This window comes from Rhinoderma darwinii, chromosome 1 (assembly GCF_050947455.1).
Source record: "Rhinoderma darwinii isolate aRhiDar2 chromosome 1, aRhiDar2.hap1, whole genome shotgun sequence".
In the NCBI taxonomy this organism is placed as follows: Eukaryota; Metazoa; Chordata; class Amphibia; order Anura; family Rhinodermatidae; genus Rhinoderma; species Rhinoderma darwinii.
In genome coordinates, this window is record NC_134687.1 from 255,487,949 (window position 1) to 256,614,700 (window position 1,126,752).

The window sequence follows — 1,126,752 nt, forward strand, 5'->3', positions numbered from 1 at the left end:
AAATTACATCTTATTGGAAAAAATTTCATTTTTTAATTTCACAGCCCAATTAAAATAGGTGCTGTGAAAAAACTGTGTGGTCAAAATGATAGCAACAACCATAAATTAATTCCTTGAGGGGTGTAGTTTCCAAAATGGAGTCACTATTGGGGCATTCCTACTGTTTTGGCACCTCAACACCTCTTCAAACCTGTCATGCTGCCTAAAATATATTCTAATAAAAAAAGAGGCCTCAAAATGCACTAGGTGCTTCTTTGCTTCTGGGGCTTGTATTTTAGTCGACGAGCGCACTAGAGCCACATGTGGGACATTTCTAAAAACTGCAGAATCTGGACAATACATATTTAGTAGTGTTTCTCTGGTAAAACCTTCTGTGTTACACGAAAAAAATTGAATAAAATTGAAATTCAGCAAGAAAAATGAAATTTGCAAATTTCACCTTCACTTTGCTTTAATTCCTGTGAAATGCCTGAAGGGTTAAAAAACTTTCTAAATGCTGTTTTGAATACTTTGAGGGGTTTAGTTTTTAAAATGGAGTGTTTTATCTGGGTTTCTAATACATAGGCCCCTCAAAGCCACTTCAGAACTGAACAGGTACCTTAAAAAAAAGAGAAAATTGCTGTTTATGTTCTAAGCCAGGGGTCTCAAACTCGGCCGGGTAAGTGGGCCGCATATAGAAAAAATGGGAAGTTGACGGGCCGCATTACTTTCAAATTTGATACAATACAAAATTATTGTTAATCAATTAGTTATTTGAACTACTAGAACACTATATTACTAGAATAATAATACTACATTACTATAATAATAGCGCTAGTTTTAAAATTTGAGATATTTCTCTACGTGCTTATTTCAACAATCCAGCTTTCCAGTTTAAGTGTCGCTAAATGCAGTCCGGCGGCTCAGTTAGCACACATGTCAAGATTGGGCAGCCCCTTTTTAGATAGTGCCGCAGTGCCCTCTGTGGATGCTGCAGCAGTGCCCTCTGTGGATGCTGCCGCAGTGCCCTCTGTGGATGCTGCCGCAGTGCCCTCTGTGGATAATGCAACACACCCCTAGATAAGGCCACAGTGCCCTCTGTAGATAAGGCCACAGTGCCCTCTGTAGATAAGGCCACAGTGCCCTCTGTAGATAAGGCCACAGTGCCCTCTGTAGATAAGGCCACAGTGCCCTCTGTAGATAAGGCCACAGTGCCCTCTGTAGATAAGGCAACACACCCCTAGATAATGCCAGTGTCCTCTTCAGATACTGTCACACACCCACTTGTAGATAACGACACAGTGCCCTCTGTAGAGGCTGCCACAGTGCCCTCTGTAGAGGCTGCCACAGTGCCCTCTGTAGAGGCTGCCACAGTGCCCTCTGTAGAGACTGCCCCAGTGCCCTCTGTAGAGGCTGCCCCAGTGCCCTCTGTAGAGGCTGCCCCAGTGCCCTCTGTAGAGGCTGCCCCAGTGATGTCAGGGGCTTGCCGAGAGCTGGAGTCCCAGGCAGAGCTCTAGTAGGCTCTTCCTGGGACTCCAGATATGATCCTGACATCACTGGGACTCCTGCTCTGGGGAAGCCCCTGACATCATTGTCGATGTATGGACAGCGATGTCAGAGGCTTCCCCAGAGTCCCGGAGCAGAGCCGATAATAGCGCTCTGCCCGGGACTCCGCTCTGGGGAAGACCCTGACACACTGTCCATATATGGGCAGCGATGTCAGGGAATTCCACAGAGTCCCGGAGCAGAGCCGACACCAGCGCTCTGCTCGGGACTCCGGCTCTGGGGAAGCCCCAGACATCGCTGTTCATATGTGGACAGCGATGTCAGGGAATTCCACAGAGTCCAGGAGCAGAGCCGACACCAGCGCTCTGCTCCGCTCTGGCAAGACCCTGACACACTGTCCATATATGGGCAGCGATGTCAGGGAATTCCACAGAGTCCCGGAGCAGAGCCGACACCAGCGCTCTGCTCGGGACTCCGGCTCTGGGGAAGCCCCAGACATAGCTGTTCATATGTGGACAGCGATGTCAGGGAATTCCACAGAGTCCCGGAGCAGAGCCGACACCAGCGCTCTGCTCGGGACTCCGGCTCTGGGGAAGCCCCAGACATCGCTGTTCATATGTGGACAGCGATGTCGGGGAATTCCAGAGTCTCGGAGCAGAGCCGATACTAGCGACTCTGTGTCCCGCGGGCCGCAGATGACAGCCCCAGGGGTCGCATGCGGGCCGCGTGCTTGAGACCCCTGTTCTAAGCCTTGTAACGTCCAAGAAAAATAAAATAATGTTCAAAAAATGATGCCAATCTAAAGTAGACATATTGTAAATGTGAACTAGTAACTATTTTGGGTGGTATAACCATCTGTTTTACAAACAGATGTATTTAAATTCTGAAAAATGCTATTTTTTCTAAATGTGCTCTAAATTTTGCAATTTTTCACCAATAAACACTGAATATATCGACCAAATTTTACCACGATCATGAAGCCCAAAGTGTCACGAGAAAACAATCTCAGAATCGCTTGGATAGGTTTAAGCATTCCAACGTTATTACCACATAAAGTGAAATATGTCAGATTTCAAAAATGGGCTCTGAGCCTTAAAGAGGTTCTGTCACCAGATTTTGCAACCCCTATCTCCTATTGCAGCAGATCGGCGCTGCAATGTAGATAAGAGTAACGTTTTTGTTTTTTTTTAAAACGAGCATTTTTGGCCAAGTTATGACCATTTTTATATTTATGCAAATGAGGCTTTCTAAAGTACAACTGGGCGTGTTTAAAGTTAAAGTACAACTGGGCGTGTATTGTGTATGTACATCTGGGCGTTTTTACTTCTTTTACTAGCTGGGCGTTGTGAATAGAAGTATCATCCACTTCTCTTCACAACCCCCAGCTTCTGGCAGTGCAGACACACAGTGTGTTCTCGAGAGATCACGCTGTGACGTCACTCACTTCCTGCCCCAGGTCCTGCATCGTATCGGACGAGCTAGGACACATCGGCACCAGAGGCTACAGTTGATTCTGCAGCAGCATCGGCGTTTGCAGGTAAGTCGATGTAGCTACTTACCTGCAAACGCTGATGCTGCTGCAGAATCAACTGTAGCCTCTGGTGCCGATGTGTCCTCGCTCGTCCGACACGATGCAGGACCTGGGGCAGGAAGTGAGTGACGTCACAGCGTGATCTCTCGAGAACACGCTGTGTGTCTGTGCACTGCCAGAAGCTGGGCGTTGTGAAGAGAAGTGGATGATACTTCTATTCACAACGCCCAGCTAGTAAAAGAAGTAAAAACGCCCAGATGTACATACACAATACACGCCCAGTTGTACTTTAACTTTAAACACGCCCAGTTGTACTTTAGAAAGCCTCATTTACATAAATATAAAAATGGTCATAACTTGGTCAAAAATGCTCGTTTAAAAAAAAAACAAAAAACAAAACGATACTCTTATCTACATTGCAGTGCCAATCTGGTACAATAGGAGATAGGGGTTGCAAAATCTGGTGACAGAGCCTCTTTAAGGCCCAAACTAGGCTGCGTCCTTTAGGGGTTAAAGAGCTTAGTTCAGTTATTTCTGTCCCCCTCTTCATAATATTTACAGATTCTCTAGTGACTAGTATAGTGCCAAGGGACTGGCGCAGGGCAAATGTGGTGTCTATTTTCAAAAAGGGCTCTAGGTCTTCCCCAGGTAATTATAGACAAGTTAGCTTAACATCAATCGTGGGAAAAATGTTTGAGGGGCTATTGAGGGACTATATACAGGATAATGTGACAAAAAATTGTATTACAAGCAACAGCCAGCACGGTTTTACTAAGGACAGTGTCACGGTGTATGCGTATGTGGTCCCACTAGGCCGCACCGCCGTAGCAGGGAGGCAGCTGGCCAAACAACAGGGAACCCCAGCAATACAAAGTCCCGCACAAGGGTACCTGGATAGTCCAGACAGTGGCCGCAGCTCTGGCACGGATGGAGATGGGTGCAGCAGGTAACGCCAGACGTGGCGGATGACAGCAGGTGCTGCCGCAGGTTGCGCCAGACATGGTGAATCCCTCCGTACGTGCAGATGACACAGGACGTGGCGGATGACACAGGTGCAGTAGACACGACTCCAACTAGTAGGCACAGGAACAAGAACACAACACGGGATACAGGAACAGGTAACAGGGCACGGGTAACAACTGGAACGGGAAAGACTAAGGGACCATTTGCAAGACAGACTTGAGAATTACTAACAACGCTCAGGCAAAGATCAGAAGGGCTGGGGCCTTCTCATAGTCCAGGAATTCATGTATGTTGATGATGATGATGATGACGCAACCGACGGGACACAGCGGACCATAGCGGAAGTGAGCGATAGCGTCTCCTGGGATGGAGATGGGGACCAGCGCTCACAGATCCATGGCTGCGGGCGTCAGGAGGTGAGTAGACCTGACGGCACACGGCCATGGACGCTACAGTCAGAAGTTGTCAAACCCACCTGATTTGTTTTTAGGAAGAGGTGAGCAGAAGCCTATACAGAGGGGCCGCTGAGGAGATAGTGTTTTTGGCACAAGAGTGTGCTCGTGGATGCTCCCTGCCATCGTACTATGATGAAGCTGACGACCCGGCCACTGCCCCTTTAATACGGTTCTGCCCGGGACACTTGTCTAGTCAGGTAAACCTCTCCCCGGCTTCACTTCCAACTTCATCCCGATGTCTGTGCTGGGTCCTCCCCTTCCTACGCGGCCATTTTAACCAGCTCCAGCCTCTAGTCTGTTAAAGCAGGATCTCCCCACCTCCTTGTCCTAAATTTCCCTCCTGTTATGCAGCTCGACATAGAAGGGATGGTGGGTGTCATCCCAATAACGCTGAAGAGACAGAATTTCCTTTACCAGTAAATTTTGTCCTATGTATAAAGTATGTAACACCCCGAAAACAAGCTCACATTGCCGGGCACACTCCATAACAACATAACATTGTCGCTTCCTCTGTAGGTGCCCAGCACCCCACCCACAGTGCGCTGGAACTGTCACCTACCATGATCCAGCTCCCTCACTCGCTGTGCCCGCTATAATTAGGCAACCACAATTAGGCTGGAGGTGCCACTGGCTCTTCCCAGGTCCATGCTCGTCGGGTACAATATAAGGGAGGTGATGAGAATCCCATCAGGGTCCGTTTGTGTCCTGTCTCAGTGGCCACTGCGGGTCCCAGTGCCCCCGTCTCCTTTAACCCCTTAAGGACGCAGCCTAGTTTTGGCCTTAAGGCCCAGAGCCCATTTTTCAAATCTGACATATTTCACTTTATGTGGTAATAACGTCGGAATGCTTAAACCTACCCAAGCGATTCTGAGATTGTTTTCTCGAGACACATTGGGCTTCATGTTCGTGGTAAAATTTGGTCGATATATTCAGTGTTTATTGGTGAAAAATTGCAAAATGTAGTGTAATGGCAGGAAGGAGGTGAAGGGAAAGTGAGCCCTAATCTACCCACCGCCCTGTCCCTGCCTACTTGCAACGACCCGCCCTAGGCGACGGGGTACAACTGGGCGGCGGTCCTTACGCTGTCTAAGTGCACGGAAGAACAAACAGGGAACACGCAAGGGAAGGGGCAGTAGCCATGGAACGCCGCGAGGAAACGGAGCGGTGAACGAGTAGTCAGGACCAGGATGAAGTGGAGTATACCAAAGTGAGCACGGAGAAGGAAGCAAGCCAGGGGCAAAGCAAAGCAGGTTAAGCGGAACTGCAGCAAGGCAGAAGCACGGCAGAAGCAGGCTGGAGCAAGCAGCAGTGAGGCCAGGAATCCAGAAGAATTACAAGCACTGAGGAAGAGAGCACGGCAGGTAATAAAGGACAGGGGGCGGAGCTAACTCCGACTGACCAGGCCGCGATAGGCTCTCCCACTCCTGAGCCTGCCACCCTGGTTGGTGGGAGATGGTGTCAGTCGAACAGGTCTGGCCTCAGGTGTGGATTGATTAATCCCAGGAGTATACCTAGACGTAGTACCTGGCAGATCCCTAACAGTACTCCCCCTTTTATGAGGGGCCACCGGACCCTTACTAAGAGGACCCGGTTTAGTAGGGAAGAGAAGGTGGAACCTCCTGATCAATACCCCAGCGTGAACATCACGGGCAGGTACCCAAGTCCTCTCCTCCGGCCCATATCCTCTCCAATGGACCAGGTACTGGAGGGAGCCCTGGACCATCCTACTGTCCATAATCTTGGCCACCTCGAATTCCACCCCCTCAGGGGTGAGAACGGGAACAGGAGGTTTCCTCGAGGGGGACCAGGACGGGGAGCAGCGTTTAAGGAGGGAGGCATGGAAGACATCATGTATGCGAAAGGATGGGGGCAGCTCCAGACGGAAGGATACAGGGTTGAGGACTTCAATGATCTTATAAGGTCCAATAAATCGGGGAGCAAACTTCCTGGACGGGACCTTAAGGCGCAAGTTCCTGGACGACAACCAGACCAAATCCCCGACGACAAACCGGGGGTTAGCAGAACGTCTACTATCCGCCTGAATCTTTTGTGCGCTCTGGGACGCCTCTAGGTTCTTCTGAACCTGGGCCCAGACAGTGCACAGTTCCCGATGAACATCCTCTACCTCAGGATTATTGGAACAACCAGGGGAAACGGAGGAGAACCTTGGGTTAAACCCGAAATTACAGAAAAACGGGGAGACCCCTGACGAGTTACTGACCCGGTTATTCAGGGAAAATTCAGCAAGGGGGAGGAATGAGACCCAATCGAATTGACAGTCAGAGATGAAACACCTTAAATATTGTTCCAGGGATTGGTTAGTCCTTTCCGTTTGGCCATTAGTTTCGGGATGGAAGGCGGAGGAGAAGGACAGATCAATCTCCAACTTTTTACAAAAAGCTCTCCAAAATAAGGAAACAAATTGTACCCCTCTGTCAGAAACGATATTGACTGGGGCCCCATGGAGACGCAGGATGTGTTTCACAAACAAAGAAGCTAACGTCTTGGCGTTAGGTAGCTTCTTAAGGGGCACAAAGTGGCACATCTTGCTGAAGCGGTCTACTACCACCCACACCACCGACTTGCCCTGAGATGGAGGCAAATCGGTGATAAAATCCATGGAGATATGGGTCCAAGGTCTCTGGGGAATGGGCAAGGAACGTAGTAGGCCCGCAGGTCGGGACCTAGGGGTTTTGGACCTAGCGCAAACCTCACAAGCGGCGACGTAAGCCCTAACGTCTTTAGGCAACCCAGGCCACCAATAGTTTCTGGTAATGAGGTGTTTGGTGCCCAAGATGCCAGGATGACCAGATAGAGCAGAGTCATGGTTTTCCCTGAGTACCCTTAGCCGGTATTGCAGGGGAACAAACAGTTTGTCCCCAGGGACGTTCCCGGGAGCTGCACCCTGATCAGCCGCGATATCAGAAGCTAAATCAGAATCCGTGGCAGAAACGATTATACCAGGGGGTAAAATACAAGCAGGATCCTTCTCGGAAGGAGGATTGGCCATGAAACTACGTGACAGAGCATCAGCCTTAATATTCTTGGACCCAGCCCTATAGGTAACCAAGAAATTAAATCTGGTAAAGAATAGTGCCCACCGAGCTTGTCTAGGATTAAGCCTCCGGGCCGATTCTAGGAAAACCAGATTCTTGTGATCCGTAAGGACCGTTACCTGGTGTCTGGCTCCCTCCAGGAAGTGCCGCCACTCTTCAAAAGCCCATTTAATGGCTAGAAGTTCGCGGTTGCCAATATCATAGTTACTCTCCGTGGGCGAAAACTTCCTAGAGAAGTAAGCACAGGGGCGGAGATGGGTGAGGGAGCTGGTACCCTGGGACAAGACGGCCCCCACTCCCACCTCGGATGCGTCAACCTCCACGATAAATGGCTCCTCTTGGTTGGGCTGAATCAGCACGGGGGCCGAGATAAAGCACTTCTTGAGGGTCTCAAAGGCCTGGACGGCCTCAAGGGGCCAATGGAGGACATCAGCACCCTTGCGAGTAAGGTCCGTAAGAGGCTTAGCGACGACCGAGAAGTTGGCAATAAATCTCCTGTAATAGTTGGCGAACCCTAAAAAACACTGTCACGCCTTAAGGGAGGCAGGTTGGACCCATTCCGCCACAGCCTGAACCTTGGCAGGGTCCATGCGGAATTCATGAGGAGTGAGGATTTGCCCTAAAAATGGTATCTCATGTACCCCAAAGACACATTTTTCAGTCTTAGCAAACAGATTATTCTCCCGAAGGACCTGGAGCACCTTCCTGACATGCTCCACGTGGGAGGACCAGTCCTTGGAAAACACCAGTATGTCATCAAGGTACACAACAAGAAAATTACCCAGGTAATCTCTCAGGATTTCATTAATAAAATTCTGGAAGACAGCAGGGGCATTACACAACCCAAAGGGCATGACCAGGTATTCGAAATGACCCTCGGTATGTTGAACGCAGTTTTCCACTCATCCCCCTCTTTGATGCGGATAAGGTTATATGCCCCCCGTAGATCGAACTTAGAAAACCATTGGGCTCCCTGAACCTGATTAAAAAGATCCGGAATCAAAGGAAGTGGGTACTGGTTCCTTACGGTGACCTTATTCAGGTTACGATAATCAATGCACGGCCTAAGACCACCATCCTTCTTCCCCACGAAGAAGAAGCCAGCACCTACAGGAGAAGTCGAGGGGCGAATGAAACCCTTGGCCAGGCATTCTTGGATATGCACCCTCATAGCTTCACGTTCAGGACATGAAAGATTAAATATCCTACCCTTAGGAAGCTTGGCACCAGGCACCAAATCGATGGTGCAATCGTAATCTCTATGGGGGGGCAACACCTCGGAGGCCTCCTTAGAAAACACATCGGCGAAGTCCTGAACAAACTCAGGAAGCGTGTTTACCTCCTCCCGGGGAGAAATAGAGTTAACAGAAAGACATGACATAAGACATTCACTACCCCATTTGGTGAGATCCCCAGTATTCCAATCAAACGTGGGATTATGCAACTGCAACCAGGGAAGACCTAATACCAGATCAGACGATAATCCCTGCATCACCAGTACAGAGCACTGCTCCAAATGCATGGAGCCAACCAGGAGTTCAAAAACAGGAGTATGCTGAGTAAAATAACCATTAGCAAGGGGAGTAGAGTCGATACCTACTACAGGGATATGATAAGGTAAATCAATAAAAGGCATCTTTAGAGACATAGCAAATTCCACAGACATGATATTAGCAGATGAGCAAGAATCCACGAAAGCACTGCCCGTGGCAGACTGGCCAGCAAACGAGACCTGAAAGGGAAGCAAAATTTTATTGCGTTTCACATTAACGGGAAATACCTGTGTGCCCAAGTGACCTCCCCGATGATCACTTAGGCGCGGAAGTTTTCCGGCTTCTTATTCTTGCGCCTGGGACAGATGTTCAGTAGATGCTTGTCGTCCCCACAGTAGAAGCAGAGACCATTCATTCTGCGAAACTCCCTACGTTGTCGAGGGGACATGGAGGCCCCGAGTTGCATAGGTACCTCCGAGTCCTCCGTGGAGGGGCGAGGAGACGGGACCTCGGGGGGGATCGCAGAAAAGTCAGAGGGGAGCACATTGAAGCGTTCAAGCTGACGTTCCCTGAGACGTCGGTCAAGTCGTACTGCTAGGGCCATAACCTGGTCAAGGGAGTCAGAAGAGGGGTAGCTAACAAGCAGATCCTTCAGGGCGTCAGATAATCCTAACCTAAACTGGCACCTTAGGGCCGGGTCGTTCCACCGAGAAGCTACGCACCACTTTCTAAAATCAGAACAGTATTCCTCAACCGGTCTCCTACCCTGACGTAAGGTCACCAGCTGACTCTCGGCTAAAGCAGTCCTGTCAGTCTCGTCGTAAATGAGTCCGAGGGCAGAGAAAAAACGATCAACAGAGGAAAGTTCAGGGGCGTCAGGAGCCAAGGAGAAGGCCCACTCTTGGGGCCCTTCCTGCAGTCGGGATATGATGATACCCACCCGCTGGTTCTCGGAACCTGAGGAGTGGGGTTTTAGGCGGAAATACAGTCTGCAACTCTCCCGGAAGGAGAGAAACGTCTTACGGTCCCCTGAGAACCGGTCAGGTAACTTGAGGTTGGGTTCTAGAGGTGAGGTGAGGGGTACTACTAAGGCAGCGTCACCCTGGTTGACCCTCTGGGCCAGGGCCTGGACCTGTAGGGAGAGGCCCTGCATCTGCTGGGTCAGGGTCTCAAGGGGGTCCATGATAGCGTCAGCGTAGGAGAAATGGTAGACTAGGTAAGGGCTTGTAATTATGTAATGGCAGGAAGGAGGTGAAGGGAAAGTGAGCCCTAATCTACCCACCGCCCTGTCCCTGCCTACTTGCAACGACCCGCCCTAGGCGACGGGGTACAACTGGGCGGCGGTCCCTACGCTGTCTAAGTGCACGGAAGAACAAACAGGGAACACGCAAGGGAAGGGGCAGTAGCCATGGAACGCCGCGAGGAAACGGAGCGGTGAACGAGTAGTCAGGACCAGGATGAAGTGGAGTATACCAAAGTGAGCACGGAGAAGGAAGCAAGCCAGGGGCAAAGCAAAGCAGGTTAAGCGGAACTGCAGCAAGGCAGAAGCACGGCAGAAGCAGGCTGGAGCAAGCAGCAGTGAGGCCAGGAATCCAGAAGAATTACAAGCACTGAGGAAGAGAGCACGGCAGGTAATAAAGGACAGGGGGCGGAGCTAACTCCGACTGACCAGGCCGCGATAGGCTCTCCCACTCCTGAGCCTGCCACCCTGGTTGGTGGGAGATGGTGTCAGTCGAACAGGTCTGGCCTCAGGTGTGGATTGATTAATCCCAGGAGTATACCTAGACGTAGTACCTGGCAGATCCCTAACATGTAGAGAAAATTTTGAAAAAATTGCATTTTTCAGAATTGAAATGCATCTGCTTGTAAAACAGACGGTTATACCACCCAAAATAGTTACTAGTTCACATTTCCCATATGTCTACTTTAGATTGGCATCATTTTTTGAACATTATTTTATTTTTCTTGGACAAGGCTTAGAACATAAACAGCAATTTCTCATATTTTTAAGAAAATTTCAAAAGCCTTTTTTTTAAGGTACCTCTTGAGTTCTGAAGTGGCTTTGTGGGGCCTATGTATTAGAAACCCTGATAAAACACCCCATTTTAAAAACTAGACCCCTCAAAGTATTCAAAACAGCATTTAGAAAGTTTTTTAACCCTTCATTTCACAGGAATTAAAGCAAAGTGGAGGTGAAATTTGCAAATGTCATTTTTCTTGCTGAATTTCAATTTTATTAATTTTTTTTCTGTAACACAGAAGGTTTTACCAGATAAACACTACTAAATGTGTATTTTCCAGATTCTGTAGTTTTTAGAAATTTCCCACATGTGGCTCTAGTGCGCTCGTGCACTAAAATACAAGCCCCAGAAGCAAAGAAGCACCTAGTAAATTTTGAGGCCTCTTTTTTTATTAGAATATATTTTAGGCAGCATGACAGGTTTGAAGAGGTGTTGAGGTGCCAAAACAGTAGGAATGCCCCAATAGTGACTCCATTTTGGAAACTACACCCCTTAAGGAATTCATTTATGGTTGTTGTTACCATTTTGACTGCACAGTTTTTTCACAGCACGTATTTGAATTGGGCTGTGAAATGAAAAAAATTTCATTTTTTCCAATAAAATGTCGTTTGTGATCAAAATGTCTTATTTTCACAGGGAACAAAATACCCCATTTTGTTGCCCAATTTGTCCTTAGTGTGGCAATACCCCATTTGTGGTGATAAACTGCCATTTGGGCCCATGGGAGGGCTCAGAAGGAAAGGAGCGCTATATGTTTGTTGGAGTCCAGATTTTGCTGGATTGGTTTTCGGGTGCCATGTCGCATTTGCAGAGCCTCAGAGGTATCAAAGCAATGGAAACCCACCAAAAGTGACCCCATTTTGAAAACTACACCCCTCAAGGAATTCATTTATGGTTGTTGTTAGCATTTTGACCGCACAGTTTTTTCACAGCACCTATTTCAATTGGGCTGTGACGTTAAAAAAATGAAATTTTTTCCAATAAGATGTAATTTTTTATCAAAATTTCTTATTTTCACAGGGAACAAAATACTCAATTTTGTTGCCCAATTTCTCCTGAGTGCAGCAATACCCCATTTGTGGCAATAGACTGCCGTTTGGGCCCATGGGAGGCCTCAGAACGGAAGGAGCGCTGTGTGTTCTTTGGAGTACAGATTTTGCTGGTTTGGTTTTCGGGTGCCATGTCGCATTTGCAGAGCCCCTGAGGTATCAAAGCAACGGAAACCCATCAGAAGTGACCCCATTTTGGAAACTATACCCCTCAAGGAATTCATTTATGGGTAATGTGACCTTTTAGACCCCATAGTTTCTTCACAGAACTTATTTGAATTGGGCTGAGAATTTAAAAAAAATATATTTTTTCCTATAATATGTCATTTTAGCTCAAAAATTCTTATTTTCACAAGAAATAAAATACTCCATTTTGTTGCCCAATTTGTCCTGAGTGCGGCAATACCCCATTTGTGGTGATAAACTGCCGTTTGGGCCCATGGGAGGGCTCAGAAGGAAAGGAGCGCTGTGTGTTCTTTGGAGTCCAGATTTTGCAAGATTGGTTTTCGGGTGGCATGTCGCATTTGCAGAGCCCCAGAGGTATCAAAGCAATAGAAACCAACCACAAATGACCCCATTTTGGAAACTACACCCCTCAAGGAATTCATTTATGGGTGTTGTGACCATTTTGACCCCATAGTTTTTTCACAGAACTTATTTGAATTGGGCTGGGAATGAAAACAAAATTATTTTTTTCAAATAATATGTAGTTTTGGCTGAAAATTTCTTATTTTCACAAGAAACAAAATACCCCATTCTGTTGCGCAATTTGTTCTGAGTGCCGCAATACCCCATTTGTTGTGATAAACTGCCGTTTGGGCCCATGGGAAGGCTCAGAAGGAAAGGACCACCATTTGGCCTACTGGGGATTTTCTAGTGCGAAGTCATGTATGCAGAAGCACCTGAGGTACCAGTACAGTTGAAACCTGCAAGAAGTGACCCCGTTTTAATAACTACACCCTTAAGGCATTCATCTAGAGGTGTAGTGAGCATTTTGACCAGAGACCTACACCCCATAAACTGTAATGTGGGTTCTCCCGGGTATGGCAATACCCTACATGTGGCTGTTATCAGCTGCCTGGATACACAGCAGGGCTCAGAGGGGAAAGACGAGGGGGGATAAGCTGTGCGGAGTGCATCAGGGTAAGTAAAATTGGGGTAAATTATAAACCAAGGGATGTATGATAAATTTTAAAACTGACTTTCATACAGAGCTCTGGTTATTCGGGACACGAAGTTACAAGCATTCCCTAGAAAGTTTTTGAATCACTTTGGTGATCCGATTTATGTGGGCGGTTTAACACTAAATAGTATTTGATGACATTAACTCCTAGGGATTGATATCATGTAGTAATATGAACCTGATCCCTTCTCCCTCCGTCTGCCCTGTTCACATGTGACTTAAACAGAGTGAAGGCGTTTTTAATTATTTAATTAATTTTGCCTCAAAATATACAGATATGGAGCTGCAGTATGATGGATTCTTGTTATGACTGAGGATGTCTTATATTTAACGTCTAGTGATTGATATCATGAAGTAATATGAACCTGATCCCTTCTCCCTCCGTCTGCCCTGTTCACATGTGACTTATACAGAGTGAAGACGTTTTTAATTATTGAATTAATTTTGCCTCAAAATATACAGATATGGAGCTGCAGTATGATGGATTCCTGTTATGACTGAGGATGTCTTACATTTATACATACTTTGATCACTATTTTGGATCGAACGCTGGTCTTTATTTTTTGCACAGCAGAGATGATTGATTGCTGAGCATGCACAGTAGAACTCTGTGATCGTAGCTGGAACCTGGAGTGTGGTGAACTTTCCTCCTTCACTTTTCTATTGTAATAACAATGATTGATATATTATTGATGATGATGTATTAAAGATGTATTACACATTGTAGTTTTGCACGTTTTTGAAGATTATATAATTATTTGATGTATGTCATTAAGACTAATGTATGCTTCACCTGGGAGACCAGATTCACGATGTTCACTGGTTGGAATGGGCCATGTGATCATTTGTATTCACCCATTTATAACGATGTTTTTAGACATAATGTTAGGCTTGACAAAGACCCTTCACTCACTATGGGTCGAAACGTTGCTTGTCGTTTGTGGATGTCTTGACAATAAAACCACTTTGATGATTTGAAGACGTGTGCTGTTGTCCTACTACTTCTTTGGATATACATCGTGCTGGAGTGGGTTTGCCTGGCTTGACAGCGTGCACCGCACCATACTCGGGACTAGTGCTGCTTCAAAAATCTTCTTTTTTTTATTGATATATTGTGTCATCCCTTATAGCAGACTTTGCACCTCTTTTGACTTTTTCCCTTCTTGCCAGTTTGGGGAACTTCTCCTGGAAAGTTTTGGCGCCTTGGTACGATGCGTGTGGCCCCGCTTCCAGAAGTACTGGGTGCACCCCCTTCTTGATCCCTAAAGATTAGGTTCTTGATAATCACCTCTTGAAATTCCAGGAAAGTTCCCGTCTGGCCTGCACATCGACGTAGCACGTACGCATTGTACAATGCCATCTGTATGATGTGCACGGCCAGCTTCTTATACCACACCGCATGGTGCTGTAGGGCTTCAGGACTTGATCTGACAAGTCCATCCCTCCCATGTACCTATTGTAGTCCAGGATGCAGTCTGTTTTGGGGGTGGCCTTTCCTTCATATAGCCTAAACCTGTAGGTATACCCTGATGCACTCACACAGCTTATACATCTTCACGCCATACCTTGCCCTCTTACCCGGCAGGTACTCGCGGAATTGAACCCTCCCTTTAAAATGTACCAGGGACTCATCAATAGAAATACACTTCTCAGGGGTGAATGCTTGGGAAAACCGGGCACTGGAACGGTCTAATAGGGGTCTCCGTTTATACAAACGGTCAAAACTGGGGTCATCTCGGGGTGGGCACGGCTCATTATCAGTATAATGTAAGAAGCGAAGTATTGCCTCATTTATTTATTTTTTTAGGTTCCAGTTCAGTTCTGAAGTTGCTTTGAGGGTCCCATATATTAGAAACCCCTATCAAATACGCCATTTTAGAAACTAGACCCCTCAAAGTATTCACAACAGCATTTAGAAAGTTTATGAACCCTTTAGGTGTTTCACAGAAATTTAGAGCAAAGTAGAGGTGAAATTGACATATTTTTTTTGGTCAGAAAATCCTCTTTATACCATTTTTTTTATAACACAAAAGGATTTATCACAGAAACGCAACTTAATACGTATTGCCCAGATTCTGCAGTTTTGAGAAATATCCCACATGTGGCCCTAGTGCGGTAATGGACTGAAGCACCGGCCTCCGAAGCAAAGGAGCACCTAGTGGATTTTGAGGCCTCTTTTTTATTAGGCACCATGTCCGGTTTGAAGAGGTCTTGTGGTGCCAAAACATTGGGAACACCCCAAAAGTGACCCCAATTTGGAAACTAGACCCCTTGAGGAATGCATTGTAGTTTTCTTGGGGTGCATGCGGCTTTTTGATCAGTTTTTATTCTATTTTTAGGTGCCGTGGTGACTAATAAACAGCAATTCTACTATTGTTTTTTTATTCTTTTTTTTTTACTGCGTGCACCGTGCGCTATAAATGACATATTCACTTTATTGTGCGGGGCGGTACGATTACGGCGATACCAGATGTTTATAGTTTTTTTTAATGTCTTATGGCGTTTGCACAATAAAATACGTTTTGTAAACAATCATTTACTTTTTGTGTTGCCTTATTCTAAGAGCCATAACGTTTTTATTTTTCAATCAATAAAGCCGTGCGAGGACTTATTTTTTGCGTAACGAACTGTAGTTTCGATCAGTACCATTTTTCGGTACATGCGACTTTTTGATCTCTTTTTATTCCATTTTTTGGGAGGTGAAGTGACCAAACAATTGTGATTGTGGTTCGGTTTATTATTATTTTCCTTTACGGCGTTCACCGTGCAGGATAAATAACGAAATAATTTTGTAGTTAAGGCCGTTACGGATGCGGCGATACCAATTATGTACAGTTTATTTGTTTGTTTATATATTTTTATTAATAATAAATGACTGATAAGGGAAAAAGGGGGATTTTTACTTTTAATACTTTTAAAACTTTTATTTTCTTATTTTTACACAACTTCTTTTAACTTTTTTTTTACTGTATTACTTTGTCCCACTAGGGGACTTGAGGGCAGGAGGCCCTGATCGCAATTCTAATACACTGCACTACATGCGTAGTGCAGTGTATTAGAACTGTCAGCTACTCACTGACAGCAAGCATAGTGGGTCCTGACGTTGTCAGGACCCACTAGGCTTCCGTCTATGGCATAGCCGGACGCCATTGTTTGGTGTCCGGTTGCCATAGTCACCATCGCCGGCCGCTATCGTGTAGCTGGCCGGCGATGGCAGCTTAACTCCTAAAAAGCCGCGATCTCTATAGAAGGCGGCTTTTAAGGGGTTAATCAGCGGGGACACAGCGATCGGTCCCCGCTGTAGGAGCTGTGACAGCTGCTGAACAAGACAGCAGCTGTCACAGCTCCTGTATGTGTCGGGAGGACGGCCGAAACGGCCGTTACTCCCGAGACGTACTATTCCGTCATGGAGTGCGAACGATACAGCTGCCATGACGTAATAGTACGTCCAGGAGCGGGAAGGGGTTAACTGGTCCAGGTGTTACACCCTAGAGTTCTTAAAGAGCTTAGTTCAGTTATTTCTGTCCCCCTCTTCATAATATTTACAGATTCTCTAGTGACTGGTATAGTGCCAAGGGACTGGTGCTGGGCAAATGTGGTACCTATTTTCAAAAAGGGCTCTAGGTCCTCCCCGGGTAATTATAGACCAGTTAGCTTAACATCAAACGTGGGAAAAATGTTTGAGGGGATATTAACCCCTTAATGACCGGGCCATTTTGCACGTTAATGACCAAGGATTATTTTTTGTTTTTTCATTGTCGCATTCCAAGAGTCGTAACTTTTTTTTTATTCCGTCGACATAGCCGTATAAGGGCTTGTTTTTTGCGGGACGAGTTGTATTTCGTAATTGTACCATTTTTAGATGCTTATGTAATGGCAGGAAGGAGGTGAAGGGAAAGTGAGCCCTAATCTACCCACCGCCCTGTCCCTGCCTACTTGCAACGACCCGCCCTAGGCGACGGGGTACAACTGGGCGGCGGTCCCTACGCTGTCTAAGTGCACGGGAGAACAAACAGGGAACATGCAAGGGAAGGGGCAGTAGCCCACGGAACGCCACGAGGAAACGGAGCGGTGAATGAGTTGTCAGGACCAGGATGAAGTGGAGTATACCCAAGTGAGCACGGAGGAGGAAGCAAGCCGGAGGCAAAACAAAGCGGGTTAAGCAGAACAGCAGCAAGGCAGAAGCACGGCAGAAGCAGGCTGGAGCAAGCAGCAGTGGGGCCAGGAATCCAAAAGAATTACAAGCACTGAGGAGGAGAACACAGCAGGTAATAAAGGACAGGGGGCGGAGCTAACTCCGACTGACCAGGCCGCGATAGGCTCTCCCACTCCTGAGCCTGCCACCCTGGTTGGTGGGAGATGGTGTCAGTCGAACAGGTCTGGCCTCAGGTGTGGATTGATTAATCCCAGGAGTATACCTAGATGTAGTACCTGGCAGATCCCTAACAGTACTCCCCCTTTTATGAGGGGCCACCGGACCCTTACTAAGAGGACCCGGTTTAGTAGGGAAGAGAAGGTGGAACCTCCTGATCAATACCCCAGCGTGAACATCACGGGCAGGTACCCAAGTCCTCTCCTCCGGCCCGTACCCTCTCCAATGGACCAGGTACTGGAGGGAGCCCTGGACCATCCTACTGTCAATAATCTTGGCCACCTCGAATTCCACCCCCTCAGGGGTGAGAATGGGAACAGGAGGTTTCCTCGAGGGGGACCAGGACGGGGAGCAGCGTTTAAGGAGGGAGGCATGGAAGACGTCATGTATGCGAAAGGATGGGGGCAGCTCCAGACGGAAGGATACAGGGTTGAGGACTTCAATGATCTTATAAGGCCCAATAAATCGGGGAGCAAACTTCCTGGACGGGACCTTAAGGCGCAAGTTCCTGGACGACAACCAGACCAAATCCCCGACGACAAACCGGGGGTTAGCAGAACGTCTACTATCCGCCTGAATCTTTTGTGCGCTTTGGGACGCCTCTAGGTTCTTCTGAACCTGGGCCCAGACAGTGCACAGTTCCCGATGAACATCCTCTACCTCAGGATTATTGGAACAACCAGGGGAAACGGAGGAGAACCTTGGGTTAAACCCGAAATTACAGAAAAACGGGGAGACCCCTGACGAGTTACTGACCCGGTTATTCAGGCAAAATTCAGCAAGGGGAAGGAATGAGACCCAATCGAATTGACAGTCAGAGATGAAACACCTTAAATATTGTTCCAGGGACTGGTTAGTCCTCTCCGTTTGGCCATTAGTTTCGGGATGGAAGGCGGAGGAGAAGGACAGATCAATCTCCAACTTTTTACAAAAGGCTCTCCAAAATAAGGAAACAAATTGTACCCCTCTGTCAGAAACGATATTGACTGGGGCCCCATGGAGACTCAGGATGTGTTTCACAAACAAAGAAGCTAACGTCTTGGCGTTAGGTAGCTTCTTAAGGGGCACAAAGTGGCACATCTTGCTGAAGCGGTCTACTACCACCCACACCACCGACTTGCCCTGAGATGGAGGCAAATCGGTGATAAAATCCATGGAGATATGGGTCCAAGGTCTCTGGGGAATGGGCAAGGAACGTAGTAGGCCCGCAGGTCGGGACCTAGGGGTTTTGGACCTAGTGCAAACCTCACAAGCGGCGACGTAAGCCCTAACGTCTTTAGGCAACCCAGGCCACCAATAGTTTCTGGTAATGAGGTGTTTGGTGCCCAAGATGCCAGGATGACCAGATAGAGCAGAGTCATGGTTTTCCCTGAGTACCCTTAGCCGGTATTGCAGGGGAACAAACAGTTTGTCCCCAGGGACGTTCCCGGGAGCTGCACCCTGATATCAGAAGCTAAATCAGAATCCGTGGCAGAAACGATTATACCAGGGGGTAAAATACAAGCAGGATCCTTCTCGGAAGGAGGATTGGCCATGAAACTACGTGACAGGGCATCAGCCTTAATATTCTTGGACCCAGCCCTATAGGTAACCAAGAAATTAAATCTGGTAAAGAATAGTGCCCACCGAGCTTGTCTAGGATTAAGCCTCCGGGCCGATTCTAGGAAAACCAGATTCTTGTGATCTGTAAGGACCGTTACCTGGTGTCTGGCCCCCTCCAGGAAGTGTCGCCACTCTTCAAAAGCCCATTTAATGGCTAGAAGTTCGCGGTTGCCAATATCATAGTTACTCTCCGTTGGCGAAAACTTCCTAGAGAAGTAAGCACAGGGGCGGAGATGGGTGAGGGAGCTGGTACCCTGGGACAAGACGGCCCCCACTCCCACCTCGGATGCGTCAACCTCCACAATAAATGGCTCCTCTTGGTTGGGCTGAATCAGCACGGGGGCCGAGATAAAGCACTTCTTGAGGGTCTCAAAGGCCTGGACGGCCTCAAGGGGCCAATGGAGGACATCAGCACCCTTGCGAGTAAGGTCCGTAAGAGGCTTAGCGACGACCGAGAAGTTGGCAATAAATCTCCTGTAATAGTTGGCGAACCCTAAAAAACACTGTAACGCCTTAAGGGAGGCAGGTTGGACCCATTCCGCCACAGCCTGAACCTTGGCAGGGTCCATGCGGAATTCATGAGGAGTGAGGATTTGCCCTAAAAATGGTATCTCCTGTACCCCAAAGACACATTTTTCAGTCTTAGCAAACAGATTATTCTCCCGAAGGACCTGGAGCACCTTCCTGACATGCTCCACGTGGGAGGACCAGTCCTTGGAAAACACCAGTATGTCATCAAGGTACACAACAAGAAAATTACCCAGGTAATCTCTCAGGATTTAATTAATAAAATTCTGGAAGACAGCAGGAGCATTACACAACCCAAAGGGCATGACCAGGTATTCGAAATGACCCTCGGGTGTGTTGAACGCAGTTTTCCACTCATCCCCCTCTTTGATGCGGATAAGGTTATATGCCCCCCGTAGATCGAACTTAGAAAACCATTAGGGTCCCTGAACCTGATTAAAAAGATCCGGAATCAAAGGAAGTGGGTACTGGTTCCTTACGGTGACCTTATTCAGGTTACGATAATCAATGCACGGCCTAAGACCACCATCCTTCTTCCCCACGAAGAAGAAGCCAGCACCTACAGGAGAAGTCGAGGGGCGAATGAAACCCTTGGCCAGGCATTCTTGGATATACACCCTCATAGCTTCACGTTCAGGACATGAAAGATTAAATATCCTACCCTTAGGAAGCTTGGCACCAGGCACCAAATCGATGGCGCAATCGTAATCTCTATGGGGGGGCAACACCTCGGAGGCCTCCTTAGAAAACACATCGGCGAAGTCCTGAACAAACTCAGGAAGCGTGTTTACCTCCTCCCGGGGAGAAATAGAGTTAACAGAAAGACATGACATAAGACATTCATTACCCCATTTGGTAAGCTCCCCAGTATTCCAATCAAACGTGGGATTATGCAACTGCAACCAGGGAAGACCTAATACCAGATCAGACGATAATCCCTGCATCACCAGTACAGAGCACTGCTCCAAATGCATGGAGCCAACCAGGAGTTCAAAAACAGGAGTATGCTGAGTAAAATAACCATTAGCAAGGGGAGTTGAGTCGATACCTACTACAGGGATAGGATAAGGTAAATCAATAAAAGGCATTTTTAGAGACATAGCAAATTCCACAGACATGATATTAGCAGATGAGCCAGAATCCACGAAAGCACTGCCCGTGGCAGACCGGCCAGCAAACGAGACCTGAAAGGGAAGCAAAATTTTATTGCGTTTCACATTAACGGGAAATACCTGTGCGCCCAAGTGACCTCCCCGATGATCACTTAGGCGCGGAAGTTTTCCGGCTTTTTATTCTTGCGCCTGGGACAGGTGTTCAGAAGATGCTTGTCGTCCCCACAGTAGAAGCAGAGACCATTCATTCTGCGAAACTCCCTACGTTGTCGAGGGGTCATGGAGGCCCCGAGTTGCATAGGTACCTCCGAGTCCTCCGTGGAGGGGCGAGGAGACGGGACCTCGGGGGGGATCGCAGAAAAGTCAGAGGGGAGCACATTGAAGCGTTCAAGCTGACGTTCCCTGAGACGTCGGTCAAGTCGTACTGCTAGGGCCATAACCTGGTCAAGGGAGTCAGAAGAGGGGTAACTAACCAGCAGATCCTTCAGGGCGTCAGATAATCCTAACCTAAACTGGCACCTTAGGGCCGTATCGTTCCACCGAGAAGCTACGCACCACTTTCTAAAATCAGAACAGTACTCCTCAACCGGTCTGCTACCCTGACGTAAGGTCACCAGCTGACTCTCGGCTAAAGCAGTCCTGTCAGTCTCGTCATAAATGAGTCCGAGGGCAGAGAAAAAGCGATCAACAGAGGAAAGTTCAGGGGCGTCAGGAGCCAAGGAGAAGGCCCACTCTTGGGGCCCTTCCTGGAGTCGGGATATGATGATACCCACCCGCTGGTTCTCGGAACCTGAGGAGTGGGGTTTAAGGCGGAAATACAGTCTGCAACTCTCCCGGAAGGAGAGAAACGTCTTACGGTCCCCTGAGAACCGGTCAGGTAACTTGAGGTCGGGTTCTAGAGGTGAGGTGAGGGGAACTACTACGGCAGCGTCACCCTGGTTGACCCTCTGGGCCAGGGCCTGGACCTGTAGGGAGAGGCCCTGCATCTGCTGGGTCAGGGTCTCAAGGGGGTCCATGATAGCGTCAACGTAGGGGAAATGGTAGACTAGGTAAGGGGCTTGTAATTATGTAATGGCAGGAAGGAGGTGAAGGGAAAGTGAGCCCTAATCTACCCACCGCCCTGTCCCTGCCTACTTGCAACGACCCGCCCTAGGCGACGGGGTACAACTGGGCGGCGATCCCTACGCTGTCTAAGTGCACGGGAGAACAAACAGGGAACACGCAAGGGAAGGGGCAGTAGCCCACGGAACGCCACGAGGAAACGGAGCGGTGAATGAGTTGTCAGGACCAGGATGAAGTGGAGTATACCCAAGTGAGCACGGAGGAGGAAGCAAGCCGGAGGCAAAGCAAAGCGGGTTAAGCAGAACAGCAGCAAGGCAGAAGCACGGCAGAAGCAGGCTGGAGCAAGCAGCAGTGGGGCCAGGAATCCAAAAGAATTACAAGCACTGAGGAGGAGAACACAGCAGGTAATAAAGGACAGGGGGCGGAGCTAACTCCGACTGACCAGGCCGCGATAGGCTCTCCCACTCCTGAGCCTGCCACCCTGGTTGGTGGGAGATGGTGTCAATCGAACAGGTCTGGCCTCAGGTGTGGATTGATTAATCCCAGGAGTATACCTAGATGTAGTACCTGGCAGATCCCTAACAGCTTATAACATATTTATTAACTTTTATTAACTTTATTTTAGGAGAGAATTGAAAATAAGCAGCTATTCCAGCATTAATTTTCACGTTATAAATTTACGCCGTTTACTATGCAGCGTAAATAACATGTTAACTTTATTCTATGGGTCGGCACGATTACGGGGATACCAAATATGTAGAGGTTTTATATGTTTTTCCTACGTTTGCACAATAAAAACCCTTTTAGAAAAAAATTACTTGTTTTTGCATCTCCGCATTCCAAGAGCCGTAACGTTTTTATTTTTCCGTCAATGTGGCCGTATGGGGGCTTGATTTTTGCGGGCCAATGTGTAGTTTTCATTAGTACTATTTGGGGTACATAGGACTTATAGATTAACTTTAATTTTATTTTTTATGGGGGGAATGGGAGAAAAGAGAGATTTTTGCCGTTGTTTTTTGCGTTTTCTTTGGACGCCGTTCTTCCGGCGGTTTAATTAATGTGTTCATTTTATTGGTCAAGTTGTTACGATCGCGGGGATACCATATATGTGTATGTGTGATTTGTTTTGACAGTTTTACTAAATAAAACCACTTTTTGGGCCAAAAAAGTAGTTTTATTTGACTTTGACTGTAATTATTTTTTTATTTTTTTCACAAACTTTATTTAACTGATTGTCATTTTTTTTTTTAAGTCCCATCAGGACACTTCACTATGCGATCTGTTGATCGCATATATAATGCTTTGGTATACTTAGTATACCAAAGCATTATTGCCTGTCAGTGTAAAACTGACAGGCAACCTGTTAGGTCATGCCTCTGGCATCGCCTAACAGGCAGATGCTGAAGGCAGACCTGGGGGTCTTTGTTAGACCCCCGGCTGTCATGGAAACCCGACGGCGACCCGCGATTTGTTTGCGGGGGCGCCGATGGGGTGACAGAGTGAGCTCCCTCCCTCTGTCAAACACATTAAATGCCGCTGTCACTATTGACAGCGGCATTTAATGGGTTAAACTGCCAGAATCGGCGTGCGCTTCGATTCCGGCAGTTGCAGCAGGAGACAGGCTGTGTATAACAGCCGGGCTCCTGCCGCTGATCGTGTGGGTACACTGCCAGTACCCGCGCGATCACAGGACGGATATATCCGTCCTCCTGCGCGAACTAGCAGCTGCTGAGGACGGATATATCCGTCCTTCGGCGTTAAGGAGTTAAGGGACTATATGCAGGATTATGTGACAAAAAATAGTATTACAAGCAACAGCCAGTACGGTTTTACTAAGGACAGAAGCTGTCAAACCAACCTGATATGTTTTTATGAAGAGGTGAGCAGAAGCCTAGACAGGGGGGCCGCTGTGGATATAGTGTATTTCGACTTTGCAAAGGCATTTGACACTGTCCCTCATAGACGTCTAATGGGTAAATTAAGGACTATAGGTTTAGAAAGTATAGTTTGTAACTGGATGGAAAATTGGCTCAAGGACAGTATCCAGAGTGTTGTGGTCAATGATTCCTAATCTGAATGGTCCCTGGTTATAAGTGGTGTACCCCAGGGTTCCGTCCTGGGACCACTATTATTCAACTTATTTATTAATATTATAGAGGTTGGGATTAATAGCACTATTTATATTCTTGCAGATGACACCGAGCTATGTAAAATTGTTCAGTCTATAGAAGATGTTAGTAAATTGCAAGCTGATTTGGACGCACTGAGTGTTTGGGCGTCCACTTGGCAAATGAGGTTTAATGTAGATAAATGTAAAGTTATGCATCTGGGTACCAACAACCTGCATGCATCATATGTTCTAGGGGAGCTACACTGGGGGAGTCACTTGTTGAGAAGGATCTGGGTGTACTTGTAGATCATAAACGAAATAACAGCATACAATGTCAATTAGCTGCTCGTAAGGCCAGCAAGATATTGTCGTGTATTAAAAGAGGCATGGACTCGCGGGACAGGGATGTAATATTACCACTTTACAAAGCATTAGTGAGGCCTCATCTAGAATATGCAGTTCAGTTCTGGGCTCCAGTTCATAGAAAGGATGCCCTGGAGTTGGAAAAAATACAAAGAAGAGCAGCGAAGCTAATAAGGGGCATGGAGAATCTAAGTTATGAGGAAAGATTAATAGAATTAAACCTATTTAGTCTTGAAAAGAGACGACTAAGGGGGGACATGATTAACTTATATAAATATATGAATAGCACATACAAAAAATATGGTGAACTCCTGTTTCATGTAAAACCCCCTCAAAAGACAAGGGGGCACTCCCTCCGTCTGGAGAAAAAAAGGTTCAATCTGCAGAGGTGACAAGCCTTCTTTACTGTGAGAACTGAGAATCTATGAAATAGTCTACCGCAGGAGCTTGTCACAGCAGGGACAGTAGATGGCTTTAAAAAAGGGTTAGATAATTTCCTAGAACGAAGAAATATCAGCTCCTATGTCAATGTGTAGAAATTTTGTTTCATCCATTCCTTTTTCCCGTCCCTTGGTTGAACTTGATGGACATGTGTCTTACTTCAACCGTACTATGTAACTATGTAATTATAGCCCACAGGGAACTTTTTTTGTTTGCCAGAGTATTTTTTTACACAGGGCGGTCAGTTAGCGGTTTATTACCGTAACAAGTGGTTGCCAGGTGCCTTTGGGGCAACTGTTCTTGATGAAAATGAAATCCAATCCATCTATTGACTTAGGGTGTGTTCACATCAGTGTTCGCTTTCCGTTGATGGGTTTCGTCTGACATTTCTGTCGGATTGATTCTGTCTATGGGTTCCATCAACGGAAAGGCAAACGGAAACCATAGCTTTTGTTTTCATTACCATTGAGTTCAATCAATGGTAAAAAATACTTTTTGTCTTTATTATTTTCATGACTGAACTACTGATACTTTTATCAGAATGAGCCCACATGCAGGAGTTTGTTAGGCTGCTGCAGTAAGTTACTGATGTTACAATTTTGTAACTGACATTACAACGTCCAGATGTTGCAATTTTGTAACTGACATTACAATGTCCATTTACCCAATAAGCCACCGATCCAGATGATTTCTAGGGCATATTTCACATTTTTAAACCGCAGCATGCCCTTTACGTTACTTTTTCTGTAGTCTTCCTTAACCCCTTAATGACGCAGCCTAGTTTGGGCTTTAAAATGTAGCTAAACGTTTGACAAACTTCTGACATGTCATTGTGACATGTCAGAAGTTTGGATTGGTGGGGTTCCCTGCACTGAGACCCCCCACTAATCGCTAGAACGAAGCAGCTGAAGCGCTCATGTCTGTTCGCCTTTTTCTGGAAATAAATGTATCAGTGTACGGACTCAATAGAAAGTCTATGAGCCCGTACTCCGATACATCGGCTTTTCGGAAAAAGCCGAACAGACACGAATCAGCTTCAGCTGCTTCGTTCTAGCGATTGGTGGGGGACTGAGTGCTCGGACCCCCACCAATCCAAACTTCTTACATATCACTGACATGTCAGAAGTTTGTCAAACTTTTAGCTACACTTTAAAGAGGCTCTGTCACCACATTATAAGTGCTCTATCTTGGTTTACAAACATCCAAACGGAGTGTCATAATGATGGCGGCTGCGCGAAAAGCACGCAGCCGCGCATCATACATATGCTGAGGCCACACGGAGCTGTTAAGTGCATTTTGCGCACGCAAAACGCCGTGTTTTTTGCGTGTGCAAAACGCACACGCTCGTGTGAATCCAGCCTAAGACAGATGGTAGTACCACACAAAATAGTTACTAGTTCACATTTCCCATATGTCTATGTTATGTTGGCATCATTTTTTGAACGTCCTTTTATTTTCCTAGGATATTACAAAGCCTATAACTTTATCAGTAATTTCTCAAATTTTCAAGAATTTTTTTTAAAATCTATTTATTTAGGGACCAGTTCAGTTCTGCAGTGACTTTGAGGAGCCTATACATTAGAAACCCCCCCCATGATTCACCCCTATTTTAAAAACGGCACCCCTCAAAGTATTTAAAACAGCATTTAAAAAATGTCTTAACCCTTAGGCTGGGTTCACACGACCTATTTACAGACGTAAACGAGGCGTATTATGCCTCGTTTTACGTCTGAAAATAGGGCTACAATACGTCGGCAAACATCTGCCCATTCATCTGAATGGGTTTGCCGACGTACTGTGCAGACGACCTGTCATTTACGCGTTGTCGTTTGACAGCTGTCAAACGACGACGCGTAAAAATACAGCCTCGGCAAAAGAAGTGCAGGACACTTCTTTCAGACGTAATTTGAGCCGTTCTTCATTGAACTCAATGAAGCACAGCTCAAAATTTACGGCTGTCAGAGAAGCCTCGCAAAATGCGAGGAGGAGCATTTACGTCTGAAACGAGGCAGCTGTTTTCTCCTGAAAACAGTCTGTCATTTCAGACGTAAAAGCCTGCTACCGTGTGCACGTACCCATAAGGCGTTACACAGGATTTAAAGCAAAGTGGGGAATACATAAATAATACGGTTGAAAAAAGACATATGTACATCAAGTTCAACCAAGGGATGGGAGAAAGAGATAGAATGGGAGAAATTATAGAACTTTGTTTCACCCCTATATATCCAGAGGAAGGTTTAACCCCTTAATGACCAGCCTATTTTAGACCTTAATGACCAGGCTATTTTTTACGTTTTCCATCGTCGCACTCCAAGAGCTATAACATTTTTATTTTTGCGTCGACATAGCTGAATAAGGTCTTGTTTTTTGCGGGACAAGTTGTATTTTTTAATAGCACCATTTTTAGGTACATATTATTTATTGTTTAACTTTCATTAACTTTTTTTGGGGGGGGGGGGGAATAGAAAAAAATCGGAAATTTTGCCACTCTTTTTTGCATCTTAAATCTACGCCGTTTACCGTGTGGTATAAATAACACAATAAGTTTATTCAGCGGGTTGTTACGATTGCTACGATACCAAATTTGTATAGTTTTTGTATGTTTTACTACTTTTACACAGTAAAAACACTTTTTTTTCAAAATTATTTGTTTTTGTGTCTCCATATTTGAAGAGCCGTAACGTTTTTATTTTTACCGATGCAGTTGTATGAGGGCTATTTTTTTGCGGAAAGACTTGTAGTTTTTATTGGTACCATTTTGGATTAGATGCCACATTTTGATCACTTTTTAATCACATTTTTTTAAAGTCAGGATTCACAGAAAACAATTTTTCCGTGGTTTTTTAATATAAGTTTTTTACGGCGTTCACCGTTCATCGTTACAGACGCGGCGATACCAAATATGTTTTTGGTTTTTTAATACTAAAGCATTTTGTAAGGGGAAAAAGTGTGTTTTTCATTTTTTTTAACATTTTTTTTTAATTAACTTTATTAAACTTTTTTTTAAACTTTTTTACTAGTCCCACTAGGGGACTTCACTATGCGATCCTCCGATCGCTATTATAATACACTGCAATACTTTTGTATTGCAGTGTATTACTGCCTGTCCGTTTAAAACGGACAGGCATCTGCTAGGTCATGCCTGCGGCATGATCTAGCAGGCATTCATTACAGGCAGACCTGGGGGCCTTTATTAGGCCCCCGGCTGCCATGGGAGACACAGACACTCGGCGATCTTATCGCCGGGTGTCGGTGGGATGAGAGGGAGCTCCCTCCCTCTCTCCAAAACCACTCAGATGCGGTGCTCGCTATCGAGCACCGCATCTGAGGGGTTAAACGGGTGAGATCGATACTAATATCGATCTCACCCAGCAGAGCAGGGACGCTCCCAGCCCTCAGCTGCCTCTGCCAGCTGAGAGCAGGGAGATTTGACAGCTCCCTGCTCTGTTTACTTATTCAGATTCTGCGACGTAAAAAGTAAATGGCATCGGAATAAGGCCCGTTAGTGACCGACGTAAAAAGACTATGGGCCGGTCACTAACTGGTTAAAAAAAAATAATAATAATAATAATTAAATATAAAAATTACACATAAGGCATTAACCAATCTTCCCTAAAAAAGAAAATTTCCCCCCTGATTCCAAGTGGCATTTTGACTGAATCAACATTCAAACAATAATTCTATACATTGACACAGGAGCTTATGTTTTGTCGTTCCAGGAAATTATCTGAGTCTTTTTTAAATCCATCTACTGTTGCTGCTGTGACCAGTTCCTGCTGTGACCAGTTCCTGCGGTAGGCTATTTAAGAGATTCACGATTCTTACTGTAAAGAAGGCTTGTCGTCTCTGGAGATTTAACCTTTTTGTCTCCAGACAGAGGGAGTGCCCCCTTGTCTTTTGAGGGGATTTTACATTGAACAGGTTTTCACTATATTTCTTGTAATGGCCTTTCATATCTTTATATAAGTTAATCATGTCCCCACTCAGTAGTCTCCCTTTAAAGGCTAAATATATTTCATTCTTTTAATCTTTCCTCATAACTAAGATCCTCTATGCCCCTTTTTAGTTTAGTTGCTTTTTGTATTTGTTCCAACTCCAGGGTATCCACTCTATGAAGTGGAGCCAAGAATTTTTAGCGAAAGTTCCATAGCCTGTTCCTTGTATCCAGGGCCGGCCTTAGGGGTGTGCAACCTGTGCGAGTGCACAGGGCGCTGCACCCTTCCAGCATGTAGTGGGCGCCACTGGGCTCTGCCCCTACTCTCTCCTCTGCTTTTAGTTACACACATGGAGTACATAAGAACTGAGGAGGAAGCTCCGCCCACTACCCGTCCTGCAAGAAGCCTGTGATCCGGTCAGCAAGGAGAGATGGTAAGTGTCTATGTGTGTCTCTGTGTATATGTGTGTGTGTACAGTATGTGTGTGTGTGTATATGTGTCTATAAGTATGTGTGTATACAGTATGTGTCTTTGTGTTTGTCTGTGTATATGTTAGTGTGTGTGTGTGTGTGTGTGTGTGCGTGTGTCTGCATGTATTTGTCTCTTTGTAAAAGTGTGTGTTCAATATTAAAGTAGAACAGATAAAATGACTATATCTGTGCTGCCCCCTATATAGCCTGCTGCCCCCTATATACCCTGCTGCCCCTTATATACTAAAGAAAGATTCAATCAATCTAATAGAAATCCCCAAAAAATGCAGTAAAGATACTGCATGGTGCCGTTTCAGGAAAAGTACAAAGAAAAAGCGACTCCAGAAACATCTTCAGGCACTCTTTGGGATAATATAAACCAAAATCGAACAAAAGGAGCATATAGACTAGAATATATGTATTGTATCAAAAAGATGTTTATTAATTTAAGCAACAACAAAGATAAAAACACCAAATATACAACGCCACATTGGTTTCCATGGAGTGAGATATGGTATTATTTTGCTATATTAGGTAAAAGCAGCATGGCAAGGAATATACGTTGCGGATATACGTCTATAAATAAAGGTCAGTACATATCACAATAGAGGTGTAGTGAATCATCACCTTGAAAAACCTCTGACATCAAATATGCATGCATATAGTACTGAAACCTTGCCAGGAAAAGAAAAGATTAAACTCTTACTCACATGAAATAAAGTGCAGTGCATTAACTGGCGTGTATGCCACCTCGACGCGCGTTTCTAGTTAGTTCTCAGGAATATAGGAATAACTCTTTGGGATAAGACATTTTTACATTAATTTAACACTAAATTTATTACAAATTATTTTTATGAAAAACTAGTTGGATAAGGAGAAAGTACTTTTCCAAACAAGGTAAAAACCTAATAAATTACAATACACACCACCTGACCAGGTTTGATAGGATTTACATTAATTCAATTCCCCTTAGAGTATGTAGTTAGATCCCCTTCTTCCCTCACCTATACATGAAACATACATAAAATATAACATATCAATATGCAAAAATTCCCTTAATAATTGGTCCCTCTAATAGGTTTTAAGGAGTTACATAGAGGGAAAAGGGGAAGTGAAGTTGACCAAAAACCTATATTTATTTTTTTTTTAAAATCCGCTTGGCTTAATGCACACTTGCTGCGATACATATAGAAAAGTCCTTTATCAGCCTAGTCTTTCCATTGAAACATGTAATATTATATGGAAATCGAACTAACTGTAAATTATTATTTTATACTCCTCTGTTCGTAGATTCTGGTTATATACTCCGCTGCCCTTAAGGAAAACACCACATTTTCATATATAGTAATCTATAAAACTAACTAATTCATGGCAATTAATTAATAAAAATAATATTTTTAAAGTGTATCTCCACTTTGGAAGTGCACTTCATGATATACATACATACATACTGTAAACAATCAGTGGGTAAAGTAGTTGATGGCAGATATGTGTCATTGAGGCTTCTTGTCTCAGTAATGTAAGTAACTGGAGTTTGGGTCCTGGTTTTATGGGTGACTGAATATGTGAGAAGGTCGCTCCATACTCCATGCCTGGTGTTCTCTACCTGAACCTGCCTGGAGTCCAGGTGTGTCCAGAGAGGCTAATAAAGAAGACTGCCAGAGAGCAGTGTGGAGTGTGTGGTGTTGCAGAAAGACCAGACTGGGAGTGCAAAACCTGAATTTACCACTGTGCAAAGAGCAGGCACATTTGGACTGAACTTATAAAGCTTGGTGAGAAGCCCTGAACTTGAGTTGTATGTTATCCTGAAAATCAGGACATTTCATTTTCTAGATCTCCTGCTAAAGCAAGCCTGTTTAAATTGCTGTTTGTGACTGTGCACAATAAACTCTGGACAACTGTACATGTAAATCTGCCAGTTTCTGCCTGGTTGTTTGGCTACAAGACTGACTGGAAGGTCCCGTGTTACATATGGTGGAGAACGCGGGCAATCGTTGCCAGGGCAACAGTGTACAGATTTGTTGGTTTTGAAGTCTCTAACCTTCCAAGTGGTGAATGTCCTGGGTGAAAGCAGCAGGACTAAAAAAAGACACTGTTGTAATGGAGGATCTTGTTCAAGAGATGGTGCATGCCAATATGCAACAGCAGGAGACTAACCGCTTACTAATGGATCAAATGGCTGCACTCCGAGAAGTAGTGAGTGCGCAACAAGTTGGGTCTATACCTGGTCAAAGCTCTAATGTTGATGGGCGGAAAAAGGTGCAAACTGCATTACAGAAAATAACTAATGAGGATGATGTGGAAGCCTATTTAACTGTCTGAGGGGATTGCAGACAGAGAAAAATTGCCTTTAGATTAGTGGGCTGAAGTGCTAGCTCCATACTTGACGGGTGAGCCACAAAAGGCATATTTTGACCTCCCCTTACAGGATTCTAAGGACTACAGCATATTAAAGGCTGAAATACTTGCTCGCTTGGGGGTCAGTCTAGCAGTCCAGGCCCAGTGGGTACAACAATGGACTTTCTCTAAAGATAAACCACAAAGGTCACAAATGTTTGATCTGTTCCACTTGGTGAGGAAGTGGTTGCATCCAGAGACATTTACCCAAGAGCAGATGGTAGAAAGATTTGTGATGGAACGCTATATCCATGCTTTTCCGGTGTCGGTACAGCGCTGGGTTGCCCAAGGAGACCCACAGAATGTAGACAGCCTGATGAACCTTGTGGACAGATATACCACAGCGGAGAATTTCTTCTCTGGGGGTGAAAGTGCAAAGTCCTCCCCGAAGAACTACAAGATACACGCTGAACTCCATCAGAGATTATTTAAACCTGGGGAGAATGGAGACAAATAGCAGTGGACAAAAAAAAGGGTTTGGAAAACCGTTCAAAAGCTCAGCCCCAACCAAATAATCTTTTGGAGGTGTCATAACCCTGGGCACATAGCAGCACATTGTCCTTTGGGGTCAGAGCCCATGGAAGGTGATGTGACTCGATGATGCTCATTGTTTGCATACTCTGTCTGCAGTGCGGTGCCATACCGTACAGGGGGTCCCGAGATGTGCCTGGTGACTGTCAATGGCAACGTTGTGACTGCACTCCTGGACTCAGGAAGCCTGGTAACTCTTCTTGGGATAATCCTTCCCATGTGTTGTGTATGCCTGGAAAAGGCATGGCGGTGATGTGTGTACATGGGGATGTTAAGGACTATCCCATTGCTCAAGTGACTATAGAGACTGAATGTGGTAATGTCTCCCACAAAGTGGGCATGGTAAAAGACTTAATGCATGCAGTCATAATAGGGCGTTATTTTCCTTTTTTCTGGGAGCTGTGGGGTAAATCTCCCAATATTGATAATGTAATGCACACTGAAATGCTAGAGGAAATCACGGATGTACCTGATTTTCCCCTATCCATTCTAGTAGGAGATGAATCTGAGACCACAGAGTCTGAATCAGCCTTGCCAGACCTTGAGGTGTCTTGGATTAATTTTGGGACTGCTCAGTTGCAAGATCTCACACTAAAAAATGTCTTAGAAAATGTGACTGTTCTAAATGGTGTTCCCCAAGAGCCGGGAGATGAATATCGGTATCAGTTTTTTTTAAATTAACAACAATCTATTATATCGGATGACCAAAGCTAACAATGAAGTTGTGGATCAATTAGCGGTCCCAGGGACCTATAGAAAAATGGTGTTAGATATGGCACATTCTCATGTGTTGGGGGGTCATCTAGCTACAGATCAGACTAGGGAGTGTATCTTTCAGAGGTTCTATTGGCCAGGTTGCTATAAAAACATTGAAAACAACTGTAGATCTTGCCCTACCTGCCAGTTAAATGTCTCTCATTTCAGAAGCCCTTTGGTGCCTCTTCCTGTAATTGAGGTGCCATTTGAGTGGATTGCCATGGATATAGTGGGACTATTAGTCACGTCTGCTAGGGGACATACAGTGAAGGAAATAAGTATTTGATCCCTTGCTGATTTTGTAAGTTTGCCCACTGTCAAAGACATGAACAGTCTAGAATTTTTAGGCTAGGTCAATTTTACCAGTGAGAGATAGATTATATAAAAAAAAAAAAAACAGAAAATCACATTGTCAAAATGATATATATTTATTTGCATTGTGCACAGAGAAATAAGTATTTGATCCCTTTGGCAAACAAGACTTAATACTTGGTGGCAAAACCCTTGTTGGCAAGCACAGCAGTCAGACGTTTTTTGTAGTTGATGATGAGGTTTGCACACATGTTAGATGGAATTTTGGCCCACTCCTCTTTGCAGATCATCTGTAAATCATTAAGATTTCGAGGCTGTCGCTTGGCAACTCGGATCTTCAGCTCCCTCCATAAGTTTTCGATGGGATTAAGGTCTGGAGACTGGCTAGGCCACTCCATGACCTTAATGTGCTTCTTTTTGAGCCACTCCTTTGTTACCTTGGCTGTATGTTTTGGGTCATTGTCGTGCTGGAAGACCCAGCCATGAGCCATTTTTAATGTCCTGGTGGAGGAAAGGAGGTTGTCACTCAGGATTTGACGGTTCATGGCTCCATCCATTCTCCCATTGATGCAGTGAAGTAGTCCTGTACCCTTAGCAGAGAAACACCCCCAAAACATAATGTTTCCACCTCCATGCTTGACAGTGGGGATGGTGTTCTTTGGGTCATAGGCAGCATTTCTCTTCCTCCAAACACGGCGAGTTGAGTTAATGCCAAAGAGCTCAATTTTAGTCTCATCTGACCACAGCACCTTCTCCCAATCACTCTCAGAATCATCCAGATGTTCATTTGCAAACTTCAGACGGGCCTGTACATGTGCCTTCTTGAGCAGGGGGACCTTGCGGGCACTGCAGGATTTTAATCCATTACGGCGTAATGTGTTACCAATGGTTTTCTTGGAGACTGTGGTCCCAGCTGCCTTGAGATCATTAACAAGTTCCCCCCATGTAGTTTTCGGCTGAGCTCTCACCTTCCTCAGGATCAAGGATACCCCACGAAGTGAGATTTTGCATGGAGCCCCAGATCGATGTCGATTGACAGTCATTTTGTATGTCTTCCATTTTCTTACTATTGCACCAACAGTTGTCTCCTTCTCACCCAGCGTCTTACTTATGGTTTTGTAGCCCATTCCAGCCTTGTGCAGGTCTATGATCTTGTCCCTGACATCCTTCGAAAGCTCTTTGGTCTTGCCCATGTTGTAGAGGTTAGAGTCAGACTGATTAATTGAGTCTGTGGACAGGAGTGTAAAGGATCTGCCAGGCACTACGTCTGTGGATACTCCCAGGATTAATCAATCGACACCTGAGGCCGGACCTCTTAGACTGACTCCGGCTCCCACCAATCAGGGTGGCAGGCTCAGGAGTGGGAGAGCCTATCGCGGCCTGGTCAGTCGGAGTTAGCTCCGCCCCCTGTCCATTTATACCTGCCGTTCTCTCTTCCTCATTGCTTGTGATTCTTCCTGGTTTCCTGGCCCTGCTACAGCCCTGCTACAGCCTTGCTCCAGCCTGCTACTGCCTTGCTTCAGCCTTGCTACAGCTTCCGCTTATCCTGCTTCGCTCTGACCCCGGCTTGCTTCCTGCTCCTTGCTCTGCGTTCGTATACTTCGTGACATCCTGATTCTCACTGGCTCTTTGACCACTCTGGTTTCCTCACGGTGTTCTGTGGGCTACTGCCCCTTCCCTTGCTTGTTCCCTGTTTGTATTCCCTTGCACTTAGTCAGCGTAGGGACCGCCGCCCAGTTGTACCCCGTCGCCTAGGGTGGGTCGTTGCAAGTAGGCAGGGACAGGGCGGTGGGTATATTAGGGCTCACTTATCCCCTTCCCCTTCTTCCTGCCATAACAAGGAGTCTTTTATACAGGTGACCATTTAAGACAGCTGTCTTTAATGCAGGCACCAAGTTGATTTGGAGCGTGTAACTGGTCTGGAGGAGGCTGAACTCTTAATGGTTGGTACGGGATCAAATACTTATTTCTCTGTGCACAATGCAAATAAATATATATAATTTTGACTATGTGATTTTCTTTTTTTTTTTTATATATAATCTATCTCTCACTGGTAAAATTAACCTAGCCTAAAAATTCTAGACTGTTCATGACTTTGACAGTGGGCAAACTTACAAAATCAGCAAGGGATCAAATACTTATTTCCTTCACTGTAAGTACATTTTGGTAGTTCTAGATTATGCTACCTGATACCTAGAGGCGATTCCTTTGAGAAACACCTTGACTAAGTGTATTGCTCGTGAGTTGTTTCATATATCCACTAGGGTGGGTCTTCCCAAAGAAATCTTGACAGACCAAGGTACACCATTTATGTCCAAAGTGATGAAAGAATTATGTAAAATCCTTAAGATCAAACAGTTAAGAACTTCTGTGTACCATCCGCAAATGGACGGGCTTGTAGAAAGGTTTAATAAGACCTTAAAAGCAATGTTAAAAAAATGCTGTTGAAAAAGATTGTAAAGATTGGGATTGTCTTTTGCCATATTTGTTATTCTCAATCAGGGAAGTTCCGCCGGCCTCTACAGGGTTTTCCCCATTTGAGTTGCTATATTGTAGGCACCCTCGTGGTCTGCTTGATATAGCTAAAGAGACATGGGAGTCTGAAGCCACCCCTTATAAAAGTGTAATTGATCATATTGCACAAATGCAGGAAAGAATTTCTAAGGTGATGCCAATAGTGAAGGAACACCTACAGAGCGAGCAAGAAGCTCAACTAAGTATATACAATCGCTCTGCTAGAATTAGGGGGTTCAAGCCAGGGGGCCGGGTCTTAATACTTGTGCCTACCGTTGAGAGCAGGTTCTTGGCTCAGTGGCAGGGACCTTTTGAGATCCTGCAAAAAGTTGGAGATGTCAATTGTAGAGTGCATCAGCCAGGCAAAGGAAACAAGTGCAAATATATCATGTAAACTTGATTAAACCTTGGAGAGAAAGGGAGTCACTGCCAGCACTAGCTTGCTCTGCCCCTGGTCCTGACCCAGGATTCCATAAGGTTAAAATTCCTGATACTTTGTCTCATTCTCAAAAACAGGAGAGTGAGGCATTTTTGCAACACAATAAGGACATGCAGAACCGATAAAAACAAGGGGACATATACAAAAACACCGAAAAAGGCCATACTTACAAATGGACACAGCCAGGTCAGAAACGCAAATGAAAGGGTGACTATACACGTTGTGCCTCATGACGTACACACTATCCCTCCATGTTTCACTCACTTGCACCCCATTATCCATTTATTCCCATTGAGGCACTTCACTCATTACTGCCCCCTATATTTCACTTATAGTATTACACTTGCACACACACTATTCATTTATTATTTCTTACTACACATCCCATGCACCACACACCACTCCCCTCAAGACTAGTGGGAGTGGCTATTATTATTTAAAGCACCTGCTCACCCTTTCTTTTGCGTTTCTGACCTGGCTGTGTCCATTTGTAAGTATGGCCTTTTTCTGTGTTTTTTTTTTTTTTTTTTTTTTACAATAAGGACATGTTTTCTAGCTTTCCAGGTTGCACTAATGTTATTGAACATGATATCATTACTGAGCCTCAGGTAAAAGTGAAGGTAAAACCTTACAAAATTCCAGAAGCCCGTAGAGGGGCTATCTCACAAGAAATCCAGAGAGTGTTAACGTTACGGGTAATTGAAAAATCCAAAAGTGAATGGTCTAGCCCAATTGCATTAGTCCCTAAATCAAATGGAAGCTGGCGCTTCTGTAATGATTTTCGGAAACTTAATGTGATGTCAAAAATGGATGCCTACCCTATGCCCCGGGTGAACGAACTAATTGAAAGGTTAGGACTGGCTAGGTACATAACAACTATAGACCTCACAAAAGGGTATTGGCAAATACCTTTGGCAAAAGTGGCTCGAGAAAAAAACTGCTCTTTCTACTCCTGATGGGTGTTTTCAGTATATCAGGATGCCTTTTGGGTTGAAAGGAGCCCCTTCCATGTTTCAAAGGGCAATAGATTAAATATTAATTCCATACAAGGAATTTTCTTTGGCCTACTTAGATGACATTGTAAACTTTAGCCTAGATTGGAAAAGCTTTTCAGGTTCAGACTGTATTAGATTCACTTAGAAATGCGGGGTTTGCTACCAACCCAGAAAAGTGTGCCATTGGCATGGAACAGGCGAAGTACTTGGGCTACATTGTAGGAATAGGTATGATTAAACCTCAAGTCACTAAGGTAAAGGCAATACAAGATTGGCCACGCCCTCTTACAAAAAAGCAGATGAGGGCTTTCTTGGGCATTGTTGGCTATTACCGACCGTTTGTGCCTAACTGCCAGTATAGCAGCTCCTTTGTCTGATCTTACAAAAGATAAAAAGTTGGTAATGATACAATGGTCTGTTGAGGCAGAAGAAGCATTTAGAGAGTTGAAAATGGCATTATGTAGACAGCCAGTGTTGACAGCACCAGATTTTTCAAAAGAGTTTATAATACAAACCGATGCATCAGAGGTTGGGTTAGGGGCTGTCATGTCTCAGGAAATTAATGGAGAAGAACATCCTGTCATGTACATGAGCAGAAAACGCAACTCATGTGAGAAATACTCTATTGTAGAAAGAGAGTGTCTGGCAATCAAGTGGGCACTAGACTCTTTAAAGGGATAGTGTCATGATTTTTTTTTTATTATTATATTGCTTTTAATATAATGTAAACAAAAATTTTATTTATTTGTGTTGTCACTTTCTACTTTTTAATGTATTCATACTTTTACTTCTCTATGGGGGCTGCCATTTTTTTTCATCTCTGTATGTGTCGATTAACGACACATACAGAGATGGAATATGGCAGCTACAATGCATAGGGCACAATGAACGGCAGCCGTCCATGGCTCTGTACTGCGCAGACGCAGGTCAGAGTAACACAGCAGAGAAGCCGGTTTTTTAGGGAGATAGCAGGCGCCATTATGAAGACCAGCTGCACTGCAGGTAAGGTGTGTTTCTCTGTCTGTCCCTCTCTCTCTCTCACAGACCCCCGCTCTCGTGACCCCAACAGGCCACCCATGCATTGCATTGCAGACTACAAGCTGACATAAATGCCCCTTGTATTCTGCTCACGATACCTGCAGTGCAGCCGTGGAGTCTGTCATCCCCTGCCAGTTTATTATCAGTGCAGCTCCTGCTGATAACATATCGTGCTTGTTCTGATCTTCTAATGGCCGTTGCTTCTTTGTGTTCCTTGTAAAATCCCAGCCAGTGTCTGTATGTAGCAGTGCTGACTCTGTGTGTCTGTGTAGTAGAGCTGAGTGTGTCTATATTTCACTTATATCATTACACTTGCACATATACTATTCATTTATTATTCTTTACTGCACATCCCATGCACCACACACCACTCCCCTCAAGACTAGTGGGAGTGGCTATTATTATTTAAAGCATCTGCTCACTCTCCTTCATCAGCGTTTCTGACCTGGCTGTGTCCATTTGTAAGTATGGCCTTTTTTGGTGTTTTTGTATATATGTCCCCTTGTTTTTATCTGTTTTGTCTGTGCATCAGGAGCGTTTCGTTCCATTTAGGGCGTTAGGGACTCGCAAGTCTGGGGATCCTTGTTGTGGATTGCGAGCTTGCGTCCTTTTGTCCAAAATGATCACTAATACCCCAGGTATTTTTCATTATTACTTATATTTGCTTCTTTTGGACACAGCCGGGTCTTTGATGCTGGGAGAGCATGGTGTGTTGTTGTTTGGCTTAGCAAGCAGGGTAGCCCGCTCTATGAATTATCAAGGCGTCACAAATAGGCTTCTACCTGGCTATACACGTTGCACCTCATGACTTACACACTATCCCTCCATGTTTCACACACTTGCACCCCATTATTCATTTATTTTATTGAGGCACTTTACTCATTACTGCCCCCTATATTTCACTTCTATCATTACACTTGCACATACACTATTCATTTATTATTCTTTACTGCACATCCCATGCACCACACACCACTCCTCTCAAGACTAGTGGGAGTGGCTATTATTATTTAAAGCATCTGCTCACTCTCCTTCATCAGCGTTTCTGACCTGGCTGTGTCCATTTGTAAGTATGGCCTTTTTCGGTGTTTTTGTATATATGTCCCCTGTTTTGTTATCTGTTTTGTCTGAGTGTGTATGTATGTAGCAGTGCTGAGTGTGAGATGTATTGTCAGTGTGGACGGTGTGCGGACTGTGATCGGGTGAGGAGGTGAGGTATCTGTCAGCAGGAGGTCGGGGAGGAGACTGTCAGCAGCAGATGGTTATTCCTATCACAGAGTGGTGTGACAGTCTTCTCTACTGCGGAGGAGACTGTCAGCAAGATTGTATGGGGTCGATGGAGGAGACTGTCCGCAGTATTAAGTGGTGATGCTGGAGGAGACTGTCAGCAACTGAACTTCCTGGAGAGGTCTTGCTTCCCGCACCAGGACTTACAGTTGCAGACCGGTCCACACCCTTAGGGCTTATTTAGACAAACGTGTAACATGTCCGTGCAACGCGCGTGATTTTCACGCGCCTCGCACGGACCTATGTTAGTCCATGGGGCTGTGCAGACTGTCGTGAGTTTCACGCAGCGTGTGTCCGCTGCGTAAAACTCACGACATGTCCGATATTTGTGCGTTGTTCGCGCATCACGCACCCATTGAAGTCAATGGGTGCGTGAAAATCACGCGCAGCACATGGAAGCACTTCCGTGTGACGCACGGGATTCACGCAACAGCAGTAAAAACTATGAATGAAAACAGAAAAGCACTGCGTGCTTTTCTGTTTACAAACATACAAACAGAGTGTCATAATGATGGCGGCTGCGAGAAAATCACGCAGCCACGCATCATACGCTGCTGACACACGGAGCTGTTAAGTACCTTTTGCGCGCGCAAAGCGCCGCGTTTTTTGCATGCGCAAAACGCACACGCTCGTGTAAACCCGGCCTTACAAGGTTCACACCCTTAGGCCGGATTCACACAAGCGTGTGCGTTTTGCGCACGCAAAAAACGCAGCGTTTTGCGCACGCAAAAGGTCCATAAAAGGTCCGTGTGTCATCAGCATATGATGCGTGGCTGCGTGATTTTCACGCAGCCGCCATCATTATGACACTCTGTATGTTTGTAAACAGAAAAGCACGTGGTGCTTTTCTGTTTTCATTCATAGTTTTGACTACTGTAGCGCGCATCACGCGCGGCACACGGAAGTACGTCCGTGTGCCGTGCGCAGTTTTCACGCACCCATTGACTTCAATGGGTGTGTGATGCGCGAAAAATGGGCAAATATAGGACATGTCGTGAGTTTTACGCAGCGGACACACGCTGCGTGAAAATCACTGACAGTCTGAATGGTCCCGTCCACTAACATAGGTCCGTGCGACACGCGTGAAAATCACGCGCGTAGCACGGACGTATTATATGTTAGTCTGAATAAGAGCTTACACAGCTTTTTTGACTGAAAAAATAATGGCTCCCAGAACATGATACAGAAAATAAATGATTTTATAAAAAAAGTGATGTTATTGTGCAAATGCTGCAAAACATAAAAAAAACAATATACATATGGTATCCCATAATCGTACCAACACGCTGAATAAAGTAAAATTGTGATTTATAGCACACGGTGAACGCTGTAAAAATGAATAAACTAAAAACTATTGTCAGAATTGCTGGTTTTTGATCAACTGGCTTGCAAAAAAATGTAATAGAAAGTGATAAAAAAAATCGCATGTACCCCAAAATGGTACTAATTAAAACTACAGATTATCCCGCAACAAATAAGCCCTCGCACAGCTCTGGTGGAGAAAAAAATAAATAATTCAGGCTCTCAGAATATGGCGATGCAAAATGTGCAGAGTGTTCCAAAAGCGGATAAGATCGGGCGCCATTTATCAATGCGACACTGGCCACATATCTGTGAAATATTATTTATTTACCCCATTATTATACCCTCTTATTATGCCCTGATGTACCCCGCACAGTTTACATATGCCCCCACATTATAAACTGAAATACCAGCAAAACCCCAAACAGAACAACTACCAAGCAAAATCTGCACTCCGAAAGAAAAATAGCGCTCCCGCCCTTCTGAGCCCTGCAGCGTGCCCAAACAGCAATTTGCGCCCACATATATGGCATCACTTTGAACCATCCGCTGTGCATTAACCCCTTTGCGCACTATGAATTATTAGCACATCATGGTGCGGGGGTTGATGTATGGAGCCGGCTCACGTGCTGAGCCTGTTCCATACGCTGCGGGTGTCAGCTGTGTATTACAGCTGACACCCGGGTCTAACGGACAGGAACAGCAATCGTGCTGTTACAGAAGCCTGTAATATTAACAATTTCCTAAGGGGAATAATAAAATGTGTAGAAGAATTTTTTTTCAGTTTCCCAGTACATTTTATGGTACTTTATATGGTGTCAATAGAAACAACTCCTCCCGCAAGAAATAAGCCCTCACACCACTCTACTGATGGAAAAATTAAACTGTTATGGCTCTTGGAATGCGGGGAGTGAAAAACGAAAATAAGTAAAAAATTAATCAGTCCTGAAAGGGTTAATTCATTTCTAATGAAAAAAATGTATGACCACATGTGGAGTATTTCCGTACTTGGGAGAAATTGCTTTACAAATGTTGGGGTGTTTTTTCTCCTTTTATCCCTTGTGAAAATGAGAAAATTCAACATTGTAGTGGAAAAAAATGTGATATTCATTTTCCCAGACTAAAATAAATTTTGCAAAAGACCTGTGGGGTCTAAATACTCACTATACCCCTAGAAAAATTCCTTGGGTGTTGTTTCCAAAATGGGGTCACTTTTGGGGGTTTCCACTGTTTTTGTCCCTCCAGAGTGTTGCAAAGCGCGACATGGCACCGAAAACCATTCCAGCAAAATCCATTCTCCAAAATCTAAATGGCGCTCCTTACCTTCTGAGTGCTGCCATGGGTCAAATTTAGCAGTTTATTACCACATATGGGATATTGCCGTAATCAGGAGAAATTTCTTTACAAATGTTGTGGTTCTTTTTTTCCTTTATTCATTGTAAAAATTAAACATTTCTACGTTTTCTCTGATTTTAATTTTCACGGCCTAATTCCACTAAATTCTGCAAAAAAAACCTGTGGGGTCAAAATGCTAACTTTACCCCTAGAAAAGTTCCTTGAGGGGTTTAGTTTCCAAAATGGTGTAACTTTTGGGGTGTTTTCACTGTTTTGGTCCTTCCAGGGCGTTGCAAATGCGACTTGGCACCGAAAACCATTCCAGCAAAATCTGTGCTCCAAAATCCAAATGGCGCTCCTTCCCTTCTAAGCCCTACTGTGGGTCCAATCAGCAGTTTATTACCACATTTGGGGTATTACTGTAATCGGGAGACATTGCTTTACATATTTTGGGGTGCATTTTCTTCTTTATTGCTTGTAAGTATTAAAAATTTCAGTTTTTCATTTTTACAGACTAATTCCAATATATTTAGCGAAAAACCTGTATGGTCAAACTGCTAACTATACCCGTGAGATAAATTCCTTGAGAGGTGTAGTTTCCATAATAGGGTAACTTTTGGGGTGTTTCCACTGTTTTGGCACCTCAAGACCTCTTCAAACCTGACAAGGTGCCTAGAATATATTCTAAAAAAAAGGAGGCCCAAAATCCACTAGGTGCTCCTATGCTTCTGAGGCCAGTTCTTCAGTTCATTACCAGACTAGAGCCACATGTGGGATATTTCTAAAAACTGCAAAATCTGGGCAATAAAATATTGAGTTGCATTTCTTGGGTAAAACCTTCTGTGGTACAAATTTTTTTTTATTACAAATTAATATTGGCAAAAAAAATAAAATTTGACAATTTCTCATCTAATTACTTTAATTCCTGTGAAACGCCTAAAGGGTTAAAACGCTTTATGAATGCTGTTTTGAATACTTTGAGGGGTGCAGTTTTCAAAATGGGGCGATTGATGGGGACTTTCTAATATATAAGGCCCTCAAAGCCACTTCAGAACTGAACTGGTCCCTGAAAAAATAGCCTTTTCAAATTTTCTTGAAAATATGAGAAATTGCTGCTAAAGTTCTAACATAAAGTAGACATGTGGGAAATGTAAACTAGTAACTATTTTGTGTGGTATTACTATCTGTTTTAAAGCAGATACATTTAAATTTAGAAAAATGCTAATTTTTACAAATTTTCTCTAAATTTTGGTGTTTTTCAGAAATAAATACAGAATTTATCGACCACATTTTTTCACTAACATAAAGTACAATATGTCACGAGAAAACATTCTCAGAATCGCTTGGATAGGTAAAAGCATTCCAAAGTTATTACCACATAAAGTAACACGTCAGATTTGAAAAAATCGGCTGTGTCCTGAAGGTCAAAACAGGCTGGGTCCTGAAGTGGTTAACTGTTTAACATATTTGCATATACGTATAAAAAATATAACCTACCAGTTTAACCCTTGACCTCAAAGATGTTTTTCTTTTTGGCGGTCTATTTAAGTTAATTAACCTCTGCTAGCATTTTAGCAACATATATGTTTTTCAGCCTGACGAAGAGATCGGTCCATTCTTGAAACGCGTTGCTGGTATCATATAAAATAAACGTATGTACTTCATTTTATATTTGAAACATTGAACTGGCAATTGGTTACAAAGAAATCTACCACCACTCTTGTGACCATCAAGTGAGCGCGTTGGGGAAATCAATAAGTTGTTTTTTTTCTCTCTCCATTACATCTACCTCAGAGGTATTCACCCTGGAACTCCTGCTCCAGTCGTGCATACATATGGCTAACTGTGCACTGAAGAAAACCTCCAATCTTGCTAACCATTATCATAGCAGGAGAAAGGAGAAACTGATCCAGCGCTGATGGAATTTTAAAAGGGAACATCAGGTCCCATGTTTATTTGGAAAAAATCTTAAAATCGCGGTCTGCGTTCTTCTTTCCTGCCATGACTAAGAACGCAGACCGCGTTCGAAACGCGTAGGCTTAGGGCATCTACCCCATCTATTCCTACTTTTTGCCTTGGGACTGCGTCTCCCTTCCGATTTTTAAGATTTTTTCCAAATAAACATGGGACCTGATGTTCCCTTTTAAAATTCCATCAGCGCTGGATCAGTTTCTCCTTTCTCCTGCTATACATGCCGCGGGCCGTCGCGGGGATCCGTGTGACGCTGCTTGAAGACGCAGACCGGTGAGCTGGAGGTTTCTCCCTGTAACCATTATCATAGTTACAAAGAACAGTAAACAATTTAAAGAGGCTCTGTCACCAGATTTGCAACCCCTATCTGCTATTGCAGCAGATAGGCGCTGCAATGTAGATTACAGTAACGTATTTATTTTTAAAAAACGAGCATTTTTGACCAAGTTATGACAATTTTTGTATTTATGCAAATGAGGCTTGCAAAAGTCCAAGCGTTTAAAGTAAAAGTCCAACTGGGCGTGTATTATGTGCGTACATCGGGGCGTTTTTACTACTTTTACTAGCTGGGCGTTCTGACGAGAAGTATCATCCACTTCTCTTCAGAACGCCCAGCTTCTGGCAGTGGAGACACAGCGTATTCTCGAGAGATCACGCTGTGACGTCACTCACAGGTCCTGCATCGTGTCGGACGAGCGAGGACACATTGGCACCAGAGGCTACAGTTGATTCTGCAGCAGCATCAGCGTTTGCAGGTAAGTCGATATAGCTACTTACCTGCAAACGCTGATGCTGCTGCAGAATCAACTGTAGCCTCTGGTGCCAATGTGTCCTCGCTCGTCCGACACGATGCAGGACCTGTGAGTGACGTCACAGCGTGATCTCTCGAGAATACGCTGTGTCTCCACTGCCAGAAGCTGGGCGTTCTGAAGAGAAGTGGATGATACTTCTCGTCAGAACGCCCAGCTAGTAAAAGTAGTAAAAACGCCCCGATGTACGCACATAATACACGCCCAGTTGGACTTTTACTTTAAACACGCCCACTTGGACTTTTGCAAGCCTCATTTGCATAAATACAAAAATGGTCATAACTTGGCCAAAAATGCTCGTTTTTCCAAAATAAAAACGTTACTATAATCTACATTGCAGAGCCGATCTGCTGCAATAGCAGATAGGGGTTGTAAAATCTGGTGACAGAGCCTCTTTAAAAAAGAAAAGGAGAGTACTTACAGGGACTTTTATTCCTCCTTTTAACTATGGTTTATTAACTTCACGTATACACAAGCCACTTGTCCAGCAAGCCCAGTGAGTGGTGAAATTTAAAAATGTAATTTGCAAGGTTTTGGCCAGATTTTGCAGTTTTTAGAAATATCACACATGTGGCCTTAGTGTGCTACTTGACAAACACCGGCCTCAGAAATGAAGGAGCACCTCATGGATTTTGGGGCCTATTTTTTTCTTTGAATATATTTTAGGCACCATGTCAGGTTTAAAGAGGTCTTGTAGCGCCAAAATATATTAACCCCTTCACGACCAGCCCACGTAGATTAACAGGCTGCAGTGCTGGGCTTTTGTCCTGCAGCGCGTTAATCTACGTGCTGTCAGAACAGAGTGCAAAGCGCTCTCCCTGTGCTCTGAATCTCTCAGCACACGCTGCTACTAGCAGCCTAAGTGCTGAGATAAGACATCAGGACCGGATTGGTGTCGGTTCCGATGACGTGATCACCATGTTAAACCTATCATGGTGTTCACAGCAAAGTTTGTTGCAGCAACAAACTTTCGTGCTGTTTGTTACAATGTTTCTCCTCCCTCCGGGAGAAGCACTGTACCGAGCAGCTGCTGTGTGTCTCATATAAAGGCACAGCAACTGTGAAATACACACAAAAACACCTCCACATAGATAGTTTAGTGTAGGCAGCTAGTTATAGCTTCGGTAGTCTGTTAGGCAGATAGTACTCGGACTAGGACAATGAATTAGTTAATTAATAATCAATTAGGGCTTATAATGTGTGTGTGTGTGTGTGTGTGTATATATATATATATAATCTCCATAAAATCATATAGTATATATATATTTATATACTGTGTGTGTGTGTGTGTATATATATATATATATATATATATATACATACACACACACACGTAATATATATTATATATAGACATATATTTGAAATTTGTTAATACTAAAAATTAATAATTAGGGATGTTATATCTATAACATCATATAGATATATACGTACATGTAATATATACGTATACACACATATATTTATATAAATCTCTTCATATATTTTACACGTCTATAAATTCTAAATACATTGATTCATTGTTAGGCTGTGTTCACACTGCGTTTTTTGCAGAAGGAAAATTCCGCCTGCAAAATCTGCTCCAATCGTTTTTTGCAAAGTGGTTTGACAAAAACTCGTCAAAACACTCGTCGAGGTGTTTTTTTTACCCTTCTGACTGATTGAAATGGGGTTTTGGAGGTGGAAACCGCCTCAAGATAGGTCATGTCGCTTCTTTTTACCGCGATGCATTTTTTTTTGCTCACGGTAAAAAAGCTCGTCCAACTCCCATTGAAATCAACGGGAGACATTTTCGGGTGGTTTCTGACGAGTTTTGTGGAGCGGTTTCCGCGCTGAAAAACGCGTAAAAAAACTCCGTGTGAACAGGGCCTTAGGGTTGTTCATAAATTTATTGATCGATGGATTAGTGGACTTTTTCTTTGTTACTTTTATTAAAACTGTTACAAAAAATAAGTTAAAAAAAAAAATACGTAAAAAAATGGCATGCAAGTTATATACCACTGAAGAGGCATTTGCTCTCTTGGATTTTGATAGTGAATGGGGTCACTTTTGGGGGGTTTCCGCTGTTTTGGTCCCCCTCCAGGGCGTTGTAAATGCGACATGGCACCGAAAACCATTATAGCAAAATTTGAGCTCCAAAACCCAAATGGCGCTCCTTCCCTTCTGAGGGCTGTAATGTGTTCAAACATAAGTTTATGACCACATATCGGGTATTGCCGTAATCAGGATAAATTTCTTTACAAATGTTGGGCTGCTTTTTCTCCTTTATTCCTTGCAAAAATTAAAAATGTCTATGTTTCTTCAGAAGAAATGTAGATTTTCTTTTTCACAGACTAACGCCAATAAATTCCGCAAAAGACCTGTGGGGTTAAAATGCTCACTATACAACTAGATAAATTCCTTGAGGGGGTAGTTTCCAAAATGGGGTCACTTTTTGGGGACTTCCCCTGTTTAGGTACCACAAGACCTCTTCAAACCAGACATGGAGCCTAAAATATATTGTAATAAAAAGGAGGCTTCAAAATCCACCAGGTGCACCTTTGCTTCTGAGGCCGGTGCTTCAGTCCATTGGGACACTAGGGCCACATGTGGGATATTTCTAAATACTGCAGAATCTGGGCAATAAATATTGAGTTGCGTTTCTCTGGTAAAACCTTCTGTGTTACAGAAATTTTTCTATTACAAATGAATTTCTGCAAAAAAAAAATTACATTTGTAAATTTCACCTCTACTTTGCTTTAATTCCTGTGAAATGCCTAAAGGGTTAAGAAACTTTCTGAATGCTGTTTTGAATACTTTGAGGGGTGGAGTTTTTAAAATGGGGTGATTTTATGGGGAGTTTCTAATATATTAGACCCTCAAAGCCATTTCATAACTGAACTGGTCCATGAAAAAATAGGTTTTGGAAATTTCTTGAAAATGTGAGAAATTGCTGCTAAAGTTCTAAGCCGTGTAACGTCCTAGAAAAATAAAAGGACGTTCAAAAAACTATGCAAACATAAAGTAGACATATTGGAAATGTTAACTAGTGACTATTGTGTGTGGTATTAATATCTGTTTTGCAAGCAGATACATTCAAATTTAGAAAAAATGCAATTTTTTGCAAATTTTCTCTAAATTTTCGTGTTTTTCACAAATAAATACTGAATTTATCGACCAAATTTTTTCACAGACGTAAAGTACAATATACACCGAAAAAGGCCATACTTACAAATGGACACAGCCAGGCCAGAAATGCTGATGAAAGGGCGAGCAGGTGCTTTAAATAATAATAGCCACTCCCACTAGTCTTGAGGGGAGTGGTGTGTGGTGCATGGGATGTGTAGTAAGAAATAATAAATGAATAGTGTGTGTGCAAGTGTAATACTATAAGTGAAATGTAGGGGGCAGTAATAAATGAAGTGCCTCAATAGAAATAAATGGATAATGGGGTGCAAGTGAGTGAAACATGGAGGGATAGTGTGTACGTCATGAGGCACAACGTGTATAGCCAGGTAGAAGCCTATTTGTGACGCCTTGATAATTCATAGAGCGGGCTACCCTGCTTGCTATGCCAAACAACAACACACCATGCTCTCCCAGCATCAAAGACCCGGCTGTGTCCAAGGATTGCGAGCTTGCGTCCTTTTGGCCAAAATGATTACCAATACCCCAGGTATTTTTCATTATTATGTATATTCGCTTCTCTTGGACACAGCCGGGTCTTTGATGCTGGGAGAGCATGGTGTGTTGTTGTTTGGCATAGCAAGCAGGGTAGCCCGCTCTATGAATTATCAAGGCGTCACAAATAGGCTTCTACCTGGCTATACACGTTGTGCCTCATGACGTACACACTATCCCTCCATGTTTCACTCACTTGCACCCCATTATCCATTTATTTCTATTGAGGCACTTCATTTATTACTGCCCCCTACATTTCACTTATAGTATTACACTTGCACACACACTATTCATTTATTATTTCTTACTACACATCCCATGCACCACACACCACTCCCCTCAAGACTAGTGGGAGTGGCTATTATTATTTAAAGCACCTGCTCGCCCTTTCATCAGCATTTCTGGCCTGGCTGTGTCCATTTGTAAGTATGGCCTTTTTCGGTGTTTTTGTATATGTCCCTGTGTTTTTATCGGTTCTGTAAAGTACAATATGTCACGAGAAAACAATCTCAGAATCGCTTGGATAGGTAAAAGCATTCCCAAGCTATTACCACATAAACTGGTGAAAAAATCGCCTGCGTCCACAAGGCCAAAACAGGCTGTGTCCTGAAGGGGTTAAACACTCCCCAAAAAAGACACCATTTTGGATGCTATACTTCCCAAGGAATTTATCTAAGGGTATAGTGAGTATTTTGACCCATAGGTTTTTTGCTGAATTTCTTGGAATGATATTCATTTTGACCAAGTGGGCGTTGTACAGAGGAGTGTATGACTTCTCCCCATTAATTTCCACTGCAGATAGCGATATCTCTATATCGCTATGTGCAGCCACATAAACACACTATAACATTACTGCAGTGTCCTGACAATGAATATACATTACCTCCAGCCGGGATGTGATCTGTATTCAGAATCCTGACCACTTCTCTGCACTTCTCTGTGAGTTACAGCATAGCAGGCGTAGTCTCGCGGGATTACGCTGTAAACTGTCATTTACAGCGAGATCTCACGTACATACACATCACGTCCTGGCTGGAGGTAATGTATATTCATTGTCAGGACACTGCAGTAATGTTATAGTGTGTTTATGTGGCTGCACATAGTGATATAGCTATATCGCTCTCTGCAGTGTAAATGAATGGAGAGAAGTGTATGACGCTGATTGGTCAGCATCATACACTTCTCTCCACAACTCCCACTTGGTCAAAAAGTAAAACACGCCCAGTTGTCCATTGAAAAACTCATTAGCATAAAGCTAATATAGGTCATAACTCCGTAAAAAATGATAGTTTTTCTAAATAAAAAATACTGCTGTAATCTACATTACAACACCGATCACATCATGTACAAGATGGGGCACTTATAATGTGGTGACAGAGCCTCTTTTTTTTATTTTTACAAGGGTAAATAGGAAGCAGGAGTGTAACTAGGAAAGACTGGGCCCCATAGCAAACTTTTGATTGGACCCCCCTGGGTGCCCCACACAGCCCCCCTTGTAGATAGTAACCCTGTAGATTGTACCATACAGCCCCCCTGTAGACAGTGCTATACAGCCCCTCCTGTAGATCGTGTCACACCCCCCTTGTAAATAGTGCCACCCTTCCCCCCCGTAGATAGTGCCCCCCTCCCTCTTGTAGATAGTGCCCCCCACCTCCCCCTTGTAGATAGTGCCATACAGCCCCCCTGTAGATAGTGCCCTCACCTCCCCCTTGCCTGTAGCCTAGTAAATGGCAGAGCAGGTACCTCCCTGCTCTGCCATAGTGTTCAATTGTATATGCGTCCTAATTATGCAGATACTAATGAATGTGGCGTCGCTACCGCTGTAGCAGCCATAGAGGCTGCTGGTGGTGCCACCGGGCATGGGGGGGCTCTGTGCCGGTGGATGGCACAGGCCACCTCAGGCCGCGGGCCCCGTAACAGCCGCTACGGAACAGAAAATTCCAAATGGAATTTTGAGGCTGAATTTTCTGCCTGCAAAAAACTCAGTGTGAACTCAGCCTTAGAGTTATGTTTCATCTTTATCCCTTGGAAAAATGGAAAAATGGAACATTTTAGTGGGAAAAATTTGGATTTTCATTTTCACTTAGAAATTTTTATAAATTCTGCAAAAGACCTGTGGGGTCTAAATGCTCACTATACCCCTGGATAGATTTCCTAAGGGGTGTAGTTTCCCAAGGGGAGTATCTTTTGGTGGGTTTCCACAGTTTTGGGCCCTAATGGGCTTTGCAAAAGACGACACATCACCCAAAAACCATTCCAGCAAAATTTAAGCTCCAAAAGCAGTTTATGACCACATATGGGGTATTACCGTACTCGGGATAATTTGCTGTACAAATTTTGGGGTGCTTTTTCTCCTTTAATCTTTTGTGGAAATGAAAAAAGTCTAAGTTTTATTGAAAAAAAGGTAATTTTATTTTCCGGCCCCAATTCAAATGCATTCAGCAAGAACCCTCTGGGGCCAAAATGTTCACTGGATGAATTCCTTGAATGGTGTAGTTTCCTAAATGGAGCCACTTTTGGTGGGTTTTCACTGTTTTGGTCCATCAGGGGCTTTACAAATGTGACATGGCACTCAAAAACCATTCCGGTTCCATTCCTTCCTTTCTGTGCCCTGCCGTGTGTCCGAATAGCAGTTTATGACCACATATGGGGTATTACTGTAATCGGGACAAATTACTTTATAAATGTTAGGGTGCTTTTTCTTCTTTATTCCTTGTAAAAATTACAAATTTCTATCTTTTTCAGAATAAATATAGATTTTCATTTTCACGTCCCAATTCCAATAAATTTAGCAAAAAAAAAACTGTGGGTTCAAAATGCTCACTATACCTTTTGATAAATTCCTTGAGACGTGTAGTTTCCCAAATGGAGTCACTTTTGGGGGGTTTCCACTGTTGTGGCACCACAAGACCTCTTCAAACCTGACATGGTTCCTAAAATATATTCTAATAACTGTAGAACTGTAGAATCTGGGCAATTTGAGTTGTGTTTCTCTGGTAAAAAAAAAAAAAAAGGATTAAAATTGAACTTCTGCAAATCAAAATTACATTTGTGAACGGATACAGGACTGGTCAAGGATACAGGACTAGTCAAGGATACAGGACTGGTCAGGGATACAGGACTGGTCAGGGATACAGGACTGGTCAGGGATACAGGACTGGTCAGGGATACAGGACTGGTCAGGGATACAGGACTGGTCAGGGATACAGGACTGGTCAAGGATACAGGATAGTCATAGACACAGGATACAGGGAACAGGCTATGGAACTTTGGCAGAGTAAGGCCTCATGCACACGACCGTATTTTTTCACACCCGTAAATACTGGCGTAAATACGGGTCCGGTGTCACACGTATTCCACCCGTTTTGCACCAGTATTTACGAACCCGTGCTCGTAAATATGGGTCCGGTGTCACACGTATTCCACCCGTATTTACGAGCACGTTTTTGGCAGCAAAATAGCACTGCACTAATCGGCAGCCCCTTCTCTCTATCAGTGCAGGATAGAGAGAAGGGACAGCCTTTTCTGTAATAAAAGTTAAAGAAATTCATACTTACCCGGCCGTTGTCTTGGTGACGCGTCCCTCTCTTCACATCCAGCCCGACATCCCTGGATGACGCGGCAGTCCATGTGACCGCTGCAGCCTGTGATTGACCTGTGATTGGCTGCAGCGGTCACATGGCCTGAAACGTCATCCAGGACGTCGGCCCGGATGTCGAGAGGGACGCGTCACCAAGGCAACGGGCGGGAGACCGGACTGGAGGAAGCAGGAAGTTGTCGGTAAGTATGAACGTCTTTTATTTTTATTTTTTACAGGATAGGGGATACATGTCTTTTGTTTATGGCAGAGCGGGGAGATACCTCCCCGCTCTGCCATAGTTTTCATTGTAGTCCCGGCGGTAGTTACGCCACTGGGCTGTGGCCTGCAGACCGGGTAGTCCCCTGACCTCGCCTCACCTCGCAACGCTCCCGTAATCACGGGTGAACACACGCAGCCACCCATGATTACGGGAGCCCCATAGACTTCTATGGGATGCCCGTGCCGTTATTACGGCATGAAATAGGGCATGTTCTATCTTTTTTAACGGCACGGGTACCTTCCCGTGAGCAAACGGGAAGGTACCCGTGGCTAACAGAAGCCTATGAGCCCGTTATTGCGGGTCGTAATAACGACCCGCAATAACGGGTGTTTTTACGGTCGTGTGCATGAGGCCTAAGACTGGGTTTGAAACACTATCTACAGGGGGAGGAGAGAGCAGAGCATCTGGCAGGGAGACGCCGGTGGTGAAAAGAAAGCCAGCGGCCGCTGGGGTTAGTAAGACCTGCTGCCGTCGACACTACAAGTTCTTGGTTCCACTTCATAGAAAGGATGCCCTGGAGTTAGAACAAATTCAAAGAAGAGCAACTAAATTAAAAAGGGAAATAGAGGATTTTAGTTATGAGGAAAGATTAAAATAATTAAACATATTTAGCCTTTAAAGGGACGACTGAGGGGGGACATGGTTAACTTGTATAAATGGCCAGTACAAGAAATATAGTGAAAACCTGTTCCATGTAAACCTCAAAAGACAAGGGGGCACTCCCTCCGTCTGGAGAAAAAAAGGTTCAATCTCCAGAGGCGACAAGCCTTCTTTACTGTAAAAACCATGAATCTGGAAAATAACCTACCGCAGGAGCTGGTCACAGTAGCTACTGTAGATGGCTTTAAAAAATGCTTAAATAATTTCCTAGAATGAAAAAATATCAGCTCCTCATGGACGCGGACCATCAGGCTTGCTTACCAACTGACGCCCGCAGCCATGGATCACCTCAGCCGGGTCCCGTAGGACTTTTATGTTTAATTAGCCCATAGCACTGTTATGGCAGGAAGGAGGTGAAGGGAACAAGTGAGCCCTAATCTACCCACCGCCCTGTCCCTGCCTACTTGCAACGACCCGCCCTAGGCGACGGGGTACAACTTGGCGGCGGTCCCTACGCTGACTAAGTGCAAGGGGATACAAACAGGGAACAAGCAAGGGAAGGGGCAGTAGCCCACGGAACGCCGTGAGGAAACGGAGTGGTGAACGAGCCAGTCAGGATCAGGATGTAGTGGAGTATACAAACGCAGAGCAAGGAGCAGGAAGCAAGCCAGGGGCAGAGCGAAGCAGGATAAGCGGGAACTGAAGCAAGGCAGAAGCACGGCAGAAGCAGGCTGGAGCAAGGCAGCAGTGGGGCCAGGAATCCAAGAAGAATAACAAGCAATGAGGAAGAGAAAACGGCAGGTATAAATGGACAGGGGGCGGAGCTAACTCCGACTGACCAGGCCGCGATAGGCTCTCCCACTCCTGAGCCTGCCACCCTGATTGGTGGGAGCCGGTGTCAGTCTAAGAGGTCTGGCCTCAGGTGTCGACTGATTAATCCTGGGAGTATCCACAGACGTAGTGCCTGGCAGATCCTTTACAAGCACCCTGGACTATAAGAAGGGCCCAACCCCTTCCTCCCACGCTTGAGCGTTGTTGTCGTACCCTAAGTTTGTCTATGCAAATGGTCTCCTAGTTGTAATGTCCGTGGCTGCGGGCTGTTAGCTCCAATCCCCTCCTGACAGCCGCAGCTACGAGTCGGCAAGCGCTGGCCCCAGCCTCCTCCTCAGGAGACGCCACCACTCACCTCAGCCGGATCCTGTAGAGTGCGCGCGCAAGCTCATGCCCGCGCTTAAAGGGGCAGCACGCGTACCGAACTTCTTGATGAACTTTGACCCGTGAGTACCCTGGACTATAAGAGGGGTCAAGCCCACTGCTTCTATGCCTGAGCGCTGTTGATGTTTCCTGGTTTGTCTATGTGATGGCCTCCTAGTGTGTTTTATGTTTCCTGTTCCAGTTCCCGTTCCTGTTCCTTGCATTCAATACCATCCTGGTCGAGCACTGTGCTGTGCCAAAGTCGTGTTGTGCTGTATTCCACGTCTGACCTGCTTCTCTTCGCCTGACGTCTACCTGCTGTCTAGTCCTAACCGAGCCTGCCCTGCTGCTGTCTGAGCTGCCACAGGTACCTATACAAACTATAGACTTTCACCTGCGCCCTGTTGGCCAGCTTCCTTTCCCGCCAAGGAGGCGCGGCCCAGTGGGTCCACAGACCCTTCGTGACAGTACACTCAGGCCATGGACCCCGCTGGCCGATTCAAGACCATGACGATGTCACAGGAGATGCGAGCGGATATGCTGGACCTCCAGTCTTGACAGGACCAACTCCTCCAGGCGTTGAACATTCTTGCACGTCGGCAGGAGGCACAAGCTGCTATTCCTCCCACTACACCTCCTGACAATGTCGATCCTCAGACTAAACCTCTTGGCAGTGTTGACCTGCGTGTTTCTTTGCCACTTCCTGACTGCTATGATGGAGAAGCAAGTACCTGTCGTAGATTTTTGAATCAGTGCCAGATCCACTTCAGCCTGTATAATAGGACATTTTCGTCTCATGGCGCAAGGGTCGCTTTCATCATCTCTCTCCTCACTGGCAAGGCTCCTGCATGGGCGAACCCTATCTGGGAGAGACAAGGACCAGAGACCCGGGACTTCCAAGCTTTCCTCTGGACTTTTCGCATGGTGTTTGAGGAGCCTGGACGGGTCTCATCTGCAGCGGCATCTTTGATTAACCTACGCCAAGGAGACACCTCCGTGAGTGAGTACGCCATCCACTTCCGCACCCTGGCGGGAGAGCTGTTATGGAACAATGAGGCTCTGGTGGCTGCATTCTGGCATGGACTGGCTTCTAGAATTAAGGACGAACTTGCCGCTCGGGATCTGCCGTCTACCCTGGATGACCTCATCCTTCTGTCTGCCCGGATTGATATACGAATCCGAGAATGCCTCCAAGAAGAGGGAGTCCTTCCCTGCCTGGCCCTTACCTTGCAGCAACCTCTGCTGCCCTCAGATGTCGATCCCCCTAAGGAGTCGGTAATAATGGACCAGTGTAAGTTATCCACCCAGGAGAGACAATGCAGACGCACGTCTGGACTCTGTCTTTATTGCGGCCTCGGTGGCCATCTCGTGTGCCTGTGTCCCCAAAGATCCCAAAACCTAGGGTTGCTAGGAGTGACAACCTTGGGTAAAAATAGACTTCCGTCTAGATTGTCCATACCTGTGACCATAGTGTCCGGCGAGAAAACGCATCAGGTCTCTGCGTATCTGGACTCTGCATCCGCTGATAATTTCATACGCAGAGACCTGGTGGACCTTCTGTAATTACTCACCACCCCTCTGGAGAACCCGTTGACAGTTGCTTCAGTGAATGGACTACCTTTGCCAGACCCAGTTATAGCTGTGACCAAGCCGCTGAGCCTCCAAGTGAGAGACCTTCACTCCGAACTTCTGCCTTTCTATGTTCTATCCAAAGCTGTTAACCCTGTGTTGCTGGGCCTATCTTGGCTCTGACTGCATGCTCCAGTCCTGGACTGGAATTCTGGAGAGGTTCTCCAGTGGGGCCCTGAGTGTCAAGGTTGTTGCCTGGTGCAGATTCGTTTGGCTCAGCATTCGCTGCCTCGGTCATTGTCAGGATTGCCGAGTCATTATGCTGCATTTTCTGACTTCTTCAGCAAGAGGGAGGCGGAGACATTGCCTCCACATCAGGCATATAATTGCCCTATCGAGCTGATTCCTGGTGCATCCCTTTCCCGTGGTAGGGTATATCCTCTCTCCTTGCCAGAGACTATGTCCATGTCCGCCTATGTGAAAGAGAACTTGGAGAGTGTCTTCATACGAAAGTCTTCTTCCCCGGCAGGAGCCAGGTTCTTCTTTGTCAAAAAGAAAGATGTCTCTCTTCGCCCTTGTATCAACTACCGAAGTCTCAACCAAATCACGGTGAAGAATAAATATCCGTTGCCACTAATCTCTGAACTGTTTGATTGTATACGGGGTGCCAAGATTTTTTCTAAACTAGACCTACGTGGGGCTTATAACCTAGTCCGGATTCGCCCGGGTGATGAATGGAAGACTGCATTTAACACCCGTGATGGACACTATGAGTATCTAGTAATGCCCTTCGGCCTGTGTAATGCTCCCGTGGTCTTCCAGGAGTTTGTGAATGACATTTTCCGTGACCTCTTCTTTATTTTTGTGTAGTAGTCTACCTTGATGACATCTTGATTTTTTTTCTCCAGATGCTATGACGCACCAGAGACATGTCCGTCAAGTTCTGCTACGGTTAAGGGAGAATCGTCCTTACGACAAGTTGGAGAAGTTCGTGTTTGACAAAGATGCTCTACCCTTCCTGGGCTACATCGTCTTGAATCGAGGTCTCGAGATGGATCCTGAGAAGGTAAAATCTGTTCTGGAGTGGCCACGTCCTCAAGGCTTGAGGGCCATACAGTGCTTTTTGGAATTCGCTAACTTTTACAGGCAGTTTATTCCAAACTTCTCCTCACTGACTTCTCCCATCTCTAACCTTACTAAGAAGGGTATGAACGGCAAGGTGTGGACTCCCGAGGCAGAATCCGCATTCAATAGCCTGAAGAGTGCCTTCACGTCAGCCTCTATCCTCCATCATCCGGATGTGTCTCTGCAGTTCTTGTTGGAGGTGGACGCATCCTCTGTCGGTGCTGGTGCACTCCTGTTCCAGAGAGGTCCCAAGGGCAAGTCAAGGGTATGTGGATATTTTTCTAATCTCTTCTCTTCCGCAGAACGCAACTACTCGATTGGGGATTGGGAGTTACTGGCCATCAAATTGGCCCTAGACAAATGGAGACATCTATAAGAGGGCGCAGCTCATCTGATCCTGATTTTTACAGACCACAAGAATCTGACCTACCTCCAGACGGCCCAACGGCTGAACCCTTGTCAGGCCAGGTGGTCACTGTTCTTTACAAGGTTCCAGTTTGAGCTCTATTATCGCCCGGCCGACAAGAATGTGAGGGCTGATACCTTGTCCAGGTCTTTCGAGACAGAAGACACCTTGGAGAGTCCACAGAATATTATTGATCCGTCTTGCATTATCTCTGTCAATCCCCTGCAAGTTGGGGACATTCCTCCAGGGAGGACTTTTGTGTGCCTGGCTCGATCGTGGAAGAATCCTCCGCTGGGGACACTCCTCTAGACTGGCAGGTCACCAGGGGGTCCTTAAGACCCAAGATCTGATTGCTCGTCATTTCTGGTGGCCCACGCTGCCCAACGACATTATGGACTTTGTTTCTTCCTGTTCTGTATGTGCAGCCAACAAGGCCGCTCACTCCAGACCTGCTGGTCTGCTCCAGCCATTGCCTGTGCCCAATGCTCCCTGGCAGCATATAGCTATGGACTTTATTACGGACCTGCCTCTCTCTGCCGGATGCAGTGCTGTCTGGGTGGTGGTGGACCGATTTTCGAATATGGCCCACTTAGTTCCTCTGACCGGTTTTCCTTCTGCTCCTCAGCTGGCCAAGCTGTTTATCCAACACATCATTCGCCTGCACGGCTTGCCGCAGCATATTGTGTCTGATCGGGGGGGGTTCAGTTTACCTCGAAGTTCTGGAGAGCCTTCTGCGGTCTCCTCGGTGTGAAATTGGACTTTTTATCTGTCTACCATCCTCAGTCCAATGGTTAGGTCGAGAGGATAAATCAGATCTTGGAGAACTACGTACGCCACTCCATTTCCAAGCAGCATGATGACTTGGTGCAGTTGCTTCCATGGGCAGAATTCTCCTACAATAATCACCAGCGAGTCCACAAAGAATACGCCATTCTTCATTGTTCTTCATTCCTCTCCCGGTGCCCGATACTTCCGAGGTTCCAGCGGCTGACTCCACCTTTAGAGACTTCCTACAGATCTGGCAGCAGACTCCAGCCTAATGGCAGTCGACTGCATGAAACGGAAGGCTGACACAAGGAGAAGAGAACCTCCTCAGTTTCTTTCTGGCACGAGGGTCTGGCTGTCTTCCAGGAATATCCGACTAAGGGTGCCATCATGCAAATTTGCTCCCAGGTTCCTCGGACCCTTCGACATCCTACAGCGGATTAACCCTGTCGCCTATAAGCTTCAGCGGCCTCCTACCCTCAAGATCCCCAACTCCTTCCATGTCTCCCTCCTGAAGCCGGTGGTTCTGAACCGCTACACCAAGACTCCTAGCCCTGTGGTTGCCTCTAGCGGCCCTTCAGACACCTTTTGAGGTTCAGGGGATCCTGGACACCAAAAAAGTGAGAGAAAAGACCTTTTATTTGGTGGATTGGAGGGGGTTTAGACCTGAAGAAAGGTCTTGGGAGCCAGAGGAGAACCTCAATGCTGCTGCTCTTCTGAAGAAGTTTTTCTCTCGCTCTGGTCCCAAGAAGAGGGGGTGTAAGAGGGGGGATACTGTCATGTCCGTTGCTGCGGGCTGTCAGCTCCAATCCCCTCCTGACAACCGCAGCCACGAGTCGGCAAGTGCTGTCCCCAGCCTCCTCCTCAGGAGACGCCAGCGCTCGCTTCCACTCACTTCAGCCAGATCCCGTAGGGGGCGCGCGCACGCTCATACCCGCTCTTAAAGGGGCAGCGCGCGTACCGGACTTCTTGATGAACTTTGACCTGTGAGTACCCTGGACTATAAGAGGGGTCCAGCCCCCTGCTTCTATGCCTGAGCGTTGTTGATGTTTCCTAGTTTGTCTATGTGATGGCCTCCTAGTGTGTTTCCTGTACCTGTTTCAGTTCCTGTTCCTTGCATTCCATACCATCCTCGTCGAGCACTCTGCTGTGCCAAAGTCTTGTCGTGCTGTATTCCACGTCTGACCTGCTTCTCTTCGCCTGAAGTCTACCTGCTGCCTAGTCCTAGCCTGCCCTGCTGCTGTCTCAGCTGCCACAGGTACCTATACGAACTATAGACTTTCACCTGTGCCCTGTTGGCCAGCTGCCTTACTGCCAAGGCGGTGCGGCCCAGTGGGTCCACAGACCCTTCGTGACACTAGTGTTTTCCAGTTCCCAGTGTTTCCCGTACCTGTAATCTGTATCCCGTGCTATCCTGGTCAAGTGCCGTACTGAGCTGAAGTCGTTTTGTGCTGTATACCACGCCTGTCCTGCTACACCACGCCTGACGTCTACCTGCTGCCTAGTCCCAGCCGAGTCTGCCTTGCTACTGTCCGAGCTGCCACATGTACCCTATACAAACTATAGACTGTAACCTGCACCCTGTTGGCCAGCTGCCATCCCGCCAAGGGGGTACGACCCAGTGGGTCCACGAACCCAACGTGACAGTATAGAATTATTGTTTGAATGTTGATCCAGTCGAAATGCCACTTGGGACCAGGAGAGAATTTTTCCTTTTTAGGGAAGATTCATTAATGCCGTATGGGTAATATTTTATATATTTTTTTTTTTATTTTTTTTAAACCTTCCCTTGGATCAATAGGGGTGAAACAAAGTTCTTTAATTTCTCTCATTCCTTTCCTTTCTCCCATGCCTTGGTTGAACTTCATGGACATATGTTTTTTTTCAACCGTACTATGTACACCGCGTTCCAAATTATTATGCAAATGTTATTTTTCGCAGATTTTCCTAAATAGTTGATGCAAATGACAGTCAGTATAATCTTCAAGCCATCAACCGTTGGAGTATAATGCAAATTTTATTGAACAAATCTCCTAATGATAACAGAGTTTTTTTTAGAAGTAAAAAACTCAAAATGCACTGTTTCAAATTATTATGCACAACAGAGATCAAAACATTTTAAAGGTTGTAAAGAGAACTAAAATGATAATTTGTTGAATTTGCAGCATCAGGAGGTCATATTTACAGAAATCAAAAGCTCTTTCAATCAAAAAAAAACAGGCCAAGAAACATGTTAACATAGGACCCCTTCTTTGATATCACCTTCACAATTCTTGCATCCATTGAATTTGTGAGTATTTGGACAGCTTCTGCTTGAATATCTTTGCAGGATGTCAGACTAGCTGTAATGATAGGGGTAGGGAAACGGAAGTGAGCCCTAATCTACCCGCCACTCTGTCCCTGCCTACTTGCAACGACCCGCCCTAGGCGACGGGGTACAACTGGGCGGCGGTCCCTACGCTCAGTAAGTGCACGAGACAAACATACAAGGGAATACAAAGCAAAGGGAAAGGGGCAGTTGCCCACAGCAACACCGTGAGCAACAGAGTGGTGAACGAGCCAAGTCAAACCAGGAGAGCACGAGGTACCAAACGCAGACCAGAAGAGTAGTCAGTAAGCCAGGGTCAGTATGGAGCAGGATCAAATAGTTAGGAGCTGTAGCTGGGCCAGGAAACCACACGGAAAGAATCACAAGCAAGGGAGAAACAGGAAAGGCAGGTATAAGTAGACAGAGGGCGGGAGCTAGCTCCGTCTGGCCAGGCTGCGATAGGCTCTCCCACTCCTAAGCCTGCCATCCTGAGTGGTGGAAGAAGGAGTCAGTCTCAGAGATGTAGATTCAGGTGTAGACTGATTACCTATGGGAGTTAACCCCGAAGCTGTGCCTGGCAGATCCTTTACAGTACCCCCCCCCTTTTATGAGGGGCCACCGGACCCTTTCTAAGTGGACCTGGTTTACTGGGGAAACTAAGGTGGAACTTCCTGACCAATACCCCAGCGTGAACATCCCGGGCGGGTACCCAAGTCCTCTCCTCAGGCCCGTATCCTCTACAATGGACCAGGTACTGGAGGGAGCCTTGGACCATCTTGCTGTCCACAATCTTGGCCACCTCGAATTCCACCCCCTCAGGGGTGAGAACGGGAACAGGAGGTTTCCTCGAGGGAGCCAAGGACGGGGAGCAGTGTTTAAGGAGGGAGGCATGAAACACGTCGTGTATACGAAAAGATGGGGGTAACTCCAGCCGGAAGGAGACAGGATTGAGGACTTCAATGACCTTATACGGCCCAATAAACCGGGGAGCAAACTTCTTGGACGGGACCTTAAGACGCAAGTTCCTAGACGATAACCACACCAGATCCCCGACCATAAACAAGGGGTTAGCAGAACCTTTTTCTATCAGCCTGAGTTTTTTGTACGCTCTGAGACGCCTCTAGGTTCTTCTGAACCTGGGCCCAGACTGTGCACAGTTCCCGATGAACGACCTCTACCTCGGGATTGTTGGAACTACCAGGTGAAACGGAGGAGAACCGTGGATTAAACCCAAAATTACAGAAAAAGGGGGAGACCCCTGACGAGTTACTGACCCGGTTATTAAGGGAAAATTCAGCGAGGGGAATGAATGAGACCCAATCATATTGACAGTCAGAGATAAAACACCTTAAATATTGTTCTAGAGATTGATTAGTCCTCTCAGTTTGGCCATTGGTTTCAGGATGGAAGGCAGAGGAGAAGGACAGATCAATCTCCAACTTCTTACAGAAGGCTCTCCAAAACAAAGAAACAAATTGTACCCCTCTGTCCGAAACAATATTGACAGGGACCCCATGGAGATGCAGGATGTGTTTGACAAACAAGGTAGCTAACGTCTTGGCGTTGGGTAGTTTCTTGAGAGGCACAAAGTGGCGCATCTTACTGAAGCGGTCTACTACCACCCACACCACCGACTTGCCTTGGGATGGAGGCAAATCGGTGATAAAATCCATAGAGATATGTGTCCAAGGTCTCTGGGGAATGGGCAACGAACGTAGTAAGCCCGCTGGTCGGGACCTGGGAGTCTTGGACCTAGCACAAACCTCACAAGCGGCGACGTAGGCCTTAACGTCTTTAGGCAACCCAGGCCACCAATAGTTTCTGGCAATGAGGTGTTTGGTACCCAGGATGCCTGGATGACCAGATAGTGAGGAGTCATGATTTTCCCTAAGTACCCTTAGCCGGTATTGCAGGGGAACAAACAGCTTGTCCTCAGGAAGGTTCCCGGGAGCTGAACCTTGATCAGCCACAATTTCAGAGACTAAATCAGAATCAATAGAAGAAATGATTATACCGGGAGGCAAAATACAAGCAGGATCTTCCTCCGAAGGAGGGCTGGCCATGAAGCTACGAGACAGTGCATCAGCCTTAATATTTTTAGACCCAGCCCTATAGGTAACCAAAAAGTTGAATCTGGTAAAAAATAGCGCCCATCGAGCTTGTCTCGGGTTTAGCCTCCGGGCAGATTCTAGGAAAACCAGATTCTTGTGGTCGGTAAGGACCGTTACCTGGTGCCTAGCCCCCTCCATGAAGTGGCGCCACTCTTCAAATGCCCATTTAATGGCTAAGAGTTCGCGGTTGCCAATATCATAGTTACTCTCAGTTGGCGAAAACTTCCTGGAGAAGTAGGCACAGGGGCGGAGATGGGTGAGGGACCTGGTACCCTGGGACAAGACAGCCCCCACTCCCACCTCGGATGCGTCAACTTCCACGATAAATGGCTCCATTTGGTTGGGCTGAACCAGCACCGGGGCCGAGATAAAGCACTTCTTAAGGACCTCAAAAGCCTGGACAGCCTCAGGAGACCAGTGGAGGAGATCGGCACCTTTGCGAGTGAGGTCCGTAAGAGGCTTAGCGATGACCGAGAAGTTAGCAATAAATCTCCTGTAATAATTAGCGAACCCCAAAAAACACTGTAACGCCTTCAGGGAGGCAGGTTGGACCCATTCCGCCACAGCCTGAACCTTGGCGGGGTCCATGCGGAATTCATGAGGAGTGAGGATTTGACCCAAAAATGGTATCTCCTGTACCCCAAACACACATTTTTCGGTTTTTGCAAACAGTTTGTTTTCCCGAAGGACCAGGAGCACCTTCCTGACATGCTCAATGTGGGAGGGCCAGTCCTTGGAAAACACCAGTATGTCATCAAGGTACACTACCAGAAATATCCCCAGGTAATCTCTCAAAATCTCATTTATGAAATCCTGGAAGACCGCCGGAGCATTACACAACCCAAAGGGCATGACGAGGTATTCGAAATGACCTTTGGGTGTGTTAAACGCAGTCTTCCACTCATCCCCCTCTTTGATGCGGATAAGGTTATACGCCCCCCGTAGATCAAACTTAGAGAACCATTGGGCCCCCTGAACCTGATTAAAGAGATCAGGAATAAAAGGAAGGGGATACTGGTTCCTTACAGTGACCTTATTCAGGTTACGGTAGTCAATGCATGGCCTAAGACCACCATCCTTCCCTACGAAGAAGAAGCCAGCACCTACCGGAGAAGTAGAGGGGCGAATGTAACCCTTGGCCAGGCATTCCTGGATATACTCTCTCATGACTTCACATTCGGGACAAGAAAGATTAAATATCCTACCCTTAGGAAGCTTAGCTCCTGGTACCAATTCGATAGCGCAATCGTATTCTCTATGAGGAGGTAACACTTCGGAGGCCTCCTTAGAGAAAACATCAGCGAAGTCCGGAACAAACTCAGGTAGCGTGTTCACCTCCTCAGGGGGAGAAATAGAATTAACAGAAAAACATGACGTCAAACATTCATTACCCCATTTGGTAAGCTTCCCAGTATTCCAGTCAAACGTGGGATTATGCAACTGCAACCAGGGAAGGCCTAAAACCAAATCGGACGATAATCGCTGCATCAACAGTACAGAGCACTGCTCCAAATGCATGGAGCCAACAAGGAGTTCAAAAACAGGGGTATGCTGTGTAAAATAACCATTAGCAAGAGGAGTGGAGTCGATACCCACTACCGGGACAGGTTTAGGCAAATCAATCAAAGGCATAGCAAGAGACATAGCAAATTCCACAGACATGATATTAGCAGAGGACCCTGAATCCACGAAGGCACTGCCGGTAGCAGACCTACCACCAAAAGAGACCTGAAAGGGAAGCAATAACTTATTACGTTTCATATTTACGGGAAATACCTGTGCGCCCAAGTGACCTCCCCGATGTTCACTTAGGCGCGGAAGTTCTCCGGCTGCATTCTTACGCTTAGGACAGTTGTTCAAGCAGAGACCATTCTTCCTGCGGAAATCTCTACGTTGTTGGGGGGACACGAAGGCCCCGAGTTGCATAGGTACCTCTGAGTCTTCCGGGGAAGAACGAAGCAACGGAACCTCGGGAGGCATCATGGGGGAGTCGGAGGAGATAACACATAAACGTTCGCGTTGTCGTTCCCTGAGACGTCGGTCAAGTCATACTGCTAAAGCCATAACCTGGTCTAGGGAGTCAGAAGAGGGATAGATAACTAGCAGGTCTTTCATGGGCATTCGACAGACCCAACCTAAACTGGCACCTTAAGGCAGGGTCATTCCACCGAGAAGCTACGCACCACTTCCTAAAGTCAGAACAATACTCCTCAACAGGTCTCTTACCCTGACGTAAGGTCACCAGCTGACTCTCGGCAAAGGCAGTCTTGTCGGTCTCGTCATAAATGAGTCCGAGAGCAGAAAAGAAAAGATCAACGGAGGAAAGTTCAGGGGCGTCAGGAGCCAAGGAGAAGGCCCATTCTTGGGGCCCGTCCTGGAGCCGGGACATAATTATACCCACTTGCTGGCTCTCAGAACCTGAGGAGTGGGGCTTTAAGCGAAAGTAAAGCCTACAACTCTCCCGAAAGGAGAGAAAAGCCCTCCGGTCCCCTGAGAACCGGTCGGGCAACTTGAGGTGGGGTTCAGGAGGTGAGGTGAGGGGCACTACCATGGTAGAATCAGGCTGGTTGACCCTCTGAGCCAGGGCCTGGACCTGTAGGGACAGACCCTGCATTTGCTGAGCCAGGGTCTCAAGGGGGTCCATAGTGGTGTCAGGGACCAGGGTAGACTAGGTATGGGCTTGTGATTATGTAATGATAGGGGTAGGGAAACGGAAGTGAGCCCTAATCTACCCGCCACTCTGTCCCTGCCTACTTGCAACGACCCGCCCTAGGCGACGGGGTACAACTGGGCGGCGGTCCCTACGCTCAGTAAGTGCACGAGACAAACATACAAGGGAATACAAAGCAAAGGGAAAGGGGCAGTTGCCCACGGCAACACCGTGAGCAACAGAGTGGTGAACGAGCCAAGTCAAACCAGGAGAGCACGAGGTACCAAACGCAGAGCAGAAGAGTAGTCAGTAAGCCAGGGTCAGTATGGAGCAGGATCAAATAGTTAGGAGCTGTAGCTGGGCCAGGAAACCACACGGAAAGAATCACAAGCAAGGGAGAAACAGGAAAGGCAGGTATAAATAGACAGAGGGTGGGAGCCTGCTCCGTCTGGCCAGGCTGCAATAGGCTCTCCCACTCCTAAGCCTGCCATCCTGAGTGGTGGAAGAAGGAGTCAGTCTCAGAGATGTAGATTCAGGTGTAGACTGATTACCTATGGGAGTTAACCCCGAAGCTGTGCCTGGCAGATCCTTTACACTAGCCTCCCAGAGCTTCTGTTTTGATGTGAACTGCCTCCCACCCTCATAGATAATTTTCTTGAGGATGCTCCAAAGGTTGTCAATAGGGTTGAGGTCAGGGGAACATGGTGGCCACACCATGAGTTTCTCTCCTTTTATGCCCATAGCAGCCAATGACACAGAGGTATTCTTTGCAGCATGAGATGGTGCATTGCCATGCATGAAGATAATTTTGCTACGGAAGGCACAGTTCTTCTTTTTGTACCACGGAAGAAAGTGGTCAGTCATAAACTCTACGTACTTTGCAGAGGTCATTTTCACACCGTCAGGGACCCTAAAGGGGCCTACCAGCTCTATCCCCATGATTCCAGCCCAAAACATGACTCCGCCACCTCCTTGCTGACGTCGCAGCCTTGTTGGGACATGGTGGCCATTCACCAACCATCCACTACTCCATCCATCTGGACCATCCAGGGTTGCACGGCACTCATCAGTAAACAATACGGTTTGAAAATTAGTCTTCATGTATTTCTGAGCCCACTGCAACCGTTTCTGCTTGTGAGCATTGTTTAGGGGTGGCCGAATAATAGGTTTATGCACACTTGCAAACCTCTGGAGGATCCTACACCTTGAGGTTCGCTGGACTCCAGAGGCACCAGCGGCTTCAAAAACCTGTTAATATCCAATGTTTTCATACCTTGTCCAAGGTATTGCACTATTTCACGCTTTTCGGCAGCAGAGAGATCCTTTTTCTTTCCCATATTGCTTGAAACCTGTGGCCTTCCTAATAATGTGGAACGTCCTTCATAAGTCGTTTTCCTTTGATTGGGCACACCTGGCAAACTAATTATCACAGGTGTCTGAGATTGATTACAATGATCCAAAGAGCCCTAAGACACAATACCATCCATGAGTTTAATTGAAAAACTAATAATTAAATGTTTATGACACTTAAATCCAATGTGCAAAATCATTTGGAACACGGTGTATGTAGGGCCGTATTTGCCACTAGGCACTGGGGGTGCAGTGCCTAGGGCGTCCAGCAGGGGGGTGCGGCTGCAGAATCGTTGTCAGGTCATTCACAGGACAGGGGGAGGGGGTGCGCTTCACCAACGCTCCTCAGACTGTAAGACACGCCCTCTGTTATTGGATTGGACAGAGCTACTCACGTGTACATAGCGCCCCCCCCCCTTCCTCTACATAGCGCCACTGTAGGCCGGGGATTCCCCGCTCCTGGACGGAGTGCTTGATGTTTCTGTCCATATATGGACAGTGACATCAGGGGCAACTTCTGAAGCGGAATCCCCGTTCACAGCGTTGCCGGCGTGGTGGTCGGTGATTTGGCTCCAGAAGAAGTCCCTGACACGTCACTGTCCATAATTGGACCGAGACGTCAAGGACTTCTCCTGGAGTGGCATCCCCGGTAACAGTGTCTTCAACGCTGTGGACGGGGATTCCGCTTCAGTAGTTGCCCCTGATGTCACTGTCCATATATGGACAGAGACTTCAAGCTCTCCGTTCAGGAGCGGAATCCCCGGCCTACAGTGGCGCTATGTAGAAGAAGGGGGTGCTATGTACAGGAAGGGGGAGGTGCTATCTACAAGGGGGCTGTGTGGCACTACCTATAAGGGGGCTGTGTGGCACTACCTACAAGGGGCTGTGTGGCACTATCTACAGGGGGCATCTGTGAGTGGCGAGTTGATGGTCATTTTACTGTGAGTGGCGAGCTGATGGTCATTTTACTGTGAGTGGCAGGCTGATGGTCATTTTACTGTGAGTGTGGGGCTGATGGTCATTTTACTGTGAGTGGGGGGCTGATGGTCATTTTATTGTCAGTGGGGGGGTTGATGGTCATTTTACTGTGAGTGGGGGGCTGATGGTCTTCAAGTAGTTTGCACCTCTGACCTCCAATTTAAGTTAATAGGAGGTAGAAAATACATGCGGCGCTCGTTTTGAGTGATTTTTTGCCTGCCTTTTGCTTTAGTTTCAACAGCTTAAAAAACGCAAAAAGTCAAATAACGCTGTCAATTCAAAATGTGTCTCAAAATTCCTGAAATTTAAGGGGGCGGAGGCTTTTTTTTCCCACGGGCAGAAAAAATGCTAGCATGAAAAAGAAGCAACATGCCCTTTCTTCATGCGTTTCCGTCTTTGACCACTTTTGGCAGAGAAAGTAGTTTTTCGCTGCGTTTTTTCCCCATGGCGCACAATGGCTACGGCCAAAATAAATGCTGCAGAGAGAGTGCAGGCAGGTCAAAATCTGCCTCAAAATTCCTTCAGGAATTTTGAGGCAGATTTTTCTGCCTGCATAAAACTCAGTGTGAACATACCCTTATAATGGTTTGGATTTTTTAGTTATTAGTGTTACAAATTTTTTTGTGTGTGTGTGTTTTTTTACAGGTTCAGTCATTGGACTACGTCAGATTCGAGGACTACTTCTGATGGACAGCGTCCATTACTAAGGCGGGGCTTAGTTTTAGCCGGTGAAGAGGCAAGCACTAACCTTATTATCGTGGTACCCACCGCCACCAGGGGTACCGGGAAGAGCCGGGTACAGTCCAGTACCCGACCATCTGAAATGATGGTCGGGCACTGGGGAGGCCGCAGGCTGGCCTTATTAGGCTGGGAACGCCCAAAAACAAAGGGCCTTCCCAACCTGGTAATGCTAGGCTGCGACTGCTTTATTATATCTGACAGCAGCCATTACTAAGGCAGTAGGAATAAAGTTAGAAAAGACACCACCACAGAAAAAATATTTTATTGAAAGAAAACTCCCCCACACAACACTCGTTAACCATTTTATTGAACATAAAAATGCTGTCATCGAAGTAGTCCTCGAATCCAAAGTAGTCCAATGACCGAACCTGTAAAAAAACACACAAAAGAAACATTAGTAACACTAATAACTTAAAAAGAAAACCATTATTATACTTACCTTACTGGATGTGTGACAGTAAACTAAGCAGTGACCGCTCTATGCTGTCCATTGGTTAGTTTACATCACGTGATCCAAGGTTACCTCAGGGCATTGGCCTGCATTTAAAAGTAGGACAATGTACTGATGTAACCTGTGGGGCGTAATTTGCTCCAGTCGGGAAGGGGGGCCGCTGCAGCAGTGTTTTTAAAATAAAAATAATAAACTTTGACCTTATCGATAATAGGGGAAATGGGCCCCAGTCTTCATGTGGGGGCAGGGGAGGGAATGTTAACAGGGTAGCACTGAGCATTTATTTTAGGGTCAATTCACACGTTCGCAACGGATTTCATTGCGAAGAATCTACAGTATAATACAGTAGCAGCATATGAAACCCACCGAAAAAAAATTCTTAAATTGACCTGCGGTGCGTTTTTTAATCCGCAAGCATGTCAATTTATGCTGTGGGATCACTGGTTTTCTGTTGCAGGTTTCCCCTATTAAATTCATTGGGAGCTAAAACCTGCAACAATTTTCACATGTCGTGATTTTTGCAGCGGAAAAGCCGTGTTTTCGGTGGCGTCAGCACTAAAAGTGCCTAGGGTAGCACCAACTCCAAATACGGCCCTGTATGTATCCCCCACTTTGCTTTAAATCCGGTGAAACGCCTAAAGGGTTAAGAAACTTTCTAAATGCTGTTTTGAAAACTTTGAGGGGTGCAGTTTTTAAAATGGGTGATTTATGGGGACTTTCTAATATATAAGGCCCTCAAAGCTAATTCAGAACTGGACTGGTCCATAAAAAATAGGTTTCAGATTTTTTTTCCGAAAATCTGAGAAACTGTTGCTAAAGTTATAAGCCTTGCTAATGGACGGATGTTCAAAAATTGATGCAAACATAAAGTAGACATACGGATGTAGCCATCTTTAACTTGATTCTGATAACTTGCCACAGCGTGATATCACACATCAAAAGCCATTGAAAAAGTCAAGATAAGGGATCTAGCCACAGTTTATTAAGTCAAAGGTAAAGACGGCTACATCTGTATGGAAATGTAAACTAGTGACTATTTTGTGTGGTATTACTATCTGTCTTACAAGCAGATACATTTCAATTGAGAAAAAAGGAAATTTTCTCAAAATGTTGGGTTTTTCCACAAATAAACACTGAATGTATCAACCAAATTTTACCACTAACATAAAGTACAATGTGTCACAAGAAAACCTTAAGAATCGCTTGAATAGCATTCCAAAGTAAGGCTGGGTTCACACGAGCATGTTACGTCCGTAATGGACGGAATGTATTTCGGCCGCAAGTCCCGGACCGAACACAGTGCAGGGAGCCGGGCTCCTAGCATCATAGTTATGTACGATGCTAGGAGTCCCTGCCTCGCTGCAGGACAACTGTCCCATACTGTAATCATGTTTTCAGTACAGGACAGTAGTTCCACGGAGGGGCAGGGACTCCTAGCGTCGTACCCCGCAGTGTGTTCGGTCCGGGACCTGCGACCGAAATACGTTCCGTCCATTACGGACGTAACATGCTCGTGTGAACCCAGCCTTACTGCCACATAAAGTAACACATGTCAGATTTGAAAAAGTCATCTGTGTCCACAAGGCCAAAACAGGCTGTGTCTTAAAGCAAATTAGATGAAGTCACTGTAGTCTTTGTGGCTACAATAGGATTATGTCCACATGTAGCGTAAATACTATTTACGTATTGTATTTTTATTTCTGAAAATCCGCAGCATAATACTGTAGCAGTAGAGTGGATGAGATGAGATTCGAACAAATCTCATTCACAAGCTGCGTAAAAAATCAGCTGAAAAAACGTTCATAAATAGACCTGCGGTGTGTTTTTTTTATTCACAGCAGGTCAATTTATTCTGCGGAATCGCTGGTGTTCTGTTGCAGGTTTTCCCCATTGAATTAAATTGGGGAAGTAGAAACTGCAACAAATTGCAGATGTTGCGATTTTTGCGGCGGAAAAGCTGCAATTTCAATGCAAAAATCGGAACTCAGAAAAAAAACAACATTATATTTACCCAGATCTCTATGCTTCTGCATCCAGCCCGGCCTCCAGGGATGAAGTTTCATCCCGGGTTACTGCTGCAGCCAATCACAGTGAGAGGAACGTGCTGCCATGACTAGTTTCTTTTTTACGACTGTTTTCCGCAGAGGACCTTCTGGCCAAAAACTGCACCACAATTTGGTGTCGTTTTTCGGCCGGAATTCCGTGCGCCCTTTATTCAGCGCATCTGCCCTGTGTGAACATTTCCAAAAAAAAGTATAGGAACATATAGTTGAAGTAGGTCCCCTTCCCACCACATTTTTGCTTTATGGTTATAGGCATTTTTTCCCCCAAAATGCGCGTGTTGTGGTTATTTAGCCAGTTCCTCCATAGCAACACACTAGTACATTGCCGCAGGAATAGATCTTATATTAAGAAGAAATTAATCAACATATAATTTTGGACCTCTTTAGATTCAAAAATCATTTCACTTTAAACCCATAGGGACAAAGCCAATTCTGGTCTAAAGCATCGAGGGAATTTTGTGCCTCCTTCACATTCTGTAAACTATATTTGCCTGTCAGTTTTAAATTTTATGTCTACATAGCTTTTCAAGAATTTGTTTTATTTTTATATTTTTAGGCTCCATTTTAGGGTACATATAAGTTAGCTTTTTATTTATATAAATGTTTTTTAATGTCAGAATATATAAAAAACCTGTTTCACCTTTTTTACCTTATTTTTTTTTTTTTACATAGTTAACTACTGTATACACCTTAATAGATGTGATAATTGTGTTGTATGGGTTATTTCAAGTATAGGGATACCTAATATGAATATATATATTTTTTTACAGTTTTTTAAAATTTTATTTACTACAAATTATTGATTGGAAAAAAAAAATCTATATTATGATAACATTTATTTAACCCCTTCAGGACTGAGCCTGTTTTGGCCTTGAGGACGAAGCCGATTTGTTCAAATCTGAAGTGTGTCAATTTATGTGGTAATAACTTGGGAATGCTTTTACCTATCCAGGTCATTCTGAGAATGTTTTCTCGTGACATATTGTACTTTATGTTAGTGAAAAAAATTTGGTCGATAAATTCAATATACAGGGTGTGCCATTTATATGGATACACCTAAATAAAATGGGAATGGTTGGTGATATTAACTTCCTGCTATCAGTGTGTGAAGAGTGGGAGAAGAAGGTTGCATTGACAATCCAACACAATGGGCAGCACTTTGAACACATTTTATAAGTGGTCAGAAACTTGTAAATAACTCATGAAAGAATAAAGTAACGTTAAAACCAAGCACACCATTGTTTTTCTTGTGAAATTCTCGATAAGTTTGATGTGTCACATGACCCTCTTCCCATTGAAAAAACTAAAGTTGGATACAAAATGGCCAACTTCAAAATGGCCGCCATGGTCAACACCCAGCCTGAAAAGTTTCCCCCCTCCCATATACTAATGTGCCACAAACAGGAAGTTAATATCACCAACCATTCCCATTTTATTTAGGTATTTCCATATAAATGGCCCACCCTGTATATTTGTGAAAAATACCAAAATTTAGAGAAGATTTGCATTTTTCTAAATTTAAATGTATCTGCTTGTAAAACAGATAGTAATACCACACAAAATAGTTACTAGTTTCCATTTCTGATATGTCTACTTTGTTTGCATCATTTCAATGTCCTTTTATTTTTCTACGACGTTACAAGGCTTAGAACTTTCGCAGCAATTTCTCAAGAACATTTTCAAGAACATTTCAAAAGGCTATTTTTTCAGGGACCAGCTCAGTTCTGAAGTGGCTTTGAGGGTCTTATATATCAGAAAGTCCCCATAAAACACCCCATTTTGAAAACTGCACCCCTCAAAGTATTCAAAACAGCATTCAGAAAGTGTTTTAACCCTTTAACTTACAAATTTCTTTTTTTTTTTTTATACAAAATTAATTTGTAATAAAAAAAATTCTGTAACACAGAAGGTTTTGCCCAAGAAATGCAACTCAATATTTATTGCCCAGATTTTTGCCCAGATTCTGTAGTTTTTAGAAATATCCCAGATGTGGCCCTAGTGTGCTACTGGACTGAAACCCTGGCCTCAGAAGCAAAGGAGCACTTAGTGGATTTTGGGGCCTCCTTTTTTTAGAATATATTTTAGACACCATGTCAGGTTGAAAGAGGTCTTGTGGTGCCAAAACAGTAAAAACTCCCCAAAAGTGACCCCATTTTGGAAACTACACCCCTCAAGGAATTTATCTAGGGGTATAGTTAGCATTTTTACCCCACAGTATATTTGCTAAATTTATTTGAATTGGTCTGTGAAGATGAAAATCTATTTTTTTTTCTGAAAAAAACATAGACATTTTTAATTTTTACAAGGAATAAAAGAGAAAAAAACACCCCAGCATTTGTAAAGCAATTTTTCCCGATTATGGCAATACCCGATATGTGGTAATAAACTGCTGTTTGTAGCCACAGCAGGGCTCAGAAGAGAAGGAGCGTCATTTGGATTTTGGAGCGCTGATTTTGCTGGAATAGTTTTCAGTGCCATGTCGCGTCGAGGATTTTTTTTAGGGGTATAGTGAGCATTTAGAACCCACAGGTCTTTCCCCAACATTTGTAAAGCAATTTCTCCTGAGTATGGTAATACGCCATATGTGGTAATAAACTGCTGTTTGGACCCACAGCAGGGCTTAGAAGGGAAGGAGCGCTATTTGGCTTTTGGAGCTCAAATATAGCTGAAATGGTTTGCGGAGGCCATGTCGCATTTGCAAAGCCCCTGAGAGACCAAAACAGTGGAAACCCCCTAAAGTGACCCCATTTGGGAAACTACACCACTTAAGGAATCTATATAGGGGTATAGTGAGTATTTAGACCCCACAGGTCTTTTGCATAATTTATTAGAACTAGGAGGTGAAAAAGAATATCAACATTATTTCCACTAAAATTTTGAATGTTTTAATTTTCACAAGGGATAAAGGAGAAAAAGCAACCTAATATTTTTAAAGCAATTTCTCCAGAGTATAACAATACCCCATATGTAGTCATAATTTTGTTTTTAGAAATGAATTAACCCTTTCAGGACTAATCCATTTTTAATTTTTCCCTTCTCGTGTTCCAAGAGCCATAACTTCTTTTTTATTTTTCTGTCAATAGAGAGGTGTGAGGGCTTATTTCTTGCAAGAGCAGTTGTAGTTTCTATCGACACCATTTAAAATACCATTTAATGTACAGGGAAACGGAAAATAAAATTCTTTACAGGCTGAAATTGGAAAAAACTGTGATTCCTCCATAGTGTTTTGGGTTTAATTTTTACGGCTTTCACCGTATAGTAAAAATGACAATTTATATTTTAACTACGACTTAATACGATTATGGTGATACCAAATTGATACAGGTTTATTTGTCATATTTTACTACTTTTACAAAGTATATTATTTGTTAAAAAAAAAAAAAATGTTTTGTTTCACCATATAGAGGCATAACTTTTTTTCTTTTTTCGTCGATTGAGAGGTATAAGGGCTTATTTTTTGCGGAACGAGCTGTAGTTTTTATTGGTACTATTTTTTTGATACACACAACTTTTGGAGCACTTTTTATTAAAAAAATTTTAAGAGCTAAATTGACCAAAAAAATAGCAATTTTGCCATTTTTTATTATTTATCTTTTACGGCATTCACCGTGCGAGTTAAATAATGGTATATTGTAATAGTTTGGACTTTTTAAGGATGCAGTGATACCAATTTTGTGTGTTTTTTTTTTTTTTACATTACTTTAGAGAAAAAATGGGAAAGGATTTTATTTTGGACTTTAAATATTTATTTAATTTTTTTTCACTAATAATAACTTTATTTACAGTACAGCGGTGTAGCGCCGCGCAGCGGTCAACTGTTGAATCTTGCACTCTCAGGTGCACAAAGATACTGCTCATCTGGACGTGTGTATATGCCAAAGTGCGCGAAGGGGTTAATTATTTTGAAAATTTATTTTAGTCCTATTAGGGACTTTTTTTTTTTTTTTTGGGTGCTAGTGTAGTGTGCAGTCTACCAGGACAATAACTGCTACACTCCCTCAGCCGAAGTGTGTCGTTACTCTCAAGCCTCCCTCAATGTACACGTAAACCTCACACACACATAATTAAATGATAATGAATTTATTATAACACATATTAGATGATAATGAATTTATTATAAATTAGGAAAAAAAAATAATAAATAAGTGAAATATATTAACCCATTCAGTACCGAGCTTATTTAGGCCTTCAGGACTAGCCCAATTTTTCAAATCTAACGTGTCACTTTGCAGTGGTAATAACTCTGGAATGGTTTTACATACCCAAGTGATTCTGGGAATGTTTTTTCGCAACACATTGTTCTTTATGTTAGTGGTCGATATGTTTACTCTTTATTAATAAAAATAAATAAATGTGAAAAGTAGCATTTTCCTACAGTTGAAATCCTCTGCTTCTAAAATGGATAATGGTACCACACATATTAGTAAATAAATAAGGTTTACTATATCTCTACTTTATGAAGGCAAATTTTTTTTATTTTATTTTTTTCAGGACTTTATAAGGCTTTTAAGTTTACTAGCAGTTTTTCAAGTATTTAAAAAAATTTGCAAAACATATTTTTTTAGGCACCACTTCGGTTTTGAAGTGGCTTTAAGGGGTCTATATATTAGAAATACCTCGTAATGTGGGGGCATGGCCTGGATCGACATGTGAGCAGACGCCGGTGAGCCTAGTTCCTGCTGACACGATCTGCACAGCACGACTTTGGGCGCTCTTAACTCCCCCACACTCCTCTGATTTGTGTCCCATGGTAGTGTGCACTGTTCGGGACTGTTGTGATGTGACCTCATGGATGGAGGGGCTGCTAAAAAGAATTGGGAAACTGCTGCATCCAGCGGCAATAAAATCCAAAATGGCACCGGTGCACTTGTAGCAGGGTCTCACTCTGCAAAGCTGGCTGTGGGGACGGCTTCCAGGCTGGTAGGCTTTGCCAGACCAGTAGCCAAGTGAGGGGATCTACAGGACCCCCCTTCCCCAGCAAACACTAGGATGGCAAAAGGAGAGGACAGTTTGCCTGATGATATAATGACTGACAGGGACTCTGATTAACTGTTTGGACATGCTGGAATACAGGTACCATCCCCTTTACAGCAGGATTCCTCAATACAGGCTACTAAAAAGCCCACTATAGGGGATGTGTTTAAACTTGTAACTCACTGCAGCTCAGCTTTATCCTCCCTCAGTATGCAAGTGGGATCCCTTAAAGAGGAATTGTCCTTCATGAGACAGGGATTACAGAAAGTCAATGGCAGGGCTGCAGCAGTGGAGGGGGGAGTCAGTAACTTAGAAGACAAGACGGCCACTAGATCCAGAGGCTCTCGCAGACACAGTCAATTAATCACCACATTAGTGGCAAAGGCCGACGACCTGGAAAAAAGGTTGAGGAGGAATAATGTGTGGCTGGTAAGGGTTCCGGAGAAAACTGAGTGGGCTAACCCTACAAAATGTTTTTAAAAATGGATACGGGACACATTTGAAGAAGGGGTTCTTTTACCACCACGCTGTGGAAAGAGCGCATTGTGTGCCCAGCCGTCCACTCTGGCGGGGAGCACCACCACGTTCTGTGCTAATTAAGCTCCTCCATTACAGGGGCAGAGACAATTTTTAAGAGCTGCCAGAAATAAGCCTGATATAGCCATACATGGCCAAAGGATAGTCTTCTTTCCTAATTTCTCTGCAGAGGTACAGAGAAAGAGGGCACAGTTCCTGGACATGAAACTTCGTCTTTGCACTGTACAAGTAACTTATTCTATGCTGTACTCAGCAAGGCCAAGAGAAGAGTGGTGGCTCTAGGAGAAACACGTTTCTTTGAGAAACCCAAAGATTCATCCAGATGTTTGTATCACAATGAACAGCGACTAAAAGCAGAAGAATGACGCTGATCATTCTGGAAACTCATAAGTCATATACCTCCAGCGGGAGGCTGGTAGATTGTTCAAATCTGCCTCCATGTGACTGGGAATTCCTTGTTTTGCCTGAAGTCATTCTTGTTTCTTTTAATGCAGGGCGCCACTAGCTCGGCATTGTCTCTATTCGTGATCACATGTCTGGTTTCATGGAAGGCTGGTGTCTTAACCTGCTCAACAGTTGTGAGCTGGAACCTACTGTCGTTCTGTGTTTCTCATGTTTTGTTCCTTTACAGGTTTCTTGGGGGCTTATTTTAAGTGCACTGTCTTATATTGGTCTTGCATCAGAGGGCTCCCTGTCTTGTGTTATTCTCTTGTGGCGCGATGGCATTATGTATTTTTGTTTACCATTGCTAATGTTCAATGATGGCTAATACTCTAACCTTTGTAAGTTGAAATGTAAGGGGTTTGGGGACCATACAAAGAGGCTTGCTGTGTTTGTGGGGCTGCGTACATATCTGCCGGTTGTGGTGTGTCTCCAGGAGACACATTTAGAAAAAGACAGGATATCCCAATTGATTCGCTGATTGTTACACCAAAGTTTTCATTCTATTCATACCGGTTACTTAAGGGGCGTTAGTGTTTTAATACATACGGCCACCCCCTTTGAAAGTCTGCTATCTAAGGTTTAAGACGCTGGCAGATATGTGTGCCTCTACTGCAAATTGTTTTCCATGGAGTATTTGCTGGTGGCTGTCTATATACCCCACCATATAATATTGTTGTTATGAGGGAAGTAAATGGCCTTTGTCAATAGGGTTCCAAATGTCCCTATTCTACTTTTAAGGGATTTTAATAATGTTATTCGTCCTTATTAGGATAGCCTGTGGTCAGATGTGGACATAGAGGATAGTTCGCCGACCCCATTCGGAGAAGTTATAAGGGAGTTGTCACTTCCGGATTTGTGGTGCATCTGAAATCTTCGAGTACGACAATTCTCGTGCCACTCTATGTCACACAAGACACTGTCTCGTATTGATTTTTGCTATGGAAACATAACCAGTAGTGCAGTGCCTTGAATCTGTGAATTATCTTCCTTATCTTTGTCAAACCATAGTCGATTGCTACTACGAATAAATATCTTTCCAAATGTTATGCCTTCTCAATGCTTATGGGTGCTTCACCCTTTCTGTTTACAGGTTATTGATTGCCAACTCGTTGCTGATGCCTTGCGAGAGTACTTGCAGTTTAATGTAGGTTCTGCCTCCTCTGCCACTGTCTGGGATGCTCTTAAAGGGTTATTCCCAAGTTGAGTAATTTTTTTTTTTTTTTAGGCATTCTATGCTGAAATGAAATAAAAAATAATTTGCTGTTAAAAATTTGTAAAAATGTATTCCCTAATTACCTTTTTTTAAAACTTGATAACTCAGCTAGTGCTGGTTATCTTTTATAAAAAGAGGCGTGAGCGGCTTGATGTCAATCAAGCTGCTCTACAGTGTCCGCGCTCCTGACGTTTCTATCTAATGTAGTTCTAGCAGCATCGGGAGACTGTTAATCTCAACCAGGCATGGTAAGCCTGGTTGAGACGAACACACCGTGAGTTGCAACACCACGCACCCTTCACACATATGCACATATACATATACACACACACACACACACACACACACACACACACACAAACACAAAGACACAAACACACACACACGTTACATGTAGTACCTTGAGCGGACCGCTGACTTCTCCTCACGACTGGTGGCCAGCCCGGCATCTAATGCACATGCGCCGCTAAAGGTAAATAGTGGAGGCCGGATTCCTAGACAACGAGCTACAAACAAAGAGGGACTCACAGCGACTTCAAGCAAGAATATCCCGAAAACGACATCGCTGGGCTAAAGACAGGTAATTACAAAATTATTAACTTTAGAAGGGGGAGCTTAATAGCTCGATTTTTGTAGATGGGAATGACCCTTTAAGCATTATTCCTGTGTTTCATAAGAATTTGTAGCTGCATGCTGGGCTGGGCTGCACTGTGTAGCGCTGATGGGCGTGGACCGCCGACAACACCCCTCCCTCCGGCGGCCGCATCCATCAATTGGTGTGTACTTAATGCCCGCGTCTCTCTCCTCCTTCCCTGGGATGCCAGCGCGCTCTACTCCCTGCTCCTGCCCATAGGGTGTGCTCGCGCACTCTGGTGGTTTCTTAAAGGGCCAGCACGCACACCAGTAAAGTGTACCCCAGCCTATCCCTGTACACCCAGGGCTAAATAGTTGGACCTGCCCACTACCCCAGTGCCTGAGCAAAGTTGTACTAACTTTGTGTTGTCCTGTGAAGGTTCCGTATCCTGTTTCCATTACCAGTTGGTATCCTGTGTCTGTTACCAGTTGGTTTCCTGCTTCCAGTAATCCGGCACCAGCCTGCCTCCAGTAATCTGGTTCCTGCCTGTATCTAGTAATCAGGTCCTGCTTGTATCCAGTGATCCAGCTCCTGCCTGTAACCAGTAATCTGGCACTAGCCTGAGTCCAGTAATCCGGTATCAGCCTGTATCCGGTATCAGCCTGTATCCGGTATCCCAGCTACCTGTTGACTGCCTGTATCTGCTGTGAGTTAATACTCTCTGTGGAGTAGTCCAGAGGGTTCCAAACCCAGTGGACGTTACACACTGTTAGTCAGATTTCTCAGTATTTACAGGGGGTTGACCTGCCCTCCTTATCTGATAGAGAGTACCTTAATGGGCCCCTACAGTTGGAGGAACCTCAGGTAGCAGTTGCATACATGGCCAATAATAAATCTCCAGTCTCTGATGGACTACCTGTTGAGCTTTATAAGTTCTATGGGGATCTTCTGCTTCCACAGCTTTTACAAGTTTTCCAGGATGACCTGTCTAGTCACTCTTTGCCCAGTTCCATGTGTGAGGATACCCTCTTGGCTGATTCATAAAGACCTATTTCCCTTTTACCAATTGACATAAAAATTCTGGCTAAGGTACTGTCCATGAGGTTGTCGAACGTTATCTTATCTATTGTACATATGGATCAATCCAGCTTTATGCCAGAGAGGTTCACAGCTTTTATTTTTTTCCGCCGTTTGTACCTGAATCTTCAAATGGCCATGGATAGCTTAGGTGACAGTGTCATCAGCTCGTTGGACGCCACTAAGGCGTTCGACAGCAAAGAATCAGACTACTTATGGGTGGTATTAGAAAAATGTAACTTGGGATCACAGTTTGTTGCTTGGGTGAAACTTTATATAATGAGCCGACTGCAAGGTTGAGAGACGAGCCAATGGCTGACTTATAGAATCTTTTGCATTGGGTAGGGGCACACGACAGGGTTGTCCCCTGTCTCTCCTCCTCTTTAGATTGGCCATTATGACATCCTGAAATTGTAGGGTTTCGACAAGCAGACTTGGAGAAGGTGGTGCTATATGCAGATAACACTCTTTTGTTCCTGCCGGAGGCCTCCCGCTCCCTACCTTTTAGCTATGCAAACTAAAGAGACCTTTGGCTTACACTCAGGTCTGGTGATTATTTGGACTTAATCTGTCTTGTTACTGGTGAATAATATGGAGGTGATGGAGTATTCTGGCTCGGGCCTCCAGATTGTCAGCAAATTCAAATAACTAGGAATCGTCGTATGGACTCCTTCAAGGGACTTTGAAAAATGTAGTTTGACCCCTGTCCTTAGTAGATTTCATGCCAAATTGGAGATACGGTCCGCGTTATCTTTGTCAGGGGTGGGCAGAGGGAATTTGATAAAGATGATCTGGATGCCTCAGCTGATATACCTGATACATAATTCCCCTGTCTGGATCCCAATGAGATTGTTCTTTAAAATAAATATGCTTCATAGGAAGCTGGTGTGGAAAGGTGGCTTTGCTAATATTCAGTTAGAGACCCTTCAAAGGGGCAAGGATGACAGTGGTCTTGCACTGTCTTTCCCATGGATATATTTTCTAGCAGCACAGCTTCAGCATATTCGGCATTGGAATAGAGAGGGAGGGGATTCTGAGGGAAGATTAATACAATATCACCTTCACACCGGCTCATTCTCCTACTCACCTTTTGATACATAAGGTGTGATGAGTAGTGAGGGAAATACAGGGCATCACTGGGGTGACTCAATATACATCTCTTTGGGATTCCCCGTGGTTACCACACTTCTATTTTTTAGAGGGATTTCAGCGGTGGAAGCAGAAGTGTATTCGGAGGATCCCACAAGTTCTGAGGGAGGATGTTTTTATGTCTTATTACCGGCTAAGGGAGGAATTTGTTCTCCCTCCTGCAGTATTTCATAAATACATTCAGCTCTGACACGCCTGGTAGTCGGAATTAGGGAACTCAGGAGCTTAGTTTGCCTCCAACAAAATCATTGTTGATTAAGGGGGTGGATGCCTCCGCTGGAATTATATCCCATCTATATATCTCCCTTCTGGATAGTGTTATGGCCAAATCACCTGTGAGAAGTAAGGAAAAATGGGAGGGGGATATTGGACGCTTAGAGGATGATTATTGGCAGGAGAAGGGTGATTATTGGCAGGAGAAGGGTGCCCAACTGTCACTTAGTGACGCTCACAGGTTGTTGCATATTTATTTGATCCATAGAGTGTATAAAACGCTTAAATTCCTTTTTGACATTGGGATATGCCCAGATTCTTTTTGCCAGAGATGCCAGACACAACCAGCGGATCTGCTGCATATGGTGTGGACATGCCCAAGACTAGAACAGCTCTGGAGATATGTGATAGAGACAGTGAATATTGACCCCAATATTGTTTGGGGTCAGTATTGTTCTGTTACCCATTTGTATGCCTATTAGGCTATGTTGAGGACCTGCCCACTAGTGAGGCAGGTAAATTATCAGTTGCAAGAATGCTATACATGGCTCGTAAACTCATTGCTCAACATTGGCTGGATAGCTGGAGTTCCACCGCTAGAGAATAAGTGGCTAAAATTAATTGGTTGTTAGGTCTAGAGAAAGGGGTGTACAGAAAGAGAAGGGCTATCCAAAAATTTGAAAAAAATCTGGGCGTCATGGATAGAGTCCTCTGGACTGGCATCTTGGAGTTGACCAGATACATATTAGGCCTTATGATGATATGATATATTATTACTGTTATTCCTGTGTGGGAGCGGATAAGTAGGATGCCTGCTATTTATCCATATTTTGTAGACAGAGTTTTGGAAGTATTTCTTTGTATGCATATACCTCTTTGATGCTTATTGCTGTGCAATGTTTGGCCATGGTTGGAATTTTAGGTGACATTGCCTACTGCTAATGTTTTGTTTCTCTTTGATGCCTATTATGTACAACCTTTGTATTATAGTACACACTGTTTTGTTTGTGGGATGGGGTGGGGAGACAAAGGGGAAAATATCTGCTACTTTTTGTTTTTGAAAAATGCAATAAAAATATTTTAAATTTTTTTTTTTTTAATTCGTTTAATTTAAAATGTTGCAAACAAAAGGAATTATATACATTGATACAACATCACCAATGCACATATCATATCATACAATCATGTACATACAGTAGAAATAATTACATAGTTTTCAGACTTTAAGAAGCAGTTTTTAGCAAGAATAAATCTTGCTAAAAAGTCCCTGCGTCTTATAGTCGTCAGACAAAGGGATATGGCAGTGCCCGGCCCCCTGACCACTTCTTACTTAACCCCTTCCCGACCCATGATGTACCGGCACATCATGGAGCGGGGAGGGGATGATGTTTGGAGCGGAGCGAGCTCACACGCTGAGCCCGCTCCAAACACTGCGGGTTTCAGCTGTGTTTTACAGCTGACACGCTGCTCTAACGGCCAGGAACAGCTATTGTGCTGTTCCTGGCCGTTTAACTAGTTAAATGCCGTGGTCAATAGCAAGCACGCCATTTATAGGGGTCTTCCCATGAAGGGTATTTATTGCATATCCACAGGATATTGAGTCAAAAATAGGACATTTTTGAAGCAGTCAAGCCAGGCAAACCTTCTCTGGCATAATGTAAATTCCAACAAAGCAGTAGGACAACATCACACTTCTCCAAATCTTCAAAAAGGTTTTATTGTGAAAACATCTTGCGACAAACAGGCAACGTTTCGACCCGCAGTGAGTGAATGGTCTTTCTCAAGCCTTGAGAAAGACCATTCACTCACTGCGGGTCGAAACGTTGCCTGTTTGTCGCAAGATGTTTTGACAATAAAACCTTTTTGAAGATTTGGAGACATGTGATGTTGTCCTACTGCTTTGTTGGAATATCCACAGGATATGTCATAAATGTCAGATAGATTCAGGACCCGCACCTATCTCTAGAACGGGGCCCCCTAAACCCCGTTGTACCTTACCTGGCTTTGCTCTCTCCTGGCCACTTCCTGGTTAGATGGTCGGGAGTTACGAAAACAGCCGAGTGTTCGCTGAACTATGCTGTTTCTGAAATTCTCATAGAAGTGAATGGGAGTTACGGAAACAGCGTAGCCTCGCGAGCTATGCTGTTTCCGGAACTAGCTAGCTACGAAAACAGCGTACGTGGTCGAGTTACGGAAACAGCATAACTCGCTGAGCTACGCTGTTTCCGTAACTCCCATAGAACTGAATAGTAGTTACGGAAACAGCGTAGCATACTATGTTGCTTCTGTAACTGCCATTCACTACTATGGGAGTTACGGAAACAGCGTAGCTCAGCGAGTTACTCTGTTTCCGTAACTCATCCATGTAATGCAGTGTATTGTACCAGCAATGATGATCACTGGTTCAAGTCCCCTAGAGGAACTAATAAAATGTGTAAAAAAAAAAAGTTTGATACATTTTCAGGAGTCTAAAAAAATATTAAAAGTAAAAAAAAAAACCTTTAACCATTTTTCTCAAAGCACAATGTAAAACTAAAGATAAGTGAAAAAATTGGTATCACTGCGTCCGTAAAAGTCTGAAACTATTACAATATAGGATTATTTGACTCGCACGGTGAACGGCGTAAAAAAAAATAATTTAAAGCCCCAGAATCTTTGTTTTTTGGTCACCATAGCGCTGAAAAGAATGAAATAAAAAGTGATAAAAAAATTGTTTGTACCAAAAAATGGTGCAAATGAAAATTACATCTCATCCCACAAAAAATAAGCCCTCAAACAATGAAAAAATATAAAAGTTATGGCTCTCAGAATGTGGTGAAACCAAACAAATTATTATTTTTAACCAATAGATTTTCTTTGTAAAAGTAGTAAAATATGAAATTTTTACCTATTTTCTGCTGTCTAAAACCTATTGTCTAAGCCACTATAAGAATATATACGTGAATAAGAAGCATTAGTTAGTGCTAATCTATCAAGGTGGTATTAATAATCTAAATGGATGAGTTAAGATTCCTCCTCAATAGATTCAGCAGTAACCAACCCTAGATTTTTTTAAATTTATCTGGACAGCCCCAATGTTGATACACCAAACGTTCTTAGGGTATTACTGTGTTGATTAGCGTTTTCCATGGCGAAAGCTATGGAGGTCTGTCTCCCATTCAATGATCGCTATCACTTTTCTAGCAAAAAATAAAGTTTCTCTTAAGAATATACGTGTATAATGTGTCCAGTCTCCCTCATCCAAAATTCCCAATATTGCAATTTTAGGAGAATTAGGTAATTCAGCAGGTAAAAGGGACGTAAGAAAATTGACATATTGTACTTTATGTTAGTGAAAAAGTTTGATAGATAAATTCAATATTTATTTGTGAAAAACACCAACATTTTGGAAAAATTATAATTTTTCAAAATTTTAATGTATCTGCTTGTAAGACAGATAGTAATACCACACAAAATAGTTACTAGTTTGCATTTCTGATATATCTACTTTATGTTTGCATAGTTTTTTGAACGTCCTTTAATTTTTCTATGACGTTACAAGGCTTAGAACTTTCGCAGCAATTTCTCACATTTTCAAGAAAATTTCAAAAGGAAATTTTTTCAGGGACCAGTTCAGTTCTGAAGTGGCTTTAAGGGCCTTATATATTATAAAGTCCCCATAAATCACTCCATTTTAAAAACTGCACCCCTCAAAGTATTCAAAACAGCATACAGAAAGTGTCTTAACCCTTTAGACGTTTCACAGAAATTAAAGCAATGTGGAAGGGAAATGTACAAATGTCATTTTTTTTTGCCGAAATTCATTTGTAATACATTTTATACTGTAACACAGAAGGTTTTACCTGAGAAACGCAACTCAATATTTATTGCCCAGATTCTGCAGTTTTTAGAAATCTCCCACATGTGGCCCTAGTGTCCTAATGGACTGAAACACAAGCCTCAAAAGCAAAAGAGCACCTAGTGGATTTTCAGGCCTTTCTATTAGAAAATATTTTCGGCACCATGTTAGGTTTGAAAAGGTCTTGTGGTGCCAAAACATAGGAAAAAGACACAATTTTGGAAACTACACCCCCAATAAATGAATCTAGGGGTATAGTGAGCATTTTGACCCCACAGTTTTTTTACTTCATTTTTTTTAATTAAGCCGTGAAAATTCTAAATTTTTTTCCAATAAAACATACAATGTTTTCATTTTTACAAGGAAAAAAGGAGAAAAAACACCCTAACATTTGTAAAGAAATTTCTCCCGATTACGGAAATACCCCATATGTGGTCAGAAACATATGTTTGAACACACGGCAGCCCTCAGAAGCGAAGGATTTTGACCCCACTGTTTTTTGCAGAATTTAGTAGAACTATGCCGTGAAATTGAAAATTAAATTTTTTCTTATATAACGTGAAAATTTTTAATTTTTACAAGGAATAAAGGACAAAATGCAACATAACATTTGAAAAGCAATTTCTCCCGATTACGGCAATACCCCATATGTGGTAATAAACTGCTGTTTGGACACACGGCAGGGCTCAAGAGGGAAGGAACGCCAATTGTCTTTTGAAGCTCAAGTTTTGCTGGAATAATTTTCGGGTGTCATGTCACATTTGCAAAGCCTCTGAGGGACCAAAGCAGTGGAAACCCCCCAAAAGTGATCCCACTTGGGAAACTAAAGCCCTCAAGGAATTTATCGAGGGGTATAGTGAGCATTTAGACTGCACAGGTTCTTTGCTGGATTTAGTCGATGTAACGTCTATGGCCGAAGGCCGTCGTTCAGACTTACCCTATGATGGCCCCGGCCATGGACATCTGTGTTCTCGGCGACATCTCCCGCCAGGGAGACGCCGACACTCACTTCCGGGTTCTGGGACTGTTTCCCGCAGGGCGCGCGCGCCCGCCCGTGCACGGCCTTAAAGGGCTAGTACGCGTCCAGCTGTCATTATTCAATAATTAGCTCAGAATGCTGCTGGACTATAAAAAGGGCTCTGCCCACTTGATTCTTGCCTGAGCGTTGTAGTATACCTAAAGTTTGTCTTGCAAATGGTCTCCCAGTGTTTTCCAGTACCCAGTGTTACCCGTTCCTGCTGTGTGTACCCTGTATCCCGTGCTATCTTATCCACAGTGAGAGTCAAGTCGTGTCTACCACTGCATCTACTGAGCCATCTACAGTGAAAGTCAAGTTGTGTCTCCGCTACTGTCTACATTGCCTCAGGTGCTAGTTCTGGACTATAGACATTGTTTTGTACCTAGTTGCACAACTGCTATCCCGCTACGTGGTACGGCCCAGTGGGTCCACACGCCGCGCCGTGACAGTGGAATTAGGTTGTGAAAATGAATATCAACATTTTTTACACTAAAATGTTGCATTTTTTCATTTCTTCAAGGGATAAAGGAGAAAAAGTACCCCAGCATTTGTACATCAATTTCTCCCGAGTACGGTAATACCCGACATGTGGTCATAAACTGCTGTTTGGACACACGGCAAGGCTCAGAAAGGCAGGAGCGCTATTTTTAATGCAGATTTTGCTGATTAGATTTTTGGGCGCCATGTTGCATTTGCCAAACCCTGAAGTTTGCCTGGACAAATGACAGGGCTCAGAATTGAAGAGCACCATGCACATTTTAAGCTTATTTTGGTGATTTTCACAGCATTGGCGCACAATTGCAGGGCTCTGAGGTCAAATAGTAAAACAAATCAAAGCAGTGACCTCTATTTTGGAAACTAAACCCCTAAAGGCATTTTAAGCAGTGTATTGAGCTTTTTGACCCCACGTGTTTTTTCATTAGAAATGATGGTGCAAAGTAAAAATTGCAATTTTCCACTGATATGCCATTTTAGTGCACAATATGTTGTGCCCAGTTTGTGCCACTGAAGACAAATACCTCATAAATTCTTAAGCCGTTTCTCCCGAGTATGGCGATGCCATATATATGTGGACATAAACTGCTGTTTGAGGGCTCAGAAGGGAGGGCGTGCCATTTGGCTTTTGGAGTTCGGATTTTGCTTGGTAGTTCTGTTTGGGGATTTGCTGGTATTTCAGATTATAATGTAGGGGCATATGTAAGCTGTGCGAAGTACATCAGGGTATAATAAAAGGTATAATAATGCTGTAAATAAATAATAATTCATAGATGTGTGGCCAGTGTCGCACTGATAAATGGTGCCCAATCTTATCCGCTTTTGGAACACTCTGCACATTTTGTATCGGCATACTCAGAGCCAGAACTTAATTTTTTCTCCACCAGAGCTGTGTGAGAGCTTATTTGTTGCGGGACAATCTGTAGTTTTCATTGGTACCATTTTAGGGTACATGTGATTTTTTTGATCACTTTTTATTCCATTTAATGGAAAGCAAGGTGACCAAAAACAAGCAATTCTGACAATGTTTTTTATTTTGTATTTTTTTTACAGTGTACGTGCACACAAACGTATGTTTTTCCTCCCGTAAATACTGGTGTAAATACGGGTCCTTGGTCACACGTATTCGACCCATATTGCACCAGTATTTACGGACCCGTGCCCGTAAATACGGGTCCGGTGTCACCAGTATTCCATCCGTATTTACGGGCATGTTTTTGCTGCAAAATTGCACTGCACTAATCGGCAGCCCATCTCTCTATCAGTGCAGGATAGAGAGAAGGGACAGCCCTATTCACAGTAAAACTAAAATTAATTCATACTTACCCGGCCGTTGTCTTGGTGACGCGTCCCTCTTTCGACATCCAGCCCGACCTCCATGGATGACGCGGCAGTCCATAAGACCGCTGCAGCCTGTGATTGGCTGCAGTGGTCACATGGGCTGAAACGTCATCCCAGGAGGCCGGACTGGAGGAAGAAGCAGGGAGTTCTGGGTAAGTAAGAACGTCTTTTTTTTCTTCTTTTTTTTTACAGGTTGATCTATATTGTGATCGGTAGTTTCTGTCCAGGGTGCTGAAAGAGTTACTGCCGATCTTTTAACTCTTTCAGCACCCTAGACAGTGACTATCCCCTGACGTCGCCTAGCAACACTCCCGTAATTACGGGTGCACACACGTAGTCACCCGTAATTACGGAGCCCCATAGACTTCGGCTTCAAACCACAAAGATGTCGCGATTGCCTTTGACCGTGGCATCTAAGGGGTCAATGGCAGGAATTGGAGCTAGCTGCGTTCCCTGCCATTACAGCAGGGTGTCAGCTGTAATATACAGCTGACACCCGCGGCTGATGTCGCAGGTTCAGCTTCTGAGCCTGCGCCATCTTGTTTCTGCGGCCGGAAGCCTTTTAGCTCCCGCCTCTAAGCGTGACCTAACAGGCTTCTGTACTTGGCAGACAGGAGGCCATTGTTAGGCCTCTGGTCTGCCAAAACAGCTATCAGATCCCGCGATTGCATCGCTGCGTTCAGATCTGCTAGTAAACCCCGTAGATGCAGCGCTAGTTTTTGAGCGCTAAATTTAAGGGGTTAATCGGCCGGATCAGAGGCTAGCTCCGATCCTAGCCATGCAGCAGGGTGTCCGCTGTAATATATGTCGCCAAAGGGTTGAGCCTGTAGGTGTTTCACAGGAATTAAAGCAAAGTGGAGTTAAAATGTACAGATTAAATTTTTTCTGGCAGATCTATAATTTAACCCCTTAAGGACACAGCCTGTTTTCGCCTAATGGACCAGGCCATTTTTTTTCAAATCTGACGTGTTACTTTATGTGGTAATAACTTCGAATGCTTTTATTTTTTCAAGCGATTTTGAGACTGTTTTCTCGGGACACATTGTACTTTAAGTTAGTGGTAAAATTTGGTCAATACAGTCAGTGTTTATTTGTGAAAAACACCAAAGTTTGGAGAAAAATTGCAAAAATGTGTATTTTTATCATGTTAAATGTATCTGCTTGTAAGACATATAGTAATATCACACAAAATAGTTACTATTTAACATTTCCCATATGTCTACTTTAGATTGGCACCGGTTTTTGAACATTCTTTTATTTTCTAGGACATTACAAGGCTTAGAACTTTAGCAACAATTTCTCTCAAGAAAATGTCAAAAGCCTTTTTTTTTATGGATGAGTTCAATTCTGAAGTGGCTTTGAGGGCCTTATATAAAGAGGGCTCCTGTCACAGCTTTTTTCGGCATAAACCTATCACTGTGCCACAGGGCACAGTGATAAGTGATGATTGGTGCTGTCTAGGACAGCACCAATACCTGCCTTGCACTCAGTGGCCGGTGTCGGTGGTGCCCCCTCCCTGATCGCTACAACAACCTGCACCAGCTCTGCACGCCTCATTCCAGTTAGGAACGGTGAGCAGAGCTGGTGCATCAACTGTGAACCGTACTGACCGTAATTGAGGCCTGTTGCTGGCAGTTGTCATCCTGCTGTGATCATCATCATCATCAACTGTGCTGTTGCTGTTTTTTGTTTTTTTTAGTAGCAGCACTGTGATCTATACCTAAATTTCCCTGTCCTAGTCCCTGACCCTGACCCTGCCCCCCCCTCCCCTTCATCCTCAACATGTAGGCTGGCCTCCGGGGACGACGTTTCATCCCATGTGATGACCGCTGCAGCGTGGGATTCGCTACAGCGCACAGAGGCATGTGGCCCCTGGGCTGGTGCTCCAGTAGATCTTTGGGCCACGGACAGTTCCCTTTGGAGACATGTCACGTACTATTACGTCACTGTCACCATGGTCTTAACGCAATCCAATGTACAGATACATTGGATAGTTATGCGGTAGTGTGTAAGGACACTGTGACCGAGGAAAGAGGCCATCTTTACTCATCTCCCAGGGGGAACATGTGGCCCCCCCTCATCGGCGATCGCTGCGATCGCAGCACCAATACCTGCCTTGCACTCACTGGGCGGTGGTGCCCCCTCCCTGATTGCTACGATTGGTCGGTCTGTACAGACCGAAAAATCGTAACCATGGCAGCTGTTTCAAACACCCTGCACCTGTTCTGCCCACCTTGTTCTGTTAGGAACAGAGAGCAGAGCTGGTGCATACCTACTGTGAACCATACTGACCGTAATTGAGGCCTGTTGCCAGCGGCATCGCTAGCACCGGGCAACTGGGGCCCAAGCCCTGGATTTTTGGCCCAGTGCCCCAGATCCCCAGGGACTGCTACATGTAATTGTATTTGCGTCCTCAGGACGCAGATACAATTAATTTCTATGGCGGAGCAGGGAGCTATCAGCTGAGCTCTTTGCTCTACGATTAACTAGGGGCAGGGAGGCATGTGCCCCCGGGCCGGATCTCTAGTAGTTTAGGGCCACGGGGATATAAGAGTAGCGCAGTGGAGCGTTGGAGAGAACCTGTGATTCTCCTGCATAGAACATAGAACTTCTGATGTATAATGCAGCTGCTCCGGGTTACACTCTGTGCAGGAGAATCACAGGTCCTCTCTTCCACCAGGCTGCAATAAAATATGGGGCCCTGCAGTTTGCTGCACTGCACAGCCCCATCTAGTGCCCAAGAAGGAAGGACGGAGGAAGAAGAAAGGGTTGGAGAGGAGCAGTGACACACAGCTCTCCTCCCCTCCTGCCTACAACTTCTACCAGGCAGCTGATGAAGATTCCTCCACCTAGCTCAGGACAGGTAAGGGTATGTTCACACGCAGTAGCAAAATATGTCTGAAATTACGGAGCTGTTTTCAGACGTTTTTGTAACTACTCGCGTCATTCGCGGCGTATTTTACGGACGTTATTGGAGCTGCTTTTCAATGGAGTCAATGAAAAACGGCTCCAAAAACGTCCCAAGAAGTGACATGCACTTTTTTGGCGCAGGCATATTTTTACGCGCCGTCTTTTGACAGCTACACTTAAAATAACATCTCGTGGGAACAGAACATCGTAAAACCCATTGAAAGCAATGGGCAGATGTTTGTAGGCGTAATGGAGCTGTTTTTTCAGGCGTAATTCGAGGCGTAAAATGCCCGAATTACGTCTGAAAACAGTGCGTGTGAATATACCCTAAGGGTATGTGCACACACACTAATTACGTCCGTAATTAACGGACGTATTTCGGCCGCAAGTACCGGACCGAACTCAGTGCAGGGAGCCGGGCTCCTATCATCATACTTATGTACGATGCTAGGAGTCCCTGCCTCGCTGCAGGACAACTGTCCCGTACTGAAAACATGATTACAGTACAGGACAGTTGTCCTGCAGCGAGGCAGGGACTCCTAGCATCGTACATAAGTATGATGCTAGGAGCCCGGCTCCCTGCAGTGTGTTCGGTCCGGGACTTGCGGCCGAAATACGTCCGTTAAATACGGACGTAATTAGTGTGTGTGCACATACCCTAAGAGGGAACTGTAATGTTATGCATACCTCCCAACTTTAAAGTATCACGAAGAGGGACAATTTATTTTTTATTTTAAGCCATGCCTCTAATTCCACCCAATCCCCTCCCATACACACCCGATTCAGCCCACACAGTATCATGCTCCCTTAGTGCCTCCCACAAAGTATAATGCCCTCTAGCTGCCACCATACAGTATAATGCCCCCATAGCTGCAACCATACAGTATACTGCCCCATAGATGCACCCATACAGTATAAAGCCAACACTGATGCCCCCATACATTATAATGCCCATAAGGATTCTCCCATACAGTATAATGCCCATACAGATGCCCCCATGCAGTATAATGCCCAAACGAATTCCCCCATACAGCATAATGCCCCCATAGCTGCCCCCATACATTATAATGCCCCCTTAGCTGACCCTTGTGCCAGTGCCCTTGTAGGGACACAGTGCCCATGTAGATAGTGCCCATGTACATAGTGCCACAGTGTCCATGCAGATAGTGCCACACCCCCCTTGAAGATAGCGCCACCCCTGTAGATAGCGCCATTGGGACTCTATCTAGGAGCGGAATCCCCAGCCGAGCATAGGCTGGGGATTCCGCTCCTAGAGGGAAGCCCTGATCTCACTGTCCATATATGGACAGTGTCGTCAGTGGCTACTCCTTGAGTGGAATCCCTGTTGCCGACTCTGGCCGGGGATTCCGCTCCAGGAGGAGCCACTGATGTCAATGTCCATATATGGACAGTGACCTCAGGAGTTTCATCTAGGAGCGGACTCCCCGGCCAGATCATCGGCAACGGGGATTCCGCTCAAGGAGTAGCCACTGATTCTGAAGAAGGCAACCATCAGCTCCCTGGTTCAGAATTAGTTCAGAGCGGAGGAGCAGAGGGAGCTCCTCTGCTGGCCGAGGACTCCCCCGGCACAGTGCTACTTTAACCCCTTAAGGACGCAGCCTAGTTTGGGCCTTAAGGCTCAGAGCCCATTTTTCAAATCTGACATATTTCACTTAATGTGGTAATAACGTCGGAATGCTTAAACCTATCCAAGCGATTCTGAGACTGTTTTCTTGTGACACATTGGGCTTCATGTTCGTGGTAAAATTTGGTCAATATATTCAGTCTTTATTTGTGAAAAATTGCAAAATTTAGAGAAAATTTACAAAAAATAGCATTTTTCAGAATTTAAATGCATCTGCTTGAAAAACATACGGTTATACCACCCAAAATAGTAACTAGTTCACATTTCCCATATGTCTACTTTAGATTGGCATCGTTTTTTGAACATTATTTTATTTTTCTTGGACGTTACAAGGCTTAGAACATAAACAGCAATTTCTCATATTCTTAAGAAAATTTCAAAAGCCTTTTTTTGAAGGTACCAGTTCAGTTCTGAAGTGGATTTGAGGGGCCTATGTATTAGAAACCCCCATAAAACACCCCATTTTAAAAAGTAGACCCCTCAAAGTATTCAAAACAGCATATAGAAAGTTTTTTAACCCTTCAGGCATTTCACAGGAATTAAAGCAAAGTGGAAATTAAATTTGCAAATTTCATTTTTTCTGCTGAATTTCAATTTTATTAAATTTTTTTCTGTAACACAGAAGGTTTTACCAGAGAAATACTACAAAATATGTATTGTCCAGATTCTGCAGTTTTTAGAAATGTCCCACATGTGCCTCTAGTGCGCTCGTGGACTAAAACACAAGCCCCAGAAGCAAAGAAGCACCTAGTGCATTCTGAGGCCTCTTTTTTATTAGAATATATTTTAGGCAGAATGCCAGGTTTGAAGAGGTGTTGAGGTATCAAAACAATGGAAACCCACCAGAAGTGACCCCATTTTGGAAATTACACCCCTCAAGGAATTCATTTATGTTTTTTGTTATTATTTTGACCGCACAGTTTTTTCACAGCACCTATTTGAATTGGGCTGTGAAAAGAAAAAAATGATATTTTTTCCAATAAGATGTCATTTTTGATCAAAATTTCTTATTTTCACAGGGAACAACATACCCCATTTTGTTGCCCAATTTGTCCTTAGTGCGGCAATACCCCATTTGTGGTGATAAACTGCCGTTTGGGCCCATGGGAGGGCTCAGACGGAAAGGAGCGCTATGTGTTTGTTGGAGTCCAGATTTTGCTGGATTGGTTTTCGGGTGCCATGTCGCATTTGCAGAGCCCCAGAGGTATCAAAGCAATGAAAACCCACCAGAAGTGACCCCATTTTGGAAACTACACCCCTCAAGGAATTCATTTATGGTTTTTGTTATCATTTTGACCGCACAGTTTTTTCACAGCACCTATTTGAATTGGGCTGTGAAATGAAAAAAATGATATTTTTTCCAATAAGATGTCATTTTTGATCAAAATTTCTTATTTTCACAAGGAACAACATACCCCATTTTGTTGCCCAATTTGTCCTTAGTGCGGCAATACCCCATTTGTCGTGATAAACTGCCGTTTGGGCCCATGGGAGGGCTCAGAAGGAAAGGACCACCATTTGGCCTACTGGAGCTTTTCTGGTGCTAAGTCATGTATGCAGAAGCCCCTGAGGTACCAGTACAGTTGAAACCCCCGAGAAGTGACCACATTTTAAAAACTACACCCCTTAAGACATTCATCTAGAGGTGTAGGGAGCATTTTGACCCCACAGGTACTGTGTAAAAGATAATGCGCAGCAGATGGTGCAGTGTGAGATTTGCAATTTTATATATATATATGCCATGTCCAATATATTGTGCCCAGCATGCGCCACCGGAGCTATACACCCCTTAAATTGTAATGTGGGTTCTCCTGGGTATGGCAATACCCTACATGTGGCTGTTAGCTGCCTGGGCATACGGCAGGGCTCAGAAGGGAAAGATGAGGGGGGTAAGCTGTGCGGAGTGCATCAGGGTAAATTAAAAATCAAGGGATGTATGATACATTTTAAAACAATCTTTTATACAGAGCCCTGGTTTTTCGGGACACGTTTCACATTGGTATATAGTGTTCTTCCTTATCCCCCTCTTATAGCAGACTCTGCACCTCTTTTGACTCTTTCCCTTTCCACCGGTTTGGGGAACTTCTCCTGGAAAGTGTTGCCCTGGTAAGATGCATGTGGCCTCGCTTCCAGAAGTACTGGGTGCCCCCCCTTCCTGGTCCCTAAAGATTAGATCTTGAAATTCCAGGAAAGTTCCCCTCTGGCCTGCACATCGACGTAGCACGTACGCATTGTACAAAGCCTTCTGTATGATGTGCCCGGCCAGCTTCTTATACCACACTGCATGGCGCTGTAGGGCTTCAGGACTTGATTTGACAAGTCCATCCCTCCCATGTACCTATTGTAGTCCAGGATGCAGTCTGGTTTTGGGGTGTCCTTCCCTTCATATATCCTAAATCTAAAGGTATACCCTGATGCACTCTCGCAGCTTATACATCTTCACGCCATACCTTGCCCTCTTACCCGGCAGGTACTGGCGGAATTGAACCCTCCCTTTAAAATGTAACAGGGACTCATCAATAGAAAAACACTTCTCGGGGGTGAATGCTGGGGAAAACCGGGCACTGAAACGGTCTAATAGGGGTCTCCGTTTATACAAACGGTCAAAACTGGGGTCATCTCGGGGTGGGCACGGCTCATTATCAGTATAATGTGAGAAGCGAAGTATTGCCTCATTTATTTATTTTTTTAGGTTCCAGTTCAGTTCTGAAGTTGCTTTGAGGGGCCCATATATTAGAAACCCCTATGAAACACCCCATTTTAGAAACTAGACCCCTCAAAGTATTCACAACAGCATATAGAAAGTTTATGAACCCTTTAGGTGTTTCACAGAAATTTAGAGCAAAGTAGAGGTGAAATTTACTTTTTTTTTTTTTGTCAGAAAATCCTCTTTATACCATTTTTTTTATAACACAAAAGGATTTATCAGAGAAACGCAACTCAATACTTATTGCCCAGATTCTGCAGTTTTGAGAAATCTCCCACATGTGGCCCTCGGGCGGTAATGGACTGAAGCGCCGGCCTCCGAAGCAAAGGAGCACCTAGTGGATTTTGAGGCCTCTTTTTTATTAGGCACCATGTCCGGTTTGAAGAGGTCTTGTGGTGCCAAAACATTGGAAACCCCCCAAAAGTGACCCCAATTTGGAAACTAGACCCCTTGAGGAATTCATTGTAGTTTTCTTGGGGTGCATGCAGCTTTTTGATCAGTTTTTATTCTATTTTTAGGTGGCGTGGTGACTAATAAACAGCAATTCTACTATTGTTTTTTTATTCTTTTTTTTTTACTGCGTGCACCGTGCGCTATAAATGACATACTCACTTTATTCTGCGGGGCGATACGATTACGGCGATACCAGATGTTTATAGTTTTATTTTATGTCTTATGGCGCTTGCACAATAAAATACGTTTTGTAAACAATCATTCACTTTTTGTGTTGCCTTATTCTAAGAGCCAGAACGGTTTTATTTTTCAATCAATAAAGCCGTGCAAGGACTTATTTTTTGCGTAACGAACTGTAGTTTCGATCAGTACCATTTTTCGGTACATGCGACTTTTTGATCTCTTTTTATTCAATTTTTTGGGAGGTGAAGTGACCAAACAATTGTGATTGTGGTACGGTTTATTAATATTTTTTTTTACGGCGTTCACCGTGCGGGATAAATAACAAAATAATTTTGTAGTTCAGGCCGTTACGGACGCGGCGATACCAATTATGTATAGTTTATTTGTTTGTTTATATATTTTTATTAATAATAAATGACTGATAAGGGAAAAAGGGGGACTTTTACTTTTATTACTTTTAAAACTTTTATTTTCTTATTTTTACACAACTTTTTTTAACTTTTTTTTTACTTTATTACTTTGTCCCACTAGGGGACTTGAGGGCAGGAGGCCCTGATCGCTATTCTAATACACTGCACTACATGCGTAGTGCAGTGTATTAGAACTGTCAGCTACTCACTGACAGCAAGCATAGTGGGTCCTGACGTTGTCAGGACCCACTAGGCTTCCGTCTATGGCATAGCCGGACGCCATTGTTTGGTGTCCGGTTGCCATAGTCACCATTGCCGGCCGCTATCGTGTAGCAGGCCGGCGATGGCGGATTAACCCCTAAAAAGCCGCGATCGCTATTGAACGCGGCTTCTGAGGGGTTAATCGGCGGGGGAGCTCCGCGATCGGTCCCGGCACATTGAGCAGTGATAGTCTGCTGTCGGAAACAGCAGCTATCACAGCTCATGAACGCGCCCCGCGCGAACGGCGCCGTGTTTACTCCATGACCTACTATTAGGTCACTGAGCGCGAACGCTACAGTTAGCATGACCTAATAGTAGGTCATGGAGCGTTAAGGGGTTAAGTGCTGTGCTTTGGGAAGCCTTTGATGGTACTGTCCATATATGGACAGTGACGTCAGTGGCTACTCCTTGAGTGGAATCCCCATTGCCGACTCTGGCCGGGGATTCCGCTCCAGGAGGAGTCACTGACGTCAATGTCCATATATGGACAGTGACCTCAGGAGTTTCATCTAGGAGCGGACTCCCCGGCCAGAGCATCGGCAACGGGGATTCCGCTCAAGGAGTAGCCACTAAATCCCTGCGTCAGAATTAGTTCCGAGCGGAGGAGCAGAGGCAGCTCCTCCGCTCGCTGAGGACTCCACGGGCACAGCGCTTTTAAGCGCTGTGCTCGAGGAAGCACTTCACGGTACTGTCCATATATGGACAGTGACGTCAGGGGCTACTCCTTGAGCGGAATCCCCATTGCCAACTCTGTAGATCTGTACCCGGGGAGTCCTCGGCGAGCGGAGGAGCTCCCTCTGCTACTGACTATAGTGTAGCCACTCCGCTATGAACTAATTCTGAAGCAGGGAGCTGATGGTTCCCTGCTTCAGAATTAGTTTGACAGCGGGACATTCCCCGGCCGGTCCGGGACAGCGGGACACCGCCCGGAATGCGGGACTGTCCCGCTGAATCCGGGACAGTTGGGAGGGTTGTGTCTTATGTTTTCATGTTCTGTTAATATGAGCTTTAAAAAATAAAATGTGTGATTTAAGCATGAAAACATCACCACCCGCCGCCGTCGTCTTTTGATGATGGCTGTATTCAAAGCCCAGTTACCCCTGCCGCCTTTATACGGCAGGTGGAGGTAAACAGATTAAGGATAGGCAAAACAGATAAAAACAAGGGGACATATACAAAAACACCGAAAAAGGCCATACAAATGGACACAGCCAGGTCAGAAACACTGATGAAGGAGAGTGAGCAGGTGCTTTAAATAATAATAGCCACTCCCACTAGTCTTGAGGGGAGTGGTGTGTGGTGCATGGGATGTGTAGTATAAAATAATAAATGAATAGTGTATGTGCAAGTGTAATACTATAAGTGAAATATAGGGGGCAGTAATGAGTGAAGTGCCTCAATAGAAATAAATGAATAATGGGGTGCAAGTGTGTGAAACATGGAGGGATAGTGTGTACGCCATGAGGCACAACGTGTATAGCCAGGTAGAAGCCTATTTGTGACGCCTTGATAGTTCATAGAGCGGTCTACCCTGCTTGCTATGCCAAACAACAACACACCATGCTCTCCCAGCATCAAAGACCCGGCTGTGTCCAAGAGAAGCGAATATACGTAATAATGAAAAATACCTGGGGTATTAGTGATAATTTTGGCCAAAAGGACGCAAGCTCGCAATCCACGACAAGGATCCCCAGACTTGCGAGTCCCTAACTCCTTAACTGGAACTGAATGTTCCTGATGCACAGACAAAACTGATAAAAACAAGGGGACATATACAAAAACACCGAAAAAGGCCATACTTACAAATGGACACAGCCAGGTCAGAAACGCTGATGAAGGAGAGTGAGCAGGTGCTTTAAATAATAATAGCCACTCCCACTAGTCTTGAGGAGAGTGGTGTGTGGTGCATGGGATGTGTAGTTCAAAATAATAAATGAATAGTGTATGTGCAAGTGTAATACTGTAAGTGAAATATAGGGGGCAGTAATGAATGAAGTGCCTCAATAGAAATAAATGAATAATGGGGTGCAAGTGTGTGAAACATGGAGGGATAGTGTGTACGTCATGAGGCACAACGTGTATAGCCAGGTAGAAGCCTATTTGTGACGCCTTGATAGTTCATAGAGCGGGCTACCCTGCTTGCTATGCCAAACAACAACACACCATGCTCTCCCAGCATCAAAGACACGGCTGTGTCCAAGAGAAGCGAATATACGTAATAATGAAAAATACCTGGCTGTGTCCATTTGTAAGATTAAGGATAGGCCATTACTTATGGGCCAGTGCAGTATGCTTGCCCCCAGGCTAAAATTTGACAGTCAGTCCCTGCCTGCAGCCCATAAAACGCTGGGACAGGATCCCTGCGCAGGCCAGCACGATGACATCGCTGGATCACGCCGGCCTACGCAAGGGTCCCCTCACGGCGTGTGGCACCATCTACAAAGGGGGAACTGTGTGGCACCATCTACAGGGGCAGTGTGTAGCACTATCTACAGGGTGTATGTGTGTGCATAGCACTATCTACCGGGGGGGGGGGGGGGGGGGGGGTAACTTTAGGGACCATAATCTTATAGATATCTTCGAGATATATATCTTTTTTTGGGGAAGTAAACATATGTCTTGGGGCTTGTGCCCCTGATCTTTTTAGACCCTGACAACGCCGCTGCCTGTTGCTGCCGATCATCGTCCTGCAGTCATCATCATCATCAACTGTGCAGCTGCTGTTTTTTTTTTATAGCATTAGCTCTGTGATCTGTCCTTAAATTTCACTGTCCCATTCCCTGACCCCCTACTCCCCTGTCCTGCGGTAAATGAGCGCTGATCAGTGACTGCTGTGCGGCCACTGTGCTCAATCTTTGCCACAGGACTTTTTTTTTTTTTGTAAATTTTTTTCGATGCACCATCTCCATCTGTGTGTCCTGTGGCTACTGAGTGCTGATCAGTGACCACCATCACTGATCAGCATCTGTGGTAATTTTTTTTGCTTTTCTTTTTCATTTTTCTAACAGCATCATCTCCGTGTGTATGCCCTGCAGCTGCTGAGCACTGATCAGTGACCGCCATCACTAATCGGTATTTGTGCTAATTTTTTGGTGCAAGTTTTTCTATTTTTGGGCCTATTTTTACAGCACCATCTACCTGTGTGCGCCCTGCGGCCACTGAGTGCTGAGTCTGTTGACGCAGGGTTTTTATTTTGCCTTTTTTTTTCTACCAATTTCCTGTGTGCGTCCTACGACTGCTGAGCACTGATCAGTGACTGCCATCACTGATCAGTATTTGTGCTAATTTTTTGGCGCCGATTTTTTTATTTTGGGCCTATTTTTACAACACCATCTTCTTGTGTGCTCCCTGCAGCCACTGAGTGCTGAGTCTATAATCAGCCTCAGTGATAATATGTTAAAGCAGGTTTTTTTTTGGCCTTTTATAAAACTGTAAAAAAAAAAGTGGGAAGTAAAAAAAATATATATAGCTAGGTGTAGCTAGTACCTGCTTAGGTAGGGAGTTAGTGTCAATTTACTGTAGTATATATTTTATACTACAGTTTTTTTGTTAGCATCAGTTAGTGATAATGTAGCGTTACAGGATTAGAATCAGTTAGTGACGGACGTTTAGTTTGTTTTCTACTGAAGTTCGTTCACTAAATTTTCAATAGCGTAGCTTTTTAGTTTTAATGTAAATTTACTGTAGTAATTTTTTGTACTACAGTTTTTTAGGACTAATAAAGAGCGTTAGAGGATTAGCGTAGGTTAGTGACGGACGTTCATTTTGCTTTTTACTGAAGTTCGTTCACTAAATTTTAGGACCACATATGGGATATTTCCATGCTCATGAGAAATTGCTTCAGAAATGTCAGGGTGCTTTTTCTCCTTTAGACCTTGTGAAAATGAAAAAACTAAGCTAAATGTACATTTTATGGGAAAAAATTTAGATTTAAATTTTCACGGCCCACTTCCAACTAATTCTGCAAAAAAACCTGTGCAATCAAAATGCTCACTTTACCGCTCGATAAATTCCATAAGGGGAGTAGTTTCCAAAATGGGTTCACTTTTGGGGGGCTTCCACTGTTTTTATCCTTCAGGGGCTTTACAAATGGGACATGGCGCCTGAAAACCATTCCAGCATAATTTGAGCTCCAAAAGGCAAATGGCGCTCCTTCCTTTCTGAGGGCTGCCGTGTGTTCAAACATCAGTTTATAACCATATATGGGGTATTGCCCTAATTGGGAGAAATTGCTTTTCAAAAGGTGGGGTGCTTTTTCTCTTTTATTCCTTGTAAAAATGAAAACGTATGTTTTATTGGAAAAAAAAATAGATTTACATTTTTAAAGCTAATTTCAAAGAAATATAGCAAAAAAACTGTGGGGTCAAAATGCTCACTATACCCCTATATTAATTTCTTGGGGTGTAGTTTCCAAAATGGTGTCTTTTGTGGGGTGTTTCCTTTGTTTCGGCACCACAAGACTTTTCCAAACCTGACATGGTGCCTAAAATATTTTCTAATAGAAAGGAGGCCTGTAAAATACACTAGGTGCTCCTTTGCTTCTGAGGCCTGTGGGCAAAAAACATGAAATTTGTAAATTTCACCTCTACTCTGCTTTATTTCCTGTGAAGCGCCTAAAGGGTTAAGACACTTTCTGAATGCTGTTTTGAATACTTTGAGGGGTGCAGTTTTTAAAATGGGGTGATTTATGGGTTCTATCTAATATATAAACCCCTCAAAGCCACTTCAGATCTGAACTGTTGTCTGACAAAAATAGCCTTTTGAAATTTTCTTGAAAATGTGAGAAGTTGCTGCTAAAGTTCTAAGTCTTGTAAGATCCTAGAAAAATAAAAGAACGTTAAAAAATGACGCAAACATAAAGTAGACATATGTGAAATGTAAACTAGTAACTATTTTGTGTGGTATTACTATCTGTTTTACAAGCAGATACAGTTAAATTTAGAAAAATGCACATTTTTGCAAATTTTCAAATATTGAATTTATCGACCACATTATTTCAATGACAAAAAGTACAATATGTCACGAGAAAACATTCTCAGAGTAAAAGCATTCCAAAGTTATTACCACATAAAGTGACACATGTCAGATTTGAAAAAATAGGCTGTGTCCACAAGGCCAAAACTGGTTGTGTCTCCAAGGGGTTAAGGAGGATCTGTCACTAGTTTATTAATGCCGTATCTCTTAACTAATCCAATAGGCGCTGTCATTCTGATAACTACAGTGTAAATTACATTCCAAAATTATTCTTATTTCAAAAGTTATGACCTTTTTTCTAAATATGATAATGAACCTATGCCTGTAGGCGATGCAGGGACCGTCATCCTTGAGGAGCCCTGAGTCGCTGTTTTGAAGGACCTGCGGCTGATATAGACAACACAGCGTGATTTCGCTATTGAAGCTAAGATCACGCTCGGCAGGGAAGGGGCAGAAGCTGCATGATGCTGATTGAACGGCATCATACACAAAATATAACACCGCCCGCAGAGAAAATAAAGCATTATCGCCCATTTGGATAGTATAGGCTCATTAGCATATTTAGAAAAAAAGGTCATAGCGTTTTAAATAATAGACATTTGGGAATGCAATTTTCACTGTAGTTATCAGCATGATAGCGCCTATTAGATTAGTTAGGTGGCACCGCATGCAGACCTGTTACATTGCCTCTGGTCATGCCCAACTATTGTTGAGTTTTGGCGTAAGATTCAATGTTTTATGTCAAACACCCTGTTCATACAATGCCCCTCAACCCAAAAGTGGGGTCTCTTTGGGATCCTGCCACCTTCCATGCTCTATATTACGAATCATCACAAAAAAATTCTGTACTATGTCTCTGCGGCTGCTAGGAAGGCGATTCTACAGGTCTGGATAACTAACACCCCCCCCCTACACATCGTATCTTCCTGGAAAAACTATCTTACCTTTTCCGCATGGACTGGGTGGAAACCTCCCTCCGGAAAGAGCACAAAACTGAGGGATTTTTTAAGTTGTGGGAGAATTTTATACCTCTCTTACCAATTCACATTAAACAAAAGCTGATTGCATGTTTTGGCTCCTCAACCTGTTACCTGGAGCATCAGTTGTCTGGTGCGACACCAATCAGGCTATGAATCCTTGCACATCAGTGTGGAATTGTGGTACTGTGGGGGATACACGTGTCCATCCTCTCCCCCCCCTCCCTCTTCTATCCTTTCCTTCCCCTTTCTTTATGGTTTTCTTTATGTGTTACATGTCCTATGAACATTGATACTTCTTTTCTCTCCTTGTTTTTGGGGTAAAATCTCTCGTACCGTTTTAACAAGGATCATGTGTAATAATTTATATTACCTGTAGGATATATTTTCTGCAATATATTGATATCAGTGTTCAGAGATGTTATTGCCATGGGACATGCTGTTTGAATTTTTGAATATTTGTTTATTTGTCTGTAATTGTTCGAAAATAAAAAATACATACTTTAAAAAAAAGATTAGTTAGGAGATAGGGCACTAATAAACATGTGGCAGATCCTCTCTAAGTGTGATTGGTGTGATGCCTGAAAAGGCTGCCAACTTTTTTTTTGGACAATTGATTTTTTTTAATGACAAATTGGAAAACTAGAAAAAGAATGCTAAGAATTATAAATAATTAGCAGAGTTACCCGGCTTTGCATGGGTTTATTTGTTTGATGTTTGTGTGTGCGGTTAAAAACGTCAAAACTTCGTTGGCGGTGGCGCATCTTGTCAGCCTGGAGATGGGCTTGGGTGCTGCTCGTCTGTCTCGCATAGACTGCAGTCATGCCTCAGTCTGCTGGGGAGTTTTCAGCAGCTTGCTCTTGACTGTGACATATCTTGTCAGCCTGGAGACGGGCTTGGGTCTGTTGAGAGGTTACAGCAGCTCGAGCAGCAGCCATGCGCTTTGCTGCAGGAGTCTTTCATCCAAGTGCAGGGTTCCTTTTTGGAGGCATGACTGGTCTGAAAGGGGTTCAATTTATAAGAATGCTGAAATTCAGTAGTATCCAGTGTATTATAGGTACAGTCTGTTTTTTTTTTCTATTTCTCTGCATTTTTTTGTAGCTGCTGCATGAAACACAGACAGCATGACAGGATGTCGTCCGTGTGCTGTCTGTGTTTTTCATGCACCCATAGACTTCAATGGATGACAAGGTGCGAAAGAACACACCAATATAGGACATGCAGTGAGTTTCACGCAACGGACACTGGCTGTGTGAAAACTCACGCATGTCTGAATAGCCCCATTGAAATGCATGGGTCTATGTGTTGTCAGTTATTTCAACGGATAGCACACGGACGGGGATTGAGCTCATCTTAATGAGCCCTAAGAATGAAGAACCTGTGAGCTTCTATTGGCTAATACAGGACATCTGATGTGATATGGAGGAGGACCCTTGATGTGAAAGCCAGTGGTGCCATATTTTCTTTTGCATCTGTTCACATGTTGTGGTACTGTGTGGTGGTGTCTATTGCTGTGGTGCTTCACTTGTGGGGGGACGTCGCTCAGAGCCAAGGAGGCTTGGTGTGGCCTGGCAGCATGGGTGCTTTTGGGCCTCTGGGTTGCTACCTCTGTGGGAGCAGTGTTGCAGTGGCAGTGGCCGCCATGTGGTGCTGCAACCAATAGAGTAGGGACCCACTTTAAAAGAGGTTACCGTGAAGTGGCAAGTGGGCTTATACAATTTCAAAATGTTAACAAAGAACCTCATGTTCGTGTTTTATAAATGTTTGCCTAGCAGCTATAGATCAAAGTATAACAAGTGGATGTGCGGTCCATATCTAGTTCTACAATTACTCATATTTGCTTTTATATTGAATTTTTTTGTGAATATGTAGAGTGCTGCACTTAAGTGCTGAAACCTGGTGTAAAACCTTTAAAAGCACCTGATTTACTTACGTGCCAAATTTGGTGCAGATTGGTCTTGTCGTTTGGCCGTGCATAAAGGCCAGACAACAGAAATTAATATAAATATACACTACTGTTCAAAAGTTTAGGGTCACTCAGAAATGTCCTTATTTTTGCAAGAAAAGCACAGTTTTTTTCAATGAAGATAACATTAAATTAATCAGAAATACACTCTATACATTGTTAATGTGCTAAATTACTATTCTAGCTGCAAACGTCTGGTTTTTAATGCAATATCTACATAGGTTTATAGAGGCCCATTTCCAGCAACCATCACTCCAGTGTTCTAATGGTACATTGTGTTTGCTAACTGTGTTAGAAGGCTAATGGATGATTAGAAAGCACTTGAAAACCCTTGTGCAATTATGTTAGCACTGCTGTAAACAGTTTTGCTGTTTAGAGGAGCTATAAAACTAACCTTCGTTTGAGCTAGTTGAGAATTGGGAGCATTACATTTGTGGGTTCTATTAAACTTTTAAAATGGCTAGAAAAAGAGAGCTTTCATGTGAAACTCGACAGTCTATTCTTGTTCTTAGAAATGAAGGCAATTCCATGCGAGAAATTGCCAAGAAACTGAAGATTTCCTACAACGGTGTGTACTACTCCCTTCAGAGGACAGCACAAACAGGCTCTAACCAAGTAGAAACAGAAGTGGGAGGCCCCGCTGCACAACTGAGCAACAAGACAAGTACATTAGAGTCTCTAGTTTGAGAAATAGACGCCTCACAGGTCCTCAACTGACAGCTTCATTAAATAGTACCCACAAAACGCCAGTGTCAACGTCTACAGTGAAGAAGCGACTCCGGGATGCTGGCCTTCAGGGCAGAGTGGCAAAGAAAAAGCCATATCTGAGACTGGCTAATAAAAGGAAAAGATTAATATGGGCAAAAGCACACAGACATTGGACAGAGGAAGATTGGAAAAAAGTGTTATGGACAGACGAATCGAAGTTTGAGGTGTTTGGATCACAGAGAAGAACATTTGTGAGATGAAGAACAACTGAAAAGATGCTGGAAGAGTGCCTGACGCCATCTGTCAAGCATGGTGGAGGTAATGTAATGGTCTGGGGTTGCTTTGGTGCTGGTAAAGTGGGAGATTTGTACAAGGTAAAAAGGGATTTTGAATAAGGAAGTTTATCACTCCATTTTGCAACGCCATGCCATACCCTGTGGACAGCGCTTGATTGGAGCCAATTTCATCCTACAACAGGACAATGACCCAAAGCACACCTCCAAATTATGCAAGAACTATTTAGGGAAGAAGCAGGCAGCTGGTATTCTATCTGTAATGGAATGGCCAGCGCAGTCACCAGATCTCAACCCCATAGAGCTGTTGTGGGAGCAGCTTAACCGTATGGTACGCAAGAAGTGCCCATCAAGCCAATCCAACTTGTGGGAGGGGCTTCTGGAAGCATGGGGTGAAATTTCTCCCGATTACCTCAGCAAATTAACAGCTAGAATGCCAAAGGTCTGCAATGCTGTAATTTCTGCAAATGGAGCATTCTTTGACGAAAGCAAAGTTTGAAGGAGAAAATTATTATTTGAAATAAAAATCATTATTTCTAACCTTGTCAATGTCTTGATCAGCATTTACTGTAAACGTTAAAATATAGCTAATCAGAATCACAGTAACCTGCACCACAGTTTTTTTTTTATTCCAACCCCATAAAAACACCACAGTGCCCATGTAGATGTAATGTGACATAATTCCCACACATAAAGTGCCAGTGCCTACATAGTGCCACAGTGCTCATGTAGATAGCGCCAGTGTCCCCTGTAGAGTGCCACAGTGCCCATGTAGATAGCGCCATAGCGTCCGCTTTAGATAGTACAACACCCCCTATATAGCACCCCTCTGTAGATGGCACGCACAATGTAGATAGCACCTCCTTGTAGATAGCACCTCACTTTGTAGACACCACCCCCTCCCCTGTAGATCGCACCACTGTAGCTCACTGTAGGAGCGGAATACCTCTGGCCGGGGATTCCGCTCATAGACGGAGCCCCTGACGTCTCTGTCCATATATGGACAGTGATGTCAGGAGAGCGGAATCCCCTGCCAGAGCGGGCGGGGATTCCGCTCCTGGAGTAACCCTTTGACGTCAGAGTGGGATATAACCGCCAGGGATTCCCTTCCTACAGGGAGCTACAGTGGTGCTATCTACAGGGAATGGGGGGCGAGTTGTTATCTTCAGGCAGGGGGGTGCTATCTACAAGACTGGAGTCCCCGGCCAGAGATCTTGCGATGCTCTGGCCGGGGATTCCATTGTTGAAAGCCCTGACTTCACTGTCCTTATATGGACAGTAATGTCAAGGGCTTCCCCAGACTCAGCGCTCAAAGTAACACAGTGTGCGGGGAGTCCTCGGCCAGGATCTGTTTTTACCTTGATTGTTTTCTGAAAAACGCCCGGTAAAAACTGATCCATTGATTTCTATAGGAGCCGTTTGGCCGTGAAAACGACCAAAAATAGGACATGTCTTATTTTTTGAGGGCCAATATTCAAGGGCTGTTAGAAAACGACCGTGTGAATACATCCATAGAGCTTCATTGTTCAGAAAACGGCCATGTGACGTTTTTCACATCCAAGTTGCACCCCTGCGGGTCACGTTTTCACGGATCCCCATAGACTTGAGTCTATCAAGGGAACCGTGAAAACTGAAGAAAATAAGACATGTTCTATTTTTCAACGGACCCTTCACATAGTCCATTGAAACTGTTTTAACAGTATACTACGTTCGTCTGAATTCAGCCTTACTTGTCTCAATGCTCCTTCTTTTTTTAAATTCAAGCTCCAGTAGGAATTTAACTGTGATTAATCATTAGTCAACTCATTCATCTTCTTAGACAGTTATCTTTTTTTGGCCAAAATTAATGTTGTGGTTGTGCTTAGTCTCCCATATGTAAAAATGTGTATTTTAACTTATACAACTGTGCATGGTAAAATTGCTGAAATTATTCATTTTACACACTTTTACAGCATTTTCCTTTTGACTAACACACAGTTTTCAACACACATCTAGTCACCTGATTTATAAAGATTTCACCGCCCACTAGTTATCAACTTATCTTTTAAATCAGCTTAGAGACTGGAAATCTCCGATCTATAGCTATAAAAAGACAACGAAGATTGTGTTGCCTTGTTTGGCTCACTGATTGTTCAACACGATAGAAAACATTGTACTTCAAAACGTGTTAAAATAATTTTTATGGAACCTTGTCTCTCATTCATAACATGCAATGCAAATAGTTGAAGCTTATTACGAAATGTATATATATTTGCTGGCTTTTTCAATCCCTGTTAACTTTTATATAGTTTACACAATTATCACTATTACGGTGTTTATTATCTGACTAGGACTATCACTATTTAAATTTTATTAGCGTCCTCATCACCTAATTATTGCATAAAGCAGTAAAGGCATTATTTATATGATTAATGAATATAATAATAAAATAAGAAAACTTGTGCTCACAATGCCCTTGCATTTTTATAGAATGATTCATGTTCATATTATTGCTTTATAGATGCTCATTGTAATAAGTATTACTGTATTTTCCATCTTCATTCTTGCGTTGTGTTAGCACCCCCCCCCCCCCCCCCCCGCCTTCTGCCCTGGTTGAGCCACGTCAGCACCGGTCCAGGATAAGGGGGATGGGGAGTTTTACCTAGTTGGCATTAACAAACATTAACCTCTACACTGCCCATGTGCCAAATACAAAATAGACTCCAAAGAAAATGTGCAGAGGAAGATATGGAATGTATATGTCAAAAGTTAGCTAGAACCAACACCTCGCTTCCAGAAAGCTCTATTTTCTTTACCCATCCTCCTCTTTTGGCTGTTCTTCTGCTGTAGCTTCAATAAGTTTAAGTCACTGGGCAGGAATGTTGGCAGTTGGCATGAGGCCGCACAAGGGGTGAAAACACTCTTAACATCTTCATTGCAGCAACACTACTCATACAAAGAAATGAAGTGATGCCCTTATAGCCACATACTGCATACCCACAAAAACGAATGATGCATATTCAGAAGTTTCGTGTTATACAGTTAAATGATGCATAATTTAAGAGACAGAAAGAAAACAAAGCAATAATTAAAACCAACGAAAACATAATTCTGTGATGCAGAAAGAATACTACACTTGTTGTTAAACTGTTTATACGGAACCTGTCACTAGGTTTGGTGTCACTAATTTATTGTGCAATTATGTTTAGTGTTCCAAACCTGCCAGTGTAAAAAAAACTGCAGTTTTGGAAATATTTAGTAAAGTAACTTATATAATTTACCGTACTCCTATCAGGAAGTTGTAATTTTCTTTACTAACTAATCACGAAATGTCAGTTCTTTATGTCGGCAGGTTTGGAACACTAAATCCCAGCTGCATAATGGCATACTAGTGACTTAGTGGCTACAAACCTAGTGACAGGTTCTCTTCAAAGTAGTCTGGATAGAAATTCTCTATAGCCACTTATATTTCTCTACTGACACCTAATGGTTATAAGTGTTATATGCACTTGTATAATACAACCATATTAGAATGACTGTTACATCCTGAATTGCAGAGTTGGAGGTTTTTTTTAGCCACAAGGATTAGGTTAAAATTTTTGAAAAATATTTTTCATATCTATATGATCTACTCCTGCTTTTGGCAAACCCCCCCCCCCCCCCCCCACACAAAAACGGCACCACACTGCCTTGTGTGAACCTGGCCTTAAAGGGGTTGCCCCAGAATTAAAAATGTATCACCTATCCACGGAAGAGGTGATAATTTTATGATCGCTGGGAACCCCCCCACTGTAACCCCCACCAATCCTGGGAACGGGGGTCACCCCATTTCTCCTCACTGCACCCCTTTTCAGTGAAGAGTAGCTTGAATGCAGTAAGTGGTCGTGCATGTGCCCAGTGCTCCACTCAATGTCTATCAGAATTACAGGAACAACCGAGCGATGTACTTGACTGGTTTCGTCAGTCCCATAGACTTTGAATGGAGAGGCAGCATGCATGCTCAACCCACACTCAATTCAATGTTCTCCTCACTGCAGTTGAGCAGTGAGGAGGAACAAGGGGTTCAGGACCCCCGCTCTCATGATCGGTTGGGGTCCCATTGGTGGGGCACCCAGCGATAAGGTAAATGTCCCCTTTCCTGTGGATAAATAATAATTGTATTAATCTGGAAATAACCCTTTAACTCCTTCCCACCGCAGCCATTTTTCAGATTTTTACTTTTGTTTTTTCCTCCCCACCTTCCAAAAGCCATAACTTTTTTATTTTTTTGTCTATATTGCCGTATGAGGGCTTGTTTTTTTTTGTGGACAAGTTGTAGATTTTCATGACACTGTTTATTGTACTATTTAATGTACTGGGAACATGGAAAAAAAAATCTTTGTGGGGTGGAATGGTAGAAAAACAGCGATTCCTCCATTTTTTGGGGGGCTTTGTTTTTACGGCGTTCACCTGTCATAAAAATTACATGGTAACTTTATTCTGCGGTTCAATACGATTACAGCAATACCAAATGTATATAGTTTTTTTTATGCTTTACTACTTGTACAAGTAAAAACTGATTGTTAAAAATAAAATTTGTTTTGTGTCGCCATATTTTCTGAGAGCCATAACTTTTTTATTTTTCAGTCGATTGAGCGGTATGAGGGCTTATTTTTTTGCGTGGCAAGCTGTATTTTCTATTGGTACCATTTTGTGGTACATGAGACTTTTTGATCACTTTCTAGTGGGAGTTGATGTGACCAAAAATAGCGATTCTGGCATTTTATTTTAATTTTTTTACGGCGTTCACCGTGCAGGTTAAATAATGTTATATTATAATAGTTCTGACTTTTATGAATGTGATGATATCAGATATGTTCATGTTTTATTTATTTTTTTAAATTGTGTTTGGTGGAAAATAAGGAAAGGGTTTTTTTTTATTATGTATTTAAAAAAACTTTATTTACCTGTATTTAACTTTTTTTTTTATTAGTCCCCTCTAGGCGACTTGAACCAGTGATCGTTGGATTGCTGGCACTATATATGTTATGGCCGGAAGAAGGGGAAGGAGATAAGTGAGCCCTAATCTACCCACCGCCCTGTCCCTGCCTACTTGCAACGACCCGCCCTAGGCGACGGGGTACAACAGGGCGGCGGTCCCTACGCTAAGTGCAAGGGAATACAAACAGGGAACAACCAAGGGAAGGGGCAGTAGCCCACGGAACACCGTGAGGAAACCAGAGTGGTCAACGAGCCACTCAGAATCAGGATGTCACGAAGAATACGAACGCAGAGCAAGGAGCAGGAAGCAAGCCGGGGTCAGAGCGAAGCAGGATAAGCGGAAGCTGTAGCAAGGCTGAAGCAAGGCAGTAGCAGGCTGGAGCAAGGCTGTAGCAGGGCCAGGAAACCAGGAAGAATCACAAGCAATGAGGAAGAGAGAACGGCAGGTATAAATGGACAGGGGGCGGAGCTAACTCCGACTGACCAGGCCGCGATAGGCTCTCCCACTCCTGAGCCTGCCACCCTGATTGGTGGGAGCCGGAGTCAGTCTAAGAGGTCCGGCCTCAGGTGTCGATTGATTAATCCTGGGAGTATCCACAGAAGTAGTGCCTGGCAGATCCTTTACAGTACCCCCCCTTTTATGAGGGGCCACCGGACCCTTACTAAGAGGACCTGGTTTAGTGGGGAAGAGAAGGTGGAACCTCCTGACCAATACCCCAGCGTGAACATCTCGAGCAGGTACCCAAGTCCTCTCCTCCGGCCCGTATCCTCTCCAATGGACCAGGTACTGGAGGGAGCCCTGGATCATCCTACTGTCCACAATCTTGGCCACCTCGAATTCCACAGGGTTGAGGACTTCAATGACCTTATAAGGCCCAATAAATCGGGGAGCAAATTTCTTGGACGGGACCTTAAGGCGCAAGTTCCTAGATGATAACCATACCAGATCCCCGACGATAAACCGGGGGTTAGCAGAACGTCTTCTATCAGCCTGAATTTTTTTACGCTCTGGGACGCCTCTAGGTTCTTCTGAACCCGGGCCCAGACTGTGCACAGTTCCCGATGAACGACCTCTACCTCGGGATTATTGGAACTACCAGGAGAAACGGAGGAGAACCGTGGATTAAACCCGAAATTACAGAAAAACGGGGAGACCCCTGACGAGTTACTGACCCGGTTATTCAGGGAAAATTCGGCGAGGGGAATGAATGAGACCCAGTCAAATTGACAGTCAGAGATGAAACACCTTAAATATTGTTCCAGGGATTGATTAGTCCTCTCCGTTTGGCCATTAGTTTCGGGATGGAAGGCGGAGGAGAAGGACAGATCAATCTCCAACTTTTTACAAAAGGCTCTCCAAAATAATGAAACAAATTGTACCCCTCTGTCAGAAACAATATTGACTGGGACCCCATGGAGACGCAGAATGTGTTTAACAAACAAAGAAGCTAACGTCTTGGCGTTAGGTAGTTTCTTAAGGGGCACAAAGTGGCACATCTTGCTGAAGCGGTCTACTACCACCCACACCACCGACTTGCCTTGAGATGGAGGCAAATCGGTGATAAAATCCATGGAGATATGGGTCCAAGGTCTCTGGGGAGTGGGCAAAGAACGTAGTAAGCCCGCAGGTCGGGACCTGGGGGTCTTAGACCTAGCACAAACCTCACAAGCGGCGACGTAGGCCCTAACGTCTTTAGGCAACCCAGGCCACCAATAGTTTCTGGTAATGAGGTGTTTGGTACCCAGGATGCCAGGATGACCAGATAGTGCGGAGTCATGGTTTTCCCTAAGTACCCTTAGCCGGTATTGCAGGGGGACAAACAGCTTGTCCACAGGGAGGTTCCCGGGAGCTGAACCTTGATCAGCCGCAATATCAGAGACTAAATCAGAATCAGTGGCAGAAACGATTATACCAGGGGGTAAAATACAAGCAGGATCCTTCTCAGAAGGAGGATTGGCCATGAAACTACGTGACAGTGCATCAGCCTTAATATTTTTGGACCCAGCCCTATAGGTAACCAAAAAGTTAAATCTGGTAAAAAATAGCGCCCATCGAGCTTGTCTCGGATTAAGCCTCCGGGCAGATTCTAGGAAAACCAGATTCTTGTGGTCAGTAAGGACCGTTACCTGGTGTCTGGCCCCCTCCAGGAAGTGACGCCACTCTTCAAAAGCCCATTTAATGGCTAAAAGTTAGCGGTTGCCAATATCATAGTTACTCTCCGTGGGCGAAAACTTCCTGGAGAAGTAAGCACAGGGGCGGAGATGGGTGAGGGACCTGGTACCCTGGGACAAGACAGCCCCCACTCCCACCTCGGACGCGTCAACCTCCACGATAAATGGCTCCCTTTGGTTGGGCTGAACCAGCACTGGGGCCGAGATAAAGCACTTCTTGAGGGTCTCAAAAGCAGGGACGGCCTCAGGAGGCCAGTGGAGGACATCAGCACCCTTGCGAGTGAGGTCCGTAAGAGGCTTAGCGACGACCGAGAAGTTGGCAATAAATCTCCTGTAATAGTTAGCGAACCCCAAAAAACACTGTAGCGCCTTCAGGGTGGCAGGTTGGACCCATTCCGCCACAGCCTGAACCTTGGCAGGGTCCATGCGGAATTCATGAGGAGTGAGGATTTGACCCAAAAATGGTATCTCCTGTACCCCAAACACACATTTTTCGGTTTTCGCAAACAGATTATTTTCCCGGAGGACCTGGAGCACCTTCCTGACATGCTCCACGTGGGAGGACCAGTCCTTGGAAAACACCAGTATGTCATCAAGGTACACTACAAGAAAAATTCCCAGGTAATCTCTCAGAATTTCATTAATAAAATTCTGGAAGACAGCAGGGGCATTACACAACCCAAAGGGCATGACTAGGTATTCGAAATGACCTTCGGGCGTGTTGAACGCAGTCTTCCACTCATCCCCCTCTTTGATGCGGATAAGGTTATACGCCCCCCGTAGATCAAACTTAGAGTACCATTGGGCCCCCTGAACCTGATTAAAAAGATCCGGAATCAAAGGAAGGGGATACTGGTTCCTTACAGTGACCTTATTCAAGTTACGATAGTCAATGCACGGCCTAAGACCACCATCCTTCTTCCCCACGAAGAAGAAGCCAGCACCTACAGGAGAAGTAGAGGGGCGAATGTAACCCTTGGCCAGGCATTCTTGGATATATTCCCTCATGGCTTCACGTTCAGGACATGAAAGATTAAATATCCTACCCTTAGGAAGCTTAGCACCTGGTACCAAATCGATAGTGCAATCGTAATCTCTATGAGGGGGCAACACCTCGGAGGCCTCCTTAGAGAAAACATCAGCGAAGTCCTGAACAAACTCAGGTAGCGTGTTTACCTCCTCACGGGGAGAAATAGAGTTAACCGAAAGACATGACGTCAGGCATTCACTACCCCATTTGGTGAGATCCCCAGTATTCCAATCAAACGTGGGATTATGCAACTGCAACCAGGGAAGACCTAATACCAGATCGGACGATAATCGCTGCATCAACAGTACAGAGCACTGCTCCAAATGCATGGAGCCAACAAGGAGTTCAAAAACAGGAGTATGCTGAGTAAAATAACCATTAGCAAGAGGAGTGGAGTCGATACCCACTACCGGGACAGGATTAGGCAAATCAATAAAAGGCATTTTTAGAGACATAGCAAATTCCACAGACATGATATTAGCAGATGACCCTGAATCCACGAAGGCACTGCCGGTGGCAGACCGACCACCAAACGAGACCTGAAAGGGAAGCAAAATTTTATTGCATTTCATATTAACGGGAAATATCTGTGACCTCCCCGATGATCACTTAGGCGCGGAAGTTTTCCGGCTGCTTATTCTTGCGCCTGGGACAGGTGTTCAGTTGATGCTTGTCATCCCCACAATAGAAGCAGAGACCATTCTTCCTGCGGAACTCTCTACGTTGTCGGGGGGACACGGAGGCCCCGAGTTGCATAGGTACCTCCGAGTCTTCCGTGGAAGAGCGAGGAGACGGGACCTCGGGGGGGAATCGCAGGGAAGTCAGAGGGGAAAACACTGAAACGTTCAAGCTGTCGTTCCCTGAGACGTCGGTCAAGTCGTACTGCTAAGGCCATAACCTGGTCTAGGGAGTCAGAAGAGGGGTAGCTAACAAGCAGATCCTTCAGGGCGTTAGATAAGCCTAAGCTAAACTGGCACCTTAGGGCAGGGTCATTCCACCGAGAAGCTACGCACCACTTTCTAAAGTCAGAACAGTATTCCTCAACAGGTCTCCTACCCTGACGTAAGATCACCAGCTGACTCTCGGCCAAGGCAGTCCTGTCAGTCTCGTCGTAAATGAGTCCGAGGGCAGAGAAAAAACGATCAACGGAGGAAACTTCAGGGGCGTCAGGAGCCAAGGAGAAGGCCCACTCTTGGGGCCCTTCCTGGAGTCGGGATATAATGATTCCCACCCGCTGGTTCTCGGAACCTGAGGAGTGAGGTTTTAGACGGAAGTAAAGTCTGCAACTCTCCCGAAAGGAGAGAAAAGTCTTACGGTCCCCTGAGAACCGGTCAGGTAACTTGAGGTCAGGTTCTAGAGGTGAGGCGAGGGGTACTACTATGGCAGCGTCAGGCTGGTTGACCCTCTGAGCCAGGGCCTGGACCTGTAGGGAGAGGCCCTGCATCTGCTGGGTCAGGGTCTCAAGGGGGTCCATGATAGAGTAGGAGAAAGGGTAGACTAGGTATTGGCTTGTGATTATGTTATGGCCGGAAGAAGGGGATAAGTGAGCCCTAATCTACCCACCGCCCTGTCCCTGCCTACTTGCAACGACCCGCCCTAGGCGACGGGGTACAACTGGGCGGCGGTCCCTACGCTGACTAAGTGCAAGGGAATACAAACAGGGAACAACCAAGGGAAGGGGCAGTAGCCCACGGAACACCGTGAGGAAACCAGAGTGGTCAACGAGCCAGTCAGAATCAGGATGTCACGAAGAATACGAACGCAGAGCAAGGAGCAGGAAGCAAGCCGGGGTCAGAGCGAAGCAGGATAAGCGGAAGCTGTAGCAAGGCTGAAGCAAGGCTGTAGCAGGGCCAGGAAACCAGGAAGAATCACAAGCAATGAGGAAGAGAGAACGGCAGGTATAAATGGACAGGGGGCGGAGCTAACTCCGACTGACCAGGCCGCGATAGGCTCTCCCACTCCTGAGCCTGCCAGCCTGATTGGTGGGAGCTGGAGTCAGTCTAAGAGGTCCGGCCTCAGGTGTCGATTGATTAATCCTGGGAGTATCCACAGAAGTAGTGCCTGGCAGATCCTTTACAATATACTGCAATGCTAATATATTGCAGTATATCGTTATTTTGACAGTTTCCATTAGAAGCCCTGCCAGAGGCAGTGGTTCAAAGATGGCAGACCTTCATTAGGCCCTCAGGCTGCCATGACGACAATCGGCATGCTCGTGGGGGGCTGATGAGCCGTCGTAGGGGGTTGCCATCCTCTTTCTAACTCCTTAGATGCCGCAATCACAAGTGAACGCAGCATTTTAGGGGTGAAACGGGCAGAATAAAGTGATCTTTGATTCCGCCCGTTGCAGTGAGATGATGGCCTGTGAGCCCGCTCCATACTTCCCTTTACAACTGTAAAGGTAACTGCGTGATAATGTGTACAGTTACGTGATAATGTGTTAAGGGGTTAAAGGAGTTATCCCACAAAAGGACATTTATCACCTATCCTTGTAATGTCTGATCCCCGAGGAACCCACCGCTGGGACCGATCACTAGAACAATAGTCCCTAGCAAACCCCATTTCCCTTTAATGCATGACTACAGTGAGCAGAAGTTTGAATGGAACAGTGGTCACACATGCGCCTTACCACTCCCTTCAATGTCTATGGTGCTGGACCAGGCTGTTTCTGTCAGCTTTATAGATATTGAAATCTGCTGAAATCTTGGCACAATGATCAGTAAAGAACGGTAATCTTTTGCTCTGTCACAGGGCTGTTCTGTGATAGTGCCTGTTGAGGCGCCTACTGTATGCATATTTAGAATGGATGAGCTTAATGAACTGAGCTATTGACTTATATGCAAGTACATTTTAGTTTAATCAAGATAAAAAATTTAAAACCCTTATACCTCATGCACATGGACGTATTATGTTTCCCTGTCATATGTTTCAGTAAGTGGGCACCAGTAATGGGGCACCCAAAAGGTCCATGGGACCTTATTGTACCTCCGTATGCCTCCCATTTCATACAGGGTCATGCTGAGGCTTTTTTGACGCATTCCTGACGAGTCCAGCAGAAAAAAGCGGTGGCATACTCCATCGCATACGGTAGTATTGCTTTTAATGTAGACTATCTTTGACATATAGCACCCAATGGAACAACACATGGTGCCTCTGTTTTACGGAACTGTGGAATTTGCTGAGAGTACAACAAGTGTTACATAACAGATAAGTAAGGGACCATGTCAGATCTCATCCAATCAACAAATAGTACACTGTACACTACCGTGTGTGGGTAAGAGCAAAATTTGAATTATGTAGATGCATATAATAAACTGCCACTAAGTGTACTTACAGAATGAAAAGAAATAATAGTGCTCATATAGAAAGACAAACGCCATTTATAATTTTGAACCTTCTTATTTGCCACCCCTTGACACCAAGAAACAATATCTTTCCCTACCACCCTGATGGAACATAACCACATGACATACCCTCCCAACTTACTGGACACCAGATAAAACGTACATTGCCGGACGACCAGGCATTGTAGCCTCTCTCTCTTCACTTATAAACAGCAGGTATTACAAGGTCCTGATTAGTACCACCATTGATTCATTACAGACTACACCACTTTTCACACAGCATTAGACTGAATGTATTACTGGAAACAGGCTCTGATGCACCACTGATCACCAGGGATAAGAACCTAACTATAACAATGACTACAAAGGACAGCATACTGTGTATACCCGATGATCACTGTTTCTCTCAAGGTAAACACTCTAAGCAGTGCCGCACCTGCCATGAGGCGAGGTGAGCCGACAGTCTCAGGCGGCGCCACCTAGCCGAAAATGGGGGGCGGCAGCAGTGGCGTAACTACCGCAGTAGCGGCCGCTACGGGGCCGTGGCTTGAGGGGGCCCGTGCCGCTAGCCGACACGTCCCCCCATATGCCTGGTGGCTCCGCTAGCAGCCGTTATGGATGCTACTGCTGTAGCAACGCTACTACGGGGGCCGCACCGCAGAGCCTCTAACATTTATCGGCCGGGCGACATGGGCCCCCTCATGCCCAGGGGCATCGCTCGCACCGGAGGGGGCCCCGCTCCTAGCGACAGCCACCCCGTCTTGCAGTAATTTTACTTGCGTCTATAGCATGCAGGTACAAATACATGCATTAGAGCTGAATGGCCGGAACATGTCCGACCATTCAATGCCTTACAATGACGCTGATTGGCGGGGCAAAATGACTTCCACCGCCAATCAGCGCCTTTCAACAATGCTAGCGTCGCGATGATGTCATCGCGTCGCTTCCGTGCTTGAAAGGCTCTGATTGACGGGGCAAGTCATTCTGCACCGCCAATCAGCGCCTTTTGAACGACGCGTCGTTCAACTCCAGCAGACCTGCTCAGAAGAGAGCAGATCTGCATTGCCACCGGATGGGATCATGTGAGTATGTAAAGTTTTATTTTTTTTCTCTACTAAAACTGTGAGTGGCATTATCTACAGTGGGGGCTCTATCTACAGGGGGGGAGGATAGTCTATATGTGGGGAGGTGGGCCACTGTATACAGGAGGGTCTATATGGGGATCTGGGCCACTATATACAGGGGGGGTCTATATGGGGATGTGGTGCACTATGCATAGGGGGGTATATATGTGAGGATGTGGGCCACTATATAAGGGGGTCTATATGTGGGTATGTGGGGCACTATCGACAGGGGGAGCTATATGTGAGGTACTCTCTACAGACACAGTGTATGGTACTATTATAATCAGGGGCACAGTGTATGGCGCTATTATATTTAGAGGTTTTGAGAATTTTAACTTCGTTTATAGGTGAAGAAATGTTTTAAAAGTGAGAAGCTGAAGACATCTGAGCAGAAAACTGCAGAAATGGGTCTTGGCCGGGAGAAGTCATCATAGAAGTCTGGACCGGAGGGAGAAGAAAAGAACTAGATTGTGAGACGTCACTGGTGAGTCACTTAAAGTAAATGTTTATTCTGCCTCTAATCAGCACTGTAGTCACTGTATGATCTGCAGCGAGATGGGTGGTATGATTTTTTTTTTTGTGAAACAGCAACTCCCAGCATATCCTTACCATTGTTTGGTCCATGCTGGGAGCTGTAGTTTTACGCCGTACAAACCTATACGGCAGGGGTTGCACTAAATTGAGCTGTATTTGTTCTGGTGCTGCATATATGTACTGAGCTTTGTTCTGGTAATGTATATATGTATGAGCTTGGTTCTGGTGTTTTATATATGTACTGAGGTTTGTTCTGGTGTTTTATATATGTACTGAGCTTGGTTCTGGTGTTTTATATATGTACTGAGCTTTGTTCTGGTGTTGTATTATATGTATGAGCTTTGTTCTGGTGTTTTATATATGTACTGAGCTTGGTTCTGGTGTTTTATATATGTATAGAGGTTTGTTCTAGTGCTGTGTATAATATATATATATATATATATATATATATATATATATATATACGGAGCTTGGTTCTGGTGTTGTATTTATATATGAGCTTGGATCTAGTGCTGTATATATATGTATGAGCTTTGTTCTGGTGCTATATATATGTCAGAGCTTGGTTCTAGTACTGTATTTATGTACTGAGCTTGGCTGTGGTACTGTATATATGTCAGAGATTGGTTCTGGAGCTGTAATTATATAGGATATATCTATAACAACAACATTTCAGGGCAGATGGAATTTTTCTCGAATAACTGTACATTTAATGGGAACCTGTCTGGTAGTTTTAACCCCTTGAACCGCCACCATGTGGTAATACATGACCTGACAATATTTCCCTGTATGTTTTTTCTCAGATGCAGCAAAATCTTTAAAATCCACTTTTAAAACGGCGCACACTATATGCTAATTACTCTTTAAATGGTCATGGGGCGGTGCCGCTATCCTAACGAGTCACATAGTCCTGCCTCCAAACCAAACTTTCCATGTTTGATTGACATCCCCTGGCTGATACAACTTTCTCGGATGCGCCATTGCCTTGTGGCACTATATACAAAGGGGGCTGTGTGGCACTATATAAAAGGGGAGCTGTGCGGCACTGTACACATGGGGGAGCTGTGTGGCACTATATACAAGGGGCCGTGTGGCACTATCTACTAAGGGGGGGGGGTTGTGCAGCACTATATACAAGGAAGGGGGGCTTTGTGGCACTATATACAGTGGGAGCTGTATATCGCTATATACCAGAGGGGGCTGTATGGCACTATCTACAAGGGGGAGGTGGGGGTCGCTATCTACAAGTGGGAGGTGGGGGTCGCTATCTACAAGTGGGGTGTGACACTGTTTATAGGTGGGGCTGTATAGCACTGTCTACAGGGGGGCTGTATGGCACATTCTACAAGGGACACTATCTATAAGGGGGGCTGCTTGTGGCACCTGGGGGGGCCCAGTCAAGAGTTTTGTCTGCCTGCTATGGGGCCCAGTCTTTCCTAGTTACGCCCCTGGGCGGCATTTTGAACCAGGGAAGGACTAGACCGGGGGGAGTCGGCATGCCTTATTTTACTTACCTGACGTGCCGCATGATGTTGCCCATCTGTAAGAATATTCCTTCTCCTCCTCTCTGACGCTGTATGCAGCACGCGCCGCCAGAGAGGAGCAGGTCTGCAGAATGAGTGGTCGAGTGCTCTCTCCTCAAGAAGAGGAGTGACGAGATGCACGAGGTGAGCGGTGGCCTGTATTAAAAACTGAGCTTCACTAATTTAAAAGGTGTTGGCCGTAGCTGGGGGACTGGGACACGGGAGTATACTGCAAGGGAGGTCTGGGAATTTTACTGACAGCCAAGGGCTCTATGAGGGGTTAATAATCCACTCCATAGAGCCCTCACGTTACTATAACGGAAGGATAGGGGGATGCAGGGGAGGGGCGGTCTGAGCTTCTGACTTACTGCAGAGGGCTCTATAGGGGGTGTATTCTGCCCCCCCTTTAGAGCAGTCAGTCGGATGCTTAGACCCCCCTAACCTGTCAGTATAGTAACTAGTGAGGGCTCTATGGGGGGGATTATTCCCCCCCTATAGAGCCCTCTTCTGTCAGTAAAATGCCCAAACCCCCCCTTGCAGTATACTCCCGGCCCCCCAGCATCGACCGACCCCTTTTAGTTTAGTAGGGGCAGGATCGAGCGGTTACCGATCACATCTAAGTTCGTGACCTAATGGATTCAGGTCTCAGCACTAGATACAGCTGCTCTGTATACAGGATACAAAGCAGCTGTATCTCAAAAAGTACAAATCATTTTCAATAAAAAGTATTTAAAACTATATATATATATATATATATATATATACAGAGAGAGAGAGAGAGAGAAACGGAAGATCCAGCAGCACCGGTTTAGAGATGTGGGCACAAGCCTGTGGGAGCAGACCAAGATCCCAGTAATACAGAAATCCAAAAACAGGCAGCACACCGTAGCATAAGTGAAAAAAGAGGGTACTTTATTGCCCCATGTGCGAGGTTTCAGCTCCAAACACTAGAGCCTTTCTCAAGCAAAAGACATGTGCATACACAGCAATATAAAACAAGATGTCAATCAAAAATTGGCAATTGGTAATTAGTTACATACATTGAAAAATGCAGAATAAACGTGAAATTAATACACAGTACGTACTCCCATAGGAGTAATTATTATATACTTGTGACCAGATAGTGCAAAATATGGGTGTATCAACCAAAAACGGGTAAAGAGTGTTAAGTATCAATAATCATTGATACCCACACATGTGCATTAATAATACGAAACATACTTAAAACAGCGATATCACCTGAGAGGACTGCATCTACATCGCAATGGCGGCGTCCACGAGGCGCTTCTGCGCATGCGTGGAAAAATGACTGTGCACTACGGTGTCCCTGATGTGCAGCGCGATTATGCGCATGTGCACTGAATAGATGAGTACTACGGGCTCCATCTTGGAAATTGGGCAGAGAAGAGGAATATGCTGCCCTATATAACACTCGTGTAAGTGCTGATAAATTAATATTATATGCATGACAATCGCTGTATGCATGTCAATTGAGGATAGTATAAGGAGGCTGGCAATAAAGTGATAATACATCACCCTGGACCCGTACACATAAACGGCTGCAATCCAGAGGGGGAGAGATCAAGCTCCTACAGCAAAGGGACAAACGGAGGTCAAAAACCGCAAAACGCAGCCTTCAGCCACCAATAAAAGGGATAGCACCAACACTAGCATGAGAAATATTTCACACATGTGCAGTGGTGCACTCCCAAAAGTCCCTGCCATACTCATGAGCGTACAAACGACCGTATTGGAGAGCACTTGTGTTACCATAGGTCCAGGCAAAAAAACCTTGTATGCCTATGCAGTGAAGGAAATAAGTATTTGATCCCTTGCTGATTTTGTAAGTTTGCCCACTGTCAAAGTCATGAACAGTCTAGAATTTTTAGGCTAGGTTAATTTTACCAGTGAGAGATAGATTATATTTAAAAAAAACCTGAAATTCACATAGTCAAAATTATATATATTTATTTGCATTGTGCACAGAGAAATAAGTATTTGATCCCTTTGGCAAACAAGACTTAATACTTGGTGGCAAAACCCTTGTTGGCAAGCACAGAAGTCAGACTTTTTTTTGTAGTTGATGATGAGGTTTGCACACATGTTAGATGGAATTTTGGCCCACTCCTCTTTGCAGATCATCTGTAAATCATTACGATTTCGGGGCTGTCGCTTGGCAACTCGGATCTTCAGCTCCCTCCATAAGTTTTCGATGGGATTAAGGTCTGGAGACTGGCTAGGCCACTCCATGACCTTAATGTGCTTCTTTTTGAGCCACTCCTTTGTTGCCTTGGCTGTATGTTTCGGGTCATTGTTGTACTGGAAGACCCAGCCACGAGCAATTTTTTATGTCCTGGTGCAAGGAAGGCGGTTGTCACTCAGGATTTGACGGTACATTGCTCCATCCATTCTCCCATTGATGCGGTGAAGTAGTCCTTTGCCCTTAGCAGAGAAACACCCCCAAAACATAATGTTTACACCTCCATGCTTGACAGTGGGGACGGTGTTCTTTGGGTCATAGGCAGCATTTCTCTTCCTCCAAACACGGCGAGTTGAGTTAATGCCAAAGAGCTCAATTTTAGTCTCATCTGACCACAGCACCTTCTCCCAATCACTCTCAGAATCATCCAGATGTTCATTTGCAAACTTCAGACGGGCCTGTACATGTGCCTTCTTGAGCAGGGGAATCTTGCCGGCACCGCAGGATTTTAATCCATTACGGCGTAATGTGTTACCAATGGTTTTCTTTGTGACTGTGGTCCCAGCTGCCTTGAGATCATTAACAAGTTCCCCCTGTGTAGTTTTCGGCTGAGCTCTCACCTTCCTCAGGATCAAGGATACCCCACGAGGTGAGATTTTGGATGGAGCCCCAGATCGATGTCGATTGACAGTCATTTTGTATGTCTTCCATTTTCTTACTATTGCACCAACAGTTGTCTCCTTCTCACCCAGCGTCTTACTTATGGTTTTGTAGCCCATTCCAGCCTTGTGCAGGTCTATGATCTTGTCCCTGACATCCTTAGAAAGCTCTTTGGTCTTGCCCATGTTGTAGAGATTAGAGTCAGACTGATTAATTGAGTCTGTGGACAGGAGTCTTTTATACAGGTGACCATTTAGGACAGCTGTCTTTAATGCAGGCACCAAGTTGATTTGGAGCGTGTAACTGGTCTGGAGGAGGCTGAACTCTTAATGGTTGGTAGGGGATCAAATACTTATTTCTCTGTGCACAATGCAAATAAATATATATAAATTTTGACTATGTGATTTTCTGTTTTTTTATTTTTATATAATCTATCTCTCACTGGTAAAATTAACCTAGCCTAAAAATTCTAGACTGTTCATGACTTTGACAGTAGGCAAACTTACAAAATCAGCAAGGGATCAAATACTTATTTCCTTCACTGTAGCCAAATAAATACTCACTCAAGACTAAATAGCATACAACAATTTATAATTTAACACAATAAAACACAATCTCAAGATAGCCGGCCATATAGTAGATTAGAAGCAGTAATTCAATACGTCCACAAGGGTGATATCCAGACAGATGTATCATCATCTAAAATAAAAGACAATTAGTATAGATCCAGTAAAATGTAATCATCATGTCAAATCTATACACGGGAAATGATCCTAACACATATCACCACTGAGCGTCACTGTCAGATGGACCTATACCAAACATCCCAATGCGAAATCTATATTCAAACCCTTAGGTTTCAGAGTATCAAGCCTACCTATCTATTGCAACTCCCTTATTTTCAGGAGCTTAGTCCTGTCACCTCCCCTCCTGAGTGGCGGAATATGGTCAACGATCCAAAACCTCAACTGCGACTCAGTGTGACCCAATTCCGCAAAATGTTTGGATACTGGAAGATCCAATTTTTTCTTCCTGATGGTATACCTATGTTGATTAAGTCTAGTTTTGAGATCCAGGGTGGTTTCACCCACATACAGCAATTTACAGGGACATTGAAGGACATAGATAACAAAATCACTGTTACATGTGAGATAGTACATCGGCGTGCAGGGAGAGGAATGTCTGCCTCGGACTTCCAAACTGAGTTTTGAGGCAGATATTCCTCCTGCAAAATACCCTGTGTGAACATAGCCTAATGGTGCCTGCAGCATGGTAGGTGTAATTTGATCTGTGATTGCAGCTCTCCATATGCTGTGAACACTTTGCCTATTCGTGTAGTCCCCTCCCTCTGCATTTTATATTTAAAACAACCACTATCCCGTCAGTCAGTACCCCTTGAGAAAGCTGACGGCGAAACGTGCGTCGGGGGCGGTCAGTGTGGAGTGTTCCTGCGTGCTTCCTATCATGCAGTCCATGGGTTTGTGCAATATCCTTTATTTATAAAGCATGGTCTTTGTTTTGGGTGCAACTTGGAGCTTTAGCTGTATACTCTTATATGCATGCACAATTGTGTGCTCTTCTGTTAGGTGCTAAATATATTTATGTGCTTCTGTTGTCCAAATACTTGATCTATATGATTATCTTTTCTATAGATATCTGCATTTTTACCACATCACAGGATGTTTATAGTATGGTAGCATATATATTGGATTATTCACGCAGCTCCTCCATACTCTCCTTTTTAACTGTGTGCTATATTGTTTTTATATTTTGATGGCCAATGTGTTATGTATATTTCAATAAAGTTTATTTTATATTGTCATGGTACATGACTTGTGCTATGTGTGTTTCATTTTCTGGATATACTAGTAGTCTTCACAGTCTGGTATAGGTATTGATACATGTGAGATAGTGTCTGATCTGGAATGACCTGCCTGTAGTGGGGTGCTCCAAATGGGGGCCCTTGTGTATTAATTTACAGTTGACACAGCACAGACATGGAAAACAACCTACTTGTAATGATGGGGGTAGGGAAACAGACAAGTGAGCCCTAATCTACCCGCCACTCTGTCCCTGCCTACTTGCAACGACCCGCCCTAGGCGACGGGGTACAACTGGGCGACGGTCCCTACGCTCAGTAAGTGCACGAGACAAACAGACAAGGGTACACAAAGCTAAGGGAAATGGGGCAGTTGCCCACGGCAACACCGTGAGCAACAAGAGTGGTGAACGAGCCGAGTCAAACCAGGAGTGTACGAGGTACCAAACGCAGAGCAGGAGAGTAGTCAGTAAGCCAGGGTCAGTATGGAGCAGGGTCAAATAGTTAGAGCTGTAGCAAGGCCAGGAAACCACACGAGAAGAATCACAAGCAAAGGAGGAACAGGAAAGGCAGGTATAAATAGACAGAGGGCGGGAACTAGCTCCGTCTGGCCAGGCTGCGATAGGCTCTCCCACTCCTAAGCCTGCCATCCTGAGTGGTGAAAGATGGAGTCAGTCTCAGAGACATAGACTCAGGTGCAGACTGATTACCTATGGGCGTATACACAGAAGTTGTGCCTGGCAGATCCTTTACACTACTTTTGGTATAGTTAAGTATGTCTGTTTTTTGTTTTAATTGGACCTACATCTGCTCTCACCAATTTATCTTTGAGACTCGGAGGTCTACGATATGAGAACAGAGGTAGATTGATGAATTCACTGACCTGAGGGAGACAATTTCCCAACATAGGCCAATGATGTCTAATGACGTTGGCAATATCACCACTGCGTTCAGTATAGGTGGAAACAAAAGGTATGCGTTGTAGATCTGACCGTGGGCGTCCCGACCTAAGGAGTGTCTCTCTATCCAGGTCCGTCACCCTCAATGTATGTTTGTTAAGGAGTCTCGACGGATAACCCCTTCTCCTGAAGCGATTGGTCATTATATCAAGAGATTTTTCAGTAGTGGTGACATCACTCACCACCCTCTTGACCCGCATAAACTGGCTGATAGGTAAACTTTCCACCATTCTACGTGGATGGCTACTGGTGAAAGGGAGCAAATTGTTGCAATCAGTGGGTTTAACAAAGAGCTCAGTGGTAAAACCACCATCCTTGAGCCTAACCAAGACATCAAGAAATTGTATTTGGGTCTCAGAATGAACCACGGTAAATTTCACACCGTCATCCACTGAATTGAGGTAGTCATGGAATTCCTGTAATTGTGTCAGGTCACCACCGGTCCATATTAGAAAAACATCGTCGATATATAATTATGTTTCAGAATTATCTCCAGGAGCTGTAAAAGAAAAATACAACTATCAGACGTAAAATTTGACATATCCAAAAAGTTTTCAACAGCCTTCAAGCCCCTTAGTATGATCAATGACTGTATACAGGCTGGTGACATCGAAGGAGACAAGTAAGATACTTTCTGTTATCGGCACCGAGACCTCCCCTAATTTCTTCAAGAAATCCGAAGTGTCCCTGATATATGAACTAGCCCCTAGGGCATAGGGTCTGAGTATTTTATCCAAAAACATGGCTATGTGGCAAAAAATGGAATCTGTGCCAGACACAATTGGACGACCTGGGGGATTGGTCAGGGTCTTATGTATTTTAGGAAGTACATAAAGTACAGGGGTCCTAGGCTGATCAATTGTGAGATAGTCCGCAACATTCTCATCAATAATGCCACCACTTATTGCCTTATCAAGTATCAATTTAATCTCCCTACCGATCTCAAATTTGGGGTCCTGTGAGATACGTTTATATATCACAGGATCACTCAATTGTCTCCATATCTCATTCATATACACCACGGTGTCCAAAAACCATGGCCCTTCCCACCCTGGTGATGCTAGGCTGCTGCTTTATTGTATCTGGCTGGTTATGAAAAATGGAGGGGATCTCACATAATTTTTTTTACAATTTATTTTAAAAAAATTACGTGGGTTCCCCCTATTTTTCATAACTAGCCTGATACATTAAAGTAGCTGCAGCCTAGCATCACCAGGGTAGGAAGTGCCACATTTTTTGGCCCTTCCCAGCCTGATAATACCAGCCTGTGGCCTAACCGTCGTTTCAGATGGCCAGGTACTGAATCGTACTCGACTATTTCTGGTATCCCTGGCGGCAGTGGGAATCGGGGTAATAATAGGGGTTAGTGATAGCCTTGTTACTGGCTAATGCTAAGCCCCAGCCTTAGTAATTGAACGCTGTCAATCAGACAGCAGCCCTAAAGCCATAATAAAGTATTAAAAAAAACAGACATAAGAATTTTTTTTATTGAAATCAAAACTCCCCCATGCAACCCTCTTTCATATAAATATATTTTTTTTTAAAGTAGATCATTTAAGTAGTCCAATGAATCTACAACGTAGTCCAAACGGTCCAGCGGAACCTACCAAAAAAAAGTTACCAGTATAAAATTTAAAAAAAAACAACTTACATTTGCCACAATAGAAACCACTGCTCCGTCGTTTGCTCTTGTAGGCCACAGCCTGGTTTATACCTGAGGCCTACAAGAGATCGGGAGCACGCTGATGACGTCAACTGCCCAGCCCGATGACATCACTGCATCAGGCCATCCACGCCGGGCCACTGAACTCACTTAAAAATCATAAGTCAATTAGGTAGAAGATTCCGACCGCAGCATTTAAATCGTCAGAAGGAGGGGGCGACCCCCTCTAACAGCTCATCGCGCCCCCCGCAACGCAATCGTGGGGGGGACGATGGTTGCTATGGCTGCCTGGGGGCTTAATTAACGCCCCCAGTTCCGCCATCTTTGTACACCTATTAAGCCTTGCCTCCGGCAGGGCTTAATAGGTGCCTGTCAGAATCACAATATACTGCAATACATTAGCATTGCAGTATATCGTGCAAGCGATCTAACAATCGCTGGTTGAAGTCCCCTAGGAAGACTAATAAAAAAAGTAAAAATTTGTTAAATAAAGATTTTTTTTGTGTAAAAAAATAAAATTAAAAATTAAAAGTTCAAAAAACCCCCCTTTTAACATTTTCCCCCTAGAGCATAGTAAAAAAATAAATGAATAAACATAATTGGTATCGCCGCATCCGTAAAATACTGAACTATTACAATATATCATTATTTAACCCGCATGGTGCATGCCGTAAAAAAAAAAGAAGTAAAACGCCAGAATGTCTATTTTTTGGTCACCTATTCTCCCGCAAAAATGAAATAAAAAGTGATCAAACCGTCGCATGTACACCAAAATGGTATTATTAAAAACTACAGCTTATCCTGCAAAAAATAAGCCCTCATACCACTTAATCGACGGAAAAATAAAAACTTATGGCTCTCGGAATTTGGCGACGCAAAATTAATTTTCTTTTTTACACTTAGGTTTTTACATGTAAAAGTAGTAAAATATAGAAAAAACTATATATATTTGATATCGCCATAATCGTATTGATCCACAGAATAAAGTTAACATGTTGTTAACAGTGAATTCCGTAAAAACGGCGCGCAAAAAACCATGGAGGAATCGCTGTTTTTTTAATTTTCTAACCCACAAATAATTTTTTTCCTCTTTCCTAGTACATTATATGGCAAAATAAATGGTGCTACGAAAAACTACAACTCGTCCCGCAAAAATCAAGCCCTCATAGTACTATATCGATGGAAAAATAAAGACGTTATGGCTTCTGGAATGTGGGGAGAAAAAACGAAAATGAAAATCTGAAAAAGGGCTGCGGTGGGAAGGGGTTAACAAATAAACAACAAATGTTTGCCTATTTAAAGAGGCTCTGTCACCAGATTTTGCAACCCCTATCTCCTATTGCAGCAGATCGGTGCTGCAATGGAGATAAGAGTAACGTTTTTTTTTTTTTCAAAACGAGCATTTTTGGCCAAGTTATGGCCATTTTTATATTTATGTAAATGAGGCTCTCTAAAGTACAACTGGGCGTGTTTACAGTAAAAGTACAACTGGGCGTGTATTATGTGTGTTACATCTGGGCGTGTTTACTTCTTTTACTAGCTGGGCGTTCTGACGAGAAGTATCATCCACTTCTCTTCAGAACGCCCAGCTTCTGGCAGTGCACAGACACAGCGTGTTCTCGAGAGATCACGCTGTGTCGTCACTCACTTCCTGCCCCAGGTCCTGCATCGTGTCGGCCACATCGGCACCAGAGGCTACAGTTGATTCTGCAGCAGCATCAGCGTTTGAATGTAAGTAGCTACATCGACTTACCTGCAAACGCCGATTCTGCTGCAGAATCAACTATAGCCTCTGGTGCCGATGTGTCCTCGCTCGTCCGACACGAGGCAGGACCTGGGGCAGGAAGTGAGTGACGACACAGCGTGATCTCTCGAGAACACGCTGTGTCTCTGCACTGCCAGAAGCTGGGCGTTAACGAACAGAAGTGGATGATGCTGATTCGTCAGCATCATACACTCCCATTCCCAACGCCCAGCTAGTAAAATAATTAAAAACGCCCCGATGTACGCACATAATACACACCCAGTTGGACTTTTACTTTAAACACGCCCAGCTGGACTTTAGCAAGCCTCATTTGCATAAATACAAAAATGGTCATAACTTGGCCAAAAAATGCTCGTTTTTTAAAAATAAAAACGTTACTCTTATCTCCATTGCAGCGCCGATCTGCTGCAATAGGAGATAGGGGTTGCAAAATCTGGTGACAGAGCCTCTTTAATTTTTTTTATATATTGCGTGTTTGTTGTGTAAAGCTAGTAATGAGAAAACTGATTAGATTGGGGGGGAGGAGGCGTCTTTTTATAGTTCGCCCCTGCCTCTAAGTATACAAACACACACAGTGTAAACACTGCAGATTTTCTGAAATAGATTCATTGCGGAAAATCTGCAGCGTATTAAAATAGCAGCAGTCGACTGCGCTATTGATTCCGTCAAAAAAATTTAACCCTTTCACAATGGTGACAAACGAAAACCATTAGCAAAGTATGTGTCACCATTGAGATCAATGGTGATGCATACGGAAGCTATGGTTTCCATTTGCCTTTCCGTCGAGGGGTTCCCTCAACGGATGTGAACAGGCCCTTATTCCTCTGTAATAGTACAATGTTTTCTTAGTGTTGATTATAATGTGTATACGTTTTAAAAAAGGGTAATAAATCTGATACCCTCAATGTCTATGGCCCAGTTCACACAGAGTTTTTTTGGCGCGGTTTTTAACGCGGAACCGCATCAGGATCAGCGTAAAAAAATTTCCGAAACCGCCTTCCATTGATTTTTTGCAAATCGGCTTTTAGCTGCACTTGGGAAAAAATAGCGGCATGCCGCGGTTCCACCTCTGAACCCCCATAGAAATCAATAGGAGGCAGAAAATGCATTTTTCGTGGCTTTTTTGGCCGCTGGCAAAAAACGCAGTGAAAAACGCTGCAACAAAGTGCAGGAGGGGTCACAATCTGCCTCAAAATTCCTAAAGAAATTTGAGGCAGATTTCGTCTGCCTGGAAACCACTCCGTGTGAACTAGGCATAAGGGTAAGTTCACACAGAGGTTTTCCTGAAGGAATATTGAGGCAGATTTTGTCTGCCTGGAAAAAAACGCTGTGTGAACTACCCCTAAGGGTATGTTCACTCGCAAAATCAAAAAGTCTGAAAATGAATGGAAAACCGTCTCTGATTTTCAGCCGTTTTCGTAGCCGAAGACATTTTTTGAGGTGTTTTTTGGAGCCGTTTTTGGAGCTGTTTTTCAATGGGCCCTATGAAAAACAGCTCCAAAAACGTCTCAAGAAGTCACATGCTCCTTATTTTTACACAGCATCTTTTTCTAAACAGCGGTATAAAAAAAGCCTCATCTGAATGAAAACGCAGTTTTTTGCCATTGAATTCAATGGACATTTGTAGGCGTTTAGCTAGCATTTTTCAAGGCGTATTTTGGGGCGTTTACGTCCCAAAATCCGCCTGAAACACTGCATGTGAACATACCCTAAGGCCCTGTTCACACTGAGTTTTTTTACGCGGAAGCCGCGCCGCAAAACTCGTCAAAAACCGCCTGAAAATGCCTTCCATTGATTTCACTGAGAGTTGGATGAGTTTTTTTACCACGAGTAAAAAAAACGTGTCGCGGTAAAAAGAAGCGTCATGACCCATTTTGAGGTGGTTTCCGGCTCCAAAACCTCATTTCAATCAGTCATAAAGAGGAAAAAAACGCCTCGACGACTGTTTTGACGAGTTTTTGTTAAACCACTGTGCAAAAATCGTCTGGAGCAGTTTTTCCTCCTGCAAAAAACTCAGAGTGAACATCTTCACTGCTGTTGCGCGAATCACGCGCGTCCTACGGAAGTGCTTCCATGTGCCATGCGTGGTTTTCACGCACCCATTCACTTCAATGGGTGCGTGATGCGCGAAATACGCACAAAGAACGGATATGTCATGAGTTTTACGCAGCGGACTCACGCTGCGCAAAAATCACTGACTGTCTGCACGGCCCCATAGACTAACATAGGTCCGTGCGAGGCGCGTGAAAATCACGCGCGTTGCACGGACGTATTTTACGTTCGTCTGAATAAGCCCTAACTCAACTCACCCCTTCCAGTAAACACTCAGAGACCTTGGGTTGGATAAAATTGGCCACAGCAGCCAGTTTATTAACAAACATACACTACCGTTAAAAAGTTTAGGGTCACTTAGAAATTTCCTTATTTTTGAAAGAAAAGCAGTTTTTTTTAATGAAGATAAAATTAAATTAATCAGAAATACACTCTATACATTGTTAATGTGCTAAATGACTATACTAGCTGCAAATGTCTGTTTTTTAATGCAATATCTACATAGGTGTATAGAGGCCCATTTTCAGCAACCATCACTCCAGTGTTCTAATGGTACATTGTGTTTGCTAACTGTGTTAATAGGCTAATGGATGATTAGAAAATACTTGAAAACCCTTGTGCAATTATGTTAGCACCGCTGTAAACGGTTTTGCTGTTTAGAGGAGCTATAAAACGGACCTTCCTTTGAGCTAGTTGAGAATCTGGAGCATTACATTTGTGGGTTCGATTAAACTCTCAAAATGGCTAGAAAAAGAGAGCTTTCATGTGAAACTCGACAGTCTATTCTTGTTCTTAGAAATGAAGTCTATTCCATGCGAGAAATTGACAAGAAACTGAAGATTTCCTACAACGGTGTGTACTACTCCCTTCAGAGGACAGCACAAACAGGCTCTAACCGGAGTAGAAAGAGAAGTGGGAGGCCCCGCTGCACAACTGAGCAACAAGACAAGTACATTAGAGTCTCTAGTTTGAGAAATAGGCGCCTCACATGTCCGCAACTGGCAGCTTCATTAAATAGTACCCGCAAAACGCCAGTGTCAACGTCTACAGTGAAGAGGCGACTCCGGGATGCTGGCCTTCAGGGCAGAGTGGCAAAGAAAAAGCCATATCTTAGACTGGCTAATAAAAGGAAAAGATTAATATGGGCAAAAGCACACAGACATTGGACAGAGGAAGATTGGAAAAAAGTGTTATGGACAGACGAATCGAAGTTTGAGGTGTTTGGATCACACAGAAGAACATTTGTGAGACGCAGAACAACTGAAAAGATGCTGGAAGAGTGCCTTACGCAATCTGTCAAGCATGGTGGAGGTAATGTGATGGTCTGGGGTTGGTTTGATGCTGGTAAAGTGGGAGATTTGTACAAGGTAAAAGGGATTTTGAAGAAGGAAGGATATCACTCTATTTTGCAACGCCATGCCATTCCCTGTGGACAGCGCTTGATTGGAGCTAATTTCATCCTACAACAGGACAATGACCCAAAGCACACCTCCAAATTATGCAAGAACTATTTAGGGAAGAAGCAGGCAGCTAGTATTCTATCTGTATTGGATTGGCCAGCGCAGTCAGCAGCTCTCAACCCCATAGAGCTGTTGTGGGAGCAGCTTGACCGTATGGTACGCAAGAAGTGCCCATCAAGCCAATCCAACTTGTGGGAGGGGCTTCTGGAAGCATGGGGTGAAATTTCTCCCGATTACCTCAGCAAATTAACAGCTAGAATGCCAAAGGTCTGCAATGCTGTAATTGCTGTAAATGGAGCATTCTTTGACGAAAGCAAAGTTTGAAGGAGAAAATTATTATTTGAAATAAAAATCATTATTTCTAACCTTGTCAATGTCTTGACTATATTTTCTAGTCATTTTGCAACTCATTTGATAAATATAAGGGTGAGTTTTCATGGAAAACACAAAATTGTCCGGGTGACCCCAAACTTTTGAACGGTAGTGTACATCAAACAACCATTATTTTCATCAATAAAATACACAATGAGAAAGGGGAGTCCTTGGAGCTACAAAACTCTGGTGTCAAACTGCCCACCATATATATGTTTACCCCCAGCTGTTTCCCCACAGGCTCAGGAGCACCGTTATAACCGCAGTTGGCTTGCCATGAGTGTAAACCACTCCCAGGGACACCACCTAGCAGGAGCCCAAAATAAGCCAGACTACTGACCAATTGTATAATTTGGGAGGGACTATACCCACGATGAATCCCCCTACACCAATTTACCACCAACTCCAAGGACCCCCCGATCCGCCACACGGGCATACTTGAAACAACTTCAAGTATGTGAGCCCCATCACCCAACAAGGCCTGCTCTATCCCCTCCTGTATCCGCAAGGCCCAAAGGTCAATACCGACAGCGTTCAGATGAACCCCATCCCCCCAACCAGAAATTTCCCAAGCCATCATCGTAATGTCAGACAAAAACGCCACCCTTTCTAAACACAAAACTGAAAACTGCCCGATTAACCTTACCCCGTGCTTTGTTAAAGCGCACCACCGACCGAGCATGTTTCCAAACCCTACGAGGGACTATTTCGGACTAAACCACTACCACCCCAGGAAAGCATGACCAGAGACGGAGTAGGTCGTATTTGATATCCCTAATCAATTCCCGAAAGGGGCGTGCACCCAAGTTATTACGCCCTACATGTAGCACCAACTCGTCCGGTGCTCTGTCTAACTGGGAATACATCCGGGAGGACCCTATTTCACACCATACCTCTAGAGCGGAGCCAATGAATTATGGCATCGGACCTTGAAAAACCCAATTGTCGCCCATTAGGGAAAACATCTGCTAGCACAGCCCTCATTGCATGTATGAGTGTCCTAATATCCACACCAACCAAGGACCCCGATCCACAATGAAAGGAAGCAAAATTAATTAGAAGGATCGAGAGAAGCAAACAAAGAAAGGGGGGGGGGGACGGTGGAGAGAGGAAGGCAACTAAAATCACTGTATCACAACATAAATTCCACAAGTACAAATGTAGTTATGCCAACTGAGGACGAACATAAGACCGAAAACGATTAGACTCGCAACGACCTATCCGTTTTACTATCTCTGGTCCTAAGCCCCAAGCAGCCGTAGCGGCCCCAATACCAAACAAATGGGGAGAGAAAACCGATCCATCCAACCTCATAGCCACTAAACATCAACGGAAAACCCACGTGAACTGATGCCAAGACGAAAAGGTCCCATCAGCGTGACACAAAAACTGCCCCCCTGCCCCCCTCCTAACTGCCCTATAGCGAGAACAACAGGTCCCCGGGCACGTACGCGCCACATGCACCGCCCCCCAGCACCACGCGCTTACCCCTACCCTCTTGATCTGTCTTTGATCGCCTAATCCAAAACTCCACTCTGTCTTCAAATACCATCACATCCCCCGTCTGCAACCCTCCTGTAATCTTGGTACCACCAGTTCCCTCACCCGCAGAGCCCCAAAAAACTCCCACGAAAATGCCAATCTATTCAAACTGACTTCGAACTCCGAAAAACAAACCTCCGTCAGTACCTCTCCTATCTGTTCCAACATTAAGAAAGAAACTGGGCGACGCCCATCTGGCCAAACCCTGCCCCTATGGTACCCCCTCAGGGCCTGGACCACCAAGAAGTATTTTGTTAAATCCAGCAAACCTTGAATCTTAAACCCAAAAGCCAGAGCTGACGCGAACCAATTTACTTTGGACACTGACCAGCCCGTTACTGAAACCCGGCCTACAAACCCCAGCAACGCTACCACACGATCTCTGTCCCCCTACACCCTGTCAGTCCCACTAACCATGCCTCCCAATCCCTCCACGCCGCGTCGTACGCTGCCCACGTACCAGGCGCTAGTGAAGACCGTATTAATCCTCCCGCTGCTTGTAAACCAGCCCCCAAAGATGTTCTGGGCAGGCAATCCCTTCCACATCCGCTTCTGGCACCACCCGACGGAGCCGCTCCCACTGTAGGCGAGAAAGAGCATCTGCTATGTCATTCTGCACCCCGGGCACATGCACTGCAATGATCCACGCTTTCAAAGATAAGCAGCGCAACACTAACTGACGCAACACGTGCACCACCGGAGGAGAAGATGCCGAGACATTATTAATGGCCATCACCACCCCCATATTATCACAATGGAAACAAACCTTGCTATCCCGGAACCGCTCGCCCCAAATCTCAACGGCCACCAAGATCGGGAAAAGTTCCAGGAGAGCAAGGTTCTTCACGAATCATAGTTCGAACCAGTCTGCAGGCCTGCGTGACACACACCATTGTCCTCTACAATAGGCTCCAAAACTAACCCCCCCAGAAGCATCAGTAAACATCTCCCAATCAAAATTATCCACCACTGGAGACATAAGAAGCGACCTACCATTATAAGACTGCAAGAACTCCAACCAAACTGCCAAATCCTCCCTGTGTTCCCTGGTCAACCTAACATAACGATGTGGGGCCCTAACGCCTGCCGTCTCCCCCGCCAACCTCCTACAGAATACCCTACCCATAGGCATAATCTGACACGCAAAATTAAGTTTGCCTAGCAGGGATTGCAAATCCTTGACTAATATTTTACGTAAATGTCCCGCAGGGACTCCAACTTATCAACAGGAAGACGACACTTCATCTTAACAGAATCCATTGTAATTCCAAGAAAAACGAAACAATTCTGAGGGTCCTCGGTTTTCTCAGGGGCCAGTGGAACCCCAAAACGAGCTGTTACCCACTTTACCATGTCTAGTAGCGATGAACACACCGATAAACCCGCGGGGACGACACATAGGAAGTCGCCTATGTAATGTATAACCGACCGTACCCCCGCCACATCACAAACCACCCATTCCAGGAAGGAGCTGAAGGCCTCAAAAGTAAGTACAGGAAATTGAACAGCCCATCGGCAGACACCGATCCACAAAATAAGCCCTGTTCCAATAACACACCAACAGCCGTAAGCCATCCGGGTGCACCGGGAGGTGGCGAAAGGCTGAATCAATATTCGTTTTTGCCATAAACGCCCCCCTGCCGCACCAACTCAACTGCCGCATGGAGGTATATACCACGGAGCAAAGTTCCGGGGCAATGCCGTAGTTTACTGACAACCCCTTGAGATGAGAGGTGTGGTGAATGAGCCTAAATTTAGTCAGCTCCTTTTTTGGCACCACCCCCAAAGGTGACACAATCAGATCGGGTAAGGGAATGGTCAAAAACGGGCCCGCCATCCTCCCCAACAACAGTTCCGTATTCAATTTTTCACCACCCCGGGATACTGCATAGCTGAACATAAATTACGCCGGGAAAAAGGGACCACATGCGGTGGGGAAGGGATCTTAAAACCAAAACTCACCAATAACAACTCCGCCCCCTTTTTGTCTGGATGTCTACTTAGATAAGGTTCCATCCTTTCCAAGCTCACAGGCGTCCGACCCTTGGCTAGCACCACCTGCTCCCCGCCCTTTTCCTCTTCTAAAACATTTTGAGGAGCCGTGCGATGTTACTCCACATAACTAACAGGAATATTTGAATTTGCATCCTGCCCCGAACTTGCACTAACCATCGTTGAACTGCCAGCACAAGCCCAACTTCCCTCCCGACGCTCCATTACTCTGACTGGATTGCCCAGAGGGGCCGGAGCCCCTGGCAAGGACTGACCGAACCGGGGCCATAACCCGCAACCATAGCCCAATGTCTTTATTGTCCCACTTGATATTGGGACGAACCGCCTTCCTTTGCCTGAACTGCTTGTCGTATCTGAGCCAATTCTGTCCCCCATAAACCCTATGCACTTCCCCTATAGTGTCCATATAACAGAAGAGGGCGGAACAATTTTCCGGCGCCTTTTCCCCTATGACCAATTGGCAAAAGTTTGTGGAATCAATGGATATCCATGCTTTTCCTCCTCCTCTTTTTTGCTCTCTAAGTGTTTACTCTTATCTAAATTGAATTTTTCAAGGGGGAAAAGGAAAAATATCTCCACATATTCATCCCTCCAAATCTTGTCTCTAACATCCTACTTCAAATGAGCGCCCAAAGGACCCTCAAAACAAACATATACCTCGCCCATAGCTTTGTCATCCAACCGCACCCTCTCTGCCTTTTTATCCTTATCCGTCTGAATCACGACGGTTACCCCGCATCCCTGGCCAGTGACTCCTCCCCTGAGAGTTCACCACCCCCCTACAACAGGCCCAACCGCCGGCGGTACCCACGCTAGAACCGGTGAAGAAGCTTGCAACAAACTGCCCTCACAGTGCGCAATAAGTTCCCTCACACAGCCCAACAATTCCTGGACCTCACCCGCAACACTACACCCTTGCGACAACGCACTAAGGGTATGTGCACACGATAACTGCAATTACGTCTGAAAATACGGGGCTGTTTTCAAGGGAAAACAGCCCCTGATTTTCAGAAGTTTTTTGAGCAACTCGCGTTTTTGGCAGCGTTTTTTACGTCCGTTTTTGGAGCTGTTTTCATTGGAGTCTATGAGAAAACGGCTCCAAAGAAGTGTCCTGCACTTCTTTGACGAGGCAGTCATTTTACGCGTCATCGTTTTACAGATGGCAAACGACTACGCATAAATTACAGGTCGTCGGCACAGTACGTCGGCAAACCCATTTAAATGAATGGGAAGATGTTTGCCGACGTATTGGAGCCGTATTTTCAGGCGTAAATCGAGGCATAATATGCCTCGTTTACGCCTGAAAATAGGTCGTGTGAACCCAGCCTAACACTTAAAACCTCTGCATTCCCAACCCGTAAACCACCCCCTACCCCTGGGGACCTAAATATAGCAGGAAAAGTATATGAAGGTGATATAGACTCACCGGGCTGCACAGGTTCTGTGTGCCTACCAGCTGGGGCGAAGGATCCCTCCTGACGACCATCATCATCGACCAATCCGTCTGCTTCCTACCGGCCTAGCTTAGCGTCCTCGGCACGACCACCGCGATCAAACGCAGCGACATCACGGACCTCCACCGACAACCGGGGCCTTCCAGACCATCCTGCAGGAACCGCCAGATCCACAGCAATGCGCCTTCCCTCTCTCCCATGCTGCGTCACCGCCGACTGCGGGCTGCGTAACTCCAGGGTCGTCGTCCACGTGGCGGGCGGGCCATCCAACTGGAGCATCACCAGATCGGCCCAGCGCAGCTCCACGACTTGTGTGGCGGGAGACAAGGGGCGGTCCCAGAGGCAAGGGAGCCTGCCCCCCCCATCTCTGCAGGGCCATGCCGGTTCCTTGGATTCCTTTCAGACCAGACCCTGCGACTCCAGGCGTTGGTGCCGGGGGCCCGGCCCTGCGCCTGCCCGTTGGCTGTGCATTGGGACTCAGACGCTCCGGTGGCCGAACCCGACGTGAGCGCCGCCAGATGGGTAATGACGTCACTGGCAGTTCCGTGGAGGACCGCAGCTCAGAGCATATGGGCGTCGCAGGAGCAGAAGGCCCCATCAGTTGACACCAGACAGATGACACCAGGACAGGTCGTTAGGGCAGACACAAGGAAAGCTTACCTCGCTCGCAGATTGTGGGATCTTGGCGTAAAGGTATTGCGACTGACCGCATATAGGACGCTGAGAACTGTCCCGTTTCGCGCCAATATGTATCCCTGCTGACGAGGGAGGCATGCATGCGTCATGTGAGGACGTCGGTGCGCGTTGGTCGTAGGGAGGAATGTAGTGTAGGTGTCAGCGCATCTGCAATAAGAATGTAGTGGTTCACTATCTAGTGGGCAACATTGATATGACATGAAATGCATTAACTATATCATTAACTGGGCAAGTAGCTAAGTTTAGAGGGAATGCCCTATGTCAAGGTAAAAGACTACCATATTGTGCCTGGAGATCAGATATAGATTGAACACCTGGTCAGAGTGGATCAGCGTGCCTGCAAATATGAAAAATAATTAATTAGGATAAAATTATAAGATACAATACCTTAATATGCAATGGCTAAATAGAATGGCTAGTAGATGTCATATTGTAAAAATAAAATGAAAGGTATTTGTATAATTAGAGAAAGCTACCAATCTCGTACTCCTTATTAAAGGACGGGTGTCGTGACATTTTTTTTTTTATATAATATTGCTTTTAGTATGTTATTAAAATACATTTTATTTATTTGTGTGTTTGTTTTACTTTTTTCTAACTTTTACTTCACTATGGGGGCTGCCATTTTGTTTTTCATCTCTGTATGTGTCGATTAACGACACATACTGAGATGGAATACGGCAGCTACAGTGCATAGGGCACAATGAACGGGAGCCGTTCCATTGATTCTGCGCTCTGGCTCTGTACTGTGCAGACGCAGGTCAGAGTCACACAGCAGAGCAGCTGTTTGCAGGGAGATAGCAGGCGCCATCATGAAGACCAGCTGCACTGCAGGTAAGATGGTGTTTCTCTGTCTGTTTCTCTCTCTCTCTCACAGCCCCCGCTCTCGTGACCCCCGACGGGCCCCCCCCCCTTGACGGCTTCCCCCCGACGCCCCCCCCCCGACGGGACCCGCCCAATGGCCCCCCCCTGACGGCCCCCCCGACGGGAGCCCCCCTAACGCCCCGACGGGACCCCCCCTAACGGCCCCTCCCCCTGTATGAAGGGCACATGATGCAACTGTACAGGGAAAGCCCTGAACGGTAAATCTCTCTAGTTGTGCTGAGACTGAGAGGTTCATTAGTCACATCCCCAAACAGTCTCAGCACAACTAGAGAGATTTACCGTTCAGGGGTCTGGGAAAGCTGGCTGACCAACATTACCCTTCCTACTGGAGTGTGAGAGGTTCATTAGTCACATCCCCAAACGCTCCAGAAGGAGGGGTAATGGTGGTCACCCAGCTTTTCCAGAAGCAGATATAACCAGGAAAGGGCTGGATGGACGGGCTGAGGGTGCACAGCGTTTTTGGTGATGCCCCTCTGTCATGTGATTGGACCTAGGTTACCGGTTCATCAGACGGGGTTCATGTGACTATAAATCTGTCCATAGCAAGAGACAGTGCACTCAGGACAAGCCCTGCCCTCATGCCGTAGTTGTGTGGCTCTGTCAGCAGTGATGGTGGGTGGCTCTGACACCCGCCTCCCCCGTCGGGTCATCTCAGGACAGAAGGGGTGGCCGGATTGGAGACACAGGTTGTGTCTGGTATTGCAGTTCATCTCCATTGAAGTGAATAGGACAGAGCTGTAATACCACACACGACCTGAGGACAGGTGTGGCGCCATGTTTTCCTGGACGACCCCTTTAGGACTTTACCCGTGTGTGTGTGTGGCAGAGCGGAGTGTGCACGGGCGCCGCTGATACTTCATAGCCGCTTATCAGCTGTTTTGAAGAATCAGCGGCGAGCACCCACCCCCCACACACACAAGATCCCCCCAAACACGCAAAATCAAGTGTAATCAAGCGTTTTTCACGTAAAATGTGCAACAAAAAAACCGTATCAAATACACGGCGTGTGAACCGGTCAACTGAAAAGTCATTCACTTCACTTTCATCATTCTAAGGGCTCATTTACACGAGCGTGTTATACGTCCGTGCGACGCACATCATTTTCACGCGCGTCGCAGGAACCTATATTAGTCTATGGGGCCGTGCAGACAGGTGCGTGATTTTCATGCATCGTGAGTCTGCTGCGTAAAAGTCACGACATGTCCGTTCTTTGAGCGTTTTTCGCGCATCACGCACCCATTGAAGTCAATGGGTGCGTGAAAACCACGCATGTCGCACGGAAGCACTTCCGTGGGACGCGTGTGATTCGCGCAACAGCAGTGAAAGGATGAATGAAAACAGAAAAGCACCACGTGCTTTTCTGTTTACCAACATCCAAACGGAGTGTCATAATGATGGCGGCTGCGCGAAAATCACGCAGCCGCGCATCATATGCTGCTGACACACGGAGCTGTTAAGTGCCTTTTGCGCACGCAAAACACCGCATTTTTTGCGTGCGCAAAATGCACACGCTCGTGTAAACCCGGCCTAAAGCTGGATTCACACGAGCGTGTGCTTTTTGCGCACGCAAAAAATGCGGCATTTTGCCTGCGCAAAAGGCACTTAACAGCTCTGTGTGTCAGCCCTGTATGATGCGCGGCTGCGTGCTTTTCGCGCAGCCGCCATCATTATGACACTCCGTTTGGATGTCTGTAAATAGAAAAGCACGTGGTGCTTTTCTGTTTTCATTCATCCTTTTCACTGCTGTTGCGCGAATCACGCGCGTCTCACGGAAATGCTTCCGTGCGACATGCGTGGTTTTCACGCACCCATTGACTTCAATGGGTGCGTGATGCGTGAAAAACGCTCAAAGAACAGACATGTCGTGATTTTTACGCAGCGGTCTAACGCTGCGTAAAAATCACGCAACTGTCTGCACAGCCCAATAGAATAATATAGGTCCGTGCAACGCACATGAAAATCACGCGTGTTGCACGGACGTATATCTCGTTCGTCTGAATAAGCCCTAAGGGTAAGGCCACACACAATATTTAGAGCTGAAAAATCGGAAGCAGAACGCCTACAGGGCGTTTTTTACGTGGTCGTTTTCCGAAACCGGCACGTAAAAAGACGCCCACCAAAATGAAGTGCACATCACTTCTTGGGCCGTTTTTGGAGCCGTTTTTCATTGACTTTATAGAAAAACAGCTCCAAAAACGGCCGTTAAAAAACGCGAGTTTGATTAAAAAATGGCTGAAAATCATGAGCGGTTTTCCCTTTATTTAGTAAGCGTGTGAACATACCCTTAGTCTTTTGGTGTGTCCTATAACACAACCAAAATGGCTGCCGGACACTGCTTAGCAATTTGAAGACACCTTTTCCTGGCTTGTGGGAGGGGGGTGAGATTCCCTCCCACATTTACAGCAGCTGTGAGTCAGGTTGCTTTGCCTTATTCACCTTGCTGTAATTCTGGGAAGTGTTCCCCCTGGTGGCCAATATAGGAAAACATGTCAAATTATTATTTGATTTTTGATACTTTCCACCATATGGAAGAAAAAAAAAAATACAGCAAAAAACTTAAAAATATAATAGAAATAAGTAACGACACTTAAAAAAAAAAAGTTTAATTCGCAACACATTCCCTTTAAGTCCTTTGGGAGCTAGGGTCTGTAGTTTGTGTATCCAAAAAGCTTCACGTCTCTTGAGTATCTTAATCCTATCTCCTCCTCTCCTCGGTACTGGTATGTGTTCAATTACTTGGAATTTAAGTTGGGATATGTTGTGATGAGCCTCAAGGAAGTGTGCAGGGATGGGTAGCAAGGTGTTGCCACATCTGATGTTGGACTTATGCTGTGATATGTGATTTCAGCATTATCACTGAAAATGGTTTAACACATCTTCTATGCCCCCTTTTTATTACCTAATTGACTTATGATTTTTAACGGAGTTCAGTGGCCCGGCGTGGACGGCATGATGCGGTGACGTCATAGTGCCTGGCAGTTGATGTCATCAGCGTGCTCCCGATCTCATGCAGGCCTCAGGCCTAAACCAGGCTGTGGCCTACAAGAGCAAACGGCGGAGCAGGGAGCCAATGACCAGGGGTTGGCTGATAAATTTTAGTCTGGGGGGCAAGCCTACAGCACTGGCCCAAGAGTAGCGGCCCATTCTGGGGGCACTGGGCAGTTGGCAAGTTTGCCCCCCTAACACCGCTACGGAAGAACTCTGCTACCTGTCAATGGAAAAATCATCCGCCAGGAAGAAAAAAAGTTTCCTGATGGCGGAGTACAAGAAAGCCTCACCTGGGAATTAGACTTTCTTGTACTCCGCCATGGGGAAACATTTTTCCCTCTGGTTGATGACTTTTCAGTTGATAGGTAGCAGAGCTACATGAAGGGGAATTATTTTTCCTAGACCTTTAGTTTCTATTGTGGCAAATTAAATTTTTTACAATTTTTATAATGCTAACTTTTTTTTGGTAGGTTCCGCTGGACCGTTTGGACTACATAGTAGATTCATTGGACTACTTCGATGATCTACTTTTATAAAATGGTGAAAGATGGTTGCATGGGGGAGTTTTGATTTCAATAATTTTTTTTTTCTTGTCTGTTTTTTTTAATGCTTTATTATGGCCTTAGTAATGGCTGCTGTCTGATTGACAGCGTTTAATTACTAAGGCTGGGGCTAAGTAACAAGGCTATCACTAACCCCTATTAAGGCCCTGGTTCCCACTGCCGCCAGGGAAACCGGGAAGAGCAGAGTACGATCCAGTACATGACCATCTGAAACGACAGTCAGGCAGCGGAGCGACCGCAGGCTGATATTATCAGGCTGGGAAGGGCCAAAACCAGTGGCCCTTGCCATCCTGGTAATGCTAGGCTGCTGCTGCTTTATTGTATCTGGCTAGTTATGAATAATAGGGGGAACCCCACGTCAGTTTTTAAAAATAAATAATTGAAAAAAAATTTGTGAGATCCCCTCCATTTTTAAATCATGTATGGGGATCGATTGTCCTGTGTGTGTGTGGTAAATTACCTCTCCTTTTATTATGTTTAAACTTTGGAGACATGAAAGGCAGGGGAAGGTAACTTTTTTGTTTTCAAGAAGGTCTGTGTAGGAAGCTTTATTGTAGAACCCAGATCTGCCCTTACCAATTTATCCCTTAAGTTTTTAAGCCGTTTTGTACAGGGAAGAAAAGGGGATTTAAATTCATGGATCTGAGGGTAAGCTTTTTGAAGAATGAACCAGTGTTTCCGAATTACATGATGGATTTTAAACGAACACGGGTGGTAGGTATGCACAAATGGTATACGGTTTTTGTTCTTGTTCATATTGGGTTATCATATTGGGTATCATACCACTACATTCTTATTGCACATGCGCTGACACCTACACTACATTCCTCCCTACGGCCAACGTCATTACATTACAAACGCACGCCTCCCTCATCAGCAGGGATACATATTGGCGCGAAACGGGCCAGTTCTCCAGCGTCCTATATGCGGTCAGCCGCCATACCTTTACATCAAGATCCCACTCTATCCACAATCTGCAAGCGAGGTAAGCTAACCTTTCCTTGTGTATGCCTAACGACCTGTCCTGATATGGAGCATCATTTTTATCACCTAGATAGATTACTCAGGACATAGAGTTCTCTGTATACCTGGGATCTATTGCACACTATGAAACATCTTTCCTAGCACTTTACCATTGAATACTCAGATTTATTAACTATGTGACTATTTTTTCATGTAACTTGATTATTGTATTAGTTCACTGTACTAGATTACTGTTTTAGATATTATATGCTGTCTATCTAATATAAAATTAAACATTTTCCCATTTTACTAAATATATATACTCTATAGACCCGTTGGTCTGCTGACAGAATCGTATACCGATACCTGCTCCGACGCGATGTTGCTCTTGTGTCTGCATGTTATTTGCTCTTCTTGTTTTAAATTTTATGCTTTTCATTTCTCTTATGATTTTTCTTTTTTTCACAAAATATTTCTTTTTTCTGTATATATATATCTCACGTGTCCGTAATACGTATGGAAGTATAATATGTATTATTTCTCTTATTTAGTTTTCTTTAGTGCTCATAACTTGACCGAAACGTCGCACATGCACATTGGCATATAAATAATAAATAAGACTAAGAATTTCACTTCTACCTGGTGTGCCGAGTACTTCTTTTGCTATACACGTTGGATTGGGTCCCTCCTCGTGCACCCATTATCACCTAGTGCTGTCCGAACCTCTGACAACTCATTCATAAAGACGAGGGCGTAATCAATGGAGAAAGAACCATTACGGGTAGAGCAGGACAGGTAGAAACCATCTAGACAATATAGAAACTACATCTCAAAGTGTCACGATGCGGGGTGTGGACCCACTGGGCCGTACCGCGTAGCGGGATGGCAGCTGGCCAAACAGGTAAGTATAGAGTTCAATTAGTTCAGCAAGGGTACCTGATGCAATCGTAGGCAGTAGCGAGGCAGGCACGTCCAGGACCAGGCGGCGGGAAGTCGTCAGGTGAGGCGTAGCAGATCAAGAGTAGGCTGTAGCACAGCACGGCAAATAGCACAACACGGCAATAGCACTAGGTAGCACGGAAACAGGATACAGGAGCAAGGTACACTGGGAAACTGGAAGACACTGGGAGACCATAAGCACGACAAACAATGGGTAACAAACAACGCTCTGGCAAAGAGCAAGGAGACAGAGCCCCTTTTTATAGCCCAAAGCATCCTGGGCTAAATTGCAGTGTTCCTGCAAAAATGCGCGCACTGGCCCTTTAAGGCCGGGCGCGCGCGCCCGCCGGAGACACTCTGAGTCCGGAAGTGAGTGCCGGCACCTGACAGCAGGACGACGCTGCACCGAGGTAAGCTGTCCATGGCCACGGCCGTCGAGGTTAACGACCGAACAACAGACCGTGGCCATAGACGTTACACAAAGTAAGCATTTACAATAATCTCAAATTTAATTTGGCCATGTGTCTGTTGTAGTGCAAAACTAGTTATAAAGGAAACAGCTTATAGGAAAAAAACAGAGCGTTGACTGTCATATGTAGCCATACTGACATAATTCCCGTATAAGTAGGAGTAAATATTATGTTATGCCAATTATATTAAGAATTTATGTACACATTACATGTTGTCTCATAAGACAACAGTATGTTACGGACAGGAAATCATCATCTCAGGCACCGCAACACGGTCACCTAAAGTGAGCAAAAACTGACATATACGATTCACCAAATACCAGGTAAGTATTTTACATATAGTAATAAACATTATAATCAAAGCTATGTGTTATAAGAAACATTTAAGTTCAAAGTCTGAATTGAGCCCTACTGTTTGGAGCGTTTTTGAAAACAATATATCCAAAAGCTCTCTCCTCTACTCATCTTTCTGACAAAGTCTTCCCCCCTCCAATGATTTTCCATACTTTTAATAGCCCAAAATGCTATTCTAGTTTTTAATTTGCAGGCAGTTACGCCACATACATATAACCACATGGGCATTCTAATTTATATATATATATATATATATATATATATATATATATATATATATATATATATATTTTATATGTATGTGGGTCATACTGCCCGCAAATGAAAAACTAGAATAGCAGAGCATTGCAACAATATCCGTAAAGACTCAGGACTTTATTGCTCGTTATTATTGGTGGCCCTCGCTACCTAGAGATGGCTTGGACTTTGTTTCCTCCTGTGCCAATTGTGCCCTAAATAAATCTTCTCATTCTAAACCTGCTGGTCTGCTCCAACCTCTACCGGTACCTGCTGCTCACTGGACTTTATCACTAACCTTCCCCTTTCTGCTGGATGTACTACAATCTGGGTAGTAGTAGACTGTTTCTCCAAGATGACACATTTTGTTCCTTTAACGGGCCTTTCCTCAGCCCCTCGTCTGGCAGATCTGTTCATCCAACGTCTTCCCCCCGCCTACATGGACTACCTCTTCATATTATTTCTGATCAGGGTGTACAGTTCACGTCAATATTCTGGAGAGCCCTGTGTAATCTTTTAGATGGGAAGCTGGACTTTTCTTTTGACTATCACCCACAGCCTAATGGTCAAGTGGAAAGGATCAATCACATATTAGAGAATTATCTCCGTCATTATGTCTCTGTACGACAGGACAATTGGGTATAGCTTTTGCCTTGAGCGGGATTCTCATACAATAACCATAAAAGTGAGTCTACTGCTTCCTCTCTGTTCTATATTGTATACAGTTAGCACCCACGAGTTCCTCTTCCTGTGGCAATTATGTCTCAAGTGCCTGCAGCCAATTCTTTATTCTGGACTTTTCTTCACATCTGGCAGCAGATCAAATCCGCCATCCTTCAGGCAGTGGATCGCATGAAGGCATATGCCGATAAGAAGAGAAGGGTTCCTCCTCAGTTTCTCCCCGGTGTCAAGGTCTAGCTCTCTCTCAAAGAACATTTGTCTGAAGATCCCTTCTGACAGATTCAGCTGCAACCTCCACACTGCAGCCTGTAGGGTGCGCGCCCGCGCTCGTTCATGGCCTTAAAGGGCCAGTGCAGGCACCAGTTCTAAGTTCCCTGGCCAATCCCTATTACATCCTAGACTATAAAAAGCACTCTGCCCTTCCTCTCTTTGCCTGAGCATTGTTGTGTCTACCCATGTTCGTTAGCAAATGGTCCCCTAGTTATATCCCAGTGTTCTCGTATCCGGTTTCCTGTATCCCGTATCCAGTAATTGTGTTTGTTCCTGAGCGAAGTCTAGTGTTGGAGATGACTTCACCCTCTGTGCCACGCGTCATCTGCCACGCTAAGCATCATCTGCCATGCCAACTGTCATCTGCCACGCCGAGTGTCATCTGTGCCGAGGGGTCTGCCACGCCATAGTGTCTGCAACACAACATGTGTGTCAAAACTTCTTTACCGGTACTCCAGTTCTAAAGACTGTTCTTGACTTTTGTTTGGCCAGCTGCTACTCCACTACGGTGGAGCGGCCTAGTGGGTTCACATACCCCACAGCCGTGACAGAGTTTGAGACTAGAATTTTCAGAAATAAGTGCAGCGACAATGGTAATAACAACACAAATATCTAGTATTTATCTAATTACATGTTATAGTAGCGTGTTCACTGGGAGTTTCCTTTTACTTTAGCCTACTGTATATACAATATATATATATATATATATATATATATATATATATATAAACAAAAGAAATCCCAAAGCACTCCGATGGTTCCAAAAAGTATGTGATTTATTCAGTCAACAGCTGCAACGTTTCCGTCCTGCTATAGGACCTTTTTCAAGAGTGCTGTGGGATTTCTTTCGTTTATGTCTTATAATCCATGGATCTGGATTACCTGCTTGCACCCATTACTGTGTTGGAATCTGTCGCAGAGTGCTGCTTATCTCTAGAATGAATGAGCAGGGAGCCATCAAATGATCAATACACTCAGTATTTAATTGTGAAAAACACCAAAATTTTGCAAAAAATTGCAAAAATTACTATTTTTCTAATTTTAAATGTATCTGCTTGTAAGACAGGCAGTTTTACCACACAAAATAGTCGCTAATTAACATCCCCCATAGGTTTACATTAGATTGACATAGTTTTTTGAACATCCTTTTATTTTTCTAGCACGTTACAAGGCTTAGAACTTTAGCATCAATTTCTCACATTTTCAAGAAAATTTCAAAAGGCTATTTTTGCATGGGCCAGTTCAGGTGTGAAGTGACTTTTCGGGCCTTATATATTAGAAACCCCCAAAAATTCACCCCATGTTAAAACTTCACCCCTCAAAGTATTCAAAACAGCATTTAGAAAGTTTCTTAACCCTTTAGACATTTCAGCCTCAGTGGTAATTTGTTGACGCAGGCTTTTTGGGCCTTTTTATTTTCTATAAAACTCTAAAAAAAGAATAACATTTTTTATTAGATAGGTGTAGTCAGTACCCAGTGGCGTAACTACCGCCGTAGCAGCAGTAGCGGCTGCTACGGGGCCCGCGGCATGAGGGGGCCCGTGTCGCTCGCCGGCACGGGCCCCCACCATGGCCGGTGGCTCCGCTAGCAGCCGCTATGGCTGCTACAGCGGGACGCCACTGAACAGTACGGCAGAGCAGGGAGGTATCTCCCCGCTCTGCCATCAAACAAAAGACATGTATCCCCTATCCACAGGACAGGGGATACATGTGTGATCGCTGGCAGCGATAAGGAGAACGGGGGAACGAAAGTCCCCTGAAGTTCTCCATCACAAACCTCGGACTTCCGGGGTCTGTGTCGGCAGCTCCGGAGAAATGAATGGAGCGCCAGTCCCGCTTGTGCGCATGCGTGACCAGCGCTCCTTTCATTTTTAGTGAGCTGCGCAGACGCCGGAAGTCAGAGGTTAGTCATGGAGAACTTCAGGGGACTTTTAGTCCCCCATTCTCCCTATCAATGCCAGCGATCACACATGTATCCTGTGGATAGGGGATACATGTATTTTATTAGGACACACTGTAGGTCGCATTTTTTTTGGGAGGGGGATGCTGTATGGCGCTCCCTACAGGGGGGCTGTATGGCGTTCCCTACAGCGGGGGGACCGCTGTATGGCGTTCCCTACAGCGGGGGGACCGCTGTATGGTGTTCCCTACAGCGGGGGGACCGCTGTATGGCGTTCCCTACAGGGGGGGGGACGCTGTATGGTGTTCCCTACAGGGGGGACGCTGTATGGCGTTCCCTACAGGGGGGGAGGGACGCTGTATGCCGTTCCCTACAGGAATGGGGGACGCTGTATGGCGTTCCCTACAGGGGGGGCTGTATGGAGTTCCCTACAGGGGGGGCTGTATGGCGTTCCCTACAGCGGGGGGACCGCTGTATGCCGTTCCCTACAGCGGGGGGACCGCTGTATGCCGTTCCCTACAGCGGGGGGACCGCTGTATGGCGTTCCCTACAGGAATGGGGGACGCTGTATGGCGTTCCCTACAGGAATGGGGGACGCTGTATGGCGTTCCCTACAGGGGGGGGGCTGTATGGCGTTCCCTACAGGGGGGGGGGCTGTATGGCGTTCCCTACAGGGGGGGGCTGTATGGCGTTCCCTACAGGGGGGGGCTGTATGGCGTTCCCTACAGGGGGGGGCTGTATGGCGTTCCCTACAGGGGGGGGCTGTATGGCGTTCCCTACAGGGGGGGGCTGTATGGCGTTCCCTACAGGGGGGGGCTGTATGGTGTTCCCTACAGGGGGGGGGGCTGTATGGCTATCCCTACGACCCCCCCTGTAGGGAACGCCATACAGACTCCCTGTAGGTAACGGCATACAGTCCCCCCTGTAGATAACGCCACACAGCCCCCCCTGTAGGGAACGCCATACAGCCCCCCGTAGATAACGCCATACAGCCCCCTCTGTAGATAGCGCCATACAGTCCCCCCTGTAGATAGCGCCATACAGTCCCCCCTGTAGATAACGCCATACAGCCCCCCTGTAGATAACGCCATACAGCCCCCCTGTAGATAGCGCCATACAGCCCCCCTGTAGATAGCGCCATACAGCCCCCCTGTAGATAGCGCCATACAGCCCCCCTGTAGATAGCGCCATACAGCCCCCCTGTAGATAGCGCCATACAGCCCCCCTGTAGATAGCGCCATACAGCCCCCCTGTAGATAGCGCCATACAGCCCCCCTGTAGATAGCGCCATACAGCCCCCCTGTAGATAGCGCCATACAGCCCCCCTGTAGATAGCGCCATACAGCCCCCCTGTAGATAGCGCCATACAGCCCCCCTGTAGATAGCGCCATACAGCCCCCCTGTAGATAGCGCCATACAGCCCCCCTGTAGATAGCGCCATACAGCCCCCCTGTAGATAGCGCCATACAGCCCCCCTGTAGATAGCGCCATACAGCCCCCCTGTAGATAGCGCCATACAGCCCCCCTGTAGATAGCGCCATACAGCCCCCCTGTAGATAGCGCCATACAGCCCCCCTGTAGATAGCGCCATACAGCCCCCCTGTAGATAGCGCCATACAGCCCCCCCCCTGTAGATAGCGCCATACAGCCCCCCCCCTGTAGATAGCGCCATACAGCCCCCCCTGTAGGGAACGCCATACAGCCCCCCCTGTAGGGAACGCCATACAGCCCCCCTGTAGGGAACGCCATACAGTCCCCCCTGTAGGGAACGCCATACAGTCCCCCCTGTAGGGAACGCCATACAGTCCCCCCTGTAGGGAACGCCATACAGTCCCCCCTGTAGGGAACGCCATACAGTCCCCCCTGTAGGGAACGCCATACAGTCCCCCCTGTAGGGAACGCCATACAGTCCCCCCTGTAGGGAACGCCATACAGTCCCCCCTGTAGGGAACGCCATACAGTCCCCCCCTGTAGGGAACGCCATACAGTCCCCCCCTGTAGGGAACGGCATACAGTCCCCCCCTGTAGGGAACGGCATACAGTCCCCCCCTGTAGGGAACGCCATACAGTCCCCCCCTGTAGGGAACGCCATACACCCCCCCCCTGTAGGGAACGCCATACACCCCCCCTGTAGGGAACGCCATACAGTCCCCCGTAGATAACGTCATACAGCCCCCCCGTAGATAACGCCATACAGCCCCCTCTGTAGATATCTACAAAGGGGGCTGTATGGCGTTATCTACAGGGGGACTGTATGGCATTATCAAAAGGGGGGGGGTTTGTAAAAAAGGCACTATCTACAAGGGGGGGGGGGTTGTGTGACACCCGGGGGAGGGGGGCCCCAGTCAAAAGTTTGCTATGGGGCCCAGTCTTTCCTAGTTACGCCCCTGTTAGTACCTCTACAGGTAGCGCGTTAGAATAGCGGATGTTTACTGACGTCCATTTTGTTAAAAAAAATATAGCAGAAGTTTTAGCTATATATTTTTTCTACAGTTTTATTATAAATTTACAGCATTATAGTTGCCGTCAGTTAGTGACTGACATTCAGTTTTTTTAAAACTGAAGTTCGGTCACTAAATTTTTGATAACAATTTTAGTGTAAATTTACAGTTAGGCTTCGTTCACATCTGCGTTGGGGTCCAGTTCTTACGTTCCGTCGGAGTTTCCGTGAGAACGGGACCCTGAGCAGAAACAAACAGACACCGATGGGTCTGCCATGGCATGGAAGCCTATGATGACCAGCCCGAGGCTGACAGTTTATAATAAAAAAGTAAAAAAAAAAGCTAATAAAAATGTTTTATAAAAGTGTAAAAATACGTTATAAGTTACAAAAACAAAAAATGCTTTTTTCCTATAAGCTACACCACAGAAAAAAGGGGGACCTAGAATAAGATTAAAAATACAAAAAAAAGCCATACTCACAAATTGGGCAGGTATAATCCCAGCAGGACGCAGACACGTCAAAAATGCTGCTGAAGGAAAGTGCTCAGGTGTGTTAAATAATAATAGCCACTCCCACTAGCCTTGAGGGGAGTGGCGTGTGGTGCATGGGATGTGTAGTAAAAAATAAATGAATTGTGTATTATGTGCAAGTAGTAATAATATATGTGATATATGGGGGGAAGTACTGAGTATAGTGCATACATGAAAATAAATGAATTGTGAATAATATACAAGTGGTGAATAACGTGTAAAATATGTAAAATATAGGGGGCAGTACTGAGCATAGTGTATAAAGGTCAGGAATGTGAGTGATGCATGATGTGTGGGTGCAGTGTGTGAAACATGGAGGGATAATGCGTAAATCATGAGGTGTAGCGTATATAGCCAGGTAGCAGCCTATTTGTAACGCCATGATAATACATAGAGCAGGCTGCCCTGCATGCTATGCCAAACAGCAACACACCATGCTCTCCCAGCATTGAAGACCTGGCTGCGTCCAAAAAGTAGTAAATATAATGCAAGTAACCATGGAAAATACATGGGGTACTGGTAGTAATTTTGGCCAAAAGAACGTAAGCTCACAATCCTCATCACAGATACCCAGACTTGCGAGTCCCTAACTGGAACTGTTCGTTCCAAACTTGAAGCTACACCATAGAAAAAAGTGGGTTCTTTTGGCCAAAATTACTACCAATACCCCATGTATTTTCCATGGTTACTTGTATTATATTTACTACTTTTTGGACGCAGCCAGGTCTTCAATGCTGGGAGAGCATGGTGTATTGCTGTTTGCAGTGGCGGATTATCATATGGGCTATTCATTTAAAAAAATATATCACTGTGACATGTTTAAAGTTTAGTAACATTTGTAAACTGCCTGAAGAAGGGACCTCTGTGCTCTGAAAGCCGCATATAGAACTTTTATGGTTAGCCAATAAAGGTATCATACCTATTATACTTTTGTCTTTTTTGACACAAAAGTATTTAACATTTCAAGATAGGTGTTATAATTTTTTTTATTTATTATTATTATTCTTTTTTTTTTTCTTTAATAAAACAGTCTATCAGTGTGTTTGGTGCAACTTTCTAAATACTTTTTATTAAAAATGATTTTTACTTTTTGAGATACAGACGCTTTATATCCTGAATACAGAGCAGCTGTATGTAGTGCTAAAATCTGTATCCGTCAGGTCAGTGGCACTGACGGGTACAGTGTCGGCGAGTTTGGGGGGGTTGAATTGCATGTGAGGGGGAAGGAGGGGGCCCAAGTTGTGTCAACAGCCCAGGGCCCATGGTACACTTAATCTGCCACTGGCTGTTTGGCATAGAAAGCAGGGCAGCCCGCCCTATGTATTATCATGGCGTTGCAAATAGGCTGCTACCTGGCTATATACTCTACGCATTATCCCTCCATGTTTCAAACACTGCACCCACACTTCATGCATCACTCACATTCCTGACCCTTATGCACTATGCTCAGTACTGCCCCCTATATTTTACGTATTTTACACATGTTATTCACCACTTGTATATTATTCACAATTCATTTTTTTTCATTTATGCGCTATATGCACTATTATGCAGTACTGCCCCCCCATATGTCACACATATTATTACTACTTGCACATTATACACAATTCATTTATTTTTTACTACACATCCCATACACCACACGCCACTCTCCTCAAGGCTAGTGGGAGAGGCTATTATTATTTAACACACCTGAGCACTTTCCTTCAGCAGCATTTTTGACGTGTCTGCGTCCTGCTGGTATTATACCTGCCCAATTTGTGAATATGGCTTTTTTTTTTTTTTTAAATCTTATTCTATGTCCCACTTTTTTCTGTGGTGTAGCTTATAGGAAAAAAGCATTTTTTGTTTTTGTAACTTATAACTTATTTTTACACTTTTATATAACATTTTTATTAAGTATGGCGTTTTTTTATGTTTTCTTTCCTATAATAAGTCTTTTATTATAGGAAAAAAATGAAAACGCACATATTTGGTATCACTGCGTTTATAACAACCCAAACTATAAAAATCTAATATTATTTTTCCCGCACAGTGAACACCGCAAAAAAATTATTAAAAAACAATGCCAGAATCACTATTTGTTTGGTCACCACTCCTCCCAAAATATAGAATAAAAAGTGATCAAAAAGTTGCATGTACCCCAAAATAGTACCAATAAAAACTACAACCCGCAAAACGCCAGTGTCAACGTCTACAGTGAAGAGGCGACTCCGGGATGCTGGCCTTCAGGGCAGAGTGGCAAAGAAAAAGTCATATCTGAGACTGGCTAATAAAAGGAAAAGATTAATATGGGCAAAAGCACACAGACATTGGACAGAGGAAGATTGGAAAAAAGTGTTATGGACAGACGAATCGAAGTTTGAGGTGTTTGGATCACACAGAAGAACATTTGTGAGACGCAGAACAGCTGAAAAGATGCTGGAAGAGTGCCTGACGCCATCTGTCAAGCATGGTGGAGGTAATGTGATGGTCTGGGGTTGGTTTGGTGCTGGTAAAGTGGGAGATTTGTACAAGGTAAAAGGGATTTTGAATAAGGAAGGCTATCACTCCATTTTGCAACGCCATGCCATACCCTCTGGACAGCGCTTGATTGGAGCCAATTTCATCCTACAACAGGACAATGACCCAAAGCACACCTCCAAATTATGCAAGAACTATTTAGGGAAGAAGCAGGCAGCTGGTATTCTATCTGTAATGGAGTGGCCAGCTCAGTCACCAGATCTCAACCCCATAGAGCTGTTGTGGGAGCAGCTTGACCGTATGGTACGCGAGAAGTGCCCATCAAGCCAATCCAACTTGTGGGAGGGGCTTCTGGAAGCATGGGGTGAAATTTCTCCTGATTACCTCAGCAAATTAACAGCTAGAATGCCAAAGGTCTGCAATGCTGTAATTGCTGCAAATGGAGCATTCTTTGACGAAAGCAAAGTTTGAAGGAGAAAATTATTATTTCAAATAAAAATCATTATTTCTAACCTTGTCAATGTCTTGACTATATTTTCTAGTCATTTTGCAACTCATTTGATAAATATAAATGTGAGTTTTCATGGAAAACACAAAATTGTCTGGGTGACCCCAAACTTTTGAACGGTAGTGTACATATGATATCGGTGTAATTGTATCGACCCGCAAAATAAAGTAAAATGTAATTTATAGCGCACGGTGAAAATTGTAAAAAAAAAAAGGACAAAAAACATTGTCAGAATTTATGTTTTTCTGTCACCTTGCTTGCCAAAACATCGAATAAAAGCTGACCAAAAATCGCATGTACCCCAAAATGGTACCAATGAAAATTACAGATTGTCCCGCAACAAATAATCCCTCACACAGCTCCGGTGGAGAAAAAATAAAAAAGTTCTGGAGAATATAGTGACAGAAATTGTGCAGAACGTTCCAAAAGCGGATAAGATTTATCAGTGTGACACTGGCCACATATATATGAATTATTATTTATTTACCACATTATTATACCCTCTTATTATGCCCTGATATACTCCTCACATCTTACATACGCCCCCACATTATAAGCTGAAATACCAGCAAAACTCCAAACAGAACTATGGTCCTGACGTAATTATCAGACTAGTATTTCCGCTTGCATGTCTTATGATGCTGTCACGGTCTTGGGTTGACCAGTGGGGTCCGGGGCCTGGGCGTACTGTCATGATCTGTGGGTATGTGGACCCACTGGGCCGTACCGCCGTAGCGGGATAGCAGCTGGCCAAACAGTGTACCAAGTAAAGTCTATAGTCCGAGCAAGGGTACCTGTGGCAGTACAGACAGTAAGTTTACTGCCTGATTAGAACGAATTAAAAATTGATTTTAATAGTATAGTATAAAATTGGCTCATATGGCCCAAAAGTACATATGTTCAGGCTCAGACAAGTGGTCAGGGATAGGAGACGGTCTATTGAAAAGTCTGTCTGTAGACCAAAATCTCCTCTTATAGTATATAGCCCCAACAGCCACTCGCTGAAAAAATGATTGTTCCAGCCCAACAGGCTCACAGCATATGGTCAAAGAGAGAGGGTATATCAACAGTCCTGGTAGCAGACCGATATTGCCCTTTAATGGTTTCAAACTCTGAGACCAAATGCTGAATAAATGATTACAACCCTACGCGTTTCAATGGCACTGTTGAATGTGACAAATCATCAGGGATTGTTTCAGGTTAAGTGCCGGTTAGCACGATTTTAGTGCTAACGTTATTCCTCCCGGCTCGTGCACGACTCTAATACAAATGGCCGCACACGAGCCGGCGAAGCTGGGGACATATGAAGGGCTAGAGCCCGCCCCCCGCACTGACGAGGCTGCCGACCCACCGCCAATCCCGCAAAGACACGTCACAAGAATGACGTATCTGGATTGCGGCGAGCCTCCTTACAGCCTGGCCAATCAGGGTAGAGTATGACGCGTAGCGTCCCTAGTAACCCTGGAGACCTCAAGCGGATATACCTACATACTCGGGACAAACGATGGAAACGGGTAAATATACTTAGGACAATGTAAATCTAAACCAAAGACAAATGACTTATGAATCCATTGCCTGTCGGGTAGGACCTTAGTGAAGTGCGCAAACGACCCTTTATGCATATTAGAGGTACTTGACATCATAGCATAGGATCGTCTTATGAATGAGCACTCATAAGGGCTGATAGTATTAGAGAAATAGAGCTCTGATTTGGAACATAGAGAGCACTAAAAAAACGCATATAAAACGCATCAAAACCGCAACTATCCTAATGATGATACAAATGATAAAGCGCAACGGGATATGCAAGTTCCTTATTCAGAGGAAGCACGCATAAGAGATCTGTTCATTCAAACCTGAGGGGCTGATGGTCTGCATGCGATAGATCCACTGTGCTTCTTTTTGTAGGATCTTTTTGTCATGATCACCACCCCTCGCCATTGGTTTAACATGCTCAATCCCTTGAAATTTGAGAATCCGAGAATCACCATGATGACATTCCCATACGTGCCGCGACACCGGGGTATCCTCCTTTCTCCTGATGTCCCCTATGTGATCCCTAATCCTTCTTCTAAATTCCCTCTTCGTTTTACCGATATACTGTAGTTTACAACCACACGTAATCAAATATACAATGCCTTTGGTCTTGCAGTTAATATACGATCTATTGTCAAAAACCCTTCCCGTCTTGGTACTTTTGAAGCTCTTACTACACAAAATCGAGTCACAAGACTTACAAGAGCCACATCTGTAGCTTCCACTGACCCCCCTGTCTAACCAGGTGTTTGGTTTGTTCTGCGTATTCATGTGGCTACGTACCAAGTGGTCCTTTACATTGCGCCCTCTTCTATATGTGATAAGAGGAGAATCTCCTACCAGATTTCCAATATCGGGGTCAGCTTTTAAAATTCCCCAATATCTCTGCAGGATTTCTTTAATCTCTTTGTTCGCAGAATCAAAAGTACCTATTACCCGTAAAGTGTCATCATCTTTAGTCTGCGGTTTCGGATTGAGCAGGTCATTGCGATTACATCCTAGTGCATTCTGATAGGCTTGTTTGAGAACATAATTGGGGTACCCTATACGTTGGAATCTACCTTCCAATTCCCTAGCTGAGATTTTATAGTCCGAAATTGTAGAACAATTACGTCTCGCCCTAAGGAATTGGCCCTTTGGTATTCCACGTTTGAGGTTAACCGGATGGCAACTTTCCCATCTGAGGAGACTATTGGTGGCACTTTTCTTCCGGAACATATTCGTTTGAATGTTCCCAGATGCTGTTTTAGATATCATAATATCAAGGAACGTTACCTTGTTGTCATTAATCTCAGAGGTAAAAAATAAACCAAGGTTGTTCATATTGAGAGTCGCCACAAATTCCTCAAATTCTGTCTTAGTTCCTTTCCAGAGAATCAAGATATCATCTATGAATCTCAACCATAACAGAATGCACGATGTCCATTGTTCCATTGTTTCGTTAAAAATGAATTATTGTTCTCACCAACCCAGGTATAGATTAGCGTAGGTGGGAGCACATGGGCTTCCCATCGCTACTCCCCTAAGCTGGTGGTAGATCTTCTGATCAAACATGAAAAAGTTGTGCTCCAGAAAATATCTTAGCAATGTAACGACAAAGTCATTGTGAGTCTGAAATTGTGTGCCTTTCCCCTTCAAAAAGTATTCAACAGCTAGACATCCTTGATCATGAGGAATGGAGCTGTACAGGGCCTCAACGTCAAGCGATGCCAGCAATACGTCATGATCACAGCGTATGCCTTCTTGTTTTCGCAAGACATCCATAGTGTCCCTAACATATGAAGGCAGTGACACTACGAATGGTCTAAGGATCTGGTCAATGTATACACTTGCATTCTGAGATAAACTGTCAATTCCTGACATGATCGGCCTACCCTTCAATGGCTTAGTCCCTTTGTGTAATTTAGGGAGGCTATAGAAGGTTGCGGTCTGTGGGAAATCAAGCAGCATAAATGCCATCTCCTTTTCACTGATGAGATTAAGACACTTTGCTGGACTCAAGATACATTTTGATTGATTTTTAAATATAACGGATGGATTAGATTCTAATACTCTGTAGCATAGACGGTCACCCAATATCTGATAACACATCTTGCTATACTTAGTACGGTCCATTACCACAATATTTCCGCCCTTATCAGAGGGCTTTATTATGATAGTATCGTCACTCTCAAGTGATCGTAGACAGACCATTTCACCTTGCATTGTATTAAAACCACAAATCCTGGATTGATCCAATGATCTAAGTTGGTACTCGACCACTTTAATGAAAACATCAATCGGGGTGTTTGTCATTGAGGGGAGCAAATTTCGTTGAGGGAACCCTAAGTTTGGTAAAGGGACCCTTCCCCACCTCCCTATGACTTTCTTCCCATAGGCCCTCCAGTAACTTAAGATTTGGTAAATCCTCTTCCATTATCCCCAGTTCAGCACATTGTCGTCGATCATGCGTCTTAAAGAACTTCTTCCATTTCAGTTTTCGTGCAAACAGATTTAGATCTTTTACCCATGTAAATAAATCAAACCTATTGGTAGGGACATATGACAGTCCCTTACTCAAAATACCCAGTTCCTCAATAGATAATGTTCGTGAGGATAAATTAATCACCTGGGAATCATCATTACAGATAGGTGACCCAGATCTTACAATTCCCTTCTGTCCCTCAGAAGGTAGTCTGAAATGGGGTGGTTCTTGGATAAAAAACCCCCCCGATTAATTGCTTTTCCTCTGCCTCTACCTCTTTGGTTTCCACGATTAGGGTATCTGCCCGGATCAGCCCCCCCCCCCCGTTGTCGCCTGGGGTGGCTTCTAAGATGTTCTGAGTCAGATAATTCTTGCTCAGAGGAGGACGCATCCGTGTCCAATTCATGGGACACCCCTGTTCTTACACTGTAGTCAAAAATTCTCCCCTCTTTAAAATCAAGATTGTCACGCACGAACTGAAAATGTTTTCTCTCCTTTATGTGACTAATACATTTTTCCTCTGTTTGCTGTAATACAGTCTCTTTCCTCTCATAGTCTTGATTACTGGAGAATTTATGTACTGAATTAATTCCATCTTTCAATTCCTGTGTGCTCCTGACTAGACAGTTTTTCTCCTCCTCAAGCAATATTCCCATAAATCTTAGTGAGGATTCGATCGACTCCTTTTCCCATTTTTTCAAAAATTCGGGGGATCTAATCCTCGTCGCAGGAGTCAGGGAAATCCTGAGGCCTCTGGGGACGATTTTATTTTTAATGTATGTTTCCAATGTCTGGACTTCCCACCATGATTTGAGATGATCTTTATAGGATTTTGTAAGTAGACGAAAAGAGGCAGTGATGCTAAGACTCTGGGTAGATGGCACAATTTCATTCTCAGAAAATACCTCCTTAGCATCATGAACCCATTTATCCATATCAATGTCCCCTGTAAGAAATCCTGCCATCTCCACTTCAAATTAATCTTAAATTGTAAAATAAATTGCTGCTTGTATAATATTGTATTTCGTTCAGTGAATTGGTAAGTTTACTGCCTGATTAGAACGAATTAAAAATTGATTTTAATAGTATAGTATAAAATTGGCTCATATGGCCCAAAAGTACATATGTTCAGGCTCAGACAAGTGGTCAGGGATAGGAGACGGTCTATTGAAAAGTCTGTCTGTAGACCAAAATCTCCTCTTATAGTATATAGCCCTAACAGCCACTCGCTGAAAAAATTATTGTTCCAGCCCAACAGGCTCACAGCATATGGTCAAAGAGAGAGGGTATATCAACAGTCCTGGTAACTGAACGATATTGCCCTTTAATGGTTTCAAACTCTGAGACCAAATGCTGAATAAATGATTACAACCCTACGCGTTTCAATGGCACTGTTGAATGTGACAAATCATCAGGGATTGTTTCAGGTTAAGTGCCGGTTAGCACGATTTTAGTGCTAACGTTATTCCTCCCGGCTCGTGCACGACTCTAATACAAATGGCCGCACACGAACCGGCGAAGCTGGGGACATATGAAGGGCTAGAGCCCGCCCTCGCACTGACGAGGCTGCCGACCCACCGCCAATCCCGCAAAGACACGTCACAAGAATGACGTATCTGGATTGCGGCGAGCCTCCTTACAGCCTGGCCAATAAGGGTAGAGTATGACGCGTAGCGTCCCTAGTAACCCTGGAGACCTCAAGCGGATATACCTACATACTCGGGACAAACGATGGAAACGGGTAAATATACTTAGGACAATGTAAATCTAAACCAAAGACAAATGACTTATGAATCCATTGCCTGTCGGGTAGGACCTTAGTGATGTGCGCAAACGACCCTTTATGCATATTAGAGGTACTTGACATCATAGCATAAGATCGTCTTATGAATGAGCACTCATAAGGGCTGATAGTATTAGACAAATAGAGCTCTGATTTGGAACATAGAGAGCACTAAAAAAACGCATATAAAACCCATCAAAATCGCAACTATCCTAATGATGATACAAATGATAAAGCGCAACGGGATATGCAAGTTCCCTATTCAGAGGAAGCACGCATAAGAGATCTGTTCATTCAAACCCGAGGGGCTGATGGTCTGCATGCGATAGATCCACTGTGCTTCTTTTTGTAGGATCTTTTTGTCATGATCACCACCCCTCGCCATTGGTTTAACATGCTCAATCCCTTGAAATTTGAGAATCCGAGAATCACCATGATGACATTAAATTCCCTCTTCGTTTTACCGATATACTGTAGTTTACAACCACACGTAATCAAATATACAATGCCTTTAGTCTTGCAGTTAATATACAATCTATTGTCAAAAACCCTTCATGAATACGCAGAACAAACCAAACACCTGGTTAGGCAGGGGGGTCAGTGGAAGCTACAGATGTGGCTCTTGTAAGGCTTGCGACTCGATTTTGTGTAGTAAGAGCTTCAAAAGTACCAAGACGGGAAGGGTTTTTGACAATAGATTGTATATTAACTGCAAGACTAAAGGCATTGTATATTTGATTACGTGTGGTTGTAAACTACAGTATATCGGTAAAACGAAGAGGGAATTTAGAAGAAGGATCAGGGATCACATAGGGGACATCAGGAGAAAGGAGGATACCCCGGTGTCGCGGCACGTATGGGAATGTCATCATGGTGATTTTCGGATTCTCAAATTTCAAGGGATTGAGCACGTTAAACCAATGGCGAGGGGTGGTGATCATGACAAAAAGATCCTACAAAAAGAAGCACAGTGGATCTATCGCATGCAGACCATCAGCCCCTCAGGTTTGAATGAACAGATCTCTTATGCGTGCTTCCTCTGAATAGGGAACTTGCATATCCCGTTGCGCTTTATCATTTGTATCATCATTAGGATAGTTGCGGTTTTGATGCGTTTTATATGCGTTTTTTTATTGCTCTCTATGTTCCAAATCAGAGCTCTATTTGTCTAATACTATCAGCCCTTATGAGTGCTCATTCATAAGACGATCCTATGCTATGATGTCAAGTACAATATGCATAAAGGGTCGTTTGCGCACATCACTAAGGTCCTACCCAACAGGCAATGGATTCATAAGTCATTTGTCTTTGGTTTAGATTTACATTGTCCTAAGTATATTTACCCGTTTCCATCGTTTGTCCCGAGTATGTAGGTATATCCGCTTGAGGTCTCCAGGGTTACTAGGGACGCTACGCGTCATACTCTACGCTGATTGGCCAGGCTGTAAGGAGGCTCGCCGCAATCCAGATACGTCATTCTTGTGACGTGTCTTTGCGGGATTGGCGGTGGGTCGGCAGCCTCGTCAGTGCGGGGGGCGGGCTCTAGCCCTTCATATGTCCCCAGCTTCGCCGGCTCATGTGCGGCCATTTGTATTAGAGTCGTGCACGAGCCGGGAGGAATAAAGTTAACACTAAAATCGTGCTAACCGGCACTTAACCTGAAACAATCCCTGATGATTTGTCACATTCAACAGTGCCATTGAAACGCGTAGGGTTGTAATCATTTATTCAGCATTTGGTCTCAGAGTTTGAAACCATTAAAGGGCAATATCGGTCTGCTACCAGGACTGTTGATATACCCTCTCTCTTTGACCATATGCTGTGAGCCTGTTGGGCTGGAACAATCATTTTTTCAGCGAGTGGCTGTTAGGGCTATATGCTATAAGAGGAGATTTTGGTCTACAGACAGACTTTTCAATAGACCGTCTCCTATCCTTGACCACTTGTCTGAGCCTGAACATTTGTACTTTTGGGCCATATGAGCCAATTTTATACTATACTATTAAAATCAATTTTTAATTCGTTCTAATCAGGCAGTAGCAGTAAACTTACCAATTCAGTGAACGAAATACAATATTATACAAGCAGCAATTTATAGTACAGACAGTAGCGGTGGCTAGGCTCAGATGGGACCTTGGCAGCAGACACCAGGCATGGTGTAACACATCACGACTCCAACTCTTTTAAGGCACAGGAAATAGGTAGCACAGGATACAGGTAGCAGGAACGGGAACACTGGGAACAGGAAAACACTAAGGCACCATTTGCTAGACTGACACGGGAAAACACAACAACGCTCAGGCAATGAGTGAATGGGCAGGGCCCTTCTTATAGTCCAGGGGGATTAGACAATTCTAAACATGTGTGCGCGCTGGCCCTTTAAGGCCGGGACTGAGCTCGCGCGCGCACCCTAGTGGTCACTGCAGGTCAGGATGGCCACATGTGCTGGTATCTCAAGGAAGGAAGGCGTCGGCAGGATGAGAGGCATCTGCGGTCTGCTTCCATGGACGTTACACTGGCCAAGTCACAGTCTATGCAAAGTCCTCCTCACATACACTGCTCTCTTTCATTTTCAGACCACCCATTACCTTCCACCTCTCACTGCAGCATCCTTGTATATTTTCTCCCTGCATAGAGATGCATTAGAAGAAAGACCCTCCCGCTTCTAACGTCACCTGACTTACACCGTAGCTTCTTTCACTATACTATCCTCCTCAGTGGTTTAGGACCTTTGTCATGTGACTATAGTATCACTAATGGTGCTGCTCCTCTCCTAGTTGCTATGTTGGAGCTATTTGCGCAAAATTGCAGCAAAAACTCAGCAAAGATAAAGATGCAAAAATAGAAAAAATATGCTGGGGATGCCGCCTGAGCCAATCAGAGAGTAGGGCCTGGAGCAGGTGCTGCAGACGCACCAATGATAATCCGGCCCTGACCTGGGCCCCCCTGGTGCTAGTCACACCACCGGGCATGAGGGGGCCAGTGCCATCCGGCCCGTAAATGTAATGGGCCGGGCAGCAGGGGGCCCTGGGAGGATGGGACCGACGCAGATCAGCAGTATCAAAACAGCTGATCAGAGCTCATGGGCGGAACTCCTAGCTACGCCCCTAGATAGATAGATAGATAGTTATGAGATAGATAGATGATACATAGATAGATAGCTAGATAGAAACATAGAAAGAAATATGTTTATTGGAGAAAAAAAAAGTGTGTTTGTGTGTTTTATTACTTACTGTTCTCCTCCCTGACATCCTGCCAGGAGAGGGAGAAGTTACAGGGGGGGGGGGGGTCGGTTCCGCGAGGGGGGGCACAAGTGGGGGGGCAGTGGTGCCGCAAGGTGGGATGAAGGAGGCGTGCCGAGAGGAGGAGAAGGGGGTGCCGTGAGAATCAAAAAGCCTGAGAGGATGAGTCCGCCGCAGATCAGCCGTATCAAAACAGCTGATTGCAACTCATGGGTGCTCAGTATGCCGGGCGGCTGCAGCAGCGATCATTTGTTTTGATACGGCTGCTCTGCGGCGCCCCCTTCCCTACATCGTAGTTGCACCCAGGGTACATGCCCCGCCTGCCCCCCTAGCTACGCCCCTGGTACATAACACTATCTCCTGAGGCTGAAGCCTTCACTGGCATTATCTGCAAATTAGGAGTAGTCATCCTCATCAAAGGAGTTTATTGCTTTCCTATTGGGCGATTATTTAGAATATTGAGTACCTTATCCAAATTAGTCTTCCATTTTTTGTAAGATCCATCTCCTAATTTTCTTAATTGCTCTGATCAATCCATTCATCCTCTCTACTAACCCAGCTGCTAAAAGATAATAGGGAATGTGAAAGATTCATTCGATATTATTTTGAGCACAAAAGTCTGCAATCTTATTATTTTTAAAATGTGACCCATTGTCACTTTGAATTTGTAAAGGAACACCATAATATTAAACAATGGTCTGTAGGGTAAGTAAGGTACTATTAGCATTAGCAAACTTACTAAGACAAGCAATGAGGTACCCACTGTATGTATCCATCGCAGTACAGATATAGGCACATCCGGCATCCATGGGTAAAGGTCCCACAAAATCGATTTGCCATATCTGTCCTGGTAATTTTCCTTGAGCAATGTGTCCTCTTACAGTATGTGGTAAATGTCGCTGTTGGGTATGTTGGCATATCGGGCAATTTAAAATGACCTCTTTTACCAGTTCTAACCTGATTGGCACTCCTCTGGATTGTGCCCACTCAGGGCCGCCATCAGGGGGTATTAGGGGTACAACTGTAGGGGGCCCGGCCAAACTTAATTGAAAGGGGGGCCCGGCAACTGCCGCAACTTGCCTTTGGTAGAAAAAAACAGGCCTGTTCTTTTCACCAAAACAATGTCGTGAGCTGCAGGCCCCCCTCTCAACAAACACCGCCGCGAAACATCGCCCGCTGGTGCGCACTCGAGCGCGCGAACGACCGCAAGCGCGCACCCGCGCACGCATGACCGCAAGCGCGCACCCGCGCACGCATGACCGCAAGCGCCGGAACGCAACCCGCTCGTGCCCGCCGCCAACTGGGAAGGACAGCCACACACGGACAGCGGCGCGCAGTCTAGTTACCTGCTGGCCCGCCTCCGACTCCGCCTCCTCGTCCTCCTCCTCCGCCTGCTCGTCCTCCTCCTCCGCCTCCTCGTCCTCGGCCTCCTCGTCCGACTCGGCCTCCTCGTCCGACTCCGCCTCCTCCTCCGCCTCCTCCTCCTCCTTCTCCAGAGCGTAGCTGTGTAAGGAGAGGGGGAGGAGTCCAGTTCTTGCGCGGCGGCAGGAGTTCTACAACCCCCGCCATTTTCTGGAGAGACATCGCCTGAAGAGGACTGGAGTGGGAGCAGCTCTTCTGACACGGTGAGTAAAATGTCAAAAAGTGCTGTTTATGTATGGCCCTGTTCACACAGAGTATTTTGCAGGCCGAAAAAAATCTGCCTCAAAATTCCTTAAAGAATTTTGAGGCAGATTTTGACCTGCCCACACTATCTTGCCGCGTTTTTTGCTGCGTTTTTTGCCCGCGGCGATTGAGGACAGCAGACAAAAAACGCAGCGAAAAATGCATTTTCTGCCTCCCATTGATTTCGATAGGAGGTCAGAGGCGGAACCGCGGCAAGAAAGGACGTGCTGTTTTTTGGTGCTGATTCTGACACAGCGTCCGAGTCAATATCAAGGCCCAAAAACTCTGTGAACTGGGCCTTATTGTTATGGCTTATTCAGACGAACGTGTAATACGTCCGTGCAACGTGCGTGATTTTCACGCGCCTCGCACGGACCTATGTTAGTCTATGGGGCCGTGCGGACTGTCAGTGATTTTCACGCAGCGTGTGTCCGTGTGTCCGCTCCGTAAAACTCACGACATGTCCTATATTTGTGCATTGTTCGCGCATCACGCACCCATTGAAGTCAATGGGTGCGTGAAAATCACGCCCAGCACTTCCGCAGCAGTATAAACTATGAATGAAAACAGAAAAGCACCACGTGCTACAAACATACAAACAGAGTGTCATAATGATGGCGGCTGCGCGAAAATCACGCAGCCACGCATCATACGCTGCTGACACACGGAGCTGTTATGGACCTTTTGCATGCGCAAAATTCTACGTTTTTTGCGCGCGCAAAAAGCACACGCTTGTGTGAATCCGGCCTTAGGGTAGGAACACACTAGGCATGAACACTGCGTTCGCTTCCGTTCCGGGGTTCCGTCTGAGGTTTCCGTCGGGTGAACCCCGCAACGGAAAGTGAAAGTGACAGCACAGCTTCCGTTTCAGTCACCATTGATCTCAATGGTGACGGAAACATCGCTAATGGTTTCCGTTCGTCACCATTCCGGCTGGTTTTCGGACGGAATCAATAGCGTAGTCGACTGTGCTAATAGTGACGGAAACGGAAGCTGTGCTGTCACTTTCACTTTCCGTTGCGGGGTTCACCCGACGGAAACTTCAGACGGAACCCCGGAACGGAAGCGAACGGTGATGTGAACAGGCCCTAACACAAAAGTTTTGTATTTTTTTAAGCTGGTTCACAAAATAAAATAATTCCAAATTCTACTGGACCAATTGCCTATTTAGAGACCGGCAGCAGCTCCAGGAGCGACATCATAAGGGACACACTAGGCGGATATGCTGAGTAAAACTACACAGCTTATCCGTCCTGGTAGCTGCAGGGAATTCTGCCAGCAAAACCGCACCAAATAGTGGCGCAGGTTTCGTGTGGGAATCCTGCAGGGAAAAAAAAGTTTAGACTTGCCCCAGCCGTAGTCCTGGTGACGCATCTCTCTCTTCTGAACGTAGCCCCGCCTCCTGGGATGACGCTGTAGACCATGTGACCGCTGCAGCAGTCACATGGGATGAAGCGTCATGACAGGAGGCCGGGCTGCGCTAAGAATAGAATCGCGTCACCAGGACTACGGCCGGGGTAAGTCTAAACTTTTTTATAAATTTAAAAAAGTTCCTTTTTTTTTCTTCTCATTTGTGATTTTTGCGGCAGAACCGCAGCATTTCCGCAACAGAGGAGCAGCGATTCCACAGAATACATTGACATGCTGCGACTTAAAAAGCCACACGGCAGGTCAATTTTTCTTGCAGCGTGTGAATGAGATTTGTTCAAACCTCACCCGCTCTGCTGCGACTGTAATACGCTGCGGATTGTCCACAATAAAATGTGTTGCATAAAATCCGCAGTGTTCATGCCTAGTGTGTTCCTACCCTAAGGCCGGATTCACACGAGCGTGTGCTTTTTGCGCGCGCAAAAAATGTGGCGGTTTGCGCATGCAAAAGGTCCATAACAGCTCCGTGTGTCAGCAGCGTATGATGCGTGGCTGCGTGATTTTCGCGCAGCCGCCATCATTATGACACTCTGTTTGTATGCTTGTAGCACGTGGTGCTTTTCTGTTTTCATTCATAGTTTATACGGCTGCGGAAGTGCTGGGCGTGATTTTCATGCACCCATTGACTTCAATGGGTGCGTGATGCGCGAACAATGCACAAATATAGGACATCTCGTGAGTTTTACGCAGCGGACACACGCTGCGTGAAAATCACTGACAGTCCGCACGGCCCCGTAGACTAACATAGGTCCGTGTGAGGCGCGTGAAAATCACTGACAGTCTGCACAGCCCCAAAGAGTAACATAGGTCCGTGCGAGGCGCGTGAAAATCACGCACGTTGCACGGATGTATTACACGTTCGTCTGAATAAGCCCTAACAATAAGGCCCAGTTCACAGCGTTTTTGGGCCTTGATATTGACTCGGACACTGCGTCAGAATCAGCACCAAAGAACTTCCAAAACCGCCTCCCATTGATTTAATCTGAAATCAACGGGAGCCAGTCGCGGAAAAAAGAAAAAGCAGCACGTCCTTTCTTGCCGCGGTTCTGCCTCTGACCTCCCATCGAAATCAATGGGAGGCAGAAAATGCATTTTTCCCTGCGTTTTTTGTCTGCTGTCCTCAATCGCCGCGGGCAAAAAACGCGGCAAGATAGTGTGGGCAGGTCAAAATCTGCCTCAAAATTCGGTGCGCGGTTCCAGGCGGTCGCGGGTGCGCATGCGCGGGAGTTTGAGGGTGCGCGCGATCGGTCGCACGGGCGGCGGTGTTTGACGGCCCCCATGACGACCCCCATGCTACCCAGGGCCGCCATCAGGGGGGGTATTAGGGGTACTGATGTGAGAGGCCCGACCAAACCTAATTGAAAGGGGGGCCCGCAGCTCACGACATTCTTTTGGTGAAAAAAACGGGCCCCATTGCAGGGGCCTTTTTTTTTCTACCAAAGGCAAGTTGCGGCAGTTTGCCGGGCCCCCCTTTCAATTAGGTTTGGCCGGGCCTCTCACATCAGTACCCCTAATACCCCCCTGATGGCGGCCCTGGGTAGCATGATATAGTGCTGGACGGAGTACCGTTAACAGGCGGTGCCACGGTAGGGGGGCCCAGAAAATTTAGCTGTAGGGGGCCCTGAAATTCCTGATGGCTGCCCTGTGCCCACTGATAAGTGTCTTGTTCTCCGAGATGGCCACATGGTGTGCCCACTTAGCCAAACTCAAATGATTTTCACTTCCAGGATCAACGGCATCCGCAGCCGAAATCTGCGCCTGTTGATTGGCAATTGAATTATACAGTCGATCCAGGGTATCAGAAGCACAATGCGCACCAACATGAAAAACAGTTTTAGTACTGTGTTGTACAATAGCCCATAATTCCACTCTGTGGTGGTCGGTACTAACACTCCTGCTTCCAGTAACTCTTGGATAGTCTCACCTATCTCTTTATCACACCCAGGATTTCGATATTGCTTCATGATAATAGTTTTCGTGGATGGAGGAATGTCTACCGGTGGCATTTTTAACTTTCCTACTACTACTGGTCTAGCTGTAATGTATGGTTTTACTACAAATTGATATTTGCCATCTGGTAATTGTAAAGCCATGGGATCATAGACGCCATTGTGATATGAATAATAAATAATGACACAAAACAATATAATTTGGATAAATAAGGCCACGGTATAAATAAATAAATACATAAATAATTAATTAATAAAAACCAATGACCGTAACAAGGCTTAGTCCTAAAGACTCAAGCCTATGAGTCCAAATTCAAATTGAACCAACAAAGAACTTGTCCACCCGCATTTTATTGAGCGACAACCCCACAAGCCAAGGCAATCATAATTGCCATGGCCCCCCAAAACCGCAGCCTTCTCAATTATTGATTTAAAATCCACATTAAATATATCTAAAGCAAAAACAGATAAATGCAGCATATCTGATCTATAGAAACCTGACAAAAAACCTTCTAGCTCGCAATGCCTAAGACATACCACCGACAGACTGCATAAATTTCATCAGGTTTCTATTGATCCTTTTTCTGATCTTCTCAGTGAAAGCAAAATCAGAAAAAAGACCATAACAACCTAGGCACTATTTATGAAAAACAAAGGATTGTATTAGGAAACAAACATTTTAACTGTGCAAAATCACTTTTTATTTACCATAACAAATTTTAAATTTTAAGTTTTCCAATGTCATTACCTCCTGCATGAATAATTAAAATATCAGGCTCCGGCCAGAACTCTCTTCTACTTACAATATTCTGTAACACATTTCTCCACCTTAAACTTCTAACCCCCCCCCCCCCAAAAAAAACCTTAAAGGAACAGTGTCATCACAAATTATTTATTTATATGTTAAAGATGTTAGTGCTTTATTAAAAACGTTTATATTCATTTGTGTGTTTGTGTTTTACTTTTTCTTATTTTTACACTTTTTCTTCCCTATGGGGGCTGCCATTTTTTGTTCCATTTCTGTCTGTGTCGATTAACGACACATACAGACATGGAATACGGCAGCCACAGTCCCATAGGGACTGCGAACGGCTCCCGTCCCATTGACTTCAGTGTACGGCGTCTGTGTGGGAACTGCGCATGCGCCGCTCCCACACAGTCCAATTCGAAATTGGCGCCGTCCGGCGCCATTTTTCTGTGGACCGGAAGTCGCGGCCGGACAGTAATATTACTACTTCCGGTCGCGGCTTCCGGATTTGTGCACTTGGACCAGCGGCAGCAAACGGAGCGGACGGGCCGGAGGGAGCCGCGGCGGCAGGAGCAGGTAAGAGATTTCAATGTATGTTCGTGTTTGTGTGTGTTTACTACTGTATGTAAACCTACTACACTGTGTGTTAGCTCAAAAAATGGCGACACACAGCGTAGGAGGTTACACCGTTCAAACCCCTCGTTTATCCCGGCACTAGCCAGGATAAAGGAGGGGGGGATGCTGAGAGCTCACTAGAGCGAGGGCTTTTAACCCATTGTTGCAATGCTGCAATTTTGGGAATAGCTCCATCTAGTGACCAAAAATGGGTAGTATTATAAATTAGAATTAATTTATAATATTTCCTGACTATTCCCTGACTCGTGAAAAAAATAAAAAAAATTTGAACAATGTTTAATCACCCACACACTAAATGTTTAATTTTTTAAAAAAAAAACATGTTTTTCTGGCAACACATTCCCTTTAAGCTTGTTCATATCAAAGGACAGATTTTCAGCATAGCAACAATGCTGGCCCTACGCTCAGACAACACTCAACTAGTTCTAAACATATAGCAACATTATATTGAAGAATGACATTAAACATTTACAGAAATTTAGTCACAGCAGCATTATATAACAGACAACATGGAGTCTAAGTAATCAATTAACCAATCGCATTTCCAATATATGGTCCGAGCACAGAGATCCCCACAGATTGCTTAAACAAAGCGGCAGAAGCACTCAGGTGCTGTGCCGCTTAATTTCTGCTGATCTCCGCTCGGAAAGCCGAGTGAGCAGTGTACGGACTAATACACTTTCTATTGAGCCCGTACACTGGTCGCAAGTGGTTTTATTGTGCAAACGCTGAAAAACATAAAAAAACTATAAACATATGGTATCGCCGTAATTGTCTCAACCCGCAGAATAAATAAAAAAATTTGATTATAGCGCACAGTGAACACTGTAAAAAAAAAGAATAAAAAACATTGTCAGAATTGCTTGATTTTTTAACAAATAGTTTTTCTTTGTAAAAGTAGTAAAATATAAAAAAAACGATATCAATTTGGTATCACTGTAATCGTACTGAGCCGCAAAATAAAGATAAATTGTAATTTTAACCACACAGTGAAAGCCGTAAACATTAAACCCAAAAAGCAATGGAGGAATCGCGTTTTTTTCCAATTTCTGCCCGTAAATATTTTTTTTGTTCCCTAGTACATTATATGGTACTTTTAAAAAGGCTCTGTCACCACATTATAAGTGCCCTATCTCCTATACAAGAGGATCGGCGCTATAATGTAGGTGACAGTAATGCTTTTTATTTAGAAAAACAATCTATTTTAAACCACTTTATGAGCGATTTTTAGCTTTATGCTAATGAGTTTCTTAATGCCCAAGTGGGTATGTTTTACTTTAGACCAAGTGGGCATTGTACAGAGGAGTGTATGTTGCTGACCAATCAGCATCATACACTTCTCTCCATTAATTTACACTGCACTAGCGATATAGTTATATCGTTATGTGCAGCTACATACACAAACACTAACATTACTGTAGTGTCCTGATAATAAATATACATCACTGTTAGCTACCTTGTTTGTCAAACACATCCTGCGTCTCCATGGGGTCCCTGTCAATATTGTTTCGGACAGAGGGGTACAATTTGTTTCTTTGTTTTGGAGAGCCTTCTGTAAGAAGTTGGAGATTGATCTGTCCTTCTCCTCTGCCTTTCATCCTGAAACCAATGGCCAAACTGAGAGGACTAATCAATCTCTAGAACAATATTTAAGGTGTTTTATCTCTGACTGTCAATATGATTGGGTCTCATTCATTCCCCTCGCTGAATTTTCCCTTAATAACCGGGTCAGTAACTCCTCAGGGGTCTCCCCCTTTTTCTGTAATTTTGGGTTTAATCCACGGTTCTCCTCCGTTTCACCTGGTAGTTCCAACTATCCCGAGGTAGAGGTCGTTCATCGGGAACTGTGCACAGTCTGGGCCCAGGTTCAGAAGAACCTAGAGGCGTCCCAGAGCGTACAAAAAACTCAGGCTGATAGAAAACGTTCTTCTAACCCCTTGTTTATGGTCGGGGATCTGGTGTGGTTATCGTCTAGGAACTTGCGTCTTAAGGTCCCGTCCAAGAAGTTTGCTCCCCGGTTTATTGGGCCGTATAAGGTCATTGAAGTCCTCAATCCTGTCTCCTTCCGGCTGGAGTTACCCCCATCTTTTCGTATACACGACGTGTTTCATGCCTCCCTCCTTAAACGCTGCTCCCCGTCCTTGGCTCCCTCGAGGAAACCTCCTGTTCCCGTTCTCACCCCTGAGGGGGTGGAATTCGAGGTGGCCAAGATTGTGGACAGCAAGATGGTCCAAGGCTCCCTCCAGTACCTGGTCCATTGGAGAGGATACGGGCCTGAGGAGAGGACTTGGGTACCCGCCCGGGATGTTCACGCTGGGGTATTGGTCAGGAAGTTTCACCTTTGTTTCCCCAGTAAACCAGGTCCACTTAGAAAGGGTCCGGTGGCCCCTCATAAAAGGGGGGGTACTTGAAAGGATCTGCCAGGCACAGCTTCGGGGTTAACTCCCATAGGTAATCAGTCTACACCTGAATCTACGTCTCTGAGACTGACTCCTTCTTCCACCACTCAGGATGGCAGGCTTAGGAGTGGGAGAGCCTATCGCAGCCTGGCCAGGCGGAGCTAGCTCCCGCCCTCTGTCTATTTATACCTGCCTTTCCTGTTTGTCCCTTGCTTGTGATTCTTTCCGTGTGGTTTCCTGGCCCAGCTACAGCTCCTAACTATTTGATACTGCTCCATACTGACCCTGGCTTACTGACTACTCTTCTGCTCTGCGTTTGGTACCTCGTGCTCTCCTGGTTTGACTTGGCTCGTTCACCACTCTGTTGCTCACGGTGTTGCCGTGGGCAACTGCCCCTTTCCCTTTGCTTTGTATTCCCTTGTATGTTTGTCTTGTGCACTTACTGAGAGTAGGGACCGCCGCCCAGTTGTAGCCCGTCGCCTAGGGCGGGTCGTTGCAAGTAGGCAGTCGTTACAATTTCCTTATATTTTTTCAGAAAAAAATTAGATTTTCATTTTCACAGCCTAATTCCACTAAGTTCTGCAGAAAACCTGTGTGGTCAAAATGCGAACTATACCCCTAGATAAATTCCTTGCGGGGTGTAGTTGGGTTTCCACTATTTTGGCACCACAAGACCTCTTCAAACCTTACATGGTGCCTAAAATATATTCTAAAAAAAAAAGAGGCCCCAAAATGTACTAGATGCTCTTTTCATTCTGAGGCCTGTGTTTTAGTCCATCAGCACACTAGGGCCACATGTGGGATATTTATAAAAACTGCAGAATCTGGGCAATAAATATTGAGATGCATTTCTCAGGTAAAACCTTTTGAGGTACAAAAATTGCATTAGAAATAAATTTCGGAAAAAAAAATTACATTTGTACATTTCACCTCTACTTTGCTTTAATTCCTGTGAAACGCTTGAAGGGTTAGGAAACTTTCTGAATGCTGTTTTGAATACTTTGAGGGGCGAAGTTTTAAAACGGGGTGATTTATGGGGACTTTGTAATATATAAGGCCCGCAAAACCACTTCAGAACTGATCTGGTCCATAAAAAAATAGGTTTTGTAAATTTTCTTGAAAATGTGAGAAATTGCTGCTAAAGTTATAAGCCTTGCAACATCCTGGAAAATTAAAAGCATATTCAAAAAGCTTTGCTAACATAAAGTAGACATATAGGAAATGTTAACTAGTAACTATTTTGTGTGGTATTACTATGTGTTTTACAAGAAAATACATTTACATTTTGAAAAATGCAAATTTTTGCACATTTTCTCTTAATTTTGGTGTTTTTCACAAATACTCAATTTATCGACCAAATTTTTCCACTAACAAAGTACAATATGTCACAAGAAAAGAATCTCAGAATTGCTTGGATAGGTAAAAGCATTACAAAGTTATTACCACATAAAGTAACACATGTCAAATTTGAAAAAAATAGGCTGTGTCCACAAAGCCAAAACAGTGTCCTGAAGGGGATAAAGCAGCGTCACTGTATGGGTGTCTAGTTGTGGTACACTGTCCCACTGTGCTTTCTAAAAAGGCAGCATGACTCAGCATTGTCCCTACGATTGTGAGATTCCATTTCTTCCAGGCACCACACCTCCCAGTAGTAGAGTATACACTATGCAACACCAGGAGATTAGCCAAGATTCCACCCTCTTTTTTTGTGGATCCATAAATTCGGATGCATTACGGACCGTATTTATGGACACCGTTCCGTATATGCGGATGATTTATGAATGACTACGTATCCCTATTTACGGACAGTATTTATGGATGGATGAAAGATACGGTCTTGTGCATGGGGCCTAAGGCGATGTCAGACTATATTAAATAGAACTTGGAGAAAGGATTTATTCAGGAAGAAGTATGGAACTTTGCGGCACTGTATTGTTTATCATAATTGTTTCATTGCATCAAGGGAGCTTGTTGTTTTACCAATTTAGATCTGTGTGGGCCTACAATTTGATCTGGACAAGAGAAAAACAGCATTTAACAACCGGGAGGGGCACTATGCCTCATGATGCCATTTGGCCTCTGCAATGTCCGTGCTGTTTTGCAACAATTTGTGAATGACAATTTTACGAAGGTTCTCAATCAATATGTCCTGGACTAACTTTGCGACATTTTAATCCTGCTCCCATGATCTGAAAACTCATTGTTCTCACATCCGTTCTGTAACACCATGGCTATGACAGAATTCACTATGAACCCAATTAGAGAAATACCTGTTTAAAAATGCTAAACTTTTAATTCTGGGCTCTATCATCTCCTCTGAGGGACTTTGCAAGGATCCAGGCAGGGTTTTTGCTATTCAAAATTGGCCTCAACCCGTGGATTTCAAGGCTCTCCAAAGATACCTGGGCTTTGCGAATTATCCCCCATGTATTCACAATTCCCTCAAGGGGGCTAATACCCAGGTTGTGCCAGTTTCTACAGTTTAAGCTTTCTGTCCTATCAAGTCATGCTCATCTTCGGCTCCAATTATTTATCATCCAGATCCAAATAAGCTGTTCGATTTAGGAAGCATCGACCTATAAGTAGAAGTTGGAGCAGTTGTTTTCCAGGAGTCCAAGGGTAATAAACCTGTTTATGTCGCTTCTTCTCTAAGAAGTACTCCTCTGCTGACAAAAATTATTATAACGGAGACAGAATTGCTGGCACATTTATTGGAGGGCACAAAATTTCCCATCAGTATCTTCACTGATCACCAAAATTTGGAGTAACTCCAGTCTGTTCATAGACTCAATGCACATTATCCATTCTTAGCACCCTTCGTTTTAGGTTTTGATTTCATCTTGACTTAGCGTACAGCCGATAAGAATCATTGAGCAAATGCTCCTTCCTGGTCCTTTGATCCATATCATTACCTCCCTGAGGATCCGGCACATATCAATCATAAATGAATTTTCTCAGCTACTGATATTTCTCCTGAATTTTTTTCCCAGAGGATGTTCCTTTGTACCGCCTGATCTCTGCCAGAAGATGTTATATTGGTTGCCAGAATGGAAACAAGAAGTTAAAAAATGTATTGCCTACTGTACCACCTGTGTTCATTTTAAACCATCGGGTCTTTTCCAGCCCTTGCCCATTCCAACCAAACCTTGGACCTCAGATCTCAATGAACTATGTCTCTGATTTGCCTCCTGCTCAGGCATTTACTATCATTTGGGAAGTGGTGGAACACTTCTCTAAAACTGCCCATTTTGTAACACTGTCGGGTATGCCCTCAGCTCCCTGTTTGGCTCAGATATTTTTTATGAAAATATTTTGCCTCCATAGTCTTCCGGTTTACATTGTCTCAGATAAGGGAGTACAGTTTGTTTCTAATTTATGGAGGACACTGTGTAAAGCTTCAAAGATTTTGTTACATCGGCGCTGCAATGGAGATAAGAGTAACGTGTTTTTTTTTAAAAAGTGAGCATTTTTGCCCAAGTTATGGCCATTTTTATATTTATGTAAATGAGGCTTTCTAAAGTACAACTGGGCGTGTTTACAGTTAAAGTACAACTGGGCGTGTATTGTGTGGCATTTTTACTTCTTTTACTAGCTGGGCGTTGAGAAGAGAAGTATCATCCACTTGTCTTCACAACGCCCAGCTTCTGGCAGTGCAGACACACAGCGTGTTCTCGAGAGATCACGCTGTGACGTCACTCACTTCCTGCCCCAGGTCCTGCATCGTGTCGGACGAGCGAGGACACATCGGCACCAGAGGCTACAGTTGATTCTGCAGCAGCATCGGCGTTTGCAGGTAAGTCGATGTAGCTACTTACCTGCAAACGCTGATGCTGCTGCAGAATCAACTGTAGCCTCTGGTGCCGATGTGGCCGACACGATGCAGGACCTGGGGCAGGAAGTGAGTGACGTCACAGCGTGATCTCTCGAGAACACGCTGTGTGTCTGCACTGCCAGAACCTGGGCGTTGTGAAGACAAGTGGATGATACTTCTCTTCTCAACGCCCAGCTAGTAAAAGAAGTAAACACGCCCCGATGTAACGAACACAATACACGCCCAGTTGTACTTTAACTGTAAACACGCCCAGTTGTACTTTAGAAAGCCTCATTTACATAAATATAAAAATGACACATCGGCACCAGAGGCTACAGTTGATTCTGCAGCAGCATCGGCGTTTGCAGGTAAGTCGATGTAGCTACTTACCTGCAAACGCTGATGCTGCTGCAGAATCAACTGTAGCCTCTGGTGCCGATGTGGCCGACACGATGCAGGACCTGGGGCAGGAAGTGAGTGACGTCACAGCGTGATCTCTCGAGAACACGCTGTGTGTCTGCACTGCCAGAACCTGGGCGTTGTGAAGACAAGTGGATGATACTTCTCTTCTCAACGCCCAGCTAGTAAAAGAAGTAAACACGCCCCGATGTAACGAACACAATACACGCCCAGTTGTACTTTAACTGTAAACACGCCCAGTTGTACTTTAGAAAGCCTCATTTACATAAATATAAAAATGGTCATAACTTGGCCAAAAATGCTCGTTTTTAAAAAAAAACAACGTTACTCTTATCTCCATTACAGCGCCGATCTGCTGCAATAGGAGTTAGGGGTTGCAAAATCTGGTGACAGAGCCTCTTTAAGAAGGTCTATGGGCAAATCCGAATATTCCTCTTATGATCACAGCACAGCTTTAGGTCCCTGCTCTTGTGGAGGTTTGCAATAATCTACAGGATATTTTCGATGGAGGTTCACAAGAAATTGGTGGCTGCTACTGGTAAGATCACAAAGGGTTCTGATAAGCACCTCTTGAATCCTCATTAGATTTCAAGGGTTAAGAAAATCTGTAAGGGATATGGACCTGAGGAGAGAACCTGGATTCCTAACCCTAAGGAGAACCTTCATGCTCCACAGGTCATCAAAAAGTTTCATTTGAAGTATCCCCTCAAGCCCCATGGAAAACATTTCAGGGAGGGGCCCTAAGATGGGAGTACTGTAAGGCCCTGTTCACACAGAGTTTTTTGACGAGATTTTTGGGGCAGAAACCGTGCCAAAAAACTCCTCAAAAACCGCCCGAAAATGCCTCCCATTGATTTCAATGGGAGGCAGACGAGTTTTTGTTACCACGAGTAAAAAAACTCGTCGTGGTAAAAAGAAGCAACATGACCCATCTTGAGGCGGTTTCCGCCTCCAAAACCCCATTTCAATGAATCAGAAAGAGGAAAAAAAAACCTTGACGAGTGTTTTGACGAGTTTTTGTCAAACCACTGTACAAAAACCTACTGGAGCAGTTTTTGCAGGAGGAATTTTCCTCCTGCAAAAAACTCAGTGTGAACACAGCCTAACCCACCTCATCCAATAAAAGCAGGGTATGTCTCTTGTTAGATCAAACTGCGGCCCTCCTCCCCTGCACGGCTGTCAGCGTCAGGATAATAGGGCAATCGGCAATCCTGACAGGCTCTTTAAAAGGAACTCCAGCTTTCGCTCCTCGTCTGCATATCAAGGTATAGGTATGTTTTTTGATTGGCTATTGTTCCTATTGCTATTTAATTCTGTTCTTTACTCTGTACCCGACTCTGACCTTGACCTCTGGCTTTGTACTTCTTGACCCCTGACTCTGCTACAGCACACTCTCTGCCAATTGGTGACTATTCTGGGGACCGCAACCAGACTGGGAAATTACATACCTCCACAAAGGTGAGGAGCAAGGAGATTTCTTGAACCCCAGCCAATAAGTGCAATAAATGAAATAAAAGAGTGAGTGTATAAAAATATATTGTTTAAAGAGGCTCTGTCACCAGATTATCAAATCCCTAACTCCTATTGCATGTGATCGGCGCTGCAATGTAGATAACAGTAACGTTTTGTTTGTTTTTTAAAAATGATCATTTTTGGCCAAGTTATGAGCAATTTTATATTTATGCAAATGAGCTTTGAAATGGACAACTGGGCGTGTTTTTTCGTATTTCCAACTGGGCGTGCATTGTGTTTTTAACAACTGGGCGTGTTTACTTGTTTTACTAACTGGGCGTTGTGAATAGAATTGTATGATGCTGACAAATCAGCATCATACACTTCTCATCGTTCCCACCCATCTTCTTTCACAGCAGACACAGAGTGACGTCACCCACAGTTCCTTCAACCTTGGCATCGGACACAGAAGATACATCGGCTGAACGGCGTCCAAAAGGTTAATATGCTCGTCTCTAGGGAGTTTGCTATGCTTACCTGCACTTGGTGATGCTGCTGCAAATTCAACTGTACGCTTGAGGCTGTGGTGTCTTCTCTCTTCCGACGCCAAGGTTGAAGGACCTGTGGGTGACGTCATCACTCCCAGCCAGCTTCTTTCACTGCAGACACAAAGTGTTACTGTTATCTACATTGCAGCGCCGATCACATGCAATAGGAGATAGGGATTTGATAATCTGGTGACAGAGCCTCTTTAAAGGGAATGTGTTGCCAGAAAAACATGGTTTTTTTTTAAAAATTAAACATTTAGTGTGTGGGTGATTAAACATTGTTCAAATTTTTTTTATTTTTTTGCACGAGTCCATGTAATATTATAAATTATTTCTCATTTATAATACTACCCATTTTTGGTCACTAGATGGAGCTGTTCCCAAAATTGCAGCATTGCAACATTGGGTTAAAAGCCCTCGCTCTAGTGAGCTCTCAGCATCCCCCCCTCCTTTATCCTGGCTAGTGCCGGGATAAACGAGGGGTTTGAACGATGTAACCTCCTACACTGTGTGTCGCCATTTTTTGAGCTAACCCACAGTGTAGTAGGTTTACATACAGTAGTAAACACACACAAACACGAACATACATTGAAATCTCTTACCTGCTCCTGCCGCCGCGGCTCCCTCCGGCCCGTCCGCTCCGTTTGCTGCCGCTGGTGCAAGTGCACAAATCCGGAAGCCGCGACCGGAAGTAGTAATATTACTGTCCGGCCGCGACTTCCGGTCCACAGGAAAATGGCGCCGGACGGCGCCAATTTCGAATAGGACTGTGTGGGAGCGGCGCATGCGCAGTTCCCACACAGACGCCGTACACTGCAGTCAATGGGACGGGAGCCGTTCGCAGTCCCTATGGGACTGTGGCTGCCGTATTCCATGTCTGTATGTGTCGTTAATCGACACACACAGAAATGGAACAAAAAATGGCAGCCCCCATAGGGAAGAAAAAGTGTAAAAATAAGAAAAAGTAAAACACAAACACACAAATGAATATAAACGTTTTTAATAAAGCACTAACATCTTTAACATATAAAAAAATAATTTGTGATGACACTGTTCCTTTAAAGAGTAAAATTACTGTTGCAGTTGTTCTGGGATTTATATTGAGATATGTACACAGGGACAGTCATGAGCAATAAACTTTACAGAGACACTTTTTGCTTATCATCAACAATAGTTCCATTGTCCACACTACTGGTTATCATATGTAAGAGATACCTGTGAATGTCTGGGTCCTTTGTTGGGAGAATCAGATTAAACAATAGGTGTCCTGCATACTGTTGAGATGCATTTCATTTAAACATGCGACCCTCCATCTTTGATTCATTCAAATAAAATACACTATATGATATAATATATAACATTATATAGGCCTTCAAATTCAAAATCTTCATTTGTACAGGCGTGGGGGGGGGGGGGGTCAGAACAGTGGTCTAGTAGAAAAAGGGCTAGCGGTTGGGGAAGCAGGATACCTATGCCTGTTTAATGTTGCCCACATATGCAGATTTGCCACAAAAGTTTTTTTTTTTGGTAGGGTTAGAGAAGAAACGTATGTGGTTGTCTTTGTTTTGTCTAAGGTAGTGGAGGTAGCTAAGGAGAAGGGGCTTAGCAAGGCAGATAGATAACAGGAGAAAACTATTGTGGAAGGAATTAAGTTTTTTTTTCCTGGTGTATGCCAGAGTTTGGGTGGATGGTATGCCAAGCAATATGTGGATTTGTAAAATACATGGATCTGGTGGTGGACGCACATGCTACTTATAGTGGAATAGGGTGGTATGATAGGGCCTTCAGGAAAAAGATGGGGGGGGGGGGGGGCAAATGTTTAGCTTTGGTGAGAAGGATTTGGATCTGTAGTCAAGATTTAAAATGATGCAATAGAGAAGGAAGTGAGCGAGGTACATTATCAGTCATTTGAGTCAGCGGTAGAAAGTGTAAGAGGATGTGGAAAGGGGGCAGTGATGTCCAAGGTAGATATTGAATCTGCGTTTAGAATGTTACCATTGCATCCGGAGAGTTTTAAATAAACAGGGTGTCGTTTCAAGGGAAAGTTTTTTGTTTTTTTTGTAGATAAATGTTTACCTATGGGTTGCGCCATTTCATGCGCGTATTTTGAAGCATTCAGTTCATTTTTGCATTGGGCTTTGCAAAGGGTTTGCGGGAGGGAGACAATTGCCCACTACCTGGGTGATTTTTTGTTAGTAGGGCCAGCAGGGTCAGAAATTTGCCAAGTAAAGTTGCAAAAGTTTATAGCGCTACTTCAAGATTTGGGGATCCCCATAGCACAAGAAAAGGCAGTGGAGCCAGTAACAAAGTTGTCATATTTAGGCATCGAAATAGACTCATTAGAAGGCCAATGTAGGTTACCTGTCGAGAAGGGAAGGCATTGTTGGAGGAGGTAAGGGAGGTGAAAGCCAGCGGGAATGTGACATAAAGAAAGATGCAGTCGCTCTTGGGTTCCCTTAATTTTGCGTGTAGGGTGATTCCAATGGGCAAAGTATTTTCCAGGCGTTTACAGTTGAGTATGGCAGGAGTCAAGGCAGGACAACATAAAATTAGAATGATGAGGGCATTAAGAGAGGATCTGCAGTTTTGGGAAAGTTGCCTGGTGAACTTAATGGAGTGTGGATTTGGCTACGGGAACCATGCTCCAATCAGAAGTTGAGATTGTTCTCAGACGCTTCAGGGTCAGTTGGCTTTGGATCCTTTTTTGGCGGAAAGTGGTGAGCAGGGGTATGGCGAGACGTTGGGCAGAAAAGGGGTGGTTGAGGAACATGACATTGCTTGAACTATTCCTAATAGTGGTAGCAGTGGAACTATGGAAGGAACAGCTGAGGAACAGGTGGGTAATTGTTTGCCCAGAAAATATGAGTGTGGTGTCAGCGGTGGACAATCTATCCAGTTGCTCCCCCCCCCAGTGTTGGTACTATTAAAATATTTGGTAGGGAAGTGCATGGAGTGGAATATCAACTTCAGAGCTGAACATATCCCAGGAGTCAATAACTCAATTGCAGATGCTTTGTTAAGGGGGAAGTGGGAGATATTTTTTCAATTGGTACCAAATGCGGAGCGAACAGGATATGTGTGCCCTAACAATATTTGGCAGGTACTGACCCGATTCTAGAAAAATTGGTGGAAAAATCGTTGGCGCCAGACACATGGAAGACCTACATGAAAGAATGGAAGAAGTGGGAGATTTTCAGGAGGAACGAAGGCGGGAGTACGGTGCAGTGTTTATGGAAGCTGCTGGGTAACATGTGGAGGGATGGCGCAGCAAAAGGTAGGGCCGCCACCTTGGTGGCGGCAGTATCATTTATTACCAAGGTAAGAGGGGAGGAGAACCCTACAAAGGTTTTTTGCAATTAGACGGGTGGTGAAGGGTTGGTCAAGGTCACAGCCATGAGGAGTAGACAAGAGGGAGCCATTAGACTCAGGCAGAGTAAAGAGGCTGGTGGCAGCATTGGGAGCCATATGTAGGGACAGGCACGAAGTGCTGCTATTTAAGGCAGCATTCACATTGGCTTTTGCGGGTGCTTTCAGGTTAGGGGATTGGTGTCCACTTCAAAGAAGGGTAAAGATGGGTTACAGCTCGAAGACATAAAATGGGATGCCACAACTGTTAAGTGCTTTATCAGAAAGTCCAAGACTGATCAAAATGGGAAAGGGGCATGGGTGACTATGCTAAAGAAAGGGGGGGGGCAATTTGTCCAGTGGGGGCAGTGAGGGATTATTAGGGCTCACGAGGAGCAGAGTTAGGAGCTTTCCTTAGGCACAAGGATGGTAGTGCCCTGTCCAGGTTCCAGTTTTGTCAGCTACTTAAGAGGACAGCGGTGGCAGTGGGGCTAGAAAAGACAGAATTTGTTCACATTCTTTCAGAATTGGGGCGGCATCTGAAGCAGCAGCGGCAGGATCAGATGAGGGGAGCATTAAGCGTTTGGGGGGATGGAAATCCAATCCTTCCGCACTTATATTCGTCCATTGCTATGTTAGTGATTGTATGTTGTCTCTCCCACAGAGGAAAAAAGTGTATGGGTGATGGGACACTCCTTCGTGTACTGGGCCGCAGAGAGAGCAAGGATGAGACCGTATGGATTACAACTGGGCCTGCCAGGCAACGGGGTCAAGTTGAAGTGGTTCGGGAGACGTGGTCTTCGATGGTTCCAGATGAGAAAGCTGGTGGAGGAAGCGTCAAAAGGGGGGCGCCCGCAGGTGATCGTGATACATACCGGAGGGAATGACTTGACTAGTACCAAAGCTTGGGTACTAGTCAACAAGAGGAAGGTGGATGTTGCCGTATGGAAAGAGAGGTGGCCGGGGGTAAAGTTTTTGTGGTCAGAAATTATTCAAAGGCAGAGTTGGATGGGGGCAACATCAACAGCGGCCATTGAAAAGGTGAGGAAGAAGGTCAACAAGGCCATGAAGGACTTTATGGGGTAGATGGAAGGAGTTTTTATTCAGCACAAGGAGATTGATTTTGGGTGCCAAGGAATGTACAGGAAGGATGGCGTACACTTATCAGATGTGGGACTGGACATATTCAACAACAATCTGCAGGAAGGACTGGAGGACTGGTGGAAAGGAGGTTTTATGGGGTAAAAAAGGTAAGATCACCATAGGAGCCTACCTTTTTTGGTGGCGGATCGTGGACCACGGCGAAGTTACCACTAGCTGTACGGCGGTGTGAACTCGCACGTGGGGGGTCACTAGTTATATGGCAGGTCCCCAGGATGTTTTGGGCCTGGGCAGTTACGAAAGCCGGATGGCGGTCCGGCGGCTGCCTGGGGGACAGCCGTGGCAGGGGGCATGGCTGTCCTGGTTTACAAGATGCGAGCTGTGGGCAGGCGGGCCCCAGCTCAGGGAGTGCCGTGTCGCGATTGAAGTCAGGCTCCTCTTGCGCTGTATTGCCTATGGTTACTGTTTTTTAATAAATCGTGGCGCATGCCACAATTTACTTGCCAATTTAAGACTAATGTGTTTTTAATGTTTAAAGTTGTTACTAAGGGTTTAGCACGTGCACACCTTATGGTGTTACTGAGCTTACCATAGCATTCTTTCTTGTTAGGAATGTACAAAATAGTTGATTTGGTCACGCCTAAAGTTCCTGCTGTCTCTCTTTTTTCAGTGTAAAGATAACCTACTTCACTTGCATTGATGACTCTTTGGAATACATATTGAGAGTTCCCATGAACAGCTACCAAATGTAAATTCAACAATCGGCTCCAGACCTTTTATCTCCTTACTTTGTCATGAAATATGGAGGGAACAGGCCACACACAGCCATGGAACTGCTTATCAGTCAATTGTCCAATTGCCTTTGAGCCTGTAAAAATGGAGGGAATATATAAACAATGGCTCTAATTCCTAAACTGTGAATGCAATATTTTTGTTAAACCCCTTGTTATAAAGCTGAAAGTCTACACTTCTATCAAATTTGAATTGCTCTGTGTCAAATCCACTGTGGTGGTATACAGAGGCGAATACAGAGGACCAGACTATACTAGTCATTCTCAAGGAATTAGAATATCATCAAAAAGTTTATTTATTTCAGTAATTCAATTCAAAAAGTGAAACTCATATATTCTATAGATTCATTACACACAGACTGATCTATTTCCAGCATTTTTTTCTTTTAATGTTGATGACTATGGCTAACAGTTAATGAAAACCTAAAATGTAGTCTCTCAGAAAATTAGAATATTATATAAGCCCAATTTCAAAAATGATTTTTGAATCCGAAATGTTAACCTACTGAAAAGTATGTACAGTATATGCACTCAGTACTTGGTCGGGGTTCCTTTTGCATCAATTACTGCATCAATGCGGTGTTGCATGAAGGCGTTAAGCCTGTGGCATTGCTGAGGTGTTATGGAAGCTGCTGATGAAGAGGGGGGGCATGTGCAGGGGGAGCGAATTGCGGCCAGTGCACAGGATGCAAGCGGCACAGCACATTAGCTGTACAGAGCAGACTGTCAGACATAGTGATGGGCAGGTGCTGGAGTCTCTCTCCCTGACAGTCAGCTCCTCTGTGCTGCTGTGCACTGTCCGGACTGGCTATACCTCCAGCAGCTGCTTGATAACGGCAGGACTGCAACTAGAAGGTGAAGGACCTGTGGTGACATCACAGTCACATGATTAAAGTCCTGGAGGCTGTACCCAAGCACAAGCACCGCAGACGAAGAGGCTCTGGTAAGTGTGGTGTGTATATAATGTAAGTCTATATAGTGTATGTATAGTGTATATAGTGTAAGTCTATATAGTGTGTGCTGTGTGTGTATAATGTAAGCCTATATAGTGTGTGTGTGTGTGTGTATAGTGTTCATAGTGTGTATAATGTAAGTCTATATAGTGTGTATAGTGAACATAGTTTAAGTCTATATTGTGTGTGTATATAGTGTAAGTGTCACATAGGGTTCGTGGACCCACTGGGCTGTACCGCCTTGGCAGTATGGCAGCTGGCCAATAGGGCGCAGGTCAAAGTCTATAGTTCGTATAGGGTACCTGTGGCAGCTCGGTCAGTAGTAAGACAGGCTCGGCTGGGACTAGGCAGCAGGTAGACGTCAGGCGTGGAGTAGTAGGACAGGCGTGGAATACAGCACAGCATGACTACAGCACAGCACGGCACTTGACCAGGATAGCACGGATACAGGAACAGGGAACACTGGGAACTGGAAAACACTAGGAGACCATTTGCTTAGACAAACTAGGATATGACAAACAACTCTCAGGCATGGAAGCAAGGGGATGGGCCCTTCTTATAGTCCAGGGCACTCATGGGCTGATTTCACATTAAAGTCCGGTGTGCTAGCTGCCCCTTTAAAAGCGGGCACGAGCATGCGCGCGCACCCTATGGGACCCGGCCGAGGTCAGAAAAAGTGAGCACTGGTGTCTCCTCAGGAGGAGACTGGTGCCAGCGCTCGCAGACCCAAGGCTGCGGCCATCAGGAGGTAATTGAACCTGACGGCCCGCAGCCATGGACGTGAGAGTATCCCCCCTTACGCCCCCTCTTCTTGGGGCCAGAGCAAGAGAGAAACTTCTTCAGGAGGGTAGGAGCATTGAGGTTCTCCTCTGGCTCCCAGGACCTGTCTTCAGGACCAAAACCCTCCAATCAACCAAATAAAAAGTCTTTCCTCTCACTCTCTTGGTGTCCAAGATCTCCTTAACCTCGAAGGTGTCTGAAGGGCCGCTGGAGGCAACCGAAGGGCTAGGAGTCTTGGTAAAGCGGTTCAGAACAACTGGTTTCAGGAGAGAGACATGGAAGGAGTAGGGGATCCTGAGGGTAGGAGGCAGCCGAAGCTTGTAGGTGACAGGGTTTATCTGCTGCAGGATCTCGAAGGGTCCGAGGAACCTGGGAGCAAATTTGTACGACGGCACCCTCAGTTGAATATTCCTGGAGGACAGCCAGACCTTCGTGCCAGGAATAAACTGAGGAGGTTCTCTTCTCCTTGTGTCCACCTTCCATTTCATGCGGTCGACCGCCAGCAGGATGGAGGATCGAGTCTGCTGCCAGATCTGCAGAAAGACCCTAAAAGCCGTGTTGGCAGCTGGTACCTCGGACGTATCAGGCACCGGGAGATGAATTTGTGGGTGTTGGCCATAGACAATAAAGAACGGTGTCTTCTGTGTGGACTCGCTGGTGTGATTATTGCAAGAGAATTCAGCCCACGGGAGCAACTGCACCCAGTTATCATGCTGCTTGAAGATGTATTAAGTAGTTCTCCAAGATCTGATTGATCCTCTCGACCTGACCATTGGACTGAGGATGGTAGGCCGAGGAAAAGTCCAACTTTACACTTAGGAGTCCACAGAGGGCTCTCCAGAACTTCGAGGTGAACTGAACCCCCCGATCAGACACAATATGCTACGGCAAGCCGTGCAGGCGGAAGATGTGTCGGATGAAAAGCTTGGCCAGTTGTGGAGCAGAAGGAAGACCGGTCAGTGGAACAAAGTGGGCCATCTTGGAAAATCGATCCACCACCACCCAGACAGTACTGCATCCAGCAGAGAGAGGCAGGTCAGTGATAAAGTCCATAGCTATATGCTGCCAGGAAGCATCAGGCACAGGCAATGGCTGGAGCAGGCCAGCAGTTCTGGAGTGAGCGACCTTGTTAGCTGCACACACTGAGCAGGAAGAAACAAAGTCCATAATGTCCTTGGGCAGCGTGGGCTACCAGAAATGACGTGCAATCAGATAAAGGGTCTTACTAGTCCCTGCGTGACCTGCCAGGAGTGTCCCGAGTGGAGGATTCTCCCTCGGTTAGCCAGGCGCACAACTTGCAGGGGATTGACAGAAACAATGCAAGACGGATCAATAATGTTCTGTGGAATTTCCATGGTGTCTTCTGTCTCGAAAGACCTGGACATAGCATCGGCCCTAACATTCTTGTCGGCCGGGCGATAATGGAGCTCAAACTGGAACCTGGTAAAGAACAGCGAACACCTGGCCTGATGACGGTTCAGCCGTTGGGCCGTCTGAAGATAGGTGAGGTTCTTGTGGTCCGTAAAAATCAGGATGGGGTGAGCTCCGCCCTCTTGTAGATGTCTCCACTCCTTCAGGGCCAATTTGGTGGCCAGTAACTCCCGATCCCCAATCGAGTAGGAAGAGAAGAGCTTAGAGAAATATCCACATACCATTGACTTGCCCTTGGAACCTCTCTGGAACAGGAGTGCACCAGCACCGACGTGTCCACCTCCAAAGAGAACTGTAGAGAAACATCTGGATGATGGAGGATAGAGGCTGACGTGAAGGCACTCTTCAGGCTTTTGTATGCGGACTCTGCCTCAGGAGTCCACACCTTGGTGTTCATGCCCTTCTTAGTGAGGTTAGAGATAGGATAGGAGATGTCAGTGAGGAGAAGTTGGGAATAAACTGTCTGTAAAAATTGGCGAATCCCAGAAAGCGCTGTATGGCCCTCAAGCCTTGAGGGCGTGGCCATTCCAGGACAGAGTTTACCTTTTCAGGATCCATCTTGAGACCTCTATTCGAGACAATGTAGCCCAGGAAGGGTAGAGCATCTTTTTCAAACACGCACTTCTCCTACTTGGCGTACAGACGATTCTCCCTTAACCACAGCAAAACTTGACGGACATGTCTCTGATGCGTCATAGGATCTGGAGAAAAAATAAAGATGTCATCAAGATAGACCACAATAAAAACATAGAGGAGGTCACGGAAATTGTCATTAACTAACTCCTGGAAGACCGCGGGAGCATTACACAGGCCGAAGGGCATTACTAGATATTAATAGTGTCCATCACGAGTGCTAAATGCAGTCTTCCATTCATCACCCCAGCGAATCTGGCACCACGTATACGATCGAACAGTTCTGAGATCAGTGGCAACGGATACTTATTTTTCACCGTGATCTGGTTGAGACCTTGGTAGTCAATACAAGGACGAAGAGACCCATCCTTCTTTTTGACGAATAAGAACTCGGCTCCTGCCGGGGAGGAAGACTTCTTTATGAAGCCCCTCTCCAAGTTATCTTTAACATAGGCGGACAAGGATAGAGTCTCTGGCAAGGAGAGAGGATATATCTTACCATGGGCAAGGGATGCACCAGGAATCAGCTTGATAGGAAAGTCATACGCCCGGTGTGGGGGCAGTGTCTCCGTCTCCCTTTTGCTGAAGATATCCGAAAATTCAGCATAATGACCAGGCAATCATGCCAATGACCGAGGCAGAGAAGGCTGAGCTGAATGAATCTGCATCAGGCAACGGCTGTGACACTCAGGGCCCCATTGGAGAACCTCTGCAGAGTTCCAGTCCAGGACAGGGGCATGTAGTCGGAGCCAAGGCAGGCCCAGCAGCATGGGGTAACGGCCTTGGATAGGACATATAACGATAGAAGTTCGGAGTGGAGAGCTCCTACTTGGAGCCTCAGCGGCTTGGTCACAGCTATAACTGGGTCTGGCAGAGGTAGTCCATTTACCAATGCAACCATCAATGGTCTCTCCAGAGGGGTAGTAGGTAATTGAAGAAGGTCCACCAGGTCTCTACAAATGAAATTAGCAGCGGATCCAGAGTCCAGATACGCAGAGACCTGATGCGTTTTCTCACCTGACACTATGATCATGGGTATGGACAATTTAGACGGGAGTCCTTCTTTGCCCAAGGTTGTCTCTCCTACCAACCCTAGGCTTTGGGGCTTTTGGGGACACAGACGCACAAGATGGCCTCCGACGCCGCAATAAAAACAGAGTCCCGAAGTGCGTCTGCGTTGTCTCTCCTGGGTAGATAGCTTACATTAGTCCATCCTCACAGACTCCTTAGGTGGATCGGCATCTGAGGACAGCAGGGGTTGCTGCAAGGTAGGGACCGGACTAGGAAGACCTCCCTCCCGACGAACCTCTTGGAGCCGTTCTCGAAGCCTTCTATCAATCCGGGCGGCCAGAAGGATGAGGTCATCCAGGGTAGACGGCAGGTCTTGAGCGGCAAATTTGGCCTTAATTTTAGGAGACAGTCCATGCCAGAATTTAGCTACCAGGGCCTCATTCTTTCACAACAGTTCTCCTCAAACACCGTGCGAAATGTCCGGAGGAACCCCTGGAAGACACGGGTCTCTGGTCCTTGTCTCTCCCAGATAATGCAAGGGCATTGCCAGTAAGAAGAGAGATGATGAAAGAGACCCTTGCGCCATCAGACGAAAATGCCCTTGAATACAGGCTGAAGTGGATCTGGCACTGGTTCAAAATTTCACGACAGGTACCTGCGACTCCATCATAGCCGTCAGGAAGTGGCAAAGAAAAACTAGCCTCAACACTGCCAAGAGGTGTAGTCTGAGGATCAACACTGCCAGGAGGTGTAATAGGAGGGACGGCAGCTTGTGCCTTCTGCCGACGTGCGAGAATGTTCAAGGCCTGGAGGTGTTGGTCCTGTCGAGATCGGAGGTCTAGCATATCCGTCCGCATCTCTTGTGATGTCATCTTGGTCTTGGATCGACCAGCGGGGTCCATGGCCTGAGCATACTGTGACATTGGCTCACAGTCTATAGTTCGTATAGGGTACCTGTGGCAGCTCGGACAGTAGTAAGACAGGCTCGGCTGGGACTAGGCAGCAGGTAGACGTCAGGCGTGGAGTAGTAGGACAGGCATGGAATACAGCACAGCACGACTACAGCACGGCACTTCACCAGGAGAGCACGGATACAGGATACAGTAAAAGGGAACACTGGGAAGTGGAAAACACTAGGAGACCATTTGCTTAGACAAACTAGGATACAACAAACAACGCTCAGGCATGGAAGCAAGGGGCTGGGCCCTTCTTATAGTCCAGGGCACTCAAGGGCTGATTTCACATTAAAGTCCGGTGTGCGCACTGCTCTTTAAGAGCGGGCACGAGCGTGCACGCGCACCCTACAGGACCCGGCCGAGGTGAGAGGAAGTGAGGGCTGGCGTCTCCTGAGGAGGAGACTGGGGCCAGCGCTCGCAGACCCATGGCTGCGGCCGTCAGGAGGTGAATGAACCTGATGGCCCGCAGCCATGGACATGACAGTAAGTCTATATAGTATGTGTGTATAGTGTGTATAATGTAAGTCTATATAGTGTGTGTATAGTGTTTATAGTGTGTGTATAATGGAAGTCTATATAGTGTTTATATTGTGCATAATGTGAGTCTATATAGTGTGTATAGTGTTTATAGTGTGTATAATGTAAAACTATATAGTGTGTGTATAGTGTTTATAGTGTGTATAATGTAAGTCTACATAGTGTGTGTGTGTGTGTGTGTGTGTGTGTATAGTGTATATAATGTAAGTCTATATAGTGTGTGTGTGTGTGTATAGTGTTTATAGTGTGTATAATGTAAGTCTATATAGTGTGTTGTGTGTTTATAGTGTGTATAATGTAATTCTATATAGTGTGTGTGTGTGTGTTTATAGTGTAAGTCTATATAGTGTGTGTATAGTCTGTATAATGTAAGTGTATATGTCACAGACACAGGGTATGTGGACCCACTAGGCCGCTCCGCCGTAGCGGGAGGCAGCTGACGAGGTCACAGTCTATACAAAAGTCAATAGCAGATAGCAATGCTTGGGTACCTGAACTAGTCCAGAAAGGAGCGTAAGTGAGCGCTGGCGTCTCTTAAGAAGGAGATGGGGACCAGCGCTCACGGATCCATGGCTGCGGGCGTTGGGAGGTGAGTAAACCCGACGGCCCGCGGCCATGGACGCTACAGTATCCCCCCTCTTACGCCCCCTCTTCTTGGGGCCAGAGTGAGAGAGGAATTTTATAAAAAGAGCAGGAGCGCTAAGGTTCTCTTCTGGCTCCCAGGACCTCTCCTCAGGACCAAACCCTCTCCAGTCCACCAAATAGAATGTCGTTCCTCCTACCCTTTTGCAGTCCAGGATCTCTTTTACCTCGAATACATCAGAAGGGCCGCAGGGAGCAACTGTGGAACTAGAAGTCTTGCTGTAGCGGTTCAGGACCACTGGTTTCAGGAGGGACACATGAAAGGAGTTGGGGATTCTGAGGGTAGGAGGCAGCTGCGGCTTATAGGAGACAGGGTTGATTTGTTGCAGGATCTCGAAAGGACCAAGGAACCTGGGAGCAAACTTATATGAAGGCACCCTCAAGCGAATGTTCCGAGAGGACAGCCAGACTTTAGTCCCCGGAAGATACTGAGGCGGCTCTCTTCTCCTAGTATCTGCCTTTCGCTTTATGCAATTTACCGCCAGCAAAGTAGAGGACCGGGTCTGTTGCCAGATTTGCAGGAAGTCCCCATATGCAGAGTCAGCAGCGGGTACCTGAGATGAAGTCGACACAGGAAGAGGGACTCTGGGATGTTGACTGTATACAATGTGAAACGGAGTGGAAGTGGTGGACTCACTTGTGTGGTTGTTGTATGAAAACTCGGCCCATGGAAGAAGCTGTACCCAGTTATCGTGCTGTGAAGAGATGAAGTGGCGGAGATAATTCTCCATGATCTGGTTGATCCTTTCAACTTGCCCATTGGACTGGGGGTAATAGGCTGAGGAAAAGTCCAAACTCACATCCAGGAGTTTACAGAGGGCTCTCCAGAACTTAAAGGTAAAGTGAACCCCCCGGTCGGACACAATGTGAAGAGGCAAGCCATGCAAGCGAAAGATGTGTTGAATGAAGAGACTCGCCAGTCGGGGAGCAGAAGGTAGGCCGGTCAGCGGGATAAAATGTGCCATCTTAGAGAACCGGTCCACCACCACCCAGATGGTGTTGCATCCTGCTGAGAGAGGAAAGTCTGTGACGAAGTTCATTGCAATGTGCTGCCAAGGGGCATAGGGTACAGGCAGAGGTTGAAGCAGGCCGGCAGGCTTGGAGTGAGAAACTTTGTTAGAGGTACACACCGTGCAAGAAGAGACAAAGTCCAGAACATCTTTAGGTAGCGTGGGCCACAAGAAGTGACGAGCAATCAGGTCTTGGGTTTTACGGACACCAGCGTGCCCAGCCAGTTTAGAACTGTGTCCCCAGCGGAGAATTCTTCTCCTGTCTGCCAACCGAACAAAAGTTCTCCCCAGAGGGATGTCTCTAATCTGCAGCGGATTAGCGGTGACAACGCAGGACAGGTCTATGATAGTCTGAAGGGACTCCACCGTGTCCCCCGTCTCAAACGATCTGGACAGGGCATCGGCCCTCACATTCTTGTCAGTGGGACGGTAGTGGAGCAGAAACTGGAAACGGGTGAAGAACAGCGACCACCTGGCTTGACGAGGATTTAGTCTTTGAGCGGACTGAAGGTAGGTAAGGTTCTTATGGTCGGTGTAGATCAAGATGGGGTGAGCTGCGTCTTCTAGAAGATGTCTCCACTCCTCCAGAGCCAATTTGATGGCCAGTAGCTCCCGTTCTCCAACAGAGTAATTGCGTTGAGTAGAAGAAAACAGTCTTGAGTAGTTGCCACATACTACTGCCTTTCCTTTGGAGCTCCTCTGGAACAGAAGTGCACCTGCACCAACAGAGGAAGCGTCCACTTCCAGTGAGAACTGCCGAGATACGTCAGGGTGATGGAGGATCGAAGCTGAAGTGAAGGCTTTCTTGAGGCTAATGAATGCGGACTCTGCCTCTGGAGTCCACACCTTGGCGTTCACACATTTCTTGGTAAGAGTAGAGATGAAAAGTTCAGAATAAACTGCCGGTAGAAATTGGTGAATCCCAGGAACCGTTGTATGGCCCTTAGGCCTTGAGGACATGGCCATTCCAGGACAGACTTTAGTTTCTCAGGGTCCATCTTAAGACCTTGATCCGAGATGACGTAGCCCAGGAAGGGCAAAGACTTCTTTTCAAAGATGCACTTCTCCAACTTGGCATATAAGCGATTCTCTCTTAGTCGCAGAAGAACTTGACGGACATGTCTCCGATGGGTCATCGGATCTGGGTAGAAAATCAAAATATCATCGAGATAAACAACAACACAGACATAGAGGAGATCTCGGAAAATATCATTGACGAATTCCTGAAATACTGCGGGAGCATTACACAGTCCGAAGGGCATCACTAAGTATTCGTAGTGCCCATCGTGGGTGTTAAATGCCGTCTTCCATTCGTCACCCCGGCGAATCCGGATTAGATTATAAGCCCCCCGCAGATCTAGCTTGGAAAAAATGTTGGCTCCTCGTATGCGATCAAACAGCTCGGATATAAGTGGCAACAGGTATTTGTTCTTGACCGTGATCTGGTTGAGACCACGGTAGTCAATGCAGGGTCGAAGAGATCCATCTCTCTTTTTAACGAAGAAGAAGCCTGCCCCAGCCGGGGAGGAAGATTTTCGAATAAAACCCCTCTCCAAGTTCTCCTTGATATAGGCTCACATAGATAAAGTCTCTGGCAAGGAGAGAGGATATACTCGTCCACGGGGAAGAGAAGCATTAGGAACCAGTTCAATTGGACAGTCATAACTCTGATGTGGAGGCAACGTCTCAGCCTCTCGTTTGCAGAAGACATCCGCAAAACTGGCATACTGAGATGGTAGAGTGGAGAGTGATTGAGGCAGAGGGGGCATAACAGGACGGACTTGTGACAGGCAATGGCTATGGCATCTGGAACCCCATTTAAGAATCTCTCCGTAGTACCAGGAAGGTGATCTGTTCAGAGTGAAGAGCTCCGACCTGTAGTGTCAATGGCTCCGTGATGAGCATTATTGGATCCGGCAATGGTAGACCATTCACAGAGGCAACAGCCAGGGGTCTCTCCAGACGGACTGTGGGTAGGCGTAAACGATCCACTAGATCCTGCTGGATAAAATTAGCAGCCGCTCCAGAGTCAAGGTAGGTGGAGGAAGGATGAGACTTTTCTCCAGAAACGATGGCCACAGGAGTCGATAATCTGGAAGAGGTTTTAACGTTTGGAGACGTTCCACCTAGAGTTGCCTCTCCAACCAACCCTAGGTACTGGAGTTTCCTGGTTTCTGTGTGCATTGGTGCACAAAATGACCCTTAAGGCCACAATACATACATAGTCCAGAGGAGCGTCTGCGCTGTTTCTCCTGTTCAGATAACCGGACTCTGTCCACCTGCATGGGTTCTTCAGGTAGCGCACTAGGGGAAGACAATAGTGGTCTCTGCACCGAGGGTGCTGGTCTGTGGACCCGGCTCTCCTGTCGAACATTTTGAGTGGGCTCCCGGGTTCTCATGTCAACCCAAGTGGCTAACAGGATGAGGGCATCCAAGGTAGAAGGAAGGTCGCGGGCCGCCAGTTCGTCCTTGATGTGAGAGGACAGTCCCTGCCAGAAGGTTGCCACCAGTGCCTCATTGTTCCATGCCAGCTCGGCTGCTAGGGTACGGAAGGAGATTGCATACTCCCCTACTATGGAACCTTCTTGCTTGAGGCTCAACAGAGTGGCTGCGGCAGAGGATGTTCGACCCGGCTCCTCGAACACGGCACGAAAGGACTGCAGGAACAAGGCTAGGTCCGAGGATACAGGTCCTTGTTGCTCCAAGAGTGGGTTCGCCCATGCGAGGGCCTTGCCAGCGAGGAGGGAGATAATAAACGCCACTTTGGCCTCCTCGGAGGGGAAAAGATGAGGCCGCAGCCTAAAATGAACCGTGCATTGATTAAGAAATCCTCTACATGCTCTGGGATCACCATCGTAGTGAGGAGGAAGAGGCAGAGGAACTGTGGATCCGGAACAAACAGGAGGAGCAACGGGCAGTGGCACAGCAACAGCCTCAGGAAGAAGAACCGGGGGTGGAACAGTGAGTAGATCCAGGCGGACTAGGATAGAATTCACATCCTCAAGGAGTTGATCCTGACGTGTGCGTAGGTCATGCATCTCTGTCTGTGTCTTCTGGATTGCGGTCTTGGGCTGGCCAGCGGGTTCCATGGCCTGAGCGTACTGTCACGGACACAGGGTATGTGGACCCACTAGGCCGTTCCGCCGTAGCGGGGAGGCAGCTGACCAGCTTACAGTCTATACGAAAGTCAATAGCAGATAGCAATGCTTGGGTACCTGAACTAGTCCAGACGGTGGCTGTGGCTTCAGCACGAATGGAGGCCGGTGTGGCAGGTAGCGCTAGACGTGGCGGGCAGTATCCGATGTAGCAGAAGACACTGGACATGGCAGAATTCACTGGACGTGGCAGAAGACACTGGACGTGGCAGAAGACAGCAGGTGCAGTAGACACGACTCCAACCCTGGTAGGCACAGGAACAAGAACAATACGGAATACAGGAACGGGTAACAGGGCACGGGTAACAACTGGAACGTGGAAACACTAAGGGACCATTTGCGAGACAGACTGGGAAAGACTAACAACGCTCAGGCAAGGATTAGAGGGCCTGGAGCCTTCTAATAGACCAGGAAATCGTGGCAGTTGATGATGATGATGACGACTTCCTATTTGCGCGCGCTGGCCCTTTAAGGCCGGGCACGAGCGTGCGTGCGCACCCTACGGGACACAGCAGAACGGAGTGGAAGTGAGCGCTGGCGTCTCCTAGGAAGGAGATGGGGATCAGCACTCACGAATCCATTGCTGTGGGTGTCGGGAGGTGAGTAAACCCGACGGCCCACGGCCATGGACGCTACAGTATATAGTATGTGTATAGTGTATTTAATGTAAGTCTGTATAGTGTGTATAATATAAGTCTATATAGTGTGTGTGTATAGTGTATATAATGTAAGTCTATATAGTGTGTGTATAATTTAAGTCTATATAGTGTGTGTATAGTGTATATAATGTAAGTCTATATAGTGTGTGTGTATAGTGTTTGTAGTGTGTATAATGTAAGTCTATATAGTGTGTTATGTGTTTATAGTGTGTATAATATATGTCTATATGGTGTGTGTGTGTGTGTGTGTGTGTATAGTGTTTATAGTGTGTATAATGTAAGTCTATATGGGGTGTGTATAGTGGGTATAATGTAAGTCTATATAGTGTGTGTGTATAGTGTGTATAATGTAAGTCTATATAGTGTGTGTATGAATAGTGTTTATAGTGTGTATAATGTAAGTCTATACAGTGTGCATAATGTAAGTCTATATAGTGTGTTGTGTGCTTATAGTGTGTATAATGTAAGTCTATATAGTGTTGTGTGTTTATAGTGTGTATAATGTAAGTCTGTATTGTGTGGTGTGTGTGTGTGTGTGTGTGTGTGTTTATAGTATAAGTCTATATAGTGTGTGTGTGTGTGTGTGTGTGTGTGTGTGTGTGTGTGTGTGTGTGTATAGTGTGTATAATGTAAGTCTATATAATATGTGTATAGTGTATATAATGTAAATCTGTATAGTGTGTGTATAGTGTGTATAATGTAAGTCTATATAGTGTGTGTATAGTGTATATAATGTAAGTCTATATAGTGTGTGTGTATGTGTGTGTGTGTGTGTATATAACGTTTTTAATGTGTATAATGTGTCTATATAGTGTGTTGTGTTTATAGTGTGTATAATGTAAGTCTATATAGTGTGTTGTGTGTTTATAATGTGTATAATGTAAGTCTATATGGTGTGTGGTGTGTCTGTGTATGTATAGTGTTTATAGTATAAGTCTATATAGTGTGTGTATAGTGTGTATAATGTAAGTCTATATAGTTTGTGTATAGTGTATATAATGTAAGTCTATATAGTGTGTGTATAATGTTTATAGTGTGTATAATGTAAGTCTATAGTGTGTTGTGTGTTTATAGTGTGTAGAATGTAAGTCTATATAGTGTGTTGTGTGTTTATAGTGTGCATAATGTAAGTCTATATAGTGTGTTGTGTGTCTATAGTGTGTATAATGTAAGTCTATATGGTGTGTGTGTGTGTGTGTCTGTGTGTGTGAGCGTGTGTGTGTGTATAGTGTTTATAGTGTGTATAATGTAAGTCTATATAGGGTGTGTATAGTGGGTATAATGTAAGTCTATACAGCGTGTGTATAGTGTGTATAATGTAAGTCTATATAGTGTGTTGTGTGTTTATAGTGTGTATAATGTAAGTCTGTATAGTGTGTTGTGTGTTTATAGTGTGTATAATGTAAGTCTGTATGGTGTGTGTGTTTATAGTGTAAGTCTATATGGTGTGTGTGTATAGTGTGTATAATATAAGTCTATATAGTATGTGTATAGTGTATATAATGTAAGTCTGTATAGTGTGTGTGTATAGTGTATATAATGTAAGTGTAACGAATCGGGGTAGGGAGACGGACAGGTGAGACCTAATCCACCCGCAACTCAGTCCCTACCTACTTGCAGGGCCAGTCCTAAGTGACGGCGTACAACTGGGCTTCGGTCCCTACGCTCAGTAAGTGCAAGACAGACAACACAAGACAAGGGCACATAGAAGCAAAAGGGGGAAGTAGGGGCAGTTGCCCACGGCAACACCGTGAGCAACAGGCAGAGGTGAACGAGCCGAATCAAACCAGGAGAGTACGTAGTAACAAAATCAGAGCAGGAGAATAGTCAGGCAAGCCAGGGTCAATAAGTTACAGCGGTCAATCAGGTAAATAGCAGGAATAGCAGAGCCAGGAAACCAGACAATCACAGGCAAGGAACATGCTGCAAGTGAGGGTATAAATAGACCAAGGGCGGGTGCTAGAACCGTCAGGCCAGGCTGTGATAGGTTCTCCCTCTCCTCAGCCTGAAAGCCTGAGTGGTAACAGATCGCGTCACTCCGGCAGACCTTGGAGCTGATGAAGGCTGATTAACCCCGGGCGTCGACACAGAACCTGTGTCTGGCAAACCCTTTACAGTACCCCCCCTTTTATGAGGAGCCACTAGACCCTTTCTAGGTGGGCCTGGCTTGTTGGGGAACCGAAGATGGAACTTTCTGAGCAATATACCGGCGTGAACATCCCGGGCGGGTACACAAGTCCTCTCCTCAGGGCCGTATCCTCTCCAATGGACCAGGTACTAGAGGGAGCCCTGGACCATCCTGCTGTCCACAATCTTGGCTACCTCGAATTCTACCCCATCCGGAGTAAGAACACGGACCGGAGGTTTCCTCGATGTAGCCAAGGACGGGGAGCAGCTTTACAAGAGGGAGGCATGGAACACGTTGTGTATCTGAAAAGACGGGGGTAACTCCAGCCGGAAGGAGACAGGATTGATGACCTCAATGATTTTGTACGGCCCTATATACCGGGGGGCAAATTTCTTGGACGGAAATTTAAGGCGCAAATTCTTAGGAGACAGCCATACCAGATCCCCGACAACAAATAGGGGGTTAGTTGAACGTCTTTTATCTGCCTGAGTCTTTTGGATGCTCTGGGACGCCTCAAGGTTCTTCTGAACCTGGGCCCAGACTGTGCACAGTTCCCGATGAACGACATCTACCTCGGGATTGTTGGAGCCACCAGGTGAAACGAAGGAGAACCTTGGATTAAACCCAAAATTGCAGAAGAAGGGGGAGACCCCCGACGAGTTACTGACCCGGTTATTAAGGGAAAATTCGGCCAGGGGAATGAAGGAGACCCAATCATTTTGACAGTCTGAGATAAAACACCTTAAGTATTGTTCTAGAGACTGATTAGTCCTCTCCGTTTGGCCATTAGTTTCAGGATGGAAGGCCGAGGAAAAGGCCATATCAATCTCCAGCTTCTTACAGAAAGCTCTCCAAAACAATGAAACAAATTGTACCCCTCTGTCAGAAACAATATTGACCGGATCCCCATGGAGACGCAGGATGTGTTTGACAAACAAGGTATTGGGTAGTTTCTTTTTTTGAAAAATCTCTTTTTATTAAGCAGTAAAACATTACACAAACATAAACAGTTATCATTGTGCATGACATAATGCAAAGAAACAAAGATTACACACTTTGCAACAAATAGCATGGGGGTATAGACATGTATACATAAGAAGTCCCCTGCCGGTGATGCATAGGCAATAGTATCCTGTCAAACAAGAGTACCCTCATGAAATCTGTCAAATCTTGCACGATACGTATTTTAATTATCTAATAACTGCGAAAAGACAACACAAACAGTTCAATAACAATTGTAGAACAGTACCGGTACTACAACACCCTGAATCGATTCTTCATAAAGGAAATCTTACTTTACGTTACCCTATGGCTCAGAATAGAGACCCAGTAAAGAAACACTGAAGGGAGGGACAGGAAATGTAGAGAAATGCGGAGATTAACCAATACATTACGCAGGACCCGTCGTGCCTCTGCACTGGGTCAACCATGGACTCCACACTTTTAGAAAACGGTCCCTGGAATGATTCACCCAAGCTGCCAGCTCCTCCATCCGGCAGATATGCTGCATTTTGTCCGACCACAGTTCCACTGTAGGTGGATTAGTTTGTCTCCATAATGTGGGAATGAGCAATTTAGCTGCCGAGATCATCTGAGTCGGCAAATTGTGTATGGAGGGTGTGAAGCCAGGTTGAGGCAGCCACAATAACACTAACTCGGCCGATAACTTAATATGCGTAGAGCAAATTGTGTTAATAGCCCTCTCAATCCCCCTCCAGATACTAATTATTCTAGGGCAGGTTCACCAGATATGTAGATAGGAACTTGGCCCCTCATGACATCTCCAGCAGGAACTATCAGTCACTAGACCTATAGAGGTGAGGAATTCAGGTGTCCGATACCATCTTGTGGCAAGTTTATAAGAATTCTCCTGTATATGCACACATTTGGAGAAACCATGAGCAGATTTCAATACATATTCCAAATCAAATTTGGAAAAAGACCTCCCCAATTCCCTCTCCCAGGCCCCTAGATAATGAGGTTTTTTTTCAGCCCTTCCCATTAGAAGACCTCTATATAATTTGGACAGAATCTTAGCAGGAGTAGTTGGTAATAGGGTGTAGTTTTCTAACCATGTCGGGTCAACCTGAGGCGTCTTGGAAACAGCCTTAAACATATCTGTGGTAGCTACATAATCCGTCACTTGCAATGCATTCGGACGCCTCAACCCCTGCTCCTCAAATAACAGTGCGAGGTTTGGTGGTCCCATCGGGTCCAACAGAACCGATATCTTGACGGAACTCAACCTCCTCCAAAAATCTGCCGTTCTATCAGACTTTCTACCTAGGAAGGACGGTAAAACACTTAGTGGCGCCAATGGAGAGAGGAGTTTCCCCGTCATGTTCAGAGCTCCTGCAGTGTGGCACACCTGGATCGTCCCCATAGTGATAGGACTCAAGTCCCCCCTTTTAGATATCAGGTCATTTTGCACCCAGAGCGACTGAAACGCGTCCGACCCCAGAAGTGTTCTTTCCATTACTACAGATAATGTGTTATTACCCACATCCGCTAACTGCGTCCATCGAGATAGATGATTAGCTAAGAAATATATTTCCAAGTCAATACCCCCCTGTTCTCTTTTCTGTATGAGAAAACTGTAGGCTAGTCTGGGGCGTTTAGAATGCCATAGGAAGGATATAAAAAGGGATTTAAAGTTACGAAAGTAACTTCTCGGGACCGCAATGGGCAAAGCAAGCAGCAGGTACATGATCTGCGGGAGTATATACGTAGATAATACGTTTTTCCTACCAAACCACGAGAGGAATGGCAAATTAAGAGACCCTAGTTGTGAACGAATTTTGATAAAGGGGTTTGTAATTAATAGAGAACAATTCCCCAAGGTCAGCTGGAATCATAATCCCCAAAAATGTTATGGCTTTGGGAGGCCACTTGAAAGGGGTGCAACTTTGCAGTTGTGAGATAATCTGCGACGGGACATTAATGTTAAGCGCTTCCGATTTACTGATGTTAATTTTAAAATTTGAAATAAAACCAAATTTGTCAAATAGAGCAATTATATGGGGTATAGCTGACTGTGGGTTGGAAATTAGCAAAAGGAGGTCGTCAGCGAAAGCCGTGATTTTATGTTCTACATCTACTTTTAAACCCCTGACGTCATCATTTTGTCTAATATTCAACAGTAGTGGTTCCAACGTCAGTATGAAAAGAGCTGGGGAGAGCGGGCAGCCCTGGCGAGTGCCATTTTTTATAGAGAAGGGGTCAGACAACAGTCCATTTACTCTAATTCTGGCTGACGGTTGGGAATATAACGTAAAAATGGCCTGTATAAATGGTTGCGGAAAGTTCAATTTTCCTAGGACCCCCCTGATGTAATCCCAGCTGAGCCTTTCAAAGGCCTTTTCGGCATCAGTTCCCAAAAGGACAAGAGGTATGCCTCTTCTTCTTGCATATTGTATCGCGTTTATCACTCTAGCAATGTTGTATTTGCCCTCTCACTTGTTCCTCCGCTATCAAGGTTGGCAATAACTTAGCTATTCTGCTGGCCAGGAGCTTCGCCCACCACTTCACATCGGTATTCAGCAGTGAAATTGGTCTATAACTTGCACATTCTTCAGGGCTCTTCCCCTCTTTGGGTATCAAAGTAATGTAAGCCTCTAATGCCTGCTTTGGAAGGGAAGAGCCTGTTAGAAGTGAATTACAGACTTCCAGGAATTGAGGAAGTAGGATGTTACTAAACTTTTTATAATATGTTATGGGTAGGCCGTCTGGGCCAGGACACTTCCTGGATGGAATGGAAGTAAGACTAGTTTTTAATTCGTCCAAGGTAAAGGGAGCCAAAAGGGATGCATTCTCACCCTCTGACAGTTGGGGGAAAGCAAGATTATTCAGGAAATTTTGTACTGCCAAGATCTTATTACCTGGCACTGTCGGGGAAGGATCCTGTAACCCAGAGGAGTCTAGGTTATAAAGACTAGCGTAAAATTGTCTAAAAGCCTCTGCCACCTGAGGAGTGGTAGTAACCTTTTGACCTGAAGCCGTCCTAACCGAGGACACAAAGGACTTCTCCGTTTGCGATTTAAGCATTCTGGACATTAGCTTCAAACCCCTATCCCCATGCATATAAATTTTACATTTAAGGCGTTGGAAAGATTTAGCCGCCTGAATATTTAGCAGATCTTTTAGTTGGTGCCTAAGTGAATCTAGATCTGTGCGGACTGAGGCCGTGACAACCTGTTTATGGAGTCGTTCCAATGTCGAGATTTGGGCCAGTAAAGAATGCATTCTCTTAGTCCTTTTTTCTTCAAATGTGAGCATAATGCAATAAATTCCCCCCGAATATATGCCATGTGTGCTTCCCATACCGTGGGCATCGATACATCAGGGGTTATATTTAAACAGAAGTACTCCTCCAATTTCTTATATAGAGAAAACATATTAGCCTCATCTGAAAGTACAGTGTCATTGAGCCGCCACAACCATGATCTACAGGGGAGTTCCTGTACATGAACCACTGCAGTAACTGGGGCGTGATCTGAAACAGTTATATGCCCAATTGAGGTCGACTGCAAATTCGGTAGGTACGAAGAGGACAAGAAAATGTAGTCCAATCTACGATACACTTTATGCCGGTGTGAATAAAAAGTATAGTCCCTATCCTGAGGGTGCGCTACCCGCCAAGCATCAATCAACTGACAACTGTGTAGCATGAATCTGAGTTTATGCATAGCTTGAGGAGAGTATCTTCGTGTGGCCGAGGTAGAGTCAAGATCAGATTCCAACACTAAATTCAAATCCCCCCCAACCACCAACATCCCCTCTCCAAACCTCTTAAATATACGTAAGACCTTTAGCAACCAGGATATTTGTTTGTCGTTTGGAGCATACAAACTGGCGATGGTCATTTTTGTATTGCAAAGGGAACCTTTCAGGAAAATATATCTACCTTGTGGATCAATTTTCGAGGACTCTACCTGAAAAGGAAGATCTTTATGAATACCTATGGAAACCCCCCTCGAGGTAGATGTATGAGTGCTGTGAAACCATTGACTATATGTGGACCTAGGTAAAGTGGGTACATGGTTGTGCCTAAAATGTGTCTCCTGGAGCATCAATACCCCTGGCGTATCCTGTCTCAGCACAGAGAAGACCTGGGACCGTTTTTGAGATGTGCTAAACCCATTCACATTAAGCGTCAAGTAAGTAAGTGGAGACATATTACCCGTTTGAACTTGTCAGCTACTGATCGAGGTGAAGGAAATAGTACCGAACACAAATAAAACATACAATCAACTATGTACATAGAGTACTTGAGAAAAGAAAGTAAGGCTGCATCGTAACCTGTGAGATGTGATAGAAATAATACGCCTCTTATCCCATAGAGGTCGCCTTTCAAGCCATTACGTGACAACCCACGAGTGACATTATGGGGGGGAAGGAAGAAGGAAACCAGCCTTATGAGACAGGTATCGAGAACACTGACTTCCGAGTATACACAATTACTGAGGCCAAATTAAAACATAGTAATATATGGAGGGATGAGGGAAAGAAAGGCCCAAAAGGGACTTTCCACTAGACCGAATTGCAACAAATAACGTCCCCGGTGATGGGTACATAACAACAAACCCTTCCGTGTCTTGAAGCTTCTCACACCACCTTGCGGAAGGAATCTAGAATCCCACTACAGGGATATCAGCGACAGTTTCAGTGCAACAAGCAGTCATCATCACCAGTGAAAGAAATAGCAATAAGGTAGCCCCAATTCAAGGAGCCCAGATAATGCAGTTCAATCCTCAGACTGAGGATCCGTTCTTTTCCTGCTGCGTGGGGCTTTGAATTTCAGGGGTTTTTGCCACCCGTGTGGGTCAGGTACCCGTAGCGAGAGAGTGGCCTTTTGTATCGGCATCCAGTCCGACACATCGATTTTCTCCATACCCAGTTTAGGCCAGGCCTTAGCAAGATCCTCCGGAGTGCGGATAGTTATCTGCCTGCCCTCTTTCTAAATAGCCAGTCCAAACGGGAATAACGAATGAATGGGTATCTTCTGCGTTCGCAGGGCTTCGGTCAGGGGTTTCAACATTCGTCGCTTGGCCAAGGTGCTAGCCACCAAATCCTGGAAGACCATGATCTTGTTTTCTGCAAATTTCAGGTCCGGAGCCCCTCTCACGGCCGTTAAGATGGCCGCCGTATCCAGAAAATTAAGCAATCCACATATGACATATCTAGGGGGTTCCTCCCTTGCCAGTTTAGGCCTCAATGCTCTGTGAGCTTGTTCAATTATAAATTGCGCTGCCTTGTCCAGTCCCAATAATGATGCAAATATATTTCTCACTGTGGTTAAAATGTCGTCCGCAGTGATAGACTCCGGAATGCCGTGCAGCCTAATATTTTTCCGCCTGCTACGGTTCTCCTGATCCTCTAGCTGCAGGTATGTTGATTCATGTGTGTGAACTGCGAGGCCACTATGCTCTGCAAGACATCCGCCTGCTGTATAATGGCCGACTGAGTGTCCTCCAGTACCGCCACCCTCTGCCCCACGTGTTGAATGTCCACTTTAATAGAGGATAGTTTTTTCAGGACCGGAGACATTGCACTGGCCAGGGCTCTTTTCAAAAAGGCTCTAGTAATAGGGAGAGGGTCTGACCCGCCTGCGGCATCAGATTGCGTACCTGAACTGTCTTCATCAGAGTCCTCTCCCCAGCTCTCTTCTGGCGGGTTCGGCGGTGTCGGCACCATCTTACTTTTACCCACCGGGGAAGCGTGCTTCTTTTGTAGAAATCTCTCCATCTCCGCTTAAGATTTCCCGACTTTCGGTATCCCCGGGGTTCACACGACTTGTCTTTGTTTGTTCGGACCATTTTGTGAAGATTATCAGCCCTCCAGCTGTAGAAGTCAGTGTCTCTGTGAGGAGCTCCGGGATCAAGCGACCATCACACAGCACGGCTAGCTCCGCCCCCCTTGAGTAGTTTCTTGAGGGGTACAAAGTGGCACATTTTACTGAAGCGGTCTACTACAACCCACACCACCGACTTGCCTTGGGATGGAGGCAGATCGGTGATAAAATCCATGGAGATATGGGTCCAAGGTCTCTGGGGAATGGGAATAGAACATAGTAAGCCTGCAGGTCGGGACCTGGGAGTCTTGGACCTAGCACAAATTTCACAATTGGCGACATAGGCCTTAACGTCTTTAAGCAACCCAGGCCACCAATAGGTTCTGGAAATGAGGTGCTTGGTACCCAGGATGCCTGGATGGCCAGATAGTGCGGAGTCATGATTCTCCCTGAGCAACCTTAGCCGGAATTGCAGGGGAACAAACAGCTTCTTCTCAGGAAGGTTCTCGGGAGCAGAACCTTGATCAGCCGCAATTTTGGAGACTAAGTCAGAATCCACAGAGCATATGATTACATCTGGGGGCAAAATACAAGCGGGATCCTCCTCAGGAGGAGGGCTGGCCATGAAGCTATGTGACAGAGCATCAGCTTTAATATTTTTAGACCCAGCCCTATAGGTAACCACAAAGTTGAATCTAGTAAAAAACAACGCCCAGCGAGCTTGTCTCGGGTTTAGCCTCCGGGCAGATTCTAGGAAAACCAGATTCTTGTGGTCAGTAAGGACCGTTACCTGGTGCCTAGCCCCCTCCAGGAAGTGGCGCCACTCTTCAAATGCCCATTTAATGGCTAAGAGTTCGGGGTTGCCAATATCATAGTTACTCTCAGTGGGCGAAAACTTCCTGGAGAAGTAGGCACAGGGACGGAGATGGGTGAGGGACCTGGTACCCTGGGACAAGACAGCACCCACTTCCACCTCGGAGGCGTCAAACTCCACGATAAATGGCTCCATTTGGTTGGGCTGAATCAGCACTGGGGCCGAGATAAAGCACTTCTTAAGGACCTCAAAAACCTGGACAGCCTCAGGAGGCCAGTGGAGGAGATCAGCACCTTTGCGAGTAAGATCCGTAAGAGGCTTAGCGATGACCGAGAAGTTAGCAAATAAATCTCCTGTAATAATTTGCAAACCCCAGGAAACACTGTAAGGCCTTCAGGGAGGCAGGGCGGACCTATTCTGCCACAGCCTAAACCTTGGCAGGGTCCATGAGGAATTCGTTAGGAGTGAGGATTTGACCCAAAAATGGTATCTCCTGCATCCCAAACACACATTTTTCTGTTTTTGCAAAGAGTTTGTTTTTCTGAAGGGTCTGGAGCACCTTCCTATCATGGTCAATGTGGGAGGACCAGTCCTTGGAAAACACAAGTATATCATCAAGGTACACTACAAGAAATACCCCCAGATAGTCTCTTAAAATCTAATTTATGAAATTCTGGAAGAACGCGGGAGCATTACACAACCCAAAGGGCATGACGAGATATTCAAAATGACCTTCGGGTGTATTAAACGCTGTCTTCCACTCATCCCCCTCTCTGATCCGGATAAGGTTATAAGCCCCCGAAGATCGAACTTAGAGAACCATTGGGCCCCCTGAACCTGATTGAAGAGATCAGGAATCAAAGGAAGGGGATATTGGTTCCTTACAGTGATCTTATTTAAACTTCGGTAATCGGCCTAAGACCACCATCCTTCTTCCCTACGAAGAAGAAGCCAGCACCTACCGGAGAAGTAGAGGGGCGAATGTAACCCTTGGCCAGGCTCTCCTGGATATATTCTCTCATGGCTTCACGTTCAGGACAAGAGAGATTAAATATCCTTCCTTTAGTGAATTTAGCTCCTGGTACCAAATCGATTGCGCAATCGTACTCTCTATGAGGAGGTAACTCTTCGCAGGCCCTTTTTAGAAAAGACATCAGCGAAGTCCTAAATAAACTCAGGTAGAGTGATCACCTCCTCAGTGAGAGAAACCAAATTTATAGAAAAACATGACGTCATGCATTCATTACCCCATTTAGTAAGATCACCAGTATTCCAGTTAAAAGTGGGATTATGCGTCTGCAACCAAGGGAGGCCTAAAATCAAATCAGACGACAACCCCTGCATCACTAACACAGAACACTGCTCCAAATTAATGGAGCCAACAATGAGTTCAAAAACTGGGGTATGCTGCATAAAATAACCATTAATAAGCGGAGTGGAGTCAATACCCACTACCGGGACAGGTTTAGGCAAATCAATTAGTGGCATAGCAAAAGACATGGCAAATTCCACAGACATAATATTAGCAGCAGACCCTGAATCCACGAAGGCACTGCCGGTGGCAGACCTTCCATCAAAAGAGACCTGAAAGGGAAGCAAGATTTTAGTAGGCTTCATGTTAACAGAAAAAACCTGTGCGCCCGAGCGACCTCCCCGATGGTCACTTAGGCGCGGAAGTTTTCCGGCTGCTTATTCTTGCGCCTGGGACAGGAGTTCAATTGATGCTTGTCATCCCCACAGTAGAAGCAGGGACCATTCTTCCTGCGGAAATCTCTACGTTGTTGGGGAGACACGGAGGCCCCGAGTTGCATCTGTTCATCCGAGTTCTCCGTGGAAGAACGAAGCAACGGAAACTCTGGAGCCATCATAGGGGAACCAGAGGTGAAGGCACCAGAACGTTCAAGTCATCGTTCCCTGAGACGTCGGTCAAGATGTACCGCTAAAGCCATAGCCTGATCTAGAGAGTCAGAGGTGGGATAGCAAACTAACAGGTCTTTAAGGGCGTTCGACAGACCCAATCTAAACTGGCACCTCAAGGCAGGGTCATTCCACCGAGAAGCTACACACCACTTCCTAAAGTCAGAACAGTACTCCTCAATGGGTCTCTCACCCTGACGTAAGGTCACCAGCTGACTCTCGTCAAAGTCTTGTCAGTCTCGTCATAGATGAGCCCGAGAGCATAAAAAAAATGGTCAACAGAAGAAAGTTCAGGGGCGTCAGGAGCCAAGTAGAAAGCCCATTCCTGGGGGCCGTCCTGGAGCCGGGACCTAATTATACCCACTCGCTGGCTCTCAGAACTTGAGGAGTGGGGTCTTAATAGGAAATAGAGTCTACAACTCTCCCTAAAAGAGAAAAAAGTCCTCCGGTCCCCTGAGATCCGGTCAGGCAACTTGAGGTGGGGTTCAAGAGGTGAGGTGAAGGGCACTACCTGGGTAGCATCACGCTGGTTGAACCTCTGAGCCAGGTCTTGGACCTGTAGGGAGAGACCCTGCATTTGCTGAGCCAGGGCCTCAAGGGGGTCCATAGTAGAGTCAGGGACCAGGGTAAGAAAAGGTATAGGGCCTGTGATTATGTAACAAATCGGGGTAGGGAGACGGACAGGTGAGCCCTAATCTACTCGCAACTTAGTCCCTACCTACTTGCACGGCCCGTCCTAAGTGACGGCGTACAACTGGGCGATGGTCCCTACGCTCAGTAAGGGCAAGACAGACAACACAAGACAAGGGCACACAGAAGCAAAAGGGGGAAGTTGGGGCAGTTGCCCACGGCAACACCGTGAGCAACAGGCAGAGGTGAACGAGCCGAATCAAACCAGGAGAGTACGTAGTAACAAAATCAGAGCAGGAGAATAGTCAGGCAAGCCAGGGTCAATAAGTTACAGCGGTCAATCAGGTAAATAGCAGGAATAGCAGAGCCAGGAAACCAGACAATCACAGGGAAGGAACATGCTGCAAGTGAGGGTATAAATAGACCAAGGGCGGGAGCTAGAACCGTCAGGCCAGGCTGTGATAGGTTCTCCCTCTCCTCAGCCTGCAAGCCTGAGTGGTAACAGATCGCGTCACTCTGGCAGACCTTGGAGCTGATGAAGGCTGATTAACCCCGGGCATCGACACAGAACCTGTGTCTGGCAAACCCTTTACATTAAGTCTGTATAGTGTGTGTATAGTTTGTATAATGTAAGTCTATATAGTGTGTATAGTGTATATAATGTAAGTCTATATAGTGTGTTTGTATAATGTAAGTCTATATAGTGTGTGTATAGTGGGTATAATGTAAGCCTATATAGTGTGTGTATAGTGTATATAATGTAAGTCTATATAGTGTGTGTATAATGTTTATAGTGTGTATAATGTAAGTCTATATAGTGTGTTGTGTGTTTATAGTGTGTATAATGTAAGTCTATATAGTGTGTTGTGTGTATATAGTGTGTATAATATAAGTCTATATGGAGTATGTATAGTGTTTATAGTGTATATGATATAAGTCTATATAGTGTGTGTGTGTGTGTGTGTATAGTGTGTATAATGTAAGTCTATATAGGGTGTGTATAGTGGGTATAATGTAAGTCTATATAGTGTGTGCATAATCTAAGTCTATGTAGTGTGTGTGTGTGTGTGTGTGTATAGTGTTTATAGTATGTATATAGTAAGTCTATAGTGTGTTGTGTGTCTATAGTGTATAATATAAGTCTATATAGTGTGTTGTTTGTTTATAGTGTGTATAATTGAAATCTATATGGTGTGTGGTGTGTTTGTATAGTGTTTATAGTGTAAGTCTATATAGTGTGTGTATAGTGTGTATAATGTAAGTATATATAGTGTGTGTATAGTGTATATAAAGTAAGTCTTTATAGTGTGTTTGTATAGTGTTTATAGTGTGTATAATGTAAGTCTATATAGTGTGTTGTGTATTTATAGTGTGTATAATGTAAGTCTATATAGTGTGTTGTGTGTTTATAGTGTATATAATATAAGCCTATATGGTGTGTGGTGTGTGTGTGTGTGTGTGTGTGTGTGTGTGTATAGTGTTTATAGTGTAAGTCTATATAGTGTGTGTTTAGTGTGTATAATGTAAGTCTATATAGTGTGTGTATAATGTATATAATGTAAGTCTATATAATGTGTTTGTGTGTATAGTGTTTATAGTAGGGATGCACGATGCATCGAAACTTCGATACTGTTTCGGTCAGGAGCGGGGAAATGGTTGTATTACACAGCCTCAGCCCCGCTGTATAACGGCGGAGATCAGAGAAATCTCTGATCTCAGCCGTTATTCCCGTGAATGCTGCTATCAAAGTGGACGGCAGCATTCAGGGGAAAATGCGAAGGGGGGATGCCCCTTTGATCGCGTCACAGGGAATTCCTGTGACGCGATTGAGGGACATACCATATGTGGGCAGACAGCCCAGGGTCCATTGGAGGACTCCAGGGCTGTCTGACCATATTTCCTGTTGTTAGGGCATACTTAGGTACTGTAATGTACTGTAATATAGATATATGCCAGTACTTTATGTTTTTACTTTATTTTTTAAACTTTAAAGTAATGTTAAATAAAAAAATAAAATACACATACACCTTTTTTTACAATAAACATTAAAATAAGTCCCAATACATAAAATATACACACATTCAGTATTGGCGTGGCCGTAATATCCTGAACAACATTTTTTTTGCGTCATTTATGATGTGTACGCTGTAAAAAAATAAAATAATAACTGCTTTCTATCACTTATCAATCTAAGGCACGTGGTGTGATGATGAATTTAACCTCCATGTGCCTCACATTAATAGTAATTAACCCCATCATGTACCTCACACATAAACCCATTATGACTGAGAAACATGATGGGGTTAATTACTATTAATGTGAGGAGGTTAAATTTCATCATCACACAACGCGCCTCACATCAGAAAATTACTGTTGGCAAAGTATCGAATTGGTATAGAAATCGCAATACTAAACAAAGTATCGGTATCGTAGTCCAAATTCTGGTATCGTGACATCCCTAGTTTATAGTGTGTATAATGTAAGTCTATATGGTGTGTATAATAGTGTGTATAATGTAAGTCTATATAGTGTGTTGTGTGTTTATAGTGTGTATAATGTAAGTCTATATGGTGTGTGGTGTGTATAGTGTTTATAGTGTAAGTCTATATAGTGTGTGTGTATAATGTAAGTCTATTTAGTGTGTGTATATAATGTAAGTCTATATAGTGTGTGTATAGTGTATATAATATAAGTCTATATAGTGTGTTTGTTTGTGTATAGTGTGTATAATGTAAGTGTATATAGTGTGTGTATATAGTGTATATAATGTAAGTCTATATAGTGTGTATAGTGTATATAGTGTAAGTCTATATAGTGTTTTGTGTGTTTATAGTGTCTATAATGCAAGTCTATATTGTGTGTGTATAGTGTTTATAGTGTGTATAATGCAAGTAAAAGAGCGTCTGAATGACTGCTGAGGTCTCTATGGGGGGATAACTGAGACCCCCACAAATCGCTAAAACAAAGTAGCAGAAGCGCTCAGGTGAGTGCTGTGCCACTTTGTTTCTGATCGTCTTTCCTCTGATAGCCGAGCAAGCGGTGTACAGGCTCAATAGAAAGTCTATGAGTCCGTACACTGCTCCAACGAAAGACGATCAGAAATTAAGTGGAACAGCGCTCAACCGAGCACTTCGGCCGTTTTGTTTTAGTGATCGGTGGGGGTCTCAATGCTCGGACCCCCATCAATAAAAACTTCTGACATATCACTGTGACACGCCAAAAGTTTTTTTAAAGTTTAGTTAGCCCTTGGAGACTAAATTTATTGTTCTGAGTTAATGTATGGACCTGGGGTCTTAACAGGTTCCCGACCACTGGCTGTATATATATGGCCAGCGGTCAGGGTCTCTGAAGTCCGCCGTACAGACTAATTACGGCGGCACTTCAGAGACTGTGCACGTGCGATCGCGTGCACACAGCTCTATGCCCTGGCACTGGGCAGAATGTCAGGGGCCAATCTTTTGGCCCCTGAACATGTGATCGCTGTGACAACCAATCACAGCGATCACATGCATTTCTACGTATAAAACAGTGTGCACGCGATCGCATGCACACAGCCCTGTGCCCACGCTGTTACCAACAACTCTGGGCACTGGGCAGAGTATCAGGGACCAATCTGATGGTCACTGAACATGTGGTCGCTGTGAAAACCTATCACAGCGACCACATTTGTTTTATTTTGACTTTTCTGGCAGCAAATCTCCTGCCTCTTTTCTTCTCCTCAAACATTGTTTCAGTTTGAGGAGAAGAAGAGACTCGAGAGAATTGCTGCCAGAAGAATACAGTGAAAAAAAATACAGCTACACTATAAAACATTCTCTGTATAGATAGATTTCTATCTATCTATACAATCTATCTATCCATCTATCTTTTTTTCTATCTATCTACCTTTCTTTCTTTTATTCTATTAGAATAGGCAGGTAGGGAGTATATAATTATATATATATATCCACATATATATAATATATATAGCAATAGCGGTTTATTTTTTTGTTAGCGGTAGTGTAGATATATATACCAGTTAGTTTGTGTGTTTTATAAAAAAATAATAAAAAAAAAAATTTGTTTAGTTAGTGTTAGTGACGTTATGGCGAGGAAGTTGTTTAGCGCCGAGGAGGCATACGCCATGCTGTGGTCTGAGTCGGAGACCGCATCAGAGATGGCGTCAGAGATGGAACCTGTTTTTGGCAGTGACGATGATAGCGTCACTTCAGGTTCATCTTCAGGGGACGTTGTCCCTGATGCAGTTGAAACTGCAGAACATGAAAGCGCAGGGCCAAGTAGCACTGTAGCACGGGACAGCCTGGTCCCTCCAGTCCAGGCTCTTGTATGGGCACCTGCCCCATCTTTTGGGCCTAGAATCCACGGATTTACTGCCACTCCTGGCATAACCGTGGACAATACAAATTTTGTCCAAATGGATTACTTCCATTTATTTATAACGGAAGACATCCTAAATCAGATTGTCCACGAAACAAATTTATATGCCACTCAATATATAAGGCAGAAACCTTCATCCACCCATGCCAGAGATTGGACGCCCAGCAATTTGCAGGAATTAAAAAATTTTTGGGGGCTCACCCTAAATATGGGTATTGTCAAAAAGCCTTCCATTAGGTCTTACTGGTCAACAAGACCCGCACAAGCCACCCCAGTATATTCTGCAGTAATGCCCAGGTCTCGTTATGAGACAATAATGAGGTTCCTCCACTTCAACGACAACGCACAGGCCCCCCCAAGTACCGATGCAAACTGGGATCGGTTGTTCAAAATAAGACCACTGATAAATTCCCTGAATAATTTATTTCTGCAACTCTACACCCCTGAGCAGAATGTAAGTGTGGACAAATCCCTACTCAACTTTCATGGAAGACTTAGCTTTCGCCAATATTTACCTTCCAAAAGGGCAAGATATGGTGTTAAGCTTTACAAATTGTGTGAAAGCGGGTCAGGATATACCACCGCCTTCAGGATTTATGAAGGGCGGGACCGCACAATAAATGTTCTTGGATGCCCCCCTGATCTTTCCACCAGCAGTAAGATCGTGTGGGAGATAATGCAGCTTCTGCTTCACAAGGGGTACCACCTGTACTGCGACAATTTTTATTCCAGTGTGCCCCTCTTTAGGCATTTGCATGCTGCAAGGACAGGGGCATGTGGTACCATGCGCAAAAACAGAATTGGTTTTCCGCAGCAATTAGTGGGGAAGCGCATGGTAAAGGGGGACTCCTGTGCTTATGCATCTGAGGAATTGCTGGCGGTTAAGTTCAGGGATCGCAAAGACGTGTATGTGCTAAGCACGATTCATACCGCAGGAACAGTGGCAGTGAGGGAAAGAGGGGCAACATCGGACAAGCACAAACCAGTGAGCGTGTCCGAATATAACAAGTACATGGGGGGGGTGGATTTAAGCGACCAGGTTTTACAGCCCTATTTAGTAAAGCGAAAAACAAAAACCTGGTATAAAAAAGTGTCCATTTATTTGTTACAGGTGGCCATCCACAATTCATTTGTGCTCTACCAAAAAAACACAGAGGCAGAGACACATACCTGGATTTCCAGGAGAAAATTATGGAAGGCCTCATATTTGATGTTCAGGACACCCGAGAATGCCCCCAGTCTGAGGATGTCACGTGACTGACTGAAAGACACTTCATCAGTCGGATTCCCCCAACACCAACCAGAAGCAACCCTCAGAAAAAGTGCCGCGTCTGCAGAAAAGACGGGCACCGCAAAGATTCCCGATATTTCTGTCCCTCATGTCCCTCGCAACCAGGCCTGTGCCTTGAGCCATGTTTTAAAAAATACCACACTGTTCTGAATTATTAGATTTTAGTTAATTTGTTGAAAATATATTTGCCCTACATTACTTTTTTATTTTTCCCCTGATTTTACTCCAAGGGTGAGGGAGGGAATGGGTGGGGGGGGGGGGGTGGGGGTGGGGGTGGATGTCATGTTTGCATATTTTCTAAAGATCATCTGCTGGAGAGCTCCATTTGCATAAACCTGCAATTTCTTATTTTAGAAAACCCAAAAAAATAAATTCCCATTATACCCCTAGATGAATATTTTGGGATTTCTGCTTCAAGAGCAGATATTTTGGAAGTGTTATAGAAACGCTGTTGAGTTTTGTAAAACCAGCTTTGAAAAAAAGCGATTTGTGAAATAAGCTTCTTCTATCGTCCGCCCTCCTACATCTCTATGTGATAAATAAGGCCCACATATTTGCTATCCCCATGCACAGGAGAAGTGGCAGAATGTGAAAGGAGATTAATTTTGTCGGTGGTCTATACTGTGTGTGAAAAATGCTGGTATAAACTGACGCATTTGCTAAAAAATTGGTAATTTTATTTTGATCCATCTTATTCAAGAAACTTTCAGAAGAAAACTGGACTGTCTAAAAATATGATAAACCCCTTGAAGAAAACCTTGTGGGGTCTACTTGCGTGAATGAAGTAATTTATGGGGTGATTCTAATCTTTCAGCAGCATTACCATCCCCAGAATACAGTATGCTGCTAGAAAATCAAGTGCAGAATTCCTGGACCGAAAAGGCCAAAAAGCCTCCTTTTATGCCAAGCCCTGGCACATGCCTGTACAGTGAATAAAGCACGCATATTTGGTATCCCCATGCACAGGAGAAGTGGAAGAATGTGAAAGGAGATGAATTTTGTCCGTGGTCCCTTCTATGTGTGAAAAATGCTAGCATAAACTGATGCATTTGCTAAAAAAGCGCTGATTTTATTTTGTTCCATCTTATTCAAGAAACTTTCAGAAGAAAACTGGACTGTCTAAAAATATGATAAACACCTTGAAGGAAACCTTGTGGGGTCTACTTGTGTGAATGAAGTCATTTATGGGGTGATTCTAATCTTTCAGCAGCATTATGCCCCCCAGAAAACAGTATGCTGCTATAAAATCAAATGCAAAATTCAAAGATGAACTTTATTCACCTGCAGAGTTATAGTCATCTAAAGAAGCGCATAGCAAAATTGTGAAATTTGCTCTGGTCATTTAGCTGTAAAACAGCCTAGTCCTTAACCGGTTAATTTGCTTAGGAGTGTCATCTGGGGTATAAAACAATTTAGGGTGACAGCCAATAATGCTTTGGTATACGCAGTACACAAAAGCATTATATTTGCCATCTAAAGATCGCATAGTAAAGTCCGCTAGTGGGATTGAAAAAATAATTAATGTGAAATAAAAATGTATAAAAAGGTACACATAAAAAAAAAACTGCAAGGTGAACGCCATAATAAAAAAATGCAAAAAACAATGCCAAAATTGCTATTTTTTTACACCCCCCCACTAAAATAATAAAAGGTTAATCAATAAATGAAGTCCCGCAAAAAACAAGCCCTAATATGGCGACATTGACGGAAAAATAAAAAAGTTATGGCTCTTGAAAAGTGGCGATGCAAAATAAAATAATTTTAGTTCAAAGGTGTTTTTATTCTGCAAAAGTAATAAAATATAAAAAAAACTATACATATATGGTATCGCCGTAATCATACCAACCCAAAGAATAAAGTTAACATGTTATTTACACCGCATGGTAAGCGGCGTAAATGTAAAATACATTGAAAGATGGCAAAATTGCTGGGGTTTTTTATATCCCCCCCCCCCCCAAAATAAGTTAATGAAACTTAATAAAAAAATTCTATATACCCCAAAATGGTGCCATTGAAAAATACAACTCATCCTGCAAAAAAACAAGTCCTCATACAGCCATGTCCACGTGAAAATAAAAAAGTTATAGCTCTTTTAATGTGACGACGTAAGAATTAAAAAAATTGCTTGGTCATTAGGGCCCAGAATGCATGCAGGGGGGAGGGGTTAAATTAAGTGTAAATAATACAGACAAATAATGGAACACACAAGCATAAATATACAATAAAATTCAGCAATGTTGGACTACAACAGTCTAATAACTATTTCAGGATATCAATATGTTTACCTACATATTCAATCATTATTCTATTTACATGAAAGGAATCAAATTCCTAGTAGTGTTGGCCCTCATAGCAGCAGTGATGGGATGACTACTGTCAGTATTGGATCACATGGATGTCACATTGTGTGTATCTTAACCTCTTCTCTCTTTGGCCACTTTTCCTGACAGAGCCTCATTTTTCAAATCTGACATGTTTCACTTTATGTGGTAAAAACTTCGGAATGTTTTTATCTATCCAAGCGATTCTGAGATTGTTTTCTCGTGACATATTGAACTTTATGTTACTGGCAAAATTTGTTCAGTATTTAATTGTGATAAATATCAAAACATAGCGAAAAATGGCAAAATTTTTTATTTTTCTCAATTTAAATGTATCTGCTTGTAAGACAGGCAGTTATACCACACAAAATTGCTGCTAATTAACATTCCCCATATGTCTACTTTAGCTTGGCATAGTTTTTTGAACATCCTTTTTTTTTTCTAGGACGTTACAAGTCTTTGAACTTTAGCAGCAATTTCTCACATTTTCAAGAAAATGTCAAAAGGCTATTTTTACAGGGGCCAGTTCAGTTGTGAAGTGGTTTTGAGGGCCTTATATATTAGAAACCCCCAATAAGTCAACTATTTTAAAAACTTCACCCCTCAAAGTATTTAAAACAGCATTTAGAAAGTTTTTTTAACCCTTTAGACGTTTCACAGGAATTAAAGCAAAGTAGAGGTGAAATTTACAAATTTTATATTTTTTTGCAGAAATTAATTTTGAATCCATTTTTTTGTAACACAGAAAGTTTTACCAGAGAAATGCAACTCAATTATTGCCCAGGTTCTGCAGTTTTAAGAACTATCCCACATGTGGCCCTAGCGTGCTACTGGACTGAAGCACCGTCCTCAGAAACAAAGGAGCACCTAGATGATTTTGGGCCCTTATTTTTATTAGAATATATTTTAGGCACCATGTCAGGTTTGAAGAGCTCTTGCAGTGTCAAAACACCAAAACAGTGGAAATCCCCCAAAAGTGACCCCATTTGGGAAACTACACACCTCAAAGAAATTATCTAGGGGTATAGTGAGCATTTTGACCGCACAGGTTTTTTGCAGAAATTATTGGAAGTAGGCCGTGAAATTTAAAATCTACATTTTTTCAAAGAAAATGTAGGTTTAGCGATTTTTTTCTCATTTCCACAAGGACTAAAGGAGAAAAATCACTGCAAAATTTGTAAAGCAATTTCTCCCGAGTAAAACAAAACCCCACGTGTGGTTATAAACGGCTGTTTGGACCCACGGCAGGGCTTAGAAGGGAAAGAGCGCCATTTGGCTTTTGGAGCTCAAATTTAGCAGGAATGGTTTGCGGAGGCCATGTCACTAGAGATGAGCGAACCGGGACAACCGAACCCGGTTTCGGTCTGCAGCGAATCCGAACTTCACCGGGTTCGGCCGAACACGTTTTGACTGAACCCGGTGGAGATAGTCACTGTCCAGGGTGCTGAAAGAGTTAAACGATCGGCAGTAACTGTTTCAGCACCCTGGACAGTGACTTCCGATCACAATATACATCAACGTGTAAAAAAAATAGAAGTTCCTACTTACCGTTAACTCCCTGCTTCTTCCTCCAGTCCGACCTCCCAGGATGACGATTCAGTCCAAGTGACCGCTGCAGTCAATCACAGGCCAATCACAGGCTGCAGCCAATCACAGGCCAATCCCAGGCTGCAGCGGTCACATGGACTGCCACGTCATCCAGGGAGGTCGGGCTGGATGTCAAGAGAGGGACGCGTCACCCTGTCCTTGGTGACACGTCCCTCTCGACATCCTGTCCGAGCTCCCGGGATGACGCGGCAGTCCATGTGACCGCTGCAGCCTGTGATTGGCATGTGATTGGCTGCAGCCTGTGATTGGCCTGTGATTGGCTGCAGCAGTCACTTGGACTGAAGCGTCATCCAGAAATGTCGGGCCGGATGTCGAGGGGGACGCGTCACCAAGGCAACGGCCGGGAGACCGGACTGGAGGAAGCAGGAAGTTCTCGGTAAGTATGAACGTCCTTTTTTTTTACAGGTTGATCTATATTCTGATCGGAATTCACTGTCCAGGGTGCTGAAACAGTTACTGCCGATCAGTTAACTCTTTCAGCACCCTGGACAGTGACTATTTACTGACGGATTGGTTGCGCTGTGAATATTCGGAGAACGTGATTGGTTTATGTGCAGGGTAATGAACATACAGACAAGCAGTAGAAGACTGAATTCAATGAAATGCTCAGCCCTTAGTCAGTCTTCTACTGCTTGTCTGTATGTTCATTACCCTGCACATAAACCAATCACGTTCTCCGAATATTCACAGCGCAACCAATCTCAAAGTTTACAGTGCTTGGGAATAAGTGACTGGGGCAGAAGAGGATGGAGGCGCAGCCTTATATAGTGGATCGAGCGGGTTCCCCAGCAGCATTTAAAAGAAACAGGATCCTGACCTGTCCACAGAGTTTAAGGCAGCACAGAGTATTTCAGGAGATGAGCATGAGGATCTTGTGCGGGGTGGTGACTTGCCAATCATGTGAAGGTGTTATTGAGGACAGGAGTGGAGGAGAGGTAACAGACTGAGAGCTACGTAATGTAAGAGCAGAGTTCACAGCAGCACAGAGTATTTCAGCAGATGAGAGTGCAGATCTTGTGCGGGGTGGTGACTTGCCAATCATGTGAAGGTGTTATTGAGGACAGGAGTGGAGGAGAGGTAACAGACTGAGAGCTACGTAATGGTAAGAGCAGAGTTCACAGCAGCACAGAGTATTTCAGGAGATGAGCATGCGGATCTTGTGCGGGGTGGTGACTTGCCAATCATGTGAATGTGTTATTGAGGACAGGAGTGGAGGAGAGGTAACAGACTGAGAGCTACGTAATGGTAAGAGCAGAGTTCACAGCAGCACAGAGTATTTCAGCAGATGAGCGTGCGGATCTTGTGCGGGGTGGTGACTTGCCAATCATGTGAAGGTGTTATTGAGGACAGGAGTGGAGGAGAGGTAACAGACTGAGAGCTCCGTAATGGTAAGAGCAGAGTTCACAGCAACACAGAGTATTTCAGGAGATGAGCGTGCGGATCTTGTGCGGGGTGGTGACTTGCCAATCATGTGAAGGTGTTATTGAGGACAGTCGGAATGTCGGGCCGGATGTCGAGAGGGACGCATCACCAAGGCAACGGCCGGGAGACCGGACTGGAGGAAGCAGGAAGTTCTCGGTAAGTATGAACGTCCTTTTTTTTTACAGGTTGATGTATATTCTGATCGGAATTCACTGTCCAGGGTGCTGAAACAGTTACTGCCGATCAGTTAACTCTTTCAGCACCCTGGACAGTGACTATTTACTGACGGATTGGTTGCGCTGTGAATATTCGGAGAACGTGATTGGTTTATGTGCAGGGTAATGAACATACAGACAAGCAATAGAAGACTGAATTCAATGAAATGCTCAGCCCTTAGTCAGTCTTCTACTGCTTGTCTGTATGTTCATTACCCTGCACATAAACCAATCACGTTCTCCGAATATTCACAGCGCAACCAATCTCAAAGTTTACAGTGCTTGGGAATAAGTGACTGGGGCAGAAGAGGATGGAGGCACAGCCTTATATAGTGGATTGAGCGGGTTCCCCAGCAGCATTTAAAAGAAACAGGATCCTGACCTGTCCACAGAGTTTAAGGCAGCACAGAGTATTTCAGGAGATGAGCGTGCGGATCTTGTGCGGGGTGGTGACTTGCCAATCATGTGAAGGTGTTATTGAGGACAGGAGTGGAGGAGAGGTAACAGACTGAGAGCTCCGTAATGGTAAGAGCAGAGTTCACAGCAGCACAGAGTATTTCAGGAGATGAGCGTGCGGATCTTGTGCGGGGTGGTGACTTGCCAATCATGTGAAGGTGTTATTGAGGACAGGAGTGGAGGAGAGGTAACAGACTGAGAGCTACGTAATGTAAGAGCAGAGTTCACAGCAGCACAGAGTATTTCAGGAGATGAGCGTGCGGATCTTGTGGGGGGTGGTGACTTGCCAATCATGTGAAGGTGTTATTGAGGACAGGAGTGGAGGAGAGGTAACAGACTGAGAGCTAAGTAATGGTAAGAGCAGAGTTCACAGCAGCACAGAGTATTTCAGGAGATGAGCGTGCGGATCTTGTGCGGGGTGGTGACTTGCCAATCTTGTGAAGGTGTTATTGAGGACAGGAGTGGTGGAGAGGTAACAGACTGAGAGCTACGTAATGGTAAGAGCAGAGTTCACAGCAGCACAGAATATTTCAGGAGAGGAGCGAGCAGATGTTGAGGAGTGTATGACGCTGACTGGTCACTGATTGGTCAGCGTCATACACATAAACACGCCCAGTTAAAAACACAATGTGTGTCTCTACGGTAACCGATTACAAACAAACCCTGTGATTAGCTGCAGAGGCCGCTGCAGCCTGTGATTGGCTGCAGAGGCCGCGGCAGCCTGTGATTGGCTGCAGAGGTTGCGGCAGCCTGTGATTGGCTGCAGAGGCCGCGGCAGCCTGTGATTGGCTGCAGAGGCGGTCACGTGACGTGCATGACCGCCACTACAGCCTGTGATTGGCTGCAGCGGCGACATAGATGAAACGTCATCGCTGGAGGCCGGACAGGAGGAATGTAAGTATGAACGTATTTATTTTTTTATTATATTAAAATTGCGCCGAGCATGGTACTGTCAAGGTTGCTGAAAGAGTTAGTGCAGCCCATTAACTCTTTCAGCACCCTGGACAGTACCATGCTCGGCGCACAGAAATTACAGGTTCGGTCAGAACTAGTTCGGTCCGAATCAAACTTTTTCGTGAAATTCGGCGAATCAGCCGAACCAAACTTTTCATAAGTTCGCTCATCTCTACATGTCACATTTGCAAAGCACCTGAGGGGACAAAACGGTGGAAACCCCCCACAAGTGACCTCATTTAGGAAACTACATCCATTTTTGGAAATTATCTAGGGGTATAGTGAGCATTTTGACCAAACAAGTTTTTTGCAGAAATTATTGGAATTGGGCCGTGAAAATGAAATTCTACATTTTTCTAAGAAAATGTAGGTTTAGCTAATTTTTTCTCATTTCCATAGAGACTAAAGGAGAAAAAGCACTGCAAAATTTATAAAGCAATTTCTCCCGAGTAAAACAATATCCCATATGTGGTCATAAACTACTGTTTGGACACACGGCAGGGCTTAGACGGGATAGAGTGCTATTTGGCTTTTGGAGCTCAAATTTAGCAGGAATGGTTTGCAGAGGCCATGTCACATTTGCAAATCACCCAAAACAATGGGACAAAACAATGAAAACGCCCAAAAAGTGACTCCATTTAGAAAACTACAACCCTTGAGGAATTCATCTAGGGGTGTAGTGAGCATTTTGACCGCATAAGAGTTTCATAGAATTTATTTGAATTGGGCAGTGAAAATAAAAACAATCCATTTTCTTCAATAAGATGTAGCTTTAGCTAAAAAAAAATAATTTTCTCAACAAATAAAGGAAAAAAATAACCGAACATTTGTAAAGTAATTTCTCCAGAGTACGGCAATACCCCGTATATGGTCATAAATTGCTGTTTGGGCACACAGTAGGGCTCAGAAGGGAAGGAGCGGCATTTGGCTTTTGGAGAGCAGATTTTGCTGGATTGGTTTCTGGGAGCCTGTGGGACCAAAACAGTGGAAACTCCACAGAAATTACCACATTTTGGAAACTACCCCCCTCAATGCATTCACCTAGGGGTGTAGTGAGCATGTTAACCCTGCAGGTGTTTTGTAGAAATAAGGGTATGTTCACACGCACTATTTGCGGACGTAATTCAGGTGTTTTAGGCCTCGAATTACACCCTAAAAAACGGCTCCAAACCGTCTGCAAACATCTGCCCATTGAATTCAATGGGCCTTACGGTGTTCTGTGCAGACGGCCTTTTTTTTTATGCGCCGCTGTCAAAAGACGGCACGTAAAATTACGCCCGCTTAAAGAAGTGCATGTCACTTCTTGGGACGTAATTGGAGCAGGTTTTCATTGACCCCAATGAAAACCAGCTCCAATTACGTCCGTTAAAGACACCGCGAAAAACGTGTGCACTTGTCAAAACGTCTGAAATTCAGGAGCTGTTTTAGTCTGAAGACAGCTCCGTAATTTCAGACGTAATTGGCGTTGCGGTGTGCACTCGATATTGCAGAGTGAAAATGGGATTTTTTTCATAGATATGCCAATATGTGGTGCCCAGCTTATGCCACCATAACAAGACAGCTCTCTAATTATTATGCTGTGTTTCCCGATTTTAGAAACACCCGACATGTGACCCTTATATTTTGCCTGGACATTTGACAGAGCTCCGGAGTGAAAGAGTACCATGCAAAGTTGAGGCCTAATTTGGCGATTTACAAAATATTGGTACACAATTGCAGGGCTCAGATGTGAAATAATAATTAAAAAAAACTGAGAAGTGACCCCATTTTGCAGACTACACCCCTCAAGGCATTTATTAAGGGGTGTAGAGAGCATTTTCACGCCACAGGTCTTTTCCATAAATGAATGCGCTGCGGATGGTGCAAATGAAAAATTCATATTTTTCCCTAGATATGCCATTTTAGTGGCAAATATATCATGCCCAGCTAGTGCCATTGGAGACACACACCCCAAATTTTTTTAAAAGGTTTCTCCTGGGTATGGCGATGCCATATATGTGGAAGTAAACTGCTGTTTGGGCACGCTGTAGGGTACAGAGAGGAGGGAGCGCCATTAGGCTTTTGGAGGGCAGATTTTGCTTGGTAGTAGTTTTGTTTGAGTATTGCTGGTGTTTCCGTTTATAATGTGGTGGAATATGTAAACTGGGCAGAGTATATAAGGGGCATAGTCAGGTGCTATAATAATGGAGTAAAAAAACAATAAAATGATCCATAGATGTGTGTTACGTTGTGAAGCAATCCTTTCTGCACAGGCCAGTGTCGCACTGATAAATGGTGTCCTTTCTTATACCCCTTTTGGTCCACACTCCGCACCTTTTCAGTTTGGGGAATTTTGCTGAGAAGTGTTGTCCTGGTATAATACGGGCACCCTCGCTTCCAGCATATATGTTTGGGCCCTACCCTTCCTGGTTCTCTAATTTTAGGGCCTTGATAATTCGCCTCTTGAAACAGAAGAAATGTTCCCCTCAGACCTGCAAAATTGCATATTTTTCTTCCCTGACTTACTGGAGCCTTAACTAATTTTATTTTTTCATAGATGTAGTGGCATGAGGGCTGTTTTTTTGCGGGACGAGCTGTAGTTATTATTGGTACCATTTTGGGGCACATGCAACTTTTTGATCACTTTTATCCTATTTTTTGGGAGGCCAGGTAACCAAAAAACCGCAATTCTGACATAGTTTTTTTTGTGTTTTTTATACAGCGTTCACCACACGTTATAAACTACAAGTTAACTTTATTCTGCGGGTCAGTACAATTCCGGCGATGCCTAATTTATAGAACTTTTTATGTTTTACAACGTTTTGCAGAATAAAATTACTTTTGTAAAAAGACGGTATTTTTCTGTCGCCAAGTTTCGAGAACTATAACATTTTTTAGTTGACGGAGCTGTATGAGGGCTTAAGTTTTGCCAGACGAGCTATAGTTTTTATAGGTACCATTTTTGGATACGTGCGACTTTTTGATATGTTATTCCAATATGCGACTTGTTATTCCAATATTTGTAGGGCATAGTGACCAAAAAATAGAAATTCTGGTATCGTTTTTTAAGTTGTTTTTTTACGCCGTTCACCGCATGGAATATATACCATAATATTTTTATAGTTCAGGCAGTTATGGACGTGGCGATACCAAATATGTATGGTTGATTATTTTTTTTCAATAATAAAGGACTTGATAAGCGCACAGGGCGATTGTATTTTATTTTATTACTTGAAACTTTTATTATATGTTTTAAAACTTTTTTTTTACACAGTCTTACTAGGGGACTTAAAGGTCCAACTGTCAGATTTTTTTTTCTAATACATTGCACTACCTATGTAGTGCAATGTATTATATCTGTCAGTCATTCACTGACAGCAAGCCGATTAGGCTTCGCCTCCGGCGGGCCTAATCGGCTTCCGTAATGGCAGAGCAGGAGGCCATTGTTAGGTCTCCTGTTGCCATAGCAGTATCAGCTGCCCTGATTGCATGGCAGGGCTGGCGATCTGCTAGCAACCTCTAAGATGCAGCGATCGCTTGCAATCACTGCATCGAAGAGGTTAATGGCAGGGATCGGAGCTAGCTCCGGTCCCTGCTGTTACAGGTGGATGTCAGCTGTAACATACAGCTGACATCCACCGCTGATGACGCCGGCTCAGCTCCTGAGCCGGTGCCATCTTGCCGCCAGTTACGGAAGCCTTTCAGGCCCCGCAGCCGGACGGGGGCTGAAAGTTTTCCATGCTAGGCAGACCATTTTTGGATACGTGCGACTTTTTGATCACTTGTTATTCCAATATTTGTAGGGCAAAGTGACCAAAAAACAGAAATTCTGGTATAGTTTTCTACTGGGATTTTTTACGCTGTTCACCGCGTGCAATAAATAATAGAATATTTTTATAGCTCAGGCCGTTACAGTCACGGCGATACCAAATACGTATGGTTTATTATGTGTTTTTCAATATAAAAAAAAAGGGCTATTGTGTTATATTTTATTATTTGAAACTTTTATTAATTTATTTTTTTTCACTTTTTTTTTTACACTTTTTTTACACTTTTTTTCAATTCCCACTAGGGGACTTGAAGCTCCAACTGTCTGATTTTTTTTTCTAATGCATTGCACTACCTACGTAGCCTAATCGGCTTCCGTAATGGCAGAGCAGGAGGCTATTGGGTCTCCTGTTGCCATAGCAGCAGTTGCCAGTCCTGATTGCTTGTCAGGGCTGGCGTTCTGTTAGCAACCGCTAAGATGCAGCGATCACTTTCGATCGCTGCATTGAAGGGGTTAATGGCAGGGATCGGAGTCAGGTTCCTGCCGTTACAGGTGGATGTCAGCTGTAACATACAGCTGACATGCAGGGCTGATGACGCCGGCACATCTCCTGTGCCGGCAAGCCGTTCAGGCTCCGCCGCCGGGTGGGTCCCGAACGGCTTCAGTGCTAGGCAGACCTGGAGGCCAGTATTAAGCTGGGTTCACACGACCTATTTTCAGACGTAATGGAGGCGTTTTACGCCTCGAATTCCGTCTGAAAAAACGGCTCCAATACGTCGGCAAACATCTGCCCATTGCTTTCAATGGGTCTTACGATGTACTGTGCCGACGACCTGTCATTTTACGTGTCGCTGTCAAAAGACGGCTCGTAAAATTACAGCCTCGTCAGGAGAAGTGCAGGACACGCCTTATGAGGTTTTTGGGGCCGTTTTATCATAGACTCCAATGAAAACAGCTCCAAAAACGGCAGTAAAAACGCAGCGTAAACGCCGCGAAAAACGCGAGTTGCTCAAAAAACGTCTGAAAATCAGGGGCTGCTTTCCCTTGAAAAACAGCTCCGTGATTTCAGACGTAAATGCAGTTATCGTGTGCACATACCATTAGGCATCCGGTTGCCATTGCAGCCACCGAAACCCCGGCAATTTCATTGCTGGGATTCCGATGAGCTGCAAACTCCTTAACCCCTTAAGGACGCAGCCTGTTTTGGCCTTCAGGACGCAGCCAATTTTTTTCAAATCTGACATGTTTCACTTTATGTGTTAATAACTTGCTTTTACCTATCCAAGCGATTCTGAGATTGTTTTCTCGTGACACATTGGACTTTATGTTACTGGCAAAATTTGCTCGATACATTAAGTATTAAATTGTGAAAAACACCAAAATTTAGCGAAAAATTTGAAAAATTTGAAAAATTTGCATTTTTCTAAATTTATATTTATCTGCTTGTAAGACAGATAGTGATACCACACAAAATTGTTGCTAATTAACATCACCCATATGTCTACTTTAGATTGGCATTGTTTTTTGAACATCCTTTTATTTTTCTATGACGTTACAAGGCTTAGAACTTTAGCAGCAATTTCTCAAATTTTCAAGAAAATTTCAAAAGGCTATTTTTACCGGGACCAGTTCAGTTGTGAAGCGGATTTTAGGGCCTTATATATTAGAAACCCTCGATAGGTCACCCCATTTAAAAAACTTCACCCCTCACAGTATTCAAAACAGCATTTAGAAAGTTTCTTAACCCTTTAGACGTTTCACAGGAATTAAGGCAAATTAGATGTGAAACTTTCAAATTTCTTTTTTTTTTATGCAGAAATTCATATTTCATTAATTTTTTTTGTAACACAGAAAGTTTTACCAGAGAAACGCAACTCAATATCTATTGCACAGATACTGCAGTTTTTAGAAATACCCCACATGTGGCCCTAGTGCACTTATTGACTGAAGCACAGGCCTCAGAAGCAAAGGAGCACCTAGAGGATTTTGGGGCCTCCTTTTTATTAGAAAATATTTTAGGCACCATGTCAGGTCTGAAAGGCTCTTGCGGTGCCAAAACAGTGGAAATCCCCCAAAAGTGACCCCATTTTGGAAACTATACCCCTTGAGGAAATTATCTAGGGGTATAGGGAGCATTTTGACCCCGCAGGTTTTTTGCAGAAATTATTGGAAGTAGGCCGTGAAAATGAAAATCGACATTCTTTCAAAGAAAATGTAGATTTAGCTAATTTTTTCTAATTTCCACAAGGACTAAAAGGAGAAAATGCACCACTACATTTGTAAAGCAATTTCTCCCGAGTAAAACAATACCCCGCATGTGGTCATAAACGGCTATTTGGACACACGGCACGACATAGAAGGGAAAGAGCGCCATTTGGCTTTTGGAGCTCAAATTTAGTAGGAATGGTTTGCGGAGACCACGTTGCATTTGCAAAGCCCCTAAGGGACCAAAACAGTGAAAACACCAAAAAAGTGACTCCATTTAGGAAACTACACCCCTTGAAGAATCCATTTAGGGGTGTAGTGAGCATTTTGAACCCACAGGGGTTTCATAGATTTTATTAGAATTGGGCAGTGAAGATAAAAAAAATCCTTTTTCTTCAATAAGACGTAGTTTTAGCTGAAAATGTTTGATTTTCTCAAAAAATGAATGAAAAAGCACACACCAACACTTGTAAAGCAACTTCTCCTGTGTATGGCAATACCACATATGTGGTCATAAACTGCTGTTTGGGCACAGAGTAGGGCTCTGAAGGGAAGGAGTGCCATTTGGCTTTTGGAGTACAGATTTTGCTGGATTGGTTTCTGGGCGCTATGTCGCATTTGCAAAGTCCCTGTGGGACCAAAACAGTGGATCCCCCCAGAAGTGACACCATTTTGGAAACTACACCCCTCAAGGTATTCACCTAGGGGTGTAGTGAGCACATTAACACCACAGGTGATTGGCAGAAATTGGTGTGCACTCGATGTTGCAGAGTGAAAATGGGAGTTTTTCCATAGATATGCCAATATGTGGTGCCCGGCTTGTGCCACCATAACAAGACAGCTCTCTAATTATTATGCTGTTTCCCGGTTTTAGAAACACCCTACGTGTGGCCCTATTCTGTTGCCTGGACATTCGACCAGGCTCAGGAGTGAAAGTGTACCATGTAAAATTAAGGCCTAATTTGGCAATTTACAAAGTATTGGATCACAATTGCAGGGCTCTGATGTGAAATAATAAAAGAAACTGCTGAGAAGTGACCCCATTTTGGAAACTGCACCCCACAAGGCATTTATTAAGGGGTGTAGTGAGCATTTTCACCCCACAGGCCTTTTCCATGAATGATTGCACTGCAGAAGGTGCAAAGTAAAAATTTTAATTTTTCCCTAGATATGCCATTTTACTGGGAAATATGTCGTGCCCAGCTTGTGCCACTGGAGACACACACCCCAAAAATTGTTAAAAGGGTTCTCCCGGGTATGGCGATGCCATTTATGTGGAAGTAAACTGCTGTTTGGGCACACTGTAGGGTTTAGAAGGGAGGTAGCACCATTTGGCTTTTGGTGCGTGGACTTGGCTTGGTAGTAGTTTTGTTTGGAGTCTTACTGGTGTTTCCGTTTATAATGTGGGGGTACATGTAAGCCGGGCAGTGTATATAAGGGGCATAGTCAGGTGGTATAATAATGGGGTAAAAAAACCAATAAAATAATCCATAGATATTTGTTACGCTGTGACACAAGCCTTTCTGCACAGGCCGGTGTCTCACTAATAAATGGTCCTTACTTATTCCCCTTTAGGTCCACACTCTGCATCTTTGCAGTTTGAGGAATTTTGCTGGGAAGTGTTGTCCTGGTATAATACGGGCACCCTCACTTCCAGCAGATATGTTTGCGCCCTACCCTTCCTGGTTCCCTTATTTTAGGGGCCTTGATAATTCGCCACTTGAAACAGAAAAAATGTTCCCCTCGGGTCGGCACAACTGCATATTTTTTCATTCCTGACTTATGGAAGCCTTAACTAATTTTATTTTTTCATAGACGTAGTAGTATGAAGGCTGTTTTTTTTTGCGGGACGAGCTGTAGTTTTTATTGGTACCATTTTGGGGTACATGCGACTTTATGATCACTTGTTATCCTTTTTATTTTGGGAGGCAAGGTGACCAAAAAACAGCAACTCTGGCATATTTTTTTAGTTCTTTTTATACAGCGTTCACCACGCGTTATAAATTACATGTTACCTTTATTCTGCGGGTCAGTCCGATTCCAGTAATACCTAATTTATAGCACTTTTTTATGTTCTACAACTTTTTGCACAATAAAATAACTTTTGTAAAGAGAATGGATTTTTTCTGTCGCCAAGTTGTGAGAGCCATAACGGTTTTAATTTTTTCGTCGACGGTGCTGTATGAGGGCTTGTTTTTAGCGAGACGATGTATAGTTTTTATAGGTACCATTTTTGGGTACTTTTTGATCACTTTTTATTTAAATTTTTGGAAGACAAAGTGACCAAAAAATAGTAATTACGTCAGTATTTTTTAGTTTTTTTTTTACGGCGTTCACTGTGCGGAATAAATAACATAATATTTTTATAGTTCCTGTTACGGTCGCAGCGATACCAAATATGTAGGGCTTTATGATTTTTTTCAACAATAAATGACTTGATAAGTGAAAAAGGGCGATTTGTGTTTTATTTTATTACTTGAAACTTTTATTGTATTTTTTACAACTTTTATTTTTACTTTTTTTACACTTTTTTTTTTACACTATTCTTTAGTCCCACTAGAGGACTTGAAGCTCCAACTGTTTGTTTGATGTTCTAATACATTGCACTACCTATGTAGTGCAATGTATTAGAACTGTCAGTTGTTCACTGACAGCAAGCCGGTCAGGCTCCACCTCCGGACGGGGTCTAATCGGCTTCCGTAATGGCAGATAGGAAGCCATTGTTAGGCCTCCTGTTGCCATGGTAGCAGTCGCCAGCCTTGCCATCGCATGATAGGCTGCCGATTTCATACAAACCACTTTGATGCAGCGATTGCACTGGATTGCTGCATTGAAGGGGTTAATGGCAGGAATCGGAGCTAGCTCCGGTTCCTGCCTTTACAGTGGGATGTCTGCTTAACATACAGCGGACACCCACTGCTGATGACGCCGGCTCAGCTTCTGAGCCGGAAGCTAAGCCGGCGCCATCTTGCCGATGGTACCGGAAGCCTTTTGGGCCCCGCCGACGACGGGACATAGGAGGATTCCGTTACTGGCAGATCGGGAGGTAAGTATTAGGCCTCCGATCGCCTTTGCAGCCACCAGCAACCCAGCGATCACGTTGCTGGGGTGCCGGTGGCTATAAACTCCTCACCTGCTGTGATCTCTATTGAATGCAGCATCTGAGGGGTTAATCGGCTGGATCGGATGCTAGCTCCGGTCCTGGCCAATACCTCAGGGTGCCAGCTGTAACATACAGCTGTCACCAGGCGGTGTTGTCGCTGGCTCAGCTCCTGAGCCAGCTCCATCTCTTTCACGTACAGTTACGTTGAATTCCGCGAAAACACCAGCTCCCATCACGTAACTGTATGTGAAATTGCGGGAAGGGGTTAAGTGCAGCGATCGCGTTTGAGCACTGCATTTAAGGGGTTAATGGCGGGGATCGAAGCTAATTTCGGTCCCTGCCATTACAGCCGGATGTCAGTTGTAAGATACCGCTGACATCCGGCGATGATGGCACCGGCTCAGCTTCTGAGCCGGTGCCCAGCATTTGTCGTATGGATACGGAAAAATGCAGGAAGCACTAGCTTTCCATGACGTATACATACGGCAAATGTCCGGAAGGGGTTAACATCACAGGCATTTACTACCTGTACTGTGCTGTCAGCAGCCATGTTAATATGGACTTGTATTTTCTCTAGATATTTATAAAGGTTTCCCAATATAATTCAAATTTTTATGGAGATGAAGATTGCTATACGCATTAGATAATGCCTCCATTATCTTGGCATGGTTGAGTGTGCACTATATGGAGACTAGACGGGATAGTGGCTTTCAGACACCTCATGTGCAGGATTGCCAACCTCCACTTCAGAAATTTCTGGACAACTGAGCTAAAAATCACGGACAGACCAAACTTTTTACGGGCACATTACAAAATCATGAGTAAGGCCCCATGCACACGACCGTAGATTTCGTCCGTAATTACGGACCTATTCATTTCTATGGCCGTAGAAACCTTCCGTAAAAAATAGGACTATTTTTTTATTTTATGGGCCATGCTCCCATACTTAATAATGGGAGCACGGTCCACAAATGCGGATGACTGTCCGCAGCCGGCCGTGCCCATAATCACAGATTGTGATTACGAGCATGGTCGTGTCCATGGGGCCTCAGTGATAATAAAGAGAATAACTAACACCTTTTATAAGTGATCAGACGAGTGGGATAGTAAAAAGAAGAGTACGGGCACAACTGAAGTTGAATTTAAAAACGATTAAAGTAAGGCTTCGTTCACACTAGCGTTTCTATACGTTTACCTCTCTTCCGTCAGAGGAAGAGAGGATCGATACATTAAACGGAAAGCAACGGTTTCGTTAGAATTACCATTGATTTCAATGGTAATTCTTTTGTATCAGTAGCTTTCCGTTTGTCTCCGTTCGCTAGGTTTCCGTTTTTTTTGAACGGAAACAAAAGTGCAGTCTGCAGAACTTTTATTTCTGTTCAAAAGAATGGAAACCTAGCGAACGGAGACAAACGGAAAGCAACTGATTAAATTCAATGGTGATTGTAATGGAACCGTTGCTTTCCGTTTAATGTATCGATCCTCTCTTCCTCTGACGGAAGAGAGGTAAACGTATATTAACGCTAGTGTGAACTTAGCCTAATACAATTAAGATATTAATAATATTTAAGAAAAAAACCACACTGCTGGATTTTGAACCAGTGTTCTTTCATGCAAGGCAAACAAGCTAACCACTGCAATATAGAAGCTATCACACTCCATAGCTGAAAAACAGTAGTAGTTGAGGGTCAATTCAATAACGGCGGGCACGGTCTCAGTCTATCCTGCCGGCAACGTCTGTCTGCTGCGTGGGGGTGGTAACTGGTCAGAGACTCAGACTGGCTGCTACTGCATGCAGCATGCATTGGGAATGACTGTGAGCTTTCCTACACTAATTAAGCACGGGAAAGCTACAAGCGGGGCTGTGACTATGTGAGTCGGACACTCAATCCATCCCCACCCACACCCCCCTGCCTGGTCTCTGGACATGAGGTCAGGACCAGGTGACTCACACGTTACTGGTCCCGGCACTGACCCAATGACAGTCTGTGTGTCTCTGACTGAGGTCACCCCAGTCAGACAGTCATAGGCTCCTCCTCCTCCGCCACTCTCGTCCTAATTGCCGGCTGCGCTTCCCTTCTTATTTGCACTGCGTCTGCGCATGTAAATTTTGGCGCATGCGCAGTGCAAATCATCGGAGGGAACAGAGGAAATCCCAGACAGTGTTTATTTCTGCCAGACGCTACGGACGGCAGAAAAAAACGCGGGGGTTTTGCGGACTGTCCGTAAATTTACGGACGGATGGCAAGCTTGCTCATGTGCTTCTTATCTCTGGGGTAAAACAAAAGATTCAGCAATTTCCAGCATGGTTGAACAAAAGATTGAAAAACTGACAACAGACCCCCCTGCCTCCTTCCCAACCCCATGGTTTATATATGGAGGTGGCATTATATTTGCAATAACCACTGGGATCTATGTAAATAAGAAAATAAACTCAAGGCTGCCATATAAATAGTGGATAACAAAAAGTAAACACTAAAAGTACCCACCACACCCACATTACTTTGCATTATAAATCAGTGACTTCTCCATTGCAAAGCCTGAATTATTTTTATTCCCTGTGAAACTCGAACCTGGCAATCCCTTCTTTACTCTCCATAGATGGGTGAATCTCTAAAAAAAGAAATAAAAAAAATCTGTTCTCCAACATACAAATCATTAAGATTAACTGGCAGCTGGCATCTCTTCTTGGCATGTTTGGCATTGTTGTGCATTATCATATGGAGAAACATGGCATATACTACATTGACATGCCATAAATGGGTGATTGAAGAACAGGCTGATAGTACACTTTCTAGTCCATTGCCACTAGGATGTAAGCGCTTGTACTATTCCTCCTCTACGTAATAACTCCTTCCATATTACACTACATAGCCACGTATGCGTCTTACATTATATGGAGGCTGGAGGGGAGCACTTACTCCTGTTAGTGACGTGTGAAACACTTGGTAGGTTTTTGCAAATCAGGTGTGTTCACTCCTCCCCTCTCCCTCCCCTCGGAGCTGCACTCCATTCTACTCCCTCTCCTTCCCCTGACGTCAAACGGAGCTCTCCACAGCCTTGGTGCTGAAGCATAAATATGGCAGACAGTGCAGTGTGAGCGAGAGTCATTATGACTAGCTGTAGCCAGAGGAGGGCACTGACCAGCTAACGTTGCCGGAGGAAGTGGTGGGCATCACTGCCTGCTCTACACTAGGCGCCGAAGACCATGTCGCTGCTGTGCGTGGGAGGTAAGGCTCAAGAGAGGGAACCCATGTCTGGTTGGGTGTTGGCTGCTAGATGATTTTTGCTGTTGACTTCTCCCTTTTATGGGAAAATGATCTGTTACACGATTGGGATTTTTCATTCAAGTATGTGAAGACACACACACACATATGTGTATATAATACATATATGTATATATAATACATATATCTATATATATATATATATATATATATATATATATATATGTATATATATATATATACTCGAAAATGCTAAGTATAGTGTCTGCACATACAACTGGATTAGAGGCAGAAGGTGGGGGTAATAGTCCTCTATCTGTGTGATAGGTGTGTGTGACTTTAACCTGATGAAATAGGTGTATATTTTAGTTTCATATCTATCTATCTATCTATCTATCTATCTATCTATCTATCTATCTATCTATCTATCTATCTATCTATCTATCTATCTATCTATCTATCTATCTATCTATCTATCCATAGATATAAATCTGTGAATTTATGGCTGTCTTCCTATAACAACTCTGTGGCAGTTATTGAATGCCCACTCTGTCTCCTACACACTGTCACTCTTTTCTTCATGTTGTCAGAGTCACCTACCCACTCTCAGTCTGTGCCTTATTCTTTCCCCAATGTCCCTGGTTTCCTGTACACAGTGCACTGTGCCTTCCTGTATACTTCTCCATGTACACACGTTCACTATCCCCTGTGGAGCTGATTCTGCTTTTTTCACTGTGAAAGAGTGAAGAATTTATGAATAGAAAACAGTGAGGTGACGTGAGCAGACGGAAAAGGGTGGGGGAGATGGGTTTATGTTGTGCACAGACTGGATCTATCTTGCTATCTATCTGCCTGTCTACCCTTTTATTTGAATCAATAATAGAAAGGCATTTTTATATTCATAAATTTTATTGTATTGTCTTGGGATTCTAGAAACCACATTTGTGTTCAGAAATATTATACATAGCATATGCATTACGTATATTACATGATAAATGTGTTTTCATTGACACTGTGTACGGTACTCTCCATGCTGCTTATAATAATATTAATATGCAATAATATAAATATTGGAATTATCCAAGTAAACCTTTTATGTATTTGATACATGTAATATTTATTTATCTAGATGTCTAGATGTCTAGATGTCTTACTTACTGCCTTTATAAATCCAGCAACATCTAGAATGTGGTTGCTTAGCTGATGTTAAGCCTTTTAATCAAAACTATGACATATGTCATGTAGTCAACATTGTGCATGTTCTCGTATACACCATGTAATGTTTAAGAATATAAAGACGTTTGACATGACAGCTCTATACATTTCACATTGGATCATATGCTGCTGTTTATTATCTTTATTATCTGATTGCCACTTTCCCTCCTTCTCTGTGATTTCCCATTCATTCTTTCCCTAAGGGTATGTTCACACGGCTTATTTACGGACGTAATTCGGGCGTTTTACGCCTCAAATTACGTCCGAAAATGCGCCTCGATAGCGTTGGCAAACATTTGCCCATTGAAAGCAATGGGCTGACGTTTGTCTGTTCACACGAGGCGTATATTTACGCATCGCTGTCAAAAGACGGCGCGTAAATAGACGCCCGCGCCAAAGAAGTGTCATGTCACTTCTTCAGACGTAAATGGAGCGGTTTTCCATGGACTCCATGGAAAACCAGCTCCAGTTACGTCCGTAGTGGACGCAGCGTTCAAGCGCCTGCACATGCCGTTACGGCTGAAATGACGGGGCTGTTTTCTCCTGGAAACAGCCCCGTCATTTCAGCCGTTACGGACGCTGCCGTGTGTACATACCCTAACTCTTTTTTCTGCTATGGAAGCATTGATTTCCTGTAGAAATCTTGGTATGTTTTAAATAATAGGAGGCACGCCTACAGTACTCCCCACCTCCACACAGGAATACTTACCTCCCCCTCCCTCACTCTTGCTTTCTCCCTAGGGTTCCAGAGCATCAGCTGAGCCGTGAAATAAAACAACTGTTCACACAATTTCTTAAAAGAGATGAAATGCTAGAACAGCCACATAAATAGAAAAAGAACTGAGCCTCTACCTAATGCAGCCTAAAAACTCTCACAGAAGATGAATTGGACTAGGATAGCCGCAAAAATTGCATGGCTTCTCTGCCTCATCTCATAGATAAAGAGGACTAGAGAGTACATATATGTATAATAATTTAGAGTAAATATATATATATATAGAGAGAGAGAGAGAGAGAGAGAGAGCAGGATTGGCCAAACACTTTTAGTATGGAATCTACATTTGATAGAGATCGAGTAACGTGAACAGGGGATCTGCGCATGGACCACTTTTTCCCCATAATAGTGATAGCAATTACAGTTAGTTACTTATTGCACGTTCTCCACAGCCATGCCTTCTTCATACATGACCGTGTTGCTCCTCCCTTCAGCCCTGCTCTTTTTGTAGAGTATATCAGCCATCGGGTAGTTTGTGAGACCCACACCAGCACCAGGTTCTTCAAGTCATGTTTTAAAATGGTCTTCAGCTGAAATTCAATTTATGTCTTTTATATGTGTGTCATGGCCGCCACTGCCACCCGCTCCCTTCGCCGTTAACGCACCAGTTTACTGCATTTCCTGGCTCCTGTCCACCACTGCGTCTCATATTCACTCCACACTGCTGGCGCTCTCTTATAGCTCTCCTGTCAGCCACCCCGCTTTCCCAGATACCTAAGGTACCCTCCCCCTTTAGTTTTTGTTTTAACAGTTAGGCTGGGTTCACACGCACTATTTACGGACGCAATTCGGGCGTTTTAGCCTCGAATTACGTCCGAAAATGCGGCTCAAAAGCGTCGGCAAACATCTGCCCATTCATTTGAATGGATCTTACGATGTTCTGTGCCGACGGTCATTTTTTTTACGCGCCGCTGTCAAAAGGCGGCTTGTAAAAAAGGCGCCCGCGTCAAAGAAGTGCCTGTCACTTCTTCAGACGTAAATGGAGCCGTTTTCCATGGACTCCATGGAAAAACAGCTCCAATTACGTCCGTAATGGACGCAGCGAAAAACGCCTGCACATGCCATTACGGCTGAAATTACGGTGCTGTCTTCTCCTGAAAACAGCACCGTAATTTCAGCCGTAACGGACGCTGCCGTGTGAACATACCCTTAGGTTCTATAGTCTAGCTTCCTAGTACTGCTCTCCTGTGTTTACTATTGGATTTACTGTTACTGAACCTGCTTAAACTGGACCATCCTTGTCTGCCACCTGCCCTGAACTTTTACCTGTTCAACGTTGTGATCGTCTGCCGCCTGCCCTGACCTTCTTCATAATTTGGACGTTGCATTTCTCTACTGTCATTGTACCACGTGCATTATCGTTAAGGCCTCATGCACACGACCGTAGCCATGTGCACGGCCGTGATTTTCGGGTTGGCCGGCCAGGGAGTGTCAGCCGCGAGCCGCCCGCAAATCGTGGGCTATGCACATGGCCGCGGCCATTATTATCAATGAGCCCGGACCGCAGAAAACGGCTGTAATAAGGCTTGCCCGTTCTTTCTGTGGTCTGGGCTCCGGGGCCATGCACGGACCGTGAAAACCAAGGTCGTGTGCATGGCCCCATAGGAATGAATGTGGCCGCAATTCTCCCGTGGATTTTCGGGGGAATTGCGGCCGCAAAAGCACGTTTGTGTGCATGAGGCCTAACTGTTAAAATTCCCCAAACTGCAAAGGTGCGGAGTGTGGACCAAAAGGGGGATAAGTAAGAACATAATTTATCAGTTCATAAATGCAACACCGGCCTGTGCAGAAAGGATTGCTTAACAGCATAACACACATCTATGGATTATTTTATTGGTTTTTTAACCCCATTATTATACCACCTGACTATGCCCCTGATGTACTCTGCCCAGCGTACATGTACCTCCACATTATAAACTGAAATACCAGTAGAACTCCAAACAAAACTACTACCAAGAAAAATCCACGCTCCAAAAGCCAAATGGCGCTCCCTCCCTTTTGAGCCCTACAGTATGCCCAAACAGCAATTTGCTTCCACATATATGGCATCGTCATACCCGGGAGAACCCTTTTAACAATTCTTGGGGTGTGTGTCTCCAGTGGCACAAGCTGGGCATGACATATTCGCCACTGAAATGGCATATCTAGTGAAAATTGAAATTTTTACTTTGCACCATTCGCAGCGCAATCGTTTATGGAAAAGACCTGTGGGGTGAAAATGCTCACTACACCCCTTAATATATGCCTTGAGGGGTGTCACTTCTCAGGCATTTCTTTTATTTTATTATTTACTATCAGAGCCTCTGCAATTGTGATCCAATACTTTGTAAATTGCGAAATTAGGCCTCAACTTTGCATGGTATTTGGTCGATTGTCCAGGCAAAAGATTAGGGCCACATATAGGGTTATTCTAAAACCAGGAAACACAGCATAATAATTAGAGAGCTGTCTTGTTATGGTGGCACATGCTGGGCACCACATATTGGCATATTTATGGGAAAAATCCCATTTTCACTCTGCAACATCGAGTGCACACTTATTGCTGCAAAACACCTGCGGGGTTAACATGCTCACTACAACCCTAGGTCAATACCTTGAGAGGTGTAGTTTCCAAAATGGGGTCACTTCTGTGTGGTTTCCACTGTTTTGGTCCGACAGAGGCTTTGAAAATGCGACATAGCTACCAGAAACCAATCAAGCTAAATCTTCACTCCAAAAGCTAAATGGCACTCCTTCCCTTCTGAACCCTACTGTGTGCCCAAACAGCAGTTTGTTAACACAAATGGGGTATTGCCGTACTTGGGAGAAATTGCTTTACAAATGTTAGGGATTTTTTTATTTTCACTGCCCAAGTCTAATAAAATCTATGAAACACCTGTGGGGGTCAAAATGCTCACTACACCCCTAGATTAATTTTTCACGGGTTGTAGTATTGTGAATGGAGTCACTTTTGGGTAGTTTCCACTGTACTGGTACCTTAGGGGCTTTGCAAAAGCGAAATGGTGTCAAGAAACCAATCCAGAAAATCTGTGCTCCAAAAGCCAAATGGTGCTACTTCTCTTCTGATCTTTGCCGTGTGCCCAAACAGCAGTTCATGACCACATATGGGGTATTTCCATACTCCAGAGAAGTTGCTTTTCAAATGTTGGGGTTCTTTTTTTCCTTTATTTGTTGAGAAAATGAAAAATTTTGAGCTAAAGGTACATCTTATTGAAGAAAAAGGATTGATTTTATTTTCACTGCCCAATTCTAACAAAATCTATGAAACCCCTGTGGGGTCAAAATGCTCACTACACCCCTAGATGAATTCCTCAAGGGGTATAGTTTCCTAAGTGGGGTCACTTGTGGGAGGATTCCACAAAGAATTTAAAATCTTTCTTAATGCTGTTTTGAATACTTTAAGGGGTGACGTTTTTAAAATGGGGTGACTTATTGTGGGTTTCTAATATATAAGGCCCTCAAGGCCACTTCACAACTCAACTGCCCCTGTAAAAATAGCCTTTTGACATTTTCTTGGAAATGTGAGAAATGCTGCTAAAGTTCAAAGCCTTGTAACATCCTAGAAAAATAAAAGCATGTTAAAAAAAACAATGCCAATCTAAAGTAGATTGGCGTTATCTAAAGAGGTTTTGTGACTGGCGCTATCTACAGGGGGCATTGTTAGTGTGTGTGTGGTGTTTTACTTTACAGTGTTTGACACACTCTACTTCATGAGGACAGTGTATGGTGTTATTATATTCAGGGGTGCAGTTTGGAACCATGAGAACTTTTTCTTCGTTTATAGGTGCAGAAATGTTGGAAAAGTGAGAAGCCGAAGACATCTGAACGGCAAACTGCATAAATTGGTAGTGGCGGGGAGAAGTCATAGGGTTTGGACCGGGTGGAGAAGAAAAGAGAAAAAGGACAAAAAAGAATCTAACGCTTCTCCTGTGAGTCACTCAATGTAAATGTTTATTCTCCCTGTGACTGATAAGTACTGTAGTAACTATATGATCTGCAGCGAGATGATGGATGGTATCAAACCTTTATGGAAACAACAACCCCTAGCATATCCTAACCACTGTTCAGGCTATACTGGGAGCTGTCATTTTATGTCGTACAAACTTCTATGGCAGGGCTTTAACTGAATTTACAAATGATCTCTGTGCTGAGCTGTATTTGTGCTTGTGCTGTATATATCTATATATACTGAGCTTAGTACGGGTGCTGTATATATGTACTGAGATTTGTTCTGGTGCTGTATATATGTAATGAGCTTTGTTCTGGTGTTGTATTCATGTACTGAGCTTGGTTCTGTTGCTGTATATTTATGTACTGAGCTTGGTTCTGGGGCTGTATATATGTACTAAGATTTGTTCTTGTGCTGTATTTATGTACTGAGCTTGGTTCTGTTGCTGTATATATGTGTATATATATGTGTATATATATATATATATATATATATATATATATACAGTGAAGGAAATAAGTATTTGATCCCTTGCTGAATTTGTAAGTTTGCCCACTGTCAAAGACATGAACAGTCTAGAATTTTTAGGCTAGGTTAATTTTACCAGTGAGAGATAGATTATATATATAAAAAAAAAAAAAAGAAAATCACATTGTCAAAATTATATATATTTATTTGCATTGTGCACAGAGAAATAAGTATTTGATCCCCTACCAACCATTAAGAGTTCAGCCTCCTCCAGACCAGTTACACGCTCCAAATCAACTTGGTGCCTGCATTAAAGACAGCTGTCTTAAATGGTCACCTGTATAAAAGACTCCTGTCCACAGACTCAATTAATCAGTCCGACTCTAACCTCTACAACATGGGCAAGACCAAAGAGCTTTCTAAGGATGTCAGGGACAAGATCATAGACCTGCACAAGGCTGGAATGGGCTACAAAACCATAAGTAAGATGCTGGGTGAGAAGGAGACAACTGTTGGTGCAATAGTAAGAAAATGGAAGACATACAAAATGACTGTCAATCGACATCGATCTGGGGCTCCATGCAAAATCTCACCTCATGGGGTATCCTTGATCCTGATTCCTGAGGAAGGTGAGAGCTCAGCCGAAAACTACACGGGGGGAACTTGTTAATGATTTCAAGGCAGCTGGAACCACAGTCACCAAGAAAACCATTGGTAACACATTACGCCATAATGGATTAAAATCCTGCAGTGTCCGCAAGGTCCCCCTGCTCAAGAAGGCACATGTACAGGCCCGTCTGAAGTTTGCAAATGAACATCTGGATGATTCTGAGAGTGATTGGGAGAAGGTGCTGTGGTCAGATGAGACTAAAATTTGGCATTAACTCTACTCGCCGTGTTTGGAGGAAGAGAAATGCTGCCTATGACCCAAAGAACATCATCACCAAAGAACACCATCCCCACTGTCAAGCATGGAGGTGGAAACATTATGTTTTGGGGGTGTTTCTCTGCTAAGGGAACAGGACTACTTCACCGCATCAATGGGAGAATGGATGGAGCCATGTACCATCAAATCCTGAGTGACAACCTCCTTCCCTCCACCAGGACATTAAAAAGGGCTCGTGGCTGGGTCTTCCAGCACGACAATGACCCGAAACATACAGCCAAGGCAACAAAGGAGTGGCTCAAAAAGAAGCACATTAAGGTCATGGAGTGGCCTAGCCAGTCTTCAGACCTTAATCCCATCGAAAACTTATGGAGGGAGCTGCAGATCCGAGTTGCCAAGCGACAGCCTCGAAATCTTAATGATTTACAGATGATCTGCAAAGAGGAGTGGGCCAAAATTCCATCTAACATATGTGCAAACCTCATCATCAACTACAAAAAACGTCTGACTGCTGTGCTTGCCAACAGGGGTTTTGCCACAAGTATTAAGTCTTGTTTGCCAAAGGGATCAAATACTTATTTCTCTGTGCACAATGCAAATAAATATATATAATTTTGACAATGTGATTTTCATTTTTTTTTTTTTATATAATCTATCTCTCACTGGTAAAATTAACCTAGCCTAAAAATTCTAGACTTTTCATGTCTTTGACAGTGGGCAAACTTACAAAATCAGCAAGGGATCAAATACTTATTTCCTTCACTGTATATATATATATATATATATATATATATATATATATATATATATAGAGAAACAAACATATAATAGGAGCAGCACTGTGCAAAAAAATAAAAACAGCTGGTGCTAAGCTTCAAATAACAGGGAGTGACGTTCTCCCAGTAAGGTATATGGAAAAAATCGAGCAAAGAAGCAGCACTCAATAGCAAAAAATGAAATTTATTCACTCAACACAGCAACATTTCACTTCCTCCACAAGTTGGATTGGCTTGATGGACACTTCTTGCGCACCATACGGTCAAGCTGCTCCCACAACAGCTCTATGGAGTTGCGATCTGGTGACTGCGCTGGCCACTCCATTACAGAGAGAATACCAGCTGCCTGCTTCTTCCCTAAATAGTTCTTGCATAATTTGGAGGTGTGCTTTGGGTCATTGTCCTGTTGTAGGATGAAATTGGCTCCAATCAAGCGCTGTCCACAGGGTATGGCATGGCGTTGCAAAATGGAGTGATAGCCTTCCTTATTCAAAATCCCTTTTACCTTGTACAAATCTCCCACTTTACCAGCACCAAAGCAAACCCAGACCATCACATTACCTCCACCATGCTTGACAGATGGCGTCAGGCACTCTTCCAGCATCTTTTCAGTTGTTCTGCGCCTCACAAATGTTCTTCTGTGTGATCCAAACACCTCAAACTTCGATTCGTCTGTCCATAACACTTTTTTCCAATCTTCCTCTGTCCAATGTCTGTGTGCTTTTGCCCATATTAATCTTTTTCCTTTTATTAGCCAGTCTCAGATATGGCTTTTTCTTTGACACTCTGCCCTGAAGGCCAGCATCCCGGAGTCGCCTCTTCATTGTAGACGTTGACACTGGCGTTTTGCGGGTACTATTTAATGAAGCTGCCAGTTGAGGACTTGTGAGGCGTCTATTTCTCAAACTAGAGACTCTAATGTACTTGTCTTGTTGCTCAGTTGTGCAACGGGGCCTCCCACTTCTCTTTCTACTCTGGTTAGAGCCTGTGTGTGCTGTCCTCTGAAGGGAGTAGTACACACCGTTGTAGGAAATCTTCAGTTTCTTGGCAATTTCTCGCATGGACTAGCCTTCATTTCTAAGATCAAGAATAATACAAGAAAAAACACACGGCGCCACATAGCGTAAGTAAGCCCAAAAATAGCAGTCAAAATGTGACAGGTGTAGGCTTACCACAAGAAGTAAGATCAGTCACGTAGGATGGTAAGTGCTGCAGCCGAAATCCCAGACGGTCACACCAATGGGTCTCCGTGTAGAAATGATTGCAGAGGAAAAAATGGGATATGAACGGCGCTGCAACTCAAGAATGATGCTTGGAATGGTTATAATGATAAGATCTTTTATTCAATAGGCTACGCGTTTCAATGCCGCACCGGCATCTTCCTCAGGCCATATAAATTTCAGTTGAAACAACACACCTTAAATACAACATGCTGCCAAAAAAAACCGCCAATGTGATCAAGGTCAGAGTGCATCAGTGACGTCATCGATAAAAAAGATTTAAAAAACACAAATAAAGAAAGACAAGTGTAAAACCAATAGTAACACAATAAGTGACATCATGGGTTAAAAAATATAAAGAACAATACAAATAAGAACATTGTACCATGAAAATGCTATCAAGGTATTTCAGAGAAATAGAAGTCGGGACCTGCAAAAAAATACATACTATTTGCTATTCGCGTAAGTGTGGTATTTACAAACACAACGATTTTTATCAAAATAAACATCTAATACTTTAATAAATAGGATAGAAAAGAAGAAAAGGATCAGTTTAAACGAATAAACCTCTGAATACATGTATATTTTGTATTTCTCAGCGTGTATGAACTTGAGGAACTAGATATCAAAAAACTCAAAAGAAGGTTTGAGATGCCGTAAAGAAGACAACTATTTTAATATCTGAAATCGGAATAATCATATATATATATACACACACCCCTCTCTTAATGGAAGAAGAAATAATCCACATATATATATAAAAATATACATAAACCCTCAAACCATCCAAATGGATGCTCAATAATGTAAATGCGGCAATTGCAAAATATGATGAAAAATATTAAATATACAAAAGGATACACATATCATGATAAAAAATGCACTAAGTAAAAAATTAATTAAGAACCAATACTGTAATGTAAACATTACAAATTAATATAAGATGCCTCATTGGGGGACTAACTATAATTTACTGAAATATTTATTCCGTGGAAAATTCATACACAGATAAAAGTTACAATTGATGATAAAAACTGGAGAATTAGGAGATATGAGATGAGAAAATTTGCCAAACAAACATGTATCTAAAAAACACACATAAAAATATATATAAAAAATACATACATATATATATATATATATATACATATATGTAAAAAAAAGGGGGTGAAAAAACACAAAACCACAGTCATAGACCCCCAGAGAATAAAATTAGTCGAGGGATGTTTCAGAAATATCATTTAAACCATTTGGTTGCAGTGTTAGTAATTTAAAAATCCAGAAATTTTCTCTTTGTTTTAATTTCTGGAACCGATTGGGAATGTCACAAGATATTTGCTCTATCGGAGTAATAGTAATCTTATTAAATTGACAATTATGAACCGAGGCACAGTGTCTTGAAACACTATGTTTTAAAAATCCTTTTGAGACATTGTACCTATGTTTATTAATCCTACTCCGCAGGCATTGAATAGTTCTCCCAATGTATTGTAACCGACACGAACATTCCAAGAGATAAATGACATAATCACTGCCACAATTGAGGAATGACCTAATAGGAAAAATTTCCTTAGTAATATTAGAACTAAAAGTATGTTTTCTATGTGAAATATTGATACAACAAAGACACCGTTTTTGTCCACATTTGAAGGAACCATTTAAAATGGAGAGGGTTTTTGGAATAGATGACTTAATATTATGGACCCGGCTAGGGGCTAATATATTTTTTAAATTTGCTGAGCGTCTAAATGTAATGCCTGGTTTGTCTGGCAAAAAATCTTTGAGGAATGGGTCATTTTTCAAGATATGCCAATATCTCGACAAAATTGATCTTACGGAATTATGTCCACTGTTATAAGATGTGATGAAATTATTTGAGTGTTTCTTCAAACTATTCTTTTTATCAACTTTGTCAGTCTCATTTGTACCATTAATGATAGCCTCCACCCTTTTTACTGGAGCAACACAGGATTTTTGGGTTAATTCCGCCGCCCTAGAGCGGGCCCCCTTAATCAATTGTATTGGGAAATTTTTTTCCCTAAACCTACCTTCTAAAATCTTACATTCCTCCTGAAAATTGTGGTCAGAGGAGCAATTTTTCCTCACTCTCCTAAATTGCCCAAAAGGCACATTTCTAATCCACGGCGGGTAGTGTGCACTTTTAAAATCAATATAACTGTTTACATCGACGGTTTTAAAATGGGTTTTAGTGTTGAAATTATTAGCAGCTTTGTCATAGCAAATAGTAAGATCCAAGAAATCAATAGAGGTAGTTGAAAAAGTATAGGTAAAGGATATTCCATAGTCATTTTTGTTGAGTATTTCCATAAAACTGCCCACTTCATCTTCCCTTCCATTCCATACAATAAATAAATCATCGATAAAACGTTTATATAAAAGAATCTTATCCCTAAAAACATGATCGTTGAGAATATGTTTATCCTCAAAATCACCCATAAACAGATTGGCATATGCCGGGGCGAACCTAGAGCCCATCGCACATCCCTTTATTTGGTTGTAGTAATTTTTTCCAAAACTAAAAACATTGTGCTTTAAAATGTATTCAACACAATTGGTTAAAAACTGAATTTGTGTTATTGGGAACTTGGGGTTTGAAGCTAAAAATGATTCCACAACTTCAAGCCCTCGATCATGAGGAATGTTACTGTATAAAGCGGTGACATCGGCTGTCAAAAAGCACACATTGGACACAAGTGGATCGACTACTAACTCCTGTAAGTTTCGGATAAGCTGGGTAGAATCTCTCAAGTAAGACGGTAATTGTAATACAAACGGTTGTAAATGTAAGTCAATATAGTGAGATAAATTACTGGTGAGGGACCCAATGCCCGAAATAATAGGGCGTCCAGGAGGATTGGTCATACATTTGTGTATCTTGGGGAGATGATACATAAAGGGTAGACTGGGGCATGGTACATTAAGAAATTTTTTTTCCTTTTTGGTTAATAACCCGTCAGAAAAAGCCATGTCAATCAAGTTCTTATATTCACCAAGATAAGCAGAAAGTGGGTTATCCACTAATTTTAAATAAAACGAACCATCAGATAGAATCCTTGATGTTTCATTCAGATAATCACTTTTATTTTGAATCACAATACCCCCACCTTTATCCGCAGAGCGGATAACAATATTCTCATTACTGCGTAATGATTTGATAGCTTGTCTCTCCTTGGGTGTTAAATTATCCGGCATGAATTGGGGTTTGTCCAATGCCCGAAATTCATTGCCAACCAACGTGGAAAACGTTTCCAAAAAGGCCCCTTGATGGTGTGCAGGGTAAAAGTTGGATTTGGGATGTACTTCCACACTTAAAGCCATTTGAGTAGGCCCCCTCTCACAAAAATCACTTGCCACAAGAGATGTGGGGGAGTGTTTAAACATAGAAAAATGTCTGGATAAGGTTAATTTCCGAACAAATCTATTTAGATCCATAAAAAGTTCAAACGTGTCTGGGGGGGCTACAGGACAAAAGGAGAGCCCCTTACTTAATAAGCTTATTTCGAACTCATTTAATTCATACGAAGACAAATTAAAAAGTTTTACTGGATGCACCTTGGTTTCTTCAACTGTACGTGAGGTAGTAGCGAATTTACGGTTCCTACCGCCCCTCTTTCCTCTATATCTTTGTCGTGTTCTAATTTTCTTTTTGTTGAAATTTTTTGTATTGTTGGAAAAAAACTTGTTATGGTTTGAATTTTGGGACTTATAATATACGGTATTAAACACTCTTTGCTTTTTAATACTGGAGTGATCGGGGGCATGGTCAATTGAGATGGAAGGCCTAAAAAAGAATTGGTAGAGATGGTGTTATCCAGAGATGTAGAGGGGTGATCAGAAGGGAATTCAATCTGTGTTGGAATACGTGTATTCTGCTGTATATCACATACGGAGTCGTCAGAGTTCATTGATGACTCTATATCATGTACTGAAAAAACAAGCTGTTCGTTGGAATTAGGGGTACTATGTACGGATAATTGCATCAGTGATGATATACTCCCTTGATTTTGGGAATTGATGGAATCATTAAAATGAGAGGACTGTGAACATTCAGAAGGAAAGCCACCCGATTGTAGATTTAGACGCATTAATTCAAAATCAAGATCCGTAGATTTGAAAGCGTTAACGGGTATAATCGACAATTGGTGGCTGGAGGAAGTTGTTCTTACATGGGCATTATTCGAAACCGAACAGTTAACTGGAATAATAGTATTCATTGTAGGATTGTCTTTATTGATATTGGTACCTTTGATAGGGACAACTGTATTCGGTTTATATTGGGGATTTAATGACCCTGTGCGCAAAGTTTCATGGCCCCTATATTTGGACTTATTACTAGGAGACCTCACGGTAGTAGGAGACGAATCCTGGTAATTATCCGAAGAAAGTATGTTCTTTTTAGGAATTGCTTTAAAAGTCCTTTTTGTTACAGTATTAGGTCTAGGGGTGTGTGGATTGGACCCCACTCTCCAGTCACCTAATTGATTCAAAGAGTAATCACTACGGTCTCTTTTTAATTTATTGGCCTTTTTTAGAACGAGCTCATTTTCATATTGAACTAATCTTTTATTAGTAGAGATCTCTAACTTGCAAAAATCCTGATGTTCAGAAAACTCCAGGAGTTTTTTAGTTAAAGAACTGATCTCTAAAGTGAGTAACTCACTAATTGAATGCCTCTTGCTTCTAAGTTTCTCTAGGAAACCTTTGCTACACTGTCCAATATGATGATACCAATCAACATTGAACACGATATCAGTAGGATAGGGATTATTGAAAAGAATTCTAAGACCCCTAGGTGAAATATTCTCATCAATATAGAATGTCAAAAACCGATAGTCAATGCTCTGCAAAGCCTCCTTTTTCAATGTATCCTCCAGCAGCAGAAAGAGATCAGTCATGGATTTAGTTTGTTCAGGAGTAAATCCCGTACTCACTGTTAGTGGTGTTGCAGGGGGGACCTCAACCCCGATGGATTGCAAAATGAGGCGTTCACGCAGGTGTTCTCTGTTATCAGCAAAGTCCAACATCATGGAGATAATATCAGCAACAGAGGGAAAACTCTCAACGATTGAAGAACTGGGTCAGGATAATGCGGCAGCCGATGCAGGAAGATCTTTGATTCCAAAAACGCCCCCGTAGGGTGGAGTAGTGGATCAGATACCTCCAAAATTCGGGTTGCTAACTCCCAAAGGAGATAATGCAACCTGATCTAAGTGAATGATACAAGAAAAAACACACGGCGCCACATAGCGTAAGTAAGCCCAAAAATAGCAGTCAAAATGTGACAGGTGTAGGCTTACCACAAGAAGTAAGATCAGTCACGTAGGATGGTAAGTGCTGCAGCCGAAATCCCAGACGGTCACACCAATGGGTCTCCGTGTAGAAATGATTGCAGAGGAAAAAATGGGATATGAACGGCGCTGCAACTCAAGAATGATGCTTGGAATGGTTATAATGATAAGATCTTTTATTCAATAGGCTACGCGTTTCAATGCCGCACCGGCATCTTCCTCAGGCCATATAAATTTCAGTTGAAACAACACACCTTAAATACAACATGCTGCCAAAAAAAACCGCCAATGTGATCAAGGTCAGAGTGCATCAGTGACGTCATCGATAAAAAAGATTTAAAAAACACAAATAAAGAAAGACAAGTGTAAAACCAATAGTAACACAATAAGTGACATCATGGGTTAAAAAATATAAAGAACAATACAAATAAGAACATTGTACCATGAAAATGCTATCAAGGTATTTCAGAGAAATAGAAGTCGGGACCTGCAAAAAAATACATACTATTTGCTATTCGCGTAAGTGTGGTATTTACAAACACAACGATTTTTATCAAAATAAACATCTAATACTTTAATAAATAGGATAGAAAAGAAGAAAAGGATCAGTTTAAACGAATAAACCTCTGAATACATGTATATTTTGTATTTCTCAGCGTGTATGAACTTGAGGAACTAGATATCAAAAAACTCAAAAGAAGGTTTGAGATGCCGTAAAGAAGACAACTATTTTAATATCTGAAATCGGAATAATCATATATATATATACACACACCCCTCTCTTAATGGAAGAAGAAATAATCCACATATATATATAAAAATATACATAAACCCTCAAACCATCCAAATGGATGCTCAATAATGTAAATGCGGCAATTGCAAAATATGATGAAAAATATTAAATATACAAAAGGATACACATATCATGATAAAAAATGCACTAAGTAAAAAATTAATTAAGAACCAATACTGTAATGTAAACATTACAAATTAATATAAGATGCCTCATTGGGGGACTAACTATAATTTACTGAAATATTTATTCCGTGGAAAATTCATACACAGATAAAAGTTACAATTGATGATAAAAACTGGAGAATTAGGAGATATGAGATGAGAAAATTTGCCAAACAAACATGTATCTAAAAAACACACATAAAAATATATATAAAAAATACATACATATATATATATATATATACATATATGTAAAAAAAAGGGGGTGAAAAAACACAAAACCACAGTCATAGACCCCCAGAGAATAAAATTAGTCGAGGGATGTTTCAGAAATATCATTTAAACCATTTGGTTGCAGTGTTAGTAATTTAAAAATCCAGAAATTTTCTCTTTGTTTTAATTTCTGGAACCGATTGGGAATGTCACAAGATATTTGCTCTATCGGAGTAATAGTAATCTTATTAAATTGACAATTATGAACCGAGGCACAGTGTCTTGAAACACTATGTTTTAAAAATCCTTTTGAGACATTGTACCTATGTTTATTAATCCTACTCCGCAGGCATTGAATAGTTCTCCCAATGTATTGTAACCGACACGAACATTCCAAGAGATAAATGACATAATCACTGCCACAATTGAGGAATGACCTAATAGGAAAAATTTCCTTAGTAATATTAGAACTAAAAGTATGTTTTCTATGTGAAATATTGATACAACAAAGACACCGTTTTTGTCCACATTTGAAGGAACCATTTAAAATGGAGAGGGTTTTTGGAATAGATGACTTAATATTATGGACCCGGCTAGGGGCTAATATATTTTTTAAATTTGCTGAGCGTCTAAATGTAATGCCTGGTTTGTCTGGCAAAAAATCTTTGAGGAATGGGTCATTTTTCAAGATATGCCAATATCTCGACAAAATTGATCTTACGGAATTATGTCCACTGTTATAAGATGTGATGAAATTATTTGAGTGTTTCTTCAAACTATTCTTTTTATCAACTTTGTCAGTCTCATTTGTACCATTAATGATAGCCTCCACCCTTTTTACTGGAGCAACACAGGATTTTTGGGTTAATTCCGCCGCCCTAGAGCGGGCCCCCTTAATCAATTGTATTGGGAAATTTTTTTCCCTAAACCTACCTTCTAAAATCTTACATTCCTCCTGAAAATTGTGGTCAGAGGAGCAATTTTTCCTCACTCTCCTAAATTGCCCAAAAGGCACATTTCTAATCCACGGCGGGTAGTGTGCACTTTTAAAATCAATATAACTGTTTACATCGACGGTTTTAAAATGGGTTTTAGTGTTGAAATTATTAGCAGCTTTGTCATAGCAAATAGTAAGATCCAAGAAATCAATAGAGGTAGTTGAAAAAGTATAGGTAAAGGATATTCCATAGTCATTTTTGTTGAGTATTTCCATAAAACTGCCCACTTCATCTTCCCTTCCATTCCATACAATAAATAAATCATCGATAAAACGTTTATATAAAAGAATCTTATCCCTAAAAACATGATCGTTGAGAATATGTTTATCCTCAAAATCACCCATAAACAGATTGGCATATGCCGGGGCGAACCTAGAGCCCATCGCACATCCCTTTATTTGGTTGTAGTAATTTTTTCCAAAACTAAAAACATTGTGCTTTAAAATGTATTCAACACAATTGGTTAAAAACTGAATTTGTGTTATTGGGAACTTGGGGTTTGAAGCTAAAAATGATTCCACAACTTCAAGCCCTCGATCATGAGGAATGTTACTGTATAAAGCGGTGACATCGGCTGTCAAAAAGCACACATTGGACACAAGTGGATCGACTACTAACTCCTGTAAGTTTCGGATAAGCTGGGTAGAATCTCTCAAGTAAGACGGTAATTGTAATACAAACGGTTGTAAATGTAAGTCAATATAGTGAGATAAATTACTGGTGAGGGACCCAATGCCCGAAATAATAGGGCGTCCAGGAGGATTGGTCATACATTTGTGTATCTTGGGGAGATGATACATAAAGGGTAGACTGGGGCATGGTACATTAAGAAATTTTTTTTTTTTTTTTTTTTTTTCCCCCACATCTCTTGTGGCAAGTGATTTTTGTGAGAGGGGGCCTACTCAAATGGCTTTAAGTGTGGAAGTACATCCCAAATCCAACTTTTACCCTGCACACCATCAAGGGGCCTTTTTGGAAACGTTTTCCACGTTGGTTGGCAATGAATTTCGGGCATTGGACAAACCCCAATTCATGCCGGATAATTTAACACCCAAGGAGAGACAAGCTATCAAATCATTACGCAGTAATGAGAATATTGTTATCCGCTCTGCGGATAAAGGTGGGGGTATTGTGATTCAAAATAAAAGTGATTATCTGAATGAAACATCAAGGATTCTATCTGATGGTTCGTTTTATTTAAAATTAGTGGATAACCCACTTTCTGCTTATCTTGGTGAATATAAGAACTTGATTGACATGGCTTTTTCTGACGGGTTATTAACCAAAAAGGAAAAAAAATTTCTTAATGTACCATGCCCCAGTCTACCCTTTATGTATCATCTCCCCAAGATACACAAATGTATGACCAATCCTCCTGGACGCCCTATTATTTCGGGCATTGGGTCCCTCACCAGTAATTTATCTCACTATATTGACTTACATTTACAACCGTTTGTATTACAATTACCGTCTTACTTGAGAGATTCTACCCAGCTTATCCGAAACTTACAGGAGTTAGTAGTCGATCCACTTGTGTCCAATGTGTGCTTTTTGACAGCCGATGTCACCGCTTTATACAGTAACATTCCTCATGATCGAGGGCTTGAAGTTGTGGAATCATTTTTAGCTTCAAACCCCAAGTTCCCAATAACACAAATTCAGTTTTTAACCAATTGTGTTGAATACATTTTAAAGCACAATGTTTTTAGTTTTGGAAAAAATTACTACAACCAAATAAAGGGATGTGCGATGGGCTCTAGGTTCGCCCCGGCATATGCCAATCTGTTTATGGGTGATTTTGAGGATAAACATATTCTCAACGATCATGTTTTTAGGGATAAGATTCTTTTATATAAACGTTTTATCGATGATTTATTTATTGTATGGAATGGAAGGGAAGATGAAGTGGGCAGTTTTATGGAAATACTCAACAAAAATGACTATGGAATATCCTTTACCTATACTTTTTCAACTACCTCTATTGATTTCTTGGATCTTACTATTTGCTATGACAAAGCTGCTAATAATTTCAACACTAAAACCCATTTTAAAACCGTCGATGTAAACAGTTATATTGATTTTAAAAGTGCACACTACCCGCCGTGGATTAGAAATGTGCCTTTTGGGCAATTTAGGAGAGTGAGGAAAAATTGCTCCTCTGACCACAATTTTCAGGAGGAATGTAAGATTTTAGAAGGTAGGTTTAGGGAAAAAAATTTCCCAATACAATTGATTAAGGGGGCCCGCTCTAGGGCGGCGGAATTAACCCAAAAATCCTGTGTTGCTCCAGTAAAAAGGGTGGAGGCTATCATTAATGGTACAAATGAGACTGACAAAGTTGATAAAAAGAATAGTTTGAAGAAACACTCAAATAATTTCATCACATCTTATAACAGTGGACATAATTCCGTAAGATCAATTTTGTCGAGATATTGGCATATCTTGAAAAATGACCCATTCCTCAAAGATTTTTTGCCAGACAAACCAGGCATTACATTTAGACGCTCAGCAAATTTAAAAAATATATTAGCCCCTAGCCGGGTCCATAATATTAAGTCATCTATTCCAAAAACCCTCTCCATTTTAAATGGTTCCTTCAAATGTGGACAAAAACGGTGTCTTTGTTGTATCAATATTTCACATAGAAAACATACTTTTAGTTCTAATATTACTAAGGAAATTTTTCCTATTAGGTCATTCCTCAATTGTGGCAGTGATTATGTCATTTATCTCTTGGAATGTTCGTGTCGGTTACAATACATTGGGAGAACTATTCAATGCCTGCGGAGTAGGATTAATAAACATAGGTACAATGTCTCAAAAGGATTTTTAAAACATAGTGTTTCAAGACACTGTGCCTCGGTTCATAATTGTCAATTTAATAAGATTACTATTACTCCGATAGAGCAAATATCTTGTGACATTCCCAATCGGTTCCAGAAATTAAAACAAAGAGAAAATTTCTGGATTTTTAAATTACTAACACTGCAACCAAATGGTTTAAATGATATTTCTGAAACATCCCTCGACTAATTTTATTCTCTGGGGGTCTATGACTGTGGTTTTGTGTTTTTTCACCCCCTTTTTTTTACATATATGTATATATATATATATATATGTATGTATTTTTTATATATATTTTTATGTGTTTTTTAGATACATGTTTGTTTGGCAAATTTTCTCATCTCATATCTCCTAATTCTCCAGTTTTTATCATCAATTGTAACTTTTATCTGTGTATGAATTTTCCACGGAATAAATATTTCAGTAAATTATAGTTAGTCCCCCAATGAGGCATCTTATATTAATTTGTAATGTTTACATTACAGTATTGGTTCTTAATTAATTTTTTACTTAGTGCATTTTTTATCATGATATGTGTATCCTTTTGTATATTTAATATTTTTCATCATATTTTGCAATTGCCGCATTTACATTATTGAGCATCCATTTGGATGGTTTGAGGGTTTATGTATATTTTTATATATATATGTGGATTATTTCTTCTTCCATTAAGAGAGGGGTGTGTGTATATATATATATGATTATTCCGATTTCAGATATTAAAATAGTTGTCTTCTTTACGGCATCTCAAACCTTCTTTTGAGTTTTTTGATATCTAGTTCCTCAAGTTCATACACGCTGAGAAATACAAAATATACATGTATTCAGAGGTTTATTCGTTTAAACTGATCCTTTTCTTCTTTTCTATCCTATTTATTAAAGTATTAGATGTTTATTTTGATAAAAATCGTTGTGTTTGTAAATACCACACTTACGCGAATAGCAAATAGTATGTATTTTTTTGCAGGTCCCGACTTCTATTTCTCTGAAATACCTTGATAGCATTTTCATGGTACAATGTTCTTATTTGTATTGTTCTTTATATTTTTTAACCCATGATGTCACTTATTGTGTTACTATTGGTTTTACACTTGTCTTTCTTTATTTGTGTTTTTTAAATCTTTTTTATCGATGACGTCACTGATGCACTCTGACCTTGATCACATTGGCGGTTTTTTTTGGCAGCATGTTGTATTTAAGGTGTGTTGTTTCAACTGAAATTTATATGGCCTGAGGAAGATGCCGGTGCGGCATTGAAACGCGTAGCCTATTGAATAAAAGATCTTATCATTATAACCATTCCAAGCATCATTCTTGAGTTGCAGCGCCGTTCATATCCCATTTTTTCCTCTGCAATCATTTCTACACGGAGACCCATTGGTGTGACCGTCTGGGATTTCGGCTGCAGCACTTACCATCCTACGTGACTGATCTTACTTCTTGTGGTAAGCCTACACCTGTCACATTTTGACTGCTATTTTTGGGCTTACTTACGCTATGTGGCGCCGTGTGTTTTTTCTTGTATCATTCACTTAGATCAGGTTGCATTATCTCCTTTGGGAGTTAGCAACCCGAATTTTGGAGGTATCTGATCCACTACTCCACCCTACGGGGGCGTTTTTGGAATCAAAGATCTTCCTGCATCGGCTGCCGCATTATCCTGACCCAGTTCTTCAATCGTTGAGAGTTTTCCCTCTGTTGCTGATATTATCTCCATGATGTTGGACTTTGCTGATAACAGAGAACACCTGCGTGAACGCCTCATTTTGCAATCCATCGGGGTTGAGGTCCCCCCTGCAACACCACTAACAGTGAGTACGGGATTTACTCCTGAACAAACTAAATCCATGACTGATCTCTTTCTGCTGCTGGAGGATACATTGAAAAAGGAGGCTTTGCAGAGCATTGACTATCGGTTTTTGACATTCTATATTGATGAGAATATTTCACCTAGGGGTCTTAGAATTCTTTTCAATAATCCCTATCCTACTGATATCGTGTTCAATGTTGATTGGTATCATCATATTGGACAGTGTAGCAAAGGTTTCCTAGAGAAACTTAGAAGCAAGAGGCATTCAATTAGTGAGTTACTCACTTTAGAGATCAGTTCTTTAACTAAAAAACTCCTGGAGTTTTCTGAACATCAGGATTTTTGCAAGTTAGAGATCTCTACTAATAAAAGATTAGTTCAATATGAAAATGAGCTCGTTCTAAAAAAGGCCAATAAATTAAAAAGAGACCGTAGTGATTACTCTTTGAATCAATTAGGTGACTGGAGAGTGGGGTCCAATCCACACACCCCTAGACCTAATACTGTAACAAAAAGGACTTTTAAAGCAATTCCTAAAAAGAACATACTTTCTTCGGATAATTACCAGGATTCGTCTCCTACTACCGTGAGGTCTCCTAGTAATAAGTCCAAATATAGGGGCCATGAAACTTTGCGCACAGGGTCATTAAATCCCCAATATAAACCGAATACAGTTGTCCCTATCAAAGGTACCAATATCAATAAAGACAATCCTACAATGAATACTATTATTCCAGTTAACTGTTCGGTTTCGAATAATGCCCATGTAAGAACAACTTCCTCCAGCCACCAATTGTCGATTATACCCGTTAACGCTTTCAAATCTACGGATCTTGATTTTGAATTAATGCGTCTAAATCTACAATCGGGTGGCTTTCCTTCTGAATGTTCACAGTCCTCTCATTTTAATGATTCCATCAATTCCCAAAATCAAGGGAGTATATCATCACTGATGCAATTATCCGTACATAGTACCCCTAATTCCAACGAACAGCTTGTTTTTTCAGTACATGATATAGAGTCATCAATGAACTCTGACGACTCCGTATGTGATATACAGCAGAATACACGTATTCCAACACAGATTGAATTCCCTTCTGATCACCCCTCTACATCTCTGGATAACACCATCTCTACCAATTCTTTTTTAGGCCTTCCATCTCAATTGACCATGCCCCCGATCACTCCAGTATTAAAAAGCAAAGAGTGTTTAATACCGTATATTATAAGTCCCAAAATTCAAACCATAACAAGTTTTTTTCCAACAATACAAAAAATTTCAACAAAAAGAAAATTAGAACACGACAAAGATATAGAGGAAAGAGGGGCGGTAGGAACCGTAAATTCGCTACTACCTCACGTACAGTTGAAGAAACCAAGGTGCATCCAGTAAAACTTTTTAATTTGTCTTCGTATGAATTAAATGAGTTCGAAATAAGCTTATTAAGTAAGGGGCTCTCCTTTTGTCCTGTAGCCCCCCCAGACACGTTTGAACTTTTTATGGATCTAAATAGATTTGTTCGGAAATTAACCTTATCCAGACATTTTTCTATGTTTAAACACTCCCCCACATCTCTTGTGGCAAGTGATTTTTGTGAGAGGGGGCCTACTCAAATGGCTTTAAGTGTGGAAGTACATCCCAAATCCAACTTTTACCCTGCACACCATCAAGGGGCCTTTTTGGAAACGTTTTCCACGTTGGTTGGCAATGAATTTCGGGCATTGGACAAACCCCAATTCATGCCGGATAATTTAACACCCAAGGAGAGACAAGCTATCAAATCATTACGCAGTAATGAGAATATTGTTATCCGCTCTGCGGATAAAGGTGGGGGTATTGTGATTCAAAATAAAAGTGATTATCTGAATGAAACATCAAGGATTCTATCTGATGGTTCGTTTTATTTAAAATTAGTGGATAACCCACTTTCTGCTTATCTTGGTGAATATAAGAACTTGATTGACATGGCTTTTTCTGACGGGTTATTAACCAAAAAGGAAAAAAAATTTCTTAATGTACCATGCCCCAGTCTACCCTTTATGTATCATCTCCCCAAGATACACAAATGTATGACCAATCCTCCTGGACGCCCTATTATTTCGGGCATTGGGTCCCTCACCAGTAATTTATCTCACTATATTGACTTACATTTACAACCGTTTGTATTACAATTACCGTCTTACTTGAGAGATTCTACCCAGCTTATCCGAAACTTACAGGAGTTAGTAGTCGATCCACTTGTGTCCAATGTGTGCTTTTTGACAGCCGATGTCACCGCTTTATACAGTAACATTCCTCATGATCGAGGGCTTGAAGTTGTGGAATCATTTTTAGCTTCAAACCCCAAGTTCCCAATAACACAAATTCAGTTTTTAACCAATTGTGTTGAATACATTTTAAAGCACAATGTTTTTAGTTTTGGAAAAAATTACTACAACCAAATAAAGGGATGTGCGATGGGCTCTAGGTTCGCCCCGGCATATGCCAATCTGTTTATGGGTGATTTTGAGGATAAACATATTCTCAACGATCATGTTTTTAGGGATAAGATTCTTTTATATAAACGTTTTATCGATGATTTATTTATTGTATGGAATGGAAGGGAAGATGAAGTGGGCAGTTTTATGGAAATACTCAACAAAAATGACTATGGAATATCCTTTACCTATACTTTTTCAACTACCTCTATTGATTTCTTGGATCTTACTATTTGCTATGACAAAGCTGCTAATAATTTCAACACTAAAACCCATTTTAAAACCGTCGATGTAAACAGTTATATTGATTTTAAAAGTGCACACTACCCGCCGTGGATTAGAAATGTGCCTTTTGGGCAATTTAGGAGAGTGAGGAAAAATTGCTCCTCTGACCACAATTTTCAGGAGGAATGTAAGATTTTAGAAGGTAGGTTTAGGGAAAAAAATTTCCCAATACAATTGATTAAGGGGGCCCGCTCTAGGGCGGCGGAATTAACCCAAAAATCCTGTGTTGCTCCAGTAAAAAGGGTGGAGGCTATCATTAATGGTACAAATGAGACTGACAAAGTTGATAAAAAGAATAGTTTGAAGAAACACTCAAATAATTTCATCACATCTTATAACAGTGGACATAATTCCGTAAGATCAATTTTGTCGAGATATTGGCATATCTTGAAAAATGACCCATTCCTCAAAGATTTTTTGCCAGACAAACCAGGCATTACATTTAGACGCTCAGCAAATTTAAAAAATATATTAGCCCCTAGCCGGGTCCATAATATTAAGTCATCTATTCCAAAAACCCTCTCCATTTTAAATGGTTCCTTCAAATGTGGACAAAAACGGTGTCTTTGTTGTATCAATATTTCACATAGAAAACATACTTTTAGTTCTAATATTACTAAGGAAATTTTTCCTATTAGGTCATTCCTCAATTGTGGCAGTGATTATGTCATTTATCTCTTGGAATGTTCGTGTCGGTTACAATACATTGGGAGAACTATTCAATGCCTGCGGAGTAGGATTAATAAACATAGGTACAATGTCTCAAAAGGATTTTTAAAACATAGTGTTTCAAGACACTGTGCCTCGGTTCATAATTGTCAATTTAATAAGATTACTATTACTCCGATAGAGCAAATATCTTGTGACATTCCCAATCGGTTCCAGAAATTAAAACAAAGAGAAAATTTCTGGATTTTTAAATTACTAACACTGCAACCAAATGGTTTAAATGATATTTCTGAAACATCCCTCGACTAATTTTATTCTCTGGGGGTCTATGACTGTGGTTTTGTGTTTTTTCACCCCCTTTTTTTTACATATATGTATATATATATATATATATGTATGTATTTTTTATATATATTTTTATGTGTGTTTTTTAGATACATGTTTGTTTGGCAAATTTTCTCATCTCATATCTCCTAATTCTCCAGTTTTTATCATCAATTGTAACTTTTATCTGTGTATGAATTTTCCACGGAATAAATATTTCAGTAAATTATAGTTAGTCCCCCAATGAGGCATCTTATATTAATTTGTAATGTTTACATTACAGTATTGGTTCTTAATTAATTTTTTACTTAGTGCATTTTTTATCATGATATGTGTATCCTTTTGTATATTTAATATTTTTCATCATATTTTGCAATTGCCGCATTTACATTATTGAGCATCCATTTGGATGGTTTGAGGGTTTATGTATATTTTTATATATATATGTGGATTATTTCTTCTTCCATTAAGAGAGGGGTGTGTGTATATATATATATGATTATTCCGATTTCAGATATTAAAATAGTTGTCTTCTTTACGGCATCTCAAACCTTCTTTTGAGTTTTTTGATATCTAGTTCCTCAAGTTCATACACGCTGAGAAATACAAAATATACATGTATTCAGAGGTTTATTCGTTTAAACTGATCCTTTTCTTCTTTTCTATCCTATTTATTAAAGTATTAGATGTTTATTTTGATAAAAATCGTTGTGTTTGTAAATACCACACTTACGCGAATAGCAAATAGTATGTATTTTTTTGCAGGTCCCGACTTCTATTTCTCTGAAATACCTTGATAGCATTTTCATGGTACAATGTTCTTATTTGTATTGTTCTTTATATTTTTTAACCCATGATGTCACTTATTGTGTTACTATTGGTTTTACACTTGTCTTTCTTTATTTGTGTTTTTTAAATCTTTTTTATCGATGACGTCACTGATGCACTCTGACCTTGATCACATTGGCGGTTTTTTTTTGGCAGCATGTTGTATTTAAGGTGTGTTGTTTCAACTGAAATTTATATGGCCTGAGGAAGATGCCGGTGCGGCATTGAAACGCGTAGCCTATTGAATAAAAGATCTTATCATTATAACCATTCCAAGCATCATTCTTGAGTTGCAGCGCCGTTCATATCCCATTTTTTCCTCTGCAATCAAGATCAAGAATAGACTGTCGAGTTTTACATGAAAGCTCTCTTTTTCTAGCCATTTTGAGAGTTTAATCGAACCCACAAATGTAATGCTCCAGATTCTCAACTAGCTCAAAGGAAGGTCAGTTTTATAGCTCCTCTAAACAGCAAAACTGTTTACAGCTGTGCTAACATAATTGCACAAGGGTTTTCAAGTGTTTTCTAATCATCCATTAGCCTTCTAACACAGTTAGCAAACACAATGTACCATTAGAACACTGGAGTGATGGTTGCTAGAAATGGGCCTCTATACACCTATGTAGATATTGCATTAAAAACCAGACGTTTGCAGCTAGAATAGTCATTTAGCACATTAACAATGTATAGAGTGTATTTCTGATTAATTTAATGTTATCTTCATTGAAAAAAACTGTGCTTTTCTTGCAAAAATAAGGACATTTCTAAGTGACCCTAAACTTTTGAACGGTAGTGTACATACAGTAAAAACTAAACCCAAAAAACCATGGAGGAATATCAGTTTTTTCCAATTCATCCATTACATAGTACTTTATATGGTGCCAGTAAAAACTAAAACTCCCCCCGCAAAAAATAATCCTTCACACACTAGGAAAGCGGCGAGTGAAAATTGAAAAAAATGGCTTGGACTTTAAGGGGTTAAACAACAGAGACTGGTTCTTTATATTTACGCACAGCCGATTTTTTTCCCAGAAACCACTAACAATTTAAAGCTCCTGACCTCTTTAGGGTCTCAACGTATTCTGCTTTTTCTCTTCTGTATGGCTCATTCACTTTTATAGCGAATTCAAAACCATGCCAGATCTGTGGCCGCCTAAACTGCAATTTGCGAATATACGGTACAGTGTCTTGAGAGTTTGGCATTAGCAAGTGGCATTATCACTGTTTACTAACCAGTGCTTGATTTTTTATTAAACTAGAAGTATAAAAGATCTGGTACCCACTCTGTTTGAATGATCCATTTAAAGATATTCTTATATCTAAAGATTTATACAGTGAACATAAGATGTTGAGTATGACAGTTCATTGTGCCATATTCATATTTTGTTTTCTTATTTTTTATAAAGAGTCTTTTGTACACATAATTCATCTTATCCACCATATCTATGTCCAATGGAGCCCTCTGTAGAATCTTATGGGCGGTATGCATCTCTACAGAAAAGGGTACCACCTAAATCTACTAGTCAGTGAACATAACCTATGGTGATTTTTTGTGTAGCGAAGACAAGTTAACGTTAAAGCCAAAAAGACAAGCATGTAAGTGTGGATTCTTAACTTAAAGATTGGTGGCTCTAGTGCAAAATCTATACAAGGCCCCCCCACCTACCATGTGCCTCAAGGCGGGTACAAGTGGTTGTACAGGATTAGAAAAACATGGCTTCTTTCACTAAAAAACAGTGTTTCACCTATCCATAGGGTGTGTCTAGCATTGCAGCTTATTCCCATTCACTTAAAGAGGCTCTGTCACCACATTATAAGTGGCCTATCTTGTACATGATATGATCGGCGCTGTAATGTAGATTACAGCAGTGTTTTTTATTTAGAAAAGCTATCATTTTTGACTGAGTTATGACCTATGTTAGCTTTATGCTAATGAGTTTCTCAATGGACAACTGGACGGGTTTTACTATATGACCAAGTGGGCGTTGTACAGAGGAGTGTATGACGCTGACCAATCAGTGACCAATCAGCGTCATACACTTCTCCACATTCATTTACACAGCCCATAGCGATATAGCTATCTGCAGCCTCATACACACGCACTAACATTATTGCAGTGTCCTGACAATGAATATACATTACCTCCAGCCAGGACGTGATGTGTATTCAGAATCCTGACCACTTCTGTAGTGTCTCTGTGATTTACAGCACAGCACAGCGAGATCTCGCTGTGAATGACAGTTTACAGCGTAATCTCGCGAGACTACGCCTGCTCTGCTGTAAATTACAGAGACTATACAGAAGTGGTCAGGATTCTGAATACACATCCCATCCTGGCTGGAGGTAATGTATATTCATTATCAGGACACTGCAGTAATGTTAGTGTGTGTGTATGAGGCTGCAGATAGCGATATAGCTATATCGCTATTTGCAGAGTAAATGAATGGAGAGAAGTGTATGACGCTGATTGGTCGCTGATTGGTCAGCGTCATACACTTCTCTCCACAACGTCCACGTGGTCATATAGTAAAACAAGCCCAGTTGTCCATTGAGAGACTCATTAGCATAAAGCTAATATAGGTCATAACTCCGTCAAAAATGATCGTTTTTCTAAATAAAAAAAACACTGCTGTAATCTACATTACAGCGCCGATCACATAATGTACAAGATAGGCCACTTATAATGTGGTGACAGAGCCTCTTTAAATGGAATTGAGCTGCAAATCAGAGACATTCCGCAGACAGGTGAGTTGATGTTTCTGGAAGTAAGCAGGCAAGTTTTTATAATCCTGTACAAACTCTTTAAGACCTATATATAAATATAGGCAAGTCTTTGTCCAAGTAAATTCTACATTAAATAAAATTGCATGTGGCTGCTGTGTGAAATATATTAACCCCTTAACGACATCCAACATACTAGTACGTTGTTGTTGTTAAAGGTTTAACGCAACACAACGTACCGGTACATTGTGTTTCTGATGCGGGCTCAGAAGCTGAGCCTGCACCATTGCCAGCGGGTGTCAGCTGTATATTACAGCTGACACCCTGCTGCATGGCCAGGACCGGAGCTAGCCTCCGATCCGGCCGATTAACCGCTTAGATGCAGCACTCAAAAGCGAGCGCTGCATCTATGGTGTTTCCTAACAGATCGGAACCCCGCAATGCGATCGCGGGGTTTCCGATAACTGCTCTGGCAGACCAGAGGCCTAACAATGGCCTCCTGTCTGCAAAGTACGAAAGCCTGTTAGGTCCCACCCAGAGGTCCCACCCAAAGGCTTCCGGCCGCAAAAGGAAGATGGCACAGGCTCAGGAGCTGAGCCTGCGACGTAAGCCGTGGGTGTCATTTGTATGTTACAGCTGACACCTTGCTGAAACGGCAGGGAACGGAGCTAGCTATGATCCCTGCCATTATTCCCTTAGATGCCGCTATCAAATGTGCTTGTGAGGATGCCGATCGTTACTATGGCAACCGGAGGCCTAACAATGGCCTCTTGATCTGCCACGTACAATAGCCTATTAGGCCCTGCCCAGAGACGGGACCTAATAGGCTTGCTGTCAGTGAAAGACTGACCTCTCAAATGCATTGCACTACGTGGGTAGTGCAATGCATTAGAGTAAAGATCAGAGGTGCAGGCCTTCCATTCCCCTAGTGGGACAAAAAAAAATTGTTTAAAAAGTTCATAAAAAGTTGAATAAAAGTGTAAACATAAAAGTTTCAAGTTAATAAAAACAATAATCACTTTTTTTCCTATAATAAGTATTTTATTATAGGAAAAAATAATTAAAACGTTTAAAAAAAGCTTTAATGTTATTTTTGCCGCACGGTGAAAACCGCAAACATTTTTAAAAAAGAGCAATGCCAGAATCACTATTTTTTTATCACCACCCCTCCCAAAACATGGAATAAAATGTTGCATGTACCCCAAAACAGTATCAATAAAAACTATAGCCGGTTCCGCAAAAAACAAGCCCTTACACAGCTTTTTGACTGAAATATAACGTTTTGGCTCTCAGAATATGGTGACACAAAAAATAATTTTTTTGTTAAAAAAAAAGTTATTTTATTGTGCAAATGCTGCAAAACTTAAAAAAAGATATACATTTGGTATCGCCGCAATCGTATCGACCCGCAGAATAAAGTAAAATTATCATTTATAGCGCATGGAATAAAAAGTGATCAAAAAATCACATGTACCCCAAAATGGTACCAATGAAAACTACAGATTGTTCCGCAACAAATAAGCCCTCACACACCTCCGTTGGAGAAAAAATAAAAAAAGTTCTGGCTCTTAGAATATGGCAACACAAAATGTGCAGATCATTCCAAAAGCAGATAAGATTGGGCATCATTTATCAGTGCGACAATGGCCACACATCTATTAATTATTATTTATTTACCCCATTATTATACCCTCTTATTATGCCCTGATGTACTCTGCCCAGCTTACATATGACCCCACATTATAAACTGAAATACCAGCAAAACACTAAACAAAACTACTACCAAGCAAAATCTGCACTACAAAAGCCAAATGGCGCTCCCTCCCTTCTGAGCCCTACAGCGTGTCCAAACACCAGCTTACGTCCACATATATGGCATCGCCATACCCGGGAGAACCTGCTTAACATTTTATGAGGTCTATTTATACCTTCATTTCCTGCTCTTCCTTTGCCTGTGATTCTGTCTTGTTTCCTGGCTCTGCTGTTCCTGCTAGTACTATTGACCTCTGCTTCAAATTGACCGTGGCTTTACTGACTACGCTCCTGCTCTGCGTTTGGTACCTCGTACACACCTGGTTTGACTCGGCTCGTTTACTACTCTTGTTGCTCACGGTGTTGCCGTGGGTAACTGCCCCATTTCCCTTAGCTTCTGTGTACACTTGTCTGTTTGTCTGTTGTGCACTTATTGAGCATAGGGACCGTTGCCCAGTTGTACGCCGTCGCCTAAGATGGGCCGTGCAAGTAGGCAGGGACTGAGTGGCGGGTAGATTAGGACTCACCTGTCTGTCTCCCCACCCCGTCAAAAAACGTAGATTTTGATTTTCACGATCTAAATTCAGCAAAAAACCTGTGGGGTCAAAATGCTCACTATCCCCCTCAATATTCCTTCAGAGGTGTAGTTTCCTAAATGGGGTCACTTTTGGGTGGTTTCCACTGATTTGGTCCCACAGGGGCTTTGCAAATGTGACATGGCACCCGAAAACCATTCCAGCAAAACTTGAGCTCCAGAAGCCAAATGGTGCTTCTTCCCTTCTGATCCCTGCCGTGGGTCCAAACAGCAGTTTATTGCCACATATGGGGTCTTGCCATAATCGGGAGAAATAGTTTTTCAAATTTTGGGATGCTTTTTCTCCTTTATGCCTTGTAAATATTGAAGATTTCTACATTTTATTGGAAAAAATGTTGAGTTTCATTTTTACATCCTAATTCCACTTAATTCAGCAAAAAATGTTCACTATACCCCTTGATAAATTCCTTGGGGGTGTAGTTTGCCAATTGGTGTTTTTTTTTTTTTTGCACCACAAAACCTCTTCAAACCTGATATAGTGCCTAAAATATATTCTAATAAAATGGAGGCCCCAAAATCCTTTAGGTGCTCATTTTGCTTCTGAGGCCTGTGTTTCAGTACATTAGCAAACTAGGGCCACATGTGGGATATTTCTAAAAACGGCAGAGTCTGGGCAATAAATATTGAGTTGTGTTTCTCTGGTAAAACCTTCTGTGTTACAGAAAAAACTGAATGAAAACAGATTTTCTTGAATTACATTTGTAAATTCCTCCACTTTGCTTTAATTCCTGTGAAACACCATGGTGAGCCTCATACACTCCTCTGTACAATACCCAGTTGGTAAAAGGTAAAAACACGCCCAGTTGTCCATTGAGAAACTCATTAGCATAAATCTAAACTAGCTCAAACAATCTACATTACAGTGCCAATCAGATTATGTAGGAGATAGGGCACTTATAATGTGGTGACAGAGCCTCTTTAAGAAACACTTTAAGGGCATGTTCACACGTGGCAGAATTTTTCCGCTGCAAATGTTGGTGCAGATTTGGTGCAGATTTGGTGCAGATTTGGTGCAGATTTGGGGCAATTACGCAACGAATCTGCACCAACATTTGCATATTTGACAGGTAATTCAGACGTTGCAGAAAAGACAGCGGACTTGCCACAGATTTCAGTTTTTGCATTGCAAAGGCTGAAATCCGCAGTGAAATTCTGCTTCTTCTCCGTAACAGACAGTGCATGCTGCAGAGGGAAAATTCCGCACCGCAGCCTATGGTCCGCAGCAGAGTTTTCTGCAATGTCTGAACTAACTTGCCTCAAAATGTATTGAAACAAATGTAGAAAACGGCCACTGGAGAATTCCACTGCGGACTGTCTGCTGCAGAATTCCACAGCAATTCCGCCACGTCTGGCCATGCCCTAAATGCTGTTCCGAATACTTTGAGGGGTGCAGTTTTTAAAATGGGGTGTTTTATAGGGGTTTTCTAATATATAAGGCTCTCAAAGCCACTTCAGATCTGAACTGGTCCCTGAAAAAATTGCCTTGAAATTTTCTTGAAAATGTGAGAAATTGCTGCTAAAGTTCTAAGCCTTGTAACGTCCTGGAATAATAAAAGAATGTTCAAAAAACACTTCCAACATAAAGTAGACATATGGGAAATGTTAACTAGTAACTAATTTGTGTGGTATTACTATCTGTTTTACAAGTATCCAAAGAAAGTATGGGCAGCACAGCAGAACAAAAAACCTCTACGGTATCAAGGTGCAGGCCTCCAGGGATCTGACTTGTAAATCCCCAAATGTAGACAAAATAGGAAAAAGAGGGAGCACTCCAAAAATCGTATCAAAAAGGAATAATTTATTCACCAATCAATGAAAAAAAAGGATGGGTGAATAAATTATTCCATTTTGATACGATTTTTGGAGTGCTGCCTCTTTTTTCCTATTTTGTTTTACATGTAGATACATTTAAATTTAGAAAAATGCTAATGTTTGCAAATTTTCTCTAAATTTTGGTATTTTTCACAAAACATATAAACACTGAATGTATGGACTAAATTTTACCACTAACTTAAAGTACAATGTGTCACGAGAAAACAGTGTCAGAATCGCTTGAAAAAAAATAAAAGCATTCCAAAGTTATTATCGCATGAAGTGACACGTCAGATTGGAAAAAAATTGCCTGGTCCATTAAGCGAAAACAGGCTGTGTCCTTAAGGGGTTGAATAGTTGATAAGGTTTTAAAACGACTCAGGTCCATCTGGTCCAACCTATAATCCTACCATGTTAATCCAGAGGAAGGGTATGTTCACATGTAGTGTTTTCAGGTGTATTTCGGGGGGGTTTACGCCTCGAAAAACGCCTGACAAAACGGAAGCAGAACGCCTACAAACATCTGCCCATTGATTTCAATGGGAAACATGGCGTTCTGTTCCGATGGGGCGATTTCTTACGCCTCATTTTTGAAAAATGGCGCGTAAAAAGACGCCAGCAAAAAGGAAGTGCATGTCACTTCTTGAGCCGTTTTTGGAGCCGTTTTTCATTGACTCTATAGAAAAACAGCTCCAAAAACGGCCGTAAAAAACGCTGCAAAAAACGCGAGTTGATTAAAAAACGTCTGAAAATTAGGAGCTGTTTTCCCTTGAAAACAGCTCCGTATTTTCAGACGTTTTTGAGTTTGCGTCTGCACATATCCGAAGGCTAAAACCCCCATGAGGCAGATGCCAATTGCTCCATATTAGGGAAAGAATTTCTCCCCGACTTCAAATATGGCAACCAAAGTAAATCCCTGGATCAACGTCCCATCTCCAGAACCTAGTACTAATAGCTTGTAATATTATATTTAAAAAAAAAAAAAAGGCATCAAGACCCTCCATTGCTCAATAAATAACCCATCTTAACATCCTGTGGCAGAGAGTTCCAAAGTTTCACTGCTGCTACAGTAAAGAATCCCCAACTATGATTATGGTGAAACCTTCTTTCCTCTAGACATAGAGGAGGCCCCCTTGTCCTTGTTACTGACCTAGGTGTAAAAGGATCGTTAGAAAGATCTCTATACTGTCCAATTATATATTTATACATTGTAATTAGATCGCCCTTAAGCCGTCTTTTTTCTAAACTGAATATCCCCAAGTTTGATAACCCTTCTTGGTACTGCAATCCGCCCATTCCTTTAATTACCCTCCTTTGCACCTGTTCTAGTTCAGCTATGTCCTTCTTATACACAGGTGCCCAAAATTGTACACAATATTCCATGTGTGGTCTGACTAGTGATTTGTAAAGAAGTAAAATTATATTCTTGTTATGAGCATCTATGGCTCTTTAGATGGATCCCATTATTTTATTTGCCTTGGCAGCAGCTGCCTGCCATTGGTTGCTTAACCTCTTCCCGCGCTGCTCCGCAATAGTACGTCCTGCAGAGGGGTTAGTTCCCGCATCAAGACGTACTATTGTGGAGTAGTTCCCGGCGCACACTGTCCTAACGGACAGTGTCCGGGAACCGGGAGGTCAGCTGTCCCCGACAGCTGACACTCCAGCCTTGCCGGTCAGCGGACCATCACCGCTGATTTCGGCAATTAACCCCATAAATGCGGCGACGGATTGCCGTCGCCGCATTTAAGTGGTTTGAAGCACATCGGCAGCCCCCACAAAGTGATCGTGGGGGCTACCGATGCTTGTTGTGGCAATCGGAGGTCAGATAATGACCTCCGGGTTGCCATGTACGGAAGCCTCGGAGGAGCAACCTCTGGCCTGTCCTCCGATGCTTCCTGTCAGTGTGACAGTTACGTCACAATGACAGTTGGAGTACATTACACTACGTGTGTAGTGTAATGTACTCTAGCAGCGATCAAAGCTGTAAGTCTAAGTGTCCCCTAGTGGGACAAGTGAAAAAAGTAAAAAAAAGATAATAAAAATGTTTTAAAAAAGTGTAAAAATAAAAGTTAGAAGTTATATAAACAAACACTTCATTTTTTTCCTATAATAAGTCTTTCATTATAGGAAAAAAATTAACACGTTAAAAAAAGTACACATATCTGGTATTACCGCGTTCGTAACGACCCCAACTATAAAACTATAATGTTATTTTTCCCTCACGGTGAACACCCCAAAAAAATCAATAAAAAACTATACCAGAATCGCTATTTTTTGGTCATCACCCCTCCCAAAATAGAGAATAAAAAGTGATCAAAAAGTCGCATGTACCCGAAAATAATACCGATAAAAACTACAACCCGTCCCGCAAAAAACAAGCCCTTACACCGCTTTTTTGACTGAAAAATAAAAAAATTACGGCTCTCAGAATATGGTGACAGAAAATAAATTATTTAATAAAAAAGAGATTTTATTGCGCAAACGCTGCAAAACATAAAAAAACCCTATATACATATGGTATCGCCGTAATCGTACCGACCCGCAGAATAAAGTATAATGGTCATTTATAGTGCACGGTGAATGCCGCAAAAAATAAACTAAAAAACATTGTCAGAATTGCTTGTTTTTGGTCATCCGGCTTGCAAAAAACTTTAATAAAAAGTGATCAAAAAAATCGCATGTATCCCAAAATGGTACCAATGAAAAGTGCAGATTGTCCCGCAACAAATAAGCCCTTACGCAGCTCCGAGAGTGAAAAAATAAAGACGTTCTGGCTCCCAGGAATATGGCGATGCAAAATGTGCAGTGTTTTCTAAAAGCGGGTAACATCCGACACCATTTATCAGTGCGACGCTGGCCACACGTCTATGAATTATTATTTATTTACCACATTTTTATACCCTCTTATTATGCCCTGATGTTCTCCGCACAGATTACATATGCCCCCCCGCATTATAAACTGAAATACCAGCGAAACCCAAAACAGAAAAACTACCAAGCAAAATCTGCGCTCCAAAAACAAAATGGCGCTCCCTCCCTTCTGAGCCTTGCAGCGTCCCCAAACAGCAGTTTGCTCCTACATATATGGCATCACCATACCCGGGAGAACCCGCTTAACGTTTTATGAGGTATTTGTCTTCAGTGGCACAAACTGGGCACAACATATTATGCACTAAAATGGCATCAAAATGGCATCAGTGCAAAATTGCAATATTCACACCATCCGCTGTGCATTAACCCCTTTGAGCACAATGACTTAATAGCACGTCATGGTGCGGGGGTGATGTATGGAGCGGGCTCACGTGCTGAGCCCGCTCCATACGCTGCAGGTGTCGGCTGTGTATTACAGCTGACACCCAGGACTAACGGACAGGAACAGCGATCGTGCGGTTACAGAAGCCTGTAAGAATAACAATATACTGCAATACATTAGTATCGCAGCATATTGTACCCGCGATCCAATGATCGCTGGTACAAGTCCCCTAAGGGGACTAATAAAATGTGTAGAAGAATTAAAGTTATTAGTAGTGAGAAAGAAAAAAAAGTAAAAAAAAAACCTTTTCCCATTTTTCTTCAAAAGTAATGTAAAAAAATAAACCGAATTGATATCGCTACGTCCGTAAAAGGCCGAACTATTACAATATACCAATATTTAACTCGCACGGTGAACACCGTAAAAAACGTAAATAATTTAAACCGCCAAAATCGCTGTAGTTTTCGTTTTTACCGCACGGCGAAAGCTGTAAAAACGAAAACCCCAAAAAATGGAATCAGATTTTTTTCCTATATTACTATATTTTCCCTTTTTTTTTCAGTTTCCCAGTACTTTTTACGGCGCTTTAAATGGTATCAATAGAAACTACAATTCCTCCCGCAAGAAATAAGCACTCACATCACTCTACTGACGGAAAAAGAAAAAAGTTATGGCTCTTGGAAGACGGGGAGTGAAAAATGAAAATAAGAAAGCAAAAAATGGATCAGTCCTGAAAGGGTTAATTCATTTCTAATGAAAAAAAATTATGACCCCATGTGGGGTATTTCCGTACTGAGAAATTGCTTTATAAAAATTGGTTGTTTATTTCTCCTTTATCCCTTGTGAAAATGAGAAAATGCAACATTTTAGTGGAAAAAAATAGTGATATTAATTTTCTTCGCCTAATTCGAATAAATTCTGCAAAAGACCCGTGGAGTCTAAATGCTCTTGAGGGGGGTTTCCAAAATGGGGTAACTTGGGGGGCTTCCACTGTTTTGGTCTCTCCAGGGCGTTGCAAAGGCAGCATGGCACCGAAAAACAATCCATCAAAATCCATGCTCCAAAATCCAAATGGCGCTACTTCCCTTCTGAGCGCTGCCATGGGTCCAATCAGCAGTTTATTACCACATATGGGGTATTGCCGTAATCAGGAGAAACTGCTTTAGAAATGTTGTGGTTCTTTTTTTCCTTTATTCCTTGTAAAAATTTAAAATTTCTATGCTTTTTCAGAAAAAAAGTTGATTTTCATTTTCACTGCCTAATTCTGCAAAAAACCTGTGTGGTCAAAATGCTAACTATACCCCTAGATAAATTCCTTGAGATGTGTCGTTTCCAAAATGGGGTCACTTTTGGGGGGGTTTCCCCTGTTTTGGTCTCTCCATGGCGTTGCAAACGCGACATGGCACCGAAAACCAATCCAGCAAAATCCGTGCTCCAAAATCCAAATGGCACTCCTTCCCTTCTGAGCCCTGCTGTGGGTCCAATCAGCAGTTTATTACCACATATGGGATATTACCGTAATCGGGAGACATTGCTTTACATATGTTGGGGTGCATTTTCTTTATTATTTCTTGTAAATATTAAAAATTTCTATGTTTTTTCAGAAAAAAATAGATTTTCATTTTTACAGACTAATTCTAATAAATTTAGCGAAAAACCTGTGTGGTCAAAATGCTAACTATACACCTAGATAAATTCCTTGAGGGGTGTAGTTTCCAAAATGGGGTAACTTTTGGGGTGTTTCCACTGTTTTGGCACCACAAGACCTCCTCAAACCTGACATGGTGCCTAAAATATATTCTAAAAAAAAGGAGGCCCAAAATCCACTAGGTGCTCCTTTGCTTCTGAGGCCGATGCTTCAGTCCATTATCATACTAGGGCCACATGTGGGATATTTCTAAAAACTGCAGAATCTGGGCAATAAATATTGAGTTGCATTTCTCTGGTAAAACCTTCTGTGTTACAAAAAAAAATGTATTAGAAATTAATTTCTGCAAAAAAAATAAAATGTGAAAATTTCACCTCTACTTTGCTTTAATTCCTGTGAAACACCTAAAGGGTTAAAAAACTTTGTGAATGCTGATTCGAATACCTTGAGGGGTGCAGTTTTCAAAATGGGGTGACTTCTGGGGATTTTCTAATATATAAGGCCCTCAAAGCCACCTCAGACTGAACTGGTCCCTGAAAAAATAGCCTTTTGAAATTTTCTTTAAAATAAGAGAAATTGCTGCTAAAGTTCTAAGCCTTGTAACGTCCTAGAAAAATAAAAGGACGTTCAAAAAACGATGCAAACATAAAGTAGACATATGGGAAATGTTAACTAGTAACTATTTTGTGTGGTATTACTATCTGTTTTACAAGCAGATACGTTTAAATTTAGAAAAATGCTAATTTTTGCTAATTTTTTCTAAATTGTGGTGTTTCTCAGAAATAAATACCAAAATTATCTACAAAATGTTTTCACTAACATAAAGTACAACATGTCACAAGAAAAAATCTCAGAATCGCTTGGATAGGTAAAAGCATTCCAACATTATTACCACATAAAGTAACACATGTCAGATTTTAAAAAATCAGCTGGGTCCTGAAGGCCAAAACAGGCTGGGTCCTGAAGGGGTTAAATGAAGTTTGATTACTTTACACAGTTTATTCTCATCATCCTCAAATACTAAAATTATATTCTGCAAGCCCGATACAAGTTCTTTACTAAACATATTAAAAAGAAGAGGGCCCAACACTCACTCCTGTGGAACCCCACTGGTAACTGTGACCCACTCTGAGGATGTACCATTAATAACCACCCTCTGTTTTCTATCACTGAGCTAGTTGTTTAACCCAATTACACATTTTATATACCAACCTTTTATGTGGCACAGTATCAAACAGCTTTGAAAAGTTCAGATACACAACATCTACAGCATTACCTAGGTCCAGTTTAGAACTTACCTCCTCGTAGAAGCTAATTCCTCATAAATCCATGCTGATGCTGCGTTATAAGTTTATTTTTATTGAGATACTCCAGGATAGCATCTCTTAGAAAACCTTCCAACATTTTACCCAGAATGTAGATTAAACTTACAGGCCAATAGTTTACTCTTTTTTACCTCTTTGAATATTGGCACCACATTTGCAATGTGCCGGTCCTGTGGAGCAGACCCTGTCATGTTGGAATCTTTAAATATTAGAAAAAAGGGTCTGTGTATCACGGTACTTAAAGTGTTCCTGTAAAGTTATAAAAGTTTGCATATATGTGATAGTAATGAGAATATAAGTATACTAGTATAGAAAACCCGTTACACGGGTTTGCTAGCAAAAGGAATGATGATAAGTATTTGTAAAAAAATATAAACAAATATAAGTGTATTTTAAAACCTAATTACCAAAATTTGAAACCTAAGAAAAATGCGGAAGCGTTTGCTGAATAATAGATTATTTACCCAGGGCAAAGGACGTGGACCTCCTTCCGTTTGTTACCCTATAATGTAGTAGATGTTACCTGCAGTCCTATGTAACACCACAGATAACACAGTGATAACTCTTTGAGTACAGATAATGTAGATCTTACCTGCAGTCCTATGTAACAGCACAGATAACACACAGTGATAACTCTCTGAGTACAGATAATGTAGTAGTGTTACCTGCAGTCCTATGTAACACCAGATAACACAGTGATAACTCTCTGAGTACAGATAATGTAGATCTTACCTGCAGTCCTATGTAACACCACAGATAACACACAGTGATAACTTTGAGTACAGATAATGTAGTAGATTCACACACAGAAATATATACACATACAGATACATATATAGGCACTTAGACACACAAATACACACACACACACAAAGACACACATACACACATACTGGAACTTATACACACACAAACACAGAGACACACAGACAAATAGAGGCACAAACAACACACAGACTGAGCACTCACATCTCCTTCCTCACAGGCTTCTTGCAGGTCGGGCTGTGGGCGGAGTTAACTGTGCCTCGGACACCACGTCCTTGCCAAATATATATAGGATTCTGAATATATATTTATTACCTTATTCCTATAGTTTTTCTGCTGGTGTTCCTTATTTCCCCATATCTTCTTATGTATCAGTTGCTGCTACTTGCGCTGGGCACGTTCATTGTTAAGTAGAATCTGTAGCCAGCTCTAACAGATGCTGGCTATGGATTCTAGGTAGTAGAGATGTATCTTAGGAGGCACGATGTAATCTTGCGAGATCCAGATGCAACCTTGTAGTATATGATCTCAGCTGGCCACTGTGAGTAATATACTAGCAACTTGGAGGTTAGAAACATGAGAGACAGGAGCAAGAACTCCTGGACGCTCATTGGTTGATCTGACATACACTTTCACGGGCAGGCACCCATGGCAGCATGGGAACTAAGGTAACTGTAGTGGGCACAGTTCCCTTAGTTCACATCATCATTAGGACGTGACCGCCCATTTGCTTTGCCAGCCATAGAAGAATAAACATCTATGGCGGCAACATGATCATGGGAGATAACTAAGTAAGTTACAAAGACCATTTGTACATTTTTTTATTGTCTTTCAATTATGTATTTAGCTGCATGTTTATTTATTTTTTTAAGTATCATTGGAGGTACACTTTAATTCATGCAGAACTCGAGGGAGTATGCCATCTGGAACCAGTGATTTGTATTTTTTAAGTGTTTTTAAAGCAGCGCTGCAGTTCTTGCTGACTTAAGCAGGTGCCATTTAACCAGTTCAGATCCAGGCTATTTTGAGTCTTCAGGACTAGAAACCAGGTTACCATTTTTAGCCTGCGTTAGTTAAGCAATTCTTAGGTTTTTATTTGTTGGGCTATCGACGTGATTTTTGCAGGTTTTGTGAACAATGCAGGTTTTTTTCATAATTTTTCTTATGCCATCTGTCATAGGATTTTATTTTACTATTATAAACAGTAGCTTGAATTAATAAAAAATCCTGCTAAATCTTCATGCTGGCAGTGAGTATATGTTGCTTAGTTTTCATTTACTGACAGATAAAAGAAATATCTACATCTGTAGCTTTCTCTCTTAGGTCATGATTGATAAATTATGGTATGTTTTTAAAGGGGTTATGTGGGTACCGAAAGTATTAGCAGTGTACTCACTGCAGTATGTGAGTACACTCGCTAATACGCTAATATACATTCCGGTCACCCGTCGAGCTGATTCTGAGATTTTCATAGATTTTTTTGGACGCTGCCGGGGGACAGGAAGTCTAGTTGCACATCCTTTTTTCATGACGATACGACTCTTCATCATTTGATCGGCTCCACTGTACTGCATGTACAAGCAGTAGCAGTGGTACATCGATTACATGAAGTCACATGATGAAGAGTTGTGTTGTCATGAAGGAAGACTGTGCAACTAGACTTCCAGTCCCCCACCAGTTCTATAAAAATCGATTAAAATCTCATAATCATTGTGACAGGGGACCAGAATGTATATTAGCGAGTGTACTTACATACTGCAGTGAGTACACTGCTAATACTTTTCGGGACCCACATAACCACTTTAAGGATGGGAAATTTAAGGCCTTATGGACTAAGCAAGCACAATTATTTTCTTTTTCTCCATTTCAAGTCTCAATTTCTTAATTGGTAGTGTTGCAAAATGTTTGATTAAAACTGACATCAGAGATAACCTCTTTCAGTTTGATCACCGAGGGACTAGTTCTCAGAATGCCCGGCAAACAGCTTATTTTGCCGGGCAGGAAAAAGCAGTACTACATGTTGGCCATTCAGATGAATGAATCTCCATGTAATACATGGACATTGCAGGTTCGCCAGAATGGAAGACACTCTTGACAGAGCCGCTCTGTAAATAGAGTTGGTGCTTAGCAGGTAACCAACCTTTATGACATCCATATGCCCTAATAGGGCATATGGACGGGGTTTGCTTACATGAGACAACCTCTTTAATAAGTTAAATCAAGATTTATTTGATCAATTAGTCAATAAAAATAGTTAAGATGTAACATTTAATATTTTCCATAAGTTAGGCCATGTTCACATCTACATTGGTCATTTCCGCTGTTCTGCTCCATCATAACTGCTGCCGACGAAACCCATTGACTTGGGTTCTGACGGTTTTCCGTCATGGTTTTCATAATTTTACCAAAATAGCGATGCATGCTGCGCTAATTTGTCCAGGATTTTAGACGGAATCTGCAACACAGCTGTGCACACAGCCGTAATAATTTTGTATTAAAGGGGTTGTTCAGGTTGGACACTGTTTTTCATACTGATGACCTATCCACAGAATAAGTCATCAGTATATGATCGGTGGGGGTCTGACACCCGGACTTCGCACCGATCAGCTGTTCTATCTGTCATTAATCTTATGTGCATTTATGTATTCATCACTATATATTGCATCTATCTGCCTATCTGTGTGTCTGTCTAAATTAATTTAATTGTAATGGCCCCTGCTCCCTGTATTATAAGTATATTTTCCAGGCGTCCTGATCTACGCTGCTCCTCTTCTCCCTGCTCGGCGTCTGGCGCCCACTCTCGCTGACAAATATTGCAGTGTATTATACCAGCCATCAGACAGTTGGAAGTTCAAGTAAAAAAAAAGTTTAAAAAAAGTGGAATTATATGTAGAAAAAAATAATAATTAAAATTTCAAGTTCAACAAACAAAAATCGGCTTTTTTCCCATAAAACTTTTATGATAGGAAAAAATGAAAACATAAAAAAAACTATACATATTTGGTATCGCCACGTTCGTAGTAAAGCTATTATGTTATTAATCTTGCACGATGAACGCCATAAAAAAAATTATAAAAAACAATGACAGAATTCCAGTGTTTTTGTCACCTTGCCTCCAAAAGAAATGGAATAAAAAGTGATCAAAAACTCACATGTACCCCAAAAAGGTAAATGAAAAGTACAGCAAGTCCTGCAGAAAACAAGCCCTAACACACCTGTCTTGGCAACAAAATAGATAAGTTATGGCTATTAGAATATGGCATCACAAAAAATAAACGATTTAAAAAAATAAAAAAGAATTGTATTGCACAAATGCTGTAAAACAACAAAATAACATTACACATCGCTGTAATCATATAGCAGAATTAGGTTAACCCCTTAATGACCAGGCCTGAAAATGCTAAATGTTTCTGTCTTTGCCTCTCTACCTTTCAGCAGCCATAACTTTTTATTTTTTTTTCATTGACGTGGCTGTATGAAGCCCTGTTTTATGCAGGAGATATATATACATATATATATATATATATATATATATATATATATATATATATACACAGTGAGGGAAATTAGTATTTGATCCCTTGCTGATTTTGTAAGTTTGCCCACTGTCAATGACATGAACAGTCTAGCATTTTTAGGCTAGGTTAATTTTACCAGTGAGAGATAGATTATATTTTAAAAAAAACAGACAATCACATTGTCACAATTATATATATTTATTTGCATTGTGCACAGAGAAATAAGTATTTGATCCCTTTGGCAAACAAGACTTAATACTTGGTGGCAAAACCCTTGTTGGCAAGCACAGCAGTCAGACATTTTTTGTAGTTGATGATGAGGTTTGCACACATGTTAGATGGAATTTTGGCCCACTCCTCTTTGCAGATCATCTGTAAATCATTAAGATTTCGAGGCTGTCGCTTGGCAACTCGGATCTTCAGCTCCCTCCATAAGTTTTCGATGGTATTAAGGTCTGGAGACTGGCTAGGCCACTCCATGACCTTAATGTGCTTCTTTTTGAGCCACTCCTTTGTTGCCTTGGCTGTATGTTTCGGGTCATTGTCGTGCTGGAAGACCCAGCCACGAGCGATTTTTACTGTCCTGGTGGAGGGAAGGAGGTTGTCACTCAGGATTTGACGGTACATGGCTCCATCCATTCTCCCATTGATGCGGTGAAGTAGTCCTGTGCCCTTAGCAGAGAAACACACCCAAAACATAATGTTTCCACCTCCATGCTTGACAGTGGGGATGGTGTTCTTTGGGTCATAGGCAGCATTTCTCTTCCTCCAAACACGGCGAGTTGAGTTAATGCCAAAGAGCTCAATTTTAGTCTCATCTGACCACAGCACCTTCTCCCAATCACTCTCAGAATCATCCAGATGTTCATTTGCAAACTTCAGACGGGCCTGTACATGTGCCTTCTTGAGCAGGGGGACCTTGCGGGCACTGCAGGATTTTAATCCTTTACGGCGTAATGTGTTACCAATGGTTTTCTTGGTGACTCTGGTCCCAGCTGCATTGAGATCATTAACAAGTTACCCCTGTGTAGTTTTCGGCTGAGCTCTCACCTTCCTCAGGATCAAGGATACCCCACGAGGTGAGATTTTGCATGGAGCCCCAGATCGATGTCGATTGACAGTCATTTTGTATGTCTTCCATTTTCTTACTATTGCACCAACAGTTGTCTCCTTCTCACCCAGCGTCTTACTTATGGTTTTGTAGGCCATTCCAGCCTTGTGCAGGTCTATGATCTTGTCCCTGACATCCTTAGAAAGCTCTTTGGTCTTGCCCATGTTGTAGAGGTTAGAGTCAGACTGATTAATTGAGTCTGTGGACAGGAGTCTTTTATACAGGTGACCATTTAAGACAGCTGTCTTTAATGCAGGCACCAAGTTGATTTGGAGCGTGTAACTGGTCTGGAGGAGGCTGAACTCTTAATGGTTGGTAGGGGATCAAATACTTATTTCTCTGTGCACAATGCAAATAAATATATATAATTTTGACTATGTGATTTTCAGTTTTTTTTTAAATATAATCTATCTCTCACTGGTAAAATTAACCTAGCCTAAAAATTCTAGACTGTTCATGTCTTTGACAGTGGGCAAACTTACAAAATCAGCAAGGGATCAAATACTTATTTCCTTCACTGTATATATATATATATTTTCGCAGTTTGGGGGTAGAAAAAATATATTTTTACAGCATGAGTATAGGAAAAAGCAATTCTCGGCATCAAATTTTTCTTGTTTATTTTTTATCCTGTTCACGTTTCATGTTAAATAACCTGTTAAATAAATTTTTCAGGTTATTACCGTTGTGTAGATACCTAATATGTGTAGGTTTTTTTTTATATAATATTGGGGCAATAAAATATATTTTATGCAAAATAATGACTTTTTTGGGGGGATAATTTTTTATTTATTTTTTGTAAGGAGAACTTTACTTACAACTTTATCTTTTACTTGTAATATATTAGCATACTCTTGTATGCTAATACACCGTGTTCCAAATTATTATGCACATTGGATGTAAGTGTCATAAACATTTAATTATTAGTTTTTCAATTAAACTCATGGATGGTATTGTGTCTTAGGGCTCTTTGGATCATTGTAATCAATCTCAGACACCTGTGATAATTAGTTTGCCAGGTGTGCCCAATCAAAGGAAAACGACTTAAGAAGGACGTTCCACATTATTAAGCAGGCCACAGGTTTCAAGAAATATGGGAAAGAAAAAGGATCTCTCTGCTGCCGAAAAGCGTGAAATAGTGCAATACCTTGGACAAGGTATGAAAACACTGGATATTTCAAGAAAACTTAGGCGTGATCATCGTACTGTGAAAAGATTTGTGGCTGATTCAGAGCACAGACGGGTTAATTCAGATAAAGGCATAATGAGGAAGGTTTCTGCCAGACAAATTAAAAGGATTAGGAGAGCAGCTGCTAAAATGCCATTGCAAAGCAGCAAACAGGTATTTGAAGCCGCTGGTGCCTCTGGAGTCCCGCGAACCTCAAGGTGTAGGATCCTCCAGAGCTTTGCAAGTGTGCATAAAGCTATTATTCGGCCACCCCTAAACAATGCTCACAAGCAGAAACGGTTGCAGTGGGCTCAGAAATACATGAAGACTAATTTTCAAACTGTGTTGTTTACTGATGAGTGCCGTGCAACCCTGGATGGTCCAGATGGATGGGGTAGTGGATGGTTGGTGAATGGCAACCATGTCCCAACAAGGCTGCGACGTCAGCAAGAAGGTGGCGGAGTCATGTTTTGGGCTGGAATCATGGGGAGAGAGCTGGTAGGCCCCTTTAGAGACCCTGACGGTGTGAAAATGACCTCTGCAAAGTACGTAGAGTTTATGACTGACCACTTTCTTCTGTGGTACAAAAAGAAGAACCGTGTCTTGCGTAGCAAAATTATCTTTATGCATGACAATGCTGCAAAGAATACCTCTGTGTCATTGGCTGCTATGGGCATAAAAGGAGAGAGACTCATGGTGTGGCCCCCATGTTCCCCTGACCTCAACCCTATTGAGAACCTTTGGAGCATCCTCAAGCAAAATATCTATGAGGGTGGGAGGCAGTTCACATGAAAACAGAAGCTCTGGGAGGCCATTCTGACATTCTGGAAAGATATTCAAGCAGAAACTGTCCAAATATTCACAAATTCAATGGATGCAAGAATTGTGAAGGTGATATCAAAGAAGGGGTCCTATGTTAACATGTAACTTGGCCTGTTAAGTTTTTTTTGATTGAAAGAGCTTTTGATTTCTGTAAATATGACCTGATGCTGCAAATTCAACAAATTACCATTTTAGTTCTCTTTACAACCTTTAAAATGTTTTGATCTCTGTTGTGCATAATAATATGAGAAAAAAATCTGTTATCATTAGGAGATATGTTCAATAAAATTCGCATTATGAGACTTCCGGTTCCGGCGCTGGCGATGCAGGACGCGAGTGACTGAGCTCCCGCTCCCAACCAGCCTGCTTGACTGAAACAGTCGCTTCGGCGGCGCAAACCGGCCGACAGACCCCGGCCCCGCACACAGGAACGTCTCCGGGGATGCCTGCATGGACCGCTACCTTCTCCGCAGCGCACACAAGCAAGCCATGGAGGATTCAGCCGCGGCCGTTGAAAAGGGAGGTAAGATGGTGGCGCTTCCCGCCACTGCTCCTCCGCTGTACTCACAGGAAGACGAGTTGCTGCAGCATCAGTCCCCGTCCTCATATCATGCAGAGCCCATAGCTTCTCCTGCACCTGTTGAAGTGGCTAAGAGGATAGCTCCTGACCTGCAAAAAGCACTGGAAAAAACGGTGTTAAGGATCTGCCAGGCACAGCTTCTGTATCCACGCCCATAGGTAATCAGTCTGCACCTGCTTCTATGTCTGTGAGACTGACTCCATCTTCCACCACTCAGGCTGGCAGGCTTAGGAGTGGGAGAGCCTATCTCAGCCTGGCCAGACGGAGCTAGCTCCCGCCCTCTGTCTATTTATACCTGCCTTTCCTGTTCCTCCTTGCTTGTGATTCTTCTCTGTGGGTTTCCTGGCCCTGCTGCAGCTTCTTGAACTACTTGTCCCTGCTTCGTATTGACCCTGGTTTACTGACTACTCTTCTGCTCTACGTTTGGTACCTCGTACACTCCTGGTTTGACTCGGCTTGTTCACTACTCTCCTGCTCTACGTTTGGCACCTCGTACTCTCCTGGTTTGAATCGGCTCATTTACCACTCTTGTTGCTCACGGTGTTGCCGTGGGCAACTGCCCCGTTTCCCTTTGTTCTGTGTTTCCTTGTCTGTTGTCTGTCGTGCACTTATTGAGTGTAGGGACCGTCGCCCAGTTGTACCCCGTCGCCTAGGGCAGGGACTGAGTGGCGGGTAGATTAGGGCTCACTTGTCTGTTTCCCTATCCCTGTCATTACAAATGGTGCAAGCTTCTCTTAACCGCATGCACGCGGACCTGGCACAACTAACTTCCAGGACTGGGGAATTAGAACAGCGTATAACGCTGCTGGAGGATGAGAATGAGAGCCTGCAAACAAAGCTTAAAGTGGTGTCTACTACTACGCAGTTGGGGGACAAGATGGAGGACCTTGAAAACCGCTCCAGGAGGAGTAACCTGCGACTTGTGGGTCTGAAAGAGGCGGTGGTTCATAATGATTTGCAATGTCTGTTTGAGAGGGTACTGCCAGCTGCACTGGGTCTTAAGCGTCCCTCCGGGTGGAACGGGCGCACAGGGTGGGACCAGTCCCAAGAAATCTTCCGTCAGCAGACAGCAGCAGTTCGCTTCGCCCCAGACAAGTCATCTTTAAGCTGTTGGATTACAATGACAAGGTGGCACTTATGAAGGCATACCGCAGCAGATCTCGACCCTTGGAGATAATGGGCATGAAGGTGCTACTTTTTGAGGTCTATTCTATGGAGGTCGCGAAGCGCCGTCGCTCTTTCAGCAAGATTTGCACTGCACTGTTCCAAGCGAAAGTGCGCTTCAACCTACAATACCCAGCCATCTTACGGGTGTTTCAAGCGAATGGTCGAACCAAGTCTTTTAATACAGCAAAGGAAGCTGAGGATGCACTTGCAGAGTTAGGTAAAAGCCGCCCCCCGCTTGAGGAGCAGCGCAGTCCAGCGCACAGTCCGAGTCGCAAGTCACGAGATGTCGGACGGAGTCGCTCGGATATGGAGCGGACTTGGGCAGAAGCTCTCCTACCCACACCCGGAAGAGATCGGGGAAGAAGATCCAGGAACAGAGGGGACTCTCCGAAGCCGCAGAGACGGCCGCGGGATCGCACCCGGTCTACGTCTCCTGATTGAGTGACGATCGACGTTTTCAGGACCCTTCTATCTTTTGGGGTGGTTCTGTGGACGCTGTAGACCAATCGCAGGGTTCAGTCATAAGCAGATGATTCTGTATGGATGCACATGAGTACCTTACGGCGCAGCACTTTTTCTTTTTTTTTTTTTTCAACTGCTCTAATGTTACAATGTCTGCTTTCTGATATAATGTCGTATATTGTATATCTACTGCAGGGGGTATGTGCTAGGACCTGCGCTATGCTTTATGCTCCATATTAATTTGCACCTCCGACTGAGAATTTTGCAGGGCCTTTCCATGCAACGGGTTTTGTTTGAGGCCACGGCAGGTCAGCTACTCGGTGAATTTTATGCAGGGGCCTCTGTGTCGGTCTCGGTGCCGGCCTGGTAGCGGAGCATTGTCGGTATCACTTTTTGATCGGCTTCTGGGCTGTTTGCTCTTCGATATAATACTGTATACTTACTACAAGGGGTTTCTGGTTTGTCATGGTCTGATGTACCTCTGGGTGTACATGTAGTGTATATTTTGCTATGCAGGTCTGAGAGGGAGGGATGTGTTTTGCACAACAGAAAAAAGTGAAGTCTCTTACGCCAATAGGTACTAGGGGGATGATTGCCCTTACCGCAGGCGTTCTTTTTCTTTCTTTTTATCAAAGTCTGTTGACCTTGAGTTGGCGTTTATTTTTGTTCTCTAAACCAGGTTTTGGTTATGCTCTTAATGTTCATACATGGCTTTTATGTAAAGATGGATCCGACTCCCCGAACCGATCACGACTTTTTGACGTCTTGGCTCATTTAATGCATAGCCCAATAACATGAAAATAGTTACATGGAACGTCAAGGGGCTTAGATCCCCGCAAAAATGGACCAACCTATTACGACACATGAAAAGGTTACAGCCAGATGTAGCCCTGTTACAGGAAACTCACCTTACTGAACCAGAATTCAAATATTTACAAAAATTCTGGGTGGGTCAAGTTTTTGGCTCGGCTGCTAAAGACGGTAAGGTGGGAGTAATTATACTGAAGCATTAAAATGTTGCTTTTACACTGATTTCCCAGGAGCGTGATGATGATGGCCGTTGGATCCATCTAGTGGTGGAACATGCAGGGGAAACTTTTAGTATCTATAATGTTTATGGTCCGAACGCGACCAATACACGATTTTTCTGTCAGTTGGAAACCCAACTTCAACAAGATCGCACCAAGTTATTGGTGCTACCCCCTTAATACTTTACGGTCGACTAGGGAGGATAGGAGCACAGTGTCCATTTCGCATAGGCATAGGGACTTAGTCTTGGCAGACTTTCTGAGACACACTGCCCTTACAGATGCTTGGAGATGTTTACATCCTGATGCTCGGGAGTTCACACATTACTCCCATGTCCATCAATTGTGGTCACGTATTGATTATTTACTGGTGAGTGAAACCTTTTCCCACCGGTTACGTGACGCGACAATAGAGGATCTAGTCATCTCTGATCATTCCCCGGTTACCATTACAATGGCCGACACAGTAGCTAAGGGGCTGGATTTTGTATGGAGGTGCCCCTCCTTTCTGGCGACGGATGAGGGTTTTTTACAGAAGCTAAAGGGATGATGGACGGAATTTGATGGGGATAATGCGGCGCATCGCTCTGACCCATCGTTGTATTGGCGTACAGCTAAAGCAGTGATTTGTGGGAAAATCATGCAATTCATGTCTATCCTTAAGCGCAAGACTACCGAAGGGTATTTGGCGGCGAGCGAGCGATTGCGTTGTGCATACACGGCATTCCTACAGTCTCCTTCAATGACTCTGGGGGATGACTGGAAGGAAGCCAAGCGGCAATTTGATCACTGGCTAGATAAAAGAGAAAATATATATCGGTCACAATTTGAGGCTGATCTTATGCGGTTCGGCAATAAAGCGGGCAAATTATTGGCACGCCTAGCAAGGGGGAGATATACCCCGTCACACATTTTAACCCTTAAAGATACCACTGGAATTCCTACATCAGACCCCAAAAAAATTAACACTATTTTACGTATATACTACCAAGCCCTTTACGCAGACTCGCCCATTGACTCCCAAAAAGGTAGGGATTTCTTGGGGAAGGTCAGTCTGCCTGGACTCACTCAGGAGCAGAATGAGTTCTTGAGCGCAGAAGTCACATTGGAGGAAATCACGAGTACCATTCGGACTCTATCTAACGGAAAGGCCCCGGGGCCAGATGGGTTTACGGGAGAATTTTTTTAAGTCACTAAGAGAGGAAGTTACCCCCATCTTGGTGGAGTATTATAACATTTTACTGAGGACGGCTTCTTTTCCAGCTGAGGCCAAAACAGCACATATAAAGGTGTTGCCCAAGAAAGGGAAGGATCCTCTTGACCCGGGGTCCTATCGCCCTATATCATTGATATACCAGGACCAGAACATACTCTCTAAAATTTTAGCAAATCGTTTGGCTCTGTATTTACCTACATTGGTGGGAATATCCCAAGTGGGCTTTGTTAAGGGTCGGGCAGCAGTGACTAATTTGCGTAAGGTGTTGACAGTGCTAGAAACAGTCAGGCATGATCCCCAGCCAGGTACCTGACCGGCACTCTTGGTGCTGGACGCAGAGAAAGCTTTTGATAACATCCAGTGGGAATGGCTGGGGATGGTGCTGGATAAGTTGAATGTCCAGGGAGCCTTTAGGATCTTTTTGATCTAATCCCCAGGCTCGCATTTATTCCTCAGGATTTCTGTCGGCTCCCTTTCAATTGTATAAAGGGACCCGTCAGGGCTGTCCCCTGTCGCCACTATTGTTTCATTTAGCTCTGGAGCCTATGGCTAGATTTCTGGAGGAGTCCGCAGTGTTTAAAGGTATTCAGGTGGGGTCTTTGGCAGTTAGCCTTGTTTGCTGACGATGTTATACTTTTCATGTCTAATCCCCAAGAGCACTTACTTAATTTTTTGCATGACTTTGGCCAATGCTCGGGATACAAAGTAAATGTAGCTAAAAGCGAACTGATGGAGTTAGGTAAACCGTTACCTAGGACCTTTTGGCACTCCTTGGGATGTGGGATTTCTCCGGTTAAACACTGTATTATTTATCTAGGTATTAAGATAGGGAAGGTGCCAGAAACCCTGTATGGCCTGAACTATCCACCGCTATTTAAAAAAATACAGGCTGAACTCACAAGATGGCGTCAGTTGCCGTTATCCCTTATGGGGAGGTGCCACTTGATTAAGATGGTTAGTTTCTCTAGACTTTTGTATCCCTTTCAAACTCCAAATTGAATACTTCATTCACAAAATTCATATGGGCAGGGAAGAGGCCTAGCATTGCTCTCGCTAAGCTTATGCTAGGTAAACATGAGGGGGCGCTGAAGTTCCCAAATGTAAGGGGTTATAATGTAATATGTCTCTTCCGCCATGTAGTGGATTGGCTCCATGAAACGAGTCATCATTCCAACTTAGATCTGGAAGGGACGTATGCTTCGCCCTGGAACTTGAAAGCCTTGTTACACTGTAGAGTTGCTTCTCTTCCGTGCCGTCTCAAAACCTCCATTGTTCTGAGGGATACAGTTCTAGCTTGGAGAGCGGTTCGTAAAATCTTTGACCTGCCTCACTTACTCTCTAAATACATGCCGTTGTGTGGACATCCGGAATTCTTGCCGGTAATAGACAGTGGGGATAGATTTACCTCTTGGGGGGAGGCAGGCCTTAGTTGCGCAGGGGACCTAATGCATGCAGAGGAAAGGAGATGGTTAACCGGGTCGGAAATGAAAGCTAGGCTTCGGCCCTCAGACGGTAATTCTAGCTCTAACTTTAATTTAAATTTTCTACAAGTTCTCCAGGTACGCTCATTTTGTACATCTCGACTAAGGGATTTGACCACGGAAGCCTCCACACACACACTAGATGAGGTCATAGGTCCATCTTCTCTGCAGGCGACTATTTCAAGGTTGTATAGCGCACTTGGGGAGTGCTTTGTTCGCCCGCGTCCACGATCTATGTTCAAAGTTTGGGAAAGATGGACTCAAGATCTGGCTATAGGGGAGATCATACTGGACGGTTGGGAGACGGTACGGAAGGTTATCGTGATCGAGAGCTGGAGGGAAACCTATTTTAAGTTAATGCATTCGGCTATATATGGCTTCAATATATTACCTTCACAGTCCTTCCCCGATCGTATCACTGGTTGCCCCAAATGTAGCACCCCCCTGATGAATTTGTGGCACGGATTATGGGGTTGTGCTCATGCTAAACGATATTGGGGGATGGACCAAAACTGTATTTCAGATCATTGGAAGGCGAAATCTCCAATAACGCCTCAGGCACTGCTGTTCCGTTAGGCGCGGCCGCCAGAGGAAGATGGTGCTCGGGGGACGAGATCTCTTCCCCCCTTGATACACACAATTTTACTGGTGGCCTTGAGATGTCTTCTGTGTAAATGGCTGGAAACCGACACACCAGGTCTTGACATGTTAGTGTTACATTTGAAACAGTTATTAACTCTCGAGCGGGTGGAGGTGGAAAGACGTAGTGTAATGATGGGGGTAGGGAAACGGACAAGTGAGCCCTAATCTACCCACCACTCTGTCCCTGCCTACTTGCAACGACCCACCCTAGGCGACGGGGTACAACTGGGCGTCGGTCCCTACGCTCAGTAAGTGCACGAGACAAACAGACAAGGGTACACAAAGCTAAGGGAAATGGGGCAGTTGCCCACGGCAACACCGTGAGCAACAAGAGAGGTGAACGAGCCGAGTCAAACCAGGAGTGTACGAGGTACCAAACGCAGAGCAGGAGAGTAGTCAGTAAGCTGGGGTCAATAGGGAGGAGGATCAAATAGTCAGAAGCTGTAGCTGGGCCAGGAAACCACACGAGAAGAATCACAAGCAAAGGAGGAACAGGAAAGGCAGGTATAAATAGACAGAGGGCGGGAGCTAGCTCCGTCTGGCCAGGCTGCGATAGGCTCTCCCACTCCTAAGCCTGCCATCCAGAGTGGTGGAAGATGGAGTTAGTCTCAGAGACATAGACTCAGGTGCAGACTGATTACCTATGGGCGTATCCACAGAAGTTGTGCCTGGCAGATCCTTTACACATAGTTAATTTTTGCTGAACTAAGTCGTGCTCGGAGGTGGGGGAGGTCTTGTTCTTTCATTTGTTATGTAGATCGAACCATATGCCATGTTTACATGTTTATATGTTTTTGTATTGTTTGCGGTTGCACGTTGTTCACTTAAGACGCAACCTTTGTGTACTACACTACCGTTCAAAAGTTTGGGGTCACCCAGACAATTTTGTGTTTTCCATGAAAACTCACAATTCTATTTATCAAATGAGTTGCAAAATGACTAGAAAATATAGTTAAGTCATTGACAAGGTTAGAAATAATGATTTTTATTTGAAATAATAATTTTCTCCTTCAAACTTTGCTTTCGTCAAAGAATGCTCCATTTGCAGCAATTACAGCATTGCAGACCTTTGGCATTCTAGCTGCTAATTTGCTGAGGTAATCAGGAGAAATTTCACCCCATGCTTCCAGAAGCCCCTCCCACAAGTTGGATTGGCTTGATGGGCACTTCTTGCGTACCATACGGTCAAGCTGCTCCCACAACAGCTTTATGGGGTTGAGACCTGGTGACTGCGCTTGCCACTCCATTACAGATAGAATACCAGCTGCCTGCTTCTTCCCTAAATAGTTCTTGCATAATTTGGAGGTGTGCTTTGGGTCATTGTCCTGTTGTAGGATGAAATTGGCTCCAATCAAACGCTGTCCACATGGTATGGCGTTGCAAAATGGAGTGATAGCCTTCCTTATTCAAAATCCCTTTTACCTTATACAAATCTCCGACTTTACCAGCACCAAAGCAACCCCAGACCATTACATTACCTCCACCATGCTTGACAGATGGCGTCAGGCACTCTTCCAGCATCTTTTCAGTTGTTCTGCGTCTCACAAATGTTCTTCTGTGTGATCCAAACACCTCAAACTTCGATTCGTCTGTCCATAACACTTTTTTCCAATCTTCCTCTGTCCAATGTCTGTGTGCTTTTGCCCATATTAATCTTTTCCTTTTATTAGCCAGTCTCAGATATGGCTTTTTCTTTGCCACTCTGCCCTGAAGGCCAGCATCCCGGAGTCGCCTCTTCACTGTAGACGTTGACACTGGCGTTTTGGGGGTACTATTTATTGAAGCTGCCAGTTGAGGACCTGTGAGGCGTCTATTTCTCAAACTAGAGACTCTAATGTACTTGTCTTGTTGCTCAGTTGTGCAGCGGGGCCTCCCACTTCTCTTTCTACTCTGGTTAGAGCCTGTGTGTGCTGTCCTCTGAAGGGAGTAGTACACACCGTTGTAGGAAATCTTCAGTTTCTTGGCAATTTCTCGCATGGAATAGCCTTCATTTTTAAGAACAAGAATAGACTGTCGAGTTTCACATGAAAGCTCTCTTTTTCTAGCCATTTTGAGAGTTTAATCGAACCCACAAATCTAATGCTCCAGATTCTCAACAAGCTCAAAGGAAGGTCAGTCTTATAGCTCCTCTAAACAGCAAAACTGTTTACAGCGGTGCTAACATAATTGCACAAGGGTTTTCAAGTGTTTTCTAATCATCGATTAGCCTTCTAACACAGTTAGCAAATACAATGTACCATTAGAACACTGGAGTGATGGTTGCGGGAAATGGGCCTCTATACACCTATATAGATATTGCATTAAAAAACAGACATTTGCAGCTAGAATAGTCATTTAGCACATTAACAATGTATAGAGTGTATTTCTGATTAATTTAATGTTATCTTCATTGAAAAAAACTGTGCTTTTCTTGCAAAAATAAGGAAATTTCTAAGTGACCCTAAACTTTTGAACGGTAGTGTATGTTTATAAGAAAATGTGAAAACTGTCAATAAAAAATTATGTTTTAATTTTTTTTAAACAATTTGCATTACACTCCAACGGTTGAATGCTTGAAGATTATACTGACTGTCATTTGCATCGACTATTTAGGAAAATCAGCGAAAAATAACATTTGCATAATAATTTGGAACGCGGTGTACATTACACTGTGTCACTATGATACAGGCTGCTGTTAGGGCAGCACATAATGTTTTCCGATGCCAGCTGTATTTAGTAGGCTGCTCTAAGATCAGTAGCTGTAAGTTACAACTCCTGCTTAGAAGATGAGGACTCACAGTAGCACTCATCAGCCTCTTCTACAGCAATGCCAAAAGATGTCGCTATAGACAAATCACTTGCACCGCCTGTCGTCAAAAGATGGTGGGTGGTCATTAAGGAGTTAATATGTAGTTTATAGTATTTTTGGACGTAGCAGAAAGCATCTTGTGTACGTTCGTGCATGTAACATGGACCACCGGTAAAACTGGATGGCAGTATAACAAATCGCCCTAAGTTTTCCACGTTATTATCTTATTGCATGGCATCTCGCAGATGCACGTAATCTTCAGCGCGTAAACGTGTCTGGTTAGTGTGCATGTACACTAAATGCTCCGTCTCTATTTTCACATACATGTCCACAATAAATTGGCTGAACAATCCTCGAAATCGTTACAAATAGATAAAACGATTATGCCTTATCTGCAGCAGGTATGAATAAAATTGCTGGGCTTATATGTTTTTATGAAAATTTGTTACCCTAGTAGTAGTATTAACTTGGTAGAGTCCAAAATTGTACCCATCTTCGCCGTGGCAATAAATGAAGGGATACTTCAGGGTGTTGTAAGCTCTGTTTGTTTCGAAAATGTGTTGCAGGCTGAACGTCGTGTGCAACACGATGTCACGCCTATCGCACTCCTCAGGGGCGTAGCTAGGGGGGGCAGGCGGGGCATGTGCCCCGGGCGCAACCCGGTGGTAGGGAAAGGGGGGGCGCCGAAGTGCAGCTGATCACTTCTGATAGGTGCCCCGTATGTTGGACACCTGCAGCAGCTTAGGAAGAGCCAGGAAATTACGGCGTTCTGACTGGGGTCTGTGACGGCCAGGGATTGGACCAGTCACCTTACCTGTCACCTGACCTCACATCAGTGACATGAAGTCAGATGACTCAGGTCAGGGGACAGGTCCACTCCCGTGCTGCAGCCTTCCAACTCTGCCTCTACTCTGTGGTCTGCTGAGAAGCAGAGAGGAAGCTCCGCCCACAGCCCGTCCTGACCTGTGATGCTGTCAGCAAGAAGACATGGTGAGTGTAATGTGGGGTAGGGATACAGACAGGTGAGCCCTAATCTACCCGCCACTCAGTCCCTGCCTACTTGCAACGGCCCGTCCTAGGCGACGGCGTACAACTGGGCAACGGTCCCTACGCTCACTATGTGCATGACAGACAAACAGACAAGGGTACACAGAAGCTAGGAGAATGGGGCAGTTGCCCACGGCAACACCGTGAGCAACAAGAGTAGTGAGCGAGCCGAGTCAAACCAGGAGTGTACGAGGTACCAAACGCAGAACAGGAGAGTAGTGAACGAGCCGTGTCAAACCAGGAGTGTACGAGGTACCAAACGCAGAGCAGGAGAGTAGTGAACGAGCCGAGTCAAATCAGGAGTGTACGAGGTACCAAACGCAGAGCAGGATAGTAGTCAGTAAGCCAGGGTCTATATGGAGCAGAGGACAAAGGTACAAGCAGCAGCAGCAGAGCCAGGAAACCGACAGAATCACAGGCAAAGGAGGAGCAGGAAGTGAAGGTATAAATAGACAGAGGGCAGGAGCTAGCTCCGTCTGGCCAGGCTGTGATAGGCTCTCCGACTCCTCAGCCTCCCAGCCTGATTGGTAGAAGGAGGGGTCACTCGATCAGACCTAGGAGCAGGTGCAGACTGACTAACCACGGGCGTCGACACAGAAGCTGTGTCTGGCAGATCCTTTACAGTGAGTGTCTGTGTGTGTAGTGTGAATACAGTGTGTGTCTCTGTCTTTGTGTGTGTGTGTGTGTGTGTGTGTGTGTGTGTCTGTCTGTCTGTCTGTCTGTGTCTGCATGTGTTTGTCTCTTACATCTACTACATTATCTGTACTCAGAGAGTAATCACTGTGTGTTACCTGTGGTGTTACATAGGACTGCAGGCAACATCTACCACATTATCTGTACTCAGAGGGTTATCACTGTGTGTTATCTGTGGTGTTACATAGGACTGAAGGTAACACAACTACATGATCTGTACTCAGAGAGTAATCACTTTGTGTTATCTGTGGTGTTACATAGGACTGCAGGCAACAGCTACTACATTATCTGTACTCAGAGAGTTATCACTGTGTTATCTGTGGTGTTACATAGGACTTCAGGTAACATCTACTACATTATCTGTGCTGTGTACATATGTGCCTGTGTGCGTATATATGCGTCTGTTTGTGAATGTGTCTTTGTGCTTGTATATATATGCCTTTTATGTATTTGTATATGTCCCTGTCTGTGTATTTATCCGCCGGTGTGTGTGTTTATAATTCTATATATTTACCTGTATGTATATATTCCAGATGTGTGTATGTATATTTGCCTGTATGTCTAAATATCTGTCTTTATGTATGTACAGTATATATGTTCCAGCATGTCCATATATGTGGTTCATTTTTGGTTTGTGTAGGGGGCGGCAATAGAGAGGCCCGCACAGGGCACCATCCAAACTAAGACTGGCCCTGGCTGTCACCAACCCTAGTCAGAAGGAACTCCGCCGCTGCCTGCGCCGCATCACCTCCTCGGCTTCTCCGGTAAGTCACACCAGGCAGAGTGGAGAGTGGTAGCGGTAGGCTACCGCTCACCGGTCTGTTCACAGTGTGGCGCTAAGTACAAGGTGGGGAGTGTGGCACTATTTACAAGGGGGGGGGGGTGTGGCACTATTTACAAGGGGGGGGGAATGTGGCACTATTTACAAGGGGGGGAGTGTGGCGCTATTTACAAAGGGGCAGCGGGCTGTGTGTGGCACTATCTACAAGGGGGGGAGTGTGCCGCTATCTACTAAGGGGGAAGCGGGCTGTGTGTGGCACTATCTACAAGGGGGGTTGTGTGGCGCTATCTACAAGGGGCTGTGTGTGGCCTCTTTAATTTATTTTCTTTTAATTTATTTTTATGTTAATTACATTATAGAACTAGATCGCTTGTAAAATATAGAAATGCTTTTATACTCGAGTTACATTAAAAAAATAGTGAAAAAAAATGACACCTCATTGATTGGTAGGGAAAGAAAACATGGCGAGGGGAAAGGAAATGTCGGGAAATAAGTTGGGGGGGGGGGCGTGCCAATCTGAATCTTTGCCCCAGGTGCAGGAGGACCTAGCTACGCCTCTGGCACTCCTGATCAACTAAAACCACTGCAATTTCATCTCTGAGGAGGGCGTTATACCTGGCGCGGTGTTCAGCAACAGGACGTCTATCTGCGCTGATGATCGTTTTGTAATCATTGCTTTGCCCCTGCGGAATATTCTGTAATGCAGCTTTGAAACTATGCACGTACGGATTCCCCTGATGCAGCATGTTTTTAAGTGGAGATATAAGGTTACTATTTAGTTGTGGAAAGTTCTGATTTCTAATATTGGCCTGTTCATTGTAATCTGATACTAAATAAATCTGAAGAAATTTTGGCTTATCTTGTGGTAGCAAAGATCCGATGAGATGGAAAACTTGGCCTTGCACCTTAAAGGTTGGCATGAATAGTCCCTCTGTAATTAGTTTTGCCCCAAAATATGTCATTTGGAATGCGCTGTTATATAAACAGATACTGTCTAAGAAGTGTTTTGATTGTGGATGGTCACCATTTAAAAGTTGTTTTATAAGCTCTGGAGGTTCTTGAAATTTTTCCATGTGAACTTTACCACTTGAAAAACAGATTCCATTTGGTTCTTTTCTCCATTTTAGAGTGCCGTAAAAATTGCAAATTACGACCATACCACCTATGGAAGCGAATTCAGCATAGTCAATCCTAGGGGAATACATAAAACCTGCTGTTTCCTTATTGACCCAAGGAACAACATTGTTTGCCGCACCATACTCCTGAGACTCATCTGAATCTTCTGATGAAATAAACATTCTATTAAGAGAGTGTCGAATTCGATCAGCCTCTAAGCGTGATTGACGTTGTTCTGCTGTTTCTGCCTACCGTATTTCATCTATTCTTTCCCTTTCAGTCAAAAAATAACTTTCATTATCTTGGCGCGTGCGTTCATAATTCTCTTTAGCTGATTCCAATCGTCGTTGATATTGGTCTTCGCTCTCGAGAGCTCTGGCATAGTTGACGTTTACGATCAGCAGTTAATCGCGCTTCACGTTCTTCACTACTTTCAAGCTCTCGAGAGGCCACTGTGCGAGCTCTCGGACAACTCAAGAGAGATTCTTTGTCGGTGAAAGTACCAGACTCGCGTGACTATGCATGGCGCTCTCGGTCAGTAGATAGTCACGCTTCACGTTCCTCCTTACACTTCAGAGACCGAGAGGACGCCATGCGAGCACCCTGTGTACTTAGCTGAGACTCACGCTGGGTAGAAGTTTCTGATGCGCGAGTTCTAGCCTGATGTTGTTGAGCTGCAGTAAGTGTCGCCTCATGATCTTCTACAGATTCTTGAGACCTAATTAGTCTAATTCTTTTTGCATTTCTGCTATATTGAGAAATATTTGATCTTTTTCTGGAAGGCATTTACTCTCTTGAGACCGAGAGGCCGCTCTCCAAGCCCTTTGAGACAACCAATCAGATTAGTTTTTTGAGGCAGCTAGGTGCATGAAAGCAGTGAGCGGATTGGTTGCTTTATCTCTCTTCTATGTATAATATCCAATACAGACAAATGTTGGAACTGTTGTCCATAGCAACCAATCAGATTACAGTTTAGAGTCTTGTGAGGCAGCTAGGAGAATGAAAGCAGCAACCTGATTGGTTATTTTATCTCCGTTCTATGTGTAAGAACCAAAATAAACAAATGTTGGAACTTTTGTCCATAGCAACCAAACAGATTGTAGTTTACATTCTTGTGAGGCAGCAGGTGAATGATAGCAGCGATCTGATTGAGTGCTATATCTCCTTACTATGTGTAAAAATCTATGTAGACAAATGTTGGAACTGTTGTCCATAACAACCAATCAGATTACAGTTCTTTTGTTCTGAGGCAGCTTGGACAATGAAAGCAGAAACCTGATTGGTAATTATATGTGCCTCCGATGCATAAAAAAAACAATATAGACGAAAGTTGGAGTTGTTGTCCATAGCAACCAATAAGATCACAGCTGTAATTTGTCTGAGGCAGCTTGAAAAATTTGCAGCAATCGGATTGCAACCTATCCCTTATATAACAATCAGTATAGATGACATTTGGCGCAGCTGCCCATAGCAACCTACTGGTGTCTATTTTTCCAAGACAATACAAAATGAAAGTAAAAATTTTATTGGTTGAAATGGTTTCCATGTGTTTGTTGTTGTTGTTGTTGTTATTGTTGTTGTTGTTGTTGTTGTTGTTGTACTAATGCAATATAAATGAATTTTTGAAAACATTAAATTCGCATATTTTCTGATTGAGTGAACCGATTGCGATGAAAATAAACCTAAATGTTACTACAAGTTGACCCCTATGTTTTTCTAAAAACTCCATCCGAATTGGGCCAGTAGTTTTTACGTGATGCGTTCACAAACAAACAGACAGACAAAAAAATCCAAAATTGATCTTAATGTATTCTATCACTTATTCTTCATTCCCCCAATTATTTATTTTTTTTGCAAATATTTTCAATGTACAGACACGCAAAGTTTACACTTTTATTATATGTAGAGATATGATTACTGTCTGCTGTGGCAATGTATCTAAGCCTACTATGTGTAGGCTTAGATGGAGGGCCCATCAGACAAGATCACACATGGGCCCTGTATCTAAGCCTACCATGTGGTAGGCTTAGATACAGGGCTCATGTGTGATACTGTCTGTAGGACCCTGTATCTAAGCCTGCCACAAGGTAGGCTTAGATACTAGGGCCCAGCAGAAGGATCATGCCATGTGTGATCTTGTCTGATGGGCCCTGTATCTAAGCATACCACATGTTAGGCTTAGATACAGGGTCCCAGCAGACAGTGATCTTATACAGTATAAGATAACTGTCTGCTGGGTGGCTCTTGGAAGGCGGGAAGTGAAAAACGAAAACCCCAAAAATGGCTTAGTCATGAAAGTGTTAAAGGGGTTGTCCCAAGATTAAAAGTTATCTCCTAACCACAGAATAGGTGATAACATGCTGATCGTGGGGGTCTGACGGCTGGGAACCGCACCGATCATGATCATGGAGCTCCATTCAAATGAATGGAGCTGCAGGTCCCGCCCTGCTGCTCCATTCATTCTTTATGGCACTGCCAGAGATAGCTGATTGCTATACTCGACTATCTCCACCAGTCCCATAGGCAGTGAATAGAGCCACAGGACGCAAGCGCGACCTGCCACTGCATTCATTCGGAGGAACGGGACCAACGTTCTCATGATCGGTGGGGGTCCCAGCGCTCGGACCCCCATCGACCACCTATCCTGTGGTTAAGAAAATAACTTTTAATCTTGGAACCCTTCAAGCAGCAACTTGTCTTCTTCCTACTTCCTTACCATTAACCCCTTCCCGCTCCTGGACGTACTATTAGGTCATGGTAGCTGTATCGTTCGCGCTCCATGACCTAATAGTACGTCTCGGGAGTAACGGCCGTTCCGGCCGTCCTCCCGACACATACAGGAGCTGTGACAGCTGCTGTCTCATACAGCAGCTGTCACAGCTCCTACAGCGGGGACCGATCGCTGTGTCCCCGCTGATTAACCCCTTAAAAGCCGCGTTCTATAGAGATCGCGGCTTTTTAAGGGTTAAGCTGCCATCGCCGGCCTGCTAAACGATAGCGGCCGGCGATGGTGACTATGGCAACCGGACACCAAACAATGGCGTCCGGCTATGCCATAGACGGAAGCCTAGTGGGTCCTGACAAAGTCAGGACCCACTATGCTTGCTGTCAGTGAGTAGCTGAGAGTTCTAATACACTGCACTACGCATGTAGTGCAGTGTATTAGAATAGCGATCAGGGCCTCCTGCCCTCAAGTCCCCTAGTGGGACAAAGTAATAAAGTAAAAAAAAGATGTGTAAAAATAAGAAAATAAAAGTTTTAAAAGTAAAAATCCCCCTTTTTACCTTATCAGTCATTTATTATTAATAAAAATATATAAAAAAACAAATAAACTACACATAATTGGTATCGACGCGTCCATAACGGCCTGAACTACAAAATTATTTTATTTATCCCGCATGGTGAACGCCGTAAAAGAAAATAATAATAAACCGTACCACAATCACAATTGTTTGGTCACTTCACCTCCTAAAAAATGGAATAAAAAGAGATCAAAAAGTCGCATGTACCTAAAAATGGTACTGATGGAAACTACAGTTCGTTACGCAAAAAATAAGTCCTCGCAAGGCTTTATTGATTGAAAAATAAAAAAGTTCTCTGGCGCTTAGAATAAGGTAACACAAAAAGTTAATGATTTTTTACAAAAAGTATTTTATTGTGCAAACGCCATAAGACATAAAAAAAAACTATAAACATAGGGTATCGCCATAATCGTATAGCCCCGCAGAATAAAGTGAATATTTCATTTATAGCGCACGGTGAACGCTGTAAAAAAAATAGAATAAAAAACCAATAGTAAAATTGCTGTTTTTTAGTCACCACGCCACCTAAAAATAGAATAAAAACTGATCAAAAAGCCGCATGCACCCCAAGAAAACTACAATGGATTCCTGAAGGGGTCTACTTTCCAAATTGGGGTCACTTTTGGGGGGTTTACAATGTTTTTGCACCACAAGACCTCTTCAAACCGGACATGGTGCCTAACAAAAAAGAGGCCTCAAAATCCACTAGGTGCTCCTTTGCTTCGGAGGCCGGTGCTTCAGTCCATTACCGCACTAGGGCCACATGTGGGATATTTCTCAAAACTGCAGAATCTGGGCAATAAGTATTGAGTTGCGTTTCTCTGATAAATCCTTTTGTGTTATAAATAAAATGGTATAAAGAGGATTTTCTGACAAAAAAAATATGTAAATTTCACCTCTACTTTGCTCTCAATTCCCGTGAAACACCTAAAGGGTTCATAAACTTTCTAAATCCTGTTTTGAATACTTTGAGGGGTCTAGTTTCTAAAATGGGGTGTTTCATAGGGGTTTCTAATATATGGGCCTCTCAAAGCAACTTCAGAACTGAACTGGAACCTAAGAAAATAAATAAATGAGGCAATACTTAATTTCTTACATTATACTGATAATGAGCCGTGCCCATCCCGAGATAACCCCAGTTTTGACCGTTTGTATAAACGGAGACCCCTATTAGACCGTTTCAGTGCCCGGTTTTCCCAAGCATTCACCCCCGAGAAGTGTATTTCTATTGATGAGTCCCTGGTACATTTTAAAGGGAGGGTTCAATTCCGCGAGTACCTGCCGGGTAAGAGGGCAAGGTATGGCGTGAAGATGTATAAGCTATGTGAGAGTGCATCAGGGTATACCTACAGATTTAGGATATATGAAGGAAATGCCACCCCCAAACCAGACTGCATCCTGGACTACAATAGGTACATGGGAGGGATGGACTTGTCAGATCAAGCCCTGAAGCCCTTCAGCGCCATGCGGTGTGGTATAAGAAGCTGGCCGTGCACCTCATACAGATGGCATTGTACAATGCGTACGTGCTACATCGATGTGCAGGCCAGAGGGGAACTTTCCTGGAATTTCAAGAGGTAATTATCAAGAACCTAATCTTTAGGGACCAAGAAGGGGGGGCACCCAGTACTTCTGGAAGCAGGGCCACACGCATCGTACCAGGGTAGCAACACTTTCCAGGAGAAGTTCCCCAAACTGGCAAGAAGGGAAAAAGTCAAAAGAGGTACAAAGTCTGCTATAAGAGGGTGATAAGGGATGACACAATATATCAATGTGACACGTGTCCCGAATAACCAGAGCTCTGTATGAAAGAGTGTTTTAAAATTTATCATACATCCCTTGGTTTATAATTTACCCCAATTTTACTTACCCTGATGTACTCCGCACAGCTATTCCCCCTCGTCTTTCCCCTCTGGGCCCTGCTGTGTTCCCAGGCAGCTGATAACAGCCACATGTAGCGTATTGCCATACCCGGGAGAACCCACATTACAGTTTATGGGGTGTAGGTCTCCGGTCAAAATGCTCACTATGACTCTAGATGAATGCATTAAGGGTGTAGTTTTTAAAACGGGGTCACTTCTTGCGGGTTTCAACTGTATTGTTACCTCAGGGGCTTCTGCATACATGACTTCGCACCAGAAAATCCCCAGTAGGCCAAATGGTGGTCCTTTCCTTCTGAGCCCTCCCATGTGCCCAATAGGCCGTTTATCACCACAAATGGGGTATTGCACTCAGGACAAATTGGGCAACAAAATTGAGTATTTTATTTCTTGTGAAAATAAGAATTTTTGAGCTAAAACGACATATTATTGGAAAAAATTATTTTGTTTTAATTCCCAGCCCAATTCAAATAAGTTCTGTGAAGAAACTATGGGGTCTAAATGGTCACATTACCCATAAATGAATTCCTTGAGGGGTGTAGTTTCCAAAATGGGGTCACTTCTGGTGGGTTTCCATTGCTTTGATACCTCTGTGGCTCTGCAAATGCGACACGGCACCCGAAAACCAAACCAGCAAAATCTGCACTCCAAAGAACACACAGCGCTCCTTCCCTTCTGAGGCCTCCCATGGGCCCAAACGGCAGTTTATCGCCACAAATAGGGTATTGTTGCACTCAGGAGAAATTTGGCAACAAAATGGGGTATTTTGTTCCCTGTGAAAATAAGAAATTTTGATAAAAAATTACATCTTATTGGAAAAACTGAAATTTTTTTCATTTCACAGCCCAATTCAAATAGGTGCTGTGAAAAAACTGTGCTGTAAAAATTGTAACAACAACAACCATATTTGAATTTCTTGAGGGGTGTAGTTTGCAAAATGGGGTCACTTCTGGTGGGTTTCCATTGCTTTGATACCTCTGAGGCTCTGCAAATGCGACATGGCATCCGAAAACCAATCCAGCAAAATCTGGACTCCAACAAACACATAGCGCTCCTTTCCTTCTGAGCCCTCCCATGGGCCTAAACGGCAGTTTATCACCACAAATGGGGTATTGCCGCACTAAGGACAAATTGGGCAACAAAATGGGGTCTTTTGTTCCCTGTGAAAATAAGAAATTTTGATCGCAAATTACATTTTATTGGAAAAAATTATTTTTTTTTCATTTCACAGCCCAATTCAAATACGTGCTGTGAAAAAACTGTGCGGTCAAAATGGTAACAACAACCATAAATGAATTCCTTGAGGGGTTTAGTTTCCAAAATGAACAAAAAACAACAATTGTGACCCTGGGTAGTCAGCAGGTACAATAAATATGATCAATAGGAGGGATGCCTGCAGGCAAACAGAACCCTTTTTCCTGACCACCCGTTAATAGTAAAGAATAAATTACAAATTTTTATTAAGCTACGTATAGCAAACAAACAGACCACATATATTGGTTTAAAACTGTCACTGCCTAGAGCTGAAGTAGAGGTAATTCACTGAAGAGATCAGCAAGTGTTGAAACAGACGAGAGTAAGTGCTGGCCGACACACAAGGGGTCAGTTACAGCCAGTAAATACCAAGTAACTAGTCGCAAAGTAAATTCAGCTAAGGCAGGAATTAAAATAAACAGAGCCCCCCCGACATGTTTCGCTAGCTAGTAGCGTCCTCAGGGGTACACGGGGCTAATGGCGACGGCGCCGCGTCGCCATTAGCCCCGTGTACCCCTGAGGACGCTACTAGCTAGCGAAACATGTCGGGGGGGCTCTGTTTATTTTAATTCCTGCCTTAGCTGAATTTACTTTGCGACTAGTTACTTGGTATTTACTGGCTGTAACTGACCCCTTGTGTGTCGGCCAGCACTTACTCTCGTCTGTTTCAACACTTGCTGATCTCTTCAGTGAATTACCTCTACTTCAGCTCTAGGCAGTGACAGTTTTAAACCAATATATGTGGTCTGTTTGTTTGCTATACGTAGCTTAATAAAAATTTGTAATTTATTCTTTACTATTAACGGGTGGTCAGGAAAAAGGGTTCTGTTTGCCTGCAGGCATCCCTCCTATTGATCATATTTATTGTACCTGCTGACTACCCAGGGTCACAATTGTTGTTTTTTGTTCATTTTGGAAACTAAACCCCTCAAGGAATTCATTTATGGTTGTTGTTACCATTTTGACCGCACAGTTTTTTCACAGCACGTATTTGAATTGGGCTGTGAAATGAAAAAAAAATAATTTTTTCCAATAAAATGTAATTTGCGATCAAAATTTCTTATTTTCACAGGGAACAAAAGACCCCATTTTGTTGCCCAATTTGTCCTTAGTGCGGCAATACCCCATTTGTGGTGATAAACTGCCGTTTAGGCCCATGACATGTACATGACATGTTGCTTGCCAAGGGGTTAATAAAGATGTGACATCAATAGAAAAAAAACTACATTTGTGTAAAGGATTTGCCAGACACAGCTTCTGTGTCGACGCCCGTGGGCAATCAGTCTGCACCTGCTCCTATGTCTGTGAGACAGACTCCATCTTCCACCACTCAGGATGGCAGGCTTAGGAGTGGGAGAGCCTATCACAGCCTGGCCAGACGGAGCTAGCTCCCGCCCACTGTCTATTTATACCTGCCTTTCCTGTTCCTCCTTTGCCTGTGATTCTTCTATGCTTGTTTCCTGGCTTGCTGCTGCTGCTGCTGCTTGTACTACTCATCATCTGCTTGTTATTGACCTTGGCTTTCTGACCACTCTCCTGCTCAGCGTTTTGTACCTCGTTCTCTCCTGGTTTGACTCGGCTCGTTCACTACTCTTGTTGCTCACGGTGTCTCCGTGGGCAGCTGCCCCGTTTCCCTCGCTTCTGTGTACCCTTGTCTGTTTGTCAGTCTTGCACTTACTGAGCGTAGGGACCGTCGGCCAGTTGTACCCCGTCGCTTAGGACGGGTCGTTGCAAGTTGGCAGGGACTGAGTGGCGGGTAGATTAGGGCTCACCTGTCTGTCTCCCTACCCTGTCATTACAATTTGTGTACATCTTTGCACTGTAAGGGGGTCTGTATAAATGTTGTATGCTAATGTTTCATTCATAAATGATAAGCCTTTTTTAATGCTAAATACGATATTGTATAACCATTTGGGCTCATGCATACGACCGTTGTTTTCTTCAGTGCCCTATCTGCTTTTTTTTGGAAAGCACACAGACCCATTCATTTATATGGCCCCATGCACAGGACCGTGATGCTCAGGGATCCGTGTGGGGGCTGCAAGTCCGGGCCGCAAAAAACTCAGGACATGTATTTTTACTGTCCATATTTGCGGATCATGTGAACTACTCAGGGTGTTACAAAGTTCCTTATGTTTTTGCAGATCCGTGAATAATGATGACACACAGATGTACTACAGAAGTATTTTTGTGGACAGATTGACCGCAAATACAGACAATGGATCCATGGTTTTGCGAGGATTAGGCATTATACTGTTTTAGCAAGCTGGCAGGCATTAGGAGCACACAGCTCCCCTAGTAACCAGAGGTCTGTCTGCAGGTCTGATTAGCTGGAACAGACAGGGCAGGCAGGAGGAAACTGATGGTTGAAGGAGATGAGACAGACTGTAAATGCTGAGAGGAAGTGTCACAGCTATGGGGTATGTGGAGCCACTAGGCCGCTCCACCATAGCGGAGTAGCAGCTGGCCAAACAACAGTCAGTGATAGTCTTTAAGACAAGAGTGCCTGGATAGAAGATTTGGCAGACACTTGGCGTGGCAGACACTTGGCGTGGCAGACACTTGGCACAGATGTCACTTGGCACAGATGATGAACTTGACTCCCACACTAGACTTCTCACTGGAACAAACACAATTACTGGATACGGCATATGAGATACAGGGAACACATGATACAACTAAGGGACCATTTGCAATTACGAACATGGGCAGACACAACAACGCTCAGGCAAGGAGGAAGAGGGTAGAATCCTTTTTATAATGCAGGGTGCGTAGGGATTGGATAGGGAGCTTTTTACAGGTAAACAGGACAGTGGAGCATTACGGCCGCGTGTGCTAGCGTCTCAGAGAAGGGAGACTTCAGCTGGAGCTCATCATCCTGCGGTTGTGGCCGCTGGTGTGTAAGCGATGCCGGCGGTCCGCGACCATTACAGGAAGCAGTGAGAGCTGCAGTGTTCAGGAACTGATAAGAATTCCAAAGTGTTACGGTCCCTCATAAAATAGTGCACTTGTCTGTCTGCAATAAGGGTCTGGTGTGCTGAGGCCTCTGTGGCTGAAGAGGTTACCTACCATCTGCCCCTAGAGACTGTCTGTCTAAGGCCAGGATCACACAAAGTTTTAATGCAGTATTTGGGTAATTTTTTTTTTTGCCAAAGCCAGAAGTGGGTCCAAATCGAAGGAAAGGTAGTATTCCAGTTCTGTATATGTTATATGGAAATGCACCATGTTTCAGTTTTATCATTTCACCCTGGTGATGCAGAGACTTGTAGGTGGACTTATGACAAATGATTGTCCGCTTGTGTTAGAGCTGTTACGCGAGCTAACCATTGTTGGGTCACTACCCAAATAAATTACCGGCTTCTCGAAATGTAGCAGCTAGTCGCCACGGGGACCAGCAAGTGTAGCAGTCAAGTCATCAAAGTTTGTGGCGCAGCCAGCAGTTGTGGGGCATTGCTAGTGGAGCTTTATTGCAACCACTGAAAGGGGGACTCCTGTGGGGCTATGGTCCCCAGCATTACCTGATTTAGACCGTGAGTGCCTGCCACTGTGCAAAATAAAGCAAAGCTGAAGAAAGCTACAAGTGCTGCTCTTGACTGATCTGTCTACAGCACCATGTGAAAAGAGTCTCCAGATACCACACATATCTATTTATTTTTAAATTAACTGTGTTCCACGGAAGTCAATTTTTTTTATTGTTGATTCTGCAAGATTGTAATGAACAGTGTAATGTAATTGTACAATGCATTTGTAAAGTCTTCAAACCTATTTACATTTTTTCACATTTTGCTATGCTGAACCCTTCTGCTAAAATAAAAAGAATTCAAAATATTGCATTGGCATAAGTGTCCAGACCGTTTGCACAGTACTTAGTGGAAGCACCTTTGGCAGCGATAACAGCCTCCAGTCATGTTGGGTATGATGCCACAAGGTTTGCACACGTGGATTTGGGGATTTTTTGCCATTCTTCTCTACAGATCCTCTCAAGCTCTGTCAGGTAGGATGGGGACCGTCGGTGGACAGCCATTTTCAGGTCTCTCCAGAAATGTTCATTTGGGTTCAGGTCAGGGCTCCGACTGGACCACTCGAGGACATTCATAGAGTTGTCCCTAAGCCAATCCTGTGTTGTCTTGGCTGTGTGATTAGGGTTATGGTCTTGTTGGAAGGTGAACCTTTGGCCCAGTCTGAGGTCCAGAGCACTCTGGATAAGGTTTTTCTTAAGAATATCTCTGTACTTTGCTCCATTCATCTTTCCCTCAACCCTGACCAGTCTTCTTGTCCCAGCCGCAGAAAAACACCCCCACAGAATAATTTTGCCACCACCATGTGTCTCGATCTGTAGATATGTGGACCCACTAGGCCGCACCGCCGTAGCGGGGTAGCAGCTGGCCAAGCAACAGTGTACCAAGCCTTTACAAAGTCCAAGCACAAGGGTACTTGTAATAGTCCAGACAGTAGCAGCGGCTTGGGCACAGATGGTACTTTGACGGCAGGTGATGCAAAACATGGCAGGAGATACCAAGAGTGGCAGATGGCACAACACGACAGCAACACTAGAGAGGACACACTATCAAATACAGCACGGGATACAGGATACAGGTAGCACGGGAACAGAGGGAACAGGATACGACTAAGAAACCATTTGCAAGACTAACAGAGGAATACAAACAATGCTCACGCAAAGAGTGAAAGGGCAGTGCCCCTTTAATAGTCCACGGTGATCTGGGAGTAATTAGTCAATTCTTAACATGTGCGCGCGCCAGCCCTTTAAGGCCGGGAATGAGCTTGCGCGCGCACCCTAGTGGTCACTGCAGGCCAGGACGGCCGCATGTACTTGCATCTCCAGGGGAGGAAGACGTCGGGAGGATGAAAAGGGTATGTGGTCTGCGACTGCAGGCGTTAGACCATGCTTAACTGTAGGGGTGGTATTGGGCAGGTGATGAGCAGTGCCTGGTTTCCTCCAGAATTAAGGCCAAAAAGTTAAATCTTGGTTTCATGAGACCACAGAATCTTGTTTCTTACAGTCCGAGAGTCCTTTAGGGGCTTTTTTGCATCTTCCATGCAAATGTTCATGTGTTTTTTTTTACTGAGGAGAGGCTTCTTTTTGGCCACTCTGCCATAAAGCCCAGATTTGTAGAGTGCTGCAGTGATGGTTAACCTTCCGGAAGTTTCTCCGATCTGCACTTAGGATCTTTGGAGCTCAGCCAGTGTGACCATTGGGTTCTTAGCAAAGACATAGCTAGGGGTTTAGCACAGGGGGGGGGGCATATCTGAATGGGCCCAACCCAGTGCGCCCCCCTAACGCATGTTTACAACTGAAGAGGCTCATTCTAATTATATACCAGTCATGAGCCCTGTATATACCAGCCATCATCCCCGTATATAACCCCCATCATCTCTGTATATAACCCCCATCATCCCTAAATATACCAGTCATCATCCCTGTATATAACAGCCAATACCCCTGTATATAACCCCTATCATCTCTGTATATACCAGCCTGGCTAGTATATACAGGTAAGATGGGGGTTATAAACAGGGATGATTGCTGGTATATACAGGGATGATGGTGGTTATCCAAGGACCGTATCCAGAGAGTTGTGGTCAATGATTCCTACTCTGAATGGTCCCCAGTTATAAGTGGTGTACCCCAGGGTTCCGTGCTGGGACCACTATTATTCAACTTATTTATTAATGATATAGAGGATGGGATTAATAGCACTATTTCTATTTTTGCAGATGACACCAAGCTATGTAGTATTGTTCAGTCTATAGAAGGTGTTAGTAAATTGCAAGCTGATTTGGACGCACTGAGTGTTTATGCATCCACTTGGCAAATGAGGTTTAATGTAGATAAATGTAAAGTTATGCCTCTGGGTGCCAAAAATCTGCATGCATCATTTGTCCGAGGTGGAGCTACACTGGGAGAGTCACTTGTTGAGAAGGATCTGGGTGTACTTGTAGATCATAAACTAAATAACAGCATGCAATGTCAATCAGCTGCTTCAAAGGCCAGCTTGATATTGTCGTGTATTCAAAGAGGCATAATCAGGGATATAATATTACCACTTTAGAAAACATTAGTGCGGCCTCATCTAGAATATACAGTTCAGTTTTGGGCTCCATAGAAAGGATGCCCTGTAGTTAGAAAAAATACAAAGAAGAGCAACGAAACTAATAAGGGGCATGGAGAATATAAGTTATGAGGAAAGATTGATAGAATTAAACCTATTTAGCCTTGAAAAGAGACGACTAAGGGGGGGACATGATTGATTGAAATATATGAATGGCACATCTTTTTTCAACCATACTAACTATATATATATATATATATATATATATATATATATAAAAAAACAGGGACGAGGGGGGTTATATAAGGGGATGATGGCTAGTATACACTGGGATGTTGGGGGGTGAATGCAGGGATGATGGCTGGACTACCCATCGTCTCCGTATATAACAGCCATAATCCCAGTATATAACAAACATAATCCCTGTATATAACAATGATCATTCTTGTATATAAACCCCATCATCCCTGTATATACCAGCCAGGCTACCCCTGACATATAGGTTTGTATGGCATAAAACTAATGCTCCCAGGATGACCCCGAACAATGGTAAGGATATGCTGGGAGTTGCGGTTTAAAAAAAATAAAAATCATACCACCCATCATCTGATTACAGGCCAGATAAACATTTACATTAAGTGACTCACTGGTGACTATCTCAGATTCTAGTTGTTCTTTTTCTCTTTTCTTCTCCATCCGGTCCAGACCTCTATGATGACATTTCTGCAGTTTTCCACTCAGATGTCTTCAGCTTCTCACTTTTCATACATTTCTGTACCTATAAACGAAGACAAGATTCTCATGATGCCACACACTACGCACCTAAATATAATAGCACCATACACTGTGTCCCTGATTATAATAGTACCATACAGTGTCCCACACACACACACAGTGCTCCCTGTAGATAGTGCCCCCATAGATCCCCCTGTAGATAGTACCCACATACAGCCCCCTGTAGATAGTGCCCCACATATAGCCCCCTGTAGATAGTGCCCCACATATAGCCCCCCTGTAGATTGTGCCCCACATATAGCTCCCCCCCCCGTAGATAATGCCACTCACACTTTTAAGTGAACAAAAAATAAAACTTTACATACTCACCTTGATCCTGTCCCTGCACCGTCCTGTGTCGATGCAGGCCTGCTCTCTTCCGAGCAGGTCTGCTGGGGCTCAATGACGCAAGCGTCGTTGAAGGGCGCTGATTGGCAGGGCAGAATTACTTGCCCCGTCAATCAGCCCTTTTCAACAATGGAAACGGCGCGATGAAGTCATCGCGCTGCTAGCATTGTTGAAAGGCGCTGATTGGCAGGTATGAATGACTTGCCCCGCCAATTAGCGCCTTTCAACAATGGAAGCGCTAGCTTCGTTGAAAGGCTCAGATTGGCTGGGCAAGTCATTCTGCCGTGCCAATCAGCGTCATTGAATGGCCATTCAGTGCTTTTACATGTAATTGTATCTGTGTCATATAAACACATGTACAATTAGTAAAGGAGGGGTGGCAGCGGCTGGTTTCAGTAGCGCTGCCCCCCCTCAGACAAGCAGCAGGCCTTCCTGTGTGGCGTGGCCGCGGTAGGGGCAGCGGGAGCGGCGGTCATGATGTGGGCATTCGCGGTGGGCCCCACCATCTCAGTGGGTCCGGGGCCACCGCCTACGCTAGTTACGTTACTGGATTTTACCAAGGCCCATCTCCCCCGATTACATAGTTTAGTGGGGCAGCCAGCTCTAGGAAGAGTCCTGGTTGTTCCAAACATCTTCCATTTAAGAATTATGGAAGCCACTGTGCTTTTGGGAACTGTCAGTGCAGATCTGTGTCTCCACACAATCCTGTCTCTGAGCTCTACAGGCAGTTCTTTCTTACTCCTGGCTTGGTTTTTGCTCTGATATGCATTGTCAGCATGTGTGTCTTTACAAATCATGTCGAATCAAATAAATTTACCACAGGTGGACTCCAATTAAGGTCTACAAACATTTCAAAGATGATCTAGAGAAATGGGCGTCCCCCACAGCTAAATTTCAAAATTTCAAGTGTCATAGCAAATGGTCTGAATACTTATGTCCATGCGAAATTTGAGTTGTTTTTATTAAAATTTTTAATAAATTTGCAAATATTTGTAAAATTCAGTTGTTACGTTGTCATTATGGGGTATTGTTATTTGAGTGCAAAATAATGGGAAAAAACTTTTTTTTAAATTTTGCCTCAACACAACAAAATGTGAAAAAAGTGAAAGGGTCTGAAGACTTTCCGAGTGCACTGTATATAATATAAACCAAAGGACTGAAGATGACGTGAGATGTTTTCTATATTGTACTGTAATATGTAAAGTGTGCATCTTCAAGGCATTTTTCTGTTTTGATGGGTTTGCCCTTATATGGGATAAGCTAAAATAAGTGCCCTTTGAAGCCTCTGCAAAAAAAATATAGGGAATTGCATAAAGAGAATGTAATAAAAAATGTTCCCAATAAAAATGTGTGAATTCCGTTAATAAATTACAGGGCTATGAGGAATTTCTCTGTCGCTACTCTGCAGGTAGCAGCAGCCTATTGAAGCTTGTATTAATGTGGCACATTTTTATACTATATTTTTTATATTATTTTATTTGTCTTAATATATAAATCTTATATATATTTGATTTGCATTTTCTCTTTTTATAGTGAAGAAGGCGAAGTTTGATGGGCCGCACGGTAAGAAGTATTATTATGTGAATATGTGCCTGTTTTGATTTATTTAGACAATCGAGAGTTTAGCGTTATTTGAGAGTTATAAAATGTGCAATGTTAAGAACCAGTTTTATGACGAGGGAATGTGGATGATTGTTCTAGTCCCACCATTACATTTATATTTGCCTTAGGGTATGTTTACATGTGGCAGATATTTTCCATATATCTGAATAGGTTTGTTTCTAAGGAAATTTACAAACCCCATTGAAATATATGGAAATATCTTTGAAATATTATCAGCAAATCTACCATGTGAATTAAAGAAACAAGTGGTCCCCAATGCCTTCATTAAAGGAAACCTGTCACGTTGAAAAATTTCTCTTATCTTTTGTCCTCACAATTGAGACCTTGATCACACTTCTGACAGGGGTCTCCATTGGTGACCGAGTGCATTCCACAGCGGCTTTTGCCGATGACTTGCTTATTTTCATCACTAACCCCTCCACAGCTCTTCCCCGACTTAAGGAGACGTTTACCCATTTTGGTGATTTATCCAACATCAAAATTAACTATAGCAAGTCCGAAGGCCTCTGTGTCTCCTGCACTCCGGCTCTGTTAACGTCTCTGAAACTAATCTCCCGCTGCCTACTGCGTTTGAATAGTATAAAATACCTAGGAATTAATTAAACTCCCTCACCTGATCACTGGTGTCAAAGCAATTACACACCCTTAGGGCTTATTCAGACGAACGTGATATACGTCCGTGCAACGCGCGTGATTTTCACGCGCCTCGCACGAACCTATGTTAGTCAATGGGGCCATTCAGACAGTCCGTGATTTTCACGCAGCGCTTGTCCGCTGCGTAAAAGTCACGACATGTCCTACATTTGTGCGTTTTTCAAGCATAACGCACCCATTGAAGTCAAAGGGTGCGTGAAAATCACGCGCAGCCCACGTAAGTACTTCCGTGTGACGCGCGTGATTCGCGCAACTGCAGTAAAATCTATGAATGAAAACAGAAAAGCACCACGTGCTTTTCTGTTTACAAACATAGTATCATAATGATGGCGGCTGCGCGAAAATCACCCAGCCACGCATCATACGCTGCTGACACACGGAGCTGTTATGGACCTTTTGCGCGCGCAAAATGCTCACGCTCGTTTGAATCCGGCCTTACTCTCCGATATTAAAACCACTATCTTGTCTTGGCAAATCCCATATATTTCATGGATTGGTAGATCCAACTTACTTAAGATGGTCATTCTCCCTAAACTCCTCTATCTATTCCAAACTCTTCCGATTCCCCTTCCAAAAACCTTTTTTTGCTGCCTTAAGACAGTTTTTTAAATACATATGGAATAATACTAAACCCAGTGTTGCAAAGGGTCTGTGGACCCACTGGGCCATACTACCTTGGCGGTAATGCAGCTGGCCAACAGGGCGCAGGTGAAAGTCTATAGTTCGTATAGGTACCTGTGGCAGCTCAGACAACAGCAGGGCAGGGCATGCTCGGCTGGGACTAGGCAGCAGGCAGACGTCAGGCGAGGTGAAGCAGACGTGGATACAGCACGACACGACTTTGGCACAGCACAGTGCTCGACCAGGAAGGTATGGAATGCTAGGAACAGGAACAGGAACAGGAACTGGAACAGGTACAGGTAAAACACTAGGAGGCCATCACATAGACAGACTAGGAATACACAACAAAGCTCAGGCGTGGGAGGATGGGGCTGGGACCTTCTTATAGCCCAGGGTGCTCTGAATCAGCTCAACTACCAACATGCGTGCGCTCTGGCTTCTCAAGTCTGGACTGAGCTCGTGAGCGCACCCTGGTGGTCACCGTTGAGCAGGATGGCCGTATGTGCAGATATCTCTTGAGACAAGAGCGTCGACTGGATGGAAGGAGCTCGTGGTCAGCGACCACGGACGTTATAGTATCCCCCCTCTTACACCCCCTCCTCTTGGGACCAGAACGAGAGAGAAACCTCTTAATGAGAGTGGGAGGGTTGAGATTATCCTCTGGCTCCCAGGACCTCTATTCTGGACCAAACCCCTTCCAATCTACTAAATAAAAGGTTCTTCCTCTTACTTTTTTAATGTCCAAGACTCCTTAACCTCGAAGGTGTCTAAAAGGCCACTGGAGGCAACCGCAGGGCTTGGAGTCTTGGTAAAGCAACTCAGAACCACTGGCTTCAGGAGAGAAACATGGAAGGAGTTGGAGATCTTGAGGGTAGGAGGCAGCCGAAGCTTGTAGGCGACAGGGTTGATCTGCTGCAGGATCTCGAAGGGACCGAGGAACCTGGGAGCAAATTTGTACGACGGTACCCTCAGTCAAATATTCCTGGAGGACAGCCAGACCTTCGTGCCAGGAAGAAACTGAGGGGGTTCTCTTCTCCTTGTGTCCGCCTTCCTCTTCATGCGGTTGACTGCCAGCAGGATGGAGGATAGAGTCTGCTGCCAGATGTGCAGAAAGTCCCCGTGTCAGCAGCTGGCACCTCGGAAGTAACAGGCACCGGGAGAGGAATTCGTGGGTGCTGGCCATAGACCATAAGGAACGGTGTCTTCTGTGTGGACTCGCTAGTATGATTGTTGTAAGAGAACTCAGCCCACGGAAGCAACTGCACCCAGTCATCATGCTGCTTGGAGATGAAGTGGCGTAGGTATTTCTCCAAGATCTGATTGATCCTCTCGACCTGACCATTGGACTGAGGATGGTAGGCCGAGGAAAAGTCCAACTTTATACCTAGGAGTCCGCAGAGGGCTCTCCAGAACTTCGAGGTGAACTGAACCCCCCGATCAGACACAATATGTTGCGGCAAGCCATGTAGGCGGAAGATGTGTTGGATGAACAGCTTGGCCAGCAGAGGAGCAGAAGGAAGACCGGTCAGAGGAACGAAGTGGGCCATCTTTGAAAATCGATCCACCACCACCCAGACAGTAATGCATCCGGCAGAGAAAGGCAGGTCTGTAATAAAGTCCATAGTTATATGCTGCTAGGGAGCATTGGGCACAGGCAATGGCTGGAGCAGACCAGCAGGTCTGGAGTGAGCGACCTTGTTGGCTGCACATACTGAACAGGAAGAAACAAAGTCCATAATGTCCTTGGGCAGCGTGGACCACCAGAAATGACGAGCAATCAGATCCCGAGTCTTACGGGTCCCCGCGTGACCTGCCAGTCTAGAGGAGTGTCACCAGCGGAGGATTCTTACACTGTCAGTCAGGCGCACAAAAGTCCTCCCTGGAGTAATGTCCCCAACTTGCAGGGGATTGACGGAGACAATGCAAGACGGATCAATGATGTTCTGTGGAATCTCCATGGTGTCTTCTGTCTCAAAAGACCTGGACAAGGCATCGGCCCTCACATTCTTGTCAGCCGGGCGAAAATGGAGCTCAAACTGGAACCTGGTAAAGAACAGTGACCACCTGGCCTGACGAGGGTTCAGCTGTTGGGCCATCTGGAGGTAAGTCAGATTATTGTGGTCTGTAAAAATCAGGATGGGATGAGCTGCGCCCTCTAGTAGATATCTCCACTCCTCCAGAGCCAATTTCATGGCCAGTAACTCCCGATCCCCAATCAAGTAGTTGCGTTCTGCGGAAGAGAAGAGCTTAGAAAAATATCCACATACCATTGACTTGCCCTTGGAGCCTCTCTGGAACAGGAGTGCACCAGCACCGACAGAGGATGTGTCCACCTCCAACGAGAGCTATAGAGAGACATCTGGATGATGGATGATAGAGGCTGACGTGAAGGCCCTCTTCAGGCTATTGAATGCGCACTCTGCCTCAGGAGTCCACACCTTGGCGTTCATGCCCTTTTTAGTCAGGTTAGAGATGGGAGAAGTCAGTGAGGAGAAGTTAGGAATAAACGGTCTGTAAAAATTGGTGAATCCCAGAAAGCGCTGTATGGCCCTCAAGCCTTGAGGACGTGGCCATTCCAGGACAGACTTTACCTTTTCAGGATCCATCTCGAGACCTCGATTCGAGACGATATATCCCAGGAAGGGTAGAGCATATTTTTCAAACACGCACTTTTCCAACTTAGCATACAGACGATTCTCCCTTAACCGCAGCAAAACTTGACGGACATGTCTCTGATGCGTCATAGGATCTGGAGAAAAAATCAAGATATCATCAAGGTAGACTACTACACAAACATAGAGGAGGTCACGGAAAACGTCATTAACAAACTCCTAGAAGACCGTGGGAGCATTACACAGACCGAAGGGCATTACTAGATATTCGTAGTGTCCATCACGGGTGTTAAATGCAGTCTTCCATTCATCACCCTGCCGAATTCAGACTAGGTTGTAAGCCCCACGCAGGTCTAGTTTGGAAAAAAATCTTGGCACCACGTATACAATCAAACAGTTCTGAGATCAATGGCAATGGATATTTATTTTTCACAGTGATCTGGAAGAGAACCATCCTTCTTTTTGACGAAGAAGAACCCGGCTCCTGCCGGGAGGAAGACTTCCGTATGAAGCCCCTCTCCAAGTTCTCTTTCACATAGGCGGACATGGACAGAGTCTCTGGCAAGGAAAGAGGATATACCCTACCACAAGGAAGGGATGCACCAGGAATTAGTTTGATAGGGCAGTCATACGCCCGATGTGGAGGCAATGTCTCCGCCTTCCTCTTGCTGAAGACATCCAAAAATGCAGCATAATGACTCGGCAATCCTGCCAATGACAGAAGCAGCGAAGGCTGAGCCGAACAAATCTGCACCAGGCATCAGCTTTGACACTCAGGGCCCCACTGGAGAACCTCTCCAGAATTCCAGTCCAGGACTGGGGCATGTAGTCAGAGCCAAGGCAGGCCCAGCAACACAGGGTCAACGGCTTTGGACAGGACATAGAACGACAGGAGTTTGGAGTGAAGAGCTCCCACTTGGAGCCTCAGCGGCTTGGCCACAGCTATAACTAAGTCTGGCAGAGGTAGTCCATTCACTGATGCAACCGTCAATGGCCTCTCCAGGGGGGTGGTGGGTAATTGAAGAAGATCCACCAGGTCTCTACAGATTAAATTAGCAGCGGATCCAGAGTCCAGATACGCAGAGACCTGATGCGTTCTCTCGCCGGAGACTATGGTCACTGGTATAGACAATTTAGACAGAAGTCCTTTCTTACCCATGGTTGCCTCTCCTAGTAACCCTAGGCTTTGGGATCTTTGGGGACACAGGCGCACAAGATGGCCACCGAGGCTGCAATATAGACAGAGTCCCGAAGTGCGTCTGCTTTGTCTCTCCTGGGTTGATAGCTTACACTGGTACATCATCACAGACTCCTTATGAGGATCGACATCTGAGGACAGCACGGGTTGCTGCAAAGTAGGAAACAGACTAGGAAGGCCTTCCTCCCGACGAACCTCTTGGAGGCGTTCAAGGATCCGCATATCAATGCGGGCAGACAGAAGGATGAGGTCATCCAGGGTAGATGGCAGGTCTCGAGCGGCAAGTTCATCCTTAATTTTAGGAGACAGTCCATGCCAGAATGCAGCCAACACTTCCTCATTGTTTTATATCAGTTCTCCCGCCAAGGTGCGGAAGTTGATGGCGTACTCACTCACGGAGGTGTCTCCTTGGCGTAGTTTAATCAAGGAAGCCGCTGCAGATGAGACCCGTCCAGGCTCCTCAAACACCATGCAAGAAGTCCGGAGGAAGGCTTGGAAGTCACGGGTCTCTGTTCCTTGTCTCTCCCAGATAGGGTTCGCCCATGAAAGAGCCTTGCCAGTGAGGAGAGAGATGATGAAAGCGACCCTTGCACCGTCAGATGAAAATGTCCTAGTATACAGGCTGAAATGGATCGGACACTGGTTCAAAATCCACGACAGGTACCTGCGAGACGATGGAGACCATCATAGCGGTCCGGAAGTGGCAAAGAAAAACGCGGGTCGACACTGCCAGGAGGTGTAGTCTGAGGATCAACACTGCCAGGAGGTGTAGTTGGAGGAACGGCAGCTCGTGCCTCCTGCTGAAGTACGAGAATGAGAATGTTCAAAGCCTGGAGGAGTTTGTCCTGTCAAAATCAGAGGTCCAGCATATCCGCCCGCATCTCCTGTGACGTCGTCATGGTCTTGGATCGACCAGCGGGGTCCATGGCCTGAGCTTACTGTCGCGAAGAGTCTGTGGACCCACTGGGCCGTACCAACTTGGCGGTAAGGCAGCTGGCGAAACAGGGCGCAGGTGAAAGTCTATAGTTCGTATAGGTACCTATGGCAGCTCAGACATCAGCAGGGCAGGCTCGGCTGGGACTAGGCAGCAGGCAGACGTCAGGCGAGGTGAAGCAGGTCAGAAGTGCATACAGCACGACACGACTTTGGCATAGCACAGTGCTCGACCAGGAAGGTATGGAATGCTAGGAACAGGAACAGGTACAGGTAACACACTAGGAGGCCATCACATAGGCAGACTAGGAATACACAACAAAGCTCAGGTGTGGGAGGATGGGGCTGGGACCTTCTTATAGCCCAGGGTGCTCTGAACCAATCAGCTCAACTACCAACATGTGTGCGCTCTGGCTTCTCAAGTCTGGACTGAGCTCGTGAGCGCACCCTGGTGGTCACCATGGAGCAGGTCGGCCGTATGTGCAGACATCTCTTGAGAGAAAGGCGTCGACTGGATGGAAGGAGTTCGTGGTCAGCGACCACGGACGTTACACCCAGAACAGCATTTAACACCCTTGACCGTCCTAAACCCTTAAGGGGGATAGGACTTTCGGATATCGAATCCTACTACCACTCCATACAATTCACCAGGATAACTCAGTGGTTTGATCTTACTTCAAGTAGACTTGGGGTTCCCGTGGAGGAGGCCACCATAGGCATCCCCCTTACCTCTCTTCTGTGGCTTGACAAACCCAATGAAGCCTCTTTTTTGTCTAGTTACTCTCTTACCTCTGCTTCCTATCAAACATGGACAAAAGGCGAGGGGATGAAATCCCTGAACTAAATTCCGTCTCCCCTGCTGACAGTCCGAGACTTTTTGCAGTCACAGACTGAGAGATTTAGAGATTGTTCTTCCCTTCCTAGAGCAGCATCCTGCAGCACATACAATTTCATACTGACTACTTCATACTTTCCTACCCTCCCTAAATTGAAGTCTCAGCCTGGATTCTAGTCCATCAATTTTCTTTCTTACTCTCACCTCAGGAGGTGTTACCTGGCAGCGCTTAGGCAGGGACCACTCGACCGCCCCCCATCCTGGTTGGAAGGAACCCTCCTCCTTTGCCAACCACCTAAGAAGCTTATTACACTATACTATAATAATCTCATTAAGATGAATTCATCAGTACAGCCCTCCTTTCTTAAATCTTGGGAGTTGGAACTTAATACTACTTTTTCTGACAAGGACACCAAGGAGGTTTTTCGAAACTCCATTGGGACCTCTAGATGTATTAAATACAAGAATCCTCATACAAACTGACCTCTAGGTGGTACAAGACTCCCTGGGTATTACATAAAATGTGTAACGAAATTTCCCCAGTATCACGATGCGAGGTGTAGATCCACTGGGCCGTACCGCGTAGCGGGAAGGCAGCTGGCCAAACAGGTACAATACAATGTCTATAGTCCAGAAAGGGTACCTGAGGCAATGTAGATGGTAACGGTGATTCAGGCTTAAGATGAGGCTCCGGCAGCAGACAGACACCTGACGGGTGTGACAGAGTAGATGCAGCGGAAGACAAAACTCAACTTCAACTCTAGACAGCACAGAGGCACGGTAGCACGGGATACAGAGTACAGGCAGCAGGAACGGGTAACACTGGGAACTGGAAAACACTAGTAGACCATTGCAAGACAAACTTTAGGTCACACAACAGCGCTCAGGCAATGATCAAGAGGGCAGAGCCCTTTTTATAGTCCAGCAGCATTCTGGGCTAATTGCAGATTCACTGCAACTGGATGCGTACTGGCCCTTTAAGGCCATGTGCGTGCCCTGCAAGAGACAGTCTTTGAATCAGAAAGTGAGTGCCGGCGTCTCTCAGGAGGTAGATGCCGCCGAGAACTCACACGTCCACGACCGTCAGAGGGTAAGTCAGAACGACGGTCCACGGCCATAGACGTTACACCCAGACTGTTGGAGATGTCATAAAGCCCCAAGAACATATCTACATTTGTGGTGGGATTATGAGAAGATCTCCCCCTTTTGGGACCAGATACAAAATACCCTTAATACCATTACTCATTCCTCTACTGTTATTTCCCCTCGAGTAGTGTTCCTAAACCTATGGTTAACATTCCCTAGGGGGGCCCCCAAGGAACTATGGTTACAACTCTTCTCAGCCGCCAAATCTTTGATACCGCTGTATTGGAAGACCGAGGTTGTGCCACCAATAAGCCACTGGCTTAGGAAGGGAGCCCAGCTTGCGAGAATGGAGGAGCTCTCGCATCTTGAGTTGAGTATCATTCTCATGCCAAATTCTAAAAGATCTGGGCACCCTGGTTTGCATTCTGTAAAAATGACTCCTTTCAACACCTTTGGTGTGCAGACCCTCCTATGTCTGACAATATCAATTGATACTCTGCTTCCCTTCTATTCTGGGAATAATTTCTAACAGACCCACAAGACCTGATGTTCTTGGAGACCTCTCTCATTGTGCGTTTCTCCACCCCCTCTCTCCTCCCTCCCTTTTGACGTTCGGTGACTGTGAAAGGACCTTACACCATAACGTTCATACTACATTATTGTTCTGTTTTTATGATTTCCTTTGTCTATCACAGAGATAACGCTTTGTACACACAAGTCTTCTAATTGTGAATTCTACCAATTAATTGTATATGTATACTGTGGCTCTTGCACATATTGTAAATGCAATATTGCCTCTCTGTAAAACCTCAATAAAAAGTTATTGAAAAAAAAAAAAAAAATCATATTTGCAGGCAGCATGTTATAGAGCCAGGAGTATGTGAGCAGGCTAATGGATATTTTTGTAGCTAAAAATTCATTATAACTTGTAATTTATTAAGTTAAGCCTCTGCTCATTCTGGGCTTAGTCCAGTAGGTCGTCCTACACAGTCATTGACAGCCTCCCCTGTATAAGTGTGAATACAGAGACCGCTATCTATTACTGAGTAGGACGACCCACTGGACTTCTAAGCCCAGAATGAGCAGAGGTTTAAATTAATAAATTACAAGTTATACTGAATCTTTTGCTACAAAAATATATATATTAATCCAGGGGCGTAGCTAGGGGGGGCAGGCGGGGCATGTGCCCCGGGCGCAACCCGGAGGATAGGGAAGGTGGGGGCACCGAAGAGCAGCTGATCGCTGCTGACAGGCGCCCCGTATGTCAGACACCTGCAGCAGCTTAGGAAGAGCTAGGACATTACGGCGTTCTGACTGGGGTCTGTGATGGCCAGGGAGTGGACCAGTCCAGTCACCTGACCTCACATCAGTGACATGAGGTCAGATGACTCAGGTCAGGGGACAGGTCCACTCCCGTGCTGCAGCCTCCCTGCATCTGCCTCTACTCTGTGCTCTGTGCTCTGTGCTCTGCCGAGAAGCAGAGAGGAAGCTCCGCCCACAGCCCATCCTGACCTGTCAGCAAGGAGACATAGTGAGTGTCTGTGTGTGTGTGTGTGTGTAGTGTGTAATGTGTGTCTCTGTGTTTGTATGTGTATATTTTACAGTGTGTGTGTGTGTGTGTGTGTGTCTGTCTGTGTCTCTGCATGTGTTTGTCTCATACATCTACTACATTATCTGTACTCAGAGAGTTATCGCTGTGTTATCTGTGGTGTTACATAGGACTGCAGGTAACATCTACTACATTATCTGTACTCAGAGAGATATGACTGTGTTATCTGTGGTGTTACATAGGACTGCAGGGAACATCTACTACATTATCTGTACTGTGTGCTAAATTACAATCTCAGCTCTGCTACACAGTACAGATAATGTAGTAGATGTTACCTGCAGTCCTATGTAACACCACAGATAACACAGTGATAACGCTCTGAGTACAGATAATGTAGTAGATGTTATCTGCAGTCCTATGTAACACCACAGATAACAGTGATATCTCTCTGAGTACAGATAATGTAGTAGTGTTACCTGCAGTCCTATGTAACAACACAGATAACACAGTGATAACTCTCTAAATACAGATAGTAGTGTTACCTGCAGTCCTATGTAACACCACAGATAACACATTGTGCTAAATTACAATCTCAGCTCTGCTACAATGTGTTATCTGTGGTGTTACATAGGACTGCAGGCAACAGCTACTACATTATCTGTACTCAGAGAGTTATCACTGTGTTATCTGTGGTGTTACATAGGACTGCAGGTAACACTACTATCTGTATTTAGAGAGTTATCGCTGTGTTATCTGTGTTGTTACATAGGATTGCAGGTAACATCTACTACATTATCTGTGCTGTGTACATATGTGCCTGTGTGCGTATATATGGGTCTGTTTGTGAATGTGTCTTTGTGCTTGTATATTTGTGCCTTTTATGTATTTGTATATGTCCCTGTCTGTGTATTTATCTGTGTGTGTGTGTGTGTGTGTGTGTGTGTGTGTGTGCGTGTGTGTATGTGTCTGTACGTCTATATATTTACCTGTATCTATGTATTCCAGATGTGTGTATGTATATTTGCCTGTATGTCTAAATATCTATCTTTATGTATGAACAGTATATATGTTCCAGCGTGTCCATATATGTGGTTCATTTTTGGTTTGTGTAGGGGGCGGCAATAGAGAGTCCCGCACAGGGCACCATTCAACCTAAGTCCGGCCCTGGCTGTCACCAACCCTAGTCAGAAGGAACTCCGCCGCTGCCTGCGCCGGATGACCTCCTCGGCTCCTCCGGTAAGTCACACCAGGCAGAGCGGAGAGTGGTAGCGGTAGGCTACTGCTCACCGGTCTGTTCACAGTGTGCCGCTAAGTACAAGGGGTGGGAGTGCGGCGCTATTTAAAAGGGGTGGGGGAGTGTGGCGCTATTTACAAAGGGGGAATGTGGCGCTATTTAAAAGGGGGGGGAGTGTGGCGCTATTTACAAAGGGGCAGCGGATTGTCAGTGGCACTATCTACAAGGGGGGCTGTGTGGCACTATTTACAAGGGGGGCTGTGTGTGGCACTATCTACTGGGGGCTGTGTGTGGCACTATCTACAAGAGAGGGGCTGTGTGGCGCTATCTACAGGGGCCTGTGTGTGGCACTATCTACAAGAGAGGGGCTGTGTGGCGCTATCTACATGGGGCTGTGTGTGGCCTCTTTAATTTATTTTCTTTTAATTTATTTTTATGTTAATTACATTATAGAACTATATCGCTTGTAAAATGTAGAAATGCTTTTATACTCAAGTTACATTAAAAAAATTGTGAACAAAAAATTACATTGCATTGATCGGTAGGGAAAGAAAACATGGCGAGGGGGAAGGAGATGTCGGGAAATAAGTTGGGGGGGGGGGCGCCAATCTGAATCTTTGCCCCGGGTGCAGGAGAACCTAGCTACGCCTCTGATTAATCTGCTCAGCTCCCTTAACTCTATAACATGCTGCCCACAAATTGGTATGCCTTTTCAACGTGACAGGTTCCCTTTACCATGCATGTGGAACACGCATGGTTTTCAGTAGAGGAGTAAAAAACGTGTCTACAAGACCATTGGCAACAATTATCATAGGGGAAACATTAAAGAGACTCTGTCACCACATTATAAGTGCCCTGTCTTCTACATAAGGAGATCGGCGCTGTAATGTAGGTGACAGTAATGCTTTTTATTTAAAAAAACGATCTTTTTTCACAAAGTTAGAAGCGATTTAAGTTTATGCTAATGAGCTTTCTTAATGCCCAAGTGGGCGTACTTTTACTTTCGACCAAGTGGGCGTTGTACAGAGGAGTGCATGACGCTGACCAATCAGCATCATGCACTCCTCTCCATTCATTTACACTGCACTAGCGATATAGATATATCGCTATGTGCAGCCTCATACACAAGCCCTAACATTACTAGTGTCCTGATAATGAATACACATGAAATCCAGCCTGGACGTCATGTGTACTCAGAATCCTGACACTTCTGAATCTTTTTTTGTGAGATTCCGGCAAGTGAAACCAAATCTCGTTTAGCTCCGAGATCTCGCAAAATTTCGTATCCGTTGCTGGAATCTCACAAAAAAGATTCAGAAGTGTCAGGATTCTGAGTACACATGACGTCCAGGCTGGATTTCATGTGTATTCATTATCAGGACACTGTAGTAATGTTAGGGCTTGTGTATGAGGCTGCACATAGCGATATATCTATATCGCTAGTGCAGTGTAAATGAATTGAGAGGAGTGCATGATGCTGATTGGTCAGCGTCATGCACTCCTCTGTACAACGCACACTTGGTCGAAAGTAAAAGTACGCCCACTTGGGCATTAAGAAAGCTCATTAGCATAAACTTAAATCGCTCCTAACGTTGTGAAAAAAGATCGTTTTTTTAAATAAAAAGCACTTCTGTCACCTACATTACAACGCCGATCACATCATGTACAAGATAGGCCACTTATAATGTGGTGACAGAGTCTCTTTAAGATCATTAGACATGGTCAGTGAACTGCCATGTAATGTGGTAACAGAAATCGAATGTATATGCGCAGTTTTACTCTGCATCACCTTGGAAGTCTAAAACACATATATTTTCAAACTACGCTTTATTTTATTACTAGTCCAAGCCTAACAACAAACCGTAATCTATGTATTTTTAATCATGTAAAATACATTTTATTTATGTTTTTTTTATTTAAAATCAGCCTCAACTGTACAATGTGCCAAGCCAATGAAACACAGGGCCATATAAAAACATATTTATTTATGGACTCTTAGCCTGAAAAAGACTAATTTTCAAGTTTCAATTTCCTGAGATTCCCTTTGAAAGGATTTTGCCATAACATTATGATCAGTGGGGGTGCGACATCTGGAACCCCCACTTGTCCTGGGGATGAACGGATCGAGGTCCCTCTTGCTTTTTCCATGAACAGCTGAGCTCCTGTCCACCCGCCATACAGGGAACTGCAACACAGCTCCATTTAAATGAGCCGCAACACCTGATTAACAGCGCAGCTACTTTAGGCTGGGTTCACACGACCTATTTTCAGACGTAAACGAGGCGTATTATGCCTCGTTTTACGTGTGGAAATAGGGCTACAATACGTCGGCAAACATCTGCCCATTCATTTGAATGGGTTTGCCGACGTACTGTGCAGACAACCTGTAATTTACGCGTCATCGTTTGACAGCTGTCAAACGACGATGCGTAAATGGACTGACTCGGCAAAGAAGTGCAGGACACTTCTTTGCCACGTAATTTGAGCTGTTCTTCATTGAACTCAATGAAGCACAGCTCAAGATTTACGAGCGTCTCAGACGCCTCGCAAAATGCGAAGAGGAGCATTTACGTGTGAAACGAGGCAGCTGTTTTCTATTGAAAACAGTCTGTCTTTTCACACGTAAATGACAGCTAGCGTGTGCACATACCCTTACTCTCAGGATCGTATAAGCCGTGCATTTAGACACCGACTGATCAGGAAGGGATAGCATATGCAGTTGTGCAGCATATACAGTTCAGCCTCAGCTGACATAGGCCAATATAAATCATCCCATTAAAACCTATATTGTGTAAATGTGTTAATTAAAACATTTGTATGTTTGTGTTTTGACAGAAAAGTTTAATGCTTATGTAACACTAAAAGTACAAAATGTTAAGAGCACAACAATTGCAGTAAGGGGGAACCTTCCCTGCTGGGAGCAAGACTTTATGTTGTGAGTATAAAGTACAAGAAAATGTTCCCTATAAAAGTCAAACTTGTACATATCAATGATGTCATAATCTGATGTCTGCTTTTAGTGAGATTAACCGTCTGGACCTGGGCTTAACAGTAGAAGTCTGGAACAAAGGACTGATTTGGGATACCATGGTGGGGACTGTATGGATCCCACTAAGAACTATCAGGCAGTCTAATGAGGTATGTTTTCATAAACTACACATAAACAGAAACTGATGGGAGTCATACATACATACATTTACACAGAGGTCAATCCTATTAACGATAAGGCAAGTTTTACATCTTGTATATGGTCACAATACTTCTTCTGTGGTTGTACTGAACTGAACTTCGATCACCATAGAACCATATGAAATAAAATAAAAAAGGACATAAATAAATCCTGTGTATATCTTATTTTACATTATTTTCATTCATGTTTGTCTGACATTGAAAAAAACCGTTATCTCTATATGCTTTCCTTTTGAGTTAACAATGGGTAAATCCCCCTTGTCTTTTCTTTTATTCTTCCTCCCTAATTTTTCTCTCTCTTATTGTCCTAAATGTTATATTCTAACCTGTGTTTGCTTGCAGGAAGGCCCCGGTGAATGGTTAACCCTTGACTCAGAAGTTATTATGACAAATAATGAGATATGTGGAACCAAAGACCCGACCTTCCACCGCATTTTGCTTGACACACGATTTGAACTTCCATTAGGTAATAAATAAAGTAATGTTACATTTGTTACCTTATAGCAATTGAGAACCTAGAAGAACCTGTTATGCTTCATTCACATCAATGTTTTGGATTTCCGTTGTCCTCATCTGTCATAGGAGCAGAACCATGAAAAACCAGGGACGTCCGTCATGGTGTTCGTCATTACTGGACAAAATACCACAGCATACTGTGCTATTTGGTCTCGTATTTCTCACTGCATCTGTGTCTGAGGCTCCTAACGGAGCTTACCTTGCAGATATGAACAAAGCCCAATACTAGAATAATAGAACTAGCTATAATTTCTTCTGGACAATAGTTTCCAAATATCTTTACAATTTAAATAAATAGTTATTGTTTAACCCTGCAGCCATTTTTCGTTTTTTACGTTATTTTTTTCCTCCTCACCTTCAAAAAGCCATAACTTTTTTTTTTTTGTCAATACAGCCGTATAAGGGCTTTTTTTTTTTTTCAGGACGAGTTGTACTTTTTTCCGGTACCGCTTAATGTACCATATAATGTACTTATAGACCCAAGTGGGGTGGAATGGGGAAAAAAAACAGAGAGTCCTCTATTGTTTTTACTGCGTTCAGCATGCGGTAAAAGCGACATGTTAACTTTATTATGCGGGTCAAAACAATTATGTCAATACCAAAATGTATGTATATATATATATATATATATATATATATATATATATATACACTACCGTTCAAAAGTTTAGGGTCACTTAGAAATTTCCTTATTTTTGAAAGAAAAGCACAGTTTTTTTCAATGAAGGTAACATAAAATTAATAAGAAATACACTCTATACATTGTTAATGTGCAAAATGACTATTCTATCTGCAAACGTCTGGTTTTTAATGCAATATCTACATAGGTGTACAGAGGCCCATTTCCAGCAACCATCACTCCAGTGTTCTAATGGTACATTGTGTTTGCTAACTGTGTTAGAAGGCTAATGGATGATTAGAAAACACTTGAAAACCCTTGTGCAATTATGTTAGCACCGCTGTAAACAGTTTTGCTGTTTAGAGGAGCTATAAAACTGACCTTCCTTTGAGCTAGTTGAGAATCTGGAGCATTACATTTGTGGGTTCGATTAAACTCTCAAAATGGCTAGAAAAAGAGAGCTTTCATGTGAAACCCGACAGTCTATTCTTGTTCTTAGAAATGAAGGCTATTCCATGCGAGAAATTGCCAAGAAACTGAAGATTTCCTACAACGGTGTGTACTACTCCCTTCAGAGGACAGCACATACATGCTCTAACCAGAGTAGAAAGAGAAGTGGGAGGCACCGCTGCACAACTGAGCAACAAGACAAGTACATTAGAGTCTCTAGTTTGAGAAATAGACGCCTCACAGGTCCTCAACTGGCAGCTTCATTAAATAGTACCCACAAAACGCCAGTGTCAACGTCTACAGTGAAGAGGCGACTCCGGGATGCTGGCCTTCAGGGCAGAGTGGCAAAGAAAAAGTCATATCTGAGACTGGCTAATAAAAGGAAAAGATTAATATGGGCAAAAGCACACAGACATTGGACAGAGGAAGACTGGAAAAAAGTGTTATGGACAGACAAATCAAAGTTTGAGGTGTTTGGATCACACAGAAGAACATTTGTGAGACGCAAAACAACTGAAAAGATGCTGGAAGAGTGCCTGACGCCATCTGTCAAGCATGGTGGAGGTAATGTGATGGTCTGGGGTTGCTTTGGTGCTGGTAAAGTGGGAGATTTGTACAAGGTAAAAGGGATTTTGAATAAGGAAGGCTATCACTCCATTTTGCAATGCCATGCCATTCCCTGTGGACAGCGCTTGATTGAAGCCAATTTCATCCTACAACAGGACAATGACCCAAAGCACACCTCCAAATTATGCAAGAACTATTTCGGGAAGAAGCAGGCAGCTGGTATTCTATCTGTAATGGAGTGGCCAGCGCAGTCACCAGATCTCAACCCCATAGAGCTGTTGTGGGAGCAGCTTGACCGTATGGTACGCAAGAAGTGCCCATCAATCCAATCCAACTTGTGGGAGGGGCTTCTGGAAGCATGGGGTGAAATTTCTCCCGATTACCTCAGCAATTTAACAGCTAGAATGCCAAAGGTCTGCAATGCTGTAATTGCTGCAAATGGAGCATTCTTTGACGAAAGCAAAGTTTGAAGGAGAAAATTATTATTTCAAATAAAAATCATTATTTCTAACCTTGTCAATGTCTTGACTATATTTTCTAGTCATTTTGCAACTCATTTGATAAATATAAGTGTGAGTTTTCATGGAAAACACAAAATTGTCTGGGTGACCCCAAACTTTTGAACGGTAGTGTATATTATCCTATAGGACTTAAAATCTCTGTCATTTGACATCAAATACATGGACTTCTCTTGGTTAGTTGAGGTGAGTTTTCTTAATTTCGAATCAAGCCTTATGTTTCTACTTGGTAATACATGTTTATTTTTATTTATATGTTTAACAGTCTAATGTACCAGATCAAAAACCATATTCCGTATGTGACTTGCGAGACATTTTGACATATTTATTACTTATTTTTGAGATGCAGTGCTTTGGTTGCAGCAAAATTCAACATTAGCTGTGAGATTCTCTGCTCTCTGTAGCTTTGCCAAATAACGCAGATCACTGCTAAAGCGCAGTAGCGGTTTTAAAAATAAGTTCTCTCTCCTCACAGAATATATTCTGTCATATATATATATATATATATATATATATATATATATATATATAGTTTTAATACTTTTACAAGAAAAAAAATAATTGTTAAAAATAAAACTTGTTTTCTGCGGCCATATTCTGAGACGAGGTGGGAGGGCTTGTTTTTTGCAGGATGAGCTTTACTTTTTAATGATACCATGCTGGGGTACATGCAACTTGTTGATCACTATTTCTTTTTTTGTGAGAAATGAGGTTACCAAAACAGCGATTCTGGCGTTTCTATATATTTTTTTTTTTACTGTGTTCACCATGCAGGTTAAATAATGTAATATTGTAATAGTTTGGACTTCCAGATGCGGAGATACCAGTTATGTTACTGTAAGTTTTGGGAGAAAATGGGAAAAGTTTATTTTCCAAACTTTAATATTTATTTTTTTATCTATAAAAAAAACAACTTTATTTAAAAGGAACCTGTCACCAGCATTTCACCTATTGACCTCTTCTTCCCCCATTGCTGACCACTGCTGTCAAAAGTTTATTGCCATTATCCCCTCTCTTAAACTCCTTCTCTGACCGTAAATAATGGTCTGCAAACATTTTGCGGCTTTTATAGTAATTATCCGGCAGTCTCATTCGTTCCTCTTCTTATGCCCGCCCACCGCCGAAAGCTGGGCCGCCCTGAATGCCAAAATCTCGTCTGAGATAGCGCGCATGCACCCGTCATGTATGGTCTCATACCCCTTCCCTGCTTCGTCCGGCCTCAAATCTAGTTATTGCCATGCGCCTCTATGGTGTCCCGTTGTGCTTGCGCACCAGAACAGGACATCAATGCGCAAGCGCTGACTTTCGCGTGTTCTGGCGGGAGACGAGGAGCTGTTAATCAAAATTAAGGAGGCGGGGTAAACTCGGAAAGGCTTGAGGAATGAAGATATGACTCTTTTATGCTCATTAGCATATGGCGCAGGAACAAACAAAAAATGGAATACTAAAGGCACAGAGTCTACTTAGAAAATAATTATATGTTACATGAAAATTTGTTTTTACCCACTACCACCAGGTATTGCTGGTTTTATAGGTGAAATGCTTGTTAGTCCGTCTAGGGGATTTGAACCATGATTTGAATCATGATTTTTATAGGCTCCTACTAAGCTTTACCTCTGGCAGGGCTTAATAGGAGCACAGAGATGGCAGACCTGGGGGTCTTCATCAGGCCCCCAGTCTGCCATGACAACCATCGGCACCGAGCGATCATGTCAAGGTGGGGCGATGCGACGTCAGAGGGGACAACCCCCCTCTTCCTAATGGCTTAGATGCCGTGGTTGCTATTGACCATGGCATCTAAATGGGGTAAATCAGCTAGATCCTTCTCGTTGCAGTGAAGTATGGACTGTAACATACAGCCGACACGCTCAAAATTATGGAGTGAGCTCGTGATCCTGCTCCAAACTTTCCCTCCCGGCCTCTGCTGTATGGCGCATGTCAGGAAAAACAACTGCTTTCCATTTTGTAATAGCGGGACCACTACCATCAGGACAACCTTCCATTAACAGTATTAGAGAGTAAAGTAGGAGTTGCCATTGTCCTATCAAAAATAAATAATTGGTTTTGGCTGGCAAGTGCTCCTTTCCCCTGCACACGGCACCCACTGAAATGTATTGCCTATCCATATAATGCAGCGGCTCTCCACTCTAGCTAGCAGAGGGGAGTCACTATATATATATATATATATACGGTATATATATATATATATATATATATATATATATATATATATATATAAACACTGTCACGATTTTGGGGTCTGTAATCCCACTAGGATTTACTATAGTGGGGTGGCAGCTGGCCAAACAACAGTCAATGGAAAGTCTTAGCACAAAGCACAAGAGTACCTGTAGGAGTCCAGACAGACACGAGATGTATCAGACGCTTTGGCACAGATGATTTGCGGCACAGATGACGCTTGACGTGGTAGATGGAACAAACATGACTCCAACTCTAGACTTCAGTTCAGGAACAAACCCAGTTACAGGATATGAGAACACTGGGAAAAGGATACATCTAAGAGACCACTTACTTAAACTAACTTGGGAAGACAACAACAACGCTCAGGCAAGGAGGGAGAGGGCAGAGTCCATTTTATAGTCCAGGGTGATCAAGGGATTGGGTAGGGAACAATTTACTGGTGCGCACGCTGGCCCTTTAAGACCCCAGAAGCCATAGATGCACAGTGCAGCCGTGAGCGCTGGTGTCTCCTGGGAGAGAGGCGCCGGCAAGCTTTCTGAGTCCTGCGGTCACGGCTACCGGTGAGTACAGTTTGCCGGTGGTCAGCGACCGCGGGCACAATGGTACCCCTTATACCTCCTCTTCTTAGGTCTGGAGCGTAGGAGGAACCTTTTGATCAGAGTTCGGGCATTGATGTTCTCCTCTGGCTGCCAAGACCGCTCCTCATGACCAAACCCTTTCCAGTCCACCGGATAGAAAGTCCTGTCTCCTACCCTCTTGCAGTCCAGAATTTCTTTCACCTCAAAGATGTCAGAAGAACCACTTGGAGCAACTGCAGAATCAGGAGATTTACAGTAGCGGTTCACAACCTCAGGCTTTAGGAGTGACACATGAAATCAGTTGGGAATTCTGAGAGTAAGACGCAGCCGAAACTTATAGGATTCAGGCTTTATTTGTTGCAGGATCTCGAATGGACCAAGAAACCTGGGAGCAAAGTTTTGAGAAGGGGTCTTGAGACAGACGTTTTTAGAGGATAGCTAGACCTGGACTCCGGGAGAAAACTGAGGATGAACTTTTCTTTTTCGATCAGCATACCTTTTCATGCGATCGACAGACAAAAAAAATCGCTTAGTTTGCTGCCAAATGTGAAGAAAAGTCCCAAATTAAGAATTTGCTGCTGGTACTTGGGTGAGGAACTCGTGGATGCTGACTGTACACAATGTAGAATGGAGAAGAAGCAGTAGAGTCAGATGTATGGTTATTTTAAGATAATTCGGCCCAAGGCAGAAGCTGTACCCAATTGTGATGTTGGGCAGAAATATAATGACGAAGATAATTCTCTAATGTTTGATTAGTCCTCTCCACTTGACCATTAGACTGAGTGTGACGGGCAGATGAAAATTACAGCTTCACATCAAGCAGTTTACACAGAGCTCTCCAGAACTTGGACGTGAACTGTACACCCCGGTCAGACATAATATGGAGAGGGAGGCCGTACAGACGAAAGATGTGGTGAATGAACAGATTTGCCAGATGAGGAGCAGACCAGTTAAAGGAACAGAATGTGCCATTTTAAAGAAACGGTCCACCACTACCCAGACAGTAGTGCATCCAGCCAAAGGAGGACGGTCTGTAATTAAGTCAATTGTGATATGCTGGGGTTGGAGCGGACTAGCAGACATGGATTGAGCAGATTTATTCGAGGCACAGTTTGTACAGGAGGAAACAAAGTCCACAACATCCTTGGGCAGCGTGGGCCACCAGTATTGACGAGCAATAAAGTCCCGAGTTTTACGAACACCAGAGTGACATGCCAGCTTGGAACTGTGTCCCCAGCTGAGAATTTTTTTCATGTCTGCAAGATGGACAAAAGTCTTCCCTGGGGAAATGTCTCTAATTTGTAGAGGGTTTACGGCAATAATCCTGGAAGGATCTATAATATATTGAGTAGTCTCCTCAGAATCATCCATCTCAAACGACCGAGATAGAGCATCGGCCCACACATTTTTGCCTACGGGATGGAATCAGGGGAAAAACAGCGACCATCTGGCTTGACGAGGATTCAATCGTTGAGCAGACTGGAGGTAGGTGAGATTCTTGTGGTCCGTATAAAAAGATGATAGGGTGTATGGCGCACTCCAGCAGATGTCTCCATTCCTCCAAGGCCAACTTGATGACCAGCAACTCCCAATCCCCATTGGAGTAATTGCGCTCTGCAGGAGAGAATGTTCTTCAGTAGTAGCCACAAACCGCTGCCTTACCCTTGGAGTTTTTAGGAAACAGAAGTGCTCCTGTGCCAAAGGAAGAAATGTCAACCTCTAGAGAGAACTGTCAAGATACATCAGGATGGTGAAGAACTGAGGGTGAAATGAAAGCACTCTTGAGACTGCTAAATGCTGACTCTGCCTCCGGAGTCCACACTTTGGCATTCACCCCCTTCTTAGTAAGAGCAGAGATTGGAGCAGTCAGAGACGAGAAGTTTGGGATAAACTGACGGTAAAAAATTGCGAATCCCAGAAATCGCTGTATAGCCTGAAGACCCTGAGGATGTCATTCCAAGATGGACTTCACCTTCTCTAGATCCATCTTGAGTCCACGATCAGAGACAATGTAGCCCAGGAAGGGCATTGAGTTCTTCTCAAACATGCACTTCTCATGTTTAGCGTATAGACGATTCTTCCTTAACCGCAACAGGACTTGGCGAACATGCTTCTGATGCATCATCAGATCTGGTGAGTAGATCGGGATGTCATCCAAATATACCACCACAGAGACAGAGGAGATCCCAGAAGATGTCATTCACGAATTTCTGAAATACCTCTTGAGCGTTACACAGACCAAAGGGCATCACTAGATACTTGCAGTGTCCGTCTCTGGTGTTTAATGCGGTCTTCCATTTGTCACTTTTACGGATCCGGATCAGGTTATAAATCCAGCTAGTAAAAGTCTTGGGTCCACAAACACGATCGAAGAGTCCTGAGATTAGCGGCAAGTGATACTTGTCTAAACCAGATCACGGTAATCGATACAAAGTCGAAGAGATCCATCTTTATTTTTAACTAAAAATAACCCGTCTATTGCTAGAGAAGTAGATTTACGTATGAACCCCCTCTCAAGGTTCTCCTTAACAAAAGCAGACATGGCCTGGGTCATGTGGACAGTGGAGGCAGAAAAGGACGAACCTATGGCAGGCAGCGGTGAAGACACTTGGATCCGCATTGGAGGACCTCTCTGGAGTACCAGTCAAGAACCGGAGCATGCAGACGAACCCAAGGCAGGCCCAGTAGAATAGGGTTGATAGCTTTGGTCAAGACAAAGAAGACAATCTGTTCCACTTGGAGGATTCCAACTTGTCGTCTCAGCGGTTTTGTCATGAAGAGTATAGGATCGGGCAGTGGTTGCCCATTGACAGAGGCGACTGCCAGAAGTCTTTCCAGAGGGTCTGTGGCCAAATTAGACGATCTACTAGATCCTGCTCAATAAAGTTTGCAGCTGCTCCGGAATCTAGATAGGCAGAGACAATGTGTGATATCTCACCAGAGACAATGGTCACTGGAATGGATAGTTCAGGAGAGGGTTTGGCAGTTGGCGCCGTTCCACCTAGGGTTATCTCTCCAATCAACCCTAGGTGCTGGAGTTTCCCGGCTTCTCAGTGGCCTCAACCTCCTGAGCACGTTCTTGGATTCTCATGTAGATCCGGGTTGCCAACAGGATAAGGGTATCCAGGGTGGAAGGAAGGTCACGAGCTGCAAGCTCATACTTGATGTGTGGAGACAGTCCCTGCCAGAAAGACGTCACCAAGGCCTCATTATTCCAAGTCAGCTCCGCCGCCAGCGTACGGTAGGAGATGGCGTACTCCCCTAAAATTGATTCCCCTTGTTTGAGGGTCAGCAGTGAGGCAGCAGTAGCAGATGTTCGACCCGGTTCCTCGAACACCGTAAGGAAAGCATCTAGAAATATTGACAAATCAGAAAATTCCAGGCCTTCTCGTTCCATGATGGGGTTCGACCATGCCAGGGCTTTGCCGGAGAGGAGAGAAATAATAAAAGCAACTTTGACCTCATCAGAGGGGAAGAGGTGAGCGTAATTCGAAGTCGATAGTACACTGATTAATGAACCCTCTACAAGTCTTGGGATCCCCATCATAGCAAGGAGGTAGAGGTAGCAAAATTGCAGGACCAAGGTAGGCAGGAGGGATAGCAGGTGGTGGAGCAGCGGAAACAGCCAGAAGAGGTGCAAACGATCCAAACGATTTATGATGGAGTTCACTGCCTGTAGTAGTTGATCCTGACATGCCCAGAGGTCACGCATGTCCATTTGCATCATTTAAACTGCGGTCTTGGGTTGACCAGCGGGTTCCATGGCCTGAGCGTACTGTCACGATTCTGGGATATGTGGATCCACTAGGCCGCTCCGCTGTAGCGGAGTGGCAGCTTGCCAAACAACAGTCAATGGAAAGTCTTAGCACAAGAGTACCTGTATGAGAGTCCAGACAGACACGAGATGTAGCAGACACTTTGGCACAGATGATTTGTGGCACAGATGACGCTTGACGTGGCAGATAGAACAAACACGACTCCAATACTAGACTTCAGCTCAAGAACAAACACAGTTACAGGATATGGGAAGCAGGATACGGGAATACTGGGAACAGGATACATCTAAGAGACCACTTACTTAAACTAACTTGGGAAGACAACAACAACGCTCAGGCAAGGAGGGAGAAGGCAGAGTCAATTTTATAGTCCAGGGTGATCAGGGGATTGGGAAGGGAACAATTTACTGCTGTGTGTTCTAGCCCTTTAAGGCCGGGGACGAGCACCTAGAAGCCACAGAAGGACAGTGCAGACGTGAATGCTGGCGTCTCCTGGGAGGCAAGCTTTCTGTTTCCTGTGGTTGCGGCTGCTGGTAAGCATAGTGTGCCGGTGGTCAGCGACCGTGGGCCCCACACACACACTATATGAGCAAAAGTATTGAGACACACCTCTTAATCGTTAAATTAAGAGGTTTTATTCAGTCACATTGACACAGGTGTATAAAATCAAGCATCTAGCCATGTAGTCTGCCTTTACAAACATTTGTGAAAAAATTGGGCGTTCTTAAGAGCTCACTGAATGCCACCATTGCAACTAGTCAGTTTGTGACATTTTTTCCCTCCTAGATATTACACAATCATCTCAGCCACCAAGTTTCAGGCCACGTAAAGTTACAGAGCAGGGTGCATAGTGCTGAGGCGCATAGTACATAAAAGTCGGCAACGCTCTACTATCTTAATAACCACAGAACATTACCTACTGACTGCATTGCGCCACTGTAAAGTTACAGGCCACTGTAAAGTTTCGCAGCAGAGGGATAATGTTTTTCAGGAGTTGGCCTAGGCCCGTTCGTTCCAGTAAAGGGAAATCTTAATGCTTCAGCATGCCAAGACATTTTGGACAATTGTAATCTTCCAACTTTTTGGGAACAGTTTGGGGAAGGCGCTTTTCTGGTACTGCTTCCATAAAACCTCGGGTGTGCAAGTTTGGTGTTGAAGAACTTCACTGGCCCGCACAGAGCCCTGACCTCAACTCCATCTAACACCATTAGGATGAAGTAAAATGGAGATTGCAAGCCAGGCCTTCTCGCCCAATATCAAGCGTAAGCAGTTTTTGCTGAAAAGGGGTCCAACTCCATAATAATGCCTATGCTTCTGTAGGTATATTGTGTTGGTGTCGCAATATTTTTGTCCATATTGTGTGTGTGTGTATGTATATATATATATATATATATATGTGTATATATTGTGGGCAGTGGCGTAACTACCGCCGTAGCAGCAGTAGCGGCTGCTACGGGGCCCGCGGCATGAGGGGGCCCGTGTCGCCCGCCGGCACGGGCCCCCACCATGGCCGGAGGCTCCGCTAGCAGCCGCTATGGCTGCTGCAGCGGGACGCCACTGAACACTACGGCAGAGCAGGGAGGTATCTCCCCGCTCTGCCATTAACTGGTTCCCGACCGCTGGCTGTATTTTTATGGCCAGCGGTCAGGGTCCTTAAAACCCGAGCCATAGACTTTCTACGGCTCGGGTTTTAACTTGCTGCCCGCACGATCGGGCATCTGAATGTCGGGTCTCCGGCAGTCAGTGACTGCCGGGGACCCTGAGGAGAAGATAGAAGCAGCTTTCACTGCTTTTGTCTTCTCTGATGTCTTTTTACACAGCGCTCAATGAACGCTGTGTATAGGAATAGAGACAGCAGCAGCGGCGCTGTCTCTATTCCTCCCGGTGATCATGTGACTGGTCACATGATCGCCGGGTGCCATTAGTGACAGACTGCTGCTGGGTCTTACTAGACCCAGCACAGCCCTATTAGTGACAATCGTCACTATGAGAGGGCTGATTGCCCCTGTAACTGGGGCTGCTGTGCAGCTCCAGTTACAGTGGAAAAACATGGTGTAAAAGAAAGAAAATATATATATATAAAGTTCCCCAAAGGTCTTCTTTGACCTTTGAGGGACAGACCATAGTAATAAAAAAATAATAAAGTAAAGTGCAAAAAAATTTTAAATAATAAACACATAAAATACCCACCCCCAAAAAAAAACGTTCCCCCCCGCCAATCATTGTTGTAACGCTAGCGCTGACCCTATTACCCTAATATAGACATGTAATATATAAAAATTTACGATAGACCATGACGATCACAAATAAAAGGTCTATTTTAGGGTAAAACTATGTTATTACCAAAAAAAATAGCTGAAATGTAAAAAAGCTTATTTTTTTACTATTATTTTCAAACTTTATAAATAAAAATTCTAAAATAGCAAAAAAGGTATGTATAAAAATGATAAAAAAAGAAACCTGCATTGTCTACGGAAAAAACGTCGCAAAAATCACGTCGTTAGCCCAACAAATAAAAAAGTTATAGCCATTTAACTAACACGTGCTAAAAATGGCTAAACGGTGTCTGGTCCTAAAGGCGCAAAATAGAGCAAAAGACATGTATCCCCTCTCCACAGGATATCCACAGGATAGGGGATACATGTGTGATCGCTGGCAGGGATAGGGAGAACGGGGGACTGAAAGTCCCCTGAAGTTCTCCATCACAAACCTCTGACTTCCGGGGTCTGTGTCGGCAGCTCCGTAGAAATGAATGGAGCGCCGGTCGTGCTTGTGCGCATGCGTGACCAGCGCTCCTTTCATTTTTATTGAGCTGCGCAGACGCCGGAAGTCAGAGGTTTGTCATGGAGAAGCTCAGGGGACTTTCAGTCCCCCGTTCTCCCTATCACTGCCAGCGATCACACATGTATCCCCTATCCTGTGGAGATCCTGTGGAGAGGGGATACATGTATTTTGTAGGACACACTGTAGGTCGCAGGGGGGGGAACGCTGTATGGCGTTCCCTACAGGGGGGTGGGTGTATGGCGTTCCCTACAGGGGGGGAGCTGTATGGCGTTCCCTACAGGTGGGGGGCTGTATGGCGTTCTCTACAGGGGGGGGCTGTATGGCGTTCCCTACAGTGGGGCTGTATGGCGTTCTCTGCAGGGGGCTGTATGGCGTTATCTACGGGGGGCTGTATGGCGTTCTCTACAGGGGGATGTATGGCGCTATCTACAGAGGGGGGGCTGTATGGCGTTATCTACAGGGGGGCTGTAAAAAAGGCACTATCTACAAGGGGGGGGGTTGTGTGACACCCAGGGGAGGGGGGGCCCCAGTCAAAAGTTTTCTATGGGGCCCAGTCTTTCCTAGTTACGCCCCTGATTGTGGGAATTAGCTCTGTAGCGCTAGGCAAAATGCAGTCAGAGACAGTGATACAGTAGCTCTTTTTCAAAGAGGTGCTATGCTTGTCATTTATTTTGTGACAAAATAAAACCTACAGCCTTTACATTCAGGCGCAAAAAAAAACAAAATAAAATCTGCTCGGCTGAGCACTAACTAAACACGCATTTCCCTCAGTATACAAGTGGCATACTACCAGCCACCCGATACAATACCAAAATCGTGTGACCTCACACAAACTGCAATGTCCAGCAGATCTCAATATTACTGTCTCCAGACAGACAGGTTCTGTCTTCTCACATGGCCCCCTCAAGTGCAAAAATTATACACCTTTTAAAGCTCAGTGATGAGCTGTACTACAACACCTGAGCTGCAGAGAAAAACCCGTACTGCCCAGGAAGGGAATGATAGGTCCCACTACCGACCTGCCTATCATTCCCTAAAAATCCAGGCACGAACTTGGAAATTACCAAAGTCCTTAGCAAAACTAGTCATTGCTAAGTAAACTCTTTCCTGTATTCCTTCCATCTCACCCAGCTTTACCTGGATGAGACAGATACTTCCTGGAGCCTAGTACACATATCAGAGGAATCTTGAGGAAATAATGAAATCCACTACCACTTTTCCTGTCACTGTCTCTCATACCCTCCCCCTTTGTTCAAACCTGTAGGGATGGACACTTTTAGCCTTCAAGCAGCGTGTCCTGGACAGAGCATCTACATTTTGTAATATGAGAAACCACCTTGTGACTCTTGGAGAGTGGTCTATAACCAACCTGAACTTTCGGCCCAACAGGTAAAACCTCAAGGATTCTAGGGCCCACTTATTTGCCAAACATTCACGTTAAACAATACTTAACCTTTTTTTTTTAGGGGGTGTAAGCTTTCTGCTCATATGTGACAGGATGTTTCTCTCCCCCAATCTCTTGTGAAAGGACTGCTCCGAACCCTACATCAGAGTCGTCAGTCTGGACTATGAACATCTTGCTAAAATCAGGGGTAATCGAAACTGTTTTTCTATAAAAGACTGACAGTCTCTTGAAACGCACCATTAGCCTCTGCGTTCCACTTGACCATGACCGATTTACTTCCCTTGCTAAGATCCGTCAAAGGCACAGCTATGCAAGTAAAAATTGTTATGAACCTGCAGTAAGAACCCACAATTCCCAAAAAAGCTCTCACTTGTTTTTTGTATAAGGGTCGGGGCCAATTTTGGATGGCTTCCACTTTGTTCACATGGAGTTTTATTACACTTCTTCCTTTTACATATCCCAGGTAACTTGCCACCTCAAGACCAAAAGCACACTTTTTTAGGGTTTGTCGTTAACCCTGCTTTCCTAAGTGAATCCAGTACTGCCTGCACTTTTGGCAAATAACTTTCCCAGTCGTCACTAAAAATTATAATATAGTCCAGATGTGCCGAAGTATATCTACGATGGTTTTAAGTACTATGTTCATCAACCTTTGGAAAGATGCCAGAGCCCCATGTAACCCAAAAGGCAAACAGACATACTAGAAGAGACCATCTAGGGTGACAAATGCCGTTTTCTCTTTAGCCCGGTCAGTGAGTGACATTGCCAGTATCCCTTGGTTAGGACAAGCATAGAGAAATATCTAGCATGGACGAGTCTCTTGATTGATTCATCCACTCTTGGCATATGTGTCAAACTTTGATACTTTGTTCAATTTTTGAAAATCATTACAGAACCGCAACGTTCCATCTGGTTTTGGAATTGGTACAATGGGACTTGACCACTCACTTTTTGATTCCTTAATAATTCTAAGGTTCAACAGCTTTTTGACCTCTTCAGATATAGTTTTTCTATGAGATTCTGGTAGCCTGTACGTTTTCAAATGAACTCTTACCTGTGGCTCAGTGACAATTTCACATTTTATCACTGAGGTACGCCGAGGCAACTCTGAGAATACATCAGTGTTTCCTAAGACAAACTCTTTGGTTTCGTGTGTCTGAGCTTTGGATAGGGACTTGGTATACGCACATCTTGAGCCATGTTACAAGGAGTGTTTACCACGGTCACAGGCATCTATGGCGTAACCTTACAACGGTAGCCACCGTTGACAGAGTCTCTCTGTCCTTTCAATGTTTTAGTTAAGTACATATGGTACAGCTGTTCTGGCTTTCTTGCCAGGCTGGTAAACTTTATAATGTACATCTATGACTTTCTCAATTATCTCGTATGGCCCTTGCCACTTAGCCTGCTGTAAGTGTTACTTGACTATTGGCATAACCGCAGTTATTTCTGTTTTGCATGAGAGTAATACACTCTACTACACTCCTGTAGGTTGTGTGTTCCTGTTCCCAGGTTTCCTTAGCAATGTCAAGGAGTCCATGTGGGTGTCTACCATACATAGGTTAAATGGGGAAAAACCTGTGGAAGATTGCGGAACTTCACAAATTGCAAACATTAAATAAGGCAAAAGGTAATCCTTCCCATTATTGCTAATCACCTTTTTTTCATGCCCTTTAGTGTCTTATTGATCCTTTCAACCAGACCATCTGTTTGTGGATGATATATATACATACGCAGGTGTTTAATGTTCAAAAGCATAAACATTTCTTTAGTGACCTTAGACATAAAAAGTTCCTTAGTCTGTAAGGGTATGTTCACACAACCTATTTTCAGACGTAATTCATGCGTTTTACGCCTCGAATTACGCCTGAAAAGATGGCTCCATTACGCCTGCAAACATCTGCCCATTACCTGCAATAGGTTTTACGATGTCCTGTTCCCACGAGCCTTTATTTTACGCGTCGCTGTCAAAATACGGCGCGTAATATGACGGCTCGTCCAAAGAAGTGTAGGACACTTCTTGGGACGTTTTTGGAGCCGTTTTTTCATAGACTCTATTGAAAACATCTCCAAAAACGGCCGTAAAAAATGCAGCGAAAAACGCGACTTGCTCAAAAAACGTCTGAAAATCAAGAGCTGTTTTCCCTTGAAAACAGCTCCGTATTTTCAGATGTATTTTGTTAATCATGTGAACATACCCTAAGAATCCCACGTATATTGTCTACCCGATACAGTAGATCCTGGTTAAGAGCCATGTGGGAAAATCCGTATTAGCACCAGGGAGTTTTGGCACACCATTTAACATTTTTACATTTTCTCTAGCTTTTAACAACATGGGATCTCTGAGCTGAGCAGTCCGAAAATTTTCACGTGACAGCTCACTAACTCTGGCATGTTTGGAACTTCCTCCTGTTCCTCACCATCTCCCACTAGCACTGCTAGGAGAAAAATTCCCGGTTCAATAATGGTTACCCCTACTGCTGGTACCTCACTATCTAGGTCAAAAGGTTTGGAACTAACCGCAGGGTACACAACATCAGTAAAAAATTTTTGGATAGGTAACATTTCTTCCCCGCCATAAGTCCCAGAATAGGAAAAAGTCTCTTCCCAGTATTACACTGTGCAATAGTGACTTCACCATGCCCAATTTATGACAGGCTGTGCCACAGTTTGCGTCTCTTATGACCACAGCAGTAGGGCATGCTCTAGTTTCTCCTTGTGTGCACAGTACCCAAATAGTATGGCCACTGTATGACCCAGGGTCTACCAGAGAGTCATGTGTTAAAGTCACTCCCAGGCTTGGAGGTCCCTGCCAAATAAACTGGTCATGTGATCAGAGAACCCCATCTGGAGGTATTGCAGTCCTTTGGCTCGGTCATGGGAGGACAATTGGCAGCCACATGCCCAAGTTCCTGGCACCGCCAACACCGTATTCAGCCGGTATCTAACTTGAGACTCTAGTCTGGACCTCAAAATCCCACTGCACTTGGCCTTGCTGCTTGCTCTGAGCCACCTCCCTCCAGGACATCTCTCACCCTTCTCCCAGTTGACACATGTTTTCCAGTTGTCCTGTATGATTTGCTGTCCCTGAGGCTAGTGCGTCCGGGAGATGATTGGAGTAGATCCTCTGTTGCACTGTACCTGTCCACGAGGTTCACTATCTGGTCATCACTTGTAGGGCCTGTGCGGACGGTATCACTCCTCGGGTCCATTGTATGCTAGGGCTTTCCCTTGTACCCTGCTGGTCCGACATTGCCTCTTCAAGCAACGATAACATTTCCATTATTAGGCGATTCATCTCACAGTTAGGGTATGTTCACACGACCTATTTTCGGCCGTTTTTTGGAAGCAGAACGCCTGCAAACATCTGCCCATTGATTTCAATGGGAAAACGGCTTTCTGTTCCGATGGTAAAAAAAAAAAAACGGCCGCGAAAAAGAAGTGCAGGACACTTCTTGGGACATTTTTGGAGCCATTTTCCATAGACTCTATTGAAAAAAGCTCCAAAAACGGCCGAAAAATGAAGCGAAAATCGCGAGTGGCACAAAAAACATCTGAAAATCAGGAGCTGTTTTCTCTTGAAAACAGCTCCGTATTTTGAGACGTTTTTGACTCTGCATGTGAACATACCCTTAGACCCGGCTTGTTGCTGCCGTTTTTCAGCCTGGGTGAATGATTGCTGAAACTACAACATCTGCTGTTATTGAAGGATAGCCTGTCCAAACTGCTTAACAAAGTGCTCCATTTCAGAGGCCTCTTTCTGCATTTCTCCTGCGACTTTTACCCAGGACATGAAAAGGAGACTCCTTGCACAATGTCCTTTAAACATGTGTGTCTCTTTAAGACTGCCCACATTCAAAACACCATTTGTGGGTGTTAAAGGGCTCATATTTAGTGGGATTCACTGAGCTAGTGTCACCTACTACCTCCTTTATATTAGAGTCAGTAGGTTTATGCCTAGCTCCCATACCTTTTTCCTTGTATTATGCTTTCTGTCTGCTTTGCCCCTATGGGTGCGTGTACGCGGGGATTCACGACACAATTGTATAGTAAAGATAGGTTTATTACTAATATAAAATCAATATTCAATATTACTGTCTTCAGACAGGTTCTGTCTTCTCACATGGTCCCCTCAAGTGCACACCTTTTAAAGCTCAGTGATGAGCTGAACTGCAACACCTGAGCTGCAGAGAAAAACCCGTACTGGCCAGGAAGGGAATGATAGGCCCCACTAGCAACCTGCCTATAATTCCATAAAAATCCAAGCCCGGACTTGGAAATTAGCAAAGTCCTTAGCAAAACTACTCTTTTCTAAGGAAGCTCAGCTTTCTTGGATTCCTTCCATCACACCTAGCTTTCCCTGGAGGAGACAGATACTTCCTGGAGCCTAATAAACATATGAGAGGAATCCTGGTAAAAAAAAAATAATATATATATATATATATATATATATATATATATATACACACAGTGAAGGAAATAAGTATTTGATCCCTTGCTGATTTTGTAAGTCTGCCCACTGTCAAAGACATGAACAGTCTAGAATTTTTAGGCTAGGTTAATTTTACCAGTGAGAGATAGATTATATTTAAAAAAAAACAGAAAATCACATTGTCAAAATTATATATATTTATTTTCATTGTGCACAGAGAAATAAGTATTTGATCCCTTTGGCAAACAAGACTTAATACTTGGTGGCAAAACCCTTGTTGGCAAGCACAGCAGTCAGACTTTTTTGTAGTTGATGATGAGGTTTGCACACATGTTAGATGGAATTTTGGCCCACTCCTCTTTGCAGATCATCTGTAAATCATTAAGATTTCGAGGCTGTCGCTTGGCAACTCGTATCTTCAGCTCCCTCCATAAGTTTTCGATGGGATTAAGGTCTGGAGACTGGCTAGGCCACTCCATGACCTTAATGTGCTTCTTTTTGAGCCACTCCTTTGTTGCCTTGGCTGTATGTTTCGGGTCATTGTCGTGCTGGAAGACCCAGCCACGAGCCATTTTTAATGTCCTGGTGGAGGGAAGGAGGTTGTCACTCAGGATTTGACGGTACATGGCTCCATCCATTCTCCCATTGATGCGGTAAAGTAGTCCTGTGCCCTTAGCAGAGAAACACCCCCAAAACATAATGTTTCCACCTCCATGCTTGACAGTGGGAACGGTGTTCTTTGGGTCATAGGCAGCATTTCTCTTCCTCCAAACACGGCGAGTTGAGTTAATGCCAAAGAGCTCAATTTTAGTCTCATCTGACCACAGCACCTTGTCCCAATCACTCTCAGAATCATCCAGATGTTCATTTGCAAACTTCAAACGGGCCTGTACATGTGCCTTCTTGAGCAGGGGCACCTTGCGGGCACTGCAGGATTTTAATCCATTACGGCGTAATGTGTTACCAATGGTTTTCTTGGTGACTGTGGTCCCAGCTGCCTTGAGATCATTAACAAGTTACCCCCATGTAGTTTTCGGCTGAGCTCTCACCTTCCTCAGGATCAAGGATACCCCACGAGGTGAGATTTTGCATGGAGCCCCAGATCGATTGACAGTCATTTTGTATGTCTTCCATTTTCTTACTATTGCACCAACAGTTGTCTCCTTCTCACCCAGCATCTTACTTATGGTTTTGTAGCCCACTGCAGCCTTGTGCAGGTCTATGATCTTGTCCCTGACATCCTTAGAAAGCTCTTTGGTCTTGCCCATGTTGTAGAGGTTAGAGTCAGACTGATTAATTGAGTCTGTGGACAGGAGTCTTTTATACAGGTGACCATTTAAGACAGCTGTCTTTAATGCAGGCACCAAGTTGATTTGGAGCGTGTAACTGGTCTGGAGGAGGCTGAACTCTTAATGGTTGGTAGGGGATCAAATATTTATTTCTCTGTGCACAATGCAAATAAATATATATAATTTTGACTATGTGATTTTGTTTTTTGTTTTTAATGTAATCTATCTCTCACTGGTAAAATTAACCTAGCCTAAAAATTATAGACTGTTCATGACTTTGACAGTGGGAAAGCTTACAAAATCAGCAAGGGATCAAATACTTATTTCCTTCACTATATATATATATATATATATATATATATATATATATATATATATATATATATATATGATACAAAAATTAGGCAGCACTCCGTTCAAATAAAGGTGAAAAAGAGGGTACTTTATTGTCCAATAGACAGCAACGTTTCAGCTCCTTCCACTGGAACCTTTCTATTTGAACGGAGTGCTGCCTAATTTTTGTATCATATACAATTGGGTTCTCGGTCTGCTCCCGTTGGCTTGCACCCACACTATACCGATGCTGCTGGATCCTTTTGTTCATCTATATATATATATATATATATATATATATATTATATTGTGACAACTTGGGGTAAGTTAACTCACAGGGTCGCCATCTCCAGGGTAAGATGGTTGGCACACTTAAGAATTTTTACTCCAACACAGTGGATTCGGTATGAATCTGGCGGCAAGCAGTTTTATTGTCTTCATACAGGAGAAGCAGTTTTACAAAATAGTTCAAAAATAAACCCTAGGCCGTCCAGCCTCTAACTAAACATGTAGCTTCCCTAGCTATCAGGGTGAAAGGCCTTCTACCCAGCACTTCACAACAAACATATGTTCTTACCAGAAATTCTGCCTCCCACAGGCTGGCAATACCCGTCTTCCTCAGACTGGGAGCTTTGTGTGAATAGATCACACCTTTCTTAATCCCTTGAGTACCCAGCTCATTTTGGCCTTGAGGACCAGACCCATTTTTTCAAATCTGACATGTGTCACTTTATGTGGTAATAACTCTGGAATGCTTTACCTATCCAATTGATTCTGAGATTATTTTCTCGTGACATATTGTACTTTATGTTAGTGAAAAAATTTGGTCGATAAATTCATTGCTTATTTGTGAAAAACACGAAAATTTTTAGAAAATTTGAAGAAATTATGATTTTTCACATTTTAAATGTATCTGCTTGTAAAACAGATAGTAATACCACACAAAATAGTTACTAATTAACATTTCCCATATGTCTACTTTATCTTTGCATCGTTTTTTGAACATCCTTTTATTTTTCTAGGACGTTACAAGGCTTAGAACTTTAGCAGCAATTTCCCACATTTTTAAGAAAATTTCAAAAAGCTTTTTTTTTCAGGGACGAGTTCAATTCTGAAGTAGTTTTGAGGGCCCTATATATTAGAAACCCTCATAAAACACCCCATTTTGAAAACTGCACCCCTCAAAGTATCCAAAACAGCATTCAGAAAGTGTTTCAACCCTTTAGGCGTTTTACAGGAATTGAAGGAATTTCATTTTTTTTTTACGCAAAAAAGACAAAAGTATAGAAGGTATGATACCTTTATTGGCTAACCATAAAAGTTCTATATGCAAGCTTTCAGAGCACAGAGGCTCCTTCTTCAGGCATTTTACAAATGAATGACTTTGAAAAAAGCACAACATTTAGATGTTACACAAAGACAATTAGTACATGAGGTGATACATCATTAAGATAAGCCGGGGCAATAAAACGGAGGTTATAGGGGTAATGACTTAGAAGTTAAGGCATTTGGAGTCAGTCTGATGGGGGATGTGACGTGTGTCCATGTAGTGGCTCATAAATCCTGGTGTTAGATTGAGGCCTTGTGTCAATGACTGGAATTTTATCATCATCTTGAATTCCCAAATTTTTCTTTCTCTGTTGTTTTTAAAATGACCCTTTAGTATTAGGACTTTTAAATCTGCCAAACTGTGATCAGATAATATATATAGTCCAAGCACAAGCGTACCTGTAATAGTATGTGTGCTGCATAAAACTCACGACATGTCCTATATTTGGCCGTGTTTCGTGCAGCATGCACCCATTGAAGTCAATAAGTGCGTGCAAATCACGGCACAAAATAAATTAATGAAAACAGAAAAGCACCACGTGCTTTTCTGTTTGTCAACCTAAAACCAGAGTGTCATAATGATGCCGGCTGCGTGAAAATCACGCAGCCACGCACCATAAGCTGATGCCACATGGACCTTTTGCGCGCGCAAAATGCAGCATTTTTTGCGCGCGCAAAACTGACACGTCCGTGTGAATAAGGCCTAATGTTGATGACTATGGCTAACAGTTATTGAGAACCCCAAATTTAGTGTCTCAGAAAATTAGAATATTATATATGCCCAATTTAAAAAATGATTTTTAATACTGAAATGTTGGCCTACTGAAAAGTATGTACAGTATATACACTCAATACTTGGTCGGGGCTTCATTTGCATGAATTACTGCATCAATGCGGCGCGGCAGAGAGGCGATCAGCCTATAGCACTGCTGAGGTGTTATGGAAGCCCAGGTTGCTTTGATAGCGGCCTTCAGCAAGTCTGCATTGTTGGGGCTGGTGTCTCTCATCTTCCTCTTGACAATGCTCCCATAGATTCTCTATGGAGTTTAGGTCAGGTGAGTTTGCTGGCCAATCAAGCACAGTGATACTGTGGTTATGAAAACTTTTGGCAGTGTGGGCAGGTGCCAAGTCCTGCTGGAAAATGAAATCAGCATCTCCCTAAAGCTAGAATTTCCTGGTAGATGGCTGCATTGACTCTGGGGGTCTGGAAAGTACAATATTTTATCAGGTGTTTGACACGGCCGTGGTCGCGGACCGCCGCCGTTCCTTATCTAGAGATGCCCGCGACCACAGTTCAGTGTCTTCCTCCTAGGGGATGCCAGCACTCGCGGCCGGCTGGTCCTGCTCTCACTGGTAAGGTACGTGGCCCGACCTTAAAGGGCCAGCTCGCGCACATGTTTAAAGTTCTCTAATCAACCCCTGTCCATCCTGGACTCCGTCCTTCCACTAACTGCCTGAGCGTTGTTGTTCTCATCATGGACTGCCCCAATCTCGGCCTTCACCAAAAAGGCGGAGAACGCCAAGGTCTGGCCTCCAGAGGCAGAATCTGCGTTTTCTGATCTCAAGAGCGCTTTCACCTCAGTATCTGTTCTCCATCACCCTGATGCTTCTCTGCAATTTCTACTGGAGGTGGACGCCTCTTCCATAGGTGCGGGAGCACTACTGTGAGCAAAGAATTCCAAAGGCAAGATGGTGGCTTGTGGCTTCTAAAAATTATTCTCCCCAGCAGAACGCAACTATTCCATTTGGGATTGGGAATTGCTGGCCATCTGGTTGGCCTTAGAGGAGTGGAGACACTTGCTGGAGGGTGCTAGTCATCCTATTATCATCTATACAGACCACAAGAACCTCACATACCTACAGTCGGCCGAACGGTTAAATCCACGCTAGGCCAGATGGCTGTTGTTCTTTGCCAGATTTCAGTTTGTGCTTCACTTCCTTCCTGCAGACAAGAATGTGAAGGCAGACGCCCTGTCTAGCGCCTTCAATACCAATGACTCTGAGGAGATCCCTCAATACTTCATAGATCTTTCTAGGATTATTGCTGCTAACCCCCTGCAGATCACAGACATTCCACCTGGAAAGGCTTTTGTCTGTCTTGCTGACAGGAAGAAAATTCTCCGCTGGGGCCACAACTCTAAACTAGCTGGGCACTTTGGTGTCCGTAAGACACAGGGCTTGATAGCTCGTCACTATTCGTGGTCCATTCTGCCTGGAGATGTTGCAGACTATGTCTCCTCATGTATGAAATGTGCCTCAGACAAATTTACCCGATCCAAATCTGCTAGTCTGCTGCTATCCCTATTTCAGCCACACACTCTCACTCCCTCCCCTATCTATGAGTAATGGCTCTTGAGAACTAGAAACGCGTCAGATGGGACGGATGCTTTATGTTATTTGTCCACTTCAAGCCGTACAGCTTTTCCGCTGGCTATTTAAATAAAGAAGATTTATTTTCAAATTCCACAAGGAGTGCTGATCTTTTCCTCCTGAATACTGCTGCTACCCCTGCCTGTTTCTGATGCCCCTTGGCAGCATATTGCGATGGACTTCATCACTGACCTTCTTCTTTTGCTGGATGTACTACAATCTGGGTAGTAGTGGATCGTTTCTCAAAGATGGCACATTTTGTCCCACTGACTGGCCTTTCTTCTGCCCCTCGCCTGGCAAATTTGTTTATTCTACACATCTTCCGCCTGCACGTCCTTCCTCTGCATATTGTCTCGGACCGGGGAGTACAGTTTACATCCAAGTTCTGGAGATCCCTGTGCAACCTGTTAGATGTAAAACTGGACTTCTCTTCTACCTATCACCCACAGTCCAATGGTCAAGTGGAGAGGACCAATCAAATTTTGGAGAAATATCTCTGCCATTTAGTTTCTGCCCAACACGACAATTGGGTGCAAGTTCTGCCTTGGGCGAAGTTCTTGTACAATAATCACACAAGTGAGTCTACTGCCTTGTCTCCCTTCTACATCGTGTACAGCCAGCATCCTCAAGTTCCTCTTCCTGTGTCAGCCATGACTCACATCTGGCAGGAGACTTAAGTCTGTGATTCTCCAAGCAGTGGACCGCATGAAAAAGCATGCCGATAAAAGTTCCTCCTCAGTTCTCTCCTGGAGCCAAGGTCTGGCTATCCTCGAGAAACATTAGTCTCAAGATGCCCTTCCACAAATTCGCTCCCAGGTTCCTCGGTCCTTTCGAAGTTCTGCAACGGATTAACCCTGTATCCTATAAGCTTCGGTTGCCTTAAAATCTCAAGATCCCCAACTCATTCCACATGTCCCTCCTTAAGCCTGTGGTTCTGAAGCACTTCAGTAAAGCTCCTAGGTCTGCAGTTGCGCCCAGCGGGTCTTTTGAGGTGTTTGAGGTTAAAGAGATTCTGGACTATAAGAGAGGAGGAGGAAGAACCTTAGTGGACTGGAGAGGGTTTGGCCCTGAGGAGAGGTCCTGGGAGCCAGAAGAGAATCTCAATGCTCCTCATAAGGAAGTTCCTCTTATGCGCTGGACTTAAGAAGAGGGGGCATGAGGAAGGGGTACTGTCACGGCCGTGGTCGCGGACCACCGCCATTCCTTACCTGGCGACGCCCGCACCCACACTCCGGTGTCTTCCTGCCAGCGTGTCCCTCCTAGAAGATGCCAGCACTCGTGGCCAGCTGGTCCTATTCTCACTGGTAAGGTGCGCGCGCGGCCCAAGCATTAAAGGGCCAGCGCGCGCACATGTTAATAATTCCCTAATCATCCCCTGCCCATCCCAGCCTACTCTGAGTGTCCCTTGATTGACTGCTAGAGCTGTCATACAGAGCAGAGTGCGGAATCCCCGTTGCCGATGATCTGGCCACGGATTCCGCTCCTAAAGGAAACCCCTGAGGTCACTGTCCATATATGGACATTGATGCCAGGGGCTCCTCCTGGAGCAAGATCATCGGCAATGGGGATTCTGCTCAAGAAGTAGCCACTAATTCTGAAGCAGGGAAACATCAGCTTCCGCTCGCCGAGGACCCCCCGGGCACAGTGCTTCTTTAAGCGCTGTGCTCAGGGAAGCCCTTGACGTTACTGTCCATATATCAACAGTGACGTCAGTGGCTACTCCTTGAGCGGAATCTATCAAACTGCTATTTGATGCAGGATTTACATCCCCATTGAATTCAATGGGGAAATCACACAACATATCAGCAGCGTTTACGTAAAGACAATTGACATGCTGCGGAATGAAATTTTGCACTGCAGGTCAATTTCTGAGCGTTTTTTCCACTCAGTATTTACGCAGCATGTGTATGAGATTTGTTTTACCTCATCCATTTTGCTGCTACTGTATTTGCTGCGGCTTTTTCGCAACAAATTCCATTGAGGAAAATCCGAATTATTTAAGCAGCGTGTGAACTGTCCCTATAAGTGAGCGTGATCACACGTTGCAGCTAAGGGACAATCCTGATAATCAATATATATTATTGGATAACCCTTCCTACAATTTTGATAACACAGTGATAACTCTCTTGAGTACAGATAATGTAGACGTTACCTGCAGTCCTATGTAACACCACAGATAACACTGTGATAACTCTGAGTACAGATAATATAGTAGATGTTACCTGCAGTCCTATGTAACACCACAGATAACACACAGTGATAACTATGAGTATAGATAATGTAGTATCTTCACACACAGAAATATATACACATACAGATACATATATAGGTACTTAGACACACAAATACACAAAGACACACATACGCACATAATGGAACTTATCCACACACAAACACAGTGACACACAGGCAAATAGAGGCACAAATAACAGACAGACTGAGCACTCACATCTCCTTGCTCACAGGCTTCTTGCAGGTCGGACTGTGGGCGGAGCTAACTGTGCCTCAGACACCACGTCCTTGCCAAATATATATATGATATATATTATATAAATCTATTCTTATATATTATTTTACATATATATGTGTATATATATATATATATATATATATATATATATATATATATATACATATAATATTATTATATATATTCGGAATATGTTACCCACTTATGATACATACGTGGTAACAGTTTGTATTATATGATGTTGCACTTCATCATTGATTTTATTTTTTTTCATCGACACGCCATACAAAAAAGTTTGCCTACCCCTGGACACTCAATTACTTTCATTATGCAAATGGGAGTAGTGTGAATTATAAAATACATAAATTATCAAATCAGGTCCGGCTCCATGTTTATGTGGGCCCTTGGCCGACAAAGACATAGTAGGCCCCTTTGCGGGGGAACTCACGGGCGCAGTAAAACAGCAGAAAACTTCACATTGTGTCCCCATATAGACGTTAGGCCCTGTTTATTCTCCCACATAGAAGTTAGACCCCCAGTTTGTACCCCCATAAATTTAGTGCCCTCTGTAAATAGTACCCAGGGAGTGCCAAACAGCTCCCCTACCTGGTAGTGCCACACAGCCCCCCAGGTAGTGCCACACAGCCCCCCTCCCATGTAGTGCCACACAGCCCCCCCCTTTCCAGGTAGTTCCACACAGCCCCCACCTCCCAGGTAGTGCCACACAGCCCCCACCTCCCAGGTAGTGCCACACAGCCCCAATTCCTGGTAGTGCCACACAGCCACTCTTCCTGGTAGTACCACCCAGCCTCCCCCCTGTAAGTAGCGATTTGGCGTGCCCTCTAGGATTGGAATCCCAGCCAGACCATTGCCGATGCCCTGGCTGAGAATTTCGCTTCAGTAGAAACCCCTGACGTGATATATGGACAGTGTTGTCAGGGGCAACCCCAGAGAAATAGTCCTGGGCAGAGCACTACTAGCTCTCTACCTGGCACTCCTGCTCTGCTCCTGACATCACTGTCCATATATCCAAAGTAGAAAAAATCTAGGCACTCACCGACTTGGCAATGAATTTATTTTTATTCAGGATCTTGGTCTAAATCAGACATGGGCAAACTACGGCCCGCGGGCCACATACGGCCCGTTAGGCTTTTTAATCCGGCCCGCCGAACTTGTCCAAATCATAGTAAAAACCTCCTTTTTTTTCCCCTTTCCCTGCAATGCCCACGTTTTCCCAATAGATGGCGCACTCAAAACACATTGACCGTTGTTAACTCCTTAACGCCGAAGGACGGATATATCCGTCCTCAGCAGCTGCTAGTTCGCGCAGGAGGACGGATATATCCGTCCTGTGATGGCGCGGGTACTGCCAGTGTACCCACGCGATCAGCGGCAGGAGCACGGCTGTTATACACAGCCTGGCTCCTGCTGCAACTGCCGGAATTGAAGCGCGCTCCGATTCCGGCAGTTTAACCCATTAAATGCCGCTGTCAATAGTGACAGCGGCATCTAATGTGTTTGACAGAGGGAGGGAGCTCCCTCTGTCACCCGATCGGCGCCCCCGCAAACAAATCGCGGGTCGCCGTCGGGTTTCCATGACAGCCGGGGGTCTAACAAAGACCCCCAGGTCTGTCTTCCGCAACTGCCTGTTTGGCGATGCCGGAGGCATGACCTAACAGGTTGCCTGTCAGTTTTACACTGACAGGCAATAATGCTTTGGTATACTAAGTATACCAAAGCATTATATATGCGATCGGCACATCGCATAGTGAAGTCCCCTGGTGGGACTTAAAAGAAAAATGTCAATCAGTTAAATAAAGTTTGTTGAAAAAAAATAAAATAATTACAGTCAAAATCAAATAAAACTACTTTTTTTGCCCAAAAAGTGGTTTTATTCAGTAAAAGTGTCAAAACAAATAACACATACACATATATGGTATCCCCGCGATCATAACAACTTGACCAATAAAATGAACACATTAATGAAACCGCCGGATGTACGGCGTCCAAAAAAACCGCAAAAAACAACGGCAAAATTCTCTCTTTTCTCCCATTCCCCCCATAAAAAATAAAATAAAAGTTAATCTATAAGTTCTATGTACCCCAAAATAGTACTAATGAAAACTACGCATTGGCCCGCAAAAATCAAGCCCACATACGGTCACATCGACGGAAAAATAAAAAAATGACGGCTCTTGGAACGCGGCGATGCAAAAACAAGTAATTTTTTTCTAAAAGGGTTTTTATTGTGCAAACATAGGAAAACATATAAAACCTTTACATATTTGGTATCCTCGTAATCGTGCCGACCCGTAGAATAAAGGTAACATGTTATTTATGCTGCATAGTAAAGGGCATAAATTTATAACGTGAAAATTAATGCTGGAATAGCTGCTTATTTTCAATTCTCTCCTAAAATAAAGTTAATAAAAGTTAATCAATATATTGTAAGCATCTAAAAATGGTGCAATTACAAAATACAACTCGTCCCGCAAAAAACAAGCCCTTATACGGCTATGTCGACGTAATAAAAAAAAAGTTACGACTCTTGGAATGCGACCATGAAAAAACAAAAAATAATCCTTGGTCATTAACGTGCAAAATGGCCCGGTCATTAAGGGGTTAATGTGGCGCGTATTTCTCTTTATTTCACTTTAATTTTCACTTCGTTTCACGTCACCATTAAGCCCTTCGGTTTTCAAAGAGTACAATATCAGCCGTCACTTTGCCACGAAGCATGCAAACTATGCTAGCAAGCAGTCAACACAAGAACGGGCGGCTACTGCTCAGAGGTTGGCAGCTAATTTACAGAGTCAACAGAACTTTTTTCTTGATAAATCACAGTGCGTATGTTATTTTAATCTATTTACATTTCCTCCTCCCAGTATCTGCGAAATAGTATGTAAATGCCATATCTTGCATATTCCTTGAGACAAATTTATTAACTGATAAGGGCTATTTTTCACATTTGAAAGACAGTTAATAAATTGGGTTGTAGTGTTTTTTACTGTGCTATGAGGTTTGCACACACTACATTTAATGCTTTAGTATATCCGGCCCAAACACTCCCTCCAAATGCTCCTGGCCCGGCCCCTCTGTCAAATTTTAGAACCCATTGTGGCCCGCGAGTCAAAAAGTTTGCCCACCCCTGGTCTAAATGATGCAGAATAACCCTACAACCGTTTCGTGTGCAAACACGCTTTGTCAAGGCCCTGGCGTCACTTCCTTTTCCTGCCCATTCTATATTCAAATGTCAGTGGGTGTTTTCATACCAAACTTACATGACATCAAGCAGAAAAATACACAGCACAAGATAGGAGGTAATGCAACCTAGTCATTTCATTGCATAAAGTAACATTACATTGTTTTATTTAAAATAACATGGTCTATGTTATAAAAGCACTAAGATCGTTTCGGTCATTCAGACCGAGCGGTCCTAGTGCCTCTAACTGTAGAATGATTTCAGCCTCTTTTGTAAGAGGATTTTATGTCTATCTCCCCCGGACACTATTGGCTTTATTTGAGTTATACCTGCAAACCGCATACACCATGCATTGTTTGCATGTTTCTCCTGCATGTGCTGTATCAACCTAGGGCAGCCCTCATCTGTATTTAATGACCTTATATGTTCACGGAATCTTATATACTTCGGCCTTTTTGTTTTTCCTATGCAAAATCTGCCACAATTGCAAACTACCACATATACCACATACTGTGTTTTACAGGTTATCAGCTCCTTTATCTCAAATGCACAGCCCACTAAGTTAAGGTTCCTAGTGCGTATTAAGGAATTACAAAAATTGCATTGTCCACATTTGTGATTGCCTTTCGGCCCCATTGCTGATAGCCAATTCTCATTTTTTCCTTTTGTGAAAAGCGGCCCTTAACTAGTACATCTTTTAAATTTTTACGTCTGCGAAAGGATACTATTGGTTGTCTGGTTGCGACCTCCGCTAGCAATGGTCATTTTCAACCAGATGCCATTTTTTTCTGATGCTAGTACGAATTACATCACTCACAGGGCTGTGGCCAAATGATAGAACAAACCGTTTATTCTCTTTTACACTTTACACTTTTATTTTGTTGTAATAAAGATATTTGGTTATTTTTATTTTCCTTTTTCAATGCTTCCATGATAAGACCTAGAGGGTATCCCCTTGACTCTAATCGTCGACTCATCGCATCTGCCTGCTTATAGAATACCTCATCATTACCGTTAATTCTTCTAAGACGTAGAAATTGGGCATATGGTATGGGTTTGGTGACATGTTTAGGATGGTAACTATGATACCTTAGAAGTGTATTTGTGGCAGTGGGTTTACAATACCCTTTTGTTTAACCTTTCCTTCTTTTATGGTTACATGTACATCCAAAAATTCTATCTCCTGGTCCCCGAATTTATATGTAAAATTCATGTTCATATTGTTTGTGTTGAGATACCGCACAAATTTTAAGAAATCATCTTGCGGTCGAGACCACACTATAAAATGTTGTCAATGTAACGCAGGAATAGTTGTAAATCCCTATCATAGGAGTTCGATAAATTGTAGATAATTTTTTATTCTAGATCGACTAGGAACATGTTTTGCAAAAGTTGGGGCCACTGGGGTCCCCATAGCCGTTCCTGCCTTCTGACGGTACCATGTATCATCAAACTGGAAGGAATTGTGATACAACACAAATTGCAATGCTTAGCAGATAAATTGAATAAACATAGGATCCCCTTTTGTTTAGCGTAATTGACGTCTGACAGCATATACAGCCGCATCCTACGGGGTATGTGTGCATCGGCTCTCAACGTCAATACTAGCCAATTTAAAGTCTCGCTGCCAAGCGAATTCCATCAAAATTGTCAAGAAACCTTGTGTGTCCTGTAAATATGAGGGAATATTCCCTAATAGTGGTCGCATCACCCAATCCAAGTAGCGTGAAAGTGTCTCAGTAACTGAGCCAATTCCTGCCACGATCGGGCGGCCCGGTGGGAATTCAATCGATTTTGTGTACTTTTGGGATGAAATACCAATAGGGTTTCCTCGGGAACGGTGCAAATAGTTTTTCTGCAAAGCTTTCTGAGAAAAATACACCTTCAACTCCCTTTCTTAATAGTGATCTCAATAATCCCGAGTACAACGATGTTGGATCCTTTTTAAGAATTTCATAAACTGTGCTATTGTCTAACTGGCGATGAGCCTCCTGTATATAGTATTCCCTTGACAGCAGCACTATATTCCTTCCCTTGTCTGCCGGTTTTAGGATAATGTCTCTATTGGAACTCAACCACCTTAATGCTTTTCTTTCATTAGCCGACAACTTTGAATTGGCTGATGGATAAATCAAACACTTCACATCACGTGTGTCTTCTTTTAGAAACAAATTCAATTGTGTACCGACAGGCAAGGGAGGGTTAAAAGTGGAAGGTACACCACCCTGGAATCTCTCAATATTCTGCGTTTGTTGGTCACAATCAAACTCCTCCAATGGGATGTCCATTAGTACGTGTAACAATTTTCTGTCCTCATCTGTAAAATTATCACTCAGGCTAAAACTTAGAGTTCCTACATTCACCCTTCTTTCCCCAACAGGAGTTTCCCTAATAGAAATTTTATTCGAAAACACTCTATATGGATAGTGATGTCGGGAAGAGAGCGCTAGTAAAGGCTTTGCTCCGGTACTCCAGTTCTGGGGAAGCCCTTGACATCACTGTCCATATACAGCTATTTACCTCTCTGGGAGGCTTTGATAGCTAATTGGAGTTCAGGGATTGTGATAGGTTCTTCCAGAGCCGAGACGGACTCTTGGGGGAGAGTGGGAAGGCCTGAGCGTTGTAGATAAGCATCTATGGAGAGTTGACAATCAGCAAGGGCTTGTGGAAGACGGGTAGGATTAATATTATAAAGTGTGGAATAGTAGGAATGGAAGGCATCTGCTATTTGAGAGGAGAGTGTAAGTGTATGACCATGTACATCAGAAATATGAGTAATGAACGAACGAACGAACAAATGAACGAACGTACGAACGCACACTCTTTAGGTGCAGGGCTCTAGCTAAAGCTTTACGCGGCTTGTTGCCAAATTAAAAAAAGTGACGATGGCATTTGTCGAGAGAGGCTTTGGCATGAGAGGGATAATGTTTTTATATTTACAGGACTCTAGCAGAAGGCAGTGGAAGGAGTCAGGATCTCACCACATATAGAGCATCCACAAGTCATGCAGCATACATCCAGGGCCAGCCTTAGGGGTGTGCGACCTGTGCGAGTGCCATCAGAGTAACACCACAGATAACACAGTGATTACTCTTTGAGTAAAGATAATGTAGTAGATGTTACCTGCAGTTCTATGTAATGCCACAGATAACACAGTGATAACTCTCTGAGTACAGATGATGTAGTAGATGTTACCTGCAGTCCTATGTAACACCACATATAACACACAGTGATAACTCTCTGAGTACAAATGATGTAGTAGATGTTACCTGCAGTCCTATGTAATACCATATCTGTGGAATGGGCGAAAGCTTCAAAGAAGGAGTTCCTAAACAGTCTTGCCAGGAGCAGAAGTGAAAGCAAACAAGAACGAGCTCCTAAGACTTACGAGTCAAAAGATAGCCTAAGAAAAAGCCAAAAGCGCGCAAGAAGGAGCTCCTGAACAGTCTTACCATGAGCAGAAGTGAAAGCAAACAAGAATGAGCTCCTAAGCCTTATGAGTCAAAAGATAGCAAAAATGGCATAGCCTTAGGAATGGGCGAAAGCGTCAAAGAAGGAGCTCCTAAACAATCTTTCCACGAGCAGAAGTGAAAGCAAACAAGAATGAGCTCCTAAGACTTACGAGTCAAAAGATAGCAAAAATGGCATAGCCTGAGGAATGGGCAAAAGCGTCAAAGAAGGAGCTCCTAAGAAGTGTTTGTGTCCGGGTACTCACTGGGCACAGCGCTACTTTAAGCGCTATGCTCAGGGAAGCCCTTAACGTTACTGTCCAAATATGGACAGTGACGTCAGTGTCTACTCCTTAAGCGGAATCCCCGTTGCTGATGATCTGGCCGGGGATTCCGCTCCTAGAGGAAACCCCTGAGGTCACTGTCCATATATGGAGCGGAATCTCCGGGCCAGATCATCGGCAACGGGGATTCCGCTCAAGGAGTAGCCACTAATTCCGAAGCAGGGAAACATCAGCTTACTGCTTCAGAATTAGTTCAGAGCAGAGGAGCAGAGGGAGCTCTTCCGCTCGCAGAGGACTCCCCGGGCACAAATAGCTGCCCCCACACAGTATAATGCCCTCTAGTTGAAACCATACAGTATAATTCCCCCATAGCTGCCACCATCCAGTATACTGCCCCATAGATGCACCCATACAGTATAAAGCCAACACAGATGCCCCCATGCAGTATAATGCCCATACAGATGCCCCCATGGTCAGAGTGAGACTCAAGTCAGAGTGGCTGCCGCTGCATGCAGTATGTACTGGGAGTGACTGTAAGACTCAACAATCCCAGCCACGCTTGTAGCTTTCCCATGCTAATTAAGCGTGGGAAAGCTACAAGCAGGGCTGTGATTAGTAAGTCCGACACTCCCCCCTGCCTTGTCTCGGTCTGAGCCGAGGTTGTGACGTCAGGACCAGGTAACTCACTGGTCCAGGGACTGACCCCATGCTTGATTGGTTTTTGTCCGCCATGTCACATTTGCAGAGCCCCTGAGGTACCAGTACAGTAGAAACCCATGAGCAGTGACTCCATTTTGGAAACTATACCCCTCAGGCCATTCATCTAGGGGTGTATTGAGCATTTTTATCCCACAGGTGTTTTATAGATTTTATAAAAATTAGGCAGTGAAAATTAAAAATTTTATTTTTTCAAAAAATATGTCGCTTTTGCTCCCAATTTTTTATTTTCACAAGGGGTAATAGGAGAAAAAACATCACACATGCCCAAACAAATTACCCCTATAGATCATAATGCATAGCTGCCCCCATACAGTGTAATGCCCCCTTAGCTGCCCCTAATGCCAGTGCCCTTGTAGATAGTGGCACAGTGTACATGTAGATAGTGCCCATGTACATAGCGCCACAATGTCCCCTGTAGATAGTGCCTGTACATAGTGCCAAAGTGTCAAGGTAGATAGTGCCACACCCCGCTTGAAGATAGCACCCTCTGTAGACTGTGCCACACAGCTCCCCTCCCAGGTAGTGCGACATAGCCCCCCCCCCTCCCAGGTAGTGCCACACAGCCCCTCCCCCCTGTAGATAGCGCAATAAGGACTCCCTCTAGGAGCAGAATCTCCAGCCAGAGCATATATGGACAGTGACGTCAGTGGCTACTCCTTAAGCGGAATCCATGTTGCCAATGATCCGCCGATGGCCGGGGATTCCGCTCCTAGAGGAAACCCCAGAGGTCACTGTCCATATATGGACATTGACGTCAGAGGCTCCTCCTAGAGCGGAATCCTCGTTGTCACGATGCGGGGTGTGGACCCACTGGGTACAGAGTCAATAGTTCAGAGAGGATACCTGAGGCAACGTAGGCAGTAGAAAGGCAGGCACAACTGAGACCAGGCAGTGGGTAGACGTCAGCTGTGGTGTAGCGAAACAGGCGTGGAACGTAGTCGAATCTGGTAACAACTCAGCACGGCACTTAGAACAGGGTAGCACGGAAACAGGATACAGGAACAGGGTGCACTGGAAAACTGGAAGACACTAGGAGACCATTAGCATGACAAACTTCAGGTAACAAACAACGCTCTGGCAAAGAGCAAAAGGGCAGAGCCCTTTTTATAGCTCAGATTGCTAGATGGGCTAGATTGCAGACTCCCTGCAATATGCGTGCACTGGCCCTTTAAGAGCTTGCACGCCCTCCGGAGACAGTCTTGTTATCCAGAAGTGAGTGCCGGCGCCTCACGGTAGGATGACACAGCACATAAGTCAGGAGTCCATGGCCAAGGCCGTCGAGGGGTAAGCCAGAACGACGGGCCCTGGCCATAGACATTACAGTATCTCCCCTCTTACGCCCCCTCTTCTTGAGACCAGAGCGGGAGAGAAACCTTCTCATGAGGACAGGGGCAGCGATGTTCTCCTCTGACTCCCAAAACCTCTCTTCTGGACCGAACCTCTTCCAATCCACTAAATAAAATGTCCTTCCTCCCACCTTCTTGGTTGCCAGAATCTCCCTTACTTCAAAAGTCCCAGATGAGCCGCCAGGGACCACTGCGGAACTAGGAGTCCTGGAGTAGCGGTTCAGGACTACGGGCTTCAGCAAGGAAACATGGAAGGAATTAGGAATCTTGAGGGTAGGAGGCAGCCGCAGCTTCTAATATACCGGGTTAATCTGTCGCAGGATTTCGAAGGGTCCGAGGTATCTAGGAGCAAACTTGCACGACGGCACCTTCAGACGGATATTTCTTGAAGACAACCAGACTTTAGTCCCTGGAAGAAACTGCGGATGGTCCCGTCTTCTTGTATCTGCCTTTCTCTTCATGCGGTCCACGGCCAGCAGGATAGAAGATCGGGTCTGTTGCCATAGCTGTAGAAAGTCCCTAAAGGTCGAGTCAGCCGCAGGCACCTGGGACATAGTAGAGACAGGAAGAGGTATACGAGGATGTTGGCCGTATACGATGAAGAACGAGCTGGAGGTGGTGGACTCACTAGTGTGGTTAAGAGAACTCTGCCCAGGGAAGCAACTGCACCCAGTCATCATGTTGTCTGGAAACAAAGTGACGCAGATAGTTCTCCATAATCTGGTTAACCATCTCGACTTGCCCATTGGATTATGGATAATAGGCCTAAGAGAAGTCCAACTTTACACCGAGGAGACCGCAGAGTACTCTCCAAAACTTCGAGGTGAACTGGACCCCTCGGTCCGAGACTATATGCAGAAGCAAGCCGTGCAGACGGAAGATGTGTTGTATGAAGAGGTCAGTCAATCGAGTAGCAGAAGGCAGATGAGTCAAGGGAACGAAATAAGCCATCTTAGAAAATCGGTCTACCACCACCCAGATTACACTGCAACCCGCAGAAGGAGGAAGATCTGTGACAAAGTCCATTGCGACATGCTGCCAGGGAGCAACGGTTACAGGCAGTGGTTGGAGCAGACCAGCAGGTCTGGAGTAGGGACTTTATTTGCTGCGCACACCGTGCATGAGGAGACAAAGTCCATAACGTCTTTGGGTAGTGTGGGCCACCAGAAGTGACGGGTGATTAGATCTTGGGTCTTACGAGCACCCGCGTGACCAGCCAGCTTAGAACAGTGACCCCAGCGAAGAATTCTTCCTCTGTCTGCCAGACGCACAAAAGTTCTTCCTGGAGGAATGTCCTTAACATGCAGGGGATTCACAGAGAAGATGCAGGACGGATCAATAATATTCTGTGGGGACTCCTCCAGTGTTTTCAGTTTCAAAAGACCTAGACAAAGCGTCCGCCCTCACATTCTTGTCGGCAGGTCGGTAGTGGAGTTCGAACCGGAACCGAGCAAAGAACAATGACCACCTGGCTTGACGAGGATTCAACCGCTGGGCCGTCTGTAGGTAGGTCAAGTTCTTGTGATCCGTGAAGACCAGGATAGGATGAACAGCGCCCTCCAGTAGATGTGTCCACTCCTGCAGAGCCAGTTTGATGGCCAGTAACTCCCGATCCCCAATCAAGTAATTGTGTTCTGCGGAGAAAAACAGCTTGGAATAGTAGCCACATACCACAGCCTTGCCTTTCAAACCTCTCTGGAACAGGAGTGCACGAGCACCGACAGAGGAAGCGTCCACCTCTAACGAAAACTGTAGGGATAGATCAGGGTGGTGAAGAATAGAGGCTGACGTGAAGGCTTTCTTTAAGGATTCAAATGCGGCTTCTGCCTCCAGAGTCCACATTTTGGCGTTCATACAGTTTTTAGTGAGGGTGGAGATAGGAGCAGTCAAAGATGAGAAGTTGGGGATGAACAGCCGGTAGAAGTTGGCGAATCCCGGAAAGCGTTGTATGGCCCTTCAGCCTTGGGGGTGTGGCCACTCCAGGACAGCCTTTACGTTCTGGGGGTCCATCTAGAGGCCCTGATCAGAGATGATATAGCCCAGGAAGGATAGAGACTTCTTCTCAAACACACACTTCTCCAGCTTGGCATAAAGGCGATTCTCCCTTAGGCGTAGCAACACCTGGCGGACATGACTTTGATGAGTTACTGGATCTGGGGAAATAATCAAAATGTCATCGAGATACACCACAACACAAACATAAAGGAGATCACGAAAAATTTAATTGATAAATTCTTGAAACACTGCGGGGGCATTACACAGGCCGAAGGGCCTAACTAGATATTCGTAGAGCCCATCATGCGTATTAAAAGCAGTCTTCCACTCGTCACGTTGACGAATCCGAATCAAATTTAAAAAAAATTTGCCCCCCGTATGCGATCAAACAGTTCAGAGATCAAAGGCAGAGGATACCTGTTCTTCACCATGATCTGATTCAGACCTCGGTAGTCAATGCAAGGTCGTAGCGATCCATCTTTCTTCTTGTAAAAGAATAACCCCGCTCCGGTCGGGGATGAGTATTTACGAATGAAGCCCCTCTCTAGAGTCTCTGGCAAGGAGAGAGGGTACACTCTACCGCGAGGAGGGGACGACTCAGGAACCAGGTCGATCGGACAGCTTCCTTTTTATTGAAGACATCGGAGAACATGACAAAACAAGAAGGCAACCCTGCTAATGACTAAGGCGGAGAAGGTTGTGGTGACTGGACATGGCCCAGACAGTGGTCTTGACACTTCGGACTCCACTGGAGAACCTCTCCAGTGTTCCAATCCAGGACTGGGGCGTGCAGACGGAGCCAAGGCAAACCCAGCAGCAGGGGATTGATGGCCTTGGACAGGACAAACAGGGAGATGAGCTCAGCATGAAGAACTCCTACTTGAAGTCTCAACGGCTTGGTTACATACACAACTAGGTCAGGCAATGGCAGACCATCCACCGAGGCAACGATCAACGGCCTTTCTAGCAGGACAGTAGGCAACTGAAGAAGGTCCACCAGGTCCTGGCAGATGAAATTCCAGGTAGGCCAGGTAGGCAGAGACCGGATGGGACCTCTAGCCAGCAATGATGGTTACGGGAATGAATAGTTTGGAAGAGAGTTCGCGATTAGATGCAGTGACGCCCAGGGTTGTCTCTCCAACCAAACCTAGGCACTGGGGTTTTTTGGCTTCTGCGCACACAGACGCACGATATGGCCAGCGAGGCCGCAATATAAACAGAGTCCAGAGGTGCGCCTGCGCTGTTTCTCCTGAACCGACAATTTTAGCTGGTCCACTTGCATCGGAACCTCGGGCAAAGCAATAGATGCCGGCAAGAGGGGTTTCTGGAATTTGGGCGCCAGTCTAGGAAGCCTTCTTTTCTGATGAACTGTAATGACATGGTAGGGAGACAGACAGGTGAGCCCTAATCTACCTGCCACTCAGTCCCTGCCTACTTGCAACGACCCGTCCTAAGCGACGGGGTACAACTGGGCGACGGTCCCTCTGCTCAGTAAGTGCAAGACAGACAAACCCGTTTTCCCTAGGGTACACAGAAGATAGGGAAAACGGGGCAGCTGCCCACGGAGACACCGTGAGCAACAAGAGTAGTGAACGAGCCGAATCAAACCAGGAGAGAACGAGGTACAAAACGCTGAGCAGGAGAGTGGTCAGAAAGCCAAGGTCAATAACAAGCAGATGATGAGTAGTACAAGCAGCAGCAGCAAGCCAGGAAACAAGCATAGAAGAATCACAAGCAAAGGAGGAACAGGAAAGGCAGGTATAAATAGACAGTGGGCGGGAGCTAGCTCCGTCTGGCCAGGCTGTGATAGGCTCTCCCACTCCTAAGCCTGCCATCCTGAGTGGTGGAAGATGGAGTCAGTCTCACAGGCATAGGAGCAGGTGCAGACTGATTGCCCACGGGCGTCGACACAGAAGCTGTTTCTGGCAAATCCTTTACATGAACTTCATGAGATCTCTCCCTCAGCCTTATGTCTACCCAAGTGGCGAGCAGAATCGAGTCATCCAAGGCAGGTGGCAGATCTCGAGCGGCCAGTTCGTCCTTAATCTCGGATGACAGACCATGCCAATAGGATGCCACCAAGGCCTCATTGTTCCAGGATAGCTCCCCTGCCAGGGTCCGGAACTGAATGGTATATTCGCCCACAGAGGTGTCCTCTTGAAGGTTGAAGATGGCTGTGGCTGCCGACGAGACTAGCCCTGGTTCCTCGAAAACAGTCCGGAATAACCGCACAAATCCCTGAAAGTCTTGGGTCTTGGGACCCTGACGTTCCCAGATAGGGTTAGCCCACGCCAGGGCCTTGCCGGCAAGTAGAGACATGATGAATGTGATCTTTGTTCTGTCCGACGGAAATGCTGGGAAACTGGAAGACACTAGGAGACCATTAGCACAACAAACTTCGGCTAACAAACAACGCTCTGGCAAAGAGCAAGAGGGAAGAGCCCTTTTTATAGCCAAGAGCATCCTGGGCTAGATTGCAGACTTACTTCAATATGTGCGCACTGGCCCTTTAAGAGCGTGCACGCGCGGGCACGCGCGCCCTCCGGAGGCAGTCTCGTTATTCGGAAGTGAGTGCCGGCACCTCATGGGAGGACGACGCTGCACACAAGTCAGGAGTCCATGGCCACGGCCGTCGAGGGGTAAGTCAGAACTACGGGCCGTGGCCATAGACGTTGCACTCGTCCAGTGTAGGCAATGGGTATTCCGCTCAAGAAGTAGCCACTGAAATCACTGTCGATATATGAACATCAATGGCTTCCCCGAGCACAGCGCTTAAAGTAGCGCTGTGCCTGGGGAGTCCTCGGTGAGTGGAGGAGCTCCCTCTGCTCTGAAATAATTCTGAAGAAGGAAGCTGATGTTTCTGCTTTAGAATTAGTGGCTACTCCTTGAGCGGAATCCTCGTTGCCGATGATCTGACCGGGGATTCCGCTCCAGGAGGAGCCCCTGACGTCAATGTTCATATATGGACAGTGACCTCAGGGGTTTCCTCTAGGAGCGGAATCCCCGGCCAGATCATCGGCAACGGGGAATCCCCTTCCCGACATTTGCCGTATGGATACGTCATGGAAAGCTAGTGCTTCCCGCATTTTGCCGTATCCATACGACAAATAGTGGACACCAGCTCAGAAGCTGAGTCTGTGCCACCATTGCCGGATGTCAGCGGTATCTTAGAGCTGACATCCGGCTGTAATGGTGGGGACCGAAATTAGCTTCGATCCCCGCCATTAACCCCTTAAATGCAGTGCTCAAACGCGATCGCTGCATTTAAGCTGTTTGCAGCTCATCGGAACCCAAGAAGTTAAATTGCTGGGGTTCCGGTGGCTGCAATGGCAACCGGAGGCCTAATACTGGCCTCCCGGTCTGCCAAGCATGGAAAACCTCCAGCCCCCGCCCGGCTGCGGGGCCTGAAAGGCTTCCATAACTGATGGCAAGATGGCGCCGGCTCAGGTGCTGAGCCGGCGTCATCAGCGGTGGATGTCAGCTGTATGTTAAGGCTGACATCCATCTGTAATGGCAATAACCGGAGCTATCTCCGATCCCTGCCATTAACCCCTTCGATGCAGTGATCGCAAGCGATCGCTGCATCTTAGAGGTTGCTAGCAGATCGCCAGCCCTGCCATGCAATCAGGGCTGCCAATACTGCTATGGCAACAGGAGACCTAACAATGGCCTCCTGCTCTGCCATTACGGAAGCCGATTAGGCCCCGCCGGAGGCGAAGCCTAATCGGCTTGCTGTCAGTGAATGACTGACAGATCTAATACATTGCACTACATAGGTAGTGCAATGTATTAGAGAAAAAAAAATCTGACAGTTGGACCTTTAAGTCCCCTAGTGAGAATTGAAAAAATGTGTAAAAAAAGTGTAAAAAAAAAAAGTTTTAAAACATAGAATAAAAGTTTCAAGTAATAAAATAAAACACAATCGCCCTGTTCCCTTATCAAGTCCTTTATTGTTGAAAAAAAAGAATCAACCATACATATTTGGTATCGCCGCGTCCATAACCGCCTGAACTTTAAAAATATTATGTTATTTATTCCACGCGGTGGACAGCGTAATAAAACAACTTAAAAAACTATACCAGAATTTCTGTTTTTTGGTCACTGTACCCTACAAATATTGGAATAAAAAGTGATCAAAAAGTCGCATATATCCAAAAATGGTACCTATAAAACTATAGCTCATTTGGCAAAAAACAAGCTCTCATACAGCTCCGTCGACTAAAAAATGTAAACGTTATGGTTCTCACAACTTGGCAACAGAAAAAAGACATTCTTTTTACAAAAGAAAATTTTATTGTGCAAAAAGTTGTAAAACATAAAAAAATTGCTATAGATTAGGTGTCGCAGGAATCAGACTGACCCGCAGAATATAGTTAACATGTTATTTATAACGCATGGTGAACACTGTATAAAAAAAACTATGCCAAAATTGCAGTTTTATGGTCCCTTGCCTCTCAACAAATAGGATAAAAAGTGATCAAATGTCGCATGTACCCCAAAATGGTACCAACAATAACTACAGCTCGTCTCGCAAAAAAACAACCCTCATACCACGACGTCTATTATAAAAATAAAAGTAGTTAAGGCTTCCATAAGTCAGGAAATAAAAAATATGCAATTGTGCCGGCCCGAGGGGAACATTTCTTCTGTTTCAAGAGGTGAATTATCAAGGCCCTAAAATTAGGGAACGAGGAAGGGTAGGCCCAGGACAACACTTCCCAGCAAAATTGCCCAAACTGCAAAGGTGCGAAAGGGGATAAGGAAGGACATCAGTGCGACACGGGCCTGTGCAGAAAGGATTGAGCACAGCGTAACATACATCTATTGATTAATTTATTGTTTTTTTAACCCAATTATTATACCTCCTGACTATGTCCCTGATGTACTCTGCCCAGCTTACATGTGCCCCCACATTATAAACAAAAACACCAGCAATATTCAAACAAATCTACTACCAAGCAAATCCACACTCCAGAAGCCAAATGGTGCTCCCTCCCCTCTGAACCCTACAGCGTGCCCAATCAGCAGTTTACTTCCACGTATATGGCATCACCATACCCGGGAGAACCCTTTTAACAATTTTTGGGGTGTTTATCTCCAGTTGCACAGGCGGGGCACAACATATTTGCCACTGAAATAGAATATCTAGGGAAAAATGTTAATTTTTACTTTGCATTATCCGCAGCGCAATCATTTATGGAAAAGACCTGTGGGGTGAAGATGCTCACTACACCCCTTAATAAATACCTTGAGGGGTGTAGTTTCCAAAATGGGGTCACTTCTCAGGTGTTTCTTTTATTATTTCAGATCGGAGCTTTGTAATTGTGAACCAATGCTTTGTAAATCACAAAATTAGGCCTCAACTGCGCATGGTACTCTTTTACTCCTGAGCCCTGTCAAATGTCCAGGCGAAAGATTAGGGCCACATGTAGGGTGTTTCTAAAACCGGGAAACACAGCATAATAATTAGAGAGCTGCCTTGTTATGGTGGCACAAACTGGGCATCACATATTGCCATATCTATGTGAAAAAAAATATCCCATTTTCACTCTGCAACATCGAGTGCACACTAATTTCTGCAAAACTCCTGCGGGGTTAACATGCTCACTACACCCCTAGGTGAATACCTTGAGGGGTGTAGTTTCCAAAATGTGGTCACTTCTGGGGGGTTTCCACTGCTTTGGTCCCACACAGGCTTTGCCAATGCGACATAGCACCCAGAAACCAATCCAGTAAAATCTGCACTCCATAAGCCAAATGGCACTCCTTCCATTCTGAGCCCTACTGTGTGCCCAAAAAGCAGTTTATTACCACATATGGGGTATTGCCATGGTCGGGGGAAAATGCTTTACAAATTTAGTGGTGCTTTTACTCCTTTAGTCCTTGTGGACATGAAAAAAAATTAGCTAAACCTACATTTTCTTTGAAAAAATGTAGATTTTCATTTTTACGGCCTAATTCCAATAATTTCTGAAAAAAACCTGTGCGGTCAAAATGCTCACTATACCCCTAGATTATTTCCTTGAGCTGTGTAGTTTCCCAAATGGGGTCACTTTTGGGGAATTTCCACTGTTCCGCCGCAAGAGCCCTTCAAACCTGACATGGTGCTTAAAATATATTCTAATAAAAAGAAGGCCCCAAAATCCTCTAGGTGCTCTTCTGCTTCTGAGGCCTGTGCTTCAGTCTATTACCACACTAGGGCCACATTTGGGATATTTTCTAAATCTGCAGACTCTGGGCAATAAATATTGAGTTGTGTTTCTCTGGTAAAACCTTCTGTGTTACAAAAAAAATTGATTAAAAATGAATTTCTACAAAAAGAAATGAAATTTGTAAATTTCACCTCTACTATGCTTTAATTCCTGTGAAACGTCTAAAGGGTTAAGAAACTTTCTAAATGCTGCTTTGAATACTTTGAGGGGTGAAGTTTTTAAAATGGGTGGTTTATTGGGGGTTTCTAATATATAAGGCCCTTAACGCCACTTCACAACTGAACTGGCCCTGTAAAACTAGCCTTTTGACATTTTCTTGAAAATGTGCCGCTAATAGTTCAACCTCTAAGATGCAAGCCTCCTGCTCTGCTATTACGGAATGGAGTTGCTCCTGGTAGGTGTGATGTCACAGGAAGGGGCGGAGCCTCCATTTTAGACACCCACTGAGCGTGTGCAGCTGATGAAGAGCAGGAGTGAGGTATTTCTTTATAGGAATTTATGTTAGGGGTCTGAAAGGAGGGAGTGAGGTATTTACAAGTGACTGTATGTGGGAGGGCAGGGGAGTATTTATATGGGACGGTCTGTTGGAGGGAGTGAGCTCTTTACATGGGACTGTATGTTGCAGTGAGTGAGGTACTTTACAAGGGACTGTATGTTGGAGGAAGGTATTTACATGGGAATGTATGTTGGAGGGGTATAATGTATTTACATGGAACTGTATGTTGGAGGGGTGTAATGTATTTACATGGGACTGTATGTTGGAGGCGTGTAATCAGTGGCGTAACTATAGGGGTCGCAGCGGTCGCAATTTAATGGCACTTTGTATGAGCTAGTAAGCCCTAACAACAGGAAATATGGTCAGACAGCCCTGGGGTCCTTCAATGGACCCTGGGCTGTCTGCCCATACCAGGTAAAACCATTGATCGCGTCCAGGTGCGTAGCTAAAGGCTCATGGGCCCCGGTGCAAAAGTCCTTCATGGCCCCCCCCCTAGTGCTCTTCATGGCCGACAACCCACAACTTTCAGCTGCATCGCTATGTGTGTATATATATATATACAAATATATAATTGTATATCGGAGACAGAATATCTATAGCACTATGACCCTATAGCTATGGATAGGACTAAATACAGTGGCTCAGTAGACAGTATCACACATGATAGGATTAGATACATGGCCCAGCTTGCTGACATTGCGGCTCAAGTGCTGGACCCAGAAAAAAAACACACAACCCTCGTTAACGATTTTATTGAAAGTAGTCCTCGAATCCGACGTAATCCAACAACCAAACCTGTAAAAAACAAAAACACAAAAAAAACACATTAGTAACATTTAAAAAAGCAAAACAATTATTATACTTACCTTCCTGGGTCCGTGACGTTTAACGAAGCAGTGACAGCTATAAGCTCTCATTGATTAGTTTACATTACATGGTCCCATGTTATCCTCGGGTCATTAGCCTACTTTTGAAAGTAGGACAATGAAATGAGGTGCCGGGCACCATGTGATGTAAACTAACCAATGAGAGCTTAGAGCTGTCACTGCTTAGTTTACTGAGGCTTGTAAGAAACGCATGATCACCTGACATGCGCCAGAATTTTGTGCGCCACTAAATAAAACCTAGTGCGGGAACTCCTTCAGATACAAAGGAGTCCCTGCAATAGGAGTTATTAGCGGTCATTCACCTATTTTCAAAAGTAGGTGAATGATCGCTAGTAACCAGGTAAGACCCTGTTAACATCTGCATTCGGCATTCCGTTATATGGAACCCATTGACTTTAATGGGTTTTGTTGGGGTGACTGTGGTTTTGTTTCCGGTATTTTCGGCGGAATCTGCCATGGAGGCCCTAACAAAACCTCCAACGCAGATGTGAATTTGGCCTGGGAGCCTATGGGTGACGGATGCAACTGTATGACATCCGTCACAGGTATGTTAAACTTATATCTTGGGGAGCTCCCGACATCACTGTCCATATATGGACAGTAACGACAGGAGAAGTGCTGGAGTCCCCGGGCAGAGCGCTAGTGCCTAGTGGCAAATACGGGTCTGGATACACAGCACAGCAGACAGTATCACACCATATGTGATACTGTCTGCTGGGCCCTGTATCTAAGCCCACCACATGTCTAAGTCTTCTTTCACACCGTGGTATTTCTATCAGTTTACTGTATGTGGCGGGAGAGCTCCTGACACTGATGATAAATGGATCCATAGACCCTAATACACCCAACACTTTATTTGCTGCGTGGAATAGCTTTAAAGGATGCGCTATTCCATGCATATGTATGTGTTTTATTTTTAACTTGGGCGCCTATGGAGGACGGATAGAAGACATCCATTTTTTTAAACTGTTTAATGCATCTCCTGGGATCTTTATCAGTACATACATTATATTAATAGAAATGCTGTGGTGTGAAAACCGCTTAAGAGCGTCCTATGCAGATGTGAACACAGCCCAATGCTGAAAATAATAATAAGGCTGCATTATTACATCTATCACCAATGTGGCTACAGCTAACAGTTTGCTGACTCCGCCTACTTGTACTTGCCCCACCCACAACATGGGGCCACTTTTAGATTTTTTTTCCATGGCCACTTTAAGCTCCCAATCCTTCCCTGGTGCCACACACTGCATATTGCCCCCTGTAGTGCCCCTACACAGTTTAATGTCCGCTTAGTGGCTCCACACAGTATAATGCCCGCCTCCCCTGGTTGCCACACACAGCCTTGTGCATTACGGCCTTCCTGTAGACAGTGCCAAAATTCCCCACCTCCTCCTTGTAGACAGTGCCATACATCCCCCACCTCCCCCTTGTAGATCGTGCCATACAGCCCCCCACCTCCCCCATGCAGACAGTGCCATACAGCCCCCCACCTCCCCCATGTAGACAGTGCCATACAGTGCCCCACTTGAAGACAGTGCCCCCCCCAAAAAAAAATTGTACTCAACTAGGCCCCATTCCCACGACGAACTGAGCTGCTCCACGACAGGATCCTTCCGTAGGCCGGCATGATCCTGTAGCCTAGTACAGAGTTTCCCAACCTTTTCGGACTCGAGACACACCTGTAAAATAAAAAATCCTCAGGGCACCCTTACCAAAAATTGTTTTGCGAAAGACAGAAAATGGCTAACAACAAGTACTACACTCTTAGGGTATCTTCACACAGCCTTTTTTGAAAGGCAGAAAAAAATCTGCCTCAAAATTCCTTCAGGAAGTTTGAGGCAGATTTTGAATTGACAGCGGGTGACGTCATGCACAGTGTCGCCTCTAGCAGCCGCTATGGCTGCTACAGCGGTAGCAACACCACTGAGAGAAGAAGCGCCCAGGCGGAAAGGGAGCTGCTGAGTCACCGGGCCGGGTGCTTCTGAGACAAGCAGGGGAAGGGAGCCAGCGCAGCGCCCTTTTCCACCTGCTGGAGTGATGTGCCCTGTGCACCATTAAGGCCTGCCCTGAGTAAAATGCCCCCTTAGCTGCCCCTAGTGCCAGTGCCCTTGTAGATAGTGACACAGTGCCCATGTAGATAGCACCACAGTATCCCCTGTAGATAGTGCCCCTATATAGTGCCACAGTGTCCATGTAGATAGTACCACACCCCCCTTGAAGATAGCACCACACCCCCTGTAGATAGCACCTTTAGTACTCCCTCTAGGAGCGGAATCCCCAGCCAGAGCATAGTTGCCGACTCTGGCCAGGGATTCCACTCCAGGAGGAGCCCCTGACATCAATGTCCATATATAGATAGTGACATCAAGGGCTTCCCCAACCATAGCGCTTAAAGTAGCGCCGTGCCCAGGAAGCCCTCGGCGAGAGGAGAACCCCCGACCGCCCTGGACAGCGTGACACTGCCCGGAATTTGGGACTGTCCCACTGAATCCGGGACGGTTGGAAGGTATGTAAGAACCACTAATCGTGTGGCCATTTGACACCACATGGAGACGTAGTTTTGGCCATGTGCGGCTGCCACCCCGTGTGTTCTTACCTAAGTCCTCTTCTTAAATATAAAGGACGGGTGTAGATGGCAGATGTCTTATTTATATGTAAAAATATTTACAAAGTCAATTCTAATAATTAGCATGTTTTATTCATTCCAAGAGCTTTATTCCAGGGGATATCATTTACATGTGGAGAAAAGGTGTGTCTATCCTCAGTATAGAGATTTTCTCTTTAACCCTTTCCCGCCACAGCCCTTTTTCAGATTTTCATTTTCGTTTTTCCCTCCCCACCTTCCAAAGGCCATAACGCTTTTATTTTTCCGTCGATATAGTACTATGAGGGCTTGATTTTTGCGGGACAAGTTGTAGTTTTTTGTAGCACCATTTATTTTGCCGTATAATGTACTAGGAAACGGGAAAAAAATTATTTGTGGGGTAGAAAATGAAAAAAACTGCGATTCCGCCATGGTTTTTTGCGCACCGTTTTTACGGAATTCACTGTACAATTAAAACAACATATTCATTTTATTCTATGGGTCAATACGATTACGCCGATACCAAATATGTGTAGGTTTTTCTATATTTTACTACTTTTACAAGTAAAAACCTAAGTGTAGAAAAGAAAATGTATTTTGTTTCGCCAAATTCCGAGAGCCGTAACGTCTTTATGTTTCCGTCGATTAAGTGGTATGAGGGCTTATTTTTTGCGGGATAAGCTGTAGTTTTTATTAATACCATTTTAGTGTAAATGTGACGGTTTGATCACTTTTTATTTCATTTTTTGTGGGAGATTAGGTGAACAAAAAATAGAGATTCTGGCGTTTACAATTTTTTTTTTTTTACGGCGTTCACCGTGTGGGTTAAATAATGATATATTGTGATAGTTCAGACTTTTACGGACGCGGCGATACCAATTATGTTTATTTATTTAATTGTTTACTATGCTCTAGGGGGAAAATGGGAAAAGGGGGGTTTTTTGAACTTTTAATATTTTTATTTTTTTTACACAAAAAAAACAACTTTATTTAACTCATTTTTAAATTTTTTATTAGTCCCCCTAGGGGACTTCAACCAGCAATCGTTAGATCACTTGCACGATATACTGCAATACTAATGTATTGCAGTATATCGTGATTCTGACAGTCTCCTAAGAAGCCCTGCCGGAGGCAGAGCTTCATAGGAGTACCAAGATGGCGGACCTGGGGGACTTAGTCAGAACCCCAGGCAGCCGTGTGAACCAACGGCTCCCGCCGATCTCGCCGCGGGGGGGCCGTTGAGACATTACAGGGGGTCGCCCCCCTGTTTTTAGTAATTTAAATGCCGCGATCTCTATTGAACGCAGCATTTAACGCGTTAAACAAGCGGGATCGCACTAAAGCGCGATCCCGCTCGTAACCCGGAAGTGTCGGCTGTAACACACAGATGACACACTCGCTCTATGGAGCGGACTCAGCCCGTGAGCCCGCTCCATATTCCCACACCCGGCGTGGAAGGGGTTAAAGTAAAAAGATTGTCATATTTAACATAAAAAAAAAAAGGCTAGGCATCTTATGACTATTGAGTTATAATTAAAAAAAAGGGGGATGACTGATCTTAAAGTGTACCTATACTTTCCAAAAAGTTTTGACATGTCATAGTGACATGTCAGAAGTTTTGATCGGTGGAGGTCCGAGCACTGAGAACCCCACTGATCACTAAAACAAAGCAGCAGAAGTGCTCAGGTGAACACTGTGCCCCTTCGTTTCTGCTCGGCTTTGCTCAGCTTTCCTTAGAAAGTCGTGTGGGCAGTGTACAGGCTCAATAAAAAGTCTTTGAGTCTGTACACTATTGTACAGTGGACTTATAGATTTACTATTGTTGTATTTTGTTTGGGAAGGAATAATTTCCATCGTTATTATTTGAGTGGTGTTTAGTACGGCATTTATTATTCAATTTAAATAATGTGTTAACGTTATTGTTCAGGTCGTTAAGATCGTGACGATACCATATATGTGTACACTTTTACTAAATAAAACCACTTTTTATAAAGACAATTGTTTGATTTTATTTTTGCTGTGCAATTTTTTTCCTTTTTTAATAAACTTTATTTAACTGTATTTAATTATTTCTTATTTTAGTCCCATTAGGCAACTTCACAATGTGTATACAATGCATCCGGAAAGTCTTCAGACCCATTCAATTTTTTCACATTTTATGTTGAGACCTTGTGCTAAAATAAAAAAAATTATGTTTCTCCCCATTGTTATGGATGTATACTCAGGTATACTCGTCAGTTGACTGCCTGGTCCAAATTCAGTAGGTTCAGCTTTAGCGTGCGCACGGAAGAAAATACACTGACACCAAGGGTAGGGTCAAAGTAGATCTCATTTATTATGCATTACACTCAAGCTTATATGCTGTCACAAAAAGGGGCTTTCCTTCTGACTTTAGGCTGTGCGTGGTACTCATACATTGGTTCTCTCTTTCTCTCTATGTATATATATATATGGTTAGGGTGTATTCCCGGATGCAGGGGCCGTTGTAAAAGAGGAAGTGGAGTCACAAACATACTTATAATCCACAACAGTTCCCCCTTTGACTCCATTTCAATGCTATCCCTATGATCCAGCCCTAGTACCCTTCGTTCCATGTTTCACCAGTTAGGAGACAAGCCTATGCCTAGCGCATAGGTCCCTCTTAGTGGTCTTTGATAGAAGAGCTGGATACTCAGTAACCGTATGGAGGGGGTCTGCTTGTGGTAATCCGTTGCTGTCGGTTGTATAAGTTCCTGACCATAAGACGCAGGCGGTTTTAGTGCATCCTCCTCTTCGATTTTGGAAAATTCAGCATACATGGTTGGGGAGACATCTTCGACCACCTTGGTTATGAGTTTCCTTGCACAAGGGATGACACAACACACACAATGAGTGAGAGTATAAGTATTATACATACAAAAGCTATGACAGCTTGCACTAAGGCTGCCTTCCACCCTCCTATCCAAGCAAAAGCCTGATCCCATGTGTTGGTAATCCCTGAATTCCTTTTTAGTTCTACTGATAGATCCTCCAGTCCTTGGAGTGCCTTACTTATACTACCATCAGGGGCCCTTGGTCAAAGTCATTCGAGCAAGCAGATTTTTCCCATTTTTATCCTTTCTGTCTTGTGCCTGTTGTGGTTTGTATCCCCATTCTGTTCCAGTATTCCACCCCACATAAGCCTACTTCTCAAAATTTGATCCCTCAACGTTTCCTGGGTGGTTATACAGATGTACTGGGTCCCCTGGTGCATGGTTGATTGCCACTGTGGGCTAGGGCATGGGACTATAATGCAATAGACACTTATAGGGCTTGAAGTGTTATACCAAAAGGTGATTACCCCTTGGTCCTTAGTAATCGCTCCCCATAACCCTCCTGTCCCTTAGTTCCACATATCATCCCCAGAAAGCATAAAAAGGATATAATCATCATGGTTCTATTCCGGGGTCGAGGTCTTTTTGCAGTGAGATGCGTGGACCCAATTATCTCTTCCTTCAAGTTTCACCGATGTGGGGGTTGTGAGAAGGACTTGGAAGGGGCCGTCAAAACGGGGTTCAAGCGAACTTTTCCGATTGAACTTCTTTAGCAGGATCCAATCCCCTGGTTGTATCGGGTTCTCTCCTGTCAGAGAGTCAGGATCTGGAATGGAAGAAAAGACTTTGCCATGTATGTTAGTCAACCGTTTGGTTAGTTCAATTACATATCTGGACAACGTATCATATTGCATATTCAGCTGCTGGGGGAAATATAGTCCCAATCGGGGTACACTGCCAAAGAGTATTTGGTAGGGGCTTAACTTTTGAGGGCCCTTTGGTGTGTGTCTTACACTAAAGAGGGCTAGGGCTAAACTTTCTGGCCAATGTTTCCCTGCTCCTTCAGCTGCTTTCAGCATTTTCTGTTTGAGCGTACCGTTAAGCCTTTCCACCTTTCCACTGCTCTGTGGATGATAGGGAGTATGAAAAGCTAATTCAGAGCCAAGGGCCTTCCATAGTTCCCTCGTAAGGTTGGCTGTGAAGGCTGGGACTTGGTCACTCTCGATTGTCTCAGGCACGCCATATCTGCACACTATTTCACTCAACAGCTTTTTAGCAGTGGTTGTGGCTGACTGGTTTTTTACCGGGAACGCCTCTGGCCAACCCGAGAAGATGTCTATCACTACTAGGACATATTCATACAAGCCGGATCTTGGCATTTGTATGTGGTCTATTTGGATTCGCTGGAATGGGTACAGTGGCTTTGGAGTGCATTTCGCTGGAGGTTTCACCATTTTCCCAGGGTTGCACTTCCCACAGGTGATACATCCCTTTGTATATTGATTCGTCACGATAGAGAATCCTGGGGCAAACCAATACATTTGTACCAGGTTATTCATAGGGATTTTCGACAGGTGTGTTGGACCGTGCGCCCACTGGGCCATCATGGGGTATAATGCCCTTGGAAGACACGGTTTGTCATGCTTTGTATACAACCCGTTGTCCATTGTTGCCCCCTTTGTGATCCACTCCTCCTGTTCTGCTTTTGGAGCTTGCTTTTGCAGAGTGAGGATGAGCTTATTCATGGCTGCCTGGCTATGTAGTGGCGCTTTCTCCTGGTCATCTGGTTCGGAGAGACAGATGAGATCAGCGTAGCTGCTTCCCGAGATTTTTGTTCCTGAGGTTGCTGCACGTTTAGCGGCCATATCAGCCAGGTTATTCCCCCTTGCCTCCATTGTATCTGCTCTGGTATGTGCTTTGACCTTGACAATAGCCAGTTCCAGGGGCAAGAGAAGGGAGTCCATGAGCTGATGGATGGCTTGGTGATGCTTGATTGGATGTCCATTTGATGTGAGAAAGTCCCGTGCTTTCCAGATGGGTCCGAAATCGTGCGCAACACCATAAGCGTACCTAGAATCGGTGTAAATGGTAGCAGTTTTCCCAGATGCTATATTGCAGGCTGCAATTAGAGCTTGGAGCTCGGCTTCTTGAGCAGACATGTGTGGTGGAAGCTGAACTTCGAGGAGTACCTCAAGGGCAGTAGTGACTGCCATGCCAGTATGGAAGCGTCCACTTTCATCCGCAAATCGTGAGCCATCAACGAAAAGGGTCAAGTCAGGAGCTGCTAGAGGTTCATCGGTGACGGTTTCCAACCCGGCGGCTTCTTGGCTGAGTACCGCTAGACAATCATGTGTAGGTTGGAGGAGAGATTGTTCTTCTTCTTCTTCAGAGATAGGTAAATCGGTAGGAAATGGGAGGAGAGTAGCTGGGTTGAGTACCATACATCTGGAGAGAGTCACGTTATCTGGGATGAGCAGAGAGCATTGGAGGCGAAGGTGACGTGCACCAGACAAATGCTTTGGCTGAGTTTGTGTAAGTATTGCTGAAATATCATGTGGAGCAAGGATAGTCAGATCATGCGCCAGTACTATGTCCGAGGTTTTGTCTAGTAAGGCATGCACTGCAAATACGGCCCGTAGGCATGAAGGTGCTCCTCTGGCAACTGGGTCGAGGCGAGCTGAATAGTAGCCTATGGGTCTTTGTTTGCCACCATGTATTTGGGTGAGTACTCCAGTGGCATGACCAGTCTTTTCCATGACATAAAGGCGGAATGGCTTGGCATAGTTCGGGAGTCCCAATGCTGAGGAAGAGACCACTAATGACTTGAGTTCATAGAAAGCAGTCACTGCTTCTGGGGGTAATGAGAACGGGTCATTCTTCAGAGAGTCATACAGGGGTTGCATGAGGACAGAAGCATGTAATATCCAGGACCTGCAATAGGAGACAACTCCTAGGAAGGCCTGCAATTGGGAGTGTGACGTGGGGATAGCAAGGTCACTGATGGCATTTTTCCTGTCCTCCGTCAGGTGTCTGGATTGATGTGAAATACAATGGCCTAGGAAGATAACTTTCTGCAGGCAGAACTGGAGTTTCTTCTTAGAGGCTCTGCACCCAGCAGTGTGCAGGAAGGTTAACAGGTTGATTGAGGAGTCTCGACAGGTAGGTAGGTCGGGGGCACACAGTAGAAGGTCATCCACATATTGCAGGAGGCACACCTGAAAGTTGGCTTGCTTCCATGGCTCCAGAACCGAGGTCATAGCTTTGGAGAACATTGACGGGCTGTTTTGGGCTCCTTGCGGCATCACGGTCCAAGTGTATTGGGAGCCATTGTGTGTGAACGCAAACAGGTATTGGCAGTCCTTGTGGAGTGGGACACTGAAGAAGGCATTTGCTAGGTCAATGACAGTGAAATAGCAGGCTGTGGGTGGTACCTGTGCAAGGAGGGTGTGTGGGTTTGGTACTATTGGGGTCTCGAGTACCGTTGCTTCATTTACTGCACGTAAGTCCTGTACCATGCGGTACTGTGGAGGTTGTCCCTTCTCCACCTTTTTCTTTACTGGAAAAAGGGGGGTGTTACATGAAGAGGTAGTGGGAATCAGGGCTCCTGCCGTGAGATACACTTTTAATTGGGTAGTAATAGCATCAGACTGTGCGATGGACAGAGGGTATTGAGGTTTTCTTGGTAAAGCAGAATGTGGTTTGAGTTGCACCGTGACAGGGGATACATGAAGGCGGCCAATGTCCTGTGGTCCGGTAGACCACAAGGCATTAGGAACGGCTTATAGATCTGTGTGATCCATGCTTGAAGCAGAGGTGTCTGGGAGTGAGAGCAGGCCAGAAATCTGGACAGTTTCTTCCTCTAGTAGGGGAGAGGAAAGGGAGACTGTCCCATCCTCATGGTAAGTGATTGTAGCTTCAATTTTCGACAGGAGATCTGAGCCTAAAAGATTCACCGGGCATGTGGGGGAAGCTACTAGCTGAGCTAACATGGGCCTGGATGGTTGAAGGGAGAGTTGCAGTGGTTTAGTGAGGTGGGATCTGCGTGATTGTCCGTCCACTCCAACGCATGCTACCGTGTTTTTGGAGATACAATTAGGGAAAGGGAGGTCGGACTGTCGGATAACACTTCTGGCAGCGCCGGTGTCCACTAGGAACTTCATAGGTGTTCCTTCAATGTCGATGTGTATACATGGGGTGGGGCCTGCCGGGGTAAGGTGTGGCAGGACCAGTGGAACCGGTTTGCCAGCAGCCTATGGTTGCGGGGCAGGTGGGTACCTGTCCCCTTGCGGGTCACGTGGTGGCCAATCTTGTTGGCGGTCACGTGGTGACCAACTATTGTATGGCTGATTGCGGGGAGGTTGTGTTCTCATTGGGGGTCGGCCTGAGCGGCAATCCCGCTTGAGGTGACCCAATTTCCCACATCCATAGCACGTAGGACGCGGCCTGGACTGGGGAAAGTTGGGTGGGGCATTCCAGTCACCTGGCTGATAGGGTAACAGGGTGGTTTTGGGAGGTTTTGTGGCCAGGTTCTGCTCGATACCCCTTGCTACCTGGAACAAAGTTTCCCCTGCCATGCCTCGGTACTCGGGCCTAGTGCTTATGAGGCTTTTCCTTATGGGTTCCCTAAGCCCCTGGACAAAGGCATGCCCCCATAACTGGGCGTGAGTTTTGACTAGACGTGTGTCAAACCCTAAATCAGTGCAGAGCTGGTTAAGGCGGTAGTAAAACTTCTCAACTGACTCTGCCTTATCCTGCGTAACATCCTGTAGGGCAGTGGCTTGGTCAGCCAGCCGATCTGTGGCCCATTCCTTTAATTTTTCAAGGAAGCGGGGCCCTGAGGCATAGTTATCAATGTCATCAAGATGACCGGGTGTAACATGTGGCTCTATGACTGGCCAGAAAGAGTCTCCTGCCTTTATCTGAGTTAGACCGCACAGGTCCTTCCATGTGGCCGCATGTGTCTTTTGTATCTGGCACAAGCGTCTATAGAAAGGCATGGGTTGTTTTTCTGGATCAGGCAGACCATTTAATAGAGCCTGTGTTTCCTGCGGTTTCCAGGGGACGTATCTGGGACGTTGGTCGGTGCGTCGGCCCCTAAAATTGGAGGAAGTGACATCTGCATCCCTTGCTGAACTCGCAGGGTTGGGGGTGAGCACGGGTGGATTTGACCATGTTGGCGCCAGTTGTGGATTTTGTGTGGCCGCTTCTGCCTCATCCTGTCGCCTGTACCCACTTTGTTCACTATGTACGCTACCCGTCTCCTGTTCGTCATGGTCATGGTCGGAAACACCCAGGGGAAATGTGGCTTCACCCAAATCTACCAAGTCACGTGTGATGGCTGCATAGGGACTGGGAGGCAGCTTGGGTTTTGAGGTGGGTGGTTTGGATGAGGGCGTCTGGCTGGTCCCTCTATTCGGGTGGTACGGGGTATTGTCATGATTGAGTAATGGGTATGTCCCTGATGTGGTGTAAAGTCTAGGGGCCCACAAAAGTAACAAGTCTCCCGGCAGTCGGGGTTCTGACATTTACATCTCCCACACGTCCATCCCAGTTGGTCCCGGTGTCGGGGTAGGGTGGAGGTCCGCTCACCAAGGGTGTGGTCGGTGATGCAGACGCCATTTTAGATTCTAAGGGTGCGGTCGGTGATGCAGGCTCCATTTTAGATTCTACTTCTGCTTCTTTGTCTGTCTGATCACATGCTGTATAACGATACTTTCCTTCCTCAGTAAACCTTTCCCTCCATTTTGCTTTCTTCACTCCCTTAGCTGTCTTGTACCATGCTTCTGCGTGTTTTTGCAGTCCCTCATCTTGTAAAACTCCCTTCTTGGTGACTAATACCTGTTTCCACTTTGCTTCATCTAAACGGCCTCCACTATGAATTCCAGCCACTTTCATTAACTTTTTCCCTTCCCTTTCTGCCACCATCTGTGCGGCTGTGTATTCTCCTGTCTCGGTGCTATTGCTGGACCCCATTGTGAAATTTATAGGGTCTTTCCTGCCTGAGTCACGCGCTTTTTAGCAGAGTTATTACACCTGACTACCGAATCCTTGAGCGTGTATTGTTTCCCCCCCACTCAATGTGTTCCCATATACACCCTATGAGTGTTTCTGGGGTGGGATGTATGTGTATATTTAGCTGGAAAACTTAACTCTCAGTCTGACAATTTATTGCTTTATAACCAGTGTTTTCTGCGTGGAAATCCTTGTCCTCTATATCCACTAAACACCACCCCTCATTAGATATGGCCAAGGTAACCCCGTACAGACAATTAGGACAGGTCATTTATAGGAGTGCCATGAGTGGCCTCCCTTTTGTGATATTCTGGAGTATAACCCAACAAAGAAAATAACAAAAAGAAGTATGCTAAGACAAATCCCTCAATACATCCGGGGGCCAATCCATTTGAAATTAGACAGGCAATAACAGTAATATTCATTTGGGCAATATTTTGGAAAAAAAGGTAATATTCTGGATTATCGGACTTTTGTCTAAAGCATATTCCGGATTATCGGAATTTTGTCTAAAATGTAATAAAAACTTATTTTCTGATTATAAGTTGGGTTATTGCAATAAGGCTTAGCTAATTAGTAACATTTTGACATTTTGCCGGACTATTGGAAGTTGTCTACTTTATGTGAATATCGACATATATCCTTCAAGGGCATACGCAACAGGGACTCTTACCGTTGTTAGACGTATGATCTATATTTGAATCAAAAGGCATACGCAACAGGGACTCTTACCGTTGTTAGACGTATGATCTATATTTAAATTTTCAAATTCTATATCCGTGGTTGATAGCTAGTCAACACACCACTTCGGACACAATGGGGACTCAAACCTTCATTAGGTGTCGAAGATCAATACTAGATTATTAGGTCGATATTCATAAAAAAACAGCAAACATGTTCGTGTTCCCCAGAGCAGTCAAGTGGAGTTTGTTAGACCATATATGAGTTCTTGGAGCCAAGGCTTTTAATAGTGGTCTTGCGTCCTTAAGGACAGCGGTCCCACCGAAAACGTTGGGCGGCAATACGGGAAGAGTTTGTCAAGTAAGATAATATAATTTTCTTACCTTATGGAGCTGCAGTCTCCCCCTTCCCAATATTCCGGCCACTCGTTCCGGCTAGTGGGTCCGCTGCTCTGTCCGGATCTTTCGCCTAGGCCCCACGTTACGGGCGCCAGCTGTTATGGATGTATACTCAGGTATACTCGTCAGTTGACTGCCTGGTCCAAATTCAGTAGGTTCAGCTTTAGCGTGCGCACGGAAGAAAATACACTGACACCAAGGGTAGGGTCAAAGTAGATCTCATTTATTATGCATTACACTCAAGCTTATATGCTGTCACAAAAAGGGGCTTTCCTTCTGACTTTAGGCTGTGCGTGGTACTCATACATTGGTTCTCTCTTTCTCTCTATGTATATATATATATGGTTAGGGTGTATTCCCGGATGCAGGGGCCGTTGTAAAAGAGGAAGTGGAGTCACAAACATACTTATAATCCACAACACCATCATTCTGCCCCAAATGACAAAGTGAAAACAGAATTTTAGTAATCTTTGCTAATTTATTAAAAAGGAAAAACTAAAATATTGCATGACATAAGTGTTCAGACCTTTTCCTCAGTACTTAGTTGAAGCACATTTAGCAGCGATAACAGCCTCTAATCTTCTTGGGTATGATGCCACAAGGTTTGCATACTTGGATTTGGGGATTTTCTGCCATTCTTTGCTGCAGATCCTCTCAAACTCTGTCAGGTTGGATGGGGACCGTCGGTGGACAGACATTTTCAGGTCTCTCCACAGATGTTCGATTGGGTTCAAGTCAGGGCTCTGGAAGGTGAACCTTTGGCCCAGTCTGTGGTCCAGAGCACTCTGGATCAGGTTTTCATTAAGAATATCTCTATACATTGTTCCATTCATCTTTCCCTCTACCAGACCAGTCTCACTGTCCCAGCCGCTAAAAAATACCCTGCCACCATCATGCTTCGCTGTCGGGATGGTTTTCGTCAGGTGATGAGCAGTGCCTTGTTTCCTCCAGACATGATGCTTAGAATTGAGGCCAAAACTTCAATCTTGGTTTCATCAGACCACAGAATCGTGTTTCTCACAGTCTGAGAGTCCTTTAGGTGCTTTTTTGCAAACTCCAGGCAGGCTTCAATGTGTCTTTTTACTAAGGAGAAGCTTCTTTTTGGCCACCATAAAGCCCAGATTGGTGGAGTGCTGCAGTGATGGTTGACCTTCTGGAAGTTTCTCCCATCTGCACACAGGATCAATGGAGCTCAGCCAGAGTGACCATTGGGTTTTTGGTCACCTCTCTTACCAAGTCCCTTTTCTCCGATTGCTTAGTTTGGTGGGGCGGCCAGCTCTAGGAAGAGTCCTGGTTGTTCCTTCTTCCATTTAAGAATTATGGAGGCCATTGAGCTCTTGGGAACTTTCAGTGCAGCGGAAATTTTTTTGAACCCTTCTCCAGATCTGTGCCTCCACACAATCCTGTCTCTGTGCTCTATAGGCAATTCTTTCCTCCTCATAACTTGGTTTTTGCTCTGATATGTATTGTCAACTGTGAGACCTTATATAGACAGGGGTATCTGTTTCCAAATCAAGTTTAATCAAATTAATTTATCACAGGTGGACTCCAATCAAGGTATAGAGATATTTCAAAGATGATTTAGAGAAACGGAGGCTCCTAGAGCTAAATTTCAAGTGTTGTAGCCAAGGGTCTGAATACTTATGTCCATGCAAAATTTCAGTTTTTTTAATTCTTTATAAATTTGGAAAAATTTCTAAAATTCTGTTTTCACTTTGTCATTATGGGGTATTGAGTGCAGAATGATGGGGAAAAAAATTGAAGTTTTATTTATTTTAGCACAAGGCCTCATTATAAGAAAATGTGAAAAAAGTAAAAGGGTCTGAAGACTTTCCGAATGAACTGTACCAAAGCATTACTGCCTATCAGTGTAAAACTAACAGTCAGTCTATTAGGACGCACCTCGAGTACAGCCTAGTAGGCATACTGTCATGGCAGGCCTAGGGGTTATAGTTTGGCAGCCCATTGGCGACTAGCGTTTGAGGCTCACACATGGGCTGCATAGGTATCCCCCTCACTTTATCTAAGCATTAAAATGCCATGGTCGCTATTGACGGTGGCATTTAAGAGGTTAAACATCTGGAATCTGAGGTTTCTCTGATACCGGCCGTTGCAGCGGAAGCACGGCTGTCAGTCACAGCCAGGCCTAAACGGTGATTGCGTTGCCACTTCTGTGCCCGCGGGATTATTATCTTGTACATGCACATTGGTATGCAGGAAGGAGTACGTGATAATGGATTAAGCGGTTGAAGGCTATAGAAACCTTTTGGTTTTTTTTTTAATTGAAATATCTGTATTTTTAGCATTAAAAGCACTTTTGTAATTTGTTTTTATAAAAAAAATTGTACTGTTTCACTTCTGCAGCTTATTTGTATCACTGTACATAGAAGCTGCAGAATGCTTTTATGAGCCATATCCTTCAGTGAGCTGATCTGACATCTTGGCTGTTAGGGGTTCCTGGATTCTCCTGAGACATCACCTAAGCCTATGGCTTGGTTGACACCTTGTGTTTTTGTTGCATTTTAGCATTAATTTAATTGTTTTGGTAGATAAACTACTATGTCTCTCAATGGGAGTTCATCAACCAAAACCAAAAAAAAATGGATGTTAAAAACTCTATTTGGTTACAATTACTGAGGGGAGTTTTGTTATCTCTTCCTCTAGACCAAACAGCTAGGTTGAACTGTGTAACTATGTACATAAATATTGATTCTGGATAAACACTGATGATATAGACGAATGCAAGTATACACATATTTCATTTACTGTATATTAACAAAACAAAAAATATCTTTTACTTTTAGATATTCCTGAAGAAGAGGCTCGTTATTGGGCTAAAAAACTTGAGCAGTTGAATGCCATGCGGGATCAAGATGATGTGAGTGATATAAGAAATTTGTTAATGCAGGACCATAAGACAGGCTTGTAATAGGTTAAACTGGCACACAAGAAGAATCAAGCATCCTCCATTGGGCCCAGCCACCACAGTGGCCATTGGGTCAAGCACAGACAACCCATCTGAAACTGCTAATAGAACATATTATTTGCTCCTCCAGGTTTTTACTTTTTTGGATTGCAGCACATCTAACCTTTTGGTCCCTATTAATAATATGGCCTATTGAAATAAATGCAGAGTTTATGATACAATTAAAGTAGATATGCACTTCTTATGTATAGCTAGAGGGTGGGCTCTTAGATAAACCTAAGGTATGTCAATCCATTAATAGGCTTGTACAGTGGTGTTTTTATAGTCAGGCATGATCCTAAAGAATTACACTCTTTAAATTTTATTATCAAAGCAACAAATAGGATGTCTTAGGCCCTGTTCACACAGAGATTTTTTGACGTGGAAACGCACCAAAAAAGTCCGAAAACGCCTCCCATTGATTTCAATGGGAGGCGGAGGCGGTTTTTCCCCACGAGCGGTAAAACCCGCTCGCGGGAAGTAGAAGCGACAAGCCCTGTCTTCGGGCGTTTACGCCCCTGAGCTCCCATTGACATTGACATCAATGGGTGGTAGAGAAAGCGTTTTTCTCTGCGTTTTTGCCCACGGCGCTCAATGGCCGTGGGTGAAAAATGCCACGAAAAACGAAGCGAAAAATGCGGCAAATGGCGTGGAGGTAGATCAAAATCTGCCTCAAAATTCCAGAAGGAATTTTGAGGCAGAATTTTCAGCCTGCAAAAAACTCTATGTGAACATACCCTTAGGCTATGTTCACACGGAGTATTTTGCCGAGTTTTTTGACGCGGAAACCGCGTTGCAAAACTCGGCAAAAACGGCTCGAAAATGCCTCCCATTGATTTCAATGGGAGGCGTCGGCGTCTTTTTCCCGCGAGCAGTAAAACTGCCTCGCGTGAAAAAGAAGCGACATGCCCTATCTTCGGGCGTTTCCGCCTCTGACCTCCCATTGACTTCAATGGGAGGCAGAGAAAGCGTATTTCGCGGTGTTTTATGCCCGCGGCGCTCAATGGCCGCGGGCGAAAAATGCAGCAAAAAACTCTGCGAAAATCGGCGTGCAGGGAGAGGAAAATCTGCCTCAAACTTCCAAACGGAATTTTGAGGCAGATATTCCTCCTGCAAAATACTCCGTGTGAACATAGCCTTAAAGTGTAGCAATTGTCTACATTCCAGAGTATATTGTATAACATATTGGTAATTAACCTCTTCCCACCCCATGATGTATTAGTATGTAACACTAAGCAGGTTGTTCTCCTGAACCGCTGTACTATTATGTCTTGGTGATTGTGCAGGCACAGGTGCTGTGTCACAGTGTCATCTCCGGTAGGTGCCGGCTGTGACTAATGCTCTATTCAGATGGAATTTACTCTTCATGTCCGATTCGCACCCATGTGGGACCTGTTTTCATAGACTTAAGTCTTTTGAGGGATCCGTAAAAACTGACATGCCCTATTTTTTCACTGACCCATCACACGGTCCGTTAAAACAGACGGCAGATAAGAAACTTCCCTTTTACTGGTCAGAAGCACTGATTGGTAGAAATCATGTCAGCTGACAGGTGCTCCACCAATCAGCAAAAGGGAAGCCCTGACTACACACTGTTCAGTGCAGGACATGGAGGGGGAGGCTGGCTGCACAGGCCTATGTGGAGAGGGAGGCTTCCTGATAACATCCACTGCCTCCTGTCAATGAATAAAAGAACACCAGCAGGAGGAGGATGCAGGACCCTGCCCCATCTGTAACCTGGAGACACTGGAACAATCTCCTGCAGATCTCTGGGCTGGTGAGTGGCTGATGCAGGGTCATGTGTTATGGTGGAAGGCAGGGGAGACATTGTTTCAGATACTCTGTGCTTTATGGAGCGGGGGGGGTTAGGATTCTGTGTGATGTTGGTGGGGAAGAGATGCTGTGTTCTCGGGGCTATTTAGGCTTTGTGTAAAATGGAAGTTGTATGTGGGCGGTTGTATTGGCCATGTCTACTGTGAGAGGGGGGATTATAGGCCCATTTTTGTGTTGTTCATGGGGGTAAGGGTATGTTCATACATTGCATGTTTTTTTTTACAACTAAAGCATACCTCCCCACCCATGCAACATTGACTGATCTGCCAAAAAATGCTCACAAACCCTCACAGAAACTACCATTGTGGACAGTGGCGGATTGAGCAGACCATAGGCCCTGGGCTCTTTCCCAAAATTGGGTGCCCCTTCACTACCAAAGCTGTGCTGTGTGCTAGCATTGCTGTGCTAGCATGAAAAAAATAAGTGTTACGATTCACCTTGTCAAAGAGCTGTGTCCCTATACTGACAGTCTCCAACCATCGCTGACAGCATCACACTGTTTAGGGGCACATCCTCCTGACAAGGGGAATAGTAACACCCATTTGTCTATAAGTCCTGGACTACACAAAGACTTTTTGTCACAAAAGCATTTACAAAGTATTAGTGCGGCCTCACCTAGAATATGCAGTTCAGTTCTGGGCTCCAGTTCATAGAAAGGATGCCCTGGAGTTGGAAAAAATACAAAGAAGAGCAACGAAGCTAATAAGGGGCATGGAGAATCTAAGTTATGAGGAAAGATTGAAAGAATTAAACCTATTTAGCCTTGAAAATAGACGACTAAGGGGGGACATGATTAACTTATATAAATATATTAATGGCCAATTCAATAAATATAGTGAAATCCTGTTCCATGTAAAACCCCCTCAAAAGACAAGGGGGCACTTCCTTCGCCTATAAAAAAAAAGATTCAATCTTCAGAGGCGACAAGCCTTCTTTACTGTAAGAACTGTGAATCTATTGAATAATCTACCACAGGAGCTGGTCACAGCAGCAACAGTAGATGGCTTTATAAAAGGCTTAGATAATTTCCGAGAATTAAAAAATATCAGCTCCTATGTCAATGTGTAGAATTCTTGTTTCATCTCTTCCCTTTTTCCCATCCCTTGGTTGAACTTGATGGACATATGTCTTTTTTCAACCATACTAACTATGTAACTATGTCAGGAGAGGTGACAGATTCTCTATGAATCCAGCGACTCACAGGAGATGTTTTCTCAGATTCTAGTCATTCTTTTTCTCTTTTCTTCCACATCCGGTCCAGACCTCATGACAACTTCTCTCGGCCACGACCCATTTCTGCAGAATTTGCCACTCAGATGTCTTCAGCTCCTCACTTTTCCAATATTTACGCACCTATAAACGAAGCCCCACTATGCCCCTGAATACAATTGAGTCAAACACTGTAAAGTAAAGCACCACACACACAGTGCCCCCTGTGGAAAGTGGCACTAACAATGCCCCCTGTAGAAAGCACCATTCACAGTGTCCCCTCTAGATAGTGCAATTCACAATGCACACTGTAGATAGTGCCCCTCAGAGCCCCCTGTAGACAGTGCCTCACACAGCCCCCTGTGGATAGTGTCTCACACAGCCCCCTGTAGATAGTGCCTCACAATGCTCCCTGTTGATACTGCCACTCAGAGCGCCCTGTAGATAATGCTTCACACAGCCCCCTGTAGATAATGGCACACTGCCCTGTATATAGTGCCACACACCCTCCTGTAGATAGTGGCACACACTTCTCTGTAGATAGTGCCTCACAAAGCCCCTGTAGATAGTGCCTCACACAGCCCCTGTAGATAGTGCCATATGCTCTCCTGTAGATAGTGCCGCACAGCCCCCTGTAGATAGTGCCTCACACAGTCCCCTGTAGATAGTGTCTCACACAGTCCCCTGTAGATAGTGTCTCACACAGCCCCCTGTAGATAGTGCCTCACAGCCCATGTAGATAGTGCCACACATCCCCTGTAGATAGTGCCACACACTCTCCTGTAGATAGTGCCACACAGCCCCCTGTAGATAGTGTCACACAGCCCCATGTAGATAGTGCCACACAGCCCTTGTAGATAGTGCCACACAGCCCCCTGTAGATAGTGCCACTCAGCCCCCTGTAGATAGTGACACCCCCTTCCTCCGTAGATAGCGCCACACACAGCCCCCTGTAGATAATCCCACACAGCCCACTGTAGATAATGCCACACAGCCCCTGTAGATAATGCCACACAGCCCTTGTAGATAGTGCCACACACCCTCCTGTAGATAGTGCCACACACTTTCCTGTAGATAGAGCCATTCACAATGGCCGCTGTAGATAGTGCCCCTCAGAGCCCCCTGTAGATAGTGCCCCTCAGAGCCCCCTGTAGATAGTGCACCACACAGCCCCCTGTAGATAGTGTCACACACCCCTTGTAGACAGTGCCACACTCCCTCCTGTAGATAGTGCCACACACACTCCTGTAGATAGTGCCATTCACAATGGCCGCTGTAGATAGTGCCCCTCAGAGCCCCCTGTAGATAATGCCCCTCAGAGCCCCCTGTAGATAGTGCATCACACAGCCCCCTGTAGATAGTGTCACACACCCCTTGTAGAGAGTGCCACACTCCCTCCTGTAGATAGTGCCACACACACTCCTGTAGATAGTGCCATTCACAATGGCCGCTGTAGATAGTGCCCCTCAGAGCCCCCTGTAGATAATTCCCCTCAGAGCCCCCTGTAGATAGTGCATCACACAGCCCACTGTAGATAGTGCCACACCCCCTCTGTAGATAGTGCCTTTCAGATCCCCCTGTAGATAGTGCCTTACAAAGCCCCCTGTAGATAGTGCCTCAGACAGCCCCCTGTAGATAGTGCCTCACACAGCCCCCTGTAGATAACGCCACACTCACCTGTCCTCGTTCCCGCAGCGTCCTCTTCTCCAGCGATGCAGGCCTTGTCTTTTCTGACCAGGCCTAATCGCACCGTCTGTATCACAAAAAAGCGCCGAATGGCAGGGAAGGGAACCCATGGTTCCCTTGCCTTGCCAGCACTGTCAATTGCATCCACGTCCAAAAGAGATACGAATACAATTGAGTCTAATGTAAGGGCCTTCCTTCCGGCTCTCGTCACAGGGGGCTTTCTGCCCCATACACAAAGCAGTTTTGTCACTTTTTTTCTGCAATTCGCAGCAAAAAAACACGTCTGTACTGCGATGTGGTTTTATTTTTTGGGCGGTCCCCCACCCTGTTTTTCCCTGCACAGCAGCACCCCGGCTACATGGCTGTGCAAGGAATTGCAGCATGACTCCATTCACTTAAATGGAGCAGTGCTGCAGTACATGGCACAGCGGGTGGTCGAGATGCTTCCGTGCAGGGAAAAATAGTGAAGGGGACAGGGGGCTAAATCAGCACTGTGGCTCCTTCTTTATTTACCAGGCACAGCGACTGTGCCTGTTATTATATCTCAGAGTAGCTGTGTTAATTACTCATTAATTACTCATGATCTCTGCTTGCTGCTATTCAGTGGTGACATGCATTGTTTACTTCCAGTGGATAAAATTCAGACCATGGTTATGTGATGGACACACGGATTCTGGGATCTTTACAAGACACTACTCTGAAACGCATATTGTTATAAGCCGTGCACCTGTGTTATCACATGACCGTGGACAGAAATGTATCCACTGGAAGTTAACAATGAAAGTTCCTACTGAATTACAACAAGCAGAGATCTAAAAACCGTGAGGAATTAATACAGAAAGTATATTGGAAAATTGTATAACTTTTAATGATATGAAAAATAACTTTAAAGCAAAGTAGAGGTGAAATGTACAAATAATTTTTTTTTGTCAGAAAATTCTTTTTATTCAATTTTTTTTCTGTAAAACAGAAGGTCTTATCAGAGAAACTCAATATTTATTTCCTAGATTCTGCAGTTTTTAAAACGATCCCACATGTGGCCCTAGTGTGCTAATGGACTCAAGCACAGGCCTCAGAAGCACCTAGAGGATTTTGAGGCTCTTTTTATTAGAATATATTTTAGGCACCATGTGCAATTGAAAATCCAATTTTTAAGATAAAAGGTACACATTTTTAATTTTTACAAGGAATACAGGAGAAAAAGCACCCCAACATTTGAAAAGCAATTTCTTTCCGATTACGGCAATACCCCATATGTGGTCATAAACTGCTGGTTGGACAAACGGCAGGGCTCAGAAAGGCAGGAGTGCTATTTGGCATGTAGATTTTGCTGGATTGTTCTCTGGCCGCCATGTCACATTTGCAGAGCTTCTGAGGTAAAAGTACAGGGGAAACCCCATTTTGGAAACTAGACCCCTTGAGGAATTAATTGCAGTACTCATGGGGTGCATGCGACTTTTTGATCAGTTTTTATTCTATTTTTTAAGAGGCGTAGTGACTAAAAAACAGCAATTCTCCTATTGTTTTTTATTCCTTTTTTTACAGTGTTCAAAGTGCACTATAAATGATATATTCACTTAATTCTGCGGGGCGATACGATTACGGCGATACCATATGTTTATAGTTTTTTTTATGTATTATGGTGTTTGCACAATAAAATACTTTTGCCATAACTTTTTTATTTTTCCATCAAGAAAGCCGTGTGAAGACTTGTTTTTTGCGTAACTAATTATAGTTTCATTGAGTACTTTAGGGTACATGCGACTTTTTGATCTCTTTTTATTCCATTTTTTGTGAGGTAAAGTGACCAAAAAATTTTGATTCTGGTATGGTTTATTATTATTTTCTTTTATGGCGTTCACTGCGGGGGATAAGGATGCGGCGATGCCAAATATGTATAGTTTATTTATGTATTTTTTTGAATAATAAAGGACTGATAAGGGAAAAAGGGAGATTTTATTGCTTTCAAACTTTTTATTTTTATTTTTAGACAACTTTTTTTAACTTTTTTATTTTGTCCCACTAGGGGACTTGAGGACAGGAGGCCCTGATCGCAAATCTAATAGACTTCACTACATGCCAAAAAAATCAGCCGAAAAAATGTTCATAAAATGACCTGCAGTGCGGTTTTTTTAATCTGCAGCATGTCAATGTATGCTTCGGAATCGCTGCTTTTCTGTTTCTGGTTTTCCCTATTGAATTCAATGGGGAAGCAAAACCCGCAACAAATAGCAGATGTTGCGATTTTTGCGGCGGAAAAGCTGCGATTCCGCTGCAAAAATCACAACTCAGAAAGAAAAAGGTTATACTTTGCCCGTTTTCTATACTTCTCTGTCCAGGCCGGCCTCTTGGGATGACGTTTCATCCCATGTGACTGCAGCAGCCAATCACAAGAGGCGTTACTACGGGGACCGGAGTAAGTATAAGTTGTTTTTTTTAACCAATGTTTTCCACAGAAAAATTGCACCACAGTTTGGTGCAGTCTTTCGGCTGTGAACGTGGCCATGTATTTCTCATTCACCAAACAGCAAGTGGGTCTGTATTCTTTCAAACGCCAGGGCTGAATTTCAGCCCAAGTCCGCCCTTGGTGGGTTGTCATGGGAATTGGGAGTCTAACAAAGGCCCCCAGGGCTTCCATGTGTATGTGCCTATGGTTTCAGTACGGGACAGATTTCCCGCAGCGAGGCAGGGACTCCTAGCGTCATAGATAACTGTGACGATAAGAGCCCAGCTCCCTGCACTGTGTTCGGTCCGGGAAATACTGCCGACATATGGACCCTATATCGTGGATCGAACACGCTCGTGTGAATCCGGCCTAAGTAAGAGCCTAATAGATTACCTCTCAGTGTAAGGGCTTGTCCACACATAATTGAATTGCTGCAGAAAATTCTGCTGCGGAAAAACCACACAATTTCCTGTGTTTTTTACTGCAGAAAATGATGCGTATTTTACTACGTTATTTTCAATGCTAGGAGATGGTGATATCTCATCTGAAAAACTAAGCAATTCAGTCCACTTTCCGCTGCAGGAATTAACATGCTGCATTATGAAAAATACGCACCGCAGGTGAATTTCTGCACAGAAATTTTATGCAGCACGTGGATTAGATTTGTTACATTTCGCCCACTTTGCTGCTGCTGTATTCTACTGCGTGTTTTCCGTCCGCAATTATAGACAGAAAATACGCAGCAATTCCGTTACGTGTGGACAAGCCCTAAGTCACACGTGGCAGATTTTGTAGCAGAAATGTTTCAATTATCTGAGTAGGGTTGTTTCTGCAGCAGGTGAATGGATTTGTGCAAGTTCCATTCAGATGAATGAAACTGATTTTTAGTTGCAGAAAATTTCTGCAACAAAATCTACGGCCTTTGACTGCACCCTAAGGCCATATCCGCATATCCGACCTGGAACCCGCAACCCATTTAGGGTATGTGCACACACAAAATCAAAAATATCTGAAAATACGGAGCTGTTTTCAAGGGAAAACAGCTCCTGATTTTCAGACGTTTTTTTAAGCCACTCGTGATTTTCGCTGCGTTTTTTATGGCCGTTTTTGGAGCTGTTTTTCTATAGAGTCAATGAAAAACGGCTCCAAAAACTCCCCAAGTAGTGACATGCACTTCTTTTTCGTGGACGTCTTTTAACGTGCCGTTTTTGGAAAATGAGGCGTAAGAAAATGCCCCGTCGGTACAGAACGCCGTATTTTCCATTGAAATCAATGGGCAGATGATTGTAGGCATTCTGCTTCCGTTTTTCCAGGCGTTTTTCAAGGCGTAAATGCCCCAAAATACGCCTGAATACACTCCGTGTGAACATACGCTTAGTCTTTTTCGGCAGGAATTTCTGCTACAGAAAGAGGCGTAAAAGAAAAAAAAACTTTATACTTACCGCAACCGTTGTCATAGTGACGCGTCCCTCCTTTGACGTCCGATCTGGCCTCCCTGTATGAAGCTGCAACCCATGTGACCGCTGCAGCCTGTGAATGGCTGCAGCGGTCACATGGGATGAAACGTCATCCCAGAAGTCTCAACTGGAGGAAGAAGCAGTGAGTTCTGAGTAACTATAATTTTTTTTTCTTGAGTTGCGATTTTTGCGGCAGAACCGGTAAGATGCTGCCACAAAAGTCGCAACACTTGGAATTTGTTGCAGGTCTTGCATCCCCGTTGAATTCAATGAGGAAAACCCGCAACAGAAAAGCAACGAAAACGCAGCATAAATTGACATGCTGCGGATTTAAATTCCGCACCGCAGGTCAATTTATGAATGTTTTGGAAATCGCATCCACTTTGCTTCTACTGAAAATGCTGCAGAATTTCTGCATAGAATTCCGTTGCGAAAATTCTGCATTGTTTACGCTAGGTGGGAACCCAGCCTTACACAGACATGCATGATACATTACAATACAATAATATATGTATTATAGAAGCGATTGGAGGATCACAAGTCCCACAATAAAAATATACTTATTGTGCAAAACTAGTAAAATGTGAAAAAATATACATATTTGGTATCGCCGCAATCGTAAGTAACCTTATAAAAAAAATAAAACGTTATTTATACTGTTCAGTAAATTCCGTAAAAAAAAATACCCAAACAATATTGGCGGAATTGTTATTTTATTCTCATTAACAGGTTCCAGACCGCTGGCTGTATATATACGACCAGCGGTCAGGGTCTCTGAAGTCCGCCGTATAGACTAATTACGGCGGCACTTCAGAGACTGTGCACGCACGATCGCGTGCACACAGCTCTATGCCCTGGCTGTTGCTAACAGCCATGGGCACTGGGCAGAATGTCAGGGGCCAATCTTTTGGCCCCTGAACATGTGATCACTGTGACAACCAATCACAGCGATCACATGCATTTGTACGTATAAAACAGTGTGCACGCGATCGCGTACACACAGCCCTGTGCCCACGCTGTTACCAACAGCTCTGGGCACTGGGCAGAGTATCAGGGACCAATCTGAACATGTGGTCGCTGTGAAAACCTATCACAGCGACCACATTTGTTTTATTTTGACTTTTCTGGCAGCAAATCTCTTGCCTCTTTTCTTCTCCTCAAACATTGTTTCAGTTTGAGGAGAAGAAGAGACTCGGGAGAATTGCTGCCAGAAGATTACAGCTACAGTTACACAAAAAATACAGTTACACTCTAAAACATTCTATGTATAGATAGATTTCTATCTATCTATAGAATCTATCTATCCATCTATCTTTTTTTCTATCTATCTACCTTTCAATCTTTTATTCTATTAGAATAGGCAAGTAGGGAGTATATCATTATATATATATCCACATATATATAATATATATAGCAATAGCGGTTTATTTTTTTGTTAGCGGTAGTGAAGATATATATACCAGTTAGTTTGTGTGTTTTATAAAAAAAAAAAAAAAATTTGTTTAGTTAGTGTTAGTGACGTTATGGCGAGGAAGTTTTTTAGCGCCGAGGAGGCATACGCCATGCTGTGGTCTGAGTTGGAGACCGCATCAGCGATGGAACCTGTTTTGGGCATTGACGATGAAAGCGTCACTTCAGGTTCATCTTCAGGGGACGTTGTCCCTGATGCAGTTGAAACTGCAGAACATGAAAGCGCAGGGCCAAGTAGCGCTGTAGCACGGTACAGCCTGGTCCCTCCAGTCCAGGCTCTTGTATGGGCACCTGCCCCATCTTTTGGGCCTAGAATCCATGGATTTACTGCCACTCCTGGCATAACCGTGGACAATACAAATTTTGTCCAAATGGATTACTTCCATTTATTTATAACAGACGACATCCTAAATCAGATTGTCCACGAAACAAATTTATATGCCGCTCAATATATAAGGCAGAAACCTTCATCCACCCATGCCAGAGATTGGACGCCCACCAATTTGCAGGAATGAAAAAATTTTTGGGGGCTCACCCTAAATATGGGTATTGTCAAAAAGCCCTCCATTAGGTCTTACTGGTCAACAAGACCCGCACAAGCCACCCCAGTATATTCTGCAGTAATGCCCAGGTCTCGTTATGAGACAATAATGAGGTTCCTCCACTTCAACGACACCGCACAGGCCCCCCCAAGTACCGATGCAAACCGGGATCGGTTGTTCAAAATTAGACCGCTAATAAATTCCCTGAATAATTTATTTCTGCAACTCTACACCCCTGAGCAGAATGTAAGTGTGGACGAATCCCTCCTCAACTTTCATGGAAGACTTAGCTTTCGCCAATATCTACCTTCCAAAAGGGCAAGATATGGCGTTAAGCTTTTCAAATTGTGTGAAAGCGGGTCAGGATATACCACTTCCTTCAGGATTTATGAAGGGCGGGACCGCTGAATAAATGTTCCTGGATGCCCCCCTGATCTTTCCACCAGCAGTAAGATCGTGTGGGAGATAATGCAGCCTCTGCTTCACAAGGGGTACCACCTGTACTGCGACAATTTTTATTCCAGTGTGCCCCTGTTTAGGCATTTGCATGCTGCAAGGACTGGGGCATGTGGTACCATGCGCAAAAACCGAATTGGTTTTCCACAGCAATTAGTGGGGAAGCGCATGCTAAAGGGGGACTCCTGTGCTTATGCATCTGAGGAATTGCTGGCGGTCAAGTTCAGAGATCGCAAAGACGTGTATGTGCTAAGCACGATTCATACCGCAGGAACAGTGGCAGTGAGGGAAAGAGGGGCAACATCGGACAAGCACAAACCAGTGAGCGTGTCCGAATATAACAAGTACATGGGGGGGTGGATTTAAGCGACCAGGTTTTACAGCCCTATTTAGTAAAGCGAAAAACAAAAACCTGGTACAAAAAAGTGGCCATTTATTTGTTACAGGTGGCCATCCACAATTCATTTGTGCTCTACAAAAAAAACACAGAGGCAGAGACACATACCTGGATTTCCAGGAGAAAATTATTGAAGGCCTCATATTTGATGTTCAGGACACGAATGCCCCCAGTCTGAGGATGTCACGCGACTGACTGAAAGACACTTCATCAGTCGGATTCCCCCAACACCAACCAGAAGCAACCCCCAGAAAAAGTGCCGCGTCTGCAGAAAAGACGGGCACCGCAAAGATTCCTGATATTTCTGTCCCTCATGTCACTCGCAACCAGGCCTGTGCATTGAGCCATGTTTTAAAAAATACCACACTGTTCTGCATTATTAGATTTTAGTTAATTCGTTGAAAATATATTTGCCCTACATTACTTTTTATTTTTCCCCTGATTTTACTCCAAGGGTGAGGGAGGGAATGGGTGGGGGGTGGATGTCATGTTTGCATATTTTTTAAAGATCATCTGCTGGAGAGCTCCATTTGCATAAACCTGCAATTTCTTATTTTAGAAAACCCCAAAAAATAAATTCCCATTATACCCCTAAATTAATATTTTGGGATTTCTGCTTCAAGAGCAGATATTTTGGAAGTGTTATAGAAACTCTGTTGAGTTTTGTAAAACCAGCTTTGAAAAAAAGCGATTTGTGAAATAATCTTCTTCTATCGTCCGCCCTCCTACATCTCTATGTGATAATAAGGCCCACATATTTGGTATCCCCATGCATGGGAGAAGTGGAAGAATGTGAAAGGAGATTAATTTTGGCCATGATCTATACTGTGTGTGAAAAATGCTGGCATAAACTGACGCATTTGCTAAAAAATTGGTAATTTTATTTTGATCCATCTTATTCAAAAAACTTTCAGAAGAAAACTGGACTGTCTAAAAATATGATAAACCCCTTGAAGAAAACCTTGTGGGGTCTACTTGTGTGAATGAAGTCATTTATGGGGTGATTCTAATCTTTCAGCAGCATTACGTCCCCAAGAAAACAGTATGCAGCTATAAAATCAAATACAAAATTCCTGGACGAAAAAGCCTCCTTTTATGCCAAGCCCTGGCACATGCCCGCACAGTGAATAAGGCACACATATTTGGTATCCCCATGCACGGGAGAAGTGGAAGAATGTGAAAGGAGATTAATTTTGGCCGTGGTCTATACCGTGTGTGAAAAATGCTAGCCTAAACTGACGCATTTGCTAAAAAAGCGCTGATTTTATTTTGTTCCATCTTATTCAAGAAACTTTCAGAAGAAAACTGGACTGTCTAAAAATATGATAAACCCCTTGAAGGAAACCTTGTGGGGTCTACTTGTGCGAATGAAGTCATTTATGGGGTGATTCTAATGTTTCAGCAGCATTAGGCCCCCCAGAAAACAGTATGCGGCTATAAAATCAAATGCAAAATTCCTGGACCGAAAAGGCCAGAAAGCCTCCTTTTATGCCAAGCCCTGGCACATGCCCGCACAGTGAATAAGGCACACATATTTGGCATCCCCATGCACGGGAGAAGTGGAAGATTGTGAAAGGAGATTAATTTTGTCCGTGGTCCATACTGTGTGTGAAAAATGCTAGCATAAACTGACGCAATTGCTAATTTCTTGCATTTTTTTCCAATTTTGCCCACTTTAGAGAAAAAAGTAAAAATGATATATACTGACAAATGCCACTAAAACAAAACCCTATCTGTCCTTTAAAAAGAGTGTAAAATTCAAAGATGAACTTTATTCACCTGCAGAGTTATAGTCATCTAAAGAAGCGCATAGCAAAATTGTGAAATTTGCTCTGGTCATTTAGCTGTAAAACAGCCTAGTCCTTAACCGGTTAATTTGCTTAGGAGTGTCATCTGGGGTATAAAACAATTTAGGGTGACAGCCAATAGTGCTTTGGTATACGCAGTACACAAAAGCATTATATCTGCCATCTAAAGATCGCATAGTAAAGTCCGCTAGTGGGATTGAAAAAATAATTAATGTGAAATAAAAATTAATAAAAAGGTACACATAAAAAATAAACTGCAAGGTGAACGCCATAATAAAAAAATGCAAAAAACAATGCCAAAATTGCTATTTCTATTTTTTTACATCCCCCCCCCACTAAAATAATAAAAGGTTAATCAATAAAAAGAAATATAAAATCGACCTTAAAAAAACAAACCCTCATACAGCTATGTTGACAGAAATTTAAAAAGTTGTGGCTCTCTGAATGTGGCAATAAAAAAAAAAAATCCCTATGAAAAAACTGCTTTAATGTGCAAAAGTAATAAAACATAAAAACAACTATACATATCAGGTATCTGTGTAATCATAATGACCAGAGGGATAAAGTTAAAAAGTTATTTATAAAGCAAGGTGAATGGCGTAAAAAAAATAACACAATGGTAGGATCTCTGTTTTTTTCGTCCCCCCCACAATTTTTTTTTCCATAAAACTTAATTATTCTGTTAAACAGTGTCCTGCGAAGGTATTCACCCCACTTGGTGTTTTTTTTTCTGTTTTGTAGCATTACAACCTGGAATTAAAATAGATTTAAATTTAGTTTTATGTAATGGACCTGACAATAACCGTTTAAATTGTCACAGCAGAATGAAAAAAATAAAATACCTGCTTTAGGCTCCATGCGCACGACCGTATATTTCATCAGTAATTATGGACAGTAATTACTGACAGTAATTACGGCCCCATTCATTTCTATTGGCCACGGATACCTTTCAGAGTTTTTACTGATGGGTGTCTGTGCTGAAAAAATTATAGAACCTGTCCTATTCTTGTCAGTAATTACGGCAAGGACTCTCCCATAGAAGTCTATGGGAGTCTCCGTAAATACGGATGGCTACGGATGTGCATCCACATACCGTCCATATTTACAGAAGCGTTGCTATGCAACATGCTAATGACATCATTTGCATCCTCCCTCTTATATTACAGATCCATATATACGGATGGGATACGGATGCAATACGGACCGTATTTACGGACACCCTTCCTTACGGACATTCTCCCTCTTATATTACAGATCCATATATACGGATGGGATACGGATGCAATACGGATCCGTATTTATGGATAGTATTTCGGGATAGATGAAAATACAGTCGTGTGCATGGGGCCTAATAGGACAGAATAGGCCATCAATAGCTTATCGTTCGGGATCCGACTGCTGGGACGCCCACCGATCAACTGTTTTAAAGGGGCCGCTGCGCTTGTACGAGCGCTGCTTTCCCTTCATTCCGTTCACTGCTCGTGATATGAATCGCCGACACAGCAGTAGTGGCAATTCACAGTATTACAACCTTGTCCCATTGAAGTTAATGGGAAAAAGCTGTAATACTGTGAACCTTCGCTACTGATCTGTCGGTGATTCACAGTATGAGCAGTGACCGGAATAAAGGGGAAGCAGCGCTCGTACGAGCGCTACGGCCCCTTCATAACAGCTGATCGGTGGGGGTCCCTTTAAAAAAAAGAAAAAATACCTAAAAAATTAAAACTTGTGAGTACACATGTATTCACCTCCTTTGCTATGAAACCCCTAAATAAGCTCTTAAGAACAATTCCCGTTAGAAGTCACTTAATTAGTTGAATAAGGTTTCCCTGTGTGCAAGCAAAGTGTCACATGATCTGTCAAATGACACTTATTCTGAGTCTGCAACACCACTAAGCAAGCAACATAAAAAGACCAAGGCGCTCTCCAAACAGGTCAGAGACAAGATTGTGGAGAGGTATAGATCAGGGTTGGGTTATCAATAAAAATATCCCAAACTTTGAACATCCCACAGAGCACCAATAAATCCATTATAACATTGTGGAAATATGGCACAACTACAAACTTGACAAGACGAGGCCACCCACCAACTTACAGACCGGGCAAGGAGGAAATTAATCAGAGATTCAACGAAGACAACAGTAATACCACTGAAGGGGCTCTAAAGATGCACAGTTTTGGGGAAGTCATTGCTCAAAATATATTAGACTGAAATTTAGATGAGTGTTCCAACAGACACTCACTCCAGGAAATTTATCAAGCGTCCTAATCATAGATTAGATCGATATACACTACCGTTCAAAAGTTTAGGGTCACTTAGAAATTTCCTTATTTTTTAAAGAAAAGCACAGTTTTTTTCAATGAAGATAACATTAAATTAATCAGAAATACACTCTATACATTGTTAATGTGCTAAATGACTATTCTAGCTGCAAACGTCTGGTTTTTAATGCAATATCTACATAGGTGTATAGAGGCCCATTTCTAGCAACCATCACTCCAGTATTCTAATGGTACATTGTGTTTGCTAACTGTGTTAATGGATGATTAGAAAACACTTTAAAACCCTTGTGCAATTATGTTAGCACCGCTGTAAACAGTTTTGCTGTTTAGAGGAACTATAAAACTGACCTTCCTTTGAGCTAGTTGAGAATCTGGAGCATTACATTTGTGGGTTCGATTAAACTCTCAAAATGGCTAGAAAAAGAGAGCTTTTATGTGAAACTCGACAGTCTATTCTTGTTCTTAGAAATGAAGGCTATTCCATGCGAGAAATTGCCAAGAAACTGAAGATTTCCTACAACGGTGTGTACTACTCCCTTCAGAGGACAGCACCAACACTCTCGAACCAGAGTAGAAAGAGAAGTGGGATGCCCCGCTGCACAACTGAGCAACAAGACAAGTACATTAGAGTCTCTAGTTTGAGAAATAGACGCCTCACAGGTCCTTAACTGGCAGCTTCATTAAATAGTACCCGCAAAACGCCAGTGTCAACGTCTACAGTGAAGAGGCGACTCCGGGATGCTGGCCTTCAGGGCAGAGTGGCAAAGAAAAAGCCATATCTGAGACTGGCTAAAAAAAGGAAAAGATTAATATGGGCAAAAGCACACAGTCATTGGGAAGAGGAAGATTGGAAAAAAGTGTTATGGACAGACGAATCCCACGTTTGAGGTGTTTGGATCACACAGAAGAACATTTGTGAGATGCAGAACAACTGAAAAGATGCTGGAAGAGTGCCTGACGCCATCTGTCAAGCATGGTGGAGGTAATGTGATGGTCTGGGGTTGCTTTGGTGCTGGTAAAGTGAGAGATTTGTACAAGGTAAAAGGGATTTTGAATAAGGAAGGCTATCACTCCATTTTGCAACGCCATGCCATACCCTGTGTACAGCGCTTGATTGGAGCCAATTTCATCCTACAACAGGACAATGACCCAAAGCACACCTCCAAATTATGCAAGAACTATTTAGGGAAGAAGCAGGCAGCTGGTATTCTATCTGTAATGGAGTGGCCAGCGCAGTCACCAGATCTCAACCCCATAGAGCTGTTGTAGGAGCAGCTTAACCGTATGGTACGCAAGAAGTGCCCATCAAGCCAATCCAACTTGTGGGAGGGCCTTCTGGAAGCATGAAATTTCTCCCGATTACCTAAGCAAATTAACAGCTAGAATTTTGCAACTCATTTGATAAATATAAGTGTGAGTTTTCATGGAAAACACACAATTGTCTGGGTGACCCCAAACTTTTGAACGGTAGTGTATATTGGAGAGGAATAAACACGCAGACATTGCTTGTATGTTCAAAAATACTCCTCTGAGATTTATTGCCAAACTCAAATACAATAAAATAATTCAAAAGGTGTGTAGGCTTGAGGTTAACCAAACAGAGGCAATGTGACAATATTCTTCATTAGATGCTGACTTTAGGTTTGCAGATGGAGACAAGAGTACAATAGAATCCTTATTAGCTTTTCTTTGTCATAGGGGGGTCCTTAGGGAGTTATATTCCCATACATTAAAAATGTTGCGATACAGAGAAATAATTGCAACTGTGATAACTTTATGTCATTGCATTCAGCAAAGCTACTACTTACAAGGTTACAGGAGAAACATTGAAAGATTTCATATATTTCTGAAATAGAAAGGAGGGGGGGGGGGGTTATTACAGGTGGAATAGTATTTGGCCGGCTTCATAATTCCCAATGTAATTTAATACAGAGAATATAAGCAAATTTACCAGCCATCACAAACCCCCCTTTTTCTCATATTAAATTTCAGAGATTATATATTATGATTATAAACCTCAAGCAATATAATCCAATCTCATGCATTCTAGTTTGGATTTTGGGTCCTATCAGTGCATTGACAAGTCCTGTACATGATCATCCTCTTCTTCTGTCTTCTGTTCTTCACTGACTGTCACCCTTTAGGTAACCCACACAATTGTGGAATCAGACTGTACGATGGTGTCCAGTGGGGGATTTATTATTACCCACCTCCTGGTGACTTACTTATCTTCCGCTTTAAAACACTTGGATGCTGCTAACAGGTTCACTCAGGTCTTTGGCCTTTGCTTTACTTTGACAATTGCTGATGTCATCAGGGCTTGGTCTGGTCCTTCTCATCTGTCAGTCACTGTCTCTTGTTAGTATACGTCACCGGGCTGTACGCAGCACCTCATACTGTAAGCCTGGGGAGAGTTCCCTTGTAAGCGGATTAGTGGAGTTTATTATGACTGCCACAAACCCGAGATCCTCTTCCTCCGGCAAGCTACTTGTCTGCACTGCTGCTTAGAATTGTGACACTGCCTTCAGTTCATGACAAGCACATTGTATTGGCTCAGGCTGCGCCTGCCGCATCTCAGTGATGGCGTTCATTATGTTAAAAGTCTTTGATTTAATTTTGTTGCCACTTGCTGGGGAGCCAACCTTTATCAATTGTTAAAATAAATGCTCATCTGGTGATAACAACGTCTGCAAAATTTGTTCTAAGTACATACAATAACAATGACAGGCCCGTAACCCGTAAGTGACCGCCCATTCGTGTTTTTACGGTGGCCACTAACGGGCTTTATTCAGGTGCAATAGCCTTTTTACGGCGTTGCATTGGAATTAATAAATAGAGCAGGGAGAAGTTGAATCTCCCTGCTCTAACGGGCGAGATCGATATCAGTATCGATCTCGTTCGTTTAACGCCTTAGATGCGGTGTTCAATAGCGAGCGCTGCCTCTGAGTGGTTTTGGAGACAGGGAGGGAGCTCTCTCTCTCACCCCAACCGGCACCCTGAGTAAGATCGCAGGGTGTCATGGTTTCTATGGTAGCTGGGGGACCTAATAAAGGCCCCCAGGTCTGCCACTAGTTATGCCTGCTAGGCCATGCCGGAGGCATAGCCTAGCAGATGCCTGTCCGTTTTACACGGACAGGCAAGTCATACACTGCAATACAAAAGTATTGCAGTGTATTATAAAAGATCGGATGATTGCATAGTGAAGTCCTCTAGTGGGACTAGTAAAAAAGTAAAAAAAAAGTTTAAGAAAGTTAATAAAAAAAATAAGTGAAAAAAATGAAAAACACACTTTTTCCCCTTGCAAAATGCTTTATTATTAAAAAAACAAAAAAAGGTAAAAGAGTTACACATATTTGGTATCGCCGCATCAGTAACAACCCCAACTATAAAGTTATTACATTATTTAACCCGCACGGTGAATGCCGTAAAAAATAAAAAATAAAAAACAATGCAAAAATTGCTCTTTTCTGTGAATCCTGCCCTAAAAAAACAAATTTGATAAAAAGTGATAAAAAAGTCGCATGTACTCCAAGATTGTACGAATAAAAACTACAAGTCGTCCCGCAAAAAAAAAAAAAGACCTCGTACAGCTGCATCGGCGGAAAAATAAAAAAGTTATGGCTCTTGAAATATGGAGACACAAAAACAAATAATTTTGTGTTTTACTGTGTAAAAGTAGTAAAACATACAAAATCTATATAAATTTTGTATTGTTGCAATCATAACAACCGGCTGAATAAAGTTATTGTTATTTATACCACACGGTAAACGGGGTAAATTTAGGACGCAAAAAGTGTGGTGAAATTGCTGTTTTTTTTCTATTCCCCCAAAAAAAGTTAATAAAAGTTCATCAATAAATTCTATGTACCCCAAAATGGTGCTATTAAAAAATACAACTTGTCCTGCAAAAAACAAGACCTTATATATCTATGTCGACACAAAAATAAAAAAGTCATAGCTCTATGAATGAGACGATGGAAAAACTTAATAAAATAGCGTCATCATTAAGGCCTAAAATAGGCTGGTCACTAAGGGGTTAAACTAAATCAAACAAATAAACACCTTTGTATAAGAAAGAAAACTACTCTGTCCCAATGGACAGGGCAACTAGAAAATGTGTAGCTACTGGGTACATTTTATTTTGCACTTGGTATTACTCTTTTCCTCGGGATTTGTACCTTGTTCTGAGCTGATTACCTGTAACAGCTCCTACCCACAAAAATATACACAGATACCATATGTTTTATCTGACAAGTGTCTCGGGCCAATTTTTTTTCTCTTACGTACTCTAAGATTCAAATTAACACCCTTAACACATTCCTAATATCTTAGGACGCTAAAAACAACTTGTATTACCTGGGAAGGCCTCTCAAGGTCTCTTCATGGGAGGCAGCATCAGCTGTAAAACTTAGGACATACCAATTAGATCTTACCAAATTGATCCTTTCAGTCTGGGGGGCATATGTGAGGCCACATACCATCAATTCAAATGCCATCAAGAGAGTCTTGGGTGCTACCGGTTTACCTTCCTTTATCCGTGACATTCCGTGTAGAATCTGATTTTCACGCCTTCTGCTCCCAGTTGGATACTTCCTGTGGAGAACAATCTTTTTGCTACATAATCATTAATTGATCTTAATCAGGTAATTAAATTGAAGGAAACATTAACAATGACATCTTTAGATTAAACATTCACATTGGGCAGTAACTAAAACTGATACATACAAACTGATTTTTCTTCTTTTTATATATACTGCACAGAATTTTATTATGAAACAGCTGGTTCAATCTTCAGCAAAAATAATAATATTGTGCAATGGGAATCTTCTTCCGCTGAGAAGTTATTATTTTAATTATAACACTGACACATGCCTCCAATAGTCCAATGCTAAGGCATGCTGATACAGAACTTTACATAAAACTTAACCTCAGTATTTACTATTCCCACAACACTTCTTGAATAAAGTTATCAAACAAACTAACTTTGGGATAGCGTCTAGAGAGCTGCTGATATCTTAATAATTGTACAAACACCACTTCAATACTTGGGATAAAAACTATTCCCCTGTCACTACACACAACTTCTGCAGAGGGGAAAATAATGGCCAGGCTTCAGGCCACCCTGAGAACAGGTCTACACATATGAGCACATTTTCATACACACCTACCTCGGGTAGTTATATGTTCTGCAGTCGCTGTAACGGGTATCTGATCAGGGTGCACTTTTCATAGGTACCTTTGCTGTTTTACCTATGTCATACTGTGCGCATATCATGCAGACTACTACAAACCTAGTGGTGGCATTATTGAATTCAGGCACAAGCCAATTTGCTGACACCTGGCTGCACAAACTCTCCTTGCCAGGTGTATCATCTCTTGCGTTCTCAATTGGCTTACCCGATGAACCAACAAAGTTCTTACTACCAATGGGCCCATAATCGTGGGAGATGCCAAAAGTGTTCCTAGAGTCAGTGTAAATGTCGGCCGTCTTACCTTTTGCCAGGTTACAAGCAACAGCGAGCACCTCCAGCTCCGCTCCTTAAGATGAACAAGAAGGTGGGAGTGGTCTCCGGATGATTTACCTCGTGCATCATGACTAGCATGTATCCTGTCTTGTACATACTGTATATGATGAAGTATCTCCACATTACAAATTTACATTGAAAACCCATGTTGCATATAGATAAACTATTTCAAAAGGGTGGAGTTTTATTTTTCCACATTCAACTGATAATCCAGAACACTTGTAAATTATCCCCCTCCCCCCATGAGGTACTGTAGATGCCTGATTAGTACCACAAACAAAAATAATTTTACTAAAATCTGGCATAAAACTAACAATGTTCAGACAATTTTCGCCTCCTTCCAATATAAATCTGTAAAGACTCATCTGTGAGTGACGTCACCTCGGCCTCCAGATTTGCTGGAGGGGAGTGATCTCTTACACAATACCTCATATTGAGTGGTGACTACAGCACAATATACCCAGTGCCATATTTGCCGTTCTGGAAGGATCTGCAACTATATACATAGAAAAACTCAAAATCTGGGTTACTCTCATACACATTTTAATTTAGGTTACTCATTGGCGTCTCATGCACATTTTGTAGACCTCCTAGCTCTAAATGCATTCATTCAAAAGATAATTGTGTGGTGTCACTGCCTGGGCATTCAGCCAGGCTACTAATTACAATGTTACAGCAGAAACATTCAAAGATTACATATATTTCTGAAATAGAAAGGGGGGAGGTCATTACAGGTGGAATAGTATTTGGCCTTGGACAATGTAATTTAATACAGAGAATATAAGCAAATAGACCATCCATCACAACAGCGTAGATGGAAGGGTCTGTCCAAAAGACCACTATAAGCTGTACTGTAACGGTTGCCGCTCCGTTCCCCGCCTCTTCCGCAGTCTCTGCTCCGATTCCTGCGCCCTCCATTCCCCCATGCTCGTCCCGAGCTCCACTTACCCGATCCGGACGCTCTGCTGGCTCTGGGCGGCGTAAGGTAAGTACTTCTCCTACTTCCCTCCGAGGTCGTCATCCACGATGTGTGGCTGCAGCCACTAGAGAGCGCGCACGCTGACTCTTCTTGTAAAGGTTCTGCCAGACACAGCTTCTGTGTCGACGCCCGTGGTTAATCAGTCTGCACCTGCTCCTAGTGAATCGAGTGAATCGATCTGCTACCACTCAGGCTGGTAGGCTCAGGAGTGGGAGAACCTATCACAGCCTGGCCAGACGGTTCTAGCTCCCGCCCTCGGTCTATTTATACCTTAATTTCCTGCTTGTCCTCTCCCTTTGATTCTTTCCTGTTTCCTGGCTCTGCTGCTCCTGCTATTATTATTGACCTTGCTTCATTTTGACCCTGGCTTTACTGACTACGCTCCTGCTCTGCGTTTGGGACCTCGTACACTCCTGGTTTGACTCGGCTCGTTCACTACTCCTGTTGCTCACGGTGTTGCTGTGGGCAACTGCCCCATTTCCCTTAGCTTCTGTGTACCCTTGTCTGTTTGTCTGACGTACACTTATTGAGCGTAGGGACCGTCGCCCAGTTGTACGCCGTCGCCTAGGACGGGCCGTGCAAGTAGGCAGGGACTGAGTGGCGGGTAGATTAGGGCTCACCTGTCTGTCTCCCTACCCCGTCATTACATAATCACAGGCCCATATACCTTTTCTACCCTGGTCCCTGACACAACTATGGTCCCCCTTAAGACCCTGGCTCAGCAAATGCAGGGCCTCTCCCTACAGGTCCAAGCCCTGGCTCAGAGGGGCAACCAGCGTGATCCTACCCTGGTAGTGCCCCCACCTCACCTCTTGAACCCCACCTCAAGTTGCCTGACCGGTTCTCAGGGGACCGGAAGACTTTTTTCTCCTTTCGGGAGAGTTGTAGGCTCTATTTCCGTCTAAGGCCCCACTCCTCAGGTTCTGAGAGCCAGCGAGTGGCTATGATTATGTCCCAGCTCCAGGATGGCCCCCAAGAATGGGCCTTCTCCTTGGCTCCTGACGCCCCTGAACTTTCCTCTGTTGATCTTTTTTTTGCTGCTCTCGGGCTCATATATGACGAGACTGACAAAACTGCCTTGGCCGAGAGTCAGCTGGTGACCTTACGTCAGGGTAAGAGACCCGTTGAGGAGTACTGTTCTGACTTTAGGAAGTGGTGTGTAACTTCTCGGTGGAATGACCCTGCCTTGAGGTGCCAATTTAGATTGGGTCTGTCGACCGCCCTGAAAGACCTGTTAGTTAGCTATCCCTCTTCAGACTCTCTAGATCAGGTTATGGCTTTAGCGGTACGTCTTGACCGTCGTCTCAGGGAACGACGACTTAAATGTTTTTTTTTGTGCTTTCTCCTCTGGCTCCCCCATGATGGCTCCCGAGGTTCCGTTGCTTCATTCTTCCACGGAAAATTCGGATGAACCAATGCAACTCGGGGCCTCTGTGTCTCCCCAACAACGTAGAGAGCTCCACAGGAAGAATGGTCTCTGCTTCTACTGTGGGGATGACAAGCATCAAGTGAACAACTGTCCTAGGCGTAAGAATAAGAAGCCGGAAGAACTTCCGCGCCTACGGACCATCGGGGAGGGCACACAGGTATTTCCCGTAAATATGAAACCTAATAAGATCTTGGATCTTCGTGGATTCAGGGTCTTCTGCTAATATTATGTCTGTGGAATTTGCTATGTCTCTAGCTATGCCATTGATTGAATTGCCTAAACCTGTCCCGGTAGTGGGTATCGACTCCACTCCACTTGCTAATGGTTATTTTACGCAGCATACCTCTTTTTTTGAACTCTTTGTTGGCTCCATGCATTTGGAGCAGTGCTCTGTACTGGTGATGCAGGGATTATCGTCCGATTTGGATTTATGCCTTCTCTGGTTGCAGATGCATAATCCCATGTTTAACTGGAATACTGGGGATCTTACCAAATGGGGTAATGAATGCATGACGTCATTTTTTTCTGTTCATTTTATTTCTCTCCCTGAGGAGGTGAACACTCTACCTGAGTGTATTCAGGACTTCGCTGATGGTTTTTCTAAAAAGGCCTCCGAAGTGTTACCTCCTCATAGAGAATACGATTGCGCTATCGATTTGGTACAAGGAGCTAAGCTCCCTAAGGGTAGGATATTTCATCTCTCTTGTCCCGAATGTGAAGCCATGAGAGAGTATATCCAGGAATGCCTGGCCAAGGGTTACATTCGCCCCTCTACTTCTCCGGTACGTGCTGGCTTCTTCTTCGTAGGGAAGAAGGATGGTGGTCTTAGGCCGTTATCACGGACACTGGGTTTGTGGACCCACTAGGCCGCTCCGCCGTAGCGGGGTGGCAGCTGACCAGGTCACAGTCTATGTGAAAGCAAGATAGCAGACAGTAATGCTTAGGTACCTGAAATAGTCCGGACGGTGACTGTGGCTTCAGCACGGATGGAGGCAGGTGCGGAAAGTGGCGCCAGACGTGGCGGGCAGTATCCGATGAGCAGATGGCACTTGACGTGGCAGATGGCACTTGACGTGGCAGATAACACTTGAACACGGGTAGGCACAGGAACAATGCGGAATACAGGAACGGTAACAGGGCACGGGTAACAGCTGGAACGGGAGACACTAAGGGACCATTTGCGAGACAGACAGGGAAAGACTAACAACGCTCAGGCAAGGATCAGAAGGGCTGGGGCATTCTTATAGGGCAGGAAATCATGTGTGTTAATGAACATTGTTTTCATGTGCGCGCGCTGGCCCTTTAAGAGCGGGCGCGAGCGGGCGCGAGCGTGCGCGCGCACCCTACGGGACCCGGCCGTACGGAGCGGAAGTGAGCGCAGGCATCTCCTAGGAGGGAGACGGAGGCCAACACTCACAGATCCATGGCTGCGGGCATCGGGAGGTGAGTGAACCCGACGTCCCGCGGCCATGGGCGCTACAGTATCCCCCCTCTTACGCCCCCTCTTCTTGGGACCAGAGTGAGATAGGAACTTTTTAATAAGAGTAGGGGCGCTGAGGTTCTCTTCTGGCTCCCAGGACCTCTCCTCAGGACCAAACCCTCTCCAGTCCACCAGATAGAAAGTCCTTCCTCCAACCCTCTTGCGGTCCAGGATCTCCTTTACCTCGAATACATCAGAAGGACCGCTGGAAGCAACTGTGGAACTAGAGGTCTTGCTGTAGCGGTTCAGGACCACTGGTTTCAGGAGGGACACATGGAAGGAGTTAGGGATTCTGAGGGTAGGGGGCAGCCGCAGCTTATAGGAAACAGGGTTAATTTGTTGCAGGATCTCGAAGGGACCAAGGAACCTGGGAACAAACTTGTATTAAGGCACCCTCAAGCGAATGTTTCGAGAGGACAGCCAGACTTTAGTCCCAGGAAGATACTGAGGCGGCTCTCTTCTTTTGGTATCTGCCTTACGCTTCATGCGATCTACCGCCTGCAAAATAGGGGACCGGGTCTGTTGCCAGATTTGCAGGAAGTCCCCATATGCAGAGTCAGCAGCGGGTACCTGAGATGAACTTGACACTGGAAGAGGAACTCTGGGATGTTGACTGTACACGATGTGAAACGGAGTGGAAGTGGTGGACTCACTTGTGTGGTTATTATATGAAAACTCAGCCCATGGAAGAAGTTGTACCCAGTTATCGTGCTGTGAAGAGATGAAGTGGCGGAGATAATTTTCCATGATCTGGTTGATCCTCTCAACTTGCCCATTGGACTGGGGGTGATAGGCAGAGGAAAAGTCCAAACTCACATCCAGGAGTTTACAGAGGGCTCTCCAGAACTTGGAGGTAAACTGAACCCCCCCGGTCGGACACAATGTGAAGAGGCAAGCCATGCAAGTGGAAGATGTGCTGAATGAAGAAGCTTGCCAGTCGAGGAGCAGAGGGTAGGCCGGTCAGCGGGATAAAATGTGCCATCTTAGAGAACCAGTCCACCACCACCCAGATGGTGTTGCATCCTGCCGAGAGATTAAGGTCCGTGACGAAGTCCATAGCGATGTGCTGCCAGGGGGCACTGGGTACAGGCAGGGGTTGAAGCAGGCCGGCAGGCTTGCTGTGAGCCACCTTGTTAGAGGCACACACCGTGCAAGCAGAGACAAAGTCCAGAACATCCTTAGGTAGCGTGGGCCACCAGAAGTGACGAGCGATCAGGTCTTGGGTCTTACGGACACTGGCGTGCCCAGCTAGTTTAGAACTGTGTCCCCAGCGGAGAATTCTTTTTCTGTCTGCCAACCGAACAAAAGTTCTCCCTGGAGGGATATTTCTAAGCTGCAGAGGATTGGCGGTGACAACGCAGGATGGGTCTATGATCGTCTGAAGGGACTCCACCGTGTCTTCCGTTTCAAATGATCTGGACAGGGCATCGGCCCTCACGTTCTTGTCAGCGGGACGGTAGTGGAGCAGAAATTGGAAACGGGTGAAGAACAGTGACCACCTGGCTTGACGAGGATTTAGTCTTTGAGCGGACTGAAGGTAAGTGAGATTCTTGTGGTCGGTGAAGATCAGAATGGGGTGAGCAGCGCACTCCAGAAGATGTCTCCACTCCTCCAGGGCCAATTTGATAGCCAGTAGCTCCCGATCTCCAATGGAATAATTGCGCTCAGCAGAGCAAAACAGTCTTGAGTAGTAGCCACACACTACTGCCTTTCCTTTGGAGCTCCTCTGGAACAGAAGTGCGCCTGCACCAACAGAGGAAGCGTCCACTTCCAGTGAGAACTGCCGAGATATGTCAGGGTGATGGAGGATCGAAGCTGAAGTGAAGGCTTTCTTGAGGCTAATGAATGCGGACTCTGCCTCCGGAGTCCACACCTTGGCGTTCACACCCTTCTTGGTAAGGGTAGAGATGGGGGCCGTCAGAGAAGAAAAGTTTGGAATAAACTGCCGGTAGAAATTGACGAAACCAAGGAACCGCTGTATGGCCTTTAGGCCTTGAGGACGTGGCCATTCCAGGACAGACTTTAATTTCTCAGGGTCCATCTTAAGGCCTTGATCCGAGATGACATAGCCCAGGAAGGGCAGAGACCTCTTTTCAAAGGTGCATTTCTCTAACTTGGCATACAAGCGATTCTCTCTTAGTCGCAGAAGAACTTGACGAACGTGCCTCCGATGGGTCATCAGATCTGGGGAGAAGATTAGAATATGTATAGAGGAGATCTCGGAAGATGTCATTAACGAACTCCTGAAATACTGCGGGAGCGTTACACAGTCCGAAGGGCATCACTCGGTATTCGTAGTGCCCATCGCGGGTGTTAAATGCCGTCTTCCATTCGTCACCCCGGCGAATCCGGATTAGATTATAGGCCCCTCGCAGATCTAGCTTGGAAAATTTTTTGGCTCCTCGTATGCGATCAAACAGCTCGGAAATGAGTGGCAACGGGTACTTGTTCTTGACCGTGATTGAGACCACGGTAATCAATGCAGGGTCGGAGAGATCCATCTTTCTTTTTAACGAAGAAGAATCCTGCCCCGGCCGGGGAGGAAGATTTTCGAATAAAACCCCTCTCCAAGTTCTCCTTGATATAGGCTGACATCGATAAAGTCTCTGGCAAGGAGAGAGGATATACTCGTCCACGGGGAAGAGAAGCATTGGGAACCAGTTCAATGGGACAGTCATAATTCCGATGTGGAGGCAACGTCTCAGCCTCTCGTTTGCAGAAGACATCCGCAAAACTGGCATACTGAGAAGGTAGATTGGAGAGTGACTGCGGCAGAGGGGGCACAACAGGACGGACTTGTGACAGGCAATGGCTATGGCATCTGGAACCCCATTGAAGAACTTCTCCAGAACTCCAGTCGAGTGTCGGGGCGTGTAGACGGAGCCTTGGCAGACCCAGCAGGATAGGATTGATAGCCTTGGGTAGTACCAGGAAGGAGATCTGTTCTGAGTGAAGAGCTCTGACCCGTAATGTCACCGGCTCAGTGATGAGCATGATTGGATCAGGCAGCGGTAGACCATTCACAGAGGCAACAGCCAGGGGTCTCTCCAGAAGGACTGTGGGTAGTTGAAACCGATCCGCTAGATCTTGGTGGATAAAATTAGCAGCCGCTCCAGAGTCAAGATAGGCGGAGGAAGGATGTGATGCCTGTCCGGTGACGATGGCCACAGGTATCGATAATTTGGAAGAGGTTTTAACGATTGGAGACGTTCCACCTAGAGTTGCCTCTCCAACCAACCCTAGGTACTGGAGTTTCCCGGTTTCTGTGGGCATTTACGCACAAAATGACCCTTGAGGCCGCAATACATGCAAAGTCCAGAGGAGCTTCTGCGCTGCTTCTCCTGTTCAGATAACCGGACTCTGTCTACCTGCATGGGTTCCTCAGGTAGCGCACTAGGGGTGGACAATTGTGGTCTCTGGGCAGGGGGTGCTGGTCTGTGGGCCCGGCTCTCCTGACGAACCTCTTGAGAGCGCTCCCAGATTCTCATATCAACCCGGGTGGCTAACAGGATGAGGGCATCCAAGGTAGAAGGAAGGTCGCGGGCTGCCAGTTCGTCCTTGATGTGAGAGGACAGTCCCTGCCAGAAGGTCGCCACCAGTGCTTCATTGTTCCATGCCAGGTCGGCTGCTAGGGTACGGAAGGAGATCGAATACTCCCCTACTGTGGAGCCTTCTTGCTTGAGGGTCAACAGAGTGGCTGCGGCAGAGGATGTTCGACCCGGCTCCTCGAACACGGCACGAAAGGACTGCAGGAACAAGGCTAGGTCCGCGGATACAGGTCCTTGTTGCTCCAAGATTGGGTTTGCCCATGCGAGGGCCTTGCCAGCGAGGAGGGAGATAATGAACGCTACTTTAGCCTCCTCGGAGGGGAAAAGATGAGGCCGTAGCCTAAAATGCACCGTGCATTGATTGAGAAATCCTCTGCATGCTCTGGTGTCACCGTCATAGCGAGGAGGAAGAGGCAGAGGAACTGAGGATCCGGAACAAACAGGGGGAGCAACAGGCAGTGGCACGGCAACAGCTTCTGGAGGAAGAACCGGGAGTGGAACAGCGAGTAGATCCAGGCGGACCAGAATAGAATTCACCGCCTCAAGGAGTTGATCCTGACGAGTGCGTAGGTCATGCATCTCTGTCTGAATCTTCTGTACTGGGGTCTTGGGCTGGCCAGCGGGTTCCATGGCCTGAGCGTACTGTCACGGACACTGGGTTTGTGGACCCACTAGGCCGCTCCGCCGTAGCGGGGAGGCAGCTGACCAGGTCACAGTCTATGTGAAAGCAAGATAGCAGACAGTAATGCTTAGGTACCTGAAATAGTCCGGACGGTGACTGTGGCTTCAGCACGGATGGAGGTAGGTGCGGAAAGTGGCGCCAGACGTGGCGGGCAGTATCCGATGAGCAGATGGCACTAGACGTGGCAGATGGCACTTGATGTGGCAGATGGCACTTGACGTGGCAGATGACACTTGACGTGGCAGATGGCACTTGACGTGGCAGATGACACTTGACGTGGCAGATGGCACTTGACGTGGCAGATGACACTTGACGTGGCAGATGGCACTTGACGTGGCAGATGACACTTGAACACGGGTAGGCACAGGAACAATGCGGAATACAGGAACGGTAACAGGGCACGGGTAACAGCTGGAACGGGAGACACTAAGGGACCATTTGCGAGACAGACAGGGAAAGACTAACAACGCTCAGGCAAGGATCAGAAGGGCTGGGGCATTCTTATAGGGCAGGAAATCATGTGGGTTAATGAACATTGTTTTCATGTGCGCGCGCTGGCCCTTTAAGAGCGGGCGCGAGCGTGCGCGCGCACCCTACGGGACCCGGCCGCACGGAGCGGAAGTGAGCGCAGGCATCTCCTAGGAGGGAGACGGAGGCCAGCGCTCACAGATCCATGGCTGCGGGCGTCGGGAGGTGAGTGAACCCGGCGTCCCGCGGCCATGGGCGCTACAGCCGTGCATCGATTACCGAAACGTGAATAAGGTCACTGTAAGGAACCAGTATCCCCTTCCTTTGATTCCTGAACTCTTCAATCGGGTTCAGGGGGCCCAATGGTTCTCTAAGTTTGATCTTCGGGGGGCTTATGACCTTATCCGCATCAGAGAGGGGGATGAGTGGAAGACTGCGTCTAACACGCCCGAAGGTCATTTCGAATATCTCGTCATGCCCTTTGGGTTGTATAATGCTCCCGCGGTCTTCCAGAATTTCATAAATGAGATTTTAAGAGACTACCTGGGGGTATTTCTTGTAGTGTACCTTGATGACATACTTGTGTTTTCCAAGGAAAAAGAGGAGGGGAACCTCCAGCTCACCTTGTGTGTACAGGTAAATGTACTATGGTCTCCGCACGGATCCTCGCGTCGGCACGCGTTGTGTGAGATACAAGAGAAACAGGTGGGTTGGATCCAGCGTAGCTGCAGATAAAAAGGAACTTGTTCCAAGTTTAATGAGGATGTTTAAAAGAGGTCAATCAGGGTGATGTCCTCGAGTGCTGGGAGAGAGATGAAAGGATTGAGGAAGCCTACGCGTTTCAAACGCTAGCTGCGTTCTTAGTCATGGCTGGGATTTTGCCCCCAGGTATAATCATTTCCTCTGTTGATTCTGACTTAGTCTCTGAAATTTCAGCTGATCAAAGTTCAGCTCCCAGGAACCTTCCTGAGAACAAGCTGTTTGTTCCCCTGCAATTCCGGCTAAGGGTACTCAGGGAAAATCATGGCTCTACACTATCTGGCCATCCTGGCATTCTGGGTACTAAGCACCTCATTGCCAGAAACTATTGGTGGCCTGGGTTGCCTAAAGACGTTAAGGCCTACGTCGCCGCTTGTGAAATTTGTGCTAGGTCCAAGACTCCCAGGTCCGACCAGCAGGCTTACTATGTTCTTTGCCCATTCCCCAGAGACCTTGGACCCATATCTCCATGGATTTTATCACCAATCTGCCTCCATCTCAAGGCAAGTCGGTGGTGTGGGTTGTAGTAGACCGCTTCAGTAAGATGTGCCACTTTGTGCCCCTCAAGAAACGACGCAATGCTAAGACGTTAGCTACCTTGTTTGTCAAACACATCCTGCGTCTCCATGGGGTTCCTGTCAATATTGTTTCTGACAAAGGGGTACAATTTGTTTCATTGTTTTGGAGAGCCTTCTGTAAAAAGTTGGAGATTGATCTGTCCTTCTCCTCGGCCTTCCATCCTGAAACTAATGGCCAAACTGAGAGGACTAATCAGTCTCTAGAACAAAATTTAAGGTGTTTTATCTCTGACTGTCAATAAGATTGGGTCTCCTTCATTTCCCTGGCCGAATTTTCCCTTAATAACCGGGTCAGTAACTCGTCAGGGGTCTCACCCTTTTTCTGTAATTTTGGGTTTAATCCACGGTTCTCTTCTGTTTCACCTTGTGGTTCCAACAATCCCGAGGTAGATGTTGTTCATCGGGAACTGTGCACAGTCTGGGCCCAGGTTCAGAAGAACCTAGAGGCATCCCAGAGCATACAAAAGAAGACGTTCTGCTAACCCCTTGTTTGTGGTCGGGGATCTGGTGTGGCTGTCTTCTAAAAATTTGCATCTTAAAGTCCCGTCCAAAAAATTTGCTCCCCGGTATATAGGGCTGTACAAGGTCATTGAGGTCCTTAACCCTGTCTCCTTCCGACTGGAGTTACCCCCGTCTTTTCGAATACACGACGTGTTTCATGCCTCCCTCCTGAAACGCTGCTCCTTGTCCTTGGCTACCTCGAGGAAACCTCCGGTCCCTGTTCTCACCCCTGAAGGGGTAGAATTCGAGATGGCCAAGATTGTGGACAGCAGGATGGTCCAAGGCTCCCTCCAGTACCTGGTCCATTGGAGAGGATACAGGCCTGAGGAGAGGACTTGGGTACCCGCCCGGGATGTTCACGCTGGGGTATTGCTCAGAAGGTTCCATCTTCGGTTCCCCAATAAGCCAGGTCTACCTAGAAAGGGTCCAGTGGCCCCTCATAAAAGGGAGGGGTACTGTAAAGGTTCTGCAAGACACAGCTTCTGTGTCGACGCCCGTGGTTAATCAGTCTGCACCTGCTCCTAGGTCTGATAGAGTGACTCGATCTGCTACCACTCAGGCTGGTAGGCTCAGGAGTGGGAGAACCTATCACAGCCTGGCCAGACGATTCTAGCTCCCGCCCTCGGTCTATTTATACCTTCATTTCCTGCTTGTCCTCTGCCTGTGATTCGTTCCTGTTTCCTGGCTCTGCTGCTCCTGCTATTATTATTGACCTTGCTTCATTTTGACCCTGGCTTTACTGACTACGCTCTGCGTTAGGTACCTCGTACACTCCTGGTTTGAATCAGCTCATTCACTACTCCTGTTGCTCACGGTGTTGCTGTGGGCAACTGCCCCATTTCCCTTAGCTTCTGTGTACCCTTGTCTGTTTGTCTGTCATACACTTCTTGAGCATAGGGACCGTCGCCCAGTTGTACGCCGTCGCCTAGGACGGGCCATGCAAGTAGGCAGGGACTGAGTGGCAGGTAGATTAGGGCTCACCTGTCTGTCTCCCTACCCCGTCATTACACACCCCGTCATTACACTTCTCTTCTTAAAGGGCCCGCGCGTGCCTAAATTTCCTAGACTTCCTATCTAACGATCCTCCGCCCTCTGAATCCGTGCTTGTTCAATCAAGTTCCCCGTGAGCGTCCCTGTACCCAGTTTCCATGTTAACTTGCCTTCTGCCTTATCTGGATTTCCCATTGTGACCTCTGCCCGTACTTGCCTATCCTTGCCTGCCGCCTGCCTTGACCTATTGCAATCGATACCGGTTACGACGTCTGCTGCCTGTCCTGACCTCTGGCTTATACATCCGACTGCCTCTAAAACCTGCTGTGCGAAGCGTTGTCCTGGGTTACAAGCACCATCTCCCGGACGACACAGAGGATCCACAAACAAACCGGTAAGAACCTTTATAGTTTGAACAAGCCATGGATCCCCTTGACACAGCCCTACCTGACGCGACTGATATGGCTCAGGAACTTTCAAGACAACGAGTCCGCCAAGATCAGCTTTTTCAGCTTCTACAAAATGTGTCCACTCGTTTGAACGAACTAGCGCCTCCGATACAGCCACCACCACCGCAAGCTCCTGTCTACAGTCCAAGACTACATTTACCTACGCCTGCCCACTATGAGGGTAACCCGAAAACCTGCAGGGGATTTGTTAATCAATGCATCATCCATTTTGAGGTCATGGCGCATCATTTTTCCTCAGACCGGCGTGGGCATCGCTCTTGTGGGAGAGAAACAACCCCATCATGATATTCAGAACTTTCTTTCCACATTTAAAAAGGTGTTTGAAGAGCCGGGTCGGGCATCTTCAGCAGCTTCCTCCCTTCTCAAGCTCCAACAAGGAACCTCCACTGTAGGCCAATACGCCATTAAATTCCGCACCCTGGCTACAGAACTCCAGTGGAATAACGAGGCTCTGGTATCTACCTTCTGGGAGGGTCTGGCGGGCCAAATTAAGGATGAAATTGCTGGCCGAGACCTTCCACCATCCTTGGATGACTTGATCACTCTTGAAAATCGGATTGACATACGTTTCCATGAGAGACAACAAGAATCTGCTCGGGGCAATCGAACATCACGGTTGGCACCAACCTTCCAAAGGCCTCTTCTTGCCTCATCTTCCTCTCGGTCGGATGAACCCATGCAGGTGGAGAGAACAAAACTTACGTCTGAGGATTGCCAGAATAGATGCAAGTTGAACTTATGTTTATATTGTGGTGGAAAAACGCACTTCCTCAAGGAGTGTCAAGTGAGGCCGGAAAACTCCAACGTCTAGGGCAAGTAGGAGAGGCTAGCCTAGATGGAGTACCACCCTCTCAAAAGATGACCATACCGGTAAAACTGTCCTTTGCAGGAAGCAATTTCTGCGTTCAATCCTTTCTAGATTCCGGATCCGCTGGGAATTTCCTGTGACAGTCCCTGGTAAACCCAGATCCCAGTTCAAAAACTAACCAAACCTTTGTCCATTGCTTCTGTGGATGGGAGGCTTCTACAGGAGACTATCTATCTTGTCACTGAGCCCATTTTCATGTTAACAGGGGCGCTGCACTGGGAACATATCTCCTTCTATGTTTTAAAGAACTCTCTGAACCCTTTGCTACTGGGTCTACTGTGGTTGCAGAACTACTCTCCTGTTATTGACTGGACTGGAGGTCAAATAACCCACTGGAGTGACTTCTGTCACCAACATTGTCTACAAACTATTCACCCATCCATGCCTCAGCCTACAGAACCTAACTCAGCAGGACTTCCTACTCCATATAAAAGCTTCTCTGATGTTTTCTGCAAACAACAAGCTAAATCGCTGCCACCTCATTGGCCATACGACTGTGCCATAGACCTGGTCCCCAACGCCACGCCTCCCAGAGGTAGAGTCTACCCTTTGTCTTTGCCCGAGACGGGGGCCATGTCTCGGTATATACAAGAGAATCTGGAGAGAGGATTCATCCGTAAGTTTTCTTCTCCTGCTGGCGCAGGGTTTTTCTCTGTGGGGGAAAAAGATGGCTCCTTGCGTCCTTGTATTGATTGCCGTGGGTTAAATAATATCACGTTAAAGAACAAGTACCCGTTACCGTTGATCTCTGAACTCTTTGACCGCTTACAGGGGGCGAGAATTTTCACCAAGCTAGACCTTCGTGGAGCTTATAATCTAATCCTTAGCCGCTAGGAAGTCGAATGGAAAACCGCATTCAACACTCGTGATGGGCATTTTGAATACCTCGTCATGCCTTTTGGACTTTGTAATGCTCTTGCGGTTTTCCAGGCATTTGTTAATGCCATTTTATGAGATCTGTTGTACAGCTGTGTGGTGGTATACCTAGATGACATTTTAATCTTTTCTCCTAATATTCAAACTCGTCGTGTGCAGGTACATCAAGTGTTACAGCGTCTGCGAGATAACTCTCTATTTGCTAAAATGCAGAAATACCTCTTCGCAAAAACCAGCCTGCCTTTCCTGGGGTATGTAATTTCCGATCAGGAACTTCAAATGGATCCAGCCAAGCTATCCTCAATTCTCTACTGGCTTCGTCCGCAAGGACTCAAAGCTGTCCAACGGCCTGCTGGGATTCGCAAATTATTACCGCCAGTTTATTCCTCACTTCTCCTCTGTGACAGCTCCTATTTCTGCACTCTCCAAAAAGGTGGTTAATGCCAAAGACTGGACCACGGAGGCCGAAGCCACATTCCAAGCTCTTAAAATTGCCTTCTCTTCTGCTTCAGTCCTACATAGACCAGATTCCACCAAACCTTTTGTTCTGGAGGTCGATGCTTCATCTGTGGGAGTTGGAGCTATTCTTTCACAAGAGTAGAGGGAGACTTGTGGCCTGTGGCTTTTTCTCCAAATCATTTACACCTGCTGAAAAAAATTATGGTATTGGAGATAAAGAAGTTTTGGCTATTAAATTGTCCCTGGAGCAGGAGTAGAGACATTTGCTAGAGGGTGCATGGCATCCTATCATCATCTACACAGATCATAAAAACCTTCTATACCTGCAATCTGCTCAACGCCTGAATCCTCGCCAAGCACGGTGGGCATTATTCTTCTCCAGATTTGATTTCCTTCTTCACTACAGACTCGCTGAAAAGAATACCAAGGCTGATGCCTTATCTCGCTCTTTTGACCCCACAGATCAAGAGCCCAGTCCTCAGTTTATTATAGATCCAAAACGCATTATGATCGCTGCCCGAGCGGAAGTGGTACACGGGGAAGACCTATGTACCCCCTAAACAAAGAAATTGTTTCAATTTGATTGGCTGTCAGTACTGGTTGCCTTCCATGTCTTAAGTTACTAAAGACTTTGTTTCAGCCTGCTCCACCTGCTCTCAGAATAAAGTCTCCCATTTAAGACCAGCCAGTCTTTTGCATCCTCTACCCGTGCCTGACTCTCCCTGGTCATACATTGCCATGGACATCATTACCGATCTGCCGGGTGTGCCGTGATGTGGTTAGTCGTGGATCGCTTTTCCAAAATGGCGCATTTTGTACCCCTTCCAGGCCCTCCATCATCTTCCCGACTGGCTACACTGTTTATCAAGCACATCTTTCGCCTTCATGGTCTTCCTAAACATATTGTCTCTGACAGAGGAGTACAGTTCACATCCAAGTTCTGGAGAGCCTTGTGCAAACTGCTTGAAGTCAAACTTGACTTCTCTTCCGCTTACCATCCTCAATCCAATGGTCAAGTAGAGCGGATAAATCAAATACTTGAAAGTTTCCTCAGAAATGTTGTGTCTCCACGACTAGACGACTGGGCAAGTACTTCCATGGGCCCAATTTGCCTACAACAACCATACGGGGGAATCTACCCACTCTTCTCCTTTCTTCTTGGTGTATGGCCAGCACCCAGGAATACCTCTACCAGTTTCTGTACCTTCTAAGGTTCCAGCTGCTAACATGGTCCACCGTGACTTTGTACGTATATGGCAGGAGGCCAAGGACTCCATCCACAAAGCCGTAGCCAGGTTCAAAAGTAATGCGGATAAAAAACGCAGGATACTGCAGCAGCTCTTTCCTGGGGATAAAGTCTAGATGTCCACCGATTCTAGTTCTTTTATTCTTCCTCTGGTCCAGACCTCTATGATGACTTCTTCCGGCCATGACCCATTTCTGCAGTTTTCTGCTCAGATGTCTTCAGCTTCTCACTTTTAAAAACATTTCTGCACCCATAAACGAAGTTAAAATTCTCAAAACCTCTAAATATAAATGTCCCTGATTATAATAGTACCATACACTGTGTCTGTAGATAGTACCTCACATATAGCTCTCCCTGCATATAGTGTCCCACATATAGCTCCCCCTGTATATAGTGCCCCACATCCCCACATATAACTCCCCCTGTATATAGTGCCCCACATCTCCATATATAGACCCCCCTGTAGATAGTGCCCCACATATAGACCCCCCCTGTATATAGTGCCCCACATCCACACATATAGACCCCTCTGTAGATAGTGCCCCACATCCCCACATATAGACCCCCCTGTATATAGTGGCCCACATCCACATATATACCCCCATGTGCATAGTGCACCACATCCCCATATAGACCCCCCCTCTATATAGTGGCCCAGATCCCCATATAGATCCCCCCTGTATATAGTGGCCCACATATAGACCAGACCCGCCCATGTATACAGTGGCCCACATATAGACAACCTCCACCCTGTAGATAAAGCCCCCACTGTACATAATGCCACTCACAGTTTTAGTAGAGAAAAAAAAAAAATCTTTACATACTCACATGATCCCGTCTGGTGGCAATGCAGGTCTGCTCTCTTCTGAGCGGGTCTGCTGGAGCTGAACGTCGCGTCGTTCAAAGGCGCTGATTGGCGGTGCAGAATGACTTGCCCCGTCAATCAGAGCCTTTCAAGCACGGAAGCGGCGCGATTACATCATCGTGACGCTAGCGTTGTTGAAAGGCGCTGATTGACAGGGCAAGTCATTATGCCCCGCCAATCAGCGTCATTGTAAGGCGTTGAATGGTCGGCCATTCAGCACTAATGCATGTATTTGTACCTGCGTGCTATAGACGCAAGTACAATTACTGCAAGACGGAGTGGCTGTCGCTAGCACCGGGGCCCCCTCCGGTGCTAGCGACGCCCCCGGGCATGAGGGGGCCCGTGTCGCCCAGCCCATAAATGTTAGATGCTCGGCGGTGCAGGCCCCGTATTAGCGTCGCTACAGCAGTAACGGCTGCTAGCGGCGCCACCGGGCATATGTCGGCTAGCGGCACAGGCCCTCTCAAGCCACGGGCCCCGTAGCAGCCGCTACGGCTGCTACCGCAGTAGTTACCCCACTGATGCCGCCCCCCATTTTTCGGCTAGGTGGCGCCGCCTGAGGCTGTCGGCACACCTCGCCTCATGGCATGTGCTGCACTGGTCCTGAGGAGAGATCATGGGAACCCGTGGAGAATGTCAACGCCCCAGCTCTCATCAGGGACTTTGAATGAAGGTTCCCTAGCAAGACCAAAAAGAGGGGGCATAGAGGGAGGTACTGTAACGGCTTCCGCGCCGTTCCCCGTCTCTTCCACAGTCTCTGCTCCGGTTCCTGCGCCCTCCATTTCCTCGTGCTCGTCCCGACCTCCACTTACCCGATCCGGACGCTCTGCTGGCTCTGGCAGGCGTCAGGTAAGTGCTTCTCTTACCTCCCTCCACAATCGTCATCCACGATGTGCGACTGCAGCCACTAGAGGGTGCGCGCGCTGACTCTTCCCTTCTTAAAGGGCCAGCGCGTGCCTAAATTTCCAAGGCTTCCTATTTAAGGATCCTCCTCCCTCTGAATCCTTGCTTGTTCAATCAAGTTCCCCATGAGCTTCCCTGTACCCAGTTTCCCTGTTACCGTGCCTTCTGCCTTATCTGGATTTCCCGTTGTGACTTCTGTCTGTGCTTGACTATACTTGCCTGCCGCCTGCCTTGACCTATTGCTATTGATACCCCTTACGACATCTGCTGCCTGTCCTGAACTCTAGCCTATACATCCGACTGCCTCTAAAACCTGCTGTGCCAAGCGTTGTCCTGGGTTACAAGCACCATCTCCTGGACGACACAGAGGATCCACAAACAAACCGGTGAGATCCATTATATGTACATCCTCTTTATGGTAGAGTGGCCAGAATAAAGTTATTAGTTAACCCCATAGCGACCAGGCCTATTTTGGCCTTAATGACCAGACATTCTTTTTTATTCTTTACCATCGCAAGCCAGTCATAACTTTTTTATTTTTCCATCAACATATGTGTATGAGGGCTTCTTTTTTTGTGGGACGAGTTGTAGTTTTTTAATTGCACTATTTTTGGGTGTATGTAATATATTGATTAACTTTTATTAGCTTTTTGTGGGAGGGAATTGAAAAAAAGCAAATATTCCAGCATTGTTTTTAACATTTTAAAATTTACGCCATTCACTATGCGGTGTAAATAGCATGTTATCTTTATTCTATGGGTCGGTACGATTACGGCAATACCAAATATGTATAGGTTTTTTATATTTTACTGCATTTGCATATAAAAACCCTTTAACCCCTTAATGACCAGCCTATTTTAGACCTTAATGACCAGGCTATTTTTTTCATTTTTCCATCATCTCATTCAAAGAGCTATAACTTTTTTTATTTTTGCGTGGACATAGCTGTATAAGGTCTTGTTTTTTGCGGGACAAGTTGTAATTTTTATTAGCACCATTTTGGGGTAAATAGAATTTATTGATTAACTTTTATTAACGTTTTTTTGGGGGGGAATAGAAATAACACAATAACTTTATTCAGCGGGTTGTTGCGATTGCAACAATACCAAATTTATATAGATTTTGTATGTTTTACTACTTTTACACAGTAAAAACCCCATATTTGAAGAGCCATAACTTTTTTATTTTTTTGCCGATGCAGTTGTATGAGGGCTTTTTTTTGCGGGACGACTTGTAGTTTTTATTGGTACCATTTTGGAGTAGATGCGACTTTTTGATCACTTTTTATCACATTTGTTTTTTAAGGCAGGATTCAAAGAAAACAGAAATTTTTGCATTGTTTTTTATTTTATTTTTTACGACGTTCACCGTGCGGGTTAAATTATGTAATAACGTTATAGTTGGGTTTATTACAGACGCGGCGATACCAAATATGTGCAACTTTTTTGCTTTATTTAGTTTTTTTAATAAAAAAGCAGTTTGTAAGGGGAAAGAGTGGGGTTTTAATTTTTTTTCACGTATTTTTTATTTTTTACTTTTGACAAAAAATTTTTTAACTTTATTACTAGTCCCACTAGGGACTTCACTATACGATCCTGCGATCGCATTTATAATACACTGCAATACTTCTGTATTAGTGCCTGTCCGTGTGAAATAGACAGGCATCTGCTAGGCCATGCCTCTGGCATGACCTAGCAGGCATACACTACAGGCAGACCTGGGGACCTTTATTAGGCCCGCCGGCTGCCATAGAAGACACCGACACCCGGCAATCTTATCGCTGGGTGCCGGTGGGATGAGAGGGATCTCCCTCCCTCTCTCCAAAACCACTCAGATGCGGCACTCGCTATTGAGAACCGCATCTGAGGGGTTAAACGGGTGAGATCGATACTGATACTGATCATGCGCGTCGCACGGATCTATGTTAATGAATGGGGCCGTTCAGACAGTCAGTGAATTTCACGCAGCGTATGTGCGTATGTGCCAGAGTGTCATAATGAAGCCGGCTGCGCGAAAATCACACATCCATGCACCATATGCTGATCCCACATGGACCTTTTGCACGCGTAAAACGCAGGTTTTTTTGCGCGCGCAAAACGGAGATGTCCGTGTGAATAAGGCCTAAAACTGACAAGCAGTCTATTAGGCCATGCCTCTGGCATGTCCTAATAGGAGTTTACCCATGACAGGCCTCGTGGCATTTGTTAGGCCCCTGGCTGCCTTGGCAACCCGTCCACGCCCGGCAATCGTGTTTGCAAGCTGCTGATGGGTAATTGTGTGGGCACAGTTTTGATGCGCGCATGATCACCATCATGTGCATGACATGCATGTACTTCATTATTTGTTAAGGTGTTAAAGAAAAACATAAGAAAACACATTTTTATTTTGCCAAACAGCATGTGGCAGAGTTCCCAAACACATGGAAGAAGGACCTCTGGTCAGATAAGACTAAAATTTAACTTTTTAGCCATCATGTGTGGCGCAAACCCAACGCTTTCCATCAGCCCCAAGAACATAATTCCCACAGTGAAGAAGTGTGGTGGCAGAACCATGGAGTGGGGATACTTTTCATCGTCAGGAACTGGAAAACTGGTCAGGATTGAAGGAAAGGTGCAGTACTGTAAATACAGTGTAATTCTTGAGGAAAACCTGTTTCAGTTTGTCAGAAATTTGAGGCTGAAACGGTAGTTCCCCTTCCAAAAGGACAATGATGTTTATTACTGCTAAAGCTACGTTGGACTGCTTTGAGGGGAAAATATTGAAATGTCTTGGAATGGCCTATTTAAAACCCAGACCTCTATCCAATTGAGAATCTGTGGCATGACTTGAAGACTGCTGTACACCAACACAACCCATCTAACTTGTAGGAGTTGGAGCAGTTTTTCCTGGAAGAATGGGCAAAAATCCAAGTGTCTAGATGTGCTAAGCTAATAAAGACATGCCCGTAGAGACTTGTATCTAATTGCAGCAAGAGGTGGCTCCACACTGTAGTGACTTTCAGGGTGTGAATACTTATGCAAATTAGTGTGTTTTTTTTTTCTTCATTATTGTTTGTGTTATAGAAAAATATTTATTTTGCACCTTCAAAGTGGTAGACATGTTGTGTGAATCAAAGTATAAAGCCCCCAAAAATAAATTTTAATTCCAGATTGTAATGCACCAAAACAGGAAAAACGAAGGGCGCTGAATGCACTACATGTACTTTAAAATGGTAGAATCTATATATATTATTTTTTTTTTAAATTGAAATACATTTATTAGTTCTAATAGTTCTCATACTTGATAAGATTGAAGAAAGACACAGGTCCATCAAGTTCAACCTATAATCCTACCGTGTTAACCCAGAGGAAGGCAAAAGCCCCATGAGGTTAATGCCAATTGCCTCATTAGGGAAAAATTCCTCCCCGACTCCAAATATGGAAATCAGAATAAATGCCTAGATCAATGTCCAATCTCCAGAATCTAGTACTGATTACCTGTAATATTATATTTTTCAAGAAAGGCATCAAGACACTTTTTGAACTTGTTCAAAGAATCAACCATCACAACATCCTGTAGCAGAGAGTTCCATAGTCTCACTGCTCTTGCAGTAGAGAATTCCCATCTGTGATAATGGTGAAACCTTTTTCCTCTGGATATATGTCACGTTGGGTGCGTGGACCCACTGGGCCGTACCGCCTTAACGGTATGGCAGCTGGCCAACAGGGCACAGGTCAAAGTCTATAGTTCAAACAGGTGTACTGTACCTGTGGCAACTTCGGACAGCAGCGAGACAGGCTTGGATGAAACTTTGGCAGCAGGCAGGCACCAGGCATGGTGTAACAGGACAGGCGTAGTACTCAGGGCAGCACGACTCCAACTCTATACGGCACTTGGACCAGGATAACACGGAATACGGGTTACAGGTAGCAGGAACGGGAACACTGGAAACTGGAAGACACTTAGGGAACCATTTGCAGAGACGAACATAGGTAACGGTAACAATGCTCAGGCAATGCAGGAAGGGGCAGGGCCCTTCTTATAGTCCAGGGGGCTCATGGGCTAATTTGTTTCTTTAATTCAGATGTGCGCACGCTCGTACGCGCTCTTAAAGGGGCACAGCCGAGTGAAGCGGAAGTGAGCACTAGCGTCTCCTGAGGAGGAGATGCGGACTAGCGCTCACTGGTCCATGGCTGCGGCCGTCAGGAGGTGAGTAAACCTGACAGCCCGTGGCCATGGGCATTACAGTATCCCCCTCTTACGCACCCTCCTCTTGGGGCCAGAGCGAGAGAGAAACTTCTTCAGGACGGTAGGAGCATTTCTCCTCTGGCTCCCAGGACCTCTATTTAGGACCAAACACCAAATACACCAAATAAAAGGTTCTTCCACCCACTCTCTTGGTGTCCAGGATCTCCATAACCTCAAATATATCTGATGAACCGCTGGGAGACACTGCAGGTCTAGGAATCTTGGAGTAACGGTTCAGGACCACAGGCTTCAGAAGGGAGACGTGGAAGGAGTTGGGAATCTTGAGGGTAGGAGGCAGCCGAATGCTTGTACGAGACAGGGTTGATCTGTTGCAAGATCTCGAAGGGTCTAAGGAACCTGGGAGAAAACTTGTATGATGGCACCCTCAGCCGGATATTTCTGGAGGACAGACAGACCTTGGTAGGGATGCACGGTGCATCGAAACTTCGATACTGTTTCGATACTGTGCATCCCTAAACGGTTCGATACCGCTATTTCCTGTATTTCGATACTGAGCTGCGCAGCCGCACAGCTCAGTATAGTAATACATGAATGTATGGGAGCGCGGCTGCGGCTGTGTACTTCAGCCACAGCCCCGCTCCTGAGTCATGATAAGTTCGCGGGGCCAGGATGATGTGATGCGGCCAGCGCTGCACTAATGATCTGCGGCACTGGAGACAGAACATGGCGGGCGCACTCCAAAACACCCCCATGTTCTGTCCTCAGTGCCTGAACTGCCGCTCATTAGTGCAGCGCCGGCCTCATCCCCTCATGCTGCCCGCACGCGCACTTCCTGTCAGGAGCGGGGCAATGGCTGTATTACACAGCCGCAGCCCCGCTCTATAACGGCGGAGATCAGAGAAACCTCTCATCTCCGCTGTTATTCCCCTGAATGCTGCGATCACAGCGGACTGCAGAATTCAGGAGAAAATGAGCAGGGGGGATGCCCCTGGATCGCGTCACAGGGAATTCCTGTGACGCGATCGAGGGCCATACCATATATGGGCAGACAGCCCAGGGTCTATTGACGGACCCCAGGGCTGTCTTACCATTTTTCATGTTGTTAGGACATACCCAAGTATGTCCTAACAACTGCCTGTGTACTATCTGTCCACAGGCTAATGTACTGGCACATATCTGATATATGTCAGTACATTAGAGTTTAAAAATAAAGTAAAAACAAAGTATTGTTAAAATGAAAAAAAAATACACATTCACCTTTTTTACAATAAACATTAAAATAAGTTTCAATACATAAAATATTCACACATTCAGTATTGGCGCGCGCAACAATTTCTTAGCATAATTTATGACGTGTACGCTGTAAAAAAATGAAATAAACACGGTTTTCTTTCACTTATTAATGTGAGGCGCGAGGTGCGATGAGTTTAACCTCCATGTGCCTTACATTAATAGTAATTAACCCCATCATGTACCTCGCACATTAACCCATTATGACTGAGAAACATGATGGGATTAATTACTATTAATGTGAGGCGCGTTCAAAATTCATCACACGTCGCGCCTCACCTCAGAAAACGGAAGAATTTTTTTTTTTATTACTGTTGGCAAAAGTATCGAAATTGGTATCGAAATCGCAATACTAAACGAAGTATCGGTATCGAAGTCCAAATTCTGGTATCGTGACATCCCTAGACCTTGGTACCTGGAGAAAACTGGGGAGGTTCTCTTCTCCTTGTGTTTGCCTTACGTTTCATGCGGTCCACCACCAGCAGAATGGAGGATCAGGTCTGCTGCCAGATCTGCAAGAAGTCCCTAAAAGCAGAATCTGCTGCGGGCACTTCGGACATAACGGATACCGGGAGAGGAATTCGTGGGTGTTGGCCGTAGATGATGAAGCACGGTGTATTTCTTGTGGACTCGATTGTATGATTATTGTACGAGAACTCGGCCCAAGGTAGAAGCTGCACCCAGTCATCATGCTGCTTCTAGATAAACTGCCATAGGTAGTTCTCCATTATTTGATTGATCCTCTCGACTTGACCATTGGACTGAGGATGGTAGGCTGAGGAAAAGTCCAACTTTACATTGAGGAGTTTACAGAGGGCTCTCCAGAACCTTGAGGTGAACTGAACCCCCCGATCAGACACGATATACCGAGGCAAGCCGTGCAGGCAGAAGATGTGTTGGATGAAGAGGGCGGCCAGTCGAGAAGCAGAAGGTAGACCGGTCAGCGGAACGAAGTGAGCGTTCTTTGAAAGTCCACCACCTCCCAGACTGTATTGCATCCCGCAGAGGGAGACAGGCCTGTAACAAAGTCCATTGCTATATGCTGCCAGGGAGCATTGGGCACAGGCAGCTGCTGGAGCAAGTCAGCAGGTTTGGAGTTAGCAACCTTGTTAGCTGCGCACACCAAGCAGGATGAAACAAAGTCCATGATGTCTTTGGGCAGCGTGGGCCACCAGAAATGACGGGCAATCAGGTCTCGGGTCTTAGGGGTACCTGCATGACCTGTCAGTCTGGAGCTGTGTCCCCAGCGGAGGATTCTCCCTCTGTCTGCCAGGCGCACAAAAGTCCTCCCCGGAGGGATGTCTCTAACTTGCAGAGGATTGACCGAGACAATGCAAGACGGGTCAATAATACTTTGTGGAGACTCCATGGTGTCCTATGTCTCGAACGATCTGGACAAGGCATCGGCCCTCACATTCTTGTCGGCCGGACGGTAGTGGAGCTGAAACTGGAACCGGGCAAAGAACAGCGACCACCTGGCCTGACGAGGGTTCAGCCGTTGGGCCGTCTGGAGATAGGTGAGGTTCTTGTGGTCAGTGAATATCAAGATAGGATGAACTGAGCCCTCTAGTAGATGTCTCCACTCCTCCAGCGCCAATTTGATGGCCAGTAACTCCCGATCCCCAATCGAGTAGTTGCGAATAATAGCCACATACCATTGTCTTGCCCTTGGAAACTCTATGGAACAGGAGTGCACTAGATCCAACAGAAGAGGCGTCCACCTCCAACTAAAACTGTCGAGATACATCTGGATGATGGAGGATAGAGGCTGACGTGAACTCTTCAGGCTATTAAATGCGGATTCCGCTTCTGGAGTCCACACCTTGGTGTTCATGCCTTTGTTGTTGAGGGTGGAGTAAGGTGATGTCAGTGAGGAGAAGTTTGGAATGAACTGTCTGTATAAATTGGCGAATCCCAGGAAACGCTTTATGGACCTCAAGCCTTGAGGACGTGGCCATTCCAGGACGGCCTTTACCTTCTCAGGATCCATCTTGAGGCCTTGATCCGAGATGATGTAGCCCAGGAAGGGTAGAGCATTTCTTTCAAACACGCACTTCTCCAACTTGGCGTACAGGCGATTCTCCCTAAATCGCAGCAAAACTTGACGGACATGTCTCTGATGAGTCATCAGATCTGGAGAAAAAGTCAAGATGTTATCAAGATAGACCACAACACAAACATAGAGGAGGTCACGGAAGATGTCATTAACAAACTCCTGGAAGACCGCGGGAGCGTTACACAGGTCGAACGGCATTACTAGATATTTATAGTGTCTGTCACGGGTGTTAAATGCCATCTTCGATTCGTCACCCCAGCGAATCCGGATTAGGCTGTAAGCCCCCCGCAGGTCTAGCTTACAAATTTTTTTGGCTCCTCATATGCGGTCAAACAGTTCTTAGATCAATGGCAACAGATATAATTTTTTTACCGTGATCTGGTTGAGACCCCGGTAGTCGATGCAGGGTCGCAGAGAACCATAATTTTTCTTGACGAAGAAGAACCTGGCATCTGCTGGGGAGGAGGACTTCCATATGAAGCCCCTCTACATGTTCTCCTTAATATAGGCGGACATGGACTGAGTCTCTGGCAAGGAGAGAGAATATACCTTACCACGGGGAAGGGATGCACCAGGAATCAGCACGATAGGACCCTCATACGCCTGGTTTGGGGGCAGCGTCTACGCCTCTTTCTTGCTGAAGACATCCGAGAACGCAGAATAATGACAAGGCAATCCTACCAAGGCCTGAGGCAGAGGAGGCTGAGCCGGATGAATCTGTACCAGGCAGCGGTTGAGACACTCGGAACCCCACTGCAGGACCTCTCCAGAATTCCAGTACAGGACTGGGCCATGTAGTCGGAGCAAGGGCAGGCACAGCATTACAGGGTTGACGGCCTTAGACAGGACAAAAAAATTAGATGAGCTCGAAATGAAGGGCTCCCACTTGGAGCATCAGTGTCTTGGTCACAGCTACAACCGGGTCTGGCAGAGGTAGTCCATTCACCGAGGCAACAATCAAAGGCCTCTCCAGAGGGGTTGTGAGCAACTGGAGAAGATCCACCAGGTCTCTCCGAATGAAGTTAGATGCAGATCCAGAGTCCAGATAGGCAGAGACTTAATGCGTCTTTTCGCCGGACACTATGGTCATGGAAATGGACAATTTAGAAGAAAGTCCTTCTTCACCCAAGGTTTTTTCTCCAACCATCCCTAGTCTCTGGGGCTTTTGGGGACACAGACACACAAGATGGCCTCCGAGGCCGCAATACAGACAGTCCCGAAGTGCGTTTGCGTTGTTTCTCCAGGGTAGACAGCTTGAAATGGTCCATCCTCAAAGACTCCTTAGGAGGAACAACTGATGAGGACAGCAGGTGTTGCTGCAAAGTAGGAACCGGGCTAGGGAGTCCTCCTTCCCGACGAGACTCTTGGAACCATTCTCGGATCCTAATGTCAATCCGGGCGGCCAGAAGGATGAGGTCATCCAAGGTAAATGACAGATCTCGGGCGGCAAGCTCATCCTTAGTCTCAGGAGACAGTCCCTGCCAGAATATAGCCACCAAGGTCTCATTGTTCCACAACAATTCTCCCACCAGGGTGCTTAAGTGGATAGCGTACTCGCCCACGGAAGTGTCACCCTGGCGAAGGTTTAGCAAGGAGGTAGCTGCCGACGAGACTCGTCCAGGCTCCTCAAACACCATGCAAAATGTCCGTAGGAACCCCTGGATCTCTAGTACTTGTCTCTCCCAGATAGGGTTCACCCATGCTAGCACCCTGCCAGTGCGGAGAGAGACAATGAAAGCGACCTGTAATGGCTGCCGCGCCATTCCCCACTGCTTCTACGGCCTCTGCTCCAGTTCCTGTACCCTCCATTCCCTCATGCTCGTCCCGAGCTCCACTCACCCGATCCGGACGCTCCGCAGGCTCTGGGCTTCGTCAGGTAACTGCATGTCTCACCTCCCTCCACGGCCATCATCTACGATGTTTGGCTACAGCCACTAGAGGGCGCAGGCACTGACTTCCCTTCTTATAGGGCCGGAGTGTCCCAAAATCCTAAGACTTCCTATTTAAGGATCCTCCTCCCTCAGATCCTTGCTTGTTCAACCAAGTTATCCCTGTGAGCTTCCCTGTACCCAGTTTTCCCTTTTACCTTGCCTTCTGCCTTTGTCTGGATTTCCCATTGTGACCTCTGCCTGAACTTGTACTATCCTATCTCCATGAGAAACCTCGAGCTTCCGGTGTCTGCGTCCGGCAGCTCAATAAAAATTAAAGGAGCGCTGGTCACGCATGCGCACAAGCGCGACCTGTGCTCCAGTCATTTTTACGGAGCTGCTGACACAGACTTCGGAAGTACGAGGTTTCTCATGGAGAACTGGCTGTGTGGTGGTATACCTAGATGACATTTTAATCTTTTCTCCCAATATTCAGACTCATCGTGTGCATGTGCGCCAAGTGTTACAGCGTCTGAGAGAGAACTCCCTGTTTGCTAAACTGGAGAAATGCCTCTTCGAGAAAACCAGCCTGCCTTTCCTGGGGTATGTCATTTCCGACCAGGGGCTTCAAATGGATCCAGCCAAACTATCCTCAATTCTCAACTGGCCTCGTCCGCAAGGACTCAAAGCTGTCCAACGCCTGCTGGGATTCGCAAATTATTATTGTCAGTTTATTCCTCACTTCTCCTCTATGACAGCTCCTATTTCTGCACTGACCAAAAAGGGGGTTAATGCCAAAGACTGGACCACAGAGGCTCTTAAAATTGCCTTCTCTTCTGCTTCAGTCCTACATAGACTGGATTCCACCAAACGCTTTGTTCTGGAGGTCGATACTTCATCTTTGGGAGTCTGAGCTATTCTTTCACAAAAGTGTTGTAGAGGGAAACATGTGGCCTGTGGCTTTTTCTCCAAATCATTTACACCTGCGGAGAAAAATTATGGTATTGGAGATAAAGAACTTTTGGCTATTAGATTGGCCCTGGAGGAGTGGAGACATTTGCTAGAGGGTGCACGGCATCCTATCATCATCTACTCAGATCATAAAAACCTCCATTACTTGAAATCTGCTCAACGCCTGAATCCTCACCAAGCACGGTGGGCATTATTCTTCTCCAGATTTGATTTCCATCTTCACCACAGACCCGCTGGAAAGAATACCAAGGCTGAAACCTTATCTTGCTCTTTTGACCCCACAGACAAGAGCCAATTCCCCAGTTCATTATAGATCCAGAACGCATTATGATCGCTGCCCCGGCTGAAGTGGTACACATTACCTGAGGGAAGACCTACGTACCCCATAAACAAAGGGATTGTGTTCTTCGCTGGGGTCATGCCTCCAGGGTTTCTGGGCACCCTGGCATCAAAAAGACTCTCAATTTCATTAGCCGTCAGTACTGGTGGCCTTCCATGTTCCAAGATACTAAAGACTTTGTTTCAGCCTGATCCACCTGCTCTCAGAATAAAGTCTCACATTTAAGACCTGCAGGCCCTTAGCATCCTCTACTCGTGCCTGATTATCCCCGGTCAAACATTGTCATGGACTTCATTACTGATCTGCCAAGTTCTGCTGGGTGTACGGTGATCTGGGTAGTCGTGGATTGCTTTTCCAAAATGGCGCATTTTGTACCCCTTTCAGGCCTTCCGTCATCTTCCTGACTGGCAACGCTGTTTATCAAGCACATCTTTTGCCTTCATGGTCTTCCTAAACATATTGTTTCTGACAGGGGAGTACAGTTCACATCCAAGTTCTGGAGAGCCTTGTGCAAACTGCTGGAGATCAAATTTGACTTCTCTTCCGCTTACCATCCTCAATCCAATTGTCAAGTAGAGCGTATAAATCAAATACTTTAAGTTTTTTCAGGAATTTTGTGTCTCCACGACAAGACAACTGGGCAAGTCTACTTCCATGGGCCCAATTTGCCTACAACAACCATACGGGGGAATCTACCCGCTCTTCTCCTTTCTTCTTTGTGTATGGCCAGCAGGAATACCTCTACCAGTTTCTGTACCTTCTGCGGTTCCAGCTGCTAACATGGTCCACCGTGACTTTGTACATATATGGCAGGAGGCCAAGGACTCCATACACAAAGCCTTAGCCAGGTTCAAGAGAAACGCGGATAAAAAAACGCAGGATTCCGCCGCAGCTATTTCCTGGGGATCAAGTCTGGCTGTCCACCCGGTACATATGTCTGAAGACTCCCTGTTACAAGCTGGCTCCTCGTTTTCTGGGTCCTTATGAGATAACAGAACAGATTAATCCAGCAACTTTCAGACTTCGCCTTCTTCAGTCTCTGAAAATCTCTAATTTTTTCCACATTTCTCTGCTGAATCCTACAATCTTCAACTGATTTTCCAAAAAAGTTCCTGTCCATCCTGCTCCTGCAGCTGATGCTGAGTTTGAGATTAAAGAGATCCTTGATGTCAAAAGAACACGGGGGAGATTGTGGTACCTGGTGTACTGGAGGGATTATGGTCCCGAGGAGAGATCATGGGAGCCCGGGGAGAATGTCAACGCCCCAGCTCACATCAAGGACTTTGAATGGAGGTTCCCAAGCAAGCCAAAAAAGAGGGGGCGTAAAGGGGGGGTACTGTAACGGCTTCTGCGCGGTTCCCCGCTGCTTCCATGGCCTCTGCTCCGGTTCCTGTACCCTCCATTCCCTCATGCTCGTCCCAAGCTCCACTTACCAGATCCGGACGCTCTGCAGGCTCTGGGCGTCATCAGGTAACTGCATCTCTCACCTCCCTCCACGGCCATAATCTACGATGTGCGGCTGCAGCCACTAGAGGGCGCACACACTGACTCTTCCCTTCTTAAAGGGCCGGCGTGTCCCAAAATCCTTAGACTTCCTATTTAAGGATACTCCTCCCTCAGATCCTTGTTGTTCAACCAAGTTATCCCTGTGAGCTTCCCTGTACCCAGTTTTCCCTGTTACCTTGCCTTCTGCCTTTGTCTGGATTCACCGTTGTGACCTCTGCCTGAACTTGTAATATCCTTGCCTGCCGCCTGCCTTGATCTATTGCTATCCATACCCGTAACAACGTCTGCTGCCTGTCCTGACTTCTGGCCTATTCATCTGACTGCCTCTAAACCTGCCGTGCCAAGCGTTGCCCTGGGATACAAACACCATCTCCCAGACGACACAGAGGATCCACAAACAAACCGGTGAGAACCGTTATACGACCCTTGCGCCATCAGTTGAAAATGCTCTTGCATGCAGACCAAAGTGGATCTGGAACTGGTTCAAAAATCCCCTGCAGGTCTTCGCGTCTCCATTAAAGCAATGAGGTAGCGGCAGAGAAAATCGGGGATCAGAACTGCCAAGAGGTGTAGTTGGAGGGTCTGTACGGCCAGGAGGTGTAGTAGGAGGAACGGCAGCTTGCACATCCAGCCGATGTGCAATAATGTTAAATTCCTGGAGGAGTTGGTCCTGTCGAGACCGGAGGTCTAGCATATCCGTCTGCATAACTTGTGACGTCATCATGGTCTTGGATTGACCAGCGGGGTTCATGGCCTGAGCGTACTGTCACGTTGGGTGTATAGACCCACTGGGCTGTACCGCCTTAACGGGTGTACCTGTGGCAACTTCGGACAGCAGCAAGACAGGTTCGGATGAGACTTTGAAGCAGGCAGGCACCAGGTGTAGTGTAACAGGACAGGCGCAGTACTCAGCGCAGCATTGCACTTGGACCAGGATAACACGGTATACAGGTTACAGGTAGCAGGAATGGGAACTCTGGGAATTGGAAGACACTTAAGGAAACATTTGAAGAGACGAACATAGGTAACGACAACAACACTCAGGCAATGCAGGAAGGGGCAGGGCCCTTCTTATAGTCCAGGGTGCTCATGGGCTCATTTGGTTCTTTAATTCAGGTGTGCGCGCTGGCCCTTTAAGTGCGGGACACAGACAAGTGAAGCGGAAGTGAGCGCTGGCGTCTCCTGAGGAGGAGATGCGGGCCAGCGCTCACTGATCTTTTGCTGCAGCCGTCAGGAGGTGAATAAACCTGGGCATTACAACGTAGAGGATGCCCCCTTGTCATTGTTACAGACCTAGGTGTAAAAAGATCATTAGAAAGATCTCTGAACTGTCCAATTATATATTTGTACATTGTAATAAGATCGCCCCTGAGGATTAGCCCCAAGTATGATAACCTTTCATTATGAAGCAATTCACCCATTCTTTTAATTACCTTAGTCATCCTTGCACCCGTTCCAGCTCAGCCATGTCCATCTTATACACAGGTGCCCAAAATTGTACACAATATTACATGTGTGGTCTGGCTAGTGATTTATATAGAGGCAAAACTATGTTCTTGTTATGGGCATCTATGCCTCTTTTGATGCATACCATGATTTTATTTACCTAGGTAGCAACTGTTTGGCACTGGTTGCTAAAGGTAAATGTACTATCTGCCCAAACCTCCAGATCCCCAAATCCCTCTGTAGTATTAGTGTATGTTCACACGGCCTATTTTCGGCCTTTTTCGGGCCATAAACGCCGAAAAATCAGAAGCAGAACGCCTCCAAACATCTGCCCATTGATTTCAATGGGAAAAACAGCGTTTTGTTCCGATGGGCTGTTTTTTAGAAAATCGGCCGCGAAAAAGAAGTGCAGGTCACTTCTTGGGACGTTTCTGGAGCCGTTTTTCATAGACTCTATAGAAAAACAGCTCCAAAAACGGCTGTTAAAAACACAGCGAAAAGCATGAGTTGCTCAAAAAACATCTGAAAATCAGGAGCTGTTTTCAGACGTTTTTGAGTTTACATGTGAACATACCCTTATATTATCCTCCTTTGTGTTGATTGCTTTACAGAGCTTAGTATCATCTGCAAATACTGAATTTATACTCTGTAAACCCTCTACAAGATCATTAATAAACATATTAAAAAGAAGAGGGCCCAATACTGACCCTTCTGGAACCCCATTGTTAACTGTGACCCACCCTGCGGATGTACCATTAATAACCACCCTCTGTTTAGTATCCTCTGCAAATACTGAAATTATACTCTCTAAACCCTCTACAAGGTCACTAATAAACATATTAAAAAGCAGAGGGCCCAATACTGACCCTTGTGGAACCCCACTAGTATCTGTGACCCACTCTGAAGATTTACCATTATTAAACAACCCTTTTCTATCACTGAGCCAATTACACATATTTTACCCCAGTCCCAGCATTTTCATTTTATATACCAACCTTTTATGCGGCACGGTATCAAACGCCTTTTAGAAGTCTAGATACACCACATCCACAGCTTTACCCAGGTCCAGTCTTGAACTTATCTCCTAATAGAAGCTGATCAGATTGGTTTGACAGGACCGATCCCTCATAAACCTATGCTGATGCTGCGTTAACAGTTTATTTTCATTGAGATACTCGAGAATAGCATCTCTTAGAACAGTGGATCAATACCGGGCCGTGGATCATTTGGTACCGGGCCGCAGTATCCGACAGCCATAGTCCCAGGAGGCCGGCCCTCTGACGTCATCGATTTCATCCCATCAGGCCGCCGCTACAGCCTGAGATTGGCTGCAGCGGTCACATGGGATGAAACGTCATCCCAGGAAGCCGGCATGGAGGAAGAAACACAGACTTCTGGGTAAGTATAAGATTTTTTTATTTATTTTTTAGTTGCGTTTTTTGCGGTGGAATCACCGCAATAAATGCAACAACTGCTATTTGTTGTGGGTTTTATCTCCCCATTGAATTCAATGGAGAAAACCCGCAACATATAAGCAGCGTTACGCTAATACAATTGAAATGCTGCGGAATAAAACTGTGCACCGCATGTCAATTTCTGAGCGTTTTTCCGCACACTATTTTCGCAGTGTGTGGATGAGAGTTGTTCTATCTCATCCACTTTGCTGCTACTGTATTATGTGGCTTTTACGCAACAAATTCCGTTGTGGAAAATCAGCAGTATTTATGCAACGTGTGAACTGACCCTAAAAAGGTTTTCATTTTTATTTTATTTCCATTTAATTGCAGTCTGCAGGGGGTTTTGTAATGGCGTGACAAATTGTCTCGCATGAAAGTGGTCCTTGGTGCAAAAATGGTTGTCTATCACGGTACTTACTTCCTGTAGAAGGTGGGGGGGGGATATACCATCCGAACCTGGTGATTTATCTATTTTAGTGTCTTTAAGGCAGCGCTGCACAGGTGACATTAATGGAAAATTTACTTTATCCCTAATCATGTCGTCTGACATTGGATTTTCATGTGTAAATACAAAGAAAAAGACGTTTAACCCCTTCCCGCTGCTTGAAGTACTATTCCATCATGATAAGCGCATCGTTCGCGTGTGGTGCGTGTGTCATGTAGCGCAGTGTATTAGAATTGCGATCAGGGCGTCCTGCCTTCAAGTATGTGGGTGGGACAAAATAAAAAAGTAAAAAAATGTTGTCAATAAAAAATAAACGTTTGAAAGTAATAAAAGTAAAAAATCTCCCTTTTACCCTCATCAGTCCTTTATTATTAAAAAAAATACATAATTAAACTACACGTAATTCGTATCACCGCCTCCGTAACGGCCTGAACTACTAAAGTATTTTGTTATTTATCCCGCGCGGTGAACCCCATAAAAGAAAATAATAACCCATACCAGAATCACAATTTTTGGGTAATTTCACCTCCCACAAAATGGAATAAAAAGAGATCAAAATGTAACATGTACACAAAAATGGTACTGATCAAAACTGCAGTTCGTTATGCAAAAGCCCTCACACAGCTTTCTTGATGGAAAAATAAAAAAGTTATGGCTCTTAGACATGACATAAAAAACTCTAAACGTATGGTATCGCCGTAATCGTATCGCCGCACAGAATAAATTGAATATGTCATTTATAGTGCACGATGAACGCTATCAAAAAATAAAAATCAATAGTAGAATTGCTGTTTTTTAGTCACCACGCCGCTTAAAAAATAGAATAAAAACTGATCAAAAAGTCGCAGCACACCATGATAACAATGAATTCCTCAAGGGGTCTAGTTTCCAAAAGTTTCCCCTGTAATGATACCTCAGAAGTTCTGCAAATGCGACATGGCGCCCAGAAACCAATCCAGCAAAATCTACATGCCAAATACTCCTCCTGACTTTCTGAGCCCTGCCGTTTGTCCAACCAGCAGTTTATGACCACATATGGGGTATTGCCGTAATTTGAAGAAATTGTCAAATGTTGGGGTGCTTTTTTCTCTTTTATTCCTTGTAAAGATTAAAAATTTGTACCTTTTTATTGGAAAAATTTGATTTTCAATTGCACAGCCTAATTCCACAAAATGCAGCTAAAAACCTGTGGGGCCAAAATGCTCACTATACGAATCGATAAATTCCTTGAGGGGTATAGTTTGCCAAATAGGGTCACTTTTGGGGTTTTTCCACTGTTTTGGCACCACAAGACCTCTTCAAACCGGACATGGTGCCTAATAAAAAGGAGGCCCCAAAATCCATTAGGGGCTCCTTTGTTTCTGTAAGCCTGTGATTCAGTCCATTACCACACTAGGGCCACATGTGGGATATTTCTAAAAACTGCATAATCTGGGCAATAAATATTGAGTTGCGTTTTTCTGGTAAGTCCTTCTGTTTTACAGAAAAAATGGGAAAAAATTGATTTTCTGCCAAAAAAAAGAAATTGGTAAATTTCACCTCTACTTTGCTTTAAAAAACTGTGAAACGCCTAAAGGGTTAAGAAACTTTCTAAATCCTGTTTTGAATACTTTGAGGGGTCTAGTTTTTAAAATGGGGTGTTTTATGTGGCTTTCTAATATAGAAGGTGCTCAAAGCCACTGGTATCTAACAAAAAGAGGTTTTTGAAATTTTCTTCAAAATATGAGAAATTGCTGCTTATGTTCTAAGCCTTGGAACATCCTAGAAAAATAAAAGAATGTTCAAAAAATGATGCCAGCATAAAGAAGACATATGGGAAATGTAAACTATAAACTATTTTGTGTGGTATTACTATCTGTCTTAGTCCGGGTTTACACGAGCGTGTGCGTTTTGCGCACACAAAAAACTACGGCGTTTTGCGTGTGCAAAAGGCACTTAACAGCTCCGTGTGTCATCAGCGTATGATGTGCGGCTGCGTGATTTTCGCGCAGCCGCCATCATTATGACACTCCGTTTGGATGATTGTAAACAGAAAAGCACGTGGTGCTTTTCTGTTTTCATTCATCCTTTACAGTGCTGCTGCGCAAATCATACTTGTCCCACGGAAGTGCTTCCGTGTGATATGCGTGGTTTTCACGCACCCATTGACGTCAATGGGTGCGTGATGCGCGAACAGCGCACAAATATAGGACATGTCGTGCGTTTCACGCAGCGGACATACGCTGCGTGAAAATCACGCACCTGTCTGCACGGCTCCATAGACTAATATAGGTCCGTGCGGCGCGAGTGAAAATCACGCGCGTTGCACGGACGTATAACACGCTCAGGTAAATAAGCCCTTACAAGCAGATACATTTCAATTCAGAAAAATTCCATTTTTTTCACATTTTCTCTAAATTTTGCTATTTTAAAAAAAATAAACACTAATTATATTGACCAAATTTAAACACAAAGTACAATGTGTCACGAGAAAACAATCTCAGAATCGCTTGTATAGGTGAAAGCATTCCGAAGCTATTACCACATAAAGTGACACGTGTCAGATTTGAAAAATAGGCTCTGAGTCTTAAGGCCCAAACTAGGCTTGGTCCTCCACTATTACACCCATATTATTTTTGAGAGGGCCAACACTTTCAATCTTCAGTTTACTATTATTTATGTATTTAAAAAATATTTTTGGGTTATTTCTACTTTCTTTTGCAAGTATCTTTATTTGAATCTTTGCTGCCTTTATTTGTCTTTTAACCCCTTCCCTCTTTGGCCACTTTTGACCTTCCTGACAGAGCCTCATTTTTCAAATCTGACATGTTTCAGTTTATGTGGTAATAACATCGGAATGTTTTTACCTATTCAAGCGATTCTGTGATTGTTTCTTGTGACACATTGGACTTTATGGTACTGGCAAAATTTGCTTAACCCCTTAACCCCTTCAGGATGCAGCCCTTTTTCAAATTTTCACTTTTGTTTTTTTCTCTCCACCATCCAAAAGCTATAATTTTTTTATTTTTCTGTCTATATCGCCATACGAGGGCTTGTTTTTGTTTTTACGGCGTCCATTAGGCGGTAAAAACGACATATTCACCTTATTGTACAGGTTGATAGGATTACGGCGATACCAAATTTATATGTTTTGTTTTATGTTTTACCACTTTTAAGAAAATAAAACCATTTGCTAAATTTAAAAATACTTTTGTATCTCCGTATTCTTAGAGCCATAACTTTTTTATTTTTCCATCAATTTAGCGATATGAGGGCTTAAGTTTTGCGGGGCGAGCTGTAGGTTTCACTAATACCATTTTGGGGTATATGCGACTTTTTGATCATTTTCTATTTCATTTCTTTGGAGCGCTAAAGTGACCAAAAAAACAGCAATTTGCGTGTTTTATATATATTTTTTTTACAGCATTCACCGAGCGGGTTAAATAACGCTATATTTGTGATAGCTCGGACTTTTACTTTTACGCGGCGATACCAGTTATGTTAACTTTTATTTTTTTAACATTGATTTAGGGGAAAAATGTGAAAAGGTTTTTTGAACTTTTAATACTAAATTGTTTTTGGAACATAACAAAAATCTTTATTTAACAGTTTTTTTACTTTTTTTATTAGTCCCCCTAGGAGACTTGAAGCAGCGATTGTTGGATCACTTGCAAGATATACTGCAATACTAATGTATTGCAGTATATCGTGATTCTGACAGTCTCCTTTGGAGCTTCAAAGGAGTACAAAGATGGCGGACCTGGAGGCTTTTGTTCGGCCCCCAGGCTGCCATAGCAACCATTGTAAGCGGTCGATCATGCCGCGGGGCGGGGGGGGGGCGCGATCACGTGTTTGAAGGGCGCCCCCCTGATTCTAACACTTTAAATGCCGCGGTCGCGATTGATCGCGGCATTTAAGGTGTTAAACGGGCGTTCATTTCGCTGCAGGGAGGTGTCGGCTGCATGTAACAGCTGTCACTCGCTGTGTATGGAGCAAGCACAGCCCGTGAGCTCGCTCCATACTTCCCCTTAACACTCATCACGTACAGTTACGTGATTTTGCGCGAAGGGGTTAAGGACACGGCCAATTTTGGCCTTGAGGACAGAACAATTTTTTTATATTTCCCTCTTTGCATCCCGACGCTCATAACTCTTTTATTTTTTGTACGACGTAGTTTGGTTTTTGTGGGACGAGTTGTACTTTATGTAGGTACCATTTTTTGGTACAAATACATTATCGTTTAATTTATATACATTTTTATTTTGGCAAAAATGCAGAAAAAAGCAGTTCCGCAGCAGTTTTAATTGTTTTTTTTTTACACCATACATGGATCATCATAAATAATGTTATACATTTGTTGTACAGGTTGTTATAGTTGTGGCGATACCAAATATGTCTAAACTATTTCATGTTGTGGGACTTATATTTTAAAAAGTTTATTTATTATAAAAATGTGTATTTCTGTGTATTTTTTTGACTTTTTATTTATTTATTTATCATAAGAATTTTTTTTTTACATTCATTTAACTTTTTTTTTAATCCCATAAAGGGATTTTTCATTTTGATTTTGATTTTTTAACTGTAATGTACTGGCATATACCTATATGCTAGTTCATTAGCCTGTGTACTGATTGTACACAGGCAGTTGTTAGGGCATACCTCAGTATGCCCTAACAACAGGAAATATGTTCAGGCAGCCCTGGGGTCCTTCAATGGACCCTGGGCTGTCTGACCATACAAGTTATGGGCTTTGATCGCGTCACAGTTATTTTCTGTGACGAGATCAAAGTGCAGTCCCCCCTCCTTGAACACCACGATCAGCTTTTATCGCGGCATTCAAGGGGTTAACGGCGGAGAGAGGATGTTTCTCTTCTCTCCGCTGTTAGAGCGGGTATTACAGCCGTTGCCCTTCTCTCGATCACGCGCAGAGACGGCTGTCACACAGGACGCGAATGCTCGTCCTAATGCGCGAAGCACCCGCCGCTCAGGACGAGTATTCTCGTCCTGTGTCGGCAACCAGTTAATACATTCAATATTTAATTGTGAAAAACACCAAAATTTAGCAAAAAATTGCAAAAATTAGCATTTTTCTAAATTTTAATGTATCTTTTTGTAAGACAGGCAATTATACCAAACAAAATAGTTGCTAATTAGCATCCCCCATATGTCTACTTTAGATTGGAATAATTTTTTGAACATCCTTTTATTTTTCTGGGACGTTATAACGTTACAAGGCTTAGAACTGCAATTTTTCACATTTTCAGGAAAATTTCAAAAGGCTATATTTTCAGGGGCCAGTTCGGTTGTGATGTTTGAGGGCCTTATATGTTAGAAATCCCCAATAAGTCACCCATTTTAAAAACTGCACCCCTCAAAGTATTCAAAACAGCATTTAGAAAGTTTCTTAACCCTTTAGACATTTCACAGGAATTAAGGCCTGATTCACACAAGCGCTGCGCATCTCGGACATGAAAAACTGCAGTTTGTCACGTCCGAGGTGCATCCGTGCTCAGCGCTGCGGGACGCGATGTCACGCATCCCCCATAGCTGAGAGTCTATGGAGGGATGCGTGATGCGCGAAAAGAACGGACATTTCCTATTTTTGCACGGACCCTTCACAAGGTCTGTTGAAACAACGGCTGTGTGAACGGCCACATTGAATTACATAGGTCCGTGGGACGGCCGTTGAAACAGTGTTTAACATGCTCGTGTAAATAAGCCCTTAAAAAGTAGAGGTGAAATTTACAATCTCCTGGTCAGAAGTGCCCTCTCATCACCATCAGACACTGGCACCTTTCCTTGCAACAGTAGAAAATGCAAGACCTGTACCCATGGCCGGCCTTACCTATGTTCGACCAATGCAGTCGCATAGAGCGCCAGCCGCCACACGGTGTGTGTATCCCCGCGCCGTTGAAACTACCAGCGGGGATACACACACTAACTGCAGTCGCACCCGGGCGCTTCTTCACTTAGTGGCTACCGCTGTAGCAGCCATAGCGGCTTGAGGGCGGTGGCGCCGCTAGCAGCTACTGTGGCTGCTATAGCGGTAGCGACGGCACTATAGCAGAGCAGGGAGATATCTGCTCTGCTATAGTGCCCCCCTGTAAATATCAAACCCCCCCCCCCTTCCAGGATAGCGCCACCGTAGCTCCCTGAAGGAGCGGAATCCCCATGTGGCCGGGGATTCCGGTCCTGTAGCGCTGCTTGGGGATTCCACTCCAGGAGAAGCCAATGACGTCATGGACTCAGACGTCCGGATCTTCTCCTGGAGTGGAATCGACGGTCATAGCGTCTGCAACGCTGTGACCGGGGATTCCGCTTCAGGAGTTTTCCCTGATGTCACTGTCCATATATGGACAGAGGCATCAAGCAGCACACGGGGATTCCGCTCCTTCAGGGAGCTACAGTGGCGCTATCTTTACTGGAAGGAGGGGGGGTTGCTATCTACAGGGGGGCTGTGGGCTGTGTGGCACTACCTACAAAGGACAACTGTGCAGGAGCACACAAAATACCCAGCTTTCCCGGGTATAAAAAAAAAAGTGTGGAAATAAACTAAGATATAACTTTTATTTCATCTAGCTAAAAGTATTAATCCTTTATTCAGACTAAATAAAAGTTATAACTTAGTTTATTTCCACACATTTATTTGATAGCTGGGAAAGCTGGGTATTTTGTATGCTCCTGCACAGTTGTCCTTTTTTGAATGTCTATTGCCCGCCAGCTATCGGTCATTTCGTAGTCCTTGCACTACCTACAAGGGGGCTGTGGGCAGTGTGGCACTACCTACCAGGGGGCTGTGGGCTGTGTGGCACTACCAACCAGGGGGCTGTGGGCTGTGTGGCACTACCAACCAGTGGGCTGTGTGGCACTACCTACCAGGGGGCTGTGGGGCACTACCAACCAGGGGGCTGTGGGCACTACCAACCAGGGGGTTGTGCGGCACTCCCTACCAGGGGGCTGTGGGCTGTGTGGCACACCCTACCAGGGGTCTTTGCGACACTTCCTACCAGGGGGCTGTACGGCACTCCCTACAAGTGGCTGTGCGGCACTCCCTACAGGGGGCTGTGCGGCACTCCCTACAGGGGGCTGTGTGGCACACTCTACGGGGGGCTGTGGGACGCTATCTACAAGGGGGCTGTGTGGCGCTATCTACAAGGGGGCTGTGTGGCGCTATCTACAAGGGGGCTGTGTGGCGCTATCTACAAGGAGGCTGTGTGGCGCTATCTAAAAGGGGGCTGTGTGGCGCTATCTACAAGGGGGCTGTGTGGCGCTACCTACAAGGGGGCTGAGTGGCGCTACCTACAAGGGGGCTGTGTGGCGCTACCTACAAGGGGGCTGTCTGGTGCTACCCACAAGGGGGCTGTGTGGTGCTACCTACAAGGGGCTATGTGGTGCTACCCACAAGGGGGCTGTGTGGTGCTACACACAAGGGGCTGTGTGGCGCTACCTACAAGGGGGCTGTCTGGCGCTACCCACAAGGGGCTGTGTGGTGCTACCTACAAGGGGCTGTGTGGCGCTACCTACAGGGGGAATCTGTGAGTGGGGGGCTGATGGTCATTTTACTGAGTGGTGGGCTGATGGTCATTTTGCTGTGAGTGGGGGGCTGATGGTCATTTTACTGTGAGTGGGGGGTTGATGGTCATTTTTCTGTGAGTGGGGGGCTGATGATCTTCAAGTGGTTTCCACCTCTGACCTCTAATTGAAATTAATAGGAGGCAGAAAATACCTGCGGCGCTCGTTTGGAGCTTTTTTTCCTGTGTCTTTTGAATTCGCTTCAACAGCTTAAGAAAAAACACAAAAAAAAGGTCACACAATGCTGTCAGTTGCTGAAGGAATTTTGAGGCAGATTTTTTTTGCCTTACAAAAAACGTGGGTGAACATACCCTACGAGTGTAGTGCTTGTTCTTAGCCGTTTTCTGTCTTTCTCAAAACAATTTTTGTAGGGGGGCCCTGAGGAAATTTTGTTTTTCCAGTGCTGCCTCGAGTCCGAAAAGGTTGGAAAACTCTGTACTAGGGTCCCGTCATGGAGCAGCTCAGTTCGTCATGGGAACGGGGCATAGGTGAGTACAATTTCTGTTTTTGTTTGGGGGCACTGTCTACAAGGGGGAGGTGCGGGGACTGTATGGCACAATCTACAAGGGGGAGGTGGGGGACTGTATGGCACTGTCTACAAGGGGGAGGTGTGGGGGGCTGTATGGTACGATCTACAAAAAGGAGGTCGGGGATTATGGCACTGTCTACAGGGAGGCTATATGGAAAAATCTACAGTGGGGCATTATACTGTGTGGGGGCCACTAAGCGGACATTATACTGTGTAGGGGTACTACAGGGGGCATAATACTGTGGGCACAATTAGAGGACAAAATATACTGTATGGGGGCACTAAAGGGGCATTATAATTTTTTTCTGGGGCTTTTTTTTTTAATGATGGGGTGGGGTGCCGAAAGATCATTTCGCACAGGGCGCCCTCTATCCTAGAGCCGGCCCTGCCTGTACCAACATCTTGTCATTAAACACCATCCAGATACCAGACACGCAGCAGGACTATAAAATCACTGGCACGTTCTCCTTTACATTCTCCAATGTAGTGTACATGATCCTGTGTACAAGGTGCATAGATAAAGGAATCTACACTGGTGAAACAATACAAAAACTACAAACCAGGATGAATCTTCACAGACATACAATAAAACAGGAGGTGGATACACCTGTGGGAAAACACTTCTCTGGACCTGATCACAGTTTGGCAGATTTAAAAGTCCTAATACTAAAGGGTCATTTTAAAAACAACAGAGAAAGAAAAATTTTGGAATTCAAGCTGATGATAAAATTGCAGTCATTGATACAAGGTCTGAACCTAGCACCTGGATTTATGAGCCACTATATTGACACACCTCACATCCCCCATCAGACTGACTCCAGATGCCTTAACTCCTAAGTCATCACCCCTATAAGCTTCTACTGCCTGAAGAAGGAGCCGGTGTGCTCTGAAAGCTTACATATAGAACTTTTATGTTTAGCCAATAAAGGTATCATACCTTCTATACTTTTGTCTTTTTTGACACAAAAGTATTTAACATTGTTTGGTGTTTTTTTGCAGAAATAAATTTTTTATCTATTTGTTTTTTAGCACGTAAGGTTTTACAAGTGAAACACAACTCAATATTTATTGCCTAGATTCTGCAGTTTTTAGAAATATCCCACTAGTGTGCTTATGGACTGAAGCACAGGCCTCAGAAGCAAAGGAGCGCCTAGTGAATTTTGGGGCCTCCTTTTTCTGAGAATATATTTTGGGCACCATGTAAGGTTTGAAGAGGTCTTGTGATGCCAAAACAGTGGAAACCCCCACAAGTGAACCCATTTTAGAAACTACACCCCTTTAGGAAATTATCTAGGGGTATAGTGAGCATTTTGACCCCACAGGTTTTTTGCAGAAATTATTGGAAGTAGGCCGTGAAAATGGAAATCTAAATTTTTTTCCAATAAATCGTAGGTTTAGCTCATTTATTTTTAATTCCCACAAGGACTAAAGGAGAAAAAGTACTGCAACATTTCTAAAGCAATTCTCCTGAGTAAAACAATACCCCACATGTGGTCATAAATGGCTGTTTGGACACACAGCAGGGCTTAGAATGGAATTTAGCTTTTGGAGCTCAAATTTAGCAAGAATCGTTTGCGGAGGCCATGTCACATTTGCAAAGCCCCTGAGGTACCAAAACAGCGAAAACACCCAAAAAGTGACTCCATTTAGGAACCTACACCATAGTGAGCATGGTGTTTCATAAATTTTATTAGGATTGGGAAGTGAAAATAAAAAAAAAGCCTTTTTCTTCAATAAGATAATAATGATTTTTCATTTTCTCAACAAATACAGGAAAAAAAGAACCCCAACATGTGTAAAGCAACTTCTCGAGAGTATGGAAATACTCTATATGTGGTCATGAACTGCTGTTTGGGCACAGAAGAGAAGGAGCGCCATTTGGCTTTTGGAGTATACATTTTGCTGGATTGGTTTCTTGACACCATGTCACTTTTTCAAAGCCCCTATGGTACGAGTACAGTGGAAACTACCCAAAAATGACTCAATTTATGAAACTACACCATGTGAAGAATTAATCTAGGGGTGTAGTGAGCATTTTGACCCCCACAGGTGTTTCAAAGACTTTATTAGAAGTGAGCAGTGAAAATAAAAAAAATCCACTTTCTTCAATAAGACGTATCTTTAGCTAAAAAAATTTCATTTTCTCAAAAACTAATGGAAAGAAAGAAGCCCAACATTTGTAAAGCAATTTCCTCCGATTATGGCAATACCCCATTTGTGGTCATAAACTGCTGTTTGGACACACGGCAGGGCTCAGAAGGGAAGGAGCAGCATTTGGCTTTTGGAGTGCAGATTTTGCTGGATTGGTTTCTGGTCTCTATGTCGCATTTGCAAAGCCCCTGTGGGACCAAAACAGTTGAAATCCCCCAGAAGTGACCCCATTTTGGAAACTACACCCCTTAAGGTATTCACCTAGGGGTGTAGTGAGCATGTTAACCCCACAGGTGTTTTGCAGAATTTAGTGTACACTCGATGTTGCAGAGTGAAAATGAGATTTTTTTTGCATAGATATGCCAATATGTGCTGCCCAGCTTGTGCCACCATAACAAGACAGCTTTCTAATTATTATGCTGGGTTTCCCGGTTTTAGAAACACCCTACATGTGGCCCTAATCTTTTGCCTGGACATTCAACAAGGCTTAGGAGTGAAAGAGTACCATGAGAAGTTGAGGCCTAATTTGGCATTTACAAAGTATTGGTTCACAATTGCAGAGGCTGTGATGAGAAATATTAAAAGAAACCCCTGATAAGTGAACCCATTTTGGAAACTGCCCCCCTCAAGGCATTTATTAAGGGGTGTAGTGAGCATCTTCACCCCACAGGTCTTTTCCATAAAAGGATGGTGCAAAGTAAAAATTTTAATTTTTCCCGAGATACGCCATTTCAGTGGCAAATATGTCGTGCCCAGCTTGTGCCACTGGAGACACACACCCCAAAAATTATTAAAAGGGTTCTCCCTGGTTTGGCGATGCAATATAGACTGGGAAGAACTAATGTCAAATAATGGGACAAATGATAAATGGGAGATTTTAAAATCTACTTTGGGTAATTATAGTGCAAAATTTATTCCTATAGGTAACAAGTATAAACGACTAAAATTAAACCCCACATGGCTTACATCTTCTGTAGGAAGGGCAATACATGACAAAAGAAGGGCATTTGAAAAATACAAATCTGAGGGTACAGCTGTAGCTTTTGTAAATTATAAAGAGCTTAATAAAATTTGTAAAAAGGTAATAACATCAGCAAAAATACAAAATGAAAGGCAGGTGGCCAAGGATAGTAAAACAAATCCCCAAAAATTCCTCAAGTATATAAATGCAAAAAAGCCAAGGTCTGAACATGTAGGACCCAGAGATAGTTGGTCACAGGGGATCAATAGAAGGCAGAGTTACTAAATGGGTTCTTCAGCTCTGTATATACAACAGAAGAAAGAGCAGCTGATGTAGCCAGTGCCAGTGCTGTTAATATATCAGTTGATATACTGAATTGGATGAATGTAGATATGGTCCAAGCTAAATTAAACTAAATAAATGTACACAAGGCCCCGTGACCAGATGGGTTACACCCTAGAGTTCTTAAAGAGCTTAGTTCAGTTATTTCTGTCCCCCTCTTCATAATATTTAGAGATTCTCTAGTGACTGGTATAGTGCCAAGGCACTGGTGCAGGGCAAATGTGGTGCCTATTTTCAAAAAGGGCTCTAGGTCTTCCCCGGGTAATTATAGACCAGTAAGCTTAACATCCATTGTGGGGAAAATGTTTGAGGGGCTATTGCGGGACTATATACAGAATTATGTGACAAAAAAAATAGTATTATAAGTGACAGCCAGCACGGTTTTACTAAGGACAGAAGCTGTCAAACCAACTTGATTTGTTTTTCTGAAGAGGTGAGCAGAAGCTTAGACAGAGGGGCCGTTGTGGATATAGTGTTTTCGGACTTTGCAAAGGCATTTGACACTGTCCTTTATAGACGTCTAATGCGTAAATTAAGGACTATCTATAGGTTTAGAAAGTATAGTTTGTAATTGGATTGAGAATTGGCTCAAGGACCGTATCCAGACAGTTGTGGTCAATGATTCCTACTCTGAATGGTCCCCGGTTATAAGTGGTGTACCCCAGGGTTCCGTGCTGGGTCCACTATTATTCAACTTATTTATTAATGATATTTTTGCGGATGACACCAAGCTATGTAGTAATGTTCAGTCTATGGAAGAAGTTTGTGAATTGCAAGCGGATTTAACCTCTTCAGGACACAGCCTGTTTTGGCCTTTTGGACGCAGGCAATTTTTTCAAATCTGACATGTGTCACTTTATGTGGTAATAACTCCGGAATGCTTTTACCTATCCAAGCGATTCTGAGATTGTTTTCTCGTGACAAATTGTACTTTACGTCTGTGAAAAAATTTGGTCGATAAATTCAATATTTATTTGTGAAAAACACCAAAATTTATAGAAAATTTGAATGTATCTGCTTGCAAAACAGATATTAATATCACACACAATAGTTACTAGTTAACCCCTTCCCGACATGTGCCGTACATGTACGGCGCTGTCGGGAGGTGCTTCCCGCAAAGCGCCGTATATGTACGGCGCAGTGATGGTGCGGGCTCAGGAGCAGAGCCGGCACCATCACCGCGGGGTGACAGCTGTATTATACAGCTGGCACCCTCCTGTAACTGCCAGGACCGGAGCTACTGTCCGATCCGGCAGATTAACCCCTCAGATGCTGCGCTCAATAGATTGCATCACTGGGTTGCTGTGGCAATCGGACGCCAGAAAATGGCGTCCGAGTCTGCCTTGTACGGGAGCCGATGAGGACCCGCCTGCAGCGTGTCCTCATAGGCTTGCTGTCAGTGAATAACTGACAGCGCTAATACACTGCACTACGTATGTAGTGCAGTGTATTAGAGTAGCGATCGGGGCATCAGGCCCTCATGTCCCCTAGTGGGACAAGTCAGAAAAGAAAAAAAAAGATAATAAAAATGTGGTAAAACAATAAAAACACACACATTTCAAATAAAAATAAAGCTAAACTGACTTTTTTCCCATAGTAAGTCTTTTATTATGGGAAATACCGTAAAAATTAAAAAAAACTATACATAATTGGTATCGCCGCGTCCGTAACGACCCAAACTACAAAACTATTATGTAATTTATCCCGCACGGTGAACGCCGTAAAAAAAAAACATGAAAAACAACGCCAGAATCTTTGTTTTTAGGTCACATTTCCTTCCAAAGAATGCTATAAAAAGTGATCAAAAAGTCACATTTACTCCAAAATAGTACTAATAAAAAATGACAATCCATCCGCAAAAAATAATCCCTGACACCGCTTTGTGCACACAAAAATAAAAAATTTATGGGTCTTAGAATATGGCGACACAGAAAACAAATGATTTTATAAAAAAAGTGATTTTATTGTGCAAAAGCTGCAATACATAAAAAAAAAATATAAATTTGGTATCGCCGTAATCGTATCGACCCGCAGAATAAATCTAACATGTCATTTAGGGCGCACTGTGGATGCCGATAAAAAAATAAATAAAAAACTATTCCAGAATTGCTTGTTTTTGGTAATTTCCTTTACCAAAAAATGAAATAAAAAGTGATCAAAAAGTCGTATGTGTTCTAAAATGGTACCAATAAAATCTACAGCCCGTCTCACAAAAAAAAAGCCCGCACACCACTCAATCAACTGAAAAACAAAAAAGTTACGGCACTAGTAATGCGGTGATGAAAAACATCTCAATGCGCAGGCCGGAGGGGAACATTCCTTCAGTTTCAGGGCCCTAGTATTTAGGAACTAGGAAAGGGAATGGACACAGCACATCCGCTGGAAGCGAGGGCGCCCGTATTATACCAGCGCAAAACTTTCCCAACAATATTTCCCAAACTACGAAGGAGAAAAAGTCCCCAAAAGGTGCAGAGCGTTACAAAAGGGGGATAAGAAAGAGAACCATTTATCAGTGTGACACCGGCCTGCGCATAACGGATTGCTTCACAGCGTACCACACATCTATGGATAATTGCATTATTTACCCCATTATTATACCCTCTTATTATGCCCTGATGTTCTCCACACAGATTACATATACTCTGATGTACTCCGCACAGATTACATATACCCTGATGTTCTCCGTACAGATTACATATACCCTGATGTACTCCTCACATATTACATATACCCTGATGTACTCCGCACAGATTACATATACCCTGATGTTCTCCGCAGATTACATATATCCTGATGTACTCCGCACAGATTACATATACCCTGATGTACTCTGCACATATTACATATACCCTGATGTACTCCGCACAGATTACATATACCCTGATGTTCTCCGCACAGATTACATATGCCACCACATTATAAACGGAAATACCAGCAAAACTCAAACAAAACTACCAAGCAAAATCCATGCTCAAAATGGCGGTCTTTCCCTTCTTAGCCCTACAGTGTGCTCAAACAGCAATTTATGGCCACAAGTAAGGCGGGAGAACCCGCTTAACAATTTATGGGGTAAGATTCTCTAGGGGCACAACATATTGTGCGGTGAATGGGCAGATCAGTGGAAAAATTGCAATTTTCACTTTGCACAATCCACTGCGTATTCATTTCTGAAAAACACCTGTGGAGTCTAAATTCTCACTACACCCCTTGATAAATGCCTTTAGGGGTGTAGTTTCTAAAACGGGGTCACTTTTGTTTGGTACATCAGGGGTTTTGCAAATGCAACATGGCGTCCGCAAACCATTCCAGAAAAATCTATGCTCCAAAAGATAAATACCGCTCCTTTTCTTCTGAATGCTCCCATATACGTAAACAGCTGATTATAACCACATATGGGGTGTTACCGTACTCGGGAGAAATTACTTTACAAATGTTGGGGTGCTTTTTCTTCTCTATTCCTTGTAAAAATGAAAAATGTTGATCTAAAACTACATCTTGTTGGAAAAAAAAAATATTTTTCATTTTCATAGCTTAATTCTAATTAATTCAGCAAAAAACCTTTGGGATCAAAATTTTCACTATACCCCTAGATGATTCCTCAGGGGGTGCAGTTTCCCAAATGGAGTCAATTTTGGGGTGTTTCCACTGTACTAGTACTACAGGGGCTCAGCAAATGTGACATGGCGCCCAGACACTATCCAAAATCCAAATGGTGCTAGTTCCATTCTGTGTCCAAAAAGATGTTTGTGTTACTCGGGAGAAGTTGCTTTACTAATTTTATGGTGCTTTTTCTCCTTCAGTCCTTGTGGAAATGAAAAAAAAATACCTAAACCTACATTTTATTTGAAAAAAATGTAGATTTTCATTTTTACGGCCTACTTTCAATAAGTTCTGTAAAACACCTGTGGGGTCAAACTGCTCACTGTACCCCTAGATAATTTCCTCATGGGGTGTAGTTTCCAAAATGGGGTCACTTGTTGGGGGTTTCCACTGTTTTGTCCCCTAGGGGGCTTTGCAAATGTGACATGGCCTCCGCAAACCATTCCTGCTAAATTTGAGCTCCAAGAGCCAAATGGCGCTCTTTCCCTTCTAAGCCCTGCCGTGTGTCCAAACAGCCGTTTATTACCACATGTGGGGTATAGTTTTACTCGGGAGAAATTTCTTTACAAATTTTATGGTGCTTTTTCTCCTTTAGTCCTTGTGGAAATGAAAAAAATTTAGCTAAACCTACATTTTATTTGAAAAAATGTAGATTTTCATTTTCATGGCCTAGTTCCAAAAATGTTTGCAAAAAAACTGGCCGGTCAAAATGCTTGCTACACCCCTAGATAAATTCCTCGAGGGGTATAGTTTCCAAAATGGGGTCACTTGTTGGGGGTTTCCACTGTTTTGTCCCCTAGGGGGCTTTGCAAATGCAACATGGCCTCCGCAAACCATTCCTGCTAAATTTGAGCTCCAAGAGCCAAATGGCGCTCTTTCCATTCTAAGCCCTACCGTGTGTCCAAACAACCGTTTATTACCACATGTGGGGTATTGTTTTACTCGGGAGAAATTGCTCTACAAATGTTGTGGTGCTTTTTCTACTTTAGTTCTTTTGGAAATGAAAAAAAATTAGCTAAACCTACATTTTATTTGAAAAAATGTAGATTTTCATTTTCATGGCCTAGTTCCAAAAATGTTTGCAAAAAAACTGTCCGGTGAAAATGCTTGCTACACCCCTAGATAAATTCCTCGAGGGGTGTAGTTTCTTAAATGGGGTCACTTTTGGGGGGTTTCCACTGTTTTAGTTCCACAAGACCTGTTCAAAGCTGACATGGTGCCTAAAATATATTCTAATAAAAAGGAGACCCAAAATCCACCAGGTGCTCCTTTGCTTCTGAGGCCGGTGCTTCAGTACAGTAGCACACTACAGCCACATGTGGGATATTTCCTAAAACTGCAGAACCTGGGCAATAAATATTGAGTTGCATTTCTTGGGTAAAACATTCTGTGGTACAAAAAAAATGGATTCAAAATGAATTTCTGGAAAAAAATAATGAACTTTGTAAATTTCACCTCTACTTTGCCTTAATTCCTGCGCAATGTCTAAAGGGTTAAGAAACTTTCTAAATGCTGTTTTGAATACTTTGAGGGGTGCAGTTTTTAAAATGGGGTGACTTATTGGGGGTTTCTAATATCTAAGGACCTCAAAGCTACTTCACAACTGAACTGGCCCCTGTAAAAATAGCATTTTTAAATTTTCTTGAAAATGTGAGAAATTTCTGCTAAAGTTCTAAGCCTTGTAACGTCCTAGAAAAATAAAATTATGTTCAAAAAACGATGCCAATCTAAAGTAGACATATGGGGGATGTTAGTTAGCAACATTTTTGTGTGGTATAACTGCCTGTCTTACAAGCAGATACATTTAAATTGAGAAAAATGCTAATTTTTGCAATTTTTCGCAAAATTTTGGTGTTTTTCACAATTAAATACTGAATGTATCGGTCAAATTTTGGCAGAAACATAAAGTCCAATGTGTCACGAGAAAACAATCTCAGAATCACTTGGATAGGTAAAAGCATTCCGGAGTTATTACCACATAAAGTGAAACATGTCAGATTTGAAAAATGAGGCTCTGTCAGGAAGGTCAAAAGCGGCCAAAGAGGGAAGGGGTTAACATCCCCCATATGTCTACTTTATGTTGGCATAGTTTTTTGAACATCCTTTTATTTTTCTAGGATATTACAAGGCTTAGATCTTTAGCAGCAATTTCTCACATTTTCAAGAAATTTCCAAAACCTATTTTTTCATGGACCAGTTCAGTTCTGAAGTGGCTTTGAGGGCCGTATATATTAGAAACTCCCCATAATTCACCCCATTTTAAAAACTTCACCCCTCAAAGTATTCAAAACAGCATTCAGGAAGTTTCTTAACCCTTTAGGCATTTCACAGGAATTAAAGCAAAGTAGAGGTGTAATTTACAAATGTAATTTTTTTTTGCAGAAATTCATTTGTAATAGAAAAATTTCTGTAACACAGAAGGTTTTACCAGAGAAACCCAACTCAATATTTATTGCCCAGATTCTGCAGTATTTAGAAATATCCCACATGTGGCCCTAGTGTCCCAATGGACTGAAACACAGGTCTCAGAAGCAAAGGAGCACCTAGTGGATTTTGATGCCCCCTTTTTATTACAATATATTTTAGGCTCCATGTCTGGTTTGAAGAGGTCTTGTGGTACCTAAACAGTGGAAACCCCCAAAAAGTGACCCCATTTTGGAAACTACACCCCTCAAGGAATTTATCTAGTTTTATAGTGAGCATTTTAACCCCACAGGTTTTTTGCTGAATTTATTGGCGTTAGTCTGTGAAAATGAAAATCTACATTTCTTCTGAAGAAACATAGACATTTTTTAATTTTTGCAAGGAATAAAGGCGAAAAAGCGCCCCAACATTTGTAAAGAAATTTATCCTGATTACGGCAATTTATCCTGATTACGGAAGGAGCGCCATTTGGGTTTTGGAGCTCAAATTTTGCTATAATGGTTTTCGGTGCCATGTCCTATTTGCAACGCCCTGGAGGGACCAAAACAGCAGAAACCCCCCAAAAGTGACCCCATTCACTATCAGAATCCAGGAGAGCAAATGCCTCTTAAATAACTTGCGTGCCATTTTTTACGTATTTTTTTTTTTACTTATTTTTTGTAACAGTTTTAATAAAAGTAACAAAGAAAAAGTCCACTAATCCATTGATCAATAAATGTATGAACAACCCTAAGGGCGGGTTCACACATGGCGGAATTCCACTTAAATTCCGCTGCGGACACTCCGCAGCGTTAATCCGCAGCGGAGCCGTTTCTCCATTGACTTTCACTTTAAATTAGCAGTGTTCGTTTACACGATGCGTACAATTCCGCTGCGGAGCATAGGCTGCGGAGCGGAATTTGGTGTCCGCAGCATGCTCTGTCTGTTGCGGAGCAGTGGCGGACTCATGGCGGAATTTCTCCATTGACTTCAATGGAGATTCAAAGTTCCGCAATGAAGTCCGCAGCTGTCATGCACATGTCATGTGTGCTGCGGATACGTCTTGCTTTTTTAACTTGACATTTCTTCATTCTGGCTGGACCTATGTATTTCTAGGTCTACAGCCAGACTGAGGAAGTCAATGGGGCTCCCGTAATGACGGGAGCGTTGCTAGGAGACGTCTGTAAATAGTCACTGTCCAGGGTGCTGAAAGAGTTAAGCGATCGGCAGTAACTGTTTCTGCACCCGGGACAGTGACTACCGATCCCAATATACATGTATCTGTAAAAAAACATATAAGTTCATACTTACCGAGAACTCCCTGCGTCTGTCTCCAGTCCGGCCTCCCAGGATGACGTTTCAGTGTAAGTGACGGCTGCAGCCAATCACAGGCCAAGCACAGGCTGCAGCGGTCACATGGACTGGCGCGTCATCCAGGGAGGTCGGGCTGGATGCCGAAAGAGGGACGCGTCACCAAGACAACGGCCGGTAAGTATGAAAATCGTTTCCTTTCACTAGGGAAAGTGCTGTCCCTTCTCTCTATCCTGCACTGATAGGGAGAAGAGAAGCACTTTTCCCGCAGTCTGCAGCAGCTAGTCCGCATCAATGTACTGCACATTTTGTGCAGATCCGCTGCAGAATCTGCAACGCAGATTCTGTGCGGCATCGATGCGGACAGTTGCGGAGGAATTCCGCCATGTGTGGTCATGCCCTAAGGCCCTGTTCACACGGAGTTTTTTTTACGAGTTTTTCGGCGCGGAAACTGCTCCGCAAAACTCGTCAAAAACCGCCCGAAAATGTCTCCCATTGATTTCAATGGGAGTTTGACGCGCTTTTTTGCCGTGAGCAAAAAAAACGCATCACGGTAAAAAGAAGCGACATGACCTATCTTGAGGCGGTTTCCGCCTCCAAAACCCCATTTCAATCAGTCAGGAGGGTAAAAAAAACACCTCGACGAGTGTTTTGACGAGTTTTTGGCAAACCACTGTGCAAAAAACGTCTGGAGCAGTTTTTGCAGGAGGAATTTTCCTCCTGCTAAAAACTCCGTGTGAACAAAGCCTAACAATGAATCAATGTATTTAGAATTTACAGACGTCTAAAATATATGAAGAGATTTATATAAGTATATGTGTGTATACGTATATATTACACGTACGTATATATCTATATGATGATATAGATATATAACATCCCTAATTATTAATTTTTAGTATTGACAAATTTCAAATATATGTCTATATATAATATATATTACGTGTGTGTATATATATATATATATATATATATATATATATATATATATATATATATATATAATATAGACGTGTATGTTTGTTTGTATATATATATATATATATATATATACACACATACACACACACAGTATATAAATATACTCGGCACAGCTTCTTCTCCCCCACTGTCTCAGAACGATCTGACAGGGAGGGAGGAGAAACATTGTAACAAACAGCACGAGAAAATTGCAGTCGCTCTGACTGGGGATTCCGCTACTAGAGGGAGTCCCTGACGTCCCTGTCCATATATGGACAGGGATGTCAGGGGTGCTCTTGGACCGGAAACCTGGTTAGAGCGTTGCCGATACTCTGCCCGGGATTCCGCTCCTGTTGAAGATAGTGCCACCCACGCCCCCTGTATATAGTGCCATCCACACCCCGCTGTAGATAGCACCAACCACACCCCCCTGTAGATAGTGCCACCCATTCCCCCCATGTAGATAGCTCCATCGGCGCTCCCTCTAGGAGTCGAATACCCAGACAGAGCTTCGGCCACGCTGTTGCCGAGGATTCCGCTTCAGGAGGGGGCCCCTGACATCGCTGTCCATATATGGACAGTGACGTCAGGGGCTTCCCCTAGGGGTGGAATCCTTGGCCACAGCATGGCGGATGTTCTGCCTGGGGATCCCCGGTCTACAGGGGGCTGTGTGGCGCTATCTACTGGGGACGTGTGTGGCGCTATCTACAGAGGGCTGTGTGGCGCTATCTACAGGGGGGCTGTGTGTGGCGCTATCTACAGTGGTCTGTGTGGCAGTATCTAGAGGGGGTTGTGTGGTGCTATCTACATGGGGCTGTGTGGTGCTATCTGCAGGGGCTGTGTTGCGCTATCTTCAGGGGCTGTGTGGCGCTATCTACAGGGGGCTGTGTTGCGCTATCTTCAGGGGCTGTGTGGCGCTGTCTACAGGGGGCTGTGTGGCGCTATCTACAGGAGATGTGTGTGGCACTATCTACAGAGGGCTGTCTGGCGCTATCTACAGGGGGCTGTGTGTAGCGCTATCTAGAGTGGTCTGTGTGGCAGTATCTACAGGGGGCTGTTTGGCAGTATCTACAGGGAGCTGTTTGGCAGCATCTACAGGGGGCACTGTGGCATTATCTACAGAGGGCAATGTGGCATTATCTACAGAGGGTGATGTGTGGCACTATCTAAAGAGGGCACTGTGCCATTATCTGCAAATGAAATTCATCCATTTTTAAAACGGACAGTAAAAAACAGATGCAAAACAGGTCACAATTGCCTGTCAAAAACAGAAACACGGACACGGAACAGATGCAAAACGTCCGACAAACACAGACCAAGACGGATATTTTTAATGGCCGACACCCATACCCTGGCGTGTGGATAGAAACAACAGCAATCCTGGCATGGTATGGGGTGGGTAAAAGATGCGGAGTGGGATTGGGTGAAATTAGGGCTAGTGTTTGGTGACTTTGCAGGTTCACAAGGCTTTTTCGAAGATCCAATCTAAGGTGAGTTGCCTTTTGGGCTCTCCCTCTCGGCTCCGGCCTCGGCGCTGCACTGAATATGACACACGTGACATTACAGTGTGTGCGTTAGACTTCAGTTTAGCGGCAGAGCAGAGACGGAGAGCCCTGTCATGCCAGGATCACGTCAGAAGTTTTGTGAAATGACAAGTACACAACATGTATCTAATCTATAATGTATCCAATCTATAACAAACTATGCACCACAAAATTTAGACGTTTTCAGACCCTAGACTACTAGACTACTTTTTTAGTGGACCATTGTGGTAAAAACTGATGTTAAAAACGGATAGTAAAAACTAATGACAATTAACAACAACCGATAGTTTGAGAAAAAGCCTGATGGCAACTGATACAGTTTTGCATCAGTTTTTGCATCAGTTGTAATCTCTGAGAGACAAAAAACTGATGCTGATGCAACTGATATATGTGAACGCACTCTTGAGGCTTCTGGCATTGGTATAAATGCACTTTATATCTTTATCTGTATCACTTTTCTTGTTATTCCTATTAACTGTACTAACCCATTCCTCTATTCCACCCCATGTTCATTTCTCAGCCCCAGATCACTAGCTGCGCTGTCCTCCCCTCCTATACAGTAATTGTCCTCCCTATTTGCTACTTTAAACACTCCTCCAACCTTCTAGCCATCTTTTCCCTCAACACAACTGCACCCTCCCCATTTAGGTGCAGCCCATCCCAACCGTAGAGTCTGTAGCCAACAGAGAAGTCGGCCCAGTCTTCCAAGAAACCAAAACGTTTTATTCTATACCAATTCTTTAGCCGTCCCTAATCTCCTGCTGTCTCTTTGGTGGGGTACAGGTAGTATTTTTGAAAATACCACTTTTGAGGTGCTTGCCCTGAGCTTGTTACCCATGTCCCTGAAATCATGCTTTAGGACCTTTAAACTACCCATAACTTTGTCATTTGTGCCAATGTGCACCATGACCGCTAAGTCTTCACCAGCCCCTACCAATAATCTGTGAACCCGATCCGCGATATGCCAAACCCGAGCACTCGTAAGACGGCAAACTGTTTCGTATTCCTGGTCTTTGTGACAGATTCCCCTAATAATAGAGTCTCCCACTACCAGGACCTGTTTTGCCTTTCCTATGGTCCCATTCTCCTCCATACTGGAGCAGACATTCCTCTGGTTGATAGAGAAGGTGTCTAGCTGCAGAAACAACTTTTGTAATTGACTTTTAATTGAATAATAATGCACTGCTTCACTTCTTTAGCTTCTATTTATCACGATACAGAGAAGCAGCAGAAAGCTTCTCCGAGCCTAATCAGTCAGTGAGTGTTTTTATCCCCAAATACATGAATAAAATAAAATAAAAGACCCCAAAGGTGTCTATAGCCTTTAAGGGCTAAAAAGGGTTCTATGGCTTTTTAAAATATGGCTTTAAAGGGAGTCTGTCACCAGAAATTGGCCTATCGAAGCAGCAGTACAGTAATATAGTGTAGCCTCACCTGAATATAACACTGTTTTCATTTTTCAAGTAAGTGGCTCCATTGCAGCGATAATAACTTTATTCTTTATATGCAAATGAGCTTTTTGGAGTAATGAAGTCACCGTTGCTCCAAACAGCTCTACCTTCTATCCTCAGTGCGTCCCCGACTCCCTTTCTGCTTTGATTGACAGGGCCGGGCAGCGTTTGAATCACGCTCAGGTGAATACGGGGACAGGTGTGATCACGGCTTCTACTCTGCCTGGCCCTGTCATTTAAAGAAGGAAGAGAGGGAGGGATGGACTGGGGATAGAAGGTAGAGCTGTTTGGAGCAACAGTGATGCCCGCATTACTCCAAAAAGCTCATTTGCATATGAAGAATAAAGTTATTGTCGCTGCAACGGAGCCACTCATTTGAAAAATTAAAACAGCGTTATATTAAGTTGAGGCTACTATCATAAATGAAAGTAAATTTGTTGGGCCGCAGGTGGCCCCGCCACTCTCAGTAAACCCCACCCATTTTTGTTGAAAATTCGTATGAGTGGTGTAAAAAAAGAAAAAAAGGGCAAAATTCATATTTTATTCATAATGCAGCCTTTCTACACCAAAAAAACGGACATAATGTAGATTAATTAATACATTTCCCCCTCACAGATCTCTGTTAACATCAAGTCTCCAAGTGCTGATCTCTTAGACAATGGCAATAGGCAATGGGAGACTGAAAACAAACGTTCTTTCATGGACATAGTGTTGTATGAATGCATCCCTTCTATAAACAACCAAAAAACCTCTTTAAACCATTTAATAATACATTTATTTATTGTATACTAAAGAACTTGTAGTCATTCGTAAGAAATTCGCCATCACAATACCTTCTGATAAGTAGAATTAACAAGATATTTCTCACCTCCAGTTTGTGTTTCGAGAAGAGGAAGAAAATCCACTACCGGTCCATGGTTCTCAGTGCTGTATGTATAACTTTTTAACCTACTTATATTTTCATATATAACCTATAGTACATTTTGTTTGATTTCTGTTGATTCTGTCAGGAGAATGTCTTTTGAGAGTTTTGCACTTGATAATTGCTTTATTAGTCTATGTATCTATATATAGCTCCTAATGGAAGCGTAGAGCATTGACATTTTTGAACAATACCTTACCTCCTATAATAATTAAAGGGGTTGTCCTCTATGGGCGGTACCTTTTTCTTAAAAAGGTCCCTTGAGAAAAAGATGATAATAGGGTGTCCCACTACTGGAACCCCCAGCAGTCTGCAGCAAATTTTTGGGGAACCCTTCAGTACCCCTTCAGCGCTACCACAGAAATGAAACATCGCAAATTTCCCATTGAAGTCAATGGGCTGTCCATCTAATGCATGGACATGACGGGTCCTCCAGAGTGAGAAATGCTCTTTGTAGTCATTCTCCATTCTTGCTAATAGGTGAGGGATCTGAACAGGGTATCCCCTCTATTAAACTATAATTTTCTAAGGTTACATTCACACAACAGGGAAACAATGTAGAACGATGTAGTTCTATGGCTGTATTCACACGGCCATTTTTTGAATGACCCGTGAACACTGACCATGAAAAAATAGGTCAAGTCCTATTTTTGGCCGTTTTCACGGCCAGACGGACCCCATAGGACTCAATGGATCAGTTTTTAACGGCCCTTTTTCAGTAATCAATCCTTGTGATGGTCATTAAAAACTGATCTTGGCCTTCACAAGAAGGCACCTGGGCACAGCCCTACTTTAAGCGCTGAGCCCGGGGAAGCCCTTTGACGTCACTGTCCATATACGGACAGTGATGTCATGACTTTCAACTATACACCGTGTTCCAAATTATTATGCACATTGGATTTAAGTGTCATAAACATTTAATTATTAGTTTTTCAATGAAACTCATGGATGGTATTGTGTCTTAGGGCTCTTTGGATCATTGTAATCAATCTCAGACACCTGTGATAATTAGTTTTCCAGGTGTGCCCAATCAAAGGAAAACTACTTAAGAAGGACGTTCCACATTATTAAGCAGGCCACAGGTTTCAAGCAATATGGGAAAGAAAAGGGATCTCTCTGCTGCCGAAAAGCGTGAAATAGTGCAATACCTTGGACAAGGTATGAAAACATTGGATATTTCAAGAAAACTTAGGCGTGATCATCGTACTTTGAAAAGATTTGTGGCTGATTCAGAGCACAGATGGGCTCATTCAGATAAAGGCATAATGAGGAAGGTTTCTGCCAGACAAATTAATAGGATTAGGAGAGCAGCTGCTAAAATGCCATTGCAAAGCAGCAAACAGGTATTTGAAGTCGCTGGTGCCTCTGGAGTCCCGCGAACCTCAAGGTGTAGGATCCTCCAGAGGTTTGCAAGTGTGCATATAGCTATTATTCGGCCACCCCTAAACAATGCTCACAAGCAGAAACGGTTGCAGTGGGCTCAGAAATACATGACGACTAATTTTCAAACCGTGTTGTTTACTGATGAGTGCCGTGCAAAGCTGGATGGTCCAGATGGATGGAGTAGTGGATGGTTGGTGAATGGCCACCATGTCCCAACAAGGCTGTGACGTCAGCAAGGAGGTGGCGGAGTCATGTTTTGGGCTGGAATCATGGGGAGAGAGCTGGTAGGCCCCTTTAGGGTCCCTGACGGTGTGAAAATGACCTCTGCAAAGTAGGTAGAGTTTATGACTGACCACTTTCTTCCGTGGTACAAAAAGAAGAACCGTGCCTTCCGTAGCAAAATTATCTTCATGCATGACAATGCACCATCTCATGCTGCAAAGAATACCTCTGTGTCATTGGCTGCTATGGGCATAAAAGGAGAGAAACTCATGGTGTGGCCCCCATGTTCCCCTGACCTCAACCCTATTGAGAACCTTTGGAGCATCCTCAAGCAAAATATCTATGAGGGTGGGAGGCAGTTCAGATCAAAACAGAAGCTCTGGAAGGCTATTCTGACATCCTGCAAAGATATTCAGGCAGAAACTGTCCAAATACTCACAAACTCAATGGATGCAAGAATTGTGAAGGTGATATCAAAGAAGGGGTCCTATGTTAACATGTAACTTGGCCTGCTAAGTTTTTTTTTATTGAAAGAGCTTTTGATTTCTGTAAATATAACCTCCTGATGCTGCAAATTCAACAAATGACCATTTTAGTTCTCTTTACAACCTTTAAAATGTTTTGATCTCTGTTGTGTGATTAAGGCCTAAACCATATAACCTCTTTAACTGAATCATCAGTTTTGTAGCTAGAGCGTTTTGTTGAACTATTGTTTCTGCAAAACATTAAGGGTATGTTCACACGGGCTATTGTCGGCCGTTTTTGGCTGAAAATACAGCTGAACGCCTCCAAACATCTGCCCATTTATTTCAATGGGAAAAACTGTGTTGTTAAAAACGGCCACGTAAAAAAACCGCCTGCAAAAAAGAAGTGCATGTCATTGACTCTATAGAAAAACAGCTCCAAAAACGGCCGTAAAAAACGCCGCAAAAAAGCGATTTGCTAAAAAAAACGGCTCAAGATCAGGAACTGTTTTCCCTTGAAAACAGCTCCGTATTTTCAGAAGTTTTTGGTTAAGCGTGTGAACATACCCTTATTGTGAATCGTTTTTGAATATTTTCACACTTCTTATTTAGTAACAATAGACATGTGCACTAATATGATTATGTCCACGAAATACTGGCTATATGACATGTTACATTAGATGGTATCATTGTATTTGCCCATAGTATATTCTAAAATATCTTTGCACACAGTGCTGCAAAAAACACAATAATATCTGAATAGTATGTTGAATTTGGTACTATACTTGTTGAGTAGTGAGATGAATATCTAAAATATATTATTTATTTCCATGTCAGTAAAAACTGATATTCTGCATTTGATGAACACTATTTATCTCATAGATTCATTATTTTATTCAGGTAACTGGAATTACTTTGGCTGGGGAGAGCAGCACAGTAAGTATAACAATAAACAGGGTACTCTGCATGCTGTGCTATTCTTTCCTGTTAAAATAATGTACAACCCCATTTCTGCTTTTCAGCTTAAATCTCTACGGGGTAAAGGATTGCATAATTGATGCTAAAATGCATGTTATACAATTCCTTTGTGCTAAAATAGCATATGGTATTTTAGTGAAAACGAGAACCAGCTGAAAGTGCATGCAGAATTGTTTTTTTTCTGATCAATAATGTGCTCTAGCTCCAAATATTAGTGTAAGCTTCTTGCTTGTTTGAGTCATTCCACCTCTTTCTATCTTGATATTATGGATTGTATTTCTCATAACCGAAGATACAGATATTACAATGTGTTTACTAGAGCTTGCGACACAGACAAGATTTCCACATTTCCTACTTAAGTGTGGGTTTGCTTTAACAATACTTGTAATAGTTAGCTGGTAAATCTTAAAATAAAATGTAATATAATGTATTTCTTGCCCTCAGTAGTCCAAAACACCCCCTAAGGGCATGGCCCCACGTGGCATATTTCTTCCGCAACTGTCCGCATCAATGCCGCACAGAATCTGATTCTGTTGCGGATCTGCCCAAAATGTGCAGTAAATTGATGCGGACTGGCCGTTGCGTATTGAGGTGAAAGTACTTCCCTTCTCTCTATCAGTGCAGGATAGAGAGAAGGGACAGCACTTTCCCTAGTGAAAGTAAAAGAATTTCATACTTACCGGCCGTTGTCTTGGTGACACGTCCCTCTTTCACCATCCAGCCCGACCTCCCTGGATGACGTGGCAGTCCATGTGACCGCTGCAGCCTTTGATTGGCTGCAGCCATCACTTAGACTGAAACGTCATCCTGGGAAGCCGGACTGGAGAAAGAAGCAGGGAGTTCTCTGAAAGTATGAACTTCTATTTTTTTTACAGGTTGATGTATATTGTGATCGGAAGTCACAGTCCAGGGTGCAGAAACAGTTACTGCCGATCGCTTAACTCTTTCAGCACCCTGGACAGTGACTATTTACTGATGTCGCCTAGCAACACTCCCATAATTACGGGTGCACACACGTAGTCACCCGTAATTATGGGTGCACACACGTAGTCACCCGTAATTATGGGTGCACACACGTAGTCACCCGTAATTACGGGAGCCCCATTGACTTCCTCAGTCTGGCTGTAGACCTAGAAATACATAGGTCCAGCCAGAATGAAGAAATGTCATGTTAAAAAACCAATACGCTCCGCAGCACACATAACCATGTACATGACATCTGCGGACTTCATTGCGGAATTTAGAATCTCCATTGAAGTCAATGGAGAACTTCCGCAATGAGTCCGCAACACGTCCGCAACATCCATTGTATGCTGCGGACACCAAATTCTGCACCGCAGCCTGAATTTTCTGCATCGTCTAAACGAACCCTACTAAAAAGCAGTGGAAGGCAATGGAGAAACGGGTCCGCTGCGGATTAATGCTGCGGAGTGTCCGCAGCGGAATTTCAGAGCAATTCCGCCACGTGGGGCTTTGCCCTAACTGTTAGGCTGGGTTCACACTGAGTTTTTTAAATTAGTTTTTTTACGCGGAAACCGCGCCGCAACACTCGTCAAAAACGGCCCGAAAATGCCTCCTATTGATTTCAATGGGAGGCGGAGGCGTCTTTTTCCCGCGAGCGGTAAAACCGTCTCGCGGGAGAAAGAAGGGACATGCCCTATCTTCGGGAGTTTAAGCCTCTGACCTCCCATTGACATCAATGGGAGGCAGACAAAGCGTATTTCGCGGAGTTTTATGCCCGCGGTGCGCAATGGCCGCGGGCAAAAAACGGAGCGGGAACCGCAGCGAAAATCGTCGTGCAGGGAGAGGAAAATCTGCCTCAAACTTCCAAACGGAATTTTGAGGCAGAATTTCCGCCTGCAAAAAACTCAGTGTGAAGCCAGCCTTACGGGGGGTACAATTGTTTTTACCTTATGTAAGATATGCAGTCACAGAAAAGTACAGATGTAGCCAAGTTTATCTTGACTGAAAACTTTCTGCAGTGTGATGTCACACAACAAAAGCCATTGAAAAGTCATTGAACAAGTCAAGGTAAAGTTTCTAGCCACTGTGTATATAATGTGTTAAGATGAAGATGGCTACATCTGTATGAACAATTTCATCAATTAGATATAGACATTACTTATACTTAGTGCTTAATATGCATATGTTTTCATAACTAGTGCTGTTGTAGTGTGTATAGTGTGATGCAGTCTTATTTTTCAACACTTTACTCCTGATGGCTGCACTTACCTGAGTGGAAGAGATCTTTAAGATGACTATGTCCAGCCTCCACAAGAACAATTTCTTTCTTATACAAAATATAATTCATGCACCACATTTAGAATAGTTGGAGAGATGAAGTTAAGATCTATTACTCAATTTGTGGTACTTTAACCCTTTCCCGTCGCTAATCTGACTATTTACATTGGGAAAAAGTTATTTAAAACTGGCGCCCGCTCAGAAGCCGAGCCGGGCGCCATAGCCGCTGGGTCTCTGTTTTGTTACACAGCAGGAACATCTCTGATCATAAGCATTTAACCCCTCAGAGACCGGGGTCAGATGTGACCACCGATATCTGATTTTTTTTTTTTTACTTTTGCTTTGTGGCCAGTGTGCTCCTATAGAAGCTGGGAGCCTTCTGAACGCTCCCAGGCGTGCTATAGGAATATTGCTATTGAGACATGCGTGTGGCAGTTCTCAATAGCAATGCACTGTTTTTGCCATAGACTGCAATACTGTGACATTGCAGTCGATGGCATAAGTAATTTAATGATTGCAGGTTCAAGACCCCTAGAGGGGCTAAAAAATAGTAACAAAAATTTTTGGGGGAAATATTACAAAAATATAAAAATTCAAATCACTCTAGATCACATGCACGTTTGCATTTTTTTAAAATGTACTAAAACATAACAAAAACTATATAAATTTGGTATCACCGTGATCCTACTGACTCGCAATAAGGCTGGGTTCACACAACCAATTTTCACACGTATTGGAGGCGTTTTACGCCTCGAAATACGTCTGAAAACAAGCCTCGAATACGTCGGCAAACATCTGCCCATTCATTTCAATGGGTTTGTCGATGTACTGTGCCGACGACCTGTAATTTTATGCGTCACTGTCAAAAGACGGCGCGTAAAATAACAGCCTCGTCAAAGAAGTGCAGGACACTTCTTGGGACCTAATTGGAGCCGTTTTTCATTGAATCCAATGAAGAACAGCTCCAAATTCCGTCCGTAATTGATGCATCGCAAAACGCGAGTACGAGCAATTCCGTCTGAAATGCAGGAGCTGTTTTCTCCTGAAAACAGCTCCGTAATTTCAGCCGTAATTGACGTTATTGTGTGCACATACCCTAAAGGTGACATGTCATTTTTCCAATTCCACCCTATTCTGAATTTTTTTCCAGCTTCCCAGTACATCACACATAATATTAAATAGTGCCATTAGATAGTACAATTTGTCCCATAGAAATTAAACCCTAATATGGCTGTGTCAATGAAAAAATAAAAAAGTTATAACTTTTTGAAGACGAGGAAGAAAAAACAAAAGCATAAAAATGAAAATTAGGGTGGTCCTGAAAGGGTTAAAGCATGGGCATAACTTTAGCGTAGTAGTCTGAGCAGGTGCTTCGGCGCCCAGAGACTGAGGGGGCCCACTCAAGTGCAGGAACACGGCTAACCTATACTTTTATGTCGGTTCTTCTAATTGCTTCCTAAGAAAAAATAGTTATGCTGCTTTTTACATTGCTGCAGTTCATTTTACTGTCAACAAGGTATTGGGGGCCTATCCCAAAATTTGATATGGAGTCCTATAAATTCTAGTTACACTCTTGTTTTAAAGTCTATACCCATGGCTTCCTTCTGTTTTATAAATGTTAGTTACTGGTGACTCTGAAATCTGTGTTCACCTAGTCATATGACGCTACTATTTATTCATAGAACCCGTATAGGAGTAATGTAAACCATAATCATTGAAAATGTAATGTATAAATTAGAATTATTTATTTCAGTTACTTATATAGTGCCAACATATTACACAGCACTGTACAGAGGTCCTCTTTTACAGTCCCCATTGGAGCTCACAATTGAAATTCCCTATTGGTATGTTTTTGGGGTGTGGGAGGAAACCCACGCAAACACAGGGAGAACATACAAACTTCATTGCAGACGTTGTCCTTGGTTGGATTTGAACCGAGGAACCCAACACTGCAAGGCAATAGTGCTAACTAGAGATGAGCGAACTTATGAAAAGTTCGGTTCGGCAGGTTCGCCGAATTTCATGAAAAAGTTCGATTCGGACCGAACTAGTTCTGACCGAACCTGTAATACAAGAAAGCCCCTAAAAATCATGTATAACACTGTTTAAAAGCCCTAGAAGCCCTGTATAACAATCTTAGGTCACCCATGAGTGTATCCAAGTACTTTTGAGCTGTCTTTAAGGCAAAGTTAGTGTCAAAGTTACGCCAACATGTATGGCTATAGGAAAACGGATGGAACACGGAGATAACTAACAGAAACCACTGCACTTGTGCATGCTGTATGCTTAATGCATTGTTAAAAAAGGTACAAAAATTAACCATTTTAGGCGGCTGATGCCTGCCAGGGTTCATACATATAAGGTGGTAAAAGAAGAAGCAATGGCTTTTGACAAGCCCTCCAAAAATTGACCCTTTTTATTGGCAGATGCCTGCCGGGGTTCTTCCATACATGGATGTAAAAGCAACAAGCAATGGCTTTTCACAAGCCCTCCAAAAATTGACCCTTTTTATTGGCAGATGCCTGCCGGGGTTCTTCCATACATGGATGTAAAAGCAACAAGCAATAGCTTTTCACAAGCCCTCCAAAAATGGACCCTTTTTATTGGCAGATGCCTGTCGGGGTTCTTCCATACATGGATGTAAAAGCAACAAGCAATGGCTTTTGACAAGCCCTCCAAAAATTGACCCTTTTTATTGGCAGATGCCTGCCGGGGTTCTTCCATACATGGATGTAAAAGCAACAAGCAATGGCTTTTGACAAGCCCTCCAAAAATTTACCCTTTTTTTTGGCAGATGCCTGCCGGGGTTCTTCCATACATGGATGTAAAAGCAACAAGCAATGGCTTTTGACAAGCCCTCCAAAAATTGACCCTTTTTATTGGCAGATGCCTGCCGGGGTTCTTCCATACATGGATGTAAAAGCAACAAGCAATGGCTTTTCACAAGCCCTCCAAAAATTGACCCTTTTTATTGGCAGATGCCTGCCGGGGTTCTTCCATACATGGATGTGAAAGCAACAAGCAATGGCTTTTCACAAGCCCTCCAAAAATTGACCCTTTTTATTGGCAGATGCCTGCCGGGGTTCTTCCATACATGGATGTAAAAGCAACAAGCAATGGCTTTTCACAAGCCCTCCAAAAATTGACCCTTTTTATTGGCAGATGCCTGCCGGGGTTCTTCCATACATGGATGTGAAAGCAACAAGCAATGGCTTTTGACAAGCCCTCCAAAAATTTACCCTTTTTTTTGGCAGATGCCTGCCGGGGTTCTTCCATACATAGATGTAAAAGCATTAAAGCAACAAGCAATGGCTTTTGACAAGCCCTCCAAAAATTTACCCTTTTTATTGACAAGGGTGAGTAGTAGCAGCACATTAAAAGACTCTGGACGACAGTCACAGGACAAAGCCCTGTGGTGGGGCAGGCCTGCTTGTAGCAGACGGGCGGCAGTGGAGGTGTATTGGTGGTAGTAGAGGTAGCCAACACAGACAGCAAGGGTGGTAGACTGGTAGTAGCAGCAGCACATTAAAAAAAGAGACTGGACGACAGTCACAGGACAAAGCCCTGTGGTGGGGCAGGCCTGCTTGTAGCAGACGGGCGGCAGTGGAGGTGTATTGGTGGTAGTAGAGGTAGCCAACACAGACAGCAAGGGTGGTAGACTGGTAGTAGTAGCAGCACATTAAAAAAAGAGACTGGACAATCACAGGACAAAGCCCTGTGGTGGGGCAGGCCTGCTTGTAGCAGACGGCACTGGGGGTGGATTGGTGGTAGAAGTAGTAGCAGCACCAACAGCGGCACATTAAAAAAAGAGTGGACAGGACAGAATCCCGTAGTAGCAGGCGGCAGTGGCAGGCGGCAGCTGCAGCAGCAGCAGCAATGTCAGATCCAATCAGTGGCATCAGGCACAGGGGTTTTAAAATCCTCACCGATCCACGCTTGATTCATTTTCAGAAACGTGAGATTTTCCAAGCTGTTGGCGGACAATCTTGTTCGCTTAGGGGTGACGAAGCCCCCTGCCGCGCTGAATACCCTCTCTGACGCTACACTGGAGGGTGGACAAGACAGTACACCCATGGCAAACTGGGCCAGTTCTTGCCAATGATCCAATCTGCTGACCCAGTAGTCCATGGGGTCTGGGATCAGCATTTCTGACGGAGAAAGGGCACAGTCCAGGTACGAGTGAACCTGGTTGTTTAGGTGCTGGACCTGGTGATGGTGAACATCCCTTTGGTGACTACGATGTGTGTCAGGTCGGGGTATTGGATGTAAAAATGTTGTCATCATATTTTCCAAACTGAATTGGCTGCTGCTGCTGCCGCGGCTGCCGCCTATTGCAGAGGTAGCTCTGCCAGAGGCGGTGGAACGATGAGACAGTGGGGAGCGGAGAGTGGCCCCCCGGTCAGACATGCTTGCAGCAGGTGTTTGCCGTTTGAAAGCCGTGACAAGCTGGCTGCATAGCTTCTCTCGATAATAAGCCAATTTTGCCTCCCTCTCGGAAGGCGCAAAAAACTCCCCCATTCTGGCTTTATACCGAGGGTCTAAAAGTGTGGCTATCCAGTACTCATCTCTTTGCTTCATGCTAACAATACGACAGTCAGCGCGCAAGTAACGAAGCATACAGCTCGCCATCCTGGCGAGCGTTTCAGAGGGCCCGGTTGGTTCCATCTCCGCCCCATACTGCCATGGTTGTCCATCATCAAGGTCGTCGTCAGACTCGTCATCACCACCATCACTGTCATGTTGTGCGGCTGCCTCGTCCCCTATCCCTTCCTGTGATTCCATCTCCAAATCCAGCTCCTCTTCAGGTCCTGTTTCCTCATCCTCATCCTCCTCCTCTTCCTCAACATCCATAGCCAGATGTGATCCTTCCTCCATCCTTTGCTGAATCATCGCTGTGAGCGTTTGCTCCATAATGAATATCAGCGGCATAACATCGTTCATTCCGCTAGCATCACGGCTCACAAATCGTGTGGCCTCTTCAAAGGGCCTCAAAACGCGACATGCATCTCTAACCAGCTGCCAGTGCCTGAGCTCGAAATTACACTGGCTCCAAACGCTGCCCGTCTGCTGCATCAGGAAATCATTCACGGCTTTCCGCTGTTCGTACAGACGGTCCAACATGTGCAGGGTGGAATTCCAGCGTGTTGGAACGTTGCAAATCAGGCTGTGTTCTGGGAGATTGTTTTGACGCTGCAAGTCCAGGAGGGCGTGCTTAAAGAGGCTCTGTCACCAGATTTTGCAACCCCTATCTGCTATTGCAGCAGATAGGCGCTGCAATGTAGATTACAGTAACGTTTTTATTTTTAAAAAACGAGCATTTTTGGCCAAGTTATGACCATTTTTGTAGTTATGCAAATGAGGCTTGCAAAAGTCCAAGTGGGCGTGTTTAAAAGTAAAAGTCCAAGTGGGCGTGTATTATGTGTGTACATCGGGGCGTTTTTAATACTTTTACTAGCTGGGCGCTCTGACGAGAAGTATCATCCACTTCTCTTCAGAACGCCCAGCTTCTGCCAGATCACGCTGTGACGTCACTCACAGGTCCTGCATCGTGTCAGACGAGTGAGGACACATCGGCACCAGAGGCTTCAGTTGATTCTGCAGCAGCATCGGCGTTAGCAGGTAAGTCGATGTAGCTACTTACCTGCAAACGCTGATGCTGCTGCAGAATCAACTGTAGCCTCTGGTGCCGATGTGTCCTCACTCGTCTGACACGATGCAGGACCTGTGAGTGACGTCACAGCGTGATCTGCCAGAAGCTGGGCGTTCTGAAGAGAAGTGGATGATACTTCTCATCAGAACGCCCAGCTAGTAAAAGTATTAAAAACGCCCCGATGTACGCACATAATACACGCCCACTTGGACTTTTACTTTTAAACACACCCACTTGGACTTTTGCAAGCCTCATTTGCATAACTACAAAAATGGTCATAACTTGGCCAAAAATGCTCGTTTTTTAAAAATAAAAACGTTACTGTAATCTACATTGCAGCGCCTATCTGCTGCAATAGCAGATAGGGGTTGCAAAATCTGGTGACAGAGCCTCTTTAAATGCATACGAACGTCTAAAGCGAACGCAAACCCTCCTGGACATGGCCAGCACACCCTTCAAACCAACATATGACTTTAAGAAGCGCGTTATGACCAGATTGATCACATGTGCCATGCAAGGAGCGTGTGTCAGGTGACCTAGACGCAGTGCAGCCACAACGTTCTTGCCGTTATCTGAGACAACATTGCCCAGTGTGAGTTTCAGAGGAGACAGCCAGCGTGCGATTTCCTCCTTGATGCACAGCAGCAGCTCCTGCCCTGTGTAGCTTTTCTCAACCAGGCTCAGCAGGTGTAAGACAGCGTTGTGGCGCTTCACCTTGCACCTATGAAAAGAGGAGGGAGGAGGAGTGGAAGATACGCTGTGTCCTGTCGGGGACGGGAAGACCTCCAAGGAGGAAGGCAAGGCGGAGGAGGAGGAGTAGGAGGAGGAGGATGGTAGGCACCTGTTGTCGGGAGTTGAACCAGAAAGATACAAGCGTGGAGGTGGTAATGCCTGGCATTGCTGCGGTGGTGCATCGGACTGCAAAATATTGACCCAGTGGGTCGTGAAAGACATGTACTGTCCCTGCCCATAGTTGCTGCTCCACGTGTCGACGGTGGCATTTACCCTGCTGCACACGGATAATTGCAAGGACTGGCACACCTTTTACTCCACATGCTTGTGCAAGGAAGGGACAGCTGTTTTGGAGAAGTAATGTCGGCTAGGTATTCGCCACCTAGGCTGAGCGCACGCCATCAATTGCTTGAAGCCGGCGGAGTCGACCAGGTGGTACGGCAGCGACTGCACCACCAACAACTTAGCCAGATGTGAATTAAGCCGCACGACAAGTGGATGACTGGGTATATATTGTTGCTTATTGGACAACGATTCCGTAATGGATAACTGACGGGACGTATTAGGAGCACTAGATGACAGTGATGATGATGATGACAACGACATGGTGGATAAGGCCTGGCTACTACTTAGATGACAGAGACTCGGAGCAGCAGCAGCAGCGGAAGAGGGGTCTTCATTAGATGTACATGATGATGGTGGGGCATGTCGATTGTCCCACATGGCCTTGTGATGCCGCTCCATGTGTTTACGTAGAGCGGTAGTTCCTACATTGCTGCCCTGCCCACGCCTTACTTTCTGCTTGCAGATACGGCACTGTGCCATGTTTTCGTCCTCCGGGAAGGTACAGAAAAATTGCCACACGGCAGAGTACCGTAAAGAGGTAGTACCACGTCCACCACCACCACCACCACCACAACCACCCGAGCTTGCCCCTTGTCTGGCAGGCTTTTTTCGGGAGCCTACACCAGCATCTGTGTCGCCGTCACCGGCTCCTGAGCTGACCCTACCGCTGCAACGTTTTGCAGATTGACTTCTGCCCCTACCTCGGCTTGGCTGTTTATCGCGTCCAGTGCCGCCACTACTACCCTCCTCCTCTGACGCCGTCATCACCTCGTCACCTGGTTCCCACGTCCTGTCTAAAACAACATCATCATCATAGCTTTCCTCATCATCCCCGCCACTTCTGTCACTGTGTTGTGAATGTGATGTGACATCATGGCGGGCTCCATGCCCCCCCTCATTACTGCGTCTGCCACCACGGCTACCACCACCAACACCCCCACTACCGCAGCTATGCGTTTCGGACACCGCTTCCACCTCCACCACCGCCGCAACACACTCCGTTGGCTGACTCGCGGAAAACAAATCATCATCATCATCATCACTATGTTGTTCAGTATCTTCCTTCGCACCCGAGATGTCTCTTAGGACTCTCAGGAAAGATGGCTTCCCGCTAGGAAGGGGGAGCGAAGACATAGATGATGGAATGGAAACGCTAGAAATACCTATATTACTACTGTCACTGTGCCAAGGAACTGTAGAGGATCTGGAATCCAACGAAACCTGGCTTGAAGCCAGATCGTCAGAGTCTTCCTGCTGAGATGACCGCGAGCCAGCCAACCAGTCCACAATGGCCGTATTGTCTAAAGTAACCCGCCCACCGGAGGAGATGGACAAGTCTGGCTTGGTGATACTACTACCAGCAGGCACATGGCAGCTGCTACTAGTGGAACTGGGCACATGTCTTGTGCCACAAATGCTGGTACTGGGTCTGGCACCAACAGATCCAACATTTGGACTGGAAGAGGAGACGGCACGGGTGTTTTTTCCTCTACCCCGTCCTCTCACAACCTTTTTTTTCCCAGACATTTCAGAGCCCCTTCTAAAAGCGTATTCACACACTGACACTGGCTTGCCAAATGGCAATGAATGAGAATTTCTATCAGCCACGCCGCAGTGCACTCCGGGAATGCTGGGCCTTGTAGTACTACTACTACCACTACTACAAAGGCTGCCTGTATTGCAAGTTGTATTGTTATTTGTTTGTTATGTTAACGGGCCGGGGATGAGCCCCTTCTAAAAGCGTATTCACACACTGACACTGGCTTGGCAAATGGCAATGAATGAGAATTTCAATCAGCCTCGCTGCAGTGCACTCAGGGAATGCTGGGCCTTGTAGTACTACTAGGCTGCCTGTATTGCAAGTTGGATTGTTTGTTATGTTAACGGCCGGGGATGAGCCCCTTCTAAAAGCGTATTCACACACTGACACTGGCTTGGCAAATGGCAATGAATGAGAATTTCTATCAGCCACGCCGCGGTGCACTCAGGGAATGCTGGGCGTTGTAGTACTACTAGGCTGCCTGTATTGCAAGTTGGATTGTTATTTATGTTTACGGCCGGGGATGAGCCCCTTCTAAAAGCGTATTCACACACTGACACTGCCTTGGCAAATGGCAATGAATGAGAATTTCTATCAGCCACGCCGCAGTGCACTTAGGGAATGCTGGGCCTTGTAGTACTACTACTACTACCACTACTACAAAGGCTGCCTGTTTTGCAAGTTGTATTGTTATTTGTTTGTTATGTTAACGGGCCGGGGATGAGCCCCTTCTAAAAGCGTATTCACACTGACACTGGCTTGGCAAATGGCAATGAATGAGAATTTCTATCAGCCACGCCGCGGTGCACTCAGGGAATGCTGGGCGTTGTAGTACTACTACTACCACTACTACAAAGGCTGCCTGTATTGCAAGTTGGATGCAACGGGGATGAGTCCCTTATAAAAGCGTATTCACACACTGGCTGAGTAGTGAGTAGTGGATGAGCCCCTTCGATTGCTGGATTCCTGCCTTTTAGATTCCTAAAGCTTTCCCTTACTGCACAGAGATGCTATCCCTACAGCTCCTGTCTGTAAAATGGCCGCTGAGCTCCGTGCATAGACTTTTATTGCAGGCTTGAGCCCGCCCCTATGCTGCCTCCCGATTGGCTGGGAGAGCCATTTGCAAGGCATTATGGGGTAGCCTGATGTCAGGTGATCTTGTGATATCCTCCATTTTAGATGTAACATGTGGCAGGCGGCAAAATGTAGCCGGGTTCGGTCAAAACGGGTTCGGCCGAACCCGGTGAAGTTCAGATTCGCTGCGAACCGAACTTTTCCGGAAGTTCGGACCGAAACCGGGTTCGGTTGTCCCAGTTCGCTCATCTCTAGTGCTAACCACTGAGCCACTGTGCTAGCCTAAAATGATTGATGTTGTTTTTTTAATTTTTTATGTTTTTTTTTTTAAGATTTGCAGTTAACACCACACATAGTTTGACATGTCAGAAGCCACCAAGAGGTGATGATAACACATACCCGAAATTGTCTGCTAACAAAATGCGTATGAATATGGGTGGTTAACAACTGCCAAAGCATCACATTGCATTATTTCTAGGCTAGGCACATCTTAGTCCAATATTCGTGAGATTAAGATTGGCATATGAAATGCCAGTCTTAATTCCCCCCATAATACAAAATCTACACATTTCAGGGACTCATGCAACATGTACCTGTATTTATTAATCATCATAATCTCTTTATCAATAAAGACAAAAAAAAAAACTTCTAGTAAAAGTGCAGTCATTCAAAAAGCTCCTCTACCAGCACCTTGGGTACTATAATTTTGATGTTGATCTGTAGTTGTAAGGGTATGTGCACACACACTAATTACGTCCGTAATTGACGGACGTATTTTGGCCGCAAGTACCGAACCGAACACAGTGCAGGGAGCCGGGCTCCTAGCATCATACTTATGTACGATGCTAGGAGTCCCTGCCTCTCTGCAGGACAACTGTCCCGTACTGTAATCATGTTTTCAGTACGGGACAGCAGTTCCACGGAGAGGCAGGGACTCCTAGCATCGTACATAAGTATGATGCTAGGAGCCCGGCTCCCTGCACTGTGTGAGAGAAAAGGGGAGACCAAGACAAGCCGCAGGTCCAGACGAATTGGAGTCAATACAGAGCTGGTGGATTGCCAAGCGGGGCAAAAGCCACGATAGTTTAGCCGGACAGGGTGAAAACTGTCTTTGTTGATTGCCTGGCAGGGCGAAAGCTACCTTCTTGAATTTGCCAGGCAGGATGAAGGCACCCATCTTGCATTGCCGAGTAGGGCGTAAACTACAGATAAAGTTACCTACAGAGACCGTGACTTGTTAAGCTGAGTGACCAGTTGCCATTTCAATGGAATTCAAAATTGACTTCAGGCAGATGAGCATCCCCTGAACTGCAGGCTTAATAAGAGGCTAACTACGACGTCCCGTACTCGCCATTTTGAGACTGAAACCATCAAGCTATTATTCCAAGGACTGTAACCATTAAGCATTGTGCTTATAAAGAGTAAACATTTTCTATGCAAGTCTTAACTGGCTGTCGCCTCCCATTAAAAGTGTGCCATTCTTCACCTTACCCCTGTCTCGGACAATGACAGTTGAAAGCTGACCTAATTTACTGTTCAATATTTAATAGTGAAACCTGCTTATTTAGATTCTTGCAACAATTCATTTTTTAATTGCTTTCAGATAATGAGGATCCTGATAGTGCCGTGGATGATCGCGATAGTGATTATCGAAGTGAGACTAGCAATAGTATCCCTCCGGCATACTACTCCACATGCCAGCCAAACGCTTCTGTACATCAGTACCCAGTTCGACATCAGTACAGTTCTCATGGATCATATACTGACTCCGTACACAGCTATGAGATGGATTTCTCTGACCATCGACCAATCAGGTACAAATGCCGACCGGTTGCTGACAATGATATGTTGGTGCTCTAAATGCCATGTTATGTGATAATGCTGAACATCATTATACATTAATAACTAATGGATGGCAGGATGAAGGGGTGTATGTGACCCCCTCTGATCTGTCTCCTCTCTCCCTGGATGGCAGGCGTTATGATAGTGCAGACTCTGCCACAAACGGGCGCAGTGATGTGGATTCTGTCTCTGGTTCAAGCCGCCTCACCAGTCGGCAGCATTCTCTGGAGAGCCGGCAGTCACTAGACCTGTCCGATAGGTGGGTCAGTCCCAAGTTGTTAAGTGCTGCAAAGTGCCGTGCTGGTCCTATGCACATGCCAAGACAGGCCGTAATCTATATGGTGGGAAGTTCAATTTAGTCTCATAGCCTGTTAGTCAGCGTAACTAGCTACTACTCAGCAGACACACAGTTTTATGTGTTTACTTATAGAAAGAAAATTTTGCATTTCACACACACACAACAAAGGTTTAGATGGAAAAATCTAAATATTCTAAAAGCCAGAAGCCAGACTTGCTCTAAGTGATTTTCATATTGAAAAGTAAATCTGAAATTAAGGATATGCTGTTTTAAGTATGACTTTTTATCATTCAGTTATTAGCTAAAACTGTCATATAGCAAAAATAACAGTAGAGCAGGTGAAATGTGGTAAAATGACTTGCTTCTCTTATAATTCCTCATTGTAAGGCCTCATGCACACGACCGTAGCCGTGTGCACGGCCGTGATTTTCGGGTCGGCCGGCTGCGGACTGTCAGCGGACTGTCAGCCGCAGGCCGCCCGCACATGCACATGGCCGCGGCCATTGTTTTCAATGAGCCCGGACCGCAGCTCCGGACCGTAATAAGACATGGCCGTACTTTCTGCGGTCCGGGCTCCCGGGCCGTGCACGGACCGCAAAAACTACGGTCGTGTGCACGGCCCCATAGAAAAGAATGGGGCCGCAATTCTCCCGTGGATTTTCGGGGGAATTGCGGACGCAAAAACACGGTCGTGTGCATGAGGCCTTAGGCCTTGTTCACACAGTGCAGAATTGCTGCTGATTTTGCATGCATTATATAAGCCAAAACCTGTAATGGAGCATAAACAGAAGAAATATTAAAAGAAAGGCCATAAAGTGTCTACTTTCCTGAATCCAATTCTGTTTTTTGCATGCAAAATCTGCAGCAAATCTGTACTGTGTGAACAACGCCTTAAGCAGATCTTGAATCCACCAAAAACATCTCTATATGTCAATGTAGAATCTCACACCATGTTATGACACATCTGTCACTTAATTTTGTGTTGAATAAACCACATAATAAATTTAATTCAACTTATTGAAAAGATGCATGAAAACGAAGTGGTAACTGTAATGCATTTAACATATTTAGCCTAAAGGGATTCTATCACCAGCACAGACGCCTTCAACTTAGAACATCTAAAAGATATCTTACGGAAAACAATTCAGTACCCGCTAAGTGGCGCCCCCAAATTCTGTACGGTATGTGACGAAAAAGGTACCATACATACCTATATACAATGCATTTGGAAAGTCTTCAGACCCTTTCAATTTTTTCGCATTTTTTTTATTTTAGCGCAAGGCCTCAACATAACAAAATGTGAAAAACTAAAAGGGTCTGAAGACTTTCCAAATGCACTGTTTATATTAAAACCAAGTGATTCAGGATTCTGTGTGACCTCAGCATTTCCATGCTTTTGCCACATTAACAGTGTATCAATAACCTGAACTATCTTACACCAATGACTTCCTAGGTACTGATAAACATCCCCAAGTAGATGGCAATTAGTATTTTTACTTATCCCAAAAATTGTGCTTCCTTGTCTGTGGCTGCTTACATTTTACCCCTTAGGTCTCATGCACGGATGCATTACAGCTCAGTACAACCTCCAAGTGGTGTGGAACCATAATAGGGCACCCATAAAGCCCTATTTGTGCCTTCAATTTCATACCTATGAGTTTTTCTCTGAAAATGTCCTTCATGCAATGGTACACGGAGCACCACATGGTCGTACACGGAGTCCCTGTGGCTCGATAGTATGGAGCTGCAGGTACTCTGTGTCCTGCCTTTAAGCCCCTTTACACAACTCTACTATGTGCATAAGGCCATATAATGAACTTCAAATTAACTAGTAATTTCTCACAAAAAAATTAAATAAAAGGCACACAATAGCATATAACAGCTAAGCAACTGCTTTTTTTCAATCTCCACCCGAAACAATAAAGAAAAATCATAAATCACTTATCAAATTTTCAAAAAAATAGTGTAATTTCATGAAAAAATTAACCAATAAAAACGAAAGAACCAAAATTTTATTGACCAAGGGATTTAAAAACACCAGTACAATCCATTCTTTTCACACTATGTAAACTATATTGTCTTCGTCTGCTTCAGTTATTCCCTTCCAGCAGGCTGCATTCACAAAGTAATAGTGAGAATACCTATTATATCAATTCAGTCTATTATTAGCCATACTATTTTGAAAGTATACTTGGCCTGTCGTGGGGTGTGCATCTGTAAATCTGTCTGCATGTGCGCTTCAGGGTGTGGCTTTCTGTTGTAGGATTTAATGTATGATCCACATGGTTTTTACTTTGCTGCAAAATCCTAATTGACAATATTATGGTAAATTCTAGATGTATGGCATATGGGCACACAAGTTAAGTGGTGTAGGATTAAAGGCTATGTCCACCTTTACAATCAAATTTTCTATTGATCCAGTGCATCTAAAATAAAAAAAATTAAGCAACTTGGAAAATAGTCATGATTATCCTATCATTTTGTATCTACATCTCTTATGCCAGACTAGTAATAAACCTTCTGTAGTCTGATTCTGCTGTTATACTCCCTTTCATCAGTACCGTACTTCTTGGTAACTTATATTTGGTTGACAGGGCTTGTTTGTAGTATGTAACCATGGAGACACATAAGTCTGCATAGGATAAAAAGGTAGGATATTTTTAATCAAGACTAATTACAAAGGTACTTTTATTTCTGAAAAGCATATAGGACATCATCCTTCCTCATACCGCCCATGCTCTAGGATTTATAGGCTATGATGTCCTCTGTTTCATTATGGCTTTTATGTACTGCAAAGTATTATACTTTTTATGGCATATTTTACTACCACTTCAAGACCTTCCCTGTTCATTATTTGCAGGAATGGAAAGTGATAACTTACCCGTGCACAATACTATATAGAAGATTTGTAAATATGTCCTTCCTATTTAATAGTTACTGATATACTGACATCCAGTTTTATGAACTTAAAGAAATAAATTAATAAAGGTAGAGGAATCATAATGTTTGCTAAAACACATTAGGCTTTAAGCAACTTCTGTTTTCAGATATTGGTGTTCTTTCTTTTGAATTTGTATTTCTTTATATGGGAAAAAAATGGCAACAGCTATGACCAGGTATAAAGGATATGGCTAGGTTTTCTGATGTAAGGAGTCTAGGGCCGGACCTACCATAAGGCGAGATAAGCATCCTGCCTCAGGAGGCAGCCTCCCGAATCTCTAAGGGGCGGCACTGCAGCTAAGAACTGCTGGCCAACTCACCTTCCACGTATCAGCATCTGTACTGCAACCTTAATAAAACTCCCTGTGTTCCTTTAAAAGCCCACCAACCCAGCCCCCCTCCCTTACCCTTCAGAAGTACCTCACTGTACATATTACAACAGCAGGAGCTTCCTTCTACTGTCCTAATATGATACAGCTCAGCAGGCGGGATGGATAAGGAGGGGCGGGGAAGAATGTCTTCAGGCTGTGAGCAGGAGAGGTACTGGAGTGGAAGCTCTCACCCTATTATGTTCTCACCCTATTATGATATATTTTTACTTTTATATATATATATATATATATATATATATATATATATATATATATGTTTGTGTGTGTGTGTGTGTGTGTGTGTGTGTGTGTATTCATATATTTTTATGTCCAGACCATGCAGATTTCAAGTTGTATTTTTTTTACTGGTACAGTATATGGAGGCATTAGGGTACAGACACGCATACTAGACAGTGTACGGTTGCAAATTGAACCAAAATGCTTTATTAACGCAAGTCAGCGCAGTTTTCAAATGATTGTTAATGTCCAAGTGCTAAAATTGCTGTTTTGCAGACCTTAACAATCATTCTTCTCAGTATAACTGTATGAGGTACGTGCTGAACTGGGAAATTGTTGTTATGATCTGCTTTTTTGCATTGAACCATTGTTTCTCAATGTACAGTACACGTACCACAAGAGGTACATGCTGCAGACACAGGGGATAGGTGGTTAGCCTAAACAAAAAAAAGTTGCAGAGGATTGATCAGTGAGTCGACATGCTTACAGAGTAAGGGTACTTTTACATGGGCAGTATGGCACTATCTTTTTGCAGCATGGCCAATCACAACAAAAGCTGTGCATACTTTTGCTGCAAATTATTGTGGTTTTGCAATGTAGTCTTTGGCCTCATTTCTTCTACAAGGGAAACAAGGTTTTGTAGATAGAAAAACCACAGAAATTTGCAGTAAAAATTAGTAATTGGCTGAAAGGTAAAAAGACAGTGCCATTCACAACATGTGAAATTACCCTAAGCATGTTATCTCATAATCAGAGCTGAGTGTAGCCTCACGCAGTGGCCTACAGTGTCTCTGATGGACCACCACCCATTGGTCACCCCTGCGCTCAAATTGTATCTCCGTCTTTAGGACAAATATACAACTGAATAGTTTCACTAGCACTGGTGGGAGCGAGGGAACCATTAGTACCCTGCACCATCATTTGGTGCTTTTTCTGTAATGAAGGTAGGGCATTAATGTAATCGTGCCACATGTGATGTTTCTCAGGAACAGGCCCGGTCAGAAGAGGCCAGACCTGCATTGCTGAATGACAGCATGGGAACGGGGACAGGTAATCATTATTTGTTTCAGAGGCAATGTGTGTGCGTGACACACTCTACAGGGGCACTGTGTGAGGCACCATCTACAGAGGCCACAGTATATGGCACTAACTACAGGCGCCATGGTGTGTAGCACTATTAACAGGATGCACTGTGTGTAGCACTACCTACAGTGGTCACTGTGTGTGACACTACAGGGAGCACTTTGTGTGACCCTACCTATAGAAAAACATTGTGTGTGACACTGTACAGAGGTGCTGTGTGTGTAGTACTTCATTTTGAGGGTCACAGCATGTGATACGATTTGTTTTCCCGGGTGAAAAATGTGTGGAAATTATATTATGGGGCACAATGTATGGTGTATGTTTTTTCAATAGCACAGTGTGCGGCAGTTTATTCAGAGACAAAGTGTGTGATACAATTGTATTCAGGGGCACAGAGCGTGGTAGTATAATCAGGGGCACAGGGTATGGTGCTCTTATATTCAGGAGCACAGTGTGGGGCATAATGAGGACTTTATTCTCCCTCTGACTGATCAAAAATGTAGTCTCTATCACCAAAACTGAGATTATAGGCGATAGCTTTCTTTTTTTTTTTTAGAAACAGCAACTCCCAGTATATCCTTTCCATTGTTCAAACCATACTGGACGCTGTGGTTTCACACTGTTCAATTTCATATGGCAAGGGCTAACCTGACTTTGCAAATAATATCTGCACTGGGCTGTATTTGTGTTGGTGCTGTATATACGTACGGAGCTGTTTTTATCCTGGTGCAGTACATATGGACTGAGCTTGGAACTGGTGCTGTATTTATGTACTGAGCTTGGTTCTGTTGCTGCATTTACAGTGGATATCGTGCTGTATTTATGTACTGAGCTTTGTTCTGGTGCTGTATTTATGTCATGAGCTTGGTTCTGGTGCTGCATTTACAGTGGATATAAAAAGTCTACATACTCCTGTTAAAATACCAGTTTTTGTCATGCTAGAAATTTAGTACAGATGAATAATTTTAGAACTTTCTCCACCTTTAATGTGACCCATAATCTGTACAATTTCATTGAAAAATAAAAATAAAAAACTAAAATAATGTGGTTGCATAAGTGTGAACACCTTTTATAATTGGGGATGTGGTTGTGTTCAGACTTAGCCAATCACATTCAAACTCATGTTAAGTAGTAGTCAGTACACAGCTGCCATTATTTAAAGTGATTCTGAGTAACCCCATATAAAGTTCAGCTGTTCTATTAGGATTTTCCTGACATTTTCTTTGTTGGATGTGACAGCAAAAGCCATAGTCCGTAAAGAGCGTACAACACATCAAAGGGATCTGATTGTTAAAAGGCATCAGTCAGGAGAAGGATACCAAAGAATTTCCAAAGCATTAGATCTACCATGGAACACAGTGAAGATGGTCATCAGGAAGTGGATTAAATTTGGCACAACAGTGATATTACCAAGAGCTGGACGTCCCTCAAAACTTGATGAAAAGACAAAACGAAAATTGGTCCGGAAGGCTACCAAGAGGCCTACAGCAACATTAAAGGAGCTGTAGGACTTTCTGGCAGGTACTGGTTGTGTAGTGTATGTGACAACAATCCCCTGTGTTCTCCATATGTCTGGGCTGTGGGGTAAGGTGGCAAAGTGGCCTTTTCTAACAAAGAAAAGCATCCAAGCCCGGCTATGGTTTGAAAAAACCTACATCAAGTCTGCCAATAGCATGTGGGAAAACGTGTTATGGTCTGATGAGACCAAGGTTGAACTTTTCGGCCATATTTCCAAAAAGGGATGTTTGTCGCAAAGCCAACACTGCACATCACCAAAAGAACACCATACCCACAGTAAAGCATGGTGGAGGCAGCATTATGCTTTGGGGCTGTTTAACTGCAGCTGGAACTGGGGCTTTAGTCAAGCTGAGTGGAATTATGAACAGTTCCAAATATCAGTCAATATTGGCACAAAACTTGCAGGCCTCTGCTAAAAAGCTGAAGATGAAGAGGCGTTTCACCTTTCAGCACGACAACCACCCAAAGCATACCTCCAAATCAACAAAAGAATGGCTTTACCAGAAGAAAATCAAAGTTATGGAATGACCCAGCCAGAGCCCAGACTGAATCCCATTCAAAATCTGTGGGGGTGATCTGAAGAGTGCTGTACACAGGAGATGTCCTCGCAATCTGACAGATTTGGAGCGCTTTTGCAAGGAACAGTGGGCAACAATTGCCAAGTCAAGATGTGCCATGCTGATAGACTTCTACCCAAAATGACTGAATGCTGTCATAAAGTCCAAGGGTAATTCAACAATTAGTTTAAGGGTGTACATATTTATGCAACCACATTATTATTTTTTTTAATTATTTTTTTTCCACCCTAAAAGATTTCAGTTTGTTTTTCAATTGAATTGTACAGATTATAGGTGACATTAAAGGTGGAAAAAGTTCTGAAATTATTCATCCTGTACTGACTTTGTAACATGATGAAAACCTGGCATTTTAACAGGGGTGTGTAGAATTTTTATATCCACTGTAAGTTATGAGTTTGGTTCTGGTGCTGTATATATTTACTGAGCTTGATTCTGGTGCTGTATTTATATTGGGAGCTTGGTTCTGGTGTTGTATTTATTTACTGAGCTTGGTTCTGGTGTTGTATAATGGTACTGAGCTTGCTTCTGGTGCTGTATTTGTGAATTGAGCTAGGTTCTCGTGTTGTATATATGTACTGAGCTTGCTTCTGATGCTGTATTTGTGTATTGAGCTTGGTTCTGATGCTGTATTTTTGTTATGAGATTAGTTCTAGTTCTGTATATATGTACTGAGTTTTGCTCTGGTGCTTGATGTATGTACTGAGCTTGGTTTTGATGCTGTATTTATGTTTTGAGCTTGATTCTGGTGCTATATATTTGTATTGAGACTGGTTCTTGCACAGTATTTATGTTATGAGCTTGGTTCTGGTGTATGTATGTACTGAGCTTGGTTCTGGTTCTGGTTCTGTATTTATGTTATGAGCTTTATTCTATTTTTGTTCTAGCAAATTATCTAACCCTTTTTTAAAGCCATCTACTGTCCCTGCTGTGACCTGCTCCTGCGGTAGACTATTCCATAGATTCACAGTTCTCACAGTATAGAAGGCTTGTCGCCTCTGCAGGTTGAACCTTTTTTTCTCCAGACGGAGGGAGTGCCCCCTTGTTTTTTGAGGGGGTTTTACATGAAACAGGATTTCACCATATTTTTTGTATGTGCCATTAATATATTTATATAAATTAATCATGTCCTCCCTTAGTCGTCTTTTTTCAAGGCTAAATAGGTTTAATTCTTTGAATCTTTCCTCATAACTTATATTCTCCATGCCCCTTATTAGCTTCGTTGCTCTTCTTTGTATTTTTTCTAACTCCAGGGCATCCTTTCTATGAACTGGAGCCCAGAACTGAACTGCATATTCTAGATGAGGCCTCACTAATGCTTTGTAAAGTGGCAATATTACATCCCTGTCCCGCGAGTCCATGCCTCTTTTAATACACGACAATATCCTCCTGGCCTTTGAAGCAGCTGAATGACACTGCATGCTGTTATTGAGTTTATGATTTACAGGAACACCCAGATCCTGCTCAACAAGTGACTCCCCCAGTGTAGCTCCCCCTAGGACATATGATGCATGCAGGTTGTTGGTACCCAGATGCATAACTTTACATTTATCTACATTAAACTTCACTTGCCAACTGGATTCCCAAACCTTAGTTTATTTAAATCCGCTTGCAATTCACGAACATCTTCCACATAGACTGAACTATATTACATAGCTTGGTGTCATCTGCAAAAATAGAAATAGTGCTATTAATCCCATCCTCTATATCATTAATTAATAAGTTGAATAATAGTGGTCCCAGCCTGAACCCTGGGGTACACCACTTATAACCGGGGACCATTCAGAGAAGGAATCATTTACCACAACTCTCTGGATACGGTCCTTGAGCCAGTTCTCAATCCAATTACAAACTATATTTTCTAAACCTATAGTCCTTAATTTACCCATTAGACCAGACGTCTATGAGGGACAGTGTCAAATGCCTTTGCAAAGTCCAAAAACACTATATCCAGAGCGGCCCCTCTGTCTAGGCTTCTGCTCACCTCTTCATAAAAACAGATCAGGTTAGTTTGACAACTTCTGTCCTTAGTAAAACCGTGCTGGCTGTCACTTATAATACTATTTTTTGTCACATAATCCTATATAGAGTACCCCAATAGCCCCTCAAACATTTCCCCCACGATTGATGTTAAGCTTACTGGTCTATAATTACCCGGGGAAGACCTAGAGCCCTTTTTGAAAATAGGCACCACATTTGCCCTGCGCCAACCCCTTAGCACTATACCAGTCACTAGAGAATCTCTGAATATTATGAAGAGGGGGACAGAAATAACTGAACTAAGCTCTTTAAGAATTCTAGGGTGTATCCCATCTGGTCCCGGGGCCTTGTGCACATTTATTTTATTTAATTTAGCTTGGACCATATCAACATTCATCCAATTCAGTATATCAACTGATATATTAACAACACTGGCACCAGCTACATCAGCTGCTCTTTCTTCTGTTGTATATACAGAGCTAAAGAACCCATTTATTAACTCTGCCTTCTCTTGATCCCCTGTGACCAACTACCACTATCTAGGGGGTTCTACATGTTCAGACCTTGGCTTTTTAGCATTTATATACTTGAAGAATTTTTGGGGATTTGTTTTACTATCCTTGGCCACCTGCCTTTCATTTTGCTAATTTTTGCTAATTTTATTACATTTTTACAGATTTTTTTTAAGCTCTTTATAATTTAAAAAGGCTACAGCTGTACCCTCAGATTTGTATTTTTTAAATGCCCTATTTTTGTCATGTATTGCCCTTTTTACAGAAGGTGTAAGCCATGTGGGATTTAATTTTAGTCGCTTATACTTGTTACCCTATAGGAATAAATTTTGCACTATAATTACCCAAAGTAGATTTGAATATCTCCCATTTATCATTTGTCCCATTATTTAACATTAGTTCTTACCAGTCTATATCCTGAATTGCAGCCCTCATCCTGGGGAAATTGGCTTTCTTAAAATTAAATGTTTTTGCCCTCTCAGCCTGTGTTTGTTTTTTACAGTATAGGTAAAATGTAACTATATTGTGATCACTGTTACCGAGGATTTCACGAACATTGACATTCCCAACAAGATCTGCATTATTAGAAATGACCAGATCCAACAGAGCTTCACCTCTAGTTGGGTCTTCCACAAACTGGCCCATAAAATGTTCCTGCCACAGGTTGAGGAAATGTCTCCCCTTTGCAGTTGAAGCCGAACCATGACACCAATTAATATGCCGGTAATTAAAATCTCCGATTATTACTACAGTACCCGCCTGTGCAGCCCGCTCCATCTGTTTATAAAGCTGACCTTCCATCTCCTCAGTTATATTGGGGGGTCTATAGATTGCACCAAAAGTTATTTTTTCAGTGATTACCTCCCTTTCTAGTTCCACCCACAAGGTTTCAACCTCCTCACAGTCTTCACCCACTATTGTCTCTTTCAGACTCACCTTCATATCACTTCTCACATGCAGACATACACCACCACCTTTCCTATTTGTCCTGTCTTTCCGAAAAAGTGTAAAACCCTGTAGATTTAAAGCCCAGTCGTGCGAATAGCCTAGCCATGTTTCAGCAACACCAACGCCATCAGGGGGGTATTACTGGTACTCCCGTCAGGGGCCCGGCCACATGGATGAAGAAAAGGGGCCCGCCGGGCTGCCGTCGCCCCCCCCCCTCGGACTTTTGCCCCCCCCACCGCAACGCTCACGGGCCCCCCCTCGCAACGCTCGTGCCCCGCCCCTAGCAACGCCCGCGGCACCCCCCTAACAATGCCCGGGGCACCCCCCTAGCAACGCCCGCGGCACCCCCTGCATACCTGTTGTAGCTTCACTGGACGGGGAAGATGCAGCATGTGCTGAAGCTCCGTGTGGAGATCCCGCCCCCCAGCTCCTCTACACTGCCGAACGGACCTGCAGGCTGGTGAGTATTTTACCCTATCCATCCTGCTTCCCATCCCCCTGACCCCGTTTGTAGTATGTATAAAGTTGATTAAAATGTTTTTTTTAGTTTTCCTAGCGTTTTTTTTTGCCGCGATTTTCGTAATCGCGGCAAAAATGGCGCAGTTTTGCCGCGATTATATAAAAATCGCGGCAAAACCGCGTGATTTGTGCCGCAATTACAAAAATTGCATAAAAAAAGGATACAAGACATGAAAAGTGCTGTTAGGCTATATTCTCACAGTGCGGTCAAATCACGTTTTTGCCGCGATTTTGCAAAAATTGTGGCAAAAAAATGGGATTTCACCGCACTGTGTAACTAGACTAAGGCCTTATTCAGACGGCCGTGTTCGGTCCGTGACATACGGAGCGTGTATCGGCCGTATTTCCCAGGCTGACCACAATTCATGGAGCCGGACTCCTAGCATCATAGTTATCAGTGTTGCTGGGAGTCCCTGCCTCTCCATGGGAATACTGTCCCATATTGTAATGATGCTTTCAGTACGGGACCGGGGACAGTATTCCGACAGGAAGGGAGGGACTATGATCATAGATAACTGTGATGCTAGAAACCCGGCTCCCTGAACTGTGGTCGGTCCGGGAATTATGGCCGATACACGCTCCGTATTTCACAAACCGAACATGGACGTCTGAATAAGGCCACTTGCTTGCCTCCTATTTTTGGTGCGGATTGCGCACTGAAAATTCACTACAAATTACAATATATAATATATACAAATATACAATACAAATTACAATATACAATATACATTATAAGGCCTTATTCACACAAACGTGTTATACGTCCGTGCTACTAGCGTGATTTTCACGGGCGTCGCACGGACTTATGTTATGTTTATGGGGCCGTTCAGACTGTCAGTGAATTTCATGCAGCGTATGTGCGCTGTGTAAAACTCACGACATGTCCTATACTTTGCCCGTGTTTCGCGCAGCACGCACCCATTGAAGTCATTGGACACGCGTGATTCGCACTACAGTAGGTAAAGAAGAGAAGGGAAACCTAAAAGCCCCTCCTTCTTTACTGTGTTGTAACATCAAAACAGAGTGTCATAATGATGCCGGCTGCGCGAAAATCACGCAGCTACGCACCATATGCTGCTGACACACCGAACTTTTGCTCGCGCAAAACGCAGCGTTTTTGCGCGTGCAAAACGGACACGTTCGTGTGAATAAGGCCTAAGGCGATATTCAGACCAACGTGTGTGAAATCAGACGTGAAGAACGGCCGATTTGCAGCCGTGCGGGACCCGTTTTCACAGACTTGAGTCTATTGAGGGATGAGTGAAAACGCACAAAAATAGGACATGTCCTATTTTTTTTACAGGCCCTTCACACGGTCTGTTAGAACAACGACCATGTGAATAACCCCATAGAAATACCTGCAGCCGTGTGACGGCCATTAAAAAAAACGTCCTTCACACGGACGATTAACACGTTAGTCTGAATAAGCCCCAACTCATGTGAATGGGGTTTGTCAAAACCTCATGCACGTGCAGCATTTCACCCCACAAATAAATTTTTTTCAGCTTCCCGGTACATTATGCGGTACAATAAATGGTGCCATGAAAAACTACAACTTGTACCGCAAAAAACAAGCCCTCAAGTAAAAAAAATTATAGCTTTTGGAATGTGGAGAGGAAAAAACAAAAGTTAAAATCCAAAAAATGGCTGAGTAGGGAAGGGGTTAAATAAGCTGCATGCCTATTAGGCTATGTTCACACAATTCGCAAAAACAGTCTGAAAATACGGAGATATTCAAGCGAAAACCGCTCCTGATTTTCAGAAGTTTTTTAAGCAAACTCGTTTTTTTCGCTGTGTTTTTTTACGCCCGTTTTTGGAGCTGTTTTTCTATAGAGTCAATGAAAAACGGCTCCAGAAACGTCTGAAGAAATTACCTGCACTTCTTTTTCGCGGCCGTTTTTTTACGCAGCCGTTTTTTTCTCATTGAAATCAATGGGCAGATGTTTGGAGGTGTTCTTCTGTTCTGATATATCAGACGATTACGGCCAGAAAAACGGCAGAAAATAAGCTGTGTGAACATAACCTAATGTTGCAGAATTGTAACGTATTTCATCCTTTACAATGTAAAGGGTTAATTTGCGGTAAATCCCCAGCAAATTCTGTAACGCACACATTGAGGAATTTGGTGCACAAAATCCGTATCAAAACCGCAGGTAAAATCTGCACCTAATAGTGCGTTTTTTTTATACATTTTTAGTTGCGGTTTTTACTTTTTGATGCGGAAATAGGTGCACGTTTTATGCTGCAGATTTTTTATTTTTTTTTAAACTAGTCAGAAACAATTCGCAAGCGGAAACGCAAAATAAAGAGACATGTATCATATTTTCAAATACGCACCGCAGGTCAGTTTTTGTGCAGAAAATGCGACATGTAAATGAGATTTCTTGATCTCATTTACTTTGCTGGTCCTGTATTACACTGCAGATTTGCCGCACGAAAATACCCACGTGAGTGCCACAATTTCCGTTGCCCACCCCCGGTAATGGAGGGGGGCCCCAAACATCTTGGCTGTATGGGGCCCAGAAATTCCTGATGGCGGCCCTGACACCAACTATATCTATATTTTCTTCCAGTATCAAGGCCTCCAGCTCCCACATTTTGCTTGCTAGACTTCTGCCATTTGTGAACATACACTTTAACTTGCCTTTCAGTTTTTCACTTTTATTATCAGAAATGTGATTATTTGACATTATTTTGGCATTCTTATTTACACTGCTGTTTTGTAACAAAAGGATCTCCTTATCCTGTTGTCTAGTCCTCGCCCCATAGTCTGTTTCTCCCCCCCACCAATAAAGTCTGACCCCTTTCTAACCTGACTACCTCTTTATTTTCTACATTAACCTGTTGTTTGGCCAGCTGCTACCCTGCTACGGTGGTGCGGCCCAGTGGGTCCAGATACCCACAGATCGTGACAGTACGCTCAGGCCATGGACCCCGCTGGTCAACCCAAGAACGTAACAACCATGCAGGCAGACCTGCAAGACCTTCAGTCACAACAGGACCAACTCTTCCTGGCGGTGAATTCCATTGCACATCGGCTGGATGCTCAAGCTACAGTCGCCACAGCACTTGTTCCTGTTGCTCTGGCTGTTCTTCCTGCTACATCTCCTGTCAGTACCAGTGCCGACTCTCGATTCTCGCTGCCACTACCTCCTCGCTACGACGGAGACGCGAGGACCTGCAGGGGATTTCTGAACCAGTGCCAGATCCACTTCAGTCTACATGACAGAGCATTTCCTTCTGATGATGCAAGGATCGCATTTATAGTCTCTCTCCTTACTGGCAAGGCCCTGGCATGGGCGAATCCCATCTGGGAACGTCAGGGACCAGAGACCTGTGACTTACAGTGTTTTCGACAGACTTTCTGCACAGTATTTGAGGAACCTGGACGATTCTTTTCAGCAGCTGCATCCCTGCTGACCCTGCGCCAAGGAGACACCTCCGTGGGTGAGTACACCATTCAGTTCCGTACACTGGCGGCAGAGCTGACCTGGAACAATGTCTTAGTGGCTACATTCTGACAGGGTCTAGCCACTGATATCAAAGACGAGCTTGCCGCTTGAAATCTGTCTTCTATCATAGATGACCTCATTCTCCTAGCCACCTGGATTGACATGAGGATTCAGGAACAGTCTGAAGAGGTTCGCCGGGCAAGAAGACTTCCTAGGCTGGCACCTAGATTCCAGCAACCCCTGTTGCCATCATCAGCTGCTCCACCTGAAGAGCCTATGCAAGTAGACCACCTCAAATTATCTGTCCAAGAGAAACAACGCAGACGCACTTCGGGACTGTCTGTATTGCGGCCCCGGAGGCCACTTTGTGCATCCGTGCCCCTAAAAGAAAAAAAACTCCAGTGCCTAGGTTTGGTTGGAGAGACAACCCTAGGCAGAACGGCGCTAAATAAGAGACTCTCTCCCAAATTGTCCATTCCCGTGACCATAGTGTCCAGTGAGAAGACGCATTTGGTTTCTGCCTACCTGGACTCCGGGTCCGCGGCAAATTTCATCCAACAGAACCTAATGGATCAGCTCCAGTTGTCGACGGCTCCCTTGTAGACACTACTGGCTGTTGCCTCGGTGAACGGCCTTCCTCTGCCTGATCCCATTGTGTCCGAGACCAAGCCACTGAAGCTCCAAGTGGGAGCTCCTCATACCGAGCAAATCACATTTCTTGTCGTGCCCAAAGCGATGAATCCGGTGTTGCTGGGCCTGCCCTGGCTCCGGCTTCATGCTCCGTTCCTGGACAGGAATTACGGAGAAGTTCTCCAATGGGGCTCCAAATGTCTCCACCGCTGCCTGTTACAGGTTCATAAATAACCTAATGAGAACTAACTTTTTGTGTAAAACTCAAATATAAACTTTATTGTTAAACATCGCTAAAAAATACACAAATAAATTTAAAATAGAGCATACAGCCTTCACAAAAAGAGAGGGAGTCAGAAAAAGCATGGTAGATATGGATATACAGACTGTGTCAAGGTCTTTCATGACGGACATATAATGATATAGATTGTTGGTACATAACAATATAAATGAATCTTAGTAGCCATAAGCAATAATCAAGTACACAGGTATGAATACATATACAGCATAATAAACAAATGTGTGTAGTTAATCCAAACTAGGAAATACATACATGGTACACTAAAAGATTGGCAATGCCAAAGAAAAGAACCGGAGCCAAATAGACCACCGCGCACCCGACGCGCGTTTCGCCGAAGCTTCGTTGAGACGCGCGTCGGGTGCGCGGTGGTGTATTTAGCTCCGGTTCTTTTCTTTGTTCTTTTAGTGTACATTGTATGTATTTCCTATTTAGGATTAACTACACACATTTGTTAATTATACTATGTATTCATACTCGTGTACTTTATTATTGTTTATGGCTACTAAGATTCATTTATATTGTTATGTACCAACAATCTATATCATTATATGCCTGTCATGAAAGACCTTGACACAGTCTGTATATCCATTTCATTTACCGTGCTTTTTCTGACTCCCTCTCTTTTTGTGAAGGCTGTATGCTTTATTCTAAATTTATTTGTGTATTTTTTAAGGATGTTTAACAATAAAGTTTATATTTGAGTTTTACACAAAAAGGTTGTGTTGGTTCTTATTAGGTTATTTCGGTTTTCAGCTTACATGAACCATTGATATATATGGGTTGTTTACGATATATTGTTACAGGTTCATCCTGTTCTGCCTCCTATGTCTCAGTTGTTGACAGGACTACCTACTCATTTTTCGCAGTTTGTGGACGTCTTTGGCAAGAAGGAGGCTGAGAGGCTTCCCCCACACCGGGCGTACGACTGCCCGATTAAACTGGTCCCTGATGCTTCACCTCCCTGTGGACGCGTATACCCCCTCCCCTTGCCAGAGACTGAAACCATGTCAGCCTATATCAAGGAGAATCTGGAGAGGGGTTTCATACGAAAAGCCTCCATCCCGTCCGGTGCCGGGTTCTTCTTTGTAAAGAAAAAAGAGGGATCTCTTCGACCCTGCATTGACTACCGTGGTCTCGATCAAAAACAAATACCCTTTGCCACTGATCTCGAAATTATTTGATCACATACGAGGAGCCAAGATCTTCTCTAAACTAGACTTGCGCGGGGCCTAAAACCTAATCCGAATCCGTCAAGGTGACGAGTGGAAAATGGCATTTGACACTCGAGATCGGCACTATGAATACCTAGTGAAGCCTGTGTAACGCTCCCGCGGTCTTCCAAAAATTTGTCAATGATATTTTCCGAGATCTTCTCTATGTCTGTGTTGTAGTCTATCTTGATGACATTTTGATCTTCTCCTCAGATCCGACGACACATCGGAGGCATGTCCGCTAAGTCCTGCTACGATTAAGGGAGAATCATCTTTATGCCAATTTGGAGAAGTGTATTTTTGAAAAAAAATATTTGCCTTTCCTGGGCTACATCATTTCAGATCAGGGTCTCAAGCGAGAAAGTAAAGTCCGTACTGGAGTGGACACGTTCTCAGGGCCTGCGGGCCATACAGAGTTTTTTGGGATTCGCTAATTTCTACCGGCAATTTATCCCAAAATCCTCTTCACTGACGGCCCCCATCTCCCTTACCAAGAAAGGTATGAACGCCAAGGTGTGGACTCCAGAGGCAGAATCAGCATTCAATAGCCTCTAGAATGCATTCACTTCAGGCAGAATCCGCCATCATCCTGACGTGTCTCAGTTCTCGTTGGAGGTGGACGCTTCTTCTGTTGGTGCAGGTGCACTTCTGTTCCAGAGAAGCTTCAAAGAAAAGGCAGTAGTATGTAGCTATTACTCAAGACTTTTTTCCTCCGCAGAGCACAATTAATCTATTGTGGATCGGGAGCTACTGGCCATCATATTGGCTCTGGTGGAGTGGAGACATCTGCTAGAGGGCACAGCTCACCCCATCCTGATATACACCGACCACAAGAACCTCACTTATCTCCACCAGTCGGCTCAACGACGAAACCCCCGTCAAGCCAGGTGGTCGCTGTTGTTTAACCGTTTCCAATTTGTGCTCCACTACAGTCCAGCTGACAAAAATGTGAGGGCCGATGCTCTGTCCGGGTTGTTTGAAACAGAGGACACTGTGGAACCCCCTCAAAGTATCATTGACCCGTCCTGCATTGTCCCTGCCAATCTTTTGCAATTTGGAGACATCCCTCCGGGGAGGACTTTTGATCGGTTGGCAGACAGGAGAAAAGTTTTCCTCTGGGGACACAGCTCCAAACTGGCTGGGCACGCTGGTGTTCGTAAGACTTGAGACCTGATAACTCGTCACTTTTGGTGGCCCACGCTGCCCAAAGTAATTGCGGACTGTGTCTCTTCCTGTTCTGTGTCTGCTTCTAACAAGAGTGCTCATTCCAAGCCTGCTGGTCTGCTCTAACCTCTGCCTGTACCCAATGCCCCTTGGCAGCACATTGTGATGGTCACAGATCTTCCCCCCTCAGCAGGATGCCCCCAGGTTCCTCTGAAATTTTCAGATCCTGTGTAGCGCCCATGGTCGCGGGCCGTCGGGTTCACTCACCTCCCGACGCCCGCAGCCATGGATCTGTGAGCGCTGGCCTCCGTCTCCCTCCTAGGAGAGGCCAGCGCTCACTTCCGCTCTGTCCGGCCGGGTCCCGTAGGGTGCGCGCGCACGCTCGCGCCCGCTCTTAAAGGGCCAGTGCGCGCACATGAAAACAATGATCATTAACCCACATGACTTCCTACTCTATAAGAATGCCCCAGCCCTTCTGATCCTTGCCTGAGCGTTGTTAGTCTTTCCCAGTCTGTCTCGCAAATGGTCCCTTAGTGTCTCCCGTTCCCGCTGTTACCCGTGCCCTGTTACCGTTCCTGTATTCCGCATTGTTCCTGTGCCTACCCGTGTTCAAGTGCCATCTGCCACGTCTAGTGTCATCTGCCAGGTCAAGTGCCACCTGCCAAGTCAAGTGCCACCTGCCACGTCAAGTGTCATCTGCCACGTCAAGTGCCACGTCAAGTGTCATCTGCCACGTCAAGTGCCATCTGCCACATCAAGTGTCATCTGCCACATCAAGTGCCATCTGCCACGTCAAGTGCCATCTGCTCATCGGATACTGCCCGCCACGTCTGGCGCCACTTTCCGCACCTGCCTCCATCCGTGCTGAAGCCACAGCCACCGCCCGGACTATTTCAGGTACCTAAGCATTACTGTCTGCCATCTTACTTTCACATAGACTGTGACCTGGTCAGCTGCCTCCCCGCTACGGCGGAGCGGCCTAGTGGGTCCACAAACCCAGTGTCCGTGACAGTACGCTCAGGCCATGGAACCCGCTGGCCAGCCCAAGACCCCAGTACAGAAGATTCAGACAAAGATGCATGACCTACGCACTCGTCAGGATCAACTCCTTGAGGCGGTGAATTCTATTCTGGTCCGCCTGGATCTACTCGCTGTTCCACCCCCGGTTCTTCCTCCAGAGGCTGTTGCCGTGCCACTGCCTGTTGCTCCCCCTGTTTGTTCCGGATCCTCAGTTCCTCTGCCTCTTCCTCCTCGCTACGACGGTGACCCCAGAGCATGCAGAGGATTTCTTAATCAATGCACGGTGCATTTTAGGCTACGGCCTCATCTCTTCCCCTCCGAGGAGGCTAAAGTAGCGTTCATTATCTCCCTCCTCGCTGGCAAGGCCCTCGCATGGGCGAACCCAATCTTGGAGCAACAGGGACCTGTATCCTCAGACCTAGCCTTGTTCCTGCAGTCCTTTCGTGCTGTGTTCGAGGAGCCGGGTCGAACATCCTCTGCCGCAGCCACTCTGTTGACCCTCAAGCAATGGATTATGGAGCGGTATGATCAACCAATTATATACAGGTGATAATGATCTTAACTTTCATATGTAGGTTGAAACACAGACATTAACTGTAATAGAAACAACTGTGTAGGAGGCTTAAAACTGGGTCAGGAACAGCCAAACTGTGCTACAAAGGTGAGGTTGTGGAAGACTGTTTCATGTCACAGGTCTGCCATGGCAAGACAGAAACAATACACTAGGTAGTTATATTGCATCAGCAAGGTCTCTCCCAGGCAAAGATTTCAAAGCAGAATGGGGTTTCAAGATGTGCTGTTTAAGCTCTTTTGAAGAAGCACAAAGAAACGGACAATGTTAAAAAACATACACGCAGTGGTCAGCCAAGAAAATATCATGCTTACTTCCCTTCGAAATCGGAAGATGTCTAGCAGTGCCATTAGCTCAGAACTAGCAGAAACCAGTGGGACCCAGATACACCCATCTACTGTTTGGAGAAGTCTGAACAGAAGTGGTCTTCATGGAAGAATTGCGGCCAAAAAACCATACCTTCGACGTGGAAACCAAGCCAAACGACTTAACTATGTATGAGAACATAGGAACTGGGGTGCATAAAAATGGCAGCAGGTGCTCTGGACTGGCTTTAAATATTTGGCTGTAACAGATAGCAGTTTGTTCAAGGGCTGGAGAGCAGTACAATAATGAGTATCTGCAGGCAACAGTGAAGCATGGTGGAGGTTCCTTCCAAGTTTTTGGCTGCATTTAAGCAAATGGAGTTGGGGATTTGATCAGGATTAATGGTGTCCTCAATGCTGAAAAATACAGGCACATACTTATCCATCATGCAATACTATCAGGGAGGCATCTGATTGGCTCCAAATTTATTCTGCAGCTGGACAATGACCCCAAAAATAGAACTGTCTTCAGCGTAAATAAGAACAAGGAACCCTGAAAGTGATTATATGGCCCCAACAGAGCCCTGATCTCAATATCATTAAGTCTTTCTGGAATTACATGAAGGGACAGAAGGATTTGAGGAAGCCTACATCCACAAAAGATCTGTGCTTAGTTCTCCTAGATGTTTGGAACAACCTCCCTGCCGAGTTCCTTAAAAAACAGTGTGCAAATGTACCTAGAAGAATTGATGCTGTTCTGAAGGCAAAGGGTGGTTAGACCAAATATTGATTTGATTTAGATTTCTCTTCTGTTCATTCACTTTGTACTTTGTTAATTGATAAAAAATTAACACTTCTATTTTTGAAAGCATTCTTACTTTGAAGCATTAGTTTACAACTGCCTAAAAGTTTTGCACAGTTTTATATATATATATATATATATATATATATATATATATATATATATATATATATATATATAGTGAAGGAAATAAGTATTTGATCCCTTGCTGATTTTGTAAGTCTGCCCACTGTCAAAGACATGAACAGTCTAGAATTTTTAGGCTAGGTTAATTTTACCAGTGAGAGATAGATTATATAAAAATACAAACAGAAAATCACATAGTCAAAATTATATATATTTATTTGCATTGTGCACAGAGAAATAAGTATTTGATCCCTTTGGCAAACAAGACTTAATACTTGGTGGCAAAACCCTTGTTGGCAAGCACAGCAGTCAGACGCTTTTTGTAGTTGATGATGAGGTTTGCACACATGTTAGATGGAATTTTGGCCCACTCCTCTTTGCAGATCATCTGTAAATCATTAAGATTTCGAGGCTGTCGCTTGGCAACTCGGATCTTCAGCTCCCTCCATAAGTTTTCGATGGGATTAAGGTCTGGAGACTGGCTAGGGCACTCCATGACCTTAATGTGCTTCTTTTTGAGCCACTCCTTTGTTGCCTTGGCTGTATGTTTCGGGTCATTGTCGTGCTGGAAGACCCAGCCACGAGCCATTTTTAATGTCCTGGTGGAGGGAAGGAGGTTGTCACTCAGGATTTGACGGTACATGGCTCCATCCATTCTCCCATTGATGCGGTGAAGTAGTCCTGTGCCCTTAGCAGAGAAATACCCCCAAAATATAATGTTTCCACCTCCATGCTTGACAGTGGGGACGGTGTTCTTTGGGTCATAGGCAGCATTTCTCTTCCTCCAAACACGGCGAGTTGAGTTAATGCCAAAGAGCTAAATTTTAGTCTCATCTGACCACAGCACCTTCTCCCAATCACTCTCAGAATCATCCAGATGTTCATTTGCAAACTTCAGACGGGCCTGTACATGTGCCTTCTTGAGCAGGGGGACCTTGCGGGCACTGCAGGATTTCAATCTATTACGGAGTAATGAGTTACCAATGGTTTTCTTGGTGACTGTGGTCCCAGCTGCCTTGAGATCATTAACAAGTTCCCCCCGTGTAGTTTTCGGCTGAGCTCTCACCTTCCTCAGGATCAAGGATACCCCACGAGGTGAGATTTTGCATGGAGCCCCAGATCGATGTCGATTGACAGTCATTTTGTATGTCTTCCATTTTCTTACTATTGCACCAACAGTTGTCTCCTTCTCACCCAGCGTCTTACTTATGGTTTTGTAGCCCATTCCAGCCTTGTGCAGGTCTATGATCTTGTCCCTGACATCCTTAGAAAGCTCTTTGGTCTTGCCCATGTTGTAGAGGTTAGAGTCAGACTGATTCATTGAGTCTGTGGACAGGAGTCTTTTATACAGGTGACCATGTAAGACAGCTGTCTTTAATGCAGGCACCAAGTTGATTTGGAGCGTGTAACTGGTCTGGAGGAGGCTGAACTCTTAATGGTTGGTAGGGGATCAAATACTTATTTCTCTGTGCACAATGCAAATAAATATATATAATTTTGACTATGCGATTTTTTTTTTTTTTTATATAATCTATCTCTCACTGGTAAAATTAACCTAGCCTAAAAATTCTAGACTGTTCATGACTTTGACAGAGGGCAAACTTACAAAATCAGCAAGGGATAAAATACTTATTTCCTTCACTGTATATATATATATATACTCGTTTCCCATTAAGTTTAAAAATATTAGCTGTGTTTAAGGGTATATTGTGGATTACATTGCTAAAACATATAAAAATACTATTGTTATTTGTTCAGGCTGCTGAGGGTATTGCATAGGTAATTAGTATTGGGTGTGGCTGTCTAATCAATAGGCCTTAAAGAGGCTCTGTCACCACATTATAAATGCCCTATCGTCTACATAATGTGATCGGCGTTGTGATGTAGATTACAGCAGTGTTTTTTTAATTAGAAAAACGTTCATTTTTGATGGTCACGACCTTTTTTAGCTTTATGCTAATGAGTTTCTTAAGTTTTACTTTTTGACCAAGTGGGCGTTGTGGAGAGAAATGTATGACGCTGACCAATCAGTGACCAATCAGCGTCATACACTTCTCTCCATTAATTTACACAGCACATAGTGTTCTTACTAGATCACTATGTGCAGCCACATACACACACATTAACGTTACTCAAGTATCCTGACAATGAATAGGCATCACCTCCAGCCAGGACGTGATGTCTATTCAGAATCCTGACACTTCGGTAACGTTTGTGTGAGATTTACAGCAAGGCAAGCGTAATCTCTGTAAACTGTCATTTAAAACGAGATTACGCTTGCCTTGCTGTAAATCACACACAAAAGTTACTGAAGTGTCAGGATTCCGAATAGACATCACGTTCGAGGGTCAACAGTGACCACAACATAATAAGTTTTCATGTATGCTTTAAAATCCTTTGGTGGAGTACCTACAAAAACACTAAATTTCAGAAAGGCCAATTTTCATGGGCTAAATGATGACCTTAATAACACCTAATTGCCAGAAGGCAAATAAAGCCCTTTTCCCAGATACCCTAAGGGTAAGGCCACATGGAGCGGCCCTGACACGGTCGCAACGCGGCTAACAACCGCGCCGGCACCATGTTCGGTGGGGCTGTCAAACAGCCTGTTAGTGGCCGCACGTTAATGCTGGTAAACGGCCCCTTTAACTGCAAAATCATGCGGCCATTAATTATTACACCCGTTATGGCCGCAAATTTTTGCTGGTTACAACCCCTATTCATTTTCTATGGCAGCGCCGGAAAAAGCCGGACATTGCACTCGGCTATCTCCGGCACTCCCATAGAGAATGAATAGAGCGGCAGTGCAGGTATTTGACAGCCGCGCCTACATAGTGCCAGCACGGTTGTTGTCCGCGTTGCGACCGTGTCAGGGCCGCTCCGTGTGGCCTTACCCTCATTGTAGATGTGTGCATTAATAAAACATAACTTATATTATCAATTGTAACGAACCACAAACATAGAAATAATCAGTACATTTAGGTTGCAAAGTTCAAGTCCCCTAGGGGGAATCTAAAAAATATAATATAATACATATAATATAAAACTTAAAAAAAAAAAAAAATATATATATATATATATATATATATATATATATATATATATATATATTAAAAGTTGAAAGAAAAACCTTTTCCCATTTTTTCCTAAAGTACTATTGAAAAAAAAATAAAAGTTAACATAACTGGCATTGCCGCATCAGTAAAAATCTTAACTATTACAATATAGCGTTGCTTAACCCGCTAGATTAACACCGTAAAAAAAAGCAAAATTGCTATTTTCTGGTCGCCTTAGCTCCCCCAAAAAATTGAATAACAAGTGATCAAAAAGTCGCATATACCCCAAAATGGCACCAGTAGAAACTACAGCCTGCCCCGCAAAAAATAAGCCCTTACATCACCTAATTGGCGGAAAAAGAAAAAGGTCACGGCTCTCAGAATATGGCGACACAAAAAATTTGTTTTTGCTTTTGGTAAAACATAAAACGGGACATATAAATTTGATATCGCCGTAAACGTATCCATAGAATAAAGTAAACATGTAGGTTTTTACCGCCTGATAGATGCTGTAAAAATGAAATCCCCTAAAAATAGCGTAATCGCTGTTTGCCAGTTTCCCCCTACAAATAATTTTTATACAATAAATGCTGTCATGAAAAACTACAACTTGGCCCGCAAGAAACAAACCCTCATACGGCTTTGTCGACAAAAAAAATAAAAGTTATAGCTTTTGGAAGGTGGGGAGGAAAAAAAGGAAAATCAACTGTGTCCTTAAGTGGTTGAGGGCAAAAACTGGGACAATGTTCTCAAAAATAAAAACACACAAACTAAGTGGGAAATTTTTAATAGTCTCTTAAATTGTTACTGTGAAAAATATATACGTTATGGGAATAAACAAGCTAGAAACAGGATGAAACCATGTATTTTAAAATTGATAGATCTATACCGAGAGGGATTGGGAGGTCAAGCTAGCAACCCATTAGTCAGATTACTTGATACTCTAGACTCCATATTGGTGGACGGGACGATTTTACCCTTTCAAGATTGGTCTGAGAACCCTAACCTACCGAACCTTCATCTGATACATTATATGTCATTGAAAAAAGCAATCATACCATACCTCACAGTCGGGTCCTTAGAATGATCTTTAACTATCTTCGAGTCTCTCCTAGGGCAAGCCAAATATCCAAGGAAATTTTTTCCCCAGATATATCAACTATTAATCACTAGAAATATTCCTATTAAAAGACCATATGTCTCACTCTGGGAAAAGGATTTCTCAATCATTCTAACCAAAGAAGATACAATAACCCTTTATAGGAATTCTCATGGCCGATCCCAGTGTATCAAAATGCAAGAAAACTATTAGGGTATGTTCACACGCTGAGCCAAAAACGTCTGAAAATACGGAGCTGTTTTCAATCAGCACCTGATTTTCAGACGTTTTTTGAGCAACTCACGTTTTTCGCGGTGTTTTTCGGGCCGTTTTCGCACCGCTTTTTCGGCCGTTTTTGGAGCTGTTTTCAATAGAGTCTATGAGAAAACGGCTCCAAAAATGTCCCAAGAAGTGTCCTGCATTTCTTTTGACGAGGCTGTAATTTTACGCGTCGTCTTTTGACAGCTGTCAAACGACGACGCGTAAATGACAGGTTGTCTGCACAGTACGTCGGCAAACCCATTCAAATGAATGGGCAGATGTTTGCCGACGTATTGGAGCCGTATTTTCAGGCGTAAATCGAGGCATAATACGCCTCGTTTACGCCTCAAAATAGGTCGTGTGAACCCAGCCTTACAAGATTGTATCTAGGTGGTATACCACACCGGACAAAACCCATCTTTGGTATCCATCCATTCCAGATACATGCTGGAGATGTTTGAAAGAAATAGGATCCTACATACATGTTTGGTGGTCCTGCTCTAAGCTTCAAAGTTATTGGGTACCTGTACTGGATCATATTGCGAAAATATGTGGCATCTCAAACCAAATACCCCCGGCTACCATATTTCTGAATTTACCATTGGCAAAAATAAACAAACACACATACCTCCTAATTAAACACCTCTTATCGGGGGCCAAACTCCTAATACCCTCAAATTGGAGATCGACTCACGTTCCCATGCTCTCACATTGGATAAACAAGTTCGAGCAAATTTACTATATAGATGAAACAGTGGCACTCTTTAGCTGCTCATATATTAGATTTTCAGTGATTTGGAAACCTTGAACAACTTTCTGTACCTCAGACCAGTTTTTGAAAGTAGCCTTGACCACACAATAGTTTTTTGCCTGTGTATGTCAGACTTTACCCTTATAGAAATAGTTAGTTCTGGTGAAGTCGTACCATTGTAACTCTAAGGCTATGTTCACACCGGGGTATTTTGCCGAGTTTTTTGACGCGGAAACCGCGTCGCAAAACTCGGCAAAAACGGCCCGAGAACTGATTTTAATGGGAGGCGTCGGCGTCTTTTTCCCGCGAGCAGTAAAACTGCCTCGCGGGAAAAAGAAGCGACATGCCCTATCTTCGGGCGCTTCCGCCTCTGACCTCCCATTGACTTCAATGGGAGGCAGGAGAAAGCGTATTTCTCGCTGTTTTATGCCCGCGGCGCTCAATGGCCGCGGGCGAAAAACGGCGCGATAATCGCCGCGAAAATCGGCGTGCAGGGAGAGGAATATCTGCCTCAAAGTTCCAAACGGAATTTTGAGGCAGATATTCCTCCCCCAAAATACTCCGTGTGAACATAGCCTTACTCTTAGATCTCAGATAAATTTATCTTGTAAATCTCTCTCAATCCTCTTCCCCCTACTCCTTCTTCTTTGCCTTTGCCTTTCCCCTTCCCTATCCCCAACTTCTATTAGTGTAATGACGGGGTAGGGAGACAGACATGTGAGCCCTAATCTACCCGCCACTCAGTCCCTGCCTACTTGCAACGACCCATCCTAGGCGACGGGGTACAAATGGGCGACGGTCCCTACGCTCAGTAAGTGCACGACAGACAAACAGACAAGGGTACACAGAGGCTATGAAAACGGGGCAGCTGTGAGACACCGTGAGCAACGAGAGTCAAACCAGGAGTGCACGAGGTACAAAACGCTGAGCAGGAGAGTGGTCAGTAAGCCACGGTCAATAACAAGCAGAGGATCAGTAGTTCAAGTAGCAGCAGCAGAGCCAAGAAACAAGCAGAGCAGAATCACAGGCAAAGGAGGAACAGGAAAGGCAGGTATAAATAGACAGTGGGCGGGAGCTAGTTCCGTCTGGCCAGGCTGTGATAGGCTCTCCCACTCCTAAGCCTGCCATCCTGGGTGGTGGAAGATGGAGTCAGTCTCACAGACATAGGAGCAGGTGCAGACTGATTACCCACGGGCGTCGACACAGAAGCTGTGTCTGGCAGATCCTTTACAGTACCCCCCTTTTATGAGGGGCCACTGGACCCTTTCTAGGTGGACCTGGTTTATTGGGGAAACGAAGGTGGAACCTCGTGAGCAATACCCAAGCGTGAACATCCCGGGCGGGTACCCAAGTCCTCTCCTCAGGCCCGTATCCTCTCCAATGGACCAGGTACTGGAGGGAGCCTTGGACCATCCTGCTGTCCACAATCTTGGCCACCTCGAATTCTACCCCCTCAAGGGTGAGAACAGGGACCGGAGGGTTCCTCGAGGGAGCAAGGAACGGGGAGCAGCGTTTAAGGAGGGAGGCATGAAACACGTCGTATACTCGAAAAGATGGGGGCATCTCCAGTCGGAAGGAGACAGGGTTAAGGACTTCAATGACCTTGTATGGCCCTATAAACCGGGGAGAAAACTTAAGGCGCAAATTTTTTGAAGATAGCCACACCAGATCCCCGACCACAAACAAGGGGTTAGCAGAACGTCTTCTATCTGCCTGAGTCTTTTGTATGCTCTGGGAAGCCTCTAGGTTCTTCTGAACATGGGCCCAGACTGTGCACAGTTCCTGATGAACGACATCTACCTCGGGATTGTTGGAACTACCAGGTGAAACGGAGGAGAACCGTGGATTAAACCCAAAATTGCAGAAAAAGGGGGAGACCCCTGACGAGTTACTGACCCGGTTATTAAGGGAAAATTCGGCGAGGGGAATGAATGACACCCAATCATGTTGACAGTCAGAGATAAAACACCTTAAATCTTGTTCTAGAGACTGATTAGTCCTCTCCGTTTGGCCATTAATTTCAGGATGGAAAGCCGAGGAGAAGGACAGATCAATCTCCAACTTTTTACAGAAGGCTCTCCAAAACAATGAAACAAATTGTACCCCTCTGTCAGAAACAATATTGACAGGAACCCCATGGAGACGCAGGATGTGTTTGACAAACAAGGTAGCTAACGTCTTAGCATTGGGTAGTTTCTTGAGGGGCACAAAGTGGCACATCTTACTGAAGCGGTCTACTACAACCCACGCCACCGACTTGCCTTGAGATGGAGGCAAATCGGTGATAAAATCCATGGAGATATGGGTCCAAGGTCTCTGGGGAATGGGCAAAGAACATAGTAAGCCCGCTGGTCGGGACCTGGGAGTCTTGGACCTAGCACAAACCTCACAAGCGGCGACGTAGGCCTTAACGTCTTTAAGTCTTTAAGCAACCCAGGCCACCAGTAGTTTCTGGCAATGAGGTACTTGGTACCCAGGATGCCTGGATGGCCAGATAGTGCAGAGTCATGATTTTCCCTAAGTACCCTTAGCCAGAATTGCAGGGGAACAAACAACTTGTTCTCAGGAAGGTTCCTGGGAGCTGAACCTTGATCAGCCGCAATTTCGGAGACTAAATCAGAATCAATAGAGGAAATGATTATACCTGGAGGCAAAACACAAGCAGGATCTTCCTCCGAAGGAGGGCTGGCCATGAAGCTACGCGACAGTGCATCAGCCTTAATATTTTTAAACCCAGTCCTATAGGTGACCAAAAAGTTGAATCTGGTAAAAAATAACGGCCATCGAGCTTGTCTCGGGTTTAGCCTCCGGGCAGATTCTAAGAAAACCAGATTCTTGTGGTCGGTCAGGACCGTTACCTGGTGCCTAGCCCCCTCCAGGAAGTGGCGCCACTCTTCAAATGCCCATTTAATGGCTAAGAGTTTGCGGTTGCCAATATCATAGTTACTCTCAGTGGGCGAAAACTTCCTGGAGAAGTAGGCACAGGGACGGAGATGGGTGAGGGACCTGGTACCCTGGGACAAGACAGCACCCACTCCCACCTCGGAGGCGTCAACCTCCACGATGAATGGCTCCATTTGGTTGGGCTGAACCAGCACTGGGACCGAGATAAAGCACTTCTTAAGGACCTCAAAAGCCTGGACAGCCTCAGGAGGCCAATGGAGGAGATCAGCACCTTTGCGAGCGAGATCCGTAAGAGGCTTAGCGATGACCGAGAAGTTAGCAATAAATCTCCTGTAATAATTAGCGAACCCCAGGAAGCACTGTAAGGCAGGTTGGACCCATTCCGCCACAGCCTGGACCTTGGCGGGGACCATGCGGAATTCATGAGGAGTGAGGATTTGACCCAAAATTGGTATCTCCTGCACCCCAAACACACATTTTTCGGTCTTAGCAAACAGTTTGTTTTCCCGAAGGGCCTGGAGCACCTTCCTGACATGCTTAATGTGGGAGGACCAGTCCTTGGAAAACACAAGTATGTCATCAAGGTACACTACAAGAAATACCCCCAGGTAGTCTCTTAAAATCTAATTTATGAAATTCTGGAAGACCGCGGGAGCATTACACAACCCAAAGGGCATGACGAGGTATTCGAAATGACCTTCGGGCATGTTAAATGCAGTCTTCCACTCATCCGCCTCTTTGATGCGGATAAGGTTATAAGCCCCCCGTAGATCAAACTTAGAGAACCATTGGGCCCCCTGAACCTGATTGAAGAGATCAGGAATCAAAGGAAGGGGGTACTGGTTCCTTACAGTGACCTTTTTCAAGTTCCGGTAGTCAATGCACGGCCTAAGACCACCATCCTTCTTCCCTACGAAGAAGAAGCCAGCACCTACTGGAGAAGTAGAGGGGTGAATGTAACCCTTGGCCAGGCATTCCTGGATATACTCTCTCATGGCTTCACGTTCGGGACAAGAGAGATTAAATATCCTACCCTTAGGGAGCTTAGCTCCTGGTACCAAATCGATTGCGCAATCGTATTCTCTATGAGGAGGTAACACTTCGGAGTCCTGAACAAACTCAGGTAGAGTGTTCACCTCCTCAGGGAGAGAAATAGAATTAACAGAAAAACATGACGTCATGCATTCAATACCCCAATTGGTAAGATCCCCAGTATTCCAGTTAAACGTGGGATTATGCAACTGCAACCAGGGAAGGCCTAAAACCAAATCGGACGATAATCCCTGCATCACCAGTACAGAGCACTGCTCCAAATGCATGGAGCCAACAAGGAGTTCAAAAACAGGGGTATGCTGTGTAAAATAACCATTAGCAAGAGGAGTGGAGTCGATACCCACTACCGGGAGTGGTTTAGGCAAATCAATCAATGGCATAGCTAGAGACATAGCAAATTCCACAGACATAATATTAGCAGAAGACCCTGAATCCACGAAGACACTGCCGGTAGCAGACCTACCACCAAAAGAGACCTGAAAGGGAAGCAAGATTTTATTAGGTTTCATATTTACGGGAAATACCTGTGCGCCGAAGTGACCTACCCGATGATCACTTAGGCGCGGAAGTTCTTCCGGCTGCTTATTCTTACGCCTAGGACAGTTGTTCACTTGATGCTTGTCATCCCCACAGTAGAAGCAGAGACCATTCTTCCTGCGGAACTCTCTACGTTGTTGGGGGACACGGAGGCCCCGAGTTGCATAGGTACATCCCAGTCTTCCGTGGAAGAACGAAGCAACGGAACCTCGGGAGGCATCATGGGAGAGTCAGAGGAGAAGGCACAAAAACTTTCAAGTCGTCGTTCCCTGAGACGTCGGTCAAGTCGTACCGCTAAAGCAATAACCTGATCTAGGGAGTCAGAAGAGGGATAGCTAACTAGTAGGTCTTTCAGGGCGTTCGACAGACCCAATCTAAACTGGCACCTCAAGGCAGGGTCATTCCACCGAGAAGCTACACACCACTTCCTAAAGTCAGAACAATACTCCTCAACAGGTCTCTTACCCTGACGTAAGGTCACCAGCTGACTCTCGGCAAAGGCAGTCTTGTCAGTCTCGTCATAAATGAGCCCGAGAGCAAAAAAGAAAAGATCAACGGAGGAAAGTTCAGGGGCGTCAGGAGCCAAGGAGAAGGCCCATTCTTGGGGCCCGTCCTGGAGCTGGGACATAATTATACCCACCCGCTGGCTCTCAGAACCTGAGGAGTGGGGCTTTAAGCGAAAATAGAGCCTACAACTCTCCCGAAAGGAGAAGAAAGTCTTCCGGTCTCCTGAGAACCGGTCAGGCAACTTGAGGTGTGGTTCAAGAGGTGAGGTGGGGGGCACTACCAGGGTAGCATCATGCAGGTTGTCCCTCTGAGCCAGGGCTTGGACCTGTAGGGAGAGGCCCTGCATTTGCTGAGCCAGGGTCTCAAGGGGGTCCATAGTTGTGTCAGGGACCAGGGTAGATTAGGTATATGGGCCTGTGATTATGTAATGACGGGGTAGGGAGACAGACAGGTGAGCCCTAATCTACCCGCCACTCAGTCCCTGCCTACTTGCAACGACCCGTCCTAGGCGACGGGGTACAACTGGGCGACGGTCCCTACGCTCAGTAAGTGCACGACAGACAAACAGACAAGGGTACACAGAAGCTAGGAAAACGGGGCAGCTGCCCACGGAGACACCGTGAGCAACAAGAGTAGTGAACGAGCCGAGTCAAACCAGGAGTGCACGAGGTACAAAACGCTGAGCAGGAGAGTGGTCAGTAAGCCAAGGTCAATAACAAGCAGAGGATCAGTAGTTCAAGCAGCAGCAGAGCCAGGAAACAAGCAGAGCAGAATCACATGCAAAGGAGGAACAGGAAAGGCACGTATAAATAGACAGTGGGCGGGAGCTAGCTCCGTCTGGCCAGGCTGTGATAGGCTCTCCCACTCCTAAGCCTGCCATCCTGAGTGGTGGAAGATGGAGTCAGTCTCGCAGACATAGGAGCAGGTGCAGACTGATTACCCACGGGCGTCGAAACAGAAGCTGTGTCTGGCAGATCCTATACAATTAGCTTGTAATGTTTATTTATATTGCATCACTCTAATTCTTACTCTAAACCTTACACTTTAAACAAATCAAATAGTTATTTCTACATATGCAAAGTTACATTATGATTGTCATAATACATCTTCTTGATTGTAACTACAAATGCTGTCTAAAACTGTTTGACATCCTGTTTGTATGATTTAATATGTTCAAAAACAATAAAAAGAAAATTGAAAAGAAAAGAAACAGGATGAAATCAGGGTGAGTTCACACGTAGAGTAAATATTGCGGATTTTCTGCAACGGATTTTGTTGCGGAAAATCTGCAGCATAATACAGTAGCTGCAAAGTGGATGAGATTTGAACAAAATCTTCATCCAGGCCGGCCTCCTGGGATGATGTTTCATCCCATGTGACCGCTGTAGCAGGGGCTGGCTGGCAAACTTTAGCATGGGGGACAAGCATACTGCACTGGCCCATAAGTAGCGGCCCATCCTTAACCTATTTACCACCACCTGCCGTATAAAGGTAGCAGAGGTAACTGGGCTTTTAATGTTTTCATGCTGAGATCGCACTTTTTTTTTTTTTTTTTAAAGCTCATATTAACAGAACTTGAAAACATAAGAAACATTGTCAGTCATACACTTATGTTACTGATTCTTTGCTGTTCCACCACTGATGCTTTTTTTGGTTCCCTGATGCCTCTTTTATTATAACCTAGTGCCATTGAGTATCGTCCATAACAATCCCACATTACCACGGCGTGATGCGACATTGTTATAAATGACAGTCATGACCCCAGATTATACATAAAGAAGCATCAGGGGACCCAGAAAACCATCAGTGGTGGAACAGACAACAAACAGCAACGTTAGTGTATCATATGCATTTTATGCACATACAAGATTTGTCAAAATATAAATACAGAAACCCCTTCAACGAATGCATTTTTTTAGGGTCCCATTAAACGACCCAACAAGGGCCATGAAAATGAGCGCTGATCCACCAGACAGCTTGTCGATTGACGCTCTTTTGCTCCTTTTACAAGGAGCTATGATCGGTTATGTATAGGGACGAGCAATGGTTACTACAATTGCTCGTCCCAATACATTTCCACCATGTCAGCAGCGCATCTCCCTGTTAACACAGGGAAATGTGCTGGCGACTAGCGACCATATTATTGGCCACATAAACAAGCCGATTAGCTGATGAACGAGCGCTTGCTCATTCATCGGCTGACGTTGCCCTGTTTATACACGGCAATTATGGGGAATGAGTTAGTTTGAATGATGCTATTATCAATCACATCTATGTTCATGAACTTAGATGCAATCGTTATTAGCTGGATCCTGCGTGTCAGAGACACACAGGTCCAGCGTTAGTCTAAACTATCAGTCCTGCAGACCTGACGAATTTATCTTTGATGGCAAGATACAGCTTCTCTGTATACTAAATGCATAGAAGCTGTATCTGAAAAATTTTGTTTCATAAAAACAATTAAAAAGTTGTTTCAAATGAAATGCCTTCAAATGTTTACATAGCCCTTAAAGTCTGTACCAAAATATGAAATGCACTACATACAACTGTGTTTTTGTTACATGGGTACATAGTTGCATAGGTTGAAAAAAGACTCAGGTCCATCAAGTTCAACCTTTCTCAATAAATTACCCATCATTCATTGCTTGATTAATTATAACCCTCAATGCCATTTGTAAATAAACAATCATCTATTCTTTTAAATGCTGACATAGTATCTGCCCTCACTACCTCTTGGGGAAGAGCATTCCATAGCTTGACCACTCTAACTGTGAAGAACCCTTTCCTATATTGATGTGTGAAAAGCCTTTCTTCCACACACGCAATGGATGTCCCCTGGTTCTTTGTAGAGTCCTTGTAAAGAACAGATAATGTGATAGTTCTCTGTATTGACCACACATATTCTTATACAATTAATAAGATCCCCTCAAAGACGTCTTTTTTCCAAGCTGAACAAGCCCAATTTTTCTAGCCTATCATTGTAAGCAACACCTCCCATCCCATTTAATAATCTAGTTGCCCGCCTTTGAACCCCCTCCAGTTCTCCTATATTCTTTTTACAATGTGGAGTACAAAACTGAATTCCATATTCAAGATGTGGCTTTACAAGGGATTTATAGAGGGGTAATATTACCTTTGAATCACGGGTTGTTATCTCTCTTTTTATACACCCTAAAATCCTATTTGCTTTTGCAGCTGCTGCCTGACATTGAGTACTGCTTAGCTTATTTGTTATCAGAATACCTTAGGTCCTTCTCTTGTTCCGTTATCCCATTTTATTCCATTTATTAAATATGAATTAATGCTATTATTGCATCCTAGGTGCATTACTTTACATTTCTCAACATTAAATTTTATCTGCCATGTTTTTGCCCATGCTGCTAGCTTATCTAGGTCTTTCTGCAATAATTTATAGTCAAGTTGAGTTTTACGTATCCTACAAAGTTTGTATCATCAGCAAAAACTGACACTTTGCTATCAATCCCTTCCACAAGGTCATTAATAAAGAGATTAAAAATAGCAGGGCCTAACACCGATCTTTGTGGTACCCTGCTGCTGACTTTAGCCCATTTTGAGTAAGTTCCACTTATACCAACTTTTTGTTTTCTGTCCCTTAACCAATTCCTTACCCAATTGCATATTTGCTTCCCCAGTCCATGTGTCTGTAGCTTCAGAACAAGACTGTGATGTGGAATGGTATCAAATGCTTTTGCAAAATCCAAATAAATCATATCAGCCGCATGCCCAACATCCAGATTTGCACTTACCTCCTCATAGAAACCGAGCATGTTGGTTAGGCACGACCTGTTTTTCATGGATCCATACTGGTTATCATTTCTTAAACTTTTCTCCGCTATATACTTTTGCAGTTCATCTCTTAGAATACCCTCAAATATTTTGCATACCACAGATGTCAAACTTACTGGATGGTAGTTACTCGGTTCCACCTTTCTACCCTTACTAAATATTGGTACAACATCAGCCGTCCTCCAATCCTGTGGCACTGATCCTGTTACAAGAGAGTCTAAGAAGATGAGATACAATGGTCTGTCCATTACTGAGCTTAATTCCCTTAAGCCCTTCCCGCCGCAGCCATTTTTCCGATTTTCATTTTAGTTTTTTCCTCCCCACCTTTCAAAAGCCATAACTTTTTTTTCCGTCGATATAGTCCTATGAGGGCTTGATTTTTGCGGGATGAGTTGTAGTTTTTCGTAGCACCGTTTATTGTGCCATATAATGTACTAGGAAACGGTAAAATAATTATTTCTGGGGTAGAAAAAAAAAACAAAAAACAGCGATTCCTCCATTGTTTTTTGCACTTCGTTTTTCACGGAATTCACTGTGCAATTAAAACAACATGTTAACTTTATTTTGTGGGTCAATACGATTACGCGGATACAAAATATATATAGTTTTTTCTATATTTTACTACATTTTAAAAACCGAAGTGTTTTCCATTAGCCCCGGAAAACCCTGAAGACGTTTTGTATAGCGAAACGTGTCGGGAGGGGGGGGGGGTAATGGCCCTATAAGATGCAGAAAGTGAGCGCCCTATGGACAGAACCAGCAACATCATCAGGAAGTGCACAGCAGTGTGGAGATCCGGGAGCTGTACAGTGTGTACCAAAGGTAACCTGGCAGCTGTGCTAGTTGGGAGAGGTAGTACACCAACGAGTGCAGAGTACCGGCGTTACATACATAAATAATAAGAAACTGAAAGTGTTGGTTCTCTCAAAAATAATCTTGGTATAATGGTGAAGGAGCATGTGGAAAAGTCCAATCTATTAAACGTCTTTTTCCCTACTGTATTTTTATGTATGAAAATCCAATGTCAGACGACATGATTAGGGATAAAGTAAATTTTTCATTAATGTCACCTACTTAACCCAGCAAGAAGTGCAGCGCAGCCTTAAAAACACTAAAATAGACATATCACCGGATCCGGATGGTATACACCCCTGCGTTCTGCAGGAATTAAGTAGCGTGAAAGACAGACCCTTATTTCTGATGTTTAAGGATTCTATCATGACAGGGTTTGTTCCACAGGGCTGGCGCATAGCATATGTGGTGCCAATATTCAGAAAGAGGTTAAAAAAGTCATCCCGGAACCTATAGGCCTGTATTTGTGAGTAAAATATTTGAGTGTTTTCTAAGAGATGCCATTCTAGAGTACCTCAATGCAAATAAACTGTTAATGCAGCATCAGCATGGGTTTATGGGGGATCGGTCCTGTCAAACCAATCTGATTAGCTTCAATAAGAAGGTAAGTTTTAGACTGGACCTGGGTAAGCCTGTGGATGCTGTGTATCTAGACTTTTCAAAGGTGTTTGATACTGTGCCGCATAAAAGGTTGGTATATATAATGAATGAATGCTGGGACTGGGGGAAAATATGTGTAATTGGGTTATCAACTGGCTCAGTGATAGAAAACAGAGGGTGGTTATTAATGGTACATCCTCAGAGTGGGCCACAGTTACCAGTCAGTTCCACAGAGGTCAGTATTGAGCTGCCTTCTTATTATTATGTTTATTAATGACCTTGTAGAGGGTTTACAGAGTATAATTTCAGTATTTGCTGATGATAACATGCTCTGTAAAGTAATCCACGCAGAGGAGGATAATGTAATACTACAGAGGGATTTGGGGAAGCTGGAGGTTTGGACAGGGGAATGCAAATTAAGTTTAATGTCGATAAATGTAAGGTTATGCACTTGGGCCTTGGAAACAAAACGTACAATTATGCAATAAATGGTAAAACACTGGGTATGACTACTACTGAAAAAGATGTGGGGATATTGGTGGACAGTACACTCATCTTTAGCAACCAGTGCCAAGCAGCTGCTGCCAAGGCAAATAAAATCATGGGATGCATAGATGCTCATGACAAGAACATAGTTTTGCCTCTATACAAATCACTAGTCAGACCACACATGAAATATTGTGTCAAATTTTGGCCACCTGTGTATAAGAAGGACATGGCTGAACTAGAATGGGTGCAAAGAAGGGCGACTAAGGTAATACAGGGAATGGGCAGATTGCAGTACCAAGAAAGGTTATTAAACTTGGAGCTATTCAGTTTAGAAAAAAGGGGTGATCTCATTACAATGAACAAATATATAATTGGACAGTACAGAGAGCTTTCTATTGATCTTTTTACACCTCGGCCTGTAACAAGGACATGAGGCATCCTCTATGTCTAGAGGAGAAAAGGTTTCACGCAGACAGGGATTCTTTACGGTGAGAGCAGTGAGACTATGGAACTATCTGCCACAGGATGTGGTGATGGTTGATTCTTTGAACAAGTTCAAGAAGGTCCTTGATGCCATTCTAGAAAAATATAATATTACAGGTTATGAGTACAAGATTCTGGAGATGGGACGTTGATCCAGGGATTTATTCTGATTTCCATATTTTGAGTCAGGGAGGAATTTTTCCCCTAATGAGGCAATTGGCATCAACCTCATGGGGGTTTTGCCTTCCTCTGGATTAACACGGTAGGATTATAGGTATTTTTGTTATGCGATTCGTTCTGGTCAGGGGCGGATTGGCAATGTAATTTACCAGGAAGATTCCCAGTGGGCCGGTCGGTCCGCTCCCACAGCTCCAGCTCCTCTGCACGCAGCACACTCTGTGCCACATGGAATTGCTGATTGGGTTAGAGCCTGTCAGTCTCTCTAGCTGACAGGCATTCATCCAAATGTAGCGTGCGAGCGGGTGACCCGAGAAGTGATGGGAAAGGGGAAAGGCGTAGGCCCACAAATTGGCAGCAGGCTCTCAGTGTGGATCATGATGGCCAACAGGCCTTCCCTTTCTCTCAGGGCTTGGTCAGAGCTAGTAATGAGGGGGTTTGCACTGGTTACTGATGATGGTAGTCTTTTTAATCCCCCGGGACACTCCCTGTGTCTGCTCCTGTCCTGATGGTGTTTTGAGGTGTCCTTGGTGTTATGGGTGCAAAATAAGACAGGAGGCTGAAGAGTGGCAGTATAACAGGCTTGCTCGCGGCACAATTTACTTACTTTTCCACATAAAATGGTGGTTACATTCTTCCATATGATATGGAGGCACATTTCTTACTATAGACTCAATCCTTATAATCCGATAAAGCGCCAGTTGCAGGAGCGGGGGACCCTCTCTCTCTGCTTTCCTTGTGGCTTCCTACCCTTGTCAATTCAGTGGGACGATAAGATATCTGTCCATAAATGCAGCTTTCTGTTTCTGTGTAATGGCTCTCAGCCTGTCAGTAAGGGTTGTACTCATGTATAGGTGAAGGATGAGACTCACCAACTTGATAAGGTGACATTGCTCACTGTCCACTGAATGGATTCCTGTTACTCTCAATAGATGTCAGAAGATTTCCTTCTCTTAAGGCTGTTTTCTTATTTCCTGCAAGCTTTACTATGGCCTGATGATGAAGGCAGCGTGTCTCTGGATCCTAGATGGATGGACCCAGGTACCACTCTCCTCTCCAACTGACTCCAACTGCTCATTCACATTCAAACTCTGACTGAAAACTGACACTAACTGCCATTGGACCCCCTCTATGTCCTAAGCTTCTCCCACCTTCAGGAAACTTCTTAGTCTAAGCTACTTCTGCATAGGCTGTAACACAGTGCATTGTAAGTTCAGATTTGTTATTTTAAAGTGACAGTACCTAATAGTGCAAAAATGTCATAAAATACATTTACAACACATTATCTCACAAGTAATGTCTTGGGGGACATTACACAATCAGCATGTCCTCTTGCAGCTATGGGAGAACCAATAGAGTTACAGTGGGTGGAGCTATAGAGGGCGACCCTGCAAGTTAATGTAGGCAAATTACAAGAGGTGGTGAAAGAACCAAGGCTGCAACATGCTACTAAAAGTAAGAGTAATGCTGGGGGGCAATGTCTGATTATATTTAATGTGCTGGGGCACGTGAGAAGAAAAGTGAAAAGAAAAATCGTGGCATTCATAAGACTGGTTTCCTATGCAGCGGTCAAAAGGCTTCTTTTACCGTACCATTTTCTTGCGATATTTCAGAAAATCGCAGCAAAACCGCACAGATTTGACCCAATTCTTGGAAAAATTTTTGGGAAAACTGCGCGGTTTATCCACGATTTTCGGTTAATCACTTCAAAATGGTGCAGTAAAAAACGCATTTTGACCGTGGCATGTGAACCCAGCCACATGAATATGCACAGCTCCTGTCTCTTGTTCTATAACTCTGAGTTTACACGTCACGGTCAAAATGTGTCCTGACTGCGACGGGAAAATCCAGCCTCAGGCAAGGATCTCACATAGCGTAAACGCTGCGGAATTTCCACAACAGAATTCTGTAAGTAAATTTCCACAGCATTTACAGTAGCAACAAAATGGATGAGATTTAAAAAATCTCATGCCCATGCTGCAGAAAAAAATGCAGCGTAAACGTTAATAAACTAAACTGCGGTGCGGAATTTAAATCCACAACATGTCAATTTATGCTGCGTTTTCATTGAATTTATGTTGCGGGTTTTCCCCATTGAATTCAATAACAGAAAACCATGTGTTGCGACTTTCGCGGCGGAATTGCATCGATTCCGCCGCAAAAATTGCAACTCAGGAAAAAAAATTATAAATCATACTTACCCAGTAAGCTCTCCTTCTTCTTGCAGTCCGGCCACCTGGGATGATATTTAATCCCAAGTGACCGCTGCAGCCATAACAGGATGCAGCATCACATGGCCTGTAACAGCATCTTGGTAAGTCGGAGTAAGCGCAGAGAAGAGGGAGGGGGTAAGTATGGACATTTGTATTTTTACCCTAGCGTTGCATTCCGCAGCAAAAATTCAGTTTGAAAAACTTTTTTCCGGACGGAAGGTGCTGCGGGTTTCAGGTCAGATACTCTGCACAGTTTTTACGGAGCGTATCCGAACCATGAGAACCTGACCTCAGGCTGGGTTTTCAAGCTGCAGTTTTGGTCTTTTTTTTACTGCGATTAGCGCAATGTAGTTGCCAAATGCTACATTTTTTTAGTGACGTTGCAAAAAACGCTGCGCTTTGCCGTAATTTCACAGTAGTTGTGGAAAAAAAAACGTATGAGAACCGCAGTGTGTGAACCCAGCCTAAAGTGAAAAGAGAAGCCCCTCCCTTTCAATTAATGACTATGATCTGTAACCCGTTTCTCATCAAGGGAGGGGGGTTACCCTTTGTCACAGATCAGAAGCAGTTAGGCTAGGTTTGCCGAGAATCGCTGTAAAAATCCATAATTTTGTTGTGATTTTGTGCAGCTAAAGCGCGTTTTGACCATGATCCAGTGAACCCAGCCTAAGGCCTAATGCACACGACCGTAGTGATTTTGTGTCCTGAAAAAGCACGGATCCATTGTCTGTATTTGTGGTTCATTTGTCCACAAAAAAACTTCTATAGAGCATCCGTGTATTATCAGTGTTCACGAATCCGCAAAAAAAGAATGGCTGGAACTTCCTGAGTAGGTCACATGATCCGCAAATACCGCCAATAAAATGGCATGTCCTGAGTTTTTGCAGCCCCCACGTGGACCCGTGAACATTACGGTCATGTGCATGGGACCATATAAATCAATTGGCCTGTGTGCTATCCGCAAATTTGCCGATCGCACACAAACAAATAACTACGGTCATGTGCATTAGGCCTTAGGGCAGGTCCACACGCAGTGGATTTTTTTCACCGCAGATTTAGCTGAGGAATCCCCGCTGATTTCACCCCAGCTAAATTAAAAGGGATGAAAGCCGCTGTTAAAATCAGCAACAGATATTGATAGGCTATAGATTTTAATATCTCACCCTAGGTAAATGTTTTTGAAAAATCTCTCCCAATTGCCTGCTAATGTAAATTGCTGCAGATTTTACCTGCGCAAATCCGCAGTTTTTTCATTTGTTTCTTTTGTTTTTGATTGGCGGGTTGCTTTAGACGCTATGTAAACCTTTTGAAATTGTGTATGTATATATATATATATATATATATATATATGTGTGTGTGTGTGTGTGTGTGTGTGTGTGTGTGTGTGGGCATCAGTGTGTTTTGTTCAACTTTCTAATTGCATTCTATAAAAAAAATATTTGTACTTTTTGAGATACATCTGCTTTGTGTCCTGTATACAGAGCAGCTGTATCCTGTGCTGAAACCTGTATCCATCAGATCAGCGACGGGTTCAGTGACAGCAGGTGCATAACTCAGATGTGATCGATAACAGGTGGATTCTGCGTGTTAGAGACAAGCAGGACCTGTCAATCCCGCAGACCTGACGGCTCTTTGCGTATGATACAGCTGCTCTGTATACAGGATATAAAGCAGCTGTATCTCAAAAAGAAAAAAATATTTTTTTATAAAAAGCATTTAGAAAGTTGCACAAAACACACTGATAGATTTATTTTAAGAAAAAAGATTTCAAAGGCTTACATAGCCTTTAAGGTGGGCAGCAGGATAGGGAGTTTGGGGGTGTGCTTTAAAAGTGAACAGTAAAAGATCTCTGTGCAGTAATTCCTGCAGAGACTATTTGAAGGCAGTCGTTATGGCGGTCTGGGCCCAATGGAGAAGAAAAAGGAAAGCAAACAACTTAGTAAAGACGTCACCTCTAAATCACTGAATGTAATTGTAATCTACTCTGACGCTGACTGTGTTGGATCAGCCCTGTATTCACTTGTATAGTTTGCAGTGTGATAATACTCTGCAGACTGCATACACTACTGCATGGTGGTATTATTTAGTCTCAATTTGGTGGTAATTAAAGATAAGCGAATCGATTCAACACAAATCAGTTACGAATTTGTTACGAATTTCCCAAAAGTTTCAGATTTTAGAGAAGATAATACTTTTGGGATTCGTCCCACACTAATTGCTCAATTGTTTTTCAAATAAATAGATTTTAAGAAAATATAATTTGTTGAGCCTATTCGACTTCTCTGTCTTTCTTTCTATCAGATTGAAGGGTGGAGTAAATCTGGGTGTGTTCTTTGCTTGTGATTTTACTTGCCTCCATGTGTTTGATCAGGCTACTGACTATATCCTGTACCTTTGACTGTTTGCACTTTTTGGAACTGGACCTAGGCTTGTCTTTGGATTACCCTTTGCTTACTGATTTGGACTTTCTGCTCCCGACTGGTTTTGACCTCTGCAATCCCTGATTTCCACTAGCTTTGTGATTTGGACTTTCTGTTTACCCTCGGGCTGTTTTTTTTATCTCCTCTGGTATTGCCTGCATTGCACCTCTTATCCAACACCGAACTCTGTTAAAACAACCTGGGTTCTGTGCTGCAAAGTCCAGCCTGCCTTGCGGTGGGCTCTGGCGAAGACCACAGAGAAGATTCTGTTGATCAGAGTTGTGACGGATTTGGTGATGCGGATTTATTTGCACGCTCATTCCTGACAGTCTCTAGCAGCCTTGGGGAATCGCTCACCTAGCAATTACATAAACTTCCAACCTGGGAATTACTCAACTGGTGATTCCATAACATAATCACAAGCCATTAATATTATTTTTTCTCATAGTGGAACCTATGCATGCCCTGGTGGAACAGATGCACGATTTGACTCAGCTGGTACAAGGTCTGACCGTAAGGATTCAACATCATAAAACTGCGCATACCCAAGCAGTCGTTCCAGTCGCAACTTTTTCTGGTGATTGTAAGTCCTTTGTTAATTTTCGGGAGAGTTGTAAGTTTTATTTCCGACTAAGAGCTTTCTCCTCTGAGACTGTGCAGCAGCGAGTTGGTGTCCTCATTTCACTTTTGCAGGGAGATCCTCAAACCTGGGCCTTTTCGTTGAGACCTGATGCCCCTGAACTTTTTTCTGTGGACATCTTCTTTGAGGCCTTAGCTTTAATATATAGAGAACCAAAAATCACTGCAGTGGCTGAAGCCAATCTGTTATCTCTCCTGAAAGGAAGGCGTTCTGTCGAAGATTATTGTTCGGAATTTAGACTTTGGTCCATCTCTTCACAGTGGAATAATGCTGCACTCCGATGTCAATTCCTCCGAGGCCATTCTGAAACCTTAAAAGATCTCCTAATAAATTACCCTCTGCGCTTGACTTTAGAGGATACCATGACTCTTGTTGTGCGTCCTGACCGGCGACTACAAGAGCGCAAAAATGAAAGATCAGCAATGACTTATCCCCTTCCCTGCGCTTCATCTGATGCACAAGACCCTATGCAGTTGGGCTCCAGTATGTCTTCTCAAGAACAGAGACTTTTTCAGAAATGCAGAGGGGTGTGTTTCTATTGCATGGACAGTCATACGCTCAAGAACTGTTACAAACGTTCAGAAAGTCTAGCTCTGGAAAACTTCAGAGCCTAGATGGTCCCCGGGAATGACCATCTGCGCAGACAGGTTTTACGCACATTTTCTCAAAAAATCATTTTGTCTGTTAATGTATGGTTTAATAATGTTTGTATTTCTGGTCAAGCTTTTGTAGATTGTAGTTCTGCAGCTAATTTCTTGGATTTCCAGGTTGCAAAAAGATTGGCTATAACACTTGTTCAGCTGAGTACCCCAGTCAAAATATTCGCTATAGACAATACCTCTCTTTCTCAGGGGTCGGTCAAGTTCTCCACTCCGTCTGTAACTTTGGAAGTGGGTACTTTGCATACTGAACTAATCTCTTTCTTTATCCTATAAAATTTGCCTTCTGAGGTAATACTGGGTATTCCATGGTTGCAGGCACATAATCCTGTTATTGATTGGGTAAAAGCAGATTTGATTAAGTGGAATTCTAAATGTTATGATTCTTGCATGTCTTTGTCTACTACTAATGTATCTTGCAACGCACTATCGTTGCCAGAGTGTATTCATGATTTTGAGGGTGGCGTTTCTGAAATCGGTTGTGAATCTCTCCATCCTCATAGGCCGTATAACTGCCCCATTGTACTTCTCCCTAATGCTAAACTGCCTAGGGGCGGATTTATAATCTTTCTGCTCCGGAAAAACAAGCCATGAAAGATTATATTAAAGACAGTCTACGTAAGGGTCATATTCGTCCATCTACTTCTCCGGTGGGTACAGGTTTTTTCTTTGTTGAAAAGAAAGATGGCAGTTTAAGACCCTGTATCGACTACCGTGAATTAAATGAGATTACCGTTAAGAATCAGTATCCTCTTCCACTCATCCTAGACCTGTTAAATCAGACCTCAGGAGTCAGGTGGTTCTCTAAACTGGATTTACGCGGGGCCTGCAATTTGGTTCGTATCCGCAGAGGGGATGAGTGGAAGACAGCGTTTAATACTCCAGATAGTCATTATGAGTATTTGGGCATTCCCTTTGGTTTAAGTAATGCTTCAGCGGTTTTTAGAACCTGGTTAATGATGTTTTCAGAAATTTTATTGGACGCTTTGTGGTTGTGTATCTGGACCATATTCTTGTGTTTTCTTACGATTGGTCGTCTTATGTTCAACATTTAAGATCCGTCCTTCAAGTTGTGAGGGAAAATTGTGTTTTCGTGAAATTTGAAAAATTTCTTTTAGGAGTTCAGGAAGTTAATTTCTTGGGGTATGTTCTTTCCTCTCATAATTTTCGTATGGACTCCGCTAAGGTTCAGGCGGTTCTTGATTGGGTCCAACCCACTTCACTAAAAACTCTGCAGAGTTTCTTGGGTTTTGTTAATTATTACCGAAAATGTATTTATAATTTTTCCTCCATTGCCAAACCTTTGACAGGTCTTACGAAAGTGGGTTCTGACCTTGTTAATTGGACTCCTAATGCGGTCTCCGCCTTCAAAGCCTTAAAACAGTGTTTTATAGAAGCGCCTGTACATGTTCAACCTGACCTTTCTTACCCCTTTATTGTTGAAGTTGATGCCTCGGATATAGGTGTGGGGGCTGTGTTTTTTTTAAGGATCTTCTGTATTGACTAATTTGCGTCCCTGTGCTTTTTTCTTCTCGCAAATTTTCTGACACTGAGAAAATTATGATATAGGTAATCGTGCGCTTCTTGCTATTAAGTGGGCATTTGAATAGTGGCGCCACTTCCGAGAGGGGGCTAGATATCAAATGACTGTACTGGCTGAACATTAAAACATGACTTTTTTAGAATCTGCCAAAAGACTCAATCCCAGACAGGCTAAGTGGGCCTTGTTCTTTACCAGATTTGGCTTTATTGTAACCTACAGACCCAAGTCTAAAAATGTCAGGGCCAACACCTTATCTCGAAGCTTCTGTTCCTCACAGGTCCCCGACATACATCCTGAAACTATTTTATCTAAGGGGATAGTGGTTTCTGCAATATCGCCGGATCTTGTAACACATTCCTGCTGGAAGATTATTTGTCCCTCCTCAGTTCAGATTTCGTTTGCTCAATGAGATACATGATTCAGTTTTGTGTGGTCATCCAGGGACAACTGGTACTAAAACATTAGTTTTGCAGCTCTACTGGTGGCCGTCTTTGTCTCTTCATGTGAGTTCCTATGTCTCTGCTTGTGATGTCTGCGCTTGCGCTAAGAGTCCTCCTCGAGTTTGTCCTATGGGTGAACAACTTCCATTGTCTGTTCTGCAGAAACCTTGGTCTCATCTCTCTATGGATTTTATCACCGATTTGCCTCCCTCTGAAGGGAAAACTGTCATTTGGGTTATGGTGGACCGGTTCAGTAAAATGTGTAATTTCATTCCTTTGCTTCAACTTCCTGATTCCAAAACTCTGTCTAAATTATTTATTGATCAGGTAGTCCATCTTCATGGTATTCCGGAAAATATTGTCTCTGATAGAGGTATACAATTTGTGGCTAACTTCTGGAGAGCTTTCTGTAAGAAACTTGGTGTACAGTTATCGTTCTGTTCTACTTTTCACCCTGAGACTAATGGTCAAACCGAGCACTTTAATGAATCCTTGGAACAATATCTTAGGTGTTATGTTGCAGATAATCAGGCTGAATGGGTCTCGTATCTTCCACTAGCAGAATTTGCTATAAATAATCGTCATCACGTTTCTCTTGATACCTCGTCGTTTTTCTGTAATTATGGTTTTCATCCTCCATTTTGGTTATTTTCCACCCCTTCTAGTGATAACCCTGAGGTGGAAGTTGAATCAAATAAACTGTGGACAGTTTGGGCTCAGGTTCAATTGAATCTGAAGAACTCCCAAGTTATTCAAAAGAAACATGCTAACTAGAAATGTATGGTGGGTCCTGTGTTTAGTGTGGGTCCAATGGTCTGGCTTTTTACTAAGAATTTGCGACTGAAGGTACCGTCTCATAAGTTTGCTCCTAGGTTTAATGGTCCATATGAAATTGTTGAAGTTATCAACCCTGTGGCTTTTCGTCTTGCTCTTCCTCAGTCTTTTAAAATTCATGACATTTTTCACAAATCTCTCCGTAAATTATTTTTTTCTCCATCTAATCCACTCAAGAAACCTCCTCCTCCAGTTCAAGTAGAAGGAGATATGGGGTTTGAGGTTCAGAAGATTGTGGATTCCAGAAGGGTCAGGGGTACTCTCCAGTACTTGGTACACTGGAAGGGGTATGGGCCAGAAGAGCGAACTTGGGTTTCTGCCTATTCAATACATGCTAACCGTTTAGTTAAAGTCTTTAATTTGAAGTTTTCTTTAAAACCTAGACCGAGGTTTAAAGGTCCGGTGGCCCCTCGTAGAAAGGGGGGTACTGTTAGAAAACATCCATCCCTTTAAAATTACCATGACTACTAGTCTAGCTTCTGGGCAGTTCAGGTTTTAGTTGTTGAGCCTATTCCCCTTCTCTGTCTTTCTTCCTATCAGATGGAAGGGTGGGGTATTTAAATTTGGGTTGGTTCTGTTTTCTTTGCTTGTGATTTTCCTTGCTTCCATGTGTTTGATCAAGCTACTGACTATACCCTGTACCTTTGACTATTTGCACTTTTTGGAAGTGGACCTCGGCTTGTCTTTGGATTACCCTTTGCTTACTGATTTGGATTTTGTGCTCCCAGATGGTTTTGACCTCTGCAATCCCTGATTTCAACTAGCTTTGTGATTTGGACTTTCTGTTTACCCTCGGGCTGTCTTGTTATCTGCTCTTGTATTGCCTGCTTTGCACCTCTTATCCAACACCGAACTGTGTTAAAACCACCTGGAACTTTGGGAACAGGATACGACTAAGGGACCATATGCAAAACTAACATAGGAATACAAACAACGCTCAGACAAGGAGTGAAAGGGCAGAGCCCCTTTTATAGTCCAAAGTGATTAGGGCTAATTAGTAAAATTTTTCATGTGCACGCGCCGGCTCTTTAAGGCTGAGCGCGTGCGCGTACTATAGAGGCCAATGCAGAGCGGAAGTGAGAGCCGGCATCTCCTAAGAATGAGAAGTGAGATGCCGGCCGGTACTAGAGAGTCTGCGGTTGCGGCCGTCGGGGGGTGAGTAGGAACACTGATTCATGGCCCCGGACGTTACAGTATCCTCCCTCTTACGCCCCCTCTTCTTCCTCGAGAGAGGAATTTCTTAATGAGGGTAGAAGCATTAAGTTTCTCTTTGGGCTCCCAGGACCTCTCTTCAGGACCAAACCATCTCCAATCCACAAAATAAAAAGTCCTTCCTCCTACTTACTTGCAGTCCAGGATCTTATTTGCTTCGAACACATGGGAAGAACTGGTGGGAGCAACTGCAGGACTAGGAGTCTTACTGTAGCGGTTCAGCACCACAGGTTTCAGGAGGGACACATGAAAGGAGTTGGGGATTTTGAGGGTAGGAGGCAGCTGAAGCTTATAGGAGACAGGGTTAATTTTGTAAAGGATCTGCCAGGCACAGCTTCGGGGTTAACGCCCATAGATAATCAGTCTTCACCTGAGTCTATGTCTCTGAGACTGACTCCAGCTTCCACCACTCAGGCTGGCAGGCTTAGGAGTGGGAGAGCCTATCGCAGCCGGGCCAGACTCAGCTAGCTCCCACCCTCTGTCTATTTATACCTGCCTTTCCTGTTCCTCCTTGCTTGTGATTCTTTCCGTGTGGTTTCCTGGCCCAGCTACAGCTCCTACTTTTTGATCCTGCTCCATACTGACCCTGGCTTACTGACTACTCTCCTGCTCTGCGTTTGGTACCTCGTGCTCTCCTGGTTTGACTTGGCTCGTTCACCACTCTGGTTGCTCACGATGTTGCCGTGGGCAACTGCCCCTTTCCCTTTCCTTTGTATTCCCTTGTATGTTTGTCTCGTGCACTTACTGAGCGTAGGGACCGCCGCCCAGTTGTACCCCGTCGCCGAGGGCGGGTCGTTGCAAGTAGGCAGGGACAGAGTGGCGGGTAGATTAGGGCTCACTTGTTCGTTTCCCTACCCCCGTCGTTACATAATCACAAGCCCATACCTAGTCTACCCTGGTCCCTGTCACTACTATGGACCCCCTTGAGACCCTGGCTCAGCAAATGCAGGGTCTCTCCCTACAGGTCCAGGCCCTGGCTCAGAGTGTCAACCAGCCTGATGCTACCATGGTAGTCCCCCTCACCTTACCTCTTGAACCCCACCTCAAGTTGCCCGACCGGTTCTCAGGGGACCGGGGGGCTTTTCTCTCCTTTCGGGAGAGTTGTAGGCTTTACTTTCGTTTAAAGCCTCATTCCTCAGGTTCTGAGAACCAGCGGGTGGGTATAATTATGTCCCGGCTCCAGGAAGGGCCCCAAGAGTGGGCCTTCTCCTTGGCTCCTGACGCCCCTGAACTTTCCTCCGTTGATCGTTTCTTTTCTGCTCTCGGACTCATTTATGACGAGACCGACGTCTCAGGGAACGACAACGTGAACGTTTATGTGTTTTCTCCTCCGACTCCCCCATGATGCCTTCCAAGGTTCCGTTGCTTCGTTCCTCCCCGGAAGACTCAGAGGTACCTATGCAACTCGGGGCCTCCGTGTCCCCCCGTCAACGTAGAGAGTTCTGCAGGATGAATGGTCTCTGCTTCTATTGTGGGGATGACAAGCACCAAGTGAACAACTGTCCTAAGCATAAGAATGCAGCCGGAGAACTTCCGCGCCTAAGTGATCATCGGGGAGGTCACTTGGGCGCACAGGTATTTCCCGTAAATATGAAACGTAATAAGATCTTGCTTCCCTTTCAGGTCTCTTTTGGTGGTAGGTCTGCTACCGGCAGTGCCTTCGTGGATTCAGGGTCCTCTGCTAATATTATGTCTGTGGAATTTGCTAGGTCTCTTGCTATGCCTTTGATTGATTTGCTTAAACCTGTCCCGGTAGTGGGTATCGACTCCGCTCCTCTTGCTAATGGTTATTTTACACAGCATACCCCTGTTTTTGAACTCCTTGTTGGCTCCATGCATTTGGAGCAGTGCTCTGTACTGTTGATGCAGGGATTATCGTCCGATTTGGTTTTAGGCCTTCCCTGGTTGCAGTTGCATAATCCCACGTTTGACTGGAATACTGGGGAGCTTACCAAATGGGGTAATGAATGTTTGACGTCATGTTTTTCTGTTAATTCTATTTCTCCCCCTGAGGAGGTGAACACGCTACCTGAGTTTGTTCAGGACTTCGCTGATGTTTTCTCTAAGGAGGCCTCCGAAGTGTTACCTCCTCATAGAGAATACGATTGCGCTATCGAATTGGTACCAGGAGCTAAGCTTCCTAAGGGTAGGATATTTCATCTTTCTTGTCCCGAACGTGAAGCCATGAGAGAGTATATCCAGGAATGCCTGGCCAAGGGTTACATTCGCCCCTCTACTTCTCCAGTAGGTGCTGGCTTCTTCTTCGTAGGGAAGAAGGATGGTGGTCTTAGGCCATGCATTGACTACTGAACCTGAATAAGGTCACTGTAAGGAACCAGTATCCCCTTCCTTTGATTCCTGATCTCTTTAATCAGGTTCAGGGGGCCCAATGGTTCTCTAAGTTTGATCTACGGGGGCGTATAATCTTATCCGCATCAAAGAGGGGGATGAGTGGAAGACTGCGTTTAACATGCCCAAAGGTCATTTCGAATACCTCGTCATGCCCTTTGGGTTGTGTAATGCTCCGGCGGTCTTCCAGAATTTCATAAATGAGATTTTGGGAGATTACCTGGGGATATTTCTTGTAGTGTACCTTGATGACATACTGGTGTTTTCCAAGGACTGGTCCTCCCACATTGAGCATGTCAGGAAGGTGCTCCAGGTCCTTCGGGAAAACAAACTATTTGCAAAAACCGAAAAATGTGTGTTTGGGGTACAGGAGATACCATTTTTGGGTCAAATCCTCACTCCTCATGAATTCCGCATGGACCCCGCCAAGGTTCAGGCTGTGGCGGAATGGGTCCAACCTGCCTCCCTGAAGGCGTTACAGTGTTTTTTGGGGTTCGCTAATTATTACAGGAGATTTATTGCTAACTTCTCGGTCATCGCTAAGCCTCTTACGGACCTCACTCGCAAAGGTGCTGATCTCCTCCACTGGCCTCCTGAGGCTGTCAAGGCTTTTGAGGTCCTTAAGAAGTGCTTTATCTCGGCCCCAGTGCTGGTTCAGCCCAACCAAATGGAGCCATTTATCGTGGAAGTTGATGCATCCGAGGTGGGAGTGGGGGCTGTCTTGTCCCAGGGTACCAGGTCCCTCACCCATCTCCGGCCCTGTGCCTACTTCTCCAGGAAGTTTTCGCCCACTGAGAGTAACTATGATATTGGCAACCGCAAACTCTTAGCCATTAAATGGGCATTTGAAGAGTGGCGCCACTTCCTGGAGGGGGCTAGGCACCAGGTAACGGTCCTTACCGACCACAAGAATCTGGTTTTCCTAGAATCTGCCCGGAGGCTAAACCCGAGACAAGCTCGATGGGCGTTATTTTTTACCAGATTCAACTTTTTGGTTACCTATAGGGCTGGGTCTAAAAATATTAAGGCCGATGCACTGTCGCGTAGCTTCATGGCTAGCCCTCCTTCGGAGGAAGATCCTGCTTGTATTTTGCCTCCCGGTATAATCATTTCTTCTATTGATTCTGATTTAGTTTCTGAAATTGCGGCTGATCAAGGTTCAGCTCCCGGGAACCTTCCTGAGGACAAGCTGTTTGTTCCCCTGCAATACTGGCTAAGGGTACTTAGGGAAAATCATGACTCCGCACTATCTGGTCATCCAGGCATCCTGGGTACCAAACACCTCATTGCCAGAAACTATTGGTGGCCTGGGTTGCCTAAAGACGTTAAGGCCTACGTCGCCACTTGTGAGGTTTGTGCTAGGTCTAAAACTCCCAGATCCCGACCAGCGGGCTTACTACGTTCGTTGCCCATTCCCCAAAGACTCTGGACACATATCTCCATGGATTTTATCACCGATTTGCCTCCATCCCAAGGCAAGTCGGTGGTGTGGGTGGTAGTAGACCGCTTCAGTAAGATGTGCCACATTGTGCCCCTCAAGAAACTACCCAACGCCAAGACGTTAGCTACCTTGTTTGTCAAACACATCCTGCGTCTCCATGGGGTCCCTGTCAATATTGTTTCGGACAGAGGGGTACAATTTGTTTCTTTGTTTTGGAGAGCCTTCTGTAAAAAGTTGGAGATTGATCTGTCCTTCTCCTCTGCCTTCCATCCTGAAACCAATGGCGAAACGGAGAGGACTAATCAATCTCTAGAACAATATTTAAGGTGTTTTATCTCTGACTGTCAATATGATTGGGTCTCATTCATTCCCCTCGCTGAATTTTCCCTTAATAACCGGGTCAGTAACTCTTCAGGGGTCTCCCCCTTTTTCTGTAATTTTGGGTTTAATCCACGGTTCTCCTCCATTTCACCTGGTAGTTCCAACAATCCAGAGGTAGAGGTCGTTCATTCGGAACTGTGCACTGTCTGGGGCCAGGTTCAGAAGAACCTAGAGGCGTCCCAGAGCGTACAAAAAACTCAGGCTGATAGAAAATGTTTTGCTAACCCCTTGTTTATGGTCGAGGATCTGGTGTGGTTATCGTCTAGGAACTTGCGTCTTAAGGTCCCGTCCAAGAAGTTTGCTCCCCGGTTTATTGGGCCGTATAAGGTCATTGAAGTCCTCAATCCTGTCTCCTTCCGGCTGGAGTTACCCCCATCTTTTCGTATACATGACGTGTTTCATGCCTCCCTCCTTAAACGCTGCTCCCCGTCCTTGGCTCCCTCGAGGAAACCTCCTGTTCCCGTTCTCACCCCTGAGGGGGTGGAATTCGAGGTGGCCAAGATTGTGGACAGCAAGATGGTCCAAGGCTCCCTCCAGTACCTGGTCCATTGGAGAGGATACGGGCCTGAGGAGAGGACTTGGGTACCCGCCCGGGATGTTCACGCTGGGGTATGGGTCAGGAAGTTCCACCTTCGTTTCCCCAATAAACCAGGTCCACTTAGAAAGGGTCCGGTGGCCCCTCATAAAAGGGGGGGTACTGTAAAGGATCTGCCAGGCACAGCTTCGGGGTTAACGCCCATAGATAATCAGTCTTCACCTGAGTCTATGTCTCTGAGACTGACTCCAGCTTCCACCACTCAGGCTGGCAGGCTTAGGAGTGGGAGAGCCTATCGCAGCCGGGCCAGACTCAGCTAGCTCCCGCCCTCTGTCTATTTATACCTGCCTTTCCTGTTCCTCCTTGCTTGTGATTCTTTCCGTGTGGTTTCCTGGCCCAGCTACAGCTCCTACTTTTTGATCCTGCTCCATACTGACCCTGGCTTACTGACTACTCTCCTGCTCTGCGTTTGGTACCTCGTGCTCTCCTGGTTTGACTTGGCTCGTTCACCACTCTGGTTGCTCACGGTGTTGCCGTGGGCAACTGCCCCTTTCCCTTTCCTTTGTATTCCCTTGTATGTTTGTCTCGTGCACTTACTGAGCGTAGGGACCGCCGCCCAGTTGTACCCCGTCGCCGAGGGCGGGTCATTGCAAGTAGGCAGGGACAGAGTGGCGGGTAGATCACGGCTCACTTGTTCGTTTCCCTACCCCCGTCATTACAAATTTGTTGTAGGATCTCAAAGGACAGAGGAACCTGGGAGCAAATTTGTATGAAGGAACCTTCAGGCAAATATTTCTTGAGGACAGCCAGACTTTGGTACCCGGAAGAAACTGAGGTGGCTCTCTTCTTGTATCCGCTTTTCGCTTCATGCGATCGACTGCCAGTAGAATAGAGGACCAGGTCTGTTGCCAGATTTGTAGAAAAACCCCAAATGCAGAGTCAGTTGTGGGTACGTGGGATGTAGCCAAAACAGGAAGAGGGATTCGTGGATTTTAGCCGTAGACAATGAAGAATGGTGCAGAAGCAGTGGACTCACTTGTGTGGTTGTTATATGAGAACTCGGCCTATGGAAGAAGCTGTACCCAGTCATCATGCTGCATGGAGATGAAATGACAAAGATAATTCTCCATGATTTGATTAATCCTCTCGACTTGCCCATTGGACTGGGGATGGTAGGCTGAGGAAAAGTCTAATTTCACATCCAGAAGTCTACAGAGGGCTCTTCAAAATCTTGAGGTGAACTGAACCCCACGATCAGACACGATATGGAGGGGCAAGCCATGCATGCGGAAGATGTGCTGGATGAAGAGATTTGCCAGTCGAGGAACAGAAGGTAGGCCGGTCAGTGGGATAAAGTGTGCCATCTTCGAGAACCGGTCCACCACCACCCAGACAGTATTAAATCCTACTGAGAGAGGAAGATCAGTGACAAAGTCCATTGCAATAAGCTGCCAGGGAGAATTGAGCACAGCAGAGGTTGGAGTAGACCGGCAGGATTGGAGTGAGCAACCTTGTTAGATGCACAGACAAAGTTCACAATATCTTTGGGCAGCATGGGCCTCCAGAAATGGCGAGCAATCAGATCTCGAGTCTTACGAACACCCGCATGCCCCACCAGTTTGGAGCTGTGTCCCCAGTGGAAAAAGTCTTCTCCTGTCTGACAACCGAACAGAAGTCCCCATAGGCTGCGCTATTCCATGCGTATGTATGTGTTTTATTTTTAACATGGACGACTATGGAGGACGGTTAGCAGAGACATCCGTGTTTTAAACCATTTAATGCATCTCCTGGGAGCTTTATCAGCACATACATTATATTGGTAGAAATACTGTGGTGTGAAAGTCGCCTAAGAGCGTCCAATGCAGATGTGTACACAGCCCATTACTGACAATGATAATAAGGCTGCATCAGTAATGGAACTAGCGGGGGGATGGGGGGGGTGGTGGTCCCAGACCCACTGAGATGGTGGGGCCCTCCACTCCTGCTGCTCGTGCCGGGGATGATGGTGTCATGATCTGTGGGTATGTAGACCCACCAGGCCGCATCGCCGTAGCGGAGTAGCAGCTGACCAAACAACAGTCCTAGTACAAAAGAACCTTTAATAGTCCAGACAGTAAAGGAGGCTTCGCACAGATGAACTTGTAGACACCAGACATGGTGTATATCAGCAGGCGTGACTGGTGGCACAACACGACTCCAACAGATTAAGGCACAGGAACAGATATAGCACAGGATACAGGTAGCAGGGTACGGGAACAACGGGAACAGGTTAACGCTAAGGTACCATTTGCTAAGACTAATATGGGTAAAAACAACAATGCTCAGGCAATGAATGAAAGGGCAGAGCTCTTTTTATAGTCCAGGGTGATCATGGGCAGATTTTCCTCATGTGTGTGCTCTGGCCCTTTAAGGCCAGGCGTGAGCACGCGCACCCTACGGGAACTAGTGCAGTGATGCGGAAGTGAGTGCCGGCGTCTCTCAGGAGGGAGATGCCACCTGCCACTCACTTGTCCATGGCCGCGACCGTCGGGGGGGGGGGCCGGTAAGCACGACGGTCCGTGGCTGTAGACATTACAGATGGGAGTTATATACAGTAATCATAGCTAGTATATACAGGGATGATGGGGATTATGTACATGGATGATCGGGGTTATATACAGGGATGATGGCTGGTTTATACAGGAATGATGGCTGGTATATACAGTGATGATGGGGGTTATATACAGGGATCATGGGGGTTATATACAGTAATAATGGTGCAACCATCATCCATGTATATAACACCATCATCCCTGTATATACTAGCCATCATTCCTGTATATAAACCCCACCATTCCTGTATATACCATCCAGGCTGGTTTATAAAAGGATGATGGGGTTATATACAATTCTGTCTGGTATATACAGGAATGATGGCTGGTATATACGGGGATGATGGGGGTTATATACGGGGATGATGGGGGTTATATATGGGGATGATGGCTGGACCAGGCATCATCCATGTATATAACCACATCATCCTTGTATACAACCCCCATCATCCCTATATATAACCTCCATCATCCCTGTATATAACCCCCATCATCCCTGTATATAACCCCCATCATCCCTGTATATAACCCCCATCATCCCTGTATATAACCTCCACCATCCCTGTTTATACACCAGCCATCATCCCTGTACATAACCTCCATCATCCCTGTATATAACCTCCATCATCTATATATATAACCTCCTTCGTCCCTGTATATACCAACCATCTTTCCTGTATATAGGGATGATGGAGGTTATATACAGGGATTATGGCTGGTATATACAGTAACAGGGATGATGGTTGGTATATACAGGGATGATGGGGGTTATACACTCTGTCATTCACTTTCAGAGAGGTCTGCACCACTTTCTGATGCAAACTCCTCTGTCAGATGTCAGAGAAAAGATTAAAGTCTATGCACACCCTTATATATACAGGGTGGGCCATTTATATGGATACACCTAAATAAAATGGGAATGGTTGGTGATATTAACTTCCTGTTTGTGGCACATTAGTATATGGGAGGGGGGAAACTTTTCAAGCTGGGTGTTGACCATGGCGGCCATTTTGAAGTCGGACATTTTGTATCCAACTTTAGTTTTTTCAATGGGAAGAGGATCATGTTACACATCAAACTTATCGAGAATTTCACAAGAAAAACAATGGTGTGCTTGGTTTTAACGTCACTTTATTCTTTCATGAGTTATTTACAATTTTCTGACCACTTATAAAATGTGTTCAAAGTGTTGCCCATTGTGTTGGATTGTCAATGCAACCCTCTTCTCCCACTCTTCACACACTGATAGCAACACCGCAGAAGAAATGCTAGCACAGGCTTCCGGTATCCGTAGTTTCAGTTGCTGCACATCTCGTATCTTCACAGCATAGACAATTGCCTTCAGATGACCCCAAAGATAAAAGTCTAAGGGGGTCAGATCGGGAGACCTAGGGGGCCTTTCAACTGGCCCACGACGACCAATCCACTTTCCAGGAAACTGTTCATCTAGGAATGCTCGGACCTGACATCCATAATGACATAAATAACTCATGAAAGAATAAAGTAACGTTAAAACCAAGCACACCATTGTTTTTCTTGTGAAATTCTCGATAAGTTTGATGTGTCACATGACCCTCTTCCAATTGAAAAAACTAAAGTTGGATACAAAATGGCCGACTTCAAAATGGCCGCCATGGTCAACACCCAGCTTGAAAAGTTTCCTCCCTCCCATATACTAATGTGCCACAAACAGGAAGTTAATATCACCAACCATTCCCATTTTATTTAGGTGTATCCATATAAATGGCCCACCCTGTATATATATATATATATATATAAAAAAAATTGTAAAGCAGCACAGCTCCAGTGTTGGGTGCACCTTCTCCTTGGCTCAGGCTACGAGCCCTTTGGGAATACAGTAGACACAAAAATAGACAGCACCCCACAGGCAGGCAATGTTTCGATCCAGCTCAATGGGATCTTTGTCAAGCCAAAGGCTGGATCGAAACGTTGCCTGCCTGTGGGGTGATTAAAACACATCACCGTTTTCATCCACTACTTTGGAGTGGGGTCTTTTTTTAATATATATATATATATATATATATATATATATACATATACATGTACATATCCTGTATACAGAGCAGCTGTATCTAGCGCAGAGACCTGAATACGTAAATGGTAATGCAAACGGAAAGCTATGGTTTCCGTCTGGATTCCGTTCATGGATTTCCCTGACGGAAATATCTGACGTAACACATGATCGGAACCCCGACGCAGATGTAAACGAAGCCTTAAATGTGATCGGTAACAGCTTGATCCTGCGTGTTACATGCGTTGGGGGGGCCCACTGTGTTGGGGCCCACTCAGATATGTTTCCCCTCCCCCTGTGCTAAACCACTAGCTACGCCTCTGCACTGCTTTATTAGATCTATCCCCAATGTGGCTACAGCTAACAGTTTGCTGACGCCGCCTACTTGTGCTGGCCCCACCCACAACATGGGGCCACTTTTAGATTTTTTCCAGGGCCACTTTAAGCTCCCAATCCTCCCCTGCCTGGGGCATTAATGTGTTAAATTGCTGGCTGCATATTGTTACAATGTTATATGACTTGATCCAGAGTGCTGGGTGCGGCTCAGTCAGTGTATTTCCTAGCTGGAGAATAAAGCAGCATCCTGAAGTCTGGGCCTGATAACCTGTGTCATACACTACACCAGGTTTTGGCAAAACAACTACTGTAGTTTGCAGCATCTCTTCAGGGAATCTAACAGTGATTTGTGTAAAGTTAAATAAACATAGCAAATGAGGGAGCAATATAGAACTAAATTGTCAATAATGATCAGTAGTGAGACCATCTGCACCTGGTGCTTTATACGATGCTGAAGTTGGTTTCTTATTCGTCCAGTTTGTGAATTGTGCGGCCCAAAGTCATTTAACCCTATATAAAATACCAGTTACAAATTCAAATCTGGAAAAAGTGTCCGTATACCCACTTTGATGCCAGCTTTCATGCCCAGAACCTGTTTGGGCCAGGCTGAAAACATGATTACAGTACGGGACAGTTGTCCGGCAGCGAGGCAGGGACTCCTAGCATCGTACATAACTATGATGCTAGGAGCCCGGCTCCCTGCACTGTGTTCGGTCCAGGACTTGCGGCCGAAATACGTCCGTCAATTACGGACGTAATGACCTAGTGTGAATCCAGCCTTAAGGAGAGACTGAGGGTAGTTGCACAGATTGTAAACGGGAGGAAATATTGGATAAAGTAAGTTATATTGTAACGGGGTCGCCTTTGATATTGTACAGTTCTGCATAATAATCTGCCATTACATTTGCTATTTCTTGAGGATTAAACACTTTCATTTTTAGCATTGTATTGGAAAGGAATCCTAGACTGAAATGTCTTGTTTTTAAGGTGTGAAGCTAATCTTCTGGTCTTGTTGTTATACCCATAATACTTTGCTTTAACTCTTTTCAGAGCTTGTTCATATTTAACCCCTTAACGACACCTACTGGTACGCGGCAGCCATTAAGGGGAAGTATGGAGCGGGCTCACGGGCTGAACTGGCTCCATACACAGCAGGTGACGGCTGTGTTATACAACCGACACCTCACTGCAACGGGCGAAATCAAAGATCACTTTGAGTCCACCTGTTTAACACCTAAAATGCCGCGGTCGACCGCGCCATTTAAATTGTTAGAATCAGGGGGGCACCCCTCAAACACTACATTGCGCCCCCCCCTGCAGCACGTTTGGCTGTTTACAGTGGTTATTATGGCAGCCTGGGGGCCTAATAAAGGCCTCCGGCAGGGCTTCAAAAGAGACTGTCAAAATCACGATAACGCTAACGTATTGCAGTATATCATGCAAGCGATCCAACGATTACTGCTTCATGACCTGCCTAAGTAGAGTCGTGTGTTAATGAACCTTCCCTTACCCATCTTATCCCTCCACCCCCACCTTTAGGAAAGACACGTGACACCGAGGTTGGATGTGAAATGGCCACAGCAGCCGTTTATTAATTTCACAGTTTTATAAAACAATTTAAATCCGAAACATTCGGATAACTAGTTAGGAATCCACCAGAGAATTCCTCCTAATAATTCACATGACCCAACATGGGTCAGAATCGTAAATAACAATTTTAACGTTAACATTAACCCGAGCAGAGGAAGTCCTTGAAGCCCTTTCAGATATTCCTTTTTTAAGAACACACCGAGTTAGCCATCTGCAAACCACCAATTACCTCCAGCCGTAAACCAGCTCGGAAGCACCGTTCACCTCAGCAGATGGCTCCAACCACTAGAAGTCCACTTCAAAGGGATAACACCCGATGAAGCCCTCAAGTGATATACCGACCACTAGAAGTCCACTTCAAAGGGATAACACCCGATGAAGCCCTCAAGTGATATACCGACCACTAGAAGTCCACTTCAAAGGGATAACACCCGATGAAGCCTTCAAGTGATATACCTTCCACCAGAAGACCACTTCAAAGGGATAACACCCGATGAAGTCTTCAACCATGTACCTTTTTTGGGGGACGCATACCCCCGATGCGACCCCCCCACCATTTTGTACTGACTGGCCTCAAGGACTCCCCCCGCCAGCTGCCATGACAACAGAACCTACTCCGGAAAAAGGAAAAAACATGTTAAATAAGCACACAAAACAAAGACAACATTCATAAACGGACGTACATAAAGACCCACAGGGGTAACAAACCAAGGGCGGGAGGGTGGGAGCTTGTCTCTCCCTGTGTTACTCCTCCCGCTGCTTCCGGCTCAATGCCGCAAACAGCGGGAAGCTCAGCAACGGCCCCCTGACTCCTCCTTGTCCCTCCTCCACCTCCCCCTAACTCTCCCTCCAACTCTCCCCTACCTATTAACCCTTTCCCTACCAGTGAGGTCATGGAGGCTTCCCCTTAAGCCCTGCAGGCTGCGTCCAGCCTCTTCTAGTCCCCTAGCGGGACTAATGAAAAAGTAAAAAACAGTTAAATAAAGATTTTTATAATGTTCCCAAAAAAATAAAATTAAAAGTTAAAAAAAACAAACCTTTTCCCATTATTTACCTAAAGCAATGTTAAAAAAAATAAAAGTTAACATAACTGGTATTGCCGCGTCCGTAAAAGTCCGAACTATCACAATATAGCATTATTTAACCTGCTCGGTGAACGACGTAAAAACAAATATATATAAAACATGCAAATTGCTGTTTTTTGGTCACCTTAGCTCTCCAAAAAAAGGAATAAAAAGTTGCATGTACCCCAAAATGGTATCGGTGAAAACTACAACTCGCCCCGCAAAATTTAAGCCCTCCCACCTCTAAATTGATGGAAAAATATAAAAGCTATGGCTCTCAAAATATGGAGACACAAAACATTATTTTTTTTTAGCAAATAGTTATATTATGTTGTTTTATTACGTAGTTTTATTATGTATTATGTAGCTCCCACACTTCTTCCTCTAGAAAACTATTAAGATCCACTAACTCATTGTGAGCTATAGAAAATTCTGCCATTGTATTCTCCATATGTGAAGTATGTTCAGCAAATTCCGCTTGTAAATTCATAAAAGCGACTTGCATATCTTTTTTGAAGTGAGGTTCTAAATCCCTCTAGCATAATTTTGAGAGTATCCTCAGATAGACGCTTAGTATTTAACTGTGAGGCAAGGATGGATTGCAATACACATGATGTTATGCCACCCGTTTGCAGCATAGGGGATCTAGTAGGAAGTATGGCATAATTACTCACTTGTCCCTGTGGAGTGGCGTTCCTTGGTGGAAGTGATGGTCTGTGAGGAGTTTGGAGGTGTCCAGGTGCACCGGCTGAAGAAACTATTGAGGAGGCTGGAGAAGGAGGTTCTCTTTCTGCTGCTCCCGCATCTTGTCTGTTGCCAGCGCCATGTTGACACCTCGTGGAGGGTAAAAACTCGGTGAGTGTCGCTGAGCTTTCTTTCTTTTTTGTTTTCCCCATATTGCAGGGTGATGAGGCAGGTCTACATCAAGTTTGGGGTGGGATATCCGTCCTTATATTGCCGCCAATGTTCCCTCTAAGTCTTGGCAGCTCCTCAGTGGAGCAGTTAGGGAGCAGGGCGATTCTCCATCAATGGTGGGCGATCTGATGACCTAAAGTAATACCCCCAGTAAACGATAATATAGAGACTAAATAAGAGAATAAGAAAACTTATTTTAAATCAGTTTTAATTACTTCTTTAAATACTAACATATTACAAGTACAGCAGTAAAATAGACCGTTATAAACCCAATTATAGGCATCAATGAAAGAATCCTTCTCTTACACCACTGTCCCTATAGATAGCGGCACACAGACCCCCAATAAATAACGACACACAGTCCCCCTGTAGATAGCAACACAAACAGCCCCACTGTAGATAGTGCCACACAGCCCCCCTGTAATGGTGGGGGGGGGTAGGGAAACGGACAAGTGAGCCCTAATCTACCCGCCACTCTGTCCCTGCCTACTTGCAACGACCCGCCCTAGACGACGGGGTACAACTGGGCGGCGGTCCCTGCGCTCAGTAAGTGCATGACAAACACGACAAACAAACAAGGGAACACAAGCAAGGGAAATGGGCAGTTGCTCGCGGAAACACCGTGAGCAACAGAGTAGTGAACGAGCCGAGTCAAGCCAGGAGAGTGCGAGGTACAAAGCGAAAAGCAGAAGAGTAGTCGGTAAGCCAGGGTCTGTATGGAGCAGGATCAAAAAGTAGCAGGAGCTGTAGCTGGGCCAGGAAACCTCAAGGAAAGAATTCACAAGCACAGATGGACAGGAAGAGCAGGCTTAAATAGACCGAGGGCGGGAGCTAGCTGAGTCTGGCCAGGTTGCGATAGGCTCTCCCACTCCTAAGCCTGCCAGCCTGAGTGGAGGAAGCTGGTGTCTGTCTCAGGGATGTACACTCAGGTGTTGACTGATTAATTCTGGGAGTTAACCCTGAAGCAGTGCCTGGCAGATCCTTTACAGTACCCCCCCTTTTATGAGGGGCCACCGGACCCTTTCTAAGTGGACCTGGCTTACTGGGGAAACGCAGGTGGAACCTCCTGACCAATACCCCAGCGTGAACATCCCGGGCGGGTACCCAAGTCCTCTCCTCGGGCCCGTATCCTCTCCAATGGACCAGGTACTGGAGGGAGCCTTGGACCATCTTGCTGTCCACGATCCTGGCCACCTCAAATTCCACCCCCTCAGGGGTGAGGACGGGAACAGGAGGTTTCCTCGAGGGGGCCAAGGACGGGGAGCAGCGTTTCAGGAGGGAGGCATGAAACACGTTGTGTATACGAAAAGACGGGGGTAACTCCAGCCGGAAAGAGACAGGACTGAGGACCTCAATGACCTTATACGGCCCAATAAACCGGGGAGCAAACTTTTTGGACGGAAGCTTGAGACGCAAGTTCCTGGATGACAACCACACCAGATCCCCGACCACAAACAGGGGGTTAGCAGAACGTCTTCTATCGGCCTGAGCCTTCTGTATGCTCTGGGACGCCTCTAGGTTCTTCTGAACCTGGGCCCAGACTGTGCACAGATCCCGATGAACGACCTCCACCTCGGGATTGTTGGAACAACCAGGTGAAACGGAGGAGAACCGTGGATTAAACCCAAAATTACAGAAAAAGGGAGAGACCCCTGACGAGTTACTGACCCGGTTATTAAGGGAAAATTCGGCGAGGGGAATGAAAGAAACCCAATCAAATTGACAGTCAGAGACAAAACATCTTAAGTATTGTTCTAGAGACTGATTAGTCCTCTCCGTTTGGCCATTGGTTTCAGGATGGAAGGCAGAGGAGAAGGACAGATCAATCCCCAACTTATTACAGAAGGCTCTCCAAAACAATGAAACAAATTGTACCCCTCTGTCAGAAACAATATTGACGGGGACCCCATGGAGACGCAGGATGTGTTTGATAAACAAGGTAGCCAACGTCTTGGCGTTGGGTAGTTTCTTGAGGGGCACAAAGTGGCACATTTTACTGAAGCGGTCTACCACCACCCACACCACCGACTTGCCTTGGGATGGAGGCAAATCGGTGATAAAATCCATGGAGATATGTGTCCAAGGTCTCTGGGGAATGGGCAACGAACGCAGTAAGCCCGCTGGTCGGGACCTGGGAGTCTTGGACCTGGCACAAACCTCACAGGCGGCGACGTAGGCCTTAACGTCTTTAGGCAAACCAGGCCACCAATAATTTCTGGTAATGAGGTGTTTGGTACCCAGGATGCCTGGATGGCCAGATAGTGCGGAGTCGTGATTTTCCCTAAGTACCCTTAGCCGGAATTGCAGGGGAACAAACAGCTTGTTCTCAGGAAGGTTCCCAGGAGCTGAACCTTGATCAGCAGCAATTTCAGAGACTAAATCGGACTCGATAGAGGAAATGACTATACCTGGAGGCAAAATACAAACAGGATCTTCCTCCGAAGGAGGGCTGGCCATGAAGCTACGCGACAGTGCATCCGCCTTAATATTTTTAGACCCGGCCCTATAGGTAACCAAAAAATTGAATCTGGTAAAAAACAACGCCCATCGAGCTTGTCTCGGGTTTAGCCTCCGGGCAGATTCTAGGAAAACCAGATTCTTGTGGTCGGTAAGGACCGTTACCTGGTGCCTAGCCCCCTCCAGGAAGTGGCGCCACTCTTCAAATGCCCATTTAATGGCTAAAAGTTCGCGGTTGCCAATATCATAGTTACACTCCGTGGGCGAAAACTTCCTAGAAAAGTAAGCACAGGGGCGGAGATGGGTGAGGGAGCTGGTACCCTGGGACAAGACGGCCCCCACTCCCACCTCGGACGCGTCAACCTCCACAATAAATGGCTCCCTTTGGTTGGGCTGAACCAGCACGGGGGCCGAGATAAAGCACTTCTTGAGGGTCTCAAAAGCCTGGACGGCCTCAGGGGGCCAATGGAGGACATCAGCACCCTTGCGAGTGAGGTCCGTAAGAGGCTTAGCGACGACCGAGAAGTTAGCAATAAATCTCCTGTAATAGTTAGCGAACCCCAAAAAACACTGTAGCGCTTTCAGGGAGGCAGGTTGGACCCATTCAGCCACAGCCTGAACCTTGGCAGGGTCCATGCGGAATTCATGAGGAGTGAGGATTTGACCTAAAAATGGTATCTCCTGTACCCCAAATACACATTTTTCGATTTTGGCAAACAGTTTGTTTTCTCGAAGGACCTGGAGCACTTTCCTGACATGCTCTATGTGGGAGGACCAGTCCTTGGAAAACACCAATATGTCATCAAGGTACACTACAAGAAATATCCCCAGGTAATTTCTCAAAATCTCATTTATGAAGTTCTGGAAGACCGCAGGGGCATTGCACAACCCAAAGGGCATGACGAGGTATTCGAAATGGCCTTCGGGCGTGTTAAACGCAGTCTTCCACTCATCCCCCTCTTTGATGCGAATAAGGTTATACGCCCCCCGTAGATCCAATTTAGAGAACCATTGGGCCCCCTGAACCTGATTAAAGAGATCAGGAATCAAAGGAAGGGGATACTGGTTCCTTACCGTGACCTTATTCAGGCCACGGTAGTCAATGCATGGCCTAAGACCCCCATCCTTCTTCCCTACGAAGAAGAAGCCAGCACCTACCGGAGAAGAAGAGGGACGAATGTAACCCTTGGCCAGGGATTCCTGGATATACTCCCTCATGGCTTCACGTTCGGGACAGGAAAGGTTAAATATTCTACCCTTAGGAAGCTTAGCTCCTGGTACCAATTCGATAGCGCAATCGTATTCTCTATGAGGCGGTAATACTTCGGAGGCCTCTTTAGAGAAAACATCAGCGAAGTCCTGAACAAACTCGGGTAGCGTATTCACCTCCTTAGGGGGAGAAATAGAATTAACAGAAAAACATGACGTACAACATTCATTACCCCATTTGGTTAGCTCCCCAGTATTCCAGTCAAACGTGGGATTATGCAACTGCAACCAGGGAAGACCTAGAACCAAATCGTACGATAATCCCTGCATCAATAGTACAGAGCACTGCTCCAAATGCATGGAGCCAACAAGGAGTTCAAAAACAGGGGTATGCTGTGTAAAATAACCATTAGCAAGAGGAGTGGAGTCGATACCCACTACCGGAACAGGTTTAGGCAAATCAATCAGAGGCATAGCAAGAGACATAGCAAATTCCACAGACATGATATTAGTAGAGGACCCTGAATCCACGAAGGCACTGCCGGTAGCAGACCTACCACCAAACGAGACCTGAAAGGGAAGCAATATCTTAGTACGTTTCATATTTACGGGAAATACCTGTGCGCCCAAGTGACCTCCCCGATGATCACTTAGACGCGGGAGCTCTCTGGCAGCATTCTTACGCTTGGGACAGTTGTTTACTTGATGCTTGACATCCCCACAGTAGAAGCAGAGACCATTCTTCCTGCGGAATTCTCTACGTTGTTGAGGGGACACGGAGGCCCCGAGTTGCATAGGTATTTCAGAGTCTTTAGGGGACAAACGAAGCAACGGGACTTCGGGAGGCATCATGGGGGAGTCGGAGGAAAAAACACATAAACGTTCACGTTGTCGTTCCCTGAGACGTCGGTCAAGTCGTACCACTAAAGCCATAACCTGGTCTAGGGAGTCAGAAGAGGGATAGCTAACTAGCAGGTCTTTCAGGGCGTTCGACAGACCCAACCTAAACTGGCACCTTAAGGCAGGGTCATTCCACCGAGAAGCTACGCACCACTTCCGAAAGTCAGAGCAATACTCCTCAACAGGTCTCTTACCCTGACGTAAGGTCACCAGCTGACTCTCGGCAAAGGCAGTTCTGTCAGTCTCGTCATAAATAAGTCCGAGGGCAGAAAAGAAACAATCAACGGAGGAAAGTTCAGGGGCGCCAGGAGCCAAGGAGAAGGCCCACTCTTGGGGCCCTTCCTGGAGCCGGGACATAATTATACCCACCCGCTGGCTCTCAGAACCTGAGGAGTGAGGCTTTAAGCGAAAGTAAAGCTTACAACTCTCCCGAAAGGAGAGAAAAGCCCTCCGGTCACCTGAGAACCGGTCGGGCAACTTGAGGTGGGGTTCAAGGGGTGCGGTGAGGGGAACTACCAAGGTAGCATCAGGCTGGTTGACCCTCTGAGCCAGGGCCTGGACCTGTAGGGAGAGACCCTGCATTTGCTGAGCCAGGGTTTCACGGGGTTCCATAATGGTGTCAGGGACCAGGGTAGACTAGGTATAGGGCTTGTGAATTTGTAATGGTGGGGGGGGGTAGGGAAACGGACAAGTGAGCCCTAATCTACCCGCCACTCTGTCCCTGCCTACTTGCAACGACCCGCCCTAGACGACGGGGTACAACTGGGCGGCGGTCCCTGCGCTCAGTAAGTGCATGACAAACACGACAAACAAACAAGGGAACACAAGCAAGGGAAATGGGCAGTTGCTCGCGGAAACACCGTGAGCAACAGAGTAGTGAACGAGCCGAGTCAAGCCAGGAGAGTGCGAGGTACAAAGCGAAAAGCAGAAGAGTAGTCGGTAAGCCAGGGTCTGTATGGAGCAGGATCAAAAAGTAGCAGGAGCTGTAGCTGGGCCAGGAAACCTCAAGGAAAGAATTCACAAGCACAGATGGACAGGAAGAGCAGGCTTAAATAGACCGAGGGCGGGAGCTAGCTGAGTCTGGCCAGGTTGCGATAGGCTCTCCCACTCCTAAGCCTGCCAGCCTGAGTGGAGGAAGCTGGTGTCTGTCTCAGGGATGTACACTCAGGTGTTGACTGATTAATTCTGGGAGTTAACCCTGAAGCAGTGCCTGGCAGATCCTTTACACCCCCTGTAGATAGTGTGGTCGCAACTGCATTCTGTAGGTTCCAAATTAGAAGTAGGAATATACTAGCTGGAGAATCGAACACGCTGAGACCAAGTTCTCAAAAGGAAAGATTCCCATTTATTATCAAATATAGCGTATATTTATAGGACACATAGAACAAAGAGCATAACTCATAGAGTGTAATCTGCAAAGGGAGAATCCCTCCCTCTGACCTTGAACGCCATCACGAACTGTTACTTGCATGAACTGTTTTACTGCCAAAAATAAATAACTAAGCAATCTGCAGTACATCTGAAGATTAGTACAAGGCAAACTAAAAGACAAAATATGAATATCATACTGTGCAGTGTATACTGACACAAAATACAAAACATGGAATTTTGAAATTATTCCTTCACAAATCCCACCTTTTGTGATAAATTAAGTTACTGAATTACCCACGAATGTAACTTTGGCTACCTCCTTCAGTGAAGGCAGGGCTTACGGAAGTGGTTTTCTTCACCTGATTCACCATAGATCAGTGACCTAATATCTCACAACAATCTTTCATTATAGAGTAGAGGTCTTCTACCAAAAGCCGTCCTTATTTTACAAAAAGCATAACAATTAAAACATGTTAGTATCACAAACAAAATCATTAAACATATAAAGTGGTTGAAACAGGTAACTTAATATTTTTGAGGCCGTGGGTAAGAACCCTGTAAAGATATCAGACCAATGATTTGTAGTGACATCCTGAAGTTGCGATTCCAAATGTGTTAATGGCCTCTAGTAATAGTGGCTGACATTTTTACCGTTTGTAAAGTCACATTGTGTGCTGTCATCATTTTCCTCACCTGGTCAGACCCTTGTAATATTTACCTACGTTTATTCAGGGGCAAAGTAAGACTTTCGTAGGGTAAAGGTTGTGGTACCCATACTGTACTAATAGTTTCTTCTACAATAGGAAGAAACAATAGTTTGGTTGTTCCACTGTATGTGCGTAATATTATACATACATCCTGAAAAGGCACCGGTTTTACCGAAGGGTGTTAGAGTTTCTGGTTTGTTAGTTATTATACATATATGTTGTGGACTGATTTCGACATATACATGTAGGTATTCACTAGGTATTATTGTGAGTGCACATACGTTGTCTACGTGTTCCATTAACCCCTTCAGGACGAAGACGATTTTTCAACTCTGACATGTGTCATTTTATGTGGTAATAACTTGGGAATAACTTGGGAAAATTTGGTCGATAAATTCAATATTTATTTGTAAAAAACACCAAGATTTGGAGAAAATGTGCAAAAATTAGCATTTTTCTAAATTTAAATGTATCTACTTGTAAAACATATAGTAATACCACACAAAATAGTTACTACTTTACATTTCCCATATGTCTACTTTATGTTTGCATAGTTTTTTGAACATTCTTTTATTTTTCTAGGACGTTACAAGACTTAGAACTTTAGCAGCGATTTGTCATATTTTTAAGAAAATTTCAAAAGGTGACTTTTACAAGGACCAGTTCAGTTCTGAAGTGGCTTTGAGGGCCTTATATATTAGAAAGTCCCCATATATCACCCCATTTTGAAAACTGAATCCCTCAAAGTATTCAATACAGCATTCAGAAAGTGTTTTAACCCTTTAGGCGTTTCACAGGAATTAATGCAAAGTAGAGGTAAAATTTACAAATTTCATTTTTTTTGCCAAAATTCATTTGTAATAAAAAAAATTCTATACCACAGAAAGTTTTACCCAAGACATGTAACTCATTATTTATTGCCCAGATTCTGCAGTTTTTAGAAATATCCCACATGTGACCCTAGTGCGCTAATTTACTGAAATACAGGCCTCAGAAGCAAAGGAGAACCTGGTGGATTTTGGGGCCTCCTTTTTTTTAGAATATATATTAGGTACCATGTCAGGTTTGAAGAGGTCTTGTGGGGCCAAAACAATAAAGACCCCCAAAAGTGACCTCCTTTTGGAAACTACACCCCTCAGGGAATTTATATAGGGGTATAGTTAGCATTTTGAAACCACAGTTTTTTGGCTAAATTTATTTGAATTAGTATGTGAAGATGAAAATCTACTTTTTTTCTGAAAAAAAGTTGAATTTTTTAATTTTTTCAAGGAATAAAAGAGAAAAACACCCCAATATATGTAAAGCAATTTCTCCCGATTATAGCAATACCTCATATGTGGTAATAAACTGCTGTTTGGATCAACAGCAGGACTCAGAAGGGAAGGCGCACCATTTGGATTTTGAAATTCTGATTTTGCTGGAACAGTTTTCAGTGCCGTGTCGCGTTTGCAATGCACTGGAGAGAACAAAATAGTGGAAACCCCCAAAAAGTGACCCCAGTTTGGAAACTACACTCATCAAGGAATTTTTCTAGGGGTAAAGTTAGCATTTTGACCGCACAGTTGTTTTGCTGAATTCATTGGAATTATTCTGTAAAGGTAAAAATCTCCTTTTTTTTCTGAAAAAAGGTAGCCATTTTTAATTTTTACAAGGAATAAAGGAGAAAAAGCACCCCAACATTTGTAAAACAAGTTCTCCCGATTACGGAAATATGCTATATGTGGTACTAACCTGCTGTTTGGACCCACAGCGGGGCTTACAAGGGAAGGAGCGCTATTTGGCTTTTGGAGCTCAAATTTAGCTGAAATGGTTTTTGGATGCCATGTCGCATTTGCAAATCCCCATAGAGGCCAAAACAGTGGAAACCCCCCAAAAGTGTCCCCCATTTTAGAAATTAAACCCCTTAAAGAATCTATCTAGGGGTATAGTGAGCATTTTGACCCCACAAGTCTTTTGCAGGATTTATTAGAATTAGGCCGTTTCTTCCACTAAAATGTTGAATTTTTTCAATTTCACAAGGGATAAAGGAGAAAAAAGCCGCCCAACATTTGTAAAGCAATTTCTCCCGAGTACGGCAATACCCCACATGTGGTCATAAATGGTTTTTCATTAGAAAGTAATTAACCCTTTCCCGACTGAACCATTTTTTTCTTTTCCTTTTTCGTTTTTTCCTCCCCGCATTCCAAGAGCCATAACTTTTTTATTTTTCCATCAATAGAGTAGTGTGAGGGCTTATTTTTTGAGGGACGAGCGGTCGTTTTTATTGGTACCATTTTTTGGTACATACAACTTTTTGAGCACTTTTTATTACATTTTTTGGTAGAGCCAAGGTGACCAAAAAACGTGAGACGTTATTTTTCACGTGAGACGCTCCTTACATCACCCCCTACACTACGACATGCTATGTCGTGGTGCGCGAAGGGGTTAATGTGCAGCGGATGGTGCAGAGTGAAAATTAAAATTTTCCACTGATATGCCATTTTAGTGCACTACATGTTATGCCCAGTTTGTGCCAACGAAGACAAATACCTCATAAAATATTAACCGGGTTCTCCCGGGTATGGCAATGCCATATCAGTGGACATAGACTGCTGTTTGGGCACGCTGTAGGGCTCAGAAGGGAGGGAGCGGCATTTGGCGCGCAGATTTAGCTTGTTAGTTCTGTTTGGCGTTTTACTGGTATTTCAGTTTATAATGTGGGGGCATATGTAATCTGCGCGAAGAACATCAGGGCATAATAAGAGGGTATAATAATGGGATAAATAATAATCCGCAGATGTGTGGTCGGTGTGGCGCTGATAAATGGCGCCCAATCTTATCTGCTTTTGGAGCACTGAACATTTTGCATCGCCATATTCTTAGAGCCAGAACTTTTTTATTTTTTCTCCACCGGAGCTGTGTGAGGGCTTATTCTTTGCGGGACAATCTGTAGTCTTCATTGGTACCATTTTGGGGTACCATACATTTTTTTGATCACTTTTTATTAAATTTTTTGGCAGGCAAGGTGACCAAAAACCATCAATTCTGACAATGTTTTTTATTTTTTTATTTTTATGGCGTTCACCCTGGGCTATAAATGACCATTTTACTTTATTCTGCGGGTGGATACGATTACGCCGATACCATATGTATATAATTTTTTTTATGTTTTGCAGCGTTTGCACAATAAAATCACTTATTATAAAAATAAATTATTTTTTGTGTCACCATATTCTGAGAGCGATAACTTTTTTATTTTTCAGTCAAAAAGCTGTGTAAGGGCTTGTTTTTTGCAGGATGGGTTGTAGTTTGTATTGGTACCATTTTGGCGTACAGTTTTTGATCACTTTTTATTGTATATTTTGGGAGGGGTGGTGACCAAAAAAATTGTGATTTTGGCATTGTTTTTCGTTTATTTTTTTGCGGTGTTCACTGTGCGGGAAAAATAATATTACAGTTTTAGAGTTGGGGTCCTTACGAACGCGGTGATACCAAATATGTGTAATTTTTTTAACGTGTTAAACCTACGTAGTGTAATAGGTTCTAACTGTCATTGTGACGTGACAGTCACACTGACAGGAAGTCTCAGAGAACCAGCCGGAGGCTGCTCCTCCGAGGCTTCCGCACATGGCAACCCAGAGGTTGTCTGGCCTCTGGTTGCCGTGATGAGGATCGCCAGCCCCCGCAAATGCATGTGGGGGGCTGCCGATCTGCTCTAAACCTCTTCAATGTGGTGATCGCAATCGACAACCGCATTGATGGGGTTAATTGCCAATTTCAGCGGCGATAGGCCGCTGATCGGCAACGGGGAGACCAGGGCAGACACCCTGTACAGTTAACCGCCGCTGCGATGTAGCGCCGCGTGGCGGTTAACTGTTAAAGCGCGGACATAACTGCACGCCCAGGTGCGCAAAGTTACTGCTCATCTGGGCGTTCATGTACGCCAAGGTGCGGGAAGGGGTTAAACAGGGTTCATATATAGAAGATTGTTGGTTACATACATACCCCTGGTCTGTTAGCTGACATAAGTCTATATTATGCGTCTTTTTGTTGGTGTCAATGTGGGTGCCCATAAATATTTGTATGGTCCCATTCAATAACACGGGACTTGGTATGGAGTGATTCAGACACACCTGTGTTAGTTCAGCAAATTAATGCTGAAGTGACTTTCAACTGTGCGATCGTTTGTCTATAGGTGAAATCACAACAAGTGATATTAACATGCATGGTATAAGTTAAATTGACCTCTCCTTTGTCTGTTTTGACAAAGACAACTCCTTGTCTGTCTCTTCTCACATTGTACCAGGGGCAATCAGATCTTCAACATGTTATATTGAAGACATTGTACTTGTAAGTAAATAAACAATTTCATAATTTTAGAGTTCTTCCGTGTCCTTCTTCTCGGGATGTAGAACCTTTTTACAGTGGCTGGCGTGAACCCAGTTGGGTTTTCTCTCAAGTTTCACCGAGGTACTTGTGGTTAGCAACACCTGGAAAGGTCCATCGTATCTAGGGTCACAACTTTTCCTCATGTGTCTCTTTATCACAACCCACACTCCAGGCTAAAGCTTATGAGAGCCTTCACAACAGTCTGGATCTGGAATGGAAGAGAAAACATATGAATGTATTTTAGTAAGGTGCCCAGATAAAGCTTGTACATAATCGGTTAACCTACTATACTGCATTTGGAGCAACTGTGGAAAATAACACTAGCCTAGGAACCGAGCCCAATAAAACTTAATAGGGACTCAACCCTGTCCTTTTGTTGGGTGTATAGCTCACCCAAAAGAGGGCTAATGGTAAACATTCGGTCCATGGTTTCCCGGTTTCCACCAGTGCCTTTTGGATTTTACATTTTAGACTCCCATTTAACATCTTGACCTTCCCACGACTTTGTGGATGGTATGGTGTATGCAGTGCCGCATCTGCCATGAGGCGAGATGAGCCGACAGCCTCAGGCGGTGCCACCTACCCGAAAATGGGGGGGGTGACATTTTCAGCCAGGGACGGACTGGACCGGGGGGAGGGGACAATAGGAGAAGTGACGAGACGCACGATGTACGTTCCTGCCTTAACTCGGTCGGCCGAAGCTGCTGGGACCGGGGAGTATACTGCAAGGGAGGGGTCTGGGCATTTTACTGACAGCAAAGGGCTCTATGGGGCTGGAATAATCCACCCCATTGAGCCCTCACATCACTATAATGGAAGGATGGGGGGGGGTCTGAGCGTCTGACTTGCTGCAGAGGGCTCTATAGGGGGGATTCTGCCCCCCCTTTAGAGCAGTCAGTCAGATGCTCAGACCCCCCTAACCTTGCAGTATAGTAACTAGTCAGGGCTCTATGGGGGGGATAATTCCCCCCTATAGAGCCCTCTGCTGTCAGTAAAACGCCCAGACCCCCCTTGCAGTAAACTCCCGTCCCCCCAGCGTTGGCCGACCCCTTTTAATTTAGTAGGGGCAGGAAGCTAAGCGCAGTATAATCCTTCCCCACAAACCTGCCCCATTCAAAGGTGATCGGCCGACGCTGAAGGGCGGGGGATTCTACAAGGGGCGGTCTGAGCATCTTACTGACAGCCGACGGCTCTATAGAGGGGAATAATCTTCCCCATAGAGTCCTCACTAGCTACCATATTGCAAGGTTAGTGGGGTCTGAGCGTCTGACTGACTGCTGAGGACTCTAAGGGGAATCCGCCCCCTTTGAGCCCTTAGCAGTCAGTTAGACGCCCAGACCCCCACCTTGCAGTATAGTAATTAGTGAGGGCTCTATGGGGGGAATTATTCAGCCCCCATAGAGCCCTCAGCTGTCAGTAAGATGCTCAGACAACCCCCCCATCACTTAAATTAGTGGGGGCAGGAAGTTGAGCGCAGTATAGCTCCCCCCACGGCACTCCCCCACAGCAGTCAGAGTCAGTACCCTCCTTGCAGTATAATACCCCATTAGCACCCTCAGTAGTTATTATACTGCAAGGGGGTGGGGGGGGGGGTGTTCAGTGTGATTGGTGCAACTTTGTAATTACTTTTTGTTAAAAATTATTTTTACTTTTTGAGATACAGCTGCTTTTTATCCTGTATACAGAGCAGCTGTATATAGCGCTGAATCCTGTATCCGTCAGGTCAGCGGGACTGACTGATTCCGTGTAAGCGAGTCCTGCAGGATCGAGCTGTTACCGATCACATCTAAGTTCATAACTAATGGACTTTCAGCCGAGTGAGCGGTGTACGGATTCATAGACTTTCTATTGAGCCTGTACACTGCTCCAAGGAAAGCCAAACAGAATTGACGTGGCACACCGCTCACCTGAGCACTTCTGGTGCTTCATTTTAGCGACTAGTGGGGGGTCTCGGTGTTCGGACTCAACTGATCAAAACTTCTGACATGTCAAAAAAAAAATAAAAAGTTGTTACAATTTAAAGAGAACCTTTCACCTGCCCATAGATGTGCATTTGAGTGCAGCATGTAATGATCAGGGCTGCACAAACTCTGGGGCACTTTACACTTTCCTTATTTAGATATCGGTGCCGTAATATTTGGCGCCCGATATTTAAATAACCGCATGAAAACATTTTATGTCTCTGTTTTTAAATACCTCATTACCGCCTTAGTAATGGCATCTGTCTGATTGAGAGCGTCCATTACTAAGAAGGGGCTTAGTGTTAGCCAGTAAAAAGGCTAGCACTAACCGCCTATTATTATCCTGGTACCCACCGCCACCAGGAGTACCTGGAAGAGCCGGGTACGATCCAGTACCCGACCATCTGAGGTGAAGGGCACTGGGGTGGCCGCAGGCTGGTACTATGAGGCTAGGAAGGGCCAAAAACTGTGGCTCTTCCCACTCTGGCTTTATTGTATCTGGCTGGTTATGAAAAATGGAGGGGATCTCACGTAATTTTTTTTCAATTATTTATTTAAAAAAAAATGACGTGGGCTTCCACCTATTTTTCATAACTAACCAGATACAATAAAGCAGAAGCAGCCTAGCATTACCAGGGTGGGAAGGGTCACGGTTTTTGGCCCTTCCCAGCCCGATAATACCAGCCTGCGGTCGTCCCGCTGCCTAACCATTGTTTCAGATGGTCATGTACTGGATCGTACTCGGCTCTTCCCGGTATCCCTGGCGGCAGTGGAAATCGGGGCAATAATAGGGGTTAGTGATAGCCTTGTTACTGGCTAATGCTAAGCCCCAGCCTTAGTAATTAAACGCTGTCAATCAGACAGGAGCCATTACTAACGCCATAATAAAGTATTAAAAAAAACAGACATAAGAAACATTTTTTTATTGAGATGAAAACTCCCCCAAGCAACCGTCTTTCACCATTTAAAAAAAAAAAAAAAAAAGTAGATCATCGAAGTAGTCCACTGAATCTACGACGTAGTCCAAACGGTCCAGCAGAACCTACCAAAAAAAAGTTAGCAGTATAAAATGTAAAAAAAAATTCATTTGCCACAATTGAAACTAGAGTTCCTGGAAAAATAATTCCCCTTCATGTAACTCTGCTGCCTATCAACTGAAAAGTCATCAACCAGAGGGAAAAATGTTTCTAATTTTCAGGTGAGGCTTTCTTGTACTCCATCAAGAAACGTTTTTCCTCCTGGCGGATGATTTTTCCGTTGACAGGTAGCAGAGTTCTTCTGTAGCGCGGTGTTAGGGGGCAAACTCGCCAATTGCCCAGTGACCCCAGAATGGGCCGCTACTCTTGGGCCAGGGCTGTGTGCTTGCCCCCAGACTAAAATTTGCCAGCCAACCCCTGGCCATTGGCTCCCTGCTCTGCCGTTTGCTCTTGATGGCCACAGCCTGGTTTAGGCCTGAGGCCTACAAGAGATCGGGAGCATGCTGATGACGTCAACTGCCCGGCACGATGACGTCACTGCATCATGCCGTCCACGCCGGGCCACTGAACTCAGATAAAAATCATAAGTCAATTAGGTAATAAAAAGGGGGCATAGAAAATGCGTTAAACCATTTTCAGTGTTAATGCTGCGTGGTTGATCTATGATACTAAAGTAATACAATATGAATAATTCTTTAAATCTTTTCTATACAATAAACAGCACTTTAACAAATAAACAACAAATGTTTTCCTATTTAAATTTTTTTATATATTGCGTGTTTGTTGTGTATATCTAGTAACGACAAAAACTCGGATAGATTTGGGGGGGGGGGGCGTCTTTTTATAGTCCGCCTCAGGCAGCAGAGGGGCTAGGTTCATCCCTGGGTGTATGGAATGCTTGATCTATTCCTAAAGCTGTCATGATCTGAGTCATTACCTCTCCTGTAAGGTGAGAGCCTCTATCACTCTAAATTACCTCTGGAACTTCATACCGGCATACCACTTCAGCCGTCTTTTGAGGCCATCAAGCTGAAACCAGGGGCGAACCAATGTCTATTTACCAAGTCGCTCCTGGCTGTTTTTGACTGATGTGTCTTACCATGAGTTACCTGGGCCATCATAGGATGTAACCTTCTAGGTAGGCAGAGCCTGTCTTTCAAAGTCCATAACCCATCTCTTCTTTGGATGGCACCTTTTTCCTGCCATGTCCAATGTTCCTCTGGGCTAGCTTGTTTCTGTAGAACTTGTAACATTTTAGGGTTAACAAAGTCACGCACATCCTCCGGGTGTAGTACAGTCATTGTGGTAGCAAGGGGGCCAGATGTTTTGGCTGCTTCTTTTACGGCTCTATCTGCTAAGTCATTACCCTTGATTTCCATGCTGTTTACCTTAGTGTGTGCTTTTATTTTTAGTGGGTTTCATTAGGGCTTCCATTAAGACTTTCATAATCATGAGCAATCCCAAAAGCATACCTTGAAACCATATATATGTTAGCTGTCTTATCTTTTGCTAAACTACAGGCTTCTACGAGAGCTTTCAACTCTGCTTCCTGTGCTGACATGTGTGATGGTAGTGCCTCGGCTTTGTGTACTACTTGTGTATCTACTACTGCATATCCTGTATGGAAATTACCATCCTCGAAGTACCTTGAACCATCCACAAAGAGAATAAAGTCAGGGTTATGCAATGGTGAATCTTTGACATGTGAAAAGCCCACAGGCTCCTGGGCCATAAGGGCCATGCAATCATGATCTTCCATAGAAGGAAGAAATTTTGACCAAATACCTGTATCTTCTCCCCCTTGCTCCAAAGGCAGTAAGGTAGCTGGATTCAGGGTGGTACATCTCTGGATGTCACCTGCTCAGGAAGAAGCAAAGCACATTGTAATCTCAGATGTCGAGCAGTAGACAGGTGTTTCGGCTGGACCTGTGTAAGTACTGCTGAAATATCATGGGGGGGCGTAAACAGTCATAAGGTGGTTGACTAAAAGATCTGCTGCCTTGTCCAGGACTGCCTGCACTGCTACTATTGCCCTGACACAGGATTGGGCCCCTCTGGCTACCAGGTCGTGTCTGACAGAGTAGTAGGCAACAGGAGGGTGTTGTAGATCCAGGGGCGTAGCTAAAGGCTCATGGGCCCCGATGCAAAAATTCTTACTGGCCCCGCCCGCAAAATTCTCATGGCCGACGGTAAGCAACTTTCAGCTGCATTGCTGGGTCTCCTAAGTGACCCAACAATGCAGCACTAGCAGCCGGGGGCGTCACTAAGGCTGGGTTCACACACCCTCAGGGGTGAACCTAGCCCGTCTGCCGCCTGAGGAAAACTATAAAAAGGCGCCCCCCCCCAAATCTATCGTAGTTTTCTCATTCCTAACTTTACACATCAAACACGCAATATATAAATTTTTTAAATAGGAAAACATTTGATGTTTATTTGTTAGGCCCTGTTTACACAGAGTATTTTGACGAGTTTTTGGGCGCGGAAACCGCTCCGCAAAACTCGTCAAAAACAGGCCGAAAATGCCTCCCGAGAAAGAAGGGACATGCCCTATCTTCACACGTTTACGCCTCTGACCTCCTATTGACATCAATGGGAGGCAGAGAAAGGGTATTTCGCTGAGTTTTTTGCCCGTAGCACTCAATGGCCGTGATTGAAAAACGCGGTGAAAATCGCGGCAAACGACGTGCAGGAAGGACAAAATCTGCCTCAAAATCCCAAACAGAATTTTGAGGCAGAATTTTCCTCCTGCTAAAAACTCAGTGTGAACACAGCCTTAAAGTGCTGTTTGAAGTCTGGAAAATATTTAAAGAATTATTCTTACTGCCAATCAGTGCAGTGCAAATAGTACAGTCTGCACTGCCCCATATCTCTCCTCGGCAGCCAGTCTCATTTGCGGCGTCACTCTCTGCAATTACATTCAGGCCAGTCCAGGACGGATCGCGCTTAGCGCTGTTTTGAAGCGGCACATCCTGGGCCGGTTTCTTTTCTCTACCTGCTGTATTGTTGTGGTCTGGCTGTGCTGGCTCGATGCCAGGGGTGGATTAATATGATCTTAGGCCCTGGGCTGTACACAAGTTATGTGCCCGCAACCTACACGTAAGTATCACCTACATGTCAAAGTACATCACATGCCACTCTGCAGACTGTCTCTTAGCCTGATCATCTGCTGCCACACTCACACTTCCCCACAGCCCACACCACAATAATTTACATAGATTGTAAGACCAACATTAACAATAATACCCCATACTGTTACTGAATAATACCCCCATACTGTTACTGAATAATACCCCCATACTGTTACTGAATAATACCACCATACTGTTACTGAATAATACCCCATACTGTTACTGAATAATACTCCCATACTGTTACTGAATAATACCGCCACACCATAACCACATAGTGACTGAATAATACCTCCATACTGATACTGAATAATACCCCCATACTGTTACTGAATAATACCTCCATACGGTTACTGAATAATACCTCCATACTGTTACTGAATAATACCGCCACACCATAACCACATAGTGACTGAATAATACCTCCATACTGATACTGAATAATACCCCCATACTGTTACTGAATAATACCCCCATACTGTTACTGAATAATACCCCCATACTGTTACTGAATAATATCCCCATACTGTTACTGAATAATATCCCCATACTGTTACTGAATAATACCCCAATACTGTTACTGAATAATACCCCCATACTGTTACTGAATAATACCCCCATACTGTTACTGAATAATACCCCCATACTGTTACTGAATAATACCCGCATACTGTTACTGAATAATACCTCCATACAGTTACTGAATAATACCTCCATACTGTTACTGAATAACACCCCCATACTGTTACTGAATAATACCCCCATACTGTTACTGAATAATACCTCCATACTGTTACTGAATAATACCCCATACTGTTACTGAATAATACTCCCATACTGTTACTGAATAATACCGCCACACCATAACCACATAGTGACTGAATAATACCTCCATACTGATACTGAATAATACCCCCATACTGTTACTGAATAATACCTCCATACGGTTACTGAATAATACCTCCATACTGTTACTGAATAATACCGCCACACCATAACCACATAGTGACTGAATAATACCTCCATACTGATACTGAATAATACCCCCATACTGTTACTGAATAATACCCCCATACTGTTACTGAATAATACCCCCATACTGTTACTGAATAATATCCCCATACTGTTACTGAATAATATCCCCATACTGTTACTGAATAATACCCCAATACTGTTACTGAATAATACCCCCATACTGTTACTGAATAATACCCCCATACTGTTACTGAATAATACCCCCATACTGTTACTGAATAATACCCGCATACTGTTACTGAATAATACCTCCATACAGTTACTGAATAATACCTCCATACTGTTACTGAATAACACCCCCATACTGTTACTGAATAATACCCCCATACTGTTACTGAATAATACTCCCATACTGTTACTGAATAAAACTACCAAACCATGATCACATATTACTACAACATTGTGTCAGAAAAAACCCACCATACTGTTAGTGAATAAATCCCACTATATATAGACCAATATTACCACCATATAGTGACCTTATAGAGGTATTTGCCAGTTATACACAAGATATCTGCAAACCATATAAGTGATTACAGTATAGTTATATCGAGTGACTATTGTGGCAAATTTTTAAGTCTTTAAAATTTTTATACTTCTTTTTTTTGGTAGGTTCCGCTGGAGCGTTTGGACTACGTCGTAGATTCATTGGACTACTCCGATGATCTACTTTAAAAAAAAAAAAAATGGTGAAAGAGGATTGCATGGGGGAGTTTAGATTTCAATAAAAGTTTTTCTTGTCTGTTTTTTTTAATACTTTATTATGGCCTTAGTAATGGCTGTTGTCTGATTGAGAGCATCCATTACTAAGAAGGGGCTTAGTGTTAGCCAGTAAAAAGGCTATCACTAACCCCTATTATTACCCCGGTTCTCACTGCCGCGAGGGGAGTACGATGCAGTACCCGACCATCTGAAGCGACGGTAAGGCAGCAGGGCGGTCACAGGCTGGTTTTACCAGGCTGGGAAGGGATAAAAAACGTGGCCCTTCCCACCGTGGTGATGCTAGGCTGCAGCTGCTGTATTGTGTTGTGAAAAATAGCAGGAACCCCACGTCTTTTAAAAAAAATAAATAGAAAAAAAAATACGTGAGATCCCCTCCATTTTTCATAACCAGCCAGATACAATAAAGCAGCAGCAGCCTAGCATTACCAGGGTGGGAAGGGCCATGGTTTTTGGCCATTCCGAGCCTGATAGTACCAGCCTGCAGCCATGCCAGTACCCGCCTTTCTCTTCAGACGGTCGGGTGCTGGATCGTACCCAGCTCTTCCCGGTACTCCTGGTGGCGGTGGGTACCGGGGTAATAATAGGGGTTAGTGATCGCCTTATTACTGGCTAACACTAAGCCCCTTCTTAGTAATGGACGCTCTCAATCAGACAGCAGCCATTACTAAGGCGGTAATGAAGTATTAAAAAACAGAGACATAAAGACATTTATTTTATTGAAATTACAAGTCTTCCACAGAATCCACTTTAACCATTTTATTTTTAAAAAAAAAGAAATAAAGCTTAAATCAGCGAAGTAGTCCAACGAATCTACGACGTAGTCCAAATGGTCCAGCGGAACCTGCAAAGCAAATATTAGCAGTATGAAAAATAAAAATAAAGTTGGCTGCCCCCACAGACGTACAAACATATGAATAAATAGCTACCTTCGGAAACATATTAAAATACTTAGAAAAATTAGGCCCATAAAATAAAACATATCAAATAAAAAATAAAAAAATTAGGACACCTTTCTTTTAAAGAGAACCTTTCACCTCCCCATCCATGTACAGCTGAGTTCAGCATATAATGGGGAGGGCTGCACAAACTCTGGGGCACTTTACATTTTTTTCCTAGCCTCCTTCGTTATTTAGATATCAGTGCTGTAATATTTGGCGCCCGATATTTAAATAACCCCATGAACTGTCAATGGGGAGGTAATTGGCAAGGGGGCGTGTAACATCGCTGTGACACTGTCCAAGCAGCTACGGTCAGCGTTACAGCAAGAGCTGGAGAGAGCGCGTGCGCGCAGCTCCGCCACCACTAAGGAACACAAGAGGAGAAGAAGAGTGTGAATTCTTCTTCTTCTGTTCCATGGCATCGGAGCTGTGCGTGCACGCACGCTCTCACTCTTTAGCTCTCGGCAGACAAGGACAACAAGACTGATCTCTCACCTGAGATCACAGTCTTGTACTTGCCTGCCGAGAGCTGAAGAGTGAGAGCGTGCGCGCGCACATGATCTCCTCTCTCCAGCTCATGCTGTTGACATTGTCTGTAGCGGATTGTGTCACAGCGATGTTACACGTCCCCTTGCCAATTACCGCCCCATTGGCAGTTTATGGGGTTATTTAAATATCGGGCGTCAAGTATTACAGCTCCGATATCTAAGTAAGGAAAGAGGGTAGGAAAAAAAATATAAAGTGCCCCAGAGTTTGTGCAGCCCTGACCATTACATGCTGCACTCAAATGCAAATCTGTGGGCAGGTGAAAGATTCTCTTTAAAGTGTAACAACTTTTTTAAAAACTTTTGACATGTCAGAAGTTTTGATCAGTGGGGTCCGAACACTGAGACCCCCCACTAGTCGTTAAAACGAAGCAGCAGAAGTGCTCGGGTGAGCGGTGTGCCGCTTCAATTCTGTTTGGCTTTCCTTGGAGCAGTGTCTCAATAGAAAGTCTAGGAGTCCGTACACCGCTCACTCGGCTGAAAGTCGATCATAAATGAAGCAGCACAGCGCTCACCCGAGCACTTCTGCTGCTTCGTTTTAGCGATTGGTGGGGGCCTCAGTGCTCGGTCCCCCACCGATGAAAACTTTGGACATGTCAGTATGATATATAAAGATATCTATTAATGCGATTGGTGCAAGTTTTAATTACTTTCTATTGAAAATGATTTGCACTTTGAGATACAGCTGCTTTGTATCCTGTATACAGAGCAGCTGTATATTGCGCTGAGACCTGAATCCATTAGGTCGCCTATTACCGATCACATCTAAGTTATGAACTTAGATGTGATCGGTAACAGCTCGATCCTGCAGGACTCGCTGACACTGAATCAGTCAGTCCCACTGACCTGACGGATACAGGATACAGCGCTATATACATTATATAATATATTTATTTTAATTAGCGGGGGCAGGATTATGGGGAAGGATTAGGGCCTGTTCACATCAGCGTTGGCTTTCCGTTCCAGGGTTCCGTGGGAGGTTTCCGTCGGGTGAACCCCGCAACGGAAAGTCAAACTGAAACCACAGCTTCCGTTTCAGTCACCATTGAAATCAATGGTGACGGAAACATTGCTAATAGTTTCCGTTCGTCACCATTCCGGCAGGTTTCCGTTTTTGTGACGGAATCAATAGCGCAGTTGTCTGCGCTAATGGTGACGGAAACGGAAGCTGTGGTTTCAATTTGACTTTCCGTTGCGGGGTTACCTCCAACGGAACCCCAGAACGGAAAGCCAACGTTGATGTGAACAGGCCCTAAAGCTTCTTTCAAACTAGCATTAATATACGTTTACCTGTCTTCCGTCAGAGGAAGAGAGGATCAATACGTTAAACGGAAAGCAACGGCTCCATTAGAATTACCATTGCTTTCAATGGTAATTCTTTTGTATCAGTTGCTTTCCGTTTGTCTCCGTTCGCTAAGTTTCCGTTTTTTTTAAAGGAAACAAAAGTGCAGTCTGCAGAACTTTTATTTCCGTTCAAAAGAACGGAAACCTAGCGAACGGAGACAAACGGAAAGCAACTGATACAAAAGAATTACCATTGAAAGCAATGGTAATTCTAATGGAACCATTGCTTTCCGTTTAACGTATCGATCCTCTCCCTCTGACGGAAGAGAGGTAAACGTATATTAATGCTAGTGTGAACAAAGCCCAATACAAGATATTAATATAAAAAAACAAAAAAAAACACAGCAGGGATTTGAACCAGCAACCTCCATGTGCAAGGCAGACAAGCTAACCCCTACACTATAGAAGTTGTCATAGACAATGCCTGTGAAACTGTAGTAGTTGAGGGTTTACTATTAATCTCTCCTGTCTCTGTTGCGTGTGGGTGGTGACTGGTCAGAGACTCACAGTCAGGCTGGCTGCCGCAGCTGCCGCAGCTGCCGCTTTCAGTGTGCACTGTGAGTGACTGTGAGACTCACCAGTCACAGCCCTGATTGTAGCTTTCCCACGCTAATTAAAGAGGCTCTGTCACCAGATTTTGCAACCCCTATCTGCTATTGCAGCAGATAGGCGCTGCAATGTAGATTACAGTAACGTTTTTATTTTTAAAAAACGAGCATTTTTGGCCAAGTTATGGCCATTTTTGTATTTATGCAAATGAGGCTTGCAAAAGTACAACTGGGCGTGTTGAAAAGTAAAAGTACAACTGGGCGTGTATTATGTGCGTACATAGGGGCGTTTTTACTACTTTTACTAGCTGGGCGTTCTGATGAGAAGTATCATCCACTTCTCTTCAGAACGCCCAGCTTCTGGCAGTGCAGATCTGTGACGTCACTCACAGGTCCTGCATCGTGTCGGACACATCGGCACCAGAGGCTACAGTTGATTCTGCAGCAGCATCAGCGTTTGCAGGTAAGTAGCTACATCGATTTACCTGCAAACGCCGATGCTGCTGCAGAATCATCTGTAGCCTCTGGTGCCGATGTGTCCTCGCTCGTCTGACACGATGCAGGACCTGGGGAAGTGACGTCACAGCGTGATCTCTCGAGAACACGGCTGTGTCTGCACTGCCAGAAGCTGGGCGTTCTGAAGAGAAGTGGATGATACTTCTCATCAGAACGCCCAGCTAGTAAAAGTAGTAAAAACGCCCCGATGTACGCACATAATACACGCCCAGTTGTACTTTTACTTTTCAAAACGCCCAGTTGTACTTTTGCAAGCCTCATTTGCATAAATACAAAAATGGTCATAACTTGGCCAAAAATGCTCGTTTTTAAAAAATAAAAACGTTACTGTAATCTACATTGCAGCGCCTATCTGCTGCAATAGCAGATAGGGGTTGCAAAATCTGGTGACAGAGCCTCTTTAAGCACAGGAAAGCTACAAAGCCAGGAGTATACTGCAAGGGGGGGGGGGGCGTTTTACTGACAGCAGAGGGCTCTATAGGGGGGAATTATCCCCCCACCAGAGCCCTGACTAGTTACTATACTGAAAGGTTAGGGGGGTCTGAGCATCTGACTGACTGCTTTAACGGGGGGGGGGGGGGGGGCAGAATCCCCCCCTATAGAGCTCTCTGCAGTAAGTCAGACGCTCAGACCCTCCCCCACCCACACTAATCGTTGCATTATAGTGATGTTAGGGCTCTACGGTGTGGATTATTCCAGCCCCATAGAGCCCTCTGCTGTCGGTAAAATGCCAAGTCCCCCCCCCCCCTTGCAGTATACTCACGTCACGGGTCCCGGTCCCAACAAGGCAGGAACTTACCTCGTGCTTCTGGTGCTGCTTGTCGCTCCTCCCGCAGACTTACTCCTCTCTGGCTGCATGTGCTGTTTGCAGCGTCAGAGAGGAGGAGGAGGAGTGTTACAGACGTTCGGCACGTCTGCTATGTGCGTCTGCATGGCCCCTCCCCCCGGTCCAGTCCGTCCCGGGCTGAAAATGCCGCCCCCCCCCCTTTGGGTAGGTGGTGCCGCCTGAGGCCGTCGGCTCACCTGGCCTCATGGCAGATGCGTCACTGCACACCCTATTTACGGACGTAATTCGGGCGTTTTAGCATTGAATTACGTCCGAAAATGCGGCTCAAAAGCGTTGGCAAACATCTGCCCATTCATTTGAATGGGTCTTACGATGTTCTGTGCTGACGGTCATTTTTTTTTTACGCGCCGCTGTCAAAAGGCGGTGCGTAAATAAGACGCCCGCGTCAAAGAAGTGCCTGTCACTTCTTCAGACGTAAATGGAGCCGTTTTCCATGGACTCCATAGAAAAACAGCTCCAATTACGTCCGTAATGGACGCAGCGAAAGACGCCTGCACATGCCATTACGGCTGAAATTACGGTGCTGTTTTCTCCTGAAAACAGCACCGTAATTTCAGCCGTAACGGACGCTGCCGTGTGAACATACCCTCAGGGCTTAAAATGTCAGGGAAATAGCCCCAATACACATGTGTCCGCCCAAAAAAAAGTGTGTATATGAGACAGCATAGCATATCTATAGCACTACGACCCTATAAACTATGGATAGGATTAGATACAGTGGCTCAGCAGACAGTATCACACATGATAGGATTAGATACAGTGGCTCAGAAGGCAGTATCACACATCATAGGATTAGATACAGTGGCCCAGCAGACAGTATCATACATGATAGGATTAGATACAGTGGCTCAGCAGATAGTACCACACATGATAGGATTAGATACAGTGGCTCAGCAGACAGTACCACCCACACATGATAGGATTAGATACAGTGGCTCAGAAGGCAGTATCACACATGATCGGATTAGATATAGGGCCCAGCAGACAGTATCACACAAGATACGATTAGATACAGGGCCCAGCAGACAGTATCACATATGATTGGATTAGATACACAGCTCAGAAGACAGTATCACACATGATTGGATTAGATACAGGGCCCAGCTGGCTGACATTGCGTCTCCAGCGCTGGACCCAGGATAGGTAAGAATAATATTTTTGCTTCTTTATGTGTTACTGATTATTTTTGTGTGTTTGTGTTTTTTTTACAGGTTCGGTTGTTGGACTTCGGATTCGAGGACTTCAATGACGGCGTTTTTTATTCACAATAAAATGGTTAATGGGGGTTGTGTTTTTTTATTTCAATAAAATATTTTTTCTATGTGCTTGTATCTTTTTAAACTTTATTATCACCGCCTTAGTAATGGCCGCTGGCTGATTGACAACCTCCATTACTAAGGCGAGGCTTAATGTTAGACGGTGCAGAGGCCAACACTAATCCCCATTATTACCCCGGTACCCACCGCCACCAGGAGTACTGGGAAGAGCCGGGTACGAACCAGTACCCGACCATCTGTAGTGACGGGCAGGCACCGGGGTGGCCGCATGCTGGTAGTATTAGGTTGGGGAAGGCCAAAAACAGTGGCCCTTCCCACCCTTGTAATGCTGCCTGCTGCTGCTGTGTTGTATCTGGCTGGTTATGAAAATTGGGGGGGGACCCCACATCGTTCTTTCCAATTATTTTTTTTTTATTTTTTTTTAAATTACGTGGGGTCCCCCCCATTTTTCATAACCAGCCAGATACAATAAAGCAGCAGCAGCCTAGCATCACCAGGGTAGGAAGGGCCACTGTTTTTGGCCTTTCCCCTCCTGATAATACCAGCCTGCGGCCACCCCAGTGGCCGACCATCACTACAGATGGTCAGGTACTGGATCGTACCCGGCTCTTCCCAGCACCCCTGGTGGCGGTGGGTACCGGGGTAATAAAGGGGGTTAGTGTTAGCCTCTGCATCGGCTAAGACTAAGCCCCGCCTTAGCAATGGATGCTGTCAATCAGCCGGCGGCCATTACTAAGGTGGTAGTAATATAGTTTAAAAAAAAACACAAAGACATAGAAAAAATATTTTATTGAAATAAAAAAAACCCACACAGCCCTCGTCAACCATTTTATTGATAATAAAAAAAAAGCTGTCATCGAAGTAGTTCTGGAATCCGACGTAGTCCAACGACCGAACCTGTAAGAAAACACACAAAAAATGATTAGTAACACGTGTGTTAGGCTTAGATACAGGGCCTATGTGTGATACTGTCTGTGGGACCCTGTATCTAAGCCTACCACAACGTAGGCTTAGATACAGGGTCCAGCAGACAGTAATCTTATACAGTATAAGATTACTGTGTGCTGGACCCTGTATCTAAACCTACAGTGTGGTAGGCTTATATACAGGGCCCATCAGACAGGATCACACATGGGCCATGTATCTAAGCCTACCATGTGATTGGCTTAGATACAGGGCCCAGCAGACAGGATCACGCATGGGCCATGTATCTAAGCCTACCATGTGATTGGCTTAGATACATGGCCCAGCAGACAGGATCACACAATCTGTGATCCTGTCTCATGGGCCCCTTAAGCCTGCTACATCGTAGGCTTAGGGGTTGTACAGTCCCTAAACATTGATGGCCTATCCTCAGGATAGGCCATCAATAGCTGATGTGTCTCTCGGGACCCGCAAATCAGCTGTATCACTTGTACGAGAGCTTTTTCCCCTTCATTTCACTACTCGCCCACACTGTGAATCGCCGACACGGATTCACAGTGTGACCGGAATGAAGTGACAGGAATGAAGGGGAGCAGCTCTCGTACGAGTGCTGCGGCCCCTTCAAAACAGCTGATTGGCGGGTCCCAGGAGTCGGACCCCGCCAGTCAGTGCTAACCTTACCTTCCTCTTCGGCCGCGGCGGGTGTTCTGTCGTCTCGATGCTCTGCGCGGCGCATAGTGCTGTGACGTCATGCGCTGCGCACAGCGCTTGACGTCAGGACCTCCGCTGCGATCCGGAACCAGGAAGGTAAGTAAAGTATGTTACTATAGTAACAGGGGCTATAGTAACTTTTTATTGATGTGGTGCGGGGGGCCGTGTGCTGCGACCCCTATAGCTACGCTAGTGTGTAGACCATTTGACTCTGTAAGGACAGTGCTGGCATGTCCTTGAAATTCAGTGCAATAAATCCTGAAGGGTTTGGCATAATCTGGAGTTCCTAAAACGGGGGCTGTTTGTATGGCTATTTTAAGAGAATAAAAATTGTCCAGTGCCTCTCCTGTGAGAGAAAAAGTTTCCGTTTTGAGACAATCATATAGTGGTTGCATGAGAGCCGAAGCATTACGAACCCAGGGTCGACAATATGATACTAGCCCTAAAAAGGTACGTAGGGCACTAAAAGTGGTGGAGGTATTCTTGAAACCACTTGCACTCTTTCAGGTGTTAGGTGTCTAATTTCTTGCTACACACAGTGGCCCAAAAATATCACCGTGGTACAACAAAACTGAAGTTTTGCTCGTGAAACCTTGCAGCCTTTTGTCGCCAAAAACTGCAGTAATGACAGGGATGTTTGGATACACTGATCCTGACTGGGGCAACATAATAAAAGATCATCTACATATTGAAGAAGGACCACATCGGGTCGGGATTCCAATCTTCAAGAACTAGGCCCATTGCAGCCGTATACATGCTAGGGGAATTCTGGATGCCTTGTGGGAGCACCTTCTATGCATATTGTCTGCCGAAGTGGGTGAAGGCAAACAAGTACCAGCAGTCAGGATGTAATGGTACTGAAAAGAAAGCATTTGCCAAATCAATTACAGTAAAATGTGTGGCATTGTGAGGAATTTGGGCCAACAAGGTATAGGGATTTGGCACAATCGGGGTATTAAAGTAGCAGTATTGACAGCTCTAAGATCATGTACCATACAATATTTGTCTGGTTCCCCTTTGTCCGTCTTCGTTTTGACTGGGTACAATGGGGTATTACATGGGGACACTATTTCAGTGAGGATTCCTGCCTGCAGAAAATCCTGAATACTAGCAGAAATGGCTTCTGACTGAGCCATGCTCAAAGGGTATTGTTTCTTCTGTGGGAGTGTGTGGCCAGGTTTGAGACTTACAGTCACTGCTGGGACTGGAAGAACTCCTACATCCGTAGGACCAGCTACCCATAGGCTGACTGGTATCACGCTAAGGAGTGTCTCCACTTCTGATGGGGACAGACATAACATTTGAGACGACGGCCGTTCATCCCATGGGTTAAGATCACATTAGGCAATAAGACATAATTCTTCCTCACCCCAGTGTCCTGTCAGCTGCACTGTCCCATCTTCTAGATATTCTATACTGGCCCTGAGCCTCTGTGACAAATCTGCTCCTAGTAAATTTACAGGGGTGGTGGTTTCGCTAGTAACGATGCGGGGGACTATAGATTTGTGAGGACCAAACGAGAGGACTGGCTTTGTGAGGGGATTCTGGACTACTTTCCCCTCTACTCCCACACATGGTTGTGTTTCACCACAGTTAAAATGAGTGGGTAATTGACTGGCACTTACTACTGTTGTGGCTGCTCCAGTATCAATGAGAAAAGAAATTGGCCTCTGCCCTTCTATGGAAAGAGATACTAACTGGGCAGGTCCCAATTTAATGGGTAGGATTGAAGCTATTGTGCCAGCTTCTGGATTGCCAATATCTCATGATTGATACCCATAAATAATCCTCCTCATTCAGGCGATGCCTGCCCGAGTGCTGCAGAGGAGGTTGTTCTTGAGCTCCTTCCTGCAACTGAGCTCATGGCTGCCAATTGGAGTCTCTAGGTCTCTTTGGGGCATTACAATTTCTGGAAATATGTCCAGGCTTATCACAATTGTAACTAATTATCTGTTTACGGGGTCCCCTGCCCTGTCCCCCTTGATTCTGATTCTGGGGGTAGTAGGGAGCCACTCCCGCTACAGGATTTTTCTTTCTCTGTTGTTTCTGACTTTGTTCTACCCCCTGTGCCACTTTCATAGGGTCTCGTGGGTCTAGGCTCCTCCATTCAGGGCGGGCTACTCCTACAGCTTCTTTTATGGGTTTCTTTAACCCTTCCATAAGGGATAAATCCCTTTTTCTCTTCCAGTTCCTCATTCCTTTCTCTGTTCCTCATAATATTCATAATAGAACTTTCCTCCACATTCGATTTCCTAAGCCCCTCCTCTCTGTACTTCCTTGGACACTTTTTCCCAGGCATTCGCTTGCTCCGTGAACTTTTTATCTTTCAACCATCCTCTATGGCAGGGGTCAGGAACCTTTTTGGCTAAGAGAGCCGTAAACGCCACATATTTTGAAATATAATTCCGCGAGAGCCGTACAATATGTTTAAAGGGCCATTGACAGATCTTTGCCCTGATAGTGGTCCTTTAAATCAGTTTCTTATGCCCACAAGAGATTAATTTAAAGCCCCCAAGAGTGTAATATGGGTGGCAGATGTTTTTTAAGGCCATATTTTTTATTTTTTTTTGGGGGGGGGCTATATAATGGATTATGTGGGATTATTTTCAGGGGTGAAGTGGGAAGGGGGGGTTGGTGGGACACACTGTATTACACAGCCCCTTTATTGATGCAGCTCACTGCTGCTGACCATGAGGCTGTGTAACAATTTCCATGTTATAATGTTCACATTCAAAGCAGCAGCACAGCCAGGGGTTTCTGGAACGTCCAAGGGAGACACAAGGGAGGAGGCAGATGCCGCTTCACTAGGGGACGCTACGGCTGCTATAGCGGTATTTACGCCACTGCGCATAGGTTTGTACGGCGTAAAACTACAGCTCCCAGCATGGCCGAAACAATGATAAGGATATGCTGGGAGATGCGGTTTCACAAAAAAAAAACATACCACCATCATCTCGCTGCAGATCATACAGTGACTACATTACTGATTAGAGGCAGAATAAACATTTACATTAAGTGACTCACCGGTGACGTCTCAGATTCTAGTTCTTTTCTTCTCCCTCCGGTTCAGACATCTATGATGGATTTCTCCCGGCCATGACCCACTTCTGCAGTTTTCCGTTTAGATGTCTTCAGCTTCTCACTTTTAAAACATTTCTGCACCTGTAAACAAAGTTACAATTCTCAACACATCTAAATATAACTGTCTCACACACACACACACACACACACACACACCGTGCCCCCTGTAGATAGTGCCCCCTGTAGATAGTGCCCCCTGTAGATAGTGACCTACATAGAAGCCCCTGTAGATAGTGCCCACATATGGACTCCAGAGCTGCAAGGCAATAGTGCTAACCACTGAGCCACCGTGCTGCCCTACATATAGCTTCCCCTATAGTTAGTGCTCCACGTATAGCCCACCTCTGTAGATATTGTCCCACATATAGCCCACCCCTGTAGACTGTGCACTACATATAGCCACCCTGTTGCTAGTGCCCCACAGGTAACCCACCCCTGTATATAGTGTCCCACACATAGCCCACCCCTATAGAAAGTACCCTAAAAAATAGCTCCCCTATAGATAGTGCTCTACATATAGCCCACCCCTGTATAGTGTCTCACATATACTGCCCCACATATAGACCCCCCTGTAGATAGTGGCCCACACCCCCACATATAGACCCCCCTGTAGCTACTGCCCCACATATAGACCCCCCTGTAGCTACTGCCCCACATATAGACCCCCCTATATATAATAGCCCACATAAAGACGACCCCCCCCCTGTAGATAGACCCCCCCCCACTATAGATAATGCCATTCACATTTTTCTGAGGAAAAAAATATATAAAGTTGACATACTCACATTCTCCGGTTCCCACGCTGTTCACTGGCGATGCAGACATGCTCTCTTCTGAGCATGTCTGCAGGAGCTGAATGAGCGTCCTTCAATGACGCTGATTGGCGGGGCAGAATGACTTGCCCCGCCAATCAGCACCTTCCAAGCATGGAAGCGGCGCGATGATGTCATCGCGCCGCTAGCCAATCAGTGTCATTGTAAGGCACTGGATGGTCAGGCACGGAACATGCCCGGCCATTCAGCGCTAATACATGTATTTGGCTGCCGCTAGCACCGGGGCCCCCTCCGGTGCTAGCGACACCTACAGGCATGAGAGTGCCTGTGTAAGGCTCGGCGGCGCGGGCCCCACAGTAGCGGTGCTACCCCTGTAGCAGCCATAACGGCTGCTAGCGGCGCCACCGGGCATTTGGGAGGGCGTGTCGGCTGGCGGCACGTGCCCCCTCAAGCCCCGGGCCCCGTAGCAGCCGCTACTGCTGCTACCGCGGTAGTTACGCCACTGGGTAGGAGCCCTGTCTGCGAGCCAGATACGGCCATCAAAAGAGCCATATCTGGCTCGCGAGCCATAGGTTCCCGACCCCTGCTCTATGGGTTCTACATACCTCACCCCATTCATCAGTTTCTTCAGGTTTTTGACTGCATCTCTCCCTTCCTTTTGTTTTACTATATCCACCGGAGAAACTCCCGGTTTCTTCTTCTGGGGTGCCAGTGTCACATGTCCCAGCATCACGTTGTCTACTGGAAGATGGCAGACTATCTATTTTCTACAGTCACCCACACACGTACTTTTCCCAGCATCACCTTGTCTACTGGGAAGGAGCAGAATGATAGATACTCACTTACTATCTATTTTCTACAGTCACCCACACACTACTCTGGCCAGAGCTTTAAAACACGCACAAGGGTCTGTGACACCCACACCCAAACGAATCCAATATAGTAACAAAACTCCAAAAATAGCAATCCTAGCATGAGAGAGGCATGATCAAAACGCATTCTTTACCTAAAACACATTAACACAACCGTTACAGAAATCAGGCACTTTTCCTGAGGGAACAAGGATTCATGGACCGGCAAGCATTTAAGTCCCTCTTACCTTATGGACAGTGACGTCAGGGGTTTTTCCTGAAGCGGAGTCCCCAGCCTGAGTGTCGCCAATGCTTTGGCTGGGGATTACATTTCTAGAGGGAACCCCAAAGGCACTACCTACAGGGAGGGTGGCTGTGTGGCACTACCAGGGAGGTGGCTGTGTAACACTACAAGAGAGGGGGCTGCGTGGCACTACTAGGGCAGGGGGGCTGTGTTTCACTACCAGGGAGTAGGGGGCTGTGTGGCACTACCTGGGGGGAGGGGGCTGTGTGGCACTACCTGGGAGGGGGGCTGTGTGGCACTACCAGGAAGGGGGACTGTGTTGCACTGCCAGGATGGGGGGATTTTTGGCACTACCTGGGAGGAGGGTGCTGTGTGGCACTACCTGGGAGGGGGGCTGTATGCCACTATCTACAGAGGGCACTAAATTTATGGGGGTACAAACTGGAGGCCTAACTTCTATATGGGGGCATAATCAGGGCCTAACGTCTACATGGGTGCAAAAAGTGACGTTTTCTGACATTTTACTGCCGCCGTCAGTTCACCCGCAATGGGGCCTACTAAGTCCATGGGCCCACATAAACCTAGAGCCGGCCCTGCCTTGACGTGTGCATCTTTCCAAGGTAAATTGGGGCTACATTACCCTATTGATACCCACTCTTGCACATGGTTCAAAAAATAATATGTTTATTAATCCATTTCCAAAGTCGAACCTGCTCAAAATCTCCCAGAGAAAAAGCCACTCCACTGTATCAAATGCCTTTATAGCATCTAGGGAAAGCAAACCTCTCTTACTTAGATATTCAGATGCATAGTGCAGATTTTTAAACGTTCTTCTGATATTACTAGTAATAGATCTCCCTTTCATAAATCCGCATGTGTAATTAGCGGCATCATTTTCAGTAGACGGTGTGCAAGCTCTTTTGCAAGAATTTTAGTATCGGTATTTAGTTGGAAAATTGGTCTATAAGACTCAACAAGAAGGGGATCTTTCCCCTTTTTCAGTATAGTAATAATCTCAACATCATTCATTGAAGGAGGTAGTTAGCCTTTCTCAAAGACATAGTTATATGCGTTCAGCAGATCTGCTAGGAGAATCCTAAAATATTTCTTATACACCTCAAAAGATATACCATCAAGACCTGGTGATTTATTATTGGCGGTTTTTCTTAGGGCCTTCACTAATTCTTGCAATATAAGAGGACCATCAAATGTGCCACTCTGTACAGGGTTCAAATTGGGAAAGGTCAAATAATCAAGATAATGTTTGATCTTATTACTAGAATTACTCCAATTAGAGTTATATAATTTCTTATAACATGTGGCAAATACCTGTGGTATAGCCTCTTGGTCAGTAACCAATAGTCCATCCGCCCCTTTACTTCTTGTGATTCTTGCCAGTAATTTACTTGATCTATTTGCCTGCAAAAATTTTTGTATAGAGCTATCGAACTTGTTGGCTTGCTTGATGTTTAATATGGACTTCATATCCCAATTGTGCATACTTCCAGCCTTTTTCTGATTCAGGAGAGGGGTTCTCTATGTATCTTGTATCTTTTCTCTGTGATGTTAAGTTGGTCTTTCAGGTATTGTATCTGTTTATTCTCTGCTCTTTTAGAATTGATCTGGTTTTTTTTTAAGAACAGTGCCCTTATATGTGCCTTAGTGGTCTCCAAAATGACCTCTGGAGATGCCATTTTTAAATTTGCTCCCTTAAATATTCCCAGTTCAGCGCATCTTTTCTCCGCCTTATCCTCACTGGTTACGAACGAATGGTCTATCTTGTACGGTTTACATCCCACAGATCTGGATTGGTTAATCTCAACCAATAAAGGTGAATGATCAGAAATTCCACGCGCCTTGTAAGAAAATCTCTGTACAAGAGGTACCATTTGTTCATCAATAGATGCAATAACTATACGTGACATTGTATTGCTATTTTTAGAGTAGCAGGAAAAACAATTCTTATTTTGGTTCACTTTCCTCCAGATGTCTATTCATTCTAATTCCATAATTAAATTTTTTATAGTATAATTTGGTTTTATTGAGTGAGTAGGGATTTTCCTAAATCTATCAATATCCTCTTTCATTACTGCATTAAGATCTCCTACTATTAGAACTGGGCACCCTGGTTTAGTAGAGACATGTGCACTTAATTCTTTCAGCATATATATACTGTGGCAATAATACTAACTAACACTTCAAAAGACACATACATAAATATTTAGCAACCCTCTCTATCCTTTAGAACATCTATAATTTGTGTTTTAATTTTACAATGAATTAGTATAGTTACCCTGCTTGCGAAATTAGAGAGAGTGGAGTGGCATGAGAAAGTTGTCCAGGCTCTATCAAATCGACTAGACGTCTCTCTAGTTAGATGCGTTTCCTATAGGCATATGATTGTCGAAAGATTGTTCCTTAGTAAATTAAAAATGGCAATTCTCCCTAATTTCTCCCCCATATTGTTCCAAGAGGATCCTAAACATAATATATGTATTTTAAAGCAAGTTCGGCCTTAGAGAAGGAAAAAAAAAAAAACACTTCTCCCATCCATCTAACCCAACCCCCTCAACCCCCCCTTTCCCTCTATAGTCCTCTAACCCACATTTCCATGTGATCAAGAACTCCTATTCGACCATTATTCAACTCCCCTCCACCTATAACCTTAATTGCAGAAAGTACCGCTCAAAAGGGACCGTAGCCGCATACATATTATAGCAGACTGACAGCCATATGCACGAACTAAAGGGGGTTTTACACTGGGCGATTATAGGGCAGACGAGCATTCCAGCAACGCTCGTTGCCGATAATTACCCTGTGTAAACAGGGGAACAATCGGCAGATGAACGAGCAAACTGCTTGAACATCTGCTGGTCGTATCATTTTAAAAAAGTGAAATATTATCATTGTCGGCAGCACATCTCCCTGTGTAAACAGGGAAATGCGCGGCCAACATGATAATAATGGTTGGGGACGAGCGATCAGAGTACGACTGCTCGTCCCCATCCATAACTCCTTGTGACAGGGGCAAACGAGCGCCGATCAACAATGTCTCATTGATTGGTGATTGCTGCATCGGCCGCTTAACCTGCCATATCTTACGACTGCCTACTACTAGGTATGCTGTCACAAGCTATACAATTATGTGGCCATATCTTCAGAGAAAAACAGAAAGAAGAAAAGTAAGGGGAGAAACAGCAAAAAAAAAAGCTGTTATTCATACCTTTAAGCATTTAGAGTCTATCCAAATTTTAGCCTCTTCCGGTTTCTTAAAGATGGTGGTGGACCCCTGGTATATGCCTCTTAATTTTGCAGGGAATAATAGCGAGTATTTTAACTCATTTCATTTCATCCTTTTCTTGACTTCAATAAAGTTTACTCTAAATTGATTCGTAGCTGCGGAATAGTCCGGGTAGATATGTATCAGTGAGCCATTAAATCGTACATTCTCTCTCCTCCTATTTTCTCTTAGTCCTCCTATTTTCCCAGTTTCTCAGTCATGTGAGCAGATTAACTTAATCAAAATTGGCCTAGGTTGAATACCGCCTGGCTTTTTACCAATAAACAATCTGTGAGCTCTCGCTACCCTGAACAACTTCAGGTTTAAGCCAAAAGTTTTTAGCATCCATTTTTGCATAAAGGCTGCACAGTCTTTCCCCTATACTCCTTCTAGAAAGCCAAACAATTTTAAGTTAGACCGACAGGACCTATCCTCAAGGTCATTCAATTTGGCACTGCACTTTCTATTCTCTAGCTTCAGTTCAGAGAGTTCTTTAGAGATTGGCGATACCGTATCTTCCCGAAATGACACTCTATTTTCCACCTCCTCTAGACACTCTCTAATTTTGGAGCTGGGTGGTAACAGAGACCACTAAAGTATCTAGCTTCTGTACTGTATTCAAGATTTGCAATAACATTATTTAGTTATCCATATGCGCCCCTTTATTGCTTGAACCATGTCCCCTCCTCTAGCACCATCCTCTCTACGATTTTAATATTTGTCAATCCTAGAGGGGCATTTAAATTTTTTAGCCTGATCTGCCTGTGATCCTAGCGATTTACGTCCCTGCTGTACAATCTCTTCCTTTTTATTTTGCAGGTATTGTCCAGCCGTACTTAAAGCTTAGGTATGAAGGAATCCAGGAAACCTGAGTTTCCTTAGCAAAGAGTAGTTTTGCTAAGGACTTTGGTAATTCATAAGTTCGGCCTACATTTTTAGGGAATGACAGGCAGGTTGGTAGTGGGACCTATCATTCGCTTCCTGGCCAGTACGGGGTTTTTTCTGCAACCAGGTGTTGCAGTTCAGATCATCACTGAGCTTTACAAGGTGTGCACTCTGTGCACTTGAGGGGGCCATGTGACAAGGACATAGCGTGTCTATCTGTCTGGAGACATGTATACTGAGGATTGCTGGCCTCCTGCTGGACATTTGCATGTGGTGCGAGGTAACACATGGATTTTGGTCTTGTTTCGGGTGGTTGGTAGTATGACACCCATAGAGTGAGGGAAAAGCTGTACGTCTATATTGGATTCTGCCACAAAATAAAGAACAGGCTTAGCACCAGTTTTGAAAAAGCTCTTCTGGGTCACTGTCTCTGACTACATTTTGCCTACCGCTACAGAGCAAATTCCCACCACATATATATAGAGAGATAAGCTCTCTCCACATGGTCTTCTATATGAAGGGAACTTACATTATTCAGTTAATCATTCTATTGTTTGCAGTTCTTTAGGAATAGAATTAAGCAATAAAAAAAAAAATGCTCCCTGTTATGGTTTATACATTCATTTTGAATTTATCATATCTATATAAGCAGAAATTTAAAAAAAAAATCAGTGGATCGATGATTTTGGCAAGTGTATTAGTGGTTTGCTGTTGTCTGTAATATTTGAGTAATGACAGAGGCAAGAGATGCTGCAGTTAGTTTACTTTTCTGCTTTCATCCTTCTGCACCATTTTGTAATCTCTTTAGCCCCACCGGAAGCAGTCGATATGCCTCATCAGGAGAACTCAGCCGGGACTCCACCCAGCTCAGTGATGACTTTGACCCAGAGAATGACAGTCTGCAGGGTTCAGAAATAGAAGAGGAGAGGGACAGAGACTCATATCATTCATGTCACAGTTCTGTCAGTTACCAAAAAGATTCTCCAAACTGGGAAGGAGAGGAATGCCCTGAAGGCTATAGTGAAGAAGAAGAAGAAGAAGAAGAAGAAGATGATGATGATGATGATGAAGGACGGTACCCTGATAGCAGAAGACCGCTCTCTGACAAAGATCTTTATGATAATGAGCTTCAGGATGAAGAAGATGAAGATGGTAAAATGAAACTCGAATTAGAAGACTCTTTGTATCCGTCTGGAGAGAGTAAAGAGAAGTCACCTCCTGAGATCCCAGTGGAGAAGGATAAATCCCCTGAGGTTGCTCCAGAGGATGATGCAATATCAGCTCCACCTGAAGTCCAAGAACCACCATCAGAGAGGTAAAGTTAGCTAATAATTAAGTACTTGAATGGAGATAATAATGAACAGAAATGTTCCAAAAAATGTCTACATTGCACCAAACTACATAATCAGTGTTATTATGTAGAAAATGATGACCTCATTTTTGGCTATCTGGCTTGTTTAGTTTAAAAAAATGGTTAGGCAAAAGGCAAAAAGATTTATTAGTTGTGATTCATGCATGTATGAATTAAACAATATACTAAAAATATATGGAGAAATTACAATACAATTTGCAAAACATCCTATTGTACATTAAGTTATGAATTTTCCTGCCAATATGCATTGTATTGTTATTAAATATTTTATAATATTTTTGTATACAGAATGAAGTGATGTCTTATTTTATTCAGTTACAGGGATGAGAGCTCCGGCAAGTTCAGAGCTAAATCCAACTGGCTTAGGGCATTCAACAAGGTGCGGATGCAGCTACAAGAGGTATGTGCTATGGGCACAAGGCCCCACAAATATGAATTACTGTCTTCAGTTGCGGAGATAATATAGAAGGCCTAAACAATTATTAAGCTGTTAAAAAAAGGTTTGAACGTTATCTAGATGCAATGTCAAATACTTTTGTGTCAAAAAAGACAAAAGTATAATAGGTATGATACCTAGTTATCTTGAAAAACTCCTAATTTTTTAAGTTCAGTATTGCAGCACTTCTGCATATTAATCCCATCACCTTTTCTGTTGCGTTTGATTGCCATTTTATGTTTTTCCATGTTTTGTTTATTTCTTTTTGTTTTCTTTGTGTCATTTTGTGATTTTTCCATTCAGAATGGCTCCTTCTCTCCACCCCCTCCCAGTTCACACCCTCATCTTAAACGTCATTCTGTCCCATTGGCAGAGGCCAAAGATATTCATCACAGGTAGGTGGGGAGTGAGTTACATATCTCTTGATATATGTAGTTTATTATTACTCATTATCACATGCTTGGACAATGTTAGATACTGTTTGATACTGTGCCGCATAAAAGGTTGGTATATAAAATAAAAATGCTGGGACTGTGGAAAGTTCATTGTATTTGGAAAGTTTTAAGACCCTTTCAATTTTTTTTACATTTTGTTATGCTGAGGCCTTGTGCTGAAATAAAAAAAAAAAAACTGTTACAATTTTTCCCCATCATTCTGCACTCAATACCCCAATAATGACAAAGTGAGAACAGAATTTTAATAATCTTTACTAATTTATTGAACAGGAAAAACTAAAATATTGACATTCAGACCCTTTACTCAGTACTTAGTTGAAGCACCTTTGGCAACGATAACAGCCTCCAGTCTTCTTGGGTGTGATGCCACAAGGTTTGCACGCCTGGATTTGGGGATTTTCTCCCATTCTTCTCTGCAGATCCTCTCAAGCTCTGTCAGATAGGATGGAGACCATCAGTGGACAGCCATTTTCAGGTCTCTTTCCAGAGATGTTCGATTGGGTTCAAGTCGAGGGCTCTGGCTGCGTCACTCAAGGACATTCACAGAGTTGTCCCTAAGCCACTCCTGTGTTTAGGGTCATTGTCTTGTTGGAAGGTGAACCTTCGGCCCAGTCTGAGGTCCAGAGCACTCTCTAACAGGTTTTCATTAATATCTCTGTACTTTGCTCCATTCATCTTTTCCTCAACCCTGACCAGTCTCCCTATCCCAGCCACTGAAAAACACCCCCACAGCATGTTCCACTGTAGGGATGGTATTGGGCAGGGTATGAGCAGTGCCTGGTTTCCTCCAGACATGATGGATAAAAAGGATAAAAAGTTCAATCTTTCATCAGACCACAGAATCTTGTTTCCCACAGTCTGAGAGTCCTTTAGGTGTTTTATTTAAACTCCAGCCGGGCTTTCATGAGCCTTTTACTGAGGAGAGGCTTCTTTCTGCCCATTCTGCCATAAAGCCCAGATCAGTGGAGTGCTGCAGTGATGGTTGACCTTCTGGAAGTTTCTCACATCTGAACGCAGGAACTTTAAAGCTCAGCCAGAGTGTCCATTGGGTTCTTGGTCACCTCTCGTAACAAGGTCCTTCTCCCCGGATTACTTTGTTTGGAGGGGCGGCCAGTACTAGGAAGAGTCCCAGTTTTTCCAAACATCTTCCTTTTAAGAATTATGGAGGCCACTGTGCTCTTGGGAGCGTTTAGTGCATCAGAAAAATTTTTGTACCCTTCTCCAGACCTGTGCCTCCACACAATTGTGTCTCTGAGCTCTACAGGCAGTTCTTTTCTCCTCATGGCTTGGTTTTTGCTCTGATATGCATTGTCTGCTGCGGGACCTTATATAGACAGGGGTGTGTCTTTCCAAATAATGTCCAATCAAATGAATACAAGCCAGAGTCCAGAGGTGGACTCCAATCAAGCTGTAGAAACATTTCAAAGATGATCTAGAGAAATGGGAGTTAAATTTCAAGTGTCATAACAAAGGGTCTGAATACTTATGTCCATGCGAAATTGGAGTATTTCATGTTTAATAAATTTGAAAATATAATATAAAATTCTGTTTTCACTTTGTCATTATGGGGCACTGAGTGCAGAATGATGGGGAAAAACATTTTTTTTTTTATTGTAACACAAGGCCTCAACATAACAAAATATGAAAAAAGTGAAAGGGTCTGAAGACTTTCCGAATGTACTGTATGTGTAATTGGGTTAACAACTGGCTCACTGATAGAAAACTGATAGAAAACAGAGGGTGGTTATTAATGGTACATCCTCAGAGTAAGTCACAGTTACAAGTGTGGTTCCACAAGGGTCAGTATTGGGCCCTCCTCTTTTTAATATGTTTATTAACCCCTTAATGACCGGTCCTGAAAAGACCCTAATGACCAGCTCATTTTTTTCTGTTTTTGCCTCTCTGCCTTTCAGCAGCCATAACTTTTTTATTTTTTCATTGACATGGCTGTATGAGGCCTTGTTTTATGCTAGAGAAATAGTATTCCCCCCCCCCCCCCCGCAGTTTGGGGGGTAAACATTTATTTTTTTTACGGCGTGAATATAGGAAACAGTGATTCTCGGCATTGTTTAGCTTGCTTATTTTTTATCCCATCCACGTTTCATGCTAAATATTCCTTAAAATTAATTCTTCAGGTTATTACGGTCATGTAGATATCTAATATGTGTAGGTTTTTTGTTTTTAAGTAATGTAGGGGCAATAAAATATATTTAATGCAAAATAATGACTTTTTTGGGACTTTTTTTATTTTTTATTTTTTTTGTTACTTTTTTTTTAAATCCCATTAAGGGATAACTTTATACACTGCCGTTCAAAAGTTTCTGGTCACCCAGACAATTTTGTGTTTTCCATGAAAACTCACACTTATATTTATCAAATGAGTTGCAAAATGACTAGAAAATATAGTCAAGACATTGACAAGGTTAGAAATAATGATTTTTATTTCAAATAATAATTTTCTCCTTTAAACTTTGCTTTCGTCAAAGAATGATCCATTTGCAGCAATTACAGCATTGCAGACCTTTGGCATTCTAGCTGTTAATTTGCTTAGGTAATCGGGAGAAATTTCACCCTATGCTTCCAGAAGGCCCTCCCACAAGTTGGATTGGCTTGATGGGCACTTCTTGCGTACCATACGGTCAAGCTGCTCCCACAACAGCTCTATGGAGTTGAGATCTGGTGACTGCGCTGGCCACTCCATTACAGATAGAATACCAGCTGCCTGCTTTCTTCCCTAAATAGTTCTTGCATAATTTGGAGGTGTGCTTTGGGTCATTGTCCTGTTGTCGGTTGTGAATAGGAATTTTTTAGCATTGGGAACACTAGCATTGTTTGTATACCTCAACACTAGGAGCTTCCGGTGCGGTTATCACGGACTCTAGTGTGAATTAGGGTCAAGACTATTGTTATGCCCATTTTTCAAATGCTGATTCCGTATTGATATTCTTGTTGAACACTGAGCTATAGTAGGTTCACAATTGAATTAGAACTCAGAGTTTATTATTTAATACGTTTTTATACACACGGTGGGGCTTTTTCACAGTGGTGATTGTACCCCTGTTTTTAGAGAGTTATAAATAAATGTTATATTTTACTCATATATCACACCAGTGAATCCTTTAACATTGTCCTGTTGTAGGATGAAATTGGCTCCAATCAAGCGCTGTCCACAGGGAATGGCATGGCGTTGCAAAATGGAGTGATAGCCTTCCTTATTCAAAATCCCTTTTACCTTGTACAAATCTCCCACTTTACCAGCACCAAAGCAACCCCAGACCATCACATTACCTCCATTATGCTTGACAGATGGCGTCAGGCACTCTTCCAGCATCTTTTCAGTTGTTCTGCATCTCACAAATGTTCTTCTGTGTGATCCAAACACCTCAAACTTCGATTCGTCTGTCCATAACACTTTTTTCCAATCTTCCTCTGTCCAATGTCTGTGTGCTTTTGCCCGTATTAATCTTTTCCTTTTATTAGCCAGTCTAAGATATGGCTTTTTCTTTGCCACTCTGCCCTGAAGGCCAGCATTCCGGAGTCGCCTCTTCACTGTAGACGTTGACTGTAATGACGGGGTAGGGAGACAGACAGGTGAGCCCTAATCTATCCGCCACTCAGTCCCTGCCTACTTGCACGGCCTGTCCTAGGCGACGGCGTACAACTGGGCGACGGTCCATACGCTCAATATGTGCATGACAGACAAACAGACAAGGGTACACAGAAGCTAAGGGAAATGGGGCAGTTGCCCACAGCAACACCGTGAGCAACAGGTGTAGAGAACGTGCCGAGTCAAACCAGGAGTGAACGAGGTACCAAACGCAGAGCAGGAGCGTAGTCAGTAAAGCCAGGGTCAAAATTAATCAAGGTCAATAATAATAGCAGGAGCAGCAGAGCCAGGAAACAGGAAAGAATCACAGGCAAAGACAAGCAGGAAATGAAGGTATAAATAGACCGAGGGAGGGAGCTAGAACCGTCTGGCCAGGCTGTGATAGGTTCTCCCACTCCTGAGCCTACCAGCCTGAGTGATAGCAGATCGAGTCACTCTATCAGACCTAGGAGCAGGTGCAGACTGATTAACCACGGGCGTCGACACAGAAGCTGTGTCTGGCAGATCCTTTACATTAACACTGCCGTTTTGCGGGTACTATTTAATGAAGCTGCCAGTTGAGGACCTGTGAGGCATCTATCTCTCAAACTAGAGACTCTAATGTACTTGTCTTGTTGCTCAGTTGTGCAGCGGGGCCTCCCACTTCTCTTTCTACTCTAGTTAGAGCCTGTGTGTTCTGTCCTCTGAAGGGAGTAGTACACACCGTTGTAGGAAATCTTCAGTTTCTTGGCAATTTCTTGCATGGAATAGCCTTCATGTCTAAGAACAAGAATAGACTGTCGAGTTTCACATGAAAGCTCTCTTTTTCTAGCCATTTTGAGAGTTTAATCGAACCCACAAATGTAATGCTCCAGATTCTCAACTAGCTCAAAGGAAGGTCAGTTTTATATTTCCTCTAAACAGCAAAACGGTTTACAGCGGTGCTAACATAATTGCACAAGGGTTTTCAAGTGTTTTCTAATCACCCATTAGCCTTCTAACACAGTTAGCAAACACAATGTACCATTAGAACACTGGAGTGATGGTTGCTGGAAATGGGCCTCTATACACCTTTGTAGATATTGCATTAAAAACCAGACGTTTGCAGCTAGAATAGTCATTTAGCACATTAACAATGTATAGAGTGTATTTCTGATTAATTTAATGTTATCTTCATTGAAAAAAACTGTGCTTTTCTTTCAAAAATAAGGACATTTCTAAGTGACCCTAAACTTTCATCTGCCTTGAAGTCCTGGTGCCGTCACTGCTTTCTACGATTTCTTATATATATATATATATATATATATATATATATATATATATATATATATATGTGCGCAGTAATAATAAGGAAGGGTACTGTATACAATAATAAAGGAGAGCACTGTATATTGTAATAAGGGAGGACACTGCATATAAGAAGGTACAATGCTGTATATAATAAGGGAGGACACTGTATATAATAGTAAGGGACAGTGCTGTATAAAATAGGGCGCCGAGCTGGCCATATTAGTCATGATGATACAGTCCAGGGGGCGCTGTTGTACTGTGGCTTGGTGCTTCTGCTTGCTCCCTAAATCCTGGGCAGTCTGTTTGCTGTTCCCTGTGCTCAGCGGCAAGCAGTCTAGGCACGCTGCTCGCTGTGTTTAGCGACACGGAGTCTAGGTGGGCAGCTCACTGTGCCCAGAGGCGGTCTAGGTGGATTGCTCACTGTGCTCAGCTGTGGGCTTGTAGCGGGGTCCGCAAATAAACACTGACACCACCTGAAGTTGTTTCTAATGCGTTTACGTAAATGTTTATGGTACAACAAGTATAACTTCAACTTTCTGCGTCACTGGATATATGCAACAAGGCTTAGATGCTATGGGTGCAGACAAACTTCCGGCTTTATGGTTGGGGGGGGGGTCTCAAGAGGGTCTTTCTCCTAGGGGCTGCGCCTCAACCTCCCTATAAACCTGGTACGGCAGGTTACAAGGCCACCTCCGTGGGTCACGGTGGGGCTATCCACTACCCATCGCGGACTCCCCAAGACTGGAGGCTATGCCCCGTCACCCTTGGCTGCGGCAGGAGGTTGATATTTGGTTCGCTCTGCGCCTTCGCGGGTCGATGTGGGAGCTACCCACTACCCTGCGAAATGACCACTATAAGGGGAAGGCGGTACTCACTGTTGATCCGTTGCTGGTGTCTGGTGATTCGTTCTTGTTTCACGTGTCTCTGTTCCTTGACACGCCACTTTCCTTTAACACAGTCTTCAATAGCAAGTCACTACTTTAATTCAACATATGCCACACTTGCAAGCGACCTTCTGGTGGGGGCAACTCAGCAGACAACACAGGGTTAACACTACTTCCAGGCTGTTCTAAGCCCTAACTTCACTTCCCAGTGTTAAATTATCCTCTGCTCTGGGCCTCACACAGGCACCAGTCCAATCACAGCCCTCTCTCATTCACTTCAGATCACACTAATCTTTGTGGCTATTAATAGAAAACACAGTCCTCCGAAGTATATCTCAGCAGTATAAGATCTCACACAGACCGCCATTAACAGTGTGGGCAACAGGTGACACAGGGCACTAATCTGAGGTGCTGGCCAGCTCAATTGCTCCTCTCCCTGTTCCAGTTCAGCTTTTTCCTATTGGCCCCTTCTCTGGGGTGGCTTTATCTCTCTCACCAATCCTCTGCTACAGCGCTAATCCCCACTCCTCCTGGTTCTGGCTCCTCTCAGCGTCCTCCCCCAAGCCTCCTCTCTCCACACGTCTGAGTTTTTCCAAAGCATACCCAGTCCTGCCCTTCCTGTCCAACAGCTCTATATCTTAAAGAGGCTCTGTCACCAGATTATCAAATCCCTATCTCCTATTGCATGTGATCGGCGCTGCAATGTAGATAACAGTAACGTTTTTTATTTTTTTTTAAAAACGATCATTTTTGGCCAAGTTATGAGCAATTTTAAATTTATGCAAATGAGCCTTTCTAATGGACAACTGGGAGTGTGTTTTCTCTTATTTCCAACTGGGCGTGTATTGTGTTTGTAACATCTGGGCGTGTTTACTTGTTTTACTAGGTGGGCGTTGTGAATAGAAGTGCATGATGCTGACATATGATGCTGACAAACACTTCTATTCACAACGCCCGGCTAGTAAAACAAGTAAACACGCCCGGATGTTACAAACACAATACACGCCCAGTTGGAAATAAGAGAAAACACACTCCCAGTTGTCCATTAGAAAGGCACATTTGCATAAATATAAAATTGCTCATAACTTGGCCAAAAATTATCGTTTAAAAAAAAAAAAAAAAAAACATTTTACTGTTATCTACAGGAGCAGTTTTCCCTTGAAAAACAGCTTCGTATTTTCAGACGTTTTTTATTAAGCGTGTGACCCTAACAGTACAACAGTAGACTCAACCCTCTTTCTTTGGGCTAAAGCCTACAAAATTTATTTAGGATAGGTATAACAAGCTTTATTCTGCAAGACCAATAAGGAGGCAGCAACTGCCCCTAAAAGTAAGAATAAATATTGCTTCCCAATGTCCTTTTTCTTTTTAATCAGCCGCTTCCCTGTTTTTTCCCTGTTTCTTCCCTGTTTCCTATACGCAAATGACCACCACAAAATTGCCTTTTACTGTACTACAGAACTGCCATGTTATTGCAAAAAAATAGAAACATGGGGAGAGAACCTCCAGCTCACCTGACACACTCCAGTGTGTCGTAGATATCGCCCGGATCCTCGTGTCGGCACACGAACAGCAATGAGAGAAAAGGAAGGGAGGTAGGATCCAGCGCTGGGTAGCGTTAAAATGGAAAGTTTCCAAGTTTAATTGTATGGATTAAAAGGAAAGTCCAGTTGTGATGGGTCCTGGGTGTGTAAGAAGTGGAGGGGTGGTATCCTCTAGGCCTACGCGTTTCGGACGACTGCCGCATCCTTAAACTTGGCTGTGCCATGTGCCATGTTATTGCTTAGTGTGCTTGCCTGTGGAAATATTAATATTCTGGCTGCCTGCATACTGTACAGTGGGGAAGATTTATTATTCTAAATGCGACAAAATTCTGGCATACATTGAGCCAGAAATCTGGCCTACATTCTGTGCTCCGCATTTAATATCTGTTTTTGCAACGCGCTTGACAAGTGGGCGTAGCTTAGCGTCAAAGGGGCATCGACTGTCAGAAAGGGACGTGGCTGAAAATGTGACACCGTGGGTCAAAAAATGTGTTAGAATCTGGCGTAAGCTAAGCCAACCAATAGGTGGTATAAGGAACAGAAAAGTGTCTGACATGTCTAGCTAGATGCGCAAGATTTATCATAAATCATGCAACACTTTGATAAATTTGGCACATTTTCTGACTGCCTTGTCTAAGTTGAAACTGTTTAAAACTTAGACAGTATTAGTAAATCTGTCCAAAAGCTCCTAAGCTCCCCCTAGTGGTAGCTTCAAGCAGTCAGATTTTTTTCATTTAAGTGTAGCTCTATTTATTAATGAAAAAAACATATTTTGCACCACTTACAATGCATTCAGAAGATCTTCAGACCCTTTAAATTTTTCCACGTTTTGTTATGTTGAGGCTATGTGCTAAAGTAAAAAAAAGTCAAGTTTTTCCCCATCATTCTGCACTCCATACCCCATAATGACAAAGTGAAATCAGAATGTTAGTAATCTTTACTAATTTATTGAAAATTAAAAACTAAAATTAAAATATTGCATTGGCATAAGTATTCAAACCCTTTACCCAGTTCTTAGATGAAGCACCTTTGGCAGCGATAACAACTTCCAGGCTTCTTGGGTATGATGCCACAAGGTTTGAACACCTGGATTTGGGGATTTTCTGCCATTCTTCTCTGCAGATCCACTCAAGCTCTGTCAGTTTGGATGGGGACCGTCGGTGGACAGCCATTTTCAGGTCTCTCCAGAGATTGGGTTCAAGTCAGGGCTCTGACTGGGCCACTCAAGGACATTCACAGAGTTGTCCCTAAGCCACTTCTGTGTCATCTTCGCTGTGTGCTTAGGGTCATTGTCTTGTTGGAAGGTGAACCTTTATCCCAGTCTGAGGTCCAGAGCACTCTGGATCAGATTTTCATTAAGAATATCTCTGTACTTTGCTCCATTCATCTTTTCCTCAACCCTGACCAGTCTTCCTGTCCCAGCCGCTGAAAAACACACTCACAGCATGATGCTGCCACCCCCATGCTTCACTGTAGGGATGGTATTGTGCAGGGGATGCGCAGCGATGGTTGACCTTATGGAAGTTTGTCCCATCTGCACACAGGATCATTGGAGCTCAGTCAGAGTGACCATTGGGTTCTTGGTAACTTCTCTTACCAAGGCCCTTCTGCCCCGCTTACTTAGTTTGGTGGGAGGGCCAGCAATAGGAACAGTCCTGGTTGTTCCAAACTTCTTCTATTTAAGAATTATGGAGGCCACTGTGCTCTTGGGAAGTTTCAGTGCAGCAGAATTTTTTTTGTACCCTTCCCCAGATCTGTGCCTCCACACAATCGTGTCTCTGAGCTCTACAGGCAATTATTTTCTCCTCATGGCTTCGTCTTTGCTCTGATATACACTGTCAGCTCAGCTGTAAGACCTTATATAGACAGGGTGTATCTTTCCAAATCATGTCCAATCAAATGAAACTACCACAGGTGGACTCCAGTCAAGGTGTAGACTGACAGTAAAGTTCCAGCAGCAGACAGACGCCTGTGCTCTATCTCATAGGCATCCGTATCAAGCAAAAAGTCTGTGCTGCAAAGCTCCTATAAATTATAATAGGAGCAGTATAGTGACACTTTATAACTGGAGGTGCTCTTTAACCCCTTCCCCCCGCAGCCATTTTTTGGATTTAAATTTTTTTTCCTCCGCACCTTCCAAAAGCCATAACTTTTTTATTTTTCCATAGACATAGCCGTATGAGGGCTAATTTTTGCGGGGAGAGTTGTAGTTTTTCACGGCACCATTTATTGTACCATATAATGCACTGGGAAACTGGGAAAATTTATTTGTGGGGTGGAATGAGAAAAAAAAAACAGCGATTCCTCCACTGTTTTTTGGGTTTTGCTCTTATGGCTCTTGAGGTGTCGTACCACTGTAACATACAAATGACAGACTCGTTTTATGGAGTGGGCTATATATATGCGGGCATCGGAAAGGGGTTAATGGGAATCTGTTGTCCGTTTTGGGGCCTTATAGGGGAGAGTTAGGGCATCGTAAACCTTTTGTCTCAGTCATACAAGTTGCATGACCGAGAAACCGACGTTGATTTTCCTCCACGGTCACAAGTGCCACTCTCTGCTCTTAGTGACGACTCTAGCGGCCAAACAGGAGACCCCAAGATCTGTCAATCAGAGCAGAGCGAGGCGCGGAGTGAGGAAATAAATATCGGAAAAAAAAAAGGTATCAGGGGTATTAAACAAAAGGTGTCATTACAATGCCGGGGAGTTCCCCTATATCGCGCTGTCAGAAGTTTTGAGGCCTCAAAACTGCTAACAGATTCCCTTTAACTCTAAGGTGTAGTTTTGGTCCATTTTTTTGTGCAGTTTTTATGCAGTTTTTGTTGCCACAACCAGAAAAGAAGTGTAAACGGAGGGGAAAGATACTTCTCCTATTTTTTTTAATCCACCCCTGGTTGTGGCTTCAAAATCTGCACTGTGTGAATCTACCCAATTGGATGTGTAAAATGCTCAATAACTGCAGCTGATCACCACAGGTACAGCCTTTCTTCTAGGACTTCAGTACTATTGTAAATATGAACAAAATATATGTTATATAATAAGGTGTAACATGGTGGTAGAATGGTTAGCACCATAGCCTTGTGGGGTCCTGAATGCAGCCAAGGTAAAATCTGCATGAATTTTGTATGTTTTCTCTATGTTTGCATGAAGTTTTGACTGGATTTCTTAGTTTCCCTCCAAACTAAAAAGAAAAACCAGGTAGGTTAATTTGCTTCTATTAAATTAGTACATAGCATATGCATGTGTGTGTGTATGTATATATATATATATAAGGCCTCAGTTTTCGCTGAGCTGGTGGGTGGAGCCTAACTGCTATCAGTCCGCAATACATGACACACAGAGAGTAGAGAACATCCTGTTCTCCTGTCTCTTTGTAGCACACCCTCTGAAGCAGCAGCAACATGGAGGAGATTATACAGCACTAATGAGCAGTCTAGCTGTAAATCTAGCACTGGGGTGAGATGAGGGCCGGCGTCAGCACCGGGCGCACCCGTGCAAGTCCTGGGGCCCACTACCCTCGGTGGGGCCCACTCGGCCGCCGGGTGCTGCCGTTTTCTTGGCATCAGTGTCCATTAACGGGCAGTGATGTCTGGAGGAGAGAAGGAGTCCCAGGCAGAGCGCTAGTGGCTCTGCTCTGGGACTCCATCTCTGGGGAAGCCCCATGATACCATATATGGACAGTGTTGTCAGGAGCAGAGAAGCTACTAGCACTCTGCCTGGGACTTTGGCTCTGGGGTTGCCCCTGACATCACTAGCCGTGTATGGACAGTGATGTCAGGGGTTTCCCCAGAGCCGGAGTACCGGAGCAGAGCCTTTACTAGCGCTCTGCCCAGGACTTCAGCTCTGCTCCGGACATCACTATACATATATGGACAGTGATACCAGGAGAAGAGCAGGAGTCCCAGGCAGAGTGCTGGTAGTGTTCTGCCCGGGACTATGGCTCTGGGGTTGCCCCTGACAACACTGTCCATATATGTACAGCGACCTCAGGGGTTTCTCATGAAGCGGAATCCCCAGCCAGAGCATCGGCAATGCTCTGGCTGGGCATTCCACTCCTAGAGGGAACCCCAAAGGCCCTACCTACAGGGAGGGAGGCTGTGTGGTACTACAAGGGAGGGTGGCTGTGTGGCACTACCAGGGAGGGGGGCTGTGTGGCACTACGAGGGAGAGGGCTGTGTGACACTACCAGGGAGGGGGGCTGTGTGGCGCTACCTGGGAGGTTGGGGCTGTGTGGCGCTACCTGGGAGGTGGGGGCTGTGTGGCACTACCTGGGAGGGGGCTGTGTGGCCCTACCGGGGTGGGCTGTGTTTCACTACCTGGAATGGGGGCTGTATGGCACTATCTAAATTTATGGGGGTACAAACTGGGGGCCTAACTTCTATATGGCGGAATAAACAGGGCCTAACGTCTATATGGGGGCACAAAGTGAGATTTTCTGCCATTTTACTGCCGCCGTGTGTTCCCCCGCAAAGGGGCCTACTAAGTCTGTGTCGCCCAAGGGCCCACATAAACCTGTAGCCGGCCCTGGGTGAGGTAGAACACTTACCATAAGCTGAAGTAGTGTCTCTGTGTGTGTCTTTCTTTGCCTCTTTCTCATTTTGCTTCTGCTTTCTACTCTCCCCTCCCCATAGACTTCTATGGGCAGCTGTAAGCTGATTTTTCAGTGAGTCGTCTTGTTTTAATAAGATGGATATAGCAGTAAATTCAGAGTGAATGAAGAGTTAGGAAGGGGGGGGGGGAGAAAGGAGCAAGAGGCATTTTTCATTAATAAGATATATTACAAAGTTTTTTAAATTTGCTTGTACTATTGATGTTTGCAAAGTTTGTTAAAAGTTTGTGACCATTTAATGTCATGACTTTACATTTTTTTTTCATTTTTTTTTATAGGCCAGAGGTGAAGTTAGTGGAGAAATGTCAAAGTCTCTGTGGTTTAAAGATGGGTATGTGCCATCCTATTTTAATTGTAATAATATTAATACCATTTACCTGCTTTCTATATAATTCAGGTTGTCTAAGTTTAACCTAAATAATGAACTATATATCTTCATATCTTGATAAAAGTTTTCCCTTATCCCTATACACCCAATAGTTTACTGTATCATCATCTTCAGCTTATGTGCTCGACCACTTAGATCAGTTTCACAATGCCATAACAGGCTGCATTTACGGACCCAGACTGCTCGAGTTCTATGGAATTGAACTATCACCAGTCTAAGTTTGATTCAGTAAAACCATGGGACATCATATGGCTACTAAAATTAAGCCCTATTAAGGCCTTATATAATTTATTTCTATCCATTTTTACCATGGGTTCAGTTTTCACAGGATTCATAACAGATATGACAGATCCATTTAAATAAATGTTGTAATGGCTCCCATTGACCTTTAATAAGCCTATCAGGTTTCATGGCACTTAATGCTATTCTGACTGTCAAGAAAAACAGAAACCTGACGGAACAGAAACATGATGGCAGTGTAAGGCCGAGTACCAGCAAGGACCGCCGGGTCAGTCGCAATGAAAACAGAGGCCCACATGATGTGCAATCAAACAGTCTTTATACTGACAGGTGGTAACAGGTGACAGTTCTTTACTAGGCCGGTGGTATTCAGGATGACCACAACGGGGTGGAAACACTGAAGCACAGTCTCTTCGGCAATGTTACTCAATACAATATTGGCGACAATGCTGGAAATGATGGCTCACAATCTTGGATTCTTGGACAGCGCTTCAACTTTTCTCTAAAGCAGGGGAACGTCCGTTTTATTTTTAAGCCTTTTTCTCCCTCTCTCTGGTCCTTTAGAAAATCACTCAAATCATGGAGAGGTCCCTGGGAGCTTCCACCCACCAAACAACAATCTTTCTCACGAGGAGGCTCCCTGTCAACTCCACCCAGCAATTTCAACATTCACTGCTTGCGGGGAGGCTCCTCGGCATCTGCACTTGCCATAAATGGACCCTCTCCAGCTTCAGAGTTTCCCTCTCCACCTAGCGCTCACTAATGCATTCCAACTGCACTTTAGGGCTGTAGCCCATGCACTGACCCCGTCAGGCGTGAAAACCGCCATTTATCAATTGAGAACCGGCCCCAGCGTCCTTACACTGGATGCGTTCTCACCCTGTTATGGTGCAGTAAAATATACTTGAAAATGGTGTCCATGCCGATTCGTCTGGCTCCACATTTAATGATACAGTGAGCGACCATTACCTGAAACATAAATCATTATCGTAAAATAAACAGTTCCAAATAAATTAATTTGTAAAATTATTGTCTCTGACAGTCATTATTGCATGGCTCTCCACCATCAGAGGGAAAAACAAGTTAACATAAAAACCTTTACACATTTAAAGGGACAGTAGCATATATTACCCAAACCACAATCATTGTCCCATTATATAAGAACCTGTGACTCTAAGTTCACGCTAGCTTTATCACTAATGTCTTTGCATCCCTATCAACCTACTCATGGCTAAGTCCAAGGGAGCATCTATTTCGACATTCTCCTCCAATCGGCTCTATTCCATAAAGAAAGATTGGGGGACCCCTTCCCACATCTCACACCTGTATAAACAGAGCCTTAAAGTCATGGTCTGCTTGGACAATATCTGTTTATGATAAGGGCTTCCCCGAAAATACACTGACCACAAGGTGTCCCACGGTGGTAACCCTCTTCGTAGGATCCTGCGTGTTCCATTCTCCTGCAGAGCCACCACTGAAAAAATAATTACATGGTGTCCATTTATATGAATGGGCCCATGTAATTTACAAATGTTCTGATTTCTGAGGATGAGCTGCCATTTATAGTTAATCTTTGTTCTGGCTAATATATGGAGGCCCAGAAAGACAGAACATCCCCTATTAACTCCAAATAACCTAATAGCATGTTTGAAAATGATTTTCTTAACAAAACCCTTTAGTCAGTTAACATATAGAAAGCATAACCTGGTAGAGTAAAACAGTTTAAAAACTAGATGATATTATGTTTAAAGAAATTTTACATGTATACATTATATAGCCAAAAGTATGTGGACAACTGACCATCACGCCTATATTAGCTATTTGGATATCTCATTCCAAAACCTTGGGCGTTTGGTCACCCTTTTGCAGCTATAACAGCCTCCACTTTTCTAAGAAGATTTTCCACAAAAATTTTGAAATGTGTGTCTGTTTAGCCAAAAGAGCTTTTGTGCTGTCAGGCACTGATGTTGGACGAGAAGGTCTGGTTTGCGATCGGCATTCTAATTTATCCCAAAGGTGAATCATGGGGTTGAGGTAAGGGCTCAGGCCACTAGAGTTCCTTTAACCCCTTAATGACACAGACAAATTTAGTTTTTTCATTTTCGTTTTTCCTCCCCACCTTCCAAAAGCCATAACTGTTTTATTTTTTTGTCAACATAGCCATATGACGGCTTGTTTTTTGCATAGAGGCAGGGCTTAACAGAGGCCGAAAGAAGGCAGACCTGGGGGCCTTCATTAGGCCCCCGGGCTGCCATAACAACCATCGACACCCCACGATCGCGTCACGGAGGGGCCTATGGGCTACCGGAGGGGGCCGCCACCCTCTTTCTAACGGCTTAGATGCCGCAGTTGTTATTGACTGCGGCATCTAAATGGTTAAATGGACGGGAGTGATCTTTGTTCCTGTCCTGAAGTAAACAGCTGACACCCGCATCATATGGAGCGGGCTCAGAGCGTGAGCCCGCTCCATACTTCAACCCCGCACAAGGACGTACGGGTATGACCTGGTGCATTAAGGGGTTAAATCAAACTCATCAAACCATGTCTTTATGAACCTTGCTTTGTACAAAGAGCAGATTATGCTGGAAGGGCCTTCCACAAAGTTGGAAGCATTCAATTGTTTAAAACGTCTTGGCATGATGAAGCAGTAAAGGGGTTTTCTTATTTTGGACATTTATGGCATATCCACAAGATATGTCATAGATGTAAGATAGATGTGGGTCCCACGTGCGGCCACCAGGGCGGATACGCTGTGTAGCCTAACTCAGAAAAACATACCCATACCATTATCCCTCCTCCACCAAATTTTACAGTAGGCACTATGCATTTTGGTAGGTAGCCTTCTTTTGGGATCCGCCAAATTTAGGTTCCTCCATCAGGCTAATCAGATAGTGAAACGTGATTCATCAGAGACCACATTTCCACTGCCCCCAGAGTCCAGTGGTAGTGTGCTTTACACCACTCCAGCCAATGCATTGCATGTGCAGATCTTAGGCTTGTATGCAGCAGCTCGATCATGGAAACTCGTTTTATGAGGCTCCTGATGCACAGCTCTTGCGCTGATGTCACTTCCAGAGGCAGTTTGGTACTCTGTGGTGAGTGATGCAACAGAAGATATGCAAATTTTATGCGCCATGCTCTTTAGCATTTGGTAGCCCTGGTCTGTAAGTTTACGTGATCTACTACTTCGTGGCTAAGCTGTTTTTACACCTAAATGATTCCACCTCACAATAATAGCACTTACAGTGATCGGGGTAGATCTAGCAGATCAGAAATTGATGTGTGGCAAATATGCCATCGTCTGACATTGCCATGATTCACTGACAGTGTCACTGAGCTCTTCAGTACGACCCATACTACTACCAATGTGTGGAGATTGTATGGCTGTGTGCTTGATTTTATTGATTTTATTCACCTGTTTGCAATGGGTGTGACTAAAACAGCTGAAATCAATCATTCGAAGAGGTGTCCACATACTTTTTCCTGTTAAGAGTATATGAATATGGGGAGAGGACTAGACAACAGGATAAGGAGATCCTTTTGTTACAAAATAGCAGTGCAAATAAAAATGCCCAAATAATGTCAAATCACATTTCTGATAATAAAAGTGAAAAACTGAAAGGCAAGTTAAAGTGTATGTTCACAAATGCCAGAAGTCTAGCAAGCAAAATGGGGGAGCTGGAGGCCTTAATACTGGAAGAAAATATAGATATAGTTGGTGTTGCTGAAACATGGCTGGACACTTCACATGACTGGGCTGTAAATCTACAGGGTTTTACACTGTTTCGGAAAGACAGGACAAATAGGAAAGGCGGTGGTGTATGTCTGTATGTGAGAAGTGATATGAAGGTGAGTGTGAAAGAGACAATAATGGGTGAATACTGTGAGGAGGTTGAAACCTTGTGGGTGGAACTAGAAAGGGAGGTAAACACTGAAAAAATTACTTTTGGTGTAATCTATAGACCCCCCAATATAACTGAGGAGATGGATGATCAGCTATATAAACAGATGGAGCGGGCTGCACAGGCGGGTACTGTAGTGATAATGGGAGATTTTAATTTCCGGGATATTAATTGGTGTCATGGTTCGGCTTCAACTGCAAAGGGGAGACATTTCCTCAACCTGTTGCAGGAAAATTTTATGGGCCAGATTGTGGAAGACCCGACTAGAGGTGAAGCTCTGTTGGATCTGGTCATTTCTAATAATGCAGATCTTGTTGGGAATGTAAATGTTCGTGAAAACCTCGGTAACAGTGATCACAATATAGTTACATTTTACCTATACTGTAAAAAACAAATGCAGGCTGGGATGGTAAAAACATTTAATTTTAAGAAAGCTAATTTCCCCAGGATGAGGGCTGAAATTCAGGATATAGACTGGGAAGAACTAATGTCAAATAATGGGACAAATGATAAATGGGAGATTTTCAAATCTACTTTGGGTAATTATAGTGCAAAATTTATTCCTATAGGTAACAAGTATAAACGACTAAAATTAAATCCCACATGGCTTACACCTTCTGTGAAAGGGGCAATACATGACAAAAAAAGGGCATTTAAAAAATACAAATCTGAGGGTACATCTGCAGCCTTTGTAAAATATAAAGAGCTTAATAAAATCTGTGAAAATGTAATAAAATTAGCAAAAATACAAAATGAAAGGCAGGTGGCCAAGGATAGTAAAACAAATCCCAAAAAATTCTTCAAGTATATAAATGCTAAAAAGCCACGGTCTGAACATGTAGGACCCCTAGATAGTGGTAATGGGGAGTTGGTCACAGGGGATCAAGAGAAGGCAGAGTTACTAAATGGGTTCTTTAGCTCTGTATATACAACTGAAGAAAGAGCAGCTGATGTAGCCGGTGCCAGTGCTGTTAATATATCAGTTGATATACTGAATTGGATGAATGTAGATATGGTCCAAGCTAAATTAAATAAAATAAATGTGCACAAGGCCCCGGAACCAGATGGGTTACACCCTAGAATTCTTAACAGGTTCCCGACCGCTGGCCGTAAATATACGGCCAGCGGCCAGGGTCTCTAAAGTCCGGCGTATAGTATATATACGGCCGCACTTCAGAGACTGTGCACGCGCGATCGCGTGCACACAGCTCTATGCCCTGGCTGTTGCTAACAGCCATGGGCACTGGGCAGAATGTCAGGGGTCAATCTTTTGGCCCCTGAACATGTGATCGCTGTGACAACCAATCACAGCGATCACATGCATTTCTGCATAGAAAACAGTGTGCACGCGATCGCGTGCACACAGCCCTGTGCCCTCGCTGTTACCAACAGCTCTGGGCACTGGGCAGAGTATCAGGGACCAATCTGATGGTCCCTGATCATGTGGTCGCTGTGAAAACCTATCACAGCGACCACATTTGTTTTATTTTGACTTTTCTGGCAGTAAATCTCCTGCCTCTTTTCTTCTCCTCAAACATTGTTTCAGTTTGAGGAGAAGAAGAGACTCGGGAGAATTGCTGCCAGAAGAATACAGTGAAAAAAAATACAGTTACACTAAAACATTCTCTGTATAGATAGATTTCTATCTATCTATACAATCTATCTATCCATCTATCTTTTTTTCTATATATCTACCTTTCTATCTTTTATTCTATTAGAATAGGCAGGTAGGGAGTATATAATTATATATATATATCCACATATATATAATATATATAGCAATAGCGGTTTATTTTTTTGTTAGCGGTAGTGTAGATATATATAGCAGTTAGTTTGTGTGTTTTATAAAAAAAAAAAATTAAAAAAAAATTTGTTTAGTTAGTGTTAGTGTTAGTTACGTTATGGCGAGGAAGTTGTTTAGCGCCGAGGAGGCATACGCCATGCTGTGGTCTGAGTCGGAGACCGCATCAGAGATGGCGTCCGAGATGGAACCTGTTTTAGGTAGTGACGATGACAGCGTCACTTCAGGTTCATCTTCAGGGGACGTTGTCCCTGATGCAGTCGAAACTGCAGAACATGAAAGCGCAGGGCCAAGTAGCGCTGTAGCACGGGACAGCCTGGTCCCTCCAGTCCAGGCTCTTGTATGGGCACCTGCCCCATCTTTTGGGCCTAGAATCCACGGATTTACGGCCACTCCTGGCATAACCGTGGACAATACAAATTTTGTCCAAATGGATTACTTCCATTTATTTATAACGGACGACATCCTAAATCAGATTGTCCACGAAACAAATTTATATGCCACGCAATATATAAGGCAGAAACCTTCATCCACCCATGCCAGAGATTGGACGCCCACCAATTTGCAGGAATTAAAATTTTTTTTGGGGCTCACCCTAAATATGGGTATTGTCAAAAAGCCCTCCATTAGGTCTTACTGGTCAACAAGACCCGCCCAAGCCACCCCAGTATATTCTGCAGTAATGCCCAGGTCTCGTTATGAGACAATAATGAGGTTCCTCCACTTCAATGACAACGCACAGGCCCCCCCAAGTACCGATGCAAACCGGGATCGGTTGTTCAAAATAAGACCGCTAATAAATTCCCTGAATAATTTATTTCTGCAACTCTACACCCCTGAGCAGAATGTAAGTGTGGACGAATCCCTCCTCAACTTCCATGGCAGACTTAGCTTTCGCCAATATCTACCTTCCAAAAGGGCAAGATATGGCGTTAAGCTCTACAAATTGTGTGAAAGCGGGTCAGGATATACCACCGCCTTCAGGATTTATGAAGGGCGGGACCGCACAATAAATGTTCCTGGATGCCCCCCTGATCTTTCCACCAGCAGTAAGATTGTGTGGGAGATAATGCAGCCTCTGCTTCACAAGGGGTACCACCTGTACTGTGATAATTTTTATTCCAGTGTGCCCCTGTTTAGGCATTTGCATGCTGCAAGGACTGGGGCATGTGGTACCATGCGCAAAAACAGAATTGGTTTTCCACAGCAATTAGTGGGGAAGCGCATGGTAAAGGGGGACTCCTGTGCTTATGCATCTGAGGAATTGCTGGCGGTCAAGTTCAGGGATCGCAAAGATGTGTATGTGCTAAGCACGATTCATACCGCAGGAACAGTGGCAGTGAGGGAAAGAGGGGCAACATCGGACAAGCACAAACCAGTGAGCGTGTCCGAATATAACAAGTACATGGGGGGGGTGGATTTAAGCGACCAGGTTTTACAGCCCTATTTAGTAAAACGCAAAACTAAAACCTGGTACAAAAAAGTGGCCATTTATTTGTTACAGGTGGCCATCCACAACTCATTTGTGCTCTATAAAAAAAACAGAGGCAGAGACACATACCTGGATTTCCAGGAGAAAATTATTGAAGGCCTCATTTTTGATGTTCAGGACACCCGAGAATGCCCCCAGTCTGAGGATGTCACGCGACTGACTGAAAGACACTTCGTCAGTCGGATTCCCCCAACAGCAACCAGAAGCAACCCCCAGAAAAAGTGCCGCGTCTGCAGAAAAGATGGGCACCGCAAAGATTCCCGATATTTCTGTCCCTCATGTCCCTCGCAACCAGGCCTGTGCATTGAGCCATGTTTTAAAAAATACCATTAATTATTAGATTTTAGTTAATTTGTTGAAAATATATTTGCCCTACATTACGTTTTTATTTTTCCCCTGATTTTACTCCAAGGGTGAGGGAGGGAATGGGTTGGGGGTGGATGTCATGTTTGATGTTTTCTAAAGTTCATCTGCTGGAGAGCTCCATTTGCATTAACCTGAAATTTCTTATTTTAGAAAACCCCAAAAAATAAATTCCCATTATACCCCTAGATGAATATTTTGGGATTTCTGCTTCAAGAGCAGATATTTTGGAAGTGTTATAGAAACTCTGTTGAGTTTTGTAAAACCAGCTTTGAAAAAAAGCGATTTGTGAAATAATCTTCTTCTATCCTCCGCCCTCCTACATCTCTATGTGATAAATAAGGCCACATATTTGGTATCCCCGTGCACGGGAGAAGTGGCAGAATGTGAACGGAGATTAATTTTGTCCGTGGTCTATACCGTGTGTGAAAAATGCTGGTATAAACTGACGCATTTGCTAAAAAATTGCTAATTTTATTTTGATCCATCTTATTCAAGAAACTTTCAGAAGAAAACTGGACTGTCTAAAAATATGATAAACCCCTTGAAGGAAACCTTGTGGGGTCTACTTGTGTGAATGAAGTCGTTTATGGGGTGATTCTAATGTTTCAGCAGCATTAGGCCCCCCAGAAAACAGTATGCGGCTATAAAGTCAAGTGCAGAATTCCTGGACCGAAAAGGCCAAAAAGCCTCCTTTTATGCCAAGCCCTGGCACATGCCCGTGAATAAAGCACACATATTTGGTATCCCCATGCACGGGAGAAGTGGAAGAATGTGAAATGCGATGAATTTTGTCCGTGGTCCATTTTGTGTGTGAAAAAGCTAGCATAAACTGGCGCAATTGTTAAAAAAAAAAGGTAATTTTATTTTGTTCCATCTTATTCAAGAAACTTTCAGAAGAAAACTGGACTGTCTAAAAATATGATAAACCCCTTGAAGGAAACCTTGTGGGGTCTACTTGTGTGAATGAAGTCATTTATGGGGTGATTCTAATGTTTCAGCAGCATTACACCCCCCAGAAAACAGTATGCTGCTATAAAATCAAATGCAAAATTCCTGGACCAAAAAGCCTCCTTTTATGCCAAGCCCTGGCACATGCCCGCACAGCGAATAAGGCACACATATTTGGTATCCCCATGCACGGGAGAAGTGGAAGAACGTGAAAGGAGATGAATTTTGTCCGTGGTCTATACCGTGTGTGAAAAATACTAGCCTAAACTGACGCATTTGCTAAAAAAGTGCTGATTTTATTTTGTTCCATCTTATTCAAGAAACTTTCAGAAGAAAACTGGACTTGCTAAAAATATGATAAACCCCTTGAAGGAAACCTTGTGGGGTCTACTTGTGTGAATGAAGTCATTTATGGGGTGATTCTAATGTTTCAGCAGCATTAGGCCCCCCAGAAAACAGTATGCGGCTCTAAAATCAAATGCAAAATTCCTGGACCGAAAATGCCAAAAAGCCTCCTTTTATGCCAAGCCCTGGCACATGCCCGCACAGCGAATAAGGCACACATATTTGGTATCCCCATGCACGGGAGAAGTGGAAGAACGTGAAAGGAGATTAATTTTGTCCGTGGTCTATACCGTGTGTGAAAAATACTAGCCTAAACTGACGCATTTGCTAAAAAAGTGCTGATTTTATTTTGTTCCATCTTATTCAAGAAACTTTCAGAAGAAAACTGGACTTGCTAAAAATATGATAAACCCCTTGAAGGAAACCTTGTGGGGTCTACTTGTGTGAATGAAGTCATTTATGGGGTGTTTCTAATGTTTCAGCAGCATTAGGCCCCCCAGAAAACAGTATGCGGCTATAAAATCAAATGCAAAATTCCTGGACCGAAAATGCCAAAAAGCCTCCTTTTATGCCAAGCCCTGGCACATGCCCGCACAGTGAATAAGGCACACATATTTGGTATCCCCATGCACGGGAGAAGTGGGAGAACGTGAAAGGAGATGAATTTTGGCCGTGGTCTATACCGTGTGTGAAAAATACTAGCCTAAACTGACGCATTTGCTAAAAAAGTGCTGATTTTATTTTGTTCCATCTTATTCAAGAAACTTTCAGAAGAAAACTGGACTTGCTAAAAATATGATAAACCCCTTGAAGGAAACCTTGTGGGGTCTACTTGTGTGAATGAAGTCATTTATGGGGTGTTTCTAATGTTTCAGCAGCATTAGGCCCACCAGAAAACAGTATGCGGCTCTAAAATCAAATGCAAAATTCCTGGACCGAAAAGGCCAAAAAGCCTCCTTTTATGCCAAGCCCTGGCACATGCCCGCACAGTGAATAAGGCACACATATTTGGTATCCCCATGCACGGGAGAAGTGGAAGAACGTGAAAGGAGATGAATTTTGTCCGTGGTCTATACCGTGTGTGAAAAATACTAGCCTAAACTGACGCATTTGCTAAAAAAGTGCTGATTTTATTTTGTTCCATCTTATTCAAGAAACTTTCAGAAGATAACTGGACTTGCTAAAAATATGATAAACCCCTTGAAGGAAACCTTGTGGGGTCTACTTGTGTGAATGAAGTCATTTATGGGGTGTTTCTAATGTTTCAGCAGCATTAGGCCCCCCAGAAAACAGTATGCGGCTCTAAAATCAAATGCAAAATTCCTGGACCGAAAAGGCCAAAAAGCCTCCTTTTATGCCAAGCCCTGGCACATGCCCGCACAGTGAATAAGGCACACATATTTGGTATCCCCATGCACGGGAGAAGTGGAAGAACGTGAAAGGAGATGAATTTTGGCCGTGGTCTATACCGTGTGTGAAAAATACTAGCCTAAACTGACGCATTTGCTAAAAAAGTGCTGATTTTATTTTGTTCCATCTTATTCAAGAAACTTTCAGAAGATAACTGGACTTGCTAAAAATATGATAAACCCCTTGAAGGAAACCTTGTGGGGTCTACTTGTGTGAATGAAGTCATTTATGGGGTGTTTCTAATGTTTCAGCAGCATTAGGCCCCCCAGAAAACAGTATGCGGCTATAAAATCAAGTGCAGAATTCCTGGACCGAAAAGGCCAAAAAGCCTCCTTTTATGCCAAGCCCTGGCACATGCCCGCACAGTGAATAAGGCTCACATATTTGGTATCCCCATGCACGGGAGAAGTGGAAGAATGTGAAAGGAGATTAATTTTGGCCGTGGTTCATACCGTGTGTGAAAAATGCTAGCATAAACCGACGCAATTGTTAAATTCTTGCATTTTTTTCCAATTTTGCCCACTTTAGTGAAAAAAAAAAAAATGATATATACTGACAAATGCCACTAAAACAAAGCCCTATCTGTCCTTTAAAAAGAGTGTAAAATTCAAAGATGAACTTTATTCACCTGCTGAGTTATAGTCATGTAAAGAAGCGCATAGCAAAATTGTGAAATTTGCTCTGGTCATTTAGCTGTAAAACAGCCTAGTCCTTAACCGGTTAAAGAGCTTAGTTCAGTTATTTCTGTCCCCCTTTTCATAATATTCAGAGAATCTCTAGTGACTGGAATAGTGCCAAGGGACTGGCGCAGGGCAAATGTGGTGCCTATTTTCAAAAAGGGCTCTAGGTCTGCCCCGAGTAATTATAGACCAGTAAGCTTAACATCGATCGTGGGGAAAATGTTTGAGGGGCTATTTAGGGACTATATACAGGATTTTGTGACAAAAAATAGTATTATAAGTGACAGCCAGCACGGTTTTAAAAGGACAGAAGTTGTCAAACTAACCTAATCTGTTTTTATGAAGAGGTGAGCAGAAACTTAGATAGAGGGGCCGCTGTGGATATAATGTTTTTGGACTTTGCAAAGGCATTTGACACTGTCCCCCATAGACGCCTAATGGGTAAATTAAGGACTATATGTTTAGAAAATATAGTTTGTAATTGGATTGAGAACTGGCTCAAGGACCGTATCCAGAGAGTTGTGGTCAATGATTCCTACTCTGAATGGTCCCCAGTAATAAGTGGTGTACCCCAGGGTTCAGTGCTGGGACCACTATTATTCAACTTATTTATTAATGATATAGAGGATGGGATTAATAGCACTATTTCTATTTTTGCAGATGACACCAAGCTATGTAATATAGTTCAGTCTATGGAAGATGTTCGTGAATTGCAAGCAGATTTAAACAAACTAAGTGTTTGGGCATCCAGTTGGCAAATGAGGTTTAATGTAGATAAATGTAGAGTTATGCATCTGGGTACCAACAATCTGCATGCATCATATGTCCTAGGGGGAGCTACACTGGCGGATTCACTTGTTGAGAAGGATCTGGGTGTACTTGTAAATCATAAACTAAATAACAGCATGCAGTGTCAATCAGCTGCTTCAAAGGCCAGCAGAATACTGTCGTGTATTAAAAGAGGCATGGACTCGCAGGACAGGGATGCAATATTACCACTTTACAAAGCATTAGTGAGGCCTCATCTAGAATATTCAGTTCAGTTTCGGCCTCCAGTTCATAGAAAGGATGCCCTGGAGTTGGAAAAAATACAAAGAAGAGCAACGAAGCTAATTAGGGGCATGGAGAATCTAAGTTATGAGGAAAGATTAAAAGAATTTAACCTATTTAGCCTTGAAAAAAGACGACTAAGGGAGGACATGATTAATTTATATAAATATATTAATGGCACATACAAAAAATATGGTGAAATCCTGTTCCATGTAAAACCCCCTCAAAAAACAAGGGGGCACTCCCTCCGTCTGGAGAAAAAAAGGTTCAATCTGCAGAGGCGACAAGCCTTCTTTACTGTAAGAACTGTGAATCTATGGAATAGTCTACCGCAGGAGCTGGTCACAGCAGGGACAAGAGATGGCTTTAAAAAAGGGTTAGATAATTTCCTAGAACAAAAAAGTATTAGCTCATATGTGTAGAAATGTTTCCCTTCCCTTTTCCCTTCCCTTGGTTGAACTTGATGGACATGTGTCTTTTTTCAGCCGTACTAACTATGTAACTATGTAACTATGTAACTATGTAATATGGCCCTGTCCATTTTTTACTATCGGTACATTAAAGTAGTCTTTATTGAGCTGCCCTAAATTTAGTAGCCTTTATTACATGTTAGGGCATACAGAGTATTTATTATCCATGGCTTCATGCTTCTCTTATGTTTTAGTTTTGGCTTTATGGGGATCCTGACAAATTTACTTCAGCAAGTTTTTCTTGCTATCTAGCAGGGAAAATGTTTTTTAGCATATTGTCTCCAACGTAACAAAGTACGCATCCGTATACCGAGGTGAGCTCTTGGTAACCTATTGAAACTCATAACCATATTTAGAACAAGTCTATAATAGGCCACAGCTTAGTATTAAACATAAAATCTAAACCACTCTGAAAATAGTTTACTACACTATCAGTCACTATTACTTATCACATGTCATATGTTTTTGTCAGGCCTGCGGGTGGTCTTATTATCATTGATAGTATGCCAGACATTCGGAAAAGAAAACCCATACCTCTTGTTAGCGACTTGGTGAGTGACCTCTAAAACAAATGTTTTTAACTGATTTACTTTTATAATCTTACTAACACTTCACTGTTGTATTTCATGCATTCCTCCACTGTAAAGGCAATGGTAAGTTTGGCTTAGTATGTATAGTTATAATACAGTATTATTGAACACCAGAAAGTCAAACAATACAAAAAAGACCCCACATTTTGGTTTGTTTATCAGTGGTCACTCATTTTTTTTTATTTTTTTTTAAATACAAGTATTTCTCATGTCTTTTTCTCTATGCCAGAATTTAACAAGACTGGAGAATCTTCATACATATCTCAATAGAGATTATCAGCGGTCATTTTTCCACTGCATTTTCCAACTTTACCCAAATTTGCACCGTTTAGTTTCTACAATATTTTTTATTTACTAGAACTGTTTGGTGCTGGCATTTTATTTTTTGAGCCAAAGAATTTTCATTCAAATAAACTTATTTCATATTTTTCCCTCAGTCCCTGGTCCAATCACGCAAAGCAGGCATAACATCTGCGCTTGCAACAAGCACTTTAAACAATGAAGAGCTAGTAAGTACTAGAATATAATGTATATTAAATGAAATGTTAAAAGTAAATCTACTTCACACTCACGTCATTATATTCTATGATATTTTCAGAAAAACCATGTTTACAAGAAGGCCCTTCAAGCTTTAATATACCCAATCTCCAGCACTACACCTCACAACTTTGAGGTGTGGACTGCCACAACTCCCACCTACTGTTATGAGTGTGAAGGGCTCTTGTGGGGTATTGCCCGGCAGGGTATGCGCTGTACAGAATGTGGAGTCAAGTGCCATGAAAAATGTCAGGACCTCTTGAATGCCGACTGTTTGCAAAGTAAGCATTCATTTGTGTGTGAACTGAATCTTTACTCGTCGCCGCCATCTAGGCAAGTCTGTGTTTGCATATCTGTCAGTAATGCTAACTTGTCTTGTGTAAGGCTTGGACATACCAATGTATAAAGCAGTTACAGGATTACTTGCTGGGATAATCCATTATCAATACTCAACTAACAAGAGTTAGCATATTAAATATGTCTAAGAGAATATTGACACAGAATGTGTAGAAACTCTACTTGTGGCTCCAATTGCCAGTAAACGGCTTGTGAGCAACCTAAATAACTTGACTGTCACAGAGGTCACTAATCTTGGTAACCGGTGCGCCTATTTGTCCTTATCATAACTTTAGATCAATTTAAATAATAGTATCCTCTGCACATAAGGGTATATTTACATAAGACCTTTTTATTTTTGCTGTTTTGTTGCATTTTTTGCTGCGATTTTTGCAATAGTGGCAAAACTGCAAAATTTTTGCTGCGAAAACCGTGGCAAAAAATGTGGCAAAACAGAAAAAAAAAGTCTCATGTAAATATACTTAAAAGTATTTATGTTCCTGTATCTTTTACTGCAACAGCAATAACAAATATATATTAAAGATATAAGACCGCTAAAATCGAAAAAAATTCTTAAATCATAGAATTGTAAAACCTTACAGTAAAATATTGTTCTGTGTTTTTCCGAAAAGGGGCAGCAGAAAAGAGCTCTAAGCATGGAGCTGAAGACCGTACCCTTAATATTATCATGGTTCTAAAAGATCGAATGAAAATCCGTGAAAGGAACAAACCAGAGATATTTGAACTTATTCAAGAAGTCTTTGGAGTTCCTAAAGCCACGCATGCTCATCAGATCAAAGCAGTGAAGCAGAGTGTACTGGATGGGACCTCAAAGTGGTCAGCAAAGATCAGCATCACTGGTAAATAAGTATTGCATGCTGGAAATGTATATACCGAGTGTGTGATTGCAAAATACCTGTTAAATGAATGAAAAATGCAAAATAGGTTTCTCTAGCTGTTACGATGACTAATTGGAAATACTGTACTAGCCATTGATATAAATAGTAGTTTTATCACTTCTGTAGTTTAATTTAAAGCACAATTCCAATTGAGGTCTAAAAATTATGTTTAAAAAACACTACCCCATAGGGGATCCTTGCATTCTATTTATTTTCGTCAGTCTTGGTTTCTTTTTTGCGCTATTTTCACACAGCATATGTTTAGGCTGAAAAATACCAGGCTGATATCAAAAGAAAACAGCCTGTGAAATCCAGCTGTTTTTTTTAGCTGATTTTCAAAGTGTTTTTGATTTTTGCAGGTACTTTTTGTAGGCGTTTTTAAGCGTATTTTGAGGCGTATTTTTTAAACGTGTTAATGGGAAATGGAAAAAAGGAGCTCCTTTGGGTGGCGCTCTTGTGCAGAAATCTTGATAATTCCACCATAAGTTTCTCCACAACATAGCGGTTCATCCGAATACATGAATAAAAGACAGGTGCTACACGTTTCGACCTGGTACTGAGGTCTTCATCAGGCATATCAAGTGGCACGTAACTTATTTTTTACTATGCATATTTTTATGAAGCGTTTTTTAATTCAGCAGCATAAAAATACTCAGAGTTGAAGTCAATGGGAAACTGCAGGAGTATTTTTAAGTATATTTTGGAATGTAATACAAGCGTCTTATGTTTCAATATAACGCTGAAAATATGAGGTGTGAACATGGACTGAGATCTGCTTTATTAGGTTACAACTCTGATTAATGACTGCAGATTTTCTGCAGAGTAAGCTGGTAAGGAAGTCTTATATAGTTGGAAACACACGTCTAGTCTCTTCAGTGGATAAGACTATTGATCTATCTCTCCCTCATGCTTTACACTGGCGCTCTGTCAGAAGAATATGAGGTAATTGGCAAACATATAGTGAGCCAAATGAGCCTCAGGAAAGGGGAAGCCTGACAATACATAGACAAAGATACATGCAAATATTTTACGTATATTATTGATATGAGTAGTCTGGTCTGACTATTAATATAAAAAAAAAATATACATTTTAACCCCTTCAGGACCCAGCCAATTTTTTTAAATCTGACATGTGTTACTTTATGTGGTAATAACGTTGGAATGCTTTTACCTATCCAAGCGATTCTGAGATTGTTTTCTCGTGACATGTTGTACTTTATGTTAGTGAAAAAATGTTGTCGATAATTTTGGTATTTATTTCTGAAAAACACCACAATGAAGAAAAAATGTGCAAAAATTAGAATTTTTCTAAATTTAAACGTATCTGCTTGTAAAACAGATAGTAATACCACACAAAATAGTTACTAGTTAACATTTCCCATATGTCTACTTTATGTCTGCATCGTTTTTTGAACGTCCTTTTATTTTTCTAGGACGTTACAAGGCTTAGAACTTTAGCAGCAATTTCTCATATTTGAAAGACAATTTCAAAAGGCTATTTTTTCAGGGACGAGTTCAGTTCTGAGGTGGCTTTGAGGGCCTTATATATTAGAAAATCCCCAGAAGTCACCCCATTTTGAAAACTGCACCCCTCAAGGTATTCGAATCAGCATTCACAAAGTGTTTTAACCCTTTAGGCGTTTCACAGGAATTAAAGCAAAGTAGAGGTGAAATTTACAAATTTTATTTTTTTTGCTGAAATTCATTTCTAATACATTTTTTTTTGTAACACAGAAGGTTTTACCAGAGAAATGCAACTCTATATTTATTGCCCAGATTCTGCAGTTTTTAGAAATATCCCACATGTGTCCCTAGTGTGATAAAGGACTGAAGCACTGGCCTCAGAAGCAAAGGAGCACCCAGTGGATTTTGGGCCTCCTTTTTTTTGAATATATTTTAGGCACCTTGTCAGGTTTGAAGAGGTCTTGTGGTGCCAAAACAGTGGAAACACCCCAAAAGTTACCCCATTATGGAAACTACACCCCTCAAGGAATTTATCTAGGTGTATAGTTAGCATTTTGACCGCACAGGTTTTTCGCAAAATTTATCAGAATTAGTCTGTAAAAATGAAAATCTACTTTTTTCTGAAAAAACAGAAATTTTTAATATTTACAAGACATAATAAAGAAAATGCACCCCAATATATATAAAGCAATGTCTCCCGATTACGGAAATATCCCATATGTGGTAATAAACTGCTGATTGGACCCACAGCAATGCTCAGAAGGGAAGGAGCGCCATTTGGATTTTGGAGCATGGATTTTGCTGGATTGGTTTTCGGTTCCATGTCGCGTTTGCAACACCCTGGAGGGACCACAACAGGGGAAACCCTCCAAAAGTGACCCCATTTTGGAAACTACACCTATCAAGGAATTTATCTAGGGGTATAGTTAACATTTTGACCACACAGGTTTTTCGCTAAATATATTGGAATTAGTCTGTAAAAATGAAAATCTACTTTTGTTCTGAAAAAACATAGAAATTTGTAATATTTACGAGGAATAATGAAGAAAATCACCCAACATTTGTAAAGCAATGTCTCCTGATTACAGCAATATCCCATATGTGGTAATAAACTGCTGTTTGGACCCACAGCAGGGCTCAGAAGGGAAGGAGTGCCATTTGGATTTTGGAGCACGGATTTTGCTGGATTGGTTTTCGGTGCCATGTCGCGTTTGCAACGCCCTGGAGAAACCAAAACAGGGGAAACCCCCCAAAAGTGACCCCATTTTGGAAACTACACCTCTGAAGGAATTTATCTAGGGGTATAGTTAGCATTTTGACCACACAGGTTTTTTGCACAATTTAGTGGAATTAGGCAGTGAAAATTAAAATCAACTTTTTTTCTGAAAAAGCATAGAAATTTTACATTTTTACAAGGAATAAAGGAAAAAAGAACCACAACATTTGTAAAGCATTTTCTCCTCATTACGGCAAAACCCCATATGTGGTAATAAACTGCTGATTGGACCCATGGCAGCACTCAGAAGGGAAGTATCGCCATTTGGATTTTGGAGCACGGAGTTTGCTGGATTGTTTTTCGGTGCCATGCCGCCTTTGCAACGCCCTGGAGGGACAAAAACAGTGGAAGCCCCCCAAGTTACCCCATTTTGGAAACACCCCTCAAGGAATTTTTTCTCGGGGTATAGTGAGCATTTAGACTCCATGGGTCTTTTGCAGAATTTCTTATAATTAGGCGGAGAAAATTAATATCACAATTTTTTTCCAATAAAATGTTGAAATTTCTCATTTTCACAAGGGATAAAGGAGAAATAAACAACCAATTTTTGTAAAGCTATTTCTCCCGGGTACGGAAATACCCCACATGTGGTCATACATTTTTTTCATTAGAAATGAATTAACCCTTCCAGGACTGATCCATTTTTTGCTTTCTTATTTTCGTTTTTCACTACCCGCCTTCCAAGAGCCATAACTTTTATCTTTTTCCATCAGTAGAGTGTTGTGAGGGCTTATTTCTTGCGGGAGGAATTGTAGTTTCTATTGATACCATTTCAAGAGCCATAAAAAGTACTGGGAAACTGAAAAAAAATAGGAAAATATAGGAATATAGGAAAAAAATCTGATTCCATTTTTTGGGGTTTTCGTTTTTACAGCTTTCGCCGTGCGGTAAAAATGAAAACTACAGCGATTTTGTCAGTTTAAATTATTTAAGTTTTTTACGGTGTTCACCGTGCGAGTTAAATAATGGTATATTGTAATAGTTCGGCCTTTTACGGACGTAGCGATATCAATTCTGTTTATTTCTTTACATTACTTTTGAAGAAAAATGGGAAAAGGTTTTTTCTTTTTTAACTTTAAACTTTTTTCTTTCTCACTACTAATAACTTTAATTCTTCTACACATTTTATTAGTCCCCTTAGGGCATCCGCGGGTACAATATGCTGCAATACTAATGTATTGCAGTGTATTGTTATTTTTACAGACTCCTGTAACAGCGCGATCGCTGTTCCTGTCCGTTAGTCCCGGGTGTCAGCTGTAATACACAGCTGACACCCGCAGCGTATGGAGCAGCACGTGAGCCCGCTCCATACATCACCCCAGCACCATGACGTGCTATTAAGTCATAGTGCTCAAAGGGGTTAATGCACAGTGGATGGTGTGAATATTGCAATTTTCCACTGATATGCCATTTTAGTGCATAATATGTCGTGCCCAGTTTGTGCCCCTGAAGACAAATACCTCATAAAGCGTTAAGCGGGTTCTCCCGGGTATGGCGATGCCATATATGTGGGCACAAACTGCTGTTTGGGTACACTGCAGGGCTCAGAAGGGAGGGAGTGCTATTTTGCTTTTGGAGCGCAGATTTTGCTTGGTAGTTTTTCTGTTTGTGGTTTTGCTGGTATTTCAGTTTATATGTAATCTGTGCAGAGAACATCAGGGCATAATAAGAGGGTATAATAATGCGGTAAATAAATAATAATTCATAGATATGTGGCCGGTGCCGCACTGATAAATGGTGTCGGATCTTATCCGCTTTTAGAAGACACTGCACATTTTGCCTCGCCATATTCCTGGGAGCCAGAACGTCTTTATTTTTTCACCACCGGAGCTGCGTGAGGGCTTATTTGTTGCGGGACAATCTGTACTTTTCATTGGTACCATTTTGGGGTACATGCGATTTTTTTGATCACCTTTTATAAAAAAATTTGCAAGCCGGGTGACCAAAAACAAGCAATTCTGACAATGTTTTTTAGTTTATTTTTTGCGGCGTTCACCATGCACTATAAATTACCATTATATTTTATTCTGCGGGTCGGTACGATTACGGCGATACCATATGTATATAGGGTTTTTTTTATGTTTTGCAGCGTTTGTGCAATAAAATAACTTTTTTATAAAATCATTTATTTTCTGTGTCATCATATTCTGAGAGCCGTAACTTTTTTATTTTTCAGTCAAAAAAGCTGTGTAAAAGCTTGTTTTTTGCGGGACGGGTTGTAGTTTTTATCGGTATTATTTTCGGGTACATGCGACTTTTTGATCACTTTTTATTCTCTATTTTGGGAGGGGTGGTGACCAAAAAATAGCGATTCTGGTGTAGTTTTTTTATTGATTTTTTTTGGGGTGTTCATCGTGCAGGAAAAATAACATTATAGTTTTATAGTTGGGGTCGTTACGAACGCGGTGATACCAGATATGTGTACTTTTTTTAACGTGTTCATTTTTTTCCTATAATGAAAGACTTATTATAGGAAAAAAATGCAGTGTTTGTTTATATAACTTATAACTTTTATTTTTACAGTTTTTTAAAAAAAATATGTATTATTTTTTTTAAAACTTTTTTCACTTGTCCCACTAGGGGACACTTAGACTTGCAGCTTTGATCGCTGCTAGAGTACATTACACTACACACGTAGTGTAATGTATTCCAACTGTCATTGTGACGTGACAGTCACACTGACAGGAAGCCTTGGAGGACCGGCCGGAGGCTGTTCCTCCGAGGCTTCCGTACATGGCAACCCGGAGGTCATTGTCTGACCTCCGATTGCCGTGACAAGCATTGGTAGCCCCCACGATCACTTCGAGGGGGCTGCCGATGTGCTTCAAAACACTTAAATGTGGCGACGGCAATCCGTCGCCTCATTTATGGGGTTAATTGCCGAAGTCAGCGGCGATGGTCCGCTGACCGGCAAGGCTGGAGTGTCAGCTGTCGGGGACAGCTGACCTTCTGGTTCCCGGACACTGTCCGTTAGGACAGTGTGCGCCGGGAATTACTCCGCAATAGTACGTCTGGATGCAGGAACTAACCCCTCTGCAGGACGTACTATTGCGGAGCAGCGCGTGAAGAGGTTAACCATCCCTAATAATTTGGATTGGACATTTTGGACAATCATTGTCATTATTGTTAGTGAATCGAGATATTTTGTATAAATATAAAATTCTAATCTTTGAAAAAAAAACTATCTTATTTGAAAAAGTTTCTAAATTTAATGTTAAAAACCTAACAATAAGCGGAAATAAAATTCTAATTAAACCAATTTTATGTAAGTAGACCTTTAGGCTGGAATCACACATGCAGTTTGTGTGGCATTTTTTTTAGCCAAAGGGTGAAAAGAATGAAAAGTATCATGGAAAGTCTGATATGTCTCCTCTCTTTTGCATCCACTCCTGTATTTGCCTAAATAAAACGGCCAAAAACCACATGTGTGATTCCAGCCTTAAGGCTGGGTTCCCACGTAGCGTAAATGCTGCAGAATTTTCGCAAAACGGAGTTCTGTGCGGAAATTCTGCAGCATTTCAAGTAGGATCAAATTGAATGAGATTTAGATAATATCATGCCCACACTGCGGAAAAAAGACGCAGAAGAGTCGAGAGGAAAGTGTTGTGCAGTGCGACTCTCCATTCCGCATCATGTCAATTAATGCTGCGTATTCTGTGCGGAGATGCTGTGTGTTTGGCCAATAGGCTTCAATGGGGAGCAGAAATTCACAAACAGATTGGTTTTGTTGAGGTTTTTACAGCATTTACGCAATGGAAACATAGTAAAAACGCTGGAAATCTGCATGTACACATATACTTTGCTATGATCAATGTTTAACCCCTTCTCGCTGTGACCACTTTTGACCTTCCTGACAGAGCCTTATTTTTTAAATCTGACATGTCAATTTATATGGTAATACCTTTGGAATGCTTTTATCTATCCAAGCGATTCTGAGATTGTTTTCTCGTGACACATTGGACTTTATGTTACTCGTGAAATTTGGTCGATATATTCAGTATTTAATTGTGAAAAACGCAAGAAAAGACAAATAGTTATACCACACAAAAGAGTTGCTAATTAACATTTCCTATATGTCTAATTTAGATTGTCATCATTTTTTGAACTTTTATTTTTCTAGGTCGTCACAAGGCTTAGAACTTTAGCAGACATTTCTCACATTTTCAAGAAAATTTCATAAGGCTGTTTTTTCAGGGACCAGTTCAGTTCTGAAGTGGCTTTGAGAGGCCCATGCAATACAAACCCCCATAAATCATTTTGAAAACTGCACTTCTCAAAGTATTCAAAACAGCATTTGGAAAGTTTCTTAACCCTTTAGACGTTTCACAAGAATGAAAGCAAATTAAATTTTTTTTTGCAGAAATTCATTTTTAACTAATTTTTATTTTCTGTAACACAGAAGGTTTTACCAGAGAAATGCAACTCAATATTTATTGCCCAGATTCTTCAGTTTTTAGAAATATCCCGCATGTGGCCAGAGTGTGCTAATGGGCTGAAGCAGAGGCCTCAAAACTAAAGAAGCACCCAGTGGATTTTGGGGCCTTCTTTTTATTAGATTATATTTTAAGCACCATGTCAGGTATGAAGAGGTCTTGTGATCCCAAAAGAAAAAAACACCCCAAAAAATACCCCATTTTGGAAACTACACGCCACAAGGAATTTATCTAGGGATGTAGTGAGCATTTTGACCCCACAGGTGTTTCATAGATTTTATTAGAATTTGGTCATGAAAATGAAACATTTTACATTTTTCCAACAAGATGTTCTTTTAAAAAAATCTATTTCCACAAGGAATAAAGAAGAAAAAGCACCCAAAACATTTGTAAAGCAACTTCTCCAGAGTATGTAAATACTCCATATGTGGAGATAAACCGCTATTTGGGCACACGGCAAAGCTTAGAAGGGAAGGCGCGCCATTTGGCTTTTGGAGCACAGATTTTGCTGGATTGGTTTCTCAGCACCATGTCGCATTTGCAAAGCAAAGCAGAGCATTTTGACTCCACAAGTGTTTCATCGTTTTTATTAGAATTGGGCAGTGAAAATAAAAAAAAAAATTTTTCAATAAGATGTAGCTTTAGCTCGAAATCTTTAATTTTCTCAACAAATAAAAGAAAACAAGAACCCCAACATTTGTAAAGCAACTTCTCCAGGGTACGGAAATACCTCATATGTTGTCATAAACTGCTGATTGGGCACACTGCAGAGCTCAGAAGAGAAGGCGTGCCATTTGGCTTTTGGAGCACAGATTTTGCTGGATTGATTTCTGGGCGCTATGTTGCATTTGCCAAGCCCCTGTGGGATCAAAACAGTGAAAACTACCCAAAGGTGAGTCCATTTAGGAAACTACACCCCTTGAGGAATTCATCTAGGGGTGAAGTGCGAATTTTGACCCCACAGGTGTTTCATAGATTTTATTAGAATTTGGCAGTGAAAATAAAAATGAGAATTTTATTTCATTAACCCCTTCCCGCATCTTGCCGTTAATGCACGTCAAGGTGTGCAGTAACTTCCCGCACCTTGACGTGCAGTTACGCCTGTGACTTGACAGTTAACCGCCACGCGGCGCTACACCTCAGTGGTGGTTAACTGTGCAGGATGTCTGCCTTGCATTCCCTTTTGCCGATCAGCGGCCCATCGCCGCTTTTTTCGGCAGTTAACCCCTTGAATGTGGCGGTCGATTGCGATCGCCGCATTTAAGGTGTTTAGCGCAGATCAACAGCCCCCACGTGAAATCACGGAGGCTGGCGATGGTACCCATGGCAACTGGACTCCAGACAATGGCTTCCGGGCTGCCTTGTACAGAAGCCTATGAGGACCAGGCTGGTCCTCATAGGCTTCCTTTCATAGTGGCTGTCACGTCACAATGACAGTTAGAACACATTACACTACGTAGGTAGTATAATGTGTTCTAGCAGCAATCAGATCTGCAAGTCTAAATGTCCCCTAGTGGGACAAGTAAAAAAAAAAGATAATAAAAATGTTTTCAAAAAAGTGTAAAAATAAAAGTTATAAGTGACATAAACAAGGACTGCTTTATTTTTCCTATAATAAGCCATTTATTATAGGGAAAAAAATGAACACGTGAAAAAAAAGTACATATATTTTGTATCACCGCATTCGTAACGACCCCAAATATAAAACTATAATATTATTTTTCCCGCACGGTGAACACCGCAAATAAAATAAATTCAAAACAATGCCAGAATCACTATTTTTTGGTCACTACCCCTCCCAAAATATACAATAAAAAGTGATCAAAAAGTCGCATGTACGCCAAAATAATACCAATAAAAACTACAACACATCTCGCAGAAAACAAGCCCTTACACAGCTTTTTTGACTAAAAAATAAAAAAGTTATGGCTCTCACAATATGGGGACACAAAAAACAATTTATTTTATAATTAAGTGATTTTATTGCGCTAACGCTGCAAAACATAAAAAAACTATATACATATGGTATCGCCGTAATTGTACCGACCCGCAGAATAAAGTAAAATGTCCATTTATAGCCCAGGGTGAACGCCTTAAAAAAATTAAAAACATTGTCAGAATTGATGGTTTTTGGTCATCTTGCTTGCCGAAAAATGGAATAAAAAGTGATCAAAAATTTTACCAATGAAAACTACAGATTGTCCCGCAAAAAATAAGCCCTCATACAGCTCCGTTGATGAAAAAATAAAAAAGTTCTAGCTCCCAGAATATGGCGATGCAAAATGTGCAGTGTTCCAAAAGTGGATAAGGTCGGGCGCCATTTATCAGTGCGACACCGGCCACATATCTGCGGATTATTATTTATTTAAACCATTATTGTACCCTCTTATTATACCCTGATGTACTCCGCACAGATTACATATGCCCCCACATTATAAACTGAAATACCAGCAAAAACGCCAAACAGAGCTACTACCAAGCAAAATCTGCGCTCCCTAAAGCTATATTCCGCTCCCTCCCTTCTGAGCCATACAGCGTGCCCAAACAGCAGTTTACGTCCACTGATATGGCATTGCCATACCCGGGCGAACCCTGATAATATTTTATGAGGTATTTGTCTTCAGTGGCACAAACTGGGCATAACATATAGTCCATTAAAATGGCACATGAGTGGAAAAAGTAAATTTTCACTCTGCACCATCTGCTGCGCATTAAACCTTTCGCATGTTGTGGTGTGGAGGGTGATGTATGGAGCGGGCGCCATACACTGCGGGGTGTCAGCTGTGTATCACGCATCCACCATAGTTGAGAGTCTATGGAGGGATGTGTGATGCGTGAAAAGATAGGACATGTCCTATTTTCCCACGGACCCTTCACACGGTCCGTTGAAACAACGGCTGTGTGAACGGCCACATTGAATTACATAGGTCCGTGGGACGGCCCCTGTTTCAACGGCCGACCTACGGACGTTTAACACGTTTGTGTGAATCAGGCCTTAGAGGAGCCTGTAAAAATGACAATATACTGCAATACATTAGTATTGCAGTGTATTCCACCAGCGATCTAATGATTGCTAGTTCAAGTCCCCTAGAAGACTAATAAAATGTGTAAAAACAAAAGTAAATATTTAAAGTCCAAAAAAAAAACCTTTTCACATTTTTTCTATAAAGTAATGTAAAAAAAATACACAGAATTTATATCGCTGTGTCTGTAAGAGTACAAACTATTACAATATACCATTATTTAACATGCGCGGTGAACTATGTGAAAAATAAAGAATTTAAAACTGCAAAATCACAGTTTTTTTGTCACCTTGGCTCTACCAAAAAATTTAATAAAAAGTGATCAAAAAGTTGTATGTACCAAAAAATTGTACCAATAGAAACTACAGCTCGTCTCGCAAAAAATAAGCCCTCACACCACTATTGACGGAAAAATAAAGTTATGGCTCTCGGAGCAGGGACGGAAAAACGAAAAAGAAAAAGCAAAAGATGGATCAGTCCGGAAAGGGTTAACTACTTTCTAATGAAAAAACATTTATGACCACATGTGGGGTATAGCCATACTGCTATAGCCGTATTGCTTTACACATTTTGGGGTGCTTTTTCCTCCTTTATCCTTTGTGAAATTGAAAAAATTCCAAATTTTAGTGGAAATAATGTTGATAGTAATTTTCACGGCCTAATTCTAATAAATTCTGCAAAAGTCCTGTAGGGTCTAAATGCTCACTATACACCTAGATAGATTCCTTAAGTGGTGTAGTTTCCCAAATGGGGTTACTTTTGGGGGGCTTCCACTGTTTTGGTCCCTTGGGGGCTTTGCAAATTCGACATGACACCCGAAAACCATTTCAGCTAAATTTGAGTTTCAAAAGCCAAATAGTGCTCCTTCCCTTCTAAACCCCGCTTCAAACAACATTGGTTTTTTTTTATTACATATAATGAATGTATCTACGTAATCGGGAGAAATTGTTTTACAAATGTTGGGGTGCTTTTTCTCCTTTATTCCTTGTAAAAATTTAAAATGTCTATGTTTTTTCAGAAAAAAAGTAGATTTTTACCTTTACAGACTAATTCCAATAAATTCAGCAAAACAACTGTGGGATCAAAATGCTAAATTTACCCCTAGAAAAATTCATTGAGGGGTGTCGTTTCCAAAATGGGGGTGACTTTTGGGGGGTTTCCACTGTTTTGGTCCCTCCAGTGCATTGCAAACGCGACACGGCACTGAAAACTATACCAGCAAAATCAGAAATCCAAAATCCAAGTGGTGCTCCTTCTCTTCTAAGCCCTGCTGTGGGTCCAAACAGTAGTTTATTACCACATATGGGGTATTGCTATAATCGGAAGAAATTGCTTTACATATGTTGGGGTGCTTTTTCTAATTTATTCCTTGTAAAAATTAAAAATTTCTATGTTTTTTCAGAAAAAAAGTCAATTTTCATCTTCACATACTAATTCAAATAAATTTAGCAAAAAAACTGTGGGTTCAAAATGCTAACTATAACCCCTAGATAAATGTCTTGAGGAGGTGTAGTTTCCAAAATGGGGTCACTTATGGGGGGTCTTTACTGTTTTGGCACCACAAGACCTATTCAAACTTGACACGGTGCCTAAAATATATTCTAAAAAAAAAAGGAGGCCACAAAATCCTCTAGGTGCTCCTTTGCTTCTGAGGCCTGTGTTTCAGTCCATTATCACACTATTGCCACATTTCATTTCTCTAGTAAAAATGTATTACAAATGAATTTCAGCAAAAAAAATAAAATTTGTAAATTTCACCTCAGCTTTGCTTTAATTCCTGTGAAACGCCTAAAGCATTAAAACACTTTCTGAATGCTGTTTTGAATACTTTGAGGGGTGCAGTTTTCAAAATGTGGTGATTTATGGGGACTTTCTAATATTTAAGGCCCTCAAAGCCACTTCAGAACTGAACTGGTCCCTGAAAAAATAAGCTTTTGAAATTTTCTTGAAAATATAAGAAATTGCTGCTAAAGTTTTTTTTTATAAATTCTTTATTTTAAAGACACAATTTTTGCATTAAAGACACAACATAACATATATAACATTATAACATATATAACATTATAAAAGCAGTGCAACATAGGCAATCCCTTTCATATATCCAAATTGCAATTAGGCAATTCCCGCATAATTAATGTTCAAAAGAGAAAAGTGCTCAAAAGGAGTTCGCTTTTCAATACCAAGTCCCATTAGCAGACATGACATACATAAAATCATAAATAAAGAAAAAGGAAAAAGAAAAGATAAGACATACAAAGAAAACAAAGAAAACGTATCTCCAGCATAAGAGGTAGGGGGCACGTAGTATAATAATAATCAGTATATTCACCAGCTCATAAAGAAGCACATACCTCCCAAGCAAACTATCTCTCGGATGTAGCCACCGCCCAAAACACCACATAACTTGAATGTCAGCCATACAGAGTGCGTATAGGTATTATGTGAGGGATTTCCTGGGTCTTAAACCCCCCCTTAATGGAGATTTCAGATATTAGATATTACTACCCCAAGTACCCTTAATGTATAGCCTGTCCCCCGGCCCCGGGATCCAAGTCACACTCTCGCTCCAGTCTCTTATGATAATCCCTCCATGGTTTCCAAACCCTCAGAAACATGTCCCTTGAGAAGGTATGCCAACCCAAGAGTTCCTCGCTTCGCCACTTCAACGGTATCAATAGTTTAGCCGCAGAGACCATTAAGGTGGCCAAGTCCCTCCGTACAGGGGTAAAATCTCCAGAGGGAAGCCATAGAAGGATCAGGCCAGGACGACAATACCAAAGAGCCACCAACAACATCATTAATAGCCCTTTCCACCTGAGCCCAAAAAGGTTTGATTTTGGGGCAAAACCACCAGATATGAGACAAGGATCCAGGAGCAAACCCACATCTCCAGCAAACATTTGAAGCGAGAAGATGAATCTGATACAGATATGCCGGAGTTCTATACCAGCGAGTTAGCAATTTGTAGGAGTTCTCCTGATGCCTCACACAGCATGAGAACCCATGAGATCTGGATAGAATAAAGGAGACTTCTCTTTGTGAAAGAACAATGTCTAACTCCTTCTCCCAGGCCAGTAAAAAAGAGGGTTTGGTCGGGGTCAAATCTACAAGAAGGTTAGTATAAATTATTTTTTATTTTTTTTTAAATCATAAAGTTTTTTATTAAATCCGCAAAACATGCAAAAATACATAACACAGTGATGAAATCGTTTACAGTATAGAAAGTGATTTACATACATTTGATTGACTATATGTTACATTCTCATATGTTCACTGTGTTAATTATGTAAAAGTAAAACAGTACATCCTCTTTGTATACCATTGTGTGTTAAGCTTTAATACAACTCATTAAATGCTAGATGGTAATACTTATCTCGGAGCATACAATACATTTCTATACTAAGATCCTTTTCGTTATTTATTGGGTTTTTATTCAAAGAGTCGCTCAAGTCGAATAAGGTTCATTGTAGTTTATACTGTTTATGCTTTTAGTATCACTGTGCGGAGCAACTGAAATAAATAACTAATCTAAACCGGTTTTGACTGTATTAACAGGGATATTAACATTAGGTAAGTGTGCGTTCAGCAACTATAATATGAGCTATCTGACCACTTTCCCCATCTTTGGGTAAATTGTACATATTTATGATTTTGATTGGCAACCATTTTTTCATATATGTATGTGGTATTTACTTGGGCTATGCTTATCATTACCAGACATTGGAAACAAACCACACAACCACATATACAAGAAGTTATAGCCCAAGTTAGTATAAATTTTTAACAGAGCTCTGGCGGGGGACTGTGGCATGAGTATAATTCTCCATCCAGGTGGGATCCGGGTATGGAGCAGGAGCCGTAGCCAAGAACTTGCAGCATGCTGATTCAAAAACCCCCTGATGAAGAAATGTAACATTAGCAGCTCAAGTAGCCCCCCCCCCATTGTCACTGGAGTGCCCCAATAGCGCATATAAGTCCGGGGCAACCCTGCCAAGCTGTAGCCTCCCTAACCCGAAGAGAGTTCAGGAGAGGCCACAATGTCGACCCAAGAGAGGCAGCCTTATCCGTAAAGTAGGGAAGGGCCCCCAATGGAGCTATCGGAGAAAGGCACCCCTTGGCCAAGTTCAGTACCCCAGACCTCTGACAGACTTTAAGCATACCTCTCGTCATGTCACTAACTAAAATCGTTTTCGGCGGTAGCGGTAATTTAACCCAAAGTAAGTATAGGTATTCCTCCGAAAGGACCCGTCTCTCCAAATCCAGATAGCTATGGGTAAGAGATGCATTAGCAAGTTGTGACTAACGAAGTAGTTGAATGGCTGTATAATATAACCCTATATCTGGTAAGGATAAGCCCCCCCTGTTTCTTTTTTAGAATGAGTAACCTATGAGCCAATCTGGGGCGTCTACCCTTCCACAAAAAATTAATACATAAGTACATTGAGTACATAAGTGGCCAATAGATTTTTTTCTGCCAATCCAAGAAAGGAAGGGAATATTAATTTGAGACAAGAATTTTTGTATCTTCGATACAAGAGGGGCAAAATTCAGGGAAAATATATTTTTGGGGTCCGCTGGGATCTTAATGCCTAAATATTGGATAGCCGAAGATTGCCATTTAAACGAAGAAATGGATTTCAAGTGTACTAACTGATCATTTGGCAAAGAGATACCCAGGGCCTCAGATTTCCAATAATTAATTTTGAAATTAGATATATCTCCGAACTGAGCAAATACATCCAGAATCAGCCGGATGGCAGTGAGTGGGTTCGTGACCATTAGCAGTAGATCATCTGCAAAGGCCGCCATCTTATGAACGCGTCCCCCAACCCGGAGACCCTGGATGCACTCGGTCTGGCGACATTTTAAAAGCCGTGTTTCCATCATAATAACAAAAAGGGATGGGGACAAAGGACATCCCTGCCTGGTCCCATTCCATATGAAAAAGGGAGCAGACAGGGATCCGTTAACCTGAATCCTCGCAGAAGGTCCTCTATACAATGAGAAGATAGCATCTATGAATGTGGGTGGAAAATTTTATTTCATTATATAGATTTATTTGCATTGTGCACAGAGAAATAAGTATTTGATCCCTTTGGCAAACAAGACTTAATACTTGGTGGCAAAACCCTTGTTGGCAAGCACAGCAGTCAGACATTTTTAGGAGTTGATGATGAGGTTTGCACACATGTTAGATGGAATTTTGGCCCACTCCTCTTTGCAGATCATCTGTAAATCATTAAGATTTCGAGGCTGTCGCTTGGCAACTCGGATCTTCAGCTCCCTCCATAAGTTTTCGATGGGATTAAGGTCTGGAGACTGGCTAGGCCACTCCATGACCTTAATGTGCTTCTTTTTGAGGCACTTCTTTGTTGCATTGGCTGTATGTTTCGGGTAATTGTCGTGCTGGAAGACCCAGCCACGAGCCATTTTTAATGTCCTGGTGGAGGGAAGGAGGTTGTCACTCAGGATTTGACGGTACATGGCTCCATCCATTCTCCCATTGATGCGGTAAAGTAGTCCTGTGCCCTTAGCAGAGAAACACCCCCAAAACATAATGTTTCCACCTCCATGCTTGACAGTGGGGACGGTGTTCTTTGGGTCATAGGCAGCATTTCTCTTCCTCCAAAAACGGCGAGTTGAGTTAATGCCAAAGAGCTCAATTTTAGTCTCATCTGACCACAGCACCTTCTCCCAATCACTCTCAGAATCATCCAGATGTTCATTTGCAAACTTCAGACGGGCCTGTACATGCGCCTTCTTGAGCAGGGGGACCTTGCGGGCACTGCAGTATTTTAATCCATTACGGCGTAATGTGTTACCAATGGTTTTCTTGGAGACTGTGGTCCCAGCTGCCTTGACATCATTAACAAGTTCCCCCGTGTAGTTTTCGGCTGAGCTCTCACCTTTCTCATGATCAAGGATACCCCACGAGGTGAGATTTTGCATGGAGCCCCAGATCGATGTCGATTGATAGTCATTTTTTATGTCTTCCATTTTCTTACTATTGCACCAACAGTTGTCTCCTTGTCTCACCCAGCGTCTTACTTATGGTTTTGTAGCCCATTCCAGCCTTGTGCAGGTCTATGATCTTGTCCCTGACATCCTTAGAATCTCTTTGGTCTTGCCCATGTTGTAGAGGTTACAGTCAGACTGATTCATTGAGTCTGTGGACAGGAGTCTTTTATACAGGTGACCATTTAAGACAGCTGTCTTTAATGCAGGCACCAAGTTGATTTGGAGCGTGTAACTGGTCTGGAGGAGGCTGAACTCTTAATGGTTGGTAGGGGATCAAATACTTATTTCTCTGTGCACAATGCAAATAAATATATATAATTTTGACAATGTGTTTTTTTTTTTTTTTATATAATCTATCTCTCACTGGTAAAATTAACCTAGCCTAAAAATTCTAGACTGTTCATGACTTTGACAGTGGGCAAACTTACAAAATCAGCAAGGGATCAAATACTTATTTCCTCCACTGTATGTCTGACTACAGGCCACCCGATACGCCTTAGTGGCTTTATAATTAAGGAGGTCCCTAAGCTCCTGGCATAGTGAGCACAGCAATTTGTAATCCATATGGGATCCCACTTGTTTATGCACTCTTTCAGTTTCGGATATTAGTGCCAATAAGCGTAAAATATGCTTAGACCTTTGTTTCTTAAGATGAGAAGCCAACGCAATAAGCTCCCCTCTCATATAGGCCTTATGTGTCTCCCAGAGAATGGGCCTGGAGATCTGTGGGGAATCATTAAATTGAAAAAATTCCTCTAACTTGGAGGCTAATGACGCACTATTTTCATCTTGTGCAATAATCTTGTCATTAAGTCTCCAGAGCCACTCCCGTTGAGGAACACATCCCAATTCCAAAGTAATGCATACCGGTGCATGATCCGAAACTGTAAGACTCCCAATATCAGCATGCTGCAAGTTTGGTAACAAAGATAAAGGAAGGAAAAAATAATCTATTCTATGATAGGTACCGTGGGGGGCAGAATAGAATGTATAATCCTTGACCGATGGGTTACCCACCCGCCAAGCATCCACCAAGCCCAGTTTAGACAAGATCATTTTGAGCTTGCGGAGCATCAAGGATGATAACGTTTGGACCAAAGAGGTGGAATCCATCGGCAAATCAAGAGATACATTAAAGTCTCCCCCTAAGATAAGTTGACCTTCAGTAAAGGACTGAAGGGATAGTAGAGTAGTTTGCAACCATCTACATTGCCCTATATTAGGGGCATACAGGTTAGCAAACGTAATCTTCATACCAAAAACCTGACATTTAAAAAAAAAGGTATCGACCTCCTTCGTCCACCAGAGACGATTCTACCTGAAACGATACATTCCTATGGATAGCTATAGACACCCCCCTTGACTTAGATGAGTAAGTACTATGGAACCATTGCGAGTAAGTATGTACAGGTAGCATAGGGATGTGTGCCGGCCTAAAGTGCGTCTCCTGTAGAAACAAAATATCAGGAGCTTGTACCCGTAAAGAACTAAAGACCCTGGATCTCTTCTGAGGAGAACCCAAGCCCTTCACATTAAATGAGCAAAACTTTAACCTACCCATCTATATGTCTGACCAAGAAACAACGCAGCAGGCGCTGAGACAGTAGACCAGCATCCTAGAGACACCTCGCTCCAACCCCCAAAAAAGGAGGAGATACTAGAAAAATAGAGACACGTATAAGAAAAAGAAAATTAAAAATTAAAGTGTGACCCGAGACAGAGGCCTAAGGACCAGCCCCTATTCAAGGGGGGTGGGGGGGGAGAAATAGCTCACCATGAGATCGGAAACACTACATCAATACTAAAGATGCAAAAAATTAGTCAAGTACATTCAAACACCGTATTGAGAATGATACAAACATATTCGCTCAGATTGTTAAAGGCAGTAGTCTAGCTAAAGCAGAGCATTAATGGGGTTTAAGGAGCATAACATCGGAAGTTGCTAAACTGGCCAGCAAAACAAGAAAACTTGAGGGGGAGGGGTAGGGGGGGGTAGGGGGGGAGGGAAAGGGGGGGAAGGAAGAAGAGGGGGGAGAAGGAAGAAGAGGGGGGGAAGGAAGAAGAGGAGGGGGGGAAGGAAGAAGAGGGGGGGGGAAGGAAGAAGAGGGGGGGGGAAGGGAGAGAGGAAGGGAAAGAGACAAATCCAAGTTAAGCGGCTATTCATTCACATAGGTAGGAATCAGTTATCAGTCCTTCAGAGGAAAGCACCCCAAATCAACTGTAAAATTCCAGCTACAGCTCCACATTCGCCATTAATAGTAACCAGCACATAGTCCCATCAAATAATCAGGGATTAGCCCCCGAAGATGGACGCTTCTTCATTTTGGGCGATTTGGAGTTTACCACGGGTTGCCATGGTTTTGGGCCTTGCGAGGTCCATGGCCACTGGCATCCAAGAGGGGACAACTATAGGATCCAAATCCAGCACCTGCCATGCTCGCTCTAGATCTTCCGGCGTGCGAATGGTGATCTGTCTCCCCGCTCTCATAGTCGCCAGCCCAAACGGAAAGAGCCATCTTATCGGCAGCTTATGAGCCCGCAAAGCATCCGTAACAGGCTTCAAGATTCGGCATTTCGCTAGCGTGCTAGCTGCAAGATCTTGGTACACCGCAAGTTTAGTTCCTTCAAATACTATCTCAGTAGCCTCTCGTGCAGCTTTTAAAATGGCAGCCGTATGCACAAAACTTAAAATGCCACATATGACATCTCGTGGAGGCTCCGTGTCAGCGGGTTTAGGCTAAAGCGCCCTGTGCACCCTCTCAACCACCAAGGAAGCTACCCGTTCCTCTCCGATCAAGGAGGTAAAAATCTGCAACACAGTACCTGCTAACGAGTCCACAGCCACCGATTCCAGGAGACCTCGTAGCCTGATATTCTTTCTCCTACTACGGTTCTCCTGGTCCTCCAGGTGTAAATATAGGGTATTCAAGTGGGCAGCATGCTCTTTCGCCGTGTTATGCTGAGTGACTTGTTGATCCATAATGGAGGCCTGCGTCTCCTCCAAGGCGAGGACCCTGTGCCCAATGTGGTGCATGTCGGTCTTTATCTCCCGGAGATCATTCATCACCGGAGTGAGAGCCTGCATCAGGGTCTCCTTAAGATAAGCCCTAGAGATAGGTTCAGCGTCCACCTCCCCTGCACAATCTGAGGGAGCATATGAGCTATCCGAATCCTCTGCCCTCTGTTCCTCGTGCGAGAGGTCCGGCACCATCTTGGATCTCCCCGCCGAAGAAGCCCCTCTTTTCCTGAAGAATTTATCCATCTCCGGCAAAGATTTAGGGTGCCGAGGGGTGCCCCCCGTATCCTTGGTCTTATCCTTTCCCGTTTTTACCATATCTGACGGCAAGTGGTTAGTGTTATTCGTTAGTTTTCATGAGTGTGAGGTAGAGCTCCGGGATCACACTGCCATCACTCAGCGTAGCAAGCTCCGCCCCCCTGCTGCTAAAGTTTTAAGCCTTGTAACGTCCTAGAAAAATAAAAGAATGTTCAAAAAACGATGCAAACATAAAGTAGACATATGGGAAATGTAAACTCGGAACTATTTTGTGTGGTATTACTATCTTTTTTACAAGTAGATCTATTTAAAGTTAGAAAAATAAAAAAATGTTAACATTTTCTCTAAATCTTGGTGTTTGTTTTACAAATAACTATTGAATTTATCGACCAAATTTTTTCACTAACATAAAGTACAATATGTCTCGAGAAAACAATCTCAGAATCACTTGGATAGGTAAAAGCATTCCGAAGTTATTACCACATAAACTGACACATGTCAGATTTGAAAAATTTGCTTCGTCCTTAGGGCCAAGACAGGCTCAGTCCTGAAGGGGTTAAGACATAGGTTTAGCTCAAAATATTTCATTTTCTAAACAGATAAATGGAGAAAAAGCACCCCAACTTTTTTAAAGCAATTTCTCCAGAGTACGGAAATACCCCATATGTGGTTATAAACTGCTGTTTGGTCACACGGTAAGGCTCAGAGTGAAGGAGCGCCATTTGGCTATTGGAGTGCAGATTTTGCTGGATTGGTTTCTGGGCGCTATGTCGCGTTTGCAAAGCCCCTGTGGAAACCCCCCAAGTGACCCCATTTTGGAAACTACACCCCTCAAGGCATTCACCTACGGGTATAGTGAGAATGTTAACCCTGCATATGTTTTACAGCAATTAGAGTACACTCGATGTTGCAGAGTGAAAATGGCAATGTTTCCATAGATGTGCCAATTTGTGGTGCCCAGCTTGTGCCACCATGAAAAGACAGCTCTCTAATTATTATGCTGTGTTTCCCGGTTTTAGAAACACCCTACATGTGGCCCCAATCTTTTGCCTGGACGATCGACAGGGCTCAGGAGTGAAATAGTACCATGCGAAATTGAGCCCTAATTTGGCGATTTACAAAGCATTTGTTCACAATTGTAGAGGCTCTGATGTGAAATAATAAAAGAAACCCTTGAGAAATGACCCCATTTTGGAAACAACACCCCTCAAGGCATTTATTAAGGGGTGTAGTCAACATTTTTACCCCAAAGGTCTTTTTCATAAATAATTGTGCTGTGGATGGTGCAAAGTAAAAATTAAAATTTTTACCTAGATATGCCATTTCAGTGGCAAATATGTCGTGCCCAGCTTGTGCCACTGGAGATATACCCCCAAATAATTGTTAAAAGGGTTCACCTTGGTTTGGCGATGCCTTATATGTGGAAGTAAACTGCTGTTTGGGAACACTGTAGGGTTGAGAAGGGAGGGAGCGCCATTTGGCTTTTGAAGCATGGATTTTGCATGGTAGTAGTTTTGTTTGAGTATTACTGGTGTTTTCGTTTACAATGTGGGGGCATATGTAAGCTGGGCAGAGTACGTTAGGCGCATTGTCAGGTGGTATAATAATGGGATAAAAAAAAAACAATAACATAATCCATAGATATTTGTTACGCTGTGAAGCAATCCTTTCTGCATAGGCCAGTGTCGCACTGATAAATGGTGTCCTTTCTTATCCCTCTTTTGGTCCACACTCTACACCTTTGAAGTTTGGGGAATTTTGCTGGGAAAGTGTTGTCCTGGTATAATACGGGCGCCCTCGCTTCTAGCAGATATGTTTGGGCCCTCCCCTTCCGGGTTCCGTAATTTTAGGGCCTTGGTATTCGCCTCTTGAAACAGAAGAAATGTTCCCCCTCGGGCCTGCACAACTGCATATTTTTCTTTCCTGAAGGGGAGCCTTAACTTATTTTATTTTTTCATAGATGTAGTGTTATGAGGGCTGTTTTTTTGTGGGACGAGCTGTAGTTTCTATTGGTACCATTTTTGCGTACATGCGACTTTTTGATCACTTTTTATCCTTTTTTTGGAAGGCAAGGTAATAAAAAAAACATCAAATCTGGCATAGTTTTTTACGTTTTCTTTTTTACAGCGTTCACCATGTGTTATAAATGACATGTTAACTTTATTCTGCGGGTGAGTATGATTCCGGTGATTTATAGCACTTTTTTATGTTTTATGGCACAATAAAATTACTTTTGTAAAAAGAATGTATTTTTTCTGTCGTCACGTTTTAAGAGCCATAACTTTTAACATTTTTTGTCGACAGAGCTGTTTGAGGGCTTGTTTTATGCGAGACGAGCTATAGTTTTTTTAGGTACAATTTTTGGATACATGCAACTTTTTGATCATTTTTTATTTCATTTTTTAGAAAGCAAAGTGACCAAAACACAGCAATTCTGGCAAAGTTTTTTTATTTATCTTTTTATGGCATTGACTGCGCAGGATAAATAACATAATATTTTTATAGTTCAGGCCGTTATGGATGTGGCGATACCAAATATGTATGGTTTATAAAAAAAAATCAATAATAAATGACTTGATAAGGGAAAAAGGGCATTTATGTTTTATTTTATTACTTGAAACTTTTATTTTATTTTTTACAACTTTTATTTTAACTTTTTTTACACTTTATTTTTAGTACCACTAGAGGACTTGAAGGTCAAACTTGAAGGTTTGATTTCTGTTCTAATACATTGCACTAACTATGTAGTGAAATGTATTAGAACTGTCAATCGTTCACTGACAGCAAGCCGATTAGGCTCCGCCTCCAGACTTTCGTAATGGCAGACCAGGAGGCCATTGTTGGGCCTTCTGTTGCCATAGTAGCAGTTGGCAGCCCTGCGATCGCATGGCAGGGCTGACGATTTTATACAAACCACTAAGATGCAGCGATTGCTTTTGATCGCTGCATTTAAGTGGTTAATGGCAGCCATCGGGGATAGTTCCGGTCACTGCCATTGCAGCAGGGTGTCCGCTGTAAAATACAGTGGACACCTACCACTGATGATGCAGGCTCAGCTTCTGAGCCAGAAGCTGAGCCGGCGCCATCTTGCCGTCGGTACCGGAAGCCTATTAGGCCCCGCCTCCGAGCGGGACATAGGAGGCTTCCATAGCTGGTAAACTGGGAGGCCAAATGTCGGGAAGGGGTTAAAGGCTATTTACACTTTTGAAATCTTTGTTTATTTGTTTTTTATAAAAATGTCTATCCATGTGTTTGGTGCAACTTTCTAAATACTTTTTATTAATAATAATTTTAACTTTTTGAGATACAACTTCTTTGTACTCTGTGTACAGAGCAGCTGTATCTTGCACTGAGACTTGAAATCTGTAAGGTCAGCGGCACTGTTGGGTTCAGCAGAACCGATTCTAGTTTTTTTGCTACCTGAGGCGAAAATTGAAATGGTAACCCCCAGATCTTGATTGACTTCCTCCTGGCTGTTCTATATCACTAGCAGCATCCCCCAACTCTTGCGGATGTGCCGTTGCCTTGTTCTCCCCTGGCATGCAAGGGGCAGCAATGAAACCGGGTAGAGTACATCTCGCTGCACGGTGCGTTCCTATGGAGTACAAGGCAATGGCACATCCGAAAAAGTTAGCGGAGACTGGAAGTGATGTATAACAGCTAGAGGGATGTCAATAAAGCATGGAAAGGTGGGTTTGGAGGCAGGACTATGTGACTCTTCAGGTAGCGGCACCGCCCCATGAAACTTTAATGCGTAATTAGCATACAGTGTGCGCCGTTTTAAAAGTTGATTTTATAGATTTTTCTGCATCTGAAAAAACAGAGGGGAATGTTTGGAAATATTGTCAGATCATGTATCACCGCATGGTGGTCGGTTCAAGGGGTTAAAACTACTAGACAGGTTCCCATTAAATATACAATTAATTGAATACACGTACAATTCCATCTGCCCTGCAAATTTGTTATAATAAATATATCCTATATAATTACAGCTGCAGAACTAAGCTCATACATATATGCAGTACCAAAATGAAGCTCAGTACATAAATATAGCACCAGAACCAAGCTCACTACATATATACAACACCAGAGCAAAGCTCAGTACATAAATACAGTATCAGAACAGAGCTCAGTACATATATATACAACAGCAAAACCAAGCTCAGTACATAAATACAGCACCAGAAATAAGCTCAGTACATATATACAGCACCAGAACCAAGCTCTGTACATAAATAGAGCACTAGAACCAAGCTCAGTACATAAATACATTACCAGAACCAAGTTCAGTACATAAATACAGTACTAGAACCAAGCTCAGTGCATACATACAGCACCAGAACAAATACAGCTCAGTACAGAGATCATTTAGTGCAACCCCTGCCACATAGGTTTGTACGGCATAAAACTACAACACCCAGAATGGCCCGAACAATTAAAATGATATGCTGGGAGTTGCTGCTTCACAAAAGCAAAATTATACCACCCATCATCTCACTGCAGATCATACAGTGACTACAGTGCTGATTAGAGGCAGAATAAACATTTACATTGAGTGACTTACAGGTGATGTCTTCTCAGATTCTAGTCGTACTTTTTCTCTTTTCTTCTCCATCCGGTCCAGACCTCTATGATGACTTCTCCTGGCCATGGCACATTTCTCCAGTTTGCTGCTCAGATGTCTTCAGCTTCTCACTTTTAAAATATTTCCGTACCTATAAACGCAGATGGAATTCTCATGGTGCCATACACTACGCCCCTAAATATAATAGCACCATACACTGCAACTCTAATTATAATAGCACCATACACTGTCCCTGATTATAATAGCACCATACACTGTGTACCACACACACAGTGCCCACTGTAGATAGTCCCCTCCCGTAGAGCTCCCTGTAGAAAGTGCCCCACATACATAGTGCCCCCTATAGACCCTCCTGTGGAAACTTCCCTATAGAGCCCCCTGTAGACAGTGCCCCATGTAGAGCACCCTGGAGATAGTGCCCCCCCTGAAGATAGTGCCCTACATAGATCCCCCTGTATATATAGTGGCCCCCATAGATCGCCCTGTAGATAGTGCCCCACCTACAGCCCCCTGTAGATAGTGCCCCACAAAAAACAAAATTGACATACTCACCTAATCCTCTAGCAATGCAGGCCTGCTCTCTACTGAGCAGTTCTGCAGGAGAAGAACGATGCAAGCTGCGTGATGACATCATTGGGACACTTGCTTCATTAATAGGCGCTGAATGGCTGTAACGTCTATGGCCGAGGGCCGTCGTTCAGATTTACCCTCTGACAGCCCGGGCCATGGACATCTGTGTTCTCGGCGGCATCTCCCTCCAGGGAGACGCCGGCACTCACTTCTGGGGTCTGGGACTGTCTCCCGCAGGGCGCGTGTACCCGCGCGTGCACGGCCTTAAAGGGCCAGTACGCGTTCAGCTGTCGTTAATCAGTTATTAGCCCAGAATGCTGCTGGACTATAAAAGGGGCTCTGCCCACTTGATCCTTGCCTGAGCATTGTTGTATACCTAAAGTTTGTCTTGCAAATGGTCTCCTAGTGTTTTCCAGTTCCCAGTGTTACCTGTTCCTGCTGCCTGTACCCTGTATCCCATGCTACCGTGCCTATGTGCCATCTACAGTGAAAGTCAAGTCATGTCTTCCGCTGCATCTACTTTGCCATCTACAGTGAAAGTCAAGTCGTGTCTTCCGCTGCATCTACTGTGCCATCTACAGTGAAAGTCAAGTTGTATCACCGCTACTGTCTACATTGCCTCAGATACCCGTTCTGGACTATAGACATTGTTTTGTACCTAGTTGGCCAGCTGCTATGCCGCTACGCTGTACGGCCCAGTGGGTCCACACCCCGCGCCGTGACCCTACGCTCAGGCCATGGACCCCGCTGGTCAATTCAAGGGCCTGTCACCCTCCCAAGCCATGCAGGCGAAACTGCAGGATCTGCGAGCACGACAGGATCAACTTCTTGTGGCAGTAGACTCCATGGCACAGCAGCTAGGGGCGCTAGCTACTTCCTTCTCCGCTCCTATTCAAGCTCCTCCGGTTGACCCTCCTGCTACACCTCCTGGCAGCTCCAGTCCGGATCATCAGTTCTCGCTGCCATTGCCACCTTGGTTCCATGTAGACGCAAGTACGTGCAGGGGGTTTCTGAACCAATGCCATACCCACTTCACTCTGCACGCCCGAGCATTTCCTTGGGGCGGAGCCAGGATCGCATTCATTACGTCTCTACTGCAAGGCCCTGGCGTGGGTTTTTCTTTGTTAAGAAGAAGTATGGATACTTTCGACCCTGCATTGACTACCGAGGCCTCAACCAGATCACTGTGAAGAACAGGTACCCATTGCCTTTGATTTCGGAACTGTGTGATAGCATGTGGGGGAAAAAAAAAATTCTAAACTAGACCTGCGGGGGGCTTACAATCTAATCAGGATTCGTCAGGGTGACGAGTGGAAGACTGCATTTAATACACGTGATGGACACTACAAATAAATATCTGGTCATGCCCTTCGGCCTTTGTAACGCCCCCGCGGTGTTTCAAGAATTTGTCAATGACATTTTTTTGTGGTCTCCTCTATGTCTGTGTTGTGGTGTATCTCGATGACATTTAGATTTTTTCCCCATATCTTGTGACTCATCAGGGTCATGTCCGCCAGGTGCTGCTTCGATTAAGGGAGAATCATCTTTATGACAAGCTGGAGTAGCGCGTGTTTGAAAAGAAGTCTCTACCCTTCCTGGGCTATATCATCTCCGATCAGAGCCTCAAAATGGACTCTGAAAAGATAAAGGCTGTCCTGGAATGGCCACGCCCCCAAGGCTCAAGGGCCATACAACACTTCCTGGGATTCGCAAACTTCTCTTCATTAACAGCACCCATCTCCACCCTCACTAAAAAGGGCATGAATGCCAAGGTGTGGACTCCAGAAGCAGAAGTCGCATTTAAAACCTTAAAAAAGGCCTTCACGTCAGCCTCTATTCTTCATCACCCTGATGTATCCCTACAGTTTTCATTAGAGGTTGGTGCTGGTGCACTTTTGTTCCAGAGAGGTTCGAAAGGCAAGACAGTGGTATGTGGCTACTACTCTAAGTTGTTTTCTCCTGCAGAGCGCAACTACTCGATTGGGGATCGGGAGTTACTGGCCATCAAGCTGGCCCTGCAGGAGTGGAGACACCTACTGGAAGGTGCAGCTCATCCTATCCTGGTCTTAGCGGACCACAAGAACCTGACCTATCTACAGATGGCTCAACGGCTGAATCCTGGTCAAGCCAGGTGGTCGTTGTTCTTTGCTCGGTTCCGGTTCGAACTCCACTACCAACCTGCCGACAAGAAAGTTCAGGGCCGATGCCTTGTCTAGGTCATTTGAAACAGAGGACACTGTGGAGTCCCCACAGAATATTATCGACCCTTCCTGTATTTATTCTCTTAACCCTCTGCAAGTTAGAGACATTTCTCCCAAGAGGACTTCTGTACGTCTGGCAGGCAGAGGAAGAATCCTTCGCTGGGGTCACAGTTCCAAGCTGGCAGGTCACACGGGTGCCCGTAAGACCCGAGACCTAATTGCCCATCAGTTCTGGTGGCCCACGCTGCCCAAAGACGTCATGGACTTTGTCTCCTCCTGTACGGTATGCGCAGCAAACAAAGTTGCCCACTCCAGACCAGCCGGTCTGCTCCAACCACTGCCTGTGCCCGATGCCCCCTGACAGCATGTTGCTATGGACTTTGTCACAGATCTGCCTCTCTCTGCGGGATTCAGTGTGATCTGGGTGGTGGTAGAATTATTTTCTAAAATGGCTCATTTTGTTCCCCTGACTGATCTGCCTTCCGCTGCTCGACCGGCCGACCTCTTCGTTCAACACATCTTCCATCTGCACGGCTTGCCGCTACATATTGTCTCGGATCGAGGGGTCCAGTTCACCTCGAAGTTCTGAAGAGCACTCTGTGGCCTCCTCGGTGTAAATTTGGACTTCATCCTCAGTCCAATGGACCAGTCGAAAGGGTTAACCAGATTATGGAGAACTATCTGCGGCACCTTGTCTCCAGACGACACAATGACTGGGTGCAGCTTCTCCCTTGGGCTGAGTTCTCCTATAATAACCATACTAGTGAGTCCACCACCTCCAGTCCGTTCTTCATCGTCTATGGTTAACATCCTCGTATACCTCTTCCTGTCTCTACTATGTCCCAGGTGCCTGCAGCTGACTCTACCCTCAGGGACTTTCTGCAGATATGGCAACAGACACGATCTTCTATTCTGCTGGTGGTGGATTGCATGAAGAGAAAGGCAGTCACTAGAAGACGAGAACCTCCCCATCCAGGTATGAAGGTCTGGCTGTCTTCCAGGAATATCCGGCTGAGAGTGCCGTCTTGCAAGTTTGCTCCCAGGCTCCTCGGACCCTTTGAGATTCTGCTACAAATCAATCCTGTGTCTTACAAGCTCCGGCTGCCTCCTACCCTCAAGATCCCTAACTCCTGCCATGTCTCCTTGCTGAAGCCCAGGGTCTTGAACCGCTACTCCAGGACTCCTAGTTCCACAGTGGCTCCTGGCGGCTCGTCAGGGACTTTCGAAGTGAGGGAGATCCTGGCCACCAAGAAAGAGGGAGGAAAGACGTTTTATTTGGTGGATTGGATGCGATTTGGTCCAGAGGAGAGGTTTGGGAGCCAGAAGAGAACATTGATGCCCCTGTCTTCAGGAAGAGATTTCTCTCCCGCTCTGGGGATACTGTAACGTCTATGGCCGAAGGCCGTCGTTCAGACGTACCCTCTGACGGACCCGACCATGGACATCTGTGTTCTCGGCGGCATCTCCCTCCAGGGAGACGCCGGCACTCACTTCTGGGGCCTGGGACTGTCTCCCGCAGGGCCAGTACGCGTCCAGCTGTCGTTAATCAGTTATTAGCCCAAAATGCTGCTGGACTATAAAAGGGTCTCTGCCCACTTGATCCTTGCCTGAGCATTGTTGTATACCTAAAGTTTGTCTTTCAAATGGTCTCCTAGTGTTTTCCAGTTCCCAGTGTTACCCGTTCCTGCTGCCTGTACCCTGTATCCCGTGCTATCGTGCCTCTGTGCCATCTACACTGAAAGTCAAGTCGAGTCTTCCGCTGCATCTACTGTGCCATCTACAGTGAAAGTGAAATTGTGTCACCACTACTGTCTACATTGCCTCAGGTACCCGTTCTGGACTATAGATATTGTTTTGTACCTAGTTGGCCAGCTGCTAACCTGCTACGCGGTAAGGCCCAGTGGGTACACACCGCGTGCCGTGACAATAGCAGGGCAAGAAGTGTGCCCTGCCAGCTCTAGTTATGCATGTAATTGTATCTGCATCCTATAGGTGCAGATATATATATAATGCAGTAGGGGTAGCAGCGTTTAGATTCAGTGGCGCCGCCGCCCCCCTAGAGAGGCAGCAGGCCACCACCTGAGACGAGAAGCTCACCTCATGGACGATGTAGCCCTTGGTTCCAGTGACAGCGGGTCTTCGGGTCTCTGACACGCAGGATCCGCCTGTTATTGATCACATCTAAGTGATACAGGATATGCTGACGAATTTCTGTAACAGAAAATTAGCAGTGAAAGCGCAAAAAAACACAGGTAAATATGTGACAGAAATTTGCACCAAATAGTGTTTTTGCTGCGCATATTGCTGCGGAAACGCTGCTTTTTTTTAAATTTTAAAATATCTTTTATTGTTTCAATCAAGTAAAAACACATTACAGAAACAATAAAGTTATATGCTAAGGACAAAAATGTTGTGTCAGCCAATGAGCATGAGTATAATAAAGCCTTCCAAAAGCCATCAATTTTTCCATTGACATAGCCGTATGAGGGCTTGTTTTTTTGTGGAACAAGTTGTCGTTTTTCACGGCATTATTTAACCCCTTCCTGCTCCTGGATGTACTATTAGGTCATGGTAGCTGTATCGTTCGCGCTCCATGACCTAACAGTACGTCACAGGAGTAACGGCCATTTTGGCCGTCTTCCCGACACATGCAAGAGCTGTGACAGCTGCTGTCTCGTACAGCAGTTGCCGCAGCTCCTACAGCGGGGACCGACCGAGTGTTTTAAAATTTATCATAGACCCCTTAGATTTTTCATCTACCCTGATGCACTCTGCACAGCTTATCCTCCTCATCTTTCCCCTCTGGGCCCTGCTGCATGCCCAGGCAGCTGATAACAGCCACTTGTAGGGTATTGCCATTCCCAGATGAACCCACATTACAGTTTATGGGGTGTATATCTCCGGTGGCGCATGCTGGGCACAATATAATGGACACTGAAATGGCATATATGTATAGAAAATTGCAAATCTCACTCTGCACCATCTGCTGCGCATTATCTTTTACACAATACCTGTGGGATCAAAATGCTCACTACACTTCTAGATGAATGCCTTAAGGGGTGTATATTTTAAAATGGGGTCACTTCTTGGGGGTTTCAACTGTACTGGTACCTCAGGGGCTTCTGCATTCACGACTTAGCACCAGAAAAGCTCCAGTAGGCCAAATGGTGGTCTTTCCCTTCTAAGCCCTGCCGTGTGCCCAGGCAGCAGATAACAGCAACATGTAGGGTAGTGCCATATCCAGGAGAACCCACATTACAATTTATAGGGTGTATATCTCCGGTGGCGCATGCTTGGCACAATATATTGGACACTGAAATGTCATACATATTTAGAAAATTGCAAATCTCAGACTACACCATCTGCTGCGCATTACCTTATAGACAATACCTGTGGGATAAAAATGCTCACTACACCTCTAGATGAATGCCTTAAGGGGTGTAGAGTCCAAAATGGGGTCACTTCTGGGGGGTTTCCAGTGCTTTGATACTTCTGGGGTTCTGAAAATGCGACATGGCACCCCGAAAACGAATCCAGCTAAATCTGGACTCCAAAGAACACATAGCTCTCCTTTCCTTGAGACCTCCCATGGGCCCAAATGGCAGTTTATCACCACATATGGGGTATTTCCGCACTTTGGACAAATTGGGCAACAAAATGGGGTGTTTTATTTCTTGTGAAAATAAGAAATTTTGAGCCAAAACTACATATTATTGGAAAAAATTACTTTTTTTTAAATTCACAGCCCAATTCAAATAAGTTCTGTGAAAAAACTGTGGCATCTAAATGGTCACAACACCTATAAATGAATTCCTTGAGGGGTGTAGTTTCCGAAATGGGTCACTTCTGGTGGGTTTCCATTGCTTTGATACCTCTGGGGCTCTTCAAATGCGAGATGGCACCCGAAAACCAATCCAGCAAAATCTGGACTCCAAAGAACACATAGCGCTCCTTTCCTTCTGAGTCCTCCCATGGGCCCAAAAGGCAGTTTATTAGCAAATATGGGGTATTGCCGCACTCTGGACAAATTGGGCAACAAAATGGTGTGTTTTATTTCTTGTGAAAATAAGAAATTCTGAGCCAAAACGACATATTATTGGAAAAAATTACTTCTTTTAAATTCACAGCCCAATTCAAATAAGTTCTGTGAAAAAACTGTGGCGTCTAAATGGTCACAACACCTATAAATGAATTCCTTGAGGGGTGTAGTTTCCGAAATGGGTCACTTCTGGTGGGTTTCCATTGCTTTGATACCTCTGGGGCTCTTCAAATGCGACATGACACCCGAAAACCAATCCAGCAAAATCTGGACTCCAAAGAACACACAGCGCTCCTTTCCTTCTGAGACCTCCCATGGGCCCAAAAGGCAGTTTATCACCACAAATGGGGTATTGCCGCACTCAGGACAAATTGGGCAACAAAATAGGGTATTTTATTTCTTGTGAAAATAAGAAATTTTTATCAAAAATGACATCTTATTGGAAAAAATTTCATTTTTTAAATTTCACAGCCCAATTCAAATACGTGCTGTGAAAAACTGTGTGGTCAAAATGGTAACAACAACCATACATGAATTCCTTGAGGGGTGTAGTTTCCAAAATGGGGTCACTTTTGGGGTATTCCTACCTAAAAGGCTTTTGAAATTTTCTTCAAAATATGAGAAATTGCTCTTTATGATCTAAGCCGTGTAACGTCCAAAAAAAAATACAAAAAAATACAAAAAATGATGCCAATCTAAAGTAGACATATGAGAAATGTGAACTAGTAACTATTTTGGGTGGTATAACCATCTGTTTTACAAGCAGATGCATTTAAATTCAGAAAAATGCTATTTTTTTTTCAACATTTTCTCAAAATTTTGCAGTTTTTCACAAATAAACACTGATTATATCGAACAAATTTTACCACTAACATAAAGCCCAATGTGTCACGAGAAGACAATCTCAGAATCGCTTGGATAAGTTTAAGCATTCCGCAGTTATTACCACATAAAGTGAAATATGTCATATTTCAAAAATAGGCTCTGAGCCTTAAGGCCAAAACAAGGCTGCGTCCTTAAGGGGTTAATGTGCCATATAATGTAATGGGAAACTGAAAAGAAAAATATTTGTGCCATGGAATTGGAAAAAACAGCGATTCCACCTTTGTTTTCTGGGATTCCTATTTACGACGTACATTGTGTGGTAATAACTGCATGTTAACTTTATTCCACGGGTCGATACGATTTGGAGATATTAAATTTATGGTGGTTTTTTTTTTTCGCTTTTTTTTTATTTTATAGTTTCATAACCATCAAATACATGTATTCATCATAAGCAAATCCAGACAATATAGAAAAAAAGATAAAAAGAAAAACAACAACCATTGACAAAAGAAAAAGTGAGAGAGAGAAAAAAAAACAAAAAAAAACTATTTTTATATACTAATACAATAATACAATATGCCTCAAGCCTTTTTAATGTTAATGACCCTCCCATTTTCTCCTTAAAGAGGCTCTGTCACCAGATTTTGCAACCCCTATCTGCTATTGCAGTAGATAGGCGCTGCAATGTAGATTACAGTAACGTTTTTATTTTTAAAAAACGAGCATTTTTGGCCAAGTTATGACCATTTTTGTGGTTATGCAAATGAGGCTTGCAAAAGTCCAAGTGGGTGTGTTTAAAAGTAAAAGTCCAAGTGGGCGTGTATTATGTGCGTACATCGGGGCGTTTTTAATATTTTTACTAGCTGGGCGCTCTGACGAGAAGTATCATCCACTTCTCTTCAGAACGCCCAGCTTCTGGCAGTGCAGATCTGTGACGTCACTCACAGGTCCTGCATCGTGTCGGACACATCGGCACCAGAGGCTTCAGTTGATTCTGCAGCAGCCTCGGCGTTAGCAGGTAAGTCAATGTAGCTACTTACCTGCAAACGCTGATGCTGCTGCAGAATCAACTGTAGCCTCTGGTGCCGGTGTCCTCGCTCGTCTGACACGATGCAGGACCTGTGAGTGACGTCACAGCGTGATCTCTCGAGAACACTCTGTGTCTGCACTGCCAGAAGCTGGGCGTTCTGAAGAGAAGTGGATGATACTTCTCATCAGAACGCCCAGCTAGTAAAAGTATTAAAAACGCCCCGATGTACACACACAATACACGCCCACTTGGACTTTTACTTTTAAACACACCCACTTGGACTTTTGCAAGCCTCATTTGCATAACTACAAAAATGGTCATAACTTGGCCAAAAATGCTCGTTTTTTAAAAATAAAAACGTTACTGTAATCTACATTGCAGCGCCGATCTGCTGCAATAGCAGATAGGGGTTGCAAAATCTGGTGACAGAGCCTCTTTAAGACTTCATAAAAGAAAGCGGTATTCATACGATTTATGAAAATCCATCCAGGGGCACCATATCTTATAAAATCTATCATATACCTCATTCATGGTAGAGGTAAAATTCGCCATTTGCATAATGTCGTTAAGTTTTGACACCCATAGAGAAAGTGAAGGAGCTGCAGTTTTCTTCCACATTAAAGGAATACACATTCTTGCTGCCATAATTAAAAAACAGAGCGTTTAAGAATAGTAACTGGAGTCTCGCAGTGACTGAGAAGGAACAGTGCAGGGTTCACTATCTATTTCAACTCCAAGAATTCTTCTTAATTCCCTCCCAAAAATAGGTCAGTTTGGGTCTGTGCTTGAGTTTATAGTATTAAGGCGAACTGGCACGCTATACCATCTGGTGAGTAGTTTGTAATTAGCTTCCTGGAAGCGAATGCTAAAAGGCCCTGTTGACACAGAATTTTTTGCAGGCGGAAAAATCTGCCTCAAAATTCCTTCAGGAATTTTGAAGCAGATTTTGACCTGCCTGCACACTGTTTGCTGCCTTTTTTACTGCGTTTTTCCATTGAGCGCTGGGGGCAAAAAACGCAGCAAAAACTGCTTTCTCTGCCTCCCATTGATGTCAATGGAAGGTCAGAGACCTAAAGGCCCGAAGATAGGGCATGTTTCTACTTTGAAATCAATGAGAGGCATTTAGGACGTTTTTTGGCGCGGTTTCCGCGTCAAAAAAACGTACCAAAAAATTATTTGCGAACTCCTCCTAAAAGAGAAGCCTTATGTGTCATCGTAAAAATCTTTTGTCTCTGATCAGTAGTAAGAACAATGTTAAGGTCCATCTCCCATTTGAGTATAGAAGGTGGAGATGCTTGCCTTGGAGGATTCTTTAGAAAAGCATAGGTTGGAGATAGTGTATGCCTGACTAAGCCCGCACCCATGCATAAAATCTCAAAAGGAGTTTTATCTTGTGATTAAGACTTCAGTGGTGGGAGAGACATTAAGCAAATTAGGGCCCAATAATCTCGACAAAGTGGCTGGGGATAACCATTGATTATTATTTTGTAAATCCACTACTCTAAATTTACCCACCAACACCCGATGACGGAAGATTGGATCATTTACTCCAGGGTAAAAACTAGGGTTACTCAATATAAGATATTGAGCAGAATTACCTGGGAGGAGGGAAGAACGCACTTTCAAATTAGAGCAGCAATGCAGTGTTGGACCTATGATATGATGAAGGCACAAAAATGATACATGGGAAGGCTCCAGCCAAGGGTATGCAGCCAAAAAGATACGAGAGAAACATTGTTCGACAATGGACCCAAGGTTTAAATGGTCCATGTCGGCACCAGTCAATGACTCATGACAGATGTATTGCTTGATAATAGATCTTAAGATCTGGCAAAGCCAGGCCTCCTCTATTTTTAGGTCGACACAACAGTGTCCACCTGACTCGTGCTATTTTCCACGCCCATATAAATGTTATTTGGATAGAATCCAGAACTTTAAAGAAAGAAAATGGAATTCTAATTGGTAAAGCTTGCATGAGAAATATATATAGTATATGTCGTGCATTTTAAATATCGTACATCGCCCTAGCCAGCTAAAGTGTCCATATAATACAGTCTGCATGTATAGTTCGAATAAGCAAAGGAAAGTTAGACTGATAGAGGTCAGTTGGGTTTGAGGTGATGTTGACTCCCAGATATTTCAGAGACTTAAAACTCCATTGAAAATCAAAAGATTGTTTAAGAGATCGTACTAAATCCGAGGTTAAGGTGATACCTAACACTACTGATTTAGAAAGATTAATTTTGAAGTTAGAGAGTTCTGAATAAAATTTTAATTCCTGCATCAAACTTGGGAGAGAGACAACTGGGTTGGTAATAAAAAACAAGAGGTCATCTGCATAAGCAACGATTTTATATTCAGGGCCCTGAAGGGGCATACCTGAAATATTTGGATGGGCTCTTAATTTCCATAAAAATAAGAGGCGTAGCTAGGGGTTTAGCACAGGGTCGCGATATACATTTGAGTGGACCCCCACACAGTATAATGACCTCTTAGTGGCCCCCACACAATATAATTCCCTTATTGGTGCCCCCACACAGGATAATGCCCCTATAGCTGCCCCCACACAGTATAATGCCCCTATAGTGCCTACCTACACAGTATGTCCCTAAAGCTGCCCTCACACAGTATAATGTACCCTTAGTGCGCCCCTACACAGTATAATGCCACTATAGCTGACCCCACACAGTATAATGACCCCTTAGTGCCCCCCCACATTACAATGCCCCATAGCTGCCCCCACACAGGATACTATCCCTATAGCTGTCCCCACACAGTATAATGCCCCTATAGTGCCTCATTACACAGTATAATTCCCTTAAAGCAGCGCCATGCACAGTATAATGCACCCATAGCTGCTCCCACAAAGTATAATGACCCTTAATGCCCCCCACACAATAAAATGCCTCCATAGCTGCCCCCACACGATATAATACCCCTATAGCTGCCCTCACACAGTATAATGCTCTTATAGCTGCTCCACACAGTATAATGTCCCTATAGCTGCTCCCACACTGGATAATGCCCCTATAGCTGCCCCCACACAGGATGATACCCCTATAGCTGCCCCCACACAGTATAATGCTTCTATAGTGCCTCACCACACAGTATAATTCCCCAAAAGCTGCCCACCACACAGAATATTGTCCTCATAGCTACCCCCACAGAGTATAATGCCCCTATAGCTGCCCCATACAGTATATTGTCCCATAGCTGCCCCCACACAGTAAAACGCCCACACAGCTGCCCCTATTCATTATATTGCCCCATAGCAACCACCCCCCCCCCCCCGATTCTGAGTATATTGCCCCCGTAGTGTCTAATAAAAAAAATATTACTCACTTATCCTAGTTCCCATTCTGAGTGGAGTAGATACCTCTGCTCCTCTGGTCTGTGCAGTGTGTGGCTCGGCACAGACTGGCGCGATGACGTCAATACAGCGTACCTGTCTGTTCCGAACTGTTGTGGAATTTCTGCTCCCCATTGAAGTCTATGGGCCAAGCACGCAGCATCTCCGCACAGAATATGCAGCATAAATTGGCATGCTGCGCAATTGAAAGTTGCACTGCAGAACACTTTCTGCACAACTTTAGGGCAGATACAGACGGACGTTGCGTTTTTGCGCGCGCAAACAACGCAGCGTTTTGCGCGCGCAAAAAACATTTGACAGCTGCGTGTGTCATCCGTGTATGATGCGCGGCTGCGTGATTTTCGCGCAGCCGCCATCATAGAGATGAGGCTAGTCGACGCCCGTCACTGTCCAAGGTGCAGAAAGAGCTAACTCTTTCAGCACCCTCGACAGTGAATGCCGAACACAATATCGAAAAACCTGTTGAAAAAAAAGAAAAAGTTCGTACTTACCGAGAACTTCCCGGCCGTTGCCTTGGTGACGCGTCCTTGGTGACGCGCCTCTCGACATCGGGCCCCACCTCCCTGGATGACGCGCCAGTCCATGTGACCGCTGCAGCCTGTGCTTGGCCTGTGATTGGCTGGAGCTGTCACTTGGACTGAATTGTCATCCCGGGAGGTCAGACTGGAGGAAGAAGCCGGGAGTTATCGGTAAGTCAGAACTTCTTTTTTTTTTCTACAGGTTCATGTATATTGGGATCGGAAGTCACTGTCCATGGTGCTGAAACAGTTTAACTCTTTCAGCACCATGGACAGTGACTATCTCCTGACGTCGCGTACCGATAATTTTTTTGCCGGGTCCGGCCAAAACGAGTTCGGCCGAACCCGGTGAAGTTCGGTTCGCTTGTCCGGCTTCACTCATCGCAAAGACACTCCGTTTGGATGTTCGGAAACAGAAAAGCACGTGGTGCTTTTCTGTTTACATTCATCCTTTTGACAGCTGGTGCGCTGTTTCAGTCGGTTCACACGGAAGTGCTTCCGTGCAACCTGCGTGGTTTTCACGCACCCATTGACTTCAAGTTATTGAACCTGTCGCGCTTTTTGCGCAGCAGACAAACGCTGCGCAAAAAGCACGGACTGTCTGTACTGACCCATAGACTTGTATTGGTCCATGCGTGCCGCGTGAAAACCACGCGGCCCACACGGACCGAATACACGCTCGTGTGAATCCCCCCTTACTGTGTTTTTTTCCCCGCAGTGTGTGCATGAGATTTTCTAAATCACATTCACTTTGCTGCTACTGTAAATGTTGTGGAATTTCTGCACAGAATTTCATTGTCGGAAATCCCACAGCGTGTACGCTACATGGTAACCCAGGCAAACACTAAATACGCAGATAAAACTGCTGCGGAAAAAATGCAGCGTTGCCGCAGCAATATGCGCAGCATAAACACTATTTGGTCTGGATTTCTGTCATAAATATAGCAACAATTTTTTAAGATTCCGCTGTTGACCATCTTACCGAAATTCCGCAGCGTATCCTGTGTGTGGGAACATACCTTTAGGCCTCCTTCACACACAGAATTTTTCAGGCAATTTAAACGCTTAAAAAAATGCTTCTAAAAACGAACGTTATTAAAATGTAACATGCGTTTTTTTATGGCATTTTTAATGGCGTTTTTCATTTAGGGTTTAATTTTGTATATGCTTTTTTTTTTTTTTTTTAAAGTCCTATATACACACCGTGTTCCAAATTATTATGCACATTGGATTTAAGTGTCATAAACATTTAATTATTAGTTTTTCAATTAAACTCATGGATGGTATTTTGTCTTAGGGTATGTTCACACGACCTATTTTCAGACGTAAACGAGGCGTATAATGCCTCGTTTTACGTCTGAAAATAGGGCTGCAATACGTCGGCAAACATCTGCCCATTCATTTGAATGGGTTTGCCGACGTACTGTGCAGACGACCTGTAATTTACGCGTCGTCGTTTGACAGCTGTCAAACGACGACGCGTAAATTTACTGCCTCGGCAAAGAAGTGCAGGGCACTTCTTTGCCACGTAATTTGAGCCGTTCTTCATTGAAATCAATGAAGCACGGCTCAAGGTTTACGAGCGTCTCAGACGCCTCGTAAATTACGAGGAGGAGCTTTTACGTGTGAAACGAGGCAGCTGTTAACAGTCTGTCTTTTCACACGTAACTGCCTCTCAGCGTGTGAACATACCCTTAGGCTGGGTTCACACGACCTATTTTCAGACGTAAACTAGGCGTATTATGCCTCGTTTTACGTCTGAAAATAGGGCTACAATACGTCGGCAAACATCTGCCAATTCATTTGAATGGATTTGCCGACGTACTGTGCAGACGACATGTCATTTACGCGTCGTCGTTTGACAGCTGTCAAACTACGACGCGTAAATTGACTGAGTCGGCACAGAAGTGCAGGACACTTCTTTGCAATGTAATTTGAGCCGTTCTTCATTGAAGTCAATGAAGAGCAGCTCAAGATTACAGGCGTCAAAGACGCCTTGCATAATACGAGGAGCAGCATTTACGTCTGAAACGACGCAGCTGTTTTCTCCTGAAAACAGTCTGTCTTTTCAGACGTAAAAGCCTCTCATCGTGTGCACATACCCTTAGGGCTCATTGGATCATTGTAATCAATCTCAGACACCTGTGATAATTAGTTTGCCAGGTGTGCCCAATCAAAGGAAAACTACTAAAGAAGGACGTTCCACATTATTAAGCAGGCCACAGGTTTCAAGCAATATGGGAAAGAAAAAGGATCTCTCTGCTGCCGAAAAGCGTGAAATAGTGCAATACCTTGGACAATAGTGCAATACCTTGAAGTCAATGGGAGGTCGGAGGCGGAAGCGCCCGAAGATAGGGCATGTCGCTTCTTTTTCCCACGAGGCAGTTTTACTGCTCGCGGGAAAAAGACGCCGACGCCTCCCATTGAAATCAATGGGAGGCGTTCTCGGGCCGTTTCTGCCGAGTTTTGCGACGCGGTTTCCGCGTCAAAAAACTCGGCAAAATACCCCGTGTGAACATAGCCTTAGGCTGGGTTCACACGACCTATTTTCAGACGTAAACATCTGCCCATTCATTTGAATGGGTTTGCCGATGTACTGTGCAGACGACCTGTCATTTACGCGTCGTCATTTGACAGCTGTCAAACGACGACGCGTAAAAATACAGCCTCGTCAAAAGAAGTGCAGGACACTTCTTTGGACGTTTTTGGAGCTGTTTTCTCATAGACTCCAATGAAAACAGCTCCAAAAACGGACGTAAAAAACGCAGCGAAAACGGCGCGAAAAACGCCGCGAAAAACGCGAGTTGCTCAAAAAACTTCTGAAAATCAGGGGCTGTCCCTTGAAAACAGCTCTGTATTTTCAGATGTTTTTGGTCACTACGTGTGCACATACCCTTAAAATGTTTTGATCTCTGTTGTGCATAATAATTTGAAACAGTGCATTTTGAGTTTTTTACTTCTAAAAAAACATCTGTTATCATTAGGAGATTTGTTCAATAAAATTTGCATTATATTCCAACGGTTGATGGCTTGAAGATTAAACTGACTGTCATTTGCATCGACTATTTAGGAAAATCAGCGAAAAATAGCATTTGCATAATAATTTGGAACGTGGTGTAGAAGCTTATGCGGAGAGCGCCTGAAAAAACTCCATACCCAAAGTATGCTGAGTTTGGAAAGAAACGCCACTGACCACAAAATTTCCTCAAAAACGCCACAAACCAAAACACATTTGTGTGTAGTGTATTTTATTTTTCACTGTAGACTTTATTAAAACATCTGGGTGCACTCAAAAAAGCATAAAAAACTCTGTTAAAAACACCATAACTGCAGCAGAAAGCTGTGTGTGAATCCAGGCTGTCTCATTTTGTACATGTGTTTTTCCTGACATTTTTGAAGTCCTATAAAGAAGTTTATGGAAAAAATACCATGCGTTTTGAAAAAAAACAAAACACTACTGACCCCAAAAACGCTACAAAAAGTTCAAAACCAAAATGCTATGTATGTAGACTTTCTCATATTTTACTATAAACTTTAAACTAATAACTGGCTGCAGCGTTTTGGGGGAACACAAAAAAACGCAGTGAAAGACTTTAGTTTTGTCGATTAAAGGGGTTTTCCCATCAGGGACGTTTATGGCTTATCCACAGGATATTTCATAAATGTCAGATAGATGCGGGTTCCACCTCTGGGACCCGCACCTATCTCTAAAACGGGGGCCCCTAAATCCCATTCTACCTCTCTGTGTTCCCGCTGAAGCGTGTGATTTCCGACCATGTTAGATGAAAACAGCATAGCTCGCTGAGCTACACCATACATCCCAACTTTTAAGTATCACAAAGAGGGACAATTTTTTTCTTTTAAGCCACGCCTCTAATCCCACCCAATCCCCGCCCATACACACCCGATTCAGCCCACATGCTCCCATAGTGGTTCCCACACAGTATAATACCAAATAGCTGCCCCTACACAGTATAATGCCCTCTAGCGGCCACCATTCAGTATAATGCTCCAATAGCTGCCACCATACAGTATAAAGCCAACACAGATGCCCCCATACAGTATAATGCCCACACATTCTCTCATGCAGTATAATGCCCATACAGATGCCCTCCATGCAGCATAATGGCAAAACAAATTCCCCCGTACAGCATAATGCCTCTATAGCTTCCCCCATACAGCATAATGCCCCCATAGCTGCCCCCATACTGTATAATGACCCCCTAGCTGCCCTAATACAGTATAAAACCCTTAAACCTGCCCCTAGTGCCAGTGCCCTTGTAGATAGTGAAACAGTGCCCATGTAGGTAGTGCCACAGTATATTGCGCTCTTGATGCCACCATACAGTATAATGCCCCTATACAGTATAAGGCCAACACAAACACCCCCATACAGTATAATGCCCCCATACAGTATAAGGCCAACACAAACGCCCCCATGCTGTATAATGCCCACAAAGATGGCCCCATGCAGTATAATGCCCACACAAATTCCCCCATACAGCATAATGCCCCATACCTGCCCTATACAGTATAATGCCCCATAACTGCCCCATACAGTATAAAGCCCCATAGCTGCCCCATACAGCTTAAAGCCCTCCTAGAGCATAATGCCCCATAGCTGCCCCATACAGTATAATACCCCCAAAACTGCCCCTAGTTCAAGTGCACATATATAAAGTGGCAATGCCCTCTCGATAGTGCCACAGTGCCCATGTAGATAGTGCCCCTATATAGTGCCAGTTTCCATGTTGATAGTGCCACCCCCTGTAGATGGCGCTACCCCCGCCCTGTAGATAGCATCATTGGGACTCCCTCTAAGAGCGGAATCCCCAGACAGAGCATAGGCTGGGAATTGCGTTCCTAGAGGGAAGACCTGATGTCACTGTCCATATATGGACAGTGACGTCAGTGGCTACTCCTTGAGCGAATCCCCGTTGCCGACTCTGGCCGGGGATTCTGCTCCAGGAGGAGCCACTGACATCAATGTCATATATGGATAGTGACCTCAGGAGTTTCCTCTAGGAGCGGAATCCCCGGCCAGATCATCGGCAATGGGGATTCCGCTCAAGGAGTAGCCACTAATTCTGAAGCAGGGAACTATCAGCTCCCTGCTTCAGAATTAGTTCAGAGCGGAGAGAGCTCCTCCGCCCGCCAAAGACTCCCCAGACACAGCGCTACTTTAAGTGCTGTGCTCGGGGAAGCCCTTGACGGTACTGTCCATATATGGACAGTGACGTCCGTGGCTAAGACTCGAGCGGAATCCCCGTTACCGACTCTAGCCGGGGATTCCGCTCATAAAGGGACAGTACCGTCAAGGGCTTCCCCGAGCACAGCGCTTAAAGTAGCGCTGTGCCCGGGGAGCCCTCGGCGAACGGAGGAGCTCCCTCTGCTCCTCCGCTATGAACTAATACTGAAGCAGGGAGCTGATGGTTCCCTGCTACAGAATTAGTTTGACAGCGGGACATACCCCCAGGCCGCCCGAGACAGCGGGACACCGCATGAGATAGATAGATGTTTAATGGAGAAATGTGTTTTTTTTATTACCACTGTTATTACTATTCTCCCTCTCCTGCCAGGAGAGTGAGAAGTTACAGCAATCCCGCGAGGGGGGGGGGGTGTGGGGGGGCACGAGGAGGGGGCGGCAGGGGGGCCTGGAGCCACAAAAAGAATGTGCCTGGAGACACAATAGTTTCTAAAATCATAAAATAATGTCATTTATTTTATGCTTTTAGAAACGCTACTGTTCCCAGGCACTAAATTGTTTAAACTGTGTACTCACCACTGTCCTGTGGCTTCTTTTCCTCTGCAGTGCTCCGCTCCGGTGTGTCTACTACACTCTGCTCCCTCGGTCCAGGCACACTGCTGCGCAGGCAGCGTCGTTCCCAGGGGGTGTGGCTGGCAACAGGGAGGGTCCGGGGTAGGGTGGGACATTGCTCTGACCGCCCGGGACAGCGGTGAAAAAACGGGAGTGTCCCGCCGGATCCGGGACGGTTGGGAGCTATGGCTACACAGTTTCTGTAACTCCCATAGAAGTGAATGACAGTTACAGAAACAGCGTAGCTTGCATGCCTGTGATGGGTGACACATAGATCTCCATAGACTTAAAGAGGCTCTGTCACCAGATTTTGCAACGCCTATCTGCTATTGCAGCAGATAGGCGCTGCAATGTAGATTACAGTAACGTTTTTATTTTTAAAAAACGAGCATTTTTGGCCAAGTTATGACCATTTTTGTAGTTATGCAAATGAGGCTTGCAAAAGTCCAAGTGGGTGTGTTTAAAAGTAAAAGTCCAAGTGGGCGTGTATTATGTGCGTACATCGGGGCGTTTTTAATACTTTTACTAGCTGGGCGCTCTGATGAGAAGTATCATCCACTTCTCTTCAGAACGCCCAGCTTCTGGCAGTGCAGATCTGTGACCTCACAGGTCCTGCATCGTGTCGGACACATCGGCACCAGAGGCTACAGTTGATTCTGCAGCAGCATCGGCGTTTGCAGGTAAGTAGCTACATCGACTTACCTGCTAACGCTGATGCTGCTGCAGAATCAACTGAAGCCTCTGGTGCCGATGTGTCCTCGCTCGTCTGACACGATGCAGGACCTGTGAGTGACGTCACAGCGTGATCTGGCAGAAGCTGGGCGTTCTGAAGAGAAGTGGATGATACTTCTATACACAACGCCCAGCTAGTAAAAGTATTAAAAACGCCCCGATGTACGCACATAATACACGCCCACTTGGACTTTTACGTTTAAACACACCCACTTGGACTTTTGCAAGCCTCATTTGCATAACTACAAAAATGGTCATAACTTGGCCAAAAATGCTCGTTTTTTTTAAAATAAAAACGTTACTGTAATCTACATTGCAGCGCCTATCTGCTGCAATAGCAGATAGGGGTTGCAAAATCTGGTGACAGAGCCTCTTTAAGTAGAGAAAGCGTGTCACCGAGCCTGATTCACACTGCTGCTAAGCAACCATCCCAGTCTGATATATATAGATAGAAGCAGCCAGAAAAATAATAAGTGGGAGACTGACACATGGAATACCATAATGGTACATATGGGAAAGTTAAGTTTTGGCCAGAGTGTTCCTTTAAAAGTGTAATGCCTTATCTTATATTGTTTTGCAGTGGTATGTGCACAGGGTCTCCAGGCCAAGGATAAGACAGGCTCCAGCGATCCCTATGTTACCGTACAGGTTGGAAAAACGAAGAAAAGAACTAAGACCATTTATGGAAACCTTAACCCTGTGTGGGAGGAAAATTTTCACTTGTGAGTGTGTGAATTAAAGTAACCAATTGGTATATTTTTCATCAATTGTTGTCACATGCCTGTATTCCTTTGTAATAAATGTGTATAAATATGCCTGAAATGCAGAGCTAAGAGCATACACAAAATTTTGACAAATATTTAACTCTATAATTTTAGTGCACATTTCTTTCTCTATTATCAGTTATCCTAATATTGTATCAGTGTTTGTTTCTTATGTTACAGATACAAAAATGCTTTTCCCTTAGTCCTACCAGCAGCACAATAATGCTCTATAAGGCTGGATTCACACGAGCACATTACGTCCGTAATGGACGGAACGTATTTCGGCCGCTAATCCCGGTCCGAACACACTGCAGGGAGCCGGGCCCCTAGCATCATAGTTATGTACGATGCTAGGAGTCCCTGCCTCTCTGTGGAACTGCTGTCCCGTACTGAAAACATGATTACAGTACGGGACAGTTGTCCTGCAGCGAGGCAGGGACTCCTAGCATCGTACATAACTATGATGCTAGGAGCCCGGCTTCCTGCAGTGTGTTCGGTCCGGGATTAGCAGCCGAAATACGTTCCGTCCATTACGGACGTAATGTGCTCGTGTGAATCCAGCCTTACTGCCCCTGTGTACTAGTAGGACAGATGGAATTTTGAATCAAACGAAACACTAATTAGTCTCCTCCCTACATAAGGACGTCTAGTCCCTCCCACCTTGTGTTTATTATAAAGTGGTAGCCTTAACCCCTTAACGACCGGCGTATAGTGTTTTTACATCGGCCGTTTGGGTTAGTTCTTCTGAAGTGCCGCCTTTTCACGTCGGCACTGCAAAATAACTTTTCCCGCATCGGGCAGGGTACTTCTGAAGTCCGGGCTGTTGCTAATAGCCTCGGGCTTCAGGGCAACGATCGGAGACCACTAACAGTGGTCTCCGATCATATTTAACCCCTCAGATGCGGCGCTCAATAGTGAGCGCCGCATCTGAGTGGTTTTAGAGGGAGGGAGCTCCCTCTCTCACCCAACTGGCACACCACGTGTATCGCGGGGTGCCGATGGTTTCTATGGCAGCCTGGGGGCCTAACAAAGGCCCCCAGGTCTGCCTATGGTGATTTCCAGTTAGGCCATGCCATAGGCATGACCTAACAGATGCCTGTCAGTTTTAAACTGACAGGCAATAATATACTGCAATACAGAAGTATTGCAGTCTATTATAAAAGCGATCAATAGATCGCAAAGTAAAGTCCCCTAGTGAGACTAAAAAAAAGTTAAAAAAATTAAATAAGGTTTGAAATAAATAAATAAAAGTCTAAAAGTATAAAAAAATTAAAAACCCACTTTCTCCCCTTACAAAATACTTTATTATGAAAAAAAGTAAAAAGTTACACATAGTTGGTATCGCCACATCCGTAACGTACCCAACTATAAAACTATTACATTATTTAACCCGCACGGTGAACGCCGTAAAAAATAAAATAAAAAACAATGGCAGAATTGCTGTTTTCTGTTCATCCTACCTTAAAAAAAATTTGATAAAAAGTGATCAAAAAGTCGCACGTACTCCAAAATAGAACCAATAAAAACTACAAGTCGTTCCACAAAAAAAGGCCCTCATACAGCTGCATTGGTCAAAAAATAAAAAAGTTATGGCTCTTAAAATATCTCGACACAAAAACTAATAATTTTGAAAAAAAAGTGTTTATACTGTGTAAAAGTAGGAAAACATAAACAACCTATATAAATTTGGTATCACCGCAATCGTAACAACCGTTGAATAAAGTTATTATGTTATTTATACCATACAGTAAACGGCGTAAAATTAAGACGCAAAAAAGAGTGGCGAAATTTCTATTTTTTTTTTTTTTTTTTTCCAGGTGTGGAAAGTTCATAAAAAGTTAATCAATAAATTATATGTACCCCAAAATGGTGCTATTTAAAAATACAACTTGTCCCGCAAAAAAAAAGTTCTTATACATCTATGTCGACGGAAAAATAAAAAACTTATAGCTCTTTGATTGCTACAATGGAAAAACTTAAAAAATTGCTTGGTCATTAAGGTTTAAAATACCTTCGGTATTAAGGGGTTAATAAGGGCGGGAAGCTTGTGCTGCTGTTAGGACTAAGGGAAAACATTTAGGCTATGTTCACACGGAGTATTTTGACAAGCTTTTTGACGCGGAAACCGCGTAGCAAAACTCGGCAAAAACGGCCCGAAAATGCCTCCTATTGATTTCAACGGGAGGCGTCGGCGTCTTTTCCCCGCGAACAGTAAAACTGCCTCGCGGGAAAAAGAAGCGACATGCCCTATCTTCGGGCGCTTCCGCCTCTGACCTCCCATTGACTTCAATAGGAGGCAGAGAAAGCGTATTTCGTGGTGTTTTATGCCCGCGGCGCTCAATGGCCGCGGGCGAAAAACGCAGCGAAAAACTCAGCGAAAATCGGTGTGCAGGGAGAGGAAAATCTGCCTCAAACTTCCAAACGGAATTTTGAGGCAGATATTCCTCCTGCAAAATACTCCGTGTGAACATAGCCTAACAATGGAAATCTACAATGAGTATAGATGTAATATTAATGTAAGACAAATGAGAACTACTGATGCTATTTTTTTACAGGGTCTATTAATTACTATGGGGAGATTATAATAGTAATATGATCTCCAATAGAACACACTAAGGGCGTATTCACATAAGCGTTCGCTTTCCATTGAGGGGTTCCGTGAGACCTTTCCGTGGAGGAACCCATCAACAGAAAGGCAAATGGAAACCATAGCTTTCATTTGCATTAGCATTAATTGTAACCTCTTAACGCCGAAGGACGGATATATCCGTCGTCTGCAGCTGCTAGTTCGCGCAGGAGGACGGATATATCCGTCCTCTGTTCACGTGGGTACTGCCACTGCACACACGCGATCAGTGGCAGGAGCACGGCTGTTATACACAGCCTGGCTCCTGCTGCAACTGACGGAATCGAAGCGCACTCCGATTCCGGCAGTTTAACCTATGAAATGCCGCTGTCAATAGCGACAGCGGCATCTAATGTGTTTGACAGAGGGAGGGAGCTCCCTCTGTCACCCCATCGGTGCCCCCGCAAAGAAATCACGTGTCGCCGTCGGGTTTTCATGGCAGCCGGGGGCCTAACAAAGACCCCCAGGTCTGTCTTCAGCAAATGCCTCCGGCATGGCCTAATAGATTGCCTCTCAGTTTTACACTGACAGGCAATAATGTTTTGATATACTAAGTATACCAAAGCATTATATTAGCGATCAGCAGATCGCATAGTGAAGTCCCCTGGTGGGACTAAAAAAAAAGTTAAATAAAGTTTGTGAAAAAAAAAATAAAACATTTTTACAGTCAAAATAAAATAAAACTACTTTTTTAGTAAAGGTGTTAAAAAAAATAACACATACACATATATGGTATCCCCGCGATCATAACGACTTGAACAATAAAATTAACACATTAATTTAACCCCCGGATGAACGGCATCCAAAAAAAATGCAAAAAACAACGGCAAAATTCTCTTTTTTCTCCCATTCCCCCCATAAAAATTAAATAAAAGTTAATCTATAAAATTACACATTGGCCCGCAAAAATCAAGCTCACATACGGCCACATTCACGGAAAAATAAAAAAGTTACGGCTCTTGGAATGCGGCGATGCAAAAACAAGTAATTTTTTTTTAAAAGGGTTTTTATTGTGCAAACGTAGGAAAACATATAAAACCTTTACATATTTGATATCCCCTTAATCGTGCCGACCCATAGAATAAAGTTAACATTTTATTTACGCTGCATAGTAAATGGCGTAAATTTATAACGTGAAAATCAATGCTGGAATAGCTGCTTATTTTCAATTCTCTCCTAAAATAAAGTTAATAAAAGTTAATCGGTATATTATAAGCATCTAAAAATGGTGCAAATACAAAATATAACTTGTCTCGCAAAAAACAAGCCCTTATACGGGTATGTGGACGGAATAAAAAAAAAGTTACGAATGCGACCGTGAAAAAACAAAAAATAATCCTTGGTCATTAACAACGCAAAATGGCCTGGTCATTAAGGGGTTAATGGTAATGCTTCCGTTGCTAATGGTTTCTGTTTGTCTTCGTTCAATCGCTGTAAGATTTCCATTTGTTTTGACTGAATCAATAGCGCAGTCAACTGCATTAGCAACGGAAGCAATCTGAATGAAGCCTAGGGAGATATTTGTGAAAAGCGTCTAACAGAAAAACTGTCCTTGTTGCCCATAGTAATCAATCACAGCGCAGCTTTCATTTTTCAAAAGCACTATAAAAAAATTAAACCTGCACTGTGTTTGGTTGCTATGGGCAAGAAACACAGTTTTTCTCCTCCTAAAGGGGTTGTCCAGTTTTTATGTGTTTTATTTATAGATTAGGAAATCATAAATTTTTCTAATATACATGTAATAGAAATTCTGTGCACATATGTTTCTTATATAACAGTACAGTAAGCCCCTGTCTCTTCACAGTAGAATGGTATAGCCCACAGATCACTCCTGTGTATGGGATCCACAGGATAAGGGCCTGTTCACATCACCGTTCGCTTTCCGTTCCGGGGTTCCGTCAGAGGTTTACGTCGGGTGAACCCCCCAACACGAACAGGCCCTAACTGATTTTGACTAAACATGGTGGCAGTTATGTGACCCCTCTCCCCACACAAAGACATATCATGTGACCCCTAGCATTCAGGTAGCAACAGGGTTACATGCAGGGGCAAAGCTAGCACCGGACCCCCCGGATCTTTGGCCCGGTGCCCCGGATCCCCGGGCGACTGCCGCTACAGCTGTCGCAATTGCGACGGTGCAGCGGTCGCGACTGTGACCAGGCAGCGGTCGTGCTTGCAACATGGCCGCGGTCCCTGCACCGTGTCTATAGAAATTTACTATAGTAACTGGGGCCTATGTCATAAAATACACGGGCCCCTGTTACTATAGTAATACCACTATACTTGCTTTCCTTCCCGAGCGCAGCGGAAGTCCTGACGTCTTCTCGCAGCATGGCGATGTGCATGTTGTCACGACTCTGGATGGTGTCGGGACATCCGCTGAACTGACGAGCTGAGTAAGTGTAACATCATTACTGCCTGCTGGGGTCCTGTATCTAAGCCTGTCTTGTGGTTAGCTAGATACATGGTCCAACAGACAGCATCACACATGGGCTTAGATACAGGGCTATGTGTAATACGGTCTGTTGGACCATGTATCTAAGCTTACCATAAGGCAGGCTTAGATACAGGACCCCAGCAGACAGTAATCTTATACTGTATACGATTATTATCTGCTGGGGCTCTGTATCTAAGCCTAACATGTAGTAGGCTTAGATACAGGGTCTAACAGACAGTATCACACATTGGCCCTGTATCTAAGCCCATGTGTGATTCTGTCTTTTGGACCATGTATCTAAGCCATGGTAGCTCTTTATGGGCTCTTTGTTTAATGAACTTTATCCTTTTAGCAATCCGTGCAATGGGTCACAATTTACAACTATTTTCCTACTCATAATGTTTACTGAGATGGGGCACTGAGTGTGCTCCATAGTTCGTTGTTTCGTTTTTTCATCTTACGCACCCAATTGTTTACATCTACAATCGGGTGTTTAGACAGGACATTGTCATCGGCATAAACTGCAACTGATCACCGCTTCATTGACACAGTCAGTCTGCTCTGTGTTTAGCACACATGCACACTCAGGCTGGGTTCACACAACCTATTTTCAGACGTAAACGAGGCGTATTATGCCTCGTTTTACGTCTGAAAATAAGGCTACAATACGTCGGCAAACATCTGCCCATTCATTTGAATGGCTTTGCCGACGTACTGTGCGGACGACCTGTCATTTACACGTCGTCGTTTGACAGCTGTCAAACGACGACGCGTAAATTGACTGCCTCGGCAAAGAAGTTCAGGACACTTCTTTGCAACGTAATTTGAGCCGTTCTTCATTGAAGTCAATGAAGAGCAGCTCAAGATTTACGAGCGTCACAGACGCCTCGCATAATACGAGGAGCATCATTTACGTGTGAAACAAGGCAGCTGTTTTCTCTTGAAAACAGTCTGTCTTTTCACACGTAAATGCCTGCTATCGTGTGAATATACCCTTACCTGTTTATGCAGCAAACATACTTTTAAACCGCCTGAATCTCCCCTAGAAACTGCTGATGCTTTATGCATCTCTCAGATTGGCGTTTTGGTTACTATGGGCAGGTCGGATCGGTGGGCGTTACTCATACGCTGTGATACACCGATAGGCTCTGTCTGATCTATTACGCCTCTCATATAGGCGGGGCTAGCTGTATAAGTCTTGTGAGAGTCTCCGGCGCGCGTTAGACCAGGCATTAGTGTCTCATTGCGCTCCGGAGAAAACACAAATTCAGCAGCATAATATGTGCTGTATGGTAGCTGCTCAAACTAGTATAAGCAATTAACAAAACCCCTGAGGACGCTTCCCTTTGGTTAGAGGGTTGCAGAAACGCGTTGGGAGATTGCTGGAAAATTGCTTATTTGTGGCAAACAGACCACATTTATTTTTGCTAGTTCTCTGTTCATGTTTCAAGTGGTGCACACAGTATCGGTGCATGTGGAACATTGATATGAGGCTGAGCTATTTTGTATCGTAACGGCAAACGGACGAGTGGTGTGAATCACTACTCCTGTCGGGTGTTGTATCGACACTAAGGTGTACCAATCACTACCTTAGGGGGGATTCACACGAGCGTGTATTCGGTCCGTGCGGGCCGCGTGGTTTTCACGCGGCACGCATGGACAATACAAGTCTATGGGGCAGTACAGACAGTCCGTGCTTTTTGCGCAGCGTTTGTCTGCTGCGCAAAAAGCGCGACAGGTTCAAAAACTCTGCGTATTTCGCGCATCACGCACCCATTGAAGTCAATGGGTGCGTGAAAATCACGCGCACCACACGGAAGCACTTCCGTGGGACGAGCGTGATTCGCGCAACAGCAGTGAAAAGGATGAATGAAAACCGAAAAGCACCACGTGCTTTTCTGTTTCCGAACATCCAAACGGAGTGTCTTTGCGATGAGCGAAGCCGGACAAGCGTACCGAACTTCACCGGGTTCGGCCAAACTCGTTTTGGCCGATCCCGGCAAAAAAATTATCGGTACGCGACGTCAGGAGATAGTCACTGTCCATGGTGCTGAAAGAGTTAAACTGTTTCAGCACCATGGACAGTGACTTGCGATCCCAAAATACATTAACCTGTAAAAAAAAAACGAAGTTCTAACTTACCGATTACTCCTGTCTCCTTCCTGCAGTCCGACCTCCCGGGATGACACTTCAGTTCAAGTGACAGCTCCAGCCAATCACAGGCCAAGCACAGGCTGCAGCCAATCACAGGCTGCAGCGGTCACTTGGACTGCTGCGTCATCCAGGGAGGTGGGGCCCGATGTCAAGAGAGGCGCGTCACCAAGGACGCGTCACCAAGGACGCGTCACCAAGGACGCGTCACCAAGGCAACGGCCGGGAAGTTCTCGGTAAGTAGGAACTTTATCTTTTTTTTTTACAGGTTTTTCGCTGTTGTGTTCGGCATTCACTGTCGAGGGTGCTGAAAGATTTAGCTCTTTCAGCACCTTGGACAGTGACGGGCGTTGACAAGCCTCATCTCTATGATGCCGGCTGCGCGAAAATCACGCAGCCGCGCATCAGACACGCATGACACACGCAGCTGTCAAATGGTTTTTGCGCTCGCAAAACGCTGCGTTGTTTGCGCGCGCAAAAACGCAACGTTCGTGTGAATCTCCCCTTACTTCTACACCTGATCAGGGAACTGTGTCTTTGTGTTGCCAACGCCTATTCACAGTATATTTTGGCATGAGTGCCCTATTTTAAATACTACACTAATAAAAACATTTTAAACGTTTATTTAGGCAGGACTTCATGTATCTAAGCCTACTACAAGGCAGGCTTAGATATAGGACCCCAGCAGGCAGTAATGATGTTACACTAACTGTTTTATTTTCTATTCTACAAATAAATTAATACAAATGAAAACCGTGGACAACATTTTAAAAAACATTTTTTTTTTTTAAATGCGACCTGCACCACCACACCACCCATAAAAATACAGCTCTATGAATAGATTCATTGATTCACATTAGCTTTTTATTTGGGACCTTACAAATATGGCATTAATAAAGAGAGGGAATATGCTTGTGTTAATGAGCTCCTGCACCTGGCCGTACATGCTTGCATGTTTATTCTGCATTAATTTGATAATCTTAGAATGCATTTAATTTTTTAGTGAGTGTCACAACTCCTCAGATCGCATCAAGGTACGTGTATGGGATGAAGATGATGACATCAAATCAAGAGTCAAACAAAGATTTAAACGCGAGTCAGATGATTTTCTGGGACAAACTATCATTGAAGTTCGAACCCTGAGTGGAGAAATGGACGTATGGTACAATCTAGGTAATACATTTCCAACAGGGCTGAGAAGCAGTATTGAAATATTTGTACAAGAATTCCTCATATTCTTAATGAATAGCATGAATCTGTAGGCCATAGATGCTCTGCTTGTGTAGTTGCAGAAAATGTTCTCACTTGTATTGGCAAATTTGGATACTGGACATAAAAGTTATTTCCTTGGTACCAGATCTTGGTATCTATCTATCTATCTATCTATCTATCTATCTATCTATCTATCTATCTATCTATCTATCTATCTATCTATCTATCTATCTTTGGATAGTGACACAAGTTTTGGCATTTTAGCTGTTTACCAAAACATATTGAATATACAGTTATATAATCAATATTGGCTTAAAGTGCAGACTTTCAGCTTTATTTTGAGTGTATTCACAGACTAATTTGAGGAAGGGTTTAGGAATTACAGCTCTTTAATATGTAGCTGACTCTTTTTCAAGGAACCAAAGGTAATTGGACAATTATCCCAAATGCTATTTAATGGGCTGCATGGGCTTTTCCCTCGTTAATCCATCATCAATTAAGCAGGTAGAAGGTCTGGAGTTGATTCCAGGTGTGGCATTTGCATTTGGAAGCTGTTGCTGTGAACCCACAATATGAGGTCAAAGGAGCTCTCAATGCAAGTGAAACAGACCATCGTTAGGTTGAAAAAAATTAAGAAATCCATCAGAGAGAGAGCACAAATATTAGGAGTGGCCAAATCAACAGTTTAGTACATTCTTGAAAAAAAAATGCACACTGGTGATCTCGTGAACTCTAAAAGGCCTGGACATCCTCGGAAGACAATGGTGGTGGATGATCGCAGAATCCTTTCCATGATGAAGAAAAACCCCTTAAAAACATCTACCCTAGTGAAGAACACTCTCCTGGAAGTAGGTGTATCAGTATTTAAGTCTACCATAAAGAGAAGACTTCATGAGCGCAAATACAGAGGGTTCACCACAAGGTGCAAACCATTAATCAGCCTCAAAAATAGAAAGGCCAGATTAGACTTTGCCAAACAACATCTAAAGAAGCCAGCCCAGTTCTGGAACAGAATTCTTTGGACAGATTAAACTAAAATCAACCTGTACCAGAATGATGGGGGAAAGAAAGTATGGAGAAGGCTTGGAACGGCTCATGATCAAAAGCACACCATATCCTCTGTAAAACATGGTGGAAACAGTGTGATGGCATGGGCATGCATGGCTGCCAAAGGCACTGGGTCACTACAGGGTGGGCCATTTATATGGATACACCTAAATAAAATGGGAATGGTTGGTGATATTAACTTCCTGTTTGTGGCACAGTAGTATATGGGAGGGGGGAAACTTTTCAAGCTGGGTGTTGACCATGGTGGCCATTTTGAAGTCGGACATTTTGTATCCAACGTTAGTTTTTTCAATGGGAGGAGGGTCATGTGACACATCAAACTTATCGAGAATTTCACAAGAAAAACAATGGTGTGCTTAGTTTTAACGTTACTTTATTCTTTCATGAGTTATTTATGTCATTATGGGTGTCAGGTCCGAGCATTCCTAGATGAACAGTTTCCTGGAAAGTGGATTGGTCGTCGTGGGCCAGTTGAATGGCCCCCTAGGTCTCCCGATCTGACCCCCTTAGACTTTTATCTTTGGGGTCATCTGAAGGCAATTGTCTATGCTGTGAAGATATGAGATGTGCAGCAACTGAAACTACGTATACTGGAAGCCTGTGCTAGCATTTCTTCTGCGGTGTTTCTATCAGTGTGTGAAGAGTGGGAGAAGAGGGTTGCATTGACAATGCAACACAATGGGCAGCACTTTGAACACATTTTATAAGTGGTCAGAAACGTGTAAATAACTCATGAAAGAATAAAGTTACGTTAAAACCAAGCACACCATTGTTTTTCTTGTGAAATTCTCGATAAGTTTGATGTGTCACATGACCCTCTTCCCATTGAAAAAACCAAAGTTGGATACAAAATGGCGACTTCAAAATGGCCGCCATGGTCAACACCCAGCTTGAAAAATTTCCCCCCACCCATATACTAATGTGCCACAAACAGGAAGTTAATATCACCAACCATTCCCATTTTATTTAGGTGTATCCATATAAATGGCCCACCCTGTAGTGTTTATTCATGATGTGACTGAAGACAGAAGCAGCCAGATGAATTCTGAAGTGTTCAGGGATATACTTTCTGCTCAGATTCAACCAAATGCAGCAAGGTTGATTGGACGTCGCTTCACAGTACATATGGACAATGACCCAATGGGGGCATTATACTGTGGGGGCAGCTATGGGTGCATTATACTGTGGGGGCATTATACTGTGGGGGCAGCTATGGGAGGCATTATTCTATGTGGGGGGCAGCTATGGGAGGCATTATACTGTGTGGGTCAACTATGGGTGCATTATACTGTGTGGGGGCAACTATGGGGGCATTATACTGTTAGAGGGCACCTACGGGGGCATTATACTGTGTGGGGGCAGCTATGGCGGGCATTATACTGTGTGGGGGCAGCTATGGGGGGCATTATACTGTGTGGGGGCAGCTATGGGGAGCATTATACTGTGGGGGCAGCTATGAGGGGCATTATACAATGTGGGGGCATTATACTGTGGAGGCAGCTATGGGGGGGGCATTATACTGTGGGGGCATCCATGGGGACTGTCGGGCAAGGCGGCTGGGCATAGGCTTAGGCAGGGGTCTGGTGGTGTTGGGGACGGGTAGGGGGGCCCAAGCTGAATTCTTGCACCAGGGCCTATGAGCCTTGAGCTACGCCCCTGGAAGGAGTTAAACTAGAGTTAAACTTTGAAGTAAAACTTTCTAAATCTAGTGCAGCTAACTTTATAGAAGTATGTGGATTCCTGTACGAGTGGGTGTTCTGATATGTGAACTAGGTATCCTAATAAAAATCGTCAACCTTACAATTGGGTGACATATTTCAGGAGCTTATTTTCAAGGATACTGACTATTTTCTTACATTTGTGGATCTCTTTAATTTTACTAATTGTCCTAACAAATTTAATAGTTAGGGATTTCCAGCTTATCGCTATGGTCCATTTAGCTGTGGATAGAATATATGAGATGAGCTTTCTATTATATATAGAATATGTGAGATGAGCTTTCTGTTATTCTTGGGTATATCAGGGATGTCCGCTTTTATTAATGCCGACCAGGGAGATAACTTGATTTCATAGACTGCTATAAAGACTGCTTCTGACGCACTGGCACATGAACGGGCTCTCACTAACTTAGACTACCAAAAACATAAATATTTTAGATGGGGTAACAAACCTGGCAGATTACTAACCTCTTTAACAAAACCCTTCAGAATGGCGACAAAAGTAACAAAACTCAAACTTCGGAAGGTTCTGTGATTACTGTTTCTCAGTCTATTAGTGCTGAATTTAGAACTTTCTATGCAGCTCTTTACAAAGACGAATCCATGGATTTGCACAATGGAGTACAATTTTTAAAAACATCTAAAGTCCCTAAACTATCTAATGATCAGAGAACAATTCTTATTTCTCCAGTTAATACTGAAGAGATTTAGTTAGCTGTGAAGTCCCTTAAACTTACTAAGACTCCAGGCCCTGATGGTTTTAGTAATGAGTATTACAAAATCCTTGGACCTATCTTTAATAATCACTTGCTGACTCTTTTCAATAACATTATACAAACTAAGGCTATCTCAGAACAGTTTCATGAGGCTAGCATAACTGTCTTGCCGAAACCTGGTAAAGACCGACTTCTCACAAATTCCTATCGTCCTATATCACTTCTTAATTCGGACTAAATTATTAACAAAAATTAAGGCTAATAGATTACAATCCATCCTCCCGGAACTTATTACATCTTCCCAAATGGGTTTTACTCATGGTAGATCACTATCTTACAATATCAGGAATATGATTAGAGCCATAATCAATTCTCATCTTTAACGGCAAATGAAAAATATTCTGGTAAGCTTAGATGCCGATAAGGCATTTGATCGTGCATCCTGGGCCCACATTTTTAAAGTCTTGAAATTTTGGAATTTTGGAAAGGATTTTATATATGCTATCCAAGCTATTTACTCTGGTCCCCAATCCACTGTTTGGGTTAATAACTTCCCCTCTCCCATATTTGATGTTGGTAGGGGTATAAGACAGGGATGTCCACATTCCTCTCTCTTGTTTAATTTAGTGCTCTACCCTCTCCTAAGAATGTTGCATGACCTACCTTCATTTAGTGGAATACGGATAAGTAGAGAAGAAACAAAATTGTTGGCTTTTGCTGATGATGTTCTCTTACTTATTACCAATCCGAAACAAGCTATTCCCGATATAATGTCTGTGCTTAATGATTTTGGTAGAATTTCGTGATTTAAGGTTAATCTTGATAAATCTGAGGCTTTGCCTATTTTCAGGTCTGCTAACAGGCGTAGGCGGTCATAGCTTTCCATTCCAAAGGATCTCTGGTTTTCTTACATACCTAGGTATAAAATTATCTTCTGACCCAGCTTCTCTATACTCGCTAAAGTTTAAATCAGTTACTGCCTACCTCGTGCAACTTTTAACATAATGGCAACATTACAAAATAGCTTTCTCAGGTCGTTGTCACTTGGTTAAAATGGTCGTATTTCCTTAATTGTTATACCCTATTCAAATGCTCCCAACTCCTTTATAAAGCCTTTAGGACCTTCACTTGGGGGGGGGGGGGGGGGGGGGGCAGTGAATGGTGCATTTGCATTAGCCTCTTTAAGTTACAACAACATAAAACATTGGGTGTTATCAATTTGCCTAATCTTCAGTTGTATAGCTTAGCAGCTAGTATTCGCTTTGTTTGTGATTGGATGCGCAGGGAACCACACTTTGCTAACACAAAACTGGAAGCTGAATTTTATCCCCATACATCCCTTTATTCATTATTGCATCTTTCTGATTCAGAACTCCTGGATGGGGTGAGAGAAGTACTTTGGTCTACCATACAGGCATAGAGACAAGTGAGGCAACTATGTAAAGTGGATAGTAGATATTCCCTTTTTTTTACCGTTCTGCGGTAACCCACGTGTTTGGCAGGAAGACCCCCGGCGATATTTAAATGTGTTGTCTACCCAGGGTTGTGACTTGCTTCTAGATTTGGTGGACCAGAAATATTCAGTTCTATCTTTTGAGGAAGCTTTTCACAAATTTCCAGCATTGGAAGGTTTCTGTTTGGCTTTTTCCGGAAAGCCGATGAAGCGGAGTATGGGCTTGTAGACTTTCTATTGAGCCCGTACACTGCTACATCAAAGCCGAACAGAAACGAAGCAGCTCAGCGCTCATACGAGTTCCTCTGTAGCTACGTTTTAGCAATTGGTGGGGGTCTCAGTGCTTGGACCACAACCAATCAAAACTTCTGACATGTCACTATGACATGTCAGAAGTTTGTTGAACGCTTATGTCATGAACACCACTCTCGGGACATGTGACTTGGATGCTACTGTAAAGGGGAACGCCTCTTGTCGACTCTCACTTTTACACACGCCTATAGCAACAGGCTAACACTGAGTTAAGCACACCCCAAAACCAGGTCACACATCCACACAAAACGCAGCCACCACTTGCCGTATTAGGCCGACAAGAGCCTCCGCCTGGTAACGCACACGTTCACACAGGCACACACAATCTGAATAGCGCTCAACGGGTTATGCTTTTTTAGCAGCAAGGAACAAACATATTAATTTTAAGGTTTAATATACGAATGTACAGTGCTTACAAAACAGGTTACAAAAATGATGTAATAAAAACGACATACATATAAGCAAAACAGTTACAAAATAAAAGGGAATAAAGCAAAAAATAACAGACCTCTTACATATTTGATAGGTTAGAGATCCAGCTGAGGAGAACAGTGTGAAGGTGGACAGAACTGCAATGTGGTCGCATCTCCTGTGGTCTGACACTGTGTATTTCTTGGTATGCCATTATAAAGGGTCCAAACAAGACCCCTCACCCCTCCTCCTGGTCAGGTGGAAGGAGGATGGCTAATTACATGCAAAACAGGGAAAGTTGCCGGACACAAATCTAATCGGTCATAACTCCTTATATGAATCTCGTAGCGGGATACTATGTCCGACAAGTTCCCGGGCATATATTTACCAAGCTTGGCATACCAAACATGATTATGAAATATTAATCATTCGAACCAACATTCAGTTCTGGGGTTTCCCATGGCCGAAAATCCCTGTGCTTGAGACCCAAGGAGTGTCTGAGTTCCTGGATCATATTCACCTAGCTGGGTTATATACAAGATGAATTATGACAGGGGGGGGGGGGTTTGAAGGATTATATTTATTTTGTCCCATACAGCCATTTCTGTAGAGACGTGGGTACTGGAGTCTGGCTGTCTGGCTTCCAAAGCAGTGACTTTATTAGCATTAGGTGTGATGGGAGCCCCACAGAGACAAATTTGGTCCTTGTGTTGATATGCAAACTAATTTGATTATGTCTCTGGAAAAGGACATCCTGATTATCCCCCACAGTCAGGGAGATTTACCTGATGCATGAGCTTTAAAAAATAACTCATAACACCTCTCCCTTTTATAGATGGCATGGGAGATTGATTCACAACATGAAAATTAACCATATTACATCCCCCAAAGACTGGTTTATCACACGTCCCCCTTTATGATGCGGCCTGGGAAACTGATCTACAGGTCATTTTCCAAACACATCCCCTTGGCGGGATAGCCCGTCGGCGTTCCCATGTTCACTTCCCTTCTTATGCTGGATCGTAAAGACATACTGCTGTAGAGCTAGGCTCCACCGCGGTAGTTTACCATTATCACCCGCCACCCTGTGTAACCAGCTAAGTGGGTTGTGATCAGTCACTACAGTGAAATTATGCCCATAAAGGTAGGGATGCAACATCGCCAGGACCCACACTATGGCTAAGCACTCTCACTACGGTAGCGTATACCACCTCCCTGGGCAGAAGCTTCCTGCTTAAATACATGAATGGATTTTCTTCCTCCCTTGAATTTATCTGTCTGAGAACTGCACCCAGGCCATAGGCAGTGGCATCAGTCTGGACCATGAACCTTCGGGTGAAATCTGGGGCTTGCAACACTGGAGAACTTGCAAGGGCAGCTTTCAGCGTGGCAAGAGAGTTCTCACAGGTTGCGGCCCAATTCACTATCTGAGGCAGCTTCTTCTTGGTTAGTTCAGTCAGGGGGCTCGCTAGGGCACTATAGTTAGGAGTTAGGTACAAACTTGCGGTAGTACCCAGCGGTACCCAAAAAGGACATCACTTGTTTTTTTGTGGTTGGGGTGAGCCAGGCTGTGATTGCATCTACCTTCCCGGGCTCTGGTTTCAGAGTCCACCCCACCCACTCGTTGTCCTAGGTATTGCACCTCCGTCAAGCCTATCTGATACTTTCTGGGCTTGATGGTCAGGCCTGCGGTTTGGACCCGCCTGAGCACCTGCGACAGGTGTTCTTCCCAGGTGGTGCTGAACACAGCAATTTCATCCAGGTAAGCTACTGCAAACCTTTCCAGTGCCTCAAGCAGCTAATTCACCAAGCGCTGGAAAGTGGCAGGTGCGTTTTCATGCCAAAGGGCATCACCCTGGATTCATACAATCCGAAAGGAGTAATAAAAGCAGACCGTTCCTGCATTTCTATGGACATGGGAATCTGCCAATATCCTTGACTCAAATCCATAATGGTTTGGATATTGGGGGTTGGCTAACTGATCCAGTAACTCATCTATGCGGGGGATCAGATATGCATCAGAAACTGTGATGGCATTTAATCTCCTATAGTCTACACAGAACTGAGTCGTCCGGTCTTTTTTGGGGATAATGACTACAGGGGAGGCCCATGCACTCTGCGATTTTCAGATTACGCCCAAATCCAAGATTTCATCTATCTCCCGTTTAATATCTGCCCGCACCTCTAAGGAATCCCGGTAGGGGGGTTGTCTGATAGGAGGATGATCCCCAGTGTCCACATGGTGGACTGCCAGCTGGGTTCTCCCTGGTTTCCCAGTGAAAGTGGATAGAAAGTGTTGTAATAGCTCACGCAGCGGGACATCTGGTCCTCAGATAGCTGTGGGCTAAACTGGGCATCCTCAATGGACCCAACCTCTTTCGCGGTAGTGACTAGATCTAGAAGAGCATGACTCTCTCCTTCCTCTGGCCAACTGCACACTGGCAGGGCGCATGCTTCCCGGTTATAATAGGCCTTCATCATGTTGACATAAAAAATCTTCTGCTTCTTCCTCACATGATCTATGGTCACCACATAATTAACTTTATTTAGGCGTTGGTGAATGGTATAGGGGCCTTTCCAAGCGGCCAGTAATTTATTTTGAGTCATGGGGAATAACACCCACACTTTCTGGCCCACTTCAAAAATTCTTTCTCTCGCATTGCGGTCATACCATTGGTTTTGGCTGGCTTGGGCCTGCACCATGTTCTCCCGTACCAACCCGGTCAGGGTTTGCATCTGATCCCGGAAACTCATGACATATTCTAGTTCTGATACCTGTGGAGTAACCAATTCTCCTTCCCAGGATTCTCTTATCAGATCTAGGGGGCCCTGTACTCGTCTTCCATACAGGAGCTCAAAGGGGAAGAACCCTGTTGAGGCCTGCGGTACCTCTCAGTAATCAAATAACAGGTGGGGGAGATACCGCTCCCAGTGGCGCCCCTGGGACTCGACCAACATCTTGAGCATTTGTTTGAGGGTCCCATTAAATCGTTCACACATACCATTAGTCTGTGGGTGATAGGGACTGGCTACAAGGTGTTGCATCTGCATTTTCTTACAGAGGCACTGCATCAGGTTGGACATAAACTGGGTCCCTGATCGGTAAGCATCTCCCTGGGAAATCCTACCCGAGCAAATACACTTATCAGGGCATCAGCCACCTTGTCGGCCTAAATGGAGGATAACGCTATGGCTTCTGGGTACCGAGTAGCATAATCTACCACCGTTAAGATGAAGCGTTTCCCGGAACTGCTCGGTATGGCCAGAGGCCCAATGATATCCACAGCAATTCTCTGGAAGGGCTCATCAATGATTGGCAAAGGGGCTAATGGGTCTCGTAGGGTGCGCGCGCTCGTGCCCGCTCTTAAAGTGCCAGCTCGCGCACCTAAAGTTAATGTAAAAATTAGCCCATGAGTAGCCTGGACTATAAGAAGGGCTCAGCCCCTTCCTCCCATGCCTGAGCGTTGTTGACGTACCGAAAGTTTGTCTAAGCAAATAGTCTCCTAGTGTTTCCCAGTTCCCAGTGTTCCCCGTTCCTGTACATGTATCCTGTATCCCATCTATCCTGGTTAAGTGCCGTGCTGAGCTCACGTCGTGCTGTGCTATATACCACGCCTGTCCTGCTACACCATGCCTGACGTCTAGTCCCGGCCGAGCCTGTTTCGCTACTGTCCGAGCTTCCACAGGTACACTATACAAACTATAGACTGTGACCTGCGTCCTGTTGGCCAGCTGCCATACCGTCAAGGCGGTACAGCCTAGTTGGTCCACGTACCCAACATGATACCCACCCTTTGGCATGTCACACAAGAACGGCAGTAGTTTGCTATGTCGGTTCCCATTTTAGGCCAATAAAAGTTATGAGCAAGCCTGGCTTTTGTCTTCTGTACCCCTAAATGTCAATCTAAGGGGATCTCATGGGAAACCATCATTAATTGCTCACAAAACTGGTGGGGTACTACGAGCTGTTGCGCTTTTAACCATGCCTGTTGGTGATCACAGGGAATAGTCTCCCTATACAGCCTGCCTTGATCCCAGAATATCCTCTCCTTGTCAGATTCAGCATGTGTTTTTCCAGCAAGGTACCTTAGCTTGTCTAAGCTGGCATCATCATGTAAAGCAGCCTGGAACTCTTGGCTCTGTATGGCTATGAGGGAAGTAAAAGCAACAGCCTCGCTGGGCTCCTCTGTGATACTTTCTGGGCTGTTAGCTGGTAGACAGATCTCTAAGTTATGACTATTTTGACTGCGGGTCACGGCTGATATGTAAGTCCGCTTCTGGCTAACTAGGGTCTGGGGTCACTCTGAGTATATACCATATTACAGTTATTGAGACATATCGCAAGAGCATGACTGGTTACATGACTATTACTGATTACCTTAGCAGCATCACCCAATAGTATGGCATTACAGGGTTCCACATGGTCACATAGCACATTAACATCATTAGACAGTACTACATGGCAGGGTTCAGAGAGATCAAGAGGGGAACATATTACCTTAGCATCAACATCACACATTTCAACAGAGATTGGCGGGTCATCAGCAACATCTGAAGCAACATACTGAGATACTAACCGTCCCAGGTCAATACCTAATAAGACATTCGTGGAATATTTTCAGACACCCCAACTTCTTTTTTATACCTCCCTGCGCCCCAATCAAGGTACACCCGTGCCATGGGCAAAGCGGGGTTGACTCCCCCAATCTCTGTGACAGTCAGGGTTTTTCCGGGAATAATGTCCTCCGAAGACACAAGTTCAGGATGGACCAGGGTCATCTCAGCCCCACAGTGATGGTATTGCCCACAGTAACCGACTGTAGATTGTCACTGGGTTTCCCCTCAATCCCACCCACACACAAAACAGCTGGAGAGGAACCAGGTGGCTTGGGCAGGGGGGCATTCTTCTTTTTCTCAGGGCAGGTAGTTCTGAGGTGGCCCAATTTGTTACACACAAAACACCTGCAGGAATCAAATGCAGGCCTGGTGGGGGGAACAGCGCCAGGACCCCCTAAGGGTCGGTTGGCAAAAGAAAATGTGTCTGTAGTTGGCTTACCCCCTTTCCAGTTAGCAATAGCAGGTTTCCGCAATGCTGGTTCCCGGTTGGCAACATAGGCATCCGCAATGTGCGCTGCCTGGGCTGCATCCTTGGGCTCCCGGTCCTATACAAACTGTCGCACTTCCACAGGGCAAATGCGCAACAATTGATCTTTAATAATCAGAACCTCCAGGCCCTCAAAGGTAGTGATTTGAAAACCCTCTGATCCACTGCTGGTGGTTGATTCTCAGGCCATCTACCACATCAGAGTAGCCACATTAGGTCCACATTGTAAAGTCCGGAATCTTTTGCGATACACCTCTGGGGTGAGGTTATATTTCCGGATCAAAGCTTGTTTAATGCCATTATAATCCCCATTCTGGGCTCGGGAAAGAGCTGCAAACACTTCCAGTGCTTTGCCTCTTATCACTGGCGTTAGGTACCTGGCCCATTGTTCACTGGGTAACTGGTACGGTCAGCAAGTCTTTTCAAATCCTCTTAGGAAAATGTCCAGGTCCCCATCCTTTTCCATAACAGGAAAGTGCTCCAGACGGCGTTTCAATGTGGTTGTTGTATCCCTGGACTCTCTGTTATGTGGTGTAGAAGTGTGCAATTGGAGTTGTGCTAACTCCAGCTGGTACTCTCACTCTGCCTGGTGCTCTGTCGCCTCTCGCTCTGTCTGGCGTGCCTCTTGCTCTGCCTGGCGCTCTGCAAATTCTAGCTCAGCTTGGCGTTCTTGTAAAATAAGCTTCATACGCATTTGGAGGTCACACTCACTCATCTGTTGAAGAATTAGTGGCAAACAAGAGTCCATTCCACTCCGAGAACCGCTGCTGCTGGTACCTTCTGGGTCTGCCAGTTCCGGAGCCATATCCATCGATTGATTCCCATGTGCTGTATAGGTCCATGGCTCAGGTACCACATGGCGTTGGTGCTTGGCATCATCCTCTACCAACGCCGGGATCAGCATTTCTTTTGTTTTGTCAGTCCCATCCGGACCTCTCTGCTCATAAAGGCTGATCAAAACGGCTTTGACTTGCTTCTTGTAAGTAGCTGCCATATTAGCAGTTACTTGCCAAATAAAAATAGGAAAGAAAAAGAAGAAGGGAGGAGAACTGTTTCAAGTATGTCTTAATTAATGAAAAAATAAATAAATAAAATAAGCACTGAGTTTGTCCTTGTAGACAGGTGAGCTCCTCGCAAGGAATCTGCCAGTCCTTAAAGAGGCTCTATCACCAGTTTATAAATATCCCCTAACTAATCTGATAGGCACTGTAATGTAGATTACAACAGTGGTTTTTATTCTGAAAAATTATCATTTTTGGGCAAGCTATGAACAATTTTAGATTTATGCTAATTCATTTCTTAATACCCAACTGGGCGTTTTTTAACTTTTGACCAAGTGGGCGTTGTAAAGAAAAGTGTATGACGCTGACCAATCAGTGTCATACACTTCTCTCCATTCATATCTATTTGTACTCACAGCACAGCGTGATCTTGTCACATACACCCACATTAAGTCTTGAGAGTGAATAGACATTGCCTCCAGCCGGGATACGAAGTCTATTCACACTCCCGACACTTTGATAACGTTTCTGTGGGACTTACTCATAGAGCACAGCGTGATCTCCCGAGATAACGCTGTGCTGTCATTCATTGCTACTGTAAAGGGGAATTCCGCTTGTCCACTCTCACTATACACACACCTATTAATGAGTTAAACACACCCCAAAACCAGGTCACACATCCACACAAAACACTGCCACCACTTGCCGTATTGGGCTGACAAGAGCCTCCTCCTGGTAACGCACACGTTCACACAGGCACACGCAATCTAAATAGCATTCAACAGGTTATGCCTTTTCTCTTCGAGGTTGTGGGTAGGTTTAGAGCAGCAAGGAACAAACGTATTCATTTTAAGGTTTAATATATGAAAGTACAGTGCTTACAAAAAAGGATATATACAAATGATGTAATAAAAACGACATACATATAAACAAAACAGTTACAAAATAAAAGGGAATAAAGCAAAGAATAACAGACCTTACGTATTTGATAGGTTAGAGATCCCACTGAGGAGAACAGCTTGAAGGTGGACAGAACTGCTAGTGGTCGCATCTCCTGTGGTCTGACACCGTGTATTTCTTCGTATGCCATTATAAAGGGTGGAAGGAGGATGGCTAATTACATGCAAAACAGGGAAAGTTGCCGGACACAATTCTAATCGGTCATAACTCCTTATATGAATCTCGTAGCGGGATACTATGTCCGACAATATATTTACAAACCTTGGCATACCAAACATGACTATGAAATATTAATAACTTTAAACAACATTCAGTTCTAGGTTTTCTCATGGCCGAGAATCCCTGCGCTTGAGACCCAAGGGGCGTCTGAGTTCCTGGATCATATACACCTAGCTGTGTTATATTACATAGTTACATAGTTTGTACGGTTGAAAAAAGACACATGTCCATCAAGTTCAACCAAGGGATGGGAAAGGGGAAGTGGGATGGGAAAGGGGAAGTAAAAAATTTCTACACATAGGAGTTAATATTTTTTTGTTCTAGGAAATTATCTAAGCCTTTTTTAAAGCCATCTACTGTCCCTGCTGTGACCGGCTCCTGCGGTAGGCTATTCCATAAATTCACCGTTCTCACAGTAAAGAAGGCTTGTCGCCTCTGCAGGTTGAACCTTTTTTTCTCCAGATGGAGGGAGTGCCCCCTTGTTTTTTGAGGGGGTTTTACATGGAACAGGATTTGACCATAATTTTTGTATGTGCCATTCATATATTTATACAAGTTAATCATGTCCCCCCTTAGTCGTCTTTTCTCAAGACTAAATAGGTTTAGTTCTTTTAATCTTTCCTCATAACTTAGATTCTCCATGCCCCTTATTAGCTTCGTTGCTCTTCTTTGTATTTTTTCCAACTCCAGGGCATCCTTTCTATGAACTGGAGCCCAGAACTGGACTGCATATTCTAGATGAGGCCTCACTAATGCTTTGTAAAGTGGTAATATTACATCCCTGTCCCGCGAGTCCATGCCTCTTTTGATACACGACAATATTTTGCTGGCCTTTGAAGCAGCTGATTGACACTGCATGCTGTTATTTAGTTTATGATTTACAAGTACACCCAGATCCTTCTCAACAAGTGACTCCCCCAGTGTAGCTCCCCCTAGGACATATGATGCATGCAGGTTGTTCATACCCAGGTGCATAACTTTACATTTATCTACATTAAACTTCATTTGCTAAGTGGACGCCCAAACACTTAGTTTGTTTAAATCTGCCTGCAATTCACAAACATCTTCCATTGTCTGAACTATATTGCATAGCTTGGTGTCATCTGCAAACATAGAAATAGTGCTATTAATCCCATCCTCTATATCATTAATAAATAAGTTGAATAATAGTGCACCACTTATAACTGGGGACCATTCAGAGTAGGAATCATTGCCCACAACTCTCCGGATTCAGTCCTTGAGCCAATTCTCAATCCAATTACAAACTATACTTTCTAAACCTATAGTACTTATATGGCACCAACACATTACGCAGCGCTGTACAGAGGTCCACTTTTTTACTGTCCCCATTGGGGCTCACAATCTAAATTCCCTATGGGTATGTTTTTGGGGTGTGGGAGGAAACCCATGCAAACACGGGGAGAACATATAAACTCCATGCAGATGTTGTCCTTGGTTGGATTTGAACACAGGATCCCAGTGCTGCAAGGCAATAGTGCTAACCACTGAGCCACTGTACTAGTCCTTAATTTACCCATTAGATGTCTATGAGGGACAGTGTCAAATGCCTTTGCAAAGTCCAAAAACACTATATCCACAGCGGCCCCTCTGTCTAGGCTTCTGCTTACCTCTTCATAAAAACAAATCAGGTTGGTTTGACAGCTTCTGTCCTTTGTAAAACCATGCTGGCTGTCACTTATAATACTATTTATTGTCACATAATTCTGTATATAGTCCCTCAATAGCCCCTCAAACATTTTACCCACAATTGATGTTAAGCTTACTGGTCTATAATTACCCGGCGAAGACCTAGAGCCCTTTTTGAAAATAGGCACCACATTTGCCCTGCGCCAGTCCCTTGGCACTATACCAGTCATGAGAGACTCTCTAAATATTATGAAGAGGGGGACAGAAATAACTGAACTAAGCTCCTTAAGAACTCTAGGGTGTAACCCATCTGATCCCGGGGCCTTGTGTACATTTATTTTATTTTATTTAGCTTGCACCATATCTACATTCATCCAATTCAGTATATCAACTGATATATTAACAGCACCGGCTACATCACCTGCTCCTTCTGTTGTATATTCAAAGCGGAAGAACCCATTTAGTAACTCTGCCTTCTCTTGATCCCCTGTGACCAACTCCCCATTACCACTATCTAAGGGTCCTACATGTTCAGACCTTGGCTTTTTTGCATTTATATGCTTGAAGAATTTTTTAGGATTTGTTTTACTATCCTTGGCCACCTGCCTTTCATTTTGTATTTTTGCTGATTTTATTATCTTTTTACAGATTTTATTAAGCTCTTTATATTTTACAAAGGCTACAGCTGTACCCTCAGATTTGTATATTTGAAATGCCCTTTTTTTGTCATGTATTGCCCTTTTTACAGAAGGTGTAAGCCATGTGGGGTTTAATTTTAGTCGTTTATAATTGTTACCTGTAGGAATAAATTTTGCACTATAATTACACAAAGTAGATTTGAAAATCTCCCATTTATCATTTGTCCCATTATTTAACATTAATTCTTCCTAGTCTATATCCTGAATTGCAGCCCTCATCCTGGGGAAATTGGCCTTCTTAAAATTAAGTGTTTTTGCCCTCCCAGCCTGTGTTTGTTTTTTACAGTATAGGTAAAATATAACTATATTATGATCACTGTTACCAAGGTTTTCACGAACATTGACATTCCCAACAAGCTCTGCTTTATTAGAAAAAGAGTAATTATGACAGGGGGGGGCATTGAAGGATTATATTTCATTTGTCCCATACAGCCATTTCTGTAGACATGTGGGTACTGGAGTCCGGCTGTCTGGCTTCCAAAGCATTGACTTTAATAGCACCCAGGGATGATGGGAGCCCCACAGAGACAAACTTGGTCCTTGTGTTGACATGCAAACTAATTTGATTATGTCTCTGGAAAAGGACATCTGATTATCCACCACAGTCAGGGAGATTAACCGGATGCATGGGCTTTAAAACATATCTCATAACACCTCTCGCTTTTATTGATGGCATGGGAGTTTGATTTACAACATGAAAATTAAGAATATTATATCCCCCAAAGACTGCTTTATCACAGTTTAGTTACCCTTTAATTTGCAGAAAACCTTTTCGGTGAGCAGCTATCAGGATATGGCTTTAATGACAGAGCATACATTAGCCCTTATATACAATCTAAAATGTCTCCAGGTTCTTTTTAATGTATGTGCTAAGTGTGGTCTTCCCAGAGTTCAAATTTTTCATAACCTTTGGGACTGTCCAAAGATCAAAGAATTATGGGAGGAACTGCTTATCTATTTATATACTACTTTTAATTTATCACTTACCCTTACTCCGGAACGGGCTTTATTTAATATATTGTGGGTGATCATTTGTCTAAACTGGCCAGGAGGTTCCTATGTTTTTGGGGAGCTGCTGTTAAAAAAAGCATACTGCAACATTGGCTTAACCCAGTTTTACCTCCTTTATCCTTAATTCAAGCCAAAATAAAATGTTTATTTAACCCCTTAATGACCGCCTATACGTGTTTTCACGGCAGCCATTAAAGGTACTTATGCCAGAGCACCGCCTTTTCACGGCAGCGCTTTGGCATAAGATATCACCCCCGGGAGGAGCTTAAACTCTGTGTACTCAGCTACGGATGTAGCTGAGGCCTCGGAGCACAGACCAAGGATCGTTTGGTCCGGTCCCTGGTCACGTGATCTTCGTTATTTACTGAATAACGGAGCTCGCCGTCAAAAGAGCGGCGATTAGTTCTCTCTCTTCTCTCACAGAATATATTCTGTGAGAGAAGAGAGAAGTAGTAAACTTAAGGGCCAGCACTCCCTATCAGACCCCCCCCCGATCACACCCCCAATCACCCCCCCCCCCCCATCGAGGATAATCAAAATGGCACACGCATGCTCTGTTTGCATATTGCCAATGCTGCCTATGGCAGCATATGGCAAATAGTAACAGCCAGGGACCAATCTCAGTGGTCCCTGCTGATATGGTCACTGTGATATACCTATCACAGTGATCTATGTCAGTATATTTACAAAATAAAGCCAGGATGTGGGCTGTGTCTTCCTCTCCCCTCACTGTAGTTGATCTGTGAGAGGAGAGAGAGACACTATAACCAAATCCTGAGCTGTATAAAGTGAAGTGAAGATAAATTACACAAACTTACACAAAGTCTGTGCCCCTTGATCACCCCATTTGTGCCCCCTTGATCACCCGTTTGTGCCCCCTCATCCCCTGTGTGAGCACAAGTGATCAGTACGTTTTCTGGTGGCATGTTGTTAGCCAGTTTTACGGGGTTTTTTTTGTGCTGGTTTTAGGAATTTAATTATTTACCTAGTGATAGGCATGGTATAATTTGTGGTTTTTTTCTTAGTTTAAAAAAAATACAAAAAATCCTTAAAAAAAATTAGTAGCCTAACAGTTACAGTTCTACCTACATAATGGCTCGAAAAAGGTTTACTGCAATGCAAGTGTACACCTTGCTATGCTCTGGCAGTCCAGGTAGTGACACCGACCACTTCAGAGGTAGAACTTTTTTCAGACAGTGACGACTCAAGTTCTACTTCTACCTCTGGACCCCATAGCCCTATGGTGGTGGAATCAGTCGTCGCTCTCGAATCCCCAGGTGCAGGGCCTAGTGGTGCAGGCAGAGGCGTAGCTAGGTTCTCCAGCACCCGGGGCAAAGATTCCGTTTGGCGACCCCCCCCCAAACCTCTTTCCTGACATCTCCTTCCGCCTCGCCATGTTTGTTTTCCCTAACAATCAATGAGGTGTAATTTGTTTCCACATATTTTTTCTGTAACTCGAGCATAAACCATTGGTACATTTTACAAGCAATATAGTTCTATATACAGCAAGAACCAAACTCATTACATATATATAACACCAGTACAAATATCAGTACATATATGCAGTGCCAGAACAAAGCTCAGTACATATATACAGTGCCAGAACCAAGCTCAGTACATATATACAACTCCAGAAACAAGATCAGTACATATATACAGCACCAGAACCAAGCTCAGTACATATATGCAGTGCCAGAACAAAGCTCATTACATATATACAGTGCCAGAACAAAGCTCCGTACATATATACAACACCAGAACCAAGCTCAGTACATAAATACAGCCCCAGAACCAAGCTCAGCACATAAATACAACACCAGCATGAATACAGCTCAATTTAGTGCAACCCCTGCAGTATAGGTTTGCACTAATTTGTATACAGCTCCCAGCATGGCCCAAACAATGATAAGGATATGCTGGGAGTAGCTGTTTCACAAAAAAAATCATACCACCCATCATTTCGCTGCAGATCATACAGTGACTACAGTACTGATTAGAGGCAGAATAAACATTTACATTAAGTGACTTACCGGTGACGATCTCAGATTCTAGTTGTTCTTCTTCTCTTTTTTTCTCCATCCAGTCAAGACCTCTATGATGACTTCTCCCGGCCACAGCCCATTTCTGCAGTTTTCAACTCAGATGTCTTCAGCTTCTCACTGTTCAAACATTTCTGCACCTATAAACAAATATAAAGTTGTCATGGGGCCACACACTTAAATATACTTAAATATAATAGCACCATACACTGTACCTCTACTTATAATAGCACCATACACTGTACCTCTAATTATAATAGCACCATATGCTGTCCCTGATTATAATTGCACCATACACGTCACCTCTAATTATAATAGCACCATACACTGTGTCCCACACACACACACACACACACACACACACACCGTGGCCCCTGTAGGTAGTGCCCCCCCCCCATAGAGCTCCATGTAGATAGTGCCCTACATAGATGCCCCTGTAGATAGTGACCCCCATAGAGCCCCTGTAGATAGTGCCCGACATACAGCCCCCTGTAGATAGTGTCCCACATATAGTCACCCCTGTAGAGAGTGTCCCACATATAGCCACCCCTGTAGATAGTGCCCTACATATATCTCCCCCTATAAATAGTGCTCCACATGCAGCCCACCCCTGCATATAGTGCCTCACATATAGCTCCCCCTACAGTGCTCCATATACAGCCTACCCCTGTATATAGCCCCCTGTAGATATAGCCCACCCCTGTATATAGTGTCCAACATATATCCCACCCCTGTAGATAGTGCCCTACATAGATCTCACCCTATAAATAGTTCTGCACATATAGCCCACCCCTGTATATAGTGCCTCACATATAGCGTCCCCTATAGTGCTCCACATATAGCCAACCCCTGTATATAGCCCCCCCCTGTAGATAGAGCCGACCTCTGTATATAGCCCCCCTGTAAATAGAGTGCCGACCTCTGTATATAGCCCCCCTGAAGATAGAGCCTGCCCTCTGTAGATAGAGCCCCCCTGTAGATAATGTCACTTACATTTTTATTAGGATTAAAAAACAAAAAACTTTACATACTAACCTTAATCCCGTTCCTGCGCCATCCGGTGTCAATGCAGACCTGCTCTCTTCTGACATCCTTGCGTCGCTTGCCTTGATGAAAGGCGCTGACTTACAGGGCAAGTCATTCTGCCCTGCCAATCAGCGCCTTTTATCGCGCCGCTTGCGTCTATGAAAGGCGCTGATTGGCAGGGCACTATAACTTGCCTTGTCAATCAGCGCTTTTCAACGATGCAAAGCGGGGCATCTCGCATTGAAAGGTGCTGAATGGCCGGGCATGGAACGTACCCAGGCTTTCATCGCCTACAGTGCAGGAGGGGGTGGCGGCGGCTGGTTTCAGTGGCGTCGCCGCCCCCTCAGAGAGGCAGCAGGCCGCCGTCATGGACGGTGCTCTCCTGGTGCCCCCACCTTCCCTCTTAGTTGTACATGCCCCGCCTGCCCCCCTAGCTACGCTCCTGGGTGCAGGGGCTAGTGGTGCAGGGCCTAGTGGTGCAGTCCCTCCCGTGTTCTGGGATCCCACAATTTCATTTTCCCCCCAGGTCCCGCAACTGTCTGCAATCCCAGGAATAAAAGTGGATATTGCTAATTATAGCCCTTTAGACTTCTTCCACATATTTGTCAGTGACCAAGTCCTGGAGTTAATTGTCCAACAGACAAATATCTATGCAAGACAATTTATTGCACAGAAACCCACATCCCTCTACTCATCATGGTCCCCCACTAGTGTCCCTGAGCTTAATTTTTTTTTAGGCCTGACTCTAAATATGGGGTTGGTCAAAAAACCAACTACCCCTGTAAATACAGCAGTTATGTCCAGACACTGATATGAATCCATAAGGCGCTTCATGCATTTTACAGATAACTCCCAAGTCCCCCAAAGAAATTACCCAGGCTACGATCGCCTTAATAAATTGAGACCTTTAATTTCCCTCCTACAAGAATGTTTTCCTATATCCTACACCCCAGATTAAAATTTATCGGTGGATGAATCCCTGATGAGCTACAAAGGCCGTCTTTCATTCCGGTAGTTCATCCCCTCCAAACGTGACAAATGGTGTTAAACTATATAAGGTGTGCGAGAGCACAACAGGGTACATCTGCGGTTTCTTAATTTAATCCCCCAGGCTGCTCAGATACAATTGGCACATCCGGAAAAATTGTGTGGGACCTAATGGTGCCATTCCTGCACCAAGGGTACCATGTGTACACAGATATTTTTTATAGCGGTGTCCCCCTTATTAAATCCCTCCGTGCTGCAAATACAGGGGCCTGTGGGACAGTCCGTAAAAACAGGGTGGGATTCCCAAAGCAATTGGTGTCCAGACGTGTGGAAAGGGGGACGTCATTCGCACGGGCAAGCAAGTAGTTACTTGCAGTAAAGTGGAATGACAAGAAGGATGTCTATATGTTGTCCAGGATAAAAAAGAGATTGGATCCAGCGCTGCAGTAATGTGATTAAAAAGGAACGTATTCCCAATTTTATTAGTATCAAAAAAAGCTTGTTTAAAATTCGGTCCAGGCAGACTTGGCATCAAGGCAGTAGTCGGCAGGTGTAGTGAGCCATTCCTCCCCCTCTTCTGCTTTCTATATGTTGTCCACTCTGCATCCAGACACCACGGTGGCAGTTAGAGAGAGGGGGGCCACTGTGGAAAAGCGTAAGCCTGTCTGTGTCACCGACTACAATAAATTCATGGGGGGTGTAGATCTGTCGCACCAGGTGCTTCAACCTTATTTGGTGGAGCGTAAGACCAGGGCATGGTATAAAAAGGTAGCAGTCTACATAATTCAGATGGCTACCTATAATAGGTGTGTACTTTTTTTCCTTAAAAAAAGGAACGCTCACCTTCCTCCAGTTACAGGAGGAGGTTATTGAGCGTCTCATATTTGACAACAATGCCCCTGCACAACCCTACGAGTCTGAGGATGTGCGAAGACTTGCAGAGCGACACTTTCTTCCCGTCCCTTCCACCTGGACGCAAAGATATTCCCAAAAAAGGTGCCGGGTTTGCAGTAAGCATCGAAGGAGGAGGGATAGTCAATTCTACTGCCCGATGTGCCCATCTCAACCTGGACTGTTTTTAAACGTACCACACAGTTTACAATTATTAATTTTATTTAGGGAATGCCAAAATGGGGGTGGTGGGTCTTTTTAGGAAGTCAATTTTAATTTATATTTTAATTTTAGTTTGTGGGCTTTCCAAGTGGGGAGGAATTCTTTTGGGAGAGGTAGTAGAGTTTATTTTTTCAGAAAATTTTGACCACTTTCATGTTTTTGATCATTTTGTTTCTTTTGACTGTTTTTATGACTATGTCCTGCCGAACAAAACTGTTATTTTTATTAATATTCTGTATGGTCTTACGGGCATGATCTTTTTTTTTTATTTGGAGGATCATTAACCCCTTCCCTCTTTAGCCACTTTTGACCTTCCTGACAGAGCCTCATTTTTCGAATCTGACATGTTTCACTTTATGGGGTAATAACTTCGGAAGGCTTTAACCTATCCAAGCGATTCTGAGATTGTTTTCTCGTGACACATTGGACTTTATGTTACTGGCAAAATTTGCTCGATACATTCAGTATTTAAATGTGAAAAACACCAAAATTTTGCGAAAAATAGCAAAAATTAGAATTTTTCTAAATTTTTATGTATCTGCTTGTAAGACAAGCAGTTATACCACACAAAATAGTCGCTAATTAACATCCCCCATATGTCTACTTTAGATTGACATAATTTTTTGAACATCCTTTTATTTGTCTATGACGTTACAAGGCTTAGAACTTTAGCAGCAATTTCTCACATTTTCAAGAAAATTTCAAAAGGCTATTTTTACAGGGGCCAGTTCAGTTGTGAAGTGGCTTTTAGGGACTTATATATTAGAAACCTCCAAAAAGTCACCCCATTTTAAAAACTTCACCCCTCAAAGTATTCAAAACAGCATTTAGAAAGTTTCTTAACCCTTTAGACGTTTCACAGGAATTAAACCAAAGTAGAGGTGAAATTTACAAATTAATTTTTTTGTTGTTGCAGAAATTCATTTTTAATCCATTTTTTTTGTAACACAAAGTTTTACCAGAGAAACGCAGAGATTCTGCCATTTTAGGAAATATCCCACATGTGTCCCTAGTTTGCTACTGGACTGAAGCACCGGCCTCAGAAACAAAGGAGCACCTAGATGATTTTGGGCCTCCTTTTTATTAGAATATATTTTAGGCACCGTGTCGGGTTTGAAGGGTTCCTGCAGTGCCAAAACAGTGGAAACCCCCCACAAGTGGCCCCATTTTAGAAACTACACCCCTTGAGGAAATTATATTGGGGTATAGTTCTGCATTTTGTGCTGAAATGATTGGAATTAGGCCGTGAAAATGAAAATCTACATTCTTTCAAAGAAAATGTAGAGTTAGCTAATTTTTTCTAATTTCCACAAGGACTAAAGGAGAAAAAGCACCGCTAAATTTGTAAAGCAATTTCTCCCAAGTAAAACAGTACCCCATATGTGGTAATAAATTGCTGTTTGGGCGCACGGCAGGGCTTAGGAGGGAAAGAGCGCCATTTGGCTTTTGGAGCTCAAATTTAGCAGGAATGGTTTGCGAAGACCACGTCGCATTTGCAGAGCCCCTGAGGGGACAAAATAATGAAAACTCCCAAAAAGTGACTCCATTTAAGAAACTACACCCCTTGAGGAATTGATCTAGGGGTGTAGTGAGCATTTTGACCCCACAGCTGTTTCATAGATTTTATTTGAATTGTGCAGTGAAAATAAAAATTTATTTTTATTCCAATAAGACGTAGCTTTAGCGCAAATTTTTTCATTTTCTCAAAAAATAAAGCAGAAAAAGAACCCCAACATTTGTAAAGCAATTTCTCCCATAACCATTTTAGAAACTACACCCCTCAGGACATTTATTAAGGGGTGTAGTGAGCATTTTCACCCCACAGGTCTTTTCCATAAATAATTGCGCTGCGTATGGTGCAAAGTAAAAATTTTAAATTTTCCCAGAATTGCCAATTCAGTGGCAAATATATTAAAAGGGTTCTCCCGGGTATGGGGGTGCCATCTTTGTGGAAGTAAACTGCTGTTTGGGCACGCTGTAGGGCTCAGATGGGTGGGAGCGCAATTTGGCTTTTGAAGCGTAGATTTTGCTTGGTAGTAGTTTTAATAATAATAATGGGGTAAACAATAAAATAATCCATAGATGTGTATTACACTGTGAAGCAATCATTTCTGCACAGGCCAGTGTCGCACTGATAAATGGTTTCCTTACTTATCTCCCATTTGGTCCACACTCCGCACCTTTGCAGTTTGGGGAATTTTGTTAGGAAGTGTTATCCTGGTATAATACGGGCGCCCTCGCTTCTAGCAGATATGTTTGTGCTCCCCGTTCCTGGTTCCCTAATTTTAGGGCCCCGATAAATCGTCTCTTGAAACAGACGAAATGTTCCCCTCTGATCTGCTCAACTGCATATTTTTTATTTCCTGGCTTTTTGGAGCCTTAACTAATTTAATTTTTTCATACACCGAGTGGTATGAGGGCTGTTTTTTTGCGGGACGAGCTGTAGTTATTATTGGTACCATTTTGGGGTACATGCGACTTTTTGATCACTTTTTATTTCTGTTTTTTTTTATACAGCATTCACCATGAGTTAGAAATTACATGTTAACGTTATTCTGCGGGTCAGTACAATTCCGGCGATACCTAATTTATATAATTTTTTATGTTTTACAACGTTTTGTACAATAAAATTACTTTTGTAAAAAGAATGTATTTTTTCTGTCTCTATGTTGCGAGAACCATAACTTTTTAATTTTTTTGTCAACAGAGCTGTATGAGGGCTTGTTTTTTGCGAGACGAGCTATAATTTTTAAAGGTACCATTTTTGGATACGTGCGACTTTTTGATTAATTTTTATTTCAATATTTGTAGGGCAAAGTTACCAAAAAACAGAAACTCTGATATAGATTTTTACAGGTTTTTTTTACGCTGTTCACCGCGTGCAATAAATAATATGTTTTTGTACCTCAGGTTGTTACCGTCGTGGCGATACCAAATACGTATGGTTTATTATTTTTTCAATAGCAATGGACTTGAACAGGGCGATTGTGTTTTATTTTATTACTTGAAACTTTTATTATGTTTTCAAAAGTATTTTTTTCACTCTTTTTTACACTTTTTTTATGCTTTTTTTTACAATTTTCTTTAGTCCCACTAGGGGACTTGAAGGTCGAACTGTCAGATATTTTTTTTCTAATACATTGCACTACGTGCAATGTATTAGATCTGTCAGTTATTCACTGACATCAAGCCGATTAGGCTTCACCTCCCGGTGGGGCCTAATCGGCTTCCGTATTGGCGGAGCAGGAGGCCATTGTGTCTCCTGTTGCCATAGCAGCAGTTGCCAGTCCTGATTGCCTGTCAGGGCTGGCGATCTGCTAGCAACCGCTAAGATGCAGTGATCGCATCCGATCGCTGCATCTAAGGGGTTAATGGCAGGGATTGGAGCTAGCTCCGGTTCCTGCCCTTACAGGTAACATACAGCTGACTTCCACCGCTGATGACGCCGGATCATCTCCTGAGACGGCACCATCTTGCCGGCGGCTACGGAAGCGGGGGCTGGATGTTTTCCATGCTAGGCACACCGGCAGGGAAGTATTAGGCCTCCGGTTGCCATTGCAGCCACCGACACCCCGGTGATTTCATTGCTGGGGTGTCGATGAGCTGCAAACACTTTAAATGTAGCCATCGGTTTTGACGACTGCATTTAAGGGGTTAATGGTGGGGATCAAAGCTAATTTCGGTCCCCGCCGTTACAGCAGGGTGTCAGCTGTCAGATACAGCTGACATTCGGGGATGATGGCACCGACTCAGCTTCTGAGCCGGTGCCATGCATTTGTCGTAAGTATACGACATTTTGCGGGAAGCACTGGCTTTCGATGTCGTATACTTACAACAAATGTCCGGAAGGGGTTAATAATCGAGCTGTTCTTAATCAATACACTTTACTACATTCGGGTTTTCGCAGGACCTCTTGCACCCGACAATACTTCTGGAAATACTGACATCATTTTGGGGATTAGTGATCCTTTACTGTTCCTATAGATGGTTTTGGACACTGCCCCATTATATATACTTTAAGCAATTGGTTGTTTTGTACACATAGCGGTTCCTACCTTGCCGGCCAGGGGCCGGTTATGGTGTACCGCGTCACTTGGCACGTTCGTCCCTCATATAGGGATTGATGGAGCTAAAAAAACAATGTACAACAACTCACTGAAAAAAAAAAAAAAAAAAAGCTTGTCATGACAGCACTACAGCTGTCTTGTAAACTCGAGTTTGCCACGCAGTTGGATACAATATTGCCCAGTACAATTTATTTTTTCCTCTCTGACTGATTTTTTTATTAGAACAGAATGCTTTCCACAATGACATCATAATGTGTGTTACAACTGCTTCTTTAGCAAGACATAGTCATAAGTACAGGCAAATATGTATATAGCGACATGCATCCATTATGAATACACAGCTTCACTTCTCTTTTGTATGCCACACAAATTTATTCATGCGGCATATTTCTAACAAAATAACCTTCTACCACATGTCTCCTCTATTTCATGTGGAAATGTAATAAGAATTTGAAGAAAACATTATATACCCATAGTGTCTGAAATAATACCCATTATTTCTTCCGTTAAAATTGTATTTGGTCAACATGCTCACTACACCACTAGATGAATACCTTTAGGGGTCTAGTTTTTAAAATGGGGTAATTTCTGGGTGTTGTTTTTTTTTTTTTTCTCAGGTAGCTCAATGCCTCTAAATACATGATATGAGGACTAGAATTTATTCAATTGTGCCCTGATAGCCTCCAGGTGCTCCCTCTCTTTTTGGCCCAGCCACACATCTAGTAAGCAGATCGAGGATACAATGGGGGTATTTTTGAATACAGGAGAAATAGGGTGATAGATTTTGGCGTGTGTTTCTTCATTCTCATGTTAGCTTTACAAAGAAATCTGTCTTTAAAATGACACATTTGTGAAAAAAGTGGAATTTTATTTTTTTCCACCTGCTTTGCATTAAATTTAGCAAAAAGCTGTGGGGTCAAAATACTCACTACACCCCTAGTTTTCTAAGTGGGGTCATTTGTGGAGGTTTCCATCATTATGACACCTATGAAGCCCTGAAAACCTGGCTTGGTGCAGGAAAACAAATTGTACTTCAAAATGTATAAAATTATTTTTAAATTTGTAAGTCTTCTAAATGGCTCAAAATGTATTTTAGTTTTTCAAAAGCGCTGCCAAAATAGAATAAAGAGATGGTAATATATATTTAACAAAAAAAATTGTATAGTATGTATGTACAGTAGTAATAGCAGGGAAAAAGGGATGGGAGGAAACCTCCAGCTCACCAGCTTCACACTCCTGTGTTCGATATCGCCCGGATCAACCGCGACGGCTCACGGCAGGGAGCAGTAGCAAGAAAGAGAAAGGTCCAGCGATGTGTGGTATAAGTGGGGGAAACTCCGTTTCCACTTTATTGAAAAAAATATCGACATACAAATGATCCAACGAAGTAACGGAAAACACCAGGAGGATAACAAGGTGGTTGGAAATGGCAAGAAATGGAGCCTACGCGTTTCAAGCACTGGATGTGCTCTTAATCATGGCTAAGACATGGCTAAAGACCTTTCTCTTTCTTGCAGTATGTATGTACATATGTGACATATTGCAGTTCCAAATAGGGAACAATTCCATATATTTTTGTATTTTTTAATTCATTTACGCAAATCGTATCAGTCTACTTTTACAACTAAAATAAAGTACACATGTGATTTGTCAGAATTACTTGGATATGCAAAACTATTGCAGAGTTATTCTCTGATAAAGTCAGACATAAAGGATTTGACAAATCTAGCTTGGTCATTAAGGTCCAAACAAGCTTGGTCATTAAGGGGTTAAAATGGACTGGTTAAATATTCTCACTCAGGCTTCGTTGACAACTGCGTCAGGGCTCCATTCTATCATTCCATCAGAATGGAACCCTGACTGAAACACACGGAAAACATAGGTTTTCGTTTGCATCACCATTTATTTCAATGGTGACGGATATGGTGCAAATGGTTTGCATTTGTCTGCGTTGGTCAAGGGTTCCGTTTAAAGGAAGCAATATCGTAGTCGAACGGGGCCCTGACGCAGATGTGAACAAAGCCTTACTCAAACGTTTTTTGAGTCCTGGTCACCACTTATCAATACTTTCTCCTCAGACATGAGGCAAAAACTTAAAACACAATTTAAGCAAACTGACTGGTATCTTATGGAGATTCTTCAGGTCTCAGGGCCGCACTCCAATATCGGTTTTAGGATAGAATCTTATTGGGGATTGTACTGATTTTTTGTTATTTTAAGTACCTGTGATGCACACGGAAAAGGGGGGTAGGGTAGGGAAGGGGGTTTGTTTTTATTGATTGTTGATTATTTTCTTTTCACTTATGTGCCTTAACCCCTTCCCACAAAATTCTGTCTGGTACGTCGGTATTGCAAGTAACTTAGTGCAATCTGACGTACCAGGCACGTCCTGAAGATGAAGCGGGCACAGGAGCTATATACAGCTGACATCCCGCTGCAACGGCGGAGATCACAGTCAATGCCGATCGCTGCAGTTTAACCCCTTAAATATGGCAGTCAATAGCGACTGCCGCATTTAAGTGGTTGACAGAGGGAGGGTGCTCCGTCTGTACCCAACTGAGCCCCCCGCGAGCTATCGTGGGTGCCGATGGTTGCCATGGCAACCAGGAAGCCTAGCAATGGCTTCCTAGTCGGCCAGGTATGGAAGCCTATTAGGTCCTGCCCAAGTCAGGACCTATTATGCTAACTGTCAGTTGAAAATTGACAGTTACAGTACAATGCAATATCAGAAGACCGTGTCTTCAAGTCCCCTAGTAAGTGTAAACAAAAAGTAAAAAAATAAATAAAAGATTAAAGTAATAAAAACAAGAATCGCCCTGATCATGTACTTTATAATTGGAAAAAAATAAAAAAATCTATACACAGGTATCGCCACAATCGGAACGGCCTGAACTATAAAAATATCATATTATTTTTACCGCACAGTGAACACCGTAAAAAAAATGAAACAAAAAACCATGACAAAATTTCTTTTTTTGGTCACTTTGTTTAAAAAAATTGTAATATTAAGTGATCAAAAAGTCGCAAGTAGACCAAAATGGTACCCACAAAAACTACATGCACGCAAAAAACAAGCCCTCCCACAGCGATATCAACTGAAAAATAAAAAAGTTATGGCTGTCATAAATGCTAAAACATGATTAATTTTTTGGGGGAAAAGAGCATTTTTATTGTGGGAAAGTAGTAAAACGTGAAAAAAAACTCTGATATAAATTTGGTATTGTTGTAATCGTATCGACCCACACAATAGAGTTAACATGTTGTCTATATTGCACGGTGAATGCAAAAGAAAAAAGAAAACTGTGCTAGAATTGCTGTTTTTTGGTTTCCTTGTCTCCCAAAAAATGGAATAAGGGTATGTTCACACGGCCTATTTACGGACGTAATTCGGGCGTTTTTGCCCCGAATTACGTCTGAAAATAGCGCCTCAATAGCGCTGACAAACATCTGCCCATTGAAAGCAATGGGCAGACGTTTGTCTGTTCACACGAGGCGTATATTTACGCGCCGCTGTCAAATGACGGCGCGTAAATAGACGCCCGCGTCAAAGAAGTGACCTGTCACTTCTTTGGCCGTAATTGGAGCCGCTATTCATTGACTCCAATGAATAGCAGCGCTAATTACGGCCGTAATGGACGCGGCGTTCAAGCGCCTGCACATGCCGGTACGGCTGAAATTACGGGGATGTTTTCAGGCTGAAACATCCCCGTAATTTCAGCCGTTACGGACCCCCGCCGTGTGAACATACCCTTAATAGTGCATAAAAAAACCGCATAAACCCTAAAATGGAACCAATAACAATTTCAGATCCTTCCACAAAAACAAAGCCCTCATACAGCTCCGTCAACCGAAAAATAAAACGTTATGACTTTCAGAACGCAATGATGCAAAATGATGCTAAATGATGGCAAAGGCTAATATTTTAGGTCCTGTGGTTTTTCACTAAAAACGCCACATCATCATTTGCTATACCCCACAGGTGGACCCCGTAAATGCAGCGGAGATGAGGACACTTTAGGGACTTGTGCTGCTTATAGGGCCAGTGAAGAAGTCAAAGATTAGGCAATACTGGAGCGCAGATATTTTGTATAATACCCAAAAAACTGGCCTGTGCATAAAGGATTGGTTCAAAGCGTACCACACCAATTCATGGATTATTAATTTTATTATTCATTCATCCCATTATTACATCATCCTACTATACCCTGATGTGCTCTGCACAGCTTACATATGCCCTGATCTACTCCGCACAGCTTACATATACCCTGATGTACTCCGCACAGCTTACATATACCCTGATGTACTCCGCACAGCTTACATATAACCTGATGTACTCCGCACAGCTTACATATGCTCCCACATTATCAGCTGAAATACCAGTAAAACTCGAAACAAAACTGCTACCAAGCAAAATCTGCACTCCAAAAGGCGGTCCTTCCAAGCCTGGCAGTGTGCCCAAACAGCAGTTTATGACCACATATGGGGTATTACTCTACTTTGGAGAACCAGCTTAACAATTTATGGGGTGTGTGTCTCCAGTGGCACAAGCTGGGCACAAGATATTGGGCACTCAAATAACATATCTGTGGAAAACTGGCAATTTTCAACCTGCAACATCCATTATGCACTAATTTCTGCAAAATCCCTGCAGGGTCAAAATGCTCACAATACCGCTAGATGAATTCCTTGAGGGATGCAGTTTCCAAAATGGGATCATTTTTCTATGGTTTTCACTGTACTTGTACATTAGCTCAATGCAACATGGTGTGCGAAAACTAATCATGCAAAATCTCCACACCAAAAACCAAATTGCGCTCCTTCCCATTAGAGCCTTGCTGTGTGTCCAAATAGCAGTTTACGACCACATATGAGGTATTGCCTTACTCGGGATAAATTGTGTAACAAATTTTAGGAGCCCTCTTTTGCTGTAGTCCTTGTAAAAGTGAAAAAAGTTGAGCTAAAACTACAACTTATTAGAAAAAATGTAGATTTGAATTTTTGCGGCTCAATACTAATAAAATCTATAAAACACATGTGGGGTCAAAATGCTCACTACACCCCTAATTTAATTCATTAGGGGTAAAGTCTCGAGAATGGGGTCACATCTGGGGGATTTCTACTGTATTGGTACCTCAGGAGGCTCTGCAAATGCAACATAGCACCCAGAAACCAATCCAGCAAAATCTGCACTCCAAAAGCCAAATGGCGCTCCTTCGCTTCTGAGCCCTACCAGGTCCCAAACAGCAGTTTATGGCCACATATGGGGTATTTCCGTACTCGGGAGATATTGCTTTACAAATGTTGGGGTGCTTTTTCTCCTTTTATTTGTTGAGAAAAATTTAGAGCTAAATCTACGTCTTATTAGAAAATAAAAAAATAAATCACTGCCCAATGCTAATAAAATCTATGAAACATATGTGGAGTCAAAATGCTCACTACACCGCTAGATGAATTCCTCAAGGGATGTAGTTTCCCAAATGGAGTCACTTTTCAGGAGTTTCCACTTTTGATTCCACAGGGGCTTTTGTTTTAAATGTTTTATTTTTACGCCGTTAACCGTGCGCATTAATGCTATATTTTAATAGTTCAGACTTTTACGGATGCAGCGATACTAATTTTATTTACTTTTTTTTATTTTTTACATTACTTTAGAGGAAAAATTGGAAAAGGTTTTTTTTTTTACTTTAAATTTTTTTTTCACTACTAAAAACTTTATTTCACTTTTTTTTTACACATTTCATTAGTTGTTTTTTGGTCAACTTAGTTCCCCAAATTTTTTTTATAAAAAGTGATCAAAAAATATGTAAAAAAAAATAATACCAATAAAAACTACAGCTCGTCCCACAAAAAATAAATCCTCACACCGCTCAATCAATGAAAAAATAAAAAGTTATGGCTCTCAGAATTTGGTGACGCAGATCATATATTTGTTTTTAACAAAAATTTTTTTTTATTTAAAAGTAGTAAAATATAAAAAAAATATATAAATTTGATATCACTGTAATCATATTGAGCCACAAAATAAAGTTGAGTTGTCGTTTTTACCGCACGGTGAAAGCCGTAAACCGAACCTCAAAAAACTATTGAGGAATCTCAGTTTTTCTCCTTTCAGCTCGCAAATAATTTTTTTTCAGTTTACCAGTACATTATATGTTAAGTTAAAGGCTATCAATGGAAACTACAACTCCTCCCGCAAAAAATAAGCCCTCACACCACTCTATTGACGGAAAAATAAAAGAGTTATGGCTCTTGGAAGGTTGCGAGTGAAAAACGAAAATGAATAATCCAAAAATGGCTTCGTCCTGAAGGGGTTAAAGGGAATGTGTCGCGAAGTTAAAACATTTTTTAAGTAAGTTACTTATTTTTATATTTTTTATGCTTTATTAAAAATTAAATAATAATTTTACATGTTTTCCTATGTTGGCCACCAGAGGGAGCACTTCCCAGAATTACAGCAAGGTGAATAAGGGAAAGCAACCTGGCTCACAGCTTGAAGATCCTTTACAGTACCCCCCCCCCCTTTTATGAGGGGCCACTGGACCCTTCCTAGGTAGAACAGGCTTATTGGGGAACCGAAGATGGAACCTCCTGAGCAATACCCCAGTGTGAACATCCCGGGCGGGTACCCAAGTCCTCTCCTCAGGCCCGTATCCTCTCCAATGGACCAGGTACTGGAGGGAACCTTGGACCATCCTGCTGTCCACAATCTTGGCCACCTCGAATTCTACCCCTCGTGTTTCCTCGAGGTAACCAAGGACGGGGAGCAGCGTTTCAGGAGGGAGGCATGAAACACGTCGTGTATTTGAAAAGACGGGGGTAACTCCAGCCGGAAAGAGACAAGGTTTAGGACCTTAATGACCTTGTACGGCCCTATAAACAGGGGAGCAAATGTTTTGGACGGAACCTTAAGGCGTAAATTTTTTGAAGACAGCCACACCAGATCCCCGACCACAAACAAGGGGTTAGCAGAACGTCTTCTATCTGCCTGAGTCTTTTGTATGCTCTGGGACGCCTATAGGTTCTTCTGAAGCAGAAAAAAGGGGTAGATCCCTGACGAGTTACTGACCTGGTTATTAAGGGAAAATTCGGCGAGGGGAATGAAGGAGACCCAATCATATTGACAGTCAGAGATAAAACACCTTAAATATTGTTCTAGAGACTAATTAGTCCTCTCAGTTTGGCCATTAGTTTCAGGATGGAAGGCCGAGGAGAAGGACAGATCAATCTCCAACTTTTTACAGAAAACTCTCCAAAACAATGAAACAAATTGTACCCCTCTGTCAGAAACAATATTGACAGAAACCCCATGGAGACGCAGGATGTGTTTGACAAACAAGGTAGCTAACGTCTTGGCATTGGGTAGTTTCTTGAGGGGCACAAAGTGGCACATCTTACTAAAGCGGTCTACTACAACCCACACCACCAACTAGCCTTGAGATGGAGGCAGATCGGTGATAAAATCCATTGAGATATGGGTCCAAGGTCTCTGGGGAATGGGCAACTAACATAGTAAGCCCGCTGGTCGGGACCTGGGAGTCTTGGACCTGGCACAAATTTCACAAGCGGCGACGTAGGCCTTAACGACTTTAGGCAACCTAAATAGTTTCTAGCAATGAGGTGCTTGGTACCCAGGATGCCTGGATGGCCAGATAGTGCAGAGTCATGATTTTCCCTGAGTACCCTTAGCCAGAATTGCAGGGGAACAAACAGCTTGTTTTCAGGAAGGTTCCCGGGAGCTGAGCCTTGATCAGCTGAAATTTCGGAGACTAAGTCAGAATCAACAGAGGATATTATTATACCTGGGGACAAAACACAAGCAGGATCTTCCTTCGAAGGAGGGCTAGCCATGAAGCTACGCGACAGTGCATCAGCTTTAATATTTTTAGACCCAGCCCTATAGGTGACCACAAAGTTGAATCTAGTAAAAAACAACGCCCATCGAGCTTGTCTCGGGTTTAGCCTCCGGGCAAATTCTAGGAAAACCAGATTCTTGTGGTCGGTAAGGACCGTTACCTGGTGCCTAGCCCCCTCCAAGAAGTGGTGCCACTCTTCAAATGCCCATTTAATGGCTAAGAGTTCGCGGTTGCCCACGTCATAGTTACTCTCAGTGAGCGAGAACTTCCTGGAGAAGTAGGCACAGGGACAGAGATGGGTGAGGGACCTGGTACCCTGGGACAAGACAGCATCCACTCCCACCTCGGAGGCGTCAACCTCCACGATGAATGGCTCCATTTGGTTAGGCTGAATCAGCACTGGGGAAGAGATAAAGCACTTCTTAAGGATCTCAAAAGCCTGGACCGCCTCCGGAGGACAGTGGAGGAGATCAGCACGTTTGCGAGTAAGATCCGTAAGAGGCTTAGCGATGACCGAGAAGTTAGCAATAAATCTCCTGTAATAATTAGCAAACCCCAGGAAGCACTGTAACGCATTCAGGGAGGCAGGTTGGACCCATTCAGCCACAGCCTGAACCTTGGCAGGGTCCATGCGGAATTCATTAGGAGTGAGGATTTGACCCAAAAATGGTATCTTCCGCACCCCAAACACACATTTTTCGGATTTAGCAAAGAGTTTGTTTTCCCGAAGGGCCTGGAGCACCTTCCTGACATGCTCAATGTGGGAGGACCAGTCCTTGGAAAACACAAGTATGTCATCAAGGTACACTACAAGGAATACCCCCAGGTAGTCTCTTAAAATCTAATTTATGAAATTCTGGAAGACCACGGGAGCATTACACAACCCAAAGGGCATGACGAGGTATTCGAAATGACCTTTCACTCATCCCCTTCTCTGACTCAGATAAGGTTATAAGCCCCCCGAAGATCAAACTTAGAGAACCATTGGGCCCCCTGAACCTGATTGAAGAGATCAGGAATCAAAGGAAGGGGATACTGGTGCCTTACAGTGACTTTATTCAAGTTTCGGTAATCGATGCACAGCCTAAGACCACCATCCTTCTTCCCTACGAAGAAGAAGCCAGCACCTACCGGAGAAGTAGAGGGGCGAATGTAACCCTTGGCCAGGCTTTCCTGGATATATTCTCTCATGATTAAATATCCTACCCTTAGGGAGCTTAGCTCCTGGTACCAAATCGATTGTGCAATCGTATTCTCTATGAGGAGGTAACACTTCGGAGGCCTTTTTAGAAAAAACATCAGCGAAGTCCTGAATAAACTCAGGTAGAGTGTTCGTCTCCTCAGGGAGAGAAATAAAATTAACAGAAAAACAGGACGTCATGCATTCATTACCCCATTTAGTAAGATCCCCAGTACTCCAGTTAAACGTGGGATTATGCATACGCAACCAGGGAAGGCCTAAAATCAAATCGAACGATAATCCCTTCATCACCAGTACAGAACACTGCTCCAAATGAATGGAACCAACAATGAGTTCAAAAACAGGGGTATGCTGCGTAAAATAACCATTAGCAAGTGGAGTGGAGTCGATACACACTACCGGGACAGGTTTAGGCAAATCAATCAATGGCATAGCTAGAGACATAGCAAATTCCACAGACATAATATTAGCAGAAGACCCTGAATCCACGAAGGCACTGCCGGTGGCAGACCTACCCTCAAAAGAGACCATACGGGAAATACCTGTGCGCCCAAGCGACCTCCCCGATGGTCACTTAGGCGCGGATGTTTTCCGGCTGCTTATTCTTACGCCTAGGACAGTTGTTGACTTGATGCTTGTCATCCCCACAGTAGAAGCAGAGACCATTCTTCCTGCGGAGCTCTCTACGTTGTTGGGGAGACACGGAGGCCCAGAGTTGCATTGGTTCATCCGAGTTTTCCGTGGAAGAACAAAGCAACGGAGCCTCGGGAGCCATCATGGGGGAGCCAGAGGAGAAGGCACAAAAACGCTCAAGTCGTCGTTCCCTGAGACGTCGGTCAAGATGTACCGCTAAAGCCATAACCTGATCTAGAGACTCAGAAGAGGGATAGCTAATTAACAGGTCTTTCAGGGCGTTCGACAGACCCATTCTAAACTGGCAACTCAAGGCAGGGTCATTCCAGCGAGAAGCTACACACCACTTCCTAAAGTCAGAACAGTACTCTTCAACGGTTCTCTTACCCTGACGTAAGGTCACCAGCTGACTCTCGGCAAAGGCAGTCTTGTCAGTCTCGTCATATATGAGCCCGAGAGCGGAAAAAAAAAGGTCAACAGAGGAAAGTTCAGGGGCGTCAGGAGCCAAGGAGAAGGCCCATTCTTGGGGGCTGTCCTGGAGCCGGGAGACAATTATACCCACTCGCTGGCTCTCAGAACCTGAGGAGTGGGGTCTTAGACGGAAATAGAGTCTACAACTCTCCCGAAAGGAGAAAAAAGTCTTCCGGTCCCCTGAGAACTGGTCAGGCAACTTGAGATGGGGTTCAAGAGGTGAGGTGGAGGGCACTAGTTGGTTAGCATCACGCTGATCGCACCTCTGAGCCAGGACTTGGACCTGTAGGGAGAGACCCTGCATTTGTTGAGCCAGGGTCTCAAGGTGGTCCATAGTAGTAGGAACCAGGGTAGAAAGGTATATGGGCTAGTGATTATGTAATGACGGGGTAGGGAGACAGACAGGCGAACCCTAATCTACGCGCCACTCAGTCCTTGCCTACTTGCACGACCCGTCCTAGGCGATAGCGTACATCTGGGCGATGGTCCCTACGCTCAATATGTGCACGACAGACAAACAGACAAGGGAACACAGAAGCTAAGGGAAAACGGGCAGTTGCCCACGGCAACACCGTGAGCAGCAAGAGTAATGAAGGAGCCGAGTCAAACCAGAAGTGTACAAGGTACCAAACGCAGAGCAGGAGCGTAGTCAGTAAAGCCAGGGTCAATATGAAGCTGAGGTTAATAGTAATAGCTTGAACAGCAGAGCCAGGAAACAAGAGAGAATCACAGGCAAAGACAAGAAGCAAATGAAGGTATACATAGACCGAGGGCGGGATCTAGAACCGTCTGGCCAGGCTGTGATAGGTTCTCCCATTTCTCAGCCTACCAGCCTGAGTGGTAGCAGATCGAATCACTCTATCAGACCTAGGAGCAGATGCAGACTGATTAACCACGGGCGGCGACACAGAAGCTGTGTCTGGCAGATCCTTTACACATCTGCTGTAAATGTGGGAGGGAGATTTACCCCCCTCCCTATTTTTGGCTACAATCAAGGAAAAGGTGTCTTCAAATTCCTAAGCATTTTCCAGCCCCCATTTTGGGAGAGCTTTTAACAATGCAGCTGGTAGAAGCTATAGGACACCAAATGGCTAAGAACTGTGAAAGTCAAGAGGGAAGCCCCTGTGGTGAATGACTTTTCAGTTGACAGGTTCACACGGCGTGTATTTGACGTGTTTTTTTGGCACATTTTACGTGGCACAAACCGCATAAAAAAATGCTTGATTACGCTTTTCATTTACATAATTGTTTACACACGCGTTTGTAAAAAACGCGTTGTGTAAATAAAGAAGTGTCGAGTCAATTCCTTTGCACGTAAAACGTGGCAAATGTTTCCATAGTCAAGTGGAGTCCTAATTATGCGCCAAAAAGCGCACACAATATGCGTCAAAACAAGACGCGAAAAAAGCGTCAAACGCTTGATTAAGCTTCCCATTTACATCAATGGGAAAGCAAGCATTTTTAAAAAGCGTGTTGCGTAAAAAAGAAGCTTTGGATCCATTCTTTGGTGCATAAAATGCGCCAAATGTTCCCAGAGTCAGTGGGAGTCCTAACTACGCACCCAAAAACTTGCAAAAAGCGCACCCAAAAACTGCAAAAAGCACCCCGCAATTAAAAAGGAAGTGTGCATGGCCCCATAGAAATGAATGGGTCAGTCTGCTATCCGTTAAAAAAAATTATGATGGATTAATGAGGGAATAGCTCATGCAGCCCATTAAATAGCTTTTGAGATAATTGTCCAATTACCTAAACCCTTCCTCAAATTAGGATGTGAATGCCCCCAAATTAAAGCTGAGCAATTTAAGCCCATATTGATTATATAACCCTATATTCAATATGTTTTGATAAACAGCTAAAATGCCCAAACTTGTGTCACTGTCTGGACCTAACTGTATGTATATTTCTCTCTCTATCTCTCTCTCTCTCTCTCTCTCTCTATATATATATATATATATATATATATATATATATATGCATGTATATATATATATATATATATATATATATATATATATATATATATATCTTTATATATATCTCTCTCTATATATATATCTCTCTTTTATAACATCCCATTCTAAATCCATTAGCATTATTATGGAGCTGGTCCCCCCTTTGCAGCTAAAACAGCTTTTATTCTTCTGGGAAGGCTTTCTACAAGATTTTGGAGTGTCTGCAGGAATTTTCGCCCATTCATCCAGAACAGCATTTGTGAGGTCAGACACTGTTGGAGAAGATGGCCTTGCTTGCAATCTTCGTTCTAGACCATCCTAAATTTGTTCCATGGGGTTGAGGTCAGGGCTCGGTGCGGGCCAGTCAAGTTCTTCCACACCAAACTCATTCAACAATGCCTTTATGTTCCCGCAAAGTTGGAAGCATACAATTGTCCAAAATGTCTTGGTATTAGAGATGAGCGAACCGGGACAACCGAACCCGGTTTCGGTCCGAACTTCCGGAAAAGTTCGGTTCGCAGCGAATCCGAACTTCACCGGGTTCGGCCGAACCCGTTTTGACCGAACCCGGTCAAAAACATTATACAAATCGGCAGCCACTTATCTCTATCAATCACTGATAGAGAAAAGAGGCTGCTGATTAAAAATAAAATAAAAAGCATTTCATACGTACCCGGTCGTTGTCTTGCGGACGAGTCCCTCTTCTTCCTCCAGTCCGACCTTTTCTGACGCGGCAGCCTGTGATTGGCTGCAGAGGCCTCTGCAGCCTGTGATTGGCTGCAGAGGCCGCGGCAGCCTGTGATTGGCTGCAGCGCTCACATGGGCTGCATCATCATCAAGGAATGTCGGGCCGGATGTCGAGAGGGACGCGTCACCAAGGCAACGGCCAGGAGACCGGACTGGAGGAAGCAGGGAGTTCCCGGTAAGTATGAACGTCTTTTTTTTTACAGGTACTATGATCGGTAGTCACTGTCCAGGGTACTGAAACAGTTACTGCCGATCAGTTAACTCTTTCAGCACCCTGGACAGTGACTATTTAGGGTATGTGCACACACACTAATTACGTCCGTAATTGACGGACGTATTTCGGCCGCAAGTACCGGACCGAACACAGTGCAGGGAGCCGGGCTCCTAGCATCATAGTTATGTACGATGCTAGGAGTCCCTGCCTCTCTGCAGGACAACTGTCCCGTACTGTAATCATGTTTTCAGTACGGGACAGTAGTTCCACGGAGAGGCAGGGACTCCTAGCATCGTACATAAATATGATGCTAGGAGCCCGGCTCCCTGCAGTGTGTTCGGTCCGGTACTTGCGGCCGAAATACGTCCGTCAATTACGGACGTAATTAGTGTGTGTGCACATACCCTTACTGACGTTGCCTAGCAACGCTGCCGTAATGACGGGTGCACACATGTAGCCACCCGTCATTACGGGGCCTCATGCACACGACCATAAAAACACCCGTTATCACGGGTCGTAATTACGACCCGAAATAGCGGGCCCATAGACTTCTGTTAGCCACGGGTACCTTCCCGTTTTCTCACGGGAAGGTGCCCGTGCCGTTAAAAAGATAGAACATGTTCTATTTTTTTATTTTACGGGCCGTGCTCGTAATTACGACTCGTAACTACGAGCACGGCCGGCCGGCCACGGGCAGCCGGCCGCTTTTGCGAACCGTGCTGTCATTATAATTATAGCAGCACGGCCCGTAAAATAGAAAAATAGAACATGTTCTATTTTTTTAACGGCACGGGCACCTTCCCGTTAGAAAACGGAAAGGTACCCGTGGGTAACAGAAGTCTATGAGCCCGTTATTGCGGGTCGTAATTACGACCCGCAATAACGGGTGTTTTTACGGTCGTGTGCATAATGGGAGCACGGCTCGGAAAAACGAACGGCTGCCCGTGCTCATCTCCTGAAATACTCTGTGCTGCCTTAAACTCTGTGGACAGGTCAGGATCCTGTTTCTTTTAAATGCTGCTAGGGAACCCGCTCGATCCACTATATAAGGCTACGCTACAGTGCAGCATTTAAAAGAAACAGGATCCTGACCTGTCCACAGAGTTTAAGGCAGCACAGAGTATTTCAGGAGATGAGCGTGCAGATTCAGTCCTGCTGTGAACTCTGCTCTTACCATTACGTAGCTCTCAGTCTGTTACCTCTCCTCCACTCCTGTCCTCAAGAACACCTTCACATGATTGGCAAGTCACCACGTAATGGTAAGAGCAGAGTTCACAGCAGCACAGAGTATTTCAGGAGATGAGCGTGCGGATCTTGTGCGTGGTGGTGACTTGCCAATCATGTGAACGTGTTATAGAGGACAGGAGTGGAGGAGATGTAACAGACTGAGCTACGTAATGGTAAGAACAGAGTTCACAGCAGCACAGAGTATTTCAGGAGAGGATCGTGCAGATTCAGTGCTGCTGTGAACTCTGCTCTTACCATTACGTAGCTCAGTCTGTTACCTCTCCTCCACTCCTGTCCTCAATAACACCTTCACATGATTGGCAAGTCACCACCCCGCACAAGATCCGCACGCTCATCTCCTGAAATACTCTGTGCTGCTGTGAACTCTGCTCTTACCATTACGTGGTGACTTGCCAATCATGTGAAGGTGTTCTTGAGGACAGGAGTGGAGGAGAGGTAACAGACTGAGAGCTACGTAATGGTAAGAGCAGAGTTCACAGCAGCACTGAATCTGCACGCTCATCTCCTGAAATACTCTGTGCTGCCTTAAACTCTATGGACAGGTCAGGATCCTGTTTCTTTTAAATGCTGCACTGTAGCGCAGCCTTATATAATGGATCGAGCGGGTTCCCTAGCAGCATTTAAAAGAAACCGTGTTTGTGTATGTGTGTGTTTGTGTATATATGTGTGTTTGGGTATGTGACTTTGTCTTTTTTTGTTTTTATGTGTGTTTGTGTATATGTGTGTGTGTATATATGGGTGTGTTTGTGTATGTTTGTGTATATATGGGTGTATTTGTGTATATGTTTGTGTGTAGATGTTTGTGTGTGTTTTTGTATGTGTGTGTGTTTGTGTATATGGGTGTGTTTGTGTGTATATATGGGTGTGTTTGTGTATATGTGTTCATGTATGTGTGTGTATAACTGTGTGTGTGTGTGTTTGGATATGTGTGTTTTTGTTTGTATATGTGTGAGTTTGTGTATATGTGTGTGTGTTTGTCTGTTTATGTGTGTGTGTGTATATCTTGGTGTGTTTGTGTATATATGTGTGTCTGTGTATGGTTGTTTGTGTGTGCGTGTATATATGTGTGTAGGTGAGTAGAAGTATTGGTATTGTTCACATTGATAACTGTTTTTTTATGTTGTTGCAGATTTTGATGTACCGATTGGACTACGTCTTCGATTCGTTGGACTACTGCGTAGATCTACGTTTTATCAAATTTTAATAAAATGGTTAACGAGGGTTTTGTTGGGGATTTCTTATTTCAATAAAAAAGAATTGTCTTTGTGTTTTTTTTTAAACTTTATTAGTGCCTAGATAATGGCAGTTGGCTGATTGACAGCGTCCATTATTAAGGTGGTACTTAGTGTTAGCCGGTGCAGAGGCTAGCACTAACCACCCATTATTACCCCGGTACCCACCACCACCAGGGGTGCCGGGAAGAGCTTGGTACGATCCAGTACCTGACCATCTGTTGTGATGGTCGGGTACTGGGGCGGCCGTAGGCTGGTATTATGAGGCTGGGAAGGGCCAAAATCAGTGGACCTTCCCACCCTTGTAATGCTAGGCTGCTGCTGCTGTGTTGTATCGGGCTGGTTATAAAAATGGGGGGGACCCCCACGTCGTTTTTTTTTTTAAATTTAACAAATTTAGCAATAGACGGGTCCCCGACATTTTTAATAACCAGCCATATACAAGGCCGCAGCAGTCTGGCATTACATTGGTGGGAAGGGCCACTGGTTTTGTCCATTCCCAGGCTAATAACACTGTGTTGTATGTGGCTGGTTATGATAAATTGGGTGGAACCCCATGTCTTTTTTAAAAAAAAATTTTAAATAAATAAATAATTTAAAAAAATGACGTGGGGTCCCCCCCACTTTTATAACCAGCCAGATACAACACAGCAGCAGCAGCCTAGCATTACAAGGGTGGGAAGGTCCACTGTTTTTGGCCCTTCCCAGCCTCATAATACCAGCCTGCGGCCGCCCCAGAGCCCGACCATCACAACAGATGGTCGGGTACTGGATCGTACCTGGCTCTTCCCGGCACCCCTGGTGGTGGTGGGTACCGGGGTAATAATGGTGGTTAGTGTTAGCCTCTGCACCGGCTAACACTAAGCCTCGCCTTAGTAATGGATGTTGTCACTCAGACAGCGGCCATTACTAAAGTGGTAGTAATAAAATTTGAAAATAAAAAGACAAAGATATAGATAAAATATTTTATTGAAATAAAGCACCCCCAACACAACCCTCATTAACCATTTTATTGTAGAGAAAAAAACCGTCATCGAAGTAGTCCTCGAAACCGACGTAGTCCAAACACCAAACCTGTAAAAAAAAAAATGAAATAAAACATGTCGTAGGCTTAGATTCAGTTTAATGTGTGATACTGACTGTTATACCATGTATAGAAGCCTGCCGTGAAGTTGACTTAGATACAGGGCGCCAGCAGACAGTATCATACATGGCCATACATACATATATACAAACATACATACAAGCATGCACATATATACATGCAAATATACATACGTGCAAACATACACACATATATACATGCAAACTATCATACATACATGCATACACACACATGAAAACATACATACAAACAAACATGCAAAGATACATACATATATACAAGCATGCACAAATATACATGCAAACATAAATACATGCAAACATAATTACATACATGCACATATATATAAACATACATGCAAACATACATGCAAAAATAAAAACATGCAAACATACATACATGCACATATATACATACATACATACATGACAACATACATACAAACATACATGACAACATACATACATACATGCAAACATACATACACACATGCAAACATATATACATGCAAATATACATACAAACATGCACATGTATACATACATGTCAACATACATGCAAACATACATGCACATATATACATACATACATACATGACAACATACATACATGCAAATATATACATGCAAATATACATACATACACACATGCACATATATACATACATGCCAACATACATGCACATATATGCATACATGACAACATACATACATACATACATACATACATGACAACATACATACATATATATATATACACACATGCAAATATACATACAAACATGCATACATAAATACATGCAAACATACATTCATGCAAACACACATACATGCAAACATACATACATTCATGCAAACATACATACATACAAATATACATACACACATGCACATATATACATACATACATACATGACAACATACATGCAAAAATACATACATGCAAACATACACACATGCAAACATACATACATACATGCAAATATATACATGCAAATATACATACAAACATGCACATATATACATGCATGCCAACATACATGCACAGATATACATACATACATACATACATGACAACATACATACATGCCAACATACATACCAACATACATACATGCCAAAAAAAAATAATAATACGTTCATACTTACTTTCCTCCTGTCCGGCCATCCATGTCGCCGCTTCAGCCTGTGATTGGCTGCAGAGCCGGTCACGTGGGATGAAGCGTCATCCTGACGTGCGTGACCGCCACTACAGCCTGTGATTGGCTGCAGCGGCGAAAGGGATGAAACGTCATCGCTGGAGGCCGGACAGGAGGAAAGTAAGTACGAACGTATAATTTTTATTTTTTTATTACATTTAAATTGTATTTTCCGCGCGCCGAGCATGTACTGTGAAGGTTGCTGAAAGAGTTAGTGCAGCCCATTAACTCTATCAGCACCCCGGACAGTAGCATGCTCGGCGCACGGACGTGACAGGTTCGGTCAGAACTAGTTCGGTCCGAACCGAACTTTTTTGTGAAATTCGGCGAACTAGCCGAACCGAACTTTTGATAAGTTCGCTCATCTCTACTTGGTATGATGAAGCATTAAAATATCCCTTCACTGAAACTAAGGGGCATAGGCCAACCCCTAAAAAACACAGTTGGCACAATGCAGTCAGGCAGGTATGCTTCTCCTGGCATTCGCCAAACCAAGGCTTGTCCATCAGACTGCCAGATAGAGAAGCAGAACTTGTCACTTCACAAAACACGTCTCCACTGCTATAGATTCCTGTGGCGGCGTGCTTTACAATATTCCATCCGACGATTCGCATCGTGCTTGGTGATCGTAGGCTTGAATGCAGCTGTTTGACCATGGAAACCCATGCCATGAAGCTCCCAGCACATAGGTTTTGTGTGGATGTTAATGTCAGAGGAGGTTTGGATCTCTGCAGTTATTGAGTCAGCAGTTCGTTGGCAACTTTTTTTGCACTATGAGCCTCAGCACTTGGCAACCTTGCTCTATTACTTTACGCGGTTCCTAAACTCTCCCGCTTTACAATAACACTACTCACAGTTGACCAGGGAATATGTGGGAGGGAAGAAATGTCACAAACTAACTTAATGTAATAGTGGCATCCTATTACAGTACCACACTCTAATTCAGTGAGCTCTTTAGAACGACAAATTCTTTCACAAATGTTTGTAAAGGCAGACTGCGTGGCTAGGTGCTTGATTTTTTTTTACTCCTGCGATAATGGAACTGAATGAAACACCTGAATTTGATGATTAAGAGGTGTATCCTAATACATTTGTCCATATAGTGTATCTATCACAAGAAACCAAACTTTTTAACATGTAATTCAAAACTAACAGCCTCCACTCTTCTAGGAAGACTTCTATTAAATCTCCGACTATGGCAATTTGTATCCACTCACAAATTCATCTTATTTTGTTTCTTTTCTTCAGATAAGCGCACAGATAAATCTGCTGTATCTGGCGCGATCAGGCTGCACATCAGCGTGGAGATTAAAGGCGAGGAGAAGGTGGCTCCATATCATGTACAATACACTTGTCTACACGAGGTTTGTAAATAGGCTCTAACTGATTATCCTTCTAAAGAAAGGGAGGAAACCTCCAGCTCACCGGTTCTGCGTCTCCAGTTGTATCGCTCGGATCCCCGCGACGGCCCGCGGTGTATAATGCTATATGAAGTTTTTGTGGGGATACAAAAACTTCATATAGCATATGACTTCCAAAAAATTAGAACAGTTATTACAAATCCGAAGCACAACCTGCGATTTACCTTATAAACGGGGTCAAACGGGCTCTCTTTTCCGACTCTCTCATCCTCCCCATAGGGGTTCCTGCTTAAGATTCTTGAACTATATAGTACTCTCAACAAATAAAGATTGTCTATAAAATATGATTATAGCTTTCACCTAACAAATAATAGTGATACAACCGTTATTACGGGGACATCTTTCGATTCTATATGGGCATATGAGACCGTCCCAAGGGGTAAGACCAAACTCACACCAAGCAATTTGCTGCGTTAATAAATAAATTTTTTGATTGAAAATTATAAAGAAAATATATTTCTGCATTACCACAAATTGCACCTCCCGAATTGTTTCTTTCAATATATGGTAATACATTGCTGTGCATTTGACACACAGTGATTTATTGCTCAAATACATAAAAACCTGAACAACATATCTCAAAATAAATTAATTAAACTCTTGTTCTTCGGTCTTTTTTAATCAGACTATTTTTCTTTCACAATTGGTTTTAACATATTTTCATGTGCTCTCTCAATATATTTGCTTGTTGTACATGTACGAGTATTATCTTGGCCGGGCGTGTCTGTTTCCTCTCTGTGTTTTACTGACAAATAACCGCAAATTAAATGGATCCAAAACATTATCAGAATGCTACCAATATCTCACTATCTCAAATTAATGCTGAGTATTATCGTTCATGTATTAATTAAATAACATATTGTCAACTTCACATATTTTTTGACCACCTGTAGCTGTTCTGGTAGCCACTCCTCACTCAGTGGATTCTTCCAATCACTGATACCCACTCAGCAGCTTCAACAGCTGACAAGTTTGCATATAGGTGAGACAGAGACACACGGTCTTAACTTCTTTTCCCATGATTAAGAACGCTGTTTGCGTTCTAAACGCGTAGGCTTGTGTATATACCCTTATTACTCCTGCCTTGAGACTGCGTCTCCTTTTCAATTTTAATGATTTTGCTAATAAAAGTGGGAACCATCCTTCCCTTTTAACTACTATCAGCGCTGGATCATCCTTTCCTTTCCTTCTGATTATCCTTCTGTTGTTGCATTACTTATATAAGAGAATATTTGTGTACTGAGTATGGTTTTTATCCGTTTGTATTTGGTTTTATTGAACAGCAATAATGAGATGTCATCAGTAATTCACATTTTGTTTTCTTTTAGAACCTGTTCCATTACCTTACAGATGTACAGAATAATGGAGTTGTAAAAATTCCCGATGCTAAAGGGGATGACGCCTGGAAGGTTTACTTTGATGAAACTGCACAGGAAATAGTGGATGAATTCGCAATGAGATATGGAGTGGAGTCAATTTACCAAGCAATGACGTGAGAAGCTGTAATTTGGGTGACGGGGCGGGGCTGAAGAGAAAAGTGGCATATGCAGATGCATACACAGAGCTGCTCCATAATCTAGACATGGGCTTCTCAATCTCTAGAACGTGGTGATGTCTGGACCTCACCACCAGTAGTTAAATTCCATTCTAAAATTACAACTGTTTCTCAATTCATTTGTCTCCAAAACCCAGCATAGCATCAAAATAAGCACAGGAGTCAAATCTGCTGCTAAACTAGATATTGCTGCGGCCAGTTGAATGCCTATGCAGTATTGGTAACTTCTGTCAAAACTGCCTACCCAGCTGTGCCTCCCCAACAACTGGGGGGCACCCCACAGTTTGAGATTAACTGATCTATACTTTATGAATAAAAAGTAATAGAAAATTTATGATAGATAGATAGATAGATAGATAGATAGATAGATAGATAGATAGATAGATAGATAGATAGATAGATAGATAGATAGATAGATAGATAGATATGAGCGAGAGAGGGATATGAGAGCGAGAGAGGGATATGAGAGCGAGAGAGGGATATGAGAGAGAGGGATATGAGAGAGGGGGATATGAGAGAGAGAGTGGGATATTAGAGAGAGAAGGAGGGATATGAGAGGGATATGAGAGAGAGAGGGATATGAGATAGAGAGAGAGGAATATGAGAGAGAGAGGGATATGAGAGAGAGAGAGAGGAATATGAGAGAGAGAGATAGATAGATCTAGGACAGAGTGGCGGAACTACCACAATAGGGGCTGCGACAGAGCTCGCAGCATGAGGGGGACCGTGCCGCCCGGTACATAACATTCATGTGCCGGTACCGGCCCTCTCATGCACGGTGACGTCGCTAGCATCCGGGTCTCCAGACGACTGTCACATTCAATTGTATCTGCGTCCTTCCTTAGGATGCAGATCCAAGCTTATTTTGGCCTTCAGGACCAGCCCCATTTTTTCAAATCCGACATGTGTCACTTTATGTGGTAATAACTTTGGAATGCTTTTACTTATCCAAGCGATTCTGACTTTTCTCATAACATTTTGTACTTAATGTTAGTGGAAAAATTTGGTCGATAAATTTATTGCTTATTTGTGAAAAACACCAAAATTTTGAGAAAATGTGCAAAAATTATGATTTTTCTCATTTTAAATGTATTTGCTTGTAAAACAGATAGTAATACCACACAAAAAACTTACTATTTCACATATTCCATATGTCTAGTTTATGTTGGCATCATTTTTTGAACGTCCTTTTATTTTTCTAGGATGTTACAATGCTTAGAACTTTAGCAGCAATTTCACTCATTTTCAAGAAAATTTCAAAAGGCTATATATTCAGGGACGGGTTCAGTTCTGAAGTAGCTTTGAGGAACCTATATTTTAGAAACCCCCATAATTCACCCTTATTTTGAAAACTGCACCACTCAAAGTATTCAAAATAGCATTCAGAAAGTGTTTTAACCCTTTAGGCTTTTCACAGGAATTGAAGCAAATTAGAGGTGAAATTTACAAATGTCATTTTTTTTTGTGAAAATTAGTTTGTAAAACATTTTTTTCTATAACACAGAAGGTTTTACCCAAGAAATCCATCTCAATATTTATTGCCCAGAATCTGCAGTTTTTAGAAATATCCTCATGTCTCCCTAGTGTCCTAATGGACTGAAACACAGGCCCCAGAAGCAAAGGAGCACCTAGTGGATTTTATTAGAATATATTTTAGGCACGATGTCAGGTTTGAAGAGGTCTTGTGGTACCAAAACAGTGGAAACACCCCAAAAGTGACACCATTTTGGAAACTACACCCCTCAGGGAATTTATCTAGGGGTATAGTTAGCATTTTGACACCACAGGTTTTTTTTTTTAAATTGATTTGAATTAGTCTGTGAAAATGAAAATCGACATTCTTTCTGGAAAAACATAGCATTCTCATTTTTGCAAGGAATAAAGGAGAAAAAGCACCCCAACATTTGTAAAGCAATTTCTCCCGATTATGGAAATACCCCATGTGTGGTAATAAACTGATGTTTGGACCCACGGCAGAGCTCAGAAGAGAAGGAGCGTCATTTGGATTTTGTAGCGCAGATTTTACTGCAATGGTTTTCGGTGCCATGTCGCATTTGCAATGCACTGCAGGGACCTAAACAGTGGAAACCCCCCAAAAGTGACCCCATTTTGGAAACTACACATCTCAAGGAATTTTTCTATTGTTATAGTTAGCATTTTGACCCCACAGGTTTTTTGCTTAATTTATTGGAATTAGTCTGCGAAGATGAAAATCGACTTGAATTTTATAATTATTAGAAGGAATAAAGGAGAAAAAGCACACCAACATTTGGAAAGCAATTTCTCCTGATTACAGCAATACCCCATATGTGGTAATAAACTGCTGTTTGGACTCACGGCAGGGCTCAGAAGGTAAGGAGCGCCATTTGGATTTTGCCCCCTGGCAGCACATTGCGATGGACTTCGTCACAGACCTTCCCCCCTCAGCAGGATGTAACACTGTCTGGGTAGTGGTGGACCGGTTCTCTAAGATGGCTCATTTTATCCCGCTGACCGGCCTACCTTCTGCTCCTCATCTGGCGAGTCTCTTCATTCTACACATCTTTCGCTTGCATGGCTTGCCTCTACACATCGTGTCAGATCGGGGTGTTCAGTTTACCTCTAAGTTCTGGAGAGCCCTCTGTAAACTCCTGGATGTGAGTTTGGACTTTTCCTCAGCCTATCACCCCCAGTCCAATGGGCAAGTTGAGAGGCTCAACCAGATCATGGAAAATTATCTCTGCCACTTCATCTCTTCACAGCACGATAACTGGGTACAGCTTCTTCCATGGGCCGAGTTTTCATACAACAACCACACAAGTGAGTCCACCACCTCCACTCCGTTTCACATCGTGTGCAGTCAACATCCCAGAGTTCCTCTTCCTGTGTCGACTTCATCTCATGTACCCGCTGCTGACTCTGCATATGGGGACTTTCTGCAAATCTGGCAACAGACCTGGTCCTCTATTTTGCTGGCGGTAGATCGCATGAAGCGAAAGGCAGATACTAGGAGAAGAGAGCGACTGTCACGGAGCGGGTTAGTTGACCGACTAGGCCGTACCGCCGCAGCGGGGAGGCAGCTGGCCAAACAACAGGACACCCCAGAAATACAATGTCCCGCACAAGGGTACCTGAATAGTCCAGATTGTGGCCGCAGCCCTGGCACAGATGAGATGGGTGCAGCAGATGGCGCCAGACGTGGCGGATTCCTCCGGACGTGGCAGATAACACAGGAAGTGGCGGGTTCCTCCGGACGTGGCAGATTCCTCTGGACGTGGCAGATGACACAGGACGTGGCGGATTCCTCCGGACGTGGCAGATGACACAGGACGTGGCGGATTCCTCAAGACGTGGCAGAAGACACAGGACGTGGCAGATTCCTTTGGACGTGGCAGATGACACAGGACGTGGCAGATTCCTCTGGATGTGGCAGATGACACAGGACGTGGCAGATGACACAGGACGTGGCGGATTCCTCAAGACGTGGCAGAAGACACAGGACGTGGCACGACTTGATACTAGGGCAAAGCACGGGAAACAGGAACGGGAACAAGGTACGGGTAACAACAGGAACGGGAAACACTAAGGGACCATTTGCAAGACAGACTGGGAAAACTAACAACGCTCAGGCATCGAACTAGGGGGCTGGACCCCTCTTATAGCCCAGGGTACTCACGGGTCAAAGGTCGTTCAAGATGTCCGGTGCGCGCGCTGCCCCTTTAAGAGCGGGGACGAGCGTGCGCGCGCACCCTGCGGGCTCCGGCGAAGGTGAGTGGATGCAAGCGCTGAGGAGGAGGCTGGGGCCAGCGCTTGCCGACTCGTGGCTGCGGCTGTCAGCGGGAGGCTGGAGATGACAGCCCGCAGCCGCGGACATTACAGCCGCCTCAGTATCTTCCGGGGACTAAAGTCTAGCTAGTCCTCTAGAAACATTCTCTTGAGGGTGCCTTCATACAAGTTTGCTCCCAGGTTCCTCGGTCCTTTCGAGATCCTGCAACAAATCAACCCTGTCTCCTATAAGATGCGGCTGCCTCCTACCCTTAGAATCCCTAACTCCTTCCATGTGTCCCTCCTGAAACCAGTGGTCCTGAACCGCTACAGCAAGACTTCTAGTTCCACAGTTGCTCCCAGCGGTCCTTCTGATGTATTCGAGGTAAAGGAGATCCTGGACTGCAAAAGGGTAGGAGGAAGGACATTCTATTTGGTAGACTGGAGAGGGTTTGGTCCTGAGGAGAGGTCCTGGGAGCCAAAAGAGAACCTCAGCGTTCCTGCTCTTATTTAAAAGTTCCTCTCTTGCTCTGGCCCCAAGAAGAGGGGGCGTAAGAGGGGGGATACTGTAGCGTCCATGGCCACGGGCCGTCGGGTTTACTCACCTCCCGACGCCCACAACCATGGATCTGTGAGCGCTGGTCCACATCTCCTTCCTAGGAGATGCCAGCGCTCAATTCCACTCCGTTCGGCTGTGTCCCGTAGGGTGTGCGTGCACACTCGTGCCCGGCCTTAAAGGGCCAGCACGCGCAAATAGGAGGAAGTCATCATCATCAACTGCCACGATTTCCTGGTCTATAAGAAGGCCCCTGGCCTTCTAATCCTTGCCTGAGCGTTGTTAGTTTTCCCAGTCTGTCTTGCAAATGGTCCCTTAGTGTTTCCCGTTCCTGTTGTTACCCGTGCCTTGTTCCCCATTCCTGTTTCCCGTGCTGTGCCTTAGTATCAAGTCGTGCCACGTCCTGTGTCATCTGCCACGTCCGGAGTAATCCGCCACGTCCTGTGTCATCTGCCACGTCCAGAGGAATCTGCCACATCCTGTGTCATCTGCCACGTCCAGAGGATTCCGCCACGTCCTGTGTCACCTGCCACATCCGGAGGAATCCGCCACGTCTGGTGTCTTCTGCCACGTCCTGAGGAATCCGCCACGTCCCGTGTCATCTGCCACGTCCGGAGGAATCCGCCACGTCTGGCACAAGTTGCGGCTCCTGTGTCATCCGCCACGTTTGGCACTATCTGCTGCAACCATCTCCATCTGTGGATTGAAAAGCCGAATTAAAGTGTGAATGTCATTATAATTTTCCCAAGATAGGAATTCAGACCATTGCGCATGCCCAGTCTGGCAGCCGATCACGCGACCCCGGGGGGCAGCCGATCAAACGCCCTTCGGGATCACATGATCAGCCAGACGAGACCGTGCAGACGCCAACAGCATCGGCCATATTTTTGGTGGGTAATCTTAAATAGACGCTGAATGTTACGAAAATATATTTATAAATAGGGAATGCCATCTACTGCTGGATATGAATTTTGGCAGGGAAAATTTAATCAAATAGGGATGGAAATAATTAGTGACAGTTTTAGATCCTATGATCCCTTGCAGATTCTGACGCATGCTCCGGTACCTGATTCATAGGGCATACCCGAGCAGCAGCCAAAAGAGAGGTGTGTGTGGGAGGCCACCGCCCATGAATCGTTCTAGACCAATCCACGATAGAGGGGGCGTCACACACACAAACACACACCTCCACACCTGCGGTAGCAGCCTGGAGCCATGAAACCTGACATGGGACATAGGAGGAGATAAATACAGTGCAGGAAAGGTGCAAACAGTATTATTAAAGTAGTGAAAAAGTGAATAAAAGATAAATCATGTCCCAACAATGGGATAAATAGAAAGTAAGAAAAAAATATAGTGCATGAGTGTCTAATACAAAGTGTTTAAATCATGAAATACAAGTAATAAAGTAAAACAAAATAAATAAGTGACAAAAATAAACTTTTAGGTCGATGTAGACAAATCTATATGCATCGAGAGTGATGAAAATACAAATTAACCATTACGTTTATAAATATATAAAGTGCACAGTGCAAAAGTGACCAGACAAATCCCCCCCCCCCCCCCCCCCCCGGTCCAAGGGAAATGAACAAAGCAACAAGTGCATAAACCATCAAGCACCCCTAATTTTTCTAAGAAAAAAAAATGCTTCTATACTATAAAATGTTCTATTAAAATATAGCAACTAAATATTTTATCCCTAATTGAAAAGACATAATGATAAGAATATTATATTTGTATATAGATGTAGTCGCAGGCACGGGATGCCTAGATACCAGATTTTTTTGGTTCTGAAACATCCTGAGGCTTCTCCTTCCGTTGGATGTCCACATTCCACTTTTGGAACAAGAATAACCTATAAATAAAACTAAGACATAACCAGAAATAAAATCCAAATGAAACATAGAAAATCCCTCAACCATAAAAAGATTCTACAAAAAGGCATTAAATCCGAAATTTTCATTGTGCCTCTGGTAGGCCAGCGTACCCAACCTGTGGATCCATCGGCTTTCCATTTGGGCTAGTCTTTTGCTTCCATTACCTCCTCTGGATCCTAGATGCAATTTGTCTATCCCTCTGAATTTCAGTTGTTTTGAATTGCATCTATGAAACAATTTGTAGTGTTTAGGCATTGTTTTGAGTTTTGAAAGATCTTTTTTTCCCTTGGTATCCTCTATGTCCCTTATATGATCCCGCACTCTCAATCTAAATTCTCTTGTTGTGAGGCCGATGTATATTTTCTTACATGGGTAGGTAGCGTAGTAAATAACAAACGTGGAACTGCAGGAAATCTGTTGTGTGATTTTGTATGTCTTTAGATGTTGGGAATCTTCAAAAACAAAAACTCTTTCAATGTTGGCACAAGCTTTACATGAGCCACAAGTAAAGCATCCCCATTTGGGGCCTTTTGTACTGCAGAAAATGGTTGTCTGTGCAACATAGTGGCTATGTACCAGCTTATCCTTAAGATTTTTTGCCCTTCTTGCTGCTATTAAAGGGGCTGATGGTAGAGTGGCATTAAGAATTGGATCAGCTAGTAAGATCGGCCAATGACGTCTGAGTATACCAACCAAATTAAACCATTGTGAATGGTATGTGGTGATCATTCGAATGTGTGATTCTTCCTTTTTATTGCATATATTGGAACATAATGGACTTTCCCTTGATTTGGCTCGGCTCTTCGATACCCTCTTTTAATGGTTCTGTTGGTGGGACCCCTTTCCTGGAATCCCACCCTCAGATCATCTGCTTGTTTCTCGAAATTGGTTGTAGTTGAACATATCCTCTTCATCTGAAGAAACTGCCCCACCGGAATTCCCCTAATGGTAGAGGGTAGATGTGAAGATTAAGCATGCAGTAAGAACTGCCGTAGTTTTTCTGAAAACATCAGTTTCTATATCTCCTGTCATTCTCACCTGTATCTTAATGTCCAGAAAATCAATTTAATGACCGTATTTATACGTGAGTTTAACATTGATATCATTGTTGTTGAGTCTGCTCATCAAGGTATTCAGATATTCTTGAGTCCCCTCCCATATAAACAGGATGTCGTCTATATATCTCATCCAGTTTTGGATCTTTTCTGTTCCCGATAGTTCATCAACAATGAAGATTTCTCTCTCCCATGCCCCCTGGAATAGGTTGGCATTTGACGGAGCACATGTGGCTCCCATGGCAGTAACCTGTGTTTGTAGGAAAAAACGATCCTTAAAAATGAAAAAAATATGTTTAAGAATAAATTCCAACAATGTTAATAATACCTTGCAGAGATCTTCTGCTAAGTTGCTTGTTCTTAAAGCCAGGGAAACTGCCCTAAGACCATCAGAATGCCGTATGGAGGTGTATAGGAACACTAGATCTTCTGTCACGATCAGCCAATTGTCATCCAAATTCAATCCTTCCAGTTCGATTTAATGCTGCAGTAGTATCCTTAATGAAGGAAGGTAATTCAGACACTAAAGGTTTTAAGTAGTAATCAATAAATCTACATACAGTTTCACACATGCTTTCATTACCCGAAACTATCGGTCTACCTGGTGATTCAAGAATATCCTTGTGTATTTTTGGAATCAAATAGAACGTTGATATTCTGGGATTAGTCACAATCAGGGATTCAAAGATAAATTTAGGTATTATCCCCATGTCCAGAGCTTCCTGCAAAATTTCTTCAAGCTGTCTTTGGAAGGGTAACAAAGGGTTAGATGAAAATTTAGTATAACAGGTGGTGTCATTAAAGAGGCTCTGTCACCAGATTTTGCAACCCCTATCTGCTATTGCAGCAGATAGGCGCTGCAATGTAGATTACAGTAACGTTTTTATTTTTAAAAAACGAGCATTTTTGGCCAAGTTATGACCATTTTCGTATTTATGCAAATGAGGCTTGCAAAAGTACAACTGGGCGTGTTGAAAAGTAAAAGTACAACTGGGCGTGTATTATGTGCGTACATCGGGGTGTGTTTACTACTTTTACTAGCTGGGCGTTCTGATGAGAAGTATCATCCACTTCTCTTCACAACGCCCAGCTTCTGGCAGTGCAGACACAGCGTGTTCTCCAGAGATCACGCTGTGTCGTCACTCACAGGTCCTGCATCGTGTCAGACAAGCGAGGACACCGGCACCAGAGGCTACAGATGATTCTGCAGCAGCATCGGCGTTTGCAGGTAAGTCGATGTAGCTACTTACCTGCAAATGCTGATGCTGCTGCAGAATCAACTGTAGCCTCTGGTGCCGACACGATGCAGGACCTGTGAGTGACGTCAGAGATCTGCACTGCCAGAAGCTGGGCGTTGTGAAGAGAAGTGGATGATACTTATCATCAGAACGCCCAGCTAGTAAAAGTAGTAAACACGCCCCGATGTACGCACATAATACACGCCCAGTTGTACTTTTACTTTTCAACACGCCCAGTTGTACTTTTGCAAGCCTCATTTGCATACAATAGCAGATAGGGGTTGCAAAATCTGGTGACAGAGCCTCTTTAAGAAGCTTGAAGGCCTGTTTCTCATACATACATTGTGGCCATATGACAATATTGCCCTCCTTGTCTGCTGGTTTAATCTCGACTTCTTTTAATGATTTTAATTCTTTAAGAGCCTTACGTTCCTCACGGGACAAATTGTCACAACTGTAACTACCTACTAAACCTTCCAAATCTTTACTGACTAGATTGACTAAAGGACATACGCTGAGAGGTGGAGATTTAACAGATTTTTTCTTCAGAGCTATGGGAAAGTTATTTATCTGTTCCTCTATGTTTTCTGCCTGTAGGGACTCCACAGCTGGCTGTCAATGTCTCTTGTTCTTCTGGTGTTATTATGTCATCACTTAGATCCCTTTTATTATGCCATTTCTTTAAAACCAATTTGCGTGCAAACAGATGAATATCCTTGATTTCTCTGAACAAATCAAGGCTGTTGGATGGAGAGAAGTTTAGGCCCTTAGCAAGAAGACTCGTTTGCGCTGTAGTAAGTACATGTTGTGATAAATTTATTACCTGAGGGCCGTCCCCTTTCCGAAATTTACTTTCATTTTTTGGATAATGCTTGTTTGCATATTTGCTCCTTGTCTCACGACGTTCAAGTCGATTTGATCTCATCCTATGTGTAGCTGCACTAATTGAGCTATTGCTTTCAACTGTGGATGTAATTGATGATATAGAGGTTGATCGTGACCGTAATCCTTGAATTATTTTCTCCCATCTATAAACTCTATTTTGTTCATAGTCACCAGTTTCTCTTTGCAATTTCTTTGTTTTTATTTCACAAATTTCCTTCTCCCACATTGGTAAAATGTTTTCACATGTTTTAAATCCCTCTCGAATTGTTTCTGCAATTATTCTATTTAATTTTCCAGAGTTTTAATATCTATAGTATTTGCCTCAATGATTTATTGTATAAGAGTGCGGGATCATAGCGTGACCGCTTCTTCCCACTTCTGTTTGATAGCCTGATTTCCCATCCCACACTTGGGTATATTTGTATTCGAAGACCCCTGGGTAGTATATTCTTTAGCAGATAATTCGTCAGGGAAGCCTTACTCTACCACAATTTTTTTTTAGTGCCAGGCTTCCTTCAGAGTATGTATTAACTTTATTCTTTTCTGTAAATCTTCAATTAAAAGCAATGTTGACCCATCTTTAAAAAGTTCAGTAACTTGTACTTGCCACGATTGTTCTCTGGCTTTAACCTCTTCGCAGCATCTGAGGCGTTGAAAAGTGGGGGGCGTCCCACTCCGACAGCTCTTTTCCCCCCCTCCCGCAGTGAGATCAGGGGGTGACGACGGTTGTCATGGCAGCCCATGGCCTAATGAAGGCCCCCAGGGCTGCCTTCACTCTGCCTCTGTTAAGCCCTGCCTGTGGCATGGCTTAACAGAAGCCTGTAAAAATTACAATATACTGCAATACGTTATTATTGCAGTATATTGTACCAGCGATCTAACAATCGCTGCTTCAAGTCCCCTAGGGGGCCTAATAAACTGTGTATAAAAAAAAGTGAAAAAAGTAAAATGTAAAAAAGTTAACAAAATTGGTATCACTGTGTCCGTAAAAGTCTGAACTATTACAATATAGCTTTATTTAATGTGCACGGTGAACGCCGTAAAAAATAAAAATGTAAAACGCAGTTTTTTTATTCAACTAAGCTCTCAAACAAAATGTAATAAAAAGTGTTAAAAAAGCTCTGTGTATGAAAAAATGGTAGAAATGAAAACTACAGCTAGTCCTGCAAAAAATAAGCCCTCAAACCTCTCAATCGGCGAAAAAATAAAAAAGTTATGGCTCTCAGAATGTGGCGACACCATTTTTTTTTTATTTAACAATAATAGTAGTAAAATGTAAAAAACCTATATAAATGTGGTATCACCGTAATCGTATTGAGCCACAGAATAAAGATAAGTTGTAATCTTTACTGCACGGTGAAAGCCGTAAAAGCGAAACCAGTTTTCCAGTACATTATATGGAACTATAAGTGGCACCAATAAAACCTACAACTCCTCCCACAAAAAAATAAGCCCTCACACCAAGTTATGGTTCTTGGAATGCGTGGTGTGAAAAACGAAAATCAAAAGTCAAAAAATGTCTCAGTCCTGAAAGGGTTATTGTCCATTTTTAATTCACCGGACCTCTTAACTGTGAAAAACATACAGATTAATTAATTGTTCCTATAAATGATCCTTACAATGCTGTAGTGGTTTGCACTCCAAGCATATATAAAATGGATCAGGATGTCTCTTTTGTCTCTGTATCTGAGGAGCAGCAGATCTTCGCTGCAGATGGCTCTACTCTCTCCCACCCTTAACGACTGTCCCAGCAAAGTTTTGGGCAAGGCTATCTGGTTTTTCTGGATTGCGTCACAGGCCAATGTGCATCGGGATGCAAGGACTTTGAGCAAAGAGACAATATTATAGAAATTGCCAATGTATAAATGGTACTGTTTGTCAAGCAGTGGGTGCAAAAGGCCCCACATAATCTTCCCACTGACTCCTAGGAAGGGAGGGCATTCAGGGGGATCAATTTTAGAGTCCTTTCCCTCGTAAGCTCTGAAGCGATGGGTATACCTGGTGGCACTCACAGATTTTATATAATTTAATACCATACCGGGCCCTTTTGTTTGGAAGGTACTACCTAAACCTGAGCCTTCCCTTAAAACAAACAAGGGATTCATCCACCGCAATATTCTGTATAGGTGTATAATTTGGGGAAAATGTTTGACAATAATGGTGTAATGTCTATGGCCGCGGACCGTCATCCTCTGACGGCTGCCGGCCATGGTCGAGTAAGTGGCGGGTGCCATCTCCCTCCTGGGAGACGGCAGCACTCACTTCCGTATCGTGGTACTGGCTCCCGCAGGGTGCACGCGCGTGCCTGGGACTAAAGGGCCAGTATGCGCCCTTGCAGAATATCTGCATATTAGCCCAGAATGCCTCTGGACTATAAAAAGGTCTCTGCCCTTCCATTCATTGCCTGAGCGTTGTTGTGTTACCTTAGTTTGTATTTGCAAATGGTCTCCTAGGGTTTTCCAGATCCCAGTGTTTGGGCACATTCAGACGCGGCGGAATTGCTGTTGAATTCCGCTGCGGACAGTTCGCAGTGGAATTCTGCACCAGCCATTTTTTTCATTTCTTTCCTTACATTTTTAGGAAAGTTAGTTCAGACGTTGCAGAAACGAACTGTGCGGAAATTAGGCTGCGGTGCAGAATTTTCCCTCCGCAGCATGCTCATTCCATTGCAGAAAAGAACCATTACATTTATTAGGGAGTCAGAAAAAAAAAGGGAAAAAAAATCAATGGCCCCGAACCCTGTGGCATCAAATTCAATACCTGAGGAGGCTGTAAAAGCAGGAACTTGGGGGCTATAATTGTGTACAGCTACCCATGACAACTCGGGCATAGCAGGACCTGCGACTCTTCGGCGCTGACGGGGGGGGGGGGGGGGGTTCAGAGTCAGTTTTGCTAGATAAGGAATATGATGAAAGCACAATCTGTGCTTCACCTTCACTTATGTATCTGAGCATAACAATTTGTATGCCTCATCAGCGGCGTAAAGCCTTTGGGCCATAATTTATATTTCTAACAAGTGATGACAGGCGATGGCATGTCTGACAGGCAATGACATGTCTGATGACAGGTTTGATGACAGGCGATGACAGGTCTGATGACAGTTTTTCTTTTTTATATGTCCCAACTGAACAATGAACAATGGGAGCGGAGCGTCCACCAATTACCCAGCTGTATGTGGGGATACCCTACTTACCTACCAAATTCTAAATGAGAGGTGTCATTGCTACCTAAGCGTGACTTCGGGCAGTGGGCAATCTAGGGGTATACACCTGGGTACACGTGATGACAGGTCTGATGACTGGCAATGACAGGTCTAATGACCGGTCTGGTAACACTGATCACCACAATATGGTGGTTGTGGTGGTTTATCAGCTGGTAAGGGGACTGATCGCCAGCTTTATTTTAACTTTTAGCTCAATTGACATGGGGTCTGGCACTCTCAAGCTCCAGGACACAAGTGAGCTTGACACAGCAGGAGGTGGCGTCGAAACATATACTTTAAAATATGCAGAGAGACACTCTAAGTCAAGAGAGCAGAAAAATTCCCAATGAAACAGAAGACAGACAGGGAATCGAACAAAATAATATTACATATACCATGCCTCCCAACTTTTAAGTATCACATAGAGGGACAACCGATGCGGCATGCGCAGCGGGTCACGGCAATTTTTTTTTCTTTTAAGCCATGCCTCTAATCCCATCCAATCCCCGCCCATACACACCCGGTTCAACACCCAGAGTATCATGCTCCCATAGCCATACCAAATAGCTGCCCCCACACAGTATAATGCCCCCATAGCTGCTACCAAACAGTATAATGCCCCCATAGCTGCCACCATACAGTATAATGCCACCATACAGTATACTGCCCCATAGATGAACCCATACAATATAAAGCCAAAAAAGAAGCACCATACATTATCATGCCCACACAGATGCCCCCATACAGTTTAATACCCACACAGATGCCCCATACAATATAAGGCCCACACTGATTCTCCAATGCAGTATTATGCCCATACAGATGCCCCATGCAGTATATAGCCCAAACAAATTCCCACATACAGCATAATGCTTCATAGCTGCCCCATGCTGTATTAGGCCCCCATAGCTGCCCCTCATACAGTATAATGCCCCCATAGATGCCCCCATACAGTATAATGCCCCCATAGCTGCCGCATACAGTATATTCCCCCCATGGCTGCCCCCCACAGTATATAATGCCCCCATAGCTGCCCTTATAGCTGCCCCCATACAGTATAATGCCCCCTAGCTGCCCTTATACAGTATAATGCCTCCTTAGCTGCCCCTAGAGCCAGTGCCCTTGTAGATAGTGACAGTGCCCATGTGGATAGTGCCCATGTAGATAGCACCACAGTGTCCCCTGTAGATAGTGCCACAGTGTCCATGTTGATAGTGCCACAACCCCCTTGAAGATAGCGCTACCCCCCCCCCCTGTAGATAGCGCCATTGGGACTTCCTCTAGGAGCAGCATACTCAGCCAGAGCATAGGCCGGGGATTCCGCTCCTAGAGGGAAGCCCTGATGTCACTGTCCATATATGGACAGTGACCTCAGGGGTTTCCTCTAGGAGCGGAATCCCCGGCCAGATCATCGGCAACGGGGATTCCGCTCAATCAGTAGCCACTAATGTCACTGTCCATATATGGACAGTGACATCAAGGGCTTCACCGGGGACAGCGCTTAAAGTAGTGCTGTGACCGGGGAGTCCTCGGCGATCGGAGGAGCTCCCTCTGCTCCTCCACTCTGAACTAATGCCGAAGCAGGGAGCTGACGGTTCCTTGCTTCAGCATTGGGTTCAACTGTATCTGCGTCCTGAAGACGCAGATACATTTGACAGCGTGACATACCCCCGACCGCCCCTGACATCCGAACACCGCTCGAAATCTGCGACTGTCCCGCTGAATCCGAGATGATTGAGAGGTATGCATATACGTAATGTTAAAAAAAATAGCAGTGAGTTTAAAAAAGCAAATAAAGTGCAAAATCATTATAATAAGATTTCGTTCACATCTGCGTCTGGGCTCCGTTCATGGGTTCCGTCTGAGCTTTTCGTCAGGGGAACCCATGAACGGAACCCTGACTGAAACTAACAGAAACCATAGCTTTCTGTTTGCATCACCATTGATTTCAATAGTGACAGATGCGGTGCAAATGGTTTCCGTTTGTCATCGTTGTTTAAGGGTTCCGTCGTTTTGACGGAGTGAATAGCACAGTCGACTATGGTTTTTATTTAGGGCTACATGATCTCCTCAAGTAGTTTGATATATTCAAACTGATCCATGATCCCTTGTATGCGATAAATAGGCCCAATACCATGGTATGAGAAACATCCCCATATTGTAAAGTATTTACCAGACACAGCTTCTGTGTCGAAGCCCGTGATTAATCAGTCTGCATCTGCTCCTAGGTCTGATAGAGTGACTCGATCTGCTACCACTCAGGCTGGTAGGCTGAGGAGTGGGAGAACCTATTACAGCCTGGCCAGACAGAGCTAGCTCCCGCCCTCGGTCTATTTATACCTTCATTTGCATCTTGTCTATGTCTTGTCTGATGACGCAGATCTCTCGTAACGGCTGTTTTCTCTCCACAATTGCATTTGTTAACTGATGGCAAAGACCAGCAAAGGTGTCTGTGGCGTACCTAATGTACTCCCCATTACAAGTGCTGATAAAGAGCTGGACTTGAGAAAACAGCCTTCTGTGCTGCGATTCTGCTGTGACGTCTTCATCCGACTACTTCCTGCTGAAGAGTGAACCGTCATCATCATCATCTGCGCTGCTGCTGATTTTTTTTTTTTTTTTTAGCAGCAGCACTTGTTTTTTTCCTAAACTTCTTATCCCTGTACCCTTCCCCCATCCCCCTCCCCTTCTTTCCCTTTTTACGTCCTGCGGCCGCTGAGTGCGGATCAGTGACCGGCATCACTGACCGCCAATTTTTGGCACAGGATTTTTTTTATGGGTATCTTTGCACCACCCTGTGTGTGCCCTGCGGCCACTGAGTGCTGATCAGTGACCGCCATCACTGATCAGCATCCGTGGTAATTTGTTTTGCCGCAAGTTTTTTTTAAAATCTTTTTCTACCCGCACCAATTCACCGTGTGCTTTCTGTGGCCGCTGAGCGCTGATCATTGACCGTCTTCACTGATCGGCATCTGTGCTCAATTATTGGGGAAGTTTTTTTATTTTTTGGCCTTTTTTATTACTGCACCTTTTTGTTGCGTGCGCCCTACGGCCACTGAGTGCTGAGTCTAATAATCAGCCTCAGTGGTAATTTGTTTACGCAGGTTTTTTTTTTGCCTTTTTTCTCATTTATTTTTTATAAAACTGTAAAAAAAAAGAGTAGCATTAGAGGAGCGGACGTTTACTGACGTCCGTTTTGCAAAAAAAAATATATAGCAGAAGTTATAGCTATATATTTTTTATACAGTTTGAGTAAATTTACAGCTTCTAGTTAGCGTCCATTTAGTGACGGACATTCAGTTTTCCTTTAACTGAAGTTCGTTCACTAAATTTGTGATAGCGTAGCGACAGTTTTAGTATAAATTTACATCTTATAGTCAGCGTCCATTTAGTGTCGGACATTCAGTTTTTTTAAAACTGAAGTTCGGTCACTAAATTTTAGCGACAGTTAGTATAAATTTATAGCGTTATAGTCAGCGTCCGTTTAGTGACGGACATTCCATTTCTTTTAACTGAAGTTCGTTCACTAAATTTGTGATAGTGTAGCGACAGTTTTAGTATAAATTTACAGCCTATAGTCAGCGTCCGTTTAGTGACGGACATTCAGCTTTTTTTAATTGAAGTTCGTTCACAAAATTTTTGATAGCGTAGCGACAGTTAGTATAAATTTATAGCGTTATAGTCAGCGTCCGTTTAGTGACGGACATTACATTTTTGATAACTGAAGTTCGGTCACTAAATTTATGATAGCGTAGCGACGGTTTTAGTGTAAATTTACAGCGTTATGGTCAGCGTCCGTTTAGTGACAGACATTCAGTTTATTTTAACTGAAATTTGTTCACTAAATTTGTGATAGTGTAGCGACAGTTTTAGTATAAATTTACAGCCTATAGTCAGCGTCAATTTAGTGACCGACATTCAGTTTTTTTTAACTGAAGTTCGATCACTAAATTTTTGATAGCGTAGCGACAAAGTTGTAGCTCAATTTTTTTTACAGTTCTATATTGAACGTTCAATAAATGTATTTCTCCTAAATTTTTCTTATTCTTTTCTTCTTTTTCTTCTCCTTTTTTTTTCTATAAATTTCATACAGGGTGGGCCATTTATATGGATACACCTAAATAAAATGGGAATGGTTGGTGATATTAACTTCCTGTTTGTGGCCCATTAGTATATGGGAGGGGGGAAACTTTTCAAATACCGTCCATATTTACGGAAGCGTTGCTATGCAACATGTTGGTCAAATCATTTGCAGCTCCCTATTTTTTTACTGATCCGTACATGCGGATCAAATGTGGATGCAATACGGACCATATTTACGGACAGTGTTTACGGATAGATGAAAATACGGTCATGTGCATGGAGCCTTTTAAAAACTGCCGATAGGTTTCCTTTAAGGCCCCTTGCACACGACCGCGCCAGTAAATACGACCAGTATTTACAGGCATTTACGGCTGTGCTCCCATTATAAAGAGCACGGTCTGTAAAATAAAAAAATAGGACATGTCCTATTTTTTCCGGAAAGCTTCTACGACACGGACACCTTCTCGTAAATATATGGGAAAGCGTCAGTCGGCCATAGAAATTAATGGGTCCGTAATTATGGGCCGTAATTACGGGCGATTATACGGTCATGTACATGGGGGTCTAAGGGTAAGACCACACGTGCGGCCGCGTTGCGTTTATGTTGCGTTTTTAAACTGCAGAAAGGGTTATGCGTTTTTAAACCTCAAAAAGGGTTTATGTTGCGTTTTATAAAGGAAATAGTTTATGGACATAGTTTTCACCCGTGTTGAAGTTTGTTAGGTGCTTCCTGTATATACAGGGTGGGCCATTTATATGAATACACCTAAATAAAATGGGAATGTTTGGTGATATTAACTTCCTGTTTGTGGCACATTAGTATATGGGAGGGGGGAAACTTTTCAAGCTGGGTGTTGACCATGGCGGCCATTTTGATGTCGGCCATTTTGTATCCAACTTTCGTTTTTTCAATGGGAAGAGGGTCATGTGACACATCAAACTTATCGAGAATTTCACAAGAAAAACAATGGTGTGCTTGGTTTTAACGTTACTTTATTCTTTCATGAGTTATTTACAAGTTTCTCACCACTTATAAAATGTGTTCAAAGTGCTGCCCATTGTGTTGGATTGTCAATGCAACCCTCTTCTCCCACTCTTCACACACTGATAGCAACACCGCAGAAGAAATGCTAGCACAGGCTTCCGGTATCCGTAGTTTCAGTTGCTGCACATCTCGTATCTTCACAGCATAGACAATTGCCTTCAGATGACCCCAAAGATAAAAGTCTAAGGGGGTCAGATCGGGAGACCTAGGGGGCGATTCAACTGGCCCATGACGACCAATCCACTTTCCAGGAAACTGTTCATCTAAGAATGCTCGGACCTGACACCCATAATGTCACCCATAACTTGTAAATAACTCATGAAAGAATAAAGTAACGTTAAAACCAAGCACACGATTGTTTTTCTTGTGAAATTCTCGATAAGTTTGATGTGTCACATGACCCTCTTCCCATTGAAAAAACGAAAGTTGGATACAAAATGGCCGACTTCAAAATGGCCGCCATGGTCAACACCCAGCTTGAAAAGTTTCCCCCCTCCCATATACTAATGTGCCACAAACAGGAAGTTAATATCACCAACCATTCCCATTTTATTTAGGTGTATCCATATAAATGGCCCACCCTGTATACACGTGTAAAAGCACAACATACAAAACCACCTCTATTAAAATAAATTGAGTATTACACGTGTTGAAGCACTACATACTCCCCTAATAAATATGTCCCAATCATCTCAAAGGGTCTACTCAGCTGAGGAGGCATACACCATCCTAGCCTCTGACACTGAATCGCCCAGCGAGGGACAAGAGGAAATTGCCCCATTCAACTTGAGCTCATCCTCATCCAGTGATGAGGAACCCCCGCAAAGATGCCCCAGGACATCAGCTGAGGCAACCCCCCAAATGAGTGATACCCTGTGGAACCCACCCCCTGATAATTATGAGCCTCACATTCCAGATTTCACAGGGAGCTCAGGAATTCGGTTTGAGACTTGAGACTGTAGGCCTCGCAGAAATTGACTATTTCAAGCTCTTTTTCTCTGAAGATTTTGTTAATTTAATGGCGGCCCAGACAAATTTATACGGCCAACAATTTTTAGCCCAAAACCCCACGTCATCATTTGCTAGGTGGACCCCCATAGAGGAAATGGAGATGATGAAATTTTGGGGCCTTGTCCTACATATGGTCCTAGTAAAAAAGCCAGAGATTAGGCAATACTAGAGGGCGGACATTTTATACAGCACCCCATTTTACCGCATGGCAATGACCCAGACACGTTTTGAAATTATTCTGTAATTTTTGCATTATAATGATAATGCACAGTGCCCACCCCGTGATGTCCCCACATAAGACCGCCTATTAAAAATCAGGCCAATGATTGATTATTTCTGCACCAAATTTCAGGAAGTGTACACCCCCGAAAAGAACATAGCAATAGACTAGTCCCTTGAACATTTTAAGGAGAGACTAAAATTCTGCCAATACCTGCCAAGCAAGAGGGCGAGGTATGGAGTTAAAATGTACAAGCTGTGCGAGAGCAGCTCAGGGTACACCTACAGGTTTCGGGTTTATGAAGTCAAGGACACCAGGATAGAATCTCCAGAATGCCCCCATGTCCTGGGAGTTAGTGGAAAAATAGTGTGGGATTTGGTGCACCCACTGCTGGACCAGTGTTATCACCATTACGTGGATAACTTCTATACCAGCATCCCATTAATTAAATGCCTCTCCACCAGAAGTACTGTAGCATGCGGCACCATGCACAAATATCAGAGAGGCCTCTCTAAAAATCTGATTGGGCAACCCCTAAGAATTGGGAAATGCAGGTCACTAAATAGCGAGAACATGTTGCTGGTCAAGTATAAGGACAAGAGGGACGTCCTTATGTTGACCACAATACACGGTAGCGGCAGCACCCCTGTCCCTCTCCGAGGTAACACTACAATGACCCCCAAGCCAGATTGTATCCTCGGCTACAATAAGTACAGTACATGGGAAGGGTTGATCTCACTGATCAAGTACTGAAGCCATACAGTGCCATGCGTAAAACAAAGGTGTGGTACAAAAAGCTGGTTGTGCACATGGTACAGATGGCATTGTATAACGCTTACGTGCTATACCAATGTGCAGGCCAAACAGGGACATTCCTTCAGTTTCAAGAAGCGGTTATCAAGGCCCTTGTATTTGGGAATCAAGAAGGGGAGGGCCCCAGAACTTCTAGATGCGATGGTCCATGTATTGTTGCAGGGCAACACTTTCCTGGCGAAATCCCCTCCACTGGTAAAAAGGGAAAGAGCCAAAAAAGGTGTAAAGTGTGTTACAAAAGGGGGAGAAGACGAGACACAACTTATCATTGTGAAACGTGCCCCGACAAACCTGGCCTGTGCATAAAGGAGTGCTTCAAAGTTTATCACACATCCATGGATTTTTAATTGAAACATTTTTTTAAATGCTCACTATACCCCTAGATAAATTCCTTGAGGGGTGTAGTTTCCCACATGGAGTCACTCTTGGGGGGTTTCCAAAGTTTTGGCCACTCAGGGGCTTTGCAAATGTGACATGACCTCCGCAATCCATTCCAGTTAAATTTGAACTCCAAATGGTGTTCTTTCCCTTCTGAGCCCTGCCGTGTGTCCAAACAGCCGTTTATGACCACATGTCGGGTACTGTTTTACTCGGGAGAAACTGCTCTACAAATGTTGTGGTGCTTTTTCTCCTTTAGTCCTTGTGGGAATGAAAAAACTTAGCTAAACCTACGGTTTATTGGTTAAAATTTAGATTTTAATTTTCACGGCCTACTTCCAATAAATTCTGCAAAAAGCCTGTGGGGTCAAAATGCTCACTATACCCCTAGATAAATTCCTTGAGGGGTGTAGTTTACCACATGGAGTCACTCTTGGGGGGTTTCCACTGTTTTGGCCACTATGGGGCTTTGCAAATGTGAAATGGCCACCGCAAACCATTCCAGTTAAATTTGAACTCCAAATAGTGTTCTTTCCATTCTGAGCCCTGCCGTGTGTCCAAACAGCCGTTTATGACCACATGTGGGGTACTTTTTTACTCGGGACAAACTGCTCTGCAAATGTTGTGGTGCTTTTTCTCCTTTAGTCCTTATGGGAATGAAAAAAAAAAAAAGCTAAACATACGTTTTATTGGGTAAAATGTAGATTTTCATTTGCACGTCCTACTTCCAATAATTTCTGCAAAAAACCTGTGGGGTCAAAATGATCACTATACCCCTAGATAATTTCCTCAAGGGGTGTAGTTTCCAAAATGGGGTCACTTGTGGGGGGTTTAAACTGTTTTGTCCCCTCAGGTGTTTTGCAAATGCGACATGGCCTCCGCAAACCATTCCTGCTAAATTTCAGCTCCAAAAGCCAAATTGCGCTCCTTCCCTTCTAAGCCCTGCCGTGTGTCCAAACAGCAGTCTATGACCACATGTGGGGTACTGTTTTACTCGGGACAAACTGCTCTACAAATTTTGTGGGGTCATTTGTGGGGGGTTTCTACTGTTTTGGCACCGTAAGAGTCCTTCAAACCTGATATGGTGCCTAAAATATATTCTAATAAAAACTAGGCCCCAAAATCCACTAGGTGCTCCTTTGCTTCTGAGGCCGGTACTTCAGTCTATAAGCAAGATAGGGTCACATGTGGGATATTTCTAAAAACGGCAGAATCTGGGCAATAAATATTAAGTTGCATTTTTCTGGCGAAACTTTCTGTGCTACAAAAAAAATGGATTAAAAATGAATTTCTGCAAAAAAAAAAAACCTCTACTTTGCTTTAATTCCTGTGAAACGTCTAAAGGGTTAAGAAACTTTCTAAATGCTGTTTTGAATACTTTGAGAGGTGCAGTTTTTAAAATGGGGTGACTTATTGGGGGTTTCTAATATATAAGGCCCTCAAAGTCACTTCGCAACTGAACCTGCCCCTGTGCCCCTGCAAAAACAGCCTTTTGAAATTGTCTTGAAAATGTGACAAATTGCTGCTAAAGTTCTAAGCCTTAACACCAAAAAAGTGCCTCAATAGAATAATTTTGTCAAACACCAAAGTCATAGTTTAAACACATTTGTAGAAAATCAGTGTTAAATGACCCAAACATTTTCAAAATAAAATAGTTTTTATTTAGACATGATAAAAATACAGTTAATAGCATCAAAAATGGATTCAAATATAAGTCCTCGCAGTAAAGAAAATACTGAGTAGGCTACTGGCCATAACATCTATACCATACAGAAATACATTGTAAATAAACAGCCATGGTGAGTCACATAGCAAAAATAAACAACTGTGAAATAGACCATCAGAATCGATAGACAGAACTGGCAAGGTAGCCAAAAAAATGATAGAATAGAAGTTGATAGACCATGCAGATATACAATGGGGTAAAGAGTAGCGATGTGCCAGGAGACCACTTACACCCAACGCGTTCCGCCACCAGGCTTCGTCAGAGGGAAAAGGAGTTCTAAGCCTTGTAACGTCCTATAAAAATAAAAGGATGTTCAGAAAACGATGCCAAACTAAGTAGACATATGGGGGATGTTAATTAGCAACAATTTTGTGTGGTATAACTGCCTGTCTTACAAGCAGATACATTTAAATTGAGAAAAATTCTAATTTTTGAAATTTTTCGTTCAATTTTGGTGTTTTTCACAATTAAATACTGAACGTATCGAGCAAATTTTGCCAGTAACATAAAGTCCAATGTGTCACGAGAAAACAATCTCAGAATCGATTGGCTAGATGAAAGCATTCTGACGTTATTACCACATAAAGTGAAACATGTCAGATTTGAAAAATGATGCTCTGTCAGGAAGGTCAAAAGTGGCTAAAGAGGGAAGGGGTTAAGGCCTTATTTACATGACTGTTTTTCATCCATATGAATGTCTGTGTTGCGTCCATGTGTTTTCTATGTGTCATATGCTTTTTTGGTCCGTTTTTCTCTTCTGCAAGCTTTAGCAACTGATTCGTGAAAAAACGGACAGTTCTTTAATTGCCGCAAAAATGAAAATGAATAGGGCATGCTGTGGGTTTCTTGCAACTGACACACAAAAACAGAGGTGTGAATAGTCCCATTAAATTGCATGGGTCAGTGTGCTGTCCAAAACAGAAAGCATACTGACGAGAAATACGTTTGTGTGAATAAGACCTAACTATGTAACATTTACTGGATGGATGCCAGAGGCTACATGTGCGACGTCAACGTTTCGTGAGCGCCCATCTAGAGCGGTAAGCCGCCCAGTACTCACTATAGCAGCGCTACATACGCATTATATTTTGCACCGATCCAGTCCCCAGCACGGCTCAGTGCCCGACGAAGGTCTTATCGACCGAAACGTCGACGTCGCACATGTAGCCTCTGGCATCGATCCAATAAAGATATATATTTTTGTAACACAAGCAAGGTGTGCCGACTACAAATTCTTAACCTATACCCGGGTTGGGACCCTACCTCGAGCACCCAAAAGAAACCAGTGCCATCTGAACACAACCACATATGTAACATTTACATTATATTTTTCCAACCTGTTTTGTTTTATTTCTTCAGCCATTTTGCCTGCCTTTCCTCTAAGTACATGTGCCCAGGTGTACCAGCTGTTATGAGCACCCTTCTTGCCAATATTAATGCTTACTATGCTCACACCACTGCATCAACCAATGTGTCTGCCTCAGATCGATTTTCTGCCTCAAACTTTGGTGTAAGTAAAATTTTTTGCAAATTAACTATATTACTCCAGAAGAAACGCTAAGAAACATGATATTTTTTTCCACTATTTGGCTGTGCTCACACGGGGCAGATACGCTGCGTAATGGCATGCATGGTTATATGCCTTGTGCGCAACAGGGTAGTCCGGACAAAAAAGCGCACCAAACTGTGGTGCAGTTTTTCGCCCGGAATGTCCACTGCGAAAAACTCATCCCAGGAGACCGCTGCAGCCTGTGATTGGCTACAGTGGCGGTCAGATGGGATGAAGTGTCATCCCAGGAGGCCGACCCTCTGACGTCATCCAGACCGGCCTCCTGGGATGATGTTTCATCCATGTGACCACCGTTACAGCCTGTGACTGGCTGCAGTGGCGGTAACATGGGATGAAGCGTCATCCCAGGAAGTTGAAACACAGACTCCTAGGTATAATATATTTAATATTTTTTGTTTTCTGAGTTGTGTTTTTTGCGGCGGGATCTCCACAAAAAATGCAACAACTGCTATTTGTTGCGGGATTTACCTCCCCATTGAATATAATGGCAAAATCCCGCAACAAATGAGCAGCATTTACAATTGACATGCTGCGGAATAAAACTCTGCACCGCAGGTCAATTTCTGAGTTTTTTCTGCTCAGTATTTACGCAGCATGTGGATGAGATTTGTTCTATCTCATCCACTTTGCTGCAACTGTATTTGCTGCAGATTTTCCGCAATGAATTCTGTTGCGGAAAATCCGCAGTGTTTACGCAACGTGTGAACTGGCCCTTTCTGATAAAACATTTTTTAACCCCAGTGTTGTGTAATATGTATTAAAGGGAACCCGTTAGCAGTTTTGAGACCTAAAATTCTCTGACAGAGAAATAAAGGGGAGGGCGTTTTAAACATACATTTATATCTTGGATATGCAAGTTAAATGACCGAAATAATGATATTTATTTCCCCCGGAGCGCCGATCGGGATTTGATGTGCAAGTGCTCCTGCACTGCACGCTGCAAGCCCCACCCCCCTGCTCTTAATGATGGCTCTAATGGTCTACTGATTGGCAACTTGCATGACCGAGAAAAAAGGTATGTTTAAAATACCCTCCCCTATATAGTTCTGTCAGCAGTTAGGCCTCATGCACACGACCGTATATTTAATCCGTAATTACGGACCCATTTATTTCTATTGGCCACGGACACCTTCCAGTATTTTTACTGATGCGTATCCGTTATGTAAAAATTATAGAACCTGTCCTATTCTTGTCTGTAATTACGGCACATACTCTTCCATAGAAGCCTATGGGCGCTTCCGTAAATACGGACGGCTACGGATGTGCATCCGTAAACCGTCCATATTTACGGAAGCGTTGCTATGCAACATGTTGGTCAAATCATTTGCAGCTCCCTATTTTTTTACTGATCCGTACATGCGGATCAAATGTGGATGCAATACGGACCATATTTACGGACAGTGTTTACGGATAGATGAAAATACGGTCATGTGCATGGAGCCTTTTTAAAAACTGCCGATAGGTTTCCTTTAAGGCCCCTTGCACACGACCGCGCCAGTAAATACGACCAGTATTTACAGGCATTTACGGCTGTGCTCCCATTATAAAGAGCACGGTCCGTAAAATAAAAAAATAGGACATGTCCTATTTTTTCCGGAAAGCTTCTACGACACGGACACCTTCTCGTAAATATATGGGAAAGTGTCAGTCGGCCATAGAAATTAATGGGTCCGTAATTATGGGCCGTAATTACGGACGGTTATACGGTCATGTACATGGGGGTCTAAGGGTAAGACCACACGTGCGGCCGCGTTGCGTTTATGTTGCGTTTTTAAACTGCAGAAAGGGTTATGCGTTTTTAAACCTCAAAAAGGGTTTATGTTGCGTTTTTTAAAGGAAATAGTTTATGGACATAGTTTTCACCCGTGTTGAAGTTTGTTAGGTGCTTCCTGTATATAGTTCATTACAAGGCATTGCAGAACTGTTAGCAAAAACACAAGCAGTTCAGCAACAACTTTGGCAGCGCGGTCATTAACCACATGTGGTTGGACATTATGAAGATTCGGTCAACCGCACAAAAAATACATTGTAATATAATAGCAGCAGTCTGTCCATAACAAACATTTCACCATTGACTTCTATTCAAAAATGACTTGCTGTGGTTTAAAAACGCAACATAAACGCAACGTGGCCACACCGTGTGGCCTTACCCTAATGAACTTAATACAAGAAGCACCTAACAAACTCCAACATTAGTGAAAACTATGTCCATAAACTATTTCCTTTAAAAAAGGCAACAGAACTGCAGCATTACGGAGACAAAAAACGCATGCGGTTTTCAAACGCAACAAAACCGCAACAAAACTATGTCAACGACGCACCGCGTGACGCACCATGTGACGCACCGTGTGGCCTCACCCTGTGATTCTGAGCAGAGCTTGACTGTTTTGATGTGATCCATTCAAAATGTGTACAGACACAGCTCAACAGTCTCCTAATGTCTCTCGTTGGGGGTAAAAAAAATTGCACTGTTTGGATTTTAATATGTCTGATGCTTTATTGCTTAGGCAGATACATGGCTGACAAATAGTCTATATTAGTTTTAGGGTATGTTCACACAGCTTATTTTCGGTCGTTTTTCGAAAAACGTCCGAAAAATGGGAAGCAGAACGCCTCCAAAAATCTGCACAATGATTTCAATGGGCAAAACGTCATTCTGTTCCGACGGACTGTTTTTTTTTACGTTGACGTTTTTCAAAACGGCCGCATTAAAAAACGCCCGCGAAAAAGAAGTGCATGTCACTTCTTTCAGCCATTTTTAGAGCCGTTTGTCATTTCCTCTATAGAAAAACAGCTCCAAAAATGTCCTTAAAAAACGCTGCAAAAAACGCGAGTTGCTAAAAAAAACGGTGGAAAATCAGGAGCTGTTTTCCCTTGAAAACAGCTCCACATTTTCAGACATTTTATAAAGTACAGTAAAAAATAGTGTAGTATCGTGTTAGCCAGAAACAATATGAAATGTTAAATACTTTTGTGTCAAAAAAGACAAAAGTATAATAGGTATGATACCTTTATTGGCTAACCATAAAAGTTCTATATGTAAGCTTTCAGAGCACACAGACCCCTTCTTCAGGCATTTTACAAATGAATGTCTTAGAAAAAAGCCACAACATTTAGATGTTACACAAAGACAATTAGTACATGAGGTGATACATCATTAAGATAAGCTGGGGCCATAAAACTGAGGTTATAGGGGTGATGACTTAGGAGTTAAGGCATCTGGAGTCAGTCTGATGGGGGACTTGACAGTGTGTCCATGTAGTGGCTCATAAATCCAGGCGTTAAATTGAGGCCTTGTATCAATGACTTGAATTTTATAATCAGCTTGAATTCCCAAATTTTTCTCTCTCTGTTGTTTTTAAAATGAGCCTCCAGTATTAGGACTTTTAAATCTGCCAAACTGTGATCAGGTTCAGAGAAGTGTTTTCCCCCGGGTGTATCCACCTCCTGTTTTATTGTATGTCTGTGAAGATTCATCCTGGTTTGTAGTTTTTGTATGGTTTCCCCAATGTAGATTCCTTTATTGATGCACCTTGTACACAGGATCATGTACACTACATTGGAGGATGTACAGGAGAACGTGCCAGTCATTTTATAGTCCTGCTGAGTGTTTGGTATGTGGATGGTCTTTGATGACAAGATGTTGGTACAGGTCTTGCATTTTCTACTGTTGCAAGGAAAATTGACAGTCTGATGGTGATGAGAGGGCACTTCTGACCAGGAGATTCCTTAGATTTGGTGGCTATTTGTATACAAGGAGAGGTAAATCTGGGAATATTTCCTTCAGTTTATTGTCTTTGTTAAACACAGGTTGGAGATCAGCAGCAATTTTCCTCAATATGTTCATTTGTGGGTTGTATATGACCACTAGGGGCACCCAGCTGTTGACTTCCTTCTTTTTGCACTCCAGAAGATTGCTCCTTGGAGTTCTTGTTGCTCTGTAGTTCTGATCATCATTGAAGTTTTTATGGAAAGAAAGCAGTTCATGTTCAGAGCCTGTCCAGATTATTAACAGGTCATCAATGTACCTTAAATATGCTAGAAGTTTAGTTGCGCAGATTGATAAACACTCTTCCTCTAGTTTGGCCATAAACAGGTTAGCATATTGTGGTGACATTTTGCTACCCATAGCGCTTCCCATACATTGCAGATATATATCTTTGTCAAATAAAAAATAATTGTGATTGAGTATGAACCTGATGAGTTGTAGGGCTGGCTCTGTTGCTAGATTGTTCTTTTGAAGAAAGTGCTGGCATGCGGCTATGCCATCCTCATGGGGGATGTTAGAATATAGAGACTCCACATCCATAGTTGCCAATATTGTTCCCTCTGGTAGTGGACCTAGGGCTGAGAGTTTGCAGAGGACGTCTGTGGTGTCCTGGACATAACTGGGTGTGCACCTCACCAAGGACTTTAGAAGATTCTCCACCCAACCAGAAATATTCTCAGTTAGAGTCCCAACAACTGAAATAATTGGTCTCCCTGGATTGTCTTCTTTATGTATTTTAGGTAACATGTAGAATGTATCTATTCTGGGATTGTCCGGTATAAGGTCCAGTAAACTGTCTGACACAGCGTTGAAACTATTGATGATACGGACAAGTTCAACTGTGTTTGGTGGGGTCTTCATTAAGCAGGGTGTAGTATTATTTGTCTGAGAGTTGTCTGTGTGCCTCCTGGATGTAGTCAGATGTATTCAAAATTACTACAGCCCCTCCTTTATCAGCGGGTTTGATGATGATGTCTTTGTTGGATTTTAGTGATTTAGTTTCAACGCTGTGTCACACAGTGTACTGGACCTTATACCGGACAATCCCAGAATAGATACATTCTACATGTTACCTAAAATACATAAAGAAGACAATCCGGGGAGGCCAATAATTTCAGGTGTTGGGTCTCTAACTGAGAATATTTATGGTTGGGTGGAGAATCTTCTAAAGCCCTTGATGAGGTGCACACCCAATTATGTCCAGGACACCACAGACGTTCTCTGCAGACTCTCAGCCCTAGGTCCACTACCAGAGGGAACAATATTGGCAACTATGGATGTGGAGTCTCTATATTCTAACATCCCCCATGAGGATGGCATAGCCGCATGTCAACACTTTCTTCAAAAGAACAATCTAGCAACAGAGCCAGCCCTACAACTCATCAGGTTCGTACTCAATCACAATTATATTTTATTTGACATAGACATATATCTGCAATGTATGGGAAGCGCTATGGGTAGCAAAATGTCACCACAATATGCTAACCTGTTTATGGCCAAACTAGAGGAGAAGTTTTTATCAACCTGCGCAACTAAACCTCTAGCATATTTCCGGTACATTGAAGACCCGATGATAATCTGGACAGGCTCTGAACATGAACTGCTTTCTTTCCATAAAAACTTCAACAAGTTCCATCCTACTATCAAACTCACTCTCAACTACTCAACATCTCAAATACATTTCCTGGACATGACCATATACATGAGAAACAATACCATACAAACAACAATCTATAATAAATCTACAGGCCGTCCAGCATATCTGGGATGGAACAGCTTCCATCCGAGACACATAAAGAAATCTATCATCTACAGTCAGGCTCCGCGGTACATACGGATCTGTGCAGACAGTGAAGAAAGAAAACAACACCTGCTATCACTGAGGAATACATTCCTACAACAGGGACACCATCCAAGGATTATAGATGATCAGATCTACAGAGCCACAAGAACTCCAAGGAGCAATCTTCTGGAGTACAAAAAGAAGGAAGACAGCAGCAGGGTGCCCCTTGTGGTCATATACAACGCACAAATTAACATCTTGAGGAAAATTGCTGCTGATCTCCAACCTGTATTTAACAAAGACAATAAACTGAAGGAAATATTCCCGGATTTACCTCTCCTTGCCTACAAACAGCCACCAAACCTAAGGAATCTCCTGGTCAGAAGTGCCCTCTCATCACCATCAGAGACTGGCACCTTTCCTTGCAACAGTAGAAAATGCAAGACCTGTACCAACATCTTGTCATCAAACACCATCCAGATACCAAACACGCAGTAGGACTATAAAATCACTGGCACGTTCTCATGTACATCCTCCAATGTAGTGTACATGATCCTGTGTACAAGGTGCATCAATAAAGGAATCTACATTGGGGAAACCATACAAAAACTACAAACTAGGATGAATCTTCACAGACATACAATAAAACAGGAGGTGGATACACCCGTGGGAAAACACTTCTCTGGACCTGATCACAGTATTTCAGATTTAAAGGTCCTAATACTAAAGGCTCATTTTAAAAACAACCGTGCCGCTGACATCGACGCGAGCATCCTTCCATGATGCGCAGCAGAATATCTGCTGTTGAATACTTTATCGCTAGTAATTAGGCCAGAGTGACCAAGATACAGACCCCTGAGGATGAGTATTTGAAACGCGTAGGGTCGTTTTTGTATATGGGATTGTTGCATAGGGGACAGTAGCATTGTGGTGGACCCAGCGCTAGGAGATTCCGGTGTTGATCACGGACTCTGGTGTGTTCTTGGGGCTCGTACTATTGTTATACCCAGGTTAAATGCTGATTCCGGTGAATATCGTTATAAACACTGAGATATACTTATCTAAATGATTCAGTGTTTACTGTTTAATACATTTTTTAATATACACGGTGGGGCTTTTTTTCACAGTGGTGTGTTACCCCTGTTTTTAGCGAGTTACTATAATAAAAGGTATATTTTACTCAATTGTCACTTCAGTGAATTTCCAAATTTTTCTATATTGTGGGAGCACAATTATATATATAATTTAATACAGTGAATTCATTTTAAAAACAACAGAGAAAGAAAAATGTGGAAATTCAAGATGATGATAAAATTCCAGTCATTGACACAAGGCCTCAATCTAACACCTGGATTTATGAGCCACTACATTGACATACGTCACTTCCCCCATCAGACTGACTCCAGATGCCTTAACTCCTAAGTCATCACCCCTATAACCTCTGTTTTATTGCCCCGGCTTATCTTAATGATGTATCACCTCATGTAGGAATTGTCTTTGTGTAACATCTAAATGTTGTTCTTTTTTCTAAGACATTCATTTGTAAACAGCCTGAAGAAGGGGTCTGTGTGCTCTGAAAGCTTACATATAGAACTTTTATGGTTAGCCAATAAAGGTATCATACCTATTATACTTTTGTCTTTTTTGACACAAAAGTATTTAACATTGCAGACATTATAACCAGTTCAGGACCGGGCTATTTTGCGCCTTCAGAACCAGACACCGTTTAGCCCATTTTAGCACGTGTTAGTTAAATGGCTATAACTTTTTTATTTGTTGGGCTAACTATGTGATTTTTGCGACGTTTTAGCGTAGACAATGCAGGTTTCGTTTTTTATCGTTTTTATACACACCTTTTTCGCTATTTTAGAATTTTTATTCATAAAGTTTGAAAATAATAGTAAAAAAATAAGCTTTTTTAGGTTTCAGCTATTTTTTCTTTGGGTAATAACATAGTTTTACCTTTAAATAGACCTTTTATTTGTGACCGCCATTGTCTACTGTAGAATTTTAATATATTACATGTCTATATTAGGGTGATTGGGTCAACGCTAGCATTACCACAATGATTTGCGGGGGGGGGAATATTTTTTTTGGGGGTGGGTATTTTATGTGTATTTATTATAAAAAAATTTTTTGCACTTGACTTTAGTTTTTTTTTTTATTACTATGGACCTTTGGGGAACTTTTATATATTTTTTTTCTTTCTTTTACACCATCTTTTCCACTGTAACTGGAGCTGCACAGCAGCCCCAGTTACAGGGGAAATCAGCCCTCTCATAGTGACGATTGTCACTAACTGGGCTGTGCTGGGTCTAGTAAGACCCAGCAGCAGTCTGTCAGTAACGGCACCCGGCGATCATGTGACCAGTCACATGATCACTGGGAGGAATAGAGACAGCGTCTCTATTCCTATACACAGCGTTCATTGAGCGCTGTGTAAAAAGACATCGGAGAAGACAGAAGCAGCCAAAGCTGCTTCTATCCTCTCATCAGGGTCCCCGGCAGTCACTGACAGTCGGAGACCCGACATTCAGCTGCCCGATCGTGCGGGCAGCAAGTTAAAACCCGAGCCGTAAAAAGTCTATGGCTCGGGTTTTAAGGACCCTGACCGCTGGCCGTAAAAATACAGCCAGCGGTCGGGAACCAGTTATAGTAAGCATGTGCACATACCCTGAGGGTATGTTCACACGCAGTGTTTTCATGTGTATTTCGGGACGTTTACTCCTCGAAAAACGCCTGAAAATACGGAAGCTGAACGCCTACAAACATCTGCCCATTGAAATTAATGGGAAAAACAGCATTTAGTTCATACGGGGCGTCTTTTTACGCAGCTGTTTTAAAAACGTAACGTAAAAAGACGCTCCTTAAAAAGAAGTAGCATGTCACTTCTTGAGGCGTTTTTTGGAGCTGATTTTCCATTAAACACTATGAAAAACGCCTCAAAAAACGCCTCAAAAGTAGCCTGAAAAAAAGTTCCAAATTAGGGTATGTTCACACGGCTTATTTTCGGATGTTTTTTCTGGGCGTAAACGGCCGAAAAACACCCGAAAAATCGGAATCAGAATGCCTTCAAGCATCTGCCCATTGATTTAAATGGGAAAAAAACGTTGTTCTGCTCCGACGGGCCGTTTTTTTACGCGGCCGTTTTGAAAAACGGCCGCGTAAAAAAACGGCCGCGAAAAAGAAGTGCAGGTCACTTCTTGGGACGTATTTGGAGCCGTTTTTCATAGACTCTATTGAAAACAGATCCAAAAATGTCCGTAAAAAACGCTGCGAAAAACGCAAGTGGCTTAAAAAAACGTCTGAAAATCAGGAGCTGTTTTCCCTCGAAAACAGCTCCGTATTTTCAGACGTTATTGAGTTTCCCTGAGCATACCCTAAGGGTGAGTTCACACAGAATTTTTTGACATGTTTTTTGATGCGGAAACCGCGTCGGAAAACGCGCCAAAAACGGCCGAAAATGCCTCCCATTGATTTCAATGGGAGGCGGAGGCGTTTTTTCCCGCGAGCGGAAGAACCGGCTCGCGGGAAAAAGAAGGGACATGCCCTGTCTTCGGGCATTTACGCCTCTGACCTCCCATTGACATGAATGGGAGGCAGAGAAAGCGTATTTCGCGGCATTTTAAGCCCGCGGCGCTCAATAGCTGAGGGCGAAAAACAAAGCGAAAAACTCTGCGAAAATCGGCATGCAGGCAGAGAAAATCTGCCTCAAAATTCCAAACGGGTATGTTCACACACAGTAGCAAAATACGTCTGAAATTACGGAGCTGCTTTCAGGCGAAAACTGCTCCTGAATTTCAGGCGTTTTTGCAAGTACTCGCGTTATTCGCTGCGTTTTTTATGGACGTTATTGGAGCTGTTTTTCAATGGAGTCAATGAAAAACGGCTCCAAAAACGTCCCAAGAAGTGACATGCACTTCTTTGACGCGGGCGTCTTTTTACGCGCCGTCTTTTGACAGCGACACGTAAAATTACACCTCGTCTGAACAGAACATCGTAAAACCCATTGCAAGCAATGGGCAGATGTTTGTAGGCATAATGGAGCAGTTTTTTCTCTGAAAACAGCTCCATATTTTCAGTGTGTACATACCCTCAAAGTGTTTGAAGTTTTGATTTTCCGATACAGAGCTGTGAATCCCCTGCATACAGACCGTTAAAATATAAAATTCTGTCTACTTGGAACCACCACCAGGGGAAGAGTTTGTTTACTGCAAGCTATTGATACATTAAACGTAACCCTTTAGTGACCAGACTATTTTTTGCCTTAATGACGAAGCAATTTTTACAGTTTTTTGCTCATCGCATTTTTAAAGCTATAACTTTTTTTCTTTTTCCATTGACATATCCATGTGAGGGCTTATTTTTTGTGGGACAAGTGGTATTTTTTAATGGCACCATTTTGAGGTACATATAATTTATTGAATAACATGTACATGACATCTGCGGACTTCATTGCGGAATTTTGAATCTCCATTGAAGTCAATGGAGAAGTTCCGCAATGAGTCCGCAACCAGTCCGCCACACATCCGCAACAACCATTGTATGCTGCGGACACCAAATTCCGCACCGCAGCCTATGCTCCGCAGCGGAATTTTCCGCATCGTCTAAACGAACACTACTAAAAAGCAGTGGAAGGCAATGGAGAAACGGGTCCGCTGCGGATTAATGCTGCAGAGTGTCCGCAGCGGAATTCCAGAGCAATTCCGCTACATGGGGCCTTGCCCTTACACTGTGTTACGCTGCGGATTTTCCGCAATGAAATACGTTGTGGAAAATCCGCTGTATTTAAGCTACATGTGAACATACCCTAAAACAAAGAAACGACATAATGTTTTAAGAGTGTGATGGCCAATCTCAGTTATAGCTTTACATACTTAAAGAGGCTCTGTCACCAGATTTTGCAACCCCTATCTGCTATTGCAGCAGATCGGCGCTGCAATGTAGATTACAGTAACGTTTTTATTTTTAAAAAACGAGCATTTTTGGCCAAGTTATGGCCATTTTTGTATTTATGCAAATGAGGCTTGCAAAAGTACAACTGGGCGTGTTGAAAAGTAAAAGTACAACTGGGCGTGTATTATGTGCGTACATCGGGGCGTGTTTACTACTTTTACTAGCTGGGCGTTCTGATGAGAAGTATCATCCACTTCTCTTCAGAACGCCCAGCTTCTGGCAGTGCAGATCTGTGATGTCACTCACAGGTCCTGCATCGTGTCGGCACCAGAGGCTACAGATGATTCTGCAGCAGCATCGGCGTTTGCAGGTAAATCGATGTAGCTACTTACCTGCAAACGCTGATGCTGCTGCAGAATCAACTGTAGCCTCTGGTGCCGATGTGGCCGACACGATGCAGGACCTGTGAGTGACGTCACAGATCTGCACTGCCAGAAGCTGGGCGTTGTGAAGAGAAGTGGATGATACTTCTATACACAACGCCCAGCTAGTAAAAGTAGTAAACACGCCCCGATGTACGCACATAATACACGCCCAGTTGTACTTTTACTTTTCAACACGCCCAGTTGTACTTTTGCAAGCCTCATTTGCATAAATACAAAAATGGCCATAACTTGGCCAAAATTGCTCGTTTTTTAAAAATAAAAACGTTACTGTAATCTACATTGCAGCGCCTATCTGCTGCAATAGCAGATAGGGGTTGCAAAATCTGGTGACAGAGCCTCTTTAAGTCTGTCATCAGACTATGTTGCCCTATATTTGGCAACAAAGTATGGGACAGGTCAGTTATTCTATTAGACAAAATGACACCAAACATTATTGTGCCATAAAGCAAATAGGAGCGATTAAATAATACATCGGAATCCTAGTTATGAGTCTGGTGCATTTCTGAGGGGAGAACTCCACCCACCCCTCTAGGTGGTGATTGACGAGGAGGGCGGGGGGAGTGCTCCCCTTATGAATACACCAGACTCATAACTACGAGTTCAATGTAACCTTTAATTGCTCCTATTAGCCAAATAGCACAATATTTTTTTGTGCAGTTTTGGCTAATTAAAGAGCAGACCTGTCCTTTACTAGGCTGACATTACATAGAGCATTATAGGCCAATCACAGATTTGCTTTTAAATACTTTAACTGGCCTGCACTATAAGCAGTTTTTTCTTCAAGGGTTTACAAAAACTGCTGGAATCTCTATGATATACATAAACATCTCTATGTGCTTTTCTTGTTTTATTATTAAAGGCTGTAAAGTAACATGTCTTAACAGTACAACCCTGTATATAGAAATATATATTTTAAGGCCCCAGGCACACGAACGTGAGAATTGTGGCCCCATTCATTGCTATGGGGCCATGCACACGACAGTAGTTTTTACGGTCCATGCATGGCCCGGGAGCCCGCACCGCAGAAAGAACAGACATGTATTATTACGGCCGTGTTCTGCGGTCCAGGCTCATTGAAAATAATGGCTACGGCCATGTGCATGTCCCGCAATTTGCGGGTGGCTCGCGGCTGACAGTCCGCAACTGGCAGACCCGAAAATCACGGCCGTGCACATTGCTACGGTCGTGTGCATGAGGCCTAATAGTGTTCATTTCTTCTTTGAACAACTAATATAGAAGGAATACTAAATGCAAAATTATACATAATATATACTGTACATTTATGTTTTTTGGTGACTGAATTAAAGTTTATACAGAAAATTAGCCTTCTTAAAGCACAATATGTTTATTTACATACACAGAAAGAAAGATTTGTGAAGCTGCTTGATCAACTACACAACTCATTGCGTATTGACCTTTCAATGTATCGGGTAAGAAAAAAATCCAGTGTTGTTGTTTCAAGTGGTATGTCCAAACATTTAAAAGGTAACTAAACTTTCAGAAAACTTCTGACATGTCATAGTGGGCCGTATCTAGGAGTGTGTTGATGGGGCATGAGTCGGAGGTTTGGTGAGAGAGCTACGAATCTGGTAAAGGGGGAATATGATGTACAATGCGCAAGGAAGGATATGTTAAATAATAATTAGTACTGAAAATGATGAACAGCTTCTCTACATAGATACCTTTGTATAATCTGCCTATGGTGAGGATCGTTAAGAATATGCCAGAAAATGGGAAATGTGCATTTGGATCAATTTATTGGCTTGTTACTTATGTAAATACTGCACCAATAGTCTGTAGTATTTAAGTCTGGAGAGAAATATAAAATATACCAATATTAAATGGCTAAATCACCTAGAACTCTTTAGAAGTCAAAATTGCACGTGACTTGCCCATTTCTCAGACATCCAATTGTTACCTCTATTGCACTGGTCTTTAAAATGTATTATTAGTATTTCAAGTGACTCTCCTTTTTTTCCCTCATGCTTGAATTTATTTTTTTGCTTTCTCAAAGAATAATTTTCCTGCTAGCAGCCCAGAGAGACTTCAAGACCTCAAATCTACAGTTGATCTACTTACCAGTATCACATTCTTTAGAATGAAGGTTAGAAGAATTATCTGGGGAAAAAAAATACTTTTCTTTTATTCCCTGTTTATTTAAACCTTGTAATGTTTGGGTCTGAAAAACAAAATTATTCAGCTGCTTATACAGATGCAGCAGTCCTTATCTTAATAACTTGCTGTAGCATGGTATCACACAACAAAAGACATTAAAAAGGCAAGTTAAAGTTTCTTGCCACTGTGTATTTAATGCATTAAAAGTCAAGGTAAAGATTGCTACGTCTGTAGATCTGTACATACACATTTCAATTCCTTTATTGACCTGAATAATTAAAGGGGTTGTGTCACCACAAGACATGCCATAAATTTCTGATAGATGCAGGTCCCATCTCTGGGACCCGCACATATCTTCCGAGTTGCGGAACCAGCTTAGCTTGCTTTGCTACTCTGTTTCCGTAGTTCCTATTCGCTTCTATAGGAATTATGTAAACTGCATAGGTTAGCGAGCTCGGCTGTTCCCGGATTCCCTTCCTGTTGTGAACCTATGCACCGCATAAAGGTGGGACACGCATCTATCAGACATTTATGGCATGTCCTGTGCTAACTGCTGGTACATGGATGTGAGTTGAATGTCCTGTCATATAACCTTATTATTTACTCAATGCTGAAGGTCACGTAAAACATGGGGTCTCAAATGATCAACTCCATGTTTAGTCCTACAGTATGTGCAGTTAGCTTGTGGATGCACGACAAAGCACTGACCTATGGACTATACCATTTGACTGTGCAGAGACAGGGATTAACTGCATCGGTATAAGAAGGGTATTCGAACACAATTTTAAATACATGCATATTGGAAATTTAATTGTGTTAAAAAATGTAGGCCCAACCCCTATGAAGATATAATATGAAATGTAGGTGGATGTTAAACGTAATAAAAAAAATATTGCATTAGGCAGAGCTGTCAGTGAATATGGGACCAATACTGAATTTTGCTATTGGCCCTTATGATTCCTTTGTAAGCCCATGCTTAAAGTGGTAATTTGGCCAAAAATATTTATCACCCATCTACTAGATACATGAAAAATGGTAAATCGGTGAAGGTCCAACTGCTACTGCCACCAATTGCTAGAACAGGGGACTCCACTCTCCCTCTCTCCCCACCAGCTGCACAACCTCGGCATGTAGGAGTTTAAATAGAGCCGCCTACGAGTTCTAATAATAGTTTTTATTGGAAAACCTGTAGATAGTATCACACGCCACTTACCTCTTTAGCTGCGTCCTAGGTGGCTAGCCTCCTATGACCTATAGGCAAAGAGGACACCCACCAGATGGCACATGTATTAAGTAAAATGCATGCACATAAGGCACTAAGGATATGTAAGGCATAGAGGTGCAAAGATAAACTAAGAAGATGGTGAACCCATTACACATGTGCAGGACATAACTTTGTCTTTGATTTTTATAAAAGGATTAAAGGGAAGGTGTCACAATTTTTTTTTTTTTATATATTATGGCTTTTAATATGTAATTAAAATACATTTTATTTATTTGTGTTTTTGTGTTGTACTTTTGTCTTTCTTTTACTTCTCAATGGGGGCTGCCATTTTTTTTTTCATCTCTGTATGTGTCGATTAATGACACATACAAAGATGGAATAGGGCACATACATCCCCATAGAGAATTGGAACGGTAGCCGTTGCATTCACTATAGCGTCAGCCGTCTGTGTGGGAACGGTGCATGCGCCGCTCCCACACAGACCAAAAGTAAGGTCTTCGGCAGAGAGACATCCGGCGCCATTTTCATGTGGACCGGAAGCCGCGGCCGGACAGTAAGATGACGACTTCCGGTCGCAGCTTCCGGCCATATGGTCAGACGCAAGGACTTGGAGCGGCGGCGGCAGGAGCAGGTAAGTTATGTTTGTGTTTGTGTATGTCATGTGTGTGTGTGTGTTTGTGTTATACTGTGTGATTACCACTGTATCTAATCCTCCTACACTGTGCATTCACTCAAAAAATGGCGGCACACAGTGTAGGTGGCTTGAACATTCAACCCCCGCCTTTCTCCTGGCACTAGCCAGGATAAAGGAGGGGGGATTGTGTAAGGACACTAGAGCAAGTGTGTCTTCTCCAATTTTGCAACATAAAGCAATGAGATTGCTTTACCACATGCCAATGCTGCAATTTTGGGAATTGCTCCCTCTAGTGACCAGCACATGGAAATTTTATAAATTAGAATCTAATTTATAATATTTCCTGACTTGTGAAAAAATTAAAAAAATTAAAACAATGTGTAATCATTTATATACTAACTATTTAACAAAGAAAAAAAAAATTCTAGCGACACGTTCCCTTTAACTGTTTACAATGTGTTTTTCTTGCCATTTAAACAGGTGCAAGAGCTACAGAGTCCACCCAGGGCAAGCCAGGTTGTGAAGGATTGTGTAAAGGCCTGTCTCAATTCTACTTATGAATACATCTTTAACAACTGTCATGAGCTGTACAGTCGAGAATATCAAAGTGACCCGGTAATTCCTAAAGAATGGCTATATTGGAATACCGTTCATGGCCTGTAAATATGTATATGATGGGAACATCCCTTTACCCAGAAAAAGTGTTTTTTTTATCAGTTACTAGTATATGAACAAGCTTGTGATAATAAAATTACATTTTAATATGGACAGAATAGATCCTATACATTGTTAAATGTTCCAAAATCATTTCAAGCAGATTCTAGGAGCCCCTGTGATCTGCTGTAATCTGTTGGGGGAACCCGGCATCAAGTTTTCAGTATCCTTGCATCACTACCATAGGAAAAACAAAGCATTGCACAGTTCTCAGTGAAATTAATGGGCAGCATGGACGTGCCAAGTTTGCTCTTAGCTCTGTCTAATAGATGACACTCCTGAAAATGGGTTTTCTAAACCAGACAAACTCTTTAATGACAGGTTTAAAGACTGGACCCCATAGCAAACTTTTGACTGGCCCTTGTCCCCACAACCAACCACCCTCCCCTCCCGACCTCCTAACAATGAACATTTATCACTTCCGTGTGCAATTTTAAAACTACAGCTAGGCCGCCTAATGTACGGTTATTAACCTTTAGTTACAGGGTTACAAAAATTGTTAACAAACAGTTAAGCACTTATAATTTAACATATTTTTTTATCACTTATGCTATTTCATAGTCATAATAGTTAATTAAAATTAGTACAGAGGACTTATTACAGGATTCTTTTACTTATATTATTTAGTGCTCTCACTCGTAAGTACTCTAAAACTTGCGAAACTGGGTGCAAATCGTCTCCCCATCGCAGTCCCCCGTGTCTGTCTATATATTAACTAAAGTAAAGTAACAGCAAAATGTAATATCACCGATTGAGATTTTTCCAATCAAGCAGTTCCTGAACTGTGCTTCGAATTTTGTAATCTACCTACTTGAATGCGATTGTGGATTACAATACATAGGTAGAACAAAACAGACACTGAGAGCCAGGATCAATAAACACAGGTCTAATATCTACAAGCACTTCCTGAAACACAGTGTCTCCAGACATTTACACCACCAACATGGGGGTAGGTATGATGTGAGCATCACACTGTTGGAACAAATTCCTGTAACAACACATAATATATTTTCGGTATTAAAAAATAGAGATTCCTTCTGGATTTAAAAATATCACAGCCCAACACCAGACGACCACAATGAGACAATAGAGAATACCAACCAAGAATAATAAATAAAAAAGAGAACCGATTCCATATTTCTACCCATACTGTTCAGCTCATGGATACAAAAAATCATACGTTTCATCTTCAAAATATTCTGGGTCCGGTAATAATAGATCTGTCATAATTTTTGTCCTAGTACAAGCATTCATCGATTATTGAAATCATTAAATGTGATGTAATAAATGAGAATATGCGAGCTTTCGTCTGTATCAGGTGATTGAACCTATTTACTTTTTATATTTTTTATATAATTATAAAGTCTTAATTTTTCTATAGAATTTTTTAGGTAATTGTTTACAATTTTTTTTAACCATTATATTTATTCATTATCAAAGCGCATGACATGCATACCTAGATAATTGTATACAAATTTTTTAGTCATTAGATTTATTCATTACTAAAGCGCATCATATGCATATTTACTAAAAAAACAGATCACCAAACGTCATGATGTTAAAATGATGCCAGAATCTGGTAGGGAGATTGTTTTATATATCCCTTATCATGTTCATCAACAATAATGCCCAAACAGAAAAGTTGACAAACTTTGGGAAAGAACGCATCATTAAATAAACATACATTAAATGTTGCAATGTTTTACTTTTTGATGATATTCTAATTCATTGAGAAGGACTAGTATTTAGTGGACTGGAATATAGTTCAGTTCACTATACGAGCACTAAATAATATAAGTAGAAGAATGCTGTAATAAGTCCACTTTACTAAACAGACTTTGTTCCTGAGAAAAATATCCTAGAAAAGGACCTCCTCGGAGAGTTACTATGACAATTAGTCCCCATGCACACGGCCATGTCCGTTATCACGGCCCGCGAATGTGGTCACGGCTAGCCGCCGACTGCCACCTGCATTTTCGGGCCATGCTCCCATACAAAGTATGGGAGCATGGCCCACAAAATGCAAAAGAACGGGCATGTTCCATAATTTTCAGAACATTTCTACGGCACAGGCACCCATCCGTATGGATACGGAAAGGTGTCCGCGTTTAATGGAAGTGAATGGGTCCGTTTTTGCGGGAAGCTATGGTAAAGAGAAGAACCCTGATAACCTGTCACAGCAATCTCTCTAGTTTAATAATAGGGAGCCCGCTGCATTTATCAATTTCACAATATCTTACCGCACCAGTATTTGTATAAGTTAAAAGTCTGCCACATGGATATGCACAAGTGTTTTTACTCCTATGCAACAATGTTTTTGTCGTTATCAAGACCATCATTTGGATGTGACGTTTGTTATTTCCCATGCTCTTTTTGAAAATCCCGGGTTCTTGCTGTATAAAATGAAACCCACATTTTATGTGTTTTTATACTGACCTGATCAAGCGACCAGTTCGGTCCGGAAACGCTTTTTTCTAATAAATGACTACTTAAACAAAAGAAAAGTAGTTAAATTTCAGTTACGAGGCAGGTGCTGAGAACCGATCACTGCCAGGGCCGGCCTTAGGATAGATGGCGTCCCATGCGAAATTATCTTTCGACACCCCATCCCATCATAAAAAAAATGCCCCATAAAAAAAGTATGATGCCCCCACAGTATAATGCCCTATATAGTGCCCCGTATGAACTTAGATGTGATCGGTAACAGCTCAGTACATAGCCTTTAAATGTAATTATATAAGGTTGTAGTGACTATTTGATCCCCCAATTTTTGCAGGAATTTATGCAAAGCAGGCGTTCTTCTAAAAGTCTAGTGAGCATGTTGACTGCAATATTTTTATAGCAGGAAAAAATGGAAGTTAGGTATAAAAAATATAGATATATACAGGGTGATTCAAAAAGGATAGTATTCATAACCGAAAGAACGTAACACAAATTCCTTAACATGAAAAGACACACTATCTATCCAAGTTTTATATATACACTGCAAATGTTCAAAGTAATTTCCATTAGTGACATGGCAGACAACTAGGCGGTAGTCCAGTTCTGTCCAGCTGCATGCCTGCATATCCTCGGATATGGACTCTACTCTTTAAGTGATGCTTTGTCTCAGGTAATCCAGATCCTGTGGCTGGGGGGGGGGGCAGATACACTGTGTCCTTGATGTAGCTCTACAGACAGAAGTCACAGGATGTTGGATCTGTTGATCGTGGAGGCCAGCGCAACATTGGTGAATTGTTGGTTCCGGTAGAGTTTTATTCAGGTATCGGCGAATATCCAAAGGGAAATGTGAAGATGCACATCCTGCTGATGGAAGTAGATCTGCCAAACATAGTATATCTGTGGCATAAGCCATTCCTTTAACATGTCCAGGTAGGAGTGGCCAGTGACAGTATCCTCAGCAAAAAAGAAGGGACCGTAGACTTTGTACCTACTCATTGCACCGAACATGTTTCATTTTGGCGAGTCCCTCATGTGATCGATAAGGGCATATGATTTTTCTGAGCCACAAATTCTAATGTAGCGGTGATTGACCTTCCCACTGAGGTGAAAAGTAGCCTCATCGCTGAATACCAACCTGTCAGCGAATTCCCACATCAACTTGCACCTTTCAAAGTGAGAACATGCTGGCTTTGAAATATTTTGGGAGCAAGGATGTCTACATGATTAGCACTATCCATTAAAGTGCAACAGAAGCGGTCAAAGAATGTGGGTGTCATGACTATGGGGTATGTGGACCCACTAGGCCACTCCGCCGTAGCCGATTAGCAGCTGCTTAAACAAAATGTCAATGACAGTCACTAGGGAGAAAGAGCCTGGATTGCTAGTTTGTGCCGGATAATCAGAACCAGGCTGGTGTTGGACTATCTTAAGCTGGCTTGTGCCGGACTATCGGAACTTATCTCGGACAATGGACTTGAACACAGAAGTCATCTCGGACAAATGGACTCAGATACTGGATACAGCATACAGGATACAGATAAGGAACAATTTGCATGACAAACACAACATTGCTTAGGCAAAGTGAAAGTGGGCAGGGTTCCTTTTAAAGTCCCGGGTATGCTGGGATTGGCCTCGGGTGAATTTCCTGTTGCGCGCACTAGCCCTTTAAGACCGGGGACAAGTGCGTGCGCACACCCTACAGGTAACAGCAGGAGGAGAGAGAAGTGTGTGCCAACGTCTCAGTGGGAGGAGACACCTGTCACGGTCTGTGGGTATGTGGACCCACTAGGCCACACCGCCGTAGTGGGGAGGCAGCTGGCCAAACCACAGAGCATCCCAGCAATACAAAGTCCCGCACTAGGGTACCTGAATAGTCCAGACAGTGGCCGAGGCTTTGGCACGGATGGCGGTGGGTGCAGGAGGTTACGCCAGACATGGCAGATGACAGCAGGTGCAGCACGTTGCGCCAGACGTGGCGGATCACACTGAATGAGGAGGATGACACAGGATGTGGCAAATGACAGCAGGTGCAGTAGACACGACTCCAACACTAGTAGGCACAGGAACAAGAACACAGCACGGGATACAAGAACCAGTAACAGGGCACGGGTAACAACTGGAACGGGAAAACACTAAGGGACCATTTGCAAGACAGACTTGGGATACACTAACAACGCTCAGGCAAGGACCAGAGGTGCAGGGCCCTTCTTATAGTCCAGGAAATCAAGTGTAGTTGATGATGATGATTGTTGACATGTGCGCGCGCTGGCGGGACACAGCGGACTGGAGCGGAAGTGAGCGCTGGCGTCTCCTAGGAAGGAGATGCGAGCCAGCACTCACGGATCCATGGCTGCGGGTGTTGGGAGGTGAGTAAACCCGACGGCCCTGTGCCATGGACGCTACAGTATCCCCCCTCTTACGCCCGCTCTTCTTAGGGCCAGAGCGAGAGAGGAATTTCATAATGAGAGCAGGGGCACTGAGGTTCTCTTCCGGTTCCCAGGACCTCTCCTCAAGACCAAACCCTCTCCAGTCCATCAAATACAAAGTCCTTCCTCCTACCCTTTTGCAGTCCAGGTTCTCTCTCACCTTAAACACATCAGAAGAACCGCTGGGAGCAACTGTGGAACTGGAAGTCTTACTGTAGCGGTTCAGGACCACTGGTTTCAGGAGGGACACATGAAAGAAGTTGGGGATTCTGAGGGTAGGAGGCAGTCGCAGCTTATAGGAGACAGGGTTTATCTGTTGCAAAATCTCAAAAGGACCGAGGAATCTGGGAGCAAACTTGTATGAAGGCACCTTTAAATGGATGTTCCGTGAGGACAGCCAGACTTTGGTACCATGGGAGATACTGAGGTGGCCGCCAGCAAAATAGAGGAACAGGTCTGTTGCCAATTTGCAGAAAGTCCCCAAATGCAGAGTCAGCAGCGGGTACCTGAGATGTAGTCGACACAGGAAGAGGGACTCTAGGATGTTGACTGTACACAATGTAAAACGGTGTGGAAGTGGTGGACTCACGTGTGTGGTTGTTATATGGGAACTCAGCCCTTGGAAAAAGCTGTACCCAGTTATCATGGTGCAAGGAGATGAAGTGGCGGAGATAATTCTCCATGATCTGCTTGATCCTCTCAACTTGCCCATTGGACTGGGGGTGATAGGCTGAGGAAAAGTCCAATCTCACATCCAGGAGTCTACAGAGGGCTCTCAGGAATTTTGAGGTAAATTGAACCCCCCCCCGATTGGACACAATGTGAAGGGGCAAGCAATGCAAGGGGAAGATGTGCTGAATGAAGAGACTTGCCAGTCGGGGAGCAGAAGGTAGGCCAGTCAGCGGGATTAAATGTGCCATCTTCGAGTACCGGTCCACCACCACCCAGACAGTGTTGCATCTTGCTGAGGGAGGAAGGTCTGTGACAAAGTCCATCGCAATGTGCTGCTAGGGGGTATTGGGTACAGGCAGAGGCTGGAGCAGGCCGGCAGGCCTAGAGTAAGTAACCTTGTTAGAAGCACACACCATGCAGGAAGAGACAATGTCTAAACACCTTTGGGTAGCGTGAGCCTACAGAAGTAACGAGCAATCAGGTCTCGGGTCTTACGAACACCAGGGTGCCCAGCCAGTTTAGAGCTGTGTCCCCAGCGGAGAATTCTTCTCCTATATACCAACTGAACAAAAGTCCACCCCGGAGGGATGTCTCTAACCTGCAAAGGATTGGCAGAGACAATGCATGACGGATCTATGAAACTCTGAAGGAGCTCCACTGTGTCATCCATCTCAAATGACCTGGACAGGGCATCGGCCCTCACATTCTTGTCGGAGGGACGGTAGTGGAGCAAAAATTGGAAATGAGTGAAGAACAGCGACCACCTGGCTTGACGGGGATTTAGTCGTTGAGCGGACTGAAGATAAGTGAGGTTCTTGGGGTTGGTGTAGATCAGGATGGGGTGAGTTGCGCCCTCTAGAAGATGTCTTGATGGGCAGTAGCTCCTGATCCCCAATAGAGTAATTGGGCTCTGCAGAAGAAAAAAGTCTTGAGTAATAGCCACATACAACTGCCTTTCCTTTGGAGCTCTTCTGGAACAGAAGTGCACCTGCACCAACAGAAGAAGCGTCCACCTCCAATGAAAACTGCAGAGATACGTCAGAATGATGGAGGATTGAGGCTGAAGTGAAGGATTTCTTGAGGCTAATAAATGCGTATTCTGCCTCTGGAGTCCACACCTTGGCGTTCACACCCTTCTTGGTAAGGGTAGAAATGGGAGCTGTCAGTGATGAGAAGTTTGGGATAAACTGCCGGTAGAAATTGGCAAATCCCAGGAAACGCTGTATGGACCTCAGGCCTTGAGGACGTGGCCATTCCAGGACAGCTCTTATTTTCTGAGGATCCATCTTGAGACCTTGATACGAGATGATATAGCCCAGGAAGGGCAGAGAATTATTTTCAAAGACGCACTTCTCCAGCTTGGCATATAAACAATTCTCCCTTAATCGCAGTAGAACTTGACGGACATGCCTCCGATGAGTCATCAGATCTGGGGAGAAAATCAAAATATCATCGAGATAAACTACAACACAGACATAGAGGAGGTCTCGAAAGATATCATTGACAAATTCCTGGAAGACTGCGGGAGAGTTTCACAGTCTGAATGGCATCACCAGGTATTCGTAGTGCCCATCTCGAGTGTTGAACGCGGTCTTCCACTTGTCCCCTTGACGGATTCGGATAAAAAATTATAAGCCCCAAGCAAATCTAGTTTCAAAAAAATTCTGGCTCCTCATATACGGTCAAACAGTTCGGATATAAGTGACAACGGCTATTTGTTCTTGACTGTGATCTGGTTGAGACCACGGTAGTCAATGCAGGGTCGAAGGAATCCGTCTTTCTTTTTAACGAAGAAGAACCCAGCCCCGGCCGGGGAGGAAGACTTTCGTATGAAACCCCTCTCCAAATTCTCCTTGATATAGGCCGACATGGATAGAGACTCTGGCAAGGAGAGAGGATAAACCCATCCCTAGGAGAGAGAGGCATTAGGAACCAGTTAAATTGGGCAGTCATAAGTCCGATGTGGAGGCAGCCTCCCTCTTGCTGAAGACATCTGCAAACTGAGAGAAAAGGGGGGGGGCAGTCCCACCAATGACAGAGGCAGAGGAGACTGGACAGGATGGATCTTCAACAGACAATGACCGAGGCACTTGGAGCCCCATTGGAGAACCTCTCTAGAATTCCAGGACTGGGGTGTGCAGTCGAAGCCAAGGCAGGCCCAGCAGAACAGGATTGATGGCCTTGGGCAAAACAACAAATGAAATTAGTTCAGAATGAAGGGCTCCAACTTGGAGCTTCAATGGCTTGGTCTTAGAAACGATCGGATCGGGCAGAGGCAGTCCATTCACCAAGGCAACAGCCAAAGGTGTCTCCAGGGGAACTGTGGGCAACCTACGATGATCCACTAGCTCCTTTTGGATGAAGTTTTCCACGGACCCGGAGTCTAGATAGGCAGAAACCAGCTGCGTCCTCTCGCTGGATACTATGGTCACAGGAATAGTCAACTTGGAACAGAATGCTTTATTTGGTACCGTTTCACCTAGAGTTGTCTCTCCAACCAATCCTAGGCACTGGGATCTCTCTGGCCTCTGGGAACACAAACACACAATATGGCCTCCAAGTCCGCAATACAAAGTCCAGAAGTGTGTCTGTGTTGTTTCTCCTGGGTAGACAATTTGACTCGGTTCATCTGCATTGGATCCTCTGGTGGGACGACTGAGGAGGATAGTAAAGATTGCTGGAAAGTAAAATCCAGCCTAGGAAGTTCTCCCTCCCAGAGAACCTCTGGGGAACGCTCCCGGATCCTCATGTCAACCCTGGTGGCAAGTAGGATGAGATCGTGCAGGGTAGATGGCAGATCGCGAGTGGCCAGCTCGTCTTTAATTTTAGAAGACAGTCCCTGCCAGAATGTGGCCACCAAAGCCTTGTTGTTCCATGTTAATTCAGCAGCCAGGTTACGGAACTGGATACTCGCCCACGGAGTTGTCTCCCTGGTGTAGGGTCAGCAGGGATGTAGCAGCCGAAGAAACTCTCCCAGGTTCCTCAAAAATCAAGTGGAAAGTCCGTAAGAAGCACTGCAAGTCACGGGTCTCTGGTCCCTGATGTTCCCACAGAGGATTAGCCCATGCCATGACTTTGCCAGTAAGGAGAGAGATGATGAAGGCGATCCTGACGTCATCAGAAGAGAAGGCCCTGGCATGTACTCTGAAGTGGATCAGGCACTGATTCAGAAATCCCCTGCAGGTCCTCGTGTCTCCGTCATAACGAGGAGGTAGCGGCAAGAAGCACAGGGGATCAGCACTAGTACCGACAGGAAGTGTAGCAGGAGGAACAGCAGAAATGGGTGCGGTGACTGTGGTTGGAGCAAATAGCCTATGAGCAATGGCGTTCACCAACAGGAGCAGTTGATCTTGCCGTGACTGGAGGTCTTGCATCTCGGCCAGCATGGCTTGTGTTGTCAAGGTCTCAGGTTGACCAGCGGGGTCCATGGCCTGAGCTTACTGTCACGGACTGTGGGTATGTGGACCACTAGGCCACACTGCCGTAACGGGGAGGCAGCTGGCCAAACCACAGAGCACCCCAGCAATACAAAGTCCCGCACTAGGGTACCTGAATAGTCCAGACAGTGGCCGAGGCTTTGGCACCGATGGAGGTGGGTGCAGCAGGTTACGCCATACATGGCAGATGACAGCAGGTGCAGCACGTTGAGCCAGATGTGGCGGATCACACTGGATGAGGAGAATGGCACTGGACGTGGCAGTTGACAGCAGGTGCAGCACGTTGCGCCAGACATGGCGGATCACACTGGACGTGGAAGACGGCACTGGACGTGGCAGATGACACAGGATGTGCAGTAAACACGACTCCAACACTAGCAGGCACAGGAACAAGAACACAGCACGGGATACAGGAACAGGTAACAGGGCACGGGTAACAACTGGAATGGGAAAACACTAAGGGACCATTTGCAACACAGACTTGGGATACACTAACAACGCTCAGGCAAGGATCAGAAGGGCAGGGCCCTTCTTATAGTCCAGGAAATCAAGTGTAGTTGATGATGATGATTGTTCACATGTGCGCGCGCTGCCCCTTTAAGACCAAGGGCACAGCGGACCGGAATGGAAGTGATCGCTGGCGTCTCCTAGGAAGGAGATGCGAGCCAGCGCTCATGGATCCATTGCTGCGAGCGTTGGGAGGTGAGTAAACCCGACAGCCCGTGGCCATGAACTCTACAACACCAGCCAGGAGCCAGAGGCCTTCAGTCCCCGCTGCTGGTAGGTGGGATATGCCCGCGGTCAGCAACCGCAGGTATAAGAGTACCTCTCCTTGTGCCCCTCTTCTTAAGTCCAGAGCGTAGGAAGAATTTTTTGATGAGAGCTGAGGCATACACATTATATTCAAGCTCCCAAGACCTCTCCTCAGAGTCAGGACCAAAACCCTTCCAATCCACCAGTATCCACCAGTATCCACCAAATACTATTTTGTAGTCCAGGATCGCCTTTACTTCGAAGACTTCAGAAGCAACATTTGGAGAATTTGTAAAACCAGGAGATTTACTGTATCAGTTCAGGACCACAGGCTTCAGGAGGGACACATGGAACAAGTTCGGAATCTTGAGAGTAGGGGGAAGCCCTAGCTTATAAGACACAGGGTTGATTTGTTGTAGAATCCCAAAGGGACTAAGAAATCTGGGAGCGAATTTGTAGGAGGGGATTTTCAGACAAATATTTTTTGAAGAAAACCAGACTGACCCTGGGAAGATGTTGGGGAGGAATTCTTCTCTTCCTATCGGCATATTTCTTCATGCGATCCACTGCTGCAGGATCACGGATTTGGTTTGCTGCCAGATGTGAAGAAGGCTTATGAAAGAAGAATTGGCTATAGGCACTTGAGTTGTAGCTGGTACAGGCAGAGGAACACATTGATGTGGCCTGTAAACAAAGAATGGAGAAGAAGCAGTAGACTCACTCGTGTGAGTATTGCAGAATTCAGCCAATTGAAGAAGCTACACCATATTGTCGTGTTGAACAGATATAAAATTACAAAGATAATTTTCCAGTACTTGATTAGACCTTTCAATTCGGCCATTGGATTTTGGGTGATAAGCAGGAGAAAAGTCCAATTTCACACCCAAAAGCTTACAAAGGGCTCTCCAGAATTTCGACGTAAATTGTGCACCCCGATCAGACACAATATGGAGGGGTAGTCCGTGTAGACGAAAGATATGTTGAATAAATAAAACAAACGAGGAGCTGAGGGGACGCCAGACAGAGGGATGAAATGTGCCATCTTAGAAAAACTATCCACTACTACCCAGACAGTAGTACATCTAGCAGAAGAAGCAAGGTCGGTGATAAAATCCATGCAATGTGTTGCTTGGGATCAACAGGAACAGGCAGAGTTTGGAGCAGACCAGCAGGCCTGGAATGGGTAGCCTTGTTTTGGGCACAGTTGGTACAAGAAGAGACATAGTCCACAACATCTTTAGGCAGCGTGGGCCACCAGTAGTAACGAGAAACAAAGTCCTGAGTCTTACGGACACCAGAGTGTCCAGCCAACTTGGAATTATTACCCCAGATGGATTTTTTTTCTTGTCAGAAGGATGAACAAAAATTTTTCCAAGGGGGATTTCTCCAATCTGCAGAGGGTTGACAGAAATAATCCTAGAAGGATCAATGATACGTTGAGGGTCTTCCTCTGAGACATCTGTTTCAAACGAATGAGACAGGGTATCGGCCTTTATATTTTTATCAGCAGGACAAAAGTGAAAAAGGAACTGGAATCTGGCAAAGAACAGTGACCATCGGGCTTGACGAGGGTTCAGTTGTTGTGCAGACTGTAAATAAGTAAGATTCTTGTGATCGGTGTAGATAATAGGATGAGCAACCCCCTCTAGTAGGTTCCTCCACTCTTCTAAGGCTGATTTGACGGTCAATAACTCACAGTCCCCAATAGAGTAGTTGCGTTCTACAGGAGAGAAGAGTTTAAAGAAGGAGCCACAGGATACTGCCTTACCCTTGGAGTTTCTTTGAAAGAGAAGTGCTCCAGCACCAATGGAATAAGCGTCAACCTCCAAGGAGAACTGCCGAGACACATCAGGATGGTGAAGAACGGAAGCTGAAGTGAAGGCTCTCTTGAGGTTGGTGAATGCCGATTCTGCCTCAGGAGTCCAGACCTTAGTGCTCACTCCTTTCTTGGTGAGAGCTGAGATTGGAGCAGTACAAGACGAGAAGTTTGGGATGAATTGACGGTAAAAATTTGCGAACCCAAGAAATCTCTGTATGGCATGGAGACCTTGAGGACGTGGCCACTCTAAGACGGACTTCACTTTCTTCGGATCCATCTGTAGTCCGTGATCTGAGATTATATAGCCCAGAAAGGGCAAGGATTTATTTTTGAATATGCACTATCCCCCTTAACCGCGACAGGACTTTACGAACATGCTTCCAATGTGTCTTCAGAGCTGATGTGTAAATCAAGATGTCGTTCAGATATACCACCACACAGACATACAGTAGATCCCACAAGATGTCGTTTACAAATTCCTGGAACACAGCTGGAGTGTTACACAATCCAAAAGGGCATCACAAGATATTCGTAGTGACCGTCTCGAGTGTTGAATGCGGTTTTCCATTCGTCACCCTTGCGGATACGGATCAAGTTAAAATCCCCGCGTAGATCCAGCTTTGTGAAAATCTTAGCCCTAAGAATTCTGTTGAAGTGCTCAGAGATTACCGGCAAGGGGTATTTGATCTTGACAGTGATTTGGTTTAAACCACGGTACTCAATTCATGGTTGGAGACACCCATCCTTTTTTCCTACAAAGAAGAATCCGGCTCCGGCTGGAGAAGGCTGTGCTGCCGCTCTTGGTCAGACAGCTTGAGTCTGTCCACCTGCATCGGCTCTTCAGGGACAATAACCGAAGGATGTAGCAGAGGTCTCTGGAACCTAGGTTCCAATCTGAAGGACCTTTTTTCCCTACGAACTTTCTGGTCGCATTCTTAGAACATCACGTCGATCCGTGTAGCCAGAAGATTGGAAGATTCCGGCCCCTCATCTTCCCAGATAGGGTTCACCCATGCCAGAGCTTTGCCAGAGAGGAGGGAGACAATAGAGGCAACCTTGGTAAGATCAGAGGAGAAGAGGTATGCATGCAACTGGAAGTGAAACTTGCACTGGTTGAGAAAGCCCCTACAGGTTGTTGCATCTCCATTGTGGAAGTGGCAACGAAATTCTGGACCCAGAACTGAGTGAAGTGCTGGTGGGCAGTGGAGTAGGCGGGGCAGCAACAGAAGCAAGATCCAAGTGTGTGGCAATAGAATTGACCGCTAGCAGAAGCTGATACTGGTGTGCTCGGAGATGTTGCATATCTTCTTGCATTGCTTGAACCGACATTTTGGATTGACCAGTGGGGTCCATGGCCTGAGCAAACGATCACAACTACGGGGTATGTGAACGCACTGGGCTGCTCCACCATAGCAAGATGATCAAACAAAATGTCAATGACAGTCACTAGGAAGAAAGTAGCTGGATTGCTGGCTTGTGCCGGATAATCAGAAGCGGGCTGGTGCCGGACTATGGGAAGCTGGCTTGTGCCAGACTATCGGAACGGGTCTCGGATACTCGACTTGAGCACAGAAGTCATGTCGGACAATGCACTTTTCAAAGTGAGAACATGCTGGCTTTGAAATATTGTGGCAGCAAGGATGTCTACATGATTAGCACTATCCATTCAAGTGCAACAGAAGCAGTCAAAGAACGTGGGTGTCATGACTATGGGGTATGTGAACTCACTGGGCCGCTCCGCCGTAGCGGAGTAGCAGCTGCCTAAAAAAAACGCCAATGACAGTCACTAGGGAGAAAGTACCTGTATTTCTAGTTTGTGCAGGATAATCAGAACCAGGCTGACTAACTATCTTAAGCTGACTTGTGCCGGACTATCGGAACTTGACAATGGATTTGAACACAGAAGTGGTCTCGGACAATGGACTCGGCAAGGACACCGGACACAGATGGTGAAGTCGTCTCGGACAGTGAACTTGAACACAGAAGTCGTCTCGAACAAATGGACTCAGATACTGGATACAGGATACAGCTAAGGAACAATTTGCATGACAAATACTTGGAAAACACAACATTGCAAAGTGGAAGTGGGCAGGGTTCCTTTTAAAGTCACCAGCCAGGATCCAGAGGCCTGCGATCCCCGCTGTTGGTAGTTGGGATACGCCCCTCTTCTTAAGTCCAGAGTGTATGAAGAATTTTGTGATGAGGACTGAGGCATCCACATTATCTTCAGGCTCCCAAGACCTCTCCTTAGGACCAAAACCCTTCCAATCCACCAGGTAGAGGGTCCTCACTCCTACCATTTTGTAGTCCAGGATCTCCTTTAGACCGAAGACTTCAGAAGCAACATTAGGAGAAATTGTAGAACCAGGAGATTTACTGTATCGGTTCAGGACCACAGTCTTCAGGAGGGACACATGGAACGAGTTGGGAATCTTGAGAGTAGGGGGAAGCCCTAGCTTATAAGACACAGGGTTGATTTGTTGTAGAATCTCAAAGGGACCAAGAAATCTGTGTGCAAATTTGTAGGAGGGGATTTTCAGACTAATATTTTTTTAAGACAACCAGACTGACTCCGGGAAGATGTTGGGGAGGAATTCTTCTCTTCCTATTGGCATATTTCTTCATGCGATCCACTGTATATATGATACCCTTTGTGTAGGAAAGAGACCAATAAATCCCACAGGATTAAACCAATGGTTTTAATATAAGGCCCCCTTCACATTGCGTTAGTGCATATATATGATAAAAAAAAGTATTCATAGAGCTCCATTAGCCCGACTGAGACTAAAAGAGTATCAGAGTATCAATACCTTTTTTTTTAATAATGGAAAAGAGTAGTAGACTTCGCTATCCTGAGGGATCTTGCAAAAAAAAACAAAAAACGTATACTGCGCGGTATACCTTTTATAACATGGATGCCTATGGGTGACCGATGCCACTGTATGGCATCTATCACAGGTATATGTTAAACATTGCGGACGCTCAGGCCGGAGTCTCCTGCATTACAAAGCTCCTGACTATCCATATATGGACATTGACGTCAGGGGCTTCTCTAGGGGTGGAATCCCCCGCCAGATCGTTGCCAACACTCTGGCTAGGGATTTTGGCATCGCAAAGCCCCTGACGTCACTGTCCATATAACAATGCTCTGGCAGGGAACGCCATCACATGACATCTTTACATCACTGTCCATATCTGGAAGGTGACGTCAGGAGCTTCCACAGCGCTTGAGTCCCCGCGGAGGGCGCTAACTAATCCTCTGCCCGAGGACACTGGCCCTGAAGAAGCCTCTAAAGTCGTTGTCCATATTTGGACAGTGACATCAGGAGCTTGCACAGCACTGGAGTCTCCGGCAGACTGCTAATAGATGCTATGCCCAGGGACTACAGCCCTGGGGAAGCTACTGTCGTCACTGTCCATATATGGACAGTGACTTTAGGAGTTTCCTCAGGGCCCGTCCCCAGGCGACTTATCCCACTTTATGCCATAAAGTGGGATATGTTTTGGCCATCGGGTTGGAGGTATACGTCACGAAGCCAAAACGTGATGTAAGGGGGCCTTAGGAGGGCACCCTAGGGGATTCAATTCCAGGTCTACACATGTAGCCAGTAGTGCTTTTGCATAACTCATATATTTTTACACTATACTTTGCACTTTTGGAGGGTATGAATTGGCGAAATTAGAGACGCCCTTTAAAATTCATTAGTGACTGACAAATTTTGCTCAATGTTATATACTCCTAAAAAAGGCATCATTTAAAAATTTTAGCAAAGTTTTTATGCAACCGTTCATGGCTTCTTTCACTGTAGGGGATGCCTGCAGGTTGTCATTAGAGTGTAGAAAACTTATCACTATTTCATACCTGGTACAGGTACACAATTCCTGAAAAAATGGTGGTGGCATGTCTGAGGCTTAATGTCCAATAGGATTGAACAGAGGTTTTTTTTTATGATCCCCATGTTAGGGGTGAAGCCCAGAAATTGTGTTGCATACAAATTAGTTTCCTGTACAATATGTTCCACAATTTGGTCTGTAATAAAATATTTAAAAAAATTCAAGGGGTGAAAACTTACTAACATTGGGATTTATAACAGGTGTTATATCAAGTCCAGCATCTACCAGGAAATTTTAAAGAACTTCATGCTGCCCTCCAGGGGCGTAGCTAAAGGCTCATGGGCCCGGGTGCAAGAATTCAGCTTGGGCCCCCCTACCACTCCCCAAAACCACCATCATCATTATCATCAGACCCCTGTGCGTGCCTATGCCCAGACGCCTTGCCCAACAGCCCCCATAGTATAATGCCCTACACAGTATAATGCTCTCATAGCTACCCCCACACAGTATAATGCCCCATAACGTATAATGCCCCCCTCATAACAGCCCCATACCGTATAATGCTCCCCATATCAGCCCCCATACAGTATAATTCCCCCATATCAGCCCCCATTCAGTATAATGCCCCCCATCTTATCAGCCCCCATGCCATATCTGCCCCCCATGCAGTATAATGCCCCCCCCACAATATCAGTCCCCCCATACAGTATAATGCCCCCATATGTGCATAATAGAAAAATAGCATAATTACTTACCTATCCTCGTTCCCACGTCGGGTGGAATATCCTTCGTCTCCTCCGGTGTGTGCTATGAGTGATTCGGCGCAGACAGGCGCGATGATGTCGCTACATCCCGCCAGCCTGCGTCGAGCCGCTCAGGGCACAGTGAATGCTGGATCAAGGAGATGTCAGCTCCTTGCTCCAGGATTGAATGGAACCGGGACCTCGGTGAGTGACTCGCGACCCCCCGGAGGTCTTCACACGAACCCCCAGGGGACGCGACCCACAGTGTAGGGATGTTACGATACCAAAATTTGGACTTCGATACCGATACTTCATTACAGTAATAAAAAAAAAAGTTCTTTCGTTTTCTAATGTGAGGCACGAGGTGCGATGATGAATTTTGAATGTGCCTCACGTTAATAGTAATTAATCCCGTCATGTTTCTGTCATAATGGGTTAATATGTAAGGTACATGATGGGGTTAATTACTATTAATGTGAGGCACATGGAGGTTAAATTTATCATCGCACCTCGTGCCCCACAATAAGTGATAGAAAGCAGTTTATTTTATTTTTTTACAGCACACACATCACAAATAATGCAAAAAAATTGTTGTACAGATTATTACGGCCGCGCCAATACTGAATATGTGTATTTTATGTATTGAGACTTATTTTAATGTTTATTGTAAAAAAGGTGTATGTGTGTTTTTTTTATTTAACATTACTTTGTTTTTACTTTATTTTTAAACTTTAATGTACTGACATATATCAGATATGTGCCAGTTCATTAGCCTGTGGATGGATAGTACACAGGCAGTTGTTAGCACATACCTCAGTATGCCCTAACAGGAAATATGGTAAGACAGCCCTGGGGTCCTTCAATAGACCCCAGGGCTGTCTTGCCATATATGGTATGGCCCTCGATCGAGTCACAGGAATTCCCTGTGATGCAATCCAGGGGCATCCCCCTTCTCATTTTATCCTGAATGCTGCAGTCAGCTTTGATTGCAGCATTCAGGAGAATAGCGGCGGAGATGAGAGGTTCCTCTGATCTCCGCCGTTATAGAGCGGGGCTGCGGCTGTGTAATACAGTCATTGCCCCGCTCCTGACAGGAAGTGCGCGCGCGGTCAGCATGAGGAAATGCGGCCGGCGCTGCACTAATGAGCGACGGTTTAGGCACTGAGGACAGAACATGGGGGTGCCATGTTCTGTCTTCAGTGCCGCAGATCATTAGTGCAGTGCCGGCCGCATCACATCATGCTGACGGCGCGCACATGTCAGGACTCAGGAGCGGGGCAGTGACTGTCTTACACAGCCGCAGCCCCGCTCTCATAGTCATGTGTACTATACTGTATTGTGTTGTATTGTACAGTTTGCGGTGGAGAGAGGAGGGGGGGCTGTGATTTAATGCCCCCCCCCTCTCCACCGCAAACAGCACAATACAACACAATACATTACAAGGCATCACAACACATTACAATACAACACATTACAATACAACACATTACATCACAATACATCACAATACATTACAACACAAGACAGACTGCAGCTTACCTGGAGTCCTCCGCACCGACTCTTCCACTCCACTGTCCGGAAGACGTGTCACGTGACAACACGGTCACATGGTACACTAAGTGTACCATGTGACCGTAACCAGGAAGTGCCAGTTTTACGGCACAGAAGATTTTTTTTGGAAGCAAACAGTATGGCAACGAGGGCCCGTGGGCCGCCCAGGCTTAGGGGCCCGGTCGCAAGTGCGACCGCTGCGACCCCTATAGCTACGCCACTGCTGCCCTCTGCTGACAAGCTTTATGGAGAAGCTAATTTAATTTTCCAGCAGGACTTGGCACTTGCCCACACTGCAAAAAGTACCAATATCTTTTTTAATAATCACAGTATTACTGTGCTTGATTGGCCAGCAAACTCACCTGACCTAAACCCCATAGAGAATCTATAGGGTATTGTCAAGAGGAAGATGAGACACCCGAGCCAACAATGCAGACGAGCTGAAGGCCGCTATCAAAGCAACCTGGGCTTCCATAACACCTTAGCAGTGCCACAGGCTGATTGACTCTATGCCACCGATGCAATAATTCATGCAAAAGGAGCCCCGACCAAGTATTTAGGGCATATACTGTACATACTTTTCAGTAGGCCTACTTTTCAGTATTAAAAATCATTTTTGAAATTAGGCTTATATAATATTCAGATTTTCTGAGACACTAAATTTTGGGTTTTCATTAACTGTTAGCCATAATCATCACCATTAAAAGAAAATGCTGGAAATAGATCACTCTGTGTGTAATGAATCAATATAATACACGAGTTTCACTTTTTGAATTGAATTACTGAAATAAATTATCATTTTGATGACATTCTAATTCATTGAGAAGGACAAGTGTGTGTGTGTGTGTGTGTGTGTGTGTGTGTGTGTGTGTGTGTGTGTGTGTGTGTGTGTGTGTGTGTGTGTATATATATAATATACAGTAGAAATAAAAAGTCTACACACCCTTGTTAAAATGCCAGGTTTTGTCATGTTAAAAAATCCGTACAAGATGAATCATGTCAGAACTTTTTCCACCTTTAATGTGACCCATAATGTGTAGAATTCCATTGAAAAACAGTCTGAAATCTTTTAGGGTGTAAAAATAAAACACAAAACAAAAACAATGTGGTTGCATAAATATGCACGACCTTAAACTAATACTTTGTTCAATTACCCTTTATGACAGTGTTCAGCCTTTTTGGGTAGACGTCTATCAGCATGGCACATCTTGACTTGACAATTGTTGCCCACTCTTCCTTGCAAAAGCGCTCCAAATCTGTTAGATTGCGAGGGCATCTCCTGTGTACAGCCCTCTTCAGGTCACCCCACAGATTTTGAATGGGACTCAGGTCTTGGCTCTGGCTGGTCTATTCCAAAACTTTGATCTTCTGCTGGTGAAGCCATTCTGTTGTTGATTAGGAGGTATGCTTTGGGTCGTTGTCGTGCTGAAAGGTGAAATTCCTCTTCATCTTCAGATTTTTAGCAGAGGCCTGCAGGTTTGGGCCCAATTGTAATGGCGGGGTAGGGAGACAGACAGGTGAGCCCTAATCTACCCGCCACTCAGTCCCAGCCTACTTGCAACGGCCCGTCCTAGGCGACGGCGTACAACTGGGCGACGGTCCCTATGCTCAATAAGTGCACGACAGACAAACAGACAATTGTACACAGAAGGGAAATGGGGCAGTTGCCCACGGCAACACAGTGAGCGACAAGAGTAGTGAACGAGCCGAGTCAAACCAGGAGTGCACGAGGTACAAATCGCAGAGCAGGAGCGTAGTCAGTAAAGCCAGGGTCAAAAGTGAAGCAAGGTCAATAATGATAGCAGGGGCAGCAGAGCCAGGAAACAGAAAACAATCACAGGCAAAGGAGGAGCAGGAAATGCAGGTATAAATAGACAGAGGGCGGAAGCTAGCTCCGTCTGGCCAGGCTGTGATAGGCTCTCCCACTCCTCAGCCTCCCAGCCTGACTGGTAGAAGATCGTGTCACTCTCTCAGACTTAGGAGCAGGTGCAGACTGATTACACACGGGCGTCGACACAGACGCTGTGTCTGGCAGATCCTTTACACCAATATTGACAGATATTTGGAACTGTTCATAATTCCCTCCTCCTTGACTAAAGCCCCAGTTCCAGCTGCAGAAAAACAGCCCCAAAGCATAATGCTGCCTCCACCATGCTTCACTGCGGATATGGTGTTCTTTTGGGGATGTGCAGTGTTGGCTTTGCGGCGAACATACCTTTTGGAATTATGGCCAAAAAGTTCAACCTCATCAGACCATAACACGTATTCCCACATGCTTTTGGCAGGCTTGATATAGGTCTTTGCAAAACATAGCCGAGCTTGGATTATTTTCTTTGTTAGAAAAGGCTTCCATTTCGCCACCCTACTCCACAGCCCAGACACATGACGAAACTGGGGGATTGTTGTCACATGCGTTACACAACCAGTACCTGACAGAAAGTCCTGCAGCTCCTTTAATGTTTCCATAGCCCTATTGGTAGCCTCCCAGACCATTTTGTCTTGTCTTTTCATCAAGTTTTGAGGGACGTCCAGTTCTTGGTAATGTCACTGCTGTGCCAAATGTAATCCACTTCTTGATGACTGTGTTCACTGTGTTCACTGTGTTCCATGGTATATCTAATGCCTTGGAAATTCTTTGGTACCCTTCTCCTAACTGATGCCTTTCAACAATCAGATCCTTTTGATAGGTTGTAAGCTCTTTACGGATCATGGCTTTTGATGTCACATGCAACAAAGAAAATGTCAGGAAAATCCTAATAGAAAAGCTGAACTTTATATGGGGTTACTCAGAATCACTATAAATGATGGCAGCTGTGTACTGACTACTATTTAACATGAGTTTGAATGTGATTGGCTAATTCTGAACACAACCATATCCCCAATTATAAGAGGGTGTTCACACTTATGCAACCACATTATTTTTGTTTCTGTTTATTTTTCCCCTCTAAATGAAATCAGTTTGTTTTTCAATTGAACTGTACAGATTATGGGTCACATTAAAGGTGGAAAAAGTTCTGAAATGATTCATCTTGTACTGATTTTGTAAAATGACAAAAACCGGCATTTTAAACAGAGGTGTTTAGACATTTTATATACACTGTATATACATAATGAGAAAAAGAGTAAAGCAGCACAGCAACAGCAGTGGGTGCAGGCCTCCTAGGTTGAGGCTAGGAACCCTTGTTAATGAAATCCAAAAAAATGAAGAGGCAGCACTCCAAGGAAATTGGTGAAAATAAGTGGTGTGTTTATTCACCCCAGGCAGGCTTTTTTGGATTTCACTGTATATACATATATATATATATATATAAAAATATAAATTATATATTATTATATGTCACATGTACTAAACCATTACAGAATTAAAGAGGCTCTGTTACCACATTATAAGTGCCCCATCTCCTACATAATGTGATCGGCACTGTAATGTAGATAACAACACTGTTTTTTATTTTGAAAAACAATCATTTTTGAGAAAGTTATGAGCAATTTTAGATTTATGCTAATTACTTTCTTAATGCCCAACTGGGCATTTTTTAACTTTTGTCCAAGTGGGCATTGTAAAGAGGAGTGTATGACGCTGACACTTCTCTCCATTCATGGCCATTTCTACTTAGCACAGCGTGATCTCGCGAGATCACGCTGTGCTGTCACATATACACACATTAACTTTACTGAAGTGTCTGGACAGTGAATAGACATCACCTCCAGCCAGGATGCGACGATAATTCACAATCCCGAGACTTCGGTAAAGTTTGTGTGGGACTTAATCACTGCACAGCGTGATCTCGCAAGATCACGCTATAAATGACATAGTACCTCAGAAGCTCTGCAAATGCAACATGGTGCCCAGAAACCAATCCAGCAAAATCGACATGTCAAATAGCGCTCCTGCCTTTCTAAGCCCTGCCGTTTGTCCAACCAAGAGTTTTTGACCACATATGGGGTATTGCCATAATCGGGAGAAATTGCTTTTCAAATGTTGATGCTTTTTCTCCTTTATTTGCACGTTTTATCAGAAAAATATGTGATTTTCAATTTCACAGCTTAATTCCACAAAACGCACCAAAAAAACCTGTGGGGTCTAAATGCTCACTATACACCTCAATAAATTCCTTGAGGGGTGTAGATTTCAAAATGGGGTACATTTTGGGGGGTTTCTACTGTTTTGGCCCCACAAGACCTCTTAAAACCTGACATGGTGCCTAAGACATAATCTAATAAAAAGAAGGCTCCAAAATCCTCTATGTGCTCCTTTGCTTCTGAGACCTGTGCTTCAGTCTATTAGCAAACTAGGGCCACATGTGGGATATTTATAAAAATGGCACAATCTGGGCAATAAATATTGAGTTGCGTTTATCTGGTAAAAGCTTCTGTTTTATAGAAAAAAATGGAATAACAGATTTTCTGCATAAAAAATGAAATTTGTAAATTTCACATCTACTTTACTTTAAATTCCTGTGAAAAGCTAAAGGGTTAAGAAACTTTATAATGCTGTTTTGAATACTTTGAGGGGTCTCGTTTTTAAAATGGGGTGATTTATGGGGGTTTTCTAATATATAGGCCCCTCAAAGCCACTTCATAACTGAACTGGTACCTAATAAAAAAGGCTTTTGAAATTTTCTTCAAAATATGAAAAATTGCTGCTTATGTTCTAAGCCTTGTAACACCCTAGAAAAATAAAAGAATGTTCAAAAAATGATGCCAACATATAGTAGACATATGGAAAATTGGAAAATGTGGACTAGACACTATTTTGTGTGGTATTACTATCTGCCTTACAAGTAGATACATTTAAATTAAGAAAAATGCTAATTTTTCAAAATTGTCTCTAAATTTTGCTATTTTTTACAAATAAACACTGAATATATCGACCAAATTTTACCACTAACATAAATTTCCATGTGACATGAGAAAAAATTGTCAGAATCGCTTGGATAGGTATAAGCATTCCAGAGTTATTACAACCTTAAGTGACACTTGTCAGATTTGAAAAATGGGCTCCTAGCCTTAAGGCCAAAACTAGGCTGCATCATTAAGGGGTTAAGGCCCAAACAGGCCTGGACATTAAGAGGTTAATTTGATATGTAGACAACGTTTACACATATAACTATTGTCATTTTTTTTTTGTCTGTCATAGGCTAAGAAGGGGGACGTACCTCCTGACGAGCAGGGCCCAAGTATCAAGAATCTGGATTTTTGGTCCAAGCTGATCACTTTAATAGTGTCCATAATAGAAGAGGATAAAAACTCCTACACGCCATGTCTAAACCAGTGAGTGTTACGTCATACAAGAAAATAAAGCAGAAGTAGATACTATAGAAAACACACTGAGGGGAAGTTAATAACGTTTCTACGCCAGTTTTTTGGTGTAGAAATGGCACAAAAATGGCAACTTCTAAAAAAGTGGGTGGAGCTTAGCAAAAAGGGGCATGGTCACTTGCGGCCCGATGCTTTAATAATATTTATGCCAGAAACTAATAGTGGGGATCTATGCTAGCTCCTGGCTGGCGTATGCCGTACAGACTGCCGAAGATGCAACAAATTTAAGAGGCTTGTGCCTGTTATTAAATTTGTTGCATGTTACTCCAGCTGTTTTTTTTTATTAAGACTGGAACAGATTTAATACATCTCCCCCACTGTGTCCTTCTATACTAAATTAGCTGATCTGCATTTACATCAATGAGAAATTATTTATCACCTAAATACAAGGTACACAAACACAAGTAATTAATATAAAGTCCACTGTAGGACAAAATACCAAATAAATGTTTAAATTGGGATTAGCTAGATGAAGACAACAAAAGGGGCTCAAATATAATTCCACATGTGAATAGTAACTTCAAAGTCCAAACTTGCAATATTTAACTTAAAGGTTAACTAAACGTTCAACAAACCTCTGACGTGTCATAGTGACATGTCAGAAGTTTTGATTGGTGGGGGTTCGAGCACTGAGACCCCACCAATCGATAACACGAAGCGGCAGAATCGCTTGTGTGATTGCTGAGACGCTTCATTTCTGTTCAGCTTGTTCCGGAAATCAATGTAATAGGAAGTCTATGAGCCCGTACTCCGATACATCGGCTTTCTGGAAAAAGCGGAACAGAAACTAAGCGGCTGAGCGCTCACCCGAGCACTTCTGCCGCTTCGTTTTAGTGATTGGTGGAGGTCTCAGTGCTCGGACCCCCACCAATCAAAACTTCTGACATGTCACTGTAAGGCTGGGTTCACACAAGCATGTTACGTCCGTACAGGACGGAACGTATTTCGGTCGCAAGTCCCGGACCGAACACACTGCAGGGAGCTGGTCTCCTAGCATCTTAGTTATGTAAGACGCTAGGAGTCCCTGCCTCGCTGCAGGATAACTGTCCCGTACTGTAATTATGTTTTCAGTACGGGACAGTAGTTCCACGGAGAGGCAGGGTAAACTCAGTGTGAACCCAGCCTAACATGTCAGAAGTTTGTTAAACGTTTAGTTACCATTTAAGTGCTTAGCTCTATGCCTCTCCCTTGAAGGAATACAATATGGGCACTACCATGTAATTACTAAGTAATGCCTAGTATTCCCTATGCTAGCCTTACAGGTACCGCATTTAGGCATTCAGTGAGTCTTTAGTTTAATAGGTCTGGTAGTTACAGATTCTCTTTAAGTTTACCATACACTGAACATTTTCTTGTCAATAAGTGAATGCTTGGAATGATACAAAGAAGCATCTTCAAACTAATATATATACTAAAGTACAAGATATGTGTTAAAATGATTTACCAACATTAAGTTTATTAAATTTTCATTGATTTTAAACACAAATATCTCCAACTTATAAGAAAAAATCAAGGTGACTTTGGAGAGAAACCTAGATAAATATATATGATCCAATCTGTGTCTAATCTAAAAATAAATTGCACAATGATATTTTCATACCCAATTTTTTGTAAAATAGGTTAACTATGCTCCCTGGTTTAACCTTACCTGTAAGTGCACTAACAATACATACCATACATATGTGTGGTAATTATATATATATATATATATATATATATATATATATATATATATATAACTTTTACCGCATGCTGACTAATTCTTTCTGTGTTTACTTAGGTTCCCGCAGGAGCTAAACGTTGGTAAAATCAGTGCCGAAGTTATGTGGAGTCTCTTTGCTCAGGATATGAGATACGCCATGGAAGGTAACCGCTCCGCAGTGTATTAACATCACACAACCGGTTTCTTGCTAATATAGCATAAACATGGTGGGCCCAGGTTCTGATACAATAATGGGCCCCAAAGGTCCATCAGAAGACAAACCTGTTTGAAGCTTTTTACTTGCAACTAGGGTCTATTTCTTATGTGTTAAAGCACAAATAACCCATTAGATCTTATTGATGATATATCATGCATGTGCCTTGATAACAACAAAGTTTACAAGGCCATTATAAGTGGACATGTACCGTACATGTTCTGTATAGGATGGAGGATGAGCACTCAGAATCATTCCCTCTGGTGGGCCCAAACAACCCCAGTCCGATAATAATGTCTGAATATATATATATATATATATTAGTTTTTGTCCAGCAGGAATGCCTTTGGCAGGGGCCAAAAACAATTTGGGAACATTTATGAAAAACTGCCTTAGATTGCATTTGTGCATATAGTGCAGCAGGATTTTTTTAAGCAACTTAGTTTTTAAGCATTCAGTGACACACTGGCAGTTGGATTTGGTTTACTTAAAATACAGCCATGTTAATATGAACATAGGTTGTAAATAAAAGGACGAGTAAATAATTTGTATTAGCAGTGGTTTTAGTCCATAATGATTAAAATAAAACCAGCATGCTCTAGGTTTGTGGCATCACATTTAATGTTTGTTTGAAAAAATCCCAAAACAGTTGCAACTTGTCTATGACATTTTTTTTACCACTTGTCTTTGTCCTTCATATTAAGTTGTACACATAAAAATCTCTTGAAAGTTACATGTACCCTTTGAGTTAATGCTTTCCTGTGGACTCTGTTACAACACATTTGATATACCATTGCACTACAAAATGTCTGTGTGTAGCTGTAGACATAGGGAATATATCGTTTGTGGTTACACACAGACTTTTTATAGTGCAACAGGAATACACTAAAACAATTGTCACGCAACAAAGACAATTTTTTTGCTTATACTGCTGAATATTCCCATTATTTATTTCAATTACTTATATAGCGACAACATATTACACAGCGGTCCTCTTTTACTGTCCCCATTGGGGCTCACAATCTAAATTCCCTATTGGTATGTCTTTGGGAGGAAACCCACACAAACACAGGGAGAACATACAAACTCCATGCAGATGTTGTTGACCTTGTTGACTAGGCAATAGTGCTAACCACTGAGCCACCATGCTGCTCATATTCCCATGTGAGTTCATGCAAAAAATTGCTTACACCGACCAATCAGACATTTATGGCATATTCTGTGGATATGCCATAAATGTCTAAGATAGGAACAAGGTTGTATGTACACCATAGAGGCATACCTGCCTGGTTATTCCATCCCGTTTCCTATTGGGTGGCAAGAACCAGTGCAGTACTCTGCATTGTAAGAAAAAGGGGAGCTGAATATATGACCTAAGTGTCATAAAAAGAGCATGGAGGGGAGAACAAACACATAATGGGGGCTCATTTTAATCTTTGCTATGTAACCCCCACTTTTCTATTTACGCCACTGGATGGAAAAACCCCTTTGAACCTGTAAATCTTGAAAATTGCCAGTACCAGAGATAGTATCTTATATTTTATATAAATATATATGTATGTATATATATATATATATATATATATATATATATATATATATAAACGTCCAAAGGAGCTTACCTGATGTATTTTTAATCTATTTTTAGAACACGACAAGCACCGCTTGTGTAAGAGTGCTGACTATATGAATTTACACTTCAAGGTCAAGTGGCTGTACAATGAATATGTGACAGATCTTCCATCTTTTAGGAGCAAGGTCCCTGAATATCCCGCGTAAGTGTAAATATAGCATAAAATGGAAATTCAATGATCAGATCTTTTTGGTTTGTGCATATCTTTCGGCCTAAAGGCAAAAGATGTATGGCATGATAAAATTCAGTTTTCTGTTACACAGTATTCCCAATGTCTCTACAGTTGGTTTGAGCCATTTGTTATCCAGTGGTTGGATGAAAATGAAGAAGTTTCACGGGATTTCCTCCATGGAGCCTTGGAAAGAGACAAAAAGGATGGGGTTAGTGCTGTTTCACCTGTACAGTAGTTGAACATTGGTGACATGCACTACATGTTTAGTGCATGCCTAACACAGTCCAGGATTCCAGACATGTACAGGACATGGAAAGTGGAAACTGTAAGACAATAATCTATCCCCTTATCCCTGTTGATGTCATCGTCAGGAATTCATTTGTTCCCTGTTGCAGATGTCAGCAAGTTTTGTTTAACTAGACCAGTTAAAGCTAGCAACAGAAAATTTTTACTAGCAGATATACCCTATGTGGCCACCCTATATGGCCAAAAGTATGTGGACACCACTCCTAATTATTGAGTTCAGGTGTTGCCGCACCCATTGCAAACATATCTATAAAATCAAGCACCTATCACAGCCATGCAATCTCCATAGACAAACATTTCTAGTAGTGTAGGTCATACTGAAGAGTACCATTATGTTATTCCATGTGTCTGTCTCTCACTTATTATTTTTCTTGCTGCTTCTATCTCTACATAGCAGACCGGGATGGTTGCTTAGCAGCAGTGTGAATCAGGCTCGGTGACACACTTTCTCTACTTGAGTCTATGGAGAGCTATGTGTCACCCATCACAGGCTTCAGCAGTTCCTGTACTACACTAGTTTTTCACAGGGGATGACAGAAACTGCTATAATCAGCTACCATTAATATTTAGACAGGTTCCTGTCACACAGGTATAATTTGGAAGAATATAGTGCAGCCTCCCTGTCTGTATACTTATGGTTTCTCAGCTTATTTTGGAGAAAAGAGAGAATGATAACCATATTGTCCCCCAGCATGCAGAAATGGTATGGTCTTTAGCTGGTCATGTGATGCTGTGCTGAAGCATCATGGGATTGATAGCGAAGCAGAGAGGAAGATATAGCTGTTGAAATCTAAGAATCAAGATGGAGGCTTTTTTAAAGCACATACAGTGAAGGAAATAAGTATTTGATCCCTTGCTGATTTTGTAAGTTTGCCCACTGTCAAAGACATGAACAGTCTAGAATTTTTAGGCTAGGTTAATTTTACCATTGAGAGATAGATTATATATAAAAAAAAAATAAGAAAATCACATTGTCAAAATTATATATATTTATTTGCATTGTGCACAGAGAAATAAGTATTTGATCCCTTTGGCAAACAAGACTTAATACTTGGTGGCAAAACCCTTGTTGGCAAGCACAGCAGTCAGACATTTTTTGTAGTTGATGATGAGGTTTGCACACATGTTAGATGGAATTTTGGCCCACTCCTCTTTGCAGATCATATGTAAATCATTAAGATTTCGAGGCTGTCGCTTGGCAACTCGGATCTTCAGCTTCCTCCATAAGTTTTCGATGGGATTAAGGTCTGGAGACTGGCTAGGCCACTCCATGACCTTAATGTGCTTCTTTTTGAGCCACACCTTTGTTGCCTTGGCTGTATGTTTCGGGTCATTGTCGTGCTGGAAGACCCAGCCACGAGCCATTTTTAATGTCCTGGTGGAGGGAAGGAGGTTGTCACTCAGGATTTGACGGTACATGGCTCCATCCATTCTCCCATTGATGCGGTGAAGTAGTCCTGTGCCCTTAGCAGAGAAACACCCCCAAAACATAATGTTTCCACCTCCATGCTTGACAGTGGGGATGGTGTTCTTTGGGTCATAGGCAGCATTTCTCTTCCTCCAAACACGGCGAGCTGAGTTAATGCCAAAGAGCTCAATTTTAGTCTCATCTGACCACAGCACCTTCTCCCAATCACTCTCAGAATCATCCAGATGTTCATTTGCAAACTTCAGATGGGCCTGTACATATGCCTTCTTGAGCAGGGGGACCTTGCGGGCACTGCAGGATTTTAATCCATTACGGCGTAATGTGTTACCAATGGTTTTATTGGTGACTGTGGTCCCAGCTGCCTTGAGATCATTAAGAAGTTCCCCCCGTGTAGTTTTCGGCTGAGCTCTCACCTTCCTCAGGATCAAGGATACTCCACGAGGTGAGATTTTGCATGGAGCCCCAGATCGATATTGATTGACAGTCATTTTGTATGTCTTCCATTTTCTTACTATTGCACCAACAGTTGTCTCCTTCTCACCCAGCATCTTACTTATGGTTTTGTAGCCCATTCCAGCCTTGTGCAGGTCTATGATCTTGTCCCTGACATCCTTAGAAAGCTCTTTGGTCTTGCCCATGTTGTAGAGGTTAGAGTCAGACTGATTAATTGAGTCTGTGGACAGGACTCTTTTATACATGTGACCATTTAAGACAGCTGTCTTTAATGCAGGCACCAAGTTGATTTGGAGCGTGTAACTGGTCTGGAGGAGGCTGAACTCTTAATGGTTGGTAGGGGATCAAATACTTATTTCTCGGTGCACAATGCAAATAAATATATAGAATTTTGACTATGTGATTTTCTTTTTTTTTTTATATATAATCTATCTCTCACTGGTAAAATTAACCTAGCCTAAAAATTCTAGACTGTTCATGACTTTGACAGTGGGCAAACTTACAAAATCAGCAAGGGATCAAAAACTTATTTCCTTCACTGTACAAGGCAGCAGTTCAAAAAGTAAGTACAGTATACATAAAAGAAGAGTAGAGTGTGGTATACAGTCAGATGGGTAATGCAGACAAGGAAAGTTGTGTTTCCACTGGATGTCTTCTTTAAGCATGGCACTGTCATACGATGCCACCTTCGCCACCAGTAAAATTGTCAAATTTCTGATCTGCCTCGATCAACTATTAGTGCTATTATTATAAAGTGGAAGAATCTAGAAGAAATAATAGCTTTGCCTCAAGTAGATAGAGCACAAAACTGTACGTCAGAAGCTTTATGAAATGGGTTTCCATGGTCGAACTTCTGCACACAAGCCTAAGATTTCCAGACGCCATACCAAGCAGTGGCAGTCTGATGGAAAAATTTGGGTTTGTCTGATGCCCGGAGAGTGCTACCTACCGGAATGCATATTGCCTACTGTAAGATTTGGTGGAAGAGGAATAACGGTCTAGGATAGTTTCTTAGGGTTTGGGCACATTCATGTTTCAGCATGAATGTGCCCAAATCGAGGTCCATGAACACATAGTTTGATGAGTTTGGTGTCGAGAAAATCGAGTGCCCTACTCAGAGCCCTGACCTCAGCCCCATTGAGCCCTATCCTCACCTTTGGCATGGATTAGAATGCTGATTGAGAGCCAGAACTTCTGGCTAGATATCAGTGTCGAACCTCACAAATACTCTTTTGACTAAATGAGCACAAATTCCCACAAAGACACACTCCAAAATCTTGTGTAAAGTGGAGGTTCTTAAAGCTGCAAAAGGGGGATCAACTCTATATTAGAGCTCATTGTTTTGGAATGGGGTGACTAACAAGCTCATACAGGTGTCATCTTCAGGTGTCCACATACTTTTGGCCGTATAGTGTATATACTGCAACATGCAATTGTTTTATTCTCCATACTTTGAACAAATGTTGGTCAAAGATCTTCAGAAATGTTAGCTGACCTCATTATTCTAGTGTTAATGATAAGAGGTAGTGGCTGTGTCATCATTACCAGATTTTACTCGTTCTAGGGTATAGAAATCAGTTGAACCTGCAGGTTTTAAAAAGCATCTCTCATAATTGTTGGAGACAAAAATCAATGTTAACTTATAATGTATTTTTATTGAGAGTATTCAGTTAATTAATTTCTCAGACTTTTTTACTATCTCATTGCGCCATTTTTTAACCCCTTCCCGCTCCTGGACGTACTATTAGGTCATGATAACCATAGCGTTTCGCGCTCCATGACCTAATAGTACGTCTCGGGAGTAACGGCCATTTCGGCCGTCCTCCCGACACATACAGGAGCTGTCACAGCTCCTATAGCGGGGACCGATCGCTGTGTCCCCGCTGATTAACCCCTGAAAAGCCGTGTTCAATAGCGATCACGGCTTTTTAGGGGTTAAGCTACAATCGCCAGCCTGCTATACGATAGCGGCTGGCGATGGTGACTATGGCAACCGGACACCAAACAATGGCGTCCGGCTATGCCATCGACGGAAGCCTAGTGGGTCCTGACGAAGTCAGGACCCACTATGCTTGCTGTCAGTGAATAGCTGACAGCTCTAATACACTGCACTACGCATGTAGTGCAGTGTATTAGAATAGCGATCAGGGCCTCCTGCCCTCAAGTCCCCTAATGGGACAAAGTAATAAAGTTAAAAAGAAGTTAAAAAAAGATGTGTAAAAATAAGAAAATAAAAGATTTAAAAGTAATAAAAGTAAAAATCCCCCCTTTTCCCTGATCAGTCCTTTATTATTACTAAAAATATATAAACAAACAAATAAACGATACATAATTCGTATCGCCACGTCCGTAACGGCCTGAACTACAAAATTATTTCGTTATTTATCCCGCGCGGTGAACGCCGTAAAAGAAAATACTAATAAACCGTACCAGAATCACAATTGTTTGGTCACTTCACCTCCCAAAAAATGGAATAAAAAGAGATCAAAAAGTCGCATGTACCTAAGAATGGTACTTATCGAAACTACAGTTCGTTACGCAAAAAATAAGTCCTCGCACGGCTTTCTTGATGGAAAAATAAAAAAGTTATGGCTCTTAGAATAAGGTAACACAAAAAGTAAATGATTTTTGACAAAACGTATTTTATTGTGCAAACGACATAAAAAAAACTATAAACATATAGTATCGCCGTAATCGTATCGCCCCGCAGAATAAAGTGAATATGTCATTTATAGCGCACGGTGAACGCTGTAAAAAAATAGAATAAAAAAACAATAGTAGAATTGCTGTTTTTTAGTCACCGCGCCACTTAAAAATAGAATAAAAACTACAATGAATTCCTCAAGGTGTCTAGTTTCCAAAATGGGGTCACTTTTGGGGGGTTTCCACTGTTTTGGCACCACAAGACTTCTTCAAACCGGACATGGTGCCTAATAAAAAGGAGGGCTCAAAATTCACTAGGTGATCCTTTGCTTCGGAGGCCGGTGCTTCAGTCCATTACCGCACTAGGGCCACATGTGGGATATTTTTCAAAACTGCAGAATCTGGGTAATAAGTACTAAGTTGCGTTTCTCTGGTAAAACCTTTTGTGTTATAAAAAAAATGGTATAAAAAGGATTTTCTGACAAAAAAAAATGAAAATTTCACCTCTACTTTGCTCTAAATTCCCGTGAAACACCTAAAGGGTTCATAAACTTTCTAAATGCTGTTGTGAATACTTTGAGGGGTCTAGTTTCTAAAATGGGGTGTTTCATAGGGGTTTCTAATATATAGGCCCCTCAAAGCAACTTCAGAACTGAACTGGAACCTAAAAATAAATAAATTAGGCAATACTTCGCTTCTTACATTATACTGATAATGAGCCGTGCCCACCCCGAGATGACCCCAGTTTTGACCGTTTGTATAAACGGAGACCCCTATTAGACTGTTTCAGTGCCCGGTTTTCCCAAGCATACACCCCCGAGAACTGAATTTCTATTAATGAGTCCTTTGTAGATTTTAAAGGGAGGGTTCAATTCCGCCAGTACCTGCCGGGTAAGAGGGCAAGGTATGGCGTAAAGATGTATAAGCTGTGCGACAGTGCATCAGGCTATACTTACAAATTTAGGATATATGAAGGGAAGGACACCAGTATTCAGCCCCCAGAATGACCCCCCCCTTACTGGGAGTTAATGCAAAAATTGTGTGGGATTTGGTGCACCCACTGCTGGACCAGGGTCACCACCTCTACCTGGATAATTTTTATACCAGCATTCCACTCTTCAACTGCCTCGCTTCCAGAAGTCCTGCGACATGCGGCACTGCTAGAAGAAACCTGAGTGGCCTCCCTAAGACTCTGCAGGGCAAACACTCAGAAGGGGTGAGAGCAGGGCACATTCTAGCAGCAACATATTGTTTGTCAAGTACAAGACAAGAGAGATGCCACACCAGTACCCATGTACCTGTACGAGGTACCAGTACAGAGACCCCCAAACCAGACTGCATCCTGGACTACAATAGGTACATGGGAGGGGTGGACTTGTCAGATCAAGTCCTGAAGCCCTACAGCGCCATGCGGTGTGGTATAAGAAGCTGGCCGGGCACATCATACCGATGCCATTGTACAATGCGTACGTGCTACGTCGATGTACAGGCCAGACGGGAACTTTCCTGGAATTTCAAGAGGTGGTTATCAAGAAACTAATTTTTAGGGATATTGCTGCACTCAGGACAAATTGGGCAACAAAATGGAGTATTTTATTTCTTGTGAAAATAAGAAATTTTGAGCTAAAACTATATATTATTGGAAAAAATAATTTTTTTTTCAATTCCCAGCCCAATTCAAATAAGTTCTGTGAAGAAAATATGGGGTCTAAATAGACACATTACCCATAAATGAATTGTTTGAAGGGTGTAGTTTCCAAAATGGGGTCACTTCTGGTTGGTTTCCATTGCTTTGATTCCTCTGGGGCTCTGCAAATGCGACATGGCACCAGAAAACTAATCCAGCAAAATCTGGACTCCAACAAACACATAGCGCTCCTTTCCTTCTGATCCCTCCCATGGACCCAAACGGCAGTGTATCACCACACATGGGGTATTGCCGCACTCAGAACAAATTGGGCAACAAAATGGGGTATTTTGTTCCCTGTGAAAATAGGAAATGTTGATCACAAATTACATCTTATTGGACAAAATGAAATTTTTTTAATTTCACAGCCGAATTAAAATAGGTGCTGTGAAAAAACTGTGTGGTCAAAATGATAACAACAACCATAAATTAATTCCTTGAGGGGTGTAGTTTCCAAAATGGGGTCACTGTTGGGGGATTCCTACTGTTTTGGCACCTCAACACCTCTTCAAACCTGGCATGCTGCCTAAAATATATTCTAATAAAAAAGAGGCCTCAAAATGCACTAGGTGCTTCTTTGCCTCTGGGGCTTGTGTTTTAGTCCACGAGCGCACTAGAGCCACATGTGGGACATTTCTAAAAACTGCAGAACCTGGACAATACATATTTAGTAGTAATTCTCTGGTAAAACCTTCTGTGTTACACAAAAAAAATTGAAGAAAATTGAAATTCAGCAAGAAAAATGAAATTTGCAAATTTCACCTCCACTTTGCTTTAATTCCTGTGAAATGCCTGAAGGGTTAAAAAAAACTTTCTAAATGCTGTTTTGAATACTTTGAGGGGTCTAGTTTTTAAAATGGGGTGTTTTATCAGGGTTTTCTAATACATAGGCCCCTCAAAGCCACTTCAGAACTGAACTGGTACTTAAAAAAAAGGCTTTTGACATTTTCTTAAAAAAAAGAGAAATTGCTGTTTATGTTCTAAGCCTTGTAACGTCCAAGAAAAATAAAATAATGTTCAAAAAACGATGCCAATCTAAAGTAGACATATGGGAAATGTGAACTAGTAACTATTTTGGGTGGTATAACCATCTGTTTTACAAGCAGATGCATTAAAATTCTGAAAAATTCTATTTTTTCAAAATTTTCTCTAAATTTTGCAATTTTTCACCAATAAACACTGAATATATCGACCAAATTTTACCACGAACATGAAGCCCAAAGTGTCACGAGAAAACAATCTCAGAATCGCTTGGATAGGTTTATGCATTCCGACGTTATTACCACATGAAGTGAAATATGTCAAATTTCAAAAATGGGCTCTGAGCCTTAAGGCCCAAACTAGGCTGCGTCCTTAAAGAGGCTCTGTCACCAGATTTTGCAACCCCTATCTGCTATTGCAGCAGATAGGCGCTGCGATGTAGATTACAGTAACGTTTTTATTTTTAAAAAACGAGCATTTTTGGCCAAGTTATGACCATTTTTGTATTTATGCAAATGAGGCTTGCAAAAGTACAACTGGGCGTGTTGAAAAGTAAAAGTACAACTGGGCGTGTATTATGTGCGTACATCGGGGCGTGTTTACTACTTTTACTAGCTGGGCGCTCTGATGAGAAGTATCATCCTTTTCTCTTCAGAACGCCCAGCTTCTGGCAGTGCAGATCTGTGACGTCACTCACAGGTCCTGCATCGTGTCGGCACCAGAGGCTACAGTTGATTCTGCAGCAGCATCAGCATTTGCAGGTAAGTAGCTACATCGACTTACCTGCAAACGCTGATGCTGCTGCAGAATCATCTGTAGCCTCTGGTGCCGATGTGTCCCCGCTCGTCTGACACGATGCAGGACCTGTGAGTGACGACACAGCGTGATCTCTGGAGAACACGGCTGTGTCTGCACTGCCAGAAGCTGGGCGTTGTGAAGTGAAGTGGATGATACTTCTCATCAGAACGCCCAGCTAGTAAAAGTAGTAAACACGCCCCGATGTACGCACATAATACACGCCCACTTGTACTTTTACTTTTCAACACGCCCAGTTGTACTTTTGCAAGCCTCATTTGCATAAATACGAAAATGGTCATAACTTGGCCAAAAATGCTCGTTTTTTAAAAATAAAAACGTTACTGTAATCTACATTGCAGCGCCTATCTGCTGCAATAGCAGATAGGGGTTGCAAAATCTGGTGACAGAGCCTCTTTAAGGGGTTAAGAAAGTATACTTAAGAAGATTGAGTCAAACACTGGCCATAAAAATGTATTTAAAAGCTACAATTTTTTGTTAAAAAGCAGCCCTGGCATACAAACCCCATCAGCCACCAAACAATATTGCCCCCAAATGTCTGTAAACTAAAGCTATTTCATCCCAAAAAAAATACCCGGCGGGGGGTAGCGCTTCGTGTACCCTCACTCTTACAGGTTTAGAAATTGCATAACAAACAGTTATCCCTGTCACGTTGGGTACGTGGACCCACTGGGCCGTACCGCCTTGACGATATGGCAGCTGGCCAATAGGACACAGGTCACAGTCTATACGTATAGTGTACCTGTGGTAGATCAGACAGTAGCAAGACAGGCTTGGCCGGGACTAGGCAGCAGGCAGGCACCAGGCGTGGTGTAGCAGGACAGGCGTGGTACACAGCACAGCACGACTTCATCTTAACACGGCACTTCACCAGGATAGCACGGGATACAGGTTACAGGTAGCAGGACCGGGAAACACTGGGAACTGGAAAACACTAAGAACACTATTTGCATAGACAGACTAGGGTAACGATAACAAGGCTCAGGCAAGGCAGGAAGGGGCTGGGCCCCTCTTATATTCCAGGGTGCTCATGGGCTCATTTTGTACTTGAATTCAGGTGCGCGCGCTGGACTTTTAAGAGCGGGCACGAGCTGAGGAGGAGATGGGGGTCAGCACTCACAGAAACATGGCTGCGGGCGTCAGCAGGTGAGTGAGCCTGATGGCCCGCGGCCATGGGCATGACAGTATCCCCCCTCTTACACCCCTCCCTCTTGGGGCCAGAACGAGAGAGAAACTTCTTCTGGAGTGTGGGGGCATTGAGGTTCTCTTCGGGCTCCCAGGACCTCTCTTCAGGACCAAACCCTTTCCAATCCACCAAATAACTGGTTCTTCCACCTAATCTCTTGGTGTCCAGGATCTCCTTAACCTCAAAAGTCTCAGATGAACCGCTGGGTGCCACTGCAGGAGTGAAGGCCTTGGAGTAGCGGTTCAAGATCATCGGCTTCAGCAGGAAGACATGGAAGAAGTTGGGGATCTTGAGGGTAGGAGGCAGCCGAAGCTTGTAAGAAACAGGGTTGATTTGTTGCAAAATCTCAAAGGGTCCAAGGAACCTGGGAGCGAACTTGTACGATGGCACCCTCAGCCGAAAATATTCCTAGAGGACAGCCAGACCTTAGTGCCTGGAAGAAACTGGGGAGGCTCTCGTCTTCTTGTGTCTGCCTTTCTTTTCATTTGGTCGACCGCCAGCAGAATAGAAGATCGGGTCTGTTGTGCCAGATTTGTAGAAAGTCCCTGAATACAGAGTCAGCTGCAGGCAGCTGGGACATAGTGGAACAGGAAGAGGTATTTGAGGGTGTTGGCCATAGACAATGAAGAATTGATTCTTAGCGGTGGACTCACTAGTGTTGTTGTTGTAGGAGAACTCAGCCCAAGGAAGCAGCTGCACCCAGTCATCATGCTGCCTGCCGATAAAGTGTCGTAGATAGTTCTCCATAATCTGGTTTATTCTCTCGATTTGACCATTGGACTGGGGATGGTAGGCAAAGGAAAAGTTCAACTTCACACCAAGGAGTACGCAGTGGGCCCCTCAGAACTTTGTGGTGAACTGAACCCCCTGATCCATCACAATATGCAGAGGCAAGCCGTGCAGACGGAAGATGTGTTGGACAAAGAGATTGGCCAGTCGGGAAGCAGAAGGTAGGCCGGTCAATGGAACGAAATGAGCCATGTTGGAGAATCGGTCCACCTCCCAGACCGTACTGCAACCAGCAGAGAGAAGCATGTCCGTGACAAAGTCCATAGAATTATATGGTGCCAGGGGGCATCGGGCACAGGGAGCGGCTGGAGCAGGCCCGCCGGTTTGGAGTGGGCAACTTTATTTGCTGCGCACATCGTGTAGGAGGAGACAAGTTCTGTGATGTCTTTGGGCAGTGTGGGCTACCAGAACTGACGAGCAATCAGGTCTCGGGTCTTATGGACACCCGTGTGACCTGCCAATTTGGAACTGTGTCCCCAGCGGAGGATTCTTCTTCTGTCAGCCAGACGCACAAAAGTCCTTCCTGGGGGAATGTCTCTAACTTGCAGAGGGTTGACAGAGATGATGCAGGATGGGTTAATGATACTCTGTGGAGACTCCATAGTGTTCTCTGTCTCGAACGACCTGGACAAGGCATCGGCCCTCACTTTCTTGTCGGCCGGACGGTAGTGGAGCTCAAACTGGAACCGGGCAAAGAACAGCGACCACCTGGCCTGACGGGGATTCTGTCGTTGGGCCGTCTGAAGATAAGTGAGGTTCTTTTGTTCCGTAAAAATCAAGATGGTATGAACTGTGCCCACTAATAGATGTCTCGACTCCTCCAGAGCCAATTTGATGGGCAGTAACTTCCGATGCCCTTGGAACCTCTCTGGAACAGGAGTGCACCAGCACCGACAGAGGAGGCGTCCACCTCCAACGAGAACTGTCGAGAAACATCTGGATGATGGAGGATAGAGGCTGACGTGAAGGCACTCTTCAGCCTATTAAATGCGGCCTCTACTTCTGGAGTCCACATCTTGGCATTCATGCCTTTCTTGGTGAGGTTAGAGATAGGAGATGTCAGTGAGGAAAAGTTTGGAATGAACTGTCTGTAGAAAGTGACGAATCTCAGGAAGGGCTGTATGGCCCTCAAGGCTTGAGGGCGTGGGCATTCTAGGATGGACTTTACTTTTTCAGGATCTATCTTGACACCTTGATTCGAGATGATGTAGCCCAGGAAGGGTAGAGCATCTTTCTCAAACACGCACTTCTCCAACTTTGCGTACAGGCGATTCTCCCTTAACCGTAGCAAAACTTGACGGACATGTCTCCGAAAAATAAAGATGTCATCAAGATAGACCACAACACAACCATAGAGGAGGTCACGGAAGATGTCATTAACTAACTCTTGGAAGACCATGGGAGCATTACACAGGCCGAAGGGCATTACTAGATATTCATAGTGTCCGTCACGGGTGTTAAATGCCATCTTCCATTCGTCACCCCTGCAAATCCGGATTAGGTTGTAAGCCCCGCACAGATCTAGTTTAGAAAAAATCTTGGCTCCACGTATACAATCAAACAGTTCAGAGATCAATGGCAACAGATACCTATTTTTTACCGTAATCTGGTTGAGACCCCGGTAGCCGATGCAAGGACGCAGAGAACCATCCTTTTTCTTGACGAAGAAGAACCCGGCTCCTGCCGGGGAGGAAGACTTCCGTATGAAGCCCCTCTCCAAGTTCTCTTTAACATAGGCGGACATGGACAAAGTCTCTGGCAGGGAGAGAGGATATACAGTACCACGGGGAAGAGATGTACCAGGAACTAGGTCGATAGGACAGTAATACGCCCATGTGGGGGCAGTGTCTCCGCCACTTTCTTGCTGAAGACATCCGAAAATGCAGTATAATGACCAGGTCATCCTGCCAAGGACCGAGGCAGAGGAGGCTGAGCCGAATGAATTTGTACAAGAGAACTGTTGAGACACTCGGGACCCCACTGGAGAACTTCTCCAGAATTCAAGTCCAGAACTGGGGCATGTAGACAGAGCCAGGGCAGGCCCAGCAGCACAGGATTGACGGCTTTAGCCAGGACAAAGAAAGAGAGGAGCTCAGCGGTTTGGTCACAGCTATAATTGAGTCTGGCAGAGGTAGTCCATTCACAGATGCAATCATCAACGGCCTCTCAAGAGGGGTAGTGGGTAATCGAAGAAGATCCACCAGGTCTCTATGAATGAAATTAGCAGCGGATCCAGAGTCCAGATACGCAGAGACTCGATGCGTTCTCTCGCTGGACATTATAGTCGCAGGAATGGACAATTTAGACGAAAGTCCTTCTTTACCCAGGTTTGTCTCTCCCACCAACCCTAGGCTCTGGGGCTTTTGGGGACACAGACGCACCAGATGGCCTCCGAGCAGTGCCGCATCTGCCATGAGGTGAGGTGAGCCGACAGCCTCAGGCGGCGCTTCCTACCCGAAAATGGGGGGCAGCATTTTCAGCCAGGGACGGACTGGATCGGCGGGAGGGGGCATGCAGACTTAGCAGACGTGCCGCATGATGGGCACGTCTGTAACACTCCTCCTCCTCTCTGACGCTGTACGCAGCACGTGCCGCCAGGGAGGAGCAGGTCTGCAGGAGGAGTGGTCGAGCAAAGAGGAGAAGTGACGAGATGCACGAGGTACGTTCCTGCCTTAACTCGGTCGGCCGAAGCTTCTGCGACCGGGACCCGGGAGTATACTGCAAGGGGGGTATGGGCATTTTACTGACAGCCAAGGGCTCTGTGGGGCTGGAATAATCCACCCCATAGAGCCCTCACATCATTATAATGGAAGGATGGGGGGGGGGGGTCTGAGCATCTGACTTACTGCAGAGGACTCTATAGGGGGATTCTGCCCCCCCCCCTTTAGAGCAGTCAGTCAGATGCTCAGACCCCCTAACCTTGAAGTATAGTAACTAGTCAGGGCTCTATGGGGGGGGGATAATTCCCCCCTATAGAGCCCTCTGCTGTCAGACCCCCCCTTGCAGTATACTCCCGGCCCCCCAGCATTGGCCGACCCCTTTTAAGTTAGATGGGGCAAGAAGCTGAGCGCAGTATAATCCTTCCACTATAAACCTGCCGCCGCTAATTCAAAAATTATCGGCCGATGCTGAAGGGTGGGGGATTCTACAAGGGGCGGTCTGAGAAGCTTACTGACAGCCGACGGCTCTATAGGGGGAATAATCTTCCCCATAGAGTCCTCACTAGCTAACTTACTGCAAGGTTAGCGGGGCCTGGGCGTCTGACTGACTGCTGAGGACTCGAAGGGGAATCCACCCCCTTAGAGCCCTTAGCAGTCAGTTAAATGCCTAGACCCCCACCTTGCAGTATAGTAATTAGTGAGGGCTCTATGGGGGGATTATTCAGCCCCATAGAGCCCTCAGCTGTCAGTAAGATGCTAAGAAAACCCCCCATTACTTAAATTAGTGGGGGCAGGAGGCTGAGCGTAGTATAGCTCCCCCTACAGCACTCCCCCACAGCAGTCAGAGTTAGTACTCTCCTTGCAGTATAATCCCCCCATAGCACACTCAGTAGTTATTATACTGCAAGGGGGGGGGGGTGTTTCAGTGTGATTGGTGCAACTTTCTAATTACTTTTTATTAAAAATTATTTTTGCTTTTTGAGATACAGCTGCTTTGTATACTGTATACAGAGCAGCTGTATATAGTGCTGAATCCTGTATCCGTCAGGTCAGCGGGACTGACTGATTCAGTGTCAGCGGGTCCTGCGGGATCGAGCTGTTACCGATCACATCTAAGTTCATAACTTAGATGTGATTGATAATAGGCGACCTAATGAATTCAGGTCTCAGCGCTATATACAGCTGCTCTCTATACAGGATACAAAGTATCTGCATCTCAAAAAGTAACAATAATTTTCAACAAAAAGTAATTAAAACTTGCACCAATCGGATTGATAAATATCTTTATATTTATATATATATATATATATATATATATATATACAGATATAAAAGTAAGTTTTTAAAGGTGTACATAGACTTTAAACTGTAACTAAACTTTTATCATGTCATAGTGACATGTCAGATGTTTTCATCGGTAAGGGACAGAGCACTGAGACCCCCACCGATCACTAAAATAAAGCAGCGGAAGTGCTCGGGTGAGCGGTGTGCCGCTTCATTTATGATCGACTTTCAGTCGAGTGAGCGGTGTACGGAATTATAGACTTTCTATTGAGCCTGTTCTCCAAGGAAAGTCAAACAGAATTGAAGCGGCACACCGCTCACCCGAGCACAGCTACGGACAGTGTCAACAGCAAGAGCTGGAGAGAGGAGAGCATGTGCGTACGCACGCTCTCACTCTTCAGCTCTCGGCAGGCAAGTACAATACTGTGTGATCTTTCGCGAGAGATCAGTCTTGTCATCCTTGTCTGCCGAGAGCTAAAGAGTGAGAGCGTGCATGTGTGTGTAATGGGGGTACCAGCCTCCTGCACCCTCATGACATGATAGGGGTCGCAGCCCCCTCGACTCCCGCGGAAGTTATAAAGGTTCCGGTCCCCACCATCTCCACGAGCCTTAGATGTCCATTTGTGCTCTCAGCCCCTTCTGGGCCTCGTGTTTTCCCCCGTTTGTGTGACGTCAGGCCGCTTGCAGCAAAGGTTAGACATATGTCTTAGAAACAATGTGTAGAAACCGTAAAGTTAACAATGACCACTGGGGGGCAGTGGAACACAGCAGGAGTGAGAAAACAGACAGGCCATTAGGACAGAGAAAAAGGAGGAACCAAAGAACGGACGGAGAGAGAGGGAAGGGGGAATTGGCGGACCCCAGGAAGAGGAAGGAGAGGGGAGGGGACTTGGAGAGAGGGAAGATGCAGAGCTGAGTGGGGACAAGAAAGTGACCAGGGTGTCACCATTTGTAGGAGAAGGATCCTTGGCTCAACGTTCCTGGAGGAGGACTAGCTGGACATTCACTACAACTCAGCAGTGTCAGGAGACACAAGGGAAAATACGTCATCTGCATCAACCGAGGAGCAGAAAGCAGAGGTAAGGGTGGTATGCCGCGTGGTAGTGAGTAGCTCTCGCTCTGACCCGCGGAATTATATCCGCCGGACTCACGCCGTAGCCAAAGGGCGAGGGGCATAGCTTCCACCTTTGGGGATTCCGCAGTGTGAGTGGTAGCACCACAGTGATCCGCGGAGACGGCCCATTTCCTTCTTGAGACCCGCCGGGCCGGGTCAGTGAGCGCCAGGCGCAGCCACCCAAGGGCGGGTAGGACTCCCACGAGGGCGAGTGCCTCAGCTACTGAGAGACTTGATTTGAATACTGTATTGTAGTTATTTGGCCTGTTTGAAATTGTGATTTTCAGTAAACCGTTGATTTGAAAAGAACTGAGTAGTGTTGTGGTGTCCACGTTTAGTCTTACCTAACATGTGTACAGCTCTGATGCCATGGAACAGAAGAAGAATTCACACTCTTTTTCTCCTCTTCTGTTCCGTAGTGGTGGCGGAGCTCTCCAGCTCTTGCTGTGACACTGTCCGTAGCTGATTGGACAGTGTCACAGCGATGTTACACGCTCCCTTGCCAATTACTTCCCCATTGACAGTTCAGGGGGTTATTTAAATATTGGGCGGCAAATATTACGGCACCGAAATCTAAATAACGAAGGAGGATAGAAAAATAATTTAAAGTGCCCCAGAGTTTGTGCAGCCCTACCTATTACATTCTGCACACGTATGGGCAGGTGAAAGGTTCTCTTTAAGGCCCCATGCACACAACCGTATGTTTTCCCTCCCGTAAATACTGGTGTAAATACAGGTCCTTTGTCACCCATATTCCACCCGTATTTACGGACCCGTGCCCGTACATACGGGTCCGTTGTCACCCTTATTCCACTCGTATTTACTGACCCGTTTTCTCTGCTATATTGCACTGCACTAATTGGCAGACCCTTCTCTCTATCCAGCACTGATCGCCAGCCTCTTCTCTCTATCCAGCTCTAATCGGCAGCCTCTTCTCTCTATCAGTTCTGAATAGAGAGAAGGGGCAGCCCTTTTGGGCAGAGTTTCCGCAGCGGAACGCAGCGATAGAAAGAAAAATAAGTTCATATGTACCCCGGCCTTTGTCTTGGTAGCACATCCCTCTTTTGACATCCAGTCCGACATCCCTGGATGACGCAGCAGTCCATGTGACCGTTGCAGCCTGTGATTGGCTGCAGTGGTCACATTGGATGAAACGTTATCCCAGGAGGCCGGACTGGTGGAAGAAGCAGGAAATTCTGGGCAAGTATGAATTTTTTTTGTTGCGGGTTTTTACTCACTGTCCAGGCCGCTGAAAGAGTTACTGCCGATCAGTGCAGCCCCTTCTCTCTATCCTGCACTGATCGTTTAACTCTTTCAGCACCCTGGACAGTGACTATCCCCTGACGTCGCCTAGCAACGCTCCCGTAATTACGGGTACACACACGTAGCCACCCGTAATTATGGGAGCCCCATAGACTTCTATGGGCCTGCCCGTGCCGTAATTACGGCCTGAAATAGGACATGATCTATATTTTTCAACGGCCCGGGCACCTTGCCTTAAGCAAACGGGATGGTACCTGTGGCCAATAGAAGTCTATGGGCCTGTAATTACGGGCGTTTTTACTGTCGTGTGCATGGGGCCTAAAGGAAAGGTGTTATAATTTTTTCATTTTATATGTTTTACTTTATGGGCCTATTTTTTCTAATTATTTTAATATGTTCCCTAAAGTAACTATTTATTCATATGTTTGTACTTTTGTGGGGGCAGCCATCTTTATTTTTATTTTTCATAGTGCTAATTTTAGTTTTGCAGGTTCCGCTGGACCATTTGGACTACGTCGTAGATTCGTTGGACTACTTCGCTGATTTAATTTTTTTTTCTTTTTCTTTAAGAAAATTTATTTCAATAAAATAAATTTTATTATGTCTCTGTTTTTAAATACTTCATTATTGCCTTAGTAGGCAGCTGTCTGATTGAGAGCATCCATTATTTAGTGTTAGCCAGTAAAAAGGCTAGCACTAACCCCCTATTATTACCCCAGTACCCACCGCCACCAGGAGTTTCGGGAAGAGCCGGGTACGATCCAGTACCCGACCATCTGAAGTGAAGGGTGCTCGGGTGGCCGCAGGCTGGTACTATCAGGCTAGGAAGGGCCAAAAACCGTGGCCCTTCCCACCCTGGTAATGCTAGGCTGCTGCTGCTTTATTGCATCTGGCTGTTTATGAAAAATGGAGGGGATCTTACGTCATTTTTTTTCAATTATTTATTTTAAAAAAATGACATGGGGTTCCCCCTATTTTTCATAACTAGCCAGATACAATAAAGCAGCAGCAGCCTAGCATTACCAGGGTGGGAAGGGCCACGGTTTTTGGCCCTTCCCAGCCTGATAATACCATCCTGCGGTAGCCCTGCTGCCTAACCGTTGTTTCAGATGGTCAGGTACTGGATCGTACTCGGCTCTTCCCTGGTGGCAGTGGGAACCGGGGCAATAATAGGGGTTAGTGATAGCCTTGTTACTGGCTAATGCTAAGTCCCAGCCTTAGTAATTAAACGCTGTCAATCAGACAGCAGCCATTACTAAGGCCATAATAAAGTATTAAAAAAAACAAAAAATTATTGAGACCAATAATCCCCCATGCAACCCTATTTCACCATTTATTTATTTTTTTTAAAAGTAGATTATCGAAGTAGTCCAATGAATCTACGACGTAGTCCAAACGGTCCAGCGGAACATACAAAAAAAAAGGGAACTGTAGAGAAACATCTGGATGATGGAGGACGTGAAAGCGCTATTGAATGCAGACTCTGCCCCAGGAGTCCACACCTTGGCGTTCATGCCCTTCTTAGTGAAGTCAGAGATAGGAGATGTCAGTGAGGAGACGTTTGGAATAAACTGTCTGTAGAAATTGGCGAATCCCAAAAGCGCTGTATGGCCCTCAAGCCTTGAGGGCGTGGCCATTCCAGAACGGACTTTACCTTTTCAGGATACATCATGAGGCCTCTATTCGAAACAGTGTAGCCGAGGAAGGGTAGAGCATCCTTTTCAAACACGCACTTCTCCAAATTAGCGTACAGACGATTCTCTCTTAACCGCAGCAAAACTTGACGGACATGTCTCTGATGAGTCACAGGATCTGGAGAAAAAGTCAAGATGTCATCAAGGTAGACTACTACACAAACATAGAGGAGGTCATGGAAAATGTCATTAACAAACTCCTGGAAGATCATGGGAGCATTACACAGGCCGAAGGGCATTACTATATACTCATAGTGTCCATCACGGGTGTTAAATGCAGTCTTCCATTTGTCACCCTGGCGAATCCGGATTAGGTTGTAAGGTCAGTAATAAAGGTCTAGTTTGTAAAAAATTTTGGCACCACGTATACGATCAAATAATTCAGATATCATCGGCAGCGGATATTTATTCTTCACCCTCTCCAAGTTCTCCTTGACATAGGCGGACATGGACAGAGTCTCTGGCAGGGAGAGAGGATATATCCTACCACGGGCAAGGGATGCACCAGGGATCAGTACGATAGGACAGTCATATGCCCGGTGTGATGGCAGTGTCTCCGCCTCCCTTTTGCTGAAGACGTCCGAAAATGCAGCATAATGACCAGGCAATCCTGCCAATGACTGAGGCAGAGGAGGCTGGACCGAACGAATCAGCACCAGGCATCCGCTGTGACACTCGGGGCCCCACTGGAGAACCTCTCTAGAGTTCCAGTCCAGGACTGGGGCATGTAGACGGAGCCAAGGCAGGCCCAGCAGCACGGGGTTAACGGCCAGGACTTAGACCGGTGCAAGTTCGGAGTGGAGAGCCCGTATTTGGAGCCTCAGCGGCTTGGTCACAGCTATAACTGGATCTGGCAGAGGTAGTCCTCTCCAGAGGAGTAGTGGGCAATTGGAGCAGGTCCATCAGGTCTCTACAAATTAAATTAGCAGCAGATCCAGAGTCCAGATACGCAGCGACCTGATGCGTTTTCTCACCGGACACTATGGTCACGGGTATGGACAATTTAGACGGGAGTCCCTTTTTACCCAAGGTTGTCTCTCCTACCAACCCTAGGCTTTGGGGCTTTTGGGGACACTGATTGCTCCACAACAGTTCTTCCGCCAGGGTGCGGAAGTGGATGGCATACTCGCCCAGAGAGATGTCACCTTGGCGTAGGTTCAGCAACGAAGCCGCAGCAGAGGAGACTCGTCCAGGCTCCTCAAACACTGTACGAAATGTCCGGAGGAACCCCTGGAAGTCACAGTTCTCTGGTCCTTGTCTCTCCCAGATAGGATTCGCCCATGCAAGGGCCTTGCTAGTAAGAAGGGAGATGATGAAAGCAACCCTTGCTCCATCAGACGAAAATGCCCTAGAATACAGGCGGAAGTGGATCTGGCACTGGTTCAAAAAACCATGACAGATACTTGCGTCTCCATCATAGCGGTCAGGAAGTGGCAAAGAAAAACGCGGATCAACACTGCCAGGAGGTGTAGTCTGATGAACAGTACTGCCAGGAGGTGTAGTAGGAGGAACGGCAGATCGTGCCTCCTGCCGACGTGCGAGAATGTTCAAGGCCTGGAGGATTTGGTCCTGTCGAGACCGGAGGTCTAGCATATCCGCCTCATCTCTTGAGACGTCGTCATGGTCTTGGATGGGCACGGCTACAGCACAACACGGCACTGGAACAGGATAGCATGGGATACAGGAACACTGGAACTGGAAAACACTAGGAGACCACTTGCAAGTCAAACTAGGATACGACAAACAACGCTCAGGCATGGAAGCATGGGGCTGGGACCTTCTTATAGCCCAGGGTGCTCTGGGAGCAATCAGCTCAAATTCTAACATGCGTGCGCTTTGGCTTCTCAAGTCTGGACTGAGCTCGCGAGCGCACCCTGGTGGTCACTGCGGAACAGGGCGGCCGCATGTGCAGACATCTCTGGAGAGAAGGGCGTCGACTGGATGGAAGGAGTTCGTGGTCAGCGACCACTGACGTTACACTCCCGAATATGGCAATACTCCATATGTGGTCGTAAACTGCTGTTTGGGCACACAGTAGGGATTAGTAGGGAAACAGCGCTATTTAGCATCTGGACTACATATTTTGCTGGATTGTTTTTTGAGTGCCATGTCACATTTGCAAAGTCCGTGTGGGACTAAAACAGTGGAGACCCCCCCCCCCCCCCGCCCAGAAGTGATTTTGGAAGCGACACTCCTCAAGGTATTCACCTAGTGTAGTGAGCATGTTAACCCCACAGGTGTTTTCCAGAAATTTGTGTGCAGTGGATGTTGCTGAGTGAAAATAGCAATATTTTCATAGATATTCCATTTCAGTGTCCAATATGTTGTGCCCAGCTTGTGCAACCATAAAAAGACAGCTCGCCAATTATTATGCTGTGTTTCCTGGTTTTAGAAACACTCTACATGTGGCTGACTTCTTTTACCTGGACATACGACTGGGCTCAGGAATGAAAGAACACCATGCGCATTCAAGGCCTAATATGGCGATCTACACAGCATTGGTTCACAATTGCAGAGTCTCTGAGGTCAAATAGTATAAGAAACCCCCGAGAAGTGACTCCATTTGAGAAACTACACCCCTAAAGGCATTTATCAAGAGGTGTAGTGAGCATTTTGACTCCACAAACGAATTCCAGAAACAAATGCGCTGTGGATGATGCAAAGTGAAAATTGCAATTTTCCCCTGACATGTAATTTCAGTGCCTAATATGTTATTCCCAGCTTGTGCCCCTAAAGACACGCACCCTATAAATTTACTCCTGGGTATGGCAATGCCATATATGTGGATGTAAACTACTGTTTAGGCACAGTATAGGGCTCAGAAGGGAAGAAACACAATCTTTTTGGTGATTTTGCTTGGTAGTAGTTTTTGTTTGGGGTTTTACTGGTATTTCAGTTTAAAATGTGGGGGAATATATAAGCTGAGCAGAGTACATCAGGGCATAATAAGGTGGTATAATAATGGGGTAAAAAATGAATACAATAATCCATAGATGTGTGTTACGCTGTGAAGTAATCCTTTATGCATACGCCAGCGACAAACTGATAAATGGTGAAAAAGTACAAAATTCTTCCCCTCTAACCACCCACCCCCCCCCCCCCACACACACACGGTCAATCCTACCCGTAACCGAGAAATAGCACATTTGTGAAAAGGTGGCAGTTCAGTAAAATATACAAGCAATCTTTCAAGACTGTATGCAGTACAGTAAGCACAGTGGGGCCCGCGGCCTCCCGCACCACATCAATGAAAAGTTACTATAGTAACTGGGACCTATGTAATAAACTACACGGGCCCCCATTACTGTAGTAACTGACAGTACTTAGCATAATCGTTCCGGAGTGCAGCGGAGGTCCTGACGTCACAGTGCTGTGCGGAGCGCATGACGTCACAACGCCATGCGCTGCGCACAAAATCCCGACCCTGGATGGAGTCAGGACCTCCGCTTCAAAACAGCTGATTGGTGGGGGTCCCGGGAGACGGACCCCGACCCATCAGCTATTGATGGCCTATCCTGAGGATAGGCCATCAATGTTTAGGGACTGGACAACCCTTTTAAGCCTGCCATGTGGTAGGCTTAGATACAGGGCCCTAGCAGACAGTAATCTTATACTGTATAAAATTACTGTCTGCTGGACCCTGTATCTAACTAAGCCTACTTTGTGGTAGGCTTATATACAGGGTCCAAAAAACAGTATCACAAATGCACATGGGCCCTGTATCTAAGCCTACCATATGTGTTAGGCTGTGTTCACATCACCGTTGCCCTTCCATTGAGGGGTTCCGTCTGAGGTTTCCGTCGGGTTAACCTCTCAGCGGAAAGGCAAACTGAAACCTCAGCTTCCATTTCCCTCACCATTGATCTCAATGGTGACGGAAACGTTGCTAAAGGTTTCCGTTTGTCACCGTCACAGTGTTCCGTTGTTCTTGACATAACCAATAGTGCAGTCGGCCATGAGAAGTTTTTGGGGGGGGCCCAAGAACAACATTTGCATCAGGGCCCATGAGCCTTTAGCTACGGCCCTGTGTAAGAACATTAATGTGTGACAATTTTCACACTTATATATTACTACACTTTGAGGTCAGCAGTCATGCAATGTGAAGTCTTATAACATCTTTTAAGAGGAAGGCAATAAATCTCCTCGTATAAAAAAAAGATCTATGCAGATCTCACACCCATTCTCATTTTGTCCCGTCGTGCCTAGCCAAGCGCCCAATAAAGCTTCAAATTTATTTAGTGTGTTCCTCTTAGTATACACTCCCTTTCCAAATTTATTGATTGTGTTATTCATTTGGGTTACAAATCACAGACACTGTAGGTTGTGAAGGTTTGATCCAGTGAAAAGCCAATAATTTCCTAGTTTGATATAACATGCGGGAGATCCCCACATATACATGTTCCCCATCTACTTTTTCCCCCAGGATTCATAGAATGCATATATTTGGTTCAGCTGGTAGAGTGATCACATATACCTTAATAATAGTGGTTAGCACACCCCGCCAATATAATCCTACAGAGAGCATTCCCACAATATGTGCATCGAGCATCCCACACACTCTATGAATGAGAAATAACTGGGAGACCCTTTAAACCTTACATAGAGAAATCTTTGGGGTAACGTCTAATATAGTGGTCCTCTGTTCATCTGAGATAGGTCCCATGCCCCTTTCCCATTTTAGTTTGGCCATATTTGGGGAGGTTTTCAGGTGGAATGTTAGTAGCGGTCTATACACCGATGAGATGAGTCCACAGGATGCACCCGACCAGGTCTTCAGTTAGGCCACCTGGTTAGTTTCAACACTAAGGCTCATAGTTTTAAGTTGATCATTGAACTAAGCCTAAGCTTCAGGTATTTAAAGAAAAGTTTATGGAGTATGTCAAAGTCACAAAGTCAGAGCATTGCTTAAAGGTTTTAAGGGTAGTTCCCTTCTGGATCTGATCTATAGAATACAACAGCTGAATTCAACCAATTTAGAAAGCTCAATAACTTTGAGTCACCCCAAATAGGGGTGAACTGCGAACAGCCCGTCTACCCTTGATTCTTCTTAGACCTATCCGACACCTTGTAGATCACGGACAACGTTGGTATAGTGGGGTTGTGTCCCAACTTCAACAAAGATAATGGAAAATTAAAGTGCAATACTTGCAGGCATATGCAGCCCATTACCCCCAACTGTTCTCTTGGCCCGAGCCTTTTCAAAGTTGCAGTTGAGAAGCTCAAATGTATAGCCATGGGGTCAGAATAGCTAAATCTCCATCCTCCTTATCTATTTGCAAAGTGTCCAATTTTATTCTTCCATATTGTTTTTTCCACACCAACGTCCTGAATATACTGTTAATCTTATGAAAGTAGTACACAGGAATCCATTATGCAAAATGTACAAGAGTTGAGGCATTAGGATAATTTTGAACAGATTGCACGGCCAATCATAGTCATTAGGAGCCTACACCAAGCATTAACCTTCGAATCTGCTCATCAGGCGTGGATTAAGTATAGTTTAACCCCTTCACGCTCAGCGATGTACTATTCCGTGGCGCACTTAGCGCCGGAATAGTACGTCCAGGGAAAAATGCATTGCCATTTCCCCCCGGATTTTCATCGAGCTGTGATGCCTGCTGTTTTCGACAGCAGGCTATCACAGCTCAGTGTGCAAGGACCAATCGTAGTGGTCCCGCCTCCGCAATCGCTGCATATACGTAATTTCCTGTTCTGACCTCAGATCCTGCCGCACCCGCTCTCTGTTGGAGCTTGAGACTCATTGAGAGCGTTTGTGGCGTGAGGCAGTGCAGTTTAGTTTAGAAAAAAAACACACAGTGTAGCAGTAATTTCAAAACTTTTTCCACCTTCTATCCACTTCCACTTCCATTCCTGTCCTTGTGTTCCCCTTGTCATCCACGTTTTTGGTCAGTGATCTCTATCACTGACCACTTTTGAGTCTTCAGGGCCACATTTTGGTCCCTGGGGATTATTATATATATATATATATATATATATATATATATATTTTTTTTTTTTATAAAATATAATAAAAAAATAAAAAAAGTCAGTATAGAAAGTCAGCAGATAGTTTAGTATTAGGGTTAGTTAGTGTCAGGGAACTGTCAAAAAGTGTAGTTAGGTATAGCGTCAGGGAATTTAGCAGCAGAAATCAGTCACAGTTAGTTAGGTTTAGCGTTAGGGATCCATCACTGTAGTTAGGTTTAGTGTCAGGGAAGTTCACATACAATCAGTTGTTAGCGTCAGGACAGCTCGGAATAATCTAGATAGGTTTAGTGTCAGGCATCCATCACCGTAGTTAGGTTTAGGGTCAGGAAAGCTCAGAATAATCTAGTTAAGTTTAGTGTCAGGGAATACTCGCCGTAGTTAGGTTTAGTGTCAGGAAAGCTCAGAATAATCTGCTTAGGTTTAATGTCAGGGTATAGTCGCCGTAGTTAGGTTTAGTGTCAGGGAAGTTCACAATAATCTACTTAGGTTTAATGTCAGGGAATAGTCGCCGTAGTTAGGTTTAGTGTCAGGGAAGTTCACATAAAATATAGTTAGGTTTAGTGTTAGGTACACTTGCCCAAGTTAGGTATAACCGGTTGCGTACCTGCTCCGCAATAGTACGGCACACGCGAACCTGAGCCGTACTATTGCGAAGCAGGAATAAACTGTCACTATGTTAAATCATTGACAGTCTCTATTACCGGCCTGGGGACCAATCAGCAGGCCCCCATGCTGGCGATTGCTGTGATTTGTCAGTCTTCAGAGAAAAAAAAAGTTTTAGGTAGCAGACTTCTACTAGTACTAATAAAAGTACTAATAAAAGTATACTTTTATTTTGTTCTTGTCAAGCACATATGCTCTGCCTGTGCAAGAGAACACATTTTTCTGTATATACAATACGCGTGTCTAAGCACACAATTTACACGTGTGACACTTAAATAATAAAATATGTCCCAAAGGTCATTTTTTGCTGAAGAGGCCTATGCGTTTCTTGCCTCTGACACAGACTCGTCAGATGGCGAGACTCTCTTTTATTTATCAACCTCCTTATCCAGTCTGACTCTAACCTCTACAACATGGGCAAGACCAAAGAGCTTTCTAAGGATGTCAGTGACAAGATCAAAGACCTGCACAAGGCTGGAATGGGCTACAAAACCATAAGTAAGACGCTGGGTGAGAAGGAGACAACTGTTGGTGCAATAGTAAGAAAATGGAAGACATACAAAATGATTGTCAATCGACATCGATCTGGGGCTCCATGCAAAATCTCACCTTGTGGGGTATCCTTGATCCTGAGGAAGGTGAGAGCTCAGCCGAAAACTACACGGGGGGAACTTGTTAATGATCTCAAGGCAGCTGGGACCACAGTCACCAAGAAATCCATTGGTAACACATTACGCCATAATGGATTAAAATCCTGCAGTGCCCGCAAAGTCCCCCTGCTCAAGAAGGCACATGTACAGGCCCGTCTGAAGTTTGCAAATGAACATCTGGATGATTCTGAGAGTGATTGGGAGAAGGTGCTGTGGTCAGATGAGACTAAAATTGAGCTCTTTGGCATTAACTCAACTCGCCGTGTTTGGAGGAAGAGAAATGCTGCCTATGACCCAAAGAACACCGTCCCCACTGTCAAGCATGGAGGTGGAAACATTATGTTTTGGGGGTGCTTCTCTGCTAAGGGCACAGGACTACTTCACCGCATCAATGGGAGAATGGATGGAGCCATGTACCGTCAAATCCTGAGTGACAACCTCCTTCCCTCCACCAGGACATTAAAAATGGCTCGTGGCTGGGTCTTCCAGCACGACAATGACCCGAAACATACAGCCAAGGCAACAAAGGAGTGGCTCAAAAAGAAGCACATTAAGGTCATGGAGTGGCCTAGCCAGTCTCCAGACCTTAATCCCATCGAAAACTTATGGAGGGAGCTGAAGATCCAAGTTGCCAAGCGACAGCCTCAAAATCTTGATGACTTACAGATGATCTGCAAAGAGGAGTGGGCCAAAATTCCATTTAACATGTGTGCAAACCTCATCATCAACTACAAAAAACGTCTGACTGCTGTGCTTGCCAACAAGGGTTTTGCCACCATGTATTAAGTCTTGTTTACCAAAGGGATCAAATACTTATTTCTCTGTGCACAATGCAAATAAATATATATAATTTTGACAATGTGACTTTCAGTTTTTTTTTTTATATAATCTATCTCTCACTGGTAAAATTAACCTAGCCTAAAAATTCTAGACTGTTCATGTCTTTGACAGTGAGCAAACTTACAAAATCAGCAAGGAATCAAATAGTTATTTCCTTCACTGTACGTACAAATTTATAATATATGAAAGGAAGGACAGCAGTATTCAGCCCCCAGAATGCCCCCCCCCCTTACTGGGAATTAATGCAAAAATTGTGTGGGATTTGGTGCACCCACTGCTGGACCAGGTTTACCACCTCTACCTGGATAATTTTTATACCAGCGTCCCACTCTTCAAGTGCCTCGCTTCCAGAAGTACTGTGGCATGCGGCACTGATAGAAAAAATCCTCCCTAAGACTCTGCTTGGGCAAACACTCAGAAGGGGTGAGAGCAGGGCACAATCTAGCAGCAACATATTGTGTGTCAAGTACAAGGACAAGAGAGATGTCCTTGTATTGACAACAATACATGGCCAAACCAGCACCGATGTACCTGTATGAGGTACCAATACAGAGACCCCCAAACCAGACTGCATCCTGGACTACAATAGGTACATGGGAGGGGTGGACTTGTCAGATCAAGTCCTGAAGCCCTACAGTGCCATGCGGAAATCGAGGGTGTGATATAAGAAGCTGGCCGTGCACATCATACAAACGGCATTGTACAATGCGTACGTGCTACGTCACTGTACAGGCCAGAGGGGAACTTTCCTGGAATTTCAATAGGTGGTTATCAAGAACCTAATCTTTAGGGACTAGGAAGATGGGGCACCCAGTACTTCTGGAAGCTAGGCCACACGCATAGTACCAGGGCAACATTTTCCAGAAGAAGTTCACCAAAATGGCAAGAAGGGAAAAAGTCAAAAGAGGTGCAGAGTCTGCTCAAAGAAGGGGATAAGGAAGGACACAATATACCCATGCGACATGTGTTCCAAAAAACCAGAGCTCTGTATGAAAGATTGTTTTAGAATTTATCATACATCCCTTGATTTTTAATTTACCCTGATGCACTCCGCACAGCTTATCCCCCTCATCTTTCCCTTCTGAGCCCTTCCATGTGCCCAGGCAGCTAATAACAGCCACATGTAGGGTATTGCCGTACCCAGAAGAACCCACATTACAGTTTATGGGGTGTATGTCTCCGGTCAAAATGCTCACTACACCTCTAGATGAATGCCTTAAGGGTGTAGTTTTTAAAACGGGGTCACTTCTCAGGCATTTCAACTGTACTGGTACTTCAGGGGCTTCTGCATACATGACTTAGCAGCAGAAAAGCTCCAGTAGGCCAAATGGTGGTCCTTTCCTTCTGAGCCCTGCCGTGTGCCCAGGCAGCTAATAATAGCAACATGTAGGGTATTGCTGTACCCAGGAGAACCCACATTACAGTTTAAGGGGTGTATATCTCCGTTGGCACATGCTGGGCACAATATATCGGACACTGAAATGGCATATATATATATAGAAAATTGCAAATCTCACTCTGCACCATCTGCTGCGCATTATCTTTTACACAGTACCTGTGGGGTCAAAATGCTCACTAAACCTCTAGATGAATGTCTTAAGGGGTGTCATATTTAAAATGGGGTCACTTCTCGGGGGTTTCAACTGTACTGGTACCTCTGGGGCTCTGCAAATGCGACATAGCACCCGAAAACCAATCAGGCAAAATCTGGACTCCAAAGAACACATAGCGCTCCTTCCTTTCTGAATCCTCCCACGGGCCTAAACTGCACTTTATCACCACAAATGGGGTATTGCCGCACTCAGAAGAAATTGGGCAACAAAATGTGATATTTTATTCCTTGTAAAAATAAGAAATTTTTAGTAAAAACTACATATTATAGGAAAATATTTTGTTGTTTTTTTTAATTCACAGCCCAATTCAAATAAGTTCTGTGGAACAACTGTGGGGTCTAAATGGTCACAACACCCACAAATAAATTCCTTGAGGGGGTGTAGTTTCCAAAATGGGGTCACTTCTCGTGGGTTTCCATTGCTTTGATACCTCTGGGGCTCTGCAAATGCGACATTGCTCCTGAAAACCAATTCCGCAAAATAGTGATTTCTACTGTTTTGGCATCACAAGACCCCTTGAAACCCGCCATGTGGCCTAAAATATATTCTAATAAAAAAAAGGCCCCAAATGCACTAGATGCTTCTTTGCTTCTGAGCCCTGTGTTGTCGTCTAGTTGCACACTAGGGCCACATGTGCAGTATTTCTAAAAACTGCAGATCCTGGGCAATAAATATTTGGTAGTGTTTCTCTGGTCAAACCTTCTGTGTTACAAAAAAAAAAAATGGATTCAAATTGAATGTCTGCAAGAAAAATGAAATTTGCAAATTTCACCTCCACTTTGCTTTAATTCCTGTGAAACCCCTAATGGGTTAAAACAAACTTTCAAAATACTGTTTTGAATACTTTGACGGGTCTAGTTTTTAAATTGGGGTGTTTTATGGGGGTTTCTAATACATAGGCCCCTCAAAGCCACTTCAGAACTGAACTGGTACCTAAAAAAAAAAGGCTTTTAACATTTTCTTGCAAATATGAGAAATTGCTGGTTATGTTCTAAGCCTTGTAACGTCCTAGAAAAATAAAAGAATTTTCAAAAAATGATGCCACCATAAAGTAGACATATGGGGGATTTTAATTAGTAACTATTCTGTGTGGTGCAACCATCTGCCTTACAAGCAGATACAATTAAATAAAAAAATATGCAAATTTTTCAACGTTTTCTCTAAATTTTGCTATTTTTAACAAATAAACACTCACTGTATCGACCAAATTTTATGACTAACATAAAGCCCAATGTGTCACGAGAAAACAGTCTCAGAATCGCTTGGATAGATAAAAGCATTCTGAAGTTATTACCACATAAAGTGAAATATGTCAGATTTGAAAAATGGGCTCTGAGCCTTAAGGCCCAAAGTAGGCTGTGTACTTAAGGGGTTAATCTTGTAGCCTAACTGAAACCACTATTCCCAAGTACTTGAATTCTCGTGCAACATGTAGTTGTGTATGTGCCATAGAAATTGATAAAGGCAGAGGATCAACTGGGAGAAGGAGTGATTTATCCTAGTTAATGGTTAATCCAGACTAGGTGTCAAAATCCTGTATAGTATGCATCACATGGTCTATAGACAATTCTATGTCCTCCAAGAAGAGGAGCATATTATTGGCGTATAGGGATAGTCGTCCCTCTAGGGATCCACACTTAAATCCAGTAAAGGCAAGGAGAGTTCACATTAGACATGCCAATGGCTCAATCGCTATTGCGAAAAGGAGTGGTGTTGGGGACATACCGGTCTTGTACCTCTCCCCAATGCAAACAACTCAGTCAGGCCTCCATTTGCCTGCAACCTAGCAGATGAGCGATCATAAAGCAACTGGACACATGACACAAAATGTGGGCCAAAACCCATCTTTTGCATGACCATCCACAGATAATCCCACTCGACGTTGTCTAATGCCTTGGCAGCGTCGAGGGAAAGGATTGCCCTCACCTATCTGGTTTGGGAACTCAACTTCAAATTTAGAAACCACCTTCTAATGTTTATGGGCTGGCAGTAGACTTATTGGGCATAAAGCCAGTTTAATTATCGTATATAATATGAGAAATTACTCTTAATAATCTATTTGCTAGGGCTTTAGCAAAGATTTTGATATCTGAAGGGATTAGGGAGATCGGATGATAGGACTCAGGCAAACCTAGACCTGGCCTGGGCAAGACAACTATAACTGCTTCCCTTATAGTGTCAGTAAGCTTTCCCTTACTTATAGCCTCTTGAAACACCTCTAGCAACTGAGGTAAGAGCAATTCTTTATATCGTTTTAGAAATTCTCCAGGGAGTCCATTGGACCCCGGGCCTTTTCATTAGGGAAAATACTTAAAGCCTCCTCTAGCTTCTCAAGGGTTAAGGGCTAATTAAAGACCCTCTCTATCCTTGTCCGACAAAGTAGGTAGGGAGATATTAGCAATATAATTGTCAAGTTCTAGAGGAGTATAAATGTTTATAATAAGATTGCAGCACCCTCAGTATAACAGCGGCGTCAGTGACAATATCCACCTGAGAGGTTTTCAGTTGCAGATGTGAGACAGGCCATCCTGCGCCCATTGCATGGTTGTCAGCAAATGCCCAGCACTCCCTCCTGCCTCAAAGTACTTCTGTTTGACAAAATGGAATTTAGCATCAGCTGTGTGAAGAATCCCTTGTAGGGTAAAAGTTTTTTCCCGGCTCTTAATCTTATGTCTGCTAATATCCCTAATAAACATGCATTTAACATAGGCTTTCATATTATCCCACACACTATATCGAGGCTGTGTCCTTATTAACATCAAAGAACTCTTGTATGATACCAACCATTGAAGTTCCCAATACGGTAAGCCATAATGGATTAAGGCGCCATAGACACTTATTACACTTTAAGCGCACCCCAAGAGGTTATTCACACGAATGGAACAATCGTCCATGCGACGGCTTTATTAAACACACAACTGTATTAAAATCAATGTACTTTTATGGGTCTATTCACCTTTTTTCACAGACCATGTGAACGGCCCGTGAAAAAATAGGACATGTCCTATTGTTGCTCGTTTTTACAGATCTCTGAATAGACTCACGTCTATGAGGGATCTGTAAAAACAGGTCACGCATGGATGTACATTTTTCACAGCCCATTTTACACTTGTTTGTGTGAATAAGCCCTTAGTGTTCCGAGAGTCTTATTGGCAAATATTCCACTTCATCTATATAGTGTAGAAGACTATCGGATCCTAAGGACAGATCATTCCTAGATAATGAGTGGTGTGCAGGTGAGTAACAGGAATACTGTCGGCATTGGGGATTCCTAAGATGCCAGATTTCACGCCGTCCCAACTCTGCCAACACCCGAGGAAGGTGGGGGATGCTGTAGCAGGGATTGTCCCTGTATGGAACTTCTCCCAATATGGATGTAGATAATTGTTATAGTCTCTCACCATAAAAGCAGGGACATCAGGGGATGCAGCTACAAAAGATATTGCTTTCTTCAAACCCTCTCCAGAGCATAGAGGGAGTTTGTAGATAGCTATCAGAAGGAAAGTAACATTATAAATCGTACAAAGTGTCTACTTTATACGATCTATAATGTTACTTTCATTATATTTCATTTCTGACATATCTACCCTCTCTATCTATAGTGGACCTAATACATACAAATGAGATGGCTCTATAGATAAGGACGCTAATTTTTACGATTCTGCTAATACCAAATTTATATAGTTTTTCTTATGTTTTACAACTCTTTCCACAATAAAATTACTTTTTTGTAAAAATAATGTTTTTGTGTCGCCATGTTCTAATAGCCATAACTTTTAAATTTTTCCATCGATAGAGCTTTATGATGGCTTGTTGTTTTTTTGTTGGATGAGCTGTAGTTTTTATTGGTACCATTTTGGGATACTTGCAACTTTTTGATCACGCTTTTTTCCATTATTTTGAAGGCAAGGTGACCAATAAACAGCAATTCTGGCATTGTATTTTATTTTATTTTATTTTGTTACGGCGTTCATCGCGCAGGATAAATAACATAATACCATCAACACAAGAAAGAAAATAAAGGTGGAACATAGAAACACCTAATCACTTATTTAAAATCAGATGTTGTTTTATATAACCAATAATACCGTCATACAGTGACCATATAGTGCTCAGATACCAGTTCAGTCTGCAGAGTATAATCACGCTGCAGACTATTAAATAGAATACAGAACTGATTAAGTAGCAGTCACAACAAAGGACATTTCACGTCTCTTCGCACGTCTATGTTATACCCCCTTGTATGCCCGATAAAAAAAAAAAAAAAAACAATTCTGGTTCAACTTTTCTTAGAATTCTGCATTGTTCAGTTCCTCTGTTATTTCTCCTGGAAATGTATGAATACATTGACAATTGTCTGTTACCATTCCCCTTTTCAAATGGCTGTGTCCCTACATGGTCTAAGGCCCCATGTACACGACCATGCCCGTAATCACAGTCTGTTATTACGGACACGGCCTTCTGCGGACAGTCATCCACATTTGCGGACTGTGCTCCCATTATAAAGACATGTCCTATTGTTTTACGGAAGCCAATCTATGGCCCGGACACCTTCCAGTAAATATACGGGAAGGTGTCCATCAGCCATAGAAATTAATGGGTCCACAATTACAGATGAAATCTACAGTCATGTGCATGGGGCCTAACAGTGCCCAATGATCTGACAGAATCAGAATGTGTAGGGACACATCCTATTGACAAGGGAAATGATAACACCCAGTTTTCAATTAGGCCTAGGCTACACAAAGACTTTCTGTAGCACTACTGATTGATTTTAACTATCTAGTGACAACTGCAGTCCAAAAGATTACGTGCAACTCAATGTAATGCTTTGAACTGGCACTGTAGCTCCATAATTAAAATAAATCAGTTATGAAACATGCATGTTGGCCAGGCCTTATTATTTATTTATTTCCATTACTTATATAGCACCAACATATTATGCAGCAGTCCTCTTTTACTGCCCCCATTGGGGCTCACAATCTAAATTCCCTATTTGTATGTTTTTGGGGTGTGGGAGGAAACCAGAGTACCCAGAGGAAACCCACGGAGAACATACAAACTCCATGCAGATGTTGACCTTGGTTGGAATTGAACCCAGGACCCCAGCGCTGCAAGGCAATAGTGCTAACCACTGAGCCACCGTGCTCAAAAATCTCTTGGCAGGCGACCCACTGACCAGCCCACCTGGAATCTGGGGTTGTATTCATACCGTTGTAAAGAAAAAAAATAAAAATACAGATGCAAAGTAACAGATGATGAGACACCATACACGTGCCATTTCAAACACAAAATAATCCAACATGGCAGATCAGTTTTTCAGCACACATCTGTCAGGTGTTGGCTGCCACTATGAGTTTGCTTGAAATTTTATATATACACTACATGAATGCATACATGAGGACTTTGACCAAACACATTCTGTAGCATCTTTTTTTTTAGGGGGGGGGGGGGTCGCAATTAAATCTGTGTTATACCGTTACTGTTATTTGTCTTACAAATTTATAAATAAATTGACAACTGGGTGTTACTAAGTTGGGGTTGTGTCACTACACAGACTGACAATGTCCAATCAGAACTAATAGTACTGACTAACCATAGCGTGTTAGTCTGAGGCTTCTGCATTAGACAGATACTACATGTAGTAGTTTGTAGTAAATAATATTGCTAGATAGCTGTTCATTCCAACGTTAGTCCTCATTCAGTGTTTGTATAAATATATATATATATGAACATTGTCTCCATTACAGTTTCAGCAGACCTCAGAACATGCTCTCTTTTCCTGCTCTGTGGTGGATGTTTTCTCACAACTCAACCAGAGCTTTGAGATAATTAAGAAACTGGAATGTCCAGATCCTCAAATTGTTGGACATTATATGCGCAGATTTGCCAAGGTATGAGCACATTTTGTTTGGCATCATATTTCTCTATAACTTTATCATTTTATCTTTTAAGCATTTTTTTGGGGTAGTTGAATATAATTTTTTTTACTGTGTGGGTATGTTCACACAAAGTGTTTTCAGATGTAATTCGGGCATTTTACGCCTCGAATTACGCCTGAAAAAACGGCTCCATTAAGCCTACAAACATCTGCCCATTGCTTTCAATTGGTATTAACGGTGTTCTGTTCCCACAAGGTGTTATTTTACGCGTCGCTGTCAAAATACGGCGTGTAAAAAGACGCCCACGAAAAAGAAGTGCATGTTACTTCTTGGGACGTTTTTGGAGCCGTTTTTCATTGACTCCATTGAAAAACAGTTCCAATAACATCCGTAAAATACGCCGCGAAAAACGTGAGTGGCTACAAAAACGTCTGAAAATCAGGAGCTGTTTCCGCCTGAAAACAGCTCTGTATTTTCAGATGTATTTTGCTACTGCGTGTGAACATACCCTAATTGTATTACTTGAATAAAAGTTTAACATAAGTCGCAAGATCTTTAATTGATATTCCTGGTTCAATATAACAAGTACATGAACAGTGTCATCCCTGGGGGCCTCTGGCATTTTAAACATCAAAGTTTTTCACTTTTTAGAGGCATTCACATTTGTATTTTGCATTCATTTAGTTTTATTTATATTTTACATGTAATTATACAGATGCACCATCCAATGTCATAAAGGAGCTATCAGCAGTGCACCTAATTATATACGGCTCTGAAGAAAGGCTACAATTTTAAGGGTGGTAGCCTTTTTATTAAACTTTATCAAAAATCCTTTCTGGTTATGGATGTCATTTTCCCTCTGAAAGAGGCTCTGTCATCAGATTTTGCAACCCCTATCTCCTATTGCAGCAGATCGGCGCTGCAATGTAGATAAGAGTAACGTTTTAGTTTTTTTTAAAACGAGCATTTTTGGCCAATTTATGACCATTTTTATATTTATGCAAATGAGGCTTTCTAAAGTACAACTGGGCGTGTATTGTGTATGTACATCTGGGCGTTTTTACTTCTTTTACCAGCTGGGCGTTGTGAATAGAAGTGTATGATGCTGACGAATCAGCATCATCCACTTCTCTTCGTCAACACTCAGCTTCTGGCAGTGCACAGACACACAGCATGTTCTCGAGAGATCACGCTGTGACGTCACTTCCTGCCCCAGGTCCTGCATCGTGTCGGACGAGCGAGGACACATCGGCACCAGAGGCTACAGTTGATTCTGCAGCAGCATCAGCGTTTGCAGGTAAGTAGCTACATCGACTTACCTGCAAACGCCGATGCTGCTGCAGAATCAAATGTAGCCTCTGGTGCCGATGTGTCCTCGCTCGTCCGACACGATGCAGGACCTGGGGCCGGATGTGACGTCACAGCGTGATCTCTCGAGAACACGCTGTGTGTCTGTGCACTGCCAGAAGCTGGGTGGTAACGAAGAGAAGTGGATGATGCTGATTCGTCAGCATCATACACTTCTATTCACAACGCCCAGCTAGTAAAAGAAGTAAAAACGCCCAGATGTACACACACAATACACGCCCACTTTTACTTAACTTTAAACACGCCCAGTTGTACTTTAGAAAGCCTAATTTGCATAAATATAAAAATGGTCATAACTTGGCCAAAAATGCTCGTTTTTTAAAAAAAAAATCGTTACTCTTATCTACATTGCAGCGCCGAACTGCTGCAATAGGAGATAGGGGTTGCAAAATCTGGTGACAGAGCCTCTTGAACTACCATAAAGCTTCCATCACTCTTAAGTGCAGCCTATTTTTTTCTTGCTCTTTGTCTAGACAATCAGTAATGTCCTCCTTCAGTATGCAGAGATAATCTCCAAAGACTTTGCTTCGCATTGCTCCAAAGAGAAGAAAGAAGAGAAAGTGGTAATGTGTCATCCCTTCAATACATCAAACTTTTAAGTTATTTACTTCTGATTACCAACGTCCTATGTTTCAACCTTGTGAAACAGAAATGGAAATAAGCATTATATACTATTTCATTAGCCAATATGTTTGTTGTAAGGGCCTGTTCACATCAGTGTCGGGCTTCTGTTCATGGGTTCCATTCGACCTTTCCGATGAACGGAAAGCCATGATGATTTTAGATTTAAAATAGTTACTAACATACTTTTGCTATGTCTAAGGCTTTGTTCACATCTGCGTCGGGCTTCCGTTCACGGGTTCTGTTAGACCGTTCTGTAAGGGGAAACCAATGAACGGAAAGCCAAACGGAAACCATAGCTCCCGTTTGCATTACCATTGATATCAATGGTAATGCTTCCATTGCAATTGGTTTCCGTTTGTTTCCATTCCATAAGGTTTCCATTTGTTTCTTTTTTGCGGAAATAATAGCGCAGTCGACTGCGCTATTGATTCCTAAAACAAACAAAAAGCTTACGGAACGGAGACTCTGGTTGAGTTGTGTGGAAACCATTTGCAACGGAAGCATTACCATTGAAATCAATGGTAATGCAAACGGCAGCTATGGTTTCCGTTTGGTTTCCTGACGGAAAGGTCTAACAGAACCTATGAACAGAAGCTCGCTGCAAATGTGAAGGAAGCATTAGACATAGCAAAAGTATGTTAGTAACTATTTTAAAGCTAGAAGCATCATGGACCTGGCCTCCATTTTGGTGCCCAAGATATCTTCAATAATCTTCATTCTGTGATAATAGTTGTCCCTAAACTAGCTGCTAAAAGCACAATATTACTATTCATCCATGCAACATTCTATCCTGAACTGATAATGAATGTATTATAATGAGTCTTTTGTATCTGTACAGCCTTGTATCTTAATGAATAACATCCAACAACTTCGGGTCCAACTGGAGAAAATGTTTGAAGCAATGGGTGGGAAAGAAGTGAGTACTCTATAATACTACTATTATTTAAAATAGTTTTAAATGTGACAATGTTTGTTCAAGATATAAAAAGACCTGCATTGTATCAGTCAGTTACATCCCCCCAAGAAATTTCAGCAGATGCAGACTGTGGATTGCAATGTAGGATTATGTCATTTCTGCAAACTTCATTTGATCCCAGTCTAGCTACACACAAAATCAAGTCTCATGGTCCATCAGTTTCATGCTTCTCTACATTTTTACATGTTGAATCTTTAGTTGGATCCAGAAACAAGCGACATTCTCAAGGAGTTGCAGGTGAAACTCAACAACGTGCTGGATGAGCTCAGCAGAGTGTTTGCCACAAGGTAAGTGAATACAGCATGGTTTACCTTTCACAATTAAAAACCTCATCGTTCTGTTCTAACTTGCTCTTTGACTAACATATTTTTTCAGTTTCCAACCACACATAGAGGAGTGTGTGAAACAAATGGGAGACATCCTGAGTCAGGTCAAGGGGACTGGAAATGTACCTGCCAGTAATTGCAGCAGTGTGGCTCAAGATGCTGACAATGTTTTACAGCCCATTCTGGATCCATTGGACAGCAAGTGAGAAGGGAGTTTATGTACTGGGAAAGATTTGCCCAGTAATTTGTTATGCCTTATGACAATTTCAAGTTAACCACCACTTTTTGGGGCTTCATAACATTAAGGGACATCAGCGTTGCTTTCCATTGAGGGGTTCCATCAGAGCTTTCCGTCGGGGGAAGCCCTCAACGGAAAAGCAAATGGAGAACCTTAGCTTCTATTTGCATCACCATTGATCTCAATGGTGACTGAAACTTTGCAAATGGTTTCAGTTTGTCACCTTGGTGACAGGGTTTCATTGTTTTTGACAGGAATCAATAGCGCAGTCGATTCTGCGCTATTGATTCCATCAAAACAACGGAACCCAGTCACAAAGGTGACAAATGGAAACCCTTAGCAAAGTTTCCGTCACCATTGCGATCAATGGTGATGCAAACGGAAGCTAAGGTTCTCCGTTTGCCTTTCCGTTGAGGGCTTCCCCCGACGGAAAGCTCTGACGGAACCCCTCAATGGAAAGACAACGCTGATGTGAACACAGCCTAAGCTGTACTTCGTTTCATACTGCTAGTATAATAGGCAGGGGCTTTCATAGGACTGTTTATGTCCACTCTGCACCCTGAACACTCAGTGCAGGATAAAAAGAGGGGAGCAGTCAGTCAGTAAATGTTTCCCTACTACCTTGTTCTGGGACTAGCAGAGATCCAGTGAAGCAATAACAGAGCATGCCATGACTATAGGACATGAGAAAAGTTCTATCTGTGATTTTTTATTTTATTTTACTTAAATTTTTTTTTTTGATGACATAGTCCTAATCATTTATTTTATACTATTGACTAAATTATACAAATATATAAATTTTTAATATTAGTGTTCTAATTCATCAATGTTAGCATATACAGTAATGAATTACAGGAACATGCACATTGATTGTGCAAATAGACAAAGTATCAACATTAATCATTAACATATATAATTATCTACTATATATGAACACATATATATATATATATATATATATATATATATATATATATATATATAATATATCTACCTCTGCTTTTTCTTTTTAGCCTTACTCTTTTTGCTAAAATTTGTGAGAAGACTGTTTTGAAACGTGTTTTGAAGGAGCTTTGGAAACTTGTAATGAACACTATGGAGAAAACTATTGTATTACCACCACTGACAGACCAAACGGTAAGTCTATAAAAAGTGAATAACAGTATTCCCCACTCAAGGCTTACAAACTAGAAAACTAGAACAGAGCACCTGGTGAGTTGTGACTTTCGACTAGTGCCACTGCTCAATACGTATTCTGGAGCAGAACTGGCTTTTATCTAAGAATAGACAACACATATGCATCCTTTATTTAACAAAGTTAATCTCAAGAAATTATTCCATTCGGCAGGGCCGGCCTTAGGGGTGTGAGACCTGTACCTTTGCACAGGGCACATCACACCAGCAGGTGGAAGGGGGCGCTGCACTGGCTCCCTTTCCCTGCTTGTTTCAGAAGCTTCTTCTTCCAGTGGCGTCGCTACCGCTGTAGCAGCCATAGCTGCCGCTAGTGGCGACACTGTGCATGAGGGCGCCTGTGCCGCGCCGTCGGAATGGGCACCCCCATGGCCGGCAGCGCCGCTAGCAGACGCTGCGGCTGCTCTTCTATCTACTAGTGCCATTGTAGCTCCCTGAAGGAGTGGAATCCCCGTGTGGCCAGGGATTCCGCTCATAGAGCGCTCCACTTGATGTCTCTGTCCATATATATGGACAGTGACATCAGGGGCAACTCCTGAAGCAGAATCCCCGTTCACAGCATTGCCGACGCTGTGATCGGGGATTCCACTCCAGGAGAAGCCAGTGACGTCACTGTCCATAAATGGAAACATGTAGATCAAATCTGTGGCACTCTGCAAATGGTCTGGGTGCTATACGTAGGGCTCCCACCCTGTCAATATTAATAAGATAAACTCAGGCACTTCTCTGGTCAAATATGCAAAGAAAATATTACATTTTTGCATCAGGCAATATAATAGAGAAAATATGTAACGTTTGGGCCACAATCCGGGCATTTGTCAAAACTCTATTGCCGCTGGTCAATAGAAAAAGTTGCTAGAGCGCTATAGGGAAGGTAACTAGTACCATCGAGAAATGAGACACAGACGACAGGGGATTCTCCTGGAGTGAAATCTCCAGTCACAGCATCGGCAACAATGTGGACGGGGATTCTGCTTCAGGACTTGCCCCTGATGTCACTGTCCATATATGGACAGAGACATCAAGCTGAGCGCTCCAGGAGCGGAATCCCCAGGCACAGGGGCATTCCGCTCCTTCAGGGAGCTACAGTGGCCCTATCTACAGGAAAGGGAGTGCTATCTACAAGGGGGCTGTGGGCTGTGTGGCACTATCTACAGGGGGCTGTGTGGCACTATCTACAGGGGGCTGTGGGGCACTACCTACCAGGGGGCTATGTGGCACTACCAGGGGGCTGTGTGGCACTACCTACAGGGTACTGTGTGGCACTACCTACAGGGTGTTGTGTGGCACTACCTACAAGGGTCTGTGTGGCACTACCTACAGGGGGATGTGAGGCACTACCTGCAAGGGGCTGTGTGGCACTATCTACAGGGGGCTGTGTGGCACCATGTAGAAGGGGGCTGTGTGACACTATCTACAGGGGGCTATGTGGCACTACCTACAGGGGGATGTGAGGCACTACCTGCAAGGGGCTGTGTGGCACTATCTACAAGGGGGCTGTGTGGCACTATCTACAAGGGGGCTGTGTGGCACTACCTACAGAGGGCTGTGTGGCACTATCTACAGTGCGCTGTGTGGCACCACCGAGAAGGGGGCTGTGTGACACTATCTACAGGGGGAATCTGTGAGTGGCAGACTGTAATTTTACTATGAGTGGCGAGCTGATGGTCATTTTACTGTGAGGGGGGGCTGATGGTAATTTTACTGTGAGTGGGGGGCTGATGGTCATTTTACTGTGAGTGGCGGGCTGATGGTCATTTTACTGTGAGTGGGGGGCTGATGGTCATTTTACTGTGAGTGACGGGCTGACGGTCATTTTACTGTGAGTGGCGGGCTGATGGTCATTTTACTGTGAGTGGGGGCTGATGGTCACTTTACTGTGAGTGGCGGGCTGATGGTCATTTTACTGTGAGTGGCGGGCTGATGGTCATTTTACTGTGAGTGGCGGGCTGATGGTCATTTTACTGTGAATGGGGGGCTGATGGTCTACAAGTGGTTTCCACCTCTGACCTCCAATTGAAATTAATAAGAGGCAGAAAATACCTGTGGCACCCGTTTGGCGCTTCTTTGCCTGCGTCTTTTGCATTAGCGCCAACGGCTTAAAAACAACGCAAAAAAAAAGGTCAAACAACGCTGTCAATTTTAAATCTGTTTAAAAATTCCTGAAGGAATTTTGAAACAAATTTGTTTTGCCTTACAAAAAACGCTGTGTGAACATATCCGAAGAGTGTATTGCTTGTTTTTAGCAGTTTTATGTCTTCCTCTAAACAAGTTTTGGTAGGGGTTCCCTGAAGAAATTGTATTTTTCCAGTGGTGCCTCGAATCCGAAAAGGTTTGGAAACTTTGTACTAGGCTACAGTATCACTCCGGGCTATGCAAGGCTCCCGGAGCAGCTCAGTTCATCGTGGGCCTAGGTGAGTACAATTGTTTTTCTGTTTGGGGGCACTGTCTACAAGGGTGATGTGGGGGGCTGATGGCACTGTCTACATGAGGGATGTGGGGGGCTTTATGGCACGATCTAAAAGGGGGAGGTGGGGGGCTGTATGGCACTGTCTACATGAGGGAGGTGGGGGCTGTATGGCACTGTCTACAAGGGGGAGGTGGGGGGCTGTATGGCACCGTCTACAAGGGGGAGGTGGGTGGCTGTATGGCACTGTCTACAAGGGGGAGGTAGGTGGCTGTATGGCACTGTCTACAAGGGGGAGGTGGGGGGCTGTATGGCACTGTCTACAAGGGGGAGGTGGGGGGTTGTATGGCACTCTCTACATGAGGGAGCTGGGGGCTGTATGGCACGATCTAGAAGGGGGAGGTCGGGGATGTATGGCACGATCTACAAGTGGGAGGTGGGGGGATGTATGGCACTGTCTACAAGAGGGAGGTGGGGGGCTGATGGCACTATCTACAAGGAGGAGGTGGGGAAATATGGCACTGTCTACAGGAAGGATGTATGGTACAATCTACAGGGGGGCACTATCTACAAGGTGGGAGCTGTGTGTGGCAGCCAGGGGAGGCGGCATTATACTGTGTGGGGGCCACTAAGCGGACATTATACTCTATAGGGGTACTACAGGGGGCAATATACTGTGTGCGGCACTTAGGGGCATAATACTGTGTGGGCACAATTAGAGGACAAAATACTGTGTCCTTGAAGGGGCTATAATATTTTATTAAATATTATTATTATACTGAACGGGTGGAACTAAAGGGGCATTATACTGTGTGGGGAAACTATATAGAGCATTATACTGTGGGGGCATTATACTTTTTTATAGGGCATTTTTTTATGATGAGATGGGGCGCCAAAAGATAATTTTGCACGGGGCGCCATCTATCCTAAGGCCGGCCCTGCGATTCGGTATTACACAGCAGTGGATCCACTGGTTTTACAAACTGTTAATCTACTTACAGGGGCGTAACTAGGAAACACTGGGCCCCATAGCAAATTTTTAACTGGGCCCCCTCCTCTCCCCTGGGTGCTTCACACAGCACAACTTGGTAGATAGTGCTCTCCTGTAGATTGTGCCAGACATCCCCCTTACATTGTGCCATACAGCCTCCCCTGTAGATTGTACCATCAAGCCCCCCCCTGTAGACTGTGGCCTACAGCCCTCCCCTGTACACTGCGTCATACAACCCTCCCTGTAGACTGCGCCATACAGCCCTCCCTGTAGACTGCGCCATACAGCCCTCCCTGTAGACTGCGCCATACAGCCCTCCCTGTAGACAGTGCTATACAGCCCCCCTGTAGACAGCACTATACAGCCCCCCTGTAGACACGGCTATACAGACCCCCTGTAGACAGCGCTATACAGCCCCCCTAGACATTGCTACATAGTCCCTCCTTGTAAATAGTGCCATATATCGCCGCCCAAACAAATAAAACAAAAACTTTCTACTTACCTAGGCCCCATTCCCACGACGAATGGAGCTGCTCCTCAACATTGACAGGATACTTGTGTAGGCATGCATTGTCCAGTGACGTCATCATGCCGGCCTGCGCAGGGATCCCTGCGCCTGATTGGCTGCAGCAGATTCTATTGTATTTGGCGTCGCTACCGCTGTAGCAGCCATGGTGGCTGCTAGCAGAGCCACAGGCATGGGGGGGCCCGTGACGGCAGGCGGCACAGGTTCCCTAATGCCGCGGGCCCCGTAGCAGCTGCTATGACTACTACAGTGGTAGTTACGCCACTGTATACTTACATGGTGGCAGTTGCCAGTTATATTATCTCAATCACATCTGTTGTAAAGTATACGTTTATTTTTCTATATTCATATTACAATAAACCACTTTCATGAGAAGAAAATAACCAGGAACTACATAAAGTTGGTGACTTTATCCAGTGAAAGCATATATAGTTAGCGATGTCAGGGTCAAGTTCAGAGCCAGAGTCCCGGAGCACAGCCTCTACTAGCGCTCTGCCTGGGACTCCGGCTCTGCGCCTGACAACATTTAAAGCATAGCTAAACTTTCGCAAAAAAAAAATATATTTAAACTGCTATTATGTCCCTCTATGTGAATACATTACTCCTAGCAATTTTCTTTCACTTCAAAAGTACCTTTTTTGCAGCTTTTTTTGTTAAACAGTCCATATCTATTTTCTCTTTTTCACTTCCTAATTCTGGCCAGTTGCTAGCGGTGCATCTTACCGTGTGTGATTTTTGCCAGTACTGTATGCAATATTCAATCTGCCCATAGTTCCCATCATGCACCTAAACAGCCAGCCAATCAGGAAAACCAAAGGTCCTTTTGCAGCACAGTTGTCTTTTGCATCTGACATCTTGGATTTACCATATCAGACACATCTTCTCTACTTTACCAGTGCTAAGTATCTAAAGTTGGTTTTATAAAGTATCTGATAGTACTTGGATAAATACCTCCTCTCCCAGCCATCACATCTTCCAGCATCCCCCTCTGCCTCCATATGCCTGTATTTTTTTTCCTGCCTGCTCTCACTTCAGCCATACACTATGAGGTACAATATGGTCTGTACACAGTATATACACAATAAATACAGCTCTGTATACACTATACAGTATATACTATAAGAACAGCAGTGTACAGCACTGTATACAGTATATACAGTGGCGTAGCTATAGGGGTCGCAGCGGTCGCACATGTGACCGGGCCCCTAAGCCCCGTTGCCATACAGCATGCTTCCTAAAGAAATCTTCTGTGCCAAGCCGGCGATGCGATGCGGCCGGCGCTGCACTAATGATCTGCGGCATGAAGACAGAACATGGCGGGCGCGCTACAAAACACCCCCATGTTCTGTCTTCAGTGCCTGAACCACCGCTCATTAGTGCAGCGCCGGCCGCATCTCCTCATGCTGACCGCGCGCGCACTTCCTGTCAGGAGCGGGGCAATGGCTGTATTACACAGCCGCAGCACCGCTCTATAACGGCGGAGATCAGAGAAACCTCTCATCTCCGCCGTTATTCCCGTGAATGCTGCAATCACAGTGGACTGCAGCATTCAGGGGAAAATGAGAAGGGGAGATGCCCCTGGATCGTGTCACAGGGAATTCCTGTGACGCGATCGAGGGCCATACCATATATGGGCAGACAGTCCAGGGTCCATTGAAGGACCCCAGGGCTGTCTTACCATATTTCCTGTTGTTAGGGCATACTTAGGTATGTCCTAACAACTACCTGTGTGCTATCCGTCCACAGGCTAATGTACTGACATATATCGGATATATGCCAGTACATTAAAGTTTAAAAATAAAGTAAAAACAAAGTAATGTTAAATAAAAAAAATACACATTCACCTTTTTTACAATAAACATTAAAATAAGTCTCAATACATAAAACATACACATAATCAGTATTGGCACGGCCGTAATAATCTGCACAACATATTTTTTGCATCATTTATGATGTGTGCGCTGTAAAAATAAACAAATAAAAACTGCTTTCTATCACTTATTGTAGGGCACGAGGTGCGATGATAAATTTAACCTCCATGTTCCTCACATTCAGGGCTCATTTACACGAGCGTGTTATACGTCCGTGCGACCTATATTAGTCTATGGGGCAGTGCAGACAGTCCGTGAGTTTTGCGCAGCATGTGTCCGCTGCGTGAAACGCATTACATGTCCTATATTTGTACGCTGTTCAATCATCACGCACCCATTGAAGTCAATGGGTGCGTGAAAACCACGCATGTCACACGGAAGCACTTCCGTGGGACAAGCGTGATTCGCGCTACAGCACTGTAAAGGATGAATGAAAACAGAAAAGCACCACGTGCTTTTCTCTTTACAAACATCCAAACAGAGTGTCATAATGATGGCGGCTGCGCGAAAATCATGCAGCCACGCATCATATGCTGATGACACATGGAGCTGTTAAGTGCCTTTTGCGCACGCAAGACACCGCAATTTTTACGTGAGCAAAACGCACACACTCGTGTAAACCCGGCCTAATAGTAATTAACCCCATCATGTACCTCACACATTAACCCATTATGACTGAGAAAAATGATGGGGTTAATTACTATTAATGTGAGGTACATTCAAAATTCAGCATCACACCTCGCGCCTCACATTAGAAAACGAAAGAACTTTTTTTTTTTTTTATTACTGTTCACAAAGTAAACGAAGTATCGGTATCGAAGTCCAAATTTTGGTATCGTGACATCCCTACACTGTGGGTCGCGTCCCCCTGGGGGTTCGTGTGAAGGCCTCCGGGAGGTCGCGAGCCACTCACCGAGGTCCCGGTTCCATTCAATCCTGGAGCAAGGAGCTGAAATCTCCTTGATCCAGCATTCCCTGTGCCCTGACCGGCTCGACACAGGCTGGCGGGATGTAGCGAGATTATCGCGCCTGTCTGCACTGAGTCACTCATAGCACACACCGGAGGAGGCGAAGGATCCTCCACCCGACGTGGGAACGGGGAAAGGTAAGTAATTATGCTATTTTTCTATTATGCACATATTGAGGCATTATACTGTATGGGGGCTGATAAGATGGGGGGCATTATACGTTATGGGGCATTATACTGTGTGGGGGCATTATACTATGGGGGCTGTTGGGCAAGGCGTCTGGGCATAGGCGCGCGCATGGGTCTGATGATGGTGGTGGTGTTTGGGAGTGGTAGGGGGGCCCAAGCTGAATTCTTGCACCCGGGCCCATGAGCCTTTAGCTACGCCCCTGAGTATATATACTATAAAGACAGCTCTCTATACACTATACAGTATATATTATAAGGACAGTAGTGTACAGCACTGTATACAGTATATACACTATAAAGACAGCTCTGTATACACTATACAGTATATACTATAAGGACAGCAGTGTACAGCACTGTATACAGTATATATACTATAAAGACAGCTCTGTATACACTATACAGTATATACTATAAGAACAGCAGTGTACAGCACTGTATACAGTATATATACTATAAAGACAGCTCTGTATACACTATACAGTATATATTATAAGGACAGTAGTGTACAGCACTGTATACAGTATATACACTATAAAGACAGATCTGTATACACTATACAGTATATACTATAAGGACAGCAGTGTACAGCACTGTATACAGTATATATACTATAAAGACAGCTCTGTATACAGTATATACTATAAGGACAGCAGTGTACATCACTGTATACAGTATATATATACTATAAAAATTGGCTGCGTAATACAGTAGCATTTTAGATAATTAGATTTTCAAAATCTCATGTACACGTTGCTGATTTTACAATCTGCAGCATGCCTATTTTTGGTGCGGATGTTCCCTGTGTATTTCACCTCTTTCAATGCGAAGGGTGAAATTCTATCAAACATAAACAGAAAAAACACATATCTACGCACTGAAATCCAAACTAAAATATGCAAGAGCCCGTTCAGATTTTATGCACACATTCTCCACATCTAAATACACTATGTGTGGAGGTACCCTTAGCCCTAATGCACACAACCGTGTGTGCTGCATGAGTCCCGTCCACGATCCATGGAAAAGATAGGACATGTTCACAACTTCAAAAAGGTGCAACGTTTCAATCCCACATTGGGATTCTCAAGCAATGTGGGATTGAAACGTTGTAACTTTTTGAAGTTGTCTGAATAAACCAATTTTATACTTTGAACTTGGAGTGCTGTAAGATTTCCTTCATGTATATATATAATCCCTAGGACCGGGATTACTTGCTTGGCATCCAGACTTCACATGCCTTCTTTGTGAACGCTGCCATTTTTTGCTAGTGTATATCTAGTATAACCGGCAGTACCAGAGCGCAGGGAAGAGAATGACAGCTCTGCTGCTGTCCGGACTATTGTATGTGTGAGAGGCGCTTCAATAACAGAAGCGCAGGTCTAGCGGTGGCTCCCTGTCCCCTCTTCCCCCTGTCCACAGTACTATAACCGGCAGCAGCAGAGCGCAGGAGGAGAATGACAGCTCTGCTGCTTTCCGGACTATTGTAGTTTATGAGAGGCGCTTCCGTAGCAGAAGCACAGGCAGGGGCGTACCTAAAGGCTCATGGGCACTGGTGCAAAAGTTCAGCTTGTGCCCCCCTTCCCCGCAACTTCTTTTTATGGCCAATGTCTGTGGCTCACCTGTAACTTACAGCTGCATCTGTAATGATGGGGTAGGTAGACATACAGGTGAGCCCTAATCTACCCGCCACTCAGTCCCTGCCTACTTGCAACGGCCCGTCCTAGGCGACGGTGTACAACTGGGCGACGGTCCCTACGCTCAATAAGTGCACGACAGACAAACAGACAAGGGTACACAGAAGCTAAGGGAAATGGGGCAGTTGCCCACGGCAACACAGTGAGCAACAAGAGTAGTGAACGAGCCGAGTCAAACCAGGAGTGCATGAGGTACAAATCGCAGAGCAGGAGCGTAGTCAGTAAAGCCAGGGTCAAAAATGAAGCAAGGTCCATAATTATAGCAGGAGCAGCAGAGCCAGGAAACAGAAAAGAATCACAGGCAAAGGAGGAGCAGGAAATGCAGGTATAAATAGACAGAGGGCGGGAGCTAACTCCGTCTGGCCAGGCTGTGATAGGCTCTCCCACTCCTCAGTCTCCCAGCCTGACTGGTAGAAGATCGTGTCACTCTCTCAGACTTAGGAGCAGGTGCAGACTGATTACCCACGGGCGTCGACACAGAAGCTGTGTCTGGCAGATCCTTTACAGCATCGCTGGGTTTCTTAAGTGACCCATTGATGCAGCATAAGCAGTCAGAGGCATCAGAAAACATCATAGGCACAAACTCAAAGACATATACTTTGTACCGCCCCCCCATACCAATTTTCAAAACGGGCGCGTAAGATAATGCCTCGTCGGAACAGACTGACGTTTTTCCCATTGAAATCAATGGGCAGATGTTTGGAGGCGTTCTGCTGCCGATTTTTTGGCCGTTTACGGCCGAAAATAAGCCATGTGAACATACCCTTACTGTAAAGAACCCTTTCCTGTATTGATGTATGAAACGTCTTTCTTCCACACGCAATGATTGTCCCCTGGTCCTTTGTAGAGTCCTTGAAAAGAATAAATCTTGTGACAGTTCTTTGTATTTACCACACATATACTCATACATGTAAATGAGATCACTGCTAAGGCGTCTTTTTTCCAAGCTGAACAAACACTTTTTTTTCTAGTCTCATATTAAGAGAGACCTCCTATCCAATAGTAATCACCCTTCTTTAACCCCTCTCCAACTCTCCTATAGCTTTTTCACAATGTGGAGCCGAATCCTATATTCCAAATGTGGTCTTACAAGGGATTTGTAGAGGCGTAACTTTACATTTGTACCATAAATTAGAAACTCGTTATAACATTCTGTATATCTGAAGTATATGAAACTATTTGACATTAGACAAGGCTGCGTGTATTGTATTGTATTGTATTGTATTGCTCGGCTATTTCCATAACTCCCATAGAACCAAATGGAGAGAGCCGTGTACATGGCCACCTCTCCACTATTCTTAGACTGGATGTGGTGGTTGGCAGCCACCATACCAGGTTGAATAAGGGGTCGGTGGACCCCTTTTCTTGACATTGGTGCGCTTCCCAGCTCCTCTAGATATGCCATAAATTTCTAAGATTTTTTTCAAATCTGACGTGTTAATTTATGTGGTAATAACTTTGAAATGCTTTTACCTATCCAAGCGAATCTGAGACTGTGTTTTCTCGTGACATATTGTACTTTGTTATTGGAAAAATTTGGTTGATAAATTCAGTATTTATGAGAAAATGTGCAAAAAGTAGCAGATCGTAATACCGCACAAAATAGTTACTAGTCAACATTTCCCATATATCTACTTTATGTTTGCATTGTTTTTTAAACATCCTTTTATTTTTCCAGGAAGTTACAAGGCTTATAACTTTAGCAGCAATTTTTAAAATTTTAAAGAAAATTTCCAAAGCCTATTTTTTTTGGGACCAGTTCAGTTCAGAAGTGGCTTTGAGGCCTTATATATTAGAAACCCCCCATAAGTCACCAAATTTTTAAAACTGCACTCCTCAAAGTATTTAAAACAGTATTTAGAAAGTTTCTTAACCCTTTAGGTGTTTCACAGGAATTAAAGCAAAGTAGAGGTGAAATTAATAAATGTCTTTTTTTTACAAAATCAATTTTAATCAAATTTTATTTTGTAACACAGGAGGTTTTACCAGAGAAATGCAACTCAATGTTTATTGCCCAGATTCTGCAGTTTTTAGAAATATCCCATGTGTGGCCTTAGTGTGATAATGGCCTGAAATACCGGCCTGTGAGGCAAAGGAGCACCTAGTGGTTTTTGGGGCCTCCGTTTTTATCAGAATATATTTTAGGCACCATGCCAGGTTTGAAGAGGTCTTTTGGGGCCAAAACAGTGAAAACACCCCTAAAAAGACACCATTTGGCAAGCAGGTTTTTTTGTTGAATTTAGTGGAGTTAGACAGTGAAAATGAAAATCTAAATTTTTTCCAGAATTGGAAATTATCAATTTTTACAAGGCATAAAGGAGAAAAAACACCCCAAAATTTGAAAATCTATTTCTTCTGATTACGGCAATACCCTATATTTGGCAATAAAATGCTATTTGAACACAAGGCAGAGCTCAGAAGGGAAGGAGCACCATTTGGCTTCTGGAGCTCAAGTTTTGCTGGAATGGTTTTTGGATGCATGTCTCATTTGCAAAGCCCCTGAGAAACCAAAACAGTGAGAAAAAAACCCAAAAGTTACCCCATTTGGGAAACTACAGCCCTCAAGGAATTTATTGAGGGGTATAGTGAGCATTCTGAGCCCACAAATTGGCAGAATTTATTAGAAATAGGCCGTGAAAATGAATATCAGCAATTTTTCAATTTTGTTTTCGTTTTTTCCCACCAAGCACCCCATTATTTTTTAAAGCAATTTCTCTCGAATACGGCAATATCCCACATGTGGTCATAAACTGCTGTTTGGACACACGGCAGGGCTCAGAAAGGCAGGAGCGCTGTTTGGCATGCAGATTTTGCTGGATTGGTTTTTGGGCGCCATGTTGCATTTGCAAAACGCCTGAGGTACCAAAGTACAGTGGAAGCCCCAAGAAGTGACCCCATTTTGGAAACTCCACCCCTCAAGACATTTATCATTTGCCTGGACATATGACATTTGAGGCCTATTTTGGTGATTTTCATGGCAATGCCAATGACCCATAATTGCAGGGATCTGAGGTCAAATAGTAAAACAAACCCCCAAGTAGTGGCCTCTATTTTGGAAACTACACCCATAAAGGCATTTTAAGGGGGGTAATGAGCATTTTTTCCCCACAGGTATTTTTTCATTAGAAATGAATTAACCATTTCAGAACTGGGCCATTTTTTGCTTTTTTCATTTTAGTTTTTCCCACCCCGCCTTCCAAAAGCCATAACATTTACATTTTTTCGTCAATAGAGTGGTGTGAGGGCTTATTTTTTTGCAGGAGGAGTTGTAGTTTCTATTGGCATCATTTAGAAGTACCATATAAATCTACTGGGAAACAAAAAAATTCTTTGCGGGCTGAAATTGTAAAAAACTGATTCTTCCATTGTTTTTTGGGTTTCGATTTTACGGCTTTCACTGTGCAGTAAAGACGACAACTCAACTTTATTCTGCGGCTCAATACGATTACGGTGATACCAAATTTATATCTTTTTTTTATACTTTACTACTTTTACAATGAAAAAACTATTAATTTAAAAAAAATGGTTTCGTTTCACCTCATTCCGAGAGCCATAATTATATTTAATTATATTATTTTTTGAACAATTGAGCGGTGTGAGGGCTTATTTTTTGCGGGACAAGCTGCAGTTTTTTCATTACTTTTATTCGATTTTCTTTAGAGCTAAGGTGACCAAAAACATCGATTGTGGCATTTAAATGGTTTTTATTTTTACGACGTTCACCGTACAAGTTAAATAATGGTATATTGTAATAGTTCAGACACTTGTGGACGCAGCTATACCAATTTTGTTTATTTATTATTTTTTTTACATTACTTTAGAGGAAAAATGGGAAAAGTTTTTTTTTTAACTTATAATATATTTTTTTCCCACTACTAATAACTTTATTTAACATTTTTTTTTTACACATTTTATTAGTGGACTTGAACCAGCGATCATTTGCGTATAGAGCAGGTTCAGCGCGTGAGCCGGCTCCATACATCACCCTCTGCACCAAGACGTGCTATTACGTCATGTTGCGCGAAGGGGTTATTGCGCAGTGGATGGTGCAAAGTGAAAAGTGCCATTTTCCACTGATATGCCCCTGATATGCCATTTTAGTGCACAATATGCTGTGCCCAGTTTGTGCCACTGAAGAAAAATACCTCATAAAATGTTAAGTGGGTTCTCCCGGGTATGGCGATGACATATATGTGGACTGCTGTTTTGACACGCTGTAGGTTTCAGAAGGGAGGGAGCGCCATTTTACTTTTGGAGCACAGATTTTGCTTTTGCAGATTTTGATTTTGCTCTTTGGGGTTTTGCTGGTATTTCAGTTTATAATGTGGGGGCATATGTAAGCTGTGTGGAGTACATCAGGGCATAATAAGAGGGTATAATAATGCAGTAAATAAATAATAATTCATAGATGTGTGGCCGGTGTCGCACTGATAAATGGCACCCAATCTTATCCGCTTTTGGAACATTCTGCACATTTTGCGTTGCCATATTCTGAGAGCCATAACTTTTTTATTTTTTCTCCAACGAAGCTGTTGTATTAGTTGCGGGACAGTCTGTATGTTTTCATCTGTACCAACCCCTAAATGCGGAGATTGATAGCGGTTTAAGGGGTTTGTAGCAGATCCGCATGGTGCCAATGGTTGGCCTGGCAACTGGAGGCCTGACAATGGCCTCCGGGTCTGCCATGCACAGAAGCCTCCGTCACAGTGACAGCTGATCTCCCAATTCCCGGACACTGTCCATTAGGACAGTACACACGGGGAACGTCTCAGTAACTGTACATCCTGGTGAGCAATGCAACCCCTTACCAGGACGAACAATTGCGTCGTGGTGCAGGTAGGGGTTAAAGGTTACCTAAACTTTTTAAACATTTTTGACATGTCATAGTGACGTCTGAGCACTTCTGCAGCTTAGTTTTAGCGATCAGTGGGGGTTGTAGTGCCCCCCCCAACGATTAAAGTTTCTGACATGTCACTATGACATGTCAAGAGTTTTTTAAAAGTTTAGTTACCATTTAATGATAGCTCTATTGTACTGCTGTAGAACTATATAAGGTAGCATAGCAACACTATACACACAGACTTGGTTCTCTATGCATCTCCCCTGTCACTCTGTGGGAGGCGCTGTGCATAATTACTTATTGGAGACTGTAATAATCTATAACATTTATCTGTTAATTGACTCATTTTAGCTGCCATAAAGCGCATACACCCCACTGTACTGGAAGGAAGTGTGTTTCTAACATGGCCGCTACCCAAGGAAGGTTTTATTAATAACAAAAGTTAAAAAAAAAGCAAAAAAAAAACTAAACAACATATTATTTATTGTCTTTATACAGTCATGTCCATGGGGCCTTAGAGCTAGTTATTGGTTATTGGTTTAGTATCTATATTTTCATCATTGTTCAAACTTATTTATCTGAGTTTTATGTTATTGTTCCTGCTGAATTTACTACCTTATTACTTTAAGGCCTTATTCACACGAACGTGTCCGTTTTGCGCTCGTCAAAAACGGCGTGTTTTTCTTGCGTTGCAGTTCCGTGTGACAATCGTGTACAGTACGTGTCTGCATTTTTTACGTGCATATGTCATCCGTATGTCACGCGTTTTTTACGTCAGCAAAATAAACTGGAAGGAGGTAGTTTTTTTTCCTCATCATTTCTTTAGGAACAGTTGCGTGAAAAACACATGGCACATGGATGTGTGTCCGTGTGCTGTCCGTGATTTTCACGCACCCATTGACTTCAATGGGTGTGTGATGCGCAAAAAAACGCACAAGTATAGGACATGCAGTGAGTTTCACACAAGCGGACACACGCTGCGTGAAAAACACAATGTCTGAATGGCCCCATTGAATTGCATAGGTTTGCGTGACGTCCGTTGTTTTAACGCGCGTAACACGGACGTGAAATACGCTCGTGTGAATAAGGCCTAAGGTGTTTCTTCTTACTAGGCCTGTGTGAGATATTTTACATCAGAGGACCCCTACCCAAAGAAAATTAATACCTGTACATTTTATATACCTTTATTCTTTGGTTAGTTCACACAGAGGTTTATCGGTGCTGATTTTGACGTGGAAACCGTGTCCGAATCAGCGCCAAAAAAGTCCGAAATCACCCCCCATTGATTTCAATGGGAGACTTTCAGCCGCCCATGGGGAAAAAAAGCAACATGTCCTTCCTTTCCAAGCATTTTTCGGCTGCGGTCCTTGTATTAGCGTCAATGGTCGCCGGTGAAAAACGTGGAAAAAATCATAGGCAGTTAAAAATCTGCTTCAAAATTCCTAAAGGAATTCTGAGGCAGATTTTTTTCACCTGCAAAAAACTCTGTGTGAACAGGGCCTTACTCTTAGTTATATCTATTTTGTAGAAAGCTGCCTGAGAACCAATAAGACAACTAAAACAATCCACGTTTTCTAGATTCTATAATGGCAAAACTGTATAATTATGTAGAGATGCAGTAATGGGGCATTTGTCACTAGAATTGGAAAGTGTAGTGGCACTGCTTCCATATATGAGACAACAGTGTATTCTTGGACAGCACACATGCTGCATCTGAATGGAATTCCTATTTATATATAATACTGCTACACGAAATCTTTCAGACAAATCTAAGCTCTTTTAATGCAATTTTTATGATTTATCTAATTTTGTTTCTAATCCTGTATGTATGAGCCATAGTCTAGCATGTAAATCATACCCCCTCAAACAAATTTGTCCTTAGATAGGCCTTACATTCATTATCAGTGTTGGTCCGACCTCCAGGACCTCCGCTAATGCCGCGGTGCTCCAGCGAGCACTGCATCCCCTTCATTGTTTACACAGGTACAACACCATACATAGGATTGTGGCTGTGCCTGGAACTGCAGCTCAGTCTCAAATGTTTCAGTATTCCAGGTAAACAGGTGCCCTATGCTGAGACCTTTAAAGAGGCTCTGTCACCAGATTTTGCAACCCCTATCTGCTATTGCAGCAGATCGGCGCTGCAATGGAGATAAGAGTAACGTTTTTATTTTTAAAAAACGAGCATTTTTGGCCAAGTTATGACCATTTTCGTATTTATGCAAATGAGGCTGGCAAAAGTACAACTGGGCGTGTTGAAAAGTAAAAGTACAACTGGGCGTGTATTATGTGCGTACATCGGGGCGTGTTTACTACTTTTACTAGCTGGGCGTTGTGTATAGAAGTATCATCCACTTCTCTTCACAACGCCCAGCTTCTGGCAGTGCAGACACAGCCGTGTTCTCCAGAGATCACGCTGTGTCGTCACTCACAGGTCCTGCATCGTGTCAGACGAGCGAGGACACATCGGCACCAGAGGCTACAGATGATTCTGCAGCAGCATCGGCGTTTGCAGGTAAGTCGATGTAGCTACTTACCTGCAAATGCTGATGCTGCTGCAGAATCAACTATAGCCTCTGGTGCCGACACGATGCAGGACCTGTGAGTGACGTCACAGATCTGCACTGCCAGAAGCTGGGCGTTCTGAAGAGAAGTGGATGATACTTCTCATCAGAGCGCCCAGCTAGTAAAAGTAGTAAACACGCCCCGATGTACGCACATAATACACGCCCAGTTGTACTTTTACTTTTCAACACGCCCAGTTGTACTTTTGCAAGCCTCATTTGCATAAATACGAAAATGGTCATAACTTGGCCAAAAATGCTCGTTTTTTTAAAATAAAAACGTTACTGTAATCTACATTGCAGCGCCGATCTGCTGCAATAGCAGATTGGGGTTGCACAATCTGGTGACAGAGCCTCTTTAAGTTTGAAAATGAAACTGATGGAAAGTTTGGGGCTCCTCCTTAATTGTTCTTGCACAAGAGGCCCTCTGCTGTCTGTGCAACCCCTGTAGTATTATGTGCTAAGATCTGATTGCTACACAGTCTGATCAGCATTTCTATTTACTTTGAGCAAAAAACATTAATTCTAATTCCATTAAATCTGCTTTGTGTTCTGTTGAGTTCATATGCTTCCAAACAAATCATGGCCACCGTAGTTATGAAATCATAGACTTTAATATCATATATGTGCTATGCCGCAGGTCCCAAACTATGAACTAAAAATTACTAGGCTGTATATCCCAAATTCTGGCAATGAGGTGAAGTATACCATAGGTAAATGTGCTACTTGGTGTAAAGGTTTAAAGAGAAAATGATTAATGTTACATTCATTTACTTTAGTAGTTTTATATTGTGGCTGAATTTCATTATTGTGTGACTTAACTACATTGCACATTATATATATATATATATATATATATATATATATATATATATATATAAAGATTCCAAAGGATTTTATGAGGTTAAATAGTGTACAGACTAGGAATTGATTTGGTATCCCAGTTAGTGAATATGTTGACTTCATGCTACAGGTTTCAGCATGTCATATGAACATAACACAATAAAACACATAATAATAATAATAATAATAATAATAATAATAATAATAATAATAATAATAATAATATAGTAATGATAATAAGGGATACAGCAAAAAGCTGATTTATTTATCCTAAGCAGTGTGTAAATATGTTGCTATTTGTATTGAATTATTGACTGTTGTTTATTTCTCACTGCTCACCGTTCGTGCAGATGATAGTAAGTAGATGTCGTGTGTCTCTGTCTGCTTCCAGTTAGCCGGTCTGTGTCACATGTGAATCTGCAACCTCCTCTTTTTTCCCTTTTGCGCTGGTCCTGTGTCTATATCAGCTGTATTTGTTGCTATCCCTTTTATCTGTAACATGAGGGTCATTCCGCTTAATCCACATTCTTCATCCCACTTGTTGATGTAGAAGAACATACAAGAGTTTAGATTTGTATAGATCCTAGGGATCTACCAGGCACACTAGTAATACATAAGTTTTGGTATTGATATGTTTCATACAAACTACAGATAAAGGAGAAGTGAGGAGTCATGAAAAATAAAGTTAAAAAATTTGTCAACGTTTGAACAGCATTTTACAGTTTACACATAGATTTCATCTACACACAAAAAATTGATTAGCCTGATTTGATTTGATTTACTTAACTTGTAGATCCTGTGTTACAGCCCGTAGTATAGATCAGAACCACATTCTGCAAACTTCAGAGCTGAAATCTCAAAGTATCACTTGCTCAGCTCTATGTCTGCATTTGCATTCTGGAACGTGTAGTCTTCACATTAAGATAATGTCGGAAAAAACAAATAAGACAATTTATTATAGGAGTTCTTAACGACCGGCGTATAGTGTTTTTACGTCGGCCGTTTGGGGTAGTTTTACTGAAACGCTGCCTTTTCACGTCGATAGCAGGCGCCGCATCTGAGTGATTTTAGAGGGAGGGGGCTCCCTCTCCCACCCCACTGGCATCCCCACGTGCATCGCGGGGTGCCAATGGTTTCTATGGCAGCCTGGGGGCCTAACAAAGGCCCCCAGGTCTGCTTTTAGTGATTGCCTGTTAGGCCATGCCAGAGGCATGACCTAACAGGTGCCTATCAGTTTTACACTGACAGGCAATAATACACTGCAATACAGAAGTATTGCAGTCTATTATAAAAGTGATCAAAATATCGTACAGTAAAGTCCCCTAGTAGGACTAAAAAAAAACAAAAAAAAAGTTAAATAAAGTTTGAAATAAATAAATAAATGTCCCAAGTAAAAAAAATTTAAAACGCACGTTTTCCCCATAGAAAATACTTTATTATGAAAAAAAAGTAAGACGTTCCGCATATTTGGTATCACCGCGTCCGTAACTAACCCAACTGTAAACCTGTTACATTATCTAACCCGCACGCTGAACGTTGTAACCAATAGAATAGAAAATAACACCGGAATTGCTGTTTTCGGTACATTCTACCTTCAAAACAATTTCATAAAAAGTGATCAAACCGTCGCATCTTCTCCAAAATGGTACCAATATAAACTACAAATCGTCACGCAAAAAAAAAGCCCTCAAAAGAAAAAAGTTTCTGGCTCTTACAATATGGCGACACAAATACAAATAATTTTGAAAAAAAATTGTTCTCACTGTGTAAAAGTAGGAAAACATAAAAAAAACTATAAAATTTGGTATCGCTGCAATCATAACGACCCGCTGACTAAAGTTATTGTTATTTATACAACACAGTAAACGGCGTAAAATTAAGGTGCAAAAAAATGGCGAAATTTCTGGGGTTTTTTAACAGTACCCCACTAAAAAAAGTTAATAAAAAGATAATCAATAAATTATTTGTACCCCAAAATGGTGCTATTATAAAATACAACTTGTCCCGCAAAAAAACAAAAACAACTTGTCCTTATACAGCTGTGTCGACGCAAAAATAAAAAAGTTATACCTCTTTGAATGCGACGATAGAAAAACCTAAGGCTGGGTTCACACGAGCATATTCGGTCCGTAAAGGACGGAATGTATTTCAGCCGCAAGTCCCGGACTGAACACACTGCAGGGAGCCGGGCTCCTAGCATCATAGTTATGTATGATGCTAGGAGTCCCTGCCTCGCTGCAGGACAACTGTCCCGTACTGTAATCATGTCTTCAGTACGGGACAGTAGTTCCACGCAGAGGCAGGGACTCCTAGCGTCATCCATAACTATGATGCTAGGAGCCCGGCTCCCTGCTGTGTGTTCGGTCCGGGACTTGCGGCCGAAATACGTTCCGTCCATTACGGACGTAACATGGTCGTGTGAACCCAGCCTAAAAAATTGCTCGATCAGTAAGGTTTAAAATATCTTCGGTATTAAGGGGTTAAAAAAGCTTTAAAAGTAATACAAATTACAAAATGCCTTAAACACAAATGTGCATGGAAATTAGTTTTTGTTTTTTAGGAGTGGAAGAGACTGGACACTTGATAACTTTTTCAAGCACATCCTCATAAAAAAACGTATAAATCTAGCATTGTGAAGCAGTAAATAGCAAGTTGATGTTTCAATTCATTAAATCTCAATTAAATGCTAATGAGGTCTAATGCCAAGTTGTCTAAAACAAATAATTACTCAGTCTACTACAATTTAAAAGGGCTCCCCGTTTAATGTTAAATTGCGTACACTTGTAACGTATCACTTAAGTCATTGAAATGCCATTGACAAATTTAATGTGATAAAAGTCAAGTTAAAGATTGCTACATCTCTTCTTTTTTTTTTTTTTTAAACTATCCCATTTCTAATTTACTGATATAGAAGCAGTCTTTAGAGAAATAAATATTTTACAATATTATAAGTCCGCTGGTCTGACGGGTGACAGTGGGTCCACGCAGGATCGAGCTGTTAACAATCACATCTAAGTTCATAACGAACAATACAGCTGCTCTGTATACAGAATACAAAGCAGCTGTATCACAAAAAGTAAAAATTATTTTTACTAAATTGTATTTAGGAAGTTGCACCAATCACACTGATGCACAAGTTTATAAAAAAAAAAACTATAAAAAAAAATATGTGTCAAGGTGTACATAGCGGAGACAAGCCCTTTAAGAGCATAATTAAAAAATAAATATATTGCAAATAGAAGGCCACACTCCCTTTTCAAAGAAAGCAATTGCTTAAGTCATTTGTATCTGTAAAAGTGTAATGACAGCTTTATACAAATTGCAGTTATTTTGAACTCTCTTTTTTTTCAATGCAATTGCGCCAGATAACTGCAATAATGGCATCAATACATGATTCTCAGGACTAATGCACACAGTCATATTATGGATTGGTCTTGTACGGAGCCATAAGATGACATCCATATAATTCTATGGGTCCATAATGTACCTTCACAAACATAGCGACAGAAAAACTGGCCTTGCTGCCCATAGCAACCAATCACAGTGCAACTTTTATGTTTCCAGAGCATATTAAGAAATGAAATTTGAGCTCTGATTGGTTGCTATGGGCAACAAGGCTGGTTTTAATAAATCAGGCACATTTTGCAGCAAATGGCAACATTTGTTTGCACCATGCAATTGTATTTATATTTGGCTTTCATACAAAGTCCTTCTCAGCTTCTGACTGCACTGAACTGGCACAGGCAGTTGGACTGTTTCCTCTTGTGGAAAATGTTGCACAACGTTTGTCAGTGTCGCTCACGATTGTGATAAATCAGTTCAACCCAGTGGCGTACACAGCAATCATAGGGCCCCGTGGCAAAATTTAGTGTGGGTCCCATTAGACATGGGGGCCAGAGACTTTATAAATATGGCGCACATTCTTTCACCATCTTCTACTTCACACCTAGTCTTCATGACTTTGAGAATTTTTATAAATGTGACCCATTGTTTGTTAAGGCCCCATGCACACGACCGTAGTTTTATCCGCAATTACGGATACATAATTGCGGATAAAATACCGAACCATTAATTTCTATCGGCCACAGACATCTTCCCATATATTTATGGGTGTGTCCGAGCCATAGAAATGAGCCTTAAAAAGTAGGACATGTCCTTTTTTATTTGCATTAAAGGACCATGCTCCCATACTTAATACTGTGAGCACGGTCCGCAATAACAGATGACAATCCGCAGCCTGTCCGTGCAGTATTTACTGTCGTGTGCATGAGGTGTAACTGTCAGTATGTTTGTTATTTCATGTACTCCAAGCCAAAAACAAAAAAACAGCAAAAAGGTATCTAGAAAAATAATGACTTTCACCATGTTATTAAAATATACACACAATTCCAAAAGCTCAATTGAAAACATTGACAAACATTAAAGGATTCCCTTTATAAGGGTGGTTTAGGCAAGTAAGACTATCAAATATATAGATAAATATATGACCGAAAGCTGTAATAATTTTTTTTTTATAATTTATGCATGTCTGTACACATGCCAATGGTGGTGTATGTAAGTACTAATGCACCTAGCCATATTACATATCCAAAATACTGTGCCCATAGTCTGCTATGATCCCATTCTGAACCATCAATTTTCTATGGAGGCGCACATAGGTTTTTTTCTCACAAATTTATATGGAATCCATGAGAATAAAAAGGTGGCATGCTCCATGACACAGGCATTTTTGCCTAGACGCTGCTTCTGTGGAAGAATATGGTGCCTTACAGAGGCATCAAATGGACTATGGGCCGCAATACGGACCTGAAGAGACTCTGTAATACTATAATGGGTTTGTGCACATGAAATGAGCCTGTAATCTAAATTGTGTATACCAGTGACCAATTTAACTTATTCTGGTCTATAAAGTTTTCTAAAATTTGTCCAATGAATTGTCTCAAATCTTAGGTTATGTTCACACATGTTAACAAAATACGTCTGACATTACGGAGCTGTTTTCAGGCGAAAACAGCTTCTGAATTTTAGAAATTTTTGCATGTACTCGCGTTTTTCGCGGTGTCTTTTACGGACGTAATTGGAGCTGTTTTTCAATGGAGTCAATAAAAAACGTCTCCGAAAACGTCCAAAGAAGTGACATGCACTTCTTTGATGCCGGCGTCTTTTTACGCGCCGTCTTTTGACAGCGACGCGTAAGATTACACCTCGTCTGGACAGAACATTGTAAGACCCATTGCAAGCAATGGGCAGATGTTTGCCGACGTATTGGAGCCGTCTTTTCAGGCGTAATTCGAGGCATAAAATGCCCGAATTACATCTGAAAATAGGCCATGTGAACATACCCTTACCATCATTTAGGAATCTGTACAGAAGTTATAGACAAAAGGACAAAGCTCACAGTAAGGGCAGGTTCAAACGTGGTGGAATTGCTGTGGAATTCCGCTGCAGACAGTCCGCTGTGGAATTCTCCAGCGGCCGTTTTTTACATTTGTTTCATTAAATTTTTAGGCAAGTTAGTTCAGACGTTGCGGAAAACTCAGCTGCGGACCATAGGCTGCGGTGCGGAATTTTCCCTCCGCAGCATGCGCTGACTGTTGCGGAGAAGAAGCAGAATTTCACGGCGGATTTCAGACTTTGTAAAGCAAAAACTGAAATCTGTGGCAAGTCCGCTGTGTTTTCTGCAACGTCTGAATTACCTGTTAAATATGCAAATGTTGGTGCAGATTCGTTGCGTAATTGGCCCAAATCTTCACCAACATTTGCAGCGGAAAAATTCCGCCACGTCTGAACGTGCCCTAATGGTTTCAATTGAAATATTCCAGTTATCAAATGGAGGACAAAACGTGATTGAGAAAATTTATTGAGAAAATTAATTGAGATTGAGAAAAATAATGTCGCAAGATGTATATTATATGTATATATTTATTACTTGTAGCAAATTCATAAAAATTGTGCACGTGGCATTTTGAATTTTATGACTCCTTTTAGAAACATCCACTTCCCTAAACACTTCAAAAATGTTAATGTAGGTATAAAAAAATATCAAAAACTAACAATTAATTTGTTTATATACTACACTTTTATGGTGCAATTTACAACAGAATTTTTGCACATTTTTCATAGTAAATCTCTCCCAATTTATTTATTGCATACAAGCTATCCATTTTAATAGTGGTCTCTTCCTTTTCCTGTATTATTTGGGGTATTTGCAGTTGTTTAGCTTCAGACAAGTGTTTTCGGTTCTTGTAGGGAAAACACAGTTTCTGCAATAAGAAAAAAAAAAACTTGGCGCGCTTGGTCTTACTTTGTATTATTGAATACGCACACTGATAGAGTATTCCGTTCCGTAAATTAACAATTTTACTGCCTGAAAATAGAACGATTAAAAATTGGTTTATTAAATTGTTTCATTAAAATGAGCCATCTTAGCCCTAAGTACAATGTAAACAGGCTCAGATAAGGTGGACAGTAATAAGGAGAGGTGTGCTGATGTGATAGTATAGTTGCAAACACCAAGCACCTCCTCACCCCTCACGATATATTCTACTGATACACCTCACTGACTGACAGACAATGTATGAGACCTGACTCATACACTGCAAACTCAGTGGTAAAGCAGCCAGTGATATTTCTTGTATATTTCATTCACTTACTGTTAGGCCGGATTCACATGAGCGTGTGCGTTTTGCGCACGCAAAAAACGCGGCGTTTGGCGTGGGCAAAAGGCACTTAGCAGCTCCGTGTGTCATGATCATATGGTGCGCGGCTGCGTGCTTTTCGCGCAGCCGCCATCATTATGACACTCCGTTTGTATGTTTGTAAACAGAAAAGCACGTGGTGCTTTTCTGTTTTCATTCATACTTTTCACTGCTGTTGCGCGAATCATGCGCATCCCACGGAAGTGCTTCCGTGTGGTGCGCGTGATTTTCACACACTCATTGACTTCAATGGGTGCGTGATGCGCAAAATACGCACAAAGAACGGACATGTCATGAGTTTTACGCAGCGGACTCACGTTGCGTAAAAATCACGGACTGTCTGCACGGCCCTATAGACTAATATAGGTCTGTGCGAGGCGCGTGAAAATCACACGCGTTGCACGGACTTATTTAACGTTCGTCTGAATAAGCCCTTAGGTCCAGAATTATTTGGACACAATCGTCATGATTTGGGCTCTGCATGCCACCACATTGGATTTCAAATGAAACAACTGAGATGCAATTGAAGTGTAGACTTTCAGGTTTAATTCAAGGGGTTGATCAAAAATATCCTGTGAAACATTTAGGAATTGCAACCATTTTTCTACACAGCCTCCTCATTTCAGGGGCTCAAAAGTAATTGGACAAATTAACATTACCATAAATAAAATGTTGTTTTTTTTAATACTTTGTAAAGTTTTGTCTTAAGCAAGTGAAATGCAGCTCGATCGGGTTGAGATCTGGTGCTTGACTTGACCATTGCAGAATATTCCACTTCTTTGCCTTAAAAACTCCTGGGTTGCTTTCGCAGTATGTTTTGGCACATTGTCCATCTGTACTGTGAAGCGACGCCCAATCAACCTTGCTGCATTTGGTTGAATCTGAGCAGAAAGTATATCTCTGAACACTTCAGAATTCATCCGGCTGCTTCTGTCTTCAGTCACATCATCAATAAACACTAGTGGACCAGTGCCTTTGGCAGCCATGCATGCCCATGCCATCACACTACCTCCACCATGTCTTACAGAGGATGTGGTGTGCTTTGGATCATGAGCCGTTCCAAGCCTTCTCCATACTTTCTTCCTCCCATCATTCTGGTACAGGTTGATTTTAGTTTCATCTGTCCAAAGAATTCTGTTCCAGAACTGGGCTGGCTTCTTTACATGTTGTTTGGCAAAGTCTAATCTGGCTGTTCTATTTTTGAGGCTGATTAATGGTTTGCACCTTGTGGTGAACAATCTGTATTTGCTCTCATGAAGTCTTCTCTTTATGGTAGACTTAAATACTGATACCCCTACTTCCAGGAGAGCGTTCTTCACTAGGGTAGATGTATTGAAGGGGTTTTTCTTCACCATGGAAAGGATTCTGCGATCATCCACCACTGTTGTCTTTCATGGACGTCCAGGCCTTTTGGAGTTCACGAGATCACCAGTGCGCTCTTTTTTTTTTTCAAGAATGTACCAAGACCTTTTACCTGCTTAATTGATGATGGATTAACGAGGGAATAGCCCATGCAGCCCATTAAATAGCTTTTGGGATAATTGTCCAATTACCTTTGGTCCCTTGAAAAAAGGCAGCTACATATTAAAGAACTGTAATTCCTAAACTCTTCCTCAAATTAGGATGTTAATACCCTCAAATTAAAGTAAACAGGGGAGTTGGATCCAACTCCCCTGTTTACGAAGTATCTCTTGCGTGTGCCGACACGAGGATCCTTGTGCTGATTCCCATACCCTTTTTGTGACAAGGTGAGCTGGAGGATTTTTTTCACATTTTTTCTTTCTGTCCTCAAATTAAAGCTGAGAGTCTGCACTTTGAGCCCATATTGATTATATAACTATATATTCAATATGTTTTGGTAAACAGCTAAAATGCCAAAACTCGTCACTGTCCTAATAATTCTGGACCTAAGTGTATATAATGAATGCAAACAGAAAAAATGGGACATAAATATCAAAACCACAAAAAAGGCCATACTCACTAGGTAGGTGGGTGGGTGAAAACCCGTTCCCATCAGGACGCAGACGGGTCAAAGAATGCTGCAGAAGGAGTGTGCATTAAATAGTGATAGCCCCTCCCACTAGTCTTGAGGGGAGTGGCGGACTAAGTGCTCAAAGGTGTGCGATAAATGTGTGTCAGTGTAGTGCTAGGGTGTGAATGGATGGTAAAAAATAAATATGTATGTATGAAAGTGTCAGAACTGTGTAATAATGTAATAAAAATAAATAAATAAAATAAATGTGATGAATAGGGGTCAGTGCTGTGAATAGTACATGGGGTGTCAGTACTATGTGTAATACGTGGAGGGATAATGTGCTGGTCGTCAGGCATGGCGTATCTTGCCGAATAACAGCCTATTTGTAACGCCGCTAGTGTTAGCTAAAGCGGGCTGCTCTGCATTCCAAACCAAACGCCAGCACATCATGCCCTCCCAGCATATAAGACCCGGCTGCGTCCTGAAAAAAAGTGTAGTATACGTAGTAAGAAATATCCATGAAACATGGGGTATTAGTTGTTATTTTGGCCAAAATACGCAAAGCTCGCAACCCAACGTCAAGGGTCCCCAGTGCCTTGCGAGTCCCTAACCAGAACTTTTCGTTCCTAATTTAAAAACACAAACAGAAAAAATGGGACATAAATATCAAAACCACAAAAAAGGCCATACTCACTAGGTAGGTGGGTGGGTGAAAACCCGTTCCCATCAGGACGCAGACGGGTCAAAGAATGCTGCAGAAGGAGTGTGCATTAAATAGTGATAGCCCATCCCACTAGTCTTGAGGGGAGTGGCGGACTAAGTGCTCAAAGGTGTGCGATAAATGTGTGTCAGTGTAGTGCTAGGGTGTGAATGGATGGTAAAAAATAAATATGTATGTATGAAAGTGTCAGAACTGTGTAATAATGTAATAAAAATAAATAAATAAATAAATGTGATGAATAGGGGTCAGTGCTGTGAATAGTACATGGGGTGTCAGTACTATGTGTAATACGTGGAGGGATAATGTGCTGGTCGTCAGGCATGGCGTATCTTGCCGAATAACAGCCTATTTGTAACGCCGCTAGTGTTAGCTAAAGCGGGCTGCTCTGCATTCCAAACCAAACGCCAGCACATCATGCCCTCCCAGCATATAAGACCCGGCTGCGTCCTGAAAAAAAGTGTAGTATACGTAGTAAGAAATATCCATGAAACATGGGGTATTATCATTATCCCTCCACGTATTACACATAGTACTGACACCCCATGTACTATTCACAGCACTGACCCCTATTCATCACATTTATTTTATTTATTTATTTTTATTACATTATTACACAGTTCTGACACTTTCATACATACATATTTATTTTTTACCATCCATTCACACCCTAGCACTACACTGACACACATTTATCGCACACCTTTGAGCACTTAGTCCGCCACTCCCCTCAAGACTAGTGGGAGGGGCTATCACTATTTAATGCACACTCCTTCTGCAGCATTCTTTGACCCGTCTGCGTCCTGATGGGAACGGGTTTTCACCCACCCACCTACCTAGTATATAATGAATGTGCTGGCTTTGCATCAGTTAGGTTTATGTATACCAGCTTTTATTAAAATGTTAGATAAAAATATATATATAGGATATCCCATAATTGCCTGATCAGTGTCGAATAACCCGTTGCTAAAGGAGATGTGCCCATGCTTGTGCGATCACTCTTAATCATCATGGATAATGTAAGTCATTTAAGAGACAGTAGGGAGCCCTAAAGAAACCAAACAATGTACCTGTTAAAGCACTATTAGACTGATTTAGTCTCAGTGATGCTGGTCATTTTCTGTGGTCCCATTATAACGATCTAATCATACGCTTTAGCTTATATTGAGATCTTTCTAATGATTTAGGAAAATGCTGTAAAGGGTTTGTAAAGAGTATGTTGGAAGATTTATTCTTACTGGCGCACTGTACAAAAGGTGCGCCAGTCTCCCTCCCAGGAAAGCATTTGCCAGATTCATCGAGAGGACACAACCCTGCTGATGAATCTGTCATCGGGGGAAACAATGCCAGCTCAGACCTGGCTTTATTTTCAACACTTGTTTAGTTAGAAAAGTGTCAGAAATCTCTAGTAAATAAGACATTCAGAGCAACCTGAACACCTTATTTTTCAATGTATTTATGGCAGAAAACTGGGCATAAATTCATTTAAAATCTACCTCATTGTTTCCTCCCATAATTTGCATGTACTGTATAAGTAAGAGTAGTACTGTTTAGCTTAACAATAATATATATGGTATATAATACAAAGGTGGAGCACTCCACTTATTATTAAATCTACAATATTACATTATTATAGTATAATATTCACATTTCTGTGTCAGTATGTTGAATAATATGTGACTGTATATGTAATTATCCATTTTACACAGCTATTGATGGCCACTATACCAAAAATTAATACAACCACTCTTACATTTTTTGTTCTAATCAAGGACAATAAGTTAATTGTGATTTCAGCACTTGAGTCATTGGAAAGCATTGTTTTGCATTGTAAACAGGTGACTGCATAGTTATTGGGAAGCGAGGTTTATTTGTATGCACACTATTGCACAGTGCTCACAAAACTAGGCACTCACCTGATTCTCAGAAATGGAAAATAGTCAAAATAAAATGTAAACCTTTCCTTTCAAGTCAAACTTACAACTGTTACAATTTAATTTACAACTAAAACATGTCATACTGAAAATCCACCACAGTATTTGCAATAGAAATTATGTGGTTTTTTTTAAACAGATTTATAGAGAAACAAGAAGCAAAGCAAACTAAATGTGTAAGAATGTAGCAACTGAACGTAGTACTACAAATAAAAGTCTAAAAAAAAATTATTTGGCCAATACTTGGGCTTCATACACATGGCCGTATTACGGCTCTATGTTGTAAGGGCCCTTAATCGGGCACCCATAGAGGTGCATGGGGCCACACTGTATCACTATTTATATCCAATTTCATATGGAAGAATACATAGCTTATTCCATACAAATCGCAAAAAAAAAAAATGCTGGCATGCTCTATCACATGTCGCACTACCGAGATTGAAGCCATGTTTCTAGGGAAGAATAATTCCAAGATATAGTACCCAACGGAACATCGTACAGCAGAACATGGAGTCTCTACTGCTCCATAATACAGAGCCGCAAGGGACTCTGTGTGCTACCTACAGCCTAGACAAAGGCCTCATATGGGATATTGTCTAACATTAGCAATCCTGGAAGAGAAACATACAAAAAGACACATCTAATATATAAAAGAAACATGATAAAAGTATACAATATTTTTCTCAAAACCATTTATCATTTCCAGAATGAATCACAGTATTCTATAATGATCTAAAACATAGTTAGGTTCAGAATTATTTGGACAGTGACACAATTCATGATTTGGGCTCTGCATGCCACCACATTGGATTTGAAATGAAATAACTAAAATGCAATTGAAGTGTAGACTTTCAGGTTTAATTCAAGGGGTTGAACAAAAATATCCTGTGAAACATTTAGGAATTGCAACCAAAAAAGTGCTCATCTTATCACAAACATAAGTAAAAAATAGCTGTACTAAAGCTGGCCATACACAGGGATCGGTCATGTTGAAATCCAACATGCCTGCTCCTTCTATCCGTCAACATCTGACATCTGGGTGGGGGCACACCAGTGTATATACGAGATAGTCCATTGAGTCTGCAGAAATCGATATGGCCACCTTTAGGCAAGCCTGGGCTGAATTACATGTGTCTGAACAGCAATTTTCACTGATTTTTAAAAGGAGAAGCACTTGGGCTAGGATCTTTCTATTGTCTAATCTTCTATATTATGATAGGAACATCTTAACAGAGATAATGAAGTCCAGTGTAGGGACCAGTCAAGACTCATACACTGCAAACTCAGTGGTAAAGCAGCCAGTGATATTTCTAGTATATTTCATTTACTTACTGTTAGGTCCAGAATTATTTGGACACAATCTTCATGATTTGGGCTCTGCATGCCACCACATTGGATTTGAAATGAAACAACTGAGATGCAATTGAAGTGTAGACTTTCAGGTTTAATTCAAGGGCTTGAACAAAAATATCCTGTGAAACGTTTAGGAATTGCAACCATTTTTCTACACAGCCTCCACATTTCAGGGGCTGAAAAGTAATTGGACAAATTAACATTACCATAAATAAAATGTTTGTTTTTTTAATACTTTGTAGAGAATCCTTTGCAGGCAATGACTGCCTGATGTCTGGAACCCATGGACATCACCAAACGCTGGGTTTCCTCCTTTGTGATGCTTTGCCAGGCCTTTACTGCAGCTGTCCTCAGTTGTTGCTTGTTTGTGGGTCTTTCTGCCTTAAGTTTTGTCTTAAGCAAGTGAAATGCATGCTCGATCGGGTTGAGATCTGGAGATTGACTTGGCCATTGCAGAATATTCCACTTCTTTGCCTTAAAAAACTTCTGGGTTGCATTTTGCAGTATGTATTGGGTCATTGTCCATCTGTACTGTGAAGTGACGTCCAATGAACCTTGCTGCATTTGGTTGAATCTGAGCAGAAAGTGTCACGGACACGGGGTATGTGGATCCACTAGGCCGCTCCGCCGTAGCGGGGAGGCAGCTGACCAGGTCACAGTCTATGCAAAAGTCAATGGCAGACAGTAACGCTTGGGTACCTGAAATAGTCCGGACGGTGGCTGTGGCTTCAGTACGGATGGAGGCTGGTGCGGCAGGTGGCGCCAGACGTGGCGGCCAGTATCCGATGGAGCAGAAGACACTGGACGTGGCAGACGACACTGGACGTGGCAGAAGGCACTGGACGTGGCAGAAGACACTGGACATGGCAGAAGACACTGGAAGTGGCAAACGACACTACTCCAATGCAGGTAGGCACAGGAACTAGAACAATACGGAATACAGGAACGGGTAACAGGGCACGGGCAACAGCTGGAGCGGGAAACACTAAGGGACCATTTGCTAGACAGACTGGGATAGACTAACAACGCTCAGGCAAGGATCAGAAGGCCTGGGGCCTTCTTATAGACCTGGAAATTAGGGCAGTTGATGATGATGACTGATAATTTGTGCGCGCGCTGGCCCTTTAAGGCCGTGCGCGAGCGAGCGCGCGCACCCTACGGGACACAGCAGGATGGAGCGGAAGTGAGCGCTGGCATCTCCTAGGAAGGAGGCAGGGACCAGCGCTCACGGATCCATGGCTGCGGGCGTCGGGAGGTGAGTGAACCCGACGGCCCACGGCCATGGACGTTACAGAAAGTATATTCCTGAACACTTCAGAATTTATCCGGCTGCTTCTGTCTTCAGTCACATCATCAATAAACACTAGTGGACCAGTGCCTTTGGCAGCCATGCATGCCCATGCCATCACACTACCTCCACCATGTCTTACAGAGGATGTGGTGTGCTTTGGATCATGAGCCGTTCCAAGCCTTCTCCATACTTTCTTCCTCCCATCATTCTGGTACAGGTTGATCTTAGTTTCATCTGTCCAAAGAATTCTGTTCCAGAACTGGGCTGGCTTCTTTACATGTTGTTTGGCAAAGTCTAATCTGTCCTTTCTGTTTTTGAAGATGATTAATGGTTTGCACCTTGTGGTGAACCCTCTGTATTTGATCTCATGAATTCTTCTCTTTATGGTAGACTTAGATACTGATACACCTACTTCCAGGAGAGTGTTCTTCACTTGGGTAGATGTTGTGAAGGTATTTTTCTTCACCATGGAAAGGATTCTGTGATCATCCACCACTGTTTTCTTCCCTGGATGTCCAGGCTTTCTGGAGTTCATAAGATCACCAGTGCGCTCTTTTTTTTTCTCAAGAATGTACCAAACTGTTGATTTGGCCACTCCTAACATTTGTGCTCTCTCTCTGATGGATTTCTTCATTTTTTTGGCCTAACGATGGTCTGTTTCACTTGCATTGAGAGCTCCTTTGACCTCATGTTCATGTTGTGGGTTCACAGCAACAGCTTCCAAATGCAAATGGCACATGTGGAATCAACTCCAGACCTTTTACCTGCTTAATTGATGATGGATTAATGAGGGAATAGCCCATGCAGCCCATTAAATAGCTTTTGAGATAATTGTGCAATTACCTTTGGTCCCTTGAAAAAGGGCAGCTACATATTAAAGGGCTTTAATTCTTAAACCCTTCCTCAAATTAGGATGTTAGGTAGGGTAGAAAAAAGAACACGGCGCCGCAAATCAGGATCGGATACAATAGTGATAAAATTGATCGGTGAGACAATTCCGCTCACCTCGGATGATGGACACCAAGAAGCGCAGAGATTATTATCAGACACTCTATATTATGAAGAACTTACATACAACCCAATCCCTGAATTTGCAATAGAATATAAAGCTTTGATCGAAACTGCATTCACCAAAAACCTGATATGCAAAAAAGAAAAAATGTTTTTGACCGTTCCGTTTCCATCCATCCCATTCATGTATCAACTTCCCAAAATCCATAAAGCTCTTCATAATCCGCCCGGCCGACCAATAATTTCAGGAATAGGCTCTTTAACAAGCAACCTATCACATTTTGTAGACATCCACCTTCAACCCTTAGTTTCCGAATTGTCCTCTTTTCTCAAAGATTCAACACACCTCATAAGAGATCTTTTTCAATTACAGTCAACCTGCGATATATCTAATATCAATTTTCTCACGGCGGACGTATCCTCTCTATACACCAATATCCCACACACACAGGGTGCACAAGTCACCTTAGACTACCTTGCAACTGATCCACGTTATCCCAACACACAAATTAATTTTATCATGGAATGCGTAGATTTTATACTAACCCATAATGCTTTCAATTCTGATGGGAAATTTTACAAACAAATAAAGGGATGTGCAATGGGGACAAGATTCGCACCCTCTTATGCAAACTTATATATGGGGGCTTTCGAGGAAGCCCTCATTCTAAGTGAGCATGCTTTTAGAAATAGAATTCTGTTTTATAGGCGATTCATCGATAACCTGTTTTTTATATAGAATGGCGACGTTAGTACAGCCAATGATTTTATGGATGTTTTAAATAATAATACTTTTGGCCTCTCATTTACTCATAATTTTTCAGACACGAACATTGATTTTTTAGATCTAACAATTGGTAAGAAAAATGGCCTTTTTACAACTAAAACTCATTTCAAAATGGTTGACATGAATAGTTATCTCGATTTTAAAAGTGCTCACTATCCCCCGTGGCTCAGAAATATCCCGTTCGGACAATACAGAAGAATTAGGAAGAATTGCTCAGATAATCTAACCTTTAACCAGGAATGTGGGATCTTAAAGGCATGGTGTCGCCCCAAAAACATGTTTTTTTTTTTAAATTTAAACATTTAGTGAGTGGGTGATTAAACATTGTTCAAATTTTTTTTATTTTTTTCGCGAGTCAGGAAATATTATAAATTTTTTCAAATTTTTCAAAATTTATAATACTACCCATTTTTGGTCACTAGATGGAGCTAGTTGGAGCTAGTTCCCAAAATTGCAGCATTGCAACATTGGGTTAAAAGCTCTCGCTCTAGTGAGCTCTCAGCATCCCCCCTCCTTTATCCTGGCTAGTGCCGGGATAAACGAGGGGTTTGAAAGGTTTAACCTCCTACACTGTGTGTCGCCATTTTTTGAGGTAACCCACAGTGTAGTAGGTTTACATACAGTAGTAAACACACACAAACACTAACATACATTGAAATCGCTTACCTGCTCCTGCCGCCGCGGCTCCCTCCGGCCCGTCCGCTCCCTTTGCTGCCGCTGTTCCATGTGCACAAGTCCGGAAGCCGCGACCGGAAGTAGTAATATTACAGTCCGGCCGCGACTTCCGGTCCACAGGAAAATGGCGCCGGACGGCGCCAATTTCGAATAGGACTGTGTGGGAGCGGCGCATGCGCAGTTCCCACACAGACGCCGTACACGGACGTGAATGGGACGGGAGCCGTTCACAGTCCCTATGGGACTGTGGCTGCCGTACTCCATGTCTGTGTGTGTCGTTAATCGACACACACAGAAATGGAACAAAAAATGGCAGCCCCCATAGGGAAGAAAAAGTGTAAAAATAAGAAAAAGTAAAACACAAACACACAAATGAATAAAAACGTTTTTATTAAAGCACTAACATCTTTAACATATAAAAAAAATTATTTGCCATGACACTGTTCCTTTAAAGCAGAGATTCCAAGAAAAAGGTTTCCCAAAAAGTCTTATCGAAGGTGCTGAATTAAAAGCCAAAAGCCTAACCCAAAAAGAATGTATCGAAGTGAAACTTACAAACACTAAGTCAAAATCAAGCTGTGAGAGGGTTAAAACCAATTTTATAACTACATTTAACAAAGGGAGTAATACCATAGCCACCGTTTTTAAAAAACATTGGCACATCTTAACAAACGACTCTCTTTTAAAACCCCTAATACCAGTGAAACCTATTATCACATATAGACGGGCTAAAACAATAAAAAACCTAATAGCCCCTAGCAAACTGCGGAATGTCAAAGCAATAAATCATTGTTTACTCCCAGATCTGAAAGGTTCCTTTAGATGCGGCCAAAACAGGTGCCTATGCTGTAAGAATATTTCAAACAAATGCAGGGAATATTACTCCATAAAAACAGGGGAAAAATTCATGATAAAAGATTTTTTAAATTGCGGCAGCTCCTATGTCATTTACCTACTTCAGTGCACTTGCAATCTCCAATATGTGGGCCGAACCACACAAACCTTAAGGAACCGGATTAATAACCACAGGTTTAATGTCACGAGGGTTTTTTTAAAACAAAGTGTGTCCCGTCACTGTATGTATAAACATAATTGCAATTTTTCTGAGATTAAGGTCACCCCAATCGAACAGATATCAGTGGACCTACCCAATAGATTTATTAAGCTCAAGCAGAGGGAGAACTTTTGGATTTTCAAATTGGAAACCCTACATCCAAATGGTCTGAATGACCTTACGGAGTCATCTTTAGAATAAAAATATAAAATAAAAAACAACCAAACAGCAAACATAGCCTTAACTATAAGTGTTTCTTTAACTATCTACCCTTTGACATCCATGATAGCAATATCAATTAGAATAACCCTAGTCCCTAATAATAATATACAAGGTTCCTGCTATAACATAAGGTTTCTTACTCTATTTACATTTTTTCGGTCCTTCCATAAACCTTTACAAACATATATGTTATTGGCATACAAAATCAATTTGATCGATATCAATTCAGGCCCATCTTTTAACTTTTTACCCTTTTAGGTTGTTTTTAAGAAATAACCATCTACCTGCTGTGATATTCACGAAAGAGATCCATATTAATCCAAAATAACCAATGTCCCATTATCATGACTTTCTGTCACTCACCAGTTCCGATGCAGGTGTCTCTTTTAGATTTCTTGTCGCTGAGATCCGTGACCCTATGCAGTTCATTATGCGATCCAGCGTAAATCTTTCGCTCCCCCATGACGTTTGTGTACTCTTGACTACCAGTAACTAAGGACGCTCTTAACCATTATTGTATCTCCATGCGGTCCAAACATGCGGTCCACCGCAACTGTTTTGGTCCCCCACGGCTTCCGTAATTTTTTGACTCCTAGTAACCAAGGACGCTCTGACTCAGCAGTTCTTGGGCTACGTTTGTTATTTGCCCTTTCCGTTAACATTAGTCAAAACACATTAAAACTCAGACATAACTAAACATATAATATATGATCGTTCATTCACCCACAGTCCTATACATAAATAGAAGTTATGTCTTTCAAAAAATCTCTCTCTGAAAACACGGTACCGATCTGTCAGTGTAACTATGAGATTTAAAACAGCTTTTAAACATGTTGTTAATCCCGTTCTTTCTTATTGTATTATGACACGCGTAATTGATTTTAATATTGTTTCTTCATTCGTTTTTTGTTATGTGACCTTTGACCCACTGTATCTGGCGGTCTTTTTTCCTCGCCATGATGTATAAATAAGGCAGGAACCGCACAGTCTGTATTGGCCTGAGGAAGACGTCAGTTCGACGTCGAAACGCGCAGCCTATCAACAATAAAACTCTATACACTTAATCCATTACGTTGGTTGTGTATTGTATTGTCTAAAGACTAAAGCAGCGCCGGTGGTCCCGTTTTTCCTACTCCTAAACTACTACAAATTAGGATGTGAATACCCTCAAATTAAAGCTGAGAGTCTTCACTTTAAGCCCATATTGATTATATTACTGTATATTATGTTTTGGTAAAATGCCAATACTTGTGTCACTGTCCAAATAATTCTGGACCTAACTGTAAATATAAAAAAAATCAACAAATAGAAATGTTTATTTTTTTAAAGAAGAGACAGGGAAAGGGAAAACATAAATATAACAGAGTCAAATCAGACCTTTGTAAAAAAAAATAATGTATGTAAGAAATACTAATAAGAATTTGTACAAATGAATTTGGCAGCTTCAGGTGAAAAGAATGACAATATAAACCAGTGGTCTCTAACCTACCGTTCTCCAGCTTTTGCAAAACTACAACTCCCAGTATGTCCTAACAGCCACTGATAAACCAATATCGTCTATTGTTCACATTTATAAATATACTTCTTATGGTAAAGTCTAGTTCAACCTGTGCATTTCGTAATTTTCTCGATGCATCGTGACTTTTAACCTTCTGGCATCATCATGTGTTAATTCTGCTTTGGCTTTTCTGTCCCTTTTGTGCGTACCGTGCGTTCAGTTAATACTGTATTGTTGTGTCACATGTATGGGTGACGTTTACATTCACTGTCGCTGAATATTTAGAAGTTAACCAGGTGTGTATAAAAACTCAATGACAAACAGATATCAGAATTCACTTAGTTAAACACTTGACTGCCATAAAAAATGCTTGTTCCAAAGCAGTGACCGATTGTGACATGTTTCTGCAGGGGACGTTGCTGAGAAAACATGGGAAAGGGCTAGAGAAGGTAAACATGTATGCAGACCCTTCAGTCTTGTGTATTGCAAGGTTACATAGTTAAACATAGCAAGAATCCATAAAACTTGCAACGCCTGTGCAATAGAAATACTGTGTCAGCATTAAAGCTTGTCAAGAGTTTGCTGTAAACTATGTGGACGAACCTGTGTAGTTGTGGTCTGTAGTTGTATTGATAAAATACATTATATTCACCTAGCCAAGTATCTTCCCAAATAATGCTGAATATTTTATATACAGAAGCTAAGCAATGTATATTTGGTGTTGATTTGTGCAGTGTGTATGTAGCTGTGCTGTATATGTACAGTTTGTTTAGACATAAAATGGCTGTTTTTGTGTGGTTCTCTTTTCACACCCACACTCATATGTTAATCTCACACTTCTCTCTCCAGAGCAGGGTGAAGCTGCCGTACCATGCAGATGTAAGGACACTGTGTGTGTGTGTGTGTCTGTCTTTCTGCATTTTTCCCTATTCTCTATGTCTTTCTGTACAATCTGCCCTTGTGACATGTGTCCTAAACTTGTACCCTGTTACGTGTTATCTGCATTTGTGATGTCAATAGTGTGCAATGTAGCTGTGTACACCAAACTGTAGTTGATAATATTCTAGTGGAAAAAGGTCAGATTTGATATAAATAAAGGATAATTCTCCTATTGAAGGCTTATAAAATAAATTTGAATAAAAAGATGAATAGCATGTATTGTCCTGGTGTCCTTTTCTCCAGTATAAGTATATGTACAATGATAAACATACACAGTGTCGGACTGGGGTACCTTGGGCCCACTCGAGGATATAATTCTTGGGGCCCAGGCTTCAGCTATATAGAAATAATACTATCACTCTTGATTGTGTAATAAAATGTGTGTAGTAAATCAAAGATCAATATTACCCACATACAGTGATTATATAGTGGTAGATACAAGTCCTACACAGGCGATCTGCAGACCATATAAGTTAGAGGGGTTTTTCGATCTTAGACATTTATGACATATCCACACGAAATGGCAAAAATGTCTAATAGATTCTGGTCCCAATGGGAGTTACAGAAACAGCTGAGCAAGAACGATTAGACATTTTTGGCATTTCCTGTGGCGATAGGAAAACCCCTTTAATACCGTACAAGTAGTGCAGTCTGCAGCACTTTTGCTTCCGTGAAAAAAACGAGAAACCTAGCTAATGAAGGCAAAGAGAATCCAACTGAAACAAATGAATTACCATTGAAATCAATGGTAATTCAAACGGAAGTGATGCTTTCCATTTGGATTTTCTGTCATCTCTTTCTCTGGCGGAAGACAAATAGGTTTTCTGTATTTATTTTTTTAAACTTGTATTAACAGAAAATGAAAACATCAGAAACGCTGTCAGAGTCATCCACTAACATTACGGATTCTTGGCTGTTCCACCACTGATGGTTTCCTGGATCCCTGATGCTTCATTTTTTTTTATAACTTAGTGTCATAGTGTATCATCCATAACATTGTCTGTCACATTACCACAGTGTGATGTGACATTGTTGTGAGCAACAGACATGACCCCAGATTGTAAATAAAGGAGCATCAGGGAGCCCAGGAAAGCATCAGTGGTGGAACAGTCAAGAATTAGTAACATAAGTCTATGGTATGTATTTCATACACATACACATACAAGATTCATCAACAAAGAAAAGAAACCCAGAAACCCCTTAAATTAATGCATTTCTTCAGATTATATGAATATTAAACCTGTTCTAACAAATTGAGTGTTGGGGACAGGGCTGCCATTACAAAATTTTGGGCCCATACTGTTTCATGATCAGGGCCCTCATAAAATAGGATCTCATAAAATAAGGGGGCCCTGGTGGTAGATCATCTACCCCTCCTCTCCTGTAGAGAGTGCCCCACACAGTGCTCCCTGTATATAGTATTACATCCGCCCTGTATGGGGCCACACACAGCCCCCTGTAGATAGTGCCACACATAGCCCCCTGTATATAGTGCCACACACAGCCCCTCGTAGATGGTGCCACACAGCCCCCTGTAGATAGTGCCACACACAGCCCCCTTGTAGATCGGGCCACACACAGACCCCTTGTAGATCGTCAAACACACATCCCCCCTTGTAGATAGAGCCACACAGCCCCCCTTGTAGATAGTGCCACACCGCCCCCCTTGTAGATAGTGCCACACAGCCCCCCTTGTAGATGGCACCACACACAGCCCCCCTTGTAGATTGTGCCAAGCACAGCCCCCTTGTAGATAGTGCCACACAGCCCCCCTTGTAGATAGTGCCATACAGCCCCCCTTGTAGATAGCACCATACACAGCCCCCTTGTAGATAGTACCACACGCAGCCCTGCTTATAAATGGTGCCACACAAAGCCCCCTGTAGATGGTGCTACACACAGCCCCTGTAGATGGTACCACACACAGCCCCCTTGTAGATGTTGCCACACACTGTCCCCTTGTAGATGGTGCCACATAGTCCCCCTTGTAGATAGTGCCACACAACCCCCCTTGTAGATAGTGCCACACAGCCTCCCCTTGTAGAAAGTGCCACACAGCCCCCTGCAGATAGTGCCACACAGCCTTCCTTTGTAGATAGTGCCACTACTTCCTTGTAGATAGTGCCACACAGCCCCCCCTTGTAGATAGTGCCACACAGCCCCCCTCTTGTAGATAGACAGACAGAGCTGCTCCACAGCCTCGAGACGCCAAGACGAGACCCTTGCGTAGGCTGGCCTGATCCAGTGACGTCATCTAACGTGGCCTGTAGCCACGAAGTGGCGGAGCAGGGAGCCTCTCCGCCATAGTATTCAATTGTGTCTGCGTCATGAGGGGGCCCATAAATGTTCTCATGACTCGGGCCCTATAGTGGTAGTTCCGCCACTGCAGCAACTGGCAGCCGTGGCCCTAAACTTTTACTGGGGACTGGCCCGGGGGGCACATGCCCCCTGCCCCTTTGTGTACACATGTAATAGTTAGGACCCCTTTGTGCCTCCCTATAGTAGTTAGGACCCCTATGTGCCCCCATATAGTAGTTAGGCCCCCTGTGCCCCCCTTATAGTAGTTAGGCCCCTTTGTACCCCTATATAGTATTTATGCCCTTTTTGTGCCCCTATAAAGTATTTAGGCCCTGTTTGTGCCCCTATATAGTAGTTCCCCTTTGTGCCTCCACATAGCAGTTAGGTCCCCTTTGTGCCCCCATATAGTAGTTAGGCCCCCTGTGCCCCCCTTATAGTAGTTAGGCCCCTTTGTACCCCTATATAGTATTTATGCCCTTTTTGTGCCCCTGTAAAGTATTTAGGCCCTGTTTGTGCCCCTATATAGCAGTTCCCCTTTGTGCCTCCACATAGCAGTTAGGTCCCCTTTGTGCCCCCATTTAGTAGTTAGGCCCCCGTTTTGTGCCCCTTTATAGTAGTTAGGCCCCCCTATGTGCCTCCATATAGTAGTTAGGCACTATTTATGCCCCTATAGCAGTTAGGCCTCCTTTGTACCCCTATATAGACGTTAGGCCCTTTTTGTGCCCCCCATATAGTTGTTAGTCCCTCTTTGTGCCTCCATATAGCAGTTAGGTCCCCCTTTGTGTCCCCATATAGTAGTTAGGCCCCCTGTGCCCCCGTTATAGTAGTTAGGCCCCTTTGTACCCCTATATAGTATTTATGCTATTTTGTGCCCCTATAAAGTATTTAGGCCCTGTTTTTGCCCCTATATAGTAGTTCCCCTTTGTGCCTCCACATAGCAGTTAGGTTCTCTTTGTGCCCCCATTTAGTAGTTAGGCCCCCATTTTGTGCCCCTTTATAGTAGTTAGGCCCCCCCCTATGTGCCTCCATATAGTAGTTAGGCACTATTTATGCCCCTATAGCAGTTAGGCCTCCTTTGTACCCCTATATAGACGTTAGGCCCTTTTTGTGCCCCCCATATAGTTGTTAGTCCCTCTTTGTGCCTCCATATAGCAGTTAGGTCACCCTTTGTGTCCCCATAGAATAGGTTCCCTTTGTGCCCCCATGTAATAGTTAAGTTCCCTTTGTGCCCCATGTAGTAGTTAGGCCCCCTATGTGCCCCCATATAGTTAGGCCCTCTTTGTGCCCCCTTTAGTAGTTAGGTCCCCTTTGCAGCCCTATAGTAGTTAGGCCCCTTTGTGCCCCCTCATATAGTAGTTAGGCCCCCCTATGTGCCCCCTATATAGTACTTAGGCCCCCCTTTTTTCCTCCATACAGTATATAGGTCCACTTTGTGCCACCTCCTATAGTATTTAGGCCCCCTTTGTGTTCCTATACAGAATTTAGGCCCCCTTTGTGCTGCCGATATATAGTTAGGCCACTTTTTCCCCCTCAAAGTTTGGTTCCCTATTGCGCTGATTTAAAAAAAAAAAAAAAAACTCACCAGACCCCGGTCTCACGATGGGAGGATCGATCCTTTGGTTGCTGTTCATGGCCTGGCGCATTGACATCATCATGTTGCCTGTGTCAGGATACCGACGTCCTCTACGATGTCTAGTAGGCTACAGGACTGTAAACAACCTGTGGCCTACAAAAGTAAGGGACAGGCCAGGGAGCCAATGTCTCTCTGCTTCGCTTCCAGAGAGAAGCAGCTTGGTGCCTCGGCCTACCAGAGGACCCTCTGGTCCTCTGGTAGGTAAGTCTGACGCTGAATATACATCATCCACTGCTACCGATCAGTGCATTGAGTTTTTTTTAACCTTTCATGAACAAATGTCTTTTATACAAGGGATTATTCATAGACATTCATGAAATATGCCATAAATGGATCAATTCAGTCAGAGATAGAATTATTGCTCAAGAGCTATTTTTATCTTGTGTATTTTCGTGCAAAAATGTTTTTTTTCACATTTCCAGCTAATACACAATTAGGAGGCTTAAACAGGACCTGTCAGACCTCCTGACATGAAAGTTTTTTTTTACTTAAATAATTTTGGAGGATGTTTTTTGTAGCACCCTTCATTGTGCCATTACTGTTATTCCTCCTGAAAAGGTCTGAATAAATTGACAACTGGGTGTTAGCATTTCCCTTGTCAACAGAGTGTGTGTCTCACTACACAGTCTGACACTATCCAGTCAGTGTTGACAGTGTCAGACTGTGCAGAGACATAACCCAATGACTAGGCAAATGGTAATGTCCAGTTTTCAATTATTCGTACATTTCCCAGAATGGCAGAATGCAGGGTTCTAAGAAAAGGTGCATCAGAATTATTATTTTATGGGGAATGCAAGTGGTTACCAAAACAGACATGTCCGGAGAGGTGAAAAGTGGGTATGACACAGTAGAAAACTAGAATTTAGAAGACTTGTTTTAAACAAATGTTGACCCTGTAAATATACGAAATATAATAGTTTTGTTATAAATATACAATATGGTTGCTGAGTAAAAATATAATTATAGGCTATATTACTCTTATTGCTCTGTGGAAACAAATGGCTGAGTAGATCTCTATTGAACTCCAGACATTCAGGGAAAAAAATATTTCAAAAAGGCCAAGTTAGCATGGGATAATAGTATAATATTTGGGAATTCATCCCCACGTACAGAAAAAAAAGTATGGTACTTCCTTTTCTATTAGAACTTTATTATAAAAAATTAAGACAGGGCATTCCCCATACACTCATTTATGCCAGAACATTAGAGTAAATCGAGGAAGAAGAACAGAGGCTACACGGAATGTTGTACATGGATATAATTATTCTATACTCTCTAACATTTGCTAGCATTTATTTCTTATTCCAGATCATTCTATGTGTAACCATTCTGGTGGTTCTTGTTTCTCAATAGGGGACTCATCTCATCATTAATGCTGCTAAAGAGTTGGGCCAACTTTCCAAACTCAAGGTAGAGATTCAAGAATAAAATTATTTTTTCAGTAATCAAATTTTTTCCCTTTAAAGGTAGCGGTTACGTTAAGCATCATATTATAAAACTGTAGGAGCTGAGAAGAATAATATATATTTCTGTATCAAAAGATTCCAGCTAACCTGTAATTAATAAATTTTAATCCTTGCTCCCTGTGGCCTTATAAGGGTTATCCCACGAAGCACATTTATCACCTATCCACAGGATAGGTGATAAATGTCTGATCCCTGGAGGCCTTATTGTTGGGACCCCCACGACCACTAGAATGGTGGTCCCAAACCCCCCGTTCTTCTTCACTGCACTACTGCAGTGAGGAGTTTGAATGGAGCAGTGGTCGAGAATGCCCCATGCCGCTCCATTTAATGTCTGTAGGACTGATGTAAACAGCCGCGCGCTGTACTTGGCTATCCTTGTCAGTCCCATGTACAATGGAGCAGCAGCGCTCAACCGCTGCTCCATTAAAACTCCTCCTCATTGCGATCGAGCAATGAGTAGGAACCAGGGGCTCAGTATAACCTCTTTAATGTCACCGGGAGCAGGAATTTATATAAATTAATTATAGGTTATCCTGAATCTTTTGACACAAAACTATATATCCCACTTCACAGCTCCTCCTGTTCTATAACATGCTGTCCGTAGATTGAACAGCAAATTCAATATGACAGGTTCCCTTTAAACTAGTTTACATCTCCTCAGTTTAATATCTGGCTTGTAATATACAGTTGATACATTATTAAACTTCTTTTCTTCCATGTTCTTTTCTTTTCTTCTCAAGGATCACATGGTAAGAGAGGAAGCAAAGAGTTTGACCCCAAAGCAATGCGCTGTAGTGGAGCTTGCACTGGATACTATTAAGGTAATTGTATTTCACAAGTTCATAGTTAGAGCTATGGCTATGGGTTACATCTCATAAATCTTTAGACATGTCTTTTTTTTTACATTGCATTGTACTATATTGTATTGTATTTTATTGTATTGTATTGTGTAGCTGTGAATGCACTATATCAGAGTTACTAGACTTGAGATGGCAAGAGTGATATAAGGGTGCTGCCCTATACTGTGCTAATTTAGCTGGTCTTATTTTACAGCAATATTTCCATGCTGGAGGTGTTGGTCTCAAAAAGACTTTCCTGGAGAAAAGTCCTGACCTACAGTCTCTACGCTATGCACTGTCGCTTTATACACAAGCTACGGATACACTCATCAAAACCTTCGTCCAAACGCAATCTGCTCAGGGTGAGATATTTTATCCCCATCTATTCGTCATTTGGCATATATATTTGAAGGTGTGATATAGTACTCACATAGACCGAGGTGGTAGCTGCTTTTTGTTTGCTGAACACAGATCCATGTGATTAAACTTCAAGGGAATGTCTCATATATTTAATTTTAGTTTCATTAATAAGTAATCTGTTGAAGAGAAATAATGTTTTTTATTTTCTTTAAAATGTTGTAGCTATTCATTTTAGGGGCATCCATATTGGAAACACAGACTTCCTTCCTCGATTGTCTGTATAGACAAAGAAGTAGGTATGTGTTCGTATAGTCTCCAGGAAGCAATAGACTATAGCCCCCTCCCCCATAGACCAGGGAGTGACAGGGGAGATGCTTAACCCCTTCCCAACATTCGCCGTATATACAAGGCGGAGGTCGATTGGAGGAGGGTGGAGTATCTTACAGTCAACACCTTGTAACACAGTGTAACGTTAGAGTGCGATCCTGTTTAACCCCTTAGATGCCGCAGTCAATAGCAACCGCGGTGATCTAAGCCGTTAGAATGATTGTGGCTGCCCCCTCTGACATGCCATTGCGCCCCCCCTTCTTCACAATCGCAGGGTGCCGATGGTCATCATGGCAGAAAGGTCTGCCATCTTTGTACACCTATTATGTCCTGCTGGAGGCAGGGCTTAATAGGTGCCTGTGAGAAACACGGTATACTGTAATACATTAGTTTTGTAGTATATTGTGTAAGCAATCCAATGATCACTGGTTCATGTTCCCTAGGGGGGCTAGTAAAAAAAAGTTAAAAACCATTAAATAACTTTTTATATATATATATTTATTTTATTTTAATAAAAAAATTAAATATTAAAAGTTCAAATAATCCCCTTTTCATATTTTCCCAAAAAAGCAATCATTTTTTTTTTTACATAACTGGCATTGCAGAGTCCGTTAAAGTCAGAACTATAAAAAGATAACATTATTTAGCCCGCTTGGTGAACGCCGTAAAAAATAATAAACTAAAATAAAGTTAACGTGCCGTTTTTACCGGACAGTAAATGTTTTAAAAATGAACCCCTCCAAAAACATAGAGGAATCTTTATTTTTACAGTTTCCTACTATATTATATGGTGCAATAAATGGTGCCAAAAAAAACGACAACTCGTCCCGCAAAACTCAAGCCCTTATACGGCTTTATCGACTAAAGTTATGGCTTTTGGAAGGTGGGGCGGAGGACCGAAAATGAAAATCTAAAAATGGCCACGGAGGGAAGCGCTTAAAAAGCCTTATTTGTGTACATAGTGTAAAGGCCCTATTACACCGGATGATAATCGTCTGGTGCAGCGAGCACCGATTAACAAGACATGGTTGATCGGTGCTCGTTTGCACCTGTCACACGGAGCTATGGATGGGGACAAGCGGTTGTTACTCCTATCGCTCGTCCCCATACGTTATTATCATGTTGGCAGCGCACCTCCCTGTTTACACAGGGAGATGTGCTGCCGACAACGATAATATTCAACTTTTTTTAAACTATACGACCAGCAGATGATCGAGCTCGTTCATCTGCTGATCGCTGCCCTGTTTACACAGGGCAATTATCGGGAACGAGCGTTCTATGAATGCTTATCTGCCCGATAATCGCCCAGTGTAAAACCCCCTTTACTATCTTGCCTTATCTAGGTCTTCATCGGTACAATAGAGCTGTCATTTAATCCCCCACCCTCTGCTGACCCTGTCCCAGTCTACAGGCTAAACGGACTCGTGAGCTACGGAAACAGGAAATATTAGCATATTGTGATTGCTCTAGCGACCAGTGTGAAAACTGGAATAGTTTATTTTTTTATATATGTATAGTCAGATAAAAAAACACACAAAAAAAAATAAAAAATGTTTATAATAAAAATCTGTCATTTTCTGATACATTCTCTTTAAAAAGTCAAATCAGTCAGCAGTCAGCTGTCGAAGGGTACTTTGGAAATTATATATTCCTGTAAAAATTAGATCTGTTCAGTTATCACTTGTCATTATTAGTAAGGCCTCATGCACACGAATGTGTTTTTGCGTCCGCAATTCCTCCGAAAATCTGCGGGTGAATTGCGGACCCATTCATTGCTATGGGCCCATGCACACAACCGTGGTTTCCATGGTCCGTGCACTGGCCGGGAGCCTGAACCGTAAAAAGGCTAATTTAAATCAATGAAACTCCGCGGCCGTTCGTGCCGCAATCACGGGCCGCGCACACAGCTACGGTCGTGTGCATGAGGCCTAAGTAAACTTGCTGTAAAATAAATGCTCTCATAGATAAGCATGGGTAAACAATTGACTTTCTTTCAATTTACTCCTTAGATCTTTTATTTTGTTTGCTCTTTCAGTTTAGGGACAGCAAGTCCACTGTTGCAATAATCTCAAATGCAGCAGCCTCGAGCTTTACTTTTTGGACATCTGTGAGCATGACATAGGGAGAGTGGGAAATTGAACATAACTTCATGTAATACCTGATTTTACTCTGTCTTGGGTGGATAGTTGCGCTCATTAAACATGTATTTCACAACAAAAATATATAGAAGGTCCTTCAGATAACAGAGACTGAAAAAGCCTTAAAGGGGTTGTCCGAGATTTAATGACTTTGTGTAAATGCTTGTAATTTATAAATGTAAATACATTTGTAATATACTTACATTTTCCAAAGTGGTCCCGTTTCCAGATCCTGCCGTGGGGAACTTGACGGGGGATGTCACTCTCTGCATTGGCTCTGTCCGCTTTGTTGATCTTGAATTCTTTGCCGGGTATACGACACGTCACTTGTGACATGGTGTATATCGGGTTGTTCTGCTTCACAGCCCGTAACGCGCATGCGCTGTCACTGCTGTTCTCGCGGTCCCTGCTGTTCTCGAGATAACAGCGGGGGCCGCACATGCACGTTACAACAGAACAAGCCGATATACACCACGTCACAAGTGACATGTCGTATACCCGGAAAATAATTCAAGATCAACTAAGCGGCCAGAACCAGAGCAGAGAGTGACGTCACCCATCAACTTCCCCACGGCAGGATCTAGAAACGGGTCCACTTTGGAAAATGTACGTTTATTACAAATGTATTTACATTTATAAATTCCAAGCATTAACACAAAGTCATTAAATCTCGGACAACCCCTTTAACAACAAGCTACATTTTTCAGTCTTTGCCTCTTTGCCTTGCAGTAGCTATAACTGTTTTATTTTTTAATTGACGTGACTATATGAGGCCTTGTTTTATGCAGGAGAGAATGTATTTTTTATTCTGCGTGGTTTGGGGGTAGAAAAAATTTACTTTGTAAGTTATATCATTTATTTTTGCGGCGTAAATATAGGATAAAGCGATTTTAGTTTATTTTTTTATCCTGTTAATGTTTCACGCTAAATAACCTATTCAATTTTTTTTAAGGTTATTACAGCCGTTTAGATACCTAATATGTGTATTTTTTTTGTTTTTATGTAATGTATGGGAAATAAAATATATTTTATGCAAAATCATTTATTTTTTTGTGACTTTTTTTTTTGTTACTTTTTTTTTTAATCCCATAAAGGGATAACTTTATTTACAATATATTTTTTTATCTTATAATGTATTAGCCTACTCTTGTATGTTACATAGGGACAGTTTACGGATGCACATCCGTAGCCGTCCGTATTTACGGAAGCACCCATAGGCTTCTATGGGACAGTCCGTGCGGTAATTACAGACAAGAACAGGACAGGTTCTATAATTTTTTCAGCACGGACACCCATCCGTAAAAATATGGAAAGTTGTCCGCGGCCAATGAATGGGTCCGTAATTACGGATGAAAAATACGCTCATGTGTATGGGGCCTTACTGAGCAGACATAGGACCCCGGGGCTGGTTCCCCAAGTCGTTGATTGCGTCACCGGAAACCCAAGGAGGAAAGTCCCCTTTGATAATGCTGCAGTCATGGATCGCGGCTATTAAAGCGTTAAAAAGCTGGGGTTGCAATTTTTCAGGAGCTGTTAGTTACAGCTCCTGCCTAGAGGATGAGCACTCACAGGAGCGATCATATGCCTTTTCTTCAGCGATGCCAAAAGATGACACTGTAGACTAGAGACCCACAACGCCTGCCGTCAAAAGACGGTGGGTGGTCGAGAAGGGGTTAAATATCTGACTAGTCACAGCCTTAACATGTGCTCATGTGTGCGATGGGGTGTTTACCTATGTCATATACAGATTATGTTTTGGGAGTATAAGTATGTAAGTATATTTTAATTAATCATAAAATGAAAAAAAAAACATTCCTATATCAATTTTCCACAATGGAAAGCCAGTAAGGGGTTATAAGCATCAATCAGTATGGTTGTGTATCATGAACTTAATCGGTCTGTGCAGAGTATGTAAAGCACCTGTCCTTTCTTTTCTTCCTATCACTCTGCACCTCTATCCTCACACCTCCTCCATCTCTTACTTTTTCCCTTTCTTTATACCCCAGTCCATGATGGAAAAGGTATTAGGTTTACACTTAGTGAAGAGATTTATCCAGAAAAGGGTATGTCATTGGTGCAAAGGCTTTTGGAAGCATGTCCTTTCCTGCTCTGCCAGCTAGTGTGTTAGTTTACTCAATTCTACTGCAGCTAGAGCTACTTTTCCAGCTGATGAGTAATACTAGGGGGAAGCATGGAGAAACTCCAGTCCCACTTGTCAAAATAGACAAAACCCCATCATGTTCCTATTTTGGAGTAGGAAATTGTTGTCTACTACATTTGTGATATTTTCTCTAAATGGAAAAAACAATGCATTTTAAACCATGCAACTGTTTGTGGACATCTCCTTGCATTGATTTAAGAACTTGGCTTAGGCCATAAGGTATAAATGCTTAATTTTTAAGTTAAATTGACTTGGCCACAGTCTGCAGACAGCCAGTTCTGTCGTAGTGTTGACCTATCTAAGTGGGACTGAAGTGTTAACTCTTCAGGTGGTAACACCTTATGGCACGTTCTTGTGCTCCTTATTACACACACTGAATGTAATATCGTCTTGCAAGACTTAGCAAGATGACCCTTTGCCTGTGAAAAGCATGCACTGCATCAGAATGCCCAGTCCATTACAAACATATCATCATTTAATTTTTTAATTTTTTAAATTTAAAAGACCCTATTAGGCCGGGTTCCCACGAGTCGGATACACTGCGTAAAAGCTGTGCAGAGTTCTCGACCTTAAACGCTACATGGGAAGCCAGCCTAATGGTAGCACTTAGATTTAGTTTATATGCTACATAGGTAAATGGTAAGAAGATGAGAAAAGGAACCATGCTGGCAAGTATGTCAGAGCAAAAGCATTGAAAAGGTTTTTTTGGGAAGGGATTAGGAGGGTGATCTCAACAAATGCTTTTGAATTAATAATAAATAAAATAGTATTAAGCTGCATGTTGCACTTGGAAAGCATGGAGAATCTGCAGTGGCCTTATAGCATCTCATAAGCATTGACTGCCGGACTTGGGTTACAAGTAAAATAGTAACACAATTCCTCAGAATTTATACATTTCTCAGAATAAATTACTGCTGGCAGGAGAAAAATTAGAAATCCAGTACGTTCATTTTCATAATAAAATACCAGAAAATTGCAAAATGGTCTTCATGTTAAGAGGCCAGTCCAACCCTGCCAGCAGTTGTACTCAGGGACATTGCTGGTATCTCAATACAAAGGCTTTGATTTAGTTATTTGCACTTTTTTTGTTCTCCAGGATCTGGTGTGGATGACTCAGTCGGAGAAGTTTCCATCCATGTGGAGCTGTTTACACACCCTGGAACAGGAGAGCACAAAATCAGTGTCAAAGGTAACAGATAGAAAATAATTTTGTTTGATATAAAGGTAAATCCTGGACTATGCCTAAAGAGATTAGAAAGTGATTGCAGGCATTTTGTTTTCTTTAGACTTTTTCTTTGTGCTTTATGAATAAGGTATACATACGTTACAGCAATAAGTGCACTACTGGATTTTGGTGTGTGTTTTTTTGCCGTTGTAATAACTTGTTGCATACTACCTTTTATTACATACAGAAAATACATACAGAAATTCTGAGTGGAACAGTATTTTCTTTTACATACTACAGAAAATGTATGTTATGGTATTGTAGGTTACTTTTATTGCTTCAATTAAGATATCTCATGCTAGAGAAAGGGGGTGAGAAAGAAATAATACTAAAATAAAAAAAAGGGCAAAAGAAGAAGCCGAATAATTGCTTGGCGAAACGGCCGCCGGGACATTAGGGCAATATCAGGGACAATATAATTGAGGGAAAGGCAAAGGTTAAAGATAGTGTCTATATTACTAGCAGAATTTAAGCAGCCAAGCAAGGAGAGGGAGTTCGGAAAAGATGTGCACAGCGGCTCAGCCATATAGCAGGCAATTTTCCTTCTGAACGGCAGAAAGCACAGTAGCCATGCAGAGTGAAAGAACAGTCACGTTGCTACTTTGTAGTCAAACACTGTTTACATTTTGTTCACAGTTATCTCTGCAGATTTGAGGAAGCCCAAATAATTCACCGGCCCTCTGTGAAAGACTCCGTATGTTCCCTGTATGGTGTGAGGTCACCTACACCACAGAGTGCATTCAGAGTAAGGTCGGATTCACGCGAGCGTGTGTGTTTTGCGCGTGCAAAAAACGCAGCGTTTTGCGCGCGTAAAAGGTCCATAACAACTCCGTGTGTCAGCAGTATATGATGCGTGGCTGCGTGATTTTCGCCCGGCCACCATCATTATGACAGTCTGTTTTTATGTTTGTAAACAGCAAAACATTCATCGTTTTGACCACTGTAGCGCGCATCGCGCGTGGCACACGGAAGTGCGTCTGTGTGCCGTGCGCGGTTTTCACGCACTCATTGACTTCAATGGGTGCGTGCAGCGCGAAAAACTGCGAAATATAGGACATTTCGTGCCCCATTGACTAACATAGGTCCATGCGATGCGCGTGAAAATCACGCGCGTGGCACGGACGTATTATATGTTCGTCTAAATAAGCCCTTACTACAATACCAAATACAAAATATATGGGACACCCAGCTCACTAGTCCCTGGGCAGACACAATAAATAGCCCATATTTTTGCCCCTTTTTTTTTTTTTTGCAAAAGTGTTGCATATCGTTCAAACAATGGAACACATCCAAAAATATACTTTAAATATCTAAAAATAGAAAAAAAGAGATGCATGGTGCAAATCACCCATGGAGGGATATTTTTAAAAAGTGAGATAAGTAATGAACTCACCAATAGTGGTTGTGCTATTTCAGGCACAACTCTGATGTCAGCGATGTATAAGCTTCCAATTGGTCAGTTGCAGCCAAGGTCCAAACCGGAAAACAGGGACTGTTTCCGCCAGGCACAGAGGTTTAGTGTTTAAAAGCAAAAAATGAACCATAGATTTGCGCTGCTGTTAGGTAACAATTCCAAGTCCAGGAAATTGGTTTAATAATAAAGGTTTATTAAAAAAAGGCTACGGGTTTCCATGCTGAACTAGTGTTTTCATCAGACCATAAAAATAAACAGTGATAGAGGCTCTCTAATAAGGCCTTAGAATAATCCAACAATAGCTATACAGCTTGGGAGTGTCAGTGGTGGTTTGCGGGTTGAGGTCAGATGCAATTTCCCATTATAAAATGATCTGGGAAGGAATAGATAATAATATAAACGTGTATTTAAAACTTCATGTATTAAAATAGAAATACTATAGGAGGAGTGCTGAGGTATCAGGATTGTATTTTACCAATCATATTTAACATCACAAACTAGAAAATGTATAACGAGGGGTATTTATTCTGCAACCCTTGTGATAATGTTTCAAAGTGAGTTGCAGTGTCCATGTATTTGATTACTCTCTAGATCAATTAATTTGTGTAAGTTAACAACCACTTAGGCGGTCGGAACGAAGCGCTGAGAGACACAAACTGAAACCGTTGGTTTCCATTTCCATCACCATTGGTGACGGATCCGGTGCCAATGGTTTCTGTTTGTCTCCGTTGTGCAAGGGTTCCGTAGTTTTGTAGGAATCAATAGTGTAGTCGACTACGGTATTGGATTCCGTCAAAACGACGGAACCCTTGCACAACGGAGACAAACGGAAACCATTGGCACCGGATCCGTCAACGGTTTACGTTTGTGTCTGTCAGGGCTCCGTTCCGACGGAAAGCTCAGACGGAACGTCGGAACAGAGCCCTAGCGCAGATGTGAATGAAGCCTAAGTACATAGTTATATAGGTTGAAAAAGACATCCTTCAAATTCAGCCTTTCTAAGACCTGTATATTTGATCTAGAGGACGCCCACAGAAAAACACCCTCAGTAATTGTTATAAATTTTACTTGCCAGTCCCTTGATCAATTAAAACATATTTCTCCTGACTAGAAGTCATGAGATAAATGTTTAGCTGTTTTTGTATTGCTACATCTTGTGATTCCAAAACTTACTGTAAAGAGAACCCTTTCCTACATTGACCATTACCCTGCTTTTCCTCAACATGTCCCCTTTTTACATGGTCCTTTGTGCATACATATATATAATGCATTCGGAAAGTCTTCAAACCCTTTCAAGTTTTTTCAGATTTTGTTACGTTGAGGCCTTGTACTAAAATAAAATAAAAATCACGTTTTTTTCCCATCATTCTGCACTCAATACCCCATAATGACGAAGTGAAAACAGAATGTTAGTAATCTTTACTAATTTATTGAAAAGGAAAAACTATAATATTGCATTGACCTAAGTGTTCAGACCCTTTACTTAGTACTTAGTTGAAGCACCTTTGGTAGCGATAACAGCTTCTAGTCTTCTTGGGTATGATGCCACACCTGGATTTGCACACCTGGATTTGGGGATTTTCTGCCATTCTTCCCTGCAGATCCTCTCAAGCTCTGTCATGTTGGATGGGGACCATCGGTGGACAGACATTTTCAGGTCCCTTCAGAAATGTCTGATTGGGTTCAAGTCAGGATTCCGGCTGGGCCACTCAAGGACATTAACAGAGTTGTCCCTAAGGCCCTCCTGTGTCATCTTCGCTGTGTGCTTAGGGTCATTGTCTTTTTGGAAGGTGAACCTTCTGCCCAGTCTGAGGTCCAGAGCACTCTGGATCAGGTTATCATTAAGAATATCTCTGTACTTCGTGCTGTTCATCTTTCCCTCAACACTGACCAGTCTCCCTGTCCCAGCCGCTGAAAACACCCCAACAGCATGATGCTGCCACCACCACCACGCTTCAATGTAGGGATGGTATTGAGCAGGTGACGAGCAGTGCCTGATTTCCTCTAGACATGATGCTTAGAATTGAGGCTTAACCCCTTATGGACGCAGCCTTGTTTTGGCCTTAAAGAGGCTCTGTCACCAGATTTTGCAACCCCTATCTGCTATTGCAGCAGATAGGCGCTGCAATGTACATTACAGTAACATTTTTATTTTTAAAAAACTAGCATTTTTGGCCAAGTTATGACCATTTTTGTAGTTATGCAAATGAGGCTTGCAAAAGTCCAAGTGGGCGTGTTTAAAAGTAAAAGTCCAAGTGGGCGTGTATTATGTGCGTACATCGGGGCGTTTTTAATACTTTTACTAGCTGGGCTTTCTGACGAGAAGTATCATCCACTTCTCTTCACAACGCCCAGCTTCTGGCAGTGCAGACACAGCCGTGTTCTCGAGAGATCACGCTGTGTCGTCACTCACAGGTCCTGCATCGTGTCAGACGAGGGAGGACACATCGGCACCAGAGGCTTCAGTTGATTCTGCAGCAGCATCGGCGTTAGCAGGTAAGTCGATGTAGCTACTTACCTGCAAACGCTGATGCTGCTGCAGAATCAACTGTAGCCTCTGGTGCCGATGTGTCCTCGCTCGTCTGACACGATACAGGACCTGTGAGTGACGTCACAGCGTGATCTGGCAGAAGCTGGGCGTTGTGAAGAGAAGTGGATGATACTTCTCGTCAGAACGCCCAGCTAGTAAAAGAAGTAAAAACGCCCCGATGTACGCACATAATACACGCCCACTTGGACTTTTACTTTTAAACACACCCACTTGGACTTTTGCAAGCCTCATTTGCATAACTACAAAAATGGTCATAACTTGGCCAAAAATGCTCGTTTTTCAAAAATAAAAACGTTACTGTAATCTACATTGCAGCGCCTATCTGCTGCAATAGCAGATAGGGGCTGCAAAATCTGGTGACAGAGCCTCTTTAAGGCTCAGAGCCCATTTTTCAAATCTGACATATTTCACTTTATGTGGTAATAACGTCGGAATGCTTAAACATATTCAAGCGATTCTGAGATTTTTTTCTCGTGACACATTGGGCTTCATGTTCGTGGTAAAATTTGGTTGATATATTCAGTGTTTATTGGGGAAAAATTTCAAAATTTAGACAAAGTTTTGAAAAAATAGCATTTTTCAGAATTTAAATGCATCTGCTTGTAAAACAGACGGTTATACCACCCAAAATAGTTACTAGTTCACATTTCCCATATGTCTACTTTAGATTGTCTTCGTTTTTGAACATTCTTTTATTTTTCTTGGACGTTACAAGGCTTAGAACATAAACAGCAATTTCTCATATTTTTAAGAACATTTCAAAAGCCTTTTTGTTAAGGTACCTCTTCAGTTCTGAAGTGGCTTTGAGGGGCCTATGTATTAGAAACCCTGATAAAACACCCCATTTTAAAAACTAGACCCCTCAAAGTATTCAAAACAGCATTTAGAAAGTTTTTTAACTCTTCAGGCATTTCACAGGAATTAACCCCTTGAGTACCCAGCTCATTTTGGCCTTGAGGACCAGACCCATTTTTTCAAATCTGACATGTATCACTTTATGTGGTAATAACTCCGGAATGCTTTTACCTATCCAATTGATTCTGAGATTGTTTTCTCGTGACACATTGGACTTTAGTTTAGTGCAAAAATTTGGTCGATAAATTCATTCCTTATTTGTGAAAAACACCAACATTTAGCGAAAATATGAAGAAATTATGATTTTTCCCATTTTAAATGTATCTGCTTGTAAAACAGATGGTAATACCACACAAAATAGTTACCAATTAACATATCCCATATGTCTACTTTATGTTTGCATCGTTTTTTGAACATTCTTTTATTTTTCTATGACCTCACAAGGCTTAGAACTTTAGCAGCAATTTCTCATATTTTTAAGAAAATTTCAAAAAGCGATTTTTTCAGGGACGAGTTCAGTTCTGAAGTGGTTTTGAGTGCCCTATATATTAGAAACCCCCATAAAACACACCATTTTGAAAACTGCACCCCTCAAAGTATCTAAAACAGCATTCAGAAAGTGTTTCAACTCTTTAGGCGTTTTACAGGAATTGAAGGAAAGTAGAGCTGACATTTTCAAATTTCATTTTTTTTTACAAAATTCATATGTAATACATTTTCTTCTGTACCACAGAAGGTTTTACCTGAGAAACGCAACTCAATATTTATTGCCCAGATTCTGCAGTTTTTAGAAATATCCCACATGTGGCCCTAGTGCGCTAATGGACTGAAACACAGGCCTCAGAAGCAAAGGAGCACCTCTTGCATTTTGGGGCCTCCTTTTTTCAGAATATATTTTAGGCACCATGTCAGGTTTGAAGAGGTCTTGTGGTGCCAAAACAGTGGAAACCCCCGAAAGTGACCCCCATTTTTTAAACTACACACCTCAGGGAATTTATCTAGGGGTATAGTTAGCATTTTGACCCCACAGGTATTTTGCTATATTTTCTGGAGTTAGTCTGTGAAAATGAAAATCTACTTTTTTTCTGGAAAAACGTAAAAATTTCTAATTTTTGCAAGAAATAAAGGAGAGAAAGCACCCCAACATTTGTAAAGCAATTTCTCGCGATTACGGAAATACCCCATATGTGGTAATAAACTGCTGTTTGGACCCACAGCAGGGCTCAGAAGGGAGGGAGCGCCATTTGGATTTTGGAGCTCTGATTTTACTGGAATGGTTTTCAGTGCCGTGTCACGTTTGCAACGCCCTGGAGGGACCTAAACAGTGGAATCCCCCCAAAAGTGACCCCATTTTGGAAACTCTACCCCTCAAGGAATTTTTCTAGTGGTATAGTTAGCATTTTGACCCCACAGGTTTTTTGCTGAATTTATTGGAATTAGTCTGTGAAGATGAAAAGAGACTTTTTTTTGGAAAAAACACAGAATTTTCTAATTTTTATAAGGAATAAAGGAGAAAAAGCACCTCAACATTTGTAAAGCAATTTCTCCTGATTACGGAAATACCCCATATGTGGTAATAAACTGCTGTTTGGACCCATGGCAGGGCTCAGAAGGGACGGAGCACCATTTGGATTTTGCAGCTCAGATTTTGCTGAATTGGTTTCTGGGGGCCATGTCGCGAGTCCCTGAAGTACCAGTACAGTAGAAATTCCCCAGATGTGATCCCAATTTGGAGACTATACCCCTGAAAGAATTAAATTAGAGGTGTAGTGAGCATTTTGAGCCCTCAGGTGTTTTATAGATTTTATTAGAATTGGTCCGTGAAATATAACCTGTAGCTTTAGCTCAGAATTTTTCATTTCCACAAGGAATACAGGAAAAAAGACACCCCAAAATGTGTTACACAATTTCTCCTGATTACGGAAATACCCCATATGTGGTTGTAAACGGCTATTTGGACATACGGCAAGGGTCTAAACGGAAAAAGTGAAATTTCATTTTTGGAGTGGAGATTTTACAAAATTTGTTTTTGACGCCATGTTGCATTGCGCTGAGGTACCAGTACAGTGAAAACTCCTGAGAAGTGACCCCATTTAGGAAACTACACCCCTCAAGGAATTCATCTAGAAGTGTAGTGAGCATTTTGACCCGAAAAGGTTTTGCAGAAATTAGTGCACAGTGGATGTTGCAGATTGAAAATTGACATTTTCCACATATATGCTATTTCAGTGCCCAATGCGTTGGGCCCAGCTTGTACCACTGGAGACATACGCCCCATAAATTGTTAAACTGTTCTCCAGAGTACGGTAATACCCCATATGTGGTCATAAACCGCTGTTTGGGCACACTGCCAGGCCCAGAAGGAGCGCCATTTGGCTTTTGGAGCGCAGATTTTGCTTGGTAGTAGTTTTGTTTAGTGTTTTACTGGTGTTTCAGTTTATAATGTGGGGGCATATGTAATCTGTGCGGAGTACATACATTTTTTGCGTGACACACTGTCGTTTTTATTGGTACCATGTTTGGCTACGCGCGACTTTTTGATCACTTTTTATTCCATTTTTTTGGAAACAACGTGACCAAAAAAGGAAATTCTGCCATTGTTTTTTATGGTATTTTTTTTACGGTGTTCACCGTGCGGGATAAATGATATGATATTTTTTTAGGTCAGGCCGATACGAACGCGGCGATACCTATTATGTCTAGTTTTTGTCTTTTTTTTCATTTTTTTTCTAATTATAAAGGGCTTGATCAGGGAAACAAGGCGATTATTGTTTTAATTACGTAAAACTTGTATTTATTTATTTATCTAAAACTTTTTTTTTTACTTTTTTTTTACTTTTTTTTTTACTTTTTTTTCACTTTTTATTTTACACATACTAGGGGACTGGAAGATCTGATCTTCTGATCCCCTGCACAATACACTGCACTACTTCTGTATGTACTGATGTAGTGCAGTGTATTGTAACTGTCATTTTACAACTGACAGTTGAGCCTATTACGTCCTGCCTTGGGCAGGACCTAATATTCTCCCGTACCTGGCAACCAGGAAGCCGTTGCTAGGCTTCCTGGTTGCCATTGCAACCATCAGAACCCCGCGATTTTTCGCGGGGGGGGGCAATGGGGTGCAGAGGGAGCCCCCTCCCTCTGTATCAATCACTTAAATGCCGCTGTCGCTATTGACAGCGGCATTTAAGGGGTTAAACTACAGCGATCGGAGAGGACAGTGATCGCTGTAGTTGCAGTGGGATGTCGGCTGTATATTACAGCCGACATCCGATGAAGGTGGAGCGAGCACAGCTCCTGTGCCCGCTTCATCCTCAGGGCGTTACTATACGCCCATTTTCGGGAAGGCGTTAATAAAAAGTGTTTTTTTTTTTTTACACTGCTTTCTCTGATCTCCTCACGTATCTCACAGAAATGAGGAGATCAGAGAAAGTGACAGGAGCTTTCTCCTGCAGACGACGTCACAGACGGCTGTGATTGGTCAGTCTTCAGAGACTGACCAATCACAGCAATCGCCGGCATTGGGGACTGCTAATTGGTCCCCAGGCCGGTAGCAGAGACGGTTAGCTGTCAATGACAGCTGCCGCCGCTGTTCTGTCACTATGTGATTTCACATAGTGACAGTTTATTCCTGCGCCGTAATAGTACGTCGAAGGTACGCTGGCATAAGTGGCCAGCGACGTACTATTACGTCAAAGGTACGCAAGGGGTTAAAGCAAAGTGGAGGTGAAATTTGCAAATTTCATTTTTCTTGCTGAATTTCAATTTTATTCAATTTTTTTTCTGTAACACAGAAGGTTTTACCAGAGAAACACTACTAAATATGTATTGTCCAGATTCTGCAGTTTTTAGAAATGTCCCACATGTGGCTCTACTGCGCTCGTGGAATAAAACACAAGCCCTAGAAGCAAAGAAGCACCTAGTGCATTTTGAGGCCTCTTTTTTATTAGAATATATTTTAGGCAGCATGCCAGGTTTGAAAAGGTGTTGAGGTGCCAAAACAGTAGAAATCCCCCAATAGTGACCCCATTTTGGAAACTACACCCCTCAAGGAATTCATTTATGGTTGTTGTTACCATTTTGACCGCACAGTTTTTTCACAGCATCTATTTGAATTGGGCTGTGAAATGAAAAAAAAATATTTTTTTCCAATAACATGTCATTTTTGATCAAAATTTCTTATTTTCACAGGGAACAAAATACCCCATTTTGTTGCCCAATTTGTCCTTAGTGCGACAATACCCCATTTGTGGTGATAAACTGCCGTTTGGGCCCATGGGAGGGCTCAGAAGGAAAGGAGCGCTATGTGTTTGTTGGAGTCCAGATTAGCTGGATTGGTTTTCGGGTGCCATGTCGCATTTGCAAAGCCCCAGAGGTATCAAAGCAATAGAAACCCACCATAAGTGACCCCATTTTGGAAACTACACCCCTCAATGAATTCAAATATGGTTGTTGTTGTTACAATTTTGACCGCACAGTTTTTTCACAGCACCTATTTGAATTGGGCTGTGAAATGAAAAAAATGTCATTTTTTCCAATAAGATGTAATTTTTTATCAAAATTTCTTATTTTCACAGGGAACAAAATAGCCCATTTTGTTGCCCAATTTCTCCTGAATGCAGCAATACCCCATATGTGGCGATAAACTGCCGTTTGGGCCCATGGGAGGCCTCAGAAGGGAAGGAGCACTGTGTGTTCTTTGGAGTGCAGATTTTGCTGGTTTGGTTTTCAGGTGCCATGTCGCATTTGCAGAGCCCCAGAGGTATCAAAGCAATGGAAACCCACCAGAAGTAACCCCATTTTCGAATCTACACCCCTCAAGGAATTCATTTATGGGTAATGTGACCATTTAGACCCCATAGTTTCTTCACAGAATTTATTTGAATTGGGCTGGGAATTAAAAAATTTATATTTTTTCCAATAATATGTCGTTTTAGCTCAAAAATTCTTATTTTCACAAGAAATAAAATACTCCATTTTGTTGCCCAATTTGTCCTGAGTGCGGCAATACCCCATTTGTGGTGATAAACTGCCGTTTGGGCCCATGGGAGGGCTCAGAAGGAAAGGAGCGCTATTTGGCCTACTGGGGATTTTCTGGTGCGAAGTCATGTATGCAGAATCCCCTGAGGTACCAGTACAGTTGAAACCCGCAAGAAGTGACCCCGTTTTAAAAACTACACCCTTAAGGCATTCATCTAGAGGTATAGTGAGCATTTTGACCGGAGACATACACCCCATAAACTGTAATGTGGGTTCTCCTGGGTACGGCAATACCCTACATGTGGCTGTTATCAGCTGTCTGGGCACACAGCAGGGCCCAGAGGGGAAAGACGAGGGGGGATAAGCTGTGCGGAGAACATCAGGGTAAGTAAAATTGGGGTAAATTATAAACCAAGGGATGTATGATAAATTTTAAAACACTCTTTCATACAGAGCTCTGGTTTTTCGGGACACGTGTCACATAGATATATCGTGTCCTCACTAATCCCACCCTCATATAGCAGACTTTGCACCTCTTTTGACTTTTTCCCTTCTTGCCAGTTTGGGGAACATCTCCTGGAAAGTGTTGCCCTGGTACGATGCGTGTGGCCTCGCTTCCAGAAGTACTGGGTGCCCCCCCCCCCTCTCCTTGGTCCCTAAAGATTAGGTTCTTGATAATCACCTCTTGAAATTCCAGGAAAGTTCCCCTCTGGCCTGCACATCGATGTAGCACGTACACATTGTACAAAGCCATCGGTATGATGTGCACGGTCAACTTCTTATACCACACTGCATGGCACTGTAGGGCTTCAGGACTTAATCTGACAAATCCACCCCTCCCATGTACCTATTGTAGTCCAGGATGCAGTCTGGTTTGGGGGTCTCTGTACTGGGACCTCGTGCAGGTACATGGGTACTGGTGTAGCCATGTATTGTTCTCAATACAAGGATATCTCTCTTGTCCTTGTACTTGACACACAATATGTTGCTGCTGGATTGTGCCCTGCTCTCACCCCTTCTGAGTGTTTGCCCAAGCAGAGTCTTAGGGAGGCCTCTCAGATTTCTTCTAGCAGTGCCGCATGCTGCAGTACTTCTGGAAGCGAGGCAGTTGAAGAGTGGGACGCTGGTATAAAAATTATCCAGGTAGAGGTGGTGACCCTGGTCCAGCAGTGGGTGCACCAAATCCCACACAATATTTGCATTAACTCCCAGTAAGGGGGGCATTCTGGGGGCTGAGCACTGCTGTCCTTCCCTTTATATATCCTAAATCTGTAGGTATACCCTGATGCACTCTCACACAGCTTATACATCTTCACACCATACCTTGCCCTCTTACCCGGCAGGTACTCGCGGAATTGAACCCTCCCTTTAAAATCTACCAAGGACTCATCAATAGAAATACACTTCTCGGCGGTGAATGCTTGGGAAAACCGGGCACTGAAATGGTCTAATAGCGGTTTCCGTTTATACAAACGGTCAAAACTGGGGTCATCTCGGGGTGGGCACGGCTCATTACCAGTATAATGTAAGAAGCGAAGTATTGCCTAATTTATTTATTTTTTTGGGTTACAGTTCAGTTCTGAAGTTGCTTTGAGGGGCCTATATATTAGAAACCCCTATGAAACACCCCATTTTAGAAACTAGACCCCTCAAAGTATTCACAACAGCATTTAGACAGTATATGAACCCTTTAGGTGTTTCACAGGAATTTAGAGCAAAGTAGAGGTGAAATTTACATTTTTTTTTTTGTCAGAAAATCCTCTTTATACCATTTTTTTTATAACACAAAAGGTTTTATCAGAGAAACACAACTTAATACGTATTGCCCAGATTCTGCAGTTTTGAGAAATATCCCACATGTGGCCCTAGTGCGGTAATGGACTGAAGCACCGGCCTCCGAAGCAAAGGAGCACCTAGTGGATTTTGAGGCCTCTTTTTTATTAGGCACCATGTCCGGTTTGAAGAGGTCTTGTGGTGCCAAAACAGTGGAAACCCCCCAAAAGTGACCCCATTTTGGAAACTAGACCCCTTGAGGAATTTATTGTAGTTTTCATGGGGTGCATGCGGCTTTTTGATCAGTTTTTATTCTATTTTTAGGTGGCGTGGTGACTAAAAAACTCTACTATTGTTTTTTTATTATTTTTTTTTTACAGTGTTCACCGTGCGCTATAAATTACATATTCACTTTATTCTGCGGGGCGATACGATTACGGCGATACCAGATGTTTATAGTTTTTTTTTAATGTCTTATGGCGTTTGCACAATAAAATACGTTTTGTAAAAAATCATTCACTTTTTGTGTTACCTTATTCTAAGAGCCAGAACTTTTTTATTTTTCATCAATAAAGCCGTGCGAGGACTTATTTTTTGCATAACGAACTGTAGTTTCGTTCAGTACCATTTTTAGGTACATGCGACTTTTTGATCTCTCTTTATTCAATTTTTTGGGAGGTGAAGTGACCAAACAATTGTGATTGTGGTGCGGTTTATTATTATTTTATTTTACGTCGTTCATCGTGCGCGATAAATAACGAAATAAGTTTGTAGTTCAGGCCGTTACGGACACGGCGATACCAATTATGTATAGTTTATTTGTTTGTTTATATATTTTTACTAATAATAAAGGACTGATAAGGGAAAAGGGGGATTTTTACTTTTAATACTTTTAAAACTTTTATTTTCTTATTTTTACACATCTTTTTTTAACTTTTTTGTACCCTTCTGCATATCTGTGCATCCACACAATTCTGTCTCTAAGGCCTCATGCACACGAACATATTTTTTTCCTCCCGTAAATACTGGCGTAAATACGGGTCCGTGGTCACACGTATTCGACCGTATTGCACCAGTATTTACGGGTCAGGTGTCACCAGTATTCCACCCGTATTTACGGGCACGTTTTCGCTGCAAAATTGCACTGCACTAATCGGCAGCCCCTTCTCTCTATCAGTGCAGGATAGAGAGAAGGGACAGCCCTTTCCGCAGTAAAAGTAAAAGAAATTCATACTTACCCGGCTGTTGTCTTGGTGACGCGTCCCTCTTTCGACATCCAGCTCGACCTCCCTGGATGACGCGGCAGTCCATTAGACCGCTGCAGCCTGTGATTGGCTGCAGCGGTCACATGGGCTGAAACGTCATCCCAGGAGGCCGGACTGGAGGAAGAAGCAGGGAGTTCTGGGTAAGTATGAACGTCTTTTTTTTTTTTACAGGTTGATCTATATTGTGATCGGTAGTTTCTGTCTAGGGTGCTGAAAGAGTTGCTGCCGATCGTTTAACTCTTTCAGCACCCTGGACAGTGACTATTCCCTGACGTTGCCTAGCAAAGTCTCCCGTAATTACGGGTGCACACGCGCAGTCACCCGTAATTATGGGAGCCCCATAGACTTCTATGGGCCTGCCCGTGCCGTAATTACGGCCTGAAATAGGACATGTTCTATATTTTTCAATGGCACGGGCACCTTCCCGTAAGCATACGGGGAGGTACCCGTGGCCAATAGAAGTCCATGTGCCTGTAAAAACGTGCCGTAATTACGGCCCGTAATTACGGGCGTTTTTATGTTCGTGTGCATGGGGCCTTAGCTCTACAGGCAGTTCTTTCCTCCTCATGGCTTGGTTTTTGCGCTGATATGCATTTTTAGCTGTAAGACCTTATATAGACAGAATTGTGTCTTTCCAAATCATGTCGAATCAAATGAATTTAACACAGGTGGAAGCCAATCAAGGTGTAGAAACGTTTCAAAGAATATCTAGAGAAATTATAGGGCCCCCAGATCTAAATTTTAAGTGTCATAGCATAGGGTCTGAATACTTATGTCCATGCAAGTTTTTAATTTTTAATGAATTTTTAAAAAATTTTTTTTAACTTTGTCTCTATGGGGTATTGAGTCCAGAATGTCAGGGGAAAACTTGATGGGCACTTCTTGCTTACAATACGGTCAAGCTGCTCCCACAACAGCTCTATGGGTTTGAGATCTGGTGACTGCGCTGGCCACTCCATTACAGATAGAATACCAGCTGCCTGCTTCTTCCCTAAATAGTTTTTGCATAATTTGGAGGTGTGCTTTGGGTCATTGTCCTGTTGTAGGATGAAATTGGCTCCAATCAAGCGCTGTCCACAGGGTATGGCATGGCGTTGCAAAATGGAGTGATAGCCTTCCTTATTCAAAATCCCTTTTACCTTGTACAAATCTCCCACTTTACCAGCACCAAAGCAACCCCAGACCATCACATTACCTCCACCATGCTTGACAGATGGCGTCAGGCACTCTTCCAGCATCTTTTCAGTTGTTCTGCGTCTCACAAATGTTCTTCTGTGTGATCCAAACACCTCAAACTTCGATTCGTCTGTCCATACACTTTTTTCCAATCTTCCTCTGTCCACTGTCTGTGTGCTTTTGCCCATATAAATTTTTTCCTTTTATTAGCCAGTCTCAGATATGGCTTTTTCTTTGCCACTGTGCCCAGAAGGCCAGCATCCCGGAGTCGCCTCTTCACTGTAGACATTGACACTGGCGTTTTGCGGGTATTATTTAATGAAGCTGCCAGTTGAGGACCTGTGAGGCGTCTATTTCTCAAACTAGAGACTCTAATGTACTTGTCTTGTTGCTCAGTTGTGCAGCGGGGCCTCCCACTTCTCTTTCTACTCTGGTTAGAGCCTCTGTGTGCTGTCCTCTGAAGGGAGTAGTACACACCGTTGTAGGAAATCTTCAGTTTCTTGGCAATTTCTCGCATGGAATAGCCTTCATTTCTAAGAACAAGAATAGACTGTCGAGTTTCACATGAAAGCTCTCTTTTTCTAGCCATTTTGAGAGTTTAATCGAACCCACAAATGTAATGCTCCAGATTCTCAACTAGCTCAAAGGAAGGTCAGTTTTATAGTTCCTCTAAACAGCAAAACTGTTTACAGCGGTGCTAACATAATTGCACAAGGGTTTTCAAGTGTTTTCTAATCATCCTTTAGCCTTCTAACACAGTTAGCAAACACAATGTACCATTAGAACACTGGAGTGATGGTTGCTGGAAATGGGCCTCTATACACCTATGTAGATATTGCATTAAAAACCAGACGTTTGCAGCTAGAATAGTCATTTAGCACATTAACAATGTATAGAGTGTATTTCTGATTAATTTAATGTTATCTTCATTGAAAAAAACTGTGCTTTTCTTGCAAAAATAAGGAAATATTCTAAGTGACCCTAAACTTTTGAACGGTAGTGTAAGTGTGAGTTTTCATGGAAAACACAAAATTGTCTGGGTGACCCCAAACTTTTGAACGATAGTGTATATATACATATATACACACGCACACAGACAGGGCACTGTGCAAAAGTTTTAGGCAGTTGTGGAAAAATGCTGCAAAGTGAGAATGATGAAAAAAAGAATAGTTTTTTTTAAATTAATTAACAAAATACAAAGAGAAATCGAAATCAAATCAATATTTGGTGTGACCATCCCCTGCCCTTAAAACAGCATCAATTCTTCTAGGTACACTTGCACACAGTTTTTGGAGGAACTCTGAGGGAACTTCGTAGGATTATAGTCAGGTGTATAATTAACCAAGTATTCCAAACAGGTGATAATGATCCTCATTTTCATATGGAGGATGAAACACAGTAATTAACTGTAACAGAAACTGTGTAGGAGGCTTAAAACTGCGTGAGTAGCAGCCAAACTCTGCTACAATGGTGAGGTTGTGGAAGACCATTTCATGTCGCAGGTCCACCATGGCAAGACTGAGCACAGCAACAAGATACAAGGTAGTTATACTGCATCAGCAAAGTCTCTCCCATGCAAATATTTCAAAGCAGACTGTGGTTTCAAGATGTGCTGTTCAAGCTCTTTTGAAGAAGCACAAAGAAACGGGTAACGTTGAGGACCGTAGACGCAGTGGTCGGCCATGGAAACTTAGTGCAGCAGATCAAAGACACATCATGCTTACCTCCCTTTGAATTCGGAATGTCCACCAGTGCCATCATCTCAGAACTGGGAGAAACCAGTGGGACCCGGTTACACCCATCTACTGTTCAGAGAAGTATGGCCAAAAGTGGTCTTTGTGGAAGAATTGCGGCCAAATATCCATACATTTCACATGGAAACAAGGCCAAGCGACTCAAATATGCATGAAAACATAGGAACTGAGGTGCAGAAAAATGGCAGCAGGTGCTTTGGACCAATAAGTCAAAATTTTTCATATTTGGCTGTAACAGAAGGGAGGGCTGCAAAGCGTTAGAATAATGAGTGTCTACAAGCAACAGCGAAGCATGGTGGAGCTTCCTTACAAGTTTGGGGCTGCATTTCAGAAAATGGAGTTCGGGATTTGGTCAGGATTAATGGTGTCCTCAATGCTGAGAAATACAGGCAGATTCTTATCCATCATTCAATACCATCAGGGAGGCGTCTGATTGGCTCCAAATTTATTCTGCAGCAGAACAATGACCCCAAACATACAGCCAATGTCATTGAGAACTATCTTCAGCGTAAAGTAGAACAAGGAGCCTTGAAAGTGTCATGGCTGTGGGGTATGTTGACCCACTGGGTCGCTCTGCAGTAGCGGAGTAGCAGGTGGTCAAACAAAATGTCAATAACAGTCACTAGGGAATTGCTGGCTTGTGCTGGACGATCAGAAGCACGCTGGGGCCGGACTATTGGAAGCTGGCTTGTGCCGGACTATGGGAAGCTGGCTTGTGCTAAACAACTGGAATTGGCACAGACGCTGGACTTCAACACAGAAGTCGTCTCGGACAATGGACTTGGCAAGGACATCAGATACGGGATAGTAGATATCAGATACAGGATACAGCTAAGGAAGCATTTTCATGACAAACACTGGGAAGACACAACATTGCTCAGGTAAAGTGAAAGTGGGCAGAGTTCTTCTTAAAGTCACAGGTGTAATAGGATTGGCAAGGGGAGATGTTGCTGGTGCGCGCTGGGACCGGGGACGAGCTCCCGTGTGCACTTTACAGGCAGCAGCAGGAGAAAGAGCAGTGTGTGCCGGCGTCTCTGTGGGAGGAGACGCCAGCCAGGTTCCAGAGGCCTCCGGCTGCCGGTAGGTGGGATATGCCGGCAGTCAACGACCGCGGGCATAACAGTACCCCCCCTTATGCCCTCTCTTCTTAAGTCCATAGTGTAGGAAGAATTTTTTGATGAGAGCTGAGGCATCCACGTTATCTTCAGGCTCCCAAGACCTCTAATCAGGACCAAAACCCTTCCAATCTACCAGGTAGAAGGTTCTCCCTCCTACCTTCTTGTATAATCCAGGATCGCCTTTACCTCGAAGACTTCGGAAGCACCCCTGGGACAAATTTCAGAGACAGGAGATTTACTGTATCAGTTCAGGGCCACAGGCTTCAGATGGGACACATCGAACTAGTTGGAAATCTTGAGAGTAGGGGGGAAGCCGTAGCTTATAAAACACAGGTTTGATATGTTGTAGAATCTGAAAGGGACCAAGAAATCTGGGAGCAGATTTTTAGGAGGGCATTTTTAGACGAATATATTTTTTGAAGACAACCAAACTTTGACTCTGGGAAGAAATTGGGAAGGAATTCTTCCCTTCCTATTGGAATATTTCTTCATACGATCCATTGACTGCAGTATAGCGGGCTTGGTTTGTTGCCAGATGTGAAAAAAGCTTCCGAAAGAAGAATTTGCTGCAGGTACTTGAGATGTAGCCGATACAGGAAGTGGAACACGTGGATGTTGGCTGTAAAAAATAAATAATAAAGAAGAAGGAGTAGACTCACTCGTGTGATTATTGTAAGAGAATTGGGCCCATGGAAGAAGATGCACCCAATTGTCGTGTTGAACAGATATAAAATGACGGAGATAATTTTCCAGTACATGATTAGTCCTTTCAACTTGACCGATAGATTGTGGGTGATAAGCAGAAGAAAAGTCTAATTTCACATCCAAACGTTTACACAGGGCTCTCCAGAATTTAGACGTAAATTGTACACCCCGATCAGACACTATATGGAGGGGTAGTCCGTGCAGACAAAAGATATGCGATGAAATGCGCCATCTTAGAAAAACAATCCACCACGACTCAGACAGTGGTACATCCAGCAGGAGGAGGAGGAGGTAATAAAATCCATGGAAATGTGTTGCCAGGAACCATCAGGAACAGGCAGATGTTGGAGCAGACCAGCATGTTTTGAATGGATAGCCTTGTTTTGGGCACAGTTGGTACAAGAAAAGACATAGTCCACAACATCTTTAGGCAGTAGTGATGAGAAATAAACTCCAGAGTCTTACGGACACCAGAGTGCCCAGCCAACTTGGAATTATGACCCCAGATGAGAATTTTTTTTCTGTCAGCAGGACGAGCAAAAATTTTTCCAGGGGAAATGTCTCAAATCTGCAGAGGGTTAACAGAAATAATCCTAGAAGGATCAATGATATGTTGAGGGTCCTCCTCTGAGTCCTGTTTCAAGCGCCTGAGACGGAGCCTTTATAATTTTATCAGCAGGACGGAAGTGAAGTAGGAACTGGAATCCGGCAAAGAACAGTGACCATCTGGCTTGATGAGGGTTCAGTCGTTTTGCAGTCTGTAAATAAGTGAGATTCTTGTGAAGATGATATCAGGATGAGCAGCCCCATCTAGCAGGTACCTCCACTCTTCTAAGGCTAATTTGACGGCCAATAACTCATGGTTCCCAATGGAGTAGTTGGGTTCCGCAGGAGAGAAGAGTTTAGAGACGAAGCCACAGGATACTGCCTTACCCTTGGAGTCTCTCTGAAAAATAAGTGCTCCAGCACCAATGGAAGAAGTGTCAACGTCCAATAAGAAATACAGAGACACATGAGGATGGTGAAGAACGGAAGCTGAAGTGTAGGAACTCTTGAGGTTGGTAAATGCCGACTCTGCCTCAGGGGTCCAGACTGTAACATCCATGACCGCGGACCGTCAGGTTTACTTACCCCCTGACGGCCGCAGCCATGGTCCTGTGAGCGCTGGCCCGCATCTCCTCCTCAGGAGACGCCAGTGCTCACTTCCGCTTTGCTCTGCTGTGTCCCCTAGGGTGCGCGCGTATGCTGGTGCCTGGTCTTAAAGGGCCCGCACGCGCACATGAATTTGTTAATTAATTAGCCCATGATCCTGGACTATAAGATGGGTTCTGCCCCTTTCTGCCTTGCCTGAGCTTTGTTGACGTTGCCTATGTTCATCTATGCAAATGGTGCCTTAACCCCTTAATGACTCGCCGATAAACCTTTTCACGGCGGTCATTAATGGGCTTTATTCTACAGCGCCGCCATTCCACGGCGCTGCCTTAGAATAAAGTAAACAGAGCAGGGAGCTGTCAAATCTTCCTGCTCTCAGCTGCCAGAGGCAGCTGAGGGCTGGGAGCGTCCCTGCTCTGCCGGGTGAGATCGATATCAGTATCGATCTCAGCCGTTTAACCCCTCAGATGCGGTGCTCAATAGCGTGCACCGCATCTGAGTGGTTTTGGAGAGAGGGAGGGAGCTCCCTCTCATCCCACTGATTCCCGGCGATAAAATCGCTGAGTGTCTGTGTCTCCGATGGCAACCGGGGGCCTACTAAAGGCCCCCAGGTCTGCCTGTTGTAAATGCCTGCTAGGTCATGAGAGAGGCATGACCTAGCAGATACCTGTCCATTTTTTAATAATGTATATATATTGTGAGACAGTGACAGGTAAAGTCATTGAGGGAAGGAAAAATTCCCCTAGAATCCTGTCATATGTATCCTAGGCTCCAGGGAATGAGTATTTTTTGCAATTGAAAGCTCTAGCTTTCCAATCTCGGCTTAAGGAAAAGCCGGAAAAAGGGCCTGGAGTTGGATTGGGGAAGAGCAGGGCGGGTTCCCCAATCCCTAGTTCATCTCTGTTTGTAGGACAAGGCTGCTGCTCAATTAGCTGCATATGCAGCCTGTGTATAAAAAGGTGCAAACACAGTGTGTGAAAATCTCACCCCTGACTCAGACCGGAGACTACTAAGGGTATGTGCACACGATGAGAGGCTTTTACGTCTGAAAAGACAGACTGTTTTCAGGAGAAAACAGCTGCCTCGTTTCAGATGTAATTGCTCCTCCTCGCATTTTGCGAGGCTTCTCTGACAGCCGTAAATTTTGAGCTGTGCTTCATTGAGTTCAATGAAGAACGGCTCAAATTACGTCTGAAAGAAGTGTCCTGCACTTCTTTTGACGAGGCTGTATTTTTACGCGTCGTCGTTTGACAGCTGTCAAACGACGACGCGTAAATTACAGGTTGTCTGCACAGTACGTCGGCAAACCCATTCAAATGAATGGGCAGATGTTTGCCGACGTATTGTAGACTTATTTTCAGACGTAAAACGAGGCATAATACGCCTCATTTACGTCTGAAAATAGGTTGTGTGAACCCAGCCTAGGTCTGGAGTAGCCTGTATTCTATGTGAGTAAAGACCTGTGTTACTTTGTGTCCAGTGCCTGGTAGGAAGGCACTTGGTATAGTTAGATAATATCTTGTTTAGTTAGTGCTCAGCCGAGCAGGATTTATTTTTGTATTTTGCCTTGTTGTACAAGAGGCTGTTTCTTTGACAAGAATAAAACACAGGCAAAGCCCTGTTATGAACTTTAATGCATGGTGTCCCTGTCTCTGGCTACTAAGAAACCACTGTACCAACCTCTCCTGATGCTAAACCCTCACATATGGTGGCCGATGCAAGCACGGTCTTAAAGAGACATACACCTATTTAAAAGGACTTTTGCGGGTCCAAGTGGAAAATCGTTGCTAGGGGCAACAACGCAATTTTTTTTTCCCCCGAGAGTGCTTGGAAGTGTATGTCTTGGGTGAAGGCGGCAACAGGGCTAGAAAAAGAGACTGTTAAAATGGATGAAATACTTAAACAGCTGATTCAGGCTAATATCAACCAGGGGAAGATGAGCACAGCGCGACTCAGCGAATGCTGCATGAGGAAGCCATGCGTGCACAGGCTGAAACCAATATTCTGCTGTGTGAAGCCCACAGACTAGCCTTAAAAGAACAGCAGCAAATTAATCGCCATTTGCAAGACCAAATTCAGGCCTCAGTGGAGAGGTCAGCGGGGCCTCATGGTTTGCGCCAAACCACTCGTGCAGCTGTACAGACATCTCTGCAGAAGATGACACCCACCGACGATGTTGAGGCCTATCTCATGGTGTTTGAGCGAGTGGCAGAACGAGAGAAGTTATCTTCAGATCAGTGGGCAGCAGTGGCGGCACCTTTCCTAACCGGAGAGCCGCAAAAGGCGTACTTTGATCTCAATAAGCAGGATGCCAAGGATTACTCCAAGCTGAAGGGTGAGATCCTTGCCCGTCTGGGTGTTAATATGAATGTGCGTGCTCGACGGGTGCACAACTGGACTTTTGTGGAACACCTACCTGCCCGATCACAAATGTATGATCTTGTCCATCTTGCAAGGAAATGGCTACAGCCAGAGGAATCAACCCCTGCGCAGATCACTGAGAAAGTGGTGCTTGACAAATACATCCGCTCCTTACCACCGAAGGTTCAGCGTTGGGTCGGTCAAGGAGATCCTACAGATGCGGAACAGCTGGTGAACCTGATTGAAAGGTACAGAGCTACTCAGAATCTACTCCAAGAAGTACCGCCTGGATGTTCTAACCCCAGGAACAGCAAACCTTGCGGAGCACCCGGTAAGACTGTTCCATTTACTAGAGGGGTGAGAAATGTCTTTAAGGGTGGTGGCTCAGAAGGGGAGCAGACGGAGGGAAGAAATCCCAGAGAGACACTGAAGGCCAGACCAGGGTCTCAAGTTGGGGACCGGCGCCGCATACAGTGCTGGCGGTGTTATGGACCTGGGCATATTGCTGCCAATTGTCCCCTGACTACTGAGACAATTGAGTGTGATGCAGCAAGGTGAATATCCTTGTTTGCACGTCCTGTTTGTTCTGCTGAGACGGTTTACGAGACTGTGTGTGTCGTAAAAGTGGAAGGGTGTACTGTGCATGCCAGCCTGATAGACCCTGGAACATTCAGAGGACATAGTATAGGGGTCCTGTGCATTCATAGGGACACTAAAGAATACCCCACCGCTTTGGTCACTCTAGAGACTTCCTGTGGAACCGCTTGCCATGAAGTGGTTGTGGTCAAGTCCCTGATGCACAGTGTGATCCTGGGGAGAGACTTCCCAGTGTTCTGGGACTTGTGGAGGAAGAAAGATGTAACCTCCACTGTAAATGTTAATGATGGTATTAATGTGTGCGCTGTGATTAGCCCAGAACCCTTTAACGAGGATGCTGAGGTGCCAGCAGTAGGGGTGACCACTGAGCCTGATAAATTTCCTCTGGCTGTTTTTGCTGGTGAAACAGATGAGCAGGAGGAAATTTCTGATATACCAGAGTTAAATGTATCATGTAACAATTTTGGGACTGCTCAACTTAGCGATCCCACATTGGTAAAAGCCAGGGAAAATACTAAGGTATTAAATGGAGTGCCTCAACATCCAGGGGTTGATAAGGTGTTTCCACACATGGCGGTTAACCAGGATTTGCTGTATCGGATAGATAACATACGTGGGGAGGTTGTTGAACAGCTGGTGATACCCCAACCGTATCGTAGAACGGTGTTGGACCTGGCTCATAAACACGTGCTGGGTGGACATCTAGGTTGCGAAAAGACCAGAGAGCGTATCTTACAATGATTCTTCTGGCCGGGGGTATATACGGAAGTTCAGAGGTATTGCGAGTCCTGCCCGGAGTGTCAGATAACGGCTCCTATGCCACATTTTAGGAGTCCGCTAGTGCCTTTGCCTATGATTGGGATCCCTTTTGAAAGAATTGCCATGGATCTGGTCGGCCCTTTAGTCAAATTCTCTAGAGGACATCAATATATCCTAGTGGTGTTGGACTATGCCACACGCTACCCAGAGGCAGTCCCTTTGCGAAATTCCTCTTCAAAAGCCATTGCAAGAGAGTTGTTTTACATGTTTTCCCGTACTGGTTTACCTAAGGAAATCCTTACCGATCAGGGAACTCCCTTTATGTCCAAAATCACCAAGGAATTATGTAAACTGTTGAAAATTAAACACCTGCGTACCTCTATATATCACCCTCAAACTGATGGTCTTGTCGAAAGATTCAATAAGACATTAAAAGGCATGTTGAGGAAGGTGGTTAGTAAGGATGGGAAGGATTGGGACTGTCTTCTGCCCTATTTGATGTTTGCTGTACGTGAAGTTCCTCAATCATCCACAGGGTTTTCTCCTTTTGAACTTGTATACGGCAGACAACCCCGTGGTCTCCTGGACATAGCCAAGGAAACCTGGGAGCAAGAGTCCACACCTTATAAGAGTGTAATTGAGCATGTCACGTTGATGCAAGACCGAATCGCTGCGGTCATGCCGATAGTTAAGGAACACTTGGAGCAAGCTCAGGATGCTCAGAGCAGGGTGTATAACCGAACTGCTAAAGTTAGAAATTTTAACTCTGGTGATCGAGTGTTGGTTTTAGTGCCAACCATAGAAATGAAATTTCTTGCTAGATGGCAAGGGCCATATGAGATAATTGAAAAGGTGGGGGATGTAAATTATAAAGTTTACCAACCAGATAAAAGGAAGACAGTGCAGTTATACCATGTAAACTTAATTAAGCCATGGAAAGAAAGAGAGACCCTCGTGGCAGTAAGTACCCCCTATAGTAACCCAGATGTGTATGTGTCAGAATCCCTCGCAAAGCCACATAAACAGGAGACAAAAGAGTTTGTGCAGAGAAACACAGACGTGTTTTCAGAACTGCCAGGACAGACCAGTATAATAAAACATGACATTGTGACCGAGCCTCAGGTTCGGGTCCACTTGAAACCCTACAGAGTCCCTGAAGGTCGCAGACAAGCCATATCTGAGGAGGTCAAGAAAATGCTAGACCTTGAGATTATTGAAGAGTCAAAAAGTGAGTGGTCCAGTCCCATTGTATTGATTCCGAAACCAGATGGGTCATTACGTTTCTGTAACGACTTCCGCAAGTTAAATGAGATGTCAAAGTTTGACGCATACCCAAAGGCTATTGGCAAGTACCCCTCACGGAGGGCGCCAAAGAGAAAACTGCGTTTATCACCCCGGATGGTCTGTTTCAATATATTTGTTTACCATTTGGGCTACATGGGGCTCCAGCGACCTTTCAAAGGTTAATGGACATAGTTCTCAAACCCCATCGTCGGTATGCTTCGGAATATCTGGACGACATTATAATCTTTAGTGATGACTGGGAAAGCCACTTACCAAAAGTACAAGCAGTACTAAACCCCCTCAGAGCCGCGGGGTTAACAGCAAACCCAAAGAAATGTTCCTTAGGCTTGGAGGAAGCACGGTATCTGGGGTACATAATTGGGAGAGGGGTGATAAAAACAAGTCAACAAAGTTGAGGCTATCCAAAACTGGCCCCAGCCCTCAACCAAAAAGCAGGTCAGAGCTTTCCTAGGAATTGTAGGTTATTACCGCAGGTTCATTCCAAACTTTGCCAGCACAGCAGCGCCCCTGACAGATCTTACCAAGGGAAGTAAGTCTGTCATGGTCAAGTGGGACACGAAGGCTGAAAGCGCCTTTCAAGAGTTGAAACTGGCCCTGTGTAACCAACCAGTCTTAGTCACTCCTGACTTCAAAAAGGAGTTTGTTGTCCAAACTGATGCTTCTGATGTGGGGCTCGGAGCAGTTCTGTCACAAGAGGTAAGTGGTGAGGAACATCCTGTAACCTATTTGAGCAGAAAGCTTACCCCGGCTGAGAAAAACTATAGCATAGTTGAACGTGAGTGCTTGGCCATTAAGTGGGCACTTGAGTCCCTGAGATATTATTTATTGGGTCGTCGGTTTAGGTTGGTTACAGACCACTCTCCTCTTACGTGGATGTGTCAAGAGAAATTCAAGAGTTACACGGTTTCTTACATTGCAGAACTTCAAATATACTGTGGAATACAGAGCAGGAAAACTGCAAGGCAATGCTAACGCTTTGTCTAGGACACACTGCCTTGTAGCTAAATGTGTCCGATCCCACGGGCTCGAACAGAGGAAGAGGGTATGTCAGACAGTTACAGGTAAAGTCATTGAGGGAAGGTACATTTCGCCTAGAATCCTGTCATATGTATCCTAGGCTCCAGGGAATGAGTATTTTTTGCAATAGAAAGCTCTAGCTTTCCAATCTCGGCTTAAGGAAAAGCCGGAAAAAGGGCCTGGAGTTGGATTGGGGAAGAGCAGGGCGGGTTCCCCAATCCCTAGTCCATCTCTGTTTGTAGGACAAGGCTGCTGCTCAATTAGCTGCACCTGCAGCCTGTGTATAAAAAGGTGCAGACACAGTGTGTGTGAAAATCTCACCCCTGACTCAGATCGGAGACTACTAAGTCTGGAGTAGCCTGTATTCTATGTGAGTAAAGACCTGTGTTACTTTGTGTCCAGTGCCTGGTAGGAAGGCACTTGGTATAGTTAGATAATATCTTGTTTAGTTAGTGCTCAGCCGAGCAGGATTTATTTTTGTATTTTGCCTTGTTGTACAAGAGGCAGTTTCTTTGACAAGAATAAAACACAGGCAAAGCCCTGTTATGAACTTTAATGCACAGTGTCCCTGTCTCTGGCTACTAAGAAACCGCTGTACCAACTTCTCCTGATGCTAAACCCTCACAATATATATATATGTATATACACACACACACACACACACACACACACACACACACACACACACACACACACTATAATATAATAATATATAATTCTGCACCAATTCTTTGCAATGTCCTTATATATATTTATACATATTAAGAGGATCACCTATGACATATTGATCACCTGACATAATGAAGTTTTTGAATATAGGCATACAGATCTATCGCTCTACTCAAATAAGCTTACTTATTGTATAATATATATATATATATATATATATATATATATACACTAGTATTTATATATACTGTGTGTGTGTGTATATATATATATATATACAGTGGAGGAAATAAATATTTGATCCCTTAATGATTTTGTAAGTTTGCCCACTGTCAAAGTCATGAACAGTCTAGAATTTTTAGGCTAGGTTAATTTTACCAGTGAGAGATAGATTATATAAAATAAAAAAAAACAGAAAATCACATAGTCAAAATTATATATATTTATTTGCATTGTGCACAGAGAAATAAGTATTTGATCCCCTACCAACCATTAAGAGTTCAGCCTCCTCCAGACCAGTTACACGCTCCAAATCAACTTGGTGCCTGCATTAAAGACAGCTGTCTTAAATGGTCACCTGTATAAAAGACTCCTGTCCACAGACTCAATTAATCAGTCTGACTCTAACCTCTACAACATGGGCAAGACCAAAGAGCTTTCTAAGGATGTCAGGGACAAGATCATAGACCTGCACAAGGCTGGAATGGGCTACAAAACCATAAGTAAGATGCTGGGTGAGAAGGAGACAACTATTGGTGCAATAGTAAGAAAATGGAAGACATACAAAATGACTGTCAATCGACATCGATCTGCGGCTCCATGCAAAATCTCACCTCGTGGGGTATCCTTGATCCTGAGGAAGGTGAGAGCTCAGCCGAAAACGACACGGGGGGAACTTGTTAATGATCTCAAGGCAGCTGGGACCACAGTCACCAAGAAAACCATTGGTAACACATTACGCCGTAATGGATTAAAATCCTGCAGTGCCCGCAAGGTCCCCCTGCTCAAGAAGGCACATGTACAGGCCCGTCTGAAATTTGCAAATTAACATCTGGATGATTCTGAGAGTGATTGGGAGAAGGTGCTGTGGTCTGATGAGACTAAAATTGAGCTCTTTGGCATTAAGTCAACTCGCCGTGTTTGGAGGAAGAGAAATGCTGCCTATGACCCAAAGAACACCGTCCCCACTGTCAAGCATGGAGGTGGAAACATTATGTTTTGGGGGTGTTTCTCTGCTAAGGGCACAGGACTACTTCACTGCATCAATGGGAGAATGGATGGAGCCATGTACCGTCAAATCCTGAGTGACAACCTCCTTCCCTACACCAGGACATTAAAAATGGCTCGTGGCTGTGTCTTCCAGCACGACAATGACCCGAAACATACAGCCAAGGCAACAAAGGAGTGGCTCAAAAAGAAGCACATTAAGGTCATGGAGTGGCCTAGCCAGTCTCCAGACCTTAATCCCATCGAAAACTTATGGAGGGAGCTGAAGATCCGAGTTGCCAAGCGACAGCCTCAAAATGTTAATCATTTACAGATAATCTGCAAAGAGGAGTGGGCCAAAATTCCATCTAACATGTGTGCAAACCTCATCATCAACTACTAAAAACGTCTGACTGCTGTGCTTGCCAACAAGGGTTTTGCCACCAAGTATTAAGTCTTGTTTGCCAAAGGGATCAAATACTTATTTCTCTGTGCACAATGCAAATAAATATATATAATTTTGACTATGTGATTTTCTGTTTTTTTTTTAAAATATAATCTATCTCTCACTGGTAAAATTAACCTAGCCTAAAAATTCTAGACTGTTCATGTCTTTGACAGTGGGCAAACTTACAAAATCAGCAAGGGATCAAATACTTATTTCCTTCACTGTATATATATATATATATATATATATATATATATATATATATATATATATATACCCTACCATTCAAAAGTTTAGGGTCACTTAGAAATTTCCTTATTTTTGCAAGAAAAGCACAGTTTTTTTCAATGAAGATAACATTTAATTAATCAGAAATACACTCTATACATTGTTAATGTGCTAAATGACTATTCTAGCTGCAAACGTCTGGTTTTTAATGCAATATCTACATAGGTGTATAGAGGCCCATTTCCAGCAACCATCACTCCAGTGTTCTAATGGTACATTGTGTTTGCTAACTGTGTTAGAAGGCTAATGGATGATTAGAAAACACTTGAAAACCCTTGTGCAATTATGTTAGCACCGCTGTAAACAGTTATGCTTTTTAGAGGAGCTATAAAACTGACCTTCCTTTGAGCTAGTTGAGAATCTAAAGCATTACATTTGTGGGTTCGATTAAACTCTCCAAATGGCTAGAAAAAGAGAGATTTCATGTGAAACTCGACAGTCTATTATTGTTCTTAGAAATGAAGGCTATTCCATGCGAGAAATTGCCAAGAAGCTGAAGATTTCCTGCAACGGTGTGTACTACTCCCTTCAGAGGACAGCACAAACAGGCTCTAACCAGAGTAGAAAGAGAAGTGGGAGGCCCCGCTGCATAACTGAGCAACAAGACAAGTACATTAGAGTCTCTAGTTTGAGAAATAGACGCCTCACAGGTCCTCAACTGGCAGCTTCATTAAATAGTACCCGCAAAACGCCAGTGGCAACGTCTACAGTGAAGAGGTGACTCCGGGATGCTGGCCTTCAGGGCACAGTGGCAAAGAAAAAGCCATATCTGAGACTGGCTAATAAAAGGAAAAGATTAATATGGGCAAAAGCACACAGACATTGGACAGAGGAAGATTGGAAAAAAGTGTTATGGACAGACGAATCGAAGTTTGAGGTGTTTGGATCACACAGAAGAACATTTGTGAGACGCAGAACAACTGAAAAGATGCTGGAAGAGTGCCTGACGCGACCTGTCAAGCATGGTGGAGGTAATGTGATGGTCTGGGGTTGCTTTGGTGCTGGTAAAGTGGGAGATTTGTACAAGATAAAAGGGATTTTGAATAAGGAAGGCTATCACTCCATTTTGCAACGCCATGCCATACCCTGTGGACAGCGCTTGATTGGAGCCAATTTCATCCTACAACAGGTCAATGACTCTTTAGGGAACTATTTAGGGAAGAAGCAGGCAGCTGGTATTCTATCTGTAATCGAGTGGCCAGCGCAGTCACCAGATCTCAACCCCATAGAGCTGTTGTGGGAGCAGCTTGACCGTATGGTACGCAAGAAGTGCCCATCAAGCCAATCCAACTTGTGGGAGGGGCTTCTGGAAGCATGGGGTGACATTTCTCCCGATTACCTCAGCAAATTAACAGCTAAAATGCCAAAGGTCTGCAATGCTGTAATTGCTGCAAATGGAACATTCTTTGACGAAAGCAGAGTTTGAAGGAGAAAATTATTTCAAATAAAAATCATTATTTCTAACCTTGTCAATGTCTTGACTATATTTTCTAGTCATTTTGCAACTCATTTGATAAATATAAGTGTGAGTTTTCATATATACAGTATATATTAAAAAAATCAATATACTATCTATTTCAATTCCTCGCAGTTTTCAAGATCTCTGCTTGCTGCTATTCAGGATCCTTTATTGTATACTTCCAGTGGATAAAAAAAACTGTCCTAGTCATGTGACCCTCACATAGGTGCATGGCTCTGATAACATGTAATAGTTAATTTTATGTTAAAGCATTGGTAAGTTAAAAGGATATATTATTACCATAATTGCCATGATGAATAGAATTTCAATTTGTATTGCACATTGATCAAGGAAATATTTGTTTAAACAATTACTGGTAACAGTATAAATTAATTTTCATTTGAAAATAGTAACTGTACTTCTGCAAGCTACAAGCAAACTACAGGATCTAAAGTAGAGCACGGTTACTTTCAGTCCTATTTAGCTTACCCTTTTCAACACATTAATGTACAGTACATGCAGGTGCTTAGTTTACAGCGACATCTTGTGGCGCTGCTGTAGAAGTGACTGATGAGCTTCAGTGAGTGCTCCTGCTCTAAGAACAAGCCGTTATTAACCACTCCTGTTCTTAGGCCGGATTTACACAAGCGTGTAAGTTTTGTGAGCGCAAAAAATGCAGCGTTTTGCTCGCGCAAAAGGCACTTAATAGCTCCGTGTGTCATCACCATATGATGCTTGGCTGCGTGATTTTCGCGCAGCCGCCATCATTATGACACTCTGTTGGTATGTGGTGCTTTTTTGTTTTCATTCATACTTTTTACTGCTCTTGCGCGAATCACGCGCGTCACACGGAAGTGAAGTGCTTCCGTGTGCTGCGCGTGATTTTCACGCACCCATTGACTTCAATGGGTGCGTGATGAGCGAGAAACGCACAAATATAGGACATGTCGTGCGTTTCACGGACTGTCTGCACGGCCCCATAGACTAACATAGGTCCGTGCGAGGCGCGTGAAAATCACGCACGTTGCACGGACGTATTACACGTTCGTGTAAATAAGCCCTTAGAGCAGTCTCCTGACTATGGTCGGGATTAAATGGACCCCAGTTTCCAGGTGTTTAACCCTTTGATCACCGCAGGACATGACCACAGCATGATAAAAGGGAACTCCCCCTTTTGATCAGGTCACTGGGTTTCCCGGTGAGTTGATAGGAGACTGGGAAACCTCTTTGCAGTGACCTTGAAAGGATCCCATGGCTGTCTGTTCAGGAAGCTTTCTGTTAGGGCACACAAAGTTTTGCACTTAGAGCAGCCTGTGTCAGCGACATACAGTAATCTATACTAGCATAGAGAAGTATAGTAATACATTATAATTATAGAATAAAGTTGTAAAATAGTAATATCTTCTTCATGAGAATAAAAAAAATGTAATAAAGAAAAAATGTGCACAAAAAATATGAACAGTATAGAAAATAAAAAAAATTGCCAAAAAACACTTTTTCTATATTCACACTGTAAAACAAAATTTAATAAATACACAGTAATTTACTTGTACCCCCAAACTGCGGCGAAAAAAAATAAACGTTTTCTCACATTATACAAGTAATCATACAGCCACGTCAATGAAGAAATTAAAAAATAAGGTAGCTGCTGAAATGCAAAAACAAAAAAAATGTAGCTAGTCATTAAGAAGGGCATGTCACTTTCCGGCGTATACCTCCGACGGAAGGTAGCGACGTATGCCACAGCATAAACATGCAGTGGGATACGTTGCCCAAACTCCCTCTGGCAGATCGCTACGTGAAGCGCTGTACCCAGGAAAGCCCCTGACATCACTGTCCATATATGGGGCACATATTAGGGGCTCTCAACTATGGAGTATCCGGCCAGAGCATCACAAGCGCTCTGGCTGGGGACTGGTGTCTTTGGAAAGCCCTTGACCTTAGGAGCTTTGAGATCTTGGAATTTACGGCTAGAGCATTGCCGATGCTCCTGGAGTAGCCCCTGATGTCACTGCCCATATATGAACAGTGACGTTAGGAGTTTTGAAATGACGGAATGCTCGACCCGAGCGTCGGCAATGGCGCTCCTGGAGGAGCTTTCCAAGCACTTCCGATGCTCTGGCCAGGGATTCTGTAGTTAAAAGTCCCTGACATCACAGTCCATATATGGACAGTCATGTCAAGGGCTTCCCCAGGGCCAGAATCCCCGGGCTGTGCGCTACCTGATGCTGTGCCTGGGGATTCAGACCCAGGGAAAGCGCCTCGAGGTATACGTTTAATGTATATCTCTGAATACCACTGTATGGTATCCGTCACACATAGGCTCCAATGCCGCATAGTATACATTTTTTTTTTTTTGCGGGATCCCTCAGGATGGAATAGTGTTGCCTACTACGTTATTCTATCCTCCAAAAAATAGGTATACTGGCATATACGAGCCCGATGGAAGCCAAAAGAGTGTAGCATGTTTTCCTGACATATATGCTAAACTAAAGGCTAAAATGCAATGTGAATCAGGCCTTAGATTGCTGGTGCCTCACAGATTCTGTCCCTTTTTTTTTTTTCCCCTGCCAAACCCTACCAACTGTAACACCCATGGCTGCGGATCGTCGGGATAACTCACCCCTCGATGGCCGCAGCCATGGATCTGCAAGCGCTGGCCCCCATTTTCTCCTCAGGAGACTCCACCGCTCACTTCCGTCCCGTTCTGCAGCATCCCATAGGGTGCGTGCGCACGCTCATGCTCGGCCTTAAAGAGCCAGCGCGCACACCTGGAGTAATGTTCCAATTAGCCTAAATCACTCTGGACTATAAGAAGGGCCCTGCCCCTTCCCTCATTGCCTGAGCTTTGTTGTGTATACCCGTGTTAGTCTTTGCTAATGGCCCCTTGAGTGTTTTCCAGTTCAAAGTGTTCCTGTTCCTGCTACTTGTATCCTGTTTCCCAAGCTACCATGTTCCTTTGTTGTACAGTATTGGAGTCGTGTTGTGTCGCCTACTCGACTGTGTTTCACTGCACCTGTTATCTGCCTGCTGTCAGAGTTCCATCCGAGCCTGAATCATTGCTACTGTCTGTATTGCCACGGGTACTTTATCCAAACTATAGACATTGACTTTGTACCCTGTTTGGCCAGCTGCCATACCGCTACGGCGGTACGGCCCAGTGAGTCCACATACCCACAGATCGTGACAGAAAGCTCAAGCCATGGACCCCACTGGTAAATCCAAGACCATGATGACGTCACAAGTGATGCAGGCGGATATGCTAGACCTCCAGGCGTTGAACATTATTGCACATCGGCTGGATATGCAAGCTGCCGTTCCTCCTACTACACCTCCTGGCAGTGCTGATCCCCTATTTTCTCTGCTACTACCTCATCGCTATGATGGAGACGCGAGGACCTGCAGGGGATTTTTGAACCAGTGCAAGATTCACTTCAGTCTGTATGCAAAAGCAATTTCTACTGACGGCGCCAGGGTCGCTTTCATCGTCTCTCGCCTCACTGGCAGGGCCCTAGCATGGGCGAACCCCATCTGGGAACGACAAGAACCAGAGACCCTTGATTTCCAGGGGTTCCTACGGACATTTCGCATGGTATTTGAGGAACCTGGACGAGACTCGTGAGCAGCAGCCTCCTTGCTGAACCTTTGCCAGGGAGACACTTCCATGGGCGAGTACGCCATTCACTTCCACACCCTAGCGGGAAAGTTGTTATGGAACAACGAGGCCTTGGTGGCAACATTTTGGCAGGGACTGTCCCCCGTGATTAAGGACGAGCTTGCCGTCCGAGATCTGCCATCTACCCTGGATGATCTTATTCTTCTGGCCGCCCGGATTGACATAAGGATCCGAGAACGGTTCCAAGAGGCTCGCCGGGAGGGAGGACTCCCTAGTCTGGCTCCCACATTTCAGCAACCCCTGCTGTCCTCATCAGCTGTTCCACCTAAGGAGTCTTTGAGGATGGTCCATCTCAAACTGTCTATCCAGGAGAGACAACGCAGACGCACTTCGGGACTCTGTCTGTATTGTGGCCTCGGAGGCCATCTTGTGCGTCTGTGCCCCCAAAAGCCCCAGAACCTAGGATTGGTTGGAGAGACAACTCTGGGTGAGGAGGGACTTTCTTCCAAATTGTCCACCCCCGTGACCATAGTGTCCAGCTAGAAGACGCACCGGTTCTCTGCCTACTTGGACTCTGGATCCGCAGCTAACTTCATTCGGAGCGACCTGGTGGATCTTCTCCAGTTACCCACAACCCCCCTGGAGAGGCCTTTAATCGTTGCCTCGGTGAATGGACTGCCGTTGCCAGACCCTATTGTAGCTGTGACCAAACCACTGAAACTCCAAGTGGGAGTCCTTCATTCCGAGTTCATCTCATTTTTTGTCCTGTCCAAGGCTGTGCTGCTGGGCCTGCCCTGGCTCCGACTACATGCCCCAGTTCTGGGCTGGAATTCTGGAGAGGTTCTCCGGTGGGGTTCCGAGTGCTTCAGTCGCTGCCTGGGTTAGATCCATCCGACCCAGTCTCCCCAGTCTCAGCCATTGGCAGAATTGCCTTCTCACTACTCACAGTTTGCGGATATCTTTAGCAAGAGGGAGGCTGAGACGTTGCCTCGACATCGGGCGTATGACTGCCCTATTGAACTGGTTCCTGCTGCATCCCTTCCCGGTGATAGGGTATACCCTCTCTCCTTGCCAGAGACTCAGTCTATGTCCGCCTATATTAAGGAGAATTTGGAGAGGAGTTTCATATGGAAATCCTCCTCGCTGGCCGGGGCCGGGTTCTTCTTTGTCAAAAAGAGGGAAGGATCTCTTTGACCCTGCATTGACTACCAGGGTCTAAACCAGTAAAAAATAGATATCTATTGCCATTGATTTCAGAACTGTTTGATCGCATACGAGGAGCCAAAATTTTTTGTAAGCTAGACCAACGGGAGGCTTACAACCTAATCCGGATTCGTCGGGGTGACGAATGGAAGACGGCATTTAACACTCGAGACTGGCACTATGAATACCTAGTAATGCCCTTCGGTTGGTGTAACGCTCCCGCGGTCTTCCAACAGTTCGTTCATTACATCTTCCGAGATCTCCCCTAGGTCTGTGTTGTGGTCTATCTCGTTGACATTCTGATTATTTCCCCAGATCCAGTGACTCATCAGAGACATGTCCGTCAAGGTTTGCTGCGATTAAGGGAGAATCGCCTGTATGCCAATCTGGAGAATTGCGTGTTTGAGAGAGAGTGTCTACCCTTTCTGGGCTACATTATCTCGGATCAAGGTTTCAAGATGGATCCTGAGAAGGTAAAGGCCATCCTGGAATGTCCAAAAACGTCCTCAAGGCTTAAGGTCTATACAGCATTTCCTGGGTATCGCCAATTTCTACCGGCAGTTTGTCCCCAACTTCTCACTGACAGCTCCCATTTCTACCCTCACCAAGAAAGGCATGAACGCCAAGGTGTGGACTCCACTGGAAGAGACCACATTTAATAGCTTGAAGAATGCCTTCACGTCAGCCTCAACCCTCCATCATCCTGATGTATCTCGACAGTTTTTGTTGGAGGTAGACACCTCCTCTGTTGGTGCTGGCGCACTTCTATTCCAGAGGGGTCCCAAAGGCAAGACAGTGGTATGTGGCTATTACTCCAAGCTTTTCTCTTCCGTGGAGCGCAACTACTCGATTGGGGATCGGGATTTACTGGCCATCAAACTGGCCTTGGAGTAGTGGAGACACCGACTAGAGGGCGCAGCTCATCCCATCCTGATTTTTAATGACCACAAGAACCTCACATATCTCCAGACGGCCCAATGGCTGAACCCCCGTCGAGCCAGGTGGTCGCTGTTCTTTGCCCAGTTTGAACTCCACTACCACCCTGCTGACAAGAATGTGAGGGCTGATGCCTTGTCCATGTCAGTCAAGACAGAGGACACCATGGAGTCTCCACAAAATATCATTGACCCATCTTGTATCATCTCTGTCAACCCTCTGCAAGTTAGAGACATCTCTCCGAGGAGGACTTTTGAGCGTCTGGCAGAAAGAAGAAGAATCCTCCGCTGGGGACACAGTTCCAAATTGGCTGGTCACACGGGTGTCTGTAAGACCCGAGACCTGATTGCCCAACAGTAATGGTGGCCCACTCTGCCCAAAGACATCATGGACTTTGTCTCCTCATGCATGGTGTGCGCAGCAAACAAAGTTGCTCACTCCAAACCGGCTGGCCTGCTCCAGCCGCTGCCTGTGCCCAATGCTCTCTGGCAGCATATTGCAATGGACTTCGTCACGGATCTGCCTCCCTCTGCTGGATGCAGTACAGTCTGGGTGGTGGTGGACCGATTCTCAAAGATGGCTCATTTTGTTCTGCTGACTGGCCTACCTTCTGCTTCTCAACTGGTCAAACTCTTCATCCAACACATCTTTCACCTACACGGTCTACCTCTGCATATCGTGTCTGATCGGGGGGTTCAGTTCACCTCAAAAGTTCTGGAGGGCCCTCTGTAAACTCCTTGATATAAAGTTGGACTTTTCCTCAGCCTACCACCCCCAGTCCAATAGCCAAGTTGAGAGGATCAATCAGATCATGGAGAACTACTTACGACACTTCATCTGCAGGCAGCATGATGACTGGGTGCAGCTTCTTCCTTGGGCCGAGTTCTCGTAAAACAACCATACTAGCGAGTCCACAAGAACCACACCATTCGCCATCGTTTAAGGACAACACCCTCGTTTTCCTCTCCCGGTGTCTGTTAAGTCTCAGGTGCCCGCAGCTGAGTCTGATTTCAGGGACTTCTTGCAGATCTGGCAGCTAGAAATTCACTGAAGTGATAATGAGTAAAATGTATACCTTTAATTCATAGCTATCTAAAAACAGGGGTACAATCACCACTGTGAAAAAGCCCAACCGTGTATTTAAAAACGTATTAAACAAAATACTCCAAGTCCTAGTTCGTTTGCGAACCCTTTATCACTGGGTATATAACAGAGATATCAAATTGTGGAATCAGCGTTTAAACATTGGTGTAGCAGTGGTTTAGACCCTCGTACACACAGGAGCCTGCGTTAACCGCGCCTGAATCTCCCAATGTACAGATGCACAACAATGCCACTGCCCCCTATGCAAAATTCCCTCACTTCACCCGACCCTACGCGTTTCTATACTTATCATCAGGGGTCTGTCAGTCTGGCCAGGATGCCAGCGATATTTTCTTCAGCAGCAGATATTCTACTGCACAACACGGAAGCATACACGCATAGATGTCAGCGGCATGCTTCACTACGGGACTCAGAGTAACTATAAACTAAATAATCCTCCCCCTGGCTTCGGCGGCATACTTCGAACCAGCCAATCACACCAGCCCACCACATCCGTGACGCTCAACCATGTGACTCCCGGCCGTCAGCTGACATACCCGGAAGCCACACTGTAAACACCACAGAGCGTGCAGACTGAATGGGAGGCTGTAGAAGTATCTACTTGCCGCACAGAGCCTCCTACTATTCAAGGATGGAGTATAACAATGTTGGGTTGGATACATATTGCGGATCAGCTCAAGACCGCAATTGGACTACCACGATAGGAACACCTACCCTGGAAATACATACTGTACGAATGGAAAGACGATGTTAATGTCAACCACAAGAGGTACTGGCGTATCCTAAGTGCCGATGCGGACTTGGCGGATCAGATAACACAATGGCCTTCAGTCACGTTCCGTAGAGGTAAAAACATTAGGGACAGGGTGATGCAGAGTTGTTTTGATCCTTTAATCCATAAGGGTACTTGATTAGACAGGCAGATACCAGGCACACACAGATGTGGTAGTTGTAGAGCCTGTGATTTTATCCAAAGTGGGAAAAAATTCAAAAGTGTTACCACCAAGGCTGAGTATGACATCCGAGATTTTGTGAACTGCAAAACGGCTCGGGTAGTCTATTTAATTACATGTCCGTGCCCACTGAACTATGTGGGCAAAACGATATGGCAGTTGCGGCGCCGGATTAGGGAACATGTTGGAGATGTTACAAATTTAAGAGACACTTCCATATCAAAACATGTACATGCAAAACATCAAGGCAGGGCAGAATGTTTGAAATTTCAGGCAATTGAATTGGTACGTCCTCCTAAACGGGGAGGGGATTGGGATAACCTCATTTTGCGCAAAGAGGCCCAATGGATTTACAGACTGGCTTGCGTACATCCTGAAGGTTTAAACGAGCAAACAAATTATACCTGTTTTATTTAAAGTATAACTCAGACCAAGTTACAGGGTTTTGTCGGTCCCCTGGGTGGGGGTATGGCAATTTAATCCTAGTCCAAGCACAGTTACTTGCAATATACCATTCAAAAGTAACAGGCATGGCAATTTAGTCCAGGAGTGGTTCAAATGTCCTAAGTGTGGTTGACATTAACATCGTCTTTCCATTCGTACAGTATGTATTTCCAGGGTAGGTGTTCCTATCGTGGTAGTCCAATTGCGGTCTTGAGCTGATCCGCAATATGTATCCAACCCAACATTGTTATACTCCATCCTTGAATAGTAGGAGGCTCTGTGCGGCAAGTAGATACTTCTACAGCCTCCCATTCAGTCTGCACGCTCTGTGGTGTTTACAGTGTGGCTTCCGGGTATGTCAGCTGACGGCCGGGAGTCACATGGTTGAGCGTCACGGATGTGGTGGGCTGGTGTTATTGGCTGGTTCGAAGTATGCCGCCGAAGCCAGGGGGGGAGTATTTAGTTTATAGTTACTCTGAGTCCCGTAGTGAAGCATGCCACTGACGAGGGTCTAAACCACTGCTACACCAATGTTTAAACGCTGATTCCACAATTTGATATCTCTGTTATATACCCAGTCATAAAGGGTTCGCAAACGAACTAGGACTTGGAGTATTTTGTTTAATACGTTTTTAAATACACGGTTGGGCTTTTTCACAGTGGTGATTGTACCCCTGTTTTTAGATAGCTATGAATTAAAGTTATACATTTTACTCATTATCACTTCAGTGAATTTCCAATTGTTCATATTTGTGGGAGCATAATATATATCGTTAAAATTCAGTGAATTAGATCTGGCAGCTAACCCGATCTTCTGTTGTGCTGGCGGTTTACCGCATGAAGCGAAAGGCAGACACAAGGAGAAGAGAGCCTCCTCAGTTTCTTCTGGGTACCAAGGTCTGGCTGTCCTCTAGGAATATCCGGCTGAGGGTGCCGTCATACAAGTTTTCCCCCTGATTCATCGGACCCTTTGAGATCATACAACTGATCAACCCAGTCTCCTACCAGTTTGGCTACCTCCTACTCTCAAGATCTCCAACTCCTTTCATGTCTCCCTCTTGAAGCCTGTGGTCCTGAACCGCTACACCAAGACTTCTAGTCCTGCAGTTGCCCCCAGCGGTTCATCAGATACATTCGAGGTGAGGGAGATCTTGGATACCAAGAGAGTAGGAGGTAGAACTTTTTATTTGGTGGATTGGAGGGGGTTTGGTCCAGAGGAGGGGTCCTGGGAGCCAGAGGAGAACTTCAATGCTCCTGACCTCGTGAAGAAATGTTTCTCCCACTCTGGCCCCAAGAAGAGGGGGCGTATGAGTGGGGATACTGTAATACCCATGGGCGCGGACCGTCGGGATTACTCATCCCCCGATGGCCACAGCCATGGATCTGCGAGCGCTGGCCCCCATCTCCTCCTCAGGAGATGCCAGCGCTCACTTCCGTCCTGTTCTGCAGCATCCCGTAGGGTGCGTGCGCACGCTCGTGCCCGGCCTTAAAAGGCCAGCGCGCACCTGGAGTAATGTTTCAATTAGCCTAAATCACCCTGGACTATAAAAAAGGCCCTGCCCCTTCCCTCATTGCCTGAGCTTTGTTGTGTATACCCGTGTTAGTCTTTGCTAATGGCCCCTTGAGTGTTTTCCAGTTCCCAGTGTTCCCGTTCCTGCTACCTGTATTCTGTTTCCCGTGCTACCGTGTTCCTGTGCTGTACAGTGTCGCCTACTACACCCTCTGTGTTTCACCGCACCTGTTGTCTGCCTACTGCCAGAGTTTCATCCGAGCCGAAACCATCGCTACTGTCTGTATTGCCACAAGTACCTTATCCAAACTATAGACATTGACTTTGTACCCTGTTTGGCCAGCTGCTATATTGCTACGGCGGTACGGCCCAGTGGGTCCACATACCCACAGATTGTGACACCAACGTTCCTGAGGTTTTGGTGCCATAATTTGCAAATGAGGACTTTGTCAAGTGTGTGGTTAAGACTGCTTACTTGCCAAGTAGTAACCACCCACTTCAGTCAACAAAGGCCTCATTTGCATATCCAGCACCAATACTAATGGCACCAATATCTCAAGAAAGATTGGGGTTCGAACAAAACAGAAAAAAGATTGAGTCACCGGCAATCTAACTGAGATTCTAGCTGCAGTTCTTTGGGCATGTGAAAGGTCCTCTCTAAGGCCCTTTCAGGCCTGGTCATTAAGGGGTTATTAACTGTTAATATGATCTGGAATGGAAAATATGATTTTACATATGACACTGGAATTCATTACATCGCTATACGGTAGAGGAGCAACATTGTTGTATTCATATAACAATTAGTGCACGATGGGTGATCTGTTTTGGTCACTAGTTTGTTTGATGTTGAGAAAAGCACGACTGATATATCAATAAGTAATTTCAAATGTATGCAAATAGTAAAATCTGTTAAGGATGTGCAGCTTCCTCAGGATATTGATTTATTGACTAATTTGTCTTATTTCTATAGTTGTTGCAGCTAATGATCTCAAGTGGCAGACCTCAGGGATTTTCCGTCCCTTTATTGAGGTTAACATGATTGGTCCAAATCTCAGTGACAAGAAGAGAAAGTTTACAACAAAATCCAAGAATAACAGCTGGGCCCCAAAATACAATGAGAGCTTCCAGTTGTGAGTATACACATAAAATAGTATTAAATTGTAAGAAAGGTGATTAGCAGAATCACTGTGTGATTAGTCTAGTTAGTAAATAACATAGGAAGGGTATGTTCACATGCTTAGCGAAAAAACATCTGAAAATAGGGAGTTGATTTTCAGCCGTTTTTTTAGCAACTCGCATTTTTCGCTGCGTTTGCTACAGCTGTTTTTGGAGCTGTTTTTCTATAGAGTCAATGAAAAACGGCTCCAAAAACGGCTCAAGAAGTGACATGCACTTTTGAAAAAACGCCCCGTCGGAACAGAACGCCGTTTTTCCCATTGAAATCAATGGGCAGATGTTTGGAGGCATTCTGCTTCCGACTTTTTGGCCGTTTTTGGCCTGAAAAACGACCGAAAATAAGCCGTGTGAATATACCCTAAGGGTGAAGAAAAGACATAAGTTGGTAGCATCACATTTTTTTGCATTGATTTCCACAAAATATTGGCAAAACACTATGGTATTGCTTTGGTTTCCATAAAATTATGGAAAAAATCATGTTATGACTGCAACATGTGAATGGACCCAAAGAGGCAAAAATTCCTTCCTCACTCCAAACTTGTCAATCAGAATAAATCCCTGAATCTATAACAATAAGTTCTCTGTTTCTGTAACACGAAGCCCTGATCCTTCATTACGCCACTGAAATCTTGGTGGATGCTTCCTGTAATAGAAGATCCACAACACATGCAGTATAACCCCTTCCCGAGATTTGACGTAACTGAACATCATGGCCGGGGAGCTGGTGTCGGCTGTGTGTTACGTTTAACTACTTACCTTTTGCGGTCAATAATGTCCCCCCATTGCCCCTTTCCCCCCGCAATGCCTAATAGGAGTCGCTAAAAATTACAATACACTGCAATACATATGTATTGCGGTCTATTGTACCAGCAATCAAACGATCGCTTGTTCAAGCACCCTAGAGGGACTAAAGAAAAACTGTAAAAAACAGTTACAGATTTTCGTAATGTAAGAAAAAAATTTTTCTTAAATATTAAAAGTTCAAAAGTAATATAAAAAAAATAAACATAAATTGATAGCATTGCCTCCATAAAAGTTCACAGTATTACAATATAACATTATTTATCCCACACGGGGAACGCCTCAAAAACATAAATAAACAGCACCAGAAATGCTTTTTTTTTGTCATCTTGCCTTCCAAATAAAATTGAATCAATAGTGATCAAAATGTTGTAGGTACCACAAAATAGCACCTATAAAAACGACATCTCGCCACGCAAAAATCAAGTCCTCACCCCGCTCCATCGACGAAAAAATAATAACGTTTTGACTCTGAATATGAATAGTTGTTGTTGTTGTTGTTGTTTTTTTTTTAATCAGTTTTGAGAATTTTACATACAACAAAAAAATATACACATCTAACAAAAATACAAAGACAAACATCCCCACTGACAAAAGAGCAAATATGGACATTTATGTGTCCTTAGAGCTGCAACATGGTGTGGTGTTCCAAACAATAGAAACCTCTAGCCTTACAAAAGTATCTTATCGATAAAGGCAACGAGGGGACACATTACCTACCAAGAGATCCGCCTAACAGGGCCTGAGCTCTGTCCAATCGAGCGTCTACCAATACCCGGCCAGGCAAATTGTTGTTATTTATCCGTCTGCCCATGTAGATTCAAAGTTAGAAACAAAGTTTCAGTTTAGGTACACCCCTCCCTCCAATCTGATGATCATCTTGGATGTAAATTTCCATACCGTAGGGGGGGACTGGTCTGACTCCAGTGAGCTGCAATTAACTTGCAAGCATGTTCTACAAGTTTTTGAATTCCTAAAAAAGAGAAGGCATCCAGCTCCTAGTCACCAAGCAACTCCAACAAGCAAGCAAGCCTTGGGCTCAAAAGGGAGGTCCACAGTAGAGACTGTCTTAATAATGCCCAGGATCCCATTCTAATAGGAGCCTAGTGCAACACATTCCCATAACATGTGGACTGGATGGGCATACTCAATGCCACACCTTGAGCACTAAGAAAATAAATAATTTTCTCTTTGTAAAATCAGTACATCATAAAAAAAACGTAATAAATTTGGTAACGCCGTATACATGTTGACCCACAAAAATAAAGTTAACATGTCGCTTTTACTACACAGTGAATGCGGTAAAATCAAAACCCAAAAAACAATGAAGGAATTTGTAAAGGATTTGCTAGACACAGCTTCTGTGTCGATGCCCGTGGTTAATCAGTCTGCATCTGCTCCTAGGTCTGATAGAGTGACTCGATCTGCTACCACTCAGGCTGGTAGGCTGAGGAGTGGGAGAACCTATCACAGCCTGGCCAGACGGAGCTAGCTCCCGCCCTCGGTCTATTTATACCTTCATTTCCTGCTCTTCCTTTGCCTGTGATTCTGTCTTGTATCCTGGCTCTGCTGTTCCTGCTAGTACTATTGACCTCTGCTTCAAATTGACCCTGGCTTTACTGACTACGCTTCTGCTCTGCGTTTGGTACCTTGTACACTCCTGGTTTGACTCGGCTCGTTCACTACTCTTGTTGCTCACGGTGTTGCCGTGGGCAACTGCCCCATTTCCCTTAGCTTCTGTGTACCCTTGTCTGTTTGTCTGTTGTGCACGTATTGAGCGTAGGGACCGTCGCCCAGTTGCACGCCGTCACCTAGGACGGGTCGTGCAAGTAGGCAGGGACTGAGTGGCGGGTAGATTAGGGCTCACCTGTCTGTCAACCCAACCCCGTCATTGCAGAATTGCTGTTTTTTTTTCCCGTTCCATCCCAAATAATTTTTCTACAGTTCTCCAGTACATTAAATGGTGCCAATAAAAACTACAAGTCGTCCAGCAAAAAATAGCCCTCAAATGTCAATAGAAAAATAAAAAAGTTATGGCTATTGGAAGGCAGGGAGGAAAAAACGAAAATGAAAAATGGCTAAGGAGATAAGTTTTTCTGTTAAAGTAAATAAGAGTAGATTACAGCTGCATGTGGAGTGCGGATAGCTTCTACCAAAATTTTGAAGTAGCACTATGAGGGAATAAAGTATCAGTGCCTCTCAATAAAAAAAGTGAGCAGAGTAGTCTGATTATGAAAGCCGCTTTAATCACATTTCCTGCTGCCTTTGGAGGGTATGTCCATATTTTTACAGTTTATAAATAGACAAAAGTATTGGGACACCTACACATTACACTTACAGGAGCATTTATGGCATCCTGTTCTAAATCGTTCTAATATGGAGTTGGTCCCCATTTGCAGCTAAAACTGCTTGAACTCCTCTGGGAAGGCTTTCTGCAAGATTTCGGAGTGTGTCTGTGGGAATTTTTGCTCATTCATCCAGAATAGCATTTGTGAGTTGATGTGGAATGAGAGGGCCTGGCTAGCATTCTCCGTTTTAGTTTATCCCATAAAAGTGTTCAATGGGGTTGAGGTCAGGGCTCCTGGCACACAGTTTTTGTGTGAATGGTAATGCCATAGAAGGTTTAGAACTCTTGAGTTATTGAGTCAGCACTCGGCAACCCCGCTTTGTAACTTTACACCGTCTACCACTTTGTGGTTAAGTTTCAGTGGTTCCTAAATGCTTCCACTTTTCAATAACACCACACAGTTGATTGTGGAACATTTAGGAGGGAAGAAATTTCACAAAATGACCTGTTGCAACGATGGCATCATTTTACAGTACCATGCTTCATTTCAGTGAGCTCTTTAGATGCATTCTTTCACAAATCTTTGTAAAGGCAGACTGAAGGGGTAGGTGCTTAATTATATACAGATGTGGCAATGGGACTGAATGAAACACCTGAATTCAATGATTAGGAGGAGTGTCCCAATACTTTTGTCCATATAGTGTAGATGTAATCTAGATAAAAATTGGGTTACTTCTTAAAGATATAGCAATACTTATCTTACATTAGTTAAAGTGTATATTATGTTCCAGAGCTGAACTCACAGTTCTACTAGTTTTCATTGGAAACTGTTGAAAAACATATTGACAGACACATTTCTATTTAGTTAGCTGAGCTCCTATGATTCAGTCGGTCAGTTTTCCAAAGATCAGTGTACCGTACAGCAGAGGTGGCACACCTATTTGACAGATTGTGCCTAAGTTTTTGTTAACTAGAGTCCAGTGGCATAACTAGACTCCTATAGGCCTTTGCAGCTGGGCCACCTGCATGCCACCCCCCCCCCCCCCCACACCAACGCTTCTGTTTGGTGCTTGAATGCGCAGGCACAGGTGTTGCGAGTCTCAAAGACAACATAGCAATAAGACAATTTTCTATGTATGATAATATACCTCGAAATTATGCAGTCCTACAGTTACCACATAATAGCACAATCCACTATACAAGGAACAAATATCTCTATACTGTTACTGAACAAAACCCAGCATAGCAAGGCCAATGCTACTACTATATAAGGTACACAATACTGTTACACCATGACCATATATTACTACAACATAGTGACTGAATAATGCCACCATACTTTTACTTAATAATACCTGCACACCATGACCACATATTACCACCACCCCCACCACCACATAGTGACTAAATAATGTTACCATACTGTTACTGAATGATACCGCCTCATCATGACCACATATAACCACCATATAGTGACTAAATATTACCACCATACTATTCCTGAATAAAATGCACTATACAAATACCAATATTACCACCACATAGTGACCATATAGCGGTAGATACCAGTCCTATACAGGTGCTCTAAAGACCATATACATCACAGATGACGTATTCTCTGATTGGAGTCGTACAATTTCCCCCTTCTTCTTCACCTTGGCCGGACTGCCACGACAACTTCTTTCAGCCACGACTTGTCTCTGCAGAATTTACAGCACAGGCATCTTTGGCTCCTTGATTTTCCAGCATCCTCCCTACCTATTCAGTAATAGTTCCCCCTTTAGGCCCTGCATTGTAATAGTGCTCCTCTTAGCTCCTGACAGAGTAAAAGTGCCCCCAAACAGTAATAGTGCTACCACAAAGTAGTAATGCCCCCTTTGTGTCCCCCCCAAAGTTTTATTTTGTGCCCCCATATAGAAGTTCGTTGCCCCCATATAGTAGTTAGGCCCTCCATTTAGTACATAGTTTAACCCCCATAAAGTAGTAGTAGTTATTAATGGAGGAGGGGCCTAACTACTATACAAGGGTCACCTATATACTATATGGGGCTTAACTACTATATGGGGGCACCTATATAATATATAGGGATGCCTATCTATTATATGGGGGACCTAACTACTATATGGGTGTATTAATCTAATATATAATAGATGAATCTCATATATTAGTTCGGTACTCCCATATAGTAATTAGATGGCCCCCATATAGTAGTTAGGCCCCCATATAGTAGATAGGTGACCCACATATGGTAGTTGGATTCCCCCATATAGTAGATAGTTGCCCCCATATAGAAACTAGGCCCCCCCATAAAGTACATAGGAACCACTATATATTACATAGGTACCGCCATATAGTAGTTAGGCCCCCTTTTGGTAGATAGATGAACCCTATATAGTAGTTAGGCCCCTCCTCCTTTAATAGTACCCTCTTTCGTGACAATGAAAATTTAAAAAAATTAAACTCACCGACCCCGTTCCCACGGCTGGCCTGCTTGCCCGTCACAGGCAGCACAATGCAGTGACATTATCACGCCGCCTGTGCCGGGACGTCAGACTGATGTTCTCAGAATCCTTAGTAATGTCTAGTAGGCCACAGAGTTAGTGGACCTCACACGGTGGCCCGGGACTGACGGGCCCACTCCTCCTCCAGGCTGATCGCAGTCGCACCACCTTCAACTACGATCGTTACACCCCTGACCATTACAGTTTCCAGGAAGTGATGGAGTCAGGATGTTTCAACCTAGTAACTAGTGTGAAAACTGGAATATTTCAAGATTTTTCTTTTATATGCAGTCACATTAAAAAAAAAAAAAAAAGCGCACCAAAGACTAAAAACAGCTATGTCTAAAGGTTTGAATAATATGTAATTTTCTGATGATACTTTTAAGTTCACAGTGGAGGAATATTTTATACTCAGGTGACAATGCTCTACATAATGCTTTCCATTGTCTACCTAATATTTGACAGTCGCTCTGCCCAATACTAGTAAGTGGACTGAATTTATTAATTATAACAACTAGTTCTAGTTAAATCAAGCTTATTATACATGCATAGTATCATAAAATAATATCATAATGTTCTTTTCTTTTTCTATAGCACCCTAGGCAATGAAAATGGCCCAGAGTGCTATGAACTGCAGGTATGTGTGAAAGATTACTGCTTTGCACGGGAAGATCGGACAGTGGGCACAGCTGTTATGCAGCTAAAAGATCTGGCACAAAGAGGCAGTTGTGCCTGCTGGCTGCCTCTTGGCCGACGTATTCATATGGATGAAACCGGATTGACCGTCTTGAGGATCTTGTCACAACGCAACAATGATGAGGTGGCCAAAGAATTTGTCAAACTGAAATCTGACACTCGCTCTCCTGAAGAGGGCAGCTAGAGTGATGATCTGTTTACACCTCCATTACTCAGATAAAAAAAATACCCTTTTTCACTGCCTTGCACCCCAGGCCCAGACTGTAAATAGTTTGAATACATTTTAAAATACACTTTTAACCAGGTCATTGCCAGCAGTGCTCCCAAGCCCTGCCTAACGGTCACTGGTGCCTTTCTGGCAGTGACATGGGTAAAGTGTACATAAATATACACACCAAGGGCTGCGTTCATATGTGCCATTGTGTTAATGTTCTCCCTGCTGGACCACATAAGCACAGTTGTTAGGGGGCCTTAACTTTTGTCCTGCATTAAGCTGCTGGGCGGTTAATAGCACCCTGGCAGTGGGAGGGTTACCTGTTTGAGAGACCATGTTTCCCTAGAAATGAAAAAATTGACACATTCTCTCCCTTGACCTGTCCGTTAAAGTTGCCTGCATCCCATATGCTGTGTATATAGGATCTTCCTGTACCAGTGTCTTATTCTGTGCAATGGTGCTGCATGGGTATTAGTTTTCCAAGAAACAGCCCCTTAAAGAGGCTCTGTCACCAGATTTTGCAACCCCTATCTGCTATTGCAGCAGATAGGCGCTGCAATGTAGATTACAGTAACGTTTTTATTTTTAAAAAACGAGCATTTTTGGCCAAGTTATGACCATTTTTGTAGTTATGCAAATGAGGCTTGCAAAAGTCCAAGTGGGTGTGTTTAAAAGTACAAGTCCAAGTGGGTGTGTATTATGTGCGTACATCGGGGCGTTTTTAATACTTTCACTAGCTGGGCGCTCTGAAGAGAAGTAACATCCTCTTCTCTTCAGAACGCCCAGCTTGTGACAGTGCAGATCTGTGACGTCACTCACAGGTCCTGCATCGTGACGGCCACATCGGCAGCAGAGGCTACAGTTGATTCTGCAGCAGCATCAGCGTTTGCAGGTAAGATCGACTTACCTGCAAACGCTGATGCTGCTGCAGAATCAGCTGTAGCCTCTGGTGCCGATGTGGCCGTCACGATGCAGGACCTGTGAGTGACGTCACAGATCTGCACTGTCACAAGCTGGGCGTTCTGAAGAGAAGAGGATGTTACTTCTCAGAGCGCCCAGCTAGTGAAAGTATTAAAAACGCCCCGATGTACGCACATAATACACACCCACTTGGACTTGTACTTTTAAACACACCCACTTGGACTTTTGCAAGCCTCATTTGCATAACTACAAAAATGGTCATAACTTGGCCAAAAATGCTCGTTTTTTAAAAATAAAAACGTTACTGTAATCTACATTGCAGCGCCTATCTGCTGCAATAGCAGATAGGGGTTGCTAAATCTGGTGACAGAGCCTCTTTAAATCCCAAAGCTCTTGGTATATGCCAGTCACCTCATGCCTGTTGCAATGCCTTGAATTGGACAGTCACCCACTTGCACGGTGCAGCAGAAGGACACTGCCAGATGCTTAGTACCTCTGACCTTTCCTAGAACTGCCCAAATTATCCAGCACTGACGGGATTACTAATCCCTGGTCCTATTCAGGGCAGAACAGCAAAAGCATCCTAACTCCATCCCCCACACAAATACTGCACAAGGATTAAAACTCCAACATAAAAAAAAGTGTGGCATGCTGTTTTGAGGAGAGATGCCGCAGTTATCCTACTTCCTTATTTATCTGCCCATCATGTATAGAAAATTCCTTTTCCTCTTGGGTGCATGTGAAGAAGTTTTGCACTAACTTGGACATTTTTTGTCTCTGTAAAAATATTTTATTATAACAGCCATTAAATACAAATAAGAAAGGCAATGTCTGTTTGATTTTTTAATTATTAACATGATTGTGCAAAAACAATGTACAGTACAGTACCATTATCTAAAGTGGTATACAGCTTTCCTTTATTCATTAATTAATGTATTTATAAAATAGGGAACTATACAATGTTCTGTTTATACATTGAACACAGTAATAAAAGAGTCTGCAGTAAGTGCCTAGCCTGTAGTGGGTGCCTCAGGTAGCCATGTGTTTATCATTTAACGGTTTGTCTATGCAGGGGATCTGGAGCTCTGTATAAGGGTATGTGCACACACACTAATTACATCCGTAATTTACGGACGTATTTCGGCCGCAAGTTCCGGACCGAACTCAGTGCAGGGAGCCGGGCTCCTAGCATCATACTTATGTACGATGCTAGGAGTCCCTGCCTCGCTGCAGGACCACTGTCACGTACTGAAAACATGATTACAGTACGGGACAGTAGTTCCACGGAGAGGCAGGGACTCCTAGCATCGTACATAAGTATGATGCTAGGAGCCCGGCTCCCTGCACTGTGTTCGGTCCACTACTTGCGGCCGAAATACGTCCGTCAAATACGGACGTAATTAGTGTGTGTGCACATACCCTCAGAGATAAAAAAAAAAGCTCCCACCGCTATAAAGATATGTGACATCATGACAAATACTGCTCTAAAAGACCATCTTACAAGGCAATTTTGGGGGGTAGTTTCGAAGAGGTTTTGCTGTATAAAGAAAGTAATCAGCACAGAATGTTGAAACTATTTGGGTATGTCCACACATAGCATAAATATTGCGGATTTCCAACAAAGTATTTCATTGTGGAATATCCGCAGAGTAATACAGTAGCAGCAGAGTGGATGAGATTTAAACAGATCTCATCCACAAACTGCGTAAAAAAAATCAGCCGAAAAACCATTCATAAATTCAGCTGCAGTTGGGTTTTTTAATTGCTGGTTTCCTTTTTTAGGTTTTCCCTATTGAATTCAATGGGGAGGTAAAACCCGCAACAAATAGCAGATGTTAAGATTTTTGCGGTGGAAAAATTGCGATTCCGCTGCAAAAATCAAAACTCAGAAAAGATTATACTTACCCAAATCTCACTGCTTCTGTGTCCAGCCTGGCCCCGAGGGATGACTTTCACCTCATGTGACTGCTGCAGGAGGTCATGGTCCGGATGGTATACACTCCTGCGTTCTAATAAGATTTATTTTTTACTTCAAAGTCATCTATCAGCCCCCACAGGGGAAATCAACATTGTTTACCAGTATTCATGGTTCACATCAATATAGAGAGTACAGTGTCTGTCCATATAGGGCTACATATCCAGTAAACAGTTCCTCAATGCAGAACTATAGGGTCATCTACATCGCTAAATGCCTGCCCTTAACTATTGTGACAACTTGGGGTAAGTTAGCTCACCGGATCGCCATCTCCAGGGTCAAGACGGTTGGCACACTTGAATATTTTCACTCCAACACAGTGGACCCGTAATTTTCCTTTCCATGAATCCAAAGGCAGCACAACTTTCCCACCCTTAAGTTTATTGCTACATATTTACACAAGTGGTTAGTGGCTCAGCCCTTACTATATACCCTATGCTGGTTAAGTGTACTGAAACTCGCCGGAACCAGCTTTATTGTCTTCATACATCAAAAGCAGTTTTTAAAAAACAGCTAAAAATATACCCTAGGCCGTCCAGCTTCTAACTAAACATGTAGCTTTCCTAGCTGTCAGGGTGAAAGGCCTTCTGCCCAGCACCTCACAACAAACGTGTTCTTACCAGAACTCCTGACTCCCACAGACTGGCAATGCCCGTCTTCCTCAGACTGGGAGCATTGTGTGAATAGATCACACCTTTCTTAAAGGAGTCCTCACTGCTGGCAGCTAATGAGACTTCTAAGGCAGCCCAAACACTAGACTGTCCAGAAGACGGAGTGGAACTTTACTTTTCTCTTCCACCCCAGCAACATAGACCTTTTTCCAGGTTTCTTGTGTAATAAATAAGGAGTAAGGACGCTTTCTCTTGTAACATTCCTTTTAAATATATAATTCTGTGTCAAAATACTGCCCCTTAGTAGCCACACTGCTACACTATATATTGGCAAGACAATTTTAAGAATTTCATGAAAGGATTTCTAAACATTTGAGTTCTATTAATATTAAAAAAGTAACTTGGATCCATTAAGAATTACACATTTTTCCAGTCTTCCACTGTAAAATGCTGGCATGTCTTGGGCTTTGTTAACACTAGGGTTTGTGTGTCAAAAATTTTTCGCTAAAATAATGAAGCAGAATAATGTAAAGGTTTTTGTTGAATGTGCCAGTGTTTGAATGGTAATTTTTCTGAGGCCAGTTTTTAGCATAGGTAATTATTCCCTTAGAGTAGTGTTCTCCTGCCCATGGCTGGTAAGTTACGTGTGACACTCAGATCATTACTAATGACAAGGTGGGTTTACAAGGACCCATACAAGTGGATGCATGCAAGGACAAGTTCAATGCACAATAAGTACAGTGTGGCGTTAAATAGCCATTTAATCCACAGAGCGAGTCATCTGGGGTCATCACTAATATGTTAAATCTGTCAGATTATTATTATTATTATTATAGCTAATGAATGTGTTATACACGTACTGCAAAAACAAACCAAAATACAGGTGACATATGGAATGCTACAGCAGCCACCGTACGCTGTTCATTGACCATTTTTACAATCTCAGAGGGTAAATTATAGTATAGATTTTTATTATCTATTTACTCCAAAATAGTGTGGCTGACAAGACAATGCAGTAAAACCTTCGAAATAGTGAGACGATCAGACTATTATTCCCAACTGTGTGCTCTGTCTGGACACTTTCTGAGCAAAATCTAATGCAACTAGTGGAATTACCAGTTTGCCAATGTAAAACCATAAACTAAGCCAATTTTAGAATCTTTTGTCTGATATATGTAATTAGATGTAAAAGTGTACCCAGAAGAATTGATGCTGTTTTGAAGGCAAAGGGTGGTCGCACCAAATATTGGTTTGATTTAGATTTCTCTTCTGTTCCTTCACTTTTTTGTTAATTGATAAAAAAAACTATTAACACAGCTAAAATTGTCTTACCCGTAATTTTCCTTTCCTTGAATCTGAAGGCAGCACAATACAAATGGGTTAGTCACGCCTCCTGGCTATTAGGACATTAGGACATTAGAAAAAAACCTGAGTGGTTAATGAATTAATCAGTACACTTAACCAGCATAGGGTATATAGTAAGGGCTGAGCCACTAACCACTTGTGTAAATATGTAGCAATAAACTTAAGGGTGGGAAAGTTGTGCTGCCTTTGGATTCATGGAAAGGAAAATTACGGGTAAGACAATTTTAGCTTTCCTTATCATCCTCGGCAGCAAAATACAAATGGGATTTGAGAAGCAATATTAAGGGGGGGGCGTGAAACAACTGCTTCAAGCACATGTCTGCCAAATGCTGCATCTCTAGAGGCAGGGATGTCCAGTCTATAGTGGTTTGCAAACGTTAATGAAGAGGCCCATGTTGCAGCTCTGCAAATCTGGTCAAAACATACATAATTCCTTTCTGCCCATGAGGTAGCAGTAGAATGAGTAGAGTGAGCACTGGTGTTTGCTGGAAGCGGGCGACCTTCAGAGGAATAACATTGGGAAATAGTGTCCTTAATCAATCTAGCTAAAAGGATTTACTGGCCTTTTTGCCTCTATTTTTGCCATGGAATTGAATAAATAACACATCGGAATCCCTGAATTCCTGTGTTCTTTCTAGGTAAGTAGTAACAGCTCTCATTACGTCTAAAAGATTTAATCTCTCCTGCTCTTCACTTTGTGGATATGGAAAAAAGGTAGGTAACTGAATTTCCTGATTGATGTTACTATCAGAAGAGACCTTTGGTAAGAAGTATGGCACAGTTCGGATAATGAGACAATGCGGTAGAATTCTCAAATATGGTTCTCTACATGAGAAGGCTTGAAGTTCTGCCACCCTCTTCTTTGAAGAGATGGCGACTAAAAGTAAGGTCTTCCAGGAGAGGAATTTTAAATGGACCTCGGGTAGAGGTTCAAAGGGTGAACCTGTAAGGTGGTTAAGGACAATAGATAAATCCCAGGAAGGGAAAGGAGATCTAACTGGAAGCTTCAAATTCTTAACTGCATGGAAAAATCTACGGACTAGTGACTGATTGGAGAACAGACCTTCAGATAGTGCGTTAATGACTGAAAAATGAGATTTTAAGGTTTTAAGCTTTAAATCTTTGAGAGAACTCCTCTTGGAGAAATTGTAAAATCACGGGAACAGAGATGGAGGCTATAGAGCTTTGATGGCACCATTCATTAAAAACCTTCCAAATTCTGCGATAAGCTTTAATGGTTGAAGGTCTCCTGGATGACAATAGGGTCAGGATGACCTCTTCTGACAGCCCTTTATCTGCTAGTAGTGACCTCTCAGTCTCCAGGCCATAAGATGAAGGTACTTGATGTCTTGATGTTGAAACCCGTTCTGAGTGAGAAGGTCTTGTTTGACTGGTAGTCTCCAATATCTCCCCTCGAAAGATCTAATAAGAGAGGGAACCAAGCCCTCCAGGGCCAAAATGGGACTATTAGAATGGCTTCTATTTGTTCCTCCCAGATCTTTTTGATGACTTTCGGAACCAGAGGAATGGGAGGAAAGGCATAAATGAACTCTGCTTTCCAGGGGACTGAGAGGCCGTCTAAAAACATTTGAAAGTATAGACGGTTCAGCAATGCAAACCTCGAAGTCTTCCTGTTGTTCCTCGTGGCCAGTATGTCTATGGATGGAATTCCCCACCAGGATATGATGCTGTGGTAAACTTCTTGATTTATATTCCATTCCCCTGGGAGCAGAGAATTCCTGCTCAACCAGTCTGCTCGTTGGTTGAGGACGCCTCTGATATGTAAGGATGAGAGATATGTCACATTTTTCTTTGCTGACTCCTGGACCCCCTTGCTTCTTTATGTAAAATACTGTGGGAGAGTTGTCGGACTGAACAAGAACAGCTTTCCCTTTGAGGAGAGGTTGGAAATGATAAAGGGCTAATTTCACCACCCTGAGTTCTCTCAAGTTGGATGAGAGTGCTCTCTTCATGGGAGACCAATTGTTCTGTATCCAAAGGGCACTGAAATGAGCTCCCCAGCTGAGCATTGAAGCATCAGTGGTTACTACTGACTGGACAAGGGGGACCAGAGATCTGCCTGAAGAGAGAATCTTCTTCTTGAGAAACCACCTCAAGTTTAATTGGTTTGTGGAAGGATCTTTAGGGTATTGTCGAGAGCTTGATGATGTCTGTTCCATTGGGACAGAATATTGGACTGGAGACTTCTGAAGTGTAGCCTGGCCCAGGGGACTAATTCTATGGATGACATCAGGCGGCCCAGGATTCTCCTTGCAGATCTCAGGGATACCCCCTGATGATGTAGAAGGGAGTTGACACCTCATCTTATATTTAGTATTCTTTCTCTGGATAGAGTGATGGTAAAGGACCTTGTGTCTATCAGAAACCCTAGGTAAGTTAACCTTTGAGAAGGAAGAAGCTGAGATTTCTTTGTGTTGATCAGGAACCCATGCTGACTTAGACATGAGAGAGTGGTGGCTAAATGGACAGAAAGATGTGTGGTTGGAGCTCTTAGTAGCCAATCGTCTAGGTATTGGACCAGGTAGATGCCCTGCATTCTAAGAGCTGCTGCTAGGACTATGATGATCTTGGTGAAGACCCTGGGAGCAGTTGAAATGCCGAATGGAAGACATTTGAACTGTAGGTGAATTATGTCCTTGCCTCTTTTTACTGCTAGTCTCAGAAATTTCCTGTGAATTGGACAAATAGGAATGTGTAGATATGCATCCTTGAGGTCGACTGATGCTAGAAAGTCCCCTTGATGTAAAATATTGATGACTGACTTTATGGAGTCCATCTTGAATCTTCTCTGTAGAAGAAATTTGTTTAGATAGGTAAGGTCTATGATAAACCTCCACTGATGATCTGGCTTCGGAACAGTAAAGACCCTTGAATATACCCCCAGGCCCCTTTGATAAATAGGAACTTCTTCTAGAGCTCCTTTCACGATGAATTCCTGCAAAAGGTGGAGAACCGTTAGATATTTTGGAGAATTCTATAGAAACATGTCTGGAGGAGGAGATATTAATTTCAGAGAATATCCTCTTTGGACACCGGAATGCAACCAAGAGTCTGAAGTAGTTTTTAAAGCCTTGCGCCCACTTGAGGACGTTGATTTTTGGAGGAATCATTGACGTTCTTCCTCTTGAAACCAGGGTCTCTATATCCTAGTTTAGATTGGAATCTTCTTTGCCTGTCAACGGGTCTATAGTTCCTTCTGAACTTAGGGGAAGATCTCCTTTGGGGGTGAAAATTACGCTGTTTGGTTCTCTTAACTTGAGGAAAAAAAGACACCCTTATCTTCAGTTAGAGATTCCAAAATTTTATTTAGTTGCGGCCCAAACAATCCGTCAGGTTGAAATGGGAGAGAGCGAACATTATTTTTGGACAGTATGTCCCCTGACCATTGTTTCAGCCAGAGTGCAGCCATGGAGAGCCTCTATTTTTATGTGAAGAAGTTACTTCCTGGAAGGCTTGAGATAAATTGGTTTTAAACCATGAAAAAAATTCTTTGGCTTCTAAGCCCATGGAGGGATCCTCTGGAGGAGTGCAGCTGGAGCATAAGTCTGACTCTACATCATCAGGTAAAATCTGTAGGCATTTAACACATTGTCTGTGTCTGCTTTTACATTTACTTTTACCACTAGAGAGGCTGGACATCTAAAAGAAACAGATAGGAAACATTTAGGGATTCTATCCTGGTTTACAAAAGCTCTATATATATAAAGAGCGCATCCGTAAGAGCTCTAGGGTAGAAAACTCTTACCTTAACCGCTTTAAAGAGCGGTTGCCCGGCAATGTGATGCACTGACATCTCATACTGGTGCCCTTTAATCCAAGAAGGTAACGCGAGACTTCACAATCTCGTGCATGCTCAGAACGGCCTTCACGTCATTGGATAGAGCTAGCTGCTCGCCATACCCGTATAGCCAATAGAAGCGCGGGGAGATTAGACTCCACCCCCAAACGGAGCCGACTGCCAGGTATGGGATCTAAGATAGGAACACAGCGTGTTGCAGAATGGAGGACGGATCCACAGGGAATCGGCCTACGGGCCGGGCAGACGCCTTGAACACACTAGGATAAATAAGAGGAACACTCTCAGAGTATCCATAGGTGATAAACCTTGGCTTAATAAAGCACACGCTTAAAAGCTGGGAAGCAGAGGGTATAATCATGTGATGAATAAAATACAGTGTCCTGTAGGATAGAAGAAAAAAACACATGCTGGTTAAGTGTACTGATTAATTGATTAACCACTCATGTGTTTTTTCCTTCTGTGCTAGTAGCCAGGAGGCATGACTAAGACCCCATACACACGACCGTAAAAAACCGCAACTGCGGTCCGCAAAAATGGACTCGTTCACTTTAATTGAACGCGGACCCCTTTACGTAGGGCTACGGATGGGTGTCCGTGCCACACAAATGTTCCGAAAATTATGGAACATGTTCGTTCTTTTACATTTTGCGGGCCGTGCTCCCATACTTTGTATGGAAGCACAACCCGAAAATGCGGGTGGCAGTCGGAGGCCGGCCGTGCCCGCAATCACGGGCCGTGATTGCGGGCACTGTCGTGTGCATGGGGCCTAAGCCATTTGTAATGTGCTGCCGAGGATGACAAGGAACTCTATTTTTGAAAGCATTTTATATATATATATATATATATATATATATATATATACACATGCATACATACATATATACACTGCTCAACATGGAAATTGCAACACCACAAATGTTTTGGAATTGTGGAAATCACGGGATCGATAGATATGTTAATGATATGCAAATATTGAAACAAAGATAGAAACAAAATATTCCAAACACTTTGATTTATTCATTATCTAGTATGAGCGCCACACGCAGAAATACACCAACTTACACACCTTGGCATGTTATTAATGAGGTTACTAATGCCATGCAGGCTGCTCACAGTAGGACGAGCAACATGCGGCCTGGCGTTGTCCTGTTGAAAAATGGCTTCTGGGACACTTTGGAGAAATGACCGTACCACTGGTTCCACCAAAGGTGCAGCTAAGTTCTCCAGTACCCGGGGCGAAGATTCAGTTTGGCGCCCCCACCTTCCCCAACTTCTTTCCCGACATTTCTTTCCCCCTCACCATGTTTGCTTTCTCTACCAATCAATGAGATGTATTTTTTTTTTCATCTTTTTTTTTTTAATGTAACTCGAGCATAAAACCATTTGTACATTTTACCAGCAATATAGTTCTATAAGTTTGTTAACATAACAAAAAAATTAAAAGAAAATAAATTAAATAGGTCAGTGTGCCTGACTAAAACAGATTGTATAACGGAGACTAATGAGATTATATGGTGAAAATTACCAGCCTCCTCTTGTAGATAATTCCCCTTGTAGATACTGCCCCCCCCCCTTGTAGATAGTGCCACACACAGTCCCCTGTAGATAGTGCCAAACACTCCACTTGTAGATATATATTTTCTGATGAGTCAGATGTTTCAGTAGTTTCCATTGATGACGCCCTGTAGGCACATTTCACAAACCTGCCGCATTGATGCACTCTATGTATTTGTCACACCGCGTCTATAAAGCGCGTCTCTATATTTTCCACATTTAATTTGTGTCAGTATGGTGGAATTATGATTTGAGCCCAAAATATAATGAGGTTTATGCAATCCACATTTTTTACACCCTTGGCCCTAATAATTGTGTTGTCAAACTAATTCTAAACTGAGGCAAGATCAACATATGTAATCAGGGTTGCAAAGGTCCGTTAATTCACGGACAGTCCGTGAAATTAGAGGACTTTTGCCTATTGTCCGTTGTGTCCCGAATAAAAAGAATGTGTCCGTGATTTCTATATTTTTTTGTTGTCCAAAGAGCTGCGCATGTGCAAGTTGTATATGCCTTCGTCACACGCAGGCTGCGTGATGACCTCTCGTGTAGTACATTGTTAGCGAGCCTTCCCAGCCTCCGCGCACCATGACTGGTGTGTAGTACTAGCCGGGGCCTCCTGCCTGCCAGAGAGGAGCGGAAGGAAGACAACGGAGAGCAGGAAATCTGACAGAAGAGAGAGAGCGGCTTGGCTGGGACATGACAGGTGGCACAGGAGAATATATGCAGAGCAGGACGCTGGGGTGCCGTTACTTCAGCTTGTACTGCTAATGTGTGAAGGCCCTGCCCAGCGGCCTGCTCTGCATCTAATTCACTGCCCAGAAGCTGTACAGGTCAGCAGCACCCTGCTCCTTCACTGTGTCGGCACTGCTGACCTGTATAGCTGCTTGTGCTAAAATGTCTCCTAAACCCTGTACAGCCCAGTACTCCCTTGATAGCCCCTTCAGCTCCTAATCTCCCTCTGTACACCCCTCCCCCAGCACTGGTGCACCACCCCCTGCTGAAGAAGTGAGAGGAGACAGAAGTTGCCAAGGAGCAGACAACAGGAAGGAGATAAGTGTCAATGTGTATAAAGCCAAAGAGGTGACTGGAGTGTGCCTCAATGTATGTATGTATGTATGTATGTGTGTGATGGCTCTATATGTGTGTATATGTAGTATGTGTGTGTATGTAATGTGTGTGTACGTAATGTGTGTGTATATGTAGTATGTGTGTGTATGTAAAATGTGTGTATGTAATGTGTGTGTGCGTGCGTATATATGTGTGCATTCTGTCTATATATGTAGTATGTGTGCAGTGTGTGTGTGTGTGTGTGCAGCATGTATGTGTGCATTGTGTGTATATGTAGTGTGTGTGCAGTATGTATGTATGTGTGTGTGCAGTATGTATGTATGTATGTATGTATGTATGTGTGCAGCATATATTTGTGGAGTATGTGTGCAGTATGTATGTGTACAGTATGTATGTATGTATGTGTGCAGTATATATGTGTGCAGTATGTATGTGTGTGCAGTATGTATGTGTGCAGTATGTATGTGTGCAGTATATATGTGTGCGGTATGTATGTATGTATGTATGTATGTGTGCAGTATATATATATATATATATATATATATGTTCAGTATGTATTTGTGTGCAATATGTATGTATGTGTGTGCAGTATGTATGTGTGCAGTATGTATGTGTGTGCAATATGTATGTATGTATGTGTGAAGTATATATATGTGTGCAGTATGTATGTATGTGTGCAGTATATATGTGTGCAGTATGTATATGTGTGCAGTATGTATGTGTGCAGAATATATGTGTGCGGTATGTATGTATGCAGTATGTATGTGTGATGTATGTATGTGTATGTGTGCAGTATGTATGTATGTGTGCAGTATGTATGTGTGTGCGCAGTATGTATGTGTGCATTGTGTGTATATGTAGTGTGTGGGTAGTATGTATGTTTGTATGTATGTATGTGTGCAGTATATATGTGTGCATTGTGTGTATATGTAGAGTGTGGGTAGTATGTATGTTTGTATGTATGTATGTATGTGTGAAGTATATATATATGTATGTATGTATGTGTGCAGTATGTATGTGTACAGTATGTATGTATGTATGTATGTTTGTATGTATGTGTGTGCAGTATGTGTGTACAGTATGTATGTGTGCAGTATGTATGTGTGTGCAGTATGTATGTATGTGTGCAGTATGTATGTATGTATGTATGTATGTATGTGTGTGCAGTATGTATGTGTGCATTGTGTGTATATGCAGTGGGTGGGCAGTATATATGTATGTGTGCAGTATGTATGTGTGCAGTGTGTGTATATGTAGTGTGTGGGCAGTATGTATGTGTGCAGTATATATGTGTGTGGTGTGTGTATATGTAGCGTGTGGGCAGTATATATGTATTCAGTGTGTGTATATGGAGTGTGTGGGCAGTATGTATGTATGTATGCAGTGTGTGAATATGTAGTATGAGTGCATTGTGTATATGTATGTATGTGTGCAGTATGTATGTGTGTAGAGATGAGCGAACCGGGACAACCGAAACCGGTTTCGGTCCGAACATCCGGAAAAGTTCGGTTCGCAGTGAATCCGAACTTCACCGTGTTCGGCCGAACACGTTTTGACCGAACCCGGTCAAAAATATTATACAAATCGGCAGCCACTTATCTCTATCAATCACTGATAGAAAAAAGAGGCTGCTGATTAAAAATAAAATAAAAAGCATTTCATACGTACCCGGTCGTTGTCTTGGTGACGAGTCCCTCTTCTTCCTCCAGTCCGACCTTCCTTTCTGACGCGGCAGCCTGTGATTGGCTGCAGAGGCCTCTGATTGGCTGCAGCGGTCACATGGGCTGTATCGTCATCCAAGAAGGTCGGGCCGGATGTCGAGAGGGACGCGTCACCAAGGCAACGGCCAGGAGACCGGACTGGAGGAAGCAGAAAGTTCTCGGTAAGTATGAACGTCTTTTTTTTTTTACAGGTTACTCTATATGGTGATCGGTAGTCACTGTCCAGGGTGCTGAAACAGTTACTGCCGATCAGTTAACTCTTTCAGCACCCTGGACAGTGACTATTTACTGACGTCGCCTAGCAACGCTGCCGTAATGACGGGTGCACACATGTAGCCACCCGTCATTACGGGTAATATATTTTATAATGGGAGCACGGCTCGGAAAAACGACCGGCTGCACGTGGCCGGCCGTGCCCGGCCGTGCTCATCTCCTTAAATACTCTGTGCTGCCTTAAACTCTGTGGACAGGTCAGGATCCTGTTTCTTTTAAATGCTGCTGCGGAACCCGCTCGATCCACTATATAAGGCTACGCTACAGTGCAGCATTTAAAAGAAACAGGATCCTGACCTGTCCATAGAGTTTAAGGCAGCACAGAGTATTTCAGGAGATGAGCGTGCAGATTCAGTGCTGCTGTGAACTCTGCTCTTACCATTACGTAGCTCAGTTGTACCTCTCCTCCACTCCTGTCCTCAATAACACCTTCACATGATTGGCAAGTCACCACGTAATGGTAAGAGCAGAGTTCACAGCAGCACAGAATATTTCAGGAGATGAGCGTGCGGATCTTGTGCGGGGTGGTGACTTGCCAATCATGTGAAGTTGTTATTGAGGACAGGAGTGGAGGAGAGGTAACAGACTGAGCTACGTAATGGTAAGAGCAGAGTTCACAGCAGCACAGAGTATTTCAGGAGATGAGCGTGCAGATTCAGTGCTGCTGTGAACTCTGCTCTTACCATTACGTAGCTCAGGTGTACCTCTCCTCCACTACTGTCCTCAATAACACCTTCACATGATTGGCAAGTCACCACGTAATGGTAAGAGCAGAGTTCACAGCAGCACAAAATCTGCACGCTCCTCTCCTGAAATACTCTGTGCTGCTGTGAACTCTGCTCTTACCAAGTAGCTCAGTCTGTTACCTCTCCTCCACTCCTGTCCTCAATAACACCTTCACATGATTGGCAAGTCACCACCCCGCACAAGATCCGCACGCTCATCTCCTGAAATACACTGTGCTGCTGTGAACTGTGTGTGTGTGTGTGTGTGTGTGTGTAGATGTGTGTGTGTGTGTGTTTTTGTATATGTGTGTTTGTGTATATGTGTGTATATGGGTGTGTGTTTGTGTGTTTATGTGTGTGTGTTTGTGTATATATGGGTGTGTTTGTGTATATGTGTTTATGTATATGTTTGTGTGTGTGTGTGTGTGTGTGTGTGTGTGTGTGTTTGTGTGTATATGTGTGTGTTTGTGTATATATGGGTCTGTTTGTGTACATGTGTGTGTTTGTGTATATGTGCGTGTTTGTGTATATGTGTGTGTTTGGGTATGTGTGTTTTTGTTTGTATATGTGTTTGTGTATATGTGTGTGTATATGTGTGTGTGTTTGTCTCTTTGTGTGTGTGTGTGTGTGTTTGTGTATATCTTGTTGTGTTTGTGTATATGTGTGTGTGTGTGTGTGTGTGTGTGTGTGTGTGTGTGTTTGTGTATATGTGTGTGTTCGTGTATATGTGTGTGTTTGGATATGTTTGTTTTTGTTTGTATATGTGTGAGTTCGTGTATATGTGTGTGTGTGTGTTTGTCTGTTTATGTGTGTGTGTGTGTGTGTGTGTGTGTGTGTATATCTTGTTGTGTTTGTGTATATATGTGTGTGTTTGTGTATGGTTGTTTGTGTGTGCGTGTATATATGTGTGTAGGTGAGTAGAAGTATTGGTATTGTTTTTTTATGTTGTTGCAGATTTTGATGTACCGATTGGACTACATCTTCGATTCGTTGGACTACTGCGTAGATCTACGTTTTTTCAAATTTTAATAAAATGGTTAACGGTTGTCTTTGTGGTTTTTTTTTAAACTTTATTAGTGCCTAGATAATGGCAGTTGGCTGATTAACAGCGTCCATTATTAAGGCGGTACTTAGTGTTAGCTGGTGCAGAGGCTAGCACTATCCATCCATTATTACCCCGGTACCCACCACCAGTGCCGCATCTGCCATGAGGCAAGGTGAGCCGACGGCCTCAGGCGGCACCACCTACCCAAACGGGGGGGGGGCGGCATTTTCAGCCCGGGACGTACTGGACCGGGGGGAGGGGCCATGCAGACGCACATAGCAGACGTGCCGAACGTCTGTAACACTCCTCCTCCTCTCTGACGCTGCACACAGCACATGCAGCCAGAGAGGAGCACGGCTGCAGGAGGAGCGACGAGCAGCACCAGAAGCATGAGGTAAGTTCCTGCCTTGCTGGGACCCGTGACGTGAGTATACTGCAAGGGGGTGTCTGGGCATTTTACCGACAGCAGAGGGCTCTATGGGGCTGGAATAATCCACCCCATAGAGCCCTCACATCACTATAATGCAACGATTAGTGTGGGTGGGGGAGGGTCTGAGCGTCTGAATTACTGCAGAGAGCTCTATAGGGGGGATTCTGCCCCCCCCCCCCTTTAGAGTAGTCAGTCAGATGCTCAGACCCCCCTAACCTTTCAGTATAGTAACTAGTCAGGGCTCTATGGTGGGGGGATAATTCCCCCCTATAGAGCCCTCTGCTGTCAGTAAAACGCCCAGACCCCCCCCTGCAGTATACTCCTGGCTTTGTAGCTTTCCAGTGCTTAATTAGCGTGGGAAAGCTACAAACAGGGCTGTGACTGGTGAGTCTCACATTCACTCACAGTGCACACTGCATGCAGCAGCTGCGGCATTCAGTCTGACTGTGAGTCTCTGACCAGTCACCACCCACACGCAGCAGAGAGACAGGAGAGACTAATAGTAAACCCTCAACTACTACAGTTTCACAGGCATTGACTATGACAGCTTCTATAGAGTAGTGGTTAGCTTTTCTGCCTTACACACACATGTAGGTTGCTGGTTCAAATCCCAGCTGTTTTTTTTTTTTTAATATTAATATCTTGTATTGGGCTTTGTTCACACTAGCATTAATATACGTTTACCTCTCCCGTCAGAGGGAGAGGATCGATACGTTAAACGGAAAGCAACGGTTCCATTAGAATTACCATTGCTTTCAATGGTAATTCTTTTGTATCAGTTGCTTTCCGTTTGTCTCCGTTCGCTAGGTTTCCGTTCTTTTGAACGGAAATAAAAGTTCTGCAGACTGCACTTTTGTTTCCTTTAAAAAAAACGGAAACTTAGCGAACGGAGACAAACGGAAAGCAACTGATACAAAAGAATTACCATTGAAAGCAATGGTAATTCTAATGGAGCCGTTGCTTTCCGTCTAACGTATTGATCCTCTCTTCCTCTGACGGAAGGGAGGTAAATGTATGTTAATGCTAGTGTGAAAGAAGCCTTAGGGCCTGTTCACATCAGCGTTGGCTTTCCGTTCTGGGGTTCCGTTGGAGGTAACCCCGCAACGGAAAGTCAAACTGAAACCACAGCTTCCGTGTCCGTCACCATTAGCGCAGTCAACTGCGCTATTGATTCCGTCACAAAAACGGAAACCTGCCGGAATGGTGACGAACGGAAACCATTAGCAATGTTTCCGTCACCATTGATTTCAATGGTGACTGAAACGGAAGCTGTGGTTTCAGTTTGACTTTCCGTTGCGGGGTTCACCCAACGGAAACCTCCCACGGAACCCCAGAACGGAAAGCCAACGCTGATGTGAACAGGTCCTAATCCTTCCCCATAAACCTGCCCCCGCTAATTAAAATAAATATATTATATAATGTATATAGCGCTGTATCCTGTATCTGTCAGGTCAGCAAGACTGACTGATTCAGTGTCAGCGAGTCCTGCAGGATCGAGCTGTTACCGATCACATCTAAGTTCATAACTTAGATATGATCGGTAATAGGCGACCTAATGGATTCAGGTCTCAGCGCAATATACAGCTGCTCTGTATACAGGATACAAAGCAGCTGTATCTCAAAAAGTGCAAATCATTTTCCATAAAAAGTAATTAAAACTTGCACCAATCGCATTAATAGATATCTTTATATATCATACTGACATGTCCGAAGTTTTCATCGGTGGGGGACCGAGCACTGAGGCCCCCACCAATCGCTAAAACGAAGCAGCAGAAGTGCTCGGGTGAGCGCTGTGCCGCTTCATTTATGATCGACTTTCAGCCGAGTGAGCGGTGTACGTACTCCTAGACTTTTTATTGAGCCCGTACACTGCCCCAAGGAAAGCCAAACAGAATTGAAGCGGCACACCGCTCACCCGAGCACTTCTGCTGCTTCGTTTTAGCGACTAGTAGGGGGTCTCAGTGTTCGGACCCCACTGATCAAAACTTCTGACATGTCAAAAGTTTTTTAAAAAGTTGTTACACTTTAAAGAGAATCTTTCACCTGCCCACAGATTTGTATTTGAGTGCAGCATGTAATGGTCAGGGCTGCACAAACTCTGGGGCACTTTAAAAAAAAATTCCTTTCCTTACTTAGATATCGGTGCTGTAATACTTGACGCCCGATATTTAAATAACCCCATAAACTGCCAATGGGGCGGTAATTGGCAAGGGGACGTGTAACATCGCTGTGACACAATCCGCTACAGACAATGTCAACAGTATGAGCTGGAGAGAGGAGATCATGTGCGCGCGCACGCTCTCACTCTTCAGCTCTCGGCAGGCAAGTACAAGACTGTGATCTCAGGTGAGAGATTAGTCTTGTCGTCCTTGTCTGCCGAGAGCTAAAGAGTGAGAGCGTGCGTGCGCGCACAGCTCCGATGCCATGGAACAGAAGAAGAAGAATTCACACTCTTCTTCTCCTCTTGTGTTCCTTAGTGGTGGCGGAGCTGCGCGCAAGCGCTCCCTCCAGCTCTTGCTGTAACGCTGACCGTAGCTGATTGGATAGTGTCACAGCGATTTACACGCCCCCTTGCCAATTACCTCCCCATTGACAGTTCATGGGGTTATTTAAATATCGGGCACCAAATATTACAGCACTGATATCTAAATAACGAAGGAGGCTAGGAAAAAAATGTAAAGTGCCCCAGAGTTTGTGCAGCCGTCCCCATTACATGCTGCACTCAGCTGTACATGTATGGGGAGGTGAAAGGTTCTCTTTAAAAGAAAGGTGTTCTAATTATTATTTTTTTATTTGATATGTTTTATTTTATGGGCCTAATTTTTCTAAGTATTTGAATATGTTTCCGAAGGTAGCTATTTATTTATTCATACATCTGTGGGGGCAGCCAGCTTTTTCATACTGCTAATTTTTGTTTTGCAGGTTCCGCTGGACCATTTGGACTACGTCGTAGATTCAGTGGACTACTTCGCTGATTTAAGCTTTATTTTTTTTTATTTTTTATAAAATGGTTAAAGTGGATTGTGTGTAAGAGTTGTCATTTCAATAAAATAAATGTCTTTATGTCTCTGTTTTTTAATACTTCATTACCGCCTTAGTAATGGCTGCTGTCTGATTGAGAGCGTCCATTATTAAGATGGGGCTTAGTGTTAGCCAGTAATAAGGCTATCACTAACCCCTATTATTACCCCGGTACCCACCGCCACCAGGAGTACCGGGAAGAGCTGGGTACGATCCAGCACCCGACCGTCTGAAGAGAAGGGCGGGTACTGGGGTGGCTGCAGGCTGGTACTATCAGGCTCGGAATGGCCAAAAACCATGGCCCTTCCCACCCTGGTGATGCTAGGCTGCTGCTGCTTTATTGTATCTGGCTGGTTATGAAAAATGGAGGGGATCTCAGGTAATTTTTTTTCTATTTATTTTTTTAAAAAGACGTGGGGTTCCCGCTATTTTTCACAACCAGCCAGATACAATAAAGCAGCTGCAGCCTACCATCCCCAGGGTGGGCCATGTTTTTTATCCCTTCCCAGCCTGTTAAAACCAGCCTGTGACCACCCTGCTGCCTTACCGTCGCTTCAGATGGTCGGGTACTGGATCGTACTCCCCTCGCGGCAGTGAGAACCGGGGTAATAATAGGGGTTAGTGATAGCCTTTTTACTGGCTAACACTAAGCCCCTTCTTAGTAATGGACGCTCTCAATCAGACAACAGCCATTACCAAGGCCATAATAAAGTATTAAAAAAAACAGACAAGAAAAGTTTTATTGAAATCTAAACTCCCCCATGCAATCCTCTTTTACCATTTTTTTTTATTTTTTAAAAGTAGATCATCGGAGAAGTCCAATGAATCTACGACGTAGTCCAAATGCTCCAGCGGAACCTACCAAAAAAAGGAAGTATAAAAATTTTAAAGACTTAAAAATTTGCCACAATAGTCACTCAATATAACTATACTGTAATCACTTATATGGTTTGCAGATATCTTGTGTATAACTGGCAACTACCTCTATAAGGTCACTATATGGTGGTAATATTGGTCTATATATAGTGGGATTTATTCACTAACAGTATGGTGGGGTTTTTCTGACACAATGTTGTAGTAATATGTGATCATGGTTTGGTAGTTTTATTCAGTAACCGTATGGAGGTATTATTCAGTAACAGTATGGAGGTATTATTCAGTAACAGTATGGAGGTATTATTCAGTAACAGTATGGAGGTATTATTCAGTAACTGTATGGAGGTATTATTCAGTAACAGTATGCGGGTATTATTCAGTAACAGTATGGGGGTATTATTCAGTAACAGTATGGGGGTATTATTCAGTAACAGTATGGGGGTATTATTCAGTAACTGTATGGAGGTATTATTCAGTAACAGTATGCAGGTATTATTCAGTAACAGTATGGGGGTATTATTCAGTAACAGTATGGAGGTATTAGTCAGTAACAGTATGGAGGTATTATTCAGTAACAGTATGGGGGTATTATTCAGTAACAGTATGGGGATATTATTCAGTAACAGTATGGGGATATTATTCAGTAACAGTATGGGGTATTATTCCGTCACTGTATGGAGGTATTATTCAGTAACAGTATGGGTTATTATTCAGTAACAGTATGGAGGTATTATTCAGTAACAGTATGGAGGTATTATTCAGTAACAGTATGGGGTTTTATTCAGTAACAGTATGGGCGTATTATTCAGTAACAGTATGGGGTATTATTCAGTCACTTTATGGAGGTATTATTCAGTAACAGTATGGGGTATTATTCAGTAACAGTATGGGGTATTATTGGTAATGTTGGTCTTACAATCTATGTACATTACTGTGGTGGGGGCTGTGGGGAAGTGTGAGTGGCAGCAGATGATCAGGCTAATAGACAGTCTGCAGAGTGGCATGTGATGTACTTTGACATGTAGGTGATACATACGTGTGGGATGTGGGCCCATAACTTGTGTACAGCCCAGGGCCTAAGATCATAATAATCCACCACTTGCATCAAGTCAGCACAGGCAGACCACTACAATACAGCAGGTAGAGCAAAGAAACCGGCCCAGGATGTGCCGCTTCAAAACAGCGCTAAGCGCAATCCGTCCTGGACTGGCCTGAATGTAATTGCAGAGAGTGACGCCACAAATGAGACCGGCTGCCGCGGAGAGATATGGGGCAGTGCAGACTGTACTATTTGCACTACACTGATTGGCAGTAAGAATAATTCTTTAAATATTTTCCATACTTCAAACAGCACTTTAAGGCTATGTTCACACTGAGTTTTTTGCAGGAGGAAAATTCTGCCTCAAAATTCAGTTTGAGATTTTGAGGCAGATTTTGTCCCTTCCTGCACGTCGTTTGCCGCGTTTTTCGCTTGCGCCCATTGAGTGCTACGGGCAAAAAACTCAGCGAAATACGCTTTCTCTGCCTCCCATTGATGTCAATGGGAGGTGAGAGGCGTAAACGCGTGAAGATAGGGCATGTCCCTTCTTTCTTGGAAGGCATTTTCGGCTGGTTTTTGACAAGTTTTGCGGAGCGGTTGCCGCGCCAAAAAAATCGTCAAAATACTCCATGTGAACAGGGCCTAACAAATAAACATCAAATGTTTTCCTATTTAAAAAATTTATATATTGCGTGTTTGTGTAAAGCTAGTAATGTGAAAACTCCGATAGATTTGGGGGGGGGGCGCCTTTTTATAGGTCGCCTCAAGCAGCAGAGGGGCTAGGTTCACCCCTGCCCACCACCACCAGGGGTGCCGGGAAGAGCTTGGTACGATCCAGTACCCAACCATCTGTTGTGATGGTCGGGTACTGGGGCGGCCGTAGGCTGGTATTATGAGGCTGGGAAGGGCCAAAAACAGTGGACCATCCCACTCTTGTAATGCTAGGCTGCTGCTGCTGTATTGTATCGGGCTGGTTATAAAAATGGGGGGGACCCCCACGTCGTTTTTTTTTTTTCATTTAACAAATTTAATAATAGACGGGTCCCCCACATTTTTAATAACCAGCCATATACAAGGACGCAGCAGTCTGGCATTACATGGGTGGGAGGGGCCACTGGTTTTGTCCATTCCCAGGCTAATAAGACTGTGTTGTATGTGGCTGGTTATGATAGATTGGGTGGAACCCCATGTCTTTTAAAAAAAAAAAAATAATAATTTTAAAAAATGACGTGGGGTCCCCCCCCCCACTTTTATAACCAGCCAGATACAACACAGCAGCAGCAGCCTAGCATTACAAGGGTGGGAAGGTCCACTGTTTTTGGCCCTTCCCAGCCTCATAATACCAGCCTGCGGCCGCCCCAGAGCCCGACCATCACAACAGATGGTCGGGTACTGGATCGTACCTGGCTCTTCCCGGCACCCCTGGTGGTGGTGGGTACCGGGGTAATAATGGTGGTTAGTGTTAGCCTCTGCACCGGCTAACACTAAACCTCGCCTTAGTAATGGATGTTGTCACTCAGACAGCGGCCATTACTAAAGTGGTAGTAATAAAATTTGAAAAGAAAAGACAAAGATATAGATAAAATATTTTATTGAAATAAAGCACCCCCAACACAACCCTCATTAACCATTTTATTGTAGAAACAAAAAACGTCATCTAAGTAGTCCTCGAAACCGACGTAGTCCAAACACCAAACCTGTAAAAAAAAAAATGAAATAAAACATGTCGTGGGCTTAGATTCAGTTTAATGTGTGATACTGACTGTTATACCATGTATAGAAGCCTGCTGCGAAGTTGACTTAGATACAGGGCGCCAGCAGACCGTATCATACATGGCCATACACACATATATACAAACAAACATACATGCAAACATACATACATACATACATATATACAAACATATATACAAGCATGCACATATATACATGCAAATATACATACATGCAAACATACACACATATATACATACATACATGCAAACTATCATACATACATACGTACGTACGTACATGCATACACACACACATGAAAACATACACTTACATACAAACAAACATGCAAAGATACATACATACATATATACAAGCATGCACAAATATACATGCAAACATAAATACATGCAAACATAATTACATACATGCACATATATATATAAACATACATGCAAACATACATGCAAAAATAAAAACATGCAAACATACATACATGCACATATATACATACATACATGCCAACATACATACATACATACATACATGCCAACATACATACATACATGCAAATATATACATGCAAATATATACATGCAAATATACATACAAACTTGCACATATATACATACATGCCAACATACATGCAAACATACATGCACATATATACATACATACATGCATGACAACATACATACATGCATACATGACAACATACATACATGCCAACATACATACATGCAAACATACATGCACATATACACATACATACATGACAACATACATACATGCAAACATACATACAAACATACATACATGCAAACATACATACATACAAATATATACATGCAAATATATACATGCAAATATACATACAAACATGCACATATATACATACATGCCAACATACATGCAAACATACATGCATATATATACATACATACATACATGACAACATACATACATACATACATGCCAACATACATACATACATGCCAACATACATACATGCAAACATACATGCAAACATACATACAGACATACATACATGCAAACATACATACATACATGCAAATATATACATACAAACATGCACATATATACATACATGCCAACATACATGCAAACATACATGCACATATATACATACATACATGACAACGTACGTACGTACGTACGTACGTACGTACGTACGTACGTACGTACGTACGTACGTATATGATAACATACATACATGCCAACATACATACATACATGCAAACATACATACATGACAACATACATACATACATACATAAATAAACTCACCTAAGACGTTCCCACGAAGATTTGTAGTGTAGTGTAGTGTAGTGTAGTGTAGTGTAGAGTGCGCTTCAGCCTGTGATTGGCTGCAGAGGCGGTCACGTGGGATGAAGCGTCATCCCTGGAGGCCGGCCTTCTGACGTCATCCTGACGTGCGTGACCGCCACTACAGCCTGTGATTGGCTGCAGTGGCGACATGGATGAAACGTCATCGCTGGAGGCCGGACAGGAGGAATGTAAGTATGAACGTATTATTATTTTTTTATTACATTAAAATTTTATTTTCCGAGCACCGAGCATGTACTGTCAAGGTTGCTGAAAGAGTTAGTGCAGCCCATTAACTCTATCAGCACCCTGGACAGTACCATGCTCGGCACACGGAAATGACAGGTTCGGTCCGAACTAGTTCGGTCCGAATCAAACTTTTTTGTGAAATTCGGCGAACTAGCCGAACCGAACTTTTGATAAGTTCGCTCATCTCTATATGTGTGCAATGTGTGTATATGTAGTGTGTGTGTTTTTAGTGTGTGTGTATATGTATTATGTAGCTATATCTCTGGTGATCCATGTCGCACTCTCTTTATAAATTGCACTGATCTTCCTAGCACTGAGTACGTATTGTCTGCAAGTTTTAGTGCCGCAGCCTTGAACTGAACCAGAACATTACAAAAAGTAAAAATGCACAATTGACCTGAACCTATTATTATAATTTTAAATGTTTAATCTCTTTCTAATTAAATAATTAACATAGCAAACCTGGTTATATTAATGTTTTATTTTCGAGAAACAGGTTATTCTCAATTTTCAAAAACTGTCCGTAAAAATTTCTGTTTGTCCGTGATTTTGGGCCAACTTGTCCAGAAAAAAAATTCATTGATCGTTAACAACACTGTGATAAAGCATGGGGAATGGCATCAAATACAACAGCAGTGCTATCATTAATGTGTTGAGTAATTTAGTAAGATTTTGAACCATAAGGCTATATTCACACGACGGTGAAAAAAAATGGCCATTAAAAAATGATCAACTGTCAGTTTTTCATGGCCGTTTTACATCAGCGTGTCTCCAAATTTTCATCCATTTCCAGTCCGTCTGTCCGTTTTTAATGGCCTTTTGACATCCATTTTGCATCCGTTTTTCATGGCCATTAAAAAAACTGATGAATTTCATTTGTCAGGCTTTTTTTGACCCAACCCCCTGAAAACACCCAAAGAAAGGTAATTGTCATGATTGTTTCAGAGCCTCCCTGTATATGATGCCACACAGACCTCCTGTATATGATGCCACACAGACCTCCTGTATATGATGCCACACAGACCCCCTGTATATAATGCCACACAAACCCCCTGTATATGATGCCACACAAACCCCCTGTATATGATGCCACACAGCCTCCCTGTAGATGATGGCACACACACCTCTCCGAAGAAAGCACCACATGCCCCCGCCCTGTAGTAATCTTCTAGGACTGTCTCTGTAAATTCAGGACAGTCCCAAAAAATTCGCTACAGTTGACAACAATGCCCCCTGTACTAGCGCCACACTACCCTTGTAGTGAGCACAACAATACCCGACATTTAATTCTGCCAAAATGCCCTACATACTCACCGATGCAGCGCCGTCTACTTCACGTGTGGTCTCTAGTCTCACGGGTTCTGCGAAGGCAGCGCGATTACGTCATCTCGTCACCTTCGCAGAACCCGTGAGACTAGAGACTACGCCTGAAGAGGACGGCGCTGCATTGGTGAGTATGTGTCATTGAGCCGCCGATAGCCAGCAAGGGAACAAATAGTTCCCTCGCCTCTTGAATCCCCATGTCACAGATCCATTTTTAACGGTTGTTACATGTATTGACAGCCGTTAAAAACGGATCCATTGACTTCTATGGGGGCCGTCTGGCTGGAAAAACGGCCAAAAATAGGACATGTCCTATTTTTTGACGGCCAATATTCAAGGGCCGTTAAAAAAAACGGCCGTGTGAATACACCAATAGAACATCACTGTTCTGAAAACGGCCGTGTGACGGCCGTTTTTCATTGTCGTGTGAATGTAGCCTAAGACTTCTGGAATGAGAATATTCACTCAATACTTTTTTTTTTTTTAAATTCAAACAACTGCAACAATGTAAACAAAAACATAATAGTAATTGCAACTCCTTCCCGCTGCGGCCACTTTTGACCTTCCTGACAGAGCCTTTTTTTTCAAATCTGACATATCTCAATTTATGTGGTAATAACTTTGAAATGCTTTTACCTATCCAAGTGATTCTGAGATTATTTTTTTTCGTGACACATTGGACTTTATGTTACTGGTAAAATTTGGTCGATACATTCAGTATTTAATTGTGAAAAGCATCAAAATTTAGCGAAAAATTGCAAAAATTTGTATTTTTATCAACTTAAATGTATCTGCTTGTAAGACAAATAGCTATACCACATAAAATAGTTGCTAATTAACATTTCCCATATGTCTACTTTAGATTGGCATCATTTTTTGAACATCCTTTTATTCTTCTAAGGCCTCATTTACACGAGCGTGTGCGTTTTGCGCGCGCAAAAAACGCTGCGTTTTGCGCACGTTTGTATGGCGTATGCACTGCGTATACGCAGCCTTGTTGCGTTTTAAACGCGCAAAAGGCATTTGACAGCTCCGTGTGTCATCCGTGTATGATGCGCGGCTGCGTGATTTTCGCGCAGCCGCCATCATAGAGATGAGGCTAGTCGACGCCCGTCACTGTCCAAGGTGCTGAAAGAGCTAACTGATCGGCAGTAACTCTTTCAGCACCCTCGACAGTGAATGCCGAACACAATATACACCAACCTGTGAATATAAAAAGACTTTCATACTTACCAAGAACTTCCTGCTTCCCCCAGTCCGGGCTCCCGGCCGTTGCCTTGGTGACGCGTCCCTCTCTTGTCATCCGGCCCCACCTCCCAGGATGACGCCGCAGTCCATGAGACCGCTGCAGCCTGTGATTGGCTGCAGCCTGTGCTTGGCCTGTGATTGGCTGCAGCTGTCATTTGGACTGAACTGTCATCCCGGGAGGTCGGACCGGAGTTATCGGTAAGTCAGAACGTCTTTTTTTTTTTACAGGTTCATGGATTTTCGGAGCGGAAGTCACTGTCCATGGTGCTGAACCAGTTTAACGCTTTCAGCACCGTGGACAGTGACTGTCTCCTGACGTCGCGTACCCGAACATTTTTTACCGGTTTCGGTCAAAACGAGTTTGGCCGAACCCGGTGAAGTTCGGTGCGCTCATCTCGAATTTGACACTCCGTTTGGATGTTTGTAAACAGAAAAGCACGTGGTGCTTTTCTGTTTACATTCAGGAGTTTGACAGCTCTTGCGCGAATCACGCAGTTCGCACGGAAGTGCTTCCGTGCGGCATGCGTGGTTTTCACGCACCCATTGACTTCAATGGGTGCGTGAGTGCGCGAAAAACGCACGATTATAGAACATGTCGTGAGTTTTTTTCTGCGCACACGCGCTGAGCGCAATTCACGCATCGTCTAAACAGCCCCATTGACTAATATAGGTGCGTACGACATGCGTGCAAAGCACGCGCGTCGCACGCGCGTATAATACGTTCGTGTAAATGAGGCCTAAGACTTTACAAAGCTTAGAACTTTAGCAGGAATTTCTCACATTTTCAAGACAATTTCAAATGGCTATTTTTACAGGGGTCAGTTCAGTTGCGAAATAGCATTCAGAGGCCCATACAAAACAAACTCCCATAAATCACCCCATTTTAAAAACTGCACCCCTCAAAGTATTCAAAACAGCATTTAGAATGTTTCATAACCCTTTCACAAGAATTAAAGCAAAGTGGGGTTGAAATTTACAAACTTTTACAAAAATTCATTTTTAATTCATTTTTTTTCTGTAACACAGAAGGTTTTACCAGAGAAACTCAACTCCATATTAATTGCCCAGATTCTGCAGTTTTTAGAAATATCCTACACGTGGCCCTAGTCTGCTTTTGAACTGAAGCACAGGCCTCAGAAGCAAAGGAGCACCTAGAATATTTTGGGGCCTTCTTTTTATTAGAATCTATTTTAGGCACCATGTCAGGTTTCAAGAGGTCTTGTGATGCCAGAACAAAGAAAACACCCCAAAGAAGACCCTATTTTGGAAACTACACCCACAAGGAATTCATCTATGGGTTTAGTCAGCATTTTGACCCCACAGGTGTTTCATAGATTTTATTAGAAGTTGGACGTGAAAATTAAAAATGAAATTTTTTCCAATAAAATTTCGTTTTACCTAACAAAAAAAACAAAAAAACATTTCCTCAAGGAATAAAGAAGAAAAAGACCCCCAGCATTTGTAAAGCAACTTCTCAAGAGTATGGAAATACCCCATATGTGGTCATAGAAGGGAAGATGCGCCATTTGTCTTTTGGACTGCAGATTTTGCTGGATTCGTTTCTCTGCACCATGTTGCATTTTCAAAGCCTCTGAGGGAACAGTACAGTGGAAACTCCCCAAAAGTGACTCCATTTAGGAAACTACACCCCATGAGGAATTCATCTAGGGGTGTAGTGAACATTTTGACCCCACAGGTGTTTCATAGTTTTTATTAAAATTGAGCAGTGAAATAAAATAAAAAAATCATTTTTTTCAACAAGATAGATAGATTTAGCTCAAAATGTTTAATTTTCTCAACAAATAAAGAAAAAAAAGGAACCCCAACATTTGTAAAGCAACTTCTCTGGAATACAGAAATACCTCATATGGGGTTATAAACTGCTGATTGGGCACACGGCAGGGCTGAGAAGAGAAGCAGCGCCATTTGGCTTTTGGAGCACAGATTTTGCTGGATTGGTTTCTTGACACCATGTCGCTTTTGCAAAGCCCCTGTGGGACCAAAAGAGTGTAAACTCCCCAAAAGTGACTCCATTTAGGAAACTACACCCCGTGAGGAATTCATCTAGGGGTGTAGTGAACATTTTGACCCCACAGGTGTTTCATAGTTTTTATTAAAATTGAGCAGTGAAATAAAATAAAAAAATCCTTTTTTTCAACAAGATAGATAGATTTAGCTCAAAATGTTTAATTTTCTCAACAAATAAAGAAAAAAAGGAACCCCAACATTTGTAAAGCAACTTCTCTGGAATACAGAAATACCTCATATGGGGTTATAAACTGCTGATTGGGCACATGGCAGGGCTGAGAAGAGAAGCAGCGCCATTTGGCTTTTGGAGCACAGATTTTGCTGGATTGGTTTCTTGACACCATGTCGCTTTTGCAAAGCCCCTGTGGGACCAAAAGAGTGTAAACTACCCAAAACTGACTCCATTTAGGAAACTACACCCCTTGAGGAATTTATCTAGGGATGTAGTGTGCATTTTGACCCCACAGGTGTTTCATAGATTTTATTAGAATTGGGAAGTAAAAATAAAAATTAAATTTTTTCCAATAAGATGTAGATTTAGCTCAAAATTTTTCATTTTCTCAACAAATAAAGGAAAAAAATAACCCCCAACATTTGTAAAGCAATTTCTCCCAAGTACGGCAATACCCCATATGTGGTCATAAACTGCTGTTTGAGCACACGGTAGGGCTCAGAAAGGAAGGGGCGCCACTTAGCTTTTGTAGTGCAGATTTTGCTGGATTGGTTTCTGGGCGCTATGTCGCATGTGCAAAGCCCCTGTGAGACCAAAACAGTGGAAACCCCTCAGAAGTGACCTTATTTTGGAAACTATACCCCTCAAGGTATTCACTTAGGGGTGTAGTGAGCATGTTAACCACGCAGGTGTTTGAGAAATTAGTGTGCACTCGATGTTGCAGAGTGAAAATTGCAATTTTTCCATAGATATGCCAAAATGTGGTGCCCAGCTTGTGCTACCATAAGAGACTCTGATGTGAAATAATAAAAGAAACCCCTGAGAAGTGACCCCATTTTGTAAATTACACCCCTCAAGGTATATTTTAAGGGTGTATGCCAAGTAAAAATTGCAATTTTTCCTCAGATATGCCATTTCAGTGGCAAATATGTCTTGCCCAGCTTGTGCCACTGGAGACACACACAGCAAAAAGTGTTAAAGTGGTTCTCCCGGGTATGGCAATGCCATTTATGTGTGGAAGTATGTTCGAGTAGTGGACAGCACTCCGGTTTTAAGCGAAAATCCCCAAAAACTGAATAAACAAAATCCCAGCACACACAGGTTCTGTTGCTTTCTTTTTATTTTTATTTAAAGACACGTTTCGGCTTTACATAGCCTTCATCAATTGTGTATACATGGAAAAAAATGTACATTTTTTAGCACGTAATTTCTGATCACATGACAAAATTAACATATCCACAAACTGGAATCACATTCACAATTAAAATAAATTATTAACACATATGTGTTAATGATTTATTTTAATTGTGAACGTGATTCCAGTTTGTGGATATGTTCATTTTGTCATGTGATTGGAAATGACGTGCTTTAAAAAAATAAATATTCATATTTGTGGAAGTAAACAGCTGTTTGGGCACACTGTAGGGTTCAGGAGGGAGGGAGCGCCATTTGGATTTTGAAGCACAGATTTTGCTTGGTAGTAGTTTTGTTTGGAGTTTTACTGGTATTTCAGTTTATAATGTGGGGGCATATGTAAGCTGGGCAGAGTACATCAGGGCATAAGAGGGTATAATAATGGGGTAAATAATAAAATTTGTAATCCATAGATGTGTGTTAAGGGGGTTTTACACTGGGCAATTATCGAACAGACAAGCGTTCATAGAACGCTCTTTGCCGATAATTGCCCTGTGTAAACAGGGCAGCAATCAGCAGATGAACGAGCAAACGTTCATTCATCAGCTGATCCTATCGTTTTAAAAAACTGAAATATTGTTGTAAACAGGGAGACGCACTGCCGACATGTTAATAACATATGGGGAAGAGCGATCGGAGTAATGACTGTTCGTACCCATACATAGCTTCTTGTGACAGGATCAAATGAACGCTGATCGACAAGCTGTCTCGTTGATCGACACTCGCTGCACCAGCCAAAATTGGCCAGCGTAATAGGGTCTTTACGCTGTGAAGCAATCCTTTATGCAGAGGCCAGTGTCGCACTGATAAACAGTGCCGTTTCTTATCCGCCTTTTGGTACACACTTTGCACCTTTGCAGTTTGGCAAATTTTGTTGGGAAAGGGATGTCCTGTATAATACGGGCACCCCCACTTCCAGCATATATGTTTGAACCCTACCCTTCCTGGTTCCCTAATTTTAGGGTCTTGATAAATCGGCGCTTGAAATAGAAGAAAAAATTTACATTTTATAGCACGTAGATTCTGATCACATGACAAAATTAACATATCCACAAACTGGAATCACATTCACAATTAAAATAAATTATTAACACATATGTGTTAATGATTTATTTTAATTGTGAACGTGATTCCAGTTTGTGGATATGTTCATTTTGTCATGTGATTGGAAATGACGTGCTTTAAAAAAAAAATTATTCATATTTGTGGAAGTAAACAGCTGTTTGGGCACACTGTAGGGTTCAGGAGGGAGGGAGCGCCATTTGGATTTTGAAGCACAGATTTTGCTTGGTAGTAGTTTTGTTTGGAGTTTTACTGGTATTTCAGTTTATAATGTGGGGGCATATATAAGCTGGGCAGAGTACATCAGGGCATAATAAGAGGGTATAATAATGGGGTAAATAATAAAATTTGTAATCCATAGATGTGTGTTAAGGGGGTTTTACACTGGGCAATTATCGGACAGACAAGCGTTCATAGAACGCTCGTTGCCGATAATTGCCCTGTGTAAACAGGGCAGCAATCAGCAGATGAACGAGCAAACGTTCATTCATCAGCTGATCCTATCGTTTTAAAAAACTGAAATATTGTTGTAAACAGGGAGACGCACTGCCGACATGTTAATAACATATGGGGAAGAGCGATCGGAGTAATGACTGTTCGTACCCATACATAGCTTCTTGTGACAGGATCAAATGAACGCTGATCGACAAGCTGTCTCGTTGATCGACACTCGCTGCACCAGCCAAAATTGGCCAGCGTAATAGGGTCTTTACGCTGTGAAGCAATCCTTTATGCAGAGGCCAGTGTCACACTGATAAACAGTGCCGTTTCTTATCCGCCTTTTGGTACACACTTTGCACCTTGGCGAATTTTGTTGGGAAAGGGATGTCCTGTATAATACGGGCACCCCCACTTCCAGCATATATGTTTGAACCCTACCCTTCCTGGTTCCCTAATTTTAGGGTCTTGATAAATCGGCGCTTGAAATAGAAGAAAAAATGTACATTTTATAGCACGTAATTTCTGATCACATGACAAAATTAACATATCCACAAACTGGAATCACATTCACAATTAAAATAAATTATTAACACATATGTGTTAATGATTTATTTTAATTGTGAACGTGATTCCAGTTTGCGGATATGTTCATTTTGTCATGTGATCGGAAATTACGTGCTTTAAAATTTAGTTTATTCATATTTGTGGAAGTAAACAGCTGTTTGGGCACACTGTAGGGTTCAGGAGGGAGGGAGCGCCATTTGGATTTTGAAGCACAGATTTTGCTTGGTAGTAGTTTTGTTTGGAGTTTTACTGGTATTTCAGTTTATAATGTGGGGGCATATATAAGCTGGGCAGAGTACATCAGGGCATAATAAGAGGGTATAATAATGGGGTAAATAATAAAATTTGTAATCCATAGATGTGTGTTAAGGGGGTTTTACACTGGGCAATTATCGGACAGACAAGCGTTCATAGAACGCTCGTTGCCGATAATTGCCCTGTGTAAACAGGGCAGCAATCAGCAGATGAACGAGCAAACGTTCATTCATCAGCTGATCCTATCGTTTTAAAAAACTGAAATATTGTTGTAAACAGGGAGACGCACTGCCGACATGTTAATAACATATGGGGAAGAGCGATCGGAGTAATGACTGTTCGTACCCATACATAGCTTCTTGTGACAGGATCAAATGAACGCTGATCGACAAGCTGTCTCGTTGATCGACACTCGCTGCACCAGCCAAAATTGGCCAGCGTAATAGGGTCTTTACGCTGTGAAGCAATCCTTTATGCAGAGGCCAGTGTCACACTGATAAACAGTGCCGTTTCTTATCCGCCTTTTGGTACACACTTTGCACCTTGGCGAATTTTGTTGGGAAAGGGATGTCCTGTATAATACGGGCACCCCCACTTCCAGCATATATGTTTGAACCCTACCCTTCCTGGTTCCCTAATTTTAGGGTCTTGATAAATCGGCGCTTGAAATAGAAGAAAAAATGTACATTTTATAGCACGTAATTTCTGATCACATGACAAAATTAACATATCCACAAACTGGAATCACATTCACAATTAAAATAAATTATTAACACATATGTGTTAATGATTTATTTTAATTGTGAACGTGATTCCAGTTTGCGGATATGTTCATTTTGTCATGTGATCGGAAATTACGTGCTTTAAAATTTAGTTTATTCATATTTGTGGAAGTAAACAGCTGTTTGGGCACACTGTAGGGTTCAGGAGGGAGGGAGCGCCATTTGGATTTTGAAGCACAGATTTTGCTTGGTAGTAGTTTTGTTTGGAGTTTTACTGGTATTTCAGTTTATAATGTGGGGGCATATGTAAGCTGGGCAGAGTACATCAGGGCATAATAAGAGGGTATAATAATGGGGTAAATAATAAAATTTGTAATCCATAGATGTGTGTTAAGGGGGTTTTACTCTGGGCAATTATCGGACAGACAAGCGTTCATAGAACGCTCGTTGCCAATAATTGCCCTGTGTAAACAGGGCAGCAATCAGCAGATGAACGAGCAAACGCTCATTCATCAGCTGATCCTATCGTTTTAAAAAACTGAAATATTGTTGTAAACAGGGAGACGCACTGCCGACATGTTAATAACATATGGGGAAGAGCGATCGGAGTAATGACTGTTCGTCCCCATAAATTAGCTTCTTGTGACAGGATCAAATGAACGCTGAGCGACAAGCTGTCTCGTTGATCGACACTCGCTGCACCAGCCAAAATTGGCCAGCGTAATAGGGTCTTTACGCTGTGAAGCAATCCTTTATGCAGAGGCCAGTGTCGCACTGATAAACAGTGCCGTTTCTTATCCGCCTTTTGATACACACTTTGCACCTTTGCAGTTTGGCGAATTTTGTTGGGAAAGGGATGTCCTGTATAATACGGGCACCCCCACTTCCAGCATATATGTTTGATCCCTACCCTTCCTGGTTCCCTAATTTTAGGGTCTTGATAAATCGCCGCTTGAAATAGAAGAAATGTTCTCTTTGGGCCTGCACAACTGCATATTTTTCTATCCTGACTTATGGGAGACTAAACTTATTTTATATTTTCATAGATGTAGTGGTATAAGTGCTGTTTTTTTCACGGGACAAGCTGTCGTTTTTATTGGTACCATTTTTGGATACATACAACTTTTTGATCACTTTTCATTCCAACTTTTGGAAGGCAAAGTGACCAAAAAACAGAAATTCTGGCATTGTTTTTTTAGGGTTCACCATGGGGGGGGAGTAACAAAAATAATATTTGTATAGTTAAGGCCGTTACAGATGCGGCGTTACCAAATATGTATGGTTTATTTTATTTGTTTCAATAATAAAGGACTTGATTAGGAAAAAAGGGTGATGGTGTTTTATTTTATTACTTGAAACATTTTATTTACATTTCTACAACTTTTCCCCCACTTTTTGTTACACTTTTTTTAGTCCTACTAGGGGACTTGAAGGTCCAACTGTTTGATTGCTGTTCTAATACACTGTACTACCTATGTAGTGCAATGTATTAGAACTGTCAGTCATTCACTGACAGCATGCCAATTAGGCTCCACCTCCGGGCAAGGCCTAATCGGCTTCCGTAAATGGGAGAGCAGGAGGCCATTGTTAGGCCTCCTGTTGCCATAGTAGCCGTCGGCAGCTCTGCGATCGCATGACAGGGCTTCCGATTTGCTACAAACCACTAAGATGCAACGATCGAGTAACTGCCATTACAGCAGGGTGTCAGCTGTAACGTACATCTGACACCGACCCCTGATGACGCCAGCTCAGTTTCTGAGCTGGAAGCTGATCTGGCGCCATCTTGCCATTGGTACCAGAAGCATTTTATGCCCCGCCCCCGAGTCGGGCATAGTTGGTTTCCGTAGCCAGCAGACCGGGAGGCCAGTATTATGCCTTCGGTTGCCATTTGCAGCCGCCGGTAACCCAGCGATGACGTTGCAGGGGTGCCGGTGGCTAAAAACCCCTCAGATGCTGCTATCTCTATTGTGCGCAGCATCTGAGGGATTAATCAGTCGGATCAGAGGCTAGCTCCAGTCCTAGCCACTACAGCAGAGTGTCTGCTGTAACATACAGCTGACACCCAGTGGTGATGGTGCGGACTCAGCTCCTGAGTCTGCACTATAACCGCGATGTAACTGTACTGCACTTTGCGGGAACCCCTTCCCGACAGCACAGTGTATATACGGCGGATGTCGGGAAGGAGTTAATGTGGTTATTTGCAACTCCATTTGCATGTAGACGGTCACATTTGATATTTCTTTTGGTATGGTTGGATCCTGAGCTTATTTTTTTGCAAATAGATAAGTAGCACAAATTCTGTGCAGATAACAATGCTTGGAGAAAATATTGCAAGCCAATCATAACTATATTAATATTATGATCATTCTTATTGAGTTGCACTACAAAATAAGTCAATGCATTAGTGGACCCTGACATGAAAGAAAGAAGAATTTCATCAATATAACAAATCCTGGGGGTGGGGCTTGGCCGCACTGTGTGATGGCTACCTGAAGAAAGAGCTCCATGTATAGCCCGCATACAACAGCCCACAGCACTGACTGGAGTTATAAAAATCCTCAGTTTCAAACCCTGGACACCCTCCCACCTCCAATACAGGTCAAGATGACCAGAAAGAAAGGTCCCAAAACAGAACCACGCCAGATAAAGACTTCTTTCTGGCCACAACAGAAAATCAAAATGGCTCCCACACTTCCTGAGCTCACACGTTACAACCTGAAACATCAGAAGAAACCCACAACACAGCCAGCCTGCTCAAGTCTGCTATAAGAGGGAGATAAGGTAAGACACAATATATCAATGTGACACATGTCCCGAAAAACCAGGGCTCTATATGAAAGTGTTTTAAAATGTATCATACATCCCTTGATTTTTAATCTACCCCAGTTTTACTTACCCTGATGCACTCTGCATAGCTTATCCCCCTCATCTTTCCCTTCTGAGCCCTGCTGTGTGCCCAGGCAGCTGATAAAAGCCACATGTAGGGTATTGCCGTACCCAGGAGAACCCACATTACAGTTTATGGGGTGTATGTCTCCGGTCAAAATGCTCACAAAACCTCTAGATGATGCCTTAAGGGTGTAGGTTTTAAAAATGGGGTCACTTCTTGGGGGTTTCAACTCTACTGGTACCTCAGGGGCTTCTGCATACATGACCGTACCAGAAAATCCCCAGTAGGCCAAATGGTGGTCCTTTCCTTCTGAGTCCTCCCATGGGCCCAAACGGCAGTTTATCACCACATATGGGGTATTGCCGCACTCAGGACAAATTGGGCAACAAAATGTGGTATTTTATTTCTTGTGAAAATAAGAAACTTTGAGCCAAAACTACATCTTATTGGAATTTTTTTTTTTTATTCACAGCCCAATTCAAATAAATTCTGTGAAAAAACTGTGGGATCTAAATGGTCACAACACCAATAAATGAATTCCTTGAGGGGTGTAGTTTCAAAAATGGGGTCACTTCTGGTGGGTTTCCATTTCTTTGATACCTCTGGGGCTTTGCAAATGCAACATGGCACCCAAAAACCAATCCAACAAAATCTGGGCTCCAAAGAAGACATAGCGCTCCTTTCCTTCTGAGACCTCCAATGGGCCCAAACGGCAGTTTATCACCACAAATGGGGTATTGCCGCACTCAGGACAAATTGGGAAACAAAATGGGGTATTTTATTCCCTGTGAGCATAAGACATTTTGATAAAAAATGACATCTTATTGGAAAATATGTTGTTTTCTTAATTTCACAGCCCAATTCAAATACGAGCTGTAAAAAAAAACGGTGGGGTAAAAATGGTAACAATAACCATAAATAAATTCCTTGAGGTTGCAGTTTCCAAAATGGGGTCACTTTTTGGGGATTCCTACTTTTTTGGCACCTCAACACCTCTTCAAACCTGGCATGCTGCCTAAAATATATTCTAATAAAAAAAAAGAGGCCCCAAAATGCACTAGGCGCTTCTTTGCTTCTGGGGCCTGTGTTTTAGTCCACGAGCTTACTAGAGCCACATGTGGCTAAAAACTGAAGAATCTGGACAATACATATTTAGTAGTGTTTCTCTGGTAAAACCTTCTGTGTTACAGAAAAAATATATAATAAAATTTCAATTCAGCAAGAAAAATTAAATTTGCATATTTCACCTCCACTTTGCTTTAATTCCTGTGAAATGCCTAAAGGGTTAAAAAAAAACTTTCTAAATGCTGTTTTGAATACTTTCAGGGGTCTAGTTTTTAAAATGGGGAGTTTTATGGGGGGTTCTATACATAGGCCCCTCAAAGCCACTTCAGAACTGAACAGGTACCTTAAAAAAACGGCTTTTGAAGTTTTCTTAAAAATATGAGAAATTGCTGTTTATGTTCTAAGCCTTGTAACGTCCAAAAAAATAAAAAAATGTTCAAAAAACGATGCCAATCTAAAGTAGACTTATGGGAAATGTGAACTAGTAACTATTTTGGGTGGTATAACCATCTGTTTAACAAGCAGATGCAATTAAATTCAGAAAAATTCAATTTTTTTCTAAATTTTCTGTAAATGTTGACATTTTTCACAAATAAACACTAAATATATCAACCAAATTTTACCATTACCTTAAATGCCCAATGTCTCACGAGAAAACAATCTCAGAATCGCTTGGATAGGTTTAAGCATTTTGACGTTATTACCACATAAAGTGAAATATGTCCAATTTGGAAAATGTGCTCTAAGCCTTAAGGCCCAAACTAGACTGCGTCCTTAACCCCTTCAGGACACAGCCTGTTTTGGCCTTGTGGACGCAGGTGATTTTTTCAAATCTGACATATGTTAGTTTATGTGGTAATAGCTTTGGAAGGCTTTTACCTTTCCAAGCGATTCTGCGATTGTTTTCTCGTGACATATTGTACTTTACGTCTGTGAAAAAATTTGGTCGATAAATGCAGTATTTATTTGTGAAAAACACCAAAATTTGAGAAAATTTGCAGAAAATGGCATTTTTCTAAATTTGAATGTATCTGCTTGCAAAACAGATATTAATACCACACACAAGAGTCACTAATTACCATTTCCCATATGTGTACTTTATATTTGCATCGTTTTTGAACGTCCTTTTATTTTTCTAGGACGTTACAAGGCTTAGAACTTTAGCAACACTTTCTCACATTTTCAAGAAATTTCCAAAACCTATTTTTTCATGGACCAGTTCATTTCTGAAGTGGCTTTGAGGGCCTTATATATTGGAAACGCCCCATAAATCCCCCCATTTTAAAAACTGCACCCCTCAAATTATTCAAAACCGCATTAAGAAAGTTTCTTAACCCTTTAGGCGTTTCACAGGAATTAACACAAAGTAGAGGTGTAATTTACAAATGTAATTTTTTTTTCAGAAATTCATTTGTAATAGAAACATTTCTGTAACACAGAAGGTTTTACCAGAGAAACTCAACTCAATACTTATTTCCCAGATTCTGTAGTATTTAAAAATATCCCACATGTGGCCCTAGTAGGCTACTGGACTGAAACACCGGCCTCACAAGCAAAGGTGCACCTAGTGGATTTTGAAGCCTCCTTTTTATTAGAATATATTTTAGGCTCCATGTCTGGTTTGAAGAGGTCTTGTGGTGCCTAAACAGTGGAAACCCCCAAAAAGTGACCCCATTTTGGTAACTACACACCTCAAGGAATAAAGGAGAAAAAGCACCCCAACATTTGTAAAGAAATTTCTCCTGATTACGGCAATACCCCATATGTGGTCATAAACTTATGTTTGAACACACGATAGACCTCAGAAGGGAAGGAGCGTCATTTTGCTTTTGGAGCTCAAATTTTGCTATAATGGTTTTCGGTACCATGTCGCATTTGCAACGCCCTGGAGGGGCCAAAACAGCGGAAACCCCCCAAAAGTGACATTCACTATCAGAATCCAAGAGAACAAATGCCTCTTCAGCAGTATATAACTTGTGTGCCATTTTTTTACGTATTTTTTTTTTAACACATTTTTGTAACAATTTTAATAAAAGTATCAAAGAAAAAGTTCACTAATCAATTGATCAATAAATTTGTAAGCGACCCTAACAATTAATCAATTAGTATCTAGAATTAATAGAACTGTAAAATCTAGGAATAAATTATTTTATCTAAATGTGTGTGTATATGTATATATTACGTATACATATATAATCAATTGAATCTTTACAACTAATCAATTGTTGAACGACTAATAATTAGTAACTTTATGAACGACCCTAACAATCAATTATTTGATATGTAGAATTAATAAAATTAATAATTTATGCGCATGTTTGTATTTGGATATCTGAGTGCTGCAGCTTTTCTTCAAATCACTTCACCAGTTAGCCAGCCTTCAACAGTGCGACCTCATCTAGAATATGCAGTCCAGTTCCGGGCTCCAGTTCATAGAAAGGATGCACTGGAGTTGGAAAAAATACAAAGAAGAGCAACAAAGCTAATAAGAGGCATGGAGAATCTAAGTTATGAAGAAAGATTAAAATAATTAAACCTATTTAGCCTTGAAAAGAGACGACTAAGGGTGGGACATGATTGACGTGGAAGGAGTTAGGGATCTTGAAGGAAGGAGGCAGTCGAAGCTTGTACGACACAGGATTGATCTGTAGTAGAATCTCGAAGGGTCCAAGGAACCTGGGAGCAAACTTGCAAGATGGCACCCTCAGCCGGATATTCCTGGAGGACAGCCAGACTTTAGTACCTGGAAGAAACTGGGGAGGGTCTCGTCTTCTAGTGTCTGCCTTTCTCTTCATTCGGTCCACCACCAGCAGAATAGTAGGGGTATTCGAGGATGTTGGCCGTAGACTATGAAGAACGGACTGGAGGTGGTGGACTCACTGGTATGGTTATTATAAGAGAACTCCGCCCACGGGAGCAGCTGCACCCAGTCATCATGTCGTCTTGAGACAAAGTGCCGCAGATAGTTCTCCATAATTTGGTTAATCCTCTCAACTTGTTCATTGAACTGAGGGTGGTAAGCTGAGAAGAAGTCCAACTTTACACAGAGGAGGCCGCAGAGTGCTCTCCAGAACTTTGAGGTGAATTGGACCCCGCGATCCGAGACAATATGCAGGGGCAATCCATAAAGACGGAAGATGTGTTGCATGAAGAGATCAGCCAGTCGAGCGGCAGAAGGCAGTCCAGTTAGAGGAACCAAATGAACCATTTCAGAAAAACGATCCACCAGAGGCAGATCTGTGACGAAGTCCATAGCAATATGCCGCCAGGGGGCATCGGGCACAGGCAGTGGTTGGAGCAGACCGGCTGGTCTGGAGTGGGCAACTTTGTATGCTGCACACACCATACAGGAGGAGACAAAGTCCATGACGTCTTTTGGCAGCGTGGGCCACCAGAACTGACGGGCAATTAGGTTTCGGGTCTTACAGGCACCCACCTGCCAGCTTGGAACTGTGACCCCAGCGAGGGATTCTTCTTCTGTCTGCCAGCCGTACAAAAGTCTTTCCAGGAGGAATGTCTCTAACCTGCAGAGGGTTAACAGAGTAGATTCAGGAAGGAGCTATAATATTCTGTGGGGACTCCACAGTGTCCTATGTCTCAAATTATCTAGACAAGGCGTCGGCCCTCACATTCTTGTCGGCAGGTCGGTAGAGGAGTTCGCACCGGAACCGTGCAAAAAACAATGACCACCTGGCTTGACGAGGATTCAGCCATTGAGCCGTCTGTAGGTAGGTCAAGTTCTTGTGGCCCGTGAAGAACAGGATAGGATGAGCTGCACCCTCCAGTAGGTGTCTCCACTCCTGCAGGGCCAGCTTGATGGCCAGTAACTCCCGATCTCCAATCGAGTAGTTGCGCTCTGCAGGAGAAAACAGCTTGGAGTAGTAACCACATACCACCGTCTTGCCTTTCGAACCTCTCTGGAACAATAGTGCACCGGCACCAACAGAGGAAGCGTCCACCTCTAATGAAAACTGTAAGGATACATCAGGGTGGTGAAGTATAGAGGCTGACGTGAAGGCCTTTTTAAGGTTTCAAATGTGATTTCCGCCTCTGGAGTCCATACCTTGGCATTCATACCCTTCTTAGTGAGGGTGGAGATGGGGGCTGTCAAAGAAGAGAAGTTGGGAATGAACAGTCTGTAGAAGTTGGCGAATCCCAGGAAGCATTGTATGGCCCTTAAGCCTTGGGGACGTGGCCACTCCAGGACAGCCTTGAACTTTTCAGGGTCCATCTTGAGACCCTGATCAGAGAATATTTAGCCCAGGAAACGTAGAAACGTCTCTTGGAACACGCACTTCTCCAACTTGGCGTAAAGATGATTCTCTCTTAATCTAAGCAACACCTGGCGGACATGGCCCTGAGGAGTCACAAGATCTGGGGAAAAAATCAAAATATCATCAAGATACACCACAACACAGACAAAGAGGAGATCACGAAAAATGTCATCCACAAATTCTTGAAATACTGCGGGACCAAATATTCGTAGTGTCCATCAAGTGTGTTAAATGCGGTCTTCCACTCATCTCTCTGACGGATCCGGATTAGATTGTAAGCCCCCCGCAGGTCAAGCTTGTAAAAAAATGTCGCCCCCCGTATACGATCAAAGAGCTCCGAAATCAATGGCAAAGGGTACCTGTTCTTCACCGTGATCTGATTGAAGCCTCGGTAGTCAATGCAGGGTCGAAGGGATCCATCCTTCTTTTTGACGAAGAGAAACCCGGCTCCAGCCAGGGATGAGGAATTTCGTATGAAGCCCCTCTCCAGATTCTTTTTAATGTAGGCCGACATAGACTGGGTCTCTGGCAAGGAGAGAGGGTATACTCTACCGCGAGGAGGGGGACGAATCAGGAACCAAGTCGATAGGACGATTGTATTCTCGATGTGGTGGCAATATCTCTGCCTCCTTTTTGTCGAAGACATCAGCGAACTGAGTGTAACAAGGAGGCAACTCTGTCAATGACTGATGCGGAGAAGGCTGGGATGGATGGACATGGCCCAGACAGCGGTCTAGACACTTGGGGCCCCACTGGAGAACCTCTCCGGAGTTCCAATCCAGAACTGGGGCGTGAAGACGGAGCCAAGGCAAACCCAGCAGCACGGGGTTAACGTCCTTGGACAGGACATACAGGGAGATGAGCTCAGAATGAAGGGCTCCCACTTGGAGTCTCAATGGCTTGGTCACAGACAATACTGGGTCAGGCAAAGGCAGTCCATCTACCGAGGGAACGATTAATGGTCTCTCCAGCAAAACTGTGGGCAATTGAAGAAGATCCACAAGGTCTTGACAGATGAAATGCTGCGGAGCCAGAGTCCAGGTAGGCAGAGGCTGGATGATGTCTCTCGCCAGCGACGATGGTCACAGGAATAAACAGCTTGGAAGAGAGTTGTCTATTAAGTGCAGTAGCGCCCAGGGTGGTCTCTCCAACCAATCCCAGGCACTGGAGTTTCTTTGGCCTCTGGGAACACAAACGCACGACATGGCCAGCGAGGCCGCAATATAGGCAGAGTCCAGAGGTGCACCTGCGCTGTTTTTCTTGATCGGACAGTTTAAGCCGATCCACCTGCATGGATGCAGGTTGCTGGAAGTTGGGCGCCAGTCTAGGAAGACGTTTCTCCTGTAGAATCTCTTGGGATCTCTCTTTGAGCCTTATGTCCACACGGGTAGCCAGTAGAATCAGGTCATCCAGGGCAGCTGGGAGCTCTCGAGCAGCCAGTTCGCCTTTGATCTCAGGCGATAGGCCATGCCAGAAGGATGCTACCAAGGCCTCATTGTTCCAGGACAATTCTCCTGCCAGAGTCCGGAACTGGATGGTGTATTCGCCCACGGAGGCGTCCTCCTGACGCAGGTTAAAGATAGCAGTGGCTGCCGATGAGGCTCGTCCAGGCTCCTCAAATACGGAACGGAACAACCGCACAAACCCCTGGAAGTCTTGGGTCTCGGGTCCCTGTCGTTCCCAGATTTGATTCGCCCACACTGGCGAGTAGGGATATAATGAAGGCGATCCCGGCTCCGTCCGAAGGAAATGCTCGGGCATGCAGAGTGAAATGGATTTGGCATTGATTCAGAAACCCCCTGCACGCATTTGCGTCTCCAAAGAACCGAGGTAGCAATGGCAGCGAGAACCGAGAGTCCGAACTGGGGCTGCCAGGGGGTGTAGCAGGAGGGTCGATCGGAGGAGCTTGAATAGGAGTGGTGACGGAAGTAACTATGGCACCTAGATGCTGTGCCATGGAGTCTACTGCCACAAAGAGTTGATCCTGTCGTGCTTGCAGATCCTGCAGGTCCGCCTGCATGGCTTGGGAGGATGACAGGCTCTTGACTTGGCCAGCGGGGTCCATGGCCTGAGCATTGTGTCACGGCGCGTGGTGTGGACCCACTGGGCTGTACCGTGTGACGGAGTAGCAGCTGGCCAACAAGGTACAAAACAATGTCTATAGTTCAGAACGGGTACCTGAGGCAATGTAGACAGTAACGGGAGCACGACTTGACTTTGACAGCAGGTGACAACGCGGATGCAGCGGGAAGACACGACTTGACTGTATCAGCAGGTGGGACCGTGGATGCAGCGGAAGGCACGACTTGACTTTCACTTGTAGATACGATATCACGGGATACAGGGTACAGGCAGCAGGAACGTGTAACACTGGGAACTGGAAAACACTGGGAGGCCATTTGCAAGACAAACTTAGGTATACAACAACGCTCAGGCAAGGAACCAGTGGGCAGAGCCCCTTTAAATAGTCCAACAGCCATTTGGGCTGATAATTGACTGGTGATAGCTGGACGCGTACTGGCCCTTTAAGGCTGTGCACGCGCGGGCGCGCGCACCCTGCGGCAATTAGTACAAATACCCGGAAGTGAGTGACGGCGTCTCCCTGGAGGGAGCAGATGCCGTGAAGAGAGATGTCCATGGATGGGGCCGTCAAGAGGTAAGTCTGAACGACGACCCCCGACCATAGACGTAATAATGATTAATTTGTATAAATATAAGAATGGCACATACAAAAAATATGGTGAAATCCTGTTCCATGTAAAACCCCATCAAAAAACAAGGGGGCACTACCTCCATCTGGAGAATAAAAGGTTCAATCTGCAGAGGTGTCAAGCAGAGGTTCTTTACTGTGAGAACTGTGAATCCATGAATTAGTCTACCGCAGAAGCTGGTCACAGCAGGGACAGTAGATGGCTTTAAAAAAGGCTTAGATAATTTCCTAGAACTAAAAAATATCAGCTCCTATGTCAATGTGTAGAATTTTTGTTTCATCCCTTCCCTTTTCCCATCCCTTGGTTGAACTTGATGGACATGTGTCTTTTTTCAACCGTACACAAAAGGCTATACACCAACGGGCTTACTAGATGCCCTGCCAAATACACATGTCGTTTGCACTAGATGCACTTAGCAATAGTGAAAATGCTTCTTACCTGTAATTTTGCATTCCTCGAGCCCATAGGCAGCACCAATGGGATATTTTGTCGCCAGACTCCACCTTACGACCAGCCCACCTAGACTGATAGACTAATATTAACATAATTATAATGTAAATTAAGCATAGTATAAGAGTCCACCCATTCCACAGACCAGAGGCGTAGCTAGGCTCTCCAGCACCCGGGGCAAATATTCAGTTTGCCCCCCCCCCCACCAACCACTTTCCGGACATCTCCTTCCCCCTCACCATGTTTTTGTTTTCTCTACCAATCGACGTGGGATTTCTTTTCCACATTTCTTTTAATGTAACTCGAGCATAAAAACATTTGTACATTTTACAAGCAATATAGTTCTATACACAACACCAGAATATTGCTCAGTACATAAATACAGCCCCAGAACCAAGCTCAGTACATATATATACAGCACTAGAACAAATACAGCTCAATTTAGTGCAACCCCTGACGTATAGGTTCACACAAAATTGTTTCCCGCTCCTAGCATGGCCCGAACAATGGTAAGGATATGCTGGGAGATGCTGTTTCACAAAAAAATAAATCATATCATAATCATACCACCCATCATCTCGCTGCAGATCAGATCATACAGTGACTACATTACAGATTAGAGGCAGAATAAACATTTACAGTAAGTGACTCACCGGTGACGTCTCAGATTCTAGTTCTTTTTCTCCATCTGGTTCAGACCTCTATGATGACTTCTCCCGGTCACAGCCCATTTGTGCAGTTTGCCGCTCAGATGTCTTCAGCTTCTCAATTTTCCTACATTTCTACACCTATAAACAAAGATAAAGTTCTCATTATACCACATACTATGCCCCTAAATATAATAGCGTACCATACACCATTCACCATACACTGTCATACACACACACACACACACACACACACACGCGCGCGTGCGCACGCACACACATACATTGCCCCCTGTAGATAGAGCCCCCTGTAGATATCGTGTCCCACAAATAGCTCCCCCTATAGTGCTCTACAGATAGCCCACCCCTGTATATAGCCCCCTGTAGATATAGCCCACCCCTGTATATAGTGCTCCATGTATAGCCCAACCCTGTATATAGCCCCCCTGTAGATATAATATATAAACAAAAAGAACAAGGATCTCTGGACTAAAGAGCTCAGTATATGTAAATATATATATACGGTGCCAACCAGACAGCCAAAAATCTACAAACAGACATCACAAATCCGGCTGGGTAATGAATGGCAAAGTAATCAATTTAAGAAAAATTCTCATTTAGCAAGGCCATATAACAAATAGTATCAAGTAATAAGTTACTTCAATATAGGCCACACAAGTAGATGAATAAGATACAATGTAGTGAATGGAGGCAACATACTAACCAAGGTAATTTACAAATTACATAACATCCATGGATATAAGCAAACCTGCTGATCAGATGGCAATATAAGGATAGGCTTACTAGCAAGAGTATACATGCAATAAACCTATAAAGCACATAATTGTATGCAAGAGTATATACTTATCGATGAGTAGTATATATGGAAGTCCATAGGGTTCTCTTCAGACGGAAACGACCAGGTCACTACATGAAAAGATAGGAATCTCGTATCTCCTCAAAGCTCCAGTGTAAAGTGACTGCAGACGGCAGATAAATATCAGTCCACTCCGTGCCGTTCCTCTGTAACCTCCCAGCACAGGGAAAGATAATTATGCAGCAGGTGTGTCGACACTCCAACCTCATGCATAGTATCCATGTGGGTTAGTTACCTCCAAATTGCCATTCACCGGCATGTGACGTCACAGAGTTACCAACGCGTTTCGTCACAAACGTGGCTTCCTCAGGGCGTGTATTACAACATCAGAGCCAACCCTCTATATCAAGGGATCGTTAACCAATAGTATTTGTCGAGTAGTAATACACCTATTAACCCTAGTGCTCCCGAATGGGATCAGGGTACTTAATGGCAATAGTATACCATTATCAATGATACAATACAATGTATGTCAATCAAGTTGTCTCCATTGACTATCCCCATCCAAATTAAAGATAACAAAATATAATAAATAAAAAAGAAAAAAGAAGAGGAAGAATAAACAAAAATAAATATACATATAAATAAAAATAAACATAAATAAATTAAAATAAAAATAAAAAATAAACATAAATAGATTAAAATAAAATAAAAATAAGTATAAAAATAAAAATAAATATAAATATAAAAAAATAAAATAAAAAATAAAAAATATTAAATAAATAAAAAGGAAATAAAATAAAAATAATAATAATAATAATAATAATAATAAAAATAAATATAAAAATAAAATAAAAAATAAAAATAGTAATAAAAAAATAAAATAAAATAAATGATAGAAATAATAATAATAATAATAATAATAAAAATACAAATAATTAAATAATAAAAATAAATATAAATGTAAAAGTAAAATAAAATAAATTAAATAGTTAATAAAATGAAAAATAAGGCGTATGCATCAGAGGTCACTGCTGTAAAGTTAAAGAGCCAATAGTCAGGAATAACGAGCACATATCCCCCCCTAGACATATGGGAGCCAGTCGGGGTGTCATCCCCAAATGCCATCCCCAAAAGGGAGGGATATTTCGGTGCGGTCCGGGTCCCAAGACCCGGACCACAAACTGAAACCAATTATGTGGTCCGGGTCTCGGGACCCCGGCCGCATCAAAGGAACATCTGTAGCTTGAGTTCATTGTTCAAGCCATGAGGGGCCAGTGATTTAAGGTTGTAAATCCACATACTCTCCTTTTGTAGTAAGGAGCGATCTCGATTCCCCCCCGCTACTGTTTTTCGGTAATTGGTATATGGCCATAAAATTAAGGCCATCTACAGATTGTTGATGGTATTCCTTAAAGTGCATTGCTAAAGGGCTCTTCTCTTCCCCATTTTTTATGTCCCTTATATGCTCAGAAATCCGGACCTGGACCTCTCTTATAGTCTTCCCCACATAAAATTTATTGCAGGGACAAAAGATCAGGTAAACCACCATAGATGACCGACAGTTTAGGAAGTTTCTGAAATTAAATTTACGATGATTTGATGAATCAAAGAATACATCACTCTTCCGGTACAAATGACAGGCCGCGATTCAGAAGAGAGACATGTGCTTCTGTTAGGGGGAAGTCAGTTAGATTAATAATGTTATTCTCAAAGCCCAGAGTTTCATTTATATTGGTCTCTGACGGCTTCTCCCACGTGTGACTCTTCCCTCATCTAGTTTTTCTTTTTCTAAAAAACCAACATGATTTACATTACTAGATTTTAGTGTAGTTTGGTTCTTTAGTGGGGGAATATTTCCACTACTCTCATCTCTATCACTCGAGGTGTACTCACTAGTGTCATAATCATATGAAGGTGCCCTTGCTCGTGTAGACTGTTGTCTTTTTTGTCATGTCCGTTGATTTTTTGTCCTGTTTTTCTCTCTATTGTTCGTATTACCCATCGGTTTAGTATTAAATGAGAAAATCTGATTATGTTCGAAATCCCAGCTATCCCTCTGAAATTTTTTCTTTTTACGCTCAGATATAACATTCAATTCTATCTCAACCTCCTTTTTAAGGTTCATATTTAGTTTATTAAAGTCAGGGTGTGATTTAAATTCATCCAACTTGCTAACACTGTCAGTGATCTCTACATCAATCTTTTTAAGTTGTTCACCTTCCTCCTCTATAATCAAGGTCATCAATCGTTTAATATGATCTAGTGTTTCATCATCCCATTTCTTCAGGAAGTCCGCACTGTGTAGGTGACTTGCTGGTAAAATACGTTGTCTTAGGCCCCTGGGTGCTAGGTTACGAGCTCATATATGTGCTCAGGCTTTTTACATCCCATTTTCTACGCAAGTGGCTGAAAATTAATTTGCGATGTACTTTAAATAGCCCAAAAAGATCCCTCGTGGTTTCTTCCTGAAATTGATTAAACTGACTATTCAGTGCTGCCAAAATTTCAGCGTCTACAGTCTCATCCAACACATATGCCATATTAAACAAAAAAAAAAAAAAAGGGGATGGGGGAAGGGAAAAAGGAAGAAGGAGAAAAAGAAAAGAAAAGAAGGAGGGGAGGGGAGAGGGGGGGAATCGAGATCGCTCCTTACTACAAAAGGAGAGTATGTGGATTTACAAACTTAAATCACTGGCCCCTCATGGCTTGAACAATGAACTCAAGCTACAGATGTTCCTTTGATGCGGCCGGGGTCCCGAGACCCGGACCACATAATTGGTTTCAATTCGTGGTCCGGCTCTTGGGACCCGGACCGCACCGAAATATCCCTCCCTTTTGGGGATGGCATTTGGGGATGACACCCCGACTGGCTCCCATATGTCTAGGGGGGGGGGATATGTGCTCGTTATTCCTGACTATTGGCTCTTTAACTTTACAGCAGTGACCTCTGATGCATACGCCTTATTTTTCATTTTATTAACTATTTAATTTATTTTATTTTACTTTTACATTTATATTTATTTTTATTATTTAATTATTTGTATTATTATTATTATTATTATTATTTCTATCATTTTTATTTTTATTTTTTTATTTTTATTACTATTTTTATTTTCAATTTTATTTTATTTTTATATTTATTTTTATTATTATTATTATTATTATTATTATTATTATTATTTAATTTCCTTTTTATTTTTTTAATATTATTTTTTTTTTTTTTATATATTTTTTTTTTTTATACTTATTTTTATTTTGATTTAAATTTATTTATGTTTATTTTTATTTTTATTTATATGTATATTTATTTTTGTTTATTTTTCCTCTTCTTTTTTCTTTTTTCTTTATTATATTTTGTTATCTTTAATTTGGATGGGGATAGTCAATGGAGACAACTTGATAGACATACATTGTATTGTATCATTGATAATGGTATACAGTGGAGGAAATAAGTATTTGATCCCTTGCTGATTTTGTAAGTTTGCCCACTGTCAAAGTCATGAACAGTATAGACATTTTAGGCTAGGTTAATTTTACCAGTGAGAGTTATATTATATATATAAAAAAAAAAAAATAATCACATAGTCAAAATTATATATATTTATTTGCATTGTGCACAGAGAAATAAGTATTTGATCCCCTACCAACCATTAAGAGTTCAGCCTCCTCCAGACCAGTTACACGCTCCAAATCAACTTGGTGCCTGCATTAAAGACAGCTGTCTTACATGGTCACCTGTATAAAAGACTCCTGTCCACAGACTCAATTACTCAGTCTGACTCTAACCTCTACAACATGGGCAAGACCAAAGAGCTTTCTAAGGATGTCAGGGACAAGATCATAGACCTGCACAAGGCTGGAATGGGCTACAAAACCATAAGTAAGACGCTGGGTGAGAAGGAGACAACTGTTGGTGCAATAGTAAGAAAATGGAGGACATACAAAATGACTGTCAATCGACATCGATCTGGGGCTCCATGCAAAATCTCACATCGTGGGGTATCCTTGATCCTGAGGAAGGTGAGAGCTAAGCCGAAAACTACACGGGGGGAACTTGTTAATGATCTCAAGGCAGCTGGGACCACAGTCACCAAGAAAACCATTGGTAACACATTACGCCGTAATGGATTAAAATCCTGCAGTGCCCGCAAGGTCCCCCTGCTCAAGAAGGCACATGTACAGGCACGTCTGAAGTTTGCAAATGAACATCTGGATGATTCTGAGAGTGATTTGGAGAAGGTGCTGTGGTCAGATGAGACTAAAATTGAGCTCTTTGGCATTAACTCAACTCGCCGTGTTTGGAGGAAGAGAAATGCTGCCTATGACCCAAAGAACACCGTCCCCACTGTCAAGCATGGAGGTGGAAACATTTTTTTGGGGGGTGTTTCTCTGCTAAGGGCACAGGACTACTTCACTGCATCAATGGGAGAATGGATGGAGCCATGTACCGTCAAATCCTGAGTGACAACCTCCTTCCCTCCACCAGGACATTAAAAATGGCTCGTGGCTGGGTCTTCCAGCACGACAATGACCCGAAACATACAGCCAAGGCAACAAAGGAGTGGTTCAAAAAGAAGCACATTAAGGTCATGGAGTGGCCTAGCCAGTTTCCAGACCTTAATCCCATCGAAAACTTATGGAGGGAGCTGAAGATCCGAGTTGCCAAGCGACAGCCTCGAAATCTTTATGATTTACAGATGATCTGCAAAGAGGAGTGGGCCAAAATTCCATCTTACATGTGTGCAAACCTCATCATCAACTACTAAAAACATCTGACTGCTGTGCTTGCCAACAAGGGTTTTGCCACCAAGTATTAAGTCTTGTTTGCCAAAGGGATCAAATACTTATTTCTCTGTGCACAATGCAAATAAATATATATAAATTTGACAATGTGATTTATTATTTTTTTTTAATATAATCTATCTCTCACTGGTAAAATTAACCTAGCCTAAAAATTCTAGACTGTTCATGTCTTTGACAGTGGGCAAACTTACAAAATCAGCAAGGGATCAAATACTTATTTCCTTCACTGTACTATTGCCATTAAGTACCCTGATCCCATTCGGGAGCACTAGGGTTAATAGGTGTATTACTACTCGACAAATACTATTGGTTAACCATCCCTTGATATAGAGGGTTGGCTCTGATGTTGTAATACACGCCCTGAGGAAGTCACGTTTGTGACGAAACGCGTTGGCAACTCTGTGACGTCACATGCCGGTGAATGGCAATTTGGAGGTAACTAACCCACATGGATAGTATGCATGAGACTCGGACGTAACATACGATGAACGGATGAAAAGCTGGGAAGTTGCGTACTCCTGTATCCCTGCCCTCCTAATTGGAGTCAAGATCCCGTTGCTCCGTTGAGCTGGATATAAGGACACAAGGATATTCCATCTAAGTGTGAACCTTGCAGGCAACACAAGCTGTCAAAACTGGGAAATGCATTGCTAGCACTTGCCCTGTTGTGGAGGATACGGCTCTGACTTGCCACTTCCTGCCTTTGCTTGTCCCAGGAGGGGATTCGGTCCTGTGGACTCTCGCATGTTGGAGTGTCGACACACCTGCTGCATAATTATCTTTCCCTGTGCTGGGAGGTTACAGAGGAACGGCACAGAGTGGACTGATCTTTATCTGCCGTCTGCAGTCACTTTACACTGGAGCTTTGAGGAGATACGAGATTCCTATCTTTTCATGGAGTGACCTGGTCGTTTCCGTCTGAAGAGAACCCTATGGACTTCCATATATACTACTCATCGATAAGTATATACTCTTGCATACAATTATGTGCTTTATAGGTTTATTGCATGTATACTCTTGCTAATAAGCCTATCCTTATATTGCCATCTGATCAGCAGGTTTGCTTATATCCATGGATGTTATGTAATTTGTAAATTACCTTGGTTAGTATGTTGCCTCCATTCACTACATTGTATCTTATTCATCTACTTGTGTGGCCTATATTGAAGTAACTTATTACTTGATACTATTTGTTATATGGCCATGCTAAATGAGAATTTTTCTTAAATTGATTACTTTGCCATTCATTACCCGGCCGGGTTTGTGATGTCTGTTTGTAGGTTTTTGTGCAAGATTGCATAATTTTAAATTTAATATATATTAATAAAGTTTTTGATAATTGAATTGTGACTTTACTGAGCCGAGTGCCTTTTTACCAGGTTTTGCTTTTCTTTTTCTCCCCTGTAGATATAGCCCACCCCTGTATATAGTGCTCCACAGATATAGTCCACCCCTGGATATAGCCCCCTGTAGATATAGCCCACCCCTGTATATAGTGCTCCACAGATAGCCCACCTCTGTATATAGCCCCCTGTAGATATAGCCCACCCCTGTATATAGTGCTCCACAGATAGCCCACCCCTGTATATAGCTCCTCTGTAGATATAGGCCACCCCTGTATATAGTGCTCCAATTATAGCCCACCCCAGAATATAGCCCCCCCTGTAGATCGAGCCCCACCATAGAAAAAGCCCCCCCTGGTAGATAAAGCCCCCATCCCCTGGTAGATAAAGCCCCCCGTAGGTAAAGCTCCCCCTGTAGATAAAGCCACCCCGTAGATAATGCCACACACTTTTTTATTACGATAAAATAACAAACTATTCAAACTCCCCTTAATCCCGTTACCACGCCGGCCGGCAGCAAATGAGACCTGCTCTCTTCTGCGCAGGTCTCCTGGGGTTGAATGCTTGCCTGTCAATCAGCACCTTTAAACGATGCAAGCGGCGCAAAGTATCGCGCCGCCTCACTCGTAGAAAGGCGCTGAATGGCCGGCAGTGGCGGATTAAGTAGACCATAGGCCCTGTGCTGTTCCACAAACTTGGGCCCCCCTTCCCCACCGCCGCCCTGCCGTGTCTATAGTGAACACCACCTTTTTGTGAAAGCATTGACAAATGGTTGTTACGATTCCCCTTGTCAAAGGGCTGTGTCCCTACATACTGACAGTCTACAACCATCGCTGACAGTATCACACTGTGTAGGGACACATCCTCCTGACAATGGGAATGGTAACACGCATTTGTCTATTAGCTCTGTGTACACAGAGATATGTAGAACAGAAGGATTATCTGCAACAGACATGTCAGGAGAGGAGATCCCCTATAGATCCAGTGACGTCTTCTCTGATGGGAGCCTTTTTCTTTTCTTCTCCATCTGACGCAGACCGTTATGGCAACTTCTCCTGATGAGACATCTTTGCCCATCACTTCTGCAGCCATTTCCAGCCCCTATAGAAACACACAAATTTAGTCACCAAGTCCCAGGACCATACAGTAAAGGGGATGTGCGGGCACAGACCGTTTTTTATACTGATGACTTATCTATGTGCCCGGACAACCCCTTTTACTCAGACTAATAAATTTGGACCACAGACTGGATAATAGAACACATACAGACCCAGACCTTCTAAACTATTGCAGTCTCCAGACCAGACCCCCTAAACAAATACAGCACCCTGAATAAATACAGACCTCAGACCGGACCCCTAAATATAGACACCAGACATGACCCCCTACACGAATAATGACCCCAGACCGGACTCCCTTAATACAGACCTCAGACCAGACCCCCTAAACGAACACAGATCCCTAAATAAAGACCCCAAAACTAATACAGACCCCTAAATACAGACCCCATAAACTAATACAGACCCCAGACCACACTCCCAAATACAGACCCCCTAAATACAGACACCAGACCCCAAACTAATAGACCCCCTAAATATAGATCCCAGACCAGACCCCCTATTCTAATAGAGACCCCAGACCAGACCCCTAAATACAGACCCCTAACCTAATACAGACCCTAGACCAGGCCCCCTAAATAGACCCTGTAAACTAATACAGACCCCAGATCAGACCCCCTAAATACAGACCCCTAAACTAATACAGACCCTAGAACAGGCCCCCTAAATAGATCCTATAAACTAATACACACCCCAGATCAGACCCCCTAAATACAGACCCCTAAACGAATACAGACCCTAGAACAGGCCCCCTAAATAGACCCTATAAACTAATACAGACCCCAGACCTCAAACTAAAACAGACCCATTAAATATCGACCCCCAGACCTCAAGCTAAAACAGACCCCTAAATACCGACCCAGATCACTTAAACTAACACAGACCCCTAAATATACAGACCCTAAACCCCTTCAACTCATACAGACCCCAGACCCCCTAAATACAAACCCCACACCAGACCCCCTAAATACAGTCCCCCTAAATACAGACCCATTAAAAAAATCAATCCCCATATACTTACAGTCAGTCTTCTCTGTTGAGTCTTGCTTCTGCTGCTGCTGCTGCTTCTGCTGGAAGTCCTGCGGTCATGTGACCAGCAGGTCTCTAAGCAATAGTAAGAACTTCAGAGATAAGGTCATGTGACCTTATGTCTAAAGATTCTTTTGCAGGACATACACATTGCAGTTTCGTCACGGTTTTTGCCGCGATTCGCGGCCCAATCGTGACAAAACTACAATGTAGCATAATAATCCGCCATTGATGGCTGGGCATGGAACGTACCCGGCCATTCATTGGTTCTAGTTGTACCTGTGTCCTATAGACGCAGGTACAATTATAGTGCAGGAGAGGATGGCGCTGGCGCCCCCTCTAAGTTGCACGCGGGGCACATGTTTTTAGAAAATAGATTAGAATTGCTGCAAAATTACCCAGTCCGCATATTCTGTCTTTCTCTTCACCTCAACTTTTTTATTTTTCTTTATTACTATTAATTACTCTTTGGGTGATATCCAACCAAATACGATTTGAAATTGATATTTGAGTCGAATATTATTATTATTATTATTATTATATATACTGACCTGAATCTATTTGGTGTATTTGTGCGATCTGTGACGCTTGGATTTAACCGGGGCTGTGGCCTTGATTGGGCAACTACTACAGCCATAGCGGAAATACAACTGCCTTGATGGACAATGTCTGTCTTCAGCATTTACTCTATCTGGGCTTATCGTGGGCTGCTGGTTACCATACAGATTGCTGGGAAAACGGCACGTTCACAATCAACGTACAGACTTAGGGCATGGCCAGACGTGGCGGAATTGCTCTGGAATTCCGCTGCGGCCAGTCCGCTGCGGAAATCCGCAGCGGACATTTTCTCCATTGGTTTACACACCTTTTTAGTTAGGTTTGTGCACACGTGGCGGAAAACTCCGCTGCGGACCATAGGCTGCGGTGCGGAATTTGATGTCCGCAGCATACACTGGCTGTTGCGGACGTGTAGCGGACTTGTTGCGGACTCATTGCGGAATTTCTCCATTGACTTCAATGGAGGTTCAAAATTCTGCAATGAAATCCGCAGATGTTATGTGTGTTGCATTGCGTATTGGTTTTAAGAAAAGGATATTTCTTCATTCTGGCTGGACCTATGTATTTCTAGGTCTATAGCCAGACTGAGATGAAATGTTTTAATAGACAGCAGGAAGTACTCTTCACCTGAATACGCAACGGCTAATCCGCATCAATTTACTGCTCATTTTAGGCAAAGCCGCAACAGAATCTGCAACGCATTGATGCGGACAGTGTCGGCAGAAATACGCCACGTCTGCCATGCCCTTAAACCATCAGTGGAATTGACTGGCTCTTCACTGGCTCATTACCTACAAACCACGCTACACGGCGATAAGTATATGGTCTAAAGGACTAATGCTCTGTGTGTTAAAATGCATTGACTATTTGCAGTTGGTTCTGTGTCTTGCCTGCCTTTAGCTATTGTGCCAACGTAGTCGTAACCACACTACAACCCCAATGTGGTTCTACAATCACTTTGATCTCTTTTGGTAATTTTGCAACATTTGTGCCCTTGAATAAGTGATAATATTTATGTTACATCTGCGGCTGATATTTTTCATGTCCACGTGGTATTATACCTGATAGGCTGATTGCATTTCATTCCCTGCAGCCATACGGGATTTATGATTATTTAACTCTATTACTTACATGGTTTACACATATGCTCAATTTGCCTACTTGAAGTTGTAATCAGATAAATTCATGTGTAGCACCTTATGTGCATAATATATGCTCCATAAGTGACTTGGTTATTTGTGCTATGTGAGTTATGTTTTATTTCACCCGGCCAGGTGTCACGATGGGTCTGTGGACCCACTGGGCCGTACCGCCTTGGCGGTAAGGCAGCCGGCCAACAGGGAGCAGGTGAGGCTCTATAGTTCTATAGGTACCTGTGGCAGCACAGACAGCAGCAGGGCAGGCTCAGCTGGGACTTAGGTAGCAGGCAAACGTCAGGCGAGGTAAAGCAGGTCAGACATGGATGCAGCACGGCACGACTTCGGCACAGCTCAGTGCTAGACCAGGAAGATATGGATTGCTAGGAACAGGAACTGGAAACAGGTATAGGTACAGGGACTGGAACACGGACTGGAACAGGAAACACACTAGGAGGCCATCACATAGACAAACTATAAGGAACACAACAACGCTCAGGCATAGAACTAGGGGGCTGGACCCCTCTTATAGTCCAGGGTACTCATGGGTCAAAGTTCGTCCATGTGGTCCGGTGCGCGCAGAGTTGAGTGGACGCAAGCGCTGGCGTATCCGGAGGAGGCTGAGGCCAGCGCTTGTCGACTCGTGGCTGCGGCTGTCAGGGGGAGATTGGAGCTGACAGCCCGCAGCCACGGACATTACAGTATCCCCCCTCTTACGCCCCTTCTTCTTGGGACCAGAGCGAGAGAGAAACTTCTTCAGAAGAGTAGGGGCATTGAGGTTCTGGCTCCCAGGACCTCTCTTCAGGACCAAACCCCCTCCAATCCACCAAATAAAAAGTATTTCCTCTCATTCTCTCGGTGTCCAAGATCTCCTTCACCTCAAAGATGTCAGAGCGGCCGCTGGAGGCAACCGCAGGGTTGGGAGTCTTGGAATAGCAGTTCAGGATCACTGGTTTCAGGAGGGAGACATGGAAGGAGTCGGGAATCCTGAGGGTAGGAAGCAGCGGAAGCTTGTAGGTGACAGGGTTGATCTGCTGCAGGACCTCGAATGGGCGAATTTACATGACGGCACCCTCAGTCGGATATTCCTTGAAGACAGCCAGACCTTAATGCCAGGAAGAAACAGAGGAGACTCTCTTCTCCTTGTGTCAGCCTTCTGTTTCATGAGGTCCACTGCCATTAGGATGGAGGATCGAGTCTGCTGCCAGATCTGCAAAAAGTCTCTAAACGTGGAATCAGCTGCAGGTACCTCGGAAGTATCAGGCACCGGGAGAGGAATTTGTGGGTGATGGCCATAGAAAATGCAGAACGGTGTATTCCTAGTAGACTCGCTGGTGTGATTATTGTCGGAGAACTCCGCTCATGGGAGCAGCTACACCCAGTCATCATGCTGCTTGGAGATGAAGTGGCGTAGGTAGTTCTCCAAAATCTGGTTGATCCTCTCGACCTGACCATTAGACTGAGGATGTTAGGCAGAAGAAAAGTGCAACTTCACGGCAAGAAGTCCGCAGAGGGCTCTCCAGAACCTCGAGGTAAACTGAACCCCCCGATCAGATGCAATATGCTGCGGTAAGCCGTGCAGGTGTTGGAAAAATAACTTGGCCAACTGAGGAGCAGAAGGAAGACCGGTCAGTGGGCCATCTTCGAAAATCGAATCCACCACCACCCAGACAGCACTGCATCCAGCAGAGAGAGGCAGGTCCGTGATAAAGTCCATCGCTATATGCTGCCAGGGAGCATTGGGCACAGGCAATAGCTGGAGCAGACCAGCAGGTCTAGAGTGGATGGCCCTGTTGGCTGCACATACAGCACAGGAAGAAATGAAGTCCACAATATCCTTGTGCAGAGTGGGCCACCAGAAATAACGAGCAATCAAATCCCGGGTCTTACGTAACCCTGCGTGACCTGCCAGTCTAGAGGAGTGTCCTCAGCGGAGGATTCTTCCACGATCAGCCAGGCGCACACAAGTCCTCCCTGGAGGAATGTCCCCAGTTTGCAGGGGATTGACCGAGACAATGCAAGATGGATCGATAATGTTTTGTGGACTCTCAATGGTGTCTTCTGTCTCGAAAGTTCTGGACAAGGCATCGGCCCTCACATTCTTGTCGGCCGGGCGATAATGAAGCTCAAACTGAAACCTTGCAAAGAACAGTGACCACCTGGCCTGACGAGGGTTCAGCCGTTGGGCCGTCTGGAGGTAGTTCAAATTCTTGTGGTCCGTAAAAATCAAGATCGGGTGAGCTGCGCCCTCTAGTAGATGTCTCCACTCCTCCATAGCCAATTTGATGGCCAGTAACTCCCGATCCCCAATCGAGTAGTTGCGTTCTACGGAAGAGAAGAGCTTGGAAAAGTATCCACATACTTGGTACCTTGGTACCTCTCTGGAACAGGAGTGCACCAGCATCGACAGAGAATGTGCCCACCTCCAACGAGAACTGCAGAGAGACATCCGGATGATGGAGGATAGAGGCTGACGTGAAGGCACTCTTCAGGCTATTGAATGAGGACTCTTCCTCGGGAGTGCACACCTTGGTGTTCATACCCTTCTTAGTAAGGTTAGAGATGGGAGAAGTGAGTGAGGAGAAGTTCGGAATAAACTGCCTGTAAAAATTAGCAAATCCCAAAAAGCGCTGTATGGCCCATCAAGCCTTGAAGACGTGGTCACTCCGGGACAGAATTTACCTTCTCAGGATCCATCTCGAGACCTCGATTCTAGACGATGTAGCCCAGGAAGGAGAGAGCATCCTTGTCAAATACGCACTTCGCCAACTTGGCGTACAGACGATTCTCCCTTAACCGTAGCAGAACCTGATAAACATGTCTCTGGTGCGTCATAGGATCTAGGGAGAAAATCAATATGTAATCTAGGTAGACTACAACACAAACATAGAGGAGGTCACGGAAAATGTAATTCACAAACTCCTGGAAGACCGCGGGAGCATTACACATGCCGAAGGGCATTGCTAGATACTCATAGTGTCCATCACGGGTGTTAAATGCAGTCTTCCATTCATCACCCTGGCGAATCCGGACTAGGTTGTAAGCCCCACGCAGGTTTAGTTTAGAAAAAAAATTTGCACCACGTATACGATCAAACAGTTCGGAGATCAGTGGCAATGGATATTTATTCTTCATTGTGATCTGGTTGAGACCACGGTAGTCGATGCAAGGACGAAGAGAGCCACCTTTCTTTTTGACGAAGAAGAACCCAGGCTCCTGCCGGGGAGGAAGACTTTCGCATGAAGCCCCTTTCTAAGTTCTCTTTCACATAGGAGGACATGGACCGAATCACTGGCAAGGAGAGAGTATATAGCCTACCACGGGGAAGGGATGCACCAGGAATCAGTTCAATAGGGCAGCCATACGCCCGATGTGGAGGCAATGTCTCCGCCTCCCTCTTGCTGAAGACGTCCGAAAAGGCAGCATAATGACCCGGCAATACTGCCAATGACCGAGGCAGCGAAGGCTGAGCCGAACGAATCTGCACCAGGCAATGACCTTGACACTCAGGGCCCCGCTGAAGAACCTCTCCAGAATTCCAGTCCAGAACTGGGGCATGCAGTCGGAGCCAAGGCAGGCCCAGCAACACAGGGTTAACAGCTTTGGGCAGGACATAGAAAGACAGAAGTTCGGAGTGAAGGGCTCCCACTTGGAGCCTCAGCGGCTTGGTCACAGCTATAACAGGATCTGGCAGAGGTAGTCCATTTACTGAAGCAACTGTCAATGGGTTCTGCAGAGGGTTGGTGGGCAATTTGCAGAAGGTCCACCAGATCTCTGCGGATGAAATTATCAGCGTATCCAGAGTCCAGATACGCAGAGACCTGATGCGTTTTCTCGCCGGACACTATGGTCACAGGTATGGACAATTTAGACGGAAGTCCATCTTTACCCAAAGTCGTCACTCCAAGTAACCCTAGGTTTTGGGATTTTTGGGGGCACAGGCGCACCAGATGGCCATCGAGACCGCAATAAAGACAGAGTCCAGATGTGCGTCTGCATTGTCTCTCTTGGCTAGATAACTTATACTGGTCCGTTATTACTGACTTCTTAGGAGGATCGACATTGGAGGACAGCAGGGGTTGCTGCAAAGTAGGGACCAGACTAGGAAGGGCTCCCTCCCGTTGAACCTCTTGGAGGCGTTCACGGATCCGTAAATCAATCCGGCAGACAGAAGGATGAGGTCATCCAGGGTAGACGGCAGATCCCGGGCGGCAAGTTCGTCTTTAATTCTGGAAGATAGTCCATGCCAGAATGCAGTTCCATAACAGCTCTCCCGCCAGGGTGCGGAAGTGGATGGCGTACTCACTCATGGAGGTGTCTCCTTGGCGCAGGTTAATCAAAGAGGCCACTGCAGATGAGTCCAGGCTCCTCAAACACCATGCGAAAAGTCCGGAGGAAGGCAGGGAAGTCACGGGTCTCTGGTCCTTGTCTCTCCCAGATAGGGTTCAACCATGCAAGAGCCTTTCCGGTGAGGAGAGAAATGATGATAGCGACCCTGGCACCATCAGACGAAAATGTCCTAGCATACAGGCTGAAGTGGATCTGGCATTGATTAAGAAAACCACGACAGGTACTTGCTTCTCCATCATAGCGGTCAGGAAGTGGCAAAGAAACACGTGGGTCAATGCTGCCAAGAGGTGTAGACTGAGGATCCACATTGCCAGGAGGTGTAGTAGGAGCTTGTGAGTCCTGCCGACGTGCAAGAATGTTGAATGCCTGGAGGAGTTGGTCCTGTCGAGACCGGAGGTACAGCATATCCGCTCGCATCTGCTGTGTCGTCGTCATATTCTTGAATCGACCAGCGGGGTCCATGGCCTGAGCGTACTGTCACAAAGGGTCTGTTGACCCACTGGGCCGTACCGCCTTGGCGGTAAGGCAGCTGAACAACAGGGAGCAGGTGAGGGTCTATACAGGTAGTTCTATAGGTACCTGTGGCAGCTCAGACAGCAGCAGGGCAGGCTCGGCAGGGACTTAGGTAGCAGGCGAACGTCAGGCGAGGTGAAGCAGATCAGACGTGGATGCAGCACGGCACGGCTTTGGCACAGCTCAGTGCTAGACCAGGAAGGTATGGATTGCTAGGAACAGGAACTGCAAACAGGTATAGGTACAGGGACAGGGACTGGAACAGGGACTGGAACAGGAAACACACTAGGAGGCCATCTTATAGTCCAGGGTACTCAAGGGCCAAAGTTCATCCATGAGGTCTGGTGCGCGCTGCCCCTTTAAGAGCGGGCACGAGCGTGCCGGAGCACCCTGCGGGATCCGGCAGAGGTGAGTGTATGCGAGTGCTGGCGTCTCTTGAGGAGGAGGCTGGGTCCAGCGATTGCCGGCTCGTGGCTGCGGCTGTCAGGGGAAGGTTGGAGCTGACAGCCCGCAGCCACGGACATTACACCGGGCTTGTGATGTTTATGTTTTTCTATTATTTTTTTGGATACAGGATCACATTTGATGTTATTCTTGTTTTTAAACTATATTTTGCAAATATTATTTTTGATATTTTTATATTAATGCTGAGCCGAGTGCCTGTTTGCACTAGGGATTTCCCCTAATAGTCTTCCTTCCATACTTCCCTCCCTTTTCTTGTTTTTTGATTTTGAGAAATTGCTGCAAAATGACTTTATTGGGGGTGATATACGTGTGCTGTCTACAGACTCGAGGAAATAAAAATTACAGGTAAGAAAACTTTTCACTTTCTTCATCGTCCTACTTCAGCACCGATGGGATGTAAATAGAGCAATACTACACCCGCGTTCCAAATTATTATGCAAATGTTATTTTTCGCTGATTTTCCTAAATAGTCGATGCAAATGACAGTCAGTATAATCTTCAAGCCATCAACCGTTGGAGTATAATGCAAATTTTATTGAACACATCTCCTAATGATAACAGATTTTTTTTTAGAAGTAAAAAAACTCAAAATGCACTGTTTCAAATTATTATGCACAACAGAGATCAAAACATTTTAAAGGTTGTAAAGAGAACTAAAAAGGTAATTTGTTGAATTTGCAGCATCAGGAGGATATATTTACAGAAATCAAAAGCTTTTTCAATCAAAAAAAAACTTAGCAGCACAAGTTACATGTTAACATAGGACCCCTTCTTTGATATCACCTTCACAATTCTTGCACCCATTGAATTTGTGAGTATTTGGACAGTTTCTGCTTGAATATCTTTGCAGGATGTCAGAATAGCCTCCCAGAGCTTCTGTTTTGATGTGAACTGCCTCCCACCCTCATAGATATTTTGCTTGAGGATGCTCCAAAGGTTCTCAATAGGGTTGAGGTCAGGGGAACATGGGGGCCACACCATGAGTTTCTCTCCTTTTATGCCCTTAGCAGCCAATGACACAGAGGTATTCTTTGCAGCATGAGATGGTGCATTGTCATGCATGAAGATAATTTTGCTACGGAAGGCACAGTTCTTTTTGTACCACGGAAGAAAGTGGTCAGTCATAAACTCTACGTACTTTGCAGAGGTCATTTTCACACCGCCAGGGACCCTAAAGGGGCCTACCAGCTCTCTCCCCATGATTCCAGCCCAAAACATGACTCCGCCACCTCCTTGCTGACGTCGCAGCCTTGTTGGGACATGGTGGCCATTCACCAACCATCCACTACTCCATCCAGGGTTGCACGGCACTCATCAGTAAACAACACGGTTTGAAAATTAGTCTTCATGTATTTCTGAGCCCACTGCAACTGTTTCTGCTTGTAAGCATAGTTTAGGGGTGGCCGAATAATAGCTTTATGCACACTTGCAAACCTCTGGAGGATCCTACACCTTGAGAGTCGCGGGACTCCAGAGGCACCAGCGGCTTCAAATACCTGTTTGCTGCTTTGCAATTGCATTTTAGCAGCTGCTCTACTAACCCTATTAATTTGTCTGGCAGAAACCTTCCTCATTATGCCTTTATCTGAATGAACCCATCTGTGCTCTGAATCAGCCACAAATCTTTTCACAGTACGATGATCACGCTTAAGTTTTCTTGAAATATCCAATGTTTTCATACCTTGTCCAAGGTATTGCACTATTTCACGCTTTTCGGCAGCAGAGAGATCCTTTTTCTTTCCCATATTGCTTGAAACCTGTGGCCTGCTTAATAATGTGGAACCTCCTTCTTAAGTAGTTTTCCTTTGATTGGGCACACCTGGCAAACTAATTATCACAGGTGTCTGAGATTGATTACAATGATCCAAAGAGCTCTAAGACACAATACCATCCATGAGTTTAATTGAAAAACTAATAATTAAATGTTTATGACACTTAAATCCAATGTGCATAAGAATTTGGAACACGGTGTAGAAAGGAGGGCTGATTTTGAAGTACTGCATGAAGGACACTGGTACCATCAGCTGCTCCCCAGGAAGCCTCAAAGTCAAGCCTATAGTGCTTCACGAATGTAGAAGGAGGTGACCACGAAGCAGCACTGCATATATTTTGCATGGATACCTGAGCCCTTTCTGCCCAGGAGGTAGAGGTTGCTCATGTAGAATGAGCCCGTACAGGAAACGGAGTGGAAGAACCTTCGGCTAGATAAGATTCTGCGATTAAAGGTTTAACCCACTAGGCTAAGGTATCTTTTTGTAGCTCTAAAACTCCTCCTGGGGCCTGAATAAAGTATAAATATGTTTTCTGACAATCTAAAGTCCTTTGTTCGATTGAGGTAGATTTCAATGGCTCTCTCGACATCTAAGGTATGAAATTCTTGTTCCTGTTCATCCAATGGGTTAGGAAAGAACACAGGAAGGAATGACTCTTTATTGATGTTAGTCACAGAAGCCACCATATGCATGAAATATGGAAGAGTTCTTAACACAACCCCCCCCCCCCTAATCTCCTGGCAGACGTAATGACTACCAAAAATAAGACTTTGAAGAAGAGCCACTTTAGATCCACTTCAGACAAAGGCTCAAATGGAGGAAGAACCAGTCTCTTCAGAACCAAGATTACATCCCATGATGGTAATGGATGTTTAATTTCTGGTATCAAATACCTTTGAAGAACCTTGCTATTAGAGGCTGGTTTGAAAACTTTCCATCTGTCATGGAGTTTATGGCGGACAGATGGACTTTAAGCGTATTGTATTTGAATCTTTTCTGAAATCCTTCCTGAATGAATTGTAGGATGACAGGAACTTCCTAAGAAGAATGGGATGAATCTTTAAACCAGCATGCAAACTTCTTTCATAACCTAGAGTACTACTCTGTTAGTTGCTGGTTTCCTAGTGTTGACGCAATATATTGCCCCACACACCATATAATGCCCCTTCAGTGCCCCCAACACAGTATAATGTCCCCAAGTGTCCCCACAAAGTATGAATAATGCCTTGGAGGCCCGGGTAGTGAGTATTTGTTTGTTTTCACTCACCACTGGGCGCTCCTTCTCTGATTTTGTCCCGGTGCTGCACTGAGTCGGACATACATTGCATTGTAATGTCACATGACATGTCACATGTCAGTTTCAGTGCAGTACCAGCACCAGAGCAGAGAAAAACCCGCCCAGGCTGGAAGTCGCCGGGCCGGTTTTAGACAAAGTGTGGCCCCGGGCAAAGATAAAAGTGGGGCTCCAAATGCTGAATTATTGTGTCAATAATTCAATAAATTCAGTATAGCAAGCCCCAAAGCATATGTCCCCCCTCCCTCACAAAAATAAATAAATATATAAATATATATATATATATATATATATATATATATATACACTGTTACTGAATAATACCACCACATCATAACTGTAACGTCTATGGCCACGGTCAGTCGTTCGGTCGTTAACCTCGACGGCCGTGGCCATGGACATTTTACCTCGCTGCAGCGTCGTCCTCCTGTTAGGCTCCGGCACTCACTTCCGGACCTCGAGTGTCCGGGGGGGGGCGCGCGCCCGCGCGTGCACGGCCTTAAAGGTCCAGTGTACGCATTTTTGCAGGAAGTCTGCAATCTAGCCCAGGATACCCTGGGCTATAAAAAGGGCTCTGTCCTCTTGCTCTTTTTCCAGAGCGTTGTTCGTTACCCTTCGTTTATCGTGCTTATGGTCTCCCAGTGTCTTCCAGTTTCCCAGTGTACCTTGATCCTGTATCCTGTATCCCGTATCCTGTTTCTGCGCTACCTAGTGCTATTGCCGTGCTGTGCTATTGCCGTGCTGCGCTACAGCCTACGCTTGATCTGCTACACCTCACCTGACGACTTCCCGCCACCTGGTCCTTGACGTGCCTGCCTCGCTACTGCCTACGATTGCTTCAGGTACCCTCGCTGAACTAATTGAACTCTGTACTTACTTGTTTGGCCAGCTGCCATTCCGCTACGCGGTATGGCCAAGTGGGTCCACACCCCACATCGTGACAATAAGTACATAGTCACTGAAAAATAACCCCATATGTTGCTGAATAATGCCACCACACCATAACCACATAGTGGTGGAATAATACTACCATACTGTTACTGAATAATACCTCCACACCATAACCACAGTGACTGAATAATACCCCCATAATGTTACTGAATAATACCTCCACACCATAACCACAGTGACTGAATAATACCCCCATACTGTTACTGAATAATACCTCCACACCATAACCACATAGTGACTGAATAATACTGACATACTGTTACTGAATAATACCCCCACACCATAACCACATAGTGACTGAATAATACACCCATACTGTTACTGAATAAAAACCACTAAACAAAGACCAATATTACCACCATATAGTGACCATATAGTGGTAGATGGCAGTTATACAAAGGAGCTCTGCAAACGATATAAGTGATTACAGCACATTTATATCCAGGGACTCACCAGTGATCTTTTCTCTGATTAGAGTCGTTCACTTTCCCTTTTTATCTCCATCCGGCCCAGATCACTGTGACAACTTATTTCAGCCACGACTCGTCTCTGCAGAGTTTGACACACAGACATGTCGGTTTCTCGCTTTTCCAACATCCTCTAAACAAACTCGTAATCCACAGTACCCCAGATGGTAATAATGATCCCTCAGTGCTCAACAAAATAAAAGTTCCCCATCAGTAACTGTGCCCCCTTTGTGCCCTCACACAGTAATAATGCCCTCTTTGTGCCCCGTCGATAGTACCACTGCATCCGCTGTAGATAGCGCCACACACACACACACACACACACACACACACAGCCTCTTTAGATAGCGCCACACACAGCCCCCTCTTGTAGATCGATCCACACAGCCCCCGCCACTTCGTAGATAGTGTCAAACAGCCACCCCTTGTAGATAGTGCCACGTCCCCCTTGTAGATAGTGCCACATACCCCCTTGTTGATCGTGCCATACAGCCCTCCTAGGTAGTGCCAAACAGCCCTCCCCCTGTATAGTGTCACTCAGCCCACCCCCCTGTATAGTGTCACACAGCCCTCCCCATGTATAGTGCCACACTCCCCCTTGTAGATAATGTCACACAGTCCTCCTGTAGATAGTTCTACACAGCTCCCCCTTGTAGATAGTGCCACACAGCAATCCCCCCATTTTAGAAACACAGCCCCCACTTAGAGATAGCGCCACACAGCAATTCCCCCACCCACTAAACTATTCAATTGTATCTGCGTCCTGAGGACACAGATACAAGTGAATGTGGCAGTCCCTAGCACTGCCCCCCACCCCCCAGTTCTCTCAACGCCACTGGGATGCCCGGCCCATACATGTTATGTGCCAGGCTGGAGAGCGCCCTCAAGCCTCAGGCCCCATAACAGCCGCTACAGGGCCCGCGGCACTGCTAGGGGGCTTCAGAAAATGTAAGAGAAGGGCAGCCAGTGCAGCGCCCCCTTACTCTTGCTGGGGTGATGCGCACACTGCGATCGCACAGGTCGCACACCCCAAAGGCGGACTTTGTTTTGGCTTTGCTAAATTAAGTGGAGTTACTAAGCCGCCGTTAAAAAGAGTAGTTAACGTCCCTGTAAGTACTCTTCTTTTCCTTTAGGGCTTATTCAGACAAACGTATAATACGTCTGTGCAACGCGCATGATTTTCACGCGCGTCGCACAGACCTATGTTAGTCAATGGGGCCGTTCAGACTGTCAGTGATTTTCACACAGCATATCTCCGCTGCGTAAATCTCACGACATGTCCTATATTTGCCCGTTTTTCGCGCATCACGCACCCATTGAAGTCAGTGGGTGCGTGATGTGTGCTACAGTAGTCAAAACTATGAATGAAAACAGAAAAGCACCACGTTTAAAAAACATAAAAACAGAGTGTCATAATGATGGCGGCTGCGCAAAAATCACGCAGCCATGCATCATATGCTCATGACACACAGAGGTTTTGTGGACCTTTTGCGCGCGCAAAATGCACATCGTGTGAATCCGGCCTTACTTTAACAATTGTTCACAGTTTTTTAGTAACTGGGATTATGGACAGCAAGATTGGAGGTTTTCTTCAGTGCACAGTTTGCCTTATGTATGCACTACTGGAGCCAGAGTTCCAGGGTGAATACTTCTGTGGCAGATGGAGCAGGCTGCACAGGCGGGTACTGTAGTAATAATGGGAGATTTTAATTACCGGAATATTAATTGATGTCATGGTTCGGCTTCAACTGCAAAGGGAAGACATTTCCTCAACCTGTTGCAGGAAAATTTTATGGGCCAGTTTGTGGAAGACCCGACTAGAGGTGAAGCTCTGTTGGATCTGGCCATTTCTAATAATGCAGAGCTTGTTGGGAATGTCAATGTTCGTGAAAACCTCGGTAACAGTGATCACAATATAGTTACATTGTACCTATACTGTAAAAAACAAACACAGGCTGGGAGGGCAAAAACACTTAATTTTAAGAAAGCCAATTTCCCCAGGATGAGGGATGCAATTCAAGATATAGACTGGGAAGAACTAATGTTAAATAATGGGACAAATGATAAATGGGAGATTTTCAAATCTACTTTGGGTAATTATAGTGCAAAATTTATTCCTATAGGTAACAAGTATAAACGACTAAAATTAAACCCCACGTGGCTTACACCTTCTGTAAAAAGGGCAATACATGACAAAAAAGGGCATTTAAAAAAATACAAATCTGAGGGTACATCTGTAACCTTTTTAAATTATAAAGAGCGTAATAAAATCTGTAAAAATGCAATAAAATTAGCAAAAATACAAAATGAAAAGCAGGTGGCCAAGGATAGTAAAACAAATCCCCAAAAGTTCTTCAAGTATATAAATGCAAAAAAGCCAAGGTCTGAACATGTAGGACCCCTAGATAGTGGTAATGGGGAGTTGGTCACAGGGGATCAAGAGAAGGCAGAGTTACTAAATGTGTTCTTAAGCTCTGTATATACAACAGAAGAAAGAGCGGCTGATGTAGCCGGTGCCAGTGCTGTTAATATATCAGTTGATATACTGAATTGGATGAATGTTGATATGGTCCAAGCTAAATTAAATAAAATAAAATAAATGTGCATAAGGCCCCGTGACCAGATGGGTTACACCCTAGAATTCTTAAAGAGCTTAGTTCAGTTATTTCTGTCCCCCTTTTCATAATATTCAGAGATTCTCTAGTGACTGGTGCAGGGCAAATGTGGTGCCTATTTTCAAAAATGGCTCTAGTTCTTCCCCGGGTAATTATAGACCAGTAAGCTCAACATCCATCGCAGGGAAAATGTTTGAGGGACTATTGAGGGACTATATACTGGATTATTGTAGCAAGGTTCCGGATAGCACTAGGTTAAGGCGTGGGTGCATAAGTAGGGTCCCAACCCGATCCAATAGAGAAAAAGCACTATGCACACCAAAGTGGAAATTCTTTTGCAGATAAATAATTTATTATATTTATAGCCAATGACAGTGTAGTGCGACGTTTCGGTCAATACCATGACCTTCCTCAGGCTCTATAGAATTCACAAACATATATTATATAAGTATAAGTTCCGTAACAGCTGGTACAGAATGTCATCAGTAACATGGAGAAAGCAAAGTAGTTGTACAGATCACAAAAGCATATAAATCTTCCTAGGAAGCAATATTAAGTAATTGAGTACAATAGGTACTATTTGTCATAGGTTACAAATAGTCAAAAAAATGCATATTACAGATATTAGAACATGTATCAGTGCATAAACAACAGGAAAAAAAGGCGTGAATAGCAAGGAGAGGTTGCGGATTATCAGACAGTGAATATATGCCATATATCAAATCATTTGTTACAAATATTTGCAGTGTTTAGTCATCATCTATAGAGGTTGTTAAGGAGCAAGGGGCATGACAGGAGATATTAACACAAGAATTATTAACAAAAGGATAGATAGTTGATGGATAGCAATAGATGGTACTTAGCATAGATACTCTATTTGGATAGTCTGGAGAAGTACTACTGTATGTGAATGTCTATAGTTTTATGTGGAGAGAAAGATGATAGGTAAAGTAAAAGTACAATATTATGTGAATAGTGCAGGGATTTACCTTAGTCAATGTATGATCCTGTATGGATGGCGCATTCGTATGGCGGCTGACCGCTGTTGTTTGGCGCTACAGGGGAATCGGGAGTGTCTTCTATTTATGTCTCGATGTAGGATCACATGTGTTGCCTCGTGGTGCTTGGAACGCACAGGTGGAACGCAACGTGACCAGAAGTGGTTGTAGGACCGGAAGTGGTTGTTGGACCGGAAGTGGTTGTTGGACCGGAAGTGGTTGTAGTACCGGAAGTGGTAATCAGGCTGTGCTGAGTGCTGCTAGCACATGGCTAATTAGAATATCGCCGTTGATTGGATGGTGAGGATAAACACAGCGCTGGGGACACATTTTGTTGTAAAGGTAAGATGATGTGTGTGCACTAGGGAATATATAGGTGAATCTTTTCCTTTTTTTGACTATTTGTAACCTATGACACATAGTACCTATTGCAAACTTGGAAGAAAAAATTGCTCCTCTGAACGGGCACTCGGGTGTGAATTTGAACCAGTATTTTCACAAAATCGTCGGAGTTTGATACAACGATTTTACTCATATGCTTTTAAAACAATAAAAATTCAATTGCTGCAACGCGTTTCAACCACGCACTGTGGTCTTCATCAGGCATATACATTTTACTAAAATACATCATCTTATATACTCTTATCATGTCATTCACTTCCAGGTTAAATTGTCAAGGTGAGGGTTCATTATGGGCGTTTCAACACAGGTGCGTGTATGTTTTTCTCTCTTTCTCACTCCAATTTGCTCTTAATTGCTGTTTCTATAATTTTCTATTTTAAACTATCTACCTTCTACCAAATCATAGTTATTTTTTAGGTTTATTGTGAGAAAAAGTAGATTTTTTATATATATGTGTTTGTGTGCAGGGAACTGTATGTTTCAAGAGTCACCATCCATGCGCTCTCGCCGCTCACAGACAGTGTGAGTAATCTTTGTCTATTCAATAATTCATATTTATTCTTTCTAATTATTTTAATGCTGTCCTTTTTAAAAAAAAGAGTTAACCATATTCCTATAAAACAATAAAAAAAAAATAAAAAATGCTTCTAAATTTATTACTGTTCATGTGCTTCTTTTAGTTTTTCAATTGTCGGGAACCGGACATTCTTGTTTTTTGTATTTAATTTAAAAGGAGATATTCCCATTGTGAAACAGTGGTTATTATTTATTCTTTGTAAATGTATTAGATTCAGTTCAATCCTATTATTTTGGATACAAATTTAATTGTATTGTAATAGACCGTTCTTCCAGCTATATTGTTATTCAGTCTCGTGCGCTGATTCTTTAATTGTCAGAAGCCCAGAGTGCCTATATTTTTCATAAATTACAGTAGAAAGTTTTTTTTTAAAAATCAGAAATAAAATTAGTTTTATTTTCATTTATTTGTGCAATTCCAACCCGTTCATTTCAATTTTTCAATCTAGACTTGCTCTATTTTTTCATTGAGTCCGTTTGGGCTCAAGGTACCAAATTTAAATATCCAGAAAGACTCCCTTTTGTTCAGGGTAGGAATTCTATTATGCATTTTGGAATTCACTTGCTCGATTGGGGAGATTTTTATTTTAGAAAAATCCGATGAGTGATTATAAAGTAAATGCCTTGATAAGCTTGATAAGCTTGATAAGCTGCTTGATAGGCTTGGAAACCGTTTTTGGCATTAAAACGGTGACCATTCAATCTTTTTCTTAAAGTCTGGGTTGTTCTTCCAACATATTGCAACCCGCACTCGCATTCAATCATGTATATTACAGTCGGTTTCACAGCTCATATGGGTGTCAATTTCAAATATTTCTTGTGTTACGTTTGACATAACCTGAGTTTTCCCTGTGTTAATACAGCATAAACAATTTATTTTCCCACATTTATGGGTCCCTGTGGGTTTATAATAATGATCTGGGGCAGGGATGGGGGTGTTCATCTTCAATCTACTAGGTGCTAATATATTTTTGATAGTTCTCCCTCGACTAAATGTTATCCCTGGTTTTATAGGAATAATTTTGTTTAAAATTGTATCATTTAGATGTACATTCCAATGTTTTTGCAATGCATTTCTTATGATATTATGGTCTTGGTTAAATGTTGTAATAAAATTATTTGAGTGTTTTTTCTTTAAAACATCCTTATTATGTTCTGTATGTACTTTTGCTACAAGACATGCTTCTTGAGATGTATCTAAATGTACCTATTGTATTCAATTACTTAATATTGCTTCCTGGGAAGATTTATATGCTTTTGTGATCTGTACAACTACTTTGCTTTCTCCATGTTACTGATGACATTCTGTACCAGCTGTTACGAACCTTATACTTATATAATATATGTTTGTGAATTCCATAGTGCCTGAGGAAGGTCATGATATTGACCGAAACGTCGCACTACACTGTCATTGGCTATAAATATAATAAACGTCTAATGGGTAAATTAAGGACTATAGGTTTATAGAATATAGTTTGTAATTGGATTGGGAATTGGCTCAAGGGCCGTATCCAGAGAGTTGTGGTCAATGATACCTACTCTGAATGGTCCCCGGTTATAAGTGCTGGGACCACTATTATTCAACTTATTTATTAATGATATAGAGGATGGGATTAATAGCACTATTTCTATTTTCGCAGATGACACCAAGCTATGTAATATAGTTCAGTCTATGGAAGATGTTCGTGAATTGCATGCGGATTTAAACAAACTAAGTGTTTGGGCATCCAGTTGGAATATAATGTTTAATGTACAGTAGATAAATGTAAAGTTACGCATCTGGGTACCAACAACCTGCGTGCATCATATGTCCTAGGGGATCTACTCTGGGGGATTCACTTGTTGAGAAGGATCTGGGTGTACTTGTAAATCATAAACTAAATAACAGCATGCAATGTCAATCAGCTGCTTCAAAGACCAGCAAGATATTGTCGTGTATTAAAAGACGCATGGACTCGCGGGAAAGGGATGTAATATTACCACTTTACAAAGCATTAGTAAGGCCTCATCTAGAATATGCAGTTCAGTTCTGGGCTCCAGTTCATAGAAACGATGCCCTGGAGTTGGAAAAAATACAAAGAAGAGCAACGAAGCTAATAAGGGGCATGGAGAATCTAAGTTATGAGGAAAGATTAAAAGAATTAAGCCTATTTAGCCTTGAAAAAAGACGACTAAGGGGGAACATGATTAATTTATATAAATATATTAATGGCACATACAAAAAATATGGTGACATTCTGTTCCATGTAAAACACCCTCAAAAAACAAGGGGACACTCCGTCTGGAGAAAAAAAGGTTCAACCTGCAGAAGCGACAAGCCTTCTTTACTGTAAGAACTGTGAATCTATGGAATAATCTACCGCAGGAGCTGGTCACAGCAGGGACAGTAGATGGTTTTAAAATAGGCATAGATAATTTCCTAGAACAAAAAAATATTAGCTCCTATGTGTAGAAATTTTTAACTTCCCTTTTCCCGTCCCTTGGTTGAACTTGATGGACATGTGTCTTTTTTCAGCCGTACTAACTATGTAGCTATGTAACCTGGAAGCTCGCATTAGAGATCTGGAGGAGCAAAATGCAACACTGAGGGCAATAGACAATCTTGAGTGGAGCATGCTGCTCACAGAGTAAGCAATTGGTGGGGTAGATCTGGAGGGTGAAGACATGGGTCAGCAGGATCAGGCAAGTAGCTGGGTTAATGTAGTTAGGGGCAGTAGAAAGGGGTCCAAGAAAAGGAAGGCCAATCCTGTTCCCGACCATTCAGCGCCTTACAATGACACTGATTGGCTGGGCAGAATGAATTGGCGGGGGAAGTCATTCTGCCCTGCCAATCAACGATGGTAGCGGCGCGATGACGTCATCGCACCGCTTCCATTGTTGAAGGGCGCTGATTGACGGGGCATGTCATTCTGCCCTGCCAGTCAGCGCCTTTCAACGATGCAAGCGGCGCGATGTCATCGCTCAGCCCCAGCAGACCCTCTCAGAAGAGAGCAGGCCTGCATTGACACAGGACTGCGCGGGAACGGAATCACGATGAACATGTAAATTTTGTTTTTTTCAACTAAAAAGTGTGGGCGGCATTATCTACAGGAGGGGGAGCTATTTGTGGGACACAATCTACATGGGAGGCTTTATGTGGGACACAATCTACAGAGGGACTATATGTAGCTCACTATATGTAGAGTGCCATCTACAGGGGGCTATATGTGGGGCACAATATACAGGGGAGGCTTTATGTGGAACACAATCTACAGGGGGACTATATGTAGAGCACAATCTACAGGGGGCTATATGTGGGGCACAATCTACAGGGGAGGATTTATGTGGGAAACAAGCTACAGTGGGACTATATGTAGGGCAATATATACAGGGGGAGCTATATGTAGAGCGCTATCTTCAGGGGGCTATATGTAGAGCGCTATCAACAGGGGGGCTTTATGTGGGGCACTATCTACAGGGGGCTCTATGGGGGCACTATCTATGGGAGCACTATCAACAGGGGGCTCTATGGGGCACTATCTAGAGGGGGCACTATGTGTGTGTGTGGGACACAGTGTATTGGAGCTATTATAATCAGGGACACAGTGTATGACGTTATTATAATTAGATGTGCAGTGTATGGTACTTATATATAGGGACGTATTGTGCGGCACCATGATAACTTTATCTTTGTTTATAGATGCAGAAATACTTGAAAAGTGAGAAGCCCAAGACATCTGAGCGGAAAACTGCAGAATTGGGTCGTGGCCAGGAGAAGTCATAGAGGTCTGGACCAGATGGAGAGGAAAAGAGAAAAAGCAGAACTAGAATCTGAAATGAAATCACCGGTAAGTCACTTAATGTAAATGTTTATTCTGTCTCTAATCAGTACTGTAGTCACTGTATGATCTGCAGCGAGATGATGGGTGGTATGATATTTTTTGGGGGGAAACAGCAACTCCCAGCATATCCTTACCATTGTTCGGGCCATGCTGGGAGCTGTAGTTTTATCCATACAATCTGTAATGTCGGTGGCTGCGGGCTGTCAGCTCCAACCTCCCCCTGACAGCCGCAGCCACGAGTCGGCAAGCGCTGGCCCCAGCCTCCTCCTCAGGAGACGCTCGCGTCCACTCACCTCTGCTGGACCTCATGTACGAACTTTGACCCGTGAGTACCCTGGACTATAAGAGGGGTCCAGCCCCCTAGTTCTATGCCTGAGCGTTGTTGTGTTTTCCTTAGTCTGTCTATGCAAATGGTCCCCTAGTGATTCCTGCTCCCAGTGTTTCCTGTTCCTGTTCCTGTATTCCGATCTAGTGCCGTGCTTGCTATAGTCGTGCTGTGCCGGATATCACGCTTGTCTGCTTCCCCACGCCTGACGTCCACCTGCTGCCTAGTTCCTTCCTAGCTACTGCCCGTGCTGCCACAGGTTCCCTATATCCTATAGACTCTGACCTGCGCCCTGTTGGACAGCTGCCTTACTGCCAAGGCGGTATGGCCCAGTGGATCCACAAACTCTTTGTGACACAAACCTATACAGTAGGGGTTGCACTAAATTGAGCTGTATTTGTGCTGGTGCTGTATATATGTACTGAGCTTGGTTCTGGGGCTGTATTTATGTACTGAACTTTGTTCTGGGGCTGTATTTATGTACTGAGCTTGTTTCTGGGGCTGTATTTATGTACTGAGCTTGTTTCTGGTACTGTCTTTATGTACTGAGCTCGGTTCTGGTGTTGTATATATGTACTGAGGTTTGTTCTGGTGATGTATATATGTACTGAGCTTGGTTCTGGCTTTGTAGAGCCAAGAACGAGTGCTGAGTGTAAGTAAAAAGGAACTCCTGTTCCAATTTTATTGGTGTAACAAAAATAAAATAAACTATATAAAAATAGTTCTGTAGTATAGCAGAGTACAAAGATGAGAGGCACAATTCAACGGGGTTTATTCTGATCCTTCAACCATATCTCATCTTTGTACTACAGAACTATTTTTATATAGTTTATTTAATTTTTGTTATACCAATAAAATTGGAACAGGAGTTCCTTTTTACTTACACTCAGCGCTGGATCTTGGCTCTACTTTTTCCCTGTTGTTCGCCGCTGGCCGTGCGGGAATCCGGGCGCTGTCTGTTCTCGGACTCAACTTATGGTGAGCTGGAGGATTACCTCCCCCCCTCTTCCCTATTTGTAATTTCTGGGTTTGTATTTATGTGCTAAGCTTGGTTCTGGTACACTGCTTCTGTAACTGCCATTCACTACTATGAGTTACGGGAAGTCCATGGTCAGGAAGTGGCCGAGAGGCAGCAATAGCAGAATGAGGTAGAACAGGGTTTAGGGGCCCGGTTCTAGAGATAGATGTGAGTCCCACCTCTGGGAACTGTCCCTATCTGTCAGGATCCACTTGGATATTTCATAAATTTCCCTCACAGGAAAACCCCTTTAAAGTGTAACTAAACTTCTAAAAAACTTCTGACATGTCATAGTGAAATGTCAGAAGTTTTGATTGGTGGGGGTCCAAGTACTGAGACCCCCATGGATTGCTAAAACAAAGTGGCAGAAGCGCTCAGGTGACGGCTGTGCCGCTTCGTTTCTGATCTGCTTTTCTCGGAAAGCCGATCAAGTTGTGTAAGGATGTACACCACTCAGAGGAATGCCGATCAGAAGCGAAGTGGCGCAGCATTCAATCGTGCGCTTCTGCCGCGTCACTTTAGCGATTGGTGGGGGTCTCAGTGCTCAAACCCCCCACCGATTAAAAGTTCTGACATATCACTATGACATGTTAAAAGTTTAGTTACACTTTAAACAGAGGTGTTATAATTTTTTTTTTATTATTATTATTTTTTTTCTTTAATGAAAACAGTGTATCAGTGTGTTTGGTGCAACTTTATAAATACTTTTTATTAAAGATTATTTTTTCTTTTCAAGATACAGCTGCTTTATATCCTGAATACAGAGCAGCTGTATCTAGTGCTAAAACCTGTATCCGTCGGGTCAGTGGCACTGATGGGTACAGTGTCAGCGGGTTGGGGGGGTTGAATTGCGTGTGAGGGGGCCCAAGTTGTGTCAACAGCCCAGGGCCCATGATACACTTAATCTGCCACTGGTCAATACGTACATGGTAACACAAGCGCCACCCAACCTTCCAAACACACATACTAAAAACGTAATTAATAAATAAAGACCAAGAGACAATGCAGATGGAATAAAATGGAGTTACATAATAAATAGAATAAATAAATATTAAACTTGTAATAAATACCAAATATTTAAAACCAATAAATATTATACCAATAATTCATGACCTTGTCCACCCATAAACTGGGCGACTAACCCCCCACTAACAAGATACCGCGACAATAAAAGGGAGGGGGGGGCGGAGAGATGATGTTCCTCTTCTTCATCCAACCCGGACGTGCAGCAGACCACTCCAAAACCTGGGAATATATATTCAAAATTCTTGCCTTTTTACCAAAGGGAACCAATGAAAACACCAGATTTTCCCGCCACATAGGAATATTCCAGAACCTGTGCGTGCCAACACCAAGTGGGTGGGGCACCACTGACCTGAACTTGACCTCATACAGGTAAGTACCAAATAAAAATAGGGGAAAAAGAGAGTTAAACCAAATGACCTTTAATTAATGAACATAAAAGGAACTGAAAGAAAACAGGAGGAAAAAAGGGGGGGGCGCCGTGTTACCATGAGGGGCTACACTGTAAACAGGCTAATAGCCCCTATTCATGGTAACACAGGTGCCACCCAACCTTTCAAACACACATACTAAAAACATAACTAATAAATAAAGACCAAGAGACAATGCAGATGGAATAAAATGGCCACGGTATTTATTAAGGGGTTACATAATAAATAGAATAAATAAATATTAAACTTGCAATAAATACCAAATATTTTAATAAATATTACAAACCAGTAAATATTATACCAATAATTCATGACCTTGTCCACCCATAAAATGGGCGACTAACCCCACAAGCCACGTCGGATTTAATCCGACAAGGCCCCCCCCCCCCCAAAAAAAAAAAACACGACTCTCTCAACCATAGAGTTCTTAGACCTAAATTAAAAATGTCCAAACCAACATCTGATAAGTGAACCAAGTCATTTCTATACAGGCCTTTAACAAAACCCTCAAGATCCTGATGCTTAAATGACCAACCTCCAATAGAAGGTAAACATTTTTCCATATTTCTATTGATCCTTTTTCAGATTTTTTCCATGAATGTAAAATCCGAACCACTCCATAAAAAACGAGGAACAATTTCAGAAAAGATAACGATAGCATTTGGAAACATGAATTTGATGAAACACAAATCTCGTTTCATTTCAATAATAAGATCTACAGTATTAACTTTGCCCAAGTCACCTGCATGAACAATCACAGCATCAGGATCCTGAAAAGTCAATTTCATCTCCTTTAAAGATTGTACCATGTATTTCCATCTTAAACCCCTATGACCAAACCAGAAGACTCTCACTAGGTTAGGATCCATAAATAAATTAATTGAATTTCCTTCAGCTGCTCTCTTCCATGCCCAGAAAATGAAAGATTGGCCACATATCCAAATGGAAACTAGCTTACCTGAAAAAAGGAATTAAAAATTAAAACAGAGCAAGATTTGGTCTAACATATAATCGAAATCTATCGGAATCCCATCTTCCTAACGTTTTAATAATTGTATCATCTAGACCCATCCTGGCCGCCTCTGTTGCAGCACCGATGCAGAATGAATGAGACGAAAAACCAAAACCTTCTAAATTAATAATATTCAAGAATTTTTAAGAACTGCATTAAATTGAAATCTTGTTAAAGGAGAAGAGTCAGCGTGAAGTAAAAATGAACCCAAAAAAGTAGGCCTTGCTTCCAAATAATTTGAAATTGCCAACACAGGACATAAACTAGAACCCACCAGCTTTCTAAGTTTCAACCATTAGCCTTTGCCTAGCTGATCAGTTTTAGATCTGCGGATCAATATCCATACCGAACAATTCTCTAGCCGAACATCACTGAATAACAGACTGGATTCAGATAACCTATTAACTGCTGTAAATTCACCAATTCTCAGGGCTGCAAAAAAGGCAAGAACAAATGACGTCCGAAATAAAATACAATCATAATTTGAAAAACGAATTTTTGGAAGGATAGTCAATAATTTCTCTAAAATATCAATAGAAATTGGCCTCCTTTTATCAACAGAAGTGAACGATATAGAATAACCTTTTAACAATTGTTTCACCTGAAAATAATCATTAAACGAACAACAACCACCTAGTTTTAAAAAGAAAGAAACTCCAGCTAACGTTTTATGAATGAATGAAAAACTTAAACCTAAATTAAATAAAGAACAGACAAAAGATAACATTACCTCTAAAAAATTATTTAAATGCCCTACCTCCAAAATGTCACAAAACATGCACCATTTTCTCCAAGAGACACAATAACTGGACCAAGTACGCTGGGAAAGAGAATTCTTAATATGTTTCGAAATTAATCCCAAATCAATTGCCATAAGTGATCCGGGCATCGAATTCCCACTCGATCCGCATGAGGGGCCAGCTGGTAAAATCTTTCCCACTGTGCACGAGAAAGGGAATCAGCTATATTATTCAATTTAGTATTAATATATTTAGCCTTAAACCATATATTTAATTTAAAACAGTATAAAACCAAATAGCATAATAACTTAATCACTAATTCACTATGAGATGATAAACAATTCACTGCAAACAGCACACCTTTATTATCCGTATGTAAAAATATTTGTTTGTTCTAAGGATTCGCCCCAAATATAAAGAGATACTACAACCGGAAATAACTCCAATAGAACCCGATTTTTTGTAAGTCCAGCTTGAACCCAAGACTCGTGCCAAGGTTACATAGTTACATAGGTTCAGCTGACCAATGACCATCAAAAAATGCACCATATCCCATATAACCTGAAGCATCTGTAAAAAGGCCCAGAGCAAATGAATCGACAAACTCCTCCTGCCAAATACTTCTACCATTAAAATTTAGTAAGAATTCCTGCCATACCCTAAGATCATCTTTCAAAACCTTAGTTAGACGAATGTGAGAAAATGGAGATTTCAAACCTCTTGTAGACATGTACAACCTTCTAGAAAAAACTCTACCCATTGGGATAACTTTTGAGGCAAATAATAAAAGGGCTAATAAAGATTGAAGCTCCCTCAAAGTTGTTTACTGCTAATTAGCATTCTAGATAATACATCCATTAATTTTAATAATTTAACCTCCGGAAGTCTGAATTCCATCAAACACGTATCAATTGTGATTCCTAGAAATTCAAGACAACAACATGGAGAAACTGTTTTCTCACTTGCTAAGGGGATATTAAAAAACTCACAAACTTCAATAAACTTATTTAACAGATTGAAACAAACTTGTGAATCCGCTGGACCAAAAAAAAAAAAAAATCATCTAAGTAATGCAACAAATCACCATCCCTCTCATCCCTCAAAGTAACCCAATGAATAAAAGTGGAAAAAGCCTCAAAATAATAACACGACAAGGTAAAGCCCATGGGTAAACATTTGTCAAAATAATATTTGTTATTAAATTTAATACCTAAAGAATTAAAACCTAAGGGATTAACGGGTAATAACCGAAAAGCGGATTTGACATCCGCTTTTTCTAATAATGATTTATGGCCGAATTTTCTCAACAGTACCACTGCATCATCAAAAGATGAATATTGTACTGGAGCAATATCTGACTCCGCTTCATCATTAAGAGAAGCCTTATCAGGAAAAGAAAGATGATGAATCAACCTATATTCATTCGGCTCCTTCTTTGGGACAATCCCCAAAGGAGATATTCTAAAGGTAATAAAGGGGGAGAGGAAAATGGACCAGCAATTCTTCCTTCAACTAATTCTTTATTTAATTTTAGAATGACAATTTCTTTATGCTTCTCTACTGATTTAAGGTTATTGACCCATAAGCAACCTGCACCCTTGTACTCAGGAACATAAAAACCTTCTTTAAACCCATTCAGGAGCATTAGAGCCTTCTCCCTGTCTGGATACATTTCTAACCACATTACCATTCTTTGCCAGTTCACCGGCGTCTGTGCCTTTAAGAACTGATTCCTTACTATGTTGATTTGCTTGGTTAGATCTCTTGAAACAACGAAAATTTGGGTGCGGGCCGGAACAAATTGAAAATTCATGACAATATTTACAATTGTTTAACCATTTACATTGAGATTCATTGTAAGCAAAGCAAACCCCTTTTCTCAATGTAGTCTGTGCATTAGGGGTATTTTGCCTTGGATTAACACCCGTTCTCTGAGAAAGCATTAAATTAATCCAGAGACCTACATCGTTAACACCCCATTTAAGACCTGAATGTACAGACAGTTTTTGTCTAAAGAGGTCGTCGTAATTGAACCAAGCAAAACCTCCAAAATTACGGTACGCTTCCAAAACAATATCGATGTGTTGGAATAAACCGCAATACTTTTGTGGGAATTTCTCCCCCAATACAGCAGCAAAAATGCAATAAGCCTGCAACCAATTGTAAAAAGACCTAGAAGCAAATCTTTTTCTACTTTCATCCTCCTTATCATCAGTTTTCTTATCTTTCAAAACTGCTTCTTTAAAAGAAGGTAACAAAGACAATAAATCAATATATTCATTACGCCAGATCTTTTCCTTAATAGATAATGGCAAATGATAACCTAACAGAGACACCTCACAAGCAATAGCCTCTTTAACACAGGCTTCAGAAACACCTACACCTTTTTCCAATAGTAGAAACAGATAAACAAACACGGCGCCAGATTGTGCAAAATATACGATGAAAAAACCAAGGGGCAAAAAGGTTGGTAATTTGCTCACCTAGGGTTGCGGACACCGGTTAGGATGTCGTAAGGGTATCAGAGCTGCTGCCAGGTCCATGCACAAACAAAGCAAGTTTGTTGTCAAGAAGTAATGTATATCCAAGAGAGAAAAGGGGACCAAAAACGGCGCTGCTCAGGAAGGATGTCAGATGAGAGGAGATTGTAAATAAATAATAAATTTATTAGGAGTAAGGTAGGCTACGCGTTTCGACGCCGGACCGGCGTCTTCATCAGGCCAATGCATACAGTGCGATAAATGCTTCTTTATATACATGGAGGAATTAACAAAAGATTGGCTAACAAATTAGTGAAAAAACCGCCAACATAGGCGGGTCAGAGGTCACACACAGCGTTTGCCTGATGTTTACAAACATATTTTAAAATTTATAGAAAAACATACAATTTTAATGACATAAATGTATTAAAAGATGTCTCTGAGGAGAAAAACATAAAATGAACCTTGTATCGAACGTGGGCATTTCTAAGAATGTATATCTAAAAACGGCCATGACACGCAGAGTTGAACCGCACAACAGTTCAACCTGTAGGAAATGAGCCGCACGATGGAACGCAACAAACAGGGTCGATTTGTGAATGAATGGACTATAGAACACACCAGACCGTAAACAGTAGGTCACGTGGGGCATGAAAGGGGAACGTAAGCATCTGGGACATTCGCCGCAATATTGGGCCGCAAGACTGCAAGGGGGTATGGACCGGAGCAGAGTACGTAATTAAAAAGTTTTTTCAAGTTGCTTAAAAGTATGTCAGAAATGTGTATTTCAGACCGTGAAGTATAAACTTGATGTGTTTGTTTGATGAGTGTGTGAATAGAACCATAAAAAACCGTGGTGATGAGATTATATATAAATATATATATATATAAATATAAAAAATTATATATATATATACATAGTGCCCGGAAGGTACTTTTTTTGGAAGCATGACAGGGACATGAGGTATTTTAATCTAAGGACGTTTCTATGAGGTCATTCAGGCCATTTGGGTGCAGGGTCTCCAATTTGAAGATCCAAAAATTCTCTCTCTGTTTGAGTTTTACAAACCTATTAGGGGTATCTGCTGGGATTTGTTCGATCGGGGTAACAATTAAATCATCAAAACTACAGTTATGTTTGAGGGCACAATGACGTGACACACTCTGTTTCAAAAAACCTTGCTTGACATTGAATCTATGTTTATTAATACGGTTTCTTAACGTTTGGGTGGTACGACCTACGTATTGCAGGTTACATGTACACTGCAGGAGGTACACAACATAAGTACTGCCACAATCTAAATGATTTTTGATGGGATAATATATATTGGTTTTTAAGGAGTAAAATTGTATAGATTTCTTTGCGATATTTTTACAACACAAGCACCTAACATGATTACATGAAAAAGAGCCATTTTGTGTGGATAGATTCACAGCCTTCTTTTTGTTACTATGTAGCCTGCTGGGGGCTAATAAATTCTTCAAGGTTTTCGCTCTTCTGAAGGTGATTAAAGGTTTCGCAGGGAGTAATGTTTTTAAAAAAGGGTCGTTGGTTAAAACGTGCCAATGTTTTCTAAAAATGGACATAATATTCTTGCTACTTTTGTTGAATGAGGTGATGAAATTTACATTCTGTTTATTAAATTTATTTTTTATAGTTTTTTCAACAACATCAGTATTGGCCGGTATTGATTTTTTAATGCATTCAGATTGGGTCATAGCTCTTGCTCTTATCTCTGCACCCTTGATTAGGCTCCTAGGGAAGCCTTTTTCTACGAACCTTTTATTGAGAATCTTGCATTCTTTATCAAAACTAACATCATCAGAACAATTTTTTCTTATCCTCCAATATTGTCCAAACGGGACATTTTTCAGCCATGGTGTATGGTGTGCACTTTTAAAATCCAAATAGCTATTTACATCCACACTTTTAAAATGGGTGCTAGTAGAAAAATGGTTCCCATTATTTTTAATGGTTATGTCTAGAAAATCAATGGTAGTAGCTGAATAAGTATGTGTAAAAGTGAGGCCAAATGTATTTTTGTTTAAAAAATCAATAAAAGCATTGGCAGCAGATATGTCCCCTCTCCAGATAAAAAACAGATCATCGATATAACGTTTATAATAGATAATATGGTTATTGAATATATGTTCGTTCAGGATAAAAGATTCCTCAAAAGACCCCATATAGAGGTTTGCATATGATGGTGCAAAGCGGGTCCCCATCGCGCAACCCTTGATCTGTTTATAAAAGACGTCCTCAAAAGTAAAAACATTATGTGTTAAAATAAAATCGATACAGTCGATAATAAAATTCAGTTGGCTATTTGGAAAACGGGGGTCTAGCGCAAGGAAAGAGGAAACAGCCTCCATACCCTGTGTGTGTGGGATGTTTGTATATAGCGAGGACACATCTGCAGTGAGAAAGCTCAAATCGGATAAATTATATAAAGATTGTAGTTCTAGTAATTCCCTAATTAACTGTGTTGAGTCTTTCAGGTAGGAAGGTAAATTTAAAACCAACGGTTGGAGATGTATATCAATAAAATGTGATAGATTGTTAGTTAAGGACCCTATCCCTGAAATAATGGGTCGGCCCGGGGGGTTAGACAGATGTTTATGTATCTTGGGCAGATGATACATGAAAGGGGTTGCAGGGAAAGGGACCGTGAGAAAAACTTTTTCTTTTTTGCATAACAAATCGTCAGCAAAAGCAGACTCAATAAGGGATTTGTATTCTGTTTCATATTTCGGAATGGGATTAAAAGTTAATTTCTCATAAAATAATGTGTCGGAAAGTAGTCTTAAAGCTTCATTGACATAGTCTGCTCTGTCCTGTACCACGATACCCCCCCCTTTATCCGCAGACCGTACCACTATATTGAGGTTTTTTTGTATATTTTTAATCCCTTTTCGTTGAGAGTAGGATAGGTTGTCTGAAACTGGAATAGATTGCTCTAAAGTCTTGAATTCGTTACTTATTAAATTGGAAAAGGTTTCAATTGCAGGGCCACGATGATGGAGGGGGTAAAAATAGGACTTGGGCTGTACATTAGTCCTTACGGGCATGGGGATGTCTAATGGAAGGGAAGCCGTAGGGACCGCAGAGGGGCAGATGGCAAAATGACGTAGCAAAGTTATTTTACGTAAAAATTTATTGAGGTCCATGAAGATTTCAAAAACGTCTGGAGATGAGGTAGGACAAAAAGACAAACCTTTTGAAAGTAAGCTTAATTCGTTAGTATTGAATGTGTATTTGGATAAATTGAATATTTTTATTTTGTCAACCTGTGTTTCCTCTTGGGTGATAGGGGTAGGGTCCTTGGAACGACCTCTACCCCCTCTGCAACCTCTAGGTCTATTTCTAGTTTTCTTTTGGATGGTAATTTGTGTATTTTTTGGAAATATGTACTGATGTTCTGGGATTTGGGGCTTTTGGGTGCGGGTAGGGTGTTTGGGAGGACCGGGGGCATGGTTGGCTGACCGGGAGGGCATAAAAAAGGACTGAGGGGGATGGTTTGGTCAGGGAAGGAGGAACAGTCATCTAGTAAGGGAGCAAGGGTGGAAGGGGCATGAATATTATGGACAGTGGAAAAGGGAGTGTGTTCAAAGGAGGATGAGAGGTTTGTAGAACAAATGGTGAGATCCATGGAATTATTAAAAATGGAAAGATCCGAGACCGAGCCAGGAGGTGTATCTGGTAGGAGATTGATTAATTTTAGATGTGCATCCAAATCGTGAGACTTGAATGCATACTGTGGAATGGTGCCTAAAGGCTTTAGACAAGATAATGGATTGGCCTGGGGCCCAAGAACATTGGGAATAGAAATTGATGGGGTTGCATTGTTTTTTGGAGTAGTGTTACCGATATTTGGTGCTGAAGGGCCACACTTGTGTATGTTCATAACAGGTAGTGGTGAAATGTCCTGATTGGATGATTTATTATGAGGCTTGGTTTGAGGCTTAAATAGAGGTTTTTTTGTGGATAAAAAGGTGGACAAAATTCTTCTAGATGGTTTAGGAGAATTAATAGGAGGAAAATATTTGGTGGTCGTAGGACGTGCAGAGGACCAATCCCCCAATGCATTGTTTAAATAATCTTCCCTGTCTCTTGCTAATTTGCGCATTTTTTTGAAAATGATATTTTTCTCAAAAACTTTTAGATGATCTAAGGTTGATGATTCAAGTTTGGTAAAATCAGGATGTTGAAGGAAAGGTTCGAATTGGCCAATCAAACCCTCAATGGTGGTTGCAAGGGCTAAACATAATTCAGATCTTTTATAAACAAGACGATCAATAAAACCCAAACTACAGTGTTCGATGTAGTTGGACCAATTGATACTAAAATCTTTATCAGCAGGATAAGGTGAGTTGAAAAGAAGCCTGAGGCCTCTCGGGGCCATTTTTTCAGAGATGTACAGGTTGAGAAAATAACAATCGATGCTGTGAAAGGCTTCTTCCTTCAGTAAATCTTCCAGACGCAAAAACAGTTCTGTCATGGCTTTAGTTAGTTCCGGATTTATGGGACTGTTCAGAGGTGCCATGTCGACAACTCTTCCATTTGTATTCAACATTTGTGTTAGCAAAGAGTCCCGGGATAAACCCCTCAGAGCAACTGATTCCAACATGATTGAATCAATGTGAGAAGGACCACAAGAACCAAGAGGGCCCCCACAGTCAGTGGTAGCGACAAACCAGTGAAATGTTGATATTACTGATCGGTGATATCCAGGAGATTTGCAAAGGCAGCCTGTGTGCGAGGTCCTATACAGTGGTGACTGTGTCCAAACTAGGGATCCTCGATACCCGAGACGAAACACCTGAGGACTTGGGTGTAGAACGTCCGGCACGGTAAACTAGAAACAGATAAACAAACACGGCGCCAGATTGTGCAAAATATACGATGAAAAAACCAAGGGGCAAAAAGGTTGGTAATTTGCTCACCTAGGGTTGCGGACACCGGTTAGGATGTCGTAAGGGTATCAGAGCTGCTGCCAGGTCCATGCACAAACAAAGCAAGTTTGTTGTCAAGAAGTAATGTATATCCAAGAGAGAAAAGGGGACTGCTCAGGAAGGATGTCAGATGAGAGGAGATTGTAAATAAATAATAAATTTATTAGGAGTAAGGTAGGCTACGCGTTTCGACGCCGGACCGGCGTCTTCATCAGGCCAATGCATACAGTGCAGTCTTGCGGCCCAATATTGCGGCGAATGTCCCAGATGCTTACGTTCCCCTTTCATGCCCCACGTGACCTACTGTTTACGGTCTGGTGTGTTCTATAGTCCATTCATTCACAAATCGACCCTGTTTGTTGCGTTCCATCGTGCGGCTCATTTCCTACAGGTTGAACTGTTGTGCGGTTCAACTCTGCGTGTCATGGCCGTTTTTAGATATACATTCTCCTTAGAAATGCCCACGTTCGATACAAGGTTCATTTTATGTTTTTCTCCTCAGAGACATCTTTTAATACATTTATGTCATTAAAATTGTATGTTTTTCTATAAATTTTAAAATATGTTTGTAAACATCAGGCAAACGCTGTGTGTGACCTCTGACCCGCCTATGTTGGCGGTTTTTTCACTAATTTGTTAGCCAATCTTTTGTTAATTCCTCCATGTATATAAAGAAGCATTTATCGCACTGTATGCATTGGCCTGATGAAGACGCCGGTCCGGCGTCGAAACGCGTAGCCTACCTTACTCCTAATAAATTTATTATTTATTTACAATCTCCTCTCATCTGACATCCTTCCTGAGCAGCGCCGTTTTTGGTCCCCTTTTCTCTCTTGGATATACATTACTTCTTGACAACAAACTTGCTTTGTTTGTGCATGGACCTGGCAGCAGCTCTGATACCCTTACGACATCCTAACCGGTGTCCGCAACCCTAGGTGAGCAAATTACCAACCTTTTTGCCCCTTGGTTTTTTCATCGTATATTTTGCACAATCTGGCGCCGTGTTTGTTTATCTGTTTCTAGTTTACCGTGCCGGACGTTCTACACCCAAGTCCTCAGGTGTTTCGTCTCGGGTATCGAGGATCCCTAGTTTGGACACAGTCACCACTGTATAGGACCTCGCACACAGGCTGCCTTTGCAAATCTCCTGGATATCACCGATCAGTAATATCAACATTTCACTGGTTTGTCGCTACCACTGACTGTGGGGGCCCTCTTGGTTCTTGTGGTCCTTCTCACATTGATTCAATCATGTTGGAATCAGTTGCTCTGAGGGGTTTATCCCGGGACTCTTTGCTAACACAAATGTTGAATACAAATGGAAGAGTTGTCGACATGGCACCTCTGAACAGTCCCATAAATCCGGAACTAACTAAAGCCATGACAGAACTGTTTTTGCGTCTGGAAGATTTACTGAAGGAAGAAGCCTTTCACAGCATCGATTGTTATTTTCTCAACCTGTACATCTCTGAAAAAATGGCCCCGAGAGGCCTCAGGCTTCTTTTCAACTCACCTTATCCTGCTGATAAAGATTTTAGTATCAATTGGTCCAACTACATCGAACACTGTAGTTTGGGTTTTATTGATCGTCTTGTTTATAAAAGATCTGAATTATGTTTAGCCCTTGCAACCACCATTGAGGGTTTGATTGGCCAATTCGAACCTTTCCTTCAACATCCTGATTTTACCAAACTTGAATCATCAACCTTAGATCATCTAAAAGTTTTTGAGAAAAATATCATTTTCAAAAAAATGCGCAAATTAGCAAGAGACAGGGAAGATTATTTAAACAATGCATTGGGGGATTGGTCCTCTGCACGTCCTACGACCACCAAATATTTTCCTCCTATTAATTCTCCTAAACCATCTAGAAGAATTTTGTCCACCTTTTTATCCACAAAAAAACCTCTATTTAAGCCTCAAACCAAGCCTCATAATAAATCATCCAATCAGGACATTTCACCACTACCTGTTATGAACATACACAAGTGTGGCCCTTCAGCACCAAATATCGGTAACACTACTCCAAAAAACAATGCAACACCATCAATTTCTATTCCCAATGTTCTTGGGCCCCAGGCCAATCCATTATCTTGTCTAAAGCCTTTAGGCACCATTCCACAGTATGCATTCAAGTCTCACGATTTGGATGCACATCTAAAATTAATCAATCTCCTACCAGATACACCTCCTGGCTCGGTCTCGGATCTTTCCATTTTTAATAATTCCATGGATCTCACCATTTGTTCTACAAACCTCTCATCCTCCTTTGAACACACTCCCTTTTCCACTGTCCATAATATTCATGCCCCTTCCACCCTTGCTCCCTTACTAGATGACTGTTCCTCCTTCCCTGACCAAACCATCCCCCTCAGTCCTTTTTTATGCCCTCCCGGTCAGCCAACCATGCCCCCGGTCCTCCCAAACACCCTACCCGCACCCAAAAGCCCCAAATCCCAGAACATCAGTACATATTTCCAAAAAATACACAAATTACCATCCAAAAGAAAACTAGAAATAGACCTAGAGGTTGCAGAGGGGGTAGAGGTCGTTCCAAGGACCCTACCCCTATCACCCAAGAGGAAACACAGGTTGACAAAATAAAAATATTCAATTTATCCAAATACACATTCAATACTAACGAATTAAGCTTACTTTCAAAAGGTTTGTCTTTTTGTCCTACCTCATCTCCAGACGATTTTGAAATCTTCATGGACCTCAATAAATTTTTACGTAAAATAACTTTGCTACGTCATTTTGCCATCTGCCCCTCTGCGGTCCCTACGGCTTCCCTTCCATTAGACATCCCCATGCCCGTAAGGACTAATGTACAGCCCAAGTCCTATTTTTACCCCCTCCATCATCGTGGCCCTGCAATTGAAACCTTTTCCAATTTAATAAGTAACGAATTCAAGACTTTAGAGCAATCTATTCCAGTTTCAGACAACCTATCCTACTCTCAACGAAAAGGGATTAAAAATATACAAAAAAACCTCAATATAGTGGTACGGTCTGCGGATAAAGGGGGGGGTATCGTGGTACAGGACAGAGCAGACTATGTCAATGAAGCTTTAAGACTACTTTCCGACACATTATTTTATGAGAAATTAACTTTTAATCCCATTCCGAAATATGAAACAGAATACAAATCCCTTATTGAGTCTGCTTTTGCTGACGATTTGTTATGCAAAAAAGAAAAAGTTTTTCTCACGGTCCCTTTCCCTGCAACCCCTTTCATGTATCATCTGCCCAAGATACATAAACATCTGTCTAACCCCCCGGGCCGACCCATTATTTCAGGGATAGGGTCCTTAACTAACAATCTATCACATTTTATTGATATACATCTCCAACCGTTGGTTTTAAATTTACCTTCCTACCTGAAAGACTCAACACAGTTAATTAGGGAATTACTAGAACTACAATCTTTATATAATTTATCCGATTTGAGCTTTCTCACTGCAGATGTGTCCTCGCTATATACAAACATCCCACACACACAGGGTATGGAGGCTGTTTCCTCTTTCCTTGCGCTAGACCCCCGTTTTCCAAATAGCCAACTGAATTTTATTATCGACTGTATCGATTTTATTTTAACACATAATGTTTTTACTTTTGAGGACGTCTTTTATAAACAGATCAAGGGTTGCGCGATGGGGACCCGCTTTGCACCATCATATGCAAACCTCTATATGGGGTCTTTTGAGGAATCTTTTATCCTGAACGAACATATATTCAATAACCATATTATCTATTATAAACGTTATATCGATGATCTGTTTTTTATCTGGAGAGGGGACATATCTGCTGCCAATGCTTTTATTGATTTTTTAAACAAAAATACATTTGGCCTCACTTTTACACATACTTATTCAGCTACTACCATTGATTTTCTAGACATAACCATTAAAAATAATGGGAACCATTTTTCTACTAGCACCCATTTTAAAAGTGTGGATGTAAATAGCTATTTGGATTTTAAAAGTGCACACCATACACCATGGCTGAAAAATGTCCCGTTTGGACAATATTGGAGGATAAGAAAAAATTGTTCTGATGATGTTAGTTTTGATAAAGAATGCAAGATTCTCAATAAAAGGTTCGTAGAAAAAGGCTTCCCTAGGAGCCTAATCAAGGGTGCAGAGATAAGAGCAAGAGCTATGACCCAATCTGAATGCATTAAAAAATCAATACCGGCCAATACTGATGTTGTTGAAAAAACTATAAAAAATAAATTTAATAAACAGAATGTAAATTTCATCACCTCATTCAACAAAAGTAGCAAGAATATTATGTCCATTTTTAGAAAACATTGGCACGTTTTAACCAACGACCCTTTTTTAAAAACATTACTCCCTGCGAAACCTTTAATCACCTTCAGAAGAGCGAAAACCTTGAAGAATTTATTAGCCCCCAGCAGGCTACATAGTAACAAAAAGAAGGCTGTGAATCTATCCACACAAAATGGCTCTTTTTCATGTAATCATGTTAGGTGCTTGTGTTGTAAAAATATCGCAAAGAAATCTATACAATTTTACTCCTTAAAAACCAATATATATTATCCCATCAAAAATCATTTAGATTGTGGCAGTACTTATGTTGTGTACCTCCTGCAGTGTACATGTAACCTGCAATACGTAGGTCGTACCACCCAAACGTTAAGAAACCGAATTAATAAACATAGATTCAATGTCAAGCAAGGTTTTTTGAAACAGAGTGTGTCACGTCATTGTGCCCTCAAACATAACTGTAGTTTTGATGATTTAATTGTTACCCCGATCGAACAAATCCCAGCAGATACCCCTAATAGGTTTGTAAAACTCAAACAGAGAGAGAATTTTTGGATCTTCAAATTGGAGACCCTGCACCCAAATGGCCTGAATGACCTCATAGAAACGTCCTTAGATTAAAATACCTCATGTCCCTGTCATGCTTCCAAAAAAAGTACCTTCCGGGCACTATGTATATATATATATAATTTTTTATATTTATATATATATATATTTATATATAATCTCATCACCACGGTTTTTTATGGTTCTATTCACACACTCATCAAACAAACACATCAAGTTTATACTTCACGGTCTGAAATACACATTTCTGACATACTTTTAAGCAACTTGAAAAAACTTTTTAATTACGTACTCTGCTCCGGTCCATACTCCCTTGCAGTCTTGCGGCCCAATATTGCGGCGAATGTCCCAGATGCTTACGTTCCCCTTTCATGCCCCACGTGACCTACTGTTTACGGTCTGGTGTGTTCTATAGTCCATTCATTCACAAATCGACCCTGTTTGTTGCGTTTCATCGTGCGGCTCATTTCCTACAGGTTGAACTGTTGTGCGGTTCAACTCTGCGTGTCATGGCCGTTTTTAGATATACATTCTCCTTAGAAATGCCCACGTTCGATACAAGGTTCATTTTATGTTTTTCTCCTCAGAGACATCTTTTAATACATTTATGTCATTAAAATTGTATGTTTTTCTATAAATTTTAAAATATGTTTGTAAACATCAGGCAAACGCTGTGTGTGACCTCTGACCCGCCTATGTTGGCGGTTTTTTCACTAATTTGTTAGCCAATCTTTTGTTAATTCCTCCATGTATATAAAGAAGCATTTATCGCACTGTATGCATTGGCCTGATGAAGACGCCGGTCCGGCGTCGAAACGCGTAGCCTACCTTACTCCTAATAAATTTATTATTTATTTACAATCTCCTCTCATCTGACATCCTTCCTGAGCAGCGCCGTTTTTGGTCCCCTTTTCTCTCTTGGATATACATTTTTCCAATAGTGGTTTAGTCAAATCCACCATTGGAACTACATTAGGTGTCCAAACATCTGCTGGGGAACTAATGTTCCTCACAGATTTACTAGTGAAATCTGATAACATTCTAAAAATATTAACTAAAATATCAGCATTAGGATCAACATTAACGTTGGCAGACTGAGCAGTGCTCAGTCTACATGAAGTCTCACCCTCCTGGACAGGAACGCCAGCCTGGAGCTGCTCCTCAGACTTCTTATCTGCTGCTGCAAGTCTCCGGTTACTTCGGCCTGGAGATGATTTACTGGTGTTCCCAAGTCTCCTTCTCCTTTCCAAAGCAGGTGAATATACATGCCTAGCCTTGCACTGCCTCTTCCGTGGACCTGGGGAGTCTTCACTGGCACCAGCATCCTTTAAACGAACAGCCCCTGCATCACTTCCGTCGGCAACAGGCAGGGTCACAAGCTCCGGCGGAAGCTCAATTGATGCGGTCATATCCTCTGACGTAAGTCCGACTTCCTCCTTTGCGCCCGGAGCAGCTTCAAGAAACTTCCGGAGCCAAGCTTCGCCACCACAACCCTCTGCTTTCCCTCAGCAGTTCTTCCATTCTGAAGTAAATGTGTTTCTCCTGGCGATGATGTTCCCCTTCTTCATTCAACTCGGACGGGCAGCAGACCACTCCAAAACCTGGGAATATATATTCAAAATACCCGCCTTTTTACCAAAGGGAACCAATGAAAACACCAGATTTTCCCGCCACATAGGAATTTTCCTGAACCTGTGCGTGCCAAGACCAAGTGGGTGGGGCACCACAGACCTTAACTTGACCTCATACAGGTAAGTACCAAATAAAAATAGTGGAAAAAGAGGGTTAAACCAAATGACCTGTAATTAATGACCATAAAAGGAACTGTAGGAAAGCAGGAGGAAAAAGGGGGGGGGGGAGGGTGCCGTGTTACCATGAGGGGCTACGCTGTAAACAGGCTAATAGCCCCTATTCATTCTTGTAATAGACTCAGATAAGAAACAGAAAAACATGTTATTGTTCAGACAACCCCAGCATGAATGTAGTTTCTTAAAGAAGAAAAATGAATTCTTTAAAGTTTAAAATGGATACGCCATGCAAAATGGAATCACAAACACATTTTACTCACTAACACAGCTAGCATGCAGTAAGGTAGAAACTACTGACTAAGAAAAAACCTTGTCTAACAATCTTTGCCTCTCAGCCGCCACACTCTAAGTCGGAGCTTGTTGAGATGTGGGTGAAAAAGGCCTCTCTGAAGTAGTACATCTGGTTAGAGTGAAAGCTATCAAATTTCCCCTTTGGAGAGACGCAGAAGAAGCTGAAACCAAGACCTGCAGGGCCAGAATGGAGCAATCAGGATGATGGAGGGCTTTTCTGCCATGAACATCCACGAGATTCTAGGTATCAATGGCACCGGAGGAAAGATGTACAGGAACTGATGTCTACAGGATATTGAGGGCGCATCAACTGCTGTTGGTTGTTCTGATGCACGGAGTGTTCAAAACTTCTTCAGTTTGTGATCGTCTCTGTTCTCCATTAAAGTGTACCTGTAAAGATAAAAAAACTTTTTTATATGTGTTCCTTTTAACATAATAAAAAACGTTTCAATATATTATATTTACCTTACTGCAGGCGTAAGCCTGCTATGCTATTGTCTTCTTCCCTGTCTTGCTGCTCCTCCGTGTCTTCTACTTTGGCAGTCCCCGCTTGTCGTCAATTGGCCAGCAACATCAGACGCATTTTACAGATTCTATGCAGAACAGAGGCTGAGGGGGAGGCGTTGACGTTCACGGTCCCGAGCCTCCTCACTCTTTCAGCTGCATCGCTGGGTCTCCTAAGTGACTCAACGGTGCATCACTAGCAGCCAGGGGCGTCACTAAGGTCTTAAAACGTTAGGGACAATAGCCCCAATATATTTGTCCCCCCAAAACAAATGTGTGTGCGTGTATGTATATACATTATACATATATATATATATATATATATATATACAACAAGAGCAAAAAACACAGCACTCCACGAATCTGGAACATCAGGCCATGTGCCCGTTACCAGGTGATGAATCAATTCCTCCTCCTTTTAGACAAAAACCAGCATAGAAAATAGTAATGGCACCAGGACTTCAAGACGGATGAAAAACAGGGTGGATTTATTCACCTCAAGCACAGCAACGTTTCGGTTCAACAGGAACCTTTCTCAAGCCATCACAAACTAACAATGGTGTCAAGTATAAATAGAGGGAACATACATCAGATAACAATCACATCATTAAATATGTAATACCCATTAAAAATATGTGCAATACAAAAATATTATAAATTTTGTTATGAAAATGAATGTCTCTGAATCTTTGGGAAAAACCGTAGTATAAAGTGATACATATATATCAACAGTCATGTGTAAATATCACAAACAGTGTTAATAAGTGTCATTAGGGTAATATGGAAGGAGGCAGGGGCCAATTAAAACCAGGTGCAAGTTAGGTAAAATAAACTTACAGTACACAGTCTGTATGGAATGTCCACATATCCAGCGTGTGAATACCGCGCGCGTCTCCAGTGCGCATGCTCAAAGATGGCGTCCAAACCGGATGTAAAGTCCGGTGGAACGCATCGAAGCGAGCAGCTTACAAAAAATTATTTCTTGGTGGGAGACAAATTTTATTTGCAGAAGAGAGGAACGGCTATGGGGTCCAATATGGCGCCCACTTATGCCAATATTTTCATGCGACGGATTGAGGAGGACCTTATCTATGTGTCCCACCACTTCAGTCAGGTTCTGCGGTGGTGGCGATACATAGATGATGTCTTCCTCATCTGGACGGGCTCTATTGATCAACTACAGGACTTCCTTAGCTTTCTTAATAATCTTAATTCTACAATTCTATTTACTATGTCCTACTCCACTGATTCCATTGATTTTTTGGATACTCGAATTTCAATTAGTGGCAACAGACTAATCTCTGATCTGTTTTCTAAGCAAACGGATAGGAATAACCTTCTATACTACACTAGCGAACATCCGAGGGCAATGTTAAAATCATTGCCCTATAGCCAATTGATCAGGGTTAAGAGGGTGGTAAGTCAGGCTGACAAACTTCCCTTACGCCTTGATCAGATGTGCAAAAAATTCTCTGATCGGGGTTACCCTAAGCACATTTTGGAGTCTAATAGACGGAAGGTGGACTTACTTGACAGACAGGACCTCTTAGATGGGAAATTGACCAAGGATAGGAAGGCTCGTTTGCCTTTTGTTTCGACCTTTTCACATCTCAGTTCCTCTATTGGTGATATCCTGAGAAAGGATTGGAGGGTTTTGACTAGAGCATTTCCTGAGATTGTTGAATTTCAGGAGAGGCCCGTGATGGCCTATAGGAGAGGTAGAACAATTAGAAATAACATTGTCAAAGCGGATATTGGGTCCAATCGTAAGAGTCAGACTTTCTTAGCCCGCCCCAAAAATGGTTGCTACCCATGTCTTGGGTGCAATATTTGTGACAACATGATCAAGGGTTGCTCTTTTAAACATCCCCAAACTGACAAAATAATAAACATTAAAGGTTTTTTTAATGTCAGTCATCGTATGTGATTTATCTCCTGAGCTGTCCATGTGGTCTACACTATGTCGGTGAAACCACGACTGAATTACGCCTCAGGTTGAGGAACCACAAGTCCAATATTAAAACTAAGAGGCAGGATTTGCCGGTGTCAAGACACTTTGTGGAGAAGGGTCATGGTCTCTCGCAATTGAGATTCAGAGTCATTGACTCTGTGCCTCAGTTGAGACGTGGTGGTGATAGAGGTCTGGCTCTCAAAAGAAAAGAGCTTGAGTGGATCTATAGGTTAGACACTATGTCTCCCAAGGGACTGAATATAGAATATCCCTGTGGCCCACATATTTAATATAGTGGGTGGTTTGTTCTCCATGATCTTGGGGGTTATTTTTATGGCCGGCGTCCTTTCTGGTGTAGTTGGTGTTACCTTCATATATACTATGGAAACAAGTCCTTTTGAGTCTAATTTTGATTCGATATCTAGATATGTATATGTTTTAACTTTATCCTTCATTGTACTGTGTTTGTCTTTACAAATATTGCTTGATAATGTTTGTTTGTGTACTTACCTTTTTTTTGCATTTTTAGATACACGTTTTTTTTGTCAAACATTGAAAGGTTATTGGAAGGCAGCGGAGGCCGATTCATCAGGATCATCAAATCAGTTTACAGTCATTCAAGTATAAGCTTCTATGCAATGTCCTACGTGTCTTTTTGTGATGTTATTACTATGCGATGTGGCTGCTCTACAATATTCATTTGCAACCCTTGCTACATGGATTAACAAAATAAAATTTGAAAAATTTTCTTTCACACCATTTGATTCTATATATAAAAGTTGTTTTTTTGAAAAAAATTTCTTTATTACACCAGCTTCAAACATGCAATCTAAATATATGGGATCCTCTGCTTGCTATTGTCTGGACATTTTATCTGTCCGACATATTTTACATCCCTTGATGGGATGATGTTTATTTGTCCAATTGGGGTCCTTTTAGATGCTCCTAGTGTGATTATTATCACATCTGTGGAGGGGGTCTATGATGTACCCGACGTTGATTGCCACTGTATGGAGATCATTACTGATGGTGTTTCTTGTGCTGCTCTGCATATTCCACCAATTTTGATGGTGGATGCATTGCAGCATCAAACGAATGGTGTGAATGATATGCAGCCATAGATATTATATGCTGCAGTACTTTGTTATCTATCTAGCGCTTCCAGATGATGTTTACGCCGGCGCATTGACGCTGGAACGCAAGTTCCGTGCTCGCACATGCGCAGTGTGAGCTGCTCGCTTCGATGCGTTCCACCGGACTTTACATCCGGTTTGGACGCCATCTTTGAGCATGCGCACTGGAGACGCGCGCGGTATTCACACGCTGGATATGTGGACATTCCATACAGACTGTGTACTGTAAGTTTATTTTACCTAACTTGCACCTGGTTTTAATTGGCCCCTGCCTCCTTCCATATTACCCTAATGACACTTATTAACACTGTTTGTGATATTTACACATGACTGTTGATATATATGTATCACTTTATACTACGGTTTTTCCCAAAGATTCAGAGACATTCATTTTCATAACAAAATTTATAATATTTTTGTATTGCACATATTTTTAATGGGTATTACATATTTAATGATGTGATTGTTATCTGATGTATGTTCCCTCTATTTATACTTGACACCATTGTTAGTTTGTGATGGCTTGAGAAAGGTTCCTGTTGAACCGAAACGTTGCTGTGCTTGAGGTGAATAAATCCACCCTGTTTTTCATCCGTCTTGAAGTCCTGGTGCCGTTACTATTTTCTATGCTGGTTTTTATATATATATATATATATATATATACACACGAAACAAAAGCAAATAAACAAAGCACTCCACGAATCCAGACAATCAGGCCATGTGCTCGTCACCAGGGGATGAATCAATTCCCCTTCTTTTTAGATAGAGACCAGCATAGAATATAGTAACGGCACTAGGACTTCAAGGCAGATGAAAAACAGGGTGGATTTGTCAGGTCCGTATTTCACACCGAATAACCACCTCTGTAAATTGAAAGCTGAAGGCATGCCTGGAAAGAAGTACACCACACAGAGTAATGTTGCTAGACATCCCCTCTGTCAGCCAGGAGGAAGACTGAAACTTTTATTCAGAACAAAGAAACACACAGAAACCCCCCCCCCCCTTTAGGGATGTGGGAGTGCCCAAGCCCCCACCGCTTCTCAGCTGCAAATTCTTCTGTACACTCTTCTTGCATTCCAGGGGGCGGTGTCTTCCATAGGTGTGTCCGGCATGAACAAAGAACTTGTTATATATATCAGTATATTACACAAAGAACTGAAATGTATATACATATGTGTGAGGATAATATTTTTCAAACAATATACATGGTAATGATCCCTGACAGTCCCCCCTAAAAATATTATTACTCTACCCCTGAGTCTTGCCTATCAACCTACCACTGACCACTCGAACCAGGCGGGTAGGGGTTTTGGATTTCTTCACCAGCTTGAGACGAGCTACTCCTGATGAGTAACCCCCCTTTGTACTTGGACTTCCAAGGTGTCGGAGTGGTCCTAACTTTCCCTATTCTCCTCTGGATACAGGATGGTTGTCTTGATATAATCTACAAACCGCTGCTGGTTGTAATATATATAATTAATCCGGTCTACATTTTTATTAACAGTAATAATTGTCGCAATGTCACTTACTGTCCTAATGGGACTTTACCCCTGCAGATATGACAGGTCATGGGCAGCACAGTGACCTTCACCTCACACCTTCACATAAAACTCCTCAGATTGTAATTTGCAGCACCGTGGCATATTTACACACATTATAATTATAAACCTCAGACATTATAAACAATAGGGCCTCAACTAATAATCATAATGCTATCACCAATCTCATGCTATCACCCTCAGGTTTCGGGTCCCATCAGTTCATTGCCAGTCCTGTACACCATCGTCCCCTTCTTCTCCTGTCTTCTGCTCTTCACTGACTGTCACCCTAAGGGTAACCCACACAATTGTGGAGTCAGACTACGTTGGTGTCCAGTGGGGGAGTTATTATTACCCCCTCCTAGCCACTTACTTATCAAAACACTTGATCCTGCTGACGGATTCACTCAGGTCTTTGGTCTTTACTTTGATCTTTGCTGATGTCATCAGGACTTGGTTTGGTCCTTCTCATCTGTCCGACACCGTCTCTTTAGTATACGTCACCGGGCTGTACATAGCACCTCATGCTGTGAGCCTGGGGTGAGATCCCACGTAGGCGGATTAGTGGAGTTGTATTGTGTCTACCACAAACCCTCCGTATCTGTACTCTTCCTCCGGTAAATTACTTGTCTGGGCGGCTGCTTAGAATTGTGACACTGCCGTCCGTTCATGATAAACGTGTTGTACTGGCTCAGGCTGCGCCTGCCGCATCTCAGTGATGGAGTTCATTGTGTTAAAAGTCTTTTAGTTCATATTTACTGGCACTTGCCGGGGACCCCCAACCCTTGTCAATTGTTAAAATAAATACTAATCTGGTGATAACATCATCCGCATACATTATAAACGTTGTTCTAAGTACATACAATAATGTCAGGCCCTTAAATGACATCAAACACCTTTATATATATATATAAGGAAAAACTTCTCTGTTACAATGGACAGTGCACCTAGAATATGTGTGATTACTGGGTACATTTCATTTGCACTTGGTGATACTCTTTAGCAGGATTTGTACCTTGATCTCAGCTGATTGCCTAGAACATCTCCACCTCACAGAAACATACACAGATTCCACAAGTTTATCTGACAAATGTCTTAAACCAATTTTTCTTACTCTAATCTGGTTCGTTCTACCTGGGAAGGCATCTCAAGGTCGGTTCTCTTTGTGGGAGGCGGGTATGATAAGGTTGGCATCGGTCTGCCAGGACTGTTCTGTAGGCAAATCAAACAGCACTAACAGAATTTAGCAGCAACAGCTGTAAAACCTGGGACATGCCAATTAGATCTTACCACGTCGATCCTTGCAATCTTGGGGCATATGTGAGGTCATACACCATCAATACAAGTGCTATCAAGAATGCATTGGGCATTACCGGTTTACCTTCCTTTATCCGTCCACATTCTGTTAGAATCTGGTTCTCACGCCTTCCGCTCCCAGTTGGACTCTTCCTGTGAAGAACAAGCTTTTCATAGTCTAATCAGTAATTGATCTTAATCAGATAATTAACTTGAAGAAAAACATTAACAATGACAGATTTATTTTAAACGTTCACACTGGTCAGTAACTAAAACTGATACCTACAAACTGATTCCTCTTTTCTTTATATACATCTATACATACACATATATAAACTGCACAGATTTCTCTGCTCTAAAATTTCCCTTTCACAACAAAAACAAAAATAAACAAATAAAAATGTTTTCGAATGGGAATATTCCGCTTCTGTACCTTTTATCTGACGCATGACTCTAATAGTCCAATGCTGAGGCTGGTCTAGAACTTTACATAAAACTTAACCTCAGTATTTAATATTCCCACAACCCTTCTTAAATACAGTTATTAAACAAACTAACCTTGGGACAATGTCTAGAGAACTGCTAACATCTTATCATTGTAGAAACACCAGGTCAATACTTGGGATAACACTGTTCTCCTGTCACTACACACAACGTCTGCAGTGGGGAAGATACCGGCCGGGCTTCAGGCCCCCCTGAGAACAGATCTACACACACGAGCACATTGTCATACACTTCTACCTTAGGTAGTTGTATGTTCTGCAGTCGCTGGGACGGGTAATCTGGCCTGCACTTTTCACAGGTACCTTTGCTGTTTTACCTATGTCATGCCGTGCGCACATCATGCCGGCTGCTACAAACCTAGTGGTGGCATTATTGTATCCAGGGACAAGCCAATTTACTGACACCTGGCTACATATACTCTTGTTGTCAGTTCTGTCTTCTCTTGCTCTCTCAATTGGCTTACCCGATGATCCAATAAAGTTCCTACTACCAATGGGCCCATAATTGAGGGCGATGCCAAAAGCGTACCTAGAGTCAGTGTAAATGTCGGCCGTCTTACCTTTCGCCAGGTTACAAGTCTCAGCGAGCACCTCCAGCTCCGCTCCTTGAGATGAACAAGAAGGTGAGAGTGGCTTCTGGGTAATTTACCTGGTGCCTCATATCCTGTCTTGTACATACTGTATAATAAAATATCTCTTTATTACAAATTTACATTAAAAACCCATGTCACATATAGATAGAACATTTCAAAGGGGTGGCGTCTTCATCCTCTAAAATAAAACCAAATGTTATACACTTCTCCACACACATCTGATAATCCAGAACACTGTGAGAATCTCACTTTTATCAGATTCTGCAAATACTTGGTTAATACAAAAACAAATAAAAATAAAAAAATTCCTAAAAACTTTACATCAAATTAACAATGTCCAGACATTTTTTTTTTTGTTTTGCCTTCTCCCCCATCTAAATCTGTAAAGACTCATCTGTGAGTGACGTCACCTCTGCCTCCTGTGTACATTTGCTGGAGGGGGATGGTCTTTTACACAACACCTCATATTGGGTGGAGACTACAGCACAGCTTACCCAGTGCCATATTTACTGTTCTGGAAAGATCTGGAACTATCTACACAGAAAAACCTCAAAATTTAGGTTACTCTCATACACATTTAATCTGGATTACTCATTGCGGTCTCATACACATTTTGTAGATCTCCTGAAACCAAATTAATTAATTCAAAACAAACCAAAATTGTACCTGATCAGTTCCTTCACCATTCCCCCCTTTGTGGACTCTGCGAAAGTAATGTAGCAGAGTTCAAAACTACATCTCAACATAACAAAGTCGGGCACTAGTTTAACCCCCTGTAATGTACAACAGCCTGAAACAAAAATGACTTTTTTCTGACGAAAATAAATTTTATCTTTACAATGACATAACTCATGTGTGAAATCAAAAACAAAACAATTGTAGTTAGTTATTCAATAAAACAGAAAATATTATATCTGATAACATTAATTACTGCAAACCAATAAACTATACATAAAAATAGGGAACGGTGGGGGGCACATACATTTTCAAAACCCCGTGTCTCACAGTATCTATAGCTTAATACATCTGAATTAACATCAAAACACATTAAATCTGATTACATCATAACACATAAATATTGTAACTTTTATAAACAACAGCGCATGCGCAAAGAGAAGAAATTTGTTTAGGTTTGTAGACATCACTGATATATATATATATCTAAAAGCAGTGCATATTAAAATCCTTGTCTTCAGACTGCACCCAGTCAGCCCCCCCTCCTCCTCCCAAACACAGCATACTACAGGGGGAGGGGGGGTCACACACTCACAGCTTCTAGTCTCACAATCTTAACCCTTTCAATGCCTGCAAAACAACATACGTATCTGCAATCATTCATCACCCCATTGTATAGGAATTATCTCAATTCAAATCATCAAACACATAATCTGTAACAGTCCAATCTGTCGGCCACCATCCCTATATAATGATCACGTGTCCCGCACACTAGATTGAAACCTAAAAATAGGCGATTATTTCATACTGATTTGGTTGGGCCGGGCGTGGCCACATCAGGGGCAGGGGGGTTTCCTGCCCACAATGAGGACACACTCAACATGAGGTACGGACGCCATTACCGGGCGTCGGCTGGTCCTGTGTTTTCTAATACATACAATACCTTTCTTATTCCTAACTTCCTCTTCTACAAATCCCTCTAAAGCACTTTCCATCAACTTACTACCTTCCAACTTCCCTTTGTTCTCCAGAATACCTTTTGCCCAATCTGCGGCTTGGAGCCGCCCTCCTCTATGGATCCCACACACTTCCATCAATTTCTTCATTTTACGGACGATCCTGGAGATTTGAATATGGACCGTAAACCATCCATTCTAACAGTCTATATTATACACGTAATTTATATAACAATTTTCGATCTGCAACTCTTGGTCTGGCCGGAAATATTATAATTTCACAGTCTGCAACGCTAAGTCTCGCCGAAATAGTATAATCTCTAGTCTGCAATGTATTTATTACATCTCGCTAGGATATAACAATCTTTATTTAGACTCTCTGGCCTCGCTGGAGATATTAAAATTTGCAGTCTGCAGCTCTCCGGTCTGTTATATAATCTTTATCTAGTCCCTAATTACCCAGAGGATAGTTAGTCGGGCGCGACTAAGGTCTCACAGGTTTGTGACTTCACAGCGGAAAATATTGCCTCTGTCGCCTGAGATAATCCAGGAAATCAACAAAAGGGTTCTACAGATCGCCACAAGACTGTCCACTAACACAGATAAGTCGAAGATTTATAAAATCAACTCACTTACCGTGTTGCGGAGGTGATCAAATTCCTTATCAGTGGGCAATATCGGGTCCTCTGTTTTACCCTGAGATTGTCGGTTATCCGGATTTCGATATTTCCTCGAGTGAGGTCCCCGTCGGGCGCCAAAAATGTCAGGTCCGTATTTCACACCGAATAACCACCTCTGTAAATTGAAAGCTGAAGGCATGCCTGGAAAGAAGTACACCACACAGAGTAATGTTGGTAGACATCCCCTCCGTCAGCCAGGAGGAAGACTGAAACTTTTATTCAGAACAAAGAAACACACAGAAACCCCCCCCCCCCCTTTAGGGATGTGGGAGTGCCCAAGCCCCCACCGCTTCTCATCTGCAAAATCTTCTGTACACTCTTCTTGCATTCCAGGGGGCGGTGTCTTCCATAGGTGTGTCCGACATGAACAAAGAACTTGTTATATATATATCAGTATATTACACAAAGAACTGAAATGTATATACATATGTGTGAGGATAATATTTTTCAAACAATATACATGGTAATGATCCCTGACAGATTTATTCACCTCAAACCCAGCAACGTTTCGGTTCAACAGGAACCTTTCTCAAGCCATCACAAACTAACAATGGTGTCAAGTATAAATAGAGGGAGCATACATCAATTAGCAATCAAGTTATTAAATGTACAATACCCATTGTAAATGTGCAATGATATACAGAAATATAATACATTTTGGTATGAAAGTGAATATCTTTAAGTTAAAAAAAGGCAATAATACATAGTGGTATATAGATATACAGTTCATGTATAAATATCATAAACAGTGATAATGAGGATAATTAGGGTGATATGGAAGGAGGCAGGGGCCAATTAAATCCAGGTGAAAGTTAATAAACTTACAGTTAGCAATCTGTATGTAATGTCCACATAGCCGGCGTGTAGATTCCGCGCGCATCAAGTGCGCATGCTCCAAGATGGCGTCCAAACCGGATGTTAAATCCGGTGGAACGCATCGGACAGAGCAGTTGTTACTGCGCATGCGTGAACACTGAACTTGCATTCCAGTGTCGATGCGCAGACGCCAGTGTCAACAGGAATACTAGATAAATAGAAAAATAAAAACAGTGTATAGTATCTATAAATAAGTATCGTTCACACAGTTGAATGAGTGCTGCAATGCATCCATCACCAAAATTGGTGGAATTTGCAGAGCAGCACTCATGACAAACAGCGGACCATCTATAGTGGTCTCAATGAAACTGCAAACAATCGAGTTTGGGGACATCTCGCACCCTCCCTCATCTAATGTGACAATAGTCAACATAGAAGCATCTAAAGGGACCCCAATTGGTTGAATAAACATCATCCCACCCAGGGATGTAAAGTATATCGGACAGAAAACTGTCACGACAAGGAAAGCCATAGGATCCACATATATTGATTGCATGTCTGATGCTGATATGGTGAACAATTTATAAAATCCTACAAATTAAGAAAATGTAAAGAATTTTATTTTTATTTTGTTGTTCTATATAACCTGGGCTGCAGTTCAATATTGTAGAGCAGTCCAGTCACATAATAAATTGTATTGCAAAAGACCATGTTGGACATTACATTAAAAGCTTATACTTGAATAATTGAAAACTGGATTGATGATCCCGATAGATGGGCCTCCGCTGCCTTCCAATATCATTCAGTGTTTGACAAAATATTGTGTATCTAAAAATACAATAAAAGACAAACAAACAAAAATTACCAAACAATATTTGTAAAAACAGACAAAGTACAATAAAAAATAAAATTAAAGGGGATACATATATAAATACGGAGTAAAAATTAGACTCCAAAGAATTTTTTTTCTATAATATGCACAGAACACCAACTACACCAAAGAGGACGCAGACCGTTCAAAAACCCCCCAGGTTCATAGGAAAGTTACCCCTCACTGTATTAAATATGTGGGCCACAGGGATACTCTATGTTCAACCCCTTGGGAGACATTGTGTCTAACCTATAGATCCACTCCAGCTCTTTTCTTTTAAGAACCAGACCTCTATCACCACCACGTCTCAACTGAGGCACAGAATCAATGATTCTGAATCTCAATTGCGAGAGACTATGACCTTTCTCCACAAAGTGTCTCAACACTGGCAAATCCTGTCTCTTAGTTTTGATGTTTGACTTATGATTTCTCAACCTGAGATGCAATTAAGTCGTGGTCTCACCAACATAGTGTAGACCACAAGGACAGCTCAGGAGATAAATCACATGGGATGATTGACATGTAAAGAAACCTCTAATGTTTATTACTCTATCAGTTTGGGGATGTTTAAAGGAGCCACCCTTAATCATGTTATCACAGATGTTACATCCAAGGCAGGGGTAGCAGCCATTTTTAGGGGGTGCTAAAAAAGTCTGACTCTTTTGATTGGACCCAATGTCCGCTTTGACAATATTATTTTTAATTGTTTTACCTCTTCTGTAGGCCATCATTGGCCTCTCCTGAAATTCAACAATATCAGGAAAGGCTCTACTCAAGACCTTCCAATCCTTCCTCAGGATTTCGCCAATTGAGGAACTGAGGTGTGAGAAAGTCTAAATAAAAGGTAAACAAACCTTCTTTACCTTGGTCAACTTCCCATCTAAGAGGTCCTGTCTATCCAATAAATATACCTTCCGCCTATTTGACTCCAAAATGTGCTTGGGGTAACCCCGGTCAGAAAATTTTTTGCACATTTGATCAAGGCGTGAGGGAAGTCTGTCATCCTGACTTACCACCCTCTTGACTCTGATCAATTGGCTATAGGGCAATGATTTTAACATCGCCCTTGGATGCTCACTAGTGTAGTATAGAAGATTGTTTCTATCCGTTTGCTTGGAAAACAGATGAGAGATTAGTCTGTTGCCACTAATAGAAATTCGAGTATCAAAAAACTCTATTGCAGCAGTGGAATGAGACATAGTAAATAGGATTGTAGAGTTGAGGTCATTAAGAAATCTAAGGAAATCCTGTAGTTGACTGATAGAGCCCGTCCAGATAAGGAAGACATCATCTATGTATCGCCACCACCGCAGTACCTGACTGAAGTGGTGGGACACATAGATAAGGTCCTCCTCCATCCGTCGCATAAAAATATTTGCATAGGTGGGGGCCATATTGGACCCCATAGCCATTCCTCTCTTCTGTAAATAAAATCTATCTCCCACCAAAAAATAATTATTCGTAAGGATAAATTCCAAAAGTGATCTGATGAACTCAATTTTGTCTTCAGAAAAACCTGAACTTTCTAAATAGGAAAGAGAGGCATCAATGCCCTCTTGATGGACAATTGAGGTATAAAGACTACCCACATCAAGGGTGTCCAAGACCGACTGGTCAGGGATCAAAAGATCCTGAATTTTGACCAGGAAGTCCGAGGTATCCCTGATGTGGGAGTCCGCACCAATGGCATACTGCCTAAGAATTTTGTCAATGAACATGGCTGCCGGGACAAATAAAGAGTCACTTCCTGACACAATAGGGCGTCCAGGGGGTCGAATGGGGTCCATATGAATTTTTGGCAGGAGATAGAGAACAGGAGTAACTATAAACTTTACCTGTAAAAATTCACATAGACCTATGTCAATAGTTTTCCTCTTAAATGCTTTGGTAATCAGGGTATCTAATTCACGTAAATATGTGAATTTAGGGTCACCTGATAAAACCGTATATATAGTAGTATCATTAAGCTGATTTGTCATCTCCTGCAGATAAAGGGTGGTGTCCATCACAACAATCACACCCCCCTTATCTGCAGGCTTAATGGTCAAACTACTGTTGTCCATTAATTCTTTAAGTGCCACATTTTCAATACGTGTCAAATTTCTATGAGTGTACTGGCCACTCTGCATTCTCTTCAGAGAATCTATCTGATCCTTAGCAAATGAGATATAGGTTGTCCATTAATTCTTTAAGTGCCACATTTTCAATACGTGTCAAATTTCTATGAGTGTACTGGCCACTCTGCATTCTCTTCAGAGAATCTATCTGATCCTTAGCAAATGAGATATAGGTTTCAACAGCATGGATATTTTGGGGTGGTTGAAATTTACTCTTGTTAAATAACCCATAGCCCCTAAGATGGAACATCTCACTAGTTGAAGCTACAGACATATTATTCACACATTTGGATGGATCTGAAAAATGTGCCTTAAGTCTTAATGACCTAAAGAAACTTTCCAAATCTAGATTTAACCTAAACCAATCAATGGGATTACTTGGACAAAAAGACAAGCTACGGTTGAGAACTTTGACCTGTGGGACAGTTAACACAAATGACGATATATTCACCACTAGGTCTGGAGGTTTCTCTTCCTGGTCTGATATTGCCGTGTCCCCCGTGCTGAAGTCATCCGTCCCCGGGATTTGTTGTAATTCATTCTTCCTCCTATGCTTCCTTCCACCCCTGTGGGTTCGCTTTCTCCCCCCATAGGGGTATCCATGTTGTCGCCTAAAAAAGGTATGGCATATTGGTCGTCAGAAAGTTCTGAGTCTGTGATATATGGCTCAGCTCCCCTCTGTCGTCTTCTTGGTCCTCTTTCGGTCCTCCTGGGACCCCTTGGGTCAGCATCTTCTCCTTGCCAACAATAGATTTTGCCTGTGGCATAATCATCGAGATCACGCTGCCATTTCTGGCGCTTTGTTTTCTCTATATCACCTCTGAATTTCTGCAGATATAGAGTAGCTTTATCTTTCATGGTTAATAGATCTTGTGAGGATACCATCTCCTTCAACTGAGCATCCCTTTCACTCAGGCGTATTTTAACCACATCGATCTCTCTTTGCAAGAACTCAAGATTCAGTAGCAGGAGATCCTGAGAGTATTTATTTGAAATTGCTTCAAATCTCTCCTTGAACGCTGCATTTGTAGAGAAAAGATTGGGTCTCAGATGTGAACGCATACCACGTGGTATTCGGAGGCATCTGTAGTATTCACCAAGCGTGGAAAGGTGTAATTCAAGGGAGATTAATCTCTTGGAATCTGCCTCCCATTTCCTCCTCACATTTTCAACAGTGGGTACACTTAGGAATGCAACATCTCCCGACAGACCCCGAAGGATATGGTCAGCGTCCTCTCTGGTGTAGGTAAAAACTTGAGGTGTAATCACACCTAAATCCGATTCATCTTCAGTAGACATCATTTTATAGTGGGTGCATGTGTTATATTCAACAAACACGAAACAAAAGCAAATATACACAGCACTCCAGGAATCCAGACAATCAGGTCATGTGCTCGTCACCAGGGGATGAATCAATTCCCCTTCTTTTTAGATAGAGACCAGCATAGAATATAGTAACGGCACCAGGACTTCAAGGCAGATGAAAAACAGGGTGGATTTATTCACCTCAAACACAGCAACGTTTCGGTTCAACAGGAGCCTTTCTCAAGCCATCACAAACTACACTGTTTTTATTTTTCTATTTACCTAGTATTCCTGTTGACACTGGCGTCTGCGCATCGACACTGGAACGCAAGTTCCGTGTTCACGCATGCGCAGTAACAACTGCTCTGTCCGATGCGTTCCACCGGATTTAACATCCGGTTTGGACGCCATCTTGGAGCATGCGCACTTGATGCGCGCGGAATCTACACGCCGGCTAAGTGGACATTACATACAGATTGCTAACTGTAAGTTTATTAACTTTCACCTGGATTTAATTGGCCCCTGCCTCCTTCCATATCACCCTAATTATCCTTATTATCACTGTTTATGATATTTATACATGAACTGTATATTTATATACCACTATGTATTATTGCCTTTTTTTAACTTAAAGATATTCACTTTCATACCAAAATTTAGAAAATATTTCTGTATATCATTGCACATTTACAATGGGTATTGTACATTTAATAACTTGATTGCTAATTGATGTATGCTCCCTCTATTTATACTTGACAACATTGTTAGTTTGTGATGGCTTGAGAAAGGTTCCTGTTGAACCGAAACGTTGCTGCGTTTGAGATGAATAAATCCACCCTGTTTTTCATCTGCCTTGAAGTCCTGGTGCCGTTACTATATTCTATGCTGGTCTCTATATATATATATATATATATATATATATATATATATATATATATATATATATGAGATACAGTATATCTCTAAATATAGGACCCAGCTTGCTGCCATTGTGGCTCCAGCACTGAACCCCGGAAAGGTAAGTCTAATAATGGTTTTGCTTTTTTATGTGTTACTAATTTTTTTGTGTTAGTGTTTTTTTACAAAATCGGTTGTTGGAATACGTCGGATTCGAGGACTACTTTGATTACGGCGTTTTTTTATTCTCAATAAAATCGTTAATGAGGGTTGTGTGGGTTGTTTTTTTATTTCAATAAAATATTTTTTGTGTATTTGTATTTTTTTAAAACTTTATTTCCACCGCGTTAGTAATGGACGCTGGCTGACAGTGTCTATTACTAAGGCGGGGCTTAGTGTTAGCCGTTGCAGAGGCTAACACTAACCACCCATTATTAGCCTGGTACCCACCGCCACCAGGGGTACCGGGGAGAGCTGGGTACGATCCAGTACCCTGACCATCTATAGTGATGGTCGGGCACTGGGGCAGCCGCAGGCTGGTACTATTAGGCTAGGAAAGGCCAGACACAGTGGGCTTTTCCAATCTGGTAATGCTAGGCTGCTGCTGTGTTGTGAATTCATGTGCGGCACACAGCATTGCAACGGCATGACGCGAAGAGATGTCAGGACCTTCGATGCGCTCCGGAACGAGGAGGGCAAGTACTGTCAGTTACTAAAATAATAGGGGCCCGTGTAGTTTATTACATAGGCCCCAGTTACTATTGTAATTACAGAGGAAAAGGGAAATGGGAGGAAACCTCCAGCTCACCAATCTAACACTCCTGTGTTTATAGTCGCCCGGATCAGCCGCGACGGCACAGGGCAGCAATTGTAGAAAAAACCAGAGGAGATCCAGCGCCGTCTCGTTTCAGGTCCAACCTCCCATTCATTGAGTATTTATTCACTCCGTGGGCTTGCAGGAGCTCACTCGACTTAGCCATGATTAAGGGCACAGCCAGTGCCTGAAACGCGTAGGCTATCTATTGCCGCATATCACCACCTTGTCTTTTCCTCCTGGTGTTTTTTTTCAAGCTCCTAGCTTGTATCTCAATAAAGTGGAAACCTAGTCTTTCCTATTGACATTTAAATCGCTGGATCTCCTCTGGTTTTTTCTACTATTGTAATTCTTTATAGAGGTGGTGTGGGGGGTGGCAGGCCCCCCTGGCTTTAGGGCCCGGTCACAATTGCGACCCCTATAGTCACTGTATGTATGTATGTGTCTGTTTATTTATTTATTGATGTATATATATTTATTTCTATATTGCTAGATAGAAAATAGATATGAGATAAATAAAGATAAATAAATAAATAGATATGAGATAGCCACTATCTGTGGATATGTGGACCACACTACCGGAGCGCCATCAGAAGGGAACGCTCTGGCATATAAAGTGAAGTGGATCTAGTTCAGAAATCCCCTGCAGGTAGTCGTGTCTCCGTTGTAACGAGGCGGTAATGGCAGCGAGAATCGAGGATCAGCGCTGGTACTGGCAGGAGGAACAGCCGAGGCAACCGGAACAGGAGCTGTGGAGAATGCAGCTTGCGCATCCAGCCGCTGTGCAATGGAGTTCACTGCTAGGAAGAATTGGTCCTGTCGTGACCGAAGATATCGCAGGTCTGCTTGCACGGCTTGTGACGTCGTCATGGTCTTGGGTTGACCAGCGGGGTCCATGGCCTGAGCGTACTGTCACGATCTGTGGGTATGTGGACCCACTAGGCCGCACCGCCGTAGTGGCGAGGCAGCTGGTCAAACAACAGAGTACCCAATAATACAAAGTCCAGCACAAGGGTACCTGAATAGTCCAGACAGTCGCAGTGGCTAGGCACAGATGGTACTTCAGACGGCAGATGACGCAAAGCATGGCAGATGACACCAGGCGTGGTGAAACACAGCTGGTTAACACGGTTAAACACAATGCTCAGGCAATGAAGGAAGGGGCAAGGCCCTTCTTATAGTCCAGGGTGAGTATGGGCTAATTAATGATTTCTTCATGTGTGCGCGCTGGCCCTTTAAGGCCAGGCCCCAAGCATGTGTGCGCACCCTACAGGACACAGCAGAACGAAGCGGAAGTGAGCGCTGGCGTCTCCTGAAGAGGAGATGCGGACCAGTGCTCACGGATCCATCGGTGTCAGGGAGTGAGTAATGGTCCGTGGCCATGGGCATTACAATAGATATGAGATAGATAGATAGATAGATAGATAGATAGATAGATAGATAGATAGATAGATAGATATGAGATAGATAGATATTAATTCAATCCTCCAAAACACGAGACAGCACTCCTTGGTTAGTGAAAAATAGAGGTTTATTCATCAAATGCGACTTTTCAGCTCTACTCCATGGGGACTTTCTCAAGCAAGGCCCCATGGAGTAGGGCTGAAACATTGCATGTCGTGAATAAACCTCTATTTTCACTAACCAAGGAGTGCTGTCTCGTGTTTTGGAGGATTGAATTAATATCTATCTATCTCATGTCTATCTATCTATCTATCTATCTATCTCATATCTATTGTAATGCCCATGGCCACGGACCATTACTCATCTCTACCCTCACCAAAAAGACCATGAACGCCAAGGTGCGGACTCCTGAGGTGGAATCCGCATTTAATAGCCTAAAGAATGCCTTCACGTCAGCCTCTACCCTCCATCATCCTGATGCATCTAGACAGCTTTCATGGAGGTGGACGCCTCCTCTGTCGGTGCTGGTGCACTCCTGTTCCAAAGAGGTCCCAAGGGCAAGGCAAAGGTATGTGGCTATTACTCTAGACTCTTCTCTTCCACAGAACGCAACTACTCGATTGGGGATTGGGAGTTACTGGTCATCAAATTGGCCCCGGAGGAGTGGAGACATCTACTGGAGGGCGCAGTTCATCCCATCCTGATTTTCACGGACCACAAGAATCTCACCTATCTCCAGACGGCCCAACGGCTGAACCCTCGTCAGTCCAGGTGGTCGCTGTTCTTTGCCAGGTTCCAGTTTGAGCTCCATTATCGCCCGGCCGACAAGAATGTGAGGGCCGATGCCTTGTCCAGGTCATTCGAGATTGAGGACACCATGGAATCTCCACAGAATATTATTGATCCATCTTGTATTGTCTCTGTCAACCCTCTGCAAGTTAGGGACATTCCTCCGTGGAGGACTTTTGTGCGCCTGGCTGACAGAGGGAGAATCCTCCGCTGGGGACACTGCTCTAGACTGGCAGGTCACGCGGGTACTCGTAAGACCAGAGACCTGATTGGCCATCACTTCTGATTGCCCACGCTACCCAAAGACATCATGGACTTTGTTTCTTCCTGCTCGTTGTGTGCAGCTAACAAGGTCGTTCACTCCAAACCTGCTGGCTTTCTCCAACCGCTGCCTGTGCCTGATGTTCCCTGGCAGCATATAGCAATGGACTTTCTTACAGATCTGCCCCCCTCTGCGAGTTGCAGTACTGTCTGGGCAGTGGTGGACCAATTTTCGAAGATGGCCTACTTCGTTCCGCTGACCGGCTGTAATGATAGGGGTAGGGAAACGGACAAGTGAGCCCTAATCTACCCGCCACTCTGTCCCTGCCTACTTGCAACGACCCGCCCTAGGCGACGGGGTACAACTGTGCGGCGATCCCTACGCTCAGTAAGTGCACGAGACAAACAGACAAGGGTACACAAAGCTAAGGGAAATGGGGTAGTTGCCCACGGCAACACCGTGAGCAACAAGAGAGGTGAACGAGCCGAGTCAAACCAGGAGTGTAGGAGGTACCAAACGCAGAGCAGGAGAGTAGTCAGTAAGCCGGGGTCAATATGGAGGAGGATCAAATAGTCAGAAGCTGTAGCTGGGCCAGGAAACACACGAGAAGAATCACAAGCAAAGGAGGAACAGGAAAGGCAGGTATAAATAGACAGACGGCGGGAGCTAGCTGAGTCTGGCCAGGCTGCGATAGGCTCTCCCACTCCTAAGCCTGCCAGCCTGAGAGGTGGAAGCTGGAGTCAGTCTCAGAGACATAGACTCAGGTGAAGACTGATTACCTATGGGCGTTAACCCCGAAGCTGTGCCTGGCAGATCCTTTACAGTACCCCCCCTTTTATGAGGGGCCACCGGACCCTTTCTAGGTGGACCTGGTTTATTGGGGAAACAAAGGTGGAACTTCCTGACCAATACTCCAGCGTGAACATCCCGGGCGGGTACCCAAGTCCTCTCCTCAGGCCCGTATCCTCTCCAATGGACCAGGTACTGGAGGGAGCCTTGGACCATATTGCTGTCCACAATCTTGGCCACCTCGAATTCTACCCCCTCAGGGGTGAGAACGGGAACAGGAGGTTTCCTCGATGGAGCCAAGGACGGGGAGCAGCGTTTAAGGAGGGAGGCATGAAACACGTCGTGTATTCGAAAAGATGGGGGCAACTCCAGTCGGAAGGAGACAGGACTGAGGACTTCAATGACCTTATACGGCCCAATAAACCGGGGAGCAAATTTCTTGGACGGGACCTTAAGGCGCAAGTTCCTAGACGATAACCACACCAGATCCCGACCATAAACAAGGGGTTAGCAGAACGTCTTCTATCAGCCTGAGTTTTTTGTACGCTCTGGGACGCCTCTAGGTTCTTCTGAACCTGGGCCCAGACTGTGCACAGTTCCCGATGAACGACCTCTACCTCGGGATTGTTGGAACTACCAGGTGAAACGGAGGAGAACCGTGGATTAAACCCAAAATTACAGAAAAAGGGGGAGACCCCTGACGAGTTACTGACCCGGTTATTAAGGGAAAATTCGGCGAGGGGAATGAATGAGACCCAATCATATTGACAGTCAGAGATAAAACACCTTAAATATTGTTCTAGAGATTGATTAGTCCTCTCGGTTTGGCCATTAGTTTCAGGATGGAAGGCAGAGGAGAAGGACAGATCAATCTCCAACTTTTTACAGAAGGCTCTCCAAAACAATGAAACAAATTGTAGCCCTCTGTCCGAAACAATATTGACAGGGACCCCATGGAGACGCAGGATGTGTTTGACAAACAAGGTAGCTAACGTCTTGGCATTGGGTAGTTTCTTGAGGGGCACAAAGTGGCACATCTTACTGAAGCAGTCTACTACCACCCACAACACCGACTTGCCTTGAGATGGAGGCAAATCGGTGATAAAATCCATGGAGATATGGGTCCAAGGTCTCTGGGGAATGGGCAAAGAACGTAGTAAGCCCGCTGGTCGGGACCTGGGAGTCTTGGACCTAGTACAAACCTCACAAGCGGCGACGTAGGCCTTAACGTCTTTAGGCAACCCAGGCCACCAATAGTTTCTAGCAATGAGGTGTTTGGTACCCAGGACGCCTGGATGACCAGATAGTGCGGAGTCATGATTTTCCCTAAGTACCCTCAGCCTGAATTGCAGGGGAACAAACAGCTTGTCCTCAGGAAGGTTCCCGGGAGCTGAACCTTGATCAGCCGCAATTTCTGAGACTAAATCAGAATCAATAGAAGAAATGATTATACCAGGAGGCAGAATACAAGCAGAATCTTCCTCCGAAGGGGGGCTGGCCATGAAGCTACGCGACAGTGCATCGGCCTTAATATTTTTAGACCCAGCCCTATAGGTAACCAAAAAGTTGAATCTGGTAAAAAATAGCGCCCATCGAGCTTGTCTCGGGTTAAGCCTCCGGGCAGATTCTAGGAAAACCAGATTCTTGTGGTCGGTAAGGACCGTTACCTGGTGCCTAGCCCCCTCCAGGAAGTGGCGCCACTCTTCAAATGCCCATTTAATGGCTAAGAGTCTGCGATTGCCCATATCATAGTTACTCTCAGTGGGCGAAAAGTTCCTGGAGAAGTAGGCACAGGGACGGAGATGGGTGAGGGACCTGGTACCCTGAGACAAGACAGCCCCCACTCCCACCTCGGATGCGTCAACTTCCACGATAAATGGCTCCATTTGGTTGGGCTGAACCAGCACCGGGGCCGAGATAAAGCACTTCTTAAGGACCTCAAAAGCCTGGACAGCCTCAGGAGGCCAGTGGAGGAGATCAGCACCTTTGCGAGTGAGGTCCGTAAGAGGCTTAGCGATGACCGAGAAGTTAGCAATAAATCTCCTGTAATAATTAGCGAACCCCAAGAAACACTGTAACGCCTTCAGGGAGGCAGGTTGGACCCATTCCGCCACAGCCTGGACCTTGGCGGGGTCCATGCGGAATTCATGAGGAGTGAGGATTTGACCCAAAAATGGTATCTCCTGTACCCCAAACACACATTTTTCGGTTTTCGCAAACAGTTTGTTTTCCCGAAGGACCTGGAACACCTTCCTGACATGCTCAATGTGGGAGGACAAGTCCTTGGAAAACACCAGTATGTCATCAAGGTACACTACAAGAAATACCCCCAGGTAATCCCTTAAAATCTCATTTATGAAATTCTGGAAGACCGCAGGAGCATTACACAACCCAAAGGGCATGACGAGGTATTCGAAATGACCATCGGGCGTGTTAAACGCAGTCTTCCACTCATCCCCCTCTTTGATGCGGATAAGGTTATACGCCCCCCGTAGATCAAACTTAGTGAACCATTGGGCCCCCTGATCCTGATTAAAGAGATCAGGAATCAAAGGAAGGGGATACTGGTTCCTTACAGTGACCTTATTCAAGTTACGGTAGTCAATGCATGGCCTAAGACCACCATCCTTCTTCCCTACGAAGAAGAAGCCAGCACCTACCGGAGAAGTAGAGGGGCGAATGTAACCCTTGGCCAGGCATTCCTGGATATACTCTCTCATGGCTTCACGTTCGGGACAAGAAAGATTAAATATCCTACCCTTAGGGAGCTTAGCTCCTGGTACCAATTCGATAGCGCAATCGTATTCTCTATGAGGAGGTAACACTTCGGAGGCCTCCTTAGAGAAAAAATCAGTGAAGTCCTGAACAAACTCAGGTAGCGTGTTCACCTCCTCAGGGGGAGAAATAGAATTAACAGAAAAACATGACGTCAAGCATTCATTACCCCATTTGGTAAGCTCCCCAGTATTCCAGTCAAACGTGGGATTATGCAACTGCAACCAGGGAAGGCCTAAAACCAAATCGGACGATAATCCCTGCATCAACAGTACAGAGCACTGCTCCAAATGCATGGAGCCAACAAGGAGTTAAAAAACAGGGGTATGCTGTGTAAAATAACCATTAGCAAGAGGAGTGGAGTCGATACCCACTACCGGGACAGGTTTAGGCAAATCAATCAAAGGCATAGCTAGAGACATAGCAAATTCCACAGACATGATATTAGCAGAAGACCCTGAATCCACGAAGGCACTGCCGGTAGCAGACCTACCACCAAAAGAGACCTGAAAGGGAAGAAGATTTTATTACGTTTCATATTTACGGGAAATACCTGTGCGCCCAAGTGACCTCCCCGATGGTCACTTAGGCGCGGAAGTTCCTCCGGCTGCTTATTCTTATGCCTAGGACAGGTGTTCACTTGATGCTTGTCATCCCCACAATAGAAGCAGAGACCATTCTTCCTGCCGAACTCTCTACGTTGTCGGGGGGACACGGAGGCCCCGAGTTGCATAGGTACCTCAGAGTCTTCCGTGGAAGAGCGAAGCAACGGGACCTCGGGAGGCATCATGGGGGAGTCAGAGGGGAAAACACAAAAACGTTCAAGTTGTCATTCCCTGAGACGTCGGTCAAGTTGTACCGCTAAAGCCATAACCTGGTCTAGGGAGTCAGAAGAGGGATAGCTAACTAGCAGGTCTTTCAGGGCATTCAACAGACCCAACCTAAACTGGCACCTTAAGGCAGGGTCATTCCACAGAGAAGCTATGCACCACTTCCTAAAGTCAGAACAATACTCCTCAACAGGTCTCTTACCCTGACGTAAGGTCACCAGCTGACTCTCGGCAAAGGCAGTCTTGTCAGTCTCGTCATAAATGTGTCCGAGAGCAGAAAATAAAAGATCAACGGAGGAAAGTTCAGGGGCGTCAGGAGCCAAGGAGAAGGCCCACTCTTGGGGCCCTTCCTGGAGCCGGGACATAATTATACCCACCCGCTGGCTCTCAGAACCTGAGGAGTGAGGCTTTAAGCGAAAGTAGAGCCTACAACTCTCCCGAAAGGAGAGAAAAGTCCTCCGGTCCCCTGAGAACCGGTCAGGCAACTTGAGGTGGGGTTCAAGAGGTGAGGTGAGGGGTACTACCATGGTAGCGTCAGGCTGGTTGACCCTCTGAGCCAGGGCCTGGACCTGTAGGGAGAGACCCTGCATTTGTAGAGACAGGGACCAGGGTAGACTAGGTAATGGGCTTGTGATTATGTAATGATAGGGGTAGGGAAACGGACAAGTGAGCCCTAATCTACCCGCCACTCTGTCCCTGCCTACTTGCAACGACCCGCCCTAGGTGACGGGGTACAACTGGGCGGCGGTCCCTACGCTCAGTAAGTGCACGAGACAAACAGACAAGGGTACACAAAGCTAAGGGAAATGGGGCAGTTGCCCACGGCAACACCTTGAGCAACAAGAGAGGTGAACGAGCCGAGTCAAACCAGGAGTGTACGAGGTACCAAACGCAGAGCAGGAGAGTAGTCAGTAAGCCGGGGTCAATATGGAGCAGGATCAAATAGTCAGAAGCTGTAGCTGGGCCAGGAAACCACACGAGAAGAATCACAAGCAAAGGAGGAACAGGAAAAGCAGGTATAAATAGACAGAGGGCGGGAGCTAGCTGAGTCTGGCCAGGCTGCGATAGGCTCTCCCACTCCTAAGCCTACCAGCCTGAGTGGTGGAAGCTGGAGTCAGTCTCAGAGACATAGACTCGGGTGAAGACTGATTACCTATGGGCGTTAACCCCGAAGCTGTGCCTGGCAGATCCTTTACACCGGCCTTCCTTCTGCTCCTCGACTGGCCAACCTCTTCATCCAACACATCTTCTGCTTGCACGGCTTGCCGTGGCATATTGTGTATGATCTGGGTGTCCAGTTCACCTCTACCTTCTGGAGAGCCCTCTGTAAACTCCTCAATGTAAGATTGGACTTTTCCTCAGCCTACCATCCTCAGTCCAATGGTCAAGTCGAGAGGATCAATTAGATTTTGGAGAACTACGTACGCCACTTCATTTCCAAGCAGCATGATGACTGGGTGCAGCTTCTTCCATGGGCCGAGTTCTCGTACAATAATCATACTAGCAAGTCCACAAGAACCACACCGTTCTTCATTGTCTACGGCCAACACCCACAAATTCCTCTCCATGTCCGTTATGTCTGAGGTACCAGCAGCTGATTCTGTTTTTAGGGACTTCCTGCAGATCTGGCAGCAGACTCGATCTTCCATTCTGCTGGCGGTTGACTGCATGAAATGGAAGGCAGACACAAGGAGAAGAGAACCTCCTCAATTTCTCCCAGGCACCAAGGTCTGGCTGTCCTCCAGGAATATCCGACTGAGAGTACCATCATACAAGTTTGCTCCCAGGTTGCTCGGACCCTCCAAGATCCTACAGTAGATTAATCCTGTCTCCTAAAAGCTTCGGTCGCCTCCTACCCTCAAGATCCCTAACTCCTTCCATGTCTCCCTCCTGAAGCCGGTGGTCCTGAACCGCTATACCAAGACTCCTAGCCCTGCAGTGGCTTCCAGCGGTTCTTAAGATACCTTCGAGGTTAAGGAGATCTTGGACACCAAGAAAGTAGGAGGAAGAACTACTGCTGCTAAAGTCCTGTCTGAGCCTGTCTGAGCCTGTCCAGCTGCTGTCTGAAAGTTACCACAGGTACACCTATTGAACTATAGACTTTGTCCTGTGTCCTGTTGGCCAGCTGCCATACCGTCAAGGCGGTACAGCCCAGTGGGTCCATGTACCCTACGTGACAGATAGATAGATATTTATTTATACTTTGTCTGTTATTCTAAACAGTCAGCCCTGAGGTGTGACTGTTCAGCATGACATATATACGTACACATAATGAAGGGGTTAATAGCTCCAATACTAGTAGCTACTGACAGCTGGTGTGGGGTGAGAGAGCAGAAGTAGTCAGAATTCCTGAGCTCTGTAACAGGGGGACACTGCGGTTCGTACTTCTGTGGAGGTGCAGGCATTTACACGATGAGTTCTTCTTGCTGTAGCCATTCCTTTCCCTCTACACAGGTCACGAGGAAGAGGGAAACAGCTAGATGCGAGCTGATTGGGAGGACAGCACAGTGGGCGGGCCTGGTTCTCGTAAGATGGGTGGATGCATCTGATCAATAATTTTCCACCCTCTTGTTCCCCCTCCACGCAATGACTATCTGACAGCCGAGCTGCCGCCAATGCTTTAAACTACATTACTGGGTCTCTTTTGTACCCCAGCAGGGACCCAGCAATGTAGGGGAATCATTGCAGTGCTAGTGGGGTGAGGGGGGCATGTGGGCCCCTCTAGCTGCGGGGCCTGGTTGTGACTGCTGCGACCCCTGTAGCTACGCCATTGCTGTTCATATATGGATGAGCGCTAGTAGAGGCTCTGCTCCGGTACACTGGCTCTGTGGAAGCCTCTAACATCACTGTCTATATATAGACTGCCTGGGACTCCTGCTCTGCTCCTAACATCACTGTCCATATATGGACAGTGATGTCACGGACTTCCCTATTGCCGGAGTACTGAAACAGAGCCGCTTCAAGCACTCTGCCTGGCACTCCTTCTCTCCTCCTGACATCACTGTCCATGTATGGACAGTAATGTCAGGGGCAACCCCAGAGCCGGATTCCTAGGCTCTGCCTGGGAAACCTGCTCTGCTCCTAACATCACTGTCCATTTATGGACAGTGACGCCAGGAGCTTTCCCAGGGCCGGAGTCCTGGGGCAGAGTCTCTACTAGCGCACTGCTTGGGGATTCCGACCCTGAGGAAGCCCCTGACATCATTGTCCTTATATGGACAATGATGTCGCGAGCTCCCAGAGGTATACATTTAACGTATACCTGTGACGGATGCCATACAGTGGCATCTGTCACCCATAGCCTCTCATGTTAAAAAATCGTCTACTACGCTATTCCATCCTTTTATTATTACTAATATTTTATTTGTGTTTTTTTACAGGTTCGGTTGTTGGACTACTTCGGATTAGAGGACTCCTTCAATGGCGGCCTTTTTTTTTTTTTTTTTTATAAAATGGTTAACGAGGGAGGGGGTGTTTTATTTCAATAAAATATTTTTTCTATGTGTCTGTTTTTTTTTCTTTATTACAACTGCCTTAGCAGTGGCCACTGTCTGATTCACAGCGTCCATTACTAAGGCGGGGCTTAGTGTTAGCAGCTGAAAATGCTAACACTAACGCCCCATTATTATCACAGTACCCACAAGGGCTACCGGGAAGAGTCGGGTACAATCCAGTACCCAACCGTCTAAAGTGATGGTTAGGCACTGGGGCGGCCAGAGGCTGGTATTATTAGGCTGGTCCTTCTCATCCTGGTAATGCTAGGCTGCTGCTGCTATCTTTTATCTGGCTGGTTATGAAAAATGGGGGGGACCCCAGGATGGGAAGACCCACAGTTTTTGGGCTTTCCCAGCCAAATAATACCAGCTTGCGGCAACGCTAGTGTACGTCCATCACAACAAATGCTCGGGTACTGATTCGTACCTTGTCTTCCTGGTACCCCTGGTGGAGGGGTTAGTGTTAGCCTTTCCACTGGCCCCAGGTCCACCATCCTTGCACTCTGCCCGAGGCAGGGCTTTATAGGGGACTGTGAGTATCACAATATACCGTATTTTTTCGGACTATAAGACGCACCTGACCATAAGACGCACCCAGGTTTTAGACAACAGAAAATAGGAAAAAAAATGATTTCATATTTTATTACTTTTGCAAAGAAAAAAGTATTTGTTGAAAAATTATTTGTTTCACCACATTCCGAGAGCCATAAAGTTTTTAATATTTTTTTTATCAATTGAACAGTGTGAGGGCTTATTTTTTGCGGGGCAAGCTGTAGTTTTTATTGACACCATTTCTTAGTACATATTTTGATCACTTTTTATTTAATTTTTTTAAGCGCTAAGGTGACCAAAAAACGATTCTGATGGTTTACAATTTTTTTTTTACAGCGTTCACTGTGCGAATTAAATAATGGTATATTGTAATAGATCAGACTTTTATGTATGCAGCAATACCAATTTTTTTTACTTTTACATTGTGCTTGGGGGAAAATGGGAAAAGTTTTTTTTTTTTACTTTTAATATTTGTTTTATATTTTTTACACTCCTGAAAATGGATCTAACTTTTTTTTTTTAACACATTTTATTAGTTCCCCTAGGGGACTTGAACCAGCAGCCACTTGGTTACATGTTGAGTTACTGAAACAGCGTAACTCGCTTAGCTGCGCCGTTTCCTTAACTTCCATAGTAGTGAATGGCAGTTACAGAAGCAGCGTAGCATGAGAGCTACTCTGTTTCCGTAACTACTATTCAGGTCTATGGGAGTTACGGAAACAGCGTAGCTCAGCGAGTTACGCTGTTTCAGTAACTCGACATGTAATGAAGTGGCCGGGAGAGCACAAAAAACTAGAACGGGGTTTAAGTCCCTTTAGCAGCAATTTCTCACATTTTCAAGAAAATTTCAAAAGGCTATTTTTTCAGGGACCAGTTCAGTTGTGAAGTGGCTTTGAGGGCCTTATATATTAGAAACCTCTAAAAAATCACCCCATTTTAAAAACTTCACCTCTCAAAGTATTCAAAACAGCATTTAGAAAGTTTCTTAACCCTTTAGGCGTTTCACAAGAATTAAAGCAATGTAGAGGTGAAATTTACAAATTTCATTTTTTTTTGCAGAAATGTAATTTTAATCCATTTGTTTTGTAACACAGAAGGTTTTACCAGAGAAACGCAACTCAATATTTATTGTCCAGATTCTGCAGTTTTAGGAAATATCCCACATGTGGCCTTAGTGTGCTTGTGGACTGAAGCACAGGCCTCAGAAGCAAAGGAGCACCTAGTGAATTTTGGGGCCTTCTTTTTATTAGAATATATTTTAGGCACCATGTCTGAAGAGCTCTTGTGGTGCCAAAACAGTAGAAATCCCCCAAAAGTGACCCCATTTGGGAAACTACACCCCTCAAGGAATTTACCTACTGGTATAGTGAGCATTTTAACCCAACAGGTTATTTGCAGAAATTATTGGAAGTAATGTAAATTTTTTTTCAAAGAAAATGTAGGTTGCTACCGGATAAGACTCCTCTGGAACATTATCTGTCCCTTATCTCTGCTCCTTCTCACACACTGTCTCATTTACATGGTGTCCTGCAACCTAGATATTCTTACTCTCAGTTGACATTCACTGCAGCTTGGGATGAGGAAATGGGAGTTCGGCACTCTGAGGAGGAATGGGGAACTTCATTCTTGCTGGCTCATAAATTACCGACTTCGTGTTTTGCTCAGGAGAAGAACTATAAGATCCTTACCAGATGGTACCGCTGTCCTTCCTTTTTACCTAGTATCTTTCCTAATGTGTCTGCCGACTGTTGGAGGTGTGGGGAGGCTCCTGGAACTATGTTGCATATTTGGTGGGATTGCCCCAAGCTCCGGCCCTTTTGGGGAAAAATTTTTGATCTCGGCAACAAACTTTTTGGCACTGAAGTGCCTACCTCGGCTTCTGTTGGGTTGCTTTCCATGTCTCCTGGATCACTCCCACACCTCAAAAAGGGTGTCTTTAGGCATTTTCTGACTGCAGCTAGAACTGTCATCCCACGTCATTGGAAGTCTAGTACTGTGCCTTCTTTGAAGGAATGGGTAACGGAGCTGAATGGAATTATGAGGATGGAGGAGCTGATGTCTGCTGATCGGGGTACCTCAGAGATCTTTGTTTGTACCTGGTCTATCTGGTCTGGATTCCGGGGTGGTGCTGATCTGCCTCTCTGGCTGGATGGCTTTTTCTGTTGACTGATCATATAGCCAAAACTGCGTGCTTTTGTCCGTTTGTGTTTCCCTTTGTTGTCTTGTGTTTATGTTCCTTGGGTTGAAATTTGCACTCAACCATGTCATTATTGCGCGTTTGTTTTTTTCGGGACTGGTTTCCCTACATTTTGCACTACCTTTGATGTAAATTGGGTATTGATAATTGCCATTAGCTGTTATTATCTTCTTCCCATTGCTTCGGTGGCTGGGAGGTTACCTCCTACCAATGTTCATATGTCTTTGTAACATTTTATAAAGTCTGAATTTATTATGTTGCACTGCGTGCACAGTTTTGCAATTTTGCGAGATGTTTTATATGCACTGTTATGTTTTCTACTCTAATAAAATTGTTTTGATAAAGAAAAAAAAATAAGAAAATGTAGGTTTAGCTACATTTTTTTTAATTTACACAAGGACTAAAGGAGAAAAAGCACCACAACATTTGTAGAGCAATTTCTCTCGAGTAAAACAGTACCCCATATGTGGTCCTAATCGGCTGTTTGGACACAGGGCAGAGCTCAGAAGGGAAAAAGCGCCATTTGGCTTTTGGAGCTCAAATTTTTCAGGAATAGTTTGCGAAGGCCATGTCACATTTGCAAAGCCCCTGAGGAGACAAAACAGTGGAACCCCCCCCCCCCCCCCACAAGTGACCCCATTTTGGAAACTACACCCCTTGAGGAATTTATCCAGGTGCATAGTGAGCATTTTGACCCCCCAGTTTTTTTGCAGAAATTATTGGAAGTAGGCTGTGAAAATGAAAATCTAAATTTTTTCAAAAGAAAATGTAGGTTTAGCTAATTTTTTTTTCATTTCCACAAGGACTAAAGGAGAAAATGCACAACATCATTTGTAAAGCAATTTCTCCCAATTTCTCTAAAACAATACCCCATATGTGGTCATAAACAGCTGTTTGGACACACGGCAGGGCTCAGAAGGGAAGGGGCACCATTTGGATTTTGGAATTGTTTCTGGGCATTTGCTGAGCCCCTATAGTACTAGTACAGTGTCTCACGATCACAGAGTATGTAGACCCACTAGGCCACTCCGCCGTAGTGTCAGCTGGCCTAGTCACAGTCTATGCAAAAGTCTATAACAGTTCGTAGCAAAAGGGTATCTGAAATAGTCCAGACAGTGGCCGAGGCTTCAGCACACATGGAGGTGGGTGCAGCAGGTTGCGCCAAACGTGGCGGATAACACTGGATGTGGCAGATGACACTGGACGTGGCGGATGACACTGGACATGGCGGATGACACTGGATGTGGCAGATCACACTGGTGCAGTAGGACACAACTCCAACACAAACAGGCTCAGGAACAAGAACACAGCACAGGATCCAGGTACCAGGGCACGGGTAACAACAGGAACAGGATAACACTAAGGGACCATTTGCAAGACTGACATGGGATAAACTAGCACACCCTACGGGACACAGCGGACCAGAGCGGAAGTGAGCGTTGGCGTCTCCTGGGAAGGAGATGCGAGCCAGCGCTCACAGATCCATGGCTGCGGCCGCCGGGGTGTGTAAACCCAACGGTCCACACCCATGAACGCTACACAGTGGAAACACTACAAAAGTGGCTCCAATTGGGAAACTACACCCCTTAAGGAATCATCTAGAGTGAGAATTTTGACCCCAAAGGTTTTTTGCTGAATTAATTAGAATTAAGCCGCAAAAATGAAAAATTTAATTTTTTCCCAATAAGATGTAGTTTTAGATCAACAGTTTTCATTTTCACATGGAATAAAGAAGAAAAAGCACCCCAACATTTGTAAAGCCATTTTTCCCGAGTATGGTAACACCCGAAATGTGGTTATAAACTGCTGTTTACATATTTGGGAGGGTTCGGAAGAAAAGGACTGATATTTGACTTTTGTAGCGTAGATTTTGCTGGAGTGGTTTGTGGACGCCATGTCGCATTGGCTAAACCCCTGATATACCAAAAAAAAAGTGACCCCATTTACTACACCCCTAAAGGCATTTATAAAGGGGTGTAGTGAGAATTTAGACCTTACAGGTGTTTTTCAGAAATTAATACGCAGTGGATAATGCAAAGTGAAAATTGCAATTTTTTCCACTATGCATTACTTGTGGACGTAAACTGCTGTTTGGGCACACTGTAGGGCTAAGAAGGGAAGGAGCGCTATTTGGTGCGTGGATTTTGCTTGGTAGTAGTTTTGTTTGAGTATTAGGGTATGTTCACACGCAGTGGTTTCAGACGTAATTTGGGCATTTTATGCCTCGAATTACGCCAGAAAAAATGCCCCTAATACGCCTACAAACATCTGCACATTGCTTTCAATGGGAATTACGATGTTTTGTTCCCACGAGCCTTTATTTTACGCGTCGCTGTCAAAATACGGCACGTAAAATGACGGCTCATCAAAAGAAGAGCAGGACACTTCTTGGGACGTTTTTGGAGGCGTTTTTCATTGACTCCATTGAAAAACAGCTCCAAAAACGTCCGTAAAAAACGCAGCGAAAAACGCAAGTTGTTAAAAAAAATTCTGAAAATCAGGAGCTGTTTTCGCCTGAAAACAGCTCCGTATTTTCAAACGTTTCTGATCACTGTGTGTGAACATACCCTAACTGGTATTTCAGTTTATAATGTGGTGGAATATGTAAGCTGGGCGGAGTACATAAAGGCATAATAAGAGGGTATAATAATCTGGTAAATAATACAATTATCCATAGATGTGTGGTACGCTGTGAAGCAATCCGTTATGCGCAGGCCAGTGTCGCACAGATAAACTGTATTCTTTCTTATCCCACTTTTGTAACACTCTGCACCTTTTGGGGACTTTTTCTCCTTTGTAGTTTGGGAAATTTTGCTGGGAAAGTTTTGCGCCGGTATTATACGGGCACCCTCCCTACCAGCAGATGTGCTATGTCCATTCTCTCCCTAGTTCCTAAATACTAGGGTCCTGAAACTGAAGGAATGTTCCCCTCCGGCCTGCACAATCGGATGTTTTTTCATAACCGCATTACTAGTGCCATAACTTTTTTGTTTTTCGGTTGATGGAGCAGTGTCTGGACTCGTTTATTGTGAGTCAAGCTGTAGATTTTATTGGTATCATTTTTCTCAGCGTTCAACCGTGTGCCATAAATTACATGTTAACTTTATTCTGTGGGTCGATACAATTACGGCAATACCAAATTTATATATATATTCTTATGTATAGCAGCTTTTGCACAATAAAATCACTTTTTTTTCCAAATCATTTGTTTTCTGTGTCGCCGTATTCTGAGACCCATAACTTTTATATTTCTGCGTGGACAAAGCTGTGTCAGGCTTTTTTTTAGAGATCAATGGTAATTCTAACGGAACAGTTGTTTGCCGTTTAATGTTTTGATCCTCCCTTCCTCTGATGGAAGAGATGTAAACGTATATTAACGCTAGTGTGAAAGAAGCCTTATATAGATAGGAGTTTAAAATCATAGTTAGTATATGCATTATTTGGACCTATCACCATTGTGTGGAAAATTTGGCACTAATTGTCAAACCTGCTGTGTCCCCCCATTGTTCTACTTCTCTGTTGATTTTAATTGTCTGTGTACAGCTGTTCTTGTTTTTAATGTATTGTTAATAAAGATATGGATATTCTCATTTTGTTATCATTTGATTTTGGGAACTAAGGGTTATATAGATTGGTTGTACACTGTAGATATTGCCCCATAGAGCCCCATGTAGATAAAGCCCCCTGTAGATAATGCCACTCACACTGTTAAATGGATTGTCCACTGGATAGGTCATCAGTACATGATCTGTGGGGGTCCAACATCCGGAGCCGGCAATACATACCTGAAGCAGTTGGCTCCGGCCATGGAGTAGCGGACGAGCTGCAGTACAGTTCAAGTGAATAGGAGCAGAGCTGCAGTTCGGCAGCACGGCCGTTATGCTATGTACGGAACCAACTGCTTCCGGCTCCGTACATCGCATAATGGGCAATAAAATCCGGTGATCGCAGGCCACCGGAGCGGCTGATCGGTACAGGGTTTGGGTGTTGGACCCGCACCGATGATATACTGATGACCTATCTGGTGGATAGGTTATCATTTGTCCGGTTGTGCACAACCCCTTTAACTGAAAGGAAAAAAACGTTACATGCTCACCTAATCCCATTCCCGCACTGTCCTCTAGTGACACAGGCCTGCCCTCTACTGAGCAGGTCTCCTGGAGCTGAACGAAGCATGCAGCGTGATGACGTCATCATGCTGCCTGTGTCGTTGAAAAGCACTGAATGGCAGCAAATACATTACACTCTACACATATACTATACACATACAGTACATACATCACACGCTACACATACACTATACTACATACATTACACACTATACATACACTATACAATAAAATACATACATTACACACTAGACATAAACTATACATTACACACGAGACATACACTATACACTAAAATACATACGTTACACACTACACATACACTATACACTACAATACATACGTTATACTCTACACATACACTACAATACATACATTACACACTACACTATACACTGCAATACATACATTACACGCAACACATACACTATACACTACAATACATACATTATATGCAACACATACACTATACACACATTACACTATACACATACACTACAATACATACATTACACACAACACACACTATACACTACAATACATACATTACACGCAACACATACACTACATTACACACTAGACATACACTATACACTACAATACATACATTACACACTAGACATACACTATATACTACAATACATACATTACATAATAGACATACTCTACAATACATACATTACACACTAGACATACAGTAAATATATTACACACTAGGCATACAGTACCTACATTACACACTAGACATACACTATACACATACAGTACATACAATACACACTAGACATACAGTACATACATTACAAACTAGGCATACAGTACATACATTACACACTAGACATACACTATACACATACAGTACATACATTACAAACTAAACATACACTATACACATACAGTACATAGCTATGCACTATACACATACAGAACATACATACATACATACATACATATACACTATACAAATACAGTACATACATACATTACACACACTTCCCTTTTGTGCAGGCAGCTGCCTATATGGATCTTCTCTTCTTCTCATGCAGGGAGACTTCAGAGGAAACCAGTAGCAAGTGTTGGTGAGTCCATCATGGTAGGATTTCCCTTCAGTTGCAGAGCAGACACCCTGCGCACCTCCCTCTCCGTCTCGACACTGAGCAGGAACGTAACACAATGGCGACAGGAGAGTGGAGAGAGGGGGGGTTATTAAGGTGGCACAGGAGAGATGTGCTGTACTTAAAGAGACTCTGTCACCACATTATAAGTGCCCTGTCTCCTACATAAGGAGATGGGCGCTATAATGTAGGGGACAGCAGTGCTTTTTATTTAGAAAAACAATCTATTTTGACCACGTTAGGAGCGATTTTAGCGTTATGCTAATGACTTTCTTAATGCCCAACTGGGCGTGTTTTTACTTTAGACTAAGTGGGCGTTGTACAGAGAGTGTATGACGCTGACCAATCAGCGTCATGCACTTCTCTCCATTCATTAAGTCAGCGCATAGTGAGACTGCGTTGTTCACTGTGCTGTCTTATACTGACATATTAACATTACTGAAGTGTTTAGACCATGAATAGACATTCCTTCCAGCCAGGACGGGATGTCTATTCACAATCCCTGCACTTCGTTAACGTTTGTTTGGTACTTACAGCAGAGAAAGCGTAAACGAAGTGCAGTGTCACTATACGCTGACTTAATGAATGGAGAGAAGTACATGGTCAGCGTCATACACTCCTCTCTACAATGCCCACTTGGTCTAAAGTAAAAACACGCCCACTTGGGCATTAAGAAACGAATTAGCATAATGTAAAGGATCTGCCAGGCACAGCTTCGGGGTTAACGCCCATAGGTAATCAGTCTTCACCTGAGTCTATGTCTCTGAGACTGACTCCAGCTTCCACCACTCAGGCTGGCAGGCTTAGGAGTGGGAGAGCCTATCGCAGCCTGGCCAGACTCAGCTAGCTCCCGCCCTCTGTCTATTTATACCTGCCTTTCCTGTTCCTCCTTGCTTGTGATTCTTTCCGTGTGGTTTCCTGGCCCAGCTACAGCTCCTACTATTTGATCCTGCTCCATACTGACCCTGGCTTACTGACTACTCTCCTGCTCTGCGTTTGGTACCTCGTGCTCTCCTGGTTTGACTTGGCTCGTTCACCACTCTGGTTGCTCACGGTGTTGCCGTGGGCAACTGCCCCTTTCCCTTTGCTTTGTATTCCCTTGTATGTTTGTCTCGTGCACTTACTGAGCGTAGGGACTGCCGCCCAGTTGTACCCCGTCGCCTAGGGCGGGTCGTTGCAAGTAGGCAGGGACAGAGTGGCGGGTAGATTAGGGCTCACTTTTTCGTTTCCCTACCCCGGTCGTTACACATAAAACTAAAATCGCTCATAACGTGGTGAAAATATATCGTTTTTCTAAATAAAAAGCACTATTTTCACCTACATTATAGCGCCCATCTCCTTATGTAGGAGATAGGACACATATAATGTGGTGACAGAGTCTCTTTAAGGAGGCAGCATAGACAGTGACTCTGCAGGGTGCCACCTCAGGCCAGAGGCTCAACTCGCCCCATGGTAGATGTGGCCCTGCCCCCACCCCCCTCCTCCCCTTGCTGCTCAAGAGCCTACTTTGCTCGAAAACAAAAAAAAAAATAGAACTCCTGATTACATTTATAACTCTAATTACTTAACCCCACACACAGGACACACTAATGATTTTACACAGTACCATTGTTAAGAATGAGAGCATGCAATATAGATCTAAAATCAATGCTATACTGTGGCCACTGGTTTCATCAATCCATGTAATACCTGCTCAATGTATAAGCTTGAACCAGTCTGTTTTGTTTTAGACTTTTTTTGACACATGTTACATCACACATGTTAAAGAGGCTCTGTCACCAGATTTTGCAGCCCCTATCTGCTATTGCAGCAGATAGGCGCTGCAATGTAGATTACAGTAACGTTTTTATTTTTAAAAAACGAGCATTTTTGGCCAAGTTATGACCATTTTCGTATTTATGCAAATGAGGCTTGCAAAAGTACAACTGGGCGTGTTGAAAAGTAAAAGTACAACTGGGCGTGTATTATGTGCGTACATCGGGGCGTGTTTACTACTTTTACTAGCTGGGCGTTGTGTATAGAAGTGTCATCCACTTCTCTTCACAACGCCCAGCTTCTGGCAGTGCAGATCTGTGACGTCACTCACAGGTCCTGCATCGTGTCGGCACCAGAGGCTACAGATGATTCTGCAGCAGCATCGGCGTTTGCAGGTAAGTCGATGTAGCTACTTACCTGCAAATGCTTTTAACATTCTTTTACAATCACAGCCTCAGCCCCTTATGCTCTTTCTACTATAATGATTGCTGGGACCCCTACCCCAGGGCTATCCCGCATTTTTGTCTTACTTTTCTCCTGACCCCATGGTCGGCGAGCAGTAAGGTAATCTCCGGCAAATTCCCTACCTCCAGACAGACCGGCCTCGTCTGTCGACAGATATCTCAGACCAGCCTTCTTACTAGTTTCTGACAGGCTGTCTTACTAGTACAATATTAAAGAGGCTCTGTCACCAGATTTTGCAACCCCTATCTCCTATTGCAGCCAATCGGCGCTGCAATGTAGATAAGAGTAAGTTTTTTTTTTTTTAAGAAACGAGCATTTTTGGCCAAGTTATGACCATTTTTATATTTATGTAAATGAGGCTTTCTAAAGTACAACTGAAATAAAGAACAAAAAGGACGGCGCCACCTTGTGTAGATCAGTAGATCGGGGTGAGGAGACAATGACAAGAGTATGCTCACCAGAATACGGAGGTTTCAAAGCGTATAGTATCCACAGTGCTGCTGCCAGATCCGAGTCGGTGTCCAAGATGGGACCGCTTAGGTAGAGACAAATGCAGGTAAAAAAGTAGATCTTTTGATGGCGATGCTGTGTGGTGAGAATGATGTGGAACGAAGTCTCGAGGTATTAATAATAAGTTCAATTTATTGAGAGTGGCTACGCGTTTCAACGATGAACAATCGTCTTCCTCAGGCCATACACATATCAGAGAGGACACATCTTATATAACATGTAGGTTACAGATTAGCATAATTGAAAAAAGCCGCCAAATCTGACGGGGTCAAGGTGCGATCTTGACGTCACTCCCGGTTTTTTTAAAAACTACTTACAATGTTCACATTGCGGGGCTATAAATGCATAATGAATTTTAACATACAAGTCAAATATTTATTCATAAAATGAGGTACAATTAAAAGAGATAAGTGAAAAATGAATAAAAGAAAAAAAAATATATATAGCTGAGATTGGAGTGAACGAAGCCGGGACGCGGCCTCGTTACCAGGGCAACACAGCGGAGAACATAGCAAAGGAGCGAATTGATAGAACTACGCTAGCTGTGGATGAGATATTGGACCCATTAGAAGCTGTTTGGAAGCATGTATAGTTTAAATAGAAGGATGCACATAAGTGCCGTATCAGGCATAGACATTAATATATAGCTGCGCTGATAAAACATTGGGTAACTGAGATTAGCGTGGTTAGCAACCTGGTTCGGTCTTGTTTATAATTAAACCATGCAGCATATTGTAAATGGAATGTAAGTTTTAATTTTTAATTAAAGTATGCAGCATATTTTTTAAAAGAGAATGTAAATTAATATAAGTGAGTTCGGAGTGAACGAAGCCGGGACGCGGCCTCGTTACCAAGACAACCGGGTAGAGATCATAGAAAAGAAGCGAATTGGTAGTACTATGCTTGCCGTGGGTAAGATTTTGAACCCATTAAAGGCTGCTTAAAGACATGTATAATTTAAATAAGAGAATGCCGTATCAGGCATATTGCTGCGCTGATAAAATATTGGGTAACTAACTTTAGCGTGGTTAGCAACCTGGTTCGGTCCTGTTCATAATTAAACCATGCAGCATCTTATAAATGGAACATAAATTTTAATTAAAGTTTGCAGCAAATTTTTTTAAAAAGGAATGTAAGTGAGTTCGGAGTTAACGAAGCCGGGACGCGGCCTCGTAACCAAGACAACCGGCTAGAGATCATAGAAAAGAAGCGAATTGGTAGAACTCTGCTTGCCGTGTGTAAGAAATTAAAAACTGCTTAAAAGACATGTATTGTTTAAATAAGAGAATGCATATGAATGACATGTCGGGCATAGGTATTCATCTATAGCCGTGCTTGATGAAAATTTATGGGTAACTGAGTTTCGCGTGGTTAATAACCTAGTTCAGTCCAGAATATAATTAGAGTATGCGGTATATTTAAGACAGTATGAAGATCTTATACTTTACACTAATGTATTTGGAAAGAGTATAATTGCAGTTTATATATAAATCGGTCCATAGTGCGGAACCAGAGAACAATGGGATCCGAAGGCAACATATACTCCCGATAAAATAGGGATAAAAAATAATGATAATAATAATAATAAAATACAAGAATTTCGCTATTTTTAAAAAAAAAAAAAATTCTTTTGAAAGACGATATGTGAGAAAATGCCTGATGTATAGGTAAAGAAATGCCTGATGTATGGGTAAATTAAGCAGACACATTCAAAATGTTTAGTGATATTTGATAATTTGGGGATCATTTGGCCTCAAATATTTTCTCAAAAGTTTGAAGTGTGGGTTAGGAGTTTGGAGTGTGGGTTAGTCCAATGATGATTCGGAGATATCATTCAAGCCTCTTGGATGTAAAGTCTGTAATTTAAAAATCCCAAAATTTTCCCTCTGTTTGAGCTTATTAAATCTGTTGGGAACGTCGTGATGTATCTCTTCAATGGGTGTAACTGTAATTTGATTGAATTGGCATTTATGTATATGAGTGAAATGACGAGACACACTATGTTTCAAAAAGCCTGTGTTCACATTGAATCTATGTTTGTTTATTCTGGATCTGAGTTGTTGTGTCGTTCCCCCTACATATTGGAGTTGGCATGTACATTCCAGTAGATAAATCACATATGTACTACTACAGCTTAGGGGTGACTTGATTGGAAAAGACTCTTTTGTAATTGTGGATGTATATGTGTATTTTTTATTATTGATACTATTACAGCATAGGCATCGTGGGTGGCCACATTTGTAGGAGCCATTGGGTCTGGAGAGAAACGTTGCTGCTATTGTTTTGGGTTTACGGATTCTGCTGGGGGCCAGGATATTTTTCAGAGTTAATGATCGTCGAAAAGTGATGCTTGGGTGAACGGGTATCGCATCTTTGAGGTAAGGGTCACTTTTTATGATGTGCCAATGCTTATGTAATATTGACCTAATTGTTTTGTTCCCTTGGTTAAACGTTGTGATGAAATTGGTGTTGTGTTTTTTTACTGCTGGTTTTCTCTGTACAGGGATCAGGCAGGAATCCTGGGATAATAATGAAGCTTTTTTTCTTGCATCTTTGATAAGTTGTGGAGGGAAATGTTTCTCTCTAAATCTCCCCTCTAGAATATTGCACTCTGTTTTAAAATTATCATTGGTACTACAATTTTTGCGTACTCTTCTAAATTGACCGAAGGGTACATTGGTTAGCCACGGGCGATAGTGGGCACTTTTGAAGTCGATATAGCTGTTAACATCGACGGATTTGAAATGAGTTTTCGTGATAAAATGTTTGGTCAGGATGTCATAGCTAATCGTTAGGTCCAAGAAATCGATTGATATTTTAGAAAAAGTGTGCGTAAAGGAGATATCGTAACTGTTGGTGTTTAAAATTTCTATAAAACTAGATGCTTCGTTTTCTGATCCTGTCCACACGAAGAACAAGTCGTCGATATAACGCCTATATAAAAGAATGTTTTTTTAATAAAAATTTTCTCCTAAAATGTATTCCTCTTCGAAGGCCCCCATGTACAGATTTGCGTAGGCTGGTGCAAACCTGGTACCCATCGCACAGCCTCTAATTTGATTATAAAAACTGTTATTAAAAGTGAATGTGTTATGATGAAGAATAAAATCAATGCAATTGGTTAGGAAGGAAACTTGATTATCAGGGATTAGAACATTAGACGATAGGAATGATTTGGTTACCTGCATGCCTTTATTATGTGGGATATTACTGTATAAAGATGTTACATCTGCTGTTAAAAAATGTATACTGGATGTGGTTGCATCGGTTTTGAGATTAAACAGATCACTGATTAGTTGGGTAGAGTCTTTGAGATAAGATGGTAACGTGAGTACAAATGGTTGGAGGTGTAAGTCTACAAAGTGAGAGAGGTTGCTGGTTAGTGAGCCGATTCCTGAAATGATAGGGCGTCCGGGGGGGTCTGTGAGTGTTTTGTGGATTTTAGGGAGATGATAAATGAAGGGTATGTTGGGGAATGGTACATGTAAAAAACTCATCAGAGATCAATCAACGACAGCCCCTCGACAAGAGCACCTAACAGTTTTTTTGCTGAGAAACATCCCCTACCTATTCCCTCAATGACAAATAAATCCCTTCCCCAACGCTCAGATCAGGATTGCATTTCCACACAACCTGGTCCCTTACCTAACAAAGGACTAATTACCAAAATTCCCTTGAATGCCTTTAGGGCATCTGATTTGGATTTTCATCTCTCCAAATTTTTTTCATTACCAGAACCGATGGAAGTCCTGACCATTCCTGACTCCCCCTCCTCTTCACACAATGATTCCATGGAAGATAGTATACTCTCCCTACTTCAATTATCAGTGCACAGCACCCCCCAGTCCTCCTCTCCGGGCAGACCTACCAGCCCCCGTAGGTGTTTTTCCACATCTTTACCTCTCATAGACAACCCCTCCAGTACTGATTTAGCAACATCCACACTTGACATCACCTATGCAGCGACGTCTTTTTTGGGCCTTCCTTCAGAACTCACCAGACCCCCATTAACCCCTACAGTTACCAGCAACGACATTCTCCTACCATATTTAATGAGTCCCAAAGCACAAACCATCACCCGTTTTTTTCCGAAAATACAGAAAATCTCCATAAAAAGAAAACTAAATACAGACACAGAGGACGGAGAGGAGGCAGGAAACGCAGTAAGCCAATGTCCGAGATTGAACCCAAAGAAAAACCGAATAAAACAATAAAAATATTCAATCTGTCATCTTATACACTAAATATCCATGAGACAAATCTGCTTAACAAAGGACTGTCCTTTTGCCCTACATCTTTTTCTAACGATTTTGATTTATTTATGGACCTCAACCGTTTTATTAGAAAGCTTACTCTCATCAGACATTTTGCCTTACAGAAACCTAGTATACCATCCATTACATTAGAGGACCCACAGACACCTCCTACAAATGTAAAAGCCATCCCAGTGGAAGTCTATCCCAAATCTGAATTTTATCCTATCTATCACCAGGGTCCCCTCATCGAAACTTTTTCAACATTAGTGAGTAATGATTTCAGGACATTAGAGACTCCCCATCTCTATCAAGACAATTTAACCCCACATGAAAGAAGGGCTATTAAATCCCTGCAAAATAACGAAGACTTAGTCATCCGTCCTGCTGACAAAGGGGGAGGAATAGTGATCCAGAACAAAGTCAATTATCTCGAGGAAACCAGTAGGATTTTAAATGACAACACTTTTTATTGCAAATTAGTGTCCAATCCCCTTCCCGCCTATATATGTAAATATACGTCTGAGATTGAGAAAGCATTCCAGGAGGGCCTACTCACGAAAAAAGAAAAAAGTTTTTTACATGTACCATTCCCCAACATACCCTTCATTTATCATCTCCCTAAAATCCACAAAACACTCACAGACCCCCCCGGACGCCCTATCATTTCAGGAATCGGCTCACTAACCAGCAACCTCTCTCACTTTGTAGACTTACACCTCCAACCATTTGTACTCACGTTACCATCTTATCTCAAAGACTCTACCCAACTAATCAGTGATCTGTTTAATCTCAAAACCGATGCAACCACATCCAGTATACATTTTTTAACAGCAGATGTAACATCTTTATACAGTAATATCACACATAATAAAGGCATGCAGGTAACCAAATCATTCCTATCGTCTAATGTTCTAATCCCTGATAATCAAGTTTCCTTCCTAACCAATTGCATTGATTTTATTCTTCATCATAACACATTCACTTTTAATAACAGTTTTTATAATCAAATTAGAGGCTGTGCGATGGGTACCAGGTTTGCACCAGCCTACGCAAATCTGTACATGGGGGCCTTCGAAGAGGAATACATTTTAGGAGAAAATTTTTATAAAAAAAACATTCTTTTATATAGGCGTTATATCGACGACTTGTTCTTCGTGTGGACAGGATCAGAAAACGAAGCATCTAGTTTTATAGAAATTTTAAACACCAACAGTTACGATATCTCCTTTACGCACACTTTTTCTAAAATATCAATCGATTTCTTGGACCTAACGATTAGCTATGACATCCTGACCAAACATTTTATCACGAAAACTCATTTCAAATCCGTCGATGTTAACAGCTATATCGACTTCAAAAGTGCCCACTATCGCCCGTGGCTAACCAATGTACCCTTCGGTCAATTTAGAAGAGTACGCAAAATAGTACCAATGATAATTTTAAAACAGAGTGCAATATTCTAGAGGGGAGATTTAGAGAGAAACATTTCCCTCCACAACTTATCAAAGATGCAAGAAAAAAAGCTTCATTATTATCCCAGGATTCCTGCCTGATCCCTGTACAGAGAAAACCAGCAGTAAAAAAACACAACACCAATTTCATCACAACGTTTAACCAAGGGAACAAAACAATTAGGTCAATATTACATAAGCATTGGCACATCATAAAAAGTGACCCTTACCTCAAAGATGCGATACCCGTTCACCCAAGCATCACTTTTCGACGATCATTAACTCTGAAAAATATCCTGGCCCCCAGCAGAATCCGTAAACCCAAAACAATAGCAGCAACGTTTCTCTCCAGACCCAATGGCTCCTACAAATGTGGCCACCCACGATGCCTATGCTGTAATAGTATCAATAATAAAAAATACACATATACATCCACAATTACAAAAGAGTCTTTTCCAATCAAGTCACCCCTAAGCTGTAGTAGTACATATGTGATTTATCTACTGGAATGTACATGCCAACTCCAATATGTAGGGAGAACGACACAACAACTCAGATCCAGAATAAACAAACATAGATTCAATGTGAACACAGGCTTTTTGAAACATAGTGTGTCTCGTCATTTCACTCATATACATAAATGCCAATTCAATCAAATTACAGTTACACCCATTGAAGAGATACATCACGACGTTCCCAACAGATTTAATAAGCTCAAACAGAGGGAAAATTTTTGGATTTTTAAATTACAGACTTTACATCCAAGAGGCTTGAATGATATCTCCGAATCATCATTGGACTAACCCACACTCCAAACTCCTAACCCACACTTCAAACTTTTGAGAAAATATTTGAGGCCAAATGATCCCCAAATTATCAAATATCACTAAACATTTGGAATGTGTCTGCTTAATTCACCCATACATCAGGCATTTCTTTACTTATACATCAGGCATTTTCTCACATATCCTCTTTCAAAATAATTTTTTTTTTTTTCAAAAATAGCGAAATTCTTGTATTTTATTATTATTATTATCATTATTTTTTATCCCTATTTTATCGGGAGTATATGTTGCCTTCGGATCCCATTGTTCTCTGGTTCCGCACTATGGACCGATTTATATATAAACTGCAATTATACTCTTTCCAAATACATTAGTGTAAAGTATAAGATCTTCATACTGTCTTAAATATACCACATACTCTAATTATATTCTGGACTGAACTAGGTTATTAACCATGCGAAACTCAGTTACCCATAAATTTTCATCAAGCACGGCTATAGATGAATACCTATGCCCGACATGTCATTCATATGCATTCTCTTATTTAAACAATACATGTCTTTTAAGCAGTTTTTAATTTCTTACACACGGCAAGCAGAGTTCTACCAATTCGCTTCTTTTCTATGATCTCTAGCCGGTTGTCTTGGTTACGAGGCCGCGTCCTGGCTTCGTTAACTCCGAACTCACTTACATTCCTTTTTAAAAAAATTTGCTGCAAACTTTAATTAAAATTTATGTTCCATTTATAAGATGCTGCATGGTTTAATTATGAACAGGACCGAACCAGGTTGCTAACCACGCTAAAGTTAGTTACCCAATATTTTATCAGCGCAGCAATATGCCTGATACGGCATTCTCTTATTTAAATTATACATGTCTTTAAGCAGCCTTTAATGGGTTCAAAATCTTACCCACGGCAAGCATAGTACTACCAATTCGCTTCTTTTCTATGATCTCTACCCGGTTGTCTTGGTAACGAGGCCGCGTCCCGGCTTCGTTCACTCCGAACTCACTTATATTAATTTACATTCTCTTTTAAAAAATATGCTGCATACTTTAATTAAAAATTAAAACTTACATTCCATTTACAATATGCTGCATGGTTTAATTATAAACAAGACCGAACCAGGTTGCTAACCACGCTAATCTCAAAAACACCGAAAAAGGCCATACTTACAAATGGACACAGCCAGGTCTGAAACGCTGATGAAGGCGAGTGAGCAGGTGCTTTAAATAATAATAGCCACTCCCACTAGTCTTGAGGGGAGTGGTATGTGGTGCATGGGATGTGTAGTAAGAAATAATAAATGAATAGTGTATGTGCAAGTGTAATAATGTGAGTGAAATATAGGGGGCAGTAATGAGTGAAGTGCCTAAAAAATAAATGAATAATGGGATGCAAGTGTGTGAAACATGGAGGAATAGTGTGTAAGTCATGAGGCGCAACGTGACTAGCCAGGTAGAAGCCTATTTGTGACGCCTTGATAATTCATAGAGCGGGCTACCCTGCTTGCTAGGCCAAACAACAACACACCATGCTCTCCCAGCATCAAAGACCTGGCTGTGTCCAAAAGAAGCGAATACAAATAGGCTTCTACCTGGCTAGTCACGTTGCGCCTCATGACTTACACACTATTCCTCCATGTTTCACACACTTGCATCCCATTATTCATTTATTTTTTAGGCACTTCACTCATTACTGCCCCCTATATTTCACTCACATTATTACACTTGCACATACACTATTCATTTATTATTTCTTACTACACATCCCATGCACCACATACCACTCCCCTCAAGACTAGTGGGAGTGGCTATTATTATTTAAAGCACCTGCTCACTCGCCTTCATCAGCGTTTCAGACCTGGCTGTGTCCATTTGTAAGTATGGCCTTTTTCGGTGTTTTTGAATAAATGTCCTTGTTTTTATCTGTTTTGTCTGTACATCAGGAGCTTTTCGCTCCAGTTAGGGACTCGCAAGTCTGGGGATCCTTGTCGTGGATTGCGAGCTTGCGTCCTTTTGGCCAAAATGATCACTAATACCCCAGGTATTTTTCATTATTACTTATATTCGCTTCTTTTGGACACAGCCAGGTCTTTGATGCTGGGAGAGCATGGTGTGTTGTTGTTTGGCCTAGCAAGCAGGGTAGCCCGCTCTATGAATTATCAAGGCGTCACAAATAGGCTTCTACCTGGCTAGTCACGTTGCGCCTCATGACTTACACACTATTCCTCCATGTTTCACACACTTGCATCCCATTATTCATTTATTTTTTAGGCACTTCACTCATTACTGCCCCCTATATTTCACTCACATTATTACACTTGCACATACACTATTCATTTATTATTTCTTACTACACATCCCATGCACCACATACCACTCCCCTCAAGACTAGTGGGAGTGGCTATTATTATTTAAAGCACCTGCTCACTCGCCTTCATCAGCGTTTCAGACCTGGCTGTGTCCATTTGTAAGTATGGCCTTTTTCGGTGTTTTTGAATAAATGTCCTTGTTTTTATCTGTTTTGTCTGTACATCAGGAGCTTTTCGCTCCAGTTAGGGACTCGCAAGTCTGGGGATCCTTGTCGTGGATTGCGAGCTTGCGTCCTTTTGGCCAAAATGATCACTAATACCCCAGGTATTTTTCATTATTACTTATATTCGCTTCTTTTGGACACAGCCAGGTCTTTGATGCTGGGAGAGCATGGTGTGTTGTTGTTTGGCCTAGCAAGCAGGGTAGCCCGCTCTATGAATTATCAAGGCGTCACAAATAGGCTTCTACCTGGCTAGTCACGTTGCGCCTCATGACTTACACACTATTCCTCCATGTTTCACACACTTGCATCCCATTATTCATTTATTTTTTAGGCACTTCACTCATTACTGCCCCCTATATTTCACTCACATTATTACACTTGCACATACACTATTCATTTATTATTTCTTACTACACATCCCATGCACCACATACCACTCCCCTCAAGACTAGTGGGAGTGGCTATTATTATTTAAAGCACCTGCTCACTCGCCTTCATCAGCGTTTCAGACCTGGCTGTGTCCATTTGTAAGTATGGCCTTTTTCGGTGTTTTTGAATAAATGTCCTTGTTTTTATCTGTTTTGTCTGTACATCAGGAGCTTTTCGCTCCAGTTAGGGACTCGCAAGTCTGGGGATCCTTGTCGTGGATTGCGAGCTTGCGTCCTTTTGGCCAAAATGATCACTAATACCCCAGGTATTTTTCATTATTACTTATATTCGCTTCTTTTGGACACAGCCAGGTCTTTGATGCTGGGAGAGCATGGTGTGTTGTTGTTTGGCCTAGCAAGCAGGGTAGCCCGCTCTATGAATTATCAAGGCGTCACAAATAGGCTTCTACCTGGCTAGTCACGTTGCGCCTCATGACTTACACACTATTCCTCCATGTTTCACACACTTGCATCCCATTATTCATTTATTTTTTAGGCACTTCACTCATTACTGCCCCCTATATTTCACTCACATTATTACACTTGCACATACACTATTCATTTATTATTTCTTACTACACATCCCATGCACCACATACCACTCCCCTCAAGACTAGTGGGAGTGGCTATTATTATTTAAAGCACCTGCTCACTCGCCTTCATCAGCGTTTCAGACCTGGCTGTGTCCATTTGTAAGTATGGCCTTTTTCGGTGTTTTTGAATAAATGTCCTTGTTTTTATCTGTTTTGTCTGTACATCAGGAGCTTTTCGCTCCAGTTAGGGACTCGCAAGTCTGGGGATCCTTGTCGTGGATTGCGAGCTTGCGTCCTTTTGGCCAAAATGATCACTAATACCCCAGGTATTTTTCATTATTACTTATATTCGCTTCTTTTGGACACAGCCAGGTCTTTGATGCTGGGAGAGCATGGTGTGTTGTTGTTTGGCCTAGCAAGCAGGGTAGCCCGCTCTATGAATTATCAAGGCGTCACAAATAGGCTTCTACCTGGCTAGTCACGTTGCGCCTCATGACTTACACACTATTCCTCCATGTTTCACACACTTGCATCCCATTATTCATTTATTTTTTAGGCACTTCACTCATTACTGCCCCCTATATTTCACTCACATTATTACACTTGCACATACACTATTCATTTATTATTTCTTACTACACATCCCATGCACCACATACCACTCCCCTCAAGACTAGTGGGAGTGGCTATTATTATTTAAAGCACCTGCTCACTCGCCTTCATCAGCGTTTCAGACCTGGCTGTGTCCATTTGTAAGTATGGCCTTTTTCGGTGTTTTTGAATAAATGTCCTTGTTTTTATCTGTTTTGTCTGTACATCAGGAGCTTTTCGCTCCAGTTAGGGACTCGCAAGTCTGGGGATCCTTGTCGTGGATTGCGAGCTTGCGTCCTTTTGGCCAAAATGATCACTAATACCCCAGGTATTTTTCATTATTACTTATATTCGCTTCTTTTGGACACAGCCAGGTCTTTGATGCTGGGAGAGCATGGTGTGTTGTTGTTTGGCCTAGCAAGCAGGGTAGCCCGCTCTATGAATTATCAAGGCGTCACAAATAGGCTTCTACCTGGCTAGTCACGTTGCGCCTCATGACTTACACACTATTCCTCCATGTTTCACACACTTGCATCCCATTATTCATTTATTTTTTAGGCACTTCACTCATTACTGCCCCCTATATTTCACTCACATTATTACACTTGCACATACACTATTCATTTATTATTTCTTACTACACATCCCATGCACCACATACCACTCCCCTCAAGACTAGTGGGAGTGGCTATTATTATTTAAAGCACCTGCTCACTCGCCTTCATCAGCGTTTCAGACCTGGCTGTGTCCATTTGTAAGTATGGCCTTTTTCGGTGTTTTTGAATAAATGTCCTTGTTTTTATCTGTTTTGTCTGTACATCAGGAGCTTTTCGCTCCAGTTAGGGACTCGCAAGTCTGGGGATCCTTGTCGTGGATTGCGAGCTTGCGTCCTTTTGGCCAAAATGATCACTAATACCCCAGGTATTTTTCATTATTACTTATATTCGCTTCTTTTGGACACAGCCAGGTCTTTGATGCTGGGAGAGCATGGTGTGTTGTTGTTTGGCCTAGCAAGCAGGGTAGCCCGCTCTATGAATTATCAAGGCGTCACAAATAGGCTTCTACCTGGCTAGTCACGTTGCGCCTCATGACTTACACACTATTCCTCCATGTTTCACACACTTGCATCCCATTATTCATTTATTTTTTAGGCACTTCACTCACTACTGCCCCCTATATTTCACTCACATTATTACACTTGCACATACACTATTCATTTATTATTTCTTACTACACATCCCATGCACCACATACCACTCCCCTCAAGACTAGTGGGAGTGGCTATTATTATTTAAAGCACCTGCTCACTCGCCTTCATCAGCGTTTCAGACCTGGCTGTGTCCATTTGTAAGTATGGCCTTTTTCGGTGTTTTTGAATAAATGTCCTTGTTTTTATCTGTTTTGTCTGTACATCAGGAGCTTTTCGCTCCAGTTAGGGACTCGCAAGTCTGGGGATCCTTGTCGTGGATTGCGAGCTTGCGTCCTTTTGGCCAAAATGATCACTAATACCCCAGGTATTTTTCATTATTACTTATATTCGCTTCTTTTGGACACAGCCAGGTCTTTGATGCTGGGAGAGCATGGTGTGTTGTTGTTTGGCCTAGCAAGCAGGGTAGCCCGCTCTATGAATTATCAAGGCGTCACAAATAGGCTTCTACCTGGCTAGTCACGTTGCGCCTCATGACTTACACACTATTCCTCCATGTTTCACACACTTGCATCCCATTATTCATTTATTTTTTAGGCACTTCACTCATTACTGCCCCCTATATTTCACTCACATTATTACACTTGCACATACACTATTCATTTATTATTTCTTACTACACATCCCATGCACCACATACCACTCCCCTCAAGACTAGTGGGAGTGGCTATTATTATTTAAAGCACCTGCTCACTCGCCTTCATCAGCGTTTCAGACCTGGCTGTGTCCATTTGTAAGTATGGCCTTTTTCGGTGTTTTTGAATAAATGTCCTTGTTTTTATCTGTTTTGTCTGTACATCAGGAGCTTTTCGCTCCAGTTAGGGACTCGCAAGTCTGGGGATCCTTGTCGTGGATTGCGAGCTTGCGTCCTTTTGGCCAAAATGATCACTAATACCCCAGGTATTTTTCATTATTACTTATATTCGCTTCTTTTGGACACAGCCAGGTCTTTGATGCTGGGAGAGCATGGTGTGTTGTTGTTTGGCCTAGCAAGCAGGGTAGCCCGCTCTATGAATTATCAAGGCGTCACAAATAGGCTTCTACCTGGCTAGTCACGTTGCGCCTCATGACTTACACACTATTCCTCCATGTTTCACACACTTGCATCCCATTATTCATTTATTTTTTAGGCACTTCACTCATTACTGCCCCCTATATTTCACTCACATTATTACACTTGCACATACACTATTCATTTATTATTTCTTACTACACATCCCATGCACCACATACCACTCCCCTCAAGACTAGTGGGAGTGGCTATTATTATTTAAAGCACCTGCTCACTCGCCTTCATCAGCGTTTCAGACCTGGCTGTGTCCATTTGTAAGTATGGCCTTTTTCGGTGTTTTTGAATAAATGTCCTTGTTTTTATCTGTTTTGTCCACGCTAATCTCAGTTACCCAATGTTTTATCAGCGCAGCTATATATTAATGTCTATGCCTGATACGGCACTTATGTGCATCCTTCTATTTAAACTATACATGCTTCCAAACAGCTTCTAATGGGTCCAATATCTCATCCACAGCTAGCATAGTTCTATCAATTCGCTCCTTTGCTATGTTCTCCGCTGTGTTGCCCTGGTAACGAGGCCGCGTCCCGGCTTCGTTCACTCCAATCTCAGCTATATATATATTTTTTTCTTTTATTCATTTTTCACTTATCTCTTTTAATTGTACCTCATTTTATGAATAAATATTTGACTTGTATGTTAAAATTCATTATGCATTTATAGCCCCGCAATGTGAACATTGTAAGTAGTTTTTAAAAAAACCGGGAGTGACGTCAAGATCGCACCTTGACCCCGTCAGATTTGGCGGCTTTTTTCAATTATGCTAATCTGTAACCTACATGTTATATAAGATGTGTCCTCTCTGATATGTGTATGGCCAGAGGAAGACGATTGTTCATCGTTGAAACGCGTAGCCACTCTCAATAAATTGAACTTATTATTAATACCTCGAGACTTCGTTCCACATCATTCTCACCACACAGCAGCGCCATCAAAAGATCTACTTTTTTACCTGCATTTGTCTCTAAAGTACAACTGTGCGTGTTTAAAGTAAAAGTACAACTGGGCGTGTATTATGTGCGTACATCTGGGCTGGGCGTTTTGAATGGGAGTGTATGATGCTGACGAATCAGCATCATCCACTTCTCTTCGTTAACACCCAGCTTCTGGCAGTGCACAGACACAGCGTGTTCTCGAGAGATCACGCTGTGACGTCACTCACTTCCTGCCCCAGGTCCGGCATCGTGTCGGACGAGCGAGGACACATCGGCACCAGAGGCTACATTTGATTCTGCAGCAGCATCGGCGTTTGCAGGTAAGTCAATGTAGCTACTTACCTGCAAACGCTGATGCTGCTGCAGAATCAACTGTAGCCTCTGGTTCCGATGTGTCCTCGCTCGTCCGACACGATGCAGGACCTGGGGCAGGAAGTGAGTGACGTCACAGCGTGATCTCTCGGGAACACGCTGTGTCTGTGCACTGCCAGAAGCTGGGTGTTAACGAAGAGAAGTGGATGATGCTGATTCGTCAGCATCATAAACTCCCATTCACAACGCCCAGCTAGTAAAAGAAGTAAAAACGCCCAGATGTACGCACATAATACACGCCCACTTGTACTTTTACTTTAAACACGCCCAGTTGTACTTTAGAAAGCCTCATTTACATAAATATAAAAATGGTCATAACTTGGCCAAAAATGCTCGTTTTTAAAAAAACAAAACTTTACTCTTATCTACATTGCAGCGCCGATCTGCTGCAATAGGAGATAGGGGTTGCAAAATCTGGTGACAGAGCCTCTTTAAAGTCATTCCTCCAGACATTCTAGCAGTGGGGGTAACCTTTAACCCCTTAATGACACAGTCTGTTTTCGCCTAATGGACCAGGCTATTTGTTTTCAAGTCTGACATGTGTCACTTTGTGTGATAATAACTTTGGAATCCTTTTATTTTTTCAAGCGGTTCTGAGATTGTTTTGTCGTGACACATTGTACTTTAAGTTAGTGGTAAAATTTGGTTGATACATTCAGCCTTTATTTGTGAAAAAAACCAAAACTTAGGGAAAACTTGCAAAAATTTTAATTTCTCTAAATTTAAACGTATGTACTTGTAAAACAGATAGTAACACCACACAAAATAGTTACTAGTTAACATTTCCCATATGTCTACTTTATGTTAGCATTGTTTTTTGAACATTCTTTTATTTTTCCAGGACGTTACAAGGCTTAGAACTTTATCAGCAATATCTCACATTTTCAAGAACATTTCAAAAGGCTATTTTTTTAGGGACCAGATCAGTTCTGAAGTGGCTTTGAGGGCCTTATATATTAGAAACCCCCTATAAAACACCCCATTTTAAAAACTGCACCCCGAAAAGTATTCGGAACAGGATTTAGAAAGTTTCTTAACCCTATTGGTGTTTCACAGGAATTAATGCAATGTGGAGGTGAAATTTACAACAAATTTAATTTGTTTTTGCCAAAAATCTATTTAAATTAATTTTTTTCTGTAACACAGAAGGTTTTACCAGAGAAACGCAACTACAAATTTATTGCCCAGATTCTGCAGTTTTTATAAATATCCCACATGTGGCCCTAGTGTGTTAATATACTGAAACACAGGCCTCAGAAGCAAAGGAGTACTTAGTGGATTTTGGGGCCTCCGAATTATTAGAATATATTTTAGGCACCATGTCAAGTTTGAAGAGGTTTTGGGTTCCAAAACAGTGGAAACCCCCCAAAACGACACCATTTGGCAAACTACACCCCTAAGGAATTTATCAAGGTGTACGGTGAGCATTTTAACCCGACAGGTTTTTTGCTGAATTTAGTGGAATTACGATGTAAAAATGAAAATCTAATTTTTTTCCAATAAAATGTAGAAATCTTCAATATTTACAAGGCATAAAAGAGAAAAATCACCCCAACATTTGAAAAGCAATTTCTCCAAATAACAGCACAACCCCACATGTGGCAATAAACTACTGTTTGGACCCACGGCAGGGCTCAGAAGGGAAGGAGCACCATATGGCTTTCAGAGTTCAAGTTTTGCTGGTGTCATGTCACATTTGCAAAGCCCCTGAGGGACCAAAACAGTGAAAACCCACCAAAGGTGACCTCATTAGGGAAACTAAAGCCCTCAAGGAATTTATCGAGGCATATAGTGAGCATTTAGACCCCACAGGTTTTTTGTGGAATTTAGTGGAATTAGTCTGTGAAAATGTATATCAACATTTTTTACACTAAAATGTTGACATTTTTTAATTTCTACAAGGGTTAAAGGAGAAAAAGCACCCCAACATTGTAAAGCAATCCCTACTGTTGTGGATAATTCAAAGTCAAACAGTTTCTCCGGATTCATTCATATTTATTTTCTGAAGAGGTTTCACAGAAGTGTCATAATGATGTCACTTTAGGCCCTGTTCACACTGAGTTTTTTTGACACGTTTTTTGACGACAGAAAACACGCAAAAATAACATCCGAAAATGCCTCCCATTGATTTGAATGGGAGGCGGAGGCGTTTTTTCCCGAGAGCGGAAAAAACTCTAGTGGGAAAAAGAAGCGACATGCCCTATCTTTGGGCGTTTACGTCTCTGACTTCCCATTGACATCAATGGGAGGCAGAGAAAGGGTATTTTGCTGTGTTTTTGCCCGTGGTGTTTAATGAGCGAAAAATGACACAAAATACTCGCCAAACGGTGTGCAGGCAGAATTTTATGCCTGCAAAAAACAGGGCCTTACAAGTGATGGCAGACTGCCCTTTCCATACATTATGAGTGCGTTTACATACAGCTTTTAGACTGGGTTTTACTACATCAGCTATAATATTTTCTCTTGAGTTTGAACAAAAACAAAATACATTACATTCACAATTTTTCTTAGCGTTGCAATATTTTCCTATCAATTCATTATCTAGAATTAATTGAATGTTAAGTCCTTATCGTCTTCTCTCCTGTATAGGAGGGCGCAGAGGGTGTGGTCTTGAGTCATCAATTTTCCCTCAGTACAATCTTTATTCTTGCTGAGTCAATTCTTTTGATATCTTGCAAAGATTTCTTTCTCACGTAGCAAAAACAATAATACATTCAAATGGAAGTATAGAATACAAGACAAAATGGTGGAATTAGTTAATTTCTTTAACATTTCACCGTTTTGATAATATCATTATCACACATATATATATTATGCATTTCACTAACCAACTTTTATCCTTCCTATCCTGGAAATGGCACCCGGGATAGTCCGTACTTCACAGAGTATACAGAAAAGCTGCATAGACCATGAGATGCCAGACATCTATTCTTGACTAATAACCTAAACAAAAATACAGCATGTGTCTACTAGCCCAAACATGTGATTCAATAATTAGTGTATGTGAACTACACCGTGTTCCAAATTATTATGCACATTGGATTTAAGTGTCATAAACATTTAATTATTAGTTTTTCAATTAAACTCATGGATGGTATTGTGTCTTAGGGCTCTTTGGATCATTGTAATCAATCTTAGACAATCTGTGATAATTAGTTTGCCAGGTGTGCCCAATCAAAGGAAAACTACTTAAAGAGGCTCTGTCACCATATTTTGCAACCCCTATCTGCTATTGCAGCAGATAGGCGCTGCAATGTAGATTACAGTAACGTTTTTATTTTTTTAAAAACAAGCATTTTTGGCCAAGTTATGACCATTTTTGTATTTATGCAAATGAGGCTGGCAAAAGTCCAAGTGGGCGTGTTTAAAGTAAAAGTCCAAGTGGGCGTGTATTATGTGCGTACATCAGGGCGTTTTTACTACTTTTACTAGCTGGGTGTTCTGACGAGAAGTATCATCCACTTCTCTTCAGAACGCCCAGCTTCTGGCAGTGCAGACACAGTGTGTTCTCGAGAGATCACACTGTGACGTCACTCACAGGTCCTGCATCGTGTCGGACGAGCGAGGACACATCGGCACCAGAGGCTACAGTTGATTCTGCAGCAGCATCAGCGTTTGCAGGTAAGTAGCTACATCGACTTACCTGCAAACGCTGATGCTGCTGCAGAATCAACTGTAGCCTCTGGTGCCGATGTGGCCGACACAATGCAGGACCTGGGGCAGGAAGTGAGTGATGTCACAGCGTGATCTCTCGAGAACACGCTGTGTGTCTGTGCACTGCCAGAAGCTGGGCGTTCTGAAGAGAAGTGGATGATACTTCTCGTCAGAACGCCCAGCTAGTAAAAGTAGTAAAAACGCCCCGATGTATGCACATAATACACGCCCACTTGGACTTTTACTTTAAACACGCCCACTTGGACTTTTGCAAGCCTAATTTGCATAAATACAAAAATGGTCATAACTTGGCCAAAAATGCTCGTTCTTTTTAAAATAAAAACGTTACTGTAATCTACATTGCACCGCCTATCTGCTGCAATAGCAGATAGGGGTTGCAAAATCTGGTGACAGAGCCTCTTTAAGAAGGATGTTCCACATTATTAAGCAGGCCACAGGTTTCAAGCAATATGGGAAAGAAAAAGGATCTCTCTGCTGCCGAAAAGCGTGAAATATGCAATGCAATGCAATGCAAACATTGGATATTTCAAGAAAACTTAAGCGTAATCATCGTACTGTGAAAAGATTTTTGGCTGATTCAGAGCACAGACGGGTTCGTTCAGATAAAGGCATAATGAGGAAGGTTTCTGCCAGACAAATTAATAGGATTAGGAGAGCAGCTGCTAAAATGCCATTGCAAAGCAGCAAACAGGTATTTGAAGCCGCTGGTGCCTCTGGAGTCCCGCGAACCTCAAGGTGTAGGATCCTTCAGAGGTTTGCAAGTGTGCATAAAGATATTATTCGGCCACCCCTAAACACACAGAAAATGCAGAAATGGTTGCAGTGGGCTCAGAAATACATGAAGATTAATTTTCAAACCGTGTTGTTTACTGATGAGTGCCGTGCAACCCTGGATGGTCCAGATGGATGGAGTAGTGGATGGTTGGTGAATGGCCACCATGTCCCAACAAGGCTGCGACGTCAGCAAGGAGGTGGCGGAGTCATGTTTTGGGCTGGAATCAGGAGGAGAGATCTGGTAGGCGCCTTTAGGGTCCCTGACGGTATGAAAATGACCTCTGAAAAGTACGTAGAGTTTATGACTGACCACTTTCTTCCGTGGTACAAAAAGAAGAACCGTGCCTTCCGTAGCAAAATTATCTTCATGCACGACAATGCACCATCTCATGCTGCAAAGAATACTTCTGTGTCATTGGCTGCTATGGGCATAAAAGGAGAGAAACTCATGGTGTGGCCCCCATGTTCCCCTGACCTCAACCTTATTAAGAACATTTGGAGCATCCTCAAGCAAAATATCTATGAGGGTGGAAGGCAGTTCACATCAAAACAGAAGCTCTGGGAGGCTATTCTGACATCCTGCAAAGATATTCAAGCAGAAACTGTCCAAATACTCACAAATTCAATGGATGCAAGAATTGTGAAGGTGATATAAAAGAAGGGGTCCTAAGTTTTTTTATTGAAAGAGCTTTTGATTTCTGTAAATATTACCTCCTGATGCTGCAAATTCAAGAAATTACCATTTTAGTTCTCTTTACAACCTTTAAAATGCTTTGATCTCTGTTGTGCATAATAATTTGAAACAGTGCATTTTGAGTTTTTTACTTCTAAAAAAAAATCTGTTATCATTAGGAGATTTTATCTCTTTTTATTAAGTACAGAAACAATACATACATGTAAGCAAAACTCAAAATGCATGACAGAGGTCAGAAAGAACAGCATATTGACAATGTGCATAATACAATGTGTGGGTATATACTGAGAACTCTAGAGATGTCGCCGTGCAGGCGATGCATAGAAAATATCATCCTCTCAATACAGGCGATACCCAAAGTTATCTGACAAGACATGCACAGTAATACATCAAGCATAGAAAGACAACAAAGAAAAACAAAACACATGAAGAACCATTAAAATAACATTGAAGTGACATTATCCGGTATCACGTCATGGAAAAAGTTTTGCTGCAGATATAAACATTAGGCTGGGTTCACACGACCTATTTTCAGGCGTAAACGAGGCGTATTATGCCCAGTCATTTTGTATGTCTTCCATTTTCTTACTATTGCACCAACAGTTGTCTCCTTCTCACCCAGCGTCTTACTTATGGTTTTGTAGCCCATTCCAGCCTTGTGCAGGTCTATGATTTTGTCCCTGACATCCTTAGAAAGCTCTTTGGTCTTACCCATGTTGTAGAGGTTAGAGTCAGACTGATTAAATGAGTCTGTGGACAGGAGTCTTTTATACAGGTGACCATTTAAGACAGCTGTCTTTAATGCAGGCACCAAGTTGATTTGGAGCGTGTAACTGGTCTGGAGGAGGCTGAACTCTTAATGGTTGGTAGGGGATCAAATACTTATTTCTCTGTGCACAATGCAAATAAATATATATAATTTTGACTATGTAATTTTCAGTTTTTTTTTTTAATATAATCTATCTCTCACTGGTAAAATTAACCGAGCCTAAAAATTCTAGACTGTTCATGTCTTTGACAGTGGGCAAACTTACAAAATCAGCAAGGGATCAAATACTTATTTCCTTCACTGTATAGAGAACACAGACTTCTACATAAGCATCATAACATTAGCAATATAAGGAGGGTAGATATATATATACATACAATATGAGAAGCATTGAGTAAGGGCCATAGTGGTTAACCCATAGCAACTGGTTCCCAGCAATCTGGGGGCAACAGAAGCGGCATCCGAGAGAAGCACTATAGACCCCAAAATGTAGGGCAGCAACGACAAATGACAGAACAGCAAACAAACGCCATCACCGCCAAAAGGGGAGAGAACACTGTAGTATTCCCAATCAGTGAAGCACCCAAAAAAGCTCAGGGAGCGTCTGGGAGTTGGTCCAAACTTTTCCTGGTGCTGTTGCGTGGAACTTTAAATTTCTGGGGTTTTTGCCAAGCATGAGGATCGGAAACCCCTTGTGGAAGAGCATCCCGTTGTATCGGCATCCAGTCCGGTCAATTTTCTCAATACCTAGTTTTGACCAAGCTGTAGAAAGATTCTCCGGTGTTCTGATGGTCATCTGCCGACCCTCTTTCAAAATGGCCAGGCCAAACGGAAACAACCAGCGTATGGGTATTTTCCGCAGTCGCAGAGCTTCAGTCAGAGGCTTCATCAGTCGCCGTTTGGCCAAGGTACTGACCGCTAGATCTTGAAAGACCAAAATCTTGCTGTCGTCAAACTTCAGGTCAGGGATCACTCTCGTGGCCGTTAAAATGGCTGCCGTATCCAGATAATTAAGCAGGCCACATATGACATCCCTGGGAGGTTCATCCCGTACTGGTTTAGGTCGTAACGTGCGGTGAGCACGTTCAATGATAACCTGTGCCGCCTTTTCCTGGCCCAAGATAGTGGCAAAAATGCTCCTAACAGTAGGCAATATCTCCTCCTTGAAGATATTCTCAGAGATGCCCAGCAACCTAATATTTTTCCACCTGCTGCGGTTCTCCTGATCTTCAAGTTGCAGGTGAGTATGATTCAAATGGGAAAATTGAGAGGCCACAGCGCTTTGTAATGCATCCGCCTGCTGGATAATGGCGGACTGAGTGTCCTCTAGTATTGCCACTCTTTGCCCCACGTGTTGTATGTCTGCTTTAATGGAGGACAATTCCTTCAGGACTGGGGTCATTGCGCTAGCCAGAGCCTTTTTCAGAAACGCTCTGGTAATAGGTAAAGGATCAGACCCACCTACGGCATCAGAGTGTGTGCAGGAATTGTGATCGTCCGAGTCATCTCCCCGACACTCATCCGGCGGGTTGAATTTCTCCAGCGCCATCTTGCCTTTCCCGGCCGGGGAAACATGCTTCTTGTGGAGGAACTTCTCCATCTCCCACTGCGATTTACCAGCTCTCGGTGTCCCCCGGGAGTCACTCGACTTGTCACGATTCGTGCGGACCATTGTAGTTAGAAAAACAGCACTCCAGCCTTAGAAATCTGTGTCTCTGTGAGGAGCGCCGGGATCAAGCGACCATCTCACAGCAAGGTTAGCTCCGCCCCCCAAATTTCCAATGTTTTTAAAGATTAATCCATAGCCACAGGTGCTGGCAATCAGAGAAGTATCAGAGAATCTCAAAATTCTTTTAAAAGCCTCATCCATAAAAGAATGAAAGTTTTGTGGAATCGTGCATTTCTGCAAAACTTTCTTGAACATAATCATATTTCTAGGGGGTTACGTATTCAAGTTTTTCCATCATTCCCCATAGAAGATGAAAACATTACATCTCTATGGGAAGATAATTGTGGTGCATGTTCACGTAGAATGATGGAACTACTGATTGATTTGAATAATAAATCATTGGACAATATGGATAATGAACTAGAAGTAGTCCAATCACGGCTCAAATTAGAAATGTCAAAAGAGAACCTGGAAAGCTTAAATTTGCAATTGGACCAATAATGTGTTATATGGGAAAAATAAATTGGGACTGCTAAGACCAAAAAGCTCATTCGACAAAATGATGACTATGTCTAAGAAAAGATGTACCGTTGGAATCGGAGACCAATTAATGCAACTATGAGTCGCTCTTCATCTGTTTCATCTATACCATCTCTTAGTGATAACCATGAAATGACCCTATGGAGTACAGGTTCTAGACATGACTCAATTAGACAAAAGCAGAAGGCTAATTATAATAATTCAGCATACCCAAAGAAAATAACTAACTAGGGAATCGAGCACATTCCCAAACAAGGTGATAAGGATAGTGAACCCAACCTAGGACAACAAAATATGAAGTTAATTAACCTTTCTAAACACCAATAGACCAACAGTGATATTTCTCTGTTGGAAAAGGGTTTGACGTTTTCCCCTGCTTCCCCTTTTGATCTTTTTCTGGCAGTGAAAGATCTGCAACTGTTCGGGAGATCATCGATCTTCAAGAAATGGTACTTTAAGGAAGAAGATAATATTTTTACAACAGCAGAGGAAAAAGAAACATTACGGGTTTTGGAGGAACTATTTAATAAGGATGAATCCATACCCAAAGGTAAGATACCTGATTGTATTAGGAAGAAATCCACTAAATTTCCTCCTCTCTCTACCTGTCCCACAGTTGATCTTTTCGTTAAGTTGGTCTCTGATGAATGGAATATGATACCAAATAGAATCAAACATGACAACTTGACAAAATCTGAGAGGGAGAGTTTAGAGAGAATGAAGTCATGGCATGATGTGGTAGTAAAACCTGCTGATAAGTGTGGTAATGTGGTATTATGGCCGCGCCAAATGTATATAAATCAAGTTAATCGTCAACTAAGAAATATCACTTGTTACAAGAAGCTTACATTTAATCCTTTGCTGTCCTTTAGTTTGGTACTGGTTCAGATTTTACAAGAGGCTATGGATACTGGGATTATTTCAAAATCTTTGAGGGATTCCTTAAATGTAATGGAACCTACCATACCAACAATGTATTTGTTACCTAAAATACATAAAGATGCCAAGAATCCGCCAGGTAGGCCTATTATATTGGGTACTGGGGGCTTAACCGAGAGAGTATGTAGATGGATAGACTTCCACCTTAAACCATTGGTGGAATGTCTTCCATCTTATCTCCGTGACTCAGCTGACCTTCTGCTAAAAATGGAAGGGATTCATTTGGACACTGATCACATCCTGGTAACATGTGATGTCGAGTCCTTATACACCAGAATCCAACAAGGATGGTTTACATGCAGTGGCGAGTTTTCTATTGATAATTAATGTGGAGAAAAAGGTCCCTAAACTCATTTTGTCCCTCTTGGACTTCATTCTCAAACATAATTTTTTCACATTTAATGGATCCTTTTTCCTACAGCTCCAGGGCACAGCAATGGGGGCAGCTTTCGCTCCATCCTATGCTAATTTGTTACTGGGGCTGTGGGAAAGGGATCTTTTCCTGTCAGATCACGGACTGTCAATGAGCCGGGTCCTATTTTGGGCTCGGTTCATTGATGACATTTTCATGATCTGGCAGGGAACTTCAGAGGAACTATTGTCATTTATAAATGCATTAAATCAAAATTCTCTTAATATTAAGCTTACCTGGATATATTGATTAAAAGAGACCTGAATGGCGTTTTACAGACAGATCTCCATCACAAATAGACGTCAACTAATTCGCTACTGCATGCTACCTCTTCGCATTCTCGACATACTATTGAAGTGATTCCAACTGGACAGTTTTTACATGCCAAAAAGATTTGTTCGACCACTGAGGACTTTAGATATCGCTTAAATGAGCTAAAAGATAGATTTATCCAGATAGGTTACAGTCACCATAGCATTTTTAAGGCTCGTCATCGAGCTTTCCAAGTCCCTCGTGAACAACTTTTGAAAGTAACCCCCAAAGACCAACAGAAACCCAAGATGAGATTTATAACGACATCCAACTCGCATTGGGCAGAAATGCGTAATACCCTGAACACATTTTTGTCCAGTGTTGTTGACCGACCCAACACTGCAGAGCATGTAATCTGCGTGATGCCATAGTGCACAGTTACTTGACACCAATTAAACCCGGTAAAATATTTGGCACAAAAGGCCCTAAATGGGGCTGTAGATCGTGCGGGGACTGTTTGAGCTGTCCTAACATCGAGCGCTCTGAGTACTTTGTCGACTCTAGTGGCCACAATAACTTTAAAATTTGTTGGCCTATTACCTGTAATACTAAAGGTGTTATTTACTATGCCACATGTCTGTGCTTTAAAATTTACATAGGCATGACTACCCGCGAGTTGCGGGTTCGTGTGAGAAAGAATGTTAGGGATATAGAGAACGCTAAAATAGTAGAAGATTTGGAACAATTAAAAACAATTCCCAAATATTTTTGACTCCACCACTCGTGTAATTCAAGATTGTTGAAGGTCAAAGGCATTGATTACATCAATATCAATATGCGAGGAGGTGATCTCAAGAAACTTCTCTTACAGAGAGAATGTAAGTGGATTTGGAGGCTTCAAACTGTACATCCTAAGGGCCTCAATGAGACCACTGGGTTTTCCTCATTTCTCTGATTGCCAGTTCATTTTAGTGGTGTTGGCTATATTTTATTTTTTATCTTCGGTTTGTGATTTTAACTAATTATATATCTCTTTTCATACAGATTAGACTTATATTGCATAATCCTATTGTCACATTTGGAGTCTCCATCTCCTTTATTTGGGGTTCCTAAAGAATTCTGCACTAATGGGCTTTTCCATGCTCATCAAGCAATATTGTTGAAATCCATACAACTTTTTTTTTTTTTTTCTTTATCAACAATTTTTTATTAGAATAAGAAAAATATACAAAATTTTGCACGCAGTGCAATGAAAAAGCAAGATTCTACAATACATTTTTGTAAAGAACATGAAGATACAGTTTAGGAGGTAACCTCCCGGACATAGAAAATAATAACAGCAAATGAAAAGGATCATCGCTATAACCGCGATGTAGTGCAATATTCAGGGAAACTAGTCCCAAAAAGCTTTATACCTATGGGATATTAATTGCTAGAGTCCAAACCAAGTAGAGTTATGAAAAACACAAAAGACCAGACAACAAAAGGGAAACACATACAAAAACAAAAGCAGCAGAGAAGCAGTGTTACAAACATTCAAAAGAGGCCATCCAACCAAAGAGACAAATCAGAGCCATTCCGGAATAGTGACCATACTGTCCAAGTTTGAACAAACACTTCGGGTCTGCCCCGATCAGCTGCCAGCAACTCCTCCATTCTCATGATATTGTTCATCTCAGTTACCCATTCCCTTAACCCCTTCCCGCTCCTGGACGTACTATTAGGTCATGGTAACCATAGCGCTCGCGCTCCATGACCTAATAGTACGTCTCGGGAGTAACGGCCGTTTCGGCCGTCCTCCCGACACATACAGGAGCTGTGACAGCTGCTGTCTCGTACAGCAGCTGTCACAGCTCCTACAGCGGGACCCCGCTGATTAACCCCTTAAAAGCCGTGTTCAATAGAGATCGCGGCTTTTTAGGGGTTAAGCTACCTGCTACACGATAGCGGCCGGCGATGGTGACTATGGCAACCGGACACCAAACAATGGCATCCGGCTATGCCATAGACAGAAGCCACTATGTTTGCTGTCAGTGAGTAGCTAACAGCTCTAATACACTGCACTACGCATGTATTGCAGTGTATTAGAATAGCGATCAGGGCCTCCTGCCCTCAAGTCCCCTAGTGGGACAAAGTAATAAAGTTAAAAAAAAAGTTAAAAAAGGATGTGTAAAAATAAGAAAATAAAAGTTTTAAAAGTAATAAAAGTAAAAATCCCCCTTTTTCCCTTATCAGTCCTTTATTATTAAAAAAATAGATAAATAAACAAATAAACTATACATAATTGGTATCGCCGCGTCCATAACGGCCTGAACTACAAAATTATTTTATTATTTATCCCGCACGGTGAACGCTGTAAAAGAAAATGATAATAAACCATACCAGAATCACAATTGTTTGGTCACTTCACCTCACAAAAAAATGTAATGAAAAGAGATCAAAAAGTCGCATGTACCTAAAAATTGCAATGATTGAAACTACAGTTCGTTACGCAAAAAATAAGTCCTTGCACGGCTTTATTGATGGAAAAATAAAAAAGTTCTGGCTCTTAGAATAAGGTAACACAAAAAGTGAATGATTTTTTACAAAACGTATTTTATTGTGCAAACGCCATAAGACATAAAAAAACTATAAACATATGGTATCGCCGTAATCGTATCGCCACGCAGAATAAATTGAATATGTCATTTATAGCGCACGGTGAACGCTGTAAAAAAAAATAGAATAAAAAAACAATAGTAGAATTGCTGTTTTTTAGTCACCACGCCACCTAAAAATAGAATAAAAACTGATCAAAAAGCCGCAGTCACCCCATGAAAACTGCAATGAATTCCTCAAGGGGTCTAGTTTCCAAAATGGGTGGTTTCCACTGTTTTGGCACCACAAGACCTCTTCAAACCGGACATGGTGCCTAATAAAAAAGAGGCCTCATAATCCACTAGGTGCACCATTGCTTCAGAGGCCGGTGCTTCCGTCCATTACCACACTAGGGCCACATGTGGGATATTTCTCAAAACTGCAGAATCTGGGCAATAAGTATTACGTTGCGTTTGTCTGGTAAAACCTTTTGTATTATAGAAAAAAATGGTATAAAAAGGATTTTCTGACAAAAATAAATATGTAAATTTCACCTCTACTTTGCTCTAAATTCCTGTGAAACACCTAAAGAGTTCATAAACTTTCTAAATGCTGTTGTGAATACTTTGAGGAGTCTAGTTTCTAAAATAGGGTGTTTAAATGGGGGTGTCTAATATATAGGCCCCTCAAAGCAACAAATAAAAAAATGAGGGAATACTTCGCTTCTCCTAATGAGGATTGCCTACTCTAAGACGACCCCAGTTTTGACCGTTTGTATAAACGGAGACCCCTATTAGATCGTTTCAGTGTCCGGTTTTCCCAAGCATACACCCCCCAGAATTGTATTTCAATTGATGAGTCCTTGGTACATTTTAAAGGGAGGCTTCAATTCCGCCAGTACCTGCTGGGTAGGAGGGCAAGGTATGGCGTGAAGATGTATAAGCTGTGCGAGAGTGCATCAGGGTATACCTACAGATTTAGGATATATGAAGGGAAGAACACCAGTGCTAAGCCCCCAGAATGCCCCCCCCCCCTTACTGGGAGTTAACGCAAAAATTGTATGTGATTTGGTGCACCCACTGCTGGACCAGGGTTACCAACTCTACATGGATAATTTTTATACCAGCGTCCCACTCTTCAAGTGCCTCGCTTCCAGAAGTCCTGCGGCATGTGGCACTGCTAGAAGAAATCTGAGAGGCTTCCCTAAGACTCTGCAGGGCAAACAAGAAGGGGTGAGAGCAGGGCACATTCTAGCCGCAACATATTGTGTGTCACGTACAAGGACAAGAGAGTTGTCACACCAGTACCCATGTACCTGTACGAGGTACCAGTACAGGGACCCCAATACCAGACTGAATCCTGGACTACAATAGGTACATGGGAGGGGTGGACTTGTCAGATCAATTCCTGAAGCCCTACAGCGTCATGCGGTGTGGTATAAAAAGCTGGCCGTGCACATCATACAGATGGCATTGTACAATGTGTACGTGCTACGTCGATGTGCAGGCCAGACGGGAACTTTCCGGGAATTTCAAGAGGTGGTTATCAAGAAACAAATTTTTAGAGACCAAGAAGGGGGGGCACCCAGTACTTCTGGAAGCGGGGTCACACGCATCGTACCAGGGCAACACTTTCCAGGAGAAGTTCCCCAAACTGGAAAGAAAGGAAAAAGTCAAAAGAGGTACAAAGTCTGCTATAAGAGGGGGATAAGGGAGGACACAATATATCAATGTGACATGTGTCCCGAAAAACTAAGGCTCCGTATGAAAGAGTGCTTCAAAATGTATCATACATCTCTTGATTTTTAATCTACCCCAGTTTTACTTACCCTGATGCACTCCGCACAGCTTATCCCCCTCATCTTTCCCTTCTGAGCCCTGCCGTGTGCCCATGCAGCTGATAACAGCCACTGTAATGGCAGGAAGGAGGTGAAGGGAAAGTGAGCCCTAATCTACCCACCGCCCTGTCCCTGCCTACTTGCAACGACCCGCCCTAGGCGACGAGGTACAACTGGGCGGCGGTCCCTACGCTGTCTAAGTGCACAGGAAAACAAACAGGGAACACGCAGGGGAAGGGGCAGTAGCCACGGAACGCCACGAGGAAACGGAGCGGCGAACGAACAGTCAGGACCAGGACGAAGTGAGTACACCCGAGCGGGCACGGAGACAGAAGCAAGCCAGGGGCAAAGCAAAGCAGGTCAAGCAGAACTGCAGCAAGGCAGAAGCACGGCAGAAGCAGGCTGGAGCAAGCAGCAGTGGGGCCAGGAATCCAAAAGAATTACAAGCACTGAAGGAGAGAACAGGGCAGGTAATAAAGGACAGGGGGCGGAGCTAACTCCGACAGACCAGGCCGCGATAGGCTCTCCCACTCCTGAGCCTGCCACCCTGGTTGGTGGGAGATGGTGTCAGTCGAACAGGTCTGGCCTCAGGTGTAGACTGATTAATCCCAGGAGTATACCTAGATGAAGTACCTGGCAGATCCCTAACAGTACTCCCCCTTTTATGAGGGGCCACCGGACCCTTACTAAGGGGACCCGGTTTAGTGGGGAAGAGAAGGTGGAACCTCCTGATCAATACCCCAGCGTGAACATCCCGGGCAGGTACCCAAGTCCTCTCCTCCGGCCCGTATCCTCTCCAATGGACCAGGTACTGGAGGGAGCCCTGGACCATCCTACTGTCCATAATCTTGGCCACCTCGAATTCCACCCCCTCAGGGGTGAGAACGGGAACAGGAGGTATCCTCGAGGGGGACCAGGACGGGGAGCAGCGTTTAAGGAGGGAGGCATGGAAGACGTCATGTATGCGAAAGGATGGGGGGAGCTCCAGACGGAAGGATACAGGGTTGAGGACTTCAATGATCTTATAAGGTCCAATAAATCGGGGAGCAAACTTCCTGGACGGGACCTTAAGGCGCAAGTTCCTGGACGACAACCAGACCAAATCCCAGACGACAAACCGGGGGTTAGCAGAACGTCTACTATCCGCCTGAATCTTTTGTGCGCTCTGGGACGCCTCTAGGTTCTTCTGAACCTGGGCCCAGACAGTGCACAGTTCCCGATGAACATCCTCTACCTCAGGATTATTGGAACAACCAGGGGAGACGGAGGAGAACCTTGGGTTAAACCCGAAATTACAGAAAAACGGGGAGACCCCTGACGAGTTACTGACCCGGTTATTCAGGGAAAATTCAGCAAGGGGAAGGAATGAGACCCAATCGAATTGACAGTCAGAGATGAAACACCTTAAATATTGTTCCAGGGATTGGTTGGTCCTTTCCGTTTGGCCATTAGTTTCGGGATGGAAGGCGGAGGAGAAGGACAGATCAATCTCCAACTTTTTACAAAAAGCTCTCCAAAATAAGGAAACAAATTGTACCCCTCTGTCAGAAACGATATTGACTGGGGCCCCATGGAGACGCAGGATGGGTTTCACAAACAAAGAAGCTAACGTCTTGGCGTTAGGTAGCTTCTTAAGGGGCACAAAGTGGCACATCTTGCTGAAGCGGTCGACTACCACCCACACCACCGACTTGCCCTGAGATGGAGGCAAATCGGTGATAAAATCCATGGAGATATGGGTCCAAGGTCTCTGGGGAATGGGCAAGGAACGTAGTAGGCCCGCAGGTCGGGACCTAGGGGTTTTGGACCTAGCGCAAACCTCACAAGCGGCGACGTAAGCCCTAACATCTTTAGGCAACCCAGGCCACCAATAGTTTCTGGTAATGAGGTGTTTGGTGCCCAAGATGCCAGGATGACCAGATAGAGCGGAGTCATGGTTTTCCCTGAGTACCCTCAGCCGGTATTGCAGGGGAACAAACAGTTTGTCCCCAGGGACGTTCCCGGGAGCTGCACCCTGATCAGCCGCGATATCAGAAGCTAAATCAGAATCCGTGGCAGAGACAATTATACCAGGGGGTAAAATACAAGCAGGATCCTTCTCGGAAGGAGGATTGGCCATGAAACTACGTGACAGAGCATCAGCCTTAATATTCTTGGACCCAGCCCTATAGGTAACCAAGAAATTAAATCTGGTAAAGAATAGTGCCCACCGAGCTTGTCTAGGATTAAGCCTCCGGGCCGATTCTAGGAAAACCAGATTCTTGTGATCCGTAAGGACCGTTACCTGGTGTCTGGCCCCCTCCAGGAAGTGCCGCCACTCCTCAAAAGCCCATTTAATGGCTAGAAGTTCGCGGTTGCCAATATCATAGTTACTCTCCGTGGGCGAAAACTTCCTAGAGAAGTAAGCACAGGGGCGGAGATGGGTGAGGGAGCTGGTACCCTGGGACAAGACGGCCCCCACTCCCACCTCGGAAGCGTCAACCTCCACAATAAATGGCTCCTCTTGGTTGGGCTGAATCAGCACGGGGGCCGAGATAAAGCACTTCTTGAGAGTCTCAAAGGCCTGAACGGCCTCAGGGGGCCAATGGAGGACATCAGCACCCTTGCGGGTAAGGTCCGTAAGAGGCTTAGCGACGACCGAGAAGTTGGCAGTAAATCTCCTGTAATAGTTGGCGAACCCTAAAAAACACTGTAACGCCTTAAGGGAGGCAGGTTGGACCCATTCCGCCACAGCTTGAACCTTGGCAGGGTCCATGCGGAATTCATGAGGAGTGAGGATTTGCCCTAAAAATGGTATCTCCTGTACCCCAAAGACACATTTTTCAGTCTTAGCAAACAGATTATTCTCCCGAAGGACCTGGAGCACCTTCCTGACATGCTCCACGTGGGAGGACCAGTCCTTGGAAAACACCAGTATGTCATCAAGGTACACAACAAGAAAATTACCCAGGTACTCTCTCAGGATTTCATTAATAAAATTCTGGAAGACAGCAGGGGCATTACACAACCCAAAGGGCATGACCAGGTATTCGAAATGACCCTCGGGTGTGTTGAACGCAGTTTTCCACTCATCCCCCTCTTTGATGCGGATAAGGTTATATGCCCCCCGTAGATCGAACTTAGAAAACCATTGGGCTCCCTGAACCTGATTAAAAAGATCCGGAATCAAAGGAAGCGGGTACTGGTTCCTTACGGTGACCTTATTCAGGTTACGATAATCAATGCACGGCCTAAGACCACCATCCTTCTTCCCCACGAAGAAGAAGCCAGCACCTACAGGAGAAGTCGAGGGGCGAATGAAACCCTTGGCCAGGCATTCTTGGATATACTCCCTCATAGCTTCACGTTCAGGACAAGAGAGATTAAATATCCTACCCTTAGGAAGCTTGGCACCAGGCACCAAATCGATAGCGCAATCGTAATCTCTATGGGGGGGCAACACCTCGGAGGCCTCCTTGGAAAACACATCGGCGAAGTCCTGAACAAACTCAGGAAGCCTATAATACTGCTGTAATGGCAGGAAGGAGGTGAAGGGAAAGTGAGCCCTAATCTACACACCGCCCTGTCCCTGCCTACTTGCAACGACCCGCCCTAGGCAACGAGGTACAACTGGGCGGCGGTCCCTACGCTGTCTAAGTGCACAGGAAAACAAACAGGGAACACGCAGGGGAAGGGGCAGTAGCCACGGAACGCCACGAGGAAACGGAGCGGCGAACGAACAGTCAGGACCAGGACGAAGTGAGTACACCCGAGCGGGCACGGAGACAGAAGCAAGCCAGGGGCAAAGCAAAGCAGGTCAAGCAGAACTGCAGCAAGGCAGAAGCACGGCAGAAGCAGGCTGGAGCAAGCAGCAGTGGGGCCAGGAATCCAAAAGAATTACAAGCACTGAAGGAGAGAACAGGGCAGGTAATAAAGGACAGGGGGCGGAGCTAACTCCGACAGACCAGGCCGCGATAGGCTCTCCCACTCCTGAGCCTGCCACCCTGGTTGGTGGGAGATGGTGTCAGTCGAACAGGTCTGGCCTCAGGTGTAGACTGATTAATCCCAGGAGTATACCTAGATGAAGTACCTGGCAGATCCCTAACAGCCACATTGGGGGTATTGCCATACCCGTGAGAACCCACATTACAGTTTAAGGGGTGTATGTCCCGGTAAAAATGCTCACTACACCTCTAGATGAATGCCTTAAGGGGTGTAGTTTTTAAAACGGGGTCACTTCTCAGAGGTTTCAACTGTACTGGTACCTCAGGGGGTTCTGCATACATGACTTCGCACCAGAAAATCCCCAGTAGGCCAAATGGTGGTCCTTTCCTTCTGAGCCCTCCCATCGGTCCAAACATCAGTTTATCACCACAAATTGGGCATTGCCGCACTCAGGACAAATTGGGCAACAAAATTGGGTATTTTATTTCTTGTGAAAATAAGATATTTTTAGCTAAAACTACATATTATTGAAAAAAATTATATTTTTTTCAATTCCCAGCCCAATTCAAATAAGTTCTGTGAAGAAACTATGAGGTCTAAATGGTCACATTACCCATCAATTATTTCCTTAAGGGGTGTAGTTTCCAAAATGGGGTCACTTCTGGTTGGTTTCCATTGCTTTGATACCTCTGGGGCTCTGCAAATGCGACATGGCACCCGAAAACCAATCCAGCAAAATCTGCACTCCAAAGAACACACAGCGCTCCTTCCCTTCTGAGGCCTCCCATGGGCTCAAACAGCAGTTTATCTCCACAAATGGGGTATTGTTGCAGAAATTGGGCAACAAAATGGTGTACTTTGTTCCCTGTGAAAATAAGAAATTTTTATCAAAAATGACATCTTAGTGGAAAAAATGTCATTTTTTTAATTTCACAGCCCAATTCAAATACGTGCTGTGTAAAAACTATGGGGTCAAAATGGTAACAACAACCATAAATTAATTCCTTGAGGGGTGTAGTTTCCGAAATGGGGTCACTTTTGTGGGATTCCTACTGTTTTGGCACCTCAACACCTCTTCAAACCTGGCATGCTGCCTAAAATATATTCTAATAAAAAAGAGGCTTCAAAATGTACTAGGTGCTTCTGTGCTTCTGGGGCTTGTGTTTTAGTCCACGCGTGCACTAGAGACACATGTGGGGCATTTCTAAAAACTGCAGAATCTGGGCAATACATATTTAGTAGTGTTTCTCTGGTAAAATCTTCTGTGTTACAGAGAAAAATTGAATACAATTGAAATTCAGCAAGAAAAATTTAATTTGCAAATTTCACCTCTACTTTTCTTTAATTTCTGTGAAATGCCTAAAGGGTTAAATAAACTTTCTAAATGCTGTTTTGAATACTTTGAGGGGTCTAGTTTTCAAAATGGGGTGTTTTTTGGGGGTTTCTAATACATGGGCCCCTCAAAGCCACTTCGGAACTGAACAGGTACATTAAAAAAAAGGCTTTTGAAATTTACTTTAAAATATGAGAAATTGCTGTTTATGTTCTAAGCCTTGTAACGTCCAAGAAAAATAAAAGAATGTTCAAAAAACGATGTCAATCTAAAGTAGACATATGGGAAATGTGAACTAGTAACTATTTTGGGTGGTATAACCGTCTGTTTTACAAGCAGATGCATTTAAATTCTGAAAAATTCTATTTTTTATAAATTTTCTCTACATTTTGCAATTTTTCACCAATAAACATTGAATATATCGTCCAAATTTGACCACTAACATAAATCCCAATGTATCACGAGAAAACAATCTCAGAATCGCTTGGATAGGTTTAAGCATTCCGACGTTATTATCACATAAAGTGAAATATGTCAGATTTGAAAAATGGGCTCTGAGCCTTAAAGAGGCTCTGTCACCAGATTTTGCAACCACTATCTGCTATTGCAGCAGATAGGCACTGCAATGTAGATTACAGTAACGTTTTTATTTTTAAAAAACGAGCATTTTTGGCCAAGTTATGACCATTTTTGTAGTTATGCAAATGAGGCTTGCAAAAGTCCAAGTGGGTGTGTTTAAAAGTAAAAGTCCAAGTGGGCGTGTATTATGTGCGTACATCGGGGCGTTTTTAATACTTTTACTAGCTAGGCGTTCTGATGAGAAGTATCATCCACTTCTCTTCAGAACGCCCAGCTTCTTCCAGATCACGCTGTGACGTCACTCACAGGTCCTGCATCGTGTCAGACGAGCGAGGACACATCGGCACCAGAGGCTAAAGTTTATTCTGCAGCAGCATCGGCGTTAGCAGGTAAGTCGATGTAGCTACTTACCTGCAAACGCTGAAAAAAAAAAAAAAAAACACCCCATTTTGAAAACTAGACCCCTCAAAGTATTCAAAACAGCATTTAGAAAGTTTATTTAACCCTTTAGGCATTTCACAGAAATTAAAGCAAAGTAGAGGTGAAATTTGCAAATTAAATTTTTCTTGCTGAATTTCAATTGTATTCAATTTTTCTCTGTAACACAGAAGATTTTACCAGAGAAACACTACTAAATATGTATTGCCCAGATTCTGCAGTTTTTAGAAATGTCCCACATGTGTCTCTAGAGCACGCGTGGACTAAAACACAAGCCCCAGAAGCACAGAAGCACCTAGTACATTTTGAAGCCTCTTTTTTATGTAGCTACTTACCTGCAACGCTGATGCTGCTGCAGAATCAACTGTAGCCTCTGGTGCCGATGTGGCCGACGCTCGTCTGACACGATGCAGGACCTGTGAGTGACGTCACAGCGTGATCTGGCAGAAGCTGGGCGTTCTAAAGAGAAGTGGATGATACTTCTCATCAGAACGCCCAGCTAGTAAAAGTATTAAAAAATGCCCCGATGTACGCACATAATACACGCCCAGTTGGACTTTTACTTTTAAACACACCCACTTGGACTTTTGCAAGCCTCATTTGCATAACTACAAAAATGGTCATAACTTGGCCAAAAATGCTCGTTTTTTAAAAATAAAAACGTTACTGTAATCTACATTGCAGCGCCTATCTGCTGCAATAGCAGATAGGGGTTGCAAAATCTGGTGACAGAGCCTCTTTAAGGCCAAAACAAGGCTGCGTCCTTAAGGGGTTAAAGAATGTACATTAGTGGACTTCCAATGACGAGGTATCACAGTCCTAGCTGCAGTCAAAAAATGCCTAAAAACGCCCCTTTTGAGGTGTGGGAGCGACCCACGAACAATGGTTTACTGGTTCACCACAACCAGGTCGGATTCATACACGGCAGGCTAGCCTCAGATGGAACCTGCAGGATCATTAATTAATTAATCCAACATGTGGAGATCCATGGAATGGCTTCTCTGCTCTTAGCATTAGACTCAGAGAAGGTGTTCAATAGAGTCCATTGGGGATACCTTGGAAGAAGTCTAAAATAAATTTGACCTCACCGGACTAATAAACTCAGCCATAATGGCACTATACTCCAATCCTTCAGGTAGAGTTTACTCCTAAGGGTTCTTTTACAAACCATGTAACTTAAGTAATGGAACCCACCAGGGATGTCCCCTATCCCCGTCATCTTTACGTGAATCATGGAACCTCTAGCGGAATCTATCCATTACAACTCTAATATACAAGGGCTAAAAATGTAACATAAAATTGGATTGTACGCAGATTTTCTTGTCTTAACAAAACTACAAAAGTCCCTTACAGCTGCGAAAACATCCCTCACTACTTTTGGAAACTCATCATACTGTAAAGTAAATGACAAAAAAATCTCAAATACTCAACGTAGGAATCCCACTCAAAACTCAGCAAAAAATATCCAAGAAATTCCCATATCAATAGAACTCATGTTCTATAAAATACTTAGGAATCTCATTAACTTCCACCAGCACAACACTGTATAAAGGCTATGTACACCTTTGCAGGGCAAATTCAGGTCAGTCAGTCAGTGTATTTGTTGTAACTTTTTAATTGGTCATTATTAAAAATTCGTTTAACTTTTTGAGATAAAGCTGCTCAGAGCAGCTGTATCATTCGCTATTACCTGAATTTGTCAGTCCCGCGGACCTGACGGGTTCAATGTCGGCGGGTCCTGCGTGTCGCAGGATCCACCAGTAATATGTCACAGCTAAGTTATGAACTTAGATGTGATGGATAACAGCTTATTGTAAAAAAAATAATTTTCTTTTTGTGTTGCCTTATTCTAAGGCCTCGTTTACACGAGCGTGTGCGTTTTGCGCTCGCAAAAAACGCTGAGTTTTGCGCGCGTTGGCATTGCGTTTTGCCTGCGTATACGCAGCGTTGTTGCGTTTTAAACGCGCGCATGGCTAGCGTTTGCAACGCGCGTCAAAAACGCAGAGGAGATTCATGCCAGGCCAGCCTACAAATAGGCCAGCTGGCCCAACCCCTGCTTGCTGGGAGAAGCAGGTTTAGCACCTTAATCTCCGCCTCTGCCGAGCTCGTCGATGTGTGGAATATGGCTTTGCCATTATGTCGCGCAGGTGGCGTGTCTTTGGGACGACAATGCAATTGTCCATGCAGAATGTGACACGTGTTATAGAATTGTGTGTCGGTCTGCATAACTTCTGCTGCATTAATGATGCTACCTTTGATGCAGCACATATACTTACAGATGCAGGCAGCAGCCTCAGTGTCCCGGTTATTCCTCTCGGCCGATCTCTCTCATCCCGCCCTCGCATGAGGGATACTTTGGCGGCATATTTGGAATGTCGATCTGGAGCCGCACCGTGGGTGCGTGATGACCTTTGAAGGGTTCTCTGTTGTTTGTCGGCTTACCTACACACGTCACATGTGGGCTGGGGTTTTTATTTTTTCGTGGTTGTTGTTGGGTTAGGGACTTGCAAAACAAGAGGAGTCGCGGGCTGCGACCTTACATCTGTCTGGGTTTGAGCAGGACTTTATAAAGTTGGCAACCTTCTTTCTGGAGATAGAATGTTGTGTGGGCGAAAGTTTGGAAAGGCCAATTGCTAGTGTACATAGTTTGCCTCGGGGCCCATGACAGCACCTAAACGTCCGCACCTCTTGCAAACCATATCAAACCCCGAGTGATTAACTAAAACCTCATATCACGTGTGTATTCATTGGACCCAAATCCCAGAGGTGTGCGAGGGTATAGGCCAAGGAAATGTGGGCCAAACATTGTGTGGAGGGCTATCAATTAAAAACAACACGAAATATAACCATTCAACATTAAAGTTTTTAATACAGGGTTTTGCAAAAGCCCAAAAATGTTTCATCAAACAAAAAACACCAACATGGTGTATAATATCGATCCAACACAAAAACAGGACGGCGAGTTGGCATCCCTGCACCCAAAAATAGTGTGGCGTCACAAATTCTGGCCTCCAACACACTTAAAGGTGTTGGTACTGGTGGCCCGGGGACGAATAGGCCTGCATTTCAGCACCACTATGCTGGACCTGGAGCTGTGTAGGTTGTTCCTCGGCAGCATAGTGGTGCTGATGTTGTCCGGGGTATGTTGGGCCAGGGAAGTGGGGAGCCATAGGGCGCATATACGGATGCGGGCGGTGCATCTGGGGGCCTGGGTGGAATGGGCCCGGCACCTGGGGCGTGGTGGCCGGCATGGCTGTACTGCGCCACTGTTCAATGGCCGTGAAGCACACGTGCGGATTGTGGGGCGGTCTGGAAGCGTCGATCAACGTCACGATCGACGCTTGCAGACGGCCCATACGGTCCATGGGGACCAGCCGGAGGAGGGGAACGATGCTTCGGCCAAAGGCGTCGTTCCCGTCCTCATCAGCGGCTCGCCGTAGATAGTCCAGGACCCGGGCATCTACTTGCCCCGCTGCGGAGGCCTGTTGAGCACGGGCCCGGCGAGTGCGGGCACGCACGGGGCGCTCCTCTGCCGGAGAGGCGACGGCCCGTGCGGACTGGCCAGGGGCGGGCTCCAGGGGTGTCGGCTCTGGGCTAGGGGGCAGGACAGGGGCAGCAGGAGGTTCCGGCCGAGACTCGCCCACGTCTGTCTCTTCTGCGGTATCCTCCAAATTGTCTGTGGTTCTAGAAAGAGGAAATTACGTTAGAACAGAATATATAACAATGCCTACAACAACACGATGGCAAACAGGACATGGGCGAACACACATTAGACACATGCAATGGCAGAAACTCTTACGTGCGCATCTCCATGATGTCCTTCAAGAACATCAACTGTTGGGTATACATATACGGTCGCTTGCGAGATGCGCCATCCCCGCTGCGTCCCCTTTCACCCATTTCACGCCGGAATTGGTCACGGCAGCTCCGCCACCGTGTTTTGATCTCTTGGACTGTTGGAGTTAAAAAACAGATATCATGCCATCAGACCTATGACCTCTCACTTTAAATTAAGGGCCCTGCACTGCCAATTACGTGGTACACGGTGATGCGCCTGCTCCACAAAAGTTTCTCGTGAAAATGCGCAGAAGACACATACAGGGCCCCAGTTCTTCAAAAGGGATGTCATGCTTTGCCAGAAAATGCCTGGTACTCACCCAACCGACTGCGGTCACGGGTTCGGCCACTCTCCCACTCCTGGCCAAACAGCTCCTTTGCCACCTCCTCCCAGGCGTCCTCCTTGGCCGTCCGGTTGTGGTACGCCTCCGAGCGAGTGTCCCAAATTTCGGGGTGTCCCTGGACCAGGACGAGGAGGCGCTCCACGTCCATCCCACGCGGCATGGCAGCAGATGTTGACAGTGGAAGATACCTTCACAGTCTCCAGTCACTAGCCCTGCCCACTCGCAGTGGAAACTCAAGCACTTCCTGGTTTTTGTTTGCTTTGTCCAGCTTTATAGACTGTTTTTCATGGACATAACAAGTGATGCGTGATTTTCGCGCATGCAACGCAGGAGCGTCCGTGTGGCATGCGTTGTTTTCACGCACCCATTGACTTCAATGGGTGCGTGATGCGCGAAAAACGCACGATTTTAGAACATGTCGTGAGTTTTACGCAACGCACGCGCACTGCGCAAAATTCACGCATCGTCTAAACAGCCCCATAGACTATTATAGGTGCGTACGACACGCGTGAAAAGCACGCGCGTCGCACGCGCGTATAATACGCTCGTGTAAATGAGGCCTAAGAGCCAGAACTTTTTTCTTTTTCCATCAAGAAAGCCATGCGAGGACTTGTTTTTTGCATAACGAACTGTAGTTTCGATCAGTACCATTTTTAGTTACATGCGACTTTTTTATCCCTTTTTATTTCATTTTTTGGGAGGTGAAGTGACAAAAGAATTGTGATTCTGGTATGGTTTACTGTTATTTTCTTATATGGCGTTCACCGCGCGGGATAAATAATGACGTAATTTTGTAGTTCTCTATTTTTATTAATAATAAAGGACTGATAAGGGAAAAAGGGGGATTTTTACTTTTATTACTTTTAAAACTTTTATTTTCTTATTTTTACACAACTTTTTTTTACTTTGTTTTTACTTTTTTACTTTGTCCCACTAGGGGACTTGAGGACAGGAGTAGAGATGAGCGTACCGGGACAACCGAAACCGTTTTCGGTCAGAACATCGTGAAAAGTTCGGTTCGCAGCGAATCCGAACTTCACCGGGTTCGGCCGAACCCGTTTTGACCGAACCTGGCTACATTTTGGCGCCTGCCACATGTTAGATGTAAAATGGATTATTTCAAAATATCACCTGACATCAGGCTACCCCATAATGCCTTGCAAACGGCTTTCCTAGCCAATCGGGGGGCAGCATAGGGGCGGACTCAAGCCTGCAATAAAAGTCTATGCACGGAGCTCAGCGGCCATCCAAATTGCAATACAAATTCTCCATTTGCCAAGCCAGTGTGTGAATAAGCTTTTATAAGGGGCTCATCCCCATTGCATGGGTAAACATAACAATCCAACTTGCAATACAGGCAGCCTTTGTAGTACTACAATGCCCAGCATTCCCTGAGTGCACAGTGGCTAATAGAAATACTAATTCATTGCCATTTGCCAAGCCAGTGTCTGAATAAGCTTTTAGAAGGGGCTCATCCCCATTGCATGGGTTAACATAACAATCCAACTTGCAATACAGGCAGCCTTTGTAGTACTACAACACCCAGCATTCCCTGAGTGCACAGTGGCTGATAGAAATTCTCATTCATTGCCATTTGCCAAGCCAGTGTGTGAATAAGCTTTTAGAAGGGGCTCATCCCCGTTGCATGGGTTAACATAACCATCCAACTTGCAATATAGGCAGCCTTTGTAGTACTACAATGCCCAGCATTCCCTGAGTGCACTGCGGCTGATAGAAATTCTCATTCATTGCCATTTGCCAAGCCAGTGTGTGAATAAGCTTTTAGAAGGGTCTCATCCCCGTTGCATGGGTTAACATAAAAATCCAACTTGCAATACAGGAAGCCTTTGTAGTACTACAACGCCCAGCATTCCATGAGTGCACCGCGGCGTGGCTGATAGAAATTCTCATTCAATGCCATTTGCCAAGCCAGTGTGTGAATAAGCTTTTAGAAGGGGCTCATCCCCGTTGCATGGGTTAACATAACAATCCTACTTGCAATACAGGCAGCCTTTGTAGTACTACAACGCCCAGCATTCCCTGAGTGCACCGCGGCGTGGCTGATAGAAATTCTCATTCATTGCCATTTGCCAAGCCAGTGTGTGAATAAGCTTTTAGAAGGGGCTCATCCCCGTTGCATGGGTTAACATAACCATCCAACTTGCAATATAGGCAGCCTTTGTAGTACTACAATGCCCAGCATTCCCTGAGTGCACTGCGGCTGATAGAAATTCTCATTCATTGCCATTTGCCAAGCCAGTGTGTGAATAAGCTTTTAGAAGGGTCTCATCCCCGTTGCATGGGTTAACATAAAAATCCAACTTGCAATACAGGCAGCCTTTGTAGTACTACAACGCCCAGCATTCCATGAGTGCACCGCGGCGTGGCTGATAGAAATTCTCATTCAATGCCATTTGCCAAGCCAGTGTGTGAATAAGCTTTTAGAAGGGGCTCATCCCCGTTGCATGGGTTAACATAACAATCCTACTTGCAATACAGGCAGCCTTTGTAGTACTACAACGCCCAGCATTCCCTGAGTGCACCGCGGCGTGGCTGATAGAAATTCTCATTCATTGCCATTTGCCAAGCCAGTGTGTGAATAAGCTTTTAGAAGGGGCTCATCCCCGTTGCATGGGTTAACATAACCATCCAACTTGCAATATAGGCAGCCTTTGTAGTACTACAATGCCCAGCATTCCCTGAGTGCACTGCGGCTGATAGAAATTCTCATTCATTGCCATTTGCCAAGCCAGTGTGTGAATAAGCTTTTAGAAGGGTCTCATCCCCGTTGCATGGGTTAACATAAAAATCCAACTTGCAATACAGGCAGCCTTTGTAGTACTACAACGCCCAGCATTCCATGAGTGCACCGCGGCGTGGCTGATAGAAATTCTCATTCAATGCCATTTGCCAAGCCAGTGTGTGAATAAGCTTTTAGAAGGGGCTCATCCCCGTTGCATGGGTTAACATAACAATCCTACTTGCAATACAGGCAGCCTTTGTAGTACTACAACGCCCAGCATTCCCTGAGTGCACCGCGGCGTGGCTGATAGAAATTCTCATTCATTGCCATTTGCCAAGCCAGTGTGTGAATAAGCTTTTAGAAGGGGCTCATCCCCGTTGCATGGGTTAACATAACAATCCAACTTGCAATACAGGCAGCCTTTGTAGTACTACAATGCCCAGCATTCCCTGAGTGCACCGTGGCTGATAGAAATTCTCATTTATTGCCATTTGCCAAGCCAGTTTGTGAATAAGCTTTTAGAAGGGGCTCATCCCCGTTGCATGGGTTAACATAACAATCCAACTTGCAATACAGGCAGCCTTTGTAGTACTACAACGCCCAGCATTCCCTGAGTGCACAGTGGCTGATAGAAATACTCATTCATTGCCATTTGCCAAGCCAGTGTGTGAATAAGCTTTTAGAAGGGGCTCATCCCCGTTGCATCCAACTTCCAATACAGGCAGCTGAGGCAGCCTTTGTAGTACTACAATGCCCAGCATTCCCTGAGTCAGTGCACAGTGGCTGATAGAAATTCTCATTCATTGCCATTTGCCAAGCCAGTGTGTGAATAAGCTTTTAGAAGGGGCTCATCCCCGTTGCATGGGTTAACATAACAATCCAGCTTGCAATATAGGCAGCCTTTGTAGTACTACAACGCCCAGCATTCCCTGAGTGCACAGTGGCTGATAGAGATTCTCATTCATTGCCATTTGCCAAGCCAGTGTGTGAATAAGCTTTTAGAAGGGGCTCATCCCCGTTGCATGGGTTAACATAACAATCCAACTTGCAATACAGGCAGCCTTTGTAGTACTACAACGCCCAGCATTCCCTGAGTGCACAGTGGCTGATAGAAATTCTCATTCATTGCCATTTGCCAAGCCAGTGTGTGAATACGCTTTTAGTAGGGGCTCATCCCCATTGCATCCAACTTGCAATTCAGGCAGCTGAGGCAGCCTTTGTAGTACTACAACGCCCAGGGCCAGCATTCCCTGAGTCAGTGCACAGTGGCTGATAGAAATTCTCATTGCCATTTGCCAAGCCAGTGTGTGAACACGCTATTAGAAGGGGCTCATCCCCGGGGTTTTGATTCAACTTGCTGCACTCCAGCAGTGAAATGTCTGGTAAAAAAAGGTTGTGAATGGACGAGGTAGAGGAAAAAACACCCATGCCATGTCCTCTTCCAGTCCAAATGTTGGATCTGTTGGTGCCAGACCGAGTACCAGCATTTGTGGCACAAGACATGTGCCTGCTGGTAGTAGTAGCAGTATCAGCAAGCCAGACTTGTCCATCTCCTCCGGTGGGCGGGTTACTTTAGACAATACGGCCATTGTGGACTGGTTGGCTGGCTCGCGGTCATCTCAGCAGGAAGACTCTGACGATCTGGCTTAAAGCCAGGTTTCGTTGGATTCCAGATCCTCTACAGTTCCTTGGCACAGTGACAGTAGTAATATGGGTATTTCTAGCGTTTCCATTCCATCATCTATGTCTTCACTCCCCCTTCCTAGCGGGAAGCCATCTTTCCTGAGAGTCCTAAGAGACATCTCCTCGGGTGCGAAGGAAGATACTGAACAACATAGTGATGATGATTTGTTTTCCGCGAGTCAGCCAACGGAGTGTGTTGCGGCGGTGGTGGAGGTGGAAGCGGTGTCCGAAACGCATAGCTGTGGTAGTGGGGGTGTTGGTGGTAGCCGTGGTGGCAGACGCAGTAATGAGGGGGGACATTGAGCCCGCCACGATGTCACATCACATTCACAACACAGTGACAGAAGTGGCGGGGATGATGAGGAGGGCTATGATGATGTTGTTTTAGACAGGACGTGGGAACCAGGTGACGAGGTGATGACGCCGTCAGAGGAGGAGGGTAGTAGTGGCGACACTGGCAGTGATAAACAGCCAAGCCGAGGTAGGGGCAGAAGTCAATCTGCAAAACGTTGCAGCGGTAGGGTCAGCTCAGGAGCCGGTGACGGCGACACTCATGCTACTGGTGTAGGCTCCCGAAAAAAGCCTGCCAGACAAGGGGCAAGCTCGGGTGGTGGTTGACGTGGTACTACCTCTTTACGGTACTCTGCCGTGTGGCAATTTTTCTGTACCTTCCCGGAGGACGAAAACATGGCACAGTGCCGTATCTGCAAGCAGAAAGTAAAGCGTGGGCAGGGCAGCAATGTAGGAATTACCGCTCTACGTAAACACATGGAGCGGCAATCGACATGCCCCACCATCATGTACATCTAATGAAGACCCCTCTGCCGCTGCTGCTGCTGCTCCGATTCCCTGTCATCTAAGTAGTAGCCAGGCCTTATCCACCATGTCGTTGTCATCATCATCATCACTGTCATCTAGTGCTCCTCCTACGTCCCGTCAGTTATCCATTACGGAATCGTTGTCCAATAAGCAACAATATATACCCAGTCATCCACTTGTCGTGCGGCTTAATTCACAGCTGGCTAAGTTGTTGGTGGTGCAGTCGCTGCCGTACCACCTGGTCGACTCCGCCGGCTTCAAGCAATTGATGGCGTGCGCTCAGCCTAGGTGGCGAATACCTAGCCGCCATTATTTCTCCAAAACAGCTGTCCCTGCCTTGCACAAGCACATGGAGGAAAAGGTGGGCCAGTCCTTGCAATTATCCGTGTGCAGCAGGGTACATGCCACCGTCGACACGTGGAGCAGCAACTATGGGCAGGGACAGTACATGTCTTTCACAGCCCACTGGGTCAATATTTTGCAGTCCGATGCACCACCGCAGCAATGCCAGGCATTACCACCTCCACGCTTGTATCTTTCTGGTTCAACTCCGCACACCAGGCGCCTACCATCCTCCTCCTCCTACTCCTCCTCCTCCTCCTTGCCCTCCTCATTGGAGGTCTTCCCGTCCCCGACAGGACACAGCTTATCTTCCACTCCTCCTCCCTCCTCTTTTCATAGGTGCAAGGTGAAGCGCCACAACGCTGTCTTACACCTGCTGAGCCTGGGCGAGAAAAGCCACACAGGGCAGGAGCTGCTGCAGTGCATCAAGGAGGAAATCGCACGCTGGCTGTCTCCTCTGAAATTCACACTGGACAATGTTGTCTCTGATAACGGGAAGAACGTTGTGGCTGCACTGCGTCTAGGTCACCTGACACACGCTCCTTGCATGGCACATGTGATCAATCTGGTCATAACACGCTTCTTAAAGTCATATGTTGGTTTGAAGGGTGTGCTGGCCATGTCCAGGAGGGTTTGCGTTCACTTTAGACGTTCGTATGCATTTAAGCACGCCCTCCTGGACTTGCAGCGTCAAAACAATCTCCCAGAACACAGCCTGATTTGCGACGTTCCAACATGCTGGAATTCCACCCTGCACATGTTGGACCGTCTGTACGAAAAGCGGAAAGCCGTGAATGATTTCCTGATGCAGCGGACGGGCAGTGTTTGGAGCCAGTGTAATTTCGAGCTCAGGCACTGGCAGCTGGTTAAAGACGCATGTCGCGTTTTGAGGCCCTTTGAAGAGGCCACACGATTTGTGAGCCGTGACGCTAGCGGAATGAACGATGTTATGCTGCTGATATTCATTATGGTGCAAACTCTCACAGCGATGATTCAGCAAAGGATGGAGGAAGGATCACATCTGGCTAAGGATGTTGAGGAGGAGGAGGAGGAGGATGAGGAAACAGGACCTGAAGAGGAGCTGGATTTGGAGATGGAATCACAGGAAGGGATAGGGGACGAGGCAGCCGCACAAGATGACAGTGATGGTGATGACGAGTCTGACGACGACCTTGATGATGGACAACCATGGCAGTATCGGGCGGAGATAGAACCAACTGGGCCCTCTGAAACGCTGGCCGGGATGGCGAGCTGTATGCTTCGTTACTTGCGCGCTGACTGTCGTATTGTTAGCATGAAGCAAAGAGATGAGTACTGGATAGCCACACTTTTAGACCCTCGGTATAAAGCCAGAATGGGACAGTTTTCTGCGCCTTCCGAGAGGGAGGCAAAATTGGCTTATAATCGAGAGAAGCTATGCAGCCAGCTTATCACGGCTTTCAAACGGCAAACACCTGCTGCAAGCATGTCTGACCGGGGGGCCACTCTCCGCTCCCCACTGTCTCATTGTTCCACCGCCTCTGGCAGAGCTACCTCTGCAATAGGCGGCAGCAGCAGCAGCAGCAGCCAATTCAGTTTGGAAAATATGATGACAAAATTTTTACATCCAATACCCCGACCTGACACACATCGTAGTCACCAAAGGGATGTTCGCCATCACCAGGTCCAGCACCTAAACAACCAGGTTCACTCGTACCTGGACTGTGCCCTTTCTCCATCAGAAATCCTGATCCCAGACCCCATGGACTTCTGGGTCAGCAAATTGGATCATTGGCAAGAACTGGTCCAGTTTGCCATGGATGTACTTTCTTGTCCACCCTCCAGTGTAGCGTCAGAGAGGGTATTCAGCGCGGCAGGGGGCTTCGTCACCCCTAAGCGAACAAGATTGTCCGCCAACAGCTTGGAAAATCTCACGTTTCTGAAAATGAATCAAGCGTGGATCGGTGAGGATTTTAAAACCCCTGTGCCTGATTGCACTGATTAGATCTGACATTGCTGCTGCTGCTGCTGCCGCTGCCGCCTGCTACTGCCGCCTGCTACTACGGGATTCTGTCCTGTCCACTCTTTTTTTAATGTGCCGCTGTTGGTGCTGCTACTACTTCTACCACCAATCCACCCCCAGTGCCGTCTGCTACAAGCAGGCCTGCCCCACCACAGGGCTTTGTCCTGTGACTGTCCAGTGTCTTTTAATGTGCTGCTACTACTACTACCACCCTTGCTGTCCGTTGGCTACCTCTACTACCACCAATACACCTCCACTGCCGTTTGCTACAAGCAGGCCTGAGGCCTGCCCCACCACAGGGCTTTGTCCTGTGACTGTCCAGTGTCTTTTAATGTGCTGCTACTACTACTACCACCCTTGCTGTCTGTTGGCTACCTCTACTACCACCAATACACCTCCACTGCCGTCTGCTACAAGCAGGCCTGAGGCCTGCCCCACCACAGGGCTTTGTCCTGTGACTGTCCAGTGTCTTTTAATGTGCTGCTACTACTACTACTACCACCACCCTTGCTGTCCGTTGGCTACCTCTACTACCACCAAAACACCTCCACTGCCGTCTGCTACAAACAGGCCTGAGGCCTGCCCCACCACAGGGCTTTGTCCTGTGACTGTCCAGTCTCTTTTAATGTGCTACTACTACTACTACTACTGCCACCACCCTTGCTGTCCGTTGGCTACCTCTACTACCACCAATACACCTCCACTGCCGTCTGCTACAAGCAGGCCCGAGGCCTGCCCCACCACAGGGCTTTGTCCTGTGACTGTCCAGTGTCTTTTAATGTGCTGCTACTACTACTACCACCACCCTTGCTGTCCGTTGGCTACCTCTACTACCACCAATACACCTCCACTGCCGTCTGCTACAAGCAGGCCTGGAGGGCTTGTGAAAAGCCACTGCTTGTTGCTTTTACATCCATGTATGGATGAACCCCGGCAGGCATCTGCCAATAAAAAGGGTACATTTTTGGAGGGCTTGTGAAAAGCCATTGCTTGTTGCTTTTACATCCATGTATGGATGAAACCCGGCAGGCATCTGCCAATAAAAAGGGTACATTTTTGGAGGGCTTGTGAAAAGCCATTGCTTGTTGCTTTTACATCCATGTATGGATGAACCCCGGCAGGCATCTGCCACCATAAAGGGTAAATTTTTTGAGGGCTTGTCAAAAGCCATTGCTTCTTCTTTTACCACCTTATATGTATGAACCCTGGCAGGCATCTGCCGCCAAAAATGGTTAATTTTTGTACCTTTTTTAACAATGCATTAAGCATACAAAATGCACAAGTGCAGTGGTTTCTGTTAGTTATCACCGTGTCCCATCCGTTTTCCTATAGCCATACATGTTGGCGTAACTTTGACACTAACTTTGCCTTAAAGACAGCTCAAAAGTACTTGGATACACTCATGGGTGACCTAAGAGTGTTATACAGGGCTTCTAGGGCTTTTAAACAGTGTTATACACGATTTTTAGAGGCTTTCTTGTATTACAGGTTCGGTCAGAACTAGTTCGGTCCGAATCGAACTTTTTCATGAAATTCGGCGAACCAGCCGAACCGAACTTTTCATAAGTTCGCTCAACTCTAGACAGGAGGCCCTGATCGCTATTCTAATACACTGTACTACATGCGTAGTGCAGTGTATTAGAGCTGTCAGCTACTCACTGACAGCAAGCATAGTGGGTCCTGACTTTGTCAGTACCCATTAGGCTTCCGTCGATGGCATAGCCGGACGCCATTAATATGCTTCCGGTTGCCATAGCCACTATCGCCGGCCGCTATCGTGTAGCAGGCCGTCGATGGTGGTTTAACGCCTAAAAAGCCGCGATCGCTATTGAACGCGGCTTTTAAGGGGTTAATCAGAGGGGACACAGCGATCGGTCCCCGCTGTAGGCGCTGTGGCAACTGCTGTACAAGACAGCAGCTGTCACAGCTCCTACATGTGTCGGGAAGACGGCCGAAATAGCCGTTACTCCAGTGACATACTATTAGGTCATGGAGCGTGAACGATACAGCTACCATGACCTAACAGTACATCCAGGAGCGGGAAGGGGTTAACCCACATAACACCGCATACAATCTAGAGGTACCCTTCAACGTTCTGTTCAGATTTTTGAATGCAACTTCCTCAACAGATCTAGGAACATCAACATAAGCAGCAAAGGAGTTCAGCAGATGTCTCACCCTCAAGTATTTAAAAAAAATCATTCTTGGATAATGAGAATTTTTCACATATATCAGCAAACGTCATCAATTGCTTATTTACCATAAGATCGGAGATCGTTTCAATACAGGGCCATAATACTGTGATGAGCTACCCCAGTTATACCAAATTTAGTCAAATTTAGTCAAGATTTCTCCAAAATAACCACAATGAACCCTATCAAAAGCCTTCTCTGCATCAAGGGAAAGAAGCAAAGAAGGCGTCCGATCCCCCTCAATTAACCCCTTCCCGACATTTGCCGTATAGGTACGTCATGGAAAGCATTGACTTCCCGCATCTTGACGTACCGATACGCCGAATGTTTGGGACCGGCTCAGAAGCTGAGCAGGTGCCTTCCATTACCGGATCTCAGCTGTATCTTACAGCTGACATCCGGCTGTAACGGCGGGGACCGAAATTAGCTTCGATCCCCGCCATTAACCCCTTAAGTGCAGCGTTCAAACGCGATCGCTGCACTTAAGGTGTTTGCAGCTCATCGGAACCCCAGCAATGAAATTGCCGGGGTTCCGGTGGCTGCAATGGCAACCAGAGGCCTAATACTGGCCTCCCGGTCTGCCTAGCACCGAATACAGTCAAGATCCGCCCAGCGGCGGAGCCTGATCGGCTTCCGTAGCTGCCGGCAAGATGGCGCCGGGTCAGGAGCTGATCCGGCGTCATCAGCGGTGGAAGTCAGCTGTACTGTACAGCTGACATCCACCTGTAACGGCAGGAACCGGAGCTAGCTCCGATCCCTGCCATTAACCCCTTCGATGCAGAAATCGAAAGCGATTGCGGCATCGTAGCGGTTACTAGCAGATCGCCAGCCCTGACAGGCAATCAGGACTGGTGACTGCTGTTATGGCAACAGGAGACACAATGGTCTCCTGCTCTGCCATTACGGAAGCCGATTTAGGCCCCGCCGGGAGGCGAAGCCTAATCGGCTTGCTGTCAGTGAATGACTGACAGATCTAATACATTGCACTACATAGGTAGTGCAATGTATTAGAAAAAAAAAAATCTGACCGTTGGACCTTCAAGTCCCCTAGTGGGACTTGAGAAAAAGTGTAAAAAAAAGTATAAAAAAAAGTGTCAAAAAAAGTGCAAAAAATAAAAGTTTGAAAACCATAAAAGTTTCAAGTAATCAAATAAAACACAATCCCCCTTTTACTCTTATCAAGTTCTTTTATTATTGAAAAATAATAATAAACCATATGTATTTGGTATCGCCACGACCGTAACGACCGGAGGTATCAAAATATTATATTATTTATTGCACGCAGTGAACAGCGTAAAAAAAACCCGTAAAAAACGTTACCAGAGTTTCTGTTTTTTGGTCACTTTGCCCTACAAATATTAGAATAAAAAGTGATCAAAAAGTCGCATGTATCCAAAAATGTTACCTATAAAAACTATAGCTCGTCCCGCAAAAAACAAGCCCTCATACAACTCCGTCGACAAAAAAATTAAAACGTTATGGTTCTCACAACTTGGCGACAGAAAAAATACATTCTTTTTACAAAAGTAATTTTATTGTGCAAAAAGTTGTAAAACATGAAAAAGTTCTATAAATTTGGTATCGCCGGAATCGGACTGACCCGCATAATAAAGTTAACATGTAATTTATAACGCATGGTGAACGCTGTATAAAAAAAAAGAAAAAAGCTGTGCCAGAATTGCGTTTTTTTGTTTACCTGGCCCCCCAAAAAATAGGATAAAAGGTGATCAAAAAGTTGCATGTACCCCAAAATGGTACCAATAATAACTACAGCTCGTCCCGCAACAAACCAGCCCTCATACCGCTACGTCTATGAAAAATAAAATTAGTTATGGCTCCAATAAGTCAGGAAATCAAAAAATATGCAGTTGTGCCCGAGGGGAACATTTCTTCTGTTTGAAGAGGCGATTTATCAAGGACCTAAAATTAGGGAACAAGGAAAGGGAGGGCCCAAACATATCCGCTGGAAGCGACGGTGCCCGTATTATACTAGGACAACACTTTCCCAGCAAAATTCCCCAAACTGCAAAGGCGCGGAGTGTGGATCAAAAGGGGGATAATAAAGGACGCCATTTATCAGTGCGACACCAGCCTGTGCAGAAAGGATTGCTTCACAGCGTAACACACATCTATGGATCATTTTATTGGTTTTTTTTAACCCATTATTATACCACCTGACTATGCCCCTTATATACTCCGCCCGGCTTACATATGCCCTACATTATAAACGGAAACACCAGTAAGACTCCAAACAAAACTACTACCAAGCAAAATCCACGCTCCAAAAGCCAAATAGCATTTCCTCCCATCTGAACCCTACAGCGTCCCCAAACAGCAGTTTCCTTCCACATATATGGCACCGTCATACCCGGGAGAACCCTTTTAGCAATTTTTGGGGTGTGTGTCTCCAGTGGCATAAGCTGGGCACGACATATTTGCCACTGAATGGCATATCTAGGGAAAAATATAAATTTTGAATTTGCACCATCCACAGCGCATTCATTTATGGAAAAGACCTGTGGGGTGAAAATGCTCACTACACCCCTTAATAAATGCCTTGAGGGGTGCAGTTTCCAAATGGGGTCACTTCTCAGGGGTTTATTTTTATTATTTCACATCAGAGCCTCTGCAGTTGTGAACCAATACTTTGTAAATCGCCAAATTAGGCCTCAATTTTACATAGTACTCTTTCACTCCTGAGCCTGGTCGACTGTCCAGGCAAGAGATTAGGGCCACATGTAGGGTGTTTCTAAAACCAGGAAATCCAGCATAATAATTAGAGAGCTGTCTTGTTATGGTGGCACAAGCCGGGCACCACATATTGTCCACATATCTACGGAAAAAAATCCCATTTTCACTCTGCAACATCGAATGCACACCAATTTCTGCCAATCACCTGCAGGGTTAAAATGCTTACTACACCCCTAGGTAAATGCATTGAGGGGTGTAGTTTCAAAAATTGGGTCACTTCTAGGGGGTTTCCACTGTTTTGGGCCCACAGGCACCCAGAAACCAATCCAGCAACATCTGCACTCCAAATGGCGGTCCTTCCCTTCTGAGCCCTGCTGTGTGCCCAAACAGCCGTTTATGACCACATATGGGGTATTGCCGTACTCGGGAGAAATTGCTTTACAAATGTTGGGTTCTTTTTTTTCCTTTATTTGTTGTGAAAATGAAAAAATTTGAGCTAAAGCTACGTCTTATTGAAGAAAAAGGATTGTTTTTATTTTCACTGCCCAATTCTAATAAATTCTATGAAACATCTGTGGGGTCAAAATGCTCACTACACCCCTAGATGAATTCCTCAAGAGGTGTAGTTTCCTAAATGGTGTCACTTTTTTGGCGTTTTCATTGTTATTTTCCCCTCAGGGGCTTTGCAAATGTGACATGGCCTCCGCAAACCATTCCTGCTAAATGTGATCTCCAAAAGCCAAATAGCGCTCTTTCCCTTCTAAGCCACGCCGTGTCTCTAAACAGCCGTTTATTACCACATGTGGGGTATTGTTTTACTCGGGAGAAATTGCTTTACAAATTTTGTGGTGCTTTTTCTCCTTCAGTCCTTGTGGAAATGAGAAAAAATAAGCTAAACCTACATTTTCTTTGAAAAAATTTAGATTGTCATTTTCAGGGCCTACTTCCAATAATTTCTGCAAAAAAACTGTGGGGTCAAATCGCTCACTATACCCCTAGATAATTTCCTCAATGGGTGTAGTCTCCAAAATGGGGTCACTTGTGGGGCGTTTCCACTGTTTTGTCTCCTTAGGGACTTCGTAAATGTGACATGGCCTCCGCAAACCATTCCTGCTAAATGTGATCTCCAAAAGCCAAATGGCACTCCATCCCTTCGAAGCCCTGCCGTGTGTCCAAACAGCCGTTTATTACCACATGTGGGGTATTGTTTTACTCGGGAGAAATTGCTTTACAAATTTTATGGCGCTTTTTCTCCTTCAGTTCTTGAGGAAATGAGAAAAAATTAGCTAAACCTACATTTTCTTTGAAAAAATTTAGATTGTCATTTTCAGGGCCTACTTCCAATAATTTATGCAAAAATCCTGTTGAGTCAAAACGCTCACTATACCCCTAGATAATTTCCTCAATGGGTGTAGTTTCCAAAATGGGGTCACTTGTGGGGAGTTTCCACTGTTTTGTCCCCTCAGGGGCTTTGTAAATGTGACATGGCCTCCGCAAACCATTCCTGCTAAACTTGAGCTCCAAAAGCCAAATAGCGCTCTTTCCCTTCTCAGCCTCGCCGTGTCTCCAAACAGCTGTTTATTACCACATGTGGGGTATTGTTTTACTCGGGAGAAATTGCTTTACAAATTTTACGGTGCTTTTTCTCCTTCAGTCTTTGTGGAAATGAGAAAAAATTAGCTAAACCTACATTTTCTTTGAAAAAATTTAGATTGTCATTTTCAGGGCCTACTTCCAATAATTTATGCAAAAAACCTGTGGGGTCAAAACACTCACTATACCCCTAGATAATTTCCTCAATGGGTGTAGTTTCCGAAATGGGGTCACTTGTGGGGGGTTTCCACTGTTTTGTCCTCTCAGGGGCTTTGTAAATGTGACATGGCCTCCCCAAACTATTCCTGCTAAATTTGAGCTCCAAAAGCCAAATAGCGCTCTTTCCCTTCTAAGACCTGCCGTGTCTCCAAACAACCGTTTATTACCACATGTGGGGTATTGTTTTACTCGGGAGAAATTGCTTTACAAATTTTACGGTGCTTTTTCTCCTTCAGTCTTTGAAAAAAATGTCGATTTTAATTTTCACGGCCTACTTCCAATAATTTCTGTAAAAAACCTGTGCGGTCAAAATGCTCACTGTACCCGTAGATAATTTCCTTGAGGTGTGTAGTTTCCCAGATGGGGTCTATTTTGGGGGATTTTGACTGTTTTGGCACCGCAAGAGCCCTTCAAACCTGACATGATGCCTAAAATTTATTCTAACAAAAATAAGGCCCCAAAATCCACTAGGTGCTCCTCTGCTTCCGAGGCGGATGCTTCAGACAAGTAGCATGCTGCGGCTACATGTGGGATATTTCCTAAAACTGCAGAAACTGGGCAACAAATATTGAGTTGCATTTCTCTGGTAAAACCTTCTGTGTTATAAAAAAAATTGTATTAAAAATTTATTTCTGCAAAAAAATATGAAATTTGTAAATTTCACCTCTACTTTGCTTTAATTCCTGTGAAATGTGTATATAAATCCAGTTGATGTAATTGATGGTGCAAGTTCTTAATCATATCTGCCCTCAGAGGACAGTAAACCCGTTTGTTATCCACAATGAGTTGAGTAATGGTAGAGGATAAATGAAAGCGCAACTCAGCCTTCTGTCTCTTATCCCTGGAAGCAATCTTAATAAAGTGACCTCTCATATACGCTTTATGCGCACACCACAATGTATTATGAGTGACATCCCCAGTATTATTCTCCGAATAGAAGGTATGTAATAACTTTTCCTAGCTATCCCCATTGTAACAAATAATTATTTAGGCGCCACAAGGATGTTGGCGTAGAATTATATTGTTCCGCTATAGAAATACATATTGGAGCGTGATCGGACCAATCTATAGTTCCAATACCAGATGACAAAACACGTTGGCACAACACAGCATCAGTAAGGATCAAATCTATACGAGAATAAGTCCTGTGTGGATGGGAGAAGAAAGTATAATCCCGTTCTGAAGGGTGCGGTAACCTCCAGACATCTACTAAGGCCTCTTTATGAGTAAGATTAAATAGCTCAGAGGGTTTATCGGCCACACCAGGACCCGTAGTATCCAGCGAGGGCCACATCACTTTGTTAAAGTCCTAAAGAAGCAATACAGAACCCATTTTATGTTTGTTGATGAGCTTAAAAATGGACTGGAAGAATTTGGTCTGCTTCTGGTTCGGAGCATAAATGGACACCAAAGTATAAGTAAAATTATTCATATCGCAAATCAGCATAACATAGCGCCTATATGGATCAATATGCGGCGCTCTCAGTGAGAAGGCCACCGATTTTTTAATTGCAATTGCCACTCCCCTCTTCTTATTCAGTGCAAGTGAGACAAAGATATGTGGAAATTGCTTGTGATGCAATCGACAAATATCCGCCTGATTTAAATGTGCTTCTTGGACACAGATATTATCCGCATGAGACCTATGAGCTTCTTTCCACAGCATAGATCTTTTAAAGGGACTATTAAGCCCCTTCACATTAAGTAAATTAGAAAAGAGACACGGCGCCACAAATGAGAGTCTGATAAATTATCAAAAAAATGCGTGGATGCGATGATTGCGCTCACCTCGGGTGGTGGACACCTTAGGGTGTCAGTCGGGCTTGAAAAACCTGCAGCCAGGTCCACATCACAGTCAAAACAAGTTTGCTGTCAAATTGTATTGCGATTGAATTTGGGGAAAAAAAGGGGAACCAACGGCGCTGCTTGAATAGAGATCATCCACGACCATTCCAGTGGGTAAAGTATTAAAAGGATTTATTGTCAACAGGCTACGCGTTTCGACGCCGCACCGGCGTCTTCCTCATGCCAATACAGACTGTGCGGTTCCTGCCTCATTTATACACCAAGGCAAGGAAAAGACCGCCATAAAAATAACAGGTCAAAGGTCACAGAAATAAAAGTTTCTTTTAGGGAATCTTGTAATGACCTGTCAGTTTTTTCAGACGTAAGCAGTATATGTTTCCAATACCCAAAACACTCTTCAAACTGTATACTATTTCTGTCCGATGTATATGCAATCCTTGTGTGAATGTTTTTTAAAAAAAATTGATCATGTTTCTGTTTTATTCTTATTTCTGTGACCTTTGACCTGTTATTTTTATGGCGGTCTTTTCCTTGCCTTGGTGTATAAATGAGGCAGGAACCGCACAGTCTGTATTGGCCTGAGGAAGACGCCGGTGCGGCGTCGAAACGCGTAGCCTGTTGACAATAAATCCTTTTAATACTTTACCCACTGGAATGGTCGTGGATGATCTCTATTCAAGCAGCGCCGTTGGTTCCCCTTTTTTTCCCCAAATTCAATCGCCTTCACATTAAGGGAAACTAATTGTATCACCATCTTAATGCACTTTTACAGCCCTCGAATTTACCATCAGTTAGGCATTCCACTGACAAACGCAAAGAAATGACAATATGAACTTTTCAGCAATGTTGACATGCCTGATATAGACCAAAAAAACAAAACAGAAATTAGAGCTGACAAGCAGTCAGTGAACAAGTTACAAACCAGTGAAACTTCACATCCATATGCAGGATGCAAAGGGAGGAAAAAGAAACACATTACTTGCAGTGTTTCAGCATGAGCCGTACCAAGGCATACACATGTAGCTTCACCCTCAGAAATAAACAGAAGTAGTCCAGGAACATGACATAACTTCCAAAGCCTTCCAAGCAGACCCTATGACATCATATCTTTGCAGTAGAGCCATCACAATTCAGTCAATGTGAAGATTTAGTTACCCACTCTTCCTCTAGCCGAGGTGTAGATTTCTGTCTCGGAGAAGAATTTGAAGAAGCAGGCGGGGCGACTGCCATTCTTGAAGTAATTGCATCACTATTCCTGGCGAATTTGCAATCACCTTCCTTCCAACTTTCGTGATCACCAGTTTTACCGGAAATCCCCACTTATAGTGGACATTATGCAATCTCAGGATCTTTGCAACTTCTTGAAATTCCTTTCTTTTAGCCAAAGTTACTGCAGATAAGACGGTGAAGACTGACACCTCTTGAAATCTTTCAGGTATATCCACTGGATTTCTGGCAGCTTGCATCACCTTTTCTTTAAAGTGAAAAAAGTGCAGCCGAGCGATCATATCTCTGGGAACGGCGGCAGAAAGTTCTTTAGGTTTCGGAATGCGGTGAACTCTATTAAGAAGTAAATCTGATGGAGGAGAATCAGGCAAAAGAGCAACAAAGAAGTCAGTGAGAAACTCTCCCAAGTGCTCAGGTTTAATAGATTCAGGTATACCTCTGAACCTAACATTATTTGCGTCTAGAGCGATCTTCCATATCCGCAATTTTCAATCGCATTAGCCCCACTTCTTCTTCCAGGGAAGTATTAAGGTCTACCAGCTCATTATGGGCACCAGAAAATTCTGCCATTATTGCCTCCATGTGGGACGTATGTTTCCCCAATGCATTAAATTCAGATTGAATATTCATAAAAGCTGACTGTATGTCCTTCTGTAAAGAAGATCTCAGACTTTCCAACATACCCTTAAGCATGTCTTCTGTAACAAGCTGGAATGACCGAGAAGCAGGAGGCAAGTTCTGTGAAGCACATGGCGTCCCGCCATCTAATTGCAGCGTGGGAGACCCATGAGAAAGCCCCACACAGTTACTCACATTACTCCGGAAAGTCTCTGTGCCAAGCGTGTAGGAGGACAAGTGGGGAGATTGATTGCAGCCGGGTGCACTGGTCATTGAAGATGCAGGCGACGGAGTGAATCTGTCTCCAGACTCTGTGTCCCGTCTAGTGCCAGCGCCATCTTTAGACCTCATCGACGGGAAGAATTCGCTGAGTCTCGCTGAGCTCTCTTTCTTTTTTGTCTTCTCCATCTTAAACTTTGATCCTGCAGAATTTACAGTACTCCTGGACTCAAATTTTGCCTTGAAGAGTGCAGATTAGGGCCGCTTTGATGCCTGGTGTAACGGAGCTAAGGCAAACATGTCCTACTCCATGCTCGTCCGGCCACGCCTTCCCTATTTTTTTATTTTTTTTTACTATGCTCTAGGGGGAAAATGGGAAAAGGGGGGTTTTTTGAACTTATAATTTTTTTTCTACATAAAAAAACAACTTTATTTTACTAATTGTAACTTTATTTATTAGTCCCCCTAGGGGACTTAAACCAGCGATCGTTAGATCGCTTGCACTATATACTGCAATACTAATGTATTGCAGTATATCGTGATCCTGACAGGCATTTATTAAGCCCTGCCGGAGGCAGGGCTTAATAGGAGGACAAAGATGGCGGACCTGGGGGCCTTCATTATGCCCCCAGGCAGCCATAGTAACCATCGCCCCCCAGCGATTGCGTTGCGGGGAGTGCGATGAGCTGTTAGAGGGGGTCGCCCCTCTCTTTCTAACTATTTAAATGCTGCGGTCGGTATTGACCACAGCATTTAACGAGTTAAACTAGCGGGATTGCACTGGAGCGCGATGCCGCTCGTTACTCTGAAGTGTCGGCTTTAACATACAGCCGACACCGGTATTGTATGGAACAGGTTCACTCCGTGAGCCCGTTCCATACTTCCCCTACCCGACTTTGGCGTATGGATACGTCAAATGTCAGGAAGGGGTTAAATAAAACTTTAAACCACTCCTTTAAACCATCCCTCATAAATTGCAACAATACACTAAACTCCCACGTGAGCTGGAAGAATTGCTCTTTTTAAAATGTCCATCCTTCCAACCATTCTATATCTGATGCACACAATAGCAATGCCAATCCCTAACTCCTTCTTTAGTCAACTTCAAAAATAAATCTCTTAAGTTGTCTGGGCAGGTTCCCAGTCTAGAACCCAATTCCTGGTTATGACTCTAAAATGGGAGAGAGGAGGCAAGGGACTCCCAGACCTGAAGCAATACCATCAGGCGACTTTATTAGATCAGACCAAATACTGGTGGCCAGACATAATAATGGGCTCAAATAGTAGAACAAGTAACTGGTGGGGGACTGATGACATTGCTCAGCGTATCAAAACCACACAAAACACCAGCATATTATAGACCCCTCAGTGTAAAACCACTCAAATAGCCTGGATGAAATATATAAGCCTGACTCCAGATAACAGTAAAATCTCTATGTCATTACTACCAATAACCTTCATACATTCGCTGGGCCCAGACATCAGTCTCTCCAATTGGTCTAACAATGGACTAAAAACAATAGGAGACTTAACCGCTTCCCGACCGCCCTCTGTATATTCACGTCGGCACTTGCTGGGCTCTGTGCAGTGCCGACGTGAATTCACGGTGGGTGTTAAAAGCGCAATCCGGGTGTCTCAGAGTAGCGCTGACACCCGGATCGCGCTTTTATCACCTGCCTCTGGTCCCGGAGATATGATCGGGACCTGATTAGTTCAGGTCCCGGTCATGTGATCGCAGGGAAAGTGTGTTGTAGCAACGAACTGGAAAGTTTGTTGCTATAACAAACTGGAAAGTTTGTTGCTACAACAAACTTTCCCGGGGACCGATTGCAGGTGCTGCAGTCGGTTATAAGGCAGAACCGGGGGCCATATAACAGCCCCCGCATCTGCCATGCACAGCAGCCTATGAGAACCAACCGGATGCTGGTTCTCATATGCTTCCTGTCAGTGTGACTCTCAGCGTCACACTGACAGTTTATAATACGTTACACTACCTAGTAGGTAGTGTAATGTATTATAGCAGCGATCAGTGCTGCCAGGCTTCAAGTAAAACAAGTAAAAAGTAAAAAATAGAGTAATAAAAAAGTTTTATAAAAGTGTAAAAACAAGTTATAAAAGTTACAAAAAAAAGAATGCTTTTTTTCCTATAATAAGTCTTTTATTATAGGAAAAAAACGAAAATGTTAAAAAAAAGTACACATATTTGGTATCACCGCGTTCGTAACGACCCAAACTATAAAACTATAATATTATTTTTCCCGCACGGTGAACACCGCAAAAAAAATAAATTAAAAAACAATGTCAGAATCACTTTTTTTTGGTCATCAATCCTCCCAAAATATAGAATAAAAAGTGATCAAAAAGTCGCATGTACCCCAAAATAGTACCAATAAAAACTACAACCCGTCCCGCAAAAACAAGCCCTTACACTGCTTTTTTGACCGAAAAATATAAAATTATGACTCTCAGAATATGGTGACACAGAAAATAAATAATTTTATCAAAGTGATTTTATTGCGCAATCGCCACAAAACATAAAAAACCTATATACATATGGTATCGCCATAATCGTATCGACCCGCAGAATAAAGTAAAATGTCATTTATACCGCACGGTGAATACTGTAAAAAAAAAAATACAAAAAACATTGTCAGAATTTATGTTTCTTTGTCACTTTGCTTCCAAAAAAATCTAATAAAAAGTGATTAAAAAAAATCACATGTACCCTAAAATGGTACTAATGAAAAGTACAGATTGTCCCGAAACAAATAAGCCCTCACACAGCTCCGTTGGAGAAAAAATAAAAAAGTTCTGGCTCTCAGAATATGGCGATGCAAAATGTGCAGTGTTCCAAAAGCGGATAAGATCGGGCGCCATTTATCAGTGCGACACCGGCCACATATCTGCGAATTATTATTTATGTACCCCATTATTATACTCTCTTATTATGCCCTGATGTACCCCGCACAGCTTACATATACCCCCACATCATAAACTGAAATACCAGCAAAACCCCAAACAGAACAGTTACCAAGCAAAATCTGCGCTCCAAAAGCCAAATGGTGTTCCCTCCCTTCTGAGCCCCACAGCGTGCCCAAACACCAGCTTACGTCCACATATATGACATTTTATATCCGGGAGAACCCGCTCAACATTGTATGAGGTATTTGTCTTCAGTGGCACAAACTGGGCACAATATATTGTGCATTAAAATGGCATATCAGTGGAAAATTTAAATTTTCACTTTGCACCATCCGCTGCACATTAACGCCTTGGCGCACCACGACTTAATAGCATGTCGTGGTGCGAGGGGTTATTTATGGAGCGGGCTCATGCGCTGTGCACGCTCCATATTCTGCAGGTGTCCGCTGTGTATTACAGCTGACACCCGGGACTAACGGACAGGAACAGCGATCGCGCTGTTACAGGAGCCTGTAAAATGACATTATACTGCAATACAGTAGTATTGCAGTGTATTGTACCAGCGACCTAATGATCGCTCGTTCCAGTCCCCTAAGGGACTTTTGGGAGGTTTCCACTGTTTTGGTACCTCAGGGCCTTTGCATATGCGACATGACACCCGAAAACCATTCCAGCTAAATTTGAGCTCCAAAAGCCAAATATTGTTCCTTCACTCCTGAGTCCTGCCGTGGGTCCAAACAGCAGTTTATTACCACATATGGCGTATTGCTGTAATCAGGACAAATTGCTTTACAAATTTTGGGGTAATTTTTCTCCTTTATTCATTGTAAAAATTAAACATTTCTATGTTTTTTCAGAAAAAAGTAGATTTTAATTTTCACGGCCTAATTCCACTAAATTCAGCAAAAAAACTGTGGGGTCAAAATGCTAACTATACCCCTAGAACAATTCCTTGAGGGGTGTAGTCTTCAAAATGGGGTCAGTTTTGCGGGGATTCCACTGTTTTGCTTACTCCAGGGCATTGCAAACGCGACATGGAACTGAAAAACAATCCAGCAAAATCTGCGCTTCAAAATCCAAATGGCGCTCCTTCCCTTCTGAGCTCTGCCGTGGGACCAAACAGCAGTTTAGTACCACATATGGGGTATTGGCGTAATCGGGAGAAGTAGCTTTACAAGTTCTGGGGTGCTTTTTAATCTTTATTCCTTGCAAATATAATTTTTTTTTATATTTTTTCAGAAAAAAAGTAGATTTTCACTTTCACAGACAAACTCCAATAAATATAGCAAAATACCTGTGGGGTCAAGATGCTAACTATACCCCTAGATAAATTCCTTGAGGTGTGTAGTTTCCAAAACCGTCTCACTTTTGGGGGATTTCCACTGTTTTGGTACCACAAGACCACTTCAAACCTGACATGGTGCCTAAAATATATTCTAAAAAAAGGAGGCCCCAAAGTCCACTAGGTGCTACTTTGCTTCTGAGGCCGGTATTTCAGTCCGTTATCACACTAGAGCCACATCTGGGATATTTCTAAAAACTGCAGAATCTGGGCAATAAATATTGAGTCGCATTTCTCGGGTAAAACCTTCTGTTACAGAAAAAAATGTATTACAAATGAATTTCAGCAAAAAAAATTAAATTTGTAAATTTCACCTCTACTTTGCTTTAATTCCTGTGAAGCGCCTAATGGGTTAAGAAACTTTCTGAATGCTATTTTGAATACTTTGAGGGGTGCAGTTTTTAATATGGGGTGATTTATGGGGTCTATCTAGTACATAAGGCCCTCAAAGCCACTTCAGAACTGAACTGGTCCCTGTAAAAATAGCCTTTTTAAATTTTCTTGAAAATGTGAGAAATTGCTGCTAAAGTTTTAAACGTTGTAACGTCCTAGAAAAATAAAATAATGTTCAAAAAACTATGCAAATATAAAGTAGACATATGGAATATATAAAATAGTAACTATTTTGTGTGGTATTACTATCTGTTTTACAAGCAGATACATTTAAAATGAGAAAAATCATAATTTTTGCAAATTTTCTCTACATTTTGGTGTTTTTCACAAATAAGCAATGAATTTATTGACCAAATTTTTCCACTAACATAAAGTACAATATGTCACGAGAAAATAATCTCAGAATCGCTTGGATAGGCAAAAGCATTCCGGAGTTATTACCACATAAAGAGACACATGTCAGATTTGAGAAAATGGGGCTGGTCATGAAGGTCAAAATGAGCTCGGTCTTGAAAGGGTTAATAGATAATCATCACATGCTTTCTTTCTCATAATTGTCCTCCAAATACCATATACCTAAATCAGACTTTTGAAAAAATCTACAAATCTGTCACTTTCTCTCTACCATCTCTCTGGACAATCCAGTTTTCCCCAGAAAAGCCTTTCTATTATTTCCACTCCCAAAACCACTCACCAAAGAAATATCAACCTTCTACAATGAGTTGCAAAGCAATAATGGCTACATCAAATCTAAATCCATACAAAATTTGGAAACAAGTTTGTAACGTTCATATAGTCCAGAGAATTGGTAATAAGATCTTAAATGGCCCAAAAAAGATCACCAAAGGAGTTCATCACTGGGAACTTTCAAGAAAGTTGATATTAAGATGGCACCTGATGCTAACAAAAATAGCAAAAACAAACTCCTCCTACTCTGACCTTTGTTGGAAAGGATGAGGCTCACAAGGAACCTACTTCCACGCATGGTGGACAAAATAAACTCCTTCTGGACCTCCATTTCAGCCATCTAAATAACCTGCTGTGAAGTGATATGGAGAGCGTAGAAGTGATATGAAGGTGAGTGTAAAAGAGACAATAGTGGGTGAAGATTGTGAGGAGGTTGAAACCTTGTGGGTGGAATTACAAAGGGAGGTAAACACTGAAAAAAATTACTTTTGGTGTAATCTATAGACCCCCCAATATATCTGAGAAGATGGAAGTTCAGCTATATAAACAGATGCATTGGGCAGCACAGGCTGGTACTGTAGTGGTAATGGGAGATTTTAATTCCCGGGATATTAATTGGTGTCATGGTTTGGCTACAACTGCCAAGGTAAGACATTTCCTCAACCTGTTGCCGGAAAATGTTATGTCCCAGTTCGTGAAAGACCCGACTAGAGGTGAAGCTCTGTTGGATCTGGTCATTTCTAATAATGCAGAGCTTGTTGGGAACGTCAATGTTCGTGAAAACCTTGGTAACAGTGATCACAATATAGTTACATTTTACCTATGCTGTAAAAAACAAACACAGGCTGGGAGGGCAAAAACACTTAATTTTAAGAAAGCCAATTTCCCCAGGATAAGGGCTGGGAACAACTAATGTCAAATAATGTGAAAAATGATAAATGGGAGATCTTAAAATCCATTTTCTATAATTATAGTGCAAAATTTATTCCTATCGGTAACAAGTATAAACGACTAAAATTAAACCCCACATGGCTTACACTTTCTTTAAGAAGGGCAATATATGACAAAAAATGGCATTTAAAATATACAAATCTGAGGGTACAGCTGTAGCCTACGTAAATTACAAAGTGCTGAATAAAATCAGCAAAAAAGTAATAAAATCAGCAAAAATACAAAATGAAAGGCAGGTGGCCAAGGGTAGCAAAACAAATCCCAAAAAATTCTTCAAGTATATAAATGCAAAAAAACGTCTGCACATGTAGGACCCCTAAATAGTGGTAACGGGGAGTTGGTCACAGGGGATCAAGAGAAGGCAGAGTTACTAATTGGGTTCTTTAGGTCTGTATATACAACAAAAGAAACAGCAGCTGATGTAGTCAGTGCCACTGCTGTTACTACATCGATTAATATACAGGGTGGGCCATTTATATGGATACACCTAAATAAAATGGGAATGGTTGGTGATATTAACTTCCTGTTTGTGGCACATTAGTATATGGGAGGGGGGAAACTTTTCAAGCTGGGTGTTGACCATGGTGGCCATTTTGAAGTCGGCCATTTTGTATCCAACTTTAGTTTTTTCAATGGGAAGAGGGTATTGTGACACATCAAACTTATCGAGAATTTCACAAGAAAAATAATGGTGTGCTTGGTTTTAACGTTACTTTATTCTTTCATGAGTTATTTACAAGTTTCTCACCACTTATAAAATGTGTTCAAAGTGCTGCCCATTGTGTTGGATTGTCAATGCAACCCTCTTCTCCCACTCTTTACACACTGATAGCAACACCGCAGAAGAAATGCCTCTCGATCTGACCCCCTTAGACTTTTATCTTTGGGGTCATCTGAAGGCGATTGTCTATGCTGTGAAGATACGAGATGTGCAGCAACTGAAACTACGGATACTGGAAGCCTGTGCTAGCATTTCTTCTGCGGTGTTGCTATCAGTGTGTGAAGAGTGGGAGAAGAGGGTTGCATTGACAATCCAACACAATGGGCAGCACTTTGAACACATTTTATAAGTGGTCAGAAACTTGTAAATAACTCATGAAGGAATAAAGTAACGTTAAAATCAAGCACACCATTGTTCTTCTTGTGAAATTCTCGATAAGTTTGATGTGTCACATGACCCTCTTCCCATTGAAAAAACTAAAGTTGGATACAAAATGTCCGCCTTCAAAATGGCCGCCATGGTCAACACCCAGCTTGAAAAGTTTCCCCCCTCCCATATACTAATGTGCCACAAACAGGAAGCTAATATCACCAACCATTCCCATTTTATTTAGGTGTATCCATATAAATGGCCCACCCTGTAGTTAATTGACTGAATGTAGATATGGTCCAAGCTAAGTTAAATAAAATAAATGTGCACAAGGCCCCGGGACCAGATGGGTTACACCCTAGAGTTCTTAAAGAACTTAGTTCAGTTATTTCTGTCTCCCTCTTCATAATGTTCAGAGATTCTCTAGAGACTGGTATAGTGTCAAGGGGCTAGCGCAGGGCAAATATGGTGCCTATTTTCAAACAGGGCTCTAGGTCTTCCCCGGGTAATTATAGACCAGTAAGCTTAACATCAATCGTGGGGAAAATGTTTGAGGGGCTATTGAGGGACTATATACAGGAATTTGTGACAAAAAATTGTATTACAAGTGACAGCCAGCACGGTTTTACTAAGGACAGAAGTTGTCAAACAAACCTGATTTGTTTTTATGAAGAAGTGAGTAGAAGCCTAGACAGGGGGGCCGCTGTAGAGATAGTGTTTTTGGACTTTGCAAAGGCATTTGACACTGTCCCTCATAGAAGTCTAATGGGTAAATGAAGGACTATAGGTTTAGAAAGTATAGTTTGTAATTGGATTGAGAATTGGCTCAAGGACCGTATCCAGAGAGTTGAGGTTAATGATTCCTACTCTGAATGGTCCCCGGTTATAAGTGGTGTACCCCAGGGTTCAGTGCTGGGACCACTATTATTCAACTTATTTATTAAGGATAAAGAGGATGAGATTAGCACTATTTCTATTTTTACAGATGACACCGAACTATGTAGTATTGTTCAGTCTATGAAAGATGTTCGTAAATTACAAGCTGATTTGGACACACTAAGTGTTTGGGAATTCACTTGGCAAATGAAGTTTAATGTAGATAAATGTAAAGTTATGCATCTGGGTACCAACAACCTGCATGCAATATATGTCCTAGTGGGATCTATGCTGGGAGAGTCACTTGTTGAGAAGGCTCTGGGTGTACTTGTAGATCATAAACTAAATAAAATGATACAAAGTCAATCAGCTGTTTCTAAGGTCAGCAAGATATTGTCGTGTATTAAAAGAGGCATGGACTCGCGGGACAGGGATGTAATATTACCACTTTACAAAGCATTAGTGCGGCCTCATCTAGAATATGCAGTTCAGTTCTGGGCTCCAGTTCATAGAAAGGATGCCCTGGAGTTGGAAAAAAATACAAAGAAGAGCAACGAAACTAATAAAGGGGCATGGAGAATCTAAGTTATGAGGAAAGATTAACATAATTAAACCTATTTAGTATTGAAAAAAGAAGACTAAGAGGGGACATGATTAATTTGAATAAATATATGAATGGCACAACAAAAAATATGGTGAAATCCTGTTCCATGTAAAACCCCCCTACGTATGGAAAAAAAAGGTTCAATCTGCAGAGGCGACAAGCCTTCATTACTGTGAGAACTGTGAATCTATGGAATAGTCTACCACAGGAGCTGATCACAGCAGGAACAATAGATGGCTTTATAAAAGGCTTAGATAATTTCCTAGAACAAAAACATATCTGCTCATATGTGAATGTGTAGAATTTTTGTTTCATCCCTTCCCTTTTTCGTGTCCCTTGGTTGAACTTGATGGACATGTGTCTTTTTTTCAACCACACTAACTATGTAACTATGTAACTATGTTACTAACATACCTCCCACACCGAACTTGGTACTATGTTTTCTTCAAACATATTTACTTCCTCCTCATAAAATAACAGTGGCATCCAATATCATCTTAGCAGCAAGACGTTTAATCGACAAATATAGCAAGGGCACGGACACACGTTGAAAGAGTAGCGGGAGGGCCAACATGACCAGGGTTACAGGTGAGGTAGAGGTTAATAGGTTTGGGAAGAGAGGGAGGAAAAGGAGGTAGTGGCATAGGGGCGTAGATTACGGAAGGCACATGAGGCAAGGAGCAGCAGCTTCGCGCCATTCAGGAGGACAGTAAAGCATTGTCCCGCCCTCCCTCCCTAATGTTGTTTGTGGTTCTTGCAGTTATGTTTTGTGCTGTTATTGCGTGGTATTGCTGGTCTTTTTTTCTTTTCCAGGGGACGGCTGATGGAGGCATGCTGGTGTGGAGTCACGGTGGCTTTATGGCGGATTGGGGGTCCTTGGAGTTGGTGGTAAATTGGAGTGGGGGATTCATCATAGGGATGGTCCCTAACAATTACACAATTGCTCATGGGTATGGGCTTATTTTGGGCTCCTGCTGGGTGGTGTCCCGGGGAATGGTTTTTCATCCTTGGCAAGCCAACTGCGGAGTAGAAAGGTGCCTCTGAGCTTGTAGGGAGACGGCTGGGGGTAAGTAGTTATACAGGTGGGCAGTTCGGCACCCAAAAATTTGTAGCTCCAAGGACTTCCCTTTCCTCATTATGTGTTATGTTTTATTTATAAAGCGGTGTTTATGTTTATGTAAATATGTTAACCCTTAGTGTCTTAGTGACCACCAATACGCCTTTTCACGTGAGTCACTAAGGAGCCTTAGGCTAGGCTGACACCTTTTCACGTGAGCCTAGTCTAAGTCCTGCACGGGTCTCCCGTGCAGGCTGGAGCCGGGGCTCAGCTGTCTGATGACAGCTGAGCTCCTGCTCCAATGCCCGCGATCGAAGTTTACTTCGATCGCGGCCGTTTAACCCGTTAAATGCCGCCGTCAATAGCGACCGCGGCATTTACCTTTGTTTACAGAGGGAGTGAGCTCCCTCTGTCACCCATCGGCGGCCCGCAAATGTAATCGCGGGTCTCCGATGAGTTGTCATGGCAGCCCGGGGCTTGATAAAAGCCCCCAGGACTGCCCTGGACATATGCCTGTTAGGACGCGCCAGAGGCACGTCCTAACAGATTGCCTGTCAGATTTACACTGACAGGCAATAATGCTCTGGTATATGAAGATCGCACAGTAAAGTCCCCTAGTGGGACTAATGAAATAAATAATAAATGTGAAATAAAGATTAATAATAAAAATTACAGTAAAAAAATAAATAAAACAATTTTTTTCCATAAAAAGTGGTTTTATTTAGTAAAAGTGTAAAAAATAAATAAAAGTACACATATATGGTATCGCCGCGACAGTAATGACTCCATTAATAAAGTTAATATGTAATTTAAAACGCAAGGTGAACACCATAAAAAAAAAACGCAAAAAACAATGGTGAAATTGCAATTTTTTTCCATTGCCCCCCAAAAAAGTCATAATAAAAATTAATCAATAAGTGCCATGCACCCCAAAACAGTACCAATCAAAACTACGCTCGTCCCGCAGAAAACTAGCCCAAAAAATCACTACATTGATGGAAAAATAAAAAAGTTACGGCTCTTGAAAAGCAACGATGCAAAAACATTTTGGTTCAAAAGTGTTTTTATTGTGCAAAAGTCGTAAAACAGAAAAAACCTCTACATATGTGGTATCGCCGTAATCGTACCGACCCATAGAATAAAGGTAACATGTTATTTATGTCGCACAGTGAACGGTGTCAATTTAAAAACGCATAGAACAATGGCGGAATTTCAAATTTTTTTTTATAATCCCCCCAAAAAAATTTAATAAAAGTTAATAAAAAAATTATATGTACCCAAAAATGGTGCTATTAAAAAGTACAACTAATCCCGCAAAAAACAAGTCCTCATACAGCTATGTAGACGAAAAAATAAAAAAGTTAGAGCTCTTTGAATGCGACTATAGAAAAACAAATAAAATAGCTTGGTCATTAGGGCCTAAAATGGGCTGGTCACTAAGGGGTTAATAATAAAATGGCTGCTGTGGCCGAATTTATCCAACCCACTGTCTGGTGTTTTGTTTATGGGGATAGTTAAGTGGGGGGGGAACGAGGTAGAGGGCCACGGGGGTCAGATAAGGCAGGAGATTATTGGGGGAGGTGGTGTTTTGGAAAAATGGAAAAGAGGGTAATATAGGACAAGCTCTGTAATCCCATGGTCATGGAAAAACCCAAGTCTCACATGCCCATCACATAGAACTAAAATTTGCCACACAATCCCTAACCTTGTAAACCTGAGTTAATACCAAACTCAAATTCATATCCCACGTGACCACGTCCTCTACTTATTTCCTCCCAGGTTACTGAAGTCTAGCTACCAAACTAGACTTAACCATATGTATACATAGAATAGGATTTCGTCCTTATCTGAACTTACACTACACCTAACTATACATTTATATTGTAGCGTCCATGGCCACAGGCCGTCGGGTTTACTCACCTCCCGACGCCCGCAGCTATGGATCCATGAGCACTGGTCCCCATCTCCTTCCTAGGAGACGCCAGCGCTGACTTATGCTCCGGTCTGCTGTGTCCCGTAGGGTGCACGCGCACGCTCGTGCCCGCTCTTAAAGGGATAGTGCGCGCAACTGTAAAACAATCATCATTATCAACTACATGATTTCCTGGTCTATAAGAAGGCCCCAGCCCTCTTGATCCTTGCCTGAGCGTTGTTAGTATTCCCAAGTCTGTCTTGCAAATGGTCCCTTAGTGTTTCCCGTTCCAGTTGTTACCAGTGCCCTTTTACCTGTTCCTGTATCCCATGCTGTGTTCTTGTTCCTGTGCTTACTAGTTGGAGTTGTGTCTACTACACCTGCTGTTGCCTTGCCACGTCCTGTGTCATCTGCCTTGTTTAGAGGGATTTGCCACAGCTGGCGAAACCTGCGGCACCTGCTGTCATCTGCCACGTCCTGTGTCATCTGCCACGTCCAGAGGGATTCGCCACGTCTGGCGCAACCTGCGGCATCTACTGTCATCCGCCACGTCTGCCGTTACCTGCTGCACCCACCTCCATCCGTGCCAGAGCTGCGGCCATTGTCTAGACTATCCAGGTATCCTTGTGCGGGACTTTGTATTTCTGGGGTTCCCTGTTGTTTGGCCAGCTGCCTCCCTGCTACAGCGGTGCGGCCTAGTGGGACCACATACCCACATACCGTGACATATATCCTTATGTATACCCTTAGGTCGGCATGTGAACCCTCCTTTACCTCCTTACAGCCCCATTGTTATTTATTATTGTCTTTTCGCTTTCTATTATGTGCTCAGCTGCCACACACACCTCTCACAACATCCTACATAAATATACCAGAGCACCAATCCACTTAAACTTTTATCTGCGATATTTCACTATAATTCATCTAATATTTTCAAGAGATAACACTCTAAAAGCCTATATGCCCGCTGACAATGACTAAACTTTAACTTTTGCCCACTGATGCACATCTCCAAGTTGGTTTTAATCCCTTAATCCATTAACCACTACTCTTAAGAGAAATTTGCTCTCTCAATGTTGGCTATTATCTACTTTGTATAATGATACTGATAACTTATGTATGAAAAATATAATGCCACTACTGTTATATTTTCTCTTTTATTTTTATTGAAAGAAAAAACAATAAAAACTATATTTTGAAAAAATATATAACAGAACCAAATACGGAACTGATCATAGCCTGAATCAATACATGTACTCTGTTTTAGGCCCCATGCACACGAACGTGTTTTTGCGTCCGCAATTCCCCCGAAAATCCACGGGAGAATTGCGGACCCATTCATTTCTATGGGCCCATACACACTATCCGTGTTTTCACGGGTCCCCGCATGTCCGCAAATCCGTGCCGCACAAACTCAGGACATGTCTTATTACGGCCCGCAAATTCGATGCGGACATGCCCATAGAAGTCAATGGGACCGTGGAAAACGCGGGTACACCTCCGTGTGTCAACCGCAGTTTGCGGATTTGCGGAAGGGTTGCTAGGCGACGACCGGGAATGAGTTCTGTCGTCATCCTGTTTTACCTAGGCTTTTTTTTTTATCATAGCGGATTACATACGGATGAACTGCGGATTACATACGGATGAACTGCGGAGGACATTTCACGGAACACGGTCCTGGAATTTGCGGACCAGAAAAACACTACGGTCGTGTGCATGAGGCCTTAAACAAATGAGTGGTGAATATACTAGTTCAAAAAGTCCCCAACTCGAGATACAATAGGTCGGTCAAGGGGTTAATTGGATTTTGTGAATCAATGGTAGAAGATCTAAAAATTGGAATGGCTGGATTTGAGACAATAAAGCCTGCATATTTTTTTTCCAATGTACAAAGTGTACACTGTGTATTGTTTTGTTTTGCATAAATATTTTGTATTTTCCTGATAATGTGATAACTTTAGCAGCAATTTCTCACATTTTCAAGAAAATTTCCAAAACATATTTTTTGGGGGATCAGTTTTGTTCTGAAGTGGCTTTGAGGGCCCTATATATTTGAATAAATCACCCCTTTTTTTAAAAAACTGCACCCCTCAAGGTATTCAAAACAGCTTTTAGAACGTTTCTTAACCCTTTAGGCATTGCACAAAAATTAAATCAATGTGGAGGTGAAATTTACAAATGTAATTTTATTTTTGCTGAAATTTCATTTTAATCCATGTTTTTCTGAAACACAGAAGGTTTTACCAGAGAAATGCAACTCAATATTTATTGCCCAGATTCTGCAGTTTTTAGAAATATCCCAGATGTGGCTCTAGTGTGGTAATGGACTGAAGCACAGGCCTAAGAATAAAAGGAGCACCTTGTGGATTCTGAGGCCTCCTTTTTATTAGAATATATTTTAGGCACCATGTCAGATTTGAAGAGGTCTTGTAGTGCCAAAACAGTGTAAACACCTGTAAAGAGACACCATTTGGTAAATTACACCCTTCAAGGAATTTATCGAGGGGTATAGTGAGCATTTTAACCCCACAGTGGAATTAGACTGAAAATGAAAGAGAAATGTTTAATTTTTACAATGAATAAAGGAGAAAAAGAACCCCAAAATTTGAAAAGCAATTTCTCCGGATTACGGCAATATGCCATATGTGGTAATATACTGCTGTTTGGACCTACAGCAGGACTCACAATATTCGACTTTTGGAGCTCAAATTTAGCTGGAATAGTTTTCAGGTGTGCAAAGCCACTGAGAGACCAAAACCCCATTTGGGAAACTATACCCCTTAAGGAATCTATCTAGGGGTATAGTGAGCATTTAGACCCCACAGGTATTTTGCAGAATTTATTAGAATTAGGCCGTGAAAATAAATATCAACATTTTATCCACTAAACTGTTGAATTTTTTCATTTTCAAAAAGGATAAAGGAAAAAAAGCACTCCAACATTGGAAAAGCAATTTCTCCCAAAAATTCTTTGCAGGCTGAAATTGGAAAAATCTGCGATTCCTCCATTGTTCTTTGGGTTTCGTTTATACGGCTTTCACCGTGCGGTAAAAACGACAACTTACATTTTTTTCTGAGACTTAAAGAGGCTCTGTCACCAGATTATAAATGCCCTATCTCCTACATAATCTGATCGGCGCTGTAATGTAGATAACAACAGTGGTTTTTATTTTGAAAAACTATAATTTTTTTTAGCAAGTTATGAGCAATTTTAGATTTATGATAATTAGTTTCTTAATGCCCAATTGGGCATTTTTAAAATTTTGACCAGTGGGCGTTGTAAAGGGAAGTGTATGATGCTGACCAATCAGCGTCATGCACTGCTCTCGATTCATGTCCATGTGTACTCAGCACAGCGTGATCTCGCGAGATCACGCTGTGCTGTCACATACACACACATTAACTTTACTGAAGGATCTTGAGAGTGAATAGACATCACCTCCAGCCAGGATGCGATGTCTATTCAGACTCCCGACACTTCGGTAAAGTTTGTGTGGGACTTAATCACAGCACAGCGTGATCTCGCTGTGAATGACAGCACAGCGTGATCTCGCGAGATCACGCTGTGCTGTATGAGTAAGTCCCACAAAAACTTTACCGAAGTGTCGGGAGTGTGAATAGACATCGCGTCCCGGCTAGACGCAATGTCTATTCACTCTCAGGACACTTCAGTAAAGTTAATGTTGGTGTATGTGACAGCACAGCGTGATCTCGCGAGATCACGTTGTGCTGAGTACAAATGGACATGAATGGAGGGAAGTGTATGACGCTGATTGGTCAGTGTCATACACTTCTCTTTACAACGCCCACTTGGTCAAAAGTAAAAAAACGCCCAGTTGGGCACTAAGAAACTAATTAGCATAAATCTAAAATTGCTCATAACTTGCTCAAAAATTATAGTTTTTCAAAATAAAAACTACTGTTGTTATCTACATTCCAGCGCCGATCAGATTATGTAGGAGATAGGGCACTTATAATCCGGTGACAGTGCCTCTTTAATACGATTTTATATTTTACTACTTTTACAAAGTAAAAGCTATTTGTTAAAAAAACGAAACGTTTTGTTTCAGCACATTCCGAGAGGCATCAAATTTTTTTTATTTTTTGGTCGATTGAGTGGTGTGAGGGCTCATTTTTTGCGGGACGAGCAGTAGTTTTTATTGGTAGCATTTTTTGGTACCTACAACTTTTTGATCACTTTTTATTTAAAAAAATTTAAAAGCTAAGGTGACCAAAAAACAGAGATTTTGGTGTTTTAAATTCCTTATTTTTTAAGGTGTTTACCATGCGAGTTAAATAATGGTATATTGTAATAGTTCAGACTTTTACGAATGCAGTGGTACCAATTTTGTTTATTTTTTACATTACTTTAGATGAAAAATGGGAAAGGTTTTTTTTTTTACTTTAAATATATTATATATTTTTTCACTAATAACTTTATTTACTTTTTAATTTTTTGGACATTTTATTAGTCCCCCTAGGGGACTTGAACCAGCGATCATTAGATCACTGGTACAATGCACTGCAATACTAATTTATTGCAATGTTATTTAATTTTTACAGGCTCCTGTAACAGCGCGATCGCTGTTCCTGTCTTTTAGTCCCGGGTGTCAGCTGTAACACGTAGCTGACACTTTTAACATAATGAGCTGGCTCAGAGCATGAGCCGCTCTATATATAACCCCCCGCTCCACGACATGCGATTAAGTCGTGATGTGCTAAGGGGTTAATATGCAGGGGAGGGTGCAAAGTGAAAATTACAACTTTCCACTGATATGCCATTTTAATGCACAATATGTTGTGCCCAGTTTGTGCCACTGAAGACAAATACCTCATACAATGTTGTGCGGGTTCTCCCGGCTATGAAATGTCATATTTGGACATAAGCTGGTGTTTGGGCACACTGTAGGGCTCAGGAGCGAGGGAGCGCCATTTGGCTTTTGGAGCGCAGATTTTGCATATGTAATCTGTGCGAGTACATCACGGCATAATAAGAGGGTATAATAATGCGGTAAATAAATAATAATTCATAGCTGTGTGACAAGTGTCGCAGTGATAAATGGTGCCCAATCTTATCCACTTTTGGAACGCTCTGCACAATTTCTGTCGCTATATTCGGCCAGAACTTTTTAATTTTTTTCTCCACCGGAGCTGTATGAGGGCTTATTTGTTGTGGGACAATCCGTAGTGTTCACCGTGCGCTATAAATGACATTTTACTTTATACAGCGGGTCAATATGATTACGGCGATACCATATGTATGTAGTTTTTCTATGTTTTCTTGCGTTTGCGCAATAAAATCACTTTTCTGAGAGACATAACTTTTTTATTTTTCAGTCAAAAAAGCTGTGTAAGGACTTGTTTTTTGCGGAACGGTTTGCAGTTTTCATTGGTACTATTTTGGGGTACATGCGACTTTTTGGTCACTTTTTATTCTATGTTTTGGGAGGGGTGGTGACCAAAAAAATGGTGATTCTGGCATTGTTTTTTAATCTTTTTTTTTCGGTGTTCACAGTGCGGGAAAAATAATATTATATTTTTATAGTTTGAGTCGTTACAAACGTGGTGATACCAAATATGTGTACTTTTTTAACGTTTAAATTTTTTTCCTATAATAAAAGACTTATTATAGGAAATAAAGCATTTTTTGTTTTTGGAACTTATAACTTATTTTTACACTTTTATTACCTTTTTTTTTTTACTTGAAGACCTGCAGCACTGATAGCTGCTATAATACATTACACTACCTAGGTAGTGTAATGTATGATAAACTGTCAGCGTGATGCTGAGAGTCACACTGACAGGAAGCCTGTGAGGACCAGCCTCCGGCCGGTCCTCACAGGCTTCCGTGCATGGCAGACCCGGAGGCGGTTGTATTGCCTCCTGTTTTGCCATGACAACCGATGGCAGCAATCGGTCCCCCGGGAAAGTTTGATGTAGCAACATTCACGTCGGCACTCCACAGAGCCCAGCAAGCGCCGATGTGAATTTACTGTGGGCGATCGGGAAGCGGTTAAAAGCTCCCCATTTATCTTCAGTATTCCTATTTACCATTACATAATCTCAGTCAACAAGACTAAGTGTTTCCCTCAGTTGATTGAATTTTGCTTTCCTAAAATTCCAGGTTTTTGTTGCTCCCCTTTATACTGTTTTATTGAAAATTCTATTTAAACTTACCATATTGTGGTCACTATTGCCTAAGTGCTCCCGGACCTCCACATCTGATATTGTGTCTGGTCTATTCGATAAGACCAGATCCAGAACATTATCCCCTCTGGTTGGTTTATTAACCAACTGAGTGAAAACTTGTCTTGAATTGTGTATAAAAACTTCCAGCATTTAGCACATCCAGCGGCCCCTATGTCCCAATTAATGTCAGGATAGTTAATATCCCCCATAATAAGTACCCCATTATTATTTGCTGCTTTTTCTATTTGTTGCATCATTTCATCCTCAGCCTGTTCCGCTATGTTCGGTGGCTTATAACAAACTCCAATTAGTAATTTACCGTTATTAACCGTTTCATGAATATTTACCATAAACACTCCACACAGTCACAGTCTCCCCCAATGTCTTCATTCAGGACTGCTTAGGCTGGGTTTTACAAACATACAAACCCCTTCAACTTTTTTTATCTTTTCTATCCCATCTGAATGCGGTGTAGCCCCCCACATTTGTTACCCAGTCATGGCTCTCATCCAGCCAGGTTTCTGTTATGCCCGCTTTATCATAATCCATGTCGGTCATTACAATCTCCAACTCTTCCATTTTACTTGCAAGACTTCTTGCATTCGTCAGCATACATTTAATGTTACCGACACTTTTAACCCCTTGGAGACACAGGCAGTTTTGGCCTTGTGGACACAGCCTATTTTTCCAAATCTGACGTGTCAATTTATGTGGTAATAACTTTGGAATGCTTTTACTTATCCAAGCGATTCTGAAGCTGTTTTCTTGTGACATATTGTACTTTATGTTAGTGAAAAAATGTGATCGATACATTCAGTATTTAATTGTGAAAAACTCCAAAACGTAAGAGAGAATTTGCGAAAATTTGTATTTTTCTAAGTTTAAATGTATCTGCTTGTAAAACAGATAGTAATACCACACAAAATAGTTACTAGTTAACATTTCCCATATGTCCACTTTATGTTGGCATCGTTTTTTGAACGTCCTTTTATTTTTCTAGGACGTTACAAGGCTAAGAACGTTAGACGCAATTTCTCAAATTTTCAAGAAAATTTCAAAGGGCTATTTTTTCATGGACCAGTTCAGTTCTGAAGTGGCTTTGAGGGCCTTATATATTAGAAAGTCCCCATAAAACACCTTATTTTGAAAACTTCACCCCTCAAAGTATTCAAAACAGCATTTTGAAAGTGTTTTAACCCTTCAGCGTTTCACAGGAATTAAAGCAATGCAGAGGAGAAATGTACAAATTAAATTTTTTTTGCCAAAATTCATTTGTAAGACATTTTTTTCTGAAACACAGAAGGTTTAACCCAGGAAATGCAAATCAATATTTACTGCCCAGATTCTGCAGTTTTTAGAAATATCCCACATGTGGCCCTAGTGTGGTAATTTACTGAAGCGCAGGCCACAGAAGCAAAAGAGCACCTAGTGGACTTTGGGGTCTCCTTTTTATTAGATTATATTTTAGGCACCATGTCAGGTGTCAGGGGAAACCACCCCAAAAAGACACCATTTCGGAAACTACACCCCCCAAGGAATTAATCCAGTGGTGTAGTGAGCATTTTGACCAGACAGTTTTTTTTGCTAAATTTCTTAGAATTAAGCTGTAAAATGTAAAATCTAAATTTTTTCCAATAAAACATACAATGTTTTCATTTTTACAAGGAATAAAGGAGAAAAAGCACCACAACGTTTGTAAAGAAACTTCTCCCAAGTAAAACAATACCCCATATGTGGTCCTAAATGGCAGTTTGGACACAGGGCAGGGCTCAGAAGGGAAAGAGCGCCATTTGGCTTTTGGAGCTCAAATTTAGCAGAAATGGTTTGCGGCGGCCATGTCGCATTTGCAAAGCCCCTGAAGGATCAAAACAGTGGAAACCTTATGGAAATTATCTAGCGGTATAGTGAGCAATTTGACCCCACAGGTTTTTTGCAGAAATTATTGGAACTAGGCCATGAAAATGAAAATCTAAATTTTTTCAAAGAAAATGTAGGGTTAGCTAAAAAAAATTCATTTCCATAAAGGACTAAAGAAGAAAAAGCACCACAACATTTGTAAAGCAACTTCTCCCGTGTAAAACAATACCCTACATGTGGTCCTAAATGGCTGTTTGGACACAGGGCAGGGCTCAGAACGGAAATACCGCCATTTGGCTTTTGGAGCTCAAATTTAGCAGGAGTGGTTTGCGGAGGCCATGTCGCATTTGCAAAGCCCCTAAAAGTTATTCATTTTGGAAACTACACCCCTTTTGGAAATTATCTATAGTGAGCATTTTGACCCCACAGGTTTTTTGCAGAATTAATTGGAAGTAGGCCGTGAAAATGAAAACCTAAAATTTTTTAAAGCAGATTTTGCTGGATTGGTTTTCAGGGGCCATGTCGCATTGGCAAAGCCCCTGAGGGAGAAAGACAATGGAAACCACCTAAAAGTGACCCCATTTTAGAAACTACACCCCTTAGGGCATTTCCAGCTAGAGGTAAAATGAAGTAGTATTTTTTGGGGGATTTTGCTGGTATCTTAATTTGTAATTGTGTGGGGCATATGTAAGCTGTGCGGAGTGCATTAGGGTATAATAAGGTGGTATAAAAAAAGGGTAAATTAATAATAAAATTAATAATTCATAGATGTGTGGTACACTTCGAAACACTCCTTTATGCACAGGCCATGTTTTTCTGGGCAGGTGTCACACTGATAAGTGGTGTCCCTTCTTATCCCTTTTTTGGAACACACTCTGCACCTTTTTTTCTTTTTTTGGGTCCTTCCCTTCTTTGCAGTTTGGGGAACATCGCTGGGAAAGTGCTGCCCTGGTACAGTACAGGCGCCCTCGCTTCCTGCATATGTGCTTGGTCCCTCTCCTTCCTGGTTTCCAAATAGAGGTGCCTTGATAACTACCTCTTGAAACTGAAGAAATGTCCCTGTCCGGCCTGCACATCGGGATAGCACGTAAGCGTTGTACAATGCCATCTGTACAATGTGCACGGCCACTTTTTTGTACCACACCCTTGTCTTCCGCACTGCACTATACGGCTTCAGCACTTGGTCGGAAAGATCAACACCTCCCATGTATTTAGTATATCACAGGATGCAATCTGGCTTGGGGGTCACTGTACTAGTACCTCATACAGGGACAGGGGTGCTGCCATTCCCATGTATTGTGGTCAAGAGAAGATCATCCCGCTTGTCCTTATACTTGACAAACAACACGTTCTCGCTGCATAGTGCCCTGCTCTCACCCCTTCTGAGTCTTTGGCCAAGCAGGGTTTTAGGAAGGCCTCTCTGGTTTTTGCGCATGCTGCAGTATTTCTGGTGGAGAGGCGTTTAAATAATGGAATGCTGGTGTAGAAGTTATCCACAAAAAGTTGATAACCCTGGTCCAGCAGTGGTTGCACCAAATCCCACACTATTTTCCCACTAACTCCCAGGACGGGGGGAGCATTCTGGAGGTTCAATCCTGGAGTCCTTCCCTTCATAAACCCGAAACCTGTGGGTGTACCCTGAGCTACTCTCGCACAGCTTGTACATTTTTATCCCATACCTTGCCCTCTTACTTGGCAGGTATTGGCGGAATTTTAACCTCCCCTTAAAATGTACAAGGGACTTGTCTACTGCAATGTTTTTTTCGGGGTGTACACATTTCTGGAAATTTGGTGCTAAAGTGATCAATGACTGGCCTGATTTTAAATAGGCGGTCATATGTGGGGTCATCACGGGGCGAGCACTGTGCATTATCATTATAATGCAAAAACTTTGAAAGTGAGTCCGGTTCATGGCCATACGCTAAATTGGGGTGTTGTACAAAACATCTGTACTCCAGTACTGCCTAATCTTTGGATTCTTCACTAGACCCATATGCAGCACCAGGCCCCAAAATGTCCTCATAGCCGCTGCATCTACGGGGGTCCACCTGAGGGGTCTAGCATATGATGACGTGGGGTTCTGGGCAATAAATTACTGGGCGTATAAATTGGTCTGGGCCACCATTAAATTCACAAATTCCTCACTAAAAAAAACCTTAAAAAAATCTTCTTTGAGGCCTTCAGTCTCAAAATTAATTCCTGAGTTGCCGATGAAATCAGGTAACTGAGGCTGATAATTTACAGGGGGCTGGGTTCCACATGGGCACAGCAATTTGGGGGGTTTCCTCAGCTGATGTTCTGGGGCGCCTGAGGAGGACGACAAGATGTATGGGGCAAATTCCTCTTCTCCCTCGCAGGCTGAATCAGTGTCAGAGGCCAGGATGGCGTATGCCTCCTCTGCTGAATAGACCCTTTGGGATGATTGGGACATTTTTATTAGGTTGGTGTGTAGTGCTTCAACACGTAATACTCAATTAATTTTTACACAGGGGTTTGTGTGTGTTGTGCTTTTACACGTGTATAGATGTAGAAAATAAAAAAAATTTGGAGAATAAAAAGTACTGAATGAAACTTCAGTACAAAAAAAAATATGGCAATATGAGACTGCAAAAAAAGTTCTGACTTTCTGACACTAAAAAACTATCCCTTACTGTAGTATAAAAAATATACTGCAGTAAATTTAGACTAAAACTATAAAGCTACACCTTTGTAAAATTTCGTGAACGAACATCAGTAAAAACCAAACTGAATGTCCGTCACTAACAGACGCTAATCCCGTAACGCTACAGTATCACTAACTGACGCTAATCCTGCAACGCTACGGAATCACTAACTGATGCTAACAAAAAAACTGTAGTATAAAAAATATACTACTGTCAATTTACACTAACTCCCTACCTAAGCAGGTACTAGCTACACCTAGCTTTATATTTTTTTTTTACTTTTCACTTTTTTTACAGTTTTATAAAAGGCCAAAAAAAAACCTGCGTAAACAAATTACCACTGAGGCTGATTACAGACTCATCACTCAGTGGCCGCAGGGCGCAGACAAAAAGATGGTGCAGTAAAAAGGCCCAAAATAAAAAAAACCTGCGCCAAATACTGAGCACAAATACCGATCAGTGATGGCAGTCACTGATCAGTTCTCAGCAGCTGCAGGGCACACACACAGAGATGCTGCGGTTAGAAAAATGAAAAACAAAAGCAAAAAAAAAACCTGCGTCAAATCCTAAAAAATTACCACAGATGCTGATCAGTTATGGCGGTCACTGATCAGCATTCAGTGGCCGCAGAGCGTACACACTGAGATGGCGCAGAGGAAAAATGTACAAAAAAAAAGTACTGTGGCAAAAATTGAGGCGGTCGCTGATCAGCGCTCAGCGGCCGCAGGACAGGGAAGGGTGGTGGGGGGATGTGGGGGAGAAGGGTCAGGGAAATTTAGGGACAGAGCACAGTGCTGCTGCTAAAAAAAAAAAACAGCAGCAGCACAGTTGATGATGATGATGATGATGACACAAGGATGTAGGAGACGACGATCGCCAGCAAACAGGCCTCAAAAACGGTCATTATGGTTCACAGTGGGTTTGCACCAGCTCTACTTACCGTTCCTAACCGGAATGAGGCGGGCAGAGCTGGTGCAGGGTGTTTGAAACACCCGCAATGGCTACGATTGGTGGGTCTGTGCAGCCCGACCAATTGTTGCGATCAGGGAGGGGGCACCATACTGTGGTTACAATAACAGTGACATACCATTGCTACACTGTTCAAGTGGCCTTTAGGGTATGTGAGTTTGGGGGTCACTCACACATACTCAATTGCACCATTGGCATTTTTTTATCACATTTTGCCAATTTTAACCAAATTAATAAAAGTTATATATTAACAAGACCACATACTTTCCTCTTTCCCTTCCCTCTAACTATACATACTTACCTAGGTGGTGTGCACTAATGTGGTTTATCTTTCACATACTGTATGTGTGATAGGTGGTCTCTCATATATTACCTAATGTGGTGACAGAGCCTCTTTAAACTATGTTTACCCTTGTTTAACTATGCACTTATCTGCAAACTCGCACTTTGCTCTACACTCGCACTACGCAGGCCTTCTTTTTATTAGAATATATTTTAGGCACCATGTCAGGTTTGAAGAGGTCTTGTGGTGTCAAAACAGTGGAATCACCCACAAAAAGTCCCCATTTGACAAACTACACCCCTCAAGGAATTTATCTAGGGGTATAGTGAGCATTTTAACCCCACAGGTTTTTTTGCTGAAATTAGGCCGTGAAAACGATTGTTTATTATTCTTTTTTTTTTACGGTGTTTACCGTGCGCTATAAATGACATATTTCATTTATTCTGCAAGTCGATACCATATGTGTATAGTTTTCTTTCATGTTTTACGGTTTGCACGATAAAATCACGGTTTTAAAAAATTATTTCGTTTACATGTTGCCATATTCTAAGAGCCGTATCTTTTTTTATTTTTCCATCAAGAAAGCTGTGAGGGCTTTTTTTTTGCGGAACAAACTGTAGTTTTTATTAGTACCATTTTTGGGTACATGCAACTTTTTGATCCTTATTTATTCAATTTATGGGGGCTGGAGTGACTAAAAATAGCGATTCCGGTATTTATTTTTTTTGTACGGCGTTCACCGTGCTGGATAACATTTATATATTTTATAGTTTACGCTGTTACGGATGCATCGATACCAATTATGCATATTTTATCAATTTTTTCCTTATAATAAAAGGACTTTATAGGGGGAAAAAGGGCGATTTTTCATTTTATTACTTGGAACTATTAATTTATTTATTTTTTCATAGATATTTTTTTTTACTTTTTTTTTTTAGTCCCACTAGGGACTTGAAGATCCAACTGTTGGATCAATGTTATAATACCCTGCAATACTTATGTATTGCAGGCAATGTTCCCTCTAAGCCTTGGCAGCTCCTGAGTGGAGCAGTTAGCAAGTCTCTATCAATAGTGGTCGATCTGATGACCAAAAGTAATACCCCCAGTAAACGCTAATATACCGTACTAAATAAAAGAAGAAGAATTTTTTACATACTATAATATTACAAGTACAACTGTAAAATAGAGGACAGTTATAAACAGCAATTATAGGCATCAATGAAAGAATCCCTCATTACACCACTGTCCCTGTAGATAGCGCCACACATAGACCCCATGAAAATAGCATCACACACAGAAGCCCCTGTAGATAGTGCCACACAGACCCCTGTACATAGCGCCACACAGACCCCTGTAGATAGCGTCACACCCCCTCCCTGTAGATACTGCCACACACAGTCCCCCCGTAGATAGCGCCACACAGCCCCCCTGTAGATAGTGCAACACAGCCCCCATGTAGATAATGCCATACAGCCCCCTTGTATAAACTGCCACACAACAATTCCCCTCCTCTTGTATATACTGACACATCAATCCCCATCCCCTTGTATATACTGTCACACATCAATCCCCCCTCCCCTTGTATATACTGTCACACAGCAATCCCCCTGAGTTTTCACTCACACATAATTTTTTCACATTTAAAGAGGCTCTGTCACCAGATTTTGCAACCCCTATCTGCTATTGCAGCAGATAGGCGCTGCAATGTAGATTACAGTAACGTTTTTATTTTAAAAAAACGAGCATTTTTGGCCAAGTTATGACCATTTTTGTAGTTATGCAAATGAGGCTTGCAAAAGTCCAAGTGGGTGTGTTTAAAAGTAAAAGTCCAAGTGGGCGTGTATTATGTGCGTACATCGGGGCGTTTTTAATACTTTCACTAGCTGGGCGCTCTGATGAGAAGTAACATCCTCTTCTCTTCAGAACGCCCAGCTTGTGACAGTGCAGATCTGTGACGTCACTCACAGGTCCTGCATCGTGACGGCCACATCGGCACCAGAGGCTACAGTTGATTCTGCAGCAGCATCAGCGTTTGCAGGTAAGTCGATCTTACCTGCAAACGCTGATGCTGCTGCAGAATCAACTGTAGCCTCTGCTGCCGATGTGGCCGTCACGATGCAGGACCTGTGAGTGACGTCACAGATCTGCACTGTCAGAAGCTGGGCGTTCTGAAGAGAAGAGGATGTTACTTCTCTTCACAGCGCCCAGCTAGTAAAAGTATTAAAAACGCCCCGATGTACGCACCTAATACACGCCCACTTGGACTTTTACTTTTAAACACACCCACTTGGACTTTTGCAAGCCTCATTTGCATAATTACAAAAATGGTCATAACTTGGCCAAAAATGCTCGTTTTTTAAAAATAAAAACGTTACTGTAATCTACATTGCAGCGCCGATCTGCTGCAATAGCAGATAGGGGTTGCAAAATCTGGTGACAGAGCCTCTTTAAGGATCGCTTCTTCCTGCAGCTCCAGGGCACGGCAATGGGGTCGACTTGTGCTCCCTCATATGCTAACCTGTTCCTGGGGCTGTGGGAGAGAGAAATCGTCCTTAATACCCCTGGACACGACGCAGTACTCCTGTGGTCAAGATACATAGACGACATTCTGTTTGTCTAGCAGGGCTCCACTCAGCATATGGAGTCTTTCCTTTCCTCTCTTAATGAGAATGATTTGAACATCAGGCTTACGTGGAAGTTCAGTAGGTCATGTGTGGAATTTCTTGATGTCTTGATTTCAAAGGATTGTGATAATGTTGTCTCCACAGACATCTTTAGGAAGGAGACCTCGACCAATGCACTTCTTCATGCCACCTCCTTTCACTATCCAAAAGTCAAGAAGGCCATTCCAACGGGCCAAGATCTATGGGCTCGGCGTATCTGATCCATTATAAGTAAATTTGAATATCAAGCATCCGATATGTCAGCACGGTTTCGTGATCGTGGTTATAACGAGAGGGATATCAGACCTGGGTATTTGAGAGCCAAATATTCATCACGTGAGGGACTATTGGTAAGTAAGCCTAAACCAAAAGAAGCCTTTGATTCAAATGTTAGGTTTATTACTACATTCAACTCTCAATGGGTTGAAATTCATAAGATTATGCAAAAACAGTGGAATGTGCTTCTTACGGATCAAGATTTATCCAGCTATTACGTGGAGGAGATCTAAAAATTTACGTGACCTTCTGACATCCAGCCATTATAGCTCCAAGACCCAAACTAGTCCATTTAGCAGTCGTGGCCCACCCTGGGGAACGTTTAATTGTGGTGGTTGTGCCGCTTGCAAGTATATTGTGCTTTCATCTTCCTTTTATGATTCCAAAAAAGATAGGGAATATAAAATAGTTTTTAACATTACTTGCAAAACGGAAGCTGTGATCTACTACGCTACATGTTCTTGTGATTTGATCTACATTGGAATGACCAGTAGATCATTTAAGACACGTGTACTTGAACATAATTAGTAAGATCCGTACAGCCAGTAATGCTAAAGATGTAGACTAACTACAGCCGATTCCCAGGCATTTTCACCAATACCACTCCTGTGACCCCAGTGGTATAAGATTTCGGGGTATTGATAGGGTGAGTTTTGGCTGTAGGGGTGGCGATATTCAAAAAGCCCTTCTGAAAAAAGAAATGAAGTGGATCACTCTGCTCAATACCACCACACCTTTTGGCCTTAATGAGGCCACTAGTTTGAACCCCATTCTATAATTATTACAACCAGCGCAAATTGTAATTTTGTCTTTATTTCTCTTCTTGGGTTTTCTTTGTGTTTATTTGTTCTAATTTTAGTTTTTTGTACTCTAGTTGTGCTGGCTTCATCATTCTGATATTCTACCATTGTGGCGTATATATCATCCCAATATAGACGACGATTGATGAGCATCGTTGGATGTACTGTCTATGATATCAGTGTTAGGGATATTTCTTTTTATTATAATATTTTTTATTTAAAAAAAAATTCTGCTTATTTTGGTCTTGTATCACATTTGATCTTTGTTATTTATATGTAATTTAGGTATTCATGTATGCATTATGCACTTTGTATTTTGCTTTTTGCACATATCAATATTTTTTAACGTTTTGATGGATTGTTTTTTTACACTTTCTTATATTTATATTTTTTATAATATTTTTGCACTCCATTCATTCTTCACTTAATTTTATTATTGCACATGTTTTACATATATCATATATTTTTACATTTTTTATTCTTTTTTCTATTTTTTCATGATTGTCACTTTGTACACTTTATGTATACACCGTGTTCCAAATTATTATGCACATTGGATTTAAGTGTCATAAACATTTAATTATTAGTTTTTCAATTAAACTCATGGATGGTATTGTGTCATAGGGCCCTTTGGATCATTGTAATCAATCTCAGACACCTGTGATAAATAGTTTGCCAGGTGTGCCCAATCAAAGGAAATCTACTTAAGAATGACATTCCACATTATTAAGCAGGCCCCAGGTTTCAAGCAATATGGGAAAGAAAAAGGATCTCTCTGCTGCCGAAAAGCGTGAAATAGTGCAATACCTTTGACAAGGTATGAAAACATTGGATATTTCAAGCAAACTTAAGCGTGATCATCGTACTGTGAAAAGATTTGTGGCTGATTCAGAGCACAGACGGGTTCGTTCAGATAAAGGCATAATGAGGAAGGTTTCTGCCAGACAAATTAATAGGATTAGGAGAACAGCTGCTAAAATGCCATTGCAAAGCAGCAAAAAGGTATTTGAAGCCGCTGGTGCCTCTGGAGTCCCGCGAACCTCAAGGTGTAGGATCCTCCAGAGGTTTGCAAGTGTGCATAAAGCTATTATTCGGCCACCCCTAAACAATGCTCACAAGCAGAAACGGTTGCAGTGGGCTCAGAAATACATGAAGACTAATTTTCAAACCATGTTGTTTACTGATGAGTGCCGTGCAACCCTGGATGGTCCAGATGGATGGAGTAGTGGATGGTTGGTGAATGGCCACCATGTCCCAACAAGGCTGCAACGTCAGCAAGGAGGTGGCGGAGTCATGTTTTGGGCTGGAATCATGGGGAGAGAGCTGGTAGGCCCCTTTAGGGTCCCTGACGGTGTGAAAATGACCTCTGCAAAATACGTGGAGTTTATGACTGACCACTTTCTTCCGTTGTACAAAAAGAGGAACCGTACCTTCCGTAGCAAAATTATCTTCATGCATGACAATGCACCATCTCATGCTGCAAATAATACCTCTGTGTCATTGGCTGCTATGGGCATAAAAGGAGAGAAACTCATGGTGTGGCCCCCATGTTCCCCTGACCTCAAGCCTATTGAGAACCTTTGGAGCATCCTCAAGCAAAATATCTATGAGGGTGGGAAGCAGTTCACATCAAATCAGAAGCTCTGGGAGGTTATTCTGACACCCTGCAAAGATATTCAAGCAGAAACCGTCCAAATACTCACAAACTCAATGGATGCAAGAATTGTGAAGGTGATATCAAAGAAGGGGTCCTATGTTAACATGTAACTTGGCCTGTTAAGTTTTTTTTTTATTGAAAGAGCTTTTGATTTCTGTAAATATGACCTCCTGATGCTGCAAATTCAACAAATTACCATTTTATTTCTCTTTACAACCTTTAAAATGTTTTGATCTCTGTTGTGCATAATAATTTGAAACAGTGCATTTTGAGTTTTTTACTTCTAAAAAAAAATCTGTTATCATTAGGAGATTTGTTCAATAAAATTTGCATTATACTCCGGTTGATGGCTTGAAGATTATACTGACTGTCATTTGCATCGACTATTTAGGAAAATCAGCGAAAAATGACATTTGCATAATAATTTGGAACGCAGAGTATATATACATATATATATATATATATATATATATATATATATATATATATATAAGGATTTATATACTTTATATATATATATATATATATATATATACACATACTTACATTTATAGTTATCACCATTTCTTCACTTTGTCTTCATATATATGTACATGTTACCTATTTTTTGTGCTGTTTATTTATGGTTATAGATGTGTATATATATATATATATATATATATATATATATATATATAGTATTTATTTATTTATTTTTCTATTGATTTTTTTTATTAGTATTAATTATTCAAATTTTTGTATTCATTCATAAGTATATATTTTTTTTTTGTATTTATTTATTTTTATATTTATTTTTATATGTATCGTTTGTACATTATATAAAATAATATATCATTATTTTCTTTCTATATATATATATATATATATATATTCTCCATTTATATTTCATATGTATTTATTATTATATACTATTTTTGATAGATTTACCTTCTTTAACCCCTTCAGGACCAAGCTCATTTTGGCCTTCAGGACAAGACCCATTTTTTCAAATCTGACATATTTCACTTTATGTGGTAATAACTCCGGAATGCTTTTACCTATCAAAGCGATTCTGAGGTTGTTTTCTCGTGAGACATTGGACTTTATGATAGTGGAAAAATTTGGTCGATAAATTTAATATTTATCAGTGAAAAACACCAAAACGTTGTGAAAAATTGCAAAAATTAGCATTTTTCTAAATGTAAATGTATCTGCTTGTAAGACAGATAGTAATACCACACAAAATTGTTGCTAATTAACATCACCCATATGTCTACTTTAGATTGGCATCGTTTTTTGAACGTCCTTTTATTTTTCTATGACGTCACAAGGCTTAGAACTTTAGCAGCAATTTCTCACATTTTCAAGAAAATTTCAAAAGGCTATTTTTACATGGGCCAGTTCAGTTGTGAAGAGGCTTTTAGGGCCTTATATATTAGAAACCGCCAAAAAGTCACCCCATTTTAAAATCTTCACCCCTCAAAGTATTCAAAACAGCATTTAGAAAGTTTCTTAACCCTTTAAATGTTTCACAGAAATTAAATCAACGTAGAGGTGAAATTTTCAAATTTCTTTTTTTTTTGCAGAAATTCATTTTTAATTAATTTTTTCTGCAACACAGAAGTTTTTACCAGAGAAACGCAACTCAATATCTATTGCCCAGATTCTGCAGTTTTTAGAAATATCCCACATTTGGCCCTAGTGTGGTAATGGACTGAAGCACAGGCCTCAGAAGCAAAGGAGCACCCAGTGGATTTTCGGTGCCAAAACAGTGGAAATCCACCAAAAGTGACCCCATTTGGGAAACTACACCCCTTGAGGAAATTATCTAGGGGTATAGTGAGCATTTTGACCCCGCAGGTTTTTTTGCAGAAATTATTGGAAGTAGGCCGTGAAAATGAAAATCTACATTCTTTCAAAGAAAATGTAGGTTTAGCTATTTTTTTCTAATTTCCACAAGGACTAAAGGAGAAAAAGCACCGCAACATTTGTAAAACAATTTCTCCCGAGTAAAACAATACCCCACATGTGGTCATAAATGGCTGTTTGGACCCACGGCAGGGCTTAGAAGGGAAAGAGCGCCATTCGGCTTTTGGAGCTCAAATTTAGCAGGAATGGTTTGCGGAGGCCATGTCGCATTTGCAAAGCCCCTGAGGGGACAAAACAGTGTAAACGCCAAAAAAGTGACTCCATTGAGAAAACTACACCCCTTGAGGAATCCATCTAGGGGTGTAGTGAGCATTTTGACCCCACAGGTGTTTCATAGATTTTAATGGAATTGGGCAGTGAAAATAAAAAAAATCCTTTTTCTTCAATAAGACATAGCTTTAGCTCCAAATTTTTAATTTTCTCAACAAATAAAGGAAAAAAAGAACCCCAACATTTGTAAAGCAACTTCTCTGGAGTACGGCAATACCCCACACGTGGTCATAAACTACTGTTTAGACACACGGCAGGGCTCAGAAAGGAAGGAGCGCCATTTGCTTTTGGTGTACAGATTTTGCTGCATTTGGTTTCTGGTCGCTATGTTGCATTTGCAAAGTCCCTGTGGAACCAAAACAGTGGATCCCCCCCAGAAGTGACCCCATTTTGGAAACAACACCCTCAAGGTATTCACCTAGGGGTGTAGTGAGCATGTTAACCCCACAGGTGTTTTGCAGAAATTCGTGTGCACACGATGTGGGAGAGTGAAAATGGGAATTTTTCCTTAGATACGCCAATATGTGGTGCCCGGCTTGTGCCACCATAACAAGACAGCTCTCAATTTTTTTTAATTTTTTTTTTGTCAAACTTTGTTTATTGTTTTTTTACCAAATTTTTTAACATACATGTTATAAAATACAATTCGGATGAATCATTTGTACTAGAGATACATATAATTCCATTGTTAATTACATAACACTTTAGTATCTTAATATCTTTCGTGACAACATCATACAAGATTCCCTTTTTCCATTTAAATTTGCATCAAATATTTCTCTTTAATTTCTCTACTTCTTAACTTGCCATCAACTGATCCACATATTGTCTCTGTATTGGTGTTGTGATTCCATTCCATTGGTAGACACATCATTCGATCTTGTTACTACTTTGTATGGCTATGAGATCTACAGGTACCCACTGTTTCATTCCTCTAGGCATTCCATGTATCCCGACAGCTCTCAATTTTTATGCAGTGTTTCCCGGTTTTAGAAACACCCTACGTGTGGCCCTAATCTTTTGCCTGGACATTCGACAGGGCTCAGGAGTGAAAGAGTACCATGTAAAATTGAGGCCTAATTTTGCGACATATAAAGTATTGGTTCACAATTGTAGAGGCTTTGATGTGAAATAAAAGAAACCCCTGAGAAGTGACCCCATTTTGGAAACTGCACCCCTCAAGGCATTTATTAAGGGGTGTAGTGAGCATTTTCACCCTACGTGACTTTTCCATAAATGATTGCGCTGCCGAAGGTACAAATTAAAAAATTTCCCTAGATATGCCAATTTATTGTCAAATATGTCGTGCCCAGCTTGTGCCACTGGGGACACACACCTCAAAAATTGTTAAAAGGGTTCTCCCGGGTATGGCGATGCCAAATATGTGGACGTAAACAGCTGTTTGGGCATGCTGTAGGACTCAGATGGGTGGTAGCGCCATTTGGCTTTTTGCTTGGTAATAGTTTTGTTTGGAGTATCACTGTTGTTTCCGTTTAATATGTGAGCTGGGCAGAGTACATCGGGGCATAGTCAGGTGGTATAATAATAAGGTAAAAAAAATAAAATAATAATCCATAGCTGTGTGTTACGCTGTGATCGATCCTTTCTGCACAGGCCGGTGTCGCACTGATAACTGGCGTCCTTCCTTATACCCCTTTTGGTCCACACTCCGCACCTTTGCAGTTTGGGGAATTTTGCCGGGAAAGTGTTGTCCTGATATAATACGGGCGCCCTCGCTTCCAGCGGATATGGTTGGGCCCTCCCCTTCCTGGTTCCCTAATTTTAGTGCCTTGATACATCGCCTTTTGAAACAGAAGAAATGTTCCCCTCGGGCCGGCACAACTGGATATTTTTCTTTCCTGACTTATTGGAGCCTTAACTTATTTTATTTTTTCATAGACGTAGTGGTATGAGAGCTCTTTTTTTACGGGACGAGCTGTAGGTTTTATTGGTACCATATTGGGGTACATGCAACTTTTTGATCACTTGTTATCCTTTTTTTGGGAGGCAAGGTGACAAAAAAACAGCAATTCTGCCATAGTTTTTTTTTTTTATATATACAGCGTTCACCATGCGTTATAAACTACATGTTACCTTTATTCTGCGGGTCAGTACGATTCCGGCGATACCTAATTTATAGCACTTTTTTATAACTATTTGCACAATAAAATTACTTTTGGAAAGAGAATGTATTTCTTCTGTTGCGATGTTGTGAGAGCCATAACTTTTACATTTTTTCGTCGATGGAGCTGTGTGAGGGTTTGTTTTTTGTGAGACAGGCTATAGATTTTATAGGTACCATTTTTGGGTACATGCGACTTTTTGATCACTTTTTATTTCAATTTTTGGAAGACGGTGACCAAAAAAACTAATTATGGCAGTATTTTTTAGGGTTTTTTTTTACGGCGTTCACTGCGCTGGATAAATAACATAATATTTTTATAGTTTAGGTCGTTATGGTCGCAGCGATACCAAACATGTATGGTTTATTATTTTTTTCAATAATAAATGACTTGATAAGGGAAAAAGGGCGATTGTGTTTTATTTTATTACTTGAAACTTTTATTGTATGTTTTACAACTTTTATTTTTACTTTTTTTACACTTTTTTTTACACTTTTCTTTAGTCCCACTAGGGGACTTGAAGGTCCAACTGTTTGTTTGATGTTCTAATACATTGCACTACCCATATAGTGCAATGTATTGGAACTGCTGATGACGCCGGCTCAGCTTCTGAGCCGGAAGCAGAGCCGGCGCCATCTTGCCGATGGTACCGGAAGCCTCCTGGGCCCCGCCAACGACGGGGCATAGGAGGATTCCGTTACTGGCGGACCGGGAGGTAAGTATAAGCCCTCCGATCGCCTTTGCAGCCACCGGCAACCCAGCGATCACGTTGCTGGGGTGCCAATGGCTATAAACTCCTCACATTCTGCGATCTCTATTGAGCGCAGCATCTGAGGGGTTAATCGGCCTGATCGGATGCTGGTTCCGGTCCTGGCCGATACCTCAGGGTGACAGCTGTAACATACAGCTGTCACCCGGCGGTGATGTCGCTGGCTCGGCTCCTTAGCCAGCTTCATCTCCATCACGTACAGTTACGTGAAAAGGCGGTAAGCCACCAGTTTTAATCACGTAACTGTACGTGATTGGGCGGGAAGGGGTTAAAGGGTTATTCCCATCTTCAAAAATGTATCTAGGAAGCTCCCCCATGTAAAAATAAGAAGTTTTCTAATTACCTGTCCGTCGCCCAGCGATGTCGTTTTCTTGATATTCTTGATAGAAGTCCAGGTCGGTCCCTCTTTGTATCTTGCTCGTTGTCTAGGCTCCCGGCCACCGCTATTTACCTTTAGCGGTGGCCCCGCATGCGTAAAGACATCCTCTGCGTCCTGAGCAGAGGATGTCATTTACTCGTGAACGTGCATCTCGGCGCATGCGCAGGAGATGCAGTGGAAGGCGCCCGTCCCGAGAAGTCTGCGCTCCGCTAAAGGTAAGTATTTACATATGTGTGTGTATGTGTGTTTGTGTATATCTGTGTTTGTGTATATGTGTGTGTGTTTACAGTGGAGGAAATAAGTATTTGATCCCTTGCTGATTTTGTAAGTTTGCCCACTGTCAAAGACATGAACAGTCTAGAATTTTTAGGCTAGGTTAATTTTACCAGTGAGAGATAGATTATATTAAAAAACAAAACAGAAAATCACATTGTCAAAATTATATATATTTATTTGCATTTTGCACAGAGAAATAAGTATTTGATCCCTTTGGCAAACAAGACTTAATACTTGGTGGCAAAACCCTTGTTGGCAAGCAGAGCAGTCAGACGTTTTTTGTAGTTGATGATGAGGTTTGCACACATGTTAGATGGAATTTTGGCCCACTCCTCTTTGCAGATCATCTGTAAATCATTAAGATTTCGAGGCTGTCGCTTGGCAACTCGGATCTCCAGCTCCCTCCATAAGGTTTTCGATGGGATTAAGGTCTGGAGACTGGCTAGGCTACTCCATGACCTTAATGTGCTTCTTTTTGAGCCACTCCTTTGTTGCCTTGGCTGTATGTTTCGGGTCATTGTCGTGCTGGAAGACCCAGCCACGAGCCATTTTTAATGTCCTGGTGGAGGGAAGGAGGTTGTCACTCAGGATTTGACGGTACATGGCTCCATCCATTCTCCCATTGATGCGGTGAAGTAGTCCTGTGCCCTTAGCAGAGAAACACCCCCAAAACATAATGTTTCCACCTCCATGCTTGACAGTGGGGACGGTGTTCTTTGGGTCATAGGCAGCATTTCTCTTCCTCCAAACACGGCGAGTTGAGTTAATGCCAAAGGGCTCAATTTTAGTCTCATCTGACCACAGCACCTTCTCCCAATTACTCTCAGAATCATCCAGATGTTCATTTGCAAACTTCAGACGTGCCTGTACATGTGCCTTCTTGAGCAGGGGGACCTTGCGGGCACTGCAGGATTTTAATCCATTACGGCGTAATGTGTTACCAATGGTTTTCTTGGTGACTGTGGTCCCAGCTGCCTTGAGATCATTAACAAGTTCCCCCCGTGTAGTTTTCGGCTGAGCTCTCACCTTCCTCAGGATCAAGGATACCCCACGAGGTGAGATTTTGCATGGAGCCCCAGATCGATGTCGATTGACAGTCATTTTGTATGTCTTCCATTTTCTTACTATTGCACCAACAGTTGTCTCCTTCTCACCCAGCGTCTTACTTATGGTTTAGTAGCCCATTCCAGCCTTGTGCAGGTCTATGATCTTGTCCCTGACATCCTTAGAAAGCTCTTTGGTCTTGCCCATGTTGTAGAGGTTAGAGTCAGACTGATTAATTGAGTCTGTGGACAGGAGTCTTTTATACAGGTGACCATTTAAGACAGTTGTCTTTAAAATGCAGGCACCAAGTTGATTTGGAGCGTGTAACTGGTCTGGAGGAGGCTGAACTCTTAATGGTTGGTAGGGGATCAAATACTTATTTCTCTGTGCAAATTTTGACTATGTGATTTTCTTTTTTTTTTTTATATATATAATCTATCTCTCACTGGTAAAATTAACCTAGCCTAAAAATTCTAGACTGTTCATGACTTTGACAGTGGGCAAACTTACAAAATCAGCAAGGGATCAAATACTTATTTCCTTCACTGTATATGTGTGTGTTTGCGTATATATGGGTGTGTTTGTGTATATGTGTTTGTGTATGTTTGTGTATATGTGTGTGTGTTTATGTGTGTGTCTATATGGGTGTATTTGTGTGTGTATGTTTGTGTGTATATTTTTGTGTGTGTGTGTGTGTGTGTGTGTGTATGTGTTTGTGTGTGTGTGTATATGTTTGTGTGTAATGTTTGTGTGTGTTTTTGTATATGTGTGTGTTTGTGTATATGTGTGTGTGTGTGTATATATGGGTGTGTTTGTGCATATGTGTATATGTTTGTGTGTAATGTTTGTGTGTGTTTTTGTATATGTGTGTGTTTGTGTATATGTGTGTGTGTGTGTATATATGGGTGTGTTTGTGTATGTTTGTGTGTGTTTTTGTATATGTGTTTGTGTGTATATGTTTGTGTATATGTTTGTGTGTATGTGTTTTTTTGTGTTTATGTGTGTGTGTTTGTGTATATATGGGTGTTTGTGCATATGTTTGTGTGTATGTTTGTGTGTGTTTTTGTATGTGTGTGTTTGTGTATATGTGTGTGTGTGTTTGTCTATATATGGGTGTGTTTGTGTATATATGGGTGTGTTTGTGTATGTTTTTGTGTATGTTTGTGTGTGTGTGTTTTTGTATATGGGTGTTTGTGTACATATGTTTGTGTATATGTTTGTGTGTATATGTGTGTGTTTGAGTATATGTGTGTGTGTGTTTATGTGTGTGTATATATGGGTGTTTGTGCATATGTGTATGTTTGTGTGTATATGTTTGTGTGTTTTTGTATGTGTGTGTTTGTGTATATGTGTGTGTGTTTGTGTATATATGGGTGTGTTTGTGTATATATGGGTTTTTGTGTATATGTTTGTGTATGTGTGTTTGTGTATATATGGGTGTTTGTGTACATGTGTTTGTGTATGTTTGTGTATATGTGTGTGTTTATGTTTGTGTGTATATGTGTGTGTGTATGTGTTTATGTGTGTGTTTGTGTAATATATGGGTGTGTGTTTATATGTTTGTGTATATGTTTGTGTGTAGTTGTTTGTGTGTGTGTGTAGGTGAGTATAAGTATTGGTATTGTTCACATTGATAACTTTTTTTTATGTTGTTGCAGATTTTGATGTACCGATTGGACTATGTCTTCGATTCTTTGGACTACTGCGTAGATCTACGTTTTTTGCAAATTTTAATAAAATGGTTAACGAGGGTTTTGTTGGGGATTTCTTATTTCAATAAAAAAAATTGTATTTGTGGTTTTTTTTCAAACTTTATTAGTGCCTAGATAATGGCAGTTGGCTGATTGACAGCGTCCATTATTAAGGCGGTACTTAGTGTTAGCCGGTGCAGAGGCTAGCACTAACCACCCATTATTACCCCGGTACCCACCACCACCAGGGGTGCCGGGAAGAGCTTGGTACGATCCACTACCTGACCATCTGTTGTGATGGTCGGAAACTGGAGCGGCCGCAGGCTGGTATTATGAGGCTGGGAAGGGCCAAAAACAGTGGACCTTCCCACCCTTGTAATGCTAGGCTGCTGCTGCTGTGTTGTATCGGGCTGGTTATAAAAATGGGGGGGACCCCCACGTCGTTTTTTTTTTTTTAAATTTAACAATAGACGTTGGGTCCCCCACATTTTTAATAACCAGCGATATACAAGGCCGCAGCAGTCTGGCATTACACGGGTGGGAGGGGCCAGTGGTTTAGTACATTCCCAGGCTAATAACACTGTGTTGTTTGTGGCTGGTTATGAGAAATTGGGTGGAACCCCATGTCTTTTAAAAAAAAAATAATAATAATAAAAAAAAATTACGTGGTGTCCCCCCCACTTTTATAACCAGCCAGATACAACACAGCAACAGCAGCCTAGCATTACAAGGGTGGGAAGGTCCACTGTTTTTGGCACTTCCCAGCCTCATAATACCAGCCTGCGGCCGCCCCGGAGCCGGACCATTACAACAGATGGTCGGGTACTGGATCGTACCTGGCTTTTCCCGGCACCCCTGGTGGTGGTGGGTACCGGAGTAATAATGGTGGTAAGTGTTAGCCTCTGCACCGGCTAACACTAAGCCTCCCCTTAGTAATGGACGTTGTCACTCAGACCGCGGCCATTACTAAAGTGGTAGTAATAAAACTTGAAAAGAAAAGACAAAGATATGGATAAAATATTTTATTGAAATAAAGCACCCCCAACACAACCCTCATTAACCATTTTATTGTAGGGAAAAAAAAACTTCATCTAAGTAGTCCTCGAAACCGACGTAGTCCAAACACCAAACCTGTAAAAAAAATATATATAAAAAAAAAGAAATAAAACATGTTGTAGGCTTAGTTTCAGTTTCATATGTGATACTGACTGTTATACCATGTACAGTGAAGGAAATAAGTATTTGATCCCTTGCTGATTTTGTACGTTTGCCCACTGTCAAAGTCATGAACAGTCTAGAATTTTTAGGCTAGGTTAGTTTTACCAGTGAGAGATAGATTATATAAAAAAAAAAAAACTGAAAATTACATAGTCAAAATTATATATATTTATTTGCATTGTGCACAGAGAAATAAGTATTTGATCCCCTACCAACCATTAAGAGTTCAGCCTCCTCCAGACCAGTTACACGCTCCAAATCAACATGGTGCCTGCATTAAAGACAGCTGTCTTACATGGTCACCTGTATAAAAGACTCCTGTCCACAGACTCAATTAATCAGTCTGACTCTAACCTCTACAACATGGGCAAGACCAAAGAGCTTTCTAAGGATGTCAGGGACAAGATCATAGACCTGCACAAGGCTGGAATGGGCTACTAAACCATAAGTAAGACGCTGGGTGAGAAGGAGACAACTGTTGGTGCAATAGTAAGAAAATGGAAGACATACAAAATGACTGTCAATCTACATCGATCTGGGGCTCCAGCCTGTGATTGGCCTGTGATTGGCTGCAGCTGTCACTTGGACTGAATTGTCATCCCGGGAGGTCAGACTGGAGGAAGAAGCCGGGAGTTATCGGTAAGTCAGAACTTCTTTTTTTTTTTACACTTTCACGTATATTGGGATCGGAAGTCACTGTCCAGGGTGCTGAAACAGTTTAACTCTTTCAGCACCCTGGACAGTGACTGTCTCCTGCCGGGTTCGGTCAAAACGAGTTCGGCCAAACCCGGTGAAGTTCGG

General features: G+C 43.5%; 1 protein-coding gene and 1 long non-coding RNA gene across 9 annotated transcripts; one reads left to right on the forward strand and one right to left on the reverse strand.

The window, feature by feature from the left end:
- The first annotated feature begins 232,729 nt into the window (after positions 1–232,729).
- On the forward strand, positions 232,730–900,222 carry UNC13A (unc-13 homolog A). 8 transcript variants are annotated; one of them, XM_075863594.1, is made up of 43 exons: positions 232,730–232,937; positions 307,592–307,621; positions 321,239–321,338; positions 321,424–321,541; positions 321,935–322,058; positions 381,096–381,169; positions 458,715–458,769; positions 461,732–461,767; positions 474,995–475,205; positions 475,367–475,492; positions 571,976–572,482; positions 572,855–572,939; positions 585,622–585,674; positions 598,908–598,986; positions 599,463–599,534; positions 599,624–599,843; positions 600,531–600,758; positions 644,554–644,695; positions 652,955–653,124; positions 697,816–697,931; positions 699,317–699,480; positions 722,736–722,886; positions 735,202–735,270; positions 735,855–735,944; positions 738,295–738,429; positions 761,346–761,479; positions 763,308–763,393; positions 765,092–765,218; positions 765,360–765,456; positions 799,058–799,201; positions 801,031–801,120; positions 802,020–802,097; positions 802,356–802,444; positions 802,533–802,685; positions 803,735–803,858; positions 840,867–840,896; positions 846,241–846,297; positions 847,094–847,174; positions 847,407–847,554; positions 852,024–852,080; positions 853,275–853,367; positions 892,995–893,154; positions 899,384–900,222. In XM_075863594.1, exons 1-43 carry the CDS (start codon positions 232,916–232,918, stop codon positions 899,667–899,669), a joined length of 5,211 nt encoding a protein of 1,736 aa, XP_075719709.1. In that variant the 5' UTR covers positions 232,730–232,915; the 3' UTR covers positions 899,670–900,222. The 8 variants fall into 8 exon arrangements, with proteins under 8 accessions (XP_075719709.1, XP_075719714.1, XP_075719712.1 ...); XM_075863599.1 differs by lacking the exon at positions 852,024–852,080; XM_075863597.1 differs by lacking the exon at positions 840,867–840,896.
- LOC142740935 (uncharacterized) lies at positions 706,780–707,447 on the reverse strand. The gene is made up of 3 exons (XR_012880931.1): positions 707,377–707,447; positions 707,104–707,272; positions 706,780–707,025 (listed from the first exon to the last, which is right to left on the reverse strand). It is a non-coding gene; the product is annotated as an uncharacterized LOC142740935 (long non-coding RNA).
- Positions 900,223–1,126,752: the final 226,530 nt, after the last annotated feature.

Excerpts from the sequence above, each read along its gene's own strand:
- UNC13A (XM_075863594.1), top strand. The coding sequence starts at position 232,916 with ATGTCGCTGCTGTGCGTGGGAG. Across the intron at positions 765,457-799,057 it reads AAAGAGACAAAAAGGATGGG|TTTCAGCAGACCTCAGAACA; the intron begins GTTAGTGCTGTT and ends TCTCCATTACAG. Across the intron at positions 802,098-802,355 it reads AAGCAATGGGTGGGAAAGAA|TTGGATCCAGAAACAAGCGA; the intron begins GTGAGTACTCTA and ends TTGAATCTTTAG.